This window comes from Lissotriton vulgaris, chromosome 2_1 (genome assembly GCF_964263255.1).
Source record: "Lissotriton vulgaris chromosome 2_1, aLisVul1.2, whole genome shotgun sequence".
NCBI classification, from domain to species: domain Eukaryota; kingdom Metazoa; phylum Chordata; class Amphibia; order Caudata; family Salamandridae; genus Lissotriton; species Lissotriton vulgaris.
In genome coordinates this window covers 91,235,060-92,388,492 of record NC_141687.1, presented here as the reverse complement: position 1 = coordinate 92,388,492, position 1,153,433 = coordinate 91,235,060, and the positions used below count along the sequence as shown (strand labels likewise).

At 47.2% G+C, this 1,153,433-nt stretch overlaps 2 protein-coding genes across 9 annotated transcripts in view; one reads left to right on the top strand and one right to left on the bottom strand.

Moving 5' to 3' along the window:
* Window positions 1-336,896, top strand: part of CLUH (CLUH binding protein of NUMT mRNA) — a 440,989-nt gene extending 104,093 nt beyond the window's left edge. For 4 of the 6 annotated variants that reach the window (XM_086954524.1, XM_086954527.1, XM_086954525.1 and 1 more), the window contains exons 2-26: window positions 2,427-2,620; window positions 39,267-39,438; window positions 42,793-42,936; window positions 60,840-60,967; window positions 62,108-62,262; window positions 80,247-80,372; window positions 85,959-86,106; window positions 87,004-87,096; window positions 87,397-88,091; window positions 163,797-164,023; window positions 172,951-173,055; window positions 178,672-178,772; window positions 212,973-213,125; window positions 213,236-213,298; window positions 222,976-223,220; window positions 233,333-233,417; window positions 234,539-234,692; window positions 246,149-246,288; window positions 251,625-251,705; window positions 254,908-255,033; window positions 280,930-281,051; window positions 292,262-292,355; window positions 294,883-295,017; window positions 313,784-313,857; window positions 332,105-336,896. In XM_086954524.1, the coding sequence (XP_086810650.1) occupies window positions 2,427-2,620; window positions 39,267-39,438; window positions 42,793-42,936; window positions 60,840-60,967; window positions 62,108-62,262; window positions 80,247-80,372; window positions 85,959-86,106; window positions 87,004-87,096; window positions 87,397-88,091; window positions 163,797-164,023; window positions 172,951-173,055; window positions 178,672-178,772; window positions 212,973-213,125; window positions 213,236-213,298; window positions 222,976-223,220; window positions 233,333-233,417; window positions 234,539-234,692; window positions 246,149-246,288; window positions 251,625-251,705; window positions 254,908-255,033; window positions 280,930-281,051; window positions 292,262-292,355; window positions 294,883-295,017; window positions 313,784-313,857; window positions 332,105-332,297 (3,953 nt within the window). In that variant the 3' untranslated portion in view covers window positions 332,298-336,896. The remainder of the gene's footprint in view (window positions 1-2,426; window positions 2,621-39,266; window positions 39,439-42,792; window positions 42,937-60,839; window positions 60,968-62,107; window positions 62,263-80,246; window positions 80,373-85,958; window positions 86,107-87,003; window positions 87,097-87,396; window positions 88,092-163,796; window positions 164,024-172,950; window positions 173,056-178,671; window positions 178,773-212,972; window positions 213,126-213,235; window positions 213,299-222,975; window positions 223,221-233,332; window positions 233,418-234,538; window positions 234,693-246,148; window positions 246,289-251,624; window positions 251,706-254,907; window positions 255,034-280,929; window positions 281,052-292,261; window positions 292,356-294,882; window positions 295,018-313,783; window positions 313,858-332,104) is intronic. The other 2 variants (XM_086954526.1, XM_086954523.1) reach the window with 1 other exon arrangement.
* A 220,308-nt stretch (window positions 336,897-557,204) lies between these two features.
* Window positions 557,205-1,083,895, bottom strand: PAFAH1B1 (platelet activating factor acetylhydrolase 1b regulatory subunit 1). 3 transcript variants are annotated; one of them, XM_086954520.1, is made up of 12 exons: window positions 1,083,726-1,083,837; window positions 1,027,330-1,027,497; window positions 961,680-961,900; window positions 903,997-904,081; window positions 895,079-895,153; window positions 861,210-861,416; window positions 821,071-821,239; window positions 798,052-798,154; window positions 748,636-748,864; window positions 710,002-710,103; window positions 676,373-676,529; window positions 557,205-564,656 (listed from the first exon to the last, which is right to left on the bottom strand). In XM_086954520.1, the coding sequence occupies exons 3-12, from the start codon at window positions 961,709-961,711 to the stop codon at window positions 564,583-564,585; spliced, it is 1,233 nt and encodes a 410-aa protein (XP_086810646.1). In that variant the 5' UTR covers window positions 961,712-961,900; window positions 1,027,330-1,027,497; window positions 1,083,726-1,083,837; the 3' UTR covers window positions 557,205-564,582. The 3 variants fall into 3 exon arrangements, with proteins under 3 accessions (XP_086810646.1, XP_086810645.1, XP_086810644.1); XM_086954519.1 differs by having other exon boundaries at window positions 1,027,330-1,027,501; window positions 1,083,726-1,083,831; XM_086954518.1 differs by lacking the exon at window positions 1,027,330-1,027,497 and having other exon boundaries at window positions 1,083,726-1,083,895.
* Between the last annotated feature and the right edge of the window lie 69,538 nt (window positions 1,083,896-1,153,433).

Below are 1,153,433 nucleotides of genomic sequence, written 5' to 3'. Positions count from 1 at the left end.
TGGAAACTTTTAATGTTTAGATACCCTTTTCAGGTCCTCTCAAGCTCTCCCTCCCTCATCTTAATAAATTTACAACCCCGGCAGAGGTACCTAAGCTACTCACCTTCCCTCCCCTGTTTTCAGAGATTACGGGACCACCTGCTAGGAGGAATTACCTCTGGCTCCCCAATGGAATCATGCCCTTTGAAGATATTGAAATCTGTTCGAGACTACTAGCTGCAGATTCCTTAACGTAGAATTATCCCCAGGCGTGAGACTGGAGCCGGAAAACTTTTTGCCACTGTATCCTTGCGCGCCGGGGGGACGGCATCACGCGACTCCATCCATGCATCGTCCTCGTATGTGATGTCAGCGAGGTCACAAAAGTCCCACCCGGGCGTTCCTACGTCGTTTTTTTCCTTTTCCGTGATCTGTTCGGGCCCCTTTTTTCCTCATTCCTATATATTTTGGTGGAACAGTGTGCAAATGCCTTTGGGCTTCAAGACTTGCATGTCTTGTGGGCGTCTTATGTCGGCGACAGACCCTCACCTCGTTTGCATGTGGTGTTTGGGGGAAGATCAAGGCACCACTGATTGTGAGACGTGCCAATGGTTGAAGCCGAAGTTGTGTCTGGAGTGCCGGATGAAACTACTCTCGGCTCGTCTCTCAAGGTCGGCTTCATCCCCTTGTTCAACCTCGGCAGACGGCTTCGAGAACGGCCGTCTACGTCCTCATCCCTCTCGGATGTCGCAGGAGCGTCTCTCCCCGGTGGTTAAGTGTTGCAGCTTGTCCCCGGGGGCTGGTGTTCGGCCTGCCGGGAGCGTGGGCTCTCTGTGGGTGATGCGCCCCGCGTGTCCGCCTCCTATCCACAGTTTCCCGGTGAAGCAGTGTCGTGAGTCCAGATGGAGACATATGCGGCGGCTTTGCAGGCCTCGCTGGCGCCTCCTCCTCCTTCCTCTCCTGGGGTGTCACGGAACCCTTGCTTTGCGCACGGGGGGCCCTCCGCAGCATCGCCGGCGGCTCTGGTGCCGACTGCTTCGCATCCAGGCTTGGAGGATGTGGTGCTGTTTGGGTGCGGCCCTAAGGGGGTCCCTCCTTCGGACACGGCGCCTCTGCCTTGCCGCAAACTGTTGACATTAGGTTAACCAAGGCCCTTTTTCCGCAGATCTACAGAGCATTAGACGTTGATAGTGTGGTATAAAGCAGGGTGATACTGCCTCAAGGTTAACTGGTGAGCCTGTTGTGTACCAGGTTTCTGCTGGACAGGGATGTACATTCAAACAAGATGCTTGGTCATCCATAACCATTGTGTAAAGGAATTATTTACAAAGCCCTCACCCACTTCCGTGGAGCCATCGGGTGGCCCAAAAAAGTTGCAATCCTGAATACCTGCAACCAAGGTTTGTTTTGAAAAACAAATACAAAGGAAAGTGAGTGTACTTACCTGACAAACTAGATTTACATGGATCTGTTCACCTGCGGTTCTGACGAAGACCACCGACCCCCAGTGGCGATTCTGGCCGAAACATGTCAACCACCTCACCTGGCGCCAAGGATAAATAATTTGTCACATGGCGACGCAATCTTTTTTTTTTTTTTCTTTTAACCTTACCACGATCCCTTGATTTTGAGAACATTTCCTATAAGTATAGTAGGTAATTTTAACTAAACTGCACAGATTCCACCGATATTACTTACAAAATACTCTCCCACCAGTAGGAGGCATCACTCACCTGGGGGAGTGTGTACCCAGGTGCGGAACCCAGTGATGATGCCACCCGTCCAAATTCACCAGCAGAGATGATGCATTCCGATGGAGGCTATAGGGTTTGAGGATTTCTGGGGCAACCCCTAAGAGAGACTGGCACTGTATCAGTTTGGGCTCACTCTCTTGTGATTATATATTCATACCGTCTGGGAGCACTAACTTTTGCTCCTATCTCCCTCTCTGATTCGTGAAAGAACCTAGCTTCTGAGACACATTTCTATTAACAGTGTTTACATACTTCACCTATTTTGTGGTGCTGACCTCATGTTGATTACTGTTCTGCAGTTTGGTGATACTGAGATTGGTGGTTTGTTGCTACGCCTTTGCTTCTTTTCGTGATATTGGTAATCTGGCTGTCGTGAGACCAGGGCTATGCAGGATCAGCTGTTGATAGCTTGTGTGTATGGTGTAGCCTGCTGCCTATGGGGTGTGGAGATTTGCTGATGTTTCCATTGACATGGGAGTTGCTAGTTGTGTGTCCCAAGTATCTGCGGGCTTTCAGGGTTAGTACGTACGGAATATTAAAGTACGGTGTGCTAGGACCTTTGGTGGCAGAAGGCACAGTGTCGCTTTTTGGGGTGATGGTTTTGCAACAAAGATAGACTGGAGCCCATATGCCGCTGATTTTTGGCAGTTTAGTGCCACATGCGTAATTGTTCGTTGTTTTTTCCTGTTACAGACCAGTCAGCAGGCATGACTTTAATGAATGGAGATGTGGTTAATTGTGAAGACAATGATGTGGAAGTCAAGCAGAATGGCCACGAGGATGGAGAGCCGGACGATGATGGCAGCGAGCAGGAGGTGATAGTCATCCAGGACACAGGTTTTACAGTTAAGATCCAGGCACCAGGCATCGAGCTGTTCTCCCTGCAGGTAAAGTCTGCTCAGGCACCCAATTGTTTCATCTAATCTAGATGTTGTTCCTTCTGTCTTTGACAGTCTTCAGTCTCTGTATTTGTTAAATGTAGGATTTAGCTTTTTTCCAGCCCGCAATCTGTAAAATGGCTTTTGTGGTTCATGAGTAATAAAATGCAGTTTCATCGTTCATCTGATTAATGATAACCGGCTCCAATCTTTTCTGAACAGGTATGAACTGCACCACCAAGAATGTGTAGAATAAATTGTAAACTACTCCACCAACCTAAACAATGTGAAAAATGTGCTTAAAGTGTTACAAATGTGACACTATCTTGTGTAAAATTTTTAAAAGCTTGCCGTCCTTGAGGATAGCAGCATGACTCCTGAGTTCATCCAATATGGACATTTAGGTCTCTCTCAAGACTGCATGCAGATCTTGAAGGAGGCTCGGAGACCTTCTACTAGAAAGTCTTACGCTTTTAAGTGGAAGCGTTTTTACATGTGGTGTGCTGCTGAGGGTCATGACCCTATTCGAGGTCAGGAGCAGGTACTGTTAAAATGTAGTAGATGTAAATGAGTAGTATTTGTATAGCGCCCGAATCGACCCCTGAACGGGTATCTCAGGCGCTTGTACACATACCGCTGTGGAACCCTTCCTGGCTTTTCCCTGTGAAGTTCCAACTTCTGGGCACCCCCAAGGTGTAGCCAGGCATCCTAGCGTTGTTGGGGCCGTTGTGGAGATTAAGCAAGCTATTGCCCAGAGTTGCAGAGTGGGACCCATGATTAGAATAGGCACCGAGGCGAGAATTATCAGGTCCGCGGAAATTGAGCCCAAAACCCGCCGAGGCGGTAATTGAACCCTGGTCCCGGGCTAGACCTCTGCATCAGGGTCTGCCGCTCTAACCATTGAGCCACACTTCTCCTGTTACCTTACTTACTGTATTTGGCCAAAGCAGGTTTGCAATACTCCTCCATAAAGGTTCACCTGGCAGCGATAACCGCATATAGGACGTCTCCCACTCCGGCTTCTTTCTTTCAGATGCCAGTTGTTAAGGATTTCCTGGAGGTTCTAAAAAGGTCTTCCACCCGCTAGGTCTCATCTCTTTCCTGGGAGCTTAATGTGGCCCTCTCTAAGTTAATGGGTCCCCCTTTCGAACCTATCCACAAAGCTTCCCTTCAGCATCTTTCGTGGAAGACTGCTTTTCTCGTGGCAATCACATCTGCTTGCAGGGTGAGCGAGATAAAAGCCTTATGCTCTACAGAGCCTTATCTCGTTTTTCACGCTAAGTGGTGTTACAAACTCACCCGAGGTTCCTTCCTAAGGTGGTCTTGGAGTTTCACATCAACCAGTCGATTACTCTACCTACTGTCTTTGCAAACCCTGTCACTCCGGCGGAGAGAGCTCTGTACTCTCTAGATCTAAAAAGAGTGTTAAAATTCTATCTAGATAAAACAAAAAGTGTACGTAAGTCCGACCAATTGTTTGTGAATTATGGTCCATTGAACACTGGGTTCCCTGCCTCTAAAAGGTCCATTTCTAGATGGATAGTATCATGTATCATATTATCTTATCAACTGGCACATAAGCAGCTCCCGGGCAAGCTGAGGGTTCATTCTACAAGAGGCAAAGCTGCTACGATAGCGATGCTTAAGAAGTTACCTTTTCAGGAAATTAGTAAAGCACCCACATGGTATTCGGTGTAATCTTTTGCCCGCCATTGCTGCCTTGATTCTGACACTCAAGCAAATGCTCAATTTGGGCAAGCATCCTTAAGAAAATTTGTTGGGGTAATCTATGTTTTGGTAAAATGGTTTCGATATACTGATGTTCGTCCGCAGGGTACGGGGATGGGCTTGCTACTCCATTCAGTGCTTATGACTATTGATGAGTATCCCCTTGAAGAGAAGGATAAGTTACTTACCTGTAATCCTAGTTCTCTTCCAGGGGTATACTCATAAAAGTCATAAGCAACCCTCCCTCCTCCCCGAACGAATACCATGGCAATATATATGTATTTGTTACCCATGCTGTGCTTACACTGTTATACGCCATCCAAAAGAACTGACTTAACTGTCACCTGTGGTGCATGATGGGAGCCTCGGTGTTCCTAGAGGTCTTAAAGGCACAGCGCCAGTTTTTCCAATTGTTTCTATATGCAGCCTCTCTAGGCTAATCTGCTCTTTGATCTTGCCTTTTTACCTTTGAAAATAAAGGTTGTGTGTTTCAAAGCAAACTCGAAGCAGGTTTCTTTATATGTATCATGAAAATATCATGTCTTATGTATAGGATTTACAATGCAATTGTGGCAGTTTTGAGCCTAGTAGCATGTGTATATATGTATGTATGTATGTATGTATATATATACTATACATGAGTGCCAGTGATTGTACAAGTGGCTGTATGGATCAATGTGTACTTGTATCAGTGATTGTATAAGAAAGTAAGTATGTGTTAGTATATGTTTGAATAAGTAAGGTGTTGTGTGTATAACTGTATAGATGATGAAATGGGAGTGTAATTGATTCTTTGCATGACTGACTAGGTGTGTGAGTAACTCCATGGATGAGTGGCAGTGTGTGAGTGTCTGTATAGGTGTATGAGTGCCTATGATAGTGTTGTATTGATCAGTGACTGTATGTATGAGTGATTGTATGGGTGAATGAGTGGATGTGTGTGTAGACCTAGGAATCAGTGAGTGCGTATGTAGTAACTGGTATTGGTGTGTCAATGGTTTCAAGAATGGTAGTCTGTATTTAACACTGGACTTCACTGATCACATCACTGATGACATCATTCATGTGATATGATGCACCTCCTCACACTCTAATCTAACCTTTGATACACCCAGTGTTAAATACTGGTAGTCTGTATTTAACACTGGGTGTATCAAAGGTTAGATTAGAGTGTGAGGAGGTACATCTTATCACATGAATGATGTCATCAGTTATGTGATCAGTGATGTCAATTGAGATGTCATCAGTGATGTCACTGACCATTCATGAATGATGTAATGTGATATCATCAGCAGTGGATTGCGGGCGCGCGAGTTATAGTGAGTCCAACTAACTATAACGTGGGAGTTTCAATGGTTTTGTATGAGTAAAATGTTCAGCTAACTATAACTGGTGTGAAACCTATGGTTTTTTCAGTGAATTCCAAAGGTTTTTTAAATGCTAATTCCTAACTATAACGAGTGTCAAACCTATGGTTTTTTCAGTGAATTTCAAAGGTTTTTTAAATGCTAATTCCTAACTATAAGGAGTTCGAAACCTACGGTTTTTTAAGTGAATTATTACATTTTTAATAGCTAATTTTTATAGCTATGAATTATTATAATTTTTAAAAAATATTCCAATATTCTATAATTTTGTAATATTAATTTTTGAATGTATTTTTCCTGTTTTTTTTATATTTAAATCCTGGAGCGCTCAGGGTGCGCGCACCCGTAAACGCAGCCGTAAACGCAGCCGTAAACGTAGCATGAGCGCAATTCCCGCAAGCGAAAAAAAATATATTTATGTATTTAAAGTAAATAATAATGCAAGACATTCAGTGGCATACTCATAAAAGTACTATTTTTGTTTTTTAATAACCGTACTTTAACTTTTTTTTTTAGACTCTGCATCGGTACCTACTTGTAGGTACTTAAATCACCCACATAACACAACAAGCCTTTTTAGAGCTACCCTACCTCTAAGCACTCCAAATTCTTATTTTACACTATTTTCTTTCACTGTTTATCCCTGTGGTACGCTCAGAGTACGCGTACCTGGAAGCGTACATGGGAACGCACCCAACGCTTACCCCGCGAAAATTTCAACAAAAACAAATTAGTTTCTTTGCCCTTCAGGGTCCTTCTAGGCCCCCCTCCGAAAACCTAGGGGGTCAGGGGGTGTCTACCCTGCCCCCTTTTAATCATTTCCCCCCCTTTTTTTTCACCTCTTGTGTCTCGATTCTACCGAGACACAAGATGGCGGACTCTCCGGACTGTTTGGAATGTTGACAGACACCCGAGAGCCAATCAACTTTCCGCTCGCGCACTTCCGTGGCGCGCCGGGTGCGCTTACCGGTACGCGTACCCTGAGCGCTCGAAGCGCGCATATAGATATATACATTTTTTTGAAGTTAATTTTCGTAGAAACCACTTGAGCAATTTTCACCAAATATAGAAAAGGCACTTCTGCGTACCAGTCCCTACAATTTTGCAAAGTTTGGTTTAATTCTATTCAGCGGTTCGGGCTGTAGCCGTGTCTGATCGTCCTATGGAAATTAACATGGGGAAAACACGTTTTGGGACCCCACTTTTTTCTCGGCCCCCGCATGACGAATCCCCCCGAAACTTCCAGGGAAGGAGCAGAGCGGAGCTGGCCTAAATTTTGGAAAATTTCACGTAAATTCCTCAACAGGCGCCAAAGTTATTCCCAATAAAATGTTGCGGATTTCCTATGGAAACTAGGTCTTAACTATAACCACCTACTGGCGACTGCCAGTAGGTAATATATATATATATATATATATATATATATATATATATAGATAGATAGATAGATAGATAGATAGATAGATATTCCCGTCCGATAATGGCGGAACCTAACCGGTCCAGACCTCAGACGCCCAGCAAAGGAATACAGCCTCAAAAAATATCAGGAATCCAAGAGTGGATAGCAGGGAAGACGGTTTATTAGAATAAGGATGACGCGTTTCGCTCCACTAGGGAGCTTGTTCACATAGCGCGCCAGGAACAAACAATGCATTTAAATAGTGAAAACAAAAATAGGACAATGCAAAAATAACCAATGGTGAACGCCTTCTCTATACTTCATAGTAAACATAGTGCAAAGACTCACTAGCTAACAAGTGCACAAAAAAATGATAGTGACATGAAATCCATATTAAAAAGCATGTAAAGCAGTTAATAGATCAGAGTTCATTTAACAGAAAATTCAACAGTCATTGAAACCAACGGAAATACATTCTGAATGAAGAAAATTGAAATCCTAGACATGGATGAAATGTAATCTATATATACAAGAATCATATCCACCTAATACAATGTGAATTAACGCCCTCAGTTCATTTGAGCAAATAATGACATAGTGCCATATAAATGAAAAGAAACATGACTATTCACACCGTAAAGGAACTTCCATGTTCTATAGTAGATGGAAATACAATAACTAATATGGGGAAAACATATGACACAATGACCCTAAACGCTGCTATTTACACAATGGATAGAAAATAAGTAATAATAAAGGGAGCAAGTGATAACAGATTGAACAAAAAATCCAGATGATGAAAGAAAGCAAACGAAAAAACAAATGGTGAGAAAAAATAAATGAAAAACCAAATGGGAATATAGAATGGAGAAAAAGATAGGAGGGCCACAGCTACAGAGCTAAACAAAAATGACAAAAGAATAATCATAAAATTAATATATTCCTAAAAACTGGTGTACCAAATTTCACTAACCAAACATCTGATTATAATAATAAAGGGTCAACACCAGAATAGAATATATAGAAAGTAGAGACAACCTAGCGGCCAACTGAGAAGCGAAAACCTGGATCACAGTAGAGATGACATCAAGAAAATCAATGAGAAACAAGATCACAGTAATACAAAAACAGTTCATAGAAAGTTACTAAGATCTTCAGTAAGGTTCAGCCCATTAGGGGCCTTGGTATCTAAGGCAAGAATCAAATGTGATTCTTTCTGCCTAAGAAGCTTCATACGACCGCCCGCATACACCACCAACTGATCCGACTGCCAAGAAAGCCGCATTCAAAGACCGACTAGACACCAACGCCCACAACAGCAAGGAATTATTCAACATCGTCAAAGAGTTTACCAACCCTACTGCCAACTCCAACGACCTCACTCCCTCTCAAACCCTTTGCGACTCCCTAGCTTCGTTCTTCCACGACAAAATCGCAGACATCCACAACAGCTTCGACAACCAACCCGGAGACCAACCCACCCAACCTTCTGCCGTACCTTCACCCCCTTTGAACATCCTTAATGACTGGAACCCAATCTCCACTGAGGACACCATCCGCCTGATGAACTCCATCCACTCAGGATCCCCAACAGACCCATGCCCTCACCACAACTTCAACAAAGCAGACTCCATCATAGCACCACACCTCCGAGACGTCATCAACTGCTCCCTCAACTCCGCCACCTTCCCGGAAAGCTGGAAACACGCCGAACTCAGCGCCCTTCTGAAAAAACCCACAGCTGACCCCACTGAACTCTAAAAACTACCGCCCCATCTCCCTCCTTCCATTCCCGGCCAAAGTCATCGAGAAAGCTGTCAACAACCAACTCGCCGCCTTCCTCAAAACCAACAAATCCCTCGACTCCTCACAGTCCGGCTTCCGAGCAAAACACAGCACTGAGACCGCACTCATCGCAGCTACAGACGACATTCGAACTCTACTGGACTATGGAGACACAGTCGCCCTCATCCTCCTTGACCTCTCCGCAGCCTTCGACACAGTCTGTCATAGCACCCTGTTACAATGCCTCAGCAACGTCGGAATACAAGGAAAAGCACTGGAATGGATCACCTAGTTCCTCACGGAAGAACTCAGAGTCCGCCTCCACCATTCAAATCAGAGACCACTGAAGTCATTTGCGGCGTGCCACAAGGATCTTCACTCAGCCCCACCCTCTTCAACGTATACATGAGCCCCCTCGCGACCATCGCACGCCAACACAACCTCAACATCATCTCCTACGCTGATGACACTCAACTGATCCTCTCACTCACCAAAGACCCGAACACCGCCAAAACAAACCTACATGAAGGAATGAAAGAAGTAGCCGAGTGGATGAAGCACAGCCGTCTGAAACTGAACTCAGACAAAACAGAAGTCCTTATCTTAGGTACCTCCCCCTCAGCCTGGGATGACTCCTGGTGGCCAGAGGCCCTTGGAAAAGCACCCATCCCGACGGACCACGCACGGAACCTGGGCGTCATCCTAGACTCCTCACTCTCGATGAACAGACAAGTCAACGCCGTTTCATCATCTTGCTTCAACATTCTTCGCATGCTCAAAAAAACATTTCGCTGGATCCCACCGAAACTAGAAAAACGGTCACCCACGCACTGGTCACGAGCCGCCTAGACTACGGTAACACCCTATACACCGGTACCACCGCAAAACTTCAGAAAAAACTCCAACGCATCCAGAACGCATCAGCCAGACTCATACTAGACATCCCGCGTAAAGACCACATCTCTAGCCACCTGAAAAACCTCCATTGGCTCCCCGTCAATAAGAGGATAACATTCCGCCTCCTAACCCACGCACACAAAGCACTTTACGAACTTGGACCCGAATGCCTCAACTCTCGACTTTCCTTCTACACCCCCTCCCGCCAGCTATGCTCCTCCAACCAAGCCCTGGCTGTTGTACCTCGCATCAACAAAACCACCATGGGAGGACGATCCTTCTCCTACCTGGCAGCCAAAACCTGGAACTCACTTCCCACTCACCTTCGCCTCACTCAGAACCACCTAGCATTCAGAAAGCAACTTAAAACTTGGATTTTCGACAAGTAATTCCACACCCTTCATCAAGCGCCTTGAGACCCTCTGGGTATGTAGCGCGCTATATAAATTTTTTTTGACTTTGACTTTGGCCCCCGGCCAGGTTGGGGTACCGAACAAAGAACTGTGTATTCGAAGTCCTTCAGCTTTTTGTCATGCACTGAGCGGAAGTGTCTAGCGACAGGATAACTGCTATCACTATTGACGATTGCACGAATATGCTGCAAAATGCGTTGGTAAACCGGAAGTTTAGTACTTCCGATGTACTCGAGATTGCACGTACACTTCAATTTGTACACAATATACTCAGATCTACACGTGAGATGTTCACGGATAGGAATGGGCGTGGTGCTAAAAGCAGTAACATAGTGTGTGCTATTCTTGGCAAAGGTACAAGCCCGACAGGATGTACATCTGAAAAAGCCAGTTTTAGTTATAAGGCTTTTTTTGAGTGGTCCCTCTGGCATAGGTCTATCGAGTGCATCACGCATCGTGGGTGACCTTCTGAATGTGATGTTAGGTGTGCTAGGAAGCAATGGCCCAAGAATAAGATCAGTTAGAATTATGGGCCATTCAGAGCAGATAATGCGCCTTATTTTGCGTTCCTGTATACTGTAGTTGGTAATAAGACGCACACTACACTCTGAGGTGGATATGTTGGGAACCATGAGTGCTAATAGTGTCTTACGCTCGAATGTACAAGCCTTCTGAAGGGCTTTTTCCAAAATGGAATCAGAATAGCCCTATTAGTGAATCGCTGTTTAGACTCACTGAGGCATTTTTCGAGGTAATCTTTGTCACTACAGATCCTGCAAATACGTATGCACTCCCCATAGGGGATGCTGCGGATGGTATGGGCAGGATGGGCACTGCGGGCATGCAAAATTGCATTACCCGCTGTGGCCTTTCTGTGCAGACGGGTTTCAATTTTGTTGTCTTTAATGAAAATATATACATCCAAAAATTCTGCTGCATCAGTGGTGATAGTAGAAGTGAATTTGAGATTGTAATCATTCACATTCAATTCAGTAACAAAAGCATTAGCTTCATCTGATGACCCATTCCAGATTATACAGACATCATCTATATAGCGCCAGTAGTGCACAATATTGGATAGCCAGTGTTGGTGTGCGGTCCTGAGCTCGTGTTCCTCCCACCAGCCCACATATAAACATGAGTAACTGGGGGAAAAACACGAGCCCATCGCCACTCCACGCAACTGCTGGTATATCTGACCCTGAAATCTGAAAAAGTTGGTGTTAAGGCAGATTTTTATTTCCATTAGCATGGCATTGTGGTCCCGGAAACGAATGTCTCTTTTGTCCAAATAGTATTTGCATGCCTGCATGCCGTGCTGATGATGAATCGACGTATAAAGAGACTCGATGTCCATTACCAAGAACAGTAAATTGTCACTCAAATCCACTTCCATGATCTTGTTTAAAAAGTCAGTGGTGTCTTTCAAGAAGGATGGGAGATTGTGCATATGAGGCTGCAGAAAGTAGTCCACATATTTGGAGAGGTTCTCATTCATGCTGCCGATTGCAGCAATGATAGGACGTCCTGGAGTCGGAGTTACTTGTTTATGTACTTTCGGGAGAAAATACAGAACAGGTGTGATAGGGTAATCTCTGATCAGAAAGTTACACTCATCTTTAGTTAGCAGACCAATTCGCTTCCATGAATGGATTGTTTTGCGTGTTGTATCATAGCTTTTATTCATAGCGAATTGAGTTGACAGAAGATAACACAAAGTGTCACTTAAATGTCTTTCTGCTTCGAGGATGTAATCCTTGGTACGCCAAAGCACCGTATTTCCTCCTTTATCCGCATTTTTGATTATGACATCCTGGTTCTTTTGGAGCCTACTCACAAGTTGATGGTACTGGTTATCATTGTAATTAGTCTGTTTCCTTTGATTCATGATTTCTCTATTGAGAGCTTTCAATTCTGTGATGACCCTATCGCTGAAGACATCCACCGCATCACGGGGCATGATGGGTAGAAAGGTAGATTTGGGGCGAAAGGGAGTGGCAGCTGAACATCCAACATCAATGCTCTGACTCACAGTGGGTGTTGGTTGTGAATCATTGGCAAAAGCTAAATCAAGCAGGTTCTGCAGCCCCGAGATATCTCGTACTTGTAGAGAGGATGTCGCAGTATCTTCATCTCCCGCAGTGCTTGTTTGATTCCGTTTGGATTCAAGTTTGAAATATTGAATCAGTTTGATCTTGCGGATAAACTTGTAGATATCAATGCGCGTTTGATTGTAAGAGAACCTGTTAGGTGGACAATATGGAAGCCCAAGTGAGAGTAGTTGTTGTTCAGATTGAGTCAAAGGAAGGTCAGTGAGATTGATGACAATATTTTCCAGCATACTTGTTACCTTCTCCAATTCCTTTTTGTTCTTCCTCGCGAGGTACTTGCGCTTGAAGATGCCCCTCCTTGCGTGCCTGCGCTGGCTGTTTGATTGCCTGATTTGGTTTGAGGTTGCCGGGAGCGCAGGGAATAACGCCGGTCCTCGCTGACAAAATTCAGCTCTTCAACCAGTGAGAAGTTTTCACGACTGGCAGGTCCTTCTGTGGGTCTCACTGGTATACTCTCGTCATCACTTACAGAAGTGAGGGAGTTTAATGAAAGATTATCACTGTTATCAGTCAATACAGTGCTGGCAGAAGTTGAGGGTTGAATGTTACGAGAATTGCCATCATTAGCCACTGCCTTTCGTATTTCCTCAAAGATGAAAATCCTGCCAGTGGCATAGTCGTTTTTATCGCGGGCAAATTTGGTAATTTTCCGCTCGATGATAGATTCTTCCAACTTTTTTACACGAACATCAATTTCTGCTTTGGCTTTAGTGATAATGTCCGTTTCACCTGATGCCTCCAGCAGGCCGTTTATACGATCAATTTCAAGTAGCAGTTTGTTACATTCAGACTCAGCATACTTGATAAGAATATGGAGCATATTCATTGAACTTTTGAGATTGTTGTCGGCCCATTCTTGGAGCATCTGGGGATCTGGGTTCTCATAAGTGGGGACAATTAGGACCCTTAAGCCACGAGGTATCCTGTCAGCATCCCTATATTTCTCGAGGGATTTTTTCTCCCACCATTTAGAAATTTCACCACGTAAAAGTTTCTCAAGTGTTTTCAGGAGGGCTTTCACATCACTGTCAGCAACACCTGGTGCCTCATTAGTAGATTTAGAAGTATTGACAGGGAGTCTGTCAAATCGAGCCTCAGCTGTGGCTTCTCTGTTCCTGAGCGCGTCACTGGAAATCATAATATGATGTATAAATACAGGTCCGTCTAACTTGGATGAATACAAGTCCAAGACCCTGCACAAGTTTGAAAGGCTACACTGCGGGCAAGATGAAGACGGCAATCCCGTAACCCACTACAGCTTAAACCAAAAGCAAGCCACACGTAAAGAAAGGAGAGGGAGAAATGCCTTACCGGAATCGGTGTAGGGTTGCCAGCCAGTCGGCCGACCGGTTAGCCTCACCTTCACCACGCCGAAAGGACAACGACTCCTCCTCACAAACGCGTAACTTGCGATGTTGTATCCAACGCGTAGGTGGGGGGCACAGCAAAAGCAGAATCCAAAACGATCCAAAATTCGAAGGCGTTGAGAAACGCCAAGAGCCGCGCCGACGCTGTGCCTCTTAGCAGCGGGAGGGTCCAGAAGCCGGGAGCAGCCAATCCCGGCTAGAATGTATAAGGAAGCAGTCCTAGTCCCGTCCGATAATGGCGGAACCAAACAGGTCCAGACCTCAGAAGCCAGACGCCCAGCAATACAATACAGCCTCAAAAAATATCAGGAATCCAAGAGTGGATAGCAGGGAAGACGGTTTATTAGAATAAGGTTGACGCCTTTCGCTCCACTAGGGAGCTTGTTCACATAGCGTGCCAGGAACAAACAATGCATTTAAATAGTGAAAACAAAAATAGGACAATGCAAAAATAACCAATGGTGAACGCCTTCTCTATACTTCATAGTGAAAAGACTCACTAGCTAACAAGTGCACAAAAAAATGATAGTGACATGAAATCCATATTAAAAAGCATGTAAAGCAGTATATCTATCTATCTATCGGTATGTAATATATATATATATATATATATATATATCTCCCGTCCCGACATTGTCCGGGTATGAATTGCTGCTGGCCAGTAGTATATTGTTTTGTAGGATTTCGTTCTGATAGCATTTCTTATGTGACAGGCCTGTGAAACGCTCCGATTCACAGTGCACTGCTGATGCACTTAAGAGTGCGCGTTCAGTAGTGTGTGAACTCGAGTTTCCCTACTTTATTTTTCCTTGCAGTATTATATAGCGCAAAATCGACAACATGGCATGAGCACAATTTACATTACAGAAGAACACATTCATTTGTGGTAGGCACTGGGAGACAAAGCGATTTGCCTGGAATCACAGGATGTTGAGCTGATGCCGAGATTCGAACGTAGCTCCCCAGCTCTAAAGTTCGCAATTCTAGAACTTGTGGCGGGAGGTGTGTCTAAAAGTGTATGTCGGTGCTGGCCATCAATGAGAGAGACCTGTGCATTTTTCAAATGGGTGGTGAAAAAATATGAGTATGTTGCTGGAGATGTGGGCCGCCATGCCACCAATGTACTTACCGGGGGGGTGTAAATGCCCATTATTCCGCAACTTTCTTTCCGCATACCATCACTCCACATACTTTAATTACGAAAGTACCATGACTCCGCAATGCCATTATAACGCATGGCATTACATTTTATATGATTTTACTACGCATACATTTACAACGAAATTCGTTGTAAATGCATGAATGGTAAAAGCATGTTTTTTAAAAATGTTTGGATAAGGTAAGTATGGGTATAGGGGTATATGTTTTGGGGTGTTTGGGTATTTTAAGGGTTCAGATATAGTTTTGGGTTATAGGGTAAAGGGGTAGTTTTAGGGATAGGTATGGGTTTTGGGGTATAGGGGTATTTTTAGGGTACAGGGGTAGGTTTGGGTTTTGTGGTAAAGGGGTATTTTAAGGGTTCAGGGCTAGGTTTGGGTGTACAGGGGTAGTTTTAGGGTTCAGGGCTAGGTTGGGGTTTTGGGGTACAGGGGTATTTTAGGGTTCAGGGGTCGGTTTAGTTTTTGGGGTACAGGGATATTTTTAGGGTTCAGGGGTAGGTTTTTGTTTCGGGGTACAGGGATATTTTTAGGGTTCAGGGGTAGGTTTGGGTTTTGGGGTACAGGGGTATCACCCCCCCCCCCTCAAAGGTTTGGGCTCTCTTTATTATATTAGTATGGATATATATATATATATATATATATATATATATATATATATATATATATATATATATATATATATATTGACATCAACCTGGACTTTACTGCAGATATCAGCCCTACCAAAGTGACATTCCTAGATGTTGAGATATATATAGAAAATGGCAACTTGGAGACAAAAATGCATAGAAAGCCGACAGCGGTAAACTCCATTTTACATGCGAACAGCCATCACCCAAAACATCTAGTAGAAAGCATTCCGTACGGAGAAATGTTACGGATAAAACGCATATGCAGCACACCACAAGAATTAATAAAAGCACAAGAATCAAGTAAAATCAGATTCTTAGAACGTGGATATTCTAGATTATGCATTGAGAATGCAATAAGGAAAAGCAACCAACTTTTGTCGTGTTTGTTGACTTTTCACTGGTGGCCTTCACCCTTCCCCCTGTGGAATCTCCACTCTCCAGATGCCCCTATGGACCCCTAAGTATGGTGGAAAAAGGACCTTGTAACGATGGTCGGTGGCCATTTTGGGATCCTGCTTTGTCTTCTTCTTTCAAGCGGCCATATTGTCCTATTGTGCACGGGGGGGGGGGCTCTCATGGGGAAGTATGCTCGAAGTTACATCCACGATCGGGTCAGGGCTAGGCTGTTTTTCGTCACTAACTGTTTTGCTGGGTGACGGGGATGGGGTTGGAACTGATTTACATGTTTTATGGGCACGCATCGCACGATGACTTTCTCCAACTGCATTGCATAGCTGATTGATTTTGTACCGACGCTTTAGTAATGGAAGATATTTATGATGTGGGAATCTGTGGAGGGTCGGGATCTCCGGGTGACCTGATATCGAGTGGGCTCCTCCCCACCTTCTTCTTTTTGGGAGCTTAGATTGATTTATTCTTTCTCACTCCCTATATTACAGGTGTTAATGTTCTTCTTCTTTCTTCATTCTCTTCCTTCTTCTTTCTTGTCTATATTTCGGGTTCTTTAAAGGGCGACAGGCACTCTGTGGGGGGGGGGGCAGGCCGTAGCCTCCACAATGTTGCAGGGTGGGTGGGGTAATTTGGTATATTCTTAGTTCTATGGGCCTTCTTTTTTCTATTCACTGCGCTTTCTTAATCTGGTTCGATTCTGGGTCTGGGCTAGGGTTGGCAGGGAGGGGGCGGCGCTGTTTGGGGTGCATAAATGATGGATGACGACTTTCTGTTGTTTTGCACCACCACACTACACTTGATGTTAACTACCACTGTTGTTTTCAGATACAACGCCGCTTACCCATGTTGTAAAGCCATTATACGGACTCGAATCTTCTTAGTACTCATTCTTCACTGACTTACTTTATGATGAAAACGCAAAAAAAGTTAAAAAAATTAACCTTCAATTCTCCTCTCCCCCGGCGACATGATTCTTCCCAGTGTAACGCTCATTGATTGCTAACTTTTGACTACTGCTGCTGGGGAACTGTAATGTTTGCACCTGTGCTGACGAAGTATCGTGGCCGGCCTGAGGGTTGTAGGCCCGTATTTGTTCTTTTATTCATGCACAATAAAGGTTTTAAAAAATTAAAAAAAAAAAAAAAATAAGGAAAAGCAACGAGGTCGACAGAACTTCACTCCTAGAAACAGCACTAGCAAAGGCAAATACAGAAATACCAAAAACATCTACACAAACAGAAGATGATTTCAGAATGATAGTAAGCTACAATAAACAACACAAAGAAATTAGACGAATCATTCAGAAGAACTGGCCATTGGTAAAAAATGACCCAATATTAGGTCCACATTTACCAAAAAAACCAACGGTCACCCATAGGAGAGCGCCAAATATGGGAGACCGTCTAGTAGTGAACAATCCTGTAGAAATCCCTAAAAAGAACTGGTTTAACCAGAGAAAAGGATTTTACAAGTGCCAAAGTTGTAAAGCTTGCTTAAATGGAGTGAATAAAAAGAGTTTTGCCGTAGCATTTGGGAAAGGTGACCAACAAATTAAACATATGCTAACGTGCAAAACTGAATACGTAGTCTATATCCTCAAATGTCCCTGTAAGTTAAAATATGTGGGATGTACGAAACTACAGGGACACAAAAGAATATTGCAACACATACGTGCAAACAAGAATAAAGATCCAACTTACCCAGTTGCCCGTCATTTTAATGAGAAACACCAGGGAGATTTCAGATTACTGCAATACTATCTAATTGACACCATACCCCCAAGTAAGAGAGGGGGGGACCGGGATGAAAAACTGAGGAAATTGGAAACTAGCTATATATTGAAGCTAGATTTCAAACATCCTTATGGGCTAAACTTAACAGAAGATTTATATACTGGCCTATAAAAATAGTCAAGGAGTATGCAATATTACTAGTCTGAATGATGAGAAAATCTGAAGTGATAGATGAGAAATACCTAAAGTGATAGATGAGAAATACCTATACATGTTCAGTATAGAAGTATACAAAATATTGGTGTACTCTGAGTAAATAAAAGTGTAAACAGTAAGAAATGGCCTCAATAATAACAAAAAAATGGAAAAATAATAAAAAAGAATTTTAATTGCAACTTTTTTATAGGAACAATCAAAATATACAGAATTATGGTTGTAGGTTGTAATGTCACAAATAAGTTTCCTTTTTTTCATCATCATGGTTTGCACATTAACGATGAAAGTTCACTTTCTTTTTCATTTTCACTAAACACCTATCCTTATCAGAGGCCTCTGAGTAGGATTATAGATTGCGCTACAAACTGGCAGAAACAAAAATCTGGCCCCAAAAAACCTAAAGATACCGTAAATATGTAACAAACATATACAGGAAAGCGTAATTTTGCACATGCGATTTTGCACTCATGGTATTGAAACCGATGAGATATATATGTAAAATAGAGCTTGAGAGAGAAAATGTTTTTTAATAAATGTATATATATTTATTTATTTATATATTTATAATATTTAAATCTAGGAGATACATAAAATATCCCTTAGATGCTCTATGGTATTTATACCGAGATGAATTGTACTGTATTGCAAATTTTGCACAAGAACATATGTAAATGCCCCGCCCCGCCTCTCTGCAGGGCCTGAAAACGGCTCGCGCCCCCTGCTTCGCGGAAGCTGCTCGCTAGCCGTGGAGAAGTTTGGACCATTGCGACTTGTATCCTGGGAGCCCTCTTGATCACCGAAAGGAGCATTTCACCAGCGCACATCAAAGGCGCTATCAGGAGGCGGAGGAGCGCCAAGGGATCCGCAGGCACTGCTGAACACTGAGGACGGGGCGGGACTGCGAGGCCCAGCATTCCAAGCGGCCAGGCAAACGCCGCAGCTGGAGCCTCTTCCCCGCCCCGCCTCTCTGAAGGGCCTGAAAACGGCTCGCGCGCCGTGCTTCGCGGGAGCCGCTCGCTAGCCGTGGAGAAGTTTGGACCATTGCGACTTGTATCCTGGGAGCCCACTTGATCACCGAAAGGAGCATTTTCACCAGCGCACATCAAAGGCGCTATCGGGAGGCAGAGGAGCGCCAAGGGATTCGCAGGCACTGCTGGACACTGAGTGGGGGGCCGGGACTGCGAGGCCCTGCATTCCAAGCGGCCAGGCAATCGCTGCAGCTGGAGCCTCTTTCCCGCCCCGCCTCTTCCTACTTAATGCTACCAATCCCCGCGCACGCGGGACGAAACCCGGGACAAGGGCGGGCCCATTTGTGCCCGTTAGAGACCGTTATAGACTGGGCTGGGCCACCTCCCTAAAAAGTTCGACCATCCAGTTCTACCTCAAAAATTTTAGCTATTCTCCGCTACTGTCCTATACCAACTCTGGGATTCTGCCTGTATATCCACACCTCCACCCCCTTCGATCTAGGTGAGGCAGTACCCTAATGTCCATCATGTCTACACGAGGAAGTAGAAGCAAAACTGCCGCTAAGGATGGGCAAATTACAGGTCCTATCGATAACTTTATCACTAGAGCGAATACATTCATAGATCAGAGTATCTCTCTGATAGAATGTAGAGTGTCCCAAGATTTAGCTAATGCAAAAAGGTCCTCTTTGGGACATCTGGCGGATGCAAGAACGCCAGATCGACTTAGGGACCCTGGACCGAGTGAAGCCTGTGGCCAAAGGCATAGCCTACCAACCATGGTCGATCTATCGGTCTCGCAGCTTTCCGACTTACAACTATCCTTGGACTTAGAAGAGACCCCAGATCTAGTGATTCAAACTACCCCAGATGAAATAAGACAGTCAAGAGGGAGGAGAGAGGGAGCAATAAGAAAGAAAAAACCTACAGCCCCAAACAACCAAAAATGTAAAAAATCACATAAGGTTCCTAACAAGACAGGAGAGTCCCGAACCCTTACCGCATCGAGAGGAGACCAGGAAGTTAATAATGCGATTGTTCATCAAACACCACATGACACCACGGCCCCCTTTACTGTGGAAATCGTAACCGATCTCCCATTAGGTAAGGAGGCAGATGACAATTCCGATTCCAATGCCCAATTACTAATAAGAATCGGAGACCTATTTAAGCAACTATTCACACCACTAGAAATGAGACTGGCACAATTAGAAAAAGCATTAACTGAATTGACAATTTCTGTAAAAACTAAGCCAAATCGGGGGGTACAAAAGACAGGGGGAGGTAAGCAGCCACCCGCAACCTCCACTGTTCAAAATAAACAACCTATCCCCCCAGTAGCCAAACCAGCCCAACCCATAGTGACCAAAAAAAAGACATTAGAAAAGACATCAGAAAATACTCTAAGTAACACCCCGGTTAACACCACTAACACTAATTCCGAACACAATAACATGGGCCCAAAAACACCAGCTACACAATCGAACAGGGGGTGGGATAGATTACCCCCTGATGGAAGATTTTCTGTCAATCTTCCACCTGAGGCCAGAACTGGGAGATCAAACAAATGAAGCAACTTGGTCGCTAAAGAACAAGGTCCAACATTGGCTAAGTGCAAATCGCCCACCTCCTCCCTATTGCTCAACCAAGATCCTAATGGTAAGAAGAGCCCCTTGGGTAGGGCATGGCAAAAAAACAATACAGGGTGATTGTGTCCTTATCACCTTTGATGATCCTAGACTGGTTGACCACATTTGTTCATGGGACCACCCGACCTCAACTGGCGGTATAGGAACAAAGTGCCTTTCCTTCTTCTACCCCCCGAGACATCGTAATGGCTATCCTTACGATGGACCCTGGCCCATAGTAGGCCCTCGACATCGGGGTAGAGAAAGGGTCGACTGGGGAGGACCATATCATAGGGATCCCTATAGAGAACCACTATCTTTGGAGGGCTGGAGCGGCATCCCAATGACGAATAGATATAGTGGCCTTGAGTTAGTTGATTGACCATCACAGGCTGAAGACCACCCTAGCCCCAAAAAAGGGGAATCGGAGAGTAATACTGGACCACAAATAACTCAAACTCCAAGCAGGGACCCCCAAACTTTGAGTGTTGGGTCTTGGAATATTGCCGGTCTCCGCCCCAAGATTAAGGACGGATCCGCCATAAGTAACCTAGACAGACACCAAATTGTATGTCTCCAGGAGACATGTTCACCAACGGAACTCCATCTTTTGGGCTTTAGGACGTTCTTTTCTCCAGCTTTGGCTGGGAGTATGGGCAGAGCTAAGGGGGGATTAACTATCTATATAGCGAATACCATTCACCAACTAAAAATAACCACTCTTGAACTAGATGCAAACTTCCAGCTTCTTTCCCTTTCCCTGCCTAAAAATGAGACTGTCCTACTCATTAACTTCTATAACAACTTGGAGGAAGGAGAATTTCTGAGAGTAATATTAAATCTGAATGAAAAACTCTCTAATTTTAGACAGACGAAAGGAGGGAAAGGTGTTGTCTTCTCTTTATGGGGAGGGGATTTCAATCTACATCCCTGTCCATATCCTAGTAAAAACTGTGGTGGAATGGTTAATGAGCTGGATATCCCCCTTACTCATTTTTGTCATACCAAATCGGGCACAGCCATGAATGATCTCCTGTCAGACTTGGGCCTCTTAATAGCCAACAATCTGGTTCAAAAGTTAGAACCAACATATGTAGGGAGGGGTTACCAGTCTACTGTTGATTACATCCTTATATCAGACGGTCTGTCAAATAGGACTAAGCACGTTGAGGTCCTATTAAACACACTAAGCGATCACTCTGCTATCAGGATAGAACTCACTTATTACATCAACAATCCCTTTCCTCAACGATAGCTAAAGCTTTGAACCAGAACAAACTATATCTGGCTCAGGTAAATGGTTATACTTTAAAATGGGGGAAGATAAATCCCGGGCAAATCACCGCAGAGGTGATTAAATTAGCCTATCCTCACATTATAAAATGCCTTGATTTAGCCACGACAGAGGAGGAAGTCATAAGCAACTAATCCAAAATTCTAACCATCATTAAGGGCCTCCTAACAAAAAAATCAAAGGTAGAAACTTTAAATAAGAGAGGTTGGTTTAATCATAGCTGCACTTCGGCACACTCCAAGCTTAAAGTGGCCCTGAATAATGAAGATAGAGATCCACAGCTAATTGCCAGACTTAGAAAAGAATATCTGTCTGCCCGAAATCTCAGAAAGGCCGAATTAAAACAGGCATTGTGGGACGAACTACATAAAAGCGTCCTAAACAAAAACGGCGAGGCTTTCTGGAGAGTAGTAAAATCCCCCTTCTTAGCTGACGATAACCTCCCAAAAATAGAAGTGGCCATAGAAGAAGGAGCCTGGGTTTCTCATTTTTCAAAATGTTTTAAGAAACAAACGCTTTCAGGAAGTGAAGATATAACTCATCCAGCTGTCGTTTACCCCATTTTAATAGAATTCGACATTTCCGAAGTCCTCACGGCCCTAAAACTAAGTAAAAACGGAAAAGCTCCGGGCTCCGATGGAGTCCCGGTGGACATTTTTAAATACAATACGGACATCTGGGTCCCCATACTGGCCAGGGTGTGCGCGGCAGCCGCAAAAAAGGGGCTCCTGGAATCCTGGACCAAGTCTGTTATGGTCCCGATCTTTAAAAAAGGAGATCGCCAGGATCCTACCTGTTATCGCCCCATCTCACTGTTGGACTCACTGGGTAAGGTAGCTGGTAGGGTCATCCTTGAGCGTCTCCAGCAGTGGGCAGAGGATAGGGGTGTACTGTCCGATTTACAATTTGGCTTCCGGGAAGGATTTGGTACAGTGGAGCAGGCCTTAAACCTGTCAATAATTGTGGGAAAATATATTCAGCCAAAAAAAGACAAGCTCTATATGGTGTACGTGGATCTGTCCGCAGCCTTTGACTGCGTGTCCCATTCAAAAATATGGCTAGTCTTGTCAAAAATGGGTGTGGACCCCTCACTTTTAGATTTCTTGAGGGAGCTATACTCCAAACCCTCTGTAAGAGTATGTTACGGTGTTAGGGGCGAGTTGACTTCACCTTTTGGAGTAGAGCGCGGAGTCAGGCAGGGATGTGTCTTGGCCCCCTTCTTATTCTCCTTATATACAAACAGTCTGGAGACTGAGCTATTGAGGGGGGATCAACACCTCCCACAAGTAAAACAACGCCCGATTCCTGCTCTGCTCTATGCAGACGACGCCGTCATCCTGGCCCGTACTCCACGTGAGTTACAAAAGGCTTGACCAGGTACGCGGACTTCATGGGCACCCTTGACCTCCACATTAATATTAAGAAGACCTTTGTAATGGTGGCAGGCAAAGGGAAAAAAAGGTTTAGGGACACATCCCTCAATAACCAAAATCTCGAACTGACTGCTCAGTACCCTTATTTAGGCATCACAATAGAGGAAAAATGTAATTGGAAAGCGGCAGTTGAGTCCAGAAAGCATTCCTTTAAGAGGGCAATAGCTGCTCTGGCGTCCTTCTCACAAAAATTGGGCAAACGGTCGCCTGTGGAACTACTGAAAATCTATAACGCGAAATGCCAGACAGTAGCTCTGTATGGGGCTGGGGTTTGGGGGCACGCGGACATTAGTGCTCTACAGGTGGCAGAAAATTCCTTTTTAAGATTTCTTCTGGTGGCACCAAGGCAATCTTCACATATGCATCCCACATTGAATTAGGCATACCGCACATCGAGGACCTGGCAAAAATCCAACCTTTGCTATTGTGGCGGCGTATATGGACCTCAGATAAAAATATGCTAACCAAAGGGATTGTGGCAGATTCAATGGCATTGGACCATTTGGGAAAAATAAAATGGCTCGCCTATATCAGAAATTTTCTTTCGGACTTAGGCCTGGAGGCATACTACATCACACCAGAAAAGATCTGTGAGATATCCAAGAAGGAGTTGAAAGAAATGGCCCTGAGCCACTTAGATGGACTAAGACTTACAAGCGAAATAGAGAAACCTTCTGTCCACCATGCAATCATGGTCCATCTTACCCCCACAATTCAGCCCTACCTAATGCTTGAAATTGGCATTTTTGACCGCTTTCTACTAACCAGATTCAGATTAAATCTTTTCCACCGGTTAGTAGCTTTCCCCATGAGAAACACCTGGGAGCAAACGTTAGGACACTGTCCTTGCGATGATACATCTGTCCAGACAACTATACATACAGTATTGTTCTGTAAGTACTATCATGTTCATCGCAAAATGTGGTTGCTACCATTGCTGAAATCGTGGGACTGCCATGCTGCGCCTTCAATTTTTAGATTCTGAAGTTACTTGTTACCACATGGTTAACTTCCTGAAATGTATTTTTAAACATAGAAATAATTTGTGAGAAAACTGCTTACAACACAATGAAATGTATTTAACGTAAAGAGAACTGAACTATTTTTTAAGCATTCTCCCTCAAATTTTTATTGTAAACTTTTATTGCAAATATTGTTTCCTTTTTCCATTTCATGATATAATGTGTATAACAATGCTTTTATGGATTTCTATCATGAAATACCGAATAAAGAATGTATATATATGTATGATATACTATTTTACAGAGAATCTGAGTTTTAGAAGCTAAAAACGCTTTAACATCTTGTTAGATCAGACAGCCATACGGTTGCAGATATCTTTGGAGGCCATAGCCAGTCACTGTGAAATAAACAGTATAAAATTATTCAGTCTTAAACTAAAAGTATTGTTTTGGTTTACCATTAAACAGCAAGCATTTACCATGCAATATGTCTTGTATTTGAGAGAGTTTAAGCTATTAGCATTGTAAATGACAATGTCTTTTATTTATATTTTAAAAACCTAAATAAACGGCATTGCCATTTACAATGCCAATAGCGCAAACTTGTGTAAATGCGCGACCTATTGCATTGCAAATGCTTGTTACACCTTGGGAGAACTTTCTTCTCCTGAACCTCAAGCTTCGTGCCCTTCTGTAGCACTTCTCGCCTCTGGACCTCAGGTCAGGCTATATACACCACTGATGAACTACCAGTAATTGGTCCTGTACCTCAAGCTGTCTGTACCGTCGTAGAACTTTCAGCCTCTGGGCCTCATGTTGTTTGCACCTCTAGCACTTCGAGCCTCTGGACTTCATGCTATCTGCACCTCTGTAGCACTTTCAGCCGCTGGGACTCATGTTGTCTGCACTTCTGTAGCAATCTGTCTCTGGACTGTATGCTGTCTTCACCACTGTAGCACTTCAAGCCTCTGGACTTCATGCTATCTGCACATCTGTAGCACTTTCAGCCTCTGGACATCATGTTGTCTGCACCGCTTTAAGTCTCTGGACCTTATGCGGACTGTACCATTGTAGCACTTCAAGCCTGTGGACTTCATGTTATCTGCACCGCTGTAACACTTCCGTACCCTGCATCTTTCATTTCTGTAGCATTTCAGCCTCTGTAACACATGCTGTCTGCACCTCTGTAGCACCCCCATCCTGTAGCACCTCCAGGCTCTGGACCTCATGCTGTCTCCACCTCTGAGGCACCTCCAGCCTGTGCACTTAATGCCATCTGCACTTCCAGCCTCTGGACCGCATGCCATCTGCACACCTAAAGCACCTCCAGCCTCTGGACCTCATGCCATCTTCACCTCTGAAGCAGTTCCTGGTCCTGGACATCATGTTATCTGCACGTCTGTAGCACTTCCATCCTGTGCACCTCACTCTATCCGCACCTCTGTAGCACTTCTAGGTTGTGCACTTCATGCTATCTGCACCTCTGAACCTCATGCCATCTGCACCTGTGAAGCACCTCCAGCCTGTGCACCTCACGCTATCTGCACCTCGAAGCAGTTCCAGCCTCTGGACCTCATGCCATCTGCACCTCTGAAGCACCTCCAGCCTGTGCACCTCATGCCATCTGCACCTCTGAAGCACCTCCAGCCTGTGCACCTCATGCCATCTGCACCTCTGAAGCACCTCCAACCTGTGCATCTCATGCTGTCTCCACCTCTGAAGCACCTCCAGCCTGTGCACCTCATGCCCTCTCCACCTCTGAAGCACCTCCAGCCTGTGCATCTCATGCTGTCTCCACCTCTGAAGCACCTCCAGCCTGTGCACCTCATGCCCTCTTCACCTCTGAAGCACCTCCAGCCTGTGCATCTCCTGCTGTCTCCACCTCTGAAGCACCTCCAGCCTGTGCACCTCATGCCCTCTTCACCTCTGAAGCACCTCCAGCCTGTGCATCTCATGCTGTCTCCACCTCTGAAGCACCTCCAGCCTGTGCACCTCATGCCATCTTCACCTCTGAAGCTGGTCCTGGACTTCATGTTATCTGCACCTCTGTAGCAGTTCCTGGACCTCATACTATTTGCACCTCTGAAGCAGTTCCAGCCTCAGGACCTCATGCTACCTGCACCTCTGAAGCAGTTCCAGCCTCAGGAACTCACGCCATCTGCACCTCTGAAGCACCTCCAGCCTCAGGAACTCGCGCTATCTGCACCTCTGAAGCACTTCCAGCCTCTGGACCTCATGCTGTCTCCACCTCTGAAGCACCTCCAGCCTGTGCACCTCAAGCCATCTGCACCTCTGAAGCACCTCCAGCCTGTGCACCTCATGCCATCTGCACCTCTGAAGCACCTCCAGCCTGTGCACCTCAAGCCATCTGCACCTCTGAAGCACCTCCAGCCTGTGCACCTCAAGCCATCTGCACCTCTGAAGCACCTCCAGCCTGTGCACCTCACGCTATCTGCACCTCTGAAGCACCTCCAGTCTGTGCACCTCACGCTATCTGCACCTCTTGAGCACCTCCAGCCTGTGCACCTCAAGCCATCTGCACCTCTGAAGCACCTCCAGCCTGTGCACCTCAAGCCATCTGCACCTCTGAAGCACCTCCAGCCTGTGCACCTCACGCTATCTGCATCTCTGAAGCACCTCCAGTCTGTGCACCTCACGCTATCTGCACCTCTGAAGCACCTCCAGCCTGTGCACCTCACGCTATCTGCACCTCTGAAGCACCCCCAGTCTGTGCACCTCACGCTATCTGCACCTCTGAAGCACCTCCAGCCTGTGCACCACACGCTATCTGCACCTCTGAAGCACCCCCAGTCTGTGCACCTCACGCTATCTGCACCTCTGAAGCACCTCCAGCCTGTGCACCTCACGCTATCTGCACCTCTGAAGCAGTTCCAGCCTCAGGACCTCACGCTATCTGCACCTCTGAAGCACCTCCAGCCTGTGCACCTCACGCTATCTGCACCTCTGAAGCACCCCCAGTCTGTGCACCTCACGCTATCTGCACCTCTGAAGCACCTCCAGCCTGTGCACCTCAAGCCATCTGCACCTCTGAAGCACCTCCAGCCTGTGCACCTCACGCTATCTGCACCTCTGAAGCAGTTCCAGCCTCAGGACCTCATGCTACCTGCACCTCTGAAGCAGTTCCAGCCTCAGGACCTCATGCTATCTGCACCTCTGAAGCACCTCCAGCCTCTGGACCTCATGCTGTCTCTACCTCTGAAGCACCTCCAGCCTCTGGACCTCATGCTGTCTCCAACTCTGAAGCACCTCCAGCCTCAGGACCTCATGCCATCTGCACCTCTGAAGCACCTCCAGCCTCTGGACCTCATGCCATCTGCACCTCTGAAGCACCTCCAGCCTCTGGACCTCATGCTGTCTCCACCTCTGAAGCACCTCCAGCCTGTGCACCTCATGCCATCTGCACCTCTGAAGCACCTCCAGCCTCAGGACCTCATGCCATCTGCACCTCTGAAGCACCTCCAGCCTCTGGACCTCATGCCATCTGCACCTCTGAAGCACCTCCAGCCTGTGCACCTCATGCCATCTGCACCTCTGAAGCACCTCCAGCCTCTGGACCTCATGTCATCTGCACCTCTGAAGCACCTCCAGCCTCAGTACCTCATGCTGTCTCCACCTCTGAAGCACTTCCAGCCTGTGCACCGTATGCCATCTGCACCTCTGAAGCACTTCCAGCCTCTCGACCTCATGCTGTCTCCACCTCTGAGGCACTTCCAGCCTGTGCACCTCATGCCATCTGCACCTCTGAAGCACCTCCAGCCTGTGCACCTCATGCCATCTGCACCTCTGAAGCACCTCCAACCTGTGCATCTCATGCTGTCTCCACCTCTGAAGCACCTCCAGCCTGTGCACCTCATGCCCTCTCCACCTCTGAAGCACCTCCAGCCTGTGCATCTCATGCTGTCTCCACCTCTGAAGCACCTCCAGCCTGTGCACCTCATGCCATCTTCACCTCTGAAGCTGTTCCTGGTCCTGGACTTCATGTTATCTGCACCTCTGTAGCAGTTCCTGGTACTGGACCTCATACTATTTGCACCTCTGAAGCACTTTCAGCTTCAGGACCTCATGCTATCTGCACCTCTGACGATTCAGAAAAGGGGGTGGTGATGAACAGAGTGTCTGAATTAAGCAGACCACTCTTACCCAGTCCAAAGATCAGGGCTTGATCCATCACCGTTATTTATCTCATTGCAGCATCCCAGCTCAGAACCTCTGCACCTCTGCACCTCTGAAGCAGTTCCAGCCTCAGGACCTCATTCCATCTGCACCTCTGAAGCAGTTCCAGCCTCAGGACCTCACGCTATCTGCACCCCTGAAGCAGTTCCAGCCTCAGGACCACACGCTATCTGCACCTCTGAAGCAGTACCAGCCTCAGGACCCCATGCTATCTGCACCTCTGAAGCAGTTCCAGCCTCAGGACCCCACGCTATCTGCACCTCTGAAGCAGTTCCAGCCTCAGGACCTCACGCTATCTGCACCTCTGAAGCAGTTCCAGCCTCAGGACCCCACGCTATCTGCACCTCTGAAGCAGTTCCAGCCTCAGGACCTCATTCCATCTGCACCTCTGAAGCAGTTCCAGCCTCAGGACCTCACGCTATCTGCACCCCTGAAGCAGTTCCAGCCTCAGGACCTCACGCTATCTGCACCTCTGAAGCAGTACCAGCCTCAGGACCCCACGCTATCTGCACCTCTGAAGCAGTTCCAGCCTCAGGACCCCACGCTATCTGCACCTCTGAAGCAGTTCCAGCCTCAGGACCTCATTCCATCTGCACCCCTGAAGCAGTTCCAGCCTCAGGACCTCACGCTATCTGCACCCCTGAAGCAGTTCCAGCCTCAGGACCTCACGCTATCTGCACCCCTGAAGCAGTTCCAGCCTCAGGACCCCACGCTATCTGCACCTCTGAAGCAGTTCCAGCCTCAGGACCTCACGCCATCTGCACCTCTGAAGCAGTTCCAGCCTCAGGACCTCACGCCATCTGCACCTCTGAAGCAGTTCCAGCCTCAGGACCTCACGCCATCTGCACCCCTGAAGCAGTTCCAGCCTCAGGACCTCACGCCATCTGCACCTCTGAAGCAGTTCCAGCCTCAGGACCTCACGCTATCTGCACCCCTGAAGCAGTTCCAGCCTCAGGACCTCACGCCATCTGCACCTCTGAAGCACTTCCAGCTCAAGGGTAAGTAACTGTTCTGTTCCTCACCAAACCCTGTCCTTAGTGATTAACATTCTTCGAGCTCGAACAGTCCTCTCTTCTCCGCGAACAGGGCTCCTCATGATCATGCCATGTTCGACTTCACGGAGAGCATCCTGTTGGTGAAATAGCAACCATTACAGTGCACATTTACACCTTCAGTCTTCATCTCTCTAAACCCCAAAATATTAGGCGTTTAATTCACAAGGGAGATCCAGGACGCCCTCTTTAGGTGCTTGCAACCTTCCTCTAAATGAAGTTTACTTCCATGTAATTTACAGCCTTCTAGGCACATTGGTCTCAGGAATGGACGGATGACACTGCTGATTGCATTGCTTGGCTCTACTCTACTTTTAGTTCTGTTGCAAAAAAAGAAAAGAATATCTAACATTTCTGGATGTGGAGAAAAAGAATAGTTTTTATTTCCCTGAAACCTGTGTTTGAATTTCAACTGTAGAAGAGGTTTTGTTATCTCGGAAGTCAATGTGTTTTACAGCCCTAGTATTTTATTTCAAGTTACTCCAATGAAAGGTATGAAACCCTGGAGTGCTCGGATTCGTAGACTGAACTAACATCACGCTAAACTTACTTGGCAAACTAGAGCACATCTGTACCTTGTTGTGTTACTAACGTGATTACACCTTCCATTTCTGCTTTATATAACTGCGCATACTTAATAGGTATTTCAGTTGTTAGTCCAGCTAGTGGCTCTTCTAATTTGTAATTTTGTTCTTGTTTATTTCTACTTTCACCTTTCTAATAATCGAAGGTATGGAGCAGCATGTAAAAACAAAGTGAAAGAAGACTGTGAGCAGGCAATATGCGGCCACCTGGCTAGAACTGAACTTAATTTACACACTTTACAAATACCTGCAATTTAGCCACTGCTTGGAATTTGTCAGGAACAAAATGATGTGCCAGAACGTGTTGTCCTGGGCCAGGACACTAGCAACAGAGTGCTTGTTCTCTTTGTCTTGGGAAAGAAAACGACCTATGATTTTTTTAGATGCCTTTCACAGAAGGATATTAAGCAATCCGAATGCTAGCTGGAGTTCGCAGAAGATTGAACTAACCAATAGATTGGGCTTTTTTAATTTAGGGCTGTCAGTTGGTGCTTGTGATGCCTTTGTTTTATATCATGGACTCTTGGCATGCAGCTCCAAAGTCAACAGGTTTACTATTGGCAATGTGCAAAAGATTTCTCAATTTTTCTCCGCTCCGAAGTTTCCAGGTTTGCCTTTGCTTTTTTTCAATATTATGAAATACCTTTCCCTGAATTTTCAGATAATGTTCAACGTAATAAAAACCAGCCTAGCTGGATTTTTTTTATTCTGTGGAAGATTATTGTTTGTTGAGTTTTCTATGTGTAGTGGTATTGTACAGGAAAGTACAAAAACTGATTCCTGCGAATTGTGTGCACAGTACGTGCAGCATAAATAGCAAAGTGACATGGTGCACCACTAGTTGTGTTATGAATATAATTTGAGGCGCACCACACAGTAACAAATTTGCAGGGGAACTAATCAATATGGGTCATATTCCTTTCTTACTTAAACATTCAAAGTTATAACCAAATTCAGGGGTACATGAGTGGTAAGACAAGAGGTAATGATGAGATAATAGAGGTTTGGTTGAATGAACCCCTATATATTGATTTATCACAAATTGATATTATACATTTCATAAAAACAATATATCATCCATTTTATACAAAGGCATAATCATAAGCATAATCATAAAACATTTTCTGTTAAAAAATAATTTAAAGAAAAAGCACAAAGACTGTCGACGCGGCGTTTCGGTGAACAAGTTGAACACCTTCTTCAGGACAATGCTTTCTATGGTTAAAAACAATCTATACAAAAGATGTAAACAGAAAAACTTTGTTACTAAGCATTCTATTAAACAAACAGACCTCTTTATTCCATTTTTAAACTGTAATTACTCTGATCAGTATTACCTCTATCTTCTATACGTCTGTTTATACATTACATATATTACATATATTTCATTCAACAATAAGAATTCCAACGGCAAGGGGGGAGCATCTATACATGTTTGTTGAAAAAGATTTATTTTAACTTCTACCATTTGTTGCCCCGTGGTGTCTCGTTTCTTGATCTACTCTGTTGTCAAAGTCTAAGAGGACAACATGCTAAACCTTATCGTAAGATTCTAATTTCAGCTATATGGTGTATGTCCTCCATGTCCTACTCGTATAGTTATACTATGACGTCAAGGAGGTCCTCTTGGGGTAATCATCATAAAAAACGATTATCACTATTTACTGTAAATCGTTTGATTGACTTACTTTGTGTTTTATGAGGAAGGGTTTTATATATGTTATCTGCTGTTGGAGTTATTTCTCATGCTGCTGGTTGTTCATTACCAAGTGTTAGCTATGGGGACAGAGATACTTTTACTGATTATCGTTCGCTTGCTTAGTGCATGTAAGACAATAGTTGGAAAAAATGCTGACCTTTGATTGGATAAGCTTACTCCTAGTTGGTATTTTTTCTTTTTTCTTTTTATGTTAAACGAACTTCCCCTTCTGTGTTATTTTTTAATTTTTCAAAGGTAGTTCTGTATTGGACTGCAACAGATAAAAGCAATTGAACAAACATTTTTAGAACTGTCCGCTCCTATTAGTGATTACAGAGAGGTTCAAATAATAACTCTTACCTCTAGTTCGTTATACTAGGGGTCTTTTGCAGGTTGGGTGTCGTGTAAGCCTCAGGTAACTATAGAAAACATAACCAAGCGTTATTAATTGTCCACATCTAAAAGGGATACATTTCCTTATTCCCATTCTCCATTATCTGTGTTACCTTTTAATTAACTGCGATAAACCTTCTCTTTTTCTGGTTGATCAGATTCTTGATACCCCTGCTTTTATATTTTCAGGGATTCTATTTGTAAAAGGATAGAAAAACCAATTTTTATTTTAATAATCCTTTCTAACAGGTTAAAAAAGATGTATTAGGAATAAGGTACTAAATCCTTATTTTTGAAGTTGGTTAACCAAAGGTTAAACCTACTGTTTGAAAGGGGCAGCACTTACTTGTAAATTTTCTCGAAGCTGGTTCCACACCGTCCTATGTCTGGGCTGCAACTGAGATCGTGGCTCAGTTTTGCTCTTTTACTTATACTCTGGTTAATTGAATAACAAGCACCTAATTGATTCTAATTAGGAGAATTTTGATCGTATGCCCGGCCATATGTCTGTAAACACTTCGGACATCTTGGAACATATTCATCCTGCTTGTCTAAATCTTTATTCCCCGAGGTTGATTTCTGTCTCGATGTATACGCGGAGTTTGAATTACCGCGATGTGAATAACAATGTGATTCGATCCTTTACATCAATAGTGAAGAGAAATGGGACCCAAAATAATAGGACAATACATCGAGACAGAGACCAAATGTTTTTTATGATGATTACACCAAGAGGACCTCCTTGACGTCATAGTATAACTATACGAGTAGGACTTGGAGGACATACACCATATAGCTGAAATTAGAATCTTACGATAAGGTTTAGCATGTTGTCCTCTTAGACTCTGACAACAGAGTAGATCAAGAAACGAGACACCACGGGGCAACAAATGGTAGAAGTTAAAATAAATCTTTTTCAACAAACATGTATAAATGCCCCCCCCCCCCCCCCCCCTTGTCATTGGAATTCTTATTGTTGAATGAAATATATGTAATGTATAAACAGAGACATATAGAAGATAGAGGTAATACTGATCAGATCAGAGTAATTACAGTTTAAAAATGGAATAAAGAGGTCTGTTTGTTGAATAGAATGCTTAGTAACAAAGTTTTTCTGTTTACATCTTTTGTATAGGTTGTTTTTAACCATAGAAAGCTTTGTCCTGAAGAAGGTGTTCAACTTGTTCACCGAAACGCCGCATCAACAGTCTTTTTTTTAACAGAAAATGTTTTATGATTATGCCTTTGTATAAAATGGATAGTATATTGTTTTTAGGGCTCGCCTGCTGATGCGCTTCTGCGCATCGCTGGCGAAGCTCTATTATGGCTTATCCAGTGTTTAACCACCACTGGCGATTCCACTGGCGATTCCTTGAAGTGCATGTGCTTTTTAGGTCATTGCGCAAGCGCAAGCCCTAAAAAGCGCGTGCACAATGCCACCAGCCGCCTGCCTGCCTGCCTCGCATTACCACATCAAAGTCAGCCCAGCCCCCCTCCCAACAAGCTTCTCAGCGTGTGCTCTGCCTCAGGCCGGCATTTCTCCTCCCCATATTATTCACTGCTCGGCCTGCTGCTCCCCATGTGTCTCGTCACCCTTCCTCCCTCGTTGTTTTTTGAACGCCTATTTATAACAGTGAAAGCATGTTGAAACTTGAGAGGTAATTTTAATGTGTGCGTATCATCAGCTTTCAAGCACAGGCGGATCAAAGGTCGAGTACGGATAGGAGATTCGGAAAGACAACACATATTGCATTACAACAATAATATTTCCAACTACCACTGAGACACGAGGCAGGACATACCTCTCCGTTAGCTGTGCAACGCCCATTATTCCCCAAACAAACTGTTATTTGTGTAGAAACCCGCTTCAGAGTACAATCTGTGGGAAATAGGAAAAATCAGTAGATTTTATTATGCTCGAGGGCGCGCGGCAGGCACATCACTTCTACAGAGCAACCCGGTCTATTACTACACAGCAGACACGTACTTCGAGGGACGGCATTCTTTAGGGAAGGGCCTGGGAGCTTTCTAGCAGACAATTTAAAAGGATGCTGGCTGCAAACACACTTCTTAGCACCATTTCCACGCCACACTGCTCTTGTTTACCCAAGGAGTTTACCACCCCCGGCTGCTTGTTTTCTCTTGTTCTGGACTAGAGTGTGTGTCCCTTTGAGACTCCTCACATAATGGAGGGCTTGTCTGCCCCGAGTTTAAAATTATGGTGGACTATGCCGCTTCCTTCCCAGATTCTTCGCCTTACTGCTTTACTTAACTTTTTATCTGCTTCCCTGTATTTGCAAGCCATTTGCTTTCCCACACCTTGTTAGACGCGGGGTTGGCCAGTGCCAGCGCCAGCAGCGTCATATTACTTCTCCAGATGGGGGCGGGGTGTTGGGACCACTAACGCACTGAATGCACTTAGCTTTTTTTAACCAAGGAGTTTACGATCTGTTAAAGCACCAAGCACGTTACATACTGTGATGTTTGCACACTTCATCTTTGTACTGTAGTTATCTTATTCGTCCAGCACTTTCATCCAACAGGGCGCCCTTGACTCCCTAACATCAGTACTGTACCCCACCATAAAGCTCCAAGCATACTGTATCCCAGGGGCGGCTGGTGACATTTGAAAGTGGTGAGGCGTAAACTAATTTGCATATTGCACCGCGAGCGAGCGAGCCCGCACCACCTTGCATCCATCCATACATCATTCATGCATCCACCCATTCACCCACCCACCCATTCACCCACCCATCCTGCATCCATACATCATTCATTCATGCATCCACCCATCCATCCACCCACCCATCCTGCATACATACATCATTCATTCATGCATCCACCCATCCATCATGCATCCACCCATCATGCATGCATCCATCATGCATGCATCCATCATTCATGCATCCACCCATCCATCCACCCACCCATCCTGCATCCATACATCATTCATTCATTCATCCACCCATCCACCCACCCACCCTGCATCCATACATCATTCATTCATCCACCCATCATGCATGCATCCATCCATACATCATTCATGCATCCACCCATCCTGCATCCATACATCATTCATTCATGCATCCACCCACCCATCCTGCATCCATACATCATTCATTCATGCATCCACCCATCATGTATGCATCCATCCATGCACCCACCCAACAATCATTAATGCACCCACCCTGCATCCATCCATCATTCATGCATTTTTATGACCATATAACTTGCACACAGCTTGTCAGTGTTCAATACCAGTCTCGAACCTTGTACTCCAGCACCAATGATACATGATTAATATTAACTGTTTTTAAAACATGTATTTATTCGACACCAATTTCACACCTTAGTCGGAACATCATTTTTATTTGTTTTTTAAAACATCTATTTATTTAACACCAAAGCAATGTATAAATTTTGATGGCTCGATAAGAGGCTCAAACCTGGTTTCACAGCACCCAAGTTTGCCGCGCTAACCGTCAGACCACATCCTCTGCCCTTTGGTGTGGCCCTGCAGTTTTGATGGTACATATTCATACCAAAGTCATGTATACATTTTTACAACTTCATGCCGTGAAATAAACGGGTGACCTGGAATAGACGCACACATTTCTGCAGCAGATGCTTTAACACACTGAACTATCTCAAGTCATTTCAGCTTGCGGAGTTAATGTGTGTCTGAAAGGGTAAAGAGAACCATGCCAAGGAAGTGCGTCTAGGTCCAAAATAGCTGTCTATTCGCTACTGGTCAAATTTCTACGCAGACGACCTTTGACATATGTACGTGGCCAAAAGCAATATATTAAATTGCATTTGCTTACAGATTAGACTATTGATTAAAGAAACAACTAATTCTGCGTCCAGCACTCCTTGCAGGACCCGGGCTTTAGTATTGACCAGCCAATCGGATTGGCTGGGGGGGCACCATGACTGCTCGCCCAGTCGCCCTGTTTAACCCCGGGGGCTGCTGCCCGCCCCCTGGTCCTCTCTCTAAGGGGAACTGCACAGGGGAAACAATTTGCGCATGCGCGGGCTAGTTTCTGCCCAAAAATACACTTGCGCAGCAGGCCCAGCCATCCCCAAACCCCACCCCCCGCGCACTCCGGGAAAGTCGGGAGTCTCCCGGATTCCCGGCCGGCGGGTAGCGCAATTATTTTAATGTTAGCATTTGTATATTAGTTACGATGCAGTGGGTCCATGGAGCTTAGTGGGGCTACGCCCCTACGCCCCAATGGACGCACCGCGCCTGCAGTGTATCCCACCATAAAGCTCAAACGTTTGGTTAAAAGTAACCCATCCCATACCAAGATTGCAGCAGTGCTTCCCTCTGAAAGAAAGCATCGCTCTGTATATCGAGGCAAGTGATGGAAACATGGCTTGCACTTTGCTTTGTCTAGTTTCAGTCAAATAAGGATCTCCCTCTACACATCTCCCCCTCTGCCATTACAAATTATATAAATTATTTAAGTATTAATTATTTAAAGAAATTAAAAGCATTGTTATTTGTAATATCAATACTTCTAAGTCACGTAAATACAAAACATGTTGCATTACAAATGCTATTGGTGTCACATTTGCGAAAGTTATAACTATTGGCATTGTAAATGACAAAGCTATTAATTTAACTATTTGAAAAAATAACACATAAATAAAAAAACAAATCATTTATATAACCAATAGCTCAAACTTTCCTAATGCGAGCCCTATTGCATTTCCAATGCTTGTTATGAAATGTCAATAAATGTATAATATCAATTTTTGTGAAAAATAAATATACTGGCTTAAATCAACCAAACCTCTATTATCTGATCATTACCTCTTGTCTTACCACTCATGTACCCCTGAATTTGGTTATAACTTTGAATGTTTAAGTAAGAAAGGAATATGACCCATATTGATTAGTTCCCCTGTAAATTTGTTACTGTGTAGTGCGCCTCAAACTTGATTATACTCCCCTGTTGCTGAGTAAACGCATTGATAGGGCAGACTGCGGTATGCAGCCCTTCTATCATCTACAACTAGGAAAAGGGAACCGTTTGATGTTTGTTGACTATAAACCCATTCCCCATAAAGGGTGACTCCCTATTTATTTTGTATTATGAGTATAATTTGACCATATGGTTGCATCCTTTGGCAGCAGCGGGTGCTTTTACTGAGTGCACACAGACATGTTAAAAATAGATCCTTTGGACATATATTGTGGACAAGGACGAGGTGCGGTTTCAATGGCTTGCTGTCCTGTTCATTTGTTGCATAGGTCCCAGTAGGGCCTGATGCACACTAAAGCAAAGAACTGGAGACAAGTTATCCTTGTGACATGGGGTCTTGTGTGTAATACTCTCGCTGGGAGCGTTATCTCCTCATACGGACTAGCTTGTGAGTATCCCTTGATGCTGGATCAATTCAGACCATCCCTTCAAATACTTTGGCCTCACTGAATGAGCAAATAGGTTGGAAGTGATCAGGTTTGAAAATGTGGCACCATGACGCCTTTAGGTTATGAAGTGCTTGATAAGTGTATGCTAATGATTTGTAGAATAAGGTCAGGAAATTGTTGATGGCCATGTGAGCTGTAAATCAAGGGGTATGTCGGTAGTAATTCTGCCCCAATATTCTCTGTTGCTCAGGTGCAGTGCAGTAGACTTACAGGTCGCTATGCAAGGCCCTTTATTCCTCACCTATTTTATATTGACAGCAGAGACACCGTGCGGCTGGTGGCGTTGCAGTAAGGCAGAGAACGGTCAGATCAGGGAGTTGCTGATTGTAAATGAAGAAAGGTTGGAGAAAAGACAGTGATATAGAATTAGAAAGGTATAGCAAATAGAAAAGGAGTGGTTGAACGAGCATGGGAGCAAGAATGATGAAGGAAGAGTTTGAAGAAAGTAACAAATAGGTATAATTTAATGGTGTGTAGAGTAGAGTTTTCCTATCAAATTAAGACAGCCAAATTGCCTGTTGTGGGAAGAGCAGACCCAAGACCACGAGTACCTCTATGGCCGGACAAGCAGGCTCAGGTTGTCTCATATGTGAAAGCCACCCCCTAACTATGGGGAGAAATCATTACTCTTGGCCAAACCTGAACTAGGAAGACGAAGATCTGCACCCCACTGTGCAGATCTTCTGTGTCATACTTGATCTGCACCTCTACTGACTTTATGGAAGCCCATATACGTCTGCTACCGTGTGAGAGGGACAGGGATAATTGTACTGTTCATCCTACACTTTGTAGGTAGTATCGCAGTCTGAGACCGATCACTCTAATTCTTAAATGGTTTTATTTCTCCTTCAAAAACATAAGGTTCCATAGTTGTTGCATATTAAAGTCACAACCAAATACTAGTTCCAACTGATGATCTCGTTGGTCCTGTGGGTGCCCCTTGTCCCACGTATACCTTTGTCAACCAAAACTTGCGATGGCGATTGGACAGTTTTGAGGTACTGGTCTTTGAAATTTCTGCCATCATCGATCCCCATTGAAAAACATTGCCTTTGGGAACCAATCTGGGGTCGGATGGATCCCATCCTAGACTGTGCCCACAGCCTTAAATATTTAATATTTACCATTAGCCATGTTCACTTTTCACCAGTACTTTGACAACCTCATGCACATTCTGGATAGAGGGCTTGCTCGATGCATTACTTTTTTGTGCTTTCTCTGCCACATGGGCTCTGGCCACTTGGTTGCTTCAACTTACATCCGAAGCCACTGAGAAAATGTTGGCAGCATTCTGTGTGGCACCTCCACTCCATTGACTGAGCATTGGGTTTCCAGAGACATGAGTGTTCCCAAAATTAGCTATGAACTTTAACCAAAAGGAATAGTGTTCTTTCTTTCTTAGCACCTTACTGCCACACAATTCTTCTTCTCTATGTACGAGGCTTCCATATGCTTCCTGCTCTAGAGTAATCTGTAATAGCTTTAAAATGCTACTCATCCAAAACGTAAAAGTGGCTCACACTGTAGGGCAGAAAGCCTTGCTAAAATCACTAACTTTAAAACATAACCTTCCCATTAATGTTTTTTTTGTTTCGAGCAAGATTGCTTCAAGTCTCAATGAAGCGTGGTCAACATCATGCTTAACATGTTCACACAAGCAATGCATTGTGTGCCCTGTGTGTGTGCTCTCAGAGTCTTCTGTGCGATAATTATGGAACCCCTCAGTATGAGTCTACTGTTTTTTGCTTTTCATTAAAGGAAATAGCATGTTTTCTAATTTCCCTACCAGGTCTCTCCCCAGGAAATGGTGCAAGAGATTCACCAGGTGCTCATGGACCGAGAGGATACCTGCCACCGCACCTGCTTCTCCATGCAGCTGGATGGCAACGTGCTTGACAACTTTTCAGAACTTAAGAGCATTGAAGGGCTCCAGGAGGGGGCACTGTTGAAAGTGGTGGAAGGCAAGTATAATCCTTTATGGTATTGTAAATAAATTCACTATCTTAGTTTGTGGCCAGGACTCACTCTAGCAGATTCCACCAGCAAGGTACAGTGGTACTGGTCAACTAGTCTCTTCAGGAAAAAGCCTTTTTGCGGCATATGTCCCTGTAGCCACACAGGATATCAGCCAGTTGACCATTAGAGTGCACCTATTTGTCCTTGCTACAAGAGGTCGCTGGTCCAATCCTTCAGGGTTCCTCCCAGGTCACACACAGCAGGTCCAGTCCTTTTCAGATCTTACGCAGCCCCAGAAAGCATTTTCCGCAGAGTGTCTTGGGATTCCACATTTATGGTTGACACTAGTAAGTGAGTGGGGGTGACTCCTGGCTTCTTCCTAACCAATGGGGTAAAGGTTCCCAGAGCCAAACCTACCCACATTTTCAGCTGTTCCTGTTTGCTCTCCAGAATCCCACATTGCCCTCACTCCTAAAATCCAAACTGGAACCACTCACCAACTTGTTCTGAACATTCCCAGGAAACAATCCGCCAGAAAGGGACTAGAATCCCAGCGCTGGCTCCCTATCGAAAAACGTATTGACTACAAATCACTCCGTATGGTTCATAAGTCACTGCATCTTCCCTAACCGTCAAGATTTAAATCTATGTTTAGTTGGCACTCCCCCAGTAGACCCTTGCGCTCTACGCTCCAAATGCAATTGGTGGTACCAAAAAAAAGAGAAAGTGGGGGGACAGAGCATTCTCGGTGGCAGCGAGTAAACTTTGGAACTCCCATACCTTTAGATCTATACCCCTTCTGCTTCCATTCCGAAAGGCTCTTAAGACTTGGCTCTTTTTGGCCTAGCATCTATTCAGTTCTACTCTCCTCTCCATCTCCCTTTCGGGACAGTCGGTCTCTCGCACCTTGATGCCTTAGGGTAATTGTCATGCTCTATAAATGATAAATCAAATACCAAAGGGACTGGTTCTGCTCCCAATCTCCAAGGGCTCCTTTATGCTTGGAGATTGAGCAGGGACAATTGAGCCTCTTTCACTTGCCACAGGTGGTAGACTTTCTATTGTCTGAGAGTCACCCGCCACCTCATCCTTTCAAGAAGGAGGAACGGTTGCATCTGTTGGATCCGAGTTCCGTTAATTGCTATCTGGATCTCCCCAAAGATCATCGTGCTGATGACCAGCTCTTTGTGGGCAATTGTGAAGCCAGGAATGAAAAGGAAGTTCAGAAGAGGACTCTATTCCGATGTATCATCCTCTACTTTAAAATCTGCTACATTCTCGGCAGAAGAAGCTGCTTGAAGAAATCGAATTCCATTCCACAGGGCTAAGTCAACAACCTCGGCACTGGCTCGAGGTATCCACATTGAAGAAGTATGTAAATCGCCAAAGTGGGCTTCATTGCACACCTTTGTGATACACAACGTCCTTGATGCAAGGTATGCAGGGACGCCTGGTGACAGTTCTGCAGGTGAGGAATCTACAGGTAGATAGAGTACCCACCAGAAACATGGTTACCACAGCTAATTAACTTTTCCTTCTGTACTTCACTTTCTCACATGGAACAAAACTGTGCAAATCCTATTTACCCTATTTTCTTTTACATTGTGGACTTCACATGTAATGTGTTTTCGATAAGTATTTTCTCAGATATGTCTACACTGAGGTTATAATTAATTGCTGTAGATGTGGCTTAGAAGTGACATCTGAAGCCTAGCCTGGCAATTGAGAGCAATATTAATAGATTAAATGGATGCTGCTCAATGGTAATCCAGTAGGCCCGATGTTAACCTGCATATGTGACCGGAATGGTTACTCTTATTCTCTGGGAATGGTGATGTACCCCAGATCTGTATCTTCCCACTCACAAATCAAAAAATTCAAAGAGAAGAAATGACACCCATACAATCTCAACTTGCACCACAGCATGTAATTTTTCCTCACACATGATTCTTATTTTCACCACCTATTTTCTGTGCCCAGAGAAATCTGGGTAAGGGGAGAAGATGCTATTTGGGAAGGAAGGAAATTAGAGTGACTTGCAAGAGAATAAAATGTTCTCCATCACAGCAAATGTGCACTTCATTCTTCAAAACAAAATATTTGCTATGTCCTGGTTTTGCTTGATGACTTCAGTCCTGCTGGATAAAATCAAACATTGGGCATTCACATCCAGACCTGTGCTTCTGTCCAACAGCATCCAAATGGTCATGATTAGATTATTCAGATCATCCATGCAACCAGTGCCTTACAACATTCTTTCAAACATTATATCGATGATACTTTCTGTTCATTGTATGTCTATGATCTGTGGTGCAGCTCCTTTAACATTACCAGATAAAATTCCAAATTGTTGCAGACAATACACAAATCCCCTTCTGCTTGGAAAGTAAACTAGACAATTCAATAAACATCGCTTCATACTTGGCCCATTTCTTACATTGGATGAAGGAGAACTTCCTGTGTATCATTGGTGTCAAGACTGAGATACTAGTTCCAAATTTCAATGAGCCCTCCCCCTACTCTTTCATTGGCTTTATTGCCTTGAAACCCCTTTGTGCACATCATCAAAAGTAAAGAACTGGTCACATCTTTTGTGTGCCAAGTTGTTCCCCAAGTTGATACAGTGACATACAAACATCAATATGCCACTCTTTGTTCTCCGAATATTCATCTCACTTATCCACACTGACCACTGAGTTGAAGTGACAAGAGACTTATTGCCTCATCCAGTCTCCCCAACAAAGCAATTTTTCAGGCTCCATAAAATCCACATAAAGAAGCAAAAGGGTCGAGGCAAGCGACTGCTCCATAAAATGCAGCCTGGAAACCTACCTTGTAAGTACTCCACTGCATCCCAGGATTTGCTAGAATCACATTTAAAGTCATGGGCATTATCCATCTAGCATCCTGGGGCACAGCACTGTCTACCTGTAGAAAGTTACTTCTCAATAGGTCCCAACTATAGAATTCCGCCTGCCCACTTGATCAGCCAGGAGTTGTTAAAGAGAATGAACCATGAAAGTAGTAAGGACCTAAACTCTGAAACCCCACTTAGGCCAAATTTGAAATCTGAACTCATTGACAAGATGTTAAGGAAACATTTGAAAACACAAGAATTCATATTTGCCTTTCCTGAACTTAATGTAGAGAAGGGGTTTGACTGAACTGTATATCCCTTACTAGTTGTCAAGCTATAGTTTTCTCCTATGGAGTGCTCTAAAGTAACTGAAAGGTGACCTGGAGTGCTTTATAAAGGCCTTAATTAATGATAAAATTGACAAAAAGGAAGGAAAAAAACTGGGAAAGCAACATTTCTTTGGAGCCACAAACTGTTAGTGTGTCTTTCTTTATTTTTGCAGAGCCCTACACAGTGCGTGAAGCACGGATCCACGTCCGACACATCCGAGATCTTCTGAAGAGCTTAGATCCGTCAGACTCCTTCAATGGTGTGGACTGCAACTCGCTCTCCTTTCTGAGTGTCTTCACTGATGGGGATCTAGGCGGTGAGAACTCTTTGACTTTTTTCAGTGTGCTACATTCCAATGCAGGGGTTATATTATTTAGTTTTCAGCAAAGCAGTGTTGTGAGCAGGTTGATATTGTATTTAATGTATCATTTGTGTAGTGCCTTTGCTTTATGTAGCCAGAAGCACTTTCTGATTGGTAAAAGTACTATGCTGTGCATGAACAAAGAAGGATGGTGTTAAATGTGTCATCCTTGAATAGTGTGTTTCGGTGTCAAGCTTACAACCAGAAATATGTGCTCCTGTCTTGTGGGCATGTGTAGCTGTGCTTTATACATGAAATGGTCAGCAAAAGCAGTGTCAAGGATAGTCTTGCAGGCAGCATGTACAAACCAATTTCACTTGTAGTGCAAGTCAATTGATTCTCAGTTCTAGAAGCAGCCAAGTCTTTTTTCAAGTTTAAGGTAGCTGTTGATAATCCTTAAATTATTTGTAGCATGTTCCAGTGCTTGCATGTTTTCACTGGGGGGGAGCTCCCACCAATGCAGGACTGGTCAGTATCCACCCTGATGAGATAGAAGCACACCTCTTTGTGCTAAGTCCACCAGGAAGTAATAGGAGTCGAAATCGGAGGCATTGCTAAGCTATCTATAAAACTTGATTTGGAGTCAGTCCTCAAACAGATGTTGCCCAATCCCTTGAGGCACTGTTAAGCCAATAAAACTCTGTATGGAGTCCATCCTTAGACGATAGGTGCCAACCCCTGGAGGCATGGTTAAGTTACCAGTAAAACACCATATTGAAACCATTGTTAAACAATAGGTACCCAGCATATGGAGGCACTCTTAAGCCGGCAGGCAAAGTTGTGTGGAATCCACCAAGGAGCGATAGATACCCTCCCTCTGGTGGCATTTTATAAGCCACCATAGGTCTGTCTTGAAGCAAAACATATATTCTGATTGTACATGTGAACGTTAAGGAAGGAGCTACTAGGTACAATATATAGAGTATTAGGATAGTCACATCACCATCGGGTTTCCAAGACAACAAGCACTGGCCAGGTGTAAGAGGAGTATATTTGGATTATTAAGATAGACACTAAGTCCGGCTAAAATGCAGCTTTTGAATGGTTGGTATACTCTGTCATCAGGTTATAGACTTCTGTGCGCGGAAGGTACTAGGTTAAATGAAAGGGAAGGGGAGCATAAAAGATGAGAGAACAGGAGTTCTGGTTTAGGCAATACTTGATCCTTTGCGGGAGCGGTCCCGAAGTTTACTTGAGGCCCGGGAGTCGGACCCGCGCCGTTCAAGGTCCCGGTCCAGTGGGAGGTCGGGGAACCGGTCGCAGAACCGCCACCATCGTTCGACAAAATCTTTGCACTTGGGGTCAGGTAAGACAAAGCACAAAAAGTCGAAGAAGCGACGTCTCTTTGCCTTCCCCTAGCCTGTCCCACGACACGGCACAGGGTGCGGGTGGTACCTCTCCTGTGGCTCTGGCGGAGACTACGCAGTTGGCTTACCCGCCCTTCCCGGGTCCGTCGTAGACCCCGGCCCAGCTGCAGGAATTTCTGTCAGCCATGGACCGCCTCTTTGGCCCGCCGGCACGCCTTCAGGCCCCGCAGGTCAGACTGGGAGTCCTCGCCCTTCTTCGTCAGCGGCTCCGTCCCCGACGTCATTGACTGCTCCAGCCTAGCTGCCGCGAGACCCCCATGGATCCGTGCAAGGATTCCAGCCGATGTCGGTTGCCCTTGTACGACCTCCAGCGCCCTCGACATCTATGGCACTGCCCGGCTACCCAGCCAATGTCGTCCCTGGCTTTCACCCCGACGTGGAGACAGTGCCGGACCGGTGTTGATCAACGCCGATAGGGAATTTTTATCCTAATCTCCATCCTCCTCCATCTTTTTCACCTGCCCAGCAGGTTGTAGAAGACTGGGAGGACCCTCTCTCAGCCCAATGTCAGTTAGACCCGGACTGGGCAGAGGATTTGGGGGATGCCGGTGATCTGGATTTCTCACCAGAACATTGCGCACTGTCTCCTTCTACCGTGGCTACGGAGGAGGGTGGTACTTATTCAGTGGTGTTGCGTAGGGCAGTAGAGGCTCTCCACCTCGAGTTCCCTACAGTGGCCGTCTGGACTAACCTCCTGCCAGAAGTGCTTCGACAGGCGGCTTCCTCAGCGGAGCCGCTGCTGTCCTTTAGTGATGCATTTTCAGACGTCCTTTTGGACACCTGGTCCAGGCCCAACACAGGGGCTCCTGTGGATAGGAACATGGCCCGACGCCATCGTCCTGCTCCGGGCAACCCCATTTTCCTCTCCCAATACCCTACCCCTGAGAGCTTGGATGTCCAAGCCTCTGCGTCTCCAGGCACATTCCCTTCCGCACCTCTAGACAGGGAATCCAAGAAACTGGAGCAGTTTGGGAAGAAGATTTCAGTTCAGCGCTGCAGTCTGTGAACACCGCATGCCTCTTGGGCCGTTATTCCCACTCTGTGTGGGATACAGTGGCACAGGTGGTGCCTCAGTGTCCGGAGGAGGCCCGGACGGTGCTCTCCCAAGCTTTTGCTGAGGGGAGAGATGCAGCCAAGTTCACAGTTTGTTGTGGCCTTGACACCGCTGACTCGCTGGCCATTCTGCATAATCAATTTCTATGTACATCTAAAAAATAAAGCGAAAGATTCAACCAAAATCACTAATCAACTGGCCGAGTACGTCACTCAGATGGAAAATCCACTCTTCCTTCTGACAGGGGACCTAAATCAAGATCTTATTGGCTCGGCAGAAGGGGAGGAGTTACTAGCTTTAAACAGAATTTACAATGTACCACCACAAATCGTCCTACTAGACAGGAAAAAACGTTGCTTTCTCAATGACCTATAACACTAAAACCTTCGGGCACTGAATGGAAGATTTATTTATTTATTTATTGAAGTTGTGTATAGCGCTAGCTGGACACTGGGGTATCACAGCAAGTACAGATATGCAACAAAGGAGGAAAATAAGGAATTAAGAACACAAGCAGGAAATAGAGTCTGTAAAACAACAACTTGAACGCAATATGGGACGGAGATCAGGAGGGCATCAGCCGGCTCTGGGTTCGGAGAGATAGCGTCCTTTCACCGACAGGCTCGGGGTTCTCATTAAGCGCCGGAGCGCAATAGGAAGTGGGCTTTGAGTAGCGATTTGAATTGCGGGAAGGAGGCGGTCATTCTGATATGGGTTGGGGGGATTGAGTTCCAGATCCTAGGAGCATTCCCCGCAAAGGATTTATTTGCGGTTTTGTGTTTCGGTGATTTCAGAGGGATGAGTAGGAGTGTGTTGGAGCTTCTGAAGGTTCCTGGATTGACCGGCCCTTTTGAGTTTGTTGGCCAGGTATTCTGGTTTCCCTGTATGCAGGGCTTTATGTGTGAGGCAAGCTGTGCGGAAGCTGGTTCGTTGGTCAATCGGGAGCCACTTCAGTTCTTTGAGTGCCGGAGAGATGTGCTCATATTACTTTGTTCCTGTGACCATTCTTGCTGCTGCGTTAAGGGTGGAGGTGAGAGGTCCCAGGTGTGACTTGGCTGTCCCAGTCAGCACTGCGATGCCATAGTCCATTCTGGAGAGCACAAATGCCTGCGTGGCCTGTTTCAGGTCTTTGGGAGGGGGGGGGTTAATTTTGTAGAGAAGTTTCAAGTTCAGGAACGCACTTTTGGCGGTATTTGAGATGTGTTTATTCATGGCCAGTTTGGGGTCGAGAGTGATCCCTAGGGATTTTGCGGAGTCTGTTGGCGTTAGAGAGACATTGAAGGCATTTAAGGCTTTGAGCCATTCACTATTTGTGGGTTTTCATCTTCGTTCGAAATGAGGAGTACTTCCGTTTTCTCTTCATTAAGTTTGAGGTGGTTGTTTGAGAGCCAGTGTTGGACCTCCCTGAGTGTAACATTGTCTGTGAATGTCTGCGATCGATGAGGTTTCCAGGTAGAGTTGAGTGTCGTCCGCGTAGAGTTGGAAGGGGATGTTGGAGTTCCTTAGAAGTGAGGTGAGGGGTTCCATGTAGATGTTGAAGAGTTGTGGGGAGAGTACTGACCCTTGCGGAACTCCTCTACTGATGGGGAGGGGGTCTGATTCGAAGCTGCAATCTTTATTTTTTGAGTGCGGTTGTTGAGAAAAGAGGAGAACCATTTTAAGACAGTCTGTTCAATGCCCGTTCTCTCCTTGAGGACATTAAGTAGGAGGGTATGATCCACTGTGTCGAACGCAGCCGAGAGGTCAAGGAGGATGAGTAGGACACATTGGTTGGAGTCAAGTGACATGTGCATATCGTCTAGGACATTTAGGATTGCAGTTCCAGTGCTGCAGCCCTTTCTGAACCCTGACTGGTGTGGGTCAAGTAGATTAGTGTTCTCAAGATGTTGGGTTAATTGTGAAAGCACACATCTTTCAAGAATTTTGGATAGAAACGGAAGGTTCGAGACCGGTCTGAAGTTGTTCATGACCATGGGGTAAAGGCTAGGTTTTTTCAGAAGTGGGGTGACTTGTCCTAGTTTAAGGCAGTCAGGAATGGAACCCTCACTCAAGGAGCTATTGATGATCTTGCCCCAGATTCGAGCTAGAGTGAGCTTCAACTCCTTGGTCAGTCTCGAGGGAAGTTGATCGAGGGAATGAGAAGAGGGTTTAGCGGAGGCGATAAGATTGCTTATCATTTCCTCCTTGACCGGCTGGAAGGATGACCAGCTGATAGACTGGGTTATTGGGGGGATGTGTTTAGTTGCAGAACTCAGAGTATCTGTGCAAGAGGAAAGTTTCGGGCTGAATGAACTATCAATTTTGGCGATTTTTTTCATTGAAAAACAGGGATGTGGAATTCCTATAGCCCGACTCCCAGGACATATTATTTGGGGTCAAGGGCAACAAGTTGTAATGTGCATTTTGTCCTTGGGACAAGCAGGCCCAACCCCCTGCAGCACAAACCCTTTGGCTGCCAGTTTGCAGTACCACATTAAGGATCAAGAAAGGGCACTGCCTGCAGTTAAGGTAATATTTGTGTGCATATGGTAATGCTGTTCAAACTTGTATTTATGGTTCATTAATTGAGAGCCTTTAGTATTAGGCTGAGCGCTCTCAGTAAATGTAAGTTCTGACTGCACTACTGACAGTGGTTCCAGTATAAAGATGTGGACACACGGTTTCAAAGTTTAGCAATATAAGGCTATGCATAATGCTCCCAGAAGGCTCTCTGATTAGATGCAAATATCTGCAGAAGCTTTAACCCCTCCCATGCCGATGACGGAACCGCTCCGTCATCAGCTACAGTTGAGCTGTGCTGATGACGGAGCGGTTCCGTCATGGCCCAGCCGCCGCGCCTGCGCGGCGCTGATTTCGCGCCTGCGCGGGCGTTCTAATGAGCGGGGCGGGTCATGACGGAACCGCTCCGTCACCAGCATAGCTCAACCGCGGCTGGTGACGGAGCGGCTCCGTCACCAGCATGCGGCCGCCCCGCCCCTTTAGCGCTGCGGCGGAATAGCCGCCGCAGCGAAGGGGTTAAAGCAAGATTAATGATACTTTGCTTTCAATATGAAATGTTCCTAAAAAATGAAAGTAGGAAAAATATTTTTTTGCTAAACTACTGTACCATTTCTTTGCAGCATTTATTTAGTAAAATGTGTTGATGCATGCTAGTATTTCCCCAAAATATTCATATTAGAAAATCAGTGTAACCAGTTTCAATAGGATTTTTCTGAAACAAAAAATAAACGAGCATTGGCAAAGCCAATAGGTCTGAAATGGTGGTCCGCTTTTTAGTTTTGGCAATGCGGGACTTGTTTCGGAATGGTTTTTGTAAAACCTTATTGATGTGAGAGCTGCCGAACCCTCGCCATTATATCAAACATTGGCAAAAGCAAACATTTTTTTTGGTCTCAAAAAAGCACACACTCCCACATTAGTTACTGGCACTGAATAAAACTACTTTGTGTGCCGATATGCTCCTTGTGAAAGAGCAGAATGCTGTCACTCACCGTGAAGCCAGCCGATACAGAGAGAGAAATTTAATAAACACAAAAGGTCATGGTTAACGCCAGACCAAATTAGGGGCCCAATTATTAAAGAAAGTCTCAAAAGTGCACCCTTGGTATATGTCCTTGCATTAAGGGCAGTTATATGGCTTTCGTAAATTAACAAGAATGTACAGAGGTAGGGGAAGAAATAGTACTCCTAGAAAATATTTGTGAACTGCATTTTAGCATGAGCAAATATGCATGTGTAGATTTGCTAATTCGAAAACCTGAGTGTTTGCAAGTTTATTTTCCTTCCAACCACTTTTTTTCCAAACTCTGGAAAAAGGTTTACTTCTGCTATTGTCATGAGTAAATTTCTAACATTAATAAGTATTGGAAAAGATTAGAGAAGAGCTGTTAAACGCTTGAAACATGCAAGTTAGTAAGTTTGCACAGACTCAAAAGGACATTCCAACCCTGGAACTATTGTTTACCACTACCATCAGTCCCAGTATGCAGATCTGTGGAAACGTAGCAACATAAAGGGATTGCTGGCATTCAAACACCACTATGGTATGAGCCCTGGCATAATCAGAGAAGCTGTGTAAGAGCTCTTATATAATGAGATTGCTGCCATAATTTGTCGCTGCACAACATGGCACCAAAGGGACAAGTGGATTTTGTTACTGGACAAGTAGATTTATGAAGCAACCTGCCCCATGGACAAGTAGATATTTGAATAAATACCACACCCCTGAAAAAGCTAGCAAAGTCGTCTCAATGGGTTTTGGACGCCATTAAGTTGGCTGCCATTGGAATGGAGGTTTGGTTCCTAATGATGTTGAAGAGTTCTTTGGGGCAGTTTTTTGCATTGTCTAATGCTGAGCAGAAGAAGTGACTTTTTGCTCTTGATATGAATATAGTAGTTGGTGCGTGCTGCCTTGAGTTGTTCCCGATGGAGGGAGGTGAGGTTCTTTCCAAGGATCTGAGGTGTCTTCTTTCTTCATTAATGTCGGTGGAGAACCATGACCTAGAGGGAATGTTTCTGGGTTTTTTAGTTACAGAGGTGCCAGCTGATCCAGAGTGAGCTCCAGGTTGGAGTGATAGAGCGAGGTAAGTTCCGCGGTTGAGAGGGACTCTGTCGTGTTCAGGAGGACTCTGAAAGTGTTCTTGGCCCACTTAGGGGGGCCTTGAGTGGGTGGGAGGGAAAGGGCCGGCTGGTTGATATGGAAGAGAATGATGTGGTGGTCTGACCAGTCGACCGGGATGATGTGATCAATCGAGACTGCATTTCTGTTCGCAATGATGGAATCCAGGATCGCTCCTCTGTAATGCGTTTCCTCTGAGCAGTGTTGGATCATATCGTTGTCTTGCAGAAGGGTGTTGAGAGATTGAATCTGCGGGTTAATGGTTTCGTTCCGTCTTAGGTTTAGGTCACCCAGAATTAAGCTGTAGTCGCTATTGAGTGATGATTGGGTGATCAGATCCGACAGCTGAGCTCTAAATTCGTTGGAGTTGCCTGGAGGGTGGTAGAGGAGATGGCATTGAAGAGAACTATGAGAGTGAGATTTGATGTTGACCGACAGGCATTTGAAGAAATTGTAGCAGCAGGAGGGAGTTTCAGAGATGGAGAGGTCACTTTTGTGGATAATAGCTATGCTGCCACCTTTGTGTATGGGCCCGTCTTTGCGGATGATTGAGAAACCAGGTGGCACCAGCATGTCACTAATGGGGAGGGATAGGGTGTTTAGCCAAGTTTCCGTGATGAAGGCTACATCCAGGTCATGAGAGAGGATGGCTTCAGCTATTTTTTTTACTCCACTACAATGAGCTCCATTCTGGACTACACCTTCGCAAGCCTCCCGCTGTTACCATACATCTCTGGGTTCAGAATGGGCGATATGGGTGACAGCGATCATCGCCCCTAGGAATTTCATATAATAGCAGATATGCCGACTTTAATTAGGCCAGATAAAACTTTGGGGCCGATCCACTCCTTGAATCAAAACAGGATCAAATGCATGATTGCCAATACGAACTTCCAGGCCGAAGCTTCAACTTCAACTTTTCGATATCCAAGAATCGACTACAGCCGGCCACATTACTTATTGGGCTCACTTTACTGCTATACTGCTAAAAAAAGCGTGCAGCTGCTTCCCTCTCAAAAGACAACCTTTGTAAAGAGGGTAGAAAAAATAATTTAAATAAAGAACAGAGAGTACAATTAAGGAAACTTAAAAGATCAGTAAACTCGACTCTACGCAAGTTGAGAAAAGCCCCTGGAACCAAAAGCTTACGAGTATTTTTGAAACATCAAAGGGCAGCGCTCAAACGTCTAAAATGGAACATCAAGAGAGATGGTGAAAACGAAGTTTGGGCTAAACTCTTATACGACATACAGTAACAGTGCCCGCTTTTGGGAAACAGTAAATGGTATCATACGTCTGCAATACAAAGAAATAGGGTCTCACATCTCTGAAGAGATCTGGATAAAATATCTCTCCAGCCATTTCAATGACCACATAGAACATCGAGGAGTCCAAATGGGGACTAGCAGGAGTACAGAGAGAAAACGGGACACGTGCATGCCAGAGACACGGGAACAGGCCTATTCTGGCATAAATACCAATCTTTCAGCGACATCGAGGTGCCAGCAGTTAGACTTAATTAAAAAACAGATAACTAAAGACAGGAAAGAAGGTGCCCCGGGACCAAATGGCATTCCATCTGCCCTTTATAAAGCAAAGAACAAGGAGTGGGCGGACATCATGCAACCTTTATTCTTGGATATCAGGTCGTTAAACAGAATTCCAGAATCCTGGAGGGGTTCAATGATTGTTCCAATTTACAAAAAGGAGACAAGGCTGACCCAAACAACTACTGCCTAGTAGCCCTTATTGATAATGAGGCTAAATACTTTGCCGGCACCATACTAGAGGACCTTACACTTTGGGCTGAGTCAAACCTGATAATACCGCTGAATCAGACCGGTTTTAGAAAAATGACTGGAACATCAACAAACATTCTTGCCATCTCTTTAATAATCGACGCAGCAAAATCCTCTAAGATTCCATTAGATCTGTGTTACATCAATTTCAGTGCCGCATTTGATAATATGGAGAGAGGCAGACTATGGGGGAAATTGGCGCAATGGGGCCACCACAGTCGACCCTAAACATGCTGATGCTCCTCCACACGGACACCTGGATGCAGGTGAAACTAGGTAGTGGCACTCGCCTGTCCTCAAAAGTACCAACTACTAAAGGATTGAAACAAGGGTGCGTGCTTGCGCCAAACTTGTTTAATCTTTTTTTGGGCGGACTTACCAAAAGTGCTCGATGCCTGCATCTCCCACTCACCGAGGGTAGTTGGGAAAACCTTGACCAACCTTATGTATGCAGATGACGTAGTGCTACTCAGTCATACCAACATTGGACTTCAACGACTACTGACTGAAATGCAGAAATACGCCACAGAAAATAACTTAACTTAAAAATAAACCTCAGCAAGACGCGAACAATGTCAATAAATAATAACAAAAAACAACAGAAGATTTGGTTTCTTAGTGGCACAACAATTGATCCAACTTGTGAGTACAAATATCTGGGAGTCACATTTGATGAAGAAGGATCTTTTGTGCTCGAGAAGCAGGAAATAAGAAGGAGAGGATTATTGATCGCCATGACGATGAAAAACCTGGCAACCCAACTGATGGGTCGGACTATGACCCCGTTTTTGAAGGTAATTCGGGCCAAACTGCTTCCATCGATTACCTACGGTAGTGAGGCAATGCAGGGAAGAGATTCTAAAGATCTGGAAAGTACACAGGTTAAAGCCTATAGAACAATGTTCTCCCTCCAGCTTAATACATCTCCGGCTAAAATAAAACTGGAGTTCGGCCTGCAAAAACAAGACTTAGCCAGGTACGGGGCATATATCATCTGTTGGCACAAACTAAGAAGCGCCACTACAAATACACTAAACTCTCTGCTATGGCGCGACATACAACGCAAGAAATTACCTTCAGCTAGCCCTGAAAGTCACTAAACTCTGAGTGAGTTGTAAAATACATCCAGAGGCTCCTTTGAAGCCAAATAGTGTCTAGTTTATCCCAATGGCACCCTGGTATGTCTATTTATGAGTCATTCATTAACATCCACCGTATTTCATCTACACTTAGGTTGTCATTTATGAGGAGCACCTCAAACACGCCTTATGTTTAATGTATTGTATTGCGTGTTTGTCCCCCTTTTTCTTTCTTTGCAGGTTTCTTTCCTTGGAACACTGGAGAAGAACAACAATTTTTTAACCACTAGGATTTTTTAGTGTTTTTTTCACGTAGTCAAGGGCAGGGTACACCATAGCGAGTGTATACCACCCGGGCTACCATCACTGGTCCTGACGAAAACCCTACATTTACATGAGTGGTTGAAACATGTAGACCAATTATATTTCACAACACTACTCATGAAACCATAGGCCTACCTAATCTAGCACAGTGTCCAACTAATAATTTTTATTGTTGTCCAGTCACTCCAGAATAAAGTCCTGTCAGTGAGTAGTTAATTGGACATCTTTTAAAATCACCAAAAACCTTTTCACTTTTGCACATAAAATCCAAAAAAACGCTCTGCTGTAGTCAAGTGTCGCAGCACACCGGATGGCACTCGGCTATCAGGGTGGGACCCCGATGATGAAGCATGTCACCAACTAGGTTGGTGAGTGAGGGGTCTTCTAACAAAGGATACATTTGTCCTCCTTAGCATCGTGTGCACCTCTATATATCTTTGACGGAGGCATTGAGGCTCCTCCTGGTGGTACTTCTCCATCTGTTGTTTCATAAAATAAGAAGCGCCACTACAAATACACTAAACTCTCTGCTATGGCATGACATACAACGCAGGGATGTCTCTGAGGCAAGAAATTACCTTCAGCTTGTGAGAAGTTGGCCTGATATGTGATGTCCACTATTCTATTGGACACCCTGTATAAGTCCAAACAACCCTTATGGTGATGGTTGTAATGTCAACCTTATAGACCAGCTATCCTAGAGGTAGCATGGACAAAGCAGTCTTAGACTAACACTTCAGAGAGCATGGGAAGCCAATTGTTTTACCAATAATAACCCCTTGAATACCAAATGAAAGGACACCACACAAGGTATATATCAAATATATTTGTATTTATTACTAACACAACCCCTCTGCACTCTTTATGAGGTCAGAGTTCGAGATACAGCACAAGTGACTCAATAAGCATACTATAAGTTGCACAAATACAATTCTGCCCTAGGGGCCACACGAACCATATACTAAGTAAGTGGTATAAGAACCACTTCAGGAAAGGTGAGTAGGCCTAGGGCCTAGGAAATCGCTGGGGCTACACTGAACAACCGAAGATTAGGAAGCAGGAGTCCAACAGGATGCGTGTGCAGTGTCTAAACACACATGAGGGTTCTCATAGACTTTCAATGGGAACGTAAAGTTTACAAAGTAGTTGATTTCGGGCACTTCCGGATGGACTACGGGAAAACCCAGTTAAACTAGGACACTTGGATAGTTACTACCCACAGGAGCACCGGAGTACTCGAGTTACCTCACCCAGGGAAGCCGGTGCATAGGTGTTCTTTCGTGTCAGGTTTCGTCGTCGAATCCTATGGAGAGCTGCAAAAAGGTGCTGCAGGCGACCAGGAGGAAGATGTCCGGGTGGATCCAAGAGTGGATCGGAGCAGTGAAGAACCTGAAAGCAGAGGGAACAGAGTCTGGGTCACTAGCCAGTGACCAGGAAGGAACCAGGCGATGTTGAGATGCCAACAGGTAAAGAAGTGAAGCTGGTCTCTGCAGCCACGTGGACCAGGAGGCGTCGATGATGACCTGGAGCTGGATACGGACTGTCCCACGAAGGATCTTGCTGTTGGCGGTGTCGGCTTCCGGATTGGAGTCAACAAGCCTTGGCAAAGGCAACCCACGCAGGAAGGGAAGATCAGCTTCTGTTCAGACCAGCAAGGTCTGGGGAGCTTCCCCTTTACAGGAAAGCAGGAGCAAGCCCAGAGCAACCAGGCAAGCGGTGTTGATTCAAAAGGATGTCTTCAGGAGGGCCTCTGGCCAACGGGCTAGTAACCGCGAATATGCGTCAAGGAGAAATGCAGGCACAGGCCCCACGCGGCACTCATGGAGTGTGGAGGGCTGAGCTTCGGTGCACTTACTGCTCGGGGTTGGGGCTTCTCAAGTCCCAATGCACAACTTCGAGGATGCCTCAAAAGCTGCACAGTTAGCAAAAAGCAGGTACTTCAGGTTGTCCGGTCTCTCGTGTCCGCCACGGGTCTCAGCTTTGCTGTGGATGTGGGTCGGAGTCAGAGAAGTCTGGAAGTCCAGAGGCTGCATCGCTAAGTCTTCAGGTTCCGGCGGGAGCGTCGACAAAGCAAACCGGCAAGTCACTGATGGTGCCGGTTTGAACAGGGTGGTCACTCCTTGACCACAAGGGAGATTCTTCAGTCTTCTAGTTGCAGTAGAATGTCAAAAGTCCAGAGTTTCGTTTCAGAGTTTCAGTTCAGGATAATCTAAAGTATCTAGACACAGCTCCTAGCTTTATACTAATCTAAGGGGCTGGATTACCTGCTAGGTCCCTCCTATGGGTGGAACCTGGGAAGGGTGTGGTTAAACCCTTTCCCTTTGTCCAGTTTCGTGCCAGAGCTGGGGCTGGAGTGCCCCAGCAACTGGTTTGAACCGGGCTATGCATGGAGCACCTTGTGTGCCCCAGACAGTGTCTCATTTCTTTCAACCCACCCTGCCCCAATACACTATAGCCTGTCTGGGGAGGTGCTAGCACCTCCCAAGGCAGGAAACATATTGTCCAGGCCTCCCCTGCCGGAGTTTCGTCCAGCAGCAGGAGGTCAGACTCGTGTCTGTGGCAGCAGCATCCATTTTGTAATGCAGAGGCTCTGTTTAACTGTAACCGGGTAAAGCTACAACTACATGTCTTCTCCCTCTAGAAGGGTGGAATGCTACCGCCGCTGCCAGGACTGGTGGGGGGTGGGGGGGTAGTATTCCAAAGCGTATGACACCTTACACGACATGTTTTGGTAAAGCCAAACCAAAGTTAGTATTAACGCGAGGATTATAATGCACTTAAGAGTATATAGTATGGCTATATCATAGAACAGCTATAAGGACATGGTTCCGAAAGCTGCAGACAGGCTCAGCTCATGCTAGAGCACCATCTCACATAAAACCAAACACTCTTCCTTCAGGATTGTCAAGGCCTGCCATAGGAGTGACTTATAGGTGTATATGTGTCTGTATATAATGGTAGGTAGAGGAATACTATACGTAAGCAAGGGGTGAATACACGACCTTGCCCCAGCTGAGTGATCACCCAGTTGTCAGTTTGGATGGCCAGCCAGGGGTGGCATAATACATGCTGCAGCCCCTGGTAGCCTTGGATGCACCTATGCACTGGGTACCTATGGTACAAAATACAGGGGCTCACAAAGGTGACCCAATACCCAATTAGGTATGTACCTAAAGTACATGGTATGAATTTAGAGAGAGAACAGCTGGGCTGTGGGTCTGATTAGCAGGCCCACAGCCACACTAAAGTCGAAAAACCAGTGAATCACAGCAAAAAGTGGGGGTGACCATAGGAGGCAGACTCTACTCTCCTACACAGCTAGCCCTGGAAGTCACTAAACTCTCAGAGCTTTGGGACGTACAACTTTGTCACAGCAATATCAAAAAACTAGTTTTGAAAAATGTAAAAATCACTCCTTATTGGAGGACAAGGCGTCATTCTCAAAAAGATCTCCTGCATGGATGACCCTAAATTCCTACAAATCATTAACTCAACAAATATACTTTAACCAGGATTACACCAAAGCCACAAAAAGGAATTTTCTAAAGCACAGACCAGGGATTCTTCCATGTACAGGTCACCTACCTTAAACATCAATTCAAGCAAAAATGGATTTGCACCAGAAGGCAAGCGGTGCTCGCCTGCCTGAATCCGTCAAACACCAAACTAAGTATCAGATTTGTGAAATTTCTAACGGTGGTAGAACAGAGAATGCCAGAAATGGTGGAAAATGCTATACAAGATCTATAGGGCCTGGCTGTTCAGCAGATGGACAATAGGACTTAATGACATCTTATTAAATATGTCCATTTAGCACTAGGGGGACAACTTTGTGTAAGTAGAGTCCACGTGGTAAACACAGTCTATGGCTGAACTGGATGAGAGCAAGTTAAAACAAGGATCAGTACTTTCCAGCAGTTAGTGTAAAAAAGTCTCTTATCCAGTTTCATTGAATTATCTTTTAAAACTGTAATGAATTTCTTACTTCTGGATTTTTCTTAATGGTTTTAAACAATTATGTTTTTAAGAATTGTGTAATATGTATTGCAACTGTTTTGATTAACTATGCAAATAAAATAAACTTCAAACTCGCTGGCAGAGCGATTTCCACAACAGTGGCGCTACGCCATCACGCCTGGCTGAGGACCACTGGCTTTTTAGGGACATGCCCTTTAATGGCACTCGCCCTTAGTGCGTTGGAGCGCTTTAAGGACTTGCGGGCTACGGCCAAGTCCTTGGGCCTTTCGGCCACTCGCACTCCTTCGGGGTCTGCTTTTCGCTCCTTTCTTGGCCAAGGAAGGGGCGCACAGACATGTGCTTTCAAAGCCACAGGCCTGCGCAGCAACAGTCTCAGTGCAGCCGCGGATGTGGGACCCGCAAAGTGAGTCACAGGGCCAGAGGGTGTGTCAGTCCACTACCTCCCCTGCCACCACTGCCTCCAAAACTTCATAGTCCAGTGTTTCAGGCACACCAGACACCAGTGGGCAGCAGGATGCAGGAGGCCATGAGGGGGAGATGATGGCGAATCATGCCAAATGGCATATCCAGGCTCTGCAGTGGGACCTGAAGTTCCAGTGGGCGCAGCATCAAGGGGACCTGTCCGAGTTCGTCCAGATCTCGGAGGGCACTGCACAACAGTTGCATTGGTGGTTCACAAACTAGCATTGGGTCAGCGGCAGATCACTCTCCCTTTCCCAACCAGAGCGCACAGTGGTGACGGATGCCTCCCTCTTTCAATGGGGCGGCCACATGGAAAAGGCGAAGATCAGAGGCCTCCGGTCTCCGGCGGAGTCCAGGCTCCATATCAACCTTCTGGAGCTCCGAGCAATCCTACTTGCACTGAAGGCATTCCTTCCCTCTGTCAATGGGAGAGTAGTGCAGGTGTTCACAGACAACACCACCGCCACGTGGTTGCAACAAGCAAGGCAGGGTGTGGTCGTGGACCATATGTCAGGAGGCTCTGCGTCTTTGGACATGGCTGGAACATCAGGGCAATTCCTTAGTGGTTCAACCCTTGGCAGGTTCTTTGAACTCCAGGGCGGACAAACTCGGCTCCAAGTGCATCATGGTTCAGAATTGGCGTCTTTGCTCACAGGTGGCGCAAGGTCTCTTTCAACAGTGGGGAGAGCCTTGGTTAGATCTAGCCGCCACCGAAGAGAACGCGCAATGTCAGCAGTTCTGCGCTTTGGAATTTCCAAGGCGGTACTCTCTCGGCAACACTTTTCGTCATGAGTGGAGTCTGGGTCTATTGTACGCCTTTCCGCCTATACCACTTCTACCCAGAGTGCTGAAGATCAGGCGCAACCTGGCCCAAGTCATTCTTGTGGCCCCGGACTGGGCTCGAAGAGTTTGGTATCCCGAGCTACTCAGTATGAGCATGGATTCCCCGATCAGACTGTCTCTTTGGAGGATCTTCTGTCGTAGCAGCACGGGACAGTCCTCCACCCAAACCTGTCCCGCCTCCACCTTGCGTGGAGATTGAACGGTGACAGCTGATTCCATTTGACTTGCCTCCTGAAGTCTGTGGTATCATTCTGGCAGCCAGGCGTCCCTCCCCTAAATCGGTTTACGCCTGCAGGTGGAACAAATTTGTGGCATGGTAAACAGCAAAGGCTGTAGATTCCCTTTCTGACCCTCTTTCAGAAGTCCTTTTATTCCTTCATTCTTTGGCCCGGCAGGGCTCTGCTCTGGACACTATTAAGGACTACCTTTCTGCAATTTCAGACTATCTTAGGCTACCTGATCAGCCCTCTCTTTTCCAGTCCCCGGTCATAAATGGATTTCTCAAAGGCATTACTCACCTTTTACCTTCTATTCCGTTTGTGATGTCGCAGTGGGACTTGAATTTGGTTCTTACTTATTTGATGTGCGCTCCTTTTGAGCCGCTTCACAACTGTCCTCTTCGTTTACTGACTTTAAAGACTGCTTTCCTGGTTTCAATCACCTCCGCTAGGCATATGTGTGAGCTCCAAGGTCTTTCCTGTAAACCTTCTTTTCTGTCTGGTCATCCAGACAAGGTTGTGCTCCTAGTTCAACACTGGTGTGCGTGACCGTTCTCTAAAGACTGTTTCTATTTTTGGAGTCCAATACCTTTTACGTAAAATATATCAGTCTAATTATATCATAAATTAAATTCATCATGACCGCTAGTCATTTCACGAAACACCCGTTAATTACCTACCTTTTTATCGCAAACATTTGTAATTGATACCTGTAAACTGTTTAGTGTGACCTAGTTGAGTGTGTGTCGCATCTTTAACTGAAGGATCATAGTAAGTGGGTGGGGATGAGAGACAGAGTATCTAGAGCTGTGGTTCATTTGAATTCCCAGTAATTAGAATTTTGTTAGCACTTTCCAGGTGTGGATCTGGCATTTCGAGGATCAGTCAAGTGAATTCTTTAGGCTTTATTTTGTTTTTAGTTTCTCCCTAGGGAGCGTTGGCCCTTGTCATGGAATTTCTTAGTGTGGCTTACTGTCACTCCAGAACTTGATTCAGTAGTGAAGGATCCAGGGTATGTGCTGGAATCCTAGAAGCTGGAGCTCAGGGATCAGGGTGAACAAAGTCAAGAGTACAAAACTCCATATTTGTGGATTAGGTAAATAATTGAGGAAAACTAAGGGAATCCATATCCATATGTGCGGACTGTATTTGCTGTGGCATCTGAGCGGATGTTCAAATTGCTCACAAAAAACTTTGACGAGAGATGGTTAAAGTATGTTGTGCAATGTTGAAAAGATCAGATTGGACAGAAGCAAGGCATTTTCTGAGTGGATTGTAGATACTCACCAGTCAAGCCTCCTTTCTGGTTTATTTATATTATGTTAAACAAGCAGATCTAGTGGCAACCAAATGGCATCCAAAGCAGTGAAGCTGGGGCCCAGCTGAGTATGTGCCCCAATGCTTTCAAAGACTTGTCTACAGTACTATTGAATATTCCTGGACCGTCCCTGTGACTGAAAGCATCTAATCAGCCTAGAAAAACTGTCTGTTGGTCAACGACTGTAAAAATCAGTAGGTTTTGTAGCGTGTCCTGTCTTGCTGCTTCCATTTTCAAATGTATACCTTTCAATACTTCTGACTGACGTGATTGTGAAACACTTGCTTGGAGCTTTTGTAACTGTTGAATGGGTCTAATGAACAGTGCCACAATTGTGTCCTGCTGCTTCTCTAGCCTGTGGACATATCAGAAGCCTTACATCTCAGTCGGCACATGAACTGCAGCAGGAGATACACTCTACACTGTTCTACTCACTGTTGTTCATATTGTTACTATATCATTGGCGGTTGGTCCGTTCTGAATGGCACTGGACAGGGCAGCTATAGCTTCTGCTACCGGGTTGCTTAAAATTGCTGAATTGATGAAAATTAGTTCGGATTAGGTAAACTCCTAGACCAAATTCTCATGGCGTCTTCTGTAGATCAGAAGGGTTGGGAACTTTGATTCTGGACATATTGAAGTTGTGCATTTCTCCTCGCTTTGAGTTCAGATGACTCTTGGTATCACTGCTACTTTACAACGCAGTAAAAGAGAGGAAAAGGAGGGCTGAACGAGTAACGCTGGGGCATGCCTACTGCAATCATTTGTTTTAACAGATTCTCCACTTTGTTTCTGAAGATGGTGTTAAGCGTAAGAAGAAAGGCATCGAACTGGAGCAGATCGATTGCACCCCTCCTGAGCACATCCTGCCTGGCAGTAAAGAGCTACCCCTCTGCCCGCTCCAGCCACAGAACCGGGACTGCAAGGTGAGCATCAGCAGACTGTGTGGAACTTCAGAGGCCGAATGACCTACTCAAATAAGCTATTGATTGACTTTATCCGAACCTTACCAAGGTCTTATTTGGTAAATCATTTAATTTGCTTGTAAAGTACACCCAGTTATTTGCACATGAATTTGTAGTTGGCGAGAGCCAGAGGTTCAAGCCAGTATGAAGGCACCTACCTTTACTTTACCTGGACATACTTGATTTGAGTGTGTACACAATTAACCCCTGGCAGCATTCTGGTTTTGAGTACTTTGCATATTATGAAGGATTTTGTGGAGTGTTACAAAACACTTATCATTTTCTTGTTTAGCAGCTAATTAAATTGTATTATGTGTTAGCCAACCAATCAAATCCCATATACATTGGAAAGGTGGTGAATATATGTATAGCTGTTGTAAAACCACATGTTCTACACTTGTGTTTTTTAATACTCTGAACGAATGGTAAGTGTTTGCTGATATTTATTTGGAGTAGAGGAGCTGGATGAAAGAGTAAAAAAAGGTATTATCCATAGTCACGGAAATTCATTTGTTTCCTTCTGTTTCTAACATCCCATTCTAGGTTAGAACCATATTGGTATTTCCAGAGCACTTTACATATTCTGATGGAAGGGTGAGACTTGCATGGAAGCTAAGGGACTAGGTATCAATAGAGTCACAGAAGGTGCTGGTGACGAGTCCATGCACCTCTGAGATGTTTGTGCATAGCCTTCAATACATCTAACTTGGGCAGTTGAATTGCCTCTGAGCACTAATAACTGATATTACCCTCTTTCTTTCTCCCTCACCCTGTCTTTTCATCCCCTCCTCCCCTACACCAGCTTCTTATCTGGGGCAGGTTTATTACCCACGATCTATTTCACTGCCAACATCAGTTTCCTTCCCCTCATAGGACAAATCTGGGTTCTAAATAGCTGGTAACAAGTACAAGCCTATGAACTAAGGGCACTGGAGCCAGAAAAGTCATGTAAGATAAATGCTCTTCAAAAGGTCTTCAATTTCGATAGCTTTTCCCCCATTTCATCTGTCTGTGTTTTTGCTTTGTTGTGGTTGATATTGGCTAAAGATTTGTTAGGATAGGAGACAGATACTGGCTTCACATTCTGGTGCATATTTTTAGCCATTGCAGTGCCTCAAAGTATTAACCATGAGTGGCTGGAATCCCCCACCTGGCAATCGCAAGATGCATGGAGATCTCATGTATTTGTATGTGATAACAATGGAGGACCGGCACGTGAGCATCACAGCATCCACAAGAGGATTCTACCTAAACCAGTAAGTCTTTGATTTCAGTAAGGTTGAACCCAGCACACTGTCATTACTTAAATTACCACTGTGAGTTAATGTCCTCCAGAGCACTTTCATTGTTCATATAACTCCTATTAAACATGTGCTTCCTGCCCCAGCAAATGGCCTTCGTTAGATTTATCACGTGCCCTTTTGTAGCCTGTTCCCACAGCTCACTGCCATTGTTTGAATTTTCAACAGCGAGTATGTGCCCCTACTCTCTCCGCTGTGCTTTTAGATGTCAAATGATTTTCTTTATTTTTTGTCATTTCCTACTCTTCTGTTACCTGAAGATTATGAGGGTATGTGTTTTTTTAAGATAATGTGATATGTACCTGTCAAAATCTGCACCCCGGCTTTCATATGTATTTTTGGGGTCTTTTTTGCCTGCTGCCTCAAATCTCTGCAGACAAGTACTGCAGAAATTGAGGGTGTGACAATGCTTTGTGTATTTCCAGTAAAGAGAGACCTAGATCTCTGTACCTGTCCCGATACATCTCTGAAAGAAGACACTCTCTTCACTAGTTGCTCCTTCTAACAAAGTGGGTGGCTAATCTTTCCAGAGTAACATCTCTGGTCTGATTAAAAAACACAAATGTGGAAAGGTAGGCCATGCCCATGGTCAAAGTCAAGTTGAACAGCACCTTCAACGTTACTTCATTTTCCTGTTATAATATAAGAGACTGCTCTTTTTAAAGAATGTTCATAGCATGAGGTTTAGCTGAAGGTGTTGGTATGTCATATTATGTGCTTGAATCCAAGAAGAAGAGAATTGACGAGGTTGTCTTTAAAGCCAAGTAGGCGGACACTTAATTTCACGTCCCTGCAGTTTTCCACACCATCTATCGGCATCCTGATGGCATCCTTGCTTTGAATGGCCATTCTTACACGGCTCAGAGGGCAAGAGCAGTGGTGGATGAATTGGTGGGCCAGGTGCCTGTCTGCAGAACAGCCCTGGGACGCTTCCCAAACCAGCCAGTGAACAGCCTGCCTGATCACATGATTGCAGGCATCCCGATTGATGAGGCTAGCCGTTTCTAGAGGTGCGCTGGGCTGCTACGGCCATTGTTAACACGGGCCTGTGGAACATTGCCATGCTGCAGGGAGAGAGGCTATGCTGCGTCTGTTTGGTGCCCCTCAAACGTCCTAATAACAGTGGGGGCGGTGGCGGCTGCGTGGAGACCTGCGTGCATGGCTGGCAACCCACAGCCCTTTAACCTGGCTGCGGGTGGAGTCTGAGATGCCCACTTGACCAGAGCCTGTGATGACATGCAGTGAAGTGGGTGACTCAATTGCACCCACCCCTCGGCCCACCAGCTCCTGAGGCAGTGTCACCTTGGAAGATGAGGTTGAGTTGATGTAGTGAGAAGCAGGAGTTATGGATGGTGTCTGGAGCTGCAAAGTCAATGGTGGTGCCTGGAAAAGGGGATTGGGTGAAATGGGCACTTGTTTTGGTTCGACCATCACCCCCCTCGTTGAGTGCTGAGAGAATCGTTTTGCACTACTCCTGGGGTTGGAGGGCTTCATCGACCAGCCCATTTCAGAGGCTCATTTCAGAGACTGACGGGAGAACCAGACTGGGCTGTAAGAAATACTCATTCACTTGGTCGGTGTAACTGGTGGTGGGGCAGCCGGTGAGATTAGGAGTAGAAAATAGGATTGCATTTTACATTGCATTGCTCCCCTGCCCCAAAAGATACCGGGACACCTCTTGCTGCATACCACTCCGTGACTTGGGGAGTCACTGCCTCCCATCCATGTTTGGAGCCCAGCTGAGTGGCTTGGCACATGTGAGCCTCACCCATCGATGATGGGGTGTGGTATAGCACTGCCACTTGAGCATTTCTTCATGTCATTCATGGGGGCCTTCTTGCTCTCTTAAGGCTGCCTCTTAAGAGAAGTGCAGTCCTCCTGTGGCCCTTGCGAAGGCAAATATGGTTAAAGGCAATGATAGAATGACCGCATTGATAGATATCCAAAAAGCTCCAGAGAGGAGGGTGTGCCACAGGTGGTGAGGTAGACCCAGAGCTGGGGCTGGGGAGAATCCTTATTCTTATAATGGAAAATGGAAGTTATAGAAGACTAATCAATAGGATGCTTTCTTAAGAATATGCTTAGTACCTGGATTCCTGCTTACAAGTCCTTTTCTTGTTTCATAATTGAGCGGGCACACAGAGCCCTGGTGCCCAGGCCACCTCTGGCTTCCTACCATGGTCTTTATTGCCCACTTTTTAAATTACCAGGACAGACATGTCATTTTGAGGGAGAGGTGTCATTTTGAGGGAGAGGTGCAACAGAGATGCTGTAATTTTCAACCACCAGAAAATGTTGATATTCATAGACTTAGTGCAGCAGCAGAAAGACTTCTTACTGGCAGTTAGTCAAAAGCTCAGAGCACTTCCACTGGAGTATGTACTAATTATCCTCACCAAGCTCTGCTTCCTCTTCCAGGGAAAGACCCACAGTTGCACCTTGGGAATAGGTCATGGTACAAAAAATCCTGATGGGCCCAATGACATATTTTGGACTTTCCTCCCAGGTGGTCGGGGAAAAAACGCGACCTGGGAGGAACAGGGCATGCTGAGCATGGAGTACAACAGACCGAGATTTGCCCCACCGCAATGACGACAAAGAGAAAGTGAATCGGTGGAGCAGGATCCTGAAGATCCAGCGAGGTCTCTATAGATCCCTTCACTATGTCACCATAGTGATACAAACTTAAGACTAAATTGGGCTCTTACTTGGGGACACAAACTCATGTGGTTGTTTTGCCCACTTCACCCTGCTGATTTTCACAGCAATCTTTATGTCCACTGAACTGTATGGAGTCAGTGGTCAGATGCAAAATCAAAGTTGTAGAATGGTGAGGATTTCAGCATAGAAACTCATCTCTACACAAGCCTTCTTCTAGTCTTAAGATTTTAAAAGGGTTTCTTTTTGGGAGACAGATGCTTCTAGGTGGAAGTAAAGGGTGAGGGGAGTAGGGCGGTTTAAGCGTTGGTAAATGTTATTTTATTTGGTTTGTGTCTATTTGGCATGTCTACAGACAAAAATACAGTAGCTTCTTGCACATTTACAGCTATACTGCATTACAGTTAAGAATTTGGGGTGTTATGTGCAGGAATGTAATGGACTCAAGGCAGGACTTTGTCTCTGATTGTCTCTGATTGGTTTTCCAATGATTTGTCTGGAGCCCTGCTGGTTCCCCGTTCTCCTAAATAGTATGGGGCGCCCACAGATCGGCGAAAAAAAAAAGGAGTTTGGAGGGGAAGGTAGTGGCTACTTGAGGGTACGGGCAAACCAACTTGTATCTGGTCGAAATCAACAAGGGTCGATACAGAATGGCCAGCAGTGCATGGAGGAGCCACTTTCCCATCAAGAGTTCCATTTGTGATATATGAGGATTACCAAAAAAAAAAAAAAGAATTTGGGGTGTTATGTGCAGGAATGTAATGGACTCAAGGCAGGACTTTGTCTCTGCACAATCACACGATGATGTAGGGAGATCCCAGCAGGTGAGGTGCCGGGTTTTTAGAGACCCGGTGGTGCCAGGGGACCACACCCGAAGACCTCTAGGTTCTCCCTGTTCTGGACTTACAGAAACACAGAGTCTTCTAGATGAAGTCAGAGATCGAGTTTTATTGGCTGCAACCAAGTAACATGTGTCCTAGAAGTACGACAGCACGGGCCGTAAGTTCTCAGGAGACTGTTCGTTTTTACAGAACCAGGCTTCTCCTTATGTACATAAATAACAGCTGCAGGCAAGAATTCTTAAGTTTACGATATGGCAATACAAATATTTCCACAATAATACAAAGAACGAAGTCATGCTGGTCAGCACATATTTCAGATGTCCAGTTGGTGATGGATTACCCCGCCAGATCCAGAACTCCCATCAGATTTCGATGAAATGCCAATAAGGTCGAGCACCCTCCCATCATAAAACGGGTCATAAACAAGAATCATGGACAGGTGTGTGTGTATGGAAAACAGGGTCTGTATGTAGTGAAGGGTTTATGACATGTTGTGCCTTGATGATATCTGGCTCGGCCACTGGGCGAGGAGCTGCCCAAACAGGCTTGGCTGGAGGCAGTGGAGTCAGCTCGGCCAGGTCATGGGGAAGTCAGCTACGGTGGACGTGTCCTTTCAGATCAAACTCGGTTTTAATCAATTGACTATATGAGGGCAAGTCATAAGATGGATGCCGTTTACAAAATGGAGTCTGCGGGTTCGAGACGTAAATCAAGATTTGAGGGTGTTAGCATCATTTAATCATGACGCAAATGCATAGGGATGATGTCCTAATCATTACCGGTTCGTAGATACCAAATTTGTCATGGTATGACGGTGTTTTATAACACAAGTGTTGGACCTCGATATCTGTGGAACAGCAGGGTCCAAATTTACAGTACCACACAGGGTGCACCAATTATAGGCCAGTCGAATCCAGCATGATCAGTAAGACTTTAGGACATCCAATGTGAATCGAGGACAGTACCGCTTTCTCTCCTGGAACGTAAATGGATAAAACGATAAGCTCATGTGTGGGGCAGTGATGTAATGTGTCAAAAAGCTTATTCCTGATGCCCTCCTTCTGCAGGAGAACTACCTTTTAGGTGCCATATGTGATTTTCTGGCCACCGCAGGAAAATTGAGGATTTTCCACTTGCAGTTTGCTTGGGCTTCAGGGGTAGCGGTCTTGCTCATTGAACTCTTTCTCCTTTACGGCGACGCAGACCTACACCATGGGCAAAGTCTTAAGGGTCAGTTTTACAATGAATGAACACCTATGGTCCTTGATTAGTGTTTCTCTCTAGCCTTAGCTGATCACACACTATCCTTCATTTCTGAAATGTTAATACATTTCCTCCCTTGTATCGTACTTATCGGTGGAGAATCTAACTTCACCAAGTGAGTGCCTTCAAGTGGCTGGTCAATACATGGCACTGGTGAAGCGGCTAGCTGAGGCATTGCACATAATACTCTGCTCAGCATCTCTCTGCTTCGCCTAAAGACTGCATATTGTCCCTGCTCCCTACTCCATTGGCCTGAAACAGGTTTGTATTCTCCCCAAGAAGGCTTTCCCACCACTCCCCAATTGAAACGGTATTTACAGTACAAACGAGGAACCAAGGGATATCTAGCGCTTGAATGCCTGATCCCTTAAGGAAGAGCATTTGGCTGAATTACTCAAGGATGAGATTGTAGAGTATTTTTTAACTCCGCATTGGGTTGGTACTACTACCCTGTGGGAAATATCCAAAGCTGTGGCCCGGGAGAGAGAACTTGAGACCCTGGAAAGAGAAATAGAACCTGTGGAAAATAGTCTCCAACATGTAGACGGAGGTAAAATTTGAATGTTTAGAACTAGTTTGCGCCATCTTCAGCGAGGTCTTGCTGACTGATTTTTCTCAAAGCATAGTGTGTATGAATGGCAGGACAAGATATGGAAATTATTATATCGGTTGGCCAGCAGGGAAATGGAGTCAAAGATGGTTCCCGCAAAAAGGGATTGCAACAATTAGGTGATGTTGTTAGTGTAATAATTTCAGAAGCCTCCGCCTTATACAACATACATTTGCATGCTCAGCATATTCCTCCACAGATGGATATTGATCATCTAATACCTGATGATCAGCCGCTCCCGGCTCTCTCTAGTGTTGACTGGGTGACCCACGATCAGAGGTAGTGCAAGCAATTAAAAACATGCCATGAGGTAAAACCCCAGGCTCAAATCTAATCCCATTGGGATTCCTTAAGAAATACTCCTCACTGCGGGTGCCTTATTTACTTAGTGTTAGAGAAGGCTTATACTGAAGCAATTTAACCCATGACCTCAGTGGACAAAGATGCTTATGAGAGCAAGGAATGCAAGTTTTCAATTAGTACACTCCCATATTTTACACAGAGCATATCTTACCCCTGCAAAACTACACATATATTTCCCGGCCCAACCAGCATCCTGCCCGCGATGTCATGCAGAAAGCGCAGGTTTTAAACACGTTATGAGACTGCTCGTTCCTTGACAGTTATTGGAAGGATATGTTCGAGGCATTTGAGCTGCAGATCCTACACTTAGCAATAGATCACCACCTGGTGTTGGGCTTGAATGATTGCAGGTTGTTGTCTTCTTAGAAGAAGTCTTTGTAGTCACGAGATAGGTGACTCCTCCCTTGGACAATACTGCGCATGGTCATCGACTCCATCCTCAGATTGTTTTTTCCGCCACTGGGTTCGGATGAAAGTTTTCCGCTCCGGCTGGGAAAGACTTTTTCTGCATTTTCGAAGCGAGAAACTTTAGATAAACTTATTTCGACATCGAATAGACTTTTCGACATCACCAGCCACACCATTCTAGAGATGCTCGGTATGTCGAGCAAAATTCCCTCATAGCGACCATTACGAGGTCTGCAACCTCTGTCTCTAGCCAGAACACGACGCGTCGACCTGCGCAGCCTGTGCCTCCTTCCGATCGAAGAAAATTATTCGGGATCGGAGGGCCCGTAGACACGAAATGAGGAGATCAGCGCCAGCACCGGAGGCCATCTTTGAGGAGGAGATTGTCGAAGAGGACGTCTCCGAGGACGAAGATCCAATCGAAGATATCTCCGAAGACGAGGCTCCACTCGTCGCCGAGGAAGACTCGCCTGATCTCCAGATCATATCGGGAGCAGAGGACTCGGATGATTCGATTCCATCTCGACAACCTGTGAGTACCACTGCCCCCGTACAACATACACCCAAGACAAAGGCAACGGTCGGCACTCCGCCCATAAGGCCCAGTCGAGACCGAAATTTACCCTCCGATGCCCGCCTTCGGGCTCGGCTCCAAGGAAAAAGACTACGCCTTCCGGTGCCTCGGTGCCGAAAAAACATCGTGTCAATTCCACCTCCTCCATTGGCACCGAAACATCCTTCGACACCGAAGGATTCTTCGACACAGAAGCTAAAACGCCCTTCGGTGCCCAAAGACAAAGACCCTTCGGCACCTGAACCAAAAGACACATCGGTGCCGAAGCCAAGAACCGTACCGGACCCGAAAGCTTCGACTCCGAAACCCTCCGGTTCCAAAAATAAAGAAGGGAAGTTAGATTCCGGCGCTGCAGGCCCCGACAAAACCTGTCTCTACGCCAAAATCTACAATATCGGTACCAAAATCTCCAAGGCATGATACAGACAAGCCTAAAATACCCTCGGCACCGAAAAAATTGCCACGGGACTCAAACAACCTTCTAGGCAAAGAACACTAATCAACCTCTTTTGGCACCGAAAAATCGACGCCAAAGAAGATTATGGAACAAGAAGAACTGTTTAAACCAGATCCTAAACAGAAAAAGGTCTATATTAATCCAAAAACTGGACATGTGGAAGCAATTCCATATAAGAAAAGACCAGAAGCAATTCCATATAATAAAAGACCAGTAGACACACCACTTCCACTTGTGGTTCCTGCCAAAAAGGACTGTGCAACTTCTCCAATGCACCCTTCCTCTCCTTCACCTTCTTCCTCTCCTAATCCTTACATTGAACCTATAACTTCTCCAGTTCAATCTCCTGCATCATCACACCACACTGACGAAGAGTATGATTTAGGTGGGGTCAATAACGTAACATACCCTTTGGATGAGGATGTTAACCCACAATATCCCTAGGAGGACGAGGCATATGGTTTTACACCAGACATCCCTGAGGAGCCTCAGTACTACCCAACAGAACCTTCCCCTACAGAAGATAGTATTGGGTTTAATCATTTATTAAACAGAGCTGCCCTTTACCATGGGGTGTCAATGCACTCTGATGCCATTGAGGAGGATTTCTTACTAGACACTTTTGAGCAGTCACAAAGGTCTACTCAAATATTACCTATGATCAAAGGGGTTATTAAACATGCTCCGGACATTTTTAAAGATCCAGTAAGATGTAGAGTGCTAAATCCCTGAGTAGGAAAGAAGTATAGACCAGCACCAGCGATCCGGTCTATATTAAGGGACATATGCCACTAGACTCTTTGGTAGTGTCAAATGCACGTAAAAGAGCAAACTCCCAAACTTCTGGTGACACGCCCCCGCCTGACAAGGAATCAAAAATGATTGATGCGTCGGGAAAAAGGATTGCTGCACAAGCAGCAAACATATGGCGCATAGCAAACACACAAGCCTTACTTTCCCACTGCGACAGGGTTCACTACGACCAACTAGAAAAGTTAATGGAACATCTCCCTGATCAACACAAAGAACAGGCAGCAGAGCTCTTACAAGAAGGCAAACTAATATCTAATGCCTCAATTAAATGCACACTAGATGTAGCTGACACAGAATCCAGAGCAGTCAATACTAGTGTGATTCTCACACGTCATGCATGGTTACGCATTTCAGGTTTTAAACCAGAGGTACCAACTACCATCCTGAACCAGCCCTTCAATCAAAACCAGTTGTTTGGGCCGGAGGTAGACAACACACTAGAGAAAATGAAAAAGGACACAGACACAGCTAAGTCTATGGGTGCGTTACAATCCACCCAAAATAAAGGTTCTTTTCGTCGCTCCTTCTATAGAGGAGGCGCAAAGCAAACCGGTACAGAGACCACATCATCTTTCAAAGCAAACACGCAAACCTCCTCTAATAAAGGATACTTTAGAGGAGGATACAGAGGCAACAACAACAAGGGAAGAGGCAGAGGTAATAACAACAATCGCTCCTCTTCCACTCCCAAACAGTGACTTCTCTCTGCCTCCCCTACAGCATTCCACTCCTGTGGGGGTCAGACTTTCACAGTTCCTACCTGTCTGGAACTCCATCACAGCAGACAGGTGGGTAAGACAAATTATCCAACATGGTTACTGCCTAGAACTCACAGCAACCTCCCCAAACATACCACCCAGGCAGCATCCAATGTCCACAGACCATATAACTCTGCTTCAACAGGAAGTTCTAGCACTTCTACAAAAATATGCTATTCAAGTAGTTCCTCTAGAGGAACAAGGAACAGGAGTTTACTCCCTGTACTTCCTAATTCCCAAAAAGGACGGGACATTAAGACCAATTCTCGACCTCAGGCCCCTCAACCACTACATACAATCGGATCATTTTCACATGCTCACTTTATAACAAGTACTCCCATTGCTACAGCAGGGAGATTTTCTGTCCACACTAGATCTAAAGGCCGCCTACTTTCACATTCCTATACATCCTGCACACTGGAAGTATCTAAGGTTTGTCATACAAGGACAACACTATCAGTTCAAAGTCCTTCCATTCGGGGTCACAACAGCACCACGAGTGTTTACAAAGTGCTTAGCAGTAGTAGCAGCACATCTCAGAAGACAACAAATCCATGTCTTCCCTTACCTCGACGACTGGCTCATAAAAGCAAGATCGTTCAACCAGTGTGTACAACACACAAAACAAACTATTCAAACATTGCACGACTTAGGATTTACAATAAACTACACCAAGTCGCACCTAGAGCCTTCGCACGTTCATCAATATCTAGGAGCTACCATAGACACATCTACAGATCTAGCGTATCCCAGTCTAGCCTGGATTCAAAGTATTCAGAACTTAGTCTCCCTTTTTCAATGCCAGCACTCTCTCCAAGCCAGAGTCTTTATGAAACTAATAGGCATGATGGCGTCTTGCATCTTTATAGTTCATCACGCAAGACTGCAAATGCGCCCACTACAAGAATGTCTAGCACAACAATGAAATCAGGCTCCAGGTCAGCTCACAGACCTGGTGTTGGTAGACAGCCGTACATATCGCTCTCTGCAATCGTGGAACACCAAAAACTTGACAAAGGGACGGCCGTTCCTAGATCCTGTTCCACAGATAGTGCTTACGACAGATGCATCCCTCACAGGATGGGGATCCCATCTCTTGCATTATACCACACAAGGCCAGTGGAACAATCAACAGAAACAGTTCCACATCAACCATCTAGAGTTGCTAGCAATTTTCCTAGCACTCAAAACTTTTCAAGTACAAATACAAAACAAAGCTGTCCTAGTCCGGACGGACAATATGAAAGCCATGTATTATATACAAAAACAGGGGGTGACACACTCTCTGCAACTGTCCCAGCTTGCACAGAACATTTGGAGATGGGCCATTCCTCAATACATACATCTGACAGTAGAACACCTTCGAGGAATTCACAATCAGATAGCAGATCTGTTGAGTCATCAGTCACAACAGATTCACGAATGGGAGATACACCCACATGTTCTACAACCATTCTTCCAAATGTGGGGGCAACCACAGATAGACCTGTTTGCCACCCACGAAAATGGACAATGCCCAACCTTCGCCGCCAGGTTCCCACACCCACGGTCGGACGGGAATGCAATATGGATGAACTGGTCAGGCAGATTTGCGTACGATTTTCCGCCTCTCCCACTCATTCCACTAGTAGTACGCAAGCTCAGACAACAGTCTCTCAAACTATTACTAGTGGCCCCCACATGGGCACGCCAGCCGTGGTTCACCACGCTACTGGATCTATCACTGGTTCCACATCAGAAATTACGGCTCACGCCATCCCTGCCAACTCAGAACCATGGAGAAATAAGGCACCCAGAACCAAGCCAACTGAATTTGGCGATCTGGCTCCTGAAGTCCTAGAGTTTGGTTACTTAAACTTACCACCAGACTGGATGAATATCATTAAAGAAGCTAGAAGACCCACTACCAGAGCATATTATGCTGCTAAGTGGAAAAGATTTGCAATATACTGTAACAACAATCATATTGATCCATTGGATGTTTCCATCCAAAATATCATTTGCTACCTTCTACACCTACAAAGGTCCAATTTGGCTTATTCTTCTAGCAGAAATTGCAGCCTATTTACAAAATAGACAACATCTATCTCTTTTTAGAGTACCTGCAATAAAAGCATTTATGGAAGGATTAAAATTAATAATCCCACCTAGGTAACCACCTGCACCAGTATGGAACCTAAATGTGGTCCTTACAAGACTCATGGGCCCCCCTTTTGAGCCTTTACATAAGTGTGAACTGCAATTTCTAACATGGAAAACTGCCTTCCTTGTTGCTATCACCTTAGAAGAGTCAGTGAAATACAAACATTCACAATAGAAGAACCATTTTTTCAAATACATCCTAACAAAGTGGTTCTTGGACCCAATCCTAAATTCCTGCCAAAAGTGATTACTCCTTTTCACCTAAACCAATCAGTAGAGTTACCAGTGTTTTTTCAAAAACCGGACTCTGTTGCAGAAAGGGCTTTACACACCTTAGATGTTAGAAGAGCTCTACTATATTACACTGACAGGACTAAATCCTTCAGAAAGACAAAACAACTATTTGTATCTTTCTCTCCCCCACACAAAGGCAATCCCATCTCTAAAGGGGGAATTGCCAGATGGATTGTAAAGTGTATTCAAATATGCTATCATAAAGCTAAACATACACTAACAGTTCCTCCTAGAGCACACTCCACTCGCAAACTAGGAGCCTCTATAACTTTCTTAGGAAACATACCACTTGGAGGACATATGCAAGGCAGCAACATGGTCTACAATACACACCTTCACTAAACACTACTGTGTTGATGTGCAAGCCAAGCAGCAAGCTGCAGTGGGTCAAGCTGTCCTTAAAACACTTTTTCAGTATGCTGCAACGGATACAAGCAACCACCGCTAGGGGAGACACTGCTGCACAATCGTTGCTAAGTGTAGGATCTGCAGCTCATATGCCTCGAACGGAAAATGCTACTTACCAGTATGCATCTGTTCTTGGCATGTAGAGCTGCAGAGTCCTACACGCCCTCCCGGGACTTGTATCCGTTCCAGTACTCATCTTAATTAGATCCACACGCATGAACATCCTTTCTCTTTACTTCTACTAAATCCATCATTTCCCATCATGGCGAAAAACAATCTGAGGTTGGAGTCGATGACCATGCGCAGTATTGTCCAAGGGAGGAGTCACCTATCTTGTGACTACAAAGACTTCTTCCAAGAAGACAACAACTTGCAATCATCCGAGCCCAACTCCAGGTGGCGATCTATTGCTAAGTGTAGGACTCTGCAGCTCTACATGCCAAGAACAGATGCATACTAGTAAGTAGCATTTTCCATCTGCAGGGTCTGCTCCTGGCCAAGAGAAACATCACCACTCACTGGAAGGCGAAACATGGGCCTAGCATCGCTAAGTGGAAAGCAGGATTCCTAAAATGGCCAGAATGTGAGGGAGTGATTAGGTTACAAATAGCGAATCGCACGGGGAGTGAAAAGGCACTGGAAAGGGTGAGAGCGTGGGAAACGCTTGTTGTAGCACTCCAATCTCCCCCAAGAAGATGTGGTCGACGTATCTGTAGGTGACCCGGTGGTAGCCATGGTCTAAAGTATAGCTAGCTCTGCGCCCATCTTGCTCTGCAGCCTCACGGTTAGCAGTGGCGCTAGACACACAAGCCTGATAACACTCAGCAGCCAGCACTTAAGTGACACACCTGGGGGTGGGGTGATGGGGAGGGAGGAAGGGTGGGGGTTAGTTGGGGATAGGAATTTTCAATGGTTGAAAAATACTAATTGCAATGATCATAAACTTTGCCCGAACAGTTGACATGGACATCTTAGGGGGCGATAACTGTGCATTAAATAACCTGATTTAAAATGTGACTTTGCTAAATATCTGGGGTATGTAACTGAAACCCCCTTTTTCCTTTTCCCACTTTCTCGTCTTCCTTTTTGGATGTATGGAAAATCAATAAAAATTTGTTTTAAAAAAACGAGCTATCTCTGTTAACTTGAAACTATGCAAGCCGTTGGAAGAATATAGTTTGTATTGACCAATATCCTTTATGAATATCAAGATAAAAATCCAGGCTAAACTTTAGGAACCAGTGTAATGCATACTCTTGTTCAATATGATGAAAACTGCTATATGCTGGCCGCAGCACCCGTCCTGGTCTACTGGCGGCTTCATGTGATGTTAGCACAGGTCCACAAGCTCCAGATGATGCAGCTCTTTTACCGACTGACTTCCAAAAAGTGTTAGTTTCTGTGCATAAATCTTACCTGGAACGGGTGCTCAAGAGGCCAGCTTTAGATCAACTCTTTTACCAGTACATGAGGACACTATACAACAAGCCTTGAGCTTGTCATGATGAACTGTGTGTTGTCTTCACCATTCACAATTGTAAGGGGCATTCCTCTTTTCTGCCCACTTTTCCCACTTTTATTTGCATGAATGGTTGCACCCCTGGCATTCTAGCTGTACTACGCAACTGTTGGGATTTTGTCGCGAAAATGGACCGGAAGATGTAGTATCCTGTGGGAGCGCAGGTTTGATATACAAGCGAGGAGGCTGTATGTATTTACGAACAGAATGAGTTTTATTGTCAGGAGTAACAATTGTTCGAGAATCAAAACGGTGTTCTTCGGTTTCCTCTTCTAATGATGTTCTTAAGTTAGGTGTTGAGGGCGATGGTTCTTGCTCCTCGTCTTCAGAGTCAAAGGGGTCTCCCCGGAGGCTCATAAAAGAGGAAAAGAAGGAGCCGTCAGAATACAAGTTCTGAAGTATTTCAAAAGGTTTGTCCCGCCACCACACCATATAGTGCTCCAAAAATAAACAAATATCCCTCTTAGGCAGGTGGGTAGTGAAAAGGGGACGCATAGTGCCAAGCAATAGGCTAGTTGAAAGTGTGGGGGGGGGGGGGGAGACAGGTAAACTGAATTGAAGCAGGAGGTCTGTTAGCCCATATACAAAGAATGGGTCCAAAATACTTACCCTAATTCTGACTATTGCCACACGATAAGCACGGGTCAGTTTGTGATGTTCACTCAAGGGGAAAAAAACACCTTAGACCTTCTTAAATCTGTTTAGGGTCACGCTGTCAAACACACACAGGGGAAAGAATATCGGCGTCCTGTCTGACACACAAGTCGATAGGAAACAATGCCCCGCTTATCACTTAAGCAAAGTATTCAGCTTTTACCGGTCCCCTAGTTCTCTATCCACCTTCCTCGTTCCTCCCTCTACCACCAGTGGGACGCTCTCACTCACCGGCTCTGCCGCAACTCTCCAGAGTTGCGGCCACTCTACAGCATCCTCCGGAGGACTCCACCACTCCTCGCACCAACGCTCATCCGGTTCCGCGTCACCGGTGTCTTCTCTCGTTGGTTCTTCCTCGCCAGCTTCTCTGCAGGATTCCTCCTCTTTGGTTCTTCCTTCCGATGTCTTCACTCCTACTCCCGCGCTGCAAGGTTCAACAACCTATTCCTCATGGTCGGCTCTTTTCAGTCGTCCGGGCCAAGTGCTTCCGGTGTTATGTCCGCCTCCTTCCGGGTTCCTGCTGTCTGCTCTCTGCGGAGAGACAGGAGAGCTGCATGGATTGCGCCGTTCCAATGGATCCTGGGTTTTCCGACTGGAGGAGCCATGCATGTAACGGGGACCCTCTGCCCAGGGCGATACTACCACATTTTACAAACCCACAGCAAGGAACTCCCTCCTTAGGTTTGACAGCTTCCATCCCAGACCCCTGAGGGAAAAACTCCCCTATGGACAATTTTTGCGCATCAGGCGCAACTGCAGCAACATTCATGATTACAAACAACAATCCACCGCCCTAGTCCACAAACTCGAGGACAGAGGGCACCCCACTAGGATCATTCAGAAAACTTGCAAAAGGGCATGCAACCAAAACAGGGACGCACTCCTGGAGACCACCATCAAACCACCTGAGGAACCCGTACTTACCTGTGTAACTACATACAATACTGCATCAAACCAGGTGTCCAGCATCATCCATAAAAACTGGAAGATCATCAACTCAGAGACTAAAAACTGGGAAAAACCGCGTTTTGCGTATAAAAGGTCAAAGAACTTAAAAGATCAACTCGTATCCACAAGGCCCAGGGGAAACAACCACCCCGCAGACAACACAATCCTGAACGCCTGGGGCCTACCCAAACTCACAGGCCACCAACCCTGCAATAACTGCAGTGTATGCCACCTGACATCCCCGTCAAAAACCCTCGGTTTGGAACCTGGCAAAACATGGACACAACGCCAGTTCACTAACTGCAACTCATCCAACCTGGTGTACCTAATAACCTGCAGATGCGGCCTCGGGTACATTGGGATGACCACCCACAAAGTCAAAACTAGAATGACTGAACATAGGAGCACCATTCGGTGCGGTAAAAACATAAGCAAACTGACAGACCATTTCCTGTCTCACAACCACACCCCCAATGACTTCACATGGACTGTCATTGAGCAGTTTGAAGTAACGGAAACAAATGAAAAGAACCTCCTCATGAAGGAACAACGCTGGATACACCGCCTCTCTACCCACACAGAGGGCTTGAATGACTCCATCCCGTGGAACTCTCTCACCCTATGAGTACTCGCACCCTGAGAAACAGCATAACACACTCCCAGTTCCCAGCTGAGTCCCCATAAATTATAAAACCAACACACCATGCCACGTGGTCCTTCCGACCATCCTAACCTTCTCAGTGGCCAGTGCACCCCAGCTTAGCCACCTATTCAGCCATTTGGCCAGCACTATAATATACATGTAAGCACCATGCAATTACACTCACATTTTATTAATATGTGATTCCAAATAATTTTGTAAACCCAATATTGCCCAAAGCACATTAACGCTGATCTCTCAAACATTGGACTTTTAATCGAAGTAACTTTGCCCTTCGACATTGCCAGCAGTAGCTTCATGCGCATTAAAACGCATGCACATACACAGAAGGATTCTTTGAGCGGTTTCTCACCCACGGCGCGCATGCGCGAGAGTCACTGCTCCTGATCCCATGCGCACCGCAGCAGGATGACTAGGCACCCAGCACGAGCCCGCACCTTCTTCTATTTTTACCAATACCCAAGTGCAGACAATCAGGTTATCTAAACCCGGCCGGCGGCCCGCCATTTCACTCGGGCACCTCAGAAGGACGACCGGTCCAAGGAGGATCCAGACCGGCAATTCCGTGAGTAAATCCACCAAACGACCGCTACGAATGGGGTAAGCTGCTGAAATCTTTTTCCCTACAGGTCGGATTTAACCGCACGGTTTCCTAAACTTTTTTCAGGGTCTTTTTCTCTGCCAAGTGACCCAAGTAGGCTTTTACAGACCACTAGCCTGTGTGAGGATAATGTACTTTACTTACCTGTACCTCACCCTGCTAAAATCCGCTGTTTAGCCCACAACCACAACAATCGTTTCAAATGATAAAACCCATGCCAGTTACGTCATTGACATGACCACACTTTAGCCTCATATAGGTCGAGCACACACTTTACCAGCCGGCAAATGTTCTGCAATCAGCATACTATGCTAATATGACTCTACCCTGTACGTCTGTCTATGTCCTATATGTTTTATGTGTAGTAAAGCAAGAGGGAATCCCCCTCTAACATATAACGCTCCTTAGGGAGTGCGACACATTTCTAAAAAAACAACACAATCACTATAATTTAGTATTTTATTATTTACTTGCAGTTTTTTCACATACTCAATGGTCCTGAGGAAAGCCAGTTTCAAAAGGCCTGGCTGAAACATGTAGACCACACAGGACGCAGGAGGTCATATTCCGCACTCCAGCACGTTCGACTGCCTTTTAGTTGCTAACAGGGGCCCAGTGATTAAAGTTTATCTATTTACCCTCGGGTACTGGGACCCTCGGTATAGCTTTTAAACCTTCACTTACTCACTCATTACACCGCACACTCAGGAATCATACCAGCTCCGCAGTATTTCTGCGTTGAAGCACGCCCGGGACACATTCGGTGTCACTGTGGTGGGCCCGATGATGAAGCATCTTATTATTTAACAGAGTCAAAATACACAATCTGAGAGGCTTGGACATTCGAAATTTACATTACATTGTCACTTGGCCACCCCTAGCATTCTTAGTTGTATCACCCATTCACTAGAGGTAATCATTAAGGGCTTGTGAGCAGTTTAAGACCCAGAGCGGTCTCTCCAGACCTTTATGAGCACTATTCAGACTACCACTTCAAGTTGCTGTTTTATCTGACTCTTCTTTAAAGAAGTCTGTGCATTTTGGTCTTCGTCCAGTCGCTCCTATAATCTGGAGGAGTTTGGCAAACACTGGCTATGTAGTTTTTTCCATTGCACTGAATGGCTGATGGGTATTTGCTCTCTTTTTATTGTCTAATTTTCAAATTTAACCCGCTGGCATAAATGCCCACCCAAGGAAAAACCAAAGGTGATGATGGACGGAGCGTTGACAATACAAACACTCTGGGTTTAATCCATCACCGTTCTTTAGCTCACTCCGCCACCCCAGTTCAGACATGGCCATATGCAAATCAGTCTGACCCTGTGCCTCATGGGAACAGTCCAACCCGAACTGCCAAGCCATGTCTTCCCTGGACCGGAATCAAGCTTCCCAGGACCGGTTTCTGGCATTACAGCCGTCTTCAGCCGGGCTTGCTTGACTCCAGTGGCAAAGTGAGCAAGGGACTCACGTCTGAGCATATCCTGCCAATTTAGGGCGAACAAAGAAAAACCAAAGGTGATAAATGCCCACCCATCCTGGTTGTCAAGTTCTGAGTTATTATACCAGATAAAATACAGTCTCTAAAATTGGTGCTTAGCTCACTTTTCTTTCTTCACATACATTACCTCTCTTCCAACATGTGCACTGGTAAATATTCTGTATTTTATCCGTGTTGGATTGAAGTTGAGATATTAAGTATACCAATAGTTCTAACAGCAGAGCCACTCTAAACATTATGGGGACCTTGACAACAAAAGCAGACATTGCCAAACAATAGGGACTAGTGTTTGTAGGAGGGTGTTTTTATGCCTTTTACATAACTGGCATCCCAATAATCCGACAACAGTGGCCATTTATTCCACAAAACTGTAACCGTACCAAAGAAATCTGATATTTGCTTATTTTTGTGATTTTTAGTATGTTGCCCTAACAGTGGTACAATGACTTGATAAATTTTCTTTTACAGATCCACAGCGTACAGCTTTAATCCCAAGCCTACCAATCCAAGTTTCCTTTGTCATTCCCTGGTGGAGTTATTGAACCAGATCAGTCCAGCATTCAAAAGGAATTTTGCAGCCCTACAGAAGAAAAGGTATGCTGATGATTAGTGACTGAGTGCTGGACTCTTTCTTCAGGAGATATTCAGGTTTGGTATTCCTTGGGTGAAATTGTTCAGTTCTTCAGTGTCTCTGACCCACCAGTGAGTCTTGCCTAACGATTATATCCAACTCTGCATGAGATGGACTTTTGCATCAGATGTACAGGTCGGTGGGCCATTGATAAGGTTGGAGTCAAAGTTGTCATTTCCTTTTCAGTGTCACATCTGCACCTTTTTTATTGTTTGTTTCTCATATAAACTCCCCTACCCATGTCCTCCCATTTGAATGTCTCCAGTGCCTTTTCACATTTTCAAACATTCATGAACAGCCAGTATTTAATCCCCCTTTCTCAACTACCAGTGTCTCGACATTTCAGCAGCAAATTATTCCACCTCATTACATATAACCACTTCTATCCTTAGTGTTCCATACCCCACACATTGACAATCCGAGAAGTCTAGTATATCTTGATTGAGATGCTGTGCACTTGCTTCATGGGTAGTGGATATGTGGAGCTGAAGGGCCGATCGCACTAATGTTAAGTACTCCATGTTTTATTCTCAAATCTTTTGGTGAGTGTCTTGCAAAGGGTTCTCCTTCATTGTATCTGCCGTAGTATCATGTGGTTGGTAGACCTTTCAAAGCAGTATCACTGATGACCTGAGAAATGTTTTTAGAGAATATTATCTACTTTTATTATTAATACCCAAAGAGCAGTCATTCTGAAGACCTCAATAACTGTCATCATAATAGTTATTCTCAATAATTTGTTACTTGTAAAACAATGTGTTCGAGGCATATGAATATATGGTCCAACTGAGTTATCTATGATTAGTATTTCCAGGTTACACCAGATTAAGGTGATTTACAGGGCAGCAAGTGTTACACTGACATCCTTCTTGGCGTCAAAGTTTCTGAAGGTGCCCAAAAAGTCTTTAGAACAACAGTTTCTGTCACTTGGGTTTTGCTTTACATCTGAACTTCTTTTATTATCCTAATGTCTTAAAATTATTTGTGAAATTAAAGCTAATACTTTGAAAACTTAAACTAACACGAGGGGTGGGGCTGACAGTAGCTCTGTTGAAGATACTCTGTGATTGGAATTAGGAGGCTTATTTGGGGCACACATGAATACTCGTCCCCATGTGATCATTTGGGCCTTCTAGAATGGCATTATCCAGATCATGGGCATTTGCAAGGTTAATAGTAATGCTAAGGGTTGCAGATAAATTGACCATTCCGGTTGAAAAAATACCAGAGGGAACACACTTGTTTTTCTAAAGTTTAGCGATGATAACTGTTTATCCATATTATTTTTAAGCCCCAAGTTCAGTTCTAGGGTCAGTTATGATGATTTATTTACTTAGTAGTTTTGTATAGAACGAAAAAGAACCAATCCGTAAGCACTGTGCTTTACATAAGAACAGTTTTGTGCAGACAGTAGAGCGTATAATGTTATGGGCAATATAACATAATGAAGTTGTAGTATTAGAAAATCTGATAACCATATAATATAGAACAAAAAAATCACAACGTTTGGAAGGGTGAATATAATAACCAGAGTGATTAGCTTAAATTAGCTGACCTCGAAAATAATGCTCATAGATTCCCAATTGTGAGGTAATCCTGAATACACCAAAGGTCGAAATGCAACAACACCACTATCCAAGGGCATTAGGCAAAAGTCCTGTGTGAAAGTTATTGTAAAAGACTGTGTTGATGTAGTACAGCTTCCATGTAATACATTACTGCCAAACGCGTTGCTTATCTCAGAGGACGTGTTCTGATTAAATCAAATAAGGACATTGGCCGTACTTCCTTTATTAAAGCATTGAAACTTTTACTTGTTCACCCTAAAAAATTGTTTGCTTTTGTGCTGGGTTCCATTGATTGGTGACGAAACACAGATACTGATACACTTAAAGGGTTTGTGACTAATGTGTATGAGCTCCATATTCAAATATGCATATAATTCTTTGTTAGGAGATGTTTGAATGAGATAATATAAAGGAAACAATTGATGAGTTGATTTGCTTTTTCCTTTATAACTGTTTATTACTCATGACAATATTAGAAGGGTATTGATTTCTTGCCTTTTCCGTATAAATGGTGATACCCCCGCTCCCATGTGTTAAGTCACATACCTCCCCAACAGGGAACTTTGTTGTCTTGAATTAATATCAAACATTGCCCGATACTTACCCATTCCAAGAACTGCAGCATATAGTAAAGAAAAAGGTTATCCAGTGAGTAAAATACAGTAGGAACAAGCATTTTCTATTACCATCATTTTGGTCTGCAACTCAAGGATCAATAGTTATTTCAAACTTGTAAGTGGTGCTGAATAAAGGTGGCTCTGTAGATTTTCCATAAAAATCCAGAAGTATGGAAGTGTCTTAATGCCTGTTGGAATGGAGTCCCACGTCCGAGATGCATTTCAGAAGAAGGATTGCTTAAGATGTACACCTTCTATAAATCCTGGTGTTTCGAGGTGAATACTTTGCCTGGGTAGAAATAGTAATTGTCCACCAGAAATTGTCCGTTTCTGATCGAAGTTTTTAGTGGTCCCCAAAACTATGGCTTCCTACATGATGCAAGCTAGTTCAAAAATGCTCCCAACACCAGCGAGTATCGAATAGTTGGGGCATTGTCAAACTTCCTTGTGCCAGTGGACAGTCTGCTGCTGGACAAAAGACTGCTTTGAAGAGAGCTTGATAGTGTGTATATTTCTGTTGGTATTGAGGTTTCATAGTCCCTACGTGGGCAATGGGAGAGATTGGATTACTAGCATGAAACCTTGCTCCAGGATGAAATGTTTACTCCCCTTGGGGAGTCTAAATAGACATTGCATCCCCTTTGCTGTTTTGACATGTGCTTGAAATTACGGCCGTTATTCAAGATGAAGCCTAGAGCTCTAGCTTGCTCTCCAGTTGAAGGAATACAGTATAATATTGTAGGTTGTTCCAAGTTTTAATTCAGAGAGGGCAGTTTGGTTGGGATAACAGAAGAAACTCTGATTTGAATGTCTCAAGCACTTGGCCAAATATTCAACCTCATTTATTTGAAATTGTCAACCAGATCTGGATTTTCCCTACATAAACAATGATCTAAAATGTTGGCGCCACTCAGAACATGGGCTAGAAGCTCAATATACATGTTGGAAAGTGTGGGAGAAAGAAACTTGTGGAAGCCTTTGCTGAAACTTAATAGATAAAGATAAATATTGCAATTGTTATGTATCAACACTGATTTTCCAAATGGGATGAGAACCAACTGAGGAGTGCACCAATCAGCCCCATTCTTTTTCTGTGGATTTTCAGGAGAGTGGCAGTGTTCACTGTGTTGATGGTAGCTGATATTTCTAAGAGGATAAAGAGACGGGGATCACCTTAATCTAGGATGTAGAGTGCTTCTTATTAGTTCAAGAGGCTAACTAGATGGGGTGACCTTCCTCTAAGATTTCCAACTTTTCTATGTCTGGGTTTTGACAGCTGATCTCTCAAATATATCTGTAGTGAGCCTTACACAAGGCGTGGCCTTTGGGTCCTCCTCCTTCAACCATTAGCTTTCTTTTCCAGCCTCTTTCTGTCATTGGTCTGAGGCCTACAGTCAAGCCTTTACTTACCGCAGTACAGATTTAATCTCTCACTTAAAGCTACTGGCTGTCTAGGTAGATCCTTCTAAAGCCACTTAAGTGATTGCATTGAACCGCATTAGGGTCTACTTTAGAAATATAGTCATCTATTCATTCCTGTGGCTCACTCCTGTGCGACTCCCTCTAATGCACTAACCTTGCCTGTGATAGTACATCAAGCCTGGATTAATTCAATTGGCTTGTTGTGAGTTTACAGTTTGTGTTCCATCCTGATCTGGAGCTCCTCGAGTAGATTGTTTTCCTTGATGAACTGTCTGAGCTGCATCTAAATGCACACTCCAAGGTTTTAGCTAGAAATGGGAGAGTGGAGTTATTCAGACCTGCTGGTCTGTTTCTTTTAGTTTGTTTATGTGAAAGCGAAACCTGGCTTGTTTTGATATAATCTAGGAATAGGTAGAGGTATGCTAATGGGGATCATCCAGCATGAGTTGTTAAAGTTTGATCTTTATCTTCTATACAAATAAGTTGGAGAACAACTTTCTTTAGAAAATATTAGTGAGCCTGTCTGATATTTAGGAGAATAGATTATTTCACCTTGTCCAAAATAAGTTGACTATTTCTTTCTTTCTTGCTCTCACTTGTGTGATCGAAGATCGGTTTGCCATGTTTGCTATTGTCACTTCAAAGTTGAGCCAGGATGTTTGTGCTATATTTATTTGGATGCCCTGTCCTCGTTCAATTCTTTGAAATAGAGTGCAAAGACATTTTAGTTGGTTTTCTACTAAGTATTTTTTGGGCAGTCATGCCCATTACCCCGTAACACTTTTTTGGAGCTGTCATGCTTGTCAGGGATATATTGTTATGCTGTGCTACTTCCGAAGTGAACATGGGTGTATCAATGGTTCCTAGATCTGTAGTCTATTGATTGTGTCCCTCTGGTTGCCCATTGATGAAAATATTCTAGAAGTGAAGAGAGAAGGGATAAGGAAATGATCAAATCAGTCAAGCAAGATTGGAGTACACACTTGACCCTTCTTTATTTCATTTTGAAGTCTAGAGTGAAGCCTTTAGTGTTTGGCATTTGAACAGCAAGGAATGAGACTATTGTTGAATAGGTATGAGGATAAAAGCAATTGGCTTTTAACCCACCATTCAGCTATGTCACATGAAATTCCTAAGATATATGGTGAGTGGAAATTGTTTTCACTTTACAGTGCTGTCCTTCACTCTCACCTGTGTAACCCAGGGTGTGTACATTGCTGGTGGTGGTGGTGGTAGAAGCTACTTTCAACTTCCCCTCACCGGCACAATAGATTAATAAGTTAGCAATACTCAAGAGCAGAAGCACATTGCGATCTTTTACATAAGCTGGACTGCTTGCTAAAAATAAACATCTTCACTGGTTCTTTGCCTGCGCTTTCTATCCATCTGACCTGGTGGCGAAAGGCTTTCCTTTTTCAGGAAAGAGTTCACCAAATTTGGTTAAAATTGGCTATATTGAAGGCAAGACTCTTCTGATTTGAGTGCAGAGATTCATGCACAGACTTGTTTTATTTCCATAGTCAATTTTAAGTGATTTGGAAAAGTGAGCAAACCAAAAGGTCTCTGCAACCATCAATCAATCGGGGATTTGTGAAGCGCCCTACTCACCCGTGAGAGTCTCAAGGCACTGGGCCTTTAACATTAGCACATTGAGCTATAAATGAGTATCTGTAATTATATAGGATAAACTACCTGTTGCTGGGCAATCTATGTTGGTACAAAACTCTGTATGAGATCCGTGTCTTGCAGCCTCTTCCTCTATGATGATGATGAACTCTTTTGTAGCTCTATACAACCTGATAATGAAAAGTGCTGGATAGGTTATTAGAGTACATTGTTGAAAGATGGCCATCATTAACAGTGACTGCATATGCATGCTACTTTCAGTGCTCAGAGATTTGTCATCTGAAAATGGCTGATAGCTTGTTTCATTGCACTGCAGAGTTCAGAAACATCCATTTGAGAGGATTGCAACCCCTTTTCAACTGTACAGCTGGACGGCACCCCAGGCAGAGCACGGCATGGACTGTGTCAGGGCAGAGGATGCGTACACGTCTAGACTGGGCTATGAAGAACACATACCTGGACAGGTGAGCATGCTTCACCTCATTGCTTTGCTACCTGACATCTGTGATAGAACAGAATTGAAAATGAGGTGTAGTAGTGTAATTTAGAAATATTGTTCTTATTTATAGAATGTTATCATGCTATATAATCACATTTAAATTATTGTTTAGCAAAGGAGTCAAAACAAAAGCCAAAGGAAATATATTGCACATTTTATGCCAGTGCAGTACCGGCAAATATTCAGTGAATATCTGCATTTAACATTTAGCATCATCTGGCACCGGCGGGTCATTTGATATGTAGAAAAACATGCTTGCAACAAAACTGGCATCAAAATTGTAACATCAACTATATCAAGCATCTAAATGTTTAGAGTTAGTGCCACCTTTGGCAGAGTTCTTGGGTAATGATTGCTCAGCAGGTCACAATTGGCCTGCATATGTCCGAATCTATCTCATTGTCATCTGATTGAACTTCCTGTTCCCCTACCCTACTTTATGCCTTACAGCACATAAGTACACAGCTGCAGTTCACTATTTCAACTATGAACAAGAATCCCTGTGGAGTAGGCTTTCAAATATTGGCTTTATTTTCGGTGCAGAGTGAAAACTCTTCGATCTGAGTATTACTGCTACAAATAAATAAATTATCAGAGTTAAATGCTGCATCATTTGGGCCCTCCTTGCTGGCTTTTTTGACTCCGGCAGGTCACAACTTTGAATACAGGAGGTTTATATTTGAAGTCAGTACTTTGAGTAACAGTCAGTCAAAAACAGTAACTTCTTTTATATTTATAGTGCTATAACACATCAAATATTTTTGTGGGTAGTGCCATATCTATGCTTAATTTTGTGTCTTCACTGCGTATAATCATGAGGCACTTACACTGACCGCTTTGCCAACAATATCATTTGTTTCAGACTCGGGACTGGAATGAGGAATTGCAAACCACAAGGGAACTCCCACGCAAAAACCTGCCTGAAAGACTTCTTCGAGAACGAGCCATTTTCAAGGTAATGTTATCATCCGTTCTCTCATCAAAGTGATGTGCTTTCAAAGTTAACTGACCAGCACCTTAGGATTGGCTGTCATCTTTTTCGTATGTTTTTTGATTTACTTAAAAAAAAAAAGCTATGATCAGAAAGCACAATTTTGACAGAGCTTGCTTTATTGGTCTAAAGAGGTCTTATAAATAACCTGTAGGGGGATTCTATAACTATTATCTTTCATCTTAAGAGTAAAGAACACTAGATCATAAAAGGTAGTCTGTAAAAACACCCACAGTAAAGTGCATCATTTATCCCCCTCCATAGGTGCACAGTGATTTCACAGCTGCTGCTACGAGAGGTGCTATGGCCGTCATTGATGGCAATGTTATGGCAATTAACCCTAGTGAGGAAACCAAAATGCAGATGTTCATCTGGAACAACATTTTCTTCAGCCTGGGATTTGATGTCCGCGACCACTACAAAGACTTTGGAGGGGACAATGCTGCATTTGTGGCCCCCACAAATGACCTGAATGGGGTACGTACCTACAGTGCTGTGGACGTCGACGGACTGTACACCCTGGGTACAGTCGTGGTGGATTACAGAGGGTACAGAGTAACAGCTCAGTCCATCATTCCTGGAATTCTGGAGCGTGAGCAGGAACAAAGCGTCATTTATGGGTCAATAGACTTTGGCAAAACAGTTGTTTCCCATCCTAAATATTTAGAACTGTTGGAGAAGACAAGCAGACCACTTAAGATACAGAAGCATAAAGTGCTGAATGACAAGGATGAAGAGGTGGAGCTTTGCTCCTCTGTGGAATGTAAGGGTATCATAGGAAATGATGGTCGGCATTACATCCTGGACTTGCTTCGCACTTTTCCTCCAGATATGAACTTTTTGCCCATGGAAGGAGAGGAAATGCCAGAGGAGTGCCAGAAAATGGGCTTTCCCAAGCAGCACCGTCACAAGCTTTGCTGTCTACGGCAGGAACTTGTTGATGCCTTTGTGGAGCACAGGTAAGAGAAGTAAATAATAGTAATTTGTTTATTGTCACTGATAGTGGTTGATAGCTGTTGCAACTGTGATAGAAAAATACTTAGTCCAGAGATCATTATTCTTTGGAATATGAGTCCTGTAGTCTTTTCTCATACGTACTGTGCTCAGTCTCAGAAAAGAGGTGGAGAATAATAGGTTGGAGAAAATTAAAGACCGAGGTAGGATATGACCATAAGATAGAGATGAAAATAAGTGGAGTGGCAAAAGGAGCATTTTTGTTTTGTAGTTTTATATAGTGCAAACTTGACACAAAGGTTTTGGGTATCGGAGCCCTTTACATGAGCGCCAGTTGCGTTAAACAAGAACACATTCATTTTTTATAGGCACAGTGAGATTAAGTGGTTTGCCCAGAATCACAGGATGTTGAGCTTCATTGTCGAGACTTGAACCTGGTACCCCAGATTAGAGATTGACCGCCCTAGTAGTTAGGCTAAATTATATAATACGAGGAGGACAGAAATCCTGAGGATGAGAAGAGTTGTGTGGGAGGGAAGTTGAGGGAAGGAAGAAAGGATGGGAATGAAAATAAGAAGGATAACATGGGTGTAGAGAAAGTAAAGGACTTTCGGAAGGAATGGGACACATACATTCGCAATACACTGATGGCACAACTGACAATTGTAGCAAAACAAGCATTGACAAAGAGAAACAGTTTGTCTCATTACTAAAAGCGTCTCTTCATTGTTAATTTGTGAGTTTGCTTTTATATGTGGTATTATGAATGTATGAGTGGATGAATGAGTTAGTGGGTGAAATAAAAGATGAATGAGTACAAGGAGGAGAGATAGTCTGTCTTGTGGAGAGTAATTGAGTGATGAAGAAGATACTTTCAGTTACATGTAAAGCCTTTTTTTCTTTGCCTATGTTCTTTGTTTCTGTAGGTGTGACTTTCCTTTCAAATGAGAATTATAGGAACGGAATCCATTGATTGATCTTAATCACCAGTTAAAAAATGCTAAAATCTTCTAACGTCTTACTTTGCTTTTAGCTAGACTTTATTATCCAGCTTACATACATGTGCACTAGTACTAAAATTTTGCATCAGCATTTAAAGCAATACCTTGGTGCAAAAACTGTGTTTTCTTACCAGGTGCTTTACGCAAATGTCAGTTTTTGCACAGTCAAAATTACCCTGCACCGGTACAAACGTATATATCTTTTCTGATTCTTAAGTGGAATTCAGGAATAAAATTCGAACTCCTTAATCCAAGACAGAGGACTCCTTTTATTCTCAAATATAAATGCGCCATCCTTCATCCATCACAGCAGTATATAACTGATCCAAACCGACAGACCCCAGCCTCAAACATAAACATTCAAAGTCAGGATGTCTAAAATATTTCACACAAGTGTCTCTACGGCAATATCCCTTGTGGCAGCACAGCTACAATATATGTACACATGCCCATAATCTACTCTTAGTCTGATCCATTATCACTCATGCCAGCACGTGTTCGAATTTGTATTCAGGCTTCTTCTCTACTCCTAATCCCATATGTTAGAATGTGTGAGCTCATGCTCATATTCTCCTCAGTCTGGTCCAGTATCACTTGTGGCATGCACATGCTAGAACGGGTGTACACATGCTTATATTCTACTCTTAGCATTATCCAGTATATATCCTGGCCAGCACATGCTAGAACGGGTGTACACATGCTTATATTCCACTCTTAGCATTATCCAGTATATATCCTGGCCAGCACATGCTAGAACGGGTGTACACATGCTTATATTCTACTCTTAGCATTATCCAGTATATATCCTGGCCAGCACATGCTAGAACGGGTGTACACATGCTTATATTCTACTCTTAGCATTATCCAGTATATATCCTGGCCAGCACATGCTAGAACGGGTGTACACATGCTTATATTCCACTCTTAGCATTCTCCAGTATATATCCTGGCCAGCACATGCTAGAACGGGTGTACACATGCTTATATTCCACTCTTAGCATTATCCAGTATATATCCTGGCCAGCACATGCTAGAACGGGTGTACACATGCTTATATTCTACTCTTAGCATTATCCAGTATATATCCTGGCCAGCACATGCTAGAACGGGTGTACACATGCTTATATTCTACTCTTAGCATTATCCAGTATATATCCTGGCCAGCACATGCTGGAACGGGTGTACACATGCTTATATTCTACTCTTAGCATTATCCAGTATATATCCTGGCCAGCACATGCTAGAACGGGTGTACACATGCTTATATTCTACTCTTAGCATTATCCAGTATATATCCTGGCCAGCACATGCTAGAACGGGTGTACACATGCTTATATTCTACTCTTAGCATTATCCAGTATATATCATGGACAGCACATGCTAGAACGGGTGTACACATGCTTATATTCTACTCTTAGCATTATCCAGTATATATCCTGGCCAGCACATGCTAGAACGGGTGTACACATGCTTATATTCTACTCTTAGCATTATCCAGTATATATCCTGGCCAGCACATGCTAGAACGGGTGTACACATGCTTATATTCTACTCTTAGCATTATCCAGTATATATCATGGACAGCACATGCTAGAACGGGTGTACACATGCTTATATTCTACTCTTAGCATTATCCAGTATATATCCTGGCCAGCACATGCTAGAACGGGTGTACACATGCTTATATTCTACTCTTAGCATTATCCAGTATATATCCTGGCCAGCACATGCTAGAACGGGTGTACACATGCTTATATTCTACTCTTAGCATTATCCAGTATATATCCTGGCCAGCACATGCTAGAACGGGTGTACACATGCTTATATTCTACTCTTAGCATTATCCAGTATATATCCTGGCCAGCACATGCTAGAACGGGTGTACACATGCTTATATTCTACTCTTAGCATTATCCAGTATATATCCTGGCCAGCACGTGCTAGAACGGGTGTACACATGCTTATATTCTACTCTTAGCATTATCCAGTATATATCCTGGCCAGCACATGCTAGAACGGGTGTACACATGCTTATATTCTACTCTTAGCATTATCCAGTATATATCCTGGCCAGCACATGCTAGAACGGGTGTACACATGCTTATATTCTACTCTTAGCATTATCCAGTATATATCCTGGCCAGCACATGCTAGAACGGGTGTACACATGCTTATATTCTACTCTTAGCATTATCCAGTATATATCACAGCCAGCACATGCTAGAACGGGTGTACACATGCTTATATTCTACTCTTAGCATTATCCAGTATATATCCTGGCCAGCACATGCTAGAACGGGTGTACACATGCTTATATTCTACTCTTAGCATTATCCAGTATATATCCTGGCCAGCACATGCTAGAACGGGTGTACACATGCTTATATTCTACTCTTAGCATTATCCAGTATATATCCTGGCCAGCACATGCTAGAACGGGTGTACACATGCTTATATTCTACTCTTAGCATTATCCAGTATATATCCTGGCCAGCACATGCTAGAACGGGTGTACACATGCTTATATTCTACTCTTAGCCTTATCCAGTATATATCATGGCCAGCACATGCTAGAACGGGTGTACACATGCTTATATTCTACTCTTAGCCTTATCCAGTATATATCCTGGCCAGCACATGCTAGAACGGGTGTACACATGCTTATATTCTACTCTTAGCATTATCCAGTATATATCCTGGCCAGCACATGCTAGAACGGGTGTACACATGCTTATATTCTACTCTTAGCATTATCCAGTATATATCCTGGCCAGCACATGCTAGAACGGGTGTACACATGCTTATATTCTACTCTTAGCATTATCCAGTATATATCCTGGCCAGCACATGCTAGAACGGGTGTACACATGCTTATATTCTACTCTTAGCATTATCCAGTATATATCCTGGCCAGCACATGCTAGAACGGGTGTACACATGCTTATATTCTACTCTTAGCATTATCCAGTATATATCCTGGCCAGCACATGCTAGAACGGGTGTACACATGCTTATATTCTACTCTTAGCATTATCCAGTATATATCCTGGCCAGCACATGCTAGAACGGGTGTACACATGCTTATATTCTACTCTTAGCATTATCCAGTATATATCCTGGCCAGCACATGCTAGAACGGGTGTACACTCTTAGCATTATCCAGTATATATCCTGGCCAGCACATGCTAGAACGGGTGTACACATGCTTATATTCTACTCTTAGCATTATCCAGTATATATCCTGGCCAGCACATGCTAGAACGGGTGTACACATGCTTATATTCTACTCTTAGCATTATCCAGTATATATCCTGGCCAGCACATGCTAGAACGGGTGTACACATGCTTATATTCTACTCTTAGCATTATCCAGTATATATCCTGGCCAGCACATGCTAGAACGGGTGTACACATGCTTATATTCTACTCTTAGCATTATCCAGTATATATCACAGCCAGCACATGCTAGAACGGGTGTACACATGCTTATATTCTACTCTTAGCATTATCCAGTATATATCCTGGCCAGCACATGCTAGAACGGGTGTACACATGCTTATATTCTACTCTTAGCATTATCCAGTATATATCACAGCCAGCACATGCTAGAACGGGTGTACACACTCTTATATTCTACTCTTAGCATTATCCAGTATATATCCTGGCCAGCACATGCTAGAACGGGTGTACACATGCTTATATTCTACTCTTAGCATTATCCAGTATATATCCTGGCCAGCACATGCTAGAACGGGTGTACACATGCTTATATTCTACTCTTAGCATTATCCAGTATATATCCTGGCCAGCACATGCTAGAACGGGTGTACACATGCTTATATTCTACTCTTAGCATTATCCAGTATATATCCTGGCCAGCACATGCTAGAACGGGTGTACACATGCTTATATTCTACTCTTAGCATTATCCAGTATATATCCTGGCCAGCACATGCTAGAACGGGTGTACACATGCTTATATTCTACTCTTAGCATTATCCAGTATATATCATGGCCAGCACATGCTAGAACGGGTGTACACATGCTTATATTCTACTCTTAGCATTATCCAGTATATATCATGGCCAGCACATGCTAGAACGGGTGTACACATGCTTATATTCTACTCTTAGCATTATCCAGTATATATCACGGCCAGCACATGCTAGAACGGGTGTACACATGCTTATATTCTACTCTTAGCATTATCCAGTATATATCCTGGCCAGCACATGCTAGAACGGGTGTACACATGCTTATATTCTACTCTTAGCATTATCCAGTATATATCCTGGCCAGCACATGCTAGAACGGGTGTACACATGCTTATATTCTACTCTTAGCATTATCCAGTATATATCCTGGCCAGCACATGCTAGAACGGGTGTACACATGCTTATATTCTACTCTTAGCATTATCCAGTATATATCCTGGCCAGCACATGCTAGAACGGGTGTACACATGCTTATATTCTACTCTTAGCATTATCCAGTATATATCATGGCCAGCACATGCTAGAACGGGTGTACACATGCTTATATTCTACTCTTAGCCTTATCCAGTATATATCATGGCCAGCACATGCTAGAACGGGTGTACACATGCTTATATTCTACTCTTAGCCTTATCCAGTATATATCCTGGCCAGCACATGCTAGAACGGGTGTACACATGCTTATATTCTACTCTTAGCATTATCCAGTATATATCCTGGCCAGCACATGCTAGAACGGGTGTACACATGCTTATATTCTACTCTTAGCATTATCCAGTATATATCCTGGCCAGCACATGCTAGAACGGGTGTACACATGCTTATATTCTACTCTTAGCATTATCCAGTATATATCCTGGCCAGCACATGCTAGAACGGGTGTACACATGCTTATATTCTACTCTTAGCATTATCCAGTATATATCCTGGCCAGCACATGCTAGAACGGGTGTACACATGCTTATATTCTACTCTTAGCATTATCCAGTATATATCCTGGCCAGCACATGCTAGAACGGGTGTACACATGCTTATATTCTACTCTTAGCATTATCCAGTATATATCCTGGCCAGCACATGCTAGAACGGGTGTACACATGCTTATATTCTACTCTTAGCATTATCCAGTATATATCCTGGCCAGCACATGCTAGAACGGGTGTACACATGCTTATATTCTACTCTTAGCATTATCCAGTATATATCCTGGCCAGCACATGCTAGAACGGGTGTACACATGCTTATATTCTACTCTTAGCATTATCCAGTATATATCCTGGCCAGCACATGCTAGAACGGGTGTACACATGCTTATATTCTACTCTTAGTATTATCCAGTATATATCCTGGCCAGCACATGCTAGAACGGGTGTACACATGCTTATATTCTACTCTTAGAATTATCCAGTATATATCACAGCCAGCACATGCTAGAACGGGTGTACACATGCTTATATTCTACTCTTAGCATTATCCAGTATATATCCTGGCCAGCACATGCTAGAACGGGTGTACACATGCTTATATTCTACTCTTAGCATTATCCAGTATATATCCTGGCCAGCACATGCTAGAACGGGTGTACACATGCTTATATTCTACTCTTAGCATTATCCAGTATATATCCTGGCCAGCACATGCTAGAACGGGTGTACACATGCTTATATTCTACTCTTAGCATTATCCAGTATATATCCTGGCCAGCACATGCTAGAACGGGTGTACACATGCTTATATTCTACTCTTAGCATTATCCAGTATATATCATGGCCAGCACATGCTAGAACGGGTGTACACATGCTTATATTCTACTCTTAGCATTATCCAGTATATATCATGGCCAGCACATGCTAGAACGGGTGTACACATGCTTATATTCTACTCTTAGCCTTATCCAGTATATATCATGGCCAGCACATGCTAGAACGGGTGTACACATGCTTATATTCTACTCTTAGCATTATCCAGTATATATCCTGGCCAGCACATGCTAGAACGGGTGTACACATGCTTATATTCTACTCTTAGCATTATCCAGTATATATCCTGGCCAGCACATGCTAGAACGGGTGTACACATGCTTATATTCTACTCTTAGCATTATCCAGTATATATCCTGGCCAGCACATGCTAGAACGGGTGTACACATGCTTATATTCTACTCTTAGCATTATCCAGTATATATCACAGCCAGCACATGCTAGAACGGGTGTACACATGCTTATATTCTACTCTTAGCATTATCCAGTATATATCCTGGCCAGCACATGCTAGAACGGGTGTACACATGCTTATATTCTACTCTTAGCATTATCCAGTATATATCCTGGCCAGCACATGCTAGAACGGGTGTACACATGCTTATATTCGACTCTTAGCATCATCCAGTATATATCCTGGCCAGCACATGCTAGAACGGGTGTACACATGCTTATATTCTACTCTTAGCATTATCCAGTATATATCCTGGCCAGCACATGCTAGAACGGTTGTGTACACATGCTTATATTCTACTCTTAGCATTATCCAGTATATTCCTGGCCAGCACATGCTAGAACGGGTGTACACATGCTTATATTCTACTCTTAGCATTATCCAGTATATATCCTGGCCAGCACATGCTAGAACGGGTGTACACATGCTTATATTCTACTCTTAGCATTATCCAGTATATATCCTGGCCAGCACATGCTAGAACGGGTGTACACATGCTTATATTCTACTCTTAGCATTATCCAGTATATATCCTGGCCAGCACATGCTAGAACGGGTGTACACATGCTTATTTTCTACTCTTAGCATTATCCAGTATATATCCTGGCCAGCACATGCTAGAACGGGTGTAGACATGCTTATATTCTACTCTTAGCATTATCCAGTATATATCATGGCCAGCACATGCTAGAACGGGTGTACACATGCTTATATTCTACTCTTAGCATTATCCAGTATATATCATGGCCAGCACATGCTAGAACGGGTGTACACATGCTTATATTCTACTCTTAGCATTATCCAGTATATATCATGGCCAGCACATGCTAGAACGGGTGTACACATGCTTATATTCTACTCTTAGCATTATCCAGTATATATCCTGGCCAGCACATGCTAGAACGGGTGTACACATGCTTATATTCTACTCTTAGCATTATCCAGTATATATCCTGGCCAGCACATGCTAGAACGGGTGTACACATGCTTATATTCTACTCTTAGCATTATCCAGTATATATCCTGGCCAGCACATGCTAGAACGGGTGTACACATGCTTATATTCTACTCTTAGCATTATCCAGTATATATCCTGGCCAGCACATGCTAGAACGGGTGTACACATGCTTATATTCTACTCCTAGCATTATCCAGTATATATCCTGGCCAGCACATGCTAGAACGGGTGTACACATGCTTATATTCTACTCTTAGCATTATCCAGTATATATCCTGGCCAGCACATGCTAGAACGGGTGTACACATGCTTATATTCTACTCTTAGCATTATCCAGTATATATCCTGGCCAGCACATGCTAGAACGGGTGTACACATGCTTATATTCTACTCTTAGCATTATCCAGTATATATCCTGGCCAGCACATGCTAGAACGGGTGTACACATGCTTATATTCTACTCTTAGCATTATCCAGTATATATCCTGGCCAGCACATGCTAGAACGGGTGTACACATGCTTATATTCTACTCTTAGCATTATCCAGTATATATCCTGGCCAGCACATGCTAGAACGGGTGTACACATGCTTATATTCTACTCTTAGCCTTATCCAGTATATATCATGGCCAGCACATGCTAGAACGGGTGTACACATGCTTATATTCTACTCTTAGCCTTATCCAGTATATATCCTGGCCAGCACATGCTAGAACGGGTGTACACATGCTTATATTCTACTCTTAGCCTTATCCAGTATATATCCTGGCCAGCACATGCTAGAACGGGTGTACACATGCTTATATTCTACTCTTAGCATTATCCAGTATATATCCTGGCCAGCACATGCTAGAACGGGTGTACACATGCTTATATTCTACTCTTAGCATTATCCAGTATATATCCTGGCCAGCACATGCTAGAACGGGTGTACACATGCTTATATTCTACTCTTAGCATTATCCAGTATATATCCTGGCCAGCACATGCTAGAACGGGTGTACACATGCTTATATTCTACTCTTAGCATTATCCAGTATATATCCTGGCCAGCACATGCTAGAACGGGTGTACACATGCTTATATTCTACTCTTAGCATTATCCAGTATATATCCTGGCCAGCACATGCTAGAACGGGTGTACACATGCTTATATTCTACTCTTAGCATTATCCAGTATATATCCTGGCCAGCACATGCTAGAACGGGTGTACACATGCTTATTTTCTACTCTTAGCATTATCCAGTATATATCCTGGCCAGCACATGCTAGAACGGGTGTACACATGCTTATATTCTACTCTTAGCATTATCCAGTATATATCATGGCCAGCACATGCTAGAACGGGTGTACACATGTTTATTTTCTACTCTTAGCATTATCCAGTATATATCCTGGCCAGCACATGCTAGAACGGGTGTAGACATGCTTATATTCTACTCTTAGCATTATCCAGTATATATCCTGGCCAGCACATGCTAGAGCGGGTGTACACATGCTTATATTCTACTCTTAGCATTATCCAGTATATATCCTGGCCAGCACATGCTAGAACCGGTGTACACATGCTTATATTCTACTCTTAGCATTATCCAGTATATATCCTGGCCAGCACATGCTAGAACGGGTGTACACATGCTTATATTCTACTCTTAGCATTATCCAGTATATATCCTGGCCAGCACATGCTAGAACGGGTGTACACATGCTTATATTCTACTCTTAGCATTATCCAGTATATATCCTGGCCAGCACATGCTAGAACGGGTGTACACATGCTTATATTCTACTCTTAGCATTATCCAGTATATATCCTGGCCAGCACATGCTAGAACGGGTGTACACATGCTTATATTCTACTCTTAGCATTATCCAGTATATATCCTGACCAGCACATGCTAGAACGGGTGTACACATGCTTATATTCTACTCTTAGCATTATCCAGTATATATCACAGCCAGCACATGCTAGAACGGGTGTACACATGCTTATATTCTACTCTTAGCCTTATATTGTACTTGTATATAGGATAAGGCTAAGAGTAGAATATATCATGGCCACCACATGCTAGAACAGGTGTACACATGCTTATATTCTACTCTTAGCCTTATCCTGTATATATCATGGCCAACACATGCTAGAACGGGTGTACACATGCTTATATTCTACTCTTAGCCTTATCCAGCATATATCATGGCCAGCACATGCTAGATCGTGTGTACAAGTGCTTATATTCTACTCTTAGCCTTATCGTGTATATATCACGGCCAGCACATGCTAGAACGCGTGTACACATGCTTATATTATACTCTTCTTTTAATCAAGTATGTCTCTTGGCCAACAGATGCTAGAATGTGTTTACATGCTTACACTCTACTCTTGGTCTGAGGTAATCTCACAAGTGGATAGAAACATACCTTGCTATTCATGATGGCATCTTATTTATGGTCCAGCTTGTGTCCCAGGAAATGACAAATTAGGCAGTTTGAGTTTTTCAAAGTGATTTTCTCAGAAAAAGACAAATAATTATGTGTCTTTTTAACGACCACCGAGAGCAGAATCTTCCCCAGAGGAAAACAAGGACGCCTAGAGAAATTTGAGATACACATCATTTAAATTCTTTCACAGCTTCTACTTGACACAAATGAAAAAAATAATGTTCTTCTGTGGAAAAAAGCAGCTAGAAATGCATCACTTGTTGATCTGCTCAATAAGGCTGATGTGCAGAATGCATCTGAGATCTCTCCAGTGACGGACTGATCACATGCGCAGCTGAGAAAACCCGCCAACAGTCGGACACATACAACTTCCACACACTCTGTGACTCAATTGCAAAGTCTTTGCAGAAATTTGTATCGCATGCCAAGCAATCTTCTAGGAATTGATGTCCTCGGTCATCCTGCTGGTGTCTGCAGCTTGAAAATCATGGCTAGCAGGTCATCATGCATAGGTTGCTAACTTTTGGTCCACTGGGGATCTTTTGAGGCTGCTAGTCCATTCCCAGAATCTGTAGTTCGACTGGATGCGGTTCTGACTTTGAAGACGAGCTGTAAAGAGTCTTTTGTTGAACTCGTTACAGTGCCCCTTTCCATTCTCCAAAGCACAGTAGCTCCTTAAACACCGACTCTGGAATCTTCAATTTGGAAATTCGAACAGGTTTCATAGCTCTCCAAACTAATCTTTTTGTGCATGGTAATCCCATTTCACTTTAGGTTGGTGGTTATTTATATATTTTAGATTTTTGGAAAATGTTCACCTGTTTGGACTCCGATCCACTGAGTTACCCTCCCTTGCACCAAGGACCAATGTGAAACTAGTACAAAAGGCAGGTTGTACTTTGTCAGACACCTTTGTTATTTTTTCTCGAATTTGTAAAGAAAGCCATAGCGTTCTGAGTATTTAGAAAACAGCGCAAAGTTCTACTGAGCCTTCCTATGGAGGAATATCCTGCATATAAACGTTAGCTTCTGTATTCGGACCCATAAAGGCAATCTTTTGGTGTCCTTAGTGAAAGAGCCTCACATTTTCTACTTTAAACTACAGACTTACGATTCTCGTAAAATATAGGTCAGACTGCACAACCCCATGCACCCAATCCATCATCCTCCAATGTTTCTAAGCCTTCTGCAATTTCTTGGCTACCGGGGTCATCTTCAAAATTGTCCCCACTTTGCTGGAGGTCCAACTCTGACACTCACTCCCTTCCACCACGGTATCCAGATGTGTAACAGCAGACCAGGGTTGACAGTTTTTGCTCTGCTCTCCCCTAGCTTAACACACTCAACCTCTCCAATAGCGACATCTCATATTTGTTCTATTTTCAATCGTAGGTCAATGACCGTCACAACTTCATCAAAGAAACCACACCGCATTTTCTTGGAGTCACTGAACCTGACAGACTGAGCTATGATCATTTGCATTCGACCTATCTGCTGACTTGCCTCTACATTCCCTGAAACATAGATAAATGGTGTTTCAGAGGGCAGCTGAAGCACGAGAATTACAGTTTCCCACTTTAGAGATAACAACAAGAGTGTTTACTGAGATTCTGTAACTAGAACCTTCTGCATCTGAACCGTTATTGCCATTTAATGAGGCCCTTGATGAGTTTTTAGCCTTATGGTCTAAGCCTTGCTCATAACAAATAGTCAGTCAATTCCCGGTAATATAGACTTCCTAACTTGGCACCCAACAGCAGAGTCCGATTGTTTAAGCTTCAAGAAGCAAGGTCAAGCCAAATTAATTTCCAGACAGCACTCCAGATTTGATGCTTTCGGGAAAAATAATGTTTTCTTCAGCCACTGTGTTCGTTTACCTTCTAGGTAGCTCTGATGGTGACACAGAGTGCAGACTTGCACAATTTAATGACTTTGGGATTGTAAATTCCATTACATGATGACCTTCCTCCTTGACTAGGGAGAATGTATGAGAACAAACATCTAATATTGCAGGAACATAGAACAATTTGTTTGGTGCAGTGTGCTGTATGTCTAACTTGGGACCTTTTCAGATGTGAAAGAGGTCATTTCACAGAGAAAGGAGATGCGAGGGCAGTGAAGACTCTGAGGTTAGCTAGAGTGTCCACCTGAAAGAGTTTTACTAAAGATAAGTAACTCGGTCCTCTAATGGATATTTGCAGTATGGGTACATGGAACTGAGTCCCGCAAGTCCAGGCACACCATCCAGTCTCCTGGGCCCGTAGCTGAAATAACCAAGCCAGTTGATATTTTCAACGTGTTCTTTCTCAGAAAGGTATTCAGTGGCCAAAGTTCCCAAATAGGGCAGAGGCCTCCATCCTTCTTTGGAATGAGGGAGTTGTTGTGTGTCGATTTAGATACTGTATATAGATTTCCCAATTTATGCCCTTATATAGGTACATTGCCCTAATTTAGGCATAGAAATCCAGCCCTTATTTAAGCATTGCTCATGCTAACCAAATAAAGGTATGGTCAACAACATCCGTTCATCTTCGTCACAACAAGTTCTTCGAAAACCAGACTCTTAAGCCTTTAGGACTTCCCCTTGTCTGGATATTGATTTCTCCAAGAACGCATTTATTATGCATAAACATCTATTCCTTACGGGCGTGTCATGACGTTCTTATGCCCGACTTGTACGTCAATACTGGCATTCCTAAACACCTTCAAGGTATAAATATAACTTCACTTGCCATGGCAAATCACGGTTCGGCTGCCTATTTGCATGACGCAGCTCGCCACAGCAGGTTCAGCAGGAAGTTAGAAGGTAGAGAAACTTTTGGCAACTCTTGGCTAAACAACCTACTTCTTCCCTCGCACTACACTTAGGTTGGGTACACTGGGGTAGGATTATTTTAGAAGCACCAGATGGTTATTTTAGCCTGTGTTATTTATGTATGTATTTTTATGAATATATGTCATAGCTACAGACCATGCTATTACAGTATTATTTTATCGTACTGCAAAGGCTGTACATATTATATTTCACATTTTGTCTTACGATTGTAGCAGTTCATATCTCTTGCATGAGAAATAAGACTGTTCAAAACCCCTTTTATTGAAACTCCTGTCACTCTATTTCTGTGCAACTCTGTGTAAATGAAGCATGCACGATTGACTGAGTGAAACGGTTATCTATTTTTTCCACGATTCTGAGATTGTTCCGACTCTAAGGGAAACAAAGTTGTCATATTTATGCGGTTGTCAGAAACTAATCCCTTCTTGTTTACTGGCGAATGTTTCTAGTGACCTCTGAGTTAGCTGGCACACACAAGTAATTACGTTTAATGTACTCAATAGAGACCTACTGACCTCAGTCCTATGTCAAAACTATAGTGTATATTATTCCAATGCGGAGAGCCTATCGGGGATATAGGAACTACACTGCATGGTGCACAACGGTTTGGTAAGGCACTAATTTAACACTAGATACCGAAGTAACTCAGTAGTGCTTTTCTCAGAGACCCTCTACTCATAATACTACATAAGACGTCTGGAGTGGGTAGGGATAATATCCGCCATAGCTGAGTAGGACAAAAATCCGATGTATTAGCTGTTTTGTTTGTTCAACGTTGAAGGATACAGTGTTCCACAAATATTATGCACCTTATCTTTGTTCCCTTGAAACTTGCTCTGCATTTTTCATTAAACAATGTTGGATAGCGACAACACCGAAACCGGTGGAGCTGCAGGCGAGAACGCCGTACCAGCTTTTAACTTTACAGGTTTTGAAGAAACAGATGAGAATGCTATAATCATTCCTATTAATTTAAGGAGAGCCATCACTCTAAATTATCGACCAGAGGAATATATTCCCTTCGAGGATATTGAAATTCGACTCACATACCAGGAGCATGAGCTCTGGCTTAAAGACGCCCTAAAACATTTAAATCCCATTACCAGGCTCGGTCCACTAGGTAGACATTGGAGGAACATGGCAGGTTTTAGAAGGTTACACACCTCATCCTGAAATCAAATACATGACAGCCGTAGAATTACTTGTTCAACTGAAAGAGTTAATAAAAATCTACAGACAGTTAGTCCAATATGTCATGCGGACTCTCACAGTTTAACCTCCAACAGTTATTCCAAAACAAACCTCTCACCAGGTGAATACACTAAAAATCACTCCACAGACTTTACACACAGTCATGGGTAAATTACCTCCAAAACTTGAACAAATTCCATTCTGGGTAGCTCAAAAAATTACTCAATTCGAAGCAGTATTTCCTGATACTTTTCCTTATGATGAACACAGAATCTTAACGATCTGCTTGCCAATGGGGATCACACCTCATCTGGAAGACTGCACCTCTTGGGGTACAGTCTTTGCTGCTATCTACACTGAAACACATGGTGTTCCGTCTATGGCGGTAATACCTGATGTCCTGAAACAAATTCGAAATGAATACGGGCCAGAGCCTGTTCTGAATTTGGGTATGAAATTACTAAAAGATTTCGAACAGGTCTCAGCAACAATATTATATAATATTAAAGGAGAAGCAGCATCAGTGGCGATCCGCCAGAAATTAAGGGAATTTGATGTAACAGAACAACAACAAGCTCTGGCCAGAATAATTGAAAAATCCTATGAAGAATTAGGCAGAGACAGTTTGGGTGGGAGACCAGTTAAACCACAACTGTCTTTGAGTTCTGTAAAAGACTCAGTTAAACACACTCCTACATCTTCTAAAAAGAAGTGGGAAAATAGCAAGCAACCTTCCAAAGAGAAGCGTTCTCATTCCCGAGGTAGGTCTCCTCAAAAGGAGCCCTCTGAAAGTAGGTACAACCTCAGGAATACGGATAATTTAAGAAAACCTGACAGGTGTCAAGATACTGAGACATGTTCCTCTCGTACCTTTCAGATATCATCACAGACATCCGAAAGAAGAGGACGGTCAGACAACAAAGGAGAACGTGTGAAGTCCAAAGACGACCAACACGTTCAGAAACACAAACCAAAATCTCAATTCTCCAAGAAGAAAGTAGCAGGCCTAAAAATCAGGCATGCCAAGGAAACTGAGAACACAACTCAAGAACAGAGAATGGGCTCAGACAATTTTGGACAGTGCAGCTGAAGTAACAATAGCTCGCCAGAACCTGAAGGGACATCTGGAGACAGTGGACTTGAATGAAGACATTGAAGTTGAAATTGCAGACATTAGGGTTAGCTCTCCACATAGGGTGAATTAAATAACACTCCGAATGGAGGGAGACATACCAAGAAAAGTGAAACCAATCTTTTGGGAGCGACTTTCAAAGGGTAATGATATACTTCTAGTAGAGCGGGACTAGCCACCAGAATTTGTCAGGTAGGGCCCTCATGGCGGAGACCTTATTATGCCAGCCTTCTCCAACCATGTTCCAGTACATTTAAAATATACTTATGCCAGAATATGGGCAGTAGCTCAAGCCCAACATTATATAAAAATCATGTAGGATGGGATGAGGATTCACCTCACCATAAAATCCAGTTACAAAATCAACCAACTGCACAAAGGCAGTAACCAATCTGAAAGAGACACGTTAGTGATAGATTCCTTACCTTAGAATATCCCCAGGCCTCAGGCTGGATCCAGAAAATTTTGCGTAGCAATACCCCTGTGCGCCGGCAGGCGTCGTCCGCGGCTCCGCGTCCGTCGTCGGCGTCGTTAGCGCCATAATGACGTCGTCGAGAACTTAGACGCCGCCCATGCGCGCTGACGTCCGTTCTTCTTTTTTCCGCGCCAGCTAGCGCAGATCCGGAGAAGCTCTACCCCTTAGTCTTTTTTGACTAAACTTTTTGATCTTTTTGATCATTTCTCTACACGAGTCTTCGACTCCAACGGTGCCGGTAGGGAGGCCCGGGTTAAACCCTGTTCCAGGTGCGACCGACTGCTATCGGTTACTGACCCCCATCGCCGGTGCCTCAAGTGTTTAGGCCTCGACCACGACGACCGCACCTGCTCAGACTGCCGGGCCCTGACGTCTAAAGCTAGACGAGAGCGGTCTCTCAAGCGACTGGAGCTCTGGCAGTCGGCCCTGCGCCGCTCCAGGTCCCGATCCCACAGGAGGTCAAGGTACAGGTCGCGGGGTCGGAGCCCTCGCAGCTCCGGGAGTGGTCATCGGTCGTCAGGATCCAAGTCCTCAGGTAAGAGGCATAAGAGGTCGGAGAGACGACATCGTTCCTCCGACCCACCCTGACGCTCGCACGATGCGGCCGGGGGATCGGGTGACACCACCCCCGCAGCTTCGCCTGAGTCGCAGTCGTCGCCGCCGGCCCCACACCTTTGGGTCCCTGGGCAGGACGCAACGCCTGAGGAGATCGAGCGGTACCTCATGGCCTTGAGGTCCCTCCCTCCTCAGCCTGGTTCTGTGGCGCCTCCGGGCCTAACGGCCCCGGCTGGAGGGCCTAGCGGGTCGGGTGCTTCGGCTCAGACGCCGTCGGGTGCTTCGGCCCCGGCGCCGCCGGCGACTTCGGTCCCGGCGCCGCAGGCCCTCTATGGGTCCACTTCCGGATCCGGGTTGTCGCCGGTCGACCTCACGACCTCGCTGACGCCAGCCCTACGGGTGTCGCCCCCGGCGCCTGCTATGGGCGCCGTCCCCGATCCTACCCCCGGTCCTGGCGCCGGCATTTGGAGGTTTCTATTTCCATGAACAGGACCCATCTTTTGAACCTGTACTACAGGAGATGGGTGACGAGGGTGATTGGGAGGGGTCTGAAGACCCTTTGGCACGGGAGTGCCATTCACCACAGGACTGGACATATGAGCTTGGGGAGGCCAGTGGCATTGCCACTCCGCTCTGGAATCCAAGAGGTATGAGCAGTTTGGGAAGAAGGTGTTCTCGTCCCTCAGTTTAAGACTGCGGTAAGTTAATACCGCATGCCTCTTGTACAGCTATACCCACACCCTGTGGGACGCGGTCGCGGACGTGCTGCCACAATGTCCGGGGATGTCCGGGTCTGGGCAAAACTCACCCAAACCCTTGCGGAGGGTTGAGATGCAGCGCGGTATTCCATCCGGTGTGGGCTGGATACCAAGGACTCACTGGGCAGGGCGATGGCAATGACGTTGGCGGTTTGACGCCACGCCTGGTTGAGGTCCGCCAACTTTTCGGCCGATGTCCAGGCCACTCTTCTGGGCATGCCGTTTGATGGCCTTCGCCTCTTTGGCGACAAGGCAGACCATGCGCTTGAGCAATTTAAGGACTCCAGGGCTACGGCCAAGTCCTTGGGCCTCTCTGCCACTCGCCAGCAAACGGGTGCCTTTCGCTCCTTTCGTGGCCAAGGAAGGGGCACCCCCACACGTGCTGCCAGCCACGCGCCGCAGAATGTCCAACAGCGCGGTGGAGGCCGTGGAAACCGCCGTGGCGGCGGTCGGCGACAACGGCGCGGCCAGTCCACACCTTTCCCCGCAGCACCTGCCTCAAAACCCTCCTAGTCCGTGCTTTCAGGCCCATGCGACCCCAGAGGGGGGCACGGTTCGCCATCACCTCTTCCACTGGCGCACCGTCATGTCGGACAGGTGGGTGCTGCAAATCGTCCAAAGGGGCTACTCCCTCCCCTTCGAGGCGACCCCTCCAGCCATGCCACCACAATTCCACCACGTGTCGGGGGATCACTTGCAACTTCTGCAAGAGGAAGTCACGGCCCTCTTGGCCAAGGGGGCCATCAAGCGCGTTCCTGGGCCAGAAGTAGGGTGTGGTTGTTACTCCCACTACTTTCTGGTACCCAAGAAGGGCAAAGGGGGCCTACGCCCTATCTTGGACCTACGGAACGTCAATGGCTTCCTCCGGAAGAGAAGTTCAAGATGCTGACTCTGGCTCAGGTCTTAGCTGCCCTGGACCCAGGAGACTGGATGGTGGCGTTGGACTTGCAGGACGCATATTTTCACATCCCCGTCCTGCCGGCCCACCGGCGTTACCTCAGGTTCACGGTAGGCCACGAGCACTTTCAATTTACCGTGCTCCCCTTCGGCTTTACCAGCGCCCCAAGGGTGTTCACCAAACTGATGGCGGTGGTCGCAGCCCATCTGCGCAGGTTATGGGTTTCAGTATTTCCCTACCTCGACGACTGGTTGTTGAAGGCGGGTTCGCCCCAGGCAGTCATCAGCCACCTCCAGACTACGGCCAATCTCCTGCATCTGCTGGGGTTCTCCATCAACGTGCCGAAGTCACACCTGTGTCCCTCTCAGAAGCTCCTCTTCATCGGAGCGGTTCTGGACTCTATCCACCCGAACAGCGGGTTCGGGATATTCAGGCTCTGATTCCGATCTTTCAGCCTTTATCCTGGGTCTCGGTCAGGTTGATGCTACGGCTTCTGGGGCTGATGGCCTCCTGCATCCTTCTGGTGCATCACGCCCGGTGGCGGATGCGGGCTCTGCAGTGGGACCTGAAGGGTCAGTGGGCCCAGCATTAGGGCAACTTGTCCGACCATGTCTTGATCTCGGAGGGCACTGCAAAACAGCTGCAGTGGTGGCTCACGGACCGCGATTGGGTCAGTGGCAGATCCCTCTCCCTACCCCACCCAGGGCACGTAGTTGTGACGGACGCATCCCTCCTGGGTTGGGGAGGCCACATGGGAGAGATCGGAGGTCTCTGGTCTCCGGCGGAGTTCCAGCTCCACATCAACCTTCTGGAGCTGCGGGCGATCCGACTAGCACTGAAGGCATTCCTCCCCTTTGTCCGGGGGAGTGTAGTGCAGGTGTTCACGGACAACATCACCGCCATGTGGTACTGCAACAAACAGGGCGGGGTGGGGTCGTGGACCCTATTCCAGTAGGCTCTGCGCCTCTGGCAATGGCTGGAACATCAGGGCGTGACCCTTGTGTTTCAACACCTGCCAGTTTCCCTGAACGCCAGGGCGGACAAACTCAGCCGTCGGTGCATGATGGATCACGAATGGCGTCTGAACTTGGACGTGGCGCAAGGCCTCTTTCAGCATTGGGGAGAGCCTTGGTTAGATCTATTCGCCACAGAAGAGAACGCGCAATGTCATCAGTTCTGCGCGTTGGAGTTTCCAAGGCAGCACTCGCTCGGAGACGCTTTTCATCGCAAGTGGAGTTGCAGTCTATTGTACGCCTTTCCGCCTATACCACTTCTGCCCAGAGTGCTGAAGAAGATCAGGCGCGACCGGGCCCAGGTTATCCTTGTGGCTCCGGACTGGGCACGATGATACTGGTATCCCGAGCTACTCAGCATGTCAGTCGATCCTCCAGTTCGTCTGCCTCTTCGGGAGCACCTTCTGTCGCAGCAGCAGGGGACGGTCCTCCACCCGAACCTGTCCAGTCTCCACCTACAAGCTTGGAGATTGAGCGGCGACAGTTGAGCCCATTTGACTTGCCTCCCGAAGTCTGTAATGTCATCCTGGCAGACAGGCGTCCCTCCACAAAGTCTGTATACGCCTGCAGGTGGAACAGATTTGTGGCATGGTGCACAGCAAAGGCTGTGGCTCCACTCTCTGCACCCCTTTCTGAGGTTCTCCTCTTCCTTCTTTCTCTTGCCCAGCAGGGCTGTGTTCTGGGCACTATCAAGGGCTACCTTTCTGCCCTTTCCGCCTTCTTAAGGCTCCCTGATCACCCAATTGTAACTAGGTTTTTGAAGGGCATCACACACATGTTCCCTCCTGTTCCTTTCGTGATGGCCCAGTGGGACTTGAATCTTGTACTCACCTACCTAATGTGTGCTCCCTTTGAGCCGCTCCATAACTGTCCTCTCCGTCTTCTTATCTTGAAGACTGCTTTCCTGGTTGCCATCACCTCTGCCAGGAGAGTGAGTTAGCTCCAGGCTCTTTCTTCTACACCTCCTTTCCTCTCTGTTCATCCGGACAAGGTTCTGTTGTGAACGAGACCTTCGTTCCTGCCCAAGGTTGTCACGGTCTTCCACATCGGGCAGTCCATTACCTTGCCCACCTTCTTTCTGCCTTCGCATCCCTCAAAAAAGGAAGAGAGGCTCCACCGTCTGGACCCAAAACGTGCACTCTCTTACTATCTGGATCGCACACCCCAGTCCGGGTGGATGACCAACTCTTTGTTGGGTACGTGGGCTCTAAGAAGGGAAAGGCGGTGCACAAGCGGACCATCTCGCGGTGGATCATCTTGTGTATCCAGGCGTGTTACTCCCGTGGCAAAGAAGGAAACCCCTGTGGGACTACGGGTTCATTCTACCCGGGCCACGGCGACTACCACTGCCCTGGGCCGAGGAGTGCCCTTGCAGGATATTTGCCAGGCAGCTACGTGGGCCTCGCTGCACACGTTTGCAAGACATTAGTGCCTTGACAGCCAAGTCCGGAGGGATGGCTTGTTTGGCCGATCTGTCCTCCAGGACTTTCTGGTGTGATTATTGGTTTGCAGACCCACCACCGGGGTTGGTATTGCTGGGGTATCCATTCTAAGGTAAGAAATCTACCACTAACATGTCTCTTTCAGATGCACAAGTTACCACTTGTGTAATGATATATCTGTAAGAGACATTAGTTAGTGATAGATTCCTTACCGACCCACCCATCCTCCCCGTTCTGCGAACCGATATCTAGGGTTAAGGTCATCCCCTTTCAGGGCCCTTGTTTCATGGCACCAGTGTTGGTTCTATCATGGCTCTGCGTATCTGGCGTGGAAAAGCTGTGTATCAGAACTTATGTCAGCGCGCATGGGCCGCGTCTAAGTATTCCGACGTCATTTCGGCGCTAACGATGCCGACGACTGGCGCGGAGCCGCGGACGACTCCTGCCGGCGCGCAGGGGTAATGCTACACAAAATTTTCCGGATCCAATCCTGGGGATATTCTAAGGTAAGGAATCTATCACTAACTAATGTCTCTTGCAGATATATCGTTACACAAGTAGTAACTGGTGCGTTAAGCAAGAAGCTAAAAAACAGGTCAGGGAGATTTTAGATTCACTTGAATACCAACGGGTGATTGAAACATGCACCTCATCAATGAACAATCCTTTGTTTCCTGTTTCTAAACCAGACAATACATATTGTCTAGTTTTGGATTACAGACATCTAAACTCTTGTTGAAAAACATTTGCAGTGCAAAATGCACACAGTACAGCATTTAATAGATAACAAAGTGCGTAAAAAATATAAAACCACATTAGATATTTCAAATGGTTTTTTTTTGGTCAAATCATTGCACCTGAAAGTAGGCATTTTACCGCTTTATCAATAATGGGGACTCAGCGTCAATTCTGTTGTCTCCCTCAAGGATTCAAGAATAGTCCGGGTTATTCTCAGCAAGGGAAACAGAGTTACTACAAACATGATGACGAGGAATTGTCATATGTCGATGATATCTGACAGAAGATGGCCTGGATAGGCACTTGAACAGGGTGAACACCATTATACTGGGCTTTGCCTCTGAAGGCTACAAATTCAATTTCAAGAAATCAAGAATTGCCCATCTCAACATCCTTTTCCTAGGATATGAACTATCAAGTGAAGGCAAAACCCTGGCAGACAACTTTTTAGAAAAGTGTGCTCTGCTCCAACGGCCAAAAATGCTGAAAACTTAGTCGATACTAGGTTTCCTGAATTTTGGAAGAACTTATATTCTAAACTACGCAGAAAGGGTTAAACCTCTCTACAAACTAATCAAACCTGATTTTAAAACAATAAAATTGACACAGAACACACAGGAATTTTGCGTTCACTTCAAACTGACATGTTATCAACTAAACACTTACAAACACGCGTAAACGTATGCAAATTAGTGATCCAAATCATTCCGGGTCAATGCGGATTCAATTACTTAACTTTTAACGAAGGTGAAAAAGTACCGATTGCATACAAATCACATTTGTACACACAAGCAGAAATGAAATTCACTTCTACGAAAAAAATTCTGACAGCAGTTCAAACAGCTGCAGCAAAAGAGAAAGCCCAAGCACAGGGAAAACGCATTATGGTCGTAACTCCTGTACCAGCCTTAGAGCCAGTTACAAAAGCGAGCATTCCGAATGCAAAAGCTTTACATCCAAGATGGATACAATGGGTTAATTCTCTTGCTGCAACTTATGTTTTTTTAAAAAAAATTTATTCTGTTTATTTTCATTTTCAAACAACATGCAGAAAACAGTGCATAAACAACTCATGCCAGTCACTACATGTCACATAAATCCGAGTCCAATGCAAACCTGTGTCACATTTAACAAGTATGAAATATTAAGCATTTGCATGCCACTTCATCAACAAAATTGCACACAATTAGACAGCTGAAGTTGTACGAGGACCTCAACTCATCAGCCGACTAACCCAAGTGGTCTATGACATAGGCACCACGTAGGGTGCCTCCTGCACCAACACAATACATGTCTCATACCTCCACTGTGCATACATCAAACGTATAACGAATGCAGCGCAACATAGTAAGCACATTTTACAGAATGTCATGTTAGCAAATGCCCAACACAAATATTACTCTTCCTTGCCCTCCACATCTCCATTCTGTTGTCCTCTCACCCATTGTGCAAACGGTTCCCAGATGTCATGTGGTCTGGAAGTGGGTGGCATTAGTTCCCAAAAAATCCCCAGTTGCGTGTGCCTAAATTGACATCTGTAAGCCAGCCCTTGATCAATGGCACCTTACGTCTCTCCCAATGTATTGCTACCCGTCTCTTCGCATACAATAGTAGCAGTGCATGTAATTTCCTGAATTTGAGTGGCGTATTCTTGACATATCCCAAAACACCTAGTTCAGGGGGCGGGTCATCTGTTCGTCCCACAATCTGATTAATTGCTGCAAAAATCGAGGACCAATAGTCCTCAAGCTTAGTGCAGGACCATGCCATATGTAGGAACGTTACAGGAGAGTATCCGCATCTCCAGCATCTGTCCCCCTCCCTGAGTCTCATTCTGTGGAGACTAATCGGTGTTCCATAGATTCTGTGTAAGTACTTAAAATGAATTAAACGCAATCTGTAATTGAGAGAAAGTTCAGTGAGTTGTCCACAACAGAAGTCCCATTGTTCCTCAGTGAGTAGGGTAGGTAACTCATAATTCCATTGTTGCAGTGCTGTGGGCTGGACCACAGGTGCACCATGTTGCATCTGCTTATATAGTCTAGTTACCAGTCTCCCAGGGGACGAGGAGCCCACCAAGTTCTCTAGTGCGGGGAAGGTCGGGGAAGCAAGTGGAAACTCGCTGTACAGTGCACGACAAGCTGATTTTAGTTTGATATAAGAATAACTCCGGAATGGGTATTTCCTGTCGCTCAGTAACCGCTGGAGGGGGAAGGAATTCATATTAGGGAACAAATCTGCGAATATACGGAGGCCTAGCCTTTGCTGTAGTAGTTGACCAATGCCCCCCTCAATGCATGGCAGCAGAGGGTTCTGAACCAGAGATAGTGAGGGAGCATACATCAGTGGGACACCTGCCCTCTTCCGCAAGTCATCCCACACCCAGCGCAGTGTCTTAACCGTGTCCACATCCCCTCTAGGACGCTTCGCCTTCACAAATATAGCCACCTGCAGCGGGACTTGCTCCACAGCGTCAAGTTTTATAGTAACTTGTGGTTGGAGCGGGGTTGGGTGTATCCAAAAGTGTGGAAATTGAGCCTTAGCGCATAGAGGTGCATGTCTGAGGCCCAAAGTCCTCCCTTCTTCAAAGGCAATGTCAGTATGTCCCAAGAAACCCTTGCCTGCCCACCCGCCCATGCCACTGTTACTAGTTGTGATTTCAGTGTGGCGAAAAAATGTGATGTGAGTGGGATCTGGATATTAACAAATAGGTACAGGAACTTAGGCAATATAATAATTTTTGCCAAGGCAATATGCCCTGTAAGCGACAGGGGCAGCCGTGCCCACATTTTCACTTTACCCCCCAGCCATGTCATAGCTCGACCATAGTTCAGATTCCAGATTTCTTGGAGATTTCTACTGATCCAGATACCCAAGTACTTACCCTCCTCAGCCTCCCACTTCAGGGGGGACTCCAAATGAACCTGTGGGGTACTGTCTGTCAAAGGAAACACGACCGACTTGGACCAATTAATACAGACGCCAGCCAAACCTCCATAGCGGATAAATTCGCGTAGTACTGGGTCTAGAATCACTTCTGGGTTAATGAGGTATAGGGTCACATCATCCGCATTTAAGGAGATCAACAGGCTCCTGGAGCTGCATCCTATCCCCCGTGCAGTATGGTGTTGTTGGATACGAGCTGCCAGTGGCTCCCTTGCTATAGCAAAAAGCAGCTGAGACAGGGGGCATCCCTGCCACGTACCCTGCGATATAGGAAAGGGGTCAGAAATGAAACCGTTCACTTTTATCCGGGCACTTGGAGCTGTGTATAACAATTGAATCCTGCTGATAAAAAGTGGACTGAAACCCATTCTAGCTAAAATGGCAAATAAATATGGCCATTCTAAAGTGTCAAATGCCTTCGGGCATCCAAGAACACCACGGCAGCGTAGACACTGGGGTGTAGGTAATGCAATGTGGAAAAAATGGTCCGTAAATTGTGTAATGTTGGATGTCCTGGAATGAACCCCGACTGGTCAGGTAGGGCTATCAGGGGCAACAAAGGTTGCAACCGGTTAGCTATTAATTTGGCCAAAATTTTGACATTGACATTGATCAATGAGAGGGACCTGTAGGAGTCTAGCTCGTATCATGCCTCTCTCATAGTGTCGGGCAATTTCCCCACCTCTAATGCCTCCTCGTACACCGCTAGCAACCTGGGAGCCAGCTCCTCCACATAAGTCTTGTAAAAGGCTGTGGTGAGGCCGTCTGGGCCAGGAGCTTTGTCTAGAGGCAAACTTTTGATGACTTGGGCAACATCATCAACGGATATCAGGAGATTCATATACTTCCTATATGTGCTGTTAAACCATGCTAGACCAATTGAATCGAGAAATGACTCCATCCCCTCCGGGCAGGCACTCTGAGTGGCAGTATATAGGATAGAATAAAAGCCTGAGGGCCTGTAAAATCTCCCTCTGGCCTCTGATTACAGCACCAGATGTGTCGTGTATCTCATAGATGTATGTCGCGGTTCTGGATGGCCTAATCATTGCTGCTAGTGTGCGCCCCGGTCTGTCCCCTCTCCGTATCTCCTAGCTTCTGCATATTTGCCGAGGAATTTAACCTTGCGCTGTGCCTCTGCAGCATATTCTAATAATTTAGCTTTAAGCAGGCCGGCAGTTTCACGATCTTCCGCATTATAGTACTGTGTCTCGAGGGTTTTGATGTCTGACTCTAAGGACGCCAATGACGCTCGAATAGCCTTGAGCACCCCCGCCTGCAAAGCTATGCATTTACCTCTGATGACTACTTTGAAAGGCTTCCCATAGGGCGCCTTCAGTGTCAACGGACCCTGTATTTGATCCGGAAGTAGTCTTCAATATCGTTTCTGAGTTCCTCTTTGAAGGCTTCATCGAGTAGGGCATGCGGATGGAGTCACCATGAAAATGCACGTCTCTGCATGTTTGGGAGCGATAACTGTAGCAGGCACGGGACATGGTCCGACGGGATCGGGGCAGATGCTCGACCGCAGTGGTACAGGCAGCCATATCTCTGGACAGGAGCCAAAAGTCTAAGCCTGACCATGCATTGTGGTGATCAGAAATGCAAGTACCCTCCCTCCATAATCTGTGTCTGCTTCTCCAGATGTCTATTAGGTCACCCTCGGCGATTATCTCCTGTAGGGCCGCGCTAGCTTCCGGATGAAGAGCCCTGGCAGTACCCTTCCTGTCTACCACATCATCAATTGTGGCGTTAAAGTCACCTCCCCATAAAATCGTGTCACATCCCAGCGTTTTAATTCTGAACCATATATTATTAAAGAAGTCAGGAGAGTCAGTGTTTGCACCATATACGGCCACGATGACGATGCATTGACCACATAAGAGTCCCTGTACCAGAACATACCGCCCCTCCGGATCCCCCTGTACGAAACACTCCCTCCCATCCAGCCCTCGCCTGATCAGTACAGCAACCCCCAGGCATAGTTAGAATATATGGCCGAGTAGACATGTCCCCATCTATTATGGTGTGCTATTTAAGTGTGTTTCTTGTAAAAGGCATATATCGATATTGTGACGGGCCAGATAGGCATGTACCAATCTAGTTTTCCTGCCATCATTGAGGCCTCGAACATTCCAAGTGAGACAATTTAGCGTAGAATCAGGGTGTGCAAACAACTATAGCATAAAATCTGTCTGCAATATCCCAGGGCATGACATAACCCCTACATAATAAAACATCAGATATCCACCAATTTGTAATGTGACTGGCACTTAATAACAAAACAACCCCATCTGTCCCCTCCCCACCCACTTCAACCCCCCAATCAGGTTGCAGATGACCCTCCCCAAATTCAACCCTCAAAGAAGCAGACATTAAAAATCTGGAACCTTTCCTTGGGGGCGTAGCAATACCGGCGTACTACCTTGCATTATTCAAGGTGGTCGGGAGGTCTACGGAGACCTCAGCGCGCCCCAGATCATATTAACTTAGTAAACAATAAGAAACTGTGTGGTAATTAAAATTGGGCCCTCTCTATCCAGAGCAGTTAGCCGATCGTGGCCCTCTGAATAAGTGTCAAAGCATGGATTACAAACTGTTCATACGATACTCAAATCAGTCATTGTCACTCAGGTGGCCTCCTGCCGCCTCCACTTCCGCCTTTTATTTCTTGGACGTCTTTCCTCCCACATGTTTTGCAAACTTGAGTGCCGATTTTGCATCGGTGAAGAAGTTAGGCCTCCCATCCACTGATACCTTCGGCTTGGCAGGGTAAAGTAGAGAATAGGGGATCTGTGCCTGTAGCAGGAGACGTTTAGCAGGGAGGAATTCCCGCCTCGCCGCGTGAACCGCTGGCATGAAATCCGGGTAGAACGATAAAGTATTGCCCTTATGCGTGATTCGGCCCTTCTCCCTGGCCATTCGCAGGATTAGATCTCTGTCCTGATAGTTCAATAACTTCGCAATTATGGGCCTAGGTGCAGTTGCTACCGGAGGCCTCGGTCCCAGTGTTCTGTGTGCTCTTTCCACTGCAAAAACCGTAGAGAGATGCGGGTCGACCAATTCACGGATTAGGTCAGCAACGTAAGTCTCCATCTTAGTGATGGCGGTCGTCTCCGGTATTCCTGGAATGCGCAGGTTGTTGCGTCTTGATTTCGCCTCCAAGTCCTTATTCTTAGCTCTTATGATGGCCAGCAGCTTGTCCATTTGAAGCAGCTGTTCCTTAGTCTCAACTTGGAGTTCGTGACAATCTGTATGACGGTTTTCAAGAACGTCCAGGCGCGTCTCATGCGACACTACCTGCGATTTGACAGCGTCCACTTGAGATGGTAAGGTGTCGAGCTTGGCGTCTGTTTCGAAGGCTAGAACGCATGTCCAGCATAAGTGTTCTAAGATCCGGACCCTGGTCATCCGCAGCTTGGTCCCGAGAGCTCTCCGCCTGTGTTTCTGGCTCGGTTTCTCCCTGCTTATTGGAACGTTTGTTTTCGAAGGTAAGTTTGAGTTGCATGGCGTCCTGCCTCCCCATAGTGATAGGTGCGCGGGGCGGTAAGTCAGGCAGAATCTCGTGACTGAAGAGAACCCATCCACGAGCAAAGCTTGGGGTGACAAAGAATTACACCAGCAGATCGTGTACCACAGCACAGGCCATCCCAACCGCTGCCACACGCGGGGGAGGTAGGATGATACAGGTTAGAGCGGCCGCCACCAGTGATCCACTTCAGCACAGCAAGCACTAGCGGCCCTCAAAACCCCCGCCGCTATGATCGCGGCACGAGCAGAGAAGTTCCAAGCGCCCTGCGACTCCTCTCGAGCGCTCTTGACCAGCTTCTGTCCACTTCTTCACCTATACCGGCTCTGGCTCTTACGGCCAGTGGACAAATTCTCATCCAGTACTCGGTGTCCAGGTGGCGCTCCCAGCGTGTTTATACTCCTGTGCCACGATGCTAGCAGGACGGTCGGCACAGCAAGGCCACTACGAAATCCACAGGGGTCCAGACCATACCCGGGGACCAACCGTGAATTTACACAAGCCCACAGGCCATACGCACAAGGTCTCCACCGCACGTATCTATAAGACAGCCTCGGGTTCGAACACCGGGCCACCCACTACTCCTCCTCAGGCGCTGCCGAGACAACCTCTCAAAAAGGCCGCCGACGTGCTGTACAGCCGAACTGGGATATAGCCGCAGCTCCTCACAGCCAGCGCGGGCGCGTGGAGATATCAGCCTTCTCCACCTTGTAACACAGCAGCGTTTACAGCCAGCAGTAAGTAGACTCTGCCACAGCCGTCCCCAATGCACCAATCTCCGCAGCACGGCAGTGGCGTATCCCAGAGCACCACACGGACAGAAACTGTGGTCGCTGTTCCACCTCGACTTGCGCTCGCTCTCAGTACCGCACACGGGACACCCACGGCACTTCTCCTGTCCTCAGTAGCTCCTCACCAGCGGATCGACTGCCCTGTGGAAAAGTCAAGTTTGTGTACCTACCCCACAGCAACCAAAGGCCTCAGGAGCCGCGGGCTCAAGTATCTGTTCTGCCCGCCCGTGGGCCTCCTCAGCTACTCGCTGCCTCCCCGCGAAGATTTCCTTTCGTCCGCTTTCAGCCCCACAAGGCACAGAGGTCACAGTATTTTGTAGTGCAGTTCCCCATATAAGCCCCTATCACTGCATGGGGTCTGGGCGATGCAAGGGCTCTCCGAAATAAAGGATAAAAGCAGGATGATGTCCCGACCGGCGGAGCACACTTAGGAAGCGGCCATTCCGCTGCTCAGCAGGCCACGCCCCCCCCTTACTGCAACTTATGTTGAATAAGTTTTTTTTTGGTTTTTTTTAAAAACCTTTATTGAACATTTGCAATCAAATACAGACAAGGGCCTACAACCTACAGGGCTGGCCGCTAAGCATAGGATCTCATTTCACGAAACGCATCGATTGCAAAGGTAACACAATTTAAACACAGGATAGGAGGTTTTCATTTTTAAATAATAAGTCGAAAGAGCTAGGTATCACAAGTGTCTCGGATCACAAAGGGGGCAAGCAAAGAAATAACGTATCCAAAAGAAACTCGTCATCAACTAAGTCTACAGAGTTAAGACGTAGATCATCAGGATAAACTAGCACATTTTTGTTCGTCTACTCCCTCAGTATTGTCCGCCCCAGCGCACCAAAACCTCAGAAAGTCAAGGTACAGTTATAGAGTCAAGGATGTAAGAAAGCCGAATCCACTACACTAACCCGGAAAAGGAGAGGAGAAGAAGACAAGGGAAGAGAAGAAAGAAAAGAGGCCATAGAACAAAAATAAAAACGAACACCCATCCCCACACCCCCCCACCCTGCACCCCTGCTGATGACTACGGCCACCCCCTCGCAGCGTGCCTGTCGCCCAGTGACCAGAACCCGAAATTTAGAAGCAGAGAAAGAAAAAAAAGGGGGGCAAAGAACCCCACTCGGTGAGGGAAATCGGAGGAGGGCATATTTTTACGGACTCCCGGTCTCCTTTCCCCGTCATAACCCACCCCGCCCCGGACTCCGTTAGATCAAGAAAACAAACCCGTTATACCTAGTGCACAATCAGAGACCCAGATAACAATCTCAACCCTGGCCACTTCTATCATATTCACAAAAGTCGCTAATTAAAGAAAGCCCTTTCCGCAAATTATTGCAAAAGTCTACAGAACAGGAGTACAGAGATGAGAAAAGTGCGGCAGATCTCAATGTGGATGGTTGGTGCCAGTGATGCCCCTCCCTGTCTCCGAAGCCAAGCTTCAACCCATCCGCCATCTTGAAAGACCGCCGGGGAGGGGGGGGGGGGGGGGGGGGGCAGAATCGACAAGGTCCAAAACAGCGAAGGATAAAAAGTAGAAAGTTCCAGGATAAAGATATCACGTAAATGTTCCAAGGGATACATAATCGAGAGTTCCAACGGCTCCATTGGGTAATCGGGCACAGTACCGTCAGGTAGATCCAGTACAGTAGGAGCAGACCTTGTTTCCAGCGCCGGGTCAAAACAAGTCTCCGAGACATATGTTGAAATGCGGGCTGGTTGCCGGGGCATGGGTGTCGAGTCAGGATCCGCTCTCAGGGCTGTGCGTCCATCCGTCGCAGACAACAAACTGCAAGTCTGGACTGCAATGGTTCCCTTAAGTGCCATGAGTGCCTCCAGCACCGTTCTCAGTGCCGGGCCAGTTCGAGCCTGCTCCGCTAGCTGCCTTTTTTTCTCCAACATGCTGGTCCCCACGGAGTGACGCCTTCTCCGGGGCAAAATTAGACTTAGCAGGAGTAAGCCATGAGGGACTGATGGTTAGCAAGCAATAGTACACAGCGAGGTACCGGCCCGGGGGGGTCGACAATGTGAATGCCGAACCCCCGGTCAGGGACCCCCGCGACACATCGCCGTGTGTCACTCGTCGCCTCCCCTACTGTGGGGCACTAGGCATTTGGTAGTAGCAGACCAATCAAAAGTCCGAGCGTTCCGGAGAGCGGACCCGATCACCTTCAGCAGTCCGTTGTTATTCAACTCGGACCCGGCAGAGCCCGCACTCGAGACCCAGGCGTCTCTGTTGGGTTAGGCCTCAGACGACCATCGATGTAACTCCGCTCCACCTCGGCGGAGAAACTCCGGGATTGCAGCACTAGAGAGCAGGTCAGATCACACACACGGATCCGGTGCGGGTAACCAGGATAGGCGACAGGATAATAGGTCGGAAGACGGAGGTCAGCGGAGCCGGGAGACTATGCGGCCATCTTGGTTGGTGTCGTAGCTCCTCCCGTTGAATACGTTTTTGATCCTTATTTAAAAACACAAGCATTCCTGCAAGAAAGTCCTCTGCCTACTGAAATTATACCTCTAGACCAGTATGAATGTATAATTTATACTGACGGATCTGCACAACCCGCTATGGGGGGGTAAGCAGGCTTATAGTGCAGCTTGCGCGATCGGTAAAGGTTGTATGGGCGATGGTAAATTCAGACCTATGGTCACGAAAACACAATCTCTAGAAGATTGTACAGCTCAGTGAGCTAAACTACAAGCATTCATAATGGCACTTGAGAATACGAATCGCGAATTCCCCACACTTATAGTGTGCGATTCTTTTTACTGTGTTCAATCATATAATGAATATTTACAGAATTGGCTTCAAAACTGTTTTAAAGATGCAAAAGGTGGCACAATCAAGCATAAAACTCTTTGGGGATAAGTAGTTTAGTTGCGAAACAGACTACACAACACTCACATGATTCACCCGCTGAGTCATCAATGTGATGGCGTTCACGTTGAAGGGAACTCATTGGCTGATGAAGCCGCGAATGGGGCTGTGCAAATGGCTTCCGTAGCTGAAATCACCCATTCAAAAAAGAAAATAGACAGTGAAATAATACTGGCTGTGGATGCTTCAAGCAAACGCAGCGGTGCAGCGTTAGCTAAACGGGTTATATAACTGATTAAAACAATGTTCCATTTGCTCGAATCCCTGGAGGGGGATAGGATAATTCCAAACATGGAACATAGATTAGGACTGATCCTAGCAGCAAATGAAGGGCTCGCCTCTGCTCATGCAGATGTTTCCGCCACAGTATCGTTATTAAAACAGAGGTACTGGTGGTCAGGCATTAGGAAACAGACCCGCAACTATGTTTTGGATTGTGAAATATGCCAAAAGATGAGTCTGTACTGTGAAACGTCCTGCGCAGACACCCCTGTTCATCTTAGATAAGCCATTAGCTTGTGTTTACCTGGACCACTGTGGTCCCTTACAAAGGGATAGTAACTACAAATATATCATGGTCACAGTGGATTAGTGTTCAAGGTTCCTTTGGATGTGGCCACAGCGCTCGGCTGACGCTCAAACTGGTATAAAAGATTTGCAAATCTTTATCGGCACATACGCAATAGGCACACTACACTCTGACCAGGGCCCTGCGTTTAACTCTCAAGCTTACAAAGAAGCCATGGCCAGTTTGGGCGTTGAATTGCGGTATTCTTCTCCATTCCATCCTGAAGGAAAATTTGTTGTGGAATGTTGTGACATAAAACAGTCTATAACAGCTAGGGTATTCGGTTCGGGTGATGGGTGGGTCAAACATCTTTATGGGGTCCAACATGCATTAAACAACTAACCAAGTGTCGTGGGGTTGATCCTTGCATTCAAACTGTGTTAAGTTGACATGAGCTTATTAGAAGTTTAAACGTCATTATTCCTTTCTACCGCCTTTTGCACACGGCACACATTATAATAAATGTTTAGAGTTTAGCAGAGAATAACATGTTTTTCTGTACTAGCAGCCTTGCTTGGTAAGCCTAGTCTGAACAGTGAGTGCCGAGGCCTTCAAGGTTATTTCAACACAGTGGTTGTTCGGACTGATCAGCGCACGTTCTAGACATAACACATGCAGCTGTAGCCACCTCTGAGATTGGCGCGTTTAATAATGAACTGCGTAGGCATGATCACACACACTTGGAGAACATTTGCATGCTGAGAACTGGTGTAGAATCTGATGTGATCCACTTCTGCTAAATACCAGAGGTATGGGGCCGCCTATGTAATCCCAAGAGACCTTCTGTAGATATAAAATAACCTACTAGCAAGGGAGGGTGAAATATAGGTATATTTTAAACCTGTTTCCATTTAGCATTACAACATGCTTTCTCCCTTTGTATTTTATGGAATAGTAACTATGCTGATAATCTTGTTGCTTATTATATGTCTGCTTGTATTAGCTAAAATACTGCGCATGAGAACACGGCATTTGAAAATAAATATTTCAAACTTGCACGTGTCTTCTTTTACTCCCTGTTTTGGACTGGTATGAGAGTATAACGAAAGAGTGTTCATGTGTTCCACATTGCCTGAGGTAATCTAAGTTCCATGTTGTAATGTAATGTGTTGGCATTTATATAGCGCACTGCTACCCGTAGGCGTCCTGGCGCTTCGACCGCTGCGAAACCCTTCCTGGCTTCCCTGAGAGATGGTCCCTTAATGGGTATCTCCAGGGTGCGACCAGGCATCCCCGGCGGTCTGGGGGGCCGTTAGTGAAGATGAGGCAAGCTAATGCCCAGAGTTGCCGAGTGTGACCGCTGATCAGAGTGGGCACCGAGGCGAGAGAATTATAGAGTCCGCTGACCCTGGTCCAGAAACCTGCCGCGCCGGGAATCGAACCCTGGTCCCGGGCCGTCCTCTGCTCTCGGGTCTGCCGCCTCTAACCAGTGAGCCACACTACTTCACTTCTGGGTTGTCTAGTCATTGGTAGCATGGAAGAGCCAATGAGACACTGATGCTAGTCTGGTAGGGGATATTGGGTACTAAGGTGAGTTTTGGCACACCCTAATTCACTGAGGTTCCAAGTCTCTATGCACAGTTCTGTGTAGGAGCAGAATCCCTGCTACATGGCGCCCTAACAATGGTGGTCTTATTACATGACGCTTGAGTAGTACCCTAATCAGTCCTTAGCCCCTTCACTATTGTTTCCGGATAACAGTGGTGTCGGACAAACCTAACTATAGTTACATAGGTCTTTTCAAGCTGGAATCATTCAAAACGGTTTCGTTTTGAATTACTACCCAAATGTGCTACATTGTTTTACATTGTACCTTTTATTCTCTGTGTCGCTATGGCTAACGTTGATATACCACAGCATAGTCACATTACGGTCCGCAATCATTTGCAAGTTTATAACGTTGGTTTGGAGGGCATGGCAGTTTTTTTGATGGTAAGTGCTGAGGTTGCTTACCCGTTTGAGATTTTCTACTCATGGGTGACGTTTCCTACAGCAGATGCGGCTACTCAGGTGATTAACACTTACATTCACACTGCCGTGCCTGGGGTATATGTCCCTTATAGGACACAGGAGATTCCTATTTCTGCCTGGCAGCACCGCGTTTGGTTTGATGGCGCCCTTTCCCACAGTGTAACGGTGGCTAGATTGGGTCCTTTGTCCATTCCGGGCGCTTCTTGGCCAGTTTTGGCTGGATTCACCCCGCATCCTCGTCCAAGTTGCCGTTGCAGAATTGCGGACCCTATATAACTCTTCTATTAGCGTTATTCGGGCCCTTGTTCAATATATAACCTGCAATTTCCAGGGCGGGGCCCCTGGTGATGCGGCACTTCCAGCTGGACCATGCGGAATGAAGCTTAGTTCCGTGGTGGTCAATGCAGTAATGGGCAAGCGTCCCCAGGATAAGGATGATATGCCTTTTTGGCTTGCAGAGAAGTTCGACCAGCTGGAAGCAATATTTCCTAATTCAAATCTCGTTGAAAAACACAGGATTCTTACAATTAGTTTACCCAAGGACTTGGTACCAGAAGCCAGTGACTGTGAGTCATGGGGTAGGATTTTTGCGGCAGTGTACACGAGGTGCTTCGGCACTCCGTCAATGGCTGTCCTTCCGATGGTCATTAAGCGTGTTCAAGATGAACACAGACCGGAGGCTTCATTTGAGTTGGGAATGAGACTCGTGGGCTCATTTTGTGTTGTTTCCAATCTAGTCCTTTCTAATATAAAGGGAGATGCAGTGAACCTTCAAGTGGCTAACGCCTTACGCGAGGTCCCCGATGCCGACAAACCCCGACAGTTGCCAAAATAGTTTAGGTATCAAGCCCTTTCTTGCTAAAGATAAAAAACAAACTCAGGGTCCTAAGTCTGAAACAGACATTCAACCCACAGCTCCAAAGAAAAATTGGAACAAAAATAAAAAACAGGGAAAGCAACAACAGAAACAGGAGTCTTGTCCCGCGTCACCAGTGCCTGCGTCTACTGAGCGCGTTTTTGATTTGCGCGACCGCACTACGATTAAGTCGCCTGATAGATTTCAGGTTCCTGATCAACGCTCTCCTCGTTCTTTACAGGACACGTTGGCCTCTTCGTCCGGTGGTGGAAGCGGCGGCAGAGATCGGGGTGGCCAGCAGAGTCTCGACCAGCCCCGCCCAAAAGACGGAAAAGGCTAGCTGGACGATTCTTCACAGAAAAGACCCCTGTTTCAGAAAAAGAAAGTTGCCGCTTTAACAGCGAGATATGCCAAAGATATTGAGAACGTAGCTTCGGAATCAGACATGGGCGCTGACGTTGTTGGACAGCGCGGCGGAGATTACCATAGTGCGAGAGGCTCTGCGTCCACTACTGTAGGTGACAGCGACTGATCAATATGTTGTAGTAGAGACCGCTGATACTAGAGTAGCTCCCCCTGATAGGCTTTTTGAAATTGTCCTTTTAATTGAAGGTGACATACAGCGTACTTTTAAAAGGGGTATTTTGGGAAAATCTTACAACTACCTATGACATTTTGTTAGCGGAGACTGACTGGCCCCCATCTTTTGTTCTCGCAGCTCTGAGAGGGGAGGAGGTAATCCTCCCTAGTTTTGCGCATACAGTCTCAATGGAGCATGCGCTGAATTTTGCAGAAAGTGGGCCAAGCCCCTTGCGCCAGCTCTGTACCGTACTCACTGTGGTTGGGATACATTTTCCCCACCGCACGAGATTCCCTTACGGTCTATGCCACAGCCTCGGCCTCAATCTCAATATCCTATACAGCATGAAGCGAAGGCTTCTGTGGCGGAAATCCTTGAACAATTAGAATATCAAGGAGTGATTGAAACTTGTGTGTCACCGATGAATAACCCACTTTTTACTGGGACCAAGCCTGATGGTTCGTTCCGTTTGGTATTGGATTAACGGCATTTAAATTCGCATTGCCGTACCTGTGCAGTACAGAATACCCATCGGTTCTGCTTTAGTAGATGTTCTTGTGCGCAAAAGGTTTCAAACCACACTTGACATATCCAACGTTTTTTTTACGCCCACAATTTGTCAGGACTGAGTTCCCAGTGGACCAGTTTTACCAGTGGCGGCAAACAACGCCAATTTAAACGCCTTGCCATGGGCTATAAGAATAGTCTGGGTGTGTTTGCTGCCCGCATTGCATCTCTTTTGGAGAGAGTTGACCCAGATGTTTGTTCATTTGTGGATGATATCTATCTCACAGATAACGAAATTTGGGCGCATCTGTGTCTCGTTGACCGCATTATTTGTAACTTTTGCGGACTTCGGTTACAAATTCAACTTTGCAAAGTCTCACATTGCAGAGTACACAGTGTTGGTCCTGGGCTATGAGCTCATCAATGAAGGTTGAGGATTAGCTCCTCACTTCTTGGAGAAATGCGCACAGCTGCGCGCTCCTAGAACACTAAAAACATTACAGTCCTTGCTGGGATTTTTTAATTTTGGGCGCACATATATTCCTGAATATGCCCAGCGTATCAAGCCTTTGTATGCTTTGATACCTCCTTTTACCAAATCGTGCTGGCTGCCTGAACATTCAGTCATTTTGCAATCTTTGCAGGCTGATCTTCTAGAATCTAAATTCTTACTGACCCATGATAACCCCACCAACCTGGTGATAAGAATCATCCCTGGGGCGGTGGGTTTCACATACCTTACTTTTAACGAAGGTGACGCAGTACCTATCGCTTACAAGTCACACTTGTACACTTCGGCTGAAATGCGGTTTTCTACTGTGGAAAAAGTTTTGACAGCAGTGCAAATGGCGATTCATAAAGAACGTGCAGTGTCGCCAGGAAAACGCATGTTGGTTGTTTCCCCATATCCTGCACTAGAGGCAGTGACAAAAGCCAGTGTACCAAATTCTAAAGCCTTTCGCCCACGGTGGATACAATAGACTGCATCATTGACGTCTCCGGATGTCACAATTGATTTTGATGCCTCCTTGCAGTCACAGGAGTTTTTGCAGTATGAGTTTGATCATCCTGCACCATTGACTATGCGGCCTTTGGAGGATTTCCATTGTATCATTTACACTGATGGTTCATCGCAAGTTGTGCATGGGTCTAAGCACACATACGTTTCAGCTTGCCCCATTGTGATAGGTATCATGGTGAATGATGAGTTCAAGTCCGATGTCGTACACACGCAGACATTAGGGGACTGTACCGCACAATTGGCAGAGCTCCGTGCTTTGATGCTTGCATTGGAGTACGCTGATCCTAGTGTGACTACTCTTATTGTGAGTGATTCGTTTTACTGTGTCCAGTCTTGCATTGAAAACCTATTCTTTTGGATTCAGAATGATTTTCGCGATTCCAAGGGTAGCACAATAAAACAAAAGTGGCTGAACTTAAAGAGCAGCTGCCACTTGTGTACGTAATTGATACTCTTGGTCATCAATGTGTGGGAGTTCACGCTGTTGGCAATAGTTTGGGCGATGAGGCAGCGAAAACAGCAGTATTGACATATTTGGTTGCAGCAGTTACACGTTCCAAAAGTAAGATTGATGATGACATCTTGGTGGCTGTTGCTGCTACTGAGAGGGGAAGTAAATATCCTAAGGGGTTCCCTTCAAAGTATTCTTATGATTTAAGTCCTGATAAAGTTCCTTATGTGAAAATACTGGACGTTGGTGAAAGATTGATTCCCAACGCGGACCGCAGGTCCACACTGATTACAGCTGCCCACGAGGGTGTTGCGTCTGCGCATGCAGGGGTTTCGGCTACTGTGTCAGTTACATTAACGTTTCTGGTGGCGGGGACTGTACAAACAGACGCGTGATTATGTCCTTCAATGTGACATTTGTCCGCAGATTAAGCCTTCGACTGCTACGCGTCCGCCCCAGACACAGTTGTACATTTCTAATAGACCTCTTGGTTGTGTTTATTTAGATCACTCTTTAGGAAACAAGGGACCCCTATAGTGACAGCTAGCTATAACATAGGGAATAGAACTAGTGTAGAAAGATTATAGCTAGATGCTGATATCAACAATAGCCTATTTAATAAGAATACCTCTATATGTGAAAAATTACTATACTCTCATAGATAAACCACCCTGTTAAAGGTGATACCTACACATACAAATAAGTATCAAAACCAATTTATTTTCTTATTTTGTGTATTATTCATGATTTGTTTGGTAGATCAAAAATTCAAATGTGCATATAGAATACAAATGATAGTAACTACATGGAATTGATTTCATCAACCAACATAAATATACATGAATCCATTACGATAGATGCAAAGTTGATGCAGGCAGTGCGGCAGATGTCTACAACGCGCGTTTTGGCATACACGCCTTAATCAGGTAGCCGTCTATTGCACGTGTAATCTTAGTTGCAGTTGATTCTTGCACACGCTTTGTTTGGGTGTGGCCACACCGCAGCCCTGATTTGCGAACTGTCATAAAAGACTTGCGTATCTTTGTAGGGATTTTTGCCTGTTGCACATTCCATACGGATCAGGGTCCAGTGTTCGCCTCTAAGGCGTACAACGATGCCATTACTTTGTTGGGGGTCCATGTCAAGTTTTCGTCTCCATACCGACCTGGGGGTAATAGTGTTGTGGAACAAATGAACCGAGATTTAAAGCAGTCTTTCACAGCTAGGGTTATAGGTACTGGCAAGAACCGGCTAGCCATCTCAATAGCGCACAGCGTGCACTTAATAATCTCCCTAGAAGGTCTCTGGGTGGCCGGACCCCATACGAAATGCTCTTTGGTATCAAAATGTTTATCCCGAACCTTGAAGGTCTAGACCAGGCGGCGGTTGCTGCCCCCTTTGACGTAGATGAACATTGTCATGTTTTACAGAGTCTACGAGAGACAGTCTTGCAAAGGAACACTTGCCCTCCACATCTGATGCTGCGTTGCAGATTCCGGTAGTTGGCTGGCTATCCCCAGATGGAGAACTGGTTTGAGAGAATATCGAAAACAAGAAAGAATTTGGTCCCTCATATTGAGAACCAGTTCCTGTACTTGCCGTGCAGGGCACAAGAACAGTAATTTCTGATAGATACATCTGCCAGTGGATTCCTCACCTTGCGAATATCCCCCTTGCGTCAGCAACATTCGGAAATTCTTTTTGTAGCTTCGCCCCCACGTGGACTTGGACGTCATAGAGACATGGCATCGCTCGCGACTCCGCTGACGTCACCGCCACTGAAAATAGGCCCACGCCGGCGTGATGACATCAGTTCCCTTTTTTCCGCGTCGTCGACGCTAACGGTTTCGGGATACTCAGTAGCTTTTGGTAACTCTGTTACTATTTTTCCTTGTTTTCTTGTTCTCTTGCCTCTTTGTCGCCCTAAAATGTCGACAAAGAAGACCGGATTTAAGCCCTGCAGGGAGTGCGGGAAGATGATGTCCATTACGGATCCGCACAAAGACTGTATTTGGTGTTTAAGCTCCGACCACGACGTGGATGGATGTTCATCGTGCCGAAAAATGAACCCAAAGGCCCTGCGAGAGAGGGAATCCAAACTTCTTTTAGCGAAGCTGAAAGCCGACAAAGGTAGGAAGACTTCAAGATCCCGCTCGGGGAGGACGAGGTCGAGGTCGAATTCAAGATCAAGATCTCAAGAGGCATCCGCTTCGAAGTCCTCGTCGGAACATGCTTCGAGGTTGCATAAGAAGCACAAGAGAAGGAGGCATGAGTCTCAACGTCATTCAGGTGAGAAGTCTGGCTCGAAGTCGAGGTCGCCCAAAAAGGTTTGATTGAAGGTGATCCCGCCGCAAGAGAATTCGGAGTGGGAAGGTGAGGCCTCGCCTTCGGAGTCACAAGTTCATTCGGCGGCTCCGGCTTCTAATCCGACTCCGACGCCGTCTCCGGCTCAAGAGGAGGAGGAGGAAGTCCCTGTGGAGGAAGAAGAATCGGCGCCTGTAGAAGAGCCGGATTCGAACCTACCTCGAGATCGGCCTGAGGGTGTTCATCCAACTTTTCCTGCACCAGGCCAGGACCCATCAGCGTTCCTGAACGCTATGTATGGCGTATTCTCGAGGTCATGGTACCCCTCTGGTGCACCTTCGGGTCCCATGGGTCCACTGGCATTTAATTTGGGTGTTTCACACTCTTATGCCCCGGCACCATTCATGCTGTTTATGCCAGCCCCGACGCCGCCGTGGCAGTACCGGCTCCGCCTAGGTCGACACCGGCACGGCCGAAGTCGACGACTCCGATACCGGCGTCGCCCGCTCCAAGCAGACCTTTGGAGCATCCATCTGGGCCATCGGATTCGGTACCGACGTCGGCTCCGGCTCAGTCTGAGTCGATGGTGAATCCGGCTGCGAGGCGTGTAAAAGAGAGGTCCAGGAGGGAAGCACAACGCCTCTTGGAGGAACGAAGGTACGAGTCTCATCCAGATTTGGAGGAAGGTGAGCTGGATGAGGATTGCTTCGAAGAGCTGGCAGATGCTAGTGGCCTAGATTTTTCCCCAGAGTGGGAATTACCATCAGGTCCGGATGTGCTTCAAAGGATGTCCAGCCATATCATGTGGTAATGAGGAAGGCAGCAGGACTTTTAGATTTGACATTACGAACTGTTGAATTTAAGTCAAATCTGCTTACGGAAGTACTCCATTTACCAAGCTCAGCAGTGGAGCCGTTACTCCCATTTAATGAGGCTTTAACTGAACCCATTATGGAGGTGTGGAAAAAGCCTCTTTCTGCACCTGCTGTTTCAAAAAGTGTGGTGAGGAGATATAGGGTGGCACCGGAAGACCCTGCCTTTTTAACATCTCAACCATCTCCTGAAAGCCTGGTAATTCAGGCTGCGTGCTCTAAGAAGTCAGTTGGTGCTTTTCCCCAGGTGCCTGGTGACAAGGAGGCCAAGAAGCAAGATCAAGGGGTCAAGAAGACATTCTCTTCCGCAAGTATGGCGTTAAAGTCAACAAATGCCTCTTGTCTCATGGGGAGGTATGTGCACGCACTTATGGACTCAATGCGCACGTTGATTCCTAAGATTCCGGATGACAGCAGGGGTGACTTTGAGGAGGTGTTGTCTGATACTCAAGCAGCAGCACGTTGAGATATCGAAAGCGGTCTAGATACTGCTGATTCTGTGGCACAGATCGTTGGGCACAGCGGTAACCACAAGAAGATCAGCTTGGCTAAAATCCTCGGATTTTTCAGCAGACGTGCAGGCAGCACTGTTGGATCTGCCATTTGATGGAGTTGGACTCTTTGGCAAGAAGGCAGATACAGCCTTCGAGAGGTTTAAAGACAGCAGAGCAACTGCTAAATCTCTTGGTCTTCAAGTAAGAGGTTCAACGACCAGGAAGTTCAGAGGATTTGGACGCTCTTCATTTCGGACCTATAGACGAGGTCAGCAGCAGCAACAACAGCAGCAGCAGCAAAATACCTTGTATAGGTCATACAGGGGAAAGCAAAGGTCTCGTCCTCGAGGACGTCAAGCCTCTTCCTCCTCCCTCTCCTCCAACCCCCCAGCCACAGAAAAGCAGCCCTAGATCCGCCATTCAAGATCATGTGGGTCCTGTGGGGGGTCGGCTTACCTATTTTCTACGGGATTGGGAATCGGTTACATCAGATCTTTGGGTTCTCAATCTCGTAGAAAATGGGTATGCCCTTCCCTTTCGGGAATTCCCTCCCAATTACCCTCCTTGCCAAGGTTATTGCACAGAGGTACATCTGTTACTTCTACAGGAGGAAGTACAGACTCTGTTAAGAAAGGGTGCGATAGAGGTGGTCCCAGAGCAGGAAAGGGGTCAGGGATGCTACTCCCGGTATTTCCTGATCCCCCAAGAAGGATGGCAGGCTTCGTCCAATCTTGGATCTCAGGATCTTGAATCTCTATCTGGAACAGGAGAAATTCAAGATGCTCACCCTTGCACAGGTTCGTCAAGCGCTGCTGGAAGAAGACTGGATGGTGTCGCTCGACTATTTTCACATACCAATCCTGAAGTCGCACAGGAAGTATCTCCGTTTTACGGTGGGGTTGCAACACTACCAGTTTGCAGTCCTTCCTTTTGGGGTTACTACTGCGCCTCGAGTCTTCACCAAGGTGATGGCGGTGGTGGCAGCACATCTCAGAAGGTCGGGAATCCCGGTATTCCCTTATTTGGACGACTGGCTGATCAAAACAGAGTGGTCAGAGAAAGTGCTCCAACATCTGCAAGAGACACCCCAGTTGTTGTACAGGTTGGGTTTTTAAATAAATGTACCCAAGTCTCTCCTGGTGCCCTCCCAGCGCAACCTGTTCATAGGTGCGGTACTGGATACAACTGTGTGTCGTGCATTCCCTCGTCCTCAAAGGATTCGCGACATACAGGAAATTATTCCTTTATTTTACAGTGGAGTGGTTGTTCCAGTCCTGAAGGTCCTTCGCCTGCTCGGTCCGATGGCTTCATGCATTCTGTTGGTCAACCATGCATACTGGCACATGAGGGCGCTCCAGTGCTGTCTCCGCAGGCAGTGGTATCAACACAATGGGGATCTCAGGGAGTCAGTGAGGATCTCCAGAGAAGCTGCAGCGGATCGGTCTTGGTGGGGCGTGGAAGGCAACCTGTCTCAAGAGAAGTCTTTCATCTGCCTCATCCGGTAGCCACAGTTATAACGGATGCATCCACTCTAGGGTGGGGTGCTCATCTAGAGGATCTGGAGGTCAAGGGTCTTTGGTCTCCAGAGGAAAGGTTGCTTCATATCAACCTTCTGGAATTGCGGGCGATACGTTTGGCACTCAAGGCCTTCCTTCCCTTCCTTCGTGGTCGGTCTGTTGACGTCCTGACTGACAACACGACCCTGATGTGGTACATCAACAAACAGGGAGGAGTGGGATCACAGTTTCTCAGCAGGGAGGCACTGCGGCTCTGGTCCTGGGTTCAGGACCATCAGATTTGTCTGATGGCAAATCATCTGGCCGGGGTTCTGAACGTTCGTGCAGACCATCTCAGTCGGCAGTTCTCGGCCGACCACGAGTGGAGGCTCCATCCAGAGGTAGTTTGCTACATCTTTCAGATTTGGGGAACTCCTTGGGTGGACCTGTTTGCCACTCACGAGAATGCTCACTGCCCGTCATTCTGCAGTCTCCAGTTTCCGATGCAAGGAGCCTTGGGGAAAGCGTTTCAGTTGAGTTGGGGAAGTCAACTCCTTTACGCGTTTCCTCCCATACCCTTGATTCCTCGGGTTCTGAGGAAGATTCGCCAAGACCGGGCCCAAGTTATATTGGTCGCCCCAGATTGGCCGAGAAGGGTGTGGTATACAGATCATCTCCACCTCTCCTCTCACCCGCCGCTCCGTCTCCCTCTCAGGGCAGACCTCCTCTCTCAGATGGAGGGGCAGGTTCTACACCCCCACCTCAAGACATTACACCTTCATGCCTGAAGATTGAACGGGGCAACCTGAATTCCTTTTCTCTCCCACCTGATGTGGTGGATGTCATCTTATCAGCCAGGTGTGACTCCACTAAGTCCATATATTCTTACAGATGGTCAAGATTTGACGCATGGTGTGGAGAGAAAGCAATTGACCCTTTGAAAGCCAATTTATCTGATGTTCTCCAGTTTGCTCTCTCTCTGGCGCGGCAAGGACTTGCTGTTGCCACAGTTTAGGGCTATCTTTCAACGCTATCGGCATTTCTCTGCTTGCCAGACCAGCCATCTCTTTTTAAGTCTCCTGTGGTGCTGAGGTTTTTGAAGGGCCTCACAAATAAGTTCCCTCCTATTCCTTTTATTGTGCCTCAGTGGGACTTAAATCTTGTCTTGACCTTTTTGATGGGTGCTCCCTTTGAGCCCCTTCACAAATGTCCTATGAGGCTCTTGACTCTAAAGACAGTCTTCCTCGTTGCAATAACCTCAGCAAGGAGGGTAAGTGAGCTTCAAGCTCTTAGTTCCAAGCCCCCATTCTTGACCATTCATGCTGATCGAATGGTTCTTAGGACCAGGGCTGCTTTCCTCCCTAAGGTGGTGACTCCTTTCCACCTTGGTCAATCCATTACCCTTCCTACCTTTTAGCCTCCCCCTCACCCTTCCAAGGAGGAGGAGAGACTGCATCGTCTAGACCCTAAGAGGGCTGTAAGCTTCTACATGGACAGAACGAAAGACTGTCGTATGGATGACCAGCTTTACATTGGTTTTGCTGGTTGTAAAAAAGGAAGAGCGGTCCATAAAAGAACATTATCAAGATGGATCGTCCTCTGCATTAAGATCTGCTACTCTTTGGCCGGTAAGGAACCACCAGAGGGTATACAGGCTCATTCTACAAGGGCTAAGTCGTCAACCTCAGCATTGGCTAGAGGTGTGCCTGTAGAGGATATTTGCAGAGCCGCGACTTGGACCTCCCTCCACACTTAATAATAATAATAATAAAGGGGCTTATAAAGCGCACTGGTGACGCCATCCCGGCGTGTCCCCGCGCTGTGAAGAGAGTGACGGAGCGGCAGAAAGCAAGGCTTACTGAATGAACAAGTGAGTTTTTAGCAGCTTCCTAAATACAGTTTCAGACTTGGCCTGCCTGATTTCATAGGGCAGAGTGTTCCATTGGTTGGCTGCCAGCACTCGGAAGGATCGGCCACCCATTCTGGCCTTTTTAATGCAGGGAACTTTTAGAAGGCCCATGCCCATGGAGCGAAGAGCTCTGTTGGGTTGATAGGGGATAGCTAAGTCCTTCAAATATTCAGGAGCTATAGAAGCGGTAATCCTGTAGCAGATTAGGAGTGCCTTAAATAGGATCCTCTTTTTTATAGAAAGCCAGTGAAGGGCAGACAGAGTGGGTTTAGATGGCGTTCTTTTGGGCAGTCTGAGAACTAACCGGGCTGCAGTATTTTGCAGCACCTGGAGCCGCCTCAGGTTTTTCTCAGTGTTCCCCAGTAGCAGGACATTCGCATAATCCATGCGGGAGGTGACTAAAGCTTGGGTCATGGTCTTTCTAGCCTCCAAGGGCAGATGGTCCAAGGTGCGATTTAGGGTCTTCATTATTCCAAAGCACTTCCCTGTAACCTTGCTGACATGGCTGTCAAAAGACAGTTTCGGGTCCACCCATACTCCCAGATTCTTTGCCTCCCTGCCAGGGATAGGTGTAGGGCCGAGGCAAGGGGGCCACCAATCCTGAGTCCAGCTGGTATCCTTTCCCCCGATCACTAGGACCTCAGTTTTGGAGCCGTTAAGCTTCAGGCAGTGTCGGTCCATCCAGCCAGCAAGCGCCTGCATGCAGGTTTTGAAATTGGCCGCTGCTAGCGTGGGTGCCTGAGAGAGGGAAATGAGCAGTTGAGTATCATCGGCATAGGATACCAATTCTATGCCGTATGATTGGACCACCTCTGCTAAAGGAGCCATATAGAGGTTGAACAGGGTGGGGCTCAGGGCAGAGCCCTGAGGCACCCCCTGTTCTAAGGCTATGCTGTCAGAAAGAAACGGGCCACTCTGGACCTGAAAACTGCGGTCAGAGAGGAAGGCCCTGAGCCAGCCCCAAGCCGCCTTGGTGACCCCAGCACTGCTCAGACACTGTAGTAAGATGGGATGAGCCACAGTGTCAAACGCAGCGCTGAGGTCCAGCATAATGAGAGCCATAGTGTGCCCTTCATCTGCACCCATCCGCAGAGTTTCGGTCGCTCGTAGGAGGGCCGTCTCGGTCGAGTAGTTCTTCCGAAAACCCGATTGGGAGCTGTGAAGAGCTTTAGTTGCCTCTAAGTGCTCCATAAGCTGTATATTAGCTAGTTTTTCAGTCACTTTAGCGAGGAAGGGCAGGAGGGAGATGGGTCTTAGGTTCTCTAGAGTGTCCTGACTAACATTAGGTTTCTTTTTTATAGGCAGCACTATCGCCTTCTTCCAGTCACTCGGGAGAGAGGCAGACGAGAACGAGAGTTGAATGATGTGCCTGAAGTGGGGCTCGAGTACTTCCAAACTAGCAGTCAGAACTTTAGGAGGGGCAGGATCTCGAGGAGAGCCCGATTTGACACTTTGGCAAACCTTTACCAATATATCAGGTGGAGGAACCAGGAAGCTGTGGAGACATAACTCCGTGGGTACAGCCTTAGTGTTTTCCAAGGGGTCATAGGTGGCGGTGAGGTTTCCCGAGAAACTAGCATAGATGTCCGAGATCTTTCCCGAGAAGTATCTCGCAATCCGATTGCATGTGTCTACTGAGTCATTGGAGGACCTGTTATCAGTCGAGAGAACAGAAATCTCCTTGAAGATTTTAAAAAGCTCCTTCGAGGAGTTCTCTGCCGCATCAATCCGCTGTTTATAGTGGGCGGCTTTAGAGATACGAACTTCTCTATAGTATTGCTTCTGCATTGTTTTATATTTTGTTTTAATCATAGGGCAGAAGTTAACACGCCATGCATGCACTTTCGCGAAGCATTACTGCTTAGATACCGAAGTGAGAAGGGAGGGTCACTTTGCGCGCTCAGTTCTCCAGGACTTCCTGGTTTAGAAGAGTGGACACCCTCCTCCGGGAGTGGGGACTGCTGTGGGACTCTATTCACAAGGTGAGGAATCCACTGGCAGATGTATCTATCAGAAGAACAAGTTACTTACCTTCGGTAACGCTTTTTCTGGTTGATACAGTATCTGCCTGTGGATTCCTCACTGACCCGCCCGCCTCCCTGTTGTCCAGTCTTTTTTACCAGAATTACTGTAATGTTTTTACTTCTTGGTCAAGAAAATGTGTTATTTCAAATGTTTTCTGCATTTGCTTCACACTGTGTGTGTTACCTTGACTATTGTGTACTGTGTATACTGTGTATATATCTACGGTCATTGGTCCGTCCGTGTGCCTGGAAGGCACGGAAAAAAGGGCGGAACTGATGTCCTCACGCCGGCGTGGGCCTATTGTAGGCATCGGTGACAGTCAGCGGAGTCTCGAGCGATGCCGTGTCTCTGACGTCCAAGTCCACGTCGGCGTGAAGCTACAAAATGAATTTCCGAATGTTGCTGACGCAAGGTGGATTCGCAAGGTGAGGAATGAACAGGCAGATACTGTATCTACCAGAAAAAGCGTTACCGAAGGTAAGTAACTTGTTCTTTACCACCACTTCCAGGTCATAAAGGAAAAAGGTACATCTCCATTGACAATGTCGAACTACACAGAGTAGGCGATTCTTCTTAGTATGACACCAGCGGTCTCCTTTTTGAGACATTCAGTTTTGGCCCCGGCTCATAATACCAGGCCTAACGTTGCCCAAGAGATGCCTGCAGTTTCCAGTCCTTTATTTAGTTACCCACCTGATGCTCGTCTTGATGAGACTGAGTATACTTACCCCCCAGACTTATCGAGGCCTGATCTGCAAACTTGTTTGGCTACAGAGTCCAGGTTTTCATTTGACACTCACTCTCACACATCGAAGATCCCTTAAAAAATTTGTGTTTTTGCAACATGGTTTAAAAAACATTTTTTTATTCCTCCTTGGACATACATTTGGTTGGTGCTTTTTTGAATTTACTTGTTCTTGTCAATTGGATTTGTGGTGTATTTTTTCCGCCTTGTCAATGGACACTATGTTGAAGAGAGAACATGTATTCAACATATTAATGGAACATTGGTCCCCCACTCCTCATCACATAGGTTGAAAAGGGACCTGGCTTTTGTTAAGATTACTGCTTGGCCCGTCTTAGATGGGATGCTATTAGATTTCAAATCCACTGACCCACAGAGATTATTAATGTCCCAAATGTTCTGAGGGTTTCTATGGGTGATGTGATTAAACAAAATATACTTTCTGATGATAGGGATGTTCAGGCCGTAGAAGCTTTGTTTTCTGATTTGAAATATTATGCTGCCTTTGATGCTGAAGATTTGTATTTAGATTCCGCAAATTATAGTGATTTGTTTTGTTATCAACACTTTGGCAATCACTGCCTGCATAAGGCTAACACCAGGAGGAATATGGTTTATTATACACAATGGGAACATTGTCCCGCTCCTGTTGCACGCAGCTCGCCTTCTCTTTTAAAGAGGTTTTCTTACTTTACTGATTTTAATCAGTCAAATCCAAATGCATTTTATTTTAAAACTAGCAGCCCGCCCCAGAGTTGCCTGGGGGCAATGAGGCTTCAGGGCCAACCGCCCGCCCAGGCCCCCGCCCGCCCCGACATTGTCCGTGCATGCCCATGCCCGGACCAGGCCCCCCTCCCTCCCGCCCGACTCAGACTCACTCCCGCTCCGACATTTCACCCCCCCCCCCCCCCCCCCCCCCCTGGGACGCCTCTCTGCATCACACAGTCTCGCACTGAGAGTTTAGGAAAAGCTCAAACTTTCCCTTTCCTTACCTGTGCCGCCGCTCCTCACTGCACAGCCGCGCTCAAAAACTTTCCCTTTCCTTACCTGTGCCGCCGCTCCTCACTGCACAGCCGCTCGTCACTGCACCGCCGCTCCTCCTTTGTCTTCATCACGCACATCGCGGTCATCACGCACGTCGCGTCGCGGCAAGCGCTAGATCCCGGCCGGCGCTACTTTCAGGGAACTACTTTGTTTTCAAACTTAATTTTTTTTAATTTACTTTTTTTTAATTTATATAGCCTATGTCCATCTACACACCCTGACATTTTCATAGATGTATCGGGTGTGTAGATTGGCGCTGTGGTTCTCGATGTTTACCTGGCCAAAAGGTGCAAGTTCTCTCTTTATAATAGTAGTATAGATGAGCGGAAAAATCCACTTCCAAGGTTAGACTTACCCACACTAAATCATTGTATTCGAAGTCCTTTCTAGACCAATTGGCTATTGGGGGCTATGAACTGTGGAAGGATACAATTGATCTTAAATCTGTTGGGGATCTAAAAGTTATCAAGTGCGAGGCACTGAGGCTTTGCATCGTGCATGTCTCATCCCGAACCATATGTTGTTTTTTTAATTCTACAATTTCACAAACAACTTGCTTTGGATTTGGCTACTACTAAAAAATTAAATGCTCCTTCTTTTCCTGAATTAGAGGAATACTCCGGTTGGGATAATAATACTTTTCCATTAGAGATTTACAGTCGCTGTTATTGAATTCTAGGGTTGGTTGCTGTGGCACAAAAGTGCAGATTCTTGCCAACATCGCTTTCTAGGTTTAGCTCAAGGCTACACACAGGTTAGGGTTGATCCCCGTTTTGACAGTGGCCATTCTGTGACTACCTATTCTGTAGGCAAATTATGTCAGAGTTGGCTCAAACATTCGACTTTAGCGTGAGTTGAGCTGCATTTATCTAAATTGACTGACAATGTAGATCTAAATAATTTTGTCAAGGGCCCGGCTTCCGGCAGATCCAAAAGGTGGATATATGCTATTTACAACGAAGTTTGGAAACTGTCCCAGATTGAGGCTGCTACCCGCATTAGAGCAGTTGATCAAGTAAATTTAGAAAAAGTGCTAGCAGTTGTAGCAAACAGCATTAACACGCTTTCTTCCCACATTTACACATTAGATAATATTGCATCGTCTGTTGTTGATATTGTGCAAGATGATGTGTCTGTTTTGTACCATGGTCAAAATCAATTGCGTTCTATTATGCATTTTGCCTGGACTTTGCAGACATTGAAATCAGGAAAAGTGCCATAGCATTACTTGAATACTTCATCTTTGTTTGCCCCTTTTAATTTGACTGAAAAGCAACTTTTTATGTCTATGAAGGATGCAACTTTTTCATTGTTACATATTGAAAAGTTAGAACCGTTACCATTTTCTGTGGCTGAAACAAATTCAGTTGTGTGGCTTATCCATGGGCTGATCACATTACCTTTCCCCATGTTCAAGTTCGAAGCCTGCATGAAGTACTACGCAATTGGCAGATATGAACCTTTGGGCACCACTTATCTTTATGAAGCTTGGTCACTACCATTTACCCATAGGTGCCTTACTGAGGGAAAAGAGGTTTATTTGAATGGAGAGGATTGCACTACAACACCAGATCACTCATTAATGTGTAGGAATATCCAATTGCATGGCTCTTGTAATCCGAATGAGACAAATTTAGCCTGTATTTTAAAAGGTACACTGGCACCTGCTATCATACCCACATTTGCATTGCTAGCAAACGGTAGTTATTTACTTTTAAATAATGAGGATTGTTGTGGGATTGTAGCCGGCATTCCTTACGTGGTTACAGTCAGTGAACGTGTAGTCTGTTGTAAAAACGTAATGTTTCCTCCTCCACATGGGAAGCTCGATGTTTCCATCTGGCCGTCGTTTCCGACCTTGAAAGCAGAGCTCAACAAGATGAGTCGCATAAGAGCTCCATTGTCTCAGAAAGAAGTCTCCCTCACATCTACTCGTGAAACATTTGTCCTTCACGTGGCAAACACCCGCACAGAAGTGCACACTTTATTAAATACGGATTTGCCCTTGCATTTAGGTGAATTAATTCACACTATCTTTAATGCGTCCTCCACCACAGGGCTGGCTCCCTTTTTTAAAGTTGTTAGCAGTGGCATTGTCACTTCTTTTCCAACTATATTTGGTGTGTTCCTGGCATTTTTTCATTTGATTTTTTTCCAGCCTGTTTGGTGGATTTCCCTTAATGCTCGCTCTGGTTGCAGGCGTAAGTCTGTTTAGTTTATTTCAAAATGGATGCACGTCCTATGTTGCGAGAAAATCTGTCACAGCTGTTGCTGCTCCGCAACCAACTACTTGAATATTATGGAGCGCTGCCTCTTGCTACATTGAGTGTAGCTTATGGATTGTCGTTTCGAATTTCCTTTTTCACATGCATCCAGCCTGTCTTTCATTGCCTGAGTTGCGATTTCGACTGGGCCCTGGATATGTGTCTCCGCAATACGGTGTCTCCCAACGCGGATTATGATCAACTGATGAACCACTTAGTTGGTCATGAATTTGTTTGTTCTGGCGGAGGGATTATGGCCTTTGCATCTATGCATGGAGTCCTGGAACGTTGGAATATTTTCGCAGCGGCACAAGTTTTCTTGGCACAATGTTTCATTGAAGAAACACCGAGTTGTCCTCTGATGGTGCTAGAGGCTCCGGTAATTGAGGAACATGTATGTTCCTTCCCATTGCTGAATTGGATGGCTGAAATGTTTTCAGATGAGAACACGGGATTCCTATTGGAGGCTATTGCGTCATACTTTGCATATAGCTTGTTGGAGTGAGATGTGTTATCGCTTCTCTCTCTTCCATGACCGAGGTCACATGTTGCACATCGGATTTTTGATTTTTTTCTAATATTCATTTTTTTTGCATCCAGGCCTATTGCCTTCCCTATCTATGCCCGTGGATACAATTGCTTGCTTTGAAGTAGTTGCTATTTTTGGACTTTGCTCCCGTTTTTTCACATGTGGCAATTTGAACTTGGTTCTGACTATTGTTCTTGAAGTCTGCTTTCCAAATTTGCCCCGTTGTTATGCGTGCTCAGATCAAGGGAGGGTGTCGTGGGGCTGAGCCTTGCATTCACACTCTGTTAAGTTGACATGAGCTTATTAGAAGTTTATGAGCCATTTTTCCTTTATGCTACCTTTTGCACATGGCACCCATTATAATAAATGTCTAGAGTTTAGCAGAGTGTTTTGCTTCACACGAAAATAACATGTTTTTCTGTACTAGCAGCCTTGCTTGGTAAGCTTAGTCTGAACAGTGAGTGCCGAGGCCTTCAAGGTTATTTCAACCAAGTGGTTGTTTTTCGGACTGATCAGTGCACGTTCTAGACATAACACATATGCAGCTACCTCTGAGATTGGCGCGTTTAATAATGAACTGCGTAGGCATGATCACACACACTTGGAGAACATTTGCATGCTGAGAGCTGGTGTGGAATCTGATGTGATCCACTTCTGCTAAATACCAGAGGTATGGGGCCGCCTATCTAATCCCAAGAGACCTTCTGTAGATAAAAAATAACCTACTAGCAAGGGAGGGTGAAACATAGGTATATTTTAACCCTGTTTCCATTAAGCATTATAGCATGCTTTCTCCCTTTGTATTTTATGGAATAGTAACTATGCTGATAATCTTGTTGCTTATTATATGTCTGCTTGTATCAGCTAAAATACTGCGCATGATAACACAGCATTAGAAATAAATATTTCAAACTTGCACGTGTCTTCTTTTACTCCCTGTTTTGAACTGGTATGAGAGTATAACGAAAGAGTGTTCATGTGTTCCACATTGCCTGAGGTAATCTAAGTTCCATGTTCTGGGTTGTCTAATCATTGGTGGTATGGAAGAGCCAATGAGACACTGATGCTAGTCTGGTAGGGGATATTGCGTACTAAGGTGAGTTTTGGCACATCCTAATTCACTGAGGTTCCAAGTCTCTATGCACAGTTCTGTGTAGGAGCAGAATCCCTGCTACACAAGTTCTCTAGGGGGTGTCACTCCATATGAGGTCCTATTTGGGACTAGAATGTTGGTTCCGGATCTTGATTGTCATGGAACAGTGGTGGAAAATAAGAATTTTGATAGCAAAGATTGTTTGGCTATTTTACAAGACTTAAATGAACTAAGATCGAAACAAAGCAACGTGTTCCTGAAGCCAACCACCACTGGGGAAAAAACAGCCGTCCCAGCAAGGCCTGTCAGGATCCCAAAGCTTGGAGATCTAGTCAGAGAAAAGATCGCGGACAAGAAGGAATTTGGGCCTTCTTACAGACAACCTGTATCTGTCCTAGCAATCCACGGATTAAGAACAGTGCTACTGCCGCCCCTTGCTGGTAAAAAGGAGAAAAGATTTGTGTCTATCGACCTGATCAAACCACACTATGTGGCCGATACTAAGCAGTAGGCCAAGTGGACTCTGACAATGTAGCAGACTCACTCCTCTAGCTACAATCCAAGAGGTTTAAACTGAGAGACTCATCACCTTTGAAGATCCTGCAGTGAGAAAAGGACTATGCAACAAAGCTATGGAACTTGTTCCTCTTGCAACCCAAATAACAGTTCGTCCTGATACACCTGTCTACAACGAAGTAACAAGTGATCAAGTTGTACAAGCGATTTCAACAAATCTGGATGTCATTCCAACCATTGACAGAACTGCCTCCGGCTATTTCATTAACTTTGATATATTTTCTGAGGATCCCAGCGAACCTGAAACAACGCCAGCAAAAAGAACTTTCAAAGAACAAGCAACAGACTTTTTTCATCACCTGGGAAAGACTTATCTGGCTTCACCATGGATTGAACTTTGGATTGTTTCGGGAATATTTCTCTTTCTACTTTGGTTAGCTCTGGTAATAACTATGGGCATGCTGATAAATGGAAATACATTCAAATGGACACAGCAAGTAAGAGTCAACTAACTTCTCCAGCCACACAAATCATCCCATCGTGAAACAAGAGAATTATCAACAGTGAACATCACAGCCGTTCCTATACCAGATGGTATATTTTGGGACAGAACTGAATATGACATTTTTGGCCCATCAGAGCTTTTGAAGATTCCACACTTATTTAAAGTTTCATTAAGTGACTTTATTACCTCTAGTACCTTTTCTGATGATTGGGACTTCGAGACTGTTAATAACATGATGTCTGATCTAGAGATGTCTGCAGTATTTACAAATCATGAATATTTAGAGGGTTCATCAGACTATGAACACATGTATTGTTCTAACCATTATGGTCATCATTTCTTGCACAAATCTGCAATGCCTAGAAATATGTTTATGTATAACCAATGGGAACATTGTCCTACACCTCCAAAGGGTAGCTCAAAAACCTTTGCAATGAAATGTCCATATTTTTCAGGGTTCAATGTATCCAATGCAGAAACATTTTACTTAAAAAATGTGAACAAAACAGGAATGAAAAGTATGTTAACCAATACTAAAGAGGTTTATTCTGCAGCCTTTATTTCCCAACTGTTTTGACAGGGTTTTGACTTTTGGAAAGACAACATTGAGACACAATCTGTCTGGGGTACAAAAGATTGGCAAGTGCAGGGATAAAAATCCTTATTTAGAGCCTGTTTCATCCCTGGGCAAATTATGTTTTGGAATGACACTGTTCAACAAACGTCTTGCCTTGGGTTAGCCAAGATCAAAGACTTGAACTCACCGACCATACCTATACCTGCAAGTAATAGCAGTACTCAGGGGGAGGTTGACGTACATAATATTTTGCATCACAACAGATCAGATTGGAACAAATGGTTGCTCTGGCCCATAGACATAAACAACTGTCAAAATTGATTCCTGAACAAAACACAGGGTTTCACTATCAATAGGCCAGACCCAAGATATGTTCAAAGACAGCATCCTGGGGTAATAACAACATAAAGTGTAGCTATGCCTTGATTGGCTGCAGAAAGCTACACTACTGGATGTAAAAACAATTATCTTTACTTAAAGATGGCTCAGACCTTAGGGAATTCTTGATAGGACCAAGAAAACTGCGTCAAAAACGTGTCATATCTGCCGGTATTAATGCTGCTTCTAACGAAATATGGAAGATTACCCAAGCAGAGACTGCAGAACGAATACGAGAAATTGATCATATTAATTTAGAGAAATCTCTCTCTGTAGTAGACAATGGGTTAATGACTGTCGTCCAGGATATGTTCATTGGACAGCATTGTGTCTTCTGCCATAGACATCATGGAACAAGACTTGGTCATGTTGCAACAAGGTTAGTCTCAGTTATGTTCTATCATGCTATTAGGCTGGACCCTACAAAACTTGCGTTCAGGCTATGTGCCTTGGAGTTTAATCAACACTACTGTTTGCAGAATTCAATCTCACTGATAAACAGATCAAACTGGCACAAAGGGGAGCAGACTATACAGTGCTGAGCATTGAAAAACTGGAAAAATTACTATTCACAGTGGCAGAAAGCAAGCTACTAAGTGGATCATGCATGGTAAAATTACTCTGCCTGTTACAATTTTCCATTTTCAGTATTGCCTAAAACACATACCAGCAGGCAAATATGAAAGGTTGGGTAAAGAATACATCAAGACATTCTGGGATTGACCATACACACACAGATGTTGGAGTCGGGGGCGTGAAGTGTACTAACTGTGATAATGCACTAAGCTGTTCTCTCCTTTGTCAGGGTATTAATTTACACGGGGTCTGCGATAGTTCCCCTACCAACTTATCATGTCACCTGCAAGGCTCACCAGCTGCAGTGATTAATCCAATTTTTGGACAACTTTCATATGGAAGTTACCTCATGTTGAATGATCACAGCTGCTGTGGCATATCTGATAGAGACTACTAGCCGCAGATTCCTTCACGTAGAATTATCCCCAGGCGTGAGAGTGGATCAGGAAACTTTTTGTCACAGCCTCCCTGCGGCGGGGCGGCATCACGCGACTCCACCCAGGCATCGTCCGCATACGTGACGTCGGCGAGTTCACATAAGTCCCACCCCGGCGCGCCCACGTCAGTTTTTTCCTTTTCCGTGTGCAACGCGGATCCGGTCTTGCTATGGGCCTGTTTTGGGCCCTTTTATCTTCACCGTTGTCCTTCTCTTGGTGGAACAGTGTGCGAATGCCTTCGGGCTTCAAAACCTGCATGTCGTGTGGGCGTCTTCTGTCGGCAACGGACCCTCACCTAATTTGTATGTGGTGTTTGGGGGAGGATCACGGCACCACTGGTTGTGAGGCGTGCCAACAGTTGAAGCTTAAGTCGCGGCGGGAGCGCCGGATGAAACTACTCTCGGTGCGACTCTCCAGGTCGACTTCATCCCCTTGATCATCCTGGGCAGACTGCTTCAGATACGGCCGTGGTCGTTGTCCTTGTCCTTCTCCGATGTCGCGAAAGCGTAGCTCCCCGGTGGGTAAGTGTCGCAGTTTGTCCCCGGGGGCCGTTGTTCAGACTGCCTGGGTGTGGACTCTCTGCGGGTGATGTTGGCCCACGTGTCGGCCTCCTATCCACCGTTTCCCGGTGATGGGGCGTCGAGGGTCCAGATGGACATACGCGGTGGCTTTGCAGGCCACGCTGGCGTCTCCTCCTTCCCCTCCTGGGGCGTCAGTGGATCCCTTGCCTTGCTCGGGCCCTCCGCGGCGGCGGCTCCGGCCCTGGCTCCGACTGGTTCAGATTCAGGCTTGAAGAATTTGGTGCTGTTGGTATGCGGCCCCTCGGGGGTCCCTCCTTCAGGCCACAGTGCCTCTGCCTCGCCGCAAACTCCAGCGGAAGTACCTGTTGTGTCGCGGGAGGTCACAGGAGCTTGGTTTGCATCCCTGAGCCCTACTCGGCCCTCTGGGCAGGCAAACGGCGCCGGTACCTGCTTCGAGCAGGGCCACAGGGGTCGGTGACCTCTCCTCGTCCCACTCTGGGCTGAGGTGGGGTGGGAACACCTCTTCCCTCTCCGGGCCCCTCATCTCTCCCCGCAGGCGGCTGCCTAGTCGGAGGACAAGTCGGAGGTTGAATCGTCCCTGGCGCCGCCGCATGGTTTGCCGGGTCACTTCCGCCACATTCTGGGTCAAGGCTGGCGGATGGCTTCATGTCACTCCCCTTGTCTCTCTCGTTCCTCCACGCAGGCGGCTGCCTCAGCGGAGGTCTAGTCGGGGTCGTTCCGGCGCCATCCTCTTGGCCACTTCGGCTCCGGCTCCACTCTGTTTCCAGGCGCGGTGTGACTTGGAGGAGCCCTATCCGGTCTCTCCTTCGGCACCGGATGGTGCTGGCGTCCTCCCTCAGGGTGCGGACTCTACAGCTCCACACACAGGTCGTGCCGCGGATTCGTCTTCGGACGCTCCCTCTTCTTCAGAGGCTGGCTGCATATTGGTGTCCTCCTCCCTGGAGACTGGATGCTGAATGGTGACCTTTTCACCGGCGTCATCGAAGGGTGGCTCCTGGCCTTTTCTGAGGCTGAGGTGTTCGTTGGAGGAACGGCAGGTCCCCCATTCTTCGGAACCTTCTGTTTCCAGGTCTGGCCATTGGCCGTCCCGCTTGTCTTCGGGGACGGCTGCCTTAGTTTGCAACAGTCCCCCACAGAGGAGCTGCTTTCTTCTCCACGGGGCCTTACGGAGGCAGGTGCGGCTTTTGCTCATGCGGTGTCCACGGCTGTTGGCATTCTGCGCATGGGTGACCCGATTGCTCAATTCCCGGTGGACCATCTCTTGGAAGTTCTTGAGGGAGATCTTGCTTTCCTTTGAGGGTTCGCTCCTTTCTTCCCTGACGGGGGCTTGGAGGCGTCCCGCCTCGGGGAATCCGGTGCCTCAACACCTTCTGCACCGACACCTTCCGGTGCTGCGTGACCCGGCGTGCCTTTCCCTCAACCCCTCTGCTGCCATTCCGCTTTTACGGACCGCTTTTCCCTCCTTGCCGCCACTCTTGGCTCCGCCGTCCCGGGAGGACCACTGGCTGGACTCTTGGGGGCGCAACATGTTCGCCTCGACCCGCGCTGCCCCGCAGGCCCTTAACACCTTGTGTGAATTGGCTAGGGCCTCCTCTTGTTTGTGGGACTCTGCTGAGTCTCTGGGATCTGCAGCTTCCCAGGAGACTGTTTAGGTGGACTTACGGCATCAAGCTTTGGATGGCCGGGAGCTAGCGGCGTTTATTCTCCACCCTGCTCTGGACATCTCAGAAGTGCTGGGCCGGCCCATGGCTTCCTCAGTCTCCCTCCGTCGCCATGCTTGGCTTCGGGACAGCGTGTTCCCTGAAAATATTCGGGAGCGGCTCATTGATCTTCCGTTTGATGGCAGCCTCTTGTTCCATGCCCCGGCTGACTCCACCATCCAGAGGTTCCTGGCAGGGCTCTGTCCTCCTCCTCTGCCTTATTCTCCTCCTCCTCCTTCCCCTCCTCAGTGACTGCTGAGTTGAGCTGGTGTTGGGCCATTTTGGACCGGTTGCCCTTGCTGCAGATTGTGTTTTCTGGCCATTGAGTCCTCCTTGCTGGGACTTTGGCATTGTTGGCTGCTGGACGGCCCTTTGTTGCCTGTGTGTGTGTTTTTGCTGGAATTATTACACAGACTTGGTCCTGAGATCAGGCCTTCTGTTTTTCTTTGGGCTGCTTTCAAGCCTTCCGCTGGGCTGCTTTTTCCCCCGTGACTCTCTTTGTTTTCTCCTCTGCTGCAGAAGTTCTTCCAAAGAGGGTTCCCATGTCCTGGGACTTACTTTACCCTATGTGGGGTAGTGGTAGCTGTTATACAGCTAAGCTTGGCTGGGAGTGCTGGTTGCCTTTGTGTGCCTGTTCTCCATGGCGTTTCCGTATGTTGCTATTGCTTCTTGAGGTTGTGTGCGCGACCCTTGTAGTGGTGGGTCCGGGCTTTTCCTCTCCTTCCTGCTCTTATGCTGAGAGCTGGGATATTTTTGTGTTCTTCTTGCTTCTGGCGGCTTATGGCTATGGGTGCCATTCTGGCTGGCCTGTTGCCTTCCCTCTGGATGGGCTCGCCTCTTTCCCTTGTTTCCTTGGGCCCTCTAGGCTTCTCCTTGTTCCTCTGCCTGTCCTGGCATTGGATGGAAGCTCTGTTGCCTTGGGGGTGGATTGGGGTGCTTCGGCCTCTCTGGCCTTGCCTTTGATTCCACTGTTGTGAGTGTACGGGCCTCTTCATTCTTCCTTCTTTCTCTTACATCCCTCTGGGGTTGCTGGTGTTTGACTTGTGGGGGTTCTCTTGCCTGGACGGGACACAGTTACTTCCCTGGTATACAGGTCTGGTCCCCTGGGGCACTCTGCTCTGTCCCAGCTGGTGGGGTCCTGTCGCAGACCCTCCTTCCCCGTGGGTATTGCTAGGGTATCTATTCTACGTGAAGGAATCTGCGGCTAGTAGTCTCTATCAGATGTACGAGTTACTTACCTTCGGTAACAATGTATCTGGTAGAGCCGATTCTGGCCGCAGATTCCTTCACGGCTCGCCCTTCCTCCCTGTTCTGCAAGGACCCCTGGGCTGGTCTTCGGTACTCGTCTCCCGGTGGGGGGGGGGGGCTATGTCTCCTGTAAGTACCTTCTTTTGCTCTTGACGGTGGCTCCGTCTTGTTGCTGTTCTTTACTCCTCTTTGGTTCTTGGAAGAAAGGGTTCCAGTGCTCCTATGCCCCACTGCTCTGGCTGCTCCAGATTGGGGGGGGTTTGCTTTCAATCTCTGTCCTCCTTCCCTTCCTCTTGCTGCTAGGGGTCCTGGCCCCTCTGCTACCTCTGAGTTGGGGTCCTCTGGTCGTGCCTTACCCTTGTTTCTTGGGGGGGTGGTTGCCCTCTATGCTTGGGTGGCTTAGAGGTTCATAGTTCCTCCCTGTTGGGACTGTCTCCCCTTCCTTGTTTCGTGGTGAGGGTTGTAGGCCTGCTACGTGTGTCATGACCTTTTTTACGCCGGTTCCCTGTCTCCGGGGGAGAGGATGGGACTGGCTGTCTATTACTGGCAGGGTGGCTGCTCAGGGCATGGCTCTGTTCTTCCTTCTGTCCCTGCCCCTGGACACTGCAGTGGTGCACTGTTCCTTATGGGGCCTTTCTCTTTTTCTTTTTTATATGCTCTTTCGCACACTGTTCCTATGCTCCCACAGTTTTTTTGTCAGCATCTCCAGGGTGTAAAAGCAGGATGTAGTGACAGCGTTGGCTTGTGCGGTCAAGTCCACTTTGCTGTTCATGATTATTCAAAGTTTCCTTGTGTGGGGGTTGCATGTGGGTCCTAGTTCGGCTGGACACCAGCTGGTGATCATGTAAAGTGTTCTTGCTGAGGTTTCCTACTTTTGTCTTGTCATTGTTGAGCTTGAGACAGTTGGCTTTAACTCAGTTAGCGACTTCAGTCCTACATGTAGTGAACTTGTTTCTCTTGTTGGGGTTCCTGATCGCGAGGGAGAGTATGAGTTGTGTGTCCTCGATGTGGGAGAGGATGTTGATTTCATATGCACAGATTACTTTGGGCAGAAGTGTAATTTTGGCTTTGAAGAGGGTGGGGCTTAATTATGAAACTTAACCCCTTCGCTGCGGTGGCTATTCCGCTGCAGCGCTAAGGGAGAGGCGGGGCCGCGTGGCGCTCCCGTGCTCGTGACGGAACCGCTCCGTCACAAGCCTCGAGTGAGCTGTGCTTGTGACCGAATGGTTCTGTCACTGCCCCGCCCGCTGGCGCGGCGAGCGGGCCGTGACGGAACCGTTCCGTCACCAGCACAGCCCACCCAAGGCTCGTGACGGAACGGTTCCATCACGAGCATGGGAGGGGTTAAGGCACTCCTCAGATGTGTTTGCAAACTTCCAAAGAGTAAGGTGCCAGGCTGACAGCTTGTATTCTGTCCGTTAAGAAGGAACAGATCTAGTGAAGAGAGTATCCTGGGGTGCCTATCTTGTGCATGCATCCGATGAGGATGTGGTGTGAGACCATATCAGCTGCTGCATAGAGGCTAAGGAGAATGAGGCTGCCGTGTCTTCCTTTGTCAGACATCATGCAAATGTGGTCTGTGGCGGCGATGAATCCTGTTTTATACTGTGGTTGGGCCTGAATCCAGACTGCGTGGCGTCGAAGAGCAGGTGGTTGTTGAGACATCAGTTGATTTGTTTCTCTAAGACCTTTGCCTGATAAGGTAGAAGTGAGATGGGTATGTAGTTTGTCACTGGATGGGTTCTTGAGAAGGGACGTGACCATGGCTTTTTTTACAGGTGTCCAGGAATGCGGCTAAATTGATGGGGACGTTGAGGATTGGGGTGTTATTGCTTTGTTGATCACTAGGTTTCCATTGGTGAAGACATGGTGGGGGCAAATGTCACATGCATCCCCTAGTGGGTGGTCTTCATGATAGCAGCGATTTCGACGGTTTGCGAAGTGATCAGGGTTCGTTCTTCGGCAGTTGTGTTGCAATGGTGACTGAGTACATTTGAAGGTTGAAGTTGCTCTATATGGAGGGGATTTTGATACAGAAGAATTCTGAGGGTCTATTGCAAAGGTCGTATGTGTGGGGTGGGGGTGGAGGCTGGAGGGGCGGGCTGGTGGTGGCACCTTTCAGGTATAAATATACAAACTTTGCCTTAAGCAAACACACAGTGGTGGTTTTGGAGCAGAGCAGCTATCTACTTGCCCGAGAGCCCAGCTGATGCGAGAGCCCACGGACGCTGCCCCTCCTCTTTGAAGCGCTGAGAAAGACGCTGTCTTTTTCTCCAGCCGAGAAAATCCAGCTCCGGCGTTTCCAGCCTACCCTTGCGGGTTGCTGGAATATCGAGTCCTGAGGAAAGAGATACCAGACCTCCCACATTCTTTTACCAAGGTACGGAGCTGACTAAATCCTTAAAGAGAATTCTTGAGTCAGATTCTTGGCAAAACCAACTTAACTTAAACTGCTACTTACTTACTCCTTCCGACGTATTAGGCTTAGGTCAGGTACAGCGGGGTAGGCATATTTAGAAGCACCAGTTGAGTAAGATTAGTCAATGTATATATGTATGTATATATTTTATCCATTTTAAAGTATCTTATGGCTAAGAAACCATATCAATGCTTTTACAGTATTATTTCCTAATACTTTTTACTGCACGCACTTTACTTTACATTAAGTATTGCAATTGTAGCAATTCATTTCTCTTGCATGAGAAGGAAGACTGCTCAATAAATTATACCTTTTATTGAAAACGCCTGTCTCTCTCTTCTCTGCACTCTGGTGAAACTAAGAACGCACATTTGACAGAGTGAAATAGCTGTCTGTTGTTTTCACACAACTTTAGAGATATACTCTTATTCTGAGGGAGCAAAGTTGTCATGTTATATGGTTGTCAGAAGCTAATCCCTTCTTGTCTATCCAGGGAGGTTAAACTCCTCGTTTATTCGAGAAAGTTTCTAGTGACCTCTGAGCTAGCTGGCAAACGTTAAGTCTAATATAGTTAGTAGAGACCTAGTCGACCTCAGTCCTATGTCTACACTGCTGAATATATTATTCCAATGCGCAGAGCCTATTGGGAATATAGGAACTACACTACATGGCGCCCAACGTTTGGTAAGGCGATAAAACTAACGCAAGACGTTAGAGTAACTAACTAAAAGTGTGCTTTTTCACACAGACCCTTTTTCCCGTAAATACTTCAAAAGACGTCTGGAGTGGGTAAAAGGTTAAAATCCGCCGGAGCTTAGTAGGAAGAGATTCCTATGTATAGTTTTTGGTTTAGTCAACGTTGAAGGATACAGTGTTCTAAAATATTGTGCACCTAATCTTTGTTTTCTTGAAACTTGATCTGCAACAAAAACCTTTCTGCCAGTAAAAATGGTGGAAAGTGAAGATGATAGGAAGGCAGCTAGAATAGCAGCTCAACTCCTAGAGGATGACACGAGTCTCCCTCAGAATGACCCGAATGCTATACTCCTTCCGGTCAACCTAAGAAAAACTATAACTCTTAAGCTTATAGAAAACGGACTGACATCACAAGGTGGTACAGTCATATTCGTGGTAGAGGCCCATGAATATCGGCAGACAGAGGTATTCTATTCATGGATAAACTTTCCAGCAGCAAACACTGTAACACACGAATTCCACTATTACAAAATAGAGGAACCTCCGGATGAATACACTCCTTTCGAGGACGTTGAAATCCCACTAAATTACCAAGAGCACCTGCTCTGGTTTAAAGGCGCCCTAAAACATAATAATCACATCACCAGGCTCGGCCAGCTACACCCCACATCCAGACATTGATAAGATGTCAAACGAAGAACTCTTAGTTTAAATAAAAGAATTAACAAAGGCATATAGAGAGTTAGTTCAATTGGCAATGGAGGATATAACTTACCTCCAGAAATTGAAAGAAACGGATATAGCAGACGAACCAATTGAACTTGCCAGAATCATAGAAAAATCCTATGAAGAACTAGGTAGAGATAGTTTGGGTGGGAAACCGGTAAAACCCCAACTAACTGAAAATCCTGAAAAGATATTTATTAAAAATAATCTAAACACTCCAAAAAAGAACTGGAAAGGAAATAAACAATCCACTCCCAAAGAAAAAAGATTCCAGTCCAGAGGAAGGTCTCCTCGGCGGAGAGAAAGATCTCCAGATCAAGGACACAAGTCTCCCCAGAGGGAGCCCTCTAAGAAAAGATACAACCTTAGAAATAGGGATAATTTGAAAAAACCTGATAGATATCAAGATATTGATACACGTCCTTCTCTATCTTTTCACACTTCCTCTCAGAAATTGGAAAGAAGAGGACGGTCAGAACACAGGGAAGAGCACATCAAGTCCAAAGACAAGGAACTTGCTCAAAGTAAAAAATTACAATTTCCAAAAAAGAAGGTAGCCAGTATTAAAATAATCAAACATGCCGAGGATACTGAGGACACAGCTGAAAAACGGCGAGTGGGCCCAGACAATGTTAGACAGCGCAGCAGAAGTGACAATAGCTCGCAAGATCCTGATGAATCATCTGGAGACAGTGGACACGAATGAATACATTCAGGTAGAAACTGCAGATACCAGAGTTAGCAAACCTCATAAAATATACGAAATAACATTGCGTATAGAGGGAGATAAGACTAGGAAAGTAAGGGGTCTGTTTTGGGATAACCTTTCAAAAGGCTATGACATCCTTCTAGCTGAGAAAGACTGGCCACCAGAGTTTGTCAGGGAGTGCCCTCATGGCGAAGGAATTATTATGCCTGCCTTCTCAAATCATATTCCAATACATAGAAAATACACATATGCAAGAAAATGGGCAGTAGCTCAAGCTCCTGCATTGTATAAAAATCATGTAGGATGGGATGAGGACTCTCCTCCTCACAAAATCCAGTTAAAATGTCAACCAACTGCACAAAGGCAGTACCCAATTAAGCAAGAAGCTAAAAAACAAGTAAGGGAGATCTTAGATCAACTTGAATACCAAGGGGTGATTGAAACATGCACCTCTCAAATGAACAATCCTTTGTTTCCTGTCTCCAAACCAGACGATTCATATAGTCTAGTCTTGGACTACAGACACCTTAACTCATGTTGCAAGACATTTGCGGTACAAAATTTGCACAGTGCGGCACTAATGAATAACATCGTTCACAAAAAATACAAAACCACATTAGACATCTCTAATGTATTCTTTTGTCAAAACATTGCACCCGAAAGCAGGTTTTTAACCGCTTTCTCAATAATGGGGTCACAGAAAAATTTCTGTCGACTCCCACAGGGATTCAAGAATAGCCCAGGATTATTCTCAGCAAGGCTGACCGAGTTACTACAAATATATGATGATGAGGCATTATCTTATGTCGATGACATCTATCTCACAGATGATGACCAGGATACTCACTTGAAAAGAGTTAACACCATAATACTTGGGTTCGCAGCAGAGAGTTACAAATTCAACTTTAAAAAGTCACGAATTGGAGGAGGAGCCAAGCTAGCAACCGAGATGGCCGCATAGACGCTCGGCTCCTTGAACCCTCTCACCCCGCACATACATCCTGGCAATTATCCTGAGCCGCGACGGCATATTTAACTAGGCGAAGGAAAACTTTCACTGACCGTTTGCTCCTGGGGCTTCTACGTGCGGCAGATCCGAAGAAATGTCCCCGACTGTTTTGCAGCCCTCACGGAGCTGGGACCGGGGTGTCGAGTGAGGAGAGCAGCCGCCCGCGACTGTGACAACAGCGGCCACCGGTGGAGGTGCGGAGTCGGGCGGAGGGCGCCGGAGGTTCGATGGGCCGATGGTGACAATGCCTCGTGGAGCTGCGTGGCAAAGCAGGATCGAGGGGAGTTCATGATAATTGGCCCCCTTTCCAGCTCTGTGTCGGGCATAACTAAGGGCTTCCCCCGGAATCGGCGGGCGGCTCCAGGGGAGTGGCAGCGATTTTGTTTAGCCCTTTGGGGACTCTTCGCTGGGAAGCCTGCCTTGACTTTCTGGGTCCGCGCTGTGACTCCTGTTGCGCCCTGGTGTGAGGCCCGGTCCCGAGGTGAGGTCCAGAAGGACGAGGCCGGATCAGCTAAGATGGCGGCTGCCACCCTCTTACGCAGACCACATCTGGATGGAAAAGCTGCCATGCGGGAGAGTTTGGGGGTCTGGCGGCACGAGAAAGAGCCCACGTCCAAAGATATATTGGCTGCTCTAACGACCCTACATGCGACCCTGATCTGTAACGCCCGGGACCTGGGAAGATGGATGGCCGCCATTGTTGTCCCGCCGTTCCACACGGGCACAGTTCGATTTCAAGGAAGCTCCGACGTGTCCGCCTCTATGTCGATGAAGAGTGCTCCAGCTACGCCTAGTTTTGTGGAGACGCCGGAAGACCCGGCTCATGAGATCGCCTTGGACAGAACTGTAATACATGTGAGTGACTTGTCGGGGCACATATCTAATCAGCGGCTGGGGAAACAACGCCGATCTATGTCTTGGGCTGCCCCGGTGACGTCTCAGCGCTTGCCGTATGGTGTGACTCTCTCTCCTTGGATGGTGAGACTGTTCGGACTCGAGGATGTATTCGGTGTCGATATCGACACAGATGGATTTCCGCCATACTTATTCGGCTGGGTTTTGGTTGCTGAAGTCCCATGGAGTAATAACACGGCCCGGCCCGCCCGGATCGCTTGGTCCTAACATTAGCTATTGGACCCATTGAGGATCTTCTGGCGAGTGCCAGATCCTGAGAGACCCGCCTCTACATTATTGAAATACCCTGGTCAATAGCAGAATTCACCCTGGTAATGAATTTGTCCATAGAACCAATTAAATTAGCACTAACCCTCTTGCTACTACCTTCCTTAGCGGCCATTTACAATGAACAGAAGGCAGTAATACAGATAGGGCGGCATACAATGTGTACAGTATGAACCACAAGTTACAAAAATATAAAGGGGGTGGCCCGCCCCACCCTTGAACGATCTTGAACGGGCTTAAACGGGCCCGGGCTTCGCCCGCGCGCGTCCCGCGAGACGCGTAGTTAGGGGTTAATAAATAGGAAGTCCAATAAGGTGTGAGCGGGAAGAGGACCAGCTGCGGCTGATTGCACGCCGCAAGGCAGGCTGGTCCTCGCAGTCCCGTGAGGCAGTGAGCACAAACAGAGTTCGCCCCCGAAAAACGGCAGCCTCCCCAAGTGACCAACAAGCAGGCTCCCGGTGGCTCCTCCAATGTCCAGCAATCCGAATCCCGGCAACAGGCAAACACTACAGCTGTGTCCAATAGGAAGAATAAATAGGCGAAAAGATGCAGCTATCATTTTATAGGTATGAGACTATGAAATGTAAAAGGCACAATATGTTTTAATTTACATATATGAGCTTAATCTGTAAATTTAAAAACATGGAATTAGAGTATTGCAAAGTGATAGGCCAGCAGCAGTTTGCTGCCTGGCCTTCCAAAAAAAGCAGAAAACAACATTGGGGGCTAGCGAGAGAGCAGCACGATAGAGGCGACATGCACATGAGGGAGAGAGCAGCATGAGGGAGATAGCAGCATAAAGCACAAGAGGGCAGAGGAGAAACACAAGAAAGAAATGGAAAACTCATGCACTCTATTGGAGTGCTTAAAAGGAAAGAAAAAAGTAGTTCCCTAAAAGTTAGCATGACAGGATACAAGTCAGCCAATCAAAAGGATGGCTAAGAGGCATTGCCCCAGAGGAGAGACCAGCACAGTAGAGGAAAAGGTAAGCCAACAAATAAGAAGCAAGCAAATTAGAGTGACAGTAGAGCGAACCAAGGGTAAGTAGTTTGTCAGTACAATTGGTTGTTTGCAAGGTGTGACATAAAAACAGAGCTCCACTGGATGGGTCAGAATGACAGCGCTGGGGTGGCAGAGTGGGCTAAAGAACGGTGATGGATTAAACCCAGATCTTTTGACTGGGTGTTTGATTGGTTCAGATGCTCCGTCCATTACCAGCCCCTTTTGTACCGCTTTTGGCCGCCATGAGTGTGGTAGGGTATGCTCAGACGTGAGTCCCTTGCTCACTTTGCCACTGGATTCAAGCAAGCCGGGCTGAAGACGGCTGAAATGCCAGAAACCGGTCCTCGGTAGCTTGTTTCCGGTCCAGGGAAGGCATGGCTTGGCAGTTCGGGCTGGACTGTTCCCATGAGGCACAGAGTCAGACTGATTTGCATATAGCCATGTCGTCTGAACTGGGGTGGCAGAGTGGGCTAAAGAACGTGATGGATTAAACCCAGATCTTGTGACTGGGTGTGAATGTTTGATTGGTTCAGATGCTCCGTCCATTACCACCCCCTTTTGTACCGCTTTTGGCCGCCATAAGTGTGGCAGGGTATGCTCAGATGTGAGTCCCTTGCTCACTTTGCCACTGGATTCAAGCAAGTCGGGATGAAGACGGCTGGAATGCCAGAAACCGGTCCTCGGAAGCTTGTTTCCGGTCCAGGGAAGACATGGCTTGGCAGTTCGGGCTGGACTGTTCCCATGAGCACAGGGTCAGACTGATTTGCATATAGCCATGTCTGAACTGGGCTGGCAGAGTGGGCTAAAGAACGGTGATGGATTAAACCCTGATCTTTTGACTGGGTGTGAGTGTTTGATTGGTTCAGATGCTCCGTCCATTACCACCCCCTTTTGTAGCGCTGGTGCAGGGGCATTACAGTCTCCCTATGGTGATGAATGGGATGGAGAGAATTGTTGCATGTCTTATAGGCTTTTGGGTGGTTAGGGAAAATCCCGTTTTATGTCTGGCTCTTCTTAATATGTGCCTGAGGTTGCCGGTCAGTCTACCTATGAGAGATTATATTTTATTGTGTGTGCAATATATACGTTGACAAGGAAGGCAGTACATTAGCTGTATTTCTTTTTGCTCTCGATTGTACCATTTATTTACTGCATATTACCAACATTCCGCTGAGTTTATTTCAGCAAGTAAGCGTGGTGTCAGTAAAGGTTGTTTTCTTTATTGTTTAAGACTATGATATGTTACATCTTTGAGACCATGTCACGTAGAACACATTGCAGTAGAAGTAGCATCCTATTTAAATACAGTCTGTCAGCTTACAGAAATGCATCTTCTCAGACCATTCATCCCTTAAACAATACACTCTGGCTTCTTTGATCTAATACCTAAACCCAAACAGAAACAAGCATTTGCAATGCAATAGGTCTCGCATTAGGAAAGTGTGAGCTATTTGTATTGTAAATGACAATTTTTTTTAAATGTGTTGGCTTTGAAAATATATAAATTAATAGCATTTTTATTTACAAAGCCAATAGCTTACACTTTCCTAATGCGAGTCCTTTTGGCTATGGCAATTGGTGTTGGTAGCAAGCAAGGGCAGTGCTGTTGTGGTGCTGAGTGATGCTGTTGTGGTGCTGAGTGATGTGGTTGGGCTGAGTGATGTGGTGATGTCCCAGAGTGATGTGGTGGTGTCCCAGAGTGATGTGGTGGTGTCCCAGAGTGATGTGGTGGTGTCCGAGAGTGATGTGGTGATGACTGTGAGTGATGTGGTGATGTCTGTCAGTGATGTGGTGATGTCTGTGAGTGATGTGGTGGTGTCTGTGAGTGATGATGTGGTGGTGTCCCAGAGTGATGTGGTGGTGTCCCAGAGTGATGTGGTGGTGTCCCAGAGTGATGTGGTGGTGTCCGAGAGTGATGTGGTGGTGTCCCAGAGTGATGTGGTGGTGTCCGAGAGTGATGTGGTGGTGTCCGAGAGTGATGTGGTGGTGTCCCAGAGTGATGTGGTGGTGTCCCAGAGTGATGTGGTGGTGTCCCAGAGTGATGTGGTGGTGTCCGAGAGTGATGTGGTGGTGTCCCAGAGTGATGTGGTGGTGTCCCAGAGTGATGTGGTGGTGTCCCAGAGTGATGTGGTGGTGTCCCAGAGTGATGTGGTGGTGTCCCAGAGTGATGTGGTGGTGTCCCAGAGTGATGTGGTGGTGTCCCAGAGTGATGTGGTGGTGTCCCAGAGTGATGTGGTGGTGTCCCAGAGTGATGTGGTGGTGTCCCAGAGTGATGTGGTGGTGTCCCAGAGTGATGTGGTGGTGTCCCAGAGTGATGTGGTGGTGTCCCAGAGTGATGTGGTGGTGTCCCAGAGTGATGTGGTGGTGTCCCAGAGTGATGTGGTGGTGTCCCAGAGTGATGTGGTGGTGTCCCAGAGTGATGTGGTGGTGTCCCAGAATGATGTGGTGGTGTCCCAGAGTGATGTGGTGGTGTCCCAGAGTGATGTGGTGGTGTCCCAGAGTGATGTGGTGGTGTCCCAGAGTGATGTGGTGGTGTCCCAGAGTGATGTGGTGGTGTCCCAGAGTGATGTGGTGGTGTCCCAGAGTGATGTGGTGGTGTCCCAGAGTGATGTGGTGGTGTCCCAGAGTGATGTGGTGGTGTCCCAGAGTGATGTGGTGGTGTCCCAGAATGATGTGGTGGTGTCCCAGAATGATGTGGTGGTGTCCCAGAATGATGTGGTGGTGTCCCAGAATGATGTGGTGGTGTCCCAGAATGATGTGGTGGTGTCCCAGAATGATGTGGTGGTGTCCCAGAATGATGTGGTAGTGTCCTAGAGTGATGTGGTGGTGTCCCAGAATGATGTGGTAGTGTCCTAGAGTGATATGGTGGTGTTGTGAGATGTGCAGCAGTGTGAGGCGTGCAGCAGTGTGAGGAGTGCAGTAGTGTGCAGCATGCAGCAGTGTGAGTAATACAGCAGTGTGCAGCATGCAGCAGTGTGCGGTCTGCAGTAGTGAGTCGTGCAGTAGTGTGCAGCATGCAGCAGTGTGCGGCATGCAGCAGTGTGCGGCGTGCAGCAGTGTGCGGCGTGCAGCAGTGTGCGGCGTGCAGCAGTGTGCGGCGTGCAGCAGTGTGCGGCGTGCAGCAGTGTGAGGCGTGCAGCAGTGCGAGGCGTGCAGCAGTGTGAGGCGTGCAGCAGTGTGAGTCGTGCAGTAGTGTGCAGCATGCAGCAGTGTGAGTAATACAGCAGTGTGCAGCATGCAGCAGTGTGCGGCGTGCAGCGGTGTGCGGCGTGCAGCAGTGTGCGGCGTGCAGCAGTGTGCGGCGTGCAGCAGTGTGAGGCGTGAGGAGAGGGTGTGAGGGTGAGAGGGTGTGTGATGGTGGGTGAGGGTGAGAGGATGTATGAGGGTAAGTGAGGGTGTGAGGGTGAGGGGGTGTGAAGGTGAGGGGGTGTGAAGGTGAGGGGGTGTGAAGGTGAGGGGGTGTGAGGGTGAGGGGTTGTGAGGGTGAGAGGATGTGCGAGTGTGAGAGGATGTGCGAGTGTGAGAGGATGTGCGAGTGTGAGAGGATGTGCGAGTGTGAGAGGATGTGCGAGTGTGAGAGGATGTGCGAGTGTGAGAGGATGTGCGAGTGTGAGAGGATGTGCGAGTGTGAGAGGATGTGCGAGTGTGAGAAGATGTGCGAGTGTGAGAGGGTGTGCGAGTGTGAGAGGGTGTGCGGGTGTGAGAGGGTGTGCGGGTGTGAGAGGGTGTGCGAGTGTGAGAGGGTGTGCGAGTGTGAGAGGGTGTGCGAGTGTGAGAGGGTGTGAGAGGGTGTGCGAGTGTGAGAGGGTGTGCGAGTGTGAGAGGGTGTGCGAGTGTGAGAGGGTGTGCGAGTGTGAGAGGGTGTGCGAGTGTGAGAGGGTGTGCGAGTGTGAGAGGGTGTGCGAGTGTGAGAGGGTGTGCGAGTGTGAGAGGGTGTGCGAGGGTGAGAGGGTGTGCGAGGGTGAGAGGGTGTGCGAGGGTGAGAGGGTGTGCGAGGGTGAGAGGGTGTGTGAGGGTGAGAGGGTGTGTGAGGGTGAGAGGGTGTGTGAGGGTGAGAGGGTGTGTGAGGGTGAGAGGGGGAGTGAGGGTGTGGGTGAGGGGGTGTGAGAGTGAGGGGGTATGAGAGTGAGGGGGTGTGAGAGTGAGGGGGCGTGAGAGTGAGGGGGCATGAGAGTGAGGGGATGTGTGAGGGTGAGGGGATGTGTGAGGGTGAGGGGATGTGTGAGGGTGAGGGGATGTGTGAGGGTGAGGGTGTGTGGGTTCTGAGGGTGTGTGGCGGTGTGAGGGAGAGGGTGAGAGGTGTGATGTTGAGGGGGTGTGAGAGTGAGGGGGGTGTGAGTGAGGGGGGTGTGAGGGTGAGGGGGGGTGTGCGTTCTGAGGGTGTGTGGCGGGGTGAGGGGTGTGAGGGTGGGTGGGAGTGTGTGTGAGGGTGAGAGGGTTGGTGAGAGGGTGAGGTGGTGTGTGAGGGTGAGGGGGTGTGTGAGGGTGAGGGGGTGTGTGATGGTGAGGGGGTGAGGGTGAGTGAGGGGGTGAGGGTGAGCTAGGGTGAGAGTGTTGTGAGGGTGAGAGGGTGTGAGTGAGTGAGGGTGAGAGGGTTGTACGGGTGAGGGGGGTGGGTGAGGGTGGGTGGGGGAGGGTGGGGGAGGGTGTGTGAGGGTGAGTGAGGGTGTGTGAGGGTGAGGATCCGAAGTAAATGGTTGCATGGCAGACATCATTGTAGCTAGCAAGTCGATCTTGACATTTGTATACTCTCTACTCCGACCAAGGCTGGAATTAGTCACTAGTTACAGACCTGAAGACTGGATGTGCTCTCTCTGAACACACTGCAGCGGCAGAGCTGTGAACATCGCCCCGATCAGATCTGCACACAATTTGTCATAGATAGACAATAAGCACATTGCATGGAGAGCAAATGTTCCTTCTGCTGGACTACGAAGCAGTCTGTAAGACATAGACACACACTACATGCTCTACTGCACAACCTCATGAACACACTACAAAGTCCGCAAGAGCTAAAGATAGAGCTAGGCAAACCCAAAGCGCAGAATACATATATCTACGTAAATCTAAGATGAAGCAAAATTAAACACAAGGCTCACGGTGCCCTCAAGCCACAGTCTAGCACACCATGACTGGGAATCCATCTCAGACGAAGCCAAAATGAGCGAGTGGCCAACAGACCATGTAAATCCCAGTGGGGTACACGTGTTACTATGGTAATCCCTGAACTAAAGCCACAATAAACATGTGATAAATGGAGACTATAAACAACAAGCTTTCGGCATTGCTGTGGGTTATTCCTTACGGAATGGAATAGGGGCGAGCCCTAAAAAGGGAAAAAGGATGGATGGATGAGCTGGTGAAAGAATGGGTTGATAAAAGTATATATGGATGAGTAGGTGCATGAAATCATGGATACATTTGTGAGGATGGGTGTATGAGTGGGTGAAAAGATGGATGGATGGATGAATGGGTGAAAGGATGAACACTGAGTGGGTGAAAGATGGATGGGTGGCTAGAAGGATGCATTTGTGGATGGGTGAAAGATGGATGGTTGGGTGGATAGAATAATGAATGAGTGAGAGGATGATTAAATAAGTGGGTGAAAGGATGGATAAATGGATGAGAGGATGGTGATATGATTGGGTAAGAGGGTGGTTAGATGTGTGGGTGAGAGATGCTTTGCCCTGGATGGCCTGTGCGCACTGTTGGTTTGTCGCAGGAAAGTGGTATTCTGTAATCAGACATTCCAGCGATAAGGAAGCCCGACTCTCGCTGAGAGATGCGTTTCACACATTTTCTTTAAAAACAGTTAAAACGCAGAGGAACAGAAATGGTGACAGGAATAATTTGCTTTCAGTTTGACTGCAACTTGATATGAAGGCAGGAGGCAATGAATGCTCGGGTTCCGCATCAATGCTAAAACTCTGGCCCGGCTTCTGGTGGGGAAGGCAGGAAAGTGGCACGCGCTACGTGGGGAAAAGGCTAAGCACGAGGCGGAATCTTATTATTTCCCGAGCGGAGCGGTGTTTACGGCATTACTCTGGGCTTGACCTAGAGGCCGGCTCCCTCAGTCGCTCTCTCCGGAGCCGAGAACTCCTTCGGCCCGGTGTACAGGAGGGGAAGCGTTCGGCTCTCGTTACCACGTACACAACATGGAGCGATGGTCCCCTTAATGAGGAGCGCCTTGCGAGGCCCGCCGGCCTAATTAGGGGAAGGAGCCCTCCACAAACAGCCGGCCACGCTGCACTGCACGCCCCCCTCCTCCCTGGGGCTGTCACCTGAGCAGATGAGAGGGGGCGCGCGGGGATGGGATTACAGCTGCCACCGGTGTAATTCCCACTGGCACACGGCGGCTTCGTGAGCCTATCAGTCTGCGCACCATCTCCCGTCTCTTAGCACCCCGAAGCCGAAGGGATTGAGCGCTGCACGGCGAAGACATAAACGAATAATGCACAAGCCCTCGCGCACAAACATACATGCAAAGGCAGTACTACACACTTGCAAAGACACTCCTGCACAACACACATGGGCATACACATATAAAACCCAGACCCCTACTTACAGAAACACAGACTTGCTGCATGCAGACACAAATACAACATACACACAAAATACTCATACACCGATTTAAATGCCTAATGCATACAACACACAAATGCTCATGGTGCGCATGAGAACAACATTGAAATGCACGCGCATGTAAGGATAAAACATAAACGATCAAACAAAATGCAAACATACACGCGACATCACACATACAAACCAGACATGTGCTAGCACAGATGTGCTCCATGCTCTCATTAGCACAAAACATGCAAACACACAAAGTACATATGCATGCAGAGACGCATGCAAACACTCGTGCTTTAATGATACACGCACCGGCAATCAGACAAACGGAAGTACACACATCAACGCAAATACATTCGTATAGAAAGAAGCATGCATTCATCCCTAGGCACGCACACTTGCATTTAAACACATCAGCATTCACCTAGGCCCACACACACACACACAACACAGGGACTCGCTCTTAAAACCCGTGGATACACAATACACCGCTTCTCTATAAGTCCCCTCTGCGCGCCCTAAACGCGAAGAGTCTGTGAAAATCATCTGTTCTGCCTGAGCGCTGACCCCAGTCACTCGGCTGTGTCCTAACGCGGTTAATCCTCGAGCCCATCTCCTCATTAGCAGGGCTCCAGTGACAAGCGGGGGGAGGAGCCCATCCCTTCAGCCCCTTCCCCCTATCTCCTTCCTGCCCGCCAGCCCGTGAGGACAGCGGCGAGAACTCAGCTGCAACAAATCACCAGGAAATCCGTGGCGCGCGAGGGCCGGACGTGACGGAGGAGCTGAGCTCCAAGGCCTGGGACTCTGCGGAATGTCAATGGTGTGTCTGAGAGATCGGGAATGCAAGCAGGAGCTGGGTGCATGTGGCGGGGAGGAGTTGTGTAATGGGCAAGGAGCCAGTGGGAGTCTGTGTTTGGACGGACTTCCAGGAAATCCCTGCTGTTTAATCCCCCGGTGCCTACCGAAAATTAATGTGTCCGTGTGTAATGCCGCCACCACCGCGGAACAAGAGGAGCCTGGGAAACCCGGTGAGTGGGGGGGGGAGGGGTGTTGTGTGCGCGCGCGTAAGTCCGTGTGTGTGTGTGTGTGTGTGCCTGTGTGTGCATGCATGCGTGCGTGTGTCTGTGTGTGTGCATGCGTGTGTGTGTGCGCACGCTTGAGTGTGGCTGTGTGTGTACGCGCACGATGGCCGGAAGCTGACTTGCGGTGAATGTTGAGAACAGGAGATGTGCACGGCGCCGGGCTGGGCGTGCGCGCCCACGAGGTGAAATCGCCGATGGAAAGCGCGTGCACATCCTCTGTCTCACAATCATCGGAACACGCCAACAAAAGATGTCTTCGCAGACAGCATGCTTCGCAACTTTTTAGGTCTGCTCGACCTAAAAACTTAGTAGGAAATTTGTACTCCTGGGGTTGGTTCTTGCAAAACGCATATTGGCAATTTCATGGCTCAGCCCGACCTCTCTGCGCTATTTAATTGGTTGAGAGATTTGAAAGAAAGGGCGACGGCTGAATTAACCCGTATGAAGAAAGTTAGAAAGGATGAAAAACTCGAAGATAATGCTCAGGCGTGGTCTGCGATGATTGCAGACCTAAGATCTGCAAGGGGAGGAGGGGAAAGCGGGAGACAATACACAACATTCCCCGGGCACCGGAGAATAAGATAGATGTAACGTAGTGTATTCCGCTGAAGAACATTGAGCTGAAAAGAAGGACCAGATGGTCTCGGGACACAAAGGGGTTGGGTGGGGGGAGACGGGAGTTGCGTTTTGGTTTGAGAGGCATAACTGATATAACTGTGTTAAAGTGTGAATTGGATCCGGATAGATTGCAATATTGCTACTTATATAGGTAATATTTGAAACATTATGTTGGAGTAATTTCTAAAATGGCAATAAAGATTGTTTAAAAAAATACATCTTCTCAGACCGAAATTCCGATAAGTATCATTGCTTTCTCTGGCTTGCACTTTAGCAGATCATAATAAATACGTTGTGTATGTAAGCCTGAGAGCACTGGGGTCAGATGGCATATGAACATTCCTTCAGGACTAAATGCCAGTCGTAAAAGATTATTCTACATTGTATTTGTTATTAAAACAGTCACAGCCTAGAGTTCTTTCCTCATTGGGTGTAGTTTGTCATTTTACCATTTCGGCGCCATGCAATACACCGTCTTGTAGTATTGAGTATTTGGCATTTTGTGGCTCGCTTAGTGGGATGGAACTTAGTTTGATTTGATCCGCATGAGTCTCAGATTTGTGCACGAGGTGTGTGCAGAAACTAAATGCAATCCTCAAAAAGAGAGACGTCAGCCTGCCCTTTACTTGCAGTTGTGTAAACAATGTGAAGCAGATGCATATAAAGCATGTCTTTCTCTGATAGGTACCTCATGTTCATGAAGCTAGCTGCCTTGCAGCTGATGCAGCAGAAGACCACCATACGGGATAACGCTAATTCTTTGCAGAATGGAATCTCCCTCACAGCAGAAGGATCGCAGGATGAAAAACCAAAAGATGCAGAACCTGAAGATGGTAAGGTCGAGGAAAGTGTGGCACATCTTGCTCAGGTTAAGGAGCTGGCTGACAACCTGGCATCCCAAGATGGAACAGGTATTCCACCAGCATGATACCAGCAGTTCATGTTTGGCTTGCAGCTTGGGTGCTAGCTTAATATGAATGGCTGAATATTAATCACTGGTGTAAATCACTATAATTGCTCTAACATTATTTAATCTGATATCTCCGTTTACTATTGATTTAAAAATCATAATTACAAACTTACTCTATAATTCTGTACATTCTGTTATCTTTTAACGCGCCATCTCAAGTACACCTTAGCTTTGTCTTAAAATTGATTTCCTGTAAAATGCATGGATTCTGCTTTTCTTGTTTAATTTAAGGACTTTGCAGACCTTATTTTGGGGTTACAAGAATTTTATATGGATACACTCTACTCCATGATGGGGTTGGCTGTGAAGCCGGTTACACTTCACTCTTGAAACCTGGCTGCATAGCACACCTACTTCTCCAAACGTTCAAGTCTCCCAGTCAAACTCTCCATACTGTGGCGGGTGGACCCTTGATGCATAGCTTTTGTGTGGCCTCTTGAAAATAATCAATTCCTTGTGTGTGGGTTCTTCTTAGTTGAGAACTTACCCCTGCCTTGTCCTCTCACTCCAATTGCCTGCATTGTGTTTACTTTGAGTGCATGGCCATTCTGCACCACCACTTCATGTCTCTTGTGTGCCTGCCTTTCAGTATATATTATTAACATCCTGAAGAAATGTGTTTTATAGTGCCTACCTCCGCTGCAGTTCTGGGATTTTCATGTGTAGAATAGTACGGTAAGTGAGCTCCTTCAAGATAGGAGTTATTCTCCAGGACTTCGACCTCTCCCTGAAGCTTGTACATTGAGATCTCCCACGGTGACCCTTAACTCCCACTCTAGGTTTAGCCCATGGTAGGATTCTCTTATAATAAAGCATGGTATCGTTACTAGAGCTTTTCCTGAACTTGTGTTATACCACAGCTTACTGCCTTGAACTTGAAATTCCCTTAGTGGACGTTGCACCCATTTAGCTGACTATCAATGGAGGCATGGTTGAAGCTGTTGATTTTCTTCAAAGAAGTTTCGAACCATGAGATGTAGAATGACGACTCCTTTAGTCGCCAATGCGCCTGGGCACCGACTCCACCCTTAGAGATCTTTTCCTCCATTGAGTTTTGGCATGGTAAGTGACTGCTCTGATAACGACGCTGTTGCTCGTGATGACTTTGGGCCTTGCTTCGACTCGACCGTTCCACCGTTCCAGCGGAAGAGTACAACATCCTTCGCTCAGATTTGCGTGTTCAGCTCCATAGACAACACTCAATCTGGTCTAAATTTATTTGCCAAGGTCTCTACCTTGGTGAATGTAGGCACATGAAGTGGGCTCCGTTTCGATTCTGCCCACATTGCAATGCTAAATACCTGTTACCCTATCAGCACGAAGTTTGTAACCTATTCCTTTCTCCAGAACACCAGGAATCGAACTGCAACTTCTGCTTGGCCTTCTGATGCATGGAGCGACTCATATACTGGAGAGAGAGTCCTGGGCGCATTCGAGAATGCAGTGTGCATCCCTGTCGGACACTCCAGACCTCTTCAGGGAAGAGGATTGCCTTGAAGTTGAGAGAGCTACAGAGTCTCTCGGAGGCACCAGTCAAAGAGCACACACCCAGCCCCAAATGGTGTGGTCAAAGCCCTCTCTCGGAGAGCACAACCCTTCGGAGTCAAACTAAGAATGATCTGAGGTCTGTGAGTGTTAAGCCGGGCATAAGGAAAAACACACCATCGCAATAGGCCATGTGGTAGGAAAGAGCTCTGCTCCAAGGAGAGTTAGTCATCCAGCCCTGAACCAGGTTTGAAAAAAAGCTGGATGCCCACTTTCAACCTTGGGGCCCCATTCAGAACTGAGATTAGGTTTCGGAACATCACACTATCCATGTACCTGTCTGACCTCACCCTGCATAAAGTGCCCCAAACATTTCGCTTCGGAGCTGTAAACATCGGGTCAGAAAGGTCAGAGCGGAAGTAGAGTCTGAAAATTCCTTCATCACCCTGCTGGAGTACCTCGGAGACTCCCTTTTTCAAAATACTAGAGGAGGACCTCAATGCCCATCAAAAAAGTCTATTTAATCACAAACACTGACAGAATCTCAGCAAGGCCTTCAAAGCAAAAGCCAGTTTTCACGACTCTTCACAATCCAATGAAAAGAAAGCTGACTTTTTAGGACAAACGCTAATATGAAGCTCCTCAGCACCCAGGGCACAAGAAGTGCAAGGAGCAGATAACACCACCTCAGCCCCTGCCTACCACACCAAAACCAGCAACACACACTTCACCCTCACCACACCATCTATTTCACCAAACCCTCACACACCACCTTCTCCCCTACCTAAGCCAGACCCACCACTGCCCCTCCTCCTCCAGAATCTCTAGAGGAACCTGTTCACTCCTTATCACACCCAGGCAGCGCATGTGTGGAAGGGGACCCATAGGGTCAACCCACAGAAGTAGGAGATGAGCCATGAGAAGACCATCATTTCTTTGTGGGTGGGGGATTTCCAATATCACTGAGCCAACATGAGGCATTCCAGTAGACCATTTTACTTTTAGTGGTGACAATCTTAGTTTTATCCGCATTAAGTTTGAGATGATTGCTTTTCATCCAATCATGGATAAAGTGCATAGTGTTTTGGAATTTTTATTTAGACAGTGGGTAGTCGTCTAACCTAAAAAGTAACTGAAGCTCATCTGCATAGTTGTAGAAAGTACAATTCATGTTTTCTGATAGATACATCTGCCGTGTGGATTCCTCACCTTGTGAATATCCCCCTTGCGCCAGCAACATTCGGAAATTCTTTTTCGTAGCCTCGCGCCGACGTGGATAGGACGTCACAGAGACACGGCTCCGCTCGCGACTCCGCTCGCGACTCCGCTGACGTCACCGACGCCTATAATAGGCCCACGCCGGCGTGATGACATCAGTTCCCTTTTTTCCGCGTCGTCGACGCTAACGGTTATCGGGAATCTCTGTAGCCTACTGGTACATGGTTGCCATTTTGTTGGTTAATTCTGCTTCTCTGTATCCTGTTTCTTCGAAAATGTCTTCTAAGAAGACCGGCTTCAAGCCCTGCAGGGAGTGCGGTAAAATGATGTCCATTACCGACCCCCATGAAGACTGCATCTGGTGCTTAAGTTCCGACCATGATGTGGAGGATTGTTCTTCATGTCGGAAGATGAATCCGAAGGCCCTGAGGGAGAGAGAAGCCAAACTTCTGGTTGCGAAGGTGAAAGCTGGAAAGGAGAAGTCGTCGAGGTCTCGTTCTCGAAGGGCGAGGTCGAAGTCCAGGGCGAGGTCGAGGTCTGCTTCTCGAGAGAGGTAGTCTTCGAAGTCGGCGTCGGATCATGTTTCGAAGTCGAAGAAGAAGCACAAGAAGAGGAGGCATGAGTCCCGACGTCGCTCTGGTAAGGAGTCGGGGTCGAGATCGAGGTCACCGAAGAAGGTACGTTCGAAGGTGGTTACCCTCGAAGTCTCCGAGCATGAAGGTGAGGCCTCGCCTTCTGGGTCTCGTGGGCGGTCTCCATCTCCGGCTCCGAATGCTTCACCGATCCCGAATCCGTCTCCGGCGCCGTCCCCGGCCCGAGAAGAGGAAGAGGCCTGGGAGGATGTGGATTCTGCGCCTGTGGATGAGCCGAATTCGAACCCTCCTCAGGACCGGCCTGATGGTTTTCAGCCGCCCTTTCCTGCTCCAGGCCAGGACCCTTCAGCATTTCTTAACGCAATGTATGGTGTCTTCTCAAGGGCGTGGTACCCCTCTGGTGCACCTTCGGGTCCCATGGGTCCTTTGGCTTTCAGCCTGGGAGTTCCTCACTCCTATCCTCCGGCTCCGTTTATGCCTTACATGCCGGCTCCGACGCCGCATTGGCAATTCCCGGCTTTGCCGAAGTCGTCGACGCCGATTCCGGCGTCGCCTGCTCCTGTTTATCCTCGAGGGCATTCTTCTGTGCCGTCGGATTCGATACCGGCGCCGGCCCCGAATCCGTCGAAGCCGCTGGAGGATCCGGCTGCGAGGCGTGTAAAGGAGAGATCCAGAAGAGAAGCACAACGCCTTCTGGAGGAGCAGAGTTATATGGGCTCTCAGTCTGACGTTGAAGAAGGTGAACTAGAGGAGAGCTGTTTTGAAGAATTAGCGGATTCTGGGACCCTTGATTTCTCTCCAGAGTGGGAGTTGCCCTCAGGCTCAGGTCTCTTTGGGAAAAAGGCGGATACTGCTCTTGAGCGGTTCAAGGATTGTAGGGCAACAGCGAAGTCCTTGGGCCTCCAGATCAGGGGCACTTCTTCCGGCAGAAGCTTCAGGGACTTCGGTCGCTCCTTTCGGAATTTCCGGCAAGGCCAACAGCAGCAGCAGCAGCAAAATTCTATGTGCAGATCGTACAGGGGAAAACAAAGAGCGCGTCCTCGTGGACGTCAGCCTTCCTCTTCCTCCACCTCTTCCAACCCCCCTGCCTCAGAAAAGCAGCCCTAGATCCGCTATTCAGGATCATGTGGGTCCGGTTGGGGGTCGGCTTACCCATTTTCTACAGGATTGGGAATCGGTTACGTCAGATCTTTGGGTTCTCAATCTTGTAGAAAATGGGTATGCCCTTCCCTTTCGGGAATTCCCCCCTGTTTACCCTCCTTGTCAAGGTTTTTGCACCCGGGAACATCTGTCTCTTCTGCAGGAGGAGGTTCTAACTCTGTTACGAAAGGATGCGATAGAGGTGGTCCCAGAGCAGGAAAGGGGTCAGGGATGCTACTCCCGGTATTTCCTGATCCCCAAGAAGGATGGCAGGCTTCGTCCTATCCTGGACCTCAGGATCTTGAATCTCTATCTGAAGCAGGAGAAATTCAAGATGCTCACCCTTGTTCAGGTTCTTCAAGCGTTGATGGAAGGAGACTGGATGGTGTCGCTCGACTTGCAGGATGCGTATTTCCACATCCCAATCCTGAAGTCGCACAGGAAGTATCTCCGTTTCACGGTTGGGTCGCAGCATTACCAGTTTGCGGTCCTTCCGTTTGGTCTTACTACTGCGCCTCGAGTCTTCACCAAGGTGATGGCGGTGGTGGCAGCTCATCTCAGGAGATCGGGGATACCTGTGTTTCCGTATCTAGACGACTGGCTGATCAAAGCGGAGTCGTCGGAGAAGGTGCTCCATCATCTGCAGGAGACAACTCAGTTGTTGTTCAGGTTGGGTTTTTCGATAAATGTACCCAAGTCTCACCTGGTGCCCTCCCAGCGCAACCTGTTCATAGGTGCCGTACTGGACACTACTGTTTGTCGTGCATTCCCTCCTCCTCAAAGGATTCGCGACATACAGGAAATGATTCCTTTGTTTTACCCTGGAGCGGTCGTTCCAGTCCTGAAGGTCCTTCGCCTGCTCGGTCTGATGGCTTCTTGCATTCTCCTGGTCAACCATGCACGCTGGCACATGAGGGCACTCCAGTGGTGTCTCCGCAGGCAGTGGTATCAGCACAACGGAGATCTCGGGGAGTCGGTGAAGATCTCCGGAGAAACTGCAGCGGATCTGTCTTGGTGGAGCGTGGAAGGCAACCTGTCGCAAGGGAAGCCTTTCCATCTACCTCCATCGGTGGCCACGGTGATTACGGATGCATCCACTCTAGGGTGGGGTGCTCATCTGGGGGATCTGGAGGTCAAGGGTCTTTGGTCTCCAGAGGAAAGGTTGCTTCACATCAACCTTCTAGAGTTGCGGGCGATACGTTTGGCGCTCAAGGCCTTCCTCCCTTCCCTTCGCGGTCAGTCGATCCAAGTCCTGACGGACAACACGACCGCGATGTGGTACATCAACAAGCAGGAAGGAGTGGGGTCGCAGTGTCTCTGCAGAGAGGCTCTGCGTCTCTGGTCCTGGGTTCAGGACCACCGGATTTGCCTGATGGCAAATCATCTGGCCGGAGTTCTGAACGTACGTGCGGACAGTCTCAGCCGGCAGTTCTCTTCCGACCACGAGTGGAGGCTTCATCCAGAGGTGGTTCGTCACGTCTTTCGGACGTGGGGGACTCCTCGGGTGGACCTGTTTGCCACTCGCGAGAATGCTCACTGCCCGTCATTCTGCAGTCTCCAGTATCCGATGCAAGGAGCCTTGGGGGACGCGTTTCAGTTGAGTTGGGGAAATCAACTCCTTTACGCGTTTCCTCCCATACCCTTGATTCCTCGGGTTCTGAGGAAAATTCGCCAAGACCGGGCCCAAGTTATATTGGTCGCCCCGGATTGGCCAAGAAGGGTGTGGTATACAGATCTACCCCACCTCTCCTCTCACCCGCCGCTCCGTCTCCCTCTCAGGGCAGACCTCCTCTCTCAGATGGAGGGGCAGGTTCGACACCCCCACCTCCAGACATTGCACCTGCATGCCTGGAGATTGAACGGGGCAACCTGATTTCCTATTCTCTCACACCTGATGTGGTGGATGTCATTTTGTCTGCTAGACGTGACTCCACTAAGACTGTTTATTCTTATAGATGGTCTAGGTTTGTTGTTTGGTGTGGTGAGAATGATATTGACCCGTTGAGAGCCCATTTATCTGATGTGCTCCGGTTTGCTCTCTCTTTGGCACAACAGGGGCTGGCAGTTGCCACAGTTAAGGGCTATCTTTCGGCGCTGTCAGCTTTTATTTGTTTGCCTGATCAGCCCTCTCTTTTTAAGTCACCTGTTGTCTTGAGTTTTTGAAGGGTCTTATAAATAAGTTTCCTCCAACCCCTTTTATTGTACCTCAGTGGGACTTGAATCTTGTTCTGACTTTTCTGATGGGCTCTCCCTTTGAGCCTCTTCATAAATGTCCTATGAGGCTTTTAACCTTTAAGGCAGTTTTCCTAGTTGCAATTACCTCGGCAAGGAGGGTGAGTGAGCTTCAAGCTCTTAGTTCCAAGCCCCCGTTCCTCACCATACATGCTGATCGGGTGGTTCTAAGGACCAGGGCTGCTTTTCTTCCTAAGGTGGTGACTCCTTTCCACCTTGGTCAATCCATTACCCTCCCTACCTTTTATCCTCCCCCACACCCTTCCAAGGAGGAGGAGAGGTTGCACCCTCTGGACCCTAAGAGGGCGGTGTCTTTTTATTTGGACAGAACTAGAGACTGTCGCTTGGACGATCAACTCTTCATTGGCTTTGCTGGCTGCAAGAAGGGAAGAGCGGTCCATAAAAGGACTTTATCGAGATGGATCGTTCTGTGCATAAAGATCTGCTACTCTTTGGCCGGTAAGGAGCCTCCGGAGGGTATTAGAGCTCATTCCACTAGAGCTAAGTCATCTACCTCTGCTTTGGCTAGAGGTGTTCCTGTGGAGGACATTTGTAGGGCGGCAACCTGGTCTTCCCTCCATACTTTCGCGAAGCATAACTGCTTGGATACGGAAGTCAGGAGGGACGGCCACTTTGCGCGCTCTGTCCTTCAGGATTTCCTGGTTTAGAAGAGTGGACACCCTCCTCCGGGAGTGGGGACTGCTGTGGGACTCTATTCACAAGGTGAGGAATCCACGCGGCAGATGTATCCTATCAGAAGAACAAGTTACTTACCTTCGGTAACGCTTTTTCTGGTAGATACTATATCTGCCTGTGGATTCCTCACTGACCCACCCGCCTCCCCGTTGTCCACTCTTCTATGCCAGAGTTATTGTACTGTAATGTATATTTATTTTGATGTCAAGGAAATGTTTCATTTGCTTCCTGCATTTGCTTTACACTGTGTGTTTTGCCTTGACTATTGTATACTGTGTATGCTTTGTATATTTCTACTGTCATTGGTCCGTCCGTGTGCCTCGATGGCACGGAAAAAAGGCGGAACTGATGTCATCACGCCGGCGTGGGCCTATTATAGGCGTCGGTGACGTCAGCGGAGTCGCGAGCGGAGCCGTGTCTCTGTGACGTCCTATCCACGTCGGCGCGAGGCTACGAAAAAGAATTTCCGAATGTTGCTGGCGCAAGGGGGATATTCACAAGGTGAGGAATCCACAGGCAGATATAGTATCTACCAGAAAAAGCGTTACCGAAGGTAAGTAACTTGTTCTTTAAGCACACGAATCAGGGGTCAATTGTATATTTTAAAAAGATGTGATGAGAGGGAAGAACCTTGAGGTGCTCCACATTCCAATGAACCTCTGTTGCCCTATGGTCGACTGTGTAGAAGGTCGCTGATAGGCTGAATAGGACTAATGTCAATGTAGAATTATTGTCGCAATCCTGAGGCTTATCATCAACCACTGAAAGGATTATTGATTCAGTGGAATGTGCTGGGCTGTTCTAAAGGAACATGCCATCAAATATGCAACATACGAAACATATTTGAAAACAATCACATTGGGGTATTGTCTTCAGGCCTTGTCCCCCAAATGTTTAATACCTTTTAGTGGCTTCACCAAAAAGAGTGTCCTAAATTGCTTATTCCTCCACCCACCCCTTTCAAACTGTAATTAAAATCTAGTAACAGCAGATGAGCAGGGGCACACCCACCTTCAGAAAACCATCCCAGTTGTATTAGTAGAAGGTTGCATAGGTGGTGCTTATGTTGTGCGCTGGATGGCCCAAGCACATGGTAGAAAATCTTCCTGGTACCAGCAGTACCCTTAATTGATTTTTGTCAGCTTGAGAAGTTTTTGTTAGTGTACGCATGCTTCAGTGGGATAATATATATATAGATATAGATATAGATATAGATATAGAGATATATATATATATATATATATATATATCAACAGCCACAAGTCCGCTCATACCCGAAATCAAGGTTTCCTGTGTGAAGTGCAGCTCAATATATATAGATCATGTCACTCTCTCGTGAGCTTGTTGCTTTCCATAAGCATGAATACCTTTTGCATGTCTGTTAACTGCCATTTTATCCTCCCTTATTGATTTCTGCTTCCAACTGAAGTCCTATGTATCGTTTACATTAACAAAGTACTCATTGGGTTTGTTTGTAAAATAACATTTTCTTCTTTCTTCTCAGTGGATCCCAAGAGCAGAGAGGTCATCCAGAATGCTTGTAAAGCTGTGGGCTCCATCAGTGAAACGTCCTTCGACATCCGCTTCAATCCAGACATCTTCTCACCTGGTCTGTTCATTAGTGCAGAAATCCTTTCTTTTTGTTTTTAATTGACTACATTTATATTTTTAGCTCTCTTCTTGATAGAGTGCAGTAGTATAGAATCGTATGGGAAGGATATGACAAAACTATAGTACTGAGTCATAGATATCTTTATTTAAATGTATATGCAAATTCATAAAAGATTCGAAGTACAATAAAACATATAAAATCTGAGCACTGTGCAGTTCAGACTAAATATGCTGCACAGTTAAGTAAATAAAAAATCATGCAATACAGATATTTTAAAATATACTTTATTCTAAAAAACTCTCCTATGGGGGAATTACCAAGAGACTTTGGAGGAACAGATATGCCCCAGAGGCTAAATTAATTTATAAAAAAGCTTTAAGGAATTACCATTCACTTTGCGAGATTGCGTGTGCAGATTATGTGACAGCTGCTGTGTCTAGAACACAGAATAATCCCAAGCAATTATTCAAACTTGTTAAAAATGTGTCTGGTTCCGATTGCTTACCTGCTTCACCTGATCTAAGTACTTCACAATGTGAGGAGCTTGCTAGATTTCTTTTGTGCGAAATTGAAAAAATCTATTGCTCATTCCAAGTATCTACACTGAATAATACATCACAGCTATCTGGAATTCCAACCTTCCTTCCAGTGTTGGACTCATTCAGACTGATTTGTCTGTAGAGCATACTGACAAACCTAATTTCTGGGCACCCTTAGAAATTAAATATTTTATGCGGATTCTAGGGAATCTTAAATCTGGCTCCCCTGGAGACCCCATTCCGGTTACCGTGCTGCAGAAGTTTGCACAATCATCCCTGATACTGATTATGGAGTTGCTCAATGCATCTCTAAAAGAGGCAATTTTTCCATCTACTAGGAAGCATGCAATGGTTCTTCCATTATAAAAAAGGCCTCTGCTGACCCGACTTTGTTATCAAATTTTAGGCCCATTTTCCTCCTCCCTGTGTTTTCCAAAACTTTGGAAAAGCATGTCAATTCTCAATTGACATCTTTTGTGAATTCCCGGAATTTCCTTCATGGCTCCCAATCTAGTTTCAGAGCGGGTTTTTCTACAGAAACCGCTTTGCTTGGGGTTACAGACATGATATGTCAACAAGTAGACGCGGGCGGCACTGTGGCACTTATACTTTTAGATTTAAGTGCCGCTTTTGACACTGTTTCGCATACCGTGCTACTGCAGGCCGTGTAATCATTAGGGGTGACCGATAGCGCACTCAAATGGCTTGCTGATTTCTAGACGAATCACACTTTTTCAGGTTTTTTCGCCAATAGCGTGCTCTGAGATTCACAAGTCATTGTATGGGGTTCCTCAAGGCTCCATTCTTAGCTCTCAATTATTTAACATCTATGTTAGACCTATAGCGCTGATTGCAGAGGAAGCTGGGTTGTCTCTTTTTCATACGCACACGACACCCAGATTGTCTTCTCCCTGTCTGCTGTTGGGACATCTGAATCTTCTTTACTTCAGGTTGGTTTAAGGAATATTGCAGGCTGGATGCATACCAACCGGTTAAAACTCAATGGTGAGAAAACAGAACCGTTGATTTTGGGCAATAACAAGATTTGTGGGGTCCACAACATTGACCTGCTGAAATGGGTCCAGTGCCTCAATCTAAACATCAAGTCCAAAATGTGGGTGTCTTAATCGACGACCAATTGTACATGAAGCAGCAAGCAGTGAGAGTAGCTTCCACCTGGTTCACAATCCTTAGATGGCTAAAAAAATGTTATGGATGTTATCTTCCTCTGCCCAATGTACTGTGGTCCAGGCGCTTATCACCTCTAGGCAGGACTACAGTAACATTCTGTTTCTAGAAAAAGGGGGGGTCCAAAAAAGACTCCAAGGCTATATCAGTTTTCACTTAGTTTGTGTAGGAGGGACACACTCAAAAACTCTGGACCTCTTGAGTTTTGAACAGATAAAGTCTTTACAAGGGTGGCGAGTGTGTTTACAACAATTCTTCTTTTCATCAGGCTGAATCCTTACTCATATAGATTGAGTCAAAAGTCCATTTTTTTATAGAAAGGAGAGCTTTATTGATTCAGGTAAAAACATGAACAGCCGACACGTATTTCGCCCCCTTTGGCGATTCGCGCCATGGCTTTTTCAAGGCTATTTACATCTGAGTCTGCTCATTGCAGTTCTTCCTCATTATTACGCTGGTTTCCAAAAAACATGTGTGTATATATATATATATATATATATATATATATATATATATATATATATATATATATATATATATATATATATATTTTTTTTTTTATCCATCTTGTTCAAGAACTCCTCTAAATCCTTTCTTAATTATACCACCACCCTGCTGCATGTATTATAGAAAGGGTTATCATAGTAATTAATTAAAATAACCTCATGTCTTCAATCAATTACAAGGTATACCAGCTGATAATAGGGTGAATTAGCCAAACATTTCCCAAAAATCAAGGGCAGTTGTTTTGAAATAAGTATAGTCAAGCCCCCTTGTAATGACTGGGATTTGGATAGAAAAGAAGCCATTGATGGAAAATTTATACCCAAGCCAAGTTTCTTGCAGGCAAATTATTTTGGCAATTTTAATCATGTTTTCCCAAACGGGGTGTTTAATTTTGGCTTTACTCCAGACACTTTTCAGCTTATAATCTTTACAGTATCATTCATGACGCCCCATTTGAACCCTTTTCCATCCTGCTCTTACTTTGCCCTTCTGGGGTTCTTTCCCCAGGTCCATCTCCTTACTGCCAATCTCTGTAATAAGATCATGTCAATCCTGCTCCTCTATGTGAGATATTGGAGAATATATATTTCTGATGGTGATAGGTGGAGGTAATATATCATTTGAAACCTGAGGACTGCCATGTAGTGCGGCAATTAAGGGTTCAGACCCGTAATGGCTACGGCAGGGTTAAACAGTGCAGTATTGAGGCTTAATTGGTGCCCCCTAAAGTGTTCAATGTGAAGTGTTGCCTTATAGTCTTCTCCATGCATTAGCGTTGATAACTGGGCCTATGAGGGGCTCTTCGTATTTATAACCTTATGATGGTTGTGTTTGTAGAGAAACGGAGTGTCTCCGAATAGCTTGTAATAATTTTCTGAGTTCCTGTCTCAGTATTGCTGTGTTCCCAGCAATTTGCTAGTAATGATTCCAGAAAAGGTCTTTCGTGATCCATATCCCTAATAGACCTATTTACCGACAGTTCCCCGTTTTGAAGTAAGAGTTGGAGGGAGAGAGGAAATTGAGTGCTTCCGTTGCATGCTCCCTTCTTTATACCAGACCTTGGGACTCTGGAAAGAATCTGGACATTAGGGTTTGCATGAGGAGTCTTCCCCTATAGTGCTGAGACACAAGCCAGACACTTAATGATCCCAGGGCAGCCTTACCCTAGGTGACACAAATATCTGCTTTGCTGATTTTCCTGTTGTCTTACCCGATCATGACTGAGGGCCAATTTGGCAGCACTAGAGCAGAATCCTCTTCCGGCTCCCAAATACCCTTTATCCTAGGGGTTGATTAGGTTCTGCTACATTACAACACTGAACCTAGTCAAATGAAGGCTAAAAGGCAAGACTGTAATTCTTTCATGTCAAAATCCAGTTTCTACTCTCCAAACAATTATCTTTGAGGTAGTTTGCCGATATGGCCATTGGATGCAACGTGATACTAATCCTTTCTTTTAACTGAGCATTCCATTATTTTTGTACAATTCAAATAATGGATACGACACCAATGTGGCTATGGTGGTGTTTTACTTACCTGTTACGGTCGAGCTTACAGCACTAATAATGTCAGAGGAAGGAGTTTGTGCTGAGGTTCAGTGGTACTTAGGTTAGGGCATTTTGCCTGTTATGCATGTGTTAAAATATATATTATACTTTAAGTCTACAGTAGGTAAATTAAATGTGCCTAGCTATGTTATGAAATCAGTTCTATTTTGTTTTACGTTGCAGCTGTGCATGGTGAAGGCACCACAAAAGTTAGAATTGTTCTTTAGTCATTGTGTATGTACATATGTGTCCATGTTTCATTTTTTTATCTCACTTGGGTTTTGTTAATTTTTCTGGATGCACTATAGATGTTCCTAAATACGTATGTGCATCTTTTGGATAGCTATGAATCTGCACCATCACTTTAAACCGTAAATAAGACATAACTGTGTTTTTAAGGTACCACATTCTTGAAGGCAAACTTTATTCACTGATGCTTCCATTATTGTAGATTCTCAGTAACTTACCCAACTCTGGTGTTTTAGCTAATATATTGTTATGGTCATCCTGGTATTTTAGGAGCTGATGGACAGATTGATTGCAATTTGCAACTCTACTTTTTGGAACCCAAATCGTATTTTGATAACTGACTTATGTACAAATGGATTTGTTTGCAAAATAAGGAATCTGAGTTAATCGCAGAGCAACGAATCAAGTTAATATTTATTCAGTAGGTCACAAATTGTGACTCACTCAGATTGATCACAATCCCAGGGATGTTGGCCTGCAAGGGTGAGTGGACCACCATGCCTGTGATTGCTTTTAAATCAAGAACACTTTTTTTAAGAAGCAAATTTCCTTAAAAGAAACAGGACTGCTATTTAAACACTTTTTTCCATGAAAGCTAGCAGTGGTTCCTTGCACCACTGCTTATTCCTTCTTTTAACCTAATTTACAAAGGTCCCCTTTGGAGTGCTTCCTTTTCGCAAACCAGTTACCTCCCCATCTTGGTGGTCGATAACTTTTCTGTGGTTTGCAAATGATATTCCATTAGTTTACCATTGATCTATATGTATTTTTTGATGGCGAGCGCTATCTGGAAGGCACACCCACAATACGCCTCTACCAAATTGCGCTTTATAATTCATTTCTAAACCCTTTTTAAGAGTCTGTAAAACTTTACTCACTTTAAAATCAGTTTAGTATATAGTACAAAACATTTTACTGGTGGCCAACCCCCACATTTAGTGAAGCACAGGTTTTGCAATCACTAAGAGCTTTTTTTATAATTTTTTTATATCTGCCCCTAATTGTTGTGTGCAAATTTATAGCTGGTTACAGCCAGAACGTTATGACTTCCAGTGGTGCAATGTACACTAAAGAAGAAAAATGTATTGTTCCAAGTTATGGCATCTGCAAGGAGGCAAGCAAATCAATTTGGTTGATTGTGCTGTTGTGTCTGACACTATTGAGCAGTTGAATCCTGGGATTATTTACCAAGCCAGTGACACGTTTTTACTTTGACATACTGTCCTTTTATCCACGTTTATCTGGCTGCTAAACTATAGTAACACTATTTTATTTCATGTCCTTGTTGCAAGGGAAACCCTTTTGAAAATAAAATGCTTATGACCTTTGCTTCTGGGATAACCAAGAGCTCCTCTGTTTAGCCGGACAGCATGTCAGAGATTTGTGTAAGACATGAAAGAACTAAAACGCAGTAAATTAGCATATGCCTCCTCCCTCTATGGGAATAGATACCATCTCAGGGATGTTAATGGGTAGGTGGTTAAGTGATGGTGATAAGTGTGCCGAGGGGCAGGGGCTTGTTAGCCCAAATGCTGAGTTTCTTCTTGCTAGTGGTGATTAGTTTTCATCTTTCCCTTCTCTAGGAGTCCGGTTCCCTGAATCTAGCCTTGAGGAGGTGCGTGATCAGAAGCTACTGTTAAAGGATGCTGCTGCCTTCTTGCTTTCTTGTCAGATTCCATGTTTGGTAAGGAACGTATTATCCTTGTCCATGCAGTACTGATAATGTTCCATTGCCTAGCATGGGTCTTATTCATATTTAATACTATTGAGTTGCGTTTGGTCCTTTGTTTCCTCCAAGGTGTAGGGTACATACACCCTACTAGTAAGACCCTCGCTGTTTGTGGCCAACGGGCTTAGATACTCCGCCATGCCAAGTGCATAACCTCTTTTGATCTTTCTGCACCTCTGGCTGGGGTATTCCATACAGACAGCGACTTCATCCTCAGCCTTTTTTGTGGAAGAGGATGTGGCACCCATTGATCCTGCGGTCAGGGACTATATGCCAGTCAGTCTACTGATCTGCCCCACCAGCCAAAACCCTTTACCGTACCCTTAGCAAAGCACAGCTATCCAGTTGGAAGCAGGATCCAGTGATTTTTACAGAGTTGTCAACCAATAACATCAGACCAGTGGTTCCTACATATTGTCCATAGGGGAGACCTACTGTTCCTGGCCTCTCCACCACACCTGCCACCATCTGCATCATGACTGACATTACAGCAGGAAGTGCAAATCCTTTTGGCTACAGGGGTGGCAGTGGGTAGTAGTTGTTACAACTTTTTTTTATTTTTATTTTTTTTATTTATTTTGTGTTCACCGTTCAGCAAAAGAAACTTACAGCCAAGTCTACAAAATGTAATACAAATATATAAGTGATATGACATGGAAACATACACACTTGAGAAGAGAAAACGGCAAATCAAAGTCTTAACATCCTACAGTCGTAAATTCAGAGAAGACTCCCCATATAGATTCTCCTAGTTTCCGTTTCCTAGTTCCTTTAATTGAATACAAGCTTGTTTCTAAATTTGCTAGATTAAATATTTTGATACGCCAAGAGTTAAACCTTGGAGGTTCTGGGGAGAGCCACTCAGAAGTTATGCATAATCGAACCACAGTCATTGCCACAAATACAAAATAACGCTGTTTGTTAGAGAGCATTTCCTTTGTTAACCACTTGCCCAACCCCTAAAAGGATTAAAGCTGGTGTGATAGCAAATGGTGCTTTGAACGTCTTTGATAAGAAACTTTCAATATCCTGCAAAAATGTGTTTTATTTAACACAGCTAAAAAATATATGAAAGCTATCTGCATCATCTCCCCCACAACGCAAACATTTGCGATCATATCGATCTCCCCATTTGTACATTCATGCCGGAGTGTAGTACAAGTTAAATGCGGTTTTAAAAAATGTACTGTTAGATTTGCACACAAAAAAACTTCATTAGACTTAGCAATTGTCTTTTCCAATGTTGTTTACTCTGCCAGTGTGGCAGTCCACTGTGAATTATTTTTCTCTAGGTCATCCGTTCTATATAAAAATAATATTTTATACAAAACTCCTATCTTCCCAAAGGATCTATCAGCCTCAATTAGTGGATTAGACCTCAATTTTAACTTTCTGCGGCTTAGGAAGTCTCGGATCTGAAGATATTAAAAAAATTGTGAATGGGACACCAGGTATTGTCTTCGTACTGAACTAAGAGTCCCCCATCGCCATATATATCTCCTAACTGCCTAATACCTTTGAATCTCCATCCAATAGCCACCCTATCACCAAATATTGTATGCAGTAACTTCCACTCCTTCATTGGGGTATAATATGTCAAGCCTTATAATTCTGTTAATTTGCTTATTCTCCTCCAAACTTTGAAGGCTGCTTCCAAGACCTTAAACCTGGTCCTTTTATAATAGCTCCTGTCAATTTCTCTGAATAAACAACACTTTGCCTCAGATCCTAAAATTAACTGGAAAATTGAGGGAGCTACCATAATGTTATCACCTTTTCTCCACTCAGTAATACTAGAATTTTTTGCAGAAAACAAACATAATAATAAAACGTGAAATCCGCTATTGCTAAGCCGCCCCTTGCAATTGGAACTGTCAAAAATCTAATAGCTCTCCGGGGTTTCCCTGGGGCCCACAGAAGAAACTTAGAACAAAGTGACTGTAAGCTTTGCAATTGAGTTGTTGTTAGTAATATAAATATAAAACCCTGGAAAGTATATTCATCTTTAAGACATTCCCTCTGCCTATTAATGTAAGGTGTAACCGTCCCCATCTATCTAGTGAGTTTTTAATATTACGGAGTAATGCTCCCCAATTAGCACCTACTACTTCTGTCATTGAAGTCCTAATTTTAATGACTAAGTATGTTACCTCTTCTACTTCCTGTGACCAAGGAAGTTCAGTGGACTTCGTTCTTTTTAGTCCTGTGCCCTCACAACGCCTTCCTTTCGAAGAATACATTTAACGCCTCTTCCTCTGGCGCATTGGCTGATCTTCATTGGTTACCTGTCCAACAGAGAATTTCCTCAAGGCGTTATGCCTTGTCTTTAAGGCTTTGCATGGACAGGGGCCGATACCGCTCCAAAATCTCTTTTCCTGGTACTGCGCTACCAGACCTTTAAGATCCTCCTCCGCGTTTTTAGTGATGGTCCCTAGGATCAATAGAGTGAGGATGGGTGGCCGTGCTTTTAGTTTCACGGCCGCTACTCTTTGGAACACCCTCCCGTTGACGCTGAGGTGTAGACAAGAATTCACCTCATTTAAAAAGGACCTCAAGACCTTTTTGGTCCCTAGAGCAATGTAATGGTAGTCTGCCTGCAGGATAGACACTCAGCGCCAGGATACCCTTTGGGTGGCAGTTGCGCTTAAGAAGTAAATAAATAAATAAATAAAGATGCTTGCACTGGTCTTATCAGCCCACAACCCTGGAGACTGGATAGTGGTTTTAGACCTTCAAGACGCTTGTTTCCAAATTCCCTTCCTACGGTCCTATTGGCACTGAGGTAGGTGTATTTTCAGTTTGCTGTGCTCCCCTTTGGTCTCACCAGCCACCCTCAGGTGTTCACGAAAGTTATGGCAGTGGTTGCATCACACCTTCAGAGGTTAAGGGGGCACTCTTCACCTACCACGACGATGGGCTGCTGAAGGTGGGCTCGTGCCTCCTCATGCAGTGGTCACCCACCTCCAGATTCTGGTAAACCTCTTACCTCAACATGCCAAAGTCATACCTGATTCCTTCTCAAATGCTTCCTTTCATTAGAGCCTTTTAGGACATGGTCCTGGCTCTATATCAACCTTCTGGAACTGAAGGCCCTCTGCTTCCCGTTGAGAACCTACCTTCCTTCCATCCAGTGAGAGGCTGGTGAAGGTGTATATTGACAACACCACTGCAATGTGGTACTGCAACAAGCTGGGCAGTGTGGGATCGCGGACCCTGTGCCTGCAGGTGCTCTGCCTCTGTAAAAGGAATCTTCCTGGTGGTGAGCCACGTAGCAGGGTCTTTGAATGCCAGGACAGACATATTCAGTTGTCAGCACATAGGGGATCACAAGTGAAAGTTGCACCTAGAGGTAGCACAAGCTTTCTCCAGTGAATGGGAAGAACCTTGACTTGATGTGTTCGCTATAGCTGAGAAAGCACAATGTCAGCAATTCTGCACGTTGCAGTTTCTAAGGCATTTCTAGAAGGAGACTCATTCTGCCTAGTTCTTGTCTCCTGTGAGCCTTCCTGCCGATACCTCTCCTGCCCCGAGTTCTGGAGAAGATCAGGATTGACCAGGTCCAAGTCATCCTAGTAGCTACAGAATGGGCACAGAGAATATGGAGTCCAGATCTACTGGATTCTGCACTGGCATCAGTGAAAACTTTGAGTCTGGTGCCAAAGTCTTCATCAGTCCCTTGGACATCGATGCCATCACAGTTATTACCAGTGCTAGACTAGCAGCGACACCTATTTTGTTATCCGACTCCGAGCTAAATTTGCCTTGACCAAGGCCACATCTATTGCACATCCACAACTGAATCCCTCTGACACTATGCCATTACCTCTCAGTTGTGTGCAGACACTACAACCAACTTTTTGGCTCAGACTCTGACCAGAGTCAGCCACATAGAGACGACAGTGGTGTTGATGGGGAACAGTTTGGCCCACTCTAGGATGACAGTTACTGGTACATAGATCCACTAGATATAACTGGGCTGTTTACCCTCCTAGACCAGCAACTGAGGAAAGTACGTCCTTTGCAACAGTTATTAGGAGAGATGTGGATGTCCTGTTTTCTTACTGAGGTCCTTCGGTCTGGCCAGGCAACAACTGAAACTCTTCTACTCTTCAATGAGGCCCTCGCCGATACGTTCTTGGACCCAAACGCTGGGTCGCCTATGGTAGTCTATTGCTCTCTGATCAAACGCCATACCAAACGCTGCCATAGACCACCATAGGAGACCCTGCTTTTTAACTCCCCATCCAACTCTTTAGCTTTGATGGTGCAGGCGTCCACCAACAAATCTGATCCGAACGCCTTTCCGAACACTCCTCTTGACAGAGTCCAAATGTATGTAAGCAAATTGCAAGAGAATGTTTTCGTCATGCAGCCTTGCATTGAAGTCAGTCAACACCAGCTGCCTCCTATGACATTACACACAGGTGATCGCTTTCCTTCAGTCTGAGAAGACCTGCAAGCTTTCTTGACCTACACCATTCAGGATGGCTAGGATGCAGCTAAGTTCCTCATCTGCTCAAGCTTCGATCCACCCGCAAACAGGAAAGAGAACGAAAGAAAAACAGAACTCCTAGGGACCTACTAATACAGAAGTCCCTCCACTCAACATGCAGACAGTTCATACCATCAGCCAGAGTAAAGTACTATGCCAACACAATCCAAGCCACCAAAAGAAGCAGAATGTTATTGAAGACAATCAAGTACTGCTTCATCCCACTTCCAGACCCACCTGTTCCTCACTCCACAGAAAAGTTCAATGTCATCAATTTATTTTCATGAAAACTGCAGACCATCCAACAGCACATCAACAACACCAAACCTCCTTTTTTCTTCCACCTACCACTACCCATAGATTTCTGCAGTGGTCAGCCTTCAAAGCCCTATCCCTCCAAGATCAAAGGGGTGGCCGAGCTTTACATCCAACATGTGGGTTCTTAAAATTGTCCAAGTGGGGGGCGTGGCGAAGCGCAAGCCGAGATGGCCGCGTAGTTTCGGAGCTCTGTGGCCAGTGAGCCCTGTAATAATCCTGTAACACCAATCCTGAGTCTGCAGTCTCTTTTCGAGGACCGGAAGGGTGTCCGAGCCGGTGTGGCTCACTTTGATGCTGATTGCTGCCTCTGCGGGGCTGTGGTGACTGTGAGTCACGGACGACAATCGTGGGAACATAAGCCGGGACCTGTGGTGGAGGCCCCGGCCGGGCAGTGTGGAACTTCCGGTCGGCCCAGGGTGCCGCATCTACACGCGATCTGCCCCGAATCTCGGCGCAGCTGCCTTTGTTTATGCTGTGTGTGCGGGAGCGGTCTGCTCGTAGGTGGCGGCGAGGGAGCGGTGGCAGCCGCGATCTAAGCGCCACCGATATCGTATCCTCAGTTGGCCCCGGTGTGGTAATTGGGGGGCCCCCACCCCCGCGGAGGACACTTGTCGAGCTGGTGAGAACTCCCCCACTGGCCCCCTGATAAAAACGGCTGCATGCCATGCTGCAGAGGCGGTGGGAACGGACCTCCCCCCCCTCCCCCCTCCTGTTTGTTATTCAGAGCTTTCCCTTGGTTGCAGCGGGGCCATTTTGTGTGGTGTGGGGCACCCAGAGCCTGCTAATTTGACGAATCTTCCTTTCCTCTGGGCTTCCCCCGCGCACCCCCACTGGAACTGATGATTCTGTAGTAGGGGATCTCTTTGTATAGTCATAATCTAGTGAATAGTCCCGCCCATGTGCGTGGACCCCGGCAATCAAAAATAATCTCTTAAATTGTCAAAAAATTGCAGAACTGCAAAGACACTTTATAGAGAATTTAAAGATAAATAATGCAGCCTATATCCACAGGCTACGCTGTCCAGTACTTCAACTAGAAATTCCACCAAAAACACCACACATACAACACAGCTTGCCCAGTTTCTTCACAGAGAAACTTGCCTCTACCAGTAAAAGCCTCTGGAATGATAGAGAGGAAGGCATGGACAGACAAGCCCCATAGGATGCCATTATGTGGCTTAAATAGAATACTGTGCCTTTAAGAGAACTTTCCAGAACTTCTCCCAGTATCCCAGAATGCACAGCAGGTCCCTTTTACTTTCAGTTCTTTTTTCCGGCTCCTGCTAACAGGACCCTGGTGCATTGAGCTCTCCCTTTTTCAAGGGTTTATTGGATTTTTGTGCACTTTGTGATTTAAAAGTGTTTTCAGTTTGTGTCTTGGTGCTTTCCCTTCACTCCTGTGTGTTTGTTCAGGCTTTTTAGGGCTCTAAAATGCCTGCTCTTTTCAACAAATGCCCAGCATGTGGGAGGAAGAAGGCCAAGACTGATCCACACGACGTCTGCATCATCTGCCTTCCTGAAGCACATGTCCCTGAAGAGTGTGACATCTGCAAGAACCTTTCAGCAAGGACCCTGAGGGAAAGGCTGAAGATTAGGCTTCAAGGCCTAGAGGACAGACGACTGCAGGCTGCAGGTGGGTCTGGGCAGACTGGGAAGGCTCCCTCTGCCGAGGCCTCTGGGGGGCTCCCCAGAGGCAGGAAGACCAGCAAACGGTCCCGGTCTCCGTCGGCGTCGATTGCATCGACAACGACGTCGAGAGGGATGACGACGGTGTGTTCACCATCTCCCCGGGGCTCCGGGTCGGGACGACGTGAAAGGTCGAAGGGCGTGGGTAGGCCTCCGTCGAGATCTCAGTCGACTGCTTCATCGTCGTCGACGTCAGCGTCGAGCCATCGACGCCGAAGGAGTGACAGGCGTCTGCGCTCGCCGTCGAGGCGACACCGCCGTTCGCCATCGAAGACTGTCAGCGGCGAGAAGACTATCGGCGTCGAGAAGACGATCGGCGTCGAGAAGAAGATCGGCGTCGAGGGGATCCTAGACGTCGAGGACCTCGAAGAAGCGGTCGGCGTCAAGGAAGAGCCGACGTTCGTCGTCGAGGACGGAACGTTTGACGTCGCGGAGGCGTCATTCGGCGTCGAGGAAGAAGCGTTCGACGTCGCGGAATCGCGGAGGCGACATTCGACGAAGGAAGAGATCGGCGTCTAGGAGTTGTTCCATCTCTCCTAAGCAGCGCAGAAGGAGTTCTGGCGCCAGAAGTCACGCTAGTTCTGGTGGAGGGCGCCGGAGACGGCAATCACCTGCTGGAGGGGCTGGTTCGCAGTCCCCTCCCCGGAAGAAGTCACCGGGCTCGGTGTACTCAGTGGTTTATACACTACCTCGGCCGAAGGTTCCTCCTCCCCCTGTACCTAAGGAGGATCCTCCATTAAACCCCTCCACTTCCGTCACTTCCTCCCTCAGGACAACCACCACCACTTCCGCCTCGTGGGCCCGTCCCTCAGTCGGAGACACCTCCCGTTCCTCCACCAAGATTGGTGTCGCTGCCTCCCCTTCCGACACCTCCTAAGGGGACGCCAAAGCCGAAACCTCAGGATAAGCCACGGAGAACACTTCCACGGAAACCTGCGGAACGTCCACGGACTTGGAGATCGCGTTCTCGTTCCAGGAGGAGGGAACGATCACGCAACAGGTCATCCACGAGATCGAGACGACGCCACAAGAAGCACAGGTCTCGTTCCCGTACGAGGTCATCAGTGACCAGGGACTACTCCCCGACTTTTTCGGAGTCACCGGAGACAAGGGTATCACCGGTGGACGATCTGGTGTCCTTTCACGGCGTCCTGTTAAGGGGTGCAGCAAAGTTGGGCATCTCGTTGACTGTGCCCACACCCAAGACGTCGGTAATCTTCGTGACGCTACACCAAAAACATCTGTCTCGAACATTACTGCCATTGGTACCGGGCCTGGAGGATCCGGCCATGGACCTTTTTCTCACCCCGGCCTTTCTAATGGTGGAACCTCCTCCAGACTCTGTGATAGTGACGGCAGCTCGTAAACAGCATGCCACTACTCCGTCATCCATGGTCCCACCAGATAAAGACTCTAGGTGGATGGATTCTGCTGGGACGAAGGTTTGTGGGACGTCGGCTACATCCATGAAGGCGGCGAGTGCTACGGCCCTGTTACGGCGCTACGACCGCGCACTCTGGGAATCCCTCCAGCAGTTTGTGGAACACCTGCCTCGCGTCAAGAGAGAAGATTTCCAGGAGGTGTTGAATGAGGGGATGTTAGTGGCGAATCAGGTCATCAGGGCTGCGGCCGATTCTTCCCTCCTGGCGGCGCATGGCTTCTGCCATGGGATTAACCAGAGACGACACGCTTGGCTCCGCCTCACGTCGCTAAAACCTGACGCCCAACAGAGGGTTGCCAATTTGCCATTCTCTGGCGAAACCCTGTTCGGGAAACATGCGGATGACAAAATGGCCCGCATGAAGGCTGAGGCTGAGACGCTCACGGATGTGGGCCTGGAGAAGCCCATCGAGACAAAGAAGTCATACCTCCCTTTCCAGAGGCGGTTCGGTGGACAGGGCAGAGGGCGTGGCCAACCTTCGGGACAGCAGCAGCAACAACAGCAGTGGTTCCTAAGGCCGTTCCAGAAGCGCCAGAAAAGCAGAGGAGGCCAACAGTCGACACCAGCGACCAAAGGCCCGGGTCTAGGCCCTGAGCGCTTACTTCCCCTGCATCCGTTACCCACTCCGGTGGGGGGAAGCGTGCAATTTTTTCTGGCAGAGAGGAGAAAAATTACTCAGGACAAGTCGGTGCTGAATATTGTTTGCAATGGATACAGTCTTCAGTTCACCAGCCCGCCTCCAGCAATTCCGCTGGTCAGCTCGCAGTTTCAACTGCGCGAGCTTCAGGCGGAGGCAGATATCCTGTTAAGGAAAAGGGCGATAGAAGACGTTCCTCTGTATCAGAGAGGAAGAGGTCTGTACTCCCGGTTCTTCCTCGTTCGCAAGAAGGACAAGAACGAGTTCAGGCCCATTCTAGACTTGCTGCAGGCAAACAAGTGGATTCGCAGAGAAAAGTTTTGCATGCTGTCGTTGCATCAGATTTATCCTCAGTTGCAACAGGGAGACTGGCTATGTGCTATAGACCTACAGGATCTGTACTTCCATGTGCCCATTGCACACAAACACAGGAAGTTCCTGCGATTCCAAGTCGGCGCCAATCATTAGCTTCTGGCCAGAGGACTGCTCATCTACCAGGTGAGCAGAATGTTCAGGCGGACGCACTGAGCAGACGGATTCAGGAAAACCACGAATGGGTCATAAATAACGAAGTACTAGGAGAAGTCTTCGCAAGGTGGGGGACTCCAGACGTAGATTTGTTCGCCACCGTCCAAAACAGCAAATGCCGAGACTTCGCCTCCAGGTACTACCAGCAGGGGAAGCTGGGGAATGCGCTATGGATCGACTGGTCGAACAGCTTTCTGTACGCTTTTCCACCCATTCCCCTGATTCCGGCGGTACTCATCAAGTTGGCCCGGTCCAGGGCATGGATGATACTCATTGCCCCGGAATGGCCCAGGCAGGGGTGGTTCACAGACCTGCTTCACTGGTCTCTCCTTCCTCACATTCGGCTGCCGTGCAGGCCGGACCTTCTCACGAAGTTCGGGGGGGCAGATGTTGCACCCCAACCTCTCGTCTTTGAGTCTGGCGGCATGGCTCCTGAGATAGTGCAATATGGCCATTTGAATCTACCTGAAGATTGCATGGACATACTGAAGGAGTTTAAGAGACCTTCCACTTGTACCTCCTATGCTTACAAGTGGAAGAGGTTCTGTATCTGGTGCAAGTCCAAGAACTATGACCCGACGACGTGCAAGGAAGATGCCATCCTTCCTTACCTTCTACATTTGGCGCAGTCTGGACTTAATGTTCACTCCATTAAGGTTCATCTCGCTGCATTGACTGCCTACAGGAAATGCCCTTCACAGACTTCCTTCTTCCAGATCCCTGTGATCAAAGATTTTCTGGAAGGCTTGAAGAAAGTATTCCCTCCTGTCAGGCTTCCTTCGCCTTCAAGGGAATTGAATGTGGTGCTGTCCAGGTTGATGAAGGAGCCTTTTGAACCTATTCATAAGGCTTCGTTGCAGCACCTGTCCTGGAAGGCGGCGTTCCTCGTGGCCATTAAATCGGCCCGCAGGGTGAGTAAAATTCAGGCGTTGTTGCCAAGAACCTTATATTGTATTTCATGCTGCTAAGGTTGCTATGCGTACTCACCCTAAATTTCTTCCCAAGGTTATTTCTGATTTTCATGTCAACCAGACCATAACGTTGCCTACGTTTTTTCAGAATCCTTCATCTCCAGCGGAAAGGTCTCTACATTCCCTGGATGTTAGGAGGGTGTTGAAATTTTATCTGGATAAAACCAAAGATATTCGTAGGTCAGACCAATTGTTTATCAATTACGGATCGGTCAGGACGGGTCTTGCTACCTCTAAGCAGTCCATTTCTAGGTGGATTGTGTCCTGCATACAGTTGTGTTACCAAAAAGCTAATAAGACCTCAGGAGGTAAGCCTAAGGCTCATTCCACCAGGGTCAAAGCTGCCACGACAGCCTTGCTCCGTAACGTTCCGATTGCAGAAATCTGCAAGGCAGCCACTTGGAAGTCGGTTCATACCTTTGCTAAGCATTACTGTCTGGACACTGATGCCAGGACAGACGCTCATGAAGTATTTCGGGGTTCCCAAGGCCTACACGCTCCAGAGATTACCCACTTACACAAGAACTGTTGGCACGGAAACTGTAAAATGCAAAGAACAAGTTTATTAAGACCCCATGGGGTGGTGGTACACTCAAACAGCACCCTTCGGTAATGCAAGAGGTATCACACCGAACACCGGTGTGACCCCGTTTATATACAGTTTTTGGGGCAATAAAAGTTTAGGCGGCACAAGTTAAGACACAGTTTTAGAGACATATATGGTCATGTTTTGGAATACTGCCAGCTCATTGGAGAGTTTCAAACCCACTGGTCAGTTAGCGGCACATTCCTAAAGGTTTACGGGTCAGTGAGAACTGCGCATGTGTGGCTTGACCAGTACTAAAAATAGCCTGTTGCTGGGCAGATGAGTGGTCAGTGGAACGGACAAAGGACTAAAGGGCACGTCGGCCACGAGGCCGCTCATGGTCTAAGATGGCCGCTGCAACATTCAAAAAATGGCGTTTATCGTATATAGCCAAGTTAAGGAGGACAACGTGTAGGTTCAGCTAGTCGCTAATCCAAGCGGGCCAATTACGACAGACGACCCTTTTAGCGTTTAGCTGAATCTACCTCATAATGAACATACTCTGGATGTTCGTCCTCGATGTCTATTAACATAATTTGTGTCACCTCTTTGTGTAGCATTATTTTGTCATGGGCAAGAGCTCGCCTCGATGGTAAGCAAGCTGATAGACACATTGAACATAAGGTAGGGCCACATTGGATACACAAGCATATAAAGAACATTGCTCCCACAAGTATGCAGAGAATTGTCAACAGTTCGCTTAACTCTGTTCAAAACAAAATCATGGTACAGAGTATAGTCGTTGTGGTACATCGGTGGGGCAATGAATACAGGAGGTAGCACAAACGATACATAACATGTGCCCAACCACCCCACTGGAAGCTGATGGTACCCCTTCGTTCCACAGATGAAGTAGGTGTTTCGAGATGCAACAAATGAAATGCCATTCGGGCTATCAAACGTGAGAGTAATATTACATTCACTTTTCCCCACTGCAATCGTGCCCTTGTTTCTGATGCATAAATCGGCTTTGGTGGAAATGACATTTATAACATGAGCACTGGATACATTCACGTTTCGCTGATTGCTATATATTCGTGGGGCAGACACATTATCAGGCCTGTATTCTTCCCATTCAAAACGTGTACCCTCTGCCCGTGGAAACCCATCCTTGTCATGGGGACATTCTTTATTTAGGCGAAAAAGCACCCCCCCTTTTGTTGGCCATCTCAAAGTAAAGAGGAGAGTGTACCAAGCATTGCAAGACCCATTGTGCGAAAACGGGAGTGGAATAAGTGGGGTGCCCCCTCTCTTCTGGTGCCCAGGCAACATTCCACACACCCAGCAGTTAGAGGTATTGGTCATGTTATGCGTGTGGTGAAGAATCTGAATGAAGCTGTTATTTAAGTACGTTTGACGATGGCGTTCTTCATGGAATGGCAATGTAAAATGGAAATGTTCAGACGGTGCCGGGGTAGTCGGCAGCAAATGTTCTCGTACAGGCACCACAAGTTCGACTACCCAGGCTATAACAGCTATCACCACAATGGTTCGAACAAAAAGAAAGGCACCCAATATTTTCTTGTTACGGGATGCCGTTGATGCCATAGTTCAAGAAAGTCTGTGCAAAGTCTCAAATGACACAAATTGTTCACAAGTTTTCACAAATAGTCTCAGATACACATACGTGTATACCTAAAAAAGAAAAATGCGGTGCTGAACTCCGAGGTAGCCGTTGTTTTCTTCTCCGGGCCAAGACGGGTGTCGCTACTCTGGCAGAACTGATCCCCCCCCCTTGGAATTCCCGGTTTCCGTTTCACAAACCTGGAGCGGTTACCAACCAGTCATAAAAAAAAGGACAAAAAAAACTTCTTATCGCGGACGTAGATTGTAGCGCTCTCTTCCGGTAGCAGATTGGTCCGGGAAGGCTCCCTCCACTTCGGCCGACGTCACAGCTGGGCTCTTTTCTTTCTCCAAGATCTCCTTATAATCAGTCAGCACAACAGGAGTCACCAGATCCGGAGAGACTCGGCGACAATGTGTCGAATGCACCCACCGCTTCCTGTTGGTCACTCGTACGGCGGTGCGGGTCGCCGGAAGGACCTGCTCGGGGCCCTTCCACCTGGGCTCCAGACTGCTTGCTCTTTCAAACGAACGGATCATCACATGATCCCCAGGACGAAGATCGTGGCCCTCTCCAGCAGAGTTGTCAGGGAGCGCTTCTCGAACCTGTTGGTGAATAGAGAGCAAATCATTTGTTAATCGTGCCAAATAATCATTCATCATAACACAAGGCACATCATGTATTAATCGCGGCTTGGGCACCCCCCAGATATTCATGGGGCGGCCAAACACCACCTCATAGGGCGTAAGGCCAGTTCGTGAGTGGGGTACTGATCTAAGAGAGAGCAGTGCTAGCGGCAATGCATCTGGCCACTTCAACGATGTAGACGCCACGATTTTGGCTAGCTTAAGCTTCAAGGTGGCATTGTACCGCTCGACCAAACCTGCTGACTGAGGGTGGAATACAGCGTGGAACTTTTGCTGAATCCCTAACCCCTTCAGTACATATTCCACAATCTTTCCAACAAAATGGGGCCCATTATCGCTCCACAGAAATTTGCAAACTCCAAAGCGAGGAAAGAACTCCTTAAGCAACACCTTAGCTGTTGTCAAAGCTGTATTGTCTTTCGTGGGGTAGGCCTCAACCCATTTGCTAAAAGCACACACCACCACTAGGACGTACTTCAGGTTGTTGCAGCGCTCGAGTTGGATGTAATCCATTTGAAGCACTTCAAACGGTGCTGAAGGTGGAACGAACCCTCCTTTCGGAGTATGGGTCCCCTTCCCAGGATTGTGTTGCAAGCATACCAGGCAGGTCTGCACTACTCTCTTTGCAGTATTCGCAATCTCAGAATGTTCCCAAACTCGTGTTAAAAGCCGGGTGATTGCAAGAGCTCCGACATGGGCCAGTCCATGAGTCATCTGGACCATCGCCTGTAAATAAGCCGCAGGCAATTTCCACTTCTCCATGTCTTTGCTTCTCCAACAACCTTCGTCATCTAGTACCCCATCTACTGCCCAAGCCGCAAGTTCAGATTCTGTCGCTGATTTTTGAATATCCCGTATCTCTGCTCTAGCATCACTCCATCTCTCAGCCTGTGATTGTACCACATACATAGGGGAGCTAATTCGGGACATAGCCGTCTGCCTTGCTATGCTGTCTGCGAAGGCATTTCCTTGACCCACTTTATCCGTGATCTTTTTATGGGCACTGCACTTCACTATCGCTACTTTCTTGGGGCAGAGCAATGCGTTTAGGAGATCACGCACTAACTCTCCGTGCATAATGTGCTCTCCGTGTGATGTCAGAAACCCACGTTCCCTCCAGAGAAGTCCGAAGTCATGGGCCACTCCAAAGGCATACCGGCTGTCTGTGTATATGTTCACACATAGGCCAGCACTCAATTCGCAGGCTCTTGTTAAAGCTATCAGTTCTGCTGCCTGAGCCGATTTTTGTGGTATTCTAGCTGTTTCAACCACCGTCTTAAGAGTCGTGATCGCATATGCTGCGGAAGTCGTACCATCTGGCAGCCTCAAACACGATCCATCAACCCACAGTTCCCCATCCACATCTGGAAGTGGCACATCCTGTAAGTCAACACGACCCTTTGTCTGTTCCTCAGTCAGGAAAACACAATCATGATGTTTTTCTTCCTGACCCTCCTCGGCCGGATAGGGCAATAAAGTCGCGGGGTTCAAAGTAGCGCATCTTTTCAATGTTATATGTGGCGCTAAAAGTGTCAGCTCATATCCTGTAAGTCGTGCACTCGTGAGGTATTGGGTCTTTGTTTGGTTTAACAGGGCATCTACTGCGTGAGGAACTAACACCAACAGTTTGTGTGATAACACTATGCCCTCACTCTGTCGTATGGCTACTGCTGTTGCCGCTACCGCTCGAAAACACCCAGGCAACCCTCGTGCTACAGGATCCAAAATGGCAGAGAAGTATGCACATGGTCTCTGCTTATCCCCGTGTAACTGCACTAACACTGACAACGCGCACCCATCATTCTCATGCACGTACAATGTGAAAAGTTTTGTGTAGTCTGGTGTTCCTAACACGGGTGCAGAACAAAGGGCCTGTCTCAACTGTTCAAAGGCTTTCTGACATTCGTCTGTCCACTCAAGAGGCATCGGTGTAGTTTTGGACAATAATACTAGCAGAGGTTTTATGATATATGAGAAACCCATAATCCATTGTCTACAAAAAGATGTCAACCCTATAAAAGCACGTACATCTCTCTGCGTGCGGGGGACTGGTGTGTCTAAAATTGCTTGAATTCGATCAGATGTTAATGCCCGCCCCTCCTTAGACAACAGATGACCGAGGTAGGTCACCTGGGGTCTACAGTATTGAAGCTTTTTCTTGGAGACCTTGTGATTGTTTTGTGCCAAAAAGGAAAGCAACGCAAGCGTACTCTGTTCACATTGTGCATAGGAGTCGGCGGCAAGCAGAAGGTCATCCACGTACTGGATGAGCGCAACGCCAGACTGCAATTCGAAGGAATCTAATTGTCGTTTCAAAGCCTGGCTGTAAATGCTAGGGCTCTCAGTATATCCTTGGGGAACTCGACAAAATCTATATGATTTATTATTGAGCGTAAAACCAAACAGATATCTACTATCTGGGTGGACAGGGATAGAGAAGAACGCATTCTTTAGGTCGATAACAGTGAAAATGGTGGCCGTCGGAGGAACCAATGTAAGCAAGGTCGTAATATCGGACACCACTGGGTATTGGGGAATGACAATTTTATGTATTTCACGCAAATCAATAATAAATCGATAGATCTTGCCATCTGAGTCTCTCTTAAGAATTGGTAGAATAGGGCTGTTACAGACATTATAAGGGACCTCCTCCACCACCCCTGCAGAAATCAAATCCTGGACAATGTGTGTTAGTGCAATTTCGCCTTCCTTCGAGATCTTATACTGTGGCACTCGTGGTAGGGGGGCCCCCTCCTTGACGGTAATGTGTATTGGTGGAATACGCATCTCTCCCACATCCGTATCTGATGTCGCCCACAACGTGTGCGGCAGAGAGGCCAAAGCGGGAACATCTAAAATGACACAAAATCTGTCATGTTCAGGGCAATCATCAGGGTCAGGGTAGTTATCATTCAGAATAACCCGCACTCCCTCTGGAGCGCAGCGTATTGTTGCTCGAAAATATTTAAGCAAGTCAATGCCCAAGATATTATCAGGGGTATGGGGCGATAACAAAAATTGGCCAAAACTAAAGTACTTGTCAATGCATAGTGCAAGGGGCTTGGACAATGGGCTGGGGGAGGGTGTGCCATCAAACCCTACACACGTAATCATTTCGCCAGACAGGGGAGCCCTCGGAACCAATTTTTTCGACAGAGCGCTACGAGTAGCTCCTGTGTCGACTAGAAACTGATCAGTAGAACCCAAAATACCTGCTGTTACATATGGACCTTGCTGATCTACTGGCACTTCAACTGATTCCTTACCCCATCCTACGCAATCCTATGCATGCACATAATCCTGATGTTCCACATTCTCTCCTTCCAAAATCTGATATTGATTCCGTCTATCAAACGTATTTCGTTCGTCCTGGCCACGGCCCCTCTCCTCAACCTGTCTACGATCACCTCCTCCACCTCTCATTCCAGTATAACCTCCTCTTGACCTTCCACTACCTCGCCCACGCTGGCTACGCTGTTCACGAAGTACCGGACAATCGTCGGCCCAATGCCCAAACTCCTTACAATAAGCACACTGATCCTCCGCAATGTCCGTACGACCATACGACGCGTTACCTCCACCTCGTCTACCTCTCTCATTCCCTCTACCCTGTGTTCCCCGAACCTGCGCCAACATCACCTTCGTTTTCAATTCCTTCGTCTTTTTCTCTACACTTTCTTTAGCCTCCACCTCCTGCCGCTCATAATACTGAGCCATAGTTAACAAGGACGCAGGGGTCGCCGTGGCCCAGGAACTCTCACTCGACTTCAATCGCTTTGCAATCTCTGGCAGGAGATTAGCCACATACTTATCTACAAACAAATGCCGACCCGTATCATCAGTTAAAGATTGACCACTGTAATCATGAAATGCCTCCTCGAAGCGTGTAAAGAAATCTGAGACTGTTTCATCTGGTTTCTGCTTGCACGACGTTAACATGGTCCAATCTATCTTTTTGGCAGGAACGAGCGTTTTCAATTTATGCAAAATAGCTGCCGGAAGATCTAGAATTAGCTGACAAGGCTTACATGCTGGTTCTCTATCTAAATCTGCAGCATTTATCTCTTTCCAGGTCCCCCCCCAAAATTGTTTCGTCATTAGTTTTACGAATTTGCCTCCACATATCAGGTGGTAAAATTAGCCCAAAAAACAAATCTATATCTACAAGAGTCATCACACAAGACGATATAGCCCCCTCTACCCCCTCATAGAATGCCGCTGGGTTCTTTCGGAGATCAGGTAAAGAGTTTTTCAGTGCCATAACATCTGCCCTATTCCATGGCGTATATACCCAATTGTACACAAAATACCCTTTCGCATCCTTCGACAACTTATCATCATCTGTACCTTCCCCTTTTGGTGGAACATACAAAGGCGCCGCTTCACGCATAGGCATAACATGCAACGCAGAGCTCTTATCTGAACCACGAAGAGAACACTCCTTAACCGCCTCATCATTTCCCGGCTCCGACTCCTTTTGCCTCCGTTTCCGTTCCTGTCGCAAATGGGTTGTCTCATCCCGCAGCGCGATCAAATGCTTGAACAGGTCATCAACATCTGTAAGATCAAAATCACCTTTAGCCAAATTCTCACGATACACCGACAACACTTTAGGCTCAAGCGTATCAGAAAGTTCACGATATGCGTTTACAACTTCATCCGCCAAACTGGACAGAAAATACATTAATTCAAGATCCGACCACCCTTTCTTCTCTGTTAACAACTGCTCCTGAGTAACACAATGCTTATTCACTTTACGAGCCCAACTACGTAAATGAGCGGACCTATCCGCAGTAAACCTGAGAGCCGATACACCCTTCTTGCCCAACTTATCCCGTCCGTCATCATCCAAATCCACAGCTGGAGCCGTCGGCGTAACGTACGGAGGCGGTGACCGATCTAACAAAGAGAAATCATCAATTTCATTATTAAGGACAGGATAAAGTGGTCGGCGAATAGGAAATTGACCAGTCGTTAGCAATTTACGCTCCCGTTCCTCCCTTTCTTTCTTCACCTGAGCCTCCTTCTCCTCCAGCTGTAAAGCCTTATCCCGAGCAGCCTTGCGCTGCTCTTTGTCCGCCAAGGCAACCTCACGCTTCATTCGTTCACGCGCCGCTTTCTCCCACATTCGCACACAATCAAACATGTTTTGTCTAGACCTGCGTTGAAACATACATTGCTCTACAAATTGGATTTTACTCAAATCGTACGACCCGTGTAGGGGCCATTGCAATTCGGGATCGGCCTTGGTGTACTTATGCCATAATTTACCGTACATAATAGGGGGGAGGCCAAACTTAATATACATCTCCCTATTTGGTGTTCCCTCTGGGGGAGCCGGCTGTGATTCTGCTAACCTAATTGAGGTACCATCTCCTAAACAACACATTCCCCGGAGTGTGCTAAAAACAGGCATGTTCAAAGAGTATCACGAAAGCGTGACACCGGACCAAATGGCACTTACAGTTCTTCTCACGATTGTGCCGCTCAAAGAAAAAAAACAAAGTTAGAGAAACATCTCTACATGCCTGCCTATGTGAAGTGCACTACACATATAAGTTCAAAGATCACAAATTCACAATGTTAGCTAACTCAAATCAAAGTTCATAGAATTCGGCAAGCGTCCTCACCGATCACAAAGCACAGATTTTCAGTAAGCGTCCGAAGACTACCTTACCGAACACAATTCGTAGGACTCCAGTAAGCGTCCGAAGACTACCTTACCAAACACAATTCATAGGACTTTAGTAAGCGTCCGAAGACTACCTTACCAAACACAAAGCTTACCAAATACTCAACTGTCCAGGTTCCAACTGCCAAGGTCTTATAAGCCAAATCAGCCAAACGGCACTCTCTCAGAGATGCGGACACTTCGAAAACTCAGTCGGAGACCGGCGCCACCTGGAAGGTCAGATCGGAAGGAAAGGAAAAAACACTGTGGCAGCCAAGACTCGGGTCACTCGTGGCAGCGCGCGCCCATGGCGGATTTCCAAGCCTTCGTCACGACCTCTCCTTCGGGCATCCGAGTCGCCGATGAGTCCCTTCGTGGTCGCCAATTGAAGTATTTCGGGGTTCCCAAGGCCTACACGCTCCAGAGATTACCCACTTACACAAGAACTGTTGGCACGGAAACTGTAAAATGCAAAGAACAAGTTTATTAAGACCCCATGGGGTGGTGGTACACTCAAACAGCACCCTTCGGTAATGCAAGAGGTATCACACCGAACACCGGTGTGACCCCGTTTATATACAGTTTTTGGGGCAATAAAAGTTTAGGCGGCACAAGTTAAGACACAGTTTTAGAGACATATATGGTCATGTTTTGGAATACTGCCAGCTCATTGGAGAGTTTCAAACCCACTGGTCAGTTAGCGGCACATTCCTAAAGGTTTACGGGTCAGTGAGAACTGCGCATGTGTGGCTTGACCAGTACTAAAAATAGCCTGTTGCTGGGCAGATGAGAGTGGTCAGTGGAACGGACAAAGGACTAAAGGGCACGTCGGCCACGAGGCCGCTCATGGTCTAAGATGGCCGCTGCAACATTCAAAAAATGGCGTTTATCGTATATAGCCAAGTTAAGGAGGACAACGTGTAGGTTCAGCTAGTCGCTAATCCAAGCGGGCCAATTACGACACTCAGGTTGGGCAGGCTTCGCTGTGAAATCTGTTCGCACAGTAGTGGTGTTAATTTTCTTCTCTCCACCGCCGCTTTGGTGTGGGGATGGGCTTGCCATTCTATTCACTAGATTATGACTATACACAGAGATCCCCTACCACAGAAGGAGTAGTTTCTATACTGTAACTCCAATTCTGTAGTAGGGGTATCTCTGTTATAGTTATAAGAGCCCTCCCGCCGCCCCGGTGGAGAAAGTTATTCATGTAAGGAATGCTACAGGTCTGGCGTGTTACGCCTTCAAAAAGAACTGGAAGTAAAAGGGACCGGCTGTGCATTCTGGGATACTGGGAGAAGTTCTGGAAAGTTCTCTTAAAGGCACAGTATCCTATTTAAGCCACATAATGGCAGCCTATGGGGCTTGTCTGTCCATGCCTTCCTCTCTATCATTCCAGAGGCTTTTACTGGGAGAGGCAAGTTTCTCTATGGAGGAAACTGGGCAGGCTGTGTTGTATGTGTGGTGTTTTTGGTGGAATTTCTAATTGAAATACTGGACAGTGTAGCCTGTGGATATAGCCTGCATTATTTGTCTTTAAATTCTCTCTTAAGTGTCTTTGCAGTTCTGCAGTTTTATGACAATTTAAGAGATTATTTTTGATTGCTGGGGTCCACGCACATGGGCGGGACTATTCACTAGATTATGACAATAACAAAGATACCCCTAATACAGAACTGGAGTTACTGGACCGAAACTACTCCTTTTTGAGCGTTGTGCGGTGTGAGATCACACTGTGGGCCCCGCACGGACATAGTCAAGCTTGGGGCGTGGGAGAGGTGATGGATTTGCAGTATCGGTTGGATGCCTCTTCCACCTGGGCCCTGACTTAATGCTAATCTAACCTGCCGAAGTGGAGCCGTATTGTTGGGGCGCTGGTCCCGCGGGCCTATAGCGTGATTGTGCAAGGGTTCCCCCTCCCTGCCCCTTTCCTGTGTTTCGTGACTCTACTTGATCGGATGGCCGCATGCACTTTGGAGCAATCATCATAGACGGAATGAAAATGTTCCGTGGTCTTCGGAGGCCGACGTCACCGCGCCTGCACCCGCACTGTTGTAGGCTTGTTTGTTGACACGATAGGTACTGAAGTGCCCACACCTGGCGTGACTGAGTTCGGAAAATCATTTATCTGGGCTGGGGCTGCCACGGATTAAACGCCACAAGTTGGAGCATGGAGCGGGGGAAGAGCACCGGTGCTAGGGGAGTGAAGCCAGTCCAATTGAATAAACTGGACAGATACACCTTCACTAAAGATATGCCCAAGGGAAGATTATCGGAGGACTCTGCATGGGAGGGCGCCGGTTGGGGACGGATCGGACCTGTCTCTCAGGGATATCATGGACACTATATCTGGGGTCAAGACCTCCCTTGAACACAAAATGGACTCAATGGCCACAGATATCAACCTCATTCGTGCAAATATGGGGAAACTAAACGAAAAAGTGAAACAGGTCGAACTCACCACCGCTAGCCTTGTGGATGATGTTTCTCAGCTACAGAGGAAGTTCGGGGGAATGCGCGACTCACGAAGGGCGTTTGAACTTAAGTACGATGACTACAAAGGCTGTCTCCGCCGCAATAACTTACGCATCCGGGGCGTACCCGAGAAATCGGAGGGGCAGGCCCCAGACCTATTCGTTGAGGATCTTATTCTCAAGCATCTCCAGCCGAAGGGCCTCAGTAAACTTTGTTGTCGAGCGGGCACACAGGGTCCCGGGCGGTCATCCCAGACCGGGCGCTCCCCCGCGGCCCATATTGGCCAGAGTCCTCAACTTTCGTGACAGAGATTCTATTCTCCAGTGCTCGAGGGCTAACCCTTCCCTCAAATATGAGAACGCTACTATCACTTTCTTCCCCGACTTCACACAGAGGGTGCAAAAACAAAGGAAGACTTTCCTGTCAGTGAAACGTGATCTGCGGGAAAGAGGCATGAAGTATTCTATGCTGTTCCCGGCCCGCTTTCGAGTGGTAGCAGATGAGAAAGTATGGTTTTTCGATCAACCGGAAACAGTGTCGGAGTGGCTGGAGAATCGGGGCCACCCGGACCTGGCGAACCAAGGGGATTGGAGTGTAGTTGAGACCTATCCACTCTGATTGGAAGTTGTTTCATGTGCCCTGGGGATGTGGGTTTGTGATGGTGGGGTGTGGGGGTTGGGGGCGTGATGGGAGGGTGCGTTTTTGTTCTCGTGGGGGGGGGGTGTGAGATATATTATTTGTTTGACTATATTCACTGCAGACTTATTCCTATGGGTATCTTATGAGGCATGGCCTGGAGCTCAACCTTTCTTTTGAATGTTGAGGGCGACAGGCACTCTGCTTTTTCAGTGGGCAGTTTGAAGCCTAATGGGCAGGGCAGCGGGGTGGGAGGGAGTTGGGGAGGGAAGTTTGTTTTACCGTTTAGATGTATGGTTTATGGCACCGGTGTGTTGTATTTGTTAATCATGCTGCATACAGAAGACTATCAACCCTTTTTCATACACGATGATGTGGGGTAGGGAACTAACGGTTTTGAGTTGGAATGTGAATGGGTTGGGGGACAGGATCAAACGTAGTGTGGTTCTTCAGTATCTTAGACGTCAGGCTCCGGATGTGGTGTTGCTTCAGGAAACGCATTTAATTGGGAATACATGCACAGAATGGGAGACAAACTGTTAGCACACGCCGGATTACATCAGGCTCCAGGGAAGTAGGTATTTTAACACGTAAGGCATTCCCTTTGGGCATAGATTCCAGGTGGGAGGATGACCGGGGCAGATATGTTGGCATTACAGGTCGATGGGAGGGGCAGGTTCTTACCATCATATCAGTCTATGTCCCACCGGGTATGCAGTCCACTTCCTTTGCTGATCTCAGAAAGCTTTTGCTGGAGCTGCCGGTTGGGCTGTTGGTCTTGGGGGGAAGGGGGACTTCAATGCAGTGATGTCTGGAAATTATGGACAGGCATCCCTCCCGTGAGCTGGGGCGTGCTGCGCGATGGCTGCCTGACATTTTGGGCGCCATTATGGGCGCCATGGGCCTAGCAGGCTCCATGCTCATCTGAGGCGGATGCAAGGTGAAACTTTTCTTGTCTGCTCATTTAATTAAATAAATTTTGCACCTGAGGCGGAAGCCGGCTGATAGCTTGCTTGTTGCTTTTAAATATTTTAGTTAGTTTATCACCCCCCTTCATTTGTGCAGTATTTTGTATTTTATGTTATTTCTGACAAAGCCTAAATACCGCATTGCCTGCACGATCTCCTCTGAGCTAACACAGACGATTAGGTGCTGTGGCCGGAGACGCTTGATCAGTTTCCCTCACGATTTTTGCTGAGGAACTACAAGTCCCAGCGCTCTAGCACTGCAGAAGGGACTATAAAGGTAGATGGCCACCGCGTCGCGCAGCGGGCGCGCCTATGTCGCGCCAAAGTAAAGCCTAAGTCCAGCCCGTCCGCGCCAAGGACTGGCTGGGGGCTGCTCCTACTGCCCATATTCCTAGAACAGGTCAGCTATCTAAAGACTACATATTATCGTTGAATTCTACATACAAGCAATGCCATCAGACCATTAATGTTGATAATTGGACAGACCCCACTTGCTGTCTTGATTGCAAACAAATCTTACAACCTTATCAAATGGCGCCAAAGAAAATCATACATAGGTTCATCACGGGGGGACTCATTAATGCCCGCTCTATGTGCAAGAATGCACTTCATATATACGATCTTATCTCAGAAAAAGATCTGGACTGTCTCCTAGTCACAGAAACATGGCTTTTGGTCAAATCCCAATATAGTCCAGGCTTTGCCTCCTGGCTACCTTATACAGAGACTGGACAGACCCTCTCAGCGAGGAGGAGGGTTGGCTATTATAGACCGAGACACCCTCAAATGTACCACTACGGAATTTCCTGATATATATAAGGAGCTGAATGTCTGGGTTTTAGTTTTCAGTCCCATGGCTCCTTTACTTTTTTCGGTGCTTTAATATATCGCCCCCCCAGGTCAAGCGACGCATTTTTTAGAAAGCATGGGTGAAGTTCTAACGAAGTTAACTCTTAAAGCTACCGATTTTACCCTATTAGGTGACTTGAATCTTCATCTGGATAGCATCAGTGACCCTAATGTGCTGTGTTTCAAAGATATAATACATGTTTTGGGGCTGACACTACTTACAACAGACCCTACACATAAAGCTGGGCATATCTTCGACGGCATCAGCTCTAATCTAAATACCACTACAGTCTTAGTCCCTTTGACTCTAACCTGGACAGATCAGAAATTCATTGCGTTCAGTCTTAGAACCGATGGGAAAAAGGTGACTAACACAGCTGTGTCGGGCAAAGAGAAGCCTACCCCACGTTGGGCGAAAATTATAGACCACTCAGACCTCACCAGCTGGGTGAAAGAGAGCAGACCATCCCTGCACGGGGAGGTGATCCCTGATAATCAAAGCTATGAGGGGTGGATGAGATCTATTGGGGATAGGATGATCTCTCTGGGACCACAAAAGCCGAAATCTAGATGTAAATGTAAATGTATAGGCATTTATATAGCGCACTACTTACCCGTGGGGTCCCAAGGCACTTCGACCGCTGCGAAACCCTTCCTGGCTTCCCTGAGAGATGGTCCCTTAATGGGTATCTCCAGGGGGAGACCAGGCATCCCCGGCGGTCTGGTGGGGCCGTTAGTGAAGATGAGGCAAGCTAATGCCCAGAGTTGCTGAGTGTGATCGCTGATCAGAGTGGGCACCGAGGCGAGAGAATTATCGAGTCCGCTGACCCTGGTCCAGAAACCTGCCGCGCCGGGAATCGAACCCTGGTCCCGGGCCGTCCTCTGCTCTCGGGTCTGCCGCCTCTAACCAGTGAGCCACACTACTTCACTCAGACAAGGGAAAATATCTGCTCCCTGGTTCACTAGTGGATTAAAAGACTCATTACGAAAAGTGAGAATACTAGAGCGGAGATGGCGTAGACACTACAATAGTAATGAGCAGGAGGTTCTCAAAATGGCTAGGAGAAACTATCACGCGCCAATCAAACGTGTAAAAGCGACTTATTTTACAAATCTGATTGAAGCCTCACAAAATAAGCAAAAGGAAATTTTCCAAATTGTAAACCTATTTAGAAACCCAACATTTTTGTCCCAGGAAATTCCGCCCTTCAGACTTTTTGTAATGAAATAGCAATGTTCTTCGAACAAAAAATAATAAATCTTACTAAAGATTTCCCCCAAGTCATTCAGAAGGATGAAGAGAGCACTCAGAACAAAGGGTCTCGGCCAGTAGATTGGGATACCTTTGCTATGATTAGTCTGGAAGAATCTTCCCAAGCCATTTCTGAAATCAAGTCCGGTTCACCGTTTGATCCCTGTCCCCCTTCGCTGCTAAAAACGATAAAAGAGGAGGTCAACCCGGTGATCAATTCAATTCTTAATTCATCACTCCAAACAGGAGATTCCAGCATCCTGGAAAGCCGCAGCGGTTAGACCACTACAGAAAAAAGCCTTACCTGACCCCTCAGTTCTATCTAACCTTCGGCCCATCTCTTTACTCCCAGCACTATGCAAATTTGCTGAAGCCTCTGTCAACAAGCAGCTCTCAGCATATTTGGAGGAAAATAATATTCTTCACCCAAACCAAGCTGGTTTTAGAGCTCTTCACTCTACAGAATCTGCACTTCTGTCAACCACGGAAACCATAAGAGCTGCACTGGATCAGGGTAAGAGGGCAGTCCTGATCCTCTTAGATCTATCTTCAGCGTTTGACACGGTGTCCCATGCTATTTTATTACATCGCCTGGTCAATGCAGGCATAGCGGGCACCGTGTTAAAATGGTACAAAAACTTTCTGATGTGCAGAAGACAGATCACCATGCTAGGTCATTTCTGTTCTGAAGAGAAGATGGTTGGGTCAGGGGTGCCTCAGGGCTCAAGTTTGAGCCCTCCTTATTTAATCTGTACATGGCCCCCCTGATCGATCTTATTTCATCCTTCAACATCAACACCATAGCGTATGCCGACGACACTCAATTAGTTCTAGTTTTGGATAAAGATTCAGAAAAAGTCAAACTGGATCTGAAAAAGTGTCTGACAGCGGCCTTTGCCTGGATGAACAATAACCACCTCAAATGTAATTCTGCCAAAACAGAAATCCTACCGTTTGGTAAAAACAACCTTTTCTCCCCGCGTACCTGTTGGCCAAAAGAAGCAGAAGCCCTGCCAAACACCATTGTGGCAGCACGTAATCTAGGAATAAAATTCGACGAGACTCTTTAGTTTAAACAGGCTAGAGAAGTTGCTGGCCTTTGCTTTGAGAAGTGTGGCTCAATGGTTAGAGAGGCAGACCCTCATGCAGAGGTCTCGCCGGGACCAGGGTTCAATTCCCCGCCTCGGCCGGTCTTGGGCTCAAAATTCCACTGACCTGATAATTCTCGCCTCTGTGCCTATTCCAATCATGGAGTCCCACTCTGCAACTCTGGGCAATAGCTTGCTTAATCTCCACAACGCCCCCACAACGCTAAGGATGCCTGGCCTCCACCTTGGGGGTGCCCAGGAGTGGACGCCTCACAGGGAAAGCCAGGATGGGTTCCACAGCGGTATTCGTGCAAGCGCCTTGAGACACTTGCGGGCGAGTAGTGCGCTATACAAGTATCAATTTACATATTTACATTTACTTTAACACCTTGGGTGCTAAGCTGATTCCCCTCCTGTACTGATATTTACTGAATCCCCTTTTACATGACGAGCTCAGCTCGTCATGAGCACACGAGAGGTGTACCTCATGACAAGCTGAGCTCGTCATGACCATCGAAGGGGTTAATATCATAAGGGGCCTCAGAAAATGTTTCGTGCTTCTGCCCCTATCAGCCCGTCGCACTGTTGCGATTGCGCTGATTACACTCAGAATAGATTACTGGAACAGTCTCTATGCAGGGGCGGCTAAGTCTGCCCTACAAAAACTGCAAATGATACAAAATTCGGCAGCGAGGCTGGTCCTCAGATGGCCAAGAAAATCTTCGGCATCAGCCGCGCTAGATACGCTCCACTGGCTCCTGATCCAGAAACGCGTTCTGCTAAAGGTCCTTATGATTACTTTTAGGGCCTTTCACAAGCGGGGCCCACGATATCTGTACAACAAATTCAATAGATACCATCCCACCGAGAACTCAGGTCAGCAACAGCCAATTTGATGACTGTCCTAAAATTTAGACTGGCAACAAAAGGAGGAAAAACCTTGGCAGTTATAGGTGCCAAGGCATGGAACAAATTACCTCACGAACTTCGAGCAATTACCTCCGAACAGAATTTTAGAAAATCCCTCAAAACCTTGATTTATAGCCTAGCTGATTCAGTCTGCAAAACACTTGTTTAATCCCCCCCCTTTTTAATGCTCTGAGAACAGTAAATTCTACCATCCCTTCAGATATGGAGTCAAAGCGCCATGATGCTCCTTGGAGTGGCCGTGCGCTATACAAATTCCTTTCATATCATATCATAGATGGTTGGAGATTGCTTCACCCTGATCAGAGACAATATACATTTCACTCTGGTGCCCATGGGAGCCTCTCCCGCCTGGACTATTGCTTGGTTCCGGTGGCTTAGGCATTCTACCTCGTTGAAGCAACTCATCTCGCCCGGTGTATATCTGATAATTCCCCACTCTAGTTTCGGCTTTCCATCACACCAGGAACGGCGGACAGGGTGGCCCCCATTAATTCCTGCTATCTTCGTGATCCCAAGCTTGGCAAAGACCTCATTAAAACTGTAGAGGACTACTTCGCAGATCATGTGGGATCGATCTCCTCTTCCGTGTCCCTATGGGAAGCTTTCAAAACGGTTATTAGGTGCCAGGCTCTTTCATTGATAGCTGTAACAAAAATAGAGAGGAATAAAGATGTAGTTGCTGCAGAAACTGATATTGGTCTTTTGGAGGGGGAACTGGAGCAAGAGGTAACACATGCTAGGTTGCACCTACTGGGCCTTAAGCAATATGAATATAAATCTCTGGTCAATGATAGTGCCAGGGCTCTTGGCAGGGAACAACAAGGCAGACTTAATGATTTTGGAGATAAAGCGGGGAAACTGATCGCTTGGCTGGATAAAAAGGAGTGGGCTGATCGCGTGGTCCCAGAAATTGTTACTGACGAGGGTGTCACACTTACAGATCCCCAAAGTATAGTTGATAGCTTTGCGGCATACTTTCAAACTGTTTACACCTCGGTCTCGGATCGGCCGGAGGAGGACTCTCACTTGTTGCTTAGGGACCTGCAGCTCCCGCACCTGTCCCACGAGGATCCCGATTGAACTCTATAAGCTCAGAGCTGATAGGCTGTCGCCCTACCTCAAAGATATGTTTGTTGAGGCCCGGGAGAAGGGAATTTTGCCTAGAGAGCAAAGAATTGCCTCAGTGGTGGTGATTCATAAGCGGGTAAGCCCAAAACCGTTTGTACATCTTATAGACCAATTTCTTTGTTAAATGCAGAGCCCAAAATTCTGGCCAAGCTTCTCTCTAATAGATTGGTGAAGATAATCGGCGGGCTGATTCACCCTGACCAATCGGGATTTCTTCCACGTAGAAACACTGCCCTGAATTTACGTAGGTTGCATGGAGTAATAGCCAGGGCCCACACTCTGCAGGAGCCAGCAGTTATCGCTTTACTTGATCCGACCATGGCTTTTCATACAGTCCAGTGGCCCTACCTATGGGCGGTCTTGACCAAGGTTGGGTTCGGCCCTGAGTTCATAGATTGAGTGCACCTGTTGTACTCTGAGCCGCTCACCAAGGTAGTTAATAATAATCGGGCCTCGGCGCCTTGCCTGCGGTACACAGCAGGGCTGCCCTCTTTCTCCCCTTCTCTTTTCGCTAGCGATGGAGCCTTTGGCGGCCTGGCTGCGCTGGGAACCATCTATTCGAGGCATTCGGTAGTCCCACGATTGGGAGGACCGGGTATCTCTATACGCAGACGATATTTTGCTCTACTTAACTTCTCCCCGTAAGTCCTTAATTGTTGTGTGCGACGTCCTGGCCTCGTTCGGGAAAAACTCTGGGCTCTCCATTAATTGGGGTAAATCTTTGCTGTTTGTCCTCAGGGGAGATCCCCCGATTCCCCCGCGCGACTGCCCCATCCAGATTAGTACAGAAGGGTTTTAATATTTGGGGATTTTCATCTCTCTTGACCCAGCGATCAGGTACACCAAGAATCTCCTGCCGCCTTTGCAGAGGATCAGAGGTGATATCACCAACTGGAGGAGATTTCCGCTCTCTCTGCTAGGGCGAGCAGCCCTTTTCAAAATGATAGCTCTGCCTCATTTCCTCTATGCCCTTCAAAACTCCCTGGATGTGGTTCCGTCCAGCTATATCCGTGAGGTGGAGGGACTACAGCGCAGCCTTCTATGGGAAGGTAGACCCCGTATCGCCTCAGCGAAATTGACGCTTCCCTGGCTTGACGCCCCAAGCTCTCTGGGATGGAGCAATAAGTTGACACTAGCAACCCCACTTTTTTACTCGGATCGGCTGGGTAAGCTTTGGAAAACGAGAGAGTTTGATAAATGGGACCTGATAGGTATCTCTACCGTTAAAGAAATCTGGAGCAAGGGGAGGATTAAGTCATTTGAGGACATGCAGACTGAAAGTTGGCGAGCTCCGAATATTTTGCTACAGGCTGCCTTGCCTGCGGACACGGACCTCCCAGAGGCTTCCCCCCTTGAGGATAGAATTTTAGATGGTCACCTCCCCAAAAAAACTATCTCCCTGGTTTACAAGAAACTAATCAATCATAGGGCCGACCTACTTGGCGAGTTGAGGGATAAATGGGTCCGGGAACTCGATGATGAGGATTGGCAATCCGCTGTTTCATCTCCTAAAGTTGTTGCCATTCCCGCGCTGCTGCGGCTTGTTCAATTAAAAATATTACACAGGATTTATGTTACGGGGCCCTGCCTAGTGCAGATGGGTTTGACTGATTCCGGATTGTGTAGACGTAAGTGTGGTCTCACGGGGACGTTCCTTCATGTCATTTGGGAATGCAGATGTGTGACGGAGTACTGAAGTAAGATTCACAACATTATTCACGAGGTCTTGGGAGTCTCCGGGCTACCGGAGGCAAGGAGGTGCCTCCTTAACATATGGGAGCCAACCGATCTTAATTCTGTACAGACACATTGGGTCACATTAAGTTATATGATAGCTAAAAGGAACATTGCACAACAATGGGGATCAGAACAGCCTCCCACCATTGAGACCTGGAAGAGTAACTTAGATTAGAACATGTTCCGGGAAAAACTGTTTTTATGGCAAGGGGCCGCCCTCGAAAGTGGGCTTCAATATGGGGACGATGGAATCATTATAGAGGAGAGATGTGTGTGCCTCCCAGGAACGCTGTTTTTGATGTACCCCCATCCCCATAAATCACTGCTATGTATGTGCTTTTTTATCCCGTACCCCCTGTGGGAAAGATGCTGAAAGTGACATGAGTCTTCTGTACTGTATTTTTTACCGATGCTTTGTTTCAATAAAAAGAACTGTTAACAAAAAAAAATGTGTCCAAGTGGGTTACTACTGCCATTCATTTTTTTTATCGGTTACACCTGCAACTACATCAGAGCAGCGTTCTTAGGACTCTTGAGTCTATTTAGCGCCAGGAGGTACATGTCCTTTTGACCAAAGGAGTTATAGGGAGTGTTCTTGCCTTGGAAGTGGAGACACAACGTTATTCCTGCGTTCTGAAGAACGGTGGAAGTCCTTCATCAAATTTTGAATCTTCAACCTTTCAACACCTTCCTGTGAAAGGGTTAATGCAGGATGTCTGTTTTCATTGCCATGTCCTAGAGGGACACTGGTGCCACCTGCAAATCATGGTAGGCCACAAGCACTTTCAGTTTTCCAAGCACCCTTTCGTCCTCACCACTTGACCCTTAGTTGTTCCAAAAGATGATGGTCACTGCTTATCATCTGAGGTTGACATAACATTCTTCCCCTACCACGAGGACTGGCTGATAAGCCAGGCTCGCCACAGTCCATCGCGGACCACCTCCACACAAACGCAAACATCCTGGCATCTCTAGGTTACTCAATCAACCTGCCATGGTCGCACCTGACTCCTTCACAGAGGCTTTCTTTCATCTGAGCCATGTGAATTGCGATGCACTTTGCAATCTTGGGCACGGTGTGGCTTTGGACCTTTTCTCCGGACAATTGAGTCCAGAACATTCAGACTACAATCTCAATGTTTTAACCTATGTCCTGGATCTCAGTCCTCATGATTCTGCTTTTTCTTTGGGCCCTATTGGCCTCATGCATCCTCCTTGCTGACCATACCGGATGACCCATGCCAGCCCTGCAATGGGATTTGGAGTCTCAGTGAACCAGTACCAGAGGTCCCTGCCATATTCCATCAAGGTTACAGAGTCTACTGCAAAAGATATGCAGTGGTGGTGGCTCGACCTCAGTTAGACGTGCTGGAATCCCCACTCCGTACCACACCCAAAATGGATGGTGATGATTGACATGTTACTACTACGTTAGGAAGGTCATCTGGGAGAGGTGGAGAGCAAAGGCCTCTGGTCTCTGGTGGAGACTCATCTCCACATCATTTTGCAGGAGATGCAGGGGGTTCAATTGGCTTTAAAAAGCATTCCTGCCAAAAATCAAAGGAAGGCCGGTGCAGGTTCTCACAGACAACACTACCACCATTTGTTATTGCAACAAGCAGGGTGGGAGCTTGGTTCCTCGGCCAGGAGGCTCTGTGCTTCTAGAACACGCAGAATCATCACAGCAATTTTCTAAAAGCTCACCGCCTAACAGGATCTTTAAAAGCCCCTGTGGACAAACTCAGCTGCCAACACTAAGCTGCTCATGAATTGCAGATTCACACAGAGATGGCACATGGTCTCTTCCAGTAATGGGGAGAACTCTGGCTTGACCTTTTCACCACTGCTGAGAAAATGCAGTATCCACACTTTTGCATGCTGGATTTTCCAAGAAGGCCCTGAAGACTCATTCTGCATAGAGTGGAGCCTTGGACCTATGTATGACTTCCTACCGCTACCTCTCCTGTCCCGAGTTTTGTAGAAGATTAGTAATGACCAGATCCAAGTCACCTTAGTGGCTCCTGATTGGGCTATCAGATTGTGGTACCTGGAACTTCTGGGCCTGAGCATCAGTCCTCCCATTAGGCTGTTGCTTCAGTAGGATCTTCCGTTGCAGTAGCATGGCACGTACTTGCACATGGCCCTTCACAATCTACACCTCAATGTGTGGATATTGAGCTGCAGCAGTGGATCTCCCTTCTAAAGTCTTTGATGTAATCCTGACAGCCAAGTGCCCTTTCTCAAAGTCTGTGTCTGCAAAGCTCTGTGATAGGTTTGTGGCTTGGTGTTTAACCAACAAACAGACCCATTGCAGGCCAACCTGTCAGATGTTTTGTGGTTTGTTTTTGTCTTTGGCCCAACGGTGCCCTACAGCTGGCACTGCTAAAGTGTACTTTTTGAACCTCTTAGCCTTTTTACGTCTGGCGGCCCAGCTGGCCTATTTCAAATCACCTGTGGTGATGAACCTTAAATGTATGTTACATATGTCTCTTCCAAAACCCTTTGTATGGCCAAAGTGTGAGTTAAATCTGGTTCTCACTGTCCTCATGTGTTCCCCTATTAACCCAATGATTCGATACACCTCCTCTTCTTAAAAATGGTCTTTCTGATTGTGATAACCTCAGCATGGCTTGTGAGTGAGCTTCAAGCCTTCTAGGTCCAGCTACCTTCGCTCTGCCTCCTGCCTCAAAAGAGGAGAGGAGGCTCCTTCGTTTGGACCCCAAGAGACCGCTGATCTTTTATATTGATTGCCCGCCGATCCCCCATTTGTTCCTGGGTGCAATCAGCTCTTCGGGGGGTTCTTGAGGTAAAGAAGGTCAATGCGGTGGAGAAGCGTACCATCTCACAATGTATATTTCCTCTGTATTAAGATATGCCATGGATTGGTAAAAAGCATCCTGATGGTCTGATGGCTCATTCCACCAGAGCTGAAGCAGCTAGCACTGGGCTGGCACAAGTCGTGCCTGTCCCAATAATCTGCCAGGCTGCTACATCGGCATCAGTGCACATCTACACTAAGCATTATAACCTTGACAGTCGTGTCAATCAGGATGGGTATTTAGCCCATTCTTTCTTGTAGGACTTTTTAATCTGAGCTATTCCATAGACCCACTAGCTTGGGAGTACTACTTTTTCTTTCTGTTCACAAGGTGAGGAACCTTTGGGTAGAAGTATCCTTCAGAAGAAAGAGTTACTTACTTTTGATAGCACTGTTTACTGCTGATACCTCACTGCCCTCCCACCTACAGTATTGTGGAATGGTCTCCTTTTCTAACAAGTTCCCAATTTAGGAATCTGCACTATGGTCCTTCCAGTCTGCTTAAGGGTCTCTTTGTGTCTGAAGGCACCTAAAAGCTTACGAATGAAACTCACGTCAGCGTGCATGGCCAGCGCTTATATGCGGCTCCACTCATCGCTTCCGAAGTGGAACGAATTCAGCACAGTCCGGCAACACCATGGGCGGCTCCTTCCCTAAGGCCCAGAAGCGTCACCCCACTGCCCTTCAGCACAGCAAAAAAGGAAAAATAAAATGATAACACAATGTTAGTATCATTTTATTTTTCTGTGCTGGGGTAGTTTTGTGGAGGAGGGGTTAGGCAGCGCAGAGGAAGGAGTGGTAGTTCCCTCCTAAGTGCTGGGGCCAGCCAAATATTCATGCACGCTTTGCTTGTTCTCCACCCTGGCTGAATTACAGACTAGGTGGAGAACATGCCCTGGCTTCCATTCGTCATCTGAGCGCCGAACCACGACGCTCTGACCAATCACAACGCACCGTTGTGATTGGCTATGGGGATCCTGCACTACTTCCTGCTTAGGGGAGCCTTCACTACTCCCTGCTCGAACAGAAGCCAATAGGGCAGATGAGAGGCAGTGGCCAGCTGGCAGTTAAAGTGTCCTTTTTTATTTTATTCCCTGCCCCCACCCCACTACTGCTTTAGGGGAGCAACCGTGACTGGGCAGCGCCATCTATTGGCACGTCGGATCACTGCTTTCTTAATCTTTGAATCCTGTCTGGGTATATGCCAATGGTGAGGAATCTGCTGTTGAAGTAGCTTCTAGAAAGAGTATTATCGAAGGTAAGTAACTTGTTAGATACTGTTACAGATCTCCTTTTTCTTTTTTTGTAAACACATTTGCGAAGGTTATCGAAAAGCGTTGTCTTGAGGGCTGCAGTTTCTCTAAAAATGTCAGTAGGTCTCAGATCTAGGGATTTTTTGGGTTTCCAACAATATGGGTTATTGTTGCATTATTTAATAAATATGACTTCATCTGCATTTTGTCCCAAATACAAACCACATGAATCTAGTGATTTAATGCTTTCGATATGTAGTAAGGGGGCACAAATTAGCTTTTTCCTTAGAAGACAGCATCACAAAAAAGATCTCTCCACTAATAAGAAATGGTGTTGTTTTTGTACCTCCTATCTGTACCATGGCCATTGCTTGTAATGCAGACTTGTTATTCATTTTAGCCATTTAAACATGCCAAAAATAATATTTTGCTTTCTGTTTTACATCTCAAATGTTAACCATGACATATAAAACGCTCTTGCAGGTGAAGGATTGCCTTGATCACACTGTCCTCCCTATGGATGGGTCCACCTTAGCAGAAGCAATGCACCAAAGAGGAATCAACATGCGATACCTTGGCAAAGTGCTCAGTTTCATCTCCAAGATGCCAGCCCGCACTCAGCTTGATCATGTCTATGTAAGTTGTACTGCACTTATCTGGAATGGACCATGTCAGTTTTAATGAACTGTGTTCTTTTTTTATTCAATGATCTTACAGTTTGGTTTCTTCTTTTCTTCTTTCCACAGAAAATTGGAGTAAGTGAACTGATCACAAGATCTGCAAAGCACATCTTTAGGACGTATCTCCAGGTAAACCTGATTCCTTTTAAGTTTGTGTTAGAAACCATGTGGTGTTTTTTATCCCTCCACATAAACCCTCTCCCTAAATCCCACCCCTGCCATTATTAATGCCCCGCACCACTGCATTCCCATCCGTCCACCTCTCCTTAAGAGGGTGTGGGGGACATAATCGAAGAAAGAAAAAAAAACAGACGCATTTGCAGTAGTAGATGTGATAATGGGGTAGACAGGGTAGAGACGGCTACTAATAAGAAGCCTTCCACCTTGCATCAACAGAAGCTGCGTGATTAGTTTGTGTTTGGCCCACATTTCACAGCAGGCTTGGTTTCTGTGTTAAAAATAAAAAGGTTTCAAATTCCAGTTTGAGCAGTGGGGATTTGAAGGGACCAAGCTATTGATACTTTCTTGAAGCATGTATTTCTGTGATTAAAGCCTAAAGATATTGATTTAGGAGTACCCTCCACCTATGTGAGGCGATTCCTCACGGCTGGTTTTAATAGCATTCCCGATTACAAACCATCTAATTTTAATTCTAAGCTATTTCCAGTAAGTCATAGTACATGCACTATAAAATGAATGGAATACAATGTTGCTTCATTCTTTCTTAACACTGGTTTCCTTGAGCTGCAGAGCGACTCTTGGAGATTAAAGTACAATGTACAATTGAGCTATATTGTGGTACACCTTCCAACAAATCACTTTCAAATGAGAATTTAGGTTATTTCTTTGGGTTCCAAACTGAGGCCTTTATTTCTGATGGGCCTTTTTTTAGGTGCATATGAAAAAAATGATTTGTAGTAAACAAATCCCTTCTAACCCAGCGGGCAAGAAGGTTTGTTTTTAAGGAAATCTTGATTGATTGGCAGGCAGGCTGTTCACAATATACAATTGTCTTTACATTGGCCATATTATAATAATCCGTTAGTTATAGCACCTTCATTCCACAGTTGCATCTTCTACACAGTGCTATTTATAGAGAGGTTATTGTTGTTAGACTGAACGTTGCATATTTTAACATCCTCGGGAAGATAAGTATTAGCCATCTTGGACTCTTGATAATACTTTCAAAGAATGTGACAACTTTAATGTTCTTTCAAAACTAAAAAAAAGTATGCATCAATCCTTCTGCTCTTTTGTATGCCCATGAATTCTTTGACTTAAGGTGCTACATCTACAAACTATAGAACACACACACTGCAAAGCATTAAGGCAGGATAATGTAGTAGAACTGAAAACTCGCAAATCAATTCCTGGAAATCTTACTTTAGAAACGAGGGAGTAGAGCAGTGTGTGAACAAAATGTAAAACATGCATTCAAGACTCTGTGCACACCTGTCTTTTACAAAGAGAGACCGTGGTTCAAATCATGAAAGAGAATGTGGCTGTCCAGAGCCTTCAGAGGCGTTTGGTTTTGAGTATTAAGCGCGTGGGCTTAAAAGAGACCTCCGAGAAGCCCATACAGAAACCACCTCATATTGATGAAGAATTTAGATTAGGCTTCATGTTTTCTGGTGAAGGCAACTGTGAAATATTCTGTAAAAGCAGACATTCTAAGACAGCTTATTTGGGCATAGTCCCCGGCAACAACAGGTGTCTTAGGCCACAGGCATTTCAGAAAGGCATGAGTTGATGTCACGCTGTAATGACTCCAGTTCTTAACTAGTGTCGAGAGCTTTACATAAGTGTAAGATAAATCTGAATATAGGGAATGTACTGTCTGGTGCAATTACATGTAGCAAAGCGTCACTTGGTAACTGCTTCAGAAGAGATAGTGTGCTCCTCATAGACACACACAACTTACCCACATCTGGTCAACTCACTATTGCACCCACTCACTGTTCCTGTAGTGCCTAAATCAAGGGTACCTTGTGAGAAAGAAATGGGTATTTGAAGCAGGTGCTGCTTTTGTTTAAATGTAAGACTGTGAAATTTCGTTAGACTCATTACTCCAAGAATTAACATTTTTTTCTCTAAAACCATACCAGGAGCAAGCCAGATTCTGATGCTCACATACCAAACATCTTTGTAAGTTGGTTGCGAGGAGGGGGTGTAGGGGGCAGGTTACCAAATAATCCATTATTTGTAGACCCTGGATTCCTCAGCACATTGCAAAAACCTTTGCACAAAGACCAGGTAAACGACCGGAAAAGCATCGGAGAAGACGGGAAACATCCTTTACAACGGAACCGTTACAACGCGGTACCCTTACAATGCAGGATTTACAATGAAAGTTGTTACGACTTTCGCTGGAGGGCGCTCTAGGATAGGGGATAATTTAATTTACTATCCAACACCTTCCCTACGCGCTCTAGAATAGGGGATAGTTTAATTTACTATCCAACACCTTCCCTACTATCCACGGGGACTGGAGTTGGAATAGTAAATTAAACTATTCACTATCCAGCGCCCCCCAACGCAAGTCGTCGTAACGACTTGCGTTGTAAAACCTGCGTCGTAAAGGTACGCGTTGTACCGTCATACATCCGAGAAGACTGTAGGGGTGTCAGTGGAACAGAGAAGTAAAATACACTAAAAATGCAAAAGCCCAGTGATGCCAAAGGTGTACTTTGTTCCTTAATTTCCCTCTTTCCTAAACAGCTAAGACACATACATGTTGAAGTCAGTAAGAGAACAGTTGAAACAGAAAACAAAGCATTAGTAATATAGATCTCTTGCAGATCTAAACAATGCTCCTAAAGTAATAACTGTAAGTGTACAGCCGTGCTAAACAGCTGCATCGAAGAACTACCTAAACAAAATCTGTACATGGAATATAACTTTTCGATTCTAACCAGGTTGCAAAATATATATCTGCTAATCATGAAAGCAGGACTATTCAACAGCATAGCATTTGGGCATGATTATAGGGAGATGAACACCTATTTTAGTTGATTACCAGTGTGGGCTAAAACAGTAAAAGTGTCAGAGAATGGTAGTGCCTAAAGAGAAATAAAATGGTTTCAGGGTAGAGTTTAGTCTACAGTCATTGGTTGGTCATCGTACACAAACCTTTTCCCTTCCGAGGTCAATGTGTAATACACTTGTTTTTTATACATTGGATTTTTCTGTATACCACACTGGATGCTTCTTCACTTAATGCACATAAATCACTAGGAAACAAACAGTGCTTCAGGTGGAAACTTGTAACTGTCTTTAGAGGAGCTAACGTGTAATTGCTTATTTGAGGAATAATAATGCGTCACATGGCCCTGGATGCATGAAGAGCGAAATCTATTTGGCATACATTCCAGAGATCCCAATTCTCTCTGCCACATTCACACTTTCCACTTAGTTTCATGTCTAACATCAAGAAGATATTTACAACAAGGGGTGGTGAGGGACAGAGTCTCTGAATTAAACAGAATACTCTCACCCAGTCAAGAGATCAGGGCTAGATCCAACACCGTTTTTTAGCTCACTGCACCATCCCAGTTTCAGAACCTGGCTGTATGCAAATTAGTCTGTTCCTGTCCCAGTGCATGATGGGAACAGGGCAAACCAAACTACAAAAGCCAATTCTTACAGTGGGAAGGAGTCCCTTTCTCACTGCTCCATCAGGATTCAAGCAAGCCGGGCCGAAGAGGCTGAAATGCCAGAAACCGGTCCCCGGTAGCTTGTCTCCTTTCTGGTAAAGAATTGGCTTGGTAGTTTAGTCTGCCCTGTTCCCATGATGCACTGGGCCAGGGACAGACTGATTTGCATATAGCCATGTTCTGAGCTGGGATGGGGCAGTGAGATAAATAACGGTGATGGATCAAGCCCTGATCTTTGGACTGGGTAAGAGTGGTCTGCTCAATTCAGACACTCTGTTCATCACCACCCCCTTTTGTAAATCGATTTTGGCCACTATAGGTGTGGCAGGGTATACTCAGACATGAGTCCCTTTCTCACTGCTCCATCAGGATTCAAGCAAGCCGGGCCGAAGAGGCTGAAATGCCAGAAACCGGTCCCCGGTAGCTTGTCTCCTTTCTGGTAAAGAATTGGCTTGGTAGTTTAGTCTGCCCTGTTCCCATGATGCACTGGGCCAGGGACAGACTGATTTGCATATAGCCATGTTCTGAGCTGGGATGGGGCAGTGAGATAAATAACGGTGATGGATCAAGCCCTGATCTTTGGACTGGGTAAGAGTGGTCTGCTCAATTCAGACACTCTGTTCATCACCACCCCCTTTTGTAAATCGATTTTGGCCACTATAGGTGTGGCAGGGTATACTCAGACATGAGTCCCTTTCTCACTGCTCCATCAGGATTCAAGCAAGCCGGGCCGAAGAGGCTGAAATGCCAGAAACCGGTCCCCGGTAGCTTGTCTCCTTTCTGGTAAAGAATTGGCTTGGTAGTTTAGTCTGCCCTGTTCCCATGATGCACTGGGCCAGGGACAGACTGATTTGCATATAGCCATGTTCTGAGCTGGGATGGGGCAGTGAGATAAATAACGGTGATGGATCAAGCCCTGATCTTTGGACTGGGTAAGAGTGGTCTGCTCAATTCAGACACTCTGTTCATCACCACCCCCTTTTGTAAATCGATTTTGGCCACTATAGGTGTGGCAGGGTATACTCAGACATGAGTCCCTTTCTCACTGCTCCATCAGGATTCAAGCAAGCCGGGCCGAAGAGGCTGAAATGCCAGAAACCGGTCCCCGGTAGCTTGTCTCCTTTCTGGTAAAGAATTGGCTTGGTAGTTTAGTCTGCCCTGTTCCCATGATGCACTGGGCCAGGGACAGACTGATTTGCATATAGCCATGTTCTGAGCTGGGATGGGGCAGTGAGATAAATAACGGTGATGGATCAAGCCCTGATCTTTGGACTGGGTAAGAGTGGTTTGCTCAATTCAGACACTCTGTTCATCACCACCCCCTTTTGTAAATCGATTTTGGCCACTATAGGTGTGGCAGGGTATACTCAGACATGAGTCCCTTTCTCACTGCTCCATCAGGATTCAAGCAAGCCGGGCCGAAGAGGCTGAAATGCCAGAAACCGGTCCCCGGTAGCTTGTCTCCTTTCTGGTAAAGAATTGGCTTGGTAGTTTAGTCTGCCCTGTTCCCATGATGCACTGGGCCAGGGACAGACTGATTTGCATATAGCCATGTTCTGAGCTGGGATGGGGCAGTGAGATAAATAACGGTGATGGATCAAGCCCTGATCTTTGGACTGGGTAAGAGTGGTCTGCTCAATTCAGACACTCTGTTCATCACCACCCCCTTTTGTAAATCGATTTTGGCCACTATAGGTGTGGCAGGGTATACTCAGACATGAGTCCCTTTCTCACTGCTCCATCAGGATTCAAGCAAGCCGGGCCGAAGAGGCTGAAATGCCAGAAACCGGTCCCCGGTAGCTTGTCTCCTTTCTGGTAAAGAATTGGCTTGGTAGTTTAGTCTGCCCTGTTCCCATGATGCACTGGGCCAGGGACAGACTGATTTGCATATAGCCATGTTCTGAGCTGGGATGGGGCAGTGAGATAAATAACGGTGATGGATCAAGCCCTGATCTTTGGACTGGGTAAGAGTGGTCTGCTCAATTCAGACACTCTGTTCATCACCACCCCCTTTTGTAAATCGATTTTGGCCACTATAGGTGTGGCAGGGTATACTCAGACATGAGTCCCTTTCTCACTGCTCCATCAGGATTCAAGCAAGCCGGGCCGAAGAGGCTGAAATGCCAGAAACCGGTCCCCGGTAGCTTGTCTCCTTTCTGGTAAAGAATTGGCTTGGTAGTTTAGTCTGCCCTGTTCCCATGATGCACTGGGCCAGGGACAGACTGATTTGCATATAGCCATGTTCTGAGCTGGGATGGGGCAGTGAGATAAATAACGGTGATGGATCAAGCCCTGATCTTTGGACTGGGTAAGAGTGGTCTGCTCAATTCAGACACTCTGTTCATCACCACCCCCTTTTGTAAATCGATTTTGGCCACTATAGGTGTGGCAGGGTATACTCAGACATGAGTCCCTTTCTCACTGCTCCATCAGGATTCAAGCAAGCCGGGCCGAAGAGGCTGAAATGCCAGAAACCGGTCCCCGGTAGCTTGTCTCCTTTCTGGTAAAGAATTGGCTTGGTAGTTTAGTCTGCCCTGTTCCCATGATGCACTGGGCCAGGGACAGACTGATTTGCATATAGCCATGTTCTGAGCTGGGATGGGGCAGTGAGATAAATAACGGTGATGGATCAAGCCCTGATCTTTGGACTGGGTAAGAGTGGTCTGCTCAATTCAGACACTCTGTTCATCACCACCCCCTTTTGTAAATTAACATCAAGAAGATGCCACACCCCTCCAGGTTGACCCCTAGTTAGTATGAAGGGGTATCATAGACTTTAATCAAAAACACAATTTGGGTCTCTCTCTTTTGGTGGTATAGAGGGTAACAAGGCTGTGATTCACCATACCTCCCCTAGGTTCACAGGACTTCACTTCCCCTTCTTAGACTTCCAGGATGTTGATGGTTTGCGTAGTATTGGCTTGGATAGCGCTTCCTTAATTCTCCTACCAGTGTACGTTTGAAAAGCTTTCAACTTGGATCCTCTTAGGCCTCTACTCTACAGCACAAGAATGGTTCTGCTGAGTGCCTCACGCACCTCCCTTGTTGCCCCTGCTGCCCCGAGTATTTAAACGGAAATGCAGGAATATTGGGCCTTGTTAGCTGAGAGTCAGCACTTCTCCATAAATATCTGTTCCAAAGTGAATGAGGAGGCAACTGATTGGCTTTACAGGTCAAGAATATGCCATTAAGGATGTTTATATCCATACCATGTATTTTTGTGTCTGTAGGTACAAGATATAATTAAAATTGTCCCTACCTGGCTATAGATAAACTTACACTGAGGTGAGGCGAATGTCCAAATGGGCATTTTTGTGCAAAATCTCCTCTATGGGCTAAAGTTACCTTGAAAATTGACCCTAACACAGACTATGATTTATAAAGTGCTTGACATATTTCCTTTTTGCTGATGTTCTTTCCTATGTGCATGTAGTTGTTGAGAGTAGTGCTTTTAATCGAGTGATAAGATTATTAATGACTTATTTACTCACCTAAAGCAATATTATCATGCTTCATACTGGATCCAGAAACATTTGAAGTTTTGGTATGCAGGTACCAGAGTCATGCAGCCTTCACTCTAGAGGTGGCAAGCAACTTTATAAAGGCGTCTCCTGCATTGCTGATATGTTATTTTCCACAGGTGCAAAGGGTTTTGGTCAGAGGAAAGTGTTTTGCTTTTGATTTTTTTTGTAGAGATTCTCTCTATTTTTTCCGTTAAGTTGAGTCCAGCTTTGCAGTGGCTGTATGGTGTTTTATCCTTTTTCCATATCTCAGGAGCCCAAGAGTCCTCCTCAAGCATGCACAGCAATGCCTTTGGAAGAAGTGAAGCAAAGGTTTTCGTAGGCTTGTGCCACAATGAGTTGCTTTTCAGTATTTTGTTCACTGTCCTGATGAAGGGTTATTTAAAGTGCCTTTGGTTTCGGGATTTTTGAAAGGGTTTGTTTTTTTCCTCCTTCGCCCGTTTCTCAAAACAATTGGGATCTTAATTTGATACGGACATCCTTGCTGTGGTGTACATTTGTGCAGCCAAATTCATGGTTGACATTATTGTGAGCCAAAGCTTTGTATCCTTAAATATATGTTGGTAGATATTATTTAATGAAGAAGGCCAGGTGCGCTAGGTATGTTTTGAGTACTCCCCTCCATACTGTGCTAGATAAAGTGGCGATGGGGCTAGAGCCATTATTAATGGTATAAAATGTATGTGTGCTGGGTCACCCCCCCCCCATCCCCCCTCTAATACCACACTTAACCCCGGCAGAGATGTGGTTATATCTGCTGGGTGCTAAGTGATTTCAATTATTATGCTTTAGAGGCATGGGGTTTGTCTCAGAGAGGCACTTCATTGTTTGTTTCTCTGGTGTTCAAGGAGTCAATGCAGTGGCAGAGCACACTATCTCATGATAGTCCTGTGTATTAAGTTGTACTGCTAATTGCTAGTAGCCTTTTTTCTGTTTCTTCCAGCTGTTCTTTGATTAGTTTAAGTCTCATCAGTTTGACAGTAAGGTTACAATCCCTCCCCTTACTCAGTACACTGCGGCTTGAGCTGCCTTGCATATAATGCCAGGGTCTTATACTATCATTGCAGCAGCATGAGTCTGTTACGGATTCAATACAGTGAGACATTCAAGAAACACGTATAATTGAATCCAGCTATGCAAAGGTCTTCTCCCTTGCTTCTGTGGTGCAGGCATTTAAGGAAGATCTAGAGAAGCAAATGATGGTTGCTCTTAATGGAGCTGCTTCATCGCCGTTCAGCTTTGCTACCAAAATAACTCTGAGCCCAGCCAGCCTAACATCAGTTTCTTCCTGATCTGGTCTGAAAATCGGTTATATTAGTTTTGATAAGTGATCTGTGAAAGACCGAGCGTCTGCCAGTAAAAATGTATTTAACTGTTTCAGGATTATCTTCTGTCCGCCACCAATGGCACTTTTCACACTATCTGACTCATCAATCCAATATCAGTTGTTCTTCCTTTATATTAAGCCAGATCGGTTTGGCAGGAATGTTACAACTTCCTTTCCTTATGCAGTACTCTGCTGCTTGAGCGAAGTGCCAAACCGTGCCAAGGTCTGAGATACTTTATTTTTGCAGAATGAATCTATTATACAAATATAGCAGAAAGGGGTAATCTAAATAAAGCAATCTAACTAAAACCCACCTGATCTCTATTTCTTTAAAATCAGTAAAAAATTGATATTATTTCCAGGGTGGGCCCCAAGTATAAACATACCACAAATTATAATCCTTAACAGTTATTCTTTCTTTGCTTCGCATTAACATTAATAAATGTAAAAAAAAATCACCAATTCATCATAAAAGTACATATACATAATTTAAAACATTACTTTGTACGAAATCCAGTTGTCACTGTATCCAGCAACCGTCTCTGCTCCCAACCTTATACTGTACATCACATCCACACATATATATTCTATTCCAGTCATACCAATACATACTCCCTTATTGAAAACAATGACTGAGAGAGAGAAAAAAACAGTAGTGCAAATCCCCTCTGTTTTTCACACATAATACACCACCTGCTTATCTCCTTTCAGTGGACCTATCCGAAAGTGTCTGTGAATGAGACATATGTGTTGATGTGAAGACAAGAAAGAATAAATATTCAGAGTTCTAATTTGTAGTATGTTTACACTTTGGCTACCACCTTCGCCAGATTATCAGTGTGTTATTTTAAGCCACCCTATGATCGACACCAGGTACATCTCGAGAAGAAAAAGCTAGTTCCAAAACCCACCACAGATTGTTACAGGTGTGCACAATACTTAAAATATGTGCGAAATATGGAATAGCATGTACATATCGTTGTTCTTACAATGGGTGTTGGGATTTTGTCTGTAGTGGTGCAAGAATGTTGTTTTGATTAGCAATGTAATTAGCATTATTGCACATTTCATGGAGTATACATGTTCAGCATGGTTACCCCCTAAAAGCCTGCATTTTTATAAAAATCAGTCTCTTCATACTAGGATCATTCTGACGGACATTAGCTTACTGTTCAGCCAAATCTGAAGCATGTGTACAAGTTACCTTATTTTATGCCTGCTGAACTACTTTTTGCAGATGATCTGGGCCTCTTACTTGTGATAACTACAAATTATATGAGACTCAGGGCTTTTATGTCTCTGCAGGGTGTAGAGCTGTCTGGACTGTCTGCTGCTATCAGCCATTTCCTGAACTGTTTCCTCAGTGCCTTCCCCAATCCCATCGCCCACCTTCCTGTCGATGAGCTAGTCTCCCGTAAGAAGAACAAGAGGAAGAAGAACAAGAATCTAGGCAGTGCTGATAACACAACATGGGCCAGCACCACCCCACCGGACCTGTGGAAAAATATCTGCACCGAGGCAAAAAGCTACTTTGACTTTGATCTTCAATGGTAAACTCTTTTTTGGCATGCTTTCTGGCCAACTTATAAATTATTTTTCTTTTTCATATGCCTCAAAAGCAGTCCTTTAAGTCTGTCATATGTAGTCGGTACAGTGGGGACCCCTACACAAAAGGGGTTTTAAGGTAAATCAGAGTAGAAAAAAACAAACATTTAAAGTCTTATCTATACAACCATTAAGAATAAAGAGGTTTGGTGGGAGATCATTCACACACAAAGTTGTACCTGCTTTAGGTTCAAAAGAAATCTGATGTTCTGCAGAGAGCTGACGACATGCGTGGTCATCACAATCGGGCCAATGAATGTGTTGGAGAACTGAATATAAGCCTCACATCTTGGGTCCCTGTCATATGCATGGACAGTAAGCCACCATACTATATTTCAGCCACAGTATTATTGTGTTTCACTGCTAAGTAGATTTGGAAATGATTATGTTCATGTGCATTGTTATGTGCAAGAATCAAAAGCTTACTACCCTGAACCACAACACTAAGAACTGTTACTATGAGGCACATTCAGATGTTTTTGGTCAGTGGGTCCATTGAACACTGTCAGTTAAATTACATGATGCCTCTTTTTTCTACTTGCAATGAGACCACCCGTGATATTTGTAGAAATATAGAAAAATAAATTTTGTAGGAATTTTGGTGAATAGTTTTAAACATTTATCTCAGAGTACACTTAGTAAAATGTTAAGTATGTTATGCTTAGTTTGAATGCATTTAGTTTCATGTAAAACATTTTTAAATCTTTTATATCCTCCATGGTTGTAACATCAGTCTTAGCCATTAACTTCAAAATGCTGTTATTTTAGTGACAGTCATAGCAAAATTATTGCTGGAGCAAAGCTGCGATAGAGGTCAAAGTTTGATTTTCAAACTAAATATCACATGGAAATTTACTTTCCAGCAAGAATGTTTCAAACTATTGATAGTGCTCTAAGCCACTGCCTACAATTGCCTTATCCTAGAACTGGCCCTCATTACCTGAACCATCTTCACATTTAAATGGAAATACTGAAACCTTGCTGATCTCTAGTACATTCGCAGTCTAGAATCATGACACGTTGAGGTGTTTAGGAATTTAGCAAAAGTCTTGGAAGCATATGTTGCTAGTGCTCCTACCTCAAGGTCACCCACTTTCTTGACCCCTATCGAAAGGGTTTTCAGCCAGACCATTTGTAGAAAGCTGTCTCTGTGTATGGTATACCACTAAGTGGTTATACCTTGCACAGAGACCAGAGAATCCCCCAGAAGTGTACAGGGCTCAATGTAAACCCAAAGTGCTCTAAAGTGGTAGCGTGGGCGAGCAGCCTCAGGCCTAACATAGAGGGGTATAGTACATTTATTGCACATACATAGACCAATAGTGGACACGCAACTCAAAAATTAGATCCATGACAACTTTAGAAAAATAAGCTTGTTTTAGTTTTATTTTAAGACCAAGATCTTCGCAATAAGGTAAGTACGTGTTGCAGGAAAAATACTTAAGACTTTCCAAAGTGCAATTTTAAAGAGTTCAATGTTATCCTATGTTGTCAAACAATAATGCGGTTATACAGGTCAGTATGCGACTTACAGTTCCTGTCTGCAGGATGAAAGATCAGCAAGGGCGAAGGGTTAGGTGAGTAAGAAAACTGCACTACCAGCGGCTCAGTGGCAGCTGGGTGAAAAGGTCAAATTCGGAGATCGGCCCAATGAGTTCAATGGAGACTGGGTGTGCTGTTTGGAGGTAAGTAGATCGGCTGCAGGGCCCATGCTTTGGGGGTTAGAGTAATCACAGGGGGGCCACTACGCAGCACCAAACGTACACCACCAGAAGCACAGGGGCGGCCGGGTGCAGAGTGCCAATTCAGCATCGGGTGTTCAGTGCTTTTAAGTGGAGGTTTTTCTTTGAACAAGCAGGCTGCAGGCGTCGAACCGGAGGCTCTTCAGAGGGAAACCAGCGACAACGGAGGTAAGTTGGGGATGTAGGAGGTCGTCGGGGCACCGTTGGTTCGGCTCCCCAAGGCCCTGGCGCTTCAGGTGAATTAGACGTCCATACTTTCTTACTGGGGCCAGTCACGGTAAGGGGGATCTTCTGTTGTCAGGTCCAGGAGGGGTTAGCCAACACTAGACTTCAGGTCAGGAGCAATGGTGATCCTGTTCTGGATCTGTGGGTGCCTGGACACGGACCGTAGGCGTCTAGTGGTGAGCGCTCCAGGTTCCGGAGGGCCAAAGAGTCCTTTGCAGAGATTTCTTGAGGACAGGTCCGCTGTGGAGTTCTGGTCTATTGTCAAAGTACAGGCAGTCTTGCACAGGTTCTGGAAGTCGCTGGCTGCAAGACAGGCATTACCTTTTTCTTTAAAGCTGGGGACAGGCGAGGAAGGCAGGGGCCAAGTCGGTAGTCCTCGTCTGGCTTTGCTGCGTGGCGTCTCCTTTGTCCTTCTTCTTAGGTCGGCAGGAACTAGTTCCCATGTCTGGGGGAGCCACCTAAATGCAAAATTTAGGGACATTATAAGAGTGTCAGGTAGGGCCAATGGGCACCTTACCTGGTGTGTCTACACCCTCAATTATGCCATCCTCCTGTGGGAGGGGACATAGCCTAGCCCTCACTGAAGGGTTCTCCCCATCTTCAAGATGGCGGGACTGAAAGATGTGCTTCACCTCGCTTCCACCAACTTAGGTGTGGAGTTGGCAGAAGTGGGCACACCTACTATTCTTCCTAGGTTTTCCCGCCCAAAGAGGGGGTGTAAACCGGGGGCTGTCATCTGCTAAAAGCAGCAGAGGCTAGGCTGTCATATTACAAAGGTGTTTGTAGCTTCCCTCTCGAGCACTGTGCCCATCCTTGGGGGAGGAAGAGTGGCGCCTCCGCCCAGAATGTGCATTGTTTCTGGTCCCAGAGAGCAGAGTCTCTGGGCCCAGGGGTCTAGAAACATGTATTTTGGTGGCAGGCTACAGCCAGTCCGTGACCACACCAGGGTTATAGGTTTCCAGGGGGCATCTCTGTTGTGCCCTCTTCCAGAACCTGTGCAAGACTGCCTGTACTTTGACAATAGAACATGTGTTTCAATAAATCCCACCAGTAGCCCGCCATTTCTCTGAGTATCACAACAAAGATCGCAGCAAATTACAATACTTTGGGCTGGACTGTATACCTAATAACATCAGGGGCGGAGATAAGTTGAGACGACTCAGACGACTGGAATCGAGGTACACCATCGATTTAGCGACTAAATATCCAGGAGGTCTCAATAGCGGGGAGGAAATGGCCGTCCATCTAGGGAAATGATCTACCTAGGGGGGGATAGTAGTATCCATGTTGATGCACATGTTTAGTGTTTAGGACAAATCTGTGATACGATCTCAGAATATGAATTAGTATGATTTATGAATATGAATTTTGCTATAACCTTACACAGTTTATTCACCCCCTTTTTTATAATTGTCTACATATGTATATATGTGTGTGTGTGTGTGTATATATATATATATATATATATATATATATATATATATATATATATATATATATAATATATATATTGCAGTATTATTCTTCACCTCTTCTATAGTTTTTCGATTTTCCGGCTTCCCCCCCCCTTCTTTTCCCTTCTTTCTTTCTTTACTTCATTCCCCCCCCCTCCTTTTTTTCCCTTATGTGGTAGAGATTATTGTAGGGGTATATCGTTTAACCCCGTTCTGGTAAAGATGAGGTATATTATGGCTATTTATTCTATCCTCTGGCTCCTAGGACAACAGGATGTAGAGATATCCGAGTCAGGTTAGCCATTTAGCATATATCTCTTTGTGTATTTATGTATATATGTATATATTTATTGGTGTATTGGCTCTTCTGATCGTCATGCCGATTCAAGCTTCACTCCTATAGGGACAGACTGATAACTAAAGGACTTATGCCGATCCACGGCTAGATGTTGTTATAACATATAATTAGTATAATAGTCATGTGCTTAGTGTCATTGACACTGACGAAGGCTGACGCCGAAACGCGTTTGTTGTTGATCTTTCATTAAAAGACCGCTGTGATTTTCACCACCCCGGAGTGCTGTTGTTCCTTTTGAGGGAAGGGACTTTGAGAGAGAGAGAGAGAGAGAGAGAGAGAGAGAGATATATATATATATTAGGAAACAGGTTACTTATCTGTAACTACAGTTATCCAGTATTGGTATCTTTCATAGATTCACATGCAAACCAACCCTCCTCCCCGAAGAGGCACCTCTAGGATACAGTACTACCTACCCTTGTGCTGGAAAATGTGAGCGACTCCGCCTCTCTGAAGGTTCTAGAGGGTGCTGGTTGGCTGAGTTTTCACTTTGGTCCTGTTTGTAAAAGGAGACTAATAAGCTATAGAATATATGGTTGCTACCATAATAGCCTATGAAAAGGTACTAATTTTTACCTACTACTTTGTTATTTATGTACTGTGGGACTCCAACTACGATGACGGGGAATGATCTGGCATGTGAATCTATGAAAGATGCCAATACTGGATAACTGTAAGTAACCTGTTTCTTTGTTTCCCATGTCCTCTCTATGGCTTCCCTGGCACTTCCAATATCTAACAATGAACTTAGATACTCTAGGGGCATATCTGCTCATGCAGATATGCCCTCACCTCTGGTATTGTGCACCCTGCCTTAGGGCTGGTAGACATGCTAGAGGGGGATGACTTACCTATGCCTTAGGCAGTGCTAGTTGGCATGGCACACAGTTAGTGTGCCATGTCGGCTTTGTCAGCACCAGGCTATGTATTTTACAATGGCACTCTGCATGGATTAGGTGAGGGGACCCTAGGGAAGCATCTTCATTTCATTGCCCTAGGTACCCACGTAACAATTACTGGAAACTTACAGGGGATCTGAAGGGCCAATTGGGAAATGTTTTAGGAAAGAAGCACTGGCACAGGGGACCTGTTTGACAGGTACCCTGTGCACTACAATCGAAAACCACATCAATGTCCAAGCAAAAAGTGGGGGTTAACCATGTCGAAAGAGGCACTTTCTCAAGCCATTCAACCGAAGATGTGATTCTCTCAGTTATGGAAGATATGAGGAAAGAAGCTGACAGTATTGCCACCCTGGAATTGGTACCACTTGACCCCTCTGCGGCATTCGACATTGCTGACCATGAGCTTTTGGTAGAGCGTGGTCTATGGGGCACAGCGCTTGACTGGGTAGTCTCCTTTCTAAAGGACCGCTCTCAGTCAGTCCGTTTATCTCATTTTGGCTCTCTCAAGGTCCAACCCAATTGCGGTGTCCCCCAGGGATCTTCTCTGTCCCCCCCTCCCCACCCCCATGTTTATTTGTATATACTTCCCCTGGTGCACTCCCTGAAACAAATGAAGGTGAGAATCGACAACTATACAGAAGAAATTAAACTACTTTTTATCTATAATTCGCCAGCTTCCAAACATGAACTTCAAAACACAATGCTATTCATCTGTGATTGGATGAATAGTAATAAACTTGAATTAATCTCAGATAAGACGGAGAATGTTTTAACTAGCAAACACGCATGACCCATGGAACTTCACATTCTGGCCATTTGCAATGCCTCCCCTCCCACCCCAGCCCCCACCACTCATCCGCTCCAGCCTAAGAACTCAGTAAAGAGTCTCAGAGTTCTTGTTGATAAAAACCTGTCTATGAAGCATCAAGTAGGGGCAGTGATCTCGTCCTGCTTTCTGCGCTTCGGAAATTCAGAAAAATTGGCAATTTTTTTACCTCCAAATCTCTTAACCAGGTCATACTTGAATTAGTCATCTCGCGGATAGACTATGCTAATTCACTTTACATAGGTCTCCCTGAAAGCCTCACTCGGAGGTTACAACTGGTACAGAATCAGGCAGCCAGATTCATTTACAGACCACTTAGGAGGTGCCCCATCATCCCCCTGATGAGGAAACTACACTGGCTGCCAGTAAAACAGCGAATGGCTTTTAAAAAGGGATGAATCATCTTTAAATCTATCTATGGTAACAGTGCAGAGTTTCTCTCTTCCCGTATCCTATGGTACACTCCTACTTTTAACTTGAGGTACACCTACCTGAATTTTCTCTCTATTTCCTCCTTCAAGAAGAAGAGAATCGGTGGGTTCATATTCTCCATACTGGCCCCCGCTTCTGGAACTCTCTTCCATCTGATATTAGATTGACCTCATCCTACTCTAAATTTAGACTGCTCCTGAAGATATGGGTTTTCATACAAGTGAGTGAACAATGTGCAGTTGGTTATGTTCCTGAAGTTAGCGCCAACAAACCAATTGGTGTATGCGTGCTCTATAAATACTTAACATCAGTTGGAAGTCTCAGGTTAAACTTAAAAAGCAATTAAAAGCTAAACAGGCTTAAAAACACTAAATAACAGTGTTACCTTGTTCGCCCAATCAGCTCATTACAATATAGCCAAAGTCTTGCCAGTGAGGAGAGAGTGCTCTGACCTTCTTCCCTCCCAAAGGCCATTACAACTCTGATTTCTATCTCATGTTCTGCGGAAATGGAGTGCCAGGGCTTTGCCCTCTCTCTTCAGAAAGATAAATCTGCAATTCACTTCAGAAATCCTTTTTTAAACCTTTTCTTTGGTGGGTGGTGCATGTAATGGGGGTGTTGATGTGTGCATATTTTTACTCATCCCCCTGATGATCCTCTAATGAGCTTCATATATTGCCTTCACCCAGATAACCTATTTAAGGATTGTAAGATCTGCAGGAAATGTTTGGCAAAAACTCTCAGTGATGTAGAGGAAGGCTTCAGAAGTGCTTACAAAAATCTAAGGCCGCGTACACCTGCCATGGGAATGTCAGTCGAGAGCATCACATGGCAATACAACGTATGTGCTTCAGTGCCACCATCAGCCATCAACAAAAAAGAAGAAACAACCGCCAAGAAGTATCCCGTTGATGATCCTCAGTACCTGTAGGACTCCATCGAAGGTGGATCCTAGTGCTGGGAAAGGTGCACATCTATCAACAGTACTGCCACAAGACACGTCCCTAAGAAAACTCCACTGCAGCCACTTTCAAAGCTGCTAGAAACAGAGCGTGTGGAATACTGACCCAACTGATCGATTTGGGGCACTTTACAAGCCTGGTCAGCTCAAAGTGAAATGTGAGGACATGGAGGACGAGGAAGGTTACTCTGTTTTATAACTCAGACCCACAATAGTACCACTCTTATTAGTTGTGATTCAGGGAAGAGAATTAATTGACAACAGATAAACTACTCTGATCTTTATGAAAGGAACCTTGAGGAATACAATACCCCACCAACTGTACTAGTGCCAGTTGATCTTGTTAAAATCCTTCTTTGCCCATTTCCGACTGAGCCCCCAGCATTGCACTGCCCTCCACCAACCCCCCAGGATATCATCCTCCACTACTAGAACTATTTCAACCCCTGCCAGAACCTCTACAGCCAGCTAATAACCTGTGCCTACCGCTCTGAGGCTTGGATTCATAGTTCACTCACGCATACATCACCAGAGCCTATGTATACTTTGGATGATGATGATGAACAAAACAAAAGAGAGAGACACACCTCAGCACACCAAGGGGGCAGGGACAAGACAGAACAGCAATAGAATTCCCAGAGGATAGAAATACAAACTTAAAGTGTAGACTGTGTAAAAATCAAAAACTAAATATATATATATATATATATATATATATATATATATATATATATATATATATATATATATATATATATATATATATATATATATATATATATATATTAAATCATCACATATTATTCATAGTACATACAAGATGGACATAATCAAAACTAAAATACATACAATTAAAAAATGTAAATACATGTATATTCTCCTTCAACACTTACCATCACACATTATCAAATATTGAATCCACGTACATTTTTTAGATTTCAACAGTTGTAACAAGAAATGTGCAAATTATACTCGTCAGTGCAATTTGGTCGACCTCATTTATAAAGACCACATTCTTCAGGACAATTAGAATTATATCTATGGATCCAACGGTTTGTAGCTTTCACAATTATGCCTGTTAACATGGTACCTCCAAGGCCACTCCAGCCCGCTAGCACAAAGGCAGATGAACACAAAGCAGAGCATGCAGCAGTAGCTGGTGAGGTAACATCTCACCAAGTAGGAACTCGCACCATCTGTCACGGTCCTTATGAAGTTCCGCACACCGCTCTTCAAACCAGAGTGGTTTATTAATGATCTAAACATGAATTCTTGCCTCAATTAAAACGCGCAGTTCCTCATAGAGGTAGTATATCTCAACATCACTCTGACACGCAGTGACCAAAAGGCCATTTGGTTAGAGGGTGTCCTTTGAGAATTCTGCTGTGTGGATCTCCCGCTGTTAGCAGGCAGATTGTATGTCAATACATGAAGGATATCTGCTCTCTGGCCGTGTATAAATGCCTTAAGTTCTGTCTGAGCGAAACAAAAGAATTAAGAGTCTGATCAGTTCCTGTTATTGTTCTCTAATCAGAAGAAAGGATACCATTTATCAAAACAGGGAGTCTTGATCAAAAATCACCTCCTGTCACACAAAAAGGCATTGTCTGCTGATAAAGACAGTCAAGCCACCTTCTACGGGAGTATGGCTGCACCAGCTGCCCTCTACGCAGGATTCTCTGTGTTTGACATCTGCCGATCAGCTACATGGAAGAATTGTCATACCATCACACGCCCCTCAACATTGTTTGGATGCCATTGCACTCATAAATTCACATGTGGGACAAGCAGTTTGCCACAATCTTTTCAAATAAAGTGGAGGCATTTTATTCCTATCCCACCATCTGCATTGCTATGGTATTATATGATACTGCTTGCCATACTGATTCACACGTGTGAATCTATGAAAGATATAGTGCTAGAGAAGAAAAAAAGCTTCTTACATGTAACTGAAAACTTTCACCATTGGTGTCTTTTATAGATTCACATGCTGGCATTCCTCTGTCCAGATAGTGCCTCATCTTTCAATAACTTATGCTTTTCATACTTGTGCTATAAATATGATGTAGCCTCTGAATGTGATAAATCATGGTACTCTCTCATCATCTGGACGTCAGGTCTTTTGTTTTGAGGTGATTGGATTACTAAAGGTGATTGAAGTAGTGTGGCTCACTGGTTAGAGGCGGCATACCCGAGAGCAGAGGACGGCCCGGGACCAGGGTTCGATTCCCGACGCGGCAGGTTTCTGGACCAGGGTCAGCGGACTCGATAATTCTCTCGCCTCGGTGCCCACTCTGATCAGCGATCACACTCGGCAACTCTGGGCATTAGCTTGCCTCATCTTCACTAACGGCCCCACCAGACCGCCGGGGATGCCTGGTCTCACCCTGGAGATACCCATTAAGGGACCATCTCTCAGGGAAGCCAGGAAGGGTTTCGCAGCGGTCGAAGCGCGGAGATACTCCTCCGGGAGTCGATCCTAGCGCTATATAAACCTGCAATTAAAGTGACACTGGTTTGGAGCCTTTCAAGCCTGTTATGCTCTTATGCTGATTATGTAAAGTTACTGTGGGACTTGCAACTGGTTGACTGATTCCAACATGTAAATTACAAAAAATACCTAAGCTTAAAAGCTGTAGCTACAAGTACCTTTTGTCTTTTGCATGAAATTTCAAGGTCCTATCTATTGAGATTATATTGGAAGAGCGTAAATAGCTCCTGCATATGCCCCCTTTCTGGTGTTCTTTCCCAGTCCTGATATTATCCTCTGACAGTTCAATTGTCTTGATTATGTCAACTGACACACTTTAAGTTCAGTTTAAACATTAGGTAACACCTAAACCAGCACTTCAAATAGATACTATTTAAATTAATCTCGTTCCCAAATTAATGCCTAACGGAGAATCGTCATTGCAGTGACACGAGTGGCAGCAGGCTACATAATTTGGCTAAGCACAAAGCTAGATTCCACATCAATTACATCCCTTTTGACAAACAAGATAAAATGGAGATAAAAGAAGTTCTTACTTCTAAGTCGTGGGGATAGATGAAAGCTGCTAAGTGGCATTTATTGATAATAGTAATACTTGTATTATATTTTTGGTTTATTTAGTCTTCAGTCACCTGTATAAGAATGCAAATTGTTTTTTTGCAGCGAGAGCGCCGAACAAGCAGTGGAGACATATCATCTTCTCAAAATCACCCTCCTAAGAGAGATATCCATTAAAACGGGAATCCAGGTAATAGCGGCATACATTAATTTACCATGCTATAATGACCATTTCTTTTGTGTCCTAATTCGATTATCCGTTGGTGATTCCAATGGACTAGTGGTTTACAAACTGAAGCTAGTTAAGGCAGAGTCATATACGTGCAAAAGTTAAATGAATCATTTAGTCCTGGTGTACCCGCGCTGTGTTTGCATCCACTGACTGAGCTTTCCTCTCCCATCTTGTGCCATTGGTCGCCTATTTTATACTGAAGATGGACTCTTTCCCTTTTTAATACTACTTCATTCCATTGCGTTCTTCTCCCTGCACACCCTTTCTTTTACCCCTGGTGAAATGCAGCATTTCCAAGAGCTAGGATTTAAAGTGGCCCAGAGTGATCGGTCTGTATGCATTTAATCTTGGCTCAGTGGCTAGTTCCTTTCCCATTACTCGCTTAGTCGCCTGTCCAAACTCCAACCTTTTCATAGATGATGGTCATCTTCACACCTTACACTTGACATGAATAGGCACATCTTCTGCTTCCCCTATGCTCATACGAGTTGTCAGTTGCGCTCTGATCCATTGGATAAATCCCTCCTCCTTAACCTAGTGAGGGTCTTTTTAGATAATTTGCTGGAGACATTATTTGTATGTTCACCATTTTATATGGATTCGTAATTAAACAGTATTGAGTAACTATTGTGCAATTTTTAACCCTGTCTTGACTTGCAGCTGATAATTTAGAAACCTGTATATAGAAAAACCACAACCAAAGATCTTGACAGTTATGACATTATGGTCTGTACTGTGTCTTTAGAAAATCGAGTTTTTGGCTCTGATTAGCAAATATTGCCAAGGACTGGCCGGTGTTTCACATTGTCATCAATGCAAAGGCATGTGCCTTGCAAATGCTCAAATTCACCATTTAGATTGCTTGAGTGGGCGGAGCAGAAAACCTCTTGCATGCAAACCCTGCAGCCCTGAAGCTTAGGAGATATTGTACAATTGCTGTCAGCAAGCTGATGGGAAGTAATGAAATCCTGTATTTCTAACCATGGAAATTTCCGTCCTGTGATACATATCTACTCAATTAGTTTAACACCTGTGAAAAATGCAGTAGTTTGTGCTGATTTGGTTTGCTTCCCCTGCAGATCCTTCTGAAAGAATATAACTTTGAGAGCCGGCACAAGCCCACTTTTACAGAGGAGGACATTCTGAATATTTTCCCTGTTGTGAAACATGTCAACCCTAAAGCGTCGGATGCATTCCACTTCTTCCAGAGTGGCCAAGCTAAAGTACAACAAGGTATTAAGTCCTTCTGCCCCACCTTGCTCCTGTTACTTAGCAGCTGCCTGGTTTAACAATACCTACCATTCTACACTTCAGTTAAGGCATGTCATCCATGGTGTAATGTTGCACACATCCAGCCTTACTTTTTCATATTGTGCTAAAACAAAAAATAGTTATTGTTGGTATTTAGTAATAAGAGAGTGGTTGAAAGAGGATAAGACACTAGTATGCTTGAAGGAAAGTGAAGTTATGTGCACATGACCTAAAACTACTAATTTGTTGGTAGAATTTAATGTGCTGAGGCAACAGTCGTCCAAGTGCCTTTTGCAAGTAATGTGTTGGAGATGTGTGTATATTTTATTTATGCTTGGTTAGTTTTAAAGTTACTGAAATTAATATGTATTCCTAAATCTCTGTTCATATAGCTCATAGGTGTAAGAGTTTCACTAATTGTCTATAAATTCCGATGATTGCGACTCAAAATCTATGTGAAGTCTAGAATATTGGTAAAGATGAAACAACATACAACTGTGATATTGAAAATTTCAGTAGGAGTATGAACATCTTGAAATAAATTGTGTCTTACAATACGGCATTTCTGAAATACGTTCCTACAAAATCTGTCTTCCTGCACATAAACCTGGTGCCGCTCTGCCAAGTGTTGCTTCACTTAGATATTTCGTATTCTGACGTATTGGTTATCAGTCAAAACGTTGTTGCCTCTTTTGTAGTCACTGGAAGCTATGTCGAGTCCTTGAATAGCTTTACCGCTCTGCAGTTTGTTATTGTTGATATGTATTTTGCATTATCATCTTGGAGGGTAACCTGGCACTGAGCAGGTGTGAGCCCAGCCAAACCTAGGGCCTAGTGGGACTTCTGGAACGCTATGTCTTCAGCTTTTTGCAGAATTCAAGAAGCGATGAGGACACTTTGTGTATTGGCAGGTTGTTCCATGTTTTCGGACTGAAAAAGGAGAATGCGCGGCTGCCTAATCCCGTTTTCCACATGCGTGGAATGTGTGTGTATAGGAGTCCAGATGAGCGGAGGTGTCTGAAAGATTTATGAATGCAAACGCAATTGTTGAGGTATGATGGGCCAGTGTTATGCAGTGCCTTGAAAGTGTGGGTCCGGAATTTGAACTGTGTTGGTTTTCCATGGGCAGCCAGTGGAGCTCCTTCAGGTGCGGTGCGATGTAACACCCCTATCCAATATGATCTACCCACAAACAGTGCGAACCACAATCAAATACATTAACTAAGTATATGACCAAGCCATGAAAGCTTCAATTCTCCAGTATTAGGGGTGTCTTTCATAGATTCACATGCCTGAATCATTCCCCGTCGTCGGAGTAGGAGTCTCACGGTACATAAAAAAGCAATAAAATGCCATAAAATATATAGCATATTACAGAAATACCAAACCAGGAAGTAAGTAGCCCCAGCTACAGTAGAAACAACTTCCACTTTCGTGACTATCTAGGTCATTATGTGTTAGTCCAAATTTCAGCCAATCAGGCGACAGCACCCACCAGAATGTTCTCCCCAGAGGCTCAGGCTCTCAGATTTTCTACTGCACGTTGTGTGAAGGGAGTCTCCCTGAGCTCTGCTCAGTTTTTTCTTCTATATCTCTAAATTCTTCAACTTTCCCAGATGTCTTCATCTAAATCCCTGTTTAGAGCCTGTGACTCTTGTGGGAAGTCAAGACTTTTCAAGGAGGACCCCCACAAGAAGTGTTTGTATTGTCTTTATCCGGATCATGTGGTGAAGGAGTGCAAGATCTGCCGGACTTTCCCCTCCAAGACCATCAAGGATAGAGAAGGGCGCCTTCTATTGTGGCTCAATAGACTAAGGAACAAGGATGACCCTATCTCTGAGGTAGGAAGTTTGTGTTCCGGCTCTTCATTTCTATCAACTAAGAGGAAGGCTGAAACTGATGTTTCATCTCTGAGGGCGAAGGGGGTTAAGAAGTCTAAATCTTCCCTGGATGCTCCTGGGCCTAGTTCTTCAAGTAAAGTTATCCCACTTTCCAAAGGGGATTCTACGCCTTCTAAGAAGTCTGGGACTAAGGCAGTGCCTAAGAAATCTTCTAAATCTGTGCCTCCTCAATTGCCATTATTGACAATTTCAACGTCAAGGAAGGACTGTGTTTCTTCTCATGTGGCCACTTCTACCACCTGCACTATGACTTTCTCCTCACCGAAGCCTACACTTGTCATGTCTTCAGCTTCTTCGCCCACACTGGTTCATGTCCAGATTAGGCCTATCTCGTCGTCGGCAGTTGCCCCGACGACGATGGCCAAGGTGCCGCCGGCGATTTTGTCCTCTTCATCTAAGAAATTGCCATCGTCGACGAAAACAAAACCACCGTCGACGGCCCCGGCGACGGCACTACAGTCGACGGCCTCGACGACGACACCACCGTCGACGGCCTCGTCGACGAGAAGATCATCGTCGACAGCGAAGCCACCTTCGACGACGTCACTACCGTCGACGGCCTCAACGACGAAACCACTGTCGACGGCCTCGACGACGAAGATACCGTCGACGGCCTCGACGACGAGGCTACCGTCGACGGCCTCGACGACGAAACCACCGTCGACGGCCTCGACGACGACACTACCGTCGACGGCCTCGACGACGACACCACTGTCGACGGCCTCGACGACGACACCACCGTCGACGACCTCGTCGACGAAAAGATCATCGTCGACGGCAAGGCACTCGTCGACAAAGCTACTGTCTACGACCCCGTCGACGACGATTCCGTCGGCGGGACAGCACTGTCAACAGCATACAGGCGTCCCGTTCACGCCGCCTCTTTCAAGCTGCACTACTTTGCAGGTTTGGTCCGCACAAACAGCAGGGATTCCATTGCCATCTCCTGCGACCACGGCTACTTTATTGAAAAAGAGAGCTACTGTGGACTCTATTTCTACTACCATCGTGGTGCCTGACAAGCTCTTGGATTCCGATGAAGAAGAATACTATGAGGGCGAAAACTTTGGGCCAGCTAGGAGTCCATCCGAACTCCATATTAAAGTTCAGGAGGATGTTGAGGATGACATGGAGGACGTTCAGCCTGCTCCGCGTGCTGAAGGACCTGACACTGATAGGCAACTGCCTGAGGAGCTATTCCGCAACTTACAGTACATGCTCAGTGACTATTATAGACGTTTCCCGCCTTCTGAGTCAGGTGACTCAGTGATGTCTACACCTTTGCCGCAGGGAAGGCCTTCCCTCTCTCCGCGTACAAGACCAAGGGCTTCTAATGCGTTGGAGGACAGTCGCTCAACGTTGCATACGTCACCGATTTCATCTCCTCAGCCACGAGAAGAGGAGCTCTCGGAACAGGATGATCAGGAAGAAGGAGAGCTGAATGAAGCCTCTGAATCGTCGGAGTATGAGGATTACAATGCGAACACACCCTCTCCGGCGGAGCCTACTGCTTCTGAGTCACCACCCGTGGACATTGCCTCATTTCACAGGATCATGGAAAGAGCGACTAGGAGGTTTCTAATAACCATGGAAGCTAAGCATAAGCAAGAAGACTGCTTTTTGTATGATTTTAAATCTACCCCTCACAAGCAGAGTTGGACCATTCCAATTATAGATTTCATCTGGAAGGAGGGCCTTAAAATCATGGCCAAGCCGAATTCCTTACCAGCAGTGCTCCCTCGAGTAGATAAAAAATATAGGGCGCCTGCTACTTCTCCAGCATGCCTTGTCGGGCAAGCTAAAGCCGATTCTGTGGTGGCACAGGCAGCGCAGAAGAGATCTTCCAACCCTACGTCTCAGGTCTCTGTCCCTCCAGACAAGGATGGGAGACGCCTTGATTCCATTGGCAAGAAGGTTTCTACCATTGCAGCCACAACCGTCAGAGCAGTGGCGGTTTTACCGTGGGGGCGTTTGGGCGCCGCCCCCCCTGTTTTCTCGCCGTGCGAGAAGAAGGCAGAAACAAATGGTAGTTATTTATTTATAACTACCATTTGTTTCTGCCTGCCCTTCTCGCACGGCGAGAAATCAGTCACTGTCTCAGCAAACTTTCTCGAGCTCGAGCCTCAGGGCAGGGGGGAGTGGCTTGGGGGAGTGGCTTGCCCACTGTTGTGAATACGGACTGTTTGGACAGCCTGGGAGGCTGTCCAAACAGACAGTATTAGCAACAGTGGGCAAGCCGCTCCCCCAAGCCTCCTCCCACTCTCCGTTCTGCAGCATGCAGACCAAGAGGAATGACGTTTTTAGGGCAGCCGGCCGAACCAATCAGCGCCGGCTGCCATGGAGGGGAGGGAGGCTGCCTGCAGCCTCCAGTGACGACTCTGGTGACGACGAGGCATTAAAAAAAATCCAGGATGGCGCGCGGGAGTCTGCAGTCTCGGCCCTCGGGACAGGACTCGAGTCGAGAGCCAGAGCGGGAAGCCAAGCCAAGGTAAGTTTTTTTTTTTTTACATTTATTGCGGGCTGTGGCGGGCTGTATGGTATGCGCACTTAAAGCCAGCACTGCTTAAAGCTCCCTCCCCCGGTACGGATTTAATCCTGAATCCTCTGGACAGACGCAGGCCTGAGGCCTGGGTCGCTGTCTCTCGGCCCCTTCAAAGCGGCGCTGATTGCATAGTCAATTAGTCATAGACAGAGATCTGTGGGCTACAGAATCATTTCACACCCCATCAAGAGCCCGCTGAGAGGCTAAATAACTCATTACTGCCTCACGTCAGATCAGGCTGAATGACAACCTTTGGCCTCCCCTTGCTCGGGCAGCCGAGAGAATGGCGACCACCCAATTAGATGACAAGGGCTGCCGCCTTTGTCTTGAATACACCAAATAATTAACGAAATGATTAGTGTAGGCCTCGGCTCTCCGCCGCTCGTCTCCAGGGACCGGCGTGGTCTGGGACCTGGTCCTGAGGTGGTCATTCAAGAAAAGGCTGCAGCAGCACCTATTTATATACTCAGAACTCCTTTAAATATGGCGTGATATTATTATCGAAAACATACTTTTAATACTGAAATCCGTTTTACCAGATGGGTTGTATATTATTCACATGCTGTGTATTTTACATGGAAGCAGTAAAAAAAAAGGTTGATACGCCGATGTTTTCTTTTAATTGTGCTTTAAATACTGTAATAAGGAATGTAAAATATTGGTGTTTGACAATTTCTAAATATAAGCAAAAGTAAACGTTCTGTAATTTCAAATTGTGGCATTTGTTTTATATTACTGCAAAACCGCGGACGTCAAAACAATAATTGTATGCCTTGTACTAATAACAACATGCATATGGGTGGGGTTTTGCATCAGGTAGTCTTTATGTATGAATAAGCAGGACTTCCAAGGGGGTCATCATCAGTGCGGACTCCTGAAATGACTGTAGCCTTGTAGCTCCTCTGCTGGGCCTCACAGCCCCTCCCACCCCCAGCACACTGCAGGACTCTGCTTGAGAGTGTGGGTGCAGGGAGCGTTTAGTTCTGCTGCAGCCTGGGGTCTGTGTGCGATTATGGTGTGTGGTGATGATGGTGAATATTATGGCTGTGTGCAATTGCAGAGTGTGTTGCGTGCGTTTGAGTGCAGGGCAAGCAGTGCACAGGGTGAGTAATGAGAGCCCACTGGTTGAGGAGTAAGATTGTACGAGTGAATGGTGTGCTTATGTGAGCACAGAGTGAGTTGTGTGACTGTGTGAATGCACTGGATGAATGGCATGCCCTTGTGAGTGCAAGTTGAGCGGGATTCTTATATGAGTGTAGGATGAGTGGGGCAGTGTGTGCCTGTGATTGAAGGTGAGTAAAGCAATGTGTCTGTGTGGGTGCAGGCTGAGTGATGTGTCACACTGCATGAGTTAGATTTTGTGAGTTTATTTGTACCTTTTTTTTCAACCACTCCCCACTGTTTGATGAAAGGTTGCTCACATGCACTTTATACTCAACTCAAACCTTTCTGCCCCACCACTTTCAAAAAGCACCAGCCGCCACTGCGTCAGAGCCGCAAACTCCCTCGCCATTTTAGGGAGATATGATAGACAGATGTGGTCAGACATCTCACCGTACGTAAACAAGCTCCCCGAGCCTGATCGCACTGAGGCCAAGAAAATCCTTCAGGAAGGAGAGTGTGTCTCCTCGGAGATGATTGACGCTGCTGTGGACGTTGCTGCCACTGCCTTTCGACAGCTTGCGGGTGCAACTGTTTTAAGACGGCAGGGATGGTTACGAGCAACCTCCTTTAGGCAGGAGGTTCAAAACAGAATCATTGACATGCCTTTTGATGGAGAGTCACTATTCGGCAAGCATGTTGATGAGGCCCTGGAGGCAATAAAGAAAGACACGGAAACAGCGCGTTCACTGGGTACCCTTCAGTACCGGAAATCTTCCTTTCGTGGCACAAGAGGAAGGAGCAATTTCAATAATAGAGGAGGATACGCCCAACAACGCTCTTATTCCTCCACCCAGGGAAACCAAAGATTTCAGCCTTACCGGCAACAAACCTATGGACAGAAGAGAGGAAATTACTCTCAACCTCGAGGAAAATCTAATTATCGAGGAAGAGACAACAAGAAATGAGGAACGCATCCTGCCATCACTCTGTCCCAACCCGAACCAAATTGGAGGTCAAATATCCCAGCATTACTTAAATTGGTCCAAAATTACTACAGACAAATGGGTCCTGGATGTAGTGGCCAGAGGACACATTTTAGAATTCGTAAAAATCCCCCCAAATTGCCCCCCAAGAGGACCCGATCCAGCGCACCTCAAGGAACTATTCGTCCAGATCAACACCATGATCCGGAAAGGGGCAATCGAAAGAGTGCCTCATCATCAGAGGGGACGAGGCTTTTACTCAAGATTTTTCCTTGTTCGCAAGAAGTCAGGAGAGTGGCGCCCCATCCTCGACTTGCGAGCATTAAACAAGTTTCTGAAGAAACTCACATTCAGGATGCTAACACTTCAGGAGATCCTCCAATTTCTTTCGACGGGAGAGTTTTTGGCAACACTCGACCTTCAAGATGCATACTTCCACGTACCGATTTTCCCACGGCATCGGAAGTTTCTCAGGTTCAGAGTGGCTGGCAGGGACTTCCAGTTCAAGGTCCTCCCATTTGGCCTGCGTTCAGCCCCCAGAGTGTTTACGAAGATGCTGGCCCCAGTGGCGGCCCATCTTCGGTTGCAATCGATCCAAATTTATCCATACCTGGACGACTGCCTTATCAAGGCCAGTTCTTTCGACACAGCTCAAGATCACGTCCAAAAAACTTTGTCGGTAATGCAGAACCTAGGTTTCTCAATCAACTTCGAGAAGTCTCGCCTCACACCTACAACGAGAAAGGACTTCTTAGGAGCGACACTGGACACCAACCTTGCCCTAGTATTCATTTCAGAAGAAAGACAAGTCAAAATTCAAAGATTCGCGAGGACATTGTCACTAAGAAAGTTCGTTTCAGTACGCATATTCAAGTCATTCCTCGGAATGCTTTCTTCCTGCATTCTGCTCACTCCCAACTGCCGTCTTCGGATGAGACCCTTACAGGAGGAACTCAGCCGCCAATGGATCCAAGCCACAGGATCTTTCGAAGATATCCTCCACATTACACCTCGCATGCGACAAGCAATCGCATGGTGGACCCACCGATCCAACCTACAAGTGGGATGCTCCATGCTAACGGAAGTTCCCAGGTTCATAGTGACGACCGATGCATCCATGACAGGCTGGGGTGCACACCTCCAAGGCATGACGGTCAGCGGGAAGTGGAACCAGGTCCAAATGAAATGGCACATCAACCGGTTAGAGTTACACGCCATATTTTTAGCCCTGAAGTCCTTTCAAGCGACTCTGCAAGGTGCCACAGTCTTGATACGGACAGACAACACCACCTGCATGTATTATCTAAACAAACAGGGCGGGACCAGATCAGTCCGACTATCTCAACAAGCGCAAGAAATATGGAGTTGGGCCTTGACTCACGATATTCATCTGTCAGCGATCCACGTTCCGGGGATCGCAAATGTTTTGGCGGACTCTCTCAGCAGGTCCGGGGGCTGCACTCACGAGTGGGAACTCCATCTCCCATCTCTGCGTCGCATCTTTCAGATGTGGGGGCATCCGGACTTGGACTTGTTTGCAACCTTCCAGAACCGGAAATGCCCATTCTTTGCAAGCTGGGTTCCCCACAAGGACTCGTGCGGGGATGCCCTTTCGCTGAACTGGAATCAGATCTTCGCGTACGCCTTTCCACCGATACCTCTGATCCCGAAAGTTATCAGGAAAATGAAGAAACAGCCATGCCGGTTGATCCTGATTGCTCCTCGATGGCCCAGACAATACTGGTTCCCCGAACTACTCCTTCTCTCGGAATGCAACCCTGTTCCACTACCACGCATTCCGCAGCTTCTTTCCACCCAGCAAGGCAGGGTATACCATCCGGACCCGAACTCGCTGAAATTGTCAGCTTGGCTCCTCAACACATGGAATTTGCACACCTAAATATTCCACAAGATTGTCAGGAGGTGCTCGCAAAAGCCAGGGCTCCATCCACGATCAAGACATACAAACTTAAGTGGAAGAGGTTTTGTGCATGGTGCCAAGCTAATGACTTACATCCCATTCAAGCAACACCAGAACAGATCCTTCCTTTCTTTCTGCATCTAGCCAGACTGGGTTTGGCGCACTCGACTCTTAAGGTCTTCCTAGCAGCCATCTCTAGGTTTCGCCAAGATGGATCAAACTCTCTGTTCTCTGTACGGATCATCCAACAATTTTTCAAGGGCTTATTTCGCATGTTTCCGCCAATCCGGAAACCTCCTCCGGCATGGCATCTGAACATCGTCCTTTCCCAGCTCATGCGACACCCCTTTGAGCCGATTCATAAGGTGGACCTGAAATTTCTGACATGGAAGGTATCGTTGCTCCTGGCTTTGACATCTGCTAGGAGGGTCAGCGATATTCAGGCATTTACATCTAAGGCACCTTTTCTTCAATTCACCACGGACTCAGTGGTATTGCGCACTAATCCCACATACATGCCTAAAGTACCACTGGACTTTCACCTTAATGAACCCGTTGTCCTTAAAACATTCTTTCCTAACCCACAATCTACGGCTGAGAAAGCACTGCATTCTTTAGACATTAGAAGATGCCTTCGATTTTACCTCTCCAGAACTTCGGCCACCCGCAAGACAGACCAACTGTTCGTGGCCTATGGCCAGCAGCGCCGGGGTTGTGCTGTTTCAAAACAGACCATTGCTAGATGGGTTTCCTGTACGATTGGACTTTGTCACCAACAGGCCGGTAGGCCCTTGCAAACCTTGCCAAGAGCACATTCAACCAGGGCAGTTAGCTCTTCCACTGCCCTTTTTGCTGGTGTGCCGCTTCGACAGATCTGCAGAGCTGCCACGTGGTCTAGCAGGCACACCTTTACTAGACACTACTGTCTGGACTCGGCAGATGATGCAGATGCTTCAGTGGGGAGAGCAGTGCTTCGCAATCTTTTCAAATAAGGTGAGCCTCTGTTTCCACCTCCTCATTTCTGCTCTTAGACGTTTACTCAGAACATGTAATTACTGTTGTGCATGTCTCCTTTACTGTATACATAGATATATATTTGGTTATATGCATACATGATATTCTGACGTCTACGAGCGTTATAATGTGAGTACTGCTTACTATTCTGATTCAGGCATGTGAATCTATGAAAGACACCCCTAATACTGGAGAAGAACAATAGTTACTTACCTGTAAACAGGTGGTTCTCCAGTATTGGTGTCTTTCATAGATTCACATGCAACCCGCCCGCCTTCCCCCAGAGACTCTCTCTTATAGCATGGGACTTCACTCCTGTGCGGGAAAATCTGAGAGCCTGAGCCTCTGGGGAGAACATTCTGGTGGGTGCTGTCGCCTGATTGGCTGAAATTTGGACTAACACATAATGACCTAGATAGTCACGAAAGTGGAAGTTTTTTCTACTGTAGCTGGGGCTACTTACTTCCTGGTTTGGTATTTCTGTAATATGCTATATATTTTATGGCATTTTATTGCTTTTTTATGTACCGTGAGACTCCTACTCCGACGACGGGGAATGATTCAGGCATGTGAATCTATGAAAGACACCAATACTGGAGAACCACCTGTTTACAGGTAAGTAACTATTGTTCTTATCAATTACCCTTGAACTATATTGGGCGTTAAGATGCCAAAAACGCAACGGACCATTCATATAGTAGTAATCCTCTATTAAAATCCACATAATTATTTATTGTTCACTATTTGTGAATATTTTCTTGTATTTAGTATTCAGTTGTGTATTGTTAATTAGCATTACTTTGTATAAATCAGAAGTGCTCACGCCTTCCTTTTTCTAATACTCAATTATCCTGTAACGTCACTGTTGCAATACACTTGCTTCAGAAACAGTATTTTGAAGAAGTTAGAATAAGTGGTGTCTATATGGTAATTGTGTTTTGAGTTAATTGAAATAAAAAATTAAAAAGCCCTAAAAAGAGCCATTTAAATTCTCATTTTCTGATTTATTAAATGTTTTTCACATAGGATTTATAATTCCAATCAAATTTCATTGTGGTGTACTCCTTTAAATAAATAAGTGGATCAAGTAATGTACGAATGCTCTGAAGTAAATAGATTTGAGAAGGAACGAATTGGCTAGTTAGTATCCATAGCTCTGTTTGTCTTGCACCAAAATTAAAAATGTTGCTTTGAGAAAATTTAAACTGTCCCAGCACGAAAGAAAGCCACTTAAAGTTTGTCAGTACACTCATGAGTATACCAAATCCCAAAATATTGCTGAAAAGGTCATGATTTTTGTTTCTTTCCAAGTGCCCATACAGTCTAGATTCCCATGCAGTGTTAAGAAATCTAGGGTTTTCAAATGTGCTTGTCCCTTCTTCCCCTGCTGAATTCTCACAACCCCCAAGATGACATGTCCATTAAAGTGCAGATTTCTGGAATGGAATGCAAAGGTATACTTTAGAGTCTGTTAAGTTTTGCCCCTTAAGGTTTTTGCTTTTTTGGCATTTAAGGCATGCTACTACAGGCCGCCACTGTCCACCTGATTGCACTGTTGTGTCATGTATTCGGATATCATTTTCTGACGCGTATGAAGCATAGAAATAGATGCCCTTGAATCACTTTCAGAGAGAGGGCATCACGTCTCCTATTTAACCAAAATAGAGAGCCTATATTTTGCAACCTTGTTAGGGTGGATTGCCACAATCTTTGTAGACACTGACTGCTACGAAGGCAACAAGAGAGCAAGACTGGAAATAGAGCCCGGCAGTGATTTCGTATGTTGGATCCAGCAACGTACACAAACCAAAAGCTGTCTATGAACTGAGTAGTCTAAGCGCTGGAGCGGTAGAATCACATGATCTAAGCAGACTGAGGTCATCTTTGAAAAACATAAGTTTCTAGAGTTCGAGTGGGCGTAGTGCACAAGTTGAAATAACCAATTTCTGCATTGTCTCAACTGTTTGTTTTAGGTTTTCTGAAGGAAGGCTGCGAACTTATCAACGAAGCCTTAAACTTGTTCAACAATGTATACGGTGCTATGCACGTGGAAATCTGTGCATGTCTGCGGCTCCTTGCTCGCCTCAACTACATTATGGGAGACTATTCCGAGGTACTGCTGCATCCTGTTAATAACTGAAACCACAAGTATCTAAAATGACAAGTGTTAGTTTAAATGAACTGATGGTATTGATGGCATCTTGAAATCTAGATTGCTCGAGTGCTGTGAATGTACACAATACAACCATTTGGCAGCCTCTGGGCCTCAAACATGCGTGATGTTGGAATCTGATTGTTAAAGTCATTTTTGTACATAGTCCTTATCCAGTAGTGTTGCAGAAATGAAATTTTGTGCTCCTATTCTACCGTAATAGATGTAACCTTGGGGATATTTATTTACTTTATTTTCATTGTTTGCCTTAATAGGAAACTGGCTCTGTATAGGATATTGCCACTAGGTGATTATACCGCGTACAGAGTGTAGGGGTTCCCCAAAAGTGTTGCAGGGCTTAATGTAAAACCCAAAGTGCTCAATTAGCGGTAGTGTGGGCGTGCAGCCTTAGGCGTAACAAAAAGGAGTGTAAGGCATTTATTGCACAGCTGTGATCAATAATGGACACATGACTGAAGAAGGAGATCCAGACCAATTTTACAAAATAATACTTTGTTTGTACTTTATTTTAAAACCCAGGTATTTGTAATAAGGTCAGTATATTTTTAATTAAAAATACTTTTCACTTTGAAAAATCTAAACTTTTTCACACAGTCCAATGTTATCCTATGGGGAAAACAACATTGCGGTTAAACAGGTAAGTATTGAACTTACAATCTCAGTCTTCTGAGCCATATGTCAGCAAGGACTAGGGGTCAGGTAAGAACTAGACCTGCACTACCAGCAGCACAGGGGCGGCCAGGTGCTGAGGTCAAAGTCGGAGTTCAACCCAATGCTTTCCAATGGACACTGGGACGCCCGGGCCACACTGCTTGCAGGTAAGTAAATCGGTTGCAGGGGCCAAGCTTTAGGTGTTAGGTTAAGCACAGGGTGAGGTGGGGGGGCACCAAGCAGCACCAAACATACACCACCAGCGGCACAGGGGCAGCTGGGGGCAGGATGCAAATTTAGACATTTAGAGCCCAATGCTTTTTAATGAGTATTCTTCTGACAGAATAGAGGCTACAGGTGTGGCACCGGAGGTTGCAAGAGGAAGACCAACGACAGCAGAGCTAAGTTGGGATGTATGGGGTTGTAGGGGCACTGTTGGTACAGCTCACCAGGGCTCAGGGGTTTTGGGTGCAAGGGTATCTTTTGACGTCGGAGTCGTTTTACTGGAGCAGTTCGCGGGGAGCCTCTGAATTCACACTGCAGGCGCCATCGTGGAGGGCAGGAGAAGTCAGCCAATACTGGACACTAGGTCAGGACTGCGGGGAGACTTCACTGCACAGGTGAGCCACTCGGACCGTGGGTGTCGGGTGCAGAGTGGGCAGGAGACATGGATCCACCTGGATCCGGAGTCTTTGGAGTAGGTTATTTCTGGACAGATCCGCTGTCCACTGGATATTGAAGTCTTTGTTGTAGGCAACAGTTTTCTTAGGGGTTTAAGAAGTCGCTGTTGCAAGACAGGTCGCATGGTCTTCGAAGCTGGAGACAGGTCGGTAGGGCTGAGGCCATGGCAGTTGTCGTCTTTGTGCTTCTGCTGCATGATGTCTTCTTTCTTCTTGGGTCGTCGCAGATCTGTGTTCTATGTCTGGGGGAGCCACCTAAATACTAAGTTTAGGACGCATTTAAGGGAGTAGCAGGTAGGGCCAACGGGCACCTTACCTGGGGTGACTGCACCCTCTATTATGCCACCCTCCTTTGGGATACAAAAGGGGGTGGTGATGGACGGAGCATCTGAATCAATCAAACACTCACACCCAGTCAAAAGATCTGGGTTTAATCCATCACCGTTCTTTAGCCCACTCTGCCACCCCAGTTCAGACATGGCTATATGCAAATCAGTCTGACCCTGTGCCTCATGGGAACAGTCCAGCCCGAACTGCCAAGCCATGTCTTCCCTGGACCGGAAACAAGCTTCCGAGGACCGGTTTCTGGCATTCCAGCCATCTTCAGCCCAGCTTGCTTGAATCCAGTGGCAAAGTGAGCAAGGGACTCACGTCTGAACATGCCCTGCCGCACTTATGGCGGCCAAAAGCGGTACAAAAGGGGGGTGGTGATGGACGGAGCATCTGAATCAATCAAACACTCACTGTTTTGATTGATTCAGATGCTGTTCCTGTGTTCACCTTCTTCCTCCTTTCTTCTCTCTGCCTTGTAGTCCTCGACAACCCACTTCCTTCTACTTCATCCATGTTCCCTTCTTCCTTCCTGCTTCCTCTTCCCCTGGCATTCCTTCCCTCCCCATCTCACTTTCTTTTCCTTCTTCTTCTTTCCTCCAGTCTGCTCCCTCTCTCCTTTCTGTCGTCCCCCTCCCGTCTCTTCCCCTTCCTTCGTCCACTTTTCCCGATTACCTTTGTTCTCTATTTTCCTTTCTGAAGCTCTTGTGGGCAACCGTTTTCTCTAAATCCCCTCAATTCTTTTTGTGACAATGCTCTACGTTTTTTAATCGATTTCAAATAAAGAATAACAAAGCAAGAGACTAAAATCGCAAGGCTAGTTTGTTGTAAATTGTAGTGAACCAACAAACTATCCAGTAGCAGATATTCAGTGCCAACCATACTGTTGGAAATACATCAGAAGCACCATCCGCCTTCTGAAGCAAGCCTCCCATAAAAGGAGGGGGAAACACTGTCTTAGTCAGACCATGCTGTTTTAGGTTAGACATAACAGCACTTGCGCCATTCATGGCTAACACAATGTATGTAAAGCTCCTAGCAATTGGCGTGCAACACTTAATTCAATCACAACTTAAATTAATCCACAGGAGTATTTTTGTCTCCAGTGGCTTAGCAAGGGGGTGGTGAGTGGGTGGCTTTCCGCCCTGGGCAGCACGAGTTTTTTGGGGGGCAGCGGCCTACCCCGCGCTCTTACACCGCCAGCCACATCGCACACCATTTGTCTGAGCCTCGGCATCAGACTTCAAAGGAATCCACCCCCACCCATCAGACTTCAAAGGAATCCACTCTATCGATCTATCGCCCTCACTCTATTGATCTATCGCCCTCACTCCATCGATCTATCGCCCTCACTCTATCGATCTATCGCTCTCACTCTATCGATCTATCGCCCTCACTCTATCTATCGCCCTCACTCTATCTATCGCCCTCACTCTATCGATCTATCGCCCTCACTCTATCGATCTATCGCCCTCACTGTATCGATCTATCGCCCTCACTCTATCGATCTATCGCCCTCACTCTATCGATCTATCGCCCTCACTCTATCGATCTATCGCCCTCACTCTATCGATCTATCGCCCTCACTCTATCGATCTATCGCCCTCACTCTATCGATCTATCGCCCTCACTCTATCGCCCTCACTCTATCGCCCTCACTCTATCGCCCTCACTCACCACCACCACAGCATCACTCAGCGCCACCACAACATCACTCAGCGCCACCACAACATCACTCAGCGCCACCACAACATCACTCAGCGCCACCACAACATCACTATGCGCTACTACAGCATCACTAAACGCCACAGCATCACTCGTCGCCACCACAGCATCAATCTGTGCAACCATTCAACAACAACTGGTTCAAATATGTTCTCTCAATGTTTCAAGCTTAATTACAAATGTCTCAAAAAGATCTTAATATTTCACTTCTGTTCTTGGATTTTCGTCACAATAAAATACACTGAACATAATCTTTATAAAAGTTATTTACAAAAGTTTAAGATATTGCCATTATAAATTAGAATAACTTTTATCTAAGTATTAATTATTAAAAAAATAAAAGCCATTGTTATTTGTAATATCAATACATCTAAGTCACGTAAATACAGCACATTGTTGTTAATTGCTTCCCCTTTCATCCTTCAATTCATCTATGAAAAATATATCGCAGAGGGCAAATCAAACCTGACATATGTACTACAGAATCTGTGACAAACCCCTAGTGTGTTACCTCAGCTGACATTGGTAGTCTGTAAATGAAAAGTTAAAAATGAGAGGATTGTTGTGCAATGATGCCACTTTAGTCTGTCTTTCAGGGGTGAGAGCTTTTGATGGAGGATTCCGTCCGTATTTTTTTTTTTTACTAATACATGGGCACGGGCAGTGGAGTGGTGATTTCGGCAGGGCTATCAAATTGGGAGCTGTAATTCATGTTTAGAGTTATCTTTTTGAGATGAATTTTGTGATTGTCTAAAAGAGCAGTGATAGCTCCCAACTCGGCTTCCGCTCTTAGCACCTCCCTCTAGAAATTAATTTAACTAATTGTACCTGCATGGCACACCCTATGGTTGCCTCTAGAATATCTGTTTTTTGTCAGTGGTCGTTAGCACGACCAGTTTCCTGCAGTACGCTTAGTATGAGTATCCCTAGCTGTGAACCTGAGAAAATGGAATTTAGCTTTGTACAGACATTTGAAATTTGCACTAGATGTAAATAAATAAATTGTAAATTGTGTGTCTTGTAAAGCGCACTGCTACCCGCACCGCAGGCCTCGTAGCGCTATAGACCGCTGGGGAACCCGTCCTGGCTTTCCCTGTGAGATAGTCCCTCCTGGGAGTCTCCAAGGTGAAACCAGGCATCCCCGGCGTTTGTGAGGGGCCGTTGTGGAGATGAGGCAAGCTAATGCCCAGAGTTGCCGAGTGTGATCTCTGGTTGGAGTAGGCACCGATGCGAGAATTATCGAGTCCGCTGATCCTGGTCCAAGACCCTGCCGCGTCAGGAATCGAACCCTGGTCCCGGGCCGTTCTCTGCTCTCGGGTCTGCCGCCTCTAACCAGTGAGCCACACCACTCCACTCCTAGATGTATTACTGTTTCGTCCAAAAATGTGTTGGACAGTACTCCAACAAACCAGTATCGATGTTGATCAGGTGTTTACCTTAACTTTATCAGTAATTCATCTTGTTTTAATTCCCAAATGCATTGTGGGCCTTGTCGTTCATCTGCACAATTCATAATTATAGGATCTCACATGCTCAAGTCACAATACATTGTGATCATTGGAGTAGCTCATGTGGTAAAAGTATTTAGAGCTCAGAAGAAGTGGTCAATTGTATTTCCTTGGGTGGGAAGAATATTGCCCATTTTGCTAATGCACTAATAATGTCTACAGGTTGGCCGCTTTTTGACGATACGTTGTCTTCAACACAGAACATTTACATAGTATATGTAGAGGTTTAGTACCGGTTTAATAGGTGAGAGGACTTTGTATGAGCCACTATACTAAATCTACATGAGGCATTTCGATGGTGTACATGGTTCTCATTTTCTTTGGGCCATAATACATGCATGTCAGATTCATACACTCTTACGTCTCCCCTTTTGTTTTGCAGGCCCTGAGCAACCAGCAGAAAGCAGTGTTAATGAGTGAAAGGGTGCTAGGAATTGAGCATCCCAGCACAGTCCAGGAGTATGTGAGTGCTCAGTACCTTACTTTATAATAATCTACTGTGTTTTCTTTGATTAGTTATAAAACGTAATCTTTGCCGGATAACCAAATTGATTTTTACCATAGTTTTATCTGGGATTTTCAATGGGAGTGGTTGGTTCAGTTTCCTGTGAGTGGTCTGTGATGTTGCTGTACATATCTTTTCGGTAAATGCCTGCACAACATATCCTTTGTTGTGAATAAAGTGCAAAAGTTGTTCATTGGCCCTCATACATCTCATACCCACCCTTCTCAGCTATCATTGCAATCAAGATAATTCATCCACTGTCTTCGCCTCCCTCCTTCTAGCAGTGACTAGTCCCTTGCCAATCACAGACTTCAGCCCATCTGACCTCATGTGCTACACTGTAGGTTTCTGGAGGCAACAACAAAGTGCAATGCACTCCCATCCTTGCTAGTGCAAGAAAGCACCCTCACCCATCGCAGGTGCCTTCTGGCGCATGCTAGATCCAATCCTTGCTCCCACTCAAACTGGCTTCTAGTCTGGCTTGCATCCGATTCAAATGAAAACACTGCCACTGTCCATTCCAGGTACTATACTGCTAGAATGATGCAAGCTCTGTATACGTTCCCATCTCTACTGGTCCCTGGGTGCACTCATAATTGTGTTTCAGCTGGCACACTCCTTCATAATGTGTGATATTGCTGGCCCTGGTCCAGGGACAGTCTACTGATCCCATGCACATTCCTGTAAATGCAATTCCATGGGTAAATCCTACCACTGATAAGATTCCAGATGTGCCCCAGCCGTTCTAAGTGCCCAGGTGTGTTGAACAGTATGTAGGCCTTCCCGCATTCATTTTAACACAGCTGTATATAGACATCCTTTAGCAAGGAAGTACTTTGTAAATTATTTCTCTTAAATGTGCTCTGGCCTATGTTATCACTGTCCTCCCATTGTTCTCTGCTTTGTACACTGGCCTAGAGTTTGGAGAGGCAAAGGCTTAAAAGTGATCATGTTACTTTTGTCTGGAGTAGCCCTTAGTCCTTGGTTCCATTATAAATGTCTAGAAATGTTTTGTTGGCTGACTAGAAATCACTTCTGTGTAAAACGTATGATGATTGCATGGGGTAGGAAGCGCTCGAAGTGCAGGAAACCTGCGCTATACATTCTCTCACCAGTGCAGTTTCCAGCACGTCAGATTTAATAACGAAAAAGTGACACATTGACTACGGTTAGCAGAGTTACTGCTTAGGTGGGAAACATTTTCCTTCGTCCAGCATTGATATTATGTGTTGACTCATCACATTCTTTCAACACAGAATAGAATGTTAATCTCGGATCTCCTAATAAGCAACAGAGGAAGGCCGATTTGAAATTTTGCTGGTCAAGGATTCATTTTTTGAGTGAACCCTAGTGTGAATTTTAACATTGAGCCTGTCATTGTTATTATGGGTGCGTCTGGAGTCTGTGTGTTTATTTTGCATGTAAGACATACAATGTATGTTTGCTGGGACCAGTGGAATCCATACTGGATGGTCTTTGGTTTTCCATGGCACAAAATGAGAGGGTGGGTATTAGTTTCCCCTGCAGTGGAAGTGTATTACTTGAATTCCTGTGGCTGCAGGGGAACACTCCTACACACTAAGGAAGATGGAGACAGGGCTACCCTTAACAAGTATGAGGACCTACTTAGCAAGGGATTTCTGATTAGTCCTTCATGAGCACTGCGTGCTGGATTTTAGGGGTAAGGGGTTGTTTTAGGTGAGGAACATTTTAGGCAGAGCCTGCCTTTTTGATTGTTACTCAAGAAAGGCTGAGGACCAGTGCAGAGATTTCAGACTTTATTGTGCCTATGTTTTGGATGCTCCTGCTTGGAGCCAACATCATCATAACCTGTTGTGGGAGCAATGGCCTTGCACAAAGGCTGTGTCTACACTACACCAGAAAGAGGACTACCCTATTCTAGTTATAGAATCTTTGACTGGGAAACCACATCCCCAGTTTGGAGAATGAGGGTAAAAGTGGGATCCAAGCTACCTCACTTTTTCCAGTTCCCCTCAAGGAAAGGAGTGCTCTGTAATGTAGAGTAAAAGCAGCAGTGATACCAGGGTTGAAGTCTGCATGACACCCTCTCTTCCAGGCGTTAGGGGACATCACCTGATGTCTGTACAACTTGCAGGAAAAGCTGTGGGTCTACCTAGCACCTAGAAACCTGCCTGCTCAAAGAGAAGAGAAATTGTCTAGGCGGAGAAACCCAACCTTGTTGTAGAATGTGGAGCACCTACAAGAAGCATGCCGCCAGGTGGGAGCGTCCATGCTACTGACCTGAGTCATGAGGGGTTGTACGGTCTACAAGAGCATGTACCATGTGGCAAACTGCATAAAGAAACTTTAAGCCAAACAGGGTGCCATCCATCCCCCTTACAACATTCCCAAAAGCTCTGTTTCTGCCGCCATATGGTGCTTTCCTCTGAGGATCTGTCGGCACTGTTGAGGAGGAAAAACTACCCACTCAAGTGAGACAGCAACCAACGAAGACTAGTGCCCCTTAATCCTGACTGGCAGCGCTGAACCCTTCTGCATCCCGAGTGAGGAGCGAGGCCGGTTGAGCTACACAGTGCTAATGGTGCAAGCCCAAAAAACATACCATCCAGCACCAGACGGGCCGCGCCTCCTCTGAGAAAATAGGGAGAGGCCTGACCTCAAAGGACTGAAAGCACATGTCATGAAAGCACAAAAATAATCCTCCCGTAGGAAGTTACTCTTTGCCAGTTATAACTCTTTGAGCTAAAGAACTATTCGAGCTGATCTACAAGTTGCTGATGTGGCAACAGCTTAGTAAACTTGCACCAGTGCCTAATCGTGCCTAAGATCGAATTGCGGAAAAGTAAGTCATCATAGACATTTGGTGACATTGTAAAGGTGTAAGTAGGGCACCATAGAGCGTATAATAAATAAGTACACAAAGGTGCAGTTTCATCTAATTGTGTAGTATTTGAGTTTGCAGGGCTGTAGTAGGATGTACTCCAGTGGTACATGAATACAACCCGCACAGTTGTGGCCCAGTAAGGATCCCCTGCCTGCCCTATGGCTTCCTCAACATGGTCTGACAAGCATGACTTGCTTTAAATCAAACCCCTGTTTTTTATTATTCTAGAGGATGCTCCTCTGGGTTAAATGTTGTACATAAAAGCTTGATTGTGTATTTACTGCTTTTTTTCAGATGCATCTTGCTTTGTACAGCTTTGCTAATAGCCAGCTCTCCACAGCACTGAACCTGCTTTACCGAGCTCGCTACCTCATGCTGCTGGTCTTTGGAGAGGACCATCCCGAGATGGCACTCCTGGATGTAAGTGCTTCTTGTGTTTTACCTGTGTCATGCTAAGAGAGGATCAAATGAAATATTGTTAATTTTACATTAAAAAATGTGTTTAGTAATTAATTGCTTATGGCTGGTTTAAATAAAACCTTTCAAAAATATTCTCATTAATTCAGTGATACATTGCACAGGTTTACAATACTTACCAGCAATACCTGATATTGGCAAGATTTCAAAAACACTCTCAAATTCTCACACTGCTCTGATAAATTACAACTAATAGTTTTTGACTGCTAATGTGTTAAAAGAAATCCTATTGTTATTGGGCATTGTGTTTATCTATTCCTTGAAATATATATAAACTCCAATTTTAGTGTTAAGATCCACCCAAGCCTCAATAACGCTGAAAGACCCAGAAACGCATATGCATTCTCTTGTTCTTATGATCCGCAATGAACTCCAACTAGACCAGTCAATTAACATGTTGTGTGAGTTTAGTAAATTGTTTGTTTACACGAGGGAGAGGCTTAATAGTCTGTTACTTTTGCAGATTCATGTAGAGTATTTTTCAGTTGCTTTGAACGTACATTTTAAGATAGTTTACTAAAATAATGCCTGACTGCCCAGTCTCTAAGTCCTGTCCAAGAGGTCGATCATGTATATCCCATGCTCCTGGTCATTTAAGCTAATTAGTCCTTTAAATATTCCTTCAGGAACACGATGTGCTGAATCTTTGGAGATGTTAAAAGTTCATCACAAGATCTGATTCAGCGAAAATCCCTAAGTTAATATCAACTTTGACTCTGTACGCATCATTTCAAATGGGGGTAGACTGTTGCAGGTAGACCACTTACTTTTTTATACAGAGGTGCTTTCTAAGTTTTAGTAGATTGAATAAGGTAGGAGTACCTGAAGAGTATTAAATATAGCACACCACATGCCTGTTTGGCTATATAGAATGGGCAACATCCTTTGAATGAACTTCTAATTTACTCAGAAATTGCATGTTTGTTTTCTTGTATATTATTCATTCAGGTGAGGTTTATTGACGAAAATGTTACAATAGCCGTTGCTCTTAACTGCTTGGAATGTGGCCTTTCGGAAACCTTATGAACCTGTGAAATGCTCAGTACCTGGTTTTATCTTATTTTACCAGTATTTTGTTTATATCTGCAACATTCTCCCATAAACAATAGAATAATTCATTAAAAAACTAAGCGATCATATACATTTTAAAAATATCGAATAATTCCACCGATCATTTTGAATATTTATGATTCAAACTCAACAAGCATTCACATACAAGTTAAAAATATCAAGTAGTTCAGCAGCAGAATATTTTAAATAATACTTGTATTACACTGCCGCTTATACCACGCTACCAATTTATGGACATTAAAAATCTAGCCAGGGCACATGTTACAACCATGAATTGCATTCTGAATAAAAAATGTAGTGCCTACAATCTAGATCTAACATATTTTTAAATGGTAGGTTTTAAAATTTTCAGTTGCAAAGGTAAAATGTTTCAGCAATCTAAAAGTATATTAACTTTTGCACACTGCTTCTGTAACCCACATCCATACAACCCTTCATCATTCTTAAGGGTGTAGCCCAAAGGGGTGTGCGTGGAGTGTTTGTAATCCAATTCTGAATTTACAAATAATATATTGCATTTGATGGTTCTGGAGACTATAAAGATAAGGAAAAAAGGTATTGGCTTCCTGGTCTCCACATAGTTCTGCACTGAGGGTTTGGCTCCTAAGTATTGGAGATCCTAGTCTCTTGGTTGTAACCCACCCAACATTGATAATTTTTTCATAGAGTAGATTAGTGGAAGTGCTACATTATAATTACTGATCCTCAATACATCTGCCATTACCTGCAGCTGCTTTTTTATCTTATAGGCCCAATTGAGATGACTTGAACAAATCTCATCCCTGCATAGTATGGCTATCTTGGGTTGTTCAGATGTTATCAATGTACTCTTGAACCTCAACTTTAGTATGACTGTAGGTCTAGACCAGGATTGGACCCCAACCTTCACCCTAATGTCCGTAGCCATTGTACACTTGGGGGAGAGAGAGCAAATGTTTTTAGGCAACAGCCTTCTACCATATCCTAATCTAAAATATTACCTAGAACCAGCACTTCCACTCCATATAGGACTTTGAGCGGAAATAGTGCTTCATAAGGTACTATAATTGGATGGAGTGAGAACCCACCCTAATCTCGTTTACATTTTCTTAAGCCACCAATGGACGATAGTGCTTTCGCTTTAGTGATTCAATATGGGAAGACAAAGTCGATGATTTATTAAAAAGCATACCTAAATACCTCTAATCTGTGGGTTTGTCTATTTTGGACTGCCAAATAAACCATACAAATCTATATGCCTTCCTGTCAAAGAAACACGCAGCATGCTGTTACAATTCCTTAAAAGGTCCTTGCTGCTTAATTGATGTATGATTACTATCTCTTATGCTTAGTAATATTGCCTTAGAATTTTGACTACAATGTTGGCAGATCTAGGTGTCCAATCCATACCACTTCTCTTAGGTCACATATGTTGACATGTGCTTCCAGGTTTACTGTATAGCTCACTCATAAGGACTACTAGTCCCAGGATACACCCATTCTTAGAAATTCATGCCAAAAGAAAGATCTTTTTTCTGTGTTGAAGGCCACAGAATAATTAACAAATGAGCAGTAAAACATCTCTAAATCTTAATTGGCCAGAAGTCAAGTTTCTGCTGCAAAATTGTCCTTTAGAGGATCGAAGTGAGTTTGATAGAATATAATGCTTTTGTGGATATTTTCTGCAGCTACTTCATGTTTCATAATTTTCCATGTTGTAAGCTGGAATCTAAAATATTTTCTGTGCCCAAAGCGGACACCAGGTGACAGTATAGATAAACCATGTTTTTTTTTAAATATTTGCTTAGTGAGAACAGAGCCACTGATGTTGGTTGACTTATTTCCATGTGTATAACTTACTAAGAGTATAAACATTTGTTTGTGATTTCCCTGAATTTGCTATGGACTTTCTGTTCCAGGATTAGACTTTTTACAGTCTCCCTGTTATTCTTTTTTACTTAGTCTGTTTATTTGTAACTAATATTACAATTCCAATAGCTTAGGATAGATTAATACTTCAACAGCAACAGTATCGGTTAAGGCCATCAATCGAACAGTTGGTGAGCTCTGTGCCTAAGGGGGTAACTTACTGTTACAACGCAACTTTTACGTCGTAATGCTGTTACAACGCAGCTTTTACAACGCTGGTTCCATTACATCGGATGCTATTACAACGCAGGATATTACATAGCAGATGCTATTACAACGCATACCATTACATCGTAAGTATTGGTAAGTATATAATTTTTTTTTATTGTATTTAATATTATTTAATTAATTTAATTAATATTAATTATAAATAAATATATGTATTTATGTTTTTTAATATTATAAATTAAATATATTAATTTAAGTAATTTTTAAAATAAGTATGTATAGGAGTATATGTTTTGGGGTACTGAGGTATATGTTTTGGGGTATAGGGATATTTTTAGGTTTTAGGGCAGGGGTTGGGTTTTGGGGTACAGGGGTGTTTTTAGGTTTTAGGGCAGGGTTTGGGTTTTGGGGTACAGGGATGTTTTTAGGTTTTAGGGCAGGGTTTGGGTTTTGGGGTACAGGGGTGTTTTTAGGTTTCAGGGCAGGGTTTGGGTTTTGGGGTACAGGGGTGTTTTTAGGTTTTAGGGCAGGGTTTGGGTTTTGGGGTACAGGGGTGTTTTTAGGTTTCAGGGCAGGGTTTGGGTTTTGGGGTACAGGGGTGTTTTTAGGTTTTAGGGTTTGGGTTTTGGGGTACAGGGGTGTTTTTAGGTTTCAGGGCAGGGTTTGAGTTTTGGGGTACAGGGGTGTTTTTAGGTTTCAGGGCAGGGTTTGGGTTTTGGGGTACAGGGGTGTTTTTAGGTTTCAGGGCAGGGTTTGGGTTTTGGGGTACAGGGGTGTTTTTAGGTTTTAGGGCAGGGTTTGGGTTTTGGGGTACAGGGGTGTTTTTAGGTTTCAGGGCAGGGTTTGGGTTTTGGGGTACAGGGGTGTTTTTAGGTTTTAGGGTTTGGGTTTTGGGGTACAGGGGTGTTTTTAAGTTTCAGGGCAGGGTTTGAGTTTTGGGGTACAGGGGTGTTTTTAGGTTTCAGGGCAGGGTTTGGGTTTTGGGGTACAGGGGTATTAGGTTTTAGGGCTGGGTTTAGGTTTTGGGGTACAGGGGTATTTTTAAGTTTTAGGGCTGGGTTTGGGTTTTGGGATTCAGGGGTATTTTTAGGGTTTATTTTTTTTAAAGTACGACTTTAATTAAATTAAATTAATTAAATAAATTATAATTAATTAAATGTATTAAATCAAATTAATTACAATTTTAAGATGAATTCAATTATATTAATTAAATTAATTAAATTTAAATAATTACTATTATAAAATTTATTAAATTAAATTAATAAAATTATATTAATTTAATTAAATTACATTAATTCCTATTTAAAATTAAATTAAACTTATTTAAATAAATTATATTAATTACATTTTTACAATTATTTTAATTATATTAGTAAAATAAAATTAATTATATTAACTTAATTACATTTTTTTTTAAAAGTTATACTTACCTATACTTACGATGTAATGGTATGCGTTGTAATAGCATCTGCTATGTAATATCCTGCGTTGTAATGGCATCCGATGTAATGGAACCTGCGTTGTAAAAGTTGCGATGTTACAGCATGCGTTGTAAAATAACGCGTTGTAACATCATAGATCCCCTAAGGGGCATGAAACATAGGTGTTCCGTTTGGTACATGTAATCGATAAGGGGTTGCCACCTTTAATTGTGTGAATTCAGGAATGTGAATATATGAAAAATACTAATTCAGGAAAATTGCAGTTGTAGGTAAGTAGAATGTACAATGACCATGATTTGTTATCTAAACCTCGAGTTGAAAAGTGCTCTTGCTTTTGGCAGCTGTACCTTGAAGAGTCCTATCACCGTCTAGCAGTGCCCACACCACCTCACCGACTCTGCCAAGGTGAGCCGTTCCCAGCGATGCCAACCTTAAGTGCTCCGGTGTCCTCTTTGCCGGCACCCATGCCTCCGCGCCGCCATGCCTGTCCCAGTAATGGCGTAGTGCCTGCATTCCACCAGCGCGTTCCGGGGCTCCAAGCGAATTACGGATGACACCCCGACTTCACTGCACCTAAGGTGAACCTAAAGTGAGCCTGCCCACCAGCGCTACAAGGGGCAGCTTTGCTCGCCTATACCCTGACCCCTACAACTCTCGGATCTCCTCTTCGACTCGCCTGACCTTAAATGGCGGCAATTCAGACATCGCAATAGCGCGAGGAAGGGGAATACTGCGCCGGGGAAGTGAGCCTGCCATTGAAACCGATCAATGCACACTGTAGCACTGAACACTGCCACTAACACTGCTACTGATAGGTCATGCAAAAGAGTGCAAGTATAACTGTCATCCCAGCAATAGGGTGGTTCTGACCCAGGATAACTGTAAATTTGCGCAGTAGGACTGCGGAGTCTGCTGAGGCACCTGCGATATCCGGGAGACGCCACCTTCTGCCAAGGACCTGTGCCACTACCACTGTCATTAGAAGGGTGAGCCAGTGGAGAGAGAACCCTGTAACCAACCTGAATCTTGAAGCACTGTAAGGCGATATTCTGCACTAATCAGCAACACCCTGCCACAAGGTACACCCAACCTGCGGCATCCCTTGAACTTGCACCATGCACATCGACTAAACCCAGTTTCTCTCACAGTCTAACCGCACTCTCTGGACCTGTTCCTACCGTCAAACTGGGAGAATTCCGCCCTATCGCTAGCCCGTCACGTAAACCTGTTAAAATGGCGGAGATGGAAGACAAAAAGAACAACAAGAAAGTGCGGGCTGAACCTTCCTTGTCCGAATCACCCATCAAAGCAAGAGCAGACCTCAGCAGCACATTAGACATGATCCTCAAAAAATTGGCAGAGGTTCATGACCTATCTAAATCTACAAAAGGTAATACCGACACCATGCAGCTCGAACTCACTGCGATAAGGGCGGACATGAACTCAATACACAAAAGCATCGGTGAGGCTGGACAAAGAATACGCGATGTTGAGGACAAAGCAAACCTTTCATCCAAGACTATACTACAACTTCAAAGGACGACCGACACCCTCAAACGCCAGAACGCGGATTTGGAAGATAGGAACAGGAGGGGAAATGTTCGCATTTTTGGGGTGCCTGAAAACGCAGAGAAGGACGCTGAATCACGCGTTGCTTTCTTGGAAGCATGGATCCCGGCAGTCACTGGTATTACTTTTAGTCATGGGCTAGAGCTCGACCGGGCTCACAGGATACCGACCTTCGTCCCTCATGGAAGAAAGGGCCCTTGTCCCTTGATCTGCAAACCACTGCGCTTCCAGCACACCGAAGTCATCCTGCAATACGGCATAAACAATCACTATGTCACCTGGGAGGGCCACCGTATTACCTTTACTCAGGACTACTCAAAAGACACTGTTGAGATCCATAAAGGCTTTCTAGCTCAAAGAGAAAGGTTGAAATCGAAGGCAATACAATTCTCATTCGCAGGTCCAGCGAAATTCAAGATCATTGTCCACGGCAAGCCTCGCTTCTTCTCTGACCTTGGTGATCTCGCCCAATACCTGGAAGACTCTCCTCCACAACCAATGGATTCCTCGAGTAGCGCCTCGAACAAACGGAAGACAGACGCTCAAGAATTTTCTAACCCCAGCACAGAACAGGGTTGTGCTGGACTTTCTTGCAGATGCGGGTAATCATTTTTTTTACATGTTTACTACCCTTAGGCTTAGCTGCACTGTCAGCCGGTCAATGGCGAGCTTTCGCTTGTCCCCACTTTATTGTGGGTCGTCTGTCATTCAAGTCCACCTAACCAATAAGTGTAAAATTCCGTTTCTGTTCTGCTGTCCTTTTATCACTGGCCAAGTCTCGCATCAGCACCAGGTATGAAACATCTTTTATCCTCACTTGCGTTCAATGTTAAACTGTAACAAATCTTAATCCTCAGTATCACGGCGAGGTTTGGAACCGTATATGCCTGTCTCATACCAGCACTCTAAGCTCCAGTTGTAGATGCATATCTAATATGTTCCAATGTTTATTAAGTACCACTGTTGAGATGACGCACAATAACACTGTTACTTCCGCTCTAGAAAAGAGGACTCAATTATAGTTAATGTGCTGCAAAACAGCGCTCTCTTTTGTTATCTATAGACTCATAGAATGTTAATTCTGAATGTCAGTCTCACTATCTGATGTACTGTTATACTACTCACTGTGCAGTTAGAAAACACTAACTAGGAATGTCTGTTATCTCCTGTTATGTCAACACCTAATGATTCATCCTACATTGAACTTGGACGGTACTGCCGTCGCTGCTCCTAAGTTCTATTTCTAGGGGAGGGGGTGGGCGGAGATGGGGGAGAGGTGGGTAGGGGCTGGGGACGAGGGAGGGGGGGAGAAAATGTCCTTTTTGGATTGTTTCAGTATGTTTTCTGTTTTCTTTACTTTCCTTTCATGATGTCTTTTTCTATACAGTAGTACAGATTCCAATAAGCCCGGCTTGTCTCTCAGTAAATGCTAGACACGTACACCCACAGCCCTTTTCTGAAGTGCACGAGCCTTATAGCCCTGTTATACCGTCTCCCAGGTACACAACCTCCAAAAACTTCACTATAGTACGCTGGCCCCATCAGAAGCGACACTTAGCAGCCCCATGACCCACACAAAGTCTCTGTCAGACTGCCTCAACATAGTCTCATTAAACGTCACAGGGCTTAACCACCCGGTTAAACGTAGGAAAATCCTGGAATATTTAGCTAAATCCAAGGGTGACATCTTCCTCCTCCAAGAGACTGTCAAGCCATGACGCTGATTTAATCAAGCAACATTGGATCTTGCATACTCTTTGTTCCCCAGCAGTACACAAAAAAAGGGGGGTACTCACCCTCATTGCGAGAAAATCCAACATCTCCCTGGTATCCTACACTCAGGATAACGATGGTAGGCTAATCATGACACATCTATTGAGGGATGACAACCCCATTCATGTCTTGAATATCTATGGAGAGGAAAAGGGGACCTCTATATCAAACAAACCAGTAACTAGTGAGAGTAAATCAAAATGACATAAAAATGTTTGTTATTTTGATTTACTCTCACTAGTTTTTGTTATCACACGCATTAGCATCTATTAGTTAGAACAGAGGCCCTGAAGAAAGCCTAGGGTCCTATACTCAAGAGGCTGAAACATGTTGGCCCCCATGCAGGTATTTGGTTAAACTGCATATAGTTGTTGCACTGTTCTTGTTTTTAATAGGAAGAGGCTGCATCATTAATTAAATATTCCCTTATCGGTTCTCTATCCTATTTTAGATTCACCACTTTTTCACTGTTTATTTGCACTGCACTTATTCTCATCAGATCTATACCATTTGGTCTATAAGTGATAGTGGTTTTGAAACCCTTCTTCCTGATATGGGTACGATCTTTGTCTCAATGATCTAGAGACATATGACCCTGGAAGGATGACCAAATGATAACATTGATCATACAATTCTTTTGATGGGAATCCTGAATGTGTTTCCTACGCAATCACTATTAATTTACTCTTGTGTCTTTCATGTCTGAACTAGTGAGTCTTGACTCAACCTGGTTGTACTAATCTAGACATCCAGTTACTGGTTTGTTTGATATAGAGGTCCCCTTTTCCTCTTGTTAGACCCCTAGGTTCTTGTGTTGTTAATATAATGATTGAGAGGAGTTCTACCTAGGCTGGTCTTTAAATACTCCTCAGACCATTCCCTACCAGATTTGTTGTTTTTATATTGAATATCTATGGCCCAAATGGGGATGACCCGGTCTTTTGGGACTCAATCTCACCTACACTAGAGAACATCCCACAGGATGAATTAATAATTGTTGGAGGGGACTTTAACCTACCTTTAGACCCGATAACCGACCGCCAGTCTAATTGTGCTTATCACCCCACACGATCCCATGATAGCTTAAAACGTCTATGCTCCAAATTCGACCTACAAGATTCTTGGTGCTCACAGCACCCAGACGGTAGGGACTATACATTTTACTCGACTCCCCACAATTCTTACTCAAGAATCGATTACATCCTTGTCAACAGCCCCTTCACACACCTCATAGAAGAAACCAACATAGCACCCAAACTGGTCTCCAACCACTCCAGCATACAAGCCAATTTAGCGGGATCACGCTCCATTCTTCCTCCGAAAAGGTGGCGCTTAAATGACAACATTCTAACCGAACCTGAAAACAAAAAAAGATCGAGACCCGCCATACATGATTACCTTACTTTAAACAATACTCCAGGCTCGGATATATCAAATGTCTGGGATGCACTTAAGCCACTATAAGAGGAGTGATTATTGGCATCGGAGCACAAACAAATAAGAAATTAAACCTCAAACTTGTTAACCTGGAGAAGGACATTAAAGCCCTGGAATTATCTCATGCAGCTGATCTTCAAAACACACCAATTCTGAATGGCCTCACTAAAAAGAAATAAGAGTACAACGCGATACTTAGCAGAAGAGCTGGGGTTTGGATTAATACATTTAAAGCCTTGAAATTGTGCGAGGGCAATAAAGCCGGAAAATTACTGGCATCCTACCTCAAGCGTAAGAAAAAGCAATTTAACATTGCCTCGAATAAAGACCAGAATAACGTTGTCCAAACCAAGCAACACCACATTCTACAAGCCTTCAAATCATTCTAAGAAGACCTCTACAAAAATAAATTAGACTTTGCCCCCCACGCGTGCACTAACTACCTGAACTCCTTAGGTCTCCCAAAACTCAATGAAGTAGATAAGTCCAAAATAAATTCCCCCCTCTCATTACAGGAAATCTCGGCCTCCGTTAAGACACTCAAAAGCAATAAAGCACCAGGCCCTGATGGCTTCTCAGCCAGTTTCTATAAAGAATTTGCGACCCCAATTAGCCCAACTCTGCTAAAACTATTCCAATCCTTCGCTTCAAAGAAAGGGGTAACGAACTCAATGAGAGAGGCTACCATCATCATCATCCCTAAAGAAGGGAAAGATCCACTATTGACAAAAAACTATCGGCCAGTATCATTAATAAATCTGGACTGTAAGATCCACGCTAAAATTCTCGCGACCAGACTGAACTCGCTCCTCCCTAAGCTGATCAGTAGCTCATAGGTGGGTTCCCTAAAACACCGCATGTCTAATGACAACACGGGGTTCTGTAGTAGGGGATCTCTGTGTATAGTCATAATCTAGTGAATAGTCCCGCCCATATGCGTGGACCCCGGCAATCAAAAATAATCTCTTAAATTGTAAAAAATGCAGAACTGCAAAGACACTTAAGAGAGAATTTAAAGACAAATAATGCAGCCTATATCCACAAGCTACACTGTCCAGTACTTCAACTAGAAATTCCACCAAAAAAACCACACAAACAGCACAGCCTGCCCAGTTTTCTCCATAGAGAAACTTGCCTCTACCAGTAAAAGCCTCTGGAATGATAGAGAGGAAGGCATGGACAGACAAGCCCCATAGGCTGCCATTATGTGGCTTAAATAGGATACTGTGCATTTTAGAGAACTTTCCAGAACTTCTCCCAATATCCCAGAATGCACAGCAGGTCCCTTTTACTTTCAGTTCTTTTTTCCGGCTCCTGCTAACAGGACCCTGGTGCATTGAGCTCTCCCTTTTTCAAGGGTTTATTGGATTTTGTGCACTTTTGGTTTTAAAAGTGTTTTCAGTTTATGTACTTGGTGTTTTCCCTTCACTCCTGTGTATTTGTTCAGGCTTTTAAGGGCTCTAAAATGCCTGCTCTCTTCGACCAGTGCCCAGCATGTGGAAGGAAGAAATCCAAGACTGATCCACACGACGTCTGCATACTCTGCCTCCCTGATGCACATGTCCCTGAAGAATGTGACATCTGCCAGAACTTTTCAGCAAGGACCCTGAGGGAAAGGCTGAAGATTAGGCTTCAAGGCCTAGAGGAGAGACGTCTGCAGGCTGCAGGTGGGTCTGGGCAGGCTGGGAAGGCTCCCTCTGCCTCTCCTGATGCCTCCGGGGGGCTCCCCAGAGGCAGGAAGCCCAGCAAACGGTCCCGGTCTCCGTCGGCGTCGTTTGCATCGACAACTACGTTGAGAGGGATGACGACGGTGTGTTCCCCATCTCTCCAGGGCTCCGGGTGGAGACGGCGTGAAGGATCGACGTCGAAGGGCCTGGGTAGGCCGCCGTCGAGATCACCGTCGACAGATTCTTCGTCGTCGACGCCAGCGTCGAGCCATCAACGTCGAAGGAGCGACAGGCGTCGGCGATCGCCGTCTAGGCGACACCGCCGTTCGCCGTTGAGAAGACGGTCGGCGTCGAGGGGATCCTCGACGTCGCGGACCTCGAGAAAGCGGTCGGCGTTGAGAAGGAGTCGACGCTCATCGTTGAGGACTGAACGTTCGGCGTCGAGGAAGAAGCGTTCGATGTCGCGGAGGCGGCGTTCCACGCCGGAGTCGCGGAGGCGACGTTCGACAGCGGAAAAGCGACGCTCGGCGTATCAGAGACTTTCCAACACTCCTAAGCGGCGCAGAAGGAGTTCTGGCGCCAGAAGTCACGCTGGGTCTGGTGGAGGACGCCGGAGACGACGATCGCCTACTGGAGGCCCTCCCCCGAAGAAGTCACCGGGCTTGGTGGTTTATACACCACCTCGGCCGAAGACACCCCCACCTCCGGTACCTAAGGAGGATCCTCCCGTCAACCCTCCGCTTCCTCCCTCGGGACAACCACCGCTTCCGCCTCATGGGCCCGCTCCTCGGTCGGATATACCTCCTGTTCCTCCGCCAAGGTCGGTGTCACTGCCTCCTCTCCCTACACCTCCTAAGGGGACACCTAAACCGAAACCCCAGGAGAGACCACGGAAGACTCCTCCACGGAGACCTGCGGAGCGTCCACAAACTGGGAGATCACGATCTCGCTCCAGGAGGAGGGAACGATCGCGCAACAGGTCATCCACACGGTCGAAACGACGCCACAGGAGGCGCAGGTCTCGTTCCCAGACGAGGTCTACAGGGACCAGGGACTATTCTCCGACTTTGTCGGAGTCACCGGAGACAAGGGTGTCACCGGTTGACGATCTGGTGTCCTTTCATGATGTCCTGTTAAGAGGTGCAGCAAAATTGGGCATCTCGTTGACGGTGCCCACGCCCAAGACATCGGGGATCTTTGAGACGCTGCACCAGAAACATCTGTCTCGGCCATTGCTACCACTGGTACCGGGCCTGGAGGATCCGGCCATGGACCTTTTTCTCACCCCGGCGGTGACTAAGGCGGCCCCCTGGAGACTACAGAAAAAATACCTAGCTCCCGACTCGGATCCGGCTTTTCTAAGGGTGGAACCTCCTCCAGACTCTGTGATAGTGGCGGCGGCTCGAAAACAACATGCCACCACTCCGTCATCCACAGTCCCACCAGATAAGGAATCTAGATGGCTGGATTCGGCTGGGAGGAAGGTTTGTGGGACGTCGGCGACTTCCATGAAGGCTCCGAGTGCCACGGCCTTGTTGGGGCGGTATGACCGAGCCCTCTGGGAATCCCTCCAGCAGTCTGTAGAACACCTGCCTCGTGACAAGAGAGAAGATTTCCAGGACAAGAGAGAAGATTTCCAGGAGGTGTTAAATGAGGGGATGTTGGTGGCAAATCAGGTCATCAGTGCTGCAGCCGATTCTTCCCTCCTGGTGGCGCATGGTTTCTGCCATGGGATTAACCAGCGAAGACACGCCTGGCTCCGCCTCACGTCACTGAAACCTGACGCACAACAAAGGGTTGCCAATTTACCATTCTCTGGCGAAACCCTGTTTAGTAAGCATGCGGATGACGAAATGGCCCGCATGAAGGCGGAGGCCGAAACACTCACAGCTGTGGGTCTAGAAAAGCCCAAGGATAACAAGAAATCGTACCACCCGTTCCAGAGACGGTTCGGTGGACAGGGCAGAGGACGTGGCCAGGCTTCGGGACAGCAGCAGCAACAACAGCAGCAGTTCCGAAGACCGTTCCAGAAGCGCCAGAAAGGCAGAGGCGGCCAACAGTCTGCACCAGCGACCAAAGGCCCGGCCGGGTCTAGGCCCTCAGCACTTACTTCCCCTGCATCCGTTACCCACTCCGGTGGGGGGAAGCGTTCAATTTTTTCTGGCAGAGTGGAGAAAAATTACTCAGGACAAGTGGGTGCTGAATATTGTTTGCAATGGATACAGTCTTCGGTTCACCAGACCGCCTCCAGAAATTCCACCGGTTAGCTCGCAGTTTCAGCTGCGTGAGCTCCAGGCAGAGGCCGATATCCTGTTAAGGAAAAGGGCGATAGAAGACGTACCTCTGTCTCAAAGGGGAAGAGGTCTGTACTCCTGGTTCTTCCTGGTTCGCAAGAAGGACAAGAACGAGTTCAGGCCCATTCTGGACTTGCGACAGGCAAACAAGTGGATTCGCAGAGAAAAGTTTTGCATGCTGTCGTTGCATCAGATTTAGCCTCAGTTGGAACAGGGAGACTGGCTATGTGCTATAGACCTACAAGATGCGTACTTCCATGTGCCCATTGCACACGAACACAGGAAGTTCCTGCGATTCCAAGTCGGCGCCAATCATTATCAATACACAGTACTGCCATTCGGACTGAAGTCTGCGCCAAGAGCATTCTTGAAGTGCATGGCGGTGGTAGCAGCACACCTGAGAAATAACAAGGTGTTCGTCTACCCGTACCTGGACGATTGGTTGATCAAGGCCTCCTCCTTCTCTGAAGCTCAAGCACACTTCCAGAAGACATGCGTTCTCTTGAACAAGCTGGGGTTGCACATCAACATGTCCAAGTCTGTCCCGACTCCGGTCCAGTGCATACAGTGCTTGGGAGCCTCCATCAATACGCTGTCAGCAAGCGTGTCTCCTTCGGAGGAGCGACGATTATCACTCCTTCGGAAGGCTCAGGCTCTTATGACCACTCCATCTACAACAGTGAGGATGGAATCTTCTCTACTGGGATCGATGGCCTCTTGTATCTTCCTAACGCCACACGCACGGCTGCACACGAGACCGTTGCAAGAGTGCTTGGAGGACCAGTGGGATCAGAGGAAAGTATCTTGGGACGACAAGATACGACTGTCTCTGCATGCTCTTCAGTCTCTGAAGTGGTGGTGTTCAGCGGAGAATCTCCTCAGAGGGGTTCCCTTCCACAAGGACATTCCCACTCAGACTGTCGTAACGGTTGGGGGGCGCACTCCGGAGACTTAGGAATTCAAGGAACGTGGTCCCTGATGGAGGCCACGTATCGCATCAATTTCCTGGAACTCAGAGCTGTTCACTTGGCACTGAAGGCCTTTCATCCGTCCTTTCAGACCAACTCTCTGCTTGTACAGACGGACAATACGACCACGATGTATTACCTCAACAAGCAGGGGGGTTCGAGATCACGCACTCTGTCGCAGGAGACGCAGGCGAGCTGGCACTGGCTTCTGGCCAGAGGACTGACGATAACGGCTACCCATCTGCCAGGTGTGCAGAATGTTCAGGCGGACGCACTGAGAAGACTGATTCAGAAAAAAGGTGGGGGACTCTAGACGTAGATCTGTTCGCCACCGCCGAAAACAGCAAATGCCGAGGCTTCGCCTCCAGGTACTACCAGCAGGGGACGCTGGGGAATGCCCTATGTATCAACTGGTCGAACAGCTTTCTGTACGATTTTCCATCCATTCCCCTGATTCCGGCGATGCTCATCAAGCTGGCCCGGTCCAGGGCGCGGATGATACTTATTGCCCCGGAATGGCCCAGGCAGTGGTGGTTCACGGACCTGCTTCACTGGTCTCTCCTTCCTCACATACGGCTGCCGTGCAGGCCGGACCTTCTCACGAAGTTCCGGGGGCATATGTTGCACCCCAACCTCTCGTCTTTTAGTGTGGCAGCATGGCTCCTGAGATAGTGCAATATGGCCATTTGAATCTGCCCGAAGATTGCATGGACATACTGAAGGAGTGTAAGCGACCTTTCACTCGGACTTCCAATGCTTACAAGTGGAAGAGGTTCTGTATCTGGTGCAAGTCCAAGAACTATGATCCAACGACGTGCAAGAAAGACGTCATCCTTCCTTACCTTCTACATTTGGCGCAGTCTGGCCTTAATGTTCATTCCATTAAGGTTCATCTCGCTGCATTGACTGCCTACAGGAAATGCCCTTCACAGACTTCCTTCTTCCAGATCCCTGTGATCAAAGATTCTCTGGAAGGCTTGAAGAAAGTATTTCCTCCTGTCAGGCTTCCTTCGCCTTCATGGGAGTTGCATGTGGTGCTGTCCAGGTTGATGAAGGAGACTTATGAACCTATTCATAAGGCTTCATTGCAGCACCTGTCCTGGAAGGCGGCGTTCCTCGTGGCCATTACATCGGCCCGCAGGGTGAGTGAAATTCAGGCGTTGTGTTGCCAAGAACCTTATACTGTGTTTAATTCTGCTAAGGTTGTTTTGCGTACTCACCCTAAATTTCTTCCCAAAGTTATTTCTGATTTTCATGTCAACCAGACCATAATTTTGCCTACGTTTTTTCAGAATCCTTCATCTCCAGCGGAAAGGTCTTTACATTCCCTGGATGTTAAGAGGGTGTTGAAATTTTATCTGGATAAAACCAAGGGTATTAGTAGGTCAGACCAATTGTTTATCAATTATGGATCGGTCAGGACGGGTCTTGCTATCTCTAAGCAGTCCATTTCTAGATGGATTGTGTCCTGTATACAGCTGTGTTACCAAAAAGCTAATAAGACCTTAGGGGGTAAACCTAAGGCTCATTCCACCAGGGGCAAAGCTGCCACAACAGCTTTGCTCCGTAATGTTCCAATTGCAGAAATATGCAAGGCGGCCACTTGGAAGTCAGTCCATACCTTTTCTAAGCATTACTGCCTGGACACTGATGCCAGTGCAGACGCTCAGGTTGGGCAGGCTTCGCAGCGAAATTTGTTCGCACAATAGTGGTGTTAATTCTCGTTCTCCACTGACGCTTGGTGTGGGGATGGGCTTGCCATTCTATTCACTAGATTATGACTATACACAGAGATCCCCTACTACAGAATGAGTAGTTTCTGTCCTGTAACTCCAGTTCTGTAGTAGGGGTATCTGTTATAGTCATAAGCGCCCACCCTCCTCCCCGGTAGAGAAAGATATTCATGTAAGGAATACGACAGGTCTGGCGTATTACGCCTTCAAAAAGAACTGAAAGTAAAAGGGACCTGCTGTGCATTCTGGGATACTGGGAGAAGTTCTGGAAAGTTCTCTTAAAGGCACAGTATCCTATTTAAGCCACATAATGGCAGCCTATGGGGCTTGTCTGTCCATGCCTTCCTCTCTATCATTCCAGAGGCTTTTACTGGTAGAGGCAAGTTTCTCTATGGAGGAAACTGGGCAGGCTGTGCTGTTTGTGTGTTTTTTTTGGTGGAATTTCTAGTTGAAGTACTGGACAGTGTAGCCTGTGGATATAGGCTGCATTATTTGTCTTTAAATTCTCTCTTAAGTGTCTTTGCAGTTCTGCATTTATTTGACAATGTAAGAGATTATTTTTGATTGCCGGGGTCCACGCACAAGGGCGGGACTATTCACTAGATTATGACTATAACAGAGATACCCCTACTACAGAACTGGAGTTACAGGACAGAAACTACTCCTTACTGTGCCACGTCATAGAAAAAGCCAAGTCGACTGCCGTTCCCTCCGTTGCCGTTACGCTGGACGCGGAGAAAGCGTTCGATAGGGTCTCCTGGCTCTTTCTTAAACACTGCATGTCCAACTTCAACTTAGGGAACACCTTCATAGACATGGTTATGGCTCTAGACCTCTCCCCATCCGCCCGTGTTGCCTTTCAGAACCATTTCAACTTGAGCAGGGAACCAGGCAGGGCTGCCCTCTCTCCCCAGCGCTCTTCCTCCTGGCGATGGAACCCCTCATCTCCGACATTAAAAAGAATGATAATATTAAGGGAGTTCATTTTGGAGATACTTGTGTTAAATTAGCCGCCTATGCGGATGACATCCTGGTAGTCACTGAAACCCCAGAACCTTCCATTGCAGCCTTGATGTCCACCATTGAAACGTATTCCACCCACTCGGGGTATAAACTTAATCGGGAAAAATCTGAAGTCAAACCCTTAAATATTCTAGCTACCAAAGATATGTTAAGCAACTCTGGCCTCTGCTGGGAATAGAGTTTTCAAATACCTGGGAATAGAGTTTGGAGACTCCCTTATGGAAACCCATCAGCAAAACGAGAAAACGACCTTGACTAAAATCAAAAATCAACTGGAAGGATGGTCCCTCGCTTCATCACTTGGTGGGTTAGAGTTGAGACCATCAAGATGATGATCTCACCTCTGGTGAATTATCTTATTACCATGCTACCACTATCTCTTACCCAAGATTTCCATCACAAACTGGACAATGCACTCACCACCTTCCTATGGAAAGGGAAAAAAGCACGGATCAGCGTTAAAAAATTACGCCTGGACAAGTCAATAGGAGGGGTTAACCTCCCGGACTTTAGACGATACGAAACCGCTTTCTTGGCAAAGCAAGGCTCCCACTGGCTAGCCCCCACAGCGGACTACACTCCTGTCTGGCTGGAGGTCGAACAAGCTATCCTAGGAGGCATCGCCCCTGCTGCTGCCCTCTCAACCAATTTGAACATACTAACCTATTTGAAAAAAAAATTCCGAAATATGAAAGCAGCCCTTCTTAAAATCGATAAATTTATCGAACACAGCATTCGTCGCTCGGGATGGGAGTCCTTATGGCATAATCGATCAGTACTTCATAAGGGCAAGCCACTGTACAATCCACACTGGATAAAAAAAGGCATCCTCTTCCCACACCAACTATTCAAAGGGTCATACTCTATCCTTTTTAAAGACCATCTAACCACTTACAATCTCAAACCAATAGAGTTTTACACCTTTTTAAACATAAAGGCAGCAATCACTAGAGCAAAGTTTTCACTTTCACCTCCATCTCTACCATTGTACCTCTCTAGATTAAACAACATAGGCCGCCAGGTGTCCTCACTATACAGACTCCTACGCCCCCAACATTCCAACCTAACCACACCGCTCACGCAGTTCTGGTCCTCACTTTCCTCTGTGCCGATTTCGGAGGCTGATTGGGTCAATATCTGGGAATCCTGTATGCGTCACAAAGTTAGCCCTACTTTATCCCAGACCAAATTTTGGCTCCTTCATAAAGCCTTTTGGACACTGGCGCATCTCTATGATCATAACATAAGCCCAGACGCCTTTTGCTGGAACTGAAAATGGGCAGAAGGTGACTTAGCTCACCTCATTCTCAATTGCGATTGTGTGGTCCCCTTTTGGGACAAGATCTTCGAGTTCATTAGTAGAGTCTTCCCCATCACTCCGTCCAGAGAGCTGCCCTATCTGGTCTTCGGCTTTTTACAAGATCCCTCCCTTAGTGCCAATGACAGGGCACTACTAGATCTTCTGCTCATAGCTGCGGTCAAAGTAGTCCTAAACAACTGGAAGGATACCGGCAAAGCAAACTTTGCCTGCTGGCTCAATTGGGTAATTAACCTCCGACGAGCTGATAACATAGCGCTCCAGCAGTCACCATTGCCCCCCCCCCCCCCCCCCTAAGAGAAGGACGTGGTCTACCCTTGACAGTTATTTTACCACCCATAACCCGCCTTAGATACCTATACCCCCCCTTCCCCCCCCCCCCCACTACACAATCAAACTGAGCTGACACTGCAGGGTTTTGTGAGCTTGACGCTATTCTACTAGCTTTGTGGAATCTGTGAACCTGAGCTCCAATCTCATGACATTGTTGATACTACTGTATACTGCCGTTATTCACTTTTGTGTTGTATTATTTCATATTCAATTGCTGAAGATAGTTACATGTGCCTCCATGGTTGCCATCCAAATGTGCATGTGAACTAAGCCCTGACTCCTTCAGACCTGCTCCTATGCCGGCTTCACACATGTATCATTCTGAATTATTATGTATTATTTTTTTCTACTCTACTGTAATGTATTATTTATTTTATTGTTTGATACTGAAACTCCCAATAAAATATTTTGAAATGAAAGAGTCCTTGCACTCTGTGCCCCTTGTAGCCTTTAAAATTAGTATTGAGAAAGTGATCGCTCCTCGTAGGTAAATATTGTAAATATCATGGTACTGCTTGTCATATGAGTGTTAATACTAGACTTATAAACAAGATATATTCATATTGCCCACGTTAATGGTATGCAGTTTGGAGGCCTTGAAATTTGATCTTGTGACGTGCAGATCCAAAGATATTACAGCAGCACCGTTTAACTCCCCAAGCAATTATCAATTTCTACTGTACTATAACAAATAGTTATTATCTTGCATCTGACCATTATCTAATATTCACAATATATTCCCATCACTTTTTTTGCATTTTTTTCATAGTTTGCTTACTACTGTGAAATGGATGATGTGTGTTATGAGAGGGTATGCACATGGGTGGTACTTGCCTCTTTCCCTGCTGCTTTCGAATTACAGTTTTATCTTTTGGATTGTACTCGCTGCACTAGTACTAACCTAGATTGGAGTAATATCTTTAGTAAAACATATCTTTTTTGTGAGAAGTTGGCCTGATATATGATGCTCAGTAATTCTAGTGATCACCTTGTATCAATCCAAACAACCCTTATGGTGATTGGTTGTAAGTCAACCTTATAGACCAGCTATCCTAATGGTAGCATGGACAAAGCAGTCTTAGGCTAAACGCTTTTGGCATGTGAAGCCAGCTGTTTTACCACATATAACCCCTTGAATACCAAGTGAAAGGACACCACACAGGTTGTTATGAAAATAAACAAGATATTTATTAACTAACAAACACCTCTGAACTCTTTATAAGATCAGAGGGCTAAGCACATGACAAGACTCTTAAGAAAAATACGTTAAGTTGCACAAGTTACAATGTTGCCCTAGGGGCGCAACAAACCATATACTAAACAAGTGGTATAAGGAAGTCGATAGAAGGAATGGAACTGTCCAGAGGCTGGAGGATCGCTGGGACTACACTATCCTAACTTCAGGTAAGTAATAGGAGACCCACGGAACGTGTGTGCAGAGTGTGAACTCACACACGAGATGCGTAACAACGTCTATGGACAGTACAGTTCAAGAAAAAGGTGAGTACGGACAATCCTGACTAGTTAGGACTAAAACGACTGTGGAACTGGACACTAGGAGAGTCAATCTACCCTTGAGCACCGAAATGCTCTTGTTACCTCACCCACGGGCTGCGGGTGCATAGGTGCGAAGTCGTGTCTGGTTTCTGCGTTGAAGTCTATGGAGCCTGAAAGAAAAGATGCTGCAGGCGACCAGGAGGAAGATGTCCGGTGTGATCCAAGGGTGGATCAGAGATGCTGAAGACCTGAAAGCAGAGGGGACAATGTTCAAAGTCACTAGCGAGTGACTGGAGTGAAACCAGGAAGGAACCAGATGCTGTTGTCTCGATCAGGTGAAGAGTGGACGCTTGACTCTGCAGCCACGTGGACCAGGTGGTGTCTTCGACGACCAGGATGGAAGCACGAGCTGTCCCACACAGGCTCTCGCTGTCGGCGGTGTTGGTTCCAGATTCGGCGTCAACAGGCCTTGGCAAAGGCAACCCACACGGTAAGTGGAAAAGACGTCTGGTGCGGACCAGGAGGGTCCGGGGTGCTTTTTCTTAGCAGTGCAGCAAGGACCAGTCTGGAGCAACCAGACCAGCAGCGTTGATGTCGTCTATCGTCGTCTAGGAGGCCACTAGCCAGCCGGCAAGTGACCAGACAACGCGTCGAGCAGCAAACAGGCAGAAGGGCCCCACGCAGATCTCGTAGATGCTGGAGGGCTGGTCTTCGGTGCAGGAGCTGCTCGGGGCTGGGGCTTCTCAATCCCCAAAGCACTTCGTTGAGGTTACCTTAGAAGTCGTGCTGGAAGCAAAGTGCAGTTTCTCCAAGATGGCCGGTCCCACGTGTCTCATCTCACTCGCGGATCTCAGCTGTGCTGCAGATGTGAGTTGAGGTCGGAGAGGTCTGGTAATCCGGGTCTCGTCGGACTTTGATGTCTGGATCCTCGAGGGAAGACGACAAAGTGAAGCCGCTGGACGCTTGATGGTGCCTGCTTGTGCAGGGTGGACACTCCTTGCCCACAAGGGAGATTTCTTCAGTCTTCTGTGTAGAAAGTCGAAGTCCAGAGTTTCTTCTTGTAGAATTTCAGTTCAGGAATAATCTAATTTGGAATGGGACCAGCTCCTACCTTTATTCTCCTAAAGGGGGCTGTACTATCACGAGGTCCCTCCTATGGGTCGGACCAGGAAGGGGGGTGGTTACACCCCCTATCCTTTGTCCGGTCTTGTGCCAGAGCTGGGGCTGGAGAGCCCCAGGAACTGATTCGGACCGGTGTATGCACAGGGACACCTTGTGTGCCCCAGGCCTGTCTCATTCCTTTCAGCCCTGCCCTACCTAATACACAAAATCCTGTCTGGGGTGGTGCTAGCACCTCCCAAGGCAGGAAACCCTTTGTTCAAGCCTCCTTTGCTGGAAGGACTCCCAGCAGCAGGAGGTCAGACTTGTGTCTGTGGTGGCAGCATCCATTTTGTGATGCTGAGGCTCGAGTTAACTTTAACCGGGGTTCACAGTTAGGTACATGTCGTGTCCCTCTAGAAGGGTGGAATGCTACCGCCGTCGCCAGAATTGGCGAGGGGGTAGTATTCCAATTCGTATGACACCTTACTCGACATGTTTTGATAATGCTATGCCAAAGTTAGCAATAACCGCGAGGTTATAATGCACTTAAGAGTATATGGTATAGCCTTATCATGGAAACAGCTAAAGGACTTGGTTCCGAAAGCTGTAGACAGGCTCAGCTCATGCCAGAGCACTATCTCACATAAATCCAAGCACTCTGCCTCCAGGATTGTTAAGGCCTGCCATAGGAGTGACTTATAGGAGTATATGTGTCCATTTTAGGTTTAGATATAGGTATACTATATCTTAAGCAAAGGGTGATTACACCACCTTGCCCCAGCTGATTGATCATCCAGTTGTGTCAGATGTGGATGGCCAGCCAGGGGTGGCATAATACATGCTGCAGCCCCTGGTAGGCCTTCGGTTCACTTATGCCCTGGGTACCTATTGTACACTGTACAATGACTTACAAGAGTGACCCAATACCAATTGGTAAATGCACCTAAGGTACATGGATGTCACTTTAGAGAGAGAACAGCTAGGCTGTGGGTCTGATTAGCAGGCCCACAGCCAGAGAAAGTCGTAAACCAGTGAAGCAAAAAGCAAAAATCTGGGGTGACCATAGGATTGCAGACCCTACTCTCCTACATAACCCCTCTCCCCTCCCCCCCCCCACCCCCCAACTTAGGGACATTAACCTAACCTTGACCAGGTGAGTCTTCTTGTTCTAAGTGGAAGTACCTGGAGAGACCATCTGAATTGCCATGGTCAGTCCCTGGTTTGTGCTCCACTGTAAAGTCCATCCCCTGTAGGGAAATGGACCACCTAAGAAGTTTGGGGTTTTCACCCTTCATCTGATTTAGCCACAAGAGGGGCTTATGGTCGGTCTGAATCTTGAAGTGAGTTCCAAACAAGTATGGCCTCAACTTCTTCAGGGCCCAAACCACAGCAAAGGTCTCCCTCTCAATAGCTGACCAACGTTTCTCTCTAGGGGGTCAGCCTTCTACTTATAAAAGCAATGGGCTGGTCATGACCATCAATATTCAGTTGAGATAGAACAGCTCCCACACCCAACTCAGAAGCATCTGTTTGAACAATGAAAGGTTTGGAGTAGTCTGGACTCTTGAGAATAGGTGCAGTGCACATGGCCTGCTTTAGGTCATCGAATGCCTTTTGACCGCTAACTGTCCACTGAACTTTCTTTGGCATTTTCTTACTTGTCAGGTCATTTAGAGGGGTCACAATTGTCCCATAATTTCTGACAAATTTCCTAAAGTAACCAGACAGGCCCAAGAAAGCTCTGACCTGTGTCTGGGTGGTTGGAGGAGCCCAGTCCTTTATGGCCTGTATCTTGCTCTCCAAAGGTTGAACCTGGCCTCCACCTACAAGGTGGCCCAGGTATGCAATTTGACTCTGCCCTATCTGGCACTTGGTGGCCTTGATAGTGAGGCCTGCCTTTTGCAGGGCCTCCAAAACCTCCCTCAGGTGGATCAGGTGATCCTCCCAGGTGGAGCTAAAGACAGCAATATCATCTAGATATGCTGCACAGAAGTCATCCAGCCCAGTGAGAACTTGGTTCACCAACCTTTGAAAAGGGGCAGGTGCATTTTTCAAACCAAAGGGCATCACTACAAACTGGTAATGACCTCCTGGGGTGAAAAATGCTGTAGCATCCTCAGCTAACCTGATTTGCCAATAACCAGCTGTCAGGTCAAATGTACTCAAGAATTTGGCAGAAGCCAATTTATCAATGAGTTCACCAATGGGCATCTGTCTTAGTGACAGCATTGAGACCGCTGTAGTCTACACAAAACCTCATCTCTCTCTTACCATCCTGGGTGTGAGGTTTTGGCACTACAACTACAGGACTAGCCCACGGGCTCTCTGAGGGTTCAATGACTCCCAATTCCAACATCTTTTGTACTTCTTTCTTTATGCAGTCCCTGATGTGGTCAGGTTGCTTGTAGATTTTACTCTTTATAGGCAGACTGTCACCATTGTCCACCTCACGGGTGCACCAGTTTGTCTGACTGGGTGTCAGAGAGAACAATTGTCTAAAGGACTGAATAACTTGTTTGCAGTCCTTTTGCTGATGTTCAGAGAGGCTGTCAGAAAAGACGACACCATCTACTCACCCATCATCAGGGTTCTGAGTGAGCAGGTCTGGGAGAGGGTCACTCTCTTCCTCCTGTCCATCATCTGTGGCCATGAGCAAGCCCATGTCCTCCCTGTCAACAAATGCCTTGAGCCTGTTCACATGAAGTACTCTGTGAGGGCTCCTGGGAGTTCCAAAGTCCACCAGGTAGGTGACCTCTCCCTTCTGTTCAATGATGGTATGGGGTCCAGACCATTTGTCTTGGAGAGCTGCTGGGGCCACTGGCTCCAACACCCACACCTTCTGGCCTGGGTGATACACTGTCAGGACAGCCTTTTGGTCATGCCAAGCTTTTCGAAGTTCTTGGCTGGCCTCCAGGTTTTTAGGTGCCTTCTCCATGTACTCTGCCATCTTGGAGCGGAGACCAAGTACATAATCCACTATGTCAAGTTTAGGCTTTTTGAGAGGTAACTCCCATCCTTCCCTCACAAGACATAGGGGTCCTCTTACAGGATGCCCAAACAGAAGCTCAAAAAGGCTGTAGCCAACCCCCTTCTGTGGGACCTCTCTGTAAGCAAACAGAAGGCAGGGTAAAAGGATGTCCCATCTTCTCCTAAGCTTTTCAGGTAACCCTTTTATCATCCCTTTTAGGGTCTTGTTGAATCTCTCCACAAGCGCATTGCACTGTGGGTGATAGGGTGTGGTGAATTTTGTAATTGACACCACACTCCTTCCACATTGCAGTCAAGTATCCTGACATAAAGTTTGCACCTCTGTCAGAGACAACCTCCTTAGGAAACCCCACTCTAGTAAAAACTGCAAGTAGGGCCCTGGCCACAACAGGAGCTGTAGTGGTCCTAAGGGGAATAGCTTCTGGGTACCATGTGGCATGATCCACTATCACCAGTATAAATCTGTGCCCAGATGCTGTTGGGGGGTCCATTGGGCCAACAATGTCAATCCCCACTATTTCAAAGGGTACCCCCACCACAGGTAGTGGTGTAAGGGGGGGCCTTTGTTGTGCCACCTGATTTGCCACTGGCTTGACAGGTGACACATGAGCGACAAAACTCCAGGGTCCACAGTTAAGTACATGTTGTGTCCCTGTAGAAGGGTGGAATGCTACCCCCGTCGCCAGAATTGGCGAGGGGGTAGTATTCCAATTCGTATGACAACTTACTCGACATGTTTTGATAATGCTATGCCAAAGTTAGCAATAACCGCGAGGTTATAATGCACTTAAGAGTATATGGTATAGCGTTATCATGGAAACAGCTAAAGGACTTGGTTCCGAAAGCTGTAGACCGGCTCAGCGCATGCCAGAGCACTATCTCACATAATTCCAAGCACTCTGCCTCCAGGATTGTTAAGGCCTGCCATAGGAGTGACTTATAGGAGTATGTGTGTTAATTTTAGGTTTAGATATAGGTATACTATATATAAAGCAAAGGGTGAGTACACCACCTTGCCCCAGCTGATTGATCAGTCAGTTGTGTCAGATGTGGATGGCCAGCCAGGGGTGGCATAATACATGCTGCAGCCCCTGGTAGGCCTTGGGTTCACTTATGCCCTGGGTACCTATGGTACACTGTACAAGGACTTACAAGAGTGACCCAATACCAATTGGTAAATGCACCTAAGGTACATGGATGTCAATTTAGAGAGAGAACAGCTAGGCTGTGGGTCTGATTAGCAGGCCCAGAGCCAGGGAAAGTCGTAAACCAGTGAAGCAAAAAGCAAAAATCTGGGGTGACCATAGCATTGCAGACCCTACTCTCCTACATTTTTGCAATTGTATTCACCACTAGCAAGTTAATTGCTGCCTGATGTTACCCTACAATTCCCTTGTGGATTTCGTTGCGATTAACCTGGTTATTTTGAAACTTGTGTGTCAATCACTTGATAATAAATGAGTCTCTTTAGCATAAAAAATAAATGAGTGATACCCCTGTTATGCTTCTATTTCAATTGATTTTGACTGTATACTGTTCTCTCCTCCAGAGCAACATTGGACTGGTTCTTCATGGAGTTATGGAGTATGATTTATCCCTGCGCTTCTTAGAAAATGCCTTGACCATCAATTCCAAGTACCATGGAGCAAAGTCTCTGAAGGTTGCACTTAGGTAAGATCGAATTCTGCTGTATGTGCACATGTGTGATGTTATTTGCTTTTGGCGTTCGGTGCCTAAAATCCAAGCGTGTACTAACTTCCATTATACTTGCCATAACTTCGGAGCACACACGCAGCCCTTGCGCATTGCTAAATCAATTGGGCTTTCACTTTTGCAACGCAATTTATTATTCAGGAATTACACCTCACCTTCATACTGCGGTACTGGGTGACTTGAACAGGGATGTTTTAAGATTTTTTTTCCTCTGTATGAGAAACCGTGAATGACTCTTTATCACTAAACGTAAACTCTAGGTGCAAGTCTGCCTAAAACCGTTGTGAGTTAGAAGGGCAACTGGTTCAGTCCCACTCATCAGATTAAGTCATAAAGATGCATCTTTATAAGAGGTAGATACGTTTTCCACGCAATAGTTCAGATCAAACTTGTAATTGAGAGAATTGAAAACAGCATCATGAAAGCTAACAGAACTGAGAGAGATTATGGATGAACTCCGTGTTCTCATCTGTAGAGAGTGAATTTCTCCTGTATGTAGAATGGTAGGTATTATTCACATTTTGGGAACTGTAAATATTTCATTTTACCACTGGTCTTTGCTGCCAGCCAGAACACATATTCTGACCGTTGATGATTCTTCTATAGTTGACTCTTAGTTAAACAGTTGAATTTTATACCAATTGTAATTTCTGTTTATGATATTTGTACTATGTCAAGGTACACTGTGTTCCTTAATGCACAGCAGAAAGTCTTAGTGACTTTCCATTGTGGTGAATTGGTTAATGAGGTCAGGGTAAGAGATGGGGCCTATAGGCATGACGTTTTTACCTATCTGATAGAGACTTCTAGTTGCAGATTCCTTACAGTAGAAGTATCTGCAGGTGTCTGATTGGATCCAGAATTTTTTCATATGCATTACCCCTGCACTCTGGTAGATGGCGTCATCCACACTGGAAGTGGCCTATGGGCACCACCCCAGTGTACTGATGACAGTTCTTTTCTTTCTGCGCCAGTTAGCGCAGATCCCGAGAGAGATACCCCTAGTAATTTTTGACTCCCATTTTCTGACTTTTTATTGAAGTCTTTTTTGAGATCTTCTCCTGGTGTGGCAGAATGATTTTCAACAAGGAAAGCTATCTTCAAGCCCCAAGGCCCAGTACACCCAGCGCCACAAGTGTTCTTTCTGCGCTGGCCTACGCCAATGTGAAAGGGCAGGAAGGTACCTTATTTATGAAATCAGGTGCATTCTTGTCCTTTCCCTCCCATGTTGGCACACAAATTGCTGCCTAGCGCCAACATAGGCAGGATGGTTTTTGTGCAGGAAGGGGCACCTTCCTGCCCAAAAGCAACACTGAGAGGGGGTTTCCTCTTTCCATGTGTGCTGCAGAATGCAGCACACATGGAAAGAGGAAATAACGAGAAGAAATGAAAACATTTCTCCTCGTTATGCCTGCTTTGGGGAGGTGTAAGATTTTGGCTCGGCCCCAGGTTCAAATGGTTTTGTAAATCTGCGGCAGCGTCAAAATCCATGGGCGTTGTGTGGGAACACCCACCGCAACGCCTATGGAATGCATACTTGACATAGAGTAAGGCAACACAGCTACTTGAGCTGTTTTGTCTTACTCTATCTCTATGAGGGCATTCAAAGCCATGCAGGGTGACTTTGCCTCGCCTCAAAGATATGATTGAGATGCTTGTGCTGCTGCAGCTTCAAACAAAACTGACTCTAGCAGTGCAAGCCTCTCATAAATCAGCCCCAAAATATTTTGTTTGTTTTTTTAGCTCTTGCACCATCAGGTAGCTACGTATCAAATAATGGGTAGCTTAAATGCAAAATACATATTAAAAGTTGTTACTCAGTGGGAAATGCACTATATAGTACATTATAAAACCTCTATTATATAATGCACTGCATACGTCTGTGTGTAACCAGAGAGCCACAGATTAAATTTGGTTATAGCAGTAGAAAATAGTGACTTGTGTATTGCTATTTTAGTGCTATTACAGGAAGCACTGTGAATGTATTACACACATTATAAAATAGACTGCTACGAAATGTGCAAAGAGTTTTAGGATAAAATGGAGCTTCCAAAATGTAGATTTGTGTAATATCAGACCATAAATAATACATTTTTTTGCATACCTGTCCCTTCAACACCTCCTCAGGGGTACTAAGCACTATGTAAATACAGTTTTCATTAAAAGCACACACTTCAAAAGCCCAGTTGCTAACCACAACACAAAAAAAACACATCTTTGCCATCACAATGCTTGAAGTGATTTGAGCGATTAAAGCCAGAACCACCCCCAAGCATCGTTTTTATTTGCAGATTAACTCCTACCGTACATTTGCATTTCATTCAGGCAAGCAGGCACTCTGGCATGGAGGCTTATGTGAAGGATTGTTTTACCTGTCTGCTGGGCCTCTTCGTTTTACAGCACATGATACTCAATTAACTTCAGCTGAAGCATTTTATCAAACGCAGTTGACTTTGTACAAAAGGAAGAGCACGTTTTGTATTCCAGGCAGAAGTTAGGCATGGAAATGCACGAACCCCTTATTCTCAGGACTCCTGGGCCCCCTTGGGGGTCTCGCCCTACAGATTGAAGACCTCTGCCCTAGACACTAACATGTACTGGTGTGAGGAATTGGTGGATGCCAGGGGACTGGACACCTCTCCAGATACTGGCATGCTCTCCTCCTACCATGGCTACTGAGAGGGAGCCTCTTTTGCAGGGGTAGTAAGAAGGGCGTCCAAGGTCCTGGAACTTACCCTACCTTTGGTGGCAGTCAAGACTGATGTCTTGACTGAGTTGCTTCAGCCGGTAACCTCCTCAGAACAGCTTCTCCCATTTAATTAGGCCCTCATGGACGTTCTGCTTGGGATTGGTGCAACTCTTGCAAAGGAGGTCCTGTGAACAGGAGGTTTGACCACCACCACCCCACTGCCTGAGGGGAACCCAATTTCCTCATGCAGCACCCTAACCTAGGAGAGCTTGGTGCCCCACCTCCTGTGTAAATCCTGGCACATTATCTAGCACTCAACCAGATAGAGAATCCAAAACCCTATATAGCTTAGAAAAGAAATTGTTTTCTTCCACCAGCCTGGCACTGTAGTCCACGCATGGGTGCCTTTTGGGCCGTTACTCCCAGGCACTGTGGAATTTGGTTGTGCAGGTGCTGCCCATAGTCCCGGAGGAGAACCAGGCAACCCTCAAGCAATGACAGATGGGAGAGATGCAGACAAGTTCCCAATCAGATGTGGGCTGGACACAACCAATTCGCTAGGCAGAGCGGTTTCTTCGTCAGTGGCCTTGCGACGCCACGCCTGGCTGAGGACTATTTGCTTTTCTGGGGATGTCCAAGCGTGGCTTATGGACATGGCCGTTGATTGCTCTCCCCTCTTTGAAGGCAAGGAGGAACTCATGCTGAAGCGCTTAAAGGACAGCAGAGTTTCGACCAGGTCTTTAGCCCTTTCGATGTCCCTTGCCAATCCCAGTCCGCCTTTTGCTCCTTTCGTGGCCACAGAAGGGGCTTCCAGCCATGTCTTCACCTGCCCAGCCACCACGGTGCTCAAGCTTCTAAGCGTCTACGTGGCTGAGGATGCTGGACCCACCGACCCTGTGAGTCGGGCAGCCAGAGGTCCAGCCAGTTCACTCCCGCCCGCCCCCTCCCCCCCCCCCCCCCTTCCCCGTGGGCTCTGGGTCGAAGCGGCATCGACGTCGAGGGGTAGGACGTCAAGACCTCGGACGAGGCAGACGTCGAGGACTTCACCGGCGTCAACACACCATCGACGGCGTGATGTGTCACAAAGACGAAGGCGCTCCCCGTCACGGCGACACCACCGTCGACGCAAAGGTCAACGTCGAGGAGGGATAATTCGACATCCAGGAGAAGACACTCGACGTCGAGGAGTTCGTCGACGTCTGGAAGGTCGATGTCTAGAAAAGAGAAGTCGAAGAGGTCGACGTTGAGGAGAGAAAATTCGACATCAAGGAGGAAGTCAACGCCCAGGACGGTGTCTAGTGCCTCTGTGGTTAGTGTTTCAGCTTCATCGACGAGTCCCCGGTCGCGGCAGCGCTGGCACTCGTCCGCAGAGAGGTCTGCCTCCAGAGCATCCTCCCCGAGGCCTGCTCGTAAGAAGAGGAGAGTGCTTGTGTCACCAGAATCTGATTATTCACGGACCTATTCGCCCTCAAGGCCCAGGACACCCATGTGTTTGAATTTATGTCTCCTGCTCTTCCGCCTCACAAACCGCCTCCTCCGCCTCCACCTCCTCTGCCTCCACCACCTCCGCCTCCACCACCTCCGCCTCCTCTTCCACCGCTGCCCCGGCCTCCACATCCGCAGCCTGGGATTCCGGCTCAACCTCTTCCTCAGCCTCCTGGGCCGGTGGTTCCTGTAATTCCCAGAAATCCAAGGTCAAGATCCAGAGGGAGGCGTCGCTCTCGCAGTGAGCGTAGATCTTCGAGAAGGTCACGTCATCGTCGTCACAGGGAGAGGTCGCGGTCCAGGTACACGGACTCATCCAGCGACAGGAGGTATTCTCCCACTTTGTCGGACTCACCTCCTACAAGAGTGTCACCTGAGGATGAGGATGAAAGTGTTTCCCCCTGTTAGGCGTCAGTTACCTTCATGGGAGCTGAATGTGGTTCTGTCTCGCTTGATGAAGGAACATTTTCAACCTATTCATAAGGCTTCACTACAGCATTTATCTTGGAAGGCGGCCTTCCTTGAGGCTATTACATCGGCCCTCGGGGTGAGTGAAATCCAGGCCTTGTGTTGCCAAGAACCTTATACAGTAGTTCATGCTTCTGAGGTCGTGATGCGAACTCACCATAAGTTCCTTCCTAAAGTGATTTCTGATTTCCATACTTTCGCAAAACACTGCTTTCTGGACTCTGATGCCAGAGCATACGCTCAGGTTGGGCAGGCTTCGTTGAGAAATCTGTTTGCGCAGTAGTGGTGTTGTCTGTTTCCTCCACCGCTGGTTTGGGTGTTGCGATGGGCTTGCCATTCTATTCACGAGATTATGACTATAGAGAGAGATCCCCTACTACAGAAGGAGTAGTTTCTTACCGGTAACTTCAGTTCTGTAGTCGGGGTATCTCTGTTATAGTCATAAGCGCCCACCCTCCTCCCCGGTGGATGAACAGATAATGTACTGTATGCTACAGGCCTGGCTTTATACACCTTCAAAAAGAACTGAAATAAAAGGCCTTTGGCTGTGCATCCTGGGATACCGAGGGTCTCTGGATAATTCCTTAAAGGCACGGTATCTCTTTTCCAGACACATATGGCAGCCTATGGGGCTTGTCTGTCCAACCCTTCCTCTCTATCATTACAAAGGATTTTGTGAAGGGGAGTTTCTCTGAGTGTGAAACTTAACAAAGTGTGTTAAATTTAATATTATTTGGCTATCCTTTTCACTTTGAGATGAAGTGCTGGCCAATGTAGCCTTGTAGTTTTAGGCTGAATAGAGATACCCCTACTACAGAACTGAAGTTACAGGTAAGAAACGAATCCTTCTTTGCTCTTCTGGTGTGGAAAGTTGTGAAAAGAAACTGATGTCAGCGTGCTGGGGTGGTGCCTCTATGATCTGAAAGAAACAGGTTAGTATTAGATTCCTTACCTTAGAATATCCCCAGGCGTCCGATTGGATCCGGAAACTTTTGCGTAGCAATACCCCTGCGCGTCGGTAGGCGTCGTCCGCGGCTCCGCGTCCGTTGTTGGCGTCGTTAGCGCCGGAATGACGTCGCCAGAGTACTTAGACGCCGCCCTTGTGCGCTGACGTCAGTTCTTCTTTTTTCCGCGCCAGCTAGCGCAGATCCGGAGAAGCTCTACCCTTAGTCAATTTTTTACTAAACTTTTTTGATCTTTTGATCTGTTTTTCTCGAGTCGTTTGACTCCTACGGTGTCGGTAGGGATGCCCGGGTTCAAACCCTGCGTCGATTGCAGCCGACTGATGTCGATTACCGACCCCCATCGCCGGTGTCTTCATTGTTTGGGCCCGACCACGACGACCAAGCCTGCTCCGATTGTCGGGCTCTGACGTCCAAAGCTAGACGGGAGCGGTCCCGCTAGCGACTTGAGCTCCGGCAGGCGGGCCCTTGCCGTTCAAGGTCCCGGTCCAGGAGGAGGTCGAGGGACCGGTCACAGGGTCGGAGTCGTCGTAGCTCCGAGATTTGGCATCGGTCTTAGGGCTCAAGATCCTCAGGTAAGAGGCAGGAGAGGTCGGGAAGGCGTCATCGCTCTAACGACACCACTGCCCCCCCCCCCAACTCTGCCACAATGTCCGGAGGGGGTTCGGACTAAACTCGCCCAAGCCCTTGCGGAGGGTCGAGATGCGGCACGCTATTCCATCAGGTGTGGGCTGGATACCACGGACTCACTAAGCAGAGCGATGACAACGACAGTGGTGGTTCGACGCCACGCCTGGTTGAGGACCGCCAACTTTTCGGCTGATGTCCAGGCCACCCTTCTGGACATGCCGTTTGATGGCCGTCGCCTCTTTGGCGACAAAGCAGACCATGCGCTTGAGCGTTTTAAGGACTCCAGGGCTACAGCCAAGACCTTGGGCCTCCTGTCGCCACGCAAACAAACGGGTGCCTTTCGCTCCTTTCGTGGCCAAGGAAAAGGCGCTCCCACACGTGCTGCCAGCCACGCAACGCAGACTAATACACAGCGCGGTCGCGGACGTGGAAACCACCATGGCCGGGGACAACGGCGAGGCCAGTCCACACCTTCCTCTGCAGCATGCGCCTCAAAACCCTCCTAGTCCGTGCTTTCAGGCCCATATGACGCCAGTGGGGGTCAGGGTTCGCCATCACCACTTCCACTGGCGCACTGTCACGTCGGACAAGTTGGTGCTGCAAATCGTCCGAAGGGGCTACTCCCTCCCCTTCGAGGCGACCCCTCCAGCCATGCCACCGCAATACAACCGCGTGTCGGGGATCACTTGCAACTTCTACCCTCTTGGCCAATTGGGCCATCAAGCGCGTTCCTGGGCCGGAAGTAGGGTGTGGTTTTTACTCCCACTACTTTCTGGTACCCAAGAAGGGCAAAGGGGGCCTGCGCCTTATCTTGGAACTACAGAACGTCAACGGCTTCCTCTGGAAAGAGAAGTTCAAAATGCTGACATTGGCTCAGGTCTTAGCTGCCCTGGACCCAGGAGACTGGATGGTAGCGTTGGACTTGCAGGACGCTTATTTCCATATCCCCGTCCTGCCAGCACACCGGCGCTACCTGCGGTTCACGGTAGGCCACGAGCACTTTCAGTTTACCGTGCTCCCCTTCGGCCTTACCAGCGCCCCACGGGTGTTCACGAAAGTGATGGCGGTGGTCGCAGCTCATCTGCGCAGGTTAGGGGTTTCAGTCTTCCCCCTACCTCGACGACTGGTTGTTGAAGGCGGGCTCGCCCCAGACAGTCGTCAGCCACCTCCAGACAACGGCGGACCTCCTGCATCAGCTGGAGTTTTCCATCAATGTGCCGAAGTCACACCTGTGCCCCTCTCAGAAGCTCTTTTTCATCGGAGCGGTCCTCGACTCGGCGCAGTTTCGGGTTTATCCTCCCGAACAGCGGGTCCGGTATATTCAGGCTCTGATCCCAATCTTTCAGCCTTTATCCCAGGTCTCGGTCAGGTTGACGCTGCGGCTTCTGGGGCTGATGGCCTCCTGCATCCTTCTGGTGCATCACGTCCGGTGGCGGATGCGGGCTCTGCAATGGGACCTGAAGTTTCAGTGGGCCCAGCATCGGGGTAACCTGTCTGATCATGTCCTGATCTCGGAGGGCACTGCGAGATGGCTGCACTGGTGGCTCACGGACTGCGATTGGGTCAGCAGCAGATCCTTCTCCCTTCCCCAACCGGAGCACGTAGTTGTGACGGACGCGTCCCTCCAGGGCTGGGGAGGCCACATGGGAGAGGCGGAGATCAGAGGCCTCTGGTCTCTGGCGGAGTCTCGGCTTCATATCAACCTTCTGGAGCTGCGGGCTATTCGTCTAGCACTGAAGGCATTCCTCCCCTCAGTCCGGGGGAGTGTAGTGCAGGTGTTCACTGACAACACCACCGCCATGTGGTACTGCAACAAACAGGGCGGGGTGGGGTTATGGACCCTCTGCCAGGAGTCTCTGCGCCTCTGGCAGTGGCTGTAACATCCGGGGGTGACCCTTGTGGTTCAACACCTGGCAGGTTCTCTGAACGCCAGGGCGGACGAGCTCAGCCGAAGGTGCCTGATGGATCACGAATGGCGTCTGAACTCTGACGTGGCGCAAGGCCTCTTTCTGCAGTGGGGAGAGCCTTGGTTAGATCTATTCGCCACCGAAGAGAACGCGCAATGTCATCAGTTCTGCTCGTTGGAATTTCCAAGGCGGCACTCGCTTGGGGACGCTTTTCGTCGCAAGTGGAGTTGCAGTCTGTTGTACGCCTTTCCGCCTATACCACTTCTGCCCAGAGTGCTGAAGAAAATCAAGCGCGACCGGGACCAAGTCATCCTTGTGACTCCGGACTGGGCACGAATGTACTGGTATCCCGAGCTGCTCAGTATGTCAGTCGATCCCCCGATTTGTCTGCCTCTTCAGGAGGACCTTCTGTTGCAGCAGCAGGGGACGGTCCTCCACCCGAACCTGTCCAGTCTCCACCTCCATGCTTGGAGATTGAGCGGCGACAGTTGAGGCCATTTGACTTGCCTCCTGAAATCTGTACTGTGATTCTGGCAGCCAGGCGTCCCTCCACAAAGTCGGTATACGCCTGCAGTTGGAACAGATTTGTGGCATGGTGCACAGCAAAGGCTGTGGATCCTCTCAATGCCCCTCTTTCTGAGGTTCTCCTCTTCTTTCTCTTGCCCAGTAGGGCTCTGCTCTGGGCACTATCAAGGGCTACCTTTCTTCTCTTTCAGCCTTCTTAAGGCTACCTGATCAGCCTTCTTTGTTCAAGTCCCCCATTGTAAATAGGTTCTTGAAGAGCATCACTCTTATGTCCCCCCTGTTCCTTTCTTGATGCCTCAGTGGGACTTGAATGTTGTACTAACTTGTCTGATGTGCGCTCCCTTCGAGCCGCTTCACAACTGTCCTATCCGTCTTCTTACCCATAAGACTGCTTTCCTAGTTGCCATCACCTCTGCCAGGAGAGTGAGTGAGCTCCAGGCTCTTTCTTCCAAACCTCCTTTACTATCTGTCCATCCGGATAAGGTTGTGTTGCGGACAAGACCCTCTTTCCTACCCAAGGTAGTCACAACCTTCCATATTGGGCAGTCCATCACCTTGCCCACCTCCTTTCCGCCTCTGCATCCCTCTAAAGAGGAAGAGGGGCTCCACCGTCTGGACCCAAAACGTGCGCTTTCCTTCTTTCTGTATTGCACACGCCAGTTCCGGGTGGATGACCAACTCTTTGTTAGTTACGTGGCAGCTAAGAAGGGACGGGCGGTGCAGAAACAGACCATCTCTCGGTGGGTCGTTTTGTGCATCAAGGCATGCTACTCCTTGGCTAAAAAGGAACCTCCTGTTGGGCTGAGGGCCCATTCCACTCGGGCCACAGCGGCTACTACTGCCCTGGGTCAGGGAGTCCCCTTGCAGGACATCTGTCAGGCAGCTACGTGGGCCTCGCTGCACACGTTCGCAAGACACTACTGCCTCGACAGCCAAGTCCGGAGGGATGGCTTCTTTGGCTGTTCCGTCCTCCAGGACTTTGTGATGTGATGATTGGTTCGCAGACCCACCACCGGGGTTGGTATTGCTGGGGTAACTATTCTAAGGTAAGGAATCTAATACTGACATGTTTCTTTCAGATGAACAAGTTACTTACCTTCAGTAACGATATATCTGAAAGAAACAGTAGTTAGTATTAGATTCCTTACCGACCCACCCATCCTCCCCGTTCTGCGAACCGATATCTAGGGTTAAGGTCATCCCATTTCAGGGCCCTAGTTTCATGGCACCAGTGTTGGTTCTATCATGGCTCTGCGTATCTGGCGCGGAAAAGCTGTGTGTAAGAACTGACGTCAGCGCGCGAGGGAGGCGTCTAAGTACACCGGCAACGTCATTCCGGCACTAACAACGCCGACGACGAATGCGCAGCCGCGGACAACGTTCTACCGACGCGCAGGGGTATTGCTACGCAAAAGTTTCCGGGTCCAGTCTGACGCCTGGGGATATTCTAAGGTAAGGAATCTAATACGAACTACTGTTTCTTACAGATATATCGTTACCGAAGGTAAGTAACTTGTTCGACACTGCGCATGTCTCATCTGGGTAGGATGACGCTGCCACCTACCAGCGTGCAGGTGTAATGCTCACAAAAAGTTTCCGGATCCAGTCTGACGCCTGGGAATAATTCTAACATAAGGAATGCGGCAAGACAGTCTCTACCAGATAAGTCGTTACCGAAGGTAAGTAACCTGTTCATTATGAGTTGGCCTGGTTCATTGTTGTGGGAAAACAATTTCTCTGATCAGCAAAAGGGGGGAATGGGCTTGGCAGTTCCAAAAATTTATTTTATTAGAGAGCCAAAGCCATAACCCTGAAGAACTGTAAAATAACAAACAAATGGTTAATGCTACAGGGATATTGTAGTCCCCAGTTAGCCTATCCATTCATTTTCGAGAAGTGGCTTTCAGTTTAATTCAATTTAAATTGCAGCTGTTATGCTGGATCCTCCAGCAAGCACTACAGTATGTTATCGGGAGGGAATTGTCACTACACTCAACACATATTTCTGATAGGAGACAAAGGGATTGCATAGCTACTTTAGGCCATAAAGTGTAAGGCGAAATTCCTTAAACATCTAGTGCTTCTAGCAGGATAATCTTCCCATCTGCTGAGACCCCTACGCAGGACTTTCCAACTGGCACATGGCTTTACCATTGAGCATAGTGGCCTTTGGGATTTTATTTCCCCTTTTGGGAAAATTGTGTTTTCCCCATTTAGTGACTACTTTTACAAAGAGCTGTTTAATATTTTGTTTTCTTATTGGCTTTTAGTTTCTTGCTTTTATCTCCATTACTTAGAAAACCTGCACAATCTATGTAATACAGCACATGTTAACTTATTTACCCATCTCACTCTAATAATTAAACTCTTAACTAACCAAATGTCAGCTTTTATTGTCCAACCCGACCCATTTTAGGAGGGTTGAATCCTCGCAACCAAGGGGTTGTCTTGCAGGTGCTAGTCTCCAGTGTAAAGGCTTAAAGGGTGTTTATTTGCTTTCAGCCATCATCTTGTTGCCCGGGTGTATGAAAGTAAAGCAGAGTTTCGATCAGCACTACAGCATGAAAAGGAAGGCTACACGATCTACAAAACTCAGGTTTGGCTTCAGCATACAGTGCTCTTTTGTAGCTGTAGAGTTGTGAAATTGAGTCCTTCAGTGTAGTGGGGAGTGCCTCGTGGACAGAATTAGGGTGTCCCACATTACTTTGTCATGTTACTTGTAAATGTGTGGTAATGTGAAGTACCAGCTCTTAACTGCTGCAGGCATCATCTTGAAAACGCAGAGCCTCAAAAACTGCTGCTCAAGGTCAACATAAGTCACTTTCTGTACTTGCTTGTCCAGGAGTTCACAGAGCATGTGAATATGTAGCAGTAGAAGGTTCCATTAAGGATAGAAATGGCCATTCGATCGGTCATGCCGTATGCAGAGGTAAATGTAAATGTAATGTATGTGTCTTGTAAAGCGCACTGCTGCCCTGAGGCGTCGTGGCGCTGTAGACCGCTGGGGAACCCGTCCTGGCTATCCCTGTGAGATGGTCCCTACTGGGTATCTCCAAGGTGAAACCAGGCATCGCCGGCGAATGTGGGGGGCCGTTGTAGAGATGAGGCAAGCTAATGCCCAGAGTTGCCGAGTGTGATCCCTGGTTAGAGTAGGCACCGAGGCGAGAATTATCGAGTCCGCTGACCTTGGTCCACGACCCTGCCGCGTCGGGAATTGAACCCTGGTCCCGGGCCGTTCTCTGCGTCCGGGTCTGCCGCCTCTAACCATTGAGCCACACCACTCCACCGAAGAGTAGAGAACAGAAACTAAACCATGTTCTAAGTTATGTTGATTGGGTAACTGAGCTAAAACACTTTCTGAGGATCTTTTTGGCAGTTATGCAGAGTCACAGGTTTATCATAGAGACATACTCTTCATCCTAGTGTACTCTAAGCTATAGAGATCCGCCCCTGCCCAGTCGAACTAATAATATTGTCTGGTCGAGCTATACTAGTACTCTTGCAGTGGTATGGGCCAGGTAGCTCTCCCATGGGCTGTGAAAACTGCCATGCTCACCACTGCTTCGTGAGAGCACCTGCAGGGCTACATCTGAAGTGCGCCCACAGAGATATGAAATCTTCGGTTTTCACTCTCTTTTGCATGTGTCCCCATTTAATTTAAAATGTCTTTTTCTTTTCTTGAAGGGTATCTTACTAGTCACTCTATGCACACATGGGTTTTCTATGCTGTGGTGCAGCGGCCAGAACGGCTGACTCCGGGGTTAACAATTTAATTGCTGGCAGCAGCTCAGCTCAGCATCATGTGACTCTGGGCAGTAGCTCACTTAATCTCCCCGACGGCCCCCAGCAGCTTGAAACCCCTAAGGGGTGATATGTTTGCGCATTACAAATAGGAATTATTATTATTATGTTGTGTGATAAATGAGATCCTCTTATAACCTGTAGATGCTGCTGTATGGAGGATTCAGCGCTGCTCCACAGACTATGTTAATGTCCCAGGGACCACAGACGGTGCCAGGGTCACGTGCTATAGCGAGCCTCCATACCTTACTACAGGACAGAATCTTCCCCTGCCTCCCTTTAAAAGTAACTGGCAGTATCCTTACTCTTGACTTTTTACCAGGGTTATGAGCCAAATGAATGGTAAAGCATCGTGCTTGACGTCCATCGTCTCTGCCTACCACCTGTGTTATGGTCTCTTCAAGAGTGGTAGTTTTCCTTCATCTGTTAGTAGACCGGTTCCAGATGATTTATGATTTTGGCTTGGTTCAAGCTCTATTTTCCTGGTGGTCTTTTTTCAGAGTTCTCTGAATACTTCTGGGATTGTGAGATCCCTTTGATTACCTGAGCGAAGGGGTACAAATAAATGTCAAACTACAAGGGTATCACAAAGGATCCATACGGCAATGGTGTACAGTATGTTTAGCCTGCACTAGCTGATGCACTTCAGAAATAATGGCTGACGTTTAGGGAAAATTGGTTCCTATGTGTTTCATCAGTGTCGAAGGCTGTGGGATTGATTATGGACTTGTAGCCTTTTGAAAGGAGTGAGTATGTAACAAGAGGAGTACTGAAGCAGAGCATGGCCAGAACTTCAGGCAGGCACAACCACAGAACTGGAGGCTGTCCTTTGGTATATTAAGTGCAGTGTTGTTTGAAAGATTCAGAAGTGAGAAAAGTATTGGTCCTTTGCAATTTTCCAAATCATTCATTATTTTATATTTCTGACGCCAGGTTCCAATGAAGGATGTGAAAACAAAAGTTATAAAATATTGCATTTGAGTTTCAAAAGTACGTTTATTTAAGAATAACAGTTAATCAACAATACTTCGTACAAATAATCAATTGAAGAAAAAGATTACAAATAAATAAGTTAATTGATAAATAAATAAAGAATATTGATGATACTTAGTTACATTGAAATTGAAAAGAAGAGCTCAATGTGTTCCTTGCTTGATTAAAACATTGCCCTATACCTGACATCAGCCTGGTAACTAAATGGGATCAGCTATGACCTACTTTGGAAAAGCACCAGTTTTGTTGAGTGACCTGCAATGGAAGGTTAATGCCCACTACTAGAATTCACCATCATGTGAAATTAAAAACTTTTCTTTCATTTTCAGTTTGGGGAACAGCACGAAAAGACAAAGGAGAGCTCTGAGTACCTGAAACACCTCACACAACAAGCAGTGTCTCTTCAGCGCACAATGAACGAGATTTATAAGAACGGATCCAATGCCAATATCATGCCTCTCAAGGTAACTGCAGTCTGCTAGGGTCAGATATCCATCTCCTGATCAGACTGTTGAGTCATCCTGCATTTCCAGACGAGCATTATTGCAGCAAAAAGCAGCCATGGTGCATTTCATTTGTACATAAACAAAAGGAATCCTACTCACAGTGGAAGTGGAAACGTGTCTACCACATGTGTGGGGACATGCATTGTTTTGTAAAATACCCCTTACACACCAACAGGCCCCTTGGTGTCATGCTGCATCATCGGGGTCTTCGCACCCCTCTAACGGGATGCGGTGTGCTGCGACCTTCGACTACGCGGGAGCACTGAAAGTTGGACTATGTGTGGTGTGTGTGGTGGAAGTGGTAGGGGTACTTAAATGTGAGTGGTGGGATATAGTGAAGGTTTACAAAGTACCTGGCTCGTGGGTGTATAGGAAAAAACTTTATTCACAACCCCGGGCTGGTACTGTTAAAAAGAAGTGCAGTGTGAGGTAATTAACTGTTGTGATTATGGACAGTACCTCTGGTGCCGCCGCATCCCGTTAGAGGGGTGCGAAGACCCCGATGATGAAGCATGACACCAAGGGGCCTGTTGGTGTGTGAGGGGTATTTTACAAAACACTGCGTATCCCCACACATGTGGTAGACACGTTTCCACTTCCACTGTGAGTAGGATTCCTTTTGTTTATGTAACAGTGCCCTTGGAGTAAGAATCCTATCTCTATACTCTACCTCCCTCCTGTTGTTTTTTTGTGCATTTCATTTGTACCCATTCAGGAAAGACCGTGTAATTGGACATCTAGAAGCAGAGGGATTATCAAATGCATGCTACTGTTAACTTTGTTTCTTTCTCTGTTACATCTGGTCTTTGTGCTCACTATTTTGGAAATGGCCCCAATCAACAGGGATTACTTTTTCCACCTTCCTGCATATCCTTATTTCTTTCCGGATTGTTCTTCCATCTCCTTTCCTCTACTACTTTATACCTTTTTAATGCCTCTCCCTAGCCTGGTCAGCATTATCGATCCTGCTTGTTTTCTCCTCAAATATTCCATCTCGAAAACATGTCTCTTTCATATTCATAAAATCCACATCATCCTCCCCTTGTCTCTTTTCACAGCACCTCTTTTACTGTGACCCCTTAACTCCTGTGCTCTTTTTCTCAGTCTCCAATCTGTTTTCGATGTTTCCATCTTGCTGCCTTTCTGATCCACTGGCACGTAGCCCATACTTCATGCCTCAGAACTCTCCGTTTGCATCTGTTTCATCTGCAATTGCACTGCTATGTTTTATATTTAACTACATCAGAAGCCTCACAACCCCATGCCTTTTAAATCCTGATCAGCTGTGCATCCTTCCCCAGCTTTTTCTCTTTTCTCCCTTGTAGGAAGGTGGATACCTGAGTATGGTTGCCCCCCAACTTTTTGCCTAGTGTTTAGCTGGTTTTCGACTGAGTTGGCCTGGGATCCTACTATTTAGGACCACATGCTATCTGCTCTCTCTGTAAAATGGACTCCATGTACTGTAGGTAAATACCAAATTGGATATTGGGTCACCTTTGTGAGTCCCTGTATAGTGTACCATAGGTACCCAGGGCATAGGTGCACCCAAGGCCTACCAGGGGCTGCAGCATATATTATGCCAGCCCTGGCTGGCCACCTAAATTGACACAACTGGTTGATCACTCAGCTGGGGCAAGGTCATGTAATCACCCCTTGCTTAGGTATAGTATTCCTATACCTACCTTATATATAGACACATAGTAACCTATAAGTCACTCCTATGGCAGGCCTTAACAATCCTGGAGGCAGAGTGCTTGGTTATGTGTGAGATGGTGCTCTAGCATGAGCTGAGCCTGTCTGCACCTTTCGGAACCATGTCCTTATAGCTGTTCTATGATATTGCTATACCATATACTTTTAAGTGCATTATAATCCTCGCGGTTGAATGCTAACTTTGGTTTGGCTTTATCCAAACATGTCGTGTAAGGTGTCATACACTTTGGAATACTACCCCCGCGCCAATTCTGGCGACGGGGGTAGCATTCCACCCTTCTAGAGGGAGAAGACATGTTGAAACTACTGTACCCGGTTAAAGTTAACCAGAGCCCCAGCATCACAAAATGGATGCTGCTGCCACAGACACAAGTCTGACCTGCTGCTGCTGGGAGTCCTTCCAGTCACGGAGGTTTGGACAGTAGGTTTCCTGCTTGGGGAGGTGCGAGCACCACCCCAGACAGGAGGATGTGTATTGGGACAGGGAGGGCTGAATAGATTGAGACACTGCCTGGAGCACACTAGGTGCTTCATGCATACCCCAGTTCAAACCGGTTGCTGGGGCTCTCCAACCCCAGCTCTGGCGTGAAACTGGACAAAGGAAAGGGGGTGTAACCACCCCCCTTCCTGGTCCCACCCATAGGAGGGACCTAGTGAGCAAAGCAGCCCACTTTAGTTGTATAAAGGTAGGAGCTGACCCAGGAGACTTTAGATTAATCCTGGAATCGACTTGAGACGAAACTCTGGACCCTTCGACATTCACCTGAGCTGAAGACTGAAGAATCTCCCTTGTGGCCAAGGAGTGACCACCCTGGGGAACCATCCAGCTTGCTTTTTCCCCGTTTCTGCCGGAACCCGAGCACAGAGCCTGACAAGACTTCGACTCCCGTACCCCTCTGACCCCACTGCACGACTCCAGCACAGCTGAGCCCCGTGGAAGGCGTCGGAACCCGTGGAACCAGGCAACTTGGAAAGTCTTCAACTTGCTAACAGCGCCGCTCCTGAGGCATCCTCAAAGCTGTGCACTGGGGACTGAGACACCCCTACACCGAGCTCCACCTGCACTGAAGATCAGCCCTCCACACTCAACGAGATCTGCTTGTGTTCTGCTCGAAGCGTTGTCCGGTTGCTGGCCAGTTGGCTAGTAGCCCTGTGGCGACGATCCTTTTACAAATCCATTGCTGGTCTGGTTGCTCCAGACTGGCCCTTTCTTCCCTGAAGAGGTGAAGTACCTCAGACCCTCCTGGTCTGCACCAGAAGCCTTTTGTGTATCCTGCCCGGGTTGCCTTTGCTTAGGCTTGTTGGCTCCGATCTTGAAGCCGACCCCTCCATCTGCGAGAACCTTCTTGGGACAGCTCGTCTCCTGCACCTGGCCGTCCTCGACGCCTCCTGGTCCGCGTGGCTGCAACAACCAGCTTCACGACAGCACCTGATTGCTCCTCAACGACGTCTGGTTCCTTCCTGGTTCCACCCGGTCACTGGCTAGTGACCCAGACTCTGTCCCCTCTGCTTTCAGGTCCTCTTCAACTCCGATCCACCCTTGGATCCACCCGGGCATCTTCCTCCTGGTCGCCTGCAGCATCTTCTTCCAAGGCTCCATAGGAAACAACGAGGAAACCCGGCACACTTTGACACCTATGCACCCGCAGCCCGTGGGTGAGGTAACGCGAGTACTTCGGTGGTCCTGTAGGGATTGACTATCCTAGTGTCTAGTTTTGTTAGTTGTGTAATCCTAGTTAGACCGGAAGTGTCCTAAAACTTCATTACTTACCTTTTTAAGTTCCTATTGACTTTCTATTGACTCTCGCGTGAGTGTACTGACACTACACGCGCCGCCTGTGGGCCTGGTGCAGCCTAACCTAAGGGTCAGATAGTGTAGCCCCAGCGATTCCCTAGGCCTCTTCCTTTGCCAAGTCTTGGTTCTTCTACCACTTACTTAGTATATGGTTTTACGCGCCCCTAGGGCCTAACTGTAAATTGTGCTATTTAAAGTATTTCTAAGTGTAACTTGTTGTGTGCTTTTGCCTCTGACCTCATAAAGAGTTCAGAGGAGTGTGTTAGTGAATAAATACATATATATTTTATATATATCCTGTGTGGTGTCCTTTCATTTGGTATTCAAGGGGTTACATATGGTAAAACAGCTGGCTTTACACGCCCTCAAGAGTCTTTTAGCCTGACTGTTCTGTCCACGCCACCTCCAGGATAGCTGGTCTATAAGGTTGACTTTACAACCATCACCATAAGGGTTGTTTGGACTGGTGCAAGGTGTTCACTAGAATAGTGAACATCATATATCTGAAAGAGACACATTAGTGATAGATTCCTTACCTTAGAATATCCCCAGGCGTCAGACTGGATCCGGAAACTTTGCGTAGCAGTACCCTTGCGCGTCGGTAGGCGTCGTCTGCTTCTCCGCGTCCGTCGTCGGCGTCGTGGGCGCCGTGATGGCATCGTCGGAGTACTTAGACGCCGCCTCCGCATGCTAACGTCAGTTCTTCTTTTTTCCGCGCCAGTAAGCGCAGATCTGAAAAAAGCAGTAACCCTTAGTCAATTTTTGACAAAATTTTTTGGATCATTTTTGATCATTTCTCGAAGTCTTACGACTCCGATCGGTGCCGTAGGGATGCCTGGTTTCAAGCACTGCGAGGATTGCGACCGCACGATGTCAGTCACGGATCCTCACCACCTGTGCCTAACTTGTCTAGGCATCGACCACGACGACAAGGCCTGCTCCGACTGCCGGGCCCTCTCTTCGAAGCCAGGCGGGAGCGGTCCCGCAGGCGACTCGAACTCCGGCAGTCGGTCCTGCGCCGTGAGAGGTCCCGGTCCCACGGGAGGTCGAGGGACGTATCGCGGGCTCAAAGCCACCACAGTTCCGAGAGTCGGCAGCACTCCTCCAGGTCGAAGTCGTCATCAGGTAAGAAGCACAAGAAGTCGAAGAGGTGTCATTGCTCTTCTGATTCCCCCGACGCTCGCGCGATGCAGCCGGGGGGTTCGGGTGACACCGCCCACGCGGCTCCGTTGGAGTCGCCGGCGCGCGTCCAGCTCCACACCCTCCCGTCCCTGGGCGAGACGCGACGCCGGAGGAGATCGAGCGCTTCCTCATGGCCATGAGGTCCCTTTCTCCTGCGACGGGCTCCGCTGCGCCTTTGGGCCCAGCGGACCCGTCTGGGGCCCCTAGCGGGTCGGGGTCTTCGGCCTAGACGCCATCGGGTGCTTCACCCCGACGCCGCCGGCGCCTTCGGGCCCCACGCCACATGGCCCCACAGTCCCGACACCGCTGGCACCTTCGGGCCCGGTGCCGCGGGACCCCACTGGACCTTCCTCGGGATCTGGATCGTCGCCTGTGGACCTTACGACCCCCCCCCCCCCCCCCATCCGGCGTCGGTCCTTCAGGTGTCGCCTCCGGCGCCGTCCTCGGGCGGCACCGTCCCCGATGCCTCCTTAGCTCCGGTTCCGACGTCGGCGCCGCTTTCGATGGAGTTTGGAGGGTTTCACTTCTATGAATCGGCCCCATTGATTGAACACCCTGAGTATCAGGAGATGGGTGATGAGGAGAATTGGCAGGGGTCTGAGGACCCTCTGACCCGAGAGTGTCAGTCTCAAGAGGACTGGACAGGGGTGTGAGAAGGTGGCCTGATATGCAGTGGTCACTTTTCTAGTGCCCACTATGTATCAGTCCAGCAACCCTTATTGATGATTGGTTGTAAGTCAACCTTATAGACCAGCTATCCTAGTAGCATGGATACGAGCAGTCTAAGGCTAAAGACTCGAGAGGGCGCGTTAAGCCAGCTGTTTACCACACATATACCCCTTGAATACCAAGTGAAAGGACACCACACAAGTGTTATGAAAATAAACAGTTATTTATTTAAAGATCACAACAGCCCTGTACTCTTTATGAGGACAGGGTACTAAGCACAAACCAAAACTCTTACAAAAATACTTAAGTTAGCACAGTATATACAAATGCCCGAGGGGCACGGAAAACCATATACTCTGAAAGTGGAATGCGAAATTCCTAGCAGGTAAGTACAGTACTAATAGCTTTTGGAATCGCTAGGACTTGACTAGGGAATCGTTAGATTATGTCTAGGAGGCCTAGGGGACTCGGGTGCAGTGTGTGCACTCTCACGCGAGATGCGGGACAAAAGTCTATGGTAGCTAGGAATTAGAAAGTTAGTGTTCTCGGGCGAACCCGACCTGGTAGGGAGAAAACGAAAGTAGATTCTGACCCTTGGATAGTGAGGCTATGCTGGGGCACCGAAATGCCGAAGTTACCTAGCCCAGGGGCTGCAGCTGCATAGGTCTGAAAAGACGTCGGGAATCCTCGTAGACGGACCAGGAGCCGGAAGAAAAGATGCTGGCCGGTGACCAGTGAAGAAAGTTCAGTCGGATCCAAGCCTGGATCTTGAAGATAGATGACACCTGAAAGCAGAGGGGACCAAGTTCGAGACTACTAGCCAGTAGTCAGTGGGCACCAGGAGGGCACCGGATGGTAGCCACCTCGACTAGGTGAGTGGGTGACGCTTGACTCGAAGATCTCACGGACCAGGAGGCGTTGTCGGCGACCAGGATGGAGGATCGAGCTGTCCCACGAAGATAGAAGCTGTCGGCGTCGCTGGACCCAGGATTGGGCAACAAAGCCTTGGCAAATTCAAGCCCACGCGGTGGACCTAAAATGGCGTCTGGAGTGGACCAGGAGGGTCCGGGGTGCCTCTCTTGAAGAAGGAAGCAAAGGCCAGCCTGGAGCAACCAGACCAGCAGTCGTGAAGTCGTTGGGCGTCGTTCAGAGGGCCACAAGCCAGCCGGCTAGTAGCCAAACAACGCGGTGCACAGCAAACAGCAGAAGGGCCCCACGCAGATCGTGGAGATGCAGGGGGGCTGACCTTGGGTGCTGGAGCTGCGCAGGGTCGGGGCTTCTCGGACCCCAAAGCACTCACCAGTGGAGGACACGGTGGGCTTGCAGTAAAGATGTCGTGCAGTCTTGGCGATCGTCGGTCCCTTGAGGTCTCGTCGCACTCACGGTTCTCAGCTGGGCTGTAGAGGTGAGTAGAGGTCAGAGGGGCCAGGGAAGCCGGGTCTCGTCGAGCTGGGTCGTCGGATTCGTGATGAAGGACTTGCAGCAGACCGCAGTGTTCTTTAGGATGGTGCCCGCTTGATGCAGGGTGACTACTCCTTAGCCACAAGGGAGAATCTTGAAGAAGAAATCGTGAAGTCCTTTCGAAGAAAGTGGTATCTTGATTCCAAAGATGATCTAATTTGAACAGGGGGTCCGCTCCTATCTTTATACTAAAAAAGGGGGCTGACCCGGTGACTAGGTCCTGCCTATGGGTGGGACCAGGAGGGGGGTGGTTACACCCCTCTCCCCTGCCGGACTTCCCCAGGCCAGGGGCTGGTGTGCCCCTGGAACTGGTTCTGACTGGCCTATGCGTAGTGAGCACCGGGGTGCCACTCAGCAGTCACCTTCCTGAAAAGCCCTGCCTACCCAGGATACACAAAACCATGTCTGGGACGGTGCTAGCACCGCCCCTGACAGGAAACCCTTTGTCCAGGCTCCCCTCACTGGGAGGACTCCCAGCTGCAGGGGGTCAGACTCGTGTCTGTGGTGGCAGCATCCATTTTGTGGAGCTGAGGCTTTGCTTAACTTTAACCGGGGTTCACAGTTACATACATGTCGTGTCCCTCTAGAAGGGTGGAATGCTAACCCCGTCGCCAGAATTGGCGAGGGGTTAGTATTCCAATTCGTATGACACCTTACTCGACATGTTTTGATAAAGCAATACCAAAGTTAGCATTTAACCGCGAGGATTATAATGCACTTAAGAGTATATGGTATGCGATATCATGGAACAGCTATTAGGACTTGGTTCCGCAAGCTGCAGACAGGCTCAGCTCATGCCAGAGCACCATCTCACACGATTCCAAGCACTCTGCCTTCAGGATTGTTAAGGCCTGCCATAGGAGTGACTGATAGGGATCTGTGTGTCCATTTTAGGGTTAGATATAGGTATACTATATCTACAGCAAAGGGTGATTACACGACTTTGCCCCAGCTGTCAAGCAGCCAGTTGTGTCAAATTTAGGAGGCCAGCCAGGGGTGGCATAATACATGCTGCAGCCCCTGGCAGCCCTGGGTACACCCATGCCCTGAGTTACAGGGTCTGATAGGGTGGCCCAGTACCAATTGGAAATGTACCTAGGGTACATGGAATCCATTTTAAAGAGAGAGCAGTAGGCCTGGGGTCCTGATTGGCAGGATCCCAGGTCGACTATGTCAAAACCAGCTAAAACACAGGGCAAAAAGTTGGGGGCAACCATAGTCAGGATGTACCTTCCTACACAACCCCCCCCCAAACGAAAGGAGATAAGGCTATCCTTGTCCAGGTAAGCCTCTATTACCTAAGTGGCCATATAAGGAAGGACCAGCTCTGGCTTGGTTTCCCCCTGTGTCATGGTCCACTAGGCAACCCCTCACCCTAAGGGTATCTGAGGGTCTCCACCATAGGGAATCTCTGTCTCTGGTGTGTCTTGGGAAAGAAGAAGGCTGATGCTGGGATGGAGTACTGAAGTGAGGCTCCTCTACCTTTGGGCTCAACTTCCTCCAATCACCATTCATCATGTGTGCCTTTCTTTCTTTAGCTGAGATGCACTGAGCTCTCAGGGTCAGCCTCTGGCTACCTAAAGCTGGAGGCTGAGTCCCTCTGTTTGGCTTACTGGAGGGACAGGTCAGGTCTGGGGTTTTTAGGTCCCATGTTTGGCTGTGCCCAACAATGTCCAGCTGTGGGAGTTCCCTAACTACTTTTAAGGGGGATCCCTCAGGAGTCTGTTCTATTTTCACTTGGCTAGGGTTACCAGCTTCAGTGATCCTAATCTGCTGATTAAGGGGTTCTTTTGGACAGGGGGCCCTTTGGGGTCCACCACTGGCCTCCCTGTCCTCTTCAGCCCTGGGCTGACTGAGGCAGGGTAGAGAGGTGCAGGTTACCTGCTCCAGACTGGGTCCCACCTGGGAAGGGTCCACTGCCATCAGGGGCTCTGCCAGGCTAGGCCTGACTACCTCTGGGGCAGCTCCTTCAACAGGGGTAGAGTCAGTTCCCTGAGGAGGCTGGCTCTCACCTAGTGTCTGGGAGGGGGAAGACTCTTCTTCCTCCTCAATGCTCTCTGTTTGAGTGGAGTGATCCATTGTTTCAGGCTTCACAACCTCACTATCTGTTTGAGTAGAGGCTGAGACCATTTCAACCTTGCCAACCTTTTCAGGAGGGCACTCAGTCTGTGTTTGGGCTGTGACTGTCACAGCCCTCCTATCCTGTTCTTGAAAATCTGTCTGAGCCTGGGCAGTGGCTACCACTGCCCTTCCAACCTTTTCAGGGAGGAATGGTGCTTGGACTGGGGCTGTAGCTATTACTGCCCCATTAACCTGTCTGGATAGGCCTATCATCCTGGAGTGAGTTTCTTGCTCCACCTCAGCCCATGCTGAGAGTTCCAGGTCATTCCCCAGTAAGCAATCTACAGGTAGGTTATCTGTCACTGCCACTCTCATGGGCCCTGTGACATTACCCCAACTGAGCTTGACTACTGCCATGGGATGCCTTCTCTTCACTCCATGAATGTCTGTCACCTGATAAGTAAAACCAGGGGTCAGTTGAGCAGAGGGGACCAGATGGTCACTCACCATGGTGAGGCTGGCCCCTGTGTCTCTGAATGCCTCAACTTTCTGACCATTCACTAAAACTTCTTGTCTATACTTTCCCAAAATGTGGGGTCCAGTAGTGAAGTTGGCAAACCCCATGCCAGTCTCACAGACAAGAGTGTGGTCAGGGAACCTGGCTAGGCCATAGTCCTCCTGATTGCCCAAAGTAATGCCCACCACATTCTTGGGGGCACTCCCACCACCTGGGGGATTACCACTAGTGGTAACAGGAGGTTTAGGAGTATTACCTGGGGGTATGTTTCCCTTATTACCATTTTTAGGGCAACTGACATCACTTTTGTAATGACCCACCTGTTTACAGGTATGGCAATAAGGTTTCTTTTGTTCTGAAGGAGTGTTCTGGGACCCACCACCCTTGTTGGAGTTTTGGGGCCCTTGGGAAGTCTTCTCTGAGGATTTATCCCCACCCTTCTCTTGAGGCTTGGTTGATTCCTTTTTCTGGTCACCACCCTGGTTTTTAGGCCTAACCCTGGTTCTGACCCATTTGTCTGCCCTCTTACCCAATTCCTGTGGAGAGGTCAGATCAGAGTCTACCAGGTGCTGATGTAATAACTGGTTCTGACAATTATTTAAGATTTGCTCCCTCATAATTAGATTATACAATCCTTTAAAATCAGTAACCTTACTACCCAGTAGCCAGCCTTCAAAAGCCTTAGTGGCACAATCAACAAAGTCAGTCCAATCTTGAGACTGAGTTTTCTGGGTGTCTCTGAACAGCATCCTGTATTGTTCAGTGGTTAAACCAAACCCATCAACCAGTACATTCTTCAAGACTTGGTAATTGTTAGCATCCTCCACCCTTGTGGTGAGGAGCTTATCTCTACCTTTACCATCAAAGGAGAGCCACAAGATAGCTGCCCACTGACTTTGGGGAACACCCTGCACAGTGCAGGCTCTCTCCAAAGCAGTAATCCATTTGTGGATGTCATCCCCTTCTTTAAAGGGGGGCACTATCTTATTCAGGTGCTTTGTATCAAAACTCCTTTCCCTATTGCTAGGTTTATTGCTGCCACCAGTGGGCTGTAGCCCACATAATTCTTGCTCTCTAGCAAGGGCAAGTCTCTCTTTGGCCAGGGCAAGTTCTTCCCTTTCAATCCTCAGTTTGATTGCCCTTTCTTCAGCTTCATACACTCTCCTCTTAGGGGAAGACATCCCTCTGTGAGAAGAGTTGAGAGAGCCATTGGTTCGAAAGGATCTGTTAGAGCCTCTTGATAGAGACCTAACTCGTCCATTCCCAATGTTAAGCTGACCTGAGAGTGGGCCCAGGGGTCCCCCAGTACCAAGCTCATGTCTGCTTAAGTTGGACCTGCTTAGTCTACTGACCTCTAGCTGTCCCTTATCTGCCTCATCCCCTGACAACTCATCCTCTTCCTCAGCATCATCTGCCTCATGGAGAGGATGGATATCAAAGGGTCCCTGTAAGGAGGGCAAACTCCCATCTGGATTAGAAGGGTCTGGGTTACCAGCCCTACTGGCATCATAAGCCTCTAAGAGACCAATCAGAAAGGAAGTGGTGGGGTTAGACCCCTGTTTTAGTTTCCTGAGAGTACACACTTGTCTCATCTCATGGAAGCTAAGAGCAGCATATTTAGAAGTGACCTGTGGAAGGTCCACTGACACAAGGGGATACTCAGAGTTTCCTCCTTTGTCTGACATGCTGATTCTAGTGTGGTGTAAGTGATGCACCTACCTACACTATGTGTTTACCTACTGATCCCTTGCTAAGAGTTGCAGCCAAGGTGTGCTAAGCCTTGAGGAGCTGCAACAGCTGGTTCAGTAGAACTCAGAGTATTCTAAGCTTTAGTTATATGTACCTAACAGTACTTATGTGATCTTTCAACAAGATATTCTTAGGATACGTGTGGTAAAACAACAGCAAGCTCAAATCCCAACCGCTGCTCACCAATGTGAGAAGGTGGCCTGATATGCAGTGGTCACTTTTCTAGTGCCCACTATGTATCAGTCCAGCAACCCTTATTGATGATTGGTTGTAAGTCAACCTTATAGACCAGCTATCCTAGTAGCATGGATACGAGCAGTCTAAGGCTAAAGACTCGAGAGGGCGCGTTAAGCCAGCTGTTTACCACACATATACCCCTTGAATACCAAGTGAAAGGACACCACACAAGTGTTATGAAAATAAACAGTTATTTATTTAAAGATCACAACAGCCCTGTACTCTTTATGAGGACAGGGTACTAAGCACAAACCAAAACTCTTACAAAAATACTTAAGTTAGCACAGTATATACAAATGCCCGAGGGGCACGGAAAACCATATACTCTGAAAGTGGAATGCGAAATTCCTAGCAGGTAAGTACAGTACTAATAGCTTTTGGAATCGCTAGGACTTGACTAGGGAATCGTTAGATTATGTCTAGGAGGCCTAGGGGACTCGGGTGCAGTGTGTGCACTCTCACGCGAGATGCGGGACAAAAGTCTATGGTAGCTAGGAATTAGAAAGTTAGTGTTCTCGGGCGAACCCGACCTGGTAGGGAGAAAACGAAAGTAGATTCTGACCCTTGGATAGTGAGGCTATGCTGGGGCACCGAAATGCCGAAGTTACCTAGCCCAGGGGCTGCAGCTGCATAGGTCTGAAAAGACGTCGGGAATCCTCGTAGACGGACCAGGAGCCGGAAGAAAAGATGCTGGCCGGTGACCAGTGAAGAAAGTTCAGTCGGATCCAAGCCTGGATCTTGAAGATAGATGACACCTGAAAGCAGAGGGGACCAAGTTCGAGACTACTAGCCAGTAGTCAGTGGGCACCAGGAGGGCACCGGATGGTAGCCACCTCGACTAGGTGAGTGGGTGACGCTTGACTCGAAGATCTCACGGACCAGGAGGCGTTGTCGGCGACCAGGATGGAGGATCGAGCTGTCCCACGAAGATAGAAGCTGTCGGCGTCGCTGGACCCAGGATTGGGCAACAAAGCCTTGGCAAATTCAAGCCCACGCGGTGGACCTAAAATGGCGTCTGGAGTGGACCAGGAGGGTCCGGGGTGCCTCTCTTGAAGAAGGAAGCAAAGGCCAGCCTGGAGCAACCAGACCAGCAGTCGTGAAGTCGTTGGGCGTCGTTCAGAGGGCCACAAGCCAGCCGGCTAGTAGCCAAACAACGCGGTGCACAGCAAACAGCAGAAGGGCCCCACGCAGATCGTGGAGATGCAGGGGGGCTGACCTTGGGTGCTGGAGCTGCGCAGGGTCGGGGCTTCTCGGACCCCAAAGCACTCACCAGTGGAGGACACGGTGGGCTTGCAGTAAAGATGTCGTGCAGTCTTGGCGATCGTCGGTCCCTTGAGGTCTCGTCGCACTCACGGTTCTCAGCTGGGCTGTAGAGGTGAGTAGAGGTCAGAGGGGCCAGGGAAGCCGGGTCTCGTCGAGCTGGGTCGTCGGATTCGTGATGAAGGACTTGCAGCAGACCGCAGTGTTCTTTAGGATGGTGCCCGCTTGATGCAGGGTGACTACTCCTTAGCCACAAGGGAGAATCTTGAAGAAGAAATCGTGAAGTCCTTTCGAAGAAAGTGGTATCTTGATTCCAAAGATGATCTAATTTGAACAGGGGGTCCGCTCCTATCTTTATACTAAAAAAGGGGGCTGACCCGGTGACTAGGTCCTGCCTATGGGTGGGACCAGGAGGGGGGTGGTTACACCCCTCTCCCCTGCCGGACTTCCCCAGGCCAGGGGCTGGTGTGCCCCTGGAACTGGTTCTGACTGGCCTATGCGTAGTGAGCACCGGGGTGCCACTCAGCAGTCACCTTCCTGAAAAGCCCTGCCTACCCAGGATACACAAAACCATGTCTGGGACGGTGCTAGCACCGCCCCTGACAGGAAACCCTTTGTCCAGGCTCCCCTCACTGGGAGGACTCCCAGCTGCAGGGGGTCAGACTCGTGTCTGTGGTGGCAGCATCCATTTTGTGGAGCTGAGGCTTTGCTTAACTTTAACCGGGGTTCACAGTTACATACATGTCGTGTCCCTCTAGAAGGGTGGAATGCTAACCCCGTCGCCAGAATTGGCGAGGGGTTAGTATTCCAATTCGTATGACACCTTACTCGACATGTTTTGATAAAGCAATACCAAAGTTAGCATTTAACCGCGAGGATTATAATGCACTTAAGAGTATATGGTATGCGATATCATGGAACAGCTATTAGGACTTGGTTCCGCAAGCTGCAGACAGGCTCAGCTCATGCCAGAGCACCATCTCACACGATTCCAAGCACTCTGCCTTCAGGATTGTTAAGGCCTGCCATAGGAGTGACTGATAGGGATCTGTGTGTCCATTTTAGGGTTAGATATAGGTATACTATATCTACAGCAAAGGGTGATTACACGACTTTGCCCCAGCTGTCAAGCAGCCAGTTGTGTCAAATTTAGGAGGCCAGCCAGGGGTGGCATAATACATGCTGCAGCCCCTGGCAGCCCTGGGTACACCCATGCCCTGAGTTACAGGGTCTGATAGGGTGGCCCAGTACCAATTGGAAATGTACCTAGGGTACATGGAATCCATTTTAAAGAGAGAGCAGTAGGCCTGGGGTCCTGATTGGCAGGATCCCAGGTCGACTATGTCAAAACCAGCTAAAACACAGGGCAAAAAGTTGGGGGCAACCATAGTCAGGATGTACCTTCCTACAAGGGGACCTTGGGGAGGCCAGTGGCCTGGACACCTCTCCAGACACTGGTTTTGTCTCCCCTCCTACCGTGGCTTCGGAGGAGGGGGCAACCTATAGTGTGGTGTTGATGAGGGCTGCCAAGGTCTTGGGCCTTGAGCTCCCCATCGCGGCCGTGAGGACTAACCTCCTCACAGAGGTCCTTAAACCGCAGTCAAGCTCGCCCGAGCCTCTGCTGCCCTTTAATGAGGCCTTGACCGACGTTCTTTTGGGCACTTGGTCCAGGCCCGCTACGGGTTCGCCCGTAGATAGGAATGTGGCCAGACGCCACCGCCCGGCCCCGGGCGACCCATGTTTCCTGTCCACCCACCCAACCCCCGAGAGTCGAGTCATCCAGGCCTCCAATTCCCAGACCGCATTCCCATCGGCTCCGCCGGACAGGGAATCCAAGAGGTACGAGTAGTACGGAAAAAAGATCTTTTCCTCCCTTAGTCTGGGACTGCGGTCTTCCAACACCGCATGCCTCTTGGGCCGCTACACCCACTCTCTGTGGGAGACGGTTGCGGAAGTGCTGCCAGAGTGTCCGTTGGAGGTACGGGCCAAACTCGGCCAAGCCCTTGTGGAGGGTCGGGATGCAGCCAAATATTCTATCCGGTGTGTGCTGGATACCACCGACTCACTAGGTAGAGCGATGGCAACAACAGTGAAGTTAGACGCCACACCTGGTTGAGGTCCGCCAACTTTTCGGCAGATGTCCAAAACACTCTGATGGACATGCCGTTCGATGGGCGTCGCCTTTTTGGCGAAAAGACAGACCATGCGCTTGAGCGCTATAAGGACTCCAGGGCTACGGCCAAGTTCTTGGGCCTCTCGGCCCGCACCAGCAAACGGGTGCCTTTCGCTCCTTTCGTGGCCAAGGAAGGGGCGTCCCCACACGTGCTGCCAGCCACACGCCTGAGACTAACTTCCAGCGCAGTGGCGGCCGAGGAAATCGCTGTGGAGGCGGTCGGGGACAACGGCGAGGCCAGTCCTTCGCCCTTCACCTTCGCCCACAGCATCCCCCTCTAAACCCTCCTAGTCTGTGCTTCTCAGCCCATGTGACGCCAGTGGGGGGCAGGGTTCGCCATCACCACTCTCACTGGCGCACTGTCACTTCGGACAGGTGGGTGCTGCAGATCGTCCGGAGGGGCTACTCCCTCCCCTTCGAGACGACCCCTCAAGCCATGCCACCACAACACCACAGCGTATCGGGGACACTTGCGGCTTCTGCAGGAGGAAGTTTCGGCCCTCTTGGCCAAGGGGGCCATCGAGCGCGTTCCTGGGCCAGAAGTAGGACGTGGTTGCTACTCCCACTACTTTCTGGTACCCTACGCCCTATCTTGGACCCACGGAACGTCAACGGCTTCCTCCGGAAGGGGAAGTTCAAGATGCTGACTCTGGCTCAGGTCTTAGCTGCCCTGGACCCAGGAGACTGGATGGTAGCGTTGGACTTGCAGGACGCTTATTTCCACATCCCCGTCCTGCCGGCCCACCGGCGTTCCCTGCGGTTCACGGTAGGCCACGAGCACTTTCAGTTTACTGTGCTCCCCTTTGGCCTTACAAGCGCCCCACGGGTGTTCACGAAGGTGATGGCGGTGGTCGCAGCTCATCTGCGCAGGTTAGGGGTTTCAGTCTTCCCCTACCTCGACGACTGGTTGTTGAAGGCGGGCTCGCCCCAGACAGCTTGGGTTCTCCATCAATGTGCCGAAGTCACACCTGTGTCCCTCTCAGAAGCTCCTTTTCATCGGAGCGGTTCTCGACTCAGCGCAGTTTCGGGTCTACCCACCCGAATAGCGGGTTCAGGATATACAGGCTCTGATTCCAATCTTCCAGCCTTTATCCTAAGTTTCGGTCAGGTTAACGCTGCGGCTTCTGGGGCTGATGGCTTCCTGCATCCTTCTGGTGCATCACGCCCGTTGACAAATGCAGGCTCTGCAGTGGGACCTGATGTTTCAGTGGGCCCAGCATCAGGGCAACCTGTCTGACCTTTTCCTGATCTCGGAGGGCACTGCGAGACAGCTGCAGTGGTGGGTCAGCGGCAGATCCCTCTCCCTTCCCCATCCGGAGCACGTAGTTGTGACAGACGCGTCCCTCCAGGGCTGGGGAGGCCGCATGGGAGAGGCGGAGATCAGAGGCCTCTGGTCTCTGGCGGAGTCCCGGCTCCATAGCAACCTTTTGGAGCTGCGGGCGATTCGTCTAGCACTGAAGGCATTCCTCCCCTCTATCCGAGGGAGTGTAGTGCAGGTGTTCACGGACAACACCACCGCCATGTGGTACTGCAACAAACAGGGCAGGGTGGGGTCGTGGACCCTCTGCCAGGAGGCTCTGCGCCTCTGGCAATGGCTGGAACATCAGGACGTGACTCTGGTGGTTCAACACCTGACAAGTTCTCTGAACGCCAGGGCGGACGAACTCAGCTGCTGGTGCATGATGGATCACGAATGGCGTCTGAACTCGGACGTGGCGCAAGGTCTCTTTCTGCAGTGGGGAGAGCCTTGGTTAGATCTATTCGCCACCGAAGAGAACGCGCAATGTCATCAGTTCTGCGCGTTGGAATTTCCAAGGCGGCACTCGCTCGGAGACGCTTTTCGTCGCGAGTGGGGTTGCGGTCTGTTGTTCGCCTTTCCGCCTATACCACTTCTGCCCAGAGTGCTGAAGAAGATCAGGCGCGACCGGGCACAAGTCATCCTTGTGGCTCCGGACTGGGCACGAAAGTACTGGTATCCCGAGCTACTCAATATGTCAGTCGATCCTCCGGTTCGTCTGCCTCTTCAGGAGGACCTTATGTCGTAGCAGCAGGGGACGGTCCTCCACCTGAACCTGTCCAGTCTCCACCTCCATGCTTGGAGATTGAGCGGCGATAGTTGAGGCCATTTGACTTGCTTCCTGAAGTCTGTAACATCATTCTGGCAGCTAGGCGTCCTTCCACAAAGTCGGTATACGCCTGCAGGTGGAACAGATTTGTGGCATGGTGCACAGCAAAGGCTGTGGATCCTCTCTCTGCCCCTCTTTCTGAGGTTCTTCTCTTCCTTCTTTCTTTTGCCCAGCAGGGCTCTGCTCTGGGCACTATCAAGGGCTATCTTTCTGCCCTTTCAGCCTTCCTAAGGCTGCCTGATCAACCGTCTTTGTTCAAGTCCCCTATTGTAAATCGATTCCTGAAAGGCATCACACACACGTTTCCACCTGTTCGCTTTGTGATGCCACAGTGGGACTTGAACTTGGTTCTTACATTTCTGATGTACGCTCCCTTTGAGCCGCTCCACAACTGTCCTCTTCGCCTTCTCACTTTGAAGACTGCCTTCCTGGTAGCCATCACCTCTGCCAGGAGAGTGAGTGAGCTCCAGGCTCTATCCTGTAAGCCTCCTTTCCTTTCAGTCCATCCGGACAAGGTTGTGCTGCGGACAAGGCCCTCTTTCCTACCCATGGTAGTCACAGCCTTCCACATTGGGCAATCCATCACCTTGCCCACCTTCTTTCCGCCTCCGCATCCCTCGAGAGAGAGGAAGAGAGGCTCCACCGTCTGGACCCAAAACGTGCGCTCTTGTTATATCTGGATCGCACACGCCAGTTCCGGGTGGATGACCAACTCTTTGTTGGTTACGTGGGCGCTAAGAAGAGGAAAGCGGTACACAAGCGGACCATCTCGCGGTGGATCATCTTATATATTCAGGCGTGTTACTCCTTGGCAAAGAAGGAACCCCCTGTTGGGCTGAGGGCTCATTCCACTCGAGCCACAGCGACTACAACTGCCTTGGGCCGAGGTGTGCCCTTGCAGGACATTTGCCAGGCAGCTACGTGGGCCTCGCTGCACACATTTGCAAGACACCATTGCCTGGACAGCCAAGTCCGGAGAGATGGCTTCTTTGGCCGTTCCGTCCTCCAGGACTTTCTGGTGTGATTATTGGTTCGCAGACCCACCACCGGGGTTGGTATTGCTGGGGTATCTATTCTAAGGTAAGGAATCTATCACTAACGTGTCTCTTTCAGATGCACAAGTTACTACTTGTGTAACGATATATCTGTAAGAGACATTAGTTAGTGATAGATTCCTTACCGACCCACCCATCCTCCCCGTTCTGCGAACCAATATCTAGGGTTAAGGTCATCCCCTTTCAGGGCCCTAGTGTCAAGGCACCAGTGTTGGTTTTTAGCATAGCTCTGCGTTTCTGGCGCGGAAAAGCTGTGTCGAAGAACTGACGTCAGCACGCGGAGGCGGCGTCTAAGTACTCCGACGACGTCATCATGGCGCCGACGACGGACGCGGAGCCGCAGATGATGCCTACCGACGTGCAAGGGTACTGCTACGCAAAAGTTTCCGGATCCAGTCTGACGCCTGGGGATATTCTAAGGTAAGGAATCTATCACTAACTAATGTGTCTTACAGATCTATCGTTACACAAGTAGTAACTTGTGCACCAGGCCAACCTCTTTGTTCTTTAATCTACACATGCATTATGTTTCTGCCCTAAATTCTGAAACACTATTTTGATTTGTCTGCTTTGCCCCATCCTTATATTATCCGGAACTGTAATTTAAACCCAGTTCTTCGCTCTTCTCATGAGGAAATAGTGTTAGCCTGAAATTTGTGCCAAGTGGCACCTTACCACTTCTCATTAATAGAACAGTAATAGCATTTCATTTGCTTCTGTTTTTAGTTCACTGCTCCCAGTATGTCCAGTGTGCTGGAACAGCTCAATGTCATCAATGGCATTCTCTTCATTCCGCTAAGGTAAGCATGATGAGAGTGAAGCCTGTGCCTGAGCCTTCTGGTCCAGAGCTCATCTTACAGTTCTATAGATTTGTGACATGTTTTGTGAGCTTTCCCCTGCTGTGATTGAGTACTGGTACCAGAGGTGGAGACCAGTGTGCCTCAGCAAGTGACATTTTATCTGAAAATACTTCTGAGTTTTGCTTTAGCCGAATGTGTATATCGTATGTTTTATGAATTGTTGTGTCCTTTCTCAACATGATGCATCGTGACCGTGCACGCTTGGAAGAAACTAGACTTATCAACGTCCAGTGCTTTTACCCTCATGGGTAGCCAACTAGAGCTGTAGAGACCCTTCTTGTGGGAGGTGGTGTGAAGGTTAGGCTACTCAGAATATAATTAACAATCATATTATACACACAATAAGGATGGAATGTCCACCCACGTTTATTATTTTGAACAAACTAAGACTTCCTTCACAACATGTTTTTAGAAAGTCGAAATTAAAAACTGTCAAGAAAGTTGGCAGCATAAACCATTATTAGGTTATGATACAAATCTTACGTACACCATTAACTTACTGTTGGATAGATTAGGAGCTGTGTATTTTTCTGAAATAATTTAACATTGAATGAATGAATGAACCGAGTCTTCTCATGCGCAAACTTAGCCCAATGGGCGTCAAGGCGCCTAAATCAAATATGACAGCAAGATCCCCCATTCTACAGCCTTCTCTCATTGGTCATCTAAGGCGAAGCCCTGGAATACCTTCCAAAAAACAGTTCAATTTAAAAGGTGCCTTTGGGAGAGAGTCTCTCTGTCTTCACCCCCTCTCTAAATGTAATTGATACATTTTTTGTAAAATAATCCAAAAGCAAAAAGCGGAAATGCAGTTCTATCAAAGTCGGATTCTATGTATTAAAACGTGTTCTCAGTATTTTAGCCAAAGGTGTTTGAAATTACATTTTCGGGGTGTCTCTCAGAGTTTCCAGACTGCAATGCTGATAACTTGTCAGCTACTGGTCACAGGCGAAAAAGTTGGTCTCTTAGCTCATGCGGGTCTCTACTAGCTAGTCCACCCAGCTAGATAGCCCAGAAACTGAAACCACTTTATCATTTTAAGTGTTATTAGCTGTCAAGAAATTCTAGCTGTTGACTTCTCAGAGAAATCAAAGAATTGGGGTCACAGACTCTGTGCCTTGGAACGGCTGTATTGCGGCCCAGCCAAAAGCGCAACAGTACTGGCTGATCAGCTATGATGCGGCTGCGTCTTTCGTAATAGTGGTAGGGTGGGGGGGAGTCGGGGAGTGTGGTTATAGCCCCAGGGTTTTAGCTGTGGTGTTGGGACTAAAACAGCTACTTGTGGGATCTTGCCTTCCAGTTCCTTTAATTCTCCTCTATCAGGCTAAAGCAGGAGTGTACTGGGTTTCAATAGTTTGACTCCAGGCAAGACTACTATGTCAGATACATTTGTGTGTCTCATGAGGACTGCTCTACGGAGAAGGAAATCGTAAGTACAGGGGATTACACTGAATGTGTGTGTCTCCTGCGGGCAGCATCCATTCTCCATGTAGGGCATTTTCAACACGAAAGGGGCGTTAAGACCATCTACTGGAGGAACGAGAGAAGTCTCTCCATTGGTGCTCACAGTCGTCCCTTATCTGTAATACTTCTAGTGTTTGCTGTCACTACATTGTTCAGTTGTTCTAGTGTTTAGAATGACTCCTTTAGAAAAAAGAGATGCTGTTCTGGGTAGGATTGTGTATGTATGTTACAGATTAAAAGAACATACTGAAATGGATGGTCTTTGGGGTCAAAGGGAGAGTTAGGGAAAGGAGTTGAAGAGGAGTGTATGAAGGTAGAGAGAAGCAAGAATAGCTGGGGATGGGAAGCCTGTTCATAAGCTGATGTCCCACATCTCAGTTTTAAATTTGTAGTGTGGTCATTGAGTGAGCGAGAGAACGAGTGTAGAGTGCCCGTATACCCAGGAATATCGGGTTGTTAGAATAAGACCAGTGCTGAGACAGCCATATTTGGTTACCAGAATATGAAACATTTCTCTTCTTTCCTAAAGAGTAGTTCCTCACTGATGCAGCTGCTATAGGTATAGAGCGCGTTCCAAAGTTTGGATGCAAATAGTGAGAACAATACCAGCTGGGTTTGTCTAAATGTCTGCACAGTCAGTATACTTTTGGATGGTGTCTGGCGTAAACAATCCTTTTATAAAAGATTATCAACCAGAAAGGATGGGCCACTAAGTCTTATTCTGTGACGAGGGCTTGCAGATCTCTTACTCAGACTCCCAGTCATTAAACCGGTTGAATTTGCAATTATCATTGTGCTTACAGCCTAGGCCCATTCTTTCTGTTATGCTTTAGCTAGAGCTTTTGTTAATACGCATAGTAATGGTAGTAAGAACCAAAGGAACTAGAAATTCATATTCAATTGGGTTTTACAGCATGAAACATTTTAAATGTAATATTAAAATCTATTTTAAAATCGGTTTTTATTCTCATGCACGCATGCAAAGATCTCTCTACTTTACAAGACGTCTTCAGATGAGACAGCGCACCTCCCACCTTGTAAGACACTATTCTATGTGTTCCTTCTTGTCAAACCTTTCACGAAAGCCGGAGAGGATGTCCCTATGTGCCATGACTCCATTTTAGTGACAGTAGTGAAGCGGATTTAATTCTGTGAAGTATTTCCAATGTGTACCTTCTTTTTCTGCTAACTCAGACACATAGCTGATGTCGTATAAGGCTGCGTTGGAAGCCACATGGACACCAGTTTGGTTATTGTTCAGCAAATTTTCCTTTAGAAAAATCATACAGGAAATCAATATCTTCATTTTTTATAACCCGTTTCACTTGCTCCTGTTCAAGCTGTGTATGGATTGAAACCACCACCCTTACCTGGACTGTTCACTATTCCCCTAGATATGCAGGAGTGTCTGCACGGATGTGTTGTGTGTATATGTGCATGTACGCAGACATGCATGCTCTGAAGCACATACAAAACATAGACAGTCCTTAAAATGGATTAAACATTGTTTTCTGAGTAACTGCTCCATGGGAGTCCAACTTAGGAAAGAGAGTGTTAATGATGTGGTTTATAGAGCTGTTTTAGATGCTGTGCATGAGGGCCAGAGTTGTGCTTGAATTTTATTTTTCTCTTCCAGGGGATCCTCATGACAGTCATAAGCACATGAATATTCCCGCCTATGTGTGGGACCCCTGAAACGCATCACATATATGTGAAAACCATATATGTATGTATATATATATATATATATATATATATATACATATATATATATATACATTTACATACATACACACACACACACACACACACACAATGCAGCCTCCTGCTGAGCAATGTTGCAAGGAATTCTCATGTACATAACCGTAGTCCAATAAAGCAGGGAGAAAGAAAGTCTTTGAAAACTGCTTTAATATACTTCAGAAAACACAATCCTGCAAGGAATAATGAAAAAACATTGCCAGCACATAGGCTGCATTGTAGAAACATTAGTGTAGAAAGCTGAAAAGCTATCCCACATAAACACTCAGATAAACTGACACCGTGCCTTTAAGGCAGCCATGACCCCTAGCTTCCCATCATGCCTCAGGGGTGACAGGTCAGTTGTTCTTTCCGGCTACTTCTGTCAGGACCCTGGTTACTTCAGCTCTACCTTTTTTTCTGATTTCTGTCAGAAAATACTTCAATTTTTGAGTCATTGGTTGGTTGATTATTTATTGATTGATTATTTAAAATCCTTACCAAAAGAGAATGCAAAATATAACATTTCAATTATACTAATACAGTAAAAAGGCAGTAACTTTAAAAAAGAAGCGATAAACTTTTTTTTTTATATAATACTGTTGAGTTAATATATTCATATGGTTAAAAAACTTTGAGTCAAACACCTTTTACTACGACGTCCTTCTAGTGTTGGAGTATTTCTCTACTGTTTCTTAGAGAGTTGAGCATTGTTTTTTAGTCAAATGCCCTCTCTTTTTGACCCTTGCCCTTCCTGTGGCAAGAAGAAGGCTAAATCAGACTCCCATCCGGTCTGTATTCTATGCCTTCTTTCTGAACATAATCCTAAAACCTGCCAGCATTGCCAGCTGCTGTCCAAGAGAACTCTGAAGGACAGGGAGAGGATTTGCCTCTATGGGCTGGCTGAGAAGAGAAAATAACCTTCTAGAGGCTGGTCTCGGATGAAGAAGAGGAAGGAGAGAGCGTCCACTCCATCTAGAAGTAAGATTCCAATATGCTCTCAATCGGCGTCTGGCTCGGCGTCTCAAATCCCTTCATCGGCAACGAAAACGTCGACGAGAAGATTATAGACGGCGGGCACGCCGTCGAGAGAACACCCGTCCTCGAAGAATGCAGGTACGTCGAATCCCCCGTCGTCGTCAACCCGGCGACAATCGGCGTCGAGAAGTCGCTCTCCGTTGGTGCGGGCTCGCCCAGCGTCGAGAGGCAGATCTCTGTCGTCGCCGTTGATACAGCATTCGACGTCGAGACAGGCTCCACGATCGCAGGGTCACCAGCGATCGGCGTTGAAGCAAACCTCTGCGTCGGCGTCAACCAGACAATGGTCGACGTCGAGACACGCCTCATCACCTGAGGCGCTAGACACTCATCGCCTCGGTCGGCGGCAGCGTCCGAAGTTGAAGGCACGATCCTCTCAGACGGCGAGGTATTCGACGTCGCGACCAAGAGTGAAATATACCAGACGTTGAGACGGCGGTCTCCGTCAATGATAAGTGTCCCGCTCTCTACTCCACTGACTTCTAGAACACAGTGTTGAGAGAAAGATCGACGTAGAGAAGGATTTCTCCGTCTGCCCACTCATCGTTGAGGTCTCTTGCACGCTCAACGTTGAAAGCGGGTCTATGGGCTCCAGACATTCGAGGCACACTGAGAGATCTACGTCGAGGAGACGATCAGGCTCTGGGAACTCACCAGTGATGGTGACACAGAGCAGGTCGACGTCGACACACTCCCCATCGACGTCACATCGCTCATCAAGACGCCGATCATGCTCCAGAAGCCGCAGAGTCCTCTCACTCCATTCCGAGCTCACCCCCGACGGTTGCGTCAGCACGCAGTGCTTCTGTTCACTCACAGAAGCCTACGAAATCACCGCCAAGAGGTTCTCCAAGGAGACCGCGATCTCCTTCCATCCATCTCTCTCCATGATGGCTACAACCTCTCCATCATTGGCAGACGGGGCCCGCAGGCCACGCTCAAAGGCCTACGGACTACTCCAGTCCGCTGCACAGATCACCATTGCAGCGTCTTGTGCCGGAAGTGGACAGATCACCCACCACTCAGGGCAGAGAACACCGAGGCAGGTCCCCTGAACGCAGGTCAACACAGGTACATCGCAAGATGCGATGTACACTGTCCTGGTCTTCCTCTTCGACACATTCAGATCAGAAGCTGTGCATCACCATGTCAGCTCGTCAGACAACCATGTCTATCATTTTTGAGACTTCCATCAAAGGTCTGCGGCTAGGCCATTGCTCCCTTTGGTCCCTGGTATCATCGAGCCGGTAATGGATCTCTTCCTCGCTCCAGCATTGGCTAAAGCAGCTCCAAATCGCATCCTTAAAAAAATATAAGCCAGTACATCGGATCCTCTTTTCCCTAGATCGGATCTACCTCCGGACTCTGTCATTATTGAAGCAGCAAAAAAAGACGCATGCAGTTTCATCTTCCTCCTCCGCTTCTCTGGGTAAAGAGTAGCACACAAGATTCTTGGGGACGGAATGTTGTGGCTCTGCAGCGTCTTCTCTACAAGTGTCCACCGCTGCGGCTCTACTGGGTCGTTATGTAAGGTCACTATGGGACTCACTGGAGCACTTCAAGGACAAGCTCCCAAAGGAGGATCAACGGGACTTCTCTGAAATCCTTTAGGAAGGTGCTCTGGTGGCAAACCAGGTAATCTGCACTGCAGCAGATGGTGCATCCATGGAAGCTAACTCTTATGTGCATGGCATATGTGCATGACGAGCTTCCTGGTTGTGCCTCACAGCGTTAAAACCGGAGGCGCATCAGTGCATCCTGAATATCCCTTTTTCTGGCACTTCACTGTTTGGTGCACACACATACAAAGAAATGGCTGAGTTGGACACCTTAAAGCCTGTGGCCCTAGAGAAGAAAAAGGAATTTAGGAAGAGATACAGACCCTTCAATCGGAAAAACTACCAACAGAGGGTTCAAACCCCTGAATGGTCACAAAACAAACAGGGCAAATCCCAGTACCAAGTCAGCCGTTTCTCAAGAGGAAGAGGAGGACATCAACAGCAGTCCTCCTCCTCAACAAAAACTCCAGGGAAGCAATGAGTTTCTGCTTCCTCTAACACTGTTGCACACTCCAATGGGAGGAAGTATCCCAAGTTACATTCAAGAGTGGCGCAACATAACCAAAGATAAGTGGGTGCTAAATATACTAAAAAATGGGTACACACTACGTTTTTGTGCGTCCCCAAGACACATTCCTCCGGTGAAATATTGTCATTTACATATAGACCTCCTGCGTCAGGACGTGTCGACCCTTCTCGAAAAGCAAGCAATAGAAGAGGTCCCCCCTGCACAGAGAGGAAAGGGAGTGTACTCACGATACTTCCTTGTTCAGAAAAAAGATCAACTGAACAAGTTCTGACAAGTTCTGGATCTACGTTCTCTGAACAAGTCCATCAAAAAGGAAAAGTTTTGAATGTTGGGGCTCCACCAAATATTCCCACATCTAAAGAAAGACGATTGGATGTGTTCGGTGGACCTCCAAGATGCGTACTTTCTCATCCCAATCACAACACAACATTGCAAGTTCTTGCGATTCATGGTGGGAACAAAACATTACCAGTTCAAAGTCTTACCCTCCAGCCTAAAATCAGCTCCGAGGGTATTCACCAAATGCATGGCAGTAGTAGCGGCAGCATTACATCGCCAAGGCCTGTTCGTATATCCATACCTGGACAACTGGTTGTTGAAGGGATCATCTCAAATGGTGCAGGATCAACTTTGCACCTGCCTAGATCTCCTTCAGCGCTTAGGCCTGCATGTCAACCTGGACAAGTCGATCCTTCAACAATCACTCCACTATCTGGGTGGGTACACAGACAAAATATCGAGTTTTAAATATCGATATACAATTATATCGAAGTTTAAATATCGATGGGACAAAATATCGAAGGTAAGTAATATCGACAGTCTTAATATCGATATTAGTATGATATCAGTAATATCGAAGTTTTAAATATCGATGTCAATAATATCGAAATAAATAACTTTGATGTTACTAATATCAATTTTTAAATAAATTTAGTGTATATTATATTGTATTTATTATGTTTTATTATTTATTTTTAATGTAATTTAATTAAATATTGTCTTTTACTACTGTAGCGGGTTGTGGGTTTATAGGGGAATAAGGTGGGAAGTAATTTAATTATGTTAAATTAATTATTAATTAATAGGAATAATTAATTAATTAATTGAGAATTATTTTTTAATTATTTTTAATTAATTGATTAATTGATAAATATGTTCTGTAGCGGGTTATGGGTTTATAGGGGAATAGGGTGGGAAGTAATTTAATAATAATTAATTAATTAATATATGTTTGTACATATTTTATTTAATAATTAATTGGTAATTAATTTATATTATTAGTTAATTAATTAATATAATTTTGTACATATTTTTAATTAATTAGTTGGTAATTAAATAATATTAATTAGTTAATTACATTAATTAGAGTAATTTTTAATATATAAATTTTTTTGTTATTCTTAATTAATTAATTGGGAAAAATAATATTAATTATTAAATTAAATTCATTACAGCTAATGTGCTAATATATTTACTTTATTGTTATTGTTAATTAATAATTAATTGGTAATTAAATAATATTAATTAATTTTGGGTAAAGGAGTATTTTTAGGGTTCAGGGTCAGTTTTCAGTTTTTGGGTAAAGGGGTATTTTTAGGGTTCAGGGTCAGTTTTCAGTTCTTGGGTAAAGGGATATTTGTAGGGTTCAGGGTCCGTTTTCAGTTTTTGGGTAAAGGGGTATTTTTAGGGTTCAGGGACAGTTTTCATTTTTTCGGTAAAGGGGTATTTTTAGGGTTCAGGGTCATTTTTCAGTTCTTGGTTAAAGGGGTATTTTTAGGGTTCAGGGTCAGTTTTCAGTTTTTGGGTAAAGGGGTATTTTTAGGGTTCAGGGTCAGTTTTCAGTTTTTGGGTAAAGGGGTATTTTTAGGGTTCAGGGTCAGTTTTGGGTTTTTGGGGTACAGGGATATTTTTAGGGTTCAGGGTCAGTTTTGGGTTTTTGGGGTACAGGGATATTTTTAGGGTTCAGGGTCAGTTTTGGGTTTTTGGGGTACAGGCGTACAGGGTAAAAATATTTTTTTTTTACATTAAATCAATTAAATGAAATTAAAAAAAGAAAATTACATTAAATTATTAAGTGTTTTATTTATTTTAAATGTATATGTATTAGTTTTAATTTTGTTTTAATATTTTTATTTAATATTTGTAAAATTATATGTATTTTAAAATTATTTTTACATTATTATTAATATATTTAAAAAAACAATATTTTTAATTTTGATATTTTTGTACTACGATATTATTTTTTCGATATTTTTGTACTTACCTTTATGAAGATATGACTCCGATATTTTTGATGTCGATATTTTTGTGCCGATATTTTTGTATTTCGATATTATGTCTGTCGATATTATGTCAGACATTCATCTGGGTGCCAACCTCAACTCCGACCTCGGAAAAGTGTTTCCTTCAGAGGAGAGATTGTCATCAATGAAAGACAAAGGCAACATCATCCTTTAGGCTCATCAGCCATCAGTAAGACAGGTGACTTCTCTTCTGGGGTCGATGGCCTTGTGCATTTTTCTCATACCCAATGCCAGATTGATGATGAGACAGTTACAGCAAGAGCTCGAGGACAAATGAGATCAATCCTCGGATCAGTGGAACGACCGGATTATCCTCTCTCCTGTGACAAAGAAGTCCATTCTCTGGTGGCTGCAACCACAGAACCTTCTGGTAGGAGTCCCTTTTCACCCACCTCTGCCACCACAATCCCTGGTCACGGATGCGTCTCTTATGGGCTGGGAAGCGCATCTGGGTCCTCTGCAAACTCAGGGCAGATGAACCAACACAGAACACACATATCACATCAATATGGTAGAACTGCGGGCAGTTCATTTAGCCCCCAAGGCTTTTCAACCATCAATTCAGTCCTAGTTCAAACGGACAATACAACCACCATGTATTACTTGAACAAACTAGGTGGAACACACTCTCGCCCTCTGTATTTCGAATCCCAGGCAATCTGGCACTGGCTGCTAGCCAGGAACCTATCGATCACGGCAGTCCATCTCCAGGGAGAGCAGAACGTGCGAGCAGACGCCCTCAGTCGTCACTTCCAAGAGCACGAAGACTGGGTGCTCAACGACGAAGTGGTGGCAGACATCTTTCATCAATGGGGTCATCCTTTCATCGACCTCTTTGAAGACGATCAAAACAGAAAATGCCACACCTTCGCATCCAGGTTTTACCGACCAGGAACAAGGAGGAATGCTCTTTTGATAGATTGGTCAGGGACGTTTGCATGTGCCTTTCCACCCCTCCCTCTCGATCCAAAGGTGGTGGCCAAACTTCTGCAATCCAGAATGAAGATGATACTCATAGCACCGGACTGGCCTCGCCAATGGTGGTATCCGGACCTGTTGCAACTCTCGGTTCGCCTGCATCGGAGACGTCCGTGCAGGCCGGACATTCTCACCAAAATGGGTGGGAAGATTCTGCACCCTAGCCTTCCCTCGCTCAGCTTGACAGCATGGCTCCTGTAGTCCTGCAGTCCGGACATTTGAACCTCCCTCAGCACTGCATGGACATTTTAAGGGAGTCAAAGAGACCTTCCACAAGAACGTCATACTCTCTTTAGTGGAAACGGTTTTACTTGTGGTGTATCCGTAATGGTTGGAGTCCAATTAACGGGCAAGAGGAGGTAATCTTGCCGTATTTGCTCTGCTTGGCCAAATCTGGTTTGAAATATTCATCCATTAAAGTGCATTTGGCGGCTATCACAGAATATCGTAAATCACCTAACCAACCTTCTTTCTTTCAGCTTCAGGTGGTCAATGACTTTCTGCAGGGGTTGAAAAAGGTTTATCCCCCCTGTTCGACCTCCTTCTCCTCCTTGGGAGTTGAATCTAGTCTTGCCTAAATTGATGGGACCTCCATTTGAACCCATTCATCAGGCTACATTACAACACCTTTCTTGGAAAGTAGCCTTTCTAGTAGCAATTACATCAGCATGCAGAGTGAGTGAAATATAAGCACTCTGTTGTAAAGAACCCTATACGGTTTTCCAACATAATAGGGTGGTTATGCGAACTCACCCTTCCTTCATACCCAAGGTTGTGTCTGAGTTCCATGTAAATCAGACAATTTCTCTACCCTCTTTCTTTCCCAATCCTACCACACCAGCGGAAAGGTCTCTTCATTCGCTAGACCTCCAGAGGGTTCTCAAATTCTATTTGGATGCAACGAAATCATTAGAAAAGCTGATCAATTGATTGTAAACTATTGCTGTTAGATCTGGCTTCCCAGCTTCTAAAAGATCCATTTCAGGACGGATAGTATCTTGCATAAAGTTGGCATACCAAATAGCAAATAGCTGTTTGCCTCCCTAAAGCTCACTCTACTAGGGGCAAGGCTGCTACGGTTGCATTTCTACACGATGTACCGATGGCCAAGATTTGCAAGGCTGCAACTTGGAAGTCGGTACATACGTTTACCAGACATTACTGTCTGGATTCAGACTCCAGAGCAGATACCCAAGTGGGCCAGGCCTCCTTGAGGAATCTGTTTCAATACTAACCTGTAGGAGTCAGTATAGACCTTATGGCTGTTATGTATCTTGATGGTACTCTGTTTACTTGCCCGCAGGATGAGGGGATGGGCTTGCTATTCTATTCATGTGCTTATGACTATTGATGAGGATCCCCTAAAAGAGAAGGATTCGTTACTCACCTGTAATCCTACTTCTCTTCCAGGGGTATCCTCATCAAAGTCATAAGCAACCCACCCTCCTCCCCGGGCAAGTGAACATGATACATACATCTCTTTGTAAAATAGTCTGCAGATATCCGCAAAAAACAACTGACCTAACTGTCACCCCTGAGGCATGATGGGAAGCTAGGGGTCATGGCTGTCTTAAAGGCACGGTGCCAGTTTATCTGAGTGTTTATGTGGGTTAGCTTTTCAGCTTTCTACACAAATGTTTCTACGATGCAGCCTATGTGCTGGCAATGCTTTTCATTATTCCTTGCAGGATTGTGTTTTCTGCTGTATATTAAAGCAGTTTTCAAAGACTTTCTTTCTCCCTGCTTTATTGGAATATGGTTATGTACATGATAATTTCTTGCAACATTGCTCAGCATGTCTGGGAGGCTGCATTGTGTAAATATATATGTATCACATGTATGTGATGTGTTTCCGGGGTCCCGCACATAGGCGGGAATATTCATGTGCTTATGAGTTTAATGAGGATACCCCTGGAAGAGAACTAGGATTACAGGTAAGTAACTTATCCTTGTTGCTGCACCTGTACATAAACTTTAAGCGAAAAGTAGTAAAGGATAGGGAGTTTAAGCATAAGCTTGCAATCATTCGAGCACTTTGAAAGCGATCACCTACCATTACCAATGTAGGAATAGTAGTACACCCTTCCTACAAAAAGTTATTTAATGTTCGAGGCATGTGGGCTGCTGAATTCATATCTGTGCATAGATCGCCGCCTAGTGTTGGGTCCGGATGATTGCACATTGTTGTCCTGGAAGAGTCTTCGAAGTATCACGAGATAGGTGGCTCCTCCCCTGGACTACAGTGCGCATGGGCATCGACTTCATCCCCAGATTGTTTTTTTCCGCCATTGGGTTCGGATGTCTTTGGTTCCCTCCTGTCGGAATCAATAGAACTTAACTTTACTTGCTTGAGACCAAAAGGTCTTTAGGACTGGCGTCGGTATTGTCTTCCGTTCGGCTTCGCAACTTTCCTCGGCTCCGAACTGAAATTGGTCTTCCGCGTGCTTTCGGCGCGGAGGGGCCTAGTCGACGCTCCAGACTCTTCAACCACCCATTATGGAACGAAGTCCATTCAAACGATGTCCGGTGTGTAACTCCAAGTACCCACACATCGACGTCCACCCGGTGTGCAACAAGTGCTTGTCGCCGGACCACGACGAGGCCAAGTGTATGGCCTGTTCCAGGTTCCGGTCCAAAAAAACACTCCAGCTCCGTCGAGCTGCGGGCCTGGAGGCCCAGCAGTCTGCATCACCGCCTACAGACATTTTCGATGCTGGGGATGTCGAGGACGACGATATCCAGGACATCACGGAATCTAACCCCGCGTCGGAGGTCGAGGACGATAACGACGCAGAGACCGAGGATTTCGGTGAAGTCGTCGAGGAGGTAGGGGACGACGACGGGGCCCTTGCCACCGTGGAGGATAGCTCGGACGAGGAGCTTCCTCAAACTGACTCCGGGGCCGTCCATATTCATAAGGCCCAGGTCGAGGGATCGCCTTCGGGCCTTACCCGAGACCTTGTTATAAGTTCCTCTGGCCACGGACATTGATACCGATTCACTCCCTGTACCACAGACACCGAAAGTGAAACCTACGGTCTCGACGCCGGAGATATCGAAACCGAAAGTGCGCATCGCGCTGGTCGGATAGAAGACTTCGGAGGCCTCGGCGCCGAAGAAGTCGAAGATGGCCGTCGAGCCGAAGAGCCACGTCAAAATGGCCGACCCGAAGGCTACTACATCGAAGCTGAAGGGTAAGGGGTCGGACGCAGCCGCATCGGCGCCGAAGACGGTCGACGCCAGCAAGGGTCGACTCGATCACAAAAAATTGGTCGACGACCCCAAGAAGTCTATTGCCGACCCGAAGAAGCGGCCAGACGACCCGAAGTCCCTCTCTGCCTCGCTTCCACACGACAAGGCCAAGGGAGCTGCGCCGAGTGCGTCGACTCCGAAGGGAACATCGTCGTTCTCCGCTCCGAAACCAGCCGCTAAAGACTCTGTCGAACCGGCGCGCCCATCCGCCGCGTTCACAAAAAAGGTTACGGACTCCCTACAGCGAATTAGGGACGGAGCCGCAGCAGTCGAGCCGAAGGACCCTGCGCCAGCCAAGCCTCTGGAGAAACCGGCGAAGGCGCCCACGCCGATCCTTTTCACCTTGCCGCCTAAGATGGCGCCGAAGGCTTTCGCTCCTAAACCGGGGGCCGGCGTGCCCGAAAAGGTGTCTTCGACGCAGTCGTTGGTGGTCCTCGGCCCACGTCATCGACCACTTGCAGAGGAGGAGCGTCAGGAGCATTTCATCAACGCCGAAACGGGCAGACTTTCCCTTCTGAAGAGGAAAATCACCCCTGAGCCCCAATTGGAGTCGTACAAGATCCCACTCAAGAGAAAGATGGACTCTGCTGGTACTCCTGCCTTGGTGGAGCCCATTTCACCACAGGCTCACGAACTCTCGCCCAGTCATTCCAATGTCGACGCTGGTGAAGGTGACGACGAGGATGAGTACAGCTATCCCGTCTACACAGACCCAGAGGATGTGATTGAACCCTGGTCTGCTGGTGGCGATCCTGGGTACCCGCATTCTGGACAGGACCCTCAGCTTTTCTCAGCCAAGACTTCCCCCACTGAGGACTCTGCAGCTTTCAATGCCCTCATTGAGAGGGCAGCGGCCAATCACAATGTCGAGCTGCATGCTGACCCGGTGGACGTCGACTTCCTATTTGACACCTTTTCTGTCTCTGAAAAGACTGTAAAAACTCTGCCAATGCTGAAGGGTGTTTTAAAGCACGCGGCTGAGGTGTTCAAAGAACCCACCAGGGCGAGAGTCATCAACCCACGAATCGACAAAAAGTACAAGGCGGTGCCCACAGATCCAACTTATATTAAGGGACAGTTGCCTCTGGACTCCCTGGTTGTCTCCAATGCCCGGAAAAGAGCCAACTCGCAGACTACGGGTGATGCTCCTCCCCCAGACAAGGAATCACAAGTCTTTGAGGCTTCGGGGAAGAGGGTGGCAGCGCAGGCAGCCAACATATGGCGCATCTCCAACACGCAGGCGCTCCTGGCGCGTTATGACAGGGTACACTATGATACTCTAGAGACCCTTTTACAGCATTTGCCCGATCAATATAAAGAAGCGGCTGAAATGTTGATACAAGAGGGGAAGCTTATCTCCAATGCTTCCATAAAGTGCACTCTGGGCGTGGCTGACACCGCCGCACGCGCAATTAACACTAGCGTTAGGCTTCGTAGACATGCAGGGCTACGGATATCTGGGTTCAAGCCGGACATTCAAACCACCATCTTGAACCAGACAGTCAACCCAGATCACCTGTTTGGCCCGGAGGTTGACACCACCCTTGAGAAGATGAAAAAGGACACCGACACTGCAAAATCTATGGGTGCCTTGCAGTCCCAGCAGTTTCGGAGTGGGTCCTTTCGTCGCTCCAATACTAGAGGCACCTCAAGGGGGCAACTTTCGCAGTCAGCGCAGTTCTACAAAAGCAACACCCAGACTACTTATACCAACAAGGGTCGAGGTGGATACCGCGGCAACAACACCAAGGGCAGAGGACGTGGCAACAACAGCTCCAGGTCCTCCACCGCCAACAAACAGTGACGCCTTGTCACTGCCCCCTGACCACGCAACACCGGTCGGGGGGAGACTCCAGCAGTTCCTGCCCGTGTGGAAGTCCATCACCACGGACAGGTGGGTCAGAACACTTGTCCAATTCGGTTATTGTCTGGAGCTCACATCCACTCCACCCAACATACCCCCAAGGCACCCTCCTATGTCCGGCGAGCACTTGCACTTATTGCAGCAGGAAGTCACAGTCATGCTGCAAAAAGGGGCAATAGAGCTTGTGCCCTTGCAGGAAAGAGGTGCGGGAGTTTACTCCCTGTACTTTCTGATTCCAAAGAAGGACGGATCCCTCAGGCCCATCCTGGATCTCAGGCCCCTCAACTTTTACATCCTATCGGAGCATTTCCACATGCTCACACTGCAGCAAGTTCTCCCACTGCTTCAACAGGGGGACTTCCTAGCAACTCTGGACCTGAAGGATGCGTACTTCCACATTCCGCTACATCCTTCACACAGAAAATACCTCAGGTTCACCATCCAAGACCAGCACTACCAATTCAAGGTTTTGCCTTTTGGGGTCACCACGGCACCCAGGGTTTTCACAAAGTGCCTGGCGACGGTGGCGGCGCATCTAAGACGTCAAAACATCCACGTCTACCCCTATCTGGACGACTGGCTCATTCAGGCGAAGTCGGCCCAGCAGTGCGCCGACCACGTGTCCCACACCATTCACCTTCTGCACGATCTGGGGTTCTCACTGAATTACCCAAAATCCCATCTCCAGCCCGCCCACATATGGCAGTATCTGGGTGCGACCATAAACACTCTGGCGGCCACAGCACAGCCGAATTCAGTGAGAGTCGACAGCATTCAATCGCTGATCCAAAAATTCAGACCTCAACACTCGCTTCCAGCAAGTGTTCATGCAGTTAATAGGCATGAGGGCCTCCTGCATCTCCATTGTCCCGCACGCGAGACTACATATGCGTCCGCTTCAGGAGTGCTTGGCACGTCATTGGACTCAGGCTCACAACCAGTTGAAAGACCTAGTGTTGGTGAGCGGTCGGGCATACAACTCTCTGCATTGGTGGAATCCACGAAACCTTTGCAAGGGCCGACCGTTTCAGGAGCCTGTGCCACAGATTATCCTGACGACGGACGCTTCTCTCCAGGGATGGGGAGTGCATGTACTCCAATACACTGTGCAGGGACTATGGACGCAGCAACAGGGGAAGATGCACATCAGTGTTCTGGAACTGATGGCGATCTTCATGGCACTAAAGGCCTTCAAAGTACATCTATGCAACAAGGTCGTGTTGATTCGGACGGACAACATGACGGCAATGTACTACATTCAGAAGCAGGGAGGCACACACTCTCCGCAGCTGTCTCATCTGGCTCAGAACATGTGGAAGTGGGCCATTCAGAGGAACATCTTCCTCATGGCGGAGCATCTCCCAGGCAAGGACAATCAGATGGCGGACCTGCTCAGCAGGCACAGCCACCAAATGCACGAGTGGGAGATACATCCATCAGTACTCCAGCCGTACTTCCAAAGGTGGGGTCATCCAGAGATAGACCTGTTCGCCACGCAGGAGAACGCAAAATGCCAAAGCTTCGCCGCCAGGTTCCCACACCCACTGTCGCAGGGCAATGCGATATGGATGAACTGGTCAGGCAAATTTGCGTACGCTTTTCCCCCAGCACCTCTGATACCGCTGGTGGCACGCAAACTCAGGCAACACTCGATGACTCTCATCCTAGTTGCTCCAACATGGGCTCGTCAACCATCGTACACCACGTTTCTGGAACTGTCAGTGGTACCGCATCAAAGGCTACATCTCACACCCAGCCTTCTGACGCAGAGCCATGGCGACATTCAGCACCCAGATCCGCAACAGCTAAACCTGGCAATCTAGCTCCTGAAGTCCTAGAGTTTGGCTACCTGAACTTACCTCCCAATTGCATGGACATCATTCGGGAGGCGAGGAAGCCCACTACTAGAGCCTGCTACGCGGCAAAATGGAAGCGGTTTGTCATTTTATTGTGCAAACCACAACATTAACCCGCTGGATGCTTCTATTCAGAACATCATCTGTTACCTGTTCCATCTGTACAAGTGTAATCTGGCCTATACTTCCATTCGCATTCATCTGTCTGCAATGGCCGCGTATCTCCAAAATAGACAACACCTTTCACTCTTCAAGGTGCCTGCCATCAAAGCATTTTTGGAAGGCCTCAAACGAGTCATTCCGCCACGGACTCCACCAGCTCCTGAGTGGAACCTCAATGTGGTTCTTACCAGACTGATGGGTTCTCCCTGTGAACCACTGCATTCCTGCGAGATTCAGTTCTTGACATGGAAAGTGGCTTTCCTCGTAGCAATTACATCGCTACGGAGGGTTAGTGAATTGCAAGCCCTCACAATGCAAGAGCCATTTATCCAAATTCATTCCAACAGGGTGGTGCTCCGCACTAACCCTAAGTTTCTGCCTAAGGTTGTGTCTCAGTTCCACATCAACCAAACAATCGAATTACCTGTTTTCTTTCAAAATCCTGAGTCACTGGCGGAGCGGATGCTCCACACCCTTGACGTTAAACGGGCCCTGATGTATTACATTGATAGGACCAAGGATTTTAGAAAAACTAAGCAACTCTTTGTCGCCTTTGCGCCACACCACAAAGGTAACCCTATTTCCAAGGCTGGTATTGCTAGGTGGATCGTTAAATGTATCTAGATCTGCTATGCAAAAGCAAAACGCACTCTTACCATTCCACCAAGAGCCCACTCCACCAGAAAGTTGGGGGCCTCTATGGCTTTCCTTGGAAACATTCCCATAGAGGACATATGTAGAGCAGCCACATGGTCTACCACACACACATTTACTAAGCATTACTGTGTTGATGTGCACTCCAAACAGCAGGCAGCTGTAGGGCAGGCTGTTCTCAAGACACTTTTCCAAACTGCTGCAGCTGGCACGGGCGGCCGCCGCTAATGGAGGGACTGCTGTGTATTCTATGCACAGATATGAATTCAGCAGCCCACATGCCTTGAACCGAATATGCTACTTACTAGTATGCATCTGTTCTTGGCATGTAGGGCTGCTGACATTCATATCGCCCGCCCTCCTCCCCGGCACCTGTAGCAGCTGCAGTATTCACATATATACTCATAGCATGGTCATCATTCACTGAGTTTCACTCCATCTTGGCCACAATGGCTAAAAACAATCTGGGGATGGAGTCGATGCCCATGCGCACTGTAGTCCAGGGGAGGAGCCACCTATCTCGTGATACTTCGAAGACTCTTCCAGGACAACAATGTGCAATCATCCGGACCCAACACTAGGCGGCGATCTATGCACAGATATGAATGTCAGCAGCCCTACATGCCAAGAACAGATGCATACTAGTAAGTAGCATATTCGTTCCACTTGCACGAGTAGGTGATCAGGGATATGAAGCACTACATAAATGCAATCCATACAGTAACATGAGAAAAGTAAAGTGTATAAATTACTGTATAATGACATTTTTGTACTTTTTTTTTAATCAGCCAAAAGGACCTGGAGAACCTCAAGGCTGAAGTTCAGCGGCGCCAACGACTTCAGGAGGCCTTTAAAGGAAGCCAAGACCAGGACGATGACAAAATAACTGAACCAGAACCAACTGAACAAAATGCACCCTCTTCAGAAGCCCCTGCAGCCCAGAGTACAGCTTCACCCACAGTTCCTGTTCCTGTAGTGTAAGCCCTTGCTTGAACTGTGATCCAAGGGTCTTGGACACCTCCGGGGATGAGCTCTTCCTGGCAATGTTTTTGCACTGGTACAAATATCACATACATGAAAAATCCTAATAATTAAAGGCAAGTGTAATCAGTGTCAGCAAGCAGGTGAATACTGAATCGAGTTCAGAAAGTCCCGGTGAAGCAGAGGACAGGGAAACCTTCTAGGCAAAAAGTCTTTGTAGGCTCTGGCTGACTTTACAGTAGGTACACATTTCTTTATTACCAAGTCCTCTTGTGTGTTGTGTACTTAGACACAGACTCCACTATGACTCGTCTTCAGGCGAGTGAACATTTCTCAGGTCATTCTCATGCTGTTGCTAGTGCATCCCTTCCTAGGAAAGGGAGTGGCCACAAAAGAGAAGAACTGACATATAGGAACAATTGAAATCCGAGCCAAAAAGTGCATTGAAAGGAAACTGACCCAAGACCTAACCACAATGGAAATGTGTGGACGGAAAGAGCCACCAGATTGTGTAAAATGAAAGGATGACAACTTCTACAGAGTGGTGGAATGTACTTTTGTACGCTAGTTTTATGGTAGGAAATAGCCATCTGCTTCGGTGAGATTTTTTTCTTTCTTTTCTGTTGGCCGACAGTTTGTAAAAGTTGGGGGGTTTGTAATTTTTCCTCTGGGGTTTGTGTATGTGTTTATGTGTGTGTGTCCAATGTGCGTTTCATCCTGTCGCTGTGTGCTTGAGATTAACAGTTGTTTCATACGTCCAGTTTCACAATACCTATTTGTTTTGCATTATTTTGAACATTGTATTTGCGTGCAGGAGAAACACCTATTGAGCCCTCTGCAGAATAGAGGATGCTTTTAGGTTTCTACAATTTTACAAGTGCTTTTTTGTTCAAAAACGAAAAGGATACCTTATTGACGATAACCTATTTTTGTGGGAACTTTAACCTGAGCTCTTAATACAAGTGTTTCTTCAGTCTAGGAGGAGGGTGTAAATATACCAAGAATGTTGCACTTGAGAACAACTTGGGGTAACCGAAGAACCCTGAACTCTGCATACCATTTGCAAGATGAAATCCTTGAGACACTGGAGTACTAGAACAGGACCTTCGTTTCCATGGAATAAATTATCTGGTATCCTCTTGGACTGGCAGATTGAGACCACTCAACAGGAAAGAAGTAAACTTGCACAGAAAAGATAATATCTTTAGACATTGAACCCTAGTGCCTAAATTCTGAATGTCAAAGACAGCCTGAACAATGCCTGATGGAATTTTCAACTCAGGGCCTCTAATCTGTTGACCCTAATGTACCCTCATCCCCCAGCTCTCAAACCACTTTGTTCTAAAGCAAAATAGATCTTTGAGTCTGCAGCTGAAGATGTGTTTGAAGGGGAGCTCACTTGTCCAGGAAATAGGAAGAGAACGAAATGGATATTCACCTGAGAATTTATTATATTGAATTCACAGCTTGTTATACTTGCCTTTGGGTTAGTGCCATGGGTCGAGGTACTGTAGCTGTGTCTTTTTGTCTCAGACTGCAATATCAATACATTATAAATCTCTGAATTTCAGCATGAAAAAAGTGCAGATGAGATGAATTTTCCTTTGATGCACGGCTAGTGTGCAGAATTTGAGGTATTGGATTATTAGTGGCAGGGGGCAGTACACAATCACTGTCTAGCTCTTAAGATGCCACCTTATCAGCGTTGTTAAGTGGGTCATTTCACATTCTTACATGGGCCACGTTTTATTTTCCATTTCCATTTCCATGTTGTTTTGGGAACAACCCTTGAAATCTGGCCATTTGTTCTGTAGTAAAATTGCAGTTACAAGTTCAATGTTACATCTCTTTGTGATCTGACCGAAGAAAGCAGCCATATCATAATGGGCCTTCGAAACCAAAGATGTCACTTCCTTAACTCCTGGTTGTGTCTTTTGGCAAATGATAAAATGATGTAATGTGATCTTTGTTTTTTCCACCTTTCACTTCATTGACAAATACATTTGCTAATTGCTAAAGTAAACCTATGAAAATGCTCCATTTCCAAAACATTCTGTATACAATTGTGCATAACATTTTTATAATGCAATTGGTTACACCTGGTCATGTGACCATGCCGCAAGCCGCTGTTGTACAGATAGTGGACAGTTTGCAACATAATTGACATTTTAGAACAGCAGTACTAGCTTCAAAGTGAGGAGAAATGGATATCTCTGCCCTAGTAGGTATTGAATCAAATACGCTCCATGTCATATGGCAAAAATCATCCCACTGCTCTGTACTACCTTAATGTATTTATGCAATAATTACTGCTGAGGAGGGCCATATCACCTTGTAGCATCTTGGTGCAGAGTGGTTTCGCTACGGACCTTAACTCCTGACCGGGTATTATTGTAGCACAAATTTTTGACCATAAAAATAACAAATATGGCTGATGAAATATTTATGAATTTTACTGTTCCGCCCTTTGTAAATGATCTGTATCATTCTGTACTTTTGAGATGGTTTCCCCTTGTGGTTTCCACCATCTCTTTTCCACCTTCACCATGTCACCAGTGATTCTTCTCCACGTCAGTCTTCCTGGTTTTCAGACCAACAAAATAACATCACTCCTTAAATGTCTCTGCTCCTCCCACAAAAAAATACGTTATTTTCTATCTTTGTAGTATTCCTCCCATTTTATCCTCATGACTTTAGCTCCTCAGACCAGTTCCTGCTATTTCCAACATATCCAATCTCCTTGCCCTCTTCAGTGCCACTCTTTTTTCCTTTTCAGTGGTCCCCCTCGCCCCCAACATTTTTACCTTACCCATGACGCTCCTCTCTGTAGTCTTCCACATTCCAAAAAGCCATTTTCCTGCAACCTTGCAGCATAATCTACTGTTGTCTGGTGCTGTAACTGAGTGTGAAGATAGGCGGTAGAGCCAATGGGCAAAGCGGTTCAATACCCATGAGTACATCCACACTTGTGGCCTCCATTGAGCTTGTCTGCTGCCTCGCTCCCTCTGCCCTATTCGGATCCTCTTTCAACAGTCTTGCTGCCAGCTGTAACCTTTGTGTAGTCAATAGGTCTACTCTATAGACCACACCCTTTCCAATGCATATTAATGTATGCACCCAATCCTTGCATTGCACTGAAAACACTTCAATAGAACAACTTAGGAGAAGTTAGCAGTGATCATATGTTTAATTAAAATACAGGTGGTGGAGCTATGGAAGAAAGCAGTGGTGTCCTGGACAAAATGCACTTTTCAGTTTCTCCTCTCGCTCCGGAGGTATGTGATGCACAGATACTCAAGAATTCGTAATGGCACATAGTTCAAAAGTTGTATCCATGCAGGGAAGATATTGGTCTTCGAGTCCTTATGGCTTCCCGTTCTGGTGAGTCTCACAGGACATGCCACCTTTTGTTCTCGCCCGAATGGCCTGCTTATTTTCTCTTACCAAGGCAGAGCTCACCACAACTGGGCTATCCTTGTAACAGTCACGCATGTGACTTGTCTAGTCATTAGATGGTGACCATGGAAATATTCAATTTTCATTACATCTCTCCAATTCATAAAGAAATGTTTACCCATTTTTAATCTGAATAAGCTGCTATGGGTTAGCCTGGCAAATGTAGACTCAACTAGCTATACTGAAGGTATACAGCACTTCCAGATACAAAAGATAAAATGAGCAATAACATGTTTTAGTGTTTGGATGTTTAATTAGACACTGCATTTTATATCTACAGTGAAATTCATTACTGAAGCCCCAGGAAAATACTGTAGCACTTTGTGCTGCACCCCGATGCTGGTACTGGTCTTGCATGAAGTTGGCATTATGAATGTGAAACTTAACGAGACCAGAGGTCTGTCCTGTGTTAGAAATTGTATCTAGAAGGGACAGCCTCTGTTCCCGCCTCTCTTCCCACCTCTTACCGGTACAAATAGTACCCTATTTGTTGAGACTCCTAATCAAAGATAGAGATGTCTACATGTCATAGAAGCTGATGCTATTAGTGGTCACCATCCTCTCACTGAGGCAGTTTCTTTATTTTTATGTGTTGAACATAGCACTGTGGATATACTTGAGGTTTTACAATACACAGTATCGTGCACAAAACTGGAGTCATTTCTCCCATGCCTGGTCATAATTACTGCTAAGCTGCACATACATATAAAATCTCATTGCCAAGAGCTTGTGTATACTGTCTGAGAGTTTAAACCTAGCACACCCTTCTGTACCCCCACCCCAAGCAGTGCAGCAGAACTTTATTCAGGCCCATTATGGCCCTCCTATATGCTGCAGGCTGTTGAGAAGCCAGGCTGCTACTAAGGGTACATAGCAATTATAAATTGGGCAGACTTGAAACGCTGAGATCAAAATCCGGATTCCTGTCAATTTCCTGTTTTTGTTCTGTCTGTAAAAATGTGTATTGTCAGACAATTGGTGGGGGAGGAGAGATATAAGGTCCCGCTGTGTATACTACTTGTAGCTGTTTGCTTTTTGGGAACTAATTCTACGTGGCTTATGAGAAGAGTAAAGGCATCACCCATGCAATGAAACAATCAAATTCCCTAAAAGTTCTCCAATAAAGCAATTGTTTCAATCGTTTTTCATTGGTTGTCTTTATTTTTCACACCTAGATAGGCTGTCAGGCCTTGCCAGCTCTTGTGGTAGAGAGACCTGTGCTTTTTGCTTACATTTTGAGTTTTTTCCTTTTCGCTTTGGAAATCCCTCCAGCTTCACTGGGCTTTTATCACAACACTCCTGGATTACCCAATTATTGCTAGAAGTGACCATATTTAATGACTGCAGGCTTCAGTTCTTTACAACATTATTTGAGTGTGGCGCTGCCTGGGCAGAGGTACTGTTCTTCTCAAACTTTATTTGAAATAATAATACAAATTGTTAGTAAGCAGCTGCTTGAAAAATGTGGTCTATATTCTTTCTCCAGACTGCCAGATGAGATAACTCACTTTTCTTTTAAACATTGTTTGGTCTTAGGTTTGTTGCCTGGTGGTAAAGTAATTTGCAAATACTTTATAATGCCTGACTCGGACATAAAAACACTATTCACATCGGACTTGAAAGGCCGCCTAAGGAATAGGACTTGAAGTAATCTCTGAAAAGCAAATTTATTGTTGTTGCGTTTATCTGATACACAACAACAATGGTCCAAACGGAACAGTACACTATTTTGGTAAGGTTCAATTGAGCTGCCTTAACAATGTCTCAATAAGCCCAAACCATATAATTCAAGGACGGGGTGGGTTCTTTTCAAAACAATGAGGGGGATTCTGCTATATCATTGTAAACGTTTTTCATCACATACTCCAAGAAAAAACACATTTGAATGTTAACAATTTTTATATTTGGAAAAATAAGTAGTATGAATACATTATATACATATGTGGTTGCTCCAGATAAAGTGCTTGTGTGCGGAGTAATTTAGATAAGAAAGAAGAAAAGAGAGATGATAATTATTACATCTGTCATCTTATTTGTACAGTAGCATGTTCGTATATACTTATTTTACAGCATAAGTAAAGTCACATCAATACAGATGTAATTGTATCATTCTGAATTGCCCCTTTGTGTAACTCTTTTTATACTACTTAGCCACCCGCCTTCTGGTGATCCATGACTGGTTCAACGCCAGGTGATCGGATCCAACTTATAGACTGGAACTGGAGAACCTTGGATTCTCTCAAGTCCAGGCCATGCTTTATGGGGCACAAATTCCGCACGCTCTACCATTAGTTCTCCTGGCATGGCGCTCCGCGCTGGGACACATTCACCGGGATGCTAAACTCTCACTACAAACACCGATGTGGCACGGCACTTGGCTGCGGGAGTTTGCGACACTAACAGGCTTCCAGAAATGGGATCTGATAGGTATAACTTGCCTGCGAGACATATGGAAGGGAGAGCACCTGTCCTCCTTTCGGGACCTATAACAGGCTCTTCTCAATTCTTCCAATACCTTCAGCTGCAACACGCCCTAGCCCTTCACATCACTGACCAAACGGCAATCCCCGTATTTAGCCCATTGGTGGCCAAGCTTCTCATGGGGAACTTGGGGAAGGGGGAATATCCCACATTTATCGATCCCTGATAAACAATGCCCCATCCACTCTAGAACCTCTCAGAGCCGGCTGGGATCGCTGGATAGGTCCTCAGGAGGAGGAGGAGGATTGGAGAGAGGCTCTGATGGACCATAGGGCTCTCACTATATCAGCCAGGCTCCGCCTCATTCAAATCTACAATATTCACTGCGCATATCTTACCCCGGTGCGTCTCCACAAAGCAGTTTTACTCCCAACCCCACAATGTCTGCGCTGTAAGGCAAAGCCAGCTGACTTTTTCCACATTGTCTGGTCCTGCGCCATCCTTACTAAATACTGGGCGTCAATTATATCTGAATTGAGTGGCATACTGGGGTGGGAGGTTCCTCTCAATCCCCTTGCCCTTCTCCTGGGGTTGATGGAGGGGCTGGATGGCTTCTGTGCTGACAAATTATATCTGGGAAAAGCCATTCTGATAGCCAAAAGAAATATTGCAGCAGCCTGGAAAGATTCAACATCCCCCTCTATGGCAAAATGGTGCAGAGTGTAGACTGGTGCACTACCCAAAAAAAGCTGTATACGAAGCAAGAGTGTGCCCGGCTAAACACGAGCGTATATGGTGCAGGTGGATGGGACCGCTGGATTGAGTATCCGCAACACGGGTGGGCTCATATTCCAAACGCCGACACACCCTCAGGTATTTGAGCGCTTTATAAATCTCTAAAATAAATAAACAACCAAATGGAGGAAACTACTTGTAAATGTATTGAAATGTCTGTTATGTCAAAGCGGTCCTCCGCTGCTATCAGGTGAGTGTTGAGGTTGCTCCTACGTTTTCAGTTTGATGCAGTATGGAGAAACTGCAGTTCATAGACTAAGCTGATATCTATAAACCACAGGCATAAGCGTTTTTTACTGTAAGGGACGGATTTTCTAACATTTTAGGCAACACAATGCTGCAAGAAACTGAGAGCTGAAATGCACCAAATGGGAGCATGGCCAAGCAGTGAATGTAGTGAGACACGTATTCCCGAGTCCCTGCTCCTCCGCGGCCTGCTGAAGCTGAACCGCGGGCTGCTTGGCTTACCTATGGCTTTAGCATTGGGGGCCTTGCCTCTGGTCACCACTAGACCTCTCCGGTTGGCCCGGGCGGTATCTATGAGGATGCTGGGGCTCATCTACTGGGTGAGGAGGACATGCCTCTGTGCTGGCAGCCGCCAACTTGGGCCTTGCGGGGGGGATCGCTCGGAGAAGTGGCGCTGAATACAAGCGCTAGTAAGAGACAACCATCTCCTGAGGCGGAAGCCGGGAGAACGACCGCCACTATTTTTAAAACTTGAGTGTCATTATTGTGTTTTTATTTACCTGATCTCCTCTCCCTGGGCATTTATTCACTTGGCATCCCAGCGCAGCGGACCTTAGCCCTGCCGCGGGATTCAAAACATTATTGCCGCCATTACCGGTGAACCCTCAGGCCACGCCCCTATCATGAGGCCACAATTCCCCCACGCCCCCCCCCCCCCCCTTCGTGTCCTCTCTCCTATAAATTATGTGCACTCCCCGGACGCGCAGCGGACGAGCGCAGCGGGCGCGCCGTTTGCGCCTAAGGCAAGCCCGCCTGCGCCAGCTCCGTGCCAAGGGCCAGCCATGGTGCCGGTTCCCATCTCGCACAGAAGCAGGTCTGGTCTAGATCGCAGCTTCTGGATTTAAGAAAGAAAATTTGCACTGCATCAATACAGTGCAACCTCTCACTGACTAGCCCCCTCCTTTTTAAATGTAACCGCTGCCCTTTCTCCTTTATTCCTTATATAAAGTGCTCCCATGAGCCACCAAATATCCATCCCACACCCATACAAACTTATTCTATGGGATTACTGAATTGTCGCTCTCTGCCATGCCACTCTAGTGACATTTGGCTGCTGCTCTCATCTATTTCATGGGACATACTCTTCCTTACCGAGACATGGATTAAAGACTCCTCCAGCCCAGACATTTCTCCTGCCTTGCCCCCGGGATACCGCCTTACATGAGTAAGCCGTGAAGGCTCCAAGACCGGCGGCGGAATCGCGGTTATTCTACAGACTCACTTGACGATCGCGTCCAGGAAAATCCCGAATATAGGGCCCATAGAGGCACTATACTTTTTCATCTCGGATGCCCTTACAGCCATCTTCTCGGGGATCCTGGTATATAGTCCTCCCAATACCCCACAGCCTGCCATTTCTGCACTGCTAGCAGTTATTGCAGATTTGTCTCTTAAACACCCTCATTTCACGGTATTGGGAGACTTTAATCACCACGTAGATGTAAGTGACTGTACTCGTGCCAACCATCTTCTAGATTCCATGCAAAGTTTGAATCTGACTCAAGGGGTTAGTGGCCCCACACATGTTGCTGGACACACCCTTGATCTGATCTTCTCTAATTGGACGGAGCTTAAGATTCTTCCCTCCACACCTCTGACTTGGTCTGATCATTTTCTGATCCCGTTCGAGGTGTCTCTATCCCAGCCTCCTAAGAAGGAATCTGCCATCAGAGAACAAGGCAGAAAATGGCATATGGTCTCATATACTGCCCTGGAGCATAAGTACAATAGTAGTTCATACCCACTCCTTGACGATCTTAATGCAGCGGTATCTATATTTAATAAAGATCTCACGGCCGCCATTGAGCAAGTCGCGCCCTTACAGACCCTCACCTCCCGTAGATCAAAACCATCAGCTCCCTGGTTCACCCAGGAATTAAGGGAAAATAGAAGCAGTTGCAAAAAACTGGAGCGCCTATGGCGCCGGACCTATGACCCGTCAGCCAAATCTCTTTACAGACAGGCCCTCAAAGAGTTTCATAAACTCAAACGCAATACCATGAGTCAATACTTTGCAGAAACTATTGTTAGCGCAAAAAACTCCACTAAGATCCTCTTCAACATTGTTAAAGAGTTCACTAATCCTACTGCTCTGTCAGTCCCCGTTACCCCCAGCCAAGCACTTAGTGAAGGCCCATCTGATTTCTTTTCTGAAAAAATTGCTAATATCACGGCAACAATCGTTCAGAATCGTACAGAAGTAACTTCAGATCTTGACACCACCTGTACCAAAGTATTTACTTCCTTTAAACCGCTAACTAAAGAGTATGCCCTGACTTTATTTCTAAAATGTAAATCAGGATCACCGCATGATCCAGCCCTGGCACTGATCCTGAATGAGATTGCCCCGCTAGTAATTAACCCCGGCTTGAAATCTGGAACTCCTCCCTGCAATCGGGTGTTGTCCCTTCTTTATGGAAACACACGTTGCTAAACCCTATTAAAAAAAAAACCTGGTGTCGACCCAATGTGTTTGAGCAACTACCGACCGATTTCACTCCTTCCCAAGCCAGCCAAAGTGCTCGAGAAGGCTGTACAAGAACAACTGTCCGACTATCTAGAGTCAAACGTGCTGCTCCATGACTCTGTCAGGATTCAGGCCGGACTTCAGTACTGAATCAGCTTTACTAGAAGTGTCCGAGTCGATTCGTGAGTGCACGGATAGGGGAGAGGAGGCCATGCTGGTCCTCCTCGACGTATCCGCAGCATTCGACACCATCTCCCATGAAACTCTGCTTACACGCCTTCAGGAAGTGGGAGTTGGCGGGATCCCACTCGCCTGGGTCAAATCATTCCTGACGGATCGATTTCAACAAGTGATGCTGGGCTCTTTCTTTTCCACCAAGAAACCGTTGACATGGGGGGTTCCGCAGGGATCTGCTCTCAGCCCGCTCCTGTTCAAGGTATACCTGAAGCCTTTGGCAAAAGTGGTGGAATCATGGGGCGTCAGAGTGATCTTTTATGCTGACGATACTCAGCTGGGGTTTTCCTTTAAAGATCACTCTGAAAGCTCTCTGTTAAATTTTCGCCACTGTATGGTGAATATCGCCGCTTGGATGTCCTCAAATAATTTAAAATTGAATAAGGATAAGACGGAAGTCTTATTTTTTAATCAGAAATCCCCTATCTCCACTAGCCTCTAGTGTCCGGCTGAATTAGATCCTCCACCTGTCCAAGCTGCCCGCAATCTAGGCTTCCAATTCGACACAGCCCTTTCCTGCACAACTCAAATTAATAAAGTCACGGCGTCCTGTTTCGGAAAGCTTCGTATGATTAAAAAAAATCATCCCTTTCCTACCATTTGGTTCACGCAGGACAGTAGTCCACGCCCTCATAACATCCCATTTGGACTACGCAAATAGTCTGTATGTTGAAGCCCCGGCGTACCTCATTAATCGATTGCAGACGGTACAGAATTCAGCGGCCAGGTTGATCTGTAATGTTCCCTACCGCCATTCCATCTCACCTCACCTGATCAAACTGCATTGGCTCCCAGTGAGACTACGTATTATTCAGTTCAAATCCCTGACCCTTGCTTTTAGAGCTCTTAGTGGTCGAGGCCCCGCCTACCTGAGACATAGACTGAAGATCTCACAAGCATCTCGGAATCTCAGATCTAACCATCTTCGCTTAATGCTCTGCCCCCATTTTCGTCTTGCGCGTACGGGAGGAAGGGCCTTTGCAGAGGCTACCTCCAAACTTTGGAATCGTCTGCCATTGAAACTTAGATTTCTGACATCAGAACCTCCGTTTCGAAAGAAACTTAAGACCTGGATCTTCTCTTTGATCTAGCCCACTCTCTATCCCCCTGGACTTACTGAACCTCACTAGACGTTGTCTTTAGCGCCGGGACACCCCCATTGGGGGTAGCTGTGCGCTTAACAAACTTCTAAATAAATAAATAAAGTCTTCCCCCGCTGTCCTGATCACTGGCCATTCCTGTTTTCCCAGGCCCACTGGCTTCCCTTGGCGGTGCTGCGGGCTCATGGACCCACCCGCCCGAGGCCACCTGGTCTGCTGGTGTGTCCGCACCCGGGAGACGTAGGCCGGCGCTGACACGGCTGGAGCCCTAGGATCGGATCTGCTGGTCAATGGGCTCCGTCACCTCTGCTGTGGGCAGTGCGGAGTCCTCAACGGGAGAGCTGGTGCAGGTGGGGCGAGCATCGCTACACCCAGGGCCTTAAGGGGCTCCAGATCTTTCCTCTCCTCTGCTGCTGGGGGCCCCAGCGGAGAAGACTACTTGAGGGGAGGCCCCGCCCTCAGGAAGAAGCTGCATTCGCCGGAGCCCAGCCCTTCCTGCCGAAGCTGTGAACTCGGGCGGTGAGACAAAAGGAGAGTGTGGTCTGGTGCGTGGCCAGCGCGGTGGGGGTGCCTGGCTTCCTGCTGGCCCTCTTGATACATTCCTCCTCTGCTCTGCCTGATGCTTGGCTCCACCCCTCCTAGGGTTCATCGGGAGACCTACGGCCAGTGGAGGCATCTGGGCCTGTACAAGAGGTGTTCAAGCCTGCCACGCAGAGGAGTAGGGCACCCCAAGAAATTACCTTGACAAGGGAGTTCCGCTGTGGGATTCACGCAGCGAGTCTGTGCACTCCTCCCGTCCCTCTATCTCTCGCCCCCTGGATGTTTCCGGGACTCCCCTGGCTGAGCTGCGCCTCATCTGATGTTTCCCCTGTGGTGTCCAAACGCCCCGCAGCGTTTCGAATTGAAAGCCCTTTACCTCTGTAGAGGTCAATAAATCCAGGAAATCCAAATCGGCTTCAAGTAAGAGTTTATTAAAATACAACTCCACACTCGCACGGAGCATTCCCTCGATGGAAAGCCAAACGGTGACTGACTTGCATCATTAGTGCCACCACAGAACTGACCCACCACGCGTGAGCGCCCATTTGAAACATAAAATGTACACGAGACAATACATGTGCAACATGCACGTGAATAATTCAGAGAACAACATTGTGCGATCTTCGCGCGATGTATGCTAACCACTACACCACCTTTCCCCTTACAATAAAACAATCAATTTTTGTTTTTTTTAATTAACAAATGCAAAAGATAAAATACAAATACACTTTTCCTAATTTCTCACAAAACCATTGAATCTTTTTGGTACCTTAATTGATCGACCACGGGAAGAACATGCATAAACATTTTGAACAAGAAGGGTAAGAACAAGAAACTGGAGATGACTGAGAAGGAATGTTGTCCTTACATGATGAATCTAACCATTGACTCCAATCCAAATCCTCTTGCCCCCCCTCCTGCGTCTATTCTGCATTATTCTAACCTGACTGGAAGATACCTTAACCAATTGTCTTTTGTTCCACCACCCTTTTTTGTTAATAAAAACAGCGCCCTTGCTAACGTTAATAACTTGAACTGGATCTAAAAATTTACATTCACCTTTCCTGATTTTTTTTTTTTTTTTTTTTTTTTTTCTTTTTTTGTCCTCATTCACGCCCTTGGTATCTGAGTAGTAGTGCGTAGAGATAAGTGTACTGTCACAGATAAACTGGTATAGGCATTGGATGTTATGAGGTGGTACGCCCATCAGTACTTCTATATGCTCCCACAGCACCACGTCAAGATAGCCATCAGGGTAGTATGCTGCAGTCAAGTACCCAATCCTATATCGAATCGCCCTATTGGGTATACAGACGTAAAAGAAAATGATTTCCAAACAGCGTAATCATTGGACTTCGGGGAAAAAAAAAAAAAAAACCCCGATCACATACTCAACTATGGCCAATGTAGTAAAGACCAAAAGTTTCTCTTATCTGGATTACCCGATCTTTGTAGGTCCATTTTTGATGTTTGTAGAACTGAAATTCGCCAGTCCTGCAGGGAGGGGGGTAACGGATCTTTCCACTTCTTGCAGATTTCCCGTCTGGCTAACAAGATTCCAAAAAAGAGTAAGTTCTTTGTTGAACCCTGGAATTCTGGTGCAAACCCAAAGATTATAAGAGCGGGGCATGGCCGGACTTGGTAGTGAGCGTAAGACAGACCGCATTCCAAAAAGAAAGTAGCAAAGGGCAATCATAAAACATGTGTAGATCAGAAGCCGCCACCAGACCACATTTAGGGCATGCCACTGCTGAATTGTTAGGGAACTTTGAGAGCCTCTCGGGCGAGTAATACGCCCTATGTAGGGTAAAAAGGTGGTTTCGGCGTAACCAAGATGGTTTCACTATATTCCACAAGATCTTAAGGGACTCAAACCACAGGTTCTCCACATTTTGATTTGGGACGTGTGCGGCCCACAATGTGTTGGGCAAATGAAACTCACCATCAACCCCCTCCAGTAGTAGGTTGTACCAGAATGACACCTCTTTCTTTGTTATAGGCTTGTCAATTAAGAGGGAGACCATGTTGCTATTACCCCCTAACTGAAATCTACCCTTAGCAGAAACCTGTGAGTGTGCCCAGCTACGTATTTGCAGGTATTTAAACCTGGAGAGCCCTGGCCCTATCCTAGAGAATAACACCTCCCATGGGAGTAATCTACCCTCCACAAAGAGGTCCCCCCACTCCTGCAATCCTGCCTCTCTCAGAGGTGCTGCGAGACCATCCAAAAGCCAACTCGGGGACCCGGGTGAGTACCAGAGTGGAGATCTACCAGAGAAATAATCAAGTTTTATGGAGCGCCTAAGTTTTTTAAGAAAATAAAATTGAAGGTTTTGCGAGATATATCTAAAACATGGTCGAAACTTAGGCGCTCCATAAAACTTGATTATTTCTCTGGTAGATCTCCACTCTGGAACCTTTCCTGATTTTGTTAGTTTTCTAAATTAACACCCAATCACCCACCATAACATCAGTATTAAACGAATAGTTTTTTTAATCAAAATTTACTTTCATCCGCATTTGTTTGTCATTCACTTTATCACGAACCTCTTTCAAATTAATTTCCTTCTCTCCGACTATACTTTGTAACCAGGAAGGAAACAAAACAGAATGTACTTCCCTGCCTCTTAATAAAGAAAAAGGTGAGACACCAGTGGTACAGTGAGGTGCTGTGTTGTAACTCTAAACCTTTTGCTTGATAAAATCTTGAACATTCAAATTAAAGGACAATGCTGTTTGAATCCCCTCTTTGATCACCTTATTTCCTCTCTCCACCAAACTATTAAATGAAGGAGAATATAATGCGACTTTAAGTTGTTTAATGTCTAGTTCACTCAAAAACTTGCACATCTTTTCAAACACAAAATGAGTACCGTTATCAGTGACGATAACTTTGGGGGACCCTTCTAAGTGGAAAACTGTGCTCAAAAATGAAATTGTAGACTCACTACCAGGAGCCTCCACAAAATCATGATACATCCACTTAGAATAGTAATCAACTAACAAGATGACTTATTTCTTATCTTGGTCTAACACAGAATATGGACCAGAAAAATCGAGACCGACTTTTTCCCAAGGGGTATGTGGGATTTCAGTGGGGTGTGATGGAACCTTCAAGGTTTGCCAGTGTTTGTCCAATAGTAGACTCTCAGGACAATCATTAATAGCTTTTCTCACTGAGCATCTAAAGAGAGCCACCAGTAGTGTTCTTTATCTTCATGATAGTCTTTGTGACTCCTAAATGTCCCTGATGTGCTTCATTTATAATTAAAGGCCGTAAGCCAGCTGAAGGTACAAATTTGTCACCCCTATGAACAATTCCGTTCTCAATTGAAAGCTCCTCTGAAATCTGTGAAAATAAACGCAAATCCCCCTCTAAGCACCTAGTTTGAGGCCAACAAGGTGTAGAGTAATCAATAACTTTTTGAAGCACTACATCTTTTCTAGAAGCCAAATTCCACTCATTTTCTGATAAAACCGAATCATATTCACAAACAGCATCCACAACTGTAACACATTCGATATCTTAAGGTGAGATATCCTCATCATCATCTCTCATCATTGACAACCTTGAGAGACAGTCTGCCCGAAAATTCATTCCACCCTGAATATGTTTAACACTAAAATGAAGTTCCTGTAGTTTGGACACTAGTCTCATTAGTCTAGCTGACAAACAAGAAGCATTAACTTTACAAAAATGTAAATCAGCGGCTTATGGTCAGTTACTAGTTCAAACTTCCGACCCCAAAAATACATTTTAAACTTCTGAACAGCCCACACGCATGCCAATGCTTCTCTTTCGATGGTACTGTATTGCTGTTCAAACGACTTGAGAGATCTAGAAACGAAATCTACTGTTTGTTCATGACCACTTACTCTTTGAGTTAGGACTGCTCCAAGACCAGAAATACTATCATCTACAGTTATAATAGAGGTACAATCATCTCTGAAAACGTGCAAAGCCTGAGCAGAAACAATTTCTTAACTTCACAGAAAACATTTTCGAGATCAGCAGACCAGCTGAAACTTTTACCTTTTCTTTCGATTCAACCACTTGAGCATTTGAAGGAACAAATCTGGCATAATATTCGGCCAAACCTAAGAAAGATCGCTATGTATCCTTATCAGTAGGGGGTTTGGTGTCTTCAATGGCTCCAATAACCGAAAACTTCGGTTTAATTCTTTGGCTGAAAACTGTGTGACCCAAATATTCCAGTTCCTGAACTGCAAACTTGCACTTGTCATCCCGTACAGTCATATTCTTAGACATCAAAATTCACAGAACTCTCTTCAAAATCATGTTATGCTCCTCAAATGATTTGGCATAAATCAAAATATCATCTAAATAGGCCTGTACACCATTTACTTCACTAAAAAGAGTATCCATAAGCTTCTGAAAAGAACTCCCAGCCGACGCAAGGCCAAAAGGAAGACATAACTTGTATGCTCCATAAGGAGTAAGGAAAGTGGTTAGCTCTTGAGAATCGTTTGACAGTGGGACCCGGTGATAAGCTGATCTTAAGTCAATTAGGGAAACCCATTTAGCCCCCCCCAAATTTGCCAATAACTCATGAATCCTAGGAAGCGGGTGGCAGTCTACAATAATATTTCTGTTTAAAGTCCGCAAGTCGGCACAGAGCCTAATCTTGACAGACTTTTTGGGACCCCAACCCATTGTGAAGAATCTGTAGATTCTATAATTCCTTGGTCGCTCAAACTCTTCAAAGTAGCTTTCAATTCATTCCTCACACTCAAAGGTACAGAGCAAACTTTATGTGAAATGGATTGAGCTCCAGGAACTAATCTGATGCGGTGTTCAAAACCCTTACCAGATCCTACTGTGTTTCAGAACACTGGTTTGAACTCAGAAATAATTTCTTTTAACACTTTAGAATCGGAAATAGACCGGTTACATTCATTGTTACATACTGGAAGTTTCCCGACTTTAATTGGATTTTCATCGCCCGGAACCAAATACAGACCCATGCAAGCGAGGTCCTTCCAACCGATAATATTTTTCCCTTTCTCTGCAACATACATTTTTGTTATAGTTTCTCTACCGAGACATTGTACCAAACCAGAGAAATACCCAATCATATTTATATCTTTTTTTCCCAAATGCTTTTGATTTTACATCAGATTGGATGAGATCAACCTTTCTGGTCCGTAAATCATAAAAAGTAGTATCCCTTAGGATTGTAAAAAGGGAGTCAGAATCAGCCATGACCTGTAAAGGAACATTGTCAATAATGGCAGAACATAATGGGCCTTTTTTGGAATCCTTTTCAACATTACAATCTAACAGAACGACTATGTTGTTGAGGGAATTAATACAGAAATCAACAACTGGATCAATACCATTCACATTAACTGACTTTTTAGCGTTTCTGCACACCCCTTGAAAATGCCCAATTTATTTTTACAAATGACACATCGTTTGTTGATGGCGGGGCAATTGGGTGAATTCTTGATATGGTTTTTGGACCTGCATCTATAGCAAACAAATGACTGCTTCTTTTAAACAAATTTAGTACTTTTGCTTTTAACATTTACTGCTCATGTCGTTATCAGTTTCTTAAGAAGAAACCAAATTAATTCCACTTTTAGAGGTATCCTGCATTGCTCTACTGGACAGAGTGGAACGCTCGATACTTAAAGCGAAGTCAACTACCTCAGACAGAGAGGGATTTTTGCATCCTAAAATCCTTTCCTTGATTTTGCGAGAAGCGCAATTATAAAAAAATTGGTCCCTGATATAATTATCAAAATATTGTCCGAAATCACATGTGGTTGCCAAAACCCTAAGTGCAGATATGTATTCTTCAACTTTCTCTTCCTCCTTTTGTTTCCTTGAATAAAGATTATGTCGCTTTAACATAATGTTTGGCTCTGCTGAGAACTGCTTTTTAGGCGTGCAACTGCTTCTAAATAGACATTACACTGACCATCACCAGCGTGTGAAGTAGGTGGAGGAATAGGAACAACACTATGGAAAATTCTTTGTGCTGCTTGTCCAAGGCATCCAAAAAGTAACACACATTTTTGTGCAGGGGGATAATTTACAGCATCAATAGCAACTTAGTGGTTCTCAAAGAGCCTAAACCACTCTGACCAAATAATTTCAGGGCTACCAGGCTTACTGAGAAAAGGCGGAGGTTGAGCAATCTGTTGAAGTTGAACATTAGCCATTATAGCAATAACAATGACAATCTTAATAATTAATAAAACCTTTGAAAACAAAGCATAAAATATGAAGAATGCAGATAATTGGAGCGTGTGTGTCAATAATGCATACTTAGACAGACGGCATTTGCAATAAATAATAACCTTGCATATTAACTGTCGAAAACTGACTGAAAAATAAACTGGTGAACAGTCAATAAAGCGTGCGTATCGCTGTTGGACAACGAAGCGCACAGTAAGATTTATTAAAGCTGTTAATAAGCATGCGTATAGTTGTTTTGGAAACGAGGCGCACTGATAGTTTATTAAAGTTGTTATAAAGCATGCGTATCACGGTTGAGAAAGCGAGGCGTACTGACAGATTATTAAAGCTGTAATCAAGCGTGCGTATCGCTGTTGATAAACGAGTCTCACTGAGTTTATAAAAGCTGTTTACTAGTATGTGAATCGCTGTTGAGAAACGGTGCACACTGTAAGAATAAAGCGTGCGTGTCGCTGTTGTCAAACGAGACACACTGTAAGTAGCTTTAAACCAAGCTAATTAATAGGAGCGTGCGCATCGCTGAAAGAAAACCATGCGCGCTGTCAACATCAAAGTCATGGGAAACAATGTATCCAGTAGACTTAAAGGATAGCAAGGTACCCTGAAGAGCATCGGAGAGTCAGCGCATGCAGCGTATTACAATTAGAGGCAGGACTTGTAAAACGATTGGGCCCGTAAACTCCTTTAAAAACGAATCACATGCAGACGTGAAAAGACGAAATCATCGCTGTCCAATCATAAGGTGTCTCTTACAATAAAGGAGTAAATGACTTCCAAATATGCACTCGTAATAACAGTGCCAGCCAATGGGAGCTTTAAAGTTAATTTTCCACGTACCTTTTCCGGGTCAAACCCATAATGAGGAGAAATGTCAAATCTGACCGGAGAACTCGTGAAGAAATGACAATTAAAACCAGATTTATGGATATGGTAAATCGGTAAGGGTCGACGAAAAGCGTGGAAAATGTTAAAATCCTCTGCGTGGGTGTGGGAGGAGTCTCTCCGAACGTCGCCAAATGTAGAGGTCAATAAATCCAGGAAATCCAAATCAGCTTCAAGTAGGAGTTTATTAAAATACAACTCCACCCAGGCACAGAGCGTCCCCTAGATGGAAAGCCAAACGGTGTCTGACTCGCATCGTTCGAGCTCCCACCGAACGGACCCACCACGCGCGAGCGTACATTTGAAGCATAATGTACACGAGACAATACACGCGCAACATGCAGGTGAATATTTCAAAGAACAACATCGCGCACCACTATAACCGCAATCTGGGGTCTTTGGCGAGGCCCTCCTCCACTGCATCACAGAGCGAGCCTTGTTTGACTGTGCCCGGGCCCTGAGCCTGCCCTACTTCAATTTTCACTGCCTACCATCTACTTTTGGGGCCGATCCGTACTGGTCCCTCGAACATTGAAGGGGCTCCTCTTCCTGCGGGGCCTGCACCGGCTCTGCATATCCCTTCAAGAGCTCTGCAATCTTATAGGACCATCCTTTTGATCATGCAGCGATCTAAGCTGGGCAACCCTGTCGCCTCCCTATGCTGAAATCCACAACTCCGATGCTGTCTGCATTTGACCCTCCCGGTTCTATGGCAGATAGGGGTCCGCCTGCGGCGCAGATCACCCAGGCGCTTATGACCTAATTTGTCCAAGAGAGCAAAGTAGTAATCGGATCGCTCAAACAAGACTACAAATCCTGCCTACGGGACATCCAGCAAGACGTCACAGAGATTGGGGGTCGCGTAGATGACCTTGAACGCACAGTGGACCCGAGGCCGGAGGACCGCAAAGGTATTTGGTGCCGGATGGTGGAACTTGAAGATCAACATATCCATCTACAACTCAAACAAGAGGACCTCAAAAATCGAAGTCGGCGTAACAATCTACGCTTCAGGGGGACCCTGCGTGAGGCAGAGGGCCAAGATATCATGGCTTTACGACAGACTGCAGATGGTTCGGATGGAAGATCTCGACAGAGCTTATAGAGTCCCTGACCCCAGAGGGCGGCCCAACTTCATCTCGGACATCCTCGCACGTGTCCATTTCTTCCTAGGGAAAGATGATATCTTGCAGAAGGTGCGTGGGGTCACAGATCTATCTTACAACCGATTTCCGATCCAGATCTTTTTTTTAAGACATAGTCCCTGTCACCCTTAGTCGGCGCATAGACTTTAAGCCAGTCACAGATTGCCTACAAGACCTTAAAATTGAATATCAATGGAGCTGTCACTATGCACTAATCTTTACGTGGGAGGACAAGCACCAAGTTCCCTTCTCACTGCGAGATGTGAAACAGGTTCTACACCTCGCCGTGGACGCTGGGGAGGTGCAGCCCTCCTCCCCGTGAGGCCAACGCGGTGAGCCATCTGTCTGAGTGGTCCACTGTTCCATCCCACAGGACACGTGCCAAAGATCAGAACCCCTCTCAGCCAAAACAGGACATTAACAATCACATTCGTACCCTGAGCGACTTTCCTTTTCCGACCCACTCGTCCACGATGGCAGACTAACTTGAACTGGGAGCATTAACATTTACAACTGTCCAGTCCCGAATGGGGGCCCATGCCTTCGGTCCCCCTGCGAAGCGCAAACGATCTGATCTCCCTTTGATGCTCCATCTTGTTGTGCTCCTGTTGCCTCTTGCTCCGCTGGATGTCAGTCATACGTGAGGCCACAAGCTCTTCTAGACTACACCAGCATGCCCCACTTCACTGTACTGGGAGGTCCTGGTGACTGGCGACTTTCACTCCAAATGTAGGGTCGAGCTGCTGGAGGCTGAGACCCCTGTTCAACCACCTTTACCGGTCACGTCCCCCCACCTGGGTAGTGTCCTCTGGAAGAGCGACTTCTTCAGAATGGCTCTCACCTTGCCCTTTGAGCTATTCCACAACAACATTGACCTATGTTGGGCCTGTTGGCCGTTTCACTTTGATTCCTTCATTCCCACTCCCCCTCTTTCCTTACTATTTCTGTGAAGCAAATGTAGTGCAGAGGTTAGTTGAAGACTTTCCTGGCCCACCATATACTCTGACAGTGTATTTCGCAATGAGGCACATGGGGTATACCTCTATAAACTTTCCCTACATAGCCATGATCCTCCCCGCTCTAGCCCACTTAGTCTGCCTTGCTCAGGAAGAAGCTCAAGACCTGGCTGTTCGAGCAGTAACGGCACCCCCCCCCCCTAAGCGCCTTGAGACCCAACGGGTAAGTAGTGCGCTCTATAAATGTCACTGATTGATTGATTGATTGCCTTGCTGAAGCTCCTCCACTAAATCTTCCTTCATGATGACAGCGGCACCGCCTTTTAGGTTTCTCTCCCTCAACGTCAAGGGACTCAACTCCCTTAATAAGAGGTGTCAGATCTGGCGCTTTTTGCTCCTACAGGACCCTGTTATTATCTTTCTCCAAGAAACCCACCTACTCTTCACAGACATGCACCTCATGAGGCACTCTAAGTACCCGGCTCAATTTTGGGCTTGCTCTCTCTCCAAAACCGCAGGGGTAGCAATACTACTGAAGGCCGCCTGGGAGGGACAAGCCCTCGGCTGATTTGGGACCCTGGGGGTCGCTACCTAAAACTCCAAGTGTACTGGGGCACAAAGTACCTGACTCTTCTCAATGTTTATGCACCTAACCAAGCCCAAGATATGTTCCTGAGATCCCATCTGAGTGACTTTCTACGTTCTCCAAAGGAGGAAATTATCCCCGCAGGCGACTTCAACCTGGTATGGAATCCAGACAGAGACCACAGCACGCAGACGTACCAAGGCACGGGGGCTGTGTCAGCCGGTCTTAAGAGGGTCATCACTGACCTGGGAATTATTGATGATTGAAGATACTTACACCCAGACACTAATGACTATTCCTTTTTCTCACTTGTCCACCGCTCATACTCGTGATTCGACTACTGCTTTCTCTCACTCTCTGTAATCCGCTTTCTACAAACAGCTGAGATGTCTGACATCTCTATCTCCGATCATGCCCATGTCTCGGTCACTCTAAACTCCAAACAGACGTCCTGGCATCCACCCCCACTGTGGCTCCCACCCCGCATCCTGCGCAACCCAGTGGACGTGGCTGACAACCGCAAAGAAATTGAGGCCTTTTCAATTGAAATGATACTTCAGAACCCTCAGAATTTATTCGATGGGACGCCTTTAAGGCAACCATCCGAGGTTACTATCTCATCTATTGCCGTAGTCCGGTCCCGGGAGGCTTGCCTTATAGAATCCCATTTATCCAAAGACATTAAGACCCTGGAACGCAGTGACCACCCACGGCCCTCACTGCATAACAAAAAGTACCTTCTTATGCTTTGAGGTCAGCTGTGCCTACATCGCACTAACAAAGCTGAACGCTTCCTACTGGCGCTCAAACTAAAATTGTACGTGGGAGGGGATAAAATGGGATCATGCTTAACATGTCGCCTGAGAACATCACCACCTTCCTCAATGCCTGTCCATGGGACCCTCTCAGATCTCACCACGTGCGACTCTTAGATGAGACAATATTGTTAGACGAACTGACAAGGGCATTTAAACCTTAAAACAGCTTCCAGTGGGAGAAACCCCTGGACCGGACGGTCTATCCGTCGCCTTCTATCGCATTTTCCTCCCCCAGCTCCAAAGTCATCGCCTACACCTCTTCAAAATCTTCTCTGACATCACAGGCCTCACCCCCACTATGTCAGAGGTGGAAGTAGTTCTCATTCCGAAGCTGGGGAAGGACCCTACTCTCTACACATCCTATCGCCCTTCTGAATACTGATGCAAAGATTTTTACTAAGATACTTGCTATCCACCTTGAACCCTGCCTATCCAGCACTATAGACCCATATCAAATCGGCTTTATTCAGCACCACCATACTCCGCATAGCCCATCTCATAGAAAAAGTACAACGCAGAAATATCCCAGCCTGTCTGGTGTCATTGGCTGCTGAGAAAGCGTTTGATCGAGTGGATTGAGGCTTTCTCCGCGCTGTACTGCATAAAATTGGCCTGGGCCCGGCCATGGTCTCTAGGTTGATGGCCCCTTGAACTCAACTGTGTACGCGTGTTCGAGTCAATGGCCACCTCTCCCCCTATCTCTATTCTTAGGGGCACCAGGCAAGGCAGCCCGCTCTTTCCACTCCTGTCTGCTCTGGCAGTGGAAGCCCTAGCAATTGCATTATGCCAGTCATCTCAGGTATCTCTTTCGGAGGCCATGATAATAAGATTTTCTTATTTGCTGATGACCTCCTCCTCTCTTTAACCGCCCCAGCCACCTCCCTCCCGGCTCTGGCCTCACTTCTCCAGTCCTTTAAACGAGCCTAAAAATTAACATAGCTAAATCCCACACCCTAAACCTTACCATCTCACCTGAGGAGATTCCTCGGCTACAGAACCTGCTCCCCCTACAATGGTCTGCTGGATCAATACGATATCTAGGCTTCGACTTGACCCTCTCCCTAGTCTCTTGGACCCAAGCCAGCTGGCCAACATGCAGGCGTAGGATAAGGAAAGATATAAGACAGTGGAAGAATGTCCCCCTCTCTTGGATGGGGGAACTCAATGCAATAAAAATGTTCCTCCTTCCAAAAGTGTTCTATTTGTTTCAAGTCCTGCCTACCCCTATTACGAAATTGAATATCCAAGTCCTCCAACGAGATCTAACCACCTTCATATGAGGCAAAGGTCGCCCACACTTTTCAAATAAACTTATGGTGTCCCGGGACCGTGACCGTGACCGTGGAGGATTGCAATGCCCTAACCTCCTTGAATACTATTGGGCATGCCATCTTCGCTATATCTCGGAATGGGTTGTCCGCAAGAGCAAAAAGATTGGTTTCATATGGATCATGTAGACCTCTATGGGATCTCACCTGGCTCCATAGATTGGCCCTTCTCCGTCACGTATACATAGCTGCCCCCACGAAAACAGTTCTCGACATATGGGACAAACTCGCTATTTCTCATGGCTTGACTTCGTTCCCATCGCCCAGCACCCCTCTTACGCGTAACCCTATCTTCCCACCAGCCTCGCAATCACACGCCTTCTTAACTTGGACTGAGGGAGAGTGCCGCACAATTCAAGACGATTTGATTCAAGTTACGGAAACTTCAAGATGCAATTCTATCAACTCCGCCACTGGCTGCACTCCCCTACCTAAGTCCTAGGTACGACTAGGACGCGTACCCCCTTTGAGACCCTAGCCTGGACCTATGAGGGTTCACAAGGTCTAATCTCTCACACATATAATGTTCTGCAACACTCGCACCAGACCCAGCCCCACACATACCAAAGGCAATGGAAAATAGAGATTGGAGAGGAGATCTCGCCAGTAAGCTGGTATCCGCTCTGGTGCAATATCCCCAAAATCTATAAAATCATCCCACAACGTGAATCAGCATACAAATTGATAACACATTAGTACTACACCCCAGCCTGCGTCCACAAGATGGCGCCAAATCTCTCCCCCACATGCTAGAGATGTCTGGGTGAAGCTGGTGACTTTCTCCACATCTGGCCTAACCTGAAGATCTTCTGGAAGGAAGTCCATAGTCCTATGAAGGACACCGATAGCTGTCCCCTACCAAACTCTCCTATGGTGACCTTAACAGGCATTATACCTCCTCGGTTGGTAGCTATGACCCATCCAGACTGGTGCCTCATCGCGCAGATGCTGGGGGCGGCACGACAATCTATAGCCTTATCCTGGAAAAAGCCTGTACCCCGTCTCTCTCAACTTGGTGCATATGGTATGTCCTGGCCTAAAGCTACTAACAGCTCGCCTCAACCACACTGACACTAAGTTTACCCCCACCTGGCAGACACTTATACAATACCTTTCACGGATAGAGAACTCTCTCTTTGCTCCCCCACGGCTGAGGGCACTGCAGCTGTTTGAGGACTCTCATACACTGCACTAGGGGGCGCAACACCAACCTTCCCCGAATCATGAGCATGATGAGGCCCTCTCTCCACTGTAACTCGTTCTACCACTCCCCTCTGCCTGCACTCTGAGTGAATCTTAACCTCCTCCCACCCCCATCCCTGGTCTTTGTCCCTCCCTCTTTTATGTAGATATATGGTTAACCTGTTGGTTTTACGACTTTGGCTTTCACGAGCATAGTCTCACTAACTTTCATGGATACTCCATCAGCCACACTGGCTTTCAGATGAACTCTCTGCACACCCATATCATGACTCTCCCTATTCAGGGTCCTTATAAGTCCTACTTCTCTCCTACTGCGTGCCTTCTTCACTATGGCGCCTGACAGACTCCTGTCACTACTCATAACCTAGTTCTCTGTGTCAATGTTGGGTACCGTCAATAATGGATGAGTTCACCACTGTATTATGGCACTTGTGATTACTATTGTTAAATGGAAAAACTTTCTTTTCAATAAACCGATTTGAAATAAAGAAATGCACCATATCTACTGAGGATATGATGGACTTCTGGTCCTTCCTAGCGCTGGTGCTGCTTAACATCAACACAGGTTCCCTTGCACTATGGTGCAGGCGTGCCTGTGTCAAAGACCAGATTAAATTTGTGAAGAAAACAGACGTGTATTCCTCTTTCTATGTGTGCTGTAGAATGATATTTCATCAATTTACACCGCTCTTTGATGGGTGCACCGTTTTGCTGCATTTCCAAGACTATGATCTGGGATTGCATCAGATTCCATGGGCCGATGCAGGTGGATGCCCACGCTTCACCCATTGAACGCCTACCACAACGAAATGCAAAACAGCGTATCTGCTGTGCTGCATTAACATTTTTTTTAGAAAACCACACAAGGCAGTGTAAGTTTCCCCTTACGTGGCTTTGGAAATCCCATCGCAGGACTTGCATCATGCAAGGACAACACAAGTCCTTATTAAATCTGGCCCTTGGCTTCCACACTGAGCATATTTCACCCTTGCAAAGCAGTTGAGGAGTTACTTCTAGGGCACATGACTGCCTATTATGGGACACTGAACATGCGGGCTTGCACATGGCTTGGCCCTGTCCTCTCCATTGGAGCACTGGCATGAGATCTCTAGAAATAATTGAGGGTAGATTGAAGATGAAACCAGCAACTGCCTTACTGAGGTTTGTCAAACTAATCACAAGTGGGACTCGTCGATTTGTAGCTATAGCATTGTTGTTAGTTACCTAAATGCGGAATAGCTAAGAAGTGGTGCAGAACAGCTATCCCAAGTAAAGAGGAATTGTTGCAAGATTTGGTCACCTCTAATGTCAATTCGAGACATAAGCCTATCTAGAGAACCTGACATCTAAACCTAGAGATATATGATTCCCCACTCTAAGCATACGTTGTGTAACAAGAGGCTGACCAGCCGACAGCTAGGCACAAGCTCTTCCCTATGATATCAAGAACCATCATAATCAGCCCAGAACTTAAGCTTTCTCCCTGCAACACAATTATTTTGGATGTCTCCTCCTCCCCCCCCCCCCCCCCCCCCCACAGTTTTGCGCCCACCAATTTCATATGCAGCAGCTGGGATATGGGTATTGCTGGTAGTTCTGTATGGAACATGTCATACTTTGTAGAACCTACATTTTATATGCAACAGTCACTAATGGTTGGTTTTTTCCCGCTTCGTGAATTTACAATAAAATCGTATTTACAAAAAAAATTCATCTGAGCAAACATGTGAAGAAAAGAACGTCCGTAGTTTTAGATGCACTTAATAGTAGATATCAGAAAAAAACGAAATAGATGAAGTTGAGAAAATCAACAGATGGATCAAAAAGACTATTTTGCAGAAATAAGCTTCATTGTGTTTATAAAATCCAGTGAGGGGCGTGGTTTGGAGTGCAATGGTGGCAGATGTGTGGTCTGAAAGCTCTGCTCCAGGTACCGCAAAGCCCAGCCTGAAGTGAGCTCCAAGCCACCCATACTGAGAACCATATACCTTTCAGCACAAAACCTGAGCCCTAACACCAAAGGAACAACAACATCAGCAAGAGAAGAGAGGAGGTACGCATCGATTTCTGGCAGGTCTTAGAAGCATTTGTCTGACAAATGGGCACTGAAGGACCTGAAGCAGCACAACAGAGGTCCATAGAGAAGCCACTGGAAAACAAAGGCCGACAAACACACTGGAGCGATCGGAAACAACTACCAGTGGTGAGCATTAAACTTGCAGTCCAACAAGAAGACAAGAGAGTCAGCAGCACCACCCAGAGAGGAGCAACGCAAATACCCTGCAGCTGAATCCCTTGAGCACAAGACTGGTATGGAGACGAGGAGGCCCGAAGGAAGATGGTTCACTATTGTTCACCAGTGCAATGGGGGCAGACAGCATTATTGAAGTGCAAGGTAAGAGTTTACACTTCCAGTGATGCTAGCTGCTGAATAGACAGAGATGCTGGAGAAAGCGACGCGTGGAATCTAGCTGCTCTGCCTGTATAGGTGAAAGACCCAGCACATAGAGCCTTGAGGAAGCCACAGCATGGGCCAATGTTCTGGCCAACTGGTGGAGGCCTCCAAAACCAACCATAACCATAACTCATCTTTTCCCCACCCTCAGCTAGACTTCGCCATCTGTGCTTACCCCTCACTTCCTCTGTCTATCAGCGCCAGGAAGCTTCGGTGTCAGTGCACTTTATAAATCTCACCTAAGATAAGATAAGCTAAGATAAGAAGAAGATAACAAGGCAGTAGAAGGAGACCGAGGCAGGTACAAGCAAAGAAAGTTAGTGTGAGGATTTTCCAAACCACAATTTCTTTCTAATATGGAGGCAAGAAGGCAAAACAGTACCAATACACGCTGATAGTCTGCGATCAGTAGAAACCTGGTAAAAGAAAAATATAAGAGGGACAAGTGATTCAGTGTACAGCTCTAGGGTTCCCCCATACAAGAGTAAAACCCACTTCAACCACAAAGAGTGATACAATCTGCAGTGTGAATACAAAATTGAATTTAAATAGGCTGACCACTTTTAGCTCCTCCAACCATAGAGTTAGAGAGAAGGCAGGAGGTTGGCGTTCTAGTTGTCCACTCCATTTCCCATTTAATGACAGCTACGGGCCTGGCGGTCCAAAGGCAAGCCAGTCTGCGCCCAACCGGTCATAGGGGCCTGGACACTTTCTCCTTCCAGTAAATGTCACTGCAAGTGCACCACAAATCAGCTACTAGCATTGAGACCCCCACCACTACCTCTATGTTCTTCATTGCTGGGGTCAAATAATTAACTTCTGACTAATAGCAAACGAGTCTGCAGTCAATGCAGCTTCGAACAGTATTGGAATAAGGACTCTCATCTGACTACTCAGGAGCTACAGGTAGCAACATTGAATCTGGGAATGATCAATGCTCGCTCACTGTCCAAGCATGTCATTAACATTAGTAGCCTGTTGGAAGAGGATCCGCTGGACGTTGTTTTTGTCACAGAAACGTGGCTTAACGACAGCTCAGATCCTGATATCCACCTCGCCCTCCCAGTGGGCTACCAGATCGATCCACAGGTTAAATTGGGTCGGAAAAGTTGGGGGTGGAATTGCCATCATTCTAAAAACTAATTTTAGATGTGTTACTACCTCCCTCTACCTTCTGAAATGTGAAAGCCCTCAGTTCCCACCCACCCATACGTTCTCAGGTGTCCTTATCTACAGACCTCCAGGTACTATGTCCAAATTCGTGGAGGCAATTCAGGACATACTGGCCAGCCTAGTTCTACAAAACACACACATGACTATTTTGGGTGACTTTAATCTGCACTTCTACATACAAGATGACCCCTTCGTCAAAAAGCTGATCTTGAGGCATTAAAACTAACCCAACTCGTATCAACCCCAACACATGAGAAGGGGCATACTTTGGCCTTAAATTTTTCCAATGACCCTCTGGTTACTCTTTCTAGAATAATCCCAGTCCCCTGGTCCGATCATTGTCTTATTCTCTATAAACTTCCCAAACCTGTCCAACAGATCAAGGGAAGGACCCATATTATGGCCATAAGAAGATGGTCGAAACTAGATCCTAGGACTTGGGAAACCGTTCTGAAGGATACAACTCCTAAATTTGTAGGAAATCTAGAAGAGTGGTATCAGCAATGGGAAAATTGGATCACCCAGTTATGCATTCCCAAAACTAACTCCAGACCAAAAACACATGCAAAACAAGCTCTTAGTACAATGACAACTTCTTTGCAATAAAAAAAAACATTGCAAGAAATTAGAAAGAAACTGGAGAAAGAAATGTGACCTGGCACTTAAAATAAAATATAAAGCTTCAATCAGATCCTATCACAACGAAATAATGAAAGCGCCAGCCAAATTCCATGAGGAAGAAATCACTCAGGCTTTGAACTCCCCAAAATAACTATTTAGAGTGGGTAAAACCCTATCCACTCCACTTGATAGTAACACCGTTACCCAAGCCACAAAAGAAAGATGCAACGATATAGCATCCTTCTTCCACAAAAAAATGACCGATATTTATTATCAATTCCAGATCAATCCTGAACTTGCGCTAGGGGAGGTAACTAAGGGGAGGGATCTGCCACCGCCTCCAATTCTAGCAATATCCCCTACGCTTGATAAAAAGACAATCCATAATCTTATAAAGGCAACCAAATCCGGATCTTCATTAGATCCTGCTCCCCCACATACCTTATCCAAAGTGGCAGAGGTCATTTTACTGTCACTTAAAAAGCTTCTTAATCTTTCACTAGAGGCAGGCTTGCTCTCTAAGCAATGGAAGCATGCAGTAATTAGGCCACTATTGAAAAAACCTCCGCTAGATCCAGAAATCCTTGCCAATTTACGACTCCACTCATTACTCCCTTTTCTAGGAAAAGTACTAGAGAAACATGTCAATCGGACATTAGCAAACTTTCTGGAAAATAACAACATTCTTCATCCAACCCAGATGGGCTTTCGTACCCACCAAAGCACTGAAGCAGCACTTCTGGTGGTTACAGAGGAGTGCAAAGCTATACTGGATAACAGAAGCTCTTGCCATCCTACTACTGGATTTAAGTGCAGCATTTGACACAGTGGATCACAAGATCCTAAGAGAGACACTCTGTGATGTGGGAATTCAGGGCAAAGCATTGGATTGGCTCACCTTGTATCTGGAAAACAGATCATACCAATTTTTTTTTTAGTATTTTTTTTTTCATCTGACCAGCAACTACACATCATGTTTCATCACATACAGTCTTATTTCAAAAAGGGAAAAATCTATTGACACTCTCAGATTACATTTTAGGGTGCATACAAATAGTTGTTTTGTACACTATGCAGTGCGTCCAATAACAGTAATCCTATTTCTCTCACTCCTGAAGCCCCCCTTTTCAGCTTCCCGCTCAGCCCTACACTTCTTCCATGCCTCAGCATGTCTCTTTTATTACAAATACCACCTCACTACATGAAAGAATCAACATTTGTACGGAACATTTAGTCTGAAGCGTCCTGCAAGTACTGCAGGAGTGGCTCCCAGAAGTCTCTGGGTCTGGACGCCAGTGGAATGTCTTCTGCGTAGGTTTCTAGTGTCGTCTTGCAATAGGTCATATCTTTGATCACGTCTTTTAATCTAGGTGGTCTCTTGCTGCCCCATCTGATCGCTACTCATCGTTTCGCAAGAAGTAGCACCACTGCCAAGAACTTCCTGCGTCTAGCGTATTTGAGTTTTTTAATTCCCAATAGACATGTGAAGGGGGTGTTTGGAATGGTTTCCGATAGCATGGTGCTTAGTGCATCGGTAACTGCATTCTATTAGATCTGCAAGCCAGGGCAGGACCACGCCACATGTAGGAAATCTGCACCTGCCGCATTGCATCGGTAGCAAGAGTCAGTTTCCCTAAGCCCTAGTTTGTGTAATTTTGCTGGTGTGTGATACATCTGATGAAGGAATTTAAAATGTGTAATGCACAGGTTACAGTTGGATGTGAGGAGTGTGAGAGTTGCATACAACTATATTGCCAATCTTGTTCATCAACTGGTATGCCCAGTGCCCTCTACCATCTACCCTTTGCTGCCATGGGACCTTCAGCCTGGTCACTTTGAGTTGCGGTGTATAGTCGTGTCACTAAATTCTGGCGAGTCGGGCCGTTAGAAGTACTTGTAACGATGCTAGCTGCTCAGGTACAGCAGGGAACCTATTATATAGTGCCCTCATAGCCGTACGGAAGAGTAGGTATGCACAATTTTTCATTGGTGTCTGGTGTGCACATAAGGCGGGATCTGACCATTTAAGAAATGTGTTATGTGGGAACGCTTGACCTAAAGTCCGGAATCCCATATCTTCGAGGAGTGTCTGCATTTTGGGTTTTTGGGTCACTGTGAGGTTGGGATGGTTTGCTGTTGGCAAAGCTCATGCATATATTGGCAGTTTGTTTGTTCTACGCGCCAATTCGTGCCATGCTCTTGAAGTGTTTTTGGCGGGATATATTGTATCGCTTTGCACATATCGTATGGGGTTGGCTAGTAGCGCCATCAATGGCTCAGGAGTGACGCTGTCTCTCTCCACTGCAACGTGTGTTATATACTCGTGGGGCCTCGTCCAATAATGTGCGTGCTGAGCTTGTGCGCAAAGGTAGTATAATTGAAAATCAGGCGCCACAAAGCACCCAGGTGATATGGTTGGGTAAGGACTCTTCAGCTTACTCTGGCTTGTTTTCCGGCCCATGTTAATTTCTGGAGTGTGGAGCGTAATCCATCAAAAAAAGCGTTCGTCAACCAAATTGGAACATTCCAGAGCAGATACAGGAATCTGGGTAATATTAGCATCTTTTGAAGGGCTATCCTATCCGCCATGGAAAAGGGCATTTTTATCCACCTGTCGACCTGATCCTATATCTAGACATTGCCTTTCCATAGTTTTCCCTAATGACTGTCTCTGGATCTCTGTGGATCCATATCCCCAGATATTTGACAGGGTCGGTGCACCATCTTAGGGTGTAGTCCGGCTCTTCCGTAGCTGCGGTGAGTGAAATCGCCACCGATTTTTCCCAATTGATACAGAGGCTGGCGAACTGTTCGTATTGAACATACTCTCTGATGAGGGGGTTTAGATTCTTTTCCGGATGTGTAGTGTCATCGGCATATAGTGAAATGCCAATTGGTCGGAGACTGAATTGTAAAGCCGTGTTGGCATGTTTTTGCCGAATTCTGCAAGCTAGCGGCTCAAGTATCAAGGCAAAGAGCATTGGTGACAGTGGGCACCCTTCTCTCGTGCCTCTTGTAATTGAAATAGGATCAGACGTTAAACCGTTTATTCTTACTTGTGCCTTGGGTGTTGTGTATAATAACAAGATCCACTTCAAAAAAGGTTCGGGGAACCCCATTTTGCGCAGTCACAAACATGAACTTCCATGTCACGAAGTCCGGGTCCAGTTGATGATAGAGGGAGAATATAGTGTGCAAATTCTGGGCAGTAGACCGCTTCAGCATAAAGCCAGCTTGGTCCGGTAGGATTAATTTGCAAAGGAGTGGTTGTATCCTGTTCGCTATTATTTTTGCCAAAATCTTCGCATCTATGTTGATTAAAGATAAAGGCCTATAGGAGTCACACCGTTGGGGATCTTTACCCGGTTTTGGTAGTGCCATCAGTAACGCTTCAGTGAGAGTGGTTGGTAGCGTACCTTCCTCATACGCTTCCTCTAGCATTTCTGCAAAGTATTGTACAAGTATATCTCAGTATTCTTTGTAAAACTCACCCGGGAGTCCATCCTGGCCGGGAGCCTTATTATTGAGAAGGGAGTTAAAGGCCTCTATTATTTCATCCTTAGAAATTGGGAGACAGAAATATTGTCTGAGTATCGGACAGCCATGCAAGCCCTATATCGTCTAGGTAGTGTCCTATATAAGGAGTGTGGGGTGTGACGCAGGCCGTATACAATTGAGTATAAAATTCAGTGAAGCAATGTAATATGTTCGGCGTGTCGTATACAGAGACATTCTGAGCGTTTTTTATTTCAGTAATATGTGTTATGGAGTGTGTAGGTCTAACTTTGCACGACAGTGCCCTGCCAGGTCTGCCTCCCTCTCCATAGCTCCGCGCTACATATTTGCGTGACATGTATTTGACTTCGTCAGCTGCATATTCGTCATATGTGTCAATGTGCTTCCTTATAGCGGCCAGGACGGAGTCTAATGGGTTCTCCTCATACCTGTGTTCTAAATTTTCAATTTTCGCCAGTTGTCACTGTATGTCCCACAATATACCCGCGTGTGTGCCTATACAGTGTCCCCGTATAGTAACTTTAAACGCCTCCCAGAGGGTTCTTGTACTCTGCACCAAGCCAGTATTGTGTTCGAAGAAGGGCAATATGGCTTGACGCAGTCCCTCTCTAAACAATTGATCTTTCAACGCCGTTTGTCTCAGTCTCCATGTGAATTGTCTTGGAGTATGCGTTGGTATATCTAGTCTGAGTTTGACCGGTGCATGGTCAGATAGTGTCTTAGGCATGTGTGATATTTCTGTAGCCCATGTATTTGCATCTTGTGTTATTAACCAGTAGTCCAGTCTAGACCATGAGGTGTGTTGACGAAACGCATGTTCCCTCCCTTTTATTTGGGTTTCTCTGCCTCCATATATCCACTATGTTCCAGTCAGACAAACCATCCCGGAGGACTTTGGCCGATCGTTTGCCATACCTGTCCAGCCCGGTTGATCTATCCATCGCTGGGTCCAAGCATGTGTTAAAGTCCCCCCCCCAGAGTATGGTGCCTGGTTGCATGTCCCTTAGTGTCGACCAGATTTTGGCATAAAATGAATTGTCGTCTATATTCGGGCCATAGACGTTTACTATAGTTAAGATGGAACCTCCAAAGCTGCCTTGTAGTATCACGAAGCGTCCCGCACTGATTTAAGGTGGGTGAAGGGTACGGTTCGCTTAACCCATATTAAGACACCTCTAGCGTAGGACGAGTAAGAGGACGTCAGTCGAAAGGATGCCCACCGTGTTCCAATATGTTGTGCCCTAAGATCCGAAAATGTTGTTTCCTGTAGGCAGGCAACATCTACTTTGTGTTTGTCTAAGTACGCCACCACCTTGCGTATTTTCTGTGGGTTGTGCAGGCCACGTACATTCCAGGAGAGGAGAGTCAGGGGTCTACGATCTGTAAGAGAATCACTCACAGTGTACATCAAAGTCAGGTATCACCCCATATGCATATGCTGTCTAAGAGTGTCAGTCCCTAATATTACAGTCATCAAGCTGTAGATCCTACCAAGTTATGGACAAAGAATGCCTCTCTGCCAGCTTTCCAACGATTTGAGGTGTCCCTCAGGGATCGTCTCTCAGCCCAACGTTGTTCAATATTTATGTGCGCCAGCTTGCCACCTTAGTGGAGGATTTTTACCTGTCTGCGGTCTCCTATCCGGATGACCCTCAGCTGGTTGTTTCTCTTACAGAAGGCCCTAATACAGGAAATAAACATTTGGCACCCTGTTTAGATAAACTGCGCTGCTGGATTTCAAGCTGCCGCCTAAAGCTGAATGGTGATAAGACGGAATAAATGATCCTTGGAAACCAACCCATACACAGATCTCTGATCAGGGAGCTCTTGACATGTCCCTGCCCCCACCCCCCTATTCCCAAACTGATGATAAAGAATTTGGGAATCTGGTTGGACAATTTGCTAGCAATGAACCACCAGGCAAATAAATGGTCTGGCATCTGTTTCTCTTTACTCCAAATGCTCAGGAAGATACTGGTATTGATCCCAGAGCATTTAAGGAAAATGGTCATTCAATCCCTCACAGTTTACTGTCTGGATTATGGCAACTCACTTTATGTGGCGCACCCAAATACTTAATAAAGAGTCTTCAGACTGTGCAAAATGCTGCAGCAAGGCTCCTTCTAAAGGTTCCTAGCTATGTCTCCGCAAGAACGCTCCCAATTGAGGCAAGGATTACGCTTAACCCCTTCCATGCTCATGACAAGGCCAGCTCGTCATGAGGCATGGTTGAGCTGTGCTTATGATGAGTTGACCTTGTCATGAACAATGATAAATACCACTTTCAGCACAGGAGGGGAAAACCCCCTAGCAGCCAAGGTGTTAAATCCCTCTGTATTGCTCTTAGGGCCATAAATAACAGGGCCCAGTAAAGCTCAGAGAGTTGGTAACCATTTATGTTCCAACGAGAGACCTGCGTTCCTCGCATCTTCATTTCCTCAGTACAATCAGGGTGAAAAAGGGTGAGATAGGGAGGAAGATCGTTTGCACACGTAGTACCGAAATTGTGGCACGATCTCCCTCCCAGTCTCAGAGCACTGGAAAATGAACTTTCCTTCAGGACAAAACTTAAGACGTGGCTGTTTCCCCTTACTGTACCAGAGGCCCTACTCTCAGCACAGTACTCACCAGTGCGGGGAAGCCTTCGGGTAGCCATGCGCTTTACTAAACATAAACTTAAACATACAAGGGTTCAACACACAAAATAACAGCAAGTATACTGCGTCCGTCAAGTTGAGGGAAAGCTAAACTCCCACTGACCTCAAGTGGCCACAGGAAGGCAGAGAAGAACGACACTGTTGTCAGCTCTGAACCCCCAAGACACAAGAGAAGTTGTCTCTCCGCTTCCTCAAAGGTCCAAAACCTATGAAATGGAAGGGGCAAAACAGCAACATTATAATAATAATCCACATTTGTAAAGCGCGCAATCACCCGTAAGGGTCTCTAGGCGCTGGGGGCCGTCGGGAAGATTAAGCAAGCTATTGCCCAGAGTCACATGGTGCTGAGCTAATCTGCCGCCGGTCCCGGGGATCGATCCGTGATCCCCAGATTCCGGAGTCAGTCGCCCTAGCCGCGGCGCCACACCTCTTCCCAGCCAATGCTACAGAACGACCGGACTAAACAAAAGATGCAGACATCCCTCCAGGGCCTTGATAAATGAGTGAATCCCTGTCGCCTCAGGGATGAAGGCCAGGTGGTAAGAAAAACATTCAAGGAATAAAAAATAAATAGCATAGGATTCATTAATTTTTTACAAATGAGTCAATAATAAAACATGCTATGTAATAACATTAATGTGCATGTAATAACAATCACATTTTGTCCATTTACCATGTTGCAACTGCCGCTTGTATTCCACAAAGATAAAAAAAAGGTGTTAGCCTAGCTGTCCATGGTCATACGAATAATAGTGGATCTTTTTAAAACATTTGTATGTACAAAACGATGTTTCGGTTATTCTTTAGCGACTAAAATGTAGCTAAACAATACACATTGCAGACGTTGGCAACTTTGTAACATCAGTCCAAAACTGTCAATCAATAATAGAGCAGGCAATGGAATATCATTCTGAAATTGCCTTTATGGAAAGATACGATTCTGTTATTATCCGGTGATTGTAACATAAAATACATAATATGAGTAAAAAATCAAATTGCAAGAGTAGGAATCTATTTAAAAACAGATAGTATGAGTTTAGCAGGTCGACACAGCTCTGATATCTTGCTGCAATGTAAGCAGTGACTCAGTGCATCTATTTGACACTGCAAGGTATAGCGGAACGGAATTAAGGAATAACTAAAACTCAAAAGACCTCAGGAAGAGTGTCACAACTGTATGGGCAGCCCCGCTCCGTCTTCTAATGGAGCTGCTAAGTACTGGAACTCTCTCTCTCAATATTAGAATCCCTGTTAAAAAAAAAAATGGAAAAAATTGCTTTTTCACTTGCAACTATAGGTTCCTTATTTCACGAGTTCACCGCTCTTTCAGTGCTAGGGTGCCCATTTTGCCAACCATGTGCTTTATAAAACTAAACGCAATTATGGTGAACAAGTGCATTCGCAGACAGAAGATGTGGCAGAAGGTAGCTAGACAACTATTGTACATTGAAAACCGCTCCTACCTCTGCAAGAAGACCATAAGAACCGTTCTCAAAGATATAACATTAAAGATATGCTAAAAAGGGTGTGGCCTGGAAAGATGGCCGCCTAGTTGGATTCCAAAGCGTCTCTGCCTGGGCCATGCTTCGATTCACAAGACCCAAAGAGGTAAACGGTTGCACTCGGATTCCAATTCAATAACTTTATGTGGGTGCCGATAGCATCCATAAAAGTACACACTCCACAAATAAGACACAGCAATAATATACATTAGTGCAGCTAAAAATGCAGTAGCAAACAATCTCATTACAAAAAGGCTCATTGCGTTTCAATAAATACATTTGCATACAGTTAAAAAAGGAATGTATCATTCAAAGGACATTGTACTTTGGGATCACACAGTGGCTCTCAAAAAGGAGCTAACATAGTAGCATACCTCATCATCTGTTACAGAAAAGTAAACACTAGCCTAGATTGCTTACATTGCCTCAGTTTCATGGGAGGGATTCAAATAGTTTAGTGTACTTTATGAAAACATTTACAGAAATAAATCAAATGAAACATAGTTTGCCCAGATCCCGCCATCACATGCACTTTTTATGATAGCACAACGGAAAACACAGTAAATACTTAACTGTATCTGCCCTAAAGCGAGATTAGCAACAACGTTTCTAGCGCCCTTATGTACTAGAAAGATAATTGGTTGATGAGCTTTCTGTGCTCAAGCTCAGATAAGTTGCACCAGCTTAATCTTTTCCACGCTAAGCCTCAGGTCGAGCTAGGTTAAGTAGTAGCGATTGTGCATGATTTTCAGGTCTCGCCTACGCAGCGCGTATGCCCTGCATAGGAAAAAGACCTTTAGCCATCAATTCAGTTTGGCTGCCAAAAACTTGCATGCATTGCATTGCCTACAAAGGCAACGCATGCACGTTTGGCGATTTCCTTGCGGGAGCAAGCTTTGACATGTGGTTCCTGCTCGCTCCCGCAAGGGAATCCGGCGCAGCCCCTCTCCTCTCTTCTCTTCCCCCTGCTGCCTCCCCCTCTCCTCAGCGTGCGCTTGTTTTCTCTGTGTAAATGCCGATTGTAGATTTCAAGCCACGGAATAGCAGTTGAGTGCCATCTAGTGGCAGATGGAGGATTTGCATTCTTCCAGTTTCTAGCATTAACCCCTTCTATGCTTATGACGAGCTGAGCTTGTCATAACGACCGCGGACGGCCCACGCGCGCCTAATTTCCTGCCTGTGCGGGAGTTCTCTTGTTGTGGGCGGAGTCATGACCAGCTCAGCTCGTCATGATCACAGCTCCACTGTGCAGCATGATGGGCTGAGCTTGTCAGGGGCACCGGGGCGCCAAGCGCGGCCCCTCCCACCCCCCGCACTGCGTGTAAGGGGTTAAGGACACCTCCTCAGTTCTCCAGATGGCCAACCACAACAGAGGAGAATGTATACTAACTAATACGATTGTCCGAATAGGTCAAACCCAACTCCTCATGATAAATAAAATTATAGAATGTTAAAGGGACACCTGAATAGCTTCACAATTTGCATTGCCCTATATCTCTGCTCCATATGTCGCAATGGGAATACATTAAGTTGCATAAATACGAAGCAGTGGAAGAAGGTCCCTTCCCCCGGTAGGTTGGGGTAGATTAAAAAGGGAGCCTACTTTCCTGGATAGTTTCACCCTATGGTGTGCAGTGTTCGGAGCGAAAGAACCAGATGCATTGAAAGTGACCCCTTAGCACGAAAAAGTGCTAGTGCTTTGTAAAAAACTTGGACCAACAGCAAGAGGGCAAAGACTGGTGTGTTTGGGCTATAATGTAAGATTTGGAAAAGTTGGATCAAGAGCAGCCATAAATTAGACAAATGAATACACCAATTCCTCCTGAAAGTCATTAGCACTAGGAAATCAATGCTCATTGATATTTGATTGCATGATCTACAGGGTATTTTATGTAACTCTTGCACTCGCACTTTTTGTACTAGGATCATACATGTTTACATAAATCCCCAGGTCTATATAGGAATTATGTACTTACATTTACTGTACCAGGATTTTATATGCTTATGAATGTTATGAATATATTGCCTATTATCTCGTTGCTTCCTTAACTTTATTATTGTGAAGATCGATTTATGACTGTTTTTGCTTATATGGTTGATTTATTTAACCGAATAAAAGCTTTCAAACTTGAAACTTGAATACACCAATGGACGCTGCACGTTTGGGATACAGGCTATCAGCACTTTGTCATCCCCATGTAGTAATGTGGGAAGTAAAGCAACTTTTATCTTTCGAACATCTGGTGTAATGGAAGCGAAAACAAGCATTGTCATAGTCAATAGGTCTCGCCTTTAGTACCTTATAAGTGTTTAGCCATGCAACAGTTGATGTTGTTGCACCAAGAATATTGTACTGCATAACTAAATACTTAGTAGGTTCCAAAGGCGAGGCCTATCGGCTATGCCAATGCTTGTTACTGTAAATGAGGGAAAAGTTAGAATGGGAAACACAATTTTTTGGCCCAATACTTTCCCTCACCTTGATGGAGCTGTACGAAATTCAAACATTCTGAATCCAAGTTGGATTTATTTATTTTTGGGGAGGAAAGTTATGTACATTCGTCAAACAGCACCACAGCAAAACAAAAGTAACTGCTTTTTCATTAAAACTCTGACTTAACCATAGCAATGAGGAGCCTATCACCGGTATGTATTATGACAACAAAGCTGGTATGTGTAGTACTAATGCTGCTACCGGTATTATTTGTTGTAATGGTGCTGGTATGTTCGGCAGCAGTGGTGCTATGTGCTGTTCTGTCTAGCGGCACCACGCATTTCACTGTGCTAACAGGATAACAAAACTTCTACATGCACAACCTAGTTAAGATTCTGAGGCCCACTTGTGATTTGCTGCTCTGGTTCAGGTTTTTTGTTTCAATTCTCAGACTTGTGGTTTTGTTTATTGAATTTTCAGCAGGACTACGAGTACCATAATTCAAAGGAAAAAACCTGGACTTGAGAAGTACATCATACATGGATCAGGAAAACTTGGCAACTGTGCAAGCAAGCAGTTACTGTCATGTGCAAAAATGTATTTGTGCAGTTATAAGCACACATTTCACTACTGCATGAAGCTTGGTGCAGAAGTGCGCTTAGAAGCGTGCCAAAATATATGGTAATGGTGTTGCTATGCAAAGCTTTGTGCTGCTGCTTGCAATGTGCAGTTGTGGGGCTGCTATGTCTAGCAGTAGTGCTGCTGACAGCTCCGGCTGCTCTCTAACCTCCAGATTAGAGCTGCAGCAAGTGTGATGAGTCTGCATTTCCCAACCGCTGGCCATGTAGAGCTGTTGACTCATGCCATGATTGGAGTCCACAAACTTGTGACTATTACAACAGCGCTTAGGAAAAACACACTTTAAGAGTTTATGCACCACTTGTTTTTGTATAGTCATGGAGATGAAAACAAAGCACCTTCTCCGTTTAAAAAACGTTAAATATCACAGGAATCAGACTCCGATACAGAAACCAGCAACACACGGAATGCAGCGTCCCGCGAGTGGTGCACTCGAGAGCGTGCACCAGGCCAAATGTTTTCAATTATCACACCCGTGTCTGCGCACAATAATTTGAAACATATGGCGCCTTGCGGGTAACCGCATGCAATAGGCCACACACACACGAGCGTGTGTGGTGAGCTTTTTGAAGCCCTTACAATAAGTCTCGCAGAGCAGCGTATGCGCGTTGCTAGGCGAGACCTAAAAAGGGCTAAGCTCGTCTATGAATAATATGAACAGTAGTAGTGCCAATACGCAACCACCTTGCCGCATGCCTCTTGAGAACTTTATTTCATTGGAAACTTTGCCGTTTGAACTAATTCTTACCCTGGCTTTCATGTTCTCATACATATATGCTAAAAGTGAACAATTGGTTCATCCATTCCGTTTGATAATAAAACTTGCCACAACTTGGAGTGGTTTACACAATCAAATGCCGAAGACAAGTCCATGAATGCTAAATGTAGCGGTGTGTGCTTGCCTAAAATTACATTTAAATTCAGTAATTGCTCGATTGTGTCTATGTGGTTTCTGAACCCATATTGGCAGGGATGTAAGACTGCCTTTTCTTGTGTCAAGTCCTTAATCCTATTATAAAGGACTCTGCCAAAGAATTTGACCATGGTATCGATAGGGGAAATGGGTCTGTAGGAGCTAGGCTGTGACCGCTCACTTTAAAAAAAAAAATGGAACAATAGTGGAGGTGGTCCATGAACTATGTCCCTGGATATGCACAACATTTTTGAAAACATTGGTCAATAGCGGAGTCCAAAATTCAATACTGGGTTTTGTTCCCTTGAGGACTCTCTTTGCTGACACATTGTTGCCTTGACTGCTACATTGATTTTAATTTCCTTGTAAACCTATCTAGTGTGCTTGGAGTTGCCTGGCTCCACACGTTCCTGGGAGCCATCTTGGGTCGGCTACCCATATGGTTTCAATCTGTTTATGTTTTCCTTCCTCAACTTTGCTTTGTGTTTCATGTTTGCACTTGCCAGTACTCCTCCCAGGTGGGTAAGCCTTCTAGGATGGAGTGCTGCTCTCCAGTTTGAGTTTTTTGGGGCCTCCAGTTTTTCGGCATTTCTTCATGCTATAGCCACACCCCCTTCAGACGCGGGCTACTTAGGCATGCAAGGTGGGTGTCCGCACAGCGGACGTGTGCAGCAGGCACATCTAAGGCAAGCCTGTCTGCCCATGCATGAACGGAGCCAGGACCTCTGGCTGTTTTGATCCAGCTCCACACAATATTCTCCCATGGATCTATGGAAACTGGCCTCTACTGTTTCAAATGCTTGTTACCACATGCTGGACCTTACCCATATGACTTCCCTTTGTGGTAAGTGTGCGTTTGCTCATTGGCGCTGAGCACTGAAAAAGGTGTAAATCTGCAACCCTCTTCTATGGCCCAATTTTACTCCCTTAACTGCAGCTCACTATTCAAACATAAGCTAGAAATGTTTGACCATTTGCCGGATCGAGTTTTCATATCAGAGACATGGCTGAATTAAATCTCAGCATTAGATGTACTCACTGCCATTCCCCAGGTGATGCTATTGATAGATTAGAAAGACAATAACACCAGGGGGTGGATTGGCATTATTTTGAAAGAGTTGCTCCAGTGCCTGTTTATAGAGCTAGCCATTACAGGGTGTGAGGCACCTTTCTCTGCTCTAACCCTCTCCAACAATTTCACTGAGGTTTTGATCTACCGCCCAGCATCTAGTTTTCTGGCATCCTTAGCGGATGCACTTTAAACTAGTTAACAATGCCCTTATCTCTTTGTTGTAGAGAGCTTTGATGCACCAAATTTCCTTATAAGCTCAAGCCGCTAAAAAGTTATATATAACTTGCAATATGTGTTGAGAGACCCATTACTAAGGTCAGAATTAAAATAATGTATTTCTCATTACTTTCACATTAACCCTCTGCATGATTCTAGCTGTGCCTGTAGATGGGACGTATTCAAAGCAGTTACATGAGGCTAAATGCAGAGGCGTCCTAGCTAATATAAGGAAACTGAGAAGGGTTAAGTGCACTCTACTTGAGTAATCCCCGCTCGAACCAAAAGGAAAATACTACAAGACTTGCAGAATAAGGTTATGTCATTGAGGAGGAAGTTAAATGCAGGAGCGACAAACAGGGCAAGATTAAACTCAAGAGAATATAATGCTCAAGTCAGGTCAACTAGCAGAATGTGCAATGGACAAACAAGCTTTCTGAGTACTGTACATAGCCCTCTTTGCACAAGAATCTTTCTAGGAGGTGAAGCAGGAAGCATATTTGCAGTCTGCAAGAAGAACGGCGCAACCCTGTATTCCTCAGACCCTGGATAATATATGCCATGTGTTAATACAGTTGTTCCTGCTGAAAATATTTCAATACACATATGATTGATTGTCCGCAGAGATTGCCACCTTGAGGTGGCCAAGGGGCTTGTGTGTCTCAGTGATCTACAGAGCTATGCTGACGGTAGCTTAGTCTCCTGACAGGGTCACCCAAGCCAGACAGGTCAAAGGGCAGAGAGCAGATGAAGCGCGATCCACTGGTCCTCCAGGTGGGGGTTGGTCACAAGGATAATAACCTTATTCTCCAAAAGAATTTGTTACCGAAACAGCAGCAATAATCACTAAAGCTTCTGGGCACAAAGGACATCCATAGTCTCTGCATGAGACATGCATGATTGACAGTTGTCAAAGGTGCACGGAACTTACTGAAAGGATGGAAGAACCTCTGAATGAGTGCAAGACCAGAGTCGGATTCTGGAACATACATACTATGTATGGCACAGGAAAGCTGGCTTCAGTAACAGCCTAGATGAGGAGCTACAAACTACACATCCCGGGAGTTGGCAAAAGTAGGAAGACTAGATTTGGCAGAATGAAAACCACCACATGAGGCAGAACTATACCCCGAAAGGGAACAGGACCAACAATACAAGGAGTAACCATCACTGTGAGCAATGGGACAGAGAAAGGTCTTAGTGAGTGGAAGCCAGACTGAACCAGACACATGACAGTCAGGTTAAAAGGCAGACACACCAACTCCACCACTGCTGTGCCCCAACAAATGACGCAAAGGAAATTGTCAAGGACATATTCTACGAACAGCTGCAAACTGAGCTAAAAGCAGTGCCAAGCCATGACCTAAAGATTGTAATGGAGACTGGAATGTTAAAGTTTGAAATGACAACACAAACCTCGAAAGAATCCTTGGAAAGGATAATTGTGGAACAATGAACGGCAATGTAGAAAGACTTAGGGGCAGATTTACAAGCCCTTACATCACTTTTGTGACGCAGCGGCGGCATAAAATTTGTGGCAAATTTACAACGTGACGCAGGGAGATGCGTCACGTTGTAAAGCCCTGCGTCACATTATTCCTACGCCAGGTATAATGTATGCAGGGTAGGCATTCCTATGCAAAAAACCACGTAGAACTGGCGCAGTGAAATTTACAAGATTTCACTGCGTCACTCTACGGCTTCATTGCGTCAAAATCCCTACCCCTGCTCAGACCAGGTGTAAGGATTGACGCAGGGCATTTTACATGGAACCTACCTATGTTTTCTGGTGCTTTGCTGGAGTTGCGTCACTTTTGTGGCAAACTCCAACAATGCGTCACTTTTCCTCCAACAGATGCGTCCGAAATTTCGGGCGCAACTGTAATTCCTTGCGCCATGATGCACTGTATTGTAAATACGGCGCATCCATGAAGGGGAAAGGACATTTGGAGGTGACGCAAGGAAACTAACGCATCTATGCAAATGCGTCAGTTCCTTGTAAATCTGCCCCTTAGAATTTTGCATCACAAATGATTTTCTCATAGGAGGGATTCTCTTCCTTTATTTCGATATTCACAAACTAACTAGGTGCTCACCCAATGGAAACCAGACTGACCGACTGGTAAGGGGCACCTACAGACCCTCTGCAATATGTCAGAGTGAGGAGGGTATCATGACACGAAAGTGGTTGGCTGTTGCTTGGCCATCATTCGCTCGCTTAGTAAGATCTTTCCTCTGCTCCCCCCCTGGCGCGCTCCTGGATAGCACGGAGTACCATACTTAGTCGAGTTGACTACTGTAATACCCTGCTTCTTGAATCTCCAAATTTTTTCCGGACAGGATGCAGAGGCTGCTATCAACTGCAGCTAAGTTGGTACTAGGCTGGTCGAGACGGTCCTCCACTTCTTTGGCTCTGGCGGAGCTGCACTGGCTCCCTGTGAAACAAAGAATCAAGTTCAAATCACTGTGCCTAGTCTTGAAGGCCTTGCATGGAAGGGGTCCTACCTCCCTTCAACGCAAATTTGAGTGGTACGTCCCTGTCCGAACTTTGCGTTCATCTGGGGCAAAACTGATAAAAATCCCCCGATTTAAAAAAGTCAGAGCAGGGGGTAGATCATTTGGGATCGCCGCTGCAAAGCTCTGGAACACCTTACCTCTTGAGCTAAGACAAATCAGTGATAAACTGTCATTTAGAAGGAATTTAAAAACATGGCTATTTCCTAAGATTTAGGGGTTAGCTACAGTAAGGTCCTGCGCAGGTTGTCAGACTGAGCTATGAGCGCCAAGATGCCTGTTAGGTGATAGTGCGCTTTAGAAATGCAAAATAATAATAATAATAATAATAATCAAATGTCGGCAGGGACACAACAGCAGTCACCACAACAGCAGACACAAAGCATCAGGGTGACGGCTCTTCGATGTTGCAAGATTACAGGACCTTAGAACTGAGTAATTTGTCTCACCCATCGAAAACAGGTTCCAACTCCTGGAAGACATGAAAGATCAGGCTGAGCCATTTACAGATGCAGTCAACAAGAAATGGGAACAGGTCTCCCCAGTACATGTGAGGAGCAGTGAAACATGTCTGAGGACCAAGACAAAAAAGAGGAAAAAATGGGTAAGACAAGACACATGGCAAGCTATTGAAGGCGAGAGGTAAGCAAAAAAAAGAAACTCATGGAGGTCAAATCTAAGAGGATGCAGGAGAAGTAAAAGTCACAGTACATAGAAGCAAACAGAGCAGTAAACAGAATGACAAGAGCAGACAAGCAGCCTTACATTGATACCTTTGCCAACCAAGCAGAGGAGGCAGCCAGTAGAGGAGAATGGGGAAAGGTCTTCAAGATCACACAGAAAGACAGCAGTAAATCTTGTGAACGTACAACACCTTTGTCATGGACAAGCAGGGCAGACTACTCACAACAGAGAAAGAGCAGGGAACACGCTGGACCGAGCACTTAAAAAAAAGTCTTGAACAGACTATTACCAACAGGTGAAGCGGACATCCAAGAAGCAGAGACAGGCTTGGATGTGAACAACGCCCCACCACAGAAAGAAGAAATGATCACTGCCATCTGATCTCTCAAAAACGGAAAAGCTCCTGACCAAGACAAATTGAATGCAGAAATGTTTAACCTCATCACTGCTGCGCGAATTCCGCCGCAGTGCAGAGCATTCCAATCGCGGGCGTGGTCATGACGGCTCCCGGTCGTCATCAGCACACGCCCACCATGACTCATGACAGCCGGGAGCATCGAAGAGGTGAAGGCATACCCTGAAACACCAGCCAAGATCCTCTGACCACTATTTACATTTATTTGGGAGGGAAAGAAAGTACTCAATGACTGGAACCAAGGCATCATCATCAAGATACCAAAGAAGGGAGCATTACCTAACTGCAACAAATGGCATGGAATCACTCTTCACTCAGTAAAATACTTGCGGAAATCATTATGCAGCACATTTCTGATGCTGTAGACAAGAACAGGCTGAGTCCTGCAAGGGCAGAGGGTTTGTTGATCAGATCGTAGCTCTATGCAGCATCATAGAGCAGTGCACAGAGTGGCAGAAGCAAATATACATCAACTTCATTGATTTTGAGAAGAGGTAGCAGTTCAGGAAGAGCGTCTGAGCTGCTTCGACTACCAGAAGTACATGGATAGGACGCATGCTGAAGAGACAATGCAGAGCGACTGTTGGCATGGCTTGCCAACCCGTCCAAGTGGGGCAGTACTATATTGACAATTCATGACCAGACAGGACGACCCTTACATAGACGAGTGGAGATTAATAACCGCTTCCATGAATACTATGACCACTTGTACAAAAGCACTGGCAGCCGCGAAATAGATAAGATTTCAGATTATTTATCACCCCTCCCGCTCCACACCCTTGAGGCGGGGAGGCGGAGTTACTGGGAGCCGCAATAACAGAACAGGATATCAGGGGGGAGCGGTCAAAGCTATGGCACGAGGGAAAACCCCTGGCACCGACGGTCTACCCCAGGAATTCTATGCCACATACCTTGCAGAACTAGCACCTAGATTGGTGGAACTATACGCGGAAACATGGGAAGGCGGTAGTCTACCACAGACAACGCTAGAGGCGGTAATGATTCCCCTGCTCAAGCCCGACAAGATCCCAACAGAGTGCACAGCATACCGACCGCTATTGATGCAAAATTAAGATTTTAAAATCCTAAGTAAGATATTAGCCACCAGACTGCTACCACATATGACCTCCTTGGTCCATTCTGACCAGGCAGGATTCACCCCTAACAGAAATACAACCCTTAACATCAGGCGTCTTTTCGCAGTTCTACAACAGGGTACGAAGGAAGCTCCGGAGGGGGCAATCTTTGCTATCGATATTGAGAAAGCATTCGATAGTCTTGAATGGGAATTTGTGTATGAGGTGCTCACACGAATGGGGCTGGGCCAGGGGCTCATCCAGTGGGTTAAAACACTATATAAGGACCCAGTAGCGAGGGTCTGCACGGGCCGCATCATTTCCAAGCAATACCGAGTGGAGAGGGGCACGAGACAGGGGTGTCCCCTCTCCCCCTATTATTCGCTCTGGTGATAGAGCCATTTGCGTGCGTAGCACGCTCGGGATGCCATATGAGGGTATTAGCCTAGCTGAGCAGACACACCACATTGCATTATATAAGATGATCTTCTGCTATTCCTCAAAGACACTGTTGCAGCTTTAAGGGGGGCCCGGTACCTGATGGATGAGTTCAGAACACTTTCTGGACTATGCGTTAACTGAGAGAAGTCACGACTCTTTCCGGTGACAAGAGATACTCCGCCTCCCATGGGCCTGGGAGGCCTACAGTGGGAGCTGCGTTGTTTTAGATACCTAGGGGTGAAAGTATCATGACCTTTCTGATGTTCAGAAGGGGAATGTGGGTGGGGGGCTCTGCGATCGCTAAAAGGCTGTATGGCTTTCTGGGGAACGCTACCCCTATCGGTGGCAGTGCGAATTTCCCTACTGAGAATAATAGCCCTGCCCCGATTGCTATATTTCTTCACCACCCTACCGGTGTGGATCCCCAGTGCGTGACTTCAATTTCTACACTCTCTTATTACAACTTTTATCTGGGGGCTCAGTAGAAACAGAATGGCCTTAGCTACTCTGAGAAGAGCGCAGGTGGAGGGAGGATTAGCAGTGCCAGATATGGAGAACTATTACCTGGCAGGACGCTTACCCAATGGGTGGCAGGTAGTCAGACCCGGGAAGGAGGAAGCCCCAATTCACCCCGAATAGGGCGGATGTCATGAGCACATTAATGGGCACCATTAAACAGCGAAAGATAAGCTCTTCGGAACACAGAGTGATAAGGAATTGCTGGGCCAGGTGTCTCCTGAAGACTAAGACCAAAACCAAACGTCCTTACTCCCCAGAGATGTCGGTAGTGTTACTAGAAGTGCTCCCACATGGGGGCCACTAGAGAGGATTAGCGGAACGGGCGCAAGCGGGAAGTCACTAAATTAAGGGGACCTATATGGTGACGAGGAACTGCTTAGGTTTGTGGCCTTCTAAGCAAACTGGGACATCCCGCAGGGACACTTTTTACTATATGGGGTGGTTACTGGGGCCATGTGCAGACACTGGGGTCTGGGGACAACCGAACCACTCACGCACTCCACATGCGAATACATAAGCCTAGCAGGAGGCGTCATCAAGGCGGTATCGTGCCTCTATTGAGCCATTCGGCAGGACTCCACGAGACCGCTGGATAAATGGGAGGCGGACCTTGAGATTCCTATAGAGGATTGGGAAAATGCTCTCACCGGGCCACCAAGGTATTCCGTAATGCACGATTCCAATTAATTCGTTTTTACACCCTACATAGAGCATACATTACACTTGACAGAATTAATCGCTATTTCCATCGAGATGATGCGAGTTGCACTCGCTGTCAGGAGAAAGGAGCTAGCTATATGCACATCCACATGATGTGGAGCTACCCACAGCTAAAAGGGTACCGGCAAGAAGTGGTTAGGGAGACAGCGCGCGTCACAGGGAAAGAGATCCCATGCACCCCCAGCCATGTGCTGCTCAACCTGTTCCCCCACTCTTCTAAGACCAAGGTCACGGCAAGGTTTTAAGACCTAGCACATATATTAGCAAAACGTGAACTAACAAGCAAATGGAAGGCCCCAGCGGGTTCGGGGGTGGTCAACTGGAAGCGGGAACTAGAGAAGTGGGCGGGCTGCGAACATAGAATACTGCTTCGGAATGCGCAACGAGGCATAGGCAGACTGGAGAGGGCGCAGGCTTGGGGAGTATTAGTAGACGACCTGAAGAATGTAGACCAGGAGTCTGCTCCCAGCACACCTCAGGCCGGGTCTCGACTGGTCCGCCCTAATAGCCAGGAACAGGAGGGGAGAGAGGGGGTGTCATGAGCAGACCATAGAACCCTAACATCTACAGACCTGAAGGTTTGCCTGGGTCCAGCCTACGGCGTAGCCTATAGAGAGTGAGACCCAGACCACAAGTGCAGCGAGAGACATAGTGGCAGGTTAGTCGACAGCAGCGAGGGGTGGGGAGGCGGGGGGGACAGTTGGGGGGGGGGGACTGTTAGATTGTTATATTGGGTGGTAGTCCCTTACAACTAGAGCTGCATAGTACGGCGGAAAGTCACAAAGCAAGAGGAGATATGGGCAAGGGACTAGCTAAACAGCTAGGAATACCACTTTGAACTGTTAACCAGCAAAGTCTATGATAGGAAACAAATTGAGTATCTACTGCTGATACTTAAATGCCAATAAAATATATTTTTAAAAAACTAAAAAACTTCACTGATTTTGAGACAGTCTTTGACAGTATCTGCTGTGATAGCCTCTGGGGTATACCACATTGAATAGTTCACCGCATCAGGAGATTATATGATAATGTTACCAGCAAAATGTGCGCTAGTGAGTATAGTTTCAAAGTCAAGATCTGCGTGAGATGGATGGGTGTTCTCAGAGATGCTCTCCAGCCTAGTCATTGACTGGGGATGCAATGCACAAGAGAGGACCAGCCAGATGCATAGATCTACTTTATTCGATACGCTGGAGGAGCTTGATTATGCAGATGACCTAGTCTTGCTCTCTTACACTCACTAGCCTATGCAGGAAAAGACGTCGCGCCTCAACATATAAGAACAGCAAGTGAGCCGGAAGATCAATGCGAAGAAATCAGAAGTCATGCCACTTAACATCCCAAACCCTTTAGCAGGCAAGGTGGAAGGAAAGGACCTAGCCATACCTGAAGAGATCACCTACTTAGGCAGAATAATTGTGACTTGATGGCGAGGCAGACATTGGCAGGAAGAGCAGACTAAACATGGTCAGGAATGCCTTCAGCATGCTGAACAATGTGTACACCAACACCAAGCTGAGTCTTTACTAGAGCTGCGTTCTGTCCAGACTCTTGTATAGATCAGAATGCTGTCAGATGACAAAAAGCGACATCACCAAAGTGTCAGCCTTCCACACTGGTAACTTAAGAAGAATCCTGTGTATTTCTGGCTGTGAACCATCACTAATTAGAAATTGCTGACCAGATTCAAGCAAGACATTTAGGCATGTACACCATCATTAGGAGAAAGAGATGGTGATAGATAGGAAACACCATCACAAGTTAACAATACTCCATCACAAGAACAGGTTTCTCCTGGACCCCAGAAGTCAAACAGAAGAGAGGCAGGCCAAAGAACACCTGGAGGCAAAGTGTGGAACCAAAAATAAAGACCCTAAACCACATCTAGGGCACTATATGGAAACTTGCCCAAGACAGAAGTGGAGGTGCTTGGTTGCTGCCCTACTTACCAGTCAGCATAACAGGTGTTTAGTAAGTACAGAGTTGAGCCCCATCATCTCTATACTTCTGATGTTAGACATATGATACAATGAGTCTAAAGTGTTTTATGTAGTCAAACATTTATAGCAGCTGCCAATGGTAACACTGTCATGCAAACATAAAACAGTGTAATCCATATTTGACAGGGTGCTCGGTAGGTGTAGTGCGCAGTGCTGATGAGTTGTGTCAAGAAATAGAAAAAAGCAATCCAATTATTAGTACATACAAGAACTGGCTGCCTGTAGGTTAGACAATAATGCAGGGGAGTTTCAAAAGAGAATTTTGAACTTGTTGCATATTATGCATATATTAGAAGTACAGAGATTAGGGGGGTCTGCTCTGCACAGCCCACAAGGCACCAGGTCCAGATAGATATACTCTGAAATGTTCTAAAGCATTTGCCCATAGGCTAGCTTCCCACTTGACTAATCTTTCCAGCTCCTTCAGACAGAGTGGGTCTGTGTCTCTGTTCATGTCTGAAGCCCATATTTCACTAACTCTGAGGAAAAGGGGGAATCCCTATTCCTCTCCCTGCACCCCCATACTTTACAATTCCACCTTTACCCAGCCTTACACTCTGGACCCTTTGAAAAGCTGAGGATTGTGGACTGCTTGTTTCAGACCTATTTAGGGGTCAGGAAATACTACCCTTTGAATTATGCAAACATAAAATCCATCCAAATTAAAGTGAAAGCTTTCATTACACACAGATGAGGCTTTGGGTCTGCACCCAACCAGAAAGGCAGCACTCAAAAGAAATGTATCTCCCCCCGTCCGCCATAAGATACATTTGTGAGATTAGCCGGAGAGACTAAAGGATGTGTCGCCACATGATATAGTATCCTTATGCAGGCTCCATCACCACATTATATATTATCCTTATGCAGGCTCCATCCCCACATTATATATTATCCTTATGCAGGCTCCATCACCACATTATATATTATCCTTATGCAGGCTACATCACCACATTATATATTATCCTTATGCAGGCTCCATCACCACATTATATATTATCCTTATGCAGGCTACTTCACCACATTATATATTATCCTTATGCAGGCTACTTCACCACATTATATATTATCCTTATGCAGGCTCCATCACCACATTATATATTATCCTTATGCAGGCTACATCACCACATTATATATTATCCTTATGCAGGCTCCATCACCACATTATATATTATCCTTATGCAGGCTACTTCACCACATTATATATTATCCTTATGCAGGCTACTTCACCACATTATATATTATCCTTATGCAGGCTCCATCACCACATTATATATTATCCTTATGCAGGCTTCATCCTCAAAATCACACCTATATAGAACACTGGGCTAAAGTCACTGGGGAAGACATTGAGGATAATCAATGGAACACTGCATGGTTCCAGTCAGTGGGGCGGATTATAAGATAATATACGACTGATATTTACCCCCAAACAACCTGCACAAATACCACCACAAGCACGTTGTGTTGGAGAGGTTGCGGCGTGCATTGAGATCTAAACAGTATTGTATTGGTTCTGCCTGCTGATAAGATGCTTTGGGCCAAGATTTTCGCCACTATGCAATCGACCTTGGGGTATCCTAATGCTTTACAACATCAAACGAAAGCTGACTGGATACTATGGAATTACTGGAGTGCTGCGGAGACCGCCATGGCAGCTCCTGGAAGAAGAAAGAACCCACACCCATCGCATGATGCCAACCACACTTCCTTTCCTCCTGGGTCTAAAACTGTGTAACATTGTGAATGTTAAAGACTTGGTGACAGAGCATTACAAGTATACCATACCCATTCTAATTATCTCAAGGATGCAGTAAGAATTCAACAAAACACTGTAATTGCCATGTTCTTATATTATTTAATTTACATATATGTTTATTATTAAGATGTGTCATTTTGGTGTTCAGATGAAAGAGTCGAATGTTTATGCAAAGAAATTGCGAAAAAGTTCAGCTCTCTTCGTTGGGCTCCTGTTGTGTAAGAGTCCACATGGGAGGACAATCATGAATTCATGAGCTCTTGCAACACTTTTGCGTCACTTTTTGTGACACACTGGCAGTGTAAAAAATGTGCAATGTTGCGTCATTTACAAAGTGAAGCATCTAGGCAGATGCGTCTCTTTGTAAAACGCTGCGCCACATTATACCTGCGTCAAGTATATTGTATGCAGGAGGGGCGTTCCCACGCATTCAAGCATTGTAGAAGTGGCGCATTGAAATCTATCAGAGTTCAGTGCGCCACTTCTAGGACGCCTCAGTCCCATGTCAAAGACTGACGCAGGCCCTTTCACATGGGGCTTACCCCATGTGAAAGGAACATTGCTGGAGTTGTGTCACGCTTCTGGCACAACTCCAGCAACACAGCAGTTTTGTGCCGACATATACAGCCATAATACTGACGTATCTGTCATTCCTTGCAACATGATGCGTCATACAGTAAATATGACGCATCCATCAAGTCGCAAGGAGGTCGCACTGAGAAGTGACGCATCGCTGTTTTCACACAGAGATGCGTTACTTCTCATAAATAAGGCTCATCCTCATGTCGGTTTCAGAATCTTCATCATGTGTTAATGCTCTCGGCCTTCTGTCTCTTAATCCAGGAAACTGATAAACACATTATTCAAACTAAACATGATCACTAACCTCGTTTACTGGTCCAGGAGCAGTGTTGACCATGGGTGCAACTGTACCTGACCTTAAGGTGTAGTACTAAACAGTGTTGGTTGGGCTACCATTTCACACACCGGTGGCCGAGACAGTATTAGAATACACATTTGGAGCTCCAAAAGGTCTGGCTTTAATGTGCTAACACATGAAAAAGGCATATGTCCATACCTGTTCTTTCATGCTGTAGCATATAAAAGCCAGATCTTTTGTCTTCACCAATGCATTCCCCTGAGACACCGAGCACTGCTGGAGCTCAGAGTGTGTCCACCAGACCTGCAAGCATCGGATGTCTGCACCATGGTTGGTACAACGCAAGTCCTGTGCTTGTCCGAAACACTGGCATCTGCCAATTCCTTATACCAGTTGTCTTCATGCTCATCAAGGGTGTTAGTATAACCATAAGGGTCATGAGACCCATCCCAATCAACTCCCTCTCCAGGCCTGTCAAAGATCTAGTCACTGGCTCCGATTCAGAAGGTCTGGTTCCAGTCTGCATCGGACAACGCCCATCCAGCTCCATGTTGGAGTCAGGTATGACGATGTGGTTGGGGCAGTCATGGGGCCTCCACTCACTGCAAATGACTGCACTGCAACGGGCTTCAAAAGAGGTCGGAGTCTTGTGTGTGGAGTCGCTCTGTGTACATCACTGGATCCAAGGACTCGACTGGCACTGAGGACAAACCTCCGGCGGAAATCAAGTGAGGGTTGCCCCAAACCCATGGGGCCCACAGGCACTCCAGAGAGGGTGGGCTGCCCTTGTAGGTGCATGGTCTCATAAATCGTCTTGGGTTGGGCAGGAGTTGCTCCAGGAATCTCTGAAAGGCACAGAGCAGACCCAGGCACAAACTCCTTGTGGGAGCGGGGCTTCGAATTGTGACATTGTTCCTGCACCTCGTCCAAAGATTACAACTATTTGGGAAGGACCAGGAGCTCTGGTCCGAGCAGTGGTGGCCTGAACATCTGAAACCTGTCCCGCTTCTGAAGGAGACAGAAAAAAACCTGGGTGTCTGGTTCGACTCTGGTTTAACATTCGAGAAGCAGACCAGAGCTGTTGCTGCTGTTTGCTTTGGCCTCCTGAGAGGACTGAGGCCTTTGCTTGGTCTCTTTCCGCCCAGCGTTCGCCAAACCATCATGCAAGCCTCAATTCTTGTGAGGCTTAACTATGGCAACGCCCTACACTTAGGGGCCAATAAGGCAAGTATCAAACGCCTGCAGAGGGTCCAAAATGCAGCAGCCCGCATGTTAGTGGGACTCCCAAGATCCCAATCTGTTGCACGAGTGCTTCTGAAACTGCATTGGTTACCGATTGAAGCCCGTATTCATTGCGCACAAAATCCTGAGACAGCAAGCCCCTATTGGGCTATCTGGCCTGCTGAAGTCCTATTTGCCCAGGCGCACCTTGCGCTCCGCACACCACGGTTTGGTCTGTGTCCCTCGAGTGAGAAGGACAAGGACCGGGGGTCGCTCTTTCTGTTTCACGGCAGCCAAGCTTTGAAATTCTCTGCCATTTAGCATTCAATCGACCCCCAATCTTTTGCCATTTCGGAAATCATTAAAAACATGGTTGTTCCCCACTCTGTAATCTTCCGTGTTTGTAGGCCCCCCCTGTTCTCGCTGCCGGTTCTGGTTGCGCTGGGACGCCTCGTCGCTGAGGCAGCCATGTGCATTACAAATCTTGTATAAATAAATAAACTACCACGGAGATGTAGAAGTACACTTCAAGTTCTTGGATTTTTTTCCCCTTTTGTGGGACTTACCCGATGTTGACTACGACCCCAAAGACAAATATCAAGAGCGGCTCAGGAAACTATCCCATTATCAACCCATGTGACCCGGATCTGGAGCACTGCAGAATCTTCTGATATTGGGCGGCCAAGAGCTTCAGAGACCGCTCCCACAATGCTTTTGGGTTCATAGAGTGGCAGTCTACACAGGTCTTGGAGCTCTGATCCAACTCCAAGCACCAAAGATAAACGAGGTGAGGATCTGTCACAGACATCTGCTTGTGACAGGCAGCACAGGGTTAAAAGCTGACAGTTTTTGGAGGACATCCCTGAGACACTGGGAAACAAAGGGGCATATTTACAAGCCTATCTCGCCACCACAAAATCACTTTTAGTAACATTGTAGTGGGGATAGGGGCTTCGCCCTATTTAATGGCAGCTTTAAGGCACTTAACGTGGCTTAACGCTGCCTTGTAAATACGGCACCCTTTCACGCTGTACTTAGTGTGAAAGGGGAGGGCAATGGGTGCTGGAGTGGGCTTTCCACCGCAAACAACCCATTGCTTTTGAGGCTGCCCCCTATTTACAAGAGTGACATAAATAGGAGGCAGCGCCTAAAATAAGACAATTGAAACCTGGTCTTAAACAGGCGAAAATAGGAGAAATTATTTATTTCTCTTTGTTTTTTGCTCTTTCCATGTGTGCTGCATTGTGCAGCACACATAGAAACAGCAAATTCCCTTTGGTTGGTTATGTGCAGGAAGGTGACCCTTCCTGTGCATAAACAATAACATACAAATTACGTTTTGTAACTTCTATGTGTGCTGCATTAAGCAGCATACATAAAAGTTACAAAAGGTCATTTAAAGATTGTCTTTATGCACACAAAATGGGTCACTATGGTGCAAGGGTGTCTGCTTTGGCGCAATACAAAAGGGGGTGGTGATGGACGGAGCATCTGAATCAATCAAAAGATCTGGGTTTAATCCATCACCGTTCTTTAGCCCACTCTGCCACCCCAGTTCAGACATGGCTATATGCAAATCAGTCTGACCCTGTGCCTCATGGGAACAGTCCAGCCCGAACTGCCAAGCCATGTCTTCCCTGGACCGGAAACAAGCTTCCGAGGACCGGCGCAAGGCAGCTAAGTTTAGCGCCATAGCAGGAGGAATGCAGGGCTGAACCATGTTGTTCCATATATGGTGCAGCCCTGCGTTTCTGAAGTGGGGGAGTGTGGCGTTAAGCCAGGAAGACTAAGGCCATCTCCATCACTTCGTTGTAAATATGCCCCAATGTCTCTCGAGAAAAAGCTTCAACAAAATGTCGAGAAAACGTCAGTCAAAGGTGACTTGGGGGTAGCTCTCTCCAGACCTGTGCTGACTGGAATGGAAAGAAAATAAATGGTGTCAACATGCTAAGGTGACACCTATATAGGCCCCCGCACATCACTTCTGGCGTGGACGATGCAAATGACGCTGACATATAGCCAACCAATGCCACATACCGGAACACAGGGGTACTGCTGGAAATATTTCTGGATCCAGTCTGATGCCTGGGGAATATTCTAAGGAAAGGAATCTTTGGCTAGAAGTCTCTATCAGATAGTCATACCACTTTTGTAATCCCAGACATAACCCCTGCTCCGAGGTGTAATGGAACCTGAGGGTCTCCTCCCCCTACGAGGTACAAGAAAGCGGGCCCTTCACTATGAGGCACATGCCATAGTGCCATAATAAAATTAAATCAGATTCATGGTCGGCTATTTAGAAGAAATTGAACCTGTGTTGGTAAAGGTAACCAGTGGAGAGGTTCCCCCCCCACCAGGAGCAGAAACCTGTGGGCCACCTGCGTCAGAGGAAAGCAGGCCCTAAGTCAGCTCACTGGTGCACTGCTGGATACTGACTGCTGAAACCCCTGGCCAGCATTACAGAGCTGCAATGTAGGTCAATGCTTTGGGGCACCCGGGCAGTTGAGTAATTCATATCGCAATGAAGGGTGAATTGTACAGGAGAACGTGTCAGAATTGGGTCAATAACTGCATGAACACTCAGAGACCTCCAGTCACTCATCATGAGTGAGACTCACACATTTGGAGCTTGGGCCAAGCAGTAATGCACTCCAGGTTAAATGGCAGTCCTGGTTATAAATGATAGAACCTAGGGGCAGATTTAAAAATTCACACATTGCAGCGACGCAAAACAACTTGCTGCTCTGCATTGCGTGACAAGGAGAGAGCAGAGATGCACCATATCTACTAAGATCTGATGCATTCCTGTTTTCTCCCTGTGCTGGTACACTGAGTGATGCTTAGAGCAAAGCAGGCACCCTAGCAACATGGTTCAAGGGTGCCTGTTTTAATGCAGGATTATTTTTTGCACGAAGGGACACCTTCCTGCACAAAAACAATACATCCATGCAAGATGAAGCCTCTCTTCCATTTTCGAGGCATGAGGAGGGCAAAGAAGTAGGGTGATGGATTTCCCATTATAGAAAGGAGTCACAACTTAAGGTAACAAGCATTTGCAATGCAATGGTCTCGGCATCATTAAAGGTAGAGCTATTGGCATTGCTCATGACATTTTTTTTTCTTTAAATCAAAAGATTCTGCACTCACTACTCTGCACTCACTACTCTGCACTCACTACTCTGCACTCACTACTCTGCACTCACTACTCTGCACTCACTACTCTGCATTACCACTCTGCACTCACTACTCTGCATTACCACTCTGCACTCACTACTCTGCACTCACTACTCTGCACTCACTACTCTGCACTCACTACTCTGCACTCAGCACTCTGCACTCACTACTCTGCAGTCAGCACTCTGCACTCACTACTCTGCACTCTGCACTCACTACTCAGCACTCACTACTCAGCACTCACTACTCTGCACTCACTACTCTGCACTCACTACTCTGCACTCACTACTCTGCACTCAGCACTCACTACTCTGCACTCACTACTCTGCACTCAGCACTCTGCACTCAGCACTCTGCACTTACTACTCTGCACTCAGCACTTACTACTCTGCACTTACTACTCTGCACTCACTACTCTGCACTCACTACTCTGCACTCACTACTCTGCACTCACTACTCTGCACTCACTACTCTGCACTTACTACTCTGCACTCAGCACTTACTACTCTGCACTTACTACTCTGCACTCACTACTCTGCACTCACTACTCTGCACTCACTACTCTGCACTCACTACTCTGCACTCACTACTCTGCACTCAGCACTCACTACTCTGCACTCACTACTCTGCACTCACTACTCTGCACTCACTACCTTGCACTCACTACTCACTACTCTGCACTCACTACTCTGCACTCACTACTCTGCACTCACTACTCTGCACTCACTACTCTGCACTCACTACTCTGCATTACCACTCTGCACTCACTACTCACTACTCTGCATTACCACTCTGCACTCACTCTGCACTCACTACTCTGCACTCACTACTCTGCACTCACCACTCTGCACTCACCACTCTGCACTCACTACTCTGCACTCAGCACTCTGCACTCACTACTCTGCACTCACTGCACTCACTACTCTGCACTCACTACTCTGCACTCACTACTCTGCACTCAGCACTTACTACTCTGCACTCAGCACTTACTACTCTGCACTCACTACTCTGCACTCACTACTCTGCACTCACTACTCTGCACTCACTACTCTGCACTCTGCACTCACTACTCTGCACTCACTACTCTGCACTCACTACTCTGCACTCACTACTCTGCACTCACTACTCTGCACTCACTACTCACTACTCTGCACTCACTACTCTGCACTCACTACTCTGCACTCACTACTCTGCACTCACTACTCTGCATTACCACTCTTCACTCACTACTCACTACTCTGCATTACCACTCTGCACTCACTCTGCACTCACTACTCTGCACTCACTACTCTGCACTCAGCACTCTGCACTCACCACTCTGCACTCACTACTCTGCACTCAGCACTCTGCACTCACTACTCTGCACTCACTGCACTCACTACTCTGCACTCACTACTCTGCACTCACTACTCTGCACTCACTACTCTGCACTCACTACTCTGCACTCACTACTCTGCACTCAGCACTTACTACTCTGCACTCAGCTCTTACTACTCTGCACTCACTACTCTGCACTCACTACTCTGCACTCACTACTCTGCACTCACTACTCTGCACTCACTACTCTGCACTCAGCACTTACTACTCTGCACTCAGCACTTACTACTCTGCACTCACTACTCTGCACTCACTACTCTGCACTCACTACTCTGCACTCACTACTCACTACTCTGCACTCACTACTCAGCACTCACTACTCTGCACTCACTACTCTGCACTCACTACTCTGCACTCACTACTCTGCATTACCACTCTGCACTCACTACTCACTACTCTGCATTACCACTCTGCACTCACTCTGCACTCACTACTCTGCACTCACTACTCTGCACTCACTACTCTGCACTCACTACTCTGCACTCACTACTCATTACTCAGCACTCACTACTCTGCACTCACTACTCTGCACTCACTACTCTGCACTCACTACTCTGCACTCACTACTCTGCACTCACTACTCTGCACTCTGCACTCAGCACTCACTACTCTGCACTCACTACACCTGTCCCTTTAGTGTAACTAAATATAATCTCCGATACCAATATGCCCGTGGTTATTTAGTTGCTTAAAATCTGCAGTTAGAAGTATCCATTAAAAATATCCGTTTTAGGTGTTACTTACTAGACAGATGGCTGCTAAAAGTATTGATCCCAAATATTCCAACTGTATCAATTTCTCCACCCAGAGCAGCACTGCCCGCTCACCTCATGCCACTGGTGGCTTGGTTTGTTACTCAGCTTTTAAACTATTCCAGTAGAATGCACGATGGGATATTTGCAATCTAAAAAATGAACTCAATCATCACGCTGCTTCCCCCACTCAATTCTTTAATTTCTTAAATGTATTCTATAGATAAAGCAGTCCTTTTTGGCTCTTTTTCCGCCGCACTGGCAAAGCTAACAATGCATTTGTTAATGTAAAATTGAGTTTGTACATGGGGCGCATGTAAACTGCATTTGTGAATGCCTTTATATGCATTGACCCTTTAAACCCGACCTACTGACTTTGCCAATGCAAACCGAGCCGACACCGGCCCAGCAGACAGACGAGCTGCAGGCAAAACCTATCGTGGGGCGGGACTGAGAAAATGAAACCTATCGTGGGGCGGGACTTCCGTTTTGTGAAGCCCGCGCCCACGGAGTGCCTGGAGGAGCACCGAGGGAGAGCCCCGCGGTCGGAGGCTGCACAAGTCCGGAGGGCCTTTGACCGGTGAGCGGAGCGGAAGGGGGGAGGGGGGGGGGGGGGGGGTGAGAATGCCTGTATGTCTGCGTGTCCGGCGGGGCGGGGAGAGAATGCCTATATGTCCGCGTGTGTGTGTGCGACGGCGGAGGGGAGGGGTGGGGGGCGGGATGCGACGGCGGAGGGGTGGGGGGGGATGCTCGGTGCACGTGTGTGTGTGTGTATGCATGCGACGCCGGGGGTGGGTTCGCTGTATGTGTGGGTGCGTGCGTGCATGAGCGCTCGTGTGTGTGTCTGTCGCTGTTTCTGCGCATGCGCGTGTGGTGTTGCTGCTTCCCAGGAGACAGCAGCTGAGCGCGTTCGCGAGCGCGTGGCCAGCGGAAATCGCCTCCTTGAAGAGGCAATGCGCGTGGCCAAGGCTGTCTCCTGGGAAGCATAGTCCCTGACAAAAGATCTCCGGCGGAGACGCGCTTCCGCGCGTTGACGCCGAGACCTAAAAAGGCAGTCTGTAAACTTATCACCAATTCCTCAAGGAAAAAGGTGGGGTAGGGCAGTTGCACCAATTGTACCTGAAACTCTCTCACAAGATGGGCAGAGATGATCAAAATGAGGGAGAGAGTCTTTAGAGCTAGAAGACACAATGAACATCTTTTCACATGCTCACAGGCCATACACATGAGAAACACCAAGACAGAGAAGGCCCCACTGTGACTTCACAAATGGTTAGGGAGGGAACACGTTTCAAAATTTTAATAAACACCATCAAAACAGGTGATTTAAACAAGGAAGCTTGGTCCAGCAAACGCAAAACAGCACAAAGGGCCAACAACGAATCTTTAATAGTGTTCACTGCAAGCCCTTGCACCACCGAAGACAAAACAAACAATAAAACCTCCGACAGTTTGGCTTTTAAAAGTCTGTTGTGTGGACCTCCAGGCCACAGAAACCGGTCCTAGGAAGCTTGTTTCCGGTCCAGGGAAGGCATGGCTTGGCAGTTCGGGCTGGACTGTTCCCATGAGGCACAGGGTCAGACTGATTTGCATATGGCCATGTCTGTACTGGGGTGGCAGAATGGGCTAAGAACGGTGATGGATTAAACCCAGGTCTGTTGACCGGATGTGAGTGTTTGATTGGTTCAGATGCTCCGTCCATCACCACCCCCTTTTGTACCGCTAGGATAATGGGGTACCCCTCTGGGCTCAGGTCCACAGCGGCTTTGCACTGTGAAGGCAGTCAGCTACCTCTGGATGTTTCACATGCCAGGGCCACACTGGGCTTGTCCTGGACAGTCTGTCCTACTGCAGGGCTAGGCACTCGACTCCTCACTCTGAGCAGGCAGGCTTCTAGGCACCCCTCAGCTTCTTCAGCAAGCTGCAGACAAGTGATGTCCCCTCACCTATGGGAGACTGGGGGTCACGCAAAGACCAGCCCTGGTCAATTAGCACTGCTTTTAGTACTCTGCAGCATACTCCCTTCCTTGGCCAAGAGAAACTTCGAAGTGGAGCAAAGTGGGTGGTTTGAATCCCACTTTTATACTCATTTTCCAGACGGAGATGTGCATCCACTAAGTTTCAGAAAATGGGCCGCGATAGTTCCCTTTCAATCGTCATTTTCTGGCTCTAGCTCAGTTACACCCTTTCTGCAGTGTGATGGCTCTTACAGCAGGTAGCAATGATGCTGGCTCCAAGCAAGAATGCCAAAACAAGGGCACAATGAGGTGTGATATCTCTGCACTCGACTGTCATTAGCATTCCTGAACCAGTTCTCAGCAACAGACAAAAGAGCAGGTTCTGCCTGAAAAATGTTATCACTTGTAATAACAGAAACTGCTGATCCCCTCCTCACCAGTGCTAATGACCCAATGGCAGAGCTAGGGAAGGACGGAGGGCCTCTTTGCTAAGAAGGACCTTACTGAATTTCTAAGGGTACACCTGTCGCCATCCTCCCTTACATCAGTGTCTGGATCTCCACCATCTAGCCACAGGAATGCAGTCAATACACTCACACTGTCTGGAAACGTTGTACTCACAATCCATCTTCTGCTATGGAAACCCAGGGGCCATTCAAATGGAATGTCAGCACAAGAGCTTGGAGGTCACACTAGAGTGCAACTTTCAATCAATCAATCAATCTATCAGGGAATTGTAAGCGCACTACTCACCCGTGAGGGTCTCAAGGCGCTGGGGGAGGGGGGCCGCAGATCTGTTTAGCCAAAGAGCCAGGTCTGGAGGATTTTGCACATATGGGGTCAATAGACCGCAATCCCCTCTAACAAAGAAAAACTGTCGGGCCGAGAGTTAAAATTCACAAAACACTGTATGCTGCCACCCCCGCTTCAGGTGATCAGCCCATGACTTGGACAGTAGTCCCATGTCACTTAGAAGAGCATGATTGGTGTAGTCCTCCATGTCACAGAACATGTTCTCAACACAATTCAGAGGGAGAAGTCAGTATTACAACACTCTGTGATGCCATGAATGTAGTGCTAAGGCAATTTATTGCTGAGGCATCTTGAATCATCTTTGTGAGAGATCAGTGTGTTAAGGCTGCTACATTAGAAAAGTGAGAACCAAATTCAGGTCCCACTGTGGCATCACAAAGGGCATCAGTGAAAACGTGCTGTAAACCCTTAAGAAATCTCATCACAACAGGCGATTTAAACAAGGAAGGCTGATCTGGCAACATCAAACATGCGAAACGATGACAAATAGCCTTTAACAGTGCCCAACTCAAGTCCTTGCTGGGCCAACGACAGAACAAATATCACTTCAGAGAATTTGACTTAAAGTGAGTCAATCCCATGGTTGTTGCTCCAAGTCACAAACTTGTTCCAATGCCCTGTGTACACTGATTTTGTTGTAGGACAGGAGGCTGCCAAAATCACATCAACAACTTCAGGCGTAAGACTGAAGGAGACTAGCTGCTGCCTCTCAGTCTTCATGCATGAAGGAGCAGGGTGTTGAGGCACGAGTGCAGGATCCTGCCCTGTTGCTGGGACATTAGATCCTCCAGAAGCAACAGCTTGATCGGAGGAATATGCTCATGCCCTGGAGTTCAGAATACCACACTCTCCTGGCCAATCCGCAGCCACCAGAATAGCTTGGGCATGGTCAGTTTTGATCTTCTTTAGAATTCATTCCAAGAGAGGTAGAGGTGGAAACGTATAGAGTCCCAACCTCCACTCTAGGCTGAATTTGTCTCAGAGAGAGTGACCTATTGGAAACTCTAGTGCACAAAAGTGCTGACACTGCGCGTTCTCGAGCCAGGGTTGTCCTCATTACTGGAAAACGCTCTGCACCACTTCTGGCTGTAGCTGGCATTTATGATTCACTAGGTTGCGGCTATTGAGTTTGTTCACTCTGGCATTTTGAGATCCTGCCAGGGAGTTTATGACCAGAGAACTACCATATGGAGTCTGCCATTTTCATAGCTCCTGGCATAGGACCCAAGACCCCACTCTACCCTGCTTGTTGCAGTACCACATGGCGGTACACTAGTCTATGAGTACCTGTACTAGCTTCACTTTGATGGATTGTAGGGAGGCCTTCAACAGATTGATGCAAAGGCCTGTTTCCATCACAGACCAAAGTCCTCTGATCTCAACCTCTCTCATATGATCTCCCCGACCATACTGATGCATCCTTGACCATCGTCAGCTTTGGGTGAGGTGAGGGAGAGGGCCTGCCACTGGTCCTTCTGGGGTCTAGCAGACACCCCTGTAGGTCTTTTGCAGTCTCCTCCATAACCTGCATGTAATCAGACAGACTCCCTGGTGCAATGCACACTGGTGGAACTTCAGGTCTCACTGCAGTGCCCACATGTGCCATCTGACATGTTAGACTAACAGGATGCAGGCGGCCAGGAGGCCCAGCATCTCCAACATTATTCTCACTGAGATGCAAGACAGAGGCTGAAACATTGGGATCGCAGCCCGAATGCCCTGGACTCTCCGCTCCCGGTGGAGGGCATGAAACTGCATTGTATCCAGGATAGCTCCGATGAAGGGAAGCCCCTTTGAAGGACCCAGGTGTGACTTTGGTACTTTGATAGTGAACCCCAGCAATATTAGAAGGTTCGCCTTTGTCTAGAGGCTGTCTACTATTACCTGGGACCTGTCCACCCCTCATCAGCTAGTTTTTGAGGAACGGGAAGACTGTAACCCAAGGGGCACTAGTAAGACCAAAGAGGAGCACCACTAACTGGAAATGGGCCTTGCCAAACATGGGCCTGTAGGACAGGAATATGAAAATATGCATCCAGCAGGTCTAACGCTACAATCCATGATCCAGGGCAGACTAGGTCTGAGCGGGCGTGGGCATCTTGAATTTGTCTTTCTGCAGGAAGGTGTTGAGAGAGATAAGATCTGAAAGAGGACGCAAGCATTCATCCTTCTTCAGCACAAGGATGAAGTGGGAATAAGTCCAAGTTTCTACTTCCAAGTCTAGAACCTCTCTATGGCTCCTTTGGCCAAAATAGCCTGCACTTCATGCCACAAAACAGACAAGTGTTGCACCGTCAGCCATGTTGATGGGTGAGGAGGCAAGGGCAGTGGAGCAGAAAGTAATGGTGGAGCGTAACCCTCTTGACGAGTGCATGACCCTTGCGTCCGAAGTCATGTTGTGGAGAAAGCATTAGGGTTGATCGTGCTGGTGGATGCCTGGACCTCAAAGCGTTTAGGCGTAGGGTGTTCTGTGAAAATATTCAGGTCCACCTAGTGCCAATATGTGGTGACAATCTACCTGTCTGTTGACTGAGGACCCAGAACATGGCTTTGCCCAAGTGCCTAAAAGAGTATCTATTAAAAACTCCTTGAATGGAAGCAAAGGTTTAGTTGGTGCCTGTAGAGGCTGAAGAATCTCTGTTAAGACATTAGTTTTTACATCCATTATGGTAATCTCTGCAGTCAGTCCACCTCATTACCATAAAAAAGAGGCATTCTCCTCGGTGGCGGAACCAAGGGGAGAGACAAGTCAAGCCTGAAAAAGCCCAGATTACTTGCATCCTGTAGTTCAGCATACCAATTTTCCGTATAGTATTTGAAGGCAAATTTGTCACCTTCATCAGAGTGATTATCATCAGAATCTGAGCCAAAGAGCTGATGGAGTGCATGACCGCATGGTAAGGGCAGGGGCTAGGGCATCGGAGTCTGAGGTTCTGGCAATAGACTGCGTTCCCATAGATTTGTGGCATTCTAGATTAATTTAAAGCTGACTGAGGTGGAAACTACTAAGGGTATTGACTTCTGTCGGCATCAATGAAAAAGGAATGGGTGCACAGGAACCAAATCGACACCTAAGCCAGTGCAGAACCCGATGGGGGTTCAAGATGCAGAGACAAAGCTGAGGGCAAACCCACTGGCAGGATCTCAACTGGAGGCCTCTGTAGATCCTTGGGGTGCAAAGGCACACCAGAGGGATCTGGAAGCAACAAGATTCTATCCCTAGTCTGTTTTTTAGAGTTTTTTTAAATATACATATTTGTGCTTGTGATGTGTTGTTTTAGCTAACCACCGTCAGTGAATGCGGGGAAACACTGTATGTTTTTAAAATACCCCTCACACACTATGAAACCCATAGTGTCATGCTTCATCATAGGGGTCTTCCCGTCCCTCTACGGGGCAGGGCGTGCTTCGACCTACGGCTACGCGGGAGCACTTGATTTTGTGGAAATAGACTATAGCTGTGATAAATGTGAGTGAACTGAGTGGTAGGGAAAGTGTGCAATAGAAAAAAAATTATAAAAATTCCCTGGCTAGTAGAAAAAATAGATTTTATTCGTACCTCTGGCTGGGAACGTTAAAAAGGGGAAAGAAAGAGTAAATCCTGGTTTGATTATACTCTCTACTTGGTCGACATGTTTCGTGAGCAGTCCCCTACTGCTTCGCTCATCAGGACCTATTGTGATCCCTACTACACTCTGAGATAGTATAGGAATGTTATATGCCTATTTCACAATGAGATGGCCCCAAAAATAAGCTGGCCAACAAAAAGAGGAAAAAGTATGTAGGGAGGTTGAATGGCCTCCTCAAAAAGTTTTTACCAAATCGATATTTCAGTATTCGTTAACCATGCCACATGAGCCAGCGCCAAGGTGGGGGAGGATTCTTTTGTATTTTCTATACATCAATCTTTTTAAATGGGGGCAGGAAATATGAGACAAAGCCTGATTGTTCTGGGCAAAACATAAATTAAGCAATAAAAACAAAAATAAATGATAATCGCCATCCATAAACGGGTGCAAAGGCGGCAATATAGTTAAGTTGTCTTAAGTGCTCAAAATAGGAAGTATCCTGGCATGGCTGCAATGTCTGAAACTCACAGATATATAAAATTAATTCAAGAAAAATAACCTCGGGCATATTACCAACAAAGTGGCGAAGAGAGGTGTTAGCCGCCTTGGCTTAACGCCTCTCTTCGCCACTTCGGAAACGCTAGGCTGCACCATATTACCAAGGATATGGTGCAGCCTAGCGTTTCCCCCTGCGATGGCGATAAGTTTTACAATTTAACGCCAGCGCAGGCAGGGAAGGTTTGTTTATGTACAGGTAGGTGTTCCTTCCTGCACATAAACAAAGCTTAAATGCCATTTTGTAACTTACATGTGTGCTGCTACATGCAGCACACATGTAAGTTACAAATTGGCATTTTTAAAAAGAGGTTTGTTTATGTACAGGAAGGGACACCTTCCTGTACATAAACAAACCTTGGCATTTTGCTTTTTCCATGTGTGCTGCACAAGGCAGCACACATGGAAAAAGCAAAAACGAGTAGAAATGAAGCATTTCTCCTCGTTTCGCCACCTTAAGAACAGGTCTTTCCTGTTCTTAAATTCTCTTAAATTCGGCGCTGCCACCTATTATCACCTCTCTTGATAATAGGTGGCAGCGTCGAAGTGAATGGGTGTTGCGGTGGAACGCCTACCGTAACATGTGCCCCTCACTTCTTTAATTCTCTTATCTCAAGCTCTACTTCGCCATATTGGCCCCACATGAAGACAGCAACAAAAAGGCAGAGCAGGAAGTGCAACTCTGTCAGCCTTTTTATAGGATCTTGAAACCGTGCAACTTTTGAGTGCTTTTTTCCTGGCAGAATGGGAGGGGCAAGCAGTGAAGCAGGAGGGGGTAGGAGGTGGAGGGGGGGCAGGGCAAGAAACAAAGGGGGAGGAGCAGGACAGGGGGAACATCCTTTACGACATGGATGTTACCCCGCAGTACCGTTACAATGCGTATTTTAGAACGCAAGTCGTAACCACGACTTGCGCTGGAGGGCGCTATAGGACAAGGAATAGTAGATTTACTATTCCAACACCTTCCCTATTGTACGTAGGCTGGTGTTGGAATAGTAATTTAAACTATTCCTAAGTCTGCACCCCTACAGTGCAAGTCGTGGTAATGACTTGCGTTATAAAATACGCGTTGTTACAGTACGCGTGGTAATAACACGCGTCGTAACAACGTACATCCGCAGGACAGAGCAGATAAGCAACAACACAGTGGGTTGGGGAGCAGGGCATGCACTAATGTAGGAACAGGAGGGCGGAAAGGTGAGCAGGTATACGGAAAAAAACTGGACCATTTTCAGGGATTCAAGGAACCCCAATCCCTCTATACCAAGCCTGTGGTCCCATTTGTCCACCTGCCTCTCAAGGTCATCTGATCGCAGGCTGGTCAACTCATTATAGATCCTGCTAATGGTGCAGCCCTCTTCATCTCTCACCATATCCACAATCACAGGTTTAGCTATCCCTTTTGGGCCACCAGTTTTCCTAACAAGAAAACTATGTATCTGTAACTATAATCTTTCTGCCACACCCCATGACTATCTTGGATCTCGATGAATGTCTTGAATCAGACTGAGCTAAACAAATCCCCAACCATCTCCACCCCGTAAGCCATCTATCGTTTCATTAAGCTGTCATAAAAACTCCTGGAAGTGTAGGATTCAAATAGAGTTGAGTATAATAATTAACTCTTCCTTTCCCCATCTTTCTCTTTGATGTCCCCCACACTCGAGAGGAGGCCAGAAGGGTCTTGAACCTTACCTTGTAATAACTGAGGGGCATATTAGCAAGAACCTCGTTAAAATTTTTGCTGTTTTAGCGGCAGTAAACTGCCTCTAAAACGGCGATAATGGGCATGCTAATATGCGTTATAGAATTCCAATAAAAACCCAGGTTAGATGTGCAGGACATCTAACCTGGGTTTCTATTGGAATTCTATAACGCATATTAGCAAGCTCATTATCGCCGTTTTAGCGGCAGTTTCCTGCCACTAAAACGGCAATAATTTTAACAATGTTCTTGCTAATATAAGTCCGAGTTCGCTAAACTTCAGAAGTACGTTTTTGGCTTCTTTCCCTACCAGTAAACTCATAAATATCGGGTACCCTCCCCCGATTGCAGGGATCCAAGGGTTTTTCCCAACTTTGTGACCCTTTCTGTATAACAGGTGCTAGATTCAGTGCCACGATTTGGTCTACATTGGGTGATATCTTTGTCCCCAAATAAATGGCCGATTGTATTTATTTATTTATTTATTTATGTAGTTTGTAGAGCGCACAGCTACCCCCGAGGGGGTGTCCCGGCGCTAGAACCTGAACCTCCAGGGGAGAGAAGAGGAGCATGGAGGGAAAACAGCAGAGTAAAATCAGAGTCCAGAGAAGAGCCAAGTTTTGAGTCTGGCCCGGAAGATGGATTCGGAGGGACAGAATCTAAGATCGATTGGCAGAGCGTTCCACAGTTTTGCCGCGATAACACTGAACCCTCTGCCACCCATTCTAGAGAGTCTGAAACGGGGAGAGATCAGAAGGCGGAGGTCATTGGATCTCAAGGATCTGATGGAACGGGATATTGAGACACGTTTTTTCAGGTAGTTGGGTCCGAGGTCGTTGATGGCTCGGTAGGCCAGGGTAAGGATCTTGAACTGGATACGGCTGGCCACTGGAAGCCAGTGAAGTTCCTTGCGATAAGCGGAGACTGATTGACGGTAGGGAATATTACCAATCAATCTGGCCGCCGCATTCTGGACAATCTGAAGCCGGTCTATCAGATATTGGGGGGCACCAGCATAAAGGCTGTTAGCATAGTCAAGGTGAGACGTGATGAGGGCATGGGTAACTGTACGGCGGGAATCCAGAGGGAGATAGGGGAGTATCTTTTTGATCATGCGCAACTTCAGGAAGCAGGCAGAGGTCACTTTATTGACCTGAGTTTTGCATGAGAGGGAGTCGTCAAACTGGAAACCCAGGTTGCGAGCAGTGAACGGGAGAGGGAGCGGGATCAAGTGCCGTGGGCCACCACCAAGAGGAAGGGATGGGATTTTTCTGGTTAAAAAACAGCACCTCTGTCTTGTCTGCATTGAGTCTAAGGTGGTTTTCAGTCATCCAGACACTGATGTTGTTGAGACACTGGCGGAAGTTGGTGAACGCGGAGTCCGAGTGGTCTCTGAAGGAGAACACCAGCTGAGTATCGTCAGCATAGGAGACCACCCTGACTCCGTAGGACTCCACAACGTCGGCCAGTGGGGCAAGATAGATGTTAAAAAATAGAGGGCTGAGGGCAGAGCCCTGTGGCACACCGCATGACAAGGGTTTTTCCTCCGATTTAAAAGGCCGCAACAGTACCCTCTGACTTCTTCCTGAAAGGAAGGACTCGATCCAGCTAAAGGCAGTGCCGCCAATGCCTATCTGTTTGAGTCGGTCAAGGAGGATGAGGTGGGAGACCGTATCAAATGCAGCGGAAGGGTCGAGGAGGACCAGCATGGCCTCCTCGCCCCTGTCCACGCATTCCCGAATTGTTTCCGATACTTCCAGCAATGCCGTCTCTGTGCTGAATCCCGCCCGAAATCCGGATTGTGAGTCGTGCAGTAGAGAGTTGCTTTCCAAATACTCCGTGAGTTGCAGCTGCACGGCTTTTTCGAGGACCTTTGCGGGTTTGGGGAGAAGGGAAATGGGGCGGTAGTTGGCGAAGACAGTGGGATCAGCATCAGCCTTTTTTAGGATGGGAATCACCAAGGCCTCCTTCCAAGTGGTAGGGAAGAAGCCATGGTGAAGGGAGGCGTTCCAGATGGAGAGGAAGGAGCAGGCTAACGAGGGAGCCAGCTCTCCCATGAGTTTCGCAGGGACAGGGTCAGAGGGAGCGCCAGATTTGCAATGGGTGAGTAACCTAATAGCATTGTCCCGGGTGAGTTTATTGAAGGAGAGGAAGGACGGAGAAGCTGGGGACTTGTGGAAGGAGGCAGGGAGACTAGCCCTTTAGGGAAGGAGATACAGAGCTTGTTTATTTTTTCAAGGAAGTAATCAGAGAGTCCCTCGCACAGGGCCTGACTCGCAGAGTTCTGAGTGGCCCTAGCCGGAGGATTAATGAAGTCTTTGACAATGGTGAAGAGGGTTTTTGATGAGTTTTTGGCATTGGCAATTTGAAGAGAGAAATGGTCTTTCATAGTGATTTTTTTTTGTTTGAGGAATTTTTTCAAGGCAGATTTGTAGGTAAGTTTAGCTTCAGGGTCATAGTTTAGTCTCCACTTCCGTTCGAGTGCTTTGCATCTGCTTTTTTCCTCACGGAGGGAGGTGGAGAACCAGGGGGCGGAGGGGCGAGATCTAGTGGAGGCAATGATTTTCTGGGGAGCAATGGAGTCAATAGCATTGAAAAGGGCAGTATTTAGCCTAGAAACATTTCCGTCAATATCAGAGGAGAGGTAATCCGTCTGGAAGTGGAATACCGGGTCCAAGGTGGCACATGTGACTTTGTGCCACTTTCTTCCCAACTCCTTCCTGGGGGCCAGGGGGACAGATTTCCGGCCTAGGGCAAGAGAGAAGGGGATAAGATAGTGGTCGGACCAAGTAAGGGGGAGGGGGGGGAAGACAGTGATAGTCGAAAAATTGGCGAAAATAAGGTCCAGGGTGTGACCAGCCACATGGGTGGGACCGGTGACTAATTGTGTGAGGTTCAGACTATCCATGGTTTCTAACAGATTGTTCGCCTTCACGCAGAGAGGGTTGTCTACGTGGAGGTTAAAGTCACCTAGGACTAGAAAATATTGGTGTTTAAGGGATAGATCAGCCAGCTGGTGGGTAAGAGCAGTAAGAGAAAGGGAGGCGGCGGTTGGGGGGTTATAAACTAAGGTGCCAGCCAGTATAACTGCCGCGGAGTCAGATACAGAGAAGTACATGGCTTCAATTATACCGATATTGGTAAGTTTGGTAATGGTCAGCTGAAGATGAGATTTGAGGATGACGGCTAGTCCGCCTCCAGATTTTCCTCCAGCCCGGTTAATGCATTTTATGTCGTAGCCTGGGGGTATGGCCAGATAGATATCCGGAGAGGAGGAATCAGTGATCCAGGACTCAGTGAGAAATATAATATCCCACTCGTCAGAGGAAATAGACATCCAGATGTCGTTAGCATGACGGGGGAGAGACCGGCAGTTGACCAAGCCTGCTTTCAGCGTCCGGTGGTTAGATGAGGGGAGCTGCGGTGTGGGATGAGAAGGCAAACGAGATAGGTAGGACGGGAGAGTGAAGTTGCATTGAGGGCAATGGAAAGGAACAGATTCTAAATGGTCTGGGTTGCAGAGGGTAATGGCCGAGCAGGGGGAGGAATTTAGTAGATGTAGTTGGGTGTTGGTCCAGCACGTGCGGGTAGAATCGGTGGAACAGGCAGGGGGTCTGGCCCTGGGCTCGGTCCAGGCCCGGACGGGCCCAGACGGGCTTGCCTTTGGCGCGCCCGCTGCGCCCGTCCGCTGCGCTTCCTAGCGAGACACATAATTTATGACTGTGGGGAAGGGCGTCACGGGGGTGTGGCCAGCTGAGGTGGGCGTGTCTGACGTTGCGCCTCGCCCTCGGTAATGGCGATGTGAAAGTATCGTTGCAGCGCTAGATCCGCTGTTCGTGAGAAAGGAGGTGAGTGAATTAAAAATAGCAGAGTATCACACAACAAGAAATTTTAAAAATTACAAGCTCACTCCCGGCTTCCGCCTCAGGAGACTCGTGGTTCAAAGTGTCGCGCTTTCCAGCTGCGCGCACTCTTTATACTTGAGTTAGGGGGCGTGGCCAGCTGAGGTGGGCGTGTCTGACGTCGCGCCTCGCCCTCGGTAATGGCGATGTGAAAGTATCGTTGCAGCGCTAGATCCGCTGTTCGTGAGCAAGGAGGTGAGTGAATTTGTACTACCCAGGGATCAGCTAAATTCAAGTGGCCATTGATTACAATTTGGGTTTTATGTTGATTGAGCAAATACACTGTGGTATTTCTAAAAGCCCTTGATTATTTCGAAATTTCCATCATTGTGGCCTCCGGGAACGGTGTAACAATCGCTAGGTCGTCCGCATATGCCAAAATCTTAATTTCGAACCCTATGAACTGTATGGGCTTGATGTCTAAATTTGCCTCAATTTTCTGAATAAGTGGGTCAATCTAGCATGTGAACAATAGGGGAGAGCACGGGCAGCCCTGCCCAGTCCTCTAGATATTCCCTGATTCTCTTATCGTCGCCAACCCTCTCAACATCGTATAGTTTTTCATAAAACCTGCGGAATTCCTCCTGGATTCCTGAGGTGGGCGTTACCAGGCCCCCACTTTCATTTTGAATTGCTGCTATCTCGCTGCGTACAGTTATATGTCTAATGTGCACTGCTAATGTATGTCCAACTCGCAAGTTGTACCCACCACATCATATACTTCTCTGTTGCTTTCACAGTCGTTGCCTCCTCTATTGCTGTTTTGACCAGGGCAGGCTTGTCCACTATATTCTCTGTGGCTGCCCCAGCTTCTATTGCAACCACTAATTCTTCTACTATAGCCCTTGGTTTTTTATACAGATCATTCTGCTGCTGATGTCTTTTACTACCGTTCTGACTAAAACTCATTGTCTCCCCCCGTATACTGGCCTTAAAGGCCTCCCAAACCATACCCATCGGGCGCTATATCTCCATACATTCCTCTGTCCATTTCTTCATGTGGACGATATAGCCCTAGTTAATCAACAGACCCCTTTTCGAATGTCCAGCTTTGTTGTATGCTACCCCCCTCCCCCATTTGTGTTATTCCTAATACCAGGGGTTGTGGTCAGACATTACCTGAGGGTACATTTCAATATTATATTTTGGGAGACCAGAAAGTAATCAAGGCGGGCAGCTGTTCTATGTTGCGCCGAACAATATGTACTTCCCGAGTCTGATAGCATAAAGTGCAGTCAGACATCTGTTAGCCCATTACCATGGACCTGGTGCGTGAGAGGTCTATAAACCTTGGGCTTGCAGCCTGAATAACTTCCTGTGCTGTTTACCCCATAGGCCCCCAATCCTGTTAATATTCATATCTCCACACATTATAATTGGAGTTGGTCAGCTTGCTAGCTCCTAATTAAAAAACTTAAATAACTCTAGATCATCCCTGTTGTACCATTTACAGAGTATATAGTTAAAGAGAATGTGGCGTTATGTAGTTCTACGATGGCCCATCGCCTGTATTTACCAGTCAATTTCCTTGGTAAGATGCCGTGAGCGGAGAGGAGGTAATGGGGCCAAAAGCGGATATACCTTTACAGCAGGCAATCACACAATTCTTCCCCTCCACAGCTGCTGCAGCTGGAGGATTGCAGCTGACCCCCAGCAATGAGGTAGGAGGTGAAGGGGAGACTGGTCAACTGCACACTACCCCACCAGGTAAGGGGGGGGTTCATGGCCCAATAGTCTGGCACATGTGGAGCAGGCTCCACCCACCCCCCGGGCAAAACTCTTGAGCCAGCCATGCTTTACCTGTGGTTACACTCCTGGATGAACTGAGTCATGTGGCCCCACAGACCAAGCAGGAGGGTGATACCTCTGTAGAGGAAGAGGGACGGGTTGTTGAACATAGAAAAGACGAGCTGATGGTGTGTGACCCCACCACCCTCTGTAGGGTGGTGGGGTCACACGTATGTGCACGAAGGGACGACTTCCTGCACATAAACAATCATTCCCCTCAACACAGGCACCCTTGCACTATGGTGCAAAGGTAACTGCGTTAGCGCTAGACTACTAAATTAGCCCTAGTCCAGGGAGAAACGCACTCTTAACTTCAAAAGTGCCATTGATGGCAAAGTATGCTTTTATTCTGAAATATTGGGCTTGACAAACAAGTTACTTACCTTTGGTAACGATATATCTGTAAGAAACATTAGTTAGTTATAGAATCCTTACCGTAGAATATTCCCCAGGCGTAAGACTGGATCCGTATAGTTTTCGTCAGCAGTACTCCTGCACGTCGGAAGGTGGCGCCGGTCGGCTCAGCGTCCATGATCAGCATCGTGGTTGCCGGGGTGACGTCGCTGGATCTACTTAGACGCCGCCCTCGTGCGCTGATGTATGTTCTGTACACAACTTTCCGCACCAGAAACACAGAGCCATGTAAGACAATGATCTCTGGTGCACAATACTAGGCCCTTGAAAAGGGAAATACCTTAACCCTAAAAATCAGTTCACTGAACGGGGGGATGGTTGGGGCGGTAAGGAATTTATAACTCACTAATGTTTCTTACAGATATATCGTTCCCGAAGGTAAGTAACTTGTTCATCTTAAAGAAACACATTAGTTATAGATTCCTTACCTTAGAATAGATACCCCAGCAATACCAACCCCGGTGGTGGGTCTGCAAACTAATCTTACACCAGGAAGTCCGGGAGAACAGAACAGCCAAAGAAGCCGTCTCACCGGACCGGACTGTCAAGACGGTAGTGTTTGGTAGACATGAGCAGCGAGGCCCACATAGCTGCTTGACAGATGTCATTCAGAGGAACGCCTATACATAGAGCAGTAGTCGCTGCCATCGCTCGGGTGGAATGGGCGCACAGCCCCACTGGAGGCTCCTTCTTTGCCAGGAAATAACAAGCCTTAATACACAAAACGACCCATCAGGAGATGGTACGCTTGTGTACGGCCCGACCTTTCTTTGCACCCACGTACCCAACAAAGAGTTAATCCTCCACCTGGAACTGTTTGGTGCGATCTAGATAGAAGGAGAGCGCACGTTTTTGGGTCCAGGCGGTGGAGCATTTCCTCCTCTTTTGAAGGATGCTGAGGCGGAAAGAAGGTGGGCAAAGTGATGGTCTGCCTGATGTGAAAGGCAGTGACAACCTTTGGCAGGAAAGATGGACGAGTCCTAAGGACCACTTTGTCCGGATGAACAGATAAGAAAGGAGGCTTAGAAGAAAGAGCCTGGAGGTCACTCCTTCTCCTTGCAGAGGTAATGGCCACCAGGAAAGCAGTCTTAAGCGTAAGAAGCCTCAAGGGACAGTTATGCAAGGGCTTAAAGGGAGGGCACATCAAATAAGTGAGAACAAGATTCAAGTCCCACTGAGGCATAACGAACAGAATAGGAGGGAAGAGGTGCATTATGCCTTTCAAGAATAGGTTAACAATTGGGGACTTGAAAAGAGAAGGCTGATCAGGAAGCCTAGGGAAAGCAGAGATGGCTGAGAGATAGCCCTTGATAGTGCCGGGAGAAAGGGCCAGAGAAAGGCCAAAGAAAGGAGGAACAAGAGAACCTCAGAAAAATGGGCAGAAATAGGATTCACAGCCTGTTACAGGGATTCTGTGCACACACAGAACTGTGCACAAAGACTTAGGACCTCAGTGAATTAGGGTATGCCAAAACTCACCTTAGTACCCAAAATACCCTACCAGACTAGCAATCAGTGTCACATTAGCTCTTTGTACTGTAGTAAAGGAACCAATGATTAGACAACCTAGAACATGCGACATAGGACCATCTCAGGAATGGTGGGAAGTGAGAACACTCTTTTGTTATACGTTCATACCAGTCCACAACAGGAGTAAAATAGAGACACGATAAGGTTAAAATTTTTATTTTAACGACGTGATCTCAAGCGCAGTAATAATCAACATAAGTATACATATGATTATGAATAATACGGTTAGCATGGTTACCATGCCATAAAATACAAAAGGAGGAATCAAAATCCAATGATAGTGCAAACAGGTGATAAAAACGCATATCTAAAGCACCCTATCTATCTAGAAACGGTGTATTATAAAACTATAGAAGGTCTATGGAATATTCTTTAGGGGGACCCCATTTACCTGTCCGCTCAGTAAGTGTAAATTACATCAGGGTCGGTTAGCCTCTCTGCATGCCTGGAATCTTCCAAGTGTGTTAAATTCTGGCAAGTGTGCTATGATAAAGGTACCAGAATCCTACTCGGCTTGCAGCTGCCAAATTGTTGTGTCTAGAATGTGTTACACGAACATGCCGAAAAACAGGCTTGCATGTTATGATAACCTTGGCTCAGCACTCACTGCACAGACTGGGTACCCCATGTATGTCTAGAGATGTCGAAAAACAAACCTTTTCTCATGTATAGACCTTCGTGAAAGCTAACTCTGCAAAAACAGCTAAGCAGTGTTGTGTGCAAAAAAGCAGCAAAAAGGACAAGCATTTGCAATGCAATAGGTCTCGCATTATAAAAGTTTGAGCTGTTGGCATTGCTAATAATAATGAAACACTAGCAGCTCAAAGATTCAGTAATGTGAGACCTATTGCATTGCAATTGTAATTTTTTTTATATAGCACGAACTTGAGTGAAAAGTGTGTATTTATGTTGCATTGTGTACAGTATAATTATGTGTTGTGTTATGTGGCACAGAGTGGTATTGTGTGCAGTGTATTTATCTTGCATCAAGTAGAGAGTATGTGACTTGCAATTATGTAGTATTGAGTGGTATGTGGAGAGTATTTATGTTTTATTGAATACAGTGTCATTATGTGGTACTGAGTGGTATTATGTTGAGTGTAGTTATGTACTCTACTTAATGCAACATAAATACACACCTCATACCACTCAGTACCATACAATTACAAACCACATATTTACACACTAATCAATGCACCATAAATACTCTCCACATCATAACACTCTATACCACATAATTCCACAACAAATATTTACAACACATATTTACACTCTACTCAGTACAACATAACTACACTCAACATAATACCACTCAGTACCACATATGCTTGTTTCAAGTGTTGTGGTCAGTTTCAGATATCATACTGCAGTTAGTTCCACGTACTGTGATCAGTCTCAGGTATTGTGGCTGATTTGAAGAACGGTGGTCTGTTTTATGTTGTGTAGTTAGTTTGAGGCAGTCAGGTGCTAGTGTTGCATTATTATTAGCAATGCCAACTGAGAAAAACGAAAATAACGAAAAGGCAGAAATAGGCACTAGAAAGATGCTGGTAGGTAGAGGGGACAGCGAGAGGCGGCAAAGTATTAAAGGATAACAAGGAAAACAACAGGGGCTAGGGGTACACTCACTTTTGAGTAAAGAAAATGAGAGAATAAGCAAACCATCTGGCTGCAGAAAAGCTAAGAGAAACATGGGGCGAGTGGGAGAGCACGAGAAACTGGTGGGGAAGGGTGAGTGCAAGGTGTGAAGGGTAGCTGCCAAGCCAGGGGATGAAGGGCTAGTGCCATGGAGGTGAAGGGTGAGTGCCAAGGGGGCGAGTAGTGAATGTCAGGAGGGACATGGGTGAGTGTCAGGGAGGTGAAGGATATGTGCCAGGGAGGGGAAGTATGAGTACCAGGAGAGTCGAGGGTGAGTGTCACGGAGAGTCAATGCTGAGTGCCAGAGAGGGAAAAGGGTGAGTGCCAGGTGTGAGGACTGAATGCCAGGCCTGAGGGGTGATGGGTGAGTGCCAGGGAGGGGAGGGGTGAGTGACAGACTGCAAACAGTAGTGAGCTGGGGTCTAGAAGGAGGTGCGGAAATCACCTGGTGTGTGCCAGGCTGAGATGCACCAGTGCCAGGCCAGACTTGGGTGGATGCAAGATCCTCTGAAAGACGGGTGCTAAGTCACTCGTAACCTTAGTACAGGAGTGGGGTGCGCAGGGAAGAGTATCTTCAAACAAGAAACTATTCTGAAAACTCCACTTTATGATCTTGCAACCTTATGTGGACAATAATGAGCAAATGAATGGGCTTAAGCAGTGGCCTTGCAGCTTGTTACAGCAACTTATTGAGATAATGTTTGCATTGTATATAAGCCAAAGTTAACACAATTTGAATTAGTAACGGTAAAGGCAACCACGCGTGTTACAGTGGAGCCACTAGGCAACCACACGTTATAGCGGAGCCACAAGGTGACCACGCGTGTTACAGTGGCGCCACTAGGCAACCACACGTGTTACAGCGGAGCCACAAGGCAACCACACGTGTTACCTCGGAGGCACTAGGCAACCATGCCCGCTACAGGGCAAGAAACCATGACTACCGTAAGGATGCCTGATGCTCTGCTCCTATAAGTTGCCTGTGTTCTCTTCGGCTTGTCATAGACTAACGAGGTGTGTGCCATTGTGGCCTTGTAGAGATTTTCTCAGGCTTCTCATATGGACCGATAGATTTGTTTTGAAGCCACCAGTAATGTGAGTACGACGTATAGAGTGCATTCTAAATTCTAGTTTCATGAAGACAGAGTATCATTAGTACAGATATTAATAGCATTTTTAAATGTACAGACAAAAAACTGATAACAGAAACAGAAACAGAATTCGGGCTAAATCATCAGACAGTACTGAAGTACACTGCTTTCATAATTATGTACGACAAATTTTAGCAAGTCAATGATATGCCCTCAAATAATTAATCTGCATATTACACGGGTGGCTACCAGTTATGGGGCTGAATTCCGTCATAATAGCAAGATAATATTGAAACTCTTCTACATATTGTTAAAAGCAGAAAAGGTCAATTTAACCTTTTCACAACAGCACATGCAAACCATCTTATTGAAACAGGTGTGTGTTCAAATCACTCCAATAGACCTATGTGGTGACGGTTTACGTATTTTAAGACGTTATTTAGTCCGGTTACTTTTAAATCTGTAAAAATTAAGAAAAGCAGTGAGAGAGCTAGATTTGGCTACTTTAGGAATGAAAGTGTTTATTTGTTGATTGCTACGCTTGGCTGTGTGATTCGGTAAGTGAATCTGGAAACCACTCAATGGATGATTGAATGTATTGGTGAATGAACGAAAGACTGAGTACATGCGTGGATGAAGGGGAGAATAAATTAATGCGTACATGGAATAGGCAAGGGCCTGCATGGATGGACGGAGAAAGGTTATAGCAGCAGTCTCAAACTTCAAATAGCCTCTGAGAGCAATAGCGATGACTATAAAAATGCCCAGAATACCCATAATTATCCATTTGAAGCTTTATCCAAGGGCTGGGCACCATTTTGACATGAATGCCCACAGTGACAATGACCAGTATAGGACCAGTGAAAACAACGCCCAGGTGTGCTAACACTGAATACGATATGTCAAGAATTGCCATCAGTATGCAAGTGAAATTGTGCAAGCATTACTCAGGAACGGCCAACACTTCGCAAAGACAGTCCACAAAACACAATGGGGCAGATTTATGTTGGGAATGCGCCACGTTTGCGTCACGCAACTGCGGCGTAAACGTGGCGCATCCCTACGACCCATTTACAACGTGACGCATCTAGGCAGATGCGTCACGTTGTAAAGCCCTGCGCCACTTGTGGGCGTTCCGGCGCAGGGTGGGCGTCCTGGGGCAGGTGCGCCTCGTAAAAGTGGCTGAGTGAAATCTATAAGATTGCACTCAGTCACTTTCAGGCCAATGCTGCGTCAAAACCCTGCGCCTGCTTGAAGCAGGCGTAGGTCTTGACGCAGCATTGTAAAGATGGGGCACCCCCGAGCCTTGCTGGAGCTGCGTCGCGCTTGTGACGCAACTCCAGCAATGCGTCACCTTTACTGCACAGATGCGTCACGCATCTGTGCCGTTTTTGCCCCATGGTGCGCCGCATTATAAATGCGGCGCACCATGGGTGGCGGAGCAGCGGCGCAAAATAACTGGCGCATCCCTGGGGATGCGCCGGTTATCATAAATCTGCCCCAATGTATTAGGACCAATATACTTCTTCATTTATCGCCCACCTCTGGTTCTTACTTCAAGTACCTAGATGTTGCAAGGCGCCGATCTGCGAACGTATCTTTACTTACTTCCCTCAGTGACTGTAGAAACGCCACCCAGCAATATTCAGTGACAGCTTTTAGGATACCATTTAAAACAAGTTACAGCAGCAGCAAAGAAAGAGCAAAAGTGTAAATATTGTGGATTTTGGTTTTTTTGCAACTGAGAGGAGACCCAGGCATGCCTCATTAAGTCTTGGGATACAATCTCCGTCTTTAAGCAAAGTGTGTTTTTTTGTGCACAATGCTGGCAAGTAAAACAAGCATTTGCCGCGTGGCCGTGAAAGGCACACTGCCGCGAGGCAGCGAAAGTGAAAGTGATCGCGATCACGATCAAGGGCTTAGCAACAGCGCGCGCTTGTGCGGCAAAAGTGACAGCACCCGAGGCAGCTGTGCACGTCGTGCGCGCTGGATGAGGCCGAGACCTAAAAAATGGCGTTTAAACTCCTAATAAGCCATGCTAACTTAACATGCACGCAGAAAGAGGCCCATAAACCAGACTACAAGTCTGTGCTGTGCACCATGCCACAAATTTGTTCCACCGGCAGGCGTATACAGTCTTAGTGGAGGGGACGCCTGGCTGCCAAGATTACATTACAGACTTCGGGAGGCAAGTCAAATGACATCAACTGCCGCCGCTCAATCTCCACGCAAGCAGGTGGAGACAGGAAAAGGTTTTGGTGGAGGACCATCCCCTGCTGCTGCAACAGAAGATTCTCCTGAAGGGGCAGGCGAGTCAGAGGATCGATGGCCATGTTGAGCAGCTCGGGATACCAGACTCTTCATGATCAATCCGGAGCCACAAGAATGACTTGGGCCCGGTCGCGCCTGATCTTCTACAGCACTCTGGGCAGAAGTAGTATAGGCAGAAAGGCGTACAACAGACCGCAACGCCACCTGTGACGAAAAGGGTCGCAGAGCGATTGATGCCTTGGAAATTCCAATGCGCAGAATTGCTGACATTGCACATTCTTTTCGGTGGTGAATAGATCTAACCAAGGCTCTCTCCATTGTCGAAAGAGACCTTGCACCACCTCCGAGTTCAGACGCCATACCTGATCTATCATGCACCTGCGGCTGAGTTTGTCCTTCCTGGCGTTCCGAGAACTTGCCAGATGTTGAACCACCAGGGAAATGCCCTGATGTTCCAGCCATGTCCAGAGGCCTCTTGACATAGGGTCCATGACCCCACCTTGTTTGTTGCAGTACCACATGGCAGTGGTGTTGTCCGTGAACACCTGCACTACACTTCCCCGGATAGAGGGAAGGATTGACTTGAGTGCAAGATGAATCGCCCTGAGCTCCAGAAGGTTGATATGGAGCAGGGACTCCGCCGTAGACCAAAGGCCTCTGATCTCCGCCTCTCTCATGTGGCCACCCCATCTCAGAAGTGATGCATCGGTCACCACTGTAAAATCTGGTTGGGAAAGGTAGAGGGATCTGCGGGTGACCCAATTCTGGTTCGTGAGCCACCACTGCAATTGTCATGCAGTGCACTCCGAGATATGGATGCAATCGGACAGATTCTTCTGATGCTGCGCCCACTGGAACTTCAGGTCCCACTGCAGAGCCCGCAGTGAATGCAAGTCATCGGCCGTAGTCTGGAGGTGGGAGACAACTGTCTGGGGCGAGCCCGCCTTCAACAGCCAGTTGTCGAGATAGGGGATGACTGAAACCCCTAATCTGCGCAGATGAGCTGCGACCACGGCCATCACTTTCGTGAACAACTGAGAGGCATTGGTAAGGCCAAAGGAGAGCACGGTGAACTGAAAATATTTGTGGCCTACCGTGAACCATAAAATGTCCTGAAATGTCAGACTAGGAAGGTTTAGAAGCTGCTGCAGAGGTGGGGTTTATGAACTGGCATGACCTCTGGCCCCTTGAACCGCAACGGCGGTTGCCACGTTCGCGTGAAGCTTGGTCAGCTTGCCGGGGTCCGTGGTCCAGGACCGAACGTATTGGGGCTCCCTTTCTATAGCCACGAAATAGGCGAAAAGCAGGCTGCGCTGGATGGCTGGAGAGGCCCAAGGACTTGGCGGTAGCCTATGAGTCCTTGAAACGCTGTAAAGCGCTGTCTGCTTTGTCGTCAAAAAGGCGATGGCCATCAAAAGGCATGTCCATGAGGGTGTTCTGGACATCGCCCGAAAATTTCATCCAGGCGTAGCATCTGAGGGCAACCAATGTGGAAATCGTTCTGCCCAGGGAGTCCCCGGTGTCCAGGCAAACTTTGCTGCATCCCTCGCATGGGGAACTGCTTGGGAGAGCACTGTCCGGGCCTCCTCCTGACACTGGGCAGCACTTGGGCAACAAAAACCCACACAGAGTGTGAATAATGGCCCAAAAGACATGCAGTGTTTACCGACTGCAGTTCTAAGCTAGCGGAAGGTGGTCCACCGTTTTGGATTCCCGTTCCGGCAGAGTGGTAGGGAATGCGCTTGTGGAAGCAGAGGCTTAGACCATCAAGCTCTCAGGGGTGGGGTGTTGGGAGAGGAAAGTGGGGTCACCAAGAGCCAGGTGGTGGCATCTGGCGACCATCCTGTCCATGGGAGCCCCCATGTTGGACCTGGACCAGGTGCCCAAAAGGATCTCAGTTAGTGCCTCACTAAAAGGCAGTAAGGGCTCCGAAGAGCTTGCTGCCGGCTGGAGCACTTAAGTTAGGAGGTTATTCCTAACCGCCACAGTAGGGAGCTCAAGGTTAAGGGCCTCGGCTGCCCTCCGTTACACCACTGCATATGATGCTTCCTCCTCCATAGCCACGGTAGGAGAAGACAACATGCCAAGATCTGGGGAAGTGTCCAACACACTGGCATCCCCCAGTTCCTCTCTCCAGTCCTGCTCCAACTGATCTGTTAACTTGTCCTGGGACCCCTTCCAGTCCTCCTCCTCATCATCCTCTGGGGTCCAATTCCTTTAATAAGGTGCCCCTGGAACGAATATGGGCACAAAGGCCCCACCTGGCGTCGCATCCATCATCGAGCGACGCCGGTCCGGCACAGGTTCCGTTCTCGGAAGGAGGATGGGGTCGACGCCGGACGGGAGGCCGATCGGCGTTGAGCGCGGCTGCTGTGCCGGTAGAGGTGGCGCCGGTGGAGGTTTTGTGAGCTCAACCAGCGCTGATCCGGACCCAGGCCGGAGTCCAACGGGGGCCGTCGATGCCGTGGCCGGAGCCAGTGGAGGAGAAGGTCGAGGCCCCCCAGCCGAGTATGCTGGACCCAAAGGTGCACCGAAGGGATCAGGCTGCCTGCCAAAGATGGGGTGCATCGCTCGTAGAACGTACGTAGCTCAGTGGGAGACGCACCGGGTCCTGGAAAGGGATGGAAGCCCGGAGTCGACTCTTCTGGCTAGGGCACCGCCTGCGTCCCGTGGCCTGTCAGTTGACCGCGGAGGTGAAGGTGAAAAGCTACGCTGCTTCTTCGCCTTCTTCTTGCACTTCGACTTACCCGACCTCAAGTGCAAAGACTTCAACGATTTTGAAGAATGATGATGGCTCCGCAGACGGTCCCTCGACCTCCCTCTGGACCAGGACCTCAAACGGCTTGGAGCGGACTGCTGAAGCTCCAGAAACTTTCGAGACTGCTCCCGCAAAGTCTTCGGAGCCATGGACCAGTAGTTGGAGCATGACGTGGGATCATGGTCTCGCTCCAGGCAAAAGAGGCATACTCTGTGCGGATCCATTACCGACATCAGTCGGTGACAGGAATCACAGGCCTTAAACCCAGGCATCCCTAACGTGCACCAGGAGTCGAAGACTCAAAAAGATGTAACAAAAGTTGCTCAAAAAAGTAGTACAAAAATGACTAAGGTACCGCTCTCTCCGGATCTGCGCGGGTTGGTGCGGAAAAAGAAAGAACTGACTTCAGCGCGCCAGGCCAGCGTCTAAGTAGCTCCAGCGACGTCATCCCAGCGATCCCGACGACGGATGCGGAGATGACCGACGCCACCTTCCGACGCGCAGGTGTACTGCTGACGAAAAGTTTCCAGATCCATTCTGACACGTGGGGAATATTCTAAGGTAAGGAATCTATAACTAACGTGTTTCTTTCAGATATCAACTTCCTTAGCAGTCAGCATGTTCCTGTGATTCCGTCAGTGATCTCAATGTCAACAATGGCTGTGTGAAAAATCAATCAATCCATAAAAATTGAAAGTGTAGCGGTCTTCAGAAGGAAGAAACCTGATGTAGCTTCAGATTCATCGGAGCTCCTGGAATCTTCTAGCTTGCAACACAGCCAGATTCTGTCATGATGATTACCAAGGCATGCAACTAAAAGTGAGGAAATAATTGCTTGAGGATTTCTTGCGAGCTAGTGCACAATGTTAGAGGGTTTTTTGCAACAAGAAGAATACTTAACAGCCAAGGCGTGTAGTACAACAGTAGTCAAATGAGACAAAACAATGGAAAACGAACGCGATTCCAATGAGAGAGACACAAAACAGAGTTAAAGGAGGATCTGATGAATGACGTCACAATGCATCTAAAAACGGAGGCAGACGTCATCAAGCAAAGCCAACATGCTGAAAGCTTCTTGCTGGTGAGTGTTAGTGATGCGGGAGTGGGCTTAGAAAACCTTTTTTTTCCCTTCACTGGACAGTCCCTTTAAAGCAAATCATCAAGCAATAAGCAATATCTCTGAGGACAAAAGGTTTGGAAAATAGAGACCAGTGCTGACGTACCTTACTCACAGGAGCTTAAAAAAAAGAAACTGGGTGCTAAGATCCACAACTGTATATTGTGGAGCTAACTGCTGATTCTCTTAAAACAGTGCTGCTTTTCAGAAATTTATAGCTGCTATTTACCCGAGTTTATCCTTTTTGTTTTTATTTACATAGCATTTAGGAATTGAACCGAAGAGAAAACATATGGCCGAATCATCCCGATTTAGACGGCTTCTTTTTAAGAAAACCTTTACATTCAGTGAGTGTCGCTTACAAATGAGAAAACTGAAAAATGTGTTTTAGAAAGACACCGACCCTTTGTGAAAGTACTCCAGGATTCAGCACATGGGCGGGAATATTCAGGGGCAGATTTACAAGACCCTAGCGCTACTTTTGCGTCACTTTTCCCAAGTTAAAAGTGACGCAAAAGTGGCGCAAGGGGCTTGTAAATAACCCCGCAGTCTTTACGACTATTGATGGATGATCCCATATTTGTTTACGGTCTTTATTAATTTGCATAACACATAAGAAGCCATATCAACCAATATTATGTACATATTATTCCTGCTTTTCAATTTACATCTGACTGCTCCCCCAGAGGGCCATTGCTTTTTTATCTTTCATCTCTATACGAGCATGCATCTTGACAGACTCTTGCAATGGCCCCGGTTCCATAAGGTCTAACCGGTGATCCCCTGTCCACCCTTGTGAGGGTATTTTCTGTACAGAGCTTACACCCAGAAATATACTTACATTAATGAGTCATTTCCCTCACAATATGTTAACCAGCCCTTTACCTGCTAGAATCTTGTTGACCCTCACTGCTCAACCTAATGTGATGGTGCTTGATCGACCCTCACTTATGAGTCCAGGGAGGAGACCGCTGGACTCCCTGGCAACCCCCTTCTTGCTCCTTATTGGCCCACAAGGCCCTCTCTCCATCGTCCCTCCCACTACATGTTATCCTTCACCAATCAATCGGGGGGTTATAAAGTGCACTATGCACCCGTGAGGGTCTCAAGGCGCTGGAGTGGGGGTGCAGCTCCGGATCAGCCGAAGAGCCAGGTCTTGAGGCTCTTCCTGAAGGTGTGCAGAGTAGGAGAGCGTCTGATGTTGACTAGGAACTCGTTCCAGGTCTTTGCTGCGACGGCTTCAGGGCATCTTTATCTCTTCGCTGGCCCTCAGCTGTATCTCCTCTGCCTGAGCCCACTGCTGCCTGCAGTTTATCCATCACTGTCCTAAAAAATTCCGCAATTGCTCCCACAAGACAAAATCATGTATGAATGGAGCTCCGCTCTCACCACATCTTTGGCTAGCTAGGAACATTCCGGGTAAATGATCTTCACCGGGTCATATCTAGGGTATAAATGGTAGATTGCGTTAAGTTAAATCTGGTATTGTCTGAAAATGCTTGACCTGAGCCCAAGGCATTTTCCATTCCCTGTAAGTCATAACTTTGGAAGCCAATTGCCAATTTTGCCACATTTTAAAGGGTATTTTTTAATGTGTTGCATCCCCCACCCTCCAAATGCAAACAAACATGTCTTGTCTTATCCGTTTTAATGGTTGGCGGGACCACATTTCCAGGGATCCTGCAAATGCAGGGTGCAGTAGAACACTTGTTACCACCACACCCCCAGTCTGTTTTACAATGTGTGGGCAGTGATTCAGGACAGATCTCTTCCCCCTTCCGAGTATCTTGATGCCCATTAATCGTTTCTTAGTTATCTTCTTCCATCCATCTCACTGCCTGTTGCAGTTGGAAGGCTACATAGTATATTTCCAAGTCTGGTGGCCAGAGGCCTTCGTCCTCCAGGAGGTTCAATTTTAGAGTGTCTAGGGCAGTACTTGCCAAAACTTTTAGAACCACATCCCAATTTTTAGAACAGGCAAACTTTCATGGCCCACCTAGCTTTATTGGACATGAGGTGGGCAATTTTTTAATGTAACTAAAGCATCGAGCTGTTGTATTCCCAGGTTAGGCCCATGTAGCGTAGAAGCTTATTTCTTACATTTTCCTATTTTTGAGCAGTGTCCTTTAGCACATAATTGCCTGCGCAATAATGTTGGATTAGGTTTCCTGAAACTAAACTTGTTTACACATCTAGCTTCAGACAACATTCTCACAATGCCCTGAACATCATGTACAAAGTCTCTTCTCGCACTATGTACAAATGGCATCTCTATCTTCATCCACGGGGCGACAGGGCTATCTACTTATCCATAACATCACTCGTCTATACGCACGTCGCAAGGCTGCTTTCTGTTATAAAAGATGAGCATCCTGATAGATTAGCAGAGGAGACACTTCAGTTGACACAGAGGGTCCCTGCATGCTGAGACTTCACAACGCAGTTGTGACCAAGACAGGGTCCTTCATTCTCTCCAATCAGGCAATGGAGTTGGATCACCCCTCCGGGGGAATCTTGACACAACAACTACAAACACTCTAGGTACACTTAGAGTAGGGTTCGCATAGTAGGAGTACGCTCGATCACTAACTGGTTTTATATGCCTGCATATATACCCGGTTTTAGCATCATGGTAGAACTATATCTACTATTTAAGCTTTTAGTGCTTGTAATCACTTTTATCCGCTTACGTCTATTAACCATTGCAGCACACGTATTTTATACAAGAATAACGTTGGTTCAATAAATATATCGAAAACGTCCCACTGTGTATTCTCTGTATACCTCTCTGAGAATAAGTGAGCATGAAAGATTGAGCGAAAGGTTCTGTACTGTGCCCAGAAACCCTGAGGGGTCAGGGTTGTCATGTTCAATGGTTGCCAAAAACCATTCACTCCCTGATAAGGTTAGGGGGGGTATATGGTGGCACTGTGAGCTAGGTGGTCTACAGACCAACATATCTTACAGAGGTGTCCGGCATCAGTCTAGTCACCAAGCTCCTAGTTTATGTTGTCCAACAAATGTGCAGATCTTACAGATTAGTAGGAACTACACAACAAGGTGCTGCCACCGTTGGTTTGGTTCTTATCTAATGGTCAACCTGTGTAGTTCAGTTGTGCTTTCTCAGAGACCACCCCTACTAACTTTTAAACCTGAGATGTCCGAAGTGGGAAGGGAAATAAATCCGCCTTAGCTGAGTAGGTATACCATATGTATTGGCTGTAGGTTATTCAAGCGTGGAGGAATACATTTAAAAAGATATCTTTTCTCTTCACCCAAAGTCCGTAAACAGAGAAGGGAGTGAGAACGGTGTAGAACAACTAGTTGTTCTAAACATTACAGAACATTGCAGACAGGCAGTTACTATGAAATTATTACAACATGTCCTCCCGGCAATGGACGGAGACGTTACTTCCGTGGTTGAAGCACACAAAACATTCAGAACAGAGGTATTCTACTCATGGGTTAAATTCCCATATGCAGATGCATGCACACAGTTGTTTTACACTTGCATTGAAGACGAACCACCTGATGAGTATTTCCCATACGTGGACATAGAGGTCCCATTAACTTACCAAGATCATATTAATTGGTTTAAAGGTGTCCTACCCCATACCACAGAAAACATGAGACTGTACACTCAGTAAAGAAGGAGCGACCTAGCCGTTCTTACCTTACTATACACGGCATCCTGATGTTGCTACTTTACCAGCCACAGGAATGTGTACACTTTATAGAGATTTAGTGAAAACGTACAGGAATCTTACATAATACACAATGAGAACATTGACAGTACAACCTGCAAGGATTGCTGGGCCTGCACAGCCTCAATTGGCTACTACAGGTATCAGCTGAACACAACAATGGGAAAGATTTCCACTAGTTGGGAGCAAATCCCGTTCTGGATAGCGCAGAAAACAGCTCAGCTTGAAACAGTTTTTCCCTATATTTGGCAGCAGGAAAAACACAGAATATTAACAGTTTGCTTGCCAATGGGAATGGCTCCCCTGATAGAAGACTATGCCACTTACGGGTAAAATCTTTGCTGCCGTTTATACCTGAACTCATGGCACCCCTTCAATAGCAGTTATACCAGATGTACTGAAACAAATACAGAATGAGTACGGGGCAGAGCCTGTACTGGACCTTGGGATAAAACTAATGGGCAATTTTGTCAAAGTATCTGCAAATAAGTTAAGTAACATACAAAAGAATGCAGCAGCAGTGGCTACACACCAACACCTGAGGGAATTCGCAACTGCACGGCATGAGCGAGAATTGCCTAAGATTATCAAGGAAACATATGCTTCACTAGGCAGAGATAATCTGGGAGCCAGACCTGGGAAACCAATAGTTAAGAGCAATTCTGAAAGGATCAATCTAAGTAAGCACAGAGTCTTCCAAGAAGATATGGGATAACAAATAAAAAAATAAACAAAACACAGTCATGAGGTGGGTCTCCTCAACAAGAACACACAGAGAGAAAAAACAATTTAAGAAACTGTGGCAATATCAGGAAGCCTGACAGGTATCAGGATACTGATACACGTTCCTCTTGTTCCTTTTAGGAGTCATCCGAAAAGCGCTCGGAGAGAGACAGGCGGTTAGAGCATAGATCAGAAGAGCGAGTCAAGCCGAAAAGGAAGAAACATTGCACTTCGACTACATCATTAAACAGAAAGACAGACAAAAGACTCCTAAAGCTCAATTTAAAAAGAAGGTAGCGGGGATCATAACTAGAACTGCCCAGGCTACTGAGGACTCTGCTTCTGAATGGGGAATGGGCAGAGATGATGCTAGACAATGTGGCAGAATCACAATAGCTTGCCAGACCCTGATCGATTATCTGATGCAGTAGCGCTTAGTGAGCATATCACAGTGGAAACACCTGATACAAGGGAAAGTGTCCCACATCGTTTATATTGCTCCAAATGGAGGGGGACATACCCAGGCGAGTGAAGGGTCTCTTTTGGGAGTACCTGACATATGGTTACAACACTCTTTTGGCTGAAAAAGATTGGCAACTTGAGTTTGTAATGGAGTACCCAATAGGGGAAGATGCAATTTTACCTCTTTTCCCTGAGCTCGTACCAGAAGCAATTAAAAATTCATACGCGCAGTAATGGGTGTTAGCGCTAGTTCCTGCACTTTACCTAAACCATGTTGGGTGGGATGATGAGTCACCTCATCCCAAAATCCCATTATAATCCATTGCTTAACCACAGAAACAATACCCAATAAAACATGAAGCTCAGAAACAAGTCAAGGAGATCCTAGATAAACTTGAGTACCAGGGTGAGATAGAGAATAGCACATCATCCATGAACATTCCCTTGTTTCCCCGTAATGACACCCGATAATTCATACCATTTAGTCTTAGAATGTCTGATGAATAACATTGTGCAGAAAAAATACGAAGCAACATTAGCTCTCTCAAATGGATTTTTCTGAAAAAATATAGTGCTTGGGAGCTTATATTTAAAAGCATTCTCAGTGCTAGGTTCTGAACTCCAATTTCCACAGGGATATAAAAATAACCCTTGGCTGTTTTCAGCCAGAGTTACTTCAACATTTTTGACTAGGGTGAACTACATAATTCTTGGGTTTGCTCACCTAGGCTACAAATTTAATTTAAAAAAATCAAAAATTGCCCACCTCAATGTCCTGTTTCGGGGATATGAGTTGTAGACTGAAGGGAAAAGCCTGGCAGACAGTTCTTTAGAAAAATGTGCGCTGCTACAACATCCCCAAATGCTAAAATGCTAGCACAGTGGAAATGCATAATTGTTGTACCCCTCGTACCAAAGTTAGAGGCTGTTACAAAAGCAAGCATTTCAAATGCTAAAGCATTACATCCATGATGGATACAATGGGCTAACACTCTCACTCCAACAGATGTAGATTTCAGATTTGACTCTGACACAAACACAAGCATTCCTCCAGTACGAACAAGAGTATCCTCTGACGTATGAAACTATGCCTCTTAATCGATATGAATGCGTCATTTATACCAATGGTTCTGCCCAGCCTGCAGTAGGAAGGAAACAGCAATATTTCTCAGCATGCGCAAATGTTTAACCCTTTCGCTGCTCATGACGAGCTCAGCTCGTCATGAGGCACAGTGGAGCTGTGCTTATGACGAGCTGAGCTCGTCATGAACAATGGAGTTCACCAAGGATCAGCACAGGAGGGGAAAACCATTAGCAGCCAAGGTGTTAAGGGAGCATGCAGGACAGAAAGTTCCATCTCGGGAAAACACACACTCAGTCCCTAGAGGACTGTACAGCGCAGCTGGGGGGTACTTAAAGCCCTGATACTAGCACTACAAAATACAGATCGTGAATTCTCCACACTTAACTAGGTTATAAGGCCCCAATTAATCTTGACCCTTGGTGGCCTCACTGCCTAGGACCCCCCCAGCACCCAAGACTCATATAAAAAGCTTAGGGATCTGGCTAGATTCCTCTCTAGGATTTCACTACCAGGCAAAAAAGGTAGCCGGAACCTGCTATGGGCTGCTGAAAGTCTTAAAAAAAGTGTTAGACCTTCTGCCATTCGAAGCCAGAAGACTGCTAGTCCAGTCATTGATTATGTCACGGCTGGATTACGCAAACGCCGTCTATATGGGGGCCCCAGTCGGCACCATAAAAATTCTGCAATCTGTACAGAATTGTGCTGCTCGACTGCTTATGAAAGTCCCTAAAAGATGCTCAGCAAAAGCCGCACTTCAATACTTGCACTGGCTATCCATCAAGGGAAGGATAACTTTTAAGACCATGTGCATGGCGCATAAATCCATCCATGGTGCTGGCCCGCCTATCCTGGATCCCCTTTTTCGTCGCCACCAATCAGTGAGATCTCTGAGATCCAACCAGCGGAACTTGCTGGTAGTTCCCAGGATGAAGCTGGCCCGGATGGGTGGCCGTCGACTTTCGGTGCATGCAGCTAAAGAATGGAACGCACTCCCAGATGTCATCAGGCATGAGTCAAACCACCTTGCTTTCAGGAAGCGCTTAAAGACGCACCTTTTCCAATAGTGTCTTTATTTTTCCTTTGTCTTACAGCGCTGGGATGCTTAAGAGTAGCCATGCGCTATAGAAGAAGGTATTCATTCATTCATTCATTCATTCAAGTGAGCGATACATTTTACTTTGTCCAGTCCTATAATGATAGTTTACATTACTGGGGCCCGAACGGATTTAGAGATTCTAAAGTTTGTACAGTAAAGCACAAAATGCTTTGGGAACAAATGGCAAAGCTGAAAGAGGGCCTTGGGCTCATGTTATTCATACACTGAGTCATCAACATGTTGGCGTTCACGTTGAAGGAAATTCAATGTCGGATGAAGCTGCCAAGGCAACAGTTCGTACTGCTGCCATTGCTGCAATAACTCGCTGAAGTACGAGGATAGAAGGAACAACTATGGTGGCAGTTAATGCCACATGCAACGGATCAGCAATGCCAAAAGGCTTTCCACTCAAGTACTCCTACAGGTTGTACGACACGACCACGCATTCATTTTCCACGAGTTCCTTAGCAACGTGGGCAGAATAAATGCGTCTCAACCACGCATTTCATTTACAACGCAAGTCGCTATAATGTCTTGCCTTAGGAGGGTGCTGGACTTTGGAATAGTATAATTTACTATGCCAACTCCAATCACCGTAACAGTAGGGAAAGTGTTGGACTTTAAAGTCCAATGCCACTTGACCTAACAGATGCCGTTGTAATGACCTCCATTGTAAACGTAATGTGTGGTTCAGACGCATTTGTTTCTCCACCCACGTTGCAAAGGCAATGAGTTGTTTGGCGGTCATTGCATTTGCTGTTTCCCAATCCCACATGTTAGATGCACAAAACATTCCGTATGCTGGGATTCCAGGAGTGGGGGATAGAGTACTACCCAACATTGATCACATATTAGGACTGATAATAGCTGCACATGAGGGTCTGAGTTCTGCTCACGCAGGGATCACTGCTACAGTTTCATTACTGAAGCACCGCTATTGGTGGCCAGGTCTATCAAAGCAGACCAAGGACTTTGTCCTTAAATGCAACATCTGCCAGTAGATGAAGGGCTCTACCGTGGTACGTCCAGCACAGACACCTCTATTGATTTCAGACAAGCCCTTGGCTTGTGTGTGGACCCTTACAATCATATGGGGCTTACAAGTACATCTTGGTGGCAGTATATACATTCTCCAGATTCCTGTGGATTTGGCCACAGCGCTCTGCTAACCCTCCAACTACTGTAGTAAAGGATTTGTGAGTCTTCATCGGGACCTAAGCAATTGGCACACTACATTCCGACCAAGAGGTTTGTCTCTATTGATCTGATCGAACAAGTTACTTACCTTCGGTAACAATATATTTGTAAGAGACATATATTAGTTATAGATTCCTTACCTTAGAATTACTCCCAGGAGTCAGACTGGATCTGGAGAATTTTTCCCTGCGCGTCGGTAGGTGGCGTCGGTTGACTCCGCGTTCGTCGTCGGCATCGTGATGGCCGGGATGACGTTGCAGTATCAACTTACATGCTGCCCCTGCGCTCTGACGTCAGTTCTTTACACAACATTCCACTCCAGAAGTGCCGAGCCATGCAAGACACTGACCACTGAAGCACAAAACAAGGGCCCTGAAAGAGAGTCCCTTATGCTAGAAGTGTTGCAGGGATTCTGCTCATACATAGAATAATAATTAAAAAAAGGATAATTACACACTTATATAGCGCACGACTACCCGGAGGCATCTCGGCGCTTGTACGAATACCGCCGAGGAACCCTTCCTGGCCAAGGTGAAGTCCGGCATCCTCAGCGTTGTTGGGGCCGTTGTAGAGATTAAGCAAGAGGTGCAGAGTGGGGCTCATGATCAGAATTGGCACTGAGGTGAGAATTATCAGGTCCGAGGAAATTGAGCCAGAGACCCGCCGAGGCGGGAATTGAACCCTGGTCCCAGCCAGACTACTGCATCAGGGTTTGCCGCTCTAACCATTGAGCCACACTTCTCTACACTGTGCACAGAACTGTGCACAGAGACCCAGGACCTCAGTGAATTGTGGTGGACCAGAAAACTCACCTCAGTTCTTGGAACCCCTAACCGACTAGCATCAATGTCACATTAGTTCTTCGTCCTATAGCAAGGGTACTAATGATTAGACAACCCAGAAAATGCGACTTAGGTTACTCTTAGGAATGGTGGGAATCAAGAACACTCTTTTGTTTGTTATTCTCATACCAGTCAACAAAGTGAGTAAAAAGAGACACAGAAAAGTTTTAAAAGTTTATTTTAAGTACGTGCTCTAAGATGCAGTATTTTTGCTAACATAAGCAGGCATATTATTAAAAATAATACAATCAGCATTGTTACAATTCCATGAAACACGAAGGGAGAAATCATATTATAATGATGGTGGAAACAGGTCCTATAGTGCTTATATCCCACCCTCCCTAGCTAGGAACCATGTTTTATATAATATTAGAAGGTCTCTTAGGCTTGAATGGGGAACCCCATACCTCCAGGATCAGCAGAGGTGAATCGCATCAGGATCTGCAAAAGCTCTCTCTCTCTGGAAACGGATTTTCTCCAAGTGCTCAAATCATGCATGCAGTGCAATATTAAAGGCGCCAGAATTTCAGTTACCTGCAGCTGCGTGCATGTTGTGTCTAAGCGCGGGCCGATCAGCCAGAATAACAGCTACCATTGTTATGATAACCTTGGAGGCTTTAGCACTCACTGTGCAGCCTAAGGTCGCGATGTAAGTCTAGAGATATTGAAAACAAGCCATTCTCATGTGAAGCAATTCACGCAGCCTAACTTACACCAACATTTACATACATTGTTGTGTGCAAAAGCAGCAGAAAGGTAAAATGGCGTTTAAACTTCTAATAGGCCTATGCTAACATAGCAATGTGCCCCAGCAGGGCCCTGCCTTCAATACACCCTCCCTTTATCGGAACACGCACATAAGGGGGGCAATTTTGGAACACAGAGTTCAAGTTCGAGTGAGAAAGAACCAAGTTCAAAATTTGCCAAACTGGATAATTGGGAGTAAATTCTGAATTAGTAACCACAAAAAAAATCCAAGCAGGGGCCGTATAGTGACCAATACAAGGAATGTGTAGAAAGAAAAAATAAATGAAAAATCACAAGTCCAGTACATGTTTTGAAGTCGAAAAAATGTCACATCAATCTAACAGCGTATAGGCACAGTATGTTGCAACCGCCTCCAATAGGAAGTCATTGTTGTCATCCGAAAACATTTCAGCCATCCATTTTAGTAATGGAAAGGAACAAAAATGTTCCTCGATAACCAGAGCCTCTAGCACCATCAGAGGACAACTCGGGTCATTTTCGATATAACTGCGTGCTAGGAAGTCATGTGTCGCCGCACATATATCCCAATTCCCTAGGACTCCATGCATCGCTGCAAATGCCATAATCCAGATTCCAGAACATTGCAACTCATGAGTAACTAAGGGACTCATTAGTTGATCATAATCCGGGTTAGGAGACATCGTATTGCAGAGACACAAATCCAGAGCCCATTCAAAACAGCAATCCAGGCAATGGAAGACAGGCTGCTTACATGTAAAGTAGGAGAACCGGAACGATAATCCACATGCTGCAGAGGCAGGGTTCCATAATAATCAAGCATCCGGTTGCGAAGCTGAAGCAGCCACGCCGATTGTCTTGTGACACAGACGGTGCAGCCATTTCTGAGCAAGTAAATTAACAGCAGTACACCGGCAGCCAGGGCAAAAATTAACGGTAAATCGCCCAAGAGGCTGGAAAAAATAGAATGAAAAAATGCCGGTATAACACCAAATATAGTTTGGAATGAGGTCACAAGGCCAGAATTTACGATCTTAAAAAAGTGCACCAAGCCCGTGGTCGACGAGGCATTGAATACTGTGTGAATCAAAGCACCAAAATGCAGGGGGAGATCTGTATTCAAAAGGGCATGCACCTCAGTGCGGGTGTTTGCAACATGAAGGAAGAAAGTTTCACGCGAAGAAGTAAGGGCAACTTTTTTCTTTTCTGTGACAATAGAGCTCTAATTCGACTCATCTTGTTGAACTCTGCTTTCAAGGTTGGAATGGAAGGCCAGATGGATACATCGAGCTTCCCATGCGAAGGAGGAAACAGCACATTCTTACAGCAGACTACACGTTGGGAGACAGTCACAATGTACGGAATCCATGCCAGCATCCCAAAGCAATCTTCATTATTTAAAAGCAAATAACTACAGTTTGCTAGCAAACGGAAAAGTTGGAGTTATAGCCGGTGCTGGTGTACCCTTTAAAATGCAGGCCAAATTCGGCGCGTTCGAATTACAAGAGCCATGCAATTGGAGCATCCTTTATCGACACAAATTGTTGCTTTTCTGTCAAATTAAACGGTAAAAACAGCGAGGACGTGTTCATGCAGTCCCATGGAACTTTACCAGCTTTTAAAGTTTGCAAAGTCCATGGTACAATACAGACACTTCATCTTGCACAATATCGACAACAGATTAAACAATATTATATAAGGTGTAAATGCAGGAAGAAAGTGTATTAATGCTATTATCTACAACTGCAAGCACTTTCTCTAAATTAGCTTGATCAATCGCTTTTAATCTAGAGGCAGCTTCAATTTGAGACAGTTTTCAACCTTCATTGTAAACAGCATATATCCATCTTTTGGACCTGCCTGCTGCAGGACCTTTCACAAAGTCATTCAAATCAACATTGTCAGTCAATTCGGACAAATGGATCTTAACTGACGCTAAAGTGGAATGTTTGAGCCAATTCTGGCATAACTTGCCTACAGATTAGGTAGTGACAGAATGGTCGCTCTCAAAACGGGGATCCATCCTAACCTGTGTGTAGCCAGGGGCCAGACCCAGAAAACAATGTTGGCATGAATGAACTTTTTTGCCATAACAACCAACCTTTTGAATCTAAGCTGGAAACATTAAATGAACAATTCAGGATCAGGCACTTCAGATCATCAAGGGACCTATCAGTGTGATTGTACCAGGTACGATATTTACCCAAAACAGGAATGGAAGGGGCATTTAATTTTTTAGACGTAGCCAATCCACAGCTCATGGCCCCCTATAGCTAATTAATCGATAAAGGACTTCGAATACAGTAATTTTGATGGGTGAGTCTAACTTTGAAAGAGAACTTAGCAGTCATCTTGAAATAAAATGTGTTAGGATTGGATTGATTAAAATCAGTAAAATAAGTAAACTTTTTCAAAAGAGTTTTAGAGCTGCCCTCAACGGGAGCTGGACAATGTTCCCATTGTGTGTAATTAACCACATTTCTAAACGTGTTTGCTTTATGCAGAGTTTGATTGCCACAAAATAAGTCCACATAATTTGCTGAGTCTAAATACAAATCTTCAGCATCAAAAGCAGCATAGTATTTCAAATCAGAAAACAGAGCCTCTACGACTTGGACATCCCAATCATCAGAGCGTTTGCTTTGTTTTACCACAACCCCCATTGAAACACAAAGCAAATTAGGGACATTTATAACTGTGGGGCCATGGATCTGAAATTCCACAGCATCCCACACAATAACATCTAAGACAGGCCAAGCAGAGATATTCACAAAAGTCTGGTCCCTCTTCATTATGTGTGATGAGGAGTGGGGTGCCAAAGTACCATCAATTAGTCTAATTGCAGAACTTTTGTTTAACATAATGTCCATTCACAAAACGGAAAAAATACACCACACATCCTATTGACACGAATAAAAAAAATAGAAAAAAGCACCAGCCACCAGAGTCCAAGGGGGGATAAAAAATGTTTTTTATACCAAATAGCAAAAATTGAAACTCTTGATGGGACTTTGATGTGGTAGAGTCAGTGTCAAATGAAAAGCGTGACTGGTTAACTTGCAAATCAGGCATTGACAAATCTGTGGGGTAAGTATACTCAGTATCATCAACGGGATCACCAGCCGGTGGATTCAATAAAGGATTTGTAATTGTAGGCATCTCAATGGCAACGTCAGGCCTGCTGGTACTTGCCGGAGCCAAAACAGAATTTCTAAGCATTGCTGGACAAGAGACCACAGGTGTCATACGAAGAAAAATCGACACTCGCTGTAATTTGACATTGTCAATGGAGATGTACCTATTTTCCTTGCGACCAGGAAGTGGAGGTAAAATGACTGTTCTTGTGCCCTGCACGTAAAGTACAGGAACTGGTGCTCAGTACGAGGGGCCGAACTCCTCCTTGTTCTCCACCTTCTCACGGACCAGGTCACAGACTAGGGGTAGCCAGCCAACTACCGGAATCTGAAGAACAGCATCAGATGTGGAGGGAAAATGTTCTTTTGCAAGACTGTCTCTGGCTTTTTGTAGATTCTGTAATACAGCAGAATGGTCATCTACGTCAAAGGGTGAGGCAGACACCGCCATGTCTAGACCCTCAAGGTCGGGAACAAACATTTTGATGCCAAAGAGCATTTCGTATGGGGTCCGCCCACCCAGAGATCTTCTAGGGAGATTATTAAATGCACGTTGAACGCTATAGAGATGGGCTAGCCAGTACTGTTAAATATTGCATGGATTTGTTATCATGAGCTGAAAGCCATTTTGTATTTCTGGCAGCCATCTTGTTTATAACCAAATGATGTACACAGTTCCCCAGGGGGTAGTGTTAGTATGACGGGGTGGTCTCTCTTCCTCTCTCTAAGTTAAGGTATATACAAGAGTCAGGGAAAAGTGTCCCTTGTCGGAACTAGGGATGCCTCACACAACTTACTAGCTTCATGACTGTTGTCATTTTGCCAGATGGTTGTCTCGTTTCATCATCGGCTTCCTGCTCCAGCGTCAGGCCGGCGCTGCAATGCCTGACGGGTAGCACGTAGAGTTACGCTTTTGTGGAGTTCTTTTGTTCCTGGCCTTTGATCGAGTGTGTGTGAAGGGCCCAAGTGGTGAAGTAGTGAGCGTGAAGGGATGTGTGTTAAAAAAGGTTAGTATAGTCTACTACGATAACTTTATTCATGTAGCTAACTACCTTGTTAAAATTGGTGAAGGGGGGGTACCGGGACCCAAAAGCTATGGGGATTGGTCCCGTTCAACCCTCGCCTATGATCAGGTCAACATGTTTCATGCCCTATCGGCAATTCTTCAGGACCTAGGTTGTGCTCATAAACTTATAGTGAGCCCACTGCGGGCTGGGGAGTATGGAATATACAACCTGGGGGGTCGAAGACCGGAGCAGGAGGATGTCCTGCGTAGGAATCCACCCTAAAGGGAGAAAAATAAAGTAATAAATGTTCTCCGCAGACTCATACATATCGAAAGTCAATGTTGTATATAAGTATAGAGACCCTAGACCCCTTGTGTGGAGCGCTGGTTTTCGCCCAACGGGGTTATGTGAATCAACAGTTAGAGGGAGAGAGACAAAGGGATTCTTAACATCAAGATTAAAAGACTGCCAGATTTGGCCATATTGGGTTTCCAACAGATATTTCATGACTCATGCATATGTCAGATTATATTAGTTGGTACTATGAGGAATGTGACGCCATATGTGCTCTAAGAGCAGGTTAGGGGGGGCATAAGTACTTATCGTTGGCAGTCTTACCCTCAGTATCAGGTGCTGGTCCCCACAGACTGTTCTCGTGGGACCTGCGCTGTAAGGTAAGTATCTGTAAAAGATAAGCAGGGGAAGGGGGTGAGAGGGGGAGAGTAGGAGGGGAAGCGGGTTTGGGAGAACATTTGAATCTCCTAAGGGGCAAGATTCTGTGCTGAGGGCGGACACGACCAACAATCCCACTGTGGTCTCGCCCACCACCCGTCAGCACCAGTAAAAACATACCACTCAGGTCAGGCTGCAGCCGGAGCGGAGACCCAGTGGATATCGATCGGGCCCCCACACCAACCACAGCGCATTCTCATGCGTGAACTATAGTTCACCTTGTGGGGGTAGTGCCCCCTGTGTCTCGGAGTCGGTGGAACGGGGCTGAAAAACTGAGGTAGCCCTCGAGAATAGCCACCACGGTGGTCGGGGACACGAGGGCGCCACGAGTGCTGCACCCACGCCACCAACCCGGGTGAGGGCAGTTTCCTAGAACCCCTGGGTGGCGGTTTGTTTGCCATGTGCTGCCACATGCTCGCCATGTGCTCTCTCCTCCCTCAGTGTTGACTGCTCTTGTAATCTGTCTAGAAACAAACTATATTTAGCATCTTCCACCTTCGCACATGCTCAGAAGGGCCTAGCTAGTAGAATGCACCTGCTTCTCTAGTATAACTGTCAGGCTATTTTTGCTGCTGTATGGAAAAGTAACTCTCCTCCCACTTTGTTGAGCAAGCAGATCTTGCATGCCCATCTTAGGCATTTTGCATGCTTACATGAGCCAGGACTGCCCCTTGGTCTTATGCTGACTATGTAACCCTAAACATATATAAGGCCCCTGTTTTCTGTACTCTTTAGACTGCCTCATTCAGTTGCTAAGGCTTCTGTGTGACGTAGTCCCCCTCATCTGAGGTGAATACATGTATTCTTTTTATATTTCAGCTTCTGTGCCAATTTCTTCTTTGTTGGTTTAAAAGGACCAAGTATCAGTGGGACCCCTGGGAAGGTTTCTATTTTCTACAGTACCTAAAACCCTAGCTGTCAAGGATTGCTTTAAATCACTGTTCATCCGCTCCACAACCGAATTGCCCTCAGGCCTGTATGGAGACGAAAATTTGACTTGGACCCCCAATGAACGCATGGCATCCTTGTACGACCCAGAGGCGAACGCTGGACCCTGGTCCGAATTAAAGGTACCACATGCAAAAATTCCCACAAAGACACGCAAATGCCTTATGACAGTGCTGGCATCAGCACTCCGTTGTGGCCACACCCAAACAAAGCGTGTGCACGAATCTACTGCAACTAAGATGTACTTATATGCAGTGCCTGAGGTGAAAGGACCGCAGTGATCTAAATAAACACACCCAAGTGGTTTATTAGATATGTACAACTGTGTCTGGGACGGGCGTGCAGCAGTGGAAAGTTTAATCTGCTGGCAAATGTCACAATGAAGGATATAATCACACGTGCTCTTTAAGCTCAGCCACTCGAACTCATAGCATTTTGTGTTTGATTGTGCTACCTTTGGAGTCACGAAATTTATTCTGAGTCTAAAAGATTAAGTTGTCATTGTAAAACTGAACACTGTAGTAAGAGTCATTTACAATGAGGGTAGTCACACAAGGGTCAGCGTACTCCAGTGCAAGCACCAGAGCACAGAGCTCTGCCAATTGGGCGGTACAGTCTCCTAAAGTCTGTGTATGCACAACATCGGATTTGAATTCACCACTCACCATCGTACCAACCACTATTGAGCAGGGCGCCGAATAAGCATGCTTTGATCATGTCGCAGGTTGCGCCGATCCGTCAGTGTAAATGATACCGTGGAAATCCTCTAGCGGGCGCATGCTCAGAGGAGCCGGATGAACAAATTCATACTGCAAGTGCTCCTAAGTTTGCAAAGAGGATTCGAAAAGGAAAGTGACATCCGGAGATGTCAGTGAAGTGGCCCATTGTATCCAATGAGGATGCAAAGCTTTTGAATTTGGTACACTGGCTTTCGTCACTGCCTGAAGGGCAGGATACGGGGTAACAACCAACATACGTTTGCCCTGCGACAGCGCACGTTCTTTTCGAATCTCCATCTGAACTGCAGTCAGAACTTTTTTGACTGTAGAAAACGCATTTTAGCCGAAGTGTACAAGTGTGATTTGTAAGCAATGGGGACTGTGTCACCCTCATTAAAAGTCAGATACGTGAAACCCACCGCCCCAGGCACAATTCTTATTACCAGTTTGGTGTGGTTGTCACAAGTCTGTAAGAATTTAGATTCAAGAAGATCAGCTTGAAAAGATTGCAAAATAGCTGAATGCTCAAGCTGCCAGCAAGATTTTGTGAAAGTAGGTTGTATCAAGGCGTAAAGTGGTTTGATACGCTGGGCATAACCGGGAATGTAAGTGCGCCCAAAATTTAAAAAACCCAGTAAAGATTGTAGTTTTTTCAGAGTTGATGGAGCGCGCAACTGAGTGCATTTCTCCAGGAAGTGAGGTGCTAAACCTCAACCTTCATTGTTGAGCTCATAGCCCAGGAACAACACTGTGTACTCCGCAACTCGTGATTTTGCAAAGTTAAATTTGTAATCGAAGTCCGCAAACATGCAAATGATGCGGTCAATGCGGCCATAATTCGTCTGTGGGATAAATGTCACCAACATACGATCATGCATCAGGGTAGAGTCTCTCCAAAAGAGTGTTAAAGCCTCCACTCACCTGAAAGTCCAGGTAGTTCTACTTGAAAGACGTGAAGATTATTCTTATCCACCCTCTAGACTCTAATCCCAAATGACTGACCTGTTACTGGAGAGGTGTGGCTCACTGGTTAGAGGCGGCAGACCCGAGTGCAGAGAACGGCCCGGGACCAGGGTTCGATTCCCGACGCGGCAGGGTCTTGGACCAGGATCAGCGGACTGATAATTCTCGCATCGGTGCCTACTCCGACCAGGGAGCACACTCTGCAACTCTGGGCATTAGCTTGCCTCATCTCCACAACGGCCCCACACAAACGCCGGGCATGCCTGGTTTCACCTTGGAGACCCCCAGGAGGGACTATCTCACAGGGAAAGCAGGACGGGTTCCCCAGCGGTCTATAGCGCTACGAGGCCTCCGGGTAGCAGTGCGCTTTACAAGACACAACAATTTACAATTTACTACAGTCAAAGGAGATCACAGTCTCAAGGGAGGGGAGAATTGGAGAAAATAACAAACAGAGAAAGACACTCCCAAGCGGAATCCTTCTTGTGGTTAGGCAACTGCCTCATTAGGAATGCTTTTCTGAGTAAAACAAAAGGACATGAGCGATTTAACATAACATCATCATCAGCATTTTCATTGATAATGTAACTCTATATGTATAAACTAGAGTGTATCTGCTGTACCTTCCAGTCTGGTTCTTATAGTCACCAGACTTCTTATAATGTCTAAGGACTCTGGATTAGTGTTAACACCGAGCCTCTGTCTCTTGATCACTTATCAGTGACACACGTTTCAATTACACCCTGATATTCCAATTGTTCAATGATTTCTGCCACAGGAGCTTTCGCTTCATGTCGCATGGGATATTGGGGTTGAGGCTGTGGAATAGACCACAATGGAATCATTTTGTCTGGGGGAAAATTTGTCTCAACCACACTGAGTACAATACAACGCCGGTGCAAGCACCGTAGCCCACTCTTCAGCAAAATGCAAGGCCTGTTCCTTCTGCACCATGTGAGCGAAAGCAGGGAGGATTACCTCCTCCCCTCTCGGAGCGGCGAGAACGAACGGTGGGGGCCAATCGGCCTCTGCCAACAAAATGTCATAGGTAGTTGTTAGATTTTCCCCAAATACCCCTTTTATAGTATGTTGTATGTCACCTTCAATTAAAAGGACTATATTATAGAGTCATTCAGGGGGAGCCACCCTAGTGTCAGCTGTTTCAACTGCAACAAACTTGTCAGTTGCTGTCACCTTCAGAAATGGACGCAATGCTTCCAGCACTACTGTAATTTCCCCCGCGCTGTCTAGCAGCGTCAGCGCCCACGTCAGGTTCCGAAGCTGTGTTCTCACTATCCATGTCATACCTCGCCATTAAAGTGGCAACTTTCTTCTTCTGAAACTGGGGTCGTTGATGTGGAAAATCGTCTTACCTTTGGTCTTGCAGGGCTGCTCATGGCTTTGTTGGGCACCCCGACCTCTGCCGCTGTCTCCTCCACCAGTTGGTGAGACTGATGTATCCTGCAAAGAGCGAGGAGAACGTTGGTCAGGAACTTGAAAACGATCAGGTGACTTAATATTAGCGCGGTCGCGCAAATCATATGTGCGCTCAGTAGATGCAGGTATTGGTGATGCACGACGTGACCCCTGTTTCTGTTGCTGTTTCCCCTGTTTTTTATTCTTATTCCAATTCTGCTTTGGAAAATTGGGGTGTTCATCTTTATTCAAACTCGCCCCCTGTGTTTGCTTTTGTGCTGTTTTAGCAAAAGGCTTAACACCCAAACTATTGCGGCCAATGGTCTTGTAAGCCTCCGCAATGATTTTCGGTAACTGCCTGGGTTTATCGGCATCTGGGACATCGCATAAAGCATTAAACACCTAGAAGTTCACCGCATCTCCCTTAACATTAGCAAGGACGAGATCGGAAACAAGATTAAACACTCCAACGAGTCTCATTCCCAAATCAACAGCCACCTCCGCTCTGTTTTCATCTTGTACACGCTTAATGACGTAGGTTAGGACAGTCATGGACTGAGTGCCCAAGCACTTAGCATAGACTGTCACAAATATCTTACCCCTGGTCTCACAATCAGGCACCTCAGGGATTAAGTATTTCTGTAAACTAATGGTCAGAATGCTGTGTTTCTCAACAGGAGTTGTGTTAGGAAACACTGCTTCCAGTTGGTCAAATTTCTCAGCAAGCCAAAAAGGTATATGATCCTTATCTTGGGGGCGCTTGCCCATAACCGAATTCACCATGACGGGATTCATTTTCATCCCGGCCGGTCCAACTGGTTGCACCGCAGCACCAGGTGCCCCCACCTGGACGTTGCATGATACATATTGCACTAAAGCCTGTGTACACCAACCAAGGAGGCGTAGAGTACACGTAACTCAGCTATATTGACTGTCAGATAACGTGGATGTGGCGTGTAACCGGCCAAAACAGTCCACATGGCCCCGGGAATAGACAAAGGACCCAATCGAACCACCGTTACTGATTGGCACGGCTGTGGGAGTATAAATGTGAAACGTACCAGAACCCGCATTTTTCTGCAGGGAAGGTAACCCGGGAGTAGAAAAGCTCAAACTGATACGCCGCTTCAGCACTCACCACAAAAACGACTGCCATGCCATCCATGGTGACGCCAAACACCTGTAAATGATTGCGGACAGCCACCCTACTATGTGGTGGGATCTCACCGTCAGCCATAGGGACACAGAAGAGAAGAAGTATGATGCAAAAGAATTGTAGCACAAAAGGGTAGTAATTCAAAGTACGAACCTTTATAAATTATCAAGCTTGAACAAACCTATGTATATATATATATATATATATATATATATATATATATATATATATATATTGTTAGAACCGGCTGTCTCTAGTTGGCAGAGGTATACACTTCTGACAACAAATAGGGACACACCTTTTCTAGTCAGGGCAAGGGGATCACACCCTTCGATAACCCCTGCTCACCCCCTTGGTAGCTTGGCAGAGCAGAACAGGCTTACCTCAGAGGCTGTGTGTTAAGCATTTATGACCACATACAGTAATACAGTGAATACACTACAAATGGACACGACACAGTAGTATTATAAAAATAAGTATTTTTATATAAGGCTTAGCACAAGACCAAATAACGACAAAAATGTACACAATCTTAATAAATACTCGGGGAAGGGAAAAAGGATAGTTCAAAGGTAGGTTCTTCTTTAGCACAAAAGTCTTTAGTATCAAAGCGAATCTTCTTCTTGGAAATACAGTTCTTAACAACAGGGTAACCCACACGGGGGCTACACGACGTCGAGGCAAAGTTAATCCAAAGGATCGGTGTCGACCGCGAGGAGCGCTACGTCGAGCCCGGAGTCACGCGGACCCCCCAACCACACAGTACCTTTGGAAAATGAAGCACATGATGATCAGCGGCGTCGAGCAATCCGGCGTCGCGTCTTCGGGGTCGATCAGGCCTCAGCAGGCGTTGTTGTCGATGATGCGGTTGCACAGAGTGAGCAGCGCTCACGGCGTCGAGAGGGCACACAGTTGATGCGATCAGCAGCGGTGTGGACACGAGGTCCTTTGGAGCTGGAGCCGTACTCCCACTCACTGGCGTTGCTGCTGGCGTCGGTCGGGCCCGGCAGCCGGTCGTCGAGGAAGCGGGACACTGGGGCCGTTACCCACTGCGTCGAGCTGGATTCGGCGACGTCCGTCGGCGTCAAGATTGCTGGTTCTTTCAGAGGTGCTGGATTCACAGGTTCCAGCAAATAGCACTTTAAGCAGATGAAGTCCTTTAGCCCTGTGACTTCAGCAGGAGACTGGCACTCTTCCAGTCCTTGGAGATTTTCTTAGCAAGCGTGAGAGTACACACCTAGTTCCTCTCTCCTGGTTCCTTGGCAAAAATAAAGAAGCACTGCAGGATTCCCCCAACAACAGCACTCTGGCAGAAGGGGTAGGCAAGTCCTCAGATCAGCAGGCCTCTTGTCCTTGGTGACAGGGTTCCTTGTCAGAAGTGATCTGATTTCTTAGTTCAGGGGTCCTTCTCTTATACCCCTTTCCGGCTTTGATCCCTTTGTCCATGTTGGGGACTTTCCCAACATCCTGGGTCTGTTGTGGGTGGAGCCAGGCAGTAGCACCTGGCCTATTCACTGAGCAGGGCTGGGTCCTCAGACGCCCAGCAGGAGGTGGAGCCAGCATTGACACTGGCAGGAGCAGAGCTATCGGCCTCTTGGCAGGAGGTGGGGCTAGGATTGTCCATGGCAGGCACAGAGCCATCAGCCGCTTGGCAGGAGGTGGAGCCAGCATTGTATCAGGCAGGGCAGGCTATCAACAACTACTCTCCCCCTACTCTCAACGCAAATGTCCCACTCATCCCACACTGACTCATCCAGACCTCTGGAGCCACCCAGCTCCTGTCACACACACGCAAGACCAGCAGAAACCAGAAATGGTTAGACAAGAAAATAGACACTTTCTAAAAGTGCTATTTTCAAACCCAGAGTCCAAAAACCATCCACACCAACGGATGCGTCATTAAACCCCGAGTTCAGGGATACCACACTCGACATTGCACCATGCTCCCCGAGCCAGCTAGGATCATAGCATTAATAATCCCGGCGGCCCATTCTAATCAATGGAGAGCAGGCTACCTCGCAATAGTGAAGAACGAAGATGGTGGTAATTCACTATTAGGACATGCCAACTTGGTCAGGCGTGTCCTACCTTATACTTACAATGCACCCTGCCCGTGGGCCTACCATAGGGGTGACTAACATGGAGTCAAGGGAAGGTTTGAGGGGCTGGCAAGTAGGTATACTTGCGCAGCCTGCGTGACAGCACTAGGCTGCACGTGGGTCTCGCAACGACCGACCCGTAGACATTCTTTTACGAGGCCGCTCCTGTGGGTGGCACAACACGTGCTGCCAGCCCACGAGCGGCATTTGTATTTACAAGCCCCGGCACTCCTGGTGCACTAGACTAGGGGCTGACAGTAAACCAAATAGGCCAAACATGGATACAATAGATACATCAATTTAACATAGGGAGCACTTGCGCTGTGGCACTGATCAGCAGTGACACCGGGCCCAAAGCATATACCAGCAAAACATCGAAAAACAGTGGAGGCAAACAGAAAAAATGGAGGAGAGACTCAAGCCAATGATGTCAGGTCTAACACGTGTCCCCTCCAGCTGAAATGTGGGGAGAACTACCCTTGACCTAGGGAGTCCTCATCACTAAGGCGGAAAAATCTGGACAGACCATCAGCATTGGCGTGACCTGTACCAGGGCGGTGTTCCACCGTAAAGTCCATCCCCTGTAGGGAAATGGACCACCTCAACAGTTTCGGATTCTCACCCCTCATCTGCATCAACCATCTGAGGGGCCTGTGGTCTGTCTGAACCCGGAAGTGAGTCCCAAACAGGTAGGGTCTTAGCTTCTTCAGCGCCCAGACCACAGCAAATGCTTCTCTCTCTATCGCACTCCACCTCGTTTCCCTGGGAAGTAACCTCCTACTGATGAAGGCTACAGGCAAGTCTCGGCCCTCTTCATTCACCTGAGCTAGAACAGCCCCCACGCCATGCTCTGAAGCGTCCGTCTGGACAATAAATTATTTTGAAAAGACGGGTGCCTGGAGTATAGGTGCTGTGCACATTGTAGTTTTCAGGGTGTCGAAGGCCGTTTGACAGGCATCAGTCCAGATCACATTTCGCGGCTGCTTCCTGGAAGTCAGCGAAGTCAAGGGGTGCACAATGTTACCGTAATCCTTGACAAACCTCCTGTAGTAACCCGTGAGTCCTAAGAAGGCTCTCACCTGAGTTTGGGTTTTGGGCGGCGCCCAAGCCAGGATGGTATCAATCTTGGGTTGCAGGGGGGCAACCTTGCCGCTCCCTACTTGGTGCCCCCAAGTACACCACCGAACCCTGCCCAATCTGGCACTTACTGGCTTTGATTGTGAGGCCTGCTCCGGGCAGGGCCAACAACACTTCCTGGAGGTGGTGCAAGTGTTCCTCCCAGCTGGCGCTGAACACTGCGATGTCGTCCAGGTAGGCGGCACTGAAATCCTCCAGTCCAGCCAAGACCTGGTTGACCAACCTCTGGAAGGTGGCAGGGGCATTCTTCATCCCAAAGGGCATTACCCGGAACTGGTATAGCCCATCTGGTGTGGAGAATGCGGACCTCTCCTTTGCCCCATCAGTTAAGGCGATCTGCCAGTACCCAGACGTTAGATCAAACGTACTAAGGTACCGGGCAGCCCCCAACCGACCGATGAGCTCATCAGCTCTGGGGACGGGGTGCGCGTCAGTCTTCGTGACCGAATTGAGTCCTCGGTAATCCACGCAGAACCGGAGTTCCGGTGAAGCACCAGGCGCTGCAGCCTTCGGGACCAAGACCACTGGGCTGGCCCAAGGACTGCTAGAGGACTCAACCACCCCTAACGCAAACATCTTGGAGACCTCCTCCTTAATGTATGCTCTGACCTTGTCAGTCACCCTGTAAGCCTTGTGCTTCACAGGAGGGCTGTCTCCGGTGTCAATGTCATGGACACACCAATGAGTGACACCCGGAACCAAGGAAAACAGATCCGGGAATTGTCCCAACAGGTGGCGACAATCCTGTTTCTGCTCAAGGGTCAGTGTGTCAGAGAGGACCACACCATCCACTGACCCGTCTTGCTCTTTAGCACACAGGAGGTCAGGAAGAGGCTCACTCTCCTCCTCCGTCCCAGCATCTGTAGCTAGGAGCATGCCCACTTCGGACCTCTCCAAGTGGGGCTTCAAACGGTTGACATGCAGGACCCGCAAGGGTTTCCTGGGAGATTTCAAGTCCACCAAGTAGGTGACATCGCTCTTCTTCTCCACAACCTTAAACGGTCCGGTCCACCTGTCCTTGAGCGCACAAGGTTCCACAGGGGACATGACCCACACTTCTTGACCAGGCTGAAGCTCTACCAGAGTGGCATTCCGGTCGTACCAACGCTTCATCTCCTCCTGGCTGGCCTCCAGATTTGCCTGAGCAAGTTCTCTGAAGCGCCGAGTCTGGTTCCGAAAGGCCAGCATGTAGCTGTATACATCCTGGGGAGGTTTCCTGGGAGATTGCTCCCAGCCTTCCTTGACCAAACTCAAAGGCCCTCTTACCGGGTGACCGTATAAGAGCTCAAAGGGGCTGAACCCTAGAGACTTCTGCGGCACCTCTCAGTAAGCAAACAACAGGCATGGCAAGAGGACGTCCCATTTCTGCCTCATTGGTTCTTCAAGACCCATGATCATGCCTTTCAGGGTCCGGTTGAATCTCTCAACCAGCCCATTTCCTTGAGGGTGGTAAGGAGTGGTGAACTTGTAGGTTACCCCACACTCCTTCCACAGAGACTTCATATAGTTCGAAATGAAGTTGGTGCCTCGGTCTGACACCACCTCTCTGGAAAACCCCATCCGGGAGAAAACACCCATCAGTGCCCGTCCCACCACGGGGGCCGTCACTGTTCTGAGAGGAATGGCTTCCGGGTACCGTGTGGCATGGTCCACCAAGACCAGGATGAACCTGTTGCCCAGGGCTGTCTTGGGGTCCAGGGGCCCAACAATGTCAATACCCACCCGGTCAAAGGGGGTACTGACCACTGGAAAAGGTTGGAGGGGAGCCTTCTGCTTCCTTCCGCTTTTCCCACTTGCCTGGCAAGTGCCACAAGTCTTACAATGGATGTCTACATCCCTTCGCATCTGAGGCCAATAAAAATGGGTGACAAGCCTGTCATAGGTCTTGTCCTGCCCCAGATGTCCAGCTAACGGAACGTCATGAGCCAAACCCAGTAGGAAGGCTCTGAAGCGCTGGGGTACCACCAGCACACGGGCTGACCCAGGCTCAGCAGCCTTAGGCTCGCTATACAGGAGGTCGTTCTCCCAGTAAACAAAATGTGACCCTGACTGATCACCTGAGGTTTGGGCTGAGGCCTGCTGCCTCATACCCACAAGAGAAGGGCACACTTTCTGTTCCGCACAGAATTCCTCCCTGGAGGGACCACCATCCTGCTGCCAATGGGTCAGCTCGGGCAGATCTCCCAGTTCGGCAATTTGTTCCCCTGTGGGCTCCAGGGCATCCCCCTCGGGGTCTACCTCCTCCTGGACCACGGGAACTACGGGGGCCGGTTTCCCGCGCCTCCTGCCTCTTCTCTTCACAGCTGGGTCCTGGGCCGTACTTTCAGGCTCCGGGACCCCATCAACACCCTTACTGGCTGTCATGGATCGAGTGGTTGCACACACCCACTCTGGCACGCCCAACATTTTCAAGTGCGCCTCTCTCTCCACCTTAGCCCAAGGGGAGTCTTCTAAATCATTGCCCAGGAGACAATCGACAGGCATGGCGGGCCTCACAGCAACCTGAAGAGTACCTGAAACTCCCCCCCATTCAAAGGAAACCTGAGCTACCTCACACTCTTTCTGGGAGTTGTCGGCAGCTATCACAGGGTAGAATGCGTGGGGAACCACCTGCTCTCTGGACACCAAGTGACACTTGACAGCTGTCACACTCGCTCCGGTGTCTCTGAGAGCTTCCACTCTATGGCCATTAATGGTCACCCACTGCCTATATTTACTAGTGTTACTAGGCAGAGGGGGTGGAGGGACCATTTGCATGTCTCCTAGCGAGACCAGGGACATTTCTGCGGGACCCCTCCCACCATGGACAACCATCTCCTCCCCTCCCAAGGCTACACTCGCCAACTGATGGGGGGGGTGCACGCGGCGGTGCATTCGAATCCTTCTTGGGACACTGGGGGTCATAAAACCGGTGTCCCACCTGCCCACAACCGTAGCAGGTTAGGGGGCCCCTATGAACAGGTTTACCCGTCGGGACCCCTGGCTTCTTCTCAGGGGGAGGCTGGGAACCTTTCCCTTGGTTCCCTTGGGGATTACTTTGGGGCCCTTTCTGAGACTCCTTCTGTTTACCCTTGTCCCCCCCACTCTTCTGCTGGGGACCCTGCCCACCTTTGGCTGAGTCTCCCACTGGACCCTTGTGGACCCTGGTACTGACCCAGCGGTCCGCCTCCTCAGCAAGTTTTCTAGGGTTAGATATCTTGCTATCAATCAGGTGCTGGCGCAGCTCTGGAAAACAGTTATTCGACAAGTGCTCCCAAGCAAACAAATCATAAAGAGCTTCATAACTTTCCACTTTGCTGCCCTTTACCCAACCATCCATGGCTCTGCAAAAATAAGACACATATTCAACCCACGTCGTACCAGGCAACTTCTTACATTCTCTAAAAGCTTGTCTGTACTTCTCGGGGGTGAAGCCATATCGCAACATTAAAGCATCTTTCATATGAGCATACGACATCCTATCTGCAACAGGCATGTCTAACAGGGTATCTCTCCCCTCATTCACAAAGCGACCCCACAACCCCGCTCCCCAATTCTTCTCAGGGACCTGGTGGGCCAACAATGCTAACTCATACGCTTTAAACCACTGACCGATATCTTCGTTTCTGTGATAATCCTTTATCACATCTTTGGGAAAGTAAAACTTACTTTCTGCAGGCCCAGATGGAATGCTGCCACCAGAGGGATTCAATTCTAAATTTTTAGCTTGGATATCCAGTTCCCTCAACCTGGTTTCACGCTCCAAAGCTAACTTCTCTCTTTCAAACTCTAACTTTTTGATCTCCAACTCAGCTTCTCTTCTACCTCTTGCATTTTCTAACTCCAACTGCCCATTTATCTTTAGTCTTGCCATTTCCATGTTGTATGCTCGCTCCTTCGCCCTTTCTTCTCGTTCTTCAGGGGAAAGACCTTTGGAGGAAACACTGCTTCCGGGAGAGGACTCAGGCCCATTCGCTGGCGCCTCCTCATCCCCTTCCACTGGCGGTACCACCACCGGATCAGTGGGATTCCTGGATTCCAACCAAGCCTCCAGAGCTTTGAGATATTCCTCCTTCAACGAGAGGCCTTTGGTAGGAACTTTAAACTGCTTGCAGAAGGCTTTCAGTTTCTTCAAGCCGTAGTCGTTTATCTTCGCTCTGTCGAATTCCTCCACTTCCACGACAACAACAGGGGTAGTGACTCCGGTGTCACTCATGGTCAAAACTGGCAGTGTTCAAAAAAATCAAGTTTCAGAAAAGAGGAGAACCAAAAATAGGATCCTTCCCAATTAGATTGTGACTGCGCTATGGTCTGCTTTCACTATGTAGCGCACACTAATCACTGTACATGGGTCATAAATGCAAGGTCCAAATCCTCACCGCTGCATCCAATGTTAGAACCGGCTGTCTCTAGTTGGCAGAGGTATACACTTCTGACAAATAGGGACACACCTTTTCTAGTCAGGGCAATGGGATCACACCCTTCGATAACCCCTGCTCACCCCCTTGGTAGCTTGGCAGAGCAGAACAGGCTTATCTCAGAGGCTGTGTGTTAAGCATTTATGACCACATACAGTAATACAGTGAATACACTACAAATGGACACGACACAGTAGTATTATAAAAATAAGTATTTTTATATAAGGCTTAGCACAAGACCAAATAACGACAAAAATGTACACAATCTTAATAAATACTCGGGGAAGGGAAAAAGGATAGTTCAAAGGTAGGTTCTTCTTTAGCACAAAAGTCTTTAGTATCAAAGCGAATCTTCTTCTTGGAAATACAGTTCTTAACAACAGGGTAACCCACACGGGGGCTACACGACGTCGAGGCAAAGTTAATCCAAAGGATCGGCGTCGACCGCGAGGAGCGCTACGTCGAGCCCGGAGTCACACGGACCCCCAACCACACAGTACCTTTGGAAAATGAAGCACACGATGATCAGCGGCGTCGAGCAATCCGGCGTCGCGTCTTCGGGGTCGATCAGGCCTCAGCAGGCGTCGTTGTCGATGATGCGGTTGCACAGAGTGAGCAGCGCTCACGGCGTCGAGAGGGCACACAGTTGATGCGATCAGCAGCGGTGCGGACATGAGGTCCCTTGGAGCTGGAGCCGTACTCCCACTCACTGGCGTTGCTGCTGGCGTCGGTCGGGCCCGGCGGCCGGTCGTCGAGGAAGCGGGATACTGGGGCTGTTACCCACTGCGTCGAGCTGGATTCGGCGACGTCCGTCGGCGTCGAGATTGCTGGTTCTTTCAGAGGTGCTGGATTCACAGGTTCCAGCAAATAGCACTTTAAGCAGATGAAGTCCTTTAGCCCTGTGACTTCAGCAGGAGACTGGCACTCTTCCAGTCCTTGGAGATTTTCTTAGCAAGCGTGAGAGTACACACCTAGTTCCTCTCTCCTGGTTCCTTGCCAAAAATAAAGAAGCACTGCAGGATTCCCCAACAACAGCACTCTGGCAGAAGGGGTAGGCAAGTCCTCAGATCAGCAGGCCTCTTGTCCTTGGTTACAGGGTTCCTTGTCAGAAGTGATCTGATTTCTTAGTTCAGGGGTCCTTCTCTTATACCCCTTTCCGGCTTTGATCCCTTTGTCCATGTTGGGGACTTTCCCAACATCCTGGGTCTGTTGTGGGTGGAGCCAGGCAGTAGCACCTGGCCTATTCACTGAGCAGGGCTGGGTCCTCAGACGCCCAGCAGGAGGTGGAGCCAGCATTGACACTGGCAGGAGCAGAGCTATCGGCCTCCTGGCAGGAGGTGGGGCTAGGATTGTCCATGGCAGGCACAGAGCCATCAGCCGCTTGGCAGGAGGTGGAGCCAGCATTGTATCAGGCAGGGCAGGCTATCAACAACTACTCTCCCCCTACTCTCAACGCAAATGTCCCACTCATCCCACACTGACTCATCCAGACCTCTGGAGCCACCCAGCTCCTGTCACACACACGCAAGACCAGCAGAAACCAGAAATGGTTAGACAAGAAAATAGACACTTTCTAAAAGTGCTATTTTCAAACCCAGAGTCCAAAAACCATCCACACCAACGGATGCGTCATTAAACCCCGAGTTCAGGGATATCACACTCGACATTGCACCATGCTCCCAGAGCCAGCTAGGATCATAGCATTAATAATCCCGGCGGCCCATTCTAATCAATGGAGAGCAGGCTACCTCGCAATAGTGAAGAACGAAGATGGTGGTAATTCACTATTAGGACATGCCAACTTGGTCAGGCGTGTCCTACCTTATACTTACAATGCACCCTGCCCGTGGGCCTACCATAGGGGTGACTAACATGGAGTCAAGGGAAGGTTTGAGGGGCTGGCAAGTAGGTATACTTGCGCAGCCTGCGTGACAGCACTAGGCTGCACGTGGGTCTCGCAACGACCGACCCGTAGACATTCTTTTACGAGGCCGCTCCTGTGGGTGGCACAACACGTGCTGCAAGCCCACGAGCGGCATTTGTATTTACAAGCCCCGGCACTCCTGGTGCACTAGACTAGGGACTGACAGTAAACCAAATAGGCCAAACATGGATACAATAGATACATCAATTTAACATAGGGAGCACTTGCGCTGTGGCACTGATCAGCAGTGACACCGCGCCCAAAGCATATACCAGCAAAACATCGAAAAACAGTGGAGGCAAACAGAAAAAATGGAGGAGAGACTCAAGCCAATGATGTCAGGTCTAATATATATATATATATATATATATATATATATATATATATAATATATATATATAGGAAGTTTAAACTGTCACCACCGTCAACCGAAAATAATAGTGAGGGTGTCATGGACTGATATAAGCACTACTCGAGAGTCTCAGAATAAGAGCACAATGTTAGGTGCACCATGTTGCAGGGATTCTACTCATTCACAGAACTGTGCACAGAGACCCAGGACCTCAGTGAATTGTGGTGGATCAAGAAGCTCACCTCAGTACCTATAACCCCTAACCGACTAGAATCAGTGTCACATTAGCTCTTCGTCCTATAGCAAGGGAACCAATGATTAGACAACCCAGAACATGCGACTTAGGTTACTCTCAGGAATGGTGGGAATCAAGAACACTCTTCCGTCTGTTATTCTCATACAAGTCCACAACGTGAGTAAATAGAGACACGGCAAAGTTTAAAATGTATATTTTAACGATGTGCTCTAAGATGCAGTCTTTTTGCAAACATAAGCAGGCATATGATTATAAATAATACGATAATGCATTGTTGCAATTCCATAAAACGCGAAGGGAGAAATCATATTACAATGATAGTGGAAACAGGTCCTATAGTGCCTTATATCCCACCCTCCCTAGCTAGGAACTGTGTTTTATATAATATTAGAAGGTCTCTTAGGCTTGAATGGGGAACTCCATACCTCCAAGATCAGCAGAGTTGAATCACATCTGGATCTGCAAATGCTTTCTCTCTCTGGAAACTGATTTTCTCCAAGTGCTCAAATCATGCATGCAGTGCAATATTAAACGCGCCAGAATTTGTTAGCTGCAGCTGAGTGCATGTTGTGTCTAAGCGTGGGCCGATCAGTTCAAATAACAGCTAATATTGTTTGATAACCTTGGAGGCTTTAGCACTCACTGTGCAGACTAAGGTCGCGATGTAAGACTACGGATGTTTAAAAAAAGCAATTCTCATGTGAAGCAAATAATGCAGCCTAACTTACAACAACAGTTACATACAGTGTTTTGTGCAAAAGCAGCAGATAGGCTTATTAGAAGTGTAAACTCCATTTTACCAATGTTAACATAGCAATGTGCGCCAGCAGGGCCCTGCCATCACTACAGAAGTCTGTTCGCAGAACGGGGAGAATGGGTGGGGCGGTAAGGAATCTATAACTAATATATGTCTCTTACAGATATATCATTACCGAAGGTAAGTAACTTGTTCATCTAAAAGAGACTATTAGTTATAGTTTACTTGCCTTTGAATAGGTACCCCAGCAATACCAACAAGTTCACACCAGAAAGTCCTGGAGTACTGAACAACCAAAGAAGCCATCTCTCTGGACTTGACTATCCAGGCAGTAATGTTTTGTGAACGTATGCAGAGATGAACACATGTCTGCCTGTCAATTATCACCAAGGGGGGCTCCACAGTGATAATTAGTATTGGCTGCCGTAACCCTGGTAGAATGGGTGTGCAGTGCTACCGGAGGCTCCTTTTTTGCCAAGGAGGAACATATCTTAATGCAATGGATGACCCATCAAGAGATGGTCCGTTTTTGCACGGCCTGACCTTTCTTGGCGCCCACATAGCCAACAAAGAGTTAAACATCCACCCAGAATTGTTTTGTGCAATCCAAATTAAATGATAACGCATGTTTTGAATCCAGACGGTGGAGTCTCTTCCCCTCCTTGGAAGAATGCGGAGGCAGGAAGAAGGGGGGCACAGTGATGGTCTGTCCTATGTGGAAAGAGGTAAACATTTTGGGAAGAAAAGAAGGTCTAGTTCGAAGGACAATCCTGTCCAGATGGACAGTAAGGAATGGAGGTTTAGAAGATAGATCCTGAAGCTCATTCACTATGAGAGCAGAGGTGATGGCAACCAGTTAAGCAGTCTTTAAGGTCAAAAGTTGTAGAGGATAATTATGTAGTGGCTTGAAAGGAGCACACATAAGGTAAGTTAGAATCAGATTCAAGTCCCACTGGGGCATTACGAAAGGAATAGGAGGAAAAAGATGAGCAATGCACTGAAGAAACCTATTTACAATAGGGGACTTGAAAAGAGAAGGCTGACCAGGAAGGCGAAGAAAGGTCGAAATAGCCAAAAGATAGCCTTTAATGCTGCCCAGAGCAGAGCCCTGCTGGGCCAAAGATAGGATCAAGAGGAGAATCTCTGAAAGAGGGGCAGAAAGGGGATCCACAGCCTTTGCTGTGCTCCATGCCGCACATTTGTTCCATCTACAGGCGTATACTGTTTTTGTGAAGGGCCGCCTGGCCGCCAAGATGACATTACAGACTTCGGGAGGAAGGTCAAAAGCTGTCAACTGTCTCCACTCAATCTCCAATCAAGGAGGTGGAGGCTGGACAGGTTCGGTTGGATGACCGTCCCCTGCGACAGAAGATCCTCCCAAAGAGGCAGTCTGATCAGAGGATCTATGGCCATGTTCAAGAGCTCAGGATACCAGACTCTTTGTGCCCAGTCAGGAGCCACAATAATGACTTGGGCCTGGTCTCACTTGATCTTCTTCAGCACTCTGGACAGAAATGTTATAGGCGGAAAGGTTTATAGAAAACCGCAATTCAACTTGCGACTAAAAGCGTTGCTGAGCGAGTGCCAACTTGAAAATTCCAACGTGCACAACTGCTGACATTGTGAGTTCTGTTCGGTGGCGAACAGATCTAACCAAGGCTCTCCCCACTGCTGAAAATGACCTTCCACCACCTCCGAGTGAAGATGCCATTCGTGACCCATCATGCACCAGCGGCTGAGTTTGTCCGCCCTGGCGTTCAGAGAATCTGCCAGGTGTTGAACCCCCAGGGACATGCCCTGATGTTCCAGCCACAGCCAAAGGCAAAGAGCCGCCTGGCACAGAGTCACCAACCCCACCCCACCTTGTTTGTTGCAGTACCACATGGCGGTGGTGTTGTCCGTGAACACCTGCACTAAGGAAGGAATGCCTTCAGTGGCAGATGAATCGCCCGGAGCTCCAGAAGGTTGATGTGGAGCCCGGACTCCGCTGGAGCCCAGAGGCCTCTGATCTCCGCCTCTCCCATGTGGACGCCCGATCCCAGGAATGATGCATCTGTCATCACTGTGAACTTCAGTTGGGGAAGGGAGAGGCATCTGCTGTTGACCTAATCCTGGTTCGTAATCCACCACTACAATTGGTGTGCAGGGCCCTCCGAGATCTGGTTGGAATTGGAAAGTTTCCCCTGATGCTGCTCCCACTGGAACTTCAGGTCCCATTGCAGAGCCTGCATATGCCACCTAGCATGATCCACCAGCAGGATGCAGGAGGCCATGAGGCCCAGCAGCTTCAAAGTTATTCTCACGGAAACCCGGGATAGAGGCTGAAACATAGGTATCATAGCCGAATGTCCCGGACTTGCTGCTTGGAAAGATAAGCCCGAAACTGAGCTGTATCCAGAACTGCTCCGATAAAAAGGAGCTTCTGAGAGGGAATCAGGTGTAACTTCGGCACGTTGATAGTGAACCCCAGTGAGTGCAGGAGGTCTACTGTAGCCTGGAGGTGGGAGACGACTGCCTGGGGCGAGCCCGCCTTCAACAGCCAGTCATCGAGGTAGGGGAAGACTGGAACCCCTGATCTGCGCAGATGAGCTGCGACCAATGCCATCACGTTCGTGAACACCTGAGAGGCGCTGGTACAGCCAAAGGGGAGCATTGTAAACTGAAAATGCTCGTAGCCTATGGTGAACCATAGGTAACGCCGGTGGGCAGGCAGGACGGGGATGTGAAAGTAAGCATCCTGCAATTACGCTACCATCCAGTTTCCAGAGTTGAGGGCAGACAAGACCTGAGCCTAGGTTAACAACTTGAACTTCTCCTTCCGGAGGAAGCGGTTGACGTCCCTGAGGTCTAAGATAGGATGCAGGCCTTTGTCCTTCTTAGGTACCAGCAAGTAGTGGGAGTAGCAACCACAACCTACTTCTGGCACAGGGACGCGTTCGATAGCTCCCTTGGCCAAGAGAGCTGTAACTTCCTGGTGGAGAAGAGCCAAGTGATCCTCCGACATGCGATGGAGTGTGGGTGGCAAGGGGGGGGGGCAGTCTCGAAGGGGAGGGAGTAGCCCCTTTGCTTCAAATTATCTGCAAAACCCTCCTGTCTGACCTGACGTTGTGCTAATGAGGGAGGTGCCATCTACTGGCAAATGGTGGCCCTGAAAGGTCAGACTAGGAAGGTTTGAAGGTTTGGAGGCTGCTGCAGAGTGGGCACAGGTAGACTGTCCCACTCGCTGGTCCCCAGAAGCAACTATAACTGCATAATTAACAAGTACAGAAATCTCAATTCGAAAAATTTACGGCGTCTATGTGAATATGCCACTGATCGAGTTATCTCCCAGTTCTACAAAACCTGAGAGTCTTAGCACGACTCCGGGTAATGGGGGTGCGCTCCAGGCACCAGAGGCACACGAGGTGCAGGTCCGTGACTGACATCAACCTGTGACAGGAGTCACAAGGCTTAAAGCTGGTCCGATGATGGGACATCCCTATGTGCACCAGGAATCGAATGACTCGAAAAAGATGTTGACAAAAGTCAACAAAAATTGACTAAGGGTACCGCTCCCTCCGGATCTGTGGTTGGCACGGAAAAGAAAAGAACTGACATCAGTGCATGGGGGCGGCGTCTGAGTAGATATGGCTACGTTATCCTGGCGATCACGACGCCGACGATGAACACAGAGTTGACCAATGCCACCTACTGAAGCACAGGGGTCCTGCTGTGAAAAAAATACTCCGGATCCAGTCTGACACTTGGGGGCAATTCTAAGGTAAGGAATCTATAACTAATAGTCTCTTTCAGATACACCACATTATGTGGCCGATTCCCAACAGTAGGCGCGTGGGTTCCTTAGTAGCCGCCGCACTCCTCTCGCTACCGTACAGGAAGTTCAGATGGAATCTTTAATAACGACAGAAGATTCCACTCTCCAAAGAGAAGCTGTAAACAACAATATAATGATACTTCTCTCTGTTGAAACAACTGTCCCACCCACTGGTCCCCAGAAACAACTAGAACTGCACAATTAACAAGTACAGAAATCTCATTTCGAAAAATGTACGGCGTCTATGTGAATATGCCACAGATCGAGTTATCTCCCAGCTCTACAAAACCTGCTGAGCTGCCAAAAGTAGACTTGACGGCATCTGGCTACTTCATACATTATGACAACTACTCATAAGATTCCAATGAACCTGAGCTGACACTGACACCTCTCCCTTTCAAGCTGTGAGTTTATACTCTCTATCTTTGGCTGAAAAGACATACTTTGTTGTTCTATGGATACATTTCTGGATGCAATTGGATTACTTTTTCTAGTCCTCTGGTTTGGTTTGGTAACTGTATTTTTCCTACTTCTGAATGGACACTATTCCAAGACCGCTCTGCAGTACAACTTGTGAACTTGGTTCTATAACCACATGCCTCATTACAGCGTGAACTAAGGGACCTGTCTCTGATGAACATTACAGCAGTTACAGCACCTGAAGGAACATTGTGGTACAGGGTATCGTATGAGCGTATGGTCCTATTGAACTTTTGAAAATTCCCAATTTGTTTAACATTTTCTTAAATTATATCATCACCTCTATTACTTTCTCTGATGATTGGGGCATTGAAACTGTGCACAATTTGCTTGCAGATCTAGAGCAATCAGCTGAATTTTCTAATGATGAATTTCTATGATGGTACATCTAATTATAGAAACATGTTCTGTTATCAACATTATGGTCACCACTTTTTACACAAAGCTAGTATCCCACGTACTGTTTAGAATTACACACAAGGGAAACACTGCTGAACACCACCAATAGGTAGTACAAAAACATTTGCACAAAAGTATTTGTCAGGTTTTGAAACATCAGACCCAGCCTTGTATTATTGTAGGCTTGCACCTACGCCTGCAAAGAAGAATATGCTACCAAACACCAAGCTGATCTACTCTGCTTCCTTTAGTTTCAAACTGCCTATACAGGGTTTTGACTTTTGGAAAGACACTATAGACACAAAATCTGTCTGGGAGAATAAAGATTGGCAGGTTCAGGGAATTGAGGCCTTATTTAGAGCATACCTCATACCACATCAAATGATTTTTCTGAACTAAATGGTGCAACAAACTTCTTGTCTTGGTATAGCCAAAATGAAGGTTTTGAACACGCCACGTATTCTCGTATTCTCACGCTATGAGAATTGCCAGCACTTAACGGATTTCAGTGAGGATACACTAGATACCATGATACGGAATGGTTCTTTCAATTCATTAGACCCCAATTGGAAGGGATGGTTGTCTGGCCTACAGACATAAATAGGTGTCAATCTAGATTGCTGTGTATCACCAAAGGGTTTAAGATAAATATGCCTGATCAGAGATATGTACAAACAGAACACTTGTGGGTGGGAGGGAATCGGGGAACAGACTTCATATAGTGTTGAGAATTACTGTCTAGATTGGATAAAAACCTCAACATTTTCCAAGGTAAAGCAACACTTGTACACTTGTCCCTTCTTTCTCATGACATGGGTCTAAGGGATGTTTTTATTAGGTCCCCGGAGCCCATGTCAAAAGTGGTTCTTAAATGGAATATACAACGAATTGTGGAAGATTTCTCAACAGGAAGCTGCTGAGAGATTGCGCACGTTCAACAGGATTCATTTAGAAAAGGCTTTGGCCGTGGTTGACAAAGGTATGACCATATTATTATCTAGGATTAATTCACTGGGCAACATAGTGCCTTCTGCAATTGACATAATATAGAAATACATGTCTTTTTTACAACATAGACAGTTACAATTACGGTCCATCAAAATAATGAGCTGGACGTTGCAAACATTACATTCTCGTTACGTGCAGTGGCATTACATCAAAAGCTCAAGTCTGTTTTCGGCATATGATCTAACTGAAGACAGATTGTGATGGCTCTTAGAGATGCAAATATACCATGTTGCCCATTGAAAAATTACACCAATTACCTTTTACCGTGGCTGAAACACCATCCACAGACTGGATAATCCATGGTTACATCACCCTAACAGTCATTACTTTCCAATTCCAACATTGTCTCAAATACCAACAGTTAGGCAGATATGAAGAACTCAGGGAAGGTTTTGTGCATGAGTTTTGGGAATTACTGTTCAGGAATGGAGACACAAAGGTTTTCCTTAGTTGTTCCGCCTGTGAGGATGCTTTAAGCGGGTCATTGATTTGCAAAGACATTTCTCTTCATGGGGCATTTATTGCATCGGTAGTGAACTTCTCTTGTTATCTGAAGGGTTCTCCTACTGCCGTGATTCATTCGGTGATAGCTGCTCTCAAATGGGAGCTATTTGATGTTGAATGATCATAGTTGCTGTGGAATGGAACCCAGCATTGCTTATCTAGTGATGGTGAATTCCATTGTGACTAGTGGCACACAAGTATTGTTTCCACCTGCCTGACGGTTAGAGGGACAGAGCCATGGCCTTCAATAAATGTTTCCAACACACAGTTTGATTCTCTGAGCAAACTGAAAGTCATGCTTTTTCAAAAGAATGTAGCCTTAACTTCGGCCAAAGAGACATTTGATCTCCAAGTTGCAAGGTCCTAGTCTGAGATACAGACACTACTCCACACTAACTTCCACCGCATTTTAGGAAGCTGCTCCACCGTATCTTTAACATTTCTGATACGAAAGGAACACTACACTTTTTTAAATGTATCTGCTCTGGTCTGTTTAGCACCTTCCAGACGATTTTTGGAGTTATACCATCTATCATACACTCCGTGTCTGGACGTGTTTTTTGGAGGGCTCTGGCTTGTCTTGCTATTTGTGGCGGGAATCCTGATTTAAAATTTTCTGCTCTGCAATGGACATCCCAGCTCAACCCGGAATGTAGACTGCACTGCTTGTGCTGCGTTGCCATGACACAGCTCCGGCACAGCTCGGGCTTCTAGAACTGAACGAGCACTGGTTCTTATCCTTCAGGCCTGTCTGGCTTGACTGCATACAACCTGTCTTCTGATATCTGCTTTGTAGCCACGAATGGGTCCTCCCAGATTGGCCATCCTTATCCGGCGCACCTATTTTAAAATACTATTCTTAATAACCTAGTTAGAGCGGCCTTCACCCAGGTTTTCACTCTCTCTACTTGAAATATTGCTTGATGAGGCACTCGCCTCACTAATCACTGCAGAGCCCTCTTTCTCCCTGTAGACAAATCTTTACTATAAAATGATCAATACGTTTAGCAAACGTGAATATACGCCTGTTCTTATAATCTATCTCATCACGTTTCAGTTTTCTGGTCTTCCTCCGCTTAATCTCATCTTGTAACTTACTCAATACTTCTTCTAGGATGGCATAATTCTTTTCTGTAGGTACCGGTAAGTGTCAAGCCTGAATCTCTTAATAATGTCAAGATTTTCATATCTGCTTTTTCAATCAGGATATTCATCAGACTTCTCGAGCTGTTGGCAAGCTCCTTTCCCCACTGTAGTAATAAACTGGTTCTAAGTCATTATAGGTAGGTATAATCTGTGACCAAAGGCCACGAGGTATCCTATTCAACGTTAAGAATTGTTTTAGTGTAGCAGCATCCCACCATTTCGACAGTTCTGCTCTCATAAGACTCTCTAGACCTACAAATTTATCTCTCAAGCCCTCTTTTTTATTAGTCTTTGTGTTCCCCAAGGTTTCACCCACTGAGTTCCCTGAGCCCTGAGCTTAGGTATTTAAACAGATCCGCAGCTTCCTTATCACTATTCATATTTTCCAGTAAAGCACCTAGGGCTCGTATGCCTGCTAGTGCCTTGCGATGGCTGCCTTCGTAAAGGTCATTAGGAGAGTGTTTAACTCCCAAGTATCGAGGGTCTTGTTCACTGTGAGCCTGGCATCTCTAACGCATATCGCTTGCGGGAGCAGGTCTGGGCTCTGAGTATAAATGGTAGATTTCGCCTAGTTGACTCTTAACCCGGCTACAGTCACAAAATCTGCTAGCATGGCCCAGAGAGGTTGAAGATTAGTCCCGTACTTATAGCAGCAGGTCATCGTAGTACAGGAACACACTGTGGATAGTACCCGCTAATGGGTCACCCCAGTACCTCCTCTCCCCGCCGAATCGCCAGGGGCTCCATTGCTATTGCAGAGAGTAGGGGGGAAGAGCAGGCATCCCTGTTGCATGCCACCTGGAAGAGGGCCGCAATAAAGTGTCAGAGACATATTAGGGATATGAGCTTCGTATAGAGCAGCCTTGTGTATGCCAGAATGTGGGCCCTATTCCCATGCACTGAAGCACCGCAAAAAAAAGTATGGCCAGGCCAGGGTATCGAAGGCTTTCTCCTGTTCCAGGACCAAGCAAGCGACATGGGGGTATCATCCCTGTACTTAGTCCTGGCTGTGGAACAGCCGTTGGATATTTTTAGAGGTATTCCTGCCCAGAAGAACAAGTTACTTACCTTTGGTAACAATATATCTGTAAGAAACAGTTTGTTATAGATTACTTAATTTAGAATTACCCCCTGGCGTAAGACTGGATCCGGAAGGCTTTTCGTCAGCAGTACCTCTACCCCTCAGCAGGTAGCGTAGGTCGGCTCCGCGTTAGTCGTTGGTGTCATGTCGCTGGGATGACGTAGTGGTAGCTACTTAGACACTGTCCTTGAGCGCTGACGTCCGTTCTGTACATAACTTTCCGCGCCAGAAACAGAGCCATCCATGACACTGACCAATGGTGCACAAAACTAGGGCCCTGAAAGGATATCCCTAACCCTAGAAATCAGTTTGCAAATGGGGAGGATGGGCGAGGCGGTAAGGAATCTATAACTAACTAAAGTTTCTTACAGATATATCGTTACCGAAGATAAATAACTTGTTCATCTGAAAAAAACACATTAGTTATAGATTCCTTACCTTAGAAGAGATACCCCAGCAACACCAACCCCGGAGGTAGGTCTGCGAACCAAGATCACACCAGAAAGTCCTGGAGAACTGAACGGCCAAAGAAACCATCTCTCCGGACTGGACTGTCAAGACAGTAGTGTTTCGTAACAGTGTGCAACGGAGCCCACGTAGCTGCCTTACAGATGTTATTCAGAGGAACGCATCGTCCCAGAGCAGTGGTTGCTGCGTCGCCCTGGGGAATGGGCGTGCAGCCCCAGTAAAAGCTCCTTCTTCGCCAGAGAATAGCAGGCTTTGATACACAAAATGACCTATCAGGAGATAGTCCGCCTGTGTACGGGCCAACCTCTTTTGGCACCCATGTACCCAACAAAGAGCTGTTTGGTGCGATCCAGATAGAAGGAATGCAAAAACAACAGTTGATGGACAGAATGCAGAACAATGTCATACATTCACACCAGTACAGATATCTGGGCCTCAATCCATCGTTTTATGAGCTTCTCACCATACCATTCCAGTTTGAACCCAGCCATATGCAAATCAGTCTTGACCCTTTGCCCCATGGGAACAGTCCAGCCCGAACTGCCAAGCCAGGTAATCCTGGACTGGAAACAAGCTTCCTAGGAGCGGTTACGCGCTTTCTGCCCTCATCAGCCAGGATAGTTTGATTCCAGTGGCATGGTGCGCACATGACTCACGTCCCACTCGGAGTGACAAATGCAAAAACAACAGTTGATGGACAGAATGCAGAACAATGTCATACATTCACCCCAGTACAGAGATCTGGGCCTAAATCCATAGATTTTTTGCGCACCATGCCATTTCAGTTTGAACCCAACAATATGCAAATCAATCCTGACCCTGTGCCCCATAGAAACAGCCCGAACTGCCAAGTCAGGTCATCCGTGGATTGGAAAGAAGCATCCAAGGACCGTTTCAGGTTTGAAACCCTCGTCAGCCAGGATTGCCGGATTCCAGTGGCATGGAGAGCACAGGACTCACGTCTGAGCATACCCGTCCCACTCGGGGTGACAAATGCAAAAACAACAGTTGATGGACAGAATGCAGAACAAGGTCATACATTCACCCCAGTACCGAGATCTGTGCCTAAATCCATCCTTTTTGTTGCTCACCATGCCATTCCAGTTTGAAGCCAGCCATATGCAAATCAGTCTTGACCCTGTGCCCCATTGAACAGTCCAGCCCGAACTGCCAAGCGAGGTCCCAGATTTCTTGACTGGGGGTGAATCTTTGGATTTGTTCTGCATTCCGTCGATCGATTGTGTGTCTTTTGATTTCTCGCCCTAAGTGCGCCAGGTATGCCCAAACATGGGTCCCGGGCTCCCTGTGCCACTGGAATCAACCTACCCTGGCTGAAGAGGGGTGAAACCCCGAAACCAGTCCTAGGATGCATGTTTCCCGTTCAGGGAGGACCTGGCTTGGCAGTTCGGGCTGGACTGTTCCCGCACAGGATCAAGACTGATTTGCATATGGCCAGGTCCAAACTGGGGTGGCATGTTGAGCAAAAGAATGATGGATTTAACCCATATCTCTTGACTGGGAGGTGAATGTTTGGATTTGTTCTGCATTCAGTCCATCAATTGTGTGTCTTTTGCCAGATAGAAAGAAAGCGCACGTTTTGGTTCCAGACAGGGGAGCCTCCCTTCCTCTTTCGGAGGATGCGGAAAGAAGGTGGGCAAAGTGATGGTGTGCCCGATGAGAAAGGCAGTGACAACCGTGGGCAGGATGGACGGACAAGTCCTGAGGACTACCTTGTCCAGAATGATGGACGGACAGGAAAGAAGGCTTTGATGAAAGAGCCTGGAGCTCAGTCACTCTACTGGCAAATGTAATGGCAAACAGGAATGCAGTTTTAACCGTCGAAAGTCTTAAAGGACAGTTGTGAGGTGGCTCAAAGGGGAGCGCACATAAATAAGTAATACTAGATTCAAATCCCACTGAGGCATAACGAAAGGAATAGGAGGAAAGAGATGAGTTATTCCTTTCATAAAACAATTGACAACTTGGGACTTGAAAAGAGCTTGCTGATCTGGAAGCCAAAGGAAGGCAGAGATGGCCGAGAGAAAGCCCTTGATAGTGCCCAGAGCAGAGCCCTGCTGGGCCAAAGAAAGGAGGAACAAAAGAATCTCAGAAAGAGGGGCAGAGAGGGGATCCACAGCCTTTGCTGTGCACCATGCCACAATTTTTTTCTACCTACAGGTGTATACCATCTTAGTGGAGGGACACCAGGCTGCAATGATTACATCGCAGACTTCGGGAGGCAGGTCAAACAACGTCAACTGCCACCGCTCAATCTCCACGCAAGGAGGTGGAGGCTGGACAGGTTTGGGTGGAGGACCATCCCCTGTTGCTGCGACAGAAGATACTTCCGAAGAGGCAGACGGGTCGGAGGATCGAGTGCCTTGTTGAGCAGCTCTGGATACCAGACTCATCATGCCCAATCCAGAGCCACAAGGAATACTTGGGCCCGGTTGCGTCTGATCTTCTTCAGCACCCTGGGAAGAAGTGGTATAGATGGAAAGACGTACAACAGACCGCAACTCCACTCGCAACAAAAAACGTTGCCTAGCGAGTGCCGCCTTGGAAATTCCAATGCGGCCCTAACGTTCAGTGAACCCGCCAGGTGTGAACCACCAGGGATATGCCCTGATGTTCCAGCCATGTCCAGAGGCAGAGGGCCTCCTGACTTAGGATCCACAACCTCACTCCACCCTGTTGGTCATAGTACTACATGGTGGTGGTGCTGTCCGTGAACACCTGCACTACTCTTCCCCGGACAGAGGGAAGGAATGCTTTGAGTGCAAGATGGATCGCTCTGAGCTCCAGAAGGTTGATATGGAGCCAGGACTCCGCTGGAGACCATAGGCCTCTGATCTCCACCTCGCCCACGTGGCCGCCGCATCCCAGAAGGGTCCGTCACCACTCTGTTTTCTGGTTGGGGAATGGAGAGGGATCTGCTGTTGACCCATTTCTAGTTTGTGAGCCACCACTGCAATTGTCGTGCAGTGCCCTCCGAGATCTTGACGCAATCGGACAGATGCTGCGCCCACTGGAAATTCAGGTCCCACTTCAGAGCCCACATATGCCACCTGGCATGATCGACCAGCAGGATGCAGGAGGCCATGAAGCCCAGCAGCATTTTTTTAAACTTGTAGAGCACTCCGCTACCCCCAACTGAGGTGTCCTGGCGCTAGGACAGTCAGCAGTTGTTAGTATCACTATGTGGCTAAGAGTTTGTGTACAGCCAGGTCTTCAAATTGCATCGAAGATGGATTCAGATTCTGTCATACGCAGGAGCAGCGGTAAGCCGTTCCATGTTTTGGCAGTAACTACTGCAAAAGCCCTACCCCTCCCCCCCACCCCCATTCTGGAGCGACGAAACCAGGGAGTCATCAAGAGACGATGGTGGTGCGATCTGAGTGAAAGGTTGGACTGAACATGCTTAAGTCGAGCTCTGAGATAAGCTGGACCCTGACCCTGCATAGCTTGAATGCCAAGACCAGTGATTTAAACTGAATGAGACTGTTGCATAGTCTAGGCTAGTGGTAATAAGAACATGAATAATGGTCCCACGAGATTCCAAGGGGAGTAAAGGTAATATTTGGCTAATCATGTGTAGTTTACCAAAGCACACAGAGGAAACCACTTTGATTTGAGAGTTAAAGGACAATTTATTGTCAAATTGGAATCCAAGATTACTGGCTGATTTCACCGAAACTGGAGGGGGAATTCAACTCGGATGGCCACCACAGTAGTGGAAGAGGGAGAGGGGGGTCTTTTTCATTAAAAAAACAGCACCTCAGTTTTATCCGAGTTGAGGCCTAAGAGTGTTTGATGTAATCCTGATGAAGATGTTACACAGGCAAAGTCTGAAGTTCTCTCCTCCCCATAGCCACAAAATGAACTCCTCTCTAACTTCCTCCCCTCCCCACCTGGGCTCCCTCACCCCTTACTCCAGACCTCTCGCCGTTACGATCTCAGATCTCCCTCCTAACCCTCCAGAACTCAACCCCCCCATATACTTCTCCCTCATTCCCCAGACTCTTCTTAACAAGCTCCACCTCGCCAACTTATCATTTGAACTTGCCTCTCTAAAAATATATCCAACACGAAAACACCCCCCTATGCAACGACACACCTGGAACCTTACACCCCCCTGTATACACTGAACAAATCTCTACATCCAGCCAGCTACATGATAATACCCCCCTCTGCATCGACACACTCAGAACCTTACGCGCCCCTAACCTCCTCCCCACCTCTGAGCTCCATGACCCCTGTAATCCTTACCCCCCCCTTGCTCTCCTTCGACTGACCGTCTGATCCCACAAGTTCCTATCCCGGTGATCTTTGGGACTAACAGGATTCCTACCTCTCTAACCTCACCTAGACTTCACCCGCAATTTGCGCCTGCACCCGCCCCTACAACCCACCCTATACCCCTATCTTGCATGCTAGTAAACGGTCTGTAACAGGGACGGAATGACTCTGGTTCCCTTTACGAGCCCTACACCCCCGTGTGGGTATTCACCCTGTGACCCCTCCCCCTCCTTTCTTTGCAGCCACCGCAACCGCAGGTCTGGACTATGCCGGATGAACAGGACAGCTGTGACGCTGAAAACGACTGCGGGCCCTTTAACTGGCTTAGAACTGGTGAAGAGCAGGAACCCGGCTACGCCTCAAATACATCAGGTGACAGCACTCAAGTGTGCTTGTACACCGGAGGAGCGGAAGGAGAGTGGAGAGGAGCGGCGTGGAGCGAGAGTAGAAAAACGAGAGACCAGTTGACGGCGCGGGAGCCTGGAGACCAACGGCAACACGAGCCGCCCAGCCGCACGCCAGGAGGTGTGTGGCTCTCCGAGGTACGCAAGCGTATCACGGGCTGGGTTGGGAAAAGGGGTGGGTCTTTACAGTGACCGAATACCCTACGTTTTCCCGGATTTTCCCTTCCTACACTCCCCCGTCCCCTCACTTCGTTGTAAATAGTCACGGCTGGTGTCCCATCACTCCCTTTCCTTATTACGTGTGTTGTGGTCTGACTCAGGACTGATTACAGCCTCTCTTGTGTCTTCCCTCATGGCGGAGAGAACTTCACCACGGAGACAGACAAGACCGATGCGCGAAGGAGCCCCGTACGGAGGAAGGAGGAGGGAGCCAGGAGAAAACGCCGAACAGAGAGAAGCCGATCTCCGAGGAGGGCTCTGGTCAGAAAGACTTGTACTGACTTTCTATACCAACAAATAAAACCTGCACTTACCAGCACACACCTCCTGCCCATTTCTACCCAGACCGCTACACGGTCGCTCAGCTGTCCGACATGCAATTGAAATTTCTGAAACCATCCTTAGTGAATCCATTGACATTGCCTTTCTAATGGAAACCTGGCTTAAAGAACACTTCTCTTCCATTCCTGATATCCTACCCCGCCCTGGCTACTCCATTCTCAGAAAAGATAGACCTGGCAAAACTGGAGGTGGTCTAGCAATAATCTACAAAAATGTTCTTCAACTCTCCCCTCTGCCCAGCCACGATCCTTCTACTTTTGAATACCTCGAAGCTGAACTTAAAATCCAGGGCTCCCCTCTAATTAGATTACACAACATCTACCACCCCCCCGGCGACCATCTCCATTTTGTAGAAGAACTGTCTGACATTCTCTCCCAATCCTCACTTTCCAACTCTAAAAACCTATTCCTTAGAGACGTCAACCTCCCTTGGAACAAAAAAGAGGATCCTTTCATTAACCTCCTTAATGAGTTACTCAACATTAATAACTTAAAACAACTATGCCACTCTCCCACTCACTTCAAAGGATCCACCCTTGATGCTATCATTACTAACAAAGAGCTGGCCTCCCTTTCTTCCATAATCCCCATCGACTGGTCTGACCACCACCTCATCCTTTTCACGATCTCTAACACTGTTCTACCCCCTCCACTCAAAACCTTCAAACAGATAAAATTGACCAGGAATCTTCACCTTATCCCCCCTGGCGAACCCGAGGACAAAATCAAAGCTCAACTTCAACTCTCTCCACCCTCACAAAATGCCAATGACCTCACCGAACACTTTAACAACTCCATCATTAAAGTCCTTGACCAAATTGCCCCAGCCAAACAAAAATGACAAACACTGCTCCAATTCCTGGTTCAATCCAGATCTCAACAATGAGCAACGCAGTCTTAGATCCACTGAATGCCTATTGAGGAACAACCCTTCCCCCTATAACCCCTCTCTCCTCAGATCCACTAGATCCAACTATAAAAAACACATCCTCAATGCCAAGTCCTCATTCTTCCGCACCCAACTTGACCAGGCTAAAAACCTTCCTAGAGAACTCTTCAGTATCATGAAAAACCAAACGTCCTCTGCACCCCCAAAGTGATTGCCACCACTGAAAGATGCGAGGAAATTGCGGATTGCTTCTTAGAAAAAATCTCCAAAATTGATCAATCCTTCGCTCTTGCACCCCCACCCTCCAAATCTACTACCCACAACGGACCCTTCCCCTAACTTTCCTGCACTTTCTTTGCTCAATCACAACTCCTTATCACTCCCTTCTACTGTCCCTTGTCTTGAACCCGGTCCCATCTTACTTAAACTAAAAAACGCATCTTGGCACGTCTTCAACCCAGGCTCTGAACTCGATGTCCTTAACGTAATTTCCGCTCTGAAACCTTCATCTCACACCAAAGATCCCCCTGCAACCTTCTCCAAGACCTAAAACACATCATCACCCCCTACTGGACCTCCATCACCAACTCCTCCTTGTCTCTGGCTGTGTTCGTGCTTGCCTCCAACTGGGACAAATCACTCCCATCCTCAAAAATCCTGCTGGCGACCCTAGCGACCTAAATAACTTTCGTCCCATCTCCAATCTTCCTCTTCTCTATGAAGCCCTGGAAAAATGCGCCCTGCTCCAACTAGATAGACACATTGATGCATTCAATCTTTTAGAGTCCTTCCAATCAGGCTTCAGAAAGGGCTGTAGTACTGAAACGGCAATGCTAAACATAATTGATGACATCCAACATTCCCTCGACAAAGGCAAATCCTCTCTTCTCATTCTCCTTGACCTCTCCGCAGTTTTTGACACTGTTAACCACTTTATGCTACTTAACACACTTAAGGATCGTTTTGGCCTTAACGGATAAGTCCTCAAATGGTTCACCTCCTTTCTCCAACAAAGAAACAGCAAGTTAAAATCTATAACTGCCTTTCTAAACCTCTGCTCATCTTCCCTTGGAGTCCCAAAGGGCTCTATCCTCTCCCCCTCCCTATTTAATCTCTTCATGGAACCCCTCACCCTCATCCTTAAACAATCGGGCATCAACTACCACCTCTACGCCAATGACACCCAACTTTACTATAAGATTCAATCCTGCTCCGATATCCTTCACCTCAATGCTGCCCTGTGTAAGATCCAATCCTGGTTCCACTGCAACCACCTCAAGCTCAACCCAAAAAAAGACCAAAATCATTATTTTCTCCCCTAAGAACAACTCACTCCCCATTCTAACCTGGATCTCTGACCTTACAGCTCTCAACTGCTCTCTCACTATATCCAACTCAGTTAAATCCCTCGGCTTTAACATTGACCAGAACCTTACTCTCATCACCCATATAAAAAATTCGGCCAAAAGCGCTCTCTTCACACTCCATCATCTAAAGAAAATCAAACCGTTCATTCCTGCAGACGACTTCAAATAAGTAGTCCCATCTCTGGTCCTGTAAAAAATTGATTACGGGAACGCCATCCTCACCGGTACTCCTAAAGTCCACCTTGCCCCAATCAAATCGGTTCTGAATCTTGCTGCTAGGCTCATTAGCGACCTTAAGCGGTTCGACCATATCTGCCCAGCCTTTAAAACCCTCAAATGGTTGCCCATTGAAAGACGTGCCTCCTGCAAGACAGCGTGCATTCCGCACAAAGCCTTGCATCACTGCACCCCGCAGTACCTCGCAAATAAACTTCACAAAGCCGGCTGCTCTAGATCACTGAGGAGCTCCAACACCCTCGCTCTTGTCCCTCCCCTACTTAACGGAAAATCCACAGAATCTTGCACCTTTTCCGGAAATGCTCCTAACATTTGGAACTCCCTCCCCAAGATCTTTGTTGCAACCCCTCCTACACCAGCTTCAAAAAAGACCTAAAACTCCTCCTTCTGAACAAATACTGGGGTCCTTAATCATCCCACTGGGCTCTCTTTACACCCCTACCTCCCCCTCCTTCCTCTTCCTCAAACTACCCGCACCATCCTTTCCCTACAAGACCTGCCTGCCCATGGTTCGGAAAAGGCCACATTTATTAATAGGAAATGCCCAAAAAAATGGGGAAGAGTGTGGGGTAAATGGAACATGTATAGGGTAAACATCTGCATGCCTCCAGAAGAAGACAGCGACTTGGACGAGGACATGTAGTAATAGTAAAGGCAAATGTGCGCCAATGAAGAAATGTATGTCGATTGTATGTAAAGAAGTAACATCAAGAATGTAAAATTGTATACGCAGATCACTGTTTTAAAAAAACTTTAATTAAAAAAAATGGAATAAGTAACATGATGAAGAAAAAAAAAAAAAAGGTGACGGCCATCAAAAGGCATGTCCATGAGGGTATTCTAGACATCCCAGAAAAGCCAATCGATCTCATTCAGGCGTAGCGTCGAAAAGCTACCAACGTTGAAATTGTCCTGCCCAGAGAGTCGGCGGTATCCAGTCCACAACGAATGGTAAACTTCACTGCATCCCTCCCGGTGGCAATAGCCTGATCAAGCTTCTTGGATTCCCTTTCCGGTGGTGCGGTAGGGAATGCGCTCTTGGAAGTAGAGGTTTGGACCACTAGGCTCTGAGGGGTGGGGTATGAGGAGAGGAAAATGAGATCGTCCAGAGCCGGGCAGTGGCGTCGGGCAATCATCTTATCCACTAGAGCCCCGTGTTGGGCCTGGACCAGGTGCCCAAAAGGACGTTGGTAAGGACCTCATTGAACGGAACCGGAGGCTCCGAAGAGCTCGCAGCCGGCTGAAGCACCTCTGTCAGGAGGTTAGTTTTGACTGACACTGTAGGGAGTTAGAGGTTAAGAGCCTCGGCCACCCTACGCAACACCACTGCATATGATGCTCCCTCCTCTGTAGCCAAGGTAGGAGAAGACAACATGCCAAGGTCAGGGGAGGTGTCCAGACCACTGGCATCAACCACTTCCTCCCTCCTGTCCTGTTCACTATCCAACTGGTCAGAGAGTCACCTGACCCCTCCCAGTCCTCCTCCTCCTCCTCCTCTTCTGGGTGCCAATTTGGTCGAAAAGGGACCCCAGGAGTGAACAGGGGTACAAAAACCCCCCTCTGCACCGGATCCAACACCGGTCTGAATCCTCATCAGGATGGAGACAGGGGTGGACGCCGGCAGGAGGGCCAACCAGCGTTGAATGTGGTAATGGTGCAAGAGAAAGCAGCGCCAGTGGAGGCATAATCAGGTCAACTGGCGCAGATCCGGATCCAGGCCTGGATCCAAAGAGGGGCCTGTGGCACTAGGGCAGTCGGCGGAGAAGGCCTAGGTCCCCAACTCAGTCTGCGGGGCCCAAAGTGGGGCCCGCGGATTCGGGCCACCCAAAGATGGCATGCATCGCTTCGTAGAATGTACGAAGCTGGGCGGGAGTCGCTCCGGGTCCCAGGGAGGGAGGGAAACAGGGAATCAACTCTTCGGACTCCGCACGCTGAGCTGCAGGAGGGGCACCACCCACATCCCTTGTCGGGTCAGCCGACCGACAAAGAGAAGTCGAAAACCGATGATGCTTCTTCGACTTCTTCTTGAGCCTGACCCTGAGTGCGAAGACTTAGAGGACGTGGACGAATGGTGATGGCTCCGAGACCGGTCCCTCAACCTTCCTCTCGACCAATACTCAAGAAGCTTTCGGGACCGTTCCCACAAAGCCTTCGGCGCCATGGACCGGCATTCTTAGAACGTTTTGGGGTCGTGGTCGCTCTCCAAGCAAAAGATGCACAGGCGGTGCGGTTACGGATCCGCACCGACATCATTTGGGAACAGGATCCGCAAGTCTTGAAGCCGGGCATCCCTATGTGAACCAGGAGTCGTAGACTCAAAAGACGTCGACAAAAAATCATTCAAAAAGTTCCATCAAAAAATTACTGGAGGTAACACTCGGATCTGCGCTGGCTGGCGCAGAAAAAGATAGAACTGATGTCAGCGCACAAGGGCGGGGTCTAGGTAGCTACAGCAACGTCATCCCTGCAGCACGACGAACGTGAAGCAAACCGACGCCACCTTCCGACGTGCAGATATACTGCTGACAAATAACTTTCCGGATCCAGTCTGACACTTGGGGGGAATTCTAAGGTAAGGAATCTATAACTAACGTGTTTCTTTCATATCAAACCCACACCGATCCGGTTGTACCCTAGCATAGAGCCGAGATTCTTGCAATCTGCTGATAATGCAATTTGTGGATAAGAGGCCAGTCGTAAAGGGTCTCCATCTGGCTTTAAGAACGATCCCAGAAGAGATTTGCGCTGTGAGCCCGGGAGTACTCCACTCACCAGCGCCACCATGTACATGTCATCTTAACAAGGCACCAGCAGTGTGGAGAACGTGGCGTAAAATTCTAGTGCTAGGCCATCCGGACCATTGGCCTTGTTGCGCGCTAGGGCTTGGATCGCGTGTTTCACATCAGTTAATGTGATTTTCGCATCAAGGGAGGTCCTGTCAGATGGAGTAGTTTGGGGTATGGCTAAGGTGACAAGAAATTGATCGAATTCTGAACAGTCCTGCCCTCGAGTATTGTCCACCCTGGTGTAATATTCATAGAAGATGTGCAGGATATCCGCCTGCGAGAGGGCCGCGACGCCTGAATGGCCGACTATCTCTGCAATTGCTCGCGTATCTATGTTTTGGACAAGCCAAGCCAGCAGTCTCCCTCGTGGTGCATCCTGGACGAATACGCCTTGACGTTATATCTACGCAGATCTGCTAGTGCTTCTACAAGCGCAATCTTTGCCTCAACGACCTGAGTCGGGGACGCCGTGCCAGCATCCACAACCTTGGTTAGGGTTGGTAACTTGCTATTCACCATTTGTAGGTTGTGTTCTAGTGTCAATCTCCTAGTAGAGGGATGTCTAAGGAGACATGAGGGATCCCCGGTGGCCGAGTGATGCATGTGAGAAATAGAGCGATTCATAATGGGCACGATTTCAGATATAGCCCACACATCCAGTAGGAGATCGAAAAGACAGTCACTATAAGAAAGTAGAGGCTCAACGTAAGACTGGTCAGGATGTAGAACGCCTATTAAACGGTCTGTTAACAATTCCACAGGAGGAAGTTCTAAATCCAGTACGACCGAAACTCGATTAAGCATGTTCGGTGAATTGGAACTCGCTTCCGTAGCCAAACCAGGAGGCAGGAGAAGATTCCAAGCCACTGGATTACCCAAGTAACAAGTTAGACTGCATAGTAGGGGGGCAGAACCATCGTTGAAAAGGGAGTGTGACACACCACAGCATCTGTAATACTTCCACAACCATGGTTCTCAGAAGGAAAACCCAGAAGAAGGAAGTGTGAGGCAGTCTGCTCCATCGCACTGTGACCAAAGCCTGTTGAGGAGTCGCCAACGTCAAAAGGAGCATCGATCTGTGTCGATGGCACCACTATGGGGGCTAGCAGACAAGAGTCAGACGCCGACATCTGAGTCGACAGACTAGTAGCAAGAGCACAAGGTGGGAGCTTCGATGGGCTGTGCAGTGGCATTACTAAGGTGTCAGAGACAGGAGGCCAACATGAAACCACAGGAGAATCTGCAGACGGGGTCACAGGCATGACCTCATGCACTTCTGTGGTGTTATAGGTCACTCCAGATAGAAGTGATGATCCAAGAATAGTATGAAGTGTTTGAAAATATTGTCCCATCTGGGTCAAAGACACCCGGCCCCAGGATAGGTGGGGAGATGAGGGGCAGACGCATGCCCTGAAACAGAAGAGTGGGGACCAGCGGTAGGCAATGAAGCAGTGCTGTGCCGCGACTTTGCTGACACAAGACTTACCTCTGGAAGTCGAATGCCACTCGCGGGAATAATTCCTAGCGCAGACGTGTGGTCGGGCCATAGTGTGCAGGAGTTCGAGGATTATGAGAGGACTTTGATGGCTGAAATTCGCATTCAAGGAGCTTCAGACAACGTTCCCTGCATGCTTTTAGTCAGAGCTAGTAACAGGAGTCACACTCTACAGTCAAGGTGCTCACGCAAGCACCATATGCAAACCAAGTGAGTGTCCGCAGCAACATCATCATCCACAGGACTTACAAGGCTTGAGGACATGGTAGAAGGGAGGAAAAAGAGGGCACACTACGTCAAGAAAACTTCACATCGGTAAAAAAAAAGCAGCGGAACTGCAGTGTTGAGCCACGTTGTTAGTGTAGGGAAAGAAGGAATGGACGTCAGTGTGTCGGTGGAGGGCTTGTATGGACTCCATTGATCTCACATTTGGGTGATGAGGTCACTGCGGAGTTGCTAAACACCCTCCCAAGACATGCAGAGGTGCTGCAGAAAAACTTTCTGGATGCAGTCTGGTACCAGGGGATGATTCTAAGATAAGGAATCTGCAGCTAGATGTCTATCTGATAAGCCTTACCATCATCATTTACCAACTGAGGTCAGGTTTTTTTCTGCTGCTAAGGGGCAAATACAGGTGCTGGCATACTTTTGCACCCCAAGTGATCCAACTGACCAGAGTTTAGGGTCAGTGTAACAACTCTTTAATCGGCAATGACTTCGTAACTGTAAATCACAGGATTTTTTGTTATTCGTTTATTGATCCATCAAGCAGCAGAAGCACAGACAAAGAGCAGTAAAAAAATATTTTTAATACTACGGATATTAGGAAAATATGGGGACAGCTTCAAAGATCCTACCCTTTTCCCCCTTGACCTAGATTAAACAAGGTCATAAAAGCAGTGCTACAATTAATCACAGCCACTAGTGATGACTTGGGGCCAGGTTCCAGTCCACCGTGCCACTCTTTTATAAAGAGTCTTGCCACATGCAAATCAGTCTTGGTCATGCTCGAATAAGAAAAGTTCATCCAGACTGTAGTGACAGTTTTTCCACATCAAAACACAAGCAACCAGACTGATTTAACCTAGTTAGGGCTCGTCAGCAAGGTATAGCTTCAGTACTGTGGCACAGTGAGAAAGGACTAAAAGCTGAGCACAGCGGTTGCACTTAGGGCATCAACCATAACAAATAACGATGGAAGGAAAGCTTTAATTAATTTCCGCCCCTGGCGATTGTTATGCCGCTTTCTGGACCTTTTTTTGGACACTAGGTCACTCTAGACAGAGACTTGGAGCGATGTTGAAGGAGGCTGATATCACAGTTGGTGAATGGCTTGCCTGTCCATGACATCATTGCCACACTCTGTCCTTGCCACAGCGCAACATTATTCAGAGCAAGGAAAGGTTCTTTAGGATCCAAGAAGTACCGCAGCCAGGTGAAGCGGTGAAAGCACTAGAGATCAATGCACAGCCCTACCAGGGTAGGACTTGCATCTGAGCCTTTTATATGGGGACAAGATAGAAGCCATTATTCGCTGCAATTGAAAGTGCATTACCTTCATGGGTTCTCCTATCTTTACCCAACTAAAATATGCAGAAGCTATGCTAAACAAAGTCATGATCTAACGTGTCTCTTTCAGATATACCAGAATTAGAGATAGGATTTCCTTTATGAAGTGGAGCGAACGGAACAAAAAGTTGTAAAAATATTTTATCCCATCAATATATAGAACAATGCTCTTTTTACATTAAGGGTATGTAAAGCCCTTTCTGCTAATGAATCAGGTTGAAGGAAGATGGCCGGTTACTCAACTAATTGGTTGATATGAAAATCAGAAACTACTTTTGGAAGGAATTTAGGGTTTGTTCAAAGAACCACTCTGTCTTTATGAAGTTTAAAGAAGGGTTCTTCTAAGGTTAATGCCTGTAACTCCGCAACACGTCTCAGTGAAGTGATAGCAATTAGAAGGAGTAGTTTCTGTCCTGTAACTCCAGTTCTGTAGTAGGGGTATCTCTGTTATAGTCATAATCTAGTGAATAGTCCCGCCCATGTGCGTGGACCCCGGCAATCAAAAATAATCTCTTAAGTTGTCAAAATAATGCAGAAACTGCAAAGACACTCAAGAGAGAATTTAAAGACAAATAATGCAGCTATATCCACAGGCTACACTGTCCAGTACTTCAACTAGAAATTCCACCAAAAAAACACCACACAGAATACAGCCTGCCCAGTTTCTACCATAGAGAAACTTGCCTCCCCCAGTAAAAGACTCTGGAATGATAGAGAGGAAGGTAGGGACAGACAAGCCCCATAGGCTGCCATTATGTGGCTTAAATAGGATACTGTGCCTTTAAGAGAACTTTCCAGAACTTCTCCCAGTATCCCAGAATGCATAGCAGGTCCCTCTACTTTCAGTTCTTTTTGAAGGCGAAGCACGCCAGACCTGTCGCATTCCTTACATGATGAAATATCTCCACCGGGGAGGAGGTCGGGCGCTTATGACTATAACAGAGATACCCCTACTACAGAACTGGAGTTACAGGACAGAAACTACTCCTTCTGTAGTAGGGGATCTCTGTGTATAGTCAAAATCTAGTGAATAGAATGGCAATCCCATCCCCACACCAAAGCGGCGGTGGAGAATAAACATATAACGCCACTACTGTGCGAACAAATTCCGCAGCGAAGCCTGCCCAACCTGAGCGTCTGCTCTGGCGTCAGAGTCCAGGCAGTAATGCTTAGCAAAGGTATGAACCGACTTCCAAGTGGCTGCCTTGCAGATTTCAGCAATCGGCACGTTACGGAGCAGAGCCGTCGTGGCAGCTTTTCCCCTGGTGGAATGAGCCTTAGGCTTACCTCCTAAGGTCTTATTAGCCTTTTGGTAACATAACTGTATGCAGGACACAATCCACCTAGAAATGGACTGCTTAGAGGTCGCAAGACCCGTCCTGACCGATCCGTAATTGATGAACAACTGGTCAGACCTACGAATATCTTTGGTTTTATCCAGATAAAATTTCAACACCCTCCTAACATCCAGGGAATGGAGAGACCTCTCCGCTGGGGATCAAGGGTTCTGAAAAAACGTAGGCAAAGTTATGGTCTGGTTGACATGAAAATCAGAAATAACCTTGGGAAGAAATTTAGGGCGAGTACGCATAACAACCTTAGCAGCATGAAATACAGTATAAGGTTCAGTACAACACAACGCCTGAATTTCACTCACCCTGCGGGTCGATGTAATGGCCACGAGGAACGCCGCCTTCCAGGACAGGTGCTGCAACGAAGCCTTATGAATAGGTTCAAAAGGCTCCTTCATCAACCTGGACAGCACCACATTCAGTTCCCATGAAGGCGAAGGAAGCCTGACAGGAGGGAACACTTTCTTCAAACCTTCCAGAAAATCTTTGATCACAGGGATCTGGAAAAAGGAGGTCTGGGAAGGGCATTTCCTGTAGGCAGTCAATGCGGCGAGATGAACCTTAATGGAATGAACATTAAGTCCAGACTGCGCCAAATGCAGAAGGTAAGGAAGGATGACATCTTCCTTGCACGTCGTCAGGTCATAGTTCTTGGACGCACACCAGATACAAAACCTCTTCCACTTGTAAGCATAGGATGTCCGAGTGGAAGGTCGCTTAGACTCCTTCAGTATGTCCATGCAATCCGCAGGCGGATTAAGATGGCCATATTGCACTATCCTAGGAGCCATGCCGCCAAACTCAAAGACGAGAGGTTGGGGTGCAACATCTGCCCCGCGAACTTCGTGAGAAGGTCCGGCCTGCACGGCAGCCGAATGTGAGGAAGGAGAGACTGGTGAAGCAGGTCCGTGAACCACCACTGTCTGGGCCACTCCGGGGCAATGAGTATCATCCGAGCCCTGGACCGGGCCAGCTTGATGAGCACCGCCGGAATCAGGGGAATGGGAGGAAAGGCGTACAGAAAGCTGTTCGTCCAGTCGATCCATAACGCATTCCCCAGCATCCCCTGCTGGTAGTACCTGGAAGCGAAGTCTCTGCACTTGCTGTTTTCGGCAGTGGCGAACAAATCTACGTCTGGAGTTCCCCACCTTGTGAAGACTTCTCCTAGTACTTCGTCGTTTATGACCCATTCGTGGTTTTCCTGAACCAGTCTGCTCAGTGCGTCTGCCTGAACATTCTGCACACCTGGTAGATGGGTGGCCGTTATCGTCAGTCCTCTGGCTAGGAGCCAGTGCCAGATCGCCTGCGCCTCCTGTGACAGAGTGCGTGATCCCGAGCCCCCCTGCTTGTTGAGGTAATACATTGTGGTGGTATTGTCTGTCTGTACAAGCAGAGAGTTGGTCTGGAAGGACGGAAGAAAGGCCTTCAGTGCCAAGTGAACAGCTCTGAGTTCCAGGAAATTGATGTGATGTGTGGCCTCCATCGGCGACCACGTTCCTTGAATCTGTAGAGTCCCGGAATGCGCTCCCCATCCCAGGAGAGAAGCATCCGTCACGACAGTCTGCGTGGGAATGTCCTTGTGAAAGGGAACCCCTCTGAGGAGATTCTCCGCCGAACACCACCACTTCAGAGACTGAAGAGCATGCAGCGACAGTCGAATCTTGTCGTCCCAAGATCCTTTCCTCTGATCCCACTGGTCCTCCAAGCACTCCTGCAGCGGTCTCATGTGCAGCCGTGCGTGTGGCGTCAGGAAGATACAAGAGGCCATCGATCCCAGTAGAGAAGACACCGTCCTCACTGTAACGAGGATTCCCGACGTCTTTTGAACCCTATGCAGCCGCAGCCCCTGGGCTAGGTAACTTGAGTATTTCGGTGCTCCAACATAGGTTGGCTATCGAAGTGTCCAGATCCTTTTACGTTTTCAGCCTAACTAGTCGGATTCGTCCGATAACACTAACTTTACTAAATCTAGCATCCATAGACTTTGTCCCGCATCCCGCGTGAGAGTGCACACTCTGCACCCAATACCCCTAGGCCTCCTGCTTCTAACCTGAAGGTTCAGTAGTGTAGTCCTAGCGATCCTAAAGCCTCTGGATCCAGTTACTTACCTGCTAGTATTTCGCATTCCACTTTTGTAGTATATGGTTTTTCGTGCCCCTCGGGCATTTGTGTAAATTGTGCAACTTAAAGTATTTTCTTAAGAGTTTTGTTGTGTGCTTAGCTCCCTGACTCATAAAGAGATCAGGGTAGACTTGTTATAAATAAATATCCTTTTATTTTCATAACAACTTGTGTGGTGTCCTTTCACTTGGTGTTCAAGGGGTATATGTGATGGTATAACAGCTGGCTTAACACACCCTCTAGAGTTTAGCCTAAAGACTGCTCTTGTCCATGCTACTAGGATAGCTGGTCTATAAGGTTGACTTACAACCAATCATCAATAAGGATCGTTTGGACTGATACATAGTGATCACTAGAATAGTGAGCACTGCATATCAGGCCAACTTCTCACAAGAGATTCTTCTTATCCCGACCTTTATCTTGCTATCCCCCTGACTATTGTTTTGTGGGTATTAGTAGGTCCAACAATAAGGTGGGAGGTGGGATTGCGGTTATCCTACGGTCAAACTGGAATGTCTCTTCCAGGAAACTCCCCAACGTTGGCCCTCTAGAAGCCATGTGGGGCACCCGGCAGCAGGCACGGACGGGCGTAGATGGGATACCATCCACAGCAAACGGGCAAGCTCGGGTGGACCAGGGTATGGGGCTGAAGGTAGTCAAAGTGAGGCTGTAAGTAAATTACATAAAGTGCAGTGTACCAGCAACATATAGTTAAAACAAAGGTTAAAAGCAGTCATCCAAATCACAATTTCTCTATTACAACTCATCTAGTGCGAGTATCTCACCGCTGCACGACGGAAATGCCATATCTTAAATGGTATCTGGGCGCTAGAGCACTAACCCTTCCGACCGAAACCCAGGATGGAGGCTGAAAGATCGGAATCATAGCCTGAATATCCCAGACTCGCTGTTTGGGAGGACCCGAAACCGTGTTGTGTCTTGAACCATTACGATGAAGAGGAGCGTTTGAGAGGGAATCAGCCGTGACTTCGCACATCGATGGAGAATCCCAGCAAATGCAGGAGGTCGGCTGTAGTCTGGAGGTGGGAGACGATTGCCTGGGGCAAGCCCGCCTTCAACAGCCAGTCGTCAAGATAGGGGAAGACTGAAACCCCTACTTGCCCCAGATGAGCCGCAACCACCACCATCACTTTCGTGAACACTTGAGGGGCGCTGGTAAGGACAAAGGGGAGCACAGTAAATTGAAAATGTTCGTGGACTACTGTAAACTGCAGGTAATGGCGGTGGGCCGGCAGAACGGGGATGTGAAAATAAGCGACCTGCAAGTCCAACGCTACCATCCAGTCTTCTTGGTCAAGGGCAGACAAGACCTGAGCAAGCGTCAACATCTTGAACTTCTCCTTCCAGAGGAAGCAGTTGATCAAGAGAGCCGTAACTTCCTGCTGGAGAAGGGCAGGCGATCCTCCAACATGTGGTGACATGGCTGGAGGGGTAGCCTCTGAGGGGAGGGAGTAGCGCCTTTGTACTATGCAAAACCCATTTGTCCGAAGTGATGGTGCGCCAGTGGGGGAGGCGATGATGATGAATCCTGCCACCCACTGGCATTTGATGGGCCTGAAATATCAGACTAGGAAGGTTTGGACGCTGCTGCAGAAGGGGGGTTGGTGGACAGGCCCGTCCGCTGCCTCCCGAACCATGACTGTTGTTCCCACGTCCCCGGCCGCTCGAAGGTTGGGTAACTTGCTGCAGGCTATGGGCAAGACGTATCGGGGCACCCCTTCCGTAGTCACGAAAGGGGAGAAAAGCAGACTGCGCAAGGCAGCTGGAGAAGTCCAAGGACTTGTCCGTAGCTCGTGAGTCCTTGAACCACTCTAAAGCGTCTGCTTTGTCGCCAAAAAGGTGACGGCCATTCGAGTCGGTGGAATGGGCCTTTTTATATGCGGTCCTTCAACACTTGGGGTTCGGACCGAAATTCTGTTCCTGGATACATTTACTTTACGCCAACCCTGTAGCGCATGTGGTTGCGAATGGCCACATATCACAGGAAATCACCCTGGGTAGAGGGACGAGACAGGGCTGCCCATTGTTGCCCTTGCTGTTTGCATTGGTCCTAGAACATCTGGCGGCATGGGTAAGGTGGGACACCATGGTTTGAGGTCTAAAATGGAGGGAGGAATGGGAGGATCGTATTTCCCTCTACGCTGACGATGTATTACTATATATCGCCTAACCCACACTATCCCTCCATGCGTTACTCAGTATCTGCACAGTGTTTGGTTCAGTATCTGGGTATGCCATTAACTGGGATAAGTCCGTGCTGTTCATATTACATGGAATGCCCCCGCGTCTTGCAAAGGACTACAAGATTCAGATAGTCACAGTTAGCTTTAAGTACCTTGGCATACATGTAACATCGTACCAAGACACATTTTTTGCACTCCACTTACAAACCCCTTTGCAAAAGTTGAAACGTGACATTAAACATTGCAAAGCACTACCGTTCACCCTACTGGTTAGAGCAGCTCTCTTTAAAATGATGGCCCTGCCCGGGTTTCTGTGCGTCCTACATAATACGCCATATCTAGTCCCTGACTCATACTTTAGGGCCGTGAATTCAGAGGTCGCTGTCTCCTATGGAATAGTAAACTGGCTAGAGTGGCAGCAAATAAACTGGTGCTGAGTTGGTATGATGGCGGGATAGCCCTGTCGGATAGCAAAGCGTACTACTGGGCTTCATAACTCACAGTAATCAAAGAATGGCTTCATGTGCTGGACACAGACCCTGCCTACCACCTAGACAGAATGACCCTAGTGAAAAGGGGTGTTAATATACCACTTTACAACAATTGGAAGGCCCATGACCTTATAGGCCCAGCGATGCACACTATCCCATATGGCACACAGTAAACAGAAACCTGGTCTGGTCGGGCAGACTTACACAACACACACCCTTGTGGGACACAAGCCAATTAGGAACTCGGGGTAACAGTAAAGGGTTTAAAAAATGGGACCCGATTGGCATCTCTCGGCTAGGGGACCTCTGGCGTAATAGAGAGGTCGTCAGTTTAGCATATTTGCAAGCGCAGTACACAATGGCCCGAGCGAACAGTTCAGATATATGCAAATTAAACATGCGATAGAAGCAACCCATCCTACTGCTGAGATGCTCCAGGAATCATCCCCTTTAGATGACCCACTGCTCACTGATTATCTGCATAAACGAGCAACCTCACTAACAGAGAAAAATCATCAATAACCAGACAAATCTACTTGACCTGCTCAGGGAGTTCTGGCAGTCAGAGGTGGGAGGCATGGATGATCCTGACTAGCGAGAAGCGATAGCATCGCCTAAGGAGGTTGCAATCTCCTCTAGACTATGATTGGTGCAGTTTAAAATATTACATAGGACCTATTACACACAGGTCGTACTACACAAGGTAGGAAGGACACATGACCCATGCTGCATGCGCCTATGTGGGGATGTAGGTACCTTCTATTACACTTTATGGGACTGCGCAAAACTCATACCGTATTGGGAGGCAGTGATAAGAACCATCACAGATGTCACTGAGAAGCATGTCCTGCTAGAGCCTAAATGTTGCCTTCTTAATGTCTGAGGGCCGACAGACCCTAACCACGCCGAACGCCAATGGGCAATGACAGGCATGATATTAGCTAAACTGAACTTTGAGCAAAAGTGGGGAGTAGAGACATTATTGAATTGGTGTAAAGATATGGATATGGTCATGGTTCGGAAAAGGACACATTTATTAATATGAAATGCTCAAAAAAATGGGGAAGAGTGTGGGGTAAATGGAACATGTATAGGGTAAACATCTGCATGCCTCCAGAAGAAGACAGCGACTCGGACGAGGACATGTAGTAATAGTAAAGGCAAATGTGCGCCAATGAAGAAATGTATGTCGATTGTATGTAAAGAAGTAACATCAAGAATGTAAAATTGTATACGCAGATCACAGTTTTAAAAAAACTTTAATTAAAAAAAATGGAATAAGTAACATGATGAAGAAAAAAAAAAAAAAGGTGACGGCCATCAAAAGGCATGTCCATGAGGGTATTCTGGACATGTACACAAAAAGATCTGAAGGAATCAGATCAAGAAAACCTAGCTGACAGATGAGACATTTCCAGAATGGGATATGTCTCAAGGAAAACAAGTTGGGCAAGGGGAAAAAAACTTTTTTTCTTTAGTCCCCTCACTCACCGGAGTTTCCTCACGGTGACATGCTTCATCATAGGGGCTTCCCAACCCGCTGCAGGTTGAGGCGTGCTATGACTAACGGTATTGCGTAGGAGCACTTTCAATTGTAGACTATGTGTCGTGTCATGTGAAAAAGGGGGAAGTGAGTGGAGTGGTGAGGGTTAAAAATATCCTACTAGTGAGCTAAACAAACTTTATTCATGCGCCTAGCGGATACATTAAAAGTGGGGTGGTTTACTAGGTGGGCTGGTTCTATTATGAAAAACAGTACCCTAGTAAAAAAGTCAACTAGTTTCGAGCTGTACCCCTCAGCTTTGCTTCAGGACTTCACAGGGTCCCGCCCTGTGAGTGCCACTCCAAAAAAGTGAAAAGTATGCCTACTTTAATATAAAATTATACATACAATTTTTTCTGCAATTCAATGGCATATCTGTGAAGAAAAAGACATTTCAAATATTATAGACTCAAAGCGTTTCTTTTCTGTACTCGCATTAAAAAAGGAATGAGTCTATAAGTTCAAGATTCAAAAGAGTCTTGTGATGATCATAGAAATGAGCAAGTGTCCATAGAGAAGAAATTATTTAAACTTGCACCACTTTTACATGCACCATTAAAAAATCGAGTGGTCCCAAATACCGGAACACCCAGTGTAACACAAAGTGAAGGTATTTACATTCAAACCACAAAAGTAGAGCAATGTCTATATACAACACAGAACACGACGATCACAAACAGGGAGGAAAACATACGTTTTATAAGGCTAAACTGGGCCTCATGGTCAATCGTGGGAATGATATGGAATCCACGTAAACACCTGTATGGTGGAGTAATCGTGGGTTAATTTGGTCTTACCAAGTTGGTTCGGGTGTACCGTGTATTTCAAACACGTTCTTCACAACAACTCCATGCGGCTGTCTGAAAAAGAAGGGTCTTACTTGTAACGAGACTCTTTCTAATCGGAAAACCTACTCGGCTTCCCTCGAGACCGGCGGACGCCGTCTCAGTCTCGCGGGGTCAATATCAAGCTTCCCCGGTCGTGATCTAGCTTCCGGTGGGTAGCTAGACCGCGTATGCTGATCCAAGATGGCCGTTCGTATTGGAACCGAACAGTGGCCATCATTGAACACTCGCGGTAGAAATAAAGTAAAAATAAAACATAAATAAAACGAACTACAGACAACGTAAACACAGTGGGACTCAAGATTATTTACAAGAATGTTCATTTTACGATCTTTCCATGCAAGAGTGAAAAATTAGGATTATCATGTCGTGGTCATTCTCAAGGGGTGTATTGATGATATTATAATTAAGACCCTTTTTGCTGTTATGATTGTCTTGCCAAGAGGCCCAGGCGATGGTATCGTTTAATCCATTAGTATCAGTTTTCAATTTGTACACCCAACGTTGTTCTTTTTCCAGAAGAAGTTGTTCCAAATTGTCCTGTGCATGTAGTTTGTCAAGAATCACCCACTTCATATCATTTGGTGTGTGGTTACATTCAATAAAATGGGATGTCATTTTGGTTGTGTTATTTTTCCGTCTGATATTGCTTCTATGTTCCACAATCCTGGTACTAGCTTTTCTGGTTGTCATACCAATATAGTGTAGGTTACAATTACAAGTAATCATATACACTACACCCGAAGTGTTGCAATTGGTGAAGTTTTTTATTTCCCAAGTCATGTTGTTATTGAATCTTATTTTTTTCGTGATACTTGTCAAATGACAGACACTACAGTCTCCGCATGGATAATGTCCTGTGGGTACTGTACTGATCGTTCTTTGTTTTGAATTCTTGTTTTCCATTTTCGGACGAGCATGGACGAGGTAGTCTTTCAGATTTTTTCCTCTCTTATGACTAAACATGGGTTGAGGTATATCTAGATTCCCACAGTTCAGGGTGCGCCAGTGTTTTTTGATGATTTTGGTTACTTTGTTGGAGGCAATGTTGTAGGTGGTGATACATATAGGTCTCTTCTCTGAGGAATCCTTGATTATTTTTGGTTCCAATAATGCCTCTCTATTGTTGTCGGCCGCTCGTTTTTTCGCTTTTTTTACCAAATTCACTGGGTATTGTCTGTCTAGCAGTTTTTTTGTAAGGTCATTGGCTTGTTGGTTAAATGCTTCCTTTGAACTGCAGTTGCGCCTTAGTCTTAAAAACTGATCAAAAGGTAGGTTCTCTTTCAAATGTCTCGGATGGAAACTATCGAAAACTAAAAGGCAATTTCTTGCAGTTGGTTTGAAATGAGTGGTTGTACTGAGGGAATCTCCATTGGCCATGATGTTTAAATCCAAAAACACCAGATGTGACCTACTCAGTGTGTGTGAACTTAAGGAATGGATCTTGCTGGTTTAGCCATATTAGGAAGTCTTGTGCCTCTATCTCCGTACCTTCCCAAATGAGTAGGACATCATCGATGTACCTTTTCCAAAGACTCACATGTTGTCTATGAGGATTCATGTCACTGAGGATTTTACTTTTTTCTAGTTGGTGAACATACAACCCCGCTACGCTCGGCGCAAAAGTACTCCCCATGCTGGTACCATGGGACTGCCGGAATAGGGTTTCTTCAAAACGGAAAACATTTTCTGTTAAAGCCAGAAGACAGCATTCAAGGACGACATGGCGAGGTGTTTGGTATTCCCATACTTGTTCGAACAAGACATCTTCCAATATTTGTAGTGTCTCAGCATGGGGTAAACTTGTATAAAGACTTTCCACGTCTAATCCAATCAGGATGTTCTTCGTGGGATCAAATGGTAGGTCTTGAAGTACTGTCAGGACCGATTTTGTGTCCTGTAGGTAGGTGTCTGTAGATTGAATCAGTGGTCTCAAGAAAGCATCGGCATATTTTGATAAAGGTTCCAGTATCGATCCTATGCCTGATACTATCGGTCTACCTGGAGGGTGTATTATGGATTTATGGATTTTAGGTATTGTGTAGAAGTAAGGTGTTACTGGATTTCTATTTTCTAGGAAATCAGCTTCTTTTTTTGTTAGCCAATTGTTGGCAGTTGACTCTTCCACTAGATATGCAATCTCTTTTTTAAGACGGTTCGTAGGGTCTTCCGTGATTTTCACATAGTTCCTTCTGTCAGATAGGAGGTTGAGACAGACTTCCCTGTAGGTGGTCGTGTTCTGCAACACTATCGGACCCCCGACTGTAGTGTCTGTCATTTGACAAGCATCACGAAAAAAATAACATTCAATAACATGACTTGGGAAATAAAAAACTTCACCAATTGCAACACTTCGGGTGTAGTGTATATGATTACTTGTAATTGTAACCTACACTATATTGGTATAACAACCAGAAAAGCTAGTACCAGGATTGTGGAACATAGAAGCAATATCAGACGGAAAAAGAACACGACCAAAATGACATCCCATTTTATTGAATGTAACCACACACCAAATGATATGAAGTGGGTGATTCTTGACAAACTACATGGACAGGACAATTTGGAACAACGTCTTCTGGAAAAAGAACAACGTTGGGTGTACAAATTGAAAACTGATACTAATGGATTAAACTATACCATCCCCTGGGGCCTCTTGGCAAGACAATCATAACAGCAAAAAGGGTCTTAATTGTAATATCATCAATACACCCCTTGAGAATGACCACGACATGATAATCCTAATTTTTCACTCTTGCATGGAAAGATCGTAAAATGAACATTCTTGTAAATAATCTTGAGTCCCACTGTGTTTACGTTGTCTGTAGTTCGTTTTATTTATGTTTTATTTTTACTTTATTTCTACCGCGAGTGTTCAATGATGGCCACTGTTCGGTTCCAATACGAACGGCCATCTTGGATCAGCATACGCGGTCTAGCTACCCACCGGAAGCTAGATCACGACCGGGGAAGCTTGATATTGACCCCGCGAGACTGAGACGGCGTCCGCCGGTCTCGAGGGAAGCCAAGTAGGTTTTCCGATTAGAAAGAGTCTCGTTACAAGTAAGACCCTTCTTTTTCAGACAGCCGCATGGAGTTGTTGTGAAGACCGTGTTTGAAATACACGGTACACCCGAACCAACTTGGTAAGACCAAATTAACCCACGATTACTCCACCATACAGGTGTTTACGTGGACTCCATATCATTCCCACGATTGACCATGAGGCCCAGTTTAGCCTTATAAAACGTATGTTTTCCTCCCTGTTTGTGATCGTCGTGTTCTGTGTTGTATATAGACATTGCTCTACTTTTGTGGTTTGAATGTAAATACCTTCACTTTGTGTTACACTGGGTGTTCCGGTATTTGGGACCACTCGATTTTTTAATGGTGCATGTAAAAGTGGTGCAAGTTTAAATAATTTCTTCTCTATGGACACTTGCTCATTTCTATGATCATCACAAGACTCTTTTGAATCTTGAACTTATAGACTCATTCCTTTTTTAATGCGAGTACAGAAAAGAAACGCTTTGAGTCTATAATATTTGAAATGTCTTTTTCTTTACAGATATGCCATAGAATTGCAGAAAAAATTGTATGTATAATTTTATATTAAAGTAGGCATACTTTTCACTTTTTTGGAGTGGCACTCACAGGGCGGAACCCTGTGAAGTCCTGAAGAAGAGCTGAGGGGTACAGCTCGAAACTAGTTGACTTTTTTACTAGGGTACTGCTTTTCATAATAGAACCAGCCCACCTAGTAAACCACCCCACTTTTAATGTATCCGCTAGGCGCATGAATAAAGTTTGTTTAGCTCACTAGTAGGATATTTTTAACCCTCACCACTCCACTCACTTCCCCCTTTTTCACATGACACGACACATAGTCTACAATTGAAAGTGCTCCTACGCAATACCGTTAGTCGTAGCACGCCTCAAACCGCAGCGGGTTGGGAAGCCCCTATGATGAAGCATGTCACTGTGAGGAAACTCCGGTGAGTGAGGGGACTAAAGAAAAAAAGTTTTTTCCCCTTGCCCAACTTGTTTTCCTTGAGACATATCCCATTCTGGAAATGTCTCGTCTGTCAGCTAGGTTTTCTTGATCTGATTCCTTCAGATCTTTTTGCGTACATTAGGTTGTGGTGGGCGAACCTAGCTGTTTTTTCCTCTACCTCCCCCCTCTTTTTGAACTTGGTATTCTGGACATCCCAGAAAAGCCAGTCGATCTCATTCAGGCGTAGCGTCGAAGAGCTACCAACGTTGAAATTGTCCTGCCCAGAGAGTCGGCGGTATCCAGTCCACAACGAATGGTAAACTTCACCGCATCCCTCCCGGCGGCAATAGCCTGATCAAGCTTCTTGGATTCCCTTTCCGGTGGTGCGGTAGGGAATGCGCTCTTGGAAGTAGAGGTTTGGACCACTAGGCTCTGAGGGGTGGGGTATGAGGAGAGGAAAATGAGATCGTCTAGAGCTGGGCAGTGGCATCGGGCAATCATCCTATCCACGGGAGCCCCGTGTTGGGCCTGGACCAGGTGCCCAAAAGGACGTTGGTAAGGGCCTCATTGAACGGAACCGGAGGCTCCGAAGAGCTCGCAGCCGGCTGAAGCACCTCTGTCAGGAGGTTAGTTTTGACTGACACTGTAGGGAGTTAGAGGTTAAGAGCCTCGGCCACCCTACGCAACACCACTGCATATGATGCTCCCTCCTCTGTAGCCAAGGTAGGAGAAGACAACATTCCAAGGTCAGGGGAGGTGTCCAGACCACTGGCATCCACCACTTCCTCTCTCCAGTCCTGTTCACTATCCAACTGGTCAGAGAGTCACCTGACTCCTCCCAGTCCTAGTCCTAGTCCTCCTCCTCTTCTTCTGGGTGCCAATCTGGTCGAAAAGGGACCCCAGGAGTGAACAGGGGTACAAAAACCCCCCTCTGCACCGGATCCAACACCGGTCTGAATCCTCCTCAGGATGGAGACAGGAGTTGATGCCGGCCGGAGGGCCAACCAGCGTTGAATGTGGTAATGGTGCCAGAGAAAGCAGCGCCAGTGGAGGCGTAATCAGGTCAACCGGCGCAGATCCGGATCCAGGTCTGGATCCAAAGGGGGGCCTGTGGCACTGGGGCTGTCGGCGGAGAAGGCCTAGATCCCCAACTCAGTCCGCGGGGCCCAAAGGGGGGCCCGCGGATTCGGGCCACCCAAAGATGGCATGCATCGCCTCGTAGAATGTACGAAGCTGGGCCAAATCGCTCCGGGTCCCAGGGAGGGAGGGAAACAGGGAATCTACTCTTCGGACTCCGCACGCTGAGCTGCAGGAGGGGCACCCCCCGCATCCCTTGTCGGGTCAGCCGACCGACAAAGAGAAGTCGAAAACCGATGATGCTTCTTCGACTTCTTCTTGAGCCTGACCCTGAGTGCGAAGACTTAGAGGACTTGGACAAATGTTGATGGCTCCGCGACCGGTCCCTCAACCTTCCTCTCGACCAATACTGAAGAAGCTTTCGGGACCGTTCCCACAAAGCCTTCGGCGCCATGGACCGGCATTTTGAGAGCGTTTTGGGGTCATGGTCGCTCTCCAAGCAAAAGAAGCACAGGCGGTGCGGTTACGAATCCGCACCGACATCATTTGGGAACAGGATCCGCAAGCCTTGAAGCCGGGCATCCCTATGTGAACCAGGAGTCGTAGACTCAAAAGACGTCGACAAAAAATAATTCAAAAAGTTCCATCAAAAAATTACTGGAGGTACCACTCGGATCTGCGCTGGCTGGCGCAGAAAAAGATAGAACTGATGTCAGCGCACAAGGGCGGGGTCTAAGTAGATACAGCAACGTCATCCCTGCGGCACGACGAACGTGAAGCAAACCGACGCCACCTTCCGACGTGCAGCTATACTGCTGACAAATAACTTTCCGGATCCAGTCTGACACTTGGGGGGAATTCTAAGGTAAGGAATCTATAACTAACGTGTTTCTTTCATATCAAACCCACACTGATCCGGTTGTACCAATTCTGGGAGGACTTGGGCGTATCGGTCCCCTAGGATAGTGCCGAGGATCTTGCAATCTGCTGATAAGGCAATTTGTGGATAAGAGGCCAGTCGCAAAGGGTCTCCATCTGGCTTTGAGAACGATCCCAGAAGAGATTTGCGCTGTGAGCCCGGGAGTACTCCACTCACCAGCGCCACCATGTACATGTCATCTTAACGAGGCACCAGCAGTGTGGAGAACGTGGCGTAAAATTCTAGTGCTAGGCCATCCGGACCATTGGCCTTGTTGCGCGCTAGGGCTTGGATCGCGTGTTTCACATCGGTTAATGTGATCTTCGCATCAAGGGAGGTCCTGTCAGATGCAGTAGTTTGGAGTACGGCTAAGGTGACAAGAAATTGATCGAATTCTGAACAGTCCTGCCCTCGAGTATTGTCCACCCTGGCGTGATATTCATAGATGTGCAGGATATCCACCTGCGAGAGGGCCGCGACGCCTGAATGGCCGACTATCTATGCAATTGGTCGCGTATCTATGTTTTGGACAAGCCAAGCCAGCAGCGCTTTGGACTAGTCCCCCTCGTGGTGCATCCTGGACGCATACGCCTTGACGTTAGATCTACACAGATCTGCTTGTGCTTCTACAAACGCAGTCTTTGCCTCAACGACCTGAGCCGTGCCAGCATCCACAACCTTGGTTAGGGTTGGTAGCTTGCTATCCGTCATTTGTAGGTTGTGTTCTAGTGTCAATCTCCTAGTAGAGGGATGTCTAAGGAGACATGAGGGATCCCCGGTGGCCGAGTGATGCATGTGAGAAATAGAGCGATTCACAAGGGGCACTGTTTCAGATATAGCCCACACATCCAGTAGGAGATCGAAAAGACAGTCACTATAAGAAAGTAGAGGCTTAACGTTAGACTGGTCAGGATGTAGAACGCCTATTAAAGGTTCTGTTAACAATTCCACAGGAGGAAGTTCTAAATCCAGTACGACCGAAACTCGATTAAGCATGTTCGGTGAATTGGAACTCGCTTCCGTAGCCAAACCAGGAGGCAGGAGAAGATTCCAAGCCACTGGATTACCCAAGTAACAAGTTAGACTGCATAGTAGGGGGGAAGAGCCATCGTTGAAAAGGGAGTGTGACACACCACAGCATCTGTAGCACTTCCACAACCATGGACCTCAGAAGGAAAAACCAGAAGAAGGGAGTCTGAGGCAGTCGGCTCCATCGCACTGTGACCAAAGCCTGTTGAGGAGTCGACAACGTCAAAAGGAGCATCGATCTGTGTCGATGGCACCACTATGGGGGCTAGCAGACAAGAATCCGACGCCGACATCTGAGTCGACAGACTAGTAGCAAGAGCAGAAGGTGGGAGCTTCGATGGGCTGTGCAGTGGCATTACTAAGGTGTCAGAGATAGGAGGCCAACATGAAACCACAGGAGAATCTGCAGACGGGGTCACAGGCATGACCTCATGCACTTCTGTGGTGTTATAGGTCACTCCAGATAGAAGTGATGATCCAAGAATAGCATGAAGTGTTTGAAAATATAGTCTCATCTGGGTCAAAGACACCCGGCCCCAGGAAAGGTGGGGAGATGATGGGCAGACGCAGGCCCTGAAACAGAAGAGTGGGGACAGCGGTAGGCAATGAAGCAGTGCTGCGCCGCGACTTTGCTGACACAAGACTTACCTCTGGAAGTCGAATGCCACCCGCGGGAATAGTTCCTAGCGCGGACGTGTGGTCGGGCCATAGAGTGTGCAGGAGTTAGAGGATTATGAGAGAACTTTGACGGCTGAAATCCGCATTCAAGGAGCTTCAGACAACGTTCCCTGCATACTTTTATGCAAACCAAGTGAGTGTCCGCAGCAACATCATCATCCACAGGACTTACAAGGCTTGAGGACATGGTAGAAGGGAGGAAAAAGAGGGCACACTACGTCAAGAAAACTTCACATCGGTAAAAAAAGCAGCGGAACTGCAGTGTTGAGCCACGTTGTTAGTGTAGGGAAAGAAGGAATGGACGTCAGTGTGTCGGGGGAGGGCTTGCATGGACTCCATTGATCTCACATTTGGGTGATGAGGTCACTGCGGAGTTGCTCAACACCCTCCCAAGACACGCAGAGGTGCTGCAGAAAAACTTTCTGGATCCAGTCTGGCACCAGGGGATGATTCTAAGATAAGGAATCTGCAGCTAGATGTCTATCTGATAAGCCTTACCATCATCATTTACCAACTGAGGTCAGGTTTTTTTCTGCTGCTAAGGGGCAAATACAGGTGCTGGCATACTTTTGCACCCCAAGTGATCCAGCTGACCAGAGTTTAGGGTCAGTGTAACAACTCTTTAATCAGCAATGACTCCGTAACTGTAAATCATAGGATTTTTTGTTATTCGTTATCAAGCAGCAGAAGCACAGACAAAGAGCAGTAAAAAAAAATATTTTTAATACATACGGACATTAGGAAAATATGGGGACAGCTTCAAAGATCCTACCCTTTTCCCCCTTGACCTAGATTAAACAAGGTCATGAAAGCAGTGCTACAATTAATCACAGCCACAAGTGATGACTTGGGGCCAGGTTCCAGTCCACCGTGCCACTCTTTTATAAATAGACTTGCCACATGCAAATCAGTCTTGGTCATGCTCGAATAAGAAAAGTTCATCCAGAATGTAGTGACAGTTTTTCCACATCAAAACACAAGCAACCAGACTGATTGAACCTAGTTAGGGCTCGTCAGCAAGGTATAGCTTCAGTGCTGTGGCACAGTGAGAAAGGACTAAAAGCTGAGCACAGCGGTTGCACTTACGGCATCAACCATAACAAATAATGATGGAAGGAAAGCTTTAATTAATTTCCGCCACTGGCGATTGTTCTGACGCTTTCTGGACCTTTTTTTGGACACTAGGTCACTCTAGACAGAGACTTGTTGGAGCGATGTTGAAGGAGGCTGATATCACAGTTGGTGAATGGCTTGCCTGTCCATGACATCATTGCCACACTCTGTCCTTGCCACAGCGCAACATTATTCAGAGCAAGGAAAGGTTCTTTAGGATCCAAGAAGTACTGCAGCCAGGTGAAGCGGTGAAAGCACTAGAGATCAATGCACAGCCCTACCAGGGTAGGACTTGCATCTGAGCCTTTTATATGGGGACAAGATAGAAGCCATTATTCGCTGCAATTGAAAGTGCATTACCTTCATGGGTTCTCCTATCTTTACCCAACAAAAATAAGCAGAAGCTATGCTAAACAAAGTCATGATCTGGGCAGTATACAAAATCTGTTTGAGGGTAGTCTTGACAAATATTTCTCTGCCCACAAGTCTTAAAGAGACACTTCTATTTTACACAGACTGGTACAGGAAACCGTGGTGCTTTCAATTCGCAAACCTAGGCTAGCAGCCAGGAATGGTACAACAATTCAAACCCAGAAGATAAAGAGCAGAGATCCTGGAGACATCACCTGTATAGTGGAGGGAAGAAACGGAGGAAGAAATGTGCTGGTAGCAGGTGATTAGTCTGTGGCATTGAGGTATGAGTAAAGGGAGTTCAACCACCTCAAAAAAACCTCATTTGGGGGGCGTGGCTTGGATGCCGAGGAAGATGGCGGTTTAGAGCGTCTCTCCGCCCGTCACGAGCGTCTTTACCTGGAATTGGAACGCCTTTATGTGCCTACAGCTGGGATGTGACCGAAGATTCAAGCATCGGATCACTCCCTGACTGTAATGAGCTGACCTGCGTGTCCGGGGCTGCAGCGGATCGAGAGCTGCACCGAGTGAGGCTTCGGACGTCCATGGCGGCAGCGCGACTGACGGAAGGAAAACGGAGCGCGAAGTGAGCTCCTGCAGAGCGCAGCGGAAAACCCGACACCATAAGAGGGACTAAAGTAGGTGGACACGTCTACAGAAATTAGCGCACCGGGGCAGACAGCTGAATATACCGATCGCGTGAGTACAGTGCGATCGGCCATGCCGAGACTTCCCTAACCTTTACCAAGATGGCGGCCGCTACTCGGTAATGCCTGAAAGACCAAGGCAAAGTATCTTCCCTCATTAACTCTGCCCAAATCAGCCGGTTTTGACGCCAGGCGAGCATTGCTGGAAATCACTCTAACATGTGGGGAAGAAATTAGTCACACATTCCAGAACTGGTCAGGGGGAGATGAATGTTGCTACGCTGTGTACCTGGAGTGCATACCATTAATCTACAAAGCATTCCCTAAAGGTTACAATGCACGAGCTGCTCACGCTGTCTGATGATATGTCCATGAAGGCTTAAGTCTGCTGAAACGAGCGCCTGGATAGCTTGACATCAACTCACAGTGGGCTCCCTAATGTTCCAGTCTCAACAAACACCACGTGCACATAATGAATGAATAGATGGGACGCTCTGTTCCTCAGATGCCTTTTGCGAAGTGTTATTACTATCAGTGACCTGGTTTCTGGCTGACCAATCTCCTATTTAGGCTAGTGCTGTCTATTTTGCGCCGCGTGAGTGCCGAAGGGGAGCTTTTAAGTCGCTGCCCAAACTTCTAAGCATCCCAGAGAAGGATCAAGTGGTCGCAATGGATACCAAAGATCAGGGAACCCTTAAGAGACTTAAATCAGACCACTCGAACCCGGGATCACCAAACAAACCAAAGAAAGTTACTCCGGACGCACTGGACATGATATTGAATAGGCTAGACGAAGTGAAGGACCTAGCCAAGGTTACTAAGGAGGAAGTGGTGGCAATCCGTCAAGATATCCGAGATACTAATGCGCGCCTAACAGAAACAGAATCCCGGATCAGTCGCCTGAAAGACATAGAGGTTAAAACTTCAACGGCTCTGAAACACCTACACATCTCCTCTGACCAGACAACTAGACGACTGGCCGAGTTGGAAGACAGGAACAGGAGGGGGAACCTACGCATTTTTGGAATTCCGGAAGGGTCAGAAGAATCGGAAAGGTCATGCATTAAGTTCTTGGAATCCTGGTTCACTAAAGCCACGAACATGACTTTTACAAACCCTCTTGAATTTGACAGAGCACATAGAGTTCCAGGAAGAATCACTAAAACGCAGAGAGGACCAAGGCCCATCGTATGTAAACCATTACGCTACCAACACGTGGAGCAAATCCTAGCCTTCGTGCGAAAGCACAATCATATTCTGTGGAAAGACACCAAGGTCTACATCTCTCAAGACTACAGTAAGGAGACCGTGGAAATAAGGAAGGCCTTCCTTGCCCTACGTCCACAACTGTCAGTGAAGGGATACCAATTTGGTTTTGTGGGCCCAGGGAAGTACAGGGTGTCAATACGAGGATCGTCTCACTACTTCACGGACCCTATGAAGCTCAAACGTATGCTTGAAGACGTGGAAGAACGAGATATGGAACGTGACATGGAAACTAATAACCCGAATGGTCTAACAGCCTCGGCTTCAGCTTCAGGATACAAATGAACACATCTGGGTTTTGGTACTCCCATCAAGCTATCTATGCTCTGTTCATGTTCAAAGTCTAATGGACTTGTCTGTTGCTAGGTAACTACATGATGAGGTTTCAAGTTTACGGAAGCCCTCTAGCACTGGAAACTCTATGGTACCCTGAAATATGGCGTAAGGGGTTGAACTAAAGCTCAGGAAGTTTCTTCACTTTACTTCTCTCGTTTTGATCTGGCGTGGACCTGCTATTACTGGTCTAAACTTTTTTGAATTGAGCAGACTCGCTTCATTGACTCCACTGAGGTGGTGGACGGTGAGATATAAATTCCAACGTATTGCTTAACTCCAGACTCCGGTACACTGGCAGGTTACTCGGAGTAGACCGGATTTCGCTCCGGCAACATTGAAACTCTCTGTTTAAGGGAATGATTGTTGATGATCTATTGTTTTTGCTTAGGTTACTCACCGCTGATGCGTTGACTTAGAAACTGCTAACCATTACGAGCCTTTAATGAAGGATATGATGCTATAATATCTTACAATGGGCCATGTTGTTGTATTATCAAATTTCTGTTCGATAACCATAGCCTAGTGGGCGCTCAGGAATTTTTCCGATTTATAAGGAACGCACAGTGGAAGCGTGCTATTGATTGCATGTTGGTTCAGCCACACCATTTCATCGTTCCGCTGCTTGCGTAATGTTTGTATGCACTTTGTGTTATGCATAATAGTTCCAATGTCTATACATGACTAGTTTAGACGGGAGGGTTACTGCGGTTTTCCTCACGTCGCCATGCTTCTGTACTACAGTTGGGGTGGGTGGGGTGGGGGGCTGTGGGGGATTGGGGGGGATGGGTGTTGTGTTTTATGGTCCGTATTATTTTCTCTTCTTTTTCCTTCATTCTATTCCACTTTTCTTCTTCTACTTTCCGTGCCACTTCTATCTCTTCTCTCTCTTCTTTCTCTTCCTTCTCTTCCTTCTCTTCTGGTCTGTCTCTTTACTCTTGATTGGACAAGTTGTATCATGCATATGATGTGTTTGTATACTTGTACTCAGGCCACTCATGCTATATCCCTAGGCACGCAAATGTGTATTCATGACTGTCAACCGTTTTACATCATATGGAGCAAAACAGTGTGTTCTTTACATAATACACCGTGTAAGATGTTTTTCCTTGGTTCTCATGGAATGACCATGATACATATACTACTGTAAATGTCACATCCACCACTGTCCACTCCACTTGGTACAACCTCACTTGACCGATTGAAAATTCTGTCCATGAATGTTAAGGGTCTGAATCAGCCCGTTAAAAAACAAAAGATATTAGACTATCTGCGTAGGCAGAAGGGGGACATTGTTCTGCTGCAAGAGACCAAACTAGATGCAAAACAATTCTACACTCTGCGCAACAAGTTTTATTCGGAGGTTGTAGGATCTAGTGCACTCGGTAAAAAGAATGGAGTTCTGGTTTTATTGTCAAAAAAGTCCAAGGTAGATTTACTGTCATCCTCATCAGATGAAAAAGGTCGCTGGGTCACGGTGAAACTCTCTAGGGATAACACGGAATTCTTTGTCACTAATGTTTACGCACCTAACGCTAATGACTTAGAATTTTGGCAGGATTTAGTCAAGCAGATTGCAACGATACCCGATACGGCGGTACATATAATTGGGGGTGATTTTAATCTTCCACTTGACCCGGCCTTAGATAGGGATTCTAAGTGTGCATTCAAACCCAACAAGTCGCATAATGCCTTCATCAAATTATGTCAACAATTTCATTTAATTGATGCTTGGAGAATACAAAACCCTACAGATAGGGATTACACATTCTACTCTTCCCCTCACGATTCATTCTCCCGCATTGACTACATTTTCATTACACAAAATGGCGTCGCAAGGATAGAGGATACATCAATTGAACCAAGGGTACTGTCGGACCACTCATGCATATCTCTATCCATCAGTAACACTAAACCATCACCTAAACAAACGTCTTGGAGATTCAATGAAGAAATCCTACACAAAGAACAATATAGAGCTGAAATTCTGGCAGCTATTAGATCTTATTTGGAGATTAATGCGAGAGGGGACACTTCAGACCTAGTGCGATGGGAGGCTCTAAAAAGTACAATAAGGGGGGTGTGCATCAAAATCCGTTCAGCAATGAACAGAAATTGTAATGCAAAGCTGGAAGGGCTGGAGGCTGAGATAGCTGCTCTAGAGAACAAACACCAAATGACAAGGGACCGGGAAACACTAAATATCATGACCAACAGAAAATACGAATATAACAAGCTAGTGAGCGAAAGGGCGGGAGTATGGCTGGATAGGAAGCGAAGGTTTAAGCTATGTGAATCTAATAAAGCCGGTAAGATCCTGGCGGCATACTTAAAATTCAAAGTACAAAAGAATGCTATTAATGTTATCAGGGATTCGGCGGGAGTTGCTCACTCGGACCCCCAAAAAATTACTGAGGTCTTTAAAGACTTCTACGAGGACTTATACGCTAAAAACGAATTGGTAGTTGGAGACAAGATTCAGGAATATCTACAGGAGTGTGTATTACCAAAGTTAAAACCTGAAGAACAACTTAGTCTTAATGAGCCGATCTCAGCTAAAGAGGTGCAAACAGCGATCAGGGGATTGAAATGTGGGAAAGCACCGGGTCCGGATGGCTTTACGGCCAAATTTTATAAAAGCTTTGCAACAGATTTGGTTAATCCTCTTTTGAATCTCTTTCATGAATTTACGGAGTCGGGGGAGGTGAAGGGCACGTTGGCAGAAGCGACTATTGCAGTTCTGCCTAAGGACGGCAAAGACCCGTCATTACCAAAGAATTGTAGGCCGATTTCCCTGATTAATCTAGATTGTAAAGTGCTAGCCATGATCTTGTCAGCCCGGTTGCAAAAAGTCCTTCCTACCCTCGTACACCCGTCTCAAGCGGGTTTCTTAAAACATAGACTGTCTAGTGATAACACTAGAGTACTAGCCCATGCCCTAGAGAAAGCAAAACTCCTGAAAACTCCCACGGTAGCGGTCACACTAGATGCGGAAAAAGCCTTCGACAAGGTAGATTGGTCCTTCCTTGAGGCAGTTTTACACAACTTTAATCTAGGTGAGACGTTTACTAAACTTGCAATGGCTCTGTATGCCGGCCCTACTGCTAAGGTCAGAGCGGGTGGCTCCTTCTCTTCCTCTTTTTGTTTAAAACAAGGGACGAGACAAGGTTGCTCGTTATCACCATCTCTGTTCTTACTAGCAATAGAACCCTTCCTGTGGCATATTAGACATAATGACGCCATTGCTGGGGTCCCATTTGATGACTGTACTGTAAAATTGACTGCATACGCTGATGATGTGCTGATCCTGACGGAAAAAGCTGACGAGGCTATCCCGGCCTTGATGGACACAATTGAGGGGTTTTCTAGAGTCTCAGGGTATAAACTGAATAAAGATAAAACAGAAGTTAAGTTACTAAACAACATCGGGGGTAAAGAAATCCTGGGATCATCCGGTCTCACCTGGCAACCAAAAGCTTTTAAATATTTGGGCCTAGATTTCGAGAAGGACTTGATTACAACGCTGAAATTAAATGAAGACTTAACATTAAAAAAGATATCCACCCTGCTAGACAGCTGGTCACCTACATTTTTGTCCTGGTGGGGTAGGGTTGAGACTCTTAAAATGATGTGCATGCCTCTAGTCAACTACCTAGCTTGCATGCTCCCCATGACTTTTTCAGAAGAATTCATCAAGAAGGTAGACAGGTTGTTCGGAGAGTTCCTGTGGCGAGGGAAAAAAGCCAGGATATCACTAAAAAAGCTGCAACTAGCAAAAGAAAAGGGCGGCCTGGGCCTGCCCTCGTTCAGGAACTACCAGACAGCCTTCCTCTGTAAGCAGGGAGCCCTCTGGCTGGTTGATGGTACATCCTACACTCCAGTATGGCTAACTATTGAACGATCGCTAATGGCACGTGCACCCCTCTCGGCTCTCCTCACCATGGACTTGGCCCATGTACCCCACTCTAAATACATCCTACTAAATACCAGAAGAGCACTCCTCCGACTCGACCAATCCCATAAAACTGCTTTGGTGGTTAAGAGATCCACTCTGCTTTCATTATGGCATAACCCTATGCTCCGGATAGAAGGGAAGACCCTTTTCTGGGAGCTATGGGCTGCAAAAGGTATACACATAGTGAATGACCTCTATGATAATGGTAGGCCCCTACCCTTCTCGACATTGCAAGAGAAATTTGATTTACCACCCATAGAATTCTACCAGTTCCTGAAACTAAAAGCTGCTATCTCCAAATGCTCCCTCAATACAGACTCGCCCTGGCTAGTGACCCGCCTCCGAATACTGTACCATGCTGATCATTTTGTTTCCAGAATATATAAACTACTCCTCCCCCTGCCCAAGAAACCACATAAGATGACCGAAAGTAAGTGGGAGTCGGAGCCTAACCCCACAGGCATTGTGTTAGACTGGGAGGTAATACACAACACTGCGCTAACAAACAAGATATCCCCGATCCTATGTCAAACGAAATATATGTTGTTAAACAGAGTGTTCTGGACCCCTCAGAAATTGTTTAAATGTAAACTGAGGGATACGCCTAACTGTTGGAACTGTCAGGAAGCACCTGGTGACTTGGCACACATGCTTTTTAATTGTTCCCTATTGCGACCATTTTGGAGTAAAATATTTACATATATTCAACAAGTGCTTGGAATCACACCTACCCAAGAATTTATATATGTCATTTTGGGTCCTCTGGAGGCGCAATTGCCGGACATTCATGACAGACAACTGCTTGATATCATGTTGACATTGGCGTGCAAGGTCATACTTTACAAATGGAAAGATTTTGCTGGAGTCAACTTCAAAATGTGGCTAGAATGGCTCTCCTTCTTAAGAGGGGCGGACAATCCTGCGCTACAGTCAGCCACTTGGAAGCCTTCGAACTCCAAACTCTGGTCATCCCTGGATGCGTCATCCTCCCACTTTGAACCCCGATGACGCGCATCCCAACAGTTAGCTTTACTATATAGGATCTATATAGAATTTGGTGTGTTTGATTATGTATGCCTACTGTATATTTCCTGTTACGCATGCAGCGTGCCAGGTCTGGGTAAACCAGTTGCTGTTGCTCTATGGATACACCTGTCCTCTCTCTTCTCTCTCTCTCTTCTCGCCTCTTCTCTCTCCTCTTCTCTTTTCTCTCTTTTCTTTTTTTCCTCTCTTTCTCTCTCCCCCCTTTTCTTCTTATCCTCTCTTTTTGATTTGCTTTTGATTAGTGTAAGCGTCATTATGCCAACATTTTTGTCCATTTGTACATTGGAAGATTTATTGTATTGTCTTTATTTTCATCTTTACTCTTCAATAAAAAAGATTTGAATAAAAAAAAAAACTCATTTGCAAGGCATCTTAAGGAGAAATAAGTTGTTGCATGTTTATTTAACTAAAGGATTCCTAGCTTGCAGTGTGCAAACATTTAGGTAACATCTGAAACTACAGAAGATAAATTGATGGAGAAATAGTGCCCCTTGTACACCCTCATACATATCCACATTGAGGATGCAATGTTGATGAAGGGCCCAAACCCAGACTGACAGTAATCAAGTCACCAAAAAGGTAAATTAATCTTTCTTGCTTAAGTAGAGATGAAATCCTTTTTCTCATGAATACAGTCTCGTACAGATCTTAGTCCCTGGGCTCGTTCCAATTATCACTTGGGCTTATTCCTGCAAATTAGTATTGGAACCATAAGGATTAGGTTGCTAACCCTGTAAGCATCTGTTCTAGGCATGTAGAGCTGTAGATTCATATGCTTTGCATACTCCCGTCATCTAGTGTTGGGTCCGGATTTTTGCAAGTTCTTTTTCTTCATAGAGGTCTTTCCCAGACAAAAGGTAAGGTGACTTTTCAGTGATAGTACGCATAGGCATCAACTCCATTGTTAGATTGTTTTCCAGAAATTGGGTAAGTATGGAGTGAGTGTAGTACAGCGATGTCCATGCATATGTAATGTAAATAAGAACTGCAACAACCACAGTTGTCTGGGTAGGAGGGGTGGCGCATTTGATTCTACAGCTCTACATGCCAAGAACAGATGCTGACAGGGTAACATAATCCGTTCGAGGCAGGTGTGCTAAAAATACACATGCTATGCTAGATTGTATAGCAATATTCTCCCAAAGCAGTGGCTTACCAGTGGGTGTTGCAGTTGTTTGAAAAAGTCTTGTTAGCACTGCTTGTCTTACATTAATGTTTGGAAAATGTGTGTTTTGCAGACCATGTAGCTGCCTAACATATGTCAGCTACTGGAATGTTTTCTAAAAAGGCCATAGATGCTCCTATTTTGTGAAATGAATGTGCTCTAGGAGGTATAGTTAAAGCTCTTTTAGCTTTAGCATAGCAAGTTTAAATACATTTGACAATCTACATAGAAGCACAAGTTACTACTTGTGTAACGATATATCTGTAGGAGACATTAGTTAGTGATAGATTCCTTACCTTAGAATATCCCCAGGCATCAGACTGGATCCGGAACCTTTTGCGTAGCAATACCCCTGCACGTCGGTAGGCATCGTCCGGTACTCTGCATCCGCCGTCGTTGTTAGCGCCAGAATGACGTTGGAGTACTTAGACGCCACCCTCGCGCGCTGATGTCAGTTCTGATACACAGCTTTTCCGTGCCAGATACGCAGAGCCATGATAGAACCAACACTGGAGCCATGACACTAGGGCCCTGAAAGGGGATGACCTTAACCCTAGATATCGGTTTGCAGAACGGGGAGGATGGGTGAGTCGGTAAGGAATTTATCACTAACTAATGTCTCTTACAGATATATCGTTACACAAGTAGTAACTTGTGCAGCTGAAAGAGACACATTAGTGATAGATTCCTTACCTTAGAATAGATACCCCAGCAATACCAACCCCGGTGGTGGGTCTGCGAACCAGAAAGTCCTGGAGGACGGAACGGCCAAAGAAGCCATCCCTCCGGACTTGGCTGTCTAGACAGTAGTGTCTGGCGAACATGTGCAGCGAGGCCCACGTAGCCGCCTGACAAATGTCCTGCAATGGGACTCCCCAGCCTAGGGAAGTAGTAGTCGCCGTGGCCCGAGTGGAGTGGGCCCTCAGCCCAACAGGAGGTTCTTTCTTAGCCAAGGAGTAACACGCTTGGATGCACAACACAATCCACCGAGAGACGGTCCGCTGGTGCACCGCCCGTCCTTTCTTAGCACCCACGTAACCAACACAGAGTTGGTCATCCACCCGGAACTGGCGTGTGCGATCTAGATAGTAAGAGAGTGCACGTTTTGGGTCCAGACGGTGGAGCCTCTGTTCGTCTTTCGAGGGGTGCGGAGGCGGAAAGAAGGTGGGCAAGGTGATGGACTGCCCGATGTGGAAGGCTGTGACTACCTTGGGCAGGAAAGAGGGTTTTGTCCGCAACACAACCTTGTCCGGATGGACAGAACGGAAAGGAGATGTAGAGGAAAGAGCCTGGAGCTCACTTACTCTCCTGGCAGAGGTGATGGCAACCAGAAAAGCAGTCTTAAGGGTAAGAAGACGTAGAGGACAATTATGAAGTGGCTCAAAGGGAGCGCACATCAAGTAAATGAGAACCAGGTTCAAGTCCCACTGGGGCATCACGAAAGGAACAGGAGGGAACATGAGTGATGCCCTTTAAGAATCTGTTTACAATGGGGACTTAAACAAAGAAGTCTGATCAGGCAGCCTTAAGAAGGCTGAAAGGGCAGAAAGGTAGCCCTTGATAGTGCCCAGAGCAGAGCCCTGCTGGCCAAGAGAAAGAAAGAAGAGGAGAACCTCAGAAAGAGGGGCATTGAAGGATCCACAGCCTTTGCTGTGAACCATGCCACAAATCAGTTCCACCTGCAAGCGTATACAGACTTTGTGGAGGGACGCCTGGCTGCCAGAATGACATTACAGACTTCTGGAGGCAAGTCAAATGGCCTCAACTGTCGCTGCTCAATCTCCAAGCATGGAGGTGGAGACTGGACAGGTTCGGGTGGAGGACCGTCCCCTGCTGCTGCGACAGAAGGTCCTCCTGAAGAGGCAGACGAACCGGGGGATCGACTGACATACTGAGTAGCTCGGGATACCAGTACCTTCGCGCCCAGTCCGGAGCCACAAGGATAACTTGGGCCCTGTCGTGCTTGATCTTCTTCAGCACTCTGGGCAGAAGTGGTATAGGCGGAAAGGCGTACAACAGACCGCAACTCCACTCGCGACGAAAAGAGTCTCTGAGCGAGTGCCACCTTGGAAATTCCAACGCGCTGAACTGATGACATTGCGCGTTCTCTTCTGTGGCGAATAGATCTAACCAAGGCTCTCCCAACTGCAGAAAGAGGCCTTGCACCACATCAGAGTTCAGACGCCATTCGTGCGCCATCATGCACCGCCGGCTGAGTTCGTCTGACCTGGCGTTCAGAGAATCTGCCAGGTGTTGAACCACCAGTCACGCCCCGATGTTCCAGCCACTGCCAGAGGCGCAGAGCCTCCTGGCAGAAAGTTCACAACCCCACCCTGTTTGTTGCAGTACCAGATGGTGGTGGTGTTGTCTGTGAACACCTGCACTACTATGTGAACACCTGCACTACACTCCCCCGGACAGAGGGGAGGAATGCCTTCAGTGCTAGACGAATCGCCCGCAGCTCCAGAAGGTTGATATGGAGCTGGGACTCCGCCGGAGAACAGAGGCCTCTGATCTCCTCCTCTCCCATGTGGCCCTGCAGGGACGCGTCCGTCACAAATACGTGCTCCGGTTGGGGAAGGGAGAGAGATCTGCCGCTGACCCAATCGCGGTCCATGAGCCACCACAGCAGCTGTCTCGCAGTGCCCTCTGAGATCATGACATGGTCGGACAGGTTGCCCTGATGCTGGGCCCACTGAAACTTCAGGTCCCACTGCAGAGCCCGCATCCGCCACCTGGCGTGATGCACCAGAAGGATGCAGGAGGCCATCAGCCCCAGAAGTCGCAGCATCAACCTGATCGAGACCCGGGATAAAGGCTGAAAGAGTGGAATGAGAGCCTGAATATCCCGGACCCGCTATTCGGGAGGATAAACCCAAAACCGCGCCGAGTCGAGGACCGCTCCGATGAAGAGGAGCTTATGAGAGGGGCACAGGTGTGACTTCGGCACATTGATGGAAAACCCCAGCTGGTGCAGGAGGTCTGCCGTTGTCTGGAGGTGGCTGATGACTGTCTGGGGCGAGCCTGCCTTCAACAATCAGTCGTCGTGGTAGGGGAAGACTGAAACCCCTAACCTGCGCAGATGAGCTGCGACCACCGCCATCACTTTCGTGAACACCCGTGGGGTGCTGGTAAGGCCAAAAGGGAGCACGGTAAACTGAAAGTGCTCGAGGCCTACAGTGAACCGCAGGTAGCGCCGGTAGGCCGGCAGGACGGGGATGTGGAAATAGGCGTCCTGCAAGTCCAACGCTACCATCCAGTCTCCTGGGTCCAGGGCAGCTAAGGCCTGAGCCAATGGCAGCATTTTAAACTTCTCCTTCCAGAGGAAGCCGTTGACGTTCTGTAGGTTCAAGATAGGGCGTAGGCCCCCTTTGCCCTTCTTGGGTACCAGAAAGTAGTGGGCGTAACAACCACACCCTACTTCTGGCCAAGGAATGTGCTTGATGGCCCCCTTGGCCAAGAGGGCCGTACTTCCTCTTGCAGAAGTTGCAAATGATCCCCCGACACGCGGTGGAATTGCGTTGGCATGGCTGAAGGGGTCGCCTCGAAGGGAAGGGAGTAGCCCCTCCGGATGATTTGCAGCACCCACACGTCCGACGTGACTGTGCGCCAGTGGAAGTGGTGATGGCGAACCCTGCCCCCCACTGGCGTCACATGGGGCTGAAAGCGCGGACTAGGAGGGTTTTGAGGCGGATGCTGCAGGGGAAGGTGTGGAATAGCTGCGCCGTTGTCCCTGACCGCCACCACGGCGGTTTCCACGGCCGCCACCGCGCTGTGTATTAGTCTGCGGCGTGTGGCTGGCGACACGTGTGGGAGCGCCCCTTCCTTGGCCACGAAAGGAGCGAAAGGCACCAGTTTGCTGGCGTGGGGCCGAGAGGCCCAAGGACTTGGCCGTAGCCCTGGAGTCCTTAAAAAGCTCAAGCGCATGGTCTGCCTTGTCGCCAAAGAGGCGACGGCCATCAAACGGCATGTCCAGAAGTGTGGCCTGGACATCAGCCGAAAAGTTGGCGGTCCTCAACCAGGCGTGGCGTCGAACAGCCACCGTCGTCGCCATCGCTCTGCCCGGTGAGTCCGTGGTATCCAGCCCACACTGGATGGAGTAGCGCGCCACATCTCGACCCTCCGCAAGGGCTTGGGCGAGTTTAGCCCGGACCTCCTCCGGGCATTGTGGCAGCACGTCCGCGATTGTGTCCCACAGAGTGTGGGTGTAGCGGCCCAAGAGGCATGCAGTATTGACTGACCGCAGTCCCAAACTAAGGGACCTGAACACATTCTTACCGAACTGTTCATACCTCTTGGATTCCCGATCGGGCGGAGCCGTCGGGAATGCGATCTGGGAAGTAGAGGCCTGGATAACCAGGCTCTCGGGGGTGGAGTGGGTGGACAAGAAGCAAGGGTCGCCCAGAGCCGGGCGGTAGTGTCTGGCCACGTTCCTATCCACAGGCGGACCTGTAGCAGGCCTGGACCAGGTGCCCAAAAGAACGTCACACAAGGCCTCATTAAACAGCAGCAGAGGCTCAGCTGAGCTTGACTGCGGTTTAAGGACCTCAGTGAGGAGGTTAGTCCTCACGGCCGCGACGGGGAGCTCCAGGCTCAAGGCCTTGGCCGCCCGCGTCAACACTACACTGTAGGCAGCCCCCTACTCCATAGCCACGGTTGGAGGGGAGACAAAACCAGTGTCTGGCGAAGTGTCCAGTCCACTGGCATCCCCAAACTCACATGTCCAGTCCTGTTGAGACTGGCACTCCTGTGCCAGGGGCCCAATCCCCTTCGTCACCCATCACCTGATATTCAGGTTCAAAGGATGGGGCCGGTTCGTGGAAATAAAAATCTCCAAACGACGTCGAGAGCGGCGCCCTCCGGCGCCGGAACCGAGGGTAGGATTAAGGACGGCGTCGCCGGGGGTGACACCCTAGGGGCCGGCGTCGGCGAGGTTGTGAGGTCGACCGGCGACGACCCGGATCCGGAACCGGATCCAGTGAAGACCTGCGGCGCCGGGACCGAAGTCGCCGGCAGCGTCGGGGCCGAAGCACCCGCCGGCGTCGGAGCCGTAGCACCCGACCCGCTAGGCCCCACAGCCGGGACCGCTGGGCCCGAAGGCACCGCGGAACCCGGCGGAAGAGGGAGGGACCTCATGGCCATGAGGTACCGCTTGACCTCCTCAGGCGCTGCATCATGCCCAGGGACCGGAAGGTGTAGAACAGGATGAGGCGCCCACGACTCTGTCGGAGCCGCGTGGGTGGTGTCACCCGAACCCCCGGCCACGTTGCGCGAGCGTCGGGGTGGGTCGGAAGAGCGATGAACCTTTCCGACCTCATGCCTCTTACCTGAGGATCGTGATCCAGACGACCGATGCCAACTCTCGGAGCTACGAGGACTCCGACCCCGCCACCGGTCCCTCGACCTCCTGTGGGACCGGGACCTCGGACGGCACGGGCTGACTGCCAGAGCTCAAGTCGCTTGCAGGACCGCTCCCGCCTAGCCTTGAACGTCAGGGCCCGGCAGTCGGAGCAGGTTTGGTCGTCGTGGTCGAGGCCTAGACACTGGAGGCACCGGCGAAGGGGGTCGGTAACCGACATCAGTCGGCTGCACATAGAGCAGGGTTTGAACCCGGGCATCCCTACCGGCACCGTAGGAGTCAAACGACTCGAGAAAAAACAGATCAAAAAAGTTTAGTCAAAAAGTGACTAATGGGTAGCGCGGAAAAAAGAACTTACGTCAGCGCGCGAGGGCGGCGTCTAAGTACTCACATGACTTCATTCCGGCGCTAACGACGCAGACGACCGACGCAGAGCTGCGGACGACGCCTACAGACGCACAGGGGTATTGCTACGCAAAAGTTTCCGGATCCAGTTTGACGCCTGGGGACATTCTAAGGTAAGGAATCTATCACTAACGCGTCTTTTTCAGATATACCAGATTTAGAGATAGGATTTCCTTTATGAAGTGGAGCGAACAGAAAAAAAAGTTGTAAAAATATTTTGTCCCATCAATATAGAGAACAATGCTCTTTTTACATCAAGGGTATGTAAAGCCCTTTCTGCTAATGAATCAGGTTGAAGTAAGATGGCCGGTTACTCAACTAATTGGTTAATATGTAAATCAGAAACTACTTTTGGAAGGAATTTAGGGTTTGTTCAAAGAACCACTCTGTCTTTATGAAGTTTAAAGAAGGGGTCTTCTAAGGTTAATGCCTGTAACTCCGCAACACGTCTCAGTGAAGTGATAGCAATTAGAAAGGCAACTTTCCACGAGAGAAATTGTAAGGGACAATTGTGTAATAGTTCAAAGGGAGGACCCATAAGCCTTGTGTGAACAATGTTAACGTTCCAGAAAGGTGCAGGTGGTACCCTGGGCTGTATTATTCTTTTAATGCCTTCCATTAAAGCCTTAATTACTGGAACTTTGAATAAGGTCAAATGCCTGTTTTGTAGATATGCAGCTACCGTTACCAAGAAGTAATTGAATAGCTGTGTAAGCTAAGCCAACTCGCTGTAGATGCAAAAGATAGCAAATATTTTGTATATATGCATCAAGCGGATCAATTGTGGTCTTTTTACAAAAGAGGACAAACCTTTTCCACTTTGCTGCATAACATGGTCTGGTGGTAGGTTTTCTGGCTTCTTTCAGGATTGTAATACAATCTGGCGATAGGTTTAAATATTTAAACTCCATGACTTCAGGAGCCAGATCGCTAGGTTGAGCTCCTTGGGTTTTGGACGTCAGATTTCTCCACGGCTGACTGAGAAGGTCAAAAGTGAGGTGCAGCTTTAGGTGTGGCACTATGACAGTTCTAGTAGTGTGGTGAACCATGGTTGACGAGCCACTAGAATTCATGTGACTGATATCGGAGTTTCCAAACCAGCAATAGAAGTAGAGGGAGAGGCGGAAAAGCATAAGCAAACATCCCTTACCAGTTAATCCATACAGCACTGCCTTTGAATAGATGGTGTGGGGATCTAGTGAAGTTTGGGCATTTTGAGTTCCCTGCTGTGGCAAAGAGGCCTAAAGGTGGGAATCCCCATTTTTGGAAGTACGGAAGGGGAACCTGGGGATGAAGTTCCCATCAGTGTATTTGTTGCCGCATCCTGCTGAGGTCAGCAGACTGGTTGTGCATTTCTGGAAGGTGGTCTGCTAGAAACGCCAAATGGTCGGACAGAGGCGTGACAAATGTAGAGTCTGTCCCCCTCCCAACCCCGAAATAAAAAAGAGGGGGGAGTTAGAGGGATGCTTGCTAGGTTCACCCTCCTAATCTAGTATATGATAAACCAAGATCCTGAATGCCGGATAGAGAACCTAGTAGTGCAGATTACTATCAGTGATAGATGTAATCTTAAAAAGGAAAAAATATCCTTTTTCTTGAATCCCCTCACTCATCGGAGTTTCCTCACGGTCTCGAGGGACGCCGAGTAGGTGAACTGGCTAGGAGAGTATCGTGACAAACAGAATCGCGGGTCTCCTATCCCCCGATCTGACCAGGAGGCTCAGCACAGCCTAACAAAAAATAACGACTGAATACTGTTGTGTCGTATGTATATGATCTTATTTAATTTAAATGCTCATTGTTAGGCATTTTCTCACACTACACTTTGACGTGGTACTCACAGGGCCGGCCACTGTGGTGTCCTGAAGAAGAGCTTAGGGGTACAGCTCGAAACATGTTGGCACTCTACTAGGGCTCCGGACTCATTAAATTACCAGGAACACCTAGAGACCCACCCCGTTTTTAATATATCAACTAGGAGCAAGAATAAAGCAATTCCGCCCACTAGTTAGGTATTTTTAACACACACCACTCCATCCACACTCATCACTGCACCACACATAGTTCCTCACTTTAAGTGCTCCTACGTATTTCGCAAGTCACAGCACGCCTCAACCCACAGCGGATTGGGAGGGCCCCAATGATGAAGCATGTCACCGTGACGAAACTCGGTGAGTGAGAGGACACAAGAAAAAGGATATTTTTTCTTTTTTAAGATTACATCACTGATAGTAATCTGCCCTACTAGCTAGGTTCTCTATCCGGCATTCCGGATCTTAGTTTCCCCTCCCAACCCCCCCATTTTTGTACATAGCGGTCATATTGTCCGTCCGGACTAGGACAATTTTCCCTATTAGATGAGGCTGAACAGCTTTTAGTGCTAGTTGTATTGCTAGAAGCTCCAAGTAATTGATGTGGAGACTTCTGTGTTTGGTGTCCCATAAATCTTGAATTGCTGGATGATGGACATGGGCACCCCCAACCTGTGAGAAATGAAATTGCTGTTAGTACAACTTGTGGAATGGGGTCGATGAAAGGCCACCCTTTTGAAAGGTTGTGTTCCACCACTGCAGAGAGCAATGTGTGTGGCTGTATACCAACCCTAGATGTTAATTGACCCTGTGATTGATTCCACTAATGTGCTAAATATTCCTGTACAGGACACGTGTAATCTTGTGTGATGCATTAGTCTAACACATGATGTCATCATTCCTAACAGCTGCATTTAAGTCTTTACTGTTGGGTACTGGTTGGTTTGAAACTGCAGTAATAAAGTTTGAAAGTTTGGAATCCTGGCTGCGTTGGGAGAAGCTAGAGCTGTGTGAGTGTTTAGCGTTGCTCCCAGATATGTTTGCAGTTGTGAAGGTTTAAGATGGGATTTTTGTGCATGGACTGTAAATCCAAAGTGATGGAGAAGGTTCATGGTGGCTGGAGTGTGTTGTAAACACTTTCTCTGTGTGCTGGCTTTGAGGAGCCAATCGTCCAGATATAATAAATCATGAATTTGTCTTCTAGGATCAGCTGCTACCACTGCTAGACATTTTGAGAATATTCTGGGTTAAGTAGTCACTCCCAATTGAAGTACTTGGAATTGATAGCGATATCCTGTTATCACAAATCATGAGATATTTGCGATGTGATGGGTGGACAGGAATATGAAGGTGTGCGTCCTTTAAGTTTAGTGTTGATATAAAGTCACCTTGTTGAAGTGGAAGCACTTGAAGGGTAACCATGCGTAAATGTGTACTGACAGTATGTATAGGTTTAAGGGACTGAGATCTAATATTGGTCGTCGAGCCCCTTCCTTTTTTGGGATTAGGATGCAAAGTGAGTAGACTCCTTGGTGTTGTAATGGTTCTGGTTCTATTGCTCCTTTCATTAGAAGAACTTGTATTTCTTGTTTGAGGAGCTGTGGTGTTATGATGAAAGCTTGTGATTGTGAGGGAATATTAGGAGGATTGTTAGTGAATTCTAAAAATAACCATGTTGGATAATGTCCAATACCCAGGACTGTTATTGCTTGCCAAATAGGAAGTGTTGTAGCCTTCCCCCCACAGGTGTAAGGTGGTCGTGGGGAATTATAGGTAAGTCACTGTTCATTGGGAGATGGATAGGTATTTGTGCCTCTTCCTCTGCCTTTGAAATTATTCCCTCTGTAACCTCCCTTATAGAAACCCCTAGCTGAAGAGGGTTGCATGTTTGATTTGTATGAGGATACATTTGAGTCTGAGGAATTAATTTTGGATCCTCCTCTATAGAATGATCTGTAGAAACCTCTATTGGATAGTGACTGAAGTGCTCCCATTGATTTTGCCACTTCTGTATTTTTTTAATTTTAGAGTGACACATCCACTTGAGGCCCAAAGAAGTGTTCCTTGTCCAAAGGAACATTTAAAATAGACTGTTGAACCTTTGGTCTAAACCCAGAGATTCTGAGCCATGTATGTCTTCTAAGGAGAATGCGGTTGTTGATTCCCCCTGCAGCAGTGTCCGCAGCATTTAGTGCACATCTAATAGAGGGTTTAGATTTCCCTCTTGCACTTCTTCCTGTCCTCACTTTTTATACACCTCTGGGAGGTGTTGGAGTAACTCCTGCATTTTGTCCCGGTGGGCTCTATCATATCTCACCAATATGAAGAGTGGAAGTTGACTGACACAACTAGGCCCGAAAGCAGCTGAACATCTTCTCAATCACAGAAGGGCAGTTTTTTTGACACGTGGGAATAAGGGAACGCGCACGAAACAATACCGACGAGCTAACAGTGGGTTACCAACCGAGGGGATCCTGAATAACGATCTCGATCCGGAGTGCCACAAACCACGTCCGAACCAGATGGTGGAAACAAAACAAAAAAAACTAACAATGGAGTGGATTCCCATGCGCACTATCACCAAAAGGAAGACTCACCTTAACTCGTGACTGGGAAAGAATTCTGTAAAGAAAAACAGCTTGGTCTTCAGTCATGTGACCTTGGACTGTGTCCTAGGTCCCATGACTGAATGGATAGCCTGTGGTGTTTTGTGTTAAATGATGTAACTATGTAACCTGTAACACGCTGTAACTCATGCAAAGCTATCTGATACCTCCAGGTCTAGTTTTGCTATATAAAAGTTTTTCAAATACAAAATCACTTACAAAAGTAGAGACAAGAGGTGTAGATGTGGAGGGAGAGGGTTTCCCTGACAGGGAGGAGTAGTGGGCCCTGCCTGCAGCCTCCACATAGGAAGCTGACACCAGGCCTGCCCATGCCTTTGTCATCCTTGACAGTTTTCAGCCAAACCCAAGGGAAGAACGAACCAAAACCAGTTTTTTGGTGATAGGCCAGGGAATGCCCCACACAAAGGATGAAACCAAATTGCAACAGGGCACTCTCACCAGAAAACTGCTGGACCTGTGGAAGATTCAGAAGGACGACTGCCCTGCTGTCTGCGGAAGAGAGATTGCCCTGCTGACCGAACATAGAAGGACCTGCTTGCCTTGAACCCAGGCTACATAGAGTACTCCAAGGGTCAGTTGGCTGACCTGTGTGAGCTACATGGAAATAAGCTTCCTGAGGCCTCCCAGCAACAGACCAGTACCAACTGGACCAGTCTGAGCTCAGCTGCTGGAGTCCCCAAGAAGTGCCCCCAGGGCCTGGACCTTTGGATGGCATCAGTCTGAACTCCTCTTAAAGAAATGGTGAAGATCTAAAAGTGTTGCAGCTCCTTGCAGCCGCAAAGTAGCTGCTGGTCAACCACCAGGTACCACTACCAAAGCAAAACTCCAGCGGGACCGGCTCTTCAACCAACAGCGACTGTCCACAATAACCAGCAGCACAAAAGCTGCACTTTGTGCCAACAGTGACAGCCCACGACAATCCCCACGGCAAAGCTCCAGGGACTACTGGTTCTTAGCGCTCCAGCGACGCTCGTCCTGTTCCTTTTACCCACAGCCTTAGCCTTGAAGCCCCCACCAACACTGGTTGGATTTTTGTAATGTTGGTGTCATTTCATTAATATTTACTCTATTTTTCAAATGTGGCTTTGAATATTTCTGGTGCGGCGTTTTTACTTTACCACTTAAGCGCTGTATAAATACTTTAAACAATTTGCCTCCAAGTTAAGCCCGACTGCTTTTGTGCCAAGCTATCAGAGCTCAAGAACAGGTTAATTCAGTGACTTTTGTGGTTCACCCTAACAAGGCTTGTGGTTGTTGCTTGAGCGAAGGTTCCACCCCTCTTAATCAATAAACCCAATTTCCCGTAGATCCATTCATGACTAAATTCCACTTAAACAGGATCCTGAAAATGCCCTACAAATAAAGTATTTAAGATTGCCATTATTCCTAATAGGTTTAAATAAAAGCTTCAGCCTCTCAAACACCCTTTTATTGGCATGGGAACAGAAAATAAGGTTAGGCTTGCCATTTTGAAGATTACAACGTTTATCCTGAGGGGTATCTTGGTGCTCGATCAAAGTATTTTTACACAGGCGCTATATATCTATATATATATATATATATATATATATATATATATCTATATATATATATATATCTATATATATATATATATAGATATATATATATATATATATATATATATATATACCCAAGGTGGTCAGTTCTATTAGGAGAAAAAAAAGTTATTTTTTTAAAGCTTTCCTGAATTTCCAATGATCAGATTCTTGGGGCAAGCAGAGAAATAAAGTCTTACAAAGCGTGCCTGCATCGAAACAATTGTTTTCCAGTGAAACTTGGCAACTTCTAAAAAAAGAACAAGTTACTAAGCTTCAGTAACTATCTTTCTGGTGGATACTCTGTCTAACCGCAGATTCCTTACCTTTAGAATACCCCCAGGTGACATATTGGGTCAGAAAGGTGGCGTTTGTAAATGCAGAGCAGGTGAAGCTGCCCAAGATGTGGTCTTATGTGGGTGTGGCATTAAAAGGGGTGACCATTTTCAATAGAAAGGAAGCTCTGGTCCTGAACACCAACTTATTTGGGAAGAAGGTGAGTTGCCAAAAAGAGCCTGCAGATTGCTCACACATTTAGCTTTGAACTGCAGCAGCTCAAAAACGGTGCATATAAAAAATAAACATCAGGACTAAGTTCAAAGCTCACTGGGGCATCGCTCAAGTGTTTTGGTAGAGACAAATGTAGTAAGCCTTTCAAATACCTCATCACAACGGTCGATTTAAATATTGCAGGTTGATCCAGTAACCCAAAACAAGCATCCAAAAATGTAGAGCCACCAAGTAGCCTTTAACAATGCCCAATGGCTAGGGAAGGAACAAAGAATCAGACAAGTTTGCTTGTAATGGCTCAATTTTTCTGGTGGCACACCAATCAGGAATAGTGTTACAATAATTGGCGTACAGAGATTTTGAGACACCTGGATGCCAGGGTGACATCAATGACCTCAGGGAGAAGATCGAAGGAGGTCAACCGCTGCAACTCAATCTCCAAGCATGTAAATTGCGCAGGCAGGGTGCAGTACACTGCCCTGCCGCTGTGACAAAGGATGCTACTGAAGCTGCAGTTTGACTGGAGTCAGTTGCGGATGCCCAGGAGTTCTCAGTAACAATCTCCTGACCCAAGTTGGTTCCACTAGGATGACTTGTGCCCAGTTGTTTCAGGTGTACAGGAGGCACCTCCAAGAAAGCGCTGGCTTGGAAACGTGCTGATATTGCACATTCTTGGCAGTGGAAAAAGATCAAGACAGGGTTCTCCCCATTGCTGGTAGACACCCTGCGCCAATTCTAGGTGAAACGGTCATGCGTGATACCCTAGGCATCTGCAACTGAGTCCGCCCACCATGGCATTTAAAGATCCTGCCAGGAGGTTTACCATCAGAGAAAATTCCTGGTGGTCCAGCCACTTCCAGAGGCAACGAGCCTCCTGACAGGGCTAAAGACCCACCCTGCTTGTTGCAGTACCACATGGTGGTGGTGCTGCTGTCCATGAGAACCTACACCAGCCTTTGATGATGGGCAGGAAGGTCTCCAATGCCAAGCATGTGCATCAGGTATGTTTGGTCAGCAGGATGATGCCAGTCACTCAAAGAGTTATCTGTAGTATATATGACCAAGGCTGAAACCCAAACATCCTGAACTCTCCATTCCAGGGGGAAAGCACCAAACTGTTGAGTATCCAGAATAAATCTGATAAAAGGGAGCATCTGTGAAGGAGCCAGGTGTGACTTGGGCATGTCGATAGTGAACCCCCACGTCCGGTTTGCTGTCATCTTGAGGTGGTTGATGGCTGTCTGGGACAGGCATGCCTTCAGCAGCTTGTCAGCTAGGTAAGGGGAATCTGGTACCCAGGACATCTGAAGGTGTCTTAATACCGAAAGATTTAGAAAACCAACCTTTTTGATAAGGGGGTCAAATCAAACAGCCTTCCCCAGGGGAATGGTTCAAATCAAACGGGTTTCAGGACTGAATGGCCGTAATGCCCTTTTCATTGGACCTACCTGTCAAGAAAGAAGTGCTTTGTGAACGTATGAACAGAGGCCCACATTTTTTTGTTTTTTTGTTATCCTCATCTGCCCGACACACGTCCCTTAGATGCGGAGAGAACCACCCAACCAGCTCACTGCCTTTGGGAGCAATGCCCTGGAAATTGAGCCGCTACACAACTAGGCAGAGATTTTTATGAGTTGGTGGGAACAACCATGCATCTTGTGACGATGTCTCAAGGCAACTTCGTGCCAGTAAAGTCAGTATATAAATGTCGAAATCTGGGCAGACCACAATACTGAACTATTGAGTAGGTGGGCTTAATCGTCAGATATTTGGGGGGGGGGGTGGGGGGGGGAAACCCAAAAGAACTTAACTTCCACTCTGTCAAATGTTTCCAAAATGTGAGGTTCTGGACTCTACATGATCTTTTCAAGTCTACCTTTGAGGTTTCATATAATGAGGTTAGCCATGCTGAGTGAGTGGGAGGGGTGGTGTCCACCCAATGCATGCATATCTGCTGTCTTGCCAACAGGATGGCATAAAACAAAAAGGACCGTGCTGCCCCAGTGATGTTCTGGTCGAAACCAAGAATGACAAATGGTAAGGATAAGGAAATGTTGGTATTAATAATTGAATCCAAAGTTACTTTGATCTCCATCCAGTAGGTAGCTATATGGGGGCAGTCCCAGAACATGTGTATGTCAGATGCTGAGGGCAGTTGGCATTTATTACAGCATTTCCCCTCTTGATATTTGGATAGACGTAAGGGGGTGAGATATGCCCGGTGTAAAGTAAACAGGTGGTTTCGTCTAAGCCAAGCGGGTTTTACCAATTTATACAGAAGGGTAAAGGATTCTATCCACCTGTCCTCATCCAATGCCACAATTTCTCTACCCCGTAGCTCCATTGGGAGATGAAAGTCCCCATCTATCTCTTCCAGTATGGACCAATACCAAAGAGCCACCTCCTTACCTCCTATCTGTTTTTCGACTAGCTGTTTTTCTAGAGGACTAATATTCCCGGTATTAGGGTCTTTCCTGATTAATTCTCTGGCCCAGCTGCTAATTTGTGTGTATTTAAATCTTGACAGTGTCGGCCCTACTTTCTCCCTAAGAACTTCCCACGGTATCAAGATGCCTCCACATAGCAAATCACCCCATCTAGAAAGCCCAGCTGTAATTAGGGGGGTTGCCAGAGAATCCTGCAGGCACGGTGGAAGCCCAGGAGAGTCCCAAATTTGAGCATGATTAGAGTAGTACGCCAACCCCACTCTACGTTTAATTTGTACCCATGACTTCAGTTGTGCTAGTAGAGTCTTCAGCCTCACCTTCTTGAAAAACTTTCGATCTCCAAACTTGAATAGAAACCCATCTAATGGGAGGTTTGCCCCTACCAACATAGCTTTAAATAGCTTCCCATTTAAAGTAAGATCTGGTGACTTCAAAAGCATTCTTGAATGGGAAAGCTGAAACGCCCAGGAATAGTACTGCAAATCTGGGAGGTCCAATCCACCTTTTTCCCTCCTCCTCCTCAGTTTTTTCCAAGCCAACCTCGTGGCTTTGTAGTCCCAGATGAAAGAATGTATTTCTTGTTGGCACTTAAGAAGTTGCTTAGAGTCAAATGCAATGGGAATTGTGTTAAAAATAAAAGTCAGTTTCAGAAGGATAGACATCTTTACGATGTTAACCTTCCCAAAATTTGATTGTCTAAGACCTACCCAGGATCTCAAAAGGGCCCTACACTCTTTGGCGACCAGGTCTAGGTTTGCTTTTGCTAAGGCTTCAATATCTTGTGTTATTTTAACTCCGAGGTAACGTATTGAGCGAGTTGAGGGCGTCACCCCAACACCCGGATTGGCAATATTCCATGTCATTAGCTCAGTCTTATCGGCATTAATGTCGTAGCCTGAAATACCTCCAAATTCCTTGGCTTTTTCGACCACTATGGGAAAAGCATTTGCTGGATAACTGGTATAGATTACAATATCACCGGCGTATAGCCCTACTTTCCTTTCCCAACCGCCAAATTTAAATGAAGAAATTCTTGAATCGTCCCTAAAAGATTGTGCAAGTGGCTCAATGTATATGTTAAAAAGTAAAGGGGACAGGGGACACCCCTGTCTTGTCCCCCTAGTGATCAGAAAGGGCTGGGTACATACACCATTAACCATAATACTTGCACTGGGATTTGCATATAGGAGTCCAATTGATCTCCGAAAATTTGGACCAAATGCGAATTTCTTCATGGTTTCAGCTAGGTACGCCCAATTTACTCGGTCGAACGCTTTGGTAGCGTCGAGGGTCATAATGGCCAAAGGAAGAGAGAACGTAGAGGCTATATCCACTGCCCCAATTAAGTCGTACGTAAGGTCCGAGAGTTGTCTACCCTTTATGAAGCCCTTTTGGTCAGTGTGGATTATTGAGCCAACCTCACGTCCTAGCCGGTTTGCCAACACGGCTGCAAAGATCTTATAATCACTGTTTAGAAGCGAGATTGGCCTATATGAGCCACATTTAGCTGGGTCTTTCCCGGGTTTCGGAATCAGGACAATAATCGCCTCACCCCATGATTTAGGAGGGGTCACACCGTTAATTAAGATATCATTAAAAAGTCTTGTCAGCACCGAAACTATTTCGGGTGCTATGACTCGTAATAGTTCGCCAGGTAGACCATCCGGGCCAGTTGCCTTACCCCTCTTCACCTTTTTCATACTTTCCCTGACTTCTTCCTCTGAAATAGGCCTGTCAAGACGATCTCTTTGTTCAGAGCTGAAATGGGGTCCTCCAAGGTTTCTTCCTTATATATTTGCTGGAAAAACTCCCAAAATGCTTCTCCAATATCTTTAACAGACGATCTTTCAAGTGTCTCGCCCTCTACAATAATATGTTTTATATGTTTTTTTGCCTGCTCCGATTTAATTTTCCAAGCGAGGACCTTACCTGCGGACTCACCATATTCAAAGTTGGAGAGCTTACTTACTTACCATCTCAATGCAACCCTTTCCTGAAGAATATTTTCTAGCTTCTCTTTTAAATCTTTACGCTGTTCTTGTTCCATGTTAGTCCCATTTCCGGAGCCAATACGTTGGTCCAATAATGCAATATCCCTTTCGATATTGGCGATCTTTGCTCTATAAATTTTCCCTCGATAAGAGGCCCTGTTAGTTATATAGCCTCTCAAATAAGCTTTATAGGCCTCCCATTCTGTATTTAACTGAGTAGAATTTATGTTAGTATCCATGAAAAATTTTGTTTCTTGGATGAGGAGGTCTGTTTCTTCTTCCTCTAAGAGAATCGTGCGGTCAAATGACCATAAAGTCTGAGAGGATTGGCTGAGCCGATTGTAAAGAGAAAAATATAGCGGAGTGATCCGATAAGTGTGAGGGCAAATATGTTAAGTCCTTTAGGGGGTCTCTTAATGAGTAACTGAGAAGAGCGTAGTCAATTCTCGACTTATGGTTGTATATATAATTATGATATGATACACCGAGTGCCTCGCCAGCTCTCTCCCTCCATGGATCTGCCAATCCGAGTGCCGACATAACATCCCCCAATACCTGCCTGGATTTCTTAAAGGTTAGTGCCCTTGAATTGGGGGATTTATCCAATTTTGGGTTAAGTACCAAATTAAAGTCTCCCATCCAAATTATTGGACCTTGAGTTGTTAGTAGCTGACTCTGAATTTTATTCAAATATGAGGGGTCATCCTGATTGGGACCGTAGTAACCAACCAAATTATATATACTATTGTCTAGACTAACTTTAGCGTATAACCATCTCCCACTGAAGTCCTCCTCATATGCAAGAATCTGAGCTTTTATTTGCTTTTTGAAGATAATTAATATACCACGAATATTCGCATTGTGGTTAGTGCAAATAAAACAATCTACCCATCTGATTTTACTCAACATTTCCTTCACTTCGTGTTGAAGAAGATGTGTTTCCTGGATGACAATGACCTGCGCTGGAGAGTCCCTCAGATATTGCAATATTCTATACCTCCTACTCTTAACACGCAGGCCATTGACGTTCCAGGACAACAATTTTATTCCCATCAGCTAATGTCCAAACCCCTACTCCAACTCAATAAAGAATTGCATCTCCCAATGCGAATTGAACAGAATAAAAATAAAAATATATTTGATGGGAATTGTGAGTTGGGAACGGTGACTGAACAGTGAGGATATTTTATAGTTTTACCCCTTCCCCTCCCCCCCCCCTCCCTGGAAACCCCCCCCTTAGTTAATCTGGCCGTTGGTGCCAGATTTGTCTCTCTATGGAGTTTCCTTTGCCCAGGTCTGTTAAATAGTTGAGATATAGCCCGGCATACCTAGATAAGTTCTTTTTAGGGGAAACCGTCATAATTATAGAGAGTAGTAATACTTAAGTTGGGTATTTGTCACATAGCTTTCCACATAGCTTTCCAATCGGAGTTAGTGTTCTAATAATTTTTCCTTTTTATTTGTTATATATATATATTTTAAATACATATATATATATTTTTTTTTCTTTTTCGTCTCCTTTCTCCGTTTTTTTTTTATTTTTAAACACCCTCTGTGAAGAGTCCCGCTTCCCCACCCTCCCTATATATATATTTTTTTTAAATATATTTTCTTTCATATATTTCATATATTTATTCTATTTTTTCCCCTCTTTTTTCCCCATAATGTTTATCTCTGTGTCTCAGTGTATCCTTACTGTTTTAACCTGAAAGCTACCACTAGATGTTACCCTGTTGATGGTCATTAATAGATGTCAGAAGTTCATCTGCCTCCAATGGGGAATGAATATTATGCATTTTATTATTATACATAACCCTAAAGAAGGCAGGGAACCTCATCTGGACAGTGGCTCCCAGAGCTCTAAACTTCTCCATTTTCTGGCCTAACTCCCATTGTCCATCAAGAGTAGATTTAGATAGGTCAGATCTTACAACATAAGAGAAGTCTGGAACTTTTAAAGCAGTGGATTTTCGAGCTAAATTCAATATCTTCTCTTTGACAGAATAGGTTAAGAAGTTGACTAGAATCTTCCTTGGTTTAGACCTCCCCTGTTTTAAGCGGAAAGTTTCTCTGTGAGCTCGTTGAATATCTTTTTCCAGCTCTTCCACGGATTCCTCCAGATTCAAGGACTCTTTAAGCAGGGAAGCAACAAATTTTTTCATTTCACTCCCCTCTTTTCCTTCTGGAATTTTCAGGATTCTGATGTTGTTCCTCCGTGAGTAATTCCCCAAAGATTTCACTCTCTCTTTTGTTGCATTTCCATCACGCTTTAAGTAGTAAATCTCCTCATTAGCAGAATCTAATTTGGCTTTTAATTCACTTACTGTACTTTCAAGAGTATCTGTCCTCTCAGAGAGAAGATCAACTCTCTTATCCAGGGCATCGAACACCGCTTTTATCTCCTGCTGGTTGCGCTTGGATTCAGCGAACCCACTTTTGATTTCGTGTAGTGATCTTCCAATGAAATCTTCTCCTGCATCTCTGGAGTCTCACTCACCTTGTCCTGGAGGGCTGAAAGCCCAACTTCCTCCGAGGTATTTTGGACAGGAACCCCTGAATCTACTTCCACTTCCACCACCTCCACCAGGGCGGATCCTTGGGTATCATCTATATCGCCCATCTTTTTAATCTCCTCTTGAGGTCTGCTGGGGATTTCTAGGACCTGAGGCAACACCTTAAAGTATGATCTAAGAGAGGGGGTGAGCCTCACTGCACTATTTTTAGTGTTTTTGGCTTTTGATTTAGTGCCAAGTTTTAAGTCTTTTAACCCTTTTAGAACAGACAGCCGAGGAGTTATAGCTGCAATGGCTGTAGTGGCAGGATTAGCGGTGTGGACACCGGAAAAAACAAAAATAGAAGGGCCCTGGATAATCTCACTAGAACCACACTCTGAATCTTTAGCTCCCTCCTTTGCGTTGCCAGGGTTAAGACCCACTTTAGTAAAAGTATCAGTGAGGGTGTTATCTTCAACAATAGCTCTGTCTAAAGTCTGTATCTCATCGCCACCCTTAGCACCCTCACACCCCTGCCCGAACACCTTACTTGGGGATAGTGCTTGGACGAGTGTTTTTCCTGCTCCTTCCTCCTCTGGTGCTGCCCTAGTCCTGGTTTTGGATTTAAGGCGACGGATCCTCTGGGGTTTGTCCACGTTGGGAGCACCACCTGATTGAGCTCCTTTAGTTGTATTAGGGCACTTTAATGAGGAATGAAGTCTGCTGAGATCACCGCGAGCAGCCGCTCTGCGGCTCCTTCGCAGCTCCACGGCTGCCTCTGCCCACCGGGAAAGTGAAGCGGAGCTCCACGGCTGCCTCTGCCCACCGGGAAAAGTGAAGCGGAAGGCGGGACCTTGAAACCGCACATCCACACACCTGCCAGATAGGCGTTTTCACTTGAGACTGGGCTGGAGCCGCTTTCCGCCGCTTTCCGTTCTATCCATGTTCTGCATTACTTGGAGACACTGTAGTAGATAGTCTGGTATTTCCAGGTAGAGAACATTTACATAGTTCAGCCTCGACAAAATCAGCGCCCTTACAACTATAACCTGCGCTTCGCGTGGAAGGAAGTTCAGGAATTCTTAGGATCCAAATGCAGGATTTCACTATCGCTGCACTCTGGGTTTTAAAGGAGAGCTGTGTGTCAAAACAGACTGCCCAGATTTCTTGCCACCTCAGTTGGAGAGTGTGTAAGAGGAGAGTTGCTACTGGGCCAGGCGCCTAGCCACCTGACAGGGGGTTGGGGGTAGGACCAAAACTGAATCTTTTCTCTGGGTAGCATTGTAGCTGATTCGTCCTAAGATGGCCCTTTAGCACCTGGGTTGGCTTTGGGAGAAAGATCAATGCAGCCAACTTCTGCCACTTAGTCTCCATGCATAGTGGTGTAGATTGTGGTGGTTCAGTTGCTCTGCAAAAAGATAGCCTCCCAAATTGTTAGCCTGATTGCAGGACAGATGCCAATGCCCACAAGTTCTAAGTAATACAATCTACATGCATAAACCGGAGCCAATAAGATGACTTGAGCCTGGCAATTCCGGATCTTCAGAACTCAGGGCTGGAAAGGCAGTTTTGGAAAGGCAGAGTACTGTGCTCCACAGAAGCCATAGTGAGTGTCGCAGAGCCAGACTTCTTGGGAATACCAGCATGCAAAACCGTTGACACTGCATGTTTGGCTGTGGCAAAACATTCCAGACAGGATTTCCCCTATTGTTGAAAGATATTCTGTGCCATCTTAGGGTGCACTTGCCATTCGTGATGCACCAGGCGCAGTCAGCTTACCTCCTCTTCACTGGTGTTAAAAAAATTCCACCAGATGATGCAGAACCAGGGAAATGCCCTGAAACCCCTGTCAAATGCAGAGGTAAAACGTCTCTCACCAAAGAACCCAGGACCCCATGTTGCTCAGTTGGTTACAAAACTGTGTGACAAAACAGTCTGAAAGGGCTTGTAACAGCCTCTCTTTAAAGGACGGTAGGAAGGCCAGCAGCACAAAGCGAATGGCCAGCAACAAGGATGAATTGGAGTAGGTTTCTGCCAGAGACTAGAGTCCTCTAATCCCCACCTCCCCCAGATCTCACCAGCAACGCACCCGTCACTACCGTCCGCTCTAGCTAGGGAAGGGAGAGGTCTGATTGTTGGTCCAACTGTGGTCATACAGCCACTAAGGCAGATCTTTAGCAATCTCCTTCAAAACCTGGGTGGAATCCAACACATTCCCTTGGTGCTGGGCCCATTGACACTTCAGGTTCCACTGCAGAGTCCACATAGCAACTTGACATAGTCTACAAAGAGGATGCAGTAGGCCAAGAAGCCCCCGCCGAGTCACTTTTACTGAGTTCTAGAACCAAGGTTGAAACTTTGGGATCATACTTGAAAGTCCTGTACTGATCGTGATGGAGGAAAGCCCTGAACTGCACCCCATCCTAGATAGCTTCAATGAAAAGCAGCCATTGCAAAGTTATCAGGTGTGACTTCAGCACATTAACTGTGGACCCTACAATGTCAGGAGGAACAGTGTCATCTAGAGGTGGTCTATGACTGACGTGAGCCTATTTTTAACAGCCAATTGAGGTAGGGAAAACGTATTCCCGATCTCTGAAAGTCTGCAGCAATCGCAGCCATCACCTTCGTGAACACTCGTGAGGCCATAGAGAAGCAGTGCAAATTGAAAAGGCTACCTGAACTTAAAGTAGTGCCCATGGGACTGCAGGACAGGTACATGAACGTAGTCACCCTGTAAGTCCAAAGCCATCATCCAGTCACCTGGATCCAGGGCACACGGATCCTGGGCCAACGTGAGCATCTGAATTTGTCATGCTAAAAGAAGGCATTCATAAGGCAGAGATCTAAAATAGGACGCATTGTTTGTCCTATTTTGTCACAAGGAAATGTCAACAGCAAATAAAATAAATAAACTGACAGTTCCTACTGCTGGGGCTGGAGCCCCTTCAATGGCTTCTTTGGCCAAAAGAGCTTACACCTCTTGAAGCAGACAAACAATTGCTCCTCTGAAAGCTGCTCTGATGTGGGCGGAAGATGCAGTAGGTAAAAAAGGAATGGTAGGGCATAGAGCGATTGAATGAGCTGCAGGATCAAACTGTCTTTTTATATTTTGACACCCTTGGAGGAAATGTTCGATTCTGCTTCTTACAGGCTGGCCGTGTGCCACTTAGGGGAAACTAAAGAGATTTGGTGGCAGCGAATGTAAAAGCAGGGGACTTGAAAATGTTGCCCTTCGGTGGCCTGGATATTGCCTGCATGAGCCCAGTCCCAGAAAAGGCTGGGGTTGCCTGTTGTAGTGCCAGTGGGCCTTGGTGCTGACAGTATATAAAACCTAGTAGTAGCCCTGGCAGGCAAAAAACTGATCAAGACATTTTTAGGCAGAAGTTCAGATGACCAAGGAAGGCGCTGTGTGTTGGTTCTCTAAAGCATTCTTGGGCCATGGAGGTCTGAAATAAATTCTTAGGGACTTCTGGTAAGATCTCACTGACCATTCACTCGTGTTCTGTAGAACTCCGGGTTGGAGGCAGGGGGTCCTTAATGCCACTCCTGATGGAATGAGTCTCCGAGATAGAGAAGTCTGAGAAGCTTCATTGTGCCCAAGTGTAGACACCGCGCATTCTCGGAAAGTGGCGAAATGTTTGTGCTGATGTTCTCTCCATTTGAGAAAGATACCTTGTGCCACCTCTGTGTGTATCTGCCATTTGTGAATCGCAGGAGTTTGATGTGTAGCTGCGCCTCCACAGGAGACAAGTACCACCTGATCTCTACTTCTACCAGAATCCTCCCCAAACCAGAAGCAATATGTTGGTTTATATCAAAAAAGGAGGGAAGAGGATTAGGAGTCCATTCATTTCCCCTGGGTAAACGTTCAATAATCAAAAATAGAATGGACACTTGTTTCTACAAAACCATTGGTTTGTATTCGAAAACCCTCAGACATCCTGGTATTGTCGTTTGCGGTGTATCTTTTTTCCGCCCCATCAGGAGTCATGGCGTATTCATCGGGTGATCGATTGACGTGCTGGGTGCCTGCCTCACCTGAGGCTACCTCTGGTGCAAGTAGAAGTGTCCAGAGATCAAAAGAATATATGTGAGGGAATAGACTAAAAATAGTGTCTAATCAAAAAAGGTTGTTTATTCTGGATAGTTAGGCACTAAGGTTAAAAAGGAATTGCGATATGTGGGTAGTAAAGTTACTGGACTACCATATCTTTTGGAGGACGTGTCGACATGTTTCAGCTCGCTCGGCCCGGTCGGGTCTATGGAGCTTTCGTCAGGACAAAAAAACGTATATACAGACGAACAAAGAAAATCTAAGAAATGAGCTTCACACAATTAGTGGAGACAATCCCACACTAATTGACAATACCAGGATGTCTATGAGGGTTTTCGAATACAAACCAATGGTTTTGTAGAAACAAGTGTCCATTCTATTTTTGATTATTGAACGTTTACCCAGGGGAGATGAATGGACTCCTAATCCTCTTCCCTCCTTTTTTGATATAAGCCTTTAAGCAGCGGACAGCTGCGGGAATCATTCACACCCTTGCAGAATTACCTATTTTGCTCTTTATGGTGTCCTTTGCTTATAAATTTTGGAACACAGAGTGAGGAAACATGGAGAACAACACCGGTCTGAGCTTTTCAGGAAGTGACATAGATGAAATCCTAGCAGGACAATCATTATTACAGAACCAAGAGTTTATACAAGCTATTGCACTAACAGATGATTGGGACACTTTGACTAGCAAAAAGAGAACAGATCCGAACCTCTATACATGGCATAATCATGACTGAATACCTCAGATCTAAATCAGCCCCGAGAGGCCTATGGGTTACTAATGCACCCAGGATTTTCTTACATGATCTTGTATTCCGACGCGATTGGTCGTCCATCTCATGGAAGTGCACCCTGGACTAACTAGTCCTGATAGTAAAGACAGCTAAAAGACTATCGGATGCACTATTGGTGGAGATACGGGAATGTGAAAATGAACTCAAAAAAAGTATCAACCCCCAAGTATACAAAAAACGCCTAGATGAAATAACAAAAGAGATGGATGGAATGGAAGAATATCTAACTCAAAATAAACTCCAAAAACTAACAAAAGAACTGAAAAAATTCAGCCAAGAAAAAATGCACCCATACTCGAAAGATGACTATACAGTAACCATCAATGGATCTGATATAGACTCCACTGGGGGGGCCTCGTCGGAAGGTTCAGAAGGCAGCTCCGAAGAGTCCACACCGAGAAGGGGCCGAAATAATTTTAGATTCCAACGTCCACGACGAGGAAATAGATGGCCAAGACCACTGTTTTTCCATGGAAACCCAATGCCATATTATCCACCCTACATGCCTCCTTATGCCGGATGGATGAATCCTTACCACCCCGGCATGAACCAACAACAATCAATGGACAACCATCAAATGTCGAACCCTGCAAACCAACATCAGGCTCAGCCTTTTTTAGGAAGAGGCTAAAACCAGCCCCGGGGCAGAAAGAAAAACCTCAGATGGCAAGATCAACTGCCAAGCGTACAGACGAGGAGCATGGCTTCAGCTCAACCAGGAACGAGCAAGAAGACTCGCTAATAGTGAACCTAACCAACATTGTTCTGACGGAGGATCAAACGAATGTCCTGAACAAAGGACTCGGCTTTGTGCCGACACCACCTACAGACCGATTCAAACTCAAATGCGAAGTGTCAGAATTCTGCAGAACTCTCAAACTGAAAGCTTTTTTCAATGAATCCTGCAATCAAACCATGGAAGGTGACACCACCCTAAGAAGGAAGTCTAAATTCTGTCCAACGACCAGCGCAGTACCCATTGAAATACAAGCCTTTGAACAGGCAGTCATGAAAGGGATTGACAAAATGAACAATAAGAAGATCTATCAAAATATGAGCAATAGAGAAAAACAAGCCTTAAATGAACTGAGATACAATGAGAACATCATAATAAAACCCGCAGACAAGGGTGGTGGTGTGGTGATCTTGACAAAAGATGGATACAACCAACAATGTCTGTCTTTACTGTCAGATGAAAAGTTCTACAAAAAACTAGACACTGATCCTACTGAAAGACTTACCAACACCATTGCCATCATGGTACATGAGGCAGAGACAAATGGTTGGATCTCCAAAAAAGAGGCTGTTTTTTTAACACCAAAGGGACCAAAAAATACCATTTTTCTATTCCCTGCCCAAAACGCATAAAAACAAGTCCCCACCACCGGGACACCCGATTGTATCGGGTATCGGATCTTTGTTGGAACCCTTATCTAAGTTCGCGGACGAATATCTGAAACCTTTAGTCCAGAATACCCCGACCTATTTAAAAGATACCAGAGACCTCTTGACTCAGATTGCAGATAGAGAATTCAACCCAGACACAATGTTAATGGTCGGACTGGATGTGGAGTCTCTCTACACCAGCTTACCCCAAGAGAATACCTTAAAGATGCTAGAAGATCTTCTCTTTTTGCAAGACTAGACACACAAAACTCCCCGACATTTCATTCTTGAATGCTGTAGATTGGCCCTACAAGAAAATTATTTTGAATATAACGGCCAATTCTTCTTGCAATGCCATGGCACATCCATGGGCAGCGCTTTTGCGCCTTCAGTAGCGGGACTGTATGTGAGCCGCCTTGAAGAAGAATGTGTGCTCCATAACACCAATCCGTACGTTTCCAGTATAATATACTGGAAACGTTACATTGATGATGTTTTACTCATTTGGGACACCAGACTAGATCTCACTACCTTCATGGAATGGCTCAATGGTAGAGATCAGTGGCTGAAATTCACTTTCACTGCGAACAATCAAAAAATTGATTTCCTGGACCTAACCATTTTTGCTGAGAATGGAAGATTGGAAACAAAAACGTTCACGAAACCAACAGCAAAAAATAGCCTGCTTTCATATCACAGCTACCATCCCCGCCCTCTGCGAGACAATCTTCCCTATAGTCAATTTTTGAGGCACAAACGCAACTGCAGTAAGAGGGAAGACTATACACAACAAGCACAGGAACTGAGTCGTAAGCTACGCAAAAGAGACTACACTCCAGCAGTAATCTCTAAATGCAAGAAACGTGCTAAACATCAGCCTCGAGAATGCCTCCTACAGAACACCAACAAAGAACCAATAAAAGATCTTGTCACTTGTGTCACCACTTTTTGCCCGGCAACCTATGATGTTCAAAAACTCATAAGAAAAAACTGGCAAATACTGACTTCAGGCAAATTCAATTGGCCCAAACCCAGATTTGCGAACAGAAGGACGAAAAACATCAAAGGCGTCCTTGTGCACACTAGGCCAAGGAATAAACCACTCAAGTCTACCATCAGGGATACAAACATGACCCCAATCACTGGCCACTACCCCTGTGGCACATATGGAGTTTGCAAGTTCACGAATACCACCAAGACACTGCAATTAACAGACAGCATACTGTGGACCTAAAGAAGCCACACTAACTGCAACTCAACCCACGTAATCTACTTAATCACCTGTCCCTGCCAACGCCAATACGTAGGCATGACTTGTCGCAAAGTCAAACTCCGCATAGGAGAACATAGGAGCAACATCAGACTCAAGAAAAACAACACTAAACTGTGTACTCACTTTGTAGAGGCAGGTCATACCTGCGATGAACTCAGATGGACAGTCATTGAAATGCTCCAATTCAAAAGCCAGAATGCAGAGCAAACTCTTTTCGAAAAAGAGCAAAGATGGGTAGACCGCCTCAAAACAGACATACTGGGGATGAACGATGATATTCCTTGGCATCAGTTCTACTGAAAAAAGAAAAAACAACATTGCCTTGAATATCCTCCATTTTACTAGTACTTATTCATACACAGAGTTGTCCCTTCTTTGTGTTCAGGACCAATATAAAAGACTGAAATCTATAGTCCCGCCCATAGCCAGGGTAGAGTCAGCACAAGGGACACAAAGCTGTACCTCCTGGGTAAGAATGGTAGCACACCGCTCTCCAGCAAAACGGGTAAGATCAATCACTGTACTAACCAATGGGCCCATCTTTACTTTGACAGTAAATTACCATATGCGACTCTGGTTCCCCTGTTGAAGTGCTCAGCTTGCGCAAAAAAGGTATTTACAACTTTATCCATTTAAAAGAGTTTCACAAGTCACTATTCACGTCTCTTTTAAAAAACTCAAGATGACTCATCAAAGAACTACCACCACCGACCATGCACTATTTTTCACTGAACATACGATTGTGGGGCACTTAGACTTCCAACTCCCCGTCCAAAATAGATCAGCGACCAGACTCAATACCATTTGATCTACTGTGCATGTGAGGTACCTGTAAGTTTTTGTAAATGTTTTGTAATTATTTGTTGCCTTGGCTATCACGACCTTGGATTCGCCAAGGTTGCACTTCCCTCTCAGACCCAATTTGTTTTCCTTTTCTTCGTACTCACTGTGTAAATACCACAATGTTGGCGCGCATTCTATATTTGGAGTAAAACAATAGCGCTCCCCATAGAGTCCTGTATAACTGTCTACTCACCTGAATAGAGTACCGACCTTAACAATAGTCTGTGTCGGTTTTTGTCTCCACAGCATGGGAACTTCCCATTCTCTTCCAGGGGATCTTCATCAATAGTCATAAGCACTGAATATTCCCGCCCATGTGCGGGACCCCGGAAACAATATAAAAATATATATGTATAAAACACATATATCTCGCTCCACATATATGTATGTACATATATCATTTTTCTCACATCAATGCAGCCCCAAAACTGAGGCTAAAACAATGTAAACACATATACATGAACTGCAATTAGTAAGGAATCAAAAAACATTAGGTCAAAAAACCCTTGAACTTTGTGTTTTAATGAGTCAAACCACTCATAAATCCTGAAAATTGCTTATAAATAGACATTGTTAGCCCTCAGGCTGCATTGCAAAACAATATCATAGAAAATGAAACCATTTTCACAAAAACTGGCACTGTGCCTTTAAGGCAGCCATGACCCCAGGCTTCCCATCATGCCTTAGGGGTGACAGTTAGGTCAGTTGTTCTTTCCGGCTCCTTCAGTCAGGACCCTGGTGAAACAGCTCCTCTTCTTTTTGACTTTCTGTCAAAAAATATTCAACTTTAACTACAATGTTTGCCTTCACTCGAGGTCTTTTAGACATGGAGTGCTGCTTAAACCTTTTTTAGGCTTAAAAAAGGTATTTTTCCTGTCAAAGATGCCTTCTCTTTTTGACAAGTGTCCTTCATGTGGAAGGAAGAAGGCCAAGACTGACACTCATTCAGTCTGTATCCTGTGCCTACCAGACTCTCATTCCTCTAAAACCTGTGAACATTGCCAGGTTTTAACTTCCAGGACTCTTAAAGAACGGGAGAGGATTAGAGTTTATGGGCTTTCTGAGAGAGGAAGATCTCCCAAGAAGCAGAAAAGTCGGAAGACGCGGTCGACGTCGAGAGAAGCCCCGACTGGTTCACATTCGACGTCGGGATCGGCGTTGGAGAAGCAGTCGACGGCGACGAAGAAGATGTCTTCAGCGTCTACATCGAAGGTACCTCCGCTTCAGTCAGCGTCGAGGGACAGGTCACCGTCGAAGCGGAAGAGCTCGACGGCGAGCCGTATGACGTCGAAACAGCATCGTCATGCTGTGACGTCGAGGGATTCTCCGTCGACGCCGGGCCATCGGCATTCGGCGTCGAGCCATCCTCCGTCGACGACTAGTCATGGTCGTTCGGCGTCGAGGGAGCCTCTGTCAACACATCATCGGTCGACGTCGATGCAGCCAACGTCGACGCCTGGACAAGAGCGTTCGACGTCGGAGCGGCATTTGGAGTCGAGGCACGCCCAGTCGCCGTCGAGTCAACGGCGATCGGCGTCGAAACAGCCTCCATCGACGTCGAGCAGACAGCCTTCAACGTCGAAGGACAGTCATCGCCACCCGAGGTCGACGTTAGAGAAATCACGGTCGACGTCGAGAGAACGCCTACCTGCTCGGCGTCGATACAACCACCGTCGAGGGATCAGCAAAGATCCAGGGAACGAAGTTCTTCAAAGACAAAGAACATTACTCCTGCAAAATCAAAGGAGAGGTCACCTTTGAATCAGGTGGTTCGGGACAAGGAAAGTGACTTACTGGACCAGACTCACGTCCTAGAGCCACAGTTGGGTTCTCCAGGTTCAGCATCGGCTGCGGAGGTGGAACAATCTCCAGTGCAGGTTCCTCCTGCCAAGAGACGGAGGATCGCAGAAGAAAGATCTCGGTCGAGGTCTTCCTCTGGATCTCTAGTGAGTCTTTCCTCATCTTCCTCATCATCTCGGAGTGGCAGATCCTCAGATGGACAGAGCGGCGCATCTAATAGGGGGAGGTCCAAATCCCCTGCAAGATCGCAACAGGATCGAACGGATCAACCTCCACGGTCACGTACACCTGTGAAGGATCCCATCCACAAGTCTCCTTCTGTTCATCTTTCCCCAAGGTGGAATAGACCTCTTCACCACTGGGCAAAGGACAAGGAGACGGCAGATCGCCTAAAGCGATATCGAGACCAACCTCTTACCCGCAGAGAACGGTCTCGTTCTAGGCACTCAAGTAAGAAACATTCTCGTCACAGAGAGCGATCTCGTTCCAAGACGCGTTCAAGCAGAAGATCTAGGTCCAGGAGGACACGTAGTTCAAGTTCGTCGAGAACACGATCTCACAGGGAGTACTCCCTGTGAGAAGTTGGCCCAATATGCAGTGTTCACTATTCTAGTGACCACTATGCATCGGTCCAAACGACCCTTATGGTGATTGGTTGTAAGTCAACCTTAGACCAGCTATCCTAGTAGCGTGGATACGAGCAGTCTTCGGGCTAAACTCTAGAGGGCGTGTTAAGCCAGCTGTTATACCATCACATACCCCTTGAACACCAAGTGAAAGGACACCACACAAGTGTGATGAAAATAAACAGTATATTTATTAGAATCACAACAGCCCTGTACTCTTTATGAGGACAGGGTACTAAGCACAGAACAAAACCCTTAGGAAAATACTTCAAGTGCACAATCAATACAAGTGCCCGAGGGCACGGAAAGTTTAGTAGTCTCGGGCGGACCCGATAAGGCCAGTCGGAAACGAGGGACTCAGGACCCTTAAGTAAGGAGGCTATGTGGGCACCGAAATGCCGAAGTTACCTAGCCACGAGGGCTGCGGCTGCACAAGTCTTACAGGCGTCGGGGGTCTTCGCTGACGAGCCAGGAGCCGGAAGAAAGGAGTTGCTGGCCGGCGACCAGTGATGAATAGTTCGTAGAGATCCAAGCCTGGATCAGAGATCGATGATACCTGAAAGCAGAGGGGACCAAGTTTGTACTACTAGCCAGTAGTCGGAGGGTACCAGGAAGGCACCGGATGGCCGTCACCTCGACTAGGTAAGTGGGCGACGCTAGGCTCTGCAGTCTCACGGACCAGGAGGCGTTGTCGGCGACCAGGATGGAGGTGCGAGCTGTCCCACGAAGGTTGAGGCTGTCGGCGTCGCTGGGCCCAGGATTGGGGCAACAAGCCTTGGCAGATTTCAGGGCCACGTGGTGGGCCTAAAATGGCGTCTTGAGTGGACCAGGAGGGTCCGGGGTGCTCCTCTCGTAAAAGGGAGCAAGGGCGGGTCTGGAGCAACCAGACCAGCAGCGTTGGTTGTCGGATGTCGTCAAGGAGATCACAAGCCAGCGGCTAGTGATCGGACAACGTGCTGAGCGGCGAGCAGAAGGGCCCCACGCAGATCGTGGAGATGCTGGGAGGCTGCACTTCGGTGCTGGAGCTGCTCAGGATCGGGGCTTCTCGGACCCCAGAGCACTCACCAGAGGATTCCTTCGGTGGTCGTTCTGGTTTAAGAAAGCGTGCAGGTTTTGATGATGGCCGGTCCCTCGAGGTCTCGTTGCACCCACAGATCTCAGCTGAGCTGCCGATGTGGGTAGAGGTCAGAGGTCAGAGGTGCCAGGAAAGTCGGTTCTCGCCGAGCTGGGTCGTCGGATTCCTGAGGAAGGACTTGCAGCAAACCGCAGAGTTCTTAGATGGTGCCTGCGGATGCAGGGTGACTACTCCTTAGCCACAAGGGAGAAATCTTGAGAAGAGTCTCGAATGTCCTTTCGTAGAAAGTAGTTCTTGATTCAAAGATGATCTAATTTGGAAGGGTCCCCGCTCCGGCCTTTATCCTAAAGAAAGGGGTGGGTACATGACTAGGTCCTGCCCTAAGGGTGGGACCAGGAAGGGGGGTAGTTACACCCCTCTCCCCCTGCTGGACTTTCCCCAGGTCAGGGGCTGCGCGCCCCTGGAACTGGTTCTAGCCGGCAGATGCGTAGTGAGCACTGGGGTGCCACTCCCCAGTCACCTTCTCGCAAAGCCCTACCTACCCAGAATACACAAACCCTGTCTGGGACGGTGCGAACACCGCCCTTGACAGGAAACCCTTTGTCCAAGCTCTCCTCGCTGGAAGGACTCCCAGCAGCAGGAGGTCAGACTCGTGTCTGTGGTGGCAGCGTCCATTTTGTGGAGCTGAGGCTTCGTTTAACTTTAACCGGGGTTCACAGTTACGTACATGTCGTGTCCCTCTAGAAGGGCGGAATGCTAACCTCGTCGCCAGGATTGGTGAGGGGGCAGCATCCCGATTCGTATGACACCTTACTCGACATGTCTTGATAACGCGATACCGAAGTTACCGATATGATATGCGTTATCATGTAACAGCCATTGGGTCTTGGTTCCGCAAGCTGCAACCGGGCTCGGCTCGTGCCAGAGCCCAATTCACACGGTTCCATGCACTCTGCCTTCAGGATTGTCAAGGCCTGCCATAGGAGTGACTGATAGGAATTCGGGTGTCCATTTTAAGGTTAGGTATAGGGATACTACACCTACAACAACGGGCGAGTACGCCACGTTGCCCCAGCTGTCGTGCAGCCAGTTGTGTCAGATTTAGATGGCCATCCAGGGGTGGCATAATACATGCTTCAGCCCCTGGTAGGCCCTGGGTACACCGAGGCCCTGAGTTACAGGGTCTGACAGGGTGGCCCAGTTCCAATTGGGTTATGCACCTAAGGTACACACATCAATTTAGCGAGAGAACAGCTAGGCTGTGGGTCGGATTGGCAGGCCCACAGCCCGAGAAAGTCGTAAACCAGTGAAACAAAAGCAAAAAGTCCGGGTGATCATAGGATTGCAGACCCTACTCTCCTACATGACCCCCCGTTGGGACAATAAGCTAACCTTGACCAGGTGAGTCTTCTTGTTCTAAGTGGAAATACCTGGAGAGCCCATCTGCATTGCCATGATCAGTGCCAGGTCTATGCTCCACTGTGAAGTCCATCCCCTGTAGGGAAATGGACCACCTAAGCAGTTTGGGGTTTTCACCCTTCATCTGATTCAGCCATAGGAGGGGCTTATGGGCGGTCTGAATCTTGAAATGAGTGCCAAACAAGTATGGCCTCAGTTTCTTCAGGGCCCACACCACAGCGAAGGCCTCCCTCTCTATAGCTGACCAATTTTTCTCTCTGGGGGTCAGCCGTCTGCTTATAAAAGCAATGGGCTGGTCATTACCATCGAAATTCAGTTGAGATAGAACAGCTCCCACACCCAACTCAGAAGCATCTGTTTGGACAATGAATGGTTTGGAGTAGTCTGGACTCTTGAGGATAGGCGCCGTGCACATGGCCTGTTTTAGGTCATCGAATGCTTTTTGACAGCTCGCTGTCCACTGAACCTTTTTTGGCATTTTCTTACTCGTCAGTTCATTGAGCAGAGTCACAATCGATCCGTAATTCCTGACGAACTTCCGGTAGTAACCAGTCAGGCCCAAGAAAGCTCGAACCTGAGTCTGGGTGGTTGGAGGAGCCCAGTCCCTGATTGACTGTATCTTGCTCTCCAGTGGTTGAACTTGGCCTCCACCGACAAGATGGCCCAAGTATACAACCTGTGTCTGCCCTATCTGGCACTTGGTTGCCTTGATAGTGAGACCTGCTGCTTGCAGAGCCTCTAACACTTTCCGCAGGTGGACCAGGTGATCCTCCCAGGTGGAGCTAAAGACAGCGATATCGTCAAGATACGCCGCACAGAAGTCATCCAGCCCAGTGAGAACGTGATTCACCAACTGTTGGAAGGTGGCAGGTGCATTTTTCAAACCAAAGGGCATTACCACGAACTGATAATGTCCACCAGAGGTAGAAAATGCGATCTTAGGCTTGGCGTCCTCAGCTAACCTGATTTGCCAATACCCAGCTGTCAGGTCACACGTACTTAAGTAGTTACCGAAGCCAATCTATCGATAAGCTCGTCTGCCCTGGGTATTGGGTGGGCATCAGTCTTAGTGACTGCATTGAGACCCCTGTAGTCTACGCAGAACCTCATCTCTTTCTTACCGCCCGGGGTGTGAGGTTTCGGCACTAGAACTACGGGACTAGCCCAAGGGCTATACGAGGGTTCAATGACTCCCAACTCCAACATTTTCTGCACTTCACTCTTGATGCAGTCTCTAACGTGATCGGGCTGCCTGTAGATTTTACTCTTGACGGGCAAGCTGTCACCAGTGTCAACCTCATGGGTGCACCAATTGGTCTGACTGGGTGTTAGAGAGAACATATGCCGGAAGGATTGAAGAACTTGTTTACAATCCTCCTGTTGAGGTTCGGAGAGGCTGCCACAAAAGACAACACCGTCCACCGATCCATCGTCAGGATTCTAAGTGAGCAGGTCGGGGAGAGGGTCACTCTCCTCCTCCTGTCCCTCATCTATGGCCATGAGCAAACTCATGTCCTTCCTGTCGACATATGCTTTGAGCCTGTTGACATGGAGCACCCTGTGGGGGCTCCGGGGAGTTCCGAGGTCTACCAGGTAGGTGACCTCTCCCTTTTTCTCCAGGATGGTGTAGGGCCCGGACCATTTGTCCTTGAGTGCTGCTGGGGCCACTGGCTCCAACACCCTTACCTTCTGTCCGGGCTGGTAAACAGTCAAGACAGCCTTTTGGTCATGCCAAGCTTTTTGGAGTTCTGGCTGGCCTTAAGGTTTTCGGATGCCTTCTCCATGTATTCAGCCATCCGCGAGCGGAGGCCAAGCACATAGTCCACTATGCTGGTTGTAGGATTTTTGAGAGGTCTCTCCCATCCTTCCTTCACCAAACACAGGGGTCCTCTTACAGGATGCCCGTACAAAAGTTCAAAAGGGCAGTAGCCAACTCCCTTCTGTGGGACTTCTCTGTAAGCGAATAAAAGGCAGGGGATCAGGACGTCCCATCAACGCCGAAGCTTTTCGGGTAGTCCATGAATCATCCCTTTTAGGGTCCTGTTGAATCTCTCAACAAGCCCATTGCATTGTGGGTGATAGGGTGTAGTGAACTTGTAGTTAACACCACATTCCTTCCACATACCAGTTAAGTAGCTCGACATGAAGTTTGCACCTCTGTCGGAGACGACCTCCTTAGGGAAGCCCACTCTGGAGAATACTCCAACTAGGGCTCTTGCCACCACAGGGGCTGTAGTGGTCCTAAGGGGAATAGCTTCAGGATACCTGGTGGCATGATCCACTACCACCAGTATAAACTTGTGCCCTGAGGCTGTTGGTGGTTCCATGGGACCGACGATGTCAATCCCCACCCGTTCAAAGGGCACCCCCACCACAGGCATTGGTATACGGGGGGGCCTTTGTCGTGCCACCTGACTTACCACTGGCTTGGCAAGTGACACAGGAGCGGCAAAACCCCTTGGTATCTTCGTTCATGTGAGGCCAGTGAAAGTGCGAGACAAGCCTGTCCCACGTCTTAGTCTGGCCTAAGTGTCCTGCTAAGGGAATCTCGTGGGCCAAGGTAAGGAGGAAACCACGCTGGGACAAGGGGATAACCAGCCTCCTGGTCATGCCAGGCTTGGGGTCTCTTGCCTCAGTGTACAGGAGTCCATCTTCCCAGTATACCTTGTGGGTACCTGTGGCGCTCCCGGCAGCCTCAGCAGCAGCCTGCTGTCTGAGGGGTTCAAGGGAAGGGCAGTCTAACTGGTCCTTCCCCAGGTCTTCTCGTGTGGGTCCCCCTGAGCCCAGAAACTCAACTTGATCAAGTTCGAGTTCTTTAGGTTCAGTTTCCCGCAATTCCTGGAGGTCAGCCTCCTCTGAGACTTGATCCTCGACCTGGGGCAAGGGGGAAGGCGAGGCCTTAACCCGACTGCTCTTCTTCTTGGGAGGTGTCTGGTCCGTTGTTCCAGGATCCAGCACCTGTTCAGTGGGGCATTGTCTGACCTGTGACCTGGTCACAGCAAACACGTGTGCTGGCAAGCCTAACATCTCCATGTGAGTCAGTTGCTCCACTTCTGACCATTGCGATGACTCCAAATCATTGCCCAACAAACAATCCACTGGGAGGTCTGAACTAACAACAACCTTTTTCTGGCCATTTACCCCTCCCCAGGAGAAAGCAACAATCGCCATACTATGACTGGTAGTGACGTTGCTGGCATTGGTCACCAGGAAATCTGTACCTGGCATGATCTGTCCAGGGTCCACAAAGTTAGGCGTCACCATGGTGACGCTGGCACAAGTGTCCCTGTAGGCCTGAGCCATTCTTCCATTTATTAAAGGCGTCTGTCGGTATTTGCCCAAAGTATTGGGACTGACGCACAAGTTACTACTTGTGTAACGATATCTGTAAGAGACATTAGTTAGTGATAGATTCCTTACCTTAGAATATCCCCAGGCGTCAGACTGGATCCGGAAATTTTTGCGTAGCAATACCCCTGCGCGCTGGTAGGCGTCGTCTGCGGCTCCGCGTCCGTCGTCGGCGTCGTGAGCGCCGGGATGACGTCATCGGAGTATATAGACGGCGCCCATGCGCGCTGACGTCAGTTCTGATAACACAGCTTTTCCGCGCCAGATACGCAGAGCCATGATAGAACTAACACTGGTGCCATGAAACTAGGGCCCTGAAAGGGGATGACCTTAACCCTAAATATCGGTTCGCAGAACGGGGAGGATGGGAGGGCGGTAAGGAATCTATCACTAACTAATGTCTCTTACAGATATATCGTTACACAAGTAGTAACTTGTGCATCTGAAAGAGACACGTTAGTGATAGATTCCTTACCTTAGAATAGATACCCCAGCAATACCAACCCCGGTGGTGGGTCTGCGAACCAATATCACACCAGAAAGTCCTGGAGGACGGAACGGCCAAAGAAGCCATCCCTCCGGACTTGACTGTCCAGGCAGTAGCGTCTTGCAAACGTGTGCAGCGAGGCCCACGTGGCTGCCTGACAGATGTCCTGCAGGGGGACACCGCGGCCCAGGGCAGTTGTCGTTGCCGTGGCCCGAGTGGAGTGAGCCCGCAATCCAGCCGGGGGCTCCTTCCTCGCCATGGAGTAGCATGCTTGGATGCACAAGATGATCCACCTGGAGATGGTCCTCTTGTGTACAGCCTTTCCCTTCTTCGCGCCCACGTAACCAACGAAGAGTTGGTCATCCACCCGGAATTGGCGAGTGCGGTCTAGGTAGTAGGAGAGCGCACGTTTTGGATCCAGACGGTGGAGCCTCTCCTCCTCTTTCGAGGGATGCGGAGGCGGAAAGAAGGTGGGCAAGGTGATGGACTGCCCGATGTGGAAGGCCGTGACAACCTTGGGCAGAAAGGAAGGTCGTGTACGTAACACCACCTTGTCAGGATGAACAGACAGGAAAGGTGGAGAAGAAGAAAGAGCCTGGAGCTCACTCACTCTCCTGGCAGAGGTGATGGCAACCAGGAATGCCGTCTTCAGAGTAAGGAGACGAAGAGGACAGTTATGAAGTGGCTCAAAGGGAGCACACATCAGATAGGTGAGAACAAGATTCAAGTCCCACTGGGGCATCACGAAGGGAACAGGAGGGAACATGTGCGTGATGCCCTTCAGAAATCTGCTTACAATAGGGGACTTGAATAAAGAAGGCTGATCTGGTAGCCTCAAGAAGGCTGATAGAGCAGAAAGGTACCCTTTAAGAGTGCCCAGAGCAGAGCCCTGCTGGGCAAGGGAAAGAAGAAAGAGCAGCACTTCCGAAAGGGGTGCAGAGAGAGGATCCACAGCCTTTGCTGTGCACCATGCCACAAATCTGTTCCACCGGCAGGCGTATACCGACTTTGTGGAGGGACGCCTGGCTGCCAGAATGATATCACAGACTTCGGGAGGCAAGTCAAATGGCCTCAACTGCCGCCGCTCAATCTCCAAGCTTGTAGGTGGAGACTGGACAGGTTCGGGTGCAGGACCGTCCCCTGCTGCTGCGACAGAAGGTCCTCCCGAAGAGGCAGACGAATCGGGGGATCGACCGACATGCTGAGTAGCTCGGGATACCAGTACCTTCGTGCCCAGTCCGGAGCCACAAGGACGACCTGGGCCCGGTCGCGCCTGATCTTCTTCAGCACTCTGGGCAGAAGTGGTATAGGCGGAAAGGCGTACAACAGACCGCAGCTCCACTCGCGACGAAAAGCGTCTCCGAGCGAGTGCCGCCTTGGAAATTCCAACGCGCAGAACTGCTGACATTGCGCGTTCTCTTCTGTGGCGAATAGATCTAACCAAGGCTCTCCCCACTGTCGAAAGAGACCTTGCGCCACATCCGAGTTCAGACGCCATTCGTGATCCATCATGCACCGGCGGCTGAGTTCGTCCGCCCTGGCATTCAGAGAGCCTGCCAGGTGTTGAACCACCAGGGTCACGCCCTGATGTTCCAGCCACTGCCAGAGGCGCAGAGCCTCCTGGCAAAGGGTCCACGACCCCACACCGCCCTGTTTGTTGCAGTACCACATGGCGGTGGTGTTGTCGGTGAACACTTGCACTACGCTCCCTCGGACAGAGGGGAGGAATGCCTTCAGTGCTAGACGAATCGCCCGCAGCTCCAGAAGGTTGATATGGAGCCGGGACTCCGCCGGAGACCAGAGGCCTCTGATCTCCGCCTCTCCCATGTGGCCTCCCCAGCCTTGGAGGGACGCGTCCGTCACAACTACGTGCTCCGGCTGGGGTAGGGAGAGGGGTCTGCCACTGACCCAGTCGCGGTCCGTGAGCCACCACTGCAGCTGCTTCGCAGTGCCCTCCGAGATCAGGACATGATCGGACAGGTTGCCCTGATGCTGGGCCCACTGAAACTTCAGGTCCCACTGCAGAGCCCGCATCCGCCACCTGGCGTGACGCACCAGAAGGATGCAGGAGGCCAGCAGCGTCAACCTGACCGAGACCCGGGATAACGGCCTGAAGACAGGAATCAGAGCCTGAATATCCCGAACCCGCTGTTCGGGTGGGTAAACCCGAAACTGCGCCGAGTCGAGAACCGCTCCGATGAAGAGGAGCTTTTGAGAGGGACACAGGTGTGACTTCGGCACATTGATGGAGAACCCCAGCAAGTGCAGGAGGTCGGCCGTAGTCTGGAGGTGGCTGACGACTGTCTGGGGCGAGCCCGCCTTCAACAACCAGTCGTCGAGGTAGGGGAAGACTGACACCCCTTGCCTGCGCAGATGGGCTGCGACCACCGCCATCACCTTCGTGAACACCCGTGGGGCGCTGGTAAGGCCGAAGGGGAGCACGGTAAACTGAAAGTGCTCGTGGCCTACCGTGAACCGCAGGTAACGCCGGTGGGCCGGCAGGACGGGGATGTGGAAATAGGCGTCCTGCAAGTCCAACGCTACCATCCAGTCTCCTGGGTCCAGGGCAGCCAGGACCTGAGCCAAAGTGAGCATCTTGAACTTCTCCGTACGGAGGAAGCCGTTGACGTTCCGCAGATCCAAGATTTTGCCCTTCTTGGGTACCAGAAAGTAGTGGGAGTAACAGCCACGTCCTACTTCTGGCCCAGGAACGCGCTCGATGGCCCTCTTGGCCAAGAGGGCCGAAACTTCCTCTTGCAGAAGTCGCAAGTGATCCCCCGACACACGGTGGCATAGAGGTGGCATGGATGGAGGGGAAGACTCGAAGGGGAGGGAGAAACCCCTTCGGACAATTTGCAGCACCCACCTGTCCGAAGTGACTGTATGCCAGTGGGAGAGGTGATGGCGAACCCTGCCTCCCACAGGCGTCACATGGGCCTGAAAACTCGGACTAGGAAGGTTTTGAGGCAGGGGCTGCTGAGGGAGGTGTGGACTGGGCTCGCCGCTGTCCCCGACCACCGCCACGGCGGTTCCCACGTCCGCCACCGCATTGCTGTACATTCTGCGGCGCTTGGCTGCAGGTACGTGGTGGGGCGCCCCTTCCGTGGCCACGAAAGGAGCGAAAGGCACCCGATTGCTGGCGTGGGGCCGTAAGGCCCAAGGACTTGGCCGTGGCTCTGGAGTCCTTGAAACGCTCCAGCGCATGGTCTGCCTTGTCGCCGAAGAGGCGACGGCCATCAAACGGCATGTCCAGGAGGGTGGCCTGGACATCGGCCGAGAAGTTGGCGGACCTCAACCAGGCGTGGCGTCGAACCGCCACCGTCGTTGCCATCGCCCTGCCCAGTGAGTCCGTGGTATCCAGCCCACACCGGATAGAAAAACGTGCTGCATCTCGGCCGTCCGCAAGGGTTTGGCTGAGTTTAGCCCTGACCTCCTCAGGGCATTGTGGCAGCACCTCCGCAACCGTGTCCCACAGAGTGTGGGTGTAGCGGCCCAAGAGACAGTTGGTGTTTACTGACCGTAGCCCTAGGCTCACAGACGAGAAGACCTTCTTCCCGAACTGCTCATATCTCTTGGATTCCCTGTCGGGCGGGGCCGACGGGAATGCGGTCTGTGAGTTGGAGGCCTGGATGACCAGACTCTCGGGGGTGGGGTGGGTGGACAAAAAGCAAGGGTCGCCCGGTGCCGGGCGGTAGCGTCTGGCCACGTTCCTGTCCACAGGGGGGCCTGTGGCGGGCTTGGACCAAGTGCCCAGAAGAACGTCACACAAGGCCTCGTTGAACGGCAGGAGGGGCTCCGCGGAGCCGGACTGCTGTTTGAGGACCTCAGTGAGGAGATTAGTCCTCACGGCCGCGACGGGGAGCTGAAGGTTTAAGGCCTTAGCTGCCTTCGTCAACACTACACTGTAAGCAGAACCCGCCTCCGAAGCCACAGTCGGGGGCGACGTAAATCCAGTGTCTGGCGAGGTGTCAATACCACTGGCCTCCCCAAGCTCATATGTCCAGTCCTGATGTGACTGGCAATCACGTGCCAGAGGGTCCTCGGACCCCTCCCATTGCTCCTCGTCACCCGGCTCCTGAAGACCAGGATTAACAGCCAGGGCCTCCTCGTGGAGATAGAACTCTCCGAAGGCCGACGGAATCGGCGCCCAGCGGCGCCCCTCCGACTCCTGAGCAGGACCGTAGGAAGCATTGGGGTCGGCAACCACATCGGCTACCGGGGACGACACCTGAAGGGACGGCGCCGGCGAGGTCGTAAGGTCGACCGGCGGGGTCCCGGATCCGGGGCCGGATCCAGCGAGGTCGCGCGGCGCCGGGACCGAAGTCGCCAGCGGCGCCGGGCCCGAAGCACCCGACGTCGTCGGGGCCGAAGCGCCCGACCCGGAAGAACCTCCAGACGGAGCCGATCGGCCCGAAGGCGCCACGGGAACCGACTGAGGAGGGAGGGCCCTCATGGCCATGAGGTACCTCTCGACCTCCTCCTGCGACGCGCCGTGCCCAGGGACCCGAAGGTGTGGGGCAGGCGGCGACGCTTGCGACTCCCGCGGAGCCGCGTGGGCGGTGTCGCCCGAGTCCCCGGTCGCATCGTGCGAGCGACGGGGCGGGTCGGAGGAACGATGGTGTCGCTCCGACCTCTCATGCCTCTTACCTGAGGACTTGGAACCAGACGATCGGTGTCCACTGCCGGAACGTCGATGACTCCGACCTCGCGACCTATCCCTCGACCTCCCGTGGGACCGGGACCGGGACCTGGAGCGGCGCGGGGCCGACTGCCTCAGCTCGAGACGCTTGCGGGACCGCTCCCGCCTAGCCTTCGACGTCAGGGCCCGGCAGTCGGAGCAGGTCCGATCGTCGTGGTCGAGGCCTAAGCACTTCAGGCACCGGCGATGGGGGTCCGTGACCGACATGAGTCGGCCGCACTTCGAGCAAGGCTTGAACCCGGGCATCCCTGGCACCGATAGTCGAGGATCGACTAAAGAGAGGATCAAAAAGATCGAAAAAGTTTTCAGTCAAAAAGTGACTGGGGGTAGAGCTTCTTCCGGATCTGCGCTAGCTGGCGCGGAAAAAAGAAGAACTGACGTCAGCGCGCATGGGCGCCGTCTATATACTCCGATGACGTCATCCGAGCGCTCACGACGCCGACGACGGACGCGGAGCCGCAGACGACGCCTACCAGCGCGCAGGGGTATTGCTACGCAAAAATTTCCGGATCCAGTCTGACGCCTGGGGATATTCTAAGGTAAGGAATCTATCACTAACGTGTCTCTTTCAGATATCAGGTGATATATCCACATCCCCTGTACAGACAAGGACAGCCTGAGTGAGTGTACCAACTAAGTTGTCACACCCCTCAGAACCCAAGGTTAACCGAACTAGTCCCTTGGGAGGCGCACTACTACTGCTGGCTGTACTAGGGGGCACAGGTGCCTTAGGGGCTGCAGTAGCAGGAGTCTGCCCTCCTTTCTTGGTGCACTCACTAAACCAGTGAGTTTTACTTTTACAGTATTGGCACCACCTTTTCGATTGGCCTTCTTGATTCTTCTTCTTCTGGGAAGCCTGACCCCCCCTTCTTTGGGTTGTTGGGGACCGGTCGAAGACTTCTGGTCATTTTGTTCCTCTTTCGAATCTTTACCCTTCTGGTCTGCTTTCTTCTGACCACCCTGGTTCTGGCCCTGGTTTTGCTTAACCCTTGTTCTGACCCATCTGTCTGCCTTCTTTCCCAATTCTTGGGGAGAGGTCAGATCCGAGTCGACAAGGTGCTGATGCAACAACTGGTTCTGACAATTGTTTAAAATCTGTTCTCGCATGATCAAATTATACAATCCTGTGTAATCAGTAACCTTACTGCCCAGCAACCAGCCCTCCAAAGCCTTAGTGGCACAATCAACGAAATCAGACCAGTCCTGAGACTGAGTTTTCTGGGTATCCCTGAACAGCATTCTGTACTGCTCAGTGGTTAGGCCGAACCCATCAATCAGTGTGTTCTTCAGGACCTGGTAATTGTTAGCGTCCTCTACTCTAGTAGTGAGGAGCTTATCTCTACCTTTACCTTCAAAGGAGAGCCACAAGATAGCTGCCCACTGACTCTGGGGGATGCACTGTACAGTGCAGGCCCGCTCCAAAGCAGTAATCCATTTGTGGATGTCGTCCCCTTGCTTAAAGGGGGGCACTATCTTATTCAGGTGCTTAGTGTCTAAACTCCTGGGTTCCCGTGGGGGAATGCTGCCACCAGTGGGAATTGTCCCACTCAATTCTTGCTCTCGAGCAAAGGCGAGTCTTTCTTTGGCTAGGGCAAGTTCTTCCCTCTCGATCCGCAGATTGACTTCCCGCTCCTTCGCTTCGTACACTCTCCTCTGAGGGGATGTCATCCCTCTTCGAGCAGAGCCTCGAGAGCCATTGGTTCGAACGGATCTATTAGAGCCTCTCGACAGAGACCTAACTCGTCCGTTCCCAATGTTAAGCTGGCCCGATAGAGGCCCCAGGGGTCTCCTGGTACCATTCTCGTGCCGGCTTAAGTTGTCCTGGGTTAGCTGGCTAACTATGACTGGACCTTTGTCTGCCTCGTCCCCAGATGTCTCTGGCTCCTCGTCCTCCTCTTCACCTTCTGCGGAGAGATGGATGAGGTCAGGGTCACCTGTGGTTCCCTCGAGGGGGGGCATATCCATTTCCGGATGAGAAGGGTCGGTGTTACCCGCCCTCCTGGCATCATAAGCCTCCAAGAGACCAATCAGAACCGGAATGGTAGGGGTTGCACCCTGTTTTAGCTTCCGAGATGTACAGATCTGTCGCATCTCGTGGAAGCTAAGTGCAGCATATCTGGAGGTGACCTGTGGAAGGTCGACTGACACAAGGGGAGACTCAGAGTTTCCTCCTTTGTCTGACATGCTGCTTCTAGTGTGGTGTAAGTGATGCACCTACCTACACTATATGTTTACCTACTGATCCCTTGCTAAGAGTTGTAGCCAAGGTGTGCTAAGCCTTGCGGAGCTACAACAGCTGGTTCAGTAGAACTCAGAGTATTCTAAGCTAAGTTATATGTACCTGGAGTACTTATGCGATCTTTCACAAGATATTCTTAGGATACGCGTGGTAAAGTTGGCCCGATATGCAGTGTTCACTATTCTAGTGACCACTATGCATCGGTCCAAACGACCCTTATGGTGATTGGATGTAAGTCAACCTTAGACTAGCTATCCTAGTAGCGTGGATACGAGCAGTCTTCGGGCTAAACTCTAGAGGGCGTGTTAAGCCAGCTGTTATACCATCACATACCCCTTGAACACCAAGTGAAAGGACACCACACAAGTGTTATGAAAATAAACAGTATATTTATTAGAATCACAACAGCCCTGTACTCTTTATGAGGACAGGGTACTAAGCACAGAACAAAACCCTTAGGAAAATACTTCAAGTGCACAATCAATACAAGTGCCCGAGGGCACGGAAAGTTTAGTGGTCTCGGGCGGACCCGATAAGGCCAGTCGGAAGCGAGGGACTCAGGACCCTTAAGTAAGGAGGCTATGCGGGCACCGAAATGCCGAAGTTACCTAGCCACGAGGGCTGCGGCTGCACAAGTCTTACAGGCGTCGGGGGTCTTCGCTGACGAGCCAGGAGCCGGAAGAAAGGAGTTGCTGGCCGGCGACCAGTGATGAATAGTTTGTAGAGATCCAAGCCTGGATCAGAGATCGATGATACCTGAAAGCAGAGGGGACCAAGTTCGTACTACTAGCCAGTAGTCAGAGGGTACCAGGAAGGCACCGGATGGCCGTCACCTCGACTAGGTGAGTGGGCGACGCTAGGCTCTGCAGTCTCACGGACCAGGAGGCGTTGTCGGCGACCAGGATGGAGGTGCGAGCTGTCCCACGAAGGTTGAGGCTGTCGGCGTCGCTGGGCCCAGGATTGGGGCAACAAGCCTTGGCAGATTTCAGGGCCACGTGGTGGGCCTAAAATGGCGTCTTGAGTGGACCAGGAGGGTCCGGGGTGCTCCTCTCGTAAAAGGGAGCAAGGGCCGGTCTGGAGCAACCAGACCAGCAGCGTTGGTTGTCGGATGTCGTCAAGGAGATCACAAGCCAGCGGCTAGTGATCGGACAACGTGCTGAGCGGCGAGCAGAAGGGCCCCACGCAGCTCGTGGAGATGCTGGGAGGCTGCACTTCGGTGCTGGAGCTGCTCAGGATCGGGGCTTCTCGGACCCCAGAGCACTCACCAGAGGATTCCTTCGGTGGTTGTGCTGGTTTAAGAAAGCGTGCAGGTTTTGATGATGGCCGGTCCCTCGAGGTCTCGTCGCACCCACAGATCTCAGCTGAGCTGCCGATGTGGGTAGAGGTCAGAGGTGCCAGGGAAGTCGGTTCTCGTCGAGCTGGGTTGTCGGATTCCTGAGGAAGGACTTGCAGCAAACCGCAGATTTCTTAGATGGTGCCTGCGGATGCAGGGTGACTACTCCTTAGCCACAAGGGAGAAATCTTGAGAAGAGTCTTGGATGTCCTTTCGTAGAAAGTAGTTCTTGATTCAAAGATGATCTAATTTGGAAGGGTCCCCGCTCCGGCCTTTATCCTAAAGAAAGGGGTGGGTACATGACTAGGTCCTGCCCTAAGGGTGGGACCAGGAAAAGGTGTAGTTACACCCCTCTCCCCCTGCTGGACTTTCCCCAGGTCAGGGGCTGCGCGCCCCTGGTACTGGTTCTAGCCGGCAGATGCGTAGTGAGCACCGGGGTGCCACTCCGCAGTCACCTTCTCGCAAAGCCCTACCTACCCAGAATACACAAACCCTGTCTGGGACGGTGCGAACACCGCCCTTGACAGGAAACCCTTTGTCCAAGCTCTCCTCACTGGAAGGACTCCCAGCAGCAGGAGGTCAGACTCGTGTCTGTGGTGGCAGCGTCCATTTTGTGGAGCTGAGGCTTCGTTTAACTTTAACCGGGGTTCACAGTTACGTACATGTCGTGTCCTTCTAGAAGGGCGTAATGCTAACCTCGTCGCCAGGATTGGTGAGGGGGCAGCATCCCGATTCGTATGACACCTTACTCGACATGTCTTGATAACGCGATACCGAAGTTACCGATATGATATGCGTTATCATGGAACAGCCATTGGGTCTTGGTTCCGCAAGCTGCAACCGGGCTCGGCTCGTGCCAGAGCCCAATTCACACGGTTCCATGCACTCTGCCTTCAGGATTGTCAAGGCCTGCCATAGGAGTGACTGATAGGAACTCGGGTGTCCATTTTAAGGTTAGGTATAGGGATACTACACCTACAGCAACGGGCGAGTACGCCACGTTGCCCCAGCTGTCGTGCAGCCAGTTGTGTCAGATTTAGATGGCCATCCAGGGGTGGCATAATACATGCTTCAGCCCCTGGTAGGCCCTGGGTACACCGAGGCCCTGAGTTACAGGGTCTGACAGGGTGGCCCAGTTCCAATTGGGTTATGCACCTAGGGTACACACATCAATTTAGCGAGAGAACAGCTAGGCTGTGGGTCTGATTGGCCGGCCCACAGCCCGAGAAAGTCATAAACCAGTGAAACAAAAGCAAAAAGTCCGGGTGATCATAGGCTTGCAGACCCTACTCTCCTACACTCCCCGACTCTTACAAACAGTCCACGCTCAAGAGTGTCTCCAACTGAGGATATTTTCTCGTTCCAAGATATCTTGGGCAGGGGAGCCCTGAAGCTGGGAGTACCGATGACAGCTCCACAAGTCAAGACGACTGTCATATTCGAAACCCTGCAACATAGAACAGCACCCAAACCGTTGTTGCCGTTGGTTTCGGGTATAATGGAACCTGTGAATGAAGTCTTCCTCACTCCGGCAACGGTGAAGTCCGGTCCAGCGAGGATTCTCAAAAAGTATCGTCCTCCGGAAGAGGATCCTCTGTTCCTCAGAGCTGATCCCCCGCCAGATTCAGTGATCATTACGGCGGCAAGAAAATCCAATGCGGTGGCTTCCTCATCCACGGTACCTCCGGATAAGGATAGCAAGGTGCAAGACTCATGGGGGAGAAGGGTGTGTAACACCTCAGCCTCTTTCCTCAAGGTCTCCAATGCGGAAGCCCTGCTCGGCAGGTATGACAGGTCTCTGTGGCACTCACTTCAGAGATTTACCGCAAAACTTCCTGAGGAAGATAGAAAGGACTTTGAGGAGGTTCTGATGGAGGGCAGTCAAGTCTCCAATCAGGTTATAGGAGCAGCAGCAGATGGGGCAACTCTGGCTGCGCATGGCTATGTGCACGGAGTTACAGCAAGGAGAACATCTTGGTTACGCCTCACAGCATTAAAACCAGAGGCTCAAGCAAGAATCCTAAACCTTCCTTTTTCAGGCACATCTCTTTTTGGAGCAAGTGCGGATGAGGAGATGCAGCGGATGAAGCCCGAGTTGGACAGCCTCAAAGCAGTGGGACTCGAGAAGAAAAAGGAATTCATGAAGAAATTCTGTTCGAACAACAAAGGTTATTCGAAGCAGAGGGTTCAAACTCCTCAATGGCAGAAAGGCCAGAACCAGCAGGGCCAGCAAAAGGCACAGTACAAAGGCAAGGGCAATTCCAAGGGAAATGGAAATCAGCGCCAAGGCAACAACTTCAATAAAGCTCAGCAGAAGCAATGAGTCTTCACTTCCCCCAGCGCCGTTACCCACTCCAGTGGGGGGGGAGCATTGCGCATCACAGGACAGAGTGGCAGGCCATTACAAAAGATCAATGGGTGTTGTCTACGCTGCAGAATGGGTACCGTCTTCGTTTCCATCGTCAACCTCCACCCGTTTCCCCGATGTCAACATCAAGCCACCAGCTACAAAGGTTAAAGACAGAAGTAGCGACACTCCTCGAAAAAGAAGCCATCGAGAGAGTGCCGGTGTCCCAAAGGGGGAAAGGAGTGTACTCTAGGTATTTTCTGGTCAGAAAAAAGGGCCAAAAGGAAGAATACAGGCCCATTCTGGACTTGAGAACACTCAATCTGCATGTCCGAAAAGAAAAGTTTTGCATGTTGGCGCTTCACCAGATATATCCACATTTCAAGCAGGGGGACTGGATGTGTTCGATGGACCTTCAAGATGCATACTTCCATATACCAATACGGCAAGATCACAGGAGATTCCTTCGATTCCGGGTGGGGACCTCTCACTACCAGTTCAAAGTCCTTCCGTTTGGGTTGAAGTCGGCCCCCAGGGTGTTCACCAAGTGTGTCGCAGTGGTGGCGGCAGCTCTACGCCGCAGGGGAGTCTTCGTATACCCATACTTAGACGATTGGCTGTTGAAAGGTCCAACTCCAGGCAATGTAAGGAATCAATTCCAGACATGCATAGAACTTTGTCAGCGTCTAGGTCTACATGTCAACTACAGCAAGTCTGTCTCACAGCCCACTCAGAGGATCCACTTCCTAGGAGCTCTGCTAGACTCCGAAGTAGGAAAAGTGTTTCCTTCGGAGGAGAGACAGTTTTCGATAGCCCTCAAGTGCCAGCAAGTTCTTCTCCACAGGTCCCAGAAAGTGCGGAAGATAGCCTCACTCTTGGGGTCGATGGCTTCCTGCATCTTCCTAGTACCGAACGCCAGACTTCAGATGCGTCCTCTTCAGCAGTATCTGGAGGACAAATGGGACCAACACTCAGATCGATGGGACGATCGGATCACTTTGTCGGAGGTAGCTCAATCTTCCCTCCAGTGGTGGACAAAGAGACAGAACATGCAGGTGGGAGTTCTCTTCCATCAACCTCCTCCAACACAAACGATCATCACAGATGCATCATTACAAGGATGGGGAGCGCACATGGGACCCCTACAAGTGCAGGGTCTGTGGTCTCCCAAGGAAAGCACTTATCATATCAACTTGCTGGAATTGAGAGCGGTTCACCTGGCTCTCAAAGCGTTACTTCCCTCGCTTCAAGAGAAAATGGTTCTAGTACAGACGGACAACACCACCACGATGTACTATTTGAACAAGCAGGGAGGAACACGCTCAAGGACTCCGTCACTGGAAGCTCAGCGCATCTGGCATTGGCTTCTGGCTCGCAAGTTGTCTGTTCAGGCAGTCCAACTCCCAGGAGAGCAGAATGTGAGGGCGGACGCACTAAGTCGGCACTTCGAAGACAGAGAAGACTGGGTTCTCAACGACGAAGTGCTAGACGACATTTTCCAGTCTTGGGGTCGTCCTTCAATAGATCTCTTCGCGGACGACGAAAACACCAAATGCCCAAGCTTCGCCTCCAGGTTCTATCGACCAGGAACGAGAGGGAATGCTCTTCTAATAGACTGGTCAGGGCAGTTTGTGTACGCCTTTCCACCCCTTCCGCTGATCCCGAAGGTGGTGAGCAAGCTGAACCACTCGTGCACAACAATGATCCTGATTGCCCCCGACTGGCCGAGACAATGGTGGTACACGGACCTACTTCACCTATCCGGGTCTCCTCACAAGAGGCTTCCATGCAGGCAGGACCTGTTGTCGAAGATTCACCATCCCAACCTTCCGTCACTGAACTTGGCAGCATGGCTCCTGAGGTCATTCAGTACGGCCATCTAGGGCTGCCACAGGACTGCATGTCTATTCTGAAAGAAGCACGACGTCCTTCCACAAGACATTCTTATGCATGCAAGTGGAAGAGATTCTATATGTAGTGCATGCAGAATGGTCACAATCCGGTAAAAAGTCAGGAAGAAGCAGTTCTCCCATACTTGTTGTACCTGACTAAAGCAGGTTTGAAGTTTAACTCCATTAAGGTGCATTTAGCCGCTATTACAGCTTATAGGCGATCACCTTCACAAACTTCTTTTTTTCAGCTTCCAGCAGTGAAAGATTTCCTGCAGGGTCTAAAGAAGGTGTACCCTCCTGTACGGCCCCCTGCTCCGCCTTGGGAGCTGAACCTAGTCCTATCGAAATTGATGGGCTCTCCTTTTGAGCCCATTCATAAAGCTACTTTACAGCATATTTCCTGGAAAGCGGCTTTTTTGATAGCGATTACGTCAGCCCGTAGGGTGAGCGAAATTCAGGCCCTATGTACTAAAGAACCGTATACAGTCTTTCATTTGAACAGAGTGGTGCTTAGAACGCATCCTTCTTTCCTGCCGAAAGTGGTATCAGATTTTCATGTCAATCAGTCTCTCTTTACCCACTTTCTTTCCTAATCCCTCTACTCCAGCTGAGAGGGCGTTACACTCTTTGGACCTGAAAAGGGTTTTAAAGTTCTATCTGGACAGGTCCAAGTCTATTCGACATTCTGATCAATTGTTTGTTAACTACGGATCGATCAGAACTGGTCATGCAGCCTCGAAACGTTCTATCTCCAGGTGGATCGTTTCGTGTATCAAGCTTGCTTACCAATTGGCGCAGAAGCCTTTAGGGGGCACCCCTAAGGCGCATTCTACTAGAGGTAGAGCAGCCACGGCGGCTTACCTGCAGGATGTGCCCATGTCTGAGATTTGTAAAGCGGCGACCTGGAGGTCTGTCCATACATTTACCAGACATTACTGTCTAGATTCTGACACGAAAGCAGATACCCAGGTGGGCCAAGCCTCCCTGAGGAATCTGTTTAACAGCTGAAGTTTTTTTGGCTGTTATGATTTGGTTGGGTCATGTACTTCTCATTTACCTGCAGGTGGTTGATGGGCTTGCTATTCTATTCAGTGCTTATGACTATTGATGAGGATCCCCTGGAAGAGAAGGATAAGTTACTTACCTCTAATCCTAGTTCTCTTCCAAGGGTATCCTCATCAAAGTCATAAGCAACCCACCCGCCTCCCCAGGTAAATGAGATTGGGTACTGTTTTCAATCTTGTGGTTGAGCCCTGTCTTCAGGGTTATGCAAAGAACAACTGACCTAACTGTCACCCCTGAGGCATGATGGGAAGCCTGGGGTCATGGCTGCCTTAAAGGCACGGTGCCAGTTTTTGTGAAAATGGTTTCATTTTCTATATTGTTTTGCAATGCAGCCTGAGGGCTAACAATGTCTATTTATAAGCAATTTTCAGGATTTATGAGTGGTTTGACTCATTAAAACACAAAGTTCAAGGGTTTTTTGACCTAATGTGTTTTTTGATTCCTTACTAACTGCAGTTCATGTATATGTGTTTACATTGTTTTAGCCTCAGTTTTGGGGCTGCATTGATGTCAGAAAAATGATATATGTACATACATATATGTGGAGCGAGATATATGTGTTTTATACATATATATTTTTATATTGTTTCCGGGGTCCCGCACATGGGCGGGAATATTCAGTGCTTATGACTTTGAGGAGGATACCCCTGGAAGAGAACTAGGATTACAGGTAAGTAACTTATCCTTCCTCATTCTCTGAATCCCACAGTAATTGTGTGAAGCTCATTTCTTAGATTTTCTTTGTTTGTCTGTATATACGTTTTTCTGTCCTGACGAAAGCTCCATAGACCCGACCGGGCCGAGCGAGCTGAAACATGTCGACACGTCCTCCAAAAGATATGGTAGTCCAGTAACTTTACTACCCACATATCGCAATTCCTTTTTAACCTTAGTGCCTAACTATCCAGAATAAACAACCTTTTTTGATTAGACACTATTTTTAGTCTATTCCCTCACATATATTCTTTTGATCTCTGGACACTTCTACTTGCACCAGAGGTAGCCTCAGGTGAGGCAGGCACCCAGCACGTCAATTGATCACCCGATGAATACGCCATGACTCCTGATGGGGCGGAAAAAAGATACACCGCAAACGACAATACCAGGATGTCTATGAGGGTTTTCGAATACAAACCAATGGTTTTGTAGAAACAAGTGTCCATTCTATTTTTGATTATTGAGCAATATGTTGGTTACCACTGCTAGAGGAAGGAGAGATGTCGGACAATGACCCAATCACATCCCAGACGCCACCACTGCAGGTAGTCTGCTGCCCCCTGATGCGATAACCACTGGGACTTCAGATCCCACTACAGAGCCCACATATGCCACCTAGCATACTTCACTAGCAAGATACAGGACAATAGTCCCAGCAGCCTCAGAGTCATTCTCACTGAGATCTAGGACAGATGCTAAAACATGCTCATAGCTGCAAAATACTGAACTTTCTGCAAGGATGGGAGGTGAAGGCACTAAACTAAAAGTACAGAATCGTTCAAATGAAAAGGAGTGTCAGCAAAACTCAGCTAGGACTTCAGAGGTTACAGTGAACTCTAAGAATGTAAAGAGGATTCGCTATTCTGGAAGTTTGTGACTACTGCCTGCGGCAAACTGGCCTTCAGCATTCAGGTGCCAAAGAGGGGATGACTGGTGTTCCTAAACGCCACAGATGTGCTGCAACCACCACCATCTCTTTCGTGAATACCTGAGGGACAAAGCATCTGTCACCCTTCGGCACCAGAAAGTAGCAGGAGTAGAAACCAGAATGTACTTCTGGTGCCAGTAAGTTTTTCTTTGACCCATTTGGCCACAACGGCCTGAACTTCCTGCTTCAAGCGATAGATGGTCCTCTGTGAGCAGCTGTAGGATTGGTGGAAAGTGTGGCATGGTGAAAAGAAACAGGAAGACTTAACCCAGCTGCACAGCTTGTAGGGCTCACTTAAAAATAATTATTTTTATTAACATAGCTCATAGGACCATACAATAACAGAAAATGTGTAAAAGGCAGTCAGGGAATAGCATTGTGTTGAACAAATTAAAGCACAGGAGGACAGAAGTGGGATACCCAATTTTCGTAGTGACTCCCTCTGACCCACTGTATTGCAACCAAGGTCCGCAAACTTCCCCCTCCCCCCAACCCCATATATAGTTTCTTCAGCCCTTTGACACCAATCAAGGTCCCGTAGGGCTCACTTTTCAAGAAGTGATTGCTTGCTAACCTGGTAGAAAATATCTGAACCTTCCTCCGAAGGGGTAGCTGGGTGCTTTGAAGAACACGCTAACGTGGATTCACTGAAGCAGCAGCTGGAGGGGCGGGGGACTGGGTTGCACGCTGCCCCTGTTGTCTACAATGTCTGTGGGCACCAAAGCCTCAGCCAAGAGAAGGCAACATGGTCTGCTGAGTTGGTTTCCTAGAAGCATTCAATGAAAGTTCAAACCATAGCCTTTGAGGGGGGCAGAACTGCTGTTGGAACTGGCATGCTGGGCAGACAGGCCTAAGAAGCACGCTGTGGCCTTGCTATACTTGAAGCACTCAAACTTCATGTCCATTAAGGAACACTGAACATCCATGGAGAAGCACACAGACCGCATTCAGTTACTAAACTGACTGAAAGTTTTCAAACCCTGTGAAGGGTAAATCACATTGAGTGAACAATAAAAAGCCACTAGGAAGCATTTTGCTGGATAGTTACAGATGAAAAGGTAGATCCCTGTAATATGGGATCCATTTCACAGAGCCAAAAACAAAAGACTTCGAGGACTGTCACTGAGCTGCATGCTGGGATTATGGTGTTTTAACAGCAGCCTTAATGTGCAAACACAGTTTTTTGTTTTCTCAAAGTTAAGTTAAATACCAATGACAGACTTATTTTCCTCGCTTTTAAAAAGGATGAATTATTTAAGAAACATACTGTTGTATGTTTATGTAAAACTATTTCTGAATTGTGGCAGGCCCTCAAGCAAGCATCTGCCTTAAAGGATATGAAAGGCTTCTGTAAGGCGGTGAATGCCTCATTTTTGGCCCTTAAAAATTCACCAAGTTTCGAAAACTCAATTTGGGAGGACCAATGGGTGTCTCATATTTTCTAGTTTATATAGCAGTAATGCCAATTCTAATAATTGGGAGGGCCCTAGATCAGGCCCTTAAGGTTACCTTCCAATTCGCATTTATTTTAATGCGGATGACGTGATATTGGCTATTAACGCAAGTGTAGGTGGAAAACCCCAGGGCCAGTCAGTATTCCAGTGGACCTTAACACATCTTGTCCCTTAGTCTGGGGCCCACTTTTAACCTTAGTCCTAAGGGTGTGCTGTACGCAAGGCTTTACCCCGACTTGGACAGAGAAAGGTGACCGCAACGACCCGGCCTGTTATAGACCTATTTCATTGCTAGATTCCCTAGTGAAAGTGGCCGGGAGAGTTTTGAATAGACTGCAGTCATGGACAGAGGACACAGGCATTATATCAGAAGTCCAGTATGGATTTCGCCAAGGTCTAGGCACTGTGGAACAAAGCCTGAAACAGTCTCATAATGGGAAAATATACCCAGGCAAAAAAAGGGAGTCTTTATGTGCTTTGCCGATCTGAGCTCGGCTTTCGATTGAGTCATGTCGATTGAGTCATCAACAGAAACTCTGGCGCATTTTAGAGGACATGGGGTGGAATTACAACTAATTAAATTTGTTAAACAGACCTACCTAGAGGCTCCGGCGAGAGTCCTTTACGGTAGAACTGGCGAGATTAGCAATAGCTTCCCTGTTAGAAAGGGGGTAAGGCGGGGTGTGTCCTGCCTCTCCTTTTCACCCTCTATATAAATAGTCTTGGTGATACTTTATCTAGGGAATGCTCAGACTTACCCAGGGTGGGATCAAGGCCAATTGGCACATTGTTATATACCGATCATGCAGTCCTGCTGGCTCACACCAGAGTGGCCTACAAAGAATTGTGACTGGTTTTGCTTCTTATATGTTAAGTCTTCAGCTTAACGTTAACTTTTCCAATACCTTCATTATGAGATGTAGCAAGCTCAGTGTCAAGTGTCGCAATATCTTTATTAGAAACGTGAAACTTGGAAGTCGTTGATCATTTTTCATACCTGGGAATTGTCTTTCACAAGAAGGGTTCTTGGGCTAAAGCCGTAAACTGTAGGAAATTGCTCTATGCTAAAGCTATTGGTGTCTTGATTAATTGTCAGGAAGTTGGGAAAGCGCCCTATGAACGACCGGTAGACAATATATAAAGCTAAATGTATCCCAGTTGCACTGTACGGAGCCGGTATTTGGGGCTACGTAAAAGTGGAGCCTCTTCAGCAAGTAGAGAACGGGTTTCTGAGGAATCTCCTAGTTGTCTCAAATAGTAAGGCTACATACATTTGTCATGCCGAACTGGGGCTGTCGTAACTGTCCTACCTCATTACAACACAGCCAATTTTGTGTGGCACACGGTATGGACTGGTGCAACCACTGATCTCAATCAGGACGTAATTAGGGATTGCCTGAACCTGCAACAGGTAAAATGCATTCCCAGATAGCCTGTCTCATCACGAGGAGTGAATCAAAGGCACTAATTATAAAACATTTGGAGCTGATCAGGTTATCCACCAATATTATGAAAACATCGGTAAGAGCTAACCAACTGCTTCTGACCCAGACGGGGATACAGCCCTATCCATCATTTACCCGTGGTAACCATGACAAGTTTTTATTGACGCGTTTAGGTAACTTTCATAATCTGGTCACCTTTCCCCAGGTCACGTTCTCTCTCTCTCCCTGTCCTTGCGACAATATTTCAGCACAGTCAACAATCTAAATTACATTCTTCTATAAGTTTTACATTTTACTTGGGAAAAGGTGGATATTACCCTATCTTAAATTGCAAGGCCTGACACTGTTGACCTGCTTTTATTAAGTTGCAATTCTTGGATGATGAAATTGTTACAGACCCCATTGTGAAATATCTGAAATAGGTGGCCAGAACAAGGAAAACAATGCAAGGTCCTGTCTAAATGAAAAGGTTTTCTCCTGACACTTGGGTTGTGTTCTGCTGTGAGACTATGGTACGGGCGAACAAGTTACTTACCTTCGGTAACGATATATCTGTAAGAAACATTAGTTAGTGTTAGATTCCTTACCTTAGAATATCCCCAGGCGTCAGTCTGGATCCGGAAACTTTTGCGTAGCAGTACCCCTGCGCGTCGGTAGGCGTCGTCTGCAGGCGTCCCCTGCGGCTCCGCGTCCGTCGTCGGCGTCGTGCGCCGTGATGACGTCACTGGAGTATATAGACGCCGCCTCCGCACACTGACGTCAGTTCTTTGTACACAGCTTTTCCGCGCCATTAAACGCAGAGCCATGTGAGAACTAACACTGGCGCCATTGGAAACTAGGGCCCTGAAAGGGATGTCCTTAACCCTAGGTATCAGTTCGCAGAACGGGGAGGATGGGTGGGTTCGGTAAGGAATCGAACACTAACTAATGCTTCTTACAGATATATCGTTACCGAAGGTAAGCAACTTGTTCATCTGAAAGAAACACGTTAGTGTTAGATTCCTTACCTTAGAATAGATACCCCAGCAATACCAACCCCGGCGGTGGGTCTGCGAACCAATACATTCCTACACCAGAAAGTCCTGGAGGACAGAACGGCCAAAGAAGCCATCCCTCCGGACTTGACTGTCCAGGCAGTAGTGCCTCGCAAAGGTGTGCAGCGAGGCCCACGTAGCCGCCTGGCAAATGTCCTGCAAAGGGACTCCCCGGCCCAGGGCAGTAGTAGCCGCCGTGGCCCGAGTGGAATGGGCCCTCAGCCCAACAGGAGGCTCCTTCCGAGCCAAAGAGTAGCACGCTTTGATGCACAGAACGACCCACCGAGAGATGGTCCGTTTATGCACCGCCCGTCCCTTCTTCGCACCCACGTAGCCAACAAACAGTTGGTCATCCACCCGGAACTGGCGTGTGCGATCCACATAAAATGAAAGCGCACGTTTTGGGTCCAGACGATGGAGCCGCTCTTCATCCTTTGAGGGATGCGGAGGCGGGAAGAAGGAGGGGAGGGTGATAGACTGCCCGATGTGAAAAGCAGAAACTACTTTGGGCAGGAAAGAAGGTCTAGTCCTGAGAACCACCTTGTCAGGATGAATGGACAGGAAAGGAGGTTGGACAGAAAGAGCCTGGAGGTCACTCACTCTCCTGGCAGAGGTGATGGCAACCAGGAAAGCCGTCTTTAAAGTCAGGAGACGGAGAGGACAAGAATGAAGGGGCTCAAAGGGAGCACACATCAGAAAGGTTAGAACCAGGTTCAAGTCCCACTGAGGAATCACAAACGGAACAGGTGGATACATGTGTGTGATGCCCTTCAAGAATCTCATTACAATTGGGGACTTGAACAAAGAAGGCTGATCAGGAAGCCTTAGAAAGGCTGAAAGGGCCGAAAGGTAGCCCTTGATAGTGCCCAGAGCAGAGCCCTGCTGGGCAAGAGAGAGAAGAAAAAGAAGAACCTCGGAAAGAGGGGCAGAGAGAGGATCCACAGCCTTTGCTGTGCACCATGCCACAAATCTGTTCCACCGACAGGCGTATACCGACTTTGTGGAGGGACGCCTGGCTGCCAGAATTACATCACAGACTTCAGGAGGCAAGTCAAATGGCCTCAACTGCCGCCGCTCAATCTCCAAGCATGGAGGTGGAGACTGGACAGGTTCGGGTGGAGGACCGTCCCCTGCTGCTGCGACAGAAGGTCCTCCTGAAGGGGCAGGCGGATCGGGGGATCGACTGACATGCTGAGTAGCTCGGGATACCAGTACCTTCGAGCCCAGTCCGGAGCCACAAGGATAACTTGGGCCCGGTCGCGCCTGATCTTCTTCAGCACTCTGGGCAGAAGTGGTATAGGCGGAAAGGCGTATAACAGACCGCAACTCCACTTGCGCCGAAAGGCGTCGCCGTGCGAGTGCCGTCTTGGAAACTCCAACGCGCAGAACTGATGACATTGCGCGTTCTCTTCGGTGGCGAATAGATCTAACCAAGACTCTCCCCATTGCAGAAAGAGGCCTTGCGCCACGTCCGAGTTCAGACGCCATTTGTGATCCATCGAGCACCGACGGCCGAGTTCGTCCGCCCTGGCGTTCAGAGAACCTGCCAGGTGTTGAACCGTCAAAGTCACGCCCTGACGTTCCAGCCACTGCCAGAGGCGCAGAGCCTCCTGGAAAAGGGTCCACGACCCCACCCCGCCCTGTTTGTTGCAGTACCACATGGCGGGGGTGTTGTCTGTGAACACCTGCACTACACTCCCGTTGACAAAGGGGAGGAATGCCTTCAGTGCTAGACGAATCGCCCGTAGCTCCAACAGGTTGATATGGAGCCGGGACTCCGCCGGAGACCAGATGCCTCTGATCTCTGCCTCTCCCAAGTGGCCACCCCAGCCCTGGAGGGACGCGTCCGTCACGACAACGTGCTCCGGTTGGGGAAGGGAGAGGGATCTGCCTCTGACCCAATCGCGGTCCGTAAGCCACCACTGCAGTTGTCTCGCAGTGCCCTCCGAGATCAAGACGTGGTCGGACAAGTTGCCCTGATGCTGGGCCCACTGAAACTTCAGGTCCCACTGCAGAGCCCGCATCCGCCACCGGGCGTGATGCACCAGAAGGATGCAGGAAGCCATCAGCCCCAGCAGCCGCAGCGTCAACCTGACCGAAACCCGGGATAGCGGCTGAAAGATGGGAATCAAAGCCTGTATATCCCGGACCCGCCGTTCCGGAGGATAAACCCGAAACTGCGCCGAGTCCAGAACCGCTCCGATGAAAAGGAGCTTTTGAGAGGGACACAGGTGTGATTTCGGCACATTGATGGAGAACCCAAAGTCGTGCAAGAGGTCTGCCGTCATCTGAAGGTGGTGGACGACTGTCTGGGGCGAGCCCGCCTTCAACAACCAGTCGTCTAGGTAGGGGAAGACTGAAACCCCTAACCTGCGCAGATGGGCTGCGACCACCGCCATCACCTTTGTGAACACCCGTGGGGCGCTGGTAAGGCCGAAGGGGAGCACGATAAACTGAAAGTGCTCCTGGCCTACCGTGAACCGCAGGTAACGCCGGTGGGCCGGCAGGACGGGGATGTGAAAATACGCATCCTGCAAGTCCAACGCTACCATCCAGTCTTGCGGGTCTATAGCAGCCAAGACCTGAGCTAATGTCAACATCTTGAACTTCTCCTTCCGGAGGAAGCCGTTGACGTTCCGTAGATCCAAGATAGGACGTAGGCCCCCTTTGTCCTTCTTGGGCACCAGAAAGTAGTGGGAATAGCAACCACGCCCTACTTCTGGCCCAGGAACGCGCTCGATGGCCCCCTTGGCCAAGAGGGCCGTAACTTCCTCCGGCAGAAGTGTCAAGTGGTCCCCCGACACACGGTGGTTCTGCGGTGGCATGGCTGGAGGAGTGGTCTCGAAGGGGAGGGAGTAGCCCCTTCGGACGAGTTGCAGCACCCACCTGTCCGATGTGATTGTGCGCCAGCGGGCGTGGTGATGGCGAACCCTGCCACCCACTGGCGTCACATGGGCCTGAAAGCACGGACTAGGAGGATTTGGAGGCAGATGCTGCGGGGGGAGGTGTGGCCTGACCCCGCCGTTGACCCCGACCGCCTCCACGGCGGTTTCCACGGCCGCCTCCGCGTTGAAAGGATTGCTGCGGCGCGTGGCTGGCAGCACGTGTGGGGACGCCCCTTCCTTGGCCACGAAAGGAGCGAAACAAACCCGTTTGCTGGCGCTGGGTCGAGAGACCCAAGGACTTGGCCGTGACCCTGGAGTCCTTGAAGCGTTCCAGCGCGTGGTCCGCCTTGTCACCAAACAGGCGACAGCCATCGAACGGCATGTCCATCAAGGCATTCTGGACATCTGTCGAAAAGTTGGCGGATCTCAGCCAGGCGAGGCGACGAGTCGCCACCGTCGTGGACATCGCTCTGCCTAGCGAGTCGGTCGTATCAAGACCACACCGTATAGAATATTTAGCTGCGTCTCGGCCCTCAGCCACAGCCTTGCCGAGTTTTGCCCGCACCTCCATGGGGCATTCTGGCAGCAGTTCCGCAACCGTATCCCACACAGAGTGGGTGTAGCGGCCCAAGAGGCAAGCGGTGTTGCAAGACCGCAGTCCCAAACTCAGGGACGAGAAGACCTTCTTGCCATACTGGTCATACCTCTTAGATTCCCGGTCGGGCGGGGCCGACGGGAATGCGGTCTGGGAGGTCGAGGCCTGGATCACCAGACTCTTGGGGGTGGGATGGGTGGACAGGAACTTGGGGTCGTCCGAACAAGGACGGTGTCGTCTGGCCACGTTCCGATCAACAGGCGAACCTGAAGCGGGCCTGGACCACGTGCCCAACAGAACGTCTGACAAGGCTTCGTTAAACGGCAGCAGTGGCTCCTGTGGGCATGACTGATGTTTGAAGACCTCAGTGAGGATGTTAGGCCTCACGGCCGCGACGGGGAGCTCAAGGTGTAAGGCCTTGGCAGCCCTCATCAGCACCACTGAATATGCAGCTCCCTCCTCCGACGCCACGGAAGGAGGAGAGACAAAGCCAGGGTTAGGAGAGTCGTCCAGACCACTGGCATCCCCCAAATCACCTGTCCAGTCCGGGTCATACTGGCACTCACGTGACAGAGGGTCCTCAGACCCCTCCCAACCTTCCCCGTACTCTTCATCATCTCCATATTCGGAGTCAACGATGTAGACCGGCTCCTCGGGGTTCACAGGCCCCATCGGCGTCGAGCCCGGCGTCGAGCGACGTCGGTCTGACTCCGCGTCCGGATTCGGGGAGGGTTTGGGGACGGCGCCGCCCGGAGCCGGCGCCCCGGCGCCGGCCGAAGCTGGCACAGGAGAACCGGCGCCGCGCGGGGACGGCATCGGGGGTAACCCCGAGGGAATCAGCGCCGGAGCGGCCGGTAGACCAGCCGGCGTCGACCCCGAAGACCCTTGCGGCGCCGGGGTCGGAGCCGTCGACGGCACCGGGGCGGAAGCACCCGATGGCGTTGAGCCAGGGACACCCGACCCGCCAGGGCCCTCAGACGGTAGCACTGGGCCCGAAGGCGCCGTAGGCCCCGTCGGAGAACTGAGCACCCTCATGGCCATGAGGAACGCCTCAATCTCCTCAGGCGTCGCACCGTGCCCAGGAACCGGAGGGTATGGGGCAGGCCGCGCCGGGGACTCCCGCAGAGCCGCGGGGTTGGGGTCACCCGAACCCCCGGCCGCGTCGCGTGAGCGTCGGGGGGAGTCGGGGGTACGATGACGACGCCCCGACTTCTTGTGTTTCTTACCTGAAGAGCCCGACGAATGGTGACGACTTCCGGAGCGCTCGGCGCGGCTCCGCGACCGCTCCCTCGAACGCTCCCTGGACCTCCGGCCGGACCGGGACCGCTCCCGACGCGGGGCAGACACCCGGAGCTCAAGCAGCTTGCGGGACCTCTCCCGTCTAGCCTTGTTAGTGAGAGCCCGGCAGTCGACGCAGGCGTCCACGTCGTGGTCGGGGCCCAGGCACCGGAGACAGAGTCGGTGATGGTCCGTGACCGACATCGTGCGGTCACAACCGTCACAATTCTTGAAACCGGGCATCCTACCAGGCACCAAAAAGAGATTAGAAAGTTAACAAACTTGGTCAAAAGACCGGAGTACTGCTCTTCGGATCTGCGCTTACTGGCGCGGAAAAAAGAAGAACTGACGTCAGCGCGCGGAGGCGGCGTCTATATACTCCAGCGACGTCATCACGGCGCACGACGCAGACGACGGACGCGGAGCCGCAGGGGACGCCTGCAGACGACGCCTACCGACGCAGGGGTACTGCTACGCAAAAGTTTCCGGATCCAGACTGACGCCTGGGGATATTCTAAGGTAAGGAATCTAACACTAACGTGTTTCTTTCAGATTACAATTTTTAACACTCGCTACTTTTAAGACTTGTTTGTGATTTTTAACTGTTAATGAATTTTAACTTTTACGTTTATTTACAGGTTCGTCCACGTTTCTTTTGATATGTATTGTGCTTTTATGATTTGACATTTTAAATCGAATAAAGCGTATCTTGACTTGACAGTGTTTATACATATATTCATGAAAACCCCTTTACAAAAAATACAAAAAAAATGAACAATTCATGTATACTGAATAAAAACATTTCCTTACTCACAGGAACACTCAGTTTTAAGCGGAAGCTAAACACTGCGAGAGGAAACACAGATTATCACTTGTTTACAAGTATTTACGTTTTCAAAGAATGAAATACACTTCTCCTTTTATATGCATTTAATAGTTTACGAATTGGTACAATAAGATTTTTTAATATGCAGAAAACATGAATAAATTTGTTGTACACAGTCTGAGAGCAACAAATCTTACTGTAAAACACATAGCAGTATTATATACATTCCTTTACTGATTTTGTTTTAATTATGTCAATATCTTCAGTTAACTCCCAAGTCTCCTCCGACATTCCAACCTTCTTATGAAATTGACGCTTGTCTTTATGTCAGTGTCTGGACGTCCAACTTTAAAAGACCTTTTGTTTAACAATGTCTGAATAAACTTGTGGGATGCCCAAAGAGAAGGCAGGACAAGAAAGCAGCCACTCACATGATACAGTGGAAAGATAAAAACGCCAGGTACAGCTGGTTAAATCCAGTTGTGACTTGTAAATCCATCAGATCCCATTACCCCACCCACACAAAGTTTTAACCCGCTTTAATTGCAAATCTATCTTCAAGTGAAAATACAGTTGAGCGTACCAGTTCCTCTTTTATAACTGGGATTATTTACTATTATATTTATGGCCAGAAAGATAATTCAGTGGTTTTAAGTGCTGTCCTTTCCCTTCAAACGTTTCAGCATCGCACAGAAACATTTATCTGTTAAGGATCATCAAGCCACCACTGTTTAGCAAAAACAAACATTTTCTTTTAAACAGCTTTTGAGAAAAGCTACTTAATATATATTTACTAGCCATGTCACATAAAAACAAACAGAAGAAGCAGGGAATTGACAGTTATTAGAATAATGGACTTGGTGAGTCTATAGCAAAGATTTCCAGATACTACAGTGCTCAACAGCCCTTGGACAGCTAGCTAGAAACTAGTTTTTTCTTCTGATTAGTGCCTCGGGCACATCATTGGTCACACCATACATAAATGCAGGACGGCTTAATCTTCTAAAGTGCAAGATGCTATATAAACATCAATATTTAAACTCACTTTTGTCTGGAGCATAAAATTAAGCATCTACAAAAATGCACCTACATCTTCTTTGACTTGCATGTAATAGGTGGCACTAATATATTTTCCATTAAAACTTGCGTGTTTCCATTAGCTATTGAAAAATCGTTCTACATTGTATACTGAAAACCTAGATTTTCCAAATTCTATTTACGTAGAAATAATAACCCTCTCCACTATTCAAACTCCCCCAGGCATGTTTCCAAACCAGCAAATCCATCGTTGCAGTGCTCACTAAAAAGGCACAGGACTAAAAGGCAGATGAGAGTAAATACCACAGGAACAAAGTATAATCTAGATAGTGTAATATCAACACTGCAGCTTTGTATTGCACAGTGAAGACGTTTTTATAAACTATCCCTGAGATCAGTAAATGGTCTTAAAGTAAAAATGGCAAAAAAATGTTTAAAAATCCTGTTCTGGAAAGTGCTTCTGTTTTTTAAGCATTTCAGCCTCACCTTAGCATTCATGACCAATTCCACGCTAAGGAAGTAGTCCTTTAAGAGAGAACCATGCATTTATACATAAACAAGTAGATATGATTGGCTAATTTGGTTTTATCATGTTTATACTTACTCAATATAAAGAAAAAACAAATGTTTTTATTCAATTAATAAATGATCTGGGAATAAATCAGAAGATATTGTCAGTTCTATGAAGAAATTAAAGAGAAGACAAATGCCAATCATTTTCCTTTAGAGCAATTTTTGTATTCCACTATCACAGAATTAACCTTGAACAATACTAAATATGTCTTGTCACCATTTGACACTTCCACCAAACGCTGAAACCAACAACTATTCTCAGTTTCTGCTGACAAAGACATCGCAAAATAAATGGGCAAATAGAACAGAAGATAATAGTTACAATACACATAGTGAATAAAATAGTTCCAAATGAGAAATGATTGTCGAAATGTTTCCTGTTTGGTGCATCAATAAACTGGTGGGGATTTCGGAGGTGGATGGGGACACGGCGGGAGGAGCTAGAAAGGAAAGACTGTATATATCAATAATTGCATGAAAAAGCATGCCTTAAAAACAAACAAAAATAATCATTGGGCGTGTCACTTGGCAGTAAGCAACATAATGTTAGTACAGCGAGTACAAGGATAACATCTTCTATAGATTGGAATAGGAACTGAAAAAGCAAGGAGCCAGGAGAAAAAGTATTTTCGATTGCACATTTGTATACAGTGTAATTGTTTAGAATTGTGCTGTATTAGTGGGAAAAGCTTCAACCCCTTACTTAAATCTCAGAACATGAAAAAATGGTAGAACACTTACTTTTTCTAACAAACGTTTCTAACAAACAATTTGGTCAATCGGAAGGACTAAGAAATTCACATTTACACTAATCTCAGAAGCACACGTGCACCTATGCAATCCAAGCACCTTCCTTTAAAAAGCAGTACTTAAAATATTGCACTACTCAAAATGAATAAAACCAAGCACTGGCAAACTTACTTGACTTGTATGTTAAAATGTCAATCTAACATGTAAAATATGGATTATGGAATTGTATTGTCTTCTAGATATTCTGATTTAAATACAAACCAGCATATGGCAAAATCTTTTCATGGTATACAGACGAAATCATTTTTCTAGCTTTCCCACCCTGAATGTAGCTACAGGGTTTCTGCTGAATCCGAATGTGTGAGGAAAATAGTGTGACAGCGCAAATAAGAAATAGAGTAAAAATCAGTTACTTACCCAGTAAGGTCTGTTCTGTCCATGATGCCACCCTGTAAATATACCGACATTCACAGGCAGGACCCCAGAATCTAAGAAAAGACAATTTGCTATCATCCACACGTTCCCACAGCATAGGCTGGAATTATATGATGCAGAGTACTATAATGCTTCAGTTTCAGGCAATCTACCTGGAATACAGAACATATGATCTCTAATCCTAATCCTACAGGAACAGGGGACCTCATTCCATGCTATCAAAAATAATGCATGCTTATAGCCTAGTGTTTTCAGGGTTCTGGCCAGGAATTTAAGGGACATCAAAGTGTCGATGTACTCCTATACTCGTCTCAGGGAATCAGAAACGACTGACCTGGTACCTTCCTAAAAGCCCAGTAAACAGCAGTGAAAATCAGATTTTTTTTAACTATCTGTTGTAATCCAGGATAATTCTTTTTCAGAAAGCTTTATTAACCTTTACCTCATCCACCTCAGCTGCGTACATGTTGAAACCAGCTGGTTCCTGCAAATTTGAAACAAGCACAAATATAAGGGTCGGATCAGAAAAGTAACACTCGAGGAACTTTGCAGACGTGGAGATAATTTTGTAATACAGAGAAGAACAGGATATCCCAAGAAATTCTCTTGAAGAGATACAAAATCAAGACACACCATAACCACAAGGAGTTAGTTTAAACACTAAACAGAAACCATGGAGTAGATAGCCCAACCCAAAGGGATTCTTTGCAACCACACTATGAAGAGTGGACACTAGGAACCACTAAAGTTGAGCCAAACTACACTTTCCAGTGCAAACAAAGACTAAACTGGGATGAGAAAGTAGCAGAACAAGCATATTGCTTAGGAAAAAGTAGCAATTCATTTATGCAGAGAGATATGAGACAAATGAGATGGCCCAGATATACATGGCGGCATTAACTGGGAACCACAAATATTTTTTCTAGTTGAATAAGTCCTCTAAATAGACTGCAAGGATCAAAGGTCAGCGTCTCTAACATGCTTATTGGACTACAGCCTAGAATTGAATCCAGGTCCGGTAACAAAGGAATTTCGTAATGGTAATGCATTACACCATCCAAAATGTTTCCAAGACATCAGGAAATAAATAAATCCTGTGTTGATATCTTCTATTTCAGGTCAAGCCTCCTGCAATTATTAGGCCTTGTTCCTTCTTAGCAAGCAGATCCAAAATACTGTAGCACCTGGGAGAGGGTGATTGCATTAAATAGAGATTCCTATGGATCGCAAAGTAGATCAGAATTGTAAATCAGAAGTGGAAGTTTGTCTTTGCCCCAACCACAGTAAATACAAGAGGTATATGTCTAGTAGAAGAGTATTTACAACTAAACAAGAAAAGTGCAGGATTAAGATACTCTATATGTGCAGCTAATTCCACTACCCAGAGGACCTACCCAGGTATACTGTCAGTATTGAGAGGAAAGGACAACAAAAAGTCTGGGTAGTTCACAATAATCAGCGTGCCCCAGTGCACTTGCCAAGGTCATATGCAGCCTTTTAAAGTGGCTGAAAAGAAAAAGGTAGCAAAATGCTTTCTGCAAATAACTGCAGATGCCTTGAAATTATGAGTGGATTGACGAGTTATGACAGGATCTACTTTTGACAGGATCTACTTTAGACACCCTCTGCTTTCTCAGTATCCTTGTATGTTGGCGAGTAAAGCAGGGGATTTCCTGTAACAACAAAAATTGCCAGGACCAGAGTTCTACATCAGAGGAAAATGAAACAATTCCAGATACTCTTTGCTGGTAGGTTATCCTTCAATGTGTGTTTGGAAGAGGGCTGAAAAGGTAGCCAAATGAACAAGGCCTTGGCCATTGTGCAACACTACTGAAAATGTTATCAGAATAACCTACCATCTTCTGAAACCAAGATTTACAATAAAGAAAAAGGATTCTCGTAGTAAATAGATAGAACCAAATAGAAAACTGCAGTACGGACTACTCATTAAATAATTTCTAACAAAATAACTGGTAAAGGATTGTCAGGACACGATCTATAAATTTGCAAATTCCTATTCAGTCAATTAAATATACAAACACTGACTGCCTCAAATTACTACAATCACTACTCTTGTAGAACATAATAATGCAGGCATTTCAGGGGAGCATGCCTTACTTTAGACAAACCCCAAAAGAGCAATTAATCTTCATCTGTGCAATGGAGTATTTCTATTGAAATGTATACTTAAATGATACAGGCAATCAGCTGCTGAAGCAGTCTACCTGAAAGAATCGTACAAAGGCCTTACGCTTTAGGGGATAATGGTACTGTAATTCCGATTCAATCCTGCCATCAATAATGTGAAGTACAAGTGGAAGACTTACCAAAAAACTCCTCAGAATCCATTTTTTTTTTTAAAAAAAGGCAACGGTTATAGAAGTTCTCGATAAACTGACAAATAAGCTTTTGAGCCACTGTAGGTTAGGACAAAGAACCAGCTGTTCCACGGATGAAACTACACGACTCCCTAGGACAAGCCAGTGAGAATGCCCCTCTTTAGCAAACTGAAAACAGGAGAAGGTTAACACTTACTGGCTGTTACTTGGAGAGATCAGAATTGGCTGCTCTGAAATTAGCCCTCCTGTGGTTTGTTATAGAAATAACCACACTCAACAGTTTTGAGAGTAACGTGGTAATTAACCCTGGGATTATGCTCCACGGATACTAGAGAACTCCGTCCGGTAGTAACCTGAAGATCGGAGGTACAGATCATTATCTGAGGATAGGAGAGGTTCAAGGATACACTATCTCATTATCAAGTTGGAGACTGTATAGAAAATGTATACATGTAATCTTGAATAAACTCGTTGAACTCTATGCCATTGACACCCTACTTTTTTCAAAGTCTCCTCAGGAGAAAATGACAATGATAACTGATGCACTGTTTTAAGGGAATTGTGGAATTGGTTGAAACCAAACCCAGCAGCTTCAAAAATGCAGGAGCATTTTGGAGGGACTAAGTGGAAAAAAGTGTCATATCAACTGACAAAATTCTTAAAGAAACGTACTGCCCAAAAAATGTTCTACAGCGAAAGCTTAAATAAGAACGGATGACAAACTCTTAAAAGAAGGTATGGGACACATATGTTATAATCCAGATTTCCTAAATATCAAAATAGGTCCCAGGGTCCTGCCACCAACAAATTCAGAGTAGCTCCATGAACAGAAACCTTAATAGGAGAACCACATTATTACACGTCACGCAGGTGTCCAAGAGTGGCTATCCTCCATTTACAAGCCTTTGCTCCCTAGTCTAATACATATATTTACAGACCCCAAACTTACTGATATGGGGAAAAACTATTATTATACTGCAATTCCACACATTAATTGCCCTCGTGACAAAAACTGTAATCTATTAAAGGGATATGCAAGTATATATTTTTGTATTCCTGCAGCTAGTAAAGGACTGATCAAGTTGTATACACTCAAAACCATAAGTCTTAACTTTTAATGAAGGACTTACAACATATTAAATGTGAGCATTGTTTTCTTTTAACTGCATACTGGTTGAGTACCAACTAAAACATTGATACATTTTTTAATAGGCAATTTCTGACCAACTTTTAGTATACAGCACACGGTGTTTCCTTTTGTCTCGCCAGAGAGAGAGCTGCAAGACATTAAATGTTTGATGTTAACTTTATTAATCCGCTTATATCCACGACCTTTCAGTTTTCAGAAGGATTCCAGAGTGTCCACAACCTCAAAAAAAGAGGAAAACAGTGTATCAACAGGACTCCTGTCACACATAATTTGGGCACTACAAATCCCTAATAAATCACGTTAAAATATTTGAATGAAATTGGAATAACGCATTATCAGTTGGGAGAGATCAGTTGCACCACTAACATCACTCTAAAAGCGTCCACAGATCTTCCTACTATTTGAATGGAATTTGCAGGCAAAATCCATGGCCCGCTCAATTTCTTACACTGTCTGTTCGAACTATGGATTGGTGGGTTATTTAAAAAAAACACAACAAAAAAAAAAACAAGGCTTGCCGATACCCCAAAAAAGGTACTTTGACATTGTATTAACAAGTGGGTAAATATACATGTAAGTCGCAGTATATTTCAGTATTTTGATGGAACCATCACCCCAGACCATTCATGCAACTTTGGGGAAAAATCTGACGCATGGATATGCGTAAAATTCATCTAGACAACATTACAACAGTTTACATATCTTCTAGTTACAGGATTCAGAAAACTCTGAATGAAGGTTTTTGTGTTATTAGAAGAATCTGATGCATTAATGTCGTCACACAAATTTCTCTTTACAGGAATCTGCACTTTTCCCGCCCACACGAGGCCAACCTTCCAGCCTCATTAGAAAAGAGAACAGAATGACATTGTCAACTGATTAGTTTTAGTGCCCTCATTTCAGCTAACTTCTGCCTTCTTAGGTCTGATGTGACCAATGCCGGCCCACGTTTATTAAACTATGGTACTTCTAGACAACGTATGTAAATTTACAGTATACAATTTGGATTCACCATGCATGAATACTTGTGTGTAACATTTAATAAGCTCAATCTACATCCAGAATAATTTACATGAAAGGACAATAGTTATTTAAACAGAGCTCAATGGGTAACCATGGTATCTGAGTGCATCCAGAGGAAAGGGGGCAAGTGGGTGAGGGTGAGAGGCTGCAGCGTGGATTAAATCAACGGCACTCCCACACTTTCACTGTTTGATCTACACTTCCAGTGACCACGTAGGGTGCCGTCTTGTGGAAATCTGAAAGAGGAACAAAGATAGGAATTTATAGACTGATTAACATAAAAATTAAATTTAACATTAGGTGTATACAAATATATGCAAAATTGTATACTGCAGATATTCCATTCATTGGCTTATTAAAAGTGAACTTATGACAACTTCTTAAAATCTTCTAGGCGGTTTGCAATCAAAAGTACATGCTGCCCAGGACACCTAGTGTTAACAAATGAACATGTCTTTGGATAGTAACGATTGTAAACTTAATATCATGACAGACTACGCCATGAAGACTAGACATCACAAGAAAACACTGTACGTTAAATACACAGAGTACAGCTCTTGAGCTACTAAGGTACGCAAGGGGAAGTCTTGCACACAATTTTTACACAGGTGATGACTCAAGTGTTATTCAAGAACTTTTCATGAAAAAATTACACATTTTTGCCCATCACTATAAAAACTAACCGCTCTGACTTATTCACTTCGGTTTGCATGTTATCAATTTGAAGTTCAAAATTGTGAGACAAACAGTTACAGGGATTCAATGCAAGATGTAGGGTACTTGATAAAATGTTTTCCAAAAAGGAGAATGTGATGCAGAGTATAAGGAAGAGAAAGTACGAAGGAGCATCTTCTTAAGTATGCAGAGAACGTGTACAATATTTCAATTTGGCATAATATTCTTTGATTTTTTGTAATTGATTGAGTTGTTCAGCAGTGTCGAGGCATTTGCAGAAGACTTGTTCTAAAGGTGCCAAACAGGCACTGAACAGTAACAGAAAAACAAAGGATGCTCTCGCGCATACTCACACACACCCCAGTATCCAAATGAGAACAGTGGCATAGCATCTGCATAGTATAATAAGAGAAATCCTAATTGTGGTTTCAAAAATATTCTCTAATTCTACCCACAAACACAATCTAACCACAAAAGGCGCCGCCCCCGTGAAAGGGGAATATCTTAGTACTGCAACCTCCTACCCCATATCTTGTAGAATTTAGGAGAAAAACCCCCGAGCAAGATTCTTTGAATTCGTGTCATGAAGTTTAGTAGTTTTAAAGGCAGTTTGGAACTGTAAAACTGGGACTATCAGATGGAGTAGCATGGCTTGGAAGAAAAACGAACTGTCCTTCAGTAACAGTGTTTTGGGTGGATACATAATCTTAGGTCAGATTCTAAACCTCAGATTAACTATTCCAGGCTTCAGCCTGGTTTGAAAAACCTTTGCTACATCAATATCTCTCCATCGCTGCCAAATTGTGACACCTCAGCAAACTACACCTCTGACATAACACTGGCGTATATTAGAAGTCAAACGACAAACTGTTATTGAAACTGTTTATGTGCCCCATCAAGACATGCAGAGAGGAACATTACTGTATTCGAACCATGAGAAATTATTGGCCAAAACATTAACTTCAGATGAGGAATCTGCATGAAGATTATGCATCGATCAGAAGATAAAGTTACTTACCACTAGTAAAGATCGTTCTGGTGGCTATCCTACCTACCTGCATATTGCTGTGCAGCTGAATACACTAAAGCCAGACTGGATGAGGTAGCTTTTCACAGTTCTTCATTACTAGTAGGGGGTGCTGGCTCACAAATTAAACGAGAGGGTAAGGAAACTGAATCCATACAGAGCTCACTACAGGGCATAGACCTCAGTTCCGGATTCATTTTTTCCATGCGTTAATAGGTAGAGACAAGGAAACTACAGATTAATTTGAGGCATGGAAGGGCAAAATCAATTCTGGAACCTTATTACTGATGACCTATGCTCATCCATCTAAAAGGGGTTGTGGGTGCTATGGATGAGGCCTCTGTAGATAGTTAAGACTATCTTACTCAAAGACAGTTACCGAAGCAAAGTAACTTTTTCTGATGGATACTTCTAGCTGCCGATGCCTCACCTGTTGAATAGATTCTAAAATGAGTACCCCTTCGGTGATGGGGTCAGCCGATGGTAGGTCTAAAGGAATAGTCAAAGGAAAATCCTGGAGCACCAAGCTGCATCCAATTAATAATGCTTCATGAAGGTGAGGAATGAAGCCCCTGCCGATGCATGGCTGGCAAGCACTGAGGTTGAAGACTGCTCTGGTGGAATGCGCGCAGATTACCTTGGGTGGCTCCTTCTTAGAAATGGCTAGTACATTTTGATGCAGAAAATGATCCACTGCAAAATGTTCCTCTTCTGGACTGCTTGCCCTTTCTTACAGCCTGCATACTTTACAAAGAGCTTGTCCTCAGATCATACCTCTAATATCCAGTAACTATGAGAACTGCCTGCACTCCGGGGTTCAGGCAATCTAATCTCTCCAAGCGTAAAGCTTAAGGCTTGATTCAGCCCTTGAGCCCAACCTTTCTAATGGATATAGCATGTACTTTTTGAAGACCCCTCACTCACCAACCTGGTTGGTGACATGCTTCATCATCGGGGTCCCACCCCGAAGGCCGAGTGCCAACAGGGTGTGCTGAGACACCGGACTACAGTGGAGCGGGTATTTTTTCTCTTTTTATATGTGCAGTGATAAAAAAGGGGTAAGTGAATTAAAAAGGCGGCCAGACCTACTCACTTCAAGACTTTATTCCTGAGTGACTGGTCACGTGGATAAAAGAACTGTAGCACCTTTGTCTAATTAAGTAGACTTCGGTGTTAGAGACGTGTAGTGTTTAATAAAAATCGCTAAGTGTGCTATGTGAGTTGAAATTAAAGGCTTAGGCCTACATGTTTCAACCTCTTATAAGTGTGGGTTTTCGTCAGGACCAAAAGGAAAAAGAGAAATGGACCTGGGTGGTGCACACACATTAAGGAGCGCCCTGCCCTCGATCCGTCGTAAATAATAAAACAAAAATTGTTTCCTTATACAAACTGTAGTCTTCTCCCCACTCTGGAAGAAAAATCTGTAAGGAAAAATTATTGGGAAAACGATGGTTGGGATCTCACAATACAAGACAAACATTGGTTATACACATAACATTTAAGTGTTGGAGAAAATTCAACTCGTCGCGGTAGAGTAATAGAAACGGTTCACAATTTGTGTCCGTGTCTACTACATTCTTCGCATTTATAGCCATTAGGATCAGTGTGCAGCTTATGACCCAATGCTATTCTCACAAGCTGTAAGGCTGTATAAGCCTCTTGGTATAAAAAAATATCAAGGCTTTTAGGGCCTTACAAAGGATTTTAGTTTATTCGCCGTAAGAACTGTGCAGTTTTAGCTTATCGTTGACAAAAAAACGGCTGTTAAGAGAGGTCTTGTTGTTTCATGAAATACCCATGCACATTACATACTCTCATCCCAGTTCTAGGATCGGGTACTACGTTCGGTAAGATGTAGCGTGATCACACAAGGGTATTTGTAAAACATTCTGCTTACGCATAGAGCGGTGGAATTCCGCCTCATGGGCGTTCGTGGTCCAAAGGAGATGCTTGCGCAATCTATAAGGTAACGGAGAAACACGAGCGGAAAACCCTAATGAGTGACAGGTCTTCAACTCGTTCGTGTAAGTTAAATCCGGGGAGATCGTATAAGGTCTGACTTACTTGCAGCTTCTGTTCCTCAGACTAGTAACCTACTTGGTTCCATGAACGATACGCCCCGTGGTAATCCCTCACCCTCCGTGCGGGAGCATTCAAATAGTATGAGGCTCTGCTTCCTGGAGGGGGCGTGGTTGGGCCGCTCACGTGGAGCGTTCGGCCAATTGATGAGTGCTAATGTTAAACTGAGGCTTGAAACTCAGTTTCTATGGCAACCCTTGGCGTTTCAGAGAGTACTCGAAGGCATCTTTGTAAACAGAAGATGAATAGGCGGGATTAGGTGGCAATTAGGTCCCAGGTTATTGTACATGCCGAATACCAGGGGCATCGAGGACAAGGAAATGCCAGATCGTTTCCACTACATATACTTCCAGCACTCGGATAAGTTTTCACTTAGTTTGCTCTGGCCACTCGTATCAATGTGGTGATCGCATATTGGAGTAACACGTTGTAAAGGCATGAGTGTCTCTGTCTCGCTACAAGTGCTGTCATACAGGTTATTACTTAATCATTAAAGTTGTACTCTTTACCCCATGACTGAATTCCAGGGAATATTGTCATTAAGACCAATCCTGTGGGTTGACAACCTATAAACCCATCTCTGTTCTTTTTCATAGAGACGTTGAGTCAGGTTATTCCCAGGACTTATCTGTTCAATGATGGTCCATTGTATTTCGTCAGGTGTGTGTCCTGCAGTGAGGTAGTGTTCTGTCTATTTGGTCATGGACTTCTTGCACCTGATGGTGCTCCTGTGTTCCCCTATGCGTAGTTTGACTTTTCTATTGGTCATTGCGACGTAGTGCAGATTGCATGGGCATGTGATTCTGTAAACTACATTTTCACTGTTGCAGTTTGTGTGACCTCGAATTGTCCAGATTTTACCAGGTTCGAAATCCAGGGTCTTAGTGTTTGTCGTGAAGGGGGCACTCCTCCATTTGTTTTTTGGTTACACTAGTATTGGGGACCAGGAGTTCCCTCATCACATTTACGTGATATACCCTTACTCTCCTATTGGTTTTCTTAAATGTAATCTCTCCTCCTTGGTGGGTTGGGTAAAGGGGTAAACCAACGAAGGGTGAGGGTCTGTTCTAGATGGAAAGAGGTTACCAGCATGGGTACGAAAGGTGAGTAAGTTCTGAAAGAGCAGTCCTAAGAGATAGCCAGAAAGAAAACAGTTTTTCGAATTTCACAGATTTACCTGCCAACTATGAAGGTACTAAAAAGGAACACCCATCAAAAAAGCCAAGTCGCCTTGGGAGCAAAACAAAGTGAGTTAGTGGAATTATGTTGGTCCCTTCAAAAGCTTGATCATCATAGGGGATTTGCAAAGGGATGGCTGGTTTGGAAGGCAGGAAAATGCAAACAAGAGTGAAATATTTTCTTTTACAGTTCCCACTGCACAACACTTATGTGCCAGGGACTGAGCGAAATGAAGGACCTCTACCAGTTGCGGACTGGAGATACAATAGGCTTATAGAGTATCGACCATCTGGCTGCAGTTGTAAGGAGCTTAGGGGTCCCCGTCCATGAAGAAGGAAGCTTTGGAGGTTAGGATGTACTACCTGCCCTCAGAATGAGAGGAGGAGGTCTAGTTTGAGGGCTACATGGAACAGTGGACACACAGAGTGTTTCAGAAGGTCTAAGTAGGGTAACCATCTTGGCTAGCGTTGGGCAAAACGATTTATCGGACGTGTAACAGCGCCACAACTTTAGGCAAGAAAGATGTCTGTGTCCACAAAACCAGTTTTTCGGGAAGAAGTTGGTGTCAGAAGGATTCACACAGAGCTTAAAGATCTCTCACACCCTTATGCTATGGTGATGCAGAACAGGTCACGAAGGTGAGGAGCCACAAGGAAAAGATGGAGTAGTTTCTGTCGTGTAACTCCAGTTCTATAGTAAGGGTATCTCCGTTCTAGTTATAATCTAGTGAATAGTCCCGCCCATGTGCGTGGACACCGGAGCAATCAAAAATAATCTCTTAAGGTGTCGAAAAAATGCAGAACTGCACAGACACTTAAGAGAGAATTAAAGACAGATAAAGCAGCCTATAAAACCAGGCTACACTGTCCAGTACTTCAACTAGAAATTCCACCAAAAATCCACAAACCGCAAAGTCTGTACAGATTTCCCTTGCCTCAGCAGCAAAACACCTGTGGAATGATAGAGAGGATGACCTGGACAGACAAGCCCCATAGGCTAACATTATGTGTCTCAGAACAGGATACTGTGCCTTTAAGAGAACTTTCCAGAACTTCACAGGATCCCAGAATGCACTGCAGGTTCCTGTTACTTTCAGTTCTTTTTGAAGGCGTAACACGCCAGACCTGTAGCATTCCTTACATGAATATCTCTCTCCACTGGGGAGGACGACGGGCGCTTATGACTATAACAGAGATACCCCTACTACAGAACTGGAGTTACAGGACAGAAACTACTCCTTCTGAAGTAGGGGATCTCTGTGTATAGTCATAATCTAGTGAATAGAATGGCAAGCCCATCCCCACAGCAAAGCGGCGGTGGAGAAACGAGAAATACCACCACTATTGTGCGAACAGATTTCGCAGCGAAGCCTGCCCAACCTGAGCGTCTGCCCTGGCATCAGTGTCCAGGCAGTAATGCTTAGCAAAGGTATGGACCGACTTCCAAGTGGCCGTCTTGCAGATTTCTGCAATGGGAACATTACGGAGCAAAGCAGTCGTGGCAGCTTTGCCCCTGGTGGAATGAGCCTTAGGTTTACCCCCTAAGGTCTTATTAGCCTTTTGGTAACACAGTTGTATGCAGGACACAATCCACCTAGAGATGGACTGTTTAGAGGTAGCAAGACCGGTCCTGACTGATCCATAATTGATAAACAATTGGTCTGACCTATGAATATCTTTGGTCTTATCCAGATAAAATTTCAACACCCTCCTAACATCCAGGGAATGTAAAGACCTTTCCGCTGGAGATGAAGGATTCTGAAAAAACGTAGGCAAAGTTATGGTCTGGTTGACATGAAAATCAGAAATAAGTTTGGGAAGAAATTTAGGGTGAGTACGCATAACTACCTTAGCAGCATGAAATACAGTATAAGGTTCTTGGAAACACAACGCCTGAATTTCACTCACCCTGCAGGCAGATGTAATGGCCACGAGGAACGCCGCCATCCAGGACAGGTGCTGCAACGAAGCCTTATGAATAGGTTCAAAAGGCTCCTTCATCAATCGGGACAGCACCACATTCAATTCTCATGAAGGCGAAGGAAGCCGGACAAGAGGGAATACTTCTTCAAACCTTCCAAAAAATCTTTGATGACAGGGATCTGGAAGAAGGAAGTCTGTGATGGGCATTTCCTGTAGGCAGTCAATGCAGCAAGATGAACCTTAATGGAATGAACATTAAGGCCAGACTGCGCCAAATGTAGAAGGTAAGGAAGGAGGACGTCTTCCTTGCATGTCGTTGGGTCATAGCTCTTGGACTTTCACCAGATACAGAACCTCTTCCACTTGTAAGCATAGGAAGTCCCAGTTGAAGGTCGCTTAGCCTCCTTCAGTATGTCCATGCAATCTTCTGGTAGATTCAAATGGCCATATTGCACTCTCAGGGGCCATGCCGCCAATCTCAAAGATGAGAGGTTGGGGTGCAACATCTGCCCCCCGAACTTCGCGAGAAGGTCCGGCCTGCACGGCAGCCGTATGTGCGATAGGAGAGACCGGTGAAGCAGGTCCGTGAACCACCACTGCCTGGGCCATTCCGGAGCAATCAGGATCATCCATGTCCTGGACTGGGACAGCTTTATGAGCACCACCGGAATCAGGGGAATGGGTGGAAAAGCGTACAGAAAGCTGTTCGACCAGTTGATCCATAACGCATTCCCCAGCGTCCCCTGCTGGTAGTACCTGGAGGCGAAGTCTCGGCATTTTCTGTTTTCGGCGGTGGCGAACAGATCTACGTCTGGAGTCCCCCACCTTGCGAAGACTTCTCCTAGTACTTCGACGTTTATTACCCATTCGTGGTTTTCCTGAATCAGTCCGCTCAGTGCGTTCGCCTGAACATTCTGCACACCTGGCAGATGGGTAGCCGTTATCGTCAGTCCTCTGGCCAGAAGCCAGTGCCAGATCGCCTGCGCCTCCTGCGACAGAGTGTGTGATCTCGAGCCCCCCTGCTTGTTGAGGTAATACATCGTGGTCTTATTCAGTGCCAAGTGAACAGCTCTGAGTTCCAGGAAATTGATGTGATACGTGGACTCCATCAGGGACCACGTTCCTTGAATCTGTAAGTCTCCGGAGTGTGCCCCCCCCAACCGTGGAGAGAAGCATCCGTCACGATAGTCTGAGTGGGAATGTCTTTGTGGAAGGGAACCCCTCTGAGGAGATTCTCCACTGAACACCACCACTTCAGAGACTGAAGAGCATGCAGAGACAGTCGTATCTTGTCGTCCCAAGACCCTTTCCTCTGATCCCACTGATCCTCCAAGCACTCCTGCAACTGTCTCATGTGCAGCCGTGCGTGTGGCGTTAGGAAGATACAAGTAGCCATCGATCCCAGTAGAGAAGACACCGTCCTCACTGTTCTAGATGGAGTGGTCTTAAGAGCCTGAGCCTTCCGAAAGAGTGATAATCGTCGCTCCTCCGAAGGAGACACGCTTGCTGACAGCGTATTGATGGTGACTCCCAAGTACTGAATGCACTGGACCGGAGTCGGGACAGACTTGGACATGTTGATGTGCAACCCCAGCTTGTTCAAGAGAACATACGTCTTCTGGAAGTGTGCCTGAGCTTCCGAGAAGGAGTAGGCCTTGATCAACCAATCGTCCAGGTACGGGTAGACAAACACATTGTTCTTCCTTAGGTGTGCTGCTACCACTGCCATGCATTTCGTGAATGTTCTTGGCGTAGACTTCTGCACGAATGGCAGTACTGTGTACTGATAATGATTGGTGCCGACTTGAAATCGCAGGAACTTCCTGTGTTTGTGTGCAATGGGCACATGGAAGTACGCATCCTGTAGGTCTATTGCACATAGCCAGTCTCCCTGTTGCAACTGAGGATAAATCTAATGCAACAACCGCATGCAAAACTTTTCTCTGCGAATCCATTTGTTTGCCTGTCGCAAGTCCAGAATGGGCCTGAACTCGTTCTTGTCCTTCTTGCGAACTAGGAACAACCGGGAGTACAGACCTCTTCCTCTTTGAGACAGAGGTACGTCTTCTATCGCCCTTTTCCTTAACCGCATCGCTGCGGCGGCGGCTTTTCCCGCTGTGTGCGGCAAATTATGAAAAGCAGCTTTACATGACTAGCTCAGCTCGTCGTCCGCACACGACCACCGTGGCTGATGACTGCATGAGCTCGTCATCAGCAGCGAAGGGGTTAACAGGATATAGGCCTCCGCCTGGAGCTCGAGCAGTTGAAACTGCGAGCTGACTGGAGGAATTGAAGGAGGCGGGCTGGTGAACCAAAGACTGTATCCATTGCAAACAATATTCAGCACCTTCTTGTCCCGAGTAATTTTTCTCCACTCTGCCAGAAAAAATTGAACGCTTCCCTCCACCGGAGCAGGTAACGGATGTAGGGAAAGTAACCGCTCAAGGTCGGGCCCTTGTTCGCTGTAGAGTACTGCTGTCCCACTCTACCCTTCTGGCGCTTCTGGAAGGGTCTCCAGAACTGCTGCTGTTGTTGCTGCTGCTGCTGCTGTCCCGAAGACTGCCCTCGTCCTCTTCCCTGTGCACCAAACCGTTTCTGGAACGGGTGGTAGGCCTTTTCTTTGGGCTTCTCCAAGCCCACAGCCGTCAGGGTCTCTGCCTCTGCCTTCATGCGGGCCATCTCATCATCGGCATGCTTACCGAACAGGGTTTCCCCGGAAAAGGGCAGATTGGCCACCCGCTGCTGGGCCTCCGTCTTGAGTGATGCGAGCCTGAGCCAAGCATGGCGCCGCTGGTTGACCCCATGACAGTACCCATGGGCAGCCAAATGTCATGGGCAGCCAAAAGAGAGACATTCCCAGCCGCGCTGATGACCTGCTTTAAAACCAGCATCCCCTCTGAGTATCTCTTGGAAGTCCTCCCTCTTGTCTCTTGGCAGAAGTTTTGTGAACTGTTGCAGGGATTCCCACAGGGCACGGTCATACCGCCCTAGCAACACGGTATCGCTGGACGCCTTCATGGCCGTGGATGAGTTCCCACAAGCCTTCCTACCAGCTGAGTCGATCCATCGGCTCTCCTTATCGGGCGGTACGGTTGAGGACGGGGAGGTAGAATTAAACTTCCTGGCCGCCGTCACTATAACAGAGTCAGGCACCGGGTCTATCGCAGAAACACCAGGTCCGAATCCGGGGCCCTGTACTTCTTCAGAAGTCGGGAGGGAGCGGCCTTCACCACCGCTGGCGTGAGGAACAGCTCCTCCGCAGGCTCTACCAAACCAGGCACTAGTGGCAGTAGAGGGCGAGAAAAATGCTTCTTGTGAAGCGTATCAAATATCACGGACGTCGTGGGTGTTGGAGCAGTCACCGAGATTCCCAATTTTGCCGCCCCCCCCTGAGAAGATCATCCTGGAACGTGCTGATGTCGTTCACCGAAGACACCCTTGTCCCTGGAGATTCCAACAAGGTCGGTGAATAGGTCCTGGTCCTGGAGGAGTCCGTGCGGGACCTAGATCCACGCCTCCTATGGAGACGCCTTGACCTGGTGGAGGATCTACGTAGACTCCTAGATCTCCCTCTCTGTCCGGAGCGTGATCGTGACTTCCTTGGCTTCGGTCGATCCGCCCGTTCCACCGGAGCGGGTGACTTTGGTTTGGCCGGGGCATTCGGCTTAGGGGTCCCATTGAGAGGGGTCGGAAGTCTGGCCAGTGAGACCAACATCGGAGGGACCGGAGGCGGCTTGTCTGCTGGCAGCTGAGGTCGAGGTATAGGTTGAGGAAGTGGTGGTAGAGGAGGAGGAGTAGGGGCCCTCGGAGGGAGCCCCCTCGGTAATGGAGGCGGGGGTGTTACCGGCCTCTGTGACGGGGTATACACCACGGAGTATACCGAACCCGGTGATCCGCCTTGCTCTCCAGCCTTGGACGTTGGCGAACCTCCCATGGTGCCAGACCTCCTTCCACGTCTCTTCGGCGTCAAAGAACGGCGAGCGTCGGTCCCTCGACGGCGAGCGTCTTCTCCTTGGCGTCTACCGCCTCTCCCTCGAGGGCGAGTTTCTTCGCCTCGACGGCAACCTCATCCGCCTTGACGGCGACCTCCTGCGCCTCGACGGCGATCTTCTCCTTTTCGCTGACGGCGAACGGCGGTGTCGCCTCAACGGCGAGCGCCGATGCCGGGTCTTTCGACGTGGATAACTCCGACGAGGACGACGACGAAATAGTCACAGGAGACTTTGACGGCGGTCTGTTCAATTCCTTCGACGTCGCTTCGCCCCAGACGACGGGGAACAGACTGTAGTCATCCCTCTCGACGCCGTAGTCGGTGCAATCGACCCAGACGGAGAATGGGGACACTTGCTGGTCTTCCTGCCCCTGGGGAGCCCCCCAGAGGCCTCAGCACGGGCAGAGGAAGCCCCTCCAGACCCACCTTGCGTCTTCAGCCTTCTTTCCTCAAGGCCCTGAAGCCTGATCTTTCTGTCCTTCAGGGTCCTGCCAGAGAAGCCCTGACAAATCACACACTCCTCTGGGACTTGGGAAGAGGGAATGCAGAGGATACACACCTCATGGGGATCTGATTTGACCTTCTTCCTGGAGCACTCCGGCCATTTGTCAAATAATGCAGGCATATTTGACATCAAAAGGGTGCAATAAACAAGAAGAAAGGCACCAAAGTACTTTAGAAAGCACTCAACTTGAAACAAAAGAGAAAAATCACCAATAAACCCTTGAAAAGGGAGAGCTCAATGCTCCAGGGTCCTGCTTGCAGGAGCCGGAAAAAAACTGAAAGTAAAAAGGGACCTCCAGTGCATTCTGGGATACTGTGAAGTTCTGGAAATTTCTCTTAAAGGCACAGAATCCTGTTCTGAGCCACATAATGGCAGCCTATGGGGCTTGTCTGTCCAGGTCTTCCTTTCTATCATTCCAGAGGTGTTTTGCTGCTGAGGCAAGGGAAATCTGGACGGACTTTGCTGTTTGTGGATTTTTGGTGGAATTTCTAGTTAAAGTACTGGACAGTGTAGCCTGGTTTTATAGGCTGCATTAAATGTCTTTAATTCTCTCTTAAGTGTCTGTGCAGTTCTGCATTTTTTCGACACCTTAAGAGATTATTTTTGATTGCTCCAGGGTCCACGCACATGGGCGGGACTATTCACTAGATTATGACTATACACAGAGGCACAAGTTACTACTTGTGTAACGATATATCTGTAAGAGACATTAGTTAGTGATAGATTCTTTACCTTAGAATATCCCCAGGCTTCAGACTGGATCCGGAAACGTTTGCGTAGCAGTACCCTTGCGCGTCGGTAGGCGCCGTCTGCGGCTCCGCGTCCGTCGTCATGATGACGTCGGAGTACTTAGACGCCGCCTCCGCGTGCTGACGTCAGTTCTTAGACACAGCTTTTCCGCGCCAGAAACGCAGAGCTATGCTAAAAACCAACCCTGGTGCCTTGAAACTAGGGCCCTGAAAGGGTATGACCTTAACCCTAGATATCGGTTCGCAGAACGGGGAGGATGGGTGGGTCGGTAAGGAATCTAATACTAACTAATGTCTCTTACAGATATATCGTTACACAAGTAGTAACTTGTGCATCTGAAAGAGACACGTTAGTGATAGATTCCTTACCTTAGAATAGATACCCCAGCAATACCAACCCCGGTGGTGGGTCTGCGAACCAATAATCACACCAGAATGTCCTGGAGGACGGAACGGCCAAAGAAGCCATCCCTCCGGACTTGGCTGTCCAGGCAATAGTGTCTTGCAAACCTGTGCAGCGAGGCCCACGTAGCTGCCTGGCAAATGTCCTGCAAGGGCACGCCTCGGCCCAAGGCAGTTTTAGTCGCTGTGGCCCGAGTGGAATGAGCCCTCAGCCCAACAGGGGGTTCCTTCTTAGACAAGGAGTAACACGCCTGGTGTCTTACTCTATAAAGTATATTGCGCTTTGATCTATGAACCACAGAAAGGAACCAATCCCCTTTTTTGAAACACGCCTGGATACACAAGATGATCCACCGCGAGATGGTCCGCTTGTGCACCGATTTCCCCTTCTTAGCGCCCACGTAACCAACAAAGAGTTGGTCATCCACCCGGAACTGGCGTGTGCGATCCAGATAGAACGAGAGCGCACGTTTTGGGTCCAGACGGTGGAGCCTCTCTTCCTCTCTCTAGGGATGCGGAGGCGGAAAGAAGGTGGGCAAGTTGATGAATTGCCCGATGTGGAAGGCTGTGACTACCTTGGGCAGGAAAGAAGGCCTTGTCCGCAACACAACCTTGTCTGGATGGACTGAAAGGAAAGGAGGTTTACAGGATAGAGCCTGGAGCTCACTCACTCTCCTGGCAGAGGTGATGGCTACCAGGAAGGCAGTCTTCAAAGTAAGAAGGCGGAGAGGACAGTTGTGAAGTGGCTCAAAGGGAGCGCACATCAGAAAAGTAAGAACCAAGTTCAAGTCCCACTGAGGCATCACAAAGGGCACAGGAGGGAACGTATGCGTGATGCCTTTCAAGAATCGATTAACAATAGGGGACTTGAACAAAGAAGGTTGATCAGGCAGCCTCAAAAATGCTGAAAGAGCAGAAAGGTAGCTCTTGATAGTGACCAGAGCAGAGCCCTGCAGGGCAAGAGAAAGAAGAGAAGAACCTCAGAAAGAGGGGCAGAGAGAGGATCCACAGCCTTTGCTGTGCACCATGCCACAAATCTGTTCCACCTGCAGGCGTATACCGACTTTGTGGAGGGACGCCTGGCTGCCAGAATGATGTTACAGACTTCAGGAGGCAAGGTAAATGGCCTCAACTGTCGCCGAGCAATCTCCAAGCATGGAGGTGGACACTGGGCAGGTTCGGGTGGAGGACCGTCCCCTGCTGCTGCGACAGAAGGTCCTCCTGAAGAGGCAGACGAACCGGGGGATCGACTGACATACTGAGTAGCTCGGGATACCAGTACCTTTGTGCCCAGTCCGGAGCCACAAGGATGACTTGTGCCCGGTCGCGCCTGGTCTTCTTCAGCACTCTGGGCGGAAGTGGTATAGGCGGAAAGGCTTACAACAGACCACAACTCCACTTGCGACGAAAAGTGTCTCCGAGCGAGTGCGAAATTCCAACGTGCAGAACTGATGACATTGTGCGTTCTCTTCGGTGGCGAATAGATCTAACCAAGGCTCTCCCCACTGCAGAAAGAGACCTTGCTCCACGTCCGAGTTAAGACGCAATTTATGATCCATCATGCACCGGCAGCTGAGTTTGTCCACCCTGGCGTTCAGAGAACCTGCCAGGTGTTGAACCACCAGGGTCACTCCCTGATGTTCCAGCCATTGCCAGAGGCGCAGAGCCTCCTGGCAGAGGGTCCACAACCCCACCCGCCCTGTTTGTTGCAGTACTACATGGCGGTGGTGTTGTCCGTGAACACCTGCACTACACTCCCCCGGACAGAGGAGAGGAATGCCTTCAGTGCTAGACTAAATCGCCCGCAGCTCCAAAAGGTTGCTATAGAGCCGGGACTCTGCCGGAGACCAGACGTGCTCCGGTTGGGGAAGGGAGAGGGATCTGCCGCTGACCCAATCGCGGTCCGTGAGCCACCACTGCAGCTGTCCTGCAGTGCCCTCAGAGATCAGGACATGGTCGGACAGGTTGCCCTGTTACTGGGCCCACTGAAACTTCAAGTCAAGTCAGAAATTTGTATAGCACGCTACTCACCCAGAGGGTCTCAAGGTGCTTAAGGGAAGGGGTTTGTTACTGATCGAAAAACCAGGTCTTGAGTTGCTTACTGAATGAGAGGTGGTTCTTTGTAAGACGGAGGTGAGAGGGGAGGGAATTCCAGGTCTTGGCCGCCAGGTAGGAGAAGGATCTTTCTCCTCTAGTGGCTTTTCGGAAGCGTGGGATCACGGCTTGGGCTAGGTTGGACGAACGTAGTTGGCGGGTGGGAGTGTAAAAAGATAGGCGATTGTTGAGGTAGCTGGGTCCTAGGTTGTGGAGGGCCTTGTGTGCGTGAGTGAGGAGACGGAACGGGAATTTCTTGCTGATAGGGAGCCAGTGCAGGTCTCTCAGGTGTTCTGATATGTGGTTGTGTCGAGGTATGTCCAGGATGAGTCGAGCGGAGGCGTTCTGAATGCGTTGAAGTCTTTTCTGCAGTTTGGCTGTGGTTCCTGTGTAGAGGGTGTTTCCGTAGTCTAGTCGGCTGGTGACAAGTGCTTGGGTGAACATTTTCCTAGTTTCGGTGGGGATCCATCGGAAGATCTTTCGGAGCATGCGCAGGGTGTTAAAACAGGATGATGAGACGGCGTTGACTTGTTTGGTAATGGAGAGGGAGGAGTCTAGGATGAATCCTAAGTTGCGAGCATGGTCCGTTCTTTTGGGTGCGGTGCCTGGGGCCACCATGAGTCGTCCCAGGCAGAGGGGGATGTTCCTAGGATGAGGACTTCCGTCTTGTCCGAGTTCAGTTTTAGGCGGCTGTTCTTAATCTATTCGGCTACGTCTTTCATCCCTTCGTGTAGGTTGGTTTTGGCGGTGGTTGGGTCGTTGGTGAGGGAGAGGATCAGTTGAGTGTCGTCAGCGTAGGAGATGATGTTTAGGTTGTGTTGGCGTGCGATGGATGCGAGGGGGCTCATGTAGACGTTGAAGAGGGTGGGGCTGAGCGAATATCCTTGTGGTACGCCGCATACGACTTCGGTGGCCTTTGATCTGAAAGGAGGGGGAGACGGACTCTTTGGGTTCTTCCGGCGAAGAACGAGATGATCCAGTCCAATGCCTTATCTTGTAATCCGACGGTCTTGAGGCGATGTACTAGGGTGCAGTGGCATACCGTGTCAAACGCTGTGGAAAGATCCAGGAGGATGAGGGCCACTGTTTCCCCGTTGTCGAGCAATGTTCGGATGTCGTCTGTAGCAGCAATGAGGGCGGTCTCGGTGCTGTGGTTAGCTCGGAATCCGGACTGTGAGGGGTCGAGGGAGCCGTTAGACTCAAGGAAGGCGGCGAGCTGGCTGTTGATGGTCTTCTCGATGACTTTGGCGGGGAACGGGAGAAGCGAGATGGGGCGGTAGTTCTTAAGCTCGGTGGGGTCTGCTGTAGGTTTCTTCAGGAGGGCGCTGAGCTCGGCATGCTTCCTGCTTTCCGGGAAGGTAGCGGTGTTGAAGGAGCAGTTGATGATATCTCGGAGTTGGGGTGCGATGACGGAGTCGGACTTATTGAAGATGTGGTGGGGTCATGGGTCGGCTGGAGATCCGGAATGGATGGAGTTCATCATGCGTATGGTTTCTTCGGTGCTGATTGGGGTCCAGGCGCGGAGAGTAGTGGTGGGGGGCCTCAGTTCGAAGGTAGGGGGAGAGGACAGGTCGCTGAAGCGGTTATGTATGTCTGCGATCTTGCTGTGGTAGAACGAGTCTAGTGAGTCGCATAAATCTTGAGAGGGAGTGATGTCGTTGTTGCCGGCGCTGGGATTGTTGAGCTCATTGACGATGTTGAAGAGTTCTTTGCTGTTGTGGGCGTTGTTGTCTAGTCTGTTTTTAAATGCGGACTCCTTAGTGGTGCGGATCAGCTGGTGGTGTTTGCGGGTGGCGTTCTTGAAGGCGGTCATGTTGTCAGCGGTTGGATTTTTTCTCCAGGTTTTCTCGAGGGTGCAGCAGTTCTTTTTGGAGTTCTTAAGGTCGTCATTGAACCAGGAGGCTCTTTTGCTTTCTGGTCTGTTGGGACGGTTTTTCAGGGGTGCTAGTTCGTCAGCGCAGTGAGTGATCCATTGTGCGAGATTAAAGGCTGCTTGATTTGGGTCCGTAGATCTGGCTGGAGGGTTTTGGTTCAGTGATGTGGTGAGCTGGTCGAGGGTGATTTTGTTCCAGTTTCTGCGGGGAACCTGTTGCGGGTGGTGGTGGGTCGTTGTCTTTCTGAAGCTGAAGTGTACGCAGCTATGGTCCGTCCAGTGGAGTCCTGTGGTGTGATTAAAGGAGATGTGTTTGCTGGAGGAGAAGATTGGGTCGAGCGTGTGTCCGGCGTAGTGGGTGGGGGTGTTCACCAGCTGTTTGAGTCCGAGATTGGCGAGGTTATCAAGCAGGGTGGTGGTGGTGTTGTCGTTGTTATTCTCCAGGTGAAAGTTGAGGTCTCCTAGGAGAATGTAGTCCTCGGAAGGGAGGGCGTGTGGGCTGATCAGGTCGGCAATGTCATCGCAAAATTGAGTACGGGGTCCTGGGGGTATGTATACGATAGTGCCTCCGAGTTGTCTTGGGGTAGGTGTGTATCTGGGAGTGGAGGTGTTCAGTGTCTCTGAGGGTGTCTGAGTTGGTCGAGATGCGGATGGTGTTCTTGTGAACGATCGCGATGCCTCCTCCTGTTTTGTTGATGCGGTCTCTTCGGATGATCTTGAATCCGTCCGGGATGGCTATGGCGATGTCGGGTGCTGATGAGGCGTTCATCCAGGTTTCCGTGAGAAAGGCGACGTCTGGAGATGTGGTGTCAAGTAGGTTCCATAGTTCTATGGCGTGTCTGTGAACCGAGCAGGTGGTGAGCAGGATGCACTTCAGGTGGTTGTTGGTTGGAGCTCTGTTTGGCATTTGTGGTTGTAGTGTGGGTCCTGATGCAGCAGAACTTGCAGGATTGGCAGGTGAAGGGTCCATGGGTGTGTCCTGGGGCAGCTCGGTGGCAATCGGGGAGTCTACCGGTGTTGAGGGCATTGAGGGTTGCGGTGTCGTATGTTCTGCGGGGGGGGGGAAGGTCACTGCGGGGGCCAGGGGTTCTGGCGCTGGGTGCTGTCCGGGCGCGGACGTGCGTAGACGGGCTTACCTTTGGCGCGCCTTGGGCGCGCATAGGACGCGCCTTGGGCGCGCATAGGACGCGCCTGCTGCGCATGAACGCTGCGCGTTTGCCACTCTGCATTAAGTGGAGAGTGGAGAGGGGCGGAGCGAGGGAGGAGCAGTTGGGAGGCGGGAGCGGGGTAGCGAGGTTGGGGGATGCTGGAGGGAACGGGGGTGGGGCCGCGGGGGAGCAGCGGCAGATAGCGGGGAGGGTTAAGAAGCACAACAAATGGCACAAAAATAATGCAGGCGAGATCGGGGGCACTATTTGGCACAAATGCAGCTAAATATGACAACAAAACAATGCAGGCAGCCTAATACGATACCAGGCACAATTGCAGGCAAGATCGGGGCACATGTGAGGCACACCAGGGAGCGAGTGGAGCGACCGGTTCTGACCAGGTCAAGACTGCAGAGCCCACATCCGCCAACGGGCGTGATGCACCAGAAGGATGCAGGAAGCCATCAGCCCCAGAAGCCGCAGCGTCAACCTGACCGAAACTCAGGATAAAGGCTGAAAGATTGGAATCAGAGCCTGTATATCCCGAATCCGCTGTTCGGGTGGGTAAACCCGAAACTGCGCCGAGTCGAGAACCGCTCCGATGAAAAGGAGCTTCTGAGAGGGGCAAAGGTGTGACTTTGGCACATTGATGAAGAACCCCAGCATGTGCAGGAGGTCGGCTGTAGTCTGGAAGTGGCTGACGACTGTCTGGGGCGAGCCCGCCTTCAACAACCAGTCGTCGAGGTAAGGGAAGACTGAAACCCCTAACCTGCGCAGATGAGCTGCGACCACTGCCATCACCTTCGTGAACACCCGTGGGGCGCTGGTAAGGCCGAAGGGGAGCACGGTAAACTGAAAGTGCTCGTGGCCTACCGTGAACCGCAGGTAACGCCGGTGGGCCGGCAGGACGGGGATGTGGAAATAGTCGTTGTTGCCATCGCTCTACCTAATGAGTCGGTGGTATCCAGCCCACACCGGATAGAATATCTGGCTGCATCCCGGCCCTCCACAAGGGCTTGGCAGAGTTTGGCCCATACCTCCAACAGACACTCTGGCAGCAATTCCGCGACCGTATCCCACAGAGAGTGGGTGTAGCGGCCCAAGAGGCATGCGGTGTTGGAAGACCGCAGTCCCAGACTAAGGGAGGAGAAGACCTTTTTACCGTACATCTCGTACCTCTTGGATTCCCTGTCCGGCAGAGCCGACGGTAATGCGGTCTGGGAAGTGGACGCCTGGATGACCAGGCTCTCGGGGGTGGGGAGGGTGGACAGGAAAACTGGGTCGCCCGGGGCCGGGCGGTGGCATCTGGCCATGTACCTATCTACGGGCGAACCCGTAGCGGGCCTGGACCAAGTGCCCAAAAGAACGTCGGTCAAGGCCTCATTAAACAGCAGCAGAGGCTCTGTCGGGCATGACTGCAGTTTAAGGACCTCAGTTAGGAGGTTAGTCCTCACGGCCACGACGGGGAGCTCAAGGCTCAAGGCCTCATCAACACCACACCGTATTTTGCCCCCTCCTCCGAAGCCATGGTAGGAGGCGAGACAAAACCAGTGTCTGGAGACCACTGGCATCCCCAAGGTCACCTGTCCAGTCCTCTAGAGGCAGACCCCTCCCAATACTCCTCATCACCCATCTCCTGAAATTCAGGGTTGTCAACCAATGGGGCCGGTTCATTGAAGTAAAACTCCCCAAGCGCCGTCGAGAGCGGCGCCCAGCAGCGCCGTTCCGACGTCGGAACCGGAGAGAAGGAGGCATCGGCCCCCAAGGACGGCGCCGGAGGGGTCGTTAGGTCCGGCGACGACTCAGATCCCGAAGCGGGTCCAGTGGCACCCGACCCGCTAGGGGCCCCAGACGGGTCCGCTGGGCCCGAAGGCCCCGCGGAGGAAAGAGGGACCTCACGGCCATGAGGAAGCGCTCGATCTCCTCCGACGTCGCGTCTCGCCCAGGGACCGGAGGGTGTGGGGCTGGACGCGACACCCGCGACTCTGACGGAGCCGTGTGGGCGGTGTCACCCGAACCCCCGGTCGCGTCGCACGAGCGTCGGGGGGAGTCAGAAGAGCGATGACGCCGACTTCTTGTATTTCTTACCTGACGACGACATCGACCCGGAGGAGTGGTGCCGACTCTCGGAGCTGTGGTGGCTCCGACCCCGCGAACTGTCCCTCGACCTCCTGTGGGACCGGGACCTCTCGCGGCGCGGGCCGACTGCCAGAGTTCGAGTCGCCTGCGGGACCGCTCCCGCCTGGCTTTCGAAGAGAGGGCCCGGCAGTCAGAGCAGACCTTGTCGTCGTGGTCGACGCCTAGATAAGTTAGACACAAGTGGTGAGGATCCGTGACCGACATCGTGCGGTCGCAATCCTCGCAGTGCTTGAATCCAGGCATCCCTATGGCACCGATCGGAGTCGTACGACTTCGAAAAGATGATAAAAATGATCCAAAAAGTTTGTCAAAAAGTGACTAGTATTACTGCTTTTTCCAGATCTGCGCTTGCTGGTGCGGAAAAAAGAAGAACTGACATCAGCACGCGGAGGCGGCGTCTAAGTACTCAGACGACGTCATCACGGCACCCACGACGCCGACGGCGGAGCCGCAGACGACGCCTACCGACACGCAAAGGTACTGCTATGAAAAATTTCCGGATCCAGTCTGACGCCTGGGGATATTCTAAGGTAAGGAATCTATCACTAACGTGTCTCTTTCAGATCCCCTACTACAGAAGTGAAGTGGCACAAATGAAGGCACATCATAATTTGAGGTCAAGTAAAGGTCCCACTGTAGAATGACAAAAGAAGAGAATAGAAAAAAATGTCAAACATGGCATTACAACTGGAGACTTAAAGAGTGCTGATATGGGAAGTGGAAAAGGCCGAAAGGCACCATTTAACTGTACCAAGAGCAAGGCCTTGCTGGGCTATGGACAAAAACAACATGTTAGATAACTTTGTGGGTGCCTCTCCTCCAGGCCACAAATTTGTCTCAATGACTGGCGTATACAGTTTTTGCTGAGGGATGTCAAGATGATATCAACCACGTCCAGAAGAAAGCCAAAGGTGTTCAGCTGTCACTGTTCACCAGCATGAAGATGTGGATATGAAAGGCCAGATTGGGAACCTCCGCTAGTAATTGCCACTAGCGAGCCGCTAGGTGCCAATGGCCGAACTTGTTCTCCCTGGCACTTAATGATCTTGCTAGGTGGTTCACCACAGAGAAGATTCAGGAAGGACCTCAAGACTTGGCTCTTCCACTGAAGCGGATTGAGACTCTAACGTGTGAGTAGTCGCACTTCACAAGAACACTGATTGATTGGTGGTTCGAAAATTTCCAAAGGTGCCAGGCCTCCTGGCACAGGGTCACTGACTCCGCCCAACCTTGTTTGGTGTAGTACCACATGGCAGAGGTGTCTGAACACCTGTACCGGCTTTCCTTTGACACATGGAAAGAAGGCTTTTAACCCAAAGCGGAGGACCCTCAGCTCCACAAGATTAACATGGGACCCTCTGCTGGAAACCAAAATCCTCAGATCTCCACCTCTCCCTGATGTACACCACAACCCCTGAAAACATGCATCGGTCAACAATGTGAGCTGTGGGTAGGGAAGGAAGAGGGGCTTGCTGAAGACTTAATGGCAGTCTACTAACCACCACTGCAGACCTTCTGAAATCTGACGGTAGTTGAAGGTCTCCTTGATGCTAGACCCTTTGTAACTTCAGATGTCACTGCAGAGCGTGCATAGGACACCTGCAGTGCTCGGCTATCAGGATGCAGGAGACCCTCAGTTCCGGCATTCGGAAACAGTCAACCGCACTGAAATCCAGGACCGAGGCTGAAAGATCTGGATCATAGTCTGAATGTCCTTTACTATTTGCCGGGGATATGGCTTAAACCCAAACAGTGTCCAGAAAGGCTAAGATGAAAGTGAGTATCTGAGAAGTAGTCTGGTGTGATTTCAGCATGTTCATAGTGAACCCCAGAGATAACGAATAGTTCTTACCTGTCGGTGTAGTTTTGCAGCTTGAAGATCTTTCTGGATTCACTATGCTGTGCATTATTCCGCAGTCTTGTGGTTGGGTCCGGAATCGTAGTCTTTTCTTTGTTTTTTTTTGTAGCCCAGGTAGGCGTCAACGTCCCACCTTTTGGTGCATTTCCAGTGACGTCGGCACGCTTCCTGCGGAAGCTCCCACTCTTGGGCACCATCTTCGGATTCTTTTTCTCGTGCTCGTTCTGTTACCGAAGTTGTGGCAATGTTCAACTAAGTCATTCACCGCTTTAAATTCTGAGGTTTCCTTTTCCAAGTATTGTCTCTGTTTCAACCCCCCTTTTCTCTCCAGCCTCATCTTTCTGGCTAGTGAATCCAGAAATGTCTTCAAGCTGCAAAAGAAAACAAGTTACTTACCTGTAACTTTGGTTCCCCAGTATTGGTAACTTTCATAGATTCCCATGCTTTTGTATCATTCCCAGTCGTCAGCATGGGAGTCTCTGTAACAAAAACACCATAGCTGTAGGTACAAAAGAGAAAGGAAAAAGGCCTAGGCCTCATTCACTTTTGTAGCATATCACCCTCTTTTTGTAAAAGAGACCAAACTTAGGCATCAGCCAATCAGAAGTACCTCACCCCTTAGAACCTTCCTAAAGGAACCTCAGAGCCTCAGATTTTCGTAGCCGTTGTGTACTTAGACACCATATCTGTTGTAGGCTGAGCTTTCCTCGGGGAGGTGGGTGGGCGCAGGGGAATCTATGAAAGTTACCAATACTGGGGAACCAAAGTTACAGATAAGCAACTTGTTTTCTTACCCAGTATTGGAACTTTCATAGATTCCCATGCTTTTGTATCAGAGTAGCAAGCAGTTAGCAACAAAACCACATTTTGTGTCATAAAATTATTGCAATAGCCAACATGACAAAGATACAAAATGTGTAATACGGAAGGTGGGATAGAAAGGAAAGCTCACCAATTATTGGAAGAGGTTCCTCAGGACAGGCTGTCCTACTGCTGCATCATCTTGTTGTAAGGACTCCAAGCAGTAATGCTTGGTAAAGGTGTGAACACTGCTCCAAGTAGCAGCCCTGCAAATGTCTTTAATCTGCACCCCCGCAAAGAGGGCCGTTGAAGAGGCCACAGATCTTGTGGAATGTGCTTAAATCCTACCAGTCAGAGGTTTTTGCTGCTGCAGTGTGGCAATGCAGAATGGCACTTGTGATCCATCTTGAAATACCCTGTTTGGGTAGCGGAAGGCCCTTGCTTGGACCCCCCAAAGGCAACAAATAACTGAGGATTTCCGAAATCCCTTAGTACGTTCCAAATAGAATTTCAAGCATCGTTGTACATCCAACGAATGCAATGTTCTTTCTGCTGGTGTAGCTGGTTGAGGAAAGAACGCCTTCAGAATGACCGGCTCATTCAAGTGGAAGTCCGAGGGAACCTTAGGCATAAACCTAGGGTTAGTTCTCATGATTACAGTGTTTCTTTTGAATTGGAGGAAAGGTTCTTGGATAGTCAAGGCCTGCAATTCTCCAACACGCCTAGCGATGTGAGAGCGAGGAGGAGAGCCAATTTCCATGAAAGGTACTTCATGTCAGAACGATGGATTGGTTCAAATGGGCCTTTCATGAACTGAGAAAGGACTAGGTTCAAATGCCAAGTAGGAGGAGGCGGTCCCACTGGTGGATAGACTCTGAACAAGCCATTAAGAAACTGCTTGACAATCCTGGAGGACCCCAAGTAAGGCCCAGACACAGACCTTCTGTACCTCGAAATCGCCGTCAAATGGACTTTAATCGATGAATGGGCTAGTCCCGACAAGGACAGCAGATAAGGTAGGAGCTGATGAGGCTTGGAAGCAAAAGGATCAATCTTTTCTCTCCTACACCAGCAACAAAATCTTTTCCACTTAATATGATAATCCTGTTCGTTGAAGGAGCCCTTGCCTGGGAAAGGACCTCCTTAATTTCTCTTGATATGGGGAGATTCATAAACTCTTGCTGCTCAGGAGCCATGCTGTCCGGTGTAATGACTGGATCTGGGTGCCAAACTTGTCCTTCGGACATTGTGAGGAGATCTGGTAGAACCTTCAAAGGAAGAGGAGGAGCTAGCGACAACAGATGGAGTTCCGTGTACCAGAACTGTCTCGGCCACACAGGGGCTATCAGGATCATCCTGCACGGCTCCACCTTGATCTTCCTGATGAGGCGCGGGATCAGAGGTATGGGGTAAAGGCGTAGACAAATGTCCTTGACCATGCTATAGAAAGCGCATTCCCCAGAGACCCTTGATGGTGAAACCTGCTTGGAAAGACAGGAATTTCTTGTTGGTCGGTGTGGCAAAGAGATCCACCTCCGGTCTGCCCCACTGGCTGAAGACCTCCTCCAGAACTCGCTGATTCAATTCCCATTCGTGGCTGACTGAGGATGACCTGCTCAGTCTGTCGGCGTTCTCGTTTAGAACCGCTGGCAAGTGTTCTGCCTTTAGCGATATTCTCTGAAGGACAGCCCATTCCCAGAACTGTTGAGCTTCTTGCGACAATGGATGAGATCTGGTTCTTCCTTCCTTGTTCACATAGTGCATGGCCGTGGTGTTGTCCGTCCCGATAAGCACTTGCAAACCCTCCAGGCAAGGAAGAAAAGCCTGCAGGGCCAGTCTTATCGCTCTTAGCTCTAAAAGGTTGATGTAGAGTCGTTTCTCCTGGTGTGACCAATGACCGCTGACATGCAGGTCTTGCATCACTGCTCTCCAACCCTCCAATGACGCGTCCCTTGTTACAACTTGTGGAGACAGGTCGCTTACGAAGGATAGACCTTGGAACAAGTTGTTTTGATCTGTCCACCATAAGGCTGCTTCCTTCATCACTGGAGTGATGGTCACCTTGTCCTCGAATGAACCGTGGACCTGTTTCCACTGGTTGTCTAGTTGCTCCTGCAGAGGACGCATTCTTAGGTATTAGGGGTATACACTATGAACTCACCACCAGCAGAGATTTGTAGCGGCGTACTGAAAGACACCTTTTTTCTTGTAAGTTTCGAGCCAAGGTCTGTAATTTCTCCCTCCTTTCCGGAGTAGGGAAGGCTCTTGAGAGCTTTGAATCCAGGAAGGCTCCCAGGAAACAAGCCTTTCTGGACGGGACCAGAGATGACTTTGTTGTTTAGAGTGAGCCCCAGATTCTGAAACAAATTTGTACACGCCTGAACAGCATCCAGCGCTGCCTCCCTGGACGGAGCTTTCAGCAACCAGTCGTCCAGGTAGGGGAAGACTTGGAGATGGTTCCTTCGCAGAAATGCTGCTACTGGCGCCAGCAGCTTTGTAAAAATCCTTGGGGCTGAGCAGAGTCCAAAGGGTAAAACCCTGAACTGAAAATGGCTCTTGGCTACTGTGAATCGTAGAAACCTTCTGTGTGCTGGGTGAATCGGGACATGGAAGTACGCATCCTCGAGATAGAGCGTGTCCATGAAATCCCCCGGGCTGATGTCCGGAAGGACAGGCATATGATCGGTGTTGAGCTCCCTGAGGTCTAAAATGGGGCGCCATTTCTCGAGCGTCTTCCTTACCAGGAAGAACCTGGAATAGAATCCTTGTCCCTTTTGATTTGAGGGGCCCGGCTCTATCGCTGCCTTCTGGAGCATCTGTTGGACCTCGAGCCGCAGGAGACGCTGGTGTTTCGATGGAATGGCTGCCGGGGGCTTGGGTGGAGGGACTTGCGTAAATTTCAAAGTATGCCCTTTTCGAATGATGTTGAGCACCCAACGGTCCGATGTTATCCTGGACCAGTTTTGAAGGTATTTGGTTACCCTGCCACCAACTGATGATCTCTTGGAGCAGGGTCCAGTAGGAAGAGCCAGGAGGCCGCTATTGGCGCTTGGACGAATCTCGTCCTCGTCCAGCCTGCTTCCCCTTATTGTAAGGCTTGGAGTAGCTTGAAGACTGGCCGTGTCTCTGCTGATAGTATTGCTGGGAACCTGAGCCCGTGGAGGAATAGCGCTGCTGTTGATAGGATCCCCTGTAATTATTACCTCTGCCTCTGGATCCCTTAAAAGGAGACTTGCGGTATTGAAGGGTCCCCAAGGACCTGGCAGTCTGTGTCCTTTTTTATTTCCTGAAGAGTGTCAATCAGTTTTCCGAATAATGCTTCACATCAAAGGGAAGATCCAGGACCTTGTTTTGGATCTCAGGCCGAAACCAAGTAGCCTTCTGCCACCCTTGGCGACGGAGGACTGCCGCCCCAGCCAAGGAACGAAATGCTGTTGTTGCAATGTCCATTGCACAGTCAATGATCTCCAATGACGTCGCTTCTCCCTCCTGTAAGATCTTTTTTGCCTCTGATGTGGATTCCGGAGGTAGCTGGTCTAGGAACGGGGCGACATCACACCAAAGCTGGCGGTCATATCTACCCAAGATCGCCAGGGCATTCGTAGCTGGCACTAGAAGACTCGCCATCGATGAGAATTTTTTCCCCGCATTATCCAATCTCCGCCCTTCCTTGTCCGGAGGAGTTAAGGGGGCAGAGGGGTTACGGGATTTCCTCTGAGCTGCCTGTGAGATAACAGAGTCTGGTCTTGGATGACCCGTCATGGCCGCCGGTCCATCGTCGCGTGCCCTGTATTTCTTATCCAGACGCGGTAGCACAGGGACCACAGTCGCTGGGTTCTTCATAGCCTTTAGGCCCTCCTTCCACAGATGATCTACAATAGGAATTGACCTAGTTGTCTTCCTAAAGGGTTCCTTGAAATCATATAGGAAACAATCCATAGCCACAGCAGGCATGGCCAACTTGAACCTGCCAGCTGCTCTTTCCATCAGTTGATGGAAACATCCAATGTCCGCTGGCGGGGAATCAACTGGATCCGGAACTGGTGATGCGGAATCCGGAATGATATATTCATCATATTCAGTAGTATGAACAGTCATGATCCGACTGTTGATCCTCCTCCTGAGGAATCATCATGGGCATCTGCCAGCCTGGAGGAATCCTGTGGAAAGGATGTTTGAGGCTGAGGAGAAACCTGAGCAGGTAAACCTGGCATCACCGTTGAGGCAGAAATCACTGCAGGCGCAGCAGGCGCCGCCGGGACCAGAACTGGCCTATTCGCCTTAGATTTGTAGTTCTGGAGCATCTTATGCAAATCCTGAAGAAAAGAAGATGGCACTGTAACCATATCCGGCCCAGAATCTTACAGTCCGCAGCCTTGTGGTTAGGATAGAGACAATAGGTGCAGTCTTTGTGCTTATCCTCCACAAAAAGCCTTTTCTTGCCACAGGTGGTACATGGCTTGAAAAGGGCCTTTTTCTTTTCCATGTCAGACATCCTGGAAGGCAGTGAACAATCCTGAAGAGAATCTGAAAAAAATCTAAAGAAAAAATCCTGAAGAAATTCCTTGAAGAGTAGAAGTTGAGCAGAACTCAAAGGAGACTCCCTAAGCACAACTTGTGGTAGAAAATCTGAGGCTCTGAGGTTCCTTCAGGAGGGTTCTAAGGGGTGAGGCACTTCTGATTGGCTGATGCCTAAGTTTGGTCTCTTTTACAAAAAGTGGGTGATAAGGTACAAAAGGGAATGAGGCCTAGGCCTTTTTCCTTTCTCTTTTGTATCTACAGCTATGGTATTTTTGTTTCCGAGACTCCCATTCCGACGACGGGGAATGATACAAAAGCATGGGAATCTATGAAAGTTCCAATACTGGGGTAACTACACTGACAGATAAGAAACTATTTGTTTTGCAGCGTGAATCTTTTTGGATTCACTGTGCTGTGCATAGACTTTGTAGCGGTTTCTTATGTTTGTGGCGGCTGGGTGGAAGATGAGCGTTGGTTATTGAATATGTGTTGAAGACCTTCTGTCCGACTTATGCTTCCTTGTTCATCTGTATATCCACACAGTAGTGCTTAGTGAACGTGTGCACCAAGGCCTATGTTGCCGCCAGGCATATGTCCTGAATGGGTGTGTTAGCTAGGAAGGCTATTGTAGCTCCCTTATTCCTGGTAGAGTAGGCACGTGTCCCCACTGCTAGTTCCTGACATGCACGCTTGTGGAAGAACTGTATTGTCTGGGCGATCCATCGCGCAATTGTTCCTTTCGTTAATGTTTTCCCCATGAAACTGTTAGCGAAGGACACAAAGAACTGCTTTGTTTTCCTGTGTTCCTTCATTCTCCCAATGTAGTGCATGACTGCCCTTCTGGCTTCTAGGGTGTGTGTAGCCCGTTCAGCGCTTGTGGCCGGTTTCTGGAAGAAACTTGGTATTTGTATAGTCTGGTTCATGTGGAACCTTGACACCACCTTTGGCATGAAGTGTGGGTACGTTCTCATCACCACCCTATCGTTGTGTATCTGGATGTAGGGTTCTTGTAGCGTTAGCGCCTGTAGCTCGCTCACCCTGCGCAGTGAGGTGATTGCTACCAGAAAGGCTGTTTTCATGGTCAGTATTTCTAGGGAGGTCTTGTGAATTGGCTCGAAAGGTTCTTTCTTGAGTTCAGTAGGTTAAGGTTCCATGCAGGTGGCGGCACCCTCTATGGTGGTGCGGTCCTCTTTGCTCCCTCCAGGAATCTCTTAACCTGTGATGCGAAGAAACTCTTGCATGTTTCTCCTCTTGTGTAAGCGACTATTGCTGCCAAGTGAACTCTTAATGAGGATGAGCTTAGGTTTTTGTCGAGCAGGTGCGTGAGGTATTTTAGCACCTTTGAGTCCTTCTGCATCTTTTTGTGTAGCTTTTCCCTCCTGCACCACAGTGTAAATCTCTTCCATTTTGATATGTAGCACTTTCATGTGCTGTGCCTTCGTGCCTCCCGAAGTACACTGAGGGTGCTTTCTGGCAGTTTCAGATGTGCAAACTCTGAGTCCCCAGGAGCCACGCCTACTGCGGTGCGACCAGGATCAGGGTCATGTTGCTCGTTCTGCACTTGCTGAGTACCCTGTGCATCAGCGGTATCGGGGGGGAAAAGTATAAGCAAATGTCCTCGACCAGTCTATCCATTGGGCATTCCCCAGGGACCCCTCCCCGGGCAGCCTGGATGCAAAGTTTCGGCATTTTGCATTTTGGGGTGTTGCAAATAGGTCCACCGACGGTGTCGCCCACCTGTTGAACAGCCTCTTGTTTCTTGTGCATTGAGCTCCCACTCGTGGGATGCCGATGTCTGTCTGCTGAGCCAATCTGTTTCTAAATGGTCCTTTCCTGGTAGATGTATGGCTAGTAGGTCTATCTTGAGTGGGATGGCCCATCTCCATATCTCCTGCGCTAGCTTCGAAAGCGTGGCTGATTGTGTCCCACCCTGCTTGTTGATGTAGAACATCGCTGTTGTGTTGTCTGTTTGGATCAACACTCTCTGGTTGCACAGCTTTGTCTGGAAGGCTTTTATAGCGAGGAAAACTGTCTTCAACTCCAGGTAATTGATGTGCCTGACCGCATCTGCTGGTGTCCACAGACCCCTCACTCTGAGTTTCTCCATGTGAGCTCCCCATCCTTTCTGGGATGCGTCTGTGGTGATGGTCACTGTTGGCGTTGGTGGCGTCAGAGGCTTCCCCCTTGTTATGTTCCCCCTGTTCCACCATGCCATCTCTTTCTGCACTGAGTGCGTTACAACCACTAGATCCTCCCAACGACCTGTAGCTTGTGACCTTGTGACCATTGCTCCTGTAGCCATTCCTGTAAGGGTCTCATGTGTAGCCGTACATTTGGCACTAGGTGTATGCATGACGCCATCATGCCCATGATTTTGCTCACTGTCCGAGCTTGACCTTTCTGGTAGAGCTGCGTCTCCTTCACCAGTGCTACCCTGCTCTTCTCGCTCGGGAACACCTTGCTTTGTAAGGTGTCGATCTGTGCTCCCAGGAAGATTTTTATTTGTTCTGGTTCCATTGAGGATTTCCCCCAGTGGATGGAGAATCCCAGGTTCATCCGTGTGTTCGTCACTCTCTGTGCGTGCTGCTTGCACGTTCTGTATGAGCTTGCTTTTATTAGCCAGTCGTCCAGGTAAGGGTATAAGTGTATTCCCTCCCTTCGTTGGTGTGCTACGGCTGTTGAGAGGCACTTTGTTAAGACCCTTGGTGCCGATTTGAGACCGAACGTCAGGGTTGTGAACTGGTAGTTGTCTTCTCCGATGATGAATCTGAGCAGATGCTTGTGCCCCCTGTTCATTTGGATGTGCAGGTAGGCATCCTTGAGGTCTATGGTGACCATGAAGTCCCTGTCTTGTAGGGAGGTCATTTTGAACTTTTGCGTTCTTATGAATCTGTTAAAGATCCTTAGGTCCAGGATGGGTCTCATTGTTTCGTCTACCTTTGGTACCAGGAAGTATGTTGAGTACATGCCCTTGTTCCTTTCTCTGTCAGGCACTAGTTCTATGGCCTGCTTTTGCAGGTGCTCTTTTGCTTCCTCTTGAAGGAGCTCTAGCGCTTTCCTTGCTATCGTCCTTCTTTATTCGGCTTTCTGCTTGTTGGTTTCCCTTCCAATTCTATGCAGTACCCGAACTGTATGATGTTGAGTACCCATTTGTCTGAAGTTATTCTCTTCCACTCCTGGAAGAAGTGCTTTAGTCTTCCTCCCACTGGTCTTACACGCTTGCAGGTGTTTGTGAGAAGTTGGCCTGATATATGATGTTCACTAGTTCTAGTGACCACCTTGTATCAGTCCAAACAACCCTTATGGTGATCGGTTGTAAGCCAACTTTATAGACCAGCTATCCTAGTGGTAGCGTGGACAAAGCAGTCTTAGGCCAAACTCTTTTGGCACGTGGAGCCAGCTGTATTACCATATGTAACCCCCTTGAACACCAAGTGAAAGGACACCACACAGGATATATATTCAAAAAATATATGTATTTATTACTACAAATAGTCCCCATAACTCTTTATGAGCACAGAAGCAAACACGTTAAAATAATACAATTGATAAGTATATGAGAGTTGCACAAATATGGATAGGCCCGGGTGGCCCCTAAAACCATATACTAAAGAAGTGGTTTAAGTACCACGAGTCGAAAGGAAGTAAGGCCTAGGGCATCGCTGGGGCTATGCTGTACTAACGCCATTTAGGAGCAAGGAGGCCCACGGGATGTGGTTTGCAGTGCACAAAGTTAGAAGCAGTTTACATTGAAGTCAATGGATGCGTAAAAGTTAAAAAGGTGAAGGTAGGAAGTCTTCCGGTCAGTCTAGAACTTAACCCTTTGGAATCTGGACACTAGGAGCGTTAAACTACTCGGGGTCACCGGAGGGCCAGCGTTACCTTACCCACAGGAAGCGGGTGCAGTGGACAAAGTGTGTCGGGATTCTGCAGGAGTTCAGATGGAGCCTTGGAGTGTTGATGCTGCAGGCGACCTGATGTGAAGAGTTCCGGTGGATCCAAGGGTGGATCTGAAGAGGTGAAGACCTGAAAGCAGAGGGGACAATGTTCACAGTCACTAGCCAGTGACCGGCGTGGAACCAGGAAGGAACCAGGTGTTGTCGGGTGCCAGCAGGTGATGTCGTGAAGCTGGTCTCTTCAGCAGCGTGGACTAGGAGACGATGACGATGACTACGACCAGGAGTCACTCGCGAGCTGTCCCACGTAGGCTTTAGCTAATGGCAGAGTCTGCTTCTTGATCGGAGCAAACCGGCCTTGGCTAATGCAAGCCACGCAGGAAACAGAGAAGGCTTCTCACTCTAACCAGCAAGGTCAGAGGGGTTGCTGCTTTTGGGAGCAACCATACAAGCGTTGGAAAGTTGTTTGGTAGCCAAAATGGCCACTAGCCAACGGACTAGTAACCGGATAGGCTTGTCGAGTAGAACAAAGCAGAAGGATCCCACACAAATCTCGTGAGAGTTGGAGGGCTGGTCCTTGGTGCAAATGTAGCTCGGTGGTGGGGCTTCTCAAGACCCCAAGCACAGCGATGAGGGTGCCTCAGGTGCTGCGCAGTCAGCTTCTCGTGGACTTTTCAAGAGAACCGGTCCCACGTCTCAGGTCGCCTCCACTCGTCTCAGCTTTGCAGGGACTGTGGATCGGGCTGCTAGATGCCTGGGAGTCTGGTTCTTGTCAGTCTCTGGGCTCGGGCGGGAGGCGGCGGCAAAGCAGTCGTTGATTGCTAGATGGTGCCTGTGTTTACAGGGTGGCCACTCCTTGGCCACAAGGGAGATTCTTCAGTCTTCTGAGCAGCAGAACGTCGAAGGTCCAAAGTTTCTTTTTGTGTAGTCGAATTTCAGGGTAATCTGCCGTCTTGGGACTCAGCAATAACTTTTAAAATAATTCTAGGGGCTGGACTACCTACTAGGTCCCTCCTATGGGTGGGACCAGGAAGGGGGGTGGTTACACCCCCTTTCTTTGTCCAGTTTCGCGCCAGAGCTGGGGCTGGAGTGCCCCAGCACCGTTTTGAACTGGCCTATACACGGGGACACATTGTGTGCCCCGGGCATGTCTGATTCTATTCAGCCCTACCTAACCAGATACACAAAATCCTGTCTGGGGTGGTGCTAGCACCTCCCAAGGCAGGAAACCCTTTGTCCAAGCCTCCCTCGCTGGAAGGACTCCCAGCAGCAAGAGGTCAGACGTGTGTCTGTGGTGGCAGCATCCACTTTGTGATGCTGAGGCTCTGTTTAACTTTAACCGGGGTTCAGGTGCTGTACATGTCGTGTCCCTCTAGAAGGGTGGAATACTACCCCCTCGCCAATTCTGGCGACGGGGTAGTATTCCAATGTGTATGACACGTTACTTGACATGTTTTGATAATGTCAAACCAGAGTTAGCATTTAACCGCGAGGTTCATAATGCACTTAGGAGTATATGGTATGAGGCTATCAGGAAACAGCTGAAGGACATGGGTCCGAAAGCTGCAGACAGGCTCAGCTCATGCTAGAGCACCATCTCACACATAACCAAGCACTCAGCCTCCAGGATTGATAAGGCCTGCCATAGGAGTGACTTATAGGTCACTGTGTGCCCTTGTATGTGTTAGATATAGAGATACTATACCTAAAGCAAAGGGTGATTACACCACCTTGCCCCAGCTGAGTGATCAGCCAGTTGTGTCAAATAGTAAGGCCAGTCAGGGGTGGCACAATACGTGCTGCAGCCCCTGGTAGGCCTTGGATGCACCTATGTCCTGGGTACCTAGGGTACACTGTACAGGGGCTCAAAAGGTGATCCATGTTCCAATTGGTATGTACCTAGAGTACATGGAGTCCATTTTAACAGAGAGAACAGAGGGCCTGGAGTCCTGAATACCAGGGTCCCAGGTCAACTAAGTCTAAAACCAGCTAAACACTAGGCAATGAGTTGGGGGTAACCATAGTCCGATGTCCACCTTCCTACAGTGTTTAATTTGCATAACTCCTGTCGGTTGCGTTTGTGCTCCACCCTGGGAGTTTTTGCTTGGGCGGGCACATGGAGCTTGATTTAGTCACTCAGAGGGGGCTGTTGTCCCCCTCTCCTATTCTGTCCACGTCCATTCCCTCTCCCGCGAAAGGACTGGCCTCTTTGCTGGTACTGGCAAGACTGCTTTTGTTGCCCTTGCTGTGTCTGGGTGTCTGCCTGGTGGGCTTGTTGGAATGCCTGGTGCGTTGTTCCTGGCTGGTTTCCTCCCCTCCAGTTAGGTCTTCGTGACGGGGTGCCTCTCTTAGTACCTCTGAACTGCAATGCCCCCATGGATCTTGCAGTCTCGTTATCCTTCAGTTGGCTGAGCTTCTCATCTACTGGGGCCCGAACAAAGTCTCTCCGTTGAACGGGGTGTTCAGGATGCTGTGTTGTACTTCTGGCTTTAAGCCTGAAATCTTGAGCCTGGCTTGTCTCCTTTCCGTTATGCCCATCATCTTGAGTCTGCTGGAGGTGTCTGCTCCATCCAGGGCAGTTTTGAGGCACGAATTTGCCACATTCTTCCCCTCTTCGACAAGGTTTTCAGCTCTTTGCCTGAATTCCTGAGGCATGTTCTTTATTAAATGGCCCAGTTCTTCCAGGATCTGGTACTTGTGCCTGTTGAGCAGCGCGTTGCAATTTGCCATGCGCCAGTGCATTGCGGCATTCCGTTCAATTCTTCTCCCCACGAGGTCCATTCTCCTGCTTTCTTTGTCTGGAGGTGGCCCTGAAGTAGTAGGCACATTGGCCCTCTTCCTTGCCGTGGCTGCGATGATGGAGTCTGCCGAGACCGAGCCCTGAATGTAGGGTGGGTCCTTGGAGGAATGTTTATTCTATTTCTCCGTCCTGGGAATGATGGCTTTGCAGGTTGCAGGCTCCTCGAAAGCCTCTTTCCCCTATGCCATGACGCTTTCGAGCATGGGCATGTACTGGCTCCTGGTTTGTGTAGGGAGCAGTGTCTCTAGAAGGAAGTCTGACTTCTGCTTCTCTTCGTCGAATATTACCTTGAAAACTGCAGCTGCATTTCTGATGACTGTTGTAAATCCCAATGTCATCAGGCGGCAAGGGCCTCGAAGGATACGCGTCAACGCTTTCTTCCGGGCTCTCGGTGTCGACGTCTTGCCAATCTATTTCCCGAGTCTCCGAGAAGCGTCCTGCGGTCGTCCCCTTCATAGTCGTAGTAGGAGGCCTCTTCTTCTGGTTCGTTTAAGGCCTCCACGCTTTCAGAGTGTCCTTCGATGTCGTAGACCTCCTCCTCCGTCATCTCAACCACCTGTGGCTTAGGTTTTGTCGGGATCATGAAGTCTTTCATCCTGGCGTCGAATTCTTTCTTTTGCTGCAGGATGTTCTCCATCTCTGCCTCGAGCCGTCTCTTTTTCTCCATTTCGGCAGCATGGTCTGCGTCGAATGGTTCGGCCGGTCTTTTTGGCTGACAGGTCGGCGCCGAGCTGACCTTCGGCGTAGAAATTTTCAGTGCCGAGCTGACTTTCGGGTCCTTTGCCGGCACCAAAGTGCTGTTCGGGTCTTTTTCCCTCGGCGTCGAACGCTCCTTTTCGGGGACGTTTTCGACGTCTTTTGCGGTTCTCCAGTTCTCGGCGCCTGGGAGTCCTTCTCAGAGGATCCGCTGGGCCTGGGAGTAGCCGCGGACGCCGAAGTCTTCGGCGTCGGCGCTTTCGAGAGTTTGCCCTCGTTTTTTCGAGACTCAGGGTCTCTCGGGGGTCCAGGGGCCGTAGAGTCTCCTACCTTCTTCGGAGTCTTCGTATTATCGGTCTCTACGACCGTGTAGCCGTCCTCTTCGGCGGCGGCGTTGTCCTCTTCGTCTGATGACAGCCCCAGGTCTCGAAGGGACAGTGGCTGGCCCTTGCCCTGCATGTTGGCGTTGGCTACCCCCTGTCTCGCTCTAACTCGGCGTGAAGGCGGAGCAGGCGTTGCAGTCCTTGCTCTCATGGTCGACTGGTAGGCAAAGGTTGCAAACCGGGTGCTGGTCCTTCTGCGCGTACTTATGGTGGCAGTTACGGCAGAATTTGAAAGGAGTGTTGTCCATCTCATGCGTTCAGAGGGCCCCCTGATCGTGCATTCCCCAATGGACGTCGAAGTTCTTGAAGTTCTTCTTTTCCTTTGTCGTCCTCTTCGATGAAGTAGTAGTCTTTCCCAATATCTTTTCGTCCAAAAATGCGTATTTTTCCTTTTTTCTTCAAAAAGTCTGGAGCCCTTTTGGGAACGATCCAGACCCAACCGCGGAAAAAAGAATCTGAAGATGTAGCCCAAGAGTGGGAGCTTCCGCAGGAAGCGTGCCGATGTCACCGGAAATACACCAAAAGGTGGGACGTAGACGCCCAACTGGGCTACAAAAAAAAAAAAAATGAAGACTACGATTCCGGACCCAACCACAAGACCGCGGAATAATGCACAGCATAGTGAATCCAAAAAGATTCACGCTGCAAAACAGGAGGTTTCCCGTAGCCTAGAGATGGCTGCCTGGAGTGAGCCTGCCTTTAATAGCCAGTCACTGAGGTAAGAAAAGACTGGCATTGCCACTTTGAATAATTTGCAGGACCCACCTGTCTAATGTAATGGCCTGCCCACCCAGAAATAATTATCGGAGCCTGCCTCATACCAGGTGGCTGCGGTCCACTAAGGGCACGCTAAAGGAGTTTGGCAGGTAGAGCTACAGGGGGTCATGGACTGAGCGGCCCACTGACCTGGACCATGGTGGCATGGGCACTACATCCGCGACTGCAAAGCTGCTGCCACCGTGCCAGGGGTTGAATTGACTGACTATGGGCTACATCTGCCGAAGCCGCAATAGGAACGGAAGGACTCTGTGCTGGTAAGGTGGGGCAGCTAAGGGAACATGCTATGGCCATGCTCTCCTTGACTTGCTTGAGTGCCCAGTCTTATCCCCAAACAGGCAATCTGCATCGAAAGGCATATCCAAAGCGACAACTGGATATTTTCTGAATAGCTAGCAGGACGCAGCAAAGAGACAGTGAATGGTGAAACTGGTGACAATGGCCTACCTGGTAGAATCATAGCTTGAGAGAGGGCCAAACTGAGATTGTTAAGGACATCTAAGCCACAGGATTCCAAAGGGAGTGATAGAGTGCCAGACGACAACACTGACTGAGTACAGAGTTGGTGGACGAAAAAACTTGTTGAATGCCTCCAATCATTTAGACGGCCAGAGATGGCCCTGTTATGGGTTCGGAGGGTCCAGCTGGCACTGTGGGTGAACAAGCCGGCGGTAACACAGATGAAGAACCTCTCTGCTACATGAGGCCTGTAGGTGCACAAGAGGGAATCACAGACCTCTTCACCATGCTCAAGAGTGGTGGACAGGCCCGGGTTGTGCAGGAACAAGTTGCGGGATGCTCTACGAATTAACGACTGAGGGGGCGAGTTAGAGATGTATGCTGATGCAGCTCCTGAGCCTTTTAAGGGGAGTGAGAGAGGTGCAAAGGGGCCAAGCCCGCTTACATTTTTTTATCTTCTTTCTTGGTTTACCATAGGACCTTGATCAAGGCGCTGACCGACCTCTGAAACGACTCCAGCAACTTCCGGATCTCGTAGAGAAACGGGACCGAACGTTTGACTTGAGTTCTTGGTGTAAAGTCTTCGGCTAATTGTTGATGTCTTATCACCTTGTGGTCTTGTAAAACAAACACAAGCAGATGATGGACGGAGCACTAACACTTTTCAGACACTCACCCCCAGTCACAGATCTGGGCTGAATCCATCATCATTCTTTAGCTCACTTCGCCACCTCAGTACAGAACCAGTTATATGCAAATCAGTCTTGACCCTGTGCCTCATGGGAACAGTCCTGGCTTGGCAGTTTGGGCAGGACTGTTCCCATAGGGTCAAGATTGATTTGCATATAGCGAAGTCTGAACTGGGATGGCAAGTGAGAACAATGATGGATTCAACACAGATCTGTGACTGGGGGCGAGTGTCTGAAAAGTTTCAGTGCTCAGTCCTTGTGTTTGCTTTGTGGTCTTGTAAGCCCTTTGTGCCCAATGGCAAGCAGTGACTGCAGGCCTTAGAGCCGTGGCTCAACTCCAGGGACATTTGGTGAGGATCTATCACAGACATTTGTTTGCAACTATACTTACAGGGCTTAAAACGTGTTTTATTTTCATTTACAAACAATTTTTTTGGGGGGTAAAAAATGGACTCAGAGACAAGTAGTAGTTCTGGATCAGTGACTACCGGCGCAAAAAGAAAGGAATGGATATCAGGGAGTACAAGAGGCACCTATATTGGCTGTGCATGTCATTTCCAGAGCGAAATAGAGTCAGTGAGGAGCTGCAAGGCTTCAAGTTCCCGTGCTCAGAGGTATTCACTGCTCAAAAGTTTCAAAATCCAATCTGATGCCTGGGGAATGAATATTCAAAAGGTAAGGAATCCTTTGTTAGAAGCCTATCCAAAGTGGGTGTAGTTAAGATCGAGATGAGTGCTAATTTGCATGCAATAGAAAGGTGGTATTGACTGCCCAGAGAAACCTAAGAATTTACTGAATCTAAATTATTTAGAACTCCTAGCGCCAATCTTAAAAACTGGAAATTCAAAATCACATTACAGTGTTGAAAGCTATGTCTAGGAACGCGGATGCACTATTTAACACCCCAACTAGAAGTGATCACAACATTTCTAAAGTATAATCAAATATATGTAGTTGTAGAGGTGATATTTTATTGTCATTCAAAACCAGGTTTTTTGATGCAGCAAACTCCATATCTGAATTTGCAAAGTAGTGTTAGAGAAATTTAACAGCCTAGTATCCAATACACAAGGAGAAAACTACCAGAAGTGTACAAGGGCTGCTGAAAGGAAACCCAAGGAAAAATAGGAAGGACAATGCTACTAACCTGTAAGCATCTGCTCAAAGTGTTTAGAGCTGTAGATTCACATACTTAGCATACACCTGTTACTCAGTGTTTGGCAATGACATTTAAGTGTTTTTTGTCCAAAGAAGTCTCAAATTACAATATGTGCTGCGACTACTCTTGGCGTATCACTGCCCATGGACACAACTGCATGTTAGTCAATCTTTTCCTCACCACTGGGATCAGACGTGCACAATGTCGGCTCTGCGTTAATCAGGCCTATTCGGTTACCTTTCCTTCTCATTGTGATAGATTTGATTAAGATCCAGTACCTTTAGCTGCCTGATACACCGGCACTCTTAACACCAAAGGCAGTTTCCTATGCCACTGAGATTGAGGGGTTCGCAAGCTGTTCAGTCCTGAGAGAAAGTAGCAGTTATATGCCTGGATCTTCTGTCTTTCTTCACACCATAGTGTGTAGGTCCTCCTCTGTGGGAGAGTTAAAAATCTGAAAAATGTAGTCGTCAAAGAGGCCAGCATTTAATTTCCCCTGATGGTCAAGACTTACTACGAGGCTGGACACTCATTTTCCCACTGACCGTCTAATTCCATGGTATATGTCCACAGGTTTTCACTAGGCTACACAGACCTGCTGCCTCTCCTGTGACGTAATGTTGATGAATGACTCCATAACAGAGACCACTTCCTCAAAAAAATGCAGGCTCCCTACGGAAAAATAGCAGAAGTAGGTTCTATGATGGCAGGGGAATGCAACTACATTAGAGAGACTCTGGCAAACTATTTCCGTCCCATCCTGACAATCTGTTTCTGGGAGACACGGAATGTAAATACATGCAGCTTCCAATGTTGGACAGTGACACGCACACGCATGAACATTTGTATGGACTTCACCATTCACCTGTTCCTCACTCACCACACCTTCTGAACTTATTTTCCTAACCGCAGGGTAGACAATATTAATATGAACACTGCAGATACACAAACCAACGATAAGCTTTGCAGGCTTATGGTCGATACATTGACTAACACTAGCATTTCCGATAAATGGCATCCAAAGGAACATGTTACTTATCCTGTAAGCATCTATTCGTAGCATGTAGTGCCGTACATTCATATGCTCAGCTTAGTTCTGCCATCTGGTGTTGGGCTCGCACATTTGCACCTGGTTTTCTTCCAAGAAGTCTTTTGAGTCACGAGGTAACTCTTACCATAGTGTTTTGCGCATGGTCATTGGCTCCTTTGTTAAGATTCTTTTTTGGATCATCGAATATGCTTAGGATAGGAGCAGCAGAGAGAAAATCGGGATGAACATGCATGTATAGTTTTAATAAGTGAGTGTGTATAGAGATGTGTATGTACATTAGTTACACGCTTCCATTGCATATGAATCTATGGCACTGCAAGCTACTAATAAATGATTTTAGAGTTAGTAATCTATTCCATTCGTACCATATATTGGCCGTAGAGACATACTTGGCATCCAATGTAAAGCAGTGCTCCCCAAAAGCGTTGGCTAGCTAATAGTGGACAAAGATGTCTGAAATACAGTTCGACCCACTCTAGCTTGTTGATTAGCAAAGACATCGAAAATTTAGTGTTTTGTGAAGATGTGTGTGATATTACATGTAGCTGCTTTACGGACATCTGCTAGCTGAATGTCACCTAGGAAAGTCATAGAGGCTCCTTTTCTATGTGCAGAGTGAGGTTTTGGAGTTGTGAGTAGTAATTGCTTAGCTTTAAGGTAGAAAGTTTGTAAACATACTATTCATTTTGTGATTCCTGCTTTAGAGCGCCAAACCCTTTTGTGGATTTGAAAAAGCAATGAAAAGTTGCTGTATTCTGCAAAAGGGTGTTATTCTCTGAATATGGTACATTAGTGCTCTTTTAACATCAAGAGTATATAGAGTTCTTTCTGCTACTGAGTCTGGTTAGGCAAGAACAATGGTCAGGTTTTGTTTTTTCAATTACTTTTTTTTATTGATTTCATGGTTAAACAATATACATACAACTTAGAACACAGTTACACCATATCCAGGCATACCAATACATATGGTTATTAATATTCAAAGACAGGAATCAGGCATTTAAGGAATTCAGTTCGTACAATAACATCCGCAATAACAAACGCGACCCACACAGTTTTACCATTCTATTCTGCTGACCAGTCATGTGCGGTCCAGCTCTTACTCAGTAGCCCAGATGATAGAACCCTGCCACCACCTGAGGACTCCTTACTTTTCTATGTTCCTACCTCCTGTGACATTGCCTCAATAGCAGCAATCTGTGCGTCTGAGACTGCACCAGTAGTTTTAGTGAAGAGGTATGTTTGGTATGGTCCCCAGCAGTTCCCGAGACGACTTCTGGGAGGGAGCAGTTTGTTATATATATCGGCCTGTGTATTACAATACAACATATTTGCATGCCATTCTTTGATCAGCGGTAGCGGGATGCCCATCCAGCGCAATGCCATCCAGCGTTAAGACAGTGCGTCCGTTGCTAGCCATAGGACTTTGCCTGGCTAATCTACAGAGATCCCACCCTAGGAGTGCCCTCTTTGGGTCCGGCTCTAAGTCTGCACTAATAATGGTTCCCAACTCCCGAAACACTTTGACTCCGTATACCTGAATCCCAGGGCATTGAGCTAGGTGCCAGAATCCTGCGTCTTCCACCCGACATCTTTGGCAGCGGGAGTTCTCCACTAACCCAGGCCGAAACTGGTGCTCAGGGGTGCAGTAAGCCCTATGTAAGAATTTAAAGTGCATAAGTGTGTCTCCCTTTAAAAAGTTCAAGTTCAAGTTCGGGGATTTATATAGCGCACTACTCACCCAGAGGGTCTCAAGGCGCTTGGGGAGGGGAGGGGAGGGGTTCATTTTTTGTCAAATAGCCAAGTTTTAAGTTCTTTTCTGAAGGAAATGTGGTTCTGTGTAAGGCAGAGGTGAGTGGGGAGTGAGTTCCAGGTCTTGGCCGCAAGGAAGGAGAAGGATCTGCCACCCATGGTGGATTTTCGGATACGCGGGACTGCGGCAAGGGCTTGATTGGAGGATCTTAGTTGGCTGATGGGTGTGTAGAAGGACAGTCGAGGGTTGAGGCATTCGGGTCCTAGTTTGTAGAGGGCCTTGTGTGCGTGGGTGAGGAGACGGAACGTAATTCTCTTGTGGACGGGAAGCCAGTGGAGGTCTTTTAGGTGTCTGGTAATGTGATCTTGGCGAGGCATGTCCAAAATGAGTCTTGCTGATGCGTTTTGTATGCGTTGGAGTTTTTTCTGTAATTTGGCTGCGATTCCGGCGTATAGTGTGTTTCCATAGTCCAGTCGACTCGTGACCAGTGCGTGGGTAACAGTCTTTCTTGTCTCAGGAGGGATCCAGCGGAAGATTTTTTTGAGAATACGAAGTACGTTGAAGCAAGAGGATGAGACTGCGTTGACTTGTCTGGACATCGATAGTGAGGAGTCTAGGATGAAGCCAAGGTTACGTGCGTGGTCTGTGGGTATGGGTGCTGTGCCCAGAGCCGGAGGCCACCTAGAGCCGTCCCAGGCGGAAGGGGAAGATCCTAGGATGAGCACCTCAGTTTTGTCTGAGTTGAGTTTTAGGCGGCTGTGTTTCATCCATTCGGCTACTTCTTTCATGCCTTCGTGAAGATTGGTTTTGGCGGTGTTCGGGTCTTTGGTGAGGGAAAGGATTAACTGGGTGTCGTCGGCGTAGGAGATGATGTTAAGGTTGTGTTGTCGCGCGATGGATGCGAGTGGGCTCATGTAAATGTTTAAGAGGGTAGGACTGAGTGATGATCCTTGTGGTACTCCACAGAGGACTTCAGTTGCCTCTGAGTTGAAAGGTGGGAGTCGGACTCTTTGAGTTCTCCCGGCGAGGAATGAGATGATCCAGTCCAAGGCTTTTCCTTGTATGCCGATGTTTCTGAGGCGTTGTATAAGGGTGCTGTGACAGACTGTGTCGAAAACGGCGGAGAGGTCGAGTAGAATGAGGGCCGCTGTTTCTCCGTTGTCCAGTAGTGTTCGGATGTCGTCTGTCGCTGCGATGAGGACGGTTTCGGTGCTGTGTTTGGCTCGAAATCCAGACAGAGGGGTCAAGGGAGTTGTTGGATTCAAGGAAGGTGGTGCTGGCTGTTGACGGTTTTTTCAATGACTTTGGCAGGGAATGGGAGGAGGGATATGGGTCGGTAGTTTTTAAGTTCAGAGGGGTCTGCTGTGGGTTTCTTCAGGAGGGCGCTGAGTTCGGGTGTTTCCAGCTTTCTGGGAAGGTGGCAGAGTTGAATGAGCAGTTGATGACATCACGGAGATGGGGTGCGATGGAGTCTGCTTTGTTGAAGATGTGGTGGGGGCAGGGGTCGGTTGGCGAGCCAGAGTAGATAGAGTTCATTAGGCGGATGGTGTCTTCAGTGGTGATTGTGTTCCAGGCGTTGAGGATGTTAGTTGGCGGTGAAGGTTCTGAGGGGGGTGGTGTGGATTGTTTGCGGGGAGTGTTCTTAAAGCTGTTGTGAATGTCGGCAATTTTGTTGTAGAAGAAGGAGGATAACGCATCGCAAAGGTCTTGGGAGGGGGTGATGTCGTTAGATCATGCTGTGGGGTTGGTGAATTCTTTGACGATGTTGAAAAGTTCCTTGCTGTTATGGGCGTTGTTGTCAAGTCGATCCTTGAATGCTGATTTCTTGGTGGATCGAATTAGTTGGTGGTGTTTGCGGGTGGCTGCCTTGAGGGTGGTCATGTTGTCGCTGGTTGGGTTTTTTCTCCATGTTTTCTCTAGGGTGCGGCAAAGCTTCTTGGATTTTTTAAGGTCATCATTGAACCAGGGAGCCTTTATGCTACCTGATTTGATGGTTTTTCAGGGGTGCTAATTAGTCTGCGCTGTGGGCGATCCATTGCTTGAGTTTGGTGGCCGCTTGGTTAGGGTCGGATGAGAGGGTGGGGGGGGTGGGGGGTTTGGTTGAGTGATGTGAGGAGTTGGTTGGTGGTGATTTTGTTCCAGTTTCTTCGGGGAATAGGTTGTGGGGGGTTGTGGGTCGAGATGGTTTTGTAGCTGGAGTGAACACAACTGTGGTCCGTCCAATGGAGGGCTGTGGTGCGATCGAAGGAAATGTGCTTGCTGGAGGTGAAGGTAGGGTCGAGCGTGTGTCCGGCTACATGGGTGGGGGTGTCGACAAGTTGTTTGAGTCCGAGATTTGCCAGGTTGTCCAGAAGGGTGGTGGTGTTGCTGTCGTAATTGTTTTCAAGGTGGAAGTTGTGGTCTCCTAGTAGAATGTAGTTCTCGGATGCGAGGGCATGTGGGCTGACGAAGTCAGTGATGTCATCGCTGAATTGTGTACGGGTTCCTGAAGGCCTGTAGATGAGGGTGCCTCTAAGTGTGGTCCTAGGGTCGTTGTGGATCTGGAAGTGGAGATGTTCGGCGGTTGCAATATTATCGTCGGAGCTGGTCGTGATTTTGATGGTGTTCCTATGGATGATGGCGATGCCTCCTCCTGGTTTGATTTGTGCGGTCTATTCGGATGATCTTGTAAGCGTCCGGGATGGCTATGGCGATGTCGGGTGCTGATGATGCGTTCATCCATGTTTCTGTAAGGAAGGCGATGTCCGGTGACGTAGTGTTGAGTAGGTCCCAGAGTTCAGTGGCGTGTCTGTGGACCGAGCGGGTGTTCAGCAGGATGCATTTCAGGTGGTTAGGGTCTGAGCTGTGTTTGGAGGAAGTGGGTTTGGTGTGGGTCCTGGAGCAGGTGAACTTGCAGAAGTGGCAGGCGAATGGACCGTGGGTACGACCTGGGGCGGCTTTGCAGCATTGTGGTGTACGTCCGGGGTTAAGGGCAAAGAGGGTAGCAGCTTCATAGGCTATGCGGGTGGAGTGGGTTTTGCGGGGGCAGGGGGTCTGGCGCTGGGCACGGTCCAGGCGCGGACGGGCGTACAGACTGCATCTGTCATATATGAATAGTGGGAGGGGCGAGGGAGGAGCAGCAGGGAGGCGGTAGCGTGGGGGGAGGTCGGGGCAGGGAGGGAAAACAACAACAAAATGGCTGGCTTCAGGCCAAAATCGAAATTGGATTGGGGCAGCAGCGCAAGTGCACGCGAGGCACAATTAAACAACAGATCCCAATTCCAAATACAGTAAATGCAATGCTCAGAGGAGAGTAAATTCAGCAAATTAAGATATACAGTAAAACAATGCAAAAGAAAGCGCGCTTTAAGTATATAGCTTTGCGACCAAACTTAGCACAACGAGCAGCAGGCAGGCACAAATGCGCGTTTTAACAATTAAGCGCTACGCTGTACTGCGACGTGTCAGGCAGGTCTAATGCGGTCAGGCAATGCAATCTTAACGATACCGCTATGGTGCAGGCAGCTGGGAGGGGAGCGACCGCTTCCCGGTTGAGGGAACAGCAATGCTGCCAATTTGTCACTCAATGGAGTGCCCAAATCTCGCTGCCACTCCAGTATAACTCTGAGAACTTCAGATCAACGAGTTTCCTGCAAGCTAGTGTCAAATTTAGTGATCAGTTTAAGGGATTCTTTTACCTTGATGAGGGAGGTGCAAGTCTTCGCCAAGAAGGGCGCGCCACGTATGTCTGGCCCTGAAGAGAAACAATGCTGTGCCTACCAGCTGCATACCAGACTGCTGCAAGGCATCCCAAGTTACTAGTGTACCATCCTTGAAAAAGTCTCCCATTGTCTTGATACCAATAGTTTGCAGTGCCTGCCTTGCCCTCACATCTTGACCCAGCGGGAACCATAAACACTAATGAAGAGGCATTTCTGGAGAGTTCAGGAAGGTCCCTGCCTGCATGTGTAATAGTGATTGCCAGTTTGTGTAGTGACAGCTAGGGATTCAAAGACTCGCTGTCGCCTGGAGGCCTGATGGGCAAGCATCTGGGGTAGCGAGAGAGGTTCAGCCGCATTCCTTTCCAAATATAAAAATAGGTGTATCCTGTGGGCTGTGTATCCAGTAATGGGTGAAAGTACTATCAGGAGCTTTGTAATACTTTTCTAAATTTGGGGCACCCAACCCACTTAATTCATAGGGCAAAGTGAGAGAATACCCCCTTATTCGAGGCCGTTTACGGGCCCAGGCGAGCTGTACCAACTGTGTACACCAATATTTGAATAGGTGTTTTGGTAGGAGAATTGAATATGCTACTTACCAGTATGCATCTGTTCTTGGCATGTAGGGCTGCTAACATTCATATCTTAGCATTAGATCGCCACCTAGTGTTGGGTCCGGATGATCGCACATTGTTGTCCTGGAAGAGTCTTCGAAGTATCCTGAGATGGGTGGCTCCTCCCCTGGACTACAGTGCGCATGGGCATCGGCTCCATCCCCAGATTGTTTTTCGCCATTGTGGCAGAGGATGGAGTGAAAAGTGTAAAGGATGTCCATGCTGATGATTGAATACAATAGTATATCTGCAGCTGCGACAGGCACCGGGGAGGAGGGTGGGCGATATGAATGTTAGCAGCCCTACATGCCAAGAACAGATGCATACTGGTAAGTAGCATATTCAGTTCGAGGCATGTGGGCTGCTAAATTCATATCTTAGCATAGAATACATAGCAGTCCCTCCATCAGCGGCGGTTGCCCGTGCCAGCTGCAGAAACCTGAAAAAGTGTCTTGAGAACAGCCTGCCCTACAGCCGCTTGCTGTTTGGAATGTACATCAACACAGTAGTGTTTTGTAAAGGTATGTGGTGTAATCCACGTGGCTGCTCTGCAAATGTCCTCTAGAGGAATGTTTCCTAGGAAAGCCATGGATGCCCCCAACTTGCGTGTGGAGTGTGCTTTTGGGGGTATTGTTAAAGTGCGCTTGGCTTTATGATAACAGATTTGAATGCACTTAACAATCCATCTGGCTATTCCAGCTTTGGAAATTGGGTTGCCTTTGTGTTGTGGTGAGAAGGCAACAAAGAGTTGTTTCGTCTTCCTAAAGTGTTGTGTCCTGTCTATGTAGTACATCAATGCCCTCCGTACGTCTAACGTATGGAGCATTCTTTCTGCCACCGTTTGTGGGTTCTGGAAGAATGCCGGCAAATCGATAGTTTGGTTGAGATGAAAATGTGACACCACCTTTGGAAGGAATTTGGGGTTAGTACGTAGCACTACCCTATTTGGATGAATCTGAATGAAAGGCTCTTGTATTGTGAGCGCTTGCAGCTCACTAACACGCCTTAGTGACGTAATCGCAATTAGGAAAGCAACTTTCCACGTTAGGAACTGCAGTTCACACGAGTGCATTGGCTCAAATGGTGGTCCCATCAGTCTGGTGAGGACCACATTGAGGTTCCACACCGGAGCTGGCGGTGTTCTTGGGGGAATGACTCGTTTCAAACCTTCAAGAAACGCTTTAATGGCAGGCACCCTGAAGACCGAGAGGTGCTGCCTATTTTGAAGGTAAGCTGCGATGGCGGATAGATGTATCCGAATAGAAGTGAACGCTAGCTTGCACTTATAAAGGTGTAACAGATAGCAAATGATGTTAGGGATAGATGCATCTAGCGGGTTTATGTCATTGTCTGCACAGTAAATGACAAAACGTTTCCATTTTGCGGCATAGCATGCCCTGGTTGACGGCTTCCTCGCCTCCTTGATGATGTTCATGCATTCAGGAGGTAGGTTGAGGTATCCAAACTCTAAGACTTCAGGAGCCAGATCGCTAGGTTGAGCTGTTGCGGATCTGGATGCTGAATTTCTCCATGGTTCTGCGTCAGAAGTCTGGGCGTGAGGCGCAGTCTTTGATGCGGCACCACTGAGAGTTCGAGGAACGTGGTGTACCAGGCTTGGCGCGCCCACGTTGGAGCAACTAGGATGAGTGTCATCGAGTGTTGCCTTAGTTTTCTCGCCACCAGTGGTATCAGAGGTGTCGGGGGAAAAGCGTAAGCAAATTTGCCTGACCAGTTCATCCATATCGCATTGCCCTGCGATTGGGGGTGTGGGAACCTGGCGGCGAAGCTTTGGCATTTTGCGTTCTCCCTTGTGGCGAACAGGTCTATGTCTGGACGACCCCACCTTTGGAAGTACGGCTGGAGTACCGATGGATGTATCTCCCACTCGTGCATTTGATGACTGTATCTGCTGAGCAGATCCGCCATCTGATTGTCCTTCCCTGGGAGGTGTTCTGCCATGAGGAAGATGTTCCTCTGAATGGCCCACTTCCACATGCTCTGAGCCAGGTGAGACAGCTGTGGTGAGTGGGTGCCTCCCTGCTTTTGGATGTAGTACATCGCGGTCATGTTGTCCGTCCGGATTAACACCACCTTGTTGCACAGATGTACAATGAAGGACTTGAGTGCCATGAAGATCGCCATCAGTTCTAGATAGTTGATGTGCATCTTCTGCTGCTGCGTCGTCCATAGTCCCTGCACCGTGTAAGTGAGCAGATGAGCTCCCCATCCCTGGAGAGATGCGTCCGTTGTCAGGATAACCTGTGGCACTGGCTCCTGGAACAGTCGGCCCTTGCAAAGGTTGTGTGGAGTCCACCAATGCAGAGAGTTGTATGCCCGACTGGTAACCAACACTAGGTCTGTTAATTGTCCCTGAGCCTGTGTCCACTGATTTGCTAAGCACTCCTGGAGCGGGCGCATATGCAACCGTGCGTGAGGGACTATGAAGATGCAGGAGGCCATCATGCCTATCAACTGCATGAACACTCTTGCTGGAAGTGAGTGTCCCGGTCTGAACTTTTGGATTAAAGACTGTATGCCGTCTATCCTGACCTGGTTTGGTTGCGCCTTGGCCGTCAGGGTATTGATTGTTGCACCCAGAAACTGCCGGACATGTGCCGGCTGAAGGTGTGATTTTGGGTAATTCAACGAGAAACCCAGGTCGTGAAGGAGGTGAATGGTAGTCGACATGTCCGCGGCGCACTGCTGTTCCGACCTGGCTTGAACGAGCCAGTCGTCGAGGTAGGGGTAGACATGGATGTTCTGCCTCCTGAGGTGCGCTGCTACTGTCGCCAGACACTTGGTAAACACCCTTGGGGCAGTTGTGACTCCGAAGGGTAGGACTTTGAACTGATAATGCGTGCCCTGGATAGTGAACCTGAGGTACTTTCTGTGGGACGGATGTAGCGGAATGTGGAAATAAGCATCCTTGAGATCTAAGGTTGCTAAGAAGTCTCCTTTGTTTAACATAGGAAGAATCTGTTGCAGTGTAAGCATGTGGAAATGCTCTGACAGTATGTACAGATTGAGGGGACGGAGATCCAGAATTGGTCTGAGAGATCCGTCCTTCTTTGGAATGAGGAAGTACAGGGAATAAACCCCTGTGCCTTCCTCCCCCACTGGCACGAGCTCGATTGCCCCTTTTTGCAGCATCACCAACACTTCCTGCTGCAATAAGTGCAAGTGCTCTGCGGACATAGGTCTTTGCCTTGGTGGAATGTTGGGTGGAGTGGATTTTAACTCTAGACAATAACCGTACTGGATAAGCTGTCGCACCCACCTGTCTGTGGTGATGTTGATCCAGACGGGCAGGAACTGCTGTATTCTCCCCCCGACAGGTGTTAAGTGGTCGGGGGGCAGTGACAGAGAGTCACTGGCTGCTTGTGGCAGAGGAGCGTGAATTGTTGCCTCCTTTGCCGCGTCCTTTGTTGCTGTTTCCCCTGTAGCCCCTCTTGTTCTGTTTGGGGTACGAGGATTGTGCTCCACCTCTAGGGAACTGTGACTGTTGACCCAACTGTCCTCTGGTGACTCCACGGGCACCTGAGCGACGAAAATTATTGCCACGAAACTGCTGTGATTGTAGGGCCCCCATAGATTTAGCAGTTTCAGTGTCTTTTTTAATTTTTTCCAGGGTGGTGTCAACATCTGGACCAAACAGTCTATCCGGATTGACTGGCTGATTAAGTATGGTTGTTTGAATGTCAGGTTTGAACCCCGATATGCGGAGCCAAGCCTGTCTTCTGAGCATGACACTGGTGTTAATGGCCCTAGCGGCCGTGTCCGCGGCATCAAGTGCACACTTTATGGCCGCGTTGGAGATCAGTTGTCCTTCTTGTATAATCATTTTGGTGCCCTCTTGAAACTGCGGAGGCAGGTGTTCCACAATCTGCTCTAGTGTGTCGTAATGTGATCTATCATAACGTGCCAGTAGTGCCTGTGTATTTGCAATACGCCAGAAATTGGCGGCCTGCGCAGCCACTCTTTTGCCTCCTGCCTCTAGCACTTTGGACTCCTTATCCGGGGGAGGAGCTTCACCCGTTGTTTGGGAGTTGGCCCTTTTGCGTGCGTTTGCTACCACCAGGGAGTCAAGCGGCAACTGTCCTCGAATGTATGCAGGGTCTGCAGGCGCTGGTCTGTACTTTTTTTCAATACGTGGGTTGACCACCCTCGCCCTGGTAGGCTCTTTAAAGATGTCCGCAGCATGCTTGAGGACCCCTTTGAGCATAGGCAGTGTCTTTACAGTTCTTTCCGAAACTGAAAAGGTGTCGAATAGAAAGTCTTCCTCAACTGGGTCAGCATGCATGTCCACATCATGATTAGCAGCTGCCCTCTCAATGAGTGCATGAAAACCTGCAGAATCCTCTGTAGGGGATGCACGTGTACTGAAAGTCTGTGGGTCTTGTCCCACATCTTGGGTGCCTTGGTCCCCAATGGCATCATATGAATCTGGCTGTGCATCAGGTTCATTGACTGGGAACGTGTATTGTTCGTCTTCACCATAGCCCTCACTTTCAGAATGGTCTGGAGACGGTGTTGGGCTCCTTCCCAGAGGAGGCTGAATAGGTTCCATGAGGCCTGAGGCGTCCTGTGGAAACTTTTTCTTCTTTAGGGGGATGACATAGGATTCCACTGGCTGCGAAGTGATTTTCCTTTTGTAAAGGGTTAACTTCCCTGTGTCCGCGTCTATGAAACACTCCGAATCCTCTTCTGGGTCGAGCACCTGACCCGAAGATGCCCCTGCCGTCGAAGATTCCGACTTCTTTGGCGTCGATTTCGATGAAAAGGCCTTCGGCACCACTTTTGGCGGTAGAAGGAAGAGGAGTTTACTAGCGGGCTTGACCGGGAAGTCTGCCACCTTCTGCGTCGATGGCGTTGGCGTCGACGAAGAAAAAGCCTTCTCCCTAATTCTTTGTAGTGAAGAAGCAACGAGAGATGCGTCGGTGACCGATGTCTTTGGCACCGACGAGGTGGCCTTGCCTTCGGATGCGACGTTCCGTTGGTCTTTTGGAGGGATGGACGGCGCCGACCCCGAGTCCTTGGAGCGATGCGCAGATGTCCCCGTTGGAGCCGGGGCTGTGTCGCTTGCTTTGGCTGGCTTTGCCGGCGCCGGCGCGCTTGTCTTGTGCGTGCCACCCTTTTTAGAGGATCTCTCCTCCGGCGCCGATTTTGACCCTGTGGAATCGCCGTGTTTCTTCGACTTCTGCGGACCTGAGGTCGACGGAGTCGATGAGGCTGCCGGTTTATTTGTTTTTGCTGTTACGACCGCCATCTTAGGGACGATTGAGTCCTTAACTTTCGGTTTCGGTTTCGGGTCGGCCATTTTAGGTGCTGTCGAGACCGTTGCTTTCAGTTTCGGTTTCGAAACCCTCGGCGCAGCAAGTATGTCCGTGGCCGGGCCATCAGGCGGGGCCGTGGCTTGCGCTACAGGGTCTTGGGTAAGGCCGACAGGCGATCCCGCGACCCTCTCCTGATGTCCGTCAACTTCGGGGCATAGCTCGTCCCCTGAGCTATCTTCCGCGGCCCCATAAACCATATCGTCGTCTCCTACCTCGTCGACGTATTCAAGGCCTTGACCCACGACTCCGTCGCCGTCATATTCCGGATCAGCCTCGACCTCCGTCTCAGGCGGGGAGATTTGAAGATGATGGCTCTGGTCCTCCTCTTTTTGGTCGTCGAATATGTTTTCTGGATCCGGGGCCGCCTGTTTGGCCACAAGGCGCACCGCGCGCCGAATCGTGAGAGTCTTCTTCGACCTGAAACTCGCACAGGCCCTGCAACTTCCTTCGTCATGGTCTGGCGAAAGGCATTTATTACAGACCGGGTGCACGTCTATATGTGGGTATTTGGACCCACAGAGCGGACAAAGCTTAAACGGACTCCGCTCCATGTTGGTAACTTGGTGTCGAGTCGCGATGAGAAGGCCTCGATGTCCGAAGAGTAGTAAAAACTCCGCTGATTCCGGCTCCGAGAGACGGAAGAACTCGAGACCGTACGCAAACAATACCGACGTAAAGAACCCAAAGCCTTTTGGCCGTTAAGATTGATGTTTATTCGGTTCCGACGGAGAGACGTCGAGACCGCATCCGAACCCAATGGCGGAAAAAAACAATCTGGGGATGGAGCCGATGCCCATGCGCACTGTAGTCCAGGGGAGGAGCCACCCATCTCAGGATACTTCGAAGACTCTTCCAGGACAACAATGTGCGATCATCCGGACCCAACACTAGGTGGCGATCTAATGCTAAGATATGAATTTAGCAGCCCACATGCCTCGAACAGGTAGGTTTTGGAATAAAAAGCGGAATCTTGGTAGAATCACCATTTTCATAATAGCGATTCTCGCCATTAATGAGAGCGGGAGCCTAATCCACTATCTACATTTTCCGTTAGTCAGTGTGTGGGCCTACCGTAATTTTACCAAATCACTAGGGCAGGGTCGATGTAAACTTGAATGCCTAAGCACCGCACCGCGTCTGTAATCTAGCGCAGAGGAAACTCCTTGGTCAGCTCTACAGTGGTGGGAGTGAGGGTGAATATGATGGACTTATCCCAGTGAATTCGTAAACTTGAGTGGCCACCAAACTGGACCACCTCTCAGTATGGTGAGGCATGTTTACCTCCGGGTTAAAAATGTATATCAAAGTGTCATCCGCCTAAGCGAAAATGTTCAGTGTATACTTGAGAAACCCTAGCCCTCTGTGTGTGTGATACTCATGGATGGCACAGCCAGTGGTTCAGCGACTATTGCATACAATAGCAGGAACAGAGGGCAGCCTTGTTGTGTGCCCCGTGTAATATTGAATGGCTAGGATACATCATCCCAAATCTTCACTCTGTCCTTGGCCGATGAGTATAACACTGACAATAAGGGAAGGAATACATCCCCAAACCCTATCCTGCGCAGTGCAGCAAACAAAGCCCCACTCGACAGAGTCAAAAGGCTTTCTCGGTGTCAGGAAATACTGCTGCAGCTTTGACTTCTGGATTCAATCTCTGAACCACACCAAACAAGGTTCTCAGGTTTTGAGACAAGTTACGACTAGGAACAAACCCTGCATGTTCTGGTTGAATAATACCAGGTAATAATGGGGCCAGCCTGTTGGCCAAGATTTTAGCGTAGACCTTGGCGCCCACATTAAGCAAGGAAAACGGTCTGGATGAGGAGCAATTGCTAGGTGACTTTCCCGGTTTGAACAGTGAAAATGACAGCTTTGCGCATAGAGGGCGGCGTAATTCCAGACTTCGCCATCTCTTCAAAAAGCATTTTAGGATAAGGGATCAATAAATCTTGGAATTCTTTGTAGAAGGCCACCGCCTGACCATCCGCCCGGGACCTGCCCAGCTGCCATCCCACGCAGCACGTCTTCTCTCATCACATTTTTAGAGGTGCCATCAGATGCTCCCTATGTTCAGTCACTAGCTACAGCATTTTAATATAAGACAGGTACTACTCCAGGGCATCGTTATCTGTTGGGATTTGTGAAGTGTACAGCTTCTGGTAATAAGAGCAAAAATGAGTTGCAATTTCCTCAGTGGTGCGCAGCGGACTCCCATTCTCGTCCATCAGGCCTACTATTTTATCTAATTCCACTTTGGGCCTCACTATCCCCGCTAATGTGGCGCCTGGTCTCTCCTGCTCCCCATAACTGCGTGCCTTTGCATATTTCCCCATGTGCTGATTTTCCTCATTAGCTCCACCAATTTCTGTTTCAGGTTTGCAGTAGTTTGGGCAGTCCCTGCCCTGTTCAGTTCCGGCTCCATGTGTCCTACTTCCCATTCTAAGGTCTCTAATTTGCTTTGAGTAGAGCGCAGTACTCCCGCATGCATTGAGATCATCAACACCCTTAATATATACCTTGAATGTTTTCAAGACTGTGGCAAATGATTGCACTGAGCCTATGTTATTGGTAAAGAAATCTATTATCGCTGTTGCTAGCCCTGCTTTAAATGCAGTGTCCAATAATGAGTAAGAAGGAAAACGCAACCTGTATGCCGGAATTCGTGGCACGTTGTATCGTAATACAAGCAGAAAAGGGGAGTGGTCTGAATGTTCGTGGAAGATGCACACGTCATAACGGAAAATGCTACTTACCAGTATGCATCTGTTCTTGGCATGTAGAGCTGCAGAGTTAACCACTTTGCATAGAGCGCCACCTAGTGTTGGGCCCGGATGTTTGCAGTTTTTTGTCCTGAAAAGTTCTTTGGAAGTCACGAGATAGGGGACTTCTCCTTTGGACCACCCACATTGCGCATGGGCATCGGCTCCATCCTTTCGCCATTAGGGAAATGATGGAGCTTTGCAAGAAAAGGAAGGATGTCCATGTAATATGTATCTAATTAAGATAATACTGGAACAGATAAAGGTAGCCGGGGAGGCGGGTGGGCGTGTGCAACTGTAGTATAGTTCCTATTTTCCCTATAGGCCCTGCGCATTGGAATAACAAACAGTAGTATAGACATAGAAGTGCGGTCTTCCAGGTCTGTACTGACTATGCTAAACTTAATTGGGTTTGTTACCAACTAGCTCAGAGGTCACTGGAAACTTTCTTGACTGAATAGGAAGTGATCAGCTTCCCTGGCACAGACAAGAAGGGATTCAGTTTTCCAACAACCGCATAAACATGACAACTTTGCTCCTTAGAATAAGAGTCAATCTCGAGTTGTGTGAAACAATAGACAGTTATTTTACTCAGTCAGTTGTGCAGATTACTTTCACCAAGATGCAGAGAATAGAGAGACGGGCGTTTTCAATAAAAGGTATTATTTATTGAACAGTCTTTTTTCTCATGCAAGAGAAATTAATTGCCACAATTGCAAGACTAGTTATTATAAAAAGTGCGTACAGTAAAAGGAGGATTGCGAAATAATACTGTAAAAGCATGATATGGTTTCTTAGCCATACAATGGTTTAAAATGAATAAAATATATACATTCATATATACATTCAGCTAACGTACTCAACTGGTGCTTCTAACTACGCCTACCCCAGTGTACCTGACCTAAGCCTAATACTTGGGAGGGAGTAAGTATGTAGCAGTTTAAGTTAAGTTGGTTTTGCCAAGGTTTGCTTCAAGAATTCTCTCCAAGGGTTTAGTCAACACCATATCTCTGGAATAGAATGTTGGAGGTCTTGTATCTCCTTTCAGGACTCGATATCCCAGTCACTCGCAAGAGTAGGCTGGAAACGCCGGAGCTGGATTTTATCGGCAGGAGAAAAGACAGCGTCTCTCTCAGCGTGTCAAGGAGGAGGAGGGGCAGCGTCCGTGGGCTGCTTGCATCTGCTGGGCTTTGCAAGGGACAGCTGTTCTGCTCCTGTGTTCACCACACCATCGCTATCATCGATGTCATCGCATTTGCTTAAGGCAACGTTGGTAATATTTATACCTGAAAGGTGCCTTGTTTGACATACGTTTTTGGACATAAGACGTCAATAAAGATGTCACTAGTAAGTGATCGTCCTTTCAGTGCTCATTAGAGTTCTATTACTAATCAAAACATAGCAAGCGGGGCTTTCCCAGGTTGCTGAGTTTTATCATGTTGAAGAACTCAGAGTGTAATCTAGGAATCTTAGATAGTGGCTTCTGCTGTGTCATTTACTTTAATGAGCTGCAGAGGCGAGTTTCAGAAATGTGGCTGAAAATATGGCTCTGATCGTTTATGCCATTATAGTGGTATGAATGGATTATAGCCGTATAGGGGCATAAGTTCACAGTATTGATCGGGGTCCTAGATTAGAACGCGACACAACTATGCAGCTCTACATGCCAAGAACAGATGCATACTGGTAAGTAGCATTTTCCATCGAGGCATATGAGCTGCAGATTACACACTGTGCATAGATTGTATAGCAGTACCCACACTTATCAGCGACCACCCGTATCGGTTGCAGTAGTGTGTTCTACGTCAGTAAAACCACAGCTGAGAACGATAAACGAAAAGGGTCAGGAGGTGTATATATACTGAGATGTAATGGCTTCCTATTAGCAGAGAGGATCGTAGAATTGGACGTACCCGTGGCCGCTCGTGATCAGAATAAAGCTAAGGTAAGCGGGAGGGACCCGTATTCTAAAATAGCCCGTTGTAACGTAGGTTCTTGCATAGTTGAGTTCTAGTCTAACGCAAAGCCGATATTTTGCTCGGATTGTAGAAGTTATCGGATAATCTAACGGTAAAAAATGGGGGGTGACCTTGAATGCTTTAAATACTCGACTGCTGGAGGTCTGAAACATATAAGGGACCCCCGTGTATTAATATTTTTAAGAGGGGCAATAGTAAGAAATTAAGTATTTTTGTATTAACTAAAAAGCCATGCAGGAATGAGATGCAATAGAGGAACATTTTTTTACCTTGGTATCTTTATGAGAGATAAGGGTAAGAAACCGAATATGATTACATATATCAATATGATAAAACTATAGAGTAACAAATGCTAATAATGAGTTTTCCTAAGCTAGACTCTTATAATAGGGCTAAAACATACAACATCAGGAGTTACACCGCAGAGCAAATAACTAATTTTAGGAACACGGTAAAAGTAATAAATATAAAGGGCAACAAACTGTAATTTACTTCCCCTGTAGATCAGTCATAGCTTCTACAACCCACTAACCATCATCCTGAGGCGAGTGGGAGTCTAAAAAGGAAAGAGTACCACGGGGAAGAGGACACCCCACACATCCGGAGGAAAGTACATGCTTGTACTAAATGCCAGAACATAGGGAAATACAAAAATCCTATATCCCTACTAAATATGTATATTGGTATTATCCCTTGTAGGGGCCTCATTTATAGAATCGGCTAAGATAACATTCTGAAGTCCCCGTATCCAGAGGGCCACATACCAAGCTGTCAGGGCAATTGAATAAACCAACGAGACGTAAGGGCAAGTGAATACCCCCTACGGTAATACACATTCATATTTTACATTTTCTGAGTTATGAATGTGAATAGATACTCATGTATGTAAACAGCAACACGGAGAACCTCTAAATTGGTAACACAAATCTTTGTGTATTTGACCATTAGACTCCTCACTATCCTTACCGAAAGATCAAGTTTAAGATCCAGTATAACGTGGAAACGGCCACAATCTATTAAAAAAGAATCAGAGCCTTAATCTTAAGGTCAGTAAATTTTGAGTGAATGGTGCGACTGAATGCATTTAAAAAAAACTGGTCATCAACTACGTTCTAACGGAGGTTGTAATAAATTAGCCATAGACTATATCATGAGGAAAATCTGTTACCATTTGGGTTACATTAGAACATGTAATGTAATGTTCAACGTAGATGTGTCCATAATGCATACATATAATCCTACACTTAGGAATAGTATTCAGTCTAGATAAGGAAATGACCTCTACATTGAACCACAAAAGTTTCCATGTATTGATTAATCCTTTTCTAATACACAGGAAGGATATATGCCTCTAACCCCAAACGATTCCGAACTGTCCTGAGGAAGGTGTGCCAATATCCAAGGGCGGATACACCGAAACGCGTCGATGCTTTTCTTGCTTTTTAGAATTGAAGCCCAGGAAATCCTTGATATTTGGCATATTGTAATACGCGATTTGTAGTTGAAATATTGTAAGGGCATTTAAATCTCAAAATCCGTAATAGAAATAGGTGTTCCTTTTGAATAGGGGTTTTGTTTTTTCTCTACTTTACCATAGAAAGTACGTGTTGTGCCTTAGACAATGTGTTTATTAATTTTGATAGGATTATGTTGACACTTTAGAATGTGCATTCTTTTTCTCTGCTTTATCTGTGTACATTAATGAGTATCTTTTAATATTGTTTTTATTTATTGCACAAAGTGATATGTTCTTGATGCACAAGTTACTACTTGTGTAACGATATATCTGTAAGAGACATTAGTTAGTGATAGATTCCTTACCTTAGAATATCCCCAGGCGTCAGACTGGATCCGGAAAGTTTTGCGTAGCAGTACCCTTGCGCGTCGGTAGGCGTCGTCTGCGGCTCCGCGTCAGTCGTCGGCGCCGTGATGACGTCGTCGGAGTACTTAGACGCCGCCTCCGCGTGCTGACGTCAGTTCTTAGCCACAGCTTTTCCGCGCCAGAAGCGCAGAGCCATGACAAAAACCGACACTGGTGCCAAGAAACTAGGGCCCTGAAAGGGGATGACCTTAACCCTAGATATCGGTTCGCAGAACGGGGAGGATGGGTGGGTCGGTAAGGAATCTATCACTAACTAATGTCTCTTACAGATATATCGTTACACAAGTAGTAACTTGTGCATCTGAAAGAGACACGTTAGTGATAGATTCCTTACCTTAGAATATCCCCAGGCGTCAGACTGGATCCGGAAAGTTTTGCGTAGCAGTACCCTTGCGCGTCGGTAGGCGTCGTCTGCGGCTCTGCGTCCGTCGTCGGCGCCGTCGGAGTACTTAGACGCCGCCTCCGCGTGCTGACGTCAGTTCTTAGCCACAGCTTTTCCGCGCCAGAAGCGCAGAGCCATGACAAAAACCGACACTGGTGCCAAGAAACTAGGGCACTGAAAGGGGATGACCTTAACCCTAGATATCGGTTCGCAGAACGGGGAGGATGGGTGGGTCGGTAAGGAATCTATCACTAACTAATGTCTCTTACAGATATATCGTTACACAAGTAGTAACTTGTGCATCTGAAAGAGACAGGTTAGTGATAGATTCCTTACCTTAGAATAGATACCCCAGCAATACCATCCCCGTGGTGGTGGGTCTGCGAACCAATATTTACACCAGAAAGTCCTGGAGAACGGAGCGGCCAAAGTAGCTGTCTCTCCGGACTTGACTATCCAGGCAGTAGTGCCTAGCAAACGTGTGCAACGAGGCCCACGTAGCTGCCTGGCAAATGTCCTGCAAGGGCACACCTCGGCCCAAGGCAGTTGTAGTGGCCGTGGCTCGAGTGGAATGAGCCCGCAGCCCAACAGGTGGTTCCTTCTTAGCCAAGGAGTAACACGCCTGAATGCACATGATCCTGTGCACCGCTTTCCCTTTCTTAGCGCCCGCGTACCCAACAAAGAGTTGATCATCCACCCGGAACTGGCGTGTGCGATCTAGATAGAACGAGAGCGCATGTTTTGGGTCCAGACGTTGGAGCCTCTCCTCCTCTCTCGAGGGGTGCGGAGGCGAAAGAAGGTGGGCAATGTGATGGACTGCCCAATGTGGAAGGCCGTGACCACCTTTGGCAAGGAGGGCCTAGTCCTCAAAACAACCTTGTCCGGATGGACTGAAAGGAAAGGGGGCTTACAAGAGAGGGCTTGGAGCTCACTCACTCTCCTGGCAGAGGTGATGGCTACCAGGAAGGCAGTCTTCAAAGAGAGCAGGCGAAGTGGACAGTTATGAAGTGGCTCAAAGGGAGCGCACATCAGAAAGGTTAGAACCAGGTTCAAGTCCCACTGAGGCATCACGAAAGGAACAGGAGGAAAGGTATGAGTGATGCCTTTCAGGAATCTGTTAACAATAGGGGACTTGAACAAAGAAGGTTGGTCAGGCAGCCTCAGAAAGGCTGAAAGAGCCGAAAGATAGCCCTTGATAGTGCCCAGAGCAGAGCCCTGCTGGGCAAGAGAAAGAAGGAAGAGAAGAACCTGAGAGAGAGGGGCATTGAGGGGATCCACAGCCTTTGCTGTGCACCATGCCACAAATCTGTTCCACCTGCAGGCGTATACCGTCTTTGTGGAGGGACGCCTGGCTGCCAGAATGATGTTGCAAACTTCAGGAGGCAAGTCGAATGGCCTCAACTGTCGCCGCTCAATCTCCATGCATGGAGGTGGAGACTGGACAGGTTCGGGTGGAGGACCGTCCCCTGCTGCTGCGACAGAAGGTACTCCTGAAGAGGCAGACGAACCGGGGGATCGACTGACATACTGAGTAGCTCGGGATACCAGTACCTTCGTGCCCAGTCCGGAGCCACAAGGATGACTTGTGCCCGGTCGCGCTTGATCTTCTTCAGCACTCTGGGCAGAAGAGGTATAGGCGGAAAGGCGTACAATAGACCGCAGCTCCACTCGCGACGAAAAGCGTCTCCGAGCGAGTGCCGCCTTGGAAATTCCAACGCGCAGAACTGATGACATTGCGCGTTCTCTTTGGTGGCTAATAGATCTAACCAAGGCTCTCCCCATCGCAGAAAGAGGCCTTGCGCCACGTCCGAGTTCAGACGCCATTCGTGATCCGTCGAGCACCGCCGGCTGAGTTCGTCCGCCCTGGCGTTCAGAGAACCTGCCAGGTGTTGAACCACCAGAGTCACGCCCTGATGTTCCAGCCATTGCCAGAGGCGCAGAGCTCCTGGCATAGGGTCCACGACCCCACCCCGCCCTGTTTGTTGCAGTACCACATGGCGGTGGTGTTGTCCGTGAACATCTGCACTGCACTCCCTCGGACAGACGGGAGGAATGCTTTCAGTGTCAGACGAATCGCCCGCAGCTCCAACAGATTGATATGGAGCCGGGACTCCGCCGGAGACCAGAGTCCTCTGATCTCCGCCTCTCCCAAGTGGCCTCCCCAGCCCTGGAGGGACGCGTCCGTCACAACTACGTGCTCCGGTTGGGGTAAGGAGAGGGATCTGCCGTTGACCCAATCGCGGTCCGTGAGCCACCACTGCAGCTGTCTCGCAGTGCCCTCCGAGATCAGGACATGGTCGGACAGGTTGCCCCGGTGCTGGGCCCACTGAAACTTCAGGTCCCACTGCAGAGCCCGCATCCGCCACCGTGCGTGATGCACCAGAAGGATGCAGGAGGCCATCGGCCCCAGCGCCAACCTGACCGAAACCCGGGATAACGGCCTGAAGATCGGAATCAGGGCCTGTATATCCCGGACCCGCTGTTCGGGCGGGTAAACCCGAAACTGCGCCAAGTCGAGAACCGCTCCGATGAAAAGGAGCTTCTGAGAGGGGCACAGGTGTGACTTCGGCACATTGATGGAAAATCCCAGCCTGTGCAGGAGATCCGCCGTAGTCTGGAGGTGGTTGACGACTGCCTGAGGCGAGCCCGCCTTCAACAACCAGTCGTCTAGGTAGGGGAAGACTGAAACCCCTAACCTGCGCAGGTGAGCTGCGACCACCGCCATCACCTTCGTGAACACCCGTGGGGCGCTGGTAAGGCCGAAGGGGAGCACGGTAAACTGAAAGTGCTCGAGGCCTACCGTGAACCGCAGGTAACGCCGGTGGGCCGGCAGGACGGGGATGTGGAAATACACATCCTGCAAGTCCAACGCTACCATCCAGTCTCCTGGGTCTAGGGCAGTCAAGACCTGAGCCAGTGTCAGCATTTTGAACTTCTCCTTCCGGAGGAAGCCGTTGACGTTCCTCAGATCCAAGATAGGGCGTAGGCCCCCTTTGCCCTTCTTGGGTACCAGGAAGTAGTGGGAGTAGCAACCACGTCCTACTTCTGGCCCAGGAACGAGCTCGATGGCCCCCTTGGCCAAGAGGGCCGAAACTTCCCACGATACGCGGTGGTGTTGCGGTGGCATGGCTTGAGGGGTCGTCTCGAGGGGTCGCCTCGAAGGGGAGGAAGGAGCCCCTTCGGACGATCTGCAGCACCCACCTGTCCGAAGTGACTGTGCGCCTGTGAGAGTGGTGATGGCGAACCCTGCCTCCCACTGGCGTCACATGGGCCGAAAAGCACAGACTAGGAGGGTTTAGAGGCGGATGCTGCGGGGGCAGGTGTGGACTGGCTCCGCCTGTTTCCCCGACCACCTCCACGGCGGTTTTCACGGCCGCCGCCGCGCTGGACGACAGTTTGCGGCGATTGGCTGGCGGCATGTGTGGGGGCGCCCCTTCCCTGGCCACGAAAGGGGCGAAAGGCACTCACTTGCTGGCGCGGTGCCGAGAGGCCCAAGGACTTGGCCGTAGCCCTGGAGTCCTTAAAGCGCTCAAGCGCGTGATCTGCCTTGTCGCCAAAGAGGCGACGGCCATCGAACGGCATGTCCATGAGTGTATTCTGGACGTCTGCCGAGAAGTTGGCGGATCTCAGCCAGGCGTGGCGTCGTATCGCCACCGTCGTAGCCATCGCTCTGCCCAGCAAGTCAGTAGTATCCAGCCCGCACCTGATATTATACTTCGCTGCGTCCCGGGGCCCTCCAGAAGGGCTTGGCCGAGTTTGGCCCGTACCTCCAACGGACACTCTGGCAGCACTTCCGCCACCGTTTCCCACAGAGAGTGGGTGTAACGGTCCAAGAGGCATGCGGTGTTGGAAGACCGCAGTCCCAAGCTAAGGGACGAGAACACCTTTTTGCCATAGGCCTCGTACCTCTTGGATTCCCAATCGGGAGGAGCCGTCGGGAAGGCGGTCTGGGAGTTAGAGGCCTGGATAACCAGACTCTCGGGGGTGGGGTGGGTGGACAGGAAACATGGGTCGCCCGGGGCCGGGCGGTGGCGTCTGGCACGTTCCTATCTACAGGCGAACCTGTAGCGGGCCTGGACCAAGTGCCCAAAAGAACGTCCGTCAAGGCCTCATTAAACGGCAGCAGAGGCTCCATGGAGCATGACTGCGGCTTAAGGACCTCAGTGAGGAGGTTAGTCCTCACAGCCGCGACGGGGAGCTCAAGGCCCAAGGCCTTAGCAGCCCTCATCAACACCACACTATATATAGCGCCCTCCTCCGAAGCCACGGTCGGAGGAGAGACAAATCCAGTGTCTGGAGAGGTGTCCAGGCCACTGGCCTCCCCAAGGTCTCCTGTCCAGTCCATGTTAGACTGACATTCCCTTGTCAGAGGTTCCTCAGACCCCTCCCAATTCTCCTCGTCCCCCATCTCCTGAGATTCAGGGTCATAAGCAAATGAGGTGGGTTCATATAATTGAAATTCTCCGCACGGCGTCGAGAGCGGCGTCGGTAGACGTCGACCCGACGTCGGAACCCAGTGAGAGGAGGCATCGGGGCCGGCGCCGCCCGAGGACGACGCCAGAGGGGACACCATACGGACCGACCCCGGGGGGGTCGTAAGGTCCACCGGGGACGGTCCATCGCCCGATGAGGGTCCAGCGGCACCCTGCGGCGCCGGGCCCGAAGGCGCCGGCGGCGTCGAGGCCGAAGCACCCAACGGCGTCTGGGTCGTTGCCCCCGACCCACTACGGCCCCCACACGGGTTCACTGGGCCCGAAGGCGCCGTGGAATCCGTCGGAGGAGAAAGGGACCTCATGGCCATGAGGAAACGCTCTATCTCCTCCGGCGTCGCGTTCAGCCCAGGGACCGGGGGGTATGGGGCCGAACGCGGCGCCCGCGACTCACGAGGAGCCACGTGGGCGGTGTCACCCGAACCCCCGGCCGCATCACGCGAGCGTCGGGGGGGGGGGGGAGTCGGAAGAGCGATGATGTCTCTTCGACTTCTTGTGCTTCTTACCTAACGACTTGGACCCGGAGGAGTGGCGCCGACTCCCGGAGCTGTGACGGCTCCGTCCCCGCGACTTGTCCCTCGACCTCCCGTGGGACCGGGACCTCACTCGGCGCGGGGCAGACTGGGGGATTTCGAGTCGCCTGCGGGGCCGCTCCCGCCTGGCCTTCCTCGAAAGGGCCCGACAGTCGGAGCAGGCCTCGTCGTCATGGTCGACGCCCAAACACATCAGGCACAGGCGGTGGGGATCCGTGACCGACATGGTACGGTCGCACTCGTCGCAATGCTTGAATACGGGCATCCCTAACGGCATCGTCTGAGTCGTAAAGACTTCGAAATGGATCAAAAGAGATCACAAAAGTTTAGTCAAAAAGTGACTAGAAAACTGCTCTTTCCAGATCTGCGCTGGCTGGCGCGGAAAAAAGAAGAACTGACGTCAGCACGCGGAGGCGGCGTCTAAGTACTCCGACGACGTCATCACGGCGCCCACGACGCCGACGACGGACGCGGAGCCGCAGACGACGCCTACAGACACGCAAGGGTACTGCTACGCAAAACTTTCCGGATCCAGTCGGACGCCTGGGGATATTCTAAGGTAAGGAATCTATCACTAACGTGTCTCTTTCAGATTTTATATGTATTATGAAACTGAATATGTAATGAACTCTTTTTTTATCTATATGTTTTTAATAAAAAGTCTGTTGAACGGTATAAATTAGTTTGTGACCAGTGATTCCAAATATTACCTAGAGTACTAAGTGTGAGTGAGTGAATTATTTTTTCCAGGGAAATTTCTTAGACTTCTCTAGGAATGGTCGCCCTTTGTAAAGGTTTTTGGTGTTCCACCACTGCAGAGCGCGATGAGTCTGACCGCCCACCAACACTAGATTTGTTAATTGACCTTGAGCCTGGTTCCATTGGCGTGCTAAGCACTCTTGGAGAGGACGCATTTATAGTCTTGCATGGGGCACTAGGGAAATGCAAGAGGCCATCATCCCTATGAGCTGCATTTACACTCGTGCTGGAAGGGAGTGTTGTGGCTGAAACTTTGTGAGAAGAGCTTGCATGCTAGCTATCCTTACGGGAGTGGGATAAGCTAGCGCTGTCGAGGTGTTTATTGTAGCACCGAGGTATTGTTGTACTTTGGACAGTTGCAGATGGGACTTGGTGTGGTTTATTGTGAACACCAAGTTGTGAAGCAGTTGGATAGTGGCATGAGTGTGTTGTACACACTGGTAGGAGCTGGCTTTTATTTGCCAGTCGTCCAAGTATGGGATGACGTGGATGTGCTGTCTTCTGAAATGTGCTGCCACTACTGCTTGGCACTTGGTGAATACTCTTGGTGCTGTTGTGACTCTGGATGAGGAAGATGGCTTCTTTTTTGGTGTTGGTAGCAGATCGGTACCGGGAGTAGGTTTACTCGAGCCCGAGCTGCCTGAAGGCTTAGTAGGCTTCTTTGCCGGGCCCGAAGGCAGGGCGTGGGAAGCAGTCTCTCTGTGTGCACCTGGGCCCGAAGGTGAGGGTGTGACCGAAGACTTTTTTGAGGGAGTCGAGGAAGGGTCGGGCCGCCGTGTGTACTTCCGACCCGTTGAGCTGGAGTGATGTCATCGACGTCTGAGTCTTCGACATCAGAGCAGCTGTCGCTTTCTTCGGCACACTGCTGTTCTGGCACGTCGACGCCCTCTTCAAAGATGTCGTCGGGGATCGAAGCGGACGAGCGAGCCATGGTTCTTAGAGCTCTGTCTCGAATTGTCTTCTTGGAGCGGAAAAAGGCACAAGCTTGGCCTCTGAACGGAGCCTCGTGCTCCGGTCAGAGGCCAAGGTTGCACACCTCATGGAGATCGGTGTGGGGAAACTTCGACCCACATCGAGGACACTTCTTAAATGGCGTCCTTTCCATGAGCTAGAAGTTGAGGCCTAGGTAGGCCCGAAGGCCTTTGTCGACGACCGGAATAGAGGACTACAAAATTATCGAGATCTCGTGGAGATGGGAAACGCGTTCCAGACAATACCGTTGAAAACGGGTGAGGGATTGCGCGCCGAACGAAAACTTGGTTCCAAACCGGAGCGCAGGAAACCCATCCGAGCCCGAGGGAGGATGGAGCCGATGCCCATGCGCAATGTGGTCTAAAGGAGTCGACGCCTATCTCGTGACTTGCAAAGAACTTTTCAGGACAAAAACTACAAACATCCAGGCCCAACACTAGGTGGCGATCTATGCACAGTGTGTAATCTGCAGCTCATATGCCTCGAACTCTAGTCTCCAACCCCAAGATACTAACTAAACATCTATACGGTTGTGAGTGTCGTAGACAGAGGAATAATGCTTGTAACCCCTCTCTACGGGAGATCTGTGTATCCAGAGGTCTATGACGCCGTCTGTGTGCATTATGTCCTGTAAGGCTACTGCAGCAGCCGCTGGGCACCTGAGCAGGCCTTGGGATCTATCTACATTTGGGTCTAATATACAATAAAAATTGCCTCCCCACACCTGCAGGACACCCTTCCACTGCACCAATTTGGCCGCCTGTGAATTATAGAATTGGGGGATCGTAATTCGGGCTATACACTCCCACCAAGAGGAATATCAAATCACCCTTTTTTGTACAGGGCTACCGCAAACCTAACCTGTGGATCTCTAAACAAGCTGGTCATCTCCATCCCGCCTTTTTATCTATCCATATCAGGACCCCTCTAGCATGGGCGGTGTGGTCTGCAGTATAGCATATCCCCTGTAATTTATGGTGTGCCTCTCCACTGCGTTTCGTGCTGAGGTGTGTGTCATCCTGGACTGCAATAGTCAGTGTGTCTCTTTAGGTAGGCACATACTCTTCTACCCTTCCGGTTATCATTTAGGCCACGCACATTCCAAGTCATGAGCTGAAGACCTTGCATGCTCCCAGCCGCAGGGGCCATTCGGTGGGAATAACCCATATGCCTGTCGTATGCACTGTGACAATATCGTAGCAATTTTACATCAATACACGCATCCTTACATATAAAATTAACATTCCCTCCCACGCTACGAGAACCCACAACAGTCGCAGCTATCTGAATCCCCTTCCCCCTCCTCGTTCCCTAGAGACAAACAAACACCAAAGAAAACAATGCTAATAGTGTGATACACTTCGGGGCAGATCCATTCGCAAACAACCTGAGCAGATATCGCAGTGAGGGGCTTCATGATTTATTCTATGCACCCAGTGATGTCGCGCCTGTATAAATCCATCAGTCGTTTTACCCAAGAGCGTTTTTCAGGTCAACCCCAACCAATACACCCGAGACGCAGCACAATTAGTGCCTACCATCTCAGTGCCACATGGCGCGCCTGATACCCTCATTGTCTCGTTTTACTCTATGTGTTGTCCAGCTCAGTACTGTCCATTCGGTCACTCTTCATGCTCTTCGTGAACCCCCCGGGGACTCCTCCGTGTGTGACCGAGAAGTGTTCAGTGAACCCAGTCATTTCAAGCGCTGTTCTTTATCTTTGATGAAGCACAGGACAGCTTTAGGGTCAGTGAAGAAGTGCATTTTACCATCCATTCTGACCCTTAACTTAACAGGATAAAGCATGCTGTACTCCAGGTTCATGTCACAAAGTTTCTTTTTCGCTGGGATGAAGAGCTGTCACGTTTCCTGTACTTGCATTGTGAAGTCCGGGAATAGAGATATTTCCGCACACTCATGACGAAGAGTTCCCAGTTCACGTACTTTTCGCAAGGCCGCATCTCGATCCCTATAGTTCAACAATCTCGCAATGATAGGACGAGGGGCTGCCCCTGGATTCGGCCTGGGCGCCACGGAGCAATGGGCTCGTTCTGCGACAAGTATTTCCGAGAAGCTGTTCCGACCTATTAGTGTAACAAGCAGCTTCTCTGCATACTGCTCAATGTTGCCAATATTTGATGATTCAGGCACTTCCAAAATGGGGACATTTTTCTGCCTGGCACTCGCTTTGGGATCTACAGCTTTTGCCTGCAGCGCTTGCAAAATCTTTGTCGGTCTCTGCGTCCGCTCGTACATCTTCCATGTCGGATATGCGCTGTTCCGCCGCGTCAAGCCTGTCCCCGTGCTTGTCCAGCCTTTCTGTCATGCTGTCAATTCGGAACGATAATGCGTCAATTTTGCGATCTATTTTCTAGAGACTTTGCTGTATGGTGCAGAATGTTTGCTTTACAGCTATATCTGCCCTCGCTTCCAGATCGTCCAAATCAGCATCTTGCTCAGTGGGCATGGGATCTCTCGACCCAGGGGTTTTACGTAGATCAAAGTGCAGTTTAGACAGGATGTAGGGATTTGCGTGACTTAGGCGCACCTTGCTAACTCGAAGCAATGCTTTCCAGGGACCTAATATTGCAGATTTTCCAGGATCATGCTAGATCTCAGGGTCGCCCCCCGCACTTGCTCTGCAACTCACCTTCAGTGGGAGCAGCAGTTATCCCCGCACCGCTTTCTAACAACCTCAAAGCGGCTTCATCCCACACTTGAGTCACCACATGCAGGCCTGTGTCGAACTATCCAGCTTTCGCACCACTGTACCCCTTAGTCGTTCTCTCCTGGCTCTCCGGGACTCAAAGGGTGCTCTGCTTCAGTACCTGTGCACCCAGGGGTCCTGACCAGCTACCACAAGCAACTAGTTCTCCCCTGCATGGGCATGTGCCGGCCTGGATTGTCAGGGTATCCGCCCCTTGGGGACAGCGTCTCACGGGAGCAGAGCTGCTTGCTGAATCGTGGGTGCCTTCCGTTGTGTGTTCCCGCTTACTGTGCTAGCGGATTCCTCCGGGAGAGCTCCCATCCCGGACTCTGCTTCTTCCGCCACCCAGTGGCACCAAGCACGTCCTTCACTGCATTTCCTCGCTCGCCGTTACTATGCTAGTCCCATCGCAATTGTCTCTCACGGGACTCGGGACACCCCACAGAGGGAATGCTCACCCAATTTTGATGGGACGTGATGATTGTCTGCGTAGTCGGAGGGCCTTGCATTCCTCGGCGGTCGATGTGCGCCACTGCCGAAAACTTCTTTGACCGCACCAATCTGGAAACAGCTGGCTGCGTTGAGTAGCACTTAGTGGCAGTAAGAGGACGACCCCTCTCAGCAGGGTTGCAATCAGGATTTATGCTCGGATTATACTGCATTGTTGGTGGCAATCAGGAGAGCTGCCCTAACTCGCTGCCATCTTGGAGTCAGGCAAGCTCCGCCCCCCAGCTAAATGGTCAGGGTTCCTTGACAAGTGGAAATCACTTTAGGGAGAAACGTTAGGTTTGTTCTTAATACCAATTAAGGTTTCCTGCTGGTTGAAAGAGGGAGTGACTGACTTTTTAAGCCTTCCATTAATGCTTTTATTACAGGAATTTTGAATAAAGACATGTTTTGTCTATTTTACATGTATGCAGTGAGTGCTGCGAAATGTTCTAAATGGAGCAGGTAACATAGAAGGTTTCATACTATGGTAGAAAGTTGCTAGATTTGTTTTGTTATGCAGTATTGGACAAGTCTTTTCTATTTGGCTGAGTAACATGCATGTGTGGTAGGGTCAGCAAGCTTGATTTAGAATGCTTATACATGCCTGAGTTACCCGAATTCTTAGACTTCAGGAGTCAGATCGCTAGATTGAGCTGCTTGGGGGTTCGGGTGTATGAGCCATCCCTGCTCCTGAGTCAGAAGCCGTGGCCAGAGTGGCAGTTTCTCGTGTGGCACAACCGATAGTTGAAGGAGGGTGGGAAACATGCTTGTAGAGCCCATATTGGGGCTATTAGGATTAGAATCAGGGATGTTTGTGTGAGCTTTTGAGCCACCTAAGGAATGAGTGGGAGAGGAGGAAAAGCATAAGCAAATATCCCTAACAAAGTGATCCATAGGGCATTGCCTTTGGATTGTGGCTAAGGAAACCTGGAGGGGAAGCTTTGGCATTTCGTGTTCTGGTGTGTGGCAAAAAGGTCTATTGGTGGGGTTTCCCCAGTGCCAGAAATATGAGTGGAGAAGTGTTGTGTTGATTTCCCACTTGTGTACTTGCTACTGAATCTGCGGAGCATATTGTACGGCTAAGTGGGAGCACTGTATGGAGGGTATGCCTCCTTGATTCTGAATATAATACGTGGTGGTCATGTTGTCTGTGCGGCTTAGAGAGTTGCTGTTTATTGGTCCCTTTGGAAGCAAATTCATGACCTCAACCCTACGGCCACCATTGTGACCTGCAGTATGTCCCTCGGATGTACTGAGTGACAGGAGTGCGCAAGCTGTGGCTGTATCTTTGGAGGTGTTTGTTTTTAATACCCCTCTGTACTGGCCTCTCCAAAAGGAACCCCGGTGTTGGCAGGCTTGTAAGACACCCATATCTTTTGCAGTTTGTGTCTTTATTGATCTTTTCTAGAGTACCATCTACCTGATGTCCAAAGAGATCTTCTGCATCAAATGGCAAATTTGGTAGGTGTTTCTGTACTTCAGGTTTGAAGTCAGAAACTCTAAGCCATGATTGTCACCTAATAAAAATATTTATGTTAATCACACTTGCATTCGTGTCTGTTACATCTAAGGCACACTGAATTGTGGCATTAGATTTTATCCTACCTTCTTCTACAAGTTTGGCTCTTCTTTGTTTATATTGTTCTGGAGATGCTGGAGTAAATACAGCATCTCACCCCGTTGTGCTCTGTTGTATTTAGAGAGGAGGCTCAATGAATTTCCTATTCGTAGGTGATTGGCTGCTTCATGCTTCCCTGCTGGGTCGTACTTTTCACTCTGTCAGTGGGTGTTGTGGGGTGGGGTGGGGTGGGGGTGGGAGGGTTGGCGGAATGTCACCAGTCCCCTGCAAAATGGCCTGTTTTCTGGAAGTTTGAACTATCAGAGAATCAGGAGGCACATGCCCTTTGCTATTCGTTGTATTGGATGGGGAAGGCTTGTTTGTCAACTCTTGGGGTTAGGACCGTTGATTTTATGGGTTGCTAAAGATTTCAGCCGTGGATTTGAGCATGCCTTTTAACATCGACAAAAATGAAACTGTACGCTGTATTGGACAGTATTTCAAAGAGGAAATCATCCTCAGCTTGCAGTGTGTTCAGATTTACTTTATGGTAGTCTGCAGCCTTGTAAAAGTCCTCCTGATAATTTGTTGGGTTCTGTTTAGAGGGCTAAGGCCAGAGTCCGTGTCATCTGGAAGATGTATATTAGTCACCCCATGTGGCGTCAATATTTTGAGGGTCCACCTGGGAATCTATCTACTAAATTATAGGGGTCAGGGTTCCTCCTGAGGGATGATGGTGTGGGTGATCCCTGTGGGTGAACAAGAGGAAAGTTGAGGTGATGGAGGTCTAGGGGATGTAGCAGATGTTGGCAGCAGAGGAAGAATGGGTGGTGGAGGAGAGGTTAGAGGTAAAGGTGGAGTAGAAGGGGTAGGCGGAGGTGGTAGTTGAGGAAACAGTATGCAGCTAGTACCCCTCTCCCTATGTTTCTTCTTCGCTGCTTTGTGTGGTGTGGCCCCAGGATCTCCTCTTCAAATGTTCTTCCTCTTTGTGTGCTAGTCTGTTGGTGGTGGTGTTTTTGTAACCACTCTTCCAGTGCCTGGGTTGATATGTGCAGTCTTTTACCTGGTGTAGGGTTTTTCTTGTAATTCTTACAGTGTAGGCTCAACCGAATGCTCTTTTGGTTCTGTGGTGGCATTTGGTGTTTTCGGCACCAAGAGCGTTTTCAGGCTAATGGTTAGGGTGTCAATGGTGTTTTCAGCACAAAGGTGTGGTGGGTTGGGTGAGAGAGGTCTTCGACACAGAGTGTGTTTTTGAGCCCAAATGTGCAACTTTAGTCTCAGAGAGCTTTGTAGGCTTCTCCGGCATTGAGGTGTGCGTTTGTGACGCTGGCACCGAGGCTAGCTTAGACTCCAAGACAATTGTTGCCGTTGGTTTTTCGATTCCTTTTTGGTATTGCTTTAAACAGAGGTAAACAAGTTTACTCCTTTACCTTATGTCAGAGACTTTCAGGGCCTGAGGGCAGTGAAGTTCAGTGAGCCACTGGGATAGTCTTTGTGTGAGTCTCGGGAGCTTTTGCCGGTGTACTCGCGTGTCCCATCTAGATAGAATTCTGTTCTGTGTCAGACCCTTCCCTGCTGGCTGGCAAGTAGGATGGGGATGTCCATAGGCGCATCCTGGGTTTATGCTACCCCCCTGATGTCCTCTTCTGTTTGGAGGTCGAGTGGTTGGTCTCCAACGATATCAGGAGTCTCTTCGGTTTGGTGTGCTTCCATGGTGGTTTGGGCCAAGCGGTGCTTGCTCTGATGACGAAAGGACGCACAAACCAAGTCTAACCATGCTCTGGGCACGTAAAGGAGTTGGAACAATTGCATTAACGCACCGGGGCGGCCAGGGCGTGGCGCCAACTCTGCACGGAGCGGAAGATGCTAGCTGCGCTGGATCAGGATGTCGCGGAATTCGCCGCGATACGCCTGAAGCATGCCTACTACACAGGGGGGGGGGCCGATGCGGGAAACTGTTGGCGTGCAAGCTACGGGAACAACGGCACCAACGGCGCATCCACGCCATCCGGCCCGATCGGGGGATCCGCTCACCGAGGACGCTGCCATAGCGGCAGCATTCGGGACCTTTTATGCCGACCTGTATGAAGCAGACAGGCTAGACGTGCAACGCAGCAGCGACTACCTCGATGGGGCAACCCTCCCGTCACTGACCAAAGCACAGTCTCAGTACCTTGACAGGCCCATAGGTCTGGAGGAGGTCATTTCCGCGATCTCCCGCCTCAAGTTGGGGAAATCCCCGGGCCCCGACGGCTACTCTGCGGCTTTTTATAAGAAGTTCTGCCAGCAAGTGGCCCCCCTACTGCGGGACCTCTTCAACACCTTCGATCAGGCCGGAACTATCCCCCCGGAAGTGCTGGAGGCGGCGATATCGGTGATACCCAAAGCAGGGAGGGACCCCACCCGGTGCGGCTCCTACAGGCCAATATCTCTATTAAATGTGGACCTTAAGCTGTACACAGGTATCATCGCGAGCCGGTTGGTGCCGTACATGCAGCAACTGGTCGAACCCGATCAGGTTTGCTTCATCCCCCAGCGGCAAACGAGCGACAACACCAGGCGCGTCCTCCACCTTATTGAGGCGGGCTCGCGCACGAGGCCGGGGTGTATGCTTCTTTCCATCGACGCCGAGAAGGCGTTTAATCGGGTGCACTGGCCCTATCTCGAACAGACGCCTTAGAGATTCGGCCTTGGGGAGACTACCCGAAATCGGATATTTAATTGCTATAGACAGCCCACTGCAACGGTACGGGTTAATGGCCATACCTCACCGCGTTTCCCGATAGGCAGGGGGACCAGGTAGGGCTGCCTGCTCTCCCCTCTCCTGTTTGCGCTCTACATGGAGCCACTGGCACACAGGGTCAGGCATCACCACCGCATTAGGGGCATCCCCTTTGGGGGAGACACGCATAAGATCAGCTTGTATGCAGACGACCTCTTGCTTTCCCTAATGGACCCTATGCAATCCCTACGGGCACTTCTGGTCGAACGGCACTCCTTTGCGCAGGCCTCGGGTTTTAAAATTAACGTGGACAAATCGGTGGCCCTGAATGTGTCCTTGCCCCCCGACGTGTTGGCAGATGCCAACGCCGAATTTGACCTGCAGTGGTCCGATTCCACGGTTCCATACCTGGGGGTCCTACTGGCGCCGACAGTGCGGGGCACGGCCGAAGCCAACTATGCCAAACTGAGCACGCAAATCAGTGATACGCTGCGGAAGTGGAACCGCCTCACACTTTCCTGGCTCGGACGCGTAGCGGCGATCAAGATGACCCTTTTGCCGCAGATTTTGTACATCTTTCAGACCCTTCCACTACGCCCACCTAAGGGTTGGCTCCAGAAGACACAGGCGGACTTAGCGCGGTATGTCTGGAACGGGCGCCGTCCCCGCTTTAAGCAGCAAATAGCGGCTCTCCCACCGGCCCATGGAGGCGTTGGTCTGCCGGACCTCACCCTGTATTTCCAAGCGGCACAGCTGCGTACTCTAGTGGAATGGTAACAACTTGAGTCCAGCAAACATTGTCTCTTTCAGGACCAAGCTGTAGCTGGCCGTCCCCTCCAGGGTGTACCCTTTCTCCCACGGCGCCACAGACCCCCTAACCTCTATGCATCATACATCACGAGCACTGTGATGAACGTCTGGGATCAAGTGGCTGTCCGGAGAGAACTCGCCTCGTTTCCCTCCCCATTGACGCCCATATTCGGGAATACCGACTTTACTCCGGGCTTGGACCCGCAGCTTTTCAAAACATGGAGGACTACTCCCTGCAGGGAGGTAGGGCACATGTTCAACCTGGAGGGCGTCCTCTCCTTTCAGAAAGTGAAGGAGGAGTATGGGATACAGGAGGCGGACCGACTCCCACACTTACAGGTCCGGCACTGGGTCTTACACTCCTCCATTCGGCCGGGAGCGCAGCGTTTCCTCACGCCGTATGAGAAATGGCTTCTCACGCGCACGGAGAAGAAACTACTATCAGATCTATACCAACACCTACTCCTCACTCACATATACACCTACCACCCAGGGAAAGCTAGATGGGAGAAAGACCTAGGGAGGCAACTCACGCGGAAGGAATGGGAAGGGATTTATCATAGAGCCAGACACTCGGCCTACCACACCGGCCTCACGGAGACCCTGACGAAGGTCGCCATGTATTGGTACCACACCCCAGTGCGTATCCATCATTGGGATCTCAGGGCATGCGATCGCTGTTGGAGGGGATGTGGGGAACGGGATACAATCGAACACCTGCTCTGGAGCTGTGAGAAGCTGCGACAATACTGGTCCACCATCCTGGATCTCGTAGACGCGCACTTAGACACCCAACTTCCTAGGTTCCCTGCCTATGTGCTTCTTAGCCTGCCGAACGCGCTGATGTATCCCCTGAAATCCATGAGAGGGAGGTTGATTGCCATAGCACTGGGTGCCGCGGTGCAGAACATTGTGGCACGGTGGAGAGACCCACAGCCCACCATACACCTTGGCTGGCTACATAGAGTCTGGATGGTTTTGGGGATGGAGAAACTGTTCCTGACAGCGGCAGGGCGGGCGAGGAGTTTGCAGACATCTGGCGGCCATTTCTGACTTTGCTCACCGGGGTATTTCGGGAACTGAGCTGCCCCCGATACCTACGATTGCTGCATCTCGCAGACACCCCAATTCCTGAGCCTAAGGTCAAGACCCGCAGTCGTACAGTTCAGTGAGAAACAGTTCAAGAACCGGCCCTTTAAGGCTGCTGGGCTAGAGAGGGTTCAGCCTGGATTACTTAGCGGACAAGAAGGAGGGTGGGGAGTGGGGTTGGGGGGCCGTTTGGGGTTGTTTGGGGTTTTGTTTTGTTGCATAGATCATTTCAGCATCCGACAAACCCCATGGTTTTTTGACGCGGCCGGCCCAACGGGGTTGTAGGCGGCTTGCTGTATTTAATGCGTCCTGAATGATACCTATGCCCGCTAGGATCTTACTTATGCATTGTAATTGTGTGGCCGGTGCCTTCACAAGCATGGGTCGGTATTTTTTGCTCTGAATAAACATATTTAATACTAAAGACAGGTAGAGGTTGCAGATGGAGCATATATCCTGCCTGGAATATTTAGCATGACACTTGAGGCAGAAACTGAAAGGAGTCTTTTCCATCACTTCAGAGAGTGGAGAAGTGTGGCTCACCGGTTAGAGGAGGCAGACCCAGAAGTAGAGCTCGGCCCGGGACCAGGGTACAATTCCCGACCCAGCAGGGTTTGGAACCCAAAAGTCCACGGACCTGATAATTCTCGCTTCGGTGCCTACTTGAATCAGGGGTTCACGCTCTGCAACTCTGGGCAATAGCTTGCTCAATCTCCACTACGGCCCCCGCGGCGGGATGCCTGGCTTTCACCTTGGGGGTGCCCAGCTGGGCTATCCCACAGGGAAAAACCAGGACGGGTTCCCAAAGCAAGCGCCGAGATACCCTTTGTGGTGATACGTGCGCTATATAAGAAACTTCATTACCATTTTTTATTTATTACTTCAAGTGGATGGAGTGGAAGAACATGACATAGAAGTTGGAAGACTACGTCGGGCTGGCGCAAGTAAATGTTTACGAAAACCAGCAGTACCAACAAAAATGTTACGAACATAAACTTCAGAAGTTTGTCAGAGGCAAGCAATTGATGGATGAAAGATGTACAGCTTTTAAATGTAGAAAAGATTTTTTTTTTTAAGGGTGAAGAAAAAAAAACGTTATTTTTTCAACAGAATAAACAATACGTTCCCTCCCCAAAATTGGCATCAAGGTATAGAAAATACATGTGTACACAGTTCACCCCCCCCAGCACGGCTCCAACAGTTGCAGATAGAACAGGAAATGCAAGAATCAGATCCACGGGATACAGTGCAAGTACAGAAACTGACATAAGGAACATGTGCGTAGTCATCAGGGTAGTACCCCAGCCCCTACTCTCCCTCCCCATCCCCCGCCACCCCTTCCTCAGGTCCCGATTCCTCGGACGAGAACAATGCAGCACTAGTAGCATCAGAGTCGCTGTCAGTCGACCCCACCGCACACATCACATGCCATGCAAGCAAGTCCTCCTGTAGCCGCTCATCCCTACGCGTATGCTGCATGTGCGTTTCTTCAGCCAATGTCCATTCCCCCACATCCCAAAGCCATAATGTCATATCTGGCGCCCTTTGTCCCATCCAGGTTATAGCCACCCGCCGTCTAGCCAGCACTAAGAGCAGCTGCAGCATTTTATATGACAGATTCCTCTTCTTAGGTTTGGGGACCAGGGCTAACCAGCAATGGATCGGGGACAGGTCAAGACGCAGTCCCGTGACCCTCCGGATGTAGGCTACCACTACCCTCCAGAAGTCCCCGACTAGTGGGCACTCCCAAGCTAGATGGAGAAATCCGGCTCCCACTGAACCACACCGAGGACAGGCATCCGATTTATCCGCCACGATGCGGCGCAGAGCAACTGGGGTTACGTAAGTGCGGTGCATGAAATTAAAATGGATTAGTTTGAAACGTGCGTTACACGATACCTTCTTGGTGAGCATCCCTATCCGCCTCCGCTGTCCCGGGTCCAAGGCAACCCCTAAATCTGCCTCCCACGCCACCCAGGACGGAGACACCGGAGGCGCCGAGTCGCATCTCATCGCTGTATATAAAAGCGTTATCAATCGCCGTCCCGCGCCGCACGATAGCAAGATATTCAAAGTATGGGACACCTGGGGCGCCTCAGGGAACTGTGGCCACGTCGCTCTCGCCATGTCCCGCAGGCCGCCATGGTGAAGGTATTGGCCCCCAGTAAGACTGAAGGCCTTGACAGATCTCTCCAGGGTCACAAAGGACTCGTCCGGATATAAGTCTGCTTATATGTCTCAGCCGCCCTCACGCCATTCCCGAAACGACATGTGCTCTTCCATTAGAGCGACCGGTGCCAATATCCATATCGGCAGCTCCCTATGAAAAGGGGCCCGTCTCAGCACTCTTTCCACCACTCGCTGCCAGATCCCCGCAATATGCCGCACAATATACGGCAGGTGGCCATCCGCTCCTCTGCCACGCATCAGAGCCAATTGCAACGCCCTCTCATCTGCGCTACCAGCCAGGAGTTGCAATTCCCAATTTTCCGCGCCCGCGAACCAGCGCGCAGCCGGTATAAGTTGGGCCGCGTAATAGTAGAGATCAAAGCGTGGGGACTCCAAGCCCCCCTCCTCCCAGCGTCTGACCACCGTACGCAGCGCAACTCTGCTACGTCTGCCTGCCCAGAGCAGGGAGGTAAGCATCGTATTAAGCTTGTTGAAAATTCGAGGAGGAAGAGGACAGAGGGTATTCTGTAGGATATACAATATTCTAGGCAGCATCACCATCTTTGAGACGGCCAATCGTCCCATGAGTGAGAGAGGAAGCGTATTCCAAAAGGACACAGATTGTTGTAGGCAACTGAGCACAAGGTCGGCGTTGCGGGCCAGCAATTGTTCATCAGAGACAGCCACCTGAATACCCAAATAGCGGAAGGCCTCCATCTCCCACCGTAGCCCCAGGGGCGGAAAACCCACACGAGGGTCTTCACCGCATCCCGCAAGGGGAAAGATCAGGGATTTCTCAGGATTAAGACGCAGCCCAGAAGCTGCACCAAAGCGTTCCAAGTGGCGTAACAGGATCGGCAGCGACTCCCGCGGGGAGGTCAGGTAGAACAACGCATCGTCCGCATAAAGCGAAACCAGGTGTACCACATCCCCCACTCGTATTCCCCAGGGTGCCATCTCCGCGCGTAGTGTCACTGCAATGGGCTCAATCGCCAGAGCGAACAGGAGCGGTGACAGGGGGCACCCCTGGCGGGTGCCCCTGCCCAACCTCCACTCCTCCGAGCGGGCCGCTCCGAGCCTGACCCTGGCCGTAGGCGCACTGTAAAGGATACGAATCCAAGTGCAGAAAAGGGGCCCCATCCCCGCTAACCGAAGCACCTCCAATAGGTACCCCCAGCTAACTGTATCGAAAGCTTTAGCCAGGTCTATCGAGACCAGGACCTGAGGATCCTCCCTATCGCGCACCTCATGTAGAACGTGGTTCAGACGCCGGAGATTCATGGCGGTGTTGCGGCCCGGAATAAACCCGCACTGATCAGAATGAACCAAGTGTGTCATATGTGGAGCCAGCCGGGTGGCCAAGATCTTTGTAAGAATTTTGGCGTCAGTATTGATTAAAGTGATCGGCCGGTAGGCCGCAGGATCACAGTCATCCCCACCCAGTTTCAGGAGCATGCAGACCTCACCCTGCTGCATGGTGGGCGGGAGCGCAGCTCGCACCATCGCTTCATGGTAAACCTGCAAGAGGTGGGGCGCGAGAGTGTCAACAAACGCCTGGTAAAACTCTAGGGGAAAACCGTCTCCACCCGGCGACTTAGCCTTCGGCAGGGCGGCCACCGCCACCTTGACCTCATGAAGCGTCACAGGAGTAGCCATGTCCTCAGCATCCTCTTTAGAGAGGGTCTGAAGGGGCAAATCCCGGAGGTACGGCTGATAGGACGCCTCTGTCACCAGGGGGTCAGCAGTATAGACCTTCTGCAGATGTGTGCGGAGCACCGCAAGAAGGTCCCGTTCCGAGTGTACTAGGACCCCAGCGGTATTTCTCAATGCAACAATCCGCGCAGGGGCCGATTCTCTTCGGAGAATCCAGGCCAGCAATCGGCCCGACTTGTCCCCCTCACGGTGAAGGCGTTGGCGATATCGACCAAGAGTGAATCTATCTAGCCGGGTTAGGATATCATGGACGCCTTCTCGGGCTGTCCGCTCAGAGTCGATGTTCGACCCATCCGGGTCCGGTAAGGACTGGTAGTGGCCGAGGCGCTCCTCAGCACTCGCGAGGTCACGGAGCAGCTGTTTGCGAAATCCATATGTCAGACCCATACAAGCGCCCCGCACGACTGCCTTAAGGGCATCCCATTTGGTCGCAAAAGGGATATCACCCACTTCCCAGTTCAGGTCCAGATAATTACGCAGGGACGTCTCCACATGTTCCCGTCCCACCGGATCCTGCAGAAGATCCCCTGGCATCCGCCAGGTCCTTGGGCGGGAGGAGCGGTTCACCCACTGCACCGTGCACGTCACGGGCGAGTGGTCGGATAAGAACTGGGCCTGATGTGTGACCGATAAAACAAGGGATGCGCCAATGTTGGCCGCAAGGACCCTGTCGAGCCTGCTATGTGTGTTATGTGTGGGGGTATAGCAAGTGTAAAGCTTCAGTCCCGGATTGCCGAGTCGCCAGACATCCACAGCACCCAGATTCTCCATTACCTCCCGGAGTCGTGCCGTCATTCGAGGTTTTGTACCCGCCCGGGGGGGGATGCCTGTCCAGCAGTGGATCCAGTACACAATTAAAATCGCCAAACCAGAGGAGGGGGGCATCCAGGTCCGTCGCTATAAGCTCCTGCAGGCCGGTAAAGAAACTCGGGTCATCTATGTTAGGCGCATAAGAGTTCACCAGCAGGAAGTCCCTCCCATCCAGTTTCACACGTATAAGAACATATCTGCCCTCAACATCAGCCTCAACATACTGGACTGCTAGGGGTACCCCCGGAGCCACCCAGATCAGGACCCCCCTAGCATAGGTAGAGAAGGAGGAATGGAACACCTGACCCCTCCATTTCCTTGCCAATTTAAGAGCACCCTCCTCATTCAAATGAGTTTCCTGCAGGCACGCCACTGATACTCCATGCCGACGAAGGAAGGATAGCACCCTATGCCACTTGGAGCAAGTACCCAGGCCACGCACGTTCCAAGTTAAAAATTTGAATCCCATAAGCGTCGGTCATGCCCATCCGGGCACCCAAGTCTAACTTCTGCAAACAGCCTCCTAGGGGCACGAACAGTAGTACACACTATGCCAAAAACAAATACCCCCCACAACTCCCCCCAACCCCACAGTACCTGCAACCACCCAACCCCAGAAGCAATCCCGCCCCTCCCCCACCCATAAGGAGGAATGACTCAACAGGAAAACACACCATCCCGGTCATCCCACGCCAGTGCCTTCCAAAAACAGAAGGACTCAACACCCCACCAGAACCAGTCCCCCCCCCCCCCTAACCCCACCCGCGAGCAAGAGGACAGCAACAACCAAGAAGGCTACCCTGCCCTTCCCCTGCCAGTGCCAGGACGTGCACAGCCACCCCATACACCCCACGCACCCCACACTCACACACAACCAACCAAAACCACCCACCCTTTCCCCCAACTCCCCGAGGACCCAATGTTCCAGGACAGTCTCTGGAAATGTTCATGAAAGTCAATACCAATGCTGGGCGACGGTACGCCATAAACTCTTGGACCTCTCACCACATCGCCTCGGCCAACATGGTGTCCATCCTCTGCTCAGCCCACCAACCATTGTTCCCAGTGCCAGGCAGAGACAGCACCGGGCAGGCAAAAACCAGGAGGGGCGACCCACCCAACCTCCCAGGGCAACAACATTTTAACAAAACAGTACCTCATATCAGAGTTCACTCAGGCCGTGTTTCGGAGAGGGCGGTTTCCGGTATCACCGGGGGAGCAGAGTGTACCTCCAGCAAGGTTTCCTGCAAGGTATCCGGGACCAGGATCTCCCCAGGTGCAGTGGCCTCAGGTGACTCTGGAGCGGCCCCCGCCGTCGATGGTCTCACGTGGAGCGCTCCATCCTCGCCTACGGTAATCCGGGGCTCGGGAGAACCCCGGGATCCAGACCTGCGTCTCCCTCTGCCTCGCCGGCGCCTGGTCCCCCAGGTCTCGCGGGGGCCACCCCGCTCACCAGGAGGTAGGTCGTCTCCCCGTATCTCGAGCCACTCCCACACTTCTGCCGGGGACTCAAAGAAGTGAGCGCGTCCTTGGGAGAGCACCTTGAGTTTGGCCGGGTAAAGGAGCATGTATTGTAGCTTCATGTCCCGAAGTTACTGCTTGACCCCCAGGTAGGACTTCCGTTGCTCCTGCACCTGTTGAGTATAGTCGGGGTAGATGGAAATACGACTATTTTCAATGGTGATGGACTCCATTTCTCTCGCGGCCCGTAAAATACAATCACGATCCTTATAATTTAGAATCTTTGCAATGATGGCTCTAGGTGATTCGCCTGGGCGTGGAGGGGGAACCAGGGCCCTGTGTGCCCTTTCAATAACAAAGACACTGGACAGTCCGGTCGGGCATAGCTGGGTACGGATCCACGTCTCCAAGAAGCGTTCAGCGTTTCCCGCCTCAAGGCGCTCCGGCAAGCCTAGGACCCTGATGTTGCTCCGACGGGCCCTGCCTTCCGCATCTTCCGCTCTCCTCTCCAGTGCACGGGTAGTGGACGTCAGGTGCGCGACCGATTTCTGCAGGGAGGCCACTTCCGTTTGCAATTGTGCGATGTTGCCCTCCGCGTCTGAGACCTTGTCCGCCACCTTACGGAGGTCCGTCCGGAGGAGATTTACATCAATCGACACAGTCTCGATCTGTCTCTCCAAGGCAGAGTGGGATCCCTGGATTGCCTTCAGGATCTCTGCCCGGGAGGGTTCATGCGGTCCATCGCCCCCATCGTCCGGTCCCGTCTGCCGCGTGATCCTCTGCAACGGCAGTCTTGGGGTGGTATACTGGACGATGGTGTTGGGTTGGGAGGATTTCGCATTCCTATCCTTGCGGGTCGTCATCCCGGGGGGCAGACCGGGAGCCCCCAGGAGGCGCCTCAGCTAGGGCTCGCCCGGTCCCACCGGGTAGGCACAGATCCCAACAGCAGAGCGAAGGCGGGAGGACCGGTGGAGAGGACAATTCAGCAGGGCGTACCAGGCAAATCCGGCCCAAGCGACGACCCCCACTACTAGCCAAGGGAGAGCGCAGCAACCAATGGGCAAGAGGCACTCACCGAGCAGGGCGGGAGGACCTCCAATAATCAGGGTAAAAGCAGCTTACCGCCAGCCAGCGCACCTCGGGCGAGCCCCCTCCAGTTCCAGGGGCAACAATGTGATTTTCGAGCCCTCGGGGCAGCACAGTCCGAGTTCCGCTGCCACACAGGGGGGGGCGCTCCGGCAGCCGGGGAAAATAGCACGTAGTTTATGGGGGGGCCCCAAATCGCCCGTACCCCCCAGGAGTCGACACCGCAGGACGCCACTAGTTACAGCGCCAGTGCAAGTTCCACGCGGAATGCTCTCCGCAGCAGGGACGGAGGCCGCAATCCCCACAGCTACAGGGAAACCACAGGGGACAGGCCGCCCCGGCTCCCAGTGCAGAGGCGGGCCTTGATGTAAGTAGGTCCGGCGGGTCAGCGTCCAGCACTCTGCGATTACACCGCCTCAGTCCCCAAGAAGTCGCGCAGAGCCCCAGGCCCCAGCGGAAACACCCACCCCGAGCTGCACTCCGCAGCCGGGAGCTCCGGTGTAGGATCGGGTCGGTGGGGGGAGGGGCCAGCACCTCAACCCCCTGCACAGGTCAGCGGGAGTCACCGGACCCCAGCACAGCCCTCCACTGGCCTCTCAGGACGTCCACCACAGGTCACCGACCAGCAGGAGGTCCGCCATGCACGCGAGCACCTCCCCAGCCGGGAGACTTCCTCAGCAAGCGGGCCGCACGCACCACTACTCTCTCGCGCAGGCCCAGTCCGCGGTCTCGCGTACAGATAGGCGGAGCTCACCGAGCGCCGCGGTGTTCCCTGGCGGCTTCAACGGGGCATCAGAGGCTCTCCTGGCGACGTGGTGGTCCCAGACGGGACGAGAAAGGATCCGGACCGTCGGCACCCCGATGGAGGGTCCAGCAAGGATCTCTTTAGCAGGATACAAAGGGTCCTCGGACGGAGCTGGTGAAGCTCACGTCCTGTCGGCCATGCTGCTTGGTCACGCCCCCCGTATAAAAGATTTATGATGCAGAATCCAAACACGTCTACAAATATATCATGTTAGCCTAAGACATCAGTAAGAGGTCGCAGTAGAGCTTTTACCTAGGTGAAGCAGTAAGCCCAACTCTTCATAAGAGTTGGGGTAAAAGGATTATTATTTCGACTATATACTACTATGCTGCGACTGCTGTAGTGCCAAGTAATGTAATAAACTGTGGATTTGTAGAGCTGCTGGTCACTGTGCTGGTCACCCATGAGGGAATCCAGACCCTAAGTAGGTGAGGGTAAGCGAGTGGTAAGGATTTGCCTGAAAACAGACAGTCTTGATGGTGCTATATATCAATATCCAGCAGAGCTGGAGTGCCTCTTTCGATCGCGCCTGCCAATTCAGCAAGTTCGAACAGCTGGGCAGAGCTCTGTCTGAGGTAGTGCGTACTCCAAGGTTATCCAACTATGTGATGGAGGTGGAGGGTGCCGATGGATCTCTGCACAAAGACACTGCGGATATCCGCATGGCCTGCTCTACTTTCTATTCTACTCTCTACACCATGGGCAGAACCAAACGGCTGCTGTGACCTTATCTTGAGGATGTAGAATTAATCTGGCTCAGCAATGCACAAAGTTCTACGCTGCTGATATAGAGGAAGATGAAATACGAACAGCCAAAATGCAACTCCGACCTGGTCGTGCACCGGGGCAAGAAGGCCTACAGGAATATTTTTATAATGCTACATGGGGGCATTGGTTCCTATCCTTAAAAAGGTTTACTCTAAAGCTGATACTATTGAAATTCTTCCTCTAACTATGCTGGAGGTGCTGATCATCTCCCTCCTTACACCTGGAAAAACTCACACCAAATCCGAGGCCTACAGAGATTGTCACTGAAACTATGATGCGGAAATAGTCGTGAAAGTTCTGGCAAATTGGCTGAGCTTACTGATGGAAGTATTGGTCCGCCAGACCAAATCAGGAGTCCTACTGTCATGAGCCCTTACCACAAACCTTGCACTCTTTGCGTTGTTACAGGATATTGACCCAGAGTTAGCTGCGGTGGCAGTCTTTTTAGATGCCACCAAAGTTTTCGATTCTTTGGAGTGGGACTACTTATTTACAGTACTGTGACGGGTGGGATTTCCCACCACCCCCTTTTCTATTCTGGATGGCCTTGTTATATAGTCAGCCATTGGCGACAGTGCAGATTAATGGCAACTATTCCCGTCCAATCCCCATCTCTCAAGGAACCAGGCAGGGGTGCCCTTTTTCACCCCTCCTTTTTGCGCTGGTGATTGAGCCTCTGACCGCGAAGCTTCATCCTAAGGAGTATGTATTGTGATACCCCCACTAGACATCTGTTGGATTCGCTCTATGCAGATATTACTCTACATTTGAGACCCACAAGTTTGCTTGAATCCTATTCTTCAAGAGCTCATCCACTTTGGGGACATATCCGGTGTGCATATACCAGATCTTCCCTCACACTCCCAATACCCCAAAATTCCCACATACGCCTAAGCACATTTTACGACCTACTGGTTCCTACCACCATCCTTCATGCCCCAGTAGGGGAGGGGAGCCAGTAAACAGGGTTATGTGGCTCCCCTCCATACAAAGTCTTTCCTGGGAGCGAGGGTTCCCGGGGACGGTAATTCATCCTCCACGCTGGCATGCACTTCTCTCACATGGCAGCGGTTAACTAGAAAGCTGCACAAACCCTTAATATAATCCTCACTAGCACCACTCCTTTACCACCCCTGGACTCCAGTCACCCATGAAGTATCTTGTCGCAAGAGTTAGACAAAAGGGGAATAGCAACCTAGGGGAACCTTTATCATGAAGCAGTTTTCAAAGACCGCATGACATTACTAAGCAGGGATACACCTATGCCACTGGAGATATTGTTATACCTTAGACTCAATGTTAAAGCGGCCACCCTCACCTTTCCCCAAAAGCCCCCACACTAAGCGCACTACATTATTGCAGGCTATAAGACTTCTGTATATGGTCTCATTGCTTTATTGTACTGCCCAGGAGGAGTGTCCAGAGATCCAAAATTGCTCATAAGCCGGCTGGGATTCTGAGCTGAATGCACAAGTTACTACTTGTTTAACGATATATCTGTAAGAGACATTAGTTAGTGATAGATTCCTTACCTTAGAATATCCCCAGGCATCAGACTGGATCCGGAACCTTTTGCGTAGCAATACCCCTGCACGTCGGTAGGCGTCGTCCGCGGCTCCGCCTCTGTTGTCGGCATGACATCGTCGGAGTACTAAGACGCCGCCCATGCACGCTGATGTCAGTTCTGATACACAGATTTTCCGCGCCAGATACGCAGAGCCATGATAGAACCAACACTGGTGCCATTAAACTAGGGCCCTAAAAGGGGATGACCTTAACCCTAGATATCGGTTCGCAGAACGGGGAGGATAGGTGGGTCGGTAGGGAATCTATCACTAACTAATGTCTCTTACAGATATATCGTTACACAAGTAGTAACTTGTGCATCTGAAAGAGAAACGTTAGTGATAGATTCCTTACCTTAGAAGACACCCCCCAGCAATACCAACCGCGGTGGTGGGTCTGCGAACCAATAATCACACCAGAAAGTCCTGGAGGACGGAACGGCCAAAGAAGCCATCCCTCCGGACTTGGCTGTCCAGGCAGAAGTGTCTTGCAAACGCGTGCAGCGAGGCCCACGTAGCTGCCTGGCAAATGTCCTGCAAAGGCACTCCTCGGCCCAGGGCAGTTGTAGTTGCCGTGGCCAGAGTAGAATGAGCCCGCAATCCAGCAGGGGGCTCCTTTTTGGCCATGGAGTAACTGTGGTACTGCAATTCTGGACCCCTCCGTTTCACCAGCCTTGGGGTACAACACTTGTGTTATAAAATACCGTCGTATCATGACGAATTTGGTATCTACGAACCGGTAATGATTAGGACATCATCCCCATGCATTTGCGTCATGATTAGGCGATGCTAACACCCTCAAATCTTGATTTGCGTCTCGAACCCGCAGACTCCATTTTGTAAACGGCATCCATCTTATGGCTTGCCCTCATATAAGTCAATTGATTAAAGCCGAGCTTGATCTAAAAGGACACGTCCTTTGTAGCGGACTCCCCCATGACCTGGCCGAGCTGACTCCACTGCCTCCAGCCAAGCCTGTTTGGGCAGCTCCTCGCCCAGTGGCCGAGCCCGATATCAAAGCACAACATGTCAAACCTTTCACTGCATACAAACCCTGTTTTCCATACACACACACCTGTCCATGATTCTTGTTTATGACCCGTTTTATGATGGGAGGGGGCTCGACCTTATTGGCATTTCATCGATATCTGATGGGAGTTCTGGATCTGGCGGGGTAATCCATCACAAACTGGACATCTAAAATATGTGCTGACCAGCATGACTTCGCTCTTTGTATTATTGTGGAAATATTTGTATTGCCATATCGTAAACTTAAGAATTCTTGCCTGCAGCCGTTATTTGTGTATATAAGGAGAAGTCTGGTTCTGTAAAAACGAACAGTCTCCTGAGAACTTACGGCCCGTGTTGTCGTACTTCTAGGACGCATGTTACTTGGTTGCAGCCAATAAACTTGATCTTTGACTTCACCTAGAAGACTCCGTGTTTCTGTAAGTCCAGAACAGGGAGAACCTAGAGGTCTTCGGGTGTGATCCCCTGGCACCACCGGGTCTCTAAAAACCCGGCACCTCAGTTGGCGCCCAACTCTAGGAGATATCAAGCGGTGACGGTCCAAGCCAGATGTTCGTGAGGAGCTTCGTGTGAAAATTCCGGATGATGGCCAGCCACTTCAGCGACCCCTGCATGTCGACGTGGTTCCGAAGGTCTTTGCTGCGAGGTTCCCCGCGTCCAGACGGCTACGAAGGACTGCTGCCCTGACTATCGCCCTGTTTTGGACCCAGTGATCCTTGGTAGAGCGAAACGATAGACGAGTCTTCTAGTGACGTCACCGATCTTCAATATTCAGTGAAGTATAAGTGGAGCGTCTCCCAGTTCTTAGTTTGGTTCTTAGTTTTGGTTTCCCAGAGATACGGTTTGTATTATTGGTACTTGCAAGCACCAAAACCGAGGGGCTCGTGTATTCACGATAATATCATAATTAGATAATCCCTTGAAGTTTGAAGCTAGACTAGTGAGCAAAGATGCCTGGTCTCAGCAGACTTGGAAACTTGTTTTGTCTTGGTTGTAGTAAGGACTCCCGATTAGAGGATTCGTGTCCGGTTCCTCCGATTGGAACTCCAACATATGAGTTATATATAAAGCATGGAGTAGGTCCTATTACGTATAATGAGGTATGGATAAAATACACCCGCAAGGATGGTGTTTTAAAATGGCCCCAATATGGTAGTTTCGACTCAGAAATATTAGACAACCTCGAGGTCAAATTGTTCAAGAAGAAAGCCCGGCCGGCGATGTTTGACTCTTTTCGTTTATGGCGCAAAGAAGCCAAACAGAAAGAAATAAGATTAGCAAAGAAGAATAAAAGAGGTATGTCGATGGTACAAGCTGCCATTGCATACAGAGATAATGAGGAAGAGCAAGAAAGTGAACAAATGCTCAGAAGCAAGAAGTTAGCGGTAGATAAATGCTACCCGGTGTTGCCATATGAAGGACAAGGTTCAAAAGGGAAATCAGAGAACGATCCTTTAATGTCGCACTTATTGAATTCACCACCCCCATATGCGCTAGATGCTACTGCACCCCCAAAGCGCTTTGTTATACCGCGCCCAGGTGCACGAAATACAGCTCTTGCACAAACAGCAGCTCCTCTTCAGCTGGTTCCTACTTCTCCGGCGCAGCCTTCTCAAGGGCCGCCGCCTTTGCTACATACTCCATCTACTACTACAACCTTGCCTACTGCTCCAGCTATTCACTATGATACTACGTCTGCTACTGCCTCAACTTCCTCTGCTGTTGCCTCGACTTCCTATTTACATCAGCCTGTCTTTTCTGGCGCATCTGTTTCGCCGCAAGCTTCTCCTTCTGTCAGGCAGAGAGTGGCAAGAACTGTCACTGGTCTATTCTCGCCCTTCTTTGGGTCGCCTAAAACGACCCCTAAACCAGAACGTAGACAGTTGCGCAGTCAACTACCCGACTACGAGGAAAGAGAAGTACTGAATGAGTTAGCACGCAAATGGGTTACTGATACTGTAAGATATGATCTTCAGTCTGTTATGGAAGTTTTCCGTCAGTGGGACCCGTCCACTCAAAGATACGTATTTGAGGAAATGTGTGTATACCTCTGGGAAGATGTACGAGACAATGACCCAAAACGCAAAATGCAGGAACTAGCCCGCATGCGATTCAAATTTTATGAAGGCATGATTATAGGCGCAGATGTTGAGAAAGCAATGGATTTGTTGTTATCTTATAGGAGCACGGGAAACAGCTCTAGATCGTTTGATGAGGACGATGTGTCTGGTAGGAAAAGGGCGCGACAATACCCCATGAGAGAGGTTCCTCTGGTATGGAGGGAAGGCGATGCGAACGCGCAACCGCCTGTTCCACCGCATTTCCAGCGAGTATGGGTACATGTCCCCTGGAAAAGATCCGAAGTTTTAGCACTCAAACAGACACTACCTGATCCACGTAAAAACCCAGCAGGTTATTATAAGGAATTATCACAGACTGCCAGCTCATGTATAATGAATTTAGCAGATATAGACATGTTGTTTGGGAATGTTGTTCCGCATCCTTTATGGAGTAAAATTCGTCATGCGGATCACGATCAAGAACTAGGTGATTCATGGGCTAATATTACTGCTACTGATGCTAGACAAGTTGATGGTTCTAAACCCGAGCCTTTAATAGCAGATCTTCCCGGTAGGATTATTGCATACATGAAAACGTTGATGCCTGAATTACGCGTAAATTGGGACAAGCTATCTGCGTGCAAGCAAAAGAAAGATGAGAATGTGTCTGACTTTTTCACAAGGTTTGAGGAGACTTTCACCGACCACAGTGGTCAGGACATGGCTACCGAGGGTGGCCAAAGATTGTTTGTAGACAAATTTGTACATAATTTGCTTCCTGAATTATGCAATAAATTGAAAGATTCAGAGAGTGCTTGGGCTGTTTCCACGTCAGCGCAGATCTTAGCCACAGCCCAGTACTATGAAAATAGGCGCAAAGACGAGCTAGATAAGACAGAGAAGAAGACTAAGGAACTAAAGACTAAAGTCGTTCTCCAGCAAGCGTACCCGCCTCGCACCCCTAGTCAGCCAAATTATCAGCAACCACAGCAGTATTCGAGAAACGCGCAAGGAAATGAGTTCTTCCACCAGCGTTCTCCATATGGCCCGAATCAATGTGCATATTGCAAAGAAGAGGGTCATTTCAAAAGTAATTGCCAAGCCCTTGCACGACGCTTAAGCGGTGTTTCCGGCGCAAGAGGTAGAGGTGTTCAACAGGTTCCTAGAGGTAGGGGCCATGGAAATTTCTCCCAGAACACCACTTCTTTTCCGCCTCAGAATTCTATGAACAGCTTTGACCAACAGAATAATGCGTCTTCCAGGTCAGCTCAGTATTATGCAGATGACTATTACGCCGAGACTGAGAATGAGGGTTATGTTAAAATGGGACTTTTATAGCGCAACGGCTACTCCAAGGGAGTGTCCCGGCGCTTTGTGCTCCCGACCAAAGAGAGAGCTGGAAAACATAACAGTAAAAGAGCAGGGGCCTAAAAAAGGGGACAGACTACCCAGAGAACAGCCAGGTTTTTAAGTCTTTCCTGAAGACAAGCAGGTTTGCGGTATTCCGCAAGGACACCGGTAAGGAATTCCATAGCTGAGGAGCAAGGAATCTAAAGGACCGGCCGCCTAGCCGAGCCCTTTTGATACGTGGCACCCGAGCCAAAGCCAATGTTTCTGACCTGAGGGACCGTGCAGGTCGGTAGAAATCCAACCTCTTCTGAAGATATTTGGCACCATTGCCATGCAAGGCCTTATGGGCAAGAGTCATGGCCTTGAACAGTATCCTCTTCCGCACCGGAAGCCAGTGAAGGGATACAAGAAGGTTGGAAGCACTGGTGCGGCGGTGCAGGCCAAAGATTGCACGAGCAGCAGCATTCTGGGTAACCTGCAGACGCTGGAGGAGATATTCAGGCAGACCCAAATATAGGACATTTGCGTAGTCCAATCTGGATCCTATGAGTGCCTGAACAGTGATCCTCCGATGTTCCTCCGAGAGAAGGGGAAAGAACTTGCGTAGCATTGAGGATCCCAAAGCATGTTCCCGTAAGAGTAGAAACCTGGGATTTGAGCGAGAGCTCGTTGTCAATTTTAACTCCCAGGTTCTTAGCCCACTTAGAGGACTGAGTGGGAGGGAACATGTCAGCAGGCCACCATCCATGCCAATCTGGTTCCGATGGGCATCCGAAGAATAGTATTTCGGATTTGTCCGAGTTGCACTTGAGGCTGTTGTGTTGAAACCAGCTGAAGACAGCCCCAAGGCACTCGCGGATCCTTTCTCCATCGAACTCTTCGCTCTTGCGACAGGTGAATAGGAGCTGGGTGTCGTCAGCATAAGAGACGATCCGGGCCCCATAGGACTCCGCCAATGTCGCCAGAGGGGTCATAAGGATGTTAAATAGAGTGGGGCTCATTACAGAGCCCTGAGGCACTCCGACTCCCAATGGCGGCATCTCGGCGGACCCGGTGGGACCCAGACCGTCTGCCGGCGGTTGGCCAGAAAGGAATAAAACCAGTTGAGCACCGTCCCCCCTAGTCCGATGTCATGAAGTCTAGTGAGGAGATCCTCATGGGGGACGGTGTCAAACGCCGCCGACAGGTCTAACATGACTAACATCACCCTGCCTCCAGTGTCCAGCACCTCCTTAACGATCTCCGAGACTTCCAGGAGCGCCGTCTCGGTGCTTAAGTTGGAACGAAAGCCTGATTGGGATTCATGAAGTAACTCATTAGACTCCAGGACGTTAGAAAGCACGCTGTGCACGTGTTTCTCCAGGATCTTGGTCAGTGCTGGAAGGAGCGAGATTGGCCTATAGTTGGAAGGCACCTCTGGGTCAAGGTTAGGCTTTTTGATAAGGGGGATGACCATGGCCTGCTTCCAGGCCTGGGGCAGAAAACCCTGACTCAGGGATAGATTCAGGATAGGATTAGCTATGGGGTTGACGACGTCTGCCATTTTCGCTAAGAATTTTGCTGGGCACGGATCTAACGGAGAGCCCGATTTAAGGTTCCTCATCCAGGCTAAGGATGCGGCAACCGGAAGGGGTGGGAAGTCTAGCAGAACTGGGCCAGGAGGAGACAGGAGAGCTGTCTCAGTCGGCATCGTAGATGAGTCATCTACAGATCTCAAAGGGAAAGAGTCCTGAGTAATAATTGCTAGGACAGCCATGGACAAAGAGAGGGAGTTGTTTCAGTTCCAGTAGATCAGAATGGACCTCATGTAGAGGTAATTACATCCGGAGTGTCGGAGCCATTTCTGCTGGATACTGGTGCTACAAAAAGTTCGATTATGCACTCAAAACTTCCTGGCGCACCTTTGTCTGGCGAAATGAATGTTTCAGTAGGTTTTTCTGGCGCCCCTGTTAGAAACCCGATCTCCAGTCCCATGCCCCTTTCTGTTGGCCCATGCAAATTAGAAGCACCCCTCATTCTTACCACAGGTTGTGGCGAAAATTTGTTAGGTTTGGATTTACTGAAGAGACTATATGCGACCTTGTACTGTTCTCCTTCAGGAGTACAGCTTACGCTTGGTAAAAGAGTGATTTCCCCGATGTATGTGTCAAAAGAAAGAATTCCGACTGAGTTATCATCTCTTCCAGATGTACTTTGGGCGAATAGTTCTAATGATGTGGGTCGTTTGGAGATAGCACCGTATGTCATAACATTGAAAGCGAATGTTAGGTTGCCACGTATTCCCCAATATAAAATGTCAAAAGAATGTGAAAAGACTTTGCTAGAAATAATATACGATCTGATTGAGAAAGACGTCATTGAAGAAAGCACAGGCAACATTTGCAACAGTCTTGTTTTGCCTGTCTTAAAGCGTACCGATCCTTCGGATCGTTGTACCGCAGTTTCCAGTCGTCCCCGACATTACTGCCTTAATGACAATGGTTCCAGCCTCAGCCAATTGGTTTTCGGTGATTGACCTGAAGAAAGCTTTCTTCAGCATCCCGATTGCCGAGGAGAGCAGAGATATCTTCGGCTTCAACCTAGGAAGACGAAGTTTCCGCTTCAGACGCGCTCCTCAGGGCTATTGCGAGAGTCCATCAATATTCAGTCAGGCTCTGAAAACGCAACTCGATACGATTGTTCTACCTGGTGGCGCGACTCTGATACAGTATGTAGACGACTTACTGATCGCTGCAGATACTGAAGAGATTTGCAAACAAGCCACGTTGTCATTGTTGCGTCATTTATGTGACATGAAGCACAAAGTCTCGCTTTCCAAACTACAATTTTGCCGACAAGAAGTAACCTACTTAGGTCACATCTTATCGAAGGAGGGAAGGAGACTGACCACAGAAAGAATACAGGTGATTGCAGAACTGAGTGTCCCAAGGACACAAAGAGAAGTGCGTGCCTTCTTGGGCATTACATCATACTGTAGACAATGGATATCGAATTTCTCACTGTTGGCCAAGCCCTTGCTGGCATTAATTCGTAAGGACACACCCAATCCTTTGCCTTGGTCTGAAGATTGTCAGGCGAGTTTCCATGAGTTGCGTGAAGCATTATGTTCGGCTCCTGTGTTGGGCAACCCCGACTACAGCAAGCCGTTTACATTATACGTCCACGAGAAGGAAGGTTGCGCATTATCAGTCTTGACACAGCACTTTGGGGACAAACAACGCCCATGTGCATACTTCTCCGCGACTCTAGATCCCGTAGCTAAGGCATTACCGAGTTGTTTGAGGGCCACTGCCGCAGCGGCTGTCTGTATTCGACAGTCGGCTGGGTTAGTCATGAATAATACTCTGACCGTTATGGTCCCACATGCAGTAGATATCCTACTGAACAGGACGAAAACACAGCACCTAACTAGTGCTCGACTGTCCAGCTATGAATTGACCCTGTTGGCAAGCCACATTCAAATAAAGAGGTGTGATACACTCAACCCTGCTACGTTGCTACCCATTCCACCAGCAGAGACAGATAAAATCGACAAACATGACTGTTGCTTTAGGACAGAGGAAGAGACAAAAGGGAGAGTAGACTTGCAGGATACTCCTTTCCCTGAATGTAATGATAATTTATGGGTTGATGGTTCATGTTTCAAGTTGCCGAATGGTGACACGACTGCAGCATATGCCGTGACATTACACACGATTGTAGAGACAGCTCGCATCCCCCAGAATTCTGCACAAGCGGCAGAACTAATCGCACTCACAAGAGCGTGCGTGTTGGCGAAAGGAAAACGAGTGAATGTGTACACTGATAGTCAGTACGCCTTTGGCGTCGCCCACAGTTTTGGAAGATTGTGGCGTGAACGTGGGTTCCTGACGTCACATGGTGCGAAAATACAACATGGCCAGCTAGTACACAACCTTCTGGAGTCACTGACCTTGCCCCTACAGGTTGCGATTGTGAAGTGTAGCGCGCATAGGAAGATCCGAGATGATGTTGGTCGAGGGAATGCATTTGCCGACGAAGCCGCGAAAGAGACTGCAAGGAACACAATGAGTCGGATGTATGTTGTAGGTCCTGCTAGATGGACCCCTGATGTGGGTATGTGTGAGGACACCATCGAAAGCGTGAAATTTATACAATCTGACGCGACTGAGAAAGAGGTGAATGAATGGAGAGAAAGCAAGGGTAGGTTAGACGCGAATGGTTGTTGGGTCGAACTGTCAGAACGTCAGCGACGGTTGTTACCTAACGCCTATGTGCTCGCAGTGGTGACGATGGCCCATGGAATGGCACACATCAGTGTGAAAGGAATATGTAAGCTGTTGGCCCCAGTATGGCAGAATAGTGGTATCCCAAAATGTGCAGAGAATCTGGTCAGAAATTGTATGGTGTGTTTGAAGCACAATCCCGGTAGAGGAACACCAACCCCAGCTGGTCATTTTGCACCTCCAACGTATCCGTTCGAGGTCTTGCAACTCGACTTCATTCACATGGAGAGGTGCAATAACCTGAAATACGTCCTTGTTGTTGTTTGCGCCTTCTCCCAGTGGATAGAAGCATACCCCCTTAAGGACAACACTGCATTGTCAACTGCCAAAGCCCTTGTCAAGGAATTTTTCCCTAGATTCGGCATGCCTAGGATTGTCTGGAGTGATAACGGAAGTGAATTTGTGGGACGAGTGATGAAGAGAGTGTGTGAGTGTCTAGGCATCCGCCAGAAGTTCCACGCTGCAAACCACCCCCAATCGGCAGGATTAGTAGAGTGCTATAATGGCACGTTAAAATTGAAACTGGCCAAGATCCAAGCCAGCACAGGCCTCAAGTGGCCAGACGCCCTGCCTTTAGCACTCATGTCTACCAGGATGATTGTCCATTCTAGATTAGGACTTAGCCCTTACGAGATAGTGTTCGGCCGCCCAGCTAACATCTGGGGTGTGCCAAGGCCTAAGAGGATAAGTGAAATCGAGCACCCTGTACTGTTTGACTATTTGCACGAATTGACAACTAAACTGCATGCTTTACATCAACAGGTCCACAGCTCCTCTCCACCTGCGTCTGACGATCCAGTCCACACTATCGAACCAGGCTCGTGGATCCTGATTCGGAATTTCAGACGTACTAAGAACGAGGAGCCTAGCTGGACCGGACCTTTCCAGGTTTTACTATCGACCCGCTCTGCAGTACGTGTCCACGGAAAGAAACATTGGGTGCACGGCGCCCATTGCAAAAGGGTCCCGTTGCCCCTTCCATACGACCGATGGGTCCAGCAAGGAGTCGCTGACTCCGAGACTGAAGTCGTACCACGTTTTGTCCCCTTCAGCGATGCACGATTAAAAGGAACTAATACCGACAAGGAGAGTGATTGTATTCTGCAAGGATCTGTGCCCCCGTCGCTGCAGTTGGACACTACCAAACCTGAAACACTATTTGAAGATCACACCGTGCCTAGAAAGGAACGATATAATCTAAGGTCAAGACCAAAGAACTGACATACTCTAACTAGTGCGATCTTCCCTTTTTCCATGAACTATTTTTGATTCCACAGCTCTCTCTCTCCCAGGGAACTAGCTCATTTTCGAACCGCCATCCGGTTCTGCTGCTAAGGCCGCGGTTGAAGTCTGAGGAGTGCAGCCGGGGACGCCTAGGTCAACGGTTCTTGTCAGTCTGAGGGAATCACCCCGGACTGGACAGAGCGCACATCTTGGCAGAAGCAACCACCCACCGTGGGCAGCAACCAGAGGATGGAGTTTCCAGGAGTCGAGAGACCTGCTAGACACATGAGTTTTGAAAAGAAAATATGTACTATAATGGCAGAGACGTTTTCTAGTGTTAAGCATCCTAATGTTGTGTAGTATAATAATGTTTTTGACTAGCTTTGCTCTGTCCATTTTTCGAGTTCCATTTATACACAACACACAACTCGCACCTTCTCCCACTGATTCCACACACTCCTTCCATCCCCTACCTGAACACGAGTCTGCCAAAAGACTCGAATTTGTAAATAATTCATTTGTCTTCCTCCTACATCAGCACCAATCTGTTATGAACAACACGAACTGTTGGATATGTGGACTCATGCCGCACACAACCGATAAGGGTATCCCTTACTTCGTCCTGCCCTTCAGTTATTACGGTTCTTTGTGGGCTTTCCAGACCATGTTCCTGTTTTCCCTTAAACCATACGTTCGGGGAGAGAACTCAAACAACAAGGCATTATTAGCAGGAATCAAGAACATGAGTAGAGATATTGACACGATCAGAGCCACTCTAAAAGATGAGTTTACCCCATACAGTAGGTGGAACATCACCAAGTATGGGATTTCATTAAGTGAGAGCCAGAAATCAAAGAAATCATTCTCAGTCTGGGTAGTACCCCACCGTGGTCACTTATGTCTGCAAGGCATTGGCAGGGATCCCAGAGCACAATTGGGAAGGAGCATATGCACGGAAACATACGTGTTTGCCTCCCGAACTTCCCCTCCATTCTTGGCGGCTAAGGGTACATACTTCATCTGCCACGACAAGGCATACACTTGGTTGCCTGCCGACTTCTCGGGCACATGCTTCATCTCGTTTCTGCTGCCACCCACCTACACGGCCGGGGCAGATTACCATCGGACAAGGACAGTTAGGGGTGTCGTGCGTCAAGACGACACTGCGGGTCAAGAATTTGGAGACTTCGCAAAGGGTTTTCTGCCATTTTGGGGGCCTATGGTGAACAGCAGGAACATTCGACAATTAACGAGGATAGTTGAGTCCGCCGTGACTGAAACAGCCGGTGCCCTTAGCAACCTGACAGCTGAGCTTCAGTCGGATCGACTTATGACCCTTCAAAACCGAGTTGCCCTAGATGTCATACTTGCAGACCGTGGTGGTGTATGTAGAGTGATCCAATCTAGCTGCTGCATTTTCATCCCCGATAATGCCCCGACAGTGTACCAGGCCATCTCCAAATTACACAAAATCTCCGATTCCCTTCGCACAGAGAAAGGGGATTGGTCTCTGTTAGGGTGGTTCTGGGAACTGATCTCTGTCTGGGGGTGGAAAACTCTGATCTTCATTGGGATGATCTTAGCCGTTCTGTTTATGTTCTGCCTGTTTGTACAGTGCGCTCCTGCAATATGTGGCCTCTGCGCCACTTCATGTGTAAGGAAGCCTATGTCAAGGGACGAACTGAGCAACAGAATGATGCTACAGCAGCATCTCCGTGAATTCATCAATACCGATTTGGACTCCGACTAGCTTGAGTCATTGCCTTATATAAGGGCTAAAGGAGGGTCAGTGGTACTGCAATTCTGGACCCCTCCGTTTCACCAGCCTTGGGGTCCAACACTCGTGTTATAAAATACCGTCGTATCATGACGAATTTGGTATCTACGAACCGGTAATGATTAGGACATCATCCCCATGCATTTGCGTCATGATTAAGCGATGCTAACACCCTCAAATCTTGATTTGCATCTCGAACCCGCAGACTCCATTTTGTAAACGGCATCCATCTTATGGCTTGCCCTCATATAAGTCAATTGATTAAAGCCGAGCTTGATCTAAAAGGACACGTCCTTTGTAGCCGACTCCATGACCTGGCCGAGCTGACTCCACTGCCTCCAGCCAAGCCTGTTTGGGCAGCTCCTCGCCCAGTGGCCGAGCCCGATATCATCAAAGCACAACATGTCATAAACCTTTCACTGCATACAAACCCTGTTTTCCATACACACACACCTGTCCATGATTCTTGTTTATGACCCGTTTTATGATGGGAGGGGGCTCGACCGTATTGGCATTTCATCGATATCTGATGGGAGTTCTGGATCTGGCGGGGTAATCCATCACAAACTGGACATCTAAAATATGTGCTGACCAGCATGACTTCGCTCTTTGTATTATTGTGGAAATATTTGTATTGCCATATCGTAAACTTAAGAATTCTTGCCTGCAGCCGTTATTTGTGTATATAAGGAGAAGTCTGGTTCTGTAAAAACGAACAGTCTCCTGAGAACTTACGGCCCGTGTTGTCGTACTTCTAGGACGCATGTTACTTGGTTGCAGCCAATAAACTCGATCTTTGACTTCACCTAGAAGACTCCGTGTTTCTGTAAGTCCAGAACAGGGAGAACCTAGAGGTCTTCGGGTGTGATCCCCTGGAACCACCGGGTCTCTAAAAACCCGGCACCTCATAACATGCCTGGATACACAAGAAGATCCACCGCGAGATGGTCCTCTTGTGCACGCCTTTCCCTTCTTAGCGCCCACGTAACCAACAAAGAGTTGGTCATCCACCCGGAACTGACGTGTGCGATCTAGATAATAAGAGCGCACGTTTTGGGTGCAGACGGAGCCTCTCTTCCTCTTTCGAGGGATGCTGAGGCGGAAAGAAGGTGGGCAAAGTAATGGACTGCCTGATGTGGAAGGCCGTGACAAGCTTGGGCAGGAAGGAAGGTCTTGTCCGCAACACAACCTTGTCCGGATGTACAGAGAGGAAAGAAGGTGTAGAAGAAAGAGCCTGGAGCTCACTCACTCTCCTGGCAGAGGTGAAGGCAACCAGGAAAGCAGTCTTCAAAGTAAGAAGACGGAGAGGACAGTTATGGAGCGGCTCAAAGGGAGCACACATTAGGTAAGTCAGTACAAGATTCAAATCACACTGGGGCATCACGAAGGGAACAGGAGTGAACATGTGTGTGATGCCCTTCAAAATCCTATTTACAATGGAGGACTTGAAGGCTGATCAGGTAGCCGTAAGAAGGCGGAAAGAGCAGAAAGGTACCCCTTGAGAGTGCCCAGAGCAGAGCCCTGCTGGGCAAGAGAAAGAAGAAACAGAAAGGGGTGGAGAGAGTGGGTCCACAGCTTTTGCTGTGCACCATGCCACACATCTGTACCGACTTTGTGGAGGGACGCCTGGCTGCCAGAATATCACAGACTTCGGGAGGCAAGTCAAATGGCCTCAACTGCCGCCGCTCAATCTCCAAGTTTGTAGGTGGAGACTGGCCAGGTTCGGGTGCAGAACCGTCCCCTGCTGCTGCGACAGAAGGTCCTCCCGAAGAGGCAGACGAATCGGGGGATCGACTGACATGCTGAGTAGCTCGGGATACCAGTATCTTCGTGCCCAGTCCGGAGCCACAAGAATAACCTGAGCCCGGTCGCGCCTGATCTTCTTCAGCACTCTGGGCAGAAGTGGTATAGGCGGAAAGGCGTACAATAGACCGCAACTCCACTCGCGACGAAAAGCGTCTCCGAGCGAGTGTCGCCTTGGAAATTCCAACACGCAGAACGGATGACATTGCGCATTCTCTTCTGTGGCGAATAGATCTAACCAAGGCTCTCCCCATTGCTGAAAGAGGCCTTGCGCCACGTCCGAGTTCAGACGCAATTCGTGATCCATCATGCACCGACGGCTGAGTTCGTCCGCCCTGGCATTCAGAGAGCCTGCCAGGTGTTGAACCACCAGGGTCACGCCCTGATGATCCAGCCACTGCCAGAGGCGCAGAGCCTCCTGACACAGGGTCCATGACCCCACCCCGCTCTGTTTGTTGCAGTACCACATGGCGGTGGTGTTGTCCGTGAACACCTGCACTACACTCCCCCGGACAGAGGGGAGGAATGCCTTCAGTGCTAGTCGGATCGCCCGCAGCTCCAAAAGGTTGATATGGAGCCGGGACTCCGCCGGAGACCAGAGGCCTCTGATCTCCGCCCCTCCCATGTGGCCTCCCCAGCCCTGGAGGAATGTGTCCGTCACAACCACGTGCTCCGTTTGGGGTAGGGAGAGGGATCTGCCATTGACCCATTCGCGGTCCGTGAGCCACCACTGCAGCTGTCTCGCAGTGCCCTCCGAGATCAAGACATGATCGGATAAGTTGCCCTGATGCTGGGCCCACTGAAACTTCAGGTCCCACTACAGAGCCCGCATTCGCCACTGGAGGCAGGAGGCCATCAGCCCCAGAAGCCGCAGCGTCAACCTGACCGAGACTCGGGATAAAGGCTGAAAGATTGGAATCCGAGCCTGTATATCCCGAACCCGCTGCTCGGGTGGGTAAACCCGAAACTGCGTCGAGACGAGAACCGCTCCGATGAAGAGGAGCTTCTGAGAGGGACACAGGTGCGACTTCGGCACGTTGATGGAGAACCCCAGCAAGTGCAGGAGGTCGGCAGTAGTCTGGAGGTGGCCGACTTCTGTCTGGGGCGAGCCCGCCTTCAACAACGAGTCGGCGAGGTAGGGGAAGACGACACCCCTAACCTGCACAGATGAGCTGCGACCACTGCCATCACCATCGTGAACACCGGTGGGGCGCTGGTAAGGCCGAAGGGGAGCACGGTAAACTGAAAGTGCTCGTGGCCTACCGTGAACCGCAGGTAACGCCGGTGGGCCGGCAGGACAGGGATGTGAAAATAAGCGTCCTGCAAGTCCAACGCTACCAGCCAGTCTCCAGGGTAGCTAAGACCTGAGCCAAAGTCAGCATCTTGAACTTCTCCTTCCGGAGGAAGCCGTTGACGTTCGGGCGTAGGCCCCCTTTGCCCTTCTTGGGTACCAGAAAGTAGTGGGAGTAACAACCACACCCTACTTCTGGCCCAGGAACGCGCTCGATGGCCCCCTTGGCCAAGAGGGCCGTGACTTCCTCTTGCAGAAGTTGCAAGTGATCCCCCGACACGGGGTGGAATTGCGGTGGCATGGCTGGAGGGGTCGCCTCGAAGGGGAGGGAGTAGCCCCTTCGGACGATCTGCAGCACCCACCTGTCCGACGTGACAGTTCGCCAGTGGGAGAGGTGATGGCGAACCCTGCCTCCCACTGGCGTCACATGGGCCTGAAAACTGACTAGGAAGGTTTTGAGGCAGGTGCTGCAGAGGGAGGTGTGGACTGGCCTCGCCGTTGTCCCCGACCGCCGCCACGGCGGTTTCCACGGCCGCCACCGCGCTGTTTAACATTCTGCGGTGCGTGGCTGGCAGCACGTGTGGTGGCGCCCCTTCCTTGGCCACGAAAGGTGCGAAAGGCACCCGATTGCTGGCGTGTGGCCGAGAGGCCCAAGGACTTGGCCGTAGCTCTGGAGTCCTTAAAACGCTCAAGCGCATGGTCTGCCTTGTTGCCAAAGAGGCGACGGCCAGCGAACGGCATTTCCAGAAGTGAGGCCTGGACATCGGCCGAAAAGTAAGCGGACCTCAACCAGGCGTGGCGTCGAACCGCCACTGTCGTTGCCATCGCCCTGCCCAGTAAGTCCGTGGTATCCAGCCCACACCGGATGGAATATTGCGCTGCATCTCGGCCCTCTACAAGGGATTGGGAGAGTTTAGTCCGGACCTCCTCTGGACATTGTGGCAGCACGTCCGCGATCACATCCCACAGGGTGTGGGTGTAGCGGCCCAAGAGACAGGCGGTATTGACAGACCGCAGCCCTAAGCTTAGGGACGAGAACACTTTCTTCCCGAACTGTTCATATCTCTTGGATTCCCGATCGGGTGGAGCCGTCGGGAATGCGGTCTGGGAAGTGGAGGCCTGGATAACCAGGCTCTCGGGGGTGGGATAGGTGGACAAAAAGCAAGGGTCGCCCGGGGCCGGGTGGTAGCGTCTGGCCACGTTCCTATCCACAGGCGGACCTGTGGCGGGCTTGGACCAAGTGCCTACAAGAACGTCACACAAGTCCTCACTGAACAGCAGCAGAGGCTCGCTGGAGCTTGTCTGCGGTTTGAGGACCTCAGTGAGGAGGTTAGTCCTCACGACCGCGAAGGGGAGCTCAAGGTTAAAGGCTTTGGCCGCCCTCGTCAACACTTCACTGTAAGTAAACCCCCTCCTCCGAAGCTTTCACGGTTGGAGGGGAAACAAATCTAGTGTCTGGTGAAGTGTCAATACCACTGGCCTCCCCAAGCTCATATGTCCAGTCCTGTTGAGACTGGCACTCCAGTGCCAGAGGGTCCTCAGACCCCTTCCAGTCTCCCTCGTCACCTGTAAAACAGGATTAACAGACGGGGCCTCCTCATGGAAATAAAAATCTCCAAAGGCTGTCAGAAGCAGCGCCCCAAGCGGGGGGGAGACACCCGTGGGGCCGGTGAGGTCGTAACTGTCGACCGGCGACGACCCGGATCCGGTAGCGGATCCGGTGAGGTCCTGCGGCGCCGGGACCGAAGTCGCCGGCGGCGTCGGGGCCGAAACAACCTACTGCGTCGGGGCCGAAGCACCCGACCCGCTAGGGCCTCCAGCCGGAGGTGCCACGTAACCACACTTAGGAGGGAGAGACCTCATGGCCATGAGGTACCGCACGATCTTCTCCGGCGTCGCGCCGTGCCCAGGGACCCGAAGGTGTGGGGCAGGCGGCGACGCTTGCGACTCCCTCGGAGCCACGTGGGCGGTGTCACCCAAACCCCCAGCCACATCGTGCGAGCGTCGGGGTGGGTCGGAGGAACGATGACGTCTCTCCGACCTCTCATGCCTCTTACCTGAGGACTTGGATCCCGACGACCGATGTCCATTCCCGGAGCTGCAATGACTCCGACCCCGCGACCGATCCCTCGACCTCCAGTGGGACCGGGCACGGGGCGGGCCGACTGCCGGAGCTCGAGTCGCTTGCGGGAACGCTCCCGCCTAGCTTTAGACGTCAGGGCCCGGCAGCCGGAGCAGGTGCGGTCGTCGTGGTCGAGGCCTTAACACTTCAGGCACTGGCGATGGGGGTCCGTAACCGACATCAGTCGGTCGCACTTCGAACAGGGCTTGAACCCGGGCATCCCTACCAGCACCGATAGAGTCGAAGACTCGAGGAAAGAAATGATGAAAAAGATCAAAATGTTTAGTCAAAAAATGACTAGGGGTAGTTTCTCCGGATCTGCGCTAGCTGGCGCGGAAAAAAGAAGAACTGACGTCAGTGCGCATTGGCGGCGTCTAAGTACTCCGAAGACGTCATTCCGGCGCTAACTACGCAGACGACAGACGCGGAGCCGCGGACGACGCCTACCGACCAGTAGGGGTATTGCTACCACCTACAATGCATCTTGCTCAACACCCGCTCAGTCCACAGGCACGCCATCGACCTCTGGAATCTACTAGACACCATCTCTCCGGACGTCGCCTTCCTAACAGAAACATGGATGAACGCCTCATCAGCCCCAGACATCACCATTGCCATCCCGGAAGGCTACAAGATCATCCGTAAGGACCGCACCGACCAAACAGGAGGAGGCATCGCTATCGTCCATAAGAATTCCATCCGCATCTCAACCAGCTCAGACGTCAACCTTGCCAGCACCGAACACCTTCACTTCCAGATCCACACCGACCCCAAGACCACACTCAGAGGCACCCTCCTCTACCGGCCTCCAGGACCCGGTGCACAATTCAGTGACGACATCACTGATTTTATCACCCCACACGCCCTCCCCTCCGAGGAATACATTCTATTGGGAGACCTCAACTTTCACCTGGAAAAGAGCAATGACAGCAACGCCGCCACCCTTCTGGACAATCTCGCTAACCTCGGACTCAAACAACTTGTCACTACCCCCACCCACATTGCAGGTCACACACTCGACCCTATCTTCACCTCCAGCAAACATGTCTCCTTCAATCACACCACAGCTCTCCATTGGACGGACCACAGCTGCGTTCACTTTATCTACAATAAGACCACAACCCACAACCATCCTCAACCTACTCTGCGAAGAAACTGGAACAAAATCACCATCGACCAGATCTCCTCATCTCTTCTCCAAAACCCCCCTGCCCACTCCTCAAACCCCGACCAAGCAGCCATTAACCTTACCCAATGGCTATCCAACAGCGCCGACATCCTAGCACCGTTGAAAAAACGTCAAATCAAACTAGGCAGCAAAAACGCCCCCTGGTTCAACGATGATCTTAAGAAATCTAAGAAACTCTGTCGCTCCCTCGAGAAGGCCTGGAAAAAAGACCCAAACACCAGCACCAGGGACGCCTTCAAAAACGCCACCCACATACACCACCAACTTATCCGGTCTGCCAAGAAAGCCGCATTCAAAGACCGACTAGATAACAACGCCCACAACAGCAAGGAATTATTCAATATCGTCAAAGAATTTACCAACCCCTCAGCAAACTCCAACGACATCACCCCCTCTCAAGCTCTCTGCGACTCCCTAGCTTCATTCTTCCACAACAAAATCGCAGACATCCATAACAGCTTCGACAACCAACCCGGAGACCAACTCATCCATCCTTCTGCCACACCTTCACCCCTCCTGAACATCCTTAATGACTGGAACACAATCTCCACTGAGAACACCATCCGCCTGATGAACTCCATCCACTCAGGATCCCCCACAGACCCATGCCCTCACCACATCTTCAACAAAGCAGACTCCATCATAGCACCACACCTCCGAGACGTCATCAACCTGCTCCCTCAACTCCGCCACCTTCCCGGAAAGCTGGAAACACGCAGAACTCAGCGCCCTTCTGAAAAAAAACCACAGCTGACCCCACTGAACTCAAAAACTACCGCCCCATCTCGCTCCTTCCATTCCGGGCCAAAGTCATCGAGAAAGCTGTCAACAACCAGCTCGCCGCCTTCCTCGAAACCAACAAATCCCTCGACTCCTCACAGTCTGGCTTCCGAGCCAAGCACAGCACTGAGACCGCCCTCATCGCAGCAACAGACGACATTCGAACTCTACTGGACAATGGAGACACAGTCGCCCTCATCCTCCTCTACCTCTCCGCAGCCTTCGACACAGTCTGTCATAGCACCCTATTACAGCGCCTCAATAACATCGGAATCCAAGGAAAAGCACTGGATTGGATCACATCGTTCCTCACTGGAAGAACCCAGAGAGTCCGCCTCCCACCATTCAAGTCAGAGGCCACTGAAGTCCTCTGCAGCGTGCCACAAGGATCTTCACTCAGCCCCACCCTCTTCAACGTATACATGAGCCCCCTTGCGGCCATCGCACGCCAACACAACCTCAACATCATCTCCTACGCTGACGACACTCAACTGATCCTATCACTCACCAGAGACCCTAACATTGCCAAAACCAACCTACATGAAGGAATGAAAGAAGTAGCCGAGTGGATGAAGCACAGCCGTCTGAAACTGAACTCAGACAAAACAGAAGTCCTTATCCTGGGTACCTCCCCCTCCGCCTGGGATGACTCTTGGTGGCCAGAGGCCCTTGGAAAAGCACCCATCCAGACGGACCACGCACGTAACCTGGGCGTCATCCTGGACTCCTCACTCTCTATGAACAGACAAGTCAACGCCGTTTCATCATCCTGCTTCAACATTCTTCGCATGCTCAAAAAAACATTTCGCTGGATCCCCACCGAAACTAGAAAAACGGTCACCCACGCACTGGTCGCGAGCCGCCTGGACTACGGGAACACCCTATACGCCGGTACCACCTCAAAACTCCAGAAAAAACTCCAACGCATCCAGAACGCTTCAGCCAGACTCATACTAGACATCCCGCGTAAAGACCACATCTCTGGTCACCTGAAAAACCTCCACTGGCTCCCCGTCAATAAGAGGATTACTTTCCGCCTCCCAACCCACGCGCACAGAGCACTTTACGAACTTGGACCCGAATGCCTCAACACACGACTTTCCTTCTACACCCCCTCCCGCCAGCTACGATCCTCCAACCAAGCCCTTGCCACTGTACCTCGCATCAACAAAACCACCATGGGAGGTAGATCCTTCTCCTACCTGGCAGCTAAAACCTGGAACTCACTTCCCACTCACCTTCGCCTCACTCTGAACCACTTAGCATTCAGAAAACAACTTAAAACTTGGATATTCGACAAGTAATTTCCCCACCTTTCTTCAGGCGCCTTGAGACCCTCTGGGTATGTAGCGCGCTATATAAATCATTTGACTTGACTTGACGCCTGGGGATATTCTAAGGTAAGGAATCTATCACTAACGTGTCTTTCAGATACTCCACTCACAGATAAGCAATGACTACTGCTGTAAAAAGACTGGCACGATAGTAGCCAGTAGTCACCTTTGTATCATACATTTCAAATTCTTATATGTTAGATATGATTTAAAGATATTGCCCCTCTAGGCTGATTTGCTCCACATCTGCTGGTATGCTTTCTATACTTTTCCAGTAATTCATCTTGAACCTGATCTGGTAAAAACTTGTAAAGGTTTGAAAACTTTGCCTTTTACTTCTATTGATGTATCACTGATTGATAGGCAGTGTGCATTTTTGGTTTAGTGCCAGGACACTCAACAAACAGTAAGGAAAATGCTACTTACCAGTATGCATCTGTTCTTGGCATGTAGAGCTGCAGAGTTGTACACTTAGCATTAGATCGCCACATGGTGTTGGGCTCGGATGATTGCAGGTTGTTGTTGTCTTGGAAGAAGTCTTTGTAGTCACGAGATAGGTGACAGCGCCTTGAGACCCTCACGGGTGAGTAGCGCACTCTATAAATGTATTGATTGATTGACTCCTCCCTTGGACAATACTGCGCATGGGCATCGGCTCCATCCTTAGAATGTTTTTTGCCATGATGGGAAATGGAGTTAGTATAAGTAAAGAAAAAAAGGATGTCCATGCGTGTGTATCTAAGTAAAATGAAAAACTGGTAAGTAGCATTTTCCGTTCGAGGCATATGAGCTGCAGATTGTACACCTAGCATTGATTGTACAGCAGTGTCTCCCCTAGCGGTGGTCTCTTATATCCGTTGCAGATGTTTGAAAGAGTTTTAAGAACAGCTTGGCCTACTGCAGCTTGGCTTGCACATCAACACAGTAGTGTTTAGTAAAGGTGTGTGTTGTAGACCATGTTGCTGCTTTGCATATGTCTAAGGGGATGTTCTTTAAGAAAGCCATGGAGGATCCTAGCTTGCGTGTGGAGTGCGCTCTAGGAGGAACTGTTAATGTACGTTTTGCTTTTTGATAGCAGACTTGTATACATTTTACAATCCACCTTGCAATTCCACCCTTAGAGATGGGGTTGCCTATATGAGGTGGAGAGAAAGATACAAATAATTGTTTTGTCGTTTGAAAAGATTTTGTCCCATCTATATAGTAGTAAAGCGCTCTTTGACCGTCTAGGGTATGTAGAGCTCTTTCTGCTACAGAGACCGGGTTTTGGAAAAACACTGGTAACTCTACAGATTGGTTTAAATGAAAAGGAGTAATAACTTTTGGAAGGAATTTAGGATTAGTTCTTAGAACAACTTTGTTACGATGGAGTTGAAAGAAAGGTTCTTGTGTAGTGAACGCTTGTATCTTACTTACTCTTCTAAGAGAGGAGATAGCAATAAGGAAAGCTGTTTTGAAGAATTTCCGAATGTTGCTGACGCAAGGGGATATTCACAAGGTGAGGAATCCACAGGCAGATACTGTATCCACCAGAAAAAGCGTTACCAAAGGTAAGTAACTTGTTCTTCTGATGGATACATCTGCCAGTGGATTCCTCACCTTGTGAATAGAGTCCCACAGCAGTCCCCTCTCCCGGAGGAGGGTGTCCACTCCACTATACCAAGAAATCCTGTAGGACAGAGCGCGCAAAGTGACCATCCCTCCTCACTTCAGAATCTAACCAGTAACGCTTCGCGAAAATGTGGAGGGAGGCCAAAGTTGCTGCTCTGCCAATATCCCCTACAGGTACACGCCTAGACAAAGCAGATGTAGAAGACTTTGCTCTAGTAGAGTGAGCTCTTATACCCTATGGAGGTTCCTTACCCGCCAGGGCTTAGCAGATCTTAATGCACAGGATAATCCATCTCGAGAGCGTGCGCTTGTGCACCGCCTTTCTCTACTCCTATCGATGTAGAAGCTCACCGCCCTCTTCAGGTCCAAGCAGTGAAGTCTCTCCTCCTCCTTGGAAGGGTGAAGGGGAGGATAGAAGGCGGGGAGGATAGAAGGTAGGGAGGGTAATGGACTGCCCTAGATGGAAGGGAGTTACCACCTTCGGCAGAAAAGCAGCCCTGGTCCTGAGTACCATTCGTTCAGCATGAATGGACAAGAATGGAGGCTTACGACTAAGAGCTTGAAGCTCACTTACCCTCCTTGCCGAGGTAATTGCAACAAGAAAGACCGTTTTAAAAGACAACAGCCTCAAGGGACACTTGTGCAATGGATCAAAAGGCGAACCCATTAAAAAAGTGAGCACAAGATTCAAGTCCCACTGAGGAACAATAAAGGTAGTAGGAGGGAATTTATTCGCAAGGCCTTTTAGAAACCTCAAAACAATAGGTGATTTAAACAAAGACGGCTGATCCGGCAAGCAGAGAAATGCCAACAAAGCCGATAAATAACCCTTAATAGTAGCAACAGCAAACCCTTGCCGAGCCAAGGAAAGCGCAAACTGAAGTATATCAGATGAACAAGCCCTTAAAGGATCGATGGACTTCTCCCCACACCAAGCAACAAATTTAGACCATCTATAAGAGTAAATGGGCTTGGTGGAGTCACGCCTGGCTGATAAAATGACATCCACCACATCGTGCGGGAGAGAAAATGAATTCAGGTTGCCCCGTTCAATCTCCAGGCATGAAGGTGTAAGGTCTGGAGGGGGGGGTGTAGAATCTACCCCTCCATCTGAGAGAGGAGATCTGCCCTGAGAGGGAGACGGAGCGGAGGGCACGAGGAGAGGTGGAGAAGATCTGTGTACCACGCCCTTCTTCAATCCGGGGCGATCAATAGGACTTGGGCCTGGTCTTGGCGAATCTTCCTCAGAACCCGAGGAATCAAGGGTATGGGAGGAAACGCGTTAAGGAGTCGCAAGCCCCAACTCAACTCAAACGCGTCCCCCAAGGCTCCCTACATCGGAAACTGGAGACTGCAGAATAACGGGCAGTGAGCGTTCGGGAGTGGCGAACAGGTCCACCTGAGGAGTCCCCCACGTCCAAAAGACGTGACAAACCACCTAAGGGTGAAGCCTCCACTCTTGGTCGGCCGAGAACTGCCGACAGACTGTCTGCACGCACGTTCAGAACTCCGGACAGATTTGCCATCAAACAAATCTGATGGACCTGAACCCAGGACCAGAGACGCAGAGCCTCTCTGCAGAGACACCGCGACCTGCTTGTTGACATACCACATCGCAGTTGTTTAGTCAGTCAGGACTTGCACCGACCGACCACGAAGGGAAGGGAGGAAGGCCTTGAGTGCCAAACGTATCGCCAGCAACTCTAGAAGGTTGATGTGAAGCAACCTTTCCTCTGGAGACCAAAGACCCTTCATCTCCAGATCCCCCAGATGAGCACTCCACCCTAGAGTGGATGGATCCGCTATCATTGTGGCCACCGATGGAGGCAGTTGAAAGGTCTTTCATTGAGACAGATTGCCTTCCACGCCCCACCAAGACAGATCCGCTGCAGCTTCTCTGGAGATCCTGACTGACTCCCTGAGATCCCCGTTGTGCTGATACCACTGCCTGCGGAGGCACCACTAGAGCACCCTCATGTGCCAGCGTGCATGGTTGACCAGCAGAATCTAGGAAGCCATCAGACCGAGCGGATGCAGGACCTTCAGGACTGGAACACCGCTCCATTGTAAAATAAAGGAATCATTTCCTGTATGTCGCGAATTTGAGGAGGAGGAGGGAATGCCCGACATACAGTTGTGTCCAGTATCGCACCAATGAACAGGATGCGCTGGGAGGGCACCAGTGAGACTTGGGTACATTTATCAAAAAACCCAATCTGTACAACAACTGAGTTGTAACCTGCAGATGATGGAGCACTGTCTCTGGAGAGTCCGCTTTGATCAGCCAATTGTCCAGATAAGGGAAACCGGTATCCCTGACCTTCTGAGATGTGCAGCCACCACAGCCATCACCTTGGTGAAGACTCGAGGCACAGTAGTAAGACCAAACTGAAGGACCGCAAACTGGTAGTGTTGCGACCCGACCGTAAAGCAGAGACACTTCCTATGCGACTTTAGGATTGGGATGTGAAAATACGCATCCTGCAAGTCGATCGATACCATCCAGTCTTCTTCCAGCAGCGCCTGAAGAACCTGTGCAAGGGTGAGCATCTTTAACTTTTCCTGCTTCAGGTAAAGGTTCAAGATCCTGAGATCCAGGATTGGACGAAGTCTGCCATCCTTCTTGGGAATCAGGAAATACCGGAGTAGCATCCCTGACCCCTTTCCAGCTCCGGAACAACCTCTATCACGCCTTTCCATAGCAACGCCAGGAATTCCTAATGCAGGAGCAGCAGGTGGTCCTCCGAGCAAAAGCATTGGCAAGGAGGGTAATTGGGAGGGAATTCCCGAAAGAGAAGTGCATACCCATTCTCCACGAGATTGAGAACCCACAGGTCCGAAGTGACAGATTCCCAATCCTGTAGAAAATAGGTAAGCCGGCCCCCCACTGGACCCGCATGATCCGTAATGGCGGTTCTAAGGCTGCTTTGCTGTGGTGAGAGGGGGTTGGGAAGAGGATGAGGAAGAGGAAGCTTGACGACCTCTAGTACGAGCTCTTTGCCTGCTCCTGTATGATTTGTACAGCGAATTTTGCTGCTGCTGTTGTGACCGTTTGTCTTCCTTTCGGACCTACCTGCCAAATCCTCTGAATCCTTTTCACACAGTACCCCTGGACTGTAGGCCCAAAGATCTTGCCGTCAACTCTGCTGTCCTTGAACCGCTCTAAAGCAGCGTCGGCCTTTTTCCCCAAATAAACCTGACCCATCAAAGGGCAAATCCATCAAGGCAGCCTGGACATCCACAGAGAATTCGGAGGACTTCAGCCATGCAGCTCTTCTAGTGGCCACTGAAGATCCCATCACTCTTGCCACCGAGTCCGCAGTATCCAGCCAACTCTGAATGACCTGCCTAGCAGCAGCCTGAGTGTGAACAATCACCTCTTGAAAGTCCTTCCTATCCTACTCAGGAAGCTTTGGAGCCAGCTGTTTGACGGAATCCATCAAAGCATGGATATAGCCTCCCATAAGACAAGTAGCATTTGTTGATTTGAGCGCCATACTTGCTGAGGAAAAGACCTGGTCCTGCTTCTTTGATTCCTTATCCCCAGGAACCTGTGGAAAAGAGCCCGCAGGCAGCCTTCACAACCAAGTTCTCTGGTAAGGAGTGCGAAGATAAAAAGTCCGGGTCACCAGGTGCCACCCTGTACCTTCTTGCAAACAGCCCTCGAAACAGCAGGGGCTGTAAGCGGTCTTTTCCACACTTTTGATATTGGCTCCGCAAAAAGAATCATTGAAAGGGAGCATAGGCTCCACAACAGAAGATGGTGAATGAAGGACCTCCATCAGAATGCTTGACCTAAAACTCTGCAGTAGGTAGTGTTATGTTCAACAAATCTGCAGCCTTCCTTATAACTACGTGATAAGGTGTCACGTAGTTAGAAGGGGCGTCAGAAACAGAGGCCAATTCCCAATCAAGAGACAGCTCAAGACCACTAGCCTCCCTTAGATCATCAAAAAGATCCTCCGAATCCTGCAGCACACCCTCTTCTATATCTGCATCACGGTACCTCTGCTCTTCCAGAAGCCCCTTGTCCTCACGCCTCGACCTCTCTTTCAGGAATGACGTCTACATACACGGAACTGACTCCGATGGAGCCGGAGCGGGCGTCGAACTCAAAGCCGGAGGGCCAGATCGCTGATCACGAGATCGGATTCGGCGTCGAAGGTCTTGGCATAGACGGCTTCGGCGACGCCGAGAATTGCCAAGGCGGCGTCGGAGCCGGCATGAATAGCATGAAAGGGCAGGAGCGTATGCCTGGGGAACATCCAGATTGTATGCCAATGGACCCGTGGGACCAACCAGTGCACCAGAGGTGTACATAGCTCTGGAATACACTCCATACATAGCATTCAGGAACTGAGTTTGGTCCTGACCTGGAGCCAGGAAAGCTGGATAAGAGAGCAGGTCGCTCTCGAGGAAGCGGAGTCTTCTCGACCTCAGGCTGGTGCACCGGGGTCGACTAACCCGCAGGCAACGGAGCCGCCTCTTCTTCTTACTCTTCTCCCTCATCTTCCTGGACAGGTGAATGAGATGGAGCCGGAGAAGGATTCGCACCGGCTTCGGTGAATGAACCGGCGAATCCGCAGGCGAAGCCTCACCCTCGGAGTCTTGAACTTCCGGAGACAGACACCTCATCCTTGCGAAGCGACTTCACATGTGACTTCGGTCTCGAGCCAGAGTCCTTCCCAGAGTGATGACGAGACCAATGTCTTCTCTTGCTCCTTTTTAGATGACCTAGAAGCATGCCCCGAAGACAACCTCGAGTGCGAGTTAGAACGAGACCTCGACCTCCGAGTCCGTGACTACGAACTCCTCTTGTCCTTGTTCAACTTGGCAACAAGGAGATTTGCCTCCATCTCACGAAGTGCCTTGGGATTCATCTTCGTACAAGAAGAACATCCCTGGACGTCATGGTCCGAACTCAAACAGCACTCGTGCGGATCCGTAATCGAAATCTTGCGGCATTCTCCGCACGGCTTGAATCCGGTCTTCTCCGTGGACATCTCGACAGGAGACAAAGAAGCAAGAAGACACCAAAAAGAACAAACAGTAACAAAGTTACCAAACAGCTACAGAGGATCCCTCGAAAACCGTTCGCGTCAACAAGGCGGAAAAAAGAGAACCAATGTCATCAAGCCGGCGTGGGCCTATTATGGAGTCAGTGACGTCAGCGAAGCTACAAAAAGAATTACGGAATGTTGCTGACACAAGGGGATATTCACAAGGTGAGGAATCCACTGGCAGATGTATCCATCAGAAAAAAAAATTCTAGCCGGAGCGGAGACACTTTCATCCAAACCCAGTGGCGGAAAAAACAATCTAAGGATGGAGCCGATGCCAATGCGCAGTATTGTCCAAGGTAGGAGTCACCTATCTCGTGACTACAAAGACTTCTTCCAAGACAACAACAACCTGAAATCATCCGAGCCCAACAACAGGTGGCGATCTAATGCTAAGTGTACAATCTGCAGCTCATATGCCTCAAACATAAATAAACCCATCACCCCACACAAGAGCCTGCAATATTCAGGCTCTATAATTCCCTGGTAGAAGGAAGATGTGACCACATCAGTTTGCACTGGGAATGGGAGAGTATAAACAATTATGCTTGATTAACAATCATAGACTTATTTGGTATAGTGGTTTGTGATTAATGTACTTACATATGTAGATACTAGCTGGGGTCTTTAAGCACTTAACACGGAGTCCTACATACGCACTTTACCACTAACAGAGTGGGTGACTTCAAGATATTACTATGAATAGGCGCACATACAATTTATTTCTCTTTCACACATCACGCAGATTACTTGTTCACAGTGTAATGAGGTCCCTGTTCTATTTGTGCATAACAGAGAACTTCAGTCAACTCTGGGTCGCAACAATTACACATATCTCTGGTTGCAACATGACTAAATTCAGATTGGGGCAACTACTAACAATAGTTGGTGGTCTTGCCGACTTACTAGATAAACACCAGATCATTCTTATGTGTTTTATGGCAATGTATAAATACTCACACTACAATGAACACTGCGTTGTCTGCAATATTTATTAGTCAATGCATATTCAATGTATTTAACAAGAATAACCATGTTTTTTTCTTTTTGAACACGGAATGTGATTGATTACAGAAAGAGTAAGGTATTAATACATTTGAACAATTTGTGACTGACAAACATGTAGACAGATTACTTTGTGAGAGACTGCATTGTTGTCCGAATAACTTAAATGCACGGCAAAGCAGGAAAACCAGTCAGTGTCCGAACCAAAATATTTTTCAAAAAAATCAACTATCTATTTTGCTGAAAGCATTTAAGAGCAACCCTTACCCAAAGAGGTAACAAAGTGTTCGTGCGCGTTGAGGGTCTTCATGCATCGCTTGTTTTTGTAGTCCCAAACACGGAGGGTTTTGTCATCGGCACAGCTCATGATGAACTTTCCACCAGGATGGAACATTATGCCTCGTACCCAGTTATCATGGCCAACCTGCAAACAAATACAATATACAGTAACCATTGCACATTAATGACAGATATCTTCATACAAACAATACACAAGCAATAGCAGGTTTAGCTAACTTCCATAAGAACCACTTGCAGGGTATACCTGCACCTTACAGTAAGCTAAAAAAGAAAGGAAAAAAAATCAGATTAGTTGCAAGCCCTAGCTGTTCAATCAATCAATCAAAAAAAATTTGTAAAGCGTGCTACTCACCCACTAGGGTCTCAAGGCGCTGGGGTAGGTGTCGTCCGCGTCGTGGTTGCCCAGATGACGTCTTCGGAGTACTTAGACGCCGCCTCTGCGCGCTTACGTCAGTTCTTATACACAGCTTTTCCGCGCCAGAAACGCAGAGCCATGATAAAAACCAACACTGGTGCCATGAAACTAGGGCCTTCAAAGGGGATGACCTTAACACTAGATATTGGTTCGCAGAACGGGGAGGATGGGTGGGTCGGTAAGGGATCTATCACTAACTAATGTCTCTTACAGATATATCGTTAGTGATAGATTCCTTACCTTAGAATAGATATCCCAGCAATACCAACCCCGGTGGTGGGTCTGCGAACCAATAATCACACCAGAAAGTCCTGGAGGACGGAACGGTCAAAGAAGCCATCCTTCCGGACTTGGCTATCCAGGCAGTAGTGTCTTGCGAACGTGTGCAGCGAGGCCCACGTAGCGGCTTGACAAATGTCCTGCAAGGGGACTCCTCGGACCAGGGCAGTAGTAGTCGCCGTGGCCCGAGTGGAATGGGTCCTCAGCCCAACAGGAGGTTCCTTTTTAGCCAAAGAGTAGCACGCTTGGATGCACAACACGATCCACCGAGAAATGGTCCGTTTGTGCACCGCCCGTCCTTTCTTAGCGCCCACGTAACCAACAAAGAGTTGGTCATCCACCCGGAACTGGCGTGTGTGATCCAGATAGTATGAGAGCGCACGTTTTGGGTCCAGACGGTGGAGCCTCTCTTCCTCTTTCGAGGGATGTGGGGGCGGAAAGAATGGGGGCAAAGTGATCGACTGCCCGATGTGGAAGGCTTTGACTACCTTGGGCAGGAAAGAGGGTTTTGTCCTAAACACAACCTTGTGTGGATGGACAGAAAGGAGGCTTAGAGGAAAGAGCCTGGTGCTCACTCACCCTCCTGGCAGAGGTGATGGCAACCAGGAAAGCAGTATTAAGTGTAAGAAGACAGAGGACAGTTATGAAGCGGCTCAAAGGGAGCGCACATCAGGTAAGTTAAAAACAGGTTCAAGTCCCACTGGGGCCTCACAAAGGGAACAGGAGGGAACATATGAGTGATGCCCTTCAAGAATCTGTTAACTACCGGGGACTTGAACCGAGAAGGCTGATCAGGTAGCCTTAAGAAGGCGGAAAGGACAGAAAGGTAGCCCTTGATAGTGCCCAGAGCAGAGCCCTGCTGGGCAAGAGAAAGAAGGAAAAGAAGAACCTCAGAAAGGGGGGGCAGAGAGTGGATCCACAGCCGTTGCTGTGTACCATGCCACAATTTTGTTCCACCTGCAGGCGTATACCGACTTTGTGGAGGGACGCCTGGCTGCCAGAATCACATTACAAACTTGAGGAGGCAAGTCAAATGGCCTCAACTGTCGCCGCTCAATCTCAAAGCATGGAGGTGGAGACTGGCCAGGTTCGGGTGGAGGACAGTCCCCTGCTGCTGCGACAGAAGGTCCTCCTGAAGAGGCAGACGAATCGGGGGATTGACAGACACGCTGAGTAGCTCTGGATACCAATATCTTCGCGGCCAGTCCGGAGCCACAAGGATAACCCGTGCCCGGTTGCACCTGATCTTCTTCAGCACTCTGGGCAGAAGTGGTATAGGCGGAAAGGCTTACAACAGACCACAACTCCACTCGCGACGAAAAGAGTCTCCGAGCGAGTGCTGCCTTGGAAATTCCAACACGCAGAACTGATGGCATTGCGCGTTCTGTTCTGTGGCGAATAGATCTAACCAAGGCTCCCCCCACTGCTGAAAGAGGCCTTGCGACACCTCCAAGTTCAGACGCCATTCGGGATTCATCATGCACCGACGGCTGAGTTTGTCCACCCTGGCGTTCAGGGAACCTGCCAGGTGTTGTACCACCAGGGTCACGCGCTGATGTTCCAGCCACTGCCAGAGGCGCAGAGCCTCCTGGCATAGGGTCCACGACGCCACACCGCCCTGTTTGTTGCAGTACCACATGGCGGTGGTGTTGTCCGTGAACGTGCACTACACTCCCCCGGACAGAGGGGAGGAATGCCTTCAATGCAAGCCGGATCACCTGCAACTCCAGAAGGTTGATGTGGAGCTGGGACTCCGCCGGAGACCAGATTCCTCCGATCTCCGCCTCTCCCATGTGACCCCCCCCAGCCCTGGAGGGACGCGTCTGTCACAACTAAGGATCCTTAAAAATGACACCAACCAGCCGGTGGTTATTGCAGTTGCTAAGTTTTTACACTGGTCATGGGGGATACGCAGGAGGAAAACATGTCCAAGTTGATTATTTTAGCCTCCTACTGTATATATATTCTATATGGAGTTTCTTTTTAAAAAAAACTTATTTTATCTAGATTTTTATGTGTACAATGGAAGCTTGTATGTACAATACATTTTATCTAATTGAACTAAATTATTTTAACTCTGTGTGAAGGATAGTCGTTTTGCTGAAAAATTCCTGGAATGTTTTACCTAAATTGGACTATGTATTAATGATCTTCTATGCTCTGTAATGGGTCTCTTAACCGTACTGAAATATTTGTTTTATTATCTGTGTCTTTTATGATTGCTTATCGAAATAAAGACTTTTGAATTGAATTGAGCGAGATCTGTCGCAGACCCAATCGCGGTCCGTGAGCCACCACTGCAACTGTCTTGCAGTGCCTTCCGAGATCAAGACATGGTTGGACAAGTTGCCCTGATGCTGGGCCCACTGAAACTTCAGGTCCCACTGCAGAGCCTGCATCCGCCACCGGGCGTGATGCACCAGAAGGATGCAGGAAGCCATCAGCCCCAGAAGCCGCAGCGTTAACCTGACCGAGACTCGGGATAAAGGCTGGAAGATCGGAATCAGAGCCTGAATATCCTGAACCCGCTGTTCGGGAGGATAAACCAGAAACTGCGCCGAGTCTAGAACCGCTCCGATGAAGAGGAGCTTCTGAGAGGGACACAGGTGTGACTTCGGCAAATTGATGAAGAACCCCAGCAGGTACAGGAGGTCGGCCGTAGTCTGGAAGTGGCTGACGACTGTCTGGGGCGAGCACGCCTTCAACAACCAGTCGTCGAGGTAGGGGAAGACTGACACCCCTAACCTGCGCCGATGAGCTGCGACCACCGCCATCACATTCGTAAACACCCGTGGGGCGCTGGTAAGGCCGAAGGGGAACACAGTAAACTGAGTGCTTGTGGCCTACCATGAACCGCAGGTAACGCCGGTGGGCCGGCAGGACGGGGATGTGAAAATAAGTGTCCTGCAAGTTTAACGCTACCATCCAGTCTCCAGGGTTTAGGGCAGCGAAGACCTGAACCAATGTCAGCATCTTGAACTTCCGGAGAAAGTAGTTGACGTTCCGTAGGTCCAAGATAGGGCGTAGGCCCCCTTTGCCCTTCTTGGGTACCAGAAAATAGTGGGAGTAACAACCACACCCTACTTCTGGCCCAGGAGCGTGCTCGATGGCCCCCTTGGCCAAGAGGGCCGTAACTACCTCCTGCAGAAGTTTCAAGTGATCCCCCGACACGCGGTGGGGTACTGAGATGGCATGGCTGGAGGAGTCGTCTCGAAGGGGAGGGAGTAGCCCAGTCGGACGATTTGCAGCACCCACCTGTCTGATGTGACAGTGGTGGGGGTAATGGCGAACTCTGCCCCCCCACTGGCATCACATGGGCCTGAAAGCTCGGACTAGGAGGGTTTCGAGGCGGATGCTGCAGGGGTAGGTGTGGACTGGCCACGCCGTTGTCCCCGACCACCCCACGGCGGTTCCCACGTAGACCACTGCGCAGGGTGGTAGTCTGCGGCCCGTGGCTGGCTGGACGTGTGGGGGCGCCCCTTCCTTAGCCACGAAACGAGCGAAAGACAGCCGTTTGCTGGTGCGGGTCCGAGAGGCCCAAGGACTAGGCCGTAGCCCTGGAGTCGTTGAAACGCTCAAGTGCATGGTCTGCCTTGTCACCAAAGAGGCGACTGACATCGGCCAGCATGGCCATAAGCGTGTTTTGGACATCAGCCGAGAGGTTGGCGGACCTCAATCAGGCATGGCGAGGAATCGCCACCGTCGTTGCCATAGCTCTGCCAGTGAGTCAGTAGTGTCCAGCCCACACCGGATGGAATAACGTGCCGCATCTCGACCCTCCACAAGGGCTTGGCCGAGTTTAGCCCGGACATCCACCGGGCACTCTGGCAGCAAGTCCGCGACCGTATCCCACAGCGGTATTCGTACAAGCCCCTTGAGACCCTTGCGGGTGAGTAGTGCGCTATACAAGTATCAATTTACATTTACAAGGAAGTTAGTCCTCACGGCTGCGACGGGGAGCGTAAGGCCCAAGGTCTTGGCCGACCTCATCAGCACCACGCTATAAGCAGCCCCCTCCTCCGTAGCCACGCTAGCAGGGGAGACAAAACCAGTGTCAGGCAAAGAGTCCAGATCACTGGCTTCCCCAAGCTCTCCTGTCCAGTCGGCAGAAGACTTACACTCACGTGCCAGAGGTGTAGGAGAGTAGGGTCTGCAATCCTATGATCACCCCAGATTTTTGCTTTTTGCTTCACTGGTTTACGACTTCTCTGGCTGTGGGCCTGCCAATCAGACCCACAGCCTTGCTGTTCTCTCACTAAATTGACACGTGTACCTTAGGTGCATTAACCAATTGGTACTGGGCCACTTTATAGGTGTACCCAGGGCCTACCAGGGGCTTCAGCATGCATTATGCCACCACTGGCTGGCCATCTAAATCGGACACAACTGGCTGCACAACAGCTGGGGCAAAGTGGTGTAATCACCTTTTGCTGTAGATATAGTATACCTATATCTAACCCTAAAATAGACACATGTATTCCTATCAGTCACTCCTATGGCAGGCCTTAACAATCCTGAAGGCAGAGTGCTTGAAATTATGTCAGATGGTGCTCTGGCATGAGCTGAGCCCGTCTGCAGCTTGCGGAACCAAGTCCTAATAGCTGTTCTATGATAACGCGTACCATATACTCTTAAGTGCATTATAATCCTCGCGGTTATATGCCAACTCTGGTATCGCTTTATCAAAACATGTCGAGTAAGGTGTCATACGAATTGGAATACTAACCCCTCGCCAATTCTGGCGACGGGGTTAGCATTCCACCCTTCTAGAGGGACACAACATGTATGTAACTGTGAACCCCGGTTAAAGTTAACTCGAGCCTCAGCATCACAAAATGGATGCTGCCACCACAGACACAAGTCTGACCCCCCTGCAGTAGGGAGTCCTTCCAGCGAGGGGAGCTTGGACAAAGGGTTTCCTGTCAGTGGCGGTGCTAGCACCATCCCAGACAGGGTTTTGTGTATCCTAGGTAGGCAGGGCTGAATAGGAAGGTGACTGCAAGTGGCACCCCGGTGCTCACTGTGCATCTGCCGGTTTGAACCAGTTCCAGGGGCACACCAGCCCCTGAGCTGGGGAAAGTCCGGCATGGGAGAGGGGTGTAACCACCCCCCCTTCCTGGTCCCACCCATGGGCAGGACCTAGTCCCGTACCAGCCCCTTTCTTCAGTATAAAGGTGGGAGCGGGGATCCTTCCAAATTAGATCTTTGAATCCTGAAACTACTTTCTACGAAAGGAACTCAAGACTTCTTCTCAAGATTTCTCCCTTGTGACTAAGGAGTAGTCACCCTGCATCTGCGGGCACCAACTAAGAACACTGCGGTTTGCTGCACGTCCTTCCTCCGGAATCAGACTGACCAGCACGGCGAGACCCGGCTTCCCTGGCACCTCTGACCTCTACCTACATCATCGCCCCAGCTGAGATCCGTGGGTGTGACGAGACCTCGAGGGACCGGCCATCTTCAGAACTGCACGACGCTTATCCAGCACGACCGCCGAGGGATCCTCGAGTGAGTGCTTTGGGGTTTGAGAAGCCCTAACCCTGAGCAGCTCCAGCACCGAAGTCCAGCACCCACGAGATCTGCGTGGGGCCCTTCTGCTCTTTGCTGCTCACCGCGTTGTCCGGCCACTTGCCTGCTGGCTTGTAGCCCTCTTGACGACGAACGACGACATCTCCATCGCTGGTCTGGTTGCTCCAGACTGGCCCTTGCTCCCCTCCAACAGAGGAGCACCCTGGACCCTCCTGCTCCACTCCAGACGCCATTTTAAGTCCACCGCGTGGGCTTGCATTTGCCAAGAGTTGTTGCCCCAATCCTGGGTCCAGCGACGTCGACAGCAGATACCATCGTGGGACAGCTCGCACCTCCATCCTGGTCACCGGCAACGCCTCCTGGTCCGAGAGACTGCAGAGCCCAGCGTCGCCCACTCACCTGGTCAAGGTGACTTCGTCCGGTGCCATCCTGGTGCCCATCTAATCACTGGCTAGTGATTCAGAACTTGGTCCCCTCTGCTTACAGGTATCCTCCATCATCGATCCAGGCTTGGATCACATTGAACTTCATCACTGGTCGCCTGCCAGCAACAACTTCTTTCAGGCTCCATAGACTGCAACGAGGATTCCCAACGTCTTTTCAGCCCTATGCAGCCGCAGCCCCTGGGCTAGGTAACCTGAGCATTTCGGTGCTCCAGCATAGCTTAACTATCTAAGTGTCCAGATCCTTTTTCGTTTCAGCTCTACCTAGTCGGATTCGTCAGATAACACTAACTTTACGAAATCTAGCATCCCTAGACTTTGTCCCGCATCCCGCGTGAGAGTGCACACACTGCACCCGATCTCCCTAGGCCTCCTGCTCTTAATCTGAAGTTCAGTAGTCCAGTCCTAGCGATCCTAAAGCCTTTGAGACTAGTTACTTACCTGCTAGTATATCGCATTCCACTTTTGTAGTATATGGTTTTCCGTGCCCCTCAGGCATTTGCGTAAATTGTGCGACATTCAGAAATTCTTTAGGAGCTTTGTATTGTGCTTAGCGCCCTGTCCTCATAAAGAGTCCAGGGCTGTTGTGTTCTAAATAAATATACTTTTATTTTCATAACAACTTGTGTGGTGTCCTTTCACTTGGTGTTCAAGGTGTATATGTGATGGTATAACAGCTGGCTTAACACGCCCTCTAGAGTTTAGCCTAATTACTGCTCTTGTCCATGCTACTAGGATAGCTGGTCTAAAAGGTTGACTTACAACCAATCATCAATAAGGGTCGTTTGGAATGATGCACAGTGATCACTAGAATAGTGAGCACTACATATCAGGCCAACTTCTCACAAGAGGGTCCTCCGACCCCTCCCAATCCCCCTTGTCACCCATCGCCTGGTACTGAGGCTCAAAGAATGGGGCCGGGTCATAGAAATAGAAATCTCCAAACTGCGTTGGATACGGCGCCGCTCCGACGTCGGACCCGAATCGAGGGTAGGACTAGGGACGGCGTCGGGGGCGACACTGTTGGGGCCGGCGCCGGCAAAGTCGTGAGGTCCACCGGCGGCGAGCCGGATCCAGTGGGGCCTTGCGGCGTCGGGACCGAAGCACCCGACGGCACCGGAGCCGAAGCACCAGGCCCGCTGGGGGACCCAGTCGGGGCTCCTTGGCCCGAAGGCGCCGCGGAACCCGACGGAGGAGTGAGCGACCTCATGGCCGAGAGGAAGGCCTCGATCTCCGGCGTCGCGTGCTTCCCAGGGACCGGCAGGTATGGAGCAGGCCGCGAACTTGTGGGTGAGGCTGGGGTCGACGCCGGATGGGGGATTCAATACAGTGTATTTAAAGAAAATTCACAATAATAAGCACATAAGGAATATGCTACTTACCAGTATGCATCTGTTCTTAGCATAGAGGGCTGCAGATTGGTACATTTATGAATAGATCGCCATCTGGTGTTGGGCTCGAATGATTGCACTTGTTTTTCTCTTGGAGAAGTCTTTCGTCGTCACGAGACTGATGACTCCTCCTTTGGGTACTAGTGCGCATGGGCATCGGCTCCATCCTTAGATTGTTTTGCCATAGTAGGGTTAGATGGAGTAGTATGATAGAATACAGAGAGAAATGCCCATGTAAGTGTATCTAAATAAGATAGTGTTGGAACAGACACAGGTTTCCGGGGAGGCTGGGAGGGCCTCTATGCCAAGAACAGATGCATACTGGTAAGTAGCATATTCCGTTCAAGGGATATGGGCTGCAGATGGTACATTTATGAATAGACTATACAGCAGTTACCTCCCTAGCGGTGGTCACCAGTGTCTATTGCAACCGTTTGAAATAAAGTTTTTAGTACAGCTTGGCCCACTCTAGCCTGTTGTGTTGCCTGCACATCGACACAGTAGTGTTTTGTGAAGGTATGCTGTGTAACCCAGGTTGCTGCTTTGCATAGGTCATCTAGAGGAATGTTTCCTAAGAATGCCATAGATGCCTCTAGTTTACGTGTATAGTGAGCTCTAGGAGGAACAGTTAATGTCCTTTTTGCTTTTATGTAACATATTTGTATTTATTTTACAATCCACCTGGCAATGCCTGCTTTAGAGATAGGATTGCCCATGTGTTGGAGAAAACACTACAAATAGTTGTTTGGTTTTTCTGAAAGTTTGTGTTCTTTCTATGTAGTACAATATTGCCCTTTTGACATCTAATGTATGTAGGGCCCTTTCTGATACAGTCTGTGGTTTTGGAAAGAAGACTGGTAGTACCACTGGTTGATTGATGTGGAATGCTGAAGTAACTTTAGGCAAGAATTTTGGGTTTGTTCTAAGAACCACTTTATTCTGGTGCAACTGTAGGAATGGTTCTTGTATTGTGAATGCCTGTAATTCACTTACTCCTCTGAGTGAAGTAATGGCTATAAGAAAGGCCACCTTCTATGTAAGGTATTGTATTTCACACCTATGCATAGATTCGAAAGGTGGTCCCATTAGTCTGGTAAGTACTATGTTGAGATTCCAGACCGGGGAAGGCGGTAGTCTTGGTGGAATGACTTTTGAGGCCTTCCATGAAAGCTTTTATTGCTGGCACTTTAAACAGTGATAGATGTTGCCTGTTTTGCAGGTTCGCTGCTATAGCTGCAAGATGTACTCTAATAGAGGTGTAAGCAAGGTTACATTGCTGTAAGTGTAGTAAATAGCAAATAATCTCTTTAGTGGATGCGTCCAGAGGGTTGATGTTGTTACTGTTACAGTATACAGCAAACCTTTTCCACTTTGCTGCATAGTATGCTCTGGTGGTAGGACGTCTTGCTTGCTTAATGATTTCCATACTGTTTGGAGGTAAATTTAAGTATCCAAATTCTATGACCTCAGGAGCCAGATCGCTAGGTTCAATTGTTTGGGATCTGGGTGCACTATTTCTCCATGGTTCTGTGTAAGGTGCATGGGTAATATTCTTAACTTTTGATGTAGCACCTGTGAGAGTTGCAGTAGCGTGGTGAACCACGGCTGTCGTGCCCACGTGGGCGCTACTAGTATCATTGTCATTGAATGTTGTTGCAGTTTTCGAACCACTAATGGAATTAGTGGGAGAGGGGGAAAAGCGTATGTAAATTTGTTGGACCAATTGATCCATAACGCATTGCCCTGCGACAGGTGGTGTGAGTACCTGGATGCTGAGGTTTGGCATTTTACGTTCTGATGAGTAGCAAAGAGATCTATCTCTGGTTGTCCCCATCTTTTGAAGAATGGCTGCAGTATTTGGTCGTGCAGTTCCCATTCGTGTATTTGTTCTGACTCTCTGCTTAAGATGCCTGCTATCTGATTTTGAACTCCTGGTAGGTGTTCGGCTAACAGATAGATCTTTTGAGGAATGGCCCATCTCCAAATGTCCTGCGCTAGTCTGGATAGTTGGAGAGAGTGAGTGTCCCCCCTGTTTTTGAATAATACATTGCTGTCATGTTGTCTGTTCTGATCAGGACTGCTTTGTTGAGAATCTGCATTTGAAAAGCTTTTAATGCTAGAAACACTGCTAGTAGTTCTAGATAATTGATGTGCAGTCTTTTTTGCTGTACACTCCGTCTTCCATGCACTGTACAATTCTCCATATGCGCTCCCCATCCGGTGAGAGATGCATCCGGTGTTAGTATCACTTGTGGAATCGGTTCTAGGAACGACCGCGCCTTGGAAATGTTTGTTGTGTTCCACCACTTCAGAGAGCGATGTGTGCCGCCGTCTACCAACACCATATCTGTAATCTGACATTGAGCCTGATTCCACTGTTTAGCTAGACATTCTTGCAGTGGACGCATTTGTAGTCTGGCATATGGTATTAGCAGTATGCAGGAGGACATCATCCCTAATAACTGCATGAACACTCGAACTGTTAGTGAGTGTTGTGGTTGAAATCTTTGGATCAACGTGAGCATTGGTTTGGATCCTGATTGGGTTGGGGTATAATTTGGCTTTTTCTGTGTCTATAGTGGCCCCTAGATATTGTTGAACGTTGTTTGGTTGCAGGTGGGATTTTGTGTAGTTCACCGTGAACCCTAGCTGGTGCAGCAACTGAATGGTCTTTTGTGTGTTTTGAAGACATTCTTCTTGTGATTTGGCTTTTATTAGCCAATCGTCCAAGTAAGGGAAGACATGTATTTGTTGTCTTCTTAGGTGCGCTGCAACCACTGCTAGGCATTTTGGGAACACCCTTGGTGCTGTTGTGACCCCAAACGGTAGGACTTTGAACTGATAATGTTGTCCTTCTACAACAAACCTGAGGTATTTCCTTTGTGCTTTGTGAATGTAAGCGTCTTTTAGATCCAGTGTAGAAAGAAAGTCCCCTTTCCTCAGTAAATTAAGTACTTGTTGGAGCATGACCATGTGGAAATGTTCCGAATTTATGTATGCATTGAGAGGTCTGAGGTCTAGTATTGCCTTAGAGACGCGTCTTTTTTGGTAATTAGGAAGTATAGAGAGTATACCCCTGTTCCTTGTTGATGTTGTGGAACCTTCTCTATAGCATGCTTTTGTAGCAGTGATAGTACTTCCTGTTTTAACAATGTCAGATGATCTTGACTCATTGGACGCTGTCTGGGGGGGATGTTTGGTGGGGTAGCTGTGAGTTCTAGGCAGTAACCATGTTGGATAATTTGTCTCACCCACCTGTCTGATGTGATGTTTTCCCAGACAGGTAGGAACTGTGATAGACGTCCCCCGACCGGTGTTATATGGTCTGGGGGGAGCTGTATGAAGTCATTGTTTTGGGGTTGGGGAGTTGCGGTTGTTATTTCCGCGACCTCTACCCTTGTTGTGGTTACCTCTGTAACTGCCTCTTGAATTACCTCTGGGTGATGTTGGTGTAAAAGAGGTAGATTGCTGGCTTGTGCCTGTATTCTTTGACCCCCCTCTATAGGTGGACCTACGAAAGGAACCCCTTTTGAGTTGGCTGTTGCAATGCTCCCATTGATTTAGCCGTTTGTGTCTTTTTGTATCTTTTCTAACGTCTCATCTGGACCTGAGCCGAAAAGTGTTTTTTCATCAAAAGGCTGGTTCAATAAGGATGTTTGAACCCTGAGACTCTGAGCCATGCATGTCTTCTTAACATGATACTGGTGTTGATAGATCTTGCTGCAGTGTCTGCTGCGTCTAAGGCGCACTTAATGGAAGTGTTAGTTATTATCTTCCCTTCTTGTTAAATGGGGAGAAGACAGATGTCATGCTATTGGGTAATCCTTCGCCCTCTGTCTTCGCATCCATCTGGCCACCATGTTTGGGCCCACCTCCTGCCCCCAAGCCCCAAATAAAAAGCTTGGGGATCTGGCTTGACACCGCCTTGAACTTCTCAGCCCAGGCCATAAAAACAGCCGCTACCTGTTTTGGATTGATGAGGATGCTGCGGAAGGTGCTCCCTCTGCTTCCATTTCAAGCAAGGAGGATCCTGGTCCAGGCCCTCATACTATCTCGCCTGGACTATGGGAATGCCCTCTATATGGGAGCCCCATCCTTTGTCACCCAGAAGCTCCAAGTCGCCCAAAACAGTGCGGCCCGGCTGCTCTACAATCTCCCTCGCTGGCAGTCAGCAAGGAATGCCCTAAGGGAACTTCACTGGCTCCCCATAGCGGCCAGAGTTCAATTCAAGGCCATGTGTATTCTACACAAAGCCTTCTATCACCAAGGCCCTGCAATCTTACAGCCCCTGGTCACTCCCTATGTTCCATCCCGCGCTCTCCGATCCGGGACCCTCCAATTGGCTACCTTGACCAGAATCAAGAAAGCCCGCTGGGGAGGCCGCTCTTTTTCACACACTGCGGCTAAACTTTGGAACACTTTTCCTTTACCCCTGCGAGAAACCACTAATCATCTCGCCTTCAGGAAAGCTCTGAAAACTCACTTGTATGCTAAACTCTGCTGATCTGCCCGAGCCTGCGTTAACTAAGCTTTCAGTCACATGCGCTACGAGGCCTCCGGGTAGATAGCGCTATATAAGTGCAATTTTCATTCATTCATTCATTTCTTGTATGAGCTGGTCTGCCCTTTTTTGATGTTCCTTAGGGAGATGTGTAATGAGTTTTTCTAACTCATCATAATGAGCTCTATCATAGCGTGCAAGTAGCGCTTGTGTATTAGCTATGCGCCAGCTGTTTGCTGCTTGGGATACTACTCTTGCCAGAGGCATCTATTAACTTGGACTCTTTGTCAGGAGGAGGAGCTTCTCCTGTAGATAATGAGTTTGCTCTCTTACGAGCGTTTGTGACTACTAGCGAGTCCAGAGGTACCTGTCCTTTGATAAATATTGGGTCCTTTGGGGCTGCCTTATATTTTTTTATCAATTCTTGGGTTTAATACCCTAGCCCTCACAGGGTCTTTGAATATGTCTGATGTGTGATTGAGAAGACCCTTAAGCATTGGTAGTGTTCCTGATGTTCTTTGTGCAGCAGGTAGTGTTTCTAAAAGGAAATCCTCTATTTGAGGTTCTGTGTGTAAGTCTACCTCATGGTATTTTGCTGCCCTATTAATTAACTGTGCAAAAAACTTTATCATCATCAGGTGGCGAAGGTTTTGAGGAATATAGTTCGGGGTCGTTATCATTATCGGACCCTGCGTTATAATTCTCCCATGGGTCTGCTTCATCTGGGGCAGTGTCGTCATCCCCATGAAGTTCTCCCTCCCCTGTATCACTTTCTACATCTGTCTGAGGTGTAGATGGTCTTGGTGTAGAAGGTGTAGAAATAGCTGGCATAGTGTGAGGAAGAGGAGAAGAGGGTGTGTCTCTAGGTTGAGGAGAAAGGGGAGGAGTTGTATTTGTCCCCATTGTTCTCTTTTTTAGGAGGAAGAGCTTTGTCGTCCAACTGTTCATTCTTCCTCTTTTTAGATAATTGTCACCACTTTGCCAGTTTGCGGATCATTAAACAAAGTCTTTTGTTTTGGATCTGTCTGATGCTCCTGTGTCAGTACTGAAATTTTTGGTTCCGAAAGGTGCCTTTGCTTCTGACCGTCAGAATTCTGTGTTTTCGGCACCGAGAATTTGCTCGATTCCGATTTTTTCAGTGGCGAGTAAGTCTTCGACGTCGAAGCATGTTTCGGTTTCGACATGGAATGTTTCGACTGCGAGCCTTCCTTTGTATGGAGCTACGGTGTCGATGTCGACCGCTTCTCGGATCCGACATGGTGGGAGGCCGAGTGTTTCGGTTTCGTTGCCGGGCCCGAAGGCGGGGCGTCGGAAACTTTTTTCAGTAGTCTGACCGGGCTCGATGGCGGGGTCGATTTTTTGGTAAGGGGATGTCGTCACTCACGGTTTGATGAGCGTCGATTTCTTCAACATCAGACTCGTCCACTTCCGACCCAGACTCGTCCTTATCTTCTTCTTCTTCGGGGTGCTGGGCCTCGAACAGCTCCGGGATTGCCTCAGACTGCATTCTCGACACCTTGTGTCTTCGGGCTCGACGGTTTATAATCGTAGACTTGGAGGAGAATGCTGCGCAGGCTTCACAGTCCCTGGATTCATGTTCAGGTGATAGGCAGAGATTGCACACCTCATGTAGGTCCTTGTGTGGGAACTTAGCACCACACGTTGGACATCTCTTGAATAGAGTCCTTTCCATGGACTCCGGGCTGGACTACGTCTAGATAGGCCTCCCGGTCTCGTCGACGTAGAAGTTGTAAATTTTGTTGTTGACGTCGAAACGTGTCGAAATGTAAATGAACTCGCGTTCGATAATACCATCGAATTGGAAAGGGAATACGCGCCGAAATATCACTATTTTCTCAAAGTCGATCCGGAGCGCTTCGATCCTCATCCGAACCCGATGGCGGAAAAACACGGAAAAAAAACAATCTAAGGATGGAGCCGATGCCCATGTACACTAGCACCCAAAGGAGGAGTCATCAGTCTTGTGACGACAAACGACTTCTCCAAGAGAAAAACAATTGCAATCATCCGAGCCCAACACCAGATGGCGATCTATTCATAAATGTACCATCTGCAGCCCATATGCCTCGAACAGAAGATTCCCTGATTCCAAGTGTTTTCTTTTAGTTCCAATGGATTCCTTATTCAATGTTCGTTAAAATTCACAAGGACCATAGCCGACGTGTTTAGTCTCGGAAAGAGACTTCTTCAGGGCTCCTAAATGTCACAAATTGTTGTAAGTCGTTATGTATTGAATCAGTCCAGAATTCATAAGAAGAATCTCATGTAATGCTGGGTTCCATGGATAAGGCATGGTAGCCGGCAGCACCTACATACATCACTTTGAAAGTCGCACTATATATGTACATATATTTTTTTTCACAAACCAATGGAGCCTCCCAGCAAAAAAACACTGCTAACCAATGCTCTGGAACCTTGTTTTTGCACCAAACACAAAGAACAGGAGGAAAAGGAAACACTTGAACTCTTTAATGAACAGCAGAAAGTTCTCCTGCAAAAAAACTAGGGCATTGTTAGCCTATAGGCTGCATTGAAAACTTAACAGCATAGGAAATAAAATTAATTGAAAGCATAAACTGGCACTGTGCCTTTAAGGCAGCCATGACCTCCAGCTTTCCATCATGCTTCAGGGGTGACAGGTCAGTTGTTCTTTGAAGAGACCAAGAGGTCAGGGCCCAAAGAGAATACATAATAATGATTCATTTGCCCAGGGAGGTGGGTGGGTTGCTTATGACTGATGAAGATAACCCTGGAAAAGAACTAGGATTACAGGTAAGTAACTTATCCTTCTCTTTTAGGGAATCTTCACCCATAGTCATAAGAACTAAATAGAATAGCAAGCCCACCCCCTTCTCCTGCTGGCAAATAAAAAACCGTAGAAGTTGAAATCCACACTGAAATAAATTTCTCAAGGAGGCCTGGCCTACTTTAGTGTCTGCTCTATTATCCAAGTTTAGACAATGTCTTGTGAACGTGTGTACCGACTTCAGAGTGGCTGCCATGCAGATATCAGCAATCGGTACATTATGCAGAAAAACCACCATAGCTGCCTTTCCTCTACTGGAAGGAGCTTTTGGGGAAGACAAGAGGTGCTTATTTGCCAATTTTTAAGCCAGCTTGATACATGACACTATCCATCTGGAGATGGAAGGCTTGGAGACATGGAAACTTGTTCTGACGCAACCATAGTTTACGAATAAGTAATCAGACTTCCTAATAGCCTTAGACGTGTCCAGATAGAATCTTAGAACTCTCTTTAGGTCTAAAGAATGGAGAGACCCTTCAGCTGGAAAGTAAGGATTGGGAAAGAAGGTAGGGAAAGCGATGGATTGGTTGACATGAAAATCCGACACCACCTTCGGAATGAAGAAAGGGTAGGTTCTCCAAAATACTCTGTTGTGGTGAAAAACTGTGTGCGGTTGATTAGAGCAGATAGCCTGAATCTCGCTCACCCTACATGCGTATGTGATTGCCACCAAGGAGGCGGCTTTCCATGTAGGATGTTGAAGGGTTGCTATGTGAATTGGCTTAAAGGGGTTGACCCTTGAGTTTGGAAAGAAACCGATTGAGCTCTGAGGGAGTTGAAGGAGAACGGACTGGGGGAAAAACTTTCTTTAACCCCTGTAGAAAATCCTTACCCACCTGAAGCTGAAAGAAAGATGGTTGAGTAGGTGACTTTCTGTATGCTGTAAGGGCAGCAGGGTGTACATTTATGGAGGCAAATTTTAGACCCGACTTGGCCAAGTGTAGGATATATGGCAGAATTACCTCCTCTTGCCTTTTGGTAGATTGGAAACCCTTTTGCACAAGCCACATATACAACTATTTCCATTTAAAAGCATAATAATGCTCTGTGGACAGCCTTCTAGATGCCTTCACAATGTTTATGCAGTCCTGTGGAAGACCTAGGTGTTCATACTGGGGGACCTCAGGAGCCATGCTGCTAAGTTCAGCGAGGGAAGGTTGGGATGATGGATCATCCACCAGCGATATTCTGGAGGGTGGACTGACTTAACGTTGGAGAATAGTCTCTCTAGGAAGAGTGCGTAGAAGAATACCATGGTGGTGTTCTACGCCTCTTACGGTGGCTACAAGAAGTAGATCTCAGTCGTGATGGTGTTGGGGTCCGGTCACATTGCTGACCCGTGGAAGGGGTGGTAGGGGAAAGATCCACTGCCAGCACCAAAAGTTCCAGAGGGGATCTGAAGGCTAGAGTAGCCCAGAGGCTGCAGAATCTGCATAGTGGTACATTTCTACTAGTGGTGTACTGGAAGGAGCCATCTGGCTGCGAGGTGAATGGAATGACATATCTACCCTCCCTCTCGTTGTGCAGGAGGAACAATTACTTGTGGTGTGTTCTTCCGTGCCCGCAAGTCCGGAAAAGGCGAAGTGGAGTTTCTCGGTGTCGAGAGTGGAACCTGAGGAGACCTTGTCTGCGAGATTAAAGACTTTGAGTGCCCCTTCAATGTTGACCGCATAGACTGAGTGTGTCTTATTGATGGTGAGCGGTGTGTCGACAGATGAGAATGCCTCGACGTGCCACCATTCCTCTGGTTGAGAAGAAACTGATGGCGTTCTCGTTCTCAGGACACGAGTCGCCGGCGGACACTGAAGTGCTGACATTGGGAGTGAACTGCAAAAGATTCCGATACATCGGCATCGTGCGGTGAGACGGCGATGGGGTACCTCTTCTGGATGCTGTCAGAGTTGATTGAGGCCTCGACATTGACTGCCGATGGGTTGACGGCAACTGTTGACTTTACCTCTACGTCTAATGCTTTTGTGGCGGCGAGTGATGTTTGGCCATTGGGCGATGAGTCTGTGCAAACAAAGATAGACTCCTAGACATTGGCCGCCGCTGGGTTGACGGCAACGGAGGGCTTTGCCTCGACGAACGCAATTGCGACGGCAACAACGGCGAGTGGGCGATGAGTAAGCACCAACGGAGACAGACTTCTCAATGTTAACCGTCGCCGGGAGGGGGATGATCAAACGTCGATGCATGACGCTGATGGGTAGACGTACCTCTACCCTGAGAAGCCTTCGGCAACGAGCAATGTTCAGATGCTTTCGACAGCGGTGTCTTACAGCAGATTTTGTAGTTGGAGGTATTTTCGTCGCCGAGCCCGATGCCGCAGAACGGGGAGGCTGGGTGGGTGTCAAGGAATCGGCGGCTAGACAACTTTTCTACCAGATACTTCATTATCGAAGGTAAGTAACTCCTACATCTTATAGACATCTAGCCGCAGATTCCTTAACTTAGAATAGATACCATAGCCATACCCAAAAGGGAGGCAGGTCTGCGACAGGACAACAGAAAGGGCCAGGCATGTGATCCGGCAACAGGGTGACGGATAAAGGGGGACAACTGTGGCAGAACAGTCCGACAGCAACCCCAGCAGCTCGAAGCGCAGCACTCACAGGATAGAAGATATCTGACAACATGCCAGAATGGCGCCACACCGTACCAGTATACAAAAAATGACAGGTAGAGCGGGATGATCCCCAGAAGAGAGAGAGAAGGATCACCCACCACTAAATGGCGCACGTAAAGTGCATTAACCCATGCTAGGGAAGAACTGGAAGAGGTGCAACCAGCGCCTAACAGACCAGTTATAAAAGGAGGTAGAAAGTGCCGGTGGCAAAAGCCCAAAAACAAGCCAGAACCAGAGCAATGCATTGGAGATAGCCAGCAGGACAAATACACCAAGCGTACACCCAGCCCCAAAAAGAAAAATAGGGGCAATAGCATCAACTCCTAACCCGCTGAAGCAGGTAGGATATGCTGCCAGCAAGCGGTATTGGAAGCCTTAAATGGGTAACACAGGAACAGAAGAGTGCCGACCAGGCAGCACAAAGCCAGAAGGAGGAACAACCACCATATAGACTTGTCAACAGTAATTAATGACCACTGCCATCAGAAGAACTGTCCCACAGGTGTAGGACTAACAAGAGTAGGCCACTCAGAAGGGAAAGGCCAAAAGACGCCAAGTGAACAAATGGTGGAAAGAGTCTTAAAATCCAAGACCAACACTCCAAAATACACGGATGGTGTTGACCACCAAAAAGGAAGCATATGACCATTGGAAAACAGTCCAGGAAGTGGAAACCAGGAGAATGGGCTACCCAACACCAAGTTTGCAACCATGACAAGAGGTGGCAGTGTAGGGAGAGGAAACCCAAGTCAACCGGTATGTAGACAGAACGTATATGCCGGACCACACCCAGCACATTGAAGAGCAGGGAGGAGCTGTTTACGAAGAGGAGACCATGAAATCTCCAAAAGAGATGTCTACCCATGACAAAAGCAGATGTCACCAAGGAAAAACATAGAATACCGTACAACGGACATTCAGTAGGCACAAGGAGCCCACATCATTTCCAGGCTCAAGGAGATACGCAAGACTATATAATAGCATACAAGTCCCTTACATGGAGTATGTATACCCCGGACAATGGGGGACACCTCTTAGGGCAAAAGCCAGGTCAAAAAGAATGCAGCAACGGATCGAACCCATGAACAGAGTTCGGGCCGAAAGCACAAGTTACTACTTGTGTAACGATATATCTGTAAGAGACATTAGTTAGTGATAGATTCCTTACCTTAGAATATCCCCAGGCGTCAGACTGGATCCGGAAATTTTTGCGTAGCAATACCCCTGCGCGCTGGTAGGCGTCGTCTGCGGCTCCGCGTCCGTCGTCGGCGTCGTGAGCGCCGGGATGACGTCATCGGAGTATATAGACGGCGCCCATGCGCGCTGACGTCAGTTCTGATAACACAGCTTTTCCGCGCCAGATACGCAGAGCCATGATAGAACTAACACTGGTGCCATTGAAACTAGGGCCCTGAAAGGGGATGACCTTAACCCTAAATATCGGTTCGCAGAACGGGGAGGATGGGAGGGCGGTAAGGAATCTATCACTAACTAATGTCTCTTACAGATATATCGTTACACAAGTAGTAACTTGTGCATCTGAAAGAGACACGTTAGTGATAGATTCCTTACCTTAGAATAGATACCCCAGCAATACCAACCCCGGTGGTGGGTCTGCGAACCAATATCACACCAGAAAGTCCTGGAGGACGGAACGGCCAAAGAAGCCATCCCTCCGGACTTGACTGTCCAGGCAGTAGTGTCTTGCGAACGTGTGCAGCGAGGCCCACGTGGCTGCCTGACAGATGTCCTGCAGGGGGACACCGCGGCCCAGGGCAGTTGTCGTTGCCGTGGCCCGAGTGGAGTGAGCCCGCAATCCAGCCGGGGGCTCCTTCCTCGCCATGGAGTAGCATGCTTGGATGCACAAGATGATCCACCTGGAGATGGTCCTCTTGTGTACAGCCTTTCCCTTCTTCGCGCCCACGTAACCAACGAAGAGTTGGTCATCCACCCGGAATTGGCGAGTGCGGTCCAGGTAGTAGGAGAGCGCACGTTTTGGATCCAGACGGTGGAGCCTCTCTTCCTCTTTCGAGGGATGCGGAGGCGGAAAGAAGGTGGGCAAGGTGATGGACTGCCCGATGTGGAAGGCCGTGACAACCTTGGGCAGAAAGGAAGGTCGTGTACGCAACACCACCTTATCAGGATGAACAGACAGGAAAGGCGGAGAAGAAGAAAGAGCCTGGAGCTCACTCACCCTCCTGGCAGAGGTGATGGCAACCAGGAAGGCCGTCTTCAGCGTAAGGAGGCGAAGAGGACAGTTATGAAGTGGCTCAAAGGGAGCACACATCAGATAGGTGAGAACAAGGTTCAAGTCCCACTGGGGCATCACGAAGGGAACAGGAGGGAACATGTGTGTGATGCCCTTCAGAAATCTACTCACTATAGGGGACTTGAACAAAGAAGGCTGATCTGGTAGCCTCAAGAAGGCTGAAAGAGCAGAGAGGTACCCTTTAAGAGTGCCCAGAGCAGAGCCCTGCTGGGCAAGGGAGAGAAGAAAGAGCAGCACTTCCGAAAGGGGTGCAGAGAGGGGATCCACAGCCTTTGCTGCGCACCATGCCACAAATCTATTCCACCGGCAGGCGTATACCGACTTAGTGGAGGGACGCCTGGCTGCCAGAATGATGTCACAGACTTCGGGAGGCAAGTCAAATGGCCTCAACTGCCGCCGCTCAATCTCCAAGCTTGTAGGTGGAGACTGGACAGATTCGGGTGCAGGACCGTCCCCTGCTGCTGCGACAGAAGGTCCTCCCGAAGGGGCAGACGAATCGGGGGATCGACTGACATGCTGAGTAGCTCGGGATACCAGTATCTTCGAGCCCAGTCCGGAGCCACAAGGATAACTTGGGCCCGGTCGCGCCTGATCTTCTTCAGCACTCTGGGCAGAAGTGGTATAGGCGGAAAGGCGTACAACAGGCCGCAGCTCCACTCGCGACGAAAAGCGTCTCCGAGCGAGTGCCGCCTTGGAAACTCCAACGCGCAGAACTGCTGACATTGCGCGTTCTCTTCTGTGGCGAATAGATCTAACCAAGGCTCTCCCCACTGTCGAAAGAGACCTTGCGCCACGTCCGAGTTCAGACGCCATTCGTGATCCATCATGCACCGGCGGCTGAGTTCGTCCGCCCTGGCATTCAGAGAACCTGCCAGGTGTTGAACCACCAGAGTCACGCCCTGATGTTCCAGCCACTGCCAGAGGCGCAGAGCCTCCTGGCAAAGGGTCCACGACCCCACACCGCCCTGTTTGTTGCAGTACCACATGGCGGTGGTGTTGTCGGTGAACACTTGCACCACGCTCCCCCTGACAGAGGGGAGGAATGCCTTCAGTGCAAGACGAATCGCCCGCAGCTCCAGAAGGTTGATGTGGAGTCGGGACTCCGCCGGAGACCAGAGGCCTCTGATCTCCGCCTCTCCCATGTGGCCTCCCCAGCCCTGGAGGGACGCGTCCGTCACAACTACGTGCTCCGGCTGGGGTAGAGAGAGGGGTCTGCCACTGACCCAGTCGCGGTCCGTGAGCCACCACTGCAGTTGTTTCGCAGTGCCCTCCGAGATCAGGACATGATCGGACAGGTTGCCCTGATGCTGGGCCCACTGAAACTTCAGGTCCCACTGCAGAGCCCGCATCCGCCACCTGGCGTGACGCACCAGAAGGATGCAGGAGGCCATCAGTCCCAGAAGCCGCAGCGTCAACCTGACCGAGACCCGGGATAACGGCCCGAAGATAGGAATCAGAGCCTGAATATCCCGAACCCGCTGCTCGGGTGGGTAAACCCGAAACTGCGCCGAGTCGAGAACCGCTCCGATGAAAAGGAGCTTCTGAGAGGGACACAGGTGTGACTTCGGCACATTGATGGAGAACCCCAGCAAGTGCAGGAGGTCGGCCGTAGTCTGGAGGTGGCTGACGACTGTCTGGGGCGAGCCCGCCTTCAACAACCAGTCGTCGAGGTAGGGGAAGACTGACACCCCTTGCCTGCGCAGATGGGCTGCGACCACCGCCATCACCTTCGTGAACACCCGTGGGGCGCTCGTAAGGCCGAAGGGGAGCACGGTAAACTGAAAGTGCTCGTGGCCTACCGTGAACCGCAGGTAACGCCGGTGGGCCGGCAGGACGGGGATGTGGAAATAGGCGTCCTGCAAGTCCAACGCTACCATCCAGTCTCCTGGGTCCAGGGCAGCCAGGACCTGAGCCAAAGTGAGCATCTTGAACTTCTCCGTACGGAGGAAGCCGTTGACGTTCCGCAGATCCAAGATAGGGCGTAGGCCCCCTTTGCCCTTCTTGGGTACCAGAAAGTAGTGGGAGTAACAGCCACGTCCTACTTCTGGCCCAGGAACGCGCTCGATGGCCCCCTTGGCCAAGAGGGCCGAAACTTCCTCTTGCAGAAGTCGCAAGTGATCCCCCGACACACGGTGGCATTGAGGTGGCATGGATGGAGGGGAAGACTCGAAGGGGAGGGAGAAACCCCTTCGGACAATTTGCAGCACCCACCTGTCCGAAGTGACTGTATGCCAGTGGGAGAGGTGATGGCGAACCCTGCCTCCCACAGGCGTCACATGGGCCTGAAAACTCGGACTAGGAAGGTTTTGAGGCGGGGGCTGCTGAGGGAGGTGTGGACTGGCCTCGCCGCTGGCCCCGACCACCGCCACGGCGGTTCCCACGGCCGCCACCGCGTTGCTGAACATTCTGCGGCGCGTGGCTGGCGGTCCGTGGTGGGGCGCCCCTTCCGTGGCCACGAAAGGAGCGAAAGGCACCCGATTGCTGGCGTGGGGCCGCAAGACCCAAGGACTTGGCCGTGGCCCTGGAGTCCTTAAAACGTTCCAGCGCATGGTCTGCCTTGTCGCCGAAGAGGCGACGGCCATCAAACGGCATATCCAGGAGAGTAGCCTGGACATCGGCCGAGAAATTGGCGGACCTCAACCAGGCGTGGCGTCGAACCGCCACCGTCGTTGCCATCGCCCTGCCCAGTGAGTCCGTGGTATCCAGCCCACACCGGATGGAAAAACGTGCTGCATCTCGGCCGTCCGCAAGGGTTTGGCTGAGTTTAGCCCTGACCTCCTCAGAGCATTGTGGCAGCACCTCCGCAACCGTGTCCCACAGAGTGTGGGTGTAGCGGCCCAAGAGACAGTTGGTGTTCACTGACCGGAGCCCTAGGCTCACAGACGAGAAGACCTTCTTCCCGAACTGCTCATATCTCTTGGATTCCCGATCGGGCGGGGCCGTCGGGAACGCGGTCTGGGAAGTGGAGGCCTGGATGACCAGGCTCTCGGGGGTGGGGTGGGTGGACAAAAAGCAAGGGTCGCCCGGTGCCGGGCGGTAGCGTCTGGCCACGTTCCTATCCACAGGGGGACCTGTGGCGGGCTTGGACCAAGTGCCCAGCAGAACGTCACACAAGGCCTCATTGAACGGCAGAAGGGGCTCCGCGGAGCCGGACTGCTGTTTGAGTACCTCAGTGAGGAGATTAGTCCTCACGGCCGCGACGGGGAGCTCAAGGTGTAGGGCCTTAGCTGCCTTCGTCAACACTACACTGTAGGCAGAACCCGCCTCCGAAGAGTCGGGGGCGACGTAAATCCAGTGTCTGGCGATGTGTCAATACCACTGGCCTCCCCAAGCTCATATGTCCAGTCCTGATGAGACTGGCAATCACGTGCCAGAGGGTCCTCGGACCCCTCCCACTGCTCCTCGTCACCCAGCTCCTGGAGACCAGGATCAACAGCCAGGGCCTCCTCGTGGAGATAGAATTCTCCGACGGCCGACGGAATCGGCGCCCAGCGGCGCCCCTCCGACGCCTGAGGCGGACCGTAGGAAGCATTGGGGTCGGCAACCACTACGGCTGCCGGGGACGACACCTGAAGGGACGGCGCCGGTGAGGTCGTAAGGTCGACCGGCGAGGTCCCGGATCCGGAGCCGGATCCAGCGAGGTCGCGCGGCGCCGGGACCGAAGTCGCCAGCGGCGCCGGGCCCGAAGTACCCGACGTCGTCGGGGCCGAAGCACCCGACCCGGAAGGACCTCCAGACGGAGCCGATCGGCCCGAAGGCGCCACGGGAACCGACTGAGGAGGGAGGGCCCTCATGGCCATGAGGTACCTCTCGACCTCCTCCTGCGACGCGCCGTGCCCAGGGACCCGAAGGTGTGGGGCAGGCGGCGACGCTTGCGACTCCCGCGGAGCCGCGTGGGCGGTGTCGCCCGAATCCCCGGTCGCATCGAGCGAGCGACGGGGCGGGTCGGAGGACCGATGGTGTCGCTCCGACCTCTCATGCCTCTTACCTGAGGACTTGGATCCAGACGATCGGTGACCACTCCCGGAGCGTCGATGACTCCGACCTCGCGACCTGTCCCTCGACCTCCCGTGGGACCGGGACCGGGACCTGGAGCGGCGCGGGGCCGACTGCCTCAGCTCGAGACGCTTGCGGGACCGCTCCCGCCTAGCCTTCGACGTCAGGGCCCGGCAGTCGTCACAGGTTCGATCGTCGTGGTCGAGGCCTAAGCACTTCAGGCACCGGCGATGGGGGTCCGTGACCGACATGAGTCGGCCGCACTTCGAGCAAGGCTTGAACCCGGGCATCCCTGGCACCGATAGTCGAGAAACGACTAAGTAGAGGATCAAAAAGATCAAAAAAGTTTTCAGTCAAAAAGTGACTGGGGGTAGAGCTTCTTCCGGATCTGCGCTAGCTGGCGCGGAAAAAAGAAGAACTGACGTCAGCGCGCATGGGCGCCGTCTATATACTCCGATGACGTCATCCCGGCGCTCACGACGCCGACGACGGACGCGGAGCCGCAGACGACGCCTACCAGCGCGCAGGGGTATTGCTACGCAAAAATTTCCGGATCCAGTCTGACGCCTGGGGATATTCTAAGGTAAGGAATCTATCACTAACGTGTCTCTTTCAGATACATGTTACAGAGCTGTACTACTGGCTGAAAGCCACAAGTACAGGACACAGCAACTTGTGAAACACGGTCACAGAAGGCCAACAGGCAACCGAAAGCAAAATGTATCTAAGAGATGCTAATAAAAGGGTAACACCCTTGACCACAGAAAAAGAAGACTTAAGCCTCACTGCTCATGTTAAAACAGAGCGCATCTAGAGACTCACTGCCTATGTTCAAACACAGAGCGCATGCAACGGATGGGAAAATGAAAAAAGTACCACAGAACACAGGCCTAAAAGGACCTAAGTGGGACGACGAAAGCCCGCCAGCAGCCGGTAAACCGCAGACTTGGCATGAGCATCAAAGAGCAAACCCTCATCAAAGGGTAAATCAACCAGGCGTTCCCGGATATCTTCAGGGAAAACACTGTCTCGCAACCAAGCGTGACGCCTTAAGGCAACAGAAGTCGCCAAAGAATCCGCAGTATCTAAGGCTGACCGGATTGTGAATTCAGGCATGTCGCGGCCATCCCAAATGAAGTGAAGAAGATCAGCGCGAGCACCTTCGGAGGCAGTAAGCAAAGACTCTGCAGAGTCCCATAGGGCAGAAGTAGCCAAAACCAAAAAACACACACTGTATTTAAAGACCGAAGGGCTGCATTGGTGGACGCAAAGACATTCCTGCCCCAGGATTCGAGCCACCTGGACTCACGAGAGGGAGGAAGCGATAAAGGGGGCAGAGAAGGAAAAGCAGTCTTTAACAAAAACCCCTGCGCATCAAGGTGCACAAAGACAGACCGGATCATGTGGAGCTGGGCGGTGCAAAACTGAGTGCGCCACCCGATCACTTGAAGAAGGGCGAACCCAGGTACCCAAGAGGGCATCATAGAGGGATGCCCCAAAAGACAAAAGTGACTCCACATTGCTGGACCTCCAGCAGGGGGTCCACCGACAAGGGGGCAGAGGGGTGTTGCATATTCAGGATGCAGGTGTAGAGGGACCTGCAGTCGACGAGGCCGGGGGGCATGACTACTCCGACCGGGACAGCCGTCCAGAGAGAAGCTTCATACAGCGCTCCAGCTGAGACTTTGGTTTCAGACGTTCGTAGGCTTCACAGTCCGTGGAGTCATGGTGCTTGCTCAGACACCACATACAAATAAGATGCGGGTCTGTAGCGGATATCTGCTGCAAACAAGAAAGACAAGATTTGAAGCCTGAAGGCATCGCAATTTTCCTGACGCGAAGCGTCGAAAATGAGGCCTGAAACCAGGCCAGAGGAGCTCACTCTGGAACAGTGTTGCACTTGGAAAAGAAGGGAAACGGACTGCAGCGCGCCGGGAGGGACTTGTATGACCCCCGACGTCAGGACCAGGTCGTGTGGCGCAGTCTCCCGGCTCGCAGAGGTGTTGCTGCAAAACATTTCCGGATCCAGTGTCACGCCTGGGGATACTCTAAGTTAAGGAATCTGCGGCTAAATGTCTCAATTAGATTGCAGTGTTCTGCGAGTGTGTTGGAGACACTGTGCATACGTACTAGCTTTGATGATTCAGTCATCCAAGTAGGTACAGACAGGACTGTGTTGTCTACTCAGGTGAGCAGCGACTGCTGCCAGACACTTTGTGAAGACTCTAGGAGTAGTGGTGACTCCGAACGGGAGTACCTTGAACTGGTAATGCTGGCCCACTACCAAAAATCTGAGAAATTTGCAATGAGCGGGGTGTATTGGAATAAGAAAAGTGGTCCTTTAAGTCTAGAGTAGAAAGAAAGTTGGCTTGTTGCAGAAGTGGTAGTACTTGTTCAAGTGTTACCATGTGAAAATGGTCTGACTGTAGGTAAAGATTTAGTTCTGAGGTCCAGAATTGGTATGCGACAACTGTCCTTTTCGGGTATCGGACATTAAAAGGAGTATACGCCCGACCCATGATATTGAAGTGATACAAGCTCATAGCCCCTTTTAAAAGGAAAGACTGAACCTCTTGTTTGAGGAGGTGTAAGTGATCCGGTGACAGTATGTGTGACAGTGGGAAAATGTTTGGAGGATTGTTGGTGAAATCCAGGCAATAACCAGAATGAATAATTTCCAGTACCCATTTGTCTGTATTTATGGACTGCCAGATGGGTGGGAAATGTGAAAGACGCCCCAGACAGGTGTTAAATGGTTGGAGGGAAGTGTAGGGAAGTCCCTGTTTGGTATTGTAGGGGGAGGCGCATGTATTTGAGCTTCTACCTCTTCCATTGCCATTGTTGCCTCTGTAACCCCCTCTGAAGTAACCCGTAGAGGCAGAGGGTTGATTGTTGCCTTTATAAGTGGTGGTGGTAGTAACTGAGGAGGTATTCCAAGATCCTCAGAGGTAGAAGGCGAGCCGAAAGGAATCACGTCCTGGTGTTAATTGAAGGGCTCCCATGGATTTGGCCACTTATGTGTCCTTTATTTTTTCCAGTCAGGAATCTACCACAGGGCAAAAGAGGTGTTCCTTATCGAATGGTGTGTTTAGGCTAGAAATCTGAACTTCTGGTTTGAATCCTGAAATACAAAAGCAGGCATGCCTTCTTAAAAGGACGCTGGTGTGGATAGCTCTAGAAGCAGTGTCTGCAGCATCTAGGGCGCACCTGATGCAATAATTAGAAATGAGCTGTCCCTCCCACACTAGGTCTTGTGCTTATCAGGTAGAAATTGGAGCAACTGCTCCATCTCTTCCCAATGTGTCCTGTCGTACCTAGCTAACAGAGCTTGTGTACTGGAGATGAGCCAAAAGTCTGCAACCAGTGAGGCTACCCTTTTCCCTGTAGCATCTAGCAGCTTAGCTTCTTTACCTGGGGGTGGAGCATCTCCTGTTTGTGGATTGGCCCTTTTGCGTTCATTGGGAGCCACTAAAGAATCCAATGGTAACTGGCCCTTTATGTATGCTGGATCAGACGGTGCCAGCATATACTTATCTAACCTAGGGGTGAAGATGCGTGTCCTGACGGGGTCATTAAAAATATCGTCCACATGCTTGATCATACCCTTGAGAATGGGAAGTGTGCGCAAGGACTTGTGTGGTGCTAGGAGTCTTGACAAGGAAATTCTCTTCTAGGGATTCCTTATGTAGCTGAACCCCATGGTATTAAGCAGCTCTACCCAGCAGTTCTATGTACCTACACTGTTGTGCGATGGAGAAGGCTTGGTAGGGTACAGGTCACGATCATTCCCTGTACTGGAATTGGTGTTATAATCTGTCCAGGGGTCTACGGATATTAGCTCATTGTCCCAAGCCCCATGTCCATCGCAATCATCCTGATCTTCAGGTGTATGCAGCGAGGAGTGCTCAGGTGAAATTAGTAAAGGCTGAGATGATGGTGATTCAAGGGGAGGAGGAGAAGATTGGCACCAACATTTTTCCTTTTTAGGTCTCGGCTAAAAGACGCGCGTAAGCGCGTCTCCGCCGAGATCTTATGTCAGGGACGATGCTTCCCAGGAGACAGCCTTGGTCACGCGCATTGCCTCAAGGAGGCGATTTCCGCTGGCCACGCGCTCGCGAACGCGCTCAGCTGCTGTCTCCTGGGAAGCAGCTACACCACACGTGCATGCGCAGAAACTGCGACAGACACACACGAGCGCTCACGCACGCACCCACACATACAGCGAACCCAGCGTCGCATGCATACACACACACACACACACGTGCACCGAGCATCCCCCCCCACCCCTCCGTTGTCGCACCCCTCCCCTCCGCCGTCGCACCCCGCCCCCCACCCCTCCGCCGTCGCGCACACACACACGCAGACATACAGGCATTCTCCCCCCCCCCCCCCCCCCCCGCTCCGCTCACCGGTCAAAGGCCCTCCGACCGCGGGGCTCTCCCTCGGTGCTCCTCCAGGCACTCCGTGGGCGCGGGCTTCACAAAACGGAAGTCCCGCCCCACGATAGGTTTCGTTTTCTCAGTCCCGCCCCACGTTAGGTTTCGCTTGCAGCTCGTTGGGTATAAAAGCTTGTCGATCCAAGTGTGTGTGTATTGCAGATGTTATCCCTTTTTACAACAAACCTTGACCTCACCAGAGATTCGTAATTGTCCAAACATTCCTCTATCTTGGTTAGTTTTTGTGTAATAGGAGATAGCAAGGTAGTTAAAATACTCTCAAATGTCTTCCACTGTTCTAAATCACAGTTCGAGTTAATACCATTTCCCGCTGCATAATTGGTATCACCATCAACCAAATCGGCATTAATTATAGGACTGCCCTCCTCGGGTGAGACACTGTCACGGGTTTTGTTCGACCTTGCCACTTTTGCTCTACAAGGCTCTACAAGGCCTTTGTGGTCCTCCTCCCCGCTTCCTTTTTACTGCCGGTTCCAGAGTTAATCATTTGGTAGAGGTTTTTTTTATTTGGGGATGTGGCAGATGCACGTGTAGAGACGCTGGCTGTAATGTTACTTTGGGTCAGTGGCGATTTTGGGGAATCCTCTAGTGTTCCAAGGGGATATGGAACTTCAACGCCAACCTCAATATTAGTCGATGGTATAATAATGATTACATCTTGATGAGCTGGCGAGCGAGCTGTAGCTATAGTCCCTAGGGAAGATCTCCTATTTAATAACTGGACCAGAGACAACAGATGCTCGGTACAGAGGTCCCCTAAGAATAAACTGATCAAGCGTCCCCACCACGCTGCCACCATGAGAAGTACCTAGGTATTTCCTTTCCTGTTTGCTCATCTTTAATAACTTAAGTGAACTTAAGCCAACTGGTAATGCAGAGTAGTGAGTAGTGAGTGCAGAGTGGTAATGCAGAGTAGTGAGTGTAGTGAGTGCAGAGCAGTGAGTGCAGAGCAGTGAGACCAGAGCAGTGAGTGCAGAGCAGTGAGTGCAGAGTAGTGAGTGCAGAGTAGTGAGTGCAGAGTAGTGAGTGCAGAGTAGTGAGTGCAGAGTAGTGAGTGCAGAGTGGTAATGCAGAGTAGTGAGTGCAGAGTAGTGAGTGCAGAGTAGTGAGTGCAGAGTAGTGAGTGCAGAGTAGTGAGTGCAGAGTGCAGAGTAGTGAGTGCAGAGTGCAGAGTAGTGAGTGCAGAGTAGTGAGTGCAGAGTGCAGAGTAGTGAGTGCAGAGTAGTGAGTGCAGAGTAGTGAGTGCAGAGTAGTGAGTGCAGAGTAGTGAGTGCAGAGTGGTAATGCAGAGTAGTGAGTGCAGAGTAGTGAGTGCAGAGTAGTGAGTGCAGAGTAGTGAGTGCAGAGTGCAGAGTAGTGAGTGCAGAGTGCAGAGTAGTGAGTGCAGAGTAGTGAGTGCAGAGTAGTGAGTGCAGAGTGCAGAGTAGTGCGTGCAGAGTGCAGAGTAGTGAGTGCAGAGTAGTGAGTGCAGAGTAGTGAGTGCAGAGTAGTGAGTGCAGAGTAGTGAGTGCAGAGTAGTGAGTGCAGAGTAGTGAGTGCAGAGTAGTGAGTGCAGAGTGCAGAGTAGTGAGTGCAGAGTGCAGAGTAGTGAGTGCAGAGTAGTGAGTGCAGAGTAGTGAGTGCAGAGTAGTGAGTGCAGAGTAGTGAGTGCAGAGTAGTGAGTGCAGAGTAGTGAGTGCAGAGTAGTGAGTGCAGAGTAGTGAGTGCAGAGTAGTGAGTGCAGAGTAGTGAGTGCAGAGTAGTGAGTGCAGAGTAGTGAGTGCAGAGTAGTGAGTGCAGAGTAGTGAGTGCAGAGTAGTGAGTGCAGAGTAGTGAGTGCAGAGTAGTGAGTGCAGAGTAGTGAGTGCAGAGTAGTGAGTGCAGAGTAGTGAGTGCAGAGTAGTGAGTGCAGAGTAGTGAGTGCAGAGTAGTGAGTGCAGAGTGCAGAGTAGTGAGTGCAGAGTGCAGAGTAGTGAGTGCAGAGTGCAGAGTAGTGAGTGCAGAGTGCAGAGTAGTGAGTGCAGAGTAGTGAGTGCAGAGTAGTGAGTGCAGAGTAGTGAGTGCAGAGTAGTGAGTGCAGAGTAGTGAGTGCAGAGTAGTGAGTGCAGAGTAGTGAGTGCAGAGTAGTGAGTGCAGAGTAGTGAGTGTGCAGAGTAGTGAGTGTGCAGAGTAGTGAGTGTGCAGAGTAGTGAGTGTGCAGAGCAGTGAGTGCAGGTGCAGAGTGGTGTGTATTGGCAATGTAAATGACAATGCCATTTATTTATGATTTAAAGAAAAAAAAGAAATGTCATGAGCAATGCCAATTGCTCTACCTTTAATGATGCCGAGACCATTGCATTGCAAATGCTTGTTAAAGGAATGTGGTAAGCCTCTTTTGTCTCAAGTTTCTGTTTTATTGTCACTTGTGGTGATATGTCCAGTAGTTGGGTGGATAAATAGCTCCCTTTGTTTCGGATTCGGTTTGGAAGGCGGAACATCGAAATGTTGTTCCTTAGATGGAATCGGCATATTCATTTGTTTCGGTGCCTACATTTTCAGTGCCATTGTTTTGGATGCTGGTGTTCTGGATGCCAAGGATTTCGGATCCAAAGCGTTTTTCGGCATTGAAAGGGGAGGGGCGGAGCCAGTCTTTGAATTCGATCCCAAAGCTTTCGGCTCTGTGCCAGTTTTCAAATGGCTGTTCGGCTTTTGGATGTGTTTCGGTGCCGAGCCGGAAGGTGGGGCGTCGGAAACATGTTCTCGGTGCCAACAGTGGCTCGGAGGCGGGGGTTGGACCGAAGCCTTCTTGAGCTGAGGTGGACTTTGGGGCATGGGAGGATCTGTACTCGCGGTACGTTGGCCTTGCGGGATTTCTTCATCCCCCTGGGGGCCCTAGTCTGAGATGGGTTCTTGTTCTTCCTCAGCTGCCATGACGTCTCTGGCCTCTTGTCCCAAATCTTCTCTGAAGAGGTCAGGAATGGAACTTGTGTGTTGGCTCTGCATGTCGCGACGTCGAGCCAGACGGTCATGAAGCATCTATTTCTACCGGAAAGACTTACTAGTGACACTGTCCTGTTCTCTGTACTCCGGAGACAAGCACAGGTTGCATACTTCGTGGGAGTCGGTGCGCTGAAACTTTGTGTGGCACAGAGGGCAGAATTTGAATGGAGTCCTTACAATTGATGACTGCGAGGCGAACCGACGCGGCATGCCCGGCAGCCTTCCACTAGACACCCAATCGAAAGAGGTTTTTTTAAAAAAAAAAAGTAAATACGATACTCTGTGAATGGGATTACGCGATCGGAAACAATACCAAATACCGTAGACGGTGATTGTCTTGCGGACCGAGGGAATCATAACCGGTGTCGAACCAGAGCACAGCAATTCACGCCCGAACCCTATGGCGGGGAAAAAAAACAATGGCGACGATGCCCATGCGCCCCTATCACTTGTGACTGGAAATACCTCCGTTGTAATTTACCTCTTTTCCTCTTCCTTTCCCTTGGTTCCTTCCCTCTCCCCTTCCCTTTTGTTCCACTTAGAACGTTCCGCCCGGAGCTTTATTTAGAATGTTCACAAGATAAGTCTGTGTGTTGAGGTGAGTGGATGATTAGAATGAAGAAGCTCTTCCTTACCTCAAGTTGAGTCTTCTGTTATTTCTTACTTGCAACAACATCTTTGAAGAAAAACAAGGTGCAAACATCGGGACCCAACACTAGATGGCATAGCATGTGATCTACAACTCACATGCCTCGAACACTGATTATATAGTTCTTCCCCCTCAAGGCTTTTCCATGCTTTGGTGACAAAGACTTGTTCAGCTGGATTCACATTGGAGGAATGGGCTTCCAGTGCTGTTTAGCTCTAATCACTCCCCCTTTATCCACCTGCATTTTGAGACACCTGCTTACGGCTATGCACTCACTATAAAGAGCTTAAATAAATTAAAATATCCCCCACCACAGAAAATCTGTTGATTTTAAGTGCCCTATGAAGCAATGGAAAAGAGCATGCTCTATAGTATGGGCACATGCTTAACAGACTATGCGACAGGTGAGATTTTAAAGCTTACCCTGTGACAGAGGGGAAGGAATCCGTGCTGTTTAATACAGTGGCGTTTCCCACATGTTGCTTTGCAAGGTGCAGCTGGGCATACCCATGATTATCAAAATCAGCAAGGAAGATTTCAGTAAATGAGAAATCAGAGATCGAGCCGATAGTAAATTTATAACTGTCTGCCTAAGTGTACATTCCATCAAGGGAGAGTCTGCAGCAGTTCCTCCTTTTTTGGATTGTTCCTCTAGTAGAGCTGCACAATTGCAATACAGTCTCCAATGCCCATGGAGGTTCAAAGGTGCGTAAGCAGCTTTTTGGGTGTATTAATTTGATCTTTGAAATCCACAGTTTGAATAAGCACATATACTTTGTAGGCAGCTCACATTTATATTCAATCTACATTTTTAAAATGGTTTCTGAAAATACTGTAACAAGTTTTCTACACAGCAGATTATTCTAATTTGTGCTAGATCAGTAATGTAGTGCCATTAATAAGAAAACAATTCATTATGAAAACAGTCCGAATACAACTAGTGGTTGTCACTGAAGTAGAATATACAGGTTAGCAAATGTTCATGGTTCAGGTACGCAACAATGGCAGCATGCATAAAAACAATTGCCACACAGCCCTAATATAAACAATCAGAAAATTAAAGCAATGGACCATCTCAGGACCACAGTTGTTGCAGCTTGTGCCACAGGAATAAACTAAGTTTATAGGATTATGTAGGAAAACCTGTTAGCGTGTTAATACTTTAATGTATACATGGGATAATGAAAAGCATGAATCTGCAACTGCGTAACCTTTGTAGGCACAAGAGTGAGGCTCAGGAACATCACACTTACGAGTGTCATAAGGCACATGCCAATGCTGATGTCCCACATCTTAATGGTCTTGTCTCTGGATCCAGATAGCAGGAAAGGCCCAGGCTTGCCACTCTTCTTTGTCTGGTGGAACAATGGTTAAAAACAAAACTCTTTACTTGCTTCTATAATCAACACAAAAAATGTATTAACAGAAAAAAAAGTTGAGATTTGCTTTATAAATGAAATTAAATGTAGAAATAAACAAGGCTGTAAGGCATATTTTAACTCCATAGGTTTCAAATAAATGGATTATAAAGATCTAAAACTGATATTTGAGATATGTGACTAGTCATGCCAGCATGTATTAACAATGCAATCAGCTGAGTGGCCTTATTTTTAATGTAACTATTTTTATCACTGTCATTTTTGCTTTCACTCCCAACTACAGTATTGAAAAAGTAATCATTCACATTTATATGAAAATATGAAACCGGACAGCAGACTGGTGCTGCAAAAATCAACTAATTTGCCTATGTTGTTGAATACTCTTGCGAATAGACCCTACTGTGTACCCAGTTCTGGTTTACTCAATTAGGTTGATTCCCAACATCTGAAAGCTTATAGGAGTCTATGCAGCTTTCTTCACCAGTGCTATTAACAAAATATAATACCGCTATGTGAAATCTTTTTGTTTAAAAATGGTGTATATTCGGAGGTCTGGCTTAACGGTGCAGATGTCTGCAAGGCCTATTGTTATCAGTTTTTTTAATTATAGATGACAGGCTTTTGTGTTTCCCAGTGGATTATTTCTGTTAAAAACTCAAACGGACTGTATTTTCTATCATTCCGCATCCTATTGAGAGCTTACACTACAACAAATAAAGGATTTTACATATCAAAAGAACATACATACATTAGCTCTTAGAAAGTCACAATTGTTTCCTTTCTTCACTGCAGAAGTTTTTCTAATGCTTTAGTCAGGACTGAAAATGCAAGCCAGATCTATTAGCTTTGCCAATGGTTGTTTATTAGTTCTTGAGTGTGTCTCATTAATTGCCTGTGTGTGTAAACAAAAGCTCAGCCCTATCCTCTGATACACCAACTGCTTGCCCACACTACAACAAAAGAGAACATCTAGAATATCATTTGTGCCTCTGTAGGGGTTTGCCTGGACTTTTTACACAGGGCACCTCGTTTTGCTCCACTATATAAAGAGCCATACAAACACCAAAGGCCCACCAGAAACAAGCAGCCTAGAAAGAAGAGAACACCTGCATAACCCCTACATAGCAAACTAGCCATAGGTATCATGCAATACCAGATCCAACCTCAGTCCATCCAAACGGGGATGGGTGTGGCCCACTGGCCAACAGAACACTGACTGATGGACTTGACGGGCAATCTGAACTGCAAAAGAGACAACAAAAGGAAGGAACTGTTGGCCATCCCACCAACATCGGGAGAGTATTGCAATCAGGTGAGCCAGCAAACCTAGGGTCAAATACCAACGAGGATCCAGAACGGCAGAGAGCTATTTAGAGGGATATTCCACCCGTCAAAGAAGCTACCATGGACTGTCAATGGTGTGGAAAGAAGCAGTTAGATAATACCACAATGTGGGAGACCGGGAGGCACGCATTCTGGGCGTAGGTGCATTCTTATATTTCCAATATTTGACAAACCCATAGCTCGAAATGTATTCTAACCACATTCAGAAAAAGGTGTACGAATATTTATGAAGCCTGAGAAAGGCATTCCATTCGACCAGCCATGATTTTGATTAGCAATCAATATGACCATTAATTCTGTGAAGGGCCTGCTACCAGGTTACTAATGTTGATATCTTTTAATGGCTGCTGAATAAACGAGAAAGTGACAGCCTAATCAGAAGCCTCAGCTCCTGACATAGAATTTCCCTTCATGAACTCAAAGACCTCATTTCATTATGTTGACTTTGGTTCGCAGTAGAAGTATTGTCTGCCATCAAACACTGCTGCATTGCACCCCGTGAAGTCAAACCTTAGGTTCCAATCATATTGTCCTGACCACTAACTGTTTAATAAGAAGATGTGTCTTCACTTTAAACCAAGAACCCTCACATTACGATACTCCAACTATGCTCACCACCTCATCAGTAAGGTACCCTGATGTAGTAACTGCAGTCTTTAATGAACACTTCAAAAACCTCCACTGTTTCTACTGCTCACAGTAGCAGCATGTATGAATTCTTTAAAGTTCACTTTATTATCCTGCTCCATGGAAGCAAAGCAGAACTTATGCAAAAAATAAAATAAAAAATAAAATAAAAAAAAGACTTTCAACCTACCTTCCTTCTAAGAAAATAAGTTACTTACCAGTAACAGTTATCAAGTATTTGTAGCTTCCATAGATTCACATGCTTGAATCTTTCCCAGTCCTCGAAGTGGGACTCCCACTATATTATAGTAAAGAAGTATGTAGAACTATCACAGGTTATAATGGCAATAGTCTATGTCCTTTTTTAAAAAAAAGGACCAAACTTGAACTATAACTAAAGAGGCGCTAGCACTTATAGAACACACTCCCAAGAGAGGCAGAGTACCCCAGATTTTCAAGCACAAATGTAAATAACCTTGTTAGCAATTAGGGGAGCCTCTTCGGGGAGGATGGTGGTTCGCATTTGAATCAATGAAAGATACCAATACTGGATAACTGCAGTTAAAGGCAAGAAACTTTTTCTAATACAATATTGGATCTTTCATAGATTCCCATGCTTGATTTAGAGTAGCAAGCAGTTTTGTAGGTAATTTAAGTACCCTTAGAGGATGGTGGGTAAGAAGACAATATATATTTACAATAATCTATCTTCGTAAATACATATATGTATAATGAGCTTTATAGAAATTCAAATCTATAACCGATAAATAACTGCAAAGGAAAAAGCTTAATAGACAATACACCTCAGTATGATATGCATTGGAATTTAAATATGAATGAACACCATGTAAAGAGGTTCCCCTTATCAAAATAGATGGCTTATGGCAGTGTCGTGCTGATTCCAGGCAGTAATGCTGCACAAATGTGTGAAAGCTCTTCCACGTCGCAGTAACAACTCTTGCTGATTAAGTTTTAGCTTTCGTGGTTAGTAGTTTGCCAGCTTTGGAGTGGCAAAACTGAATTGCTGCTGAAATCCACCTGGCTTTCGTAACTGTAGTCCCTTGACAAGATTGACTAAGATACTAGCAGTTGATCGGTTTAGCGAATATTCTTTGTACGATGGAAATAGACCTTAAGACATCCAATGTATGTAGCGATCTTTCGGCCAGTGATGCCGGATTAGGGAAAAATGACCGCAGTATGAAAGGTCCATGGAGATTAAATTGAGTAGGAACCTAGGATTGAATTTTTGGTTTATTTTCAGTAAAACTCAGTAAAGTCTCTTGCATTGTAAAAGCCTGAAATGTTAAGGACTCTACTTGTGGAGGTGAGAGCAAGTAATAGATCAACCTTCTACGCGAGGAATTTTAACTCCGCTTTGTGAAGATGTGCGATGAGCTGCCAGTGCCACAATTAGGTGCCATTCAGGGGGAGTAGCTCGCACCAGAGGGAAAGCCATGAACGGACCTTTCATGAACTGTTTTATTAGTATAGTACAACAGAGAGATTGTGCTGATCATCGGTATCTTGAAATAGCCAACAGGTGAAATTTGACCCATGCATGCACAAGACCTGATTTAGCCAGTAGGAGGCGATAAGGCGGGATCTGTTCTGGAGAGGCTTCTAATGGGTGTAAATTACTCTGGTGACACCATGAACAGAATCTTTTCCATTTTAACTTGTATGTTTTATTGGTGTCTTCGGCTCATACTGTGGCTAACATATTTACATTCCAGAGTGATGTCTAAATCTCGAAACTCCTTTAACGCGGTAGCCATGCGTGTAGGTGGAGAGAGGCTGGCTCCAGATGCAAGATCTGGCCCTGGTTCATTGTCAAGTGTTCATGTTGTTGGCAGGCGAATGGGACCTGTCTCTGACAGGAGGAAGAGCTCCGTAAACCAGTGCTGCCTGAGCCACGTGGGAGCGATAAAGAGGAGGCAACGGTGCTCCATTTTTATTTTGCTGAGAATTTTTCGGATTAGTGGGAAGGGGATAAGCATAAGCATAAATCCCAGACCATCACTTCGAAAGGGCATTTCACTATGACCCTTGGAGGGGATATTGACTGGAATAGAATAGGCATTTGGGATTGTTATGTTATGTTAAATTGTTGTGTTAAATTTAATTTCTATAGCGCACGGCTACTCCATTGGAGTGTCCCGGCGCATTATATTGGCAACTCATAAAAAGAGAAACATAACAGATAAAAACATTCATTGACAGCAGAGGGAAACATACTAAAGGGTAAAACGCCAGGTTTTAAGGCCCTTCCTGAAAGACAGCAGATTAGAGGTACCGCGTAAGGCCAATGGCAGAGTGTTCCAGAGCTGTGGTGCCCTCAGTCTAAAGGAACGCCCCCCAAATGGGCCCTCTTTACTCGGGGAACCGCCGCAAGAAACAAAGATTTAGATCGCATAGATTGGGCCGGGCGGTAAAAGACCAGCCTACGCTGAAGATATTTTGCTCCCGAGCCAAAAAGCGCCTTATGAGCCAGGGTCAGCGCCTTTAAAACTATCCGCTTCCGGATAGGCAGCCAATGGAGCGACTGCAAAAGGCCGGACACTATGGCTCGCCTCTGAAGGCCAAAAATGGCGCGTGCAGCAGAGTTCTGCACAACCTGCAGCCGCTGTACAAGATATTCCTGAAGACCCAGAAAAAGGACGTTGGCGTAGTCCAATCTGGAGCCAATTAAGGCTTGCACCGTAATCTTCCTGTGCTCTTCTGTGAGCAGAGGAAGGAACTTCCGGAGCATCTTGAGAATGCCGAAACATGTGCCCATAGACCAAGGATCTGAGATCTCAGCGTCAGACCATTATCGATCTTGACTCCCAGGTTTTTTGCCAGCTGGGATGCCTGTGCTGGGGGGAACATATCCATCGGCCACCATGCCTGCCAGTCAGGGTCTGAGGTACAACCAAAGAACAGCACCTCCGACTTGTCAGTTACATTTGAGGCTGTTCTGCTGAAACCAATTGAAAACAGCCCGAGACATTCCCGAATGCTCTCTCCGACAAAATCCTCACCTTTCCTACACGTGAAGAGGAGCTGGGTGTCATCAGCGTAAGAAACGATCTGGGCCCCAAAGGACTCCACCAGTGCCGCCAGAGGGGTCATAAAGATGTTAAAAAGAGTTGGGCTCAACACAGAACCCTGCGGAACTCCAACTCCCAATGGCGGCATCTCAGCGGAGCTAAGGGAGGCCCAGACCGTTTGCCAACGGCCAGCTAAGAAAGATGTAAACCAGCTGAGCACCGTCCCCCTCAGACCGATGCTATAAAGTCTGGCGAGGAGCCCCTCAAAGGGGACGGTGTCGAAGGCCGCCGACAGATCAAGCATGGCTTTGCCTCCTGAATCCAGAGCCTCCTTGATGGCCTTAGACACCTCCAAGAGCGCAGTCTCGGTACTTAAATTGGGGCGGAAGCCAGATTGAGTGGAGTGCAACAGGTCATTGGTTTGTAAGAAAACAGAGCACGCTATGCACGTGCTTCTCCGTAATTTTGGCCAACACCGGAAGGCGAGAGATAGGCCTATAATTGGCCAACACCTCGGGGTCTAGGCCAGGCTTTTTAAGGAGGGGGATCACCATTGCCCGCTTCCAAGTCTGCAGGACCACCCCCTCCCTCAAAGAGAGGTTCAAAAGTGGGTTAACCAATGGGTTTACCACAATCGCCATATTCGCCAGGAATTTGGCCGGGCAGGGGTCTAACGGCGACCCCGATTGAAGGTTGGCCAAAAGTGCCAATGACGCAGAAGTAGAGATAGGCGGAAAAACAGTCAAGGCAGAATCCAGGGTAGGCGATGGAACTAACCCAACCCCACTGCTGGGATGCACTTCAACCGTCCTCTCAGGAAAGGAGTCCTGAATCCATTTAAACTTGTCCGTTAAAAAACTTTGCAAGATCATAAACCCACGACTCAGAGGGAGCGGTTTGAGAAAGATTAGATCTAGGGGCAGTAAACTCCCTCACAACAGTAAAGATCTCCTTACATGAATTGGAAGGCTGCCTCTATCCTCCTAGCCAGGTAATCCTTTTTCTCACGAAGGATATCATGATAAGCTTTGATCGCAGTCCTGTATGCAAGTCTGGCCGCCGGATCGTACTGGAGGCGCCAGGCCCTCTCAGCCACCTTACACTGGCGACGGGAGGCAAACAGTGCTTCCGTGAACCACGGAGCAGAAACCCGCTTTGATGTAACCCGGGGAGCCATCGCAGGGGCTAAGTCATTCAGCCTGTCCGTCAGCCACAGCTGCAAAGACTCTACATCCTGCTCAAGGTCACCTGAAAGGAGACACGGATGGTCAAGAGAAGCCTGAGCTAGCATCTCCGGAGTCACCCGGTGAAATGCCCTAGAGACAGGTCCATGCTGTCTAGGCGCATTGCTAGGCAGTTTCTCCCTGCCCGGTACATAGAACCTGGCCAGCCTGTGGTCGGACCAGAGCACCGGAACAAGCTCTATGTCATCTAAAGGGGCCGTGGAAAAAACCTGATCCAGAGTGTGACCCTTGTCGTGAGTGGGGCCAGAAAGAAAAGGCACAAAACCAAGGGGAGCCGTAATATCGAATAGTTTGTTCGCATCCGGATCCTCACCCTCATCCATGTGGAAGTTGAAATCTCCTGCCAGCACACAGTGCTCAGCTCTCAAAGCTAACCCTGAAATAGCTGCCTGTAGTTCATCAAAAAAGGATTCCGCCGGTCCAGGGGGTCTATAAACCAGCAACCCTTTAAGAGCTTGACGAGGAGCCAGAGTAATAGAGAAGGCCAGGGATTCAGAACCTGTAATAGTTTCCATAGGGATGATAGAACAAGCAGCAAGCTCATTCACCACAAGAGCCACCCCATCTCCCCTCCCCTTCACTCTATCTTGCCGAAAAATATTATATTCTGGTGGTGTTATTTGTCATCAGATTCAATGCTGGTTCCCCACAGTGAAAATATCTCGTCCAGATGCAGCTGATCCAGCTCCTACTCGTAGAAATTATTTGGCTCTGCTGAGTGTCCTGACATGTACTCTGCCTTCAGGAATATCTTGTGGGTCGTGAGCAAACTCTATAGTACTTGGACATTGTAAGACAGTATCTGTGATTTGGTACCTCCTTGTTTGTTGATCTAATACATGCTGGTCATAGTCTGTACGGACGGACCAGCATAGAGTATCCTGCGATTCGTAGGAGAAAAGCCTGCAGGGTAGGAAAGATGGCTTTCAGCTTCAGGCTGTTGACAGCCATAGATTTCAGACGTGACAACCATATTCCCTGGATCTGTAGGTCCTCTAAGTGGAAGCCCCAGCCTTCTAGTGAAGCTTTCGTGGTGATTATAAAGGTGGGCACCAATGGCATAAATGTGAGGCCTTGAGAGAGATGAGATATATGACACCACAATGTGCTTCTATAGTCCTTGGGGTTCTGGTCATCAAATCCTCGAAGGATCCATCTTATTGAATCCACAGAATTTACAGCCCTTCCTGTAATGGCCTCATCTTGAGGCGTGCAGGCGGAACTATGTTGATTGCAGAAGAAATCATTCCCAGTAGTACGGACCTGTCAAGTATCTATAAGGAGGACTTTTATAAAATAGGTTTTATATGCCCTGGGAATAGTGAAATCGCACATTTCATTTTCCTTATTGTAATATTTTTACATATTCAGAACCTTTAAACTCTACCCTAAAATTTTCTGGGGGGGGGGGGGGGGGGTCATGTAGATAAGCAGGGTCCTTATAAAAATTGTTTTATAAGCCCTGGTGTTCGAGAAATTGCCCAGTTCGTTTTCTCCATTGCAGAGCCTCAGCCACATAGGTTAACATGACAAGAAGTTAATAACTCCTGCTAGGAAAAAATATAATTCAAGGACTTAGTAGAATAGTATTGATAAATCTCAGAATATGCCATTGTTGAATTCATCTTAAAATGCTCAAGAAGTTTTAACACTTTGTAAGCCAAAATCCAGCCTTCCAGGGATCTGCTCTGATTGGTCAGAGTTAAGTGGATTAGCCTGGCTGCTTTGATGAGGTGATAAGTAGCCCCTGGGGTGAAAGAGGGTGAGAAAGTGCCATCTTTTGTGCATGGTATGCCCCCACTTTTTGCTGAATTGATGATGTACATTGACTGAGTGTGCCCTGGGCTCCTGCCAGGGCCTGTGTTCCTTCCCTAAAACTGTATTGAAGCTAAAACCAAATTGGCATCTCTGGCCACATGTCAATCCCTGGTAAATAGTATCCCAGGTACCCAGGGCATTGTAGGAAGGTACCTCCTGACTATGGTTGCCCCCAACTTTTTGCCCTGTGTTTTAGCTGGTTTTTGACATAGTCGACCTGGGACCCTGCCAATCAGGACCCCAGGCCTACTGCTCTCTCTTTAAAATGGATTCCATGTACCCTAGGTACATTTCCAATTGGGACTGGGCCACCTTATCAGACCCTGTAACTCAGGGCATAGGTGTACCCAGGGCCTACCAGGGGCTGAAGCATGTATTATGCCACCCCTGGCTGGCCTCCTAAATTTGACACAACTGGCTGCATGACAGCTGGGGCAAAGTCGTGTAATCACCCTTTGCTGTAGATATAGTATACCTATATCTAACCCTAAAAATGGACACACAGATTCCTATCAGTCACTCCTATGGCAGGCCTTGACAATCCTGAAGGCAGAGTGTTTGGAATCATGTGAGATGGTGCTCTGGCATGAGCTGAGCCTGTCTGCAGCTTGCGGAACCAAGTCCTAATAGCTGTTCCATGATATCGCATACCATATACTCTTAAGTGCGTTATAATCCTCGCGGTTAAATGCTATCTTTGGTATGGCTTTATCAAAACATGTCGAGTAAGGTGTCATACGAATTGGAATACTAACCCCTCGCCAATTCTGGCGACGGGGTTAGCATTACACCCTTCTAGAGGGACACGACATGTATGTAACTGTGAACCCCGGTTAAAGTTAAACGAAGCCTCAGCTCCACAAAATGGATGCTGCCACCACAGACACGAGTCTGGCCCCCTGCAGCTGGGAGTCCTTCCAGCGAGGGGAGCCTGGACAAAGGGTTTCCTGTCGAGGGCGGTGCTAGCACCGTCCCAGACAGGGTTTTGTGTATCCTGGGTAGGCAGGGCTTTACAGGAAGGTGACTGCTGAGTGGCACCCCGGTGCTCACTACGCATAGGCCAGTCAGAACCAGTTCCAGGGGCACCCCAGCCCCTGGCCTGGGGAAAAGTCCGGCATGGGAGAGGGGTGTAACCACCCCCCTCCTAGTCCCACCCATAGGCAGGACCTAGTCACCGGGTCAGCCCCCTTTTTTAGTATAAAGATAGGAGCGGGCCCCCTGTTCAAATTAGATCATCTTTGGAATCAAGACCCGACTTTCTGCGAAAGACATCAAGATTTCCTTCTTCAAGATTCTCCCTTGTGGCTAAGGAGTAGTCACCCTGCATCCGCGGCACCATCCTAAGAACACTGCGGTCTGCTGCAAGTCCTTCTTCACGAATCCGACGACCCAGCTCAACGAGACCCGGCTTCCCTGGCACCTCTGACCTCTACTCACCTCTACAGCAAAGCTGAGAACTGTGAGTGCGACGAGACCTCGAGGGACCGACGATCGCCAAGACTGCACGACTTCTTTACAACAAGCCCACCGTGTGCTCCACTGGTGAGTGCTTTGGGGTCCGAGAAGCCCCAACCCTGAGCAGCTCCAGCACCGAAGATCAGCCCTCCAGCATCTCCACGATCTGCGTGGGGCCCTTCTGCTTTTGCGTGCTCACCGCGCTGTGTGGCTACTAGCCGGCTGGCTTGTGGCCTTCTACACGACGCCCGACGACATCACTGCTGCTGGTCTGGTTGCTCCAGACTGGCCCTTGCTTCCTTCTTCAAGAGAGGCACCCCGGACCCTCCTGGTCCACTCCAGACGCCATTTTGAGTCCACCGCGTGGGCTTGAATTTGCCAAGGCTTTGTTGCCCAATCCTGGGTCCAGCGACGCCGACAGCTTCATCCATCGTGGGACAGCTCGCTCCTCCATCCTGGTCGCCGACAACGCCTCCTGGTCCGTGAGACCTGCGAACACAGCGTCACCCACTCACCTAGTCGAGGTGGCTACCATCCGGTGCCCTCCTGGTGCCCACTGACTACTGGCTAGTAGTCTCGAACTTGGTCCCCTCTGCTTTCAGGTGTCATCTTCCTTCGATCCAGGCTTGGATCCATCGAACTTTCTTCACTGGTCGCCTGCCAGCAACTTCTTTCTTCCAGGCTCCTGGTCCGTCTACGAGGATTCCCGACGTCTTTTGAGACCTATGCAGCTGCAGCCCCTGGGCTAGGTAACTTCGGCATTTTGGTGCCCCAGCATAGCCTCACTATCCAAGGGTCAGAATCCACTTTCGTTTTCCTCCTACCAGGTCGGGTTCACCCGAGAACACTAACTTTGTCATTACTAGCTACCATAGACTTTGTCCCGCATCACGCGTGAGAGTGCACACTCTGCACCCGAGTCCCCTGGGTCTCCTAGAAGTAATCTGAAGATTCTATAGTCAAGTCCTAGCGATTCCTAAGCCTATTAGTACTGTATTTACCTGCTAGTAATTTCGCATTCCACTTTCAGAGTATATGGTTTTCCGTGCCCCTCGGGCATTTGTATATACTGTGCTAACTTAAGTATTTTCGTAAGAGTTTTGTTCTGTGCTTAGTACCCTGTCCTCATAAAGAGTACAGGGCTGTTGTGATTCTTAATAAATATCTTGTTTATTTTCATAACACTTGTGTGGTGTCCTTTCACTGGGTATTCAAGGGGTATATGTGTGGTATAACAGCTGGCTTAACACGCCCTCTCGAGTCTTTAGCCTTAGACTGCTCGTATCCACGCTACTAGGATAGCTGGTCTATAAGGTTGACTTACAACCAATCATCAATAAGGGTTGCTGGACTGATACATAGTGTTCACTAGAATAGTGACCACTGCATATCAGGCCACCTTCTCACAGGCATTGTGACCAGAGAAGAACCCTAAGGGCTGCAGCACTTATTGTGCCACCCTTAGGGGCCCTACACCCTGACACCCACTCACTGCTTTTGCAGACTGAATGTCCTGGTGCAGAACTAAACAAAGAGTCGACATGGCACACATCCCTGTGTGCCATGCCCACAAACCTACTGCCCTGGCATACACCTGTCACCCCTCTAGCTGGGTGCCCTGTGCCAGTGAGTGGTGTGGGCACAGGTACAGGAGCCCTGTGCCTCTACAGTACCCAGGGCCATTCCTGGGCACTAAGTGCAGTGCTGCCATTAAGAGTATATGGTGCTGGGAGGTTGTCATTACGAACTCCACAGCATCATAATGGCTACACTGAAGCCTGACAAGTTTGATAGCAAACTCCTCAGCACATTAAACCCACCCAGTGTTGGATTTAATGTAAAATGCACTACAGAGTGCACCTTAGAGATGCCCCCTGAAACCTAACCTACAATCCACGTCTGGTCTGAAGATGCTGCCACACAGCAGACATGTTGCTGGACCCCTGGGTGGAGAGCCCCCTGCTCTCCTGGGCCTGCAACGATGCACATCCTGGACGAGGTGCTAGGTCTTTGCCCCAGGATGGGCAAGGGGAAGCCATTGCGAGTTTCTCCAGGCCACTTGCTGTACTCAGCAACTGGCCCCCACCAGTTCCGACCCCACTCTGGCGGGAAGCCTGGCGGGAACCCCTACGTCAGGAAAGGAGGGGTGCCAGCCTGTGCCAACTCATCCCTTCAGGTGGGAGTGGCGAGGTGAAGCACGACTCCAGGCTACCGCCATCTTAAGGATGGGGAGCCCTACCCACTCACAGCTAGGCTCCTGCCCCCTCCCACAGGAGAGGAGCAGGTTAGATTGTGTACCCACCCCAGACAGGGACCTATTGGTCCCTGCCCTCACCCTACCAGTTACCAGGAGCTCAGTTATCACAGCCCCGTGGCCTGCTAGCTAGCCAGCAGCCACCAACCGAAGGCCTCCTGCCTCTCATTGGATAACACTGGGCCAAACTACCTTTGCACCCTGCTGCCCCAGTGTCGCTGAGGGTGTACCAACTGTACCTACCTGACCTTTAGAGACCCCTGAGTCTATGCCCAGAACCTTAACTCTGCCAGTCGAGTACTTACCTAAAAGCCGAAAAAACTCACTTTTCTTCCATAGGCAAACATTGACTGGTTTCACTTGGAAATTCTTATATGTGTTGGGTTTTGGAACTTTAAAATATTCTTCTAAAATCAGCTGAACCACAAATTTACTCACCTGTTATCAGGGGAAACCTCAGTGCTGCATCTTTGAGCCCATTACTGACCCTGAAAAGTAATTCTAACCGTACTTAACAGTAACTTGAATTTCCTTCCATAGGATATCATTGGCTGCTTTTTGCTGAAAAGGTTTCTAAGTGTCGATTTTTGAAACTTATAAATATTCTCTAAAAATCGTGCCAGCAATCGAAACGTAATTACTTGCCTGTTTTAGATAGAAGTCCCAGTGCTGAACCTAGGAGTCCAGCACTGGATTACAAAAGTAACGTGAACATACTTTACTTGCAAATTGAATTTCCTTCCATAGGATAACATTAGTAGTGTTAACTTTTAAAATACAATAATATTCCTTAAAAATCACTACTGTAACCAAAGCGCTTTTACTTAACTGTTTACCGCTCGTGTCCCGGGACTGAATCTTGGATTCAGTCCTGCAGTTGGAAAAGTTATCTACTAACTAACTAATGGCATTTAACTGAAAATTCCCATTGAGCTCAATGTTGCATCGTGTTGCGATTCCAATAAACTGTAACTATTATATTCAAAGAGTCTATTACTAACTAAAGTAATCCATTCAGAGAAAGTATATTTTGATACCTTGTTGGTTCTAAAATAAAACTATATCTTGTGATACAAAACAATTGGCCGGGAGTTCAGTTCATGAGCACGTGAGACCATTAACTGACTGGGTGTGTACAACAAATGCTTTACACTGTCCTCTGATACTGCCTTACTGCTCAACCAAGCTACCACTTTGGAGAGTAAGGTTATATCTAACTTTAGCCTCTGCCAAACCTCTGGGGACTCTATACACACTGTACCTTACTTTGGTCCAGTATATATAGAGCCACTTTCCTACAAAGAGCCATTCTGGAAGGAGAGGGTTCTGCTGCAGAGGAATGCCAGAGCAAGGGGGAGGGGTTGTAAATCATGATATTCAAAAGAAGGAGGGGACAGGCAGAAGAAACCAGTTTCATTTATACCCCTACCCTCTGAACCCAGCCAGCAGGCTTAAAGAAGGAATGCACAGATTCAAGGGGGAGGGAATCCATGGAGATGAGCAACCCTGGAAGTTGGTCTTACCTCTCTGCTGAGACTTCAGCCAATTTTGAGAAATAGTGCTTTCTGGGAGACCACTGTGGAACACTTTGGAGGAAATTACATGCTCTGGAGTGTTACCTTGCACTTTTTGGACGGGAGTGCCCTCCTGTGACCCCAAAGAATACTGAATAACTATCTGAGAGGGGCATTCTGACTGCGCGTGCTGCACAAACTGGAACTACAGACCTGCAGATTAAATCTGCTTCAAAAGGAAGGACTAAAGAGTGGACTCCCAGCAAGCTACAGGTTAACAGAGCTGAACTGGACCATCACCACCAAGAATCCCCATCCTGGAGTAGAAGTGGATTTGTAAGGGTTTTGTCCAATTGGACTGTGGAAATATAAGTCCGAAACTTTCAAGGACCATCTTAGAGCTTCAGACCCCTGGAGCAATTATGGACACTTGGAGACCCTCAAATGAACTTCAGGAAGAAGTTCCAGAAGCTTAGAGAACTCTGGAGCAACTTTGAAAAAAAGCTCAGTAAGTCGACGGACTCAACCTGGCCAGCCAAGCCAGCCTGCCCTTTAAGTAAGTCTTACTGAAAAGCTCAGGAGGTCAGACTGAGTTTGAACGGGAGCCGGTTGAAACCCAAGCCAGCGAACTCTCACCAAACTTGGCCTGGAGAAGAGCATCAAGAGACCCCGGGAGAAAAATCTCCATAAAAGTTTTGAAGTCAGAATGTAGAAAAAGTGACCGGGATCAACCGTAAGAGGCAAGCCGCCCACCTTCAACTGTGAGCCAGTCTGGATCACTGGTTCGTCCTGCTGGAAAGCTTAGAAGGTCAGGTGTGACAGGGTGCTCGTCGCAGGGCAAACCAGCGAACCCTAGATTGGCTGAGAGATTTGAGGGATCCCAGAAGAAAAGCTCTAGAAAAGTTTCTAAATCAGAAGGTAAAAACTTTAACCGAGGCCAACAGTGAGGGGTAGTCACGCAGGGCTCCATCGCGATCAGCCTGAAATTCTGGCTTTGTCTCGGTCTAGCACGACTAGAAGTCCCAAATGGTGCTATATAGTGCTACATTTTTTTTAAAAATAATATCCCTGGTTCCCTAGATTGGATTTTTGTTGTATTGATGTCATTTTAAAGTTAAAGATAAAATTATTTCATATTTTTATAAATTGGTGTAGGATTAGTATTGTGTTGGGTGTTAATTATTTACTGATTTTTTTTTAAATGCTTTACATACCTGTCTCTGAAGTCAAGCCAACCTGCTCACAGCCAAGCTACCAAGGGGTGAGCATGGGAATCATTTTTTGAGACCTATCCTGAGCCCTATATTGTGTTAGTGGCATTACCGCCAGTGGTAGATGCATATTTGACACACTAATAATCCATTTTCCAACTCACACCCTCTTGCCAGATGTAGTCTATAATAGCTATAGACCAAACTGACTTCCTGGTTTGTTCCTTAAAGTCTTAGACAAATCAGTCCGTCAGTTTGACAGAAATGGGGAGGTGAAATTGTGTCAGCGCCCTATCCATTAGGTTACGAAAACCTCAGATGTCGTCTGAACATGATACAACAATTTGCGAAGGGGGTGGTGACGGAGTTGGTATGAGGTAGTCGTCTCAATCATTTGGTGGAGGCTGAGGTACAGGAAGAAAATAAGTTACTTACCTGTAAACTCTGGTTTCATAGATTCACATGCTTGAATCATTCCCTGAATTGGGAGTCCCACGGTACATTAAAAGCAGGAAGTATTGTCTTGAATGCGAGTCTTGGAATTCCTAGTTTTTAGTATGACGCAGAAGTAAAATATAGACTTTAATCCTAATATGTTTTGTCATAAGTTTGAAAGCCCACCATTGACAAGTTAGATGAAATACATAGGTGTAAATCCAGCCGGAGGGCTTCTTACCGGAGGGCACACGCTGGCACAGTCGCTCCTGGGTCCCTGACGCTGCAGTCTCGCCGCCACCGCACTCCACCTCGCGGCTTGAGACTACAGCTCCCAGGGAGCTTAGCGGCCACTTCCTGATTCCGGCCACAGCGCGCCCGGAGGCGCTACTTGAAGAGGACGCTCCCTCGGTGGAGCGGGGGTGTAAATCCAGCCGGAGGGCTTCTTACCGGAGGGCACACGCTGGCACAGTCGCTCCTGGGTCCCTGACGCTGCAGTCTCGCCGCCACCGCACTCCACCTCGCGGCTTGAGACTACAGCTCCCAGGGAGCTTAGCGGCCACTTCCTGATTCCGGCCACAGCGCACCCGGAGGCGCTACTTGAAGAGGACGCTCCCTCGGTGGAGCGGGGGTGTAAATCCAGCCGGAGGGCTTCTTACCGGAGGGCACACGCTGGCACAGTCGCTCCTGGGTCCCTGACGCTGCAGTCTCGCCGCCACCGCACTCCACCTCGCGGCTTGAGACTACAGCTCCCAGGGAGCTTAGCGGCCACTTCCTGATTCCGGCCACAGCGCGCCCGGAGGCGCTACTTGAAGAGGACGCTCCCTCCGCGTCGCGGGACGCGGGCGGGCGCCGGGCTAAGCCCGGGCAAAGGGCGGGCCCTCTGTGGCCCTCAGAGGCACGAGGAGGACGGGACGGGGCCACCCCCCATCGCCAACTCTATAAGGTACTTTCTTATGACCCACTGGCCAACCCCCATTTGGGAACTGTGGATACTGAAAACACTGCTGGGACTATTTGCTCGCTGTCATTAACAATTGTGTCTGTTCCGCGTAGCAACCCATTTCTCTGAATAAGGGTAAGCAATTGTCAGCATGCCTCCAAGGGGTACCCGCAGCAAAACAGCTGCCACTGGGGCTGGCCCTGTGACCGGCCCCATTGACCTTTTTATAACCAAGGCCAATGATGCCATCAATCAGGGCATTAGCTTTTTAGAACGCAGGGTATCACAAGATCTGGCACATGCCAAACGTTCTTCACTTGGCCTTATTGCCACCGCTACTACACCTGCACAGGCTATGCCTAATAACATCAGACCCCTACTTGACATATGTGCTGACATTCACACCATTCCTAGCGAGGTTAACCTCTCAGCCTCCATTCCCCTGTTAGATTCAGACACCGATATCAGCACAGACTTGGAAAAAACCCCTGATCTACCCATCAACCCCTCTCCTAAAGTAAAATCTGCTGACAACACCAGGCAACAGAGGTAGATGAGAGGGTGCAGTCCAAAAACAGAAATCACACGCACCAAAGCCCCGGATTACCATGGTCAGGAAATATGGCCGGGCACAAAGAAAATCTGGGAAAAATACTAACTCTGTCCCTAACCACAATGCGTCCAGGGTTACGGTAATATCTCAAGGGGATGAAAGTGAAATGGTTCAGCAGGGTAGAACAATGGATACTAATGATAACACCGACAAGGCATACGACCCTATGTTGGAAAGATTGGGGGAACTATTAAGTATTTATTTATCCCCCATTGAAAACAGGCTTACTCGAATAGAAAAACAACTAGCTGAATTGAGTATCCCTATCAAGAATTTCCTAAAGGAAGGTCCTGCAAAAAGTACAAATAATAGTAACACCACTAAAATAGCAGGCACCAAAATAAATATTCCACAAGCACCCCCAACAAACCCAAATAATGCACACAAAGCTCCACCTGCCGCACTGGCTAATGGTCCAACCATTAATCAAAAAGCACCAATATTGCATATTAATAGCGCACCCTCAGACAAAAGGAAGGACCCTGGCACTAATACCAACATTAACACTAAACCCCCAAATGTGAGTACCACAGGTCACTCTGCAATTTCAACAAGCAGCCCTACCTCGGCCCAACCTATACCAAAAACATTTAGACAAGTTCCTGCCCGCATTAACCTTCCACCGGAATGCGGTGCATATGTATAAGTGTTAGTAAATGTCACAAAGCTAAGGAAGGATCAGGATGAAAATCCCCCATCCCTCAAAAACAAAACCTTGCACTGGCTAATTGCTAACTGCAATTACCCTATTGATGGTGCAAGGGAGATTATTAACACACAGCGAGTGGGTTGGATATGCCCACTCAGGAAAAAATTTGAGGGCGACTGTCACCATAAGCTTTAGAAATCCACAATGGGCAGAGAAAACCCTTGCCAATGCCCCTTTACCATCGCCCTGGGAATTCAACACCACGCTTCTTCCCTTAGGATACTTCTACCAACATCTGATACCCCCCGAACAAGCCACGGCTAATCTCCCCACAAATTCTTATCAGGATCTGAACTTTGGAGCAAGGCTTAAATCACCCCTTTTTATCCAGAATCAGAACCCTAATGCCGTCCACTCTAACTGCCGCAACTGGCACCCACAACCCCCAATGCCAATCCTAACCCCCAACCCTCCGCAGTTCTTTCAAGCCCCAACCATGCATCAAAGCAATTATAGAGATAGGCCCTACCCAATCTCTAATCCGTTCCAGTTTGCACAGATGACTGAAGTTAGGCCAATGTACAACATCCCCACTTACAATCGGTTCGATTACTTATCATCTCTAGACGAACAGGATTGACTGAGTATATCCCCCAACAAAGAAATGTGCAACGATGTAAAAGCCTGTAACTCAGAGGGTCTCATAACCCCAGCTGTATTGCACCACGTCCAAACTGCTTTTACAGAAACTATACTGTCGGACAGTATCCTGGCCATTTCTAACGAACTACCCCACCATGATAATGGGAATACTGGGAATACACTTGTCAAACATGGAACCAAACATGGCCTATCAATTCTAAGCTGGAACGTTGCAGGTTTAGAATCTAAGCTCTCGGACCCTGCATGGATTGAACTAATTAATGATGCAGACATACTTATGTTCCAAGAAACTTGGGCTGTTGATAATCTGTACATTGAAGGCTACCACTGCTTTAGCTTGACATCAGTAAAACCTAGCCTCGGCCGAGCAGTGGGTGGTCTTTTTATGGGGATTAGAATTCTGGCAGGCGGTACAATTAGAGATCTGAAGCTAGATAACCTTGCCAATCCCAATATTCAAATTCTGGAATACAAACCGAAATCAAAGACTACAATTTATTTAATTAATTTTTATAACAATGATTTTTATGGTGTACCGAACAAAAACTTTGTTGCATTATCCAAGGTTTTAAACACGATTGATTGTTCCCTGTCAGTAGATACCAAGACTAGCATTCTGATTGGGGGTGATTTTAACGTGAAACTTAGAGAACTATGGATCTACTAACCATGATTACTGTAATGACCGCAGGGGTTTGGAACTGATCAGTATACTTTCTGATTTTGATCTTGTTGATGTAATGAGTGTAGGGTATGATATGAATTTTCCTTATGCCCCCACGTTTAAGGGCAGGGATAACGGTTCAATTATCGATTACATATTTACATCACCTCTGCTAACAGATTGTTTAATTAAAACTTCTGTGGTGCAAACGTCTTTCAGTGATCACAATCCATTGTTAGCTATTTTTAATTTCGTACCCAGTCCAATTTTTATGAATCTAAACGGAGCAAGGGATATTACACCCTCAATTGATGGCCTTCGCCTAAAATGGAGGGGAATTGATTGTGGGGCCATCATAGATACGGTTCAGGAGGCACATCCCGATTTGTTGAAATCCCTCTCTTCCCCAAGCACAAACAATGAAAAATTGATCACAGACTTTGAAGCTTTATGCTCAAATATAAAAATCCTCCTGTCAGTCCCACTTCCTACTGAACACAAAGAGCCACGGTGGTTTGATACATCTTGCTCCGTGGCCAACAGAGATTTAAGAAAGGCTCTCTCTGCTAAACCCAGATGTAAAGATGTAGTTCGAGCTGCCAGGAAAAACTACAAAGATAAAATATCGGAAAGGAAGGCAAACTTGCTCTCCGAACACTGGGATAAGCTGGTCATTAGTGCCAATCTGGGTGGCAGCGCCCCATTTTGGTCGGCTGTTAGGAGAACGAGGGAAATGGGCAAAGAGCTTACACAAATCAGCTGCAATATAACCAGTGCAGCCTGGGAGACCCATTTTTCTAATATTTATGCTGCCCCCTCTGACGAGCACCTTTTCCCTAATATGGGCCAAACAGAAGGCTTAGAGATTTCGGACCAAGAAGTCAGGAAAGCCATAAAAGAGAGTCTAGGTAACAAGGCGCCCGGACCAGACTGCTTCCCTATCGATATTATCAAACACAACGCTGCGCTATGGACACCAATACTCCTCAACATCTTTAACAGTCTCCCACAAGTAGCCATGCCTGTCACCTGGGCTACTAGTATCATTGTCCCCATTTATAAAAAGGGAGACAGATCAGACCCAGCAAATTACCGTCCCATTTCCCTTCTGGATAACACTTTAAAAATACTAGGACGTATAATTTATAATAGGGTACTGGAATGGGCGTCTGATACTGACTTCTTAGATCCTTGTCAGATGGGGTTCAGGAGCGGGGTAGGAACAGTCGAGCAATGTCTAAATTTAAAATTGATAATCGACAAATATTGCATTGCCCGCTCATCCCCTGCCTACCTAGCTTTTATGGATCTTTCATCCGCATTTGATCTTGTGAACAGATCTAAGCTTTGGTTAATTCTCCTGTCGAATGGCCTTGATGCCGGATTTTTAGCCTATCTCCATACTGACCTGAAAGCACGGGTACGTATCGGGATGGGCGGAGAGGTATCGGGAGCCATTGAGATAGGGAGGGGGGTGAGACAGGGGTGCGTTCTAGCACCCCTGCTGTTCATCATTTATATTAACGGCCTGTCCAATTGTCTAAAGAAAGCTACCCCTGATGTCCCAATAATTCTAGGCAACCCCCTACCCGTGCTTTTATATGCAGACGACGCTGTCCTTATGGCACGTACATCTAACGCCCTACGTCTGCTTGTACATAGTTTTGTAAATTTTATGGAGGGACTGGACTTGAAAGTTAATTTTAAAAAGTCTTTTATCATGTCCTGTGGGCCGGGCAAAAGGAAACTCAGCACAATTCGAATCGGAACAGATAAATTAGAATCTGTCCATAGGTTTCCTTATCTGGGGTTGGTTTTCGCTGCGAACAGCTCGTGGAGTGGGCATGTGGCCCACGCCACGAGCAAGTTCTCGAAAGCCAACAATTCTGTTCTGAGTCTCCCCCGCCCAAAGAAAATCAGCGCCACAAAGGCTATTGTTAAGATTTTTAAATTACAGTGTTCTCCTGTTGCCACGTATGGAGCTGAAGTTTGGGGATCGGTCAGCAGCATTAGTATCCAAAGAGAGGAAAACCGTTTCTGCAGAAAAGTGCTGGGTGTACCGATTTCCTCTTCTGATTTTATCTGCCATAATGAACTCAACCTCCCCTTCATAAGTGATTTTATCAAAGCAAGACCAGTTCTTTTCTGGATTAGAATCTGGAGGAATGATGCTGCTGTCCTTACACAAAACATCATTAAGGATTGCCTAAATTGTGAAAATTGCATGCAGATCCCCTGGTTCAAAGAAGTTTTTAAAACACTTAATGAAATTGGTAGAGGTATCTTGTTCACTGATCCGACGGCAATCGAACTAAAGGATAAATTCGAGGTCCAAAAGGCACTTTATGCACTTTATCGTAATGAACGGCTTGGAAGAGAATCTCAGAAATCAAGGGTCAAGAAATACATAGGAAATGGTCTCTGTATGCAAATTATGCCGCCCTACCTCTCACTCCCCATGTCAAACTGGGAGCGATCTTTATTATTTCGTCTAAGGGCAGGAACTGTGAAATTTTTGCTGTCTTTTCCTTTGGGGTACCGACATTGTACAGATCTTACCCCTTCCCCTTGCGATGGTATAAGCACTCAAGATGATTTGCACTTTGTTTTTCTGTAAATTTTATGTGAGATATATCAAATGGCTTTTAACCCCATATTTTAGAAAACTTAGACCTCTCACACTTCAGGAATCCTATATGTTGCTGCTTACCTTGGACACTGATGAACTGACCTTTCGCACCAGCACTTTTTTAAGACTAGCCATACGTGCACGCAAGACAATGGAAAGTCCCTGAAATCAGAATCAGTCATAATGGAACTACTGTAAAAATTTTATAAGATAACGAAATTTACTGCTTAATCACTGCATGAATTACTTTGTTATTATGGAATGTTATTTATATAATTGTTTTGTATTATATGTAATGTGTGTTTTTGCTGTGTTCGGTACTTTTATGAATGTTATCAAATTCGAATAAAGGTCTTTTAAACTGAACTATTGTCTTTACATTAAAGTTAATAGAGAAAAAACATTCACTATAATATATTGACCTAGTCATTCGGAATGGTCCAAATTCAAGCCAATCAGGGGACAGCACCCTCTAGAACTATCTCCACAGAGGCTCCAGGCTCTCCCATTTCCGAGCACAAGTGGAGTTTAAGCATATATTCACAACAACCAGGGGATCCTCTATGGCGAGGAGGGCGGGCCGCACGTTAATCTATGAAAGATACCAATACCGGAGACCCACAGTTGCCAGTTAAGTAACTTATTTTCTTCTCCAGTATTAGGCATCTTTCATAGATTCACATGCTTGAATCTGAATCGATAGAAATGGCATTATAGGTATAAATGCTGATACAAAGTATTCAGTCAAAAAAATCTGTAATCCTGCATGTAGTAAAATGTATTATAAATACCTATACATATATACAAATATATATATAAATATAAAATATGAAGACATTTCCTTGAATATATGTATTTAAATATACAAGTGTACATTATGTATATGATAAAACTAACTTAAATCAGTTATCAATCAAGTAAAAGCAATAGTCAAGACACAGGAAGGTGGGAAAGAGAGAGGCTCACCTTATTAAAAAAGATTACAGAGAACCGCTTGTCCCACAGCTGTCTCTGCATTACTTGTGGCTTCCAAACAGTAATGCCTTGTAAATGTGTGCCTGCTGGACCAGGTTGCTGCTTTGCAAATCTGTTGTATAGTCACACCGGCAAAGAGGGATGTCGAAGAGGAAACCGCTCTCGTAGAGTGAGCTTTCACTGTTGAAGATAGTGGCTTGCCTGCTTGCTGATGGCAGAATTGTATTGCTGATGAGATCCAACATGCTGTAGTTTGTTTAGTAACAGGATATCCCTCTCTGATGTTCCCAAATGCCACAAAAAGCTGATCAGTTTTGCGGATGCTGGTGGTCTTCTGAAGATTGAATTTTATACACCTCTTTAGATCCAAGGAGTGCAAAGATCTTTCTGCTGGTGATTGTGGATTTGGGGAAAAAAGTTTTCAATATGACTGGTTCATTTAAACGAAAATACGATGGAACCTTATGTATGAAGGTAGGATTGGTACGGAGTCCTTCGTAAAAAGAACGACTAGTAGTGAAACGAATATGCTACTTACCAGTATGCATCTGTTCTTGGCATGTAGGGCTGCTGACATTCATATCTGTGCATAGATCGCAGCCTAGTGTTGGGTCCGGATGATCGCACATTGTTGTCCTGGAAGAGTCTTCGAAGTATCACGAGATGGGTGGCTCCTCCCCTGGACTACAGTGCGCATGGGCATCGACTCCATCCTCAGATTGTTTTTAGCCATTGTGGCCAAGATGGAGTGAAACTCTGTGAATGATGACCATGCTAGAAGTATGTGTGAATGCTGCAGCCGCTACAGGCGCCAGGTAGGAGGGCGGGCGATATGAATGTCAGCAGCCCTACATGGCAAGAACAGATCCATACCGGTAAGTAGCATATTCGGTTCGAGGCATGTGGGCTGCTGAATTCATATCTGTGCATAGAATACATAGCAGTCCCTCCATTAACGGCGGCCGCCTGTGCCAGCTGCAGCAGTTTGGAAAAGTGTTTTTAGAACATCCTGCCCTACAGCTGCCTGCTGTTTTGAGTGCACATCAACACAGTAGTGTTTTGTAAACGTGTGTGTGGTAGACCATGTGGCTGCTCTACATATGTCTTCCAAAGGAATATTTCCAAGGAAAGCCATGGAGGCCCCCAACTTCCGGGTGGAGTGGGCCCGCGGTGGAATGGTTAGAGTGCGCTTGGCTGTCTGATAGCAGATCTGAATACACTTAATGATCCACCTGGCTATACCAGCCTTGGAAATGGGATTGCCTTTGTGTTGTGGCGAAACGGCAACAAATAGTTGTTTCGTCTTCCGAAAATCTTTGGTCCTATCAATGTAGTACATTAAGGCCCTCTTGATGTCAAGCGTGTGGAGCATCCTCTCCGCAACCGACTCTGGATTTTGGAAGAACACAGGTAGTTCTATAGTCTGGTTGATATGGAACTGAGAAACTACCTTAGGAAGGAACTTAGGGTTAGTGCGAAGCACCACCCTGTTGGAATGAATTTGAATAAATGGCTCTTGGATAGTTAGTGCCTGGAGTTCACTAACGCGTCGTAGCGACGTAATCGCTATCAGGAAAGCCACTTTCCATGTCAAGAACTGAATCTCGCACGAATGCAGTGGCTCGAAAGGGGGACCCATCAGCCTGGTGAGGACCACATTGAGGTTCCATTCAGGAGCTGGTGGGGTCCGCGGAGGAATGACTCGTTTGAGTCCTTCCAGAAAGGCTTTAATGGCAGGCACTCTGAAAAGGAAGAGGTGCTGTCTGTTTTGGAGATAAGCAGCCATTGCGGATAGATGTTTACGAATGGAAGCATAGGCCAGATTACATTTGTACAGATGTAAGAGATAACAAATGATGTTCTGTATAGATGCATCCAGCGGGTTAATGTTCTTGTCTGCACAATAAATGACAAACCGCTTCCATTTCGCCGCATAGCATGCTCTGGTGTTGGGCTACCTTGCCTCCCTGATTATGTCCATACAATCAGGAGGTAAGTTGAGGTAGCCAAACTTTAAGACCTCAGGAGCCAGATCGCCAGGTTGAGCTGTTGCGGATCTGGATGCTGAATGTCCCCATGGCTCTGCGTCAAAAGCTTGGGAGTGAGGCGCAGCCTTTGATGCGGTACCACGGACAGTTCCAGAAACGTGGTGTACCATGGTTGGCGTGCCCACGTCGGAGCAACCAGGATGAGAGTCATCGAGTGCTGCATCAGCTTGCGTGCCACCAGCGGTATTAGAGGTGCTGGGGGAAAAGCGTACGCAAATCTGCCTGACCAGTTCATCCATATCGCATTGCCCTGCGACTGTGGGAACCTGGCGGCAAAGCTTTGGCATTTTCCTTGTGGCGAACAGGTCTATCTCTGGATGACCCCACCTTAGGAAGTACGGGTGGAGTACAGATGGATGTATCTCCCACTCGTGCATTTGGTGGCTATATCTGCTGAGCAGGTCCGCCATCTGAATGTCCTTGCCCGGGAGGTGTTCCGCCATGAGGAAGATATTCCTCTGAATGGCCCACTTCCACATGCTCTGAGCCAGATGAGAACACTGTGGGGAGTGTGTACTGCTTCTGGATGTAGTACATGGCCGTCATGTTGTCCGTCCGGATCAACACGACCTTGTTGCACAGATGTAATGTGAATGCTTTCATTGCCATGAAGATGGCCATCAGTTCTAGAACATTGATGTGCATCTTTCTTTGCTGTGGTGTCCATAGTCGCTGCACTGTGCAGTGGAGTACATGAGCTCCCCAACCCTGGAGAGAAGCGTCCGACGTCAGAATGATCTGTGGCACAGGCTCCTGGAATGGTCATGCCTTGCAAAGGTTTTGTGGATTCCACCAATGCAGAGAGTTGTATGCACGACCGGTGACCAACACTAGGTCTTTCAACTGTCCGTGAGCCTGAGTCCACAGATGTGCTAAGCACTCCTGAAGCGGTCGCATATGTAGTCTCGCGTGCGGGACTATGGAGAAGCAGGAGCCCATCATGCTTATCAACTGCATGAACACTCGTGCCGGAAGTGTGTGTTGCGGTCTGACCTTCTGTATCAGCGATTGAATGCTGCTGATCCTCACTGAATTTGGCTGTGCTGTGGCTGCCAGAGTGTTTATCGTCGCACCCAGATACTGCCTTATGTGGGCGTGTTGCAGGTGGGACTTTTGGTAATTCAGTGAGAATCCCAGATCTTGAAGAAGGTGAATGGTGTGGGACATGTGGGCGGCATACTGCTGGGCTGACCTTGCCTGGATTAGCCAGTCGTCCAGATAAGGGTAGACGTGAATGTTCTGTCTCCTTAGGTGTGCCGCCAGGCACTTTGTAAACACTCTGGGTGCCGTGGTGACCCCGAAAGGTAGAACCTTGAACTGGTAATGTTTGACCCACCTCTATGTGGTGATGGACTTCCAGACTGGCAGGAACTGTTGAAGTCTCCCCCCAACAGGTGTTGCGTGGTCGAGAGGCAGTGACAAGGCGTCACTGACTGTTAGTGGCGGAGGATCTGGAGTTGTTGTTTCCATGACCTCTGCCTTTGGCGCTGTTTCCACGATATCCACCTCTACTTTGTTTGGTGTATGTGGTCTGCGTGCCGCCTTTATAGTACTGTGTGTTTTGGGAAAGATGGCCTCTGGAAACCCCTCTATTGCTTGAGCGACAAAAAGAACCACCACTGAACTGTTCCGACTGTAGAGCCCCCATGGACTTTGCAGTCTCAGTGTCTTTCTTGATCTTTTCTAAGGTGGTGTCCACCTCTTGGCCAAATAGATGTTCAGGGTTTACTGTCTGATTTAGAATGGTGGTCTGTATCTCTGGCTTGAACCCAGAGATTCTGAGCCAGGCATGTCGTCTCAGCATAACACTAGTGTTAACAGCTCTGGCGGCGGTGTCTGCTGCGTCCAGTGCACATTGATAGAAGCATTTGATATGAGCTTCCCTTCTTGGATGAGCATCTCAGCCGCCTCTTTATATTCATCTGGCAGGTGCTGTAACAAAGTCTCAAGTGTGTCGTAATGGGCCCTGTCATACCTGGCTAGAAGTGCCTGAGTGTTTGCAATGCGCCAGATATTGGCCGCTTGAGCTGCCACCCTTTTCCCTGATGCCTCAAACACCTTAGATTCCTTATCTGGGGGAGGAGCATCACCCGTTGTTTGTGAATTAGCCCTCTTCCGGGCATTAGAAACAACAAGAGAGTCCAATGGCAACTGTCCCTTAATGTAGGTAGGGTCTCCAGGCGCCGGTTTGTACTTCTTTTCAATTCTGGGGTTTATCACCCTGGCTCTTGTAGGCTCTTTAAAGATTTCCCCAACACCCTTCAGCATAGGCAGAGTCTTGACAGTCCTCTCTGAGGTGGAAAAGGTGTCAGAAAGAAAGTCTACTTCAATGGGGTCAGCATGGAGCTGGACGTCATGATTCTTAGCAGCCCTTTCAATGACGCTGCCGAATCTTCAGTAGGCGACGTCTTTACAGCATACACTTGAGTGTCTGGGGTAGAGTGAGGATCACCTGGGTCAGCAGCATCTGCCCAGGGTTCATTGGTATCATCTGGATCAGTGTCCACAGGATAGCTGTATTCATCATTATCACCTTCCCCAGTGTCCACATCTGAATAAGTGGGTGAGACATGGCCACGTGGCGATACAGGTTCTACAAGAACAGGTGTCGAAGTAGAATCCTTTTTCTTCTTCAGTGGGATTTTATAGGACTCCATTGGCTGTTCAGGGGCGATTTTCTGCTTATAAAGAGAAAGTCTGCTTGTCTCAGCATCGATAAACTGTTCCTGTTGCTCCTCCAACGAGGATTGTCGATGCTTTATGGTCGGTACCACAGTTGTTGGCTTCGGCACCGAGGACACCTTCTTGGGCACGTCGGTGGCCATTTTAGGGGCGAAAGCCTTCGGCACCACTTCGGCGGCAGCGTGAAGTGGATGGGCGTCGACGTCTTCTGAGGTTTATCGCCAGGCTTCGAAGGTGGAGGATCTTTAGGCCCGACACTCGAGGCCTAGTCATTGATGCGCTTCAGGGAGTCTGCCACCTGCTTTGAGAAGGAGGCGGACGGCTGAGTCGACTCGACTGAATCCTTCGAGGCACCACCAGGCGTTGACTCGTGGGTCGTTCCGATCTTGGCCTTGTCTTGTCAACGCGGAGGCTCGAGAACCTTCGGATCACCGAGTCCTTTGTCGGTGTCGACTGTCTTCGGCGCCGATTTGTTCGGGTCGACTGCCTTGACCTTTGCCTTCGGCGTGCTAGACTTAGTCTCGACGCCCTTGAGCGGTTTCTTTGGGTCGACAACGCTCTTCTGCTTTGTCGGTGCAGACAGGTCCGAGGACTTCGAGCCGACCAAAGCAATACGCACTTTTGGTTTCGATGTAGGCAGCAGTGCTTTAGCTTGCGTCGAGACCGGAGCTTTCACTTTCGGTTTCAATTTCGCACTTCGCGGCTCCTTAGATGTGTCCGAAGTCGAGCCCGAAGGCGGGGCCGTAGAACTTATTGGAAGATCTTGGGTAAGGCCTAGTGGCGATCCCTCGACCTGAGCCTTATGAAGCGTTTCGGCTCCAATATCATTTTGTGTGCCTAGCTCCTCGCTCGAGCCATCTTCCATGGCCCCAAAGGCCCGTCGTCGTCTCCTACCTCGTCGACGACTTCTTCAGCTTCGAGCATTTCAACATCCGCGTCGTAGTTGGAGTCTACCTCCGACGCAGGATTAGACCGGTTCTCTCGAACCTCCCGGTCTGCTCCTTCGTCATCCCCGGCATCGAAGATGTCCACAGGCTCCGGTGCAGTCTGCTGGGCTTCCTTGCGCGCAGCGCGTCGATGCAGAAGTGTCTTCTTGGATCAAAAACGGGAACAAGCCATGCAGCTGGCTTCATCATGATCCGGCGACACACACTTGTTGCACACCGGGTGGACATCGATGTGGGGATACTTGGAGTTGCACACGGGACATCTCTTGAACGGGCTCCTTTCCATGATGGTTCGTCGATAAGGCCTCTGGCGTCGACCGGGCCTTCTGCGTCGAAAATCACGCGGCTCTCCTGGAATTCCGGCTGGGAACTGAGCTGGAAAGAAACTGGCACCGAACGCAAGACTATACCGACGAAAAACTAAAGGCGGTTTGGCCTTAAGAAAACTTTTATATTGATTCCGACTTGAGTGAACCAATATGCATCCGAACCCAATGGCGGAAAAAAACAATCTGAGGATGGAGTCGATGCCCATGCGCACTGTAGTCCAGGGGAGGAGCCCCCTATCTCGTGATACTTCGAAGACTCTTCCAGGACAACAATGTGTGATCATCCGGACTCAACACTAGGCGGCGATCTACGTACAGATATGAATTCAGCAGCACACATGCCTCGAACGCTTGTATATCGCTCATCAGTCTAGCGGACGTGAGAGCCAGCAGAAGAGACGTTTTCCATGTGATATATTTGAGGTCTGCTCTCTGAATGGGCTCCAATTAACCTTTCAAAAGTTGTGCCAACACAATGTTAAGATGCCAAGGTGGAGTGGACCCCTTATTGGTGGGAACATTCTAAACGAGCCTTTTAGAAATTGTTTCAGAATTCTAGATGACCAAAACGACTGTGACCCATTATGTCCCCGAACTCTGGATATTGCAGCAAAGAAAACCTTAATGGACAAATGAGAGACCAGACCAAGCCAGCTGCAGGAAAAAAGGTAGTAATTGCTCTGGATGCGATTGGATAGGATGCAGATCAGAGCTTTCACAACAGTGGCAGAATCTCTTCCATTTAAGCTTGTAGGTTTTGATAGGGGATGGAGCTCTAGCATTTGCAAGGACCTCCTGACAGTCAGCAGGGATGGCTAGATAGGCGAATTCATTGTGTTCAGGTGCCAAGCCGACAATCGAAGAGATGTTGGGTCTGGATGACAGACTTGGCCTTTATTCGTCGTTAACAAGTCCGGTATTGGAAGTAACAGAAGGGGTTTGTACTCCAATAGAAGGAGAAGCTCTGTGAACCAGAACTGGCGAGGCAACCTGGGTGTTATGAGTAATTTTAAGCAAGATTCCTTACTCATCTTCTGGAGCACCTTTGGAATTACAGGAATCTGAGGAAAAGCGTTAACATAAATCTTTGACCAATTCATCAAAAACGCATTCTTGGCATTTGCGGTTATAACTGGTTGCAAATAGGTCTAACTTCGGTTCGCCCTATGATAGAAAGATGATCCAAGTCGGTTGGTTGAGTTCCCACTCGTGGTTGGCAGAGATTGACCTACTCATTGAATCTGCCATGATATTGGCCACTCCTGGAACATGTTCTGCTGTTATTATCTGGTTCTTAATTGCCCAATCCCAAATTTGCTGGGCTTGCAGAGATAGCGTAGTCGATCTTGTCCCTCCTTGTTTGTTTAGATAATGCAAGCATGGCATTATCTGGCCGAATTAAAACTGATGCTCCTGAGATTTTTGAAAGAAAGGACTTCAGGGCAAGGAAAATTGCTTTTCGTTCCATAGGTGTATTTGTAGAGACCGTTGCTTGCTGTTCCATTTTCCCTTGACTGACCGACACTCCAGATGTGCTCCCCAACCTTCGAGGGAGGCTTTGGTCCTAATTATGTATTTCTGAGGACCTATTTAGAATGACTGGCCTGTGGCTATGTTCGGGATGTGAATCCACCATTGAAGCGCCTTCTTCATCCGTGGTGTTATCCTTATAAAATTCTCGAAGTACCCTGAGATTTGTAACAACTGACTGTCTAGTTCGTGCAAGGGCCTCATCCGCAAGCAGTAGTTGGTAATGAGGGGAATGCAGGAGGACAACATTCTCAGAAGCAATTTGTACCTCCGTACTGAAAATGACTTTATGAGGAGTAGAGTTGCCAGCCTGCAAATCTCCTGCCTTTCCTGCGAGGCAAAGGCTTTTGCCTGGTGAGTGTCCAAGGTTTCTCAGAAAAACATTCTGATCCTCGAGGGAATTAGCTGAGACTTTGGAACGTTGGCCAGCCCCAAGGATTAAAAAAGGGAGAAGCATCTCGGAGTATGACTGTTCGCCACGGCAAATGATTTTGCTTTTATGAGACAAACGTCCAGGTAGGAGAAGATTTGAATCCCTGCTTGTCTTAGATGGCCCGTCACCGGTGCTAGGACCTCGGTGAACACTTGAGGCGCTGAACGAAGGCCAAATGGAAGAACCCGGAACTGATAGTCCATGCCAGCCACTCTGAAGCATAAGATTTTCCTGTGCTTGGGGAGCATAGGGATATGAAAATACGTGTCTTGTAGCTCTAAGGAAGTCATGCAATCTCCTGGATTCACTAATTGAAGCACTTCCTGAACATACAAACTGTTCGTTTTTTCAGGAATTTGTTGAGGAAAAATATTGAACAAAATCCTGTTCTTCTCTGTGCGCCTGGTGCCACTTCGATTGCTCCCTTGTACAACATTATCCTCATCTGAGATAATAATTCGGTTAGATGAGATGGTGGAGGACCTTGGGGTGGGCAATCTGGAGGGATCATCTAAAATTCCAGATTGTGACAATTGGAAACTATACCTAAAACCCATCTGTCTGTTATTGTAGACCTTTTGGGGAGTTAACAGGAAATCTCTCCACCAATCTTGTGAGGATTGGTGGGGATTGTGGCCGGCACTGGGCATTTGTCAATGTTTCTTGGTGCTCTCTCTTCCTCTGATGGCTGTCTTTCCTCTATAGTGCTTGCAGGAAGCGGCAGGAGGTGGTTTGTATGACTGCCGATGTTGTGTTGATGAATATTGGTATTGTCCCTGATAAGTTTGGAACTGTTTGTACAGATTATAACTTCCCCGAAAGGAAGACTAGCCATGCCCTCTGGCTCGATGAAAAGGCTGTTTCTTAAGCTGCAGGATGCCTAGCGCCTTCGCAGTATCTGTATCTTTCTTGATAGTTTGCAGCGCTTTGTCAATGTGATGGTCAAATAAGGATTTACCAGCATAAGGCATATTGATGATCTTTGTATGTACTTCTTGGCAGAAAGTATTAAAAATTAACCAATCCTGCAGTCTTAGGATCGCCACCCCAGCTAATTGTCCAAAACCTGCTGACAAAACATCTAAAGCGCAGTAAATCTCCGCCTTGATACTCTCTCCCTCGTGAAGAATTCTCCTTGATTCTGCCTTCGAGTTCTCATGCAACATTTCAATAAATGGCGAAATGCCAGACCACATTTGGTGGTCGTATCTACCCAGAATGTCAAGTGAATTGACCGCTCTAACAGCGGTTTCTGCCACAGTGGAGAATTAGAGTCAAGACATCTTCAGTCTACATCAGGAGGGGCAGATAGGGGTGAGCAGGATTTCTGGCACGATGCTGAGCCGCATGAGAAATCACTGAATCCGGCTTAGGTTGTCCTATAAGGCAGGCGAGTTGTCCGGTGCCTTATACTTCTTCTCCAACTTAAACAAGACTGATGGGATTGAAGACGGTGTTCTCCCATATAAAATCCACTATTGGGATTGAACGAATCGGTCTTAGTCTGTTCATTAAAATCATAAAGGAAACAATCAGCTTGTTTGGTGACCATAGGAAGCTGAAATCTCTTTGCTGCTCTTTCCTATATCTTCGGGTGGCGAATACACCAGAGGTGGGGTGGAAGGAGATGGTGTTTGTATTTCATAGACCTCCCACTCGTTAAGTAGTGATACCTAATCCAGCTCTCCCTTCTCTCTCATCATATGTAGAATGATGCTCCGGACCCTGTGATTGCAGTGCAACAGGTGGTGGAGAAAAAGGGGGTGTTGGGTGGAGATCTTATCAAGGAAGGCTGCGCAGTAAGAGTTTGAGGACCTGAAGGAGGGAATCTGCAGTTGTAATCTTCCACCATATGCTGTAGATTTGATACTAGGGAAACAGGCATTTGAATGATTTGTTCCCTTTGTGTATCCTGGTTGGATTCCTGAAGATAGTAGACTTATTCATCATCATCCTCCTGGCATTTTATTAGAAAGTCTGAAGAACTATGAGACACCAAACATGCCTTCGTCATCTGAATCTTCATCTGACTCCATAACCAAAAGTTCCTTCTGGGGCACAAGGAGATCCCTTACGAAGGGAGGTATCAATAGGTAAAATCACTTCTTGTGAAGCTCTTTTAGATTGGGGAACTGTAACTGAAAATGCAGTGCTCAGTGCATTTTTCCACTTCATAGATGCAGAATCGGAACCATTATTCTGAGTTGCGGGCAAAATCGTCGGGGTTAACAAAGACCGATCTAAAAAGAAAGACGACGAGGATGTCTACGATTAAGTTTTTGTAGACTGTTCTTCTGTCGCCAGTTTTGACTTTGACGAAGAAAGGCGACGCAGGTCCGTGTTCATAGGCTTTGACTCACTTCACACGACGTGCAGTCGAAAATCTGAGAGCCTGGAGCCTCTGTGGCGAGGGTTTTAGAGGGTACTGTCGCCTGATTGGCTAAAATTTGGACCATTCCTAATGACTAGGAAAAGATAGTAAATTGAATGTTTTTTCTCTATTAACTTTAATGTTAAAGTCATTACTTCCTGTTTTAATGTACTGTGGGACTCCCACTTCTGCTTTGCATACTCCTGCCATATAGTTTTGGGTCTGGATGTTTAAAAGTTGTTTTTCTCTGAAGAAGTCTTTCCAGCCATGTGGTAGGAGAGTCCTCCTTTCGGTGATAGTGCGCATGGGCATTGACTCTATTGTTAGACTGGTTTTCCGCAGAGGGTGAGAATAGAGTTAGTAAGAGTAGAATAGAGATGTCCATGCGTATGTAAGTAAGCAGAACAGGTATAGGAACCCGGGTGGGGGCATGTGTATTTAAAGCTCTACATGCCAAGAACTTACCCAGTAAGTGATAAGTAACATTATCCGTTCAAGGCATTTGAGCTGTAGATCACATGCATTGCATAGACCATACAGCTGTTTTATCACAAAGCGGTGGCTAACCTGTAGCTGTTGCAGTTGTCTGAAAAAGCTTTCTAAGTACTGACTGGCCTACATTAGCTTGTTATTTCACTAACACATCTACACAATAGTGTTTGCTGAATGTGTGCGGTGTAGACCATGTAGACCATGTTGCAACTTTACAGATGTCAACTATGGGGATGTTCCCTAAGAAAGCCATAGTTGCCCCTAGTTGGCGGGTGGAATGCGCTGTAGGTTTTTCTTTTAGCAAAGTCCTCTTTACTTTTGCATAACATGTTTGGATACTTTTAACAATCAACCGAGCAATTCCATATTAGAAATAGCGTTGCCTTTGTATGGTGGAGCAAAAGCCACAAAGAGATGATTAGGTTGGCAAAATGGTTTTCTTCTCTCTATGTAATGTAGTAAGGCTCGTCTAACATCTGAAGTGTTTAGAGCCCGTTCTGCCACTGAATCTGGTTGAGGAAAGAATACAGACAACTCAACAGATTGATTGATGTGAAAGGTGGATACCACTTTGAGTAAGAATTTAGGATTAGCACGCAGAACCACTTGGTCTTTGTGGAGATGGAAAAATTGTGGTTCTATGGTTAGTGCCTGAAGCTCACCGACTCTCCTCAGTGATGTAATCGCAATGAGAAAAGCAACTTTCCAAGTGAGAAATTGCAGTTCACACCTATGCAATGGCTCGAAGGGTGGACCAATTAGTCTGGTAAGGACAATGTTAAGATTCCATACTGGAGCTGGTGGAAGTCTTGGTTGAATAGCACTTAAGTCCTTCCATAAAAGCCCTGGTAAGGTGTACTCTGAAAAGGGACAGATGTTGTCTATTTTGAATATTTGCAGCTATTGCAGCGTGATGCAAGTGTATGGATAATTAAGCTGACTGTGGGTGAGGGATGTTTGTCCGAGCTTTCGAACCACTATTGGAATGAGTGGGAGAGGCGGAAAAGTGTAGGCAAATATCCCTGATCAATTCAGCCATAGTGCATTGCCTTTGGACAATGGGTGTGGATTCCTGGGGCGAAGATTGGGCATTTTGGTGTGTGGCGAACAGATTTATCTGTGGAAAACCCCACATTTGAAAGAATGGGAGGAGAACTAGGGTGAAGTTCCCACTTGTGAATCTCTATTTGGCGTTGCGCCATTGGGAAAGATTTTGTGATGTATGGCCCACTTTCAAACGGCTTGTGCAAGGCGTGATAGCTGGAGACCATGTATCCCACCCTGTTTCTGTATGTAATATATGGCTGTCATGTTGTCGGTGCGGAATAGGAGAGCTTTGCCTGTAAGGTGCCTCTGAAATGGTTTGAGTGCTAGAAATACTGCTAGAAGCTTAAATGATTTATGTGAAGTCGCTTTTGCTTCTGGCTCCATAAACCTTGAACAGTGAGCGTTTGGAGAAGAACTTCCCAACCAGTGAGCAATAAGTCTGTTAGCATGGTCTGTGGAACTGGGTCGATAAAGACCGCACTTTGGATGAATTCTGTGGATTCCGCCACTGCAAAGAGTGAGGAGTGCAGCAGTCTACCGATACTAGATCTGATAATTGACCCCCGAGACTGATTCCACTGTCGTGCTCAGCATTCCTGAAGGGAACACATTTGTAGTCTTGCATGGGGAACTATCATGATGCAAGACGCTATCATTCCTAGCAGCTGCATGAATACTCCGTTTGGAAGTAACCAGTTTGGCTGAAAGGAAGACTAGAGCCTGAATATTGCAAATTCTGGCTGCACTGGGACAGGCTAGAGATTTTTGAGTATAGAGAGTGGCTCCCGGATATGTTTGTGTGTTAGAGGGCTGGAGATGTAACTTTGGCACTTTCAGTGTGAAACCTAGATCATGCATAAATTGCAGCATTATTAGAGTGCGCTGGAGAACTTTGAGTAAGAGCTGGCTTTGATGAGCCAGTCGTCCAAGTATGGGTAGAGATGAATTGTGGTCTTCGCATGTGAGCAGGGACTACTGCCAGGCATTTGGTGAATACGCTGGGAGCAGTGGTGACTTCGAATGGAAGCACCTTGAACTGGTAGTGTTGTCCTGCTACTACAAACCTGAGGTATTTGTGATAAGTGGGATGTATTAGAATATGGAAGTATGTTTCCTTTAAGTTTAAAGTGGACATAAAGTTGCCTTACTGTAGAAGTGGGAGTACTTCTTGAAGTGTGACCATATGAAAGTGGTCAGATTGAATGTACTGATTTAGTTTTCTGAGGTCTAATATAGGCCTTAGATGGCCGTTCTTTTTGGGTATGAGAGAATATAGGGTGCACATGCCAGATCCAGGATATTGAAGTGGTACAGGCTCTATAGCTCCTTTTTGCAGCACAGGTTGAACCTCTTGTTTGAGGTGGTGTAAATGCTCTGGTGGCATTTTGTGAGAATGTAGGGGAATGTTTGGAGGATTGGTGGTAAACTCCAGGCAATAACCAGATTGTATAATTCCTTATCACCCATCTATCTGAAGTTAATGCATGCCAGACAGGGAGGAATTGAGATAGACGTTCCCCGACCAGTGTGGAATGAACGGGGCAGGGGAGGCAAGTCACTGTTTGCTTTTGACGGGGAGGTGTGAATGTGGAACCTTTACCTCTTCCCTTAGCATTGAAGCCTCTAAATCAGCTTAGAAAGCAACCTCTTGAAGAGGATGACTGTGTGTTACCTTATTATGACATAGATGTGTTGTCCGTACATATATTTTTTTAGCCCCCTCCGTAGAAGGAGCAATGAAAAGAACCCGTAGTGGTTGGAGACTGTAAGGCCCCCATGGATTTTGCAATGTATGTGTACTTTTTCATCTTCTCTAAAGTGTCTACCAAGGGACCAAAGATGTGCTCTTTGTCAAAAGGTAAGTTTAAGATCGAACCTTCGGGTTTAATCCGTGAAATCCTAAGCCAGGCATGCCTTCGTAGCAAAACACTGGTGTTGATTGCACAAGCCGCTGTGTCAGCTGCATCTAAAGCACATCCAATGGATGTGTTTAAAATTAACTTCCCTTCCTGAAGTAGGTCATGAATTCAGGCTTTCACCATTTCAGAACCTTTCCTCCATTTCTCGAAGGATTATGTCACATTGGGTAAGAACCAGAGATTCATTCCTAAAGTACCATCTCAATTTCACTTAAACCAGCCAGTAAAGTTGAAGACTTTATTCACGGATCCTGTCACACCGGCATGGATGTGAAAAGTTGTCGGAAGATTTATCTGCAAAAAACTAAGTACATCAGAAAATCTAACCAGTTATTTGTTGCTTATGGCCCAGTTGCACTGGGACAAGCGGTGACAAAGGCTACGATAGCCAGGTGGCTATCCTCAGTAATACAATTCTGTCACGACAAGGCTAACAATCCTTTGGCTAGAAGAGTAAAAGCACATTCCACCATAATGATGGCAGCATCAACAGCATTATTTGCTGGAGTTATACTAGTGGACATATGTTGTGCTGCGACGTGGAAGAGTGTCCATACCTTTACAAAGCATTACTACTTGCAATCGACATCACAAGATGACAGCAGTGGGACAAGCGGTGCTGCAGCATCTTCATTAAGGTTAGACTTTTAACGGTCTCTTATATTCTATTCATGACATAAGAATATGCATAATACACTGTAATACTTTGCTTATCAAAAGGTGTTTTAGTATGGAAAATGTTATCTGAAAATAAGTCTCTTTTAGAAGGTTTTCTGCATTTATGTATATTTACATTTCTAGTGCTCTATAACCTTCCGGATGAGTGGGGATATGTAGAATTACGCTTTGTCTCTCACCTTCCGCAAACGACAAATATGGGTTTACTGCTTGCTATTCGGATTCAGGGATGTGAATCTATGAAAGATACCCCAATACTAGATAAGAACACGTGTTACTTACTTGTAACTACAGTTACCCAGTATCGGTATCTTTCATAGATTCACATGCACCCACCCTCCTCCCCGGCAGAACAGTTCTTTATTAGGATACATGCTTCTCACTTGTGCTGGGGAAATCTGAGGAGAACTGCCTCTGCAGGGAAGGTTCTAGAGGGTGCTATCAGCTGATTGGTTGGGACTACTTTTCAGTCCTTTTCATATAATGAGGTAGATAGGCTGCTAAGTTTTGGGCCTTTTTTTGGCCTATAATCTTGTCAGCCTACTACAGATTATTGTAAGGCACTGCTTTTGTATATATAATTAACGTCGGACTCCCGCATCGGTGACAGGGAATGATTCAGGCATATAAATCTATGCAAGATACCCCAATACTGGATAAGTATACTGTGCTAATTTACTGTGTGCTATTTAAGTTCCTGTATTGTACTTTTGCCTCTAGCCTCATAAAGAGACTAGAGGTGCGTGTTTAGAATAAATACATATATTTTATATATATACCTGGTGTGGTTCTGCTTTCATTTGGTCATTCAAGAGATTATAGACTGGTAAAAAAAAAAAGCTGCTTTACATTCCTTCAAGACTCAGCCTGAAGGCTGCTCTCCACAGCTACCACTAGGACAGCTTTCTATAAAGGTTGTCTTAAACCTACCATCAATAAGTGTCCTTTGGACTGGTGCAAGGTGCCCACTAGAATAGTGGAAATCATATGCCAGGCCAACTTCTCACATACACCATGGAGCAGAGGTAACTATGTCCCCGTTTACAGCTATTTAAAACTACTGGAGGTAAAATAATCAGTGTATCTATTGTAAAAGCTAAAGCTATTTCACTAAGAGTTTACTTGAATTAGAAAACCTATAAGAACTTTTTCCTGTCTACACTGGGAGAAACAATGGTGTCAACATATGTCTCATCAAATGCAGTTAGTGGCAGAAACTAGGGCTCTTGGCTTACAAATGGTCAAACAGTTGTAATTTATTTATTTATTTTAAGCATTTGTTAAGCGCACTGTCACCATTGCAGGCATCCTGGCGCTGACTGAATCAGATGGGGCAGGAGAGTGAGAACAAGAATGGTTATTAAGATTTTTTCTTACTTGCACATATTGCTCAATTATTCCAGTTGTAACTACACACCTTCCGCACACAATGAGTCTTTGGAATATACACCCAACTACGTTATACTGGAAGCCCAAATTACAAAAACTGCATATTTTCGGGGCATACAGAGGATATGGGATATGTAGCTCAGCAAATTATTCTGCATGATTGGAACACCTGATTCAATTACTTTATAATTCTATAGTGTACCTGGTAATTAGATTTCAAAGGAAAGGTTTAAAAAACTAGATTTAATGGGACACAAAACCAATTAGCTGTGCATATTGCTTTCATTAAAGAACAATACACACGAGTATGTTGTATTTATTGTAGTCTTATTTGAAACAGTCCTATTCTTGATAGTCACCTATGGAATTGTATTTTATAGAATATGAAAATGTAAACCGATTTTAAATTCCCAGAAATACAGGTAAAAAAAACAACACAATTTACTGAATGCTTATTTTCAAATTCAAGAGTAAAGAACTGTTTAAGTGCATTAACTGTTTTTATTCACCCCAGTATGCAGGAGTATTACTTTTTAAAATGACGTATGTGCAAACATATTGAATATACAATACCTCTGACCCAGTGGCATCCAAGATAGTGGGATAAGAACTTTCTGGTGCCCAGGAAATGCATTCTACGACATGCTCATGTTCTCTGAGCTCAGCTTTGCACTCCTTCGTCGCTACAACCCAAACTCGCACCGTCTGGTCATTGGAACAGCTGGCTATTAGACTGCCATCTTGATTAGGCCGAACCATGCGTACCCATTCCCTGTGTCCCGTAAACGTTTTCACACAGTAACTATGGAAACAATCATAAAAAGGCATAAGCAATAACACTTCTAATTTTAGTAGTTTTCTTTATGATAAGGACTCAACTACAAAAGATAAAGTACCACAAGATAGAGAATCCTAGTGAATAATGCATAATATTAAGGAAAGGGAGTCACAGAAGAGATACGGAGGAGAGGAGTTTTGAATGCTATTTTAAGGTTTATGTGCAAGGTAGGCTACGGTAGTAATGTAACAATGTAAGCGCAATAGAGTACAAAGCAAGCAACATAAAATAAGCAACTGAGGAGTTTGCATTAAAGGGGATACAACAAGACAGAGAAACACAAGACTGACAGCAATACATGCAAGGTGTCTAAATGGCGATACCTATGCAGGGTCAATTATGAGAGAATTCACAAAGATAGAGCTTTAGTTGAAAGTATGACTGTTAGCCTACCCATCCTCAGACTCAGTCAAGATCAGATGCCTTGTTACATATTCACACTTGGCTTACTTATTCACCAAATGTATTCATTTTACTATCAATTACCTCCACTGGGAAAAAAGGTTGTACCATACTGCACCCTACATTCACACAAAATTTATTTCAACACAGATTACCACTCTGTCCTTCTCCAGCACTTCAGACATCCTTAGGATGAATACAAGAAATTATCACAGTGCATACTCTCACCAACTAAATATTTAGACAATCTTGCACACCTATGTGCAATGTTTAAGAGGCAATTGTATTCTACTCATAGCGCCATGTGTCTTAGATAGGCCCGGGGAGAAGCACTATCTTTCAAAACATGTACACATTTCCTAAATTGCCTTCTCTTTCACACAATGAGTTTTAACAAGTATTTGTGTGCGTGACAATTTAGGATTCGTTTATCTGAAACTACATTGCTTACAAATTACACTTAGAACATTATCCATAAACCATAAAAATCTCGTACAAGGTCTGAACATACATTGTGCAAATGTGGTTATTTGTTGTTCGTCCATGCAGTGACACAGCTATCTACAGAACAAACAATGGCGGTCTACCTAAAAGTCTCAGCTTGCAGCAAGGACGCTTTTTGTTATAAACTAGCATTTCCAGGTTTTAGCAGAGGAGCACTTGCGGTCATTGCGAGGTCACTACATGCTAAAGCCTCAGCCCAGCTGTTTTCTGACCCCTCTGCAAGGAGGGACGTCTAACTCGTGACCACGACGGGACCTATATCATCCAATAGGGGATTCCTGACAGAATGTTCGGGAACCAACAGTAAGTAGTAGTATGATGAAAATAAGTTACTTACCTGTAACTATGGTAATCCAGTATTGGTATCCTTCATAGATTCACCTGCCCGATTCATTCCCCGTTGTCTAGATGGGAGTCCCACTGTAAAATATTCAAGCAGTGCTTCAAACACTTCATAGGCTATAATGGCCTAAGACCTTCTAAATAGTAGCCTATCAATGCCTTTTTTTTTTTAAGGACCAAATGTTGGCATCCAGCTGTTATCACCCTCTAGAACACTGCCAGCAAAGGAAAGTTCTACTCAGATTTTCTAATCCCAAATTTATAGACATATAACAGTACCATTTTTCAAGAATTATCCGATGTACTGTTTAAGATGCATGCCCAGAAACATTGTAGCAGAATAAAATAGTAAAACTATGGCTGTGCAAAACTTTCGAAGCTATACCACGATTCACAATAATATTAATAATCAAATACAGTTACATATCTACCTGTCTATACATATCTAAATATGCATACACCTCGAGTAATATAAAAGAAGAGCTCCTCTGATATCAAACAGGCTGACCTTAATTGAAGAGAAGACGCAGTACTGCTTGGCCATCAGCTGCATCCTCATGCTGCATAGATTGTAGACAGTAATGTTTTGTGAAAGCGGAGCGGTACAGGAGCGGAAGACAGGAATGCCGAGAATCCCAAGCTCTCCTGCTTCTGACCAGCCTTGCTTGGAGCCCGTTGAGGCTTTGGCTGATGAAGGACTCGGAAACCGGATAGAGGGCTGAGCCGTGTAGTCAAGGTGTCAGGGGTGCTGCTGCCGTTGCTGTAGATCACCGCCCTGGGGTCTACTGAGGACAGAGAACGAGTGCAGTGGGCAAGTACCGCGAGGGGGGGGGGGGGGGGGGGGGGGGGGGGACTTTCCGTTTATCCTTCGCTCACCTCCAGCTTTCTCGTTCTTGGACTGTTTCTTTGGACTCCGTGCAGAGACAAAAGGTACACAGTGAATTTAGCAGTAGCAGTGCAGAAGCCTCTTTGGGTTCCTGAAGGAAGTCAATAATAGGCGAGAGATCGAATGTCAGGCAGACCGACTCTGAATAGTGGTGCCGCTTACAGTGAGGATTGTCTTGCCCTTGCTGCAACCGGATTCGGAGGACTTTGAAGGGATCCTTGGAGCCGCTCACTGGGCTGTGAACTTTGCCTTTTGACTACTGGGCTGTACTGAGGGACTGCGAGGACCAGCAGGCCTTTCCAATCGCAGCTGCAGCCTCTTCCCTCAGCGCCCACGCCCCCTGCTGGGACGGTTTAAGACTGACGTCAATCCACCGCGACGCGAAGCCCGGGCCAAGGGCGGGCCCGTTTAAGCCCGTTCCTGACAGTGGAGGACCGGACCGGACTGGGCCACCCCCCTTGGTTTTAAATTCATTTTAATTCATTATTTTGTGTGGGGTTGAGTTATTGCTGTAAGGACTGACGTGAATCCTGGGACATTGGAGCACTGAAGCCATAGGAAAATGACGAACCGTGAGACCAGGAGTAAAGCTACAACGTCGAGTTCCATGGTGGCAGGTACCTTGGACAACTTTTTTTGACTAGAGCCAGCTCCATAGTGTCAAAGGAACTAACTGTTGTAGAAAGATGTCTTTCGCAAGGGATTGTCAATGTCAGGAGATCTTCTCTGGGTTGAATAGCAAATGCCAAAACTCCAGAAAGGGGTATGGGCCTCTTCCGCTGCTTTATTGGATGCTATTGATCAGACAATTTCAGCTGTCGGGAATAGCCCTGGTGTGCCTAGAAATTCTCCCCCGGCAATTCCCGAAACCGTAATAGTTCCACTCACTGTTAATGACTGGTTACTTATTGGTAGGCACGATCCGGATACCAGACAATCGCAGGGGATGCGGGAAGGGGCTGTCCCAAAAAGAAAACGCGGGGCCAGGAGAGAGGCGGGGAAAAACCGAAGTTAGACAAAGGCTTGCGCCATAATGACCTATCCAATCACATCACTGGTCAAGTACAAAACAGTGATGCCCCGATAGTTACCACTGGTGTCACCACCCCACCACCCCAAACTCTCTTTACACAGCCCCCAACTGTATTCAGATTTGGTGATAATGCACAGGCTGGCGAGGATCAGTCTAACCATGCTCTGGGCGTTAATCTAAAATCCCTGCTAGACCCTCTGTTTGATAGGCTCAATTGTATTGATCATAGGCTCCTAACAATAGAAACGGCCACGGGGGTATTGATGGATCATCTGAAATCAGTGGAGACTCCGCAAAAGGGCCCTGACATCAATAGGGGGGGGGGCACTTTCATCTATCTCCACTCAAACAAGAATCCCGGCTCCAGTAATCCCCCCTGGCCTGGCACAGGCACCTGTAACTGTCGCCATGGATAACCCTATGAGTAATACAGAAAAGAATGACGACAGTAATGACCGAAATATGGCCGAGGTACTAGAGTGAGGTGGAAAAATGTAGTCAACAATCTGAGTCTGGAACCATTGATGAGCTCTCCAACTTCCTAAGTGGGATCCCCAAGGGGGTTAATTATGTGGTGGGGGTTGACTTCAATTCTCACTTTGAGCCTCTAGTAGACTTGATGGATGAAGCAAATCAGGCAGAGGACGACCACCGGAAAATACCTCACGTGGGGGGTCCCCCACCTAGGTCCTGGGCTCCTTTGGCGGTCCAAATCATGGCCCTGACTTTAAACCATTCAATAAGGGCATGTAATGGCTGTGTAAAATCAGACATTCCGTCAAAATGTACTTTTAATAAACCTGGCCAAGAGGCACAATAGGACTATAGATTTGTCGAGTGCTGTGCTTGGTTTAGGTTTGTTGACTTTAGTGTGGTAACCAGGGGAGAAAGTGATCATAATGCGTTGATCCTAGATTTCCTTTCCCCAGGCAACCCTGGGGAAGGTCATAAAATAGGGTCTCCCCCAGATGATAGGGCCCTCCTCTCTACCAACAGGCGTAGGATTAGATGGGACAAAGTGGTAACTGGACCTGAGTTACTAACAGAGTTATATGCTCAGGTAATACTGGCACTGGAAGCTTCTGGCGCCTTGAGTATAAAACACCCCTCCCCTGTTGTGTACACACAGCTTGGAAATCTTCATAAGGCTTTAATTAATACCCTAGCTGAAATTTTAAACCCACCTGGGCTAATGAGGAGCAGAGTGGGCTCCAAACCTACCTGGTTTAATTCGGCCTGTAGGAAGGCGAAACTGGACCTCCTTCAGGCTTTGAAACAAAAAGACGATAGGGCACTAATAAAAGAAAGAAGGGCAGCATATAGGTATCGAATCCATCATGCCAAGATAGAGTGGGGCAATGAGAACTGGGACAACTTAACGGCTATTAAAACAAGAGATCCCCGGAAGTTCTGGCAAATTGTGAATACCGGGTCAGCTGAACCGGTTTCGGCTATAGTCCCCAATATCGCTGCGGAGGTGTGGGAAGAACACTTCCTTACTCTGTACCAGGGCGAGCCCCAGCCCAGTGACTCAGATATGGAGGGAGCGGTTTCCAGTCCTATCACGGAAATTAACAATCCAGAGTTCACTGAGGGTGAGGTCTGTGCTGCTATTCTTAATCTCCCTTCTGGCAAAGCACCAGGGTTAGATAAATTGCCGGGTGATCTCCTGAAGCATGAACCAAGGGTTTGGGCCCCATATTTAACTATTGTTTACAATGCGATTTGGGGTGGCATGGCGGTCCATAATACTTGGCTGGGAGCAGAGATAGTCCCTATATTCAAGAAGGGTTCACCTCTGCTCCCAGCCAACTACAGGCCAATAAGCCTTATCGATGTACCCCAAAAGCTTTTATTGAGGCTGATCGTAGACCGCTTGTTGGTATGGATTAAGGAGCATTCCTTCCTACCTCCATTACAGGCAGGGTTTAGGGAGAACGTTTCCACCACGGATCAGATCTTCCGATTAAACCTACTCTTCTGGAAAACAGTGAAGATGGAGGGTGGCTCACTTTACACAGTTTTTGTGGATCTCCGCGCGGCCTTCGAACTTGTGCCGCGCGGCAAACTGTGCGCAGGGATCTGGGCATATCGCCCCTGCTATTAAATATGATAATCGGACTCCATACCGAGAACTTTGCGCAGGTGAGGTGTGGGAAAGATGGTGCTCTGTCAGGCAGATTCCCTGTTGGCAGGGGGGTAAGGCAGGGGTGCGTTTTGGCCCCTACCCTGTTTTGCCTCTATGTCAACGGGGAAATCTCACACCTGGATGCGGTAGTAGATAGTGATGCTCCAAAACTCGCTGGCCGTCGGATCTCTGCGATTATGTTATGCGAGTTTCGGACGGGTTCGTATCTTTCTGTGGGGACCGGGAGTTGGAAATAAACACCTCAAAAACGAAATTTATGATTTTTAACCCCCCGGTATTAACACGCCCAAACCCCTTGATAGCCGGAGTCTGCTTGGAAAGGGTTCATACCTTTCTCTATCTGGGCCTTACACTGAATGAATCCATGACCTGGGACCAGCATCAATTAAAATCGTAACTAAAGCTGACTCAGATAGCGGGGGATATTCTCAAACTCCTGACTAAATCCCAGGTTAAGCCACTTGGCCCACCACTAGAAATTTATAAACTTCGGGCCCGGGGGGGCAGTAACTTATGGAGGTGAACTTTGGGGACACAAGGGCTGCTCTGCGATCTCTGCTGCGGAGAACAAGTTTTTAAGACATCTGGCTGCATTGCCCCTGAGTACACCATTAATTCCCCTAAGGCTTGATTTGGGCATTAGACCCATCGATGAGGAGCTGGGACTTAAGCCACTAACCTTCTGGCGGAGATTCTGGGTTACTCAGGAGCTCAGGAATTACAGGCAGGAGTTAGCAGACGTTCTGAGGTTCGCTAATGTGGGCAAACTTCCCTGGCTCAAGTATGTCAGAGAGGGTCTGGAGAAACTGGGCCTTGTATCAATGTGGTCTGATCCGGAGCATGCATGCAGTGGAATTTCGCGTAACCAGTTGGTTAATATGGATCGTGAAAGTAAATTGGCCCGCCTCATGTCAAACTCCCACTACTGGCACCCTTACTGGTATATTTTTAATGACTAACGATTTTTATCAATTTGAACAGGTCTTAGACAATGTTAGCCCTATTGTTGCAAGGAAACTGGACCTCCAATGGTACGGCTCATTACCCCATCAGAACCTTTACGTGTAATTGGCATCCTTCTTCCCCTAAGAACTGTCCAGGTTGCACCTCAGACTTGGAAAATGAAGTGCATGTTTTGTTCTTCTGTCCCGCTTATTCAAGATCGAGAAGGAGGTGGATTATTCCGCTATGCAAAAATTTGGGGATAAGGCACTGCTTCCAAGCATAAAGAATTCTAAAAACGGACCCCTCTCCTGTAATGGTCTTTGCTGTAACTAAATTCTTATCCGCAATGTGTAATATAAGAAGGACCTTGGTGAATAATGTATGAACTTGTTCAATCAAGTTACTCTTGTAGAGCTGGACTGATGCTAGATTCCAAAATCCGGAGGGGAAATAAAAATTAATTAAGGTGCATTTGTTCTGTCATTCGACTATGATGTGTGTTTTAACTCCATTTTTAAATCCTACCGCGTACTTTCACTGTTTTAAGGATGTATGCTTTTATGACATTCTTGTCGGAATAAAGATTTTGATGATGATGGTTTTGTTAAAGTGTGGACACTTTTCTAAGTCGCAGCACGGCATATCTTGTCCAATGTCACTGCAGCAAACATAACTGCTGATGCAGAAACTGCTCTGGTTGAGCATGCTTTAGTCCTTGTTGTCAGAAGCTTGAAGCCTTTACGTGAAAGAACTGGACCACGACCGTGGACCTTATATATTGCTGTTCCTGGCTTTCCTTGTCTGTAGGCGACCAGTAACTGATCTATTTTCCTCATCTCCTTTGTCTTGTGTAGGTAGAACTTTAAAAATCTCTTAATATCCAACATATGCAAAGCCTGTTCTTTTGGACTAGATGGATACGGAAAGGAAGATTGTAATATCACTGGTTCGTTAAAGTGAAACTGTTTGCAGAGCTACATAGTTTTAAGTGAAATGTAGAAAAGGTTCCTTTATATTAAAGGCTAGTATTTCGCTCACTCTACTTGCAGATGCAGGAGTCAGTAGGAGGGCTACCTTCCATGTGAGAAACTTGAGCTCTGCTTTGTGAATTGGTACAAACGATTGTCGCATCAACTGTGCCAGGACTAAGTTAGGCTTCCATTCCGGAGGAGGCGCACACAACGGGGGATATGCGCAGAAGATACTGCTCATGATCTGCTTTATAAGAATAGATGCACAGAGAGAAGGAGCTGGAGGAGACTTTCTAAAATGGGAAATTGCAGCCAGGTGAACTTTCATTGAAGAGAAAGTGAGACCTGATTTAGCCAGAGTGAGGAGATGTGGCAAAATCTGTTCAGCAGGAGCTTGGAGTGGGTGAAGGTTATTTTGTTTGCACCAGAAACAGAATAGCTTCCATTTTAAACGATATGTCTTGATAGTGCGGTCTGCTTGGGATTTGGCAATAACTTCCATGCACTCTACACTGAAGAGTGTGTGAGTCTGGATAAATCACTTGGCCCGTGTCCCTCGATAACAGAGTTTGAGATGGCTGCATGCAAATGGGCTTCGACTCAGACAGTAGGAGTTATTCGGAGAACCAGTACTGTCTGGGCCATCGTGGCGCTATTGACGACAGCCTTCAGACTTCATGTTGGTTAAAACCCAGGGAATTAACGGGATGGGGAAAAGCGTAAGCACATAACCCTGACCATCGCATTAACAGGGCATTCCCCCTTGACCCTGGTAGAGGACATCTGCTGGCATAATACTGACATTTGGCGTTCTCCTCCTCCGTTGCAAGGAGGTCAAACGCTGGTTTTACCCACTTTCAAAATACCTGGTCTAGCTGGGATTGTTCGAGCTCCCACTTGTGGCAACTGGTCTGAGACCTGCTTAATGTGTCCGCCAGAGTATTGTGCAGACCTCTGACATGTTCGACCTTTAAAGAGATCCCATGCTGTGTCGTCCATTCCCATAATTCCTGTGCTTCCTGAGATAGTGTAATGGATCTTATTCCTCCTTGTTTGCTGACATGGTACATGCTGGTCGTATTGTCTGTACGAACCAGAACGGAGGAGCCTGCAATTCTCGGAAAAACCTTTTCCCTTTAGAGTGGTTGGCACTTCCTCTATCGCTTCTTTGACAAGCACGGCTAAGACTTCTTTTTGCAATAAGTGAAGACGAGGAGGGGGGACCCTTGGGTGGAGTTGTTGGCGGGCGCAAAAGGAATTCTAGAGGCTGACCGTTGGTGACAAGGTCCAACACCCAGCGATATTAGGTTACTTCGTTCCACTGGTGTAGATAACTGGACATTTGCACACCCACAGGCTGGGAGGGAAGAGGAGCTGGTATCCTGATGTGATCATTGTTTTCTTCCTGAATCATGGCCTTGTTGAGGCATTCGCTTGCGGCCTCCCTGGCGAGAGAAACCAGCTGTAGATGGTTGGAAATAAGATGGAGGATGAGAAGATTGTCAATAGAGACTGGTATGGCGAATATCGAGCCATCTGGTAACCTCCTTTGTAAGTGGCGAATCCTTGCCCTCTAGCACCTCTGAACGGTACCCTTATATATTGTAGAGCATCCAATGACTTTGCGATGTCAGTACCATTCTTAATTGCCAATAGCGTCTCATTTATGTGTTTTCCACAAAGTGAGTCAACGTCAAAAGCCATATCTAATACCTTCATCTGTACCTCCGGTTTAAAGGTAGTTGCTTTCGGCCATCCTAGACGTCTGAGCACAGCAGCTCCCACCAGCTGTCTAAAACCAGTATTTGCCATGTCAAGGGCACAGTCAATAGTTTCTGAGGCTTCACGCTACCTTCCATTAGTATCTTATGCGCTTCTTGCCTGTTATCTTCAGGGATAAGATCTATTAGCCCTGCCAGGTCAGACCACATCTGGCGTTCATAGCGGTCCATAATGGCTGGAGCATTTGCTGCCCAGATTGTCATATCTGCCATTGAAGAAAATAGTTTTTCTAGAAGTCCATTCTACGCCCTACCTTCTCCAGGGGGAGTAGTAATCGGGGGTCACAGGGTTTTTAGATAGTCTTTGTGCAGCCTGAGAGTTGACTGAAATGGCTTAGGATGCCCAATGAGGCAAGATGGAGTCATCCGGAGCCCTATATTTCTTCATAACACTGGGCAGCACCAGCGGTATGAACACTGGTGTTTTCATCATCCTGATGCCCTCCCGTCATATATGATCTATGATGGAGCGTACCAATTTCCTTGCGTCTTCCTTTAAGTCTTGTAGGAAACATTCGGTCTGTTTTACTGCAATCGGCTGATGAAACGTGCTAGCTGCCCTCTGCATTAAATTGTAAAAATACCCCGATACCTTCAGGAGGACAGTCTGATAGAAGGTGTAGAGGAGGGGATGGCGTTGGAATAACGTAGTAATCCCAAGATTCGGCAACAGAGATGGATCTGGCAGCTCACCTTCCTCTCTATCCTCTTCCGAGGAGGAAGTGTCTAGCGCTCCAGGGTCGGCAAATTCATAGGTGTGCTAGGTGGTTGAGGACCTGGTGTAACTGTAGGTTCCACTTGAGGTATCAGTCTGTCTGATTTTGCTGCCGAGGAAACATCTGTCTATAATCCGCCAACATGGCCTGCAGATCGTCAACCAACGATGGGTCATGTCACTGGGACATGGTTTAGGTTGAAAGATAAATTGTTAACTGTGACGCAGAACCATATATCCTCGTTGGTAATATTGCATCTCATCTTGATAGTCTTCATCATCCTCCTCATCATCCTTTTGGCACTTCACATAAAGCTCAGATGGGCTGAGAGCCACCCCATAAAGACCATCATCATCTTCTTATTCTACATAATCTCACAACAGATGTGATGGTAGCAAAAGCAAAACTTTGCAATACCCCTGCATGGATGGCCGTAGAAATGTCTTGGTAACTTTGGTGACTTGTGCAATCCTCCTCGACTGAGGCGTCAACGGTGCAGAAACTACAGAACAAACACTTGCAGTGCAATAGGTCTCGCATTTGCGAGAGTTTAAGCTATCTCTTTGTAAATAACAATGTCTTTTATTTAGGATTAAAATCAACACAAATAAAAGGCAATGTCATTTATAATGGCAATAGCTGAAACTCACGTAAATGTGAGACCTATTGCATTGCAAATGGTTGTTTATCACTGCAAGTATGTCGAGTGACAAAATAAAAACCTATGTAAAGTTACAGCCAAGCAACATTAGGTACCACACTGTAAAGTATTATTTAACATTGAGTTGCTCTTCAATCAGCAATATTAATACAGTGTAGAGAAAAAGAATACCAATCTTGTGGGAATCTGCAAAAGAGAAATTAGATGTGTCAAAACATACAAGTTGTGTATTTTGGTTATATAGTGGTATCATTCTGCTTAAAGTAGTTCAGTGCCAGCATGTCTTAATTGTGAACCACTGACTGAGGCCAACTTAAGTACAGCCAGAGACACTGTAATTATGTGGCAGCAGGGGGCTAATTTATGCAGCAGAGTTGACTTAATTAAGTGGTAAGAAAAGGCAAATTATGCAGCATGCGATACAATTTGTGATAGCATTCATTATTTTCACACTTAATAGTGAATAAGCATAGTTTCTGCATCATTGGTGTTGGTTTAGCTCCCAAAGATAGTAGTAAGCAACTGAAAGGTAACCAGTAAACCTATGTAAAGGAACTTCCACTGTGCAGCAACATGCGTGGCTGAGTTTTTATTAACTTTTGGACCGTTTAAGCTGGAAATAATTTTTTGTTAAAATCTGCAATTATTAAGTAGATGATCGATTATGTGGCTAATGCAGTAAATTCCTAAATGTACGAAAAATGCAGCACCCGCAAAAACAATTCCAGTGGCCCTGAGTATAGCCGACATACAGCAGTGCAGGACAAACAACTCACTTTAAATGGTGAAATGTTACTAAGGCAGCAATGACTGCAATTTGTTCTGCTCTTAATCGGGTCACTGATAAAGATATGCTGCATGCCCATGCCAAATGCTAGGCAAATCTGTACACTACTTCATTGAGACAGGTTTGTGTAAAGAACCTTGTTTAACAAGCCTTCAACAATAAGGCTCTTTGTAATGTGCAACTCAAATAAAATTAATCATTAGCATTATGAATTGCTGATCACAAATATTACTGGAGTGAAACATTTGGCGACTCTTAAAAAATTAACCAAATGACTCCAGTCTCTGGAAAACTAACCACATACTGTCAAATCTGTCTGTACACCCCAAAGCATGTCTGCATATTCGAGCAAGGTTCTTACAGCAGACCCAAGCCACAAGTAATATGCGAGTTGGCACTGGATCACCAGAAGCGCAGAGGCCGAAGGGAAAATCGGAATACGGGCCAAGATGTGCAACAAGGCATGTCATTCTGAGAAACATGTTACATGCCATGTTACATCACCGAAGTTATCAACGCCACATTAGGTACGGGTCCGGTTCCACCTAATTGGAAGAGCGCAATAGTGAAAGCCCTCTTAAAAAAACCCTCCCTAGACCCCCTAAATATGGCCAATTACAGGCCTATCTCGCTCCTCCCAGGACTGAGTAAAATCGCGGAAAAATTAGTTAACTCAGTTATCTAATTTCGTTGAGTCCAATGGGGTGTTAAGAAGTTCTCAAACAGGTTTTCGCCCGGGTCAAGGCACTGACACCGCCTTGCTGGCAGTCATGGAGGAGACACGCTGCATTTTGGATTCGGGGGGGGATCAGTGGCAGTGATCCTCCTGGACCGGAGTGCAGCGTTCAACACTGTTAACCCCCGAGTGTTACTCCAGAGACTGTCGGATGCCGGAGTGAGGGGGACAGCGCTGAATTGGCTTAGGTCATTCCTCAGCGAAAGATCTTTCCAGGTTTGGGAAGGGGGCGCACGATCGGCATCCACCCACCTCCACTGTGGCGTGCCTCGGGGCTCCTCCCTGAGCCCTACACTATTTAATGTGTATATGGCTCCCTTGGAGGAAGTGGTGGCTCCATTCAACATCAAGATTGTGAGCTATGCCGACGACACCCAACTGGTGTTCTCCCTCTCCCAATCCATAGAAAACTCCCAGATACTTCACGCCTGCCTCTCAAAGATCCATGCCTGGATGGGGGACTCAGCACTCAAACTGAATGGGTCCAAAACGTAGATTATGCTGATGGGATCAAAATACCCCTCTCTCCCCTGCTTGGCCTGGCCCAGTTGCCTAGGTCCTCTTCCTGAACCAAAGGCTGAGATCAAGAGCCTTGGCATTTGGCTGGAACAAGATCTTTCTCTCAGAACCCAGGCCTCCAAATTAGCGTTTGTTTTGGTCTCCTCCGATCGGTACGTAAGGTACTACCCCTCATGCCTTTTCCATCTAGGAAGCTCTTAATCCAGGGCCTGATTATGTCTAGGTTAGACTTCAGTAATGCGATTTACCTCGGTGCCCCTGAGAGCACTCTGAACAGACTCCAACAAGTTCAGAATGCGGCAGCACGAATGCTCTATAACATCCCCATGTCTCGTTCTGCAAAACCAGCACTGAGGGCGCTACATTGGCTGCCAATACGGGAAAGAGTGAACTTTAAATCCCTTTGCCTTGCACATAAAATCTTGCAAGGCAAAGGCCCCCCCGTCCTTCAAAAGATGGTGATCCCGTATAAAGCCAGTAGAACCTTACGTTCAGACCATCAACACCTGACTGTTGTTCCTAGGGTAAAAAAGGCCCGATCAGGAGGAAGGAGATTCTCCGTTAACATCGCCACCCTCTGGAATGCCCTCCCTCTAGGCTTACGCGCGGAACCTTGTCTTCTGCGCTTTCGAAAACAACTCAAAACTTTCCTCTTCTGTTAACCTTTCTTGTCTTTGCTACTGCAGACATTCTCTGCTGGCAAAGCGCTGGGATGCTCTAGGGTAACCGTGCGCTGTACAAAACTGATTTAATAATAATAATAACATGCCAAACACGTGGCTGACTCTTCTCCAGCCAGACTGGCATTTCCAAGGCAACAGCAAGCCACCTGTCTGATTTATCGACATGCTAATCGTCTTCGAAATATCACTAAACTACCTTCACTAAGTCCTAATCCAGGTTTAGAATAATGGGAACTTCAAGTTAGCACCACATTCTTCAGTGGCTCGTAAAACGTAAGCATTGGCGTAGTTCCAACTTATTCTTAACAAAAGATTGTGGTCATTAACCCCTTCCATGCTCATGACGAGCTCAGCTCGTCATGCAGCACGGTTGAGCTGTGCTTATGACGAGCTGAGCTTGTCATGAGCAATGGACTTGATAAGCTTCCAGCACAGGAGGGGAAAAGCCTTAGCAGCAATGTGGTTAAAAGGCCACAATACCAGCTCATTTGAGTAACCGATTTCCGAACGCGCAAGGGCGCCTAATGATTAAATATGCATTCTGCCGATCAGGTGGTTATTTACCAGTTCTTTCTTCCCTACAGAACCTGAGCCTATATCAAATGTTCCTACAAGCATGCCAATATAAAATACCAAAAGCGGTCTACCAAAAAAAGGTTTGAAGGTGTATTTGTATCTTCAGGAAGTGTTTCTACTCGCTTGATACTCCAGGTCTGCCCCTACTGTACAGGAAAGTGTTACCTTTTTTACACTGGGCTGTTACTCTCAACTGACAGTGATATCTGGGACTGAGCCATCACACAAACATGAACCGGCACTGCAGGTTTAACGTCCAACGTTCTAACACCATCAGCGTGCCTCAGGTTGTTCCCCACTGATTCCAGGCGCTTGTGCATGCATCAGAACGAACACACTAAGTAGGAGATTCCAAAGTAAAAAAATAAAAATAAAGTCCAATGTATAGTACATACTATAAACATCGATATATGTGTGCTGAATTACACTTGCCGTTCTTCATTTAGGGCTTATTTAATGAAATGTAAATAAGTATCAAAGCGCATCAAGTCTACTGGCTTCCCTTGCCTGCTGCACCACCAAGTTTAAATTCACCTGATGAGAACAAGGGACAGGGTTTTTAAATGTGTGTGGTAGGATTTGGCGCCTGCAACGTCGAACCGAGTGTACGTATTATCTAGCTATAGTGTGCGTAGGACGGTGCTAACAGGAGTGGGTTGACCCTGAACCCCCTAAACCACAGGCCAAAGGTCACACAAAATTACATCAAGCCTGTGCACACGTCAACCTTATCCGCAGAGCAATTAATCTGTTTTATAAGTTTTCTCTAAGAGAACATTGTCACAGAAATGCATTGAAAATAACGATGAACAGTAAGGAGTATGGTATGTTCTTCTTTTTAATCCTGAACGGTTATCCAGACAACACGTTTCGTCTAGGGAAGTACCCCAAGACTTCAAGGAAAGTAAAGAAAATAGTGCTCACCGACTACATAACGCCGACCGTATACCACAAACCAGTAAAAGGTCCAGTTGTTATGGACGTAACTAAAGAAGACAAGGCGGTAAAAAGGAGGGACTAACAAGCATCATATTGAATCTGAAGCCAGCGTTTACCAAGGACAATGACACCAGCCAATGAAAAATATGGGCGGAGAGTGGGCAAGGCTTCCACAGCATACTGTATTACACCATGCCTCGCAGAGCGAGCAGTATATGCGAACTGCTGCTAGGCTCAATCTATAAAAGAATTTCAATCGTCAACTGTATCCCAGTCGTCGACGTGCCACTCATGGACAAATCAGTCGTTGGGATCTTCGACGCCGCCATGCCAATCGACGAAGGGGCGACGATGGGCATCGATGACAATGGGGTTCTCGTAAATGTGGAGACTCTGGTAGACAGTTTCGGAGCCTGGATCGCCGCCGTCACAGTTGGACGTCACACAAACTGTCGACGAGAGATTGTAGTCGACAATTACTTTTTAAGGGGTTTTCTTACTCACAGGATCAAATGAGGAGGCTCTAGGGCAATCTCCTTCCTTCCAGATAGGTGTAGAGGGCACAGATAACGCGGTCTCAGAGGCGTGCTTGGCAACCTTCTCCTTATTTGAAGCCTTTGAATCCTGGGAAGGAATATAATCTTTTCTTCTTTCACCTGAGCTGTCGTCCTTGGATCAAGCCCTTTAATGGGATGTAGAGGTTCTGTCCTCTTCTTCATCCAAAGAATGTGACTTGTTTAGTGGTTTGAAGCCACAATAACATTACCTCTCTGTTTTGGAGGGTCTTATTTGAGAAGGTGCCTTCGATAGAGGTAGTAGATACATTCTTTGTGTGGATCGTCCACATGGAAGATTTTCTTGCCACAGGTTTTACAAGGACGGAAAAGGCCTTTTTTGTCTGACATGTTAAGAAGCTGGAGAAAAAAAAATTGAGTAGCGCTCAGGGGGACTCACTTCCACACGACATGCGGCGAAAATCTGAAAAGTTGCCTCTGCTGGGAGTGTTCAAGAGAGTGCTAACAGCCAATTGGCTGGATGCCAACGTTTGGTCCTTTTTAAAAAAAGAACATATATAGGCTACTGTTTTGGATGGCCAAGGACCATTATATTCTATGAAGTGTTTGAAGCACTGCTTGAATATTTTACTGTGGGACTCCCATCTCAACAACTGGGAATGATTCAGACATGTGAATCAATGAAAGATAATCCAATATGGTATAAGTATATAGATATATATTGTTTTATATTTTCGCATACAACCATTGTTCAGCAAGATGGTGAAACTGGTTATTCTGTTCACAGTCCTTATATAGCTAATTACTCTTATCTGCTTCTATCTATTGGTCATTACAGCACATGTTTTATACAAGAATCACAATGGTTCAATAAATATTGAAAAATGCCCCTCAGTGTATTCCTTGTATATTTCTCTGAGAAAGAGATCAAAAGTGACTGTGCAAAAAGGGTCTAGATCTGCTAGTGAGAGGGATCAGGGTTGTCATGTTGGTTACCAACATCATTTGCTACCTGTCTAGGTTTGAGTGGTACCTATGGTAGCACTGTGAGCTAGCAGTCTTTAGGACTACAGATCCTGGAGCGGGGTGCTGTGAATCAGCATGGCACAATCCCAAAATTTATGCTGCAGTTCCTACAGGAAAGTGGAAATTACGTGACATGGCACCCAATGTTGGTAAAATTGGTTCTTATTTAATGGATCACCAGAGTAGTTCTATTGTGGTTTCTCAGAGACCGCTAGTTACTTCCTAAACGGAGAAGTGCGTGATGGTGGGGACTATCCTCCTCAGGTGATTAGGTAATCCCTATGTACTGGCTGTAGGTTATACTAGCTTGAATGTTTCAAAGCATCTATTGGAATTGTGTTACCTTCGCTGTAAACTCATTTATCCATTTACAATAATGGATGTAGATAGAGGACATTGTTGAGAACTGCAGATATGGGATTACTCAGAAATTACCACATGGTCTCACACTTGCAAATTGAGATGTAACCAGGGTTGAGGCTCATGAGGCACATAGGACAGAGGTATTTCTATTCTTGGGCTACATTGCTGGCTGCAGATACCACCACACAGGCATTTCACTAACAGGATTAAGTGCCCAATAATGATACACCTTATAAAGAAATCGAAATGTATTTATTTTTAAAGTTTTATATAGCGCGTACATGACCATCGAAGGTATCCAAGCGCTTTACAGATTATGCATGACGAAGGTTATAAGCAAAACAAAACAAACAAGGCAACAAAATCAAAGTCTAATTGACAAACATCATCCTGAGGGAAAAACAGACACAAAGGAATCGACAGCGCAACAAGGTGACAATCTAGAATTGTCCAAGAAACTCATGAACCAGGTGGCTGGGCCAGAGTCAACGGGTATGGACCCAGAATCAAATGAAGGAGACATGTTAATACCACTGTATTCCAAGAACATAAAAAATGGTTTAATGGTACCCTACCACACACAGCAGAAAACGTTATACTCTGTGCCCTTAGCATTGAGTGAACGTCATGGAGACGCATCCTGATGCGGATAAGTTATCAGCACATATGTGGATACTATATTAAGATTTTGTAACAATATACAGATGTCTTACACAGTTCGTTATGCGAACATTAACACTTAACCCTGCGCAGGCTTCCCAAGCAGCACAACCACAATTGGCTACTCAGGGCATCAGCCCACAAACTCAAAATGCAGTCGTGGGTAGAGTTCCTGTCAAACTGGAGGAGATTTTGTTCTCGATTGCACAAAAAACAAGACAGTTTGAGGCAGTTTACCCATACGGGCCTGCAGGAAAAACAGAATACAGACTATTTGATTGCCAGTGGGGGTGGCTCTCCCTGTGAAGACTGAACATCTTGGGGTAGAGTCTTTGTTGCAGTATACAGCAGAACACATGGTGCCCTTTCATTTGCAGTTTTGCCTAAAGTGCTAAAACAGATCCAGAATGAGTACTGGGCGGCACCTTTTCCGGGCATGGGGATGAAACTGATGGCCAATTTTACTGCAGTACCTGTCATTATTTTGATAAAGGGTGAAGCAGCAGCGTTGGCTATACGCTAGTGAATACAGGGTTTGGCTCCTACACAGCAGGATGGCGAATAACCTAAAATTATCGAAGAAACCTATACTACACTGGGTAGAGATAATTTGGAATCCAGACCTGGTAAACCACAATTAAAGAAGGATAATTAAGCAAGAATTGAGTCTTCTGTGAAGAAGTGGGAGAAAAAGAAAAACAAACAAAATTCATCACATGGGGTCTCCTCAACAGGAAGCCAATGAAAAACACTATAACCTGCAAAACTGTGATATTAGACCACCTGACCGGTATCCGGATAATGATACACGTTCACCTTTCCGGATCGAGATGAACAGGAAACCTTATCATAAACGGAAGCCTTCCAAGTCTCAATTCAAAGAGAAGGTAGACTGACTTTAGGTCAGGCATGTCCCGGATATTGAGGACATTGCTTTTGAGCGGGGAATAGGCAGTGACTATGCTAGACAGTGCAACAGAAGTCCCGATAGAGCGGCAGAACCTGATGGATTGTCTGGTGGGAGTAGCACCGAGTATATCACGGTGGAGACACTTGATACCAGGGTTAACGTCCCACATAGTTTAAACAAAAAAATGGAGGGGGATGTACCCAGAAACATTAGTGTTGTCTTTTGGAAAGACTTAACTCAAGGTAACTATATTCTTTTAAACGAAAAGGATGCTTTTGCTTTCCCTGCTAATGTGACACCAGATAGGGAGGACGTGTGGCTAAATCATACTGGCAAAACAATGACTGAGTCAGGAGGTGGGTGAACATTTAAGAATGCATAATCCTATATGAGAAGACAGCCAAGAACCAGCTGAGGGAGCAGCATCAACAACATTCTATGCTGCATAGCATTAGAAATGAGTTATTGATGCCTGATGGACTTCCATAGTGACCTTCAGTTTTAATGCATGCCTAGAAAGGAAGGAATGAAATGTGGTAATGTCCTCAAGGAAGAAACCTTTCAAGATGAACCTGGATAAAACTTCGGGGTATAAGGTGTGCTGTCTAAATCGTTGAAGTATCTCTATGAGAAGAACATATAACCATAAGTCGAGGCAAGCCTAAAGGTGCACTGCCTTCTCTTGTGGCAAATATACCTACAAGGTCTTCCATGGGAATTGATTTGGGTGGATATTTTAGTCCACCCTGTATAAGAATCTTGAAGGAGTCTAGCCTAGGGGAGTCAACAAACCCCTAGACAGGCCGTTACTGTATTGTTGTGGTTATCAAAGTATCACCTAAAAGAACAATTACCACAACTACAGAACACACTGGAACAGCCTCAGTACTGAGGGAGCTAAACAACTGTTAGTGTTTGGGAGACACCTAAAGCATCTGGAACATTAGTGGTTAAATAGTACCCTGACATTTGCCTACGAAATGAATCTCAACCTCATAGGTTTTCAATACAAAGCATGAAAGCAGGAAATTTCCTGTTGAGTCAATTGGTGTATGACCAAGCCCGACCTAACTCGCCAAAATCTTACAATGGCGTTTGGGGTTTTTTTTTTCTGTTAAGCCGGATATTGCCCACGCAAATCAAGCACAGGTCTTCCTTCAAGGATAGAACAAGGAAAGAACAAGGAGGGGAAGACTAAGTGAATGGTATGAGTTCAAGAGGTTAATCTAAAAAACTAATTAAGAGCAGTCGCTAATGGTACTATATTTTCTTATATGTTAAGGGGGGTGGTAGGGCAGTTGATCAGGTGCACATTATTCAGGCTATGCCTGATTGCCCAGGTTTTTAAGGGTTTTGGGGGGGTTGGATTGGAGAGGGGGGCACTGTTTTGGGTAGGATTATGACAGGTTTTTCACAGAGTACGTTTTGTGTACGGGAGGTTGCAAATGAATGCATGGGAGGATATTATGGAGTAAAGAAATTTCTAGTGTGGGGTAAAACTGAAAAAATTAAAAATGAATATTACGATGAACGATATAAAAAAATAAAAAGGCAGATGGCATCCCAAAGGCTGAAAATGTTACAGGCAGACAGTCTGGCTTCAAAAGACTCATGTAGAGGGAAGTCAAAAAGATCTTTTAAAATACCTATGATGAACAATTGTTACTTACCTGTAAACAGGTGGTTCTCCAGTATTAGCGTCTTTCATAGGTTCACATGCTTGAATATTCCCAGTCGTCGAAGTGGGAGTTCCACAGTAAATAAAATAGCAATAAAATCCCAATAAAATATGTATGTAAAAACAGAACACATAAAAATACACACTAGAAATAGTTGCAAATACCAGGTCATAATTCTCACATAGGAATACATGGCAAGAGAGAAAAACATTTGTAACATATCCTTGTCATTATGTTAGTCCAAACTACAGTCAATCAGGCGCAAGCATCCCTCCAGAACCTTCTCCTCAGAGGCTCAGGCCCTCAGATTTTCGTAGCACAAGAGTGACAAAAAGAGTCTGGGAGGAGAACCGAGCCTCTGAGGGGAGGTGGGTGGGTCGCATGTGAATCTATGAAAGACACCAATACTGGAGAACCACCTGTGTACAGGTAAGTAACAATTGTTCTTCTCCAGTATTAGGTTGTCTTTCATAGATTCACATGCTTGAATAGAATAGTGAGCAGTAGTAGCCGGTGTGATGCTCGAACCAGTAATGCAAGAGCATGTATAAAACTTAGAGACATAATAAAGTTGTGCAAGTAATCACAACAGCCATATAAAACCATAAAGGTGGGGGGGGAGACAGAAGCTCACAAAGCACTGCCTGTCGCTCTGGTGGAATGAGCCCTCACTGTAGACTGAAGAGGCCTGCCGGCTTTCTGATGACAGAAGGAAACTGCTGAAGAAATCCAACGTGCAATAGTTGGCTTGGTAACAGGACGTCCCTTGCGCATGCGTCTGTAGGTTACGAACAGCTGATCAGTTTTGCGATAGGGTGCTGTCCTATCGATGTAAAATTAAAGGCATCGCTTAACGTCCAGAGAATGTAAACGTTGCTCCGCTGGAGTTTGAAAAGAAAGTCTTTAAGAAAACAGGCTCAGTGGGGTGAAAGTCAGTGGGCACCTTAGGCATGTAGGCCAGGTTTGTACGAAGCACTACACAGTCAGATTTGAATTGTAGAAAAGGAGGCTTAATGGTAAAGGCGTGAACATCACTCACGCGACATGAAGAGGTTAAAGCAAGGAGAAGAGCCACTTTCCAAGTAAAGTTTTTGAAATCCGCTTTGTGGATAGGCTCGAATGGAGCCTTCATTAATTGTGCCAAAACATTGTTGAGGTGCAAGGTTTGGGGAGGACGCCTAATGGGCGGGAACTTCCTGAAGTCCTTTGAAGAACTGACGAATGATTCTAGAAGAGCAGAGAGAGGAGGAGCCATCCTGCCGGAAGCGAGAAATCGCCGCCAAGAAAACTTTCAAAGTGGAGTGGGAAATCCCTGACTGTGCCAGCTCTAGAAAGAACGGAAGAAGCTGAGCTGGAGTACAACGAACAGGGTGAATGTTGGCACTCACGCACCAGTGAGAATCTTTCCCACTTAAGTTTATAAGTCTTTATTGTAGATGGAGCTCTGGTATTGGCTAGAATGTCACTGCAATCTGGCCGGAGGTTCAAATGGGCAAATTCAAGGTGCTCAGGTTCCAGGCTGATAATCGGAGAGAGGAGGGGTCCGGATGACAGATCAGGCCCTCGTCCATTGTGAGGAGGTCCGCTCAAGGTTGCAGGAGAATCGGTTCGCTCTGAGAAAGAAGCAGCAGTTCCAAGAACCACGCTTGTCGAGGCCATCTGGGAGCGATCAGGAGAATGCGGCACGGCTGTCTCCGCATCTTGCACAACACTCGAGGAACCAGTGGAATCGGCGTAGGCGAATAGACCGCACCAGTCCATCAAAAGGGCATTCCCGGACGATTCTGGATGGGGAAGCCAACTTGCAAAGGACAGGCATTTCCGGTGCACTGGGCTAGCTAAAAGATCTATGGTTGGATGACCCCAACACAGAAAGATGAAGTCCAGAGTCGGCTGATGGAGCTCCCACTGCGTTGAGGATGTGGGCCTGCTGAGGGCATCCGCTAGGATGTTCAAGACGCCTGGTAAATGAACTGCTGACAGGGTAACGTGTTGCCGAAGCGCCCAGTCCCAGATAGTTTGTGCCAGCCGAGACATTTGGTGCTGCCATTCTTTTTTCACATAGTGCATACTGGTGGTATTGTCTGTTTGAATGAGCACCGATTCCCCGTGAATCAGAAGACGGAATGATTTGAGAGCCAGAAAGATGGCCATCAACTCCAATCTGTTGATGTGCCAGACGCGTTGAGATTGTATGCATGTATGTATTTTGTTTTTGTAGAGCGCCCATTTCACCATTAGGTCTCATAGCGCTGGCAGAGGGTATGGGAGATACGAAGTTATGCTGTTGTCTTGAATAGAAGTGTTTTGAGTTCTCTCCAGAAGATTTTGTGATTCTGATTGGATTTTAGAGCTGTAGGCAGGGAGTTCCATGCCAAAGGACCAACGTTTGAGAAACTCCTGTCTCCATTTCTAACAGTACGAACTCTAGGTATCTCCAAGAGATATTTGTTTGAGGATCGTAATGTTCTTTCTGGGCAGTATTCTTGAAGTTTGTTTTTTAAGTATTTAGGGCCTTGTCAATTTAGTGATTTATGCACTAGGCAGCAGATCTTAAACCTTATGCGCTTTCTGACTGGAAGCCAGTGCAGTTTTTTCAGGCAAGGGGCAGAGGAAGTGCGTGGGGGTAGGTCGAGGGTCAGTCTGGCTGCTGCATTTTGGAGTGTCTGCAGTTTACTTAGTGTGCCCTCGTTTGCATCTGCAAGGTGGCTAGTAATTAAGCCTTGAATCAATGTTTTGCGATAGCACAGGGGTAGCCATTTAAATATTTTCCTTAAGGTCCTCATAAGACCTATGCAGGTGTGTACTAATTTGTTTGTATGGGGGACCATGGACAGCTTGTCATCAAGGGTGAAGCCCAGATTCCGAACAGTATCTTTAGGTGATGGGCACGGTCCAAGTTCAGTTGGCCACCACTCTTGGGACCAGATGGATTTGGCCGCACCGAAAAGCATTATTTCGGATTTACCTGCATTGAGCATTAGGTATTTGTTGGTCATCCAGCCCTTTATTTCTAGCATACAGTTCCTAAATCTCACTATGGTCTCTGCTGGATCAGAGCCAAGAGTTATAAGAATTTGGGTATCATCGGCGTACGACAGTGTGTCGAAGCCGAAGTCCCTAATTATTTTGGCCAGTGGTGATACGTAAACATTGAATAGGTTTGGGCTTAAAATTGAGCCCTGAGGCACTCCCTTATCATTGTCAATAGCTTCTGATGAAAAAGGTCCTGATTTGACCCTATAGCTGCGGCCTGTGAGATAGCTCTGGATCCAGCCACGGGCTTGGCCTTCGACACCTATCCCCGCTAGTCGCTTTAATAGGACTCTGTGGGATATGTTGTCGAAGGCCGCCGAGAGGTCTAACGGGATCAGAATATTCGACTTTTTGGAGTCCAATGCCAACCGGATATTGTCAACCACCTCTATCAGTGTAGTCTAAGTGCTACGAGAAGCTCTGAATCCTGAACGTGAGGAATCTAATAGCGAGTGACTTTCAAGGAATTTTACCAATTTTGCATTGATAATAGATTCTATAGATTTGCCAAAGAGTGGTAATAAAGATATGGGGCGGTAATTAATCGGTTGCTTGGGGTCTGCATTATTTTTCTTAAGGATTGGCCTCACAATGGCTTCTTTCCAGGGGGTAGGGAACAAGGCACGAGTTAGGGACATATTAAAGATGGAGTCCATTTGCCTTTGATGGACAGCCCTTGAAGGTGCTCGCGCCCCACCCTTCCAGGGAGGCATCTGTGGTCAGAGTGAGTTCCGGAGTCGTGGTGAGGAAAGAGGTCCCGGCAGCCACGTTGGACGGCTGCGCTCACTACTGGAGAGCTGACCGCATCCGGGTAGTCACACGAACGAGATCGTTGAAGGAGCCACTGACCTTCCAATTCTTCCTGAATTGGGAGACTCCTGAGTCTGCAGTTTGGTATCATTGAGATGCACACGGATGCCATCCCCAGAAAAGATTTCAATATACGAACAGAAACGGACTCTTTTGAGCAAAGGAGGGTCGCCAGGCGTAGAAACCATAGCTGACGTTCGTAAGACACGAATGCTTTGGCCAGTGACGTATCCAGGGTGGCGCCTAGAAAAGTCCTGCAGCGAGCTGGGTCGATCTAAGACTTCTCAGCATTGATGGAAAGGCAGAGGGAGTAAAACAGGTCCTGACAGAGTTGAGTGTCTCGAGACAGCTGGCTGAGAGACTGCGACTTGATGAGACAATCATCCAGGTATGGAAAAATGTGGACGCCCTGAAGACTTGGGTAAGCCACTACTGGGGCCAAAACCTTTGTGAAGACACGAGGGGCAGAGCGCAGGCCGAAAGGCAGCTCCCTGAATTGAAAGTCTCTCCGCCCCAGCCTGAAGCGCAAGTACTTTCGGTGACAAGGATCTATTGGCACATAAAAGTAAGCATCCTTGAGGTCGATGGTGGTCATGAAGTAGTTTTTGCAGAGAAGACTTAAGATCTCCATCAGCGTGAGCATGAGGACAGACTGCCACTTCAGGAATTTGTTCAGTGCCCGTAAATCGAGTACTGGACGCCATTCGCCTGTCTTTTTGAGGATGAGGAAAAACCGGGAATAAAATCCCATTCCCCTCGGAGTCTTGGGAACCACTTCGATGGCATCTTTCAGAATCATGATGTCAATTTGCTGTAAAAGTTTTGAGGTGCGCAGGAGGTGGACCAGTTGGAGGAGTGTGAGGAGGAAATTTTACTAACTCCAAGGCATGGCCCTTTGATACAATGTCCAATACACAACGGTCCGAGGTGATTGAGGACCACTGAGAAAAGAACAGGGAGATTCGACCTCCAACTTTGCGTGGAAAAGTCCTTGCCTTTGGAAGTTGAACCTCTATAGGAAGATTTTCCACGGTAAGATTTGGAATTTTGCTGGCGTGAAGTCTGCTGCTGCTGGTTGGAATCCCGTTGATTTCTATGGCCATAGGAGCGGGATTGATTTGATCCGCTACGAAAAGAAGAGGTAGTGCCGCATCCGCGCGCACCACGAAAGGGCTATTTGCGGAACTGTAAGGTGCCCAAAGAGCGAGCTGTGTCGGTATCTTTCTTCATTGTCTGTAGCGCCTAATCGACATGCTGACCGAAGAGTGACTTGCTGTATTAAGGCATGTCAAGAATTTTGGCTTGCACCTCCTGTCGAAAAGAGCTAGACGGGAGCCAACTCTGGCGCCGAAGAACGCCCTGCAAGTTGACGGAAGCCGGTGCAGGCAATATCCACGGAGCAGCCGATGATCTCCTCCGACGCTCTTTCCCCCTCTTGTAGAATTTTAAGATCCTCCGCCCTGGGGCAACTAAAGCAGACATGTCAGACCACATCTGACGATCGTAACGCCCCAGTATGGCCAATGCGTTAGCGGCCCTTACAGTAGTGGAAGCCATAGTTGAGAATTTTCACCGATGGCATCTAGGCGACGACCCTCGCGATCCGGAGGAGCCGCAATCGGGGAAGATGGGTTTATGGAAAGGCGTTGGGCGGCCTGGGAGACTACAGAATCCGGTTTAGGCTGTGCCACCAGGCAAGATTGAGTACCCTGGTGCGCCTTATACTTTTTCTCCAAGCGAGGCAGGTGTGCCGGAATGGAATTTGGTGTTTGCATCAACTTGACTCCCTCATTCCAGATGAAAACGATGATTGGGACTGTTCGAACTGGTTTGAAAGGTGGACTTTTAAAATCATACAAGAAGCCGTCCTCTTCCTTTTGAACCATAGGAAGTTTAAAACGGAGTGCCGCCCTATCCATGAGTTGATGGAAACCTGCAATATCAACAGGAGGGGAATCTCCCGGAGTTGCAGGATGTGGGGACAGTGTTTGAATCTGGTAATCGTCCCAGTCTTGCATATCGCCATCACCATCAGTATAGTCATCCTGCAGCTCACCATCCACTCTGTCCGGGCGCAGAGTTTCATCATCATCTTGATACACCGTAGAATGGACCTAAATAAGGGTCTTAGCAGTAACAGGCGGTAGTGCCGGTTGCGGCAGCGGAACCGTGGTAGGAGGTGGTGCAGGCGCAGATGCCGGTTGCAGCAGCGGAACAGCTGCTAGCGCAGGTGCTGTAGGCAGATGTGAACCATGACTAGATGGCGGGAAACGCCCATTGTAATCTTCTAGCATATACTGAAGATTGGAAATGAGGGAAAGAGGAATTGACGCCGTAGGAACCTGAGTGGACGGTTCTAACTCAGGAGAATAGGAGTTATCGTGGTCATCCCCATAGTCTTGACACTTTATAAATAATTCAGAAGGGCTACGTGCTGCCCTGAAATGATCATCCTCTTCGTCCTCAGATACAGAGTTTTGCTCAGAACCAGTCGCAAACAGGGACGACGGGGGCTGCGTGTCTTGCGGGATGTCAAGCTGTTCCAAAGGCACTTGGCGATGTTGGAGCAGAGGGTCGGCGGAGGAAACACCAGACTCGGAGGAAGGAAGCGTCACCAGAGGCAAGGATGCGAAGGAAGATGGCACTACCATCGACTAAATGGTCGTTGATGACGATGACAGGACAGACGTAGACTGAACCACCGTCGATGGAGCCACGTCGACGGAGCTACCGCCAACAGATCAGACGTCGATGGAGCCGATGTAGACGAGGCCATCATCGACAAAACCGCCGTCAACGGAAACTTCGCCGACGGAGTGGTCAACGACGAGGAGGCTTTCTTCATGACTCGTTTTGAAACTGAGGCATAGCTTCGTAGACGCCGTCGACGGAGCCACCGTCGTCGAAACAGAAGCTGAAGTCGTCGACAAGCCGGAGACGGCAGATCTCGTCGTCGGGACGATCGTCAACGCTCCCGTCGCCAATTTTACACGTTTTAAGGTAGAAACGTGTGTGGAAGAAGCCGTAGACGCCTGAGTGCCAGATCTCGGAGGCATGGGCGTAGCAGGAGGCAGTGGGGACACCGCAGGAGCCTTCAAGAGGGAGAGCTTCTTCAAGAAAGGACTAGGTAAATCCTGCACACTGCTACGCGTTGAGGCGGCTTTAGAAGTACCGGACACCAGGCTTTCAGCATCTTTAAGAGCTGGATACTTGTCCTTCAGCCTTTGTAACCAGAGGAGGAGGAGACCCTCCCTATCCTTTAAGGTCTTGGTGGAGAAAGTCCTGCAGATTTTACATTTGCCTACCTCATGGTCAGGATAGAGGCAGTAGATACATTTCTTGTGGGGGTCTTCAGAATAAAGTCCCATCTTCCCACAAGAAGAACAAGGTCTAAACAAAGACTTCTTACTTGAGACATTGTAGAAAGTACTGGAAACCAGAAAGAAGTAGAAAACTGAGCAGACCTCAGGGAGACTCCCTTCACACGGCGTGCGGTAGAAAATCTGAGGGCCTGAGCCTCTGAGGAGAAGGTTCTGGAGGGGTGCTTGCACCTCATTTGCTGTAGTTTGCACTAACATAATGACAAGGATATGTTACAAATGTTTTTCTCTCTTGCCATGTATTCCTATGTGGAAATATGACCTGGTAATTGCAACTATTTCTATTGTGTATTTTTATGTGTTATGTTTTTACATACATATTTTATTGGGATTTTATTGCTATTGTATTTACTGTGGGACTCTCACTTCGACGGGGAATATTCAAGCATGTGAATCTATGAAAGACACCCTAATACTGGAGAAATACTATTACAGGGGCTACAAACCTAGGGACTCGCACACAGGGGGTAGCAATTTTAGCTCGTAACAAGGCAATCCAGTGCCCCCTGGATATGGATGATAGCTTCGAGCGTTGGGTGATTGCCAGTTGCAGACCCAGGCTTTCCTAACTTTACAATATGCTCCCTTTATGGTAGTAATGTCTATGACCCCTCTTTACTAGGATGGCTGACAAATGAATTATCGCACTGACAATTGCCTAAAGTGATGTGTGGGGACTTTAATATTAATCTTGCTAGCGGTTGGGGTCAGGGCGAACCATATATTGGAAAGAAGAATAAAGTTTACCAAGCTGTATGCAACCTATGTCAGGAGCATAGTTTGAGCGATGCCAGGGCTAAATTGAGACCTAAAGAACAGGGCTTACATATTATTCCACTCATCAGAAACATGCGAGGTTGGATTATTTTTTTGTCTCTCAGCGGATTAGACAAAAAAATACAATTGAAAGTTCCCCAGATTTCTCAAAGTTCATAACCCACTGGTATTGGAGATAAAGTGTGGGATCGCTCAGGAGAAATAATCATCTTCTTGGACGTTTGAAAGAGCATTGCTGGTGGACGAGACGCATGTCCAACATATGAGGAAATGGATTCCGGAATTTCTACATATAAATGTAGGAACAGCTTTTTTGAGTACAGTGTGAGATACACTAAAGGCCGGGATGTGGGGGGGGGGGGAAGGTTCAGGGGGACGAACAACTCAATATTCAATAAGGAAAACTAAAGAGGAAAAGGCGAGCCTGGACTCCCAACAATTGGCCCAGGCTGAAAGCAAACCAATTAAGGCCCTGCAACAGAAGGATAGTATTGAGGATGCTCCTCTAGGGGTAGCTGCTAATAAAGCAGCCACTGGGGAGAAATTACTGAGGAAGGACATTGGTAAGGCAACAGTGCACCATGAGGATATGTATGAGTGCAGTGAAAGGGTTGGTCATCTACATGCGGTCAGGACAAGGCAAGAAATCACAGGGAATGAAATAAAGGAAGTAAGGAATCCTCTGATAGGGGTGGTTTTTGATGTGTATGAAATACGAGCTGCTTTCTGTCATTTTTAACAGACTCTATATACACACAGAGGTCCGGGGAATGGGGGTTGAGGGGAGAGCCAGAGGGAAGAACGAATAGGGGAATATCTGGAGCAAACTGCTGAGGTGTCCTTATCAGTAGAAGAGAGGGACCACCCAGAACAACCTCTAACCTGGACAGAGATTGCAGTAACCCTGTCCAGTTTACCGAGAGGGAAAGCAACTGGACCCAATTTGATCCCTACAGAATTTTATAAGGTTTTTCAGGAACACTTTAAGGATGGATTGACCTTCTGCACAGGTCATTTTTTTAACTTAACCCCTTCGCTGCTAGGCCTTTTCCCCCTCCTGTGCTAAGGCTTTTTTTGGCGTTTTGTGGTAGTGTGCGCTTAGGCCCTTGTAACTTTTTGACCACATAAGGTATCCACGCCAAATTTGCATCCTTTTCTTCCAACATCATGTGGATTCTAAAGGTGCCCAGGGTTTGTGGATTCCCTTGGAGGGGTCCCAGAAATTAACCAGAAACAAGCGCGCACATGAAAGTTCATGAAAACAAGCGTGAGGGACAAGCACTCGTGCTTGTCCTGCCATGCGCCTTGCGGGAGCGAGCAGCAGCGGCTCGAGAGACATATGTTGTCAATTTCCATGCACGCCGCTGCTCGCTCCTGCAGTGTGTGCTTCAAAATGAGCAGAGCGACGGCTATAGGCCCTCCTGCGCAACACATGTGCACTGCGTAGGCGAGACCTAAAAAGGAAGGTTTAGACCTGGAAAATGGTTTATTGGCCAGGTTGAAATGGTTGACCTGAAACATGTTTTAAAGGGCTACTTAAGTGGATGGCACTTCAAGTGCTACAGACCCGGAGTACAAATAGTATCTGTTTACTAGGGACTTGTAAGTAAATTAAATGTGCCATTTGGGTGACAGCCAATTTTACCTTTTTTTATAGGAGAGAACACATAAACTTGATAACACTGGTTAGCACTGGTGAAGTGCATAGTCAGAGCTACCAGAACTTAGATAAGAGAGAACAAGACAATTTTAAGACCACACGTACCCATACTACTAATCCTAAGTAGGACAATTACCCATTTAGAGTTACTAATCATTATATCTACCCTTCACCGGACTCAACTGGATTACTTCTTTGTTTTTCTTTATTGCTTCACTGTTATATGACGTTATGTATACATGTTTAACTTGCTTCTAATTAATGTATAAAGAATCTTAAATAATGTAAAGCGCTCTGATACCCGCAAGGGTCTTGTTCGCGCTATATAAAACTTTCTAATAATAATAATAATAATAATAATAATAATAATTCATGTTGATTATGTTCTTGCAGATTACAAAGTGCATGACTCCGCCAGCATCATAGGCTATGGCGTATATTGTCTTTCCCCCAAAAAATAAACCTAGTGAGGAACTGGGGTCCTATCGGCCAATAACCCTTATAAATGGGGATGTGAAAATTTACTCTAAAACCCAAACCTCTCGTCTGCCACTGGTGATACACAAAGTTGTTTCCCCAAAACAACATGGCTGAAGCACCATAGAACACATCAGAAGGAATATGCTACTTACTAGTATGCATCTGTTCTTGACATGTAGGGCTGCTGACATTCATATCTGTGCATAGATCGCCGCCTAGTGTTGGGTCCGGATGATCGCACATTGTTGTCCTGGAAGAGTCTTCGAAGTATCACGAGATAGGTGGCTCCTCCCCTGGACTAAAGTGCGCATGGGCATCCTCTCCATCCTCAGATTGTTTTTCGCCATTGTGGCAGAGATGGAGTGTAATACAGTAAGAGATGACCATGCCTGAGAAGTATTCTGAGTGCTACAGCTGCGACAGGCACCGGGGAGGAGGGTGGGCGATATGAATGTCAGCAGCCCTACATGCCAAGAACAGATGCATACTGGTAAGTAGCATATTCCGTTCGAGGCATGTGGGCTGCTGAATTCATATCTGTGCATAGAATAAATAGCAGTTACCTCCTTATTGGCGGTTGCCTGTGCCAGCTGCAGCAGTCTGAAAGAGTTCTGAGAACAGCCTGTCCTACAGCAGCTTGCTGTTTGGAGTGTACATCTACGCAGTAGTGTTTGGTAAATGTATGTATGGTGGTCCATGTGGCTGCTCTACATATGTCCTCTAAAGGAATGTTACCCAGGAAAGCCATGGATGCCCCTAGCTTGCGTGTGGAATGCGCCCTTGGGGGAACTGTTAAAGTGCATTTAGCCTTATGATAACAGATTTGAATGCATTTAGCTATCCACCTGGCTATACCTGATTTGGAAATAGGGTTGCCTTTATGTTGTGGAGAGAAGGCAACAAACAGTTGTTTAGTTTTGCGAAAGTCTTTTGTCCTGTCGATGTAATACAGGAGAGCCCTTTTGACATCTAAGGTGTGCAGTGCTCTGTCTGCCACTGAGTCAGGGTTTGGAAAGAAAACTGGCAGTTCTATGTTTTGATTGATGTGGAACTGCGAGATTACCTTTGGCATGAACTTGGGGTTGGTACGCAACACCACCCTATTGGCATGAATTTGTAGGTATGGCTCTTGAATTGTGAGGGCTTGAAGCTCGCTGACCCTTCGCAGCGATGTAATGGCTATTAGAAAGGCCACTTTCCAAGTAAGAAACTGTATCTCACAAGAATGGAGAGGCTCAAAGGGGGGTCCCATGAGCCTGGTGAGAACGATATTTGGATTCCAGACAGGTGAAGGAGGGTGTCTGGGAGGGATCACTCTTTTAAGGCCCTCCAAAAAGGCTTTGATGGCAGGCACTCTGAAAAGAGAAAGATGCTGCCTGTTTTGAAGGTAAGCAGCTATAGCAGCCAAATGTATCCTGATGGAACTATATGCTAGGTTGCATTGGTACAGATGCAGTAGGTAACATATGATGTTCTGCGTGTTCGTAATAAAAAAATAAAAAAAATATGATGTTCTGCGTGGATGCATCTAGCGGATTAATGTCATTGTTGGAACAGTAAATGACAAACCGTTTCCATTTGGCTGCATAGCACGCCCTGGTTGTGGGCCGCCTTGCCTCTTTGATGATGTTCATACACTCAGGGGGCAAGTTGAGGTAGCCAAACTATGACCTCAGGAGTCAAATTGCTAGGCTCAACTGTTGAGGGTCTGGGTGCTGAATGTCACCATGGCTCTGAGTGAGGAGGATGGGAGTGAGGCGCAGCTGCTGGTGAGGCACCACCGAAAGTTTCAGGAACGTGGTGTACCAGGCCTGCCGTGCCCACGTTGGAGCAACCAGGATGAGCGTCATGGAGTGCTGCCGCAGTTTGCGCGCCACCAGCGGTATGAGTGGGGCTGGGGGAAAAGCGTACGCAAATCTGCCTGACCAGTTCATCCATATCGCATTGCCCTGAGACTGCGGGTGTGGGAACCTGACGGCGAAGCTTTGGCATTTTGCGTTCTCTTTTGTGGCGAAGAGGTCGATCTCTGGATGACCCCACTGCTGGAAGTATGGCTGGAGTACTAATGGGTGGATTTCCCACTCGTGAATCTGATGACTGCCTGCTGAGCAGGTCCGCCATCTGGTTGTCTACTCCCGGGAGGTGCTCTGCCATGAGGAATATGTTCCTTTGAATGGCCCATTTTCACATGCTCTGGGCCTGGTGAGATAGTTGCGGGGAGTGTGTTCCTCCCTGTTTCTGGATGTAATACATGGCAGTCATGTTGTCCGTCCGAATCAACACGACCTTGTTGCAGAGGTGCAACTTGAACGCTTTCAGTGCCATGAAGATTGCCATGAGCTCTAGCAGGTTGATATGCATCTTCTGCTGTTGTGTAGTCCATAGTCCCTGCACCGTGTAATGGAGGACATGCGCTCTCCAACCCTGGAGAGATGCGTCCGCCGTCAACACTATCTGTGGGACAGGCTCTTTGAACGGTCGTCCCCTGCAAAGGTTTTGTGGGTTCCACCAATGCAGAGAGTTGTAAGCACGACCGGTCACCAACAGTAGGTCTTTCAGATGCCCATGAGCCTTGTTCCACTGACGTGCTAAGCACTCTTGAAGGGGATGCATGTGCAGTCTTGTGTGCGGGACTATGAAGATACAGGATGCCATCATACCGATCAGTTGCATGAACACCTCCGGTGGGAGTGATTGTTGAGGTCTGAACCTCCGAATGAGCAGCTGCATGCTGTTGACTCTGGCAGAGTTTGGCTGCGCTGTTGCCGTCAGAGTGTTCAGTGTTGCCCCTAAGTACTGTTGCACATGGGCTGGCTGCAGGTGTGACTGTGTAGTTGAGTGAGAACCCCAGACTGTGGAGGAGGTGAATTGTGCGCGACATGTGGCTGGCACACTGCTGGACCGACTTGGCCTGAACGAGCCAGTCGTCCAGGTAGGGATAGACGTGAAGGATAAGTTACTTACCTGTAATCCTAGTTCTCTTCCAGGGGTATCCTCATCAAAGTCATAAGCACTGAATATTCCCGCCCATGTGCGGGACCCCGGAAACAATATAAAAATATATATGTATAAAACACATATATCTCGCTCCACATATGAACAATAGTTACTTACCTGTAAACAGGTGGTTCTCCAGTATTGGTGTCTTTCATAGATTCACATGCCTGAATCATTCCCCGTCGTCGGAGTAGGAGTCTCACGGTATATAAAAAAAGCAATAAAATGCCATAAAATATATAGCATATCATAGAAATACCAAACCAGGAAGTAAGTAGCCCCAGCTACAGTAGAAAAAACTTCCACTTTCGTGACTATCTAGGTCATTATGTGTTAGTCCAAATTGCAGCCAATCAGGCGACAGCACCCACCAGAATGTTCTCCCCAGAGGCTCAGGCTCTCAGATTTTCTCGCACAGGAGTGAAGTCCCATGCTATTCGAGAGAGTCTCTGGGGGAAGGCGGGCGGGTTGCATGTGAATCTATGAAAGACACCAATACTGGAGAACCACCTGTTTACAGGTAAGTAACTATTGTTCTTCTCCAGTATTAGGGGTGTCTTTCATAGATTCACATGCCTGAATCAGAATAGTAAGCAGTACTCACATTATAACGCTCGTAGACGTCAGAATATCACGTATGCATATAATGAAATATACCTATGTATATAGTAAAGGAGACATGCACAACAGTAATCACATGTTCTGAGCAAACGTCTAAAGAGCATAAATGAGGAGGTGGAAACAGAGGCTCACCTTATTTGAAAAGATTGCGAAGCACTGCTCTCCCCACCGAAGCATCTGCATCATCTGCCGAGTCCAGACAGTAGTGTCTAGTAAAGGTGTGCCTGCTAGACCACGTGGCAGCTCTGCAGATCTGTCGAAGTGGCACACCAGCAAAAAGGGCAGTGGAAGAGCTAACTGCCCTGGTTGAATGTGCTCTTGGCAAGGCTTGTAAGGGCCTACCAGCCTGTTGGTGACAAAGTCCAATCGTAGAGGAGACCCATCTAGCAATGGTCTGTTTTGAAACAGCACAACCCCGGCGTTGCCGGCCATAGGCCACGAACAGTTGGTCTGTCTTGCGGATGACCGAAGTTCTGGAGAGATAAAATCGAAGGCATCTTCTAATGTCTAAAGAATGCAGTGCTTTCTCAGCCGTAGACTGTGGGTCAGGAAAGAATGTTTTAAGGACAACGGGTTCATTAAGATGAAAGTCCAGCGGTACTTTAGGCATGTATGTGGGATTAGTGCGCAATACCACCGAGTCCGTGGTGAATTGAAGGAAAGGTGCCTTAGATGTAAACGCCTGAATATCGCTTACCCTCCTAGCAGATGTCAAAGCCAGGAGCAACAATACTTTCCATGTCAGAAATTTCAGGTCCACCTTATGAATCGGTTCAAAGGGGTGTCGCATGAGCTGGGATAGGACGATGTTCAGATGCCATGCCGGAGGAGGTTTTCGGACCGGCGGAAACATGCGAAATAAGCCCTTGAAAAATTGTTGGATGATCCGTACAGAGAACAGAGAGTTTGATCCATCTTGGCGAAACCTAGAGATGGCTGCTAGGAAGACCTTAAGAGTAGAGTGCGCCAAACCTAGTCTGGCTAGATGCAGAAAGAAAGGAAGGATTTGTTCTGGTGTTGCTTGAATGGGATGTAAGTCATTAGCTTGGCACCATGCACAAAACCGTTTCCACTTGAGTTTGTATGTTTTGATCGTGGATGGAGCCCTGGCTTTTGCAAGCACCTCCTGACAATCTTGTGGAATGTTTAGGTGTGCAAATTCCATGTGTTGAGGAGCCAAGCTGACAATTTCAGCGAGTTCGGGTCCGGATGGTATACCCTGCCTTGCTGGGTGGAAAGAAGCTGCGGAATGCGTGGTAGTGGTATAGGGTTGCATTCCGAGAGAAGGAGTAGTTCGGGGAACCAGTATTGTCTGGGCCATCGAGGAGCAATTAGGATCAACCGGCATGGCTGTTTCTTCATTTTCCTGATAACTTTCGGGATCAGAGGTATCGGTGGAAAGGCGTACGCGAAGATTCGATTCCAGTTCAGCGAAAGGGCATCCCCGCACGAGTCCTTGTGGGGAACCCAGCTTGCAAAGAATGGGCATTTCCGGTTCTGGAAGGTTGCAAACAAGTCCAAGTCCGGATGCCCCCACATCTGAAAGATGCGACGTAGAGATGGGAGATGAAGTTCCCATTCGTGAGTGCAGCCCCCGGACCTGCTGAGAGAGTCCGCCAATACATTTGCGATCCCCGGAACGTGGACCGCTGACAGATGAATATCGTGAGTCAAGGCCCAACTCCATATTTCTTGTGCTTGTTGAGATAGTCAGACTGATCTGGTCCCGCCCTGTTTGTTTAGATAATACATGCAGGTGGTGTTGTCTGTCCGTATCAAGACTGAGGCACCTTGCAGAGTCGCTTGAAAGGACTTCAGGGCTAAAAATATGGCGTGTAACTCTAACCGGTTGATGTGCCATTTCATTTGGACCTGGTTCCACTTCCCGCTGACCGTCATGCCTTGGAGGTGTGCACCCCAGCCTGTCATTGATGCATCGGTCGTCACTATGAACCTGGGAACTTCCGTCAGCATGGAGCATCCCACTTGTAGGTTGGATCGGTGGGTCCACCATGCGATTGCTTGTCGCATGCGAGGTGTAATGTGGAGGATATCTTCGAAAGATCCCGTGGCTTGGATCCATTGGCTGCTGAGTTCCTCCTGTAAGGGTCTCATCCGAAGACGGCAGTTGGGAGTGAGCAGAATGCAGGAAGAGAGCATTCCGAGGAATGACTTGAATATGCGTACTGAAACGCACTTTCTTAGTGACAATGTCGTCGCGAATCTTTGAATCTTGACTTGTCTTTCTTCTGAAATGAATACTAGGGCAAGGTTGGTGTCCAGTGTCGCTCCTAAGAAGTCCTTTCTCGTTGTAGGTGTGAGGCGAGACTTCTCGAAGTTGATTGAGAAACCTAGGTTCTGCATTAGAGACACAGTTTTTTGAACGTGATCTTGAGCCGTGTCGAAAGAACTGGCCTTGATAAGGCAGTCGTCCAGGTATGGATAAATTTGAATCGATTGCAACCGAAGATGGGCCGCCACTGGGGCCAGCATCTTCGTAAACACTCTGGGGGCTGAACGCAGGCCAAATGGGAGGACCTTGAACTGGAAGTCCCTGCCAGCCACTCTGAACCTGAGAAACTTCCGATGCCGTGGGAAAATCGGTACATGGAAGTATGCATCCTGAAGGTCGAGTGTTGCCAAAAACTCTCCCGTCGAAAGAAATTGGAGGATTTCCTGAAGTGTTAGCATCCTGAATGTGAGTTTCTTCAGAAACTTGTTTAATGCTCGCAAGTCGAGGATGGGGCGCCACCCTCCTGACTTCTTGCGAACAAGGAAAAATCTTGAGTAGAAGCCTCGTCCCCTCTGATGATGAGGCACTCTTTCGATTGCCCCTTTCCGTATCATGATGTTGATCTGGACGAATAGCTCCTTGAGGTGCGCTGGATCGGGTCCTTTTGGGGGGCAATTTGGGGGGATTTTTACGAATTCTAAAATGTGTCCTCTGGCTACTACATCCAGGACCCATTTGTCTGTAGTAATTTCGGACCAATTTAAGTAGTGCTGGGATATTTGACCTCCAATTTGGTTCGGGTTGGCACAAAGTGATGGCAGGATGCGTTCCTCATTTCTTGTTGTCTCTTCCTCGATAATTAGATTTTCCTCGAGGTTGAGAGTAATTTCCTCTCTTTTGTCCATAGGTTTGTTGCCGGTAAGGCTGAAATCTTTGGTTTCCCTGGGTGGAGGGATAAGAGCGTTGTTGGGCGTATCCTCCTCTATTATTGAAATTCCCCCTTCCTCTTGTGCCACGAAAGGAAGATTTCCGGTACTGAAGGGTACCCAGTGAACGCGCTGTTTCAGTGTCTTTCTTTATTGCCTCCAGGGCCTCATCAACATGTTTGCCGAATAGTGACTCTCCATCAAAAGGCATGTCAATGATTCTGTTTTGAACCTCCTGCCTAAAGGAGGTTGCTCGTAACCATCCTTGCCGTCTTAAAACAGCTGCACCTGCCAGCTGTCGAAAGGCAGTGGCAGCAACGTCCACAGCAGCGTCAATCATTTCCGAGGAGACACACTCTCCTTCCTGAAGGATTTTCTTGGCCTCAGTGCGGTCAGGCTCGGGGAGCTTGTCTACGTACGGTGAGATGTCTGACCACATCTGTCTATCATATCTTCCTAAAATGGCGAGGGAGTTTGCGGCCCGGATGGTCGTGGCTGCAATGGTAGAAACCTTCTTGCCAATGGAATCAAGGCGTCTCCCATCCTTGTCTGGAGGGACAGAGACCTGAGACGTAGGGTTGGAAGATCTCTTCTGCGCTGCCTGTGCCACCACAGAATCGGCTTTAGCTTGCCCGACAAGGCATGCTGGAGAAGTAGCAGGCGCCCTATATTTTTTATCTACTCTAGGGAGCACTGCTGGTAAGGAATTCGGCTTGGCCATGATCTTAAGACCCTCCTTCCAGATGAAATCTACAATTGGAATGGTCCAACTCTGCTTATGAGGGGTAGATTTAAAATCATACAAAAAGCAGTCTTCTTGTTTAGCTTCCATGGTTATTAGAAACCTCCTAGTCGCTCTATCCATGATCCTGTGAAATGAGGCAACGTCCACGGGTGGTGACTCAGAAGCAGTAGGCTCCGCCGGAGAGGGTGTGTTCGCATTGTAATCCTCATACTCCGACGATTCAGAGGCTTCATTCAGCTCTCCTTCTTCCTGATCATCCTGTTCCGAAAGCTCCTCTTCTCGTGGCTGAGGAGATGAAATTGGTGACGTATGGAACGTTGAGCGACTGTCCTCCAACGCATTAGAAGCCCTTGGTCTTGTACGCGGAGAGAGGGAAGGCCTTCCCTGCGGCAAAGGTGCAGACATCACTGAATCACCAGACTCAGAAGGTGGGAAACGTCTATAATAGTCACTGAGCATGTACTGCAAGTTGCGGAATAGATCTTCAGGCAGTTGCCTATCAGTATCAGGTCTGTCAGCACGCGGAGCAGGCTGAACGTCCTCCATGCTATCCTCAACATCTTCCTGAACTTTAATATGGAGTTCGGATGGACTTCTAGCTGGTCCAAAGTTTTCGTCCTCATAGTATTCTTCTTCATCGGAATCCAAGAGCTTGTCAGGCACCACAATGGTAGTAGAAATAGAGTCCACAGTAGCTCTCTTTTTTAATAAAGTAGCAGTGGTCGCAGGAGATGGCAATGGAATCCCTGCTGTTTGCGCGGACCAAACCTGCAAAGTAGTGCAGCTTGAAAGAGGCGGCGTCAACGGGACGTCTGTATACTGCTGACAGTGCTGTCTCGCCGACGGAATCGATGATCTTTTCGTCGACGAGGTCGTCGACGGTGGTGTCGTCGTCGAGGCCGTCGACGGTGGTGTCGTCGTCGAGGCCGTCGACGGTGGTTTCGTCGTCGAGGCCGTCGACGGTGGTTTCGTCGTCGAGGCCGTCGACGGTGGTTTCGTCGTCGAGGCCGTCGACGGTGGTTTCGTTGTCGAGGCCGTCGACGGTGGTTTCGTCGTCGAGGCCGTCGACGGTAGTGTCGTCGTCGAAGGTGGCTTCGCCGTCGACGATGATCTTTTCGTCGACGGTGTTGTCGTCGTCAAGGCCGTCGACGGTAGTGTCGTCGTCGAGGCCGTCGACGGTGGTTTTGCTTTCGTCGACGGTGCTTTCAAAGATGAAGATGACAAAATCGTCGGCGGCACTTTGGCCATCGTCGTCGGGGCAACTGTCGACGACGAGATAGGCCTAATCTGGACATGAACCAGTGTGGGCGAAGAAGCTGAAGACATGACAAGTGTAGGCTTCGGTGAGGAGAAAGTCATAGTGCAGGTGGTAGAAGTGGCCACATGAGAAGAAACACAGTCCTTCCTTGACGTTGAAATTGTCAATAATGGCAACTGAGGAGGCGCAGATTTAGAAGATTTCTTAGGCACTGTCTTAGTCCCAGACTTCTTAGAGGGCGTAGAATCCCCTTTGGAAAGTGGGATAACTTTACTCAAAGAACTAGGCCCAGGAGCATCCTGGGAAGATTTAGACTTCTTAACCACCTTCGCCCTCAGAGATGAAACATCAGTTTCAGCCTTCCTCTTAGTTGATAGAAATGAAGAGCCGGAACCAAAACTTCCTACCTCAGAGATAGGGTCATCCTTGTTCTTTAGTCTATTGAGCCACAATAGAAGGCGCCCTTCTCTATCCTTGATGGTCTTGGAGGGGAAAGTCCGGCAGATCTTGCACTCCTTCACCACATGATCAGGATAAAGACAATACAAACATTTCTTGTGGGGGTCTTCCTTGAAAAGTCTTGGCTTCCCACAAGAGTCACAGGCTCTAAACAGGGATTTAGATGAAGACATCTGTGAAAGTTGAAGAATTTTAGTGATATAGAAGAAAAAACTGAGCAGAGCTCAGGGAGACTCCCTTCACACAACGTGCGGTAGAAAATCTGAGAGCCTGAGCCTCTGGGGAGAACATTCTGGTGGGTGCTGTCGCCTGATTGGCTGCAATTTGGACTAACACATAATGACCTAGATAGTCACGAAAGTGGAAGTTTTTTCTACTGTAGCTGGGGCTACTTACTTCCTGGTTTGGTATTTCTATGATATGCTATATATTTTATGGCATTTTATTGCTTTTTTTATATACCGTGAGACTCCTACTCCGACGACGGGGAATGATTCAGGCATGTGAATCTATGAAAGACACCCCTAATACTGGAGAAATGTATGTACATATATCATTTTTCTCACATCAATGCAGCCCCAAACTGAGGCTAAACAATGCAAACACATATACATGAACTGCAATTAGTAAGGAATCAAAAAACACATTAGGTCAAAACATCCTTGAACTTTGTGTTTCTGTCTCTTTGTCCACCACTGGAGGGAAGATTGAGCAACCTCCGACAAAGTGATCCGATCGTCCCACTGATCTGAGTGTTGATCCCATTTGTCCTCCAGATCCTGCTGAAGAGGACGCATCCGAAGTCTGGCGTTCGGTACAAGGAAAATGCAGGAAGCCATCGACCCCAAGAGTGAGGCTATCTTCCGCACCTTCTGGGACTTGTGGAGAAGAACTTGCTGGCACTTGAGGGCTATTGAAAACTGTCTCTCCTCCGAAGGAAACACTTTTCCTACTTCGGAGTCTAGAAGAGCTCCTAAGAAGTGGATCTTCTGAGTCGGTTGCGAGACAGACTTGTTGAAATTGACATGTAGACCTAGACGTTGACAAAGTTCTATGCATGTCTTGAATTGATTCCTTACATTGCCTGGAGTTGGACCTTTCAACAGCCAATCGTCTAAGTATGGGTATACGAAGACTCCCCTGCGGCGTAGAGCTGCCGCCACCACTGCGACACACTTGGTGAACACTCTGGGAGCCGACTTCAACGCAAACGGGAGGACTTTGAACTGGTAGTGAGAGGTCCCCACCCGGAATCGAAGGAATCTTCTGTGATCTTGCCGTATTGGAATATGGAAGTACGCATCTTGAAGGTCCATCAAACCCATCCAATCCCCCTGCCTGAGATGTGGATATATCTGATGAAGCGCCAACATGCGAAACTTTTCTTTTCGTACATGCAGATTGAGTGTTCTCAAGTCCAGAATGGGCCTGTATTCCTCCTTCTGGCCTTTCTTTCTGACCAGAAAATACCTCGAGTACACTCCTTTCCCCCTTTGGGACACCGGAACTCTCTCGATGGCTTCTTTCTCTAGGAGTGTAGCTACTTCTGCTTTTAACCTTTGTAGCTGGTGACTTGATGTTGACATCGGGGAAACGTGTGGAGGTAGACGATGGAAACGAAGACAGTATCCATTCTGCAGCGTAGACAACACCCATTGATCTTTGGTGATGGCCTGCCACTCTGTCCTGTGATGCGCAATGCTTCCCCCCACTGGAGTGGGTAACGGTGCTGGGGGAAGTGAAGACTCATTGCTTCTGCTGTGCTTTATTGAAACTGTTGCCTTGGCGCTGATTTCCATTTCCCTTGGAATTGCCCTTGCCTTTGTACTGTGTCTTTTGCTGGCCCTGCTGGTTCTGGCCTTTCTGCCATTGAGGGGTTTGAACCCTCTGCTTCGAATAACCCTTGTTGTTCGAACGGAATTTCTTCTTAAATTCCTTTTTCTTCTCGAGTCCCACTGCTTTGAGAGTGTCCAACTCGGTCTTCATCCGCTGCATCTCCTCATCCGCACTTGCTCCAAAAAGAGATGTGCCTGAAAAAGGAAGGTTTAGGATTCTTGCTTGAGCCTCTGGTTTTAATGCTGTGAGGCGTAACCAAGATGTTCTCCTTGCTGTAACTCCGTGCACATAGCCATGTGCCGCCAGAGTTGCCCCATCTGCTGCCGAACCTATAATCTGGTTGGAGACTTGACTTCCCTCCATCAGAACCTCCTCAAAGTCCTTTCTGTCTTCTTCAGGGAGCTTTGCGGTAAATCTCTGAAGTGAGTCCCACAGAGACCTGTCATACCTGCCGAGCAGGGCTTCCGCGTTAGAAACTTTGAGGAAAGAGGCTGAGGTGTTGCACACCCTTCTCCCCCATGAGTCCTGCACCTTGCTATCCTTATCCGGAGGCACCGTGGATGAGGAAGCCACCGCATTGGATTTCCTTGCCGCCGTAATGATCACTGAATCTGGCGGGGGATCAGCTTTGAGGAACAGAGGATCCTCTTCCGGAGGACGATACTTTTTGAGACCCCTCGCTGGAACGGACTTCACCGTTGCCGGAGTGAGGAAGACTTCGTTCACATGTTCCATTATACCCGGAACCAGCGGCAACAACGGTTTGGGTGCAGATCTATGCTGCAGGGTTTCGAATATGACAGTCGTCTTGACTTGTGGAGCTGTCATTGGTACTCCCAGTTTCAGGGCTCCTCTGCCCAAAATATCTTGGAACGAGAAAATATCCTCAGTTGAAGACACTCTTGAACGTGGACTGTTTGTAAGAGTCGGGGAGTAATCTCTGTGAGATCGTGTTCTCGACGAACTTGAAGAACTACTTGACCTCCTAGACCTAGTTCTTCTGCTAGAACGCGTCTTGGAACGAGATCTCTCTCTGTGACGAGAATGTCTCTTGCTTGAGTGCTCAGAACGAGACCTTTCTCTGCGGGGAAGAGGTTGGTCTCGATATCGCTTTATGCGCTCTGCCGTCTCCTTGTCCTTTGCCCAGTGGTGAAGAGGTCTATTCCACCTTGGGGAAAGATGAACAGAAGGAGACTTGTGTACGGGATCCTTCTCAGGTGTACGCGACCGTTGAGGTCGATCCGTTCAATCCTGTTGCGATCTTGCAGGGGATTCGGACCTCCCCCTATTAGATGCGCCGCTCCGTCCATCCGAGGATCTGCCACTCCGAGATGATGAGGATGATGACGAAAGACTCACCAGAGATCCAGAGGGAGACCTTGAGCGAGATCTTTCTTCTGCAAGTCTCCGTCTCTTGGCGGGGGGATCCTGCACTGGAGATTGTTCCACCTCCGCAGCCGATGCTGAGCCTGGAGACCCCAACTGTGGCTCTAGGGCATGAGTCTGGACCAGCAAGTCACTTCCCTTGTCCCGAACCACCTCCTTTGATTTTGTAGGAGTTACGTTTTTTGTTTGTGAAGAACTTCTCTCCCTGGATCTTTGCTGATCCCTCGACGGTGGTGGTATCGACGCCGAGCGCCGAGCAGGAAGAGGCTCCCTCGACGTCGACCGTGATTTCTCCGTCGCCCTCGGGTGGCGATGGCTGTCCTTCGACGTTTAAGGCTGTCTGCTCGACGTCGATGGAGGCTGTTTCGACGCCGATCGCCGTTGATTTGACGGCGACTGGGCGTGCCTCGACTCCGAATGCCGCTCCGACGTCGAACGCTCTCGTCCAGGCGTCGACGTTGGCTGCATCAACGTCGACCGATGATGTGTCGACAGAGGCTCCCTCGACGTCGAACGACCATGGCTAGTCGTCGACGGAGGATGGCTCGACGTCGAACGTCGGTGGACCGACGACGACGGAGAATGCCTCGACGTCACAGCATGACGATGCTGTTTCGACGTCATACGGCTCGTCGTCGAGCTCTTCCGCTGCGACGGCGACCTGTCCCTCGACGCTGACTGAAGCGGAGGTACCTTCAATGTAGACGCTGAAGACATCTTCGTCGCCGTCGACTGCTTCTCCAACGCCGATCCCGACGTCGAATGTGAACCAGTCGGGGCTCCTCTCGACGTCGACCGCGTCTTCCGACTTTTCTGCTTCTTGGGAGATCTTCCTCTCTCAGAAAGTCCATAAGCTCTAATTCTCTCTCGATCCTTAAGAGTCCTTGAAGACAAAACCTGGCAGTGTTCACAGGTTTTAGAGGAATGAGAGTCTGGTAGGCACAGGATACAGACTGAATGAGAGTCAGTCTTTGCCTTTTTCCTTCCACATGAAGGACAGTTGTTGAAGAGAGAAGGCATTTTTAACAGGAAAAATACCTTTTTTAAGCACAAAAAGTGTTCAAACAGCACTCTATGTCTAAAAGACGTTGAGTGAAGTCAAAAATTCTAGTAAAAGCTGAATATTTTTTGACAGAGTCAAAAAGAAAAGGAGCTGTTTCACCAGGGTCCTGACTGAAGGAGCCGGAAAGAACTGTCACCCCTGAGGCATGATGGGAAGCCTGGGGTCATGGCTGCCTTAAAGGCACGGTGCCAGTTTTTGTGAAAATGGTTTCATTTTCTATGATATTGTTTTGAAATGCAGCCTGAGGGCTAACAATGTCTATTTATAAGAAATTCAGGATTTATGAGTGGTTTGACTCATTAAAACACAAAGTTCAAGGATGTTTTGACCTAATGTGTTTTTTGATTCCTTACTAATTGCAGTTCATGTATATGTGTTTGCATTGTTTAGCCTCAGTTTGGGGCTGCATTGATGTGAGAAAAATGATATATGTACATACATATATGTGGAGCGAGATATATGTGTTTTATACATATATATTTTTATATTGTTTCCGGGGTCCCGCACATGGGCGGGAATATTCAGTGCTTATGACTATTGATGAGGATCCCCTGGAAGAGAACATGTTGTCTGTGAAGGTGTGCCGCCACGGTTGCCAAGCACTTGGTGAACACCCTGGGGGCAGTGGTGACCCCGAAAGGCAGAACCCTGAATTGGTAATGCTGATGAGATATTTTTTGTGACTCGGGTGAATGGGGATGTGGAAATATGCATCCTTGAGGTCCAGGGTGGCTAGGAAGTCGCCCTGACTGAGCAAAGGCAGGACCTGCTGTAACGTTAACATGTGAAAGTGTTCTGAAAGGATGTATTGATTGAGGGGTCTGAGGTCTAGAATGGGCCGCATGGACCTGTCCTTTTTTGGGATTAAGAAGTACAGAGAGTACACCCCTGTACCTCGTTCTTCTGCCGGCACAAGCTCTATTGCCCCTTTTTGCAGCATGGAGAGTACTTCTTGCTGCAATAAGTGCATGTGCTCTGCGGACATAGGACTGTGCCTTGGGGGTATGTTGGGGGGGATGGGGGGTGGAGGTTAATTCCAGACAATAGCCGTATCAGATAAGTTGTCACACCCACCTGTCCGTGGTAATGCCTTCCCAGACTGGCAGGAACTGCTGGAGTCTTCCCCCGACAGGTGTTAGATGGTCGGGGGGCAGTGACAAGGCGTCACTGTTTGTTGGGAGTGGAGGATCTGGCGCTGTTATTGCCCCTTGGCGCTGCCCTTGGCACTGTTCCCACGGTATCCACCCCTGGTATTCTTTGTGTAGGTGGATTGCGTACCCCCTTTGGAATACTGGGCCTGCTGTAAAGCCTGTCCTCTTGAGGCTCCCCTATTACCGGAGCGACGAAACTGCTGAGATTGTAGAGCCCCCATGGATTTGGCTGTCTGTGTCCTTTATTTTTTCGAGTGTTGTGTCTACCTCGTGCCCAAATAGGAAGTCCGGGTTAACCGGCTGGTTGAGCAGAGTTGTTTGAATTTCAGGCTTGAAACTAGAGATGCGGAGCCATGCGTGACGTCTTAGCATCACACTGGTGTTTATGGCCCTAGCAGCTGTGTCTGCTGCGTCCAGTGCGCACTTGATGGACGCATTAGAAATCAGTTTCCCTTCTTGTATAGTCCTTTCTGCTCCTTCCTTGCACATATCAGGCAGGTTTCGCAACAACTGTTCTGTGTCGTAGTGTGCCCGGTCGTATCTAGCCAACAGGGCCTGTGTATTGGAAATCCTCCAAATATTAGCAGCTTGCGCCGCCACTCGCTTCCCTGACGCCTCCAGAATCTTTGATTCCTTGTCCGGAGGCGGAGCGTCACCACTAGTCTGTGAATTAGCCCTCTTGCGGGCATTGGCCACTACAAGGGAGTCCAAGGGGAGCTGTCCTTTGATGTAGGTAGGGTCCACTGGAGCATGCCTATACTTTTTCCCAATCCGTGGGTTGATAACCCTAACTTTAGTGGGTTTCTTGAAAATGTCTGTAGCATGCATGAGGACTGCCTTAAGCATAGGCAAAGTTTTAGTGGAACGCTCAGAGGTGGAGAAAGTGTTAAATAAGAAATCTTCGTCCACTGGTTCTGCAAGCATCTCGACATCATGGTTGAGTGCTGCTCTTTCTATCAATGCGTTAAACACCGCCGTGTCCTCAGTTGGTGACGTTTTGACGTTGTAGGACTGGGCGTCTGGTGCAGCATGTGGATCATCAGGGTCCACAGTATGATCAACAGCCTCAGACCACTGTTGTGGCTCATCCTGATCAGTGTCAGCGTGATAAGCGAAGGCCGCTTGACCTTAGTCTTCACCCGTGTCCTCCTCACTTTGTGCTGGAAAATATGTCCTTTGCTGTGAATAGTCCTGAACTCCCTCAAAGAGAACTGGTGAGGTAGCCGAGTCCTTCTTGCGTTTGAGGAATTTTGAAACCCTCTAAGGGATGTTCAGGCGCGATCTTCCGCTTGTGGATGGTCAGCCTGCCTGACTCAGAGTCGATAAAGAGTTTCGACTGGTTGTCGTATGATGGCTCGTGGAACACAACCCCTTCGGAGGCGGGCTTCGAGGGCGCCAACGACGTCTTGGAAGGTTCAGCGCCTTTGTGGAGGTCGAGCTGCTTTGCTCGAGCCGTTGGCGGAAGACCGAGCTTAATCGGAGGTTGTCCGACGGTTTTGGCGCCGGATGCAGTGGTCGAGTCGAGCTGCTTCAGCGCTTGAGGTGGACCGGTGCTCGATGGCGTCGACTCGAGCTCCTGGCGTGTGGTCTTTCCTGCCTTAGGCATCGACGATACCTGATGTTTCGGGTCTGCTTTGCTTTTTTGCTCGAGGTGCTTGAGGAGCAGTGGCTTGAGCCCCGAAATCTTTGTCTCAACGGCCTTCTGTGCTTGGAGATCTTTGGCCTTGTCGCCATGTTTTTTCGTCGACGCTGACGGCGTCGAGGAGGCGTGTTTGGTAGATGAGCTGTGCTTCGCAGCTCCAGTGTTTGAGGCGAGAGGCACTTTCGACGCCGAAGGGGTGTCGACAGTCTTGGATTGGGCTGGCGTCGATGTCAAACCGACCACCATCTTAAGTAGTTTTGGTTTCGATTTCGGCTCCGGTGGTTTCGGTATCGATTTAGAGGAATCGACCGATGGCTCCTTAGATGTGTTCTTAGCCTGGCTTGGACGCAGGGCTATAAGAACGCGGTGGAAGATCTTGGCTAAGGCCTTTTGGCGATGCCTCGAACTGAGCCGTAGGAAGCACAGTGTAAGTAATAGGCCCCGCTACTGCAGTTGGGCCTGGCTCATCACTGGAGTCGTCACCGACAGCTCCGATGGCCCCTTCGTCGTCCCCTACCTCGACGACGTCTTATTCGTAGACGTACTCATCAGCTTGCTCATCCACCTCGAAGTTGGAATCATGCTCCGACGTCAGTTCGGACTCCTCAGGAACCTCTTCTTCTCCGTCGTCTTCCTCTTCGACGCCTTCTTCGTCACCGGCCTCGAAGATGTTGACCGGCTTTGGCGCTGACTGTTGCGCAGACTGCCTCGCTGCGCGTCGAAGTAGAAGTGTCTTTTTGGAGCGGAATTTCGTGCAGGCCATACATCTGGCCTCGTCGTGGTCGGGGGACAAACATTTATTGCACACAGGGTGCACATCTATGTGGGGGTATTTCGAATTACAGACGGGGCATCGTTTAAACGGGCTCCGATCAATCGTCGTCTTAGTCTGGGCCTGTGGTGTTGAAGCGAGGAAACTGCTTCCGACGTCCGGTATGAAGAAACTGGAAGGAACAGGCACCGAACGAGCCAATACCGACGCTTTGAAGGCCTTTTGGCCTTAGGAAAGAGTTAATACAAAGTTTCCGAACTAGAGTCTAGAAAGTACATCCGAAACCAATGGCGGAAAAAAACAATCTGAGGATGGAGAGGATGCCCATGCGCACTGTAGTCCAGGGGAGGAGCCACCTATCTCGTGATACTTCGAAGACTCTTCCAGGACAACAATGTGCAATCGTCCGGACCCAACACTAGGCGGCGATCTATGCACAGATATGAATTCAGCAGCCCACATGCCTCGAACAGATCATTACGCCGTTTGATGTGAGGCAAGTGTCAGGAGACCCTATGGCCGCAAACTTTTTAAACGCAGAAAAAGCTTTTGATAGGGTTCCCTGGCAGTTTCTGTGGGCCTCTATGCCATGGAAAGGGATAGGGGAACTGCTCATTTGTGCAGTGAAAGCCCTGTATAAAGAACAAGAGGCTAGAGTATGTGTAAATGGGTATTTGACGAAGGCATTTAAAATAAAGAGAGGTACACGACAAGGCCATTAGCATTGTTTGCACTTTGACAATTTGGAGTTCCTGCTATAAAAGAGAAGAGAAGCTGGGCATTGCACCAGAAAGATTTCAGGAGTCCCTTGAATTGGGTCGTACTGTTTTGTGCTCTGCTCCCCTTCAATCCCAGCATTATAAAACCTTGTATTAATTATATTTCACCCCAGCGAGAATAGCCAAATGGGGAGGCACCACAGGTATCACCTGCCCGCGTTGCAACTCTCTTGAGGCAGATATTGTACATGTATTTGCTACTTGCCCCCAATTGCATACCCTGATTAGAAATATATAAGGCTTTTTAGATAGGTCATTAGATATTCAAATAACCCTAACCCCCTCCTGGTTACTGCTGGAGGTAGGCCCAGATGGGGGAAATTCACAGAGAGAAAGTATCTTTATGGCTGCCGCAGTATATAGATTAACTATAGCCAGGGCATGGCTTGATAGAAATCCACCAGTTATGCAAAATTGGTTGTCTAATTTACTAGCGGCTTATAATTTGGAGAAACCTATATATTCTCGGAAAGGCATGAGGGGTAAGATGCGAGGATTAAGAATCTGGGAGCCTATAGCTAAGTGGAAAGACACTGTGGGCCCACATTAAGAGTCTTTACAATAATGTATAGATTAAAAAAAAATGTACTGTATATATATATATAATGATATTTTGCAGCGTATGAATGACATGAAATGCTTAAATGTACAATGTGCACAATTTGGAAAAATAAAAAGATTAAAAAAAAAAAGAAAAACTCACATGAAAGCTGGTTGGACAAAGCGCGGTGGGGGGGGGGGGGGGGGGGCAGGTGAACGGATTTAAAAAATGTGTGGGAGGGAGAGAAACTTTTTTTAGTTTTTTTCCCCACTCAAAAATATTTTTAAAAGAAACATAACAAAATCCCCGGTCAGAAAATTAAACAGTACTCTTGCCTTCAAAATATATTGGGTTGCCTCCAATGTGAAATGAAGTCTGATTTACTAGTTGTACTCCTAATTTGTAGAGAAGTTAAAAGAGCATTAAAAACTGATATTGTTTGCCCTCAATACAGAAGGGCCCACCTTCTCTGGCATGATGGACTCCAGTTGAGAAAAAGATGGTCTGGTGATTCTTTAAGTCCAGTGACTTGATGCAGAAAGATGAGGTAAGGAAAGAATAAAAAAAGAAAAAAGCAGAACATGCATGTGTGTATACTAATAAAGATCACTGGAGGGGGGAGGGGAGAAAGGAGGGGGAGAGGAAGCTGTGGACTAGCTCAAGCTGTGAAAATGTACTCCAAAGTTGGTATAAGAAGAAAGCAAAGTATTACAGGTATTATTGGTAATGGGTAAGGCATACTGATCCCTCAGTAAACTGATGGCATGCACTTGGATTTTTAGGAAAATGAATGTTATCAATAACAGAATCACTCACCCAGTCTGCACCTCCCACATTTTAATGGTTTTATCCCTCGAGGCAGACACTATATGATCTCCATTTGGCATGACTGCTACTGAAGAAACATTGTGATCATGGCCTACATAAAGAAAATCACATTTAAGTTTAGTGCCACAGTCTCATTAACACCATACATCATTTCAGTGTTTACAATGGTCATTTTCCCCTTGAGAATATACATGTAACCCTACAAATATGGAAAATAAATACTTAACTGTAACTGTGGTTCTCCAGTATTTGCATCTTCCATGGATTCACATGCTTGAATTACTCACTGCTGTAAGAAATTGGGTTATTAAATTAGGTAGGAAATACCCACCTCAAGTAATAAAATTCTTCTCAGGGTGAACCCTAAGTTCACTAAATTGACCTGAGCTCAACACACTGCTAGCTATGGCACAGAGCATACAGGAGTAGCTTAGACGCAATGTGTAAAGTATCTATGCAGTATTAAAAAAGAAACCGTATTGAAATTCAAAACAATAAAAAACAGATAGGAAAACAGAGTAAAATTTAACAAACAAAAGAACACTAAAATGACAAAAATCCAAAAGGGGGTACCAGAAGCATTAGTTACTTACCTGTAATCCTAGTTCTCATCCAGGGGTATACTCAAAGTCATAATCTATGAATAATCCCCGCCCATGTGCGGGATCCCGGAGCATATAGAAAAATACATATAAATATATATGTATAAATATGTGAAACATAATTGCAGCCTAAAAAAACATTTTCTAACTGGCAAAAGTGCCGCAAAATGACAAATTAGTATACATACAGTAGTACCCTTCCAAACCCTAAGGAAGAAAGAGCAGAAAACATTTGTATACAACAATGCTTTATTGCCATAGGAAAACCTGTAATTGCAGGCATTTGCCAGTAGGCTGCAGTAGAGTATAAAGCAAACAGAGAAAACTGACACCTTGCCTTTAAGGCATTAGAGTAGGGGTACCGTGCCTGTAAGACCTGAAGGCAACCCCCTGCTCCCATGGTGCACCACAGGTGACAGTTGGGTCAGTTCTTTTTGGAGGTGAATAACACCTGAGGAGATCCATAATAAAACATCTCACAACTTAGTAGCTTTGCTCGTCCGGGGAGGTGGGCGGGAGCTTATGACTTTGATGAGTATACCCCTGGATGAGAACTAGGATTACAGGTAAGTAACTAATCCTTCTCATCCAGGGGATACTCATCAATAGTCATAATCTATGAATAGATTAGCAAGCTCATACCCAAAGTCTCGCGGACGAGCAAGAAGTGTAAAAAAACGTCACAGAAAAGCTAAGACATATATTGACAATACATCTTAAGCAAACAAGTTTCTTAAAGAGGCCTGCCCTACTCTGGCATCGGCCTGAGTATCTGAGTCCAGGCAATAATGGCGGGTAAAGGTATGGACAGACCGCCAAGTTGCCGCGTTACAGATTTCAGAGATAGGAACATTACGAAGGAGAGCTGTAGTGGAAGCTTTCCCTCTGGTAGAATGTGCATGTGGTCTACCCTGCAAGGTTTTGTTAGCTAGTTGATAAGCAAAAGCTATACAGGAGACAATCCAGCGAGAAATTGACCGTTTGGAAGCTGACAGACCAGTATTAGTACTGCCATAGTTAACAAAAAGCCGGTCAGACTTTCTCAGATGCAGGGTTTTTGACAAGTAAAACTTCAGGACCCTCCGGAGATCAAGGGAGTGTAATGACCTCTCCGGGGGAGTGGAAGGATTAGGAAAAAAGGTAGGTAAGGTAATAGACTGGTTGATATGAAAGTCTGAAACCACCTTTGATCTCGCGGATGACCTGTTGCGCGATCGTTCCCTCCTCCTGGAACGAAAACGCGATCTCCCAGTCCGTGGACACTCCGCAGGTTTCCGCGGAGGTGTCCTCCGTGGATTATCCTGGGGTTTCGGCTTTAGCGACCCCTTAGGCGGTGTCGGAAGTGGAGGCAGTGACTCCGATCTTGGTGGAGGAACGGGAGGTGTCTCCGACCGAGGGACAAGCCCACAAGGCGGAAGTGACTGTCCCAAGGGAGGAAGTAGTGGAAGTGGAGGGTTGATGGGAGAGTCCTCCTTAGGTACAGGGGAAGGAGGTTCCTTCGGCCGAGGTGGTGTATAAACCACTGAGTACACTGAGCCCGGTGACTTCTTCGGGGAGGGGACTGCGAACCAGCCCCTCCAGGATGCGATCACCGTCTCCGGCGCCCTCCACCAGATCCAGCTTGACTTCTGGCGCCAGAACTCCTTCTGCGCCGCTTAGGAGAGTTGGAAAAACTCCTAGACGCCGATCTCTTCCTTCTTGACGCCGAGCGTCGTTTTTCCGGCATCGAATGTCGCCTCCGCGACTCCGGCGTCGACCGCCGCCTCCGCGGCGTCGAACACTTCTTCCTCGATGCCGAACGGCGCCTCCGCGATGTCGAACCTTCAGCCCTCGACGATGAACGTCGGCTCTTCCTTGACGCCGACCGCTTCCTCGAGGTTCCCGACGTCAAGGATCCCCTCGACGCCGACCGTCTTCTCGACACCGACCGTCTTCTCGACGCCGACCGTCTTCTCGACACCGACCGTCTTCGACGGCAATCGGCGGTGTCGCCTTGACGGCGAGCGCCGACGCCTGTCGCTCCTTCGGCATCGATGGCTCGACACACACGTAGACGATGAAGCCGTCGACTGATCTCGACGGAGGCCTATCCAGGCCCTTCGAAGTCGATCTTTCACGCCGTCTCGACCCGGAGCCCCGGGGAATACACCGTCGTCATCCCTCTCGACGTCGTTGTTGATGCAATTGACGCAGACGGAGACCGGGACCGTTTGCTGGTCGTCCTGCCTCTGGGGAGCCCCCCCAGAGGCCTCAGCAGAGGCAGAGGGAGCCTTCCCAGTCTGCCCAGACCCACCTGCAGCCTGCAGTCGTCTGTGCTCTAGGCCTTGAAGCCTAATCTTCAGCCTTTCCCTCAGGGTCCTTGCTGAAAGGTTCTTGCAGATGTCACAATCTTCAGGGACATGTGCTTCAGGAAGACAGATGATGCAGACGTCGTGTGGATCAGTCTTGGACTTCTTCCTCCCACATGCTGGGCATTTGTCGAAACGAGCAGGCATTTTAGAGCCCTAAGAAGCCTTAACAAACACACAGGAGTGAAGGGAAACACCAAGACACAAACTGAAAACTCTTTTAAATCACTAAGTGCACAAAATGCCATAAACCCTTGAAAAAGGGAGAGATCAATGCACCAGGGTCCTGTTAGCAGGGGCCTTCAAAAAGAACTGAAAATAAAAGGGACTTGCAGTGCATTCTGGGATACTGTGAAGTTCTGGAAAGTTCTCTTAAAGGCACAGTATCCTATTTAAGCCACATATTGGCAGCCTATGGGGCTTGTCTGTCCATGCCTTCCTCTCTATCATTCCAGAGGCTTTTAATGGTAGAGGCAGGTTTCTCTGTGGAAGAAACTGGGCGGGTTGTGCTGTATGTGTGGTTCTTTTGGTGGAATTTCTAGTTTAAGTACTGGACAGTGTAGCCTGTGATATAGGCTGCATTATTTGTCTTTCAATTCTCTCTTAAGTGTCTTTGCAGTTCTGCAATTTTTTGACAACTTTAGAGATTATTTTTGATTGCCGGGATCCACGCACATGGGCGGGACTATTCACTAGATTATGACTATACACAGAGATCCCCTACTACAGAGGCCTGCCCTACTCTGGCATCGGCCTGAGTATCTGAGTCCAGGCAATAATGGCGGGTAAAGGTATGGACAGACCGCCAAGTTGCCGCTTTACAGATTTCAGAGATAGGAACATTACGAAGGAGAGCTGTAGTGGAAGCTTTCCCTCTGGTAGAATGTGCATGTGGTCTACCCTGCAAGGTTTTGTTAGCTAGTTGATAAGCAAAAGCTATACAGGAGACAATCCAGCGAGAAATTGACCGTTTGGAAGCTGACAGACCAGTATTAGTACTGCCATAGTTAACAAAAAGCCGGTCAGACTTTCTCAGATGCAGGGTTTTTGACAAGTAAAACTTCAGGACCCTCCGGAGATCAAGGGAGTGTAATGACCTCTCCGGGGGAGTGGAAGGATTAGGAAAAAAGGTAGGTAAGGTAATAGACTGGTTGATATGAAAGTCTGAAACCACCTTTGATCTGGAGACCCTTGATCTCCAGATCCCCCAGATGTGCACACCACCCTCAGTTGAAGAGGCATCAGTTATCACTGTGGCCACCGATAGAGGAAGGTGAAAGGGCTTTCCTTGAGAGATTGCTCTCCATGCTCCACCAAGACAGATCCGCTGAAGCATCTCTGGAGATCCTGACTGACTCCCTGAGATCTCCGTTGTGCTGATACCACTGCCTGCGAAGACAGCACAGGAGCGCCCGGATGTGCCAGCGTGCATAGTTGATCAGCAGGATGCAGGAAGCGAACAGAACAAGCAGGCGAAGGAACTTCAGAAGGAGTAGTTTCTGTCCTGTAACTCCAGTTCTGTAGTAGGGGTATCTCTGTTATAGTCATAATCTAGTGAATAGTCCCGCCCATTTGCGTGGACCCCGGAGCAATCAAAAATAATCTCTTCAGGTGTCAAAAAAATGCAGAACTGCACAGACACTTAAGAGAGAATTAAAGACAGATAATGCAGCCTATAAAAAAAGGCTACGCTGTCCAGTACTTCAACTAGAAATGTCACCAAAAATCCACTAACAGCAAAGCCTGCCCAGATTTCCCTTGCCTAAACAGCAAAAACCCCTCTGGAATGATAGAGAGGAAGACCTGGACAGACAAGCCCCATAGGCTGCCATTATGTGGCTCAGAACAGGATACTGTGCCTTTAAGAGAACTTTCCAGAACTTCACAGTATCCCAGAATGCACTGCAGGTCCCTTTTACTTTCAATAATTTTTGAAGGAGTAACACGCCAGACCTGTAGCATTCCTTACATGAATATCTCTCTCTCTCTCCACCGGGAGGAGGGCGGGCGCTTATGACTATAACAGATACCCCCTACTACAGAACTGGAGTTACAGGACAGAAACTACTCCTTCTGTAGTAGAGGATTTCTGTGTATAGTCATAATCTAGTGAATAGAATGGCAAGCCCATCCCCACACCAAAGCGGCGGTGGAGAAACGAGAAACATCACCACTATTGTGCGAACAGATTTCGCAGCGAAGCCTGCCCAACTTAAGCGTCTGCCCTGGCATCAGTGTCCAGGCAGTAATGCTTAGCAAAGGTATGGACCGACTTCCAAGTGGACGCCTTGCAGATTTCTGCAATTGGAATATTACGGAGCAAAGCCGTGGCAGCTTTGCCCCTGGTGGAATGAGCCTTAGTGTTACCCCCTAAGGTCTTATTAGCCTTTTGGTAACAGTTGTATGCAGGACACAATCCACCTAGAGATGGACTGTTTAGAGGTAGCAAGACCGGTTCGGACTGATCCATAATTGATAAACAATTGCTCTGACCTACGAATATCCTTGGTCTTATCCAGATAAAATTTCAACACCCTCCTAACATCCAGGGAATGCAGCGACCTTTCCGCTGGAGAGGAAGGATTCTGAAAAAACGTAGGTAAAGTTATGGTCTGGTTAACATGAAAATCAGATATAACCTTTGGAAGAAATTTAGGTTGAATACGCATAACAACCTTAGCAGCATGAAATACAGTATTAGGTTCCTGGCAACACAACGCCTGAATTTCACTCACCCTGCGGGCCGATGTAATGGCAACGAGGAACGCCGTCTTCCAGGACAGGTGCTGCAACGAAGCCTTATGAATAGGTTCAAATGGCTCCTTCATCAATCTGGACAGCACCACATTCAATTCCCATGAAGGCGAAGGAAGCCGGACAGGAGGGAATACTTTCTTCAAGCCTTCCAAAAATATTTGATCACAGGGATCTGAAAGAAGGAAGTCTGAAGGGCATTTCCTGTAGGCAGTCCGCGCAGCAAGATTAACTTTAATGGAATGGATATTAAGGCCAGATTGCGTCAGATGTAGAAGCTATGGAAGGATGACATCTTCCTTACACGTCGTCGGGTTATAATTCTTGGACTTGCACCAGATGCAAAACCTCTTCCACTTGTAAGCATAGGAAGTCCGAGTTGAAGGTCGCTTAGCTTCCTTCAGTATGTCCATGCAATCTTCCGGCAGATTCAAATGGCCATATTGCACTCTCTCAGGAGCCATGCCGTCAAACTCAAGACGAGAGGTTGGGGTGCAACATCTGCCTCCCGAACTTCGTGAGAAGGTCCGGCCTGCACGGCAGCCGTATGTGAGGAAGGAGAGACCGGTGAAGCAGGTCCGTGAACCACCACTGCCTGGGCCATTCCGGGGCAATCAGGATCATCCGCGCCCTGGACTGGGATAGCTTGATGAGCACCGCCCGAATCAGGGGAATGGGTGGAAAAGCGTACAGAAAGCTGTTCGACCCGTTGATCCATAGCACATTCTCCAGCGTCCCCTGCTGGTAGTAACCTGGAGGCGAAGTATCGGCATTTGCTGTTTTCGGCGGTGGCAAACAGATCTATGTCTGGAGTCCCCCACCTTGAGAAGACTTCTCCTAGTGCTTCGTCGTTTATGACCCATTCGTGCCTTTCCTGAATCAGTCCGCTCAGTGCATCCGCCTGAACATTCTGCACACCTGGTAGGTGGGTAGCCGTTATCGTCAGTCCTGTGGCCAGAAGCCATTGCCAGATTGCCTGCGCCTCCTGCGACAGAGTGTGTGATCTCGAGCCCCCCTGCTTGTTGAGGTAATACATCGTGGTCGTATTGTCCGTCTGTACAAACAGAGTTGGTCTGGAAGGATGGATGAAAGGCCTTCAGTGCCAAGTGAACAGCTCTGAGTTCCAGGAAGTTGATGTGATACGTGGACTCCGTGGGGGACCACGTTCCTTGAATCTGTAAGTCTCCGGAGTGCGCCCCCCAGCCTTGGAGAGACGCATCCGTCACGATAGTCTGAGTGGGAATGTCCTTGTGGAAGGAAACCCCTCTGAGGAGATTCTCCGCTGAACACCACTACTTCAGAGACTGAAGAGCATGCAGAGACAGTCGTATCTTGTCGTCCCAAGACCCTTTCCTCTGATCCCACTGATCCTCCAAGCACTCCTGCAACTGTCTCATGTGCAGTCATGCGTGCGGCGTTAGGAAGATACAAGAGGCCATCGATCCCAGTAGAGAACACACCGTCCTCACTGTTGTAGATGGAGTGGTCATAAGAGCCTGAGCCTTCCGAAGGAGTGATAATCGTTTGCTCCTCCGAAGGAGACACGCTTGCTGACAGCATATTGATGGTGGCACCAAAGTACTGAATGCACTGGAGCTGAGTCGGGACAGACTTGGACATGTTGATATGCAACCCCAGCTTGTTCAAGAGAACGCACGTCTTCTGGAAGTGTGCCGGAGCTTCCGAGAAGGAGGAGGCCTTGATCAACCAATCGTCCAGGTACGGGTAGACAAACACCTTGTTCTTCCTTAGGTGTGCTGCTACCACTGCCATGCACTTCGAGAATGTTCTGGGCGCAGACTTCAGCCCGAATAGTAGTACTGTGTACTGATAATGATTCGTGCCGACTTAGAATTGCAGGGACTTCCTGTGTTTGTGTGCAATGGGCACATGGAAGAATGCATCCTGTAGGTCTATTGCACATAGCCAGTCTCCCTGTTGCAACTGAGGATAAATCTGATGCAACAACAGCATGCGAAACTTCTCTCTGCGAATCCACTTGTTTGCCTGTCGCAAGTCCAGAATGGTCCTGAACTCGTTTTGTCCTTCTTGCGAACCAGGAAGAACCGGGAGTATAGACGTCTTCCTCTTTGAGACAGAGGTACGTCTTCTATCGCCCTTTTCCTTTAACAGGATATCGCCTCCGCCTGGAGCTCGCGCAGTTGAAACTTGATGGGAAGCGGGCTGGTGAACCGAAGACTGTATCCATTGCAAACAATATTCAGCACCCACTTGTCCCGAGTAATTTTTCTCCACTCTTCCAGAAAAAATTGAACGCTTCCCCCCCACCGGAGCGGGTAACGGATGTAAGGGAAGTAACGGCTCAGGGTCGAGACCCGGCCGGGCCCTTGTTCGCTGTAGAGGACTGCTGTCCCCCTATACCCTTCTGGCGCTTCTGAAAGGGTCTCCGGAACTGCTGCTGTTGTTGATTCTGCTGTCCCGAAGACTGCCCTCTTCCTCTTCCCTGGGCACCGAACCGTCTCTGGAACGGCCTTCTTTTCTTTGGGCTTTCTCAGGCCCACAGCCGTCAGGGTCTCTGCCTCTGCCTTCATGCGGGCCATTTCATACTCTGCATGCTTTCCGAACAGGGTTTCCCCCGAGAAGGGCAGATTGGCCACCCGCTGCTGGGCCTCCGGCTTGAATGTGAGCCTGAGCCAAGCATGACGCCGCTGGTTGATCCCATGACAATACCCATGGGCAGCCAAAAGAGAGACATCCGCAGCCGCACGGATGACCTGGTTTGAAACCAGCATCCCCTCTTTGAGTATCTCCTGGAAGTCCTCCCTCTTGTCTCGTGGCAGGAGTTCCGTGAACTGTTGAAGGGTTTCCCACAGGGCACGGTCATACCGCCCTAGCAATGCCGCATCGCTGGATGCCTTCATGGCTGTGGATGCAGTCCCACAAGCCTTGCTACCAGCTGAGTCGATCCATCGGCTTTCCTTATCGGGCGGTACGGTTGAAGACGGGGAGGTAGAATGTAACTTCCTGGCCGCCGTCACTATAACAGAGTCTGGAACCGGGTCTATCCGCAGTAAAGCCGGGTCCGAATCCGGGGCCCTGTACTTCTTCAGAAGTCGGGAGGGAGCGGCCTTTGCCACCATTGGCGTGAGGAACAGCTCCTCCGCAGGCTCTACCAAATCAGGCACTAGCGGCAGAAGAGGGCGAGACGAATGCTTCTTGTGAAGCGTTTCAAATATCACGGACGTCGTGGGTGTTGGAGCAGTCACCATGATTCCCAATTTCGACCCCCCCCCCCCCCTCCCCCTCAGGAGAACATCCTGGAACGTGCTGATGTCGTCCACCGGAGACACCCTGGTCCCAGGGGATTCCGACAAGGTCGGTGAATAGGTCCTGGTTCTGGACCTGGAGGAGTCTGTGCGGGACCTCGATCCACGCCTATGGAGACGTCTTGACCTGGTGGAGGATGTACGTCGACTCCTCGATCTCCCTCTCCGTCCGGAGCGTGATCGTGCCCTCCTTGGGTTCGGGCGATCCACTGGTTCCACCGGAGCGGGCGACTTTAATTGTCCGGGGCCCTTGGCTTAGGGGTCCCTTTGGGAGGAGTCGGAAGTCTGGGCAGTGAGACTGACCTCAGGGGGACCCTAGGCGGCTTGTCTGCTGGCAGCTGAGGTCGAGGTATAGGTTGAGGAAGTGGTGGTAGAGGAGGAGGAGTAGGGACCCTCGGAGGGAGCCCCCTCAGCAATGGAGGCGGGGGTGTAACCGGCCTCTGTGACTGGGTATACACCACGGAGTACACCAAACCCGGTGATCCGCCTTCCTTTCCAGCCTAGGACGTTGGCGAACCTCCCATGGTGCCAGACCTCCTTCCACGTCTTTTCGGTGTCGAAGAACGGCGACCGGATGGCGAGCATCGGTCCCTCGGCGTCGACCGTCTCTCCCTCGTTGGCGAATGACTTCGCCTCGGCGGCGACCTCGTCCACCTCGACGGCGACCTCCTTCGCCTCGATGGCGACCTTCGCCTGAGATCTGCGCCTCGACGGCGAACTTCTCTTCGACGACGAGGATCCCCTCGACGACGATATTCTTTTAGCCGACGGCAAACGGCGGTGTCGCCTCGACAACAAGTGCCGACGCCGGGCCTTTTGAGGTCGATCACTCTACGATGACTCCGACGAGGACGACTACGAAATCGTCACAGGGGACCTCGACGGCGGTATCAGTCCAAACAACCCTTATGGTGATTGGTTGTTGTTAGACCTGACATCATTGGCTTGAGTCTCTCCTCCATTTTTTCTGTTTGCCTCCACTGTTTTTCGATGTTTTGCTGGTATATGCTTTGGGCGCGGTGCCACGGCTGATCCGTGCCACAGCGCAAGTGCTCCCTATGTTAAATTGAGGTATCTATTGTATCCATGTTTGGCTTATTTGGTTTACTGTCAGTCCCTAGTCGAGTGCACCAGGAGTGCCGGGGCTTGTAAATACAAATGCCGCTCGTGGGCTTGCAGCACGTGTTGTGCCACCCACAGGAGCGGCCTCGTAAAAGAATGTCTACGGGTCGGTCATTGCGAGACCCACGTACAGTCTGGTAGTGTCACGCGGGCTGCGCGAGTATACCTACTTGCCAGCCCCTCAAAACCTTCCCTTGACTTCATGTTAGTCACCCCTATGGTAGGCCCACGGGCAGGGTGCATTGTAAGTATAAGGTAGGACACGCCTGACCAAGTTGGCATGTCCTAATAGTGAATTACAGCCATCTTCGATCTTCACTATTGCGAGGTAGCCTGCTCTCCATTGATTAGAATGGGCCGCCGGGATTATTAATGCTATAATCCTAGCTGGCTCGGGGAGCATGGTGCAATGTTGAGTTTGGTATCCCTGAGCTCGGGGTTTAATTACGCATCCGTTGGTGTGGATGGTTTTTGGACTCTGGGTTCGAAAATAGCACTTTTAGAAAGTGTCTATTTTCTTGTCTAACCATATCTGGTTTCTGCTGGTCTTGCGTGTGTGTGACAGGAGCTGGGTGGCTCCACAGGTCTGGATGAGTCAGTGTGGGATGAGTGGGACATTTGCGTTGAGAGTAGGGGGAGAGTAGTTGTTGATAGCCTGCCCTGCCTGGTACAATGCTGGCTTCACCTCCTGCCAAGCGGCTGATGGCTCTGTGCCTGCCATGGACGATCCTAGCCCCACCTCCTGGCAGGAGGCCGATAGCTCTGCTCCTGCCAGTGTCAATGCTGGCTCCACCTCCTGCTGGGCGTCTGAGGACCCAGCCCTGCTCAGTGAATAGGCCAGGTGCTTCTGCCTGGCTCAACCCACAACAGACCCAGGATGTTGGGAAATCCCCGGCATGGACAAAGGGATCAAAGCCGGAAAGGGGTATAAGAGAAGGACCCCTGAACCAAGAATTTAGATCACTTCTGACAAGGAACCCTGTAACCAAGGACAAGACGCCTGCTGATCTGAGGACTTGCCTACCCCTTCTGCCAGTGTGCTGTTTGCTGGGGGGAATCCTGCAGTGCTTCTTTATTTTTGCCAAGGAACCAGGAGAGAGGAACTGTGTGTACTCTCACGCTTGCTAAGAAAATCTCCAAGGACTGGAAGAGTGCCAGTCTCCTGCTGAAGTCACAGGGCTAAAGGACTTCATCTGCTAAAGTGCTATTTGCTGGAATCGTGAATCCAGCACCTCTGAAGGAACCAGCAATCTCGACGCCGACGGACGTCGCCGAATCCAGCTCGACATAGTGGGTAACGGCCCCAGTGTCCCGCTTCCTCGACAACCGGCCGCCGGGCCTGACCGACGCCAGCAGCAACGCCAGTGAGTGAGAGTACGGCTCTAGCTCCAAGGGACCTCGTGTCTGCACCGATGCTGATCGCATCAACTGTGTGCCCTCTCGACGCCGTGAGCGCTGCTCACTCTGTGCAAACGCATCATCGACAACGACGCCTGCTGAGGCCTGATCGACACCGAAGACGCGACGTCGGATTGCTCGACGCCGCTGATCATCGTGTGCTTCATTTTTCCAAAGGTACTGTGTTGTTGGGAGTCCGTGTGACTCCGGGCTCGACGTAGCGCTCCTCGCGGTCGACGCCGAACCTTTGGAATAACTTTGCCTTGACGTCGTGTAGCCCCCGTGTGGGTTACCCTGTTAAGAACTGTATTGCCAAGAAGAAGATTTGCTTTGATACTAAAGACTTTTGTGCTAAAGAAGAAATTACCTTTGAACTATCCTTTTTCCCTTCCCAGAGTATTTATTAAGATTGTGTACATTTTTGTCGTTATTTGGTCTTGTGCTAAGCCTTATATAAAAATACTTATTTTTATAATACTACTGTGTCGTGTCCATTTGTAGTGTCTTCACTTTATTACTGTATGTGGTCATAATTGCTTAACACACAGCCGCTGAGATAAGCCTGTCTGCTCTGCCAAGCTACCAAGGGGGTGAGCATGGGTTATCGAAGGGTGTGATCCCCTTGCCCCGACTAGAAAAGGTGTGTCCCTATTTGTCAGAAGTGTATACCTCTGCCAACTAGAGACAGCCGGTTCTAACAGTTGTAAGTCAACCTTATAGACCAGCTATCCTAATGGTAGCATGGACAAAGCAGTCTTAGGCTAAACTCTTTTGGCATGTGAAGCCAGCTGTTTTACCACATATAACCCCTTGAATACCAAATGAAAGGACACCACACAGGTAGTTATGAAAATAAACAAGATATTTATTAACTAACAAACACCTCTGAACTCTTTTATGAGATCAGAGGGCTAAGCACATGACAAGACTCTTAAGAAAAATACGATAAGTTGCACAAATTACAGATCTCTACAAAATACTGAATAAACATTGGCATCTGCTATTGGAGGACAAAAGTCTATATGAGAAAATAGGACGAAAACCCTCCATTACTTTCAGCAGAGGCAGAACACTAAGACAGGAACTGTGTCCGAGTTACATTCCCCCACAAAGAGCACAGAATTGGATGCCTACAGCCCCTAAAGGGTTTTATAGATGTGGTAGTTGCTGCATTTGTTGCTTTGCATTGAACAGGACGATCAACTTCAGATACAATAGCCAAAAACTGCATACGATACACCGATTTGTTAACTGTAATACCACCCATACAGTGTATTGTATCAAATGCATATGTGATTGGATATACATTGGCAGCTCAATAAGGCCCTTAAAAGAAAGAATACTGGAGCATATCCGTGCCATACGTAATAATATGCAATACCCATTCGCGGTACATTTTAATACGACACATCAACAGAATGAGTTGCATAGGATCAGATTCCATGGAATAGATGTGGCAATGGCAGGGAACAGGGGAGGTAACCGTGAACGTAAATTACGACAACTGGAAAGCAAATGGATAATTTCATTGAGAGCAGTGGAGAAGGGGGCTAACATCGATAGAGATGTGTGAGGTTCTGTAAATAACATATTGCCTGACTTGTGCTGTTGAGATGATCAAGTCGTATTTGGCGCGAAGATAATGGTCTCATTTATGCAAAACTCCATTTCAAAATGTGCCTTCTGAAAGAAATATAAATGAAGTGGATGAATATAGTCCATGTTAGATGAAAGTGGTTAGTTATATTGTATTCCTTTTACATGTAATTTGTAAACCTGATGTAAATGTCTTTCATATTTTGTTTGCTGTTTTTAAAACAATTCAAATATGAGAAAGTGTAAACTAGGTGCGATCATCCTAGACCTATATGTATTTTAACCTTTGTTTGCAACACTATTATGATCCCTTTTTAATATATCGTATGGGCTCATAATAGCGTTTTTCAACACTCCAAAACGGCCACTATGTCAACATGGTGTGGTTAACATGATTTGCCAGGTAGTCCGTTTTTGCCCTTTATTTAAACACACAGGAAGGGAGACGCAAGGTCTTCTGCGAAGGCCAACGTGAAAGAAGGACTCCTTACGAACGCCAAAGTAATGCGCTATGGCGGTAAGTTCAAAAATGCAAATGCTACTTACCAGTATGCATCGGTTCTTGGCATGTAGGGCTGCTGACATTCATATCTGTGCATAGATCGCCGCCTAGTGTTGGGTCCGGATGATTGCACATTGTTGTCCTGGAAGAGTCTTCGAAGTATCACGAGATAGGTGGCTCCTCCCCTGGACTACAGTGCGCATGGGCATCGCCTCCATCCCCAGATTGTTTTTAGCCATTGGCAGAGATGGAGTGAACTATGTGAGTGATGACCATGCTATGAGTATATATATATATATATATATATATATATATATATATATATATATATATATATATATATATATATATATATATATATATGAATACTGCAGCTGCTACAGGCGCCGGGGAGGAGGGCGGGCGATATGAATGTCAGCAGCCCTACATGCCAAGAACAGATGCATACTGGTAAGTAGCATTTGCAGTTCGAGGCATGTGGGCTGCTGAATTCATATCTGTGCATAGAATACATAGCAGTCCCCCTCTTATCGGCGGCCGCCCATGCCAGCTGCAGCAGTTTGAAAAAGTGTTCTCAGAACAGCCTGACCAACAGCTGCCTGCTGTTTAGAGTGCACGTCTACACAGTAATGTTTAGTAAAAGTGTGCGTGGTAGACCATGTGGCTGCTCTACAAATATCCTCTAAGGGAATGTTCCCAAGGAAAGCCATAGAGGCCCCCGAATTTCTGGTGGAGTGGGCTCTTGGTGGAATAGTGAGAGTGCGTTTAGCCTTAGCGTAACAGATCTGAATACATTTCACGATCCACCTAGCGATACCAGCTTTGGAAATAGCATTACCCTTGTGGTGTGAGGCAAATGCAACGAAAAGTTGCTTGGTCTTTCGAAAATCCTTTGTCCTGTCAATGTAATACATTAAGGCTCTTTTAACATCAAGGGTGTGGAGCATCCGCTCCGCCAGCGACTCAGGGTTTTGAAAAAACACTGGCAACTCAATTGTCTGGTTTATGTGGAATTGAGATACAACCTTGGGTAGAAATTTAGGGTTAGTGCGGAGCACCACCCTGTTAGCATGTATTGGAAAAATGGTTCTTGGATGGTGAGTGCCTGCAACTCACTAACCCTCCGTAGCGATGTAATTGCTACTAAGAAAGCCACCTTCCAAGTTAGAAACTGAAGCTCACAAGAGTGCAGTGGCTCAAAAGGAGGACCCATCAGCCTTGTAAGAACAACATTGAGGTTCCATTCAGGTGCTGGTGGTGTCCGTGGTGGAATGACCCTTTTGAGTCCTTCCAGAAATGCCTTGATAGCAGGAACCTTGAAAAGTGAAAGGTGTTGCCTATTCTGGAGGTATGCGGCCATAGCAGACAGGTGAATGCGGATGGAAGAATACGCCAAATTGCATTGGTACAGATGGAACAGGTAACAAATGATGTTCTGAATGGAAGCATCCAGCGGGTCAATGTCGTGGTTTACACAGTAAACGACAAACCGCTTCCATTTAGCCGCATAACATGCTCTAGTAGTGGGCTTCCTTGCCTCCCGAATGATGTCCATGCAATCGGGGGGAAGATTGAGGTAGCCAAACTCTAGGACTTCAGGAGCCAGATCGCCAGGTTGAGCTGTTGCGGATCTGGGTGCTGAATGTCGCCATGGCTCTGCATCAGAAGGCTGGGTGTGAGATGAAGCCTTTGATGCGGTACCACGGAAAGTTCCAGAAACGTGGTGTACCATGGTTGGCGAGCCCACGTTGGAGCAACCAGGATGAGAGTCATCGAGTGCTGCCTGAGCTTGCGCGCCACCAGCGGTATCAGAGGTGCTGGGGGAAAAGCGTACGCAAATCTGCCTGACCAGTTCATCCATATCGCATTGCCCTGCGATTGCGGGTGTGGGAACCTGGCGGCGAAGCTTTGGCATTTTGCGTTCTCCCTTGTGGCGAACAGGTCTATCTCTGGATGACCCCACCTTCGGAAGTACGGTTGGAGTACTGATCGATGTATCTCCCACTCGTGCATTTGGTGGCTGTGCCTGCTGAGCAGGTCCGCCATCTGATTGTCCTTGCCTGGGAGATGCTCCGCCATGAGGAATATGTTCCTCTGAATGGCCCACTTCCACATGCTCTGAGCCAGATGAGACAGCTGCGGAGAGTGTGTGCCTCCCTGCTTCTGAATGTAGTACATGGCCGTCATGTTGTCCGTCCGGATCAACACGACCTTGTTGCACAGATGTACTTTGAATGCCTTTAAGGCCATGAAGATCGCCATCAGTTCCAGTACATTGATGTGCATCTTCCTTTGCTGTAGTGTCCATAGTCCCTGCACTGTGTAGTGGAGTACATGCGCTCCCCATCCCTGGAGAGAAGCGTCCGTCGTCAGGATAATCTGTGGCACAGGCTCTTGGAACGGTCGGCCCTTGCAAAGGTTTTGTGGATTCCACCAATGCAGAGAGTTGTATGCTCGACCGCTCACCAACACTAGGTCTGTTAGTTGCCCGTGAGCCTGAGTCCACTGACGTGCTAGGCACTCCTGAAGCGGACGCATATGTAACCTCGCGTGCGGGACGATGGAGATGCAGGAGGCCATCATGCCTATCAACTGCATGAAGACCTTCGCTGGAAGCGAGTGCTGAGGTCTGAATCGTTGGATCAGCGTCTGGATACTGGCGATTCTTACTGAATTTGGCTGCGCAGTGGCTGCCAGAGTGTCTATTGTCGCGCCCAGATACTGCCGTATATGGGCGGGTTGGAGATGGGATTTTGGGTAATTCAGTGAGAATCCCAGATCGTGCAGGAGATGAATGGTGCGGGACGCGTGGTCGGCGCAGTGCTGTTCTGACTTTGCCTGAATGAGCCAGTCATCTAGATAAGGATAGACGTGGATGTTCTGGCATCTTAGATGCGCCGCCACAGTCGCCAGGCACTTTGTAAAAACTCTTGGCGCTGTGGTGACCCCGAAAGGCAGAACCCTGAACTGGTAGTGCTGGTCTTGAATTGTGAATCTGAGGTACTTCCTGTGTGAAGGATGCAGGGGAATGTGAAAGTATGCATCCTTGAGATCTAGCGTAGCCAGGAAGTCCCCCTGCCGAGCAGAGGGAGAACCTGCTGCAACGTGAGCATATGGAAGTGTTCTGACAGAATGTATCAGTTGAGGGGCCTGAGGTCCAGGATGGGCCTGAGGGATCCGTCCTTTTTGGGGATTAGAAAGTACAGAGAGTAAACTCCTGATCCCCTTTCTTGCAGTGGCACGAGCTCTATTGCCCCTTTTTGCAGCATGGCTTTGACCTCCTGCTGCAACAAGTGCAAGTGCTCGCCGGACATAGGACGGCTTCTTGGAGGTATGTTTGGTGGAGTGGAAGTAAGTTCCAGACAGTAACCGTACTGGATAAGAGACTTGACCCACCTGTCCGTGGTGATGGATTTCCACGCGGGCAGGAACTGCTGGAGTCTCCCCCCGACCGGTGTTGTGTGGTCGGGGGGCAGTGACAAGGCGTCACTGTTTGTTGGTGGTGGAGGACCTGGAGCTATTGTTTCCACGTCCTCTGCCTTTGACGTTGTTGCCCCTGTAGCCACCTCTATCCTTGTTGGTGTATGAGGTTTGGGTGTTGCTTTTAAAGTACTGCGTGGATTGTGATGCCTGACCCCTTGAGGTGCCTCTGTTATTGGAGCGGCGAAAGGAACCACCCCGAAACTGCTGGGATTGGAGGGCCCCCATAGACTTAGCAGTGTCCGTGTCTTTCTTCATTTTTTCAAGGGTTGCATCCACTTCAGGGCCAAACAGATGGTCTGGATTAACTGTTTGATTTAAGATGGTTGTCTGTATGTCTGGTTTAAACCCTGATATTCTAAGCCATGCATGTCTACGCAGTAACACACTAGTGTTGATAGCCCTGGAGGCGGTATCAGCCACGTCCAGTGCACACTTAATGGAAGCGTTGGTGATTAGCTTCCCCTCCTGAATTCACATTTCAGCACCCTCTTTGTACTGATCGGGTAAGTGCTGCAGAAGTGTTTCTAGGGTGTCATAGTGCGCCCTATCGTAGCGTGCAAGTAGGGCCTGCGTGTTTGAAATGCGCCAAATATTAGCTGCCTGTGCAGCAATACGTTTTCCTGAGGCTTCAAAGATATTCGATTCTTTATCTGGGGGAGGAGCATCACCCGTGGTTTGCGAGTTTGCCTGCTTTCGTGCGTTGGATACCACCAAAGAGTCCAGTGGCAAGTGTCCCTTGATGTACGTCGGATCAGTGGGCGCTGCCTTGTATTTTTTGTCAATACGAGGATTGATGACCCGCGCCCGAGTGGGATCCTTGAAAACCTCAGGCGCGTGCTTCAGCACCCCCTTGAGCATAGGCAATGTCTTGACAGTCTTTTCAGCCACTGAGAAGGTGTCAAACAGAAAATCGACATCCACTGGGTCCGCATGGAGGTCGACATCATGGTTAGCCGCAGCTCTCTCAATCAGCGCGTTGAAGGCTGCTGAGTCCTCTGTTGGAGAAGTTTTTGCTGCAAAAAGTTGTGGTTCATGACTTGACTGAGGGTCCTCAGGGTCGCCTCCAGCAGACCAAGGTTCATTGACCTCCTCCGGATCCGAGTATGCTGGATAATTGTACTCGTCCTCCTCATCTCCGTCGCCTTCCCCAGCGATAGAGTGAGCTGGTGAGAGTTCTAAATTTTGTGGAGATGCAGGTTCTACAGGGGCAGAAGTACCCGCAGAGTCCAACTTCTTGAGTGGAATACGAAAATGTTCCAACACTGGCTCCGGGGTGATCTTCCTTTTAAGGAGAGAGAGTTTGCCTGTGTTGGCGTCGATGATAACCTCTCGACGCTCCTCGTCCGCGAGTGGCTGGAGCCGAGGCTTCGACACCACCAATGATGCTTTCGGCGCCGACACCAGCTTCGAGGGCGCCCCGGGCCCGTGTTTTGGAGTGAAAGCCTTCGGCGTCGTCTTCGGCGGCAGCGTGAAATGGATTGGCGTCTGCGCCTTTGCCGGTTTCTGTGGAGGCTTCGGCACCACATCTTTCGGTCCGGGAGCCAAGGTGTCCTTCCGAATACGTTGAAGGGACTCCGTGACCTTCTTGGTCAAGGACGGTGAGGGCTGGACCGGCTCGAGCGATTCCCCTGAGTCCGGAGTCGGGTCGGCGATCAAAGGCATGGTCTTCGGAGCCGACACATCACCATCCTTGGCCTTGTCGACCGGAATCGGCGCAGCCAGAGCTTCGAGGTCGTCTTGACGAGTCTTCGAGGCTCTTTTCGGGTCGTCGACCTTCTTCGGCGCCGACGCGGCCGCGTCGGTCATCTTCGCCTTCGGCTTCGACACCGGGGTCTTCGGGTCGGCCATCTTAGCACGGCTCTTGATGTCGGCGGCCATTTTAGACGTCTTAGGCGCTGAGACCTTTGGAGCCTTTAGTTTCACCAGTGCGACTTTCACTTTCGGTTTCGACACCGCTGGTGTGGACCCTGATGGCTTCACTTTCGGTTTCTGTACCGGGAGTGGCGCATCACCAATGTCCGTGGCCGGGCCCGTAGGCGGGGCCGTGGGACGAGTAGTAAGGTCTTGGGTAAGGCCCGAAGGCGATCCCTCGACCTGGGCCGTATAATGGGGATTGACCCCTGAGTCAGTCTGAGGATGCTCCTCCTCCGAGCTATCCTCCACGGTGGCAATGGCCCCGTCGTCGTCCCCTACCTCACCGACGACTTCCTCAAATTCCTCGTCCCTCGCGTCGTAGTTGTCATCCTCCGACGCCGGGCTGGAGTCCGAAACTTGTAGGACGGTGTCGTCATCAACGTCTTCCTCAAAGATGTTGTCCGGCGGGGGTGCCGATAACTGGGCCTGGAGTCTAGCGGCCCTACGAAGCTTGAGAGTCTTCTTGCACCGGAAATTGGAGCAGGCCATACACCTGGCCTCATCGTGGTCCGGCGACAAACATTTGTTGCACACTGGGTGCACGTCGAGGTGTGAATATTTTGAGGTGCACACCGGGCACCTCTTAAACGGAGTTCGTTCCATGTTGAGTAGTCTGGAGCGTCGTGTAGGCCCGTCCGCGCCGACAGCACGCGGAAGGGCAGCAAGTGTTCGGAGCCGATGAATAAACAAACCCGAACGATTGACAATACCGACGCAAATCCTAAAGACCTTTTGGTCTCAAGTTAGAAAAGTTAAACAACTATCGATTCCGACAGAGGGAACCGAAACACATCCGAACCCAATGGCGGAAAAAAACAATCTGGGGATGGAGGCGATGCCCATGCGCACTGTAGTCCAGGGGAGGAGCCACCTATCTCGTGATACTTCGAAGACTCTTCCAGGACAACAATGTGCAATCATCCGGACCCAACACTAGGCGGCGATCTATGCACAGATATGAATTCAGCACCCCACATGCCTCGAACTTAGGATTTGCCCGAATTCGTTGCTTGGAAAGCACAGCTTAGTGCAAGCACGCGCTCTGGAATGTCAAGGGGAATGGACGTCCAAATGACAGTGGGGTGCGGCGTCTCCACTATTGGACTTAAGCATTTAAATATTGCCGTGAATAATGGGACTTTCTTTGATCAAAATTGTCTGGGAACTTAAAACTGTCGGCTTTTAAACTACATCGTGATTAATGGGACTCGTTTCCAAACGTTTTTCTCTGAAAATGTCAAATGACTGTAGAATGAGTGTTGCGAAACAGAAAAACGCCGTATTTATTATAAACAACGCGGTTCACCGTTGACTAAACTGCTTAAATAGTAACGTATTATGATTTGAATGGCATCGAAATCGGCTGTTCTTACCAAGCAATTTGGACGAACCTGTTACTTTGTTTGTTTTTCTTTGTTCAAATTATATTTTCAAATTCCAGGCAGTCCTTGTTCATTTAAAGGACACACATGTTTTAGTATGGCTCTAAATGCACGACTAATACATCAAGCAGAGTGTTAGAGCATATACATGTGATTTAACCCAACACTTCGGCTGCGCTTAGCACTTAATGTTTACACTTTCTTCTTTTCTCTTATCATTACCCACAGTTAATAATACTGTTGGTACTTTTATAAAAATTAGTGACTTTGGAAAGTAAGCAGACATTGGACCTTCCAATAGACTTGAATTGTTAACAAATAGTTTTTTAATAAGTCATTTTTTAATGAGACCAGATAGAATAACACAACGTATGATATAACTTTATTACAGATGGAACTTATCAAGGCTCCAGATAGTGCGCAGTAACTTGTGTATCGACATATGAATGGACTATCCACACATGCTTTGTACTTACAACTTTATGGTGCACAAAGCAAAAGGCTTAAAGGTAAGCCTACTAGCGACTATATATGTATTGGCGGGCTAGTACAACAAAGTTCACCGAGCCTATCTGCTTGGCATGAATGTTAATGTTATGACCATATACTCTTACAGGACTAATGTTCAACAAGCTCTACAACTTATTGACTCTTGTGAATAAATTCTGCTCACCATACTATATTCTTGGTAAGTGAGACCACAGAGTTTTTCAGTAGAAACTATCGTATTTAAAAATTACTGTGCGGTTGGGCACATCAGTTTAATTAGCTTTATCTTTAATACTCTATTTATACGTAGTGGTCACCTTCGAAAAATTCTTGTTTGAACATGAAATTGTTTATGGCCTAGAAATCATAAGAGATAATGGATCAAGGTGATCGCACGCAGTTGTTTTATATTCTTGGTGCACAACAACCTGTAAATTGATCTCAGCATACGCCTATCAATTGGACGAATATGAGGCACACGTAGCATGTGCAAACATGATGAGGGCACATTAGGAGTATATATATCAGATCTTGGATAAACAGATAACCACAATGTGAAGGTGGCTTTTAATATATTGAATTTGTTTGGTGACATCCTTTTTTGTATGTAAATTACAGCCTTGAAAAAGCCCGCGGAGGGTGAAACGCGCGTCGGCTGTGACGGTGTGACAAAAGAAAAAAATCAATAATAAATGGACATTGAACATTAACGAACATTGTGCATGTTTTTTTGAGGACGGCAAGGAAAGTGAAAATATTGGATTGTCGTGGCTGAATGCCAATTAGATAATAGCAACTAGAGGGGATGTGCACTGGTATCTTTGTTGTAATTTGCTTATGATACTCTATCTCACCTTGAGTGAGTAGGATATCGTGGATTGGTGCTACAAGGTGGATGAGCACGATACTGGACGAGCAATCCCACAAAGTGTTTCAAACCTATACCATATGAACTTTTAACAATGGAAACATTTCTTTATGATGTGCTGATCAAACAAAGCAAATCCACCATTTGTTCGTTGTTGATCTACTTACAAGGACATGTTTGTTGCTTACAGAACAATTAGATATTTCTAGATAGTACTCAATACCGAGTTTATAATGTTCATAAATGGTCGGATATTGGCTAATCTACGGCCTTCTGAAAATCCAACTTTGAGCACACGTAGATATACTAAGCAATGTTTTCAGCATCTGTATTCTCGGTTTCCACCATACTGCTTCGCTGCTGAAATTAAAACATGTGTGGCTGAAAAATAAACTAAATGCAGCGTATCATGCTGAAATTAAAATGGGGTACAGAAATTAAGATATGCGGCAAAATAAAATAAAGCACTGCGTGCCCCACTGCTTTTCAATCAAGCAGCCTGCGTGTCCCTGCTTGCTCCCACTGCAATACTCCATGGGAGTGAACTTGCAAGAAAAGGCAGGAAATGCACCCACCATTATCCATGTGCAGGCTACGATTTTTAACACATGCACAAAAGCCAATTCAAAGCGTGGCAGGAGTCAAACCCACAATGTACAGATTGCTTAACAGCGCAAGTGCTGATTAAAGCTCGTCCTCAAAAGGATACAATTCTTAAAACGATGTAAATAATTAACAATGCGGATAGGTGCTACAGAATCCCAATCCTACATAGGTCCAAAAACTGGAGTGAGTGCAGGCAGAGACGGGGAGAGGAAGATATTTTTTGTGACAAGGATACCACATGGTCTTACACAAAGTCATGTTTTCCCAACTGAAAATATTTTTTGTTGCAGACAAAAGGTGTTCACTTTAGGATCTACAAGTAGAGACTAAATAGAGAGCAATTTTTAAAAGGACCAAAACCCAACTTCAAAAGTGTATCCTTACAGGATTGAGAACTACTACCACTGGTGGAGCACCTCGAATAAAAAGACTGTGAAACAAACTTCCAAGGGTGGTACCAAGTGCATTATGTTTCACCAACAATGTATTTATATTTTGAAAAAGTTAAAAAGAACTTCCAAGACTGGTAGCTTTTCTTAGCCCAACATAGTTGGCTCTTATTAAAACACAAACCCTTATGTTGTTCAGATTGAAACAAGCCTTTGTATAAACGAGCAGGCCAATTGTATTTTCATAAAGATATTCTAAACCCTTACCGTGCATGGTTCTGATGCACTCAAAACCCTGGAAGTCCCAGAGCTTAATTGTCATATCTGCAGAGCAGGAGGCCAATAGTTTGCCTGAGTGGTCAAAGGAAATATCTTGTACAGAGTCTGTGTGTCCCTTTAGTGTACGTTCAAAATCTCCGGTCTCATAATCCCACACCTAAAACAGAAACACAATATTAAAGGGTGTTGCTTTAATTTAAATGCACATCATATACATATCTAACTTACACTAGAATCCAAAGTAAAACAATGTGCCCAATCAAATAGCCCCATAAAATTAACTTGCAGTGCAAGATTACCAGAACAGCTTCATCATCATAAACGCATTTCTATGTCTGGACCAGAGGCGAGGTTTACGCTGTTCTTTCGTTACTTTTATTACAGAAGCCATTATAAAAATCATTACAGACTCATTTACCACAACCTTGAAGCGAAAAGTCATAGTTCAAACATTAACAATGTCCAATAATTTGGCTAAGCACGGTCTCTACAGTCCTTTTTCACCATCACTTCCCCCGTTTTTCTGCTCCAGCAGTTGCGTTAAGTGCCCTGGCCGTAGGCCTCACTTTTTTTTGATAATTCGTAGGTTTCTGGAGCATGAAGTGGTAGTACTGTGTGACAAGGATTTATGAACCTAATATAGCTTTTATAGGTCGCGCTGCCGTTGGAACGCAAGTTGTTTCTCTGCGTCCGCCTTGTGTTTACGGCACACTGCGGCGCCTGGGGCACATGCGCCGTGGTCTTCCATTCACTAGAGGGAGCCGCATTTGACACGTCTCCTTGCCGGCACCTGCCCACATAGTCCGAATCAGAGAATCAAGCAGCACAGCCGTCCATGCACTTAACTATCATAGCTCTGCCCCATTTGCTTGAAGTGAGACACCAGCCTCGGCCCATAATACACCAGCACTGAACGTGCTTAATTACCATAAACTAAACCAGTCCAGGCAAAGCTTCTGTTAACCCCCATAATGCAAGGGGTGTAGGTGTCAGCAGGGCCATGCTCCCTGCATTTCACCTTCAAGGCTGACATTTAGGGCAGGGAGACCCACACCCTTTCCGAACAAATGATCTGTTGGAACCTTCCAGCTTTGGTGTAAGTTCTCACTGGGGGATTGCTCCAGTCTTTGTGCCAGATGAGTGATGTAGAGGAGTCGTATATGGAGGAGGGTAGCATTATCGACCTCCCCATAGATGACCACTTCTGTGAAGTTATGGAGGCCTCTATCTCTAAAGCGGTGTTGTAGGCGGTAGCCCTCCTAGAGAAGATCTTACTGCATTACGAAGAACATTGCTTCAGACCCCTCCTTTGGAGGGAAGACCTTTGGGGATTGGACCCCTGTATCACCAGGTAGCTTGGGCATCTCTCGGACCACCTGCTAAGCTCAAATGAGTCAGGCATAGACATGAGCACTTTAGAGAAATTGAAGCACGCCTAAAAATAGTATGCAATGCAACTTCTTAAAACTTTTAATCCCTTTACTTAATGCAAATATTCATAGACTGCTTTGGCCTAAGCAACCCAACTAGCAAATACGGGGCCTAGCCACTGCAAAGTAACATTCTGACTCTCAGAACCAACAGAAACAATCTTACTTTCCTGTAACTTCAGTTCTTTTGCCTTGAAATCTTTAACTGGTTCGCAAGCATGAATTCTTTTAAGACCACAAAATAGGAATTCCAAGAAGAACGGATAAAGCTGTGGAGAAGTGTGGCTCAGGGGTTAGAGGCGGCAGACCCGGAAGCTGAGATCGGCCCTGGACCAGGGTTCAATTCCCCACCTCGGCGGGTCTTGGGCTAAAAATTCCACGGACTCGATAATTCTCGCTCCGGTGCCTTCTCGACTCACAGGTTCACACTCTGTGACTCTGGGCAATAGCTTGCTTAATCGCCACAACGGCCCCTCGCGGCGGGATGCCTGGCTTTCACCTTGTGGATACCCTGCCGGGATATCTCACAGGGGAATACCAGGACGGGTTCCCTAAGCAAGCGCCGGGAAACCCACTGTGGGTAGCTGTGCGCTATATAAGCTCAAATACATTTACATTTACATATGGGGGGTGGCTTAAAGCGACAAGATGGTGGTTGCACTCAGAGTGCTCCAGACCCCTCAGTCATCCACTGCCATACAAAGAGGTTCCCTAAATCTTAACATGCTCCTGAACCATTGTTGCTTCGGACAATTCCGCCTATGACCCTGCGGGTACCTAGCTGGGCCCGCAGGTTAAGGGAGAAGCCGCAAGTACCCAGCCCAGTGATAAAATGGCAGCATTGTCTAGGCCGCCGGCCTCCTGTCTCATTCAGATTGGACCTGTGGCCTTAAGAGGAGGATGGATTGAGGTGGAGAATCGGGCAGGCGGACCATCGGAGGGGCCCTACAGACTGCTTTGTCCTGCAGGACAAGGACACACCAAGATGTGTGGAGGGGCTGCCCCTGACAGTGCTTCAGCCTACCCTTGTTCTTAGTGGCTGCAAACTATATTTTTAGCACTCCACTCGTGTGCGGCACCCATGGCTCTACCCAAGGTCGCTTCCCTGCATTGCTTTGTTGACGCACTCCACCACGAAAGGGCTAAAATGAAGATATTGGCAGAAGCTAGTGAGAGGTTTCCATAGTGCCAGGATGGCACTTTGGGTACTATCTATTACTTTGCTTATCATAAAATCATCATTGGTAGGCAGGGTTTAATTTTATTTTACTCGTCTCCCTCTTGCCAACAGCAGCCTCCTCAGATGATTTCCGGTTTGCTGATTGCTGCGGAACCATTATTCTGGAAGCCGGACTTCTATCAGATGGGCACTGGTGCCCCTGACGAACATACACCTGCATAAGGAACGAATCCGGTCTGCCCCTTCTGCAGCCTGAAGAGAAAATTTCTACTAGTTTTTCAACAGCAAGTTGACTAGCACCCTTTCTGTTCTCAAAGGAGGGGGCATATAGTGAAGGTTACCAAAGTATGCCGCCAATTATCATGGGAAAGTTTGTAGGTTGTGAAAGTTTGGCCTAGTGCCAATGGACAGCATCCCTGAATATAGTTTCCAATTCTTAAATGTGCATAATTCAAGATTCCCTACTCTGCCGCAATCCCCCAAACGGAAACCCATTCAAAAGAAACACTTGGCAGTTTCTTCTACCCAAAGTCGCCTTTCACTCTGTTTCCAAGCAGGTTTCTACCGAGGTCATTTCAGCAACAAAGAAAAGGTGCAAATACCAAGTAGCTTTGTGGTTTTTCTTCCTCACAGAGATTGGCGGTGGAAGAGGGGTGACTAACAAGGGATATGTGGGGGAACGCCCCGTAATATCAATACTCGTTAGGGGAAACACTATTAATGGGAAGTCGAGACATGTATCAAGAAGGATGCTATGCTTTGACAGTGTCAGTAAGAAACAGACATTCCTGCTTGAGGTTTCAAGCTGGAATTCTTACCATTAAGCACAAGGGATTTCTAAAGTGGAAGCAGCCTTCTCCCTCCACCTCAGAGAGGCCCATTAAACTACAGTGTACAAGCTGCTAGGGACAGACTGATATTGCACTCCAATTTGGCCAACTTAGATGAGAGCCAGTAATCTTTGCATGTCTTTTTTGATAATAGGTGGGATCCTGTAATCTCCTGCATAAAAGCTGGTCTCGAAATTTGCGAAATCTCAAGTCACCTGTAATAAGGCGGTAAGGGGGACGGTGGCAGCTTCTCCCCGACTCCGCTTGGCGCCATTCTAGAGCATTACTGCTCTTCCTTGTTTTTAAATTGCTCTAACCGGCTCCGTGAGCTCGTGAAGAATTTTAAATTGTCAATCTGAAAATTGCGTTTTAAAAAGGGGAATAATTGCTTGCTGTTTGTGCTTGATACTGATTCAATAGTTGCACACTGTTAAAATTGTTCCGCATACCCACACGGACTGAGGGACCTGCTCGGTTTGTAGCTCGACCTGTGCCTGCACGCCCAGTTCGACCCTCCAGCCAATCACGGGTGCGGAAGGCGGGGCAGAGCCAGGAACATCCAGGGAGGCGAGCAGTTAGCGCTCTAGCTCTCCCCTACTCGAGGGCTATAAAGGTAGCGAGGAGGCACCCAACTTTGCGGTAAGGGGGATGGTGGCAGCTTCTCCCCGACTCCGCTTGGCGCCATTCTAGAGCATTACTGCTCTTCCTTTGTTTTGAATTGCTCTAACCGGCTCCGTGAGCTCGGGAAGAATTTTAAATTGTCAATCTGAAAATTGCGTTTTAAAAAGGGGAATAATTGCTTGCTGTTTGTGCTTGATACTGATTCAATAGTTGCACACTGTTAAAATTGTTCCGCATACCCACACGCACTGAGGGACCTGCTCTGTTTGTAGCTCGACCTGTGCCTGCACGCCCAGTCCGACCCTCCAGCCAATCACGGGTGCGGAAGGCGGGGCAGAGCCAGGAACATCCAGGGAGGCAAGCAGTTAGCGCTCTAGCTCTCCCCTACTCGAGGGCTATAAAGCAACTCGTCGGCTCAACGCGCAGTGTTGACGCGCAGTGTGGCGCCTACTCCTGCGCCTAAGACGAGCCAAAGACTAGCCCGTCTGCGCCCGTCCGCGACAGGACGGGGGCAGGGGGCTATGGCGGTTACTATCAGTCACGTGGAGCCATTCCATCGCCCTGCTCTCACGTACTCCAGCCAGACCCTACTGGATATGGGCAGGTATGTTTCAACGCTGTGCTCCCATAGGGTTGAGAGCAGTTTGGAGGGACCGTTTACTTGCAGGGAGTGCTTTACACAATTTACCATCAACGTTGTCATCACTCCGTGTCAGCTTAATCCCATCTTACCTGTCCCTACTAAATACTTGACAAAGTCAACTGCCAGCCTTCCTAACGACCCACCTCTAAATTGTAAGAGCCTTTTGTGCAATGTTCGCTCATTAGTGACTCACTCAACTCAGGTCTGGGACCTCATAACTTCAGAGAACCCACATCTTTGTTTTTTAACTGAAACTTGGCTTAAGCCCCACACTGTTCTGGCCATAACAATGGGGGTGCAGTTAGGGTACAAAATAGTGAGGATGGACCGCCCTTTTAAAACTGGTGGTGGGCTAGCCATTGTTTTCAAGCAAGAAATGGAGGTGGTGGTCACCGAAACGGTGTGTAACCCGCAAATGGAGCTCCTGATTTTTACTATCAACCCTAGTTCAAGGGAAACTAGGAAAGGTGCACTAGTTTATCGACCCCCAGGTCCTTTTGGGAATTTCTCCATTCAACTTGTGGAAGCGCTGGCCCCCCACATGCAGGTGAATTCAGATTTCATCGTGGTAGGGGACTTTTATGTCCACAGCGAAATAGCGACATGTGTGGAGGCACAGACACTCTTGGCTGATCTGGCCACACTTGGGTTTAACCAAATGAATCAGGGACCTACACACATAGCTGGCCATACTCTCGATCCTGTGCTATATAACTACTTCTAAAAAATGTCTGCCTCCCATTCAAGTGGATTGGACTGACCACGCAATCATTGAATTCTACAACCGCTCTAATTATAAGGTAAAGGGCATCCAGAGGACTATGGCAGATGTCAGAAGACCCTGGAATAAACTAACTTCAGAGGGCTTCAGGAGGATATACACAGAACCCAATTGGGTTGAATGTGGGGATAACGTTACCTCTGCATTAGCCAAATTCAATGAAGCTTTAACCTTAACTATTGACCATGTTGTTCCTTTGAGGACATATAAACCACGGCCTGCCCCAAAACAAGAAGTTTGGTTCACAGACTATCTTAGACAATTAAAGCTAACTGCGAGGAAGTTAGAAAAACGATGGAGAGTTACACGTAAGGCAGAGGACAAAGAAAATCACAGGACCTCTTTAAAAATTTACCATAAAGCTATTCGGGCTGCGCGGAAACACCATATCGCAGCCCAATTATCAGCAGCCGGTAAAAACTCCAAAGTACTCTATCAAATTCTACAAACTTTTACCAAGCCCTCGGCCTGCGAAACGGAGGGGATTGAGTCCCAGGAACTTTGTAATAACGTTTCACAGTTCTTTGTCAGAAAAATAGAAGGCATTTACACTAAGATCTTAGCCTCTAAATCCACCTCCAATAACATGGGAACTGTTGAAAGCATGGTTCAGCCACACCTCAGCTCAGCAGAAAACAAGACCAGTAAGCTTGAAGCATTCACGCCAATATCTATGGAGGAGATAACCACTCTTATCACCCAAACAAAGAGTGGGTGCCCTTCAGATATTATCCCAGCACGGGTCATGTCACTTCTTAGTGACGAGCTGGGTGCTGGAATTCGGCAGGTAGTCAATCTCTCCCTGAGCACAGGGGAAGTTCCCCTAGGCTGGAAGCATGCTTTGGTCAGACCTCTACGGAAGAATATGCAAATGCTACTTACCAGTATGCATCTGTTCTTGGCATGTAGGGCTGCTGACATTCATATCTGTGCATAGATCGCCGCCTAGTGTTGGGTCCGGATGATTGCACATTGTTGTCCTGGAAGAGTCTTCGAAGTATCACGAGATAGGTGGCTCCTCCCCTGGACTACAGTGCGCATGGGCATCGGCTCCATCCCCAGATTGTTTTTAGCCATTGTGGCCAAGATGGAGTGAAACTCAGTGAATGATGACCATGCCATGAAATGATATGTGAACACTGCAGCTGCTACAGGTGCCGGGGAGGAGGGCGGGCGATATGAATGTCAGCAGCCCTACATGCCAAGAACAGATGCATACTGTTAAGTAGCATTTGCAGTTCGAGGCATGTGGGCTGCTGAATTCATATCTGTGCATAGAATATATAGCAGTCCCTCCAGCTGCAGCAGTTTGGAAAAGTGTCTTGAGAACAGCCTGCCCTACAGCTGCCTGCTGTTTGGAGTGCACGTCTACACAGTAATGCTTAGTAAATGTGTGTGTGGTAGACCATGTGGCTGCCCTACAAATGTCCTCTAAGGGAATGTTTCCAAGGAAAGCCATAGAGGCCCCCAACTTTCGGGTGGAGTGGGCTCTTGGTGGAATGGTAAGCGTGCGTTTTGCCTTTGCATAGCAGATTTGAATACATTTCACGATCCACCTAGCAATACCAGCCTTGGAAATAGGGTTACCTTTGTGATGTGGCGCAAAGGCAACAAAAAGCTGCTTAGTCTTTCTAAAATCCTTGGTCCTATCAATGTAATACATCAGGGCCCGCTTAACGTCAAGGGTGTGGAGCATCCGCTCCGCCAGTGACTCTGGATTTTGAAAGAACACCGGCAAATCAATGGTTTGGTTGATGTGGAACTGAGACACAACCTTGGGTAGAAACTTAGGGTTAGTGCATAGCACTACCCTGTTTGAATGAACTTGGAAGAAAGGCTCTTGGATTGTGAGGGCTTGCAGTTCACTAACCCTCCGTAGCGATGTAATCGCTACAAGGTAAGCCACTTTCCACGTCAAGAACTGAAGTTCACAGGAATGTAGTGGCTCAAAGGGAGGACCCATCAGTCTTGTAAGAACCATATTGAGGTTCCATTCAGGAGCTGGAGGAGTCCGTGGCGGAATGACTCTTTTGAGGCCTTCCAGAAAAGCTTTGATGGCAGGCACCTTGAAAAGTGAAAGGTGCTGTCTATTTTGGAGGTATGCGGCCATTGCAGACAGGTGAATGCGAATGGAAGTATATGCCAGATTACACCTGTATAGATGGAACAGGTAACAGATTATGTTCTGAATAGAAGCATCTAATGGATCAATGTTGTTGTTTTCGCAATAGTGGACAAACCGTTTCCATTTTGCCGCATAACATGCTCTAGTAGTGGGCTTCCTAGCCTCCCGAATGATGTCCATGCAATTGGAAGGAAGGTTGAGGTAGCCGAATTCTAGGACTTCAGGAGCCAGATCGCCAGGTTGAGCTGTTGCGGATCTGGGTGCTGAATGTCGCCATGGCTCTGCGTCAGAAGGCTGGGTGTGAGATGAAGCCTTTGATGCGGTACCACGGAAAGTTCCAGAAACGTGGTGTACCATGGTTGGCAAGCCCACGTTGGAGCAACTAGGATGAGGGTCATCGAGTGCCTCCTGAGCTTGCGCGCCACCAGCGGTATCAGAGGTGCTGGGGGAAAAGCATACGCAAATCTGCCTGACCAGTTCATCCATATCGCATTGCCCTGCGATTGCGGGTGTGGGAATCTGGCGGTGAAGCTTTGGCATTTTGCGTTCTCCCTTGTGGCGAACAGGTCGATCTCTGGATGACCCCACCTGTGGAAGTACGGTTGGAGTACTGATGGATGTATCTCCCACTCGTGCATTTGGTGGCTGTGCCTGCTGAGCAGGTCCGCCATTTGATTGTCCTTGCCTGGGAGATGTTCTGCCATGAGGAAAATGTTCCTCTGAATGGCCCACTTCCTTTTTTTTTTTTTTAAACTTTTTTTATTCAGATTTTTACAGCATTTTATTTGTAGCCCTTGGTTCCCACCCCCCCACCCCACACGAGGACAGGTGATTCTATTATTATTTACATAGAGATTTATATTACACATATACAAATTCATAAGCAGGGGATAAAGGAGAACAGGAAAAAAAAAACATTAAAATCAAAACTCAATGCATTCTTGGTCATACATTTCATTCTATAGTGATCTAGTGAGACATAAATTGGTATTCTGTATGAGGTTGAGTTGCGCTGTTTGTAGGATAAATAGTTTTAGCATTTGTCCCAGGCATTTTCACTTCATATATTCAATGCGCCTGTATCCAATCTAGCAATGGTGCCCAGATTTTCATGCCTCTCTGCCGAATATTACGCCCTTTTTGTTTATAAATGGCTAACTCGAGGCTACATGTCGCAAGTAGTCTAGCCTTCCATTGGGAGAAGGATGGTGGAATGGGATCGAGCCAAGCTGATACGACACATAGTCGAAAGATTGCCATTGCCACGAAGATCACCCCTTGCACCTGTCTAGGGCGTTCTTTATTAGTGATGCCCAGCATAATCTCTTCAGTTGATATGTTAATCCCAGCGCCAGTAATGTCTGAGAGAAACCCTGATATTTCGTTTATAATGTTTCATAGGGTATTACATGTGGCAAACATATGCACACTATCCGCAGCAGGATGTGCACATCGCGGGCAAGTGGTGCCCTTACCTGTCCCCCATTTAGAGATTTTATACGATGTATAATACAGCGAAAAATATGTTTTATAGAATTGTGTCTGTAGTTTTAAGGACATTAAGTAGGTTAAAGATAAATCATATGCCAAAAGTGGAATACTAGGTGGAACTTCTAGTTTAATTTGCCATGCCGCCCCATGTTTGTCCATATCATCTGGGAGTAAGGTGTTAAAGCTTTCATAGATCTCACCAATTCTTGGCGGCGTGTTGTTGCGCATATTTTCTATTATTTCACAAATTTGAAATTTAATACGTCCTCCCACTTTTTTTAGCAGGAAATCTCTCACTTGAAGATATTTGAAGAAGTCCCTGTTTGGGATGTTATAATCTTTTTTTAATTCATCAAATGATTTCATGCCCTGAGTAGAGAAAAAGCATCCAAGTTGCTCTATCCCTAATGTACACCAACTCCGTATATAGGAGTCATGAAAAATTTCTGGGAGATCTGAGTTCTGAAGAACCGTTGTGTAGTGTGAAAATCGCCCTATACCAAGTAGTTTTTTAACCTGTCCCCACACTTTCACAACATTTTTGATGGTTTTGAATTTCACCTTTTTAAGGTGATCATCGTTAACGTGCCGCCAGAGACAGCCTGTGCTCCCGTTCCCTAGGATGAGTTCTTGTGGTGTAGGAATACTCAGATCATCTGGGTTAGGTCTTAGCAATCTTGTGCTATAATTCATGACTGAAGCCCAATAATAAAGCATCAAATTAGGTAGCGCCCACCCCCCACGCTCTCTAGGTAATGTGATCCATTTAAGTGCTCTCCGAGGTTTACTATAACCCCATAAAAATTGTGAGAACATTGAATCTATTTTCTTAAACACATGCGGTGGGAATTCCAAGCAGATTGCCCTGAAAAAATATAAAAATTTGGGGGAAAAAACCATCTTCAATACATTTGTTCTACCTCCGATAGATAGATGTAGGTTATCTAACCGCAACAGTTCTCTCTTGGTGTGTAGCATTAGTGGCTCCAGATTGTTATTTACAATGTTCTCGACATTGGCACTAATGCTAACACCCAAATATGTTGCTTTATCAGTTATTCTTGGGTCTCTCATCATAATCTTGTTATTAAGCACAAGCTGTGTTTTATTGGAATTTAACTTGTACCCCGAAACTCTACCGAACTTCTGTGCTTCGTTTTCAATGAGATTCATAGCAGTTGTAGGATCCCCGGTTACAATAGCGATATCATCCGCATACGCTAGGCATTTTGTTTCTAAACCACGCACATTTATAGGGGCGATTAGCGCGTTTTTTTCGAGTCTGTGTATGAACTCGTCTATAAAGATGGCAAAAAGTAGGGGCGAGCAAGGGCACCCCTGTCGTGTCCCCCTGTTAATTTTAAAGTTGTCTGTTAGCTCCCCGTTAATCAATACCCTAGCACTGGGATCAACATATAGTTGTTGGATTGCTGTAATATATTTCTTACCTATGCCACAGTTTCGCATGGCGGCCCACAGGAACTTCCAGGAGACCCTATCAAACGCCTTCTCTGCGTCAAGCAGTATAAGCGCCATAGGGTCTCCTGTCGTTCCCGTGTAGTCAAAGAGGGATATAACTCTTTGCACATGGTCAATTGTAGATCTACCTGGTATAAACCCATGTGGTCTTTCAGAGACTATATTATGAATCCGAGGTGCTAGACGTGATGCTAATAATTTTGAATACATTTTGGAATCCCCATTAATCAATGTAATTGGTCGATACGACCCCATTTCCCGGGGATCTTTGTCTTTTTTGGGGAAAACTATTATTTTCGCATGTGACCAGGATTTCGGAGGATTCCCGCCCACTTCCACATGCTCTGAGCCAGATGAGACAGCTGCGGAGAGTGAGTGCCCCCCTGTTTTTGAATGTAGTACATGGCCGTCATGTTGTCCGTCCGGAACAACAAAACCTTGTTGCACAGATGTACTTTGAATGCCTTTAAGGCCATGAAGATCGCCATCAGTTCTAGTACATTGATGTGCATCTTCTTTTGCTGTGGTGTCCATAGTCCCTGCACAGTGTATTGGAGTACATGCGCTCCCAATCCCTGGAGAGAAGCGTCCGTTGTCAGGACAATCTGCGGCACAGGCTCTTGAAACGGTCGGCCCTTGCAAAGGTTTCGTGGATTCCACCAATGCAGAGAGTTGTATGCCCGACCGCTCACCAACACTAGGTCTTTCAACTGCCCGTGAGCCTGAGTCCACTGACGTGCTAAGCACTCCCGAAGCGGACGCATATGTAGCCTCGCGTGTGGGACTATGGAGATGCAGGAGGCCATCATGCCCATCAACTGCATGAACACTCTTGCTGGAAGCGAGTGATGAGGTCTGAATCTTTGGATCAGCGACTGAATGCTGTTGACTCTCACTGAATTTGGCTGTGCTGTGGCCACCAGAGTGTTTATGGTCGCACCCAGATACTGCCGTATGTGGGCCGGCTGGAGATGGGATTTTAGGTAATTCAGTGAGAACCCCAGATCGTGCAGAAGGTGAATGGTGTGGGACACGTGGGTGGCGCACAGCTGGGCCGACTTAGCCTGAATGAGCCAGTCGTCCAGATAGGGGTAGACGTGGATGTTTTGACGTCTCAGATGCGCCGCCACCGTCGCCAGGCACTTTGTGAAAACCCTGGGCGCTGTGGTGACCCCAAAAGGCAAAACCTTGAACTGGTAGTACTGGTTTTGAATGGTGAACCTGAGGTACTTTCTGTGAGAAGGATGCAGTGGAATGTGGAAGTACGCATCCTTGAGGTCCAAAGTTGCTAGGAAGTCCCCTTGCTGAAGCAGTGGGAGAACCTGCTGCAGCGTGAGCATATGGAAATGTTCTGACAGAATGTAAAAGTTGAGAGGTCTGAGGTCTAGGATGAGCCTGAGGGATCCGTCCTTCTTTGGGATCAGAAAGTACAGGGAGTAAAATCCTGTACCTCTTTCTTGCAGGGGCACGAGCTCTATTGCTCCTTTTTGCAGCATGACGTTGACTTCCTGCTGCAACAAGTGCAAGTGCTCGCCGGACATAGGACGGCTCTTTGGGGGTATGTTGGGTGGAGTGGATGTGAGCTCCAGACAATAACCGTATTGGATAAGAGATCTGACCCACCTGTCCGTGGTGATGAACTTCCACACGAGCAGGAACTGCTGCAGTCTCCCCCCGACCGGTGTTGAGTGGTCGGGGGGCAGTGACAAGGCGTCACTGTTTGTTGGCGGTGGAGGACCTGGAGCTGTTATTTCCACGTCCTCTGCCTTTGACGTTGTTGCCACGGTATCCACCCCGACCCTTGTTGGTATAGGAAGGTTGGGTGTTGCTCTTGTAGAATTGCGTCGACTGCGACAGTTGACCCCTTGAGGTGCCTCTATTATTGGAGCGACGAAAAGAACCACCCCGAAACTGCTGGGACTGCAAGGCACCCATAGACTTCGCAGTGTCGGTGTCCTTCTTCATCTTCTCGAGGGTGGTATCAACCTCTGGGCCAAACAGGTGGTCTGGGTTGACTGTTTGGTTCAAGATGGTAGTTTGAATGTCTGGTTTGAAACCGGATATCCTGAGCCATGCATGTCTACGAAGTAGAACGCTAGTGTTAATTGCTCTTGAGGCGGTGTCAGCCACATCCAGAGCGCACTTAATTGAAGCATTGGTGATAAGCTTCCCCTCCTGTATCAATATTTCTGCTGCCTCCTTATATTGATCGGGTAAGTGCTGTAAAAGGGTCTCTAGGGTGTCATAGTGTGCCCCGTCATAACGCGCCAGTAGCGCCTGTGTGTTGGATATGCGCCGTATGTTGGCTGCCTGCGCAGCCACCCTTTTCCCCGAAGCCTCAAATACTTTTGATTCCTTGTCTGGGGGAGGAGCATCACCCGTAGTTTGTGAGTTGGCTCTTTTGCGTGCATTGGAGACAACCAGGGAATCCAGAGGCAGCTGTCCTTTGATGTAAGTAGGATCAGTGGGCGCTGCTTTGTACTTTTTGTCGATACGTGGGTTGATGACTCTTGCTCGGTGGGCTCCTTGAAGGCTTCTGCCGCATGTTTCAACACCCCTTTCAGCATTGGCAAAGTCTTTACAGTTTTATCAGCGACTGAAAAGGTGTCAAAGAGAAAGTCGTCGTCTACAGGGTCAGCATGGAGATCGACGTCATGATTGGCTGCCGCCCTTTCAATTAGAGCATTGAAAGCTGCCGAGTCTTCTGTTGGGGAAGTCTTGGCTGAAAAAAGCGGAGGCTCCTGCCCTGAATGTGGGTCCCCAGGATCGCCACCAGCCGACCATGGCTCAGTTACATCTTCTGGGTCTGAGTAGACTGGATAGGAGTACTCATCCTCGTTGTCGCCATCACCCTCCTCCACATTAGAATGAGTGGGTGAAAGTTCATGTGCTTGTGGTGATACAGGCTCCATAGCACCAGCAGGGTCCATTTTTTTCTTAAGTGGAATTTGAAAATTCTCCAATTGTGGTTCAGGGGTGATCTTTCTTTTAAGGAGAGAGAGCTTGCCTGTGTTGGCGTCGATGATCACCTCGACGCTCCTCTTCTGCCAGCGGTTGGTGCCGTGGGCTTGGAACCACTAACGATGCCTTCGGCGTCTAAGATATCTTCACGGGCACTCCTGTCCCAGGTTTCGCTGTGAAAGCCTTCGGCGCAGTCTTCGGCGGCAACGTGAACAGAATCGGCGTTGGCGTCTTTGCCGACTTTTGAAGAGGCTTGGGCGGCACAGGGTCCGTCGGCTCGACGGCTGCGGACCCCTCCCTAATACGTTGAAGGGACTCTGACCTTTTTAGTGAACGAGGCGGAGGGACGCACCGGCTCGAGAGAGTCTTCTGAAGCTGGTTTTGGGATGGTGACCAATGACGCAATCTTCGGAGCCGACGCAGTTGCCCCCTTGGCCTTGCCGAGTGGAAGCGGGGCAGCGAGAGACTTGGGGTCGTCCTGCCGCTTCTTCGTGTCAAGAGTGGCCTTCTTATGGTTGCAGGCCTTCTGGGTATCGAGGCGACTCTTAAGTGCGTCGACCATCTTCGGCGCCGATGCAGCCGCGTCGGCCGTTTTAACCTTCGGCTTCGAGACCGTAGTCTTCGGGTCGGCCATTTTGGCGTGGCCCTTGAGCTCGACGGCCATCTTGGATTTCTTCGGCGCCGAGGCCTCCTAAGTCTTCAACCCGACCAGCGCGACTTGCGCTTTCAGTTTCGATAAGTCTGGCGTCGAGACCGATGGTTTCACTTTCGGTTTTTGTACCGTTAGTGGTGCCGTATCAATGTCCGTGGCCGGGCCGGAAGGCGGAGCCGTGGGACGGGAATCAAGGCTTTGGGTAAGGCCCGAAGGCAATCCCTCGGCCTGGGCCTTAGAATGGTGGCTGGCCCCAGAGTCAGTTTGAGGAAGCTCCTCTTCCGAGCTATCCTCTACGGTGGCAAGGGCCCCGTCGTCGTCCCCTACCTCCTCGACGACTTCATCGAATTCCTCGTCTTCCGCGTCGTAGCCTTCCTCGACCTCCGACGCCGGGTTAGATTCCGTGATATCCTGGATAGTGTCGTCGCCGACATCCTCCGTGTCAAAGATGTCTGCCGGAGGGGGTGCCAATCGCTGGGCCTGCAGTCGCGCAGCTCGGCGGAGCTCGAGTGTCTTCTTTGACCGGAACTTGGAGCATGCCATACACTTGGCCTCGTCTTGGTCCGGCGACAAGCACTTATTGCACACCGGGTGCACGTCGATATGTGGGTACTTCGAGGCACACACCGGGCACCGTTTAAATGGACTTCGTTCCATGATGAAAGTAGGTTGGAGCGTCGTGTAGGCCCGTCCGCGCCGAAAGCACGCAGAAGGGCAGTGTTGGTTCGGAGCCGAGGAAACAAACGAACCCGAACGATAGACAATACCGACGCGCGTCCTAAAGACCTTTTGGTCTCGAGCAAAGTAAGTTAAACAACTATCGATTCCGACAGAGGGAACCGAAACACATCCGAACCCAATGGCGGAAAAAAACAATCTGGGGATGGAGTCTATGCCCATGAGCACTGTAGTCCAGGGGAGGAGCCACCTATCTCGTGATACTTCGAAGACTCTTCCAGGACAACAATGTGCAATCATCCGGACCCAAAACTAGGCGGCGATCTATGCACAGATATGAATTCAGCAGCCCACATGCCTCGAACACTCCATTCCCTGGACCGATCTGACAAACTTGAGACCCATCTCCCTCCTCCCTTTCTTAGGGAAGCTCACTGAGAAGTTTGTAAACCGGCACTTATCTAAATACATCGAAAGTGCGGGGGGACTTGATCCTTCCCAATCGGGGTTCAGGCCCAGGCACAGCACTGAGACCGCCTTGCTGTCCGTCGCTGACGATCTTCATATGTTACAGGATAAGGGTTATTCCGTTATCCTGGTGCTTTTAGATCTGTCAGCGGCGTTTGACACTGTGTCACATGATATCATGACCTCCAGACTATTTGACATTGGTCTGGGAGGCAAGGCGCTGGCCTGGTTAAGGAGTTTTTTCACCAATTGCACTCAGAGAGTCATACTGGGTCCTTACCAGTCAGAGGAGGTGGAGATCTCAAAGGGGGTGCCACAGGGCTCCTGCTTGAGCCCAACGCTTTTTTAACATCTACGTGGCGCCCCTAGCTAACATCATGAGATCCCACGGGTTCATCCCTGTATCGTATGCAGACGATACTCAACTCCTCTTCCCCTTTAAAATCATGACTTCTGAAGTGCGTAACTCCTTTGCCCGGGGGATGAAAGAGGTGGCACACTGGATGGCAGCAAACTTCCTTCAGTGTAACGTCTCTAAGACTGAGGTGATGCTCTTTGGGGAAGCCAAACGACTGGACTCCTGACTGGTGGCCTCAAGACCCAGGCCCAGTCCCTGTGCCCAAAGTGGTAGTGAAAGACCTAGGAGTTAAACTGGATCAGGAGCTCGCCCTTAAACATCACTCTAATCAAGTGGTAAGCTCCTGTTTCCACGTTATTGGTCTTCTCCGAAGGGTATTCCCCGTTACCTGATACCACCAGGAAAACACTAGTTCAGTCGCTCGTGCTGAGCAGACTGGATTATTGTAATGGTTTGCTGTTAGCCGCCAATGAGGGGATCATTGCCAGACTTCAAGTCCTGCAGAACAAGGCGGCACGCCTCTTTCTCAATGCCCCGGCCCGCACACTCAAAACCGTTACTAAATCAACTTCATTGGCTTACAGTGAAACAGAGGGTGTTGTTTAAAACGTGCTGCATTATCCATAAATGCATCATTGGTAAAGGTCCTGATTATTTAACTAAAAAATTCATTCCCTACATCCCCTCGAGAGCTCGGAGATCTGGAGATCAAGAATTGTTATGTGTCCCCAGGTTCTGGAAGACCAGACAAGGGGGAAGGGCTCTGTCTGTAGCAGGCCCGAAGCTCTGGAACGATCTCCCTTATGATATCAGAGTCTGTAAGGAACACTTTCCTTTTAGGAAAAAACTAAAAACTTTCCTGTTTAATTACTAGTTTTGGTTGGGCAATTGTTAACATCAGACAGGGCCTTTTTGTTCTCAGACGCTGCCAAAGGCGCGGAGATACTCCTCAGGGAGTCGATTCCCAGTGCGGTACAAGTCTGTAAATAAAATTAAAATAAATAAATAAAGAAATGACTTAAAATGGAAAAAGATCAATCAGCAGAGGTGAAGGGCTTTTGAATACTTGATGACTGCTGTATTTAACAAGAGTGGAAACATACTCCCCTTGCTCTCAAACCACTAAGGATCGCCAAAGCATAAAGGGTGTAGTCACTCATGCATACATCAAGATGTTCATATTAGCAATGAAGAGGACTTCAGCTATAGCTTCAAAAGCATAGCATATTCACAATTACCAACAGCAATAGGTCTGAAAGACTGCATTCCCTTCATGACAGAGGTATATTATAAAATGTGTTTTCAAATACAGCCAGTTAGCCTATTTACAGCAGGACGCCATTGATCCCAGCAGAGAGGATACCTGTCTGGCCCTTGGATGAGGTGTTCGCAGGAGAGTATGACCTTTGTGTACTATTGATAATAGTCGCTCCTACGAAGGACACACTCAAGCGTTTGCAGCGTCTAGAGTAGCGCTTAAGTAGTGTATCCTCTAAGTTGGGTTCAGGATAGATTTCTTGCAGTTGACATACAGGCCCAAGTGGTGCAAGAATTGTATGCAGTATCCCAGATGTTCCTGCTGACGACTGGGAGAAGCACTCTAGAGTAACCAGTCGACTAGGTATGGATAAACTAAGATCTTTTGCCTTCGCCGGAAGGCCCCCACCAACCCCATGAATTTTGAAAAGGTGCGAGGAACAGATGCGATTCCGAAGGGCAAAACTTTTAACTGCAAGTGGTCTGACTTTCCTAAATCATAGAAACCTCCAGTGCTTTTGAGAAATTGGGATGTGAAAAAAAAATCAGCATCCTGAAGGTCTATGGAGCACATCTAGTCCCCTTGATGAATGTGTAGAAAGATATGGTGTAGTGCCAACATTCAGAATTTCTCTTGGAGGATAAATTTGTTTAAGAGTCTGAGATGGAGTATAGGCCGCAACTCCTTGTTTGGACCTTTCTTTGGAAACAAGTAGTAACAGGAATAGATCCCCTACAGATGGTGCCAGGGAACCTTTTCAATGGCCAGTTTTTGTAACAGGATAGAGACCTCATTTCGCAGCAGATCTAGTTGATTCACTGCTATTTTCCGAGGCGGCACAGATTGTGACAGGGAATTGAATCTGATTGAAAACCCATTCCGCACAATATGGAGTACAGAGCTGTCCTGCGTCATTTTGATCCACTCGTCCAAGTGAAGACTTATACTTCTCCCCCACTGGAGTGGGTAACAGATGGGGGAAGCAAGGACTCACTGCTTAGGCTATTTTTCCGCAAGGGTTGTTTGACTAGAGTCCCCATCTCCTCTACCGGACCGTCGCTGGTGGTAATGCGATTGCGCATGGTGTTGCTGCAATGACGAATGAGTGGTTTGAAGTCTCTGCTGGTATTGGTGGCGATCATAAGGTTGGTAACAACATGAGAAGTCCTTCCTTTTCTCCACACCAACAGCCTTCAAGGTGTCCAATTCGGATTGATCCTGGACATCTAATCATCCCCATTTGAGCCAAAGAGGTGAGGTAATATGAATTCATGGTCAATTGTGTCCCCTATCGTAGACCCCAACGGCTCCATGTACGTGCTTCAAGTACATGTATGTTCCCTCCACAACCAGCTATGAAGACGCAAATACATTTGCGTCCAACGTTAACATGTCCTCTTTCAGATCCACCATGAATGGGTCGAATATTCGGTTCCTAAGTGTGCCTTGCCAACGTCTTTACATGGTGCACTTTCATGTTTTACTCGCTCTGGCGAGTTAGGCCCTGATTCCTGCCATCGAGCCCTTTCTGCCTTCTGTTTCTGAAACCTACAGTCTGCTGCTTCCTGACCTCTGCCTTACTCCCTGTGTGGCGAGCGGTGCCTGGCTCGGCCTGCTTGCCTGCCAAGACTGTATTCAGCCTTCAAGTTATCTGCTCCGCTCCTCGAAAATACATTCCTGTCTAGTAGTTTAGGAAAACATCCTTCCCAGCTGCAGAGCAAAGGGCCCGGCCTCACTGTCTCCATGCAAGTAATTCATAGCTCCTGTTACCATGGTAGGCCCATGGCCCCTCGCATCTCATGTAGACACGTAGTCGCGTATGCACGCACTAGCAGTCAGTATAGAATAGCCTCTGCCCGAGAGACCTTTCTTTCTAGATAATACAGTTCCTCAAACACAAGATATTAGATATGATTTGGGATTAGGTTGTTCTGACACCCCAGACTTCCGTCTCCTCATGTAGGGCTAAATGTCAAGTCCCCTTCACCCTCCAGTTCCACGTCAATTACACGTCATGCTCTGCCATATATTTCTGCTGACACTGCAGGATTCTTCTATGGATCCACCCTCCTGTGATAAGTTTCAAGTGACGTTGTCTAGCACACACCTCCGTGTACGCCCTCATGCAAGCCTTCTGTTACGTACATGTGTTCTTATCTCGTTTCTCTCAGCTGTTACGCCTTCTGCATCTATCTCTACTGTAATGCATTGACTATATATATAATGTTCTGTTAATAAAACATTGTACATGTCCATATCCATTCCGTTCCTGAACCCTTGTGGTGATGGAACATGATACCTGGTTCGAACCAATTCCTTTTTAAGGAATAAAACCCTTACAAAACTCAGATGCCACGGACTCTGCCTCTTATTTTTGACTGAGTTATTCTTATTGAACTTTACTGCATAAATTAAGTATAGGTAATTTAAATTTACCACAGAATTGGCGCCCGAATAGGCACCCCTCCCCCACCTTACGCGCCGGCGGTGCGTTGCAGGCCCGGTCCCCTGCCACAGCCGGACGGACAACTACGCGTACCCGCAGGATTTCCTGTATCTCCCTCAGGCCAACGGAGGTGACTGAGGCTGCGATCGACACCCAGACGAGGCGGTGAGGAGTGCGGAGGATCCCGACCAGAGCCTAGCTGAGAGAGCAAAGTCCGAGGTATTCAGAGGCCCACCAGTTCCGAAGTTCCGAAGTGCCTACGTCACGAGTCGAGTCCAGTCCGGTCCAGTCCAGTCCAGTGTCGAGTTTCCGAGGCCTTCCGTTTCCGTGCTTCCTGGTGAGTACCGTTGCTGGGGACGCATCTAGACGGGTGCATTAATTTGTGCCCGGTCAAGACGGGTTTGGGTACACAGACCCGGTCTGCACTGTTTAGCGGTGTATCTGTACTGTTTAGCAGTATATCGAGTATGCAGGTGGCTAGTTGTATTCTAGTTATTGTTGTTCGTTTTCAAAATGTTTAAATGTGTTTTAATGTCGTGGTATGAGTGATTGTTCGATCTACATTATTGTGTATATTGTATTAATTGTGTCCAAGTCCAAGTAAATATCAAGTATCAAGTAATACAGCTGAAACATGCCGCTGTTTTCCAAACTAAGACAGATAGGAACTAGAAAAGGGCTACTCGAGGAAGCTGTTCCCATTCCACCCAGGGACACTCCAGGGTATTTTATGTACCACAAACATGGCTTAGATGCTGTATTATATCTCGATTTGTGGGTGGATTACACTAAAGATTTAGCAGAGAATCAGAGATGGCCCGCTACCGGGACATGGGATGCCGAGTGCATCATGAGAGTAGAAGAAGCATTATGGAAAAAGAAAGCCAGACAGTCACAGAAAGATGCCATTGAACTATGGCGTAAAGAATCCCACAGACGGACAGAGAAAGCACTCAGAAAAGCAGAGAAAAGTAGAGAGGATTCAGACAAAGCCCGAGAAAATGTATTAGTTGAAGAGGGGATACGAGTAAAAGCAGAACAAGTAGACCGACAACGAAACACTCTTATGAATGGTATGAATCCTCTTCTGGCCGAGGGTTTACCTAAGGCCACTCTGGAAATACCGAAGGATCTGCCCCCTCCATTGGTTCCGACTAAATTACGTCACAAGACCACAAAGGATATTTTCCTTTCTTCCTATTTAGACGATGTAGCTCCCGAATATACCAATGTTCCGCCTGCACGCATACCACCCCCTGACCGCCATCCCCAACGACAGGACACTCCTCCACCACTTCCTGCAAACCCCATTAACCCTATTAATCTGCAAAATCCTTTTGGGCCTGACACGGCCCTACCGACAGATCATGCTCAAGCCTCCACTTCAGGAGGTGCATCAGGAGGTTTCCAGACCCCGCCACCAGTACATCGATTAGATGTTAGAGAACTAGCAATGCAACGTACTCCGAAACCGATTACCAGTGAAAAAGCGAAAGAACTTCTCACATATTGTAGATATGACCCCATACCAGGCAAAGATGGTTACATGTTATTAGCCTCAATACGTATAAGACGTGCTGCAGACTTTTTAGTTCTGTTTCCAGGAATAAAAGCTAATCTAGACAGGATATATCAGTTCGTCCAGACGGGGGAGGGTCCGGAATGTGTTCACGAGGCCATGGCGCATCAGAAAGTCGACATTCAGAGCCTAATACTAAGATTCCTCATAAACTGTTTCATAAGAGAACGAGACCGGCCTGGTGTAAATCAAGAAGAGATGAAGGTACTGACTGCATGGAGCCAGAATATTTCAGACGGAAAACATGATAAACAAAATTGTATAGAGACCATGTACAGAAAGATTCGTAAAGAAATAGTAGTATTCCATGCAAAAGCGAAAGCTGAAAGGGAAGCAGAATCTGATGCAAATAAATCCTCAGAGGAGGAACCAGAGGAAGAGACAGAAGATAGAGGAACAATAGCCTATGTAGGGAGGGGTAGACCCTTTAATAAACCGATACGTCCAGAAAGCAAGAGACTCTTTCACACTGCTATGTCAAATCCATAGACTCCTGAACATCTATTCCAGGCTACTGATAGAATACTTCAAGAACGAATGGGGTACCATGTACTCAATTCCATGGACGAACAAGAACTAGCCAGGTCAGCCGTACAATGGGCTGACAATTCTGATAAATATAGTGATGACACATTAGCGCAGACCTTTTTAAATCTTTCCCCAGACGAACAGCGACTAGCTGGTATGTACATGATACAGCACCTCCTTATATTGTATAAAAGCCAACATTCTGATCCGGGACCCCTACCGGATATACTAATAGAGCTACTCATGAATAAATGGAGAGGCCTAGGTACAGACTTAATTAAAGTAATTCTAGAGCATCGGCACAGATATAGTACTTTCCTGAATCCACAGTTTGTTCCAGCTCCACCAGTAGAAAGAAAAAATGTATTACATAGACAGACAGAATCCCTTGCGAGAAGTGCATCCAGTTAGGAATGATGATAATACCTTTAGACGTGTGTTTGTGTACACGCCCATAACAAAAATGGAACTATTAGAAATGAAGAAACTAGTGCCTAGCCACGACAAAGACCCAGCAGGTTTTCACCGTGAAATAAAAGATATGTTACTCATGGGTGATTATACCTATCCCGACATTATGAAAATACTGAAAGTATTACTGCCTGCCGGTATTTACGAGAAACTGAAAGAAAAAGAATGGGAGGTGGGAGAGCAAAAGATTGAGTGGGCTGCATTAGAAAACGAAGAAAATACTCGAACCCCAGGCCTAGGGCTTGGGGACAAAACTAAAGCATTACCAGGATTGCTAGTACAAGTATTGCCACGTTTGTTAGCAACAAAAAAGGAGAACTGGGATGCAATCTCAGCCTTTAAACAGAAACCCGATGAAGACACTAGTGATTTTTATTCCCGATTTGAGAAATGTTTTGTTATTAATAGTGGCCTGAAACCAAGTAGCGAGTCAAATCCACACCTTTTTGTATCCAAATTGGTCGAAAATTCTCTGCCCCAAGTTAAGAATCGTGTACTGAAAGTCGAGAGCACATGGCAAGCTAATACCCCTTCACAAATGTTACAGATGTTACAGTACCACCAGAACAGAATTAGAGAAGAACATGATCACGAACAAAGACGTATGAAAGACACGAAAATGAAAATGTTAGTTGCTCAGTCAGTCCCAGCTGACGGTCAGAAAAAGGGTATGACACAGTCCAATAATTCAGCAGCTCCTGTTAAAGGGATATGCAACTATTGTAAACAGCCAGGTCACTATATAAACGATTGTGCAGTATTGAAACACAATATAGCTACAGGTAAAACTAAAGAAAGACCGCGTCCTCTTAGACAGGACCAGGTCCAACAACAAGTACCACAGAATATCCAGCCTATGCAAGCTTCACAACAGACAGTACAGACCGTAGCGGTACCACAGCCACAGCCCATTGCCGCAACACAACATGCAACGCAACAGATGTACTAGTATGCACAAACAGATTACCCCGATTATCAGCGATACACATGAAACAGCCTAGAGAGAGAAGTTGGCTTGCCCCTTATTGAGGTTCCTGTAGATCAAGAGGGTCCTTACGTACATAGCCAAGTGTTAGGAAAAGATAAGAAAGTTTTTGATTGATACAGGGGCAAGCAGAACAACGATAAGTCATGATGAGGTTCCAGGGGCACCCCTCTCAGGCTCCCAGAATGTTTCCCTTGGATTTTCAGGCAAACCTATTGTGAATGAAGTATCGAAACCAGTACCTCTTTTAGTTGGTCCGTTGTCTCGCACTACAGATTTGTTATTAACGAAATCATGTCCAGAAAACTTGTTAGGTATCAAGACACTGAAAGCTCTAGGAGCTGTTATTTGCTGTTCTCCGGAAGGAGTAAGATTGTTCTTACGTGACTTTAAGGGTCACTATGTGTTGAGAGATATTGATCCCAGATTACAGAATGTTCCTGCACATTTATGGGCACAAGGCCCCACTGATGTAGGTTGTATGCACATTACACCATATCGAGTCACACTCAGGCCAGGAGTAGTCTTACCACGAATACGACAATACAAGTTACCTCCAGATGCTGTAGCGGCTTTACTGAAAATCATTGACGAGCTCATTGCACAAGGAGTGGTTGTGGAAACCGACTCGAATCTATGTAATTCCCCTATCATTCCAATTCTTAAACGTACTGATCCAAATGCACCCCCAGTTTATCGATTAGTTATCGATTTGCGCGAATTGAATAAATGCATCGTACCACAGTATCCCGTGGTCCCAGATATCTCGTCTCTATTGACTGCCATTGATTCCGAAGCAACGTTCTTTACTGTAATTGATCTGAAGAACGCCTTCTTTAGTGTCCCCATTGATTCGGAAAGCCAATACCTTTTCGTATTCTGTTTAAATGGACGAAGCTTCAAATTTGCACGCGCACCTCAAGGATTCACAGAAAGCCCCAGCATCTATAGCCAAGCACTGAAAAGACAACTAGACAGTATACACATGCCTGACAACACTGCCCTGTTACAGTATGTCGATGATCTACTGATCACCGCCCGCAGCGAACCTGAATGTGAGCAAGCGTCACTGACGGTTTTGCATTTCCTGGCTGACAAGGGACACAAGGTGTCCCCTTCGAAACTGCAATTCTGTGTTCAGCAAGTGGTTTACCTTGGGCACTTGCTGTCCAAAGGGGGGGAGACAGCTAACACCTGACCGCATTCAGTTAATTGTAAACATGTCACAGCCCAAGACACAAAAGGAGGTACAAGCCTTTATAGTCCTCACTTCTTACTGTAGACAATGGATCCCTCAGTATGCATTTCTAGCGAAACCACTCATACAGTTGACAACCCAGGAGGCAGCGACATCGACTGCCCTCCCTTGGACTCAGGAACGCACACAAGCTTTTGACGACTTAAAGAAAGCCTTATGTCAAGCACCAGTTTTAGCGACACCATGTTACAAGCCTTTTACACTTTTTGTCACAGAACGTGAAGGTACCGCATTGTCAGTACTCACTCAGGATCAAGCAGGTTCACACAAACCGTGTGCTTATTTTTCTAGTACATTGGATCCAGTAGCCCAGGCTCTGCCTGCGTGCTTGAAATCAGTAGCAGCAACAGCTCTAGCAATCAGACAAAGTGATTCCATAGTGTTATGACACCAATTGACAGTACAAGTTCCACACTCCGTGGAAGTTCTTTTAAACAGAACACAGACCCAGCACTTGACCATAGCGCGACTGACAGGTTATGAATTGACATTGTTTCAGCCACACATAGAAATCAGACGTTGCAACACATTGAACCCTGCTACACTTTTGCCATTAAGTGAAACAGACCCATTGGCACATGATTGTATTGAAGTCATTACCATTACGACGAAACCCAGACAAGACTTGACAGACACCGCATTACTAGATCCAGACCTGACACTTTATGTGGATGGTTCATGCATGAGAACAAGTACAGGAGAATTAGTGGCCGCCTACGCAGTCACGACAGAAACTGAAGTCATAGAAACGAATTGTATTGACACCCTGTCGGCTCAAGCAGCAGAGCTCATCGCTCGGACTCAAGCCTGTATTCAAGCCAAAAACAAAAGAGTTAACATATACAGATTCACGTTATGCATTCGGAGTCGTACACGACTTCGGTGTACTGTGGCGAGAGAGAGGTTTCTTGACCTCTCACGGAGCCAAAATTCAACACGGTCCCCTCATTCAAACTCTGTTAGATGCAATACATCTGCCTACAGCAATATCCATCATGAAGTGCAAAGCACATACAAAAGTCACAGATACAATCTCCCAGGGTAACGACCTGGCAGACCGAACAGCAAAGCATACAGCTCAGACTCAGACTCACGCAACTGATCTGACAAAGACAATAGTTCAGACACCGACACATTGCATGACAGTTAAGGATCCCGCCCTAGATGTAATTGATATACAGACACATGCTACACCAGACGAAATCAAGAAATGGATTGAACTAGGAGGGGTCCAGACAGAACAGGGATGGATGACGAAGGGAAAATCTACATGGTTTCTCCCTGACTCTATGGTCCAAGTAATCATTAACACAGTACACAGTCCTGCACATTTAGGAGAAAAGGCCATGTTAGACAGTATTCAAAACCTCTGGTTCAATAAACATTTACGAGCAGCAGCCAAACAGAAAGTGCGTACTTGCATGATCTGTTGTCAGTTCAACCCAGGTAAAAGCATTCCCGTAGAGCAAGGTGGATTTCATCCTCCCGATCACCCTTTTGAAGTCCTCCAGATGGATTATATCCAGATGGAACGTTGTCGAGGATTCAAGTATGTCCTCGTAGTTGTATGTGCACTCTCCCGTTGGACAGAAGCATATCCAGTCCCAGATTACACTGCTCCGACCACTGCCAAGCAGCTGGTTCGTGAATTCTTCCCCAGATATGGTTTGCCCCGCATCGTATACTCCGATAACGGTCAGCCATTCTCGTCCGAGCTTATGAAGCAGGTATCTCTCCTGCTCGGCTATCAATGGAAGTTCCACTGTGTCCGACATCCCGAGGCAGCAGGCCTCGTGGAACGTCATAATCAGACTCTGAAAATTCGTCTCGCCAAGATCTGTAGAGAGAAAGGTGTCGACTGGATAGTAGCTTTACCAGTCGCACTCTTTTATATGAGAATGGTCGCACACTCCAGAACAGGGCTATCCCCGTACGAGGTGGTCTTTGGTAGGCCACCGAATATGTGGGGGACGCCTCTGCCTCGCAAAATCACTGATGTTGACTGTAACATGCTGACAGATTACCTTGCTTCTTTGATGTGTGCACTACAATCATGTCGTTCACAGGTTGCTGCAGCATTTCCCGACAACACCGAGGTGAAGCCACATGAAGTTGTTCCGGGGGACCTCGTCTTTATAAGGAACTTCGACAGGAGGAGTCCGCTGGAGCCCCGCTGGCAAGCACCGAAGCTAGTACTTTTAACCACAAGGACAGCGATCAAAGTCGAGGGCCGCAAGGGCTGGCTTCACTCGAGTCATATTAAGAAATACCATGGACTACCGCCAGATCTAGCCTCCCAGCCCTGCCCTCCTCCACAGACTGACTCAAAACTCCCCCTGGTCGAGAAAACTTCTTCTCAAGAATATAAATTAAAATTGAGGTCTAGCAAGTCAGACAGTTTAATTGTTTAAGTCCTCCCCTAGGTGAATCGGTTAGACGAGTTTCTGACATGTATCCCCTAGACCCCAACAGAGAGAGAGATAGACAGAAACAGCTCAAGAAACGTGAATATTGTAAATCACTTCGCAGTCACTGCATTGTGACACTATTGATTATGTTTTTTCTGAGTCTTTTGATTATTGCTGCAAGTATACTGTTACATATATATTACCCTATTTTCAAGCGTGCACATTCTCCCTTCAATGTCACTGCCGAGCACTCTTTCAGTGAACTGCCCCCGCATGAGTTATCTTACCGACTTGCGCTGCGCAACAACACATTCATTAGTATGTTACATCATTCCCATCAGACCAGCAACGCTACAAATTGTTGGATATGTGGCCGACTCCCTCCCTATCAGAAATACAAGGGAGTTCTGCCCCTCTTCCCGTACCCGTTCACACACAATGGTTCCTGTGGTGCATGGTTTAGTTTAATTAATTCCTTAGATTCTGATTCCGTAGTTTACCAGGGCAACTGGGTATGGGGAAATCTGAACACAGTTCTGCATAATGTATGTTTCCCTGACAAGGAGGGTCTACCAAAAAGGACAGGGACTGATCTAGAAAATGAAGTATATGGATTAGGTAACTTTACACTTAACCTCATGATTCTGAATGTTGAATCCGAAACCGAACCAGTCTTGCCCGCTATGTCCGTACTACCAGTCAAAGGTGAATTATGTGTCAGAAAGAATGGTTCAGTACACCTGGGTCATAGTAAATGTACTACTGTGATCGAATTCAGTGATAAGGGCAAGTCTACATTTAAAGCTTCCCGTCATTCCTACTTCATTTGTGGTCATACCGCATATATACGCTTACCTCTAGATTGGGATGGCACCTGTTACATTGCATTCCTTCTGCCACCTGTTTTCCTAGCCCCTCCTGATTACCATAGGGACACCCATCTAGTACACAATAGACCACAGAGATCTCCAGATTGTCGACTACACTGAAACGGCATGGGAACAATATACAGACTTCAATAAAGGTTTCTTTCGCTACTTAGGTGCTGTCTTTAATAGTAAACTGATACGAAAATTAACCAGAACTCTCGAAGCAGTAGTGAATGAAACTACTTCCGCCCTAGGTAACTTAACAGAGGAGCAGTCTGCTATGCGGATTGTTGTTCTTCAAAATCGTCTCGTCCTTGACGTCATCCTAGCCGATAGGGGCGGAGCTTGTACAGCCATCGGATCGAGCTGCTGTGTTTTCATTCCAGAAAACGCTCCATCAGTATACAGAGCCATAACCCGTCTTCACAAGATTGCAAGTCAGATACACCAGAATCCAGGCACCTGGACTTGGTCCGGTTGGTTCTGGAGCGTGTTGTCAGCCTGGGGATGGAAGGTCCTATCCTTCCTAGGTATAGCCCTTCTCATAGTATTCAGTTGCTGCCTATGTCTGCAATGTGGGCCAGCGATTTGCGGATTGTGCACCACATCATGTATTCCTCATTCAAGTCCTCATTCAAAACACCGTAAGAAGAAAGAAGAGCAAATGATGTTACATGAACAGATTGATAGATTAATGAGGATTGATATATCATGAAGGGTCCGTAGGGGACAAGGAGGGAATGAGGTAATATGAATTTTCATGGTCAATTGTGTCCCCTATCGTAGACCCCAACGGCTCCATGTACGTGCTTCAAGTACATGTATGTTCCCTCCACAACCAGCTATGAAGACGCAAATACATTTGCGTCCAACGATTACATGTCCTCTTTCAGATCCACCATGAATGGGTCGAATATTCGGTTCCTAAGTGTGCCTTGCCAACGTCTTTACATGGTGCACTTTCATGTTTTACTCGCTCTGGCGAGTTAGGCCCCGATTCCTGCCATCGAGCCCTTTCTGCCTTCTGTTTCTGAAACCTACAGTCTGCTGCTTCCTGACCTCTGCCTTACTCCCTGTGTGGCGAGCGGTGCCTGGCTCGGCCTGCTTGCCTGCCAAGACTGTATTCAGCCTTCAAGTTATCTGCTCCGCTCCTCGAAAATACATTCCTGTCTAGTAGTTTAGGAAAACATCCTTCCCAGCTGCAGAGCAAAGGGCCCGGCCTCACTGTCTCCATGCAAGTAATTCATAGCTCCTGTTACCATGGTAGGCCCATGGCCCCTCGCTTCTCATGAAGGCACGTAGTCGCGTATGCACGCACTAGCAGTCAGTATAGAATAGCCTCTGCCCGAGAGACCTTTCCTTCTAGATAATACAGTTCCTCAAACACAAGATATTAGATATGATTTGGGATTAGGTTGTTCTGACACCCCAGACTTCCGTCTCCTCATGTAGGGCTAAATGTCAAGTCCCCTTCACCCTCCAGTTCCACGTCAATTACACGTCATGCTGCTGCGCGCGCATCTCTGCCATATATTTCTGCTGACACTGCAGGATTCTTCTATGGATCCACCCTCCTGTGATACGTTTCAAGTGACGTTGTATAGCACACACCTCCGTGTACGCCCTCATGAACGCCTTCTGTTACGTACATGTGTTCTTATCTCGTTTCTCTCAGCTGTTACGCCTTCTGCATCTATCTCTACTGTAATGCATTGACTATATATATAATGTTCTGTTAATAAAACATTGTACATGTCCATTCCCTTCCTGAACCCTTGTGGTGATGGAACATGATACCTGGTTCGAACCAATTCCTTTTTAAGGAATAAAACCCTTACAAAACTCAGATGCCACGGACTCTGCCTCTTATTTTTGACTGAGTTATTCTTATTGAACTTTACCGCATAAATTAAGTATAGGTAATTAAAATTTACCACAGAGGGAGGGGTCATTATCGGGAAGTTTGAGAATCCTGTGTTGGGCCTTTTGTTTAAATGCTGTGAGTTTCAGCCGGAAGGATCGCCTATCGCAGATACCATGAGAATAACCATGAGCAGCAAGGTCTGAGGCGTCTGCTGCAGCACTGATCACCTGATTCGCCACCAGCCCTCCTTCATGCAGGATCTCCTGGAAATCCTGCTGATCTTCTTTCGGTAACTTCTCCGTAAACCTTGAAAGAGAATCACAAAGCGAACGGTCATATCGACCCAGCAGAGCAGAAGCACTGTCAAATTTCATGTGAGCGGCAGAGGTGTTGCACATTCTCTTACCAATGGAGTCCTTGGCTTTGCTGTCTGTCGGCGGTGTGGGGGGCACAGCAGACTAGGAGGCACCCGTGTGAGTTTTCCTGGCTGCTGACACAATGACTGAGTCCGGTGGAGGATCAGACCTCAGAAAAAAAGGGTTTGTGTTCTGGGGCTCTGTATTTGTCACTATCCGTGATGGTGCTACTCCCATGGATGCCAGTGTTAGAAAAGTATGGAGAGCTGATTCTACTAGCTCAGGAACCAAAGGGAGCAGAGGTCTAGAGGAGGACCAATGATAAAGGGTCTTTAATATGACCGATGGTTATTGAAGAGAGGCAGGCATCTCAAACTTTGTGCCCCTCTAGACAGCACCTCGTTAAAGATAACAATATCATCCACTGGCAATACTGTGATTGGTGGAGTTGATGACAGAGTGGGAAAATAATCCGAAGGTGGCCTCCTCGAGGTCGAAGGTGGCCTCCTCGAGGTCGAAGGTGGCCTCCTCGAGGTCGAAGGTGGCCTCCTCGAGGTCGAAGGTGGCCTCCTCGAGGTCGAAGGTGGCCTCCTCGAGGTCGAAGGTGGCCTCCTCGAGGTCGAAGGTGGGCTTCTCTCCTGAGTCGTTCTCAACAGCGACTTTCGACAACGATGATGGAGTTCGCCCTGCCGCCGGCAATGAAGCAATAGATCGACTCTGAACAAGGCCTACCGACGTTGGATTTCGGCGTTGGATTTAGCGTCTACCTCTGAGGTGCCCTCGATCTCGGTGGTGTCCTTGACGTCAGGATGAGGTCTTCAACAGCGACCGCCCCTGTTGCTGATGAGTCTTTGAAGTCTAACCTCTGCCTTCGCCGGCGAACCGGACATGGACAGTCTACGAAGGAGGGGGCGGCGTTGGCTGATGAGAGGCTGACGTGTCTAAATTAAGACTTGCCATACCTGAAGCCTTCCGCTTCGACGGCGATAGGATCTTCGATGCAGACTGCGACACCGCAGACTTGGAGACTGAAGGAGAGCTAGTGGTATCATCAACGTCAATCTTTCCCTCAACAGCTAATTCAACCGATGCCTTCTTTTTTCTCTCTTTGTCTTGTGCCATGATCTTCTTTGAAAGGAGAGCTCTTTAGAGGGATGTTCCAGGCCACCTACAGACTCCTTTCTTCTCTCCTGCATGGCATGCAGCTTGATCTTCTCCCTTTCACGAAGGGTTCTTCTGGAAAATTGCTGACAGTAGTGGCAGTTGTCAGGTCTGTGTGAAGATGGTAGGCACACAATACAGACCTAGTGCGGATCTGAGTTAGCCATTTTCTTACCACAAAAAGGGCACTTATTAGATAAGGCTGGCATTTCTGACAATAAAATAGCTGGAAAGTCAGAAAGAATTATGGAAATAGTTCTACATGTACTAAAAATGTAGAGTGAAGACAAAATCTCATTTGAAAATACAAATTAGTGAGTAAAAAAAAAAAACACCAACTGACTAGCTCAATGCTCCAGGATCCTCACAGAAGGAGCCAGAAAAAAAGAAGTGACCCGTCACCTGTGGGGCATGATGGGAGCCTGGAGGTCCTAAAGGCATGGCACTAGTTCTCTAATGAGTGTTCTATATGCAGCCTTCTGGCTAATCTGCCTATCACCTTGCCTTTGTCTTTCAAAATAAAGGCGCGGTTCAAACAAGTTGGGAGTACGTTTCTCTGCATCATGGAAATGTTATTTCATATTTTTTATTTCAAATGAAAAAGTACAATGTAAAATTGGCACATAGGAGCCTAATTGGGGGCTTTGGGCTGCATATTTATATAAATGTGTGCGAATAGATAATTTTTGTCAATGCTCCGGGGTCACACACATGGGTGGGACTATTCAGTGCATTGGACTATTGATGAGTATCCCCATGAAGAGAAGAAGCCATTTTCCGAAGGTATTTCTCTATACTAAAGGGACACTTTAACAATTCAAAAGCTGCTCAGCACCATGTAATCTAGCATCAGATACATTCAGAAAATGAACATTCTGAATCAGACTTTCCTGAATTTTAGTCAAAACAAGGCAATTGTCATTTAATGTCACTAGAACACCATGACTTAACAATGAATGCAAGGGGTGGGGGAGGGGGGGGTTGTCTCCTGGCACATAGGGTTCAAGCCGGTGAGCGGCTGAGGTTACAACACAGGAGCACATACGACTATGGCTGACACAGTGGGGAAGCATAGAATCACGACCTGGAACGTGAAAGGGCTGGGGCGGTTCAGAAGCGACACCGAATACATTCTTTTTTGTTACGCCACCAAGCGCAGATTGCTTTTCTTCAGGAATCCCACCTCACTGCCTCGGAGGCTGTCAATATGAGAAACAAATGGAAGGGTACAATTCTGACCACAACATATTCCGCCTTCTCTAGGCGGGGCGACAATATGGATTAGACATGGTATACCGTTCTTGGAGGTGGGCAGGAGGGTAAATGATCAGGGTCGGTACATATTAGTAAGGGGCACGCTAGATCGCACACCTGTAGTGCTCGGATGTGTATATGCACCGAATTTTTATCAAGACAAATTCTTGCAGAAACTGGGTAGGGCGTTAGCGGATTGGTCGGACACCCCCTGGATACAAGGGGGGGGACTGGAACATGATCATGGATATTGACAGACAGATCACACCCACCCCTACAAGTGGCAGGAGTCTCCAGGTTGCCGGAACAGTTTTGTACATGGGCGACTGGATGGGGCTTGAGGGATGCCTGGCGAGCCCTACACCCTGAGCACAAACAGTACTCTCACTACTCGCATATACACACCCTGCACACAAGGATCGATAGGTTTTTGTGCTCCGAAGCCCTGATTGCTAAGATTGATGGCCCAAAATACTTAGCAAAAATCTTCTCGGATCATAGGCCCCTAACACTTACCAGTCTATGGGGCAGGGTCCCTACCCCAGTTCCCACTTGACGCCTGGACCCGCTCTTATTGGAGGATGGCCCCTTCAGGGCATCCTTGTCCGAGACACTAGAAAAATACTTTGTAGAGAACTGGGACACCGCCTCCACGAACTTGGTGGTTTGGGATGCCATGAAGGTAGTGGTGAGGGGGGCAGCGATGGGACAATTAGTGGGTGCCAGGCAGGAAACCCTTAGGAAACTGCAGGATATAGAAGATAGATTGAAAAAGTTGGAAGGCGAGGTGGGTGTGAGCCTAGTAAAAGGGGGGAATTGCAACTGGAGAATATTGAACATGCGGACACCCTTGAAAAGCTGTGTGTCCTAGATCACAGGGAAGACTTACGCAGTCAGCACGCCGAGGCGGACAGGTCGGTAGCGCTGCTGGTTCGGGAGTACCCGGACATCCAGGTAATAACCAGGATACGGTCACAAGACGGTCACATAGTGGGTACGCAAACAGAGATTAACCAAGCATTTCATGATCACCTGACCACTTTATATGCACAGCCCACAGAAGTTAACACAGACCAAATTGCTGCCTTTCTGACTGGCCTCCCATTCCCGGTCCTGACTGCTGACGCCCAAAGGGAACTTGAAGGTCCCATCACACAACAGGAAATAAGGGTAGCCATTAAATCTCTGAACCGCAGGAAGACACCGGGAATGGATGGACTCCCAGTGGAGTTCTATGCGACATACTCTGACATCCTGGTGCCCATATTGGAGAAGATGCATCGAGTGGCACTGGAAGAGGGCCGGCTGCCCGATTCCACGATGCAGGCATTGGTCGTCTCGTTACCAAAACCCGGGAGGGACAGCCTAGATCTGGCGAACTACAGGCCGCTGTGTATGCTCTCCACGGAATATAAAATACTCAGCAAAGCGATAGCTCTGAGTTTACAGTCGCACCTCCCGGCCCTGATCCACAGAGTCCAATGTGGGTTTCTCCCAGGCAGGAGCACATCTATGAATACGCGCCGGCTGCATGCACTTATGGCGTCCACCCCACAGAACCTTCCTAGGGCTGGTTGCATAGCCTTGGATCTCCGGCAGGCCTTTGATTCCCTAACCTGGTTGTTTATGTTTCAGACCTTGGAGAGGTTTGGACTCCCGGCCTCCCTCCTGGCATGGATCTGATTACTTTATACAGCTCCCTCGGCGAGGGCGCGCACAGGGCGACATATCTCAGATAGATATGAAATCCACCGTGGTACTAGACAGGGATGTCCTTTGTCCCCATTGTTATTTGTGCTCGCCCTAGAACCTTTGGCCATAGCCCTAAGAACTGAGATGGGGCATAGAGGAATACCGAGCGGCGGCACTCTGTACCTACTGTCCATTTAAGCGGACGATATTTTAGTATTCCTCAGAGACCTGGAGGCAGATCATGCCCCTATATATGAAATATTCGAAAGATTCTCTGCGGTCTCGGGCCTAACTATAAACCCAGAGAAGTCAAATGGTTTCTATTTCCGGGATACCCCGGACCCAGGTGGCATATTGTTTGGTGCCCACACTATCCCGATAGCTCCGGATACTTTTAAATATCTGGGGATCCAGGTTTACAGGCAGCAGGAAGATCAGATAGAGGGGAACATTAAGAGAGCTATAACAGGACTTAGGGCCTTTGTGGGGTTCTGGACAACGTTACCACTGTCGGTTATGGGCAGAATCGCACTCTCCAAAATGGTAATGCTCCCCCGACTGTTATAATTTGTAAATCTTCCGGTATTTCTACCACAATCTATCTTTGACACTCAACTCTTTACTGACTACTTTGATCTGGGGGGCAGGGAGACGACGGATAGGGCTTGGCAAGCTCCAGCTAGGGACTAGAACTGGTGGGATGGGGGCCCCGGACTTTCGGGGCTATTATTATGCCAGCCAACTTCAGCGGCTCTCCTACTGGACGGCGGCACGGAATCTTCATGAAATAGGATACTCGACTGACAGACTGAGACGGGGAGTACTGCATGCTCTGCTGCTCCCGAGAAGCCGTATCCCTGCGTTTTGCCACCCACTTCTTCGCACAGCTCTGAAGGTCTGGCGAAAGGCCCTAGCATACACGCCCTCGGCAGAGGCGTATGAGGTCAACATTCCTCTGTTGGGCATCCAGACGCCACAGGGCAGACTTACAGATAGAGTGCTACGCCCATGGCAAGAGTCGGGCATGGTGGGGGTAGGTGATTTCTTTGGAGACGATCATCTCCTTACCCACGAAGCCTTCGTACAGGCCACGTGTGCCCCCCCTCGAATGTACCTGCTGCATGCAACAGTCACACACTATATACAACACAGATGGGCACCTCAGCGCCTGCAACCCTCACAGCAGCAGCTAGTACACTTACTATATCTCATGGGCTCGGGAGGGAATCTGGTGCAATGGCTGTACACAGGAGTTAGGGCACACGCAGCAGTTTCACTCACTACTCTTCAGCAAATCTGGGCACACGACGCAGACCAGGTCATATCGGACAGAGACTGGACCACGATATTAGAACATCCCAGGCAGGTATCGCGCAATGTCAGTTTCCGATTCATACAGGGGATGGTCCTACACAGAGCATATCTGACCCCCCCATCGGCTATACAAGACGTTCCTGAACTCTCCCCATACTTGCCCGCGCTGTGGTGAGGATGAGGCAGGAATCCTTCACATGATGTGGTCATGCCCACGACTCCGAGGGTATTGGTCGGGGGTGTGCCAGACACTGAGGGCAGTCATGAACCTACCGGTGCCGGAAGAAGCACTATATTGCCTGTTGGGATTGCGCAGAAGGCCCAAAACAATGAAGGCCCGAATGAAATTGCTGGACCTGGCTTTACTACTAGCAATTAGAACAATAACAATGAGATGGAAATCGCATAGACTGCCTGGGACACATCTTTGGCAAACGGAAGTACTGAAGTGGGGGAGGGCAGAAGGGACGACACTTCGGAGGGAAGAAACACGCTGCCTCTGGAAATTCCCTATATCCCAGGAATGGGAGGCTATGCTCATTACAATGGAGGGGGAGGATCAAGGACAAACAGGAGACAATGGGCATGTGGATTAGAAAAGGAAGGACAAGTTCAATATAACGCACAACAAACTGCCCCGGCCTTATTCACACCGACATTCATCACAAGTATCTACACCAGACGAGACAGCATACAGTAGCGCCTTAGATAACCGGAGTGACCCGGTTCTCAATGTTTCCTTTAGATGAATAACATTATTGAACGGCCAGGAGACGACTAGTTCAAGTAAGGGAGAGGGTGGGGGGAGGTGGGTGATCGGGGGGGATGTTTGTTTAATGATACGTTATTTCCTTAAGATGAAGATACTGAGGAACAATGCGACAAGGATTTGTGTAACATTTTGCTGTAATTTTAACTGTCACTGTTGAGAGATAAGGAAGTATGCACAGGGGTGAAAATATAAAACCCGGCTGTTGCATCGATGGCTTTATTGTAATGTTCACTTGAATATAATGCAGCGGAGAATAAATTTCTTTTAAAAAAACTAAAAAAACAATGAATGCACAAAAAACTTTAAACTTAGGGTATCATGAGACAGCTAAATTTGGACACAAATTGAACAGGATTCTGGGTTTGTGCCTTGGACTGCAAGGGGTTACACTGACCAAAGAAAGCACCGTGTAAAAATAAGAATTCAGAGACATGATATGTAGGTACCGGCTTGTATACAAGTCTACATCCAATGAATTTTGTTAAATGCACTGTGCAATGGTACTTTAGGCACCACATACCAATGGCAATTGCTAAACAGTGATAATCACCTTCAAATTAAAACTAAGTATTGATTTGATTTTAATATTTATATGGTCAACAATCACCCAAGGGCATCAAGGTGCTAGAGAAAGACCGCAAATAACACATCGTCTAGAAGACAAATGAAGAAGCTTCAGCTCACCATTTGCCTGAGAACAGCCAGGTCTTAAGGGCTTTTCTTAACGGGAACAGAAGAGGAATAGATCCAAGGCTAGGGAATTCCAGAGCTTAGACACTGCCACTGAGAAAGCCCTATCCCTACACTACTACTTCTTGGTTCTCAGTACCAGAAGTTGCATTTGATGAGAGGAGCAAAGTATTCGGCCTGGGGAATGCCACTTGAACATGGTCTTCAGTCTCAAAGGATAGGAGGCATGCAGTGACTTATGGACCATTAACAGTGCCTTAACACTGATGGGTTGTTTAATGGGAAGCCAGTGTAGGTGTTCTAGTCCCTTTTTGGCCGATTGTCTTTTGGGAATGTCCATAATGAGTCTTGCGAAATGTGAAGTAGTGTGGCTCACTGGTTAGAGGCGGCAGACCCGAGAGCAGAGGACGGCCCGGGACCAGGGTTCGATTCCCGGCGCGGCAGGTTTCTGGACCAGGGTCAGCGGACTCGATAATTCTCTCGCCTCGGTGCCCACTCTGATCAGCAGTCACACTCGGCAACTCTGGGCATTAGCTTGCCTCATCTTCACTAACGGCCCCCCAGACCGCCGGGGATGCCTGGTCGCACCCTGGAGATACCCATTAAGGGACCATCTCTCAGGGAAGCCAGGAAGGGTTTCGCAGCGGTCGAAGCGCCAGGACGCCTACGGGTAGCAGTGCGCTATATAAATGCCAACACATTTACATTTACATTCTGCAGTACCTGGAGTTTATATTGCAAGCCCTTACTGGCAGCCAGGTATAGGGCATTGCAATTATCTAGTCTGGCCATTAGCAGAGCCAGAGCTACCTGGATCCTTTTTTTTTTTTAACATCCTTATAAGCCAGGAGCATGTAGAAATGGTACGGTTCACAAGGGCCATGAAGCACAGTTCCATATCGATTAAGACTCCCATGTTCTTGGCCTTTTCACTCGGGACAGGACAGCCTGCTAAAGATTGAGGCCAGCAGTTACTATTCCATTTGGCCGTCCCGGATTCGAATATCACCTCTGTTTTTTCCCTATTAAGTTTAAGGAAATTAGCCGACATCCCGTTTGCTATTCCAGACATGCATTGGTGGACATTTCTGACCATGAGCCCAGCCCCTTAGGGATGGTAACCATAATTTGAGGCACAGGGTCAGACTGATTTGCATATGACCATGTCTGAACTGGGGTGACAGAGTGAGCTAAAGAATGATGGAGTGCTCGCAATGTTCAACTCTCCGTGCATCATTACCTTTGGTTTTTGCTTTTTTGAACCATAATTTGAGTATCATCTGCATATGACAACCTCGAATCCAAAAGAGTGGACTACTAGCGAGGGGTGCCACATACAGATTAAAGAGGGTGGGACTCAAGGAGGACCCCTGCGGAAGCCCACAAGGCCCTGCCTTGTGGAGTACCGCAGAGATCCTCGCTAAGCCCGACACTATTCAACATATATGTGTCTGACTTGGCGAGGGTCATAAAATCCTACGGAATCTCCCTTACTAGTAACGCTGACGACACCCAACTGGTGTTGTCGGTATACAATGATGGCACTTCTGTGGCAGCTAATTTCCAAAATGGAATGAAAGCAATAAGCTCCTGGATGTCATCCAACTGTCTTAAACTTAATTCTGATAAGACAGAAGTGATGACATTCGGGAGGCTACAACCAACTTGGTCCCCGCAATGGTGGCCCCATCAGATGGGACAACCTCCTGAACCTGTAAACAAGGTACGTAACCTAGGCATGATCTTCGACAACAAGATGTCCTTCCAGCAGCATGCTAACGCGGTGGTTTCCTCTTCCTTCCACATATTAAAAAGGATCAAAAAACTAATTCCGTATCTACCTCCATCCGCAGGCAAAACCTTAGTCAGCACATTAGTCTTTTCCAAAACAGACTACTGTAATGCCTTGCTACTTAATGCACAACAAAAGGTCCTCAACAAACTGCAAACAGTGCAAAACGCAGCAGCTAGGACTCTGCTATCCATCCCCAAATTTGCATCTGTTTCCCCCTACATCCGACAGCTACACTGGCTACCGGTGAGGAGCCGTATTAAATTCAAAGCTTTATGCATAGCATATAAAGCTATCCACAACCACGGCTCCCTATTCCTAAAACAAGCCTTCCGCCCGCTTGAGCACACAAGAACACTACGTTCATCCTCAGCTCACCTACTCACAGTCCCTCGTACAAGAAGGGCAAACTGGGGCGACAAACGTTTCTCTGTTGCCACAGCTAAATTGTGGAACACACTCCCCCTCCACATCAAGTGTGCTCCGACTCTGCTCAACTTCAGAAAAAAACTGAAAACTTGGTTGTTCCCAGCCTAATTCTCCCTATCTACCCGAGAGTTCTGCAACTACAGCGCCGAGACACCCCAGGGTATTTGCGCGCTCTAAAAATCGCCAAATAAATAAATAAATAAATGAGTAGGATTCAGAGTGAAAAGATTTTAAACACACCCTTTGGGATCTCCCCGTCCGGAATGAGGACAGAAGGGCAAGGGCTTGATGGGATATACCAAGAATCCAGTCTGTCCAGCAGCATCATAGGAGAGATGGTGTCAAATGCTGGGGTCAGATCCAGGAGAATTAGCACCACTTCCCTTCGTCCACCTCACGCCGATGTAATCCGAGGCAGAGACCAAGGCCGTTTCTGTACTGTGATGCCTTTTGAAACTAAACAGTGACTCATTAAGCCAGGATTGCCTATCTGCAATTTCCATAAGCTGCTCATTGAGATATGCCTCCAAGATTTTTGCTGGAACAGGAAGCAGAGAGATGGGACGGTAATTCTTACAGTCCCTAGAGTCCAGATTTGGTTTCTTCAGAAGAGGTCTAATTATGGCTTGTTTCGAAGTTTGGGGGTAAATTCCAGATCGGATGGTGATATTCATTAATTTACAGAGAAGTTCTACTATAGTAACGGCAACCATATGTAAGATTGCCGTTGGACATACCTCCATAGGAGAGGTGGAATGCGTTCTCCTCAAATACTGTACAAGAGTAGGGGGCGTCAGGTCGCAAAATATTGGAAGGCCTCTGTGTTCCCCATTAGACAGCAGAGGACAATCTTTGGTAGGACTGTTTACTGTTGTATTTGCAGTGGTCATATTTGAGTAAGCCTCTAGCCCAGTGTATAGGTCTGTGACCTTATTCTGAAAAAAAGCTAGTTGATCCCAAAATGTTTACGATGTGTCCGGTTCTGCCAGGGATTGAGAGGATGAAAGCTGTTGTACCAACTGAAACAGTTCTTTGGTAGTTTTAGCGTTGTCAATTACCTATGTGCAGTACAAAGATTTTTCTTTTGCAAGCGCGGCTTTTTTACTCCTGGAGATTAGTTTGTACTCAGATAAAATATAGACTCCAAAGGTCATGTACTTCTGAAGCAAACTTCAATTTTCAAGAGCATAACATGCTGAAATACTGTAGGCTAGTACCCAATGGAGAGGACACCCAAAATCAAAGCGTATTACCTAACATTTCGACAATACTAGGCATTTAACCAGAATATCAATGTTGGGTACCTTTATTGTTGCATCTTCAGAGGCGGAGACCATAACACTGAATACTGGATGGAAAATGACACGAGTAACAGGACTCCTATGTCCACTTAACGCATACTTTTCTGGGGGACGAGGGATCCACTCTTTAGGGTCTCGCTTCTGACCATGAGGACCACCTGATGTAAACTCTTCCTTTGCCTCATTTAGTTTAGATTCCAATTCCATAACCTGGGGGAAACAAAAATGACAGTTTAAGACTAAGAGCTGATCACATAAGTTCAGTATTTAGAGCAGTTTCATTGAAAATATTATGGCACTTAAATACATTTAGATTATCAAAGTAATGCTTTTACCCCAAACAGCTGCTAACAAGTTATGGACGATTTGGTAGGTAGCAAAATGTGTTACACTTGTTTACTAGCAATGCTTTCATTGGGAAATAGCCATGGGTCCTCTGTCCAGATGAAGTGTTGCTAACATTAACAGAATATGAAAGACAAAATGCTAAATAACAGCAATCGGCACATATATTACTGATAACACGCATTGTAACGATACTTGAAGATGCTTAAATCCTAGGACCTAATAGCATCTGAAAAGCTAAAAATGTTTTTTAAGGGTGTGGCCAATATGGCCTGACTGCTCGGAGCTCTCTACAGAAGATCCCCGGCCCGAACACCTCCATCGCCAGTGGGGCTCCCTCCATGGGGGCTGTAAAGACACAGGGGCCCCTGTGAGGTCACAGACTCCTCCAATGCACGAGTGGCCTTCTGCAGCTGCCCACCGCCATTTAGTGGATTGCAGACTGGAGCTGCGGCCACCTCGACAAACCGGCTGCAGCTCCCCTTTGAACATCATTAGATGGTGGCTCCTGGGCGTGGCTCCTTCGAGCAAGAGGGGAAAGGGGGCCCGTCACCTGGGCATCATTGATTGCTGCTGCCCTCCTTGCTAGTCTCGTCACACACTAGGGGGAGGGCTCTCCCCCTCCAGGATAGACTGGTGGCCCCACCACTGAAGATGACATCTGCCAAGCAGTAGCGACCCTATTACACTTGCCACTTCAACTGCATGCGCCTGTATGGGTGACTGCTCTCAGGCAGTGGACACTGCGAGTCCGCTCTCCCAGACCAGATTGCTTTTTGCTGCCCCCCCTGAGCTGCATCACTTGCTGAGAGGAAGCTGTGGCGAGCCCTGCTGGTGGAGCGAGCCATTCGAGGGGTTTCCCCCTCACCTTAAACGCTTCAACGTAGTTGCCACAGCGACTCCAAATGCTAGACATTGGGACATGGGGCTTTCTAGGAGTTACAGAAGGGGTGTCAGTTTTCACATGAGATAATTATGTCAGTTGCATTGGACTTCAAGCCAACAAATAAATCTTCCTTACTCAAGGGATTTAGTTGAACATTTTTTACAAATCTGGCATTATTTAGTTGTGTGAGCCAGGTAAAAAAAATTACCACCAAAAACCACAAGGTTTAAAAATATTTTTTTTTTTTAAAGGAGATTCTGACACCCCATCTCTGAAGGTCCTTCATTTTAGCCATCAGGGGAGCCAGAATCGATGCCAGCTCGGGATTCTTCAAATATGTTCAATAGTTCAAGACAGCAGCGACCCAGAGGATTGGGGGGTTGTTCAGAAGAGCAGATCATCTACGAAGAGTGCAATTAGCTCCTCAGAAGCCCCACCCACTATCATCTCTGCATCCTAGCGTTGCAGCATAGAAGCCTCCCTAGAAGTTCAATGGCAAGGACAGGAGGCAGAGGTTAGAGGGGTGGGGTTTTTTTTTGGGGGGAGGGGGAAGAGGGTCTCCGTGACAGGTCGCCCCACCAAAGGGTGAAGAAAGAGGAGACTGACCAGTTTATGCAGATCTGTGCCATCGGCATAGAGTACAAAGCTTGATAAGCCTGCGTAGATAGGGGCCAAGCACGGCACGCTCCAGGACCATACTCAGGAAGGACCCATTGAGCATGCCGAAGGCATTCTCAAACTAGCAGGAGCAGAGCCATGCGTGACTGACACGTTCTGCCTGGGACAGGGACAGTCAGACTCTAAGGATGCAGTGTCACGTGGTGCGGGCCGGCACAAAGCCACACTGATCTGGAAGGATCAGACACGACCGGGTCTTTTGCAACCAGTCCTTGGTGAACCCATTGATCTGAGTAAATGAGAGATAAGGGCTGTACAAGGCACAGCTGTCCAATGGTTGACCTGTTTTGAGAATAACCACAATCTAGGTCATAGGCAGCTCCTGGAGAAAGGCATCTATTGTCACAGCCTTGGAATCCATTGCCCAGCAGGGGTGAGACCAAAACTGAGCCAAATCTAAGGGAAAAAAAACGGAGAAATTTAGAGAGACTATTTTCACAAGAGCGCGCATACCCATATTTTGTAGAGATATACTATAACTATTCAAGAGATGCGGAATATCCTACAGACAACCAACATTGGACAAACAAAATTCTGACTTTCGCCGAAACACCCGAATCGGGGGTAGAGGATACTTCCCACCATTTTGACTCGTATCCTATGGTAACAGACTGTGCCACTTTGAAGGAGCACATCTAATATTCTTTTTTTAGGCTTCAGAAGAGGGGCTCCCAGGAAAAAAAAATCAAGCGATGGGAAGATATAAGAACTTCGACTACTCTCACCATTACCTACAGACAAGGCACCACCACAATTGGGAGGGACTGATTGCTATCTCTGTATTCAATCTATAAAAGGTCCTTGGTCTAGATATATGGACAATATTTTTTCATTTGGAAGGGAGCGGAAGATCAACTTGAAGAATTTCAATGTTGGATCAATCTTTGTGATTCCCCACATGAGGTTCACCCCCAAAACCAGAAGGGAGAGAGAAGTAGTTTTAGATATATGGATCCAACACAACAATGCACATCTTCAAGTATCTCTATTCACAAAACCCACAGAATGCAACACAACATCAGCATTCATGCGCTGTGCCAAAAACAAGGTATTCCCTTTGTGAGAAGTTGGCCTGATATGCAGTGCTCACTATTCTAGTGATCACTATGTATCAGTCCAAACGACTATTACTGATGATTGGTTGTAAGTCAACCTTATAGACCAGCTATCCTAGTAGCATGGACAAGAGAAGTCTTTAGGCTAAACTCTAGAGGGCGTGTTAAGCCAGCTGTTATACCATCACATATACCCCTTGAACACCAAGTGAAAGGACACCACACAAGTTGTTATGAAAATAAAAGGATATTTATTTATAACACAACAACCCTGGACTCTTTATGAGGACAAGGTGCTAAGCACAATACAAAGCTCTTAAAGAAATACTGAAAGTCGCACAATTTACGCAAATGCCCGAGGGGCACGAAAAACCATATACTATGGAAGTGGAATACAAATTACTAGCAGGTAAGTAACAGTTCAGAGACTTTAGAATCGCTAGGCCTACAATGCTGAACCCTTAGATTAGAAGCAGGAGGCGGTGCCGTGTGCAGAGTGGGAACTCTCACGCGCAATGCGGGACAAAGTCTATGGATGCTAGTAAATGCAAAGTTAGTGTTCTCGGGCGAACCCGACTAGGTAGGTCAAAAACGAAAGTGGATCTAGACACATAGAGAGTTGTTCTACGCTGGAGCACCGTGGTACTCGGTTTACCTAGCCCAGGGGCTGCGGCTGCATAGGGTTCAAGTGTCGTCGGGAATCCTCGTTGACGAACCAGGAGCCTGAAGTGGAAGTTGCTGGCAGGCGACCAGTGAAGATGTTCCGGGCTGATCCAGGGACGGATAAGTGAAGAAGAGTACCTGTAAGCAGAGGGGACCAAGTTCTGAATCACTAGCCAGTGATTAGGTGGGCACCAGGATGGCACCGTACGAGGTCACTCAGCCAGGTGAAGAGGGGACACTGGATTCTGCTGCTGCACGGACCAGGGGCACTGATGTCGACCAGGCTGGAGGTCTGCGAGCTGTCCCACGTCGGATGTCTGCTGCTGGCGATGCTGGATCCGGTGAAGGAGGCAACAAGCCTTGGCTACGGCAAGCCCACGTGGCGACACAAAATGGCGTCTGGAGTGGACCAGGAGGGTCCGAGGAAGGTCCCCTTCAGGAAGAGACTAGGGCCAGTCTAGAGGAACTAGACCAGCGGTGAAACAAACGTAGGAAGTCGTCTGGAGGGTCACTAGCCAACGGGCAAGTGGCCGACCAACGTGGCAAGCGACACAGAAGCAAAAGGGCCCCACGCAGATCTGGTGGATGCTGGGGGGCTGGTCTTCGGTGCTCGTGCTGCTTGGGGTTGGGGCTTCTCTTACCCCCAATGCACCCACTCGAGGGTCCCTCGGAGGTCGTGCTGGGTCAGTGTCGTGCTGGTTCTGATGGTCGCCGGGTCCTCTGGTCTCGTCGCACCCACGGTTCTCAGCTGTGCTGTAGAGGCAGGTAGAGGTCAGAGAGGGCAGGGAGTCCGGGTCTCGTCGTGCTGGTCGGTCTGGTTCCGGAGGAAGGACGTTTCAGCAAACCGCAAGATACTTAGTTGGTGCCTGCTGCTGCAGGGTGACTACTCCTTAGTCACAAGGCAGAAATCTTGAGAAGAAGTCTTGAGTTTCTTTCGTAGAAAGTAGTTTCAGGATTCAAAGATGATCTCATTTGGAAGGGTCCCCGCTCCTACCTTTATTCTAAAGAAAGGGGCTGGTACGGGACTAGGTCCTGCCCATGGGTGGGACCAGGAAGGGGGGTGGTTACACCCCCCTCCCCTGTCCGGACTTTCCCCAGCTCAGGGGCTGGTGTGCCCCTGGAATTGGTTCAAGCCGGCAGATGCATAGTGAGCACCGGGGTGCCACTTGCAGTCACCTTCCTATTCAGCCCTGCCTACCTAGGATACACAAAACCCTGTCTGGGATGGTGCTAGCACCGCCCCCGACAGGAAACCCTTTGTCCAAGCTCTCCTCGCTGGAAGAACTCCCAGCAGCAAGAGGTCAGACTTGTGTCTGTGGTGGCAGCATCCATTTTGTGATGTTGAGGCTCGAGTTAACTTTAACCGGGGTTCACAGTTACATACATGTCGTGTCCCTCTAGAAGGGTGCAATGCTAACCCCGTCGCCAGAATTGGCGAGGGGTTAGTATTCCAATTCGTATGACACCTTACTCGACATGTTTTGATAAAGCGATACCAGAGTTGGCAAATAACCGCGAGGATTATAATGCACTTAGGAGTATATGGTACGCGTTATCATAGAACAGCTATTAGGACTTGGTTCCGCAAGCTGCAGACGGGCTCAGCTCATGCCAGAGCACCATCTCACATAATTCCAAGCACTCTGCCTTCAGGATTGTTAAGGCCTGCCATAGGAGTGACTGATAGGAATACATGTGTCCATTTTAGGGTTAGATATAGGTAATCTATATCTAAAGCAAAGGGTGATTACACCACTTTGCCCCAGCTGTCGTGCAGCCAGTTGTGTCAGATTTAGATGGCTAGCCTGGGGTGGCATAATACATGCTGCCGCCCCTGGTAGGCCCTGGGTACACCTATGCCCTGAGTTACAGGGTCTGATAAGGTGGCCCAGTACCAATTGGTAAATGCACCTAAGGTACACGTGTCAATTTAGTGAGAGAACAGCTAGGCTGTGGGTCTGATTAGCAGGCCCACAGCCAGGGAAGTTGTAAACCAGTGAAGCAAAAAGCAAAAATCCGGGGTGATCATAGGATTGCAGACCCTACTCTCCTACACCCTTCAGCCAGTTTCAGGCTACGTCACAATTGTACCTCTATGCATGATGTTTTGCTACACGCAGGTACATTAAAAGAGAAGCGTGCAGCCAGAATATACCCAAGGCGTTTTGATTCGAGATTTATTCAAAAGAGACAAATATTTCCACAGGGAGACCATGTTCCAACCTAGAAACAGATACGGATGTCAATCTAGCTGGGTGGTCCGCCATTCCAAGGTTGGCCATAAAATCAGACCGATCATCGACTCACAATGGTACAACCTCATCATAGATCCATCGGTGACCAGAATTCCCAAAAGCCTGATTGCATTCAAACACAAACGTAATCTGAGAAATTACCTAGTAAGGGCAACTACTAACAAGAACTGATTTCTGTCAAAAACCCATCATAGGAAAACATCCGATCGAAGCGAATCATAGATATAGCACCTGTCATGCATGTGAATATGCTATGGTGTCATTCACCCTCCAATGGAGAGGTAAAACCCTGAATCTACCTGATAGGACTAACTGCAGGACATTCAATGTCTATTTCATTAAATGCCCTTGCTCACTTGGGTATGTGGGGGAAAACCAATTGTTAACGGAGAACAAGACTCAGTGAACACAAGTCAGTGATTCCCAAAAAAAGACAGGGAGCCCCACTAGTGGAACATGAGACTAGTTTGAACCATTCTGAGAAGGATCCATCTTGGATCATTCTAGAGAAAATCAGGACTCTGAGTGGCAGGGAAGGAAAATGCTACTTACCCAGTATGCATCTGTTCTTGGCATGTAGGGCTGTAGAATCTCATGCTTATGCATAGATCGCCATCTAGTGTTGGGACCGGATGTTTGCACTTTGTTTTTCTTCGAAGAAGTGTTTCCAGGTATGAGATGAGGTAGGAGGCTCCTTTCAGTGATAGCGCGCATGGTCATCGACCTAATCTCCAGATTGTTTTCCCACAGAGAGTGAGAGAATGGAGTAGTAGTACAGAATAAAGATGGCCATGTGCATTTATGATTAGTAACAAGAGAACTACAGCAGTTACAGGTACCCGGGGAGGTGGGTGGGCACATGAGATTCTACAGCTCTACTTGCCAAGAACAGATATATACTGGGCAAGTAGCATTTTTCGTTCGAGGCATGTGAGCTGTAGATCATATGCTTATGCATAGAATATACAGCAGTCTCCCCTAAGCGGTGGCTATCCTGTCACTGCTGAAGTAGTCTGTAATAGCGCAAGTACTGCTTGGCCCACGGCTTGTTGTCTGGCTAACACATGAAATTGAAATTGAAATTAAAATATTTATAAAGTGTACGACTACCAGGCGGTTTCTTGGTGCCAAGGATGCGAGCCAGTGGACAGAGATTGGAGTGAGCCGCTAGTGTGGAAAGGCTTGGACGAACAGAAATGTTTTCAATGGTTTCCGAAACTCCAGATAATGGAGGGAGGACCTGAGGGGTAAAGGAAGTGAGTTCCAGAAGGCGGGGGCTAGAGTGGAAAATTTAACGCCTCCTGACTTATTACTAAAGCGAGGGACAACCAAAAGAGATTGCGAAGATGAGTGCAACTCTCTGCCAGGAAGGTAGGCCTTAATTTCAGAGGTGATTAAGCCAGGAGCTGTCCCTGCCCTGGCCTGGAAGGTGATGTAGCCCATCTTGAACAGGGCACGCTCCCGGATGGGCAACCAGTGCAAGGCTTTGAGCAGAGGTGAAATGGTGAGACTTCGGAAGATTGTAAACTAGTCGGGCGGCCTGGTTCTGAACCAGCTGAAGTCTCCGAAGATTGTATGCAGGGACACCGGTCTACACAATAGTGCTTTGTAAATGTGTGTGGTGTGGACCATGTTGAAGGTGTCAGTAATAAGGATATTCCCTAAGAAAGCCATAGTAGCTCCTAGCTTACGAGTGGAATGGTACTAGGGGGTTACCTTACTAGGGGAGTACCGTAAGAGTCCTTTTGTCTTAAGCATATCAAATCTGTATACATTTAACGATCCACCTAGGATTGCCCTTGTGAGGTGGTGCAAAAGCGACAAAAAGTGGTTTGGTTACGAAAAGATTTTGTTCTTTCAGTGCAATACAACAGTGCTCTTCTAACATCGAAGTAGTAGTGCTTGTTCTGCAACAGAGTCAGGTTGAGGAAGAAAACAGGTCCTTCAACCGACTGATATGTGTGAAATGCAGATACTATGCTAGGTAGGAATTTGTGATTGGTACGAACAAACGAACAACCACTATCTTTTTGTAGCTGGAAAAAAAGGTTCATCCATGGTTAGTGCCTGAAGTTCACCCACTCTCCTTAGTGAAGTGATTGCAACGAGGAAAGCGGTTTTCCAAGTGAGGAATTGTAGTTCACATTTGTGCATGGGTTCAAATGGTGGGCCCATTAACCTTGTGAGGCCTATATTAGGATTCCACACTGGGACATGTGGAAGTCTTTGTGGTATAACTTTTCAGTCCTTCCATAAATGCTTTGATTACAGGCACTCTAAAGAGCGATAAATGTTGCCTATTTTGAAGATAGGCTGCAACTGCCGCTAGATGCAGTCTGATGGATGTATAGGCCAAAGATGACTGATGCAAATGTAACGGGCTGCAAATAATATTTTGTATGGCAGCATCAAAAGGGTTAATGTTATTGATACTTTAATAGTTAACATATCGCTACCATTTGGCTGCGTAGCAGACTCTTATGGAAGGCTTTTGACGTCTTTAATGTTATACAGTCTGCTGGAAGGTTCAGATAACCAAACTCCATGGACTTCAGGTGCCAGATTGCGAGGTTCAATTGTTTGGGATCTGGGTATTTGATTTCTCCACGGCTCTGTGTGAGGACACTGGGAGTTAAATGTAATTTTTGATGCAGTACCAGAGAGAGTTCCAACAGGGTTGTGAACCAGGGTGGAGCTACCAGGATTAGTGTGAGATGTTTGCCGGAGTTTACAAACCCCTAATTGAATGAGTGGGAGAGGCAGAAAAGCATAAGCAAATATCCCTGACCAGTTCATCCATAGAGAATTGCCCTTGGATAACAGGTGTGGATACCTGGAGGCGAAGCTTTGGCATTTTGCGTTTTGGGGTCTTGGAAACGAAAGTATGGGTGGAGAACTTGAGGATGAAGTTCCCATTCATGTATTTGATACCTCTGCTGGAGGAGGTACGCAATCAGGTTGTTGACCCGTAGGAGGTGTTCCGCTAGGAGACAGATGTTGTGGTTATTAGCCCACCTCCAGCTGTCTTGGGCTAAGTGGGATAGTTGGAGTGTGTGTCCCCTGTTTTTGTATGTAATACATAGCTGTCTTATTATCGGTTCGAACCAAGAAAGCGTTGTCAGACAGTTGATACTAAGACCTTGAGAGCTCGAAAGATTGCCATCAGCTCTAAATGATTGATGTGGAGCCACTTTTGCTGGTGGATCCGCAACCCTTATACTGTGTGTTGTTGAAGATAAGCTCCCCAGCAAGTTAGGGACTCGTCCGATGTTAATACCACCTGTGGACTGGGTCTATGAATGGCCATCCTTTTGCCAAATTTTGGGTGTTCCAGCACTGCAGAGCGATGGGTATGGCCACTTAACCAACACTAGGTTGGTTAATAGACCGTGTGACTGGTTCCACTGACTGCATATGCATCCACTTCAAGAATGCTTAGCCAGTCTGGCATGGGGAACGATTATGATGCAAGACAACATAATTCCCAAAAGCTGCATAAAAACTCGAGCTGGAAGTGACTGGCTTGAAACTGGAGAATCAAAGCCCGAATGTTTCGAAGTCTGGCTGCGTTGGGAAACGCCTGAGCACTTTGAGTATCTAAAGTGGCTCCTAGATATTTCAGAGTTTAGGCTGGCTGAAGATGTGATTTTAGCAAATTGACTGTGAAGTACCTGAATGGTTGCGGAATTATGCCTGCGGCATTGCTGATCTGTGGCAGCTGCGATGAGCCAATCGTCCAGGTATGGGAAGACATGAATGCTTTGTCTTCTTAGGTGCGCATCTACTACCGCCAGACACTTTGTGAAAACTCTGGGGGAGTACCTACATTTGCTAATGTTGACCTGCTACCACAAACCAGAGATATTTGGGGTGAGCCGGGAGGATTGGAATGTGAAAGTAGGCGTCCTTTAAGTCTGGAGTAGACAGAAAGTCGCCCTTTTGCAAAAGAGGTAGTACCTGTTGAAGTGTTACCATGTGGAAATGGTCTGACTGTATGTAAATATTTAGTTCTCTGAGATCTAATTGAATATGCTACTTACCAGTATGCATCTGTTCTTGGCATGTAGGGCTGCTGACATTCATATCTGTGCATAGATCGCCGCCAAGTGTTGGGTCCGGATGATCGCACATTGTTGTCCTGGAAGAGTCTTCGAAGTATCACGAGATGGGTGGCTCCTCCCCTGGACTACAGTGCGCATGGGCATCGACTCCATCCTCAGATTGTTTTTAGCCATTGTGGCAAAGATGGAGTGTAACTCTGAGTGATGACCATGCTAAGAGTATTAGTGAGTGCTGCAGCCACTACAGGCGCCGGGGAGAAGGGCGGGCGATATGAATGTCAGCAGCCCTACATGCCAAGAACAGATGCATACTGGTAAGTAGCATATTCGGTTCGAGGCATGTGGGCTGCTGAATTCATATCTGTGCATAGAATACATAGCAGTCCCTCCATTAGCGGCGGCCGCCTGTGCCAGCTGCAGCAGTTCGGAAAAGTGTTTTTAGAACAGCCTGCCCTACACAGCTGCCTGCTGTTTGGAGTGCACATCTACACAGTAGTGTTTTGTAAATGTGTGTGTGGTAGACCATGTGGCTGCTCTACATATGTCCTCTAAAGGAATATTTCCAAGGAAAGCCATGGAGGCCCCCAACTTACGGGTGGAATGGGCCCGCATTGGGGGGGGGGGGGGGGGGGGGGGGGAAATCGGTAGAGTGTGCTTGGCTTTCTGATAGCAGATCTGAATACACTTAACGATCCACCTGGCTATACCAGCCTTGGAAATGGGATTGCCTTCGTGTTGTGACGAAAAGGCAACAAATAGTTGTTTCGTCTTCCGAAAATCTTTGGTCCTATCAATGTAGTACACCAAGGCTCGACGTCAAGCGTGTGGAGCATTCTCTCCGCAACGGACTCAGGATTTTGTAAGAACACAGGCAGTTCTATAGTCTTGTTGATATGGAACTGTGAAACCACCTTAGGAAGGAGCTTAGGGTTAGTGCGAAGCACCACCTTGTTGGAATGAATCTGTATGAATGTCTCTTGGATAGTTAGTGCCTGGAGTTCACTAACGCATCGTAGTGACGTAATCGCTATCAGGAAAGCCACTTTCCATGTTAAGAACTGAATCTCGCATGAATGCAGTGGCTCAAAAGGTGGACCCATCAGTCTTGTGAGGACCACATTCAGGTTCCATTCAGGAGCTGGTGGGGTCCGGGGAGGAATGACTCGTTTGAGTCCTTCCAGAAAAGCTTTCATGGCAGGCACTCTGAAAAGGGAGAGATGCTGCCTGTTTTGGAGTTAAGCAGCTATTGCGGATAAATGTATACGAATAGAAGCATAGGCCAGATTACATTTGTATAGATGTAACAGATAACAAATGAGGTTTTGAGTAGATGCGTCCAGCGGGTTGATGTTGTGGTTTGCACAATAAATGACAAACCGCTTCCATTTCGCCGCATAGCATGCTCTGGTGGTGGGGCTCCTTGCCTCCCTGATGATGTCCATACAGTCAGGAGGCAAGTTGAGGTAGCCAAACTTTAAGACCTCAGTAGCCAGATCGCCAGGTTGAGCTGTTGCGGATCTGGATGCTGAATGTCGCCATGGCTCTGCTTCAAAAGTCTGGGTGTGAGGCGCAGCCTTTGATGCGGTACCACTGATAGTTCCAGAAACGTGGTGTACCATGGTTGGCGTGCCCACGTTGGAGCAACCAGGATGAGAGTCATCGAGTGTTGCTTCAGTTTGCGTGCCACCAGCGGTATTAGAGGTGGTGGGGGAAAAGCGTACGCAAAGATGCCTGACCCGTTCATCCATATCGCATTGCCCTACGACTGCGGGTGTGGAAACCTGGCGGCAAAGCTTCGGCATTTGGCGTTTTCCTTTGTGGCGAACAGGTCTATCTCTGGATGACCCCACCGTTGGAAGTACGGGTGGATGTATCTCCCACTCGTGCATTTGGTGGCTGTACCTGCTGAGCAGGTCTGCCATCTGATTGTCCTTGCCCGGGAGGTGTTCCGCCATGAGGAAGATGTTCCTTTCAATGGCCCACTTCCACATGCTCTGAGCCAGATGAGACAACTGTGGAGAGTGTGTACCTCCCTGCTTCTGAATGTAGTACATGGCCGTCATGTTGTCAGTCCGGATCAACACGACCTTGTTGCACAGATGTACTTTGAATGCTTTCATCGCCATGAAGATAGCCATCAGTTCTAGAACGTTGATGTGCATCTTCTTCTGCTGCGGTGTCCATAGTCCCTGCACCGTGTAGTGGAGAACATGAGCTCTCCAACCCTGGAGAGATGCGTCCATCGTCAGAATGATCTGTGGCACAGGCTCCTGGAACGGTCGTCCCTTGCAAAGGTTTTGTGGATTCCACCAATGCAGAGTTGTATGCACGACCGGTTACCAACACTAGGTCTTTCAACTGTCCGCAAGCCTGATTCCACTGACGTGCTAAGCACTCCTGAAGCGGATGCATATGTAGTCTCGCGTGCGGGACTATGAAAATGCAGGAGGCCATCATGCCTATCAACTGCATGAACACTCTGGCCTAAAGAGAGTGTTGAAGTCTGAATTTTTGTATCAGCGATTGAATGCTGCTGATCCTCAGCACTCCTGAAGCGGGCGCATATGTAGTCTCGCGTGCGGGACTATGGCGATGCAGGAGGCCATCATGCCTATCAACTGCATGAACACTCTTGCTGGAAGCGAGTGTTGAGGTCTGAACTTCTGTATCAGCGATTGAATGCTGCTGACCCTCACTGAATTTGGCTGTGCTGTGGATGCCAGAGTGTCTATGGTCGCACCCAGATACTGCCGTATGTGGGCGGGTTGCAGGTGGGACTTTGGGTAATCCAGTGAGAATCCCAGAACGTGAAGAAGGTGAATGGTGTGGGACACGTGGGCGGCACACTGCTGGGCCGACTTTGCCTGGATAAGCCAGTCGTCCAGATAAGGGTAGACGTGAATGTTCTGTCTCGGTAAGTGTGCCGCCACCGTCGCCAGGCACTTTGTAAACACCCTGGGTGCCGTGGTCACTCCGAAAGGTAGGACCTTGAATTGGAAATGTTGATTTTGGATGGTGAACCGGAGGCATTTTCTGTGCGACGGGTGTAGCGGAATATGAAAATACGCATCCTTCAGATCTAATGTTGCGAGAAAATCTCCTTGACTGAGCAACGGTAGGACTTGCTGCAGTGTTAGCATGTGAAAGTGCTCTGATAGAATGTACTGATTGAGGGGTCTGAGGTCCAGTATGGGTCTGAGGGACCTGTCCTTTTTTGGGATCAAGAAGTACAGAGAGTAAACTCCTGTGCCTCTTTTTTCCACAGGCACGAGCTCGATTGCCCCTTTTTGCAGCATGACAAGCACCTCCAGCTGCAATAAGTGCAAATGCTCGGCCGACATAGGACGGTGTCTTGGGGGTATGTTGGGTGGAGTGGACGTTAACTCCAGACAATAACCGTACTGGATAAGCTTTGTGACCCACCTGTCTGTGGTGATGGACTTCCAGACTGGCAGGAACTGTTGGAGTCTCCCCCCGACCGGAGTGGTATGGTCAGGGGGCAGTGACAAGGCGTCACTGTTTGTTAGTGGCGGAGGACCTGGAGCTGTTTCCACGACCTCTACCCTTGGCGCTGTTTCCACGATAGCCACCTCTACTTTGTTTGCGCGCCACCTTTATTGTACTGTGTCTGCTGGGACAGCTGGCCTCTGGAAACACCTCTACTGCTTGAGCGACGAAAAGAACCACCCCTGAACTGCTGGGACTGGAGAGCCCCCATAGACTTCCAAGTCTGTGTCCTTCTTGATTTTCTTCAAGGTGGTGTCTACCTCTGGACCAAATAAATGATTAGGGTTTACTGGCTGATTGAGAATGGTGGTCTGTATCTCTGGCTTGAACCGGGAGATTCTAAGCCAGGCATGTCGCCTCAACATGACACTTGTGTTAACGGCTCTGGACGCGATGTCTGCTGCGCCCTGTGCACATTTGATAGAAGCATTTGATATGAGCTTTTCTTCCTGTATGAGCATCTCAGCTGCCTCCTTATATTCATCTGGCAGGTGATGCAACAGGGTCTCGAGTGTGTCATAATGGGCCCTGTCATACCGGGCTAAGAGTGCCTGAGTGTTTGAAAAGCGCCAGATGTTGGCCGCTTGAGCCGCCACCCTTTTCCCTGATGCCTCTAGCACCTTAGATACCTTATCTGGGGGAGGAGCATGACTTGTTGTTTGTGAATTAGCCCTCTTCCGGGCATTAGAAACAACAAGAGAGTCCAACGGCAACTGTCCCTTAATGTAGGTAGGGTCCCCAGGCGCCGGTTTGTACTTCTTTTCAATCCTGGGGTTTATCACCCTGGCTCTTGTAGGCTCCTTAAATATTTCCCCAGCATGTTTCAAGACACCCTTCAACATAGGCAGAGTCTTGACAGTCCTCTGAGGTGGAAAAGGTGTCGGACAGAAAGTCTACTTCAATAGGGTCAGCATGGAGCTGGACGTCATGATTCTTGGCTGCCCTTTCAATAAGTGCATTAAACGCCGCCGAATCCTCAGTAGGCGATGTTTTTACAGTATACACATGAGTGTCTGGGGCAGTGTGTGGATCCCCAGGGTCAGCAGCATCTGCCCAAGTTTCAGTAGTACCTTCTGGATCAGTGTCCACAGGATAGCTGTATTCGTCATTGTCACCTTCCCCCAGTTTCCACATCTGAATAAGTGGGTGAGACATCATGGCCACGTGGAGATACAGGTTCTACAAGAAAAGGTGCTGTAGTAGAATCCTTCTTTTTCAGTGGGATTTTATACGACTTCATTGGCTGTTCCGGGGCGATCTTTCGCTTATAAATAGAAAGTCTGCCTGTATCGGCATTGATAAACTGTTCCTGTGGCTCTTCAAGCGAGGGCTGTCGATGCTTCGTGGCTGGGACCACAGTTGTGGGCTTCGGCCCCGTGGACACTTTCTTGGGCACTTAGACGGCCATTTTAGGGACGAAGGCCTTCGGCACCACTTTCGGTGGCAGCGTGAAGTGGATGGGCGCCGACGTCTTTTGAGGCTTATCGGCAGGCTTCGATGGTGGAGGATCCTTTGGTCCGACAGCTGAAGCCTTGTCCTTAATGCGCTTCAGGGATTCCGCCACCTGCTTTGAGAAGGAGGCGGACGGCTGCGTCGACTCGACGGAATCCTTCGAGGCACCACCAGGCGTGGACTCGGGGGTTGTACCGCTTTTAGCCTTGTCCAGTCGACGCGTAGGCTCTAGAACCTTCTGATCACTGAGTCCTTTGTCGGTGTCGACTGTCTTCGGCGCCGATTTTTTCGGGTCGACGTCCTTTACCTTTGCCGTGCCAGACTTCGGCTCGACGCCCTTTAGCGGCCTCTTCGGGTCGATAACACTTTTATGCTTCGTCGGTGCCGACAGATCCGAGGACTTCGAGCCGACCAAAGCAATACACACTTTCGGTTTAGATTTAGCCTCAAGTGCTTTAGGTTGCGTAGACACCGAAGCTTTCTCTTTCGATTTTGCAACTTGCGGCTCCTTAGACATGTCCGAAGCCGAGCCCGAAGGCGGGGCCGTAGAACTTATTGGAAGATCTTGGGTAAGGCCCTGTGGCGATCCCTCGACCTGAGCCTTATGAAGTGTTTTGGCTCCAGTATCAGTTTGTGGGCCTAGCTCCTCGCTCAAGCTATCTTCCATGGCCCCAAAGGCCCCATCGTCGTCTCCTACCTCGTCGACTAGGTCTTCCGCATCGAGCATCTCAACATCAGCGTCGTAGCTGGAGTCGACCTCCGATGCGGGATCCAACAGGTTTACTCAACCCTCCAGCTCTGCTCCTTCATCATCCCCGGCATCGAAGATGTTCACCGGTTCAGGTGCCGCCTGCTGGGCTTCCTTGCGCACAGCGCGCCGATGCAGAATTGTCTTTTTGGATCGGAAACGGGAACAAGCCATACAGCTGGCTTCATCATGATCCGGCGACAGGCACTTGTTGCACACCGGGTGGACGTCAATGTGGGGATATTTCGAGTTGCACACAGGACATCTCTTGAACGGGCTCCGTTCCATGATGGTTGTCGATAAGGCCTCTGGCGTCGACCGGGCCTTCAGCGCCGAAAAGCACGCGGCTCTTCTGGATATCCGGCTCGGGAACTGAGCTGGAACAGAACTGGGCACCGATCGCAAGACAATACCGACGAAAAACTAAAGGCCTTTTGGCCAAAAGAAAGTTCATATCTATTCCGACTTGAGTGAACCAATATGCATCCGAACCCAATGGCGGAAAAAAACAATCTGAGGATGGAGTCGATGCCCATGCGCAATGTAGTCCAGGGGAGGAGACACCTATCTCGTGATACTTCGAAGACTCTTCCAGGACAACAATGTGCGATCATCCGGACCCAACACTAGGCAGCGATCTATGCACAGATATGAATTCAGCAGCCCACATGCCTCTAACATTGGTCTGAGAGAGCCGTTCTTTTTTCGGAATTAGGAAGTTAAAGGAATACACGCCCGACCCTCGACGTTATCGTGGTAAGGGCTCTACAGCGTGTTTTAGTAGTAGGGATTCTACCTCTTGTTTGAGGAGGTGTAGGTGATCTAGTGAAAGCTTGTGCGACTTTGGGGGAATGTTTGGAGTAGTATTGATGAACTCCATGCAGTACCCAGAATGGATCATTTGTCTGTTATCGACTGCCACTTTGGTAGGGAATTGTGACAGTCTTCCCCCACAGGTGTTAAGTGGTCAAGGGGGAACTATGGGTAAGTCACTGCTTTGTTTTGGAGGCGGAGGTACGCGTGTTGGAATTTCTACCTCTGCCATGGTTACCTCTATAACCCACTCTGAAGTAAGTTTTGGAACCGGAAGGTTGGTTATTGCCTTTATAGGTGGATGTAGTTTCCAAGGAAGTATTTTTTGACCCGGACTGATAGAGCGCCGAAAGGAACCACAGCTTTGTCTAGACTGAAGGGCTCCTATACAATTAGCCACTTCAGTATCTTTTTTCATCTTCTCAAGTGAAAAATCTACCACTGTCCCAAAAAGGTGTTCTTTATCAAAAGGTGTGTTCAAAATGGAGTTTTGTACCCTGATATATGTAGCCAGGCGTGTTTCTTATAAGGACACTAGTGTTCACCACTCTGGCAGATGTGTCAGCAGCATCTAGGGAGCACCTAATTTGATTGTTTGAAATTGTCTCTCACGTACCAGGTCTAATGCTTCAGATTTGTGTTCTTGGGGTAGAAATTGGATGAGTTGTTCCATTTCATCCCAATGCGCACGGTCATATCTGGATAGCAATGCTTGTGTGTTAGATATGTGCCAGAAGTTAGCTGCCAGGGAGGCTACCCTTTTCCCTAAAACATCAAGGAGCTTTGACTCCTTATCGGGGGGTGATGCGTCTCCAGTAGTTTGTGAGTTTGCCCTTTTTCGTGCATAGGAGACAACTAACGAGTCTTCGGAAAATTGTCCTCTTATGTAGACTGGATTAGATGGTGCAGGTTTGTATTTTTTATCCACTCCAGGGGTAAGGATACGTGCCCTAAAAGGATCCTTAAATATCTAGTCTACGTGCCTGGTCATTCCCTTGAGCATGGTTAACATATACGTTGATGTTTGTGTGCTGTTCAATGTTTCAAAAAGTAAATCCTCTTCCAGGGATTCCTTATGAAGCTGGACCCCATGTTAATTGGCAGCCCTGCCTAGCAAATCAATATATCCTACACTGTAGTCTGGTGGAGAGGGTCTGGTAGGATATAGTTCAGGATCATAGTCAGTGTTGTAGTCATCCCACTCATCTGTAGTTCCTGGCTGATCATCATCATTATCATCATCATCATCTCCATCTCCATCTCCATTCCATCACCCTGATTGTCAGGTGTATGTGGTGGTGCTCAGGTGTATGTGGTGGTGCTCAGGTGATGTTGGAACAGGTAGAGAAGGAGGCAAAGGTGTTGATGAAAGAGGAATAGAGAAGGGGAAGGGTTTGTTCCAATATTTCTCTTTAATAGAATTTGACATTTCTCTTCGGTATTAGCCCCTCTCTGTAGAGTCACCGGTATTAGCCCCTCTCTGTAGAGTCACCTAAGTGGTAATGTGTCCAGTTTTTGGTTGTATGACCAAAAGTTTTGGGTCTAGTTTGTCAAACAGATCACCGAAACTATGTTTTTTAGGTGACTTTGCTGTATCAGCCTGTTTCGGGGCTGAAGGTTTCGGTGCAGATGGTTTCAGGGATGTTATTTTCAGATCCGAGGTGGTTTTTGGTGCAGAGTGGTGATGGTCTGAGCCAGACTGTCTTCGACCCCAAAGGCTTTGGCTCGGTGCCCGACGTGGAATGGGGCTTTTCGGAGCCGGAAGACTTTTTGGTAGGCTTCGGTGCCGAGCCAGAAGGCGGGTGTTGGAAGTGTGGTCTCTGTGCCACCAGGGGACCGAGGGCGCGGATTGGTCCGAAGCCTTCTTTTTCCGTTGACTTCGTAGTCGGAGTGAGGTAGGGACTGTACTTCCAATACGTTGTTCATGCAGGATGTCTTCATCCTGGTCGTAGCCCATGGTCAGAAATGGAGATCTGTCCTATTTCTACTTGGCTCGGATAGCTTAGCCGGCTTCTTCATCCAATTCAGGTCTGAAGAGATCCAGAATGGAGCCTGTGTGCTGGCTCTGAAGGTCACATCGTCGAGCCAGACAGTCACAAAGAGTCTTTTTGGAGCGGAAAGCTCGGCACACGTCGCTGTCCTGTTCACTGTGTTCCGGTGACAAATACAGTTTGCACACTTCGTGTGAGTTGCTGCGCGGGTATTACGCGTGGCACAGAGGACAGAATTTAAAGGGAGTATGTTCCATCAACTGGGAGTCGAACCAGGGGTAGGCCCGACCGCCTACCACGAGCTCTCCAATCGAATAAACACGATACACGAAGAATGGAGAACGCGATCAGAAGCAATATCGTCGATGGGGAGTGTATAGAACACTCACCATCGAAGGTATTGCCTCCGATCGCGTTCTCCATTATTCGCATATTGTGTTTATTGATAAAAACCGTATTTCAATTGGAGAAACCAAAGAATCTGCGTCGAACCGGAGCTCAGCGAGTAACATCCGACCCCGAAGGCGGAAAAAAACAATCTGAAGATGGAGTTGATGACAATGCACATTATCACCGAAAGGAGGAGTCCCCTACCTTGTGACTGGAAAGACTTCTTTGAAGAAAAACAAAGTGCAAACATCCGGACCAAACACTAGATGGCGATCTTTGCATAAGGATGTGATCCACAGCTCACATGCCTCGAACACCAATTTATATCGTAATAAAAGAGTATATTAGATGTTCTCTTTGGACACCTGTACCAATGGGTTAAATGAGACTATCCTGTGGGAAAATACTATTTAATATATTGGGCTTGCCCCCAGCTTTCTTTTCAAACCCCGACTTTGAGACATCCCTCAATTTCTTTCCATATTCCATTTCTGTGCTGTTAAATAACATTTCTATTCTTATGTTTTAAGTTGTTTTTTTCTTATCCCACTTGATATCTTCTTTCTTTTGTGGGATACCTTATTAATTTACTACCCACCTGTCCACCAAGCCAGAGGTACGTCAATGTGGGCTATACTGCTGAGCCCGGTGTCTATTTTTCCCCCCTAACATTTCTGTTTTCTTACTATTTCCCTTTATGTTCATGAACACAGAATTCATCTGTTTTTTTTCTGTAGCTGCCTTTTCATAGGGCTTTCTTTTAGATTTTAGTTTTTGGACATTAGATGTCCTTTTTACGTATCCCAGAGATACTGCATCTATTGGATGTCTCTCCAGTTTTTGAAAACACTTTGTCTGTGACATCTCCGCTACAGTGTGGCAGTTTTGTATCTTCCCCGGTAATCCAGTGTATTTAGACATTTTTATTTCCGGTGTAGTGTGTCACTTAATCCTTGCACCCAGCTGCAGCTTTTCTCCATAGGGAATTTATTTTCCCATTTTTATTATACCCTTCGATATTATGTGCTCTAGTTACATTTGTGCTACTTGAGACCACTACCCTCTGCTTGAAAACTGTGAAGACATCTCTAAAAAGCATGTCCCATATCAGACTTAAGGCCCTGCATACGATTATACATTTATATATGGGTTACTCCTTAGGTAAGTCCGTCTATTCAATAGATTTACAGACTTTGGTTTCACATGGCATTTTTTTTACATTTATCTCGTTTTTCATATCATTTGGCCAGTGTTTTGAAATCTCCTTTGGGGACGCATTCACATGCCCAATACACTGGCAGTTTAAGACGGATGCCCCTATGTTGGTCACCAGGATTAGGTATTGTTGGGACGGGAAGTCTCCTGCATGTCACTGGAGAGAGTGCTTCCCCTGCCTTATGCTAATCTCCAGGCAAGTCACTCAAAAGCTACTGTATAGTTTCTAGATCCTACCTCAGTGAGCATGACAATCATACATGTCCACTGAGGGTCTCCCTGTTGAACAAGTTACTTACCTTCGGTAACGATATATCTGTAAGAAACAGTAGTTAGTATTAGATTCCTTACCTTAGAATATCCCTAGGCGTCACACTGGATCCTGAAATTTTTGCGTAGCAATACCCCTGCGTGTCCTCAGGCGTCGTCTCTGGATCCGCGTCCGTCGTCGGCGTCGTCTGAGCCGGAATGACGGAGTACTTAGACGCCGCCCATTCGCGCTGACATCAGTCCTTAGCCACAGCTTTTCCGCGCCAGATACGCAGAGCCATGCTAGAACCAACACTGGTGCCAAGAAACTAGGTCGCTGAAAGGGGAAGAACCTTAACCGTAGGTATCAGTTCGCAGAACGGGGAGGATGGGTGGGGCGGTAAGGAATCTAATACTAACTAATGTCTCTTACAGATATATCGTTACACAAGTAGTAACTTGTGCATCTGAAAGAGACACGTTAGTGATAGATTCCTTACCTTAGAATAGATACCCCAGCAATACCAACCCCTGTGGTGGGTCTGCGAACCAATACTCACACCAGGAAGTCCTGGAGGACAGAACGGCCAAAGAAGCCATCCCTCCGGACCTGACTGTCCAGGCAGTAGTTCCTCGCAAAGGTGTGCAGCGAGGCCCACGTAGCCGCCTGGCAAATGTCATGCAAGGGGACCCCCCCGACCCAGGGCAGTAGTAGCCGCCGTGGCCCGAGTGGAATGGGCCCTCAGCCCAACTGGAGGCTCCTTTCTAGCCAAGGAGTAGCACGCCTTGATGCATAAGACGACCCACCGAGAGATGGTCCGTTTATGCACCGCCCGTCCCTTCTTCGCACCCACGTAGCCAACAAAGAGTTGGTCGTCCACCCGGAACTGGCGTGTGCGATCCACATAGAATGAAAGCGCACGTTTTGGGTCCAGACGATGGAGCCGCTCTTCATCCTTTGAGTGATACGGAGGCGGGAAGAAGGAGGGCAAGGTAATGGACTGCCCGATGTGGAAAGCAGAGACTACCTTGGGCAGGAAAGATGGTTTGGTACGCAACACCACTTTTTCCGGATGCACAGACAGGAAGGGAGATTTGCAGGATAGAGCCTGGAGCTCACTCACCCTTCTGGCAGAGGTGATGGCAACCAGGAAGGCTGTCTTCAAGGTGAGAAGACGGAGAGGACAAGAGTGAAGTGGCTCAAAAGGAGCGCACATCAGGAAAGTAAGAACTAGGTTCAAGTCCCATTGAGGCATCACAAAAGGGACAGGTGGAAACAGGTGCGTGATGCCCTTCAGAAAACGAGTTACTATAGGGGACTTGAACAAAGAAGGTTGATCAGGTAGCCTTGGGAAGGCCGAAAGGGCGGAAAGGTAGCCCTTGAGTGCCCAGAGCAGAGCCCTGCTGGGCAAGAGAAAGAAGGAAGAGAAGAACTTCAGAAAGAGGGGCAGAAAGGGGATCCACAGCCTTTGCTGTGCACCATGCCACAAATTTGTTCCACCGGCAGGCATATACCGTCTTAGTGGAGGGACGCCTGGCTGCCAGAATAACATTACAAACTTCAGGAGGCAAGTCAAATGGCCTCAACTGCCGCCGCTCAATCTCCAAGCATGGAGGTGGAGACTGGACAGGTTCGAGTGGAGGACCGTCCCCTGCTGCTGCGACCGAAGGTCCTCCTGAAGAGGCGGACGGATCGGGGGACCGACTGACATGTTGAGTAGCTCGGGATCCCAGAACCTTCGAGCCCAGTTCGGAGCCACAAGGATGACCTGGGCCCGGTCGCGCCTGATCTTCTTCAGCACTCTGGGCAGAAGTGGTATAGGCGGAAAGGCTTATAACAGACCGCAACTCCACTCGCGACGAAATGAGTCGCCAAGCGAGTGCCGCCTTGGAAATTCCAACGCGCAGAACTGATGACATTGCGCGTTCTCTTCGGTGGCGAATAGATCTAACCAAGGCTCTCCCCACTGCAGAAAGATGCCTGGCGCCACGTCAGAGTTCAGACGCCATTCGTGATCCATCGAGAACAGTCGGCTGAGTTCGTCCGCCCTGGCATTCAGAGAGCCTGCCAGGTGTTGAACCACCAGAGTCACGCCCTGATGTTCCAGCCACTGCCAGAGGCGCAGATCCTCCTGGCATAGGGTACACGACCCCACCCCACCCTGTTTGTTGCAGTACCACATTGTTATTTTTATTTTAGATTTATAGCGCGCCCAATCACCTGCAGGTCTCTAAGCGCTTGGAAATCGATGTTATTACAATAACTTGGCTCAACTCCTCAGAGAGACACAGCTACAGGACTACATTGCGATCAGGGCTCTTCTAAATAGCAGTGTTTTCAGTGATTTCCTGAACCGTAGGAGATTCACCTCCCTGCGTAGCCCCTCAGGCAGCTTGTTCCATAACTGGGGGGCCAGGACAGAGAAGGCTCTCCCTCCCTTCGTCACTAATTTGTAGCGGGGGCAGACCAATAGCTGAGAATCCGATGATTTAAGTATTCTCTTTGGGTTGTATACTTCCAGGCGAGCTTTGATGTAGGCCGGAGCATGGCCGTAGATCGCCTTGTGCGCTATACAGAGGCTCTTAAACTCAACCCTCTCTTTAACAGGGAGCCAATGAAGGTTTTGGAGTAGAGGGGAGGCCTTTGTTCGACTGGGCAATCCGAAGATCAGTCGTGCGGCGTCATTCATTACGACCTGGAGTCTGTTTGTCAGTATTTTTGGGAGGCCAAGGTACAGGGCATTCCCATAATCGATCCGTGAGATGACTGTTGCGGCTACAATTGAGCGCATCATAGAATGAGAAAGGAAGGGGGCTAGCTTTCTCAGTTGTCTGATGATGTTCGTGCAGGTTCCAACAACGGTGGAAATTTGGCTGCACATTGATAGATCACAATCTAGTTTAATCCCCAGGCTCTTTACGTTGGCACTAGGCTTTGGGGCTAATCCAAGCTCTGCAGGCCAGTACAGATCACTCCACGGTGAGGTGGTAGATGGAATTACCAATACCTCGGTCTTATCCGGGTTGATCTTTAGTAGGTTTTCCGTCATCCACCCTACGGTATACCTCAAGATGTTTTGAGCTTGGATTTGTGCTGTCCCTATGTTATCGATTAACTCAGCACAAGCTGAGTATCGTCAGCATAGTTGAAGACTCTACAGCCCATCTCGGCCAGGGATGCAATCAGAGGCTGCAGGTAAAGATTAAACAGAAGTGGGGACAGTGCGGAGCCCTGTGGTACTCCGCACTCTAAGAACCCCACCTCAGATATCGACTCCCCTAGTTGTATCCTCTGAGTCCTTCCCGAAAGGAAGGATTGCAGGCACTTGAAGGCCAAGCCTTTGATCCCAAAGGCCTCCAGTCTTCTCAGGAGCAGGTCATGGCTGACGGTATCGAACGCCGCTGACAGGTCTAATAAAATCAGGGCGCTCGTTTTTTTGCTGTCAGCCATGCCTCTCAGTTCGTCTAACACCGAGAGCATTACTAGCTCGGTGCTATGGTGAGCTCGAAACCCCGCCTGTCGCTCATGCAGTAAGCCATGGGATTCGAGGTACAGGGACAGGGACTTCAGCACGTGTTGCTCTAGGACCTTTGCAAGGAAAGGCAACTGGGAAATCGTCCTGTAGTTCTTCAGGACAGCCGGGTCTGCGCCTGGTTTCTTCAGTAGGGGTCTGGCGGTGGTGTTGTCCGTGAACACCTGCACCACACTCCCCTGGACAGAGGGGAGGAATGCTTTCAGTGCTAGACGAATCGCCCGCAGCTCCAGAAGGTTAATATGGAGACGGGACTCCGCCGGACACCAGAGGCCTCTGATCTCCGCCTCTCCCATGTGGCCCCCCCCAGCCCTGGAGGGACGCGTCCGTCACAACTACGTGCTCCGGTTGGGGAAGGGAGAGGGATCTGCCGTTGACCCAATCACGGTCCGTGAGCCACCACTGCAACTGTCTCGCAGTGCCCTCCGAGATCAGGACATGGTCGGACAGGTTGCCCTGATGCTGGGCCCACTGAAACTTCAGGTCCCACTGCAGAGCCCGCATCCGCCACCGGGCGTGATGCACCAGAAGGATGCAGGAAGCCATCAGCCCCAGGAACCGCAGCGTCAACCTGACCGAAACCCGGGATAGCGGCTGGAAGATGGGAATCAAAGCCTGAATATCCAGGACTCGCTGCTCTGGAGGAAAAACCCGAAACTGCGCCGAATCCAGAACAGCTCCGATGAAGAGGAGCTTTTGGGAGGGGCACAGGTGTGATTTCGGCATAAAACAAAGATCGTAATCACCAAAAATAAGCCTGATCTCAGGAACCCTTCCTTCTGGCTTTAGATGGGCTCCCCATCTGTAAAAAGTTGGTAAAAAGCCTTGCCTTTATCATTGATGAGGAGCTATCACTTAAGCAGCAGGTTGGAGCAGTGACGTCTTCCAGCTTTTGTTAACTTCCCCACATTAAGATGAAAACATTTCTCACCACGGAAGCCTTGGTTCAAGTCATAATGGCTCTAATTAGGTCAAGAACTGACAACTCCGTCGGTCTGTGGCTCTCTAAATATATCATGCATAGGTTCCAGCTGATTCAAAACCAGGCCAGCTAGCTGATACATCACCTCCCCAAATACTGCCATATCGCTCAAGTGACCAAAGATCTCCACTGGCTCCCAGTCATACATAGATCCATGTTTAGAGTATGTTACATTGTCTTCAAGGACTTGTATATGGAAAGTTCAGCTTCATCAAATCTGAGAGGAAGAAGGCACTAGGTTCTACGTAACTACCCACAAGCTTGGAACTTGCTTCCTTTGGAACTCAGGACCACCACTAACTATGCTAAAATCAGACAACTTCTTAAGAACTGGCTCTTCAAGCAAGCCTAAAAATAAATCTCTTGAGACGTGCTGATTCAGTTACATATTGCTAAGAGACAGTTTGATGAAATTGTGCTCTAGAAATTGCAGTAACATAACATAACACCTTTCTATAATGTCAGCACACATAAAATTGTCCCTGGTACCCAAGCCCTGCAATCACAGTAAAAAATCGTATTCCAGCAAATTATTAACACCTTTATGTAAAATCAGTGGCACAATGCAGACTTTTGTGATATGCTTGACTGACAAGCCATATAAACAATACCTTACCTAACGGGGGAGCAGGCAAGAGAAGAACAATTGTAACTTACCTGTAAACAGGTGGTTCTCCAGTATTGGTGTCTTTCATAGATTCACATGCTTGAATATTCCCCGTCGAAGTGGGAGTCCCACAGTAAATAAAATAGCAATAACATACTAATAACATATGTATGTAAAAACATAACACATAAAACTAGAAACTAGAAATAGTTGCAAATACCAATTCATAATTCCTACATAGGAATACATGGCAAGAGAGAAAAAACACTTGTAACATATCCTTGTCATTATGTTAGTCCAAACTAGAGCCAATCAGGCGCAGGCACCCCTCCAGAACCTTCTCCTCAGAGCTCACTCAGATTTCGTAGCACAGGAGTGACAAAAGACTCTAGGAGGAGAATTGAGCCTCTGGGTGGGTCGCATGTGAATCTATGAAAGACACCAATACTGGAGAACCACCTGCTTACAGGTAAGTAACAAATGTTCTTCTCCATTATTAGGGTGTCTTTCATAGATTCACATGCTTGAATAGAATAGTGAGCAGTAGTAGCCGGTGTGAGGCTCGAACCAGCCATGCATAAGTATGTATAAAACTCAGAGACAAGCGTGAATATCACTCACTTGTCGTGAGGAGGTTAGAGCAAGGAGAAGGGCCACCTTCCAGGTCAGAAACTTTAAATCCACTTTGTGGATAGGTTTGAATGGTGCCTTCATTAATTGTGCCAATACAACATTGAGATGCCAGGTAGGAGGAGGACACCGAATGGGCGGGAACTTCCTGAATAGTCCTTTGAAAAATTGGCGAATGACTCTGGAAGAGCAGAGCGAGGAGCCATCTTGACGGAAACGAGAAATTGCCGCCAAGAAAACTCTCAAAGTGAAATGGGAAAGTCCTGACTGAGCCAGTTGTAAAAAGAACGGCAGCAGTTGAGCCGGAGTGGAATGAACGAGATGGACGTTGTGAGCTGCGCACCAGTGACAGAATCTATTCCACTTCAGCTTGTAAGTCTTAACTGTAGACGGAGCTCTCGCATGAGCAAGAATGTCCCTGCATTCTGGCGAAATATTCAATTGGGCAAATTCGAGGTGCTCAGGTTTCAGGCCGATTATTTCAGAGAGGAGGGGTTCGGATGACAAATCTGACCCTTGTCCATCTGGAGGAGATCCGCTCGAGGATGAAGGAGGAAGGGCTCGCACAGAGAGAAGAAGCAGCTCCGAGAACCACGCTTGTCGAGGCCATCTGGGAGCGATCAGGAGAATGTGGCAAGGCTGTCTCTGCATTTTCCACAACACGCGAGGCACCAGCGGAATCTGAGGAAAGGAGTAGGCCAATAGATCGCACCAGTTAATCAAAAGGGCATTCCCGCACGATCCGCGGTGGGGATGCCAACTTGCGTAAGATTAGCATTTCCGGTTCTCCGGGGTTGCAGAGAGATCCAAGGACGGGCGACCCCACAGTCGAAAGACTGAGTCTAGCGTTGGCTGATGTAACTCCCACTCGTGTGTCGAAGACACGGACCTGCTGAGGGAATCCGCTAGGATGTTGGAGATGCCTGGTAGGTGAACTTCGGTCAGGGTAATTTGGGTGATGGAGTGCCCCATCCCAGATCGTCTGAGCCAGTCGAGACAGGAGAGGAGATTTCGTTCCGCCCTGCTTGTTGACATAGTGCATGCTGGTTGTATTGTCCGTGTGAATAAGCACCGATTCTCACTGGATCAGATGATGGAATGCTTTGAGTGCCAGAAAGATGGCCATCAATTCCAGCCTGTTGATGTGTCAAGAGCGCTGAGACAAGAGTCCACTTGCCCTTTATAGACAGCCCTTTAAGGTGCGCGCCCTATCCTTCCAAGGAGGCGTCCGTGGTCAGAATGAGCTCTGGAGCGGTGGGGAGGAAAAGTTCCTGCTGCAATGTTGGACAGTTGCGCCCACCACTTTAGAGCCGCCTTCATGCAAGCGGTTACATTGATCAGGTTGTTGAAAGAGCCGGTGACCTGACGCCACTGTCTGTCCAATTCCTCTTGGACGGAGAGTCTTTAGCCTGCAATTTGGGATCAGAGAGATGCATGATGACGCCATTCCCAGAAATTACTTCAAGATCCGGACTGAAAGGGACTGTTTTGCACACACAAGAACCACCAGGCGGAGAATCTTCATCTGATGCGGTTGAGACATGAATGCTTTGGCTAGTGACGTATCCAGAGTGGCGCCTAGAAAGTTTCTGCAGGGAGCTGGGTCGACCTGCGACTTCGGCATTGATGGAAAGACCGAGGGAGCGAAATAAGTCCTGACAGAGTTGAGTATGCAGAGACAGCTGGCTGCGAGATTGTGATTTTATGAGGCAATCGTCCAGGTATGGAGAAATTTGGACGCCCTGCAGACGCAGGTAAGCTACCACTGGAGCCAAAACTTTTGTGAAGACACGAGGGGCGGAGCGTAGGCCGAAAGGCAACACCCTGAACTGAAAGTCTCTCCGTCCCACCCGGAAGCGCAAGTACTTCAGATGCCGTGGAAGAATTGGCACATGAAAAGAGGCACCCTGGAGGTCGATGGTGGTCATGAAGATGTCCTTGGAGAGTAGACGCAAGATCTTCACGAGCGTTAGCATGCGGAAGGATTGGCACTTGAGATACTTGTTCAGTGCTCGTAAATCCAGGATCGGACGCCAATCTCCTGTCTTCTTTAGGATAAGGAAAAAACATGAATAGAATCCCATCACCTTTTGAGACTTGGGAACCACTCCGATGGCACCTTTTTAGATCATAATACGAATTTGTTTGAAAAGTTCTTTGAGGTGGGCTGGAGGTGGGCCAGATGGAGGAGTGCGAGGAAGAAATTTGACAAACTCCAGAGCATGGCCCTTTGCTACATTGTCCAGTACCCAACAGTCCGACCTGACCATTGAGAAGAGAACAGGGAGATTCGACCTCCAACTTTGTGCGAGGAAAGCAAGTCATTGTCTTTTGGAAGCGGAACCTCTATAGGAAGACTTCACTCGATAGGATTTAGAAGATTTCTGATGGGAGGACTATTGTGGGTGGGAGGAATATTGCTGATTTCCTTGATTGTAGGAGCGGTATTGATTGGATCCACCACGAAAATTAGAGGAGGTGCTGAGTCTGTGCGCACCACGAAAGGGCTGCTTACGGAACTGCAAAGGGCCTAAGGAACAAGCAGCGTCAGTGTTCTTTATCGTTTGCAGTGCCTTGTCGACGTGCGCACCAAGAGTGACTCGCCGTCGTACGGAATATCCAGGATTTTCGCCTGAACCTCCTGGCGAAAAGAGGTAGAACGGAGCCAACCCTGACGTCGCAAAACAGCTGCCCATGCGAGCTGACGGAAGCCAGTGCAAGCGATGACACGGAGCAGTCAATGATATCTTTCAACGCTCTCTCTCCCCCTCTTGAAGAATCATTAAAGCTTCTGCTTTGGAGGACTCCGGGATGAGGGCCACAAAGGCAGACATGTCAGACCACATCGGACGGTGGTAGCGTCCCAATATGGCAAAGGAACTTGCCTGTCTCACTGTAGTAGAGGCCATTATAGAAAATGTTCGCCCAATGGCGTCAAGGCGACGACCTGCTCGATCAGAAGGAGCCGTAATGGGAGAAGTTGGGTTCCTGGAGCAGCGCTGAGCAGCCTGGGTGACCACAGAATCAGGTTTAGGCTGCGCAATCAGGCAAGCTGGTGAACCATGTGGCGCCTTGTACTTTTTCTCTAAGCAAGGCAGTTGCGCCGGGATGGAATTTGGCGTTTGCATCAATCTTACCCCCTCATTCCAGATGAAATCGATGATGGGGACCGTATGGATCTGCTTAAACAGTGGACTTTTGAAATCGTATAGAAAACAGTCTTCATCTCTTTGGACCCTAGGCAGCTCTATCCATAAGCTGGTGGAAGCTTGCAAAGTCGGGGTCTGTATCTGGTAATCGTCCCACTTGGTCATATTACCATCGTCATCGTCATAAACCTGAACCTCACCATCCTCTCGCTCTGGGCGGACATCATCCTCATCAGCATACACTGTAGTGTATATCTGAACAGAAGCTTTAACTTGAGGCAATGGCGCTGCTGGTTGTGACGGAGCAGGAGTCTTAGCAGGCGCAGGTGCAGTTGGCACCGGTGAACCCTGGTGAGATGGCAGGAAATGCCTGTTGTAATCTTCCAACATGTGCTGGAGATTGGAGATGAGAGACAGAGGCAGTGTCGCTGTAGGAACTTGAATAGAACGGTCTTCCTGAAAATACGGATCCTCGTGGTCATCCCCATAGTCCTGGCATTTTAATAACCAATTCAGACGGGCTTCGTGCCGCTCGAAAATGATCTACATCCTCCTCAGGACCAGAGTCCTGTTCAGAACCTGTGGCAAACAAGGGTGATGGAGGCTGCGTGTCACTTGGAATGGAGATCCGATGGAAGAACCAGACCCTGATGAAGGAAGCGGCACCAGTAGCAATGAAGCAAAGGAGGACGAAAGAGTAGTCGACAAAGTTGTGGTCGTAGTAGATGCTGACGACCGCATAGGTGTCGACTGAGCCGCCGATGGAGCAGTCGTCGACGGGTCCACCGTCGACGGAGCCGCCATCAACGAAGTCGTCGTCGATGAAATTGCCGTCGACGGAGCACCCGTCGACGGAGTGGACGACGAGTAGACACTCTTAACAGCTTTCGTCGACTAAGATCGTGCTGTCGACAAAAGTCTTCTTTGACGACGAGGCGATAGGCATACCTTCGTCGACATGGATGACGTGGACGCAGCCGTCGTCGACGTGCCAGAAGCAGAAGTCTTCGTCACTGTGGTCATCGACGAGCCGGAGACAGCAGATTTCGGCGTCGGAACGATCGTAGACGCTCCCGTCGACGATTTCACATGTTTTTTGGCAACATGATGGGAAGAAGCCGTAGACGCCTGAGAGTCCGATCTCCTGTGGCTCACTGGTTAGAGGCGGCAGACCCGAGAGCAGAGGACGGCCTGGGACCAGGGTTCGAATCCCGGCGCGGCAGGTTTCTGGACCAGGGTCAGCAGACTCGATAATTCTCTCGCCTCGGTGCCCACTCTGATCAGCGATCACACTCGGCAACTCTGGGCATTAGCTTGCCTCATCTTCACTAACGGCCCCACCAGACCGCCGGGGATGCCTGGTCTCACCCTGGAGATACCCATTAAGGGGCCATCTCTCAGGGAAGCCAGGAAGGGTTTCGCAGCGGTCGAAGCGCCTTGGGACCCTACGGGTAAGTAGTGCGCTATATAAATGCCTATACATCCATACATATACATCCATGGGCGTAGGCATAGCAGGAGGAGGTGAAGACACCGCAGGAGCCTCTGAGTGACAGTTTCTTTTTCTTTAACACCATCACTGCTGATGGTTTTCCCCTGCTGTGCTGGCCCTGATTTATTCCCATTGTTCATGACTAGCTCAGCTCGTCATAAGCACAGCTCCACTATGCCTCATGACGAGCTCAGCTCGTCATGAGCATAGAAGGGGTTAAAAAAGGAGAAGGCAATTCCTGCACACTGCTACGTTTTGAGGCGGCTTTAGAAGTTCCTAACACCAGGCTTTCTGCGTCATAAAGAGCTAAATCTTTGTCTTTTAACCTTTGTAACCAGAGGATGAGACGACCTTCCCCATCTTTAAGGGTCTTAGTGGAGAAGGTCCTACAGATCTTACATTTGCCTACCTCATGGTCCAGATAAAGACAGTAGATGCACTTCTTGTGGGGATCTTCAGAGTAGAGCCGCAACTTCCCACAAGAAGAACACGGTCTAAATAAAGCCTTCTTACTTGAAGGCATAGTAGAATTCACTTGAAATGAGTAGTAGAAAAAACTGAGCAGAGCTCAGGGAGATTGAGTTCACACAACGTGCGGTTGAAAATCTGAGAGACTGAGCTCTGAGGAGAAGGTTCTGGAGGGGTGCTTGCGCCCGATTGGCTGTAGTTTGGACTAACATAATGACAAGGATATGTTACAGGTGTTTTTTTCTCTCTTGCCATGTATTCCTAAGTAGGAATTATGACTTGGTATTTTAAACGGTTTCTAGAGTGTATTTTATGTTTTTTTTACATACATATGTTATTAGTATGTTATTGCTATTTTATTTACCGTGGGACTCCCACTTCGACGATGGGGAATATTCAAGCATGTTAATTTATGAAAGACACCTTAATACTGGAGAACCCACTTTTTTGGGGTACTTTTTAGCAGATTTTCTTTCGAGGAATTGAGGACACAAGCTCTCTGCAGACAGTTAAATGTGCTTGTAGTCTGAACTACAGATGCTTGTCTCAGGTAGGGACTAATACTACTTTATAAGAAATCCTTTCAGATATTCATTATAAAGAAATGTTTGCATTAACATCTTGAAATACTTAAATAGTTCCTCCAATGGTATTTCAAGTCAAGTCATAGAATTTATATAGCGCACTACATACCCAGAGGGTTTCAAGGCGCTTAGGAAGGGGAGGAGGATTATTTGTCAAATATCCATGTTTTAAGCTGCTTTCTGAACGCTAGGTGATTCTGGGTGAGGCCAAGGTAAGTGGGGAGTGAGTTCCATGTTTTGGCAGCCAGGTATGAGAAGGATCTGCCTCCCATGGTGGTCTTGTTGATGCGAGGTACAGTGGCGAAGGCTTGGCTGGAAGAGCGAAGTTGGCGGGAGGGGGTGTAGAAGGACAGTCGAGAGTTGAGGCAATCTGGTCCGATGTCGTAGAGTGATTTGTGTGCGTGGGTAAGCAGTCGGAAAGTAATCCTCTTATTGACGGGTAGCCAGTGGAGGTCTTTAAGGTGACCAGAGATGTGTTCGTTGCGTGGGATGTCTAATATGAGCCTGGCTGAGGCGTTTTGGATTCGTTGTAGTTTCTTCTGGAGTTTAGCGGTGGTACCTGCGTAGAGGGTGTTTCCGTAGTCCAGTCGGCTCGTGACTAGAGCGTGGGTGACTGTTTTCCTTGTTTCGGTGGGGATCCAGCGAAATGTTTTTCTGAGCATGCGAAGAATGTTAAAGCAGGAAGAGGATACGGCGCTGACTTGTCTGTTCATTGAGAGTGAAGAATCCAGGATGACGCCAAGGTTCCGTGCGTGGTCTGTCGGGATGGGTGCATTTCCGAGGGCTTCCGGCCACCAGGAGTCGTCCCATGCAGAGGGGGATTTACCTAAGATGAGGACTTCTGTTTTGTCTGAGTTCAGTTTCAGACGGCTTTGTTTCATCCATTCGGCGACTTCTTTCATTCCTTCGTGTAGGTTAGTTTTGGCGGTGCTGGGGTCCTTGGTGAGAGATAGGATCAGTTGAGTGTCATCCGCGTAAGAGATGATGTTGAGGTTGTGTTGGCGGGCGATGGCCGCGAGGGGGCTCATGTATACGTTGAAGAGGGTGGGACTGAGTGAGGATCCTTGTGGTACGCCGCAGATGATTTCAGAGGCCTCGGACTTGAATGGTGGGAGGCGGACTCTCTGGGTTCTTCCGGTGAGGAACGAGGTGATCCATTCCAGTGCCTTTCCTTGGATTCCGATGTTTCTGAGGCGTTGTAAAAGGGTGCTGTGGCAGACTGTGTCGAAGGCTGCAGAGAGGTCGAGGAGGATGAGGGCGACTGTGTCTCCATTGTCCAGTAGAGTTCGAATGTCGTCTGTTGCTGCGATGAGGGCGGTCTCAGTGCTGTGTTTGGCTCGGAATCCAGATTGTGAGGGGTCGAGTGATTTGTAGGCTTCGAGGAAGGCGGCGAGCTGGTTGTTGACAGCTTTATTTCAAATTTCAAATGTTAAGGTTGAGCATGGGACCACTGAGGGCAGAGACTGGACATTGTATATGTGGCTTGTTCCTTAGAGGGGAAAAACAGTGTGAATAGGAATATATTATATCAGACTACAAAAGCATTTGATTGAGATAGGCAACACTGTTGGATGGGTGCTGAAATGGAAATGAAAAGTAGGACCAGTGTTTAGGTGCAGTCTGAGGATGAGAGTTCAGAATACCTGTAGTGCTAGAAGTTAGCAGAAGCCATGGAAGAATAAAAGGCCAAATAGCCAGTTTATGAATGATGGCAAAATAGAACACCTTTAGGCAGGACTATTTGGCATTAAATGTGCAGAGGATTGCAGCTTCGGAGAAGTTTGAAACTATAGCCCGGACTAGGTCACAGGAGGTCGATTGCATTAGTACAAATGTGATGGCTTACGAGCAGAAACGGGTCTATTGGAGGTTCTGAGACTTCAGTATCAATTGCACAGATTATGGGAGGAGTTCTGTTGCAGAAGGCGGTAGTGTTTTCCAACACTGGCTCCAGCTGCCCGACAGTCCATAAGAGTGTGACGGTGTGGCCTCTGGAAATGCTTGGTGGGAGCTGCAAGTTGTATAACTTAATGTGCACATGCCTCACATTTTCCTACTATGGCCTGATTCAAAATAAACTCAAACTGACGTTTGCTGTATGTCACAAAGTGTCACTTACCTTTTTTTGTAATCTAATCACAGATGTCCATTTTTTTTCCAAAAGTCCAGCATACTTTTTATCCAACTCTTCATTCTGAAAGGGGAAAACGGATAGCAGAATTCAAATATCCAAAAATGCAAATTACATACAGTGCCCATTATACAGTAGGAGCAATCGGTGGCAATGAGTACCCTCTTTTAAAATGTTTGCATAGCAGGTTTATCAAAGTAAAATAAATATCACAATTGCCTGAGACTGTGTGAAACATGCAATTTAAACAACAGCTACTGACAATGGGAGCAAAGGTTTGTCCTTCATGTCGGCCTTCCTGGATTTCACTTGAGAATACTTCCACAGAACTTTTGAAATGCACAGGTGTTCAAAAGTAAATATGCTCGTCTGAAAAATAGATATTCAAAGGTAATATTCGGACACACTGAGAAGGAAGTGTGCATCGAAGTAAGAGGGTCAGAAGTGTTTGTTTGGTCAACTTTCAACCAACTCACAGCAGAACGGGTCAACTTGAACTTTAGCAATAGTTACTCTTCTAAAATGCAGAACAGAAAGTAGTTGCTGGTAAAAGAAAATTGCTTAAACTTGAAATTGTAGTCCTTTTACATGTGTATCTTCATTTTACTGATCAGAGAAAAACGATGCAAATGATCAGGCTCTGCAAACAATTGCAACACAGCAATCTGTACAATAGCCTATATTTTTAAAGAAAAATAGCTAACAGCAGAAGAATTTACAAACATACAGCGGCCGCATCGTCTTGTTGGGTGCAGGACAGCATTTTCCACGGAGTGACGAGGAAGGAGGCACCGGGTGAGAGGCATCAGCGGGGCTGCGAGCGTGCGGGGACTCCAACAACCAGGAGTCCCTGCGAGACCGACACCCAGCTTCCGGTCCGCTCTCCCTGCTGGCCCGCCCCCCACCCATCACGCCCACTATATTTTAGCTTTAGACTCCCGCAGCGCAGGACGCAGCACGGGGCGAAGACCGGGCAAAGAGCGGGCCGTTTGAGACCGTTCGAGAACGTTAGAGACCGGACTGGGCCACCCCATTTATATCCGGTATTACCCCAAAATCTACCTCTCAGCTAAAATTATATCACGCCCTCTTCTTAGTCGCCCCTGAGCCATATTGCCCACTATGAGCAAAATGGAGACCAGGAGCAAAGCCCACCAGGTAGCTAATGGCCCCACAACAACAGCCCCAACTCAAGGCACAATTGATAACTACTTTCTGAAGGCAGGTTCTCTCTTGATAGACGATATCACCCTCCTAGAAAGACGAATCTCGCAGGAAATAGAGTGGGTCAGGAGGTCATCGATGGGTGTTATAGCGATGGCAAAAACTCCTGAAGACAGGCGGATCATAGATACCTCACAACTTGGTGCCTGTGGTGGGGCACAGCGACCCACTAGCATAGATCTCTCTGAGGGAACAATAAGTGATTTAGAGGACATGAGTCTTCTCTCATTGCCTCTAATGCAAATTACCCAACCACCTAACCTAATAAACACGGGGGAGGACACTGATCTAACCATCCAATGCCCCACCTCACTCAGGGATGAATTGACCACAATAAATGATACCCCAAATCTAGTAGGGACACCTAGTACAAATCGGGGGTTAAGGGAGGGTGCCATTCAAAAAAGGATACCGGGGAAACAGAGCACTAAGGAAAGAAAGACTAAAAAAAGCAAAGGAAAAAATAGGGAAAACACATAACACAGCTAGCTCAGATCACACTAACCAGGAAAGAACCTTACCTGTGATAGCGATTGATCCCTCCCAGCAACTGCCCAGTGACACCCTCACTGACCAGCCACCTCCCACCATTGAACACAATTCTGAGTCACCAGAAGAGGACATAACATTAGCTGACATAGGTCACCTTCTGAAGTCAATTATAAGCCCTTTAGAAGCACGCTTGATGAAAATGGAGGCGAGATTATTTAAAATCATGGCCCCTAGTGGCGTTGGCTAGCAAAACTACAACTCTTTTGCATTATGCATGTGCAACAGACTTCCTCAAGTCCCCACTATTAGTATCATCCATTAATATATACTGCCCAGTTACATGTACCCGCCTCATGGGACAATATCCAAAAGTGTCTCCTGCAAATTCCCAGAACTAAAACGTAGTAGTTGTTCATAATTTGTGGCAACTTGATTATCAATCTATTTCCCTGACCGTTTAATAAATTAACATTTTGAGGTCGTACCTTTTTTCCCCACAAATTGTTGCGCAGCAAGTAAATTTGAAATAGATATTGTAGTGAAGATACGGTTCTGCTTGTACACATTGCTATGTTAGCATAAGTGATTTAGTTGCTTAAACGCCATTTTTTCGCTTTTGCACACTACACTACAGGTCTCTGTTCTTATGAAGACAAACTGATTACTTTCCTTCACATGAGGACGGTCTGTTTTTCACATCTCTAGACTAACACTGTGACCTCAAGTCTGCACAGTGTTCAAGGTTAAATAACAATGTATGCTTTTGATAAGACATTGGAAATTATAATTATATTTAGTTAGGATTTAATAGTTCTTTAATATGCAAATACCTAAGCCTTTGCCTGCACCAACTACCCTTTTACATTGCTATAGGTGTTTCCCGATTAAAGCCTTGCATAATCTATGACTGGGCAACGTTGTTGAGCTACCCAATTTCCAAAGATCAGTTAAAGAAATTGTTTTAAATTTACAAGGGATTTTATTTATTTTGAATATCAAAGTCAAAGTCAAAAAGGCTTTATTTCGATAAAAGAATTCCCATAAAAGCAGCACGTAAATCACAGTACAACAATTTGTAAGATCAGAAAAGCATGTGAAAAACATTCTCGCAGATTTACAAAGCAGTTCATTAAGAAACAACTACGTTTTAAAAAGGAATTAAACAGTCAATTTAAGCCTTTTGGTGCGGATGGACCAAGCCCATGATAAAAATTTGGCAAAAACACAAGCATAGGTGGCACGGCTATCAGACGTTAATATCCTGATTGCAGTCACATGACTCCTAGTACCCAACTGCCGACATAAATTTTTGAGCCAAACCCTTCTTGGATTTGCATACTCACTGCACTCGAACATAAAGTGCGCCAATGTCTCTGGTTTGATTAAGCACACTGGGCAAAGCTCTGTGGTTTGTTCACGTGGTTTCCAATTAGATGTAAAAGACTGTAGGGGAAGGGTTCCTGCTCTGAATTTGAAATATAAAGCCCTATCAAAGGGTTTTTCAATAATGTCAAGATACACTTCCCGCTTGGGTTGGTCTTTAAACTTCAAGAAATCCTCCGTAAGTCTACCCATAGTAGTACTAGTGTTTCTTTTTGAGGAGATCCAGTCCCAATATAATTTCTTGAGCGTTAGCTTCGGGGGTGAAGTTCTATTTGACCATGCTTCATTAAGGCCCAATTTGGATTGCAGCAACTTCATGTCTCTTAACCATTTGATTTTGTGCCACCCTGGTAGTGACATGATTTCTGCCAGGCCTTGAGCATATTTGCTGAGTTCCTCCACACGCCAAAGCCGCGCCCAGAGCAAGAGTGGACGAAACTTTGCGAGGTCATCAATTGGGCGACATCCCAGGTCCAACATTAGTGAGACCGTGGGAGTTCCCTGCGGTAAGGACATAATCGCTCTGCAAAATTTCATCTCTGATCTTGGTAGAGCATCGGAAATAGATGACCCCCCAGAGTTCAGCCCCATAGAGAGCAGAGCTGACACCCTTTGCCGAGTATATTTCTAAGACTGTAGCTATAGGTCTTATTTTGCAGGAGCGTTGTTCTTTCAAGAGAGCTCCTGTTATTCTCTTATGGGTTAAAAGCATTTTGTCCAAGTGTGGTGTCCAATCCATTTTATGTGAGAGGCGTATCCCAAGGTAGTCAAAAACTTCTACCCTCTCCAGTGGTTCAGCATTCAGGATAGGAGGGCGGACTGGTTTTTTGGGAGGGTTCAGAACAAGATATTTGGTCTTGCTTGTGTTAATTACCAGGCCGCGATTAGCACAGAAAGATTGAAAGTTATTTAAAAGTCTTTGGAGGCCTATTGGGGTCTTGGACATTAAGAGCGTATCGTCCGCGAAGAGGAGTGTTGGTATGCGTTCGCCAGCCAGGGATGGTTCATCTGAGGGATGTTTCCGAAGATGCTCAACCACCCCATTGATGTAGAGGGAGAAAAGGGTGGGAGCTAACACACATCCCTGGCGGACACCTCTCTCTACCGGGATACTACTGGTTTTTTCCCCCCCTGGGCCCCACCTAATCTGGGCAAAACTACTTTCGTGCAGCCTAACAAGCAACACAAGCAAGTAGTGCGGTAACCCCATATCGGCCAGTACGCTCCATAAGGTCTCTCTAGGTACAAGGTCAAAGGCAGTCTTTAAATCGATAAACGCAAGATAAAGACTGCCTTTGCCTATGACCACAACTTTCCAGTAGACCATCATAAGCCTAAAGGCTTGCTCGATTGTCCCAGTTCCAACTCTAAAGCCCGCCTGATAGTCAGTAAGGATTTTATTTTCGTCTACCCAGTTCAGAATTCTTAGCAGTAGAACCTTGCCAACTACTTTTTGGCTGATATCTAACAGGCTAATGGGCCTATAATTAGCCGGATCATCCCTGGGGCCTTTTTTGTATATAGGGACCACCTCCGCCCCCTTCCACGAGGAGGGGACGGGGGCACCCCTACAGATAGCAACGAGTAGGGAATGGATCAGTTTTCCCCACTTTGAAGTATCTGATCTTAAAAGGTCACCGGGGATACCATCCGGACCAGCCGCTTTTTGGGGAATAATAGTGCCTATTGCGTATTCGACCTCCTTGATGGTAAAATCAAAGTCGCTAGGCTGGATGTTCCAAATTGGAAGGAGCATGGATGAGCCCCCAACCCCCCCTTGTGAGTCGCTCGTCTGCAATTGGTCAGCTTGGCGGGTGTAGAGCTTGGAAAAGTGTTTGACCCACGCCTGACTAGGGATATTACAAGTTATTAAATCACTATAAGGCCTATTCCGAGCTCTAATAGTATCCCAAAAGCTTTTTGGATCCCTCTTGGAGCTAGCTTCTTTAAGAGTAGACCAGTAAGCCTCCTCCCACTCCTTTTTTGCTAGACCTAATATTCTCTTATGTTCTTTCCTGGCTAACTGAATTTGGGGTTGAGATTTGCCTTTAACGGCCTCAATTAGCCGGGACTTAGCTTTCCTGCAAGCTGCTGTATACCAGACGTGTATACCCTTGGTTTTATTTTGGGACGTGAGCCTCCCAGCATTGCCCTTTACCCAAAAGACTTCCCCTATAGTCTTAACAGCAGCCTCAAAAATGGGTGTTGCCCTATCCACTGCTGTGGATAAGTCAATAGTGTCAAATTCTATTTGAGAGGCCGCAAGAATCACCTCTATGTTAGCAAGTTTGTCAGGATTACTGGCAACTTTGTCCCACTTTAAACGCCTTCCACAGGAGGAGACAGTAACCTTATGTGAGCATTTGGAGGGTGCTGACAGTGCTTCGTTAGACCAGGGATTCGTGATGGTTAGAGAAAGCGAGTTGTGGTCGCTCTCGACAGTCGGTATGACTGACATGTCTTCCACCCTGCTCCAAAGCCCCATGTCCAACAGGATATAGTCAATCCTTGAGGTATGACCAACCCTGTTGAACGTCGGGGCGCCCATCCGGTCAGAAGGTGTACGGCCATTAGCGGCTCTTAGCCCAAACTCAAGAGTCAGTGCATTTAGCTGTACTGCACCGCTGGTCCAGCGCCTAATCGGAGGGATGGAAAGTGAAGGGATGCCCCATCTACTGTCTTCTTCGCCCAAATCAGGGATGCCATCTAGGGGGAGTGGCTCAAAGGTGCAATTAAAATCACCTGCTACTAGGGTATAGTCAGCTTCTCTGCAATCCCTGAGCTGCACCTCCAGATCTGCTATTACGGGTGAGGTGTGCCCATTTTTTGTGCCTCTAGCATAAACATTGTAAAGAGCTAGAGTCAGACCAATACATGGAGTACCTAGTAGAATGCCTAAAATATCTGGATTATTAATCTGCTTGGATATTATTCTACAGTTCAGGGAGATGCTTACCCAAGTAATGAGACTCCCCGAAGGGCGCCCCTTTCCATTCATGGGTTTCACTGCTGGGATGAAAAAGGTGACAAACCCAACCCGGTGGAGTGGTTCTGTGCTCCAAGTCTCTTGAAACATACAGATCTTATGTGCTTCTACCAGATCACTCCACTCAGGCAGATCCAGTTTCCTATGAATGCCCGCAAGGTTCCAACTAAGGATTTTTATTTTATCCTTGGTGGTTTTCCCTCTAGTACCATCGATGTCTCTAAAACTAGGGGATTCTGCACATTCCCTCTCTAGGGCAGGGGATGGTGACTTGGTCAGGCTAGCGGCTGTCTCAGTTGGAGTTAGAACATAATGGGTAAAACATGACTGGTGAACCCTTCCCCTCACCCCTATTAATGTCAAAATGCATGGGGAGAGCTTCAACATAATTAAGTCAATCCACCTCTTCTAGCGCGCTGAATCTATTACAATGGGCAAACTGAGATACAAAGGGGTCAAAAGGAGGACGTGGACCTAGCCATGGTTGCTGCCACTGATGGATAGTGTGTTGTGGAGCATACATATACCCTCTATTTGTTGGAAAGCTGAATTGGGGAGGGATATTGTCTGGGGGGCATGGGTAGAAAGTAAGACAAGGGAAGTGGGTGAATTTGAGTAGCCGGCCCACTATTAGGTGAATTGCAAATATAATTCACTACCCCTACGTCCCTAAAGTTGATTGTTATAACATCACCTGCTATGGTCTTGGTGTTTCTACCCACCCAATCCCCTCTTCTAACTGCGTGTATTTCCCCACACATGTTATTGGGCAGTGGTTTGTGGAGGTGGAGCCACTGGGCACATTTATTCTTTAATTCAACAAGGGTTTCTCTACTACCCTCCTTCAGTGGTGGCACCCCCGTCAGTACAACCACAAAGGGTGAGACTTCCGGCGGCAAGTTGATTGACTTAAAGCGAGCCGGCCTTGTTTTGGAATCATAGGGCTTGTTAAGGGAGGTAGTTGCTGACGAAATGGTGGCTGAGCTTTTGGGACCCTTAGCAGATTGATCAGGTACTTTTTTGGAGCCGATAGGTGCTTGAGGCTTTACAATAGGGTCTATACCGCTAGGAGTTGGTAAGGGCGCAGGAACTTTTTCCCCCCTTTGAGCCTGATGGAGCGGTACTGCTCCTGGTTTATCAGATATAACTTTGGTTTTTGCAGTAGGGTCTTTAGGTAGGTTACTATTGATGTTATTCACCAAGGAGACTTCTTTGGTTTTCCCTTGTGACTGAGTGGTCACATTTCCACTTGACTGGTTAGTCCCTTTAGTGTTGATTAGGGATGTTAGTCTATCAATTTTTGACATTAAGGGCTTGATGAGCCGAAATAGTAGCTTCAAGATCTGATTTTAAGTCTGCTACCATATTTTCGACCCAACAAGGAATGCCTGAAGTTAAAGTTAGAGCTGGTGCCACAAGATTATGATTCCTGGTGTTGGTTTTAGGTTTTTTCTTGGTCTTAGGCATATTCCTTGGTCCAGACGATACAGGAATGCCTCCTTCCCCTGATGCTTGAGGGCATTTGTCTTTGATGGGCTCTAGCCTTCCAATTGATTGGCAAGCTTCAAGGTCTGGAGTGGCCTCTAGGTCAACAAATGAAGAATCAGACTCTAATTGTGAGACTGATAAGTCAACTAAGTATGGTACTGTAAGTGGACCAACAACAGGTTGAGGTAATGGAAGGGAACGATTAGATACAGTTTGCTGGGGAGGTGAACTTACAGTTGATAAAGGGCCCAAGGACGAGCGTTTAGCGTTCATAAGGTCCAAGGATACTCTTCGTTCCAGTAAAGAGATACTGTGATCGATTGTCTCATTTACCCGGGATATAAATTGGTCTATTGGCCCAGTTATTTGGGCTACGGCCATCGCTGTTTTGGTTTTACTTCTTGTTCTACCGGGCATGACGGACATATGTGGAGGCTTGCGAGTTGAATATTGGGACGGTGTGCAGAGCCAAGAGAGGTGGCCCGGTCCGGTCACTGCCGGGCACTAACGGGCAACAACGGGCCCGCCCTTGGCCCGGGCTTCGCCCCGGGCTGCGACCCGCGCGCTTCCCGCGATGCGCGTCACTGATCTTACTAAAGTACTCCTGGGTAGAGAGGGGGCGTGGCACTGGGAGGGGCGCGGCTCACCCGGGAAGAGGACACAGCTGAGGATGTTGTAGGCTGGTCCTCGCAGTCCCGGGGCCGCGCCTCTCGCCTCCTCTGCAGCCTCGCGGCTGGAAACTCCTCTCACCGGCAGGATTCACAAAGTGGAACAGGTATCAGCTACTCCAGTAGAACGAGCAGGGTTGTGGCAAAGAGACTCCTCTGAGCGAGCGGCGCCCGCGAAGCGGGGGCCGCGAGGGGTAAAGAGCACTTCGGTGGGGGCGGGCACTGGGAGGGGGCGCGGCTCACCTGGGAAGAGGACACAGCTGAGGATGTTGTAGGCTGGTCCTCGCAGTCCCGGGGCCGCGCCTCTCGCCTCCTCTGCGGCCTCGCGGCTGGAAACTCCTCTCACCGGCAGGATTCACAAAGTGGAACAGGTATCAGCTACTCCAGTAGCACGAGCAGGGTTGAGGCAAAGAGACTCCTTTGAGCGAGCGGCATTGTATATTTTGAATATACAATGGCTAGGCATGTGGATTTGTAGAACACAAATTAAATTGAACGCATTAGTTACCACAGTTTCACTCTCACAATACAAACTTTCATATGTCTCTAGCAAGGTTCTCGGCTAACAATCTAGTCCTACAAAAAGTATCTGTTCAGATAAAACAGTACACGTTTGAGGACTCTAGGACCCAGTTTAAAGAAAACACTGGTTGCACTGTACTCACCATGTCAAATTCTGCTTCCTTTTTAAAAACCGAATATGCTTCTTCATAGCCATTTGAACGAAGGTAATCCGCAATAGCTCGATTTCTAAAACAAAGGACAATTTTTTATTACAATAGTGGAAGGTAAAAGCACTTTATAGCGTAAGGTAATATTTGATGCACAACATTATTTTCAGGAAATATGAGTAGATTCCCTTTCACTTCCAAATTAATTTTTTACACATCACAAATCTAAATAATGTCGCAAAATGAAAATGCTCAGATTGGAGAGTCATGATAAATGTTTAAAATGAAGCTGCATAGTGAAACCCTAACATAAAAAGAGCTGCTGCAATTTGTACTCGTATCTGCATTCGCATATCTGCCAGCCTCAACCCCCCAGACCTGGTGTGGCCGGCATATTTAGGTTGCATTATCTTCATTCCAAAGTTAAAATAGCCCATGACAGTAAACAGTAGGGCAAAGCAAGGTTTTCCAGTATCCTATTTTTAACATTAACATGGCGAGCAATGATTTCACAGTTTCAGAAGCTTGTTGCATCAAACTAAGTAGGGTCAGTGAATGCTCTCTTACAATACACATCTATAGGAAGAATTGCAATCCTTTTTTCTCAGAATTATTAACAGCACAGCATTTGCACTCAGTTAATCATTTCTAACAGTGTTCTGGTTAGTGGAGAACATATGAAATTTCAACGGATATCGTACAAATGTCCATAAAAAGTGAAAGGACAGGGAAAACCGCATCAGCCGTTTTGACACTGAAATGTGAAAAGATCTTTGTCTGAAACTATTTGTCTCAGACAAAAATTAATCAAGAAACGGAAGGAATAGATACATTCGTTCACATGGGAAAACTAAGAAAACCTTACGATAGAAAGATGAGGGTGCTAAAAAACAGTCCAACTCGCATGGAATATCGTTCAGGGCAGTAATTAAAGTACCTGAATCTCAGTAACCATCTTCCAAGCTGTAAACACTAAGACGACAACTATCCAGTTATGATAGTGCAGCCTGCTGCTCTAGGAGAATACACATAATATCTTACTCAAAAGGGTGTAGAGTTTTTCTTTCCTCAAAAGGGTAAAAGACTTTATGTAATGGCTCTTTCGAGAAGTTATGATGGCTGCAAAGATAATTATTTTTATGGAAGACAGTTATAGACCAGGCTTTGCTACATTAAGAGATAGCGAAATGTATTTTTTAAATACATCATCCTGTAGATGAACCCCAAACTATACCATCTGTTCTGCCTACAGAAATGCGATGCCCTGGTAAACATTTTTTTGCTTCTTTCAAGCTAAATTGACAGACTATATCCAAGTACGAATCTTATTGAAACTCGGATTCCACAACCCACAACAGCTGGAGTGGTGTGATTGACACATTTCATTAACAGATAGGCAGAGCCTCCTCGAGGAGTATTTAACCTATACAGCAGTAGACTGTCCCTCAGCGTGCATTTCATTACTGGTTTAACAGCCACAAGTTCCAAAATCGTCACGTACCACCGCTCCTTGAGGGATAAAACACTAAGTTAGCCTACCTGAAAACATATTGAATGAACCTTTTGAATGTAAAACTATTTATTTTTCAATACACGTATGCTGGTTTGTCTCCATGAACACTTTCCATATTGAAAAAGATGTTGATTTAATACTTTTTATGCATAATTGAAGTGGCTTGCACTTTGTAGTATCCTGGGTTGCTATTATTTATGCTGTACCTGTAGAACCCTGCCTGGGTGATGTAAGATGGAATGTTGGGAGTGGGAACTCACAGTTGGAGAAGGGCTGAGCGCCTGGCTGGATGCTCCTGGTGGGGCTAATAACTAGTGTACTCCTATGCTGTAATCAACCTGGATGAATCCTCATGAAATACTACTACCAGCGTGGACTTGGTTACTACATTTTACTGCCGACGAGTTAAAGAAACAACCTGCGTCTACCTCGCAACTCTTAGTGGAAGTGCCTGGGAAACTCAAGATATCTTCACAGCTGTCAACCAACTGTCAAGATAGCCCCACCAGTGACCTCTGCACCGGTCGCCCTCTTCAAACTTCAAGTTTGTTCCCGTGCTGTGCCCTCAACGAGGGTAAGAAAGACACTCTACAACCACTGTCTTCGGCTGTGGTTTCTGTGAGGGTATTGTATGTTGGATTTATATAGCGCTTATAACCCAGGGGTCTCTAAGCGTTTGCCTTGGGAACCCGTCCTGGCTTTTCCCTGTGAGATGGCCCCTACAGGGCATCCCCAAGGTGAAAGCCAGGCATCCCGCCGTTGTGGAGATTAAGCAAGCTTAATGCCCAGAGTTGCAGAGTGTGAACCCATGATTAGGTCAGCACCGAAGCGAGAATTATCGAGTCCGTGGACATTTGAGCTCAAGATGCTGCCGCGTCGGGAATTGAACCCTGGTCCCGGGTCTGCCCTCTGCTTCAGGGTCTGCCTGCTCTAACCAGTGAGCCACTCCTCATCAACGTTGCTCAAGTGCTGAATTTTCAACACAGGGTGAGTCTACCTACGTTTCTGTGTTTTGCTGTGCCTTCAAGCAAGTGTTAGCCTATCTTTGCCCGCACACTGTCTGGTTAATAATTGTGCTCATGTCTCTGCAGGCTGTGCCTTCAGCACATTAACTTTTGTTCTGACTACGCATGCACGCAGCAAGTCTCTGTACCTCAAATTCATGGGGTATTCTTAGTCATTAAGAAATCAATTTGTAAAGAAAAAAAAAAGATCAGAATTACTAGAAAATAAATCGGGCTCGTGAGAAAATTACTTTCAGTTAAAGGACTCTGTAATTGAAATCCTCTTACCTCGTCTAGCGGCTGTTTTTTATGAAGAGAAATTTTATTTCTCCAGCGGCTGATATTAGCATCCTGAACATATTTACCAAGGTGAGGAGGTTAGCGTGAGGGTCCGGTTATTTATTAAGATGTCAACTTGGTATGCGTAGCGGTGCGCTTTAGCTGGCACCAGCTTATCGTTAAAGTTTGTTGGTTCAAGATATGAAATGCGTTACTTACCTGTAACTGCAGTTATCCAGTATTAGTGTCCTTCATAGATTCACATGCCTGAATCATTCCCCGTCGTCGAGACGGGAGCCTCCGGTATGTAAAAAAGTAATGTCCTATAGACATACATATAAAGGAATAGGCCTAAGGATCTCACCTTAGTGTCCTATCTACGTCCTTATGTAAGAAGGACCAAAACAGAGTAGGCCCAAGGGTCCCACCTTGGTAGCCTATCCGTGTCCTTTTGTAAAAAGGACCAAAGTAAAGAGAACCAACCAATCAGCTACCACCTCCTTCTAGAACCTTCCTGTCAGGAGCCTCAGTCTCTCAGATTTCGTACGCACTAAGCTAGTTAGGCACAAACTTGTTAGAGAGATAGGTGAGTCCTTCCAGGGGAGGCGGGAGGGTGCATGTGAATCTATGAAAGACACTAATACTGGATAACTGCAGTTACAGTGAAGTACGCATTTCTTATCCAGTATTTGGGTATCTTTCATAGATTCACATGCCTGAATCAGAGTAGCAAGCAATACATTATGCACATTCTGTGGTGGTACATCATACATGAGTCTGTAGATAATACATATCGCGCGACTGCAAACCACCAACATGCAATGTCATGTAGTTTCTAGGAAAGAAGAAGTGTGCATACCAGTAAAGGATGGAGGGATGTAAGAAGGCTCACCTCACTGGAACAGATGGCGAAGTACTGCTCTGCCCACTGCTGCATCCCTCGTCAGCTCAGTTTCCAAGCAGTAGTGCCTGGTGAAGGTGTGCGGGGACTTCCAGGTCACCGCTCTACAAATGTCCAGTACCGGCACTCCAGCAAATAGTGCCGCAGACGTGGACATGGCTCTTGTTGAGTGAGCTTTGACTCTTGCCTCCAAAGCCTTGTCGTGGCAAAAAGTGATCGCTGAAGAAATCCACCTTGAAATACTTTGTTTCGTCAGGGGCATGCCTTTCCTTGGTCTGCTAAAGGCAACGAAGAGTTGGGATGACTTTCTGAAGTGTTGTTCCTGTCGATGTAGAATTTGAGACATCTCTTCAGATCTAATGAATGCAGGGTTCTTTCAGCTGCAGTAGTTGGGTTTGGAAAGAACGACTTTAGCACCACTGGTTCGTTAAGGTGGAAGTCCGAGGGGACTTTCGGTATAAAGCGGGGGTTCGTTCGTAGAATGACCCTGTCCTCTCTGAATTGCAAAAAAGGATCTTGGATGGATAGAGCCTGCAGTTCACTGACCCTTCTGGCAGAGGATAGGGCCAGGAGGAGGGCCGTCTTCCATGAAAGGAATTTGATGTCCGCTTTATGGATGGGTTCGAAGGGGTGCTTCATTAATTGGTGAAGGACCACGTTGAGGTGCCACGACGGAGGGATTGATCTTGGTCGTGGAAAGGATCTGAATAGACCTTTTAGGAATTGTTTGACAAGTCTGTCCGCCCACAGGGAAGGACCCTTGGAAGTTCTTGTGAACCTGGATATCGCTGCTAGATGTACTACCTACACTGGCTACCTGTTGAAAAGAGGATCCATTTCAAAGCTCTTTGTCTTGCTTTTAAAATTCTGAAACTTTCCTCCCCACCAATGCTATGTTCACTGCTCTCACCCTACGTCCCTCGGCGCTCCCTTCGGTCAGAAGGTCAGAACTTGGTCACTATCCCCCGCATCAAGTTAAGCAGAATGGGCGGCCGCTCGTTTGGATACCTAGCTGCCAAACTTTGGAATGGACTCCCAGCCCAAATCCGCGCAATGAATGACCTGCTATCCTTTCGCAAAGCCATAAAAACCCACCTTTTTAACTAGTTATGTTATGTACACGTCTGGACTTCCCATAATTCCATCTTGCTGTCCCCTGGACATGGGCAGCTAGCGCCGGGACGCCCCTTGGCTGGGGCAGCCGTGCGCTATACAAACACCTCTAACATAACATAACATAACTTTGATGGACGCATGCGCAAGGCCCGATTGCTCCAGATGCAGTAAATATGGTAGCAGCTGCTGTGGAGTGATATGGATGGGGTGTAGGCCTTCTGCCACACACCAAACACAGAAATGTTTCCATTTTAGTGAGTAGGTCTTATTAGTGCTATCGGCTTTAGCCTTAGCAAGGACTTCTCTACACTCCTGCAGAATGTTTAGGTGGCTGAATTCGCAGTATTCAGGAGCCAGGCTGACAACTTCAGAGGGCTCAGGTTCAGGTGGAGAACCTGGCCTTGGGACATTGTGAGCAGGGCCGGATGTTGGTGTAAGCGAAGAGGTGGCCGGGCAGATAGGCGATTAAGTTCCGTGTACCTATGCTGCCTCGGCCTGGATGGGGCGATGAGGATCAGAGTGCAGGGCTCCGACTTCATCTTCCTGAGGACCCTGGGTATCAGTGGAAATGGTTGAAAGGCGTAGGCAAACACGTTCCGCCAAGCGATGGAAAATGCATTCCCGAGTGTTCCTGGTTGGTGAAGCCTGCTTGCGAAGCTTGGGCATTTGGCGTTCTCTCTGGTGGCAAAGAGGTCTATCTGCGGGGTTTCCCACTCCTCGAAGATATATTCCAGCGCCTCCATATCCAATTCCCATTCGTGGGATGGTGACCTCTCCCTGCTCAGGGCGTCCGCCAGGACGTTGTCCTTGCCCGGGACGTATTCGGCTTTTAGCGTTATTCCATGCTCCAGAAGCCAATTCCAGACTCTCTGCGATTCTCGAGAGACGGCAGTGTGGAATGAGCATAATGCATGAGGACATCATTCCGAGGAGAGACTTGAAGGTGCGGACCGGCAGAGTCTCTCGATGCCACTGACATGGCTAAGGAGATGAGTTTGGTCTTTCTCTCCTGAGAGGGAAAGGCTCTCACGCGTTCCGTGTCCAGAGTCGCTCCAAGAAAAGTGATGACTTTGTTTGGTTCTAGTGCCGATTTCTCTCTGTTGAGGGTCAAGCCTAGGCGGCGGAAAAGATTTAGACAGGCGCTGGAGGATGTGGCTGCGGCTATCGCAGACGGTGCTTTCACCAGCCAGTCATCCAGGTATGGGAAAACCTGGTGACCCTGTTGACGAAGGAAAGCTGCCACAGGAGAGGCATTTTGTAAATATCCGTGGGGCAGATTTGAGGCCAAACGGGAGAACACGGAATTGGTAGTGGTCTCCTGCTACTGCGAACCTGAGGTACTTCCTGTGTCCCTTGAGGATAGGAATGTGATAGTAGGCGTCCTGCAGGTCGAGGGACGTCATGTAGTCGCCTTCCTCCAGGAGGCCCAGGATTTCTTGTAGTGTGACCATACGGAACGACTGTTTCTTTAGGAACACATGGAGCGCTCTCAGTTCGAGGATTGGTCTCCATTTCTTTCCTTTTTTGTGAATTAGGAAGAAATGGGAGTGAATCCTTCAAATTTTTGGGTGTGAGGAACTCCATCGCTCCCTTTTGAAGCATGGAGGTTATTTCCTGAAGCAGCCGTAGGAGTATGTGGGACCGTTTGGCTGGTGGTGTCGTTGGGGGAATTGAGACAAACTCTAGTGAGTGTCCGAATTGGATAAGTTGCAGCACCCACCGATCTGTTATTTTTTTGCAAATTCTTCAGGAAGAATGTGAGTTTTCCTCAAAGTCTTAAAAAATGCAATGGTGGATGGGCTGGCCATTGGGATGAGTCATTGCCGATTTCCAGCAGGTCTTTTTTGGTTCTTCCCCCTGTAGTTTGATTTATTATAAGAAGATTGACGTCCTGTCTGGCCTTGACGCTGTTGGTACTGCATTTTGCTCTGGGTGTACGGGTAGGAGGACCTATTCTGGTAGGAGCCTCTGTATGCAGGTTGTCCCCTTCATCTGTTACCACGAAAGGACTGGTTCCTAAATTGCAGAGTTCCCAGAGCTTTGGCCGTATCGGTGTCCTTTTTGATAGTGGTGAGGGCCTCGTCAATTTTTGCGCCAAAGAGATGTTGGCCATCGTAAGGCATATCGATTTTTGTTTGTTCTTCCTGACGGAAGGAGGTGGCCTTAAGCTAGCCTTGTCGTCTCAGAACAGCGGCACATGCCAGCTGCCTGAAGCCAGTCATGGCGACTTCTATTGCACAGTCAATCAGCTCAGAGGCCGATGTTTGGCCCTCTAGGCGAAGCGAATGTGCCTCCTCCTTTAAATCCTCTGGTAGATTAGCTAGGTAGGGCGCGATGTCTGCCCAGAGTCGACGGTTGTAGCGGCCCAGAAGTGCTATTGAATTCGCCACCTTCACCGTCATTGCATATGTGGTGGAGAAGCGTTTTCCAATGGTATCTAGCTTCCTGCCTTCCTTGTCAGGTGGCGTCGACAAAGGAGATGCTGGATTGCGCGAGTTTTTCTGCGCCGCTTGTGTTACCACGGAGTCTGCTTTGGGGTGACCCGTGAGGCCTGCTGGCGCCGATGAGGTTGCTTTGTATTTTTTGTCAAGCCTGGGCACTACCACAGGAATTGAAGCTGGCATTTGCATTCGTTGTTTGCCTTGTTTCCAGAGGAAGTCAATGATCGGGATTGACCTAGTCGTCTTTTTTGTAGGTTCCTTAAAATCGTAGAGGAAACATTGTCTCCTGGGTTTCCATAGACATATGGAACCGTTTGGCCGCTCGCTCAATGAGGTTATGGAAACCACCAATGTCTACAGGTGGTGATTCCGAAGACTGTGGTTCTGGAGAGGCCGGGGATTGAGCGACGTAGTCCTGGTCTGCGTCAGGGTCTGAGTCGTCCTCACAGACCTCCCCTTCTTGATCTCTCTCAGTCGTCGGACGAGAGAATGTCTTGTGTTGGCTCTTGTTGTGTAGAAAGTAAAAGTGGAGGAGGTTTGTGTCGAGGTGCAGGCGCAGGCACCTGTGTAACAGGAGGTACAGGTGTAGTGGTTTTCTCTGGGAACCGCTCTTTATAGTCCTTTATGAGGAATTGCAAATCCGAGACAATGGATGCTGGTAGACACACCATCGGTGTTACTTGTGTGTGCACCTGAGTATGGGTAGTCTGTTCCATGTGTTCCTCCACTTCCTGTTCCTCGTCTGTGCTCTGGCACTTAAGCACCAATTCTGAAGGACTAGTGGCCTGTGTATATAACTCCTCCTCCGACTATTCATCTTGCAATAAGCAGGATGGGGTCAATTGTTGCACCTTACTGGGTGACGTCGGGTCTGGTGTGATTGGCTTTTTCGTTATTTTGACTATGACATGGGATGTCTGGGCATCCATGGCATGCAACAGTAGTTCAGACTCTTTCCATGTGCCTGTGGTCGTCGACGCCTGTGCCGACGGTGCCGCCATTGCAATTTCCTTCGTCGACGGTAATTTACTCTTAGTCGACGGTGTGTCCGTAGACTGTGTCCTCGTCGACGGCAATTTCTCCGTCGTCGGCGGTTTCGTCGTCGATGGAATACTCCTCGTCGACGAGAGAGGCTTCGTCGACGTCGCGGTTTTCGTCGACGGAGTCATCGTCGATGTCTTAGACTTCGATCTCGTAGTCGACGGCACAATCTTAGTCGTCGATGTGGTGACAGGGATGGTCAACGGCACAGGTCTACTAGTCGACGATGAAGGTGTCGTCCTCGAGGAAGATGCCGACGATGCCGTTGTCGTCTACACTGTTGTCGTCGACGTCGAGACGGTTTTTTGCGCTGAGGTGACCATTGACGTTGTCATCGTCGCTGAGATCAGCGGCTGCTTCCTGGGGACAGGAAGGTCCTTGTCAGACACTGGTGTTCTGCCCTCTGAAGACTTTCTGGAGGCCTTCTTAGGGGGGGTGTCTGAGGGGCTAGGGGAAGTAACCCTTGGCCTCTTCAAGGAGAACTGCGAAGCACCAGAAATGCTCTCACCTTCTGAGACCAAGTCGCTCTCTGGTTTGTTCTTCAGTCTGTTCAACCATAGTAGTAGGCGTCCTTCTCGGTCCTTCAGGGTTTTGTTTGAGAAGGTTCTACATATCTTGCAGTCCTTGGCTTGATGTTGAGGGTAGAGGCAGTATAAACAGGTTTCGTGTTTGTCCTCTACATGGAGCCTATTTTTACCGCAAGAAGAACAGGCTCTGAAGAGACCTTTTCTCTGGCTATCAACCATAACAGTAGAAGTTGGTAAAAATTCGTTTTTGAAGAAAGAAGCAAGTTTCCTGAAGAGAACTCAGGTGGAGACTCCCTAGCACAACATGCGGTAGAAGATCTGAGAGACTGAGGCTCCTGACAGGAAGGTTCTAGAAGGAGGTGGTAGCTGATTGGTTGGTTCTCCTTACTTTGGTCCTTTTTACAAAAGGACACAGATAGGCTACCAAGGTGGGACCCTTGGGCCTACTCTGTTTTGGTCCTTCTTACATAAGGACGTAGATAGGACACTAAGGTGAGATCCTTAGGCCTATTCCTTTATATGTATGTCTATAGGACATTACTTTTTTATATACCGGAGGCTCCCGTCTCGACGACGGGGAATGATTCAGGCATGTGAATCTATAAAACACAACCAAATACTGGATAACTTCATCTTTCAAGCTCCATGGAGAAATGATGACGAAGTAGAACTCGCACAGGGATTTGGCGAGAATACTGCGTGCGCCATCAGTAATCCTGACATTTTACTGGTGATTGGTGATTGACACAAGGCTTGTCACTACGTTCAGTACGTGTACGTCTGGGGCACGTCTATTTCACAGCACAGTGCCGATCGGTGAGGAAGGAATTGGAGATTTTAGAAGAAGCAACTATCACAAGTATAGCGCTGACCTGAAAAGAAAGTTGTTTTTCATTTCAAATTTTTATAATTTAAGCATTATTAGTCTGGAACTGAACTTGGCTCTCAAGAAGATTTATTCACAGTAAGAAGAAAGATCTCTACGGCTGAATACCTGGTTAAGCTTTAACTTTGTTTAATTTATGTGCCTCGTTTCATCATCATTATCTCCGACGGGGGTGATGATTGCCTCAAAGTATTATGCTCATATGTCAAGTGCTTTGTTTTTTGGGGTTATGTATTTGTTGCAGGTTACCTTCAAGTATGCACCATTCAAGAACTGTTGCTTGTCTTTCATCACCGTGACAAGCACACCTTTGATCCTGGTTAAATAGCATTTAAATTTTTGGTTATGTGTCAAATGCCTCACTTATGTGCAAGTTTTCGGAAAACTTTGTTTCACATACTTTCATTTGGGCATTAATCATACTGTATTCCTTTTTAATGTTGTGCATAGCACACTTTCGCTTTCAGGGTGCAACACATTTTGTTTACTCTGCACATTGTATTTCTCTGACTGCAACTTCTAGTTTGTGTTTTAGTTTCCTCTCACAGTGCATGTTTTTCTTAGTATGGTACAGTGGATTATAGTTTAATCCTCACAGTTCACAAATTCATATTATTGGACAGTGCACAGCAGTGTTTTTTTTTCTCTTGTGCACTATGTTTAGTTTCATATTTTTACTCTACTTAGGGTGCCGTGAGGTTTTCGTTCATTGGCTGGAGTACTTCTTATCTATACCTCACATATGCACAAAGTTACCATCTCTACTGAGGTGCGTTCTTTAGTTGTTTTCGCCCATTGTCACGGCAGATAGCGTCTTTCTTAAGTTCACCGGATGTTGCGTGGACGTGTGTCCCGCGCTTTCTAATGCACAGGTTTAACCTCTCCGCGAGGTATGTTTTGGGGTTATTTCCCAATGTTGTGTGGACTGTAGTCCCACTCACACATGCACGACTCTTGACCTCTCTGCGAGGTGTGTTTGGGGTTATTTATTTCCCACTTTCATTTGCATATCACTTGACCTCCAGTCGAGGCGCGGACGCGTGTCCCGCATTCACTAGGCACATTTCTCGACCTCTCCGAAGGTGTGTTGTGGAGTGCACGTTTACCTTTTTTAAGATGTCTAGTCTGGGTCATATCGAATATGCTACTTACCAGTATGCATCTGTTCTTGGCATGTAGGGCTGCTGACATTCATATCTGTGCATAGATCGCCGCCTAGTGTTGGGTCCGGATGATTGCACATTGATGTCATGGAAGAGTCTTCGAAGTATCACGAGATAGGTGGCTCCTCCCCTGGACTACAGTGCGCATGGGCATCGACTCCATCCTCAGATTGTTTTTAGCCATTGTGGCAAAGATGGAGTGCAACTCTGTGAGTGATGACCATGCTAGAAGTATATGTGAATTCTGCAGCTGCTACAGGCGCCGGGGAGGAGGGCGGGCGATATGAATGTCAGCAGCCCTACATGCCAAGAACAGATGCATACTGGCAAGTAGCATATTCGGTTCGAGGCATGTGGGCTGCTGAATTCAGATCTGTGCATAGAATACATAGCAGTCCCTCCATTAACGGCGGCCGCCCGTGCCAGCTGCAGCAGTTTGGAAAAGTGTTTTTAGAACAGCCTGCCCTACAGCTGCCTGCTGTTTGGAGTGCACATCAACACAATAATGCTTTGTAAATGTGTGTGTGATAGACCATGTGGCTGCTCTACATATGTCTTCCAAAAAATATTTCCAAGGAAAGCCATGGAGGCCCCCAACTTTCTGTTGGAGTGGGCCCTTGGTGGAATGGTGAGAGTACGCTTGGCTTTCAGATAGCAGATCTGAATACATTTAACGATCCACCTAGCTATACCAGCTTTGGAAATGGGGTTACCTTTGTGGTGTGGCGCAAAGGCAACAAAGTTGTTTAGTTTTCCTAAAATCCCTGGTCCTATCGATGTAATACATCAGGGTCCTCTTGACGTCAAGGGTGTGGAGCATTCTCTCCGCCAATGACTCAGGATTTTGGAAGAAAACAGGCAATTCAATAGTTTGATTAATATGGAATTGAGACACTACCTTAGGAAGGAATTTAGGGTTAGTGCGAAGCACCACCCTGTTAGAATGAATTTGAATAAATGGCTCTTGGATAGTTAGTGCTTGTAGCTCACTAACACGTCGCAGCGATGTAATCGCTATAAGGAAAGCCACTTTCCACGTCAAGAATTGAATCTCGCAGGAATGCAGTGGTTCAAAGGGAGGACCCATCAGCCGGGTGAGGACCACATTGAAGTTCCACTCCGGAGCTGGTGGAGTCCGCAGAGGAATGACTCGTTTGAGTCCTTCTAGAAAGGCCTTAATGGCAGGCACCCTGAAAAGTGAGAGGTGCTGCCTGTTCTGGAGATAAGCGGCAATTGCAGATAGATGTATGCGAATGGAAGCATAGGCCAGATTACATTTGTACAAATGGAAAAGATGACAAATGATGTTCTGAATAGATGCATCTAGCGGGTTAATGTTGTGGTCTGCACAATAAATGACAAACCGCTTCCACTTTGCCGCATAGCATGCTCTTGTGGTGGGCTTCCTTGCCTCCCGGATGATGTCCATACAGTCAGGAGGCAAGTGTAGGTAGCCAAACTCTAAGACCTCAGGAGCCAGATCGCCAGGTTGAGCTGTTGCGGATCTGGATGCTGAATGTCGCCATGGCTCTGCGTCAGAAAGCTGGGTGTGAGGCGTAGCCTTTGATGCGGTACCACGGACAGTTCCAGAAACGTGGTGTACCATGGCTGGCGAGCCCACGTTGGAGCAACCAGGATGAGAGTCATCGAGTGCTGCCTGAGCTTGCGTGCCACCAGCGGTATCAGAGGTGCTGGGGGAAAAGCGTACGCAAATTTGCCTGACCAGTTCATCCATATCGCATTGCCTGTGGGTGTGGGTGTGGGAACCTGGCGGCGAAGCTTTGGCATTTTGCGTTCTCACTTGTGGCAAACAGGTCTATCTCTGAATGACCCCACCTTTGGAAGTACGGTTGGAGTACTGATGGATGAATCTCCCACTCGTGCATTTGGTGGCTGTATCTGCTGAGCAGGTCCGCCATCCGATTGTCCTCGCCCGGGAGGTGTTCCGCCATGAGGAAGATGTTCCTCTGAATGGCCCACTTCCACATGCTCTGAGCCAGATGAGACCGCTGCAGAGAATGTGTTCCTCCCTGCTTTTGAATGTAGTATATGGCCGTCATGTTGTCCGTCCAGATCAAGACGACCTTGTTGCACAGATTTACTTTGAAGGCTTTTAGTGCCATGAAGATCGCCATCAGTTCCAGAACATTGATGTGCATCTTCCATTGCTGTTGCGTCCATAGTCCCTGCACAGTGTAATGGAGTACATGAGCTCCCCATCCCTGGAGAGAAGCGTCCGTTGTCAGGATAATCTGTGGCACAGGCTCTTGGAACGGTCGTCCCTTGCAAAGGTTTCGTGGATTCCACCAATGCAGAGAGTTGTATGCCCGACCGCTCACCAACACTAGGTCTTTCAACTGCCTGTGAGCCTGAGTCCACTGACGTGCTAAGCAATCCTGAAGCGGGCGCATTTGTAGTCTCGCGTGCGGGACTATGGCGATGCAGGAGGCCATCATGCCTATCAACTGCATGAACACTCTTGCTGGAAGCGAGTGTTGAGGTCTGAACTTCTGTATCAGCGATTGAATGCTGCTGACCCTCACTGAATTTGGCTGTGCTGTGGATGCCAGAGTGTTTATGGTCGCACCCAGATACTGCCGTATGTGGGCGGGCTGGATGTGGGATTTTGGGTAATTCAGTGAGAATCCCAGATCCTGCAGGAGGTGAATGGTGTGGGACATGTGGGCGGCACACTGCTGGGCTGACTTTGCCTGGATGAGCCAGTCGTCCAGATAAGGGTGGACATGGATGTTCTGTCTCCTGAGGTGCGCCGCCACTGTCGCCAGGCACTTTGTGAACACCCTGGGAGCCGTGGTGACACCGAAAGGCAAAACCTTGAACTGGTAGTGCTGGTTTTGTATGGTGAACCGGAGTTACTTCCTGTGTGAAGGGTGCAGTGGAATGTGAAAGTACGCATCCTTTAGGTCTAAAGTTGCGAGAAAATCCCCCTGGCTGAGCAACGGGAGCACTTGCTGCAGGGTCAGCATATGGAAGTGCTCCGACAGGATGTAGTAGTTGAGTGGACTGAGGTCCAGGATGGGCCTGAGGGACCCGTCCTTTTTTGGTATTAAGAAGTACAGGGAGTAGACCCCTGTGCCTCTTTTCTGCACAGGCACGAGCTCTATTGCTCCTTTTTGCAGCATGACGGTGACCTGCTGCTGCAATAAGTGCAAATGCTCGGCCGATATAGGACGATGTCTTGGGGGCATGTTGGGTGGAGTGGACGTTAACTCCAGACAATAACCGTATTGTACAAGTTTTCTGACCCACCTGTCTGTGGTGATGGACTTCCAGACTGGCAGGAACTGCTGGAGTCTCCCCCCGACCGGTGTTGTGTGGTCGGGGGGCAGTGACAAGGCGTCACTGTTTGTTGGTGGCAGAGGATCTGGAGTTGTTGTTTCCACGACCTCTGCCCTTGGCGCTGTTACCACGATATCCACCTCGACTTTTGTTGGTGTATGTGGACTGAGTGTTGCCCTTGTAGTACTGCGTGTACTGGGAGAGCTGGCCTCTGAAACGCCTCTAGTGCTTGAGCGACGAAAAGACCCATCCCGAAACTGCTGGGACTGTAAGGCACCCATGGATTTAGCAGTTTCCGTGTCCTTTTTATTTTTTTCTAGGGTGGTGTCAACCTCCGGGCCAAACAGGTGATCTGGATTCACTGTTTGATTAAGGATGGTGGTTTGCATTTCCAGCTTAAATCCAGAGATTCTCAGCCAGGCATGTCGTCGTAGCATAACACTGGTGTTGACAGCCCTGGCTGCGGTATCAGCCACGTCCAGAGCGCACTTAATCGAAGCATTAGAGATCAGCTTCCCTTCCTGAATAAGCATCTCAGCCGCCTCCTTGTATTCATCAGGCAGGTGCTGCAACAGGGTCTCCAGTGTGTCATAGTGTGCCCTGTCATACCTCGCCAGAAGCGCTTGTGTATTTGAAATGCGCCAGATGTTGGCTGCCTGTGCTGCTACCCTCTTCCCCGATGCCTTAAAGACCTTGGATTCTTTGTCTGGGGGGGAAGAGCATCACCCGTAGTCCGAGAAGTAGCCCTCTTCCGGGCATTTGAGACGACAAGGGAGTCCAGAGGCAACTGTCCTTTTATGTAGGTAGGATCAGTAGGCGCGGACTCGTATTTCTTCTCAATCCTAGGGTTTATCACCCTCGCCCTGGTAGGTTCTTTAAAGATCTCGCCAGCATGTTTTAAAACACCTTTCAGCATAGGCAGAGTCTTAACAGTACTTTCTGAGACTGAGAAGGTATCAAAAAGGAAGTCGACATCAACAGGGTCAGCATGGAGCTGGACGTTGAGATTGATAGCTGCCCGTTCAATGAGGGCATTGAAAGCTGCAGAGTCTTCTGTAGGAGACGTTTTTGCAGAAAATAGTTGAGGGTCTTGTCCTGCTTGAGAATCACCTGGGTCAGCACCAGCTGCCCAGGATTCGTTGGTATCCTCGGGGTCTGTATAGACAGGCTAACTGTCCTCGTCCTCTCCAGCGTCCACATCAGAGTAAGTGGGAGAAACATCATGAGTCTGTGGGGAGAGTGGTTCCACCAAGACGGGAGTGAAAGCAGAGTCGCCCTTTTTCTTGAGAGGGATCTTGTAGGACTCCATTGGGCGTTCTGGGGCGATTCTCCGCTTGTGGAGGGAAAGCTTGCCCGTTTCGGCATCAATGAAGTGTTCCTGATGCTCGTCCACTGAAGGTCGTCGAGGCTGTGGGCCGGGGACCACCGTTGACGACTTCGGCGCCGAGGATACCTTCTCGGGAACGCTGGCGACCGCCTTAGGAGCGAAAGCCTTCGGCGCCGTCTTTGGCTGCAACGTAAAATGGATGGGCGTGGACGCCTTATGCGTTTTCTCCACCGGTTTCGGAGGATCCTTCGGACCGACCGATAAGGTCCTGTCCCTGATGCGCTGTAGGGAGTCCATCACCTTCTTGGTGAACGCGGCGGATGGGCGCGCCGGTTCGAAGGACTCCTTCGAGGCCTCACCTGGAGTCGACTCTCGTGGTGTGCTGCTCTAGGCCCTGTCCTGTTGACGCGTTGTAACGAGAACCTTCGGGTCATCCAGAAGTTTCTTCGGGTCGCCGAGAGCTTTCTTCGGGTCGCCGAGGCCTTTGCCGGTGTCGACCGTCTTCGGCGCCGACGCGCTCGGCTCGATCACCTTGACTTTAGTCTTCAGCGCGGCAGACTTCGTCTCGACGCCCTGGACATGAGCCTTCAGCTCGACAGCACCCTTCGGCTTCTTCGGCGCCGAGGGCTCCGAGGCCTTGGATCCGACCAAAACGATGCGCACTTTCGGTTTCGAGGACGGCACCTGCGCAGTTTCTTGTGTCGAGACCGTAGGTTTCACTTTCGGTTTCGATTTGCCAGGGTGCGGCTCAAAAACAATGTCCGTGGCCGAGTATGAAGGCGGGCCGTAGAACCCATGGTAAGATCTTGGGTAAGGCCCGAAGGCGATCCCTCGACCTGAGCCTTATGAATTAGCACGGCCCCAGAGTCAGTTTGAGGAAGCTCTCCGTCCGAGCTATCCTCCATGGCCCCGAGGGCCCCGACGTCGTCTCCTACCTAGTCAACGACTTCCTCGGCCTCGAACATCTCTGCATACGCGTCGTAGTCGACGTCCGACGCGGGGTTCGACTCACTAATGTCCTGGATAGATTCTTACTTGACATCCCCTGCATCGAAGATGTCCACAGGCGCCGGTGCAGCATGCTGGGCCTCCTGGCGCGCAGCTCATCGAAGCTTAAGCGTCTTCTTGGACCTGAAGCGTGAACAAGCCATACACTTGGCTTCATCGTGGTCCGGCGACAGACACTTGTTGGACACCGGGTGGACGTCGATGTGGGGATACTTCGAGTTGCAGACGGGACATTTCTTAAATGGACTCCGGTCCATGGTGAACGTTCAATAGGGTCTGAAGCGTCGACTGGACCTTCCGCGTCGAAAGCACGCGGGTGTAGGGAATCCGGCTCGGAACCGACCTGGAAGAACTAAGACCGAACGCAAGACTATACCGACGTATTAGAGTAAAGAACTTTTGGTCTTAAGAAAGTTTTCGATTCCGACAAGAGGGAATTCAAAGACATCCGAACCCAATGGCGGAAAAAAACAATCTGAGGATGGAGTCGATGCCCATGCGCACTGTAGTCCAGGGGAGGAGCCACCTATCTCGTGATACTTCGAAGACTCTTCCAGGACAACAATGTGCAATCATCCGCACCCAACACTAGGCGGCGATCTATGCACAGATATGAATTCAGCAGCCCACATGCCTCGAACCTTTTTGGGTAACAGAGCACGTATCCTTACCTCTACTTGCCCATGCATTAGCAAATGTTTACCCTCAGCAGCTGTATGGTTTTAGCTGCCAAAGTGCATGGGTTATGTTACTCTGGGCGTTTTTCTTTATTGTACTAGCTTCGTTTTCAGCACTGTAGCCCAGTTTTTTTTCTATTCGTAATTTATTCTTCAAATATTTGATGGAGAAGTATGAGTATTTGCATTTCTCTTCTTCGTTGTTTTGTTTCCTCCTGATGTGTGCTGCCTTCTTACCTGGCCAGTAGGTGTGCAGCAGGGAGTCATTGATTGTTTCTCTTTCAATTCTTTGTCCTTTCTGTTTTCTTTTATTTCTTCCTTGGGGCTAATAACTACTGTACTACTATGCTGTAACCAACCTGAAAAAATCCTCATGAAATACTACTACCAGCGTGGACTTGGTTATTACACACTTTTAACTGAAAATGGTGGCATACATCGTTTTACAAATTAGCCTCTAGCAAGCAGATAAAAGTAGACAAACATTTTCCTTTCTGACTCAAGTCAACACACAAAGATTTTTATCTAATGCACTTAGTCTGATAGAGGACTATACATGTGTTACAAGATGTTCCATTTTAATGTACAGTGCATTTTTTTTTTAAACAGCAGACAGCATATATAAACATTTAACCCCTTCGATGCTGATGACGAGCTCAGCTCGTCATCAGCTACGGCGCTTGTATGCTGATGACTAGCTCAGCTCGTCATGTAACGTGGGTTTTAAAAAAAAAAACAGCACACAGCGGGGAAAACCGCTAGCGCGCAAGGGGTTAACCAATCTGTGCTCTACAATGCACAACCCAGGTGGGCTCTCTATGGCTCAGTGGACTCCACTGCTTTTCCCGCCGCTTCTGAACAGGGGGCGTCATGTAGCTCAGTTCAGTTGGAGGTGTTGTATACAGCCTAAGTTTATTTCTGTGTAAATCGAAACAAATCGGAACCTCTTCACTGTCCCGGACGAGAGTCTATAATGCTCAAGTTAGATTTCATTTTGAAGTCTTTTTAAAAGCCACACATTTACAATATGTAATGATTCAGTTTTTCTTGCTAACATATCCTAGTTCTTTTTTGATTTGTAAGACCCACTTACTTTTAACCGCTATGAGAACAATTTAATTTTACATGAATTACACCATTAAGTGCCTTTAGAAGATTCATCTTTGTTTCAGGTTCAGTGCAGTAATCTTGTACCATGTATTCAAGAATCTGTCTGCTTAATCTCTATTGTTTGGTTGGCGCAATATACAAGCACCATGTACATACATTTCAAACTGATGTAGGCTTTGCTCAGGCTTAAACGCATCGCTGCGGCGGCTTTTCCCGCTCTGTGCGGCAAATTACGAAAAGCCACGTTATATGACGAGCTGAGCTAGTCATCCGCACACGACCACCGTGGCCGATGACGAGCTGAGCTCGTCAGCAGCGAAGGGGTTAAAAAAAATCATAGTGCTATTTTGATAAACATTTCATTCTCGTTAAATTGACGTTTACAATTCAAATCTAAAGGAGAAATCAATGCATAATAAAAAAAAAGGATCAAAGAAATTCAATGCTCATGACGCAGAACCTATACAATTAACGATGAGTAACTGAATAACGAGGATGCTTCTCACCCAAAGGGGATATGAGTGACAACTAGATTAGAGCAAAGCTCAAGGTGACTATAGATGTCATTCAAAACCACATGAGAAAGACATCCCATTTAGTTAGAGTAAACATTAAACAAATTCATTACGCAGCGGGCAGCCATTCAGACCATGGTCTCACAAGCCTAAGACCTCATTTATCCCCCGTGCCATTTATGCCAAAATGACTGGTGCCTGCCACCCCCACATTGTACACACCTTCCAATACTCTGGCCCACTAGGACCCACCAAATAAATAATAAGTCCTCAATTCCTACCAGGCACCCAGCCAGGCTACCCTCCCCTACCCTGCCAAATTATGATTGGGCACAACCTGGTATCCATCTTCATCATCACACACTGTGCATTCCAACCTCGTACCGTCATTATCTGGATGACAGCGGTTCTCTATCCCCATCAGTGCATCCTAGGATTCTTCATTCAGCTGTTGGGAAGGCCTCAGCATACACGAGGATAATGGAGATAGCGGGTGATAGAGTGTTACCCACATTCCCCCGACTCCCTCAGGGCAGCCGATACCCATGAGCATCCAAGAGAAGCAAGGCCTTCGTTCATCTTTACGCAGTTTAAAGACATTAGTAAGGTCTTCCGAAGGAATATTTCACCCAATGCCCTCCTAGGCTCACTATGCCCAAGGCCAACACTCAATGCATGATGAATAAATATTTAATGTGGCGAAACAGAATAGGTGGAGAGGTGTAGTGCAGCAGCTGGAGAGGCCAACTCTGGGGCGTGGGGTTCACAGTTCGACCCCCGGTGGCAGCTCAACTCAGCATCATATGTCTCTGGGCCATAACTCCCCGACGACCCTCAGCGTCTTGAAAACCTTAAAGGGGCAATACGTTTGCACTTTATAAATAGGAAATATTATTTGGCACGCTAATTTAAGTTGAATGGCAGCATGAAGTGCCAGCGCCAGGACAGCGCCAGGACACCTCCGGGTAACAGAGCGCTCTACAAATGTGTAAAATAAATAAATAAATAAATAAGTGTATGCAAGGCAAGGAGCCCAACAAGCAATTATCTCATCTATAAAAATTCACCCAGGTGATCTGCAAAACACAAGTTATCGAATTTGAAGAAATAGGCTGATGTTGGGTATCTGATCTGTTGTTCACTTACGTTAGGAGATATGCAATAGTAAAGGCTAATCAAGCCTGATAACAATGGCTCCTTTTCCAATCGAAAAAGGTCTTGAATCTTTGTTTAACCCCTTAGGTGCTGCGCACGTTCGGCGGCCGACGGCACCACTACCTCCGTAGTGCTGCCGTCGGCCGTTGAACGTTCGAACCTCACCTGTGCAATGGAACGTCCAGCACTGGAGCTGGACGTTCCATAGCAGCTATGAGGTTAAGAATCAGGATGGAGCAGCGTTACTGGACGTGACAAAAAGATGTTCTATCGGTATATTAAATCAGTATTTTGTATGCTACTGCTAAAAGCTCTTAAAATGGGTGAACTGCAAGCATTATCAACTATGACAGTGTAAAACCTCATCCTAAAGCTATAATACAAAGTGTGAATTCCAAAATGACGCAAAAAGGTGCAAAGAAAAATCAGCTTCTATTAAATTGGGGGGAGCTAGAGGGCGCAAAGCAGCATGGCCGCTCTGTAGTGCAGATCCGCTGGCGAGTCAAATCCAACCACTATCCATGGTTTTCTGGCATCATCAACCCTTTTATCACCGGGACAAGACGGTGAAGTGTGAGGGCGGACTTTGCGGAGCTGTGTTTTCCCCCAAGCAGCGTGTGGGCCGAGAACGGGGCCAATAAGCTCTTGGGCCTGCAGCATCAGCATGATGGCCTGGAGCGGGCTCTAGCGGTGGCTGACCTGTATTTATATTATCTGTGCGCTCAAGCACAATATGCACAACTGGATTGATGCACATGAATTCATTCCACATGTGGCGATAGAGGACGGAGATGCCCACCCTGTATTCACGCACGTCTAAGGACAGACTCCCCCCATGGAAATTAACACGTTGACGCCACTATCAAGGCCTGGCATGCACTGGGCCGTATGGCCAGGAAACTGCCACTGTACTAACCTCTATCAGTTGCGTTCCACTCGGACCGGTTGGCGACGCATGAGGCGTGACCAATGCGCACCTTCCACCAAGTGGGCATAGTTACAATGCAAGACTTGTTTCCAGAGGTATTATATTTTTATCGAATGACTGTCTTAGTTATATACAGAACAAAACGCCACTATTCACATTCCTCTTCCATAGATTAAAGAAAAAGCTGCAAACTCACTATCCCACCTTAACTGTAGAACCTGCGACACTGATAACACTTCACACCCTGCTTCTTAGCCTGACGCGATATCACCTTCTCACCAAACTGTACCGTGCTGCTCGAAAGGAAAGACAGAGGTGCCAAGATCGCAGTTTGGAGTCCTAGAATACTCGCCTGGACCCTCCTCTGACATTGCCAGACTGGGAATACTGTTGCCAGTTTACGGGTGTCCAAACCTCTAATTGTAATCTTCGTATAATACACTACAAGTATCTACATCAAGTGTACTATAACCCTAGTAAGTTATTTAAATATGGGCTGACGGGACAACCACCTCTAAGAGTCGCAGAGCAGCAGACGCCGACTTCTGGCACTTATCATGGGTATGCCCCAGGGTTGCCCAGTTTTGGATCGGGAGACTCAAATATTATCTACAATGGTCGAGGTGTATTTGCAATGTTCCCATCATGTCTGCTTGTTGGGATTGGTCTCAGCTGTGAAGGGGGCAGTGGGCAAACTGGGGAAGGTAGCTCGCTTAACGACAAGTACCAATGACGTGGGAGAGGACAGCAGCGCCACCGACTGCGCGATAGCTATAAGACCTAGCGAGCTGTCAAGACCGCCTGATTCTTTATGCAGAGGAACTCCCATCCTCATACAGGCCAGCTGATATATGGGAACCACTATTACAATATCTACGAAATGTGTCAATGGATGAGCCCTCAGATAACACTGTACATTAGCTTTGCGCTGTCTAGAATGCCAAGATTGATCATCTATTGTTCATTGCAGATATAATCATATGATAAGCATTTATGATGTAGGTTTTTGTCACAAGTGTTTATTTTCCTTTTGCTTTTTTCATCTACATTAGGTATCAGCTTGCTGCTATTATCCCTCTACATTGTACTTGCTTATCTAAAACTTCAAAAAATAATTTTTAAAAAGCTACTTCTATCAAATTACTGAAGGAGCATTTCTTACATCAAAAGTAAAAAAGTAAAGTAAAAGAAATTTGGAATATAGAATGGCAAGGAAAAAAAACCAAAAAACAATCACATTCCAAAACTTTACATTTCCTCGCAGTGAGCAGAGCTCAACCTCTACACAAGAAACGTAATACCAATATGGGGAGGTAAACTGCCAAATAACAATACTAACTGCCAAACAGATTATATTTCAGCCCTCAATTCGTAGGCACTTGTGCAGCTAGGCGATAACCTCTGGAGCCGTTTAGAAGCAATGTATTTTTCAATATGCAGGAAATCTGACACTCCTGAATGAGCAATGTATACAATACAGAACAAACATGAATGGATGGGGGATCATGGGAGGAATCCAAAAGGTTTCAGCAGAAGAAAGGGGATGATAATTTACTCAACATACACAATTATCCAACTGCTCCATGTGTCTACCACCTATTTACAGCCACCCCCTTAAGTGCACCATCTTCACCTAGTGGGTTAGAGGGTCGGTAGACCCACCGGGATTAGAATTTGCCAATCCCAAGGCAATCTTTTTCAATATTCATTGCAAGGTCATTGGGGTCAAGCCAGACTGGCAACCACCGCCATACACAGCCTTCGGCGGTGGTCTGACTTTATGTACGTTAAGAAAATATTACTTTACGTTAATAAGACCTAGAAATTCGCAAAAATAAAACAACTGTTAAACAGGTAAAATGTTCAGTAACAACGTGAAGTTTAAAAAAAAAGAAAAACTGAAATTACCAGTTATCTGAATTTTGTTTAACTCATATCCTAAAGGTAATTATAACTAGCACCTTTACCATGCAATGCAATTCTATGTCAGGACCGGAGGCTTCATATTATGCTTTTCTCTCTTCGCTGTTTATTAACATCACATCGCACAGCAGCCAGAAAAGTATCAAAACTTGAAAAAAAATGTAGTATTCCCAACATAGGGATATCAGAAAACATTGTAATAACATCGTTTAATAACTACAAATCCCATGAGATGAACATTTAAGCAGTCCTTCTTTAGTGTCCATAAACCCCAATATAAGGCGTCCAACCAACGAACTCCTCCTCTTTCTTCGCTGCTTCGCAGCCAGTTAAGTGCTATTATCCCTCTCTTGCACTTTTGTGTTTGTTGAGGTTTTTTGTGTTTTCTTCTATTCTATTTGCATTGATTGTTGCTTTGGGGGGCCTGTGGGGTTTTTCTTCCCTTTCAGAGCCCCTTCCATCGCGGGGACGCCTTCGCCCCTTACGCGATGTCAGCGTGTATTCCGCGGTGTTGAGTCACCGCTAGAGGGCACCGTTGCGTCTCGCCTGCCCGCGCGCAGTTTTCGTCTCATTGATTGGAGCTGCGCTGGGGAGTCGACATCGCAGGTGCCCTGCTGCCGCCTAACCCTGACGCCCTCTTGGGTTGTACTGTCCCGTGTTGAACGCCCCGGTGGGGTCTGTATAGTGGTTGTACCCACGTTGAAGCCTGCGGGCGATTTCAGCACCTCTTTTCTGCAACAGCTTCCGCTGGGGTGTTCCCCGCTCGAGCGCGCTGGGAGGCGGTGCGGCCCGGTCTCTGGAGAGAGGGTCGGCGCGCTGTAAAGGCTGGTGCTGCCTTTTAATTGTCCGGTTCCACCGGCCTACAACTTTTGCCAACCTTCGGTCGGCCCACACGTGGCAGTCTGTGTACGCCATCGGAACCCTCAGTTTCACTTTCTTATTTACTGCGTAGCGCCATGGCTGAGGGGTACTACGTCGAGGAGGAGGAGTCTCACCAGTACCTCCAGGACGACGAGTTCTATGCGGCTGTGGACCACTCGATTTACCGGTGTGTGCAGGAAATCGTTGGGCCTATGGAGGACAGACTTTCAGCCCGCATTGTCTTGGAATGTGCAAAGTTGGCACCGGCCCCAGGGGGTTCCCCCGCCAACGATCCTGGCCAGCCTCCGGCGGCCAAAAAGTCACGTGGGGACGCGTGTCCCAGTGGTTCGCAAGGTGTGGACAAGGACGCTTTCGAGCGCCTACACGACGCTTTCCTGGCTAAAGCATCTGGGTCGACCCCCGAGGCCCCTCCGCCTCAGACACCTTCTACACCGGCGAACGTTGTCCCGGCCTCCCCGGGGGGGGCTTCCCCCGCGGATACGGACGACGACGACGACGACGAGGAATCCGTGCGGTCATGGCGACCGGCGTCCAATTCGACGGAGTTGCCCAAGGATACTTCGGGCATGCTGGACCCGGACGAGATCATGCACCCGCGGTCAGCCGCCTGGGCGCCCGGTGATAAGGTGGCGCAGTTTGTGGCGGGCTGCCTCCGCAAGCCCTTGGAGAAGGAGGTACGCAGCTGTCTGAGGGGCGAATGTCCTCGCCCGACTCTGGAGGGGAAGGTGGCCATGACGCCGGAACTTGATGGGAAAATGGCCACCTTCATGGCGAAGTTCGTCAAGGACCCCCGGAAGGGGATCGACCGTTCCTGGCGCTCCTGCCAGGACAAGCTCTTGGACACCATTGGCCCCCTCACCAAGATTCTCGATATGGCCGAAGAAGCCAAGGTGTCGGGCAGCGCCATTTGCCCAGAAGTATTGTCCAACTGGGCGCAGCGGGCGGTTATCTTTTTGGGGAATGCCAACTGTGCCCTGTCAACCGAGCAGCGTCGGTCGCTACTGATAAAATTGGATCCTAAGTTGGGCGATTTGGCTTCGTCGGAAGCTGGCGCTGTCGCCCAAGGAGGACTCTTTGGCGAGCCATTCATTAAAGAACTGGGGAAGTTTGTCTCCACCTTCACCTCCCTGGATAAGGCCCAGTCGACCATCAAGCGGGTCTTCCACCAGCGTTTTTCCCGGGGGGCTGGTCGTGGTAGGGGCCTCACGACCGGCCGTGGGTGTCAGCAACAGCCCGGTAAAGGGCATGGCTCCGGCAGGGGAGGCTACAACTCCTCCGCGAATTATAACAACTTCTACCCCACCAGAGGTCAGCGTTTCAGAGGACGCGAAAACTTCCGGAACGACTCCGGCAGCAACAGTTCACACGGTGAGTGTTATCCCTGCAGATCAGGTGGTTATTGGGGGGAGGTTGACGTGTTTTCCCCAAGCGTGGGAGGCTATTACAACGGACGCATGGGTCCTTCAAACCGTGCGGGGGTTCCGCATAGGGTTTTACGACCAGCCGTGCCAGGCGGTGCCTCCCCGGCCCATAACGTTTTCTCAATCGGACGCGCTCTTGATCGACGAAGAAGTCTCGGCGCTGCTGCGCAAGGGGGCTATTTGTCGAACAACGCGCCACCCCCGGGGTTGCCTGAGCAATATTTTTCTTGTGGAAAAAGTGGACGGGGGCAGACGACCAGTCATCAATCTCAGGGAGTTCAATGGCTGGGTGGTGTACAACCACTTCAAGATGGAGGGCATCCATCTTTTGAGGGACGTTTTGCTCCCGAACGACTGGATGGTCCGTCTGGACCTCAAGGATGCGTATCTGGTGGTTCCGTTTTACCCCCCGCATCGTAGTTTCCTTCAGTTTTGCTGGAAAGACATGGTGTTCGAGTTCAAGGCCCTTCCGTTCGGTCTTTCCTCGGCCCCTTGGTGCTTTACAAAAATTCTGCACCCGGCCATCGAAACCCTGCGGAGTCAGGGGATTCGGCTGATCGTCTATCTGGACGACATCTTGCTGTTGGGCCAGGACCCGAGCAAGTTGGCCGCCCATCTGTCTCAGACAGTCTCCCTGTTACAAGGTCTGGGGTTTATTGTCAACAGGGAGAAGTCGGTTTTCACCCCCGCCCAGCAAATGGTGTTTCTGGGCTTTGTGGTGGACTCTGTGAAATCGACTCTCAGTTTGCCGTCCAGAAAGATGGCCAAAATAAAGCATCTGCTTCGGCAAACTATCTCAAAATCGCACACCTCCCTCCGGCAGGTGGCCAGAGTAGTAGGCCTTCTCTCATCGTCCATTCAGGCGATATTCCCGGGCCCTCTTCACTATCGGGCCCTTCAGCGACTGAAAGCGCACCATTTGCGCAGAGGGCTATCCTACGATCACTTGATTCCCCTGTCGGTGGAGGTCAAAGAGGAGAGGTCTTGGTGGCTAGCCCACATGGAAGCGTGGAACGGCCGCGCGATTTTCGGGTCCGTTCCGGACTTGGTGATAGAGTCCGAAGCCAGCAGGTCTGGCTGGGGCGCCCGCTGCGGGGATTTCTCCACAGGCGGCGCTTGGTCGTCAGACGAACAGCGACTTCACATAAACTGCTTGGAACTTCTAGCAGGTTCGTTCGCCGTCCGTTGCTGGACGAGGGACTCGGTGAAGTCATGCGTCCTTCTGCGGATGGACAATGTCTCAGCGGTTCGGTATGTGAACCACTTAGGGGGTCCGCGGTCAAGAGCCCTTGCGGACCTGGCGAAAGACTTTTGGGATTATTGTCTCGCTCATCAAGTCTCGGTTCAGGCGGAATACCTGCCGGGTCGGGCCAATCAGGTGGCGGATTGGCACTCGAGATATCTCCGAGACTCCAGCCTGTGGAACCTGGATGTTCAAGTGTTCCGCTGGCTGGCGGCATGCTGGGGTCCGTTTTCCATAGACCTGTTTGCGTCCCGTCTGGACTTCCAGCTTCCGAGGTTCTTCAGCTGGAGACCGGATCCTTTGGCGGAAGCGACGGATGCGTTCCTTCAAGACTGGAGTCAGGAGCGGCCGTATGCCTTCCCGCCTTTCTCCATGATAGTACGGGCCGCGGCCCAGATTCGCCGTCAGATGGCGGACGTGGTGATGGTGACGCCCGTGTGGAGGTCGCAAGTGTGGTTTCCAGTTCTTCTGGAACTTTCCTGGGATTCTCCAATCCTACTCCCCCGACTTCCTCGTCTTCTCCTCAATCCAGACGGGGTCCCTCACCATCTCCTCCAGGGTTCTCTCCGCCTCATGGCATGGAGGCTTTCAGGCGACGTTGGTCGCTCCCTGGCCTTTCGAACTCAGCTCAGCACTTTTTTGTCCAAGGCCTGGGCAGGCAGCACTGCCAAGAGGTATAGATCGGCTTGGACCAGGTGGGTTCGTTGGTGTCTTCGACGGGGTTTGGATCCCATGGTCGCAGGCCTCGTTCCTATCCTGAATTTTCTTGCAGAACTCTCTACCGCCGGCTTGGCATACCGGACGATTAATACGATACGTTCTGCCATATCGGCAGCTCATGTGCAGATAGATGGAGCAGCGGTTGGGGAGCATCCCCTGGTATGTCGACTCCTTAGAGGAGTGCGTCTGGCTTTACCGCCGGAGCCACGGTATTCCGTCCTGTGGGATGTTAACGTGGTGTTGAACCTTTTTCTTTCCTGGCAGCCTAACAAGTATCTTTCCTTAAAAGAACTGTCAGCTAAACTGGCGATGCTCTTGTGCTTAGTATCTTGCCGCAGAGTGTCTGATGTGCGTGCCCTGGATGTCACAGCGAGAGCGTTCTCCCAGGATGGGGTGACCTTTACCGTGGGTCGACGCACGAAATCGGCTACGAGGTCTATTTCCTATCCGGCATTTGCAGATGCCCCCAAGTTGTGTGTGGTACAGTGTTTGAAGACCTATGAGGATGCTACAACGGAACTTCGCCCTCCGGGCGAACAGCAGTTGCTGATTGCGCTGCGCAAACCGCACAAGGCTGTCTCTTCCCCCACTATAGCCCGGTGGGTGCGTTGGGTAATGCAGGAAGCTGGTATTGATAAGAGGCAGTTCGGAGCTCACTCAGCAAGAGGGGCCATGGCCTCAAAATCTTTTGCCCTTGGGGCACGGTTAGAAGACCTCATGCGCGCTGCGGATTGGTCTTCGGATTCCACCTTCAAAAGGTTCTATTTTAAGCCAGTGGTGGATATTGCTAGTTTGGTGGTGAGCAAGCTTTAAACAAGCATAATCTGAAGCCTCCGGTCCTGACATAGAATCGAAATTTGCCTAGCATAGTAACGGTAAGTTTCAATTCTATTAAGGACACGGAGGCGAGGATTATCCCACCCACGCCTCCTGCGGAGATCCCGCCCGTACTGGAGTAAGTAATCCGTTTTCCGACTTGCAGTATGGTCACTGTTTCCTTGGGTTGCATGCCGATGACTTGATACTCTGCTTTGTTGCTTTGCCTTCATGCTTAGCGGTATGGCTTAGCTCACGCTGTTCTTTTTTCCGCCAGGGAATGATGGTGCGAAAAGAGATGCTTGAGACGTTGGCCTGACTCGCCACGAAGAAAGAGGAGGAGTTCGTTGGTTGGACGCCTTATATTGGGGTTTATGGAAACTAAAGAAGGACTGCCTAAATGTTCATCTCATGGGATTTGTAGTTATTAAACAATGTTATTACAATGTTTTCTGATATTCCTATGTTGGGAATACTAAAAAAAAATTCAAGTTTTGATGCTTTTCTGGCTGCTGTGCGATGTGATGTTAATAAACAGCGAAGAGAGAAAATCATAATCCTCGCCTCCGTGTCCTTAATAGAATTGAAACTTACTGTTACTACGCTAGGCAAATTTCGATTACCCCACACATTACATCACTCATGACATCTACGTTATCACCGATATCATCACCGCAACATTTTGAGTGAAATTATTGATTAGAAAACAGTGCGCGACGGGGGCGCGATGTAGATTACCGTAAGGCATGAATTATAGTTACTTGAAATCACTAACTGGTGAATTTCTGCAGTACACACAAAAACAGGGAGATTACCAGATTTGGGTTCAGCATAGTGTATTTAATATACATGCATGCGGGGGTGGGTTAAAAAAAAAGTCATATTTCAGGTTTTAACTCCTAGCTCACAAAGGGCAGACAGAGAAAAAAATGGCTGAACAGAATCACACCAACCTTGGCATAAAAAAGTAGAAACTTTACACATGGTAGGGCCCCTGGCTGGTCTAGTGTATCTCCATTCAGAAGCATGAGGTACTAGCTACTTAGGGCTTGAAATTCATATGATTAGTCAATTAAGTTATAGATTCAGAAAATAATTATTTAGCAGATAATCTGCAAACAAGAATTTGTAGACAATTCACAGACAAAAGAAAATCTGATTTGAAGTAAGCTTTCTCGGTCGTCCATTTAGGCTCATGACAGACAAGGAAATGCTAACAAGAACAATCTGAATAGGTGGCCGCAAACTGGAGACTAATGTTGCAACCTCTGTCACAGGACAAGAGACCCTGCCCCCGCAATATGCAAGTTAACACTTAAAAACCCAAGGGGGTGGGGATGGAAAACCATGACCCTCAGGGTTGTAAGATAAAAAAATTAAAACACAAATTTTACTGTGGTGTTCACGGAAATGCCTCCAGCATGCACTAGTGTCCAAGAACGTGAGCAAGGATCTGCAAATAAATGACAGGTGGTGTAAGACCCTTATTGGACATCCTGAAGAGTTCGCAGATCCAGGGGAGGTCCAACTTCTTTCCTAGGGTCCACAGATTCCAACAGTCTGCAAAACACATGAGCAGCAGGGGTTGGCCAGCTACTGAGGGTCAGTGCAAGGGCTGGTCACATGAGAGCCCTGTATCAAACTTCCCCAGCACACGGCCGAAATTCATGGAGTGCAAGTTTTCGTCAGACGAGCAAGACAACTACGCAAACCATAACTTGTAAACTAATTGCAATGCTTAGAACATCACAATATTTAGAACAATAAGGAAAATGCTACTTACCCAGTATGCATCTGTTCTTGGCATGTAGAGCTGTAGATTCACATGCTTTGCATAGCCTGCTATCTAGTGTTGGGTCTGGATGTTTGCAATGTGTTTTTGTTCGAAGAACTCTTTTCCAGTCACAAGGTAGGCAACTCCTCCCTTTGGTAATAGTGCGCATGGGCATCAACTCCATTCTTAGATTATTTTCCCGCAGAGGGTGATAATAGAGTTAAGAGTAGTAGAAAGAGATGTCCATGTATATTTGCATTCAAGTAAGATGTCATAGCAACAGGAATAGGTACCCGGGGAGGTGGGTGGGCGCATGTGAATTTACAGCTCTACATGCCAAGAACAGATGCATACTGGGAAAGTAGCATTTTTAATTCGCGGTATGTGAGCTATAGACCACATGCTTTGCACAGATTATACAACAGATCTCTCAAAGGGGTGACTAACCTGTAGCTGTTTTAGTCATTTGAAATAGTGTACTTAAAACTGTTTGGCCCACACTAGCAAGCTGTCTTGCTAACAAATTCTACACAATAACGTTTTGTGAATGAGTGTGGTGTAGACTATGTTGCAGCTTTGCAAATGTCATCTTCAAAAGGCCATTGAAGCCGCTAGTTTTTGCGTGGAGTGCACTCTGGGGTGAATTGTCAATGTTAGTTTTGCTTTTGCATAGCATGTCTGAATGCACTGGACTATCCACCGTGCAATACCAGTGATATGGGATTGCCTTTAAGTGGTGGAGCAAAAGACAAAAATACTGTACCTCGCATCAACAAGACCACCATGGGAGGCAGATCCTTCTCATACCTGGCTGCCAAAACATGGAACTCACTCCCCGCTTACCTTCGCCTCACCCAGAATCACCTAGCGTTCAGAAAGCAGCTTAAAACGTGGATTTTTGACAAATAATCCACCTCCACTTCCTAAGCGCCTTGAAACCCTCTGGGTATGTAGTGCGCTATATAAATTTTTTGACTTGACTTGACTTGTTTCATATTACGAAAAGGTGTTGTCCTTTCTATGTAGTAGAGTAATGCTCTTTCACATCTACGGTGTTTATACCACGTTCTGCCACAGAATCTGGTTGAGGGAAGAACACAGGGAACTCAACAGATTAGTTGATATGAAAGGCAGAAATTACCTTTGGTAGAAATGTACGGTTGGTCCGAAGAACCACTGTTTTGGTGTACTTGTAAAAATGGTTCTTCGACAGTTAGTGCCTGAATTTTACCCACTCTTCTCAGTGATGTGATGGCTATGAAAAAATCTACCTTCCAAGTGAGCAATTGCAACTCACATCTGCGCAATGGATCCAAAAGGTGGACCCATCAGTCTGATGAGGACAATGTTGAGATTCCACACTGGAGCAGGTGGAAGTCCTGGGGGAATGACTCTTAAGTCCCTTCATAAATGCTTTAATGACAGGTACTCTGAAGAGGCAAATGTCTATTATGAAGGTATGCTGCTATTGCAGATAGATGCAAGCGTATGGATGTGTATGCTAAGTTTGAACGCTGTAGATGTAATAAATAAAGTTTTTAACTGAAGCATCAAGCGGGTTGATTTGATTGGTATTACAGTATATAACAAACAATTTCCACTTTGCCACATAGCAAGCTCTTGTGGTAGGACGTCTAACCTCTGATAATGTTCATGCAGTTTAACGTGATACCAGGTACCAGATCTCCAGGTTGAAATGACTGGGATCTGGATGTATGATCTCTCTATGGCTCTGCGTAAGGAGATTGGGAGTAAGATGTTTTGGGTGAGGAACTACTGAGAGCTCCAACAGGGTGGTGAACCAGGGTTGACGGGCCCATGTGGGAGCAACTAGGATTATTGCTGAACGACTAATGAAATGAGTGGGAGAGGAGGAAATGAGTAGGCAAACATCCCTGATCAATTAATCCATAGTACATTACCTCTGGACAACGGGTATGGATACATGGATGGAAAGCTTGGGCATTTTGCGTTTAGGTTTGTGGCAAACAGATCTATATCTGGGAAGCCCCACATCTGAACGAATGGAAGGAGAACTCTAGGGTGGTGTTACCACTCGTAGATCTGTGGTCTTTGACGACGGAGCAGTTCTAATAATTGATTGTCTACACCTGGAAGGTGTTCGCAAGGAGATCCATTTTGTGATGTATAGCCCACTTCCAGATGGTCTGTGCTAGCTGTGACAGCTGGAGAGAGTGCCCCCCCCCTGTTTATGTTTGTAGTACATGGCTGCCATATTGTCTGTACGCATCAGGACAGCTTTGCCTACTACATGAACTTGAAATGCTTGGAACGCTAGAAAAAAATCGCTAGCAGCTCTAGATTTATTTGAAACTGCTTTTGCTGCAAGCTCCACATGCCCCGAATTGTTTGAGTCTGCAAATGAGCTGCCAAACCAGTGTGCAATGAGTCTGCTGTTAGCATTATCTGTGGAACCGGGTCGATGAACGGCCGCTCTTTCGAAAGGTTTTGTGGCTTCCACTACTGCAGAGAGCGAAGGGTGCTGCCGTCCGCCAACACTAGATCTGATAACAGACCCCAAGCGTGGTTTCACTGGCGAGCTAAGCATTCCTGAAGGGCCCGGATTTCAAGTCTTCCGTAGGGGACTATTAGGATGCAAAACGCCATTATCCCTAGTAACTGTATGAACACTAGAGCTGGGGCGTGAGTGTTGAGGCTGAAAGAGTAGATTCCGCATGTTGTGGCTTCTGGCCGGATCGGGGTAGGCCAGAGCCTTGTGTATTTATATTGGCTCCCATGTACGCTTGTGTGTTGGATGGTTGGAGATGGGACTTTGAAAGATTTACTGGGAATCCAGGAGCAACTGCACTGTTTTGTGATTGTGCGGTATACTTCTTTGTTACAAGCTGGCTTTTATGAGCAAGTCATCTAAGTATGGGAAGACATGAACGGGTTGTCTTTCTAAATGTACTGCGACTACTGCCAGGCATTTGGTGAAAACCCTGGGTGTGGTGGTTACTCCGAATGAGAGTACCTTGAATTGATAAGTCTGAGGTATTTGTGGTGAGCAGAGTGTATTGGAATATGGAAATAGGCGTCCTTTAAGTCCAGAGTGGACAGAAAGTTGCCATGCTGAAGGAGCGGGAGCACTTATTGGAGTGTCACCATATGAAAGTGGTACGACTGAATGTATAGATGTATGTTATACTCTGATTATTAGTATGTTTCCCAGCTTAACTATCTCCCTGCTGCTCAGCCAGTGTGTGTTGGCAGAAGAATGTTGGTGTGACTGACGCTTGGAATACTTGGATGCCTGTGTGGATGAGTGGTGACAGGTGGACAATGGGCTGAGCTGCAGACCGGCTGCTCCTAGTGGGGCTGGAGAATAAGGATCACCAGGCGGATGGACAAATGTACATAATTACCATCCTGCAATAAGCAGTAAAAAGGATTACTTAACCCCTTCGCTGCTCATGACGAGCTCCGCTCGTCATGACGCACACTGGAGCTGTGCTTATGACGAGCTGAGCTCATCATGAAGAATGGGAATCTAGGATCTCCAGCACAGGAGGGGAAAAGTCATAGCAGCCAAGGTGTTAAAATACAACTCATCTATGTCTGGAAAGATACAACATATTCTGGCGACGAGGTATAATATAGGCCTGAGAGACGTCCTTATTGGGAATTAAGAAGTACAGGGAGTATACACCGGCCCCCTTGATATTGTAATGGGACTGGTTCTATAGCTCCTTTTCCTAACACGCGAGAGAACTTCTTGCTTGAGGAGATTGAGAGGTTCTTGTGACATTACGTGTGGTCTTGGAAGAATGTTTGGGGGAGTGTCTGTAAGTTCCAGGCAGTAAACATATTGGATAATTTGTAAAACACATTTGTCTGAGGTGATTGTATTGAGAACCGGAAGAAATTGGGAGAGGCGTCCCCAGACAGGTGTGGAATGATCAGGGGTAGCGGAAGAAAGTCACTGTTTGTTGTTCACAGGGGGAGTGTGTGTTGAGTTGCCTCTGCCTATTCCCTTACAGTTGTTACCACTTAATCCACATCTAAAATAGCCTCTTGAGGAAGGAGATTGGTTGTTGCCTTTGTAAGAGGGATTCTCTGTGGAAATATATTTGGAGCCACCCCTGTGAAAGTGGCAATGAAGGGATCCCATATTTGAAGGTATTTCTAAAGCCCCCATGGACTGTGCGACCTCGGGTGCCTTCATTTATTCTAGAGAAGTGTCCACTGTTGGACAGAAAAGGTGTTCTTTGTCAAATGGTTAGTTGAAAATAGAGGCTTGAACCTCCAGTTTGAATCCTGAAATTCTCAACCAAGCATGCCTGCGTAGCAGTACGCTGCTGTTCACTGCGCGGGCTGCTGTCTCTGCTGCGTCTAAGGCGCACCTGATGGAGATATCGTGATTAATTTACTCTCCTGAATAAGGTCATTAGCCTTTGATGTGTGTTCATCAGGCAGGAACTGCATTAGTTTCTCTAGCTCATCGTAATGAGCCCCGTCATAGCGAGCTAACGCACAAGTTACTTACATTCGGTAACGATGTATCTGTAAGAAAAAGTAGTTGGTGTTATATTCATTACCTTAGAATATCCCCAGGCGTCAGACTGGATCCGGAAAGTTTAACGTAGCAGTAACCCCGACATCGGTAGGCGTCATCTGCGGCTCCGCATCAGTCAGCGGTGTCGTTGGCACCGGAATGACGTCGGAGTACTTAGACACCGCCCTCGCGCGCGGACGTCCGTTCTTATTCTTATACACAGCTTTTCCGCGCCAGAAACGCAGAGCCATGATAAAAACCGACACTGGTGCCATGAACCTAGGGCCCTCAAAGGGAAGAACCTTAACCCTAGATATCGGTTCGCAGAACGGGGAGGATGGATGGGGCGGTAAGGAATCTAACAACTACTGTTTCTTACAGATATATCGTTACCGAAGGTAAGTAACTTGTGCATCTGAAAGAAACAGGTTAGTGTTAGATTCCTTACCTTAGAATAGATACCCCAGCAATACCAACCCCAGCGGTAGGTCCGCGAACCAATGATCACACCAGAAAGTCCTGGAGAACAGAAGGGCCGAAAAAGCCATCTCTCCAGACTTGGCTGTCCAGGCAATACTGTCTAACGAACGTGTGCAGTGAGGACCACGTAGCTACCTGACAGATGTCCTGCAAGGGGACTCCCCGACCCAGGGCAGTAGTAGCAGCTGTGGCCTGGGTGGAATGGGCACGCAGCCCCACAGGGGGCTCATTTTTAGCCAGTGAATACCAAGCCTTTATGCACAAAATGACCCATCGAGATATGGTTCGTTTGTGTACCGCCCGTCCCTTCTTAGCGCCCACGTAACCAACAAAGAGCTGGTCGTCCAACCGGAACTGGCGCGTGCGATCCAGATAGAATGAGAGCATGGGTCCAGACGGTGGAGCCTCTCTTCCTCTTTCGAGGGATGCGGAGGCAGAAAGAAGGTCTGCAAGTTGATGGACTGCCCGATGTGGAAAGCTGTGACTACTTTGGGCAGGAAAGAGGGACGCGTTCTCAAGACAACTTTGTCCGGATGGACAGAGAGGAAAGGAGGTTGAGAAGATAGAGCCTGGAGCTCACTCACTCTCCTAGCAAAGGTGATGGCAACCAGGAATGCAGTCTTAAGAGTTAGTAGAAGAAGAGGGCAATTGTGAAGTGGCTCGAAAGGAGCGCACACCAAAGAAGTCAGAACAAGGTTCAAGTCCCACTGAGGCATCACGAAAGGAACAGGAGGAAACATATGAGTGATGCCCTTCAAGAATCTATTTACAACAAGGGACTTGAAAAGAGAAGGCTAATCAGGAAGCCTTATAAAGACTGAAATGGCAGCGAGGCAGCCTTTGATAGTGCCCAGAGCAAGAGAAAGAAGAAAGAGGAGAACTTCTGAAAGGGGGCAGAAAGGGGATCCACAACATTTGCTGTGCACCATGCCACAAATTTGTCCACCTGCAGGCGTATACAGATTATGTGGAGGGACCCCTGGCTGCCAGAATCACATCACAGACTTCAGGAGGCAAGTCAGATGGCCTCAACTGTCGCCGCTCAATTTCCACGCATGGAGGTGGAGACTGGAAAGTTTCAGGTGGAGGACTGTCCCCTGCTGCTGCGACAGAAGGTCCTACTGAAGAGGCAGACAAATCAGGGGATCGAGTGACATGCTGAGTAGCTCGGGATACCAGTATCTTCGTGCCCAGTCCGGAGCCACAAGGATGACTTGGGCCTGGTCGCGTCTGATCTTCTTCAGCACTCTGGGCAGAAGTGGTATAGGCGGAAAGGCGTACAACAGACCGCAGCTCCACTTGAGACGAAAAGCGTCTCCGAGCGACTGCCGCCTTGGAAACTCCAAAGTGCAGAACTGAAGACATTGCGCGTTCTCTTCTGTGGCGAATAGATCTAACCAAGGCTCTCCCCACTGCTGAAAGAGGCCTTGCGCCACGTCCGAGTTCAGACGCCATTCGTGATCCATCATGCACCGACAGCTGAGTTAGTCCGCTATGGTGTTCAGGGAACCACCTGTCAGGTGTTGAACCACCAGGGAGACGCCCAGGTGTTCCAGCCATTGCCAGAGGCGTAGAGCCTCTTGACAAAGGGTCTACTACCACACCCGCCCTGTTTGTTGCAGTACCACAAGGTGGTAGTGTTAACCGTGAACACCTGCACTACACTTCCCCGGACAGAGGGAAGGAATGCCTTCAGTGCAAGCCGGATCGGCCGCAGCTCCAGAAGGTTGAGGTGGAGCCGGGACTCCGCCAGAGAACAGAGGCCTCTAATCTCCGCCTCTCCCATTCTCCCCCCCCCCCCACCACCACCACCAAATCCAGAGGGACGCATCCGTCACAACTATGTGCTCCGTTTGGGGTAGGAAGTTATCTGCTGCTGACCCAATTGTGGTCCGTGAGCCACCACTGCAACTGTCTCGCAGTGCCCTCAGATCAGGACGTGGTCGGACAGGTTGCCCTGATGCTGGGCCCACTGAAACTTCAGGTCCCACTGCAGAGCCCGCATCCGCCATCTGGCGTGATGCACCAGAAGGATGCAGGAGACCATCAGCCCCAGAAGCCGCAGCGTTAACCTGACCGAGACTCGGGATAAAGGCTGAAAGATCGGAATCAGAGCCTGAATATCCCGAACCCTCTGTTCAGGAGGATAAACCCGAAACTGCGCCGAATCCAGAACCACTCCGATGAAGAGGAGCTTCTGAGAGGGACACAGGTGTGACTTAGGCACATTGATGGAGAAGCCCAGCAGGTGCAGGAGGTCGGCCTTAGTCTGGAGGTGGCTGACAATAGGGGAAGACTGACACCCCCAATCCGCAAAGATGAGCTACGACCACCGCCATCACTTTCGTGAACACCTGAGGGGCGCTGGTAAGGCCGAAGGGGAGCAAGGTAAACTGAAAGTGCTTGCGGCCTACCGTGAACCGCCGGTGGGCCGGCAGGATGGGGATGTGAAAATATGCGTCCTGCAAGTCCAACGCTACCATCCAGTCTCCGGGGTCTAAGGCAGCTACGACCTGGGCCAAAGTCAGCATCTTGAGCTTCTCCTTCTGGAGGAATTTGACGTTCCGCAGGTCCAAGATAGGGCGTAGGCTCCCTTTGCCCTTCTTGGGAACCAGAAAGTAGTGGGAGTAACAATCACACCCTACTTCTGGCCCAGGAACGCGCTTGATAGCCCCCTTGGCCAAGAGGGCCGTAACTTCCTCTTGCAGAAGTTGCAAGTGATCCCCCGACACGCGGTGGTACTGCGGTGGCATGGCTGGAGGGGCCGCCTCGAAGGGGAGGGAGTAGCCCCTTCAGACTATTTCCAGCACCCACCTGTCCAAAGTGATGGAGCGCCAGTGGAGGAGGTGATGGCAAACCCTGCCCCCCACCGGCGTCAAATGGGCCTGAAAGCTCGGACTAGGAAGGTTTTGAGGCGGATGCTGCGGGGGTGGATGTGGACTGGCCTCGCCGCTGTCCCCTGGCACCAACACGGTGGTTACCACATCCGCCACCACGCTGGATGGTAGTCTGCGGCCCGTGGTTGGCAGGACGTGAGGGGCGCCCCTTCCTTGGCCATGAAAGGCAGAAGTTTGCTGGCGCTAGCCCGACAGGCCCAAGGACTTGGCCGTAGCCCTGGAGTCCTTGAAACGCTCAAGCGCACCGTCTGCCTTGTCGCCAAAGAGGCGACGGCCATCGAACGGCATGTCCATGACCGTGTTCTGGACATCAGCTGAGAAGTTGGCGGACCTCAGCCAGGCGTGGCGGCAAACCGCCACCGTCTTGGAAATCGCCCTGCCTAGCGAGTCTGTGGGATCCAGCCCACATCGAATAGATTACCGTGCTGCATCTCGCCCTTCCGCAAGGGCTTGAGCGAGCTTCACCCGGGCCTCCTCCGGCCAGTCCGGCAGCACGTCCGCAACCGTGTCCCACAGAGAGTGGGTGTAACGGCCCAAAAGGCAAGCGGTGTTGACTGACTGAACTGGTCATACCTTTTGGATTCCTGATCAGGGGAGCAGTCGGGAATGCGTTCTGGGAGTTAGAGGCCTGGATTGAGGAAATAGAAATTTTACGTGGCCAGTGTGTCCCCTACATGCACCCCATGTATGTACCTATGCCCCATGTATGTCCATGTCATCATACAATTCCCTTCTCATGCCTGTAATAATAATGCCTCTGCATTTCCGTCCAATGTTAGCATGTCAGTTATTAGGCCCTCCATGAATGAAATGTTAATTCTGCACTGAGGCCTATGTTGCCAATGCATTTACATGGTACACGTTTAAAAGTCGAGATGCACGCGTTTTTGTGCCACAGCCGAGCCAGGACCCGAATTCAGGCTCCAAGCCTCCACTTGATACTCTGAAAGCTGCAGTTTAGTTTAGTTATGTATCCCTGACCTCTCCCTTACTTCCTGCTCAGCCAAAGAGGTGCCCAGCCAGCATGGTCTGCCAAGACAGTATTTTGCCTACAGTTATCTGTTCAGCTCCACGGAAACACATTCCTAACTAACGAAAGGGATAAACATATTCCGCCTGCAGAAGATAGAGCCCAGCCTTTCTGTCTCCATGCAAGTGATTTTTTGAACCCGTTTCCATAGAGGGCCCATGGCCCCACGCAATGCACGAAGAAATATATGAACACACTAGCATTCAGTGATGACCAGCCTTTGCTCGAGCGACCTTTACTTCAGACAATACATCCTCCAAACACAAGATACCAGATAATGCCAAAGGTGCAGGTCGTTCTGACATCACAGACTCTCCTACTAGTGCTAAAGTCAGCTCCCCCCAGCTACACGTCAATCCCACGTCATGACCAGTTTTGCGCGCACAAGTAGGGTAAAGGTTCCTGCTGACCATGCAGACCCCCTCTATGCATCCACCCGCCTATGACACACCTATGACTCATCAAGTGAACACCCATGTGTACACCTCTTTTCACGCCTCTTTCACGCCCACGTGCTCTTATCTCTCTCACTTGCTCCGCCTGGAGCACTCCGCCTTCTCTATCCAATGCAATGTTTGGTTTAACTATATATAATGTGTTATATGAATAAAGATTTAGATGACGACCCTTCCTGAACCTTAGTGGTGATGGAACCCGATTCTCCTGTAGCTCGAGCTATTGTATTAAAGCCCTTTTGAATCGGACACCACGGACTCTGCCTCTCATTTTATGAGCAATCCTTATTAATGTATAGAAATTATGACTGGGTAATTAATTATTTACCACATTAATCTGGCGCCCGAATAGGGACCAGTCCCCTTCCCCACGCGCCGGTGATGTAGGTCCAGCCCCCTACCCCTTCTATAGCCGTGACGGACTTCAAGTGTACACGTCAGCGGGACTTCCTGCCTACTCCCTCAGGCCCACGGAGGAGACGGAGACTGCGACCAGGCATCCACACGAGGCGGTGAGGATTGCGGACCATCCCGACCAGAGCCCAAGCAGAGAGAGCAAGGTCCGAGGTATCCCGAGGCCCACCTGTTACCGAGGCGCATGCGCAGCACCAGAAGTCGTAGCAGTCCAGTCCAGTATCGAGTTTCCGAGGCCTTCAGTTTTGCTTCCCGGTGAGTACCGTTATTGGGACCGCATAGAGACGGGTTCATTTATTTGAGCCCGGTAAAGACGGGTCTGGGTACACAGATCCGGTAGCGACGCGTCCATTTAGGTGGATGCGGTAAAGACGTGTCTCTTTATGAGGCCGGTATGGCTGTACTGTTTTTGCAGTGCATAAAGTAAACAAGTTTTTCAGAAGTGTGTTTTTCTATGTACTAGTTAGGATGTATCTGTTTTTATGTTTTAATGTCGTAGTATGAATGATTGTTTCCAGTCTATTCTTGTGTATATTGTATGTTCGTTCAAGTTAGCTCCAACATGCCACTGTTTTCAAAATTACGTCAGATAGGGACCAGGAAAGGGATACTCGAAGAGGCAGTTCCCGTCCCGCCTAGGGACACTCCTGGCCATTTTATGTACCAAAAGCATGGGCTAGATGCCATACTGTTTTAAGACTTATGGGTAGATTACACGAAGGATCTGGAAGAGAAATATAGATGGCCTGTCTCAGGGACATGGGATGCTGATTGCATCATGAGTAGAGGAAGCACTGTGGAAAAAGAAAGCTAGACAGTCCCATAAAGATGCCATAGAGTTATGGCGTAAAGAAGCGCATAGGAGATCAGAGAAAGAAATCAACAAAGTAGAGAGAAGTAAAGAAGCAGCAGAAAAAGCTAGAGAAAAAGAGCTAAAGGAAGAAGGTGAACGGGTTAAGGCAGAACAAGTGGATAGACAAAGAAATGCCCTTATTAAAGGCATGTATCCCGTCCTCGCTGAAGGACTACCTAAAGTGACCCCGGAAGTACCAAGTAATTTGCCGCCACCACTGATCCCGACCAAAGTACCTAGTCATAAACAGACAGCCGCGGACATTTTTCTTTCCTCTTATTTAGAAGACGCCGCTCCGGATTATGTTAATGCAGATTTTTCTCCTCCCCCTGGCAACAATCCTAACAATCCTTTTCTCCCTCCGCCCGCATCACAGGATCAACCCTCACCAGTAGTGACCCTGACAGTGAAAGATGACTCAAGTCAAGGGGCAGTGGGAGGGGGGCCCACTAGAGACATACGGTACACACCACCACCATCACGAACACTACGAGAATTAGCACTACAACGAACGCCAAAAATGACAGCAACAGCACTAAAACAGAATATAACGCTTACATCCTGTATATATGACCCCGGACCAGGTGTAGGCTCAATGCTCATGTACTCAGTACGATTGAGACGCGTTGCAGACTATTTGATCACATTGCCAGACATGAAGGACTATTTAGACAAAATATACCATTTCATTAGAACGGGGGAGGGACCCGAAAGTATACAAGAGGCCATGGCACAAAGGAAGGTGGAGGTTCAAGGCATGCTTTTACGATTTTTGATTAATTGTCTGATTAGGGAACAAGACCAGGCAGATAAAGGAGTAACTAAGGGTATGATTGATTGGAGTGACAACATAGCTGCAGGTAAACATGATACAATGTCAAAGATAGAATGTATGTACAGAAAAATCCATAAAGAAATTCTGAACTTACACAAGAAAGAGTCAGACGAGAAAGAGGACGACTCAGCCTCTGAAGAGGATGGGCCAGAAACAGAGGAAGTGGATAAACTGAATTACGTAGGTAGAGCAAGACAGTTTGACAGGCCTAAAGGCCTAGATTACAGTAAACATGGCCCTCCCATAGCAGAAAGATATTCTCTTGAACACCTATTCTAAGCTACTGAGAATGCACTGAGAAAACGAGCAGGGGGCGGTGAACCTCATACTATGCATGAACAAGAACTAGCCCGGTCAGCCGTTCAATGGGCTTGTAATTCTAACATATATAATGATGACGTAGTGGCGCAAACATTTTTAAGCCTTCCTCTGGAGGAACAGCGTTTAGCAGGTATTTACATGGTTCAACATCTGATCACATTGTACGAGAGCCAGCATTCTGATCCAGGTCCCTTGTATAAATTATTGGACAAATTACTCCCAGAAAGATGGAGAGGCCTAGGTACCGAATTAATTAATGTCATTCTAAACCAACGACATAAGTACTTGACTTTTCTGACCACGCACTTGATTCCTGTCCCACACCGCGTCAGAAAAACCTTCCACATAGACAGACTGAACCCCCTACGAGAAGTACATTCCGTTAGAAATGCAACCAATGAGCTTCAACGAGTATACGTTTACACACCCTTGACGAAAATAGAAATACTGGAAATGAAAAAATGACTGCCCTGTCATGATAAAGACCCGGGGGGGTTCCACCGTGAATTAAAAGACATTCTCCGCATAGGGGATTACACATACGCTGACATCATTAAATTATTAAATGTACTGTTACAAGCAGGCATTTACGAAAAGCTTAAAGAAAAAGATTGGGAGGTGGGAGAGAAAGATCAGTTGGACAGAATTGGAAGATGAAGACAAACTTCGAGGCCCTGGTGTTGGTCTTGGGGAAAAAGCTAAAGCATTACCTGAATTATTGATACAGGTCTTGCCGAGATTATTAGTTACTAAAAAGGAAGATTGGGATGCTATTTCAGCCTGTAAACAGAAACCAGATGAAGACACTAGTGATTTTTATTCTAGATTCGAAAAATGTTTTATTATTAATAGTGGCCTGAAGACAAATAGTGAATCGTACCCACATCTTTTTGTGAGCAAATTAGTAGAGAATTCCTTACCCCGATCAAAAATAGAGTACAAAAGGTTGAGAGTACCTGGCAAGCAAATAACCCTTCCCAAATGTTACAAATGTTACAGTACCACCAGAACAGAATTAGAGAGGAACAGGAACACGAAAAGAGACGTATGAAAGATACGAAAATGAAAGTACTAGTTGCACAATCAGTACCAGCTGATGGCCATAAAAAGGGCACCTGTTAAAGGAAACTGTAATTATTGCAAGCAACCAGGTCACTATGTGAATGAATGTGCAGTCCTGAAACACAACATAGCTACAGGCAAGACAAAAGAAAGACCGCGTCCTCCTAGACAAGATAACATCCCGCAGAACACGCAAACGCCACAGAACTCGCAACAGACAGTAGCTACACCGCAACCCATTGCTGCCACACAACATGTCACGCAACAAATGTACCAGTACGCACAGTCAGACTATCCAGAATATCAACAGTACTCATGAAATAGCCTAGAGAGGGAGGTTGGCTTGCCCCTTATTGAGGTTCCTGTAGATCAAGAGGGTCCCTATGTACATAGTCGTGTATTGGGAAAAGACAGAAAATTTCTAATTGACACAGGGGCGAGCAGAACTACCATCAGTCATGAGGAGGTTCCAGGGGCACCCCTCTCAGGCTCACAGAATATTGCCCTGGGATTTTCAGGAAAGCCTATTGTTAACTTAGTGTCAAAGCCAGTTTCCCTAGAAGTCGGTCCATTGTCCCGCACTACAGACTTGTTACTTACTAAGTCATGCCCAGAAAGCTTGCTTGGTATAAAGACATTGAAAGAATTAGGAGCAGTGATTTGTTGTTCTCCGGAAGGAGTGAGATTGTTTTTACGTGATTTTAAAGGACATTATGTGTTGAGAGATTTTGATCCCAGACTCCAGAATGTACCACAGCATTTATGGGCGCAAAGTCCGACTGATGTAGGTTACATGCACATTACGCCACACCGTGTCACTCTCAAACAAGGAGTTGTACTGCCACGAATCCGACAATACAAGTTACCACCTGATGCCGTAGTAGCATTACTGAAAATTGTTGACGAACTTATTGCACAGGGAGTGGTTGTAGAAACTGACTCCAATGTATGTAATTCTCCTATCATCCCTATTCTTAAACGAACTGACCCAAATGCACCACCAGTCTACAGACTAGTGATTGACCTCCGAGAATTGAATAAATGCATAATACCCCAGTGAGTGATTTCTTATGCTAAGGTAGGCTCTGAGGACCTAGAAACTAAGTTGAAGTACCAGTTAACCATTTATGCAGATACTGCAGTTTTACTTGGAGTTCTTTTTAGAAAAATAAAAAAAAATTGCTTAAGGTAGCGCAAAGTTTTGAAAATGAAAACCCAGAAATAGTCCCAGGTCCACATATTATGAACATGCAGAAGATCTCTTGCCAAGAACCCCTTGGTAGGTTAGCCCTGTTGAAAAATTTCTGGGGAAAAGGCATCCAGATTCATCACTGAAAGCTCTAATTCGGTTTTCAACCAGAGAAGGATTTCCCTAGTCTGATTTTTTTAATGGAGTGTAATTCATTTACTATCATCTCAAACATTTAGCCCACAGATTATTTTTTACCAGTAACCTACTGTATCTTGTACTCTCATGTTTAGATGTTCGGAAAAATACAGCATTTGTTTTTTAACAAAGAAAAGCTGTACTTTCATCTTAATGTATCAATAGCGAAACAGCAGCTATGACATAGTTACACTGTACTTGCTACATTTTGGTATTTCGAAATAATGGTATTGGACCTCGAGAGTTTTAGCTGTGAAATTAACCCTACTTAGAAAATCTAAACACAAAAGCGACTGAAGGGAGAAGCACTCCATCTATGATCACAGTTTTACAGACCACCAAAAGTTTATATTTCATAATTGATCCTTATTATATACAAGCAATTTAAGTTGTAAAGATGTTTACAGGATAACAGAAAGGATATCCCAAATCTTATGTCATAGTAAAAGTTCTCTTAACCCATGTATGGAAACAGTTTATACAATCGCCTTAGCCCAGCTAGCCACTGCATGTCGTTACTATATGGAAATTCATTAGGGCTCATTGTGTTCATAAAAAGTATTGACCGAAAAGAGGTGGAGTATCAGATGATCTCATATACTTATACATTTTAATCCACCTCTTACATGCATAAGCAATGACAAAGGAAATTGCTACCCAATTTGTTTGAGAAAGCCAGTATAGTAGACGCGATCTGCCTCTTTAGTCTACAAATCAATAATCATGTGGCAAAACGAGTTTAAAAAAAAAAAAAAAAAAAAAAAAAAAAAAATCGATAGAAAGGCCATGTATATATGGGCCATAGGCAGCGGTCACTCCCATTAAGGAGGGCAGAATATATATTTAACAGGCAGCAATGATCGTCTGTACAAATGTTATGATAGATTAAGTGCTTCAGCCTTTTGTTTGTACTTCTACATTGTCTGCTTTTTACAGACACCCCCATAAACTTTACATTAAGTTACCTTGAGAGTGAATATATATATATTTTTTTTTTAACTTCCACAACAAATAAAGTATCCAGAAAAACTTGTTGACGGGCTCCATTTAAGTTGTATTGAGGAAAAATAGTCCCCTAGGCTGCATACTTTGTACTTAAAAATATCCCAGCACCTTGGATGGGCAAAAATCCAGGTAATCTATTGGGCCATTTGCTGCTTGAAAGGAGATCAATCAGGCTGCCCAGGAGAGTCCTATTTTTTAAAGCTGTGTAATCCATAAAAATTGAAATAAAGACAAAAACCTACACTATAGTCCGTTAATTGGTTTACTAAGTAAATGGAGTGGTTGAATGACAATTGAATGAAATTACCACCTATTGATGTACCTAATGCATTGTGCTTCTGATAAAACGTGTTAATCCTGGTATCTACGGATAAAGATAGGTGGAATGTCTGGTTTGAGCAATTTTGAAACGTATCATCTAACACAGTTAGGCAAACAAAAGGTTTGCAGCAATACCTAATGGAGAAGAGAAAGCTAATCTGTTTATTTGCTTCAAAATAGCTCTGCAGGCTGAAGACCACTTTGTATGTAGAAATCAGTTATGAAAATCATAAGATTAAAATATGTGAGCATCTCCGTCTAAACCACCTAACATTGGGGAGGTAGCTCATCTTATACCTGTGCTATGTTGAGCTGGAAATTGAACTAACTGTGTACCCCACACTTACGTAAAATTTCTCACATAATGAAATAAAAGGGCTTAGTAAAAACGAATTGGCTGGACCACACTGAAAATGTGTTACAAAAGCTAGGCTCACCCGACTTCTGGAATAACCCCGGGCCGAAGTCTAATTCCTGAACTGCACTAATTAAAAACAGATCCAGAGAAGTAGCTCATAAGAACCAATTCATCCAAAATGCTGTCGCACAAGTTACTACTTACGATATATCTGTAAGAGACATTAGTTACTGATAGATTCCTTACCTTAGAATATCCCCAGGCGTCAGACTGGATCCGGAAACTTTTGCGTAGCAATACCCCTGCGCGTCGGTAGGCGTCGTCTGCGCCTCCGCGTCCGTCGTCGGCGTCGTGAGCGCCGGAATGACGTCGCCGGGGGTACTTAGGCGCCGCCCATGCGCGCCGACGTCAGTTCTGATACACAGCTTTTCCGCGCCAGATACGCAGAGCCATGATAGAACCAACACTGGTGCCATGAAACTAGGGCCCTGAAAGGGGATGACCTTAACCCTAGATACCGGTTCGCAGAACGGGGAGGATGGGTGGGTCGGTAAGGAATCTATCACTAACTAATGTCTTACAGATATATCGTTACACAAGTAGTAACTTGTGCATCTGAAAGAGACACGTTAGTGATAGATTCCTTACCTTAGAATAGATACCCCAGCAATACCAACCCCAGTGGTGGGTCTGCGAACCAATATCACACCAGAAAGTCCTGGAGGACGGAACTGCCAAAGAAGCCATCCCTCCGGACCTGACTGTCCAGGCAGTAGTGTCTTGCGAACGTGTGCAGCGAGGCCCATGTAGCCACCTGGCAAATGTCCTGTAAAGGGACTCACAGGCCCAGGGCAGTTGTCGTCGCCGTGGCCCGAGTGGAATGAGCCCGCAACCCAGCAGGGGGCTCTTTCCTCGCCATGGAGTAACATGCTTGAATACACAAGATGATCCACCTTGAAATGGTCCTCTTGTGTACAGCCTTTCCCTTCTTCGTGCCCACGTAACCAACAAAGAGTTGGTCATCCACCCGGAATTGGCGTGTGCGATCTAGGTAGTAGGAGAGCGCACGTTTTGGATCCAGACGGTGGAGCCTCTCTTCCTCTTTCGAGGGATGCAGAGCGGAAAGAAGGTGGGCAAAGTGATGGACTGCCCGATGTGGAAGGCCGTGACAACCTTGGGCAGAAAAGAAGGTCGTGTACGTAACACCACCTTGTCAGGATGAACAGATAGGAAAGGTGGAGAAGAAGAAAGAGCCTGGAGCTCACTCACTCTCCTGGCAGAGGTGATGGCAACCAGGAAGGCAGTTTTCAACGTGAGAAGACGGAGAGGACAGTTATGGAGTGGCTCAAAGGGAGCACACATCAGATAAGTGAGAACAAGATTCAAGTCCCACTGGGGCATCACGAAGGGAACAGGAGGGAACATGTGTGTGATGCCCTTCAGAAATCTGCTTACAATGGGGGACTTGAATAAAGAAGGCTGATCAGGGAGCGTCAAGAAGGCGGAAAGAGCAGAAAGGTACCCTTTAAGAGTGCCCAGAGCAGAGCCCTGCTGGGCAAGGGAAAGAAGAAAGAGCAACACTTCCGAAAGGGGTGCAGAGAGAGGATCCACAGCCTTCGCTGTGCACCATGCCACAAATCTGTTCCACCTGCAGGCGTATACAGACTTTGTGGAGGGACGCCTGGCTGCCAGAATGATATCACAGACTTCAGGAGGCAAGTCAAATGGCCTCAACTGTCGCCGCTCAATCTCCAAGCTTGTAGGTGGAGACTGGACAGGTTCGGGTGCAGCACCGTCCCCTGCTGCTGCGACAGAAGGTCCTCCCGAAGAGGCAGACTAATCGGGGGATCGACTGACATGCTGAGTAGCTCGGGATACCAGTATCTTCGTGCCCAGTCCTGAGCTACAAGGATAACCTGGGCCCGGTCGCGCCTGATCTTTTTCAGCACTCTGGGCAGAAGTGGTATAGGCGGAAAGGCGTACAACAGACCGCAGCTCCACTCGCGACGAAAAGCGTCTCCGAGCGAGTGCCGCCTTGGAAATTCCAACGCGCAGAACTGATGACATTGCGCGTTCTCTTCTGTGGCGAATAGATCTAACAAAGGCTCTCCCCACTGCTGAAAGAGACCTTGCACCACGTCCGAGTTCAGACGCCATTCGTGATCCATCATGCACCGACGGCTGAGTTCGTCCGCCCTGGCATTCAGAGAGCCTGCCAGGCGTTGAACCACCAGGTTCACGCCCTGATGTTCCAGCCATTGCCATAGGCGCAGAGCCTCTTGGCAAAGGGTCCACGACCCCACCCCGCCTAGTTTGTTGCAGTACCACATGGCGGTGGTGTTGTCGGTGAACACTTGCACTGCACTCCCCCGGACAGAGGGGAGGAATGCTTTCAGTGCTAGACGAATCGCCCGCAGCACCAACATGTTGATATTGAGCCGGGACTCTGCCGGAGACCAGAGGCCTCTGATCTCCGCCTCTCCCATGTGGCCTCCCCAGCCCTGGAGGGACTCGTCCGTCACAACTACGTGCTCCGGGTGGGGTAGGGAGAGGGATCTGCCACTGACCCAGTCGCGGTCCGTGAGCCACCACTGCAGTTGTCTCGCAGTGCCCTCCGAGATCAAGACATGATCGGACAGGTTGTCCTGATGCTGGGCCCACTGAAACTTCAGGTCCCACTGCAGAGCCCGCATCCGCCACCTGGCGTGATGCACCAGAAGGATGCAGGAGGCCATCAGCCCCAGAAGCCGCAGCGTCAACCTGACCGAGACTCGGGATAACGGCTGGAAGATGGGAACCAGAGCCTGAATATTCCGAACCCGCTGCTCGGGTGGGTAAACCCGAAACTGCGCCGAGTCGAGAACCGCTCCGATGAAGAGGAGCTTCTGAGAGGGACACAGGTGTGACTTCGGCACATTGATGGAGAACCCCAGCAAGTGCAGGAGGTCGGCCGTAGTCTGGAGGTGGGTGACGACTACCTGGGGCGAGCCCGCCTTCAACAACCAGTCGTCGAGGTAGGGGGAAGACTGATACCCCCTGCCTGCACTGATGAGCTGCGACCACCGGCATCACCTTCGTGAACACCCGTGGGGCGCTGGTAAGGCCGAAGGGGAGCACGGTAAACTGAAAGTGCTCTTGGCCTACCGTGAACCGCAGGTAACGCCGGTGGGCCGGCAGGACGGGGATGTAGAAATAGGCGTCCTGCAGGTCCAACGCTACCATCCAGTCTCCCGGGTCCAGGGCAGCCAGGACCTGAGCCAAAGTCAGCATCTTGAACTTCTCCTTCCGGAGGAAGCCGTTGACGTTCCGCAGGTCCAAGATAGGGCGTAGGCCCCCTTTGCCCTTCTTGGGCACCAGAAAGTAGTGGGAGTAACATCCACACCCTACTTCTGGCCCAGGAACGCGCTCGATGGTCCTCTTGGCCAAGAAGGCCGTGACCTCCTCTTGTAGAAGTTGCAAGTGATCCCCGACACACGGTGGCATTGCGGTGGCATGGATGGAGGGGATGCCTCGAAGGGGAGGGAGTAGCCCCTTCGGACAATCTGCAGCACCCACCTGTCCGAAGTGACTGTGTGCCAGTGGGAGAGGTGATGGCGAACCCTGCCTCCCACAGGCGTCACATGGGCCTGAAAACTCAGACTAGGAAGGTTTTGAGGCGGGCGCTGCTGAGGGAGGTGTGGACTGGCCTCGCCGTGGTCCCCGACCGCCGCCACGGCGGTTTCCACGTCCGCCACCGCGCTGTTGGACATTCTGCGGTGCGTGGCTGACGGTACGTGGTGGGGCGCCCCTTCCATGGCCACGAAAGGAGCGAAAGGCACCCGATTGCTGGCATGAGGCCCAAGGACTTGGCCGTAGCCCTGGAGTCCTTGAAACGTTCCAGCGCATGGTCCGCCTTGTCGCCGAAGAGGCGACGGCCATCAAACGGCATGTCCAGGAGTATGGCCTGGACGTCGGCCGAGAAGTTGGCGGACCTCAACCAGGCGTGGCGTCGAACCACCACTGTCGTTGCCATCGCCCTGCCCAGTGAGTCCGTTGTATCCAGCCCACACCGAATAGAAAAGCGTGCTGCATCTCGGCCCTCCGCAAGGGCTTGGCCGAGTTTAGCCTGGACCTCCTCCGGGCATCGTGGCAGCACCTCCGCAACCGTGTCCCACAGAGTGTGGGTGTAGCGGCCCAAGAGACAGGCGGTATTCACAGACCGCAGCCCTAAGCTAACAGACGAGAAAACTTTCTTCCCGAACTTTTCGTATCTCTGGATTCCCTGTCGGGCGGGGCCGACGGAAATGCGGTCTGGGAGTTTGAGGCCTAGATGACCAGACTCTCGGGACTGGGATGGGTGGACAAAAAGCATGGGTCGCCCGGGGCCGGGCGGTAGCGTCTGGCCACGTTCCTATCCACAGGCGGGCCTGTGGCGGGCTTGGACCAAGTGCCCACAAGAACGTCACACAAGGCCTCATTGAACGGCAGCAGGGGCTCCACGGAGCTTGACTGCGGTTTGAGGACTTCAGTGAGGAGATTAGTCCTCACGGCCGCGACGGGGAGCTTAAGGTTCAAGGCCTTAGCTGCCTTCGTCAACACTACGCTATAAGTAGAACCCGCCTCCGAAGCCACAGTCAGAGGTGAGGTAAATCCAGTGTCTGGCGATGTGTCAATACCACTGGCCTCCCCAAGCTCATATGTCCAGTCCTGCTGCGACTGGCAATCTAGTGCCAGAGGGTCCTCGGACCCCTCCCAATTTTCCTCGTCACCTGTGTCCTGGAAACCAGGATTAGCAGACAGGGCCTCCTCGTGGAGATAAAAATCCCCAAAGGCTGTCAGAATCGGCGCCCAGCGGTGCTCTTCCGGCGCCTGAGTAGGACCGCAGGAAACATTGGGGGCGGCAACCACAGTGGCTGCCGGGGGCGACACCCGTAGGGACGGCGCCGGCGAGGTCGTAAGGTCGACCGGCGAGGTCCCGGATCCGGAGCCGGATCCGGCGAGGTCCTGCAGCGCCGAGACCGAAGTCGCCAGCGGCGTCGGAGCCGAAGCACCCGACGGCGTCGGGCCGAAGCGCCCGACCAGGTAGGACCTCCAGACGGAACCGCTCGGCCCGAAGGCGCCACGGAAACAGACTGAGGAGGGAGGGCCCTCATGGCCATGAGGTACCTCTCGACCTCCGGCGTCGCGCCGTGCTGTGCCCAGGGACCCGAAGGTGTGGGGCAGGCGGCGACGCTTGTGACTCCCGCGGAGCCGCGTGGGCGGTGTCGCCCGAGCCCCCGGCCGCATCGTGCGAGCGTCGGGGCAGGTCGGAGGAACGATGACGTCGCTCCGACCTTTCATGCCTCTCACCTGAGGACTTGGAACCAGACGATCGGTGTCCACTTCCGGAGCTTCGATGACTCCGACCTCGCGACCTTTCCCTCGACCTCCCGTGGGACCGGGACAGGGACCTGGAGCGGCGCGGGGCTGAATGCCTCAGCTCGAGTCGCTTGCGGGACCGCTCCCGCCTAGCCTTCGACGTCAGGGCCCGGGAGTCGGAGCAGGTCCGATCGTCGTGGTCGAGGCCTAAGCACTTCAGGCACCGGCGATGGGGGTCCGTGACCGACATGAGTCGATCGCACTTCGAGCAAGGCTTGAACCCGGGCATCCCTGGCACCGATAGAGTCGAGAACTCGACAAAAATGAGAGATCAAAAGATCAAAAAAGTTGTCAAAAATTGACTGGGGGTAGAGCTTCTTCCGGATCTGCGCTAGCTGGCGCGGAAAAAAGAAGAAGAACTGACGTCAGCGCGCATGGGCGGCGTCTAAGTACTCCGGCGACGTCATTCCGGCGCTCACGACGCCGACGACAGACGCGGAGCCGCAGACGACGCCTACCGACGCGCAGGGGTATTGCTACGCAAAAGTTTCCGGATCCAGTCTGACGCCTGGGGATATTCTAAGGTAAGGAATCTATCACTAACGTGTCTCTTTCAGATATAAGACTTCTTTGCCACCTTCACCCAAGAGAACACACGATTCCAGCCCTGAAATCGCTTCACTGGCTACCTAAGGGTGTAAGTGTAATGTTCAAGGTACTCTGTATAATCCTTAGAACATCCCAAGGAAAAGCACCGATATACCTACAAATTAAATGTTAGCATTGCAAACAAAACACAATACAGCTCTCCAGGTTTGCACCATTTATGCTACTTTACTATAGGTTCATTAGACGCACACTGCTTTCTCAGTATCGCCACAAGCTTGGGAACGCAATACCAGCCAGCAATATTCGTACTCAAAAGCATGTACACCTCCAAAGACTGATGAAAACCTAGATATTTCCTGGATAACTGCACCACCCCACATTCCCGCAACAGAGCCCAGAAAGACAGCCGCACACTCAAGTGCAATCCTCAGTTTTGGAAACAACCCAACTAACAAACTGCTTTCAATATGCAGGCAAGCTAAAAAAGGTTGACCTATGGTTCGTACGGCATTCATTTAAAACATCTACTATGGGGGATTTCCATCACCAGTACTGAACATTGAAAAACTAGAAAGCCCCAAAGGAACGGGCATAGGATAACTGAACAGATAGGTCACATACTGCTGGACAATTTTGCACACTTTAATAAACTACACCACTACAGATCCCAATTATCTATACACTCCGACTGCTACTTTATATTTCACAATAACACTGATACAGGAGGATAATAAATCCCCATTACAACAGATTCCCCACTTCTCTCTCCCTTCAAAAATGCCAGCTCGGGGACACAGCTATAGACAACTGAACTCTGACAAGACGGAAGTCCTCATCCTGGGATCCTCACCCGCCGCTTGGGACGACTCCTGGTGGCCCCCCGCCCTAGGCAGCGCACCCAAACCAACAGACCACGCACGCAACCTGGGCTTCATCCTGGACTCCTCCCTCTCCATGACCAGACAAGTCAACGCCGTCTCCTAGTCGTGCTTCAACATCCTGCGCATGCTACGTAAGATCTTCCGGTGGATCCCCACCGAGACCAGGAAGACGGTCACCCAGGCCCTCGTCACCAGCCGTCTGGACTACGGCAACTCCCTCTACGCCGGAACCACCGCCAAACTCCAGAAGAGACTCCAGCGGATCCAGAACGCCTCAGCACGACTCATCCTGGACATCCCCCGTCGCAGCCACATCTCCGGACACCTGAGACCTGCACTGGCTCCCGGTCAACAAGAGAATCACCTTCCGTCTCCTCACCCATGCACACAAAGCCCTACACAACCAAGGCCCAAGATACCTCAACAGCCGCCTCAACTTCTACGCTCCCAAACGCCAGCTTCGATCGACCAGCCACACCCTCGCCGCCGTCCCCCGCATCCGAAGAGCCACCACAGGGGGACGGTCCTTCTCCTACCTCGCCTTCAGGAAGCAACTCAAGACCTGGCTGTTCGAGCAGTAGCGGACCCCCCTCCCCCAGCGCCTTGAGACCCTCTGGGTGAGTAGTGCGCTATATAAATGCGATGATTGATTGATTGCGATTGGACAACCCAATGCAGTCACCATCTAAGCCGGCTATAACCATAAGAAATGCTATAAAGGGATCTGTAGAGCTGTTCAAAGCTGCAAGCATAGTAAAAACCATAAACCGTGTCTGTCTCTCACAACGTCACAACACCATCTATTAACATAATCACACCTCAGTGGGCATCATGCACGACATGGAAGGATTAGGTTACTTACCTTGTAAGCATCTGTTCTTGGCATTTAGACCTGTAGATTCACATGCTTTGCATACACCTGCCATCTAGTGTTAGGTCCGGATGCAGTCAGAAGGCAAGGTGACAGTGGCAAGGCGATAGTGCGCATGGGCTTTTACTCCATTGTTCGATTGTTTTTCCTCAAAAAGGACAAGAATGAAGTGTAGTATAGCGATGGCCATGCGTATAAAATGTGAATAAGAACTGCAACATCCATAAGTGTCCGGGAAGGAGGGAGAGCGCATTTGAATCTACAACTCCACATGCCAAGAACCGATGCTTACGGGGTAAGTAACATAATCCGTTTGAGGCATGTGTGCTGTAGATACACATGTTTGCATAGACTGTATAGCAGTACCCTTCGAAAGCAGCTGTCCACCAACACTAGATCTGTCAGCTGACCCTGTGCTTGATTCTACTGTCGTGCTAAGCATTCTTGTAGAGGGTGCAGCTTTAGTCTTGCATGAGGCACTATCGAGATGCAGGATGCCATCATCCATAGTAACTGCATGAATATTCTGACTGGGAGGTACTGGTTGCCTTGAAACTGTTGTAACAGTGTAATTTCTGAATCCAAGCAGCATTAGGATATGCTAGAGCCAGCCGGGTCTGGTGGCGCAGTGGACTAATGCATCCACTGTAGGGGCCTGTGTTCGACCTTATGGTCACAGGTTCTAATCCCGGCGGGTCCACTCCGCCTTTCATCCATCTGAGGTCGATAAAATGAGTACCATTGAGTTGGGTAACAATATACATCTGTAATTCAGAGCCTTAAGACCTTCGGGTGATACGTGCGCTTTACAAATGTCCATGTTATGTGAGTGTTTAGAATGGCTCCTAGAGATGGTTGTGGCTGATTGGGTTGAAAATGGAATTTCTGTATATGGAATGTGAATCCCAACTGATGTAGAATAATTAAGGTAATCTTAGTATGATGTACCCATTAGAGATGAGAGTTGGCTTTTATGAGCATATCGTTTAAATATGGGAAGACATGTATTTACGGTCTTCTCAGATGTGCCACTACTACTGCTAAGCACTTGGTAAACACTCTGGGTACAGTTGTTACTCCAAACAGAAGCACTTTGAACTGATTATATTCCCCGATCACAAGTCTGAAGTATTTGCGATGTGCTGGGTGAATGGGTATATGAAAGTATGCGTTCTTTAAGTCTAGCGTTGGCAAAGTCGACTTGTTGTAAAAGTGGAAGTACTTGTTGCAGAGTAGCCATGTGGAAGTGTTCTGACCATATGTAAGTTTAGCGTTTGGCGGTCCAATATTGGTCTTAACAAACAGTCTTCTTTGGGAATTAGGTTGTATAGTGAATATACTCCTGTTCCTTGTTGATGTAATGGGCCGAGTTCTATAGCTCCTTTTGTTAGAAGAGCTTGTACCTCCTGTTTGAGTAGATGTTTGTGTTCTTAAGACAGTCTGGGAACACGAGGTGGAATGTTGGGAGGGTTGCTTGTGTGTTCCAGGCAGTAACCAGGTTGGAATATATCCAACACCCATTTGTCTGTTATTGACTGCCAAATAGGTAGACATGGGCCAAGACTGAGATCTTGAGTGTGTATTTCCTAGAGTTTTAAAAAGGAAATATTCTAGGTCTTATTTATGTTAAAGGGTCCCCATGATAAGTGGTTGCTCTGGCAATTAACTCTTGATATCAGGAGGGGTAGGTTTGGCTAGATACAGATCAGGATCTATGCCTCGGTGGATTAATGTTATAATCATACCATGGGTCATGTAGCTGATAATCATCGTATGGCTTACCAGGTTGTCTGGATCTATGTATGGAGACCCTGGACTTGTAATATGCAATCGGTCCGATGGTTGTATGACAGGTTGAAGTGGTTGGAGGAATATTAATAGGACTAATGTCTATGTCATTTTTCTTATTTAGAGGTATTCTATACTCTGTGTCTATCTTCCTTTTTGGTGGTGGTATCACTGGTGTAGTGGTAATGTGTCCAGGTGTTGGGTTAATGTGGATTATCTTCTGTTTAGGATCCAGCTTGTGCTGCACTTTTTAAAGAGACGGCTTTGGTGGCTTTGAAGGAGCATCTTTGTCTTTCGTGCCGAAATGGATTGGTCTCTTATCTTTCGATGCCGAATGTTTCGGAATCAAGGGGGGTATCATCCTGGTTCGATCCCAAACCAAAAGGCTTGATTGTTTCGGTGCCGTGCCGTAAGTGGGGATTGGAATCAGAGTCTCAGTGCCGACCATGGCCTTATTGCAGGGGTGGCCGGAAGCCTTTGGCTTGATTAGAGTGGGTTTCATAGGGAAGGGGCTTTGGTACTCACAGCACCCTGTCCAGATGGAACGTTGTGGGCGCTTAGAGTTCCATCTCCAACTCCGAATCAGAGTCAACGGAAAAGGCCTCTTCCGCCGTCGCCTCCATCTCTTCTGGTACGGCCTCTTCACCGAAGAAATCAGGAGTTTCTTCGATACTGTCATAACATGTCTCTGCATCAATCGCGACAGCCTCAATCTTTATTTAACAGAACAACCTGCATCCGTCGCATCAGCAGAAGACTGAATGCAGGACCTTCGAGTGAAAACCGGAGAAGATCTAGGCCCAAAGGCAGCGGTCAGAGTTTTTATGGAAAATAAAAGTTTTTCGAAGTTCTTAGACACGCAGAAGATGGTAACTCGATCGAAAACCATGCTGACGAGGGTAGAGTGAATTGCGCACCGAAGGGATCTCGATTGACTGTTTCGAATCGGAGCGCAGCAAAACACGTCCGAACCCAATGGCGGAAAAACTGAATCTAACAATGGAGTCGAGGCCCATGCGCACTATCAGCGAAAGGAGGATTCACCTTACCTTGTGACTGCAAAGATTTCTTCGTAGAAAAACAACTTACAAACATCCGATCCAAACACTAGATAGCGGGAGTAGGCAAAGCATGTGTATCTACAGCACACATGCCTTGAACAGGTTTTGTACTTCAGATCAAAACAAAGGCAACATTCTTCCAAACACCCTCTACACAGTGTACCCATGTAGAAAAGCGCTTTGGCATCCCACATAGGGGTATAAGCAATACGTAAATTCTGCAAAACAATTACATTCAATGTCATCTATGTTGGTTCTGTCAACAGTATTGTGCACTAGCCCTTGCGATCAAGTTCTGCCTAGTCCCCAAACATGAATGCCACATCTTCATCAGTTAATTTATTTTAAAAAATTCACATTACAAAAAGGTGACATCACTATGTAACTGGTCACCAATTCACATAATGGTTGTGATGGAATGATAGAATATCTATCTGTACACATGTATTCAATGTTTTAAGGACTTGCAGTGAGTCAGCTGATGTTTGAGAACTTATAAAAGTTAGGCTCAAGGTCCAAAGCTGATATGCCAACCATTAAAGTGTTTTGGTTTCATGAGAGGGCACAAAGACGTCAAAATATTTTCTTTCCAGACTTCTTCCAAATTATTCTACCCAGCAAAACATGCTTTAGATTAATTGTAGGAGGTATGAGTCTTGCAACACTATTTAAACAGAAAGGTCTTATGAAAGTCATTTATTATGAATCAGTTTGTAAAAGGCTGGGTCCATGCAGTCCATTGCAAGATAAGGAATTGTGTTATAATCTGCTGCAAACGGGCTTTTCATACTGGAAAAGGAGAGCAACTGCTGCTCTCATGAGATGATCAGCCTTTACTTTTGCAAAATATTATTGTGCAAACTCAACTACAGGACGGAGACTTCCATGTGCACCCCGATATCCTTCCAAAGCTCCCGGCTGTGTGTTAGAGGCTGAATTTGCAAGTTTATTTTCACTTTAGTTATTGTCCGATTATCTGTTGATTTGGAAGAAAAGGTTGCTTATTATCCTAGAAACGGGTGTTCGGATTGAAATAAAACGGAGAGAAAAAAGGATTCCAAGTGCAACCCAGTGTTACTTTATAATCATGATTTTGTGTAAATCTATCCAGGGTTTCTTGCCCAGATGTGTTCATTAAGGAACCAAACCAACATGCATTAAACATTTTTAGATAGTTTTGTCAGTCACTAAAAGGGGCTAAATTTGCTTATCACGATATCCAGAATTTACCTGAACTGAAAAGGCACTTTCAAAAACGTGCAAACAAAACTATATGCATTCTAACACAACAACTAAACATTGCATAAATAAATGCTTGGCCTCACGATGCACGCTTTCATACTACCACACACACACATACATCTGCATAAAAATGAAAACAATTTAGAAACAATAGAAAACCACTTAGCAGATTGCACTACTCAGAATGACCACTTGATATGTTACATTTGAAGAAACAAACTTACTTTCCAAAATATTTTAAACAATTTTCTTTAAACTGAGGAGCAGGAAAAAAGTGCACTTACAGCTCATCTCGTTGTCTCTGTGATAGCACCATGTTGGCTTTGATGTCAGGGTACCGTGATAATGCTGTGTCAGCCTCCTAATGGAGATCAGAATTGCCAAAGCTCCACAGAAATGCAATCAAGGTTGCCACCAAGTGGCACTAGCCAGAGGGAATCTACTTTTCTGCCAGCAAAATCCAACAGGAATGTCAAAGGCATTCAACAAAGAAGGTTCATTCCACCTGAGAAACGAAGGAAAGACGATATGTGTAATGCTTCTGCACATAAATTGCGACAAAAGTAGTGCAATATATTTACCAAAATTATCACAGCAATTCACGGAGGTGAAGTAAAATGGAAATACATTTCAAGAGGACATTTTTGATTTAACAATGGACCAATACACCAGCAATTAATTCATCATAATCTTTATTTCGGTACATTAGAACCATAAAAGATAAATAAAAACATCAACTAATATTGTTACAAAGTCCAAACAGCGATAAAACAAGCAATTTATACAAAAGAAGCACTGGTGGGGGGTATCTAATCCTTACATCTTAAAACATTACTTTAAATAGGTTAAAAAGGCATCAAGAATAAAAAAAGTACAACATAAGATATTCGAGGTTAGAATCCATAACCAATCAAGAATTCCAATGTTATTAAAATGTTAACAATTATATATATATATATATATATATATATATATATATATATATATATATATATACACATACACACACACACACACACTTAATTATTGAAGCAGTGCAATTAAGAGTATCATCTCATTGGGGCTACAATAGTGTTAAACAATTGTCTTGCAATATAAAAATTCTCTAGAGTTTCAGGCCCAATTTTGGTCGTACAAAATTAATTGCTAGCAAAAACCTGCTAATGCCAAAGACAGTAACCTGTCTAGTATCCGTTTTTAGAATCCTCTCTGCCTCTTTGTATGATCTCACTCCTAGATTTAAAAAGAGCGGTTTGATCCATCTTTTCCTAGCTACAACATAGGCAGGACAGAAGAAAAGGATATGCAGCTCATCTTCTTTGGGTTTACCTGAGCATAAGGTGCATAAATCATCTGTCTTTTCAATGTAATTATTTGACCACCTTGCTATAAATTGTGTTTATGTTAAATACACCATATCTATTTCATGTACAATGTTTCAGCAAGTGGGGGATAGACCTCGTCCAAAAACTGCTCGAAGTAGGCACTATATTTAGACAAAAGGAACTTACTCGTTAGAGTTCCACCCACTCGTTCATTTAACACACTGTATTCAATATATGCCCAGAATGAAGATTTCAAAAGCTTTTTCGAGTCTTGGGTTAATGTGGAGGGATCATCCCAAAACTGCGACAGGCCAATCGTTTTCAGCCATAGACAATTCCATTATTTCTTTTAAACCGGCCTTATTGTCTAACAACTACAGTGTCGACCAAAGTCTTACCCAAAACGTCAATGGTCTCAGAATTGCATGATGATCAGTACGTTTCATATTCAGATCGAGAATAATTGGTATTCGTGGTGTGCGTACGGGCAATCTTAGCAATGCTCTATAAAATTTGTTTTCGCCAACCTCTAAGACCTTTTTGCACGAGGTTCCCCATAATTCAGCTCCATATAACGCTGAAGATTGTGCTTTATACTCAAATACCTCTGTGCCCATCTCTCTCCTCCCCTTCGCAGCCAAAGTCACCAAGAGACACATGAACGCCCAGCTGACCACCTTCATCGAAAATAACTCCATCCTGGATGCCTCCCAGTTTGGCTTCTGCAGCAACCACAGCACCGAGACCGCCCTCCTCGCCGCCTCAGACATCCGCATGCTACTAGACCAGGGACACACTGCGTCCCTCATCCTTCTTGACCTCTCCGCAGCCTTCAACACCGTCTCACATTGCACGCTTGTCGTCGGACTCCTCTCCCTAACGAAGAACCCCGAAGACACCATGTTCTGTTTCCAGAAAGGAATGAGGAACAAGGCAGCCTGGATGAAGGACAGCTGCCTAAAGCTCAACTCAGAAGACAGAGGTCCTCATACTTCGGAGCCTGCACCTCCGCATGGTACAGCACCTGGTGGCCCTTCACCCTCGGTAGCCCACCCACCCAGACAGACCCTGCTCGGAACCTCAGCATCTTCCTGCACTCCTCCTTCTCCATGACCCGCCAAATCAACGCTGTCACATCCACAAGCTTCAACTGCCTCTGCATCCTCCGTAAGACCTTCAAATGGATCTCCCCCCAGGCAACCACCCCCCACCCCCCCCCCCCCGACTGCAGAAGGACCATAAACCACCAGCAGACGGAATCAACAAAAGTCCTCTACACAAACGCCAAACCATCCAGAATGCTGCGGCCAGACTCGTCCTAGGGACACCGTGCCACGAGCACATGACCCAACATCTACGAGGACTCCACTGGCTCCCAGTCGAGAAGATGGTCAGCTTCCAACTCCTCACCCCTGCCTACAAATCCCTCAACATTGAACCCAAATACCTCAACGACAGAGTATGTTTCCACATACCCAAGAGGAACCTCCATTCCGCCGACCTCGCACTGGGAGAGGTTCCCCACATCCGCAGAAACAGAACCGGTGGGGGAGCTTTCTCCTACATCGCGGCCAAGACCTGGAACGAGCTACCCTTAATATCAGACACTCTCCGAACCTGCACACGTTCAGGAAGAACCTAAAGACCTGCCTTTTAGGCTGATCCACTCTACCCCTACCCCAAGCGCCTTGAACCCTCACGTGTGAGTAGCGCACTCTACAAACCCCTGATTGATTAAAACTGCGTCGACATTTGTTAGCTGTTTTTTATCTACAGTTTAAGCTCCAGCAAGAACCTCTGATGCTTCAGAGATCGATAGATAATACACTGAATGTAACAAACAGTTGAAATAATGGAGACTATAGAGACAGCACGTCAATCAAAAAAGCACAAAATGTATATAGTCATGTGCGCTATTTATCCAGCACCTGCCACTGATCGGTACCACTGTCCAGCAGATTAAATATAATAGCAAATGGATAGGTGGACCAGCAAGAGATTCAAAGTCCATAGAATATCCAATGTGTATATTCCTAATATGCTATTTATTATTGTCCTTCATTCAAATTCAACATCCAGCCAGGTTTCATTCCAACTACTTTTAGAACTTAGTCAGGGCTTAATTCAATAGAAAATATGTACATCTGTAGAATATGCATTAAACTAATGCATGTCCATCCAAATCACGATCAATAGTGGTTCATAGAAGACTATATCAATGTGTCACGATGTGTAGTGATAAAAATGATACGATTCCCTGGTCGATACCTGGATACGCATCTCTTCCTCTAGGTCATAGTAACAATGCAAGTATCACTTACTCTAAATTAAGCCTGACTGCTTTGTTCCAAGCTACCAGAGGCTTAAAGAAGAGATTCAATTAGCAACTTCTTGTGGTTCACCCTGATCAGGATTGTGGTTGTTGCCTCAGTGGGGCTTCCACCACCCCCAACACCAATAATACACTCTTACAGGTACTACATTTAAAAGTAGCTATCACAAGAACCCATCAATGTAATTCAGTAGGACACGGTATATAGCAGAAGTATGGTATTACTGTACAAATGTCCATAAAAATGTAGTTCTGAAATATAGGCATTACAGTAGCACCTAACAGCATTTGTTTGTGCAGGAAGACCAGCATGGATTCTGATGGAAAATTCTCCTGAACCAGGAGAGGGGATGTCCAGTTTAGCCTGATCTCCTGCAGTAGTATAGGGCAGCATACCTGTGCATCAATGTAGAACAGACAGCTAAGCGAATCAGACTAAGTGGCTCTTAATGGACAGTTTGGAGCATGACGCTGCCTTTGGGCCTGATATGGCTAGGGAAATCACAACAGCCTAAGATGCATAACTAGAACACCGGGCAAAATTGTGCTGGAGGTTTAGAATTAAACAGCAGAAAAAAGGGGTCTTGGTACATACCTAATCGCCACATGCTCTGACAAGCCACAACTCAAGACTTTATATTGCCCTTGAGAGGTACAACATTCCAATTGTGTTAAGAGGGACAATGCAGAACCCTGAAGGATCTTTTAGACCATCGAAAATGTAGTAATCCAAGATCGTAAAATACTATCAAGTTAGCACTGTGGTTTACACTCTCCTAATGTAATGGCAGCCAACAGAGATACCACCCAATTCTGGAAGCGAGTGGGGGCAACACACATTGGCCCAGTGGTTCACTAGGCTCGGGTACGTCTTGGCAACTGAGAAAATGGTATAAGAGCAACTAATCAGAACTCCAACTCTCCACAAAATGGGCTCAGATTCACTAATTCACCAAGCTATAATGTTTAAGCTTCTCAAATAATAAGAGCCTTTCAGTGTAACTAAACAGAGCAAGAAGTAAGGATTAACACAGAAGAATGGAGGAGGGACATAAGAAATAAGCACTGATCTGTAATAAGCAGGGAAGAAAGATAAAGGGGACAAGTACGGTTCAGACACAGCTGGATGGGTGTTGCTGATAACCAACCAGTAAATTATCAATCATTGGCCATAGTGCAGTCAGCCATATCTTGTCAGTAAGGCATTTATTAAAGTGTGGGGGTAGGTTACTGGGGATTTTTTTTTACATTATTTGTTTAGATTCAATAAATATACGCTTTGATATGCTATTAGTTAGCCTCATCTATGTGGAGAGTTGTTGCATTAAATATATATATATATTTACAATTAAAAAAAAAGTCCTGACCTTGTCACTGTTGCTGAAGGAGCTTGACACTTTCTACCACAGATTAAATGTGTTTGGGTAATGCTGGATTCAGCTTGCTTCGCGACAGTAATGTGTTGTGTAGATTTGGGTATCAAAAATTCAGACAACCATACACCCGAAGTGCAGTTAATTTGACACAGCTGCCTGTGACCTCAGTTTGACTAACTTAACAGGAAACCTGTGTCCTAAGCGCAACATAAAAACAAAAAGCCAATTAATATTATGAACACAAATTTTTTTTAAAAATATATGTTTCAAAGACTGTTGCTGTCTAAGGTCCCATTGAGGTTGTATGGTTGGTGGTCACCCGATTTTGGCATCTCAAAAAAGTATAGCCAGTTATCTATTCAGAATGAGGCGAAAGGAGCTGTGTCTTCGGTGAAGGAAAAAAAAAAAAATCAATCATCTGCCAATTAGGTAGGAGGTGAAAACATGTTAGAAGGTGCAAGCTTGGGCACTGTAGAATAATCAGAGCTTTCTCAAAACAATGGACATATTATCCAGAACATTAGAGGAAAACAAGCACAACTCCCTTGGAAAATAAAATAAGGAAGCACGTGTAAGACCTCTGCTGAAGAAACCAGGTGCAGACCCCGCAGTGCTAAAGAACTACAGGCCTATCTCTCAGCTACCATTCCTCTCAAAAATACTGGAACAACCTGTATTAAAATCCCTGTCCATGTATTTGGAGTCTCACCACCTACTTCATGAACGACAGGCAGGGTTCCGAGCTCATCACAGCACCGAGTTGGTGATGCTCTCAGTGCTGGATGAATTGAGAGGCCTGGCTGACGGTAAGAAACCGAGCGCCCTGATTTTGTTAGACCTTTCAGCGGCGTTCGATACCGTCAGCCATGCTCTGCTTCTGGAAAGAGTGAGTGATTTTGGTATCAAAGACCTGACCCTCAGATGGTTGCAATCCTTCCTTTTGGGAAGGACCCAAAGGATACAACTTGGGGAAGAAACTTCCGAAGTGGGGACGCTAGAATGTGGGGTGCCCCAGGGCTCGGCCCTGTCCCCACTTCTATTTAATCTATACCTGCAACCTCTGATTGCGTCTCTGGCGCGCATGGGCTGTACAGTATTTAACTATGCGGACAACACTCAGCTGTTGCTGAATGTCGATAACACAAGTGCCGCACAACTCCAAACCCAGAACATCTTGAGGTACACGGTCCAATGGATGACGGAAAATCTTTTAAAAATCAACCCAGACAAGACCGAGGCATTGGTGATTCCATCTGCCACCTCACCTTGGGGCGACCTCTATTGGCCCGCGGAGTTAGGCCCGGCTCCAAAACCTAGCCTGAATGTAAAGAGCCTGGGGATCAAACTAGACTATGATCTATCAATGGTCAATCAGATCTCTTCCGTGGTGGGTAGCTGCATCAACATTATCCGACAGCTACGGAAGCTAGTCCCCGTTATCTCCCAATCCATGATGCGCTCTATTGTCGTAGCCACCGTGATCGAGGATAGATTACGGAAATGCCCTTTACCTCGGCCTGCCGAAAACTCTGACAAATAGGTTACAGGTGGTTATGAACGATGCTGCACGTCTCATCTTTAGGCTGCCAAGACGATCCAAAGCATCTCCCCTGTTACAGAGCCTTCACTGGCTCCCTATTAAAGAGCGAGTGGAATTTAAAAATCTGTGTATAGCTCATAAGGCAATCTATGGTTTGGCACCCGCTTACATCAAAGACCGCGTGATGGTGTACAGCCCAATGAGAACTCTTAGATCTTCAGATTCTCAATTATTGGTCTGTCCCCGGTATAAACTTGCAACCAAGGGAGGAAGAGACTTCTCTGTGTTAGTTCCTCAGTTATGGAACACACTACCTGAGTCGCTGCGCAGGGAAGAGAACCTCCTACGCTTTAGAAAGGGGCTAAAAACACTGCTGTTTAGAAAGTCCATGAGTGCTATCTAGGCTAGTGGATGCTTTTTCTGTATTGCTAAGTTATTGTTCGTACCATCGATTTCCGAGCGCCTATAGACCTGCAGGTGATTGGGCGCGTTATAAATCAAAAATAACAATAGCAATAACAATTATCCTGAATGGACTACTCTTTTAGATTGAATCTCACAAATGTAGATTTATTTTTAGTTATTTCATATTAAACCAGACAATTTTTCAAGTACTCAAATAATTGAAAGACATCCTATTTACACGGGGAGCTCCTATTTACAAGTAAAGTCTATTAATTTATATACAAAGTACCAGTGAAGAATTCAAGAATGGAACGAACATATAATAAACGGTCTGCTTTCATTCACCACACTTGCAACAGCTCGCATTCAACGTCTCACTCATAAAACACATTCATTCAGAAAAAGGGGAAAAAACTTTTTAGAAAGAAAAGAATTGAGTGCAGAAAAACTTTCCTAAAATTCTAACAGGGGGAGGATAGAACTGAATTACTTCAATCAATTCAAATGCACTTTTTAAAGGTAGGCTATCATACAAAATCAGAATTTTTATATTTTGAAAAAAAACTGCATATATTTTTGATTGGCCTAACACAAACAAGGGGGTCGACACGTTTCAAATACCCTTAAATGTGGGGCATTATCCTCAGGACCACGTGAAGAGAAAATCTGGAAGACAAAAATGACCATTCTTACTTTCTAATACTATAATGCTACCTTCAACTTTCGCCCAGACAATCGCAACACTCATGCTGTACCTGTCAGATCTCGACGTCCATTTTAATTCTGTATCAGAATAGATAGCAATCCTTTTCCAAGAGCGTTTCTAGGCTAGACCCTCTTTGTCTCAGGGCTCTGCGCTGTAAATTTTTAATTTTTTTAAAGGACTCATTACGAAAAACATGTAACAACTTTTGCCATTAAGCAACCTTTGTGAATATACATTACAGAAAAGTAAATGTAAAGTTAAAAAACATGTACCTTATTTAAAGAGGTGTCGTAGAACTGCTTGTCCCACTGCTGCATCTGCTTTCCATTCTGTGTCCAGACAATAATGCTTGGTAAATAAATGTATGGACATTTGACCAAGTTGCTGCTCTGCATAAATCTGGAAGCGATACGCCTGCTAGCAATGCAGCTGAAGTTGCCATCTTCCGTGTATCATGAGCACGTACTTTCGCGCACAGAGGTTTTCACGCTTTTTCTAGACAGAAGACGATGGCGGATGCAATCCATCTAGAGATGGAGGATCTTAAAAAAGCCAAACCTTTTCTAGGTCCTGAGTAAGCAATAAACAACTGATTTGATTTACGAAAAAGTTTTTTCAATGTAAAACTTCAGACATTTCCCAATGTCCAAAGTATGAAGAGCTTTTTCTGCCGCAGTGGAAGGGTTCTTGAAATACGTAGGCAGGATCACAGGTTCATTTAGATGAAAAGAAGGTATTTTAGGTACAAATTTCGGATTAGTTCTTAGAAGCACCTTATCCGATCTAAATTGCATGAAGGGTTCTTGAATTGAGAAAGCTTGAATTTCGCAGACTCTCCTGGCTGAGGTGAGAGCAAGAAGCAATGCTACCTTCCATGAGAGAAATTGCAATTCAGCTTTGTGAATTGGTTCAAAAGGTTCTTTCATGAGCTGTGACAAGACTGTTAAGCTGCCATGGAGGAGGAGGACGTTTAATTGGAGGAAATTTCCTGAATAAGCCTTTTAGGAATTCTTTAATTAACCTTTGAGACCAAAGAGATGGTCATCCTGGAGATCAACGGTATCTGGATATTGCTGCTAAATGGACTTTTATTGAAGAGTGAGAAAGTCTCGATCTAGCCAGTTGACGCAGATATGGAAGAATTTGTTCCAGTGAGGAAGTAAAGGATGAATCTTATGTGAAAGACACCAGGTAAGAATCTTTTTCATTTTGCCATACAGGTCTTGTTAGTAGACATTGCTGTATAACTTGCCAGGATTTCACAACATTCTTGAGAAATATCTAGTGACTAAAACTCATGCTCGAAAGGTTCAAAGCTGACAATTTCAGAGAGGTTGATTGCGGGTGAAGAACTTGACCCTTGTTCATGGAAATCAGAGTCTGGATCATTGGGAACTGTATCCTGGGCTCCACTGATAATTGGAGAAGTTATGTATACCAAAATTGCCTCGGCCAGGGTGGGGCTACTAGAATTATTTGGCATGGTTCCGATCTCATCTTTCTTAGTATTCTCGGAATTAGAGGAAAAGGAGGGAAAGCATAAGCAAACATCCCTGTCCTTCGGAGATGAAGAGCATTCCCTCTTGAACCTTTCTGTGGGAATCTGCTTGCGTAATGTTTGCATTTTTTGTTGCTCTGAGTTGCAAACAAGTCCAAATTTGGTTTGCACCATAGATTGAATATCCGACATAGTTGGTCTTGATTCAGTTCCCACTCGTGGCAAATGGCGGATATCAGCTTAACAAATCCGCTCTTGCGTTGTGTACCCCAAGAACATGCTCTACTTGGAGAGCTATGTTGTGACGAAGAAGCCAAGTCCAAATTTTCTGTGCCTGCGCAGATAGGGGCTTTTGATCTTGTGCCACCTTGCTTCCGAAAATAAATGGTCTTAGTGCTGTCGGTCCTCACCAAGACCGATGAACCACGAATTCTGGTAAGAAAAGCTTGAAGACACAGGAAAACTACTTTTAATTCCACGAGATTGATGTGAAGTTTTGCCTCTTGAGGAGACCAAAGACCTTGAATGTATAGGTCTTGCAGGTGTGCTCCCCAACCTTGCAATGAAGCGTCTGATGTCATGACGTAACTTGGAGATTGAGGTTCGAATAGTAGGCCCAAGTTGCTCCTGATACCCCACCATGACATCGCCCGTTTGTTCTGAAAGTTGATGACCAGCTGGTCGTTGAATGAACCTAGAGCTTGAACCAATTGTTTGTCTAGGGATTCCTGAAGTGGTCTCATATGCAAACGGCAGTTGGGAATCAATGGGATACAGGATGACATCATTCCCGGTCAAGATTTGAAGATCCTGATGGAAGTGGACTTTTTTGATTTTAGTGATGCTGTCAGATTTAGAATTTTCTTTACGCGTTCTTCGGAGGGAAACGCTTTGGCTTCCTGAGTTTTGAATATCGCTCCGAGGAATTGAAGAGATCACATAAGAGTAAGAGGATTTCTCTCTGTTTATTCGAAGGCCTAAACTTTGGAAAAGATCCATACAAATCTGTAAAGACGTGTTTCCTGGTATGATGGTCCTTTTATCAGCCAGTCGTCCAAATAAGGGAAAATTTGGACACCTTGCTGCCTTAAAATGTGCTGCGATCGGAGCCATACATTTTGTGAAAACCCTTGGGGCAGACTTCAGGCCGAAAGGTAAAACTGTGAACTGGTAATGGCGCCCCGCCACCATGAATCACAGAATCCGTTATTGCTTCTTGTGGATCGGAATATGGAAGTATACATCCAAAAGGTCAAGAGAGACCATATAATCTCCTTTGTGAAGTAAAAGGAGGATTTTCTGTAATGTCAGCATGCGGAATGAGATTTTCTTTATGTATTTGTTCAGATCCCTAAGGTCCATTACCTGCATCCATTTGGAAGATTGCCTCTTCTTTATTAGGAAACAGTGCGAATAGAATCCTGTCCCTTGTTGATCTGTTGGAACTTCTTCTATCGCCCCTTTCATTATGAAACATAAAATTTCTGCTTCGAGGGCTGCAAGATGTTTTTTTATTTTTTCAAATAGGTGGACGATTCGTAGGTTTTTGTGAGAATTTCAGGGTGTGACCCTGTGTAATGATGTCTAACACCCATTTGTCCGATGTTATGGACTGCCAATGTGGTAGGAATTGAGAGAGGTAATAGAACTGAATGATAAGAGACGGTGTCTGACGCGCCTGAAGAATATCACTGTCTGCGACCAGAATCTTGCTTTCCTCTTGTAGTAGATCCCTTGTTGCTGAAAAGATGTTTTAGAGGATCGATATTATTGATTGGAGGAGTACTGGCGGTAACCCGGTTGATGGTACGGTTGGTACCTATTCGATTGATAAGAGGAATGTTGTTGAAAATGTCCTCTAGATCCCCTGCCACGAAATGACTGATACTGGCCCTGTTGCAAAGATCCTTAAGATCTAGCAGTATCAGTGTCTGCTTTCATACCTTGAAGTGCCTCATCAATATGTTTTCCAAACAGGCTTTCTCCATCAAAAGGCATGTCCATAATTTTTGATTGGACTTCAGGCCTAAAGGATGGTGATTTGAGCCATCCTTCCCTCCATACAGCAACCGCTCCAGCCATTTGTCGAAAATCTATAGACACTATGTCCATCGCTACATCTATGGACTCAGATGCTGCTCTGGCTCCATCTTGTAAAATTGCATTTGCTTAGTCCTTTTTATCATCCGGAAGATGCGACAGGATTGGTGCGATGTCAGACCACATCTGTCTGTTAAACCTACTTAGAAGCGCCATTGCATTTGCCGTTTGGATAGATGCTGCTGCCATGACTGCAAAGCACTTACCAATACTATCCATTCTTTTACCCTCTTTATCAGGAGGCGCTACGCAGGTTGTAATCGGATTTTTGGAGCGTATTTGTGCCGCTTGAGTAACAGACTCTGGACGAGGATGTCCGATTAGACATGCAGGCGCAGTCTCTGGAGCACGGTATTTCTTATCCAGTTTGAGAATTGAAGCTGGAACTGTTGCCGGTTTTGTCATCAATTTTATTCCTTCATCCCAAATGTGTTGAATAATCGGGATAGCTCTTACGGACTTGCGAGAGGACTCTTTGAAGTCATAAAGGAAACAATCACTTTCTTTAACCGGCATAGAAGGCTCAAACCTTTTAGCGGCTTTTTCAATTAAATCATGGAAGCCAGCTATATCCTCCGGCGGAGAACTGGCTTGAGGCAATGGTGACGCAAGAGAAGTTGGAATGATGTATTGGTCCCATTCATCCCCAACTACATCATCCTGGGGAATCTCTCCTTCCTCAGCTTGATCGTCATGATCAGAATCCATTAAGTCATCCCGAATAGTTATTACTTTTGGAACGTCCACATGTTGAACTGGAGGAGGGGACTGAACCACTGGTGTTTCCTTCACAGGTTTTGGAACATTTGCAGGAGTAAGAGCAGGGACTGGAGCATTATCCTCCAGAAAACAATGGTATTAACTGTCTATCATGTGCCTTAAGTCCGAGATCAATGAAACAGGCACTGACATAGCCTCCTTCCGAACATTGGGACTTACTTCCTCCTCTTCCTCATAATGATAAGCCTGATGGAAAGACTCATAACGCTTTGGGCCTCTTACTGGACGATCTTTGTAAGAAAAGTGTTCTTGAACTTCCTGAAAATCTTCCTCTTACGAGTCTTGACTTTTAATATTGAGCTGCGAGGGACTATATGCAACTCCATAAGGCCCCTCTTTTTCAGATTCCTGGCAATCCAGAATAGTGGATGGAAGCAGTGGCGAAATCTTGGGAGTGGAAAACTCTCCTTTTTTACTAGTCGACGAGCCCGTTGATGGGGCAATCCTCTTTATGGATATGAAAGTAGATGTCATCATCGTCGGAGATCCAACAACTGTCATAGTCGACTATTTTCTCGCCGTCGACGGGACCAATGATTGGATAGTCGACGGGATAGTCGTCGACTAAGATCTTGCCGTCGACGAAGGCCTGGCACTCACCGTCGACTGAGCCGTCATCGCCGTCAATGTCGACGACGCTATCGTCGTCTAGATGGTCGTCGACGAGGGCTTCGTCGGCGATCTGACAGGAATATTCTTAGTTTGACGATGGTAACAACGACGGAGCATTCTTTTCTGAAGTAGGCCCGAGAGGAGTTGGAGGAAGATAAGAAGATTCCCCTTCTTTGATTTTACCAGCTTTGTCTCTTCAGATCTCCTTTTTCCTCAGAGGACACTCTTATGCTTCTTAGAGGTGTCCTTTGGCTTCACCATCAGACTCAGAGTCTTGTAGATTTTTTCTTTTGAAGCCATAACAATAGACGAGCTTATCTATCTTTAAGTGTTTTAGCAGAGAAGGTGCGACAATATTTGCAGTCCTTAGGAACATGCTTGGGATACAAGCAGTACAAGCATTCCTTGTGTGGGTCCTCAGAAAATAATCTGGCTTTGCCACAGGATCTGCAAGATCTGAAAAGTATCTTCTTGGAGCCTTCAGACATTTTGAAATAAATAAGCTTGGAAAGCAGTACCTTACTTCCAACTGTAGAAGGTCAACAGTTCAGCAGAGAGAAAAACTGAGCTGAGCTCAGGGAGACTCCTTGTCACATGAAAGCAGTTGGAAATCTGAGGTACGGTGGCTCTGCTGGGAATGGTGTAGGCTGGTGCTGGCAGCTGACTGGCTGTAGTTTGGACCACATAATGAGGAGGAGGTTACCTATTGTTTTACTACTCTATGTTTTCCAGGCAGTTTTTTCTTCTACTGTTATGGTTATTCTTTTACCGGGAGACTCCCACCATGACAACGGGGAATATACAAGCATGTGAATCTATATAAAATACAACACTGGAGAAAAAGTCACCCACGCACTCATTAGCAGTAGACTACTACGGAAACGCACTAGTTACAGTGTGGTAAATATTTGATTTACCATCCTAATTTCTATGCAGGTAAGTACTTAATCAATAATAACTCAATCGGAAAGAAAGAGGCAGAGTCCGTGGTGTTCGAGTTCTTAGGGGTTTATTCCTTAAAAAGGAATCGTTCTAGAACTGGATATCATGTTCCTGCAGCCACAAGGGTTCAGGAAGGGATAGAGCAATATTTTATTGACAATACATAGCTTATATACTTAAGTTGCATTATAGAAACCAATACAGTAGGCGTAACAGCTGAGAGAAACAAGATAACAGCATCCACGTGGTAGTGATACGTAATTAGAAGGCGTGAACTAGGCGTGAACATAGAGGTGTGTGCTAGAAACGTCACAGGTAGGTGTCACAAGTGGGTGGCACAAAGCAGAATCTTGTGATGTTAGCAGAAATCTGAGGCTTGGATGCGCGCGCAGCTGCATGACGTGTGATTGACGTGCAACTGGAGGGTGCAGGGGACTTGACATTTACACTGGCGGAAAGAGACAGAAGTCTGGCATGTCAGATCAACTCGTACTTCTATCATATCTGATATCTGTTGTTTGGGAACCATACTATCTAAACGGAAAAGGTCTCTGGGGCAGAAGCTATTCTATACTGACTGTGAGTGCGTATATAAGCGCCTAAGTGTCTGCATGAGAATGCGAGGGGCATGGGCCTTCCATGGTAACAGAGGCTATGAATTACTTGCACGGAGACAGTGAGGCCGGGCCCTTTGCTCTGCAGCTGAGGGAATGTTTACTTAAACTAGTAGGCAGGAATGCATTTTCGAGGAGCGGAACAGATAATTCGAAGGTTGAATACAGTCTTGGCAGGCAGCAGGCTGAGCTAAGCGCCATGAGCCGCACAGGGAGTAAGGCAGAGGTCACGGGTACAGAGACAGCCTGGGCTGAAGCTTTCGGAGTCAGAAAGCAGGAAAAAGGCTTGATGGCAGAATTCAGGGCCTACTTTGCCAGAGCTGAAAAACGTGTAAAGTACACCATAAAAAGACGTTGGCATAGCATACTTGGAAACGGAATATTCAACCCATTCAGGGTGGGTTTGAAAGAGGACATGTTAACGTTGGACGCAAATGTATTTGCGTCTTCATAGCTGGCACAGGAGGGAAGTTACATGCACTTTAAGCCGGTACATGGAGACGGTGGGGTACACGGTAGGGAACATTACTTGACCATAAAATTTATATTTCCTCAACAGGCGCCAAACAGAAACTTCTCAGGAAACTTCAGAACGTGCAGAGCGCCACAGCCTGACTGGTTCTCAACATCCACCGCATCTCCAAACACCTGCAAGAACTCCACTGGCTGCCAGTCAACAAAAGTCACGTTCAGGCTCCTCACAAATGCCTACTATGCCCTCCACAACGCCAGACAATCATACCTGAACCGAACCATCGCCACTCATTCCACATACCTACCAGGCACATACGCTCCGCCCAACTGGCCCTCGCCACCGTCCCTCGAATCCGCAAGACCACGACCGGAGGACGATCCTTCTCCTACCTAGCCGCCAAATCCTGAAACGCAATACCTCTCAGCTCCTTGAGAGTCTCACGGGTGAGTAGCCACACTTAGCATGCACTGATTGATTGACAATCATTTTACTGTGCAGAATAACTTTCATATCTGATACATGGCTATTAACAAACATAACATGTACTTTTGTATAGCGCACATATCACCCGAAAGTCTCAAGGCGCTGAATAACGGATGTATATTGTTACCCAACTCAATGGTACTCATTTTATCGACCTCAGATGCGCGAAAGACTGAGTGGACCTGCCGGGTCTAGAACCAGTGACCATGAGGACAAACACCGGCCCCTGCAGTGGATGCATTTGTCCACTGCGTCACCAGACCCGGCACACCAGTCACCAGACCTTATATTACAAGGCCTAATCCATTCTTGCTGAGTGGCCTACTGGTTAATAGGAAGTAGTGATGATTTTTTTTTTTTCATTTCAGCACTAATTGAAAAGCACCTGGTCAAATAAAAAAAAAAAAATTAACTCCAGTTTTTCCTGAAATAAAATTTCCTAGAAGGAATATATTTTTGATCACCGATAAAACAATTTAAAAATTAAGGAAGGCGCACTGCAAACAGGGCCCTCCCCACCACCGTCGGCCATTGACCAACAGACACACTGTAGAGGGAATGCATCTGTCCGCCGACATCCGCAATCAAGAAGTAAAGACTGGGAACCACAGGTGCTTTTAATTAGTAATTAATTGATTATCTTCTGAAAAGGAGTCCAAGCTGTATAAGACCAACATTGGTCAAACCATTTAACATAAGCAACAAACAACATAAAAAGCACAAGCAAGTAGCATATTGCTAATAAATCTAACAACCTTGACATAGCATTTACCAGAAGAAACAGGATTTATATCAGAAAAAAGCAGGGGTAGCACAGAGTTAGATCAGGTTGCTACATGCCAAACAGGTGAAAAAGAAGATTTGACAAAACCTGAAGGGGCATAAAGATATACTTATGCAACTGGATTGGGAATAACAATTTTGCACTGGTGATTACAAGTTTAAATGGTGGATTGGAAGGCAATATAGAGAACGGGGCAGTGAATCTAGAGGAAGGAGTACTCTATAGTGCAGTATTTCCCAAACTGTGGTCCGCGGACCCCAAGGGGTCCGTGACACATTCCCAGGTGGTACCCCAGCAGCAGTTTGAAAAGCACTGCAAAGTTCCCGGTAAAATAAGAGTTTGAGCAACAATAAAAGTGTCATGAAAATACCAGTGATTAATGTATCTGCTGGAGAGTTGAGAGTTTTGTCCGGTGGCAGCTTTGACTTATCCAATGTAGCACAGAGGTTAATATACCTACTGCAAAGAATGTGTACCATACATTTTGGAAAACAGTATTTTATGTGCATAGGTCAGTCTGTTACTGCTTTTGTTACTGAAATTCTTTTGTTACTGTGCACTTCATAAGGGACAATCGTAGTCTAGCATAATAACCTATAAACTCTCATCAAAGAGCTGCGTGCAAACTGCATGGTACAAGTTAGTAACTTATGTTTTTTCCCAGTCTATAGTTATCTGGATGCTGCTAAAATAGTTAATGTGGATGGAAATACATTTTTATTGTTAAAGTTAATGCAAACCACTGTGTTATGTTCTGAATCCCGAGTGTGTGCTTCAACAAACCAAGCACTTAACCCCTTCCAAGCTGATGACGAGCTGGGCTCGTCATGGTGTAGCCTCCTCGTACACTGATGACGAGCCCAGCTCGTCATAAAACAATGAAAAGTAAAATTCCCAGCACAGGAGGGGAATTGCCTTAGCAGCCATGGGGCTAAACATGCCTAGCAGTATGAATGACATGTGAATCCTACACCTTGTAGTCCCCTTTGCCTTATGTAACATTTTCTAAAACATGAATTTTCATGTATGATTCATTGTCTCTGTAAAAGTGTGTGATGTAAAATGCTTTCTACAATGGTAAAAGAGATGCTATAAAACAAATCAAATACATGTGACAGATGGGCTATGGAGAGATGAGAGGCCCTGTTGGAGGGTGTTCAGGGAATCATGGAAGAACCCCAACAAAGATTGTTGTATCCTGGTGCATAGTTAGGTCTTCATTTACTATTCTTAAAAAGACAATACAATTCATTATAAAATGATAACTGTTTTGTAGACTGCACCATTGTTTCCTACATTTTTTGGGTGGGCGAGCCTCCCAAAGCCCCCTTTGTAATGGTCAGGCCCACTCACTGCACGTAGTGTGCACCAAATAGGGACTGGTCGGAGAACATTTGGCAGGGCTGCTTTGGGTTTCCAGTCTGGCCCTGGCAGGATCAGGAGCCTCGTACTGCGAAATAAAAGCAACCATTCAAAAGTAAGTCTTGGAGATGCAGCGCCAACCTTCCCTTTAAAATGTTTTATTTTTTTGCAATTTCTTTCAATATTAAATACTATGGGGATATTTACAATAGAATTGGCGGATCATGTCGTTAGCCTCCTTGGCTTAACGACATGCTCCACCACTTCAGAAACGCAGGGCTGCACCATATTTACAAGAATATGGTTCAGCCCGTCATTTCCCCCTGCACTGGTGCTACACTTAGCAGTGTAGTGCCAACACAGGCACCTATGCACCATAGCGCAAGGGTGTCTGCATGAAATTCCTGCACATGAACAATTTTAAAATGCCGTTTTTTCACTTCTATGAGTGCTGCCTAATGCAGCACACATGGAAGTTACAAAATGTATATTTTTTTAAAGATTGTTTATGTACCCGAAGTGTCACCTTCCTGAACATAAACAATCCAAGGTGTTTTCCATGGGAAATAGCAAAATCGAGGAGAAATAACGTATTTCTCCTCGTTTCGCCAAGTTTAGACCAGGTTTTCCTTGGTCTTAATCTTATGCTGCCTCCTATTTACGTTGGCCTTGTAAATAGAGGGCAGTGTCAAAATCAATGGGTGTTTTGGTGGAACACCCACTGCAACTCCCACTGCCCACCCCTTTCATGCTAAGTATTACGTGAAAGGGGGGCTGATTTACAAGGCAGCGCTAAGTCACATCAAGTGGCTTAAAGCTGCTGTGTAAAAAAGGCAAAGCCCCTATCGGCACAGGAACATCACAAAAATTGATGTTCCCATGGTGATAGTCGCTTGTAAATATGCCCCTAAAACCCTTAGTAATTCGAGTATTTCTTTTGTGTGCACATGTGTGTTTAATTTTTTCGAATTACTGTTATGTTTTAAAATTAAATCCTACAAATTGCTTGGGGGTCCCCGGCTTCCTGGGTTGACTCAATGGGGGTCCTCCGGAGTCAAAAGTTTGGGAACCACTGCTATAGTGGTTTGGGTGGAAAAGTCCACTGTAACATGGAAGACAAAGAAACTAATGCATACCATTACGTAGCAAGGCACCAGATGCACTCACAAAACGACAGAAAACCGGTAGTAACATTGAGGATTTGACCAAGGGCTCGCGTTTGTAGGTTGTAGTATTTCCAGTATAATTGGAAGACTTGAGAAGTTAAAACTTCTATTTCAAAAGATACAAAATGAATTACGACTGGCTATTTAAAGACCTGAACATTTAAGAGGGATAAAGCACAAGGTAATGGAAAAAGGAGTACTACAGAATGAACTTGTAATGCGGTAAAGTGTCAATATACTTTTGTTGCTAAACTAAATTTAGTTCCGCACAAAATTGAAGCCATTCGTCCAAGCGAGGTGGTGGCAGAAACTAAACAAGTAGATGATGTAATAAAGTATTAAATACTTCAAGCTGTTTCACGAGGATACTATGTGTGCCCCCCGAAGCACAGGTTGTAAAGCAGGATCAGATAAAAGGGCCTTGATTCTTTTGAACATGGCATCACAGATGTAATGCAAAGTCAGCAATGGGATAATAGCTGGAAGTATCAAAGAAATAAACTACTAGAGCTGGCCCAAAGATAGATTATGTAACTTTAATGTAAAACACTTTACTATTATGGAATTGTTAACCCTGGTGAACATGCCATAAAGCGAGCACTCGGTATTAAAGTGTTTGCTCAATAATAACTTAGCTGCAGATTAGGATTTACATAAAAACAAAGTTTTTCATTAAGAATAATACAGTGTATCGGTCACAAAAGGGAGCGGGTGGGGATGTGTCTCAGTAAAACACGCTTGTTTAATCACGAACAGCACCGTGCGGGAAAGTAATCTCTTTGATTCCAGAAAGAATCTCCCACATATTACCAAAACCTTACATAAAGTATTTATCTTACGAGGCATATTCAGGTGTATTTTGCAATGCAATAATGAACAAAGGTCAGAGAAAATGGGTGGTGAGGTAACGGTGGCAGAAGCAACGGGGAGAGGCAGAAGCAACATGAAGACACAATCAAGGTACAAGCAAAACAGAGGACAAGTGGCAGAGAAAACCAAAATGGTGAAATACATGGTGCCGGATGTGATTTGCACCTAGCTGAAAAAGCAATGTGGGGCAAGAAGCACAAGAGAGCAACCAAGAAGGGGGGGGGAGATGGGGAATGGGAGGGGATTAAGCGAGAAACGCACTGGAGAGACCGCAACATGAACGTAGAGGAGGGAGAAAGAAGCACACTTAGGACATAGCTGAAACATGTATTCTTGTGGAACGCATAAGACAAAATAAAAAGTAGTTCACTCAAAGTGAGCAGTGGAACGAGACAAGTAAAGTGACGATGTTCCAGTGAAGGGACAAGTCACAAGATGGTTAAGTAAAGCCACGGAAAAAGAAGCAGGCAAAAGAATGACAGTAAGTCAACCAATGGCAAGCAGTGAACAGGCTACCAGTCTCTCTATGTTCTTTGTAAGCCCACAATATGTATGGCTTTTTAAACCACACTGCTGACCTATCTGGTAGACTGAACATAAAACGTTGAAAATTTGAGAATGGGCAACATAAAAATAAAATGAGGCCCTATTCTTTCAACGACAAAAAAACACATAAAAGTGCACCCATAGATACATTAGTGCAGATTTACAACTCTCAGGAATTCATGAGCGTTTACAGACTCAAACCTAGAAACTACACGCATAACACTTTTGTTTCCATTTCAAATCAGCAAATATACAGGCTGAAAGTTTGCTGAGCGATTGCAAATTCACTTTCCTTGGTCCCATTAATTTCCCCACCCTGGAAAGTAGATTTTCAACGTTTTCCAGTGACACAAGAGATTGGAGAGGAAGTGAACACCCTCAAACAGGTTAGTTTGTGGGTGTGCATAGATTCTAGGTTATTCCTACTCTGGAACTATTGCTTCATATCTACTTCCAGGGGTGTTGCATTCCGATTACCCAATGTGCAGGACATTCTTTTGAATCAAGAACAACCAGTTTTCATATTCATCTTGCACACTGGACAACTAGGTCCAAATCCTGAAGGACAAACCCTTTGGATGCTTGTTGAAATATGGCTATATGATACAGAATAGTCCGTTGCCGAGGAAAAATCTGTATCTGCATATATAAAAAATGCAGTGACCTCAGCGTGCATTACGATCAGTGGTTCCGGAATAAAAAAGTGCACAGGGGGCGTTGGCCAAGATGGCGCCGTGCAGTCTCAAAGTCACAGAGCTCCGTTGCAATGGACCATAATTTAGCAGTTCCCAGGGATATGCCTGTGCAGTAATATCAGTGAGGGCTGAAGGCGAGTGGAGTCGTTTGAGGGCACCCAGGTACGTCGGTAATTCCTGCCGGGGCCGCGCTAAGTTGTGGTAGGACAGGCAGCCTGAGATGCGACAAGATGGCGGCCAAATGAAACTCCGAGCCGTGCAGACCAGGAGAAGCTACGCAGGCGAAAGGCTGCCCACGCAGCTCCAAAAGAGCACACAGAAGTGACTAGAATCAGGATGAAGTGGATGCAAGCACCCAAATGCGACGAGGTGAACGAGGAGGCCCCGATCACACAGGGCTCTATGGGGGTGCTCTTTGGCGTGCTACTGGACGATATAGCAGCCCTCCACGCAGAAGTAACCACGGAAATTAAAGAACTGCGCCGCGATATGGGGGAATTCGAACAGAGGGAGGACTCCGTAGAGCGTGCCAGGGACTCTAGAGAATAAGAAATAGAAGAGTGTCGCAGAGAGATCCAGGAGCTTAGGGACCGCAATGCTGACATCAACTTTCATCTAGAAGACCTGTAAAACAGATCTCGCAGAACAAACATCTGAATCAAGGGAGTGCCATCACACGCGGATGCAGGTCGCCTGGAGGGCTACGTGCTGCGCCTCTTCTGTTACATAGTACAGCCCTTGGATGGGAAAGAACTCCTCTTGGACCTGAGCCCCGCCCCTCTGTTTAACAGGAGCCCCACAAGACATCCTCACATGCCTCCACAATTACAAGCAAAAAGAACTAATAATGGCTGTGGTGCGGGATCAGCCACATGTCCTCTTTGAGGGCATCAAAGTTCGCTTTTATCAGGACTTGTCAGTCATCACACTCCAGAGACGACGGGCAATGAAACCAGTGACGGAATGCTTGAGGGACAAAGGAGTGCGGTACAAGATGGGCCATCCTTTCCGGCTCTTCTTCGGATGGCAGGGCAAGACGCGAGCGACGTGCACACCCTTGGAGGCAGCGGACATCCTGGGCATAGACTCAGCCAGGAATCTTCTCCTCAACAATCAAGCAATCAACTATTATCTCAATAGCCACGAAGAAGCCGGCCCACAAGAAATCGCCAGCTACAACAAATTAGAAGACCTACAAAAACCTAAAGCATTAAGGAGCCCTCTGCCCTGCTACAGCAACTTTCAGATCAACACCAATCTCCGGTGCGTGACACCAACTATTGGCAACTCAAGCGGACGTCAACTTCAGTAGAAGGGAGTGGGTGGGCTCCTCATGGGACATATATGCATTCTCGTCGTCTCTAAATCGGTTGCGGCGGGGGCTGCGTACCCCTACATCTCTTAAAGACTGCCACGGACAACAAACGACATGGACCCTCATTGCAGAACTGCAAGTTGTGCACCAGTTGGTTCCTTCATTGTTTTTGTTCTCATGTTCACTACATTTATTTGTGCTCAAAGGTTAATTGGACTGTCACATTCCACACGGGTTGGAGCGACGAATGAGTTGCCGGGGACACCCATAGCAGTTCTACCTCCTCAAAAACAGGGTGCGCATAATTAGTGTGAATGTAAGGGGTCTTAATTCACCAGCCAAAATAATAGCAATCCTTACCCAACTCAGTGAGCTCCCAATGTGACATATGTCTCCTGCAAGAAACCCACCTTTGAAACAAGACTGGAATAGAATGCGATCAAGATGGTTTGACAGTCCATTCTGGTCTTCTGGTCAAGGGAAAAAGGCGGGGTTGCAATCCTGGTGGCAACACACTTCCAAGGGAAGGTCAATGGCATAAAATAGGAAATTGCAGGGCGGTTGTTGCCTGCTACAAGCCCAGGGTATACAGGGATGTTTTTCCGACAGGGAGTCAACTGGCTTGCGGACACTAAACCCGACCAAGCAGTCATACTCCTTTTCAGCTGCTCGTCAATCTCATGCTAGAATGGACTACTTTTTGATCTTTGCTCCACTGTGCCCGAAAGTAGCTCAGGCCACAATTGAGGTGGCATCATTGTCCGACCACGCCGCTTACCACCTGAATTTGCACCTCCGAACTGTACACCAGAATAGCAATGTGGCGTCTCAACCCTAAACTGTTATCCTATGACGCTACAGTAAAGGAAGTGGGGAAGGTCACAGTAGATTACTTATCCTTCAACCACACATCCAATACGGCGAGCGTGCCAGGGACTCTAGAGAATAAGAAATAGAAGAGTGTCGCAGAGAGATCCAGGAGCTTAGGGACCGCAATGCTGACATCAACTTTCATAGAACCAGACAATTAAATGTAGCTCGAAACAGCTTGGAGCGCTGGATATGGATGCTGCAGCGCAGACTTTACTTCGAACGCGACAGTAGTACTATGCAGTGGGAAACTAGGCCGGAAAGCTGATGGCACATAGGCTGCGAGCACAGGTGCACTCCAGGCGGGTACAGGCCATTATAGATGGCCACAAACACCACCTTGCGAGAGATGAGGCCATAGCGGCTGAGTTCGGCTGCTTTTATGCACAATTATACAGGGCAAAAGGGACACCCCCAAGACACTTGCACGCCGTATATCGCGAAGACCCCAATAACTAAGCTGTCTGCTTCACACGCTGAGCCCCTGGAGAAAGACATAACAAAGGGAGGTGCTGAACGCAGTAGAACAAATCAGATTGGAAAAAGCACCAGGGCAGGATGGGTTCATAGAGCCTTTTACAACAAATAAGCTCCGCTTTTGTCCCCGATTCTCATTCGACTGTATAACTCGTTCAGTGAGTCTGGGGAGCTTATAGAATCAATGCGAATGGCGATAATTACTATTCTGTCAAAACCAGGGAAAGATCCCCAACAATGCTCTTCATACCGCCCCATATCCCTTCTGAATGTGAATATTTTTACAGGGTTACTAGCGGGGCTGACTGGGTGGACTTATGCTGGGGCTGATAGAGCCTGAACAATCTGGCTTCATACCAGGCCGCACATGTGTGGAAATAATAAACTGCTTTTTCATTTATTGGACAAGACGCAACATCCCCAGTCCAGACCTTGTTATCAATAGACGCCGAAAAAGCCTTGGACCGCGTGCATTGGCCATTCTTGCACGAGGTGCTGAGACAGTGGGCTTTGGGCCTAGATTCCGACATTGGGTAGGGCTGGTTATGAGGACCCAAAAGTGTTGGTCAGGGTAAACAATACACTGTCCCCGATCTTCTCAGTCTCAAGAGGGACACGCCAGGGCTGCCCACTCTCACCGCTATTATTTGTGCTTTACATTGAGTCGCTAGCGGAGCGCACCCAACATCACCCACAGATATAAGGAGTCTGGATAGGAGGCCAATCCCATTAAATAGCTCTGTAGGCCGAAGACTTACTACTGCCCATCACAAACCCGCGTCAATCACTGCCTTCTCTTCTTGAGGAACTTGCAAGGTTCAGTGAAGCCTCTGGTTTCAAAGTTAACACAGCTAAGACCCCAAGCTCTGAATATCACTATTCCACACGATGAACAACTACGGTTGGTGTCGGAATTCCCCTTTCAATGGGCGCAGAGGGGTATCCAGTATCTGGGAATTCAAATATTTCCCACAGTAGAAAGCTCGGTCACACAATTACACAGATCTGTTACAGACAGTGGGATCCCTCATCCAATCTTGGCATGGTGGTCCCCTTTCCTGGGTGGGCCGCATAGCAGCCATCAAAATGATTTGCCGAAAATTCTCTTGCTTATGCAGGTGATGCCGTTTGGCACCTCCCACACCCATCTTGGAGAAATTAAAGACTGCTCTTGAAACCTTCATATGGGTGGGTTCAACTGGCCCGTATGGCAAAAAAGCAAGCATATTTCTCAGTTGCCAAGAGTGGACTGGGCATACCAAACCTGGCAAACACTATCAAGCCGCCAAGACTCAATACAGACAAATGGCAACGCCCAACGACTGAGATACAGTGGTGCTTCCTGGATCAGGTAGTGGCAAGATCGGTGACTGCTTTTGAAAAAAATGCACACAAAAATTGCAACTGGAAGTAATTTTTCATAAATTATTGCAACTTTTAAAATATTTCTCCGAGGCATCATTTAGTATAACATGCTTAAAAGTCATGATAGTTTATCTGTAGGTAGGTGTAGGTCCTTGCATTGGTGCAGACTTACAACTTTTAGGAATTGACAAAAATTTACAATTGTAGATTTGGAAATTTACATTTGCTAATACAAAAATCTGATGAGCAATTGAAAATTCGCTTTCCATATGCATACTTTTTCCCCATCATGAAAAAACTTTTACTCCTGCCTTTGCCTGAAGTAATTTTCAACATATTCCACTGTGGAAACGACTAGGGAGAAGATGGTGAATATCCTTAAACAAGTTTGTAGGTGTTCACAGATTCTTAAAAAAAATCCTTGAACAGCTACTCTCGAGCTACTTCAGACACCCCTACACAGCCCCCAAATACAAGGGGGCACAGTGCTGTGTGATACCACCCTACAAGTACTGTGCAATTGCAAGGTAACCACCCTTCAATGAGAAACCGCTGCAGAACCGGTTTAATTGAGTGACATTTCTCATGGTGTTCCATTTTTCACTGGGGATCATCACTCCCTTTACCACTTGCCCTGAGCAGTTGGTAAAGGTCAGCGGGTGGATTATGGAACCCGAGAAGAAAGGAACAATGACAGGGAGGGTAAGCGAGATTAGGGAATGCTGTAGACTGGTAGAGAGGACTATTACATGCTCTGTATAGCTATGCTGATGTTTGTGTGGGGCCGGAAAACACGTCCAGGTCAGTAAAAGCAGATTTCATGTTCCTGCATCTGGTGAATCTTATTATGGGCAAAGTGGCCCATTCATTATTGAGCGACGTGGGATTCCAATTGTGAATTTCACTCCGATTCTATCGAGTTACCATGTAGATTTTGAGAAAGAGGACAAAATCAGGACCTTGCTGTGATCCAAATCCTAATATGCCATGAGCCCTGGCATAACTGGAGAAGCGGTTATCAGAGCTTTTATAGGAGGATATTGCCGTAATTGTTCACCTCACTACATGGCACCAGAAGGACAAGTGGATTTTTTTTTTTGACAGTAGGTTTTGGAAGCATTTCGTCCATTGTAAAAGTAAATATATTATAAAATTTCACACCCCTGTATTACCAACCAGTCTGTTTATTTTCTGAATGTGGCAAACAATTGGAACCTCACTTGAAACCAAACCCTTCTGTGATTGCTCTGAGATAAGAGGAAGACAACCACAATTTGTTACCTCACTGAATGACTCCAAAAGTGGATTTTGTACGTACAGGATAAGGTTTCTGAAGCATTCTCTCACTAAATTTTATACAATTTCAGACCCCTGTATTTTCCCACTCGCCCTGAAAAGTAGAAGAAAGTATCTATTAAAGAGAATATGGATACCAAGTAAAGCTTCAAGTGGATGATGTCTCCCATCCGATTTAACACGGACTAGGCTGCAATGAAGAAGTCTAAACAATTAAATAATCTAATTCAAACATGCATTCCTTGAAAATCAATGCAACAACAAGGAGATGAATGATACGCTTGAATTAATCTTGGCCACTGGCAATTACTCGGGCCACATCTCAATACATTATTTTTCGTCCACCGTGATACATCAGTTTGGCCAAATAGAAAACAGTATTAACCCTGCCCCAATGGGTACAAGTCCAGCCTGAACTGCAAAGCCAGGTACTCCCAGGATCCTGGGTTGCTTGTGCTCCAGTTCAGGGAGAACCTGGCCTGGCAGTATAGGCTGGACTATTCCTATTGGCGCAGGGTTAAGGTCGATTTCCATATAGTCCGGTCTAAACTGAGGTAGTAATATTCAAATCTTTATAATATCCGAGATTAAATTTGTCCTATTTTGGGTGACTTTTTTGATTGTACATATTGTAAATATTGCCTACACTCCGTTATACATTGTTTGGCTCACCTTTTTCCACTTGCACTTCGGGGTCACTTGGACTACCTACTTTGTTGGAAATTTGAATATGAAAGAATTTATAAAGAACACAGATTTGTATGGATTTCATATATTTGGAACCACACCAGGGCCAGATATACTTTATTATAAGTGATACCTAGAGGAAAATGTTTCTTGATGACTGTTCCACAAGTTCCATGGAATTTTGGGTGCCATATTCTAATTTCTAATTTAAAACATTTCTAAAGCGCAGCGTACACCATGCGGTTTCTTGGCGCTAGTGGGCAGGATCGGCAACTGAGGGAAAAGACAAGAGTGATAGGGATGAAGAGCTAAGCGGAGAAAGCCTGATTGAAGAGGAAGGTTTTTAAATCTTTGCGAAAGGAGAGGTACTGGGTAGCAGAGCGGAGATGGTCAGGGAGGGAGTTCCAGAATGTTGGAGCCAAGGTGGAGAAGTTGGCCCCACCCCACTTTTTACGTGTGAAGCGGGGGATCTGAAGAAGGGACTTCGAGGAAGACCGGAGCTCTCTTGTGGGAACATAGGGTTTTATTAAAGAAGAGATAAAAGCGGGGGCAGTGCCCTGGCGGGCCTGGAAGACCATGCAGCCAGTCTTAAAAAGGGAGCGTTCTTTTACGGGAAGCCAGTGAAGCTCCCTGAGAAGGTGATTGCGTGGGAGGCCGTATACCAGCCGGGCCGCCTGGTTCTGGATCGACTGGAGTCTTCGCAGGCTGTAAACTGGAATGCCATGATAGAGAGCGTTGGCATAATCCAGCTTTGATATCACCAGGCCATGATGATCTTGAGTGCCTGAGGGGAGAAGAAGCTGGAAACAGAGCGGATGGTGCGGAGAGTGAGGAAACAAGAGGAGACCACGGAACTGATTTGTGAGTGAAGAGTGAGCTGATTATTCATTTTGACACCCAGTGTTTTGACCGTGGTTGAGGGGGAAGGTGCGGGGCCAAGAGAGGGGGGCCAGAAAAGAGAGTTCCTGGGGCTGGATGAACCACCGGTGAGGACCAATTCGGTTTTATCCGGGTTCAGCTTAAGGTGGTTGTGGTTCATCCAGTCCCTGATGAATGTCATAGTAGACAAAGTTAGAGATAGAAAGGGGAGAAGAGGACAGATCGAAGATGAGCTGGAGATCATCCGCGTAGTTCTACACGGTGACCTCCAGCTGCTGGAGCGCGAAGATAAGAGGGAAGATATAGAGATTGAAAAGCAGGGGGGAAAGAGAAGATCCCTGGGGAACACCGCACGTGACAGGGAGGGGAGTGGTAGAGAAGTCGCCTAGCCGCACTGCCTGGGTGCGGTCCCTCAGAAAGGAGGAGAGCCAAACCAGGGCTGATCCCCCGATTCCAGCCGCCCTGACACGGGACAGTAAGGTGGTATGGTCCACCGTGTCAAAGGCGGCGGACAAGTCAAGGAGGACCAGTGCCTGGTGTTTGTTATCATCCATACCCTTTCTGAGGTTGTCTAGGACTGAGACCACAACCGATTCGGTCGAATGTCTGGGCCGGAAACCGGCCTGGCGAGATGCCAGCCCCCCATTGGTCTCAATATGGGCGCCGAGTACCGCGGTGACGTGGCGTTCCATCACCTTGCCCAAGAAGGGCAGCAAGGAGATGGGGCGATAGTTGGCCGAGATGGAAGGGTCTGCGCCAGGTTTCTTCAGGATGGGTACTATAGTGGCTGCCTTTAGCGCGGGGGGCACTACACCCTGTGCTAGGGAGCTGTTGAGGAAGGCGATGGGGGGTTCAGAACAGCAGGAGTAAATTTGCTGCAGGATACGTGCCGGCCAGACATCCGCCGGAGACCCTGACTTCACTTTGGGAAGAATCTCCAGAAATGATTCCTGAGTAAGGGGGGGAATGGAGGTGAGAGGGCATTGAACGGTGGGGGGGGGGGGGAAGGATCAACAAATGCCGGTGAAGGTGGTGGAATGTTGGCCTTGATGGTAACAATCATATCCAGGAAGTAGGCGTTGAGTTGATCACAAAGAAGCTGGGAGGGAGGGATTTGGGGTGAGATTCGATCTCAGAATGCCAGGTCATTCACTATGCCAAAAATTTCCCTGGATTTATTTTCAGCGGACGTTATTTTTGCAGAGAAATGGGTGGTTTTTGCGGCGAGGATTGCTGTTTTATATTTGGCCAGTGATGTGAGGAAGTGAGTTTTTGATAAAGGACAGTAATTTTTCCTCCATTGCCTCTCCGCCCGTCGGACGCTCAGTTTAAGCTCTTTTAGGTGGTCGTTAAATCATCTGTTGGAATCCTTAGGTCGACGGATGGAAATGCGACGTAAGGGAGCCACTGAGTCACAACCACTAGCCAGCCAGGTGTTCATGGCCTTGGCTTGAGAGGTAGATGATAAGCCAGAGAGGGTGGGAGTGCAGTTTCGAAGCAGGGAGGTCAGGGAGGGAAAATCCAGTCTGTTCCAGTTCCGCGCCCAGGTGTTTTTGGCATGCGGAGTTTTTGATACCGGGTTGCGGAGAATGGAAAGGGAAATAAGGGCATGGTCAGACCATGGGCAGGGAGAGACTGCCGCCGAAGCCACTGGGAGGTTGAGGGACCAGACCTGGTCGAGTATATGCCCATGGGAGTGAGTAGGGACAGTTATATGCGGCGAAAAGTTGAGAGACAGGAGAGATTCTGTGAATTCTTTAGAGGCCGTACACTCATGTGGGTCTGAGGGCCAGTAATTGAAGTCTCCCAGCACCAAGACCGAGGCGTAGTTGACCACCAAGTTGGGCAACAGGTCTTGAAATGCCGGTAGGAATGAAGGCGAAGGCTGAGGAGGGCGGTACATTAAGAGGCAAGTAATAGGAGGGGAGGATAAAAGAGAACGGACTACCAAAAAGTCCGCAGGGGGGATAGGGGAAAAGGGAAGAGGTTGAAAGTTCAATTCCGACCAAACGATTAAGGCGACCCCACCACCAGCCCTGCCTGCTGGGCGGTCGGCACGTAAGGCCACATAGGAGGGGGGTAGGGTGGCCAGGAGAACAGGGAGGGAGGAATCACAATACCAGGTTTCGGTCAGGAGCAGTAGGTCGGGTTTCTCTGAATAGAGTAGGACGAACAGCTCATGGTGGTGCTTGACCGCTGACCTGGTGTTGAGTAGGAATACAGACAGAGGCGGGGTGATGGGGTGAGGGTCGGGTGGGGGGGGGGGGACGAGGTGACGGGGGGGTATGCAAAGGAGGGTGTGGTGTCGTGGGGGAGGGAGAGGAAGAAGCGAGGCCTAATGAGGAGACGAGGCTGCGGGTGGGAACGGGAAGTGGCCAGTGGCCTTGAAGGGCGATGAGTTCCTTTGAGGAATAAGACATTATTTTGGCATAGTGTCGTGCCCCTAGGCCCGTCCGGCCGCGGACGGGCGCAGACGGGCTTGCCTTAGGCGCGCCTTCGGCGCGCAAACGTCGCGCCCGCTGCGCTCGTCCGCTGCGCTTCCTACCAAGACACATGCTTTATGCCGGTGGGTCAGGAGGTTGGAGGGGGCGTGGCCAGTCGAGGGGGCGTGTCTCGCCTCGCCCTCGGGAATGGCGGCTGAAGGAAGAGAATCGTTGCAGCGAGTAGCGCTGTTTCTGGGAAGCCAAGAGATGCTGGTAGGTGAAGATGACAATTAAAAACACAATATAAGGTCACAATAATTTTAAAAGTAGCTTGCCCCTGCTCCCGGCTTTTCGCCTCAGGAGCCAATCATAGATGCGACGCCTGCCACCGGCGCGCTCTATTTGTAGGTATGGCGGGGGGCGTGGCCAGCCGAGGGGGCGTGTCTCGCCTCGCCCTCGGGAATGGCGGCTGAAGGAAGAGAATCGTTGCAGCGAGTAGCGCTGTTTCTGGGAAGCCAAGAGATGCTGGTAGGTGAAGATGATATATTTTTGGTTAAGTGCTTAAATCTGCCACATACTAATCAGTGGGCTCCCCTTCTTTCACACCTGGTGTAAATTGAACATCTTTCAAGCAAAATATTCATTTTTCTACATCTCGCATATTCTACATTCCACAGCTTTGCTCTCAATTTCATCATCTGCACTCACACAGCAATAACACATACATTTAAGAAATCACAAAAAGGCTTTTCACAAACCACAATAAGGCTTTTCACAATCATAAAGTCTAAGTCCACAGGCTTTGTTGAGTCATTTTCAATATTAAAAATAAATCAATAAAGTAAGCCTATTGGCTGCAACATGAATGTGTGGTCTATGCATAGAGAAACATAAAACATTTTAGGCAGTTCCAAATTAGACACTGTCAAGTTTAACTATTCCTATCAAAACACCAAGCATTTGCTATAGGCAGACCTAACAAAAATAATTTCAGTACAAAAGCTGTTCCTATTTAATTCACGAAACAGCTTAAAATGTAAATCCTCTTGCTAAGAAGTGGATGTTACACTATCATGCCAGGTCTAAAAAAATATAGCAAAAGGTTTATTTCAGCGGGAGTTCTCAAAACCCTTGTCTGCTCAGGTAACGTGAAAATTCTGGTAACAAGTTACTACAGGCTTTAAAAACAGAATAACAGACCACCCATAAACCTCCATCGGCTTTAACTAACAAGTTACTTACCGTTGGTAACGCTTTAGCCGGTTGAGACCACCTAGCTGCATCTTCTTTGCTTTAGAATATTTCCAGGCATCATCTTGGATCCTGAAATATTTCAGCAGTACCTCTGACCCATAGACACCAACCTAGTACACTGGCATTTTGTTTGTGACATTTCCATGCGAGAAATAAGGAGCCACAAAAGAATGCTGATTGACCGCTGTACAGAACCTACAAAGGGTCACCCTATGCAAAAACAAAATCCTTTGCAGAACAGGGAGAATGGGAGTGTCAGTAAGGAATATGCAGCTAGATAACATCTCAAGATAAGGCTTTACCAAAAGGTAAGTAGCTTGTTTATCTGATAGAGACTTCTATCCATAGATTCCATACCTTAGCATAGATACTCAAACAATAACTCTTCAGAGGGGAGTCTGCGAAGGGATTTAGACCGGGAAGTCCTGGAGGACTGCACACACAAAGTGCCCGTCACAACTGGCCTGTCAAAGAATCAGCATTTTTGGTAGCATACCATTTTGTCTTCCTTTGCCATGGTGGGTAGGAGGCAACTGAGGTGTTTCAGCCAGGAGTCACCCCCACAGATATTCTCCTCCTTTTTAATGAGGCCCTCATAAATGACCTGCTTGGGTAGTCCCAAATTAAGATACTGGCAAACTTCTTTTCGTATCAAAAACACCCACCAAGCATTTATTATGGCAAAGCATTTGATATATCCAGGAGCACGAGGGACCACTCGTGCAGTATTTTGGGGGTCATGACATGGAAGTCCTCACATGCCTTGGAATGGAGGCCCAGTTCCAGGCACCACAGAAACCAGATGGTGGCCTGCCAAAACATCTGCCTGTGACATGTTTAAAACCCACAGGTATTTCGTGTGACATTCTAGCACACTGGGAGACAAGGCATAAAATAGATTTCTTTTTTTTTTTATGTGGCCACATGTAGTTCTCTCCGTACCCACGCTAATTCGAGAGGAAAAAAACGTATGTCAGCCTTAAAGGGTGGCATCTTCATAGGCACCGTGCACGTTACTTCCAGTGCAGACTTCCCAATCAACACCACCTACCGGCATGCAGAGGTACTGCTTGAAAATATCCATATCCAGTCTTGCACCTGGGGAAAATTCTATGGTAAATATCTGTAACTATCAATTCAAGCCTTCTGTCCCGGTTATAACTTATGATAAACAGAGCAGACTCATGGCATGTGACAATTTTTCTCAATGAAACCAATCACCTGTTCTGTCTTGACAATTGGCTTGTCACTCTAACCAACTCAGGCCTAACCTATTTAGAATAATCTATGAAATGCAAGCACTCTTTCAGCAGAAGCACACAATTTCTGCCCAATCAAATACTGAAATGAGACAGAACATGTGGTACATGACAAAGCCTCTCTAAGCGGTGCTTCCTAAAGCTCCTTTGCTGGTGATCAGCAGAGCTGTCAAACCAGACACAAATATAATGAAAAAGATGACATGCAGGTGGCCATAAGAAACTGCTAAACATTTGCATACAATAAAAACACTAGCACAAGTTCATGCCTGGAAGAATCAATATTAGGAGCAGGAGCCTGTAGTGCAGAGGTTTGGGAGCAGTTTTCGAACATATTTTAATCAGGTGGCAGCAGGGATTTACTGGTTTCGTTTTAATGGCTTGTCTGGTGAGGTTGGAGGACGGCAAGGGGTAGAATATGCAAAGAGTCTGCGGTGCCGTAGTGTCAACTTCTACCCAATCATGCATCTATTGGCACACATATAACAGATTCCCTGATCCAGCTTGTTTGGATGCACCAACAGGGGTGCAATCCTTAGGTGCATTTACAGTGAACAATGAAAGGTCTCAAAAAGAATCTCAAACCTACCACGAGCCTGAGTCCCTAATGTAGTTGTGCGCTCCTTTTGGGCAAGTCAGATATCCTCAATGCATTTTGCTATGAACTATTTACCTGTTGTAAAGGGGGAAGAAATGTTTGGCTTTTTTTGTTGGGTGTGCGAGTGTGTGTTATACATTGTAGTGGTTATGTTGAAGCCTTGGGATTCTACTGTCAGTTGGGAATTCAGAATCAGTTGCTTATCTCATGTTCCTATTATAATCATTTATGAATCCGCGCAGACCTAGCGACTTTGCTAATAAAGAACAAACACAGGTTAAAAACCATTTACACCCAAATCTGAACCAGGACACAAACAAAATAATAACTAAGGTTCTGTGGGTATTATTAACACACTCATCGAATGAAATAACTCAACGCCTTTCTGGATGCACAAAATATATTATCGTTATGTCACTTTGGAAAAGGCATACTGTGCACAGAAGTGCAGATGGCAGGATGCTGATAAGTACAAAGTGATGTGAATGGTAAAATAGGTTACCCGTATATACAAGACCGGAATTTGCCTGTCCAAAATATGAAGCTCAATCGAAATACTGTTTGTTATGTCAAGTTAATTCTGGTTATAAAACAATCCGTAGGTTGACGTAGAGTGACAATTCGACCCGAAGATCTAAATTCACTGGGTCTCCTCAGGACAACAAGACTGTGTATGTACTCCTGTTGCAAATATCTGCATTGTGGAAGCATGCATTTGGGTAAATCCAGTTTGCAACTTGCCACACAAAATCTACAATATTGTATAATAACCTGCACTTAAGTTTGTTCCTGATTAACCAGTTTCTATTTAAAAAATAGACAGTATTTACTTATTACCAGTAAAATTAAGTCATGTAGCAAACGTCCAAAACACAATCACTACGTTTATTTGTCTCCAGACAAAGTCTATGACATCAAATAAAATCTACCTCCTTAGCCATCCGGTGTTCATGAAACAAAAAAAATGCATCAAGTCAGATGTGCAACTGTACTAAAAAAATTACATTCCATCAGGATATGTCACTACAATGTAGACAAATTACTTAAAATTACCATTTGCTGATTATCTCAATTGCTTCAGAACGCATACTTTCCAGACATATCCTACCAGGTTTCACGCTGGTTTCTTCAGCAAGGCAACAGGTTAGGTTTAGATTCTATAAAAACAAATGCTTGTAATATGCCACATATCCCATCTTTAAATTTAGTTGATTCAATTTGTGTTGAGGGCTTATTAGTTAATGGCATCCTGCACATTATGATGTCAAAGGATGGTCTAGAAGGTATTGGTTGGCAATGACAACTACTATGATATCATGAACAGACTAACTTCTGTCCAGGGCTTGGACACGGCTTGTATTGGCTCATTACTGCAACATTAATTTATAATTGAATTTCTTCTTTTCTTGTACTGTCAAAACCAGGAAAGTGTCTTGGACTTAAACGTTTAGAGGACCCAAAGAAAGCTCGACACAACATAACCAATCACAGGCAGGTATTTTTCAGTTGGCTTTTCCCCCAAATACTTCCTAGTTTACCTTTATACTTAACGATGCGACAAACACTGTGCTTTAACACATAAATCAGCAAAGTATGATACATATTTCCAGTGAATACAGAAAGCCGCTCTGAAGCGTTCGTTTTGGAACGTGCTCTGAAAATTCAACCTCCGTTGCATTTTTATAAGGTGAGTTTAGGAATACAAAAAAATGTTAGGCCCAGGAGAGGCTCAACATGAAACAGAATTCACAGTTATGTACTATGAGTGATAAAGATGTGCCACAAGACAGGAGATCAACGCAGTGTGCAGTCTTGCAGAGTTGACATTCTGATAAGGCAATCTATCTCCCACAGATCATTATTCATGTGCGTGAAACTCTGTGTGTTATAAGCATTTAGAATGTGTTATCTTGGCAGGCATAAAATATACTTACTGGATTGGGACAGAAGGGGCAAGGGGGGGCAAGGGGCACTATTACTAAAGTGTAAGCACTTCTATTAGAGGAGGCACTGGACGCTCCCAACTCTGAGCTTTATTATACTTAAGCGCAGCTACAATGGTCACTGTGCAGGCTAGCCACTGACAAGAGCCTGGAAAGAAGGGGTGTACAACAGGAATTGATAAAATGCCTGTTAGGGAGAAGGGAGCGGGTAAAAATTAATTGTCCAACAAGGAGCAACTTCATGATGGTTGCGTTGAGGGAAGATATACATGCAGACGAGCCAAAACAAAATTGCTGCTGATGTGCCACTGTGGGTGCTACTGGAATTTGCAATTGTTCGGTTTCTTACAACACAAACTTGGGCAGGTGGATAAACTAACGCATAAGTTACTACTTGTGTAACTTTATATCTATAAGAGACATTAGTTAGTGATAGATTCCTTACCTTAGAATATCACCAGGCGTCAGAATGGATCGGAATTTTTTTGCGTAGCAGTACCCATGCGCGTCGGTAGGCGTCGTCTGCGGCTTCGCGTCAGTCGTCTGCGCCGTGATGACGTCTGAGTACTTAGACGCTGCCTACGCGCGCTGACGTCCGTTCTTATACACAGCTTTTCCGCGCCAGAAACGCAGAGCCATGATAAAAACCAACACTGGTGCCATGAAACTAGGGCCCTGAAAGGGGATGACCTTAAACCCTAGATATCGGTTCGCAGAACAGCGAGAATGGGTGGGTCTGTAAGGAATCTATCACTAACTAATGTCTCTTACAGATATATCGTTACACAAGTGGTAACTTGTGCTTCTCAAAGAGACACGTTAGTGATAGATTCCTTACCTTAGAAAAGATACCCCAGCAATACCAACCCCAGTGGTGGGTCTGCGAACCAATAAACACACCAGAAAGTCCTGGAGGACGGAACGGCCAAAGAAGCCATCCCTCCGGACTCTTGCGAACGTGTGCAGCGAGGCCCACGTAGCTGCCTGACAAAGGGGACTCCTCGGCCCAGGGTAGTAGTAGTCGCCTTGGCCCGAGTGGAATGGGCCCTCAGCCCAACAGGAGGTTCCTTTTAAGCCAAAGAGTAGCACGCTTGGATGCACAACACGATCCACCAAGAGATGGTCCGTTTGTGCACCGCCCGTCCTTTCTTAGCACCCACGTAACCAACAAAGAGTTGGTCATCCACCCGGAACTGGCGTGTGCGATCCAGATAGTATGAGCGCACGTTTTGGGTCCAGACGGTGGAGCCTCTCTTCCTCTTTCGAGGGATGCGGAGGCGGAAAGAAGGTGGGCAAAGTGATGGACTGCCCGATGTGGAAGGCTGTGACTACCTTGGGCAGGAAAGAGGGTTTTGTCCGCAGCACAACCTTGTCTGGATGGACAGAAAGGAAAGTAGGTTTAGAGGAAAGAGCCTGGAGCTCACTCACCCTCCTGGCAGAGGTGATGGCAACCAGGAAAGCAGTCTTAAGTGTAAAAAGACGGAGAGGACAGTTATGAAGCGGCTCAAAGGGAGCGCACATCAGGTAAGTTAGAACCAGGTTCAAGTCCCACTGCGGCATCACAAAGGGAACAGTAGGGAATATATGAGTGATGACCTTCAAGAATCTGTTAACAATCGGGGACTTGAACAGAGAAGGCTGATCGGGTAGCTTTAAGAAGACCGAAAGGGCAGAAAGGTAGCCCTTCAAAATGCCCAGAGCAGAGCCCTGCTGGGCAAGAGAAAGAAGGAAGAGGAGAACCTCAGAAAGGGGGGTGCTGTGCACCATGCCACAAATCTGTTCCACCTGCAGGCGTATACCGACTTTGTGGAGGGACGCCTGGCTGCCAGAATCACATTACAAACTTCAGGAGGCAAGTCAAATGGCCTCAACTGTCGCCGCTCAATCTCCAAGCATGGAGAAGGATACTGGCCAGGTTCGGGTGGAGGCCCGTCCCCTGCTGCTGCGAAAGAAGGTCCTCCTGAAGAGGCAGACAAATCAGGGGATCGACAGACATGCTGAGTAGCTCTGGATACCAATATCTTCGTGCCCAGTCCGGAGTCAGAAGGATAACCTGGGCCCGGTCGCGCCAGATCTTCAGCACTCTGGGCAGAAGTGGTATAGGCTAAAAGGCGTACAACAGACCGCAACTCCCTCGCGACGAAAAGAGTCTGAGCGAGTGCTGCCTTGGGAATTCCAACGTGCAGAACTGATGACATTGCGCGTTCTCTTCTGTGGCGAATAGATCTAACCAAGGCTCTCCCCACTGCTGAAAGAGGCCTTGCGCCACGTCCGAGTTCAGACGCCATTCGTGATCCATCATGCACCGACGGCTGAGTTTGTCCGTCCTGGCGTTCAGGGAACCTGCCAGGTGTTGAACTACCAGGGTCATGCCCTGATGTTCCAGCCACTGCCAGAGGCACAGAGCCTCCTGGCATAGGGTCCACGACCCCACCCCGCCCTGTTTGTTGCAGTACCACATGGCGGTGGTGTTGTCCGTGAACACCTGCATTACACTCCCCCGGACAGAGGGGAGGAATGCCTTCAGTGCAAGCCAGATCGACCACAGCTCCAGAAGGTTGATGTGGAGATGGGACTCCGCCGGATACCAGAGGCCTCTGATCTCCACCTCTCCCATGTGGCCCCCCCAGCCCTGGAAGGACGCGTCAGTCACAACTACGTGCTCCGGTTGGGGTAGGGAGACATATCTGCCGCTGACCCAATCGCGGTCCGTGAGCCACCACTGCAACTGTCTTGCAGTGCCCTCCGAGATCAAGACATGGTAGGAACTCGCGCCTGGAAGACTGCTGATATCCCTCAGATGCTAGATATCTTGACACTATCCTCCTCCACAAAAGGATCTAACCTTGTCCCCTCTGCCTCCGATTTCCAAGATTGGATCAGGAACGCTGCTGATCAGGTAGCCCCGGAAAAGTCTATTCGACCTAACAGAAGATCTCCGTCGGCGGCATGGTACACAAAAGAGCTTAGACTCCACCGACAACATTGTAGGAACCTAGAAAGACGTTGGAGGAAATCCTACTGCCCAATAGCTAAGCAATCCTACAAAGATGCCTTGGCAATATATTAAAAAGGCTATCACTGCTCAAAAAACGACCTTTTTCTCGACCCAGATAGATAACGCCAGGAACTCTACCAGAGAATTGTTCTCGGTGGTCACCTCCCTATCTACTCCTCCCTCGGGTCCTGGAGTTGAACCGTCTCAGACTTTCTGTAATGCGCTATCCACCTTTTTTATCACCAAGGTGGCAGATATTTACGCATCCTTTGCCGGGGATGTAGAGACAAGATCCACTGCCAGCAGCAAGGAAATACTCGCTACAGACCATGATCCCCTTTCTTCATTTGTTTCCACCACACAAGATCAAATTAGTAGACTCATCTCCATTACCAAGTCTGGCTCTCCCTTGGATCCCTGTCCTCCTTCAGTGATGGCCAATCTAAGTGAGGTGATTTCTCGCCCACTTATGGAAATCTGTAACACCGCCTTTCAAAATGGCTACTATCCTGCCCCGTGGAAGAAGGCAGTAATTAAGCCTCTTTTTAAAAAAACCCTCCTTGGATCCCACCGCTTTGGCCAGTTACAGACCCATTGCTTGTCTCCCCTTTCCTGCCAAAATATGCGAAGCTCTGATGAATAAACAACTCTCAGAGTTCGTCGATACTCACCAACTTCTAGACGAATCGCAGTTTGGCTTCAGGAAAGGACATGGAACCGAGACTGCTCTAATAAAAGCCTCAGATGAAATTAGAGCCATTATGGACCAGGGAGGTGCAGCCATTCTGATTCTTTTGGACCTGTCCGCGGCATTTGACACGGTCGTCCGCGGCATTTGACACGGTCGACCACGCCATTTGGGTCGATCGTGTCACAGCTCTGGGGATAAACGGTGCGGCCAGAGACCTCATTTCATCTTTTCTGGCCGACTGCACCCAGACAGTCAAGTTGGGTAATTTCTATTCTCCCGTCTCTGCACTACCTTGTGGAGTTCCACAGGGCTCCTCGCTAAGTCCCACGTTATTTAACATCTACGTAGCGGACTTAGCGGGGGTAATAAAGGCCCATGGGGTGCGACTGACATCTTATGCAGACGACACCCAACTGGTGCTGGCAATCCACAAGGATGGCACAGCGGTGGCAGCCAATTTCTAGGAGGCTATGCTTGCTGTCAGTACATGGATGTCTTCCAATTGCCTGAGGCTTAACTCTGACAAAACCGAGGTTATGACCTTCAGCAATCTCTCCCCAGAATGGTCCTCCATTTGGTGGCCCAACCAGTTGGGCTCCCCACCTGTCCCAGTGGAAAAGGCAAGGAACCTGGGAGTTATTTTTGACAGCAAGCTAACATTCAACCATCATGTCAACAAGGTTGTATCATCCGCCTTCTTTATTCTAAAAAAAATTAAGAAACTGCTGCCTTACCTCCCTATCTCAGCTGGGAAGACTCTAGTAACCACCTTGGTGTTTTCCAAAATCGATTATGGAAATGCCCTATTTCTTAACTCCCAGAAACGTGTGCTATCTAAACTACAGTCTATACAGAACGCGGCTGCCAGAATTCTTTTAGACATTCCTCGCCGCCAGCCTACTACTCTTGCCATTCGCCAGCTTCATTGGCTTAGAGTAGAGAGCCGAATTAAATTCAAGACCCTCTGCATTGCCTACAAGGCAGTGCATGGCGCCGGACCCAAGTTTCTGACTGAGGCTTTTCAGCTTTACACCCCTAAAAGGTTGTTGAGATCCGCTAACACCTGCCTCCTACCGGTACCCCGCACAAGAACGGCAACCTGGGGAGACAGACGCTTCCTAGTTGCTGCGCCAAAACTCTGGAATCTCTTGCCACCCACTATCAAAAACACCCCTAACTTGATGAGTTTCCGCAGGCTCTTGAAGACGTGGCTGTTTAATCAGTGAATTTCTGCTGTTTTGGTCCTGCTAGCCCACATATGCGCCGAGACACCTTCGGGTATTTGTATGCGCAATAAAAATTCCAAAAATAAAAATAAAATAAACAAGTTGCCCTGATGCTGGGCCCACTAAAACTTCAGGTCCCACTGCAGAGCCCGCATCCGCCACCAGGCGTGATGCACCAGAAAGATGCATGAAGCCATCAGCCAAAGAATCCGCAGCATCAACCGGACCGAGATCCGGGATAAAGGCTGAAAGATCGGAATCAGAGCCTGAATATCCCGAACCCGCTGTTCGGGAGGATAAACCCGAAACTGCGCCGAGTCTAGAACCGCTCCAATGAAGAGGAGCTTCTGAGAGGGACACAGGCGTGACTTCGGCACATTGATGGAGAACCCCAGCAGGTGCAGGAGGTTGGCCGTAGTCTGGAGGTGGCTGACGACTGACTGGGGCGCGCCCGCCTTCAACAACCAGTCGTCGAGGTAGGGGAAGACTGAAACCACTAACCTTCGCAGATGAGCTGCGACCACCGCCATCACTTTCGTGAACACCCGTGTGTCGCTGTAAGGCCGAAGGGGAGCACGGTAAACTAAAAGTGCTCGTGGCCTACCGTGAACCGCAGGTAACGTCGGTGGGCCGGCAGGATGGGGATGTGAAAATAAGCGTCCTGCAAGTCCAATGCTACCATCCAGTCTCCAGGGTCTAGGGGGGCTAAGACCTGAGCCAATGTCAGCATCTTGAACTTCTCCTTCCGGAGGAAGCCGTTGACGTTCCGTAGGTCCAAAATAGGGCGTAGGCTCCCTTTGCCCTTCTTGGGTACCATAAAGTAGTGGGAGTAACAACCACACCCTACTTCTGGCCCAGGAACGTGCTCGATGGCCCCCTTGGCCAAGAGGACTGTAACTTCCTCCTGCAGAAGTTTCAAGTGATCCCCTGACACGCGGTGGTACTGCGGTGGCATGGCTGAAGGGGACGCCTCGAAGGGGAGGGAGCAGCCCCTTTGGACGATTTGCAGCACCCACCTGTCCGATGTGACAGTGCCCCAGTGGTGGTGGTGATGGTGAACCCTGCCCCCCCCACTGGCGTCACATGGGCCTGAAAGCTCGGACTAAGAGGGTTTTGAGGCGGATGCTTCAGGGGCAGGTATGGACTGGCCTGGCCGTTGTCCCCGACCGCCGCCACGGCGGTTCCCACGTCCGCCGCCGCGCTGGGTGGTAGTCTGCGGCCCGTGGCTGGCTGGACGTGTGGGGCACCCCTTCCTTGGCCACGAAAGGAGCGAAAGGCAGCCGTTTGCTGGCGCGGGCCGAGAGGCCCAAGGGCTTGGCCGTAGCCCTGGAGTCCTTAAAGCGCTCAAGCGCATGGTCTGCCTTGTCGCCAAAGAGGCGACGGCCATTGAACGGCATGTCCATAAGTTTTGGACATCAGCCGAGAAGTTGACGGACTTCAACCAGGCATGGCGACGAATCACCACCGTCGTTGCCATCGCTCTGCCCAGCATTACAGGAGCACGGATATAGCAGAACAGATGTAACGTGTGATATATGCCACCATATGCAAATTGAAAATCATTAGAGTTTGAGTGCCTTGTGAGAAGAACACATCACGCCTTGGTGAGAAAAACACATCAGGCACTGGTGAGAATGTCTATTATATGCAAAGACGGTCTTACAAAACATGATTTAAATATATTCAATGTAATTTTCTCCACCATATATTTCTACTTCCAAAGACCATTGGGTACAACTCCTTGTATACCTCATTTGAGGGGCGAGTAAAGTGTTGATTGTTACATTTGATCTGCATGCAGTTGACCCACAAGAAATTATATATTATTGAATGGTTATACCGATTTGTGTGTAACTACTGAAAATACGATAGAGAAAAATTTGGAAAACATCTTAACAGGCAAACACCCTCTCTAATTTCCTAATTACTTCTTGACAAACAAGTTCATACGCTGGGTAACACTTTTTCATCAAATCACATTCATTCTCTTCAGAGTAACCCCAGGTACCATACTGAATCCAGAAACCTCTGGAATAACTCCTTCATGAAGAGAGGTAGCGCCATTAGCCTCCACATCAAATTCACAGCATCTCCAAAAGTGCCGGCACAGAGCCGAATATAGGTGCCACGCCTGCACCCGGATGCCTATTTCCTCCTTCATACATTACGAACTTGCAGACGAAGAGTGGCTGACAATTAAGGAAAAACAGTGAGCAACATCTAAATTGGGGACATATTAAGTACCAAAAGGCCACTCCATGGAACATCGATTCCTCATTTTTTTTTTTAAACGACACACAAGCAGTATCCGCTCAAAAGGTGGTGGACTTGAGGTTCAGACTTTTTTGCGGACAAAATAACCTCCCTGTGGACATATGAAACTATGCAGTGGTGCCCAGTGGAAGGTGGTGACAGAAGCACATGTAGCTACCCAACAGATGTCCAACACGGCAGCGCTTATGTCCAATGTCTTTGTGGTAGCATTTGCTCTGCTGGGATGAATCCAAAGGCCCTCTAGTGTCACCTCCTTGGCCAAACACTAGCATAAATTAATACATAAGACACAGCACCACGATACGGTCCTTTTTCTAAACCCTCCACTTCCTACACACCTGCAAATCTAAAACAGTGTGGCATGCACCTAAGTGCTCCTTAGACCGATCATAATAGAAGCTTAGGTCCCACTTTAGCTCCAGCTAGTATAGTCTCCTAAAACCCTATCCCCCTGGATGGATGTGGCAGGCAGAAAAATGCATTTGACGTAGGGCACCATCATCTTCATCTTAGGAGTAAAGAATACTTTCGACCTAAGCACCAATTTATGGTAGGGCAAATGCCATCAGCTCAGTGGTTCTGAATCTGACTTCTGTGGACTGTATCCCCACTGGAAGCGGAGCATACACCTAACTAATACACAAATCATGAAATATTTTCTTTAGAAAAAAAATATTTAAATTGGAAGGTTGAAGCGGGTCAAAATGTTTTAATTTCTAAAAGAAAGCAATATGCTAGACTAAAGTGCATCACTGTCTTTTTTGCTTCGAATGCATCGTCTTTTTTTTGTTGGCGCATACTTGTGCTTCAAGTGAGGCCACCAATTGTCCCAACTACTTTTTGATGTACTTCTGCTGCTACCAGAAATCAGGCTAAGGATATCTTATTTTTGAGACTTCAATTTTAAATTCCTTCACAGTTACGAGTTATTAAAGTTTTAATATTTCATTTACTAAACAGTTGTAAACCCCCAGGAGTCTCAGACCACAGGTTAAGAACCAATGAACTAAGAGTAAGTCTATGGATGGGCTCAAAACACGCATGCATCAAAAACGTAAAAGGACACCATTAAGGTCTCACCACGGCACAATAAAGAGGCACACAAGAAAATTTACACAAAAGCCCTTACAAAAAAGAAAATCACAACGGGTGACAAACAATAAGCCAAAGAAAAAAGGCTGGAAGGGCAGATAAATAACCTTTATCAATGCCACTCTAATGTAGAGTTGAGCCAGAGGGGGGAGAAAATGAACAGGACATTAGACAATTCAGCTTAAAAGGGGTCCACCTGTTGCCATGCACACCAGGTCACAAATCTTAAGACTAACGGCCAGCACTGCAGACAGGCAGAGAGCAACTATAATTACTACATACAACAGTAGGCAAAATCTACTGAACCAATTCCGCTCAAGTGCCATGCATGGACGTTCAGATTGCGCATACTCTGGTGCAAGGCCCAATCCCAGCTGGTACAGTGGGTCTTTCTAAAGAGGGAGCTCAAGTGGAGAGCATGTACTTTGATTCAACAGGTTGGAGTGCCAGACTCTCCAAGCCCAATCAGAGCGAATCTGGATGAACTGGTCAAGGTCTAATTTGGCCTACTGCAGGACCCGTAGGTGTAACAGCATTGACGATAAACTTGTAAAGTAGTCCCACTGAAAGAGTAACAAGTCTCCTAGAGAACCTATAGGAGGAAACTCCAATGCACAACAAACCAGTCACTGCAGAGTCTCAGAGAAAGAGCAATTAGGCTAAGACACCCTTCGTGCCACTTTCAGATGCGGACGTTGCTTGTGGTCAGAAATATCACATCTGCTAAGTGCATCCGCCCTGGTGTTGAGAGCTCCAGCTTTGTGAATGACCATCAGAGAAATGCCATGATGGAGCATCCACTCTCCCAGTTGCAAAGTCTCCAGAGAAAGAACGAGAATCCAAACCACCATGATTGCTGCAGTACTACATAGTAGTTGTATTGTCCATAAGGGCCTGCACAGATACAACCGTGATTGAAGGCTGGAAGGGCTTGAGAGCCAGCTGGTAAATCACATGGCCCCCGAATGGATGCTTCTGTCACAACCGTTAGCTCTGGGTGGGGGTGAAAACCTGGCACATTAGCCTCCTTCACCCACCACTGAAGATTCAGGCCATCTTGACAGGTACCCCTCATCTCCATCCGGAGGTAATTCCTTTTAGACTGCAGGTTTTGCACATGTAGATATGCCTCAAATTTCAAGGACAACATCTAATCTCCAGGATCCAAGACATACAGAATATAGATCAGCATTTTTAAATGGTTCTTCCTCAGGAAAGAATTGAGCAGCGTCTCCTACCTGAAGCAAATTATTGACCTATGTGCCGGTTCAAACTCTTCTTCGGACTGCTTGAATTGGCCTTTATTTTGAGCTTCTTGCATAACTGGCCTGTTGGAAGTAATGGACCCAACCACAAGCTTTTCAGCCCTTGGTTTCATAGCATCCTACAGATCACAGTACTGTACCAAGAGGGATTCAGGTACATCAATGAACCATCTAAGAGGATCCGGTCACGATCTATCTCCAGGAGATAAACTAACAATTCCAGTTGTTTCAAAATGGTCTTAGTCATAATTTGAATACATTTAGCAAGCAATTTACATCTCTGACTATAGATTAGGCAACAGATAGTTCAGTATAGACCTGCTGCCTACCTGCAGTATGAACATAAAGATGCTGACAATCTGGAAGAAAGCAACTCTTTACCTCACAGGATTTAATTTGTTTAGGGTTATCAAATGTGGGCTCTAGCTCTCAAATAGGACAATAGAGACCTATCAGGCAGCTTAGTCAAACTCCCAGCTATAGTTATGAACCTCTGTAATTTAGCACATGCTTGTCAAAGTTTAGTCCCCCTTCAAATTGCCCAATGAACTACAATAATGCAGAAGAGAGTTGGCTTCATTTACACCTCTGATTACACAAAGCTGTGCAAATAGGGTGAACTGTTAACACACACAGCACATTGCAAATGTTAATATTAGTCAATTAATACAAATTACCTGTCAACAATGAGCAGGTGTGAATGGAGATGGATGCAATCCCTTCCATCACCGGTCACAGCCTACCTGTCCAGACTCTGTGCTGAAGGTCTGTATAGTGCTTCCAGTAGCACTAAACAAGAATACCTCAGGACTTTCGAAAGAATTCAGGGCTGCTCTTCCAATTTGTTTCTATAAATCCATGTCCACACAAAAACAGCAAGAGAAGCCCCCAAAGGAATACTGTGCAACGGATTACCAAATTCTGCAGCACTTAAAAATGGAACTCTTGAATGACAATTGTATTTTAGCTTTTGTCATGCCTACCACAATCTATCAAAAGGACCCATACCACTGCTAATAATGGTAACAGTCTGATCTCCCTTTCACTGAACGAGGATGGGACTTCACGAAAGCCAAGGTCTGCCACAGGTTTCAAAAGTACACTCTGTAGTTCTAGCTCATCAGAATACAGCTTCATTCCCTGGGTAAGTTTCCCTATTTGCAACTCTCACACTCACTGGGCGCATTTCTTACTAAATTGGAGCTCAGTCTCCCAGACTGCACAAATCTCCCTTAATGGGAATCAGCCTCGTACAATGGGTATGTCTCTTACTCCTTGTAGCCCAGCCCCCCCCCCCACGCAGAATCCGATTAAAAGCTGTGCGGAGTAGAGTAGTGTATTTACCACACGGGATAAAATAACATTACCGTCTGGAGGAGGTATTTTCCTGATGCAGAAAATACCCAGTTTTTAGGTCTCGCTGAGCCAGAGCATGCGCTGCCCTGCAAGACTATAGTATTTGGGTTTTCAAAGTGCTGCCACAGGCTTTTGGTGTCCTAGCGCTTGCGTTCACCCGAGCGTGCACGCGCGCAGTCGCCATCTGCCTCTCTTCTAGCAATCACTTTTACTTTTTCGTGCAGCTGTGCGCGCACATCACTAGCGTGATTTTTATTTTTATTTTACATTACTACAATCTTCCAGTGTCGCGCGGCCAAAGCTTGTATTACTTTTTTATTTGCTTGTTTCACTGTAGATTAGCGGGCATGTATTTTACTATTTTTGCACCATGTACATTTGATAACCCAGACTTGCATATTAATAGGATTTGCGACTGTCACAGACGTTTACAGAGGGGCATATTTCAGATGACTACCTCTCGGTCGAATCCTCTTGAATCCACATTTGTTTACACAGAACGTCTACATACTTATAAGATGGCGGCGGGATTTTCCTGGACTAGGAGCTTCCTTATGTTCACCAGTCCTCATTCTATTATGCGGCATCATGGCACGTTCTCGGCAATTCTAATTTAGGGAGAAACTTTCCACGCATGCATGCCTTCCTAGCTTTTATTGAGCATCTTGTGCACAGACAGTACAATTTAAAAAACATTAGCCCCCCCCAGCGCATATTAAAATATAAAATAGCTGGAGACACTTTTTAATCACCCCGCGTCCTGCTTGATTGAGTGCCAGCTGCCTGTGGCAGTCAGCGCTCCTCAGCAGCTCGCGTGTGGATCACCCAGTGTTACCGCATCCAGATCTCACCTCTTCACCACAGCCTCCTCTGAACCCACTTATAACCTCCTGTTTCACCTCACAGAGTCTGATACAAGCTCCTACTGCACTTCACGCTTTAACTATACAACTCCAATCAACAGTAGGTGCGGTTTCAAATTGGGAGGGGTGTTGTGCAGCAGCAGAGCAAGCGCACAAGGCAAAGGACAGTCTAGTTTTTCCCCCCCCCCCCCCGATTACCAGCTCCGGAATATCATTTGTAGCTGGCATCTTCATGGCGTACTATCCCGTGCTGTACCCCCACCCCCTCACAACACTGAGCCCGCCCCCAACACCACTCCTTGCTCTAAAGTCGCTGCTCAGAGTTTCAGATTTAACCCCTTGTGTGCTGATGACTAGCGGAGCTCGTCATGGCACACAGTCGCCATGTGCTGATAACGAGCTCAACTCGTCATGGCACCCACCAACGGGGGAAGCGCAGGCGCTCGCCCGTGGGCAGTCGATCAGCGTCTTTCAAACGGGGAAGGCAGGGGAAGACCTTCCCCTGCCTCCCCCGCACCCACTCCGCATCAATGACATCAGCGCGCGAGGCACGATGATATCATTGGAGGTTCCCCTTAGTTCACTGACGTGCGGGAAGCCCATTTGCTTCCTGCGCGTCAGTGAACTAACAGGTAAGTATTGGGGCTGGGGAGGGGGGGGGTTTAAACGAAAGAGTCATCGGGGAAAGGAAAGGGTTTTCCTTTCCCTCTATGCCTCTTTTGTGCATTCAGGAATGCCCACTAGACGCCAGGGATTTTTTTTTAAATGGACACCAATTTTTGTTTGTTCAGGGAGCGGCCCCTTGGGCAAGCGTTGCTCCCCTTTTGGGGGCAAAATAAAGGACTTTGTGTGTGTCCCTGGGGAAAGGGGGACTGGGGAAAGGGGTTTGGGGAGATCGCATTTTTTAAAACTAAAAATGCCCAAATTACGACTGTGCATGGGAGTGGCCCCTTGAGCAAGGGTCACTCCCATTGGGGGCCATTGTAGGCAGCCCAGTGTTTGTTGGGGGAGCAGCCCCTCGGGCAAGGGTTGCCCCCCTTTTGGGGGCAAATTCAAGGACTTTGTCTGCCCCCCTGGGGGGTAGATTCAGGTATTTTTTTACAAATAAGCCCAATTTACAAATGTGCATGGGAGTGACCCCTTGGACAGGGGTCACTCCCATTGTGGGCCATTTTAGCAAGCCCACAATGTTTGAATTTTTCATCCATATTCATGCTTTAGCTCACTCCACCACCCTAGTTCAGACATCGCCATATGCAAATTAGTCTGACCCTGTGCCTCATGGGAACAGTCCAGCCCGAACTGCCAAGCCATATCTTCCCTGCCCTGAATGCAACCGGTTTCTGGCTAATCAGCCAGACTACCTTGAGTTCAGTGGCAAAGTGAGCAAGGGACCCACGTCTGGGCATACCCTGTCAACTTAGGGCAATGAAAGCGCAGAGTGTTAGACTGATTTGCATACACCATGACTGAACTAGGGTGGTGGAGTGAGTTAAAGAATGATGATGGATTAAACCAAGACCAGTTGACGGGGGTGAGTGCTCTGTCCATCATCCCCTTTGGTATTAGCTTGAGGGCAGTAGTTTTTTTGTTGTTGTAGGGCCACTAGGCCAACAGGGTTTATTTTTATATTAGGGAGCCGCGCCTTGGACATGGGTCGCTTCCCTTTATGAAAGTACGATTGTGGCCATTTCTGCCCTCTTTGGGTGGCAGAGTAGCAGTATGTGTTTAGGACCATCTGCCCACTAGACACCAGAGTTTTAAAATTTTTGTTTTAGCGGTGGCCTCAAGGGCCCTTTTACGGGGGTGAATATTTAATTTGTACTATTAGGTCCACTTACCCCTTAGCTAGGCAGGGGGACTGGTGCATTTTTTGCATATGTGATTGTAATGTTGTTTTTTCCTTTTAAATCTAGTGTAAAGCTTTTGATTCCTGTTTGCGGTTTCGACAGTGGCTGTTCTGCAGTTTTTCGTAGTTGCATTTTTTGGATAAGAAAAACATTTTTGTTGTATGTACTCCAATGAGAAATATTGTATGAATGCATGTTTTTGTAAGTGGTGTCATAGTGGCAGCATATTCAGTTCGTTTTTTGAGCCTGAAAAACTTTGTAATGTGTTTTGTACTGTCTTATGTGTAATTTTCTGTTCTCTTTCTTTTTTAGTGGGATATTGTTGATCCATACTGTGTCTGTGCAGAGTACGTGGTGGTGAGTTTAGCTGCTCCTGGCAAGTGAGTGGTATCATTTTGGAGTGTATAGGTATTTTTGATGAAGGTGCATTTTGTTTATTACTTATTTTACAAAGTGTTTGTTGTTGTTGACTTGTTTGAGAAGTTACCTTTATTAGTAATCATTATAGCTAGCTGTAGAATGACTGCTCAGCAGGTGGTTGGTATGCTTCTTGAATCTTCACCTGAGCCGGATTAGGAGACGGCCAGTGCGTCTGAGGGAGAGGAGAGTGGGGAAGATTCTGGCAGTGAGTATTCTCTCCACATGGAATCATCGGATGATGAAGGTTCTCTCAGTGAATATGAAGGGCCTGTTTTAGAGGAGGATACTGCTGTGTCGATGGTGCAAGAGGCATCTGGATTGCAGCCTGAGGCTGCTAGGTTTCCTACTGGAAGCGCTGGACTCTGGGTTGATCCAAACATGGTGCAGCTGGTGTTGCCTGCCTTTAGCAGAGATTCAGGGTGTAGAGTGGTTTGTGAAAATTATTTGCCTATACAGTATTTTCAGTTATTTATGGATGATTTATTTTTGGGTGAGATGGTTGAGCAGACTAATGCTGAGTGGTAGGAAATGGGTGAGTCCAATGATGCCACACTTTCCCACACAAAAATGTGTGAAAAAATTGATTTTTTCAGCTAAAATTGAGGTTTGCAAGGGATTCTGGGTAAGGGAACTTTGGGGGATCCACGCAAATCATACCTCCTTGGAAGCCCCTGGGTGTCTACTTTCCAGAAAGGTGTGGGTTTGGTAGGTTTCCCTAGGTGCCGGCAGAGCTAGGGTTCACAAACTACAGCTAGGCACTTTGCCAAAAAAGTGTCATTTTTCACTGCGAAATTGAGATGTGACCATGTTGCGTTCGCGTCATTCCCTGTTGCAGGCACTAGGCTGACCCACACAAGTGGGGTACCATTTTTCTCGAAAAACTTAGGGGAACGCAGGGTGGGTGGAAATTTGTGGGTCCACGCAGATTCCAAAACTTTCCACCACAGAAACGTGGAGAAAATTTGTTTTTTTGACAATTTTTTAGATTTGCAAGGGTTTCTGGGTAACAGAACCTGCTTGGAGGCAGTCAAGTCACCCCATCCTGGATTCCCCTGGGTGTCTAGTTTTCAAAAATGTATGGGCTTGCTAGGTTTCCCTAGGTGCCGGCAGAGCTAGGGTTAAAAAACATCAGCTACGCACTTCGCAAAAAAAGGGTCAATTTTCATTGTGAAAATGTGGAGTGTTCACGTTGGGTTTTGAGCCCTTACCAGTCGCGGACACTATGTCTACCCACACAAGTGAGGTACCATTTTTATTGGGAGACTAAGGGTAATTCAGATTTGTAAAGCAACTGTTATTACCTATTGAGTTTTTATGCATTTCTGCCTTCCAAATGAAAGACATTGTGTAAAAAATAAGTCATTTTGAAAAATGACCAATAATTACCATGCTAGTATGAGTATTCCCAATTTTGAACATGTGCAAATATGTACTGTTTCTAAACTCTATAATTTGTACCCATTTCAGAAATACATAGGTGTCCTTCATACCGATTTTTCCATGTATACATTTCCGCACAATAATTGCTATATACCCAGGACATAATAAAAAGCCATTGCAAATTGCTACTCAGTTTTTGACTCTGGGTTCGTCTGGTTCTTGGTGAACCTACAAGTCCTATATATCCCCACAACCAGGAAGGTCTAGCAGTTGCAACGATATATTGCTTTCAAAGAGCTGTCATAATTACAAGAAGTTACAGGTGAAAACGTGTAAACAAAAGGCTGGTTTTTTTCCCACTACTTTTCATTTTTTCCAATATTTAACTGTTAGTTCCTATAAAGAAACCTTGATGGATCTACACAAATGACCCCTTTCTGAATTCTGTCTACTTTTCAAAAATGTATAGCTTTCCAGGATCCATTATTGCTTTCATACTCATTTTTAGGTCTCGGCCTGCCTAGGCTGCGCTTGTGCAGTCTCGCCGGCGAGATCTTTGGTTTCCCAGTGTGGAGGCTTAAACACGATACTCTTCTCCATTGGCTGGCTTCCTAAACGGAGGACAGCCATTGGAGGAGAGGGGCGTCTGTCCATTTAAGCCCCGTCTTTTTGGGATTCGGGGGTGTGTTTTTTAGTTTTGTTCACCCCTCTTCCCATTGGCTGGAATTTTACATTCCAGCCAATGGGAAGAGGAGAGAAAGAAAGAAAAAGATGCCCCTGAATCCGAAAATGACGGGGCGTTTCTCCGAGGCATTTCTGCTGGACCTCAGAGAAACATGGTGGTGTGGAGCGCTCCTGTCTTGCCTTCCAGCTTCACAGTTCACTGCAAGATCCGCGAATAAATCAGTTTTGGTCACCCACAAGAAATCTCCAACACCTACAATCTGCAAAACACCCGCCACCTGACGAGATGAGCGATGGTTGCATATTGAATTTTAATGAACCTCTGAGGCACTTGCTGTGCGAAATCAACAAATGAGTACTCTGGGTTTCTGTAGGTCGTACTAGGATTGGCTGAGGTTTCGGCAATGTTCCAATCCTATGCCACTTTACAGTTCGCGAATCCCTCCCGTTCCTAAGATTCGGGCCAGACTCACTTAGTACGCCAAGCTGCACTGAATGATGCAGACGCCCGGCACTGGCACTTATATCGTTGTGCGCCACATCGCTTCCGCCGTCCGGTGAGCTGGTCAAAGCGTTATAATCCACTAGTTTGTTTTGGTTCCGTTCTTGCAGTCTCTCGCTCACTTCTACTCCCCCCCTCCATTGCCATCTAAGCCCGCTGTGGCTGCTGGGCCGGCCGCCTCACCCCCGCTGTCTCGCTTCACTGGGCTTTCCTTTACTGTGTTGTTGTACGCCGCCATTGCCTTCCAATGCGTATTATTATTATTATGTGATAACAATAGCACCTATTATACAGGGCGCTAGGAAACGATTGAGTGGGTTTTGAAGAGCTATAGAAAAACTGGTGTTATTGGTATTATTTCCAATGCCTCTCGTCTCTGTAGAGCGTCTCAGAGTGTGAAGCTATCCACTGGATGTGTACCGCTATTGTCACTGCCCTCGGTGTACGAGTGACCCATGTCCCAGTGCATGGTTGCGGTCCCTGCACTGCAGTTTCCATTACAGAGTTATGGAGACCGTCTGTTGTGCACCCTCGAAGGCTCACCTAAAATGCGTTTTTTTCTTTTCTGACACCAAACCACCTCAGAACAGTAGTGTACAATCAGACCCTTTGGCAACAATGTAGTAGGAAATGGACACACTGCTGTCGCTCCTAGGACTGCCGTGGACTGGCGGCTTGGTGCGGGGGGGCCCTGGGAGTTGAGTTCCCCAAAAACCAATACCTGGTGCTGCTTTCGGCGCAAGACTGGAAATGTTGCTATCGGTGCGAAACAGGTGAGTTCAACTAAGGTTGAGGAAGTCTTGCATTCATTGTCTTTTTTATATCAACTTTTTGCATCGAGCTACACTGCTGTTTCTGAACTTCACCTACACTTGTTAGTTCGCTAATTCATGGTTCTAGATGTACTGACGTGAGTGATGGAATGCCGAGACTGGAACTCGCCATGTCGAGATGACTACATTTTGTCAGCAGTGAGCATTCAGCTCACTGAGCCATGATGCGGTAGCTTGTTCATGAATGCATCCCTATTGGCAAATATCGAAATTGAGATAATATGAGAGATGAGCCACTTTGTCCAAGAACATACAGGTGGTTTCCTCGGGTCGATTTTCTTACATCACATTATGTTCAGGCTTTTCTTTAGTGTGTTGTTGTACGCCACCATTGCCTTCCAATGCGTATTATTATTATGTGATAACATTAGCATTAGTGTGTGTGGGGGGGGGGGGGGCTCTGTGTGTGTGGGGGGGGCTCTGTGTGTGGGGGGGGCTCTGTGTGTGTGGGGGGGGCTAAACATCCGCCTACACTTTCAGGCGTGCAGCTGGCCATGGATGAGGGAGGAGGAGAAAGTATCTGTAAACTTCCCCAGGACGCGGGTAAGGTAAGCACTCCCCATCTTTTAACTAAAAATTGGAGCGGAAAGGTGTGTAATTTTGAATAGCTCTTCGCATATATTTCTCTTCATTAGCGCGTTCTAACTATACTTTTTAATTAATCAGCTGTACTACTAGTGCTGTTATTGCTCCATTGCTGTTTCAGAAAACAAGCACTTAAAAGCCCCAAAGGCAAGACCTATTGGCTATGCCAATGCTCATTTCCATTTTCAGCTTGAAAATTAGACCCAGCACAAAATAATATTTGAAGCATTAAATTCTGCACGTTTTGCCTGGGCCTTTCCCGGATACATTTCATGTGCAGCCTCCCCTTTGTGCAGGGATCAGAATGAGTTTGGAACTTGTAATCATGAGATTTCTAAGTCGTGTTCCCTGGTGTACAGGCAGATACAGTGCAAGACCCACTCACTGCAGCTCAGCCGGTCTAAACCCAGCACTGTTGCACCTTGCCTTAATTACTGGGTCTGAGACTTACTCCCTGAAGCTCAGCATCAGCCACTGGGTCTCAAGCACAATCTCACCCACTATATACAAGTACTCCATGGGACCAAGAATGTAAGTCTCAATAACTGGAGAAGAGGGTCACATACTGGGTTCGACTCGAACCTTGAATCCTAGCCTAAGCTACTGAGCCTGACTCACTCAGACGCAAGTCTCATACTTTGGGCCTTGGAATGCAGGGATGTGTCTTAGTCATTGAAGCCTCACTTACTAGGTCTAACTCCCATTCCCACTCCTTGCACCACAGTCTTACTTACTCTCTGACTCTTACTTCAAGCACAGTCTCATCTGCTGGACCAGAGTTTTACTTGGACGGCGAGTGCCAAGTGCGTCGGCGGTATCCAGCCCACAGCGGTTAGTAAATTTTGCAGTGTCTCTCCCCCCTCAGCGACTGTACAGGAGAGAACGGCCCTACCGCAGTCCCGAGCTGAAGGAAGAAAACATCTTCTCAAGTTGGTCCAGCTTCTTGGATTCCTAGTCAGGTGGAGCTGTAGGGAAGGTGCCTTTGGACATAGAGGCTTGAACCACCGATCTCTCAGGGGTAGGGTGTTGGGAGAGAAAGGTGTGGTCGCCTGGTGGAGTCTGGCAACCATCCTATTGACAGGAGCCCCTGTGTTGGGTCTGGACAAGGTGCCCAAAATGATGTCCGTTAAGGCTTTATTGAACGGCAGCAGGGGCTCTGAAGAACTCGCTGCTGGCTGAAGCACCTCTTTCAGGAGGTTCGTCCTGACTGCCAACGAAGGAAGCTCGACGTGGAGAGCCTCGGCTGCCCTACGCAACAACTCTGTGTATGTTCCTCCCTCCTCCGTAGCCAAGGTAAGAGACAACATTCCTAGGTCTGGGGAGGTATCCAGACCACTGGCATCCCCCAGTTCCTCTCTCCAGTCCGGCTCGTACTCCAGCTGGTCTGTCAAAGGGTCAACAGACCCCTCCCAGTCTTCCTCACCCTCCTCTGGCTGCCAATCTGGCTGAAAATGGCCACGGTGGTACACAGGAACAAAAATACCTATCAGTGCCTGATCCGGCGTCAGTCGATGCCGGTCCGGCCCAGTGTTCACATCGGGATGGAGGCCGGGGTTGATGGCGGCTGGGGGTCCAGCCGGCGTCGGCTGCTGGTGTGGTCCCGGTGGAATCATCGTAGCTAGGTCGACTGGCGCTTATCCGGATTCAGGCCTGGATCCAAGGAGGCCCTGCAGAGCAGAGGCCGGAGCCACCATCGTCGAAGGCCTAGGGCCCCCTACGGAGTCTGCGGGGCCCAAAGGCACGCCGGCGGAGCCGGGCTGCCAAAAGATGGCATGCATCACTTCGTAAAATTGAGGGGCACCACCAGCACCCTGCGGCACGTCGTCCGACAGTCGAGGGGTAGTCAAAGAGCAACGATGCTTTAACTTCTTGCACTTAAGACTTACCTGACCCAGAGTGCGAAATATTAGACGAGTGGTGGGGATGGCTCCACGAACGGTCCAGAAACTTCCTTCCCGACCGGGAACTTGAGGCGAGCCTCTAGGAGCTTTCGGGATCGTCCCAAAAAGACCTCGGGGCCATGGCTTGCAGTCTGAGCGCGACTTGGGGTTGTGGTTGCACTCCAGGCAGTGATGGCACACGCGGTACAGATCCGTTACCGACATCAGTCTGGTAGGGAACCGCAGGCCTTGAAACCAGGCAACCCTCGTGCACCAGGAGTTGATGAGACTCAAAAAAGAAGTTGACATAAGTCACAAAGTTGACATAAGACAAAAAGTGATTGGGGGTCCAGCTCTCTCCAGATCTGCATTTGCTGGCGCGGAAAAAAACATGGACGTCAGCTCGCAAGAGCGGCGGCTAAGTAACTTCCGCAAACGCCATTCCAGCGACCACCACGGCAGACGCAGAGTCGACCGACACCACCAACCGAGGCTCAGGGGTACTGATGACTAAAAACTTTTTGGATCAAGTTTGACGCCTGGGGGGGATATTCTAAGGTAAGAATTGTATAACTGTTTCTTTCAGATATTGGAATGTGATTAGTGCACATATATGGATACATATGCAACGTAACAGATTTTATGCCACAAACCTTTTGGGGCTAACATGATTGAAGTGGACAAACACTACATGAAGAATTAGGTTTCTTACTGGACAAAGGCAGTAAGATAGCTTCTAAGGGTGACATAGATAACCACTGTGCTATGTGACAGGGTCTAAAAAAAACTTGACATTGGCAAAAAACGCAACTCAGCTGGAGTATACAAATGCGACTTGTAAGCAATGGAAACTGTCTCGTCCATTGAAAGTCAGGTAAGTAAAACCTAACGCTCCTGGTACAATCCCTATGACCACATTTGTAGAATTGGCTTGTGTTAACAAGAAGTTTGTCACAAGCAGATCAGACTGCAGAGACCGAAGATTTACGATATGTTCTGAAAGCCAACAGGAAGACGAAAAAGAAGGTTGTATCAATGAGTATAGAAGTTTGATACGCTGGGCAAAATCAGGAATGTACAAAACAAATTCAAAGTCCTGAGCAACAGGCGTAGTGTTAATATCACAATCAGTCCAGGAAATAGTCTTCTCAAGTGGTTATTCTTGATGTTTATTCTCCTTTTTGATAAAATTGTACTTCAATCCCTCACCATTACAGGTAGCCACAGGTTGAGCAAACACGTTAGTCTCAAGGTATTAGCCCAAGACTTCATCAGGGCTCCAACAAATAGACACATAAATTAACATTATAATACAAAGAATAATTTAATACATTAAAGTGATCGAACCTACCACCAAATCTGGTTCAGAAATGAGAAACACCTCTTGTTCATCCACCATCAATTCAACGACATTTAGAAAAAGGTGTAGAGAAAAGTGTTATATAAAAGGGATGGGACAATGAGTAATCTAATCACCAAAGTAATAAAGATATAAGTGCCAAAGCACAGCCAATAGAAAACTCACAAAGAAAATATAGAAAATCTAAAAAGGTGCCAGAGTGACTAAACATTAGTAATACTAAATCGGACAAAAGGTTAACCGCAATAGACAGGTATCCATAGGTAAAACAAACAAGTGAAGTGTCCTGCCACAAGTATTGCAGTCCTCAAAGTCAACAGATTATCTTACGCTCCAACATATATATAATAGCTATAAAAATTTTTTTAAAAACAATCAGTTGAATATATCAGTACAATTACTTGCTATAACGGAACTCCGCGTAATGAAACAATGCAATCCAGCATTGATATTTTCTTTGCGGGTTTTCTATTGGCTTTGCTTTGGCTCTTATCTCTCTATTACTTTGGTGATTAGATTTCTCATTGTCCCATCCCTTTATATAACATATGGAAGTGGTTCCTCCTTTTTTACTTTTACGTCAGACTGGCGCTGCAGGTCACGTCTCGTTTGCACGGACTCGCCTTGTCCGCCATACTGTCGCCTTTCTCCGCTCAACTGTTCCTGAAAGGAACAAGGATCAGGAACCTGAAACCTCTCAAGTGCCTTAATTTTAGAGCGGTTGAGCAAATCGAATCTACCTGCAGAAGAGTTAGGTGGTGGCGAACCAGCATGCGAACTACGCTTCTGTTGTTGCTGCCGCTGCATCTTGTACCAGTCTTTTCTAAAAAGGCTTGGATGACCCTATTTTTCAGGAGTGGGGCCTACTCTGGAACTGTGCAAATGGTCGTATCCCCCAAATTATGCATCTCAATGATGTGTACACTTCCTTAATAATAATCAACAACTACCGCTGCCGAACAACTTCGCCACCGCTGTTGGCGTACTTGCCAGCAGACTGTTTCACCCTCAATGTGGGCCAGAATCATATCAGAGACAATAGGGAGCATCCCCACCAACTGCATCCCCACATCCTGGGCTGGACCAGCCTAGTGTTCATCTTGAACCTTCTTCAGAACGTTTGGTAGAATGCTCATGAAGGGGGTACCAAAGCACAGTGTATACACTGAAGCAAATTCCATCCCCCAGGTGGTGCAGTTAGCGAAAGAGGTAATCAGACCAGTCGGTACGCTCATTGTAAGGACCCTGTGTTTTTAAACAGGAGTAGTGTGTGGAAAAACGGCCTTGAGTTGCTCAAATTTCTGTTCAGGCCAAAACGGCAAGTCATCACGGTTTTGAGGATGTTTGCCCATCACTCAGTTAATCAAGACGTGATTCATAAGACCACTGCCAAATCCAAGAGGCAGAGGAGCCAAATGAAGGGCACATGACAAACTGTAGGACTGTTCTGTGTATGTGAATCGCCTGTGTCTATAGTAGCTCTGCAAGTGTAAGATTAAGATAATTTGGATGCGATGTAAAACAAGCCAAAACAGGCCAAGGGGCCCCATCAATAGATAAGGGGCCCATTCGAACAGCAGTAACAGGGTGAGGAAGGGTGCTATTAAACCAAATAGTATGCTCCTAGGCCATCAACGTACCTTCAAGTAATGAATAAGTATGATACGCTGCTGGTGTAGCAGCTCTTGTATATTCATGAAACAAAATCATAAATATCACTCACTGGGAATGTAACCCAAAAATATAAAACCTCGAAGCGAAAAGCAGCGTCTGCTTCGAGAACAAAAATAATGTTAGCCCCTGCAATGGGGACTCAGTGTTGAGCTAGAAAGCTGTAACCGCTGTGCGGTTATGTGCCACAATAGCGAACGGTTGTGCCATATTAGAAATGGGATAAAGAATCAAAGAAAACGGTAGCACAAAACAGGGTAAAGAAAAACCTTTTAAACTTAAAGCTTGAAAAACCTGTTAAATACACAAAAATATAGAGGCTTAACGCCCCCCCACCCCCCCTACCCCCTCCCCCAAACCACGGACGTCTCCGGAAACCAGTGAGAGGGTATTGTGTACAGGCACAAACCCTACTCAGGGGACTCGTGAATAAGTAGCAGGCCAAACGTTGGTGGCGCCATTTCGCTACAAACGTTATATTTGCTCTGAACATGAGGCACAATTGTGATTGGGACAGGGGACACCAAGGACACCCTGAATCCAGGACACATTTATCCACACAAAAAAGAGAGCGCAAGAGTGTTTCGGTGCTCCTTGGGAGACATGGTCACATAAAATCGCCATCTTCAAATAAAGTATATATACCCCCACACAAACATTACAAGATACATTACAAGAGACACTAAATCGGGGCTCTCCAGCCATTTTTTTAATGAGAGCTACTTCTGGTTAATGAAAATGATCCCAGGTTACTAATATTAATGCTGTAATAGGAACCACAACCAGGCTTATATTAGAGGGCACCATATGCAAGATTACCAGCAACTAACACCTCTGTCCAAAAGACAGGGTTGACAGAAGTAAGGTAAAAAACAATGTTTTTTTCAAATGATGTTAGAATGCGTTTACATGAGTAATACATTACAAGTATAGTTTAAATGCTCCTGGCAACAAGACGATAATACCAGTATATATATATAGTATAATATATTCTAGTTGCTCACTAGTGTCACTTCTACCCTTACTTTGAACATCGGTATTGCACAGATTGCTACCTCATATGTTGGTTGCTAACTAATGTCACGTTTGATTTTTGATTCATGTAAATTGATGTTTGCATTTGTACACTGTCCTTTTATTCTATCAGTATTATACTTACTCTGGTATTCTGCACATTTCCGCAACCTGCTCCCATTCCTACTTTTCTCTCCTGTTATGCACCGACTACTACCTCCTACATCATATACTTCTACTGTATTCTGCACTATTCTGCACAGTTCTACAACCTGCATCCATTCTCACTCTTCTCTCTAAGGCACCGACTGCTACCTCATATATCTCTGGTTGCCCCCTAGGGTCACTCTTGATCCATTTATCTCTGGTTGCTCACTAGTGTCACTTCTGCCCCCTAGGGTCACTTTTGATCCATGTAACTTGATATTTGCATCTGTATCCTGTCCCAGCATTATACTTCTATTTGAAGTATTATACTTCACTTTTGTACTTTGTAATTTACCGCATGTATTTGCTCTACTGCACACTCTTATATTCTGGTTATGCTGGTTGATCACTAGTGCCACTCTTGTACTTTATAACTTGTATTTTATAACTTACTGTATGTATTTGTTTCTTTGCACATTCTTACATTTGGGTTATGTTGATCGATCACTAGTACTACTTTTGTACTGTAACTTACTGTATGTATCTGTTTTTTCTGCACATGTGTACCACTATAGTGCATTCTCCCATACCCACCTACACCATCATCGCAACATGGATCCTATCGGCAATCACACATATAAAATCAACTACCCACCGTCACTCACCAAAAAAGCCGCTAAACGCTTTAAACACAAATTCCTTAGGTCACACCCTGAAACCCCCATTGCTGACACATACTTCTCACCGGTCAATGGATCCCTGAACACTGATATCATCTTCCACACCTCACGCAGAGCTCAATGGAGAAAAGCGTTCCTCACCCTACTCACCGTCTCCTCCACCAGGAAATCCGCTCACAGTCTAACTCTCTCCATCACACCATCCCAATTCTTTCCAGGCAGAGCCACCATCACTATTTACAATAACGGGATTGTCCTATCTCAATCCACAGACAGGAACCTGGAACTACTGGACAACTTGTTCCCCACTTTCAAAGAGCACCTCTCCAATTCACGGACCAACACTCAGATCTCCTCCAGTCCCACCAACCATGACCTCACAGCTTCATACTCATCAATCAGGGACACACCCACCACCCCTGACCTCGCATCTCCCACCCACAACCCCTCTATCCCAGTTCAGCACCAGGCAGATGTAACACACGCCTCAAACACAGACACAGATCACTCCCCCTCATACACCACTCACACCCCCACCCCTTCTACCAACCCTCGGACCTCCACACATACCATCAACACTCCTCTCACACCTACAGCGGGCACTAACACTCCGCTCACCCCTGACATGACAGCTCCCACCCACAACACACCTAACCCAGTCCAGCACCAGAACATCACGCACTTCGACAAATCCCCCCCTTTATCCCCCCATTCTCAGTCCCCATTACCCTCTAACCAACTACGCAGAACACACCTCCTCTCTTAATTTAACACCCCCTCCAATCCCATTTCCCCTCCTACTCTCAGCCCCCATTACCCTTCCTGCACCCTTACCACGACTAGCAGTCTCCCAGCCTACACCTTGACCCCCCCCGCCTACCATCAATTCCCTCACTCATACCACCAACCTCCTCCCTACCTCATCCACACCCATCCCGCCCAAAACCTCTCTCCTCCCTAACACCATCCCGTACACCAACACAACGCAGACCTGCTCGAACACCAGCCCACTCTCCCACCTGCACACGAATTCCCTGACCAGCCATTCACCTCCGACTGCCACCCCCCACCTCCAACACCTACCCCACGATGGACAACATAATGGCCACCCTCACTCAGATCAAAGAAGACCTACACATCATCAAAGAACTACTCTCCACACACCCCATACACCCCTCACCCACCTACCCTCCCAACTTGTCCCCTACCCCTCCGGCTGACTCCCCCACTCAACTCGCCCCACACCGGGTGTCAATCCCTGCTCATAGGCGCAGCAACTGCCCTCGGCCCCCTCATCGCCCCTGCAAACCCTCACACAACTACACCTCCCCACCCAACTTGTCCCCCACCCTTCCGATTAACTCTCACTCAACTCTCCCCCAACCTGACCTCAATACCAGCTCGCAATCGCAACAACCGCCCTTGTCGCACCCACAACTCTACTTCTGACCTTGACACACTCACCCTTCTCCGCTCCTATGACCCAGCCCCCCAAAATCACACAACCACCCCACACCTCAACATTCCCACAATACACTCAAATCCCCTTAGACCCCCCCACACTAAACAGCAGATTCTCTATCCCCAATAACCTTAGAAAAGTCCCTCTCACTCTAGAACCTTCTACCTCCCTCAGCACACCCGTCTCTAATGCACTCTCCTCAACTGCAGATCGGCCTCGAAACACTCAGCCGCCATTGCTGATCTCCTCCTATCGCTAGACCTTGACCTAATCATCCTGACTGAAACCTGGCTAACTGAATCTTCGACACCTATAATGGACATTCTGGTTCCTCCCAACTACCACATTATCAGGCTCGACAGATCAGGCAAAATAGGTGGTGGAATCGCATGCATCTACAGGAACAACCTCTCTATTCAGAAAGTCAATTCCACCTCCCTACCATCCCCAACATCCTGGGAATACATCTGCCTCGACATGATCAGTGAGGGCAAACCGATATGCTCGCTTCACAGCATTTACCACCCACCCAGGGAGAACTTCTCCTTTTCCCAACAAATCATGGATATGATCTCAACCAACTCCGGACGGCAGCTCACCCAAATATACCTTGGTGACTTCAACCTCCACTGGAACGATCGCAGTGACGCGGTGGTAAATAGTCTTAAAAATGTCCTCGATGCCCTTAACCTCACCCAAATATGCAACAGCCCGACCCACGAGAAAGGTTCTATCTTCGACCTGATCATCTCCAAAGAGGACTCTATCCAACTCGAGTCCATCCAACCCTGTGACTGGTCAGATCATCATATTGTCACATTCTTTATCAATGAAAAAGTTAAAGTTAACCCGGCTCAACTCTCCAAGCCCAAAGTTTGGAAAAGAGACATGAAAAAACTCAACCGAGGAAGTTTGCCCCCTAATAGTTGCAACCTCCTACGCCTACCGACAGGCGCTACGGACGTTCAAATCCTGACTGACCATTACCTCAACGCTATGACCTCAATAATTAATGAGGCTGCACCTATGCAGCTAAAAAGAGTCTCCACTAAAATCTCCAATCCATGGTGCGACGGGAGTCTCAATGAGGATAGACGAGACATGCGACTGGCAGAGAGTACCTGGAGATCAGCTCCCTCTGCAATGCACCTAAAAGATCTGAAGAAAAAGAGAAACGCCTACTTCAGAAAAATAAAACGCTCAAAATCAGACTTCTTCAGCCTCCAGCTCGACCAAGCAAAAAGCCGCCCGAGAAAACTGTTTGAGTTAATCAGATCACAATCCAAGGATCAACTCCAACCACTCAACACTGGGCCTGAGGCACCCTCCTGTGAAGACTTCGCTGCTTTCTTTATCCAAAAAACTGACAACATAAAGAGCGATCTCCTCATTGACGCAAGCCTCTACTCCAAACCCCAGTGCCCAGCACCCACTGAACCAAAAAACAATGCTACTTGGTCAACCTTTGGCACATACTCAGAAGAAGAAATTGGCAAACTGCTCAGCACCCTGAAACCATCCAATCACCTCACGGACCCCCTTCCTGCTAACGCAGTAAAAGACTTTACCCCTTTGCTTCTCCCTCTCTGGACTAAAATTATCAACAGCTCTCTCCAACAAGGAAGCATACCTGACTCCCTCAAAGTTGGTCAGGTCACACCTCTACTAAAGAAACCTACAGCCGACCCCTTTGATCTCAACAATTACCGTCCCATTACCAATATTCCCACTCTCGCCAAACTGCTGGAAAAATGCGCACAACTACAATTGACTAAACACATTGAACAATTTGATATCCTCAACCCTCACCAGTCAGGCTTCCGAGCGGCGCACAGCACAGAAACTGCTATGACTCACATAATTGACGACACACTTCAAATGCTAGACCAAAATGACACCTGCCTCCTCATCCTCCTTGATCTCTCTTCAGCATTCAACACCGTTAAAAATGAGAATTTACTAGAACTACTAAAACACAAGAATGGGTTTATCTGGAACTGTTCTCAAGTGGTTCACTTCCTTTCTTCACAACAGGTCGCAGAAGTTCAAGAGCAACAACCTGATGTCCTCGCCAATACCCGTAACGCTAGGCGTCCCTTCAAGGATCCTCTCTATACCCAACTCTGTTCAATCTAGTCATGGAACCGCTCACCACCTTGCTACAAGCATCCAATGTACACTTTCACATGTACGCCGATGACACCCAACTCTATCTCAAATTACATTCCCCCAAAGACATCTTGCTCCTGAACTCAACGATCAGATGCACCCAATCCTGGCTTGCTGATAACCATCGCAAACTCAATGCCCTGAAAACAGAGTTCCTTCTGATCTCACCTCCAGCGAAGATCTCCACCACTCAAATTTGGCTTAAACACCTAACCGCACTCAATGTCCAACCCACCATCGTGGATTCAGCAAAATCTTTAGGCATAACAATCAACACCAATCTCAACATGCAGCAACATATCAGCAAGGCAACAAAGGGAGCGAACTACCAGATCAATACTCTGAGGAAACTTAAACCCTTCCTCCCAGCCAAAGACTTCCAAACCGCAGTACAAGCACTAGTCATCCCTCGAATTGAATACGGCAGCATCGCCCTCTGCGGACTCCCACTAACTACAACCGCACCCATAAGAGCTTCTCTAAACGCTGCAGCGAGACTCATCACTGGGTCAAAAAAGCACTCCCATATTACCCCTGACTTGAAATCCTGAACTGGCTGCCTTTTGAAGCCAGAATACATCTGAAAATCGCCTGCATGACACACAAGGCGGTACACCTAAACTCACCCGGATACCTCGCTCAGAAACTGGCAATCTCTGGCGGAGCTAGAAACACTAGAGGCACAAACAATCTTCTGCTGAAACCTCGAAGATTCCGGAAGGAAAAAACATATAAGCGCTCCTTCTCAGGAATGGCGCCAAGGATCTGGAACTCACTCCCGCCCGAAACCAGGCTTATCTCTTCCACTACACTCTTTAAAAATGAAGTAAAAGCTATCCTCATGGCTAAATACACTTGAACTATTATCTCGAACACTGTTAATACTCTGCATCGATCTGTACTACATGTTTGACCCCTTTGATTATTTGTATTAGCTGTCTTATTACTCACATGATTGGCTTTGTAGCCACCTATTTGTAATGTTTGAACTATTGATTTATCTGTCTGACTATACTCCCTCATGTACTACTCTTTGTAAAGCGCTCTGATATCTGCGAAGATCTTGTCCGCGCTATATAAAACTTTCAAAATAAAATAAATAAAAACCAGTACTAAGTGCCCCAGTGCTACATTATTTATGACTAAATTACCAACTTCAAGTATATTTTGGAAATTCAAACATTTTTCTGTAAACATCAACCGTATTCTAAAATTCTATACATTTTCATCTCAAATACACACTTAAATATTGGTATGCATATATGAATTCAACCAAGCAAACCTTCATAATTAAAGGGATGTGCTGCATACAGATGAGCTACTGGTTGAATCATGCTCTATTCATATTTGTGCATTACAGAATATGTATGAATAGATGGAGCTGGTCTGCACTGCTAGAGGAAATCACATTTTATACATACAAAGATCTTAAGTTTGATATAAAAAAATGTCAATTGCAAAAAAGCACAAACATTTACGCTTCTGCCCTTTGCAACAGATTTCACTTAAAATAAGGGATTCCTAAAAGAATTATCCAAAACACAGCTCCAGTGAGCAGATGCACAAATTCAATTCATTCAGAGTAAAAGATTACACATTGCCCAATTGGGTTCATGTACCAAGCAATCATAATCAGCAAAATCCTGATATCAGATTTCATATAAATCAATACTATGTAAAGCGCCAGAATGCAAATGTATTTCAATAGCAGAAGATATGCCCTTATTATAGCAATTCAGACCTGCTCCCATACCATCTTGTGCTGCTATTATTGGATTCATTTAAAAGGTTCAACGATACATATACTGCCATATCATACACATTATTCAACGAACATCCATTCACCTATAGTCAAGAAAAATACAAAAATTCACAAATAATAAAATGCACCCTAGGCGATACCTGCATTCTAGTTCAAATGAGACATTTTTATTTCCCTAAATGTATTTAAAAAGTTAAACCACTGCCTCCTCTGAGGCTCCTAGGAATAATATTGATCACAAAAACGCATAGGCATGTAAATTTTACCATGTGAGGTTTGTGAAGAACCTGACTAGTGGGTAGCTGCGATCCTTGTTAAGACAATATTTTGCAAGATTATCCTCTGTATAGGTATAACGCTGCTGCCCACAAGAAAATTAAGCAAAAAAATCTGCACCATTGAGTACTAATTCTCTTTCATCCAACCATATTCTAATATTTTCACCAAAAAAAAGATTTAACAAAATAAAAAGAGGGGTCACCATGATATTACACAGGAGGTAAAATTCAGAAACAAAGATTCTACCACAGAGAAAATCTAGCAAAATGCTGATGGCGGAATGTATACCCAAAGCAGACTTCGACAGTTGTGCAGCGAATGAACGAAAACACAAAAATCAAAAGTCACTCTGTCAAAGTTATTGTTGTACTCCAAGCCAATCTAAAACAAACCATCCCTCTTCCTTTAAGGAACGGAGTCTCAATGAGTTAAAAAGAAAACTATCTATTTAAAAATCCCCAAGGCAGACAAGACTGCAAAAGTGGTCACAAGAGAATCTTATTAGGTACCTTACCGGAAGGAGGAAGAATTTGCAATGTTAAAACCCACTGCGCTGGACAGCGACGGCTCTAGCACAATCCATACAACGTTCGTGGCTATCCACATGGAACAGGTTCGCAGACAATGTCCACTGGAGTGAAATGACTTCTAAGTCCTTAACATCTTCATTACTCTTATGAACCTGGCTGGGGCACACAAAGTTCAGATATCAGAATCTGTATACAAATGTTCAATTTCTCTTGACAACATGAAACTTGGTCTAAAAATGACACTAACGAGGTGTATCAATTATAATTTCAGCTCACTTTTTAGTTTAATACTTCTAGTGACCGGTTCAGTTTACATCATACCTCTTCAAATTAAACTCAAAACAGCAACCAAAAATCTTAACTTTGTCTTGTAATATCTCTATCTCACCTGACAAACTTAAGAACACCAACGCAAGATATCCTAATAGAACCATAAAAGCAACCACATTTTGATCTAGTTTAATAAGAGACTTAAATTGCAGTGTGAAAAGAGTTAATCTCAGGGCAAATTCATTTAAACAGCAGCATTTCTGTAGTTATGGCAAAACCAACACATTTTGTTTTGAATCTGGGAAACTTGATTAGACTAGAAACTTGACTACACCTGATCATCAATTCCCACCTACCACCAACTCTATACTATTATCATTGAGCGTAGGGAGAGGGATACCCATATTCAAGCCATCCACTTTAAGAGCAAAATAATGCAAGTGTTCTTGATGAACAAGAAGGAACACGAGCCCAAGGCACCTTAGTCACAGAGTTTAACAGAGAACTAACTACAAGGTTTGGAAATCTGCAGTAGCCAACTAAATACTACATTATATTATCCATCAACAAAGGGCATACGTTTCTACAAGCTTGTGAAATTTACATAACTATGGAATGTGAGCACACCATTAAACACTTTCAATAGATCATTGATGAAAATTCACAATAAGTACAGTCTGAGAAACAAACTGGTATTCACAAGAACTGAGGCTACCAAGTATGAAGGCTAACATCGAACACTACCTAATCATAATAATCCAAGGAACAAGCTGGTCACAACAAAGGCTCTAAAACGAATTGTTGGGAGGCAACAATGAATTTTGTAGCAAAGAGGCTGGACGTCATAACCAGGTGGTCCAATGCATGATTCAAGGATTGTTTGGATTATAATAATCAAAGTGTACTATCATGGAGACAGAAATCATCAGGTCATCACAATTCAAGCAGATGACTGGACATCTGAAAAATAAAGGAATTGCACTATGAGGTTTCCGCTAGTAACTGGGACATTGACATGCACAACAATCTGGATATTTATGTTAACAAAACGTTTGTTACCCTCAGTCTCAAAGAGGTGTGATCTTCCAGCAGTGCTGGCTAAAATAGAATACCATCCTTCATCTGCATAGGAAGGGACATCACTGGGGACAAGCAATAGAACTTTCTCCCTTATATATCTACAGAATGGGAAAGAAGAGCTCACACCTTCTGGGGAGGGGCAAAGAAGTCACAGACAATGAGTTTAAAATACCAACGCAGTTCAACCCGTTCGGTGCACAGGACGTAAAGGTTCCATCCTGCGCCATGGCAATTGTGTGTCGAGGATGGAACCATTCCGTCCTCTGTACACAACCACCAAATCCCTCTGCCTTTTGATTTCTTTTTTATTGAGCCTCAGGAGCTGGGGTAGACTTCACCCAACCTCCCCTACCCCCCCCCAAGGAATTTTTTCAGTGTATTCTTTCTGCCACCCCATCCTCCCAAGGAGGAGAAGACAATCGATTAAGCACTAGGGATGAATTTTTTTTCTTTTATAAAAGTGGGGTGGGGAATAAACCACAATGGGCCTGCCAATAGCCCCACCCACCCAGACCATAATAGCAGTCTTTCTGCCCCTCCCGGGGGAGGGAAGGGGTAGATAGGGGTTATTACTCCATTTCTGCCCCGTGGGCGCATAAAGCCCACTAGGAACCAGGGATAATTTTCTTCTGGGGTGTGTAAGGAAGCTGCCCAAAAAGGGCATGCCAATGCCCCCACACCCATAAACACAAAAAGGGAGTCTCTCTGCCCCCTCCGCCCCCCACGAGGGGAAGATAGGGGTTATTAATTAAACTTTTCCACACAGAAATGTGAAGGAAACATGATTTGTTTAGATTACTTTGAGGTTTGCAGAGGATTCTAGGTAGGAAAACATTGGGGGGATCCACGCAAGCCACACTTCCCTGTACTCACCAAAAATCTTGTTTTCAGAAATGTCTGGAGTTGGTAGGTTTCCCTAGACAGCCGCCGAGCCCAGAACCAAAAACGCAGACGCCCCAAATGCAAAACCAGGTAGTTTTATGATAGACGATAGACACTGGGTGTGTGGAAGTTTGTGGCTCTCTGACATTTCTAAGTTGGAAAGTTCTGGAATCTACAGTTTTTATTTATTTTATTACCAAGTTTGAGGTTTGCAAGGGATTCTGTGTAACAGAACCTGGTGAGATCAACAAGTCGCCCCATCCTGGATTCCCCTAGGTGTCTGGTTTTTAAAACAGAGAGGTTTCCCTAGTTGCCAGTTGAGATAGAGTCCAAAGTCTACAGGTAGACACTGCAAAAGAAAGGTCAGTTTACACTGGAAAACTCGATTGCCCATGTTGCATTTTGGGCACTTTCCTGTAGCGTGCACTAGGCCTACCTACACAAGTGAGGTATGAATTTTATCTGGAGACTTAGGGGGAATACAGAATAGTAGAAGTGTTAACAACAATTGATAGGTAAGACAGTGAAAACAAAGTCATTTTTAAAAATGCCCTCTAATTCACATGCAATTCGGAGATGTGCAAATATCCACTGCTTCTAAACTCCATATTCTGTTCCTATATCGGAATTACATACCAAATGAATTGCTGTATGCCCGGTACACAATTAAAAACCATTGCAGAGGGAGGAGCCAAGATGGCGGAGGAGACAGACGTGTAGTCTCCCGGCTCCGCGAGCCTTTGTCTCCCGCAGATAAATTCTGCCATCCATCCTGTCACTGAGTGGCCGCGGGGGAACGGCGAAAGTAAGCGGAGGCTGTTGCCGTTTTTCCGAGGGCCCTGCCAGCCCCCCAACTGGAGATATCGCCGAGCTGCTTCGGCGGCCGCTCCTGGACATTGAGACCCGGACTGACCCGCTAAGATGGCGCCTGCTGGAGCTCCGTGACCCGATCGAGACGGGGCAATGCTGACGACCTGCCTTGCGACACACAAATGCCTGTAACCATTGGCCCCTCTCACAGGGCTTTCCTCTGGCTGCCTGGAATTTACCCCGCCGATCTGCTGTGGAGGATGCTCAGGTGAGACACGCCGCGCATTCCCCGCATTGGTCTGTGGCCAGCTGACGGTGCCTGCCTCTGACCCGTCCTCGCTCTGGGTCGATCGAGGGTGTCTCATCCTGCTGTGCCTCCGTTACCGGCTGCCCTGAACTGTATCGGTGTCCTGAGACCCTGTTTCGTTTTGCGGACCTTGCCGACTTAACCCCGTGCTTTCCCAGCAGAGGGACGGAAATGGATGGCGCTGTTGTAGCGAGGGAAGGCTGTGCTATGACACATAAATGTGCCGTCGGGGGGGCTTCTGATCGGTGTGCCGGGGCGCGAGCCGCACATTACGCTGTGGATGAAGTGGAACCTTCGCCTGAGCCGACCCGCGGCTCTGTTATGTTAGCGCTTGCCGACCTGAGGGCTGCGTGGTGTGAAAGCTCCTATTTGCTGGGCAGGAGGCTTGACGATGTGATACTATCAGTGGCGCTTATACCACCGACTTCTTCCCCACGCAGTACTGATCTGCTTTCATTGGGCTCCAACTGTGCTACGATGTTACCGCCCGAACACATGGGAGATGTTTCTTTTGGCGACGCTACACTGTTTCCCTCCTTGCTGGATATCAAGACTTCAACCGGGGCAGTGCAACCATTGTTTACAGAGCCGTCAGTGCAGCGACTGTCTTTCCTGCAGATTTGTTACCCGCAGGCTCCGTTACTTTTGTATCTCACTCTGGAATGCCTGTCTGCCCTGACTTTGATACTCCCTTGGGACAGTGAGACTGAATGTGCTTGGCGGAATCCATTTTGCCCTTTGATAACTCGATTCTGCCGAGGGCGGCCATCTTGCTCCTTTGTTTTATCTGCGGTGGGCTCTGGCAGGGAACCATGGCTGGGCGGGCATGTACGATCGGGCCAGGGCTAGGAGTCTCTATGTTCTGCACTGTGTTGGACTGTCTGGTGGAGTCTCGGACTTTGGCGCTTCCTCTGCACGTGCTACAGTAATATCCCTTCCCATCTCGATTTGTGATTCAAGCTTACTGTGATTATTCATGTATGGGGTGGAAGAGTGCAATGTTGGCTGGGGAGTTTTGGGGACATTGGATTTGGCCCTCCTCCGGTAATCATGGATCTATCCTTGCTATTGTGTATGGGGAGGGAGATGTTCTTCGGCTGGCGGAGTTCGGGAGACTTGGTATTTGGTGGGCTCCTCCCCACTTTCCCTTCCTTTTTTCTTTCTCTATGAGAGTCTTAGATTAGATTAGTCTTTTCTTACTCTCTACTCCCTTATGTGGGTACTCTTGGGGCGACAGGCACGTTAGTAGGGGGGGGTGGGCCGTAGCCTCTTCGACGTGCAGGGTGGGGGGGTTGGGTCTTTATTCTTCTCTTTTTGTTTCTATGGCCTTCTTCTTATCTTCATTCTTATTTTCTCTCTCTTCCTATATATCTCGGGTCAGACGGGAGGTTGGGTTTGGTTCTTCACGGGACGTTTCTTTGTGGTTTGCGTCTATGTCTGTATCACATGGTTTATTGATTCCATTATTAAGATTTTGATTTTACTACATAGTCATTGAATGCTTACAGAACTTGCTTTTCCTTCCCTTTTTCACTACCGTTTGAGGGCGCATATCCTGTCATGACTTTTCCCGTGTAACAAGTGTCCTTCTTATGTGTCGCTGGATCCTTTCTTGTTGCTATATAATGAACCCTTCCATATCCTATCATACTGCAGACAAGCTAGATTGTAACTCCTGATGTGATATATTGATTGGGCGGGCGCCAATTGGGGCGACATCTATTCCTGTGCTTGTGTATCCTTATTGTAACGGATTCACGCCAATCTTTTGTTAGCGATGTATAACTTGTAGATATCCTTCATGTGGCTCGCCCACTCAGCTACCCTGTCTGACTTTAGGAAGATTCGTCAAAAACATAAAATGAAACCCTCTTTATCCTTTTCCTGTGACTCCTTGCAAATCCATCGTAGTGTTCTTATCTTTTATTTGTTGCAGCGCAAGGTACCCCGGAATGGTTGTATGTTGTCATAGCGGCCGGCTCGCAGTGGTTGTAGGCAGACGCTGTGTACTGTGTTCACAAAAATAAAGGTTTTCAAAAAAAAAAAAAAAAAAACCCATTGCAAAGCAGAGCTTAGTTGTCGGCACTGGAAACCTCAGGTTCTTTGTGAACCTACAAGACCTACATATCCCAGCAACCAGAAGGGTCCAGCAAACGCAACTGAATATTGCTTTAAAAAATATGCCATTCTTCGAACAACTTACAGGTATAAACGTAGGCACAAATGGCTGTTTTTTCCAACTCAATTTCATTTTTTTTTTTATTTCAATTGCTTATATACAAAAACCTTGATGGATCTACACAAATGACCCCTTACTGAATTCAGAATGTGGTCTACTTTTCTGAAAAGTATAGCTGTCCGGGATCCATTATTGGTTTCACACCCATTTCTACCACTAACTGGAAGTTGGGTGAACGCACAAAAAAAAAAAAGTTACTTGCCTTCGGTAACGATATATATCTGTAAGAAACATAGGTTAGTTATAGATTCCTTACCTTAAAATTACCCCCAGGCGTCACACCGGAAAGTTTTTTATCAGCAGTACCCCTGCGCATCAGAAGGTGGTGTCGGTCGACTCCACGTTCGTAGTCATAGTCGTGGTCGCCGGGATGACGTCTCGGTAGCTACCTATACGCCGCCCTCACGCGCGGACGTCAGTTCTGTACACGACTCTCCACGCCAGAAATGCAGAACCTTGTGAGACAATGACCACTGGTACACAAAACTAGGGCCCTGAAAGGAAGTCCTTCACCCTAGAAGTCAGTTCGCAGAACGAGGAGGATGGGTGGGGCGGTAAGGAATCTATAACTAACTTATGTTTCTTATAGATATATCGTTACCGAAGGTAAGTAACTTGTCCATCTGAAAGACACCGTTAGTTATAGATGCCCTACCTTAGAATAGATACCCCAGCAATACCAACCCCAGAGGCTTTCAAGAGATGCATTTTTTTTAAACGCAATAAAAAGAAGCACTTTCATTTTACACTGGGTTTCCTTTACTATTAATCCATTCATGACACTGCATGTATTTGCACATCTGATTGTGTTACGTCTTCTGTAACCCTAGCTGCTGTTTTTAATCACACTTTATTTACTTACATCCACACCTGTACTACTTTGCCACTGCAGTTTGCCACGCCACAGCTAGAACGCCACAGCCAGAACCTCACGCCACAGAACAGCGCTCCACGCCACCCCACTCCACACAAAAGCGCTCCACGCCACCCCACTCCACACAAAAGCGCTCCACGCCACCCCACTCCACACAAAAGCGCTCCACGCCACCCCACTCCACACAAAAGCGCTCCACGCCACCCCACTCCACACAAAAGCGGTCCACGCCACCCCACTCCACACAAAAGCGGTCCACGCCACCCCACACAACAGCGCGCCACTCCACACAACAGCGCGCCACGCCACCCCACTCCACACAACAGCGCGCCACGCCACCCCACTCCACACAACAGCGCGCCACCCCACTCCACACAATAGCGCGCCACCCCACTCCACACAATAGCGCGCCACCCCACTCCACACAACAGCGCGCCACTCCACACAACAGCGCTCCACGCCACCCCACTCCACACAACAGCGCGCCACGCCACCCCACACAACAGCGCGCCACCCCACACAACAGCGCGCCACGCCACCCCACTCCACACAACAGCGCGCCACGCCACCCCACTCCACACAACAGAGCTCCACGCCACCCCACTCCACACAACAGAGCTCCACGCCACCCCACTCCACACAACAGCGCTCCACGCCACCCCACTCCACACAACAGCGCTCCACGCCACCCCACTCCACACAACAGCGCTCCACGCCACCCCACTCCACACAACAGCGCTCCACGCCACCCCACACAACAGCGCTCCACGCCACCCCACACAACAGCGCTCCACGCCACCCCACACAACAGCGCTCCACACCACCCCACACAACAGCGCCCCACGCCACCCCACCCAACAGCGCTCCACGCCACCCCACACAACAGCGCTCCACGCCACCCCACACAACAGCGCTCCACGCCACCCCACACAACAGCGCTCCACAACACTAGTCTTTACTCACTCCATTGCCCTATATACCATTCTACTTCTGCCACTCTGCTCTACACCGCTCTACCTCAATCCACTCTAATCCACCCCATCATGAAACCACCCCACTCTAGGCACTTGACCCTACCCTACACCAATCCATTCTATGCAACTCTTTTACCACTTGAGACTGTATGTCACACAACTAACATTTAGCCACAGGACTAAAATGGCTAAAAAATATTGACAAAGCCACATAGGATTAACCGATTAGCTTTGTCAATGCTGGATTGTTTTAGCTACGCCCTGAAGCATGGACAAAGTACAGTTTCTTTAAAGTCTTTTTTGCAACGCATGGGGAAAGTAGAGTTTTGGTATTATTCCTGGTGGACAATGTGCCTTCATTACTGAAACACAGGTATACAGCTTATTTATATTTTCACTATATATGCGGTCTTTATCGATAATTCGCTTACTTATACCCACATCTGTACTTCTCTACGCAATGCCCCTTTCCTCCAAGTCACCAACATTTAGCCATGTTGAAAAGCAGCCATGCTGTCCAGTATAGCTAAAAGACATGTGCAAAGCCAGTAGGTCTCACAAAGGCAAGGCTTACTGGCTTTGAAAATGCTTGCTCAAGGATGTGACCATCTCCTATGGTCGTACTTCGGCTGCACGGGGGACTATGGGTGCCTGCAATAATCACTCCACACCAAGCCTCCACCACCCGCAGTCCCTAGAGGTGTGCTTTGCTTAACAACTTAACCCAATCATGCTTTGTCGTCTCCGGTCTGCCAGTACTTAACTTTTAAAGGATAAAAATATCACGCCACATCTTTCAAAACTTACACGTAGGTTATTAAAAAAATGGCTATTTATTCTTTTCACCCATAATATTCTTGTTCAAGTCCGTATAAAAAATAAATCTTGGATACGTCGTTTTACTCATTGCGTGGAGATGCTAACAGACAATGTGTAAAGTCTGTTGAGCTAAAGCTCTTAAGACCATTAGGTGTGTGCTACCTTTAGAAGCATTGACGAAAGCCTGGAGGAGAAATAAATATTTCACAACACAGGCTTGCCACATGGCGCAGAACAGTAAAGGACGGCTGGTCCCGATTTTCGAACTACAAACCGAAACATTTGCATGGAGCACCAACTGTATAGTCTCCAACAAACTGAACGTAATTTCCAATTAAAATAACTTGTAAATCAAAACCATTTATTTTAAAATGAATCTTTGTAGGTTTTAAAACACAGCTATAACTAGGTAGCTCTTTACAATTCCAAAACAGATAACCAAGTCGAAACACGTACAGACAAACCCAACTGTTGGTCGTTTATAAAGTTCTTCACATGTCACTAATCAAACTGAATAGATACAGTACTGGTCGAGTACTGTCTTCTGTTATACACAAAGGTAGAGGTGTGCACACTATACCGACAGAGAAAAGAGGTAGACAAGATTTTGATAAATGTTAACTCACACGTACAGCAACTATGGCTTTATGTACAATGCTAGCTAGAACGGGGCACACATCTTCACTGTGGGAAAGGGAGAAGGTAAACCAGAGGTCTGCAAACTTTTTGATGCCGAGACCCCCTTGTAAAACCTTTTTAGGCGTAAGGACCCCCTTCCGACAAAAGTTTCCAGAAACTGGTACTCCTCATCATCAACTTTTGACAACCATAAATGCGCCTGTTAGACCTCATCACATCCCTCCATCATTCATTCACCCACACTTTCACACATCCATCCACCCTTTCATCCTTCCATCCATACATCCATCCACCCTTACATCCTTCCATCCATACATCCATCCTTTACCCATCCACCCTTCCTTCCATCCACCCATCATTCATCCACCCACCTTTTCACACATCCATCCATCATTCATCCATGCAACCTTTTATCCATTCATACACCTATCCACCCTTTCATCTTCCCATCCTTCATCCACCCACCCTTTCATCCTCCCATCCATACATACATCCTTCACCTATCCACCCTTTCATCCATCCATCTACCCATCATTCATCCCCCCACCTTTTCACACATCCATCCATCCATCATTCATCCATCCACCCTTTCATCCACCCATCCTTCATCTGTCCACCCTTTCATTCTTCCATCAATACATCTATCCTTCACCAATCTATCCTTCATCCATCCACCCTTTCATCCTTCCATCCATACATCCATCATTCATTCATCCATCCACCCTTTCATTCATCCATCCACTCATCATTCATCCACCCACATTTTCACACATCCATCCATCCATAAATCCATCATCCATCCATTCACCCATCCTTTACCCATCCACCCTTCCTTCCACCCACCTTTTCACACATCCATTCATCATTCATCCATGCATCCTTTTATCCATTCATACATCCATCCACCCTTTCATCCTCCCATCCATACATCAATCCTTCATCCATCCACCCTTTCATCCTCCCATCCATACATCCACCCTTTCATCCATACATACATCCACCCATCATTCATCCCCCCACCTTTTCACACATCCATCCATGTATCATTCATCCATGCAGCCTTTTATCCATCCATATATCCATCCACCCTTTCATCCTCCCATCCATACATACATCTCTCATCCATTCACCCTTTCATCCTCCCATCCATACATACATCCATCCTTTCATCCTCCCATCCATACATCCATCCTTCATCCATCCACCCTTTCATCCTTCCATCCATACATCCATCATTCACCCATCCACCCTTTCATCCATCCATTCACCCTTCATTCATCCACCCATCTTTTTACACACCCATCCATCACCCTTTCATCCATCCATCCTTCCGTCCACCCTTTCATTCTTCCATCCATACATCACACACAATCACACCCAAGTACTTGACAGGTCTTTAAAAGACCTTTTACTTGTTAATGAGGCTTGGATGTTTTTCAAACCTCAGTGTTAATTAGGCCTTCGCCGTGAGCACGCACGCTGCAGATTCTGCGACCCCCTTCCCAGGACTCCACGACCCCCCTGGGGGTCGCGCCCCACAGATTGAAGACCGCTGAGGTAAACCCATCATACACTGACCACTTCTTCAACTTTAAAGACAGTGAGACAACAGTGCAGGTCCGCCTCGCAGGCAAAAAAGCATTTTTACATATAGGACGTAGCCGCATGCCTTCCTCATCTCCAGTTACACAACTGTTAATTACTACAAATGCACACTTCTCGTATGTGCACTACAGCGCATAACAAAAAAAAAGGAGAATTGCTATTAGAATTGGTGAAGTTGATGTATACCAAGATGTGTGCAGGCCCGACATCGGCAATACCAATAAAAAGTAAAGTCCATGTATGCCACAAACTACGCTTGCACAACAATGTCAAAACTCATAAATGCAATGTCATTGAATGTCATGAACTATGCACGCTTAATGTCAACATCAGTAGAAACAATGTCAATGTACGCCAGAGGTCTTCAAACTTTTTGATGCCAGGACCCCCTTGTAAAACCTTTTTAGGCTTAAGGACCCCCTTCCGACAAAAAATTCTAGAAACTGGTACTCCTCATCATAAACAACTATCGACAACCATAAATGTGCCTGTTAGACCTCAACACATCCATCCATCCATCATTCATCCACCCACACTTCCACACATCAATCCATCCTTCATCCATCCACCCTTTCATCCTTCCATCCATACATCAATCCTTCATCCATCCATCCTTTCATCCTTCCATCCATACATCCATCCTTTACCTATCCACCCAACATCCATCCATCCAACCATCCACCTTTTCACACATCCATCCATCCATCATTCATCCGTTCAACCTTTTATCCATCCATCCATACATCCATACATCTATCCTTCATCCATCCACCTTTTCATCCTTCCATCCATACATCCATCCACCTTTTCATCCATACATCCATCCTTCATCCATCCATCCACACTTTCATCCTTCCATCCTTCCATCCATCCTTCATCCATCCACCCTTTCAACCATCCATTCACCCATCACTCATCCACCCACCTTTTCACAAATCCATCCATTATTCATCCATGCAACCTTTTATCCATCCATACATCCATCCCTCATCCATCTACCCTCTCATCCTTCCATCCACCCTTTCATCCATCCACCCAACTTTTCACACATCCATCCATCCTTCATCCATCCATCCACCCTTTCATCTTTACATCCATCCACTCATCATTCATCCACCCACTTTTTCACACATCCATCCATCCTTTCATCCTTCCATCCATCCATCCTTCATCCTTCCATCCATACATCCATACACCCACCCTTTCATCCTTCCATCCATACATACATCCTTCATCCATCCACCCTTTCATCCATCCATCCATCCTCCATCCACCCACCTTTTCACACATCCATCCATCCTTCATCCACCCTTTCATCTTTACACTCATCATTCATCCACCCACCTTTTCACACATCAGTCCACCCTTTCATCCTTCCATCCGTCCATCCATACAGCCATCCACCCTTTCATCCATCCATACATCCTTCATACGTCCACCCTTTCGTCCATCCATCCATCCACCCATCATTCATTCACCCACCTTGTCTGTGCCTCTCTCATGGGGGGTCAGTATCTCTCTGCGTCGTCTTGCTTCTTCTTCCTCTATCATGGGAGGGCATCGTTGTCTTCCTTCTTCCTCTCTCATGGGAGGGCATCTCTGCGCCTCCCTGCTTTTGGGGGGGGGGGGGGGGGGGGGGGGGGGGGGGGGGCACAGGCTGTATAAACATCTCACCATGCAGGCACCAGGTATGAGGGCTCGTGGGACTTGAACAAATGATTGTAATGTCCTTCTGCTGTTTACTGTGTGTTTGTAAAGCGCTCTGATACCTATGGGTTAAACTAGCGCTATATAAAACAAACGTTAAAAAGAAAAATAAACCCACATCTAAGTCTATTGAACTCAAAGGGCTACAGCCTTCTCCCCCAGAAAACCCCCACCCCCACCCCCCACCCCCCACCCCCCCAGCTCGTGTATGTGTGCCTGGCTCAAACAGCTTGGACACACACAAAGACAGACCAGAGTACTTCACAGGTCTTTGAAAGACCTTTACTTGTTAATGAGGCTTTGATGGTTTTCACACCTCGGTGTGAATTAGGCCGTGAGCACCCTCGATCAGCCAGACGCCAGGAACTGCAAAATCTGCGACCCCCTTCCCAGGACTCCACGACCCCCCTGGGGGTCGCGCCCCACAGATTGAAGACCGCTGATGTACGCCATCATGATCAAGAGACGCATAACAGAACCAAAATCAGTAAACAAACTATCAAGGTACGCTATGACAACTGTACACACAATATTGAGGATGTTCAGCAAAATGATATCAATGGTTGCCACATTATTCGTAGGAGTTCTAGCGAATTCGTATCATTGCTGTCGGATTCATCCAAGGTGACCTCCCCATCAATCCCAGAGTCAGAGATACGTGGTTAGACACGCCATGACACCCCAAACCACAGTTATTGAGTGACAAGTCTCAGGTGGGGTCTCGATTTGCCTAAAGACAAACGTGCACACAGGGAAAATCAGGGATGTGGAATTCCTACAGTCAGACGCCCAGGACATATTGTTTGGGGTCAAGGGCAACAAGTTTTAATGTTTTTTGTCCTTGGGACAAGTAGTCCCAACGCCCTGCAGCACAAACCCTTTGGCTGCCAGTTTGCAGTAGCACATTAAGGGCCAGGGAATGACAAGTTAAGTTATTATTTGTGTGCCTATGTTAATGATGTTCAAACTTGTATTTATGGTTCATTAATTGAAATCCTTTATTAGGTGAGCGCTCTAAGTGAAAGTAAGTTCTGACTGCACTACTGACAGTGGTTACAGTATAAAAATGTGTACACACGGGTTCAAAGTTTAACAATATGAGGCTATGCATAATGCTCCCAGAATGCTCTGATTAGATGCAAATATTTGCAGAAGCTTGAGAGCAAGATTGAGGACTCTTTGCTTTCAATATAAAATGTTCCTAAAAAAATGAAAGTAGGAAAAAATATTTTTTTTGCTAAACTACTGTGAGAGTTCAGGTACCGTTTCTTTGCAGCATCATTTAGTAAAATGTGTTGATGCATGCTAGTATTTCGCAAGAACACTCATATTGGAAAATCAGTGTAACCAAGATCATGAGAAACAAAAATAAATAAGCATTTGCAAAGCGAGTAGGTCTGAAATTAGTGGTCAGCCCTCTAGTTTTGCCAATACGTGACTTGTTTTGGCAGGGTTTCTGTACAGCCTTCTTGATGTGAGAGCTGCCGGGCCCTCACCATTATAACAAACATTGGCAAAAGCAAAAAAAAAAATTGGTCTAAAAAAGCACACACACTGCCACATCAGTTACTGCCACTGAACAAAACCACTCTGTGTGCAAACATACTCCCTGTGAAAGAGCCCAACGGCACCACCCACAGCGAAGCTGATACAGAGAGAGGGAGAGAGAATTTTAACAAACACAAAAGATTGTGGTCAACGCCAGACCAAACTAGGGGCCATATTACTGAAGAAAGTCTCAAAAGTGCACCCCTGGTATATGTCCTTGCATTAAGTGCAGCTATATAGCTTTCGTGAAATCACAATAATCCACAGAAGTAGGGCAAGAAATGCACTCCCGGAAAATATCCGTGAACTGCAGTTTATCATGAGCAAATGTGCATGTGTAGATTTGCTCAAACAAAAACCTGAGTCTTTGCAAGGTCACCCTCCCATCAAGCACTCTTCTCCCAACTCTGAAAGAAGGTCTACGTCCGCCACTGTCAGGAGCAAATTTCCAACACTTCTCAGCATGGGAAAAGATTAGAGAAGAGTAGTTGAAAACCCCTAAAACATGAAAGTCAGTAGATCTGCACAGACCCAAAGGGCATTCCAACCCTGGAACCACTGTTCACCACTACCCCCAGTCCCAGCATGCAGATCCGCAGAAACGCTGCAACACAAAGTGATTGCTAGCATTCAAAAACCACCACGGCATGAGCCCTGGCACAATCAGAGAGGCTATACTAGAGCTCCCATACAATGAGATTGCTGCCACAATCAGTCGCCGAACCACATGGCACCAAAAGGACAAGTGGATTTTGTTACATGACAAGTAGATTTATGAAGCAACTTGCCCCATGGACAAGTAGATATTTTAATAAATTCCACACTCCTGGAAAATCATGGTAAATCTCACAAAGAAAATGAAACCACAAAAAAGTCGAGGAAATTGGCCACAATAAAGAACGTTTGACCGGAGGCACGCATTTCACAAAAATACAACAAAGCTAAATGTCACATGTAGAAAGAAACACTCAACCAATCAGGGCACAGCATGCACACCACACATAGCGACCAAACACTAGACATCTGGACAGATACCCACTTGCCCGCAATAGCTCTACCCGAGGTAGAGAGCCATCAGCCCCCTTATCAGATAACCCGAAGTTGTTATTTATGAGTGCAGAATTGTTTTAATGTACTTCATGAGATGTATAAATTGTCGTACGAAACTTTGTACAATGACAGACTTTCTTCAGTCGCAACTCATTCGACTTTCTCACAGCCTAATTAAATCAACTTCTTCCTGTTCTGCCAAACTCCTCGTCTTTTCATTTAATAGAAATTCATATTCGAGCAACAGTGCATTTTGAACAAATGTCTGCATCTTGTACTGAAGTAAGTACTACGTATATCCAACATATGTGGATGTGCAAATGTTTCGCTTCTTTCAATGGTCTTTTGTTGTAAAGCAATACCAACCTGAGGTGTCTAGTTGCGTTAATTAAAAAGATACAAAAATGTTATAAAATCATACAGCGCGACCTCAATCCAGCCATATCTGAATAGTGCACTGAGGAAGGTAACGCTTAAACACATTCTCCGTGCAAGACTAATTGCCCTTCCAAATCAAAGAGATTGATGCAAGATTGACGTCCCGCATTGTTACAGAGCCATGGAGACTCTACAATTTTAATTAATTATACCAAAAACGTACCACTAAATCAAACACCATCTAAAATCGAACACAATTTACCAGCACTTAGGACACCAATAACTTTATGAAAGCAAACTTGCCTCCAGTTGTTCCAAACTTTATAAGATTCACTAATATAAAGAGGAAACAGCAACTGAATACTGCCACTACCTTTGGATTACAGCAACCTCCAATGACTGAGAACCCAACTGTTTTTGCAAGACTAGGAAAGAAAGAACCATTCTAACAAGCATTTGCAATGCAATAGGTCTCGCAGCATTAAAGTTTGAGTTGCTGGCATTGTAAATGACAATGCTTTGCATTAATTTTTTCTTTAGTTTGCAATTGGTATATAAACATTGTTTGTGAATGGTTAGTTGTTGCTTATGCTAAGCAAAGTTGGCAGTAATATAGAGTGCTAGTCTTGCTTGTTATAAGCATGCTGATTTAAAGCGCTCTGATACCTGCGGGTAAAGTTTGCGCTATATAAAAGTTAAAACTGATAAATAAATAAACAAGCAAACAACATACCAGCATAGACGTTTTATTTTTCATGATCAAGCACAAAAGACGTGATCACATCTGCAGTACGTTTTTTAGGTTTAAAGCCAAAAAAATCCACAACTAAATAAGACTCTGGCAAAATCTATACAAGTTTACTACAATTGATAACTATTGAGGGCAGAAGTGATGTATACTCCAGGAGCGAGTTACATGGTCCAGATGAGCACGGATTAGTTTCACAATATGTGCGGGCCTCTGGTTTCTACCTAAAAAGCGTACCCTGCAATAGAGCTACCAAATATGTGAGGTTTGTTGCACTGTAACTTGTTAGGCTAACTAGAGCATGTTCTGGGTGACATTTGTGCTGAAAATGAGTCTGTGGTGCACACGTTATTGCCACAGCTTTACAGTTACGCTGTTCTGGAAACCACAGATATGTACTATTGCTGAACCTAAGGCAGTCATTTTGTGGACTTAGAAAATTGAACAGCTGAGTCAACCCTTGGGAACTGAAACGATAGCTTGATCATTTGTCAACGCTGCAGTCATATTACCCGAACAAGCTGCAAGGATGGCGTACCTTAAATGCATGTCCTTAAAAAACCAGTGAAAGGGCTTTTTTTATTTTAAAATCGGACAGCAAATGTGGGGTTATAGATACGCAGCATATGGCATTCTACTTTTTAAGCATCCAAACCACTTTTTTTCCCTGTTTGGGTGCGTGAATGACGCGGTTAGTGAACAGCGACAAATATCTGTTTTAACGCATAAGCAAACTTTAGATGCAGGTGATCGGTCGCGTTACAGCATTCTAACGATATTGTCAGGTATTTAGTGCCTCTGGTTCAGGTAAAACGGTCTAGATCTAAATAATTAAAGAAGTTAGGGGCTCTCAAATCACACTTCTGTGAATCCCCGTTTTTAATGACAGAGCACAAGTATTTCTCCTTTAGTTAATAAAATCTGAGATTGTGCGTTTAGAGGCAAAGAGTGCACAGTGTACTGTGTAACACTCCTGCACCATGCCAAAGCGGCACATAATGTTCAAAGGTACAATATGGACTGTGCATCCTGCAGAGCGCCAGCATTAGGACAAACAAGCAGTACGGTAGTGAGGGTAGGTGAGGGTGCCGCTGCCTGCTTGAGGGGGCAGAAAGGGGCTGCGCTACTCACTCCGTCAAGTTGACATTCAGCGATCCGCGGGTGCTGGAGCACAGAAAGCCCAGCGAGGGTCGGCAGTCCAGGAGCAGCGGCCGGGCCCGCGCGCAGCAGCTGCCAGAGACGGCGAGCTATCACTGACGTCACCTTCATCATGGGGATGTGGCGCGCAGCGGAGATGCCGTCGCTGTGAGCGTGCACATCGGCAGCTCAGAGACTGACTCACGCGCGCAACCAAATCCCATGCGCGTGGCCAGCTCTTGCCTCTCCCTCTCCACTGGTTGTCGGCTGAGTCGACGACAACTATAGTTCTCGGCGAGAACGCGCTTCGCACGCTTCTAGCCAAGACCTAAAAAGCGATAACTGCACATGTCCTGCCTTATTGCTTTCAAAAACTCACACCTTACACTAAATAACTACAGCTTGGAAATGGGCAGGTATCCACAAAGGAAATGGGCTCTCCATCACACTTTAAGACACCCATACATCCACCAGAGGCAACAAGTCCAAAGAAACAACAAAGCACCTGCTCAGGAACACACAAATCACATTCTTGAAAATCAGTCTTACTTGAACCATGAACCTACCTGGACATTCTTGCTACCTCTAGTCTGCGACTACCTCATAAAATTTACAGTGCTATGATGATAATCCAGTGGCATTGGCACCCTCTAGAGGTACCAATTAAAACAGAATTTTCTGAAGACATGACGAAGTGGCTTTAGTATCAATGAATAAAGCAAGATCTGAATGAACATAAGCCTATTAAATAAACTAATGTAGTAACATATATGGAGTTTCATTTGGAAATGGGGAGAGAAAGCTGCTCTGAAAAGGTGGAGATGACAGCAAGTAATAATATACAAGATATTAGAATTTTGAGAAAATCAGTTATTAAATATGAACTTAATTCTATGTTGGCCAGGGATTAAAAGTAGAACTTTAATACGTCCAATGAAGAACAAAATGCAAACATGCATAATGTTACTTTTAACTCGTTTTTATTCAGAAATTCAACAATATCACAGTACATGTGCTCTCGCACAATCATAAAGCATTAAAAAAGTGATCGAGAATTCTCATGTATAACTGACTACTATCTCAGCCAATAGCAATGGATGCAGGGGGTGCCTATGCTTCAGGTCCTGGAGTAGCATTATAAATCACGTCTTCATGTTTAACATGCTGTACAATTGCCATGAAAATTAGTTATGAATATAAAATACAAGTACCATGGCATCGACAGGCAGTCAGCGTTCTTCCTTATAGAATCCTTGATCAGAGCTGGTTCTAACTATATATGTGAGTCTATTTCCTCTAACTTCTGGAATATACCGCTCTCTCAACTAAATATAGGAACAACAGGAATGTAGGCATGGGATGCTTGTCCAGAACAATCCATTCTGCCAGCTCAGGAATGGAATATGGAAGCTATCTTTTCTTCAATAATATCTTGTAGGTGCATACGCCATGGATGGGTCCACTGGGCCTGTGACTTGGGTCCTCAACTATCACATTCAGTGGTGCCGCAGACCGTGCCATGCAAGACCCCTGCCCTCAACGCACAGCTTACATTCACAAAATTCACAGTGTCAGGCAGTCAATCAAGGGGCCATTCTGTGATATCAAAGTAGGCAAGGTAGAATTGGCCACATGGGACGAATATGTTGCCGCAACTTCCAGCCTCTCATCGGACACCATATTCTCTAACATTTATCCCCCAAGCCTCGAGATCGCGTTCTGCAATCTCATCCATGTGAACGGAGCGCAGGCGGCACTACTCAAACACGTCCCATTTACACAAGTCAGTACTCCATTTATCAGCTGGGGATAAAGGATGTGTCCAGTGTATGGCAATGCAGCGCTCAGCCACCACGAGACCCAATAGGGTAAATTTGTATCGCATAAAGGTCCCAGACTTGGGGATTGGGAGAACTCCTAGAAGACAATGCTTAATAGATGCATCAACAGGGATACTCTTCATCTCCCTCAACACTGCCACCCAGTATAGCTTGGGCCTCGCACAATCCCAAGTCATGTTTAGGTAAGTTGTAGGACCCATGCCACACCGGGAGCATAATCGGGGAGTGTGCTGCATTAAATCTCAACAATTGTTGCTGTGTAAGATGTGTGCGATGCAGATAATAAAATTGGGTGAGCTTAAAATGCGCGCCACTGGCTATTTCCTGGAACTTTGCAAATGCTAGCCGCCACTCCCCCTCCGTAAATGGAAAAGGAAGTTCTGCCAACCATCTATTTTGGATCTTCGGTAAGTCAAACTTAAGGTCGCCTTCAGGGCTTTATATATATGGGAGATTAGTCCCTTGGAGGAGCCCATGTCAAGTATTAGCACCAGGGTATGCGATTCCTCGGGTTCCTCCAGGAAAGTGGTCCATATCAGGTTTAGGGTAGCAAAAGTAGCCCTAGGGATACAGCAGAAGGCGTTCTGGAGAGCATAGTGGCAAAAGGGAAGCAGAACCAAATTGGCTAGGGCTACCCACCCAATAAAAGAGGGTGGAAGATGATTAAAAAAACAACAACAAAAACAGTGTCTCTAGGCCTCCGAGGACCACTCCCATATTCAAGGCATATTGAGCTTCAGCGGTATGGGCAATCTACACACCCAAATAACTTGCATTATAAGAGTTGTTAGAACTAAAGGAATCAGTTTCAACGACAATATCTTTTGCAGGTAAGAGGCAAGTTTTTTCAGCATGATTGGGCACATTCAACACCGGGCGTTAAAAAAATATGCATATTTATAAAGGGCCCAGAAGGCTAATGAATTTGTCCAGGGAAAAGCATTGGTTCACAACCACATGCGGAGTCTCAAAACCTTCCTGGATGTTCAGTTTCCACTAGGTCATTTTCTTTCAGGTGACATTTTATAAGTAAAACATTTCATCAGCACTTTACTGACAAGGAGGAGGTTTGATACAGGACTGTAATTTTCTGGAGAGGGATTGGCAATTAGAGCAATTACCAGTGTCCTATTCAATCAGATAGCTGTAGTGCATTTTGTCAATGAAGATCTAAGCAAGGCACGCAATGAGACCGGTACTTCGCTTTCCCAGAGTGCACACTGTGTATCCTTTAATTTCACTCCCTTGAATATCCGGGTTGGAAGACATAATGTATTCCCTCTACAGCAAAATGAGTGACTTAATAAGAAAATCATCTTAACACGCTGTATGCATTGCTGCAACACATTCACTTTTAATGGACCAAGTTGGCAAAAGCCCGAATGCCATTACTTTTTAGGTCTCGCTGAGCTTACGCGCATGCGTTGCTCTGCAAGAGTTAAGTAAGGGCTCTCAAAAATGCTCCCAAAGTCTGCAGGCGGATCGGGTACAGTGCATGTGCGCCGGGCGCGTGCACCGTTTGTCAGTCTGCAGCCTGTGGGAGGACTTTCGCGGCCGATTTGATGTTCTCAGTGAGCCGCGCGGCCACTGAGAACAAAGCGGCCGCGAAAGTGCTCACCATTTGCCACCCCCTCCCTTATCCCACTTCCTGCTTGTTTTGATGTATTATGCGCTTCTTTTTGACATTTTTGTGACTTCATGCTCCAGTCTGTAAATCTTATGCTTCAGGCGGATCCACCACAGCTTGAAGGGGAAGATCAGGTGGAAGAGTACTTAAATTAAGAAAAACACAACAAAGCCCTGCAACTCTAATACCTTGGTGTCTCGTCCCCCCGCCCTGTGATTTCTTGTGAATGCAACTTTTCCTTCCTTTTTCCGACCTTGCTTAGGAAGCAGATGAATGTAATGGATCTAACGCTCATCCCCCCCTATTGTCGTCGACCTTGTGTGTTGCATTGTTTTATCTTTTTTCTTGGTATAAAAGGCCCAAGGTTCGGGGGAATCGGCCTCCAGTCCCAGCCCTTTGAGATGCTCACAAGCAACCAAGTCATTAGATGAGACTTCTTCTAAGTTTGCATCTATGAACCACATCAAAAGGTGGTTAACTAAAAATCTGTTGTGCATTCTGTCAATTCAAATGTCGGACGTTCACAGCCATTTCTTGCCAGTAGCAATTCTTTTAATTCTTCCCAGATTGCCTGTCCTCAAGTGAATTCTTTACCCACAGACTCATTGCAATCTATTACAGTATTCAGCATACCCAAATGTCCAATCCCTATACCCTACTATTTATGAGAATTCATCAGAATTGAAAAACAGCGTTGTCCATTGGTTGACAAAATACCATGATTTTAACATATTATGATACAATCTGACACTTCTTGCGAGGAGGGTTGCTTCCTGTCGAGATAAACTTCCAGGAATCCTCTTTACATAGACCGGTTATTCCAATACAAACATTAAATTTAACCCCTTCGATGCTGGTGACGGAACCATTCCGTCATCAGTCACGGTTGAGCTGTGCTGATGACGGAATGGTTCCGTCACGACCACACCCATTATCATTAGTGTGCAGCACAGCAGGAAAATATCCAAAGCAGTCAAGGTGTTAAGGACATGCCATTAAAGAGTTTTTTGGAGTCTACAGACAACTTGCAGATTGTCGACAGCAGAGGGCGTGGCAGGAAATCCGAGACGCAGATTGTGGATCATGCGCCTTGTAGCAGCTCCAAAGCCCAACGCAGCCCTCATCTGCTAGCCAGTCTTGCGAAGGGGAGCGCTGGTATTCACCGAGAGCAGACTACAAACCACTAATTGAGAGCAGGATCGGGCTAGGGCATCCAGTGTAGTCACCGCTGGGAGAGCAGATGGGCCCAGCGGATCCACTGCGGGTGAGTAGACCTACGAACTTGACGGTCCTAACGGGGTGGGGGCCGTGTGGTCCTGCCCGCAACTGCTAGTCCCAGCCCACCGGCCCTCCACCCTGACACATCTCCTCCTGCCATTATCGGAGGCGAGTGTATAGAGTGTGGCAGCCATAGTGAGCCGAAGCAGCAAGAGGGCACCAAAGTCACCACAGAAGCAGCCCGAAGAGGTTCAGTTGGTACTTATGGAGCCCTGGTGAGCCCTACCCAGCCTGGACACCACAAAGTCAGTGTTCATGTACTCCCCAGGGCTCCTTTCTCCAACACCGGCAGGTTGCACCCACAGCAGAAATGAGGCAGCCCAAAAACGGAAGAAATAACTACTACGACTCGCAAGCAAGCAACTTTGTAAACATCTCACAGTAGTCCAGGGCTCCCCATGTGGCTACGACAACAGAACACAACAGGACCAGCTCACCGGAGCAGGAGTGGGAGGGAGAGGATTTGTCAGCTGGGGAAACAGGTGGCCCCGGAAACACCTATTAGGCTCCTAGGGCTACCTGTGAGGCACCTAGAGCAATCCCCACAGGAAGGGCCTGCCAAGTCTTTTGGCAGCACCAAGAGGCTACTGAAAGACAAGAGCCTTCACACCTGACGAGCCCAGGGGTATCAAGACGGATTTGCATATAGCTATGTCTGAACTGAGGTGGCGAAGTGAGCTAAAGAATGATGATGGATTCAACCCAGATCTGTAACTGGGAGAGTGGGTCTATAAAGTTTCAGCACTCCGTCCATTATCTCCTTGCGTTTGCTTTGTTCGCCCATCCACTTTCAACAGCACCGGAACCGGACTACTGTCCCAAACACAAGTCAGGTAGTCTCAGCACAATGGGGCCCTAAAAGAGAAATACCTGTCGGTCAGACACAGGCTTTTAAGAAAGGGAAACCTCCGCGCCAACAATATAAAGGGTCACAAGGAGCACAGCTCTGCCACATCCATCAAACAAGCAATCACCAAACTCTTCCCAACGTGGTCTTATCATGCACTTTTCCCCAAAAAGCGGAAGCCCAAGATCAACTCTGGATTCCACAATGGGTGGGGAAAACGAAGGGCCAGAAGCACTACCTCTAATGGCCGGTCTCAGCTCAAGCACAACCAACAACCCCCAGCCCCTCAAGCACAACCAACAACCCCCTGCCTTCCACCCCTCCCCCTAATATGTAATCATAAGGCAGGGTAGAATTATGTAAAACCTGAGGTATGTCCCCTAGTATGGAATAGTAGCTTTCCATTTTTATACATTCTTGGGAAAGAACCATTCTTACCCGATTTAGATTAAACACATTACGTGCATATATTTCCTTTCCCCAAGGACAATACAGTGACAAATTAATTTGTACCTGTACATCTGTTAAGCCCCTTTTCCGCTTTATTTTTTCTGTACATTTTATCACTTGTATACAATTTAATACTTAATTCTTTTAACCCCATGCGCGCTAGCGGTTTTCCCGCTGTGCGCTGAGTTTTTTAAAAACCCGCGTTGCATGACGAGCTCAGCTCGTCATGAGCGTACGAGAACCGAAACTCATGACGAGCTGAGCTCGTCATGAGCGTCGAAGGGGTTAAGGAAGCACAAATTTAAGAACGCCATTATGCGTACTTCAAATATTATCTGGAGCTGAAGTTTCTTCTGCTGTGGGAGGGTTTCTTAAAGATGCTGGCCGTTGGGGCACATGGTCAACAAGAAAGTGCTCGGAGCTTCTGGGCCCACGTCAACATCCTGCACCCTGCAGGTTCTAAAACTGATCTGGACCACAGCAGAGCAATGCCTGAATCAATATTTTCGACTGGTTCACTTGTGCATTGGTGCAGAATGTGGCTAGCAAATGTAGGTTTAAATTGACAATTTTTTTTATTTCCTCCATAGCACTTACTGTACCTCATTGCGGGTTAACTAGATATACCAAATCATGTCAGCTGCCAGCCTGAGGTGTGGGGTAGTGGAGGTATCTATTTCACAAATTACATAGTTGTGTCAGCAGAAGGTTGAACTTTGAAAATCAAGTATGGCTAGGCACTAGGGATTGGGATTCCCAAGGAAAAGGTGGCTGTGTGTGTCAGGAATGGCCTACTGGACTTAGCAACCTAACAGCGTCAAATTAAAAATAGATTTCCTGCCCGGGGGTTGCTGTCCAGCTGAAATGATAGCCACTCACTGGCTCGCACTTAAGCTCCTGGAATGCACTGATGGCTGACCACCATTTTAGGCATGCTGACCGATCTGCCGGGCAATCGGTACGATTGCCTGTGGCGGAGGCGTGGCGGGCAGTCTTGGTCAGCCGCAGTCAGAAAGCGATCCCCTCCCCACCCCCGCCATCATAATGTGGCGGGCGTGGAAATTGCTTTCCGATGGTGGAGGGCCCGCCACCGCACAGCTGTCGGTGGTGGGCCTTCCGCCATCGTAATGACCCCTTCGTTTTTTAATTCTTGTACAATCTAGCTTTCTCGATAATACCATACAAGCATAATATATTCCATTTAAATATATAATCATTAAGGACCCCAAAGTCAGACAATCAAATCACAAATACATCAGGGATAACGAGAATCAATCTTTCTTTCAGGGAAGCTTTTAACAAACCCCAGTCAGATCTGGAGTGTGAAATACTCCTGTCTGCAACTACAAATAAAGTTTTCGGCCTGGTTTAGGAAAGACGTGAGCCCCATCTAGCTAACCCATACTTGAAGATAATGAGTCGTTAGGGTCAACCCACACAAATGCCCAACTATTTGTTTGCCCTCATACCTTTAGAAAATATATTGAATAACCTCAAACATTCATTTAGAAATATTTCTTTTACAGTGAACAATAAAGTTCAGCAACCAGGGCGATCCCTAACTTCCTCTAAATATGGATAGTCCGTCCCATTATTGAAGGCCGTTTCTCCGATTACGCAGTCAGCTGTAGTTGTGCGTTTTTATCCACAGACTGCTTTGGCTAGCTCACCAGCTTGATATAAATCAACATGATTCATTAAAAAAAAGCATTTGCAAAGCCAACAGGTTGCACCTTTAGAATGAGAGTACCAAAATACTTGCATTGCCAATGTTTGTAAATCACATTTATTTTCAAAAGGAAAAAAATCTAAGTACTAGAGGGAAAGCAAACATCTTAGGGTATCTCAAAACTCTACACTGCTTTCAATAGGTATAAATTGAATGTTTTATTTTTCGATTCATTTTTACTCATGAAATTGAAAATCAATATTGGAGGGAACTGTTGGATTCTTTTTTTTAAATATATTTTTATTAATTTCAAACTTTGAAAGTCACAGACATTGATAAGTTAGTATTTATTACAGCCATTCGTAGAGCATATTCATAATATCAGGGAATGTACAGTTTTCAATCACTTACTTCAAAAGATTGCGCCGTAGTTTTAGTACTATTTCCACAGTTAGGGAAATACACAGGTCCACCCAATACACATTCCACTTGCCCCATTTTTTGTCCCACCTCTTAGCGCACCCTATTGATTTAAAAACCTCTTTCTCATCGATCATGCACTTATCTAGTTCAGTTGCCCATATCCTGGGGGATGGTCTTTCTGCCACTCCCAGGAACTGTCGAATTTAAAGGAAAACAAATGCTCAGCCACTTGAGAGCAGACTTCGTGGACTGAAGCGGAAAAAGACATCTTTTTAGACCTAGTACAACTTCTGCTTCAAATGCCAGTTTACTGAATTGGGCAGCAAGCCCCAACCACAGCGCCATAAGTTTACTGAATTGGGCAAGCCCGCCCCAACCACAGCGCCATGAAAGCCTTTGTGGGCTAAAGCCTGTACTTTTGTCTAATACGCGAAATGCAGAAGAAAAAAAGGGGGGCGGGGGGGACACTACCATGAAAGTCTGCTCTTTCTACCCCAGCAAAAAAATACCATTTGCTGTGCTTTTACTATAAGCTGGAATGAGCACTGTGCAAACTACTGAGAGCATATGGGGGAGTGCGGCAGGCATGAGGCAAAGCAAGAACACACATGCACTCTTATGGAGTGCTAAATGAAGAACAAGCGTTTACAATGCAATCGGTCTCACAACTGCGAGTTTTGGAGCTATTGGCATTGTAAATGGCAATGCCTTTTAAAAAATGAAAAGGCATTGTCATTTACAATACCAAAAGCAACACCAAGCGCGGTGTCTGTGAAGACGGCGCTGTGCTTATTAAAGTTAAAAAAAAGGAAAGAAAAACATGGGGCGGCATAAAGTAATCAAAATAAAGCTGAAAATTCCTTCTTCACAAGCACATGCTGCATTTAAATGGCCTGAAGCCTGACTAAGCCAGTGGTGGGCCTCCCCCAGCCTCGGTCTAGGGCAGGGTAGAATGTCAGATTGAAGATAGTGAAAGAAGTTCAAAAGAAAGGGCTAGAGTTTTTTCACCCATATATTTAGTGTTGAGGCACTGTCGATGTCGCCTACACGTAGCTGTTTTCGGCAAGATCACCCAGCCCCAAAATGACGGAATCTGAGCCTCCCTCAAGGCTTCCTCCTTAAGACATTATTTAAGCTGGGCGTACTCTGCCCACTTCCAGAAGCTCTATTAATTTAACATGTGTTCATTCACATGACTTCGTATGATCGTCCTCCCGGAGTGCAGCCCGGGTCACCTGTTTCTTGAGCACCGTGAGGAGAGAAAGGTCACACTGTCGACAGACAGCCTTCTTTGCCGACACTGCAGGCTTCAATACCGCGGACACAAAACTATTTACGTGTTGTATCGTGGCCCCAACCACACAGCAGAGGAGACCAGAAGACAAGCAGGAGCATCAGAGCGCAGCAGTGAGCAAGGGACACAGCTACCCTTGTGACTCAGCAGTAGCAGCACCAGATCCTCAGGGCACGGCAGGGTCTGCGACCTCACACCTGCTGGGAGCTTGAGTGCACCGGAGCCACACTTAGGCGCGCACAGTCTGTATGATAAACGGAATATTTTTTACTGTAATTGACATAATGCGAGAGTGCGGAAAAGGACAAATTGCTGTATTACTCTATGTGCTGAATACAGCTTAACGGGAAATGTAATTCTACTGCGTGTTTCCAACTACAGTGCCGGGAGTCTGAATAGAGAGCAAATGTTAAAACCAGCATCTCCACTGCATTTGGCTGTGCCTTTGTGGAGAGGCTGCTGCAATTAGCCTGGTTGGGGAGGAGATTCACGGGAAAAGAGCGAGCACTCTGTCGGCTCCCTTTCTCACTGCGTTCAGGGTATAGGACAAGCCGCAGCCAATTACAGAAGCGCTAAGCATGAGCAGTGGTGAAACGGACGTCAGGGGAAAACAAAGATGGCGTACATTTGTCCGGATGGGCCGTCAAAAGGTCACAGAGCGTTAACTGAAGTGGGTGAAAGCTAACCGCAAGCCAGCAATTACCATAAAATCCGACACGAACGAATTGGAAACAGGGGCGGGGCTTAAGGCCCCCCCCCCCTTCTGAAGTATAATATTGGCTATAGCTCTCGCAGGTGAGGAGCACATGTGCGCTCCAACGCCAGGCAAGACCTAAAAAACCTAAAAAAGGGGCTCCCAAACGTGAGCAGTGGGAGGATACAGGTCGACCAATAAAAAGAATGGTAAACAAGCATTTGCAATGCAATAGGTCTCGCATTAGGAAAGTTTGAGCTATTGGTATTGTAAATGACAAATATTTTTTTATGTGTTGGTTTTGAAAATAGCTAAATGAATAGCTTTGTCGTTTACAATGCCAATAGTTTTAACTTTCGCAATTGTGACACCTATAGCATTTGTAATGCAATATGTGTTGTATTTACGTGACTTAGATGTATTGATATTATAAATAACAATGGCTTTTTTTTAAAAATAATACTTAAATAAAGATTTTGTAATTTATAATGGCAATAGCTTAAACTTTTGTAAATAACTGTTGTGAAGATTATGTTCAGTGTATTTTATTGTGACGAAAATGCAAGAACAGAAGTGAAATATTAACATCTTTTTGTGACATTTGTAATAAAGCTTGAAACATTGAGAGTACATATTTGAACCAGTTGTTGAAGAATGGTTGCACGGATTGATGCTGTGGTGGCGCTGCCCCCGAGTGATGCTGTGGGACCCCCCCCCCCCCGAGTGATGCTCTGGGCCCCCCCCCCCCCGAGTGATGCTCTGGGCCCCTCCCCCCCCCCCCGAGTGATGCTCTGGGCCCCCCCCCCCCCCCGAGTGATGCTCTGGGCCCCCCCCCTCCAGTGATGCTCTGGGCCCCCCCCCCCCCCCCCGAGTGGTGCTCTGGGCCCCCCCCCCCCCCCGAGTGATGCTCTGGGAAGGAGTGATGCTCTGGCCCCCCCCCCCCCCGAGTGATGCTCTGGCCCCCCCCCCCAGTGATGCTCTGGGCCCCCCCCCCCCGAGTGATGCTCTGGGCCCCCCCCAACTTGGTGAAACTACAAGTCCTATATATCCCCACAACCAGGAAGGTCTAACGGATGTAACGGTATATTGCTTTCCAAGAGCTGTCAAAATTAGAAAAAGGTATAGGTGAAAACGTGGAGACAAAAGGCTGTTTTTTTCAACAAATTTTCAATTATTCCAATATTTAACTGTTAGTTTCTATAAAGAAACCTTCATGGATTAAGACAAATGACCCCTTTCTGAATTCAGAATTTTGTCTACTTTTCGAAAAATGTACAGCTTTCCAGGATCCATTATTGCTTTCAAACTCATTTCTACCATTAACTGGAAGGAGGTGGAAAGCTCTAAAAATAGCAAAAATAGGCTATGTCCCAGAAAAATGCGTGAAAAATGTTGGTTCTCTGACAAAAGACTGTCATTCCCTAAAAGCTGAGAAAATGGAGATTTCAGCCCCACAAACCCTTTTTTGATAACATTTTCAGGGAAAAACCCAGAGGCTTTCATTTGCAGCCCGTTTTTCCCATTTTTCTGAAAAAAACAAAAAAAAAAATCACTATATTTTGGTTATTATTATTATTATTATTAGAAAGTTTTATATAGCGCGAACAAGACCCTTGCGGGTATCAGAGCGCTTTACATTATTTAAGATTCTTTATACATTAATTAGAAGCAAGTTAAACATGTATACATAACGTCATATAACAGTGAAGCAATAAAGAAAAACAAAGAAGTAATCCAGTTGAGTCCGGTGAAGGGTAGATATAATGATTAGTAACTCTAAATGGGTAATTGTCCTACTTAGGATTAGTAGTATGGGTACGTGTGGTCTTAAAATTGTCTTGTTCTCTCTTATCTAAGTTCTGGTAGCTCTGACTATGCACTTCACCAGTGCTAACCAGTGTTATCAAGTTTATGTGTTCTCTCCTATAAAAAAAGGTAAAATTGGCTGTCACCCAAATGGCACATTTAATTTACTTGCAAGTCCCTAGTAAACAGATACTATTTGTACTCAGGGTCTGTAGCACTTGAAGTGCCATCCACTTAAGTAGCCCTTTAAAACATGTTTCAGGTCAACCATTTCAACCTGGCCAATAAACCATTTTCCAGGTCTAAACCTTCCTTTTTAGGTCTCGCCTACGCAGTGCACATGTGTTGCGCAGGAGGGCCTATAGCCGTCGCTCTGCTCATTTTGAAGCACACACTGCAGGAGCGAGCAGCGGCGTGCATGGAAATTGACAACATATGTCTCTCGAGCCGCTGCTGCTCGCTCCCGCAAGGCGCATGGCAGGACAAGCACGAGTGCTTGTCCCTCACGCTTGTTTTCATGAACTTTCATGTGCGCGCTTGTTTCTGGTTAATTTCTGGGACCCCTCCAAGGGAATCCACAAACCCTGGGCACCTTTAGAATCCACATGATGTTGGAAGAAAAGGATGCAAATTTGGCGTGGATACCTTATGTGGTCAAAAAGTTACAAGGGCCTAAGCGCACACTACCACAAAACGCCAAAAAAAGCCTTAGCACAGGAGGGGGAAAAGGCCTAGCAGCGAAGGGGTTAAGTTAAAAAAATGACCTGTGCAGAAGGTCAATCCATCCATTGTGCAGTTTTGTGCTGAACAACAAAAACGGTGTCAAGTGCAAATTTGTCAACACCCAGAGACCGAGTTCAACAATCATGATGGATGCTGAATACACGAGTGCCAGACTGCCAAACACTTTTCGTACTTTTACAGGATTATGCAACTGGGTCCACATTCACAATGTGGATAATATTCAGCAGTAGAGCTTCTGCCCGTCACGACTTGTGTTCCCTCTTGTACTTTCACAACTACTTCACTAACTTGATGGGCAACTATTAGAGCAATAAGGATTATTTTACCAAGCTACATCAACTAAACAAAGAATTTACAAGACCTAATCCCCCATTCGCCTATCATTGTGATATGACAAATTAGTATTATGAGACATTGCATTTCGAATGCGGCTTCTAGGCACAAAATGGTAAAAAGGTTAAAGGACAAAGTACAGTGCAATCGAGACTCACTTTCCTATGCCATTGCACATTTGATAGGCTCTACTTCCCTGTGTTCGTTATCCGGGATTTCTCTTTAAAACCTCTCAACCATTTATACATTTGTGATTTTCTATTCAAATTTACAGTAATTTGGGTTTCAGCCAGCGTGAAAACCTCAAGAGTCGATGGTAGCGAGATAAGCGCTGAGCCATAGCTCGCAATTTACATTGTACAGACCTTTTAAATGAACTGTTACCACTTCATAAAATCTGTCGCATCCTTTCAGGTGTGACTAGTTTCCTATTGACATCAAGACCAAAGACAACGCAACAAAAGGGCCATCCACCAACACACACATTCAGGGACCTCGGAGTGCATGCCAGTAGCTAAACAGTCCATTGTGTTGGCCTCTGTTTACAGACCCGCATGAAATGTCGGATGACTTTAATAAGAAAATTACAACGGAAAAAAAATGTGCCTATCAATAAATTATTCCAATTTCAAATGTGAACAAGCCATATAATGCTGCAGACCTCCATACCAGTAACAATTTGCTTGCACAACATGAGCCTCTTTCCCTTCCTACTAAACAACGACCCATTGTCTATTTCATGCCACAATTTACTAGATTTGCTTCTCAGTCTTCTTGAATTATCTGTATGCCACATGAACAAAGGCTTAAAACAACAAGGCAACAGAGCTGAGACCCTCAAAGCATCATCTTTAACAGTAGACTTCCTCAACCTTTACTCTAAAGCTTTCAAACTTCCTGCATGAGCAGCAAAGAACCAACATCCGCTGAAATTACTTAATCCAACTACACCATCCACTTTTATCAGATGCAAGTCCGTAAGGTCAAAGTTCAGGAGTGGAGGTGGGATATATGTAATTGGAGCAACACTAGCATAAATACCACCAAAAAGATAACAAATCTATTACAAATGGCAAATAGAAACTGTCTTTCCTACAGTAACTGACTGCTCGATTATATTCGCTTTTGAAAGTCAAACTGTTTACCTACAAAGTGATTTTCGAGTGAAGGTTTATCTTTAGAATTAAAATCAAACTATACCACTATGTTTAATCCTCAAAAGACCCTCGCCTGTTTGAATAAAGTAGTATAGATAGCTGTAGGAGGGGCACCAAGTGTCACACAGTTCAAAACCAGTTTAACAATTAGTACCATCAAGCCCAAAACGAGGACATTAAGCAGCACCTTTACGCATTTCGCCAATGATGTTACACACGAGGGCTTCCACGTGAGCTTGCATCAGGTTATGGACAAGGCAGCGAATAAGAGTTTTAAGCACAACTGCAGGTACAAAGAAGACCAGCCAGGCGCAGTGCACATGTTGAACTTTTTCAAGAGGAATGTTTTATAAGTTTCTCCAACTCTGATCAGGTTAGCGAAGTGAAGCCTTCCAATGAAAGATAAAGGAATAGATGCAGCGAAAGGTGAAAAAATTATCTGAGGACCTTTAAAGGCTGATGGCATCACTGAGATAGTTCGGAAAAGGTAATTCTGGAGGTGTGCAATGTAAATTTCTCAACTAGACTTAAGTCACTGAATTTGATAATAGCATGTCCAACCAACATAGATGTTGAAAGAGGAGATGCAACACTTTTCAGCGAGTCTGCAATCACACATGGAGTAACGCACCATACTATAAGCGGCTAAAATTATTTTCTAGAGATCCCACTCAATGTAGTAAATCCGTATCCTAAACAAAAGCTCACCAACGATGGCTCTGAAATTTAGCATCAGAAAAATATTTTTTGCGTTTCAAGAGAAACCGTGTGCAATCTTTCTAAAGGAGTTTCACCTTTTCTAGGTCAACCATCTCACCCTATTCTTAGTTTAATCTATAGATTCTAAATGCATACACCACAATGATATATTAAAGCGGTATGCTGGTATACCAGCTGCGTGATCAGAGATGCTCCACTGCAAATATATCACAAAGCCCCGCAGATCTCTTTAACGCAGGCACACAGGCTGGGCAACAAAATGTTAAAAAATTTAAAGTGATCTTTCATCAGATGCAAATTGATATAAGACCTGAAAAACTCCGAGAGGAAGGTCCCAAAATAAATCAATATCTAGTTGAATCATAGTAGTTCTCCCTAATATATAGCTCTAGCTGGTCGAACAAAACGTAGGTGATAACAGTCACTGCACCAACAGCGTTTTCAGGACTGAAACATGAGACTTAAAGGAAGCAAATTTTTAATTGTGAGCTTTCTAAACTGTTTCACATGCATTAGCAAGGTAAAACGGTATGCTTGTAACCAACGAAATGGACCAAGGGAGGGGGGAAATCTTACAAGCTCTTAACAAAATCATAACATGAACATCAGCTAAAACTGTATGCATTTAACCCTTGAAAAAGAAGACCACGGGAGGTGGGAATCTTACAAACTCCTCACAAAAACAATAGCATGTACATCCACATTTCTTAGTATAGTTATCAAACAAGATCTACTTAGTTGTTATTATATATTGCGTGAAAAATGATTCTGAAGTTATATTTGACAATGATGGGAAATTGCAAATGTTTAATAGTTTACAATAAATTTATTTTAGGAAGAAAACATTTTACTGGTGCATTATGTTGTTTGGTACCCACTGTAAAGCAAGACATGAGATGTCAATTTTTACTAATTATCTCGAAGACTAAAATATGCAAAAAATTATAATGATTTTAGCACCTGCCCTTAAATGTTCTAATTTTGCTTCAATCATTTTACTTCTTAGCCCTGTGTGGTCAGAATTTACACTCAGACGGGATTTTAGCGCAATAAATTTCAATGCATCTTCTATTTCCATTTTAAACTGAAAGAAACAAATTGCTTCTAGCCCATTTTTGTCAAAGTACTTTGACAGGTAGGCAGTTATGAATCGAACCAAAAACATTTAAGTGTTTGCTTACTTTCAGTCACCCAAAGGATCAACCCGTTTCCAGTGTCCTTCATTTTCCCCAAACCCAGACTTGTTAACCCCTTCCATGCTCATGACGAGTCAGCTCGTCATGCAGTACACTGGTCGTGTGCTCATGACGAGCTGAGCTCGTCATGAACAATGGGATTTGAAAAATTTCAGCGTCCATGTAGAATTACCTCAGCATTGATGTGGCTTGAGTGCTTAAATAAGCTTCATTTTACCAGTGAATGTATATTGTGTGGATGCAGATACCAGAAAACCTGTTTTACAGGGCTGCATAAGCACGGAAACCAACTTGCTTTGAGACTTATAAAGACATTTTTGTGGGGAGGGTGATGAAAGGCTTTGAGATCTAGGTCGTTTCTTAACAGCTTCATCTTCTCGGTGGTCTTAAAAGCAATGCATAGATGGCACTATGGTTGCGCCTTTTCATAAGGGTACCAAAATTAGCTTGGTCTTAAAAGGACTAAATAAGGTTGGCAAATCATCAACTAAGACCAGCAGTAAAGGGTGGTGGGATTATAGGATCAGCACTTAGCCTAAAGTTTTTCTAGAATGGACAAGAGCTTCCCTCTAGCTGCTACAGACAAATCAGTCCAGCTGTGTGCACCTAGAAAACGGCCACCTTTAACACCACTTCTGTAACAGGCTATGCGAATTAGCCTGATTAAGTCCATCAAACAAAATTAGGGTACAAATAAACAAGGGTTGTAACATGGAAACTGGTCTATAGAAAAAACATTTATGGATCTCTTCTAGTGCGAACAGATTGAAGGAAGGCTCTGTACTGGGACCAGATTACTTAAACACAGCAGATTCATCTAATTTGTAAACAATTTTAACACCTTACGTCCTCTTGTAAACTTTCAACGATTAATCCGCCCAGCATACAGAATGGAAAGAACATGAAAAGAGCAGGATTAACAGTGGTTGGATCAACATTTAACAGTGACTCCTTTAGGATCCAACTTTTTCATACAGTAGAGGCCTACGCATAAACAGGCAAAACCAGCAGGCAGAATCAGATTAGAAAGAGTCAAAGGCATGTAGTAAATTAAAGACTAACAAAAATTACACACACCATGTTCTCTTTAGTCTTTTTTTTATTTATATGTTCTATAAATGTTGCCAGCGGCTAGAAGCATAGAATATATATATATATATATGTATATATATATATAAATAAAATAATACCGAACAGTTTAGCCCAACAAGGCTGATGGAGAGAAAAAGCACCAACCCAGAGCAACACTGGAAATGTAAAGGTTAGCCGATTGTGAGCTCAAGAACCCATAGATTTGCAGAGTAGATATGGCATAAATTGCCTTAACTCTTTAGACAAAGATTCTGGCAAATAAATTGTTGGCGCAAAAGAAGCTTCTCCAGTACATAAGCAGCAACAGGTGGCGAACTAACACATTCTCCTAGACTGAACTATAAAAAGGCACGTAAGTGACCCATATACAATTAGCGAATCTGTACTTTTAGAGCTAAGCATTTTATCCGGAGAGGCAGTGTGCAATATGCATTCAGAAACCCTGAGAAGCAGCGCAGAACGAACACCTCAAGACACTTCTGGCAAAGAGGCTCAAGAGTAGGTGAACAATATTGTATTTTTAAATAATAAAATTAAGAGAATGAGGCACAAAATGTAACGTTTTGGGTACTAACTTAATATCCTTTCCACATTCATAACTAAGGCTCCCAGTTTTCAGTTTTTACAGATAAATACGGACAGAAAGCGTGTTTCCAGTCTGCCTGTATTTTTAAAAGCTGAAAAATACTGAAAATTGTGCTTCTGAGTGGCTTTTCAATCGGTCGATTGTTAATTCCAAGACAACAGATGAGTGGATAGATAGCATGGAGAGTTAAAACAACAGCCTAAGATATCTTTAAATAAAGGCATGTTTAAATATATTTGTAGTAAATTTACCTGTGGGTGTAGTGTTTTGCTACATTTGGCTTCTGAATTTGCTAAAACGCAACAGGCATCAAATGAGTGCATGTTTATCAGTTAAATAAATGTGGAAATGTACCAATTTTGACTCCACTTATTCATAAAACAACAAAATAAATATGGATGAATACTAATAAGATGGCCCAAAAATAAATATGGATAGACGGAAATGTTTTTTAAAAAATGTTTTTGAAAAACGTAAAACCTGGAGCCCTATTCATAACGTTTAAGAGGACTGAAAATGTTCCACTAAAATCCTGACAGTGTTGACATTTCATGAAGTTAAGCAATAACCCGGGGCGTGGCCAACCGGGGTAGAAGATGGCCGCTGCTTAGAACGGCTCCAGCACCCAGTGCTCACCCCCCATACCATCCGGACAATTTTCCTAGGTATCAAACCTGGCCCACAAGTCCTAAAGTCAGTTGGTGTCGTGGGAAGCGGTCAGACCGTAACAACTAAAGCCCCACTCTGGATTAGGCAGCCCAGAGACGCATGGCTAAAGACAGGGAGTGGCAGGAGATCTGGTGTTCGCACTCGGCAAACTCTGGGAGTGCTGGCGCAACACTGAGAAGCCCACGGAACAAATTATGCCTGGTGACAGCCAAGAGACAGGGCCAACATTAACGGTGAGTAGCGGCAGGAAGCTAAGACAGCTTGATCCCCGTGAATATGGAGATCCCATAACCGTAGCAGTGGTGCAACGTGAAAGGACTAAAGGAGTGACTGCTTCTCTCTCTCTCTCACCACAGGTAGGGGAAATTATGGCCCAGGAATACTTGAGAGCCTATGAAGAGTGGTTAAAGATGGTACAACGGGCCACGATTGATACACCTTCAAGGGAGGGGGGCCCAGACAAAAGGCATCGGTGGAGACTGCTGTGGCAGTGCAGCGCTCAGAGTAGAAATTTACTGTGACTGGAGTCCTTCGCCTAAAGTACATTAATGGTGGGAGAGCTCAAGAGGTCTGGGAGTACCGCAGCGCACTTGGGTCTGGTCACAAAACAATTTAGTGTTGGAGGAGGACCCTAGAGGTCCAGGGAAACTTGACAGGCAGCACAAGATCAGCACTCTTGTGGCAGTGAGTACCTGAGGGCACATATCCCCCTCCCAACCACTGCCCTTCTCCCCAGTGGCGCAAAGCTTGAAAGGCACGCACCAGACAAAGCTGGCAACATTCTCCCTACACAGGGGCTCGGAGGGGGAGGACCCTCCTAGGGAGCAAATGGCTACCGCTCGTCAGCAAAATGCAGCAGGAGACTCCCTGTCACTACAGGATATCATAGCCACCATACAAGGGGTTCCTACTGCCTTGGAGGGGAGAATAGATAATGTTGGATCAGAAGTAACCCCGATACAGGCAGATCTCTGCAATATGGGTACCAGAATCCAAGCAGTAGAAGATAAGATTGTGGCGCTCACACAAGATTCTAAGGCCCTGCAAGACCGAGTTGGGGCGCTCCAGGCAATGATGGCTAGCTTGGAAGATTTTGAGGACAGATCAAAGTGCAATAACGCGCGTATCTTGGGGGTCCCAGAGCGGGAAGGCCCTTCCGCAGACCTATTTGTCACAGATCTCATCCTCAAACACCTGCAGCCCCTCAATGTTTTTTACTGTGGAAAGAGCACATAGAGTGCTGGGAGGAAGGCCACGCCCCGGAGCGCCACCCAGACCTATTCTTGCTTGCCTCTTCAACTTCAGAGATGGAGACGTGGTGCTGCAGACTGCCCCCACCTGTTTACTATGAGTATGCTCAACTTTCCTTTTTCCCCTGATTTCACCCTGAAAATACAAAGGTAGAGCCATAACTTCGAAACAGTGAAACCGGTGCGGAGGAAGAAGGGAGTGAAGTGTTCTATGGTATTCCTGGCAAAACATGGTTCTTTGAATCAGAGGAGGCATAGGCCTGGCTGTAAGGCCGGCGTACAGTTGGCGGCTAACCATCTAAGCAGGGTCACAGAAGAGCAAACGCAAGGAGAGGACTTTCCCTCATCCTGAGAGAGAGACTGAGTAATATAACGGACTAAAGCTTAAGGATGAACATTGTATCTGGCGAGACACCACAAGACCAATCTGCCTTATGGGACTGAGCACAGGTGACTGATCTAACTACTATCGGGAACTACTAGAAGACAAGTCCAAAGAAGACTGAACTGTCTAAGCGTAAGGCGCTAACTCCTGCCAGAAATTTGCACAATTCTAAGGTTACAAGTGTTGAGTCAATTATCAATCTGATTGCTGGGGGTGGGAGGCAGTGAGCACGGGGGCACACAGTCTCCTAACTCTTTCTAATTCGGGGAGGGACGACAGGCACTCTGCTGAGTTGGAGGGGGAGGCCTGAATGGGTCCGTCAGGCAGGGTTGCAGGGGTTTGTTCAAAGGGTAGATAGTGGGGACCTGAAGAGGTGTCTGACACCCTGTTGGGAGAGTTTACTTCATTCTTCATTGCATGACTTGACAATGTAGCATCACTGGAGAACCACCACAAAACACCATATACATTCGAAACACACTTCGAGAGACTTAAGACAGCCAGGCGGAGAGGGGCCTGCCACTCTTGGTTCCATCACATACACACTTCGCTATTTCAAATCCCTATGAACCACATGACTACACCTGATCTCTGTCTGTTGACCTGGAACGAAAATGGCCTGGGGGACAAAATAAAAAGAGGTATTGCACTCCAATTTATAACGCGCCACTCGTCAGATGTAGTCCTCCTGCAGGCAGGGTAACAAATGCAAGGCATTGGACTGCTGGGGCTATAAGATTGCGGTCCACGTAGGGTTCACCGCCAGTTCCAAAGGCACGGGATACTCCTTAAGAAACGATTCCCACTGCTTATAGAGAAAACATGGATAGACACGACAGGCAGGCATGCAGCCCTTTACGGGAGAGAGAAACCATTAATATACTGTCAATATATGTACCACCAACCACACTGAGTAGTGCAACACTTCAAGATCTGGGGAATCTCATAGTAGAACTGCTGATAAGGCATCTCATTGTTGGCGGAGATTTCAATATGACTTCAGATGACTCAATAGACAGACATCCAGTGAGGAAGATACATGCCACACAAACACGCCTAGCTGAATTTATTAGAGCCCTCGGTCTAATAGACATCTGGAGAGCCCGCAATCCTTCCATGTGGGAATTCACATTCCACTCTAGAATACATGTTAGTCGCTCTAGGATAGATCTTCTGGTTGCACTCTCTTACCAACTCCCTGGCTACAGAGACGAGAGACACCTCCCACACGGAATATCGGATCACTCCCCTATAAGGGCTAGGTAAAGTGTCGGGAAACAAAGGACTAGGAACACAATTGCCATTAATACCAAATGTCTGAAAATCCCCAAGATCAGGGAAGACCTTATTAAAACAACCAACCACTACTTCAAAGAAAACGAGAGTTCTGTGTCGTCGGCAGGGACGCTTTGGGAAGCATACAAAACAGTAATAATTGAGCAAGCCCTCACGTTGATAGGGCATAAGCGAGACAGAAGAAAAGAGGTGGAGGGGTTGGAACGTAATATACTAGACTTAGAAGAACAATTACTTAGGCTAAACAACGAGGACACAAGACACCTACTGAGCCTGAAACAACAAGAATATAAAAACCTGATGACACAAGCAGCTAGGGCAGCAAATAAAGAGAGACTGCACCGGGTCTATGGGCAAGGAGACAAAGAAGGACGGTTCCTCACATGGCTCGACAAGCAGGAGAGGAACCGGTGGGTGGCATCGATCCAGCAGGAAGCGGCGGAGGGAACTCTTACAGATCCTTAGGATATAGTAGAGGAATTTGCAAACCATTACAAGCATATCTACACATCAGAATCGAACACCACAATACAAGAAGCTCTTGATCTCCCCAAATATAAACACACTCACGCAGGCATACATACAAGCCCTAGACAAAGACCTAACAAACGAGGAGGTGATGCAAGCAATCAGGGTAGTTAAGTCAGGTAAAGCACTGGGCCCAAACAGGATACCAATTGAACTATACAAGGTTAAAGCACAGCACACAGTACCCCATCTGCTTAAAATGTATAAGTCAGTCAGGAAACTGCTATATTACCTAAAGACCAGAGACTGTACTCAATTGTGGTAATCCACAAAGAGGGCAAACCGCTTGACCAATGTAGATCATATCGCCCATAACCCTGCTGAACGCAGAGGCAAAAATGCTGGCCTAACTTCTAGCCCGCCACCTGATCCCAATCATTACTAAGCTGATACACCAGATCAATTGGGGTTCATGCCGGGGCGAAAGATAGCCCTCAACTCCATGGTGTTGTACGACAAGAATACAAGAACACAAATTGAATTGAATTTTATTGAATATATGATTTGGAACTCCATTGAGATCCACATAAAACAACATGACAATAAAACAATACAAAGTTTAAAACTACATATTAAGCCAGCATACTATTAAGCCTCGTCTGCCAAATTTTCATTTAAATCATTTAATACAATTCTAGAAAGCATTTAAAAAATTTAAAAATTCTATAACAAAAGATTTCATTGGGGGGACTAAAAACAGCATCAGTGAAGAACCTTGCCGATAAAATGCCCAATTGTATGCAAACTGGTCTCACCCACTTACGACGATGAGCCATTAGGGCAGGGCAAACAAACAAAACATGCACAGTATCTTGGACTGAATTATTACAAAAACTGCATATATTGGAAGTACCGTACCATTTGGCTAATAACTTATTCAAAGGAAGGAGGTCCTGCCTCAGAAGTAGCCAGAAACGGCGCAGACCATGTGGCATGTTCCAAGAGGCGTAAGGTTGTAGTTGTCTAAATAGATACTAACAACTTGAGTGACCCCCTTCTTCAAAATGATAGAGTTACGATCACTCTCGAAACTTACCTTCCATGTCGCCTGTTTTAGTGTAGTTTTTTGCTGTTGGGCAGAAAGGCCAAAAAGGATTGATTCCTCCAAATCCAAAATGTAATAGCCTTCCTGAAGTTCTTTATGAGTAACGAATACTCTTTTAGAGGCCCAGTAGCTCTTTTTCGAGGAGTGATCTTAGTGTGGCCGGATTTCCCTTAATCAAACAGGCGACCCAGCGAATCACTCCTGCCAAACCCTGGACCCAACTACTTCTTAATCCAAATTCTAGTCGAAGGGATGCTACAGTGCATGCATTATTGACTGATGTTAAATTTCTCAAAAGGGAACCCTCAATGATGGCCAGAAAACCCCATTGTCCTAAATCAATGAGTTCAATACCGTAAAGCAAAGTTGCAGGGATTTTTGCCCGGAATGCCTCTAAAAGGTACAAAAAATGTCTCTTACCGGTAGATTTATATAAGGCTCTTAGACCATTACCCTGCGACTTTGCCTTGCGGGAACTATTATCTATATGGGGTTTGTTACTTAAATTGCTACTGACTGTTTTACCTAAAAATACATAAGATTGTACACTTTCCAGCTTTTGACCTCCCAGCTCCCAGCTAATGTGACCCGATTTCTGTTTTTTCTTCCCCGTCATACACATTACCTTGCTCTTAGAAATTTTTATTTTCAGATAGTGTGCTTCGGAAAACATGTGTAGAGCGTGCAGACGATTATTGAGACCTTTCGGGGTAAGGTCTAAGATTAATATGTCATCTGCATACATCAGACAGGAAATGTGTGTGTCCCCCAGGCGCGGAGCAATTCCTTCACAGAGAGATAAAGTGTGGGGAAGGTCACTGACATAAAGAGAAAACAATAGGGGAGCCAATAGACAACTCTGTTTGAGACCGTTGGCAGAGGGGATGGCCTGGGATAGACCTCTCTCTCTCCCCCCAGCAATACTCTACACCAAGTATTATCATGTAGGTCCTGTACCAAGTCTAGAAGCCCAGGTGGCATACCAAGAGCAGATAGTTTCTTCCACAGCAGTGGTAGATCGACCTTATCGAAGGCTGTGGAAAAATCTATAAAGGCCACGTAGACTCTCCCTTCTCTAGCCATAATATATTTATTGGTTATTACCTGTAGGGCTGTTAAATTATCCATAGTACCGTGGTTCTTCCTGAAACCAGTCTGTTCAAGAGGGAGTATATTTGATTGATCCACCCAATCATTTATTTGCTTCAATAAACATCTTGTAAAAACCTTGCCGATTGCATCCAACAATGCAATCTGGCGATAGTTTTGGGGAGACAAGCGATCACCCTTCTTAAAGAGTGGCACCAGGATACTTCCCTTCCAGGATGGTAAAACCTTGCCTCTCAAAAGACAAATATTGAACACGGGACAGAGTAATTTACTCCATTTAGCCCTACTGTGCTTTAGTATGGAAATGGGTAATTCATCAGGGCCCATTGCCCCAGAGAGCCGCATTTCTCTAATAGCTAGGTCTATGTCTTTTTCTGAGAAGAGTACCAGGGGCAAACTATCCTCCTTAGGGCATGCTTGTAGGGCCACAGAACTGTTACTGGCAGAGGATAGAAACAAAGTCCACCCATATTTGTTCTTCAATTGGGATGGGGAGTGGTCTTGTTCTCAATCCGCACCCCTCGCCTATAAGGGTCCAAAACTGCCTCATTTCACCATTAAAAGAGGCTTCTCTTAGTTTTATCCAAATGGCATCCTCTTTTTCTTTACGAATTGTGTTCAATAACCTTCTCCTTTTTCTTTTTAGCAATGATATTGTTCGTGCTACATCAACAGACTTGACTAAAAATTGAGCCCTTACTAATTTGTTGATTTCTATATTAAGCAATCTCAAGGGGCTTGGTGGTATTCTAACAGGCTTATTCTTATTAGAGTTTTTAGCAACTGTTATTACTGCATTCATAAACAGAGAGAAGTTTTCAATTTCCAAACCATACCAGGAAGGAAAATCGTTTATTGCTACATCGAGCATTCCCTCCAATTCGCGTTGTGCTCTTGCGTTCCAATGACACCTTCCTGACTTAACACCAAAGTTTACCCACTCACTATTAAAAGACCACTGGTCGCATTTAGGAGGGTTTACATTCACAGAAATAAAGAGTATTTTGTGGTCACTTAGTGGGGTTTCAATAATGTTGAGATCCTTCAGTAGCTCAAAAGAGTGAATCCCCACTATTACATAGTCTAAAAATCGATTCACCCTGATAAGATTTATGCGTAAAATTTGCAGGGGAATCCGAGGGGAGTCTCCCATTCGCAATAATTCCAACCATATCTACCAGCTCATTTAAAAGTAACTTCCCTCGTTTATTTGTTTTAATATTTTCGGGGAATAATACCGGAGGGATATGGAGAGATTCTTCTTTGAATTTATCACGAAATAAATTCATGCTTAAGTTGGAGATTTTGCAGTTCAAATCCCCTACTAGAATTATAGCAATCGTGGGGTCTTTCTCCCTAATACTCTGAAGATATACAAAAACCTTTTTCAGAGTTATATTAAAACCAGCTTCCGGTGGAACATAGGCATTAATCAAAACTAAAGGTTTAAGAACTTCAGTATTGCCACAGCTAAATAATGTTACTGCTTGAAAAAGGTTGCAGGGGTCCAAATAGTGGGCATAATTCCATTTTAGTTGGTTAGATAAAAGACAGGCTATCCTCCCACTAGCATGTCCTCTCTTATTAGTGGTAGCACTGCCTTCTAATACAAAATAATCCTTCCCCACCTGAATTTTATCCGGGCACCATGTATCCTGGAGGCATATTATGTTTGCCTCCAAAGACAGGAGAAATTGCATTTTTTCCGGACTATTTTTTAAGCCAGCTGCATTCCAAGATATTATTGTCATCTTGTCGCTAAAAATGCGGATTTAACACATGGATATTTGGGGGTTTTCTTGCAAGAACTCCAGGTAGCCAGTTCCATCGATGGCTTTCATCTCCAGAATTAAGTTGCCGCGATGGTAAGGGCGGATTAACGTAGGACACTAAACGAAGGTCCTTAGACATACATATTTTTAAATCCGCAAGATCGCCAGCCTGCTTTTTGCTACCAGTAGCTGCTTGCAACATTGAAAAAGGGGGCCCTGAGGGGATTGAAAGTTTAGAAACTCTATCTTGTCCAGTGTTCCCTACCAGGGGTATTACGTCTATCCCTCTGCTCTGGAGATCTTCAGAGCGTTGCAAGATTAAATTTGCTACTAGTTTAGACTGGAACTTCACCCTGGTTATCATCCCTATCTCAGTCTTTAATATTAATACCTTGTCTAAATCAGCTGATTGTATTAATGTCAAGTTTGCCGATTCTTGGAAGTATTTGAGAAGAAGAGATCTATGCAGGGTGCACTCCGCATCAAAAAGGGGGGAAAACTCTAGCCAAAGAGTGTCAATACTTTCCTCCTTAGTTTCTTTTAGCGATATGCCTCGTATGACTACTCCCGCAAAGGATGTCGCCAACGGATTGAGAGTTGGATTTACTTGTCCTGGAGGGTTGTACTCCTTTCCCAAAGGTACCGAGCCAATAGCTCCAGCTGCATCCCTGTTCAAACCAAATGGTTGACAAAAGTGATTAGTAACAGTTGTTATAGGAGGAAAAGGGAAGGGGGTAACCACTGGTACAACCGAGGACGGGGAAATTATGTTTTCCATTACATTCTTATTTTCAGATTTGTTTTCGTTTTCAGCGACCGCCTGGGATGTTTGATCTAACTCTTTGTTTGTAGAAGAGTTTGGGTGTTTTCCAAAAAGAATTTTCCTCCGCCTATTTTTTTCTATCCGTCTTATTAATTTCCTCTTATTCCTCCCATTCTTTTTAGGTTTCTCTCGGTTCCCTTTGTTACTATTATCCTCTAAGACGAATGCCTCCCTATCTCCCTCTCCTTGTTGCCTATTGAAAATCGGAAAGAGATCATTTCCAATTTTTGGGGACGACTCCCCTGGGACCTTTATTTCAGAATCAACATCTATTGAGCAATTTAACGTTGGAGCTCTAGAAATAGGAATTGGAGGAGTAAGACATGGGTTAGAATCCTCCTTTCCTGTATTTGACTCATCTTGAGCTATAGGAGCCTGATCTTTTGGGACTTCGTCATGATTCATATCCTTCTCAAGTCGATTGCACAGCAAGACTTTCAAGATTTGAGTCACTGTTTCTAGTACACAGTCGGAGCCCCCAACAAATTTTTCTAGTAATAGCAAAATAGACGAGAGTAGGTGTTCTAATGAAGAAAGAGTCTGAAACAGGTTTGTCCATCCCATGTGGTTGAAGTGTGTTTATCCCAGTTAGATTTAGGTTGGGACTCATTGAGATATTTGAGTGAGAGGCATTAGAGGGGGTACTGCTATAAAGGTGGAGGCCTGCATGGTTTAATGTTGCCGGTGTTTTTAGGTCAGTCTGGACCTTATCTAGATTGGCATCTATAAATCTTCGACAGAGTTCCTTATCTAAGACCATGGGCGACAGGCCATTATTAAGAGATCCTCTCAGAGGAGAGGCATTCAGTGAGGGGTGATTGTCTTGAGGAATTTTCGTGTTGTGCAGAATGTCATATTCTATCTCTTTCCTTGTTTTTATAATAACTTCTGGAACTAGATCTATATTTTTTCCTTTGTTGAGAATAGAGGAGGCGAGAAACTATTCTCGAAGGATGCAAGTTCCACTCTTGCTGCAACTAAACAATTATCCTCTTTTTCCTTTCTATTTAAAGTCACCGTTCCCTTTGTATTAGATAACATACCTGAATTATTTGCCTCAGGAGTCTTAATATCCTCAGATATAGGATCCACCATTATAGCTTTATTCTTTCCCAGAGGTTAAAAAGCTGACAAGTGCCTTTCAAATGGGCTACATGGCTAGTCTTATTTCGAAGGGGGTTAGATTTGGTTTTTGAGCATGTCCTTCCTACTAAAATTCTCCCTGATCTTAATTTTTTGGCCATCATCTCACTCGATAAAAAGTAACGGGAGTTAATTAAGGATATCTACTTTACACCATACAAGAAAACCAAACTGCTCCCTTGATCATAAGATTAAAACAAGAGCGGGGGCGGGAAAAAACAATCAAAATATATCAACACTACACAATTAGGAAACACAATCCCCCTTATTCTTTGGTCGTGGAGGGCATAGGAAAAGGAGAAGAGAGTCCCTTCCTAAAACCCACAGAGTCCCAAATCAAGTAAGAGCCTAATTCCCCTCCAGATGCTCCGTTGGGAAAAACAACAAAATTGATAACCTCCTCAGAGTCCAAGGACCTGGGCGATTCAGCGGCGGCTTGTATCCCACCAGCTGACCCCCGCCTGGATACCGGGAATGGGGGAGGGGTGAAGAGTCTATAAACAAGTGTTCTGTAATTACCGTATATCCCGCTGAGGATATTGCTAGTATTGTTTTGGGATGTTAGGGTACTGGCTTTGCCTTGCCTTCTCGTGCCTCTGAGGGCCTCAGAGGGCCCGCCCTTTGCCCATGCTCCGACCCGCGAGCGTCCCGCGTGCGAGGAAAGTCTTTTAGTAGGGCGGAGTCGGGAAGAGGACCAGCTGCGGCTCATCAAATGCCGCCGTGGATGCTGGTCCTCGCAGTCCCAAGTTCGTGCGAGTTCTTTTTCCCGGGTAAATTGCCCCCAAGTCTCCCTCTGCGAACCGCGCCCGTGGAGCGGGGCCGTGAGAGGTGGGAAGGTCGCAGCAGCACAAAAGACAAACTGGAGGATTGCCCGTCAGGTAAGTAAAAAATCAGCAGCCTGCCCGTGGCGTGTCTCCAGAGCACGAGCAGAATCGGAGGGGGCTCCAACAGCAGACTCAATACCCCCAAGCAATCCGGGTATTTCTCAACAGTGAAGAAAGAAAGAAAGAGGAACAAGTTCTGGCGAGTTTGTAAGTCTGAGGATTGAGGACTGAGAGCTCCTCACCCCGCGGTTGCTGGCCGGTTGTTGCTCCTCTGCCTGTCCTCACAGGGGATTCACTCCCCGTTGCCTCACCTTCGCTCCGGCCACTTAGATCCCACCAAACAGTCAAAGCTCTCGGAGCCCTGCGGCTTACCTCCCAGCCTGTCTGCTCCTAGTCCCCACCAGCCTCCACGGACTGCAACCACAACCAACAAGGCGGTGCAGCGAGGCGGAGATGCGGCGGCGATCAGCGTTAGAGCAGCAGCCGTCAGGGGAAAGGCAGCGGACGCCCCGGCAGGCGGCAGCACAGCGGCAAGGGGAGAACGGTAATCCGCAGCAGCACCGGATCACACAGCACGCAGCAACAAGCCAGGCTCGACCTGCAGCGCGACTCGCAGCTCACTGCTCAAAGCTGTGGTATGAGCACAACAGTTTGCTCCGTTAGTCCAGCTTCAAGAATACAAGAAGATGCTGTAATACCATCTCTCGACGCCCGTATGGCCTTCAATATAATAATAATAATAAAGGAATTTCTAAAGCGCCTGGTGACGCCATCACGGCGTGTCCCCGCGCTGTGGAGTAAGAGTCAGAAAGGAGGAGGATCATCTATCCCTCCATAGCAAACAGATGTGTTTTCAACAGTTTCCGGAACATGGTTTCATTGTTGGCCAGTCTGATCCCAAGTGGAAGGCTATTCCACTGGGCGGTAGCCAGCACCCGAAAGGAGCGGCCTCCCATCCTGGCCTTTCTAACACGAGGAACTGTCAGGAGACCCATACCCGCCGAGCGAAGTGCTCTTTGGGGACGATAGGGGATGGCCAGATCCTTCAGATACCCTGGCGCTTCTGCCGAGGTTATCCTGTAGCAGAAAAGGAGGGCTTTAAAAAGGATTCTTTTCTTCACAGGCAGCCAATGAAGGGCAGCCAGAGTAGGCTTGGATGCTGTTCTTTTAGGGAGTCTGAGGGCTAACCGGGCCGCCGTATTTTGCAGCACTTGCAGTCTCCTCAAGTTCTTCTCCGTAGTACCTAATAGCAGCACATTCGCATAATCCATGCGAGAGGTGACCAGAGCTTGGATCATAATACGTCTGGCCTCCAGAGGCAGTAGGTCCAAAGTGCGATTCAGGGTCTTCATAACCCCAAAGCATTTCCCCACCACCTTGTCCACATGACTCTCAAACGAGAGTTTAGGATCCACCCAGACCCCCAGGTTCTTGGCCTCATTGCAAGGGATGGGCAGAGAGCCAAGGCAGGGCGGCCACCATTCATGAGACCAGCTCGCCCCATCTCCCCCTATCACTAACACCTCCGTTTTAGCCCCATTGAGCTTAAGGCAGTGCTGATTCATCCAGCCAGCAAGCTCCTGCATGCAGGTTTTAAAGTTGGCTGCTGCTAGTTTCGGAGACTGTGACAGGGAGATGAGCAGCTGCGTGTCATCGGCATAAGATACAAGATCTATGCCGTATGACTGAACAACCGCTGCCAATGGAGCCATATACAGGTTAAACAGGGTGGGGCTCAGGGCAGAGCCCTGAGGCACCCCCTGTTCTAAGGCCACACTGTCGGAGAGGAACATACCTCTCTGAACCTGGAAACTACGGTCCGAGAGAAAGTCCTTGAGCCATCTCCAAGCTGCCTTTGTAACCCCCGCGCTGCTCAGACACCGTAGCAAGGTGGAGTGAGCTACGGTGTCGAACGCGGCGCTGAGGTCTAGCATGATAAGTGCCATGGTGTTCCCCTCATCAGCACCCATCCGTAAAGTTTCGGTTGCTCTCAGCAGGGCAGTCTCAGTGGAGTAGTTCTTACGAAAGCCAGACTGAGAGCCATGAAACATATTGTTTGCCTCTAAATATTCCATGAGCTGAGTGTTTACCAATTTTTCCGTCACTTTAGCTAAGTATGGTAGAAGAGATATTGGGCGGAGATTTTCCATTATATCCTGACTTACATTAGGTTTTTTTTTTATTGGTAAAACTATGGCTTTCTTCCAGTCGCCTGGGAGAGTGGCCGAAGAGAAAGACAGCTGGATAACATATCTGAACAGCGGCTCTAACGCATCCAGACTGGCATTAAGTATATGATTGAATGGCCATTTTTCTTTGTGGTTCTAGAGCACATTGGGGAGGGACCTCGGTTCCGGACATGGGTCTGGCTTTTGGGCAAGGCCCAAGTGAAGGCAAATGGGAGGGTGTTATGGGTTTTTCAGCTCCAACGTGGAACTTGACAGGGTTGCCCCCCCATTTGCTTTGGCACTAGAGCCAAAAGTAGTCTGGATCCGGGGGTGAACCAAATGATAAGAGGCCTTCGATGGACAGTTGACTGGAAAGACACCATTGCTAGAATCCTAAAGGTCTTCATCACTTTCAGGAAATACTATGGATACACGATTAACTGGAGCAAATCAGTGTTCTTTATTCTACACATCTACACAGGCCAACACCACGAATAGCAAATAATTGCAAGGCACAAGTGGTAACGGGCAGTTTCTGGTACCTAGGAATCTTAATTACAAATAACCAAGACCTATTTATTTTAAGAAATCTGAGTCCCAGTTGAACCGACTGAAAGAGGAGGTGCACCATTGGAGATCGCACCCTCTCTCCCTGTTGGGCAGAGCGACCCTTTTTTAAATTAGGGCGCTACCACGCTTTCTCTACATCCTCCAAAACACTCCCTTCCCAGAAGACTATTTTAAAACCATACAAGGTGTGATCTGAACGTTGCTGTGGGATGGTGGTGCACCAAGAATAGCTCTCAATAAATTAAACAGGAGATGGTATGATTGGGGGGTGCAAATCGCTCCATGATATCCAGACTATTGAGCAGCACAAGTGACTGTACTCAATCAGTGGATTCTCCAAATTATGACGGAACCAGCATATCGGATGGACCATCTGGTCCTACAGCTGAGAGGATACTTATGCGCCCTCTATACCCCTCCGAAGAAACACCCCGACAGGTCCATCTGCACTCACAATCCAAATTTGGCACTCGTACACATCGTGGAATGGGGTGGAAGGGTTCGATCACTCAGGCAACACCCTTGGGGGAGTCTGACCCCTGCAATTTGGGTAAAAAGCAGGGGTCGGTAAGTGGGACCTGTTGGGCCTCTCGACTGTGGGAGACGTATGGGCGGCAAGGGGCATAATATCCTTAGCAGAACTGCAAAAATCTTACAAGCTAGCCCCCAACCAAGGCGTTTCGATACCTACAAATTTGGCACATCCTACAGGAAGTGCTACCGAAGGGAGAGACCCTCCCAGATCCATCGCTCCATGAGAATAGATTGCTTGAGGAACATATCACACAAAAGGCGATTTCGCTAACATACAAGAAATTAGTAAAATAATGTGCCAGATATGCTAATCCACTAAGGGGAGAACTGGGAGAAACACTTTCCAGATATGCAGGAAGATGACTGGTCGGAAGCACTTGCTTTTCCCCGGGAGGTTGCTATTAGATCCCACTTCCGCCTGGTGCAACTCAAAATCCTCCATAGAGCCTACATCTTGTGTACTACGTCGGTAATGGGGAAGCGAGCGGACACACTGTCATAGGGGTTGCAGACTGTAAGGCACATTCTTTCATATAATATGGTCCTGCCCTAAAATCCAATCCTACTAGGTATCAATAACACAGTGTTTGAATGAGGTAATATGGGGTTGAGCTTCTCATGTCAGCAAAATAGTGTCTACTCAATGTGTGGAAGGTGACAGACCAGGGGAGACGAGAACAGACTGGAGTAGCCCTAGCACTAATGACTGCCAAGAGAAATATTGCACAGGCTTGGGGTTCAGATACAATGTCCCTGAATGACTGGAAGAGAGGCATGGACTGGTGTATGGTGGGGGGGAAACACTGCCTGTACTAACCGAGGCTGCCCCCAGAAATGGGGGAAGGTGTGGAACAAGTGGAATGAATACAGAGGGCACCCATGTAATGTCTCGGCAGCCCAGGTGATGCCGGAGGGCATAGACGAAGTGACAGGATAATAAAAAGAGAAATGGGGAGCGCTGATGCAGGCACAGTATACAGTGGCGAATAGGCTGTGTTATAATGTCAATTACATAACCTTGTTGTGTGATTGTTCATTGGTAATGTGGTGAATGCACCGTATCTGTTTCTTCAATAAAAAAAATACTTTTTAAAAAGTTACGCAATAACCCAATAGGTACAACATTCAGCACGAATACATTTATGAACGGTCCTAATCGCAAAATATACCCCTACGTCAAGAATAAAAACTGGGAGAAAATAGAAGTTTTTACGGACGAAAATAGTCCAACAATAAAAACAAACATGGGTACCAAAAACAAAATACGCAGGATTTAGCATGACACTTGGTGGTAGGTGGGCAACAATGTTAATTCGTGGTATAAACTAAAAAGGAATTTCCACAAGGTGAGGTCGCGTGGGGGGGAAAGCTGACAGCGTTGTTAATAGAGCCCTGTCTAGACAGGCCCAGCTTCAAGTGCATTGTAAACAGGACACTGGCCAATGTTTCGAACAAGTATTCTTGAGGTGCAGTGTTCTGCATCCTTATTTCAGAAACGGTTTACATGCACTAATTACCGTGTTACAGCACCTAGGTGACATGTCACTCGCCAGCAAAGCATCACCGCTTAAGACATCACAGACCGCAGCGGACTACTGCAAACCCCCCTGCCAGACACATTTAGGCAACAGCAGATCATTCACCGATTACGAGGTGCCTCCTCACACTGCCTGATCAGAAAGAAGAAATGCATCGCCAAACAAAAGATAGAGCCGCCCAAGTACCATCACAATGTACTGTTCCATGCCAGCGGGCACATCTCACGTCCTTTCACCGAGGGAAGCGAGCCCTCTGATGGCACAAGCATAGGGGTCGGATTCGACTAAATCACCTTCACAGGGCATGCCCAGGCACTCTGGACCATACTCAACAAGTGCAGGGGCTGGCTCGCTGGCATGCCACTTGGTCAGGGAGGCTCCAGCTGCAGAGAGGGGCGAGGCAGCTCCCCGCCAAGAACAATCCTCGTCTATACTTCACGTGATCCGTCCGCCATCAGCACCCCGGACACAGGAAGGGGGACTCTCCGAGCAGGAACCGGGCATTCCTCCGCAGCAGCCGCTGCCAAAACAATGAGATGCGACGAGCCCAGAAATGCTGCCGCCTGCTAACCCCACCCTCCACCTCCTCTCCTCCAGGGCTGCGCCCAGCATCCTGCGCTTACTGGGCGGGGAAGGGCAGAGCCAGCGTCCATCGGGAGCGCTATCTGCACTCCGTAAGCATCCTGGCTAAATAGGCGCTATAGACTTCGAGCGATGACATGCATATCTCAACCCCTCGCCATCTCGCCCAAACTGGGGCTCTCTTACCGAGCATCGCTGAGCTGTCAATATCGTTAAACATGCAACAATAGGACAGTATTTCCGTTTATCAGATCCACGCATAACCAAAACCAAAACAGGCATAGAAAGGACCAGCCAGCGTCCGCATCAATGAAAGGAGACGAGAATATGTATTGTGGCAGCCTCCACCCCTCCCTCCGGCACACGATCAGACAGTGAGGGCGCACACAGGCGTGCCATGAACAGCACCCCGTGTATTTACTAACAGCCAGCTAGGATAAAAACACCTGACAATCTGGAGGCAGGAGGCCCTGTGTAACAGCTGCGAGGCTACTCTCCTCGGGATTGAAAGCGGAAGTCATATCAGAGAGTGAACAAAAAGGAGCCCCTCCTCGGAGTTATGGCTGGGAGCGCAGACAGCAGACCCTGCCCGGGGTGGAAGAGGTGACAGTCCCCTTGAGCATGAGCAGCAGCCCCCGGCAGGCGAGCTACCGGTGGACACAAAAGATCTGAAGGGCCGCAAGAAGCTAACAACAAGCACACACCTCGGGTAAAGTGTGACGGGAGCAGATGCACCGAGGTACCAGACCACAGCAAGGGGTTCAAATCCCAACACAATTTCATAAATTCGTAATTCGACTTAAATTCCATTATGAAAACGGCAAACATGTGTTTCCCGGAAGAATTCACTTCACTAAGGCCATATTACGTAAATCGGCAATTCTCTTTTCCAGCCCACAAAGCATATAAATCTTCCAGAATTCACTGATTAACAATACAGTATCAATGTGAAATAAACACCTTTGCACATTAGTTTTTACTGAACAATCACTGTCGTGAATACTATAATTAAGCATGGGAAGGAGATCACTAACATTTACATAATGTGGCACTGGTGAAGCAGATTTTTCTGTTCAACACACACACTGGCTGTTTTTGTAATGGAACTAGATTCCATTTATGAAATTATAATGAAACTTTAACTTGGAATAACCAATAAAACATCTACAGAGAAGCTTAAACTCTGAAATGACCCTTTCTACACTGAGCTAGACATCATACTGACAATGATCTTTGGTTTACTATAGACCTGTAGTCCAATTGTAGAGTTGTTTCTCAGCAACACCAAGTTCATTACCGTTGTCAGGTCCAACTCAAAAGAGTAATGTATTGGGTTACAAGAAGTCCACTAACAGACACCTCTACTATACCTAGCTGGGTTAGTTTAAGAAATCGTCTTCTATTTTTGTTTTGCCCGAGACCACACAATTTTTTCCATTACGAAAGACACAAAATAATAAAATGGTACAGGACCTAATTACAACTGATAGGATTGCACTCTAAGGTGAAAGGCAGACAATAAAAAGAAAAGCATAAATGTTATTCAGTGCTCCAATTGTCCCTTACTGCTCTGAATACAACGCCTCTCACTAAACGGGATTTTAAACAAATAATGGGGAAGAACATTTTTTTTAAGATAAAGACAGAATCATTACTTCCATCCCCTTGCAATTGCATTTAAATATTTAAGAAGTTCTGCCATGATGCAGACCAAAGCTTTTGGCAGTTCATAGAGTGGGGACATCCGGCCCATTAAACAATCCCACCTCATTAGTACCAGTTTACCACCTAAACACAGTCGTCAACGGAAAGGTGGCCAAGTAACTTTTAGGAAGTGACTACATCTACAATTCACCAGCAGTGCGTAGTTTTCTTTACGAACCTTACATCCATTTGAGCTACAAACATTACTTGTTAAAAATATGTACTTTTATACAATAGATAGTGTAATGTGGGTCAAGTAAGGGAAATCGATTACTACTTGAAAAATGCAGTGGTGGTATAAACTGCATAATTCCAGTAGCTCTAAGTACAAGGAAAAGAACAGAAGGGCTGAGCGTAAATCCAAAAAAGTAATTGGGGAGGAGAGAGATGTTCATGTAGAGGGGTTAAAGTTAGGCTCAGCTCCAACCCTGGATTAGTGCGAGGGTGAAGGTGCACCTGAACTCTATGGGGCGCTGCAACCAGGTGGCTGTAGCTTAAGATTTGTATGTATTAGATGGGCAAAGCAGCGCCATCTGATACACCAGTCAGGGAGTTAAAAGACAAACAGTCTAAAAGCTGAATAGAGCCCCAGCTTGCCTGCAAAAGGTACAAAAGGTTAGAGCATAGCTTGAGTACAAGCTGTGCCGTCTGACCCAAACAGTAAATCTTAAGGTACAGGGGGAAAAGATCAAACCCAGTATCCCAGAGGATGGTGTGATAGCACGGGATGTTACAGCATATATAAGCCACACCCTCCAACTTGTGCCAAAGGTACATGGATGAGGAAATATGAGCCACAAGCAGGTTGTTTCCAGATAGAGAAAATGACAACTGATATCTTAAGTTACAGGTGCTGAAAGATTATGCGCATTCTGGATTCATGAGAGCACTATACAAAGTGTGATGAGAGCAGACTTGTACCCCAAAAAAGTGTAATGATACAGAGGTTGAGGGCAGGACTGAGTCAAAGGTAAAGCTAACGGTACAGCAATTGAGGTTAGGTCTAGGCACATGCAATAATAAATGTGAAAATATAGGGGCTGGAGCATATGCCATGGCACAATGGATAGCTGCTAGGATGAGCAATAGGTTATATGAGGATAGGAGACTATGTAAGAGCTCTTCCTGCAGCTGGAAATAGGATTCAGGATGGTTAGTGCAGACCCCCGCTTTTGCCCTAGGAGGTGTAGGGATGTGGCCAACAAGAGCTAGACTGAGCCTCAGTTGGACAAGAAGAATGAAGTACAGATGTGAGAGCAGGTCTGAGCCCCAAAAATGAACAGCTGTGCCTGCTATGAAAGCTTGACTACCAGAAGAGGCGGTGAGTGGATACAGGGGAACCCTCACCCCTGGAACGAGGTGATCCTATCGGACTCAAAAAAAAGTCGCAATGTAAAGGAGGTAGAACACGCCCCCCGTCTCACAAGGCGACTATAGAAATGTAGGCATGACACTGACCTGCAAGTTTAAGTGCACTATGGGAGTTATTCAAGACCTCAGCCTTAGTTCGGAAGGCGGTGTCAGGCTACAAGGGCGCCAACGAAAAATCTGAGAATACATATCAGCTTATGCAAAAGAGGGAAAGCAGCGGACCTCAAATCTGAGGACAGAATAAGGTATACTTATTGGCAAAGGTAACAGAATGAATGTCGGATTTAGTCTCAGCCACTGGTAAACCCACAGAAGAACAATGTGTTAAGTTGCTTGTTGTCCAATACTGAGGGGACTTTCTCTGCAGCTATGGCTCATATATCCGTTAGAGAGGAGTATAATGAAGATTTGCATTTAGTCAGTTCCTGCCTGTAGTAGCATAGTAAGTAAGAATGAAGAGTAGAGTAATTATCAGTCACTAAGATTAATTTAACCATTCCACTTGTCACGTTTTAAACCTCTCTCTGAAAGTGTACGAGTATAGGAGTACCGGTTAATGCATTGTCAAGCCTGCAACTGTTTAAGGGCGCACAGCAGATGTGAAACCCAGTCAAAAAGTAATAAGAAAATGCAATACAAAGTTAGGGACTGATATGTCTAGGTCACAGTGCTGACACGCCAGGTACATGACTGGAAGGGCAAGTCTAGGACTGCGTGCAGTAGCGGCCTAGGATAGTTTAGAAAGCTAGGGTTCCCTCACAGTCAAATGTCACAGGGAAGATTCAAAGTTGCTCAATGATGGTGTATATTCCCACGGGATAGGTCACGGCGCCAGGAACACTCCCGGGTTAAGGACACAAGACAATACAGAAATAGCCCATCTGCATATATAAAGGAATACACACGGTTTTAAAAGTGTCGTCCATAAGTTATTATGGCCACACTGACAAAAACATCCTCGACAAGGGATCACTACAGTCACATAAGAGAAACTTCACTGATCTAATTTCACATAGACGTGAATGACTGGGAAGGGGGCAGATAAATAAGGGAAGGAGTACACAGGGTGACGGGTCCTAAAGCAGCAAAGAAAATGGGGTCCTGATGGTGGACAAACTGGTGACTTAAACTGTAAGCTTGAGTAGGGTACAGAAATAAGAAACTACACAGAACTCAAAGTGGAATCATGCTGGAGAAGAGAACAAAAGAAAGGACTTGCTGTAGCACAGACTGAGCTACTGGTGGGACACACAATACGAATAAGGATACAGGTGTCTGGTCGATAGTACATGTAGAGCCATGTTGGAGAAGGGCACAAACAGAGGGGTAGTATAAACTGTTCACAGAGGTAAAACCGTGAGGTAATGGAAGGCTGCACACGAAGAGGTAAGGAGGACACGGACCCTAAAGAATAGTTGAGCCATATTGATGGGGCAAAGGGGGGGGGGGTGCTTAATGAAGCAGGAATTGCACTGGTTGAGTGGTCCTGCACCCCATCGGGAACCAAGGATTAACAGGAAGTGATAGATGGTTACACACACACACTGGTGAGGAGAATATAACCATAAAAACCTAGTGGATACTGGATGTGAAGTCAAATAGGTGGCATATACAGACTGAGGAGCCTACGCTTGGCACCAGCGAGATGTTGATTTATTAAAACACATACAGTAACAGGACACAGACACTATGACTGGACCCACAGGGCGCTTACTAGCTGTGAAGTCATGTTGGAGAGGGGCGTAGACTGAAGGGTACACAGAGGCTGTTGAGCCCTGGTGTAAACAGCGAGATGCTGGTAGGTTGCACAGGTAGTGAGGAGAGGCAGAGGCATGGGAACCTGGAGGTCAAAACGTCGCGCAATACGATGGAGAAATGATCAGATTATGGGACTCTTGAGCAGGCAGCCAAGCTGAGATGGTGCAGGGCCTCGCCCTCTGATGGGATACTCTTCCAGACAGAAGAGACAGTGTCATCCCATTCCGCACAGGGAGGGGCCCATCAGATAACTAGTGACCTACCATACACGCACCCCAATCTCTCATAGCGCAACCAGACCAGTGTGGCAGAATCCCTTCCACCCCGCCCTCGGGCTTCTCCCACCCTGTCACCCGCCCCTCCTCCAGACGCCGGGTTTGATATTTTCATCAACGGCCTCGGCCGCCATTTTGCGCGCGGACCGTGGAGGGGAGGGGGTGCCACATCCTCAGGGTGGGGTCGTTCCCCGCATGCCCCAGGCCTCACCTGGCGGGCTTGGGCCCGGCCGCTCCCTCCCCGGCGCCGCTCTGAGCCCCCGCAGCCGCCGCCGCTCCCGCTTTCTGCTTGCCCGGCTGTCAGCCTTCAGCGCCGTGACGTCATCAACTGCTGAGGGAGGCTAGCGGCAGCCGGCAGGGCGAGGAGGCAGACAGTGCGCAGGCGCGGCTAAGGAGAGCCATCAGGAGACACTACGCAGGCGCGCATTATGCGAGACGCAAACACCGGTTGCGCGTACCTGTGCTTATCCGGAGCCGGAGGACGCACCACGTAATTTGGGTAGACATGTTGGAAAATGCGTTACCAAATCAAAAACATAAGTATTATCATTAAAATACTAAAATGCCAAAATAAGAGTCTATAATTATGTATTAAAACCTGTGGACGTATAGGCTTTATATACTGATGAGTCACGTTTTAAAGTGTATAACAACAGCGTTTCTATAATATACCTTATGGTTATACGTGCAAGTAACCAGACCTCATTTTGCAAGACAAAACAAACCTTGCTAGTTGTTTTGAGATGGTTTGGGCCAGTAGGCTTTGCGATTGTATGATCGCCACTGTCACCGAGAAAGTGTGACAACAAGTTCTAGTGTTACGTATTGAGCAGCTGTTTCTTCAGGCGGGAGCCCGCTTTACTTAAGGGCACGCGCTTTCCTGCTGACGTATTTGACTCGCGTACCCACTGCATGGATCGGAGGCAAAGATCTTAGACTCCAGCGAGCAGGCGATGTAGACACAGTAGAAGGACGATGTGGTAGCTCCTCAAGGATTGACAGCTGCATGGCGGCCATCTTAGGTTGGTAATTGTTGTGAGAAGTAGGAGTCTGCACAAGCTGCACAAATAATGTTAGGTCTCGCTATAGCTATCGCGTAAGCGATCCTTTGCGAGAATTTAGTAAGGGGCTTTTAAAGATGCCCACAAAGTCTGCAGGTGGATCGGGTACAGTGCATGTGCGCCGGGCGCGCTCAACATTTGTCCGCCTGCAGCCTTTGGGGGCTCTTTCGTGGCCGCTTTGATGTTCTCAGTGAGCGCGTGGCCACTGAGATCATCAAAGCGGCCAGAAAAGTGCTCCTTATTTGCCACCCCCTCCCTTATCCCACTTCCTGCTTGTTACAGTTTGTTTTAGCATTCTCTTTTGGTCCTCCAGGTATGGTGCAACTCGGTCTATTAAGCTGTAGTCTCGCTGATAGAGCGCGCGGGTCACCCGGGTCACTAGTTTACCAAATTTTCCACGCACTGGGCCCTGGCGTGCATATGATGACCGTGTTTTGCAATGAACCGGGTGAAACCTCTATCACGCTACTATCAGTAATCGAGTGGGTGACTCTTACACCACTCACTATTCATGTACCTGACTTACCACAGGCACATTACTCCTGACGGATCAGGAGCTAGCAGTGGACAGGTGATAAGGGTTTTCCTAAAAGGGAGAAAATTCTACTTTACACATTTAATACCTTTAGTATTTCTTTAATGTATAATGACCACAGACACCTTGATGGTTTTAAGGGTTTTATATAGTATAAGTTTAGAACGAAAATGCCATTACAAGTAGGCAAATGCCAAGTAATACATCAAGGATTAGTATCAGAACCAGAATGTAACTATGGATTAAAGTGAGTAACATAGAGTAAAAGGGAACACTATAGGGCATGAATCATAATGGACATTTATCTAATACAGTTTAATCTAGGGCAAGGACGTGGGGAAGACCTTATGTATGACCTAATAATTTTATACTATTTCCTAAACCTTATGCTATCTTTCTAACTTCACGGCAACCATACTAAGGGAAAGGGAATAAGTGGAACAAGCTAGATAAACAGTCGGGTTTAACAATGTCCTATAGGAAGGGTAAAAGTGGAACATTTACTAATAATCAATTGCATGAAATTACATTCAAAGGAGAAATGGAGAATATCACAGGCAAGATTGCTTTAATCAGAGGAGGAAAAGTTGAGGGTATAGTATAGACAGACACCTATGCCAATATTTACCTAGGTGAGAATGAGGACTAACCCTGGCCACGGGTCAGTTGGGAAAGAACGGGACAAGGACCCTCAAGGATTCAGGAAAATACCAGAAGGTGAGCAGGTACAGCTCATGGACAGTCAGGACAGGATACCCCTCAGGTCTGGGTCAGGACTGGGTTCACCAAGGCACGACCAACCCCTCACAGCATCGGATGCAACGCCAGCGTTACCCCCTCTTCTGCACGGAATCTGCCAACACCCCGATTGGGTTTTCGAATCTCCCAGCAAAGTGCTTCGCCTAGCACTTAGGACTAATTTCCACCCCTCGGAGTTTGTGGAAAGTTTCAGGCAGAATGCTCCGCAGCACTCTGTATCAGGCACCTATAGAGTTCGTAGGGTCAGTGACAGGTCTGCTACTCGGACAAGTCGGACAATTTCTCTAAGCTAAGCTAGGCTATATATACAGTTTTAAGTCCCCAAGACCACCCATAAATGTTGCAAAATGACAAAGTCCCATCTTCTGATTGGTCAAGGGAGGTGGTTTAAGACATTTGTCACCACCTATATTTCTATTACGTATTTCACGTGACATTACCCTCCCCCTAACATCTGGGTTCCCAGGCATACGTGTGGGAAAGTACAATAGTGAAGAAAAGGTTTGCAACATTGTCGCACATTTCAGAGTAAAAATAGCAGGTCTTCAAGGGCGAAGGTGCGCTTGGAAAGGACAGTCCCCTTTTCAATGGCCAACTGGCCAGGTTCCATTGCTGCACGTCCCAGATCTTTGATCACGTGATGAGGGATACGTCAGCTTCAAAATGGTTCCCATCCCTATTTCCAGGCCCTCATTTACGCGGTACATGAAAAGTAAGCGAAAACAAATTAATAACACAGAATAAAATGAATACACTGTACACCATGACCAACTACTCTTAATCTCTTATTTTATAATACTTATAGCATTAAGAGTTAGTGCAGAAAAGATGCATAGACAAAAGCAGCTTAAGATAGCATGAAGCATGATTAGTGACAAACGGCCATTTTAACACCACTGCGCATGAGCGAACTTTTCCCTCCAGATTGCGAGTGCGTCACATCACATGGGTATGACCGACGCATGCGCAGACTGGATTTCTGCAAAGCGGCCATTTTATTAATGTGCAAGCTTGATTACGATGAAAAACACATAGGCAAGCCTCCTAGGGACACCCGTGTGTTGGGGAAATACAAATAAATGACAAACAATCGGAGTTAGTACCGTTATGATTTAGGCGAGGTTCATGAAAGAGAGCAAGTCGCGTTACGTGCGAATCCTTGCTCCATCAATCCCCTCTTTGATGATATTTACTATCATCACTACACATGAAAACAGATGCCAACTTCATTCATCCAATTCATCCATCTCAATCTCAATGAACTTATTGTTGAGCTTTCTCTCCGCCTCTCTGTGTGTATGATTGTTCTTTATTTTCTTATATATCTGGTTTCTTAATTCTTCTAATTCTAATTCTTCAGCCTTTCGCTTTCCTCTTTTATTCACTATGTATTTTCTGCATTTCTGGCACTTGCAACAGATGAATATGATCAGAACAATCAAACCTATTCCAGCTATTGGCATCAGTATTTTCCATATAAGACTTTTACCTAAGTTAGAGAACCAACTACCTACAGAGGAGAGACCATCAGTCAGTCTCTTCCAGGCACTGTCAACCTCCAATGGTTTGAGTTCTTTTTCCAAATTAGTAATGTTTCTTATATACTTCTTAATTTCGACACTTTTATCAGGAATGTAAGTGCAACAATGTTGTGCCCTCAGCATCCTGCAGACTCCGCCCTCTTTTGCCAATAAGGTATCAAGAGCAAGGCGATTCTGTAAAACCATTGATCTGATCGCAACCATTTCGGTATTGATCATCAGAAATCCAGCAGCAGTGTCAGTTGATAACCGATCCACTACTGTAGATAATTTGCAGATTCTATGAGTATTCAGAGCTACCCCCATTCCAGGTATCAGTGCACTAAAGATATCACCTATAATTTCTCCTACACTTTCACATTTTCTACGCACTAAGCCATTAGTAATCTCATTGCTTCCAGCTGCATTGTTCACATGGTATATTTTCGGAAAGACAATGCCAAAATAGCAGCTTCCATACCAGTGATCCGGCAATTTGAAATAAGCCTTGTTTCCACATATATAATAAATTCCTGGAAACACAGGTTCTGACCCATTTTTGAAACCCCAACCTCCAATTACCTTGTAATTATGTTCACACTCGCTGGAACCAATGAATACATTGTTATAATAACTAGTCTTTTCTCTATGAAGACAGAGTTTCCCTTTTCGTTCAAAATCCAGCAACAGAGCAGGAGTAACTTCGCTTTGTGAGGTGTTATCCATGTTTTCTGCCCATCTAGGGGTTCTGTTCTGTTCGTCATTTGCCTTTTTCTGAAACTTTTCCCTTCTCTTCTCTGCCATTTTCAAGAACATTTTCTCTTGTGCATGTAAGGAACACGTCAAGTTGTCTCTACGAGCTTCATTCAGATCTATGTCACCTATTGTCAGGAAGTATTCTCCCATGTAGCGAGTCACTCCACCAAGTGTATGTACAAGGTTCAGATTCCCTCTAATAGGAAGTTCTGAAAAGATAACGTCAGTGTTCGAGTAATAATACTGTAAAGTGCTTCTATAAAATAAACTAGCTAAAATACTACAGGAAATTCCATAGGTCAGGGGTAAATGGTGGTATGTCACGCCTTCAGCTACTGAAGTAGGTAGCATCATGCAGACATAGCAATCTTCTATTTCCATAGCTTCTACATAGTGCACTAAAAGGTTTGCGAAAACATTTAAGTGTGTCCTGTTCTTCATTTGGTGATAATGTAGTTCTCCCTCATCTGATGCTTCTAAGTCAGGTCGTGTATGTCTCAGACTCATTGCATTGTCACGTCTTTCTACTCTTCGTGGTGTTTCTTCAGTATGTACAACTTCTGCGTCTTGTGTCGTCAAGTCTGTAGGATATATGTTAGGGTCTTTGCTTATCATAAAAGGTATAAACACTGTTAATCCTATCCATATCATTACTAGTACCACTACACTACAGATGCATATTTTACAGCATGTCTTGCAACAGCTAAATCTGGACCTTCCAGTGACATTTGAATCAGACATTTTATCTTAGAGGTGGCGTTTTCCAACCCCTCTTCGTTTCTTCTCAGCAGAGGTTTTACTTCGCTTCACCTCAAGGAGGATCTTCGTCAGAACTCCGATCAGCAATGGACCCTTCGTCGCTTTTGCCACAAGCTTCGGGCTCATCAATTTCTTCCAACACCAAATAGGTCCACTCAGGGCTCCGATACAGTCTGTTCTGTTTCTTTACTCTGCCGCCCTTTCGGATGGACTTTCCTCGGGCTTCTTTTCCTTCACTTTCAGCCCTTTTTCGGTCCTTTAGTTTTTCTTCGACTGTTTTTATTCTTATTCTTAGTCTTTTTACATATCGGGGTTCATCCTTCTTTTCGATCCTGTTTGTAGTCGAGGAAACTTGTTCTTCCTCGTGAACTCTTTTGCTTTTTCTTCTTTGTCGCACTATTGCTTCAGCAGTGTCTTTTTCCCTTCCTGTCTGACTAGTTCCAGGTCTTTCATCTATTTCTTCTGCCTGGTCCTTAAGCTGACCTAGTTCAGGTTTAGACTGTATTTGATCTTCGTTTGTTAGTGATTCACTGGACTCTTCTTCCTGAACACGTTCATCTATTACTAACTGGCCTGGTTCATGCTCTTCGATCTCTTGATTTTCTTCCGCATGAACTTCTGCTTTGACTACTATCTGTCCCTTTCCAGTCTCCTCTGTCTCAAAAGGAGTGTCGATGACTTGAACTGTCCCTACTTGGCCTATTCCCTGATCAGATTTTATGATGGCTTTGATGATCTGACCTTCTCCTTCTTGTTCTGACTCACCTGCACTGTCCCACTCACTACCTAGGTAAGAGTATTTTCTGGTTCTTATTGGATCAAGAACCTGGTCATCAGCAGGAAACCATTCAACTTCTTGACTTGTGCCTGGTAGTTCGATGTCAGCGGGATCCGGACCCTCTTCTGGAGTCTCCTCAGCTGGACTACCTCCGGCTTCAGTCGCGTTTTCTCCAGTCACCTTCTTCGTGTGACTTGCATGGATCCACTTTGGTACACCAGCGCACTTCACAGCAGTTGTGGTGACAAGGATCACTTGTCGAGGCCTGCCCCACTTCGGTCCAAGGCAACTCGTCCGGGTGTGTTTCTTTAACACCACCCAATCACCTGGTTTCAGTTTGTGTGCTGGAGTTGTAGGCCATTCGACAGCAGTCTCTCCAATCTGGTGAGAGATAGAACGCACTTGGTCACCCAACTGCCTGCAGTATTCTAGCACCATATCATCAGAAATACTTAGCAGTTTGTGTCCAGGTACCCATGCCTGTCGCATCATTCATCCCATCAGCACTTCATGGGGGCTCAGGCCTGTCTTTTTGTTTGGAATACTTCTCAAGCTCATCAGCACCATGGGCAAAGCTTCTATCCAATTCATTTTTGTGGAGTCACACAGTTTTGCCAGCCTGGACTTGAGAGTGCCGTTTATCTGCTCGACTATTCCAGAAGCCTCTGGATGATAGGCACAGTGCAGCCTTTGCTCCATTTTGAATGCTTTGCAGAGTTCTTTTAGGACTTCGTTTGAAAAATGTCCACCTTGGTCTGTTTCAATTGTCTCAGGAATTCCAAAGCGGGGGATCAGTTCCCTAAGTAACAATTTAGCTACCGTCAGGGCATCATTCTTCTTTGCTGGGTAAGCCTCCACCCACCGGGAAAACAAACAAACTATGACCAGGACATATCTATATCCTTTGCACAGGGGCATTGTTATGAAGTCTGCCTGCATCCTAATGAAGAGACCTTCTGCTCTCCCAATGGTACTTTGCTCCACTACTGTCTTTTTTCCTGCATTGAACTGTTGACACACTAAACACCTCTGACAAAGTTTGTCTGCTGTGCTCCTGAATTTTGGACTGTAGAACACCTTTTCAAACATACGGCACATGGCATCCCTCCCAATATGTGTTGGTTCATGTATTATCCGTGCCATTGCGGTAACCAGTCGTTCAGGTAGTACAGGCATACCAGTCACGTGGACCACAACACCATCTCCTTCCCTTGGTCGACATTCATCCTGCCTCCACATGTCCTTTTCTTTCCTGTCTGAGGTCTGTTGTAGTTCTCTCAATTCATCCCATGTTCCCAATCTTTCAAACAACATCAGTTGGCAGCTGCTTTCACCTCCCCATAATTTAATTAGGAGGGACATTTTGTGTCTGGCGCAGTACTGGGCAATTTGGTCAGCATATCTGTTTCCGGCTGTCACCTCGTCATTTCCAGATCGGTGAGCCGCACACTTGACCACAGCCAATTCTTTGGGCAATTGGATGGCTTCTAGTAAGTTTTGTACTGGTTTTCCATTTCGGATAGGAGAACCTGAGGAAGTCATGAATTCTCTTTGCAACCAGAGCTGGCCGAAGTCATGAACAACCCCATAACAGTACTGACTGTCAGTATAAACAGTTACTCTTTTGTTTTTCCCAATTTTACAGGCTCTTGTTAGAGCAATGAGCTCCGCTACTTGAGCAGATTTAACTTCGCAAAGATAGGAAGCTTCCAGGGTCTTTTCCAAAGTGACTACAGCATAGGCAGCACTCAAACCTCCATTCTCATGTCTCAAGCATGAACCATCCACAAACATTTTGAGGTCTTCATCAACCAAGGCCACTTCTCTGATATCATAACGGGGTTTTGTGCTAAATTCAGTCAAGTCTATGCAGCTATGGTCAATTTCATCTCCTGCCTCTACATCAATGGGAAGGGGCAATAGAGTGGCAGGGTTTAGAATATTACATCGGGAGATTATTACATTTTCTGCACCAATGAGAATCCTCTCATACTTAGTCAGCCGACTAGGGGTGAGATACTGTGTCTTGGTTCGGGTGAGCAAGATCACAACGGAATGTGGAACAAATACAGTGACAGGATGTCCCATCACAATGTTCTCACTCTGCTCTAGGCTTGTACAGGTAGCAGCTACTGCTTTCAGGCACCCAGGTAATCCAGCAGCCACTGGATCTAGGGCGGCCGAAAAGTAGGCCACGGGACGTCTAATCAGACCATGTTCCTGGGTTAAGACCGAGAGCGCACAATTGTCTCTCGTGTCACAGAACAATTCAAAGTTCTTGGAATAGTCAGGCATTCCTAATGCAGGAGCTGTGCACAGACAATTTCGCAATGTTACCCAAGCAGTCATGCATTCATCATTCCAACAAACTGGGTCTTCCGCTCCTTTCTTTGTCATGTTAATCAAGGGTTTAGCTATAGCTGCGAAACCCACGATCCACTGTCTGCAGTACCCAACAACTCCTAGGAACATTCTTACTTCTTTCTGGGTCACTGGTAGTGACATTTCTCGAATTATTTTAATTCTTTCTGTAGTAACTTTCCTGATCCCTTTCTCTATCTGGTGCCCCAGATATTTTACTGAGGTTTTGCAGAACTGTAGTTTGTCTGGTGAGACCTTATGTCCTCCTTTTCCTAGGTGATTCAGCAAGGCAATGGTATCAGTGACACAGTCGTCTTGACTTCTAGATGCTACCAGCAGGTCATCTATGTACTGTACCAGGACAGACTCTTTGGGCAGTACTAGGGATTCAAGGCATTTCTTTAGAATCTGGTTGAAAATCGATGGACTTTCGGTGTACCCCTGGGGGACACGATTCCAGACATAGACCTGGCTGTTGAATTCAAAACTGAAAAGGAATTTGCTTTCTGGATGCAATGGGATGGAAAAGAACGCATGGCACAAGTCTATGACTGTGAACCATTCCGCATCCCAAGGAATTTGATACAGTATTACTGCGGGGTTAGGCACTATGGGACAGCAAGGTACTACAATTTGGTTTACCTTGCACAGGTCCTGCACTACCCTATACTTTCCGTTAGGCTTCTTAATTCCAAGTATGGGTGAATTACAGGGACTACTCATCACTTCCTGAATGATGTTTGCTTTGAGCAATCTGTTTAATTCCTTTGCGACTCCTTCTTTCACTTCTGCACTCATTTTATACTGTTTGGTATTTGGGTATACAGCATTTGCTTTTATAGTTATTTTAACTGGGTCTACATTTGCCATTAAGCCTACATCTTTTCCAGTAAAATCCCAAACTTCAGGTGTTACGCTCGATTGGAGTTCTTCAGGTAGACTTTCAATGGACATGGGCTTAATTTCTGTGTCGGGCCTTAGTAACATCAATTTATATAGGCCATCTTCATCTGGGGTCTGAATTTCAACACCATTTGGTGAGCAAAAGATGGTGCAACGCATTTTGCACAGCAAATCTCGTCCTAGTAGATTTACGGGACTGGAATCACAGACCACAAATCTGTGCATTTCCCTGAAATTTCCTATGGAAATTTCCATAGGTTCTGTTACCGGAGTACTGATTATCTGATTTGAAACTCCCACTACTTGGATAGCTTCTCCCGAGAGGGGCAGGTTAGGAACGTCCGCTGTTCTCACAGTGGAACGGGTAGCACCAGTGTCCAACAGAAAGGTGACATCTGTCCCTTCAACCTTTCCTTCAATGTATGGTCCAGTCTGGTCTACCGGTAAGGAGGCGCCAAGCACGCACTCCTTGTCCTCCCCTCTCAGGCCCCGTCAGTATTGATCATCACAGAGAAAAGTATCATTTAACAGGTACTGTGGAATGGGTGCATTTCTTTCATTCTCTCCTTCCCACACTTCGACCCTTTCATTCTGTTGACCCTGATTCCTATAATTCTGTCTAGGTGCGCGTGGCACCAGGGGTTGATTTACCTGCTGTTGGGTCTTTCGGATCCCCTCTTTCTGCACCTGTGGATTTAAACCATTTACGGGGGCATTACCAGCCTGCAAGTGCGGACATTTATCTCTCCAATGCCCCATGTGACCACATCCGTGACAGGGGAATTTTTCCATAGCCTCTTCCCTACTCATTTTTACCCGGGGCCTGCCTCCACCCCCAGCATTCGGATTTGGAGCATTATTACTGTTAGTCATTTTACTTAACTGTTTTTCTTGTTGTTCAGCTAATTTCACCTGAGCCCACATTACTTCCTCCTTTAGGGCTTTCTTTTTGTTCTCGATCTCATCTTCGCAGTATTTGGCATATTTGAGAACATCATCAATGGGTTTCCCTTGCCAACTGATTTTGTTATCCCTAATCCACTGGGATATTTCAGGTCTTAATCCTAACACGAATCGATAACAGAAATGTGTCATATCCTTCATGTCCACATTATCGATTCCACTGTAAGTTTTGAAGACCTGCAGTAACCTTTCATAATAGGAGTGGACTGATTCATCACGCTCTTGGGTAGTTCTATCTATGCGGGTCCAATCAGTTTCTTTTGCGGGCACCTTCTTCTTGAGGTACTGTATGACTTGCTCATACTTCCTCATTACTTCAGGTGCGGGAGCTCCTGTTTTCTCGTCTCTCGCATATTCTTCGCTAGGCCAATCAATTTCAATTTTGCAGTCGGTCCACAAATCTACAGGGACCACAATGTCGAAAAAACCATCCAGGTCTTTCAGAAGACATTTCTGAACTTTTATGAAGCGTTCGACCTGTCGGTACCAATCGACTGGTTTCTCCCGTAATTTTGGAAAGTCATTGGTAAAAGATACTATATCTTGTCTGGACCAAGGGACATGGACATATTTTCCCCCTGGGACTTCTCTCATGGGGCATAATTTTTCTGGTTTGTCAGCTTCTTGTAAGACGTACTCAGCAGTCCGTGGTCTCTCCTTGCTATCCTCCTTTTTCTTTGCCCATCTGGCTTTCCACTTGTCTAGATCTCCCCATTTCTGTGCTAAGTTTATCAGTTCTTTAATCTGCGTCTTCTTCCCTGCGGTATTCAGGTTTTCTAGATCTTTGTCTGAAAATTCTACCCTATAGGATTTCTGTAGTACCTTGGATCTGCTGATATCTATTCCCATACAAACTGCCGTGTCCATTAATTTGTCATAGTATATTTTGGCGTTCCTAGTAAGGTGTTTGCACATGAACAACAACTCATCTTCCTCCCGGACATTCAATCGTTCTAAACCCACATTCCCTGCGCTCAGTTCCTCTAGCTCTATTCTTAGCTTATAAATATCTAGTGGTTTCGGAGGAGGGGTTCCCTTTTCTAATTCTCAGGTCCATCTTTCTATTTCCTCGGGAGTTACCACTGTCGCACTTTGAGTTCCTGATGAAGACTCTATTAGTACGTCTTTGTTCCCAGTCTGAGTTCCCATTCGAGACATACTAGGTCCTTGTTCCCTGTTAGGCAGATCCATCAAGGAAGCCATGGACTCACATTCACTTGCTTGGTCATCAATAATGAGTGGTTCCCTTCTGGGCGGGGGCATCATCGGGGTTATGACTGGAGTTTTAGGAGTATTCATTCTGTCCCCATATAGAGGAAAAACTGGACCAATGGTTACTGGAATCGTCAGGGCTTCAGGATTTGGATTAATCTGAGCTATGGCATGTATGAGATCATTCCCCTGTCCTCTCAGGGCATCCCTTTCCTGCTCGTGTAATACTCGATTCATGGGGGGATCCTGTATCATTTGGGGTACTAGAGAAGGATATATATTCGGAGCAGATGGAGTGGATACAACTGATCTTTCCTCACCAAAGGGGTTGTAATTCGGGACCACGGGGTCAGGTCTACCAAATCCCTCTCCTCCCGCTCTTTTCTGTTCTATCCCTGTGGAATCAGCTTCACTAGTGCTTCTTCTTCCTGAAGGTCTCAATGGAGTAGTTAAGTTTTGAGATCTGGTGTCTTCATTATAAGGCGGGGGACCTTTCATAAATAAGTCCTCTAAAAATTCATCTTCCGATTCACCCAGGGGCATCATGTGTCGGGTTTTCTCAGTACATTTTTTCCCTCCCATCATTTCATTAGCTCCGAACATGGGGAATAACCCTTCTACCATCATATTTTGTCTCCACTGTTTCAATTTCTGCTCCTTGGTTTCTTTTACCATTTTTGGATACCATCGAGTCACTCCCTTGTCCATCCGGGGTCTGTCTCGCTCTAGAGCCTCAATTTCCCATTCCTCTAAAGCTTCATACTGAGTTAATCTAGGTCTGGGATGTAATTCATTCATTCGGGTCCTCAGGTTAAATAGGACCCTCCCGTTAAAAGTACCATCAATGGGAAAAGCTAAAACTCCATCCTCCGCAGTGTACTTTACCCAGTTCTCTAACCATACACAGGTATGATACCCTTTCTCTAACATCATGAAAGAGGCTGGAGTATTTGGCGAAGGAATGATCACGCCCTCCCTAGTTCGTACGGGTTTGTCAGTTTTGAAGAAATTCTTTATTTTGCTGGCAAATGACATTTTTCTCTTTCCTCCGTACATGTTGTGAGGTCTGCCTTTGCTCATCAACTCTTTATGACACCCTAGATTTCGTGGATCAGGCAGAAAATCAGGGTACCACATACACCGCTCGTAACAATCTATAAGCTCGGTGCGGAAAATTTTTACTTCGTTTGTGCTTCCAATGCTAGCGCGACTCCAATTTCTCAACAACCAATCAGTGCAGAGGTTGCAAAGGTTCTCGACCAATGGGTGTGCGGCCTTTTCGCGAGACGCATTCTCACGCTCAGGCACTCACCCCTCCCTTATAATTTCGGCTTCACTACACACCCGCTGGTTTAACCAATACCAGCGCGGCACGGAGTGACGTCAGAGCAGCCCTTCGACTGTCTCCCTCCTTTACAAGGTAACGGAAACTTTGTATTTTCTCTAAGGTGCTATTGTTAATTTTAGTCAACAACGTGTAACATTCGCCATTGTGTAGGAGTGTTCTAAAGAGATAGAAAGTTCTTCTTTTACTACAAGTAAACCACTTCTGTCTACTTTTCATACACTTCGGATAGACTTCTCTTGCCTACCCTCACGCAAGCATTAGAAAACCTGCTATTACCCAGTCTCATCCACTTCTTTCCGGGATATATACTAAGCTTGGGGTTCGTCAGCGTTTCCCTTTGCTATCATACAAGCTCCGATGACTTTATTACTCCCTTAGTGTGACCCTTACTAGGTGATATCAGACCAAGGTTTCTATCAGCAGTCCCGTTACTGTCATTCACTCAGTTTTTCTGAAAAGACCTAATTAGCGCTTCCAGTTCCACTTGAACCATGCACTAACCTTTCCTCCCTACAAATGACCTCAGAACGCGATGGATTCTACTCACCATCCGTTATACAATTCCCCGGGGATTTCAGACAACACTCAACAATCACACACAATTGGTTAACAAAACATATAATATTTAGCAGCAATACATATATAAATCATTTAAAACAATTTTGAAATCGATTTCTTTTGCAATAAAATATTAAGTAACACAATCAATATTAAAAAACAATTTTAGCAGCACATTTATTTTTCACGGTTTCTTTTCTAACTATCTTATCTACCTATCTTACTAGTCCTAACCATCCCTCTGCTTACCAGAAATTACTGATAGAGCGCGCGGGTCACCCGGGTCACTAGTTTACCAAATTTTCCACGCACTGGGCCCTGGCGTGCATATGATGACCGTGTTTTGCAATGAACCGGGTGAAACCTCTATCACGCTACTATCAGTAATCGAGTGGGTGACTCTTACACCACTCACTATTCATGTACCTGACTTACCACAGGCACATTACTCCTGACGGATCAGGAGCTAGCAGTGGACAGGTGATAAGGGTTTTCCTAAAAGGGAGAAAATTCTACTTTACACATTTAATACCTTTAGTATTTCTTTAATGTATAATGACCACAGACACCTTGATGGTTTTAAGGGTTGTATATAGTATAAGTTTAGAACGAAAATGCCATTACAAGTAGGCAAATGCCAAGTAATACATCAAGGATTAGTATCAGAACCAGAATGTAACTATGGATTAAAGTGAGTAACATAGAGTAAAAGGGAACACTATAGGGCATGAATCATAATGAACATTTATCTAATACAGTTTAATCTAGGGCAAGGACGTGGGGAAGACCTTATGTATGACCTAATAATTTTATACTATTTCCTAAACCTTATGCTATCTTTCTAACTTCACGGCAACCATACTAAGGGAAAGGGAATAAGTGGAACAAGCTAGATAAACAGTCGGGTTTAACAATGTCCTATAGGAAGGGTAAAAGTGGAACATTTACTAATAATCAATTGCATGAAATTACATTCAAAGGAGAAATGGAGAATATCACAGGCAAGATTGCTTTAATCAGTGGAGGAAAAGTTGAGGGTATAGTATAGACAGACACCTATGCCAATATTTACCTAGGTGAGAATGAGGACTAACCCTGGCCACGGGTCAGTTGGGAAAGAACGGGACAAGGACCCTCAAGGATTCAGGAAAATACCAGAAGGTGAGCAGGTACAGCTCATGGACAGTCAGGACAGGATACCCCTCAGGTCTGGGTCAGGACTGGGTTCACCAAGGCACGACCAACCCCTCACAGCATCGGATGCAACGCCAGCGTTACCCCCTCTTCTGCACGGAATCTGCCAACACCCCGATTGGGTTTTCGAATCTCCCAGCAAAGTGCTTCGCCTAGCACTTAGGACTAATTTCCACCCCTCGGAGTTTGTGGAAAGTTTCAGGCAGAATGCTCCGCAGCACTCTGTATCAGGCACCTATAGAGTTCGTAGGGTCAGTGACAGGTCTGCTACTCAGACAAGTCGGACAATTTCTCTAAGCTAAGCTAGGCTATATATACAGTTTTAAGTCCCCAAGACCACCCATAAATGTTGCAAAATGACAACGTCCCATCTTCTGATTGGTCAAGGGAGGTGGTTTAAGACATTTGTCACCACCTATATTTCTATTACGTATTTCACGTGACATTACCCTCCCCCTAACATCTGGGTTCCCAGGCATACGTGTGGGAAAGTACAATAGTGAAGAAAAGGTTTGCAACATTGTTGCACATTTCAGAGCAAAAATAGCAGGTCTTCAAGGGCGAAGGTGCGCTTGGAAAGGACAGTCCCCTTTTCAATGGCCAACTGGCCAGGTTCCATTGCTGCACGTCCCAGATCTTTGATCACGTGATGAGGGATACGTCAGCTTCAAAATGGTTCCCATCCCTATTTCCAGGCCCTCATTTACGCGGTACATGAAAAGTAAGCGAAAACAAATTAATAACACAGAATAAAATGAATACACTGTACACCATGACCAACTACTCTTAATCTCTTATTTTATAATACTTATAGCATTAAGAGTTAGTGCAGAAAAGATGCATAGACAAAAGCAGCTTAAGATAGCATGAAGCATGATTAGTGACAAACGGCCATTTTAACACCACTGCGCATGAGCGAACTTTTCCCTCCAGATTGCGAGTGCGTCACATCACATGGGTATGACCGACGCATGCGCAGACTGGATTTCTGCAAAGCGGCCATTTTATTAATGTGCAAGCTTGATTACGATGAAAAACACATAGGCAAGCCTCCTAGGGACACCCGTGTGTTGGGGAAATACAAATAAATGACAAACAATCGGAGTTAGTACCGTTATGATTTAGGCGAGGTTCATGAAAGAGAGCAAGTCGCGTTACGTGCGAATCCTTGCTCCATCATCGCCACATAGGGTTGACTTGCGAAACGCTCACTGTGGCTGAGTTTATTCCCATTTCAAACGGTTGCCTGCAGTCATGGCAGTCACTGCCCTCTATACTGTGGGATTTTTCAGTGAGTTTGCTGTTGTTTTTTCCCTCCTCCCCCAGTGTCCTGTTAAGTGGCTAGACCCTTGTCTTAACAAATATATTTAGCAATCTGTTGTAGGTCCAGTTGTCTTGCTTTATCTCATCGTTCATTGGTCAGTATAAGCATGTCACCTTTAGAATGTTGTCAGGTAATTAAATGACGTCATTGGTGCTTTCTTGGTTCTTGTTGACTCTGCGCAGTCACTCCCTGTCCCTTCTCACAAGCTCGTTATACTTGACAATAAATACATATTTACTTAAACAAATACTTAGTGATCTCCATCCTTCATACCTATATGTTCATCACTACAATTGGCGACGAGTTCGGGATTGAGATTTGTGAGGTGAGCTTGTGGAAGATTTTATTCGGGCATCTGAGTCTTAACTTCAAGGCAAGTGTCTATTTTCACCCTTTTGGAAAAGAAGTATATGCCAATCATTAATGGTGTTTTCTATTTGTCGGATCACTTTTTATTCGACAGTGACATTTCTTCTTATATGACGTTTGGCGAAAAGTAAAGGTCAGTGGAGTTCCAAATGAAGTTTCAAGTCTTCTAAAGATTATTTCAGGCAAGTTACGAATTTTTCTTTATTACAAAGGATGTCGGCAGATATATAATTTGCCTACGTATATATCTTTCGGCGCGTGTGACTGGAAAAGTTGGTCAAGAGATGTTGCATTAGCCGTTGACAGTTGTTCGGCATCCAACTGTCAAAATTCAGCTGTTGAAATATGTCATCACGGCTGTCACTTGCAGCGCATTCAACTGTGATGCGTAGATACTGCGCGTTACGTCAAGACGTTGCTGTGTGAGTACGTGACGCCATTTTAGTTGCGATTCTCTTCACTGACAGCCGATTCCTTCAAAATTGATCGCAACGCAAAGCTTTATTCATATTAAAAAAAAGGTATTTATTTACTTCTTTTTATAAGAATTTTAATGCGCCACCACATTTCCTTAATGAACCCGGTAAGCCAGTTACGAAATGGCTTAACTTGTTTAGAGCCTTTGAGAATTATTTGGTTGCAATAAACGGCAAGAAATATGATCCAGAATGGAAAAAAGCAATTCTTTTTGGTTTATTAGGTGTAGCAGGGCAAGACATTTTTGACAGTTTGCCCGAAGTTGAACCAGATCCGGGACAACTTATACCTTTTGATGAATTTAAAGAGGCAGTGAAAAGACTAGAGAAGCAATTCGACGAAGAAGAGAACATTATGGTTGACAGACATCGTTTTTCTAAGAGAAAACAAGCAGAGTCAGAAAATGTAGAAGAGTATATTGGTAGTTTAAGAGTGTTAGCTACCAAGTGCGATTTTGGTGATATGGTAGATATTTATATACAAGACCAATTTGTTTTTCACAGTTTTGAGCACAAGATTCAAGAATGTTTACTGGCATTTAAAAATCCCACACTATCTGAAGTGATTGATATTGCTAAAGGCATAAAGCGTTCACTTGAAGGTTCTAAAGAATTATCAAAATCTAGTGGGTCAAATTCTAATGTTTCCTTGGTACAAGACAGAAGAAGAAAAGAAGTGTATACTGGTAATAAGTACAAACCCAATTACAATTCTAACACTTCTCAATTTGTGTGTTTAGATGTGGTTCACATAACCACAGAGCTGATTCTTTGACTTGTCCAGCAATTGGGAAGAAATGTACAAGATGCGAGAAGGTAGGGCACTTTGCAAGTGTGTGCGGAAATTTTGCTCAGAAACGTGTTGTTAGGACCAAAATCAGCAATATCGATGATTTCAATGAAGACATCTGTTCTAACATCGTATTAGCTATTGGAGATTGTGACAACGAAATTAGAGGGCTTTTAGGTATTGCTCATGTTGGGGAAGTAGAACTTAACATTATGGCAGATTCAGGATCTCCAATAACCATAGTCTCTGATAAAAAATATTTGAAATATTGGCCTAATGTTGACTTAATATCTCCAGCAGTAAACCCCAAAGCATTTGGAGGATTTGATATTAATATGTTTGGTTACTTTGAGTATATTTTAAATATTAAGGGCAGGTGTATAAGCACTAAAATATATGTTGCTGAACGCGGCAGAGGTATTGTAGGCTGGAGGGATCTTGCCAAATTGAAAATAATTTTAAAACCTGGGGCAGAATATCCTATATTTTGGATGATGGTTTCATATCTGTTGTTTCTGCGTCTTCAGGACTTGAAGACGTATCCACCATTTTAAGTAAGTACAGTTCACTGTTTGAAGACCGTATAGGATGCGTCAAGGGTTTTGTACATAAAATCATTCTTAAACAGGATGCCAACCCAGTTAGGCATAAAGTAAGGCCTTTGCCTTTATCAGTTCGAGAGGAGTTGCAGTGTTTATTAAGCAAATTGGTCAACAAAGAGGTAATTGAGCCAGCTGATTTAGCTGAGGGGATTTCGGGAATAGTTTAAATTAAAAAAAAGAGTGCAGAATATCGTTTGTGTGTCGATTTGAGATCGTTGAACAAGAATATTCTAGTGGATTGTTTTCCACTGCCCAAGATTCAAGAAATTTTGCCCAACACTGCTGGTTCTAAATTTTTTTCGATCATAGATCTCAAATCGGCATACCACCAGGTCAGACTGGATGAGGAATCAAAAGTGTTGACCACATTTATCACTCCTCTAGGAGCATACAGGTATGTATGTTTGCCATTTGGCCTTGCATCTTCTGCCAGTGTATTCCAGAAACTCATGGAAAACATGTTTGGTGGCATCTCTAGAGTACAAAAGTACCAGGATGATATCCTTAGATTCTGTTTAAGGAAAATTGCAAGACAAGGGCATGACAGTTTCTAATGACAAATGTGAATTCCTAAAAACCAAAATAGAATATTTAGGTCATGTGCTTAGCAATGAGGGTATTAAGCCTAAGTTGAATTTAGTGATGGCCATAACTGATGCTCCCAAGCCTAAAGAAAAAGACTCATTGAGATCATTTTTAGGACTCAGTGAGTATTATTCTAGATTCATTGAGAACTATTCTAAGATGGTTGAGCCTTAGAGAGTTCTTTTACGCAAAGGACAACGTTTTGAATGGGAGGAGCAACATAATTTCACTTTCACAGAGATTAAAAAAGCAATTGTGGAAGCACCCACATTAAAGCCTTTTGATACTAATGGTTCTAATATAATTACAGTTGATGCCAGCTCCGTGGGAATTGGTGCCGTCTTCACGCAAAAGTTAGGTAAGCATACCCACACAGTGGCTTTCATTTCCCGCAGATTGAATGACACAGAAAAAAACTATAGCACAATCGAAAGAGAAGCTCTGGCTTGTGTTTGGGCGGTAGATAAACTTAAAATGTATTTATGGGGCAAACAATTCAAATTGATTACAGATCATAAACCTCTCACTTTTATGTTTCATGGATACGGTAGAGGTAACGGAAAAGCATCAGCTAGATGGGTAAGATTGCTTGCTAAGTTGCAAGAATATAACTTTTCCATTAGTCACATTTCAGGTAAAAGCAATGTTAGAGCAGATTTTCTTTCCCGCTTGCCAACAGAAAATTCAGAGAATCAAAATGAAGATGAGACAGAATGTGTAGTTTCTAATGTTGAAATTTTGAATAAATCTAATATGGTAATCTCTGAAAAAGAATGGTTGGAGGCTTTAGATAAGGATTCTGTATTAGACAAAGTAAAAAAGTATATGAGCACGTCATGGCCTCCTGTACGCAACCTATCTGCAGATTTTAGAACATACCTACATGTTGCAAATGAATTGAGTGTTTATAGAGGTTTACTCATGAGAGGAGATTTGTTGATTCCCCCTTCGAACATGAGAAGCAGATTGATATCTATTGCTTACAAATCACACCTGGGTTCCATCATGACAAAAAAACAGTTAAAAGAGCACTATTGGTGGTCCGGCATGGACCTTGCTGTAGATCTGTATGTTGAAAGATATGATATTGGCATTAGATCGGACAAACATTGGAAACCTAGAACGCAGGAAATGCAGCTAGTTTCTATTCCAAACTCTGCTTGGTTTAAAATAGCCATTGACATAGCCAGTCCTTTTCAGTTGTTAGATCAGAACTCTAGATATTTAATTGCAGTTAGCGACTACTACAGCAAGTGGATATACCATAAATTTGTTCGCACCATTGACTCTGATACAGTTATAGACTACTTGCGTACCTGCTTTTCTATTGAACGAAATCCTCGCATCATTGTTTCTGACAACGGAAAACAACTCGCGTCTAACAAGATGACTGACTTTTTGAATCGTCATGGAATTTGCCAAGAGAAGACCCCTCTATACTCGCCAAAATCTAATGGTCAAATTGAGAGAGTGAACCGTTTCTTCAAAGATGGTATCCAATTGGCTTTAGCTTCAAAGTTACAGGTGAAGAGCTATATTGAGGAAAGAGTTTTTGCATACAATACCACCATAAACAGCGTAACTGGTTTTTCCCCTTTCTTTTTGATGAGCGGGAGGAGATGTGACAATGAAATTGTTCCTAAACTTATTGTCTCAGATAGCAGCTTGAAAGTGTGTGGCCTGGTCCCGATGGGTCCCCAGGACTCTAACGCGCACAGCAATTAATTCAAATTCTCCAATAATATGTTTCAACAATTTTATCAATAAATTCCAAAAAGCATTTGAAACGCTTTTTGAAATGCTTTTTGGAATTTATTGATAAAATTGTTGAAACATATTATTGGAGAATTTGAATTAATTGCTGTGCGCGTTAGAGTCCTGGTGACCCATCGGGACCAGGCCACACACTTTCATTCATTACAGTAAGCAGGCACTAATCTAGCGCAGCACGCTTATCGAATAAACATATCATTAAAAAGAACAAGTAGAGTGCAGTACCCACACACATCCATTTTCAGATAGCAGCTTGCCAACCACAATCTCTATCAATTATGATCAGTTACAGGTTAGGAAGAAAATTGTAGATTGCCAGTTAAGGTCCAAACAGTATCATGATAAGGTGCATAGAGCTGTTAACAAAGAATTCCTCAAAGGAGATTGGGCTTTGGTATTGAAACCTGTTGGTCATCTTAAAGGAGAGTCAAAATACTGTGATCCTGAAGAAGTCATTGATGTTACGGATAGTGCCATTTGTCTCAAATTTTCCGGATGGCGCAATAAGAGTGATGCTATCAAGATTAAGAAAGATCAAGTTGATTTGTGGTTTTCAGGGAAAAGATGCAAGTCTAGATCTGATAATGAGTTTTCATGGTTTGACACTTACTTGGGTGAAGATGTATATAACAGGTCCTTACAAGTTATAAATAAGGGAAATTATTCACCTTATAATACTTGCAATGATAGTTCCAATATTAATTGCAGTAATATGTTACTCAACTCCAATGAAAACGTGTGTGATACAAACGTTGATCTCGAACAAGGGGATTTGCAGTTTGCTACTGTTCAGGCATCCTCTCTGCCCTCCATTGATTTTTTTTTTTTAAATATGTTTTTATTGCAGGCATTATACAAATCAAGCGGTGCTACAGTACTCACTTCCCCATCTAGTGGATGTAGCGCATTAATCGTCTACTTCAATCTTTACACAGCCCTATTGCCCACATCCCGGAGGTCGGGCGGCGTATATCAGGCTAAGTGAGCGGGCGTGCCATATTAGATCATCACATCCAACTGGTAGTAGCATCTCAAGTCTGCTTTTCCTTTTTTATGAACAATCCCTCAAACGGAAGACCCTCCCCCTCCCTACACATCCCAATCAATTTGGCAACTAAGAGAAACAATCAAATTTTCTTGATGCACTCTCATACATTTCGTAGTTCCTTCCCGACCATGATCTTACGGAACTCTCGTCCGATGATTATACCTGTCAGGCCCCACCCCTCTCCGTGCTAAGTGTCATTATGCTGTCGTTGTTCCGGGGAGTCCCTCATTGGCCTAGTGGTATTATGTGTCATGGCTTGGTGGTGTACCCTACAACCTTCACTAGGAGCTCCAGTGTGCCTAATGCTGTCTCCTATTGCCCTTGATGTGGTCTCTCCCCACCTCCCATAGTCCCACCACTTCGCAGTACTCTCTGCCATCCATTGATACTTATATTCCTGAAACATACCATAGAGGGTGGGAAGGTACCTGCACCAGATCTGGCAGAATAGCCAAGTTACCCAGTACACTGAAAGAATATGAATTGATGTGACTCTTTCATCCTTAGAAAGGGAGGTGTTATAGGTCTAGCTGTCTTCCTTTATCTCATTGTTCCTTGGTCAGTATAAGCATGTCACCTTTAGAATGTTGTCAGGTATTTAAGTGACGTCATTGGTGCTTTCTTGGTTCTTGTTGACTTTGTGGAGTCACTCCCTGTCCCTTCCCACAAGCTCGTTATACTTGACAATAAATGCATATTTACTTAAACAAATACTTAGTGATCTCCATCCTTCATACCTATATGTTCATCACTACACAATCAATTCGAAATGCGGGGATTCATGTATCCACACATAATTTATATTCGCAGCGGCGAGATAGCGATTTGTTGTGTTAGTTTGTTCTCTACACCACCTCACAACTTTGTTTATTGATGAGACGCTCACCTACACAAGTGTATTGGCAAGTTATTTAACTTCTAAGTGCTTTGAATTATACATTTTTATATAAACATGCAGTGGCCTTATCTATAAGCGCTGACATTGTCCTTCTGTGAGCCGTATTGAGTGTACACGTTGTTTTCATTCTTGCAACTCCGATCTCTCTTGCTTAGTTTGTATTGAGATCCCACTTGTACAATCCTGCAAATAATATTTTTAATACTCATGTAATATTCTCACCTTTTTCTTCTTTATCGCTTCATTGTATCTTCCCCTCATGTCACTTCCCCTTAAACTCCTTAGTTCTTTTCCTCGCTCGTTCTTTTCCTCGCTCAATTCCTTCTAGAATGTATCCCCATGTATCCCTCTCATTCGTTCCCTGAGCCCTCTTCCGTGCTGCACTCTGCTGTGGGTCCTTATACATTGTATCATGTTCTCCGCTAATAAATGCTTTACGCTACTGAAGTGAATAAAGCGGCTCCTAATTTCTTCGTTGCCCCTACACTACAACTCCCCAGTGCCTTGTGGACCACGGTCCCCTTTCTATTTTTAAATGTATTTTTGTGCAAAAAAAAAGTTAAAAGTAGTTTGAAACACCATACCGGGTTTTGCATGTTCCCCCTTCCCTATGAAGAAGTTGCATGGAGCAACAAAACGCGTCAGGGACTCATATTAGTTGGGGCTGTAACTGTGCTTTTGCCAATAAAAGGATTGAATCCATCCTCGCGGAGTGGCGTTCTTATGATCCGGGGCACATTGATGAATATCATGTGATGAAGGGCGTTGAGGCTCGAAACGCGTCATGGCGGAGGTGCGGGGTCTTGCACAATAAATATTTAGCACTTCTGAGTTTGGGTTCGCTGTCGTCTTTCTGCAAGTCGGATGTGTGACGATTGTCTGCTGCATATATATATATATATATATATATATATATATATATAAGTCCCGACTGCCAGCTCCACTCCTCTCAGGGTCGGTGCGCGTACCGGGCGTCGGGACCCGGCTGTAAATGAAAGGAAATCCCACCGGCGGTTCTGCTAGCAGAAAGAAAACCAGGGTTTGTTTCACAAAGTGTATTTAGTTAATTACGACGCATTTCGAGCACAAGCCTTGTGAGGAAGAGTGTCTGCTCGAAACACGTCGCCATTAACTAAATACACTTTGTGAAACAAACCCTGGTGTGCGAGTTTTCTTTCTGCTAGCGGAACCGCCGGTGGGAATTCCTTTTATATATATATATATATATATATATATATATATATATATATATATATATATATATATATATATATATATATATATATATATAATGCTGTCAAATTTTATTTGGGGAAACGAAGCATTGCATATAGTCAACATACCATCATGTTGCTTAGAATGTTAGAATTATGCTTGAACAACAACTACTTCTTGTTCAATAAAGAGATCTTTCAGCAGTTGAGAGGTGTGGCTAGGGGGGCATGTTTCTCCCCTACCTACGCATGTTTACATGTGGGGTGGTGGGAGGAACATGTCCTCATTGGTACCCTCGCCAACTCATTCCCCAACTGTATTACGCACTATTGGCGATTTATAGATGATATTTGCATGATTTGGAATGGGTCGGTGGAATCTGCCACTGAGTTTGTGAATAGAATCAATGATGATACACTAAATATACAATTCACCTCCCAGATCAGTACTCAAAAAATACAATTCCTCGATGTAGAAATCTACATTTCTGAGGATAAACTACAGACCCGCCTTCACAGAAAAGCAACTGCTGATAATGCCATATTACACGCGAGCAGCTCGCATCCCAGCCATCTTATTAGAAGTATCCTGTATGGGGAATTCTTGATGCGGAGGATCTGTAGCTCTGAGAGAGATCTGGAGCAGTGTCAGAATGAGGCTTTCACAAGATTCATAAATCGTGGTTATCAGCCCTCGTTGTTGCAAGAAGCTAGAAACAGGGCTAATGAATTTAATAGGGAAGATTACCTAGCCTCTATTTCCATCAACCCCTCCCAGCCTAATATTATTTGTGAGGAAAGAGATCCCAGTAATAACATCAGTTTGATCACTACATTCAATGGTGAGGAGAGGAAAGTGAGAGGGATACTAAAAAAACATTGGCCATTACTCAAAACCGACATCAGTTTAGCTTCTCTGATTCCAGATGAACCCTCTATTGTGTTCAAAAGAGCTCCTTCGATGAGGGATGCTCTGGTTAGATCTAGTCCAGAGGTGATTCCTAAAACTAATTGGTTATCAGATAAATGCGGCTTCTTTAAATGCATCTCTTGCAGAGCATGCAAGTTTGGGATTAATACTAGCGAATTCCATTCGGCTTTTGACCCCAAACCCATTAAAATCAGAAAGCATTACACTTGCCGTACTGATTTTGCGGTTTACGTGCTCCAATGTACTTGTGGACTCAAGTACATTGGGAGTACTAAACTTCAGGCCTTTAACCGTATCCTACAGCATCTCAGAGCCATTGTAAATTCTGATGTAAATTATCCGGTGGCTCGCCATTTTGAACTGATCCACAATAAGAACTTAAATGACTTAAAATATTTCATCATTGATGCGGTGCCTAAAAACATCAGGGGAGGAAATAGGGAGAAAACCCTCAGACAATTGGAGAGTAAATATATTTTACTGTTAGATACCAGGATTCCCAATGGGATGAATACGGGAGAGGATTTACACTGTTTTTTATGAACTCCTGCTGTATGTCCATGTGCTGTGAATCTCCTGTATGTATATTTTGAGATACACTAACTGTTTCTCTCTAGTCCTGTCAGGGTTGTCAACATGTGATTAATCCATTGGTCTGATGCACACTAAGATCTATTTAAGCTTGGATTGTGCTTTACCCCTATGTTGGTATGTAGTCACCTATTTAGGTCTTTATAACCCATCATATTCTATTGTCAGTTAATCTAAGACATGGACCTAGGTGTGTCACTGGGATACCGTTTCTCATCTGAATATAAAGAATTGACTGGATTTAGGCACTATGCCATAATGTTTTTTTCTTTTTTGTATTTTTCCACTTCTATCCTACCGCTTATTTGGTTGCATTTTATCAGTTTCCCTGTCATGTAACCCTCCTAATTGGGGCTACCGTGCCATCCGATTTGCTTCTTCTATTTTATGTATCCTAAATGTCGTTTAGGAATTGCACTATGTTGTATTTTGCACATTCTGCACCTTCAAATTAATTATTTTGCACTCGCACTTTTAAGCAGATTGAGTTATCGATCAACTGACGCATTCAGCACTCTAACAGAAGACTATGTTTACAATAGCAATTTTCGTAAACTATAAATATTGCCTCCGGTGTACCATTTATGGTAGAAGAATGTTACAATGTGTATATAGATGAATTTTGCATTTTAAAAAGTTCAAATCACTGTACTATTTATAATTGTTTAGTCGGAGAGGAACTAGTAGTATGTCTTTTATGTTTATTACTGCTGACGCTGCATCAATCTGCATTTGCACTGTATTTAAACACAAGCATTGGTTCCGGTTGTCATGTGATCAAGGCTACTGTGTTGTAGCCGAAACGCGTCATGCTGGTGACTATGGAGCAATAAACTTACCTTGAAAGGATTTTGGAGCGTTGCTGTGGTCTGTTCCTACGTTGTGGGACTGGAGTCTAGAGCCGGTCGGTGGGAGTGTTGAACGGATATATATATATATATATATATATATATATATATATATATATATATATATATATATATATATATATATATATATATATATATATATTATGTTTCACAAGTTGCCTTTCTTGGAATGCACTCTCCAGCCGGAGTTTTCAAAGCGCAGGGACACTCTTAGATGAAAGACAAATAAAATCTTCCTGCATGCCTAGCCTGACGCGTTTCAGAGATAAACTCTTTCCTCAGAGGCCACATGCTCTGCAGTGCTTGTTTCAAACTCCTCCAACTGATTATCCCCTCTTTAAATAACATGCCCATCCGGGCTTTTGTATTGTTGCATCACAGGAGTTAGAGTTCTCTTTAAACCCATGTGGTTCAGAAACACAAAACACTTTCAATTTGTAAGCAGCATACCTTCTTTTATTCAGCAAAATGTTCAATCATCATGGAATCTCCCCAAATGTAATGCACATCCCGCTGTTCCAACGTGGCGCTAAACCTTCTCAGGCCACAGGAATTGCCATGAATCATGCAAAGGTGCACTCCCCGACCTGGCCTGGCCGTTTAAATTATGTTTCACAAGTTGCCTTTCTTGGAATGCACTCTCCAGCCGGAGTTTTCAAAGCGCAGTAATGTTTGCATGATTCATGGCAATTCCTGTGGCCTGAGAAGGTTTAGCGCTACGTTGGAACAGCAGGATGTGCTTTACATTTGGGGTGTCAAGTACCTCACAAGACTCACCTGGGCATGTGGAGTAATTCTGCAGAGACGACAGAAACCACCGCCCATGATCCCAACCAACCCCCGCAGGGAGTAACACCCGACAAGGATGGGATGGATCCAGGGATGGGGGCCAAATAAATATGAGGAGTGGCCTCTGGTGGTAGGGACGTTGGGCAGGGTCTTGGCACAACTGAGGGAACAAGAAAGACCCAATTTAGGACTTAACACTAGGCTTGCGCAGAATACACCCCATCAAACACATGCAGACAGGAGCCCCTGTCCCTGGCACTCACCACTAGTTGTTGCTCGGGTTGGCTCAATGAAGATGGTAATGCCGAGGTGTCCCGGAGCCTGGAGGCCTTGGCAACAAAAACGGAAAGGAGGCGCTACTGCGCCGGAACCACCAAAGAACCAAATTAAACAAGGAGGCGCTTCTGCGTCTGGGTGGAACAAACCGGAACTCCAGGGTAAGCGCTGTAGCGCGGCCCGATGTAAAGAACTACCAAGCAGTAAGCGTGAAGGCAAGTAGCAGTCGCGCTCCTGCGCGACTGCCAAAACTAAATAAGAACAAAGTACTGTAATGACAAGCGCTCCTGCGCGATTGCCTAACTTAATGCAAAAATCAAAAGTGCAGCAATGTCAAAGCGCACCTGCGCTTCTTAATGTAAATGGCGGTAGCGCACCTGCGCCACGGCCAAGCATCCGAAATAAGGCAGAAAGCAACAATGGCACAATCCCAAGTACAGCAATGTCAAGCGCTCCTGCGCCGCTGTAACTTGATTACCAAAACACGGCAAGGAGTCACGTAACGCATGAGGCCCTGGAAGCGTTACCGTGACACGAAGTTTTGCCGTTCCTCCTGACGAGACAAAATGCCGAAGACCGGACCTCCGACGGCAGCTGGGCTCCACAGGTGCAGATGAATTAGAAGCACCGCTCCGGCGGGTTTCACGCATTTTAAGCGTGTTCCCCCGGAAGTGCTTGGTGAGGCACTGAGGTGGAGGACTAGACCGGGACACCACTTCCGGCCGGAAGTGAGTATCCCGATGCCTGCATGTGTCCCGCGGCGGCACTCTGAACAGCGGAATGCCGCCACCCGACATGGGGACATTCCATGATGATTGAACATTTTGCTGAATAAAAGAAGGTATGCTGCTTACAAATTGAATGTTTCGTGTTTCTGACCCACATGGATTTAAAGAGAACTCTAACTCCCGTGATGCAACATTCCAAAAGCCCGGATGGGCATGTTACTTAAAGAGGGGATAATCAGTTGGAGGAGTTTGAAACAAACACTGCAGAGCATGTGGCCTCTGAGGAAAGAGTTTATCTCTGAAACGCGTCAGGCGAGGCATGCAGGAAGATTTTATTTGTCTTTCATCTAAGAGTGTCCCTGCGCTTTGAAAACTCCGGCTGGAGAGTGCATTCCAAGAAAGGCAACTTGTGAAACATAATATATATATATATATATTATATATATATATATATATATATATATATATACACATATATATATATATATATATATATATATATACATATATATATATCCGCTCCAACAGTCCCTCCCCGCAATACTCGGGAAACAGGAGGCAGCACTCCAAAGATAGGATTCACAAAGTTTTAATCTCACAAAAAGCGCTTTCGGCACTCGGCCTTCGTCAGTACATTTATATATATATATATATATATCAGAACGTACCAATGTCAGTCATCTCACATCATATAACAATAATATATTGTGGAAAAGTCACGGTCCCTACCTCAGCGGGGAAGTATCCTTGCGCGGGATCCTGCGTGTCTAACCCCGATTGCACCTTGTTCCCTCTCCCCAGGATTTCTCCCCTCTCTCATCCCCTGCAGGTACGACAGGACCGGATCACAATACTCGGGACACCGGAAGCAGTTCGCCCTGACCCCGGAAGTTCCACCCTCAGCTCCGACCCGGAAGACAGAAAAGCCGACGGTCCACAAGGGAGGGGGCTCCAACCAGCGGACTCGTGGCAGGAGGCAGCAAGGGAGGAACCGGAGCGGAGAGCGAGCAGCGAGGAGTCGGAGAGTCGAGTCGAGGAAGAGGAGGAGGACGCCGACGGCGACGTTTGGTCTGAAGACTGGTGGAGTCCTCAGGAGGTGGCTGGAGAGAGGCCGCGACTCATCGGAGAGTTGCGGCGGGCCACGTGAGTAACCGTCATCCTTCTCCGTGTGTCCCTTGTAAATATAGTTGTAATTATTGTATAAAACCTCACACCCCTGAGCACTGTCGCACTGTATATAGATATATAGTTCACCCCCTTCCACACCTAAAACACCCTAATCATCCCCTTCCCCCTATTGTCGGTCTCTTCCAACTCCCCGTCCGCCCCTTCCTCACCTTCGAATTTCCGTATCCCCACATCCCGGTGTCGGTGGTAGTACACAGTAATCCGTGAGAGTCAAGGACTAACGGCCCTGTACTTTCTCTCTTCCCAAACCTCCGAGGCCCATCGGTGTATCCTACGGGACCAGACGGCCCAGCCCAGCAGAGAGAGCTTCGCCCTGACGACCTCAGCCCAGCAGAGGGAAGCGACCCACAATACTCTTCTGTCTGACGTGCTACTCATTCCGGACACCATCGAGGATAAAGTTTCCCTTATCCCAGAGACTGCATATCACCTCTTGTACCTGGAGACAATAAAACCAGCTAGCCATAGCTCACTATATCTGGCCTCCCCGCTTGTTATTCCGGTCCGCTGAAGCCACAGTCCACAGGTGGTGTCAGAAGTGGGATCCCCCGGAGGCATGGAGGCCGCTGTCAAGAAGCTGGCGGAATGCCAAGAACAACTTGGACAAATGATGGAACGCTTCATGAAAACCGCTGGGGATGACCACGGACAACTGCACGATGTACTGAAGGGACAAGGCACAGCCCAAGACCAGGCACTTGGAAAACTCACGGATGCCATGGGACAACAGAGACCCGTGGCTCCCCTACCATCTGTAGTCCTACAGAAATACATGACGGGCGAAGATCCCGACTTCTTTTTTACGAACTTTGAACGTCTGGCACAGGCAGCGAATTGGCCAGTCGATCGCTGGGGACACTACTTGGGACCTCTATTGACCGGAGAATTACAGTCAGCCTACCAACAGGCCAACATACAAGGGCAAACCCCGTACGCTGACATTAAGGCCTGCATCCTAGAACGCTTAGGGATAGATGGGGACTCCTACAGGATACGCCTACGACAAGTCCGAGAGGGACCACAAGAAACCCCGCGGGCCCTATCCTACCGTATCCAGGACTTAACAACCCGTTGGTTGAAACCCGCCACGTCCACCAAGGAGGACATAGTTGCTAAAATCAATCTCAAACAATTCCTCGCTTCCCTTCATCTGGCCACCCAAAAGTGGGTACGACAACATGCCCACTTAACTCTGGACAGAGTGGTAGAAATAGCCAGCGCATACAGTAAAGCCCAGGAAGTGCAGAAAGTAAAGGACGAACATCTCCCTCGGGGGCCACATAGTAGTCACCTCCGGCCCCAAAGAACCCCAGTCCCCAGAAAACCAGATCCAGTCCCTTTGGTACCGTATCCCGTAATGCCTAGACCAAACCCGCCCGGACCTCAATGTTACCATTGTGGAGGTTTTGGTCATATCGCTCGTCATTGTCCACAAAAGGAGGAACCCATGGAAGTGGGTGTATCCCGGAACTATGTGTGTCTCACGTCAGAAGCAACTCCGCCGCTGTTTAGATGTCCGGTAAAGATCAACGACCATCCTCTGATGGCCCTAGCTGACACCGGATGTAGACACAGCATCTTACGTCCCCAGGACATGCCGAATTCTGTTGGCCCCATCACGAGGACTGTGGCCATCAAATGTGTGCATGGAGACACCAAAAGCTACCCCACCGCCCGAGTGAAAGTACAGAATACTATCGACCAAGGAAGTCTGCTGAATGTGGGACTGATACCAAACCTGCCAGAGCAAGCAATTCTGGGTAGCGACTATAGTGGTCTCCCCCTCCTTCTGCATGATACTATGTGCTCCCTGGAAAAATGGTGGAAGGAAGCACCGTTTGCACAAAACCAACCCTCAAGAGTCTCCTCGCCTAAACCCTTCAAATCCAAAAACCAAAAGAAAAAGGAAATAAGAGGACATGTTGGAGCATACCCCGTACAAGAAGAACTGCATCCCTGGGAAACAGATTGCGAGTTTCGCGCAGCACAGCAGGAAGATCCCGTACTGCAGGACGCCTGGGAACGGGCCCTAGACAACGAGGAACCGCTACATGTAGGTCCTTACTACTTTCGTTCTAAAGGACTGTTATACCGGAAGGCCGGGCCGCACCAAAACCCCCAACTAATCATCCCAGGTCCGTTTCGGGACAAAGTGTTGTTTTTGACCCATAGCCATCTCTTGGGTGGACATTTCGGTGAAGAAAAGACAGGACAGGCAATCCTTGAGAAATTCTACTGGCCCGGAGTGTATAGCCAAATCAAACGGTACTGTAAAGAATGCTCCATCTGCCAAAAGAACAGCCGTTACCGACACCCTAAGGTACCCCTCCGTCCTCTTCCTCTTATCGATGTCCCCTTTAGTCGAGTAGGGATGGACCTTATAGGTCCGATGTTGCCTTCTAGGAGCGGCTGTAGATACGCTTTAGTCTTGGTCGACTATGCTACGCGCTTCCCGGAGGCAGTCGCCCTAAAACAACCCACCACCCAAAACCTAGCGAAAGCACTGGTGTCTATCTTTGCTCGTGTTGGGTTTCCCCGGAGATCTTAACGGATCAAGGGACCCCTTTCGTATCCTCCCTGATGCGCCAGGTATGCTCTCAGTTGGGCATTAAGCAAATAAGAACCTCCGCGTACCACCCACAAACCGATGGTTTGGTGGAACGCTACAACGCCACGTTGAAAGCCACCCTTAAAAAATTGTTAGGTTTGGAAAGCAGGAGGTGGGAAGAGATGTTAACTCTTGCTCTATTCGCCATCCGGTGTAAAACCCAAAGTAGCACCGGTTAATCGCCGTATGAGTTATTATATGGGAGACCTCCACGAACATTGTTGGACATGGCTCGCGAAGCCTGGGAAGCAGAACCTGATCGTACCAGACCCTTACCCGAGTATGTCGACAATCTGAAAACCCACCTAGCCCAAATCAGAGACATTGTGCGACAGAACCTGGAAAACGCCCAAAATACACAGAAACAACAGTATGATAAAGGAGCCAAGAATCGCTCCTTTGTAGCAGGTGATTTGGTGCTGTTGCTCCTGCCATCCTCGGATCACAAACTCTTAGGTCAGTGGCAGGGCCCGTTCTCCGTCATCAGACAGGTGACTCCTGTTACCTATGAAATAGAGACTGACCCTGCTCGAGGGGTCCGCCAGATATACCACATCAACCTCCTGAAGAAATGGGAGGGTCCCCGCCCCGTCCTGTCCGGTGACCAAGTTGTTACCAATCTACCCTTTGAGGGATGCCTAGACCCGGATCTGCCTATCGTATTAAAACAGGATCTGAGACGAGTGTTGTCCCCTGTACAGAATGGCTTCTCCTCCCTTCCCGGACACACCAACCTAGTGGAACACGCCATTAAGACTGATCCCGGAGTAACAGTAAGACAACGGCCTTATCGTGTCCCGGAGGCCCGCCGAGCCATCATAAAAAAGGAGACAGAACAAATGCTGCAAATGGGTATTATCGAGCCGTCGGTCAGTAGTTGGAACTCGCCGATAGTCCTGGTCCCCAAGCCTGACGGCTCAGTTCGTTTCTGTATAGATTTTCGTGAGGTAAACAAGGTTTCCCGATTTGATGACTATCCCCTCCCGCGGGTGGACGAGATGGTGGAACGGATAGGCTCAGCAAAGTACATAAGAACTCTTGCTTTATGCAAGGGATACTGGCAGATACCCCTTAGAGAGGATGATAAAAGAAAAACTGCTTTCTCTACACCTGATGGCTTGTTTCAGTTCCGGGTGATGCCTTTTGGGCTCCACGGAGCCCCAGCAAGTTTTCAGAGGGCCATGAATCAGGTCCTACAGCCCCATTCCCAATATGCGGGGGCATATTTGGATGACATAGTAATACATAGTGAGACCTGGGAACAACATCTGTGCCATCTCCAGGCGGTTGTGTCCTCTCTGGGAAACAGCGGCTTCACCATTAACCCAGCCAAAACGACACTGGCCGCTCAAAGCGTCAAATATTTGGGTTATCTCTTGGGCGAAGGCCTCATCCGTCCCCAAGACAACAAAATAAAGGCCATCCAGTCTATCCCTTTCCCGAAAACCAAGAAAGAACCCAGGGCCTTTCTTGGACTTCTGGACTACTACAGACGGTTCATACCTAACTTTTCTCAAACTGCTGTTTTCTTGACCGATTTACTAAAGAAGACAACCAAAACAGAGGAGAAACGACACCATCCCTCTCTTCCGTTGTTACGAGCATTTGAACATCTGAAACAGGCCCTAGTGTCCAGACCCGTCCTTGTTAGCCCAGACTATACCCAACCTTTCATCTTACAAACCGATGCATCCGACCAAGGGTTGGGGGCTGTCTTGTCCCAGAAAGACCCACAAGGGAACGAACGACCTATATTGTACCTAAGCAGAAAGCTCTACCCAAGGGGAATGAACTATGCCTGTGTCGAGAAAGAGGCCCTGGCAATAAAATGGGCAGTGGACAGTCTCCGCTATTACCTCGAGGGACGTGAATTTGTTTTATACACGGACCATGCCCCCCTGGAATGGATGGCCCGCAATCGGGGCCACAATGATCGCGTCCTCAGATGGTTCCTTTCCCTCCAACCCTATAGGTTTAGAACTGAACATAGGAAAGGGGCAGAACAGGGTAATGCAGATTACCTCTCCCGATTCCCTTACTAGTCAAGTCAAGTCAAAAAATTTATATAGCGCACTACATACCCAGAGGGTTTCAAGGCGCTTAGGAAGTGGAGGTGGATTATTTGTCAAAAATCCACGTTTTAAGCTGCTTTCTGAACGCTAGGTGATTCTGGGTGAGGCGAAGGTAAGCGGGGAGTGAGTTCCATGTTTTGGCAGCCAGGTATGAGAAGGATCTGCCTCCCATGGTGGTCTTGTTAATGCGAGGTACAGTGGCGAGGGCTTGGCTGGAAGAGCGGAGTTGGCGGGAGGGGGTGTAGAAGGACAGTCGAGAGTTGAGGCAATCTGGTCCGATGTCGTAGAGTGATTTGTGTGCGTGGGTAAGCAGTCGGAAAGTGATCCTCTTATTGACGGGTAGCCAGTGGAGGTCTTTAAGGTGACCGGAGATGTGTTCGTTGCGTGGGATGTCTAATATGAGCCTGGCTGAGGCGTTTTGGATTCGTTGTAGTTTCTTCTGGAGTTTCGCGGTGGTACCTGCGTAGAGGGTGTTTCCGTAGTCCAGTCGGCTCGTGACTAGAGCGTGGGTGACTGTTTTCCTTGTTTCGGGGGGGATCCAGCGAAATGTTTTTCTGAGCATGCGAAGAATGTTAAAGCAGGAAGAGGATACGGCGCTGACTTGTCTGTTCATTGAGAGTGAAGAATCCAGGATGACGCCAAGGTTCCGTGCGTGGTCTGTCGGGATGGGTGCATTTCCGAGGGCTTCCGGCCACCAGGAGTCGTCCCATGCAGAGGGGGATTTACCTAAGATGAGGACTTCTGTTTTGTCTGAGTTCAGTTTCAGACGGCTTTGTTTCATCCATTCGGCGACTTCTTTCATTCCTTCGTGTAGGTTAGTTTTAGCGGTGCTGGGGTCCTTGGTGAGAGATAGGATCAGTTGAGTGTCATCCGCGTAAGAGATGATGTTGAGGTTGTGTTGGCGGGCGATGGCGGCGAGGGGGCTCATGTATACGTTGAAGAGGGTGGGACTGAGTGAGGATCCTTGTGGTACGCCGCAGATGATTTCGGAGGCCTCGGACTTGAATGGTGGGAGGCGGACTCTCTGGGTTCTTCCGGTGAGGAACGAGGTGATCCATTCAAGTGCCTTACCTTGGATTCCGATGTTTCTGAGGCGTTGTAAAAGGGTGCTGTGGCAGACTGTGTCGAAGGCTGCAGAGAGGTCGAGGAGGATGAGGGCGACTGTGTCTCCGTTGTCCAGTAGAGTTCGAATGTCGTCTGTTGCTGCGATGAGGGCGGTCTCAGTGCTGTGTTTGGCTCGGAAGCCAGATTGTGAGGGGTCAAGTGATTTGTTGTCTTCGAGGAAGGCGGCGAGCTGGTTGTTGACAGCTTTCTCGATGACTTTGGCCGGGAATGGAAGAAGCGAGATGGGGCGGTAGTTTTTGAGTTCGGTGGGGTCTGCTGTTGGTTTTTTCAGAAGGGCGGTGAGTTCAGCGTGTTTCCAATCTTCTGGGAAGGTAGCGGAGTTGAAGGAGCAGTTGATGACGTTTCGGAGGTGCGGAGCTATGACGGAGTCTGCTTTGTTGAAGATGTGGTGGGGGCAAGGGTCTGTGGGGGATCCGGAGTGGATGGAGTTCATCAGGCGGATGGTGTCCTCAGTGGAGATTGGGTTCCAGGCGTTAAGGGTGTTAACGGGGGGAAGATGGTCAGTTGATGGTGGGGTGGGTTGGCTTCCGGGTTGGTTGTCAAAGCTGTTGTGGATGTCAGCAATCTTGTTGTGGAAAAAAGAGGCTAGGGAATCGCAGAGGGTTTGAGAGGGGGTGATGTCGTTGGAGTTGGCCGAGGGGTTGGAGAATTCCTTGACGATGTTGAAAAGTTCCTTGCTGTTGTGGGCGTTGTTGTCAAGTCGATCTTTGAATGCTGTTTTCTTGGCTTTTCGGATCAGTTGGTGGTGAGTACGGATGGCGCTTTTGAATGCGTCCTTGTTGCTGGTGGATGGGTCTTTTTTCCAGGTCTTTTCAAGGGAGCGGCACAGTTTCTTGGATTTCTTGAGGTCGTCGTTGAACCATGAGGCCTTCTTGATGCCAAGTTTGTGTTGACGTTTTTTCAGTGGTGCTAAGGAGTCGGCGGTGTTGGATAACCAAAGGGTGAGGTTGGAGGCGGCTTCGTTGGCATTAGAAGAGAGGGCTGGGGAGGTTTGAAGGAGTGATGTGGAGATCTGCTCTGTGGTGATTTTGTTCCAGTTTCTTTGTAGAGTTGGTTGGAGGTGGATGATGGGTTTCGGCTTGTTGTAGGTGAAGTGAACGCAGCTGTGGTCAGTCCAGAGGAGATCTGTAGTGTGGCTGAAGGAGACATGGTTGCTGGAGGTGAAGATGGGGTCGAGAGTGTGACCTGCGGTGTGTGTGGGGGAAGTGACCAGTTGTTTAAGTCCGAGGTTGGCGAGGTTGTCTAAGAGGGTGGCGGTGTTGCGGTCGTTGCTCTTTTCAAGGTGGAAGTTGAGGTCTCCCAGAAGGATGTAGTCTTTGGAGGGGAGTGCGTGTGGGGTGATGAAGTCCGTGATGTCTTCACTGAATTTTGCGCGTGGTCCTGGTGGTCTGTAGAGGAGGGTGCCTCTGAGTGTGGTAGTGGGGTCGATGTGGATCTGGAAGTGAAGGTGTTCGGAGTTAGCGAGGTTGGGGTCGGAGCTGGTGGTGATGCGGATGGATTTCTTATGGACGATAGCGATTCCTCCTCCTGTATGGTCGGTGCGGTCCTTGCGAGTGATCTTATAGTCTTCAGGGATAGCGATGGCGATGTCAGGGGCGGAGGAAGCGTTCATCCATGTTTCCGTTAGGAAGGCGACGTCAGGAGAGATGGTGTCCTGTAGGTTCCAAAGGTCAATGGCGTGCCTGTGGACGGAGCGGGTGTTGAGAAGGATGCATTCTAGGTGGTTGGGGTCGGGAATCTGTGTTGTGGTCGCAGCGGAGATGTTGTCGGTGCCGCGAAATTTGCATGAGAGGCAGGAGAACGGTCCATGGGTGCGTCCTGGAGCGGCTTGGACGCAGTTGGGGGAGCGGCCGGGGTTAAGGGCTAGGAGGGTGGCGGCATCGTAGGTAATGCGGGGGGGCTGGGCAGCGCGAGGACCAGGGGGTCTGGCGCTGGGCGCGGTCCAGGCGCGGACGGGCGTAGACGGGCTTACCTTTGGCGCACCTTCGGCGCGGGTTGGGCGCGGTCGCTGCGCGTAAACGCTGCGCGCGGGAACTACTGTCATATATGGATGGTGGAGGGGGAGGGGCGAGGGCGTCTCAGCTGGGAGGCGGGGCGGTCTCTAGGGCGAGCACAACACACAAAATGGCAGCGGAGGGGTTAAGAGAGCGTAGCGCTTGGGGACAAATGCTCTGTTATACAAATGCAGGTGATAGCGCTTATTCAACAAATGCAAATCCAAAGCGGCGAACAGTGCAGGCAACAAATGAGGCAGTAGTTGGTTAAATAAGCGGAGCAACGATACCACGGGACGCCAGGGAGGCAAGGGAGCGACCACTCTGCTCGAGAGCGAAAGCGAGTCACAACGCGGAGGGCTGGCGGAGCGCTGCTTCTGCTTAGTGGGAGGGCGTCTCAGCTGGGAGGCGGGGCGGTCTCTAGGGCGAGCACAACACACAAAATGGCAGCGGAGGGGTTAAGAGAGCGTAGCGCTTGGGGACAAATGCTCTGTTATACAAATGCAGGTGATAGCGCTTATTCAACAAATGCAAATCCAAAGCGGCGAACAGTGCAGGCAACAAATGAGGCAGTAGTTGGTTAAATAAGCGGAGCAACGATACCACGGGACGCCAGGGAGGCAAGGGAGCGACCACTCTGCTCGAGAGCGAAAGCGAGTCACAACGCGGAGGGCTGGCGGAGCGCTGCTTCTGCTTAGTGGGAGGGCGTCTCAGCTGGGAGGCGGGGCGGTCTCTAGGGCGAGCACAACACACAAAATGGCAGCGGAGGGGTTAAGAGAGCGTAGCGCTTGGGGACAAATGCTCTGTTATACAAATGCAGGTGATAGCGCTTATTCAACAAATGCAAATCCAAAGCGGCGAACAGTGCAGGCAACAAATGAGGCAGTAGTTGGTTAAATAAGCGGAGCAACGATACCACGGGACGCCAGGGAGGCAAGGGAGCGACCACTCTGCTCGAGAGCGAAAGCGAGTCACAACGCGGAGGGCTGGCGGAGCGCTGCTTCTGCTTAGTGGGAGGGCGTCTCAGCTGGGAGGCGGGGCGGTCTCTAGGGCGAGCACAACACACAAAATGGCAGCGGAGGGGTTAAGAGAGCGTAGCGCTTGGGGACAAATGCTCTGTTATACAAATGCAGGTGATAGCGCTTATTCAACAAATGCAAATCCAAAGCGGCGAACAGTGCAGGCAACAACTGAGGCAGTAGTTGGTTAAATAAGCGGAGCAACGATACCACGGGACGCCAGGGAGGCAAGGGAGCGACCACTCTGCTCGAGAGCGAAAGCGAGTCACAACGCGGAGGGCTGGCGGAGCGCTGCTTCTGCTTAGTGGGAGGGCGTCTCAGCTGGGAGGCGGGGCGGTCTCTAGGGCGAGCACAACACACAAAATGGCAGCGGAGGGGTTAAGAGAGCGTAGCGCTTGGGGACAAATGCTCTGTTATACAAATGCAGGTGATAGCGCTTATTCAACAAATGCAAATCCAAAGCGGCGAACAGTGCAGGCAACAAATGAGGCAGTAGTTTACAAGAAAGACAGCTAGGGAAAGGGGATGTGGAAAAGTCACGGTCCCTACCTCAGCGGGGAAGTATCCTCGCGCGGGATCCTGCGTGTCTAACCCCGATTGCACCTTGTTCCCTCTCCCCAGGATTTCTCCCCTCTCTCATCCCCTGCAGGTACGACAGGACCCGATCACAACACTCGGGACACCGGAAGCAGTTCGCCCTGACCCCGGAAGTTCCACCCCCAGGTCTGACCCGGAAAACAGAAAAGCCGACGGTCCACAAGGGAAGGGGGTTCCAACCAGCGGACTCGTGGCAGGAGGCAGCAAGGGAGGAACCGGAGCGGAGAGCGAGTAGCGAGGAGTCGGAGAGTCGAGTCGAGGAAGAGGAGGAGGACGCCGACGGCGACGTTTGGTCTGAAGACTGATGGAGTCCTCAGGATGTGGCTGGAGAGCGGCCGCGACTCACCGGAGAGTTGCGGCGGGCCACATGAGTAACCGTCATCCTTCTCCGTGTGTCCCTTGTAAATATAGTTGTAATTATTGTATAAAACCTCACACCCCTGAGCACTGTCGCACTGTATATAGATATATAGTTCACCCCCTTCCACACCCAGAACACCCTAATCATCCCCTTCCCCCTATTGTCGGTCTCTTCCACCTCCCCGTCCGCCCCTTCCTCACCTTCGCATTTCCGTATCCCCACATCCCGGTGTCGGTGGTAGTACACAGTAATCCGTGAGAGTCAAGGACTAACGGCCCTGTACTTTCTCTCTTCCCAAACCTCCGAGGCCCATCGGTGTATCCTACGGGACCAGACGGCCCAGCCCAGCAGAGAGAGCTTCGCCCTGACGACCTCAGCCCAGCAGAGGGAAGCGACCCACAGTACTCTTCTGTCTGACGTGCTACTCATTCCGGACACCATCGAGGATAAAGTTTCCCCTATCCCAGAGACTGCATATCACCTCTTGTACCTGGAGACAATAAAACCAGCTGGCCATAGCTCACTATATCTGGCCTCCCCGCTTGTTATTCCGGTCGGTCGGATCCCAGCGGTTCACGTACCTCATTGCCTCCAGTCTGGCTAAGTTTTCCGCTCCTCCCCGCGCTGTTGTCCGCTCCTCATCGCGTTCCTGTCCTCCGATGATGTCAGCACGCACGTTGTTAGCACACACGGCCGGCGCTACTTCTTAGGGACTACTTTTTTTTATTGTTTATTTTTTAAATAACGTTTATTTTTTTTATAGCCTATGTCCATCTACTGGACCCCCCCCCCCTTTCCAACACTGTATTGGGTGTTGCGATTGGTGGTGTACTTTTCGAGTTTACCTGGCTCAAAGGACACAGTTCTGTCTTTATAATAGTAGTATAGATATATATATATTATGTGAGATGACTGACATTGGTACTTTCTGATTTTAAAGGACTTACATGTATATTCGTCTAATAAACCTTTCTTCCATGTCTACCATGTGCAAGCATCGTGTAATGCAGATGTAATTTGACACTGGCACTTTAAAAATGAGCATTTGTATGAGGGACGTTGTCATGTGAGCAAGGCTCTACAGAGCCGAAACGTCATGCGGCATACTCTGCTTCAATAAAATATTACTGAGCACTGAATTGGTCCGTGTCCGAGAAGTCTTTGGTGGCAGGGTGGGAGCTGCTTGCTGCCTGTATTTAGACGCGGTATTTCATGATATGTGTGGCCGGTGAGTTCCGAGATGGCCATTACACGGGACCCTCTTCACGCAACAGACAACGCTTGAATAGGAACTACATCCGGGCAAAGGCCTGGATACTATTTGCTCCAGAAGGAAATTGGCGTTTGACCCCCTGAAACCGCGTTACAGACGGAAGCCCTACTGAGCCCATAGGACGACGGCGGATCAGAGGAAACGAAGAACCGTGTGAACGCCCTGGAAATCGGTCGGCATACAAGTAAGCAGAATCATTGGGAGGAAGAGTAATGTGCAAGCGGCGCTCTAACTACAATTATTACATTGAGCTTAGACTAGACGCCCGTTAACATTGAAAATTGCAGAGATGTCGGCTGACAACGTCATAGATCGGGAGGCAGCAGCACTCACTATGTTTTCCGACAGCTCACCCATCCGCAATAACATACAGGGGAGGGTTAATGATGAGGCCAGCAGCAGCAGCAGCCCGTTGAAAGACATATTTAAAATACTGGAGAAAAAATCCAGAAGTGAAAAAGCAAAATGGTGGGAGTCCAAATCCCTACAGCGATACATTTTAAGTCAATCGCATACCCAGTGGCTTACGTATGTTAACTGCGCCCACCTATGAAGACCCAAACCCTGATTTAATGAGGGAGTGGGCGGAAATTAATTTAGAAGCCTAACGCCGCCAAGTGCTCATTCTCATTAAATATGTTGATATGGACAGGGCAGCATTGGTCATTGAAATTGCAGCACTATATGAGCAGCTGGAGTCTATGGGTGAACAGGAGGAAAAAACTAGATTAACCAATGAAATTAATGCACGTTTGAAAAAAGAAGAAAAAATCAAGGAAAGAAAAACGTACAAATTTCAACGAGATCGTAATGATTACGAACTGGGTCAGATTTTTACTTTTTCCAGAAAGTATGATGCAATGCGGGGATCTGTTCCTAAACCTCCACCGAAATTCAAACAGAGTAGAAGGCAGAAAGAACAAACAGACTCTTCAGCCTCAGCATTGAGTTCAGACTTAGACACTGAATCTGAGTTAGAACGCCTCAACAATGCTATCTTGGGTGCCCAGGCCAAACCGTCACCAGGGCAGGAAATACGTTTTTTATGCCAAGAAAGGTTGCAGACACTAAGGCCCATACTCAACAATATTACAAAGACAAAGGGCCAATTACAAGCGGCGGCAGAGGTACAGGGCGAGGAAGAGGCGGGAATTATCAAAAGCCAAAGAGGGGCAGGGGTCGGGGGGCAACGAACCATCAATGACAAGGGGTCAACAGAATATGACAATAATCAATTTGACGTCCCTCAATCTTACTACCAATGAGGAAAATATTCTAAATCTGGGACTTTCTTATGCGCCTCGCTGCAATTTTAACTATCCTGCCACCAAATGTGACCTCTATAAGGCAGTGAGAAGGCTAAAATTACGTAAATTCTACGCCCTTAAACTGAAAACTAAAGGTCTGACTCGGCATCCCAATATGACAACCACAACTGATATTTCAGGAATCCCTATCTCAGAGGACATTGTTGAGCTTTGAAACACTGAATGGGTGGGGTATGACCAACATCAGACTAGACCCAGTTGCACCAGAGAGGTAGACGTGGTTGGAAATCGTATATCTGCCCTTACCCCGTTTAAACCTCCATCAGTTTTTAATCCTGTTCTGCCACGTGATGCAATAGACATCTTTCATGAAAACACGGTTAAACAACTCAAAGACCTGCAAAAAAATACCTGCTTGCAAAAGAAAAAAATATAACAAACAGACACAGCAATATGTAGCCCTTGTCTTCCGCCTTACTAAAGAAAAGAACATAGTCATCTGTGGAAGTGACAAGGGGGGCAACATTGTCCTTATGACCAGGGGCAATTATGACAAGGAGGGGTATATCTAACTCAATGATCGACAGTGTTATGAACGGATCAATATTTTGACACTAAATACTATCAAGGCTGAATTTCATCGTAAACTGCTAAGATGGATAACCAGCAGAATGATCTCTGATACTGAATTCAAATATTTGAAAATTGAGAACCCTGTGACCCCCCTTATCTACTTTATTCCCAATGTACATAAAAATGTCGAGAACCCCTCTGGCAGGTCTATCATCTCAGCCAGGGGGAGCCTGTTGAAACGCACATCCATCTACATCGATTATTTTCTTCAGGGTTATGTGCGTTCACTTGAATCATATGTACAGGATACAGGAGATTTTTTGCAGAAAATCCAACATATCAAGTGAGTGTAGGGCGACTGGCTGATGGCACTTGATGTCACCACTCTCTACACAAGCATAGTACACACAGATGGACTGGCAGCTGTCAAACACTATCTATCTCGACGTTCTCAACTGTTCAGGGATCATCTTGATATACTTTTGCAAATGTTGGAATTCTGCTTATTTAACAATGTATTTATGTACAACAATCTCCTTTATCGGCAATTACAGGGGGTGGCAATGTGGGCCAGCTTCTCCCCGAGCTTCGCATGTTTGCACATGGGAGCTTGGGAGGAGCTGGTCCTCAAAACCACTTATCAGGAGGTCTTTGATGCTAATGTAATTGGGTGGTATCGATTTATCGATGATTTGTTTGTAATTTGGAGGGGCAGTGAACAGCAGGCAAACAAATTTATCAGTGATATCAATACTAATGACCTCAATCTTGCGTTCACAGCCACACTGAGTCAAGAAGCTGTTACCTTTTTAGATGCTGAGGTATATGTTAAGAACGGCAAGTTAGAGACCAAGCTCTTCCGCAAAAATACAGCAGGGAACAGCATCCTGCATGCAGGCAGCGCCCACCCAGCTCATCTTATTGCCAGCATACCCTATGGGGAAATGCTACGCATGAGGAGGGTGTGCAGCAATCCAACTCATTTGGAGGTGGCCCAACTAGCCAGCAAGGGGAGATTCCTGGAGCGAGGATATTCTGAACAGCTTATTGAGAGAGAGCGGGTTAAATCTATGGGCCACAAAAGACAGGATCGTCTTGCAAATTACGGAAAGGATATCAACCAAAAGATGTTAGGGAAAGTAAGATCTTCAGAATAATTACAGGATATAGCAAGCAACATAAGGCTATTTACATTATTATCAATAGAAATTGGCCCATTGTTGTAAATGATCCAGTAATCGGGTCTACTTTACCAAGTAGGGCCTCATTGACATTCAGCAGAGCACCCTCCCTTAGAGACCAGTTGGTAGACACCTGTCCGGAGACCTTAGAGAGAACAGCATGGCTGCAAAACAACGGTGGCTTTTTCAGGTGTAAAACCTGTAAATCCTGTATACACTGGATTAATAAAAAGTCATATATCATTGAACAAGAACACCCTAACACACAGGTCTTGACATGCAAAACGAAATATGCTATTTATGTATTACAGTGCCCATGCTCGCTGAAGTATGTTGGAAGTACTAAGCGCCAGATGTAGGTAACCAAATACCAGTCGGTAATGGCCGAAAATACCGAATTTCGGCCGTTACCGACCAGTATTTGGTGTTTGAGATGTAGGGGCCACAAAATCGTACGATTCGGTAATATTACAGAATCAGTAAATTTACCGAATCGGTAAATTTACCAAATCGGTAATATTACCGAATCGGTAAAATTACTGATTCGGTAAATAAGAAATGGTGAAAATGACTTTTGAGATGTAGGTAACCTCTAAAATACCAAATTTACATGAAATTCGGTATTTAAGAGTCTGTATTTACCATGGATTCAAATCAGATGGTAACCAGGTGCAGGCTATAAAAAAGTGCCTAAAATACAACTGTTTGACCAGAATGGCGGCATTCTATGTGATTGCGAGGTGGCTACGGCTCCAGGCAGAAGGAGAGAGGGTCTGGAGAAGGGAGGAGCAGGTTTACAGGCAGAGAATCACCCTATTCCAACTGACTGAGCCAGAGATCATACAAAAGCACAGGCTACACCCCCAAACCATCCTGGAGCTGATCAGGGACCTCCACCCACTTTTGGAGCACCCAACCCCAATGGTGCACGCCATCCCACCCCATGTGCAGGTGCTGTGTAGCCTACACCTGCTTGCCTCTGGGAGTTACCAGAGTGTGGTTGCTGCGGTAGGTGGGTTGTCCCAGAGCTGCCTGTCACGTTTTTTTAGGAAATTCCTAGAGGCCATGATGCAGAGAATTTATTATTACATCAGCTTTCCTGCAACGCACGCAGAACAGCTCAGGACCAAGACAGACTTTTATCAAATGACACATTTCCCCAACGTCATTGGCTGTATTGATGGCACCCACATACCAATATGTCCACCTGCGGCCACAGAGTACATTTATAGGAACAGGAAGTCTACCCACACCATAAATGTACAGGTAAATGTACTCCTTGCTTGCGACAAAGTTGCCCCTTTCAAAACAATTAAAGCCAAGCGCCCTCATGACGCTCAGCGGTGGTTCTCTGACCAACTTAAAGCGGATAAACTTGCTCTTCGTCAAGCTGAGCGCCGTTGGAGGGGCAACTACGATCCTCAGCTCAGACTTGCTTATGTAGACAGTTTAAAGTCCTACAAAAAAATCGATTTTGGCAGCTAAAACCGCCTACTTTTCCCATAAAATAATGGACTCCAACAACAAAGCCAAAGACATCTTCTACATTGTCAACGAGCTCTCCCTGCCTGACAGGGTCACACCTCAACCCCAACCTACCCAAACATTGTGTGATTCTCTTAACTCTTACTTCATCGATAAAAACTCAACCATTAAAAATAATATCCCTTCCCCTTCATCCCCTCTACCCCCACCTCTCCCTCCCATGAACACTAGTCGTTTGACTGAGTTTCCGCCAATTTCACTAAAAGAATTTTCTTCATTGCTCCATAAAGTCAGTTCAGGCTCCCCTAATGACTGTTGCCCCCCTCAGATCCTGAGGGAGGCCTTCCTGGCCTGCCCTGGCCCACCACTAGCCTTGCTCAACAACTCTCTAGCCACTGGGGAAGTCCCTCGCTCCTTCAAACAGGCAGCCGTTCTACCCATTCTAAAACAATCTAATGCGGATCCCACAATCTTAAGCAATTACAGACCAATATCCCTCCTCCCCTACCTAGGAGAGATCCTGGAGACTTATGTCACCCGCTGCCTTAGCTCTTTCATCGAGAAATCCTCCTTCCTGGATGCCCAACAAGCTGGCTTTAGACCCCTCCATTCCACCGAGGCGGTCATAGTAGCCGTTATGGATGCCCTCAGGAAAGGTGCCGACAAAAACATCTCACAGGCCCTTGTCCTTTTGGACCTGTCGGCAGCATTCGACACGGTCGATCATGTTATCTTGATCGACCGTGTCAACAATGCTGGCATCCAGAGGGTGGCCCTCGATTGGCTTAGATCCTTCCTCGACCTCTGATCTCAGGCAGTCCACCTGTCCACTTTTTCCGCATCCTACTCTTCCTTAACCTGCGGGGTCCCTCAGGGCTCTGCGCTATCACCCTTACTATTTAATTTGTATTTGCAACCCCTCTTAGCTTCCCTCCGTAATTCCCCGGTCACAATTTTCAATTACGCGGACGATCTTCAGTTAATCTTTCCCATTGATTCCCTTCCTTCTTCCTGTCTTAACTTTCAGTACACTATACTGGCCTTTGCAGAGTGGATGTTTCACAGCCAATTGAAATTGAACCCCACAAAAACAGAGCTAGTACTAGTGGGGGGCTCCACTAATCCATGGAATACCACCTTTTGGCCTTCATCCCTAGGGACGGCACCCACTCCTGTGAGCACGGTGAAGAGTCTGGGGGTGATCATTTCTGAAGACCTCTCGATGAGACCACAAATCAATTCAGTCACCTCATCCTGTTTTTTTTCATCTAAGGCGGATCCGCAAAATCAGTAGGTTTCTCACCAGAGAGGCCCTGATTCTAGTCATCATCGCTCTTATCACCTCCAGACTCGACTATGCCAACATTCTGAATGCAGGGATCCCTGCTTTCCACCTACACCGGCTGCAACTAGTGCAGAATCAAGCTGCCCGCCTGATCTTCCGCCAGCCCAAACATCAGCACGTTACCCCCTTCTCCGCAACCTTCACTGGCTCCCTGTCTCCAAACGCTGTACTTTCAAGCTTGGATGCTCCGTCTTTAAGGCCCTCTCTGATTCAGCCCCTGCCTTTATCTCATCTTGCCTGACACGTTACATCCCCCACAGAGCTCTCCGCTCAACATCCCTCAATTACCTTGTGGTACCCAAATACAAACGGAAAAAGCATGGAGGACTGAGTTTCTCTGTCCTGGCCCCCTCCACTTGGAATTCCCTTCCAACTGCACTTCGTCTCTGCCCCAGTTACGACTGCTTCCGCAGACTGCTAAAAACCCTGCTATTCCAGTCAGCATTTGAGTAAACTCCTCCTCCCTGGTCACCGTACTTTGTCAAGAGCGCCATGAAACCGTTGGTGAACGTGCGCGGTACAAATATTTTTAACGTAACGTTAACGTAACGTAACGTAATCTGTGATGCAAAGTACATCATCACAGACATAGTTGCCAAGTTTCCTGGAAGTACCCACGACTCATACATCTTTCAAAACAGTGGAATATACACACGCCTGACAGCGGGAGAATTTGGCGAAGGATACCTGCTAGGTAAACACTGTGTGACACTCCCTTGATACATATTGCAGATGTATGTGTATGTGTGGATAAGTAATGTCTTTTTCTGTTACATATAGGGGATAGTGCATATGGGGTCCGGTCTTTCATCCTTACTCCATACCTCAACCCTTCAAACCCCAGCCAGAGGAGATACAACATGGCACACAAATCTACCAGGAACATTGTGGAGCGCACCTTTGGGCTGTGGAAAAGCAGGTTCCGCTGCCTCCACAAAAGTGGAAGGCACGCCAGTATACACCAGTGACCTGCTGCAAGATGATTGCAACTTGTGCAATGTTGCACAACCTTGCCATGAAGAAGGGCACCGAGGTGGAATTATCTGATTATGAGGACCATGATGACGAACAAGCACTGCCTGAACCCAACACTGCTGGAGTAGCAACACCAACAGATGGCAGACACAGACGGGAAGAGATCACACGCAGCTACTTTTAAGTAAGTAAAGAGACACAGACAGGTGGAGTATGCACCCAAAGTAGTTTAATATTTGTCACTACGCAGGTGGTCAAAAGCACAAATGTGCAACACAAACGTCATCCAGGCAATAATGGTAGTCCTGAGTTACTTCCCCATTTACTGAACAAGTCATTTACGCCCACGCCTACCAGTGCCAGATGTAAGTGGCTGGCTCTCTTCACTCTGCATTTGGGCTGCTGGCTCACCATGGCGCCTGCTGCTCCTCCGTGTCTCCACAACAAGGGGGATGCCATGCTGCTTCTTCTGGTGCTTTCCTCACTTTCTTGTGGATCCAGAGCAGCAGTTTGTGCTGTCTGAGAATTAATCAGCACCTCTACTGCACTTGTCAAACTAGCCATGACCCTAGACACCTCATTGCTGTTGTGTGTGAGTCAATCCTGCATATTAATGCTTCTTCTGCATAGCAGGGAAGTGGCTGTGGCCAGGCGGTTAATCGCTCTATTTTGCTGCTGCGCACGCTGCCTCTCCTTGCACCTAACTGCCATGTCCTGGTCCAGTTTGGTGCACAGAAGCTGCACCGATTGTGTCATCTCTTTGTTCACATCTACCAGTTCTCTAATGCCCTTCCATATTCCTTCCATATGTGTGTTTAGGTTCTTCATCTGGCGTTGCACAGACAGGATGGCCTTCCCCTGCATCCTCTATATTTTGACCATGCTCCCCTCAAGGCCACGGAAGACACTGGGACCCTCAACATGTGCTGGTACAAAGCTTTCTCTGCGCCTGGGGCGTCTGGTAGCTGTACGGGCAACCTCTGCAGTGGACTGCTGTGTTGCAGGGCTACCTTCACCTTCCATGGTTTCTGTGTCACCCCCCTCCATGTCACCTGCAAACGACTCCATTTGAACTGGTGGGGCGACTACATGCCTCATGCTCTTTTGTGTCAGAGGCAGTGATGCAGGCAGTTTAGGTGAGGACATTAGCAGAGGGGATCCTGAACGTTCTGGGGACGCATGCAGTTGTGGAGCCATTTTTGTGTCTTGGGATGGTGGCTGTGTAGTTGGTGCACCTGTGTCCTCTGTGACATTCCTTGCACTTGGTCCTGGATCCTGGCTGTCATCCCTCTCTGGTGCCGTGCCTTCTGTCTCCCTGGTGTACTTGCGAGATGTCTCGCCTGTGGACATATAAACGAACATTAGCTCAGTGTTACTGCCTCACAACCACTAAAAAAAATTTTTTCGCACTCAGACACTTTACATGTTGCCTGCGTTTCATTCTGTCTTGACATGATTTGCCTGACATTTTGCTTGCTGTGCTGAATGACATGGTCTTTCATTTACTGACTACATGTCCCATGATGCATTGCTCCTGTATAGTGCAACCTCTACTGGACTGGGGTTAACTATGCCACATGGGGAAAAGCGAAGGCTGATGGGGTGGGGTTGATTGCTGTGCATGCATCTTACCTTTTTTTCTTGCAGCTCTGGCTGAGCTGTCTGCATCTCCCAGTCCACAGACGCTCTCAGGTTCAATAGTGGACCCCACCAGCTCCTCCAGGTCAGTTGTGGGGGGTGCACAGTTCTTCCCTCCTCCAGTTTTGTTTGCCTGTTTGTGGATGTCAGGGAGTTTTTTCTTGGTAAGGCTCCTAAGGTCATACCACCTCTTCTTCAGGTCCTCTATGTCCCTTGGGGTCACTCCAACAGTATTAACCTTTGTTTGAATGTGCACCCAAATCTTTCTATTGGCAGATTCAGGCACAGTCAGGGACAGCTTGCCAAATAAATTCTGGTGTTCCTTCACCACCTCCTCCACAAGGACCTGTAGCTCCACCGAGCTGAATTTTTGTTTCCTCTTCCTCTCTGGCTGCTCCTTTTCACTGCTGCTTACCATTTTCACAATTTAAAAGTACAAAACTCTTTCTGAGGCTCCTGTACTCAGCTCAGCTCCAACTGCCTCTCCAGAACCTTCTAATTACTTGCAGCTGCCTGTTTAGCCACTTCCTGGTAGGGAGGGGGAGGGTGGTAGCACCTGATTGGCTGCCTGATTCAGTTTCAGTTTTACTTGTTTTCCGATTCGGTATTTATCGATTCGGTATTTACGGAATCGGTATTTACCAAATCGGTATTTCCCATTCAATTCCTATGGGCATTTTGGCCCATAGGAATGAATGGGAAATACCGATTCGGTAAATACCGAATCTCAGATACCGAATTTTACCGAATCGGTAAAAAATACCGTTTTTTTTTTTTACCTATATAGAATTTACTGATTCTAAAATACAGAATCGGTAAAATTCGGTATTTTAGAGTCGGTAAATTACATTTCCCTACATTGCACCCTTGATTAGCTGTACACAAGCGCACACTTAAGCATTTAAGAGCAATAGCCAACCAGGACAACACGTATCTGGTGGCGCTGCATTTCCGTGATTATCATCAAGGCGATAACACCAGCCTGAAATACTATGTCATTGACGCAATCAAGGCCAGTAGACGCGGGGTTGATAGGGAGGACAAACTTCGGAAACTGGAGACCCGATACATATTACAGCTAGATACTAAGGTACCGGGAGGCCTCAATATAACTGAGGACATGTACACAATGTCTACCCTAGCTCCAGGACACCTTATTCTAATTCATTGAGAGGGACTTACACCCAGCCTCAGATCTAATGGTGCAGCCGGCTGGCGACACCATTGAATCAAGATATCTTAGTATATTAATCATTATATACTATACATGAGCATAGTTCCGTTGTTTTCTGATGTAGATCAAAGGGATCCCCGGCTGGGGATTACTCAAACTGAATATGCAGGAAGATTTTGATTGTTTGCCATGTTTGCTTGTACATTAAATTTTACTGTGTATATATATATATATATATATATATATGTCTATAATACAACTAGCATGCATTCTATACAATTCGACGCACTGCTGTAGCTTTGATCAGTAGTAACTAGAGGTAATTGATTAACACACAGGTTTTAATATCACAAAATTGGGAACTAAAAATACATATAAAAACTTTTCAAACATATTTTTCACTATGTGGGTTGTGTCACATGGAGTCTTTATGGAAGGTTTCCGGATGAGGTCTACATATTCAACACATCTTAATCAATCCAGTTTGTGAGAGAAACTGGAAGAGTAGGAGTAAGACCGGTAGTCGATCATCCGTCAAAAACGTATTTGATATATGGCCATTAGACAACTGTCCTTCGCACTGTATTTATAAGTCTAAAATATTGTATTCTTATAATGGACCCAGGTTGGCTCGTAAGAAAATGATGAGTATGTGTTTACTATTGGCATTATTTGCACATATAGAGAAACTGTCTACTTTGCGATTTAGTACAATTTTATATGCACTTGCACTTTATCAGTACAACTAGATTAGTAGTACGATGTATCAAGTTGTTTACATTGCAGATTTGCACCATATGCGTTACTTTGCACACCAACAGACTGACTTGACATTGTGTATGCTGTAAAAACATATCAATGAAAAGGTGTTATTACCTTTTGGATATATCTATTTGTGTTAGAGTGTGATAACATGAATATCTTATCTATAGGACATATAATCAAATTGTAAGTAGAAATTTAGAATTCCGTCAGTTAGCCATATATGAATCCGCCATAAAAGAATATATGACATATACCATATTGTTTAGGTATTTTACCGGCATTACAAATAATCATAATTATTGGTATATGATGTGAGATGACTGACATTGGTACGTTCTGATTTTAAAAGACTTGCATGTATATTGGGTCTAATAAACCTTTCTTCCATGTCTACCATGTGCAAGCATCACGTGATGCTGATGTAATTTGACACTGGCACTTTAAAAATGAACATTTGTATTAGGGACGTTGTCATGTGAGCAAGGCTCTACGGAGCCGAAACGTCATGCGGCATACTCTGCTTCAATAAAATATTACTGAGCACTGAATTGGTCCGTGTCTGAGAAGTCTTTGGCTACGTACCCCTAAGTCTTGAGAACTAAGCCTCTCTTCTACTGTTTAGACCTTATCGACTTTCATCTCACTAATTGTTCTGGTACTGTATTTAGTAGGTTAACCTGTGGATTATATAACAATTTACAAATCTTACTCTATTTAACTTTAGCCTATTCTATATAACAATTTATTAACACAGTGTGAGACGACTTCCCGGCGACCCCAATATGAACACCGCCCTCCCCCGAACATACCTCCATCGTTGCCACCGGGACTGCATCCCCGGCACCAAAACGCCATAACAAGAACAAGACTCGAAGCACCAGCCATAACCCAGGGAACCCCGCCCTTCTTTCTCCCACAGGGACCAACCAGAGCCCCGAGTCTGACGGACTCAAATCTCGCGGACCCCGGAAGTTTCGCCACTGTGGCAGCGGCAGAACAGGATAAAACGGAGAACCAGGAACAGACCGCCGTCGGAGATTCGTGGCAGGACCCTCGGACTGGAGGTGGTGAAGGAGAAGGAGCTGGAGACGGAGAGCAGACGTGCGACGCAGACGTGTGGACCGAAGAGTGGTGGAGTCCACAGGAGGTGGCTGAAGAGCGGCCGTAACTCACTGGAGAGTTACGGCGGACCGCGTGAGTGCCTTAAACCTTCCTAATCCCTGCTCGCTAGGAGCCCCCGTAAAGTCCCTGTACATTCTCCCCTATCTCTTTAGTGTCACGTCCCCTGCACTGTAGTATACTTGTATAGCACCCCACTGCATGCCCCAACCATTCCCTTCACGTCCCGCCGGAGCACCCTTTCTTTCACCCGACCTGTGTCCCTATCTCCCGATACCTCCCTTCCCTCACTGTCTCTTTTCCGTCCCTTCCAATACACCTCCCGGGCGACGGTGAGTGGTACATAGTATCCTGAGACTAGGATAGGACTAACGGTCCCTTGTTTTCTTTTTCTCTTACTGCCCTCCGTGGATCCTCCGCGTCACCGGAACCGTCGTTGGAATACCCGAAGAGCGGGAGCTGTACCCAAGACCCGGAGCGGATCCCGTACCCTGGAGCCTTATCTGTTTTCCATTGTGACATTCCTCTTTTGACTCTCTATAATAAAACATCCAGTATAGCACACCATATACGGCCTCCTCGCCTGCTTTTCCGGCCCGCTGCACACCCACCCTCACATCTGGTGTCAGAAGTGGGATCCGCTGGAAGCATGGAGGCCGTTGTTAGAAAGATGGCGGAATCCCAGGAACAGTTCGGTAAACTAATGGAGCAGTTCCTAAAGACCGCCGAAGACGACAGGGGACAGCAGCACGACGTCCTGAAGGGAAAAGGGACAGCCCACGAGCAAACCATGGAAAAGTTAACAACTGCCCTGGGACAACAAAGACCTGTAGCTTCCCTCCCTTCTGTGGTACTGCAGAATTACGTCCCGGGAGAAGATCCGGACTACTTCTTTACTAACTTTGAACGACTCGCCCAAGCAGCCAATTGGCCAGTGGACCGTTGGGGTCAATACCTGGGTCCCCTTCTCACGGGCGACCTACAAGTCGCCTATCAACAGGCCAACATACAGGGCACCACACCGTATGCGGATATCAAGCAGTGCATATTGGAACGTCTTGGGATTGACGATGATACCTATAGACTAAAGCTAAGACAGGCAAAAGAGAGGCCCCAAGAGAATCCAAGGGCCCTCTCATTTCGGATTAGAGATCTTGCAAACAGATGGCTCCGACCCGAGACCTCCACAAAGGACAACATCCTTGAGAAGATATATTTGGAACAGTTCCTGAATTCCTTGCACCCGGCCACCCAGCGTTGGGTGAGGCAACACTCCAGACTCACCCTGGAGACGGCCATTGAGATAGCTTCAGCCTTTAGTCGAGCCCAGGAACTCCAGCGGGGTAAGGAGGAACATTCACACCGGGCCCCGAATGCTGTGCACTCTCGTCCTCCCCGGCCCCTACAGAATCGAAGACCAGAACCTACTCCCCTCTTTCCTTCACCGGTCATGTTCCGGCCCCCTAATCCCGGACCCCAGTGCTATGCGTGTGGTGGATTCGGACACATCGCCCGGTTGTGCCCGCAGAAGGAAGAGCCGATGGAGGTCGGCCTTGTAAGGAACTATCTGTGCACCCCTCCAGGGACCACACTGTTGGGATTTAGGATTTACGGCGCTCAGTCCTCTCTCTGTGCACATGTTCAAAGGTACACCCCTCCCCTTTCCCTCCCATGTGATCGCTTTTAAGGCCGTGGGACCGGTCTTTCAGTGCTTGGTTTTGTTTCCGGTCAGTTGTCTAATGGGGATCCTAGTACCTGATCGTGTGGCTGAGTTCGTGTTCATTGCTATTCCTGACTATTCGGGTGTTTGTCAGAGTGAGGCTTCACTCTGACCTGGAAGGACGTGTTTGGGATTTCCGGACGGAGATCTTGTGATTGGAATCAAGTGCGCGGCTGCGCACTAGTATTGCATCCTAACCGGTGCTATCCTTTTCGGGAGCTTTTTGATTTACAGGCGCTTTTGTGAGAGACTTTTGGATTCATGAAACGAACCAGCTGAACGCTGACGTTTTATTTTTCTGTTTTTGCACTACGTGGCCACGGGTTTTTTCTAGCTGTCGGGAAGTGGGGATTTTGTTTTACACTCCTTGAATTCAGAACGGGGTTTTTTCAGTCCAAGGACTTTTTCCCCGATAAAGAAAGGTGAAGCACTCTGCAAAGAAAACAAACCCGGATGGGCGTTTCTTCTTGAAGACTTCCGCATTGCATCAGAAAAACGGGGTCTCCTATGCGGTCCTGTTAAGGCTTTTATTGGGTAAGAAGAACGGAGAGCGGTTGTGTTTTATGTTGGTAATTGACTGTGCACAGAGAGATTGACGTTAGAGGGAATATTTATCAGTGCTTGTTTTCTGTTTATGTTTCCTCTGCAGGGTGCGAGGTTCCGTGTATACTCTCGAGGTTAAAGAGAGCTGTCAGGAGAATCCCTGGGTCTACAAGCCTGCTTCACCTCCCCTTTCCCTGGGGTCGTAATTTTTTACCCTTCCCTCTCTCCTGGCCCAGGCTGTAGAGTGCATTGGTTTTCCTTCGTGGCCTGCAGTCTGTGCGGGGGTAGAGAGAGGGGATTATCGTCGCTCCTGCAGCGCGGTTTCGAGTGGGAGACCGCTTGACAAAAAACCAAGCCCACGAATAGTTGCGCTGCCCGAGCGAGGATGGACGTAGATAAGAATGAGGACAAGGCGCAGGAAGAGAGGGTTCCCTCTATGCAGGAGTTGATGGGGGCCATCACGGCCTTACAAACACAATTGCAGGAGGTGAAACATGAGAATCAGGGATTACGTAGGGAATTGGATGTAGCTAGGTCCCGTGATCAGGGGAGTTGGGGAGCAGGAAAACCTGTTATACACCCGGCCACTTTTCAGTTCGAGAGGGGAACTAGCTCCAGCCCCGCTCCCATGACAGTGAATGTTCACACCCCTACTCCTGTCCCTTTGGCGGCTCCTGAACGTTTCTTTGGTGACTCGAATAAGTTCGCGGTGTTTATGAATCAATGCCATCTACATTTTTTATGTAAACCCGCAGCTTTCCCTAATGACTCCGCTAAAGTGGCGTTTGTGATCTCTTATTTAGCCGGGACTGCGGCTACGTGGGCCGTGCCTTTGGTGGAGAACAATGATCCTGCTTTGACTAATTATGATACGTTTAAGGACATGATGCATGCCTTGTTTGCCAAACATGCGTTTATGCAGGCCAGGGACGCAGAATTAATGGCTTTACGGCAGGGCAAACAAGAACTTCTTACGTATATATCTACCTTCAATAGATTAGTGTCGGAAACCCATTGGCCTGTGGATAAACGTACCTCCATATTCTATCAAGGATTATGTGAGGAGTTAAAGGATGTGGTTTCTCAGGTGGTTAATCCTCCTTTGGATTGTACTGAGTTCATTGATTTGGTAGTGAAGTTAAATCACAGGTTGATGGAAAGGAAGGGAGAAAGACCTAGACCCTTTCTGCCTCGCCCCCTGTCTTTGCGGAGTGAGTCACGGGGAGTGGGGGGGGATTTGAAGTCGACCCCCGAACCGATGGAGATAGGTGGTATTAGAGGCCCGTTGCCCTTGGTGGAAAAGGAAAGGCGTAGATCTAACAACCTTTGTTTGTATTGTGGCCAGGCGGGCCATTATGCCCGAGATTGTCCTGTGAAGCCTTCTAAAGAATCTCCACGTAAGGCGGTGGCTTGTGTGCATCGTGACGATCGGCATGTGGACTCTGTGGTTCCTTGTACTCCGTATCAAATACCTGGCATAGTGAAGAGGGTCCCCCGACATTTTACTATCACTGTCTGTTTGGTGATTTCAAACAATCATCGGGCTCCAGTATCTGCTCTGTTGGACTCCGGGGCCACGGGGAACTTTATGGATATCAAGTTGGCAGAGAGAATTGGAGTTCCCTGGGTTTACAAGGAGCAACCTGAACCTGTCAGGGCTATCGATGGGACGGAGTTGTCATCGGGTACAATCACCCGTCAGACTGAACCCCTCTGTATGGTGGGAGACAATGGTCATTCGGAGGAAATCGGATTTGATTTGATCGATGCCCCGTCCTTCGGTGTGGTTCTGGGAGTACCGTGGTTGCAGACCCATAATCCTAAAATAGACTGGATAAGAAGAACAGTGACCCTTGATTCTGCTCACTGTTTGCAAAATTGTTACAAGGTAGCAACCGATTGGGTAACTCCCTTGTCTTGCGCTGCTAGTTCCGGGGAGATGGGTGATGAGTTGAGAGTCCCTGAATCCTATTCGGTCTTTAGCGATGTATTCGATAAAGGGAAAGCTAGAGAACTGCCCCCTCACCGGTCATTTGATTGCCGGATTGATTTGATGCCAGGGGCTACGCTTCCTTGTAGTCGTGTCTATGCTTTATCGGGCCCTGAGGAACTACACTTGAAGGGGTATATAGAGGAGATGTTGGAGAAAGGGTTTATACGTCCCTCTTCCTCGCCCGTGTCATCGGCTATCTTCTTTATTCCGAAGAAGGAAGGTGGACTTCGGGCTTGTGTAGATTATAGAGCGCTCAATAAGGGTACGATTAAGAACAAGTACCCTCTTCCCTTAATACCTGTGTTGCTTGATCAACTAAAGCATGCAACGGTTTTCACCAAGTTAGATCTCCGGGGTGCGTACCATCTCATCCGCGTCCGTGAAGGCGATGAATGGAAAACTGCCTTCCGGACCAAATTCGGCCTTTACGAGTATTGCGTGATGCCCTTTGGGCTCTGTAACGCTCCGGCTGCTTTTCAGTTTTTCATTAACGAGGTATTGAGGGAATATTTGGATTTGAGCGTCATAGTCTACATTGACGATATCCTCGTGTTTTCCACCACAGTTGAGGAACACGTCGTCCATGTAGGGCAGGTCTTGCAGCGCCTAAAAGAACATCAGCTGTATGTTAGATTGGAAAAGTGTAGCTTTCACACACCTAGGGTGGAGTTCTTGGGATTTGTGATTTCCGAAAAGGGGATCATGATGGATCCCAAGAAAATAGAAGCTATCACTTCTTGGCCAGCGCCGACGTGTGTGAGAGATATCCAAGTTTTACTTGGATTCGCTAATTTCTATCGGCGGTTTATTTCGCACTTTTCCGAGATTATAGCTCCCATGACAGTATTGCTACGGAAAGGGGTGCCCTTTGTGTGGTCATACCATGCTCAAGCCTCTGTGAATCTGTTAATTGAGAGGTTCACTACGGCACCTGTTTTGGTTCATCCTGACCCTTCATTGCCTTTCTTTGTGGAGGCTGATGCTTCCTTGTGTGCTGTAGGGGGGGTGTTGTCTCAGAGGAATGCGGAGAACGGAGAGATGCATCCGATCGCCTTTTTTTCCAAGACCTTGCTGCCCGCCGAGAGGAATTACACCGTGGCGGAGCGTGAATTGCTGGCCATTAAGTTGTCCTTTGAGGAGTGGCGCCATTATTTATGGGGCGCTCGGCATCCGATCACCATCTTCACTGACCATAAAAACTTAGAATTCTTCAGGTCAGCGCGCGCCCTAACCCCTAGGCAGATGAGGTGGGTCTCATTTTTTAATGAGTACGACTTTATCATTACTTACAGGCCTGCTGCGCAGCAGGTGAAGTCAGATGCATTGTCCCGTATCCATGTGAAACATCTAGGCCTGCCCAGTGAGAACGTGAAGTGTACCTTTATCGCCCCTGAGAGAATAGTAGGTAGCGTTTCCATTGATGACTTTAATGACTTGGTCCGAACAGAACTGGCAGAGATTGATCTTACCCCTTGGATGTCTCAACCCTTGATGTCCCTAAGAACTGGGTTGTTGTATCATGAGGACAAACTGTTTATTCCCCCTAAACTCAGGGACATGGTATTGGAATGGTGTCATTCTTCTTCCCTGGTTGGGCATCCTGGTTCCACCAAGACCATGGAATTCTGTTTGAGGTGGTTCTGGTGGAATTCCGTGGCAAGTGACGTGAAGTCGTACGTAAAGGCCTGTCCTGTGTGTGCCGTGAATAAACCAACACATGATAAACCCTCTGGATTGCTGCATCCTCTCCCTGTCCCTCGGGCTCCCTGGCAAACCATAAGTATGGATTTTGTGACAGATCTGCCTCTGGAGTCTGGGTTTACCACCATTCTCGTTGTAGTGGATTCCTTCACTAAAATGGCACATTTTATTCCCTTGGCCAAGTTGCCTACGGCAGGAGAATTGGCCACGATCTTTTTGTCTTCCGTGGTACGCCTGCATGGCTTGCCCCTGGCCATTGTTTCCGATAGGGGGGCTCAGTTTGTCTCTCATTTTTGGAGGGAATTGTGTGCGGCCTTAAAGATGAAGTTATGTCTGTCCTCCGCATATCATCCTCAGTCGGATGGACAGACGGAACGCACCAATCAGACCATGGAGCAGTATTTGAGGTGTCTGGGTACATCTTTAGCTTGTAGTTGGGTGGTGGCTCTCCCGCTGGCTGAATTCGCCTACAACAACAGTGTGCATTCAGCGGTGGGAATGACCCCTTTCTTTTGTTCCATGGGGTTTCATCCCCGAGCGATTCCCTTTCAGCCCTCGGGCCAGGTACCGGCGGTAACTGCCTTAGGACTGTCTTTGGTTCAGATTTGGAATACGACATTGGAACATCTAGAAAAGGCAAAGGTTGACATGAAGAAGCAGGCAGATAAACACAGGGTCCCGGCGCCTTCCTATCGGGTGGGAGATAAGGTGTGGCTTTCCACCAAGAACCTGAGATTAGGGGGGTCACGTAAATTGCAGCCGAGGTTTGTGGGTCCATTTCCTATACTCAAGATAATCAATCCAGTAGCAATGAAGTTGGGGTTACCTGATGAGTATGGGATCCATCCTGTTTTTCACACCTCCCTTCTGAAACCCTATGTAGTCACCTCTCAGGTTTTGCCCCCTCCTCCCCCTGTGTTGATAGGTGAGGTAGAGGAGTTTGAGGTCAGTGCAATCTTGGATTCCAGGAGGAGGAATGGGAAGCTGATGTATCTGATAGACTGGAAGGGATATCCCCCAGAGGATCGAACATGGGAGGCTGCTAGTGGGGTGCATGCTCCTAGATTGGTAAGACTTTTCCATTTACGTAACCCTTCCAAGCCCCGTCCGGTAGGGAGGCCTTTGCGGGGAGGTACTGTTGGGATTTAGGATTTACGGCGCTCAGTCCTCTCTCTGTGCACATGTTCAAAGGTACACCCCTCCCCTTTCCCTCCCATGTGATCGCTTTTAAGGCCGTGGGACCGGTCTTTCAGTGCTTGGTTTTGTTTCCGGTCAGTTGTCTAATGGGGATCCTAGTACCTGATCGTGTGGCTGAGTTCGTGTTCATTGCTATTCCTGACTATTCGGGTGTTTGTCAGAGTGAGGCTTCACTCTGACCTGGAAGGACGTGTTTGGGATTTCCGGACGGAGATCTTGTGATTGGAATCAAGTGCGCGGCTGCGCACTAGTATTGCATCCTAACCGGTGCTATCCTTTTCGGGAGCTTTTTGATTTACAGGCGCTTTTGTGAGAGACTTTTGGATTCATGAAACGAACCAGCTGAACGCTGACGTTTTATTTTTCTGTTTTTGCACTACGTGGCCACGGGTTTTTTCTAGCTGTCGGGAAGTGGGGATTTTGTTTTACACTCCTTGAATTCAGAACGGGGTTTTTTCAGTCCAAGGACTTTTTCCCCGATAAAGAAAGGTGAAGCACTCTGCAAAGAAAACAAACCCGGATGGGCGTTTCTTCTTGAAGACTTCCGCATTGCATCAGAAAAACGGGGTCTCCTATGCGGTCCTGTTAAGGCTTTTATTGGGTAAGAAGAACGGAGAGCGGTTGTGTTTTATGTTGGTAATTGACTGTGCACAGAGAGATTGACGTTAGAGGGAATATTTATCAGTGCTTGTTTTCTGTTTATGTTTCCTCTGCAGGGTGCGAGGTTCCGTGTATACTCTCGAGGTTAAAGAGAGCTGTCAGGAGAATCCCTGGGTCTACAAGCCTGCTTCACCTCCCCTTTCCCTGGGGTCGTAATTTTTTACCCTTCCCTCTCTCCTGGCCCAGGCTGTAGAGTGCATTGGTTTTCCTTCGTGGCCTGCAGTCTGTGCGGGGGTAGAGAGAGGGGATTATCGTCGCTCCTGCAGCGCGGTTTCGAGTGGGAGACCGCTTGACACACACCACCAGCATTCCACTGTCCTGTGTCTATTGACGGTCAACGACTTATGGCCCTTGCCGACACCAGTTGCCGTCAGAGCGTCCTGAGGCCTCAAGACCTGGCGCACCCGGTCAGTAACCCTACGGGAATAGTCGCCATCCAGTGTGTCCATGGGGACACCAAACATTACCCCACTACCCAGGTGCGTGTCCAGCATCGGAACGACCCCGGAACATCCCTCACCGTTGGCCTCGTGCCCGCTCTCCCCGAACAAGCCATTCTAGGGAGCGATTATCCGGGACTGCCTACGCTTCTCCAGGACACCTCTGACTCCCTGACACAGTGGTGGAAGGATGCTCCATATCAGGGACAGAACCACCCAGTGACAGTTCCTAAACCTCACAAAACTAAAAGCCAGAAGAGAAAAGAAAAGAAGGAGTACGTTGGCGCTTTTCCCGTACTTACTGAAGACCACCCGTGGCAGACCGACAGGGAGTTCAGAGCGGCTCAACAGGAGGATCCCCTTCTTCAGGAAGCATGGGGAAGAGCCCTTGATCATGAAGACCCCTTGCAAGTAGGTCCTTACTTCTATAAGAAAAACGGGTTGCTATACAGAAAAGGGGGGCCACAACAAAACGCACAGCTACTGGTCCCCGGTCCCTTCCAGGACAAAGTCCTCTTCCTGGCCCACAGTCACCTTCTGGGGGGTCATTTCGGGGACGAGAAAACCAGTCAAACCATCCTGGAGAAATTCTATTGGCCCGGGGTATATCAAAGGATCAAAACCTACTGTCGTGAATGCGTTGTATGCCAGAAAAACAGCCGGCATAGACCCCCCAGAGTACCTTTGCAACCCCTCCCTCTCATAGACGTCCCGTTCAGCCGAATAGGGATGGACATCATAGGACCACTCTTGCCATCCCGAAGTGGGTGTCGCTATGCCACCCGCTTTCCGGAGGCCATACCCCTACGCCAACCCACTACACAGACGATAGCGAAAGCACTGATCTCCCTATTTTCTCGGGTAGGGTTTCCCCAGGAAATCCTGACCGATCAGGGCACGCCTTTTGTTTCCGCTCTGATGAAACGAGTATGCTCGGAACTCGGGATAAAACAAATCAGAACGTCGGCCTATCATCCGCAAACGGACGGATTGGTGGAGCGTTATAACGCCACCCTAAAGCAGACTCTAAAAAAGCTCTTGGGCCTCGAAGCAAAAAGGTGGGAGGACATGCTGCCTTTGGCTCTCTTCGCCATCCGCTGCAAAACCCAGAGTAGCACAGGCTACTCTCCATATGAGTTGCTGTACGGGCGTCCCCCTCGTACCCTGCTAGACTTGGCACAGGAGGCCTGGGAAGCCGAGCCGGATCGTACACGTCCCCTCCCCGAGTATCTGGAGAATCTGAAAACCCACCTATCCATGATCCGGGACATAGTCAGACAGAATCTGGGGAACGCTCAGGACAGCCAAAAGAAGCAGTATGACAGGGGCACCCGGTCCTGCGTCTTTGCTGTCAACGATTTAGTCCTCCTCATGCTGCCCTCGTCCGACCAGAAACTCCTGGGACAGTGGCAAGGGCCTTACACCATCCTCCGGCAGGTGACCCCGGTTACCTATGAGGTTGAAATAGACCCGACACGTGGAACCTCCCAGATATACCACGTAAATCTGCTGAAAAAATGGGAAGGACCCCGTCCCGTCCTGTCCGGAACCCGCAAACCCCTTCCTTTTTCTTTTGACCCCTGTCTTGACCCTGAACTGACCCCCGTACAAACCCAGGAGCTGCGAGAAACCCTAGAACCTCTGAAAGGAGTCTTCTCCTCTTCCCCTGGTCGAACCAGTATCACTGAGCATGCAATAGAAACGGAACCAGGGAAAGTAGTTCGCTTGAGACCCTACAGACTCCCCGAGGCCCGCCGGGCGGTTATACGACAGGAGATAGCGGACATGCAGAAGATGGGAATCATAGAGCCCTCAGTGAGCGACTGGAACTCCCCTATTGTCCTTGTGCCAAAACCAGACAGGTCAGTCCGTTTCTGCATTGACTTACGTGAGGTCAACAAGGTCTCTACCTTCGACAGCTATCCCTTGCCCAGGGTGGACGAAATGATTGAGAGGATAGGAAAGGCAAAGTATATATCGACCCTGGATCTATGCAAAGGATATTGGCAGATACCACTCCGGGAACAGGACAAAAAGAAGACTGCCTTTTCCACCCCTGAGGGGCTATACCAATTTCTAGTCATGCCCTTTGGTCTTCATGGTGCCCCAGCCACATTTCAGCGTGCTATGAATCACGTCTTGCGGCCCCATTCACAGTACGCTGGCGCCTATTTAGATTATATCATCATCTTCAGCGACAGCTGGCCCCAACACTTGAAGCATCTTTTCGACGTTGTCTCATCCCTAGGCTCCTTTGGTTTCACCATTAACCCTGCCAAAACCACTCTGGCGGCGAAGACCGTGAAATACCTGGGGTATCTTCTGGGGGATGGCCTGATAAGACCCCAAGAAAGTAAAACAGTAGCCATTCGGTCCCTTCCCTTCCCACAAACAAAGAAAGACCTTCGAGCCTTCTTAGGGCTTCTCGGGTATTATCGACGGTTTGTGCCCAATTTTCCCAGAGAGCAGCAGCCCTGACGGATCTGCTAAAAAAATCAAACCGATCCGATGAAATGTTAAGGAACCCCTCTCCCGAAGCATGGCACGCCTTCACGGACTTAAAAGAAGCCCTGACCTCAAGCCCTGTCTTGGTCCCCCCCGACTATTCACTACCCTTTATCCTACAAACGATGCCTCCGATCTTGGGTTAGGGGCGGTGCTATCCCAGAAAGATACCCAAGGCAACGAAAGGCCCATCCTCTATGTAAGCCGCAAGCTATTCCCCCGGGAAAAACATTACGCGGTGGTAGAAAAGGAAGCCCTGGCCATAAAGTGGGCCGTGGACAATCTGCGATACTATCTGGAGGGCAGAGACTTTGTCCTCTATACCGATCACGCCCCTTTGGAGTGGATGGCCCGGAACAAAGGTCAGAACGACCGGGTCCTCCGATGGTTTCTATCCCTACAGCCTTTTCACTTCAAAACCAAACATCGGAAAGGATCCGATCAGGGTAATGCGGATTTCCTTTCGCGATACCCTTCTTCTCCCTCCAGTACAAGAAGGACAGTTAGGGAAAGGGGATGTGAGACGACGTCCCGGCGACCCCAATATGAACACCGCCCTCCCCCGAACATACCTCCTTCGTTGCCACCGGGACTGCATCCCCGGCACCAAAACGCCATAACAAGAACAAGACTCGAAGCACCAGCCATAACCCAGGGAACCCCGCCCTTCTTTCTCCCACAGGGACCAACCAGAGCCCCGAGTCTGACGGACTCAAATCTCGCGGACCCCGGAAGTTCCGCCCCTGTGGCAGCGGCAGAACAGGATAAAACGGAGAACCAGGAACAGACCGCCGTCGGAGATTCGTGGCAGGACCCTCGGACTGGAGGTGGTGAAGGAGAAGGAGCTGGAGACGGAGAGCAGACGTGCGACGCAGACGTGTGGACCGAAGAGTGGTGGAGTCCACAGGAGGTGGCTGAAGAGCAGCCGTAACTCACTGGAGAGTTACGGCGGACCGCGTGAGTGCCTTAAACCTTCCTAATCCCTGCTCGCTAGGAGCCCCCGTAAAGTCCCTGTACATTCTCCCCTATCTCTTTAGTGTCACGTCCCCTGCACTGTAGTATACTTGTATAGCACCCCACTGCATGCCCCAACCATTCCCTTCACGTCCCGCCGGAGCACCCTTTCTTTCACCCGACCTGTGTCCCTATCTCCCGATACCTCCCTTCCCTCACTGTCTCTTTTCCGTCCCTTCAATTGCACCTCCCGGGCGACGGTGAGTGGTACATAGTATCCTGAGACTAGGATAGGACTAACGGTCCCTTGTTTTCTTTTTCTCTTACTGCCCTCCGTGGATCCTCCGCGTCACCGGAACCGTCGTTGGAATACCCGAAGAGCGGGAGCTGTACCCAAGACCCGGAGCGGATCCCGTACCCTGGAGCATTATCTGTTTTCCATTGTGACATTCCTCTTTTGAATCTCTATAATAAAACATCCAGTATAGCACACTATATACGGCCTCCTCGCCTGCTTTTCCAGCCCGCTGCACACCCACCCTCACACACAGCTACCAGGATTTATTGTTTATGTATCTTCTTATTTTTTTTTCTTTGCTGTTATTTCCTTGTTTATTCTTATGCCTATCTTGTGTGAAAATATCTTTTGTTTTAGTATTAATTATTCTTGTTTTTTCTTTTATTTACAGGTAACTGATGAGTATCGCAATTTCAAGGTAAGCTTCTCAGTTTTTGTCTTATTAACAACTAGCAGCCCGCCCCGGCGTTGCCCGGGGCAGAAGGTGGCTGGGGGCAGCATCGCAGCAGGAGAGGCGCAGCAGAGTGGCCGGGAGCAGCAGAGCGTACTTACAGTGTTTCCTTGCTCCGGTTTTGTTGGTCCTGGCCGCTTCTGCCTACGCTCGTGTCCGCTGTTCCCCCCGACGTCCCGACTTTGAGGAAAAGGTTTGCGAGCACTCATGGCCCACGCCCGTCCCTCGGTGCGCACCCGCGGCTGCTTCACTTACCTCAGCCGCCGCTCCTCCCTGCGCTGCTGAGTTTACCGCTCCACTGCTCCGCCGCTCCTCACCGCTTGTCTGCAGCTCGCCGCTCCTCCCCGCCTGTCCGCAGCTCCTCTTGAACGCCGCTCCTCCCCGCGCTCCCGATGTCATCACGCACGTCGTGGCCGGCGCTACTTGCAAGGGACTACTTTTTTTTTTATTCCTAAATTTTTTAAAGAACGTATATTTTTTATTTTTATATAGCCTATGTCCTTCTGCTTGCCCTGAGGTTTCCAAAGATGTCTTGGGTGTTTGGATTGGTGGTGTACTTTTCGAGTTTACCTGGCTCAAAGGACACAGTTCTCTCTTTATAATAGTAGTATAGATATACATGCAAGATTTAGATTTAGTTATTTTTATCCTCAGCAACTAATACCAATATTTTATGTCACTTAGCTTGTGAAATGTCTGTTTTGTCTTATTTCCCTCAGGGGTTAATTGTCAACTGAACTTCTTCTGTGACTGGGAACTCTGAGGCGAGGGAGGAGCAACGTCACTTAGGAACGCCCAGAAGAAGTATTTTGTTCCTGAGAACAGAGCTCGACACGCAGAGGAGAGCGGAAGGAAATAACCACTCTCGAAGAGGTACAAGCGGGAACGCCTAAGAGATACTTTAACAAGATAGTATGGCAAGTTTAACTACGGAGAAATTCCTTCACGATGCGCACACTGGGATTTCTTCAGTGCAGTGCGCGCTCGTTAGGGAGAGCACACATCACCCAAGGTTTCACACAGGTGGGAAGAAAGCATCTGTACCGCTACCGCGGTCTGCAACTCGACGGCCATCTGGAGTTTCTTTTCTGCCACAGCACACTCAAAGTGTGGTTTTTAATTGGAATTCCCTTCTTCTGGCACCGACTTAGGTTGAGTAAAGCACACACTGTGTCGGCAACATGGTCTGGGGATTTGACAGTTGACATGCTAAAACAAAGAAGGAGATTTGAAGGCACAGTACTCAAATGGTTTGAATCGTACCTCAGTTGCAGATCTCAGAATATTAAAATTGTAAACTGTCTTTCTTAATCAAAGGCTGTGGATCAAGGCATCCCTCAAGGCTTGATTCTCATGCCCACCCTTTTCAATCTTTACATGGAACCGCTGGAAGGCCTACTAAAACAAACAGGGATCCATTATAACCTCTGTGGTGACAACACCCTCAAGGTGTCCTCCACGCACACCATTTCAACCCCTGCCACCATCTTCAACGTCATCCAAGAATGGATGAAGTCTCATCACCTAAATCTGAATCCCTCTGAAACAGAATTCCTTCTTATCCCATCCTCAAACTCTCCACCTCCTGTTTAATCATGGATGGATATTCTGTGCATTCTTACCAGCAAGCCTACCATTGTTGACAGTGCCAAATCCCTAGATGTCATCCTGGACGAAAAACTCAACCTCCAATCCCAAATCAACGTCATGGCAAAGAATGCATGCTTCTAACTACACCTTCTCTGAGGGATCCAGCATTTCATTGCTGAGAAGGACCTGACATCTTTGCACTACTGTAATTCTCTCATTGCAGGCATCCCCAAAATCCACCTATCGCCTCTAAAATCCATCATCCATTCAGCGGAGCATTTTGCCTACGGGCCAAAAGAAGCAACGCTATTCCACCCATACTGCTTTCTCTTCGCTGCCTTCCCATTGAAGCTGGGTCAAAATATAAAACGTCTTGCATCACCCATTAACCCATTCACACGTCCATCCCTCGCTACCGGGCTATCAAAATCAAATTATCAGGCGGCTTCAGACCTTCATGCAATGCTGAAAATCTACCGCTTGAACCTCCAGGTTTTAAAAGGGAAACCCTTATGGCACAATCCTTCTCAGGTAATGCGACTAGAATATGGAATTTACTTCCAAACCTACGCACCACCACACTTGGTGATATGCCATGGATTTTCAAAACAGACCTTAAAACTCTTCTCTTCCAAAGACACTTCTATCAGTAATTCTCCTCACTAAGATCCCGACCAGGCACAAGCCCCCTTTTCCCCTGGACTGTTCCCATGAGGCACAGGGTCAAGACTGATTTGCATATGGCCATGTCTGAACTTGGGTGGTGTGGTGAGCAAAATAACGATGGATTAAACCCAGATCTGTGACTGGGGGTGAATGTTTTCCCAATATTTTAACATTCCGTCCATCACCTTGTGTGTTTTGCTGTTTGCCCTATGTGGGAAGGGTATGCCCAGACGTGGGTCCCGTGCTCACTACACCACTGGAGTCAAGCTATCCTTGCTGATGACGGCTGATAGCCAGAAACCGGTCCTAGGATGCTTGATTCCGGTCCAGCGAAGGCATGGCTTGGCAGTTCAGGCTGGACTGTTCCCATGAGGCACAGGGTCAAGACTGATTTGCATATGGCCATGTCTGAACTGGAGTGGAGGAGTGAGCAAAATAACGATGGATTAAACCCAGATATGTGACTGGGGGTGAATGTTTTGCCAATGTGCAACATTCCGTCCATCACCTTGTGTTTTTTGCAGTCCACCGAGCTGACCCTGATCTTGCATTTTGCAAGTTTCACTGTCAATCCAGCTTCATAAAGTCTCTCAAATACTGTCTTGAAAACTCTGTCATGTTCTTCAACAGATGACCCATGAATCAATATGTCATCCTGAAAACACAGGGTGTTTGTGATGCTCCCGAGGACTTGCTGCATAATTATTTGGAAAACTGCTGCAGCAGAAGCGATTCCGAAGGGCATCCTCACAAACATATACACTCTAAAGAGAGAAGTGAAAGCAGTTAGTGGCCTAGACTCTGGGTGTAGTTTCACTTGGTGATATGCCATGGATAAGTCAATGACCGAGAAAATTTTGGCCTCTCCCATAGTGCTCAGCATGTTGTTTATATTGGGAAGAGGGAATCTCTCTACCCAAATATTTTCATTGAGGCTGCGCAGGTCTACACAGAGGCGAATACCGTCCTCACTAGCTTTGGCTGTTATAACTATGGGTGCCAACCACTCATCTAGCATAACTTGTCTAACTCTTTCTTGAGAGGCTCTCTCATAAGGAGAGGAACCGGACGAGGTTTATGTACAACAGGTTTAGCTCCATGTTTGACTTTTATCTTATGTTGGAAGTCTTTCAATAGGCGAAGATCATCAACACATAATTTTGGGAATTCATTGCATAAGGTACTTTTAACAGTGGGAGACTCAACAAGAATAACTTGGTCCTTGTTGGGGTCAAGTATGACGCCTAATTCCTTCTGGTGTTGCCAGCCTAGATGGTTAACACCTTTCTCAACAATGTACACTTTCCTACAGTGGATCTTCCTTTAGAGTTTACATGTACCTTTATCATTCCCACAAAGAATGATAGAGATTGTTGTTTGAAATTTTATATAAAAAAATAATAAGCAAAGTACATGAACTAGGCCCTCAGTAAGTTTAGCACGATGAACCGTACAAAATAAGTATAAAGAAATCAGGATAGTTCTATATGGAATCCAACATAGATTCACCTTCAAAAGTGAGGAATAAGGGGTTCAGGTATAGTAAGAAATGCACATCCTTCCATAGGACTTTATATAAAGACTTTTGTACAACTCTACAGAAGTACATGGGTCTCAGGATATGCACCAATCAGGAACAAGCAAAAGGAAATATTTTACTACAGCATAAGTTTGAGGATTCTCTCATGGTAGTATCACATTGGATTTCAGTTGTTCTCACAGTTTATCTGAGCATGTTAGTTGACACACTGTACAACGATAGCCTGACACAGTGAGGATGTCCTTGGTTAGGTACAGTGCAGGAAATCGTCTCTGGGAACACTCTTAGTTTGTTAGTGTAAAGCTTGCAAATCTTTATTTTAAACAAGAAATAACAACAGTAGTCATTGTGTGATGTATTGTGACATTGATGCAAGATGTAGAACAATGTGAAACAGTTTGTTAGCATAAGCTCAGTTTATAATGCATTTAATAAGAGAAAAGAAAACAACTCCCACAAATCCCGATGATTTCTAAATCATCACTTCATTGCTTCATTAGAACACATCATTGTGAACTGAACCCCTTACCTGCCCCACAATGTCGTTGTCACCCGGGTTCTCGCCATTTCCCGAGGACGGACTCAGAAGTGTCCGTAGTAACCAGGACTCCACCGCCCTGTCCTCTATTGTTACAGGAACCAATGCCCATCGAAGAAAAAACGGAAGTACCCCAAGCCTACCCCGGAAGTCCATCCCTCCAGGAACTGAAAGCAAGAAGGCGGAAGGACTGCAGGAGGAGCGAAGGAGTGGCAGCAGATCCAGGCTGAAGGAGCAACCGGTGGAGAGGCTGAGACGGACGAGAGAGAGGAGGAGTGGAGCGAGGAGTGGTGGTGTCCAAAGGAGGTGGCTGGGGAGCGGCCATAGCTACGGCGGAGTCGGTGAGTACCCATAACACCGGGCAACCACTGTATCACGGTAACAGGGACGCGAGCACGACATTGTATATAGATAACAGTCACGAATAGAGTTTCACGCCGCACTGTATTCATTGTATAGCACGTCCTCAGAGTCTCACTACCCTTTATCTTTCCCCGTCCGGCACGCGTTGTAGAGAAAGTCCCGAACACGGTTATCCACACCTGAGCAGTAACTTTCCTTTTCGTCTATCCTTCTCCCTAATCCTTCTATCGTCCTTCTTCCCCCCCCCCTTCCTCACCGTCTCTATTATAAATCCAACACCCCTGGTTTTGGTGAATGGTGCTCGGTTTGTACAGTCCGATCGGACTAACGACTCCTTTCTTTATTTCCCACACGCCCTCCAAGGACTACCCAGAGTCATTGTGCAAAGAAGACTGAGCCCGACTTTTTGTTCCTTTTCCCCGCTTATTCTGTAAAATCCTAATAAACACCAATAACATTGCTCACCTGATACGGCCTCCACGCCTGTTTGTCCGGCCGGCACTCCCCCTACGTTCACAATCATTCATTAACTTTGGTGTCTTCTCAATGGACTCTCAATTCGTTCAACGTGTCTTAGAGGTCATGTTGCATTTCTTCGACCTTCACATCAAATCTCTTTCTCTTTCTTCCTCTCGTTGCTGACAGCTTCTTATACCCACAATTCATACCATTCCGTGATGAAATTCTCTTGCACAACTTTAGCGAAATATGCATGCACACAGGTAATATCAACTAGTGTTAAGTAAGAGAAGGGTTACAAGCAATCTTAGAATTCCTGTACCTAAATTACCAAGCCGCTTCCTTTCTTAGCAAAACCTCTTCTGATAGATCCAAATACAGAACTGAATCCTTCCCAGGTACCTGATTCTTCCAGCTCAGTTAGTTTGTGGATTATGTATGTGAAGTTACTAATGTAGCTGTCAGGCTATCAAGCTGCTTGTCTATGTGCAGAATATAGTGCAAAGTACTCCACAATCGTGAACTATGGGTCTCTTGTTGGCAGAGGTATGCACCTTTGTCCAAGTATGAA

Excerpts from the sequence above, each read along its gene's own strand:
- PAFAH1B1 (XM_086954518.1), bottom strand. The coding sequence starts at position 961,711 with ATGGTGCTATCACAGAGACAACGAGATGAGCT. Across the intron at positions 895,154-903,996 it reads AGGAAGCAGAATTTGACATG|AATGAAGAGTTGGATAAAAA; the intron begins GTGAGTACAGTG and ends TTCCCCTTTCAG. Across the intron at positions 821,240-861,209 it reads CTGAAGATGCAACAATAAAG|GTGTGGGATTATGAGACCGG; the intron begins GTACCCAACATT and ends TTTCTGTTTTAG.